Raw genomic sequence first — 942,500 nt, 5'->3', positions numbered from 1 at the left:
TTGATCCATATATCAAACACGCTCGCATGAATTAATATGAAACTCGGTACACATATAGATCTCATCGGGCCGAACAACTTTACCCGGGTCAAGTTTTACGCCAGCCCAACAGGAAGTCGGCTATTATGGGTTGTTTGGAAAACGCTTGCTGTGGAATGTGAAATACTCCTCCTAGAAAATTCACCGTGTCCCCTTCAAACTCGGTGTGCATGTAGTCAAGACTTTGAGGATGCTAAATTGCGGACGGATTTTTGATATCTCGAACGGTTTGGCTGTGGCGAGGAATCGAATTTATGGCGAGAAAAGAGAAACACGGAAGTGGAATAACTTCTGCATACATTAACTGATCTTGATGAAACTTCAGCAGTGTGTTCATGGTAAGAGGCCGATCAGATGGATGTAGCTATTGTGAGTCAAAGTTATAGCGCCACCAACTGGCAGCAGGAAGTGTGTCACTTTCAACATGCTTTTGACAAAAGTGGGGGGGTTACTTTTAACTACAGTAAAGAAAAAATAGTTTCTATATTGTTCTCATCAAGCCGGACAACTTTCTAATTTACATTCAATAGCTCTGGCCATCAGGAAGTCAGATATTTTGGTCTGAATGTGAATTTTTTTGCAAAATCAGCCTCTGAATTTTTAGCCACTCCTCTTAAACTATTTATTTTATTCGTACCAAACTTTTTCAACATGATGAAACTACATTAAATATGCTAAATTGTGAATGGATAATAAATATCTCAAACGGTTTTGCTATGGCGAGGGATTAAAGTAAAAATCTTCTAAAAATGTAATTATATACCATTTATTTCTATATAAAAGTATACAAATATCACAACTAAACCCATTTTATTCTGTTTTTGCAATTCAAGAAGAATGAAAAAGTTAAAAACAGGCTATTTAGTGCTATTTGGTTCAACAAAAAAGCAAACATAGGGCTATACTGCCCTCTTGTGTCCAAAAGGACATCAAAATAGTATATAAAACTTTTTACCAGGTAGGCCAATATTGTATTTAAATATACATTTATTAGGTATGTGTCTGAGGATATTTTCCCACCGGTTAATCGACGTGTGACACGAGTGGGTGCTTTTAAATCGCTAATATAATAGTGAAAGAAAAATAATAATAATGTTGCACACACAAATCACACACATGTGGGAAAGAATGATGCTTTTAAACAACACTAAACCGCCATTAGGTGTCGCCAGGCATCCATCTTAATAAGCGAGTCATTGATTCATTCGTTCAAACGATTCGTTCGAATGAGTCGATCATGATTAAGACAGATGTTTATGGATTGATCATTCAATCTTTGAGTCAACCGATTCGTTAAAAATGCTGAATCGTTCAGTTATGAGAAAACACGTGATGCGTGATGGTTCTGCCGTGATCTTTGTTTAACTATTTTCGCTGCTGAAACAGAACAAAAACAGTCAACATTGCATCTAAAATGTAAGTGACTTAATTGTAACTGTTTATTAACCTGTTGTATGAAATCTAGGGGTGGGAGAAAAAATTGATTCTTAGATGCATCGCGATGCGGACGTGGACGATTCTGAATCGATTCACAAATGTCAAAAAATCGATTCTCTAAAAAAATATTTTTCTAATAACGTAATATTGACGGAAGGCAAAAGGCGGAACTCTAAGCGGACGTGCGTGCAGTCTGTGGCGCGCACATAACAGAGAAGTTTCTTCTGCTCACCAAGGCTGCATTTATTTGATTAAAAATACAAACAAAAACAGTAATATTGTAAAATAGTATTCCAATTTAAAACAGCTGCTTTCTATTTTAATATATTTTAAACTGTTATTTATTCCTGTGATCAAAGCTGAGTTTTCAGCATCATTACTCCAGTCGTCACTGTCACATGATCCTTCAGAAATTATTCTAATATGATGATTGATACTCAAGAAACATTCATTATTATTTTAAATGTCGAAAACAGTTGTGTACAGTCTTTGATGAATAGAAAGTTCAAAAGAACAGCATTTATCTGAAATCTAAAGCTTTTGTAACGTTAAACACTACCGCTCAAAAGTTTGTGGTTAGTAATAATTAAAATTTTATTTTTGGGGGAAAGAAATAAAATAAATCAGTACTTTTATTTATGAAGGATGAGTTAAACTGATCAACAGTTACAGTAAAGACATTTATAATGTTAAAAATATATATATTTGAAATATATGCTGTTCTTTTGAACTTTACATTCATCAAAGCATTTTGAAAAAAAAAAAATCTGTACACAACTGTTTTCAACATTGAAAATAATAATGAATTTTTATTGAGCATCAATCATCATATTAGTATGATTTCTGTAGGATCATGTGACACTGAAGTCTGGAGTAATGATGCTGAAAACTCAACTTTGATCACAGAAATGAATTACTATGTAAAATATTTTAAAATTGAAAACAGCTGTTTTAAATTGGAATAATATTTCACAATATTACTGTTTTTGTTTGTATTTTTAATCAATAAATGCAGCCTTGGTGAGCAGAAGAGACTTCTCCTAAAAACATTAAAAATCTTACTGACCCCAAACTTTTGAACAATAATATATATATATATATGTATGTGTGTGTATGTATGTATGTGTATATATATATTATATATATATATATAAATATAGCTGCGAGCAGCGATGGAGGGCCAAAGCCGGCGGTACCGCCACCCCAGTGCCTTTAGGTAACTAAAGGCACCGGGGTTGCGGTGCCACCGGCTTGGGCCCGTAATCGCTGCTCGCAGCTATATTTATTAGGGCCCAAGCCCTGAAAGGGCGAAGGCCCTATTGTTTTCGGTAGGATTATTAGGGCCCAAGCCCTGAAAGGGCGAAGGCCCTATTGTTTTCGGTAGGATTATTATTATTAGGGCCCAAGCCCTGAAAGGGCGAAGGCCCTATTGTTTTCGGTAGGATTATTATTATTAGGGCCCAAGCCCTGAAAGGGCGAAGGCCCTATTGTTTTCGGTAGGATTATTATTATTATTATTATTATTATTATTATTATTATTATTATTATTTTGTCAACCTTTCGGGCACTTTTGGGGCCCTTAACATGCTCGAAAACTCTTGAAATTTTGCACACACGTCAGAACCCGCGGCCATCAGGGCCGGACTGAAGCTGGTACCCGGGCGTGGCAGGGGGGCTCGACAGCGCCCCCTGGAACGGGATCCAAACACGTGTCCATAAATCAAACACGCTTGCATGTAATAATATGAAACTCGGTACACATATAGATCTCATTGGGCCGAACAACTTTCGTGCTCTAAGTTTTACGCCAGCCAAACAGGAAGTTGGCTATTTAGCGTTGTTTGGAAACGCATGCTGTGGAATTTAATGTACTCCTCCTAGGGAATTCATCGATTCGCCTCCAAACTCGGTGTGCATGAAGTCAAGACATTGAGGATGCTAAATTGCGGACGGATTTTTGATATCTCGAACGGTTTGGCCGTGGCGAGGAAACAAATTTATGGCGAAAACATGAAACAGGAAGTGTGTTATAACTTCTGCATACATTAACTGATCTTGATGAAACTTCAGCAGTGTGTTCGTTGTAAGAGGCCGATCACATGGATGTGACTATTGTGAGTCAAAGTTATAGCGCCACCAACAGGCAGCAGGAAGTACATCACTTTCAAAATGCTTTGAAATCAGTGTCTTATTTTTACCCGATTTGCTTCAAACTTTATGCGTACAATGTAGACACACGGCAGATGTAAACCTGTGAAAGGATTATTGATATCTTAGATACTGTTGCCGTGGCAACGCATCAAACTTTAATATTATTTTTTGATGCTTTTGAGACTCTTAACATACTTGAAATTGCATGAAACTCAACAGACACATCACATTTATTAGCCCGTAGACATGTGCAAAGTTTCAGAAACGGGCGTGGTGGAATGGCTCAGTAGCGCCACCTTTAGTCAAAAATGGGGGCTTAGTTTTTCCTAGAATCACAAAACTTGGTATGTGTATTGTTCTCATCAAGACGGACAACTTTCTAATTTACATGAACCATCTCCGACCAACAGGAAGAGAGATATTTTGGTTTGAATGTGGATTTTCTGAAGAATTTTCTCTCCCTCTCTCTGTGTCTGTGTGTGTGTGAGGGGAGGGGGGGATTTGACTATTGCTTTTATATTGTTAATCAAGGTTTCAGGGGCTTTTGGGGTCCTTAACGTGCTCAAAAACTCTTGAAACTTTGCACACAGGTCAGAACCCACGGCCATCAGGGCCGGGCTGAAGCTGGTACCCGGGCGTGGCTGGGGGGCTCAACAGCGCCCCCTTGAACGGGGTTCTAAAACTTGATCCATATATCAAACACGCTCGCATGAATTAATATGAAACTCGGTACACATATAGATCTCATCGGGCCGAACAACTTTACCCCGGTCAAGTTTTACGCCAGCCCAACAGGAAGTCGGCTATTATGGGTTGTTTGGAAAACGCTTGCTGTGGAATGTGAAATACTCCTCCTAGAAAATTCACCGTGTCCCCTTCAAACTCGGTGTGCATGTAGTCAAGACTTTGAGGATGCTAAATTGCGGACGGATTTTTGATATCTCGAACGGTTTGGCTGTGGCGAGGAATCGAATTTATGGCGAGAAAAGAGAAACACGGAAGTGGAATAACTTCTGCATACATTAACTGATCTTGATGAAACTTCAGCAGTGTGTTCGTGGTAAGAGGCCGATCAGATGGATGTAGCTATTGTGAGTCAAAGTTATAGCGCCACCAACTGGCAGCAGGAAGTGTGTCACTTTCAACATGCTTTTGACAAAAGTGGGGGGGTTAGTTTTAACTACAGTAAAGAAAAAACAGTTTGTATATTGTTCTCATCAAGCCGGACAACTTTCTAATTTACATTCAATAGCTCTGGCCATCAGGAAGTCAGATATTTTGGTCTGAATGTGAATTTTTTTGCAAAATCAGCCTCTGAATTTTTAGCCACTCCTCTTAAACTATTTATTTTATTCGTACCAAACTTTTTCAACATGATGAAACTACATTAAATATGCTAAATTGTGAATGGATAATAAATATCTCAAATGGTTTTGCTATGGCGAGGGATTAAAGTAATGTCCAAAAAGGAAACACTAAAAATCTTCTAAAAATGTAATTATATACCATTTATTTCTATATAAAAGAATACAAATATCACAACTAAACCCATTTTATTCTGTTTTTGCAATTCAAGAAGAATGAAAAAGTTAAAACAGGCTATTTAGTGCTATTTGGTTCAACAAAAAAGCAAACATAGGGCTATACTGCCCTCTTGTGTCCAAAAGGACATCAAAATAGTATATCAAACTTTTTACCAGGTAGGCCAATATTGTATTTAAATATACATTTATTAGGTATGTGTCTGAGGATATTTTCCCACCGGTTAATCGACGTGTGACACGAGTGGGTGCTTTTAAATCGCTAATATAATAGTGAAAGAAAAATAATGATAATGTTGCACACACAAATCACACACATGTGGGAAAGAATGATGCTTTTAAACAACACTAAACCGCCATTAGGTGTCGCCAGGCATCCATCTTAATAAGCGAGTCATTGATTCATTCGTTCAAACGATTCGTTCGAATGAGTCGATCATGATTAAGACAGATGTTTATGGATTGATCATTCAATCTTTGAGTCAACCGATTCGTTAAAAATGCTGAATCGTTCAGTTATGAGAAAACACGTGATGGTTCTGCCGTGATCTTTGTTTAACTATTTTCGCTGCTGAAACAGAACAAAAACAGTCAACATTGAATCTAAAATGTAAGTGACTTAAATGTAACTGTTTATTAACCTGTTGTATGAAATCTAGGGGTGGGAGAAAAAATGTATTCTTAGATGCATCGCGATGCGGACGTGGACGATTCTGAATCGATTCACAAATGTCAAAAAATCGATTCTCTAAAAAAATATTTTTCTAATAACGTAATATTGACGGAAGGCAAAAGGCGGAACTCTAAGCGGACGTGCGTGCAGTCTGTGGCGCGCACATAACAGAGAAGTTTCTTCTGCTCACCAAGGCTGCATTTATTTGATTAAAAATACAAACAAAAACAGTAATATTGTAAAATATTATTCCAATTTAAAATGGCTGCTTTCTATTTTAATATATTTTAAACTGTTATTTATTCCTGTGATCAAAGCTGAGTTTTCAGCATCATTACTCCAGTCGTCACTGTCACATGATCCTTCAGAAATTATTCTAATATGATGATTGATACTCAAGAAACATTCATTATTATTTTAAATGTCGAAAACAGTTGTGTACAGTCTTTGATGAATAGAAAGTTCAAAAGAACAGCATTTATCTGAAATCTAAAGCTTTTGTAACGTTAAACACTACCGCTCAAAAGTTTTGGGTTAGTAATAATTACAATTTTATTTTTGGGGGAAATAAATAAAATAAATCAGTACTTTTATTTATGAAGGATGAGTTAAACTGATCAACAGTTACAGTAAAGACATTTATAATGTTAAAAATATATATATTTGAAATATATGCTGTTCTTTTGAACTTAACATTCATCAAAGCATTTTGAAAAAAAAAATCTGTACACAACTGTTTTCAACATTGAAAATAATAATGAATATTTATTGAGCATCAATCATCATATTAGTATGATTTCTGAAGGATCATGTGACACTGAAGACTGGAGTAATGATGCTGAAAACTCAACTTTGATCACAGAAATTAATTACTATGTAAAATATTTAAAAATTGAAAACAGCTGTTTTAAATTGGAATAATATTTCACAATATTACTGTTTTTGTTTGTATTTTTAATCAATAAATGCAGCCTTGGTGAGCAGAAGAGACTTCTCCTAAAAACATTAAAAATCTTACTGACCCCAAACTTTTGAACAATAATATATATATATATATATATATATATATATATATATATATATATATATATATATATATATATATATATATACATATATATGTATGTGTGTGTATGTATGTATGTATGTATATATATATATATATATATATAGCTGCGAGCAGCGATGGAGGGCCCAAGCCGGCGGTACCGCCACCCCGGTGCCTTTAGGTAACTAAAGGCACCGGGGTTGCGGTGCCACCGGCTTGGGCCCGTAATCGCTGCTCGCAGCTATATTTATTATTATTATTATTATTATTATTTTGTCAACCTTTCGGCCACTTTTGGGGCCCTTAACATGCTCGAAAACTCTTGAAATTTTGCACACAGGTCAGAACCCGCGGCCATCAGGGCCGGACTGAAGCTGGTACCCGGGCGTGGCAGGGGGGCTCGACAGCGCCCCCTGGAACGGGATCCGAACACTTGTCCATAAATCAGACACGCTTGCATGTAATAATATGAAACTCGGTACACATATAGAACTCATCGGGCCGAACAACTTTCGTGCTCTAAGTTTTACGCCAGCCCAACAGGAAGTCGGCTATTTAGGGTTGTTTGGAAACGCATGCTGTGGAATTTAATGTACTCCTCCTAGGGAATTCATCGATTCGCCTCCAAACTCGGTGTGCATGAAGTCAAGACATTGAGGATGCTAAATTGCGGACGGATTTTTGATATCTCGAACGGTTTGGCCGTGGCGAGGAAACGAATTTATGGCGAAAAAATGAAACAGGAAGTGTGTTATAACTTCTGCATACATTAACTGATCTTGATGAAACTTCAGCAGTGTGTTCGTTGTAAGAGGCCGATCGCACAGATGTGACTATTGTGAGTCAAAGTTATAGCGCCACCAACAGGCAGCAGGAAGTACATCACTATTAAAATGCTTTGAAATCACTGTCTTATTTTTACCAGATTTGCTTCAAACTTTATGTGTACAATGTAGACACACGGCAGATGTAAACCTGTGAAAGGATTATTGATATCTTAGATACTGTTGCCGTGGCAACGCATCAAACTTTAATATTCTTTTTTTATGCTTTTGAGACTCTTAACATACTTGAAATTGCATGAAACTCGACAGACACATCACATTTATTATCCAGTAGACATGTGCAAAGTTTCAGAAACGGGCGTGGTGAGGGGCTCAGTAGCGCCACCTTTAGTCATAAGTGGGGGTGTTAGTTTTATCAACAGCAACAAAACTTGGTATGTGTATTGTTCTCATCAAGACGGACAACTTTCTAATTTACATGAACCATCTCTGACCAACAGGAAGAGAGATATTTTGGTTTGAATGTGGATTTTCTGAAGAATTTTCTCTCCCTCTCTGTGTCTGTGTGTGTGTGAGGGGAGGGGGGGATTTGACTATTGCTTTTATATTGTTAATCAAGGTTTCAGGGGCTTTTGGGGTCCTTAACGTGCTCAAAAACTCTTGAAACTTTGCACACAGGTCAGAACCCACGGCCATCAGGGCCGGGCTGAAGCTGGGACCCGGGCGTGGCTGGGGGGCTCAACAGCGCCCCCTTGAACAGGGTTCTAAAACTTGATCCATATATCAAACACGCTCGCATGAATTAATATGAAACTCGGTACACATATAGATCTCATCGGGCCGAACAACTTTACCCCGGTCAAGTTTTACGCCAGCCCAACAGGAAGTCAGCTATTATGGGTTGTTTGGAAAACGCTTGCTGTGGAATGTGAAATACTCCTCCTAGAAAATTCACCGTGCCCCCTTCAAACTCGGTGTGGATGTAGTCAAGACATTGAGGATGCTAAATTGCGGACGGATTTTTGATATCTCGAACGGTTTGGCCGTGGCGAGGAAACGAATTTATGGCGAGAAAAGAGAAACACGAAGTGGTATAACTTCTGCATACATTAACTGATCTTGATGAAACTTCACCAGTGTGTTCGTGGTAAGAGGCCGATCAGATGGATGTAACTATTGTGAGTCAAAGTTATAGCGCCACCAACTGGCAGCAGGAAGTGTGTCACTTTCAACATGCTTTTGACAAAAGTGGGGGGGGTTAGTTTTAACTACAGTAAAAAAAAAATAGTTTGTATATTGTTCTCATCAAGCCGGACAACTTTCTAATTTACATTCATTAGCTCCGGCCATGAGGAAGTCAGATATTTTGGTCTGAATTTGGATTTTTTTGCAAAATCAGCCTCTGAATTTTTAGCCACTCCTCTTAAAATATTTATTTTATTCCCACCAAACTTTTTCAACATGATGAAAATACATTAAAGATGCTAAATTGTGAACGGATATTGAATATCTCAAACGGTTTTGCTATGGCGAGGGATTAAATTAATGTCAAAAAGGAAGCAGGAAACATCTCATAACTTCTAAAAATGTAATTATACACCATTTATTTTTATATAAAATTATACAAATATTAGAACTAAACCCATTTTATTCTGTTTTTGCAATTCAAGAAGTATGAAAAAGTTATGAACAGGCTATTTAGTGCTATTTGGTTCAACAAAAAAGCAAACATAGGGCTATACTGCCCTCTTGTGTCCAAAAGGATATCCAAATAGTATATAAAACGTTTTACTAGGTAGGCCTATTGTATTTAAATATAAATTTATTATGTATATGACTGTGAGGATATTTTCCCATTGGTTAATCGATGTGTGACACGAGCGGGTGCTTTTAAATCGCTAATATAAAAGTGAAAGTAAAGACGTCCGCACAGACATTGATAATGGTGCACACACGTTGGAAAGAATGATACTTTTAAACATAACACTAAACCGCCATTAGGTGTCGCCAGGCGATCGTCTTAATGAGCGAGTCATTAATTAATTCGTTCAGACGATTCGTTCGAATGACTGAGTCATTCATGATTGAGACAGATGTTTATGGATTGGTCATTGAATCTTTGAGTCAACCGATTCGTTCAAAATGCTGAATCATTCAGAAATGAGAAAACAAGTTGCTGTGAGATGCGCGATGGTTCTGCTGTGATCTTGGTTTAACTATTTTTGCTGCTGAAACAGAACAAAAACAGTCAATATTGCATCTTAAATGTAAGTGACTTAATTGTAACTGTTTATTAACCTGTTGATGAAATCAATGTCGCAGTTTCAATCGTGATTGTATTCAGGAAACACAGCCTACTCGTCAAGTGAGGTTGCTCTTATCATATGTTATAAAATATATAAAAACTCCATATTTGTAATTTTTATAGTCAGTATGTTGTTAACTGGGTTTCTTTTTTGTGTGCTGCGCTCAGTTGTTTACGTTTCTCCTGGAGAAGCTGCACGAGCCTCAGCAGCGCAACCTTGTTACCATTGATCAGTAATACATTTATTATCAACTGTTGATTGCAACTTAAAATTAATGTAATATAATTAGAATAATCTCTCGTTTTAGTGATTCCCAAGTTATTTTTTTGTCATTGACGTTCTAATCAGGCTACTATGGTCGGGCAAGCTAAACTCTCTTTCAGGTAGGCGGCCTATACTATGTATGTGACAGTGAGAATATAATTTTACCACCGGTTAATTGACGTGTGACACCGCTGGGGGCTTTTGAATCGCTAACTTAAAAACGAAAGTAAAATATGTTCGTCCGCACTGACATTGATTATGGTTGGGAGCAGAGCGAGCTTTTTCAATGAATTCCTATGGAAGTAGGAATGAATTCCCGTGCAGCCGTGAGCATTTTATTTCAATTTTAAAGTTAGCACCATAAAGTATATTTTTATGTCTCCACTGTTCAATCACGCCCACGACACACACACACACACACACACACACACACACACACACACCAGCACTGCAATCTTGACATCGCAGCCTGTTCATTATAGCCCTAATAAAATATAATTATAAAATAGTCAACCTAACTTATCAAAATTACACTGCTCTGTTTAAATAGTCAGTAGTACAATTTGTACCATTTTTTTGTGAAGTGACAAGACAGAGAATATTACTTGTCTGATATATAATGTATATATCTTTTGTTATATATATACTGTATATATATATATATATATATATATATATATATATATATATATATATAAATATAGCTGCGAGCAGCGATGGAGGGCCCAAGCCGGCGGCACCGCCACCCCGGTGCCTTTAGGTAACTAAAGGCATCGGGGTTGCGGTGCCACCGGCTTGGGCCCGTAATCGCTGCTCGCAGCTATATTTATTATTATTATTATTTTGTCAACCTTTCGGCCACTTTTGGGGCCCTTAACATGCTCGAAAACTCTTGAAATTTTGCACACAGGTCAGAACCCGCGGCCATCAGGGCCGGACTGAAGCTGGTACCCGGGCGTGGCAGGGGGGCTCGACAGCGCCCCCTGGAACGGGATCCGAACACTTGTCCATAAATCAGACACGCTTGCATGTAATAATATGAAACTCGGTACACATATAGAACTCATCGGGCCGAACAACTTTCGTGCTCTAAGTTTTACGCCAGCCCAACAGGAAGTCGGCTATTTAGGGTTGTTTGGAAACGCATGCTGTGGAATTTAATGTACTCCTCCTAGGGAATTCATCGATTCGCCTCCAAACTCGGTGTGCATGAAGTCAAGACATTGAGGATGCTAAATTGCGGACGGATTTTTGATATCTCGAACGGTTTGGCCGTGGCGAGGAAACGAATTTATGGCGAAAAAATGAAACAGGAAGTGTGTTATAACTTCTGCATACATTAACTGATCTTGATGAAACTTCAGCAGTGTGTTCGTTGTAAGAGGCCGATCGCACAGATGTGACTATTGTGAGTCAAAGTTATAGCGCCACCAACAGGCAGCAGGAAGTACATCACTATTAAAATGCTTTGAAATCACTGTCTTATTTTTACCAGATTTGCTTCAAACTTTATGTGTACAATGTAGACACACGGCAGATGTAAACCTGTGAAAGGATTATTGATATCTTAGATACTGTTGCCGTGGCAACGCATCAAACTTTAATATTCTTTTTTTATGCTTTTGAGACTCTTAACATACTTGAAATTGCATGAAACTCGACAGACACATCACATTTATTATCCAGTAGACATGTGCAAAGTTTCAGAAACGGGCGTGGTGAGGGGCTCAGTAGCGCCACCTTTAGTCATAAGTGGGGGTGTTAGTTTTATCAACAGTAACAAAACTTGGTATGTGTATTGTTCTCATCAAGACGGACAACTTTCTAATTTACATGAACCATCTCTGACCAACAGGAAGAGAGATATTTTGGTTTGAATGTGGATTTTCTGAAGAATTTTCTCTCACTCTCTGTGTCTGTGTGTGTGTGAGGGGAGGGGGGGATTTGACTATTGCTTTTATATTGTTAATCAAGGTTTCAGGGGCTTTTGGGGTCCTTAACGTGCTCAAAAACTCTTGAAACTTTGCACACAGGTCAGAACCCACGGCCATCAGGGCCGGGCTGAAGCTGGGACCCGGGCGTGGCTGGGGGGCTCAACAGCGCCCCCTTGAACGGGGTTCTAAAACTTGATCCATATATCAAACACGCTCGCATGAATTAATATGAAACTCGGTACACATATAGATCTCATCGGGCCGAACAACTTTACCCCGGTCAAGTTTTACGCCAGCCCAACAGGAAGTCGGCTATTATGGGTTGTTTGGAAAACGCTTGCTGTGGAATGTGAAATACTCCTCCTAGAAAATTCACCGTGCCCCCTTCAAACTCGGTGTGGATGTAGTCAAGACATTGAGGATGCTAAATTGCGGACGGATTTTTGATATCTCGAACGGTTTGGCTGTGGCGAGGAATCGAATTTATGGCGAGAAAAGAGAAACACGGAAGTGGAATAACTTCTGCATACATTAACTGATCTTGATGAAACTTCAGCAGTGTGTTCGTGGTAAGAGGCCGATCAGATGGATGTAGCTATTGTGAGTCAAAGTTATAGCGCCACCAACTGGCAGCAGGAAGTGTGTCACTTTCAACATGCTTTTGACAAAAGTGGGGGGGTTAGTTTTAACTACAGTAAAGAAAAAATAGTTTGTATATTGTTCTCATCAAGCCGGACAACTTTCTAATTTACATTCAATAGCTCTGGCCATCAGGAAGTCAGATATTTTGGTCTGAATGTGGATTTTTTTGCAAAATCAGCCTCTGAATTTTTAGCCACTCCTCTTAAACTATTTATTTTATTCGTACCAAACTTTTTCAACATGATGAAACTACATTAAATATGCTAAATTGTGAATGGATAATAAATATCTCAAACGGTTTTGCTATGGCGAGGGATTAAATAATGTCCAAAAAGGAAACACTAAAAATCTTCTAAAAATGTAATTATATACCATTTATTTCTATATAAAAGTATACAAATATCACAACTAAACCCATTTTATTCTGTTTTTGCAATTCAAGAAGAATGAAAAAGTTAAAACAGGCTATTTAGTGCTATTTGGTTCAACAAAAAAGCAAACATAGGGCTATACTGCCCTCTTGTGTCCAAAAGGACATCAAAATAGTATATAAAACTTTTTACCAGGTAGGCCAATATTGTATTTAAATATACATGTATTAGGTATGTGTCTGAGGATATTTTCCCACCGGTTAATCGACGTGTGACACGAGTGGGTGCTTTTAAATCGCTAATATAATAGTGTAAGAAAAATAATGATAATGTTGCACACACAAATCACACACATGTGGGAAAGAATGATGCTTTTAAACAACACTAAACCGCCATTAGGTGTCGCCAGGCATCCATCTTAATAAGCGAGTCATTGATTCATTCGTTCAAACGATTCGTTCGAATGAGTCGATCATGATTAAGACAGATGTTTATGGATTGATCATTCAATCTTTGAGTCAACCGATTCGTTAAAAATGCTGAATCGTTCAGTTATGAGAAAACACGTGATGCGTGATGGTTCTGCCGTGATCTTTGTTTAACTATTTTCGCTGCTGAAACAGAACAAAAACAGTCAACATTGCATCTAAAATGTAAGTGACTTAATTGTAACTGTTTATTAACCTGTTGTATGAAATCTAGGGGTGGGAGAAAAAATTTATTCTTAGATGCATCGCGATGCGGACGTGGACGATTCTGAATCGATTCACAAATGTCAAAAAATCGATTCTCTAAAAAAATATTTTTCTAATAACGTAATATTGACGGAAGGCAAAAGGCGGAACTCTAAGCGGACGTGCGTGCAGTCTGTGGCGCGCACATAACAGAGAAGTTTCTTCTGCTCACCAAGGCTGCATTTATTTGATTAAAAATACAAACAAAAACAGTAATATTGTAAAATATTATTCCAATTTAAAACAGCTGCTTTCTATTTTAATATATTTTAAACTGTTATTTATTCCTGTGATCAAAGCTGAGTTTTCAGCATCATTACTCCAGTCGTCACTGTCACATGATCCTTCAGAAATTATTCTAATATGATGATTGATACTCAAGAAACATTCATTATTATTTTAAATGTCGAAAACAGTTGTGTACAGTCTTTGATGAATAGAAAGTTCAAAAGAACAGCATTTATCTGAAATCTAAAGCTTTTGTAACGTTAAACACTACCGCTCAAAAGTTTTGGGTTAGTAATAATTAAAATTTTATTTTTTGGGGAAATAAATAAAATAAATCAGTACTTTTATTTATGAAGGATGAGTTAAACTGATCAACAGTTACAGTAAAGACATTTATAATGTTAAAAATATATATATTTGAAATATATGCTGTTCTTTTGAACTTTACATTCATCAAAGCATTTTGAAAAAAAAAAAAATCTGTAACCTGAAAGGGCGAAGGCCCTATTGTTTTCGGTAGGATTATTATTATTATTATTATTATTATTATTATTATTATTATTATTATTATTTTGTCAACCTTTCAGGCACTTTTGGGGCCCTTAACATGCTCGAAAACTCTTGAAACTTTGCACACAGGTCAGAACCCGCGGCCATCAGGGCCGGGCTGAGGCTGGTACCCGGGCGTGGCAGGGGGGCTCGACAGCGCCCCCTGGAACGGGATCCGAACACTTGTCCATAAATCAGACACGCTTGCATGTAATAATATGAAACTCGGTACACATATAGAACTCATCGGGCCGAACAACTTTCGTGCTCTAAGTTTTACGCCAGCCCAACAGGAAGTCGGCTATTTAGGGTTGTTTGGAAACGCATGCTGTGGAATTTAATGTACTCCTCCTAGGGAATTCATCGATTCGCCTCCAAACTCGGTGTGCATGAAGTCAAGACATTGAGGATGCTAAATTGCGGACGGATTTTTGATATCTCGAACGGTTTGGCCGTGGCGAGGAAACGAATTTATGGCGAAAAAATGAAACAGGAAGTGTGTTATAACTTCTGCATACATTAACTGATCTTGATGAAACTTCAGCAGTGTGTTCGTTGTAAGAGGCCGATCGCACAGATGTGACTATTGTGAGTCAAAGTTATAGCGCCACCAACAGGCAGCAGGAAGTACATCACTATTAAAATGCTTTGAAATCACTGTCTTATTTTTACCAGATTTGCTTCAAACTTTATGTGTACAATGTAGACACACGGCAGATGTAAACCTGTGAAAGGATTATTGATATCTTAGATACTGTTGCCGTGGCAACGCATCAAACTTTAATATTCTTTTTTTATGCTTTTGAGACTCTTAACATACTTGAAATTGCATGAAACTCGACAGACACATCACATTTATTATCCAGTAGACATGTGCAAAGTTTCAGAAACGGGCGTGGTGAGGGGCTCAGTAGCGCCACCTTTAGTCATAAGTGGGGGTGTTAGTTTTATCAACAGCAACAAAACTTGGTATGTGTATTGTTCTCATCAAGACGGACAACTTTCTAATTTACATGAACCATCTCTGACCAACAGGAAGAGAGATATTTTGGTTTGAATGTGGATTTTCTGAAGAATTTTCTCTCCCTCTCTGTGTCTGTGTGTGTGTGAGGGGAGGGGGGATTTGACTATTGCTTTTATATTGTTAATCAAGGTTTCAGGGGCTTTTGGGGTCCTTAACGTGCTCAAAAACTCTTGAAACTTTGCACACAGGTCAGAACCCACGGCCATCAGGGCCGGGCTGAAGCTGGGACCCGGGCGTGGCTGGGGGGCTCAACAGCGCCCCCTTGAACGGGGTTCTAAAACTTGATCCATATATCAAACACGCTCGCATGAATTATAATGAAACTCGGTACACATATAGATCTCATCGGGCCGAACAACTTTACCCCAGTCAAGTTTTACGCCAGCCCAACAGGAAGTCGGCTATTATGGGTTGTTTGGAAAACGCTTGCTGTGGAATGTGAAATACTCCTCCTAGAAAATTCACCGTGCCCCCTTCAAACTCGGTGTGGATGTAGTCAAGACATTGAGGATGCTAAATTGCGGACGGATTTTTGATATCTCGAACGGTTTGGCTGTGGCGAGGAATCGAATTTATGGCGAGAAAAGAGAAACACGGAAGTGGAATAACTTCTGCATACATTAACTGATCTTGATGAAACTTCAGCAGTGTGTTCGTGGTAAGAGGCCGATCAGATGGTTGTAGCTATTGTGAGTCAAAGTTATAGCGCCACCAACTGGCAGCAGGAAGTGTGTCACTTTCAACATGCTTTTGACAAAAGTGGGGGGGTTAGTTTTAACTACAGTAAAGAAAAAATAGTTTGTATATTGTTCTCATCAAGCCGGACAACTTTCTAATTTACATTCAATAGCTCTGGCCATCAGGAAGTCAGATATTTTGGTCTGAATGTGGATTTTTTTGCAAAATCAGCCTCTGAATTTTTAGCCACTCCTCTTAAACTATTTATTTTATTCGTACCAAACTTTTTCAACATGATGAAACTACATTAAATATGCTAAATTGTGAATGGATAATAAATATCTCAAACGGTTTTGCTATGGCGAGGGATTAAATAATGTCCAAAAAGGAAACACTAAAAATCTTCTAAAAATGTAATTATATACCATTTATTTCTATATAAAAGTATACAAATATCACAACTAAACCCATTTTATTCTGTTTTTGCAATTCAAGAAGAATGAAAAAGTTAAAACAGGCTATTTAGTGCTATTTGGTTCAACAAAAAAGCAAACATAGGGCTATACTGCCCTCTTGTGTCCAAAAGGACATCAAAATAGTATATAAAACTTTTTACCAGGTAGGCCAATATTGTATTTAAATATACATGTATTAGGTATGTGTCTGAGGATATTTTCCCACCGGTTAATCGACGTGTGACACGAGTGGGTGCTTTTAAATCGCTAATATAATAGTGTAAGAAAAATAATGATAATGTTGCACACACAAATCACACACATGTGGGAAAGAATGATGCTTTTAAACAACACTAAACCGCCATTAGGTGTCGCCAGGCATCCATCTTAATAAGCGAGTCATTGATTCATTCGTTCAAACGATTCGTTCGAATGAGTCGATCATGATTAAGACAGATGTTTATGGATTGATCATTCAATCTTTGAGTCAACCGATTCGTTAAAAATGCTGAATCGTTCAGTTATGAGAAAACACGTGATGCGTGATGGTTCTGCCGTGATCTTTGTTTAACTATTTTCGCTGCTGAAACAGAACAAAAACAGTCAACATTGCATCTAAAATGTAAGTGACTTAATTGTAACTGTTTATTAACCTGTTGTATGAAATCTAGGGGTGGGAGAAAAAAATTATTCTTAGATGCATCGCGATGCGGACGTGGACGATTCTGAATCGATTCACAAATGTCAAAAAATCGATTCTCTAAAAAAATATTTTTCTAATAACGTAATATTGACGGACGGCAAAAGGCGGAACTCTAAGCGGACGTGCGTGCAGTCTGTGGCGCGCACATACCAGAGAAGTTTCTTCTGCTCACCAAGGCTGCATTTATTTGATTAAAAATACAAACAAAAACAGTAATATTGTAAAATATTATTCCAATTTAAAACAGCTGCTTTCTATTTTAATATATTTTAAACTGTTATTTATTCCTGTGATCAAAGCTGAGTTTTCAGCATCATTACTCCAGTCGTCACTGTCACATGATCCTTCAGAAATTATTCTAATATGATGATTGATACTCAAGAAACATTCATTATTATTTTAAATGTCGAAAACAGTTGTGTACAGTCTTTGATGAATAGAAAGTTCAAAAGAACAGCATTTATCTGAAATCTAAAGCTTTTGTAACGTTAAACACTACCGCTCAAAAGTTTTGGGTTAGTAATAATTAAAATTTTATTTTTTGGGGAAATAAATAAAATAAATCAGTACTTTTATTTATGAAGGATGAGTTAAACTGATCAACAGTTACAGTAAAGACATTTATAATGTTAAAAATATATATATTTGAAATATATGCTGTTCTTTTGAACTTTACATTCATCAAAGCATTTTGGAAAAAAAAAAAATCTGTACACAACTGTTTTCAACATTGAAAATAATAATGAATATTTATTGAGCATCAATCATCATATTAGTATGATTTCTGAAGGATCATGTGACACTGAAGAGTGGAGTAATGATGCTGAAAACTCAACTTTGATCACAGAAATGAATTACTATGTAAAATATTTAAAAATTGAAAACAGCTGTTTTAAATTGGAATAATATTTCACAATATTACTGTTTTTGTTTGTATTTTTAATCAATAAATGCAGCCTTGGTGAGCAGAAGAGACTTCTCCTAAAAACATTAAAAATCTTACTGACCCCAAACTTTTGAACAATAATATATATATATATATACATATATATGTATGTGTGTGTATGTATATATATATATATATATATATATATATATATATATATATATATATATATATATATATAAATATAGCTGCGAGCAGCGATGGAGGGCCAAAGCCGGCGGTACCGCCACCCCGGTGCCTTTAGGTAACTAAAGGCACCGGGGTTGCGGTGCCACCGGCTTGGGCCCGTAATCGCTGCTCGCAGCTATATTTATATATATATATATATATATATATATATATATATATATATATATATATATATTATTATTATTATTATTATTATTATTATTATGTCAACCTTTCGGCCACTTTTGGGGCCCTTAACATGCTCGAAAACTCTTGAAATTTTGCACACAGGTCAGAACCCGCGGCCATCAGGGCCGGACTGAAGCTGGTACCCGGGCGTGGCAGGGGGGCTCGACAGCGCCCCCTGGAACGGGATCCGAACACTTGTCCATAAATCAGACACGCTTGCATGTAATAATATGAAACTCGGTACACATATAGAACTCATCGGGCCGAACAACTTTCGTGCTCTAAGTTTTACGCCAGCCCAACAGGAAGTCGGCTATTTAGGGTTGTTTGGAAACGCATGCTGTGGAATTTAATGTACTCCTCCTAGGAAATTCATCCATTCGCCTCCAAACTCGGTCAGCATGAAGTCAAGACATTGAGGATGCTAAATTGCGGACGGATTTTTGATATCTCGAACGGTTTGGCCGTGGCGAGGAAACGAATTTATGGCGAAAAAATGAAACAGGAAGTGTGTTATAACTTCTGCATACATTATCTGATCTTGATGAAACTTCAGCAGTGTGTTCGTTGTAAGAGGCCGATCGCACAGATGTGACTATTGTGAGTCAAAGTTATAGCGCCACCAACAGGCAGCAGGAAGTACATCACTATTAAAATGCTTTGAAATCACTGTCTTATTTTTACCAGATTTGCTTCAAACTTTATGCGTACAATGTAGACACACGGCAGATGTAAACCTGTGAAAGGATTATTGATATCTTAGATACTGTTGCCGTGGCAACGCATCAAACTTTAATATTCTTTTTTTATGCTTTTGAGACTCTTAACATACTTGAAATTGCATGAAACTCGACAGACACATCACATTTATTATCCAGTAGACATGTGCAAAGTTTCAGAAACGGGCGTGGTGAGGGGCTCAATAGCGCCACCTTTAGTCATAAGTGGGGGTGTTAGTTTTATCAACAGCAACAAAACTTGGTATGTGTATTGTTCTCATCAAGACGGACAACTTTCTAATTTACATGAACCATCTCTGACCAACAGGAAGAGAGATATTTTGGTTTGAATGTGGATTTTCTGAAGAATTTTCTCTCCCTCTCTGTGTCTGTGTGTGTGTGAGGGGAGGGGGGGATTTGACTATTGCTTTTATATTGTTAATCAAGGTTTCAGGGGCTTTTGGGGTCCTTAACGTGCTCAAAAACTCTTGAAACTTTGCACACAGGTCAGAACCCACGGCCATCAGGGCCGGGCTGAAGCTGGGACCCGGGCGTGGCTGGGGGGCTCAACAGCGCCCCCTTGAACGGGGTTCTAAAACTTGATCCATATATCAAACACGCTCGCATGAATTAATATGAAACTCGGTACACATATAGATCTCATCGGGCCGAACAACTTTACCCCGGTCAAGTTTTACGCCAGCCCAACAGGAAGTCGGCTATTATGGGTTGTTTGGAAAACGCTTGCTGTGGAATGTGAAATACTCCTCCTAGAAAATTCACCGTGCCCCCTTCAAACTCGGTGTGGATGTAGTCAAGACATTGAGGATGCTAAATTGCGGACGGATTTTTGATATCTCGAACGGTTTGGCTGTGGCGAGGAATCGAATTTATGGCGAGAAAAGAGAAACACGGAAGTGGAATAACTTCTGCATACATTAACTGATCTTGATGAAACTTCAGCAGTGTGTTCGTGGTAAGAGGCCGATCAGATGGATGTAGCTATTGTGAGTCAAAGTTATAGCGCCACCAACTGGCAGCAGGAAGTGTGTCACTTTCAACATGCTTTTGACAAAAGTGGGGGGGTTAGTTTTAACTACAGTAAAGAAAAAATAGTTTGTATATTGTTCTCATCAAGCCGGACAACTTTCTAATTTACATTCAATAGCTCTGGCCATCAGGAAGTCAGATATTTTGGTCTGAATGTGGATTTTTTTGCAAAATCAGCCTCTGAATTTTTAGCCACTCCTCTTAAACTATTTATTTTATTCGTACCAAACTTTTTCAACATGATGAAACTACATTAAATATGCTAAATTGTGAATGGATAATAAATATCTCAAACGGTTTTGCTATGGCGAGGGATTAAATAATGTCCAAAAAGGAAACACTAAAAATCTTCTAAAAATGTAATTATATACCATTTATTTCTATATAAAAGTATACAAATATCACAACTAAACCCATTTTATTCTGTTTTTGCAATTCAAGAAGAATGAAAAAGTTAAAACAGGCTATTTAGTGCTATTTGGTTCAACAAAAAAGCAAACATAGGGCTATACTGCCCTCTTGTGTCCAAAAGGACATCAAAATAGTATATAAAACTTTTTACCAGGTAGGCCAATATTGTATTTAAATATACATGTATTAGGTATGTGTCTGAGGATATTTTCCCACCGGTTAATCGACGTGTGACACGAGTGGGTGCTTTTAAATCGCTAATATAATAGTGTAAGAAAAATAATGATAATGTTGCACACACAAATCACACACATGTGGGAAAGAATGATGCTTTTAAACAACACTAAACCGCCATTAGGTGTCGCCAGGCATCCATCTTAATAAGCGAGTCATTGATTCATTCGTTCAAACGATTCGTTCGAATGAGTCGATCATGATTAAGACAGATGTTTATGGATTGATCATTCAATCTTTGAGTCAACCGATTCGTTAAAAATGCTGAATCGTTCAGTTATGAGAAAACACGTGATGCGTGATGGTTCTGCCGTGATCTTTGTTTAACTATTTTCGCTGCTGAAACAGAACAAAAACAGTCAACATTGCATCTAAAATGTAAGTGACTTAATTGTAACTGTTTATTAACCTGTTGTATGAAATCTAGGGGTGGGAGAAAAAATTTATTCTTAGATGCATCGCGATGCGGACGTGGACGATTCTGAATCGATTCACAAATGTCAAAAAATCGATTCTCTAAAAAAATATTTTTCTAATAACGTAATATTGACGGAAGGCAAAAGGCGGAACTCTAAGCGGACGTGCGTGCAGTCTGTGGCGCGCACATAACAGAGAAGTTTCTTCTGCTCACCAAGGCTGCATTTATTTGATTAAAAATACAAACAAAAACAGTAATATTGTAAAATATTATTCCAATTTAAAACAGCTGCTTTCTATTTTAATATATTTTAAACTGTTATTTATTCCTGTGATCAAAGCTGAGTTTTCAGCATCATTACTCCAGTCGTCACTGTCACATGATCCTTCAGAAATTATTCTAATATGATGATTGATACTCAAGAAACATTCATTATTATTTTAAATGTCGAAAACAGTTGTGTACAGTCTTTGATGAATAGAAAGTTCAAAAGAACAGCATTTATCTGAAATCTAAAGCTTTTGTAACGTTAAACACTACCGCTCAAAAGTTTTGGGTTAGTAATAATTAAAATTTTATTTTTTGGGGAAATAAATAAAATAAATCAGTACTTTTATTTATGAAGGATGAGTTAAACTGATCAACAGTTACAGTAAAGACATTTATAATGTTAAAAATATATATATTTGAAATATATGCTGTTCTTTTGAACTTTACATTCATCAAAGCATTTTGAAAAAAAAAAAAAATCTGTACACAACTGTTTTCAACATTGAAAATAATAATGAATATTTATTGAGCATCAATCATCATATTAGTATGATTTCTGAAGGATCATGTGACACTGAAGAGTGGAGTAATGATGCTGAAAACTCAACTTTGATCACAGAAATGAATTACTATGTAAAATATTTAAAAATTGAAAACAGCTGTTTTAAATTGGAATAATATTTCACAATATTACTGTTTTTGTTTGTATTTTTAATCAATAAATGCAGCCTTGGTGAGCAGAAGAGACTTCTCCTAAAAACATTAAAAATCTTACTGACCCCAAACTTTTGAACAATAATATATATATATATATATATATATATATATATATATATATATATATATATATATATATATATAAATATAGCTGCGAGCAGCGATGGAGGGCCAAAGCCGGCGGTACCGCCACCCCGGTGCCTTTAGGTAACTAAAGGCACCGGGGTTGCGGTGCCACCGGCTTGGGCCCGTAATCGCTGCTCGCAGCTATATTTATATATATATATATATATATTTATTATTATTATTATTATTTTGTCAACCTTTCGGGCACTTTTGGGGCCCTAAACATGCTCGAAAACTCTTGAAACTTTGCACACAGGTCAGAACCCGCGGCCATCAGGGCCGGGCTGAGGCTGGTACTCGGGCGTGGCAGGGGGGCTCGACAGCGCCCCCTGGAACAGGATCCGAACACGTGTCCATAAATCAAACACGCTTGCATGTAATAATATGAAACTCGGTACACATATAGATCTCATCGGGCCGAACAACTTTCGTGCTCTAAGTTTTACGCCAGCCCAACAGGAAGTCGGCTATTTAGGGTTGTTTGGAAACGCATGCTGTGGAATTTAATGTACTCCTCCTAGAGAATTCATCCAATCTCCTCCAAACTCGGTCAGCATGAAGTCAAGACATTGAGGATGCTAAATTGCGGACGGATTTTTGATATCTCGAACGGTTTGGCCGTGGCGAGGAAACAAATTTATGGCGAAAAAATGAAACAGGAAGTGTGTTATAACTTCTGCATACATTAACTGATCTTGATGAAACTTCCGCAGTGTGTTCGTTGTAAGAGGCCGATCACATGGATGTGACTATTGTGAGTCAAAGTTATAGCGCCACCAACTGGCAGCAGGAAGTGTGTCACTTTCAAAATGCTTTGAAATCACCCTCTTATTTTTACCCGATTTGCTTCAAACTTTATGTGTATAATGTAGACACACGGCAGATGTAGACCTGTGAAAGGTTTATTGATATCTTAAATACTGTTGCCGTGGCAACGCATCAAACTTTAATATTCTTTTCAGATGCTTTTGAGACTCTTAACATTCTTGAAATTCGATGAAACTCGACAGACACATCACATTTATTATCCAGTAGACATGTGCAAAGTTTCAGAAACGGGCGTGGTGAGGGGCTCAGTAGCGCCACCTTTAGTCAAAAATGGGGGCTTAGTTTTAAGTAGAGTCACAAAAATCGTTATTTATATTGTTCTCATCAAGCCGGACAACTTTCTAATTTATAGTCATAAGCTGTGACCAACAGGAAGTGAGATATTTTGGTTTGAATGTGATTTTTTGGAGAATTCTCTCCCTCTCTCTCTCTGCCTCTACGTCTCTGTGTGTGTGAGGGGTGGGGGGATTTGTCTTTTGAGTGAGATTTGTTTAAAATTCCTGTTTTTCAAGGTTTCAGGGGCTTTTGGGGCCTTTAACGTGCTCGAAAACTCTTGAAACTTTGCACACAGGTCAGAACCCGCGGCCATCAGGGCCGGGCTGAAGCTGGTACCCGGGCGTGGCAGGGGGGCTCAACAGCGCCCCCTGGAACTGGATCCGAACACTTGTCCATAAATCAAACACACTTGCATGTAATGATATGAAACTCGGTACACATATAGATCTCATCGGGCCGAACAACTTTCGTGCTCTAAATTTTACGCCAGCCCAACAGGAAGTCGGCAATTATGGGTTGTTTGGAGAACGCTTGCTGTGGAATTTGAAACACTTCTCCTAGAGAATTAATTAAATCGCCACCAAACTCGGTGTGCATGAAGTCAAGACATTGAGGATGCTAAATTGCAGACGGATTTTTGATATCTCAAACGGTTTGGCCGTGGCGAGGACACGAATTTATGGCGAGAAAAGAGAAACACGAAGTGTTATAACTTCTGCACACATTAACTGATCTTGATGAAACTTCAGCAGTGTGTTCGTGGTAAGAGGCCGATCAGATGGATGTGACTATTGTGAGTCAAAGTTATAGCGCCACCAACTGGCAGCAGGAAGTGTGTCACTTTCAAAATGTTTTTGACAAAAGTGGGGGGGTTAGTTTTACCCACAATTACAAAAATCAGTACGTATATTGGTCTCATCATGCCGGACAACTTTCTAATTTACAGGCATTAGCTGCAACCAACAGGAAGTCAGATATTTTGGTCTGAATATGGATTTTTTGTTAAATCAGCCTCTGAGTTTTTAGTTACTCCTCCTAAAAGGTTTATTTTATTCCCACCAAACTTTTTCAACATGATAAAAATATATTAATGATGCTAAATTGTAAATGGATATTGAATATCTCAAACGGTTTTGCTATGGCGAGGGATTAAATTAATGTCAAAAAGGAAGCAGGAAACATCTCATAACTTCTAAAAATGTAATTATACACCATTTATTTTTATATAAAATTATACAAATATTAGAACTAAACCTATTTTATTCTGTTTTTGCAATTCAAGAAGTATGAAAAAGTTAAAAACAGGCTATTTAGTGCTATTTGGTTCAACAAAAAAGCAAACATAGGGCTATACTGCCCTCTTGTGTCCAAAAGGATATCAAAATAGTATATAAAACGTTTTACTAGGTAGGCCTATTGTATTTAAATATAAATTTATTAGGTATATGACTGTGAGGATATTTTCCCATCGGTTAATCGACGTGTGACACGAGCGGGTGCTTTTAAATCGCTAACTATAGTATACTATATACTAGTAAAATACAGACGTCCGCACAGACATTGATAATGGTGCGGAGTAGAGCGAGCATTTTCAATGTATTCCTATGGATGTAGGAATTAACTAAAACATTTTATTTATGTTTTTGTGTCCACTGTTCAACCGCAACCGCGTCACACACACACACACACACATTCCAGAATTGCAATCTTGACATCGCAGCCTGTTCATTATAGCCCTAATACAATATAATAATAAAAATAGTCAACCTAACATAAACGAATTACACTGCTCTGTTTAAATAGTCAGTAGTACAATTTGTACCATTCACAGAAAGCAGAGCTCCACTGTGATGTTTCCAAGCACATTTTTGCACGTGTGAAGAGGATGATTTTTTCCATCGATATTGGAACACGAGTGAAGTACAAAGCCTATAATAAAGAATAGTTTAGCATCCAAATACATCGCAAATATTGAAACATTTTGATTCTAATGAGAGGGTTACGTGAGACCAACACTGCTTACTTTCGGTTTTATTTTTACATTAAATTTAAAGGATTTGTTGTGGAATATTTTGAGTGTATCATAAAATCAGAATAAGGTAAGACAAGTAATATTTTCTGTCTTATATATATATATATATATACGTGTATATATATATATATATATATATATATATATGTATATGTATATGTATGTGTGTGTGTGTGTATATATATATATATATACACGTATATATATATATAAGACAGAAAATATTACTTGTCTTACCTTATTCTGATTTTATGATACACTCAAAATATTCCACAACAAATATATGTATATGTATGTGTGTGTGTGTGTGTATATATATATATATAGATAGATAGATAGATAGATAGATAGATATTTATATACACATATATATATATATATATATATATAAATATAGCTGCGAGCAGCGATGGAGGGCCAAAGCCGGCGGCACCGCCATCCCCGGTGCCTTTAGGTAACTAAAGGCTCCGGGGTTGCGGTGCCACCGGCTTGGGCCCGTAATCGCTGCTCGCAGCTATATTTATATTTATTAGGGCCCAAGCCCTGAAAGGGCGAAGGCCCTATTGTTTTCGGTAGGATTATTTATTAGGGCCCAAGCCCTGAAAGGGCGAAGGCCCTATTGTTTTCGGTAGGATTATTATTATTATTATTATTATTATTATTATTATTATTATTATTATTATTATTTTGTCAAGGTTCCGGGCACTTTTGGGGCCCTTAACATGCTCGAAAACTCTTGAAACTTTGCACATTGGTCAGAACCCGCGGCCATCAGGGCCGGGCTGAAGCTGGTACCCGGGCGTGGCAGGGGGGCTCGACAGCGCCCCCTGGAACGGGATCCGAACACTTGTCCATAAATCAAACACACTTGCATGTAATAATATGAAACTCAGAACACATATAGATCTCATCGGGCCGAACAACTTTCGTGCTCTAAGTTTTACGCCAGCCCAACAGGAAGTCGGCTATTATGGGTTGTTTGGAAACGCATGCTGTGGAATTTAATGTACTCCTCCTAGGGAATTGATCCAATCGCCTCCAAACTCGGTCAGCATGAAGTCAAGACATTGAGGATGCTAAATTGCGGACGGATTTTTGATATCTCGAACGGTTTGGCCGTGGCGAGGAAACGAATTTATGGCGAATAATGAAAACAGGAAGTGTGTTATAACTCCTGCATACATTAACTGATCTTGATGAAACTTCAGCAGTGTGTTCGTGGTAAAAGGCCGATCACATGGATGTGACAATTGTGAGTCAAAATTATAGCGCCACCAACTGGCAGCAGGAAGTGTGTCACTTTCAAAATGCTTTGAAATCACCCTCTTATTTTTACCCGATTTGCTTCAAATTTTATGTGTATAATGTAGACACACGGCAGATGTAGACCTGTGAAAGGATTTTTTATATCTTTAATACTGTTGCCATGGCAACGCTTCAAACTTTAATATTCTTTTTTGATGCTTTTGAGACTCTTAACATACTTGAAATTGGATGAAACTCGACAGACACATCACATTTATTAGCCCGTAGACATGTGCAAAGTTTCAGAAACGGGCGTGGTGAGGGGCTCAGTAGCGCCACCTTTAGTCATAAGTGGGGGGGTTAGTTTTATCAACAGCAACAAAACTTGGTATGTGTATTGATCTCATCAAGACGGACAACTTTCTAATTTACATTAACTATCTCCAACCAACAGGAAGAGAGATATTTTGGTTTGAATGTGGATTTTCTGAAGAATTTTCTCTCCCTCTCTCTGTGTCTCTGTGTGTGTGAGGGGAGGGGGGGATTTGACTATTGCTTTTATATTGTTAATCAAGGTTTCAGGGGCTTTTGGGGTCCTTAACGTGCTCAAAAACTCTTGAAACTTTGCACAAAAGTCAGAACCCCCTGCCATCAGGGACGGGCTGAAGCTGGTACCCGGGCGTGGCAGAGGGGCTCAACAGCGCCCCCTTGAACGGGGTCCCAAAACTTGGTCCATAGATCAAACACGCTTGCATGAATTAATATGAAACTCGGTACACATATAGATCTCATTGGGCCGAACAACTTTCCCCCGGTCAAGTTTTACGCCAGCCCAACAGGAAGTCGGCTATTATGGGTTGTTTGGAAAACGCTCGCTGTGGAATGCGAAGTACTCCTCCTAGAGAATTCATCCAATCCCCACCAAACTCGGTGTGCATGAAGTCAAGACATTGAGGATGCTAAATTGCGGACGGATTTTTGATATCTCGAACGGTTTGGCCGTGGCGAGGAAACGAATTTATGGCGAGAAAAGAGAAACACGAAGTGGTATAACTTCTGCATAAATTAACTGATCTTGATGAAACTTCACCAGTGTGTTCGTGGTAAGAGGCCGATCAGATGGATGTAACTATTGTGAGTCAAAGTTATAGCGCCACCAACTGGCAGCAGGAAGTGTGTCACTTTCAACATGCTTTTGACAAAAGTGGGGGGGTTAGTTTTAACTACAGTAAAAAAAAATAGTTTGTATATTGTTCTCATCAAGCCGGACAACTTTCTAATTTACATTCATTAGCTCCGGCCATGAGGAAGTCAGATATTTTGGTCTGAATGTGGATTTTTTTGCAAAATCAGCCTCTGAATTTTTAGCCACTCCTCTTAAACTATTTATTTTATTCCCACCAAACTTTTTCAACATGATGAAAATACATTAAAGATGCTAAATTGTGAACGGATATTGAATATCTCAAACGGTTTTGCTATGGCGAGGGATTAAATTAATGTCAAAAAGGAAGCAGGAAACATCTCATAACTTCTAAAAATGTAATTATACACCATTTATTTTTATATAAAATTATACAAATATTAGAACTAAACCCATTTTATTCTGTTTTTGCAATTCAAGAAGTATGAAAAAGTTATGAACAGGCTATTTAGTGCTATTTGGTTCAACAAAAAAGCAAACATAGGGCTATACTGCCCTCTTGTGTCCAAAAGGATATCCAAATAGTATATAAAACGTTTTACTAGGTAGGCCTATTGTATTTAAATATAAATTTATTAGGTATATGACTGTGAGGATATTTTCCCATTGGTTAATCGATGTGTGACACGAGCGGGTGCTTTTAAATCGCTAATATAAAAGTGAAAGTAAAGACGTCCGCACAGACATTGATAATGGTGCACACACGTTGGAAAGAATGATACTTTTAAACATAACACTAAACCGCCATTAGGTGTCGCCAGGCGATCGTCTTAATGAGCGAGTCATTAATTAATTCGTTCAAACGATTCGTTCGAATGACTGAGTCATTCATGATTGAGACAGATGTTTATGGATTGGTCATTGAATCTTTGAGTCAACCGATTCGTTCAAAATGCTGAATCATTCAGAAATGAGAAAACAAGTTGCTGTGAGATGCGCGATGGTTCTGCTGTGATCTTGGTTTAACTATTTTTGCTACTGAAACAGAACAAAAACAGTCAATATTGCATCTTAAATGTAAGTGACTTAATTGTAACTGTTTATTAACCTGTTGATGAAATCAATGTCGCAGTTTCAATCGTGATTGTATTCAGGAAACACAGCCTACTCGTCAAGTGAGGTTGCTCTTATCATATGTTATAAAATATATAAAAACTCCATATTTGTAATTTTTATAGTCAGTATGTTGTTAACTGGGTTTCTTTTTTGTGTGCTGCGCTCAGTTGTTTACGTTTCTCCTGGAGAAGCTGCACGAGCCTCAGCAGCGCAACCTCGTTACCATTGATCAGTAATACATTTATTATCAACTGTTGATTGCAACTTAAAATTAATGTAATATAATTAGAATAATCTCTCGTTTTAGTGATTCCCAAGTTATTTTTTTGTCATTGACGTTCTAATCAGGCTACTATGGTCGGGCAAGCTAAACTCTCTTTCAGGTAGGCGGCCTATACTATGTATGTGACAGTGAGAATATAATTTTACCACCGGTTAATTGACGTGTGACACCGCTGGGGGCTTTTGAATCGCTAACTTAAAAACGAAAGTAAAATATGTTCGTCCGCACTGACATTGATTATGGTTGGGAGCAGAGCGAGATTTTTCAATGAATTCCTATGGAGGTAGGAATGAATTCCCGTGCAGCCGTGAGCATTTTATTTCAATTTTAAAGTTAGCACCATAAAGTATATTTTTATGTCTCCAGTGTTCAATCACGCCCACGACACACACACACACACACACACACACACACACACACACACACACACCAGCATTGCAATCTTGACATCGCAGCCTGTTCATTATAGCCCTAATAAAATATAATTATAAAATAGTCAACCTAACTTATCAAAATTACACTGCTCTGTTTAAATAGTCAGTAGTACAATTTGTACCATTTTTTTGTGAAGTGACAAGACAGAGAATATTACTTGTCTGATATATATATAATGTATATATCTTTTGTTATATATATACTGTATATATATATATATATATATATATATATATATATATAAATAAATATAGCTGCGAGCAGCGATGGAGGGCCCAAGCCGGCGGCACCGCCACCCCGGTGTCTTTAGGTAACTAAAGGCATCGGGGTTGCGGTGCCACCGGCTTGGGCCCGTAATCGCTGCTCGCAGCTATATTTATTATTATTTTTTTGTCAACCTTTCGGGCACTTTTGGGGCCCTTAACATGCTCGAAAACTCTTGAAACTTTGCACACGGGTCAGAACCCGCGGCCATCAGGGCCGGGCTGAAGCTGGTACCCGGGCGTGGCAGGGGGGCTCAACAGCGCCCCCTTGAACGAAGTACGAATACTTGGTCCATGAATCAGACACGCTTGCATGTAATAATATGAAACTCAGTACACATATAGATCTCATCGGGCGGAACAACTTTCGTACTTTTACTTTTTACGCCAGCCCAACAGGAAGTCGGCTATTATGGGTTGTTTGGAAACGCATGCTGTGGATTTTGATGTACTCCTTCTAGGAAATTCATCCATTCGCCTCCAAACTCGGTCAGCATGAAGTCAAGACATTGAGGATGCTAAATTGCGAACGGATTTTTGATATCTCGAACGGTTTGGCCGTGGCGAGGAAACAAATTTATGGCGAATAATGAAAACAGGAAGTGTGTTATAACTTCTGCATACATTAACTGATCTTGATGAAACTTCAGCAGTGTGTTCGTTGTAAGAGGCCGATCACATGGATGTGACTATTGTGAGTCAAAGTTATAGCGCCACCAACTGGCAGCAGGAAGTTTGTCACTTTCAAAATGCTTTGAAATCACTCTCTTATTTTTACCCGATTTGCTTCAAACTTTATGTGTATAATGTAGACACACGGCAGATGTAGACCTGTGAAAGGATTATTGATATCTTAGATACTGTTGCCGTGGCAATGCTTCAAACTTTAATATTCTTTTTTTAAGCTTTTGAGACTCTTAACATACTTGAAATTGCATGAAACTCGACAGACACATCACATTTATTATCCAGTAGACATGTGCAAAGTTTCAGAAATGGGCGTGGTGGAATGGCTCAGTAGCGCCACCTTTAGCCAAAAATGGGGGCTTAGTTTTTCCTAGAATCGCAAAACTTGGTACGTATATTGTTCTCATCAGGCCGGACAACTTTCTAAATTATTGTCATTAGCTCAGACCAACAGGAAGTCAGATATTTTGGTTTGAATGTGGATTTTCTGGAGAATTTTCTCTCTCTCTCTGTGTGTGTGTGTGTGGAGGGGGTGGGGGGGATTTGTCTATTCCATTTAATCTTTATTTTTCAAGGTTTCAGGGGCTTTTGGGGCCCTTAACGTGCTCAAAAACTCTTGAAACTTTTCACACAGGTCAGAACCTGCGGCCATCAGGGCCGGACTGAAGCTGGTACCTGGGCGTGGCAGGGGGGCTCGACAGCGCCCCCTTGAACGGGGTCCGAAAACTTGGTCCATATTTCAAACACGCTTGCATGAATTAATATGAAACTCGGTACACATATAGATCTCATCAGGCCGAACAACTTCCGCACTCTAAGTTATTAGCTCCGCCCAACAGGAAGTCGGCTATTATGGGTTGTTTGAAAAACGCATGCTGTGGAATTTGATGTACTCCTCCTAGAGAATTCATCCAATCACCTCCAAACTCGGTCAGCATGAAGTCAAGACATTGAGGATGCTAAATTGCGGACGGATTTTTGATATCTCGAACGGTTTGGCCGTGGCGAGGACACGAATTTATGGCGAGAAAAGAGAAACACGAAGTGGTATAACTTCTGCACACATTAACTGATCTTGATGAAACTTCAGCAGTGTGTTCGTGGTAAGAGGCTGATCAGATGGATGTAACTATTGTGAGTCAAAGTTATAGCGCCACCAACTGGCAGCAGGAAGTGTGTCACTTTCAAAATGTTTTGAAATCACCCTCTTATTTTTACCCGATTTGCTTCAAATTTTATGTGTATAATGTAGACACACGGCAGATGTAGACCTGTGAAAGGATTTTTGATATCTTTAATACTGTTGCCATGGCAACGCTTCAAACTTTAATATTCTCTTTTGATGCTTTTGAGACTCTTAACATACTTGAAATTGGATGAAACTCGACAGACACATCACATTTATTAGCCCGTAGACATGTGCAAAGTTTCAGAAACGGGCGTGGTGAGGGGCTCAGTAGCGCCACCTTTAGTCATAAGTGGGGGGGTTAGTTTTATCAACAGCAACAAAACTTGGTATGTGTATTGTTCTCATCAAGACGGACAACTTTCTAATTGACATTAACTATCTCCGACCAACGGGAAGAGAGATATTTTGGTTTGAATGTGGATTTTCTGAAGAATTTTCTCTCCCTCTTTCTGTGTCTCTGTGTGTGTGAGGGGAGGGGGGGATTTGACTATTGCTTTTATATTGTTAATCAAGGTTTCAGGGGCTTTTGGGGTCCTTAACGTACTCAAAAACTCTTGAAACTTTGCACACAAGTCAGAACCCCCTGCCATCAGGGACGGGCAGAAGCTGGTACCCGGGCGTGGCTGGGGGGCTCAACAGCGCCCCCTTGAACGGGGTTCTAAAACTTGGTCCATATATCAAACAGGCTTGCATGAATTAATATGAAACTCGGTACACATATAGATCTCATCGTGCCGAACAACTTTCCCCCGGTCAAGTTTTACGCCAGCCCAACAGGAAGTCGGCTATTATGGGTTGTTTGGAAAACGCTTGCTGTGGAATGTGAAATACTCCTCCAAGAAAATTCACCGTGTCCACTCCAAACTCGGTGTGCATGTAGTCAAGACACTGAGGATGCTAAATTGCGGACGGATTTTTGATATCTCGAATGGTTTGGCCGTGGCGAGGAATCGAATTTATGGCGAGTAAAGAGAAACACGAAGTGGAATAACTTCTGCATACATTAACTGATCTTGATGAAACTTCAGCAGTGTGTTCGTGGTAAGAGGCCGGTCAGATGGATGCAACTATTGTGAGTCAAAGTTATAGCGCCACCAACTGGCAACAGGAACAGTGTCACTTTCAAAATGCTTTTGACAAAATGGGGGGGTTACTTTTACCCACAGTTACAAAAATCAGTACATATATTGGTCTCATCGAGCCGGACAAGTTTCTAATTTACAGTCATTAGCTCTGACCAACAGGAAGTCAGATATTTTGGTTTGAATGTGGATTTATTTGCAAAATCGGCCTCTGAATTTTATATATATATATATATATATATATATTTTAAAGTGACAAGACAGAGAATATTACTTGTCCGATATATATATATATATATATATATTACATTTTATATATATATATATATATATATATATATATATATATATATATATATATATATATAAATATAGCTGCGAGCAGCGATGGAGGGCCCAAGCCGGTGACACCGCCACCCCGGTGCCTTTAGTGTAACTAAAGGCAACAGGGTAGCGGTGCCACCGCCTTGGGCCCGCAATCGCTGCTCGCAGCTATATTTATTATTATTATTCTTCTCCGCATTTAATTGCATTTTTGAGGGCCTAAACATGCTCGAAAACTCACGAAACTTTGCACACGCGTCAGAACTGGCGAAAATTTACATCTGATATAGGTTTCAGAATTGGACGGGGCAAAATGGCTCGATAGACCACCTATAAAAGTTCAACGGAGTGCGCCTCCCGCAACGTTCCACGTACGTGCACGAAATTCGGTACATACATGTAATGACCTAATACCTACAAAAAAGTCTCTTGGAGCATAGCCCTAAACACAACAGGAAGTCAGCCATTTTGAACTTCCTCTCAGATTTTTGTGCAGTTTTTGCCATTTTCAGGCCTCGTACTTTAACGAACTCCTCCTACAGTTTTAATCTGATCATCTTCAAATTTGGTGAGTGTAATCTTAAGGCCTTTGCGACGTTAAATTGCGAAGATCTTGAGTTTTCATCGAAGGGCGGGTCCTCGGCGGCTTGACAAATTTCGATGTTTCGCCATGAAACAGGAAGTTGCTGTAACTCAGGCACGGAATGTCCAATCTGCCCCAAACTTCACACGTTTGATAAGAGTTCTGTCCTGAACACATGACCATGCTCATATTCAGTTATAGTCATAGCGCCACCTGCTGGCAACAGGAAGTGACATGTTTAACACTGTTATGGACTCCTAATAACATATAAAAAAATGCCAGCAAGTGCTAAACATGCTAACAACATACTAGAAGCATGCTAAAACATGCTAGCAAACTCTTAGCTAAGTGCTAAAGCATGCTATTATTGCAATTAAATAGGAATTTGCTGTAACTCAGGCATGGAATGTCCAGTCTGCCCCAAACTTCACACTTTTGATAAACGTTCTGTCCTGAACACATCTACATGAGAATATTCAGTTATAGAAATAGCGCCACCTACTGGTAACAGGAAGTGTCATGTTTAACATGTTGATGCCATTCTAGCAACATGTTAAAAATGCCATTGACTTCTAAACATACTAGAAACATGTTAAAACATGCTAGCAATACTTAGCTAAGTGCTAAAGCATGCTAATTCAATGAAACAGGATGTTGTTGTTACTCAAGAAAGCAATGTCCAATATGCCCCAAACTTCACACGTTTGATAAGCGTTCTGTCCTGAACACATGACCATGCTCATATTCAGTTACAGTCATAGTGCCACCTGCTGGCAACAGGAAGTGACATGTTAAACACTGTTGTGGACATATACAAACATATAAAAAAGTGCCAGCAAGTGCTAAACATGCTAACAACATACTAGAAACATGCTAAAACATGCTAGCAAACACTTAGCTAAGTGCTAATGCATGCTATTGCTGCAATTAAATAGGAATTTGCTGTAACACAGGCATGGAATGTCCAATCTGCCCCAAACTTCACACGTTTGATAAGAGTCATGGCCTGAACACATCTACATGAGAATATTCAGTTACAGTAATAGCGCCACCTGCTGTCAACAGGAAGTGACATGTTTAACACTGTTGTGGTCTCCTAATAACATATAAAAAAGAGCCAGCAGGTGCTAAACAGGTTAGCAACATACTAGAAACATGCTAGCAAACACTTAGCTAAGTGCTAAAGCATGCTATTACTGCAATTAAATAGGAATTTGCTGTAACTCAGGCATGGAATGTCCAATCTGCCCCAAACTTCACACGTTTGATAAGAATCATGGCCTGAACACATGTCCATGCTCAAATTTAGTTATAGTAATAGCGCCACCTACTGGCAACAGGAAGTGACATGTTTAACACGTTGATGCTGTTCTAGCAACATGTTAAAAATGCCATTGAGTTCTAAACATGCTAGAAACATGTTAAAACATGCTAGCAATACTTAGCTAAGTGTTAAAGCATGCTAATTCAATGAAACAGGACATTGTTGTTACTCAAGAAGGCAATGTACTATCTACCCCAAACTTCACACGTTTGATAAGAGTTATCTCTTGAACACATGCCCATGCTCATATTTAGTTATAGTCATAGTGCCACCTGCTGGCAACAGGAAGTGACGTTTAACACTGTTCTCGACTCCTAATAACATATAAAAAAATGCCAGTAGGTGCTAAACATCCTACCAACATACTAGAGACATGCATGCTAAAACATACTAGCAAACACTTAGCTAAGTAATGATATTACTGCAATTAAATATGAATTTGCTGTAACTCAGGCATGCAATGTCCAATCTACCCCAAAATTAATATGTAATATGCTAGAAACATCATAAAATATACTAGAAATGCTAAAGGAAGTTGTTATAACTCAAGCATACAATGTCCAATCTGCCCCAAACTTCACATGTTTGATAAAAGTCCTGCACTGAACACATCTACATAGCGATATTCAGATATAGACATAGCCCAACCTACTGGCAACAGAAACTGACATGGTTAACACAGTAATGCAGTACTAACCACATAATAATTGTGTACTAAGCATGCTAGCAACACTTAGCTGAGTCATGAAGCATGCTATTATCACCATTATACAAAACATTTTGTAACTAACTTTGACATACTCTTACTATATATACCTCCTTAAATGTACATTGCCCAACCATGCTCTGTCTTCCTAAAGCCACCGAGTGATGATGGCACGGGTGCGAGGGCCCTTTCATCGCTGCTTGCAGCTTTAATTAGGGCCCGAGCACCGATGGTGTGAGGACCCTCTTGGAATTGCTCTGTTTATTATTATTATTAGGGCCCGAGCACCGATGGTGTGAGGACCCTCTTGGAATTGCTCCGTTTATTATTATTAGGGCCCGAGCACCGATGGTGTGAGGACCCTCTTGGAATTGCTCCGTTTATTATTATTATTATTCTTCTCCGCATTTAATCGCATTTTTGAGGGCCTAAACATGCTCGAAAACTCACGAAACTTTGCACACGTGTCAGAACTGGCGAAAATTTACATCTGATATAGGTTTCAGAATTGGGCGGGGCAAAATGGCTCGATAGCGCCACCTATAAAAGTTCAACGGAGTGCGCCTCCCGCTGTGTTCCACGTACGTGTACGAAATTCGGTACATATATGTAATGACCTAATACCTACAAAAAAGTCTCTTGGAGCGTAGCCCTAAACCCAACAGGAAGTCAGCCATTTTGAACTTCCTCTCAGATTTTTGTGCAGTTTTTGCCATTTTCAGGCCTCGTACTTTAACGAACTCCTCCTACAGTTTTAATCTGATCATCTTCAAATTTGGTGAGTGTAATCTTAAGGCCTTTGCGACGTTAAATTGCGAAGATCTTGAGTTTTCGTCGAAGGGCGGGTCCTCGGCGGCCTGAGAAATTTTGATGTTTCGCCATGAAACAGGAAGTTGCAGTAACTCAGGCATGGAATGTCCAATCTGCCCCAAACTTCACACGTTTGATAAGCATTCTGTCCTGAACACATGACCATGCTCATATTCAGTTACAGTCATAGCGCCACCTGCTGGCAACAGGAAGTGACATGTTTAACACTGTTGTGGACTCCTAATAACATATAAAAAAGTGCCAGCAAGTGCTAAACATGCTAACAACATACTATAAACATGCTAAAACATGCTAGCAAACACTTAGCTAAGTGCTAAAGCATGCTATTACTGCAATTGAATAGGAATTTGCTGTAACTCAGGCATGGAATGTCCAATCTGCCCCAAACTTCACACGTTTGATAAGAATCATGGCCTGAACACATGTCCATGCTCAAATTCAGTTATAGTAATAGCGCCACCTACTGGCAACAGGAAGTGACATGTTTAACACGTTGATGCTGTTCTAGCAACATGTTAAAAATGCCATTGAGTTCTAAACATGCTAGAAACATGTTAAAACATGCTAGCAATACTTAGCTAAGTGATAAAGCATGCTAATTCAATGAAACAGGATGTTGTTGTTACTCAAGAAGGCAATGTCCAATCTTCCCCAAACTTCACACGTTTGATAAGAGTCATGGCCTGAACACATCTACATGAGAATATTCAGTTATAGTAATAGTGCCACCTACTGGTAACAGGAAGTGTCATGTTTAACACGTTTCCAATCTGCGTCAAACTTCACACTTTTGATAAGCGTTCTGTCCTGAACACATGACCATGCTCATATTCAGTTACATTTATAGCGCCACCTGCTGGCAACAGGAAGTGACATGTTAAACACTGTTGTGGACTCCTGATAACATATATAAAAGTGCCAGCAAGTGCTAAACATGCTAACAACATACTAGGAGCTAAAACATGCTAGCAAACACTTAACTAAGTGCTAAAGCATGCTATTACTGCAATTAAATAGGAATTTGCTGTAACTCAGGCACGGAATGTCCAATCTGCCCCAAACTTCACACGTTTGATAAGAGTCATGGCCTGAACACATCTACATGAGAATATTCAGTTATAGTAATAGCGCCACCTACTGGTAACAGGAAGTGTCATGTTTAACACGTTTCCAATCTGCGTCAAACTTCACACTTTTGATAAGCGTTCTGTCCTGAACACATGACCATGCTCATATTCAGTTACATTTATAGCGCCACCTGCTGGCAACAGGAAGTGACATGTTAAACACTGTTGTGGACTCCTGATAACATATAAAAAAGTGCCAGCAAGTGCTAAACATGCTAACAATATACTAGAAGCTAAAACATGCTAGCAAACACTTAACTAAGTGCTAAAGCATGCTATTACTGCAATTAAATAGGAATTTGCTGTAACTCAGGCACGGAATGTCCAATCTGCCCCAAACTTCACACGTTTGATAAGAGTCATGGCCTGAACACATCTACATGAGAATGTTCAGTTATAGTAATAGCGCCACCTGCTGTCAGCAGGAAGTGACATGTTTAACAGTGTTGTGGTCTCCTAATAACATAAAAAAGAGCCAGCAAGTGCTAAACAGGTTAGCAACATACTAGAAACATGCTAGCAAACACTTAGCTAAGTGTTAAAGCATGCTATTACTGCAATTAAATAGGAATTTGCTGTAACTCAGGCATGGAATGTCCAATCTGCCCCAAACTTCACATGTTTGATAAGAATCATGGCCTGAACACATGTCTATGCTCAAATTCAGTTATAGTAATAGCGCCACCTACTGGCACCAGGAAGTGACATGTTTAACACGTTGATGCCGTTCTAGCAACATGTTAAAAATGCCATTGAGTTCTAAACATGCTAGAAACATGTTAAAACATGCTAGCAATACTTAGCTAAATGCTAAAGCATGCTAATTCAATGAAACAGGACTTTGTTGTTACTCAAGAAGGCAATGTACAATCTACCCCAAACTTCACACGTTTGATAAGAGTTATCTCTTGAACACATGTCCATGCTCATATTTAGTTATAGTCATAGCGCCACCTGCTGGCAACAGGAAGTGACGTTTAACACTGTTCTTGACTCCTAATAACATATAAAAAAATGCCAGTAGGTGCTAAACATCCTACCAACATACTAGAGACATGCTGAAACATACTAGCAAACACTTAGCTAAGTGCTAAAGAATGATATTACTGCAATTAAATATGAATTTGCTGTAACTCAGGCATGGAATGTCCAATCTGCCCCAAACTTCACACTTTTGATAAGCGTTCTGTCCTGAACACATGACCATGCTTATATTCAGTTACAGTCATAGCGCCACCTGCTGGCAACAGGAAGTGACATGTTTAACACTGTTATGGACTCCTAATAACATATAAAAAAGTGCCAGCAAGTGTTAAACATGCTAACAACATACTAGAAACATGCTAAAACATGCTAGCAAACTCTTAGCTAAGTGCTAACGCATGCTATTATTGCAATTAAATAGGAATTTGCTGTAACTCAGGCATGGAATGTCCAATCTGCCCCAAACTTCACACTTTTGATAAGAGTCATGGCCTGAACACATCTACATGAGAATGTTCAGTTATAGTAATAGCGCCACCTACTGGCAACAGGAAGTGACATGTTTAACACGTTGATGCCGTTCTAGCAACATGTTAAAAATGCCATTGAGTTCTAAACATGCTAGAAACATGTTAAAACATGCTAACAATGCTTAGCTACGTGCTAAAGAATACTAATTCAATGAAACATGACTTTGTTGTTACTCAAGAAGGCAATGTCCAATTTGCACCAAACTTCACACGTTTGATAAGTGTTCTGTCCTGAACACACATCCATGCTCATATTCAGTTATAGTCATAACGCAACCTACTGGCAACAGAAACTGACATGGTTAACACAGTAATGCAGTACTAACCACATAATTATTGTGTACTAAGCATGCTAGAAACAGACTAAACATGCTAGCAACACTTAGCTGAGTCATGAAGCATGCTATTATCACCATTATACAAAACATTTTGTAACTGACTTTGACATACTCTTACTATATATACCTCCTTAAATGTACATTTCCCAACCATGCTCTGTCTTCCTAAAGCCACCGAGTGTTGATGGCACGGGTGCGAGGGCCCTTTCATCGCTGCTTGCAGCTTTAATTATTATTATTATTAGGGCCCGAGCACCGATGGTGTGAGGACCCTCTTGGAATTGCTCCGTTTATTATTATTATTAGGGCCCGAGCACCGATGGTGTGAGGACCCTCTTGGAATTGCTCTGTTTATTAGGGCCCGAGCACCGATGGTGTGAGGACCCTCTTGGAATTGCTCTGTTTATTAGGGCCCGAGCACCGATGGTGTGAGGACCCTCTTGGAATTGCTCTGTTTATTATTATTATTATTATTATTATTATTATTCTCCGCATTGAATTGCATTTTTGAGGGCCTAAACATGCTCGAAAACTCACGAAACTTTGCACACACGTCAGAACTGGCGAAAATTTACATCTGATATAGGTTTCAGAATTGGACGGGGCAAAATGGCTCGATAGCGCCACCTATAAAAGTTCAACGGAGTGCGCCTCCCGCATCGTTCCACGTACGTGCACGAAATTCGGTACATACATGTAATGACCTAATACCTACAAAAAAGTCTCTTGGAGCGTAGCCCTAAACACAACAGGAAGTCAGCCATTTTGAACTTCCTCTCAGATTTTTGTGCAGTTTTTGCCATTTTCAGGCCTCGTACTTTAACGAACTCCTCCTACAGTTTTAATCTGATCATCTTCAAATTTGGTGAGTGTAATCTTCAGGCCTTTGCGACGTTAAATTGCGAAGATCTTGAGTTTTCGTCGAAGTGCGGGTCCTCGGCGGCCTGACAAATTTCGATGTTTCGCCATGAAACAGGAAGTTGCTGTAACTCAGGCATGGAATGTCCAATCTGCCCCAAACTTCACACTTTTGATAAGAGTTCTGTCCTGAACACATGACCATGCTCATATTCAGTTATAGTCATAGCGCCACCTGCTGGCAACAGGAAGTGACATGTTTAACACTGTTATGGACTCCTAATAACATATAAAAAAGTGCCAGCAAGTGCTAAACATGCTAACAACATACTAGAAGCATGCTAAAACATGCTAGCAAACTCTTAGCTAAGTGCTAAAGCATGCTATTATTGCAATTAAATAGGAATTTGCTGTAACTCAGGCATGGAATGTCCAATCTGCCCCAAACTTCACACTTTTGATAAGCGTTCTGTCCTGAACACATCTACATGAGAATATTCAGTTATAGTAATAGCGCCACCTACTGGTAACAGGAAGTGTCATGTTTAACACGTTGATGCCATTCTAGCAACATGTTAAAAATGCCATTGACTTCTAAACATGCTAGAAACATGTTAAAACATGCTAGCAATACTTAGCTAAGTGCTAAAGCATGCTAATTCAATGAAACAGGATGTTGTTGTTACTCAAGAAGGCAATGTCCAATCTGCCCCAAACTTCACACTTTTAATAAACGTTCTGTCCTAAACACATGACCATGCTCATATTCAGTTACAGTCATAGCGCCACCTGCTGGCAACAGGAAGTGACATGTTAAACACTGTTGTGGACATATAAAAACATATAAAAAAAGTGACAGCAAGTGCTAAACATGCTAACAACATACTAGAAACATGCTAAAACATGCTAGCAAACACTTAGCTAAGTGCTAAAGCATGCTATTGCTGCAATTAAATAGGAATTTGCTGTAACACAGGCATGGAATGTCCAATCTGCCCCAAACTTCACACGTTTGATAAGAGTCATGGCCTGAACACATCTACATGAGAATATTCAGTTATAGTAATAGCGCCACCTGCTTTCAACAGGAAGTGACATGTTTAACACTCTTGTGGTCTCCTAATAACATATAAAAAAGAGCCAGCAAGTGCTAAACAGGTTAGCAACATACTAGAAACATGCTAGCAAACACTTAGCTCAGTGCTAAAGCATGCTATTACTGCAATTAAATAGGAATTTGCTGTAACTCAGGCATGGAATGTCCAATCTGCCCCAAACTTCACACATTTGATAAGAATCATGGCCTGAACACATGTCTATGCTCAAATTCAGTTATAGTAATAGCGCCACCTACTGGCAACAGGAAGTGACATGTTTAACACTTTGATGCCGTTCTAGCAACATGTTAAAAATGCCATTGAGTTCTATACATGCTAGAAACATGTTAAAACATGCTAGCAATACTTAGCTAAGTGCTAAAGCATGCTAATTCAATGAAACAGGACTTTGTTGTTACTCAAGAAGGCAATGTACAATCTACCCCAAACTTCACACGTTTGATAAGAGTTATCTCTTGAACACATGTCCATGCTCATATTTAGTTATAGTCATAGCGCCACCTGCTGGCAACAGGAATTGACGTTTAACACTGTTCTTGACTCCTAATAACATATAAAAAAATGCCAGTAGGTGCTAAACATCCTACCAACATACTAGAGACATGCTAAAACATACTAGCAAACACTTAGCTAAGTGCTAAAGAATGATATTACTGCAATTAAATATGAATTTGCTGTAACTCAGGCATGGAATGTCCAATCTGCCCCAAACTTCACACTTTTGATAAGCGTTCTGTCCTGAACACATGACCATGCTTATATTCAGTTACAGTCATAGCGCCACCTGCTGGCAACAGGAAGTGACATGTTTAACACTGTTATGGACTCCTAATAACATATAAAAAAGTGCCAGCAAGTGCTAAACATGCTAACAACATACTACAAACATGCTAAAACATGCTAGCAAACTCTTAGCTAAGTGCTAAAGCATGCTATTATTGCAATTAAATAGGAATTTGCTGTAACTCAGGCATGGAATGTCCAATCTGCCCCAAACTTCACACATTTGATAAGAATCATGGCCTGAACACATGTCTATGCTCAAATTCAGTTATAGTAATAGCGCCACCTACTGGCAACAGGAAGTGACATGTTTAACACTTTGATGCCGTTATAGCAACATGTTAAAAATGCCATTGAGTTCTAAACATGCTAGAAACATGTTAAAACATGCTAACAATGCTTAGCTAAGTGCTAAAGAATGCTAATTCAATGAAACATGACTTTGTTGTTACTCAAGAAGGCAATGTCCAATTTGCACCAAACTTCACACGTTTGATAAGAGTTCTGTCCTGAACACACATCCATGGTCATATTCAGTTATAGTCATAACGCCACCTACTGGCAACAGAAACTGACATGGTTAACACAGTAATGCAGTACTAACCACATAATTATTGTGTACTAAGCATGCTAGAAACAGACTAAACATGCTAGCAACACTTAGCTGAGTCATGAAGCATGCTATTATCACCATTATACAAAACATTTTGTAACTGACTTTGACATACTCTTACTATATATACCTCCTTAAATGTACATTTCCCAACCATGCTCTGTCTTCCTAAAGCCACCGAGTGTTGATGGCATGGGTGCGAGGGCCCTTTCATCGCTGCTTGCAGCTTTAATTATTATTATTATTATTATTATTCTTCTCCACATTTAATCGCATTTTTGAGGGCCTAAACATGCTCGAAAACTCACGAAACTTTGCACACGTGTCAGAACTGGCGAAAATTTACATCTGATATAGGTTTCAGAATTGGGCGGGGCAAAATGGCTCGATAGCGCCACCTATAAAAGTTCAACGGAGTGCGCCTCCCGCTGTGTTCCACGTACGTGTACGAAATTCGGTACATATATGTAATGACCTAATACCTACAAAAAAGTCTCTTGGAGCGTAGCCCTAAACACAACAGGAAGTCAGCCATTTTGAACTTCCTCTCAGATTTTTGTGCAGTTATTGCCATTTTCAGGCCTCGTACTTTAACGAACTCCTCCTACAGTTTTAATCTGATCATCTTCAAATTTGGTGAGTGTAATCTTAAGGCCTTTGCGACGTTAAATTGCGAAGATCTTGAGTTTTCGTCGAAGGGCGGGTCCTCGGCGGCCTGACAAATTTCGATGTTTCGCCATGAAACAGGAAGTTGCTGTAACTCAGGCATGGAATGTCCAATCTGCCCCAAACTTCACACGTTTGATAAGAGTTCTGTCCTGAACACATGACCATGCTCATATTCAGTTATAGTCATAGCGCCACCTGCTGGCAACAGGAAGTGACATGTTTAACACTGTTGTGGACTCCTAATAACATATAAAAAAGTGCCAGCAAGTGCTAAACATGCTAACAACATACTATAAACATGCTAAAACATGCTAGCAAACACTTAGCTAAGTGTTAAAGCATGCTATTACTGCAATTGAATAGGAATTTGCTGTAACTCAGGCATGGAATGTCCAATCTGCCCCAAACTTCACACGTTTGATAAGAGTCATGGCCTGAACACATCTACATGAGAATATTCAGTTATAGTAATAGCGCCACCTACTGGTAACAGGAAGTGTCATGTTTAACACGTTGATGCTGTTCTAGCAACATGTTAAAAATGCCATTGACTTCTAAACATGCTAGAAACATGTTAAAACATGCTAGCAATACTTAGCTAAGTGCTAAAGCATGCTAATTCAATGAAACAGGATGTTGTTGTTACTCAAGAAGGCAATGTCCAATCTGCGCCAAACTTCACACTTTTGATAAGCGTTTTGTCCTGAACACATGACCATGCACATATTCAGTTACAGTCATAGCGCCACCTGCTGGCAACAGGAAGTGACATGTTAAACACTGTTGTGGACTCCTGATAACATATAAAAAAGTGCCAGCAAGTGCTAAACATGCTAGCAACATACTAGAAGCTAAAACATGCTAGCAAACACTTAACTAAGTGCTAAAGCATGCTATTACTGCAATTAAATAGGAATTTGCTGTAACTCAGGCACGGAATGTCCAATCTGCCCCAAACTTCACACGTTTGATAAGAGTCATGGCCTGAACACATCTACATGAGAATATTCAGTTATAGTAATAGCGCCACCTACTGGTAACAGGAAGTGTCATGTTTAACACGTTGATGCCGTTCTAGCAACATGTTAAAAATGCCATTGACTTCTAAACATGCTAGAAACATGTTAAAACATGCTAGCAATACTTAGCTAAGTGCTAAAGCATGCTAATTCAATGAAACAGGATGTTGTTGTTACTCAAGAAGGCAATGTCCAATCTGCGCCAAACTTCACATTTTTGATAAGCGTTCTGTCCTGAACACATGACCATGCTCATATTCAGTTACAGTCATAGCGCCACCTGCTGGCAACAGGAAGTGCCATGTTTAACACTGTTGTGAACTCCTGATGACATATAAAAAAGTGCCAGCAAGTGCTAAACATGCTAACAACATACTAGAAACATGCTAAAACATGCTAGCAAACACTTAGCTAAGTGCTAAAGCATGCTATTACTGCAATTAAATAGGAATTGGCTGTAACTCAGGCACGGAATGTCCAATCTGCCCGAAACTTCACACGTTTGATAAGAGTCATGGCCTGAACACATCTACATGAGAATATTCAGTTATAGTAATAGCGCCATCTACTGGTAACAGGAAGTGTCATGTTTAACATGTTGATGCCGTTCTAGCAACATGTTAAAAATGCCATTGTCTTATAAACATGCTAGAAACATGTTAAAACATGCTAGCAATACTTAGCTAAGTGCTAAAGCATGCTAATTCAATGAAACAGGATGTTGTTGTTACTCAAGAAGGCAATGTCCAATCTGCGCCAAACTTCACACTTTTGATAAGCGTTTTGTCCTGAACTCATGACCATGCACATATTCAGTTACAGTCATAGCGCCACCTGCTGGCAACAGGAAGTGGCATGTTTAACCCTGTTGTGAACTCCTGATAACATATAAAAAAGTGCCAGCAAGTGCTAAACATGCTAACAACATACTAGAAACATGCTAAAACATGCTAGCAAACACTTAGCTAAGTGCTAAAGCATGCTATTACTGCAATTAAATAGGAATTTGCTGTAACTCAGGCACGGAATGTCCAATCTGCCCCAAACTTCACACGTTTGATAAGAGTCATGGCCTGAACACATCTACATGAGAATATTCAGTTATAGTAATAGCGCCACCTACTGGTAACAGGAAGTGTCATGTTTAACACGTTAATGCTGTTCTAGCAACATGTTAAAAATGCCATTGACTTCTAAACATGCTAGAAACATGTTAAAACATGCTAGCAATACTTAGCTAAGTGCTAAAGCATGCTAATTCAATGAAACAGGATGTTGTTGTTACTCAAGAAGGCAATGTCCAATCTGCGCCAAACTTCACACTTTTGATAAGCGTTTTGTCCTGAACACATGACCATGCACATATTCAGTTACAGTCATAGCGCCACCTGCTGGCAACAGGAAGTGACATGTTAAACACTGTTGTGGACTCCTGATAACATATAAAAAAGTGCCAGCAAGTGCTAAACATGCTAACAACATACTAGAAACATGCTAAAACATGCTAGCAAACACTTAGCTAAGTGCTAAAGCATGCTATTGCTGCAATTAAATAGGAATTTGCTGTAACACAGGCATGGAATGTCCAATCTGCCCCAAACTTAATATGTAACATGCAAGAACCATGCTAGCAAAACACATAGCTAAGTTCTAAAACATGCTAGAAATGCTAAAGGAAGTTGTTGTAACTCAAGCATAAAATGTCCAATCTGCCCCAAACTTAACATGTTTGATAAAAGTCCTGCACTGAACACATCTACATAGCGATATTCAGATATAGACATAGCCCCACCTACTGGCAACAAAAACTGACATGGTTAACACAGTAATGCAGAACTAAACACATAACTATTGTGTACTAAGCATGCTAGAAACATACTAAACATGCTAGCAACTATTATACCTCCTTAAATGCACATTGCCCAACCATGCTCTGTCTTCCTAAAGCCACCGAGTGACGATGGCACGGGTGCGAGGGCCCTTTCATCGCTGCTTGCAGCTTTAATTATTATTATTATTATTATTCTCCGCATTTAATCGCATTTTTGAGGGCCTAAACATGCTCGAAAACTCACGAAACTTTGCACACGTGTCAGAACTGGCGAAAATTTACACCTGATATAGGTTTCAGAATTGGGCGGGGCAAAATGGCTTGATAGCGCCACCTATAAAATTTCAACGGAGTGCGCCTCCCGCTGTGTTCCACGTACGTGTACGAAATTCGGTACATATATGTAATGACCTAATACCTACAAAAAAGTATCTTGGAGCGTAGCCCTAAACCCAACAGGAAGTCAGCCATTTTGAACTTCCTCTCAGATTTTTGTGCAGTTTTTGCCATTTTCAGGCCTCGTACTTTAACGAACTCCTCCTACAGTTTTAATCTGATCATCTTCAAATTTGGTGAGTGTAATCTTAAGGCCTTTGCGACGTGAAATTGCGAAGATCTTGAGTTTTCGTCGAAGGGCGGGTCCTCGGCGGCCTGACAAATTTCGATGTTTCGCCATGAAACAGGAAGTTGCTATAACTCAGGCATGGAATGTCCAATCTGCCCCAAACTTCACACGTTTGATAAGCATTCTGTCCTGAACACATGACCATGCTCATATTCATTTATAGTCATAGCGCCACCTGCTGGCAACAGGAAGTGACATGTTTAACACTGTTGTGGACTCCTAATAACATATAAAAAAGTGCCAGCAAGTGCTAAACATGCTAACAACATACTAGAAACATGCTAAAACATGCTAGCAAACACTTAGCTAAGTGCTAAAGCATGCTATTACTGCAATTAAATAGGAATTTGCTGTAACTCAGGCATGGAATGTCCAATCTGCCCCAAACTTCACACATTTGATAAGAATCATGGCCTGAACACATGTCCATGCTCAAATTCAGTTATAGTAATAGCGCCACCTACTGGCAACAGGAAGTGACATGTTTAACACGTTGATGCTGTTCTAGCAACATGTTAAAAATGCCATTGACTTCTAAACATGCTAGAAACATGTTAAAACATGCTAGCAATACTTAGCTAAGTGCTAAAGCATGCTAATTCAATGAAACAGGATGTTGTTGTTACTCAAGAAGGCAATGTCTAATCTGCGCCAAACTTCACACTTTTGATAAACGTTCTGTCCTAAACACATGACCATGCTCATATTCAGTTACAGTCATAGTGCCGCCTGCTGGCAACAGGAAGTGGCATGTTTAACACTGTTGTGAACTCCTGATAACATATAAAAAAGTGCCAGCAAGTGCTAAACATGCTAACAACATACTAGAAACATGCTAAAATATGTTAACAGACACTTAGCTAAGTGCTAAAGCATGCTATTACTGCAATTAAATAGGAATTTGCTGTAACTCAGGCATGGAATGTCCAATCTGCCCCAAACTTCACACGTTTGATAAGAGTCATGGCCTGAACACATCTACATGAGAATATTCAGTTATAGTAATAGCGCCACCTATTGGCAACAGGAAGTAACATGTTTAATACGTTGATGCTGTTCTAGCAACATGTTAAAAATGCCATTGACTTCTAAACATGCTAGAAACATGTTAAAACATGCTAGCAATACTTAGCTAAGTGCTAAAGCATGCTAATTCAATGAAACAGGATGTTGTTGTTACTCAAGAAGGCAATGTCCAATCTGCGCCAAACTTCACACTTTTGATAAGCATTTTGTCCTGAACACATGACCATGCACATATTCAGTTACAGTCATAGCGCCACCTGCTGGCAACAGGAAGTGACATGTTAAACACTGTTGTGGACTCCTGATAACATATAAAAAAGTGCCAGCAAGTGCTAAACATGCTAACAACATACTAGAAACATGCTAAAACATGCTAGCAAACACTTAGCTAAGTGCTAAAGCATGCTATTGCTGCAATTAAATAGGAATTTGCTGTAACACAGGCATGGAATGTCCAATCTGCCCCAAACTTAATATGTAACATGCAAGAACCATGCTAGCAACACATAGCTAAGTTCTAAAACATGCTAGAAATGCTAAAGGAAGTTGTTGTAACTCAAGTATACAATGTCCAATCTGCCCCAAACTTCACATGTTTGATAAAAGTCCTGCACTGAACACATCTAAATAGCGATATTCAGATATAGACATAGCCCCACCTACTGGCAACAAAAACTGACATGGTTAACACAGTAATGCAGAACTAACCACATAACTATTGTGTACTAAGCATGCTAGAAACATACTAAACATGCTAGCAACTACTATATATACCTCCTTAAATGCACATTGCCCAACCATGCTCTGTCTTCCTAAAGCCACCGAGTGGCGATGGCACGGGTGCGAGGGCCCTTTCATCGCTGCTTGCAGCTTTAATTATTATTATTAGGGCCCGAGCACCGATGGTGTGAGGACCCTCTTGGAATTGCTCTGTTTATTATTATTATTATTAGGGCCCAAGCCCTGAAAGGGCGAAGGCCCTATTGTTTTCGGTAGGATTATTTATTATTATTATTTTTTTGTCAACCTTTCGGGCACTTTTGGGGCCCTTAACATGCTCGAAAACTCTTGAAACTTTGCACACGGGTCAGAACCCGCGGCCATCAGGGCCGGGCTGAAGCTGGTACCCGGGCGTGGCAGGGGGGCTCAACAGCGCCCCCTTGAACGAGGTCCGAAAACTTGGTCCATAAATCAGACACGCTTGCATGTAATAATAGGAAACTCAGTACACATATAGATCTCATCGGGCCGAACAACTTTCGTACTTTTACTTTTTACGCCAGCCCAACAGGAAGTCAGCTATTATGGGTTGTTTGGAAACGCATGCTGTGGATTTTGATGTACTCCTCCTAGAGAATTCATCCATTCGCCTCCAAACTCGGTCAGCATGAAGTCAAGACATTGAGGATGCTAAATTGCGAACGGATTTTTGATATCTCGAACGGTTTGGCCGTGGCGAGGAAACGAATTTATGGCGAATAATGGAAACAGGAAGTGTGTTATAACTTCTGCATACATTAACTGATCTTGATGAAACTTCAGCAGTGTGTTCGTTGTAAGAGGCCGATCACATGGATGTGACTATTGTGAGTCATGGTTATAGCGCCACCAACTGGCAGCAGGAAGTTTGTCACTTTCAAAATGCTTTGAAATCACTCTCTTATTTTTACCCGATTTGCTTCAAACTTTATGTGTATAATGTAGACACACGGCAGATGTAGACCTGTGAAAGGATTATTGATATCTTAGAAACTGTTGCCGTGGCAACGCATCAAACTTTAATATTCTTTTCGGATGCTTTTGAGACTCTTCACATGCTTGAAATTGGATGAAACTCGACAGACACATCACATTTATTATCCAGTAGACATGTGCAAAGTTTCAGAAACGGGCGTGGTGGAATGGCTCAGTAGCGCCACCTTTAGTCAAAAATGGGGGCTTAGTTTTTCCTAGAATCACAAAACTTGGTATGTATATTGTTCTCATCAAGCCGGACAACTTTCTAATTTAGAGTCATAACCTCAGACCAACAGGAAGTCAGATATTTTGGTTTGAATGTGGATTTTCTGGAGAATTTTCTCTCTCTCTCTGTGTGTCTGTGTGTGTGTGTGGGGGGGGGGGATTTGTCTATTCCATTTAATCTTTGTTTTTCAAGGTTTCAGGGGCTTTTGGGGCCCTTAACGTGCTCAAAAATTCTTGAAACTTTTCACACAGGTCAGAGCCCACGGTCATCAGGGCCGGGCTGAAGCTCGTACCCGGGCGTGGCAGGGGGGCTCAACAGCGCCCCCTTGAACAAGTTCTGAAAACTTGGTCCATATATCAAACACGCTTGCAAGTAACAATATGAAACTCGGTACACATATAGATCTCATCGGGCCGAACAACTTCTGCACTCTAAGTTATTAGCTCCGCCCAACAGGAAGTCGGCTATTATGGTTGTTTGAAAAACGCATGCTGTGGAATTTGATGTACTCATCCTAGAGAATTCATCCAATCGCCTCCAAACTCGGTCAGCATGAAGTCAAGACATTGAGGATGCTAACTTGCGGACGGATTTTTGATATCTCGAACGGTTTGGTCGTGGCGAGGAAACGAATTTATGGCGAGAAAAAAGAAACACAAAGTATTATAACTTCTGCATACATTAACTGATCTTGATGAAACTTCAGCAGTGTGTTCGTGGTAAGAGGCCGATCAGATGGATGTAACTATTGTGAGTCAAAGTTATAGCGCCACCAACTGGCAGCAGGAAGTGTGTCACTTTCAAAATGCTTTTGACAAAAGTGGGGGGGTTAGTTTTACCAACAGTTACAAAAATCAGTATGTACATTGGTCTCATCGAGCCGGACAACTTTCTAATTTACAGTCATTAGCTCAGACCATCAGAAAGTCAGATATTTTGGTTTGAATGTGGATTTTCTGGAGAATTCTCTCTCTCTCTCTCTGTCTGTGTGTGTGTGTGTGGAGGGGGTGGGGGGGATTTGTCTATTCCATTTAATCTTTGTTTTTCAAGGTTTCAGGGGCTTTTGGGGCCCTTAACATGCTCAAAAACTCTTGAAACTTTGCACACAGGTCAGAACCTGCGGCCATCAGGGCCGGGCTGAAGCTGGTACCTGGGCGTGGCAGGGGGGCTCGACAGCGCCCCCTTGAACGGGGTCTGAAAACTTGGTCCATATATCAAACAAGCTTGCATGAATTAATATAAAACTCGGTACACATATAGATCTCATCAGGCCGAACAACTTCCGCACTCTAAGTTATTAGCTCCGCCCAACAGGAAGTCGTCTATTATGGGTTGTTTGAAAAACGCATGCTGTGGAATTTGATGTACTCCTCCTACAGAATTCATCCAATCGCCTCCAAACTCGGTCAGCATGAAGTCAAGACATTGAGGATTCTAAATTGCGGATGGATTTTTGATATCTCAAACGGTTTGGCCATGGCGAGGACACAAATTTATGGCGAGAAAAGAGAAACACGAAGTGTTATAACTTCTGCATACATTAACTGATCTTGATGAAACTTCAGCAGTGTGTTCGTGGTAAGAGGCCGGTCAGATGGATGTAACTATTGTGAGTCAAAGTTATAGCGCCACCAACTGGTAGCAGGAAGTGTGTCAATTTCAAAATGCTTTTGACAAAAGTGGGGGGGTTACCTTTACCCACAGTTACAAAAATCAGTACGCATATTGGTCTCATCGAGCCGGACAACTTTCTAATTTACAGGCATTAGCTGCAACCAACAGGAAGTCAGATATTTTGGTCTGAATATGGATTTTTTGTTAAATCAGCCTCTGAGTTTTTAGTTACTCCTCCTAAAAGGTTTATTTTATTCCCACCAAACTTTTTCAACATGATAAAAATATATTAATGATGCTAAATTGTAAACGGATATTGAATATCTCAAACGGTTTTGCTATGGCGAGGGATTAAATTAATGTCAAAAAGGAAGCAGGAAACATCTCATAACTTCTAAAAATGTAATTATACACCATTTATTTTTATATAAAATTATACAAATATTAGAACTAAACCTATTTTATTCTGTTTTTGCAATTCAAGAAGTATGAAAAAGTTAAAAACAGGCCATTTAGTGCTATTTGGTTCAACAAAAAAGCAAACATAGGGCTATACTGCCCTCTTGTGTCCAAAAGGATATCAAAATAGTATATAAAACATTTACTAGGTAGGCCTATTGTATTTAAATATAAATTTATTAGGTATATGACTGTGAGGATATTTTCCCATCAGTTAATCGACGTGTGACACGAGCGGGTGCTTTTAAATCGCTAATATAAAAGTGAAAGTAAAAAACGGACGTCCGCACGGACATTGATAATGCTGCACGTTGGAAAGAATGATACTTTTAAACATAACACTAAACCGCCATTAGGTGTCGCCAGACGACCATCTTAATGAACGAGTCATTGATTCATTCGTTCAAACGATTCGTTCCAATGACTGAGTCATTCATGATTGAGACAGATGTTTATGGATTGACCATTGAATCTTTGAGTCAACCGATTCGTTTCAAAATGCTGAATCATTCAGTAATGAGAAAACAATTTGCTGTGAGATGCGCGATGGTTCTGCTGTGATCTTTGTTTAACTATTTTTGCTGCTGAAACAGAACAAAAACAGTCAATATTTCATCTAAAATGTAAGTGACTTAATTGTAACTGTTTATTAACCTGTTGTATGAAATCAATGTCACAGTTTCAATCGTGATTGTATTCAGGAAATAGTTGCCTACTCGTCAAGTGAGGTTGCTTAACTCTATCATATGTTATAAAATATATAAAAACTCCATATTTGTAATTTTTATAGTCAGTATGTTGTTAACTGGGTTGCTTTTTTGTGTGCTGCACTCATTTGTTTACAATTCTCCTGCAGAAGCAGCATGAGCCTCAGCAGTGCAACCTTGTTACCATTGATCAGTAATACATTTATTATTAACTGCTGATTGCAACTTAAATTGAATGTAATGAAATTAGAATAATCTCTCATTTTAGTGATTCCCAAGTTATTTTTTTGTTATTGACGTTCTAATCAGGCTATACTCTGGTCGGGCAAGTAAAATTCTCTTTCAGGTAGGCCTACTGTATTTATATATAACTATATTAGGGATGTGACTGTGATAAAATTTTGTGTGACACCGTTGAGGGCTTTTAAATCGCTAACTATAGTATACTATATACTAGTAAAATACAGACGTCCGCACAGACATTGATAATGGTGCGGAGTAGAGTGAGCATTTTCAATGTATTCCTATGGATGTAGGAATTAACTTCAACCGCAATCGCGTCACACACACACACACATTCCAGAATTGCAATCTTGACATCGCAGCCTGTTCATTATAGCCCTAATACAATCTAATAATAAAAATAGTCAACCTAACATAAACGAATTGCACTGCTCTGTTTAAATAGTCAGTAGTACAATTTGTACCATTCACAGTAAGCAGAGCTCCACTGTGATGTTTCCAAGCACATTTTTGCGCGTGTGAAGAGGATGAATTTTTCCATCGATATTGCAACACGAGTGAAGTACAAAGCCTATAATAAAGAATACTTTAGCATCCAAATACATCGCAAATATTGAAACATTTTGATTCTAATGAGAGGGTTACGTGAGATCAACACTGCTTACTTTCGTTTTTATTTTTACATTAAATTTAAAGGATTTGTTGTGGAATATTTTGAGTGTATCATAAAATCAGAATAAGGTAAGACAAGTAATATTTTCTGTCTTATATATATATATATATATATATATATATATATATGTGTGTGTGTGTGTGTGTGTATATATATATATAGATAGATAGATAGATATTTATATACATATATATATATATATATATATATATATATATATATGTATATATATATATATATATATATGTGTGTGTGTGTGTATGTGTGTGTGTGTATATATATATAGATAAATAGATAGTTAGATATTTCTATACATATATATATATATATATATATGTGTGTGTGTGTGTATGTATATATATATATATATATATATATATATATATATATATATAAATATAGCTGCGAGCAGCGATGAAGGGCCAAAGCCGGGGGCACCGCCACCCCGGTGCCTTTAGGTAACTAAAGGCACCGGGGTTGCGGTGCCACCGGCTTGGGCCCGTAATCGCTGCTCGCAGCTATATTTATATATATATTTATTATTATTATTATTCTTCTCCGCATTGAATTGCATTTTTGAGGGCCTAAACATGCTCGAAAACTCACGAAACTTTGCACACACGTCAGAACTGGCGAAAATTTACATCTGATATAGGTTTCAGAATTGGACGGGGCAAAATGGCTCGATAGCGCCACCTATAAAAGTTCAACGGAGTGCGCCTCCCGCATCGTTCCACGTACGTGCACGAAATTCGGTACATACATGTAATTACCTAATACCTACAAAAAAGTCTCTTGGAGCGTAGCCCTAAACACAACAGGAAGTCAGCCATTTTGAACTTCCTCTCAGATTTTTGTGCAGTTTTTGCCATTTTCAGGCCTCGTACTTTAACGAACTCCTCCTACAGTTTTAATCTGATCATCTTCAAATTTGGTGAGTGTAATCTTCAGGTCTTTGCGACGTTAAATTGCGAAGATCTTGAGTTTTCGTCGAAGTGCGGGTCCTCGGCGGCCTGACAAATTTCGATGTTTCGCCATGAAACAGGAAGTTGCTGTAACTCAGGCATGGAATGTCCAATCTGCCCCAAACTTCACACTTTTGATAAGAGTTCTGTCCTGAACACATGACCATGCTCATATTCAGTTATAGTCATAGCGCCACCTGCTGGCAACAGGAAGTGACATGTTTAACACTGTTATGGACTCCTAATAACATATAAAAAAGTGCCAGCAAGTGCTAAACATGCTAACAACATACTAGAAGCATGCTAAAACATGCTAGCAAACTCTTAGCTAAGTGCTAAAGCATGCTATTATTGCAATTAAATAGGAATTTGCTGTAACTCAGGCATGGAATGTCCAATCTGCCCCAAACTTCACACTTTTGATAAGCGTTCTGTCCTGAACACATCTACATGAGAATATTCAGTTATAGTAATAGCGCCACCTACTGGTAACAGGAAGTGTCATGTTTAACACGTTGATGCCATTCTAGCAACATGTTAAAAATGCCATTGACTTCTAAACATGCTAGAAACATGTTAAAACATGCTAGCAATACTTAGCTAAGTGCTAAAGCATGCTAATTCAATGAAACAGGATGTTGTTGTTACTCAAGAAGGCAATGTCCAATCTGCCCCAAACTTCACACTTTTAATAAACGTTCTGTCCTAAACACATGACCATGCTCATATTCAGTTACAGTCATAGCGCCACCTGCTGGCAACAGGAAGTGACATGTTAAACACTGTTGTGGACATATAAAAACATATAAAAAAAGTGACAGCAAGTGCTAAACATGCTAACAACATACTAGAAACATGCTAAAACATGCTAGCAAACACTTAGCTAAGTGCTAAAGCATGCTATTGCTGCAATTAAATAGGAATTTGCTGTAACACAGGCATGGAATGTCCAATCTGCCCCAAACTTCACACGTTTGATAAGAGTCATGGCCTGAACACATCTACATGAGAATATTCAGTTATAGTAATAGCGCCACCTGCTTTCAACAGGAAGTGACATGTTTAACACTCTTGTGGTCTCCTAATAACATATAAAAAAGAGCCAGCAAGTGCTAAACAGGTTAGCAACATACTAGAAACATGCTAGCAAACACTTAGCTCAGTGCTAAAGCATGCTATTACTGCAATTAAATAGGAATTTGCTGTAACTCAGGCATGGAATGTCCAATCTGCCCCAAACTTCACACATTTGATAAGAATCATGGCCTGAACACATGTCTATGCTCAAATTCAGTTATAGTAATAGCGCCACCTACTGGCAACAGGAAGTGACATGTTTAACACTTTGATGCCGTTCTAGCAACATGTTAAAAATGCCATTGAGTTCTATACATGCTAGAAACATGTTAAAACATGCTAGCAATACTTAGCTAAGTGCTAAAGCATGCTAATTCAATGAAACAGGACTTTGTTGTTACTCAAGAAGGCAATGTACAATCTACCCCAAACTTCACACGTTTGATAAGAGTTATCTCTTGAACACATGTCCATGCTCATATTTAGTTATAGTCATAGCGCCACCTGCTGGCAACAGGAATTGACGTTTAACACTGTTCTTGACTCCTAATAACATATAAAAAAATGGCAGTAGGTGCTAAACATCCTACCAACATACTAGAGACATGCTAAAACATACTAGCAAACACTTAGCTAAGTGCTAAAGAATGATATTACTGCAATTAAATATGAATTTGCTGTAACTCAGGCATGGAATGTCCAATCTGCCCCAAACTTCACACTTTTGATAAGCGTTCTGTCCTGAACACATGACCATGCTTATATTCAGTTACAGTCATAGCGCCACCTGCTGGCAACAGGAAGTGACATGTTTAACACTGTTATGGACTCCTAATAACATATAAAAAAGTGCCAGCAAGTGCTAAACATGCTAACAACATACTACAAACATGCTAAAACATGCTAGCAAACTCTTAGCTAAGTGCTAAAGCATGCTATTATTGCAATTAAATAGGAATTTGCTGTAACTCAGGCATGGAATGTCCAATCTGCCCCAAACTTCACACATTTAATAAGAATCATGGCCTGAACACATGTCCATGCTCAAATTCAGTTATAGTAATAGCGCCACCTACTGGCAACAGGAAGTGACATGTTTAACACTTTGATGCCGTTCTAGCAACATGTTAAAAATGCCATTGAGTTCTAAACATGCTAGAAACATGTTAAAACATGCTAACAATGCTTAGCTAAGTGCTAAAGAATGCTAATTCAATGAAACATGACTTTGTTGTTACTCAAGAAGGCAATGTCCAATTTGCACCAAACTTCACACGTTTGATAAGAGTTCTGTCCTGAACACACATCCATGGTCATATTCAGTTATAGTCATAACGCCACCTACTGGCAACAGAAACTGACATGGTTAACACAGTAATGCAGTACTAACCACATAATTATTGTGTACTAAGCATGCTAGAAACAGACTAAACATGCTAGCAACACTTAGCTGAGTCATGAAGCATGCTATTATCACCATTATACAAAACATTTTGTAACTGACTTTGACATACTCTTACTATATATACCTCCTTAAATGTACATTTCCCAACCATGCTCTGTCTTCCTAAAGCCACCGAGTGTTGATGGCATGGGTGCGAGGGCCCTTTCATCGCTGCTTGCAGCTTTAATTATTAGGGCCCGAGCACCGATGGTGTGAGGACCCTCTTGGAATTGCTCTGTTTATTATTATTATTATTATTATTATTATTATTATTCTTCTCCGCATTTAATTGCATTTTTGAGGGCCTAAACATGCTCGAAAACTCACGAAACTTTGCACACGCGTCAGAACTGGCGAAAATTTACATCTGATATAGGTTTCAGAATTGGACGGGGCAAAATGGCTCGATAGCGCCACCTATAAAAGTTCAACGGAGTGCGCCTCCCGCAACGTTCCACGTACGTGCACGAAATTCGGTACATACATGCAATGACCTAATACCTACAAAAAAGTCTCTTGGAGCATAGCCCTAAACACAACAGGAAGTCAGCCATTTTGAACTTCCTCTCAGATTTTTGTGCAGTTTTTGCCATTTTCAGGCCTCGTACTTTAACGAACTCCTCCTACAGTTTTAATCTGATCATCTTCAAATTTGGTGAGTGTAATCTTAAGGCCTTTGCGACGTTAAATTGCGAAGATCTTGAGTTTTCGTCGAAGGGCGGGTCCTCGGCGGCCTGACAAATTTCGATGTTTCGCCATGAAACAGGAAGTTGCTGTAACTCAGGCATGGAATGTCCAATCTGCCCCAAACTTCACACGTTTGATAAGAGTTCTGTCCTGAACACATGACCATGCTCATATTCAGTTATAGTCATAGCGCCACCTGCTGGCAACAGGAAGTGACATGTTTAACACTGTTATGGACTCCTAATAACATATAAAAAAGTGCCAGCAAGTGCTAAACATGCTAACAACATACTAGAAGCATGCTAAAACATGCTAGCAAACTCTTAGCTAAGTGCTAAAGCATGCTATTATTGCAATTAAATAGGAATTTGCTGTAACTCAGGCATGGAATGTCCAATCTGCCCCAAACTTCACACTTTTGATAAGCGTTCTGTCCTGAACACATCTACATGAGAATATTCAGTTATAGTAATAGCGCCACCTACTGGTAACAGGAAGTGTCATGTTTAACACGTTGATGCCATTCTAGCAACATGTTAAAAATGCCATTGACTTCTAAACATGCTAGAAACATGTTAAAACATGCTAGCAATACTTAGCTAAGTGCTAAAGCATGCTAATTCAATGAACAATGTTGTTGTTACTCAAGAAGGCAATGTCCAATCTGCGCCAAACTTCACACTTTTAATAAACGTTCTGTCCTGAACACATGACCATGCTCATATTCAGTTACAGTCATAGTGCCACCTGCTGGCAACAGGAAGTGACGTTTAACACTGTTGTGGACTCCTAATAACATATAAAAAAGTGCCAGCAAGTGCTAAACATGCTAACAACATACTATAAACATGCTAAAACATGCTAGCAAACACTTAGCTAAGTGCTAAAGCATGCTATTACTGCAATTGAATAGGAATTTGCTGTAACTCAGGCATGGAATGTCCAATCTGCCCCAAACTTCACACGTTTGATAAGAATCATGGCCTGAACACATGTCCATGCTCAAATTCAGTTATAGTAATAGCGCCACCTACTGGCAACAGGAAGTGACATGTTTAACACGTTGATGCTGTTCTAGCAACATGTTAAAAATGCCATTGAGTTCTAAACATGCTAGAAACATGTTAAAACATGCTAGCAATACTTAGCTAAGTGCTAAAGCATGCTAATTCAATGAAACAGGATGTTGTTGTTACTCAAGAAGGCAATGTCCAATCTGCCCCAAACTTCACACGTTTGATAAGAGTCATGGCCTGAACACATCTACATGAGAATATTCAGTTATAGTAATAGCGCCACCTACTGGTAACAGGAAGTGTCATGTTTAACACGTTTCCAATCTGCGTCAAACTTCACACTTTTGATAAGCGTTCTGTCCTGAACACATGACCATGCTCATATTCAGTTACATTTATAGCGCCACCTGCTGGCAACAGGAAGTGACATGTTAAACACTGTTGTGGACTCCTGATAACATATATAAAAGTGCCAGCAAGTGCTAAACATGCTAACAACATACTAGGAGCTAAAACATGCTAGCAAACACTTAACTAAGTGCTAAAGCATGCTATTACTGCAATTAAATAGGAATTTGCTGTAACTCAGGCACGGAATGTCCAATCTGCCCCAAACTTCACACGTTTGATAAGAGTCATGGCCTGAACACATCTACATGAAAATATTCAGTTATAGTAATAGCGCCACCTACTGGTAACAGGAAGTGTCATGTTTAACACGTTTCCAATCTGCGTCAAACTTCACACTTTTGATAAGCGTTCTGTCCTGAACACATGACCATGCTCATATTCAGTTATATTTATAGCGCCACCTGCTGGCAACAGGAAGTGACATGTTAAACACTGTTGTGGACTCCTGATAACATATAAAAAAGTGCCAGCAAGTGCTAAACATGCTAACAACATACTAGAAGCTAAAACATGCTAGCAAACACTTAACTAAGTGCTAAAGCATGCTATTACTGCAATTAAATAGGAATTTGCTGTAACTCAGGCACGGAATGTCCAATCTGCCCCAAACTTCACACTTTTGATAAGCGTTCTGTCCTGAACACATCTACATGAGAATATTCAGTTATAGTAATAGCGCCACCTACTGGTAACAGGAAGTGTCATGTTTAACACGTTGATGCCATTCTAGCAACATGTTAAAAATGCCATTGACTTCTAAACATGCTAGAAACATGTTAAAACATGCTAGCAATACTTAGCTAAGTGCTAAAGCATGCTAATTCAATGAAACAGGATGTTGTTGTTACTCAAGAAGGCAATGTCCAATCTGCCCCAAACTTCACACTTTTAATAAACGTTCTGTCCTAAACACATGACCATGCTCATATTCAGTTACAGTCATAGCGCCACCTGCTGGCAACAGGAAGTGACATGTTAAACACTGTTGTGGACATATAAAAACATATAAAAAAAGTGACAGCAAGTGCTAAACATGCTAACAACATACTAGAAACATGCTAAAACATGCTAGCAAACACTTAGCTAAGTGCTAAAGCATGCTATTGCTGCAATTAAATAGGAATTTGCTGTAACACAGGCATGGAATGTCCAATCTGCCCCAAACTTCACACGTTTGATAAGAGTCATGGCCTGAACACATCTACATGAGAATATTCAGTTATAGTAATAGCGCCACCTGCTTTCAACAGGAAGTGACATGTTTAACACTCTTGTGGTCTCCTAATAACATATAAAAAAGAGCCAGCAAGTGCTAAACAGGTTAGCAACATACTAGAAACATGCTAGCAAACACTTAGCTAAGTGTTAAAGCATGCTATTACTGCAATTAAATAGGAATTTGCTGTAACTCAGGCATGGAATGTCCAATCTGCCCCAAACTTCACACATTTGATAAGAATCATGGCCTGAACACATGTCTATGCTCAAATTCAGTTATAGTAATAGCGCCACCTACTGGCAACAGGAAGTGACATGTTTAACACTTTGATGCCGTTCTAGCAACATGTTAAAAATGCCATTGAGTTCTATACATGCTAGAAACATGTTAAAACATGCTAGCAATACTTAGCTAAGTGCTAAAGCATGCTAATTCAATGAAACAGGACTTTGTTGTTACTCAAGAAAGCAATGTACAATCTACCCCAAACTTCACACGTTTGATAAGAGTTATCTCTTGAACACATGTCCATGCTCATATTTAGTTATAGTCATAGCGCCACCTGCTGGCAACAGGAATTGACGTTTAACACTGTTCTTGACTCCTAATAACATATAAAAAAATGGCAGTAGGTGCTAAACATCCTACCAACATACTAGAGACATGCTAAAACATACTAGCAAACACTTAGCTAAGTGCTAAAGAATGATATTACTGCAATTAAATATGAATTTGCTGTAACTCAGGCATGGAATGTCCAATCTGCCCCAAACTTCACACTTTTGATAAGCGTTCTGTCCTGAACACATGACCATGCTTATATTCAGTTACAGTCATAGCGCCACCTGCTGGCAACAGGAAGTGACATGTTTAACACTGTTATGGACTCCTAATAACATATAAAAAAGTGCCAGCAAGTGCTAAACATGCTAACAACATACTACAAACATGCTAAAACATGCTAGCAAACTCTTAGCTAAGTGCTAAAGCATGCTATTATTGCAATTAAATAGGAATTTGCTGTAACTCAGGCATGGAATGTCCAATCTGCCCCAAACTTCACACATTTGATAAGAATCATGGCCTGAACACATGTCTATGCTCAAATTCAGTTATAGTAATAGCGCCACCTACTGGCAACAGGAAGTGACATGTTTAACACTTTGATGCCGTTCTAGCAACATGTTAAAAATGCCATTGAGTTCTAAACATGCTAGAAACATGTTAAAACATGCTAACAATGCTTAGCTAAGTGCTAAAGAATGCTAATTCAATGAAACATGACTTTGTTGTTACTCAAGAAGGCAATGTCCAATTTGCACCAAACTTCACACGTTTGATAAGAGTTCTGTCCTGAACACACATCCATGGTCATATTCAGTTATAGTCATAACGCCACCTACTGGCAACAGAAACTGACATGGTTAACACAGTAATGCAGTACTAACCACATAATTATTGTGTACTAAGCATGCTAGAAACAGACTAAACATGCTAGCAACACTTAGCTGAGTCATGAAGCATGCTATTATCACCATTATACAAAACATTTTGTAACTGACTTTGACATACTCTTACTATATATACCTCCTTAAATGTACATTTCCCAACCATGCTCTGTCTTCCTAAAGCCACCGAGTGTTGATGGCATGGGTGCGAGGGCCCTTTCATCGCTGCTTGCAGCTTTAATTAGGGCCCGAGCACCGATGGTGTGAGGACCCTCTTGGAATTGCTCTGTTTATTATTATTATTATTAGGGCCCAAGCCCTGAAAGGGCGAAGGCCCTATTGTTTTCGGTAGGATTATTATTATTATTATTATTATTATTATTATTATTTTGTCAACCTTTCGGGCACTTTTGGGGCCCTTAACATGCTCGAAAACTCTTGAAACTTTGCACACAGGTCAGAACCCGCGGCCATCAGGGCTGGGCTGAAGCTGGTACCCGGGCGTGGCAGGGGGGCTCGACAGCGCCCCCTGGAACGGGATCCGAACACGTGTCCATAAATCAAACACGCTTGCATGTAATAATATGAAACTCGGTACACATATAGATCTCATCGGGCCGAACAACTTTCGTGCTCTAAGTTTTACGCCAGCCCAACAGGAAGTCGGCTATTTAGGGTTGTTTGGAAACGCATGCTGTGGAATTTAATGTACTCCTCCTAGAGAATTCATCCAATCTCCTCCAAACTCGGTCAGCATGAAGTCAAGACATTGAGGATGCTAAATTGCGGACGGATTTTTGATATCTCGAACGGTTTGGCCGTGGCGAGGAAACAAATTTATGGCGAAAAAATGAAACAGGAAGTGTGTTATAACTTCTGCATACATTAACTGATCTTGATGAAACTTCAGCAGTGTGTTCGTTGTAAGAGGCCGATCGCACAGATGTGACTATTGTGAGTCAAAGTTATAGCGCCACCAACAGGCAGCAGGAAGTACATCACTATTAAAATGCTTTGAAATCACTGTCTTATTTTTACCAGATTTGCTTCAAACTTTATGTGTAGAATGTAGACACACGGCAGATGTAAACCTGTGAAATGATTATTGATATCTTAGATACTGTTGCCGTGGCAACGCATCAAATTTTAATATTCTTTTTTTATGCTTTTGAGACTCTTAACATACTTGAAATTGCATGAAACTCGACAGACACATCACATTTATTAGCCCGTAGACATGTGCAAAGTTTCAGAAACGGGCGTGGTGAGGGGCTCAGTAGCGCCACCTTTAGTCATAAGTGGGGGGGTTAGTTTTATCAACAGCAACAAAACTTGGTATGTGTATTGTTCTCATCAAGACGGACAACTTTCTAATTTACATGATATATCTCCGACCAACAGGAAGAGAGATATTTTGGTTTGAATGTGGATTTTCTGAAGAATTTTCTCTCCCTCTCTCTGTGTCTCTGTGTGTGTGAGGGGAGGGGGGATTTGACTATTGCTTTTGTATTGTTAATCAAGGTTTCAGGGGCTTTTGGGGTCCTTAACATGCTCAAAAACTCTTGAAACTTTGCACACAAGTCAGAACCCCCTGCCATCAGGGACGGGCTGAAGCTGGTACCCGGGCGTGGCAGGGGGGCTCAACAGCGCCCCCTTGAAAGGGGTCCCAAAACTTGGTCCATAGATCAAACACGCTTGCATGAATTAATATGAAACTCGGTACACATATAAATCTCATCGGGCCGAACAACTTTCCCCCGGTCAAGTTTTACGCCAGCCCAACAGGAAGTCGGCTATTATGGGTTGTTTGGAAAACGCTTGCTGTGGAATGTGAAGTACTCCTCCTAGAGAATTCATCCCATATCCACCAAACTCGGTCAGCATGAAGTCAAGACATTGAGGATTCTAAATTGCGGACGGATTTTTGATATCTCGAACGGTTTGGCCGTGGCGAGGAAACGAAATTATGGCGAGAAAAGAGAAACACGAAGTGGTATAACTTCTGCATACATTAACTGATCTTCATGAAACTTCACCAGTGTGTTCGTGGTAAGAGGCTGATCAGATGGATGTAACTATTGTGAGCCAAAGTTATAGCGCCACCAACTGGCAGCAGGAAGTGTGTCACTTTCAACATGCTTTTGACAAAAGTGGGGGGGTTAGTTTTACCAACAGTTCCAAAAATCAGTATATATATTGGTCTCATCGAGTCAGACAACTTTCTAATTTACAGTCATTAGCTCAGAGCAAAAGGAAGTCAGATATTTTGGTTTGAATGTGGACTTTTTGGATATTTCAGACTCTGAGTTTTTAGCTACTCTTCCTAACTGGTTTATTTTATTCACACCAAACTTTTTCAAAATGATGAAAATACATTAAAGATGCTAAATTGTGAACGGATATTAAACATCTCAAACGGTTTTGCTATAGTGAGGGACTAAAGTAATGTACAAAAAGGAAACTAAAAGCCTCATCTTCTAAAAATGTAATTAAAAAACATTTATTTCTATATAAAAGTATACAAATATCACAACTAAACCCATTTTATTCTTTTTTTCAATTTAATAATTATTTATAAGTTTAAAAATAGTAATTGTACTATTTAGTCCCATAAAAGTCAAGTCATACATAGGGCTATACTGCCCTCTTGTGTTCAAAATCAGGTAGGCCTATTGTATCTACATAAAAATATACTAGGTTTGTGACGTTGAGAATATTTTACCACTGGTTAATCTATGTGTGACACCGCTGGGGGCTTTTGAATCGCCAACTTAAAAACGAAAGTAAAATATGCTCGTCCGCACTGACATTGATAGTGGTTGAGCGAGCGTTTCAAATGAATTCCTATGGAAGCCATGAGCATTTTAGTTTCATTTTAAAATTAGCACCTTTCGGGGGGTGGATTGCTTGGAATTATTTTACAAAAGCACAATGTTGTGTTTTATTGTGACTGTACACAAATATAAGTTAACACTTTGCAGTTTGAATGTCGTCCTGTATAATGACGGAGTATGTTTTTATGTGTCCACTGTTCAATCGCGCCCACGCCACACACACACACACGGTTTACTATCTTTGTGGGGACTCTCCATAGACTTAATGGTTTTTATACTGTACAAACTGTATATTCTATCTCCTCACACTAACCCTACCCCTAAACCTACCTATCCCAGAAAACTTTCTGCATTTTTACATTTCCAAAAAAACTCATTCTGTATGATTTATAAACTTGTTTACCCATGGGGACATCTATTTAGGTCCCCACTGTGACATGAGTCCCCATGAGTCTGTGTGCATTCAGGTTGAAGTCCCCACCGGGATAGGAAAACATGAACACATACACACACACACACACACACACACACACACACATTCCAGCATTGCAATCTTGACATCGCAGCCTGTTCATTATAGCCTTAATAAAATATAATAATAAAATAGTTAACCTAACATATAAAAATTACACTGCTCTAAATAGTCAGTAGTACAATTCGTACATTCACAGTAAGCACCGCTCCACTGTGATGTTTCCAAGCACATTTTTGCGCGTGTGAAGAGGATGATTTTTTTCGTCGATATTGGAACACGAGTGAAGAACAAAGCCTATAATAAAGAATAGTTTAGCATCCAAATACATCGCAAATGTTGAAACATCTTGATTCTTATAAGAGGGTTACGTTACGTGAGCCCAACACTGCTTACTTTCATTTTAATTTTTACATTAAATTTAAAGGATTTGTTGTGGAATATTTTGAGTGTATCATAAAATCAGAATAAGGTAAGTCAAGTAATATTTTCTGTCTTTTATATATTTATATGTGTGTGTGTGTATATATATATATATATATATATATATATATATATATATATATATACACAAACACACACATATATATATATATATATACATATATATATATATATATATATATATATATATATATATATATATATATACTATATTTATTTATATATATATATATATATATATATATATATATATATATATATATATATATATATATATATATAAATAAATAAATATAGCTGCGAGCAGCGATGAAGGGCCAAAGACGGCGGTACCGCCACCCCGGTGGCTTTAGGTAACTAAAGGCACCAGGGTTGCGGTGCCACCGGCTTGGGCCCGTAATCGCTGCTCGCAGCTATATTTATTATTATTATTATTCTTCTCCGCATTGAATCGCATTTTTGAGGGCCTAAACATGCGCGAAAACTCACGAAACTTTACACACGCGTCAGAACTGGCGAAAATTTACATCTGATATAGGTTTCAGAATTGGACAGGGCAAAATGGCTCGATAGCGCCACCTATAAATGTTCAACGGAGTGCGCCTCCCGCAACGTTCCACGTATGTGCACGAAATTCGGTACATACATGTAATGACCTAATACCTACCAAAAAGTCTCTTGGAGCGTAGCCCTAAACACAACAGGAAGTCAGCCATTTTGAACTTCCTCTCAGATTTTTGTGCAGTTTTTGCCATTTTCAGGCCTCATACTTTAACGAACTCCTCCTACAGTTTTAATCTGATCATCTTCAAATTTGGTGAGTGTAATCTTAAGGCCTTTGCGACGTTAAATTGCGAAGATCTTGAGTTTTCGTCGAAGGGCGGGTCCTCGGCGGCCTGACAAATTTCGATGTTTCGCCATGAAACAGGAAGTTGCTGTAACTCAGGCATGGAATGTCCAATCTGCCCCAAACTTCACACGTTTGATAAGAGTTCTGTCCTGAACACATGACCATGCTCATATTCAGTTATAGTCATAGCGCCACCTGCTGGCAACAGGAAGTGACATGTTTAACACTGTTATGGACTCCTAATAACATATAAAAAAGTGCCAGCAAGTGCTAAACATGCTAACAACATACTAGAAGCATGCTAAAACATGCTAGCAAACTCTTAGCTAAGTGCTAAAGCATGCTATTATTGCAATTAAATAGGAATTTGCTGTAACTCAGGCATGGAATGTCCAATCTGCCCCAAACTTCACACTTTTGATAAGCGTTCTGTCCTGAACACATCTACATGAGAATATTCAGTTATAGTAATAGCGCCACCTACTGGTAACAGGAAGTGTCATGTTTAACACGTTGATGCCATTCTAGCAACATGTTAAAAATGCCATTGACTTCTAAACATGCTAGAAACATGTTAAAACATGCTAGCAATACTTAGCTAAGTGCTAAAGCATGCTAATTCAATGAAACAGGATGTTGTTGTTACTCAAGAAGGCAATGTCCAATCTGCGCCAAACTTCACACTTTTAATAAACATTCTGTCCTGAACACATGACCATGCTCATATTCAGTTACAGTCATAGTGCCACCTGCTGGCAACAGGAAGTGACATGTTAAACACTGTTGTGGACATATAAAAACATATAAAAAAGTGCCAGCAAGTGCTAAACATGCTAACAACATACTAGAAACATGCTAAAACATGCTAGCAAACACTTAGCTAAGTGCTAAAGCATGCTATTGCTGCAATTTAATAGGAATTTGCTGTAACACAGGCATGGAATGTCCAATCTGCCCCAAACTTCACACGTTTGATAAGAGTCATGGCCTGAACACATCTACATGAGAATATTCAGTTATAGTAATAGCGCCACCTGCTGTCAACAGGAAGTGACATGTTTAACAGTGTTGTGGTCTCCTAATAACATATAAAAAAGAGCCAGCAAGTGCTAAACAGGTTATCAACATACTAGAAACATGCTAGCAAACACTTAGCTAAGTGCTAAAGCATGCTATTACTGCAATTAAATAGGAATTTGCTGTAACTCAGGCACGGAATGTCCAATCTGCCCCAAACTTCACACGTTTGATAAGAATCATGGCCTGAACACATGTCTATGCTCAAATTCAGTTACAGTAATAGCGCCACCTACTGGCAACAGGAAGTGACATGTTTAACACGTTGATGCCGTTCTAGCAACATGTTAAAAATGCCATTGAGTTCTAAACATGCTAGAAACATGTTAAAACATGCTAGCAATACTTAGCTAAGTGCTAAAGCATGCTAATTCAATGAAACAGGACTTTGTTGTTACTCAAGAAGGCAATGTACAATCTACCCCAAACTTCACACGTTTGATAAGAGTTATCTCTTGAACACATGTCCATGCTCATATTTAGTTATAGTCATAGCGCCACCTGCTGGCAACAGGAAGTGACGTTTAACACTGTTCTTGACTCCTAATAACATATAAAAAAATGCCAGTAGGTGCTAAACATCCTACCAACATACTAGAGACATGCTAAAACATACTAGCAAACACTTAGCTAAGTGCTAAAGAATGATATTACTGCAATTAAATATGAATTTGCTGTAACTCAGGCATGGAATGTCCAATCTGCCCCAAACTTCACACTTTTGATAAGAATCATGGCCTGAACACATCTACATGAGAATGTTCAGTTATAGTAATAGCGCCACCTACTGGCAACAGGAAGTGACATGTTTAACACGTTGATGCCGTTCTAGCAACATGTTAAAAATGCCATTGAGTTCCAAACATGCTAGAAACATGTTAAAACATGCTAACAATGCTTAGCTAAGTGCTAAAGAATGCTAATTCAATGAAACATGACTTTGTTGTTACTCAAGAAGGCAATGTCCAATTTGCACCAAACTTCACACGTTTGATAAGAGTTCTGTCCTGAACACACATCCATGCTCATATTCAGTTATAGTCATAACGCCACCTACTGGCAACAGAAACTGACATGGTTAACACAGTAATGCAGTACTAACCACATAATTATTGTGTACTAAGCATGCTAGAAACAGACTAAACATGCTAGCAACACTTAGCTGAGTCATGAAGCATGCTATTATCACCATTATACAAAACATTTTGTAACTGACTTTGACATACTCTTACTATATATACCTCCTTAAATGTACATTTCCCAACCATGCTCTGTCTTCCTAAAGCCACCGAGTGTTGATGGCACGGGTGCGAGGGCCCTTTCATCGCTGCTTGCAGCTTTAATTTGGAAATGTTTTTCCTCTGTCGAAAACACAGCATCCTTTTGTGAGGACCTTCCTCTAGTTGTAATGATTTTTGTCACTCTGGTGGAGTTTAATTGATTAAATGTGACAATGGTGCTGGAAGAGACACACAACAGATGCAGTATAAGGCTGCTTTCCTTTGCACTCTAATTTTATTTAATTACCATATCCTTTCAATCCACATCACATTTTGATACAAATCCCCAAGCTGCCAATGGAAAACAATGTTGGATCCCAAGGGGACATGGTTGGCCAAGCACTTTTTCTCTTTATCAGTCTCCTTTATTTTCTTCTCATTATTGCATGGCTGTCTGTAATATTTGATCCCTATTTATCAGTATCTGCACTGAGTAGTCAAATATTTCTGTGTAATGATGGCTAAACTATATTTGACCATTGTCCATGTCTCTCGTATCATGCTGTAGTCTCTCTGATTTTGCACTAGTGTTAGAATAGCAGTGAGGCATTTTATGACTGAAAATGACTGTTGTAAAAATGGCCTTGGAGGATTTTATTTTATTTTCAGTATTAATTTGAATAAATATGTTGAGCATGAAATTTTGATGTCTAGTGAAAGCAAGGAAATTAAAGCTTCATTGAGAAGACAATGGAACGTCACAAAAGAATGAGAGAGAAAAAAAACAACTTAAAATAGATTCTTCTCAAATAGAATAGTAATCAAAAATTATTCAGACACCAGATTTGAGACAGACATAATTTTTTATATTTTTTTACTAGTGGGTTCAGGACACTATAGTTAATTTATGTAAGGATTGCAAAATAAAGCAAACTGTGACATATTATGCCCAAAAGTTCTTCATACAGTGGATTACCAGTAAAATTTATAAAAATTTGGGACCAAAAATTATTCAGACACTTTGACCTGACCATGTTTTGCTTAAGTGTTTTTTCTTTAATTGCTAATGCGATCTTTTTACACCACAGACTACACAAAATTAAGCATTGCTTGGTAATTGGTTGACCTAAATTGCTATTATCTAGTTGTGTACTCAAATTTAACAGCTGACAGCTATTCAACCTAATTCATTTGTGAGACAGTCTAAAAGAAGGATGGCCAAAACCCGTGAAATATCAACTGATTTGATAAAGCTGAGTTCTTTACAGATCTGAGTCAAACTGTATTACCATTTTCTAAACTATAGCGAATAAACTGTGATAATGTGAGAAATGTTGAAGGTGTCTGAATAAATTTTGGTTTGACTGTATGTTAACTAGTCCACAAAAGTCACTTTGGTTGCAGAATGAAAAGAATCTATAAATTAATGTTATAATAAACTTGTTGCAAGTGTTTTCTATATTTTCGGAAGCGTTAAGATAGTAATTTCTCAGCTCAAAGCCATGTAATAAGTCGGATAATGTACAGTCAGCTATTATTGCAAAATAAAATTTTGAGACTGATATTTCTTTGGGATCATGACCAGCTGACTGGGCATCTCTCATGTAAAAGTTGTGTGTGTGTGTGTAATTTCTGTGTGAATTGGTCATGAATTCAATTCTGCTATGACTGAACATCAGTAATAAAGGCAGCTCTGTAAACGACTGTAGAAGAGTAGAATGAAGAGTAGAAGTCTTTCACTGCAATTCACAGTTTGTGATGTTTACTGTCTGTGTACATCTGTCTGTAGTTTATTAGACACTCTGAATAACTGGTTAATAGCAAGTTGTTTCAGGAGAGCTGGACAGGCAGAAAGTGTGCCACACGCTCTTATTTAAACCCATTTTGTCCTGGCAGAGGAAATGCTGCCTGACCTTTAGACTTGGACTGAGTTCAGGCCTGGATTCTGCTAGGTAATGCCTTTAAACAGAACAAGCAAACACTTTAGGAAGTAGATAGATATTCTGACTGATTTAAGAGAGAGAGAGAGAGAGAGAGAGAGAGAGAGAGAGAGAGAGAGACAGGGAGGAAAGAAACAGTTTACATAAAACTCATTTAAAATCGGGATGAAAAGAAGTTGCGATAGTCTTTTCTTCCTTGTTGTGATGTATATCTGAGTGAAATGGCTTTCTCGAAAAAGAAAAAATGTAGAGCGGGATTGATTGGATCATTGTATCGTTGTGGTCTGCTATTGCTGTTATCTCATGTGAGTGACAGGTTGTCTTTTGGCGCTTTTCCATTACCAGTACCGGCTCGACTCGACTCGACTCGACTCGCCTCGCCTCGACTCAGCTCGGCTCGGCTCGCTTTTCGCTCCGTTTTCCATTGCAGATAGTAGGTGTGTTCGACATCGCCTGCGGCTGGATGCAACCGATCGGCGAGAGTAGCCGCGTGCAGGCGGGGAGGAGCTGCAAACGGAGACGTGAAGTCGGACACTTTCTGGTTCCCGTAGTGACCGCTCACGTGGTGTTTGCATACTTTACCACAGCTGCAGTGAAATAAATGCAATATTTGCCAAATAATACACAGATGTTTCAGAGACATTTTCATTCAATACTTTATGTACTGCTTCATACAGCGTCTGTTTGAACAAGAATAAAGTTCAACATAAGCTACTATCAATGAAGTGGAGTTTTTTAATCAGTTTTAATTTGATAAACATGACATAATATAACATAGCAACGACATGAAAAGAGTGTTTACTGTTATAAAAATCTTATTTGTGAGCTTTAGAAGAACTAAAGGTGTTTGAATAAACACGAAACACATGTGATCGTTGTCATGCGGTGAATCCGGCCAATCGTGGAACAGCTGTGTCGTCATCAGCCCTCCTGCAGCCCAGTGCAGCCGCTCTTGAGAAGCTGCGCTGGCTGAGTTCTCCGGCTACTCTCGAATCGCTCTCGCGGTACTTTGATGGCATACGTCACAGTCACGTGGCGTCGGCGCTGTATCAAGTCGGACAAAATTTCTAACCGGCATGCACTGCTTCAAGTCAGCCGCCGATCGGTCTGCGCAGAGCTGCATGAAGTCGAACAAGCCTAGTACCTCCACAATAGTACCTGGTCGTCATAGCGACGCGGCAGGAAACTGCCGTGACTTAATCTTTTACGCGAGACCCGCGAGACACACCCGCTACCCACACACACAGGACAATGGAGGAAATCGAGTGTATGCTGTTTTTGGATGTTTTTGCTTTTGTTTTTGCTGTTTTTTTATTCAGTATACTCCGTCTGGCGCGTGCAATGATGACGCAGTGAATAGTGACGATTCTCTCTGACCAATCAGCAGTCTGCCTTGTTTTCACGTCACATTTTAGTATCGCCTCAGCCCGCTTAGAACCTCGCCGGAGGTGGTACGAAAAAAAGTACCTGGAAGCCGGTACAGGTACAACTTTTACACAGTGGAAAACCAAACAGAGCCGAGTCGAGTCGAGCCGAGCCGAGCCGAGCCGAGGCGAGCTGGTACTGTGTAGTGGAAAAGCGCCATTTTACTCGTACCGGTGAATACATCATCATAGAAGAGAAAGTTCAAAAGAACAGCATCTATTTGAAATAGAAATCATTTTAAATGTCTTTACTGTCACTTTTGATCAATTTAATGTGCCCTTGCTGAGTAAAAGGATTAAATTTCTTTCAAAAAATTACTGACCCCAAACGTTTATACTTGCACTGTCCATCTGATCCTACAGCTTTTTTTCATAATTGTAGATTACATCAATAACAAACCTCTCTGATGCAGAAGAAATAACAGTATTTACAATTTACTTGCATTTAGCATATTAGTTCAATTTGGTAAAAAAAAGTGTTTAATTTCCAAAGCAAAATTCATTATTCAATATAAAAGATTTGTTTGAAGATGACAGTCATGCCATTGTTTTCATGATATCACAGACCATCTTGTCATTTTTAACCTTTAAAGGAACACGCCGACTTTTTGGGACTTTAGCTTATTCACCGTATCTCCCAGAGTAAGATAAGTCCATACATACCCTTTTCATCTCCGTGCGTGCCGTAACTCTGTCTGACGCACCCACCGCTAGCCTAGCTTAGCACAAAGACTGGAGGTAAACGGCTCCAGCTAGCATACTGCTCCCAATAAGTGACAAAATAATAAAAAATGACAAAATAAAAGCCCTATCCCATAAAAGCACAGATGGGAGTGGAAAGTTCTGCGGGTGATTTACTGACAATGCGCATATTAAAGAACACAGACGCAGCCGGATCATTTCCATAATGACCAACGCAATCTACCAAGAGCAGCGCAAATTAGCATCTGGTTTAAAACATTCCGTTTTTGGGTGTTAAATAATAGCGCATAGGCTATACCAGTAAATTGACTTGCGCAAACCTTAGTAAATCACCTTACATGATTAATTTAAATACTCTCCCCCCATAAATTTTGCATCTGAAAAGGAAAGTCCTACAAATGCATATGCAATAAGGTCAGGTTCTGGTTATTGGATTACACCTTGGCTCTGAAGTATGTGCTGGACTGTCTGCCCGTGTGATTTCTACCCGCTGCTGACCTTGCTACTGATTTGCACTGTCTATGCCGCTGTTCGTCTGGTTATAACCTTCTGGCCTGTCTGACCCTGCTTCGGATTGCCCCTTCTTAGGTTGGGCCAGTGCCAGATGGCTAACCTCCAGTTAGAGTTGAGTTGAGTATTTATCTTCTTTTGTGTCCTTCGTTCCTTAAGTGTAGCTGAGCTGCAACTTGTAGACATGGTCAGCTATCACGATGGCCACCTGCAATTTTTTCCGCTGGGCAAAACATATAGCCTACCACAAACAGCAAAATACATCCAAATTCTCTTGGCAGAAAAAGGTCTTAAAAATCATACCAGAATTTCCACATTGGGATCACAAGATCCTGCATTTTACTGAGTGCACTTGCACCTTTTATTAAACGCAAAACTACCGGCCCCTTACTTTTCCTAGAATCTTTATCCCTGTCTGCTGCTCATACTAAGGTAAATCCAGGGACCTCAAAGAGATAATTAGGCTTTGTAAATTGTTGCCAGCTTTCCGTAAAGCATAACAAGGATGCCTTGCGGAATTCATTACAGTACCTTGTGTACAATCTTATCGCATCCACTTTGTTATTCAATGAATGGAGGTTACTGAAGACAATGGATGGCAAGGGTGACCGATTAAATATCCGATGTAGACAGTCCTGAATGCCAGTTATCATCCTTTATTTCTTTTGTTTTGTTCTAATCAGCTCATCCCACATAGCAAATTATATCTGGCCCAGCTCCGTTCCACAGAACCCCATTTCCCTCGGCCCACATACCGCAAAGAAAGAGGGCCATGTAGTGGCACAGATCCGGACTGAAGACATGGACCACACATGGGCCAACACTAGTCCAAATCTCAGCCATTTATTAACCATAACAGGGCCAGAACTGGTTTTAATAGTGGTGCCGATTCTCAGCCATTAATAAAGCATATCAACACCAGCTTTTAACCAGACCCTCATCCATTTAATAACCCACAACTGGCCTTACACTGAGACAGAATAGGTTTTTTTCTTGGTACCGATTTGCAACCTTAAGTAAACCAAAACAGAGCCACACCTGAGCCTTATCTAGCCAAGTCTCAAAACAGAATTGTTATCTTTTATACATTGTACACATTCTTTTTTTACAGTACTTGCCATTATTTGTTTTGTTAAATATTTCGGTAATATTGTATGTAAACACAATCATTTCAATAAACTACATTAAATTGAATCAAAAATCACACACACACACAAACTTACAATCTATAAGACAAATGTACCAAACAGACAGGGTTATCACAATAATTATTATTTTTATTTATTTTTTGCAGAAAATGTCAAAAAGCAGTAGCAAAGTAGTCCAAATAATGACGTGTAGCATCTGATTTCCTCTCTGGTGGTATACAGTAGTTTTGTGAGATCCATTCTTTGAAGGCATATCCAAATCATGACACATGATTTGGATATTCTTGTGTCTGGGAAAAATTTGGGATTAAATGGGTTAAAGATCGATCGTTTGAGTTCAGCAATAACAAATGCAATCAAATGCTTCACAGGTGGACTCCAAATGCACAAACAACAGGTTCTTCTTTGCTGCTTTTTAAACTAAGTTGAACTACATTAGACTGTTGCCCCCTACAGGTCTTTAATATTAATATTCAGCAGTTCACTTTTAAATCCCACATAGCAAGTTTTTTCTGGCCCAGTTCCGACCGGTCCACACAACACCCAATTTCCCTTGGCCCACATACCACAAATAATGACAGGCCTGTAATGGCCCAGATCTGGATTACAGACCAGGACCACAAATGGGGTATAACTGGCCTGAGTCCCAGCCAATTAATCACCAGTAACTGGCCCTGCACTGGGCCTGAATAGGTTTTAGTATTGGTACATAATAAAATGATGTACTTAATGGTGAACAAAATAAATAAATAAAATAACTCACAAAATAACTCTCATAATGGTGAAATTATCACAGACATTATAATCAGTTCAAAATTTTAAAGTGTAGCATTGTTTAAAATTAATCTTTGAATTGACAAGTTATAACAGATTGAAAAGAACTTTCATTTCTGTGATAATTTTACCATTATAATGTGGTGTAAAATACACCACAAACACAATAAAATTATCATAAAAGTATTAATTCAAATCTTCAGGAGAATCTGTACCAATAGTAAAACCTATTCAGGCCCAGTGCAGGGCAAGTTATGGGTCATTAAAGGGGACATATCATGCTAAATCCACTTTTTTAGCCCTTAAATGCATTTTGTTGCATATTTGAAGTGTTTAGAAGTACAGAAAATTTGAAATTATTCTCTTCAGGTGCTTCGTTGATATCTTTATATTCTGTTTTGGTCATATTTTTCAACCTGTTCCGATTTTTCTGTTCTCTATGACGTTTTTTGAACTATTACGTCACAGTATTTGCAGCGGAACTGCCAAATAAGGACATTGACTTCCGGCCCACCACTTCGAGCAATCCGCCATTTTTATTTCTCGCTGCAATTTTGTAGTCCAAGCTAAAGGATGCAGAAGTTACGAGAGGGAAAAGTTAAAATGTTCGGTTGTTGGATGTAGTAACCCACACGCTTCATTACACCATCTAATGTAGATGAACTGCCGCGCTTGTGACAGGGCCATAGACTGTAAAAAATATGACAGGGCGCATGTTTAACTGAAAGAACGAGCAGAGAGAGAGACCCGGTCGCGCGCACTCTCTCTCTTCGGAGCCAGGCGAAAGTGTAAACAAGACTTCACCGTCTCTAAACAAGACGCTCTCTTGCTCTCTCTCCCTCGCACATATTAATCAAAATAAATCGACACGGTGGTAAAAGGTCGGAAGACCAAAGTTTCATGTGTAAATAGAGTAACACACCATTGCGATACATCCATATGAAGACGTTGTTCTGCAGGTTTGTCGTCTTCATTTTCATCTCGCTCCGGCTCCGACTCTGGCTCGAACATGTAAGGCTGGCTGGACAAGTCTTCCGTTGTTGACATTTTGTTAATAACGTGTGAATAAAACGTTTCTGTGCCGCTAGATAATCGTATCTCTGCTATCAAACTACAAAAATGGCCGAACGGGGTGGAGTTGAACCGAGTGTCACCGCTACAACCTGGAGAGGGGGCGGGGTATGAAGTGTCTCAATTGTATTTAAAGAGACCGCACCAAAACGAGTTGCTCTCAGACGCACATCAGAAAAGGGGTAGAAAAGGGCCCTGTGGAGCTATAATAATGAGGAATTCAGACCCAAGCATTGCAGTTCCGCTTTATATAGACTACAAATGTATGATTTATATGTAAAAAGGAACGATTTAAAAGCATGATATGTCTCCTTTAAATGGCTGAGAATCGAACCAGTTATAGCGCATTTGTGGTCCTCGTCTTAAATCCAGATCTGGGCCACTACAGGGCTGTCATTCTTTGCGGTATGTGGCCCGAGCGAAAAGGGGTTTTGTGGAACAGAGCTGGGCCAGATCAAATTTCCTATGTGGGAAAGTGCATTTATATGGCCCATGGTCACAAGCCTGATTTGGGCCAGATAATCAATGGACTGATCTGGGCCACGTTCCTCCCACCAACATTCGGCCCTCATGTGTTTTGGCGTGATCATGCTGTACCATCATTGCCACACATGGCCCAGCGCTGGCTGACAGGAGACATGTCATTGCCGACAGGAGGCCAGCAGTGCCAGACTGAGGATATATTCGGGCCGACTGCTTGCTATGTGGGATGTGGGATGCTCTCCAACAAGAAGTTTTTGACATGGCTTGTTATCCTCTCTTGAGACATCTTGGAATTTGGCTCATGCAGAGTCTTTTCACTGTATTAACAGTGATTTAGCCATACTTAAACTTCCACTTGCAGTGGGAGACTGCATCGCCAAACATGATCCATACAGGCCAATAGTCCACAGAATCAGAAGTACATCTCTCCAGGCCCTCATCTTTTCACTTTTACAGGAACCGTAAACAGACATTTAACAACAAACATTAATAATAATTAATTAATTAATAATTAATAAACCAAACAATTAACATAGCATACTAAGTGTGCATCTGTACATTCTCAAAATATAATTACTTCCTTGTCTGTTGACCCAAATGTCTTGTACTGTTTCTTATCCCAGAGCCTATCCTCAAATCCATTCAGATTATCTATACATGAGGAATATTTGCAAGCATTCATTACAATTATTCATGAGTTTAAATGGATTACTTAAAAATAGACACCAATCCATCTACGTGTTTCGTGATCTGAACCCAGCCATTGCGTTTTGCCCAAAAAAGACAGTTCTGTTATTTATTCAGTCTGACATTGTTCCAGACCTGTATGTCTTTCTTTTTTTCCGTGAAACACAAAAAGAGAGGATTTTAAAGTATGTCCTGCAGTAAATGTGGACTGCCCTTACGAAAAATAAGTATACTTTAAGTTAATTTTTTGAAGTATACTTAAGTAAAGCTCAAGTATATGTTTAAGTATACTTTATGTAGTAAGTAAACTAATATCAATGTACTAGCAGTAAACTTGTAAGTGTACTATTTCAGTACTGCTTGGGACTAAACTGGCCCACCTTTTAGTATATAAAGTATTGTAGTGCACAACTACGTTTCTCTTTTTTTTTTACTGTATCTGTACTACAAATGAACTTAAGTATACTAGTAGTTTACTATTTTAATACACTTTGAAGTGTACTCTCAGTAAACTACTAGTTTAGTTTTAAACTGCATAGTTTTATAAATATACTTAAAAGTTTTCTTTAAGTGAACATAACATTATACTTATAGTTTACTATTTATATATTATTTTTGCACTTTAATTATACTACTATAATGTTCCTATTTAGGTATTCATTTTTTATACTTGAAATAACTGCACTTTAACTCTTTCCATTTTAAAAACACTTTATTCTAGCTTCATGCATCCTTTTTATTCAACACTTTAATTTAAAAAGCAACAACATTTTAAACAAAAAGCTGAGGAAATCGCATCCAGATCTGTTTCAGAATGATCAAAACACAGATCGGGAGTAGCTAGATTGCCTCCATCAACAGCCAAGACAGTTGTTTCACAGTTCACAGTTGTTTCCTCTCATGGGTTCGATATTTCAATAACATTATGCAGTTATGATTTATACACTGTTTAATGTTTGATGATCGCGTTGTTTTACATTTGCATTAGCAATCTTCTATGGCCCTGTCCAAAATAGCACCCTAAGCACTCACGGCCTTCCTCTGAGTCCGCACTTTTTGCGGCGTAACGCCACTTTGACTGTCAGGAAGAACTTGAAGAAGTCTACTGAGTGCATCGAGGGCGCATATCGACCGCAAAGGGGGCGCTCGCGAGCACACTTCTGAAACCTAAAATGACAAATGGGACACCTTACGGTCTCATGGGGTGCTTCTCAATTCTTATTTGTGCATCCTCGTTTCCTTTCCTCGCGTCTCAGATCCACCCCCTGTAGGATGCGAGGGAAGGCTGCAAGGAAAGAAAATGAGGGTGGAGGAATCGAATTAAAGCTTTTTTATACATTGGAATAATTGATCACTCACAGCGTCACCATCTTCGCTCAAAGGATTTGCCCTTATGTTGTATTAGTTTGGTTATTTAAGAAATGCATAATAAATAATAATAAAGCAAGATACCCTGTTGAAATATGTGAGATGTGTGGTCTATATAAACTGCAAAGGTAAAGTATAAATTAAAATTATTGTGACCAATGAGAAGGGGATTGATATGTGTGTCAAGAATTTGTTTTTCAATACGTTTAGTCAATAAAACTCTTCCCGAAGGATACACCAGTGTATCCTCGCTCATAACTCCTCATGAAGCCTCCTCACTCCTCGATCCTCACCTCCTCGCGGTGCAATTAGAGAATTGAGATGTCCTACAAAATGGCTGAGCTCGATTGGTTTCATAGGTTGTAGGTTTCATAGGTCATAGGATGGAGGACGGAGGAGCGAGGAAACGAGGAGGGATATTGAGAAGCACCCATGGACTTAATGAACAGGCACACGGCAGCTATTGTAATTCACAAGACCGAAAGTGCCTATGAAGTGTGCCATTTGGGACAGGGTCTATCACTTGTTTCAACTTTATCTTCAGCTGTGTTTTGATCCGCAGAATCTGTTATATTTCAGAAGATGTGAAATAGCACCCCCTACTGTATAACAGTAAAAACGTGGCTAGCCGGAAAATTCAGTCAATGGAGAGGAAAGAGTAAATTGAAGTAAATTATACTACCAGCGGACTAGCCTACACAAACATTAATATACTCAGAATTAGGAACATTGTGATTTATAAAGTAAAACAGATTATTTACAAATAAAGCAGATGTTTTCTTTATAAATCAAACAATGTACAGCTATGTGAAAAAGTGTGAAAAAATAGGTGAAAAAAGTATTTAATAGGCTACTCAATCAAAAGAGTAAACACAACAACAAGCCAAGTATACTTAAAATACTGTATACTTTTAAGTATATCCTGGTCAAAAGATTTAGTATATGTATAGTCCAAAAATGTACTTACTTTTCTGTCAGTCAGTATAAGTCAAGTATACTTAAGTGCAAGTTTAGTACATAAGTACATAACAAGTAGACTGAAAGTATAATTTCTTATTTTTTAGTTTAAAAGAAGTATAGCACCCTTGAATAAACTTCTTTTTCGTTAGGGTGGGTCTAAATATATATACACTCACCTAAAGGATTATTAGGAACACCATACTAATATTGTGTTTGACCCCCTTTCGCCTTCAGAACTGCCTTAATTCTACGTGGCATTGATTCAACAAGGTGCTGAAAGCATTATTTGGAAATGTTGGCCCATATTGATAGGATAGCATCTTGCAGTTGATGGAGATTTGTGGGATGCACATCCAGGGCACGAAGCTCCCGTTCCACCACATCCCAAAGATGCTCTATTGGGTTGAGATCTGGTGACTGTGGGGGCCATTTTAGTACAGTGAACTCATTGTCATGTTCAAGAAACCAATTTGAAATGATTCGAGCTTTGTGACATGGTGCATTATCCTGCTGGAAGTAGCCATCAGAGGATGGGTACATGGTGGTCATAAAGGGATGGACATGGTCAGAAACAATGCTCAGGTAGGCCGTGGCATTTAAACTATGCCCAATTGGCACTAAGGGGCCTAAAGTGTGCCAAGAAAACATCCCCCACACCATTACACCACCACCACCAGCCTGCACAGTGGTAACAAGGCATGATGGATTTGTTCTGTTTACGCCAAATTCTGACTCTACCATCTGAATGTCTCAACAGAAATTGAGACTCATCAGACCAGGCAACATTTTTCCAGTCTTCAACTGTCCAATTTTGGTGAGCTCGTGCAAATTGTAGCCTCTTTTTCCTATTTGTAGTGGAGATGAGTGGTACCCGGTGGGGTCTTCTGCTGTTGTAGCCCATCCGCCTCAAGGTTGTGCGTGTTGTGGCTTCACAAATGCTTTGCTGCATACCTCGGTTGTAACGAGTGGTTATTTCAGTCAAAGTTGCTCTTCTATCAGCTTGAATCAGTCGGCCCATTCTCCTCTGACCTCTAGCATCAACAAGGCATATATATATATATATTATGCAGTGAACTACATTATGACAACAGACGAAATTTAAGTCATTATTCTTTGAAAATCATTTTGTCTGCTAAAGCTCTCTAATCTCATTCGTGCCCACTGCCCATGTACATTCAAATATGGCATGCAAGTCATGCCTTGAAGTCAATGTTCCCTTATGCCTTTGTGTATCATAAACAATTTCACAGTGCTATGTTCGATTATAATTATACATTTTTGGATGAGTTAACTATTTAAAAGCAGCACAAATACTGTGAGCAAAGAGCTGGTGGCTGTGTGTCTGGAGGTGTTGTAGATGACATACGTGGAATAAATGGGGCTTCTGTTGAATTTATACAGAAAGAGGGCATGAAGTCAAGGCTCAGAGCTGTGGCTACATCATGGTTTTTCTGTCTCTCTTACTTTCCCTGTGTTATAAATCTGCACATAAACACACACACATTTATTTTCAGTGGTGCCTTTTCTATGATAGTGGGTCATGAAAGTGTGTTTCAGTTTAACCACAACTTTCTATTTATGCCTCTCACTCTCATACACACACACAGCTCTATTTCTCAGCCAAGCCGTGGTATGCACTTTATCACAGCAGCTCAAAAATCAAAGCCGACACATAAACACACACATGACCAATGGCAGGTATATACAAGCATATTTAATTAATAAAAAATAGCTTTATTTATTTACAGATTTTTCCAATTCAATGTTTTTGTCAGAATAGACAGTGGGTAGAGTAGCATATTTATTTGACAGGAATGAAAACGAGGCTGTGGTGGATAGTACAGTGTGTTCAGTGGATTGTACTGTTGTTTAACAACATGCCAATTGTTCATTTGATGAAATATTTTTTCAAAAGACATTTTTTATTAGATAAAAACTCCATAAAACAGTTGACATGAAATTTACATGTCATATAGGGCTTTTATACAGTGCATGCCATCATAGCGTTATCTACGTAATTCAGTATTGCATCTGTCCTGAATAAGGTATATTATTTGACTTTTAGGGCAGTGGTTCTCAACCAGGGGGTTGGGGCCCACTATGGGGACTCCACACACTTCCAGAGGGGCCTTAAGATTACTTAAAATGGTTTAAAAATAAGATAAAACTACATTTGAAATAAGTAAAAACAACTTAAGATTAAGAAATTGCTAACTGTAACTGTCACGATTCCCCTGTCACCTCTGCACTACAGTTCCCATCATCCTCCTTGGCTCCCACCTGCACTCCATAATCACCAGCACCTGCTAGCAATCACCCTCATCTGCTTCACACCTCAAAAGCCTGCACCACACACCCATTTGTTGTCTGGTCGTTTTTTTTTTAATGCCCTTCCGTCGCTTACTTCCCTCAGTCTCTTTCACTCGGATGTACGTCATTGCTTATGTTGCACAAGTGCCCACTACTGGTGGAACCCATGGGCTGAATTGGAACATCCTAAGCCCTTGATCACTTGGAATCCGCTATGGAGTTGATTTATTAATTTTCCCTTAAGAATTTATTTAATGCAGCATTCTATATGTATATAGGTGTGTTTAGGTTGTTTAAAATATATATTATATATTATAATATATATATATATTAGTTGTTGGTGGTGGTGGTAAATTAACCATGATATGCGGTGAGGTGACGTCATAATCGTGTTGCATTGTGGTATATGGAGCTGCCTGAAGTGTACATATGAAGTAGACTCGCTCCCTCTGTCAAACTTCACTCATCCACTTCACGAAGTGGAGTGCACTTCAAAATGTCGGTGGGGATTCCCCCAAGGGGAAGTGCTTAGGGACATTTGTGAGTGCGTGTCTAAAAGTGGAGTGGAACGCAGCCTAGGACTCACCCAAGTTGTGGATATTCCTTACCAGAGATACCTGCTTTCATGTTCATTTCCTTGCCTCCAATGCTTCCAGTCTCCAGTTCTCCAACTCCCTGTAAAGGCAGGCTCATACTACATGACTTTTGGCTGGATTTTGCTGTTGCAGACAGATTTCCAAGGTCTGCGACAAAACCCTCGGATCGTGGCCAAATCGGTGCTCATTGCGGTCTGTCACGGTGTGGGTTTCGTGTCTTGTTCCTGTCTGTCATGTGTTCCTCTGTCCTGTCACATGTTTTGCAGTTCCCCGTTATGTTGATTAGTCGTCCCAGGTGTTTCTTATTTACCACACCCCCTTGTTATCTTGTTTAGCTTGTTTGCCTTTGTATTTAAACCTCTGTGCTTCAGTTGTTGTTTGTCGGTCGTTGTTTCATGTAGCTGTTTCCTGTTCCAGTCCTGAGTTCTGTTTTTTGACCGAGATTTCTTGGTTGTTTTATTAAAGTAAGTGTTGCACTTGGATTCTATCTCCGCTTCGTCCTTGCCTAGACGTTACAGAACGACCGACCACACCATGAATCCAGCAGCACGGATTATGTAAGAGTATACCCGGCCACACACACCATGCAAGCTCCAACGGCTCTAGAGGTTTCCTCGATTCCCACCGTAGCGCTGCAAACTCTACAGGATCAGGAAACTATAACTGCTCTCTGCAACATCTTCCAGAATGGCCGATCCATAGAGGTCTACGTGGAGGAGTTTTTGGCGCTTAGCCATCTGGTTCCATGGAGTGATACACGCATGATTGAGTGTTTCTGGGGCGGGTTGGACGACTACATTGCCGAATTGATGCCGGGAGGAGGTCCTGGTTGGACCCTGGCACAGTTCATCGACTTCGCCCTGCTACTGTGCGGCTCTCCTCTCACTGTGGGCAAGGTCGGGGTCGCTCATCTCGTCAGCCCAGCTAAACCCACTAAACAGGAGCTCCGTGAACCCACAGTATCCCCTCAGCCAGAGCTTCATGTCAGTCCTGCCGAGCCCGAGCTTCACATCAGCCCTGCTGTGCCTGAGCTACTTAACGTCAGCCCTGCTGTGCCTGAGCTACTTCACGTCAGCCCTGCTGTGCCTGAGACTGTTAACGTCACGTCTGCTGATCCAGAGACTGTTCACGTCGCTTCTGCTGATCTAGAGACTGTTCACGTCGCTTCTGCTGATCCAGAGACTGTTCACGTCGCTTCTGCTGATCCAGAGACTGTTCACGTCATTTCTGCTGATCCAGAGACTGTTCACGTCACTTCTGCCGATCCAGAGCTTCACGCCAGCCCAGAGTCTCCTTCGCCGCTGGTCCCGCCCAGCTCAGAGCCCTCTTCGCCGCTGGTCCCGCCCAGCTCAGAGCCCTCTTCGCCGCTGGTCCTGCCCAGCTCAGAGCCCTCTTCGCCGCTGGTCCTGCCCAGCTCAGAGCCCTCTTCGCCGCTGGTCCTGCCCAGCTCAGAGCCCTCTTCGCCGCTGGTCCTGCCCAGCTCAGAGCCCTCTTCGCGGCTGGTCCTGCCCAGCTCAAAGCCCTCTTGCAGTCCTGACCTGCCCTCGTCGCAGACCTCGTCCAGCCCTGACCTGCCTTCACCGTCTGTCTCATCCAGCCCTGACACGCCTTCGCCACTGGACTCCTCCAGTCCTCCTACCCGGCCTAAGTCCGTTAACCTCCCCAAGAAAATTTTGGGGGGGGGCAATAAGCCTTCACCGCCGTGGCCGCCCGAAGGGTCCTCTCCGCCGTGGCCGCCCGAGGGGTCGTCTCCGCCCTGGCCGCCCGAAGGGTCATCTCCGCCGTGGCCGCCAGAAAGGTCGTCTCCGCTGTGGCCTTCTCCTCAGCCAGCACCGCCCTGGCCACCTGCACAGCCTGGCCCTCCGTCCCTCCCCCAAGACCGCCTCCGCTTCTCCACCCTCCTGAACTTTTTGTTGTTTTAATGGGCGTCAGGAGCCGCGCATAGGGGGGGGGCTATGTCACGGTGTGGGTTTCGTGTCTTGTTCCTGTCTGTCATGTGTTCCTCTGTCCTGTCACGTTTTGCAGTTCCCCGTTATGTTGATTAGTCGTCCCAGGTGTTTCTTATTTACCACACCCCCTTGTTATCTTGTTTAGCTTGTTTGCCTTTGTATTTAAACCTCTGTGCTTCAGTTGTTGTTTGTCAGTCGTTGTTTCATGTAGCTGTTTCCTGTTCCAGTCCTGAGTTCTGTTGTTCTGTTTTTTGACCGAGATTTCTTGGTTGTTTTATTAAAGTAAGTGTTGCACTTGGATTCTATCTCCGCTTCGTCCTTGCCTAGACGTTACACGGTCACTGATGCAGCGATATTTTCAAACCTTTATGATATTATTGCCACGTGATAGTGTGAGCAATGAAACAACATGGTGAACTGCTCATGTACCTTAGGCCTAATGTATATGAATGCAAGGTGAAATAATCATAATTGTTTTATACTAATAAACTAACAAGAAATATACTTTTTAAATGTAAATAAGTGGTCTTTGCTCTATACTTAACATTATGATATATTTTATTTGCCATACATTTTTGCTGAACAGACATGGACTGCCAGCCCACGTGTATTTCTGCCCAATTTTCTTTTGTTGTCTCATCTTTTTATGCACATATGACTTGGACAGCGAGCATGAGCCAGCGACTCTCTAAAGTTTTGCGTGAATTCATGTGAGATGTTTTTTTCCTAAACTTCTGGAATTCTAAAATGTAACTATTTTTATGTTATAGGCCTGTTTATTTTAGTTACTTATTTTAATGTGGACAAAAAAAGGTGGGAGGGGAGTATGTATTCACATACACGCACATTTACAATGAGTACATATAATGAGCAGCATAATAAACTACCTGTAGTGCCCACACACACACACACTTTATCTGACTCACTAGGTCAACCTGTTTTGTGTGCGTGTGTGTAGATAAGCAGAGGTGTCACTAAGCTAGTAAATAACAGGTGCATCAGCACTGACAGATTGCTGTGGGTGGCTGAGAAGAAACTCTGGGTAAGTGTGTGTGTTTTCTGTTGATGACATTGCAGGGCTTTTGAATGGACATATTTTGTCAAGTGAAGTGAACCTGGCACAAATATTCCTTCCTTAGTGTGTAGGTAGCAGACAGTGAACACTGCATAGGGACCCTGCAAATTGGAAGCTGAGTCTTGTGTCTCCTGCAGCATGTGTCTCCATGGCGTATAATACAATCAGCAAATTCAGGCGTTTCAAAACAGCAATAGAGAACAAAGCCGCTTCTCTATAACAGACTGAAAATCTCTCTGTAATTGTCTCAGCGGGCATCCAGGTTCCCAGGCCTCTCATGTGAGATGTGCCTCCAGTGCTCTTGAATTGTTAATGTGCCCTTTTGTGTGTATCTAAATCATTGCCTTTAAACCTGGTTGTTAATGGCATGTTCTCTCCTTTCATCTCTCACTCGCTTTATGAACAGCAAAAATATGAATGTGGTTTCAAAAGAAGTTAATGACTGTGTAAATGAGCATGAGGGCGGCTGTTGTTGGATTCCCATGAGGCATTTTGGAGGGCATCTGGTTGAAGGTCTGCATGTGTCAGGACACAAAGCGAGTACTGGCTATTCAGGGATTCCGTTGCCGATCTGGCATGAGTTGAGCTGAACCAAACTGACTCTGGACATTTTCCCAACAAAGAATAGATATCAGCCACTGAATTGGTGATTGTCAAATCACACTTAGATTTCTAGATCAAAGTCATGCTAGTGATTTAGATATAAATAAGACATATAATGACAGAACTGTACACAGTATCTGAATCAAAGAAGTCTAAATCACACTGATTTCTCTGATTACAGCAGTTGATAATCTTTATAAAATCTATATTTTTAAATCATTATCAAGTAATCCCAATTGAAACAACTGGAAAGTTACTTGAAATTCATTGGGTTAAAAAAACAAAACAATGTTCCGTGTGGGAACCCTGGCGAAATGACTTTCAAACAGTTATTAAAAAGGCATATTTATTTTATTGAGTGATAGAACATGCCTTGCAGTCTCTTTGTGTTTGTGTATCAGTGTGTTCTCGTATACTCCATATCAGCACTGTGTAAATAAATGCTACAGTACTCAACATAATCCCCGCTGTTTCGCTATTAGTGTTTACTGACATGTTACAAACACTCTTGACCTTTATTTTAAAGCTAATCTGTGAGTGATGGCCATCAGATATGTGAACACACAGTATGTTTGAATAGGAATGTTTAGCTTCACTCTTAAGGACAGTTTGTTTTTTTTTTAAACGGTTATTTGTTTGAGCTAGAACTAATTCAATCAGTTAATCACCAGAGGCAGTAAAATATTAGACATTCATTGCAATGGCATGCATGAGAGGGGGTTTGCGGGGTGCCTTGAGCACCTGCCCCTTTAGTCGCTAATAGTGAAGTGCCCTTTCGGTCGTATTGTGGTGCCCCCGGGAACCAAGGAGGATTACAAACACACGCTTGTGTCTGAAAGTGAGTTCTGATATAAAAAAAAACTTAAATGTCTTAAATATTGAGCTGGTAGCCTTATATGGGAAATGAGCAGCGGTGTTGACCCTCTCCTGACTCATAGCCCCATCAAGCCCCAGTTGGCCCACTTTGGACCAAATTATTTGGCAGACCAAAAACCCTGACTGAAGACTGATAGGGAGATAAAAGGGGGAGGAAAGGAGGGCCTGGGTGGAAGAGTCCATGGGAGACCAGTGGAGGCAGAGACCATGGGCGAGCTGGCAGAGGAGGCTACGGCGCAATCAGCAGACTATCACTTCCTGACAATGCTGTTGGTCCACATTTTGGAGGGCTCTGCCGTGGACCTTCACAGTGGGCGGAAGCGAAGACTGAGGTGGAGTCAGGTAGATACTTCAGTAGTCCCCCCTCCCAGAAGGTGCAACCTTGCGCCGTAACTCATAATCCAGCTGTGAAAGGAGGAAGGGGGCTTTGGTGGTGGGGGTGGAGCTGTGGACCTTTGGCTGAAGGGCCGGGCAGAATCTGGGGGCTGTGTTACGAACCCCTGTTGTTAAAATGCTCGTTTCGAAAGGGTTCAGCAACATAAAAGGAGACGCAAGGCAAAGAGCAGTTTAAAACATTTATTAAGACTAATAAATGACTGCACAAACTCACGTCTCTCGATTTTTTTCTCTCGCCACATGTAAACACACATTTACTCTACACGAAAGTCAACACAGACATAACAAACACTAACAAAATGAAACAAAATAGTAGCACAAAATACAAAGAACACAGCTTGAGTTGACCAGCGGCTAGGCATCATGACGCGCACGGAGTTCACCGTCGCGTGCCTCACCCTCCTTCACACTCCACTTATATGCTCAGCACGAGCCATCAGAGCAACGGGCCACAGGTGCGAAAGGGCGGAGCCTACACTCAGAAAGAAACCCCAATTAGAAGATGAAACAAACACACAAAAATACACACAGGCAACACCCATAAGGCTGAGGCCGTAACAGGCTGACTAACAGAGGCGGAACCAGGGTGCATGGAGTATCCGGCGAAGTAGAGATGCTGACAGACCGGGGTGACATCCATATGGCCCAGAAGCCCAGGGTGGAGCTGCTGGCTCCCAGGACTGAGGCGAAGACAGGGGCTCGGTAGACTGGGGCGACGTCGGAGGGAGTGAGGACGACAGGGAAGCCGTAAGAAAGGATAAGCCCGGTGATACGAAGTGAAGTCTGTGGTGGAGGCAGAGTGACGACTGGCTGAGGCTGATCTGGAGGGACGAGGAAGCCTGAAGGAGGGCTAACGGACTAGGACAGATGGACCACAGTGGAGATGAGGGAACGCAGAGCCAGGGCAGAGCCAACAAGCTGACAGGCCAAGGTGGAGACATGGGCACACAGTGTCACACCAAGCTGGTGGAGGGGTGACGAGACACATGGAGCTAACATGGGGGCAGAGCTGAGGAGTTGGACAACACCAGCGGTGCCGACGTTTCCAGGGGACTGGACATAACCAGAAGAGGGGATGAGACCAGGCAGCTAGGCGGGAATATTAAAGGAGGAAGATTTCCAGATGGGACCGGAGCATCCAGATCGCAGGGCGGGACCGGCGTAGAAGGCGAAGACTCAAGGGTGGGGACTCCGGAGGGAACTGGATCCACAGACCACAGATCTATAAGGCAGAGGTCCGCTCCTGGCTCTGGGATGGACTGACTCCGGGGCTCTGATAGTAGCCAGCTCTGGTTTCGGGACGAACACTGGCTGCCTTGGGCTCACAGGTCATGATGGAGAGGCAGCCGTTCTGAATCATCCAGCTCAAATACCCCCAAAAATTCAGATTTTCAGAGAGGGGGAGGAGACGCAATGCTGGTACGTCTATTATTTTGTCTTTCTTGTTTTTAAAGGTCGGGTGTTCTGTCATGAGTGGCTATGATAAAAGTGCAGGACAAAGGAGTATCCAAACAATCAACACTGGAGAAACACAGGAGATACCTAACAATGAACTGAATAGAACTCAAGGTTTAAATAACAGGGAGATAACTGGAACAAAAACAGGTGTGGGATTAATTAACGGAACTTTATTACACAAAACAAAAGAGTATAATACAAACAATCCAAAATTAGACAATGTAACATTGTGTACTGAAACACAAACAACACCAGACAAAAAACTGAGGAGACTGAGGCAAACACAAGATAATGAACTTAAATATAACCAGGTGTGCTCTAATTAATGAAACAATGAATCACCATAGCAACAAATGATGTGCGGGAACACAAGACAAAGGGAAGCAGGAAAACACAGAGAAGCAAACTAAGGCCATATTTACACAGAATATTTAGAGAAACAAATATTCCCCCCCCCTCCGTTTTCAATAATAACATCGTGCACACAACATTGTTTTCAAAAAAGTTGTCATTTACATTAACCCGCATAAATACGCCGTCGAGGGCCATTATAACTATGCCAAACCTATGGGCCAAAATTTGGCCGAGATACAGCCTCTTAGCCAATTTTGGGTGGACCTCGTTAAGTTTGCGACATCATAACTTTTTTTTTTTCAGTATAAAAAAAAATTCTGTTCAGTCATTTCTATGCGGCTCAGTCCGAAGATCATTTGAGCACATGTCTGGACAAAATTGGACAAAATTTGAAGGAGGAGTAGCGAAAAAACGGAATACTGTACTTTTCAAAATGGCTACTACTGTAATGGGCGGAGTCTTAATGTATGATATTGACTGTGATCAGCATGATGAGAGGAATCAGGTGTACTAAGTTTCATGTCTCTAGATCAAAGGGTTCAAAAGTTATAACCATTTTAATGTTTAATTTTTGAACTGGTGGTGGCGCTATAGAGTTGGTCCTAGAGGGTCAAAAATTGGTCCAATTACTATTCATTACCATCACTAGAAGTGTACCAAATTTCATCATTTTCCTATGTTCCGTTGATAGGGCTGCCATTGACTCCCATTCGGGAAAAATAATAATAAGAAAACTAACAGATACAATAGGTGCCTCAGCCCCTTCGGGGCTTGGCCCCTAATGACATCAAAAAGACAAAAACACACAGCTCTTAAACTGAACTAAAAGCCAAGGAAAATAAATATGTTTTAAGACTAGATTTAAAAGCAGATAGTGTTGGGGCCAGCCTCACAGACAATGATAAATTATTCCATAGTTTAGGGGCCGCAACTGAAAAGGCCCGATCTCCCCTATGTTTCAGCCTTACTCTAGGAACAGCCAAGAGCATACAATCTGCCGACCTAAGAGACCTAGATGGAACATGTTGTTGTATAAGGTCAGAAAGGTAGGTCGGGGCTAGACCATTTAAGGATTTGTAGGCAAACACTAAAATTTTAAAATCAATCCTAAACCATACTGGAAGCCAGTGAAGGGAAGCCAGTATGGGAGAAATGTGGTCACGCTTACGTACCCCATTTAGTAGTCTAGCTGCAGCATTCTGCACCAACTGCAGGCGTGAAAGAGATGCCTGGCTGACACCAGCATAGATGGCATTACAATAATCCAATCGAGAGGAGATAAAAACATGGATAACTCTTTCAAAGTCTTTAAATGACAAAAAAGGTTTCACTTTAAACAAGAGCCTTAACTGAACTTTAACCACATAATTGATCTGCTTTTCAAGTTTAAAATCACCGTCCATGATTACTCCCAGATTTTTAACGGAAGATTTAACATACGGAATTAAGGAACCCAATTCTGTGTTGGGGGCCACATGGGTACTACTTGGGCCAAATATCACAATTTCAGTTTTACTTTCATTAAAATGTAAAAAATTCATGGCCATCCAGGCTTTAATGTCTGCAAGGCAGTCCAACAATAATTTTACAGAGCTGTTATCATTTCGTTTCAGTGGCAGATAAAGTTGTGTGTCGTCTGCATAACAGTGAAACGAAATGCCATGCTTTCTCAGGATAGACCCCAGAGGAAGGATGTACAGGGAAAACAGCATCGGGCCATGAATAGACCCCTGGGGGACTCCACAAGGAAAAGGTGCCATTTGGGACACAAAGTCTCAAAGGCAAACCGAAAACTTCCTAAATATGACCTAAACCACTCTAGAGCAATACCTTTGATACCAACACAGTGGTCCAACCTAGATATCAGAATATTATGATCAATAGTATCAAATGCAGCTGTAAGGTCTAACAGCATTAGAATAGCAGAATCTCCTGAGTCTGTAATCAATAAGACGTTGGTTAAAAACTTTTAAGAGTGTAGTTTCTGTACTATGAAGGGCTTTAAATCCAGACTGAAACAACTCCAAAATTCCATGTAAATCCAAAAAAGATTGCAACTGTATACATACAGCTTTCTCCAGTATTTTCGAAAGAAATGGAAGTTTAGAAATAGGTTGGTAATTGGAGAAAACTGATGCGTCAAGATTGTTTTTTTTTATTAGTGGTTGTACTACTGCATGTTTGAAGCCCTGTGTACAACACCTGTGGTCAGACTGCTATTTATAATTCCTAGAATTTTGGGCCCAATAGTTTCAAAAACTTGTTTTAAAAAACGTGGAGGGACAACATCTGTAAAACAGGCGGATGATTTCATTTGATCAATTATATATTTCATAAAAGATAAGGACACAGGCTCAAACTGGTTAAAGACAGCAGGGCGGGTGACAATAATAGAAGGGTCCTCAGAGGAAGGTAAAATATGTGCTGTAATATTTTTTTTACCTATAAAAAATGGTGAAAACTTCTCACAGACATCTGGAGATGAGTAAGAACAAGTCAGTTGAGAGGTAGGCCCATTTAGTACAGCATTAATTGTACTAAAAAGAGCTTGAGGTTTGTGAGAATTCTTCAAGATAATGTCAGAAAGGTATTTCGTTTTCTCGGTTTTTGCAGTTTTTTTGGTATTTATGCCAGGTGTCTTTTAAGATGTCAAGAGACACCTGTAATCTGTTTTTCTTCCACTGTCGTTCAGCTCTCCTGCACTCTCGTCTGACAGCACGAGTAGTATCGTTCAACTATGGTTCACTTTTTGGCTTAGAACGCATAACTTTAAAAGGTGCAACAATGTCTAACACACTTTGGCAGGAAGAATCAAACAGTGAGAATAGCTCTTCGGTATTAGAACAGGAAGGGAGCATACAATTAGTTTCATCCAAACTTTGAAAAACAGTAAAAACTGTGCAGCCGTGGAAGAGTTAAACACACGACATCGCCGAGCTGGTCCACTCGGTTTAGAATAAGGGAGAGAGATCTCAAATAATACTGGCATGTGATCAGAAAAAGACGCTTCACAAATTTCAAGATTACAAATTTGTAAACCACATGATAAAACAAGATCTAATGTGTGTCCATGCTCGTATGTAGGATCTGTCACAAACTGCACCAAATTAAAAGAGTCAATAACATTTAAAAAATCTTTGACTAGTGGCTTCATAGGACAACAAACATGGATATTAAAGTCGCCAACTATTAAAACCCTGTCATATTTGACATAATTCCAGACAAAAAGTCAGAAAAATCATTAATGAAATCCTTATTATATTTAGGTGGTCGGTATATCACAGCACACAACACTGGCTGGAATCGACCCAATTCAAAAATATTAAGTTCAAAGCTGGAGTAAATGTCTGATGACAGTTGACGACATTCAAATTTTTCTTTAAAGGGCACCTATTATGACTCTTTTCACAAGATGTAAAATAAGTCTCTGATGTCCCCAGAGTATGTATGTGAAGTTTTAGCTCAAAATACCCAACAGATCATTTTTTACAGCATGTTTAAATTGACTCAGAAAAATGCGCTGTTTTAGTGTGTGCCCTTTAAATGCAAATTAACTGCTGCTGCACGGCACAGGGGGCGGAGCCTCACGAGCTCGCGCTTCAGTCAGGACAATCTCATCTGATAATATCAGAACAGAAACTCTCAGTTGCGGTGTTCATTTCGACTCGGAGTCGGACAATAATGCCCACAGAGCCAGAGAATATATGCTGTATGGACATAGAACAGGTATAGTTTAGTTTAATTATGGTTATAACTTATTTGGCATCTGCTTTTATCCACTAATAGCCTGCTGTAGCAAAACCCGTCCGAATGATGACCAAAATATACTGACGAGTTCAGTGAAGTTTATTGTACATCACACAAAAGATGAGTGTTAGTTTTACTCCAGAGAATCTCTGTAAGAGCTGAATAAACATAGTATAAGAAGTGTGCATTAAAGTCTTATCCATAAACGCTCTCTCTCTCTCTCCCTTTCATTATCAACAACATACAGCGAAGTACACAAAACACTCTTTACAACTGGGTCAATGACGTGACGCCTAAATTTTCTGTCCGATTGCATTTTTTCAGGCAAAAATGGGTTTAAATGCATAAAAAGATACTGTATATTTATAGTACCTCTCCCATGTATGTACTCACTTTAACTTTTAAAAAAACTTTACTTATTTGTTATTTTTTTTGTTATTTAAAGTGTCAAAACATCATGTGGTGCGACCGTCCGGCCATAACTTCTGTTTTGAAAACGTCTTTGAAATTACTCTGAATTTATTCAAATTTATTTTCTGCACTATTTGGCATGATTTCCAAAATGTTTTGTAATCCTTTAAAAAAAATTCTAAGCATTTGTATTTATATTTCCATCATAATATACAAACAAACTTTGTCTGATGATGTCCATTTTATGAAATATCATGTGGTGCGACCATCAAGGAACTACCATTTTGGGACTTATATGTTGAAAACTATTCAAACACAGGAAGTTACATCATAAACCAATTTACCAAGGACCCATGGAAGCAGCAAGCAGGTTTGTAATTCTCTCAAATTGGAAAAAAAATAAACCTTTGTAATGGTTGGTATGTAGTTGCCACATTTGGATGTCATGTGGTATGACCTAAAAAAAAATGTAATATTAAAGTTATTTCTACAAATATATAGTTTTATTATAAATTTCATAGTGACCTTTTTTGGCAAGCTAGCTTGTTTTGTTTAGGTGGCCAATTTTGTGCCTGTAAATTATGACTGAATTTGAAAATATCATGTGGTGCGACCAAATATCATGTGGTGCGACCACTGCAGACTGTTTTCCATGATAGATATAGGTCCTAGAATGGCAGTTTTATGCTTTTATATTCAATTGACGGTTTATATAAAAAAAGTACTTTACTTTAGTATCATTTGGAATAGATTTTTATGCAATTTGGGATCTTTTTTTATAGATTTCAGACAGTTTGTGTTTACTCTTTGTACAATATGAGAAAAATGCACAAAAAAACATTAGAGCATGTAATTTCAGTTTAGTAATAATGCATTTATTAGTAGTGTATTTATTATTGCCTATTTATTTATTTATTTAAAACTATTTTAATCTATTTTACCAGATGCCACTGCCAAGCGAAAAAATTCTAACCCTGCAGCAAGAGCAGAGTACCTTGATAGGAGAAGAGTGAAATATTATTACAGTTTAAAATATCTGTTTTCTATGTGAATATATAGTAAACTGTAATTTATTCCTATGATTGATCAAAGCTGAATTTTCAGCATCGTTACTCCAGTTTTCAGTGTCACATGATCCTTCAGAAATAATTCTAATATGTAACCCTAGACCACAAAACCACTCAATGGGTCAATGTCACATGGGTAAATTTTTTGCAATTGAGATTTATACATCATATGAAAGCTGAATAAATAAGCTTTCCATTGATGTATGATTTGTTAAGATAGAACAATATTTGGCCGATACAACTGAAAATCTGGAATCTGAGGGTGCTACAAAATAAAGTTGTCCTTAAATAAATAAGCCTTTAAAGTTGTCCATTTATGTTTGCAATATTGCTATATTCACTCACAAAAATAAATGTTTATAAATTTATGGTAGGACATTTACAAAATATAAAACATGATCTTTATTTAATATCCTAATGATATTTTGGAATAAAAGAAAAATCGATAATTTTGACCCATACAATGTATTGTTGGCTATTGCCACAAATACCCCGTGCGACTTGTGACTGGTTTTGTGATCCAGGGTCACTAATGATTTGCTGCTTTAGAAACATTTCTGATTATTATCAATGTTCATATTTTTTTTGGAAACTGTGATACATTTTATATGTCAGGATTATTTGATGAATATAAAGTTCAAAAGAACAGCATTTATTTGAAATAGAATCTTTCGGAACATTATAGCCTGCGCCTGAATGTGACACTGAATGTGTCCTTGATTAATAAAGTATTAATTACTTTAAAAAAACTATTGACCCCAAATGTTACCTGTATACAATACTTTTATGAAATAATTTATATCTATAACATTATTATTTGTTAGAAAGAAATTCTAAGTCAAGTTAAATTAAATGGTGCACTTGTGTTTGTGAAGTGATTTTTTTTTTTTATAAAAGTGAGTTTATAAAATGTTTATGTTCAGGAAAATTCTGTGAAATTTGTATAAAATCTGGTTTAAATAAAAAAAATTGTATAAAATGTATTGTTCATTGATCTCTTTAAATAGATTTTTAACTATATAAGGTTTTTGTGTCATTTGGAGCGACCACTTATCATGTGGTGCGACCAATAAAAGCTATCACTGTATTAAATTTAAAATAAAATATCTTATTTCTGTGGCTGAAATATGAATCACTGATACAGTATGCTTTAGTAAATTATATTTTTAAAACATTTCTATCAGTTTTATGCGATTTACAGGAAAAATAAGTCTGTTAACTGCATTTTAGAAGGCGACTGAAACTGAAACAAAAATATGAGATCATTATATACAAAAACTCAAAAGAAATTCAAATACTCTGTTTTTAAACACTTTAATTACTGAGAACATGTAAAAAAAAAATACATTTATGTTAAGGAAATTAATTAATTTTAAGATAAATCACGGTCGCCCCACATGACATTTTTTAAGCCTATGGACAATTCATCTAGATGAAAAAACACTAAAATCACTTAATTTAATTTTTTTTATTTGAATTTATATGTACACAACATTCTTAATGATTGAACAATTGCAATATATATTGTTAATTTTCGTATTTTAAAATTGGCCTGTTGAAAATCCTTATACGTCATTGACCCAACTAACAGTAAACAAATATACACACCTTTTCAGTGGGTGCTAAATAAACTGGTAAACCTTATATCCGTAAAATGACTCAAAGAGCTGTCATAAAGAGCGCGCTCGCACTTTCATTTCTTAGGCCTGTTGCTCCGGAGAGTGTAAGCTTGATCACAAACAGTACAGATCCATCCTTGAGTAACAACGGGAGTAAATGAAGACTGCTATGTTCATTCTTACATCCATCAACAACACACCTCAATCGCTTAGGAGACATTCTTGTCTACAGCTGCTCAAGCGTCGAACAATGGCGGACTCTAGCTGTGTCCCAATGTGAAGGCTGCATCCTTCGATGGACGGAAGACTTTATGGATGCAGCCTATGCGCACCATACGCCTCCGTGGGATTTCCTAATTGCGCAGCCAGGTGTTCCGGATTACTGCTCCAGGCGCCAAGCAACGGTGCGAGAGTATGCTGCCATCCTGACAATTCATTTGATATGCTATGGAGCCAGAATTGGCTATTGTCATTTTTATGTTTTATATTTTACTGGAGGACATGGTATTAAGGATGTTTCAGGTCATACTTTCGGCTTAGCCGAAGATTCAAATGTTTATTTATATTACCTTGATGCGATTTTGTAGGCTAGTATATTCTTTTTATTATGCACATAAATGGACCATGGTAAATATATTTACACAGGTTTTTAACCCCATTTGAATATAAAACCCAGTTGAATATAAAAAGTCCAGTGCAGAATAAGCCTCTCCATGCAACTTTATGTGTCGACGAAGCATACTGGAGGTGTCATTACTTTAGTATTTCACAAGTTCTCAAAAAAACAAGCATGTCGAGGTATAGATAATTTCATTCTTAAACAAAATCTTGCATTACAACATTTTCTGATGTGTTATTATTGAAATATGGTACCCAGAATATGCCACTCCATGCAGCTTTGTGCGTCGACGAAGCATACTGGAGGTGTCATTACTTTAGTGTTTCACAAGTTCTCAAAAAAACAAGCATGTAGAGGTATAGATAATTTAATTCTTAAACAAAATCTTGCATTACAACATTTTCTGATGTGTTATTATTGAAATATGGTACCCAGAATATGCCACTCAATGCAGCTTTGTGTGCCGACGAAGCATACTGGAGGTGTCATTACTTTAGTGTTTCACAAGTTCTCAAAAAAACAAGCATGTAGAGGTATAGATAATTTCATTCTTAAATGAAATATTGCATTACAACATTTTCTGATGCGTTATAACACGATATTATATAATTTAATATTATATACAGTTGTGTTCAAAATAATAGCAGTGCGTTTAAAAAAGTGAGTAAAGCTCAAAATCCTAATAATAACTTTTATTTCAATACACAAAAATGCATTGGGAACACTGCACATTCTATTCAAGATCAAAACATGAAGAAAAATGGATCAAATTTGTTATTACTTTATAGAAAGTGAAGAAAAGGGAATATTAGGCTGTTCAAAAAAATAGCAGTGTCTGCATTTTTCTTTACAAAGTCAAACATTTACTGTATAAACTGAAAAATGCTTGAAGATTTAGCTTTCTTGTGAATCACTGAATTAATATTTAGTTGTATAACCACGGTTTCTGAGAACTGCTTCACATCTGTGTTGCATGGAGTCGACCAACTTCTGGCACCTGTGAACAGGTATTCCAGCCCAGGACGATCGTACTACAGACCACAGTTCCTCTGCATTTCTTGGTTTTGCCTCAAAAACAGCATTTTTGATGTCACCCCACAGGTTTTCTATTGGATTAAGGTCCGGGGATTGGGCTGGCCACTCCATAACGTTAATCTTGTTGGTCTGGAACCAAGATGCTGCTCGCTTACTGGTGTGCTTCGGGTCGTTGTCTTGTTGAAACACCCATTTCAAGGGCATTTCCTCTTCGGCATAAGGCAACATGACCTCTTTAAGTATTTTGATGTACTCAAACTGATCCATGATCCGTGGTATACGATAAATAGGCCCAACACCATGGTATGAGAAACATCCCCATATCATGATGCTTGTGCCACCATGCTTCACAGTCTTCACAGTGTACTGTGGCTTGAATTCAGTGTTTGGGGGTCGTCTGACAAACTGTCTGCGGCCCCTAGACCCAAAAAGAACAATCTTGCTTTCATCAGTCCACAAAATATTGCGCCATTTCTCTTTAGGCCAGTCAATGTGTTCTTTGGCAAATTGTATCCTCTTTAGCACATGTCTTTTTTTCAACAATGGGACTTTGCGGGGGCTTCTTGCCGATAGCTTGGCTTCACATAGGCGTCTTCTAATTGTTGCAGTACTCACGGGTAACTTGAGATCTTCTTTGATCACCCTGGAGCTGATCATTGGCTGAGTCTTTGCCATTTTGGCTATTCTTCGATCCATTCGAATGGTAGTTTTCCGTTTTCTTCCACGTCTTTCTGGTTTTGGTTGCCATTTTAAAGCATTTGATATCATTTTAGCTGAGCAGCCTATCATTTTCTGCACTTCTTTATAAGTTTTCCCCTCTCCAATCAACTTTTTTATCAAAGTACGCTGTTCTTCTGAACAATGTTTGGAACGGCCCATTTTATTCAGATCTTAAGAGAGAAATGCACTATAATCACCATGTCCAGTCCAGTACTGCCTTCATCCTTAAATAAGGGCCACTTATTGACACTATTTTTTTCACAGAATGATTAACCTTACTAATTGAACTCCACACTGCTATTATTTTGAACACACCCCTTTCAATTAATGATTCAATTATACAGAATTAGCAGCATACATATCATGACTGTTGGGTCTGTTGTTTTTCTATTACTCTACTACACCTACTAGTAAATTATTTGCCATGTAGAAATATAAATTCTACGAAAAATAGTGATTGATCTGGTTAGTGATGTTGGACTGCTATTATTTTGAACACAACTGTATATATATGTATGTATACTGGACAAAACATACTCGACAAAGCATACTGGATGTGTCATTACTTTAGTATTTCACAAGTTCTCAAAAAAACAAGCATGTAGAGGTATAGATACATTCATTCTTAAATGAAATCTTGCAATAAAGTAATGACACCTCCAGTATGCTTCGTCGGCACACAAAGTTGCATGGAGTGGCAGATTCTGGGTACCATATTTCAATAATAACACATCAGAAAATGTTGTAATGCAAGATTTCGTTTAAGAATGAATTCATCTATGCCTCTACGTTCCTGTTTTTTTGAGAACTTGTGAAATACTAAAGTAATGACACCTCCAGTATGCTTTGTCGGCACATAAAGTTGCAATGGTGGGGCATATTCTGGGTACCATATTTCAACAATAAAACATCAGAAAATGTTGTAATGCAAGATTTCGTTTAAGAATGAATTCATCTATGCCTCTATGTTCCTGTTTTTTTGAGAATTTGTGAAATACTAAAGTAATGACACCTCCAGTATGCTGTCGGCACACAAAGTTGCATAGAGAGGCTTATTCTGGGCACCATATTTCAACAATAAAACATCAGAAAATGTTGTAATGCAAGATTTCGTTTAAGAATGAATTCATCTATGCCTCTACGTTCCTGTTTATTTGAGAACTTGTGAAATACTAAAGTAATGACACCTCCAGTATGCTTCGTCGGCACATAAAGTTGCATGGAGAGGCATTTTCAGGGTACCATATTTCAATAATAACACATCAGAAAATGTTGTAATGCAAGATTTCATTTAAGAATGAATTCATCTATGCCTCTACGTTCCTGTTTTTTTGAGAACTTGTGTAATACTAAAGTAATGACACCTCCAGTATGCTGCATCGGCACATAAAGTTGCATGGTGAGGCATGTTCAGGGCACCATATTTCAACAATAAAACATCAGAAAATGTTGTAATGCAAGATTTCATTTAATAATGAAATTATCTATACCTCTACGTTCCCTTTTTTTTTGAGAACTTGTGAAATACTAAAGTAATGACACCTCCAGTATGCTGCATCGGCACATAAAGTTGCAATGGTGGGGCATATTCTAGGTACCATATTTCAACAATTACACATCAGAAAATGTTGTAATGCAAGATTTCGTTTAAGAATGAAATTAGCTATACCTCTACGTTCCTATTTTTTTGAGAACTTGAGAAATACTAAAGTAATGACACCTCCAGTATGCTTTGTCGAGTATGCTTTGTCCAGTATACATACATATATATATATATGTTAGACTGGAGTAATGGATAACTTCTAATAAAGAACAGAAATTACATTACATTAAATCTCAGTTGGAAACATAATGTCACGTTTCTCCATACTTTTAAAAAGACATTTAGTAAGAAATGTAACTTAAATACAATATAAGTACTCTGGTTGAATTTACCACGTAGCTTACAACATTTATAGAGGCAGACAAGATAATCTTTTCAGGAGTATTTATTTTCACTGTTAAATGAAAAATGCTGCCCGATCCACAGGCTCATAATTCACGTACAACTGTTCCTTTAAGAAATACGGCCAAAAGCACCGAGGGGGAGGGGTTAACAACCATCCAACATTTTTTAAGGTGGAACGAATAGTTTGACGAATAAGGAGCTGGCGAAAAAGGAGATAGGCCTACATTTTGTTACAACCTCACCCATTGGCCAGAAGTGTCTTACCCGGACATTTACTTGTACCTCATCGAGTCACCTGGGGCACGTTCAAGTTCAAAACGGTGCGCAACGTTTTGCTACGGTTTCCGGGTTGAACGTCATGTTTCCTGGAAACGTACTCGGTTACTAACGTAACCTCGGTTCTCTCTAGAAGAGGGAACGAGTACTGCGTTTTAACCAAAACGCTACGGGAAAAGTCTCTTTTCACGAAACACTGAAGCAAAAAATTATCCTTTAATTTTCATATATGTAAAACGCGTTGCGGCAGCAGTCAGCTATGGCGAGACGGCTTGCTCGCTCATTGGCTGCTCTGCGGCAACTGCATAAGCCTATCGAGCGAGGCCTGAGGTGACGTCAGGCCAATGAGGGCGCTTCGCGCCCTCCTCGCCACTTCCCGCCGAGACGGGCGTGGCTTACCTCTATAAAAGGAGCTCGAGAAGGCTGATTCACTTGATTTTGATCGCCGAAGCGAACCAGAGTGAACCAGACGCACGGCAGAGAACGCAGTACTCGTTCCCTCTTCTAGAGAGAACCGAGGTTACGTTAGTAACCGAGTACGTTCTCTTACGAGAGTTCTCTCGTACTGCGTTTTAACCAAAACGCTACGGGAACCCCTTGTAAAACGCTGTGCGTGCTGGGATAAAAACACTGATCACCGGAAGCTATTTCAGGCATACAGTGCATAATCACCAGATAGACTCACACAGAGTCAGGGAATAAGGGAGGGGAGCCTTAATTCCCTATACTGTAGCGTCCGCAGGCTTAACGTGACCTCACAGGGAGAGTCTAAAGACAGGAGGGGTTTCCCTCCGTCCTTATATAGACATGTCCACAGACGCGAATATGACATCACATAGACAGGGTAGGGAGCCTGAACTAATGTGGGAAATGTGGGTCTTACACAGTTCTGCCCAAGATAGTCGGTAGCGCATTGCGCCTGCGATTTCAGAGGTCTGGCTAGACAGCTGAATAGATTACACCGACAAAAGCTTAGCCTGTAAGGCGGGAACCTCTAGGTTATAAAACCTGATAAATGTAGACGGAGAGGCCCAGCCTGCCGCCGTACATATATCCTGTAGGGAAATCCCGCTGGACCAAGCCCACGAGGAGGCAACGCCTCTCGTAGAATGCGCTCTAACTCCCAACGGGCATTGAATGCCCTTGACAGTATAAGCCAGCGCTATGGCGTCAACTATCCATCTGGATAGACTTTGTTTCGAAACAGCCATTCCTTTGGAACATCCGCTGAACGAGACAAAGAGCTGCTCTGTCTGTCTGAAGACAGCAGAGCGGGACATATAAGCTCTTAAAGCCCTAACAGGGCAAAGAAAACTCGAGTCCCCCTCCTCACTCGATGCCGGCAGGGCAGACAGGGAAATAACCTGAGCCCGAAAAGGCGTGTTGAGGGATTTCGGCACATAGCCGTGCTTAGGTTTGAGTATGACTTTAGAGTCATAGGACCAAACTCCAAGCACGCCGGGCTCACAGAGAGCGCGTGCAGATCACCTATGCGCTTCACTGAAGCGAGAGCCATCAAAAACACTCTTTTGAAAGACAAATGTTTGAGGCTAATAGACTGGATAGGCTCGAAAGGGGCACCTTTCATGGCCGCCAAGACCGTAGAAAGGTCCCACATAGGGACTGAAGGAGGTCTGGGTGGATTCAGTCTCCTAGCTCTCCTGAGGAAGCGGATGACTAAATCGTTCCTTCCCAGTGACTGACCCAGCGTTGAACCGGAGAACGCTGAAATAGCCGCCACATACACTTTGAGCGTGGAAGGGGATCTGCCCTTATCCAACAGCTCTTGTAGGAAGGAGAGAACCTCCGTTACCTCGCATTCGAGGGGTGAAAGGCTCCGAGCTGTACACCAGCCGGAGAAAACCGACCACTTCGAAGCATAAAGCCGCCAAGTCGACGGTGCTCTAGCCTGAGTGATGGTATTCATGACTCCCTCTGCGAGACCAACGGGTATCCGTTGAGCGCCCACACATGAAGGGACCACAGTTCCGGGTGTGGGTGCCAAATCGAGCCCCCGGCCTGCGAGAGGAGATCTCTCCTCAACGGCACTGGCCATGGAGCGATGTCTGCTAACTGCATCAGGACTGGGAACCATGCTTGGTTCTCCCAGAACGGTGCTACAAGCAGCACTGGGCATTTTGTTTCCCTGACCCGTTCCAACACCTGTGGCAGGAGGGAGACGGGGGGAAAAGCGTATAGCGGGCAGCGCGGCCACCTTCGGGACAGCGCGCTGTCGCTCTTTGAAGAGAACGCGGGGCAGTGAGCGTTTTCGTGGGACGCGAATAGGTCCACCTCCGCTCTGCCGAATCTCTCCCACAACAGCCGGACTGTTTGTGGGTGTAGAGACCATTCGCCCGGGGGAACGTTGTTCCTGGACAGTCTGTCTGGGCCCACATTCTGACGCCCAGGTACATGCACTGCTCTCAGCGAGCGTAAGTTGTGCTGAGCCCATATTAGGAGGCGTTTCGCCAGCCTGTACAGGGATGTGGATTTCAGACCGCCTTGGCGATTTATGTAGGACACCACAGCCATGTTGTCCGAACGGACTATGACGTGTTGGTCCTTGATGTGGGGACAAAAACGCGTCAGCGCGTTGTGCACTGCCAGCATTTCTAGGCAGTTTATGTGTTGGAGCTTTTCTCGTTCCGACCACAGGCTGAAGAACGGTCTGCCCTCGAGCAGCGCTCCCCATCCCGAGGTGGATGCGTCAGTTCTGATCGACCTTGAGGCGTAATCGACCGGGTACCCGCGCTTTCAACCAGAACTGCAGCGGGCGCATGCGGAGCAAGCCCAGCCGGAGAACTGATGATGCTGAGGCCATGAGACCCAGCATCCTTTGAAACTTCCTGAGCGGGGTGAAAGCGCCGCGGCGGAAAGACTTCGCCGCGCGTTGAATGTGCAGCACGCGCTGTGGCAACAGCCGCGCTGTCATAGACTGCGAGTCCAGAACGATACCCAGAAACGAAATCGTTTGACTGGGGTTCAGTGAACTCTTCGCCCAATTGGCCGTGATACCAAGATTCTCGAGGTGATCGAGTAAAATGGTTCTGTGCTCCACGAGCTGAGATCGTGATTGGGCTAGGATCAACCAGTCGTCCAAATAGTTCAGCACTCGCATGCCTCTGAGTCTGAGAGGAGCGAGCGCTGCGTCCATGCATTTCGTAAATGTACGAGGTGCCAGGGACAAACCGAACGGCAGGACTGTATACTGGTATGTCTGACCCCCGAAGGCGAATCTCAAGTATCGCCTGTGATGTGACGCTATCTGTATTTGAAAATACGCGTCCTTCAGATCTATTGACATAAACCAGTCTCCTCTGCGAACATGCGCGAGGATTTTCCTGGTCGTGAGCATTTTGAAACTGCGTTTCACTAATGCTTTGTTCAGCTGTCTTAGATCCAGTATGGGTCTGATACCACCGTCCTTTTGGGGACTAGAAAGTATCTGCTGTATAGCCCCCCTTCGCTTTGAGCTTGGGGCACACGCTCTATCGCCCCTTTGCTTACCAGTTTTGATATTTCGGCGCGAAGTAGGTGTGCTACTTCTGAAACCACCGTAGTTTGGACGCGCGCTGTGAAGCGGGGAGGGCGTCGACAAAACTGTAGCGAGAAGCCTCTCTTATAATGCCTAGCACCCAGTCCGAAACCCCTGGAAGCGCTGCCCATGCTTCTGCATGGTTGGCTAAGGGCTGGATGCGAAGCGCGCTCTGTTCGCCGTGCGACAGAGGCGCTTCGGGGCGCAATAACGTAGGCGTTATACCTGTGGCATTCGAGGCGGGGGGCGCGCTTATTACAGCGGGCAGAGCGCTCGTCCTCAACCTTACTACAGCGCTTGACTGAGTGAGGGAGGGCTGAGCGGGTCCCGCGGGACTCATGTCTGCGAGTAAATGTGGGCGGGAAGCGGGCACATTCACTGCTTTGGGCGCGCTGTCTGACTGAGCAGAGCGAGCGCGCACAGATCTCGTTTTTACAGAGAGCCTGTGGTCTGTGAGACATAGTGTTTGTGCGGGCACTTTCACTATGTTGGAAGCGCAATCGACCTGAGTCGATTTTATGTGCGCGAGCCCTAAGTGCAGGGCTGTGCTTGTGTGTAGAGATGGGCACTGAGGAGTGGGCATCGACACTACACTTATAGCACCATCGGCCGTGGCCGGGACACCAGAAAATACCGTGAGTAAGTGTGGGCGCGGGAGAGCGGGCACAGTTACTGCAATGAGTGCACTGTCTGTCTGAGCAGAGTGAATGCACACAGGTTTCGTCTTTACAGAAACCACAAGGCATGCAGAACATAGTGTTTGTGGGCACTAGGCAGTGGGCACGTTCACTATGTTGTGTGCGTGATCGACCCGAGTCGAATATATGAGCGCGGGCCCTGTGTGAAGGGCTGTGCTAGTGTGTAGGGATGGGCACTAGCAGTGGGCATCTTCTCTACACATATAGCATCATCGGCCGTGGCCGGGACTTCGGTAGAAGTCCGGCCATGTACCACGTGCTCGTGGGCTGCAAAAAACACGTCTGCAGTTGCCTCTCGGGGAACAAACAGAGTGATTTGCATTCGGCGGCATAAATATTTTCTGCCGGCAGGCCTGGGGTTCGAACCTCCGATCCCCCGCGCGCAAGTCTAAGAATCTACCACTGGACCACAGTGAAGATACATAGACAAAGTCAGCGCGAGTGTTATCCACACTGGCGTATGCTTGCAGGCATGTACCACGTGCTCGTGGGCAGCAAAAAACACGTCTGCAGTTGCCTCTCGGGGAACAAACAGAGTGATTTGCTTTCGGCGGCATAAATATTTTCTGCCGGCAGGCCTGGGGTTCGAACCTCTGATCCCCCGCGCGCAAGTCTAAGAATCTACCACTGGACCACAGTGAAGATACATAGACAAAGTCAGCGCGAGTATTATCCACACTGGCGTTTGCTTGCAGGCATGTACCACGTGCTTGTGGGCAGCAAAAAAAACACGTCTGCAGTTGCCTCTCGGGGAACAGACAGAGTGATTTGCATTTTCAGACGCCTGCAAAATGCCAGAATGTGAGAAGAGTGGATATTGCCCAGTTTCAGCGGGGCTGAAAATACTCCATTCTCCTTTCGCCAGTGACGCACGGGAACCGTAGAAACGGTGTTCGGTTGCAGGCAAGCGGGTACTACGCGCTCGCTGGCTGCAAAATGCATCTCTGCAGTCGCCTTCAGGGGACTGACAGAGCAAAGCATTGGCGGCATAAATATATATGCCGCTAGACCGGGATCCGAACCCCGGCCTCCCGTGTGAAAAACCTATAATTCCACCACTGAGCCACAGGGGGATACAGGATTTTGAAAGCGGCGTCAACATATATTCTTCGGCGTTTGCTGGCAGGCAAGCGTGTAACAGACTCACTTGCTGCAATAATATTTCCAGTCGCCGAACAGGGAACTGAGAAATGTGAGAGAAAAGAGGTCAGACCGACCAACGGTGGGACTAAGAACACTCTTTTCTCCTTCGCCGGTGAATGACGCGTGCAGAGGCAGGGTAGCTTTTCTTGTAACGTAAAGAAAAACTAATCCCGCCATCCGCTTCCAGGAAGGGCAGCCTCGGAAAGGATGCCCGGCGAGTCCTCAGAGTCACCGTAGGCAATTTGCTCGGAGTGAAGGCGTTCGCCGTCAGCGAGCGCGAGCGCTGCATGAGAAGGCGTCTTGAAAAAGACGCAGCTCTTTTAGGGGTGTGTGTTGCAAGCGAACACACACACACACACACATACACAAGAACAAAGAATGTAAAGGATATGGCGTCGGAAAGCGCAGCAGGTACGGCGGTAGAAGGCGGCGTTGGCCAGCGGCTTCAAGGGCTCGTCCCGCTGAAGTGCTTGCATCAGACGACGCGTGCTTCCTCGTGATCCAGCGATGCGTGCGCTTCGCTGAAAAGAGTATTAAAATCAAGTGAATCAGCCTTCTCGAGCTCCTTTTATAGAGGTAAGCCACGCCCGTCTCGGCGGGAAGTGGCGAGGAGGGCGCGAAGCGCCCTCATTGGCCTGACGTCACGGTCACCAAATACCGTGAGTAAGTGTGGGCGCGGGAGAGCGGGCACAGTTACTGCAATGAGTGCACTGTCTGTCTGAGCAGAGTGAATGCACACAGGTTTCGTCTTTACAGAAACCACAAGGCATGCAGAACATAGTGTTTGTGGGCACTAGGCAGTGGGCACGTTCACTATGTTGTGTGCGTGATCGACCCGAGTCGAATATATGAGCGCGGGCCCTGTGTGAAGGGCTGTGCTAGTGTGTAGGGATGGGCACTAGCAGTGGGCATCTTCTCTACACATATAGCATCATCGGCCGTGGCCGGGACTTCGGTAGAAGTCCGGCCATGTACCACGTGCTCGTGGGCTGCAAAAAACACGTCTGCAGTTGCCTCTCGGGGAACAAACAGAGTGATTTGCATTCGGCGGCATAAATATTTTCTGCCGGCAGGCCTGGGGTTCGAACCTCCGATCCCCCGCGCGCAAGTCTAAGAATCTACCACTGGACCACAGTGAAGATACATAGACAAAGTCAGCGCGAGTGTTATCCACACTGGCGTATGCTTGCAGGCATGTACCACGTGCTCGTGGGCAGCAAAAAACACGTCTGCAGTTGCCTCTCGGGGAACAAACAGAGTGATTTGCTTTCGGCGGCATAAATATTTTCTGCCGGCAGGCCTGGGGTTCGAACCTCTGATCCCCCGCGCGCAAGTCTAAGAATCTACCACTGGACCACAGTGAAGATACATAGACAAAGTCAGCGCGAGTATTATCCACACTGGCGTTTGCTTGCAGGCATGTACCACGTGCTTGTGGGCAGCAAAAAAAACACGTCTGCAGTTGCCTCTCGGGGAACAGACAGAGTGATTTGCATTTTCAGACGCCTGCAAAATGCCAGAATGTGAGAAGAGTGGATATTGCCCAGTTTCAGCGGGGCTGAAAATACTCCATTCTCCTTTCGCCAGTGACGCACGGGAACCGTAGAAACGGTGTTCGGTTGCAGGCAAGCGGGTACTACGCGCTCGCTGGCTGCAAAATGCATCTCTGCAGTCGCCTTCAGGGGACTGACAGAGCAAAGCATTGGCGGCATAAATATATATGCCGCTAGACCGGGATCCGAACCCCGGCCTCCCGTGTGAAAAACCTATAATTCCACCACTGAGCCACAGGGGGATACAGGATTTTGAAAGCGGCGTCAACATATATTCTTCGGCGTTTGCTGGCAGGCAAGCGTGTAACAGACTCACTTGCTGCAATAATATTTCCAGTCGCCGAACAGGGAACTGAGAAATGTGAGAGAAAAGAGGTCAGACCGACCAACGGTGGGACTAAGAACACTCTTTTCTCCTTCGCCGGTGAATGACGCGTGCAGAGGCAGGGTAGCTTTTCTTGTAACGTAAAGAAAAACTAATCCCGCCATCCGCTTCCAGGAAGGGCAGCCTCGGAAAGGATGCCCGGCGAGTCCTCAGAGTCACCGTAGGCAATTTGCTCGGAGTGAAGGCGTTCGCCGTCAGCGAGCGCGAGCGCTGCATGAGAAGGCGTCTTGAAAAAGACGCAGCTCTTTTAGGGGTGTGTGTTGCAAGCGAACACACACACACACACACATACACAAGAACAAAGAATGTAAAGGATATGGCGTCGGAAAGCGCAGCAGGTACGGCGGTAGAAGGCGGCGTTGGCCAGCGGCTTCAAGGGCTCGTCCCGCTGAAGTGCTTGCATCAGACGACGCGTGCTTCCTCGTGATCCAGCGATGCGTGCGCTTCGCTGAAGAGATTAAAATCAAGTGAATCAGCCTTCTCGAGCTCCTTTTATAGAGGTAAGCCACGCCCGTCTCGGCGGGAAGTGGCGAGGAGGGCGCGAAGCGCCCTCATTGGCCTGACGTCACCTCAGGCCTCGCTCGATAGGCTTATGCAGTTGCCGCAGAGCAGCCAATGAGCGAGCAAGCCGTCTCGCCATAGCTGACTGCTGCCGCAACGCGTTTTACATATATGAAAATTAAAGGATAATTTTTTGCTTCAGTGTTTCGTGAAAAGAGACTTTTCCCGTAGCGTTTTGGTTAAAACGCAGTACGAGAGAACTCTCGTAAGAGAACGGCGTGCACCGGTGTGCAACGGGGTTTGAGATACGTTTTCTCTTGTTTGGTGGGTGTGTCAGAACTGCAGTCCAATCAGCAGCAACATGTATATAAAGCACGCGGTATTAAAGTGAATTCGCACAATGGGTTCAAGGAAAGTAATTTACAAATGTGTTCGATGCAGCTCGGTAGCCTATACGCAACAACTGAGGATATTGGAAGACATGTTTGTCGTAAGTTTTATTGTAAAAATATAGGATATCAACATATTGATGTAACTGTTTATATTTTTAGCTTCATTGCAAGTGTATGACATTTGGTATAGAAATAAACAATGGTAATTAAGTGTTTTTCCTAAAAATGAGAAAGAAAATAGAGGGTATTAAAACAGTATGAACTACAAATAAAGTCAGTATGTGAGGCTAAATAGATGCGTTTTAGTCTGAATTAGGTAAGATGTGTGCTTCCATTTCAGTTTCAGCAATCCTTTCACTCGTTTGGGATGTTCTCTTTTGTTCTGGGTGGCAAGTGCAGTAACTGTAACATCGGGCATATTTTGTAGTATTAAACACATATTTATACCGACTTCATCAGGCTCCGAAAATTCTTCACAAAGAACACAAAGAATTGCCTTCTCGGCTGCCATAGTTGCAACTCTTGCGTCATCAGAACAGTGTGTTCAACGCATCACCGTTTCTGTTTAAAAAACGTTGTGCAACGTTTTGTCGGGGATGAACGCAGTCCAGGTAGCTGCAGTGAATGATTTTACTTCGGTTTTAAGAAGTAACATCTTTACATGTATAATATTATGATATTAATATTATTATACATCTTTAAATGTATAATATTATGTCTTTATATTTAGAGTAGCTACTGAGTGCACTTTTCTGTCCAGCCATACAACTAGCCTGATTTAGCTTTCGATAGCATCATCCGTAATTCATGATATTTCCATAACAGCAAAATATTGATGATGATGGCAGGCAGAGATGGGCATAAATACATGGAAATGTATTTAAAATAAAATAAAAATACAAAATACTGTGTGGAAGAATTTAATTAAATACAAATTACATGTTTGTAAGGGTTAGTACATGTCCTCAATCCGATACTATAATGGCGCTCGCCGGATTGTTTTCCCCTAAGAGTGGGCGTGAACCTTTTCAGAGACGTTCTATGACGCTACGCCGGTTGTATGTATACCGAAGGCGGCCCTTCCGCGGCAAACGCTATTTTCGAGCGATCTGTCGCCGGAAATATATAGCATGCAGTTTATCAAGAATAATGATTGATCAAACCAGACAAATTTCCATTTGGCGTTTTAATTCCACATTTCAAAGTACAGTAACTGTCAATGAAACATTATGTCAGATAATTGAAATATAAATAACAGAAACAGAAAAATAAAAATATATATATACACACTAAAGAACATGCAGGTTTCCAATTAAATTTTGGCTAAAAAAACAGCCTTAGTCTACAAGCAAATTATAACACTTACAATAATTGTTAAAAATATATAAAAAGGTCAGCTCTAGGATGAAAAGAATTATCAGTAAACATTATAACAAGTAATGAGGATATTTGGTACCAAAGAATGTGCAGGATACCAAATAAATCAAGGTATAACATCACATTTACAAGCCATTTCTAACAATAGGATAAGTGGTAATAATTTAGAGTAAAGCTCTGGAGTAGAATAGACCATTATAATGGCATTGCTGACCTGGGGTACAAGATTTCACTGTACGGCAATAAGATCTGTGTCTCTTGTATCTGTGATAAACAACTTGACAAAAAACACTGAGGTAAAAACAGTCAGTCAGTCTGAGTACTATCTGGGACCAGGTAATGTGCAATATCAAGTATCAGAGGCATAAAATAGGATTTCCAAGGTATTTTTAATAGAATAACGTAAGCACACTGATGGAATAAAAGTAGAATTTTGGTACTAGTTAATGTGCAATATCAAGTATCAGGTATGAAATAGGATTTACAAACTATAATAGAATCGTTAAGCACTGACGGAATGAAATAAGCCAATACTAAAGTCACGGTAAGTAGAATATTTGGTACCAGATAATGTGTAATCAAGATAATAATCAAGTATTAGAGGTATAATCAAGGATTTACAAGCTATATTTAAAAATAGAATAGTTAAGCACTGACGGAATGAAATAAGCAGCAAATTGTATATTAAGTAATTGAGATCTTTGGTATCAAAGAATGTGCAGGATACCAGGTATAATATACATTTTAACATTCAATTTACACATGACTACAACTGGGAACAAATACAATTAACAGCAGGAAATCTGGCTGTAGAGAACACAGCCAATAAGAATGTCTGGAGTGGCTGGGGTCTGCGTGGCATAGTGGGCTAAGAATTGCAGGACAGTCCAAGTCATGATAATCAGTGGTTCAGACCTCCAGAATGAGGCTGTGTAAATTGGCATATCTTCAATGATTCCTCGTGCGCCTGTATAAAGGACAAACAACTTCATCATCCCATATCCATCCAAGGAGCTGCCCTCAAGGCAGGGTCACGGGGAATTAAAAAAAAAAAAAAAAAAAAAATTTGATATAATTCACATATAGGCTATTATGATTTTATAATCGCTTCAAATGTGAAAAGTAATTAAAATGCTGTCAGTTCCACTTCCATTCTAGCCAACATGGCTGGTCGATTTTAGAGTAGAAATCCTTATATTTCAAAGCGGCTTGCCGCCAGCCGGCCGCGGTCCATTAGACGGAGGCAACCGCCAAAGAAAATTAAGCAGTCGGCCCGCCGGCGGCATCTCGCAAGAAATGGGAGTGACGTATTCGGCGGCAAACGTTTCATCCCCGCCAGCGGGACGCACCTAGCCGACAGCTTAGGGCCGGCGGTAAAAAGAAGCGTGCAGATATTTTTTGCTATCTGGGTAAGGAACTACATACTTCGTTAATACTCGAAGTAATTTTCCCACACGGGACAGCAACACTACAAAATTGTTATTTTACAATATGATGCATTGTTTTACATTAAACTACACAAAAGTATATAGTTTAAATGTATCAACCTTGAAAATATTCAGAAGTAAAATGCAACATGCAGTAATATAAATGCAAAACATTATAAAAACCCTGACAAGTTATTAAAAGTACTTTAGTGTAATAAAGTATCTCAATATTTATTCCATGAGTTAGCCCTGCAAACCTGTTGGTAGACAACTTAGTGGATAGTGAAAATATGCAGTCAAACACTCTGGAGACTATCCCAGATGATGTCCCACCAGCAGGAGGCCTTACCAGGGTCTCTATTGTGGAGCCCATCCCGGTCCAGCAGCACACCAGGGTCTCCCATTTATATTATGTACTGTAAATTTAAATGTTTATGTTGATTTTGATATGTTTAACGTATTTTGTAAATAGTTGGGGGGGAAAAGGTATAGAAGAATTTGTTTCATGTAGAAATTATGACTGTCATTACAAAAATAAACAATGTCCAGAGCAATGAATTATCTTTTATTTACACATTTAAAGTTGCATAAAAATAAATAAATGTACAGATTTTTTTTCCTTTTAAAAAATATAGGTGAAAAAAAGTTAAACAAGAATTATATATATATTTCTCAATAATTCTTTCAAGAAGAGAAAACAGCCTGTCCATCCTCTCCCTACTCTCCAGTGCTCTCCTTGCCTCTGCAGTCCCATGTCTTCTCTAATCAAGTCCAAAAACTCGTCCTCTCTGTCTCGCCTTCTTCGTGGTGCTGGTGCTGGTGCTGCTGCTGGTGTTGCCCCTGGCTCCTCCTCTTCTTGGTCACACACTGCTGAACTCGGCCCTGGTCTGTCCTCAGGGATTGAGGCAATGAGGACAGGGGGTTGGTGCAATGCCTCTGTCCCAACACCTCATCTCATCAATGAGGACAAACCAGGGCCAAGTTTCAGCAGTGGATTTCCCACTCACACCCTCTCCTGTCCCAGGACACGTGCAATCCTGGTGCGTTCACACCGGACGCGAATAGCGCGTCAGGCGCGAGTGATTTCAATGTTAATGGTGCGTTCACACCGGACGCGAATAGCGCGTCAGGCGCGAGTGATTTCAATGTTAAGTCAATGCAAAGACGCGTTACGCGCGTAAAAAATTCCTGCGGCGCGAATGAGGCGTTTAGCGCGGCGCGGTAGACGCGAATTCGCCTCATTCGCGCGTCAAGTTCGCGCGAATGACGCGAATTGAGCGTCTGGCGCGTTAAGCGCGTTACGCGCGAATGATTTTATTAGTGCTATTTGTGCATTCACGCGTTTGACGCGAATTCGCGTCTGCCGCCCGAGTTGAAAAATCTGAACTTCTGCGTCAATTCGCGCCGCGTTAACCAATCAGGAGCCTACTTGCATGCTGCTGTCACGTGGTGAAGTGACAGTTTATAATGTTATTTTATGTTTGGCCTCAATAAATTATTTTGTAATATGACTAAAATGCACAATAAAGCAAATAAAAACATAAAACTCGATTTCAATATATGAGAGATACTCATTTTGTATTGAATGCTATTTATTCCATATCTATTCTAGATTATATGAAACATTATTAATCTAATGTAAAGACAACAAACACAATTTAGTGTATAAAAACAAACAAAAATCACAGGACAGGTTTCACTTTTGAAGGCTGGCTCCATTTATTATCAAAACAAAAATAAATCACAGATTAGGTGCAGGCGAGGGTGAACCTCGAGCCGGGCTGTACAGCGTGGGCTCGTCAGGCAGCGACCACTCGAGACCGAGGCTTATACGGCCTACGCTGTCCTCGTCAGCGTCCTCACCGTTAGGTCCACCAAACCTACCTCCTGGAGCAAATTGTGAAACTCCTGAAACCCTCCGGAGGGTTTGGTGGACCCGAGTACAGCGACGATGTCCCCTACGCAGCTGTTTCTGCTCTCCAGAGCATATACGAGCGGTGATTCTCTCGATTAATGCTAATGCTCGATAAACAAAAAAAAGATGGCCGCCAACAGGTTTCGAAACTTTCGCCTCTGACGCGCGTGACGCGCGTAAATTTCGCTTCAAACTTTTGATTTTACGCGCGTCAATTTCGCTCTTGACGCGCGAATGCACACAAAGTGGTCACGCGTATAACTAGACGCGGCAGGCGCGAATTTTGACGCAGATTCGCGTTTGGTGTGAACGCAGCATTAGAAATCATGGAGGGGTCTGAAATTGTCATCGTAGGTGCATGTCCACTGTGAGAGACATAATCTAAAAAAAAAAATCCAGAAATCACAATGTATGATTTTTTAACTATTTATTTGTATGATACAGCTGCAAATAAGTATTTGAACACCTGAGAAAATCAATGTTAATATTTGGTACAGTAGCCTTTGTTTGCAATTACAGAGGTCAAACGTTTCCTGTAGTTTTTCACCAGGTTTGCACACACTGCAGGAGGGATTTTGGCCCACTCCTCCACACAGATCTTCTCTAGATCAGTCAGGTTTCTGGGCTGTCGCTGAGAAACACGGAGTTTGAGCTCCCTCCAAAGATTCTCTATTGGGTTTAGGTCTGGAGACTGGCTAGGCCACGCCAGAACCTTGATATGCTTCTTACAGAGCCACTCCTTGGTTATCCTGGCTGTGTGCTTCGGGTCATTGTCATGTTGGAAGACCCAGCCTCGACCCATCTTCAATGCTCTAACTGAGGGAAGGAGGTTGTTCCCCAAAATCTCACAATACATGGCCCCGGTCATCCTCTCCTTAATACAGTGCAGTCGCCCTGTCCCATGTGCAGAAAAACACCCCCAAAGCATGATGCTACCACCCCCATGCTTCACAGTAGGGATGGTGTTCTTGGGATGGTACTCATCATTCTTCTTCCTCCAAACACGTTTAGTGGAATTATGACCAAAAAGTTCTATTTTGGCCTCATCTGACCACATGACTTTCTCCCATGACTCCTCTGGATCATCCAAATGGTCATTGGCAAACTTAAGACGGGCCTTGACATGTCCTGGTTTAAGCAGGGGAACCTTCCGTGCCATGCATGATTTCAAACCATGACGTCTTAGTGTATTACCAACAGTAACCTTGGAAATGGTGGTCCCAGCTCTTTTCAGGTCATTGACCAGCTCCTCCCGTGTAGTTCTGGGCTGATTTCTCACCTTTCTTAGGATCATTGAGACCCCACGAGGTGAGATCTTGCATGGAGCCCCAGTCCGAGGGAGATTGACAGTCATGTTTAGCTTCTTCCATTTTCTAATGATTGCTCCAACAGTGGACCTTTTTTCACCAAGCTGCTTGGCAATTTCCCCGTAGCCCTTTCCAGCCTTGTGGAGGTGTACAATTTTGTCTCTAGTGTCTTTGGACAGCTCTTTGGTCTTGGCCATGTTAGTAGTTGGATTCTTACTGATTGTATGGGGTGGACAGGTGTCTTTATGCAGCTAACGACCTCAAACAGGTGCATCTAATTTAGGATAATAAATGGAGTGGAGGTGGACATTTTAAAGGCAGACTAAAAGGTCTTTGAGGGTCAGAATTCTAGCTGATAGACAGGTGTTAAAATACTTATTTGCAGCTGTATCATACAAATAAATAGTTAAAAAATCATATATTGTCTGGATCTGGATTTTTTTTTTTAGATTATGTCTCTCACAGTGGACATGCACCTACGATGACAATTTCAGACCCCTCCATGATTTCCAAGTGGGAGAACTTGCAAAATAGCAGGGTGTTCAAATACTTATTTTCCTCACTGTATATATAAAAATGGGTCTGGGGAATGTAACTCCCATACAGGCACAAAATAATATATATATTATTTTGTGCCTGTATGGGAGTTACGTTCCCCTGACCCATTTTTCCCTGAATTGTTCTAAAAAAGCAGAAAAGGGTACTTAACACGGGGTGCAATCTTAAGTGCATTGTTAACACTGCAAAATATGACACATCAAGACATGCAAAATATACTTAATATTTCTGTATACTCAAATTTGGTTAAAAACATATAGCTTGCATGACAGCACTACAAAAACACAAAATTGAAACCCCATTGCCTTATCTACTGCTTTTCTTATTGTTTTAGGCTTTATACACTGTAAAAACTAAAGGAGCCTCAAATATCCTGTTGGATACTCAAGGAACTTCAAAATGTAATTTAGGTGCCTCTAAGATATTTCTCCTATAGTAGGGTTACTGGAGGAGCATTGACAATCTTTGAGATTCTTGCTGGAACTTATGGGATCCTTTAAGCACTTTGTATTTAGTTCAGAGGTTCTGGAGTCACCTTTTCATTACCATGAGACCTCGAAGTGCTTTGGGGGAAAATAGAGGAACCTGAATGCGATAAAAGGGTTATTGGAAGATCTTTTAACATTTAAGTGGTTCCTGGAAGATCTCTTATGTTAAAGCCAGCATCTGGAGGAACCCAATGGTTCAGTGAGGCCAGAATAAGATTATTATTATCCTATTATTATTATTATTATAGGCTACTTAAATTTGATTCAGTATACATACCCAGGTGAAAAAGACATACTATTAAATGTATTAAAAATGTACTTGAGTGTGTTTTTAGTAGACCTACTACAATACAAATATACTTTAATGCATTTTAATACATTTAACAGTAGCCTACGTCTTTTCCACTTGGGTTACATATATTTAGTATAGGCCTAGGCTATTTTATTAAGTAATTTAAGCCTTAAAAAACAACACTAAATAATAATAATATTATGAAGAAGAAGAACCAGGAGGAGAAAAGTTGTATTCTGTCACGAAACTGCTGCTATTCCTCTGCTGTCGTCACTTCAGTGATGCTCGCGCTGCTCGCGCGCAACAACAATAGTATCCACTGACGTCATCGGGTTTGAAAGTAAAGGCTCCAGTCCTCTCATCAAAGCTTCCGCCGTTTGTTCGGCTCTCCGTTACAAGGTTTGTAAACTCGCAAATAAATATAAATACAGAGTCTACTCACTATATATTCAAACACACATATACTGTATATAAATTCAATTTATTATACATTACTACTTTTTTACAGTGTTTACCACTCGTTTATTGCACAGTATCTGGTATGAAGGTTTTAGCCGCGATGCTAACTAACGTTACGTTGATCTAATGTAACCAAATGGAAATGATTGACTTATTGTCTTAGATTGATTTAGTCATTCAATTCAACATATTCTGTACAACTGTGTCTTCAAATTGCTGATATAGCCTAACTAATTTAGCTGATTCCTGCTGTCATTGGCGTTTGTTATGAATAACAAAAGCAGGTTAATATAGTTTGGTCTGTTTTTGTTTAGCCTAACTTTACTTACTAACGTTACATGTGCCCCCATTCTCTCAAATACGTTACAATTTTAAAGCCATTTACTGGTCAATAAATATTATGTTGTGAATAATCAGCTTTTTTTCTTTTGTATCCCCAGAACAACCATTACATTTTCTAAAATAATCTGAACATTTCAGTGGCAACATTGAATTACAGTAAGTTACCTGCACCACATGCAAGTACTTTATTACTATGAACTTTCTCTGTGTGCAATTGTATTGTTTGACTGTATACTAGTGTTTTTTTAATCAGTTATTCTCTGAAAATCTTCCCTCATGCTCTCAAATCTCATTCATGTTACTCAGAAAAATAATATTAGGTTTGGGTCACAAATAATGCTATGCATTTTTTTCTTATATCTTTATCATTTGCATTTGAATATAAGACATTTTAATTCTGAATTATAACTTCAAGTTTAGTCTTTTTCGACAAAAAAAAAGGAAAAAGCTATTATGGCTTCAGAAGACTTACAACACAACCCATAACACATGAGTTGTGAACTCATTGATTATTTTTAGGATCTTTTCTGGGACATTTTTGGAGCTTAACCATTTTTACATAAATTGTTGCATTGAATTGAACTAGACAAGTGTACATAAGAATGGTTTCCTGAATGATTTACACAAATTTTTTCTGCTTGTTTCATGCAGTGATCGGTAAGCGATCGGTGACTGGGGTTCTGAGATCTGCTTTTGGGTTCCACAGACAGAAAGTCAAACAGGTTTGGAACGTCACAAGGCTGAGGAAATTATTTAAATTTCACAACTATCACTTTAATAACCTTACTAACAGTAAATTTTGTACTTTGCAGGGATCTCGGTAAGCTGAAATACAAGTTTGAACAAGAATAAAAATCCTCCTGTAGACCTGAAAATCACTGAAGTGCCTGGACCATCCACCAGAACAGAGGAAAAACACTCGGAAATCGAAGCTGCGGCACCTCTTAATTTTTTTAACTCTTTAAGTAACTCACACCAACTTGGTCCCATAGTGACGTTTTTGACCACAAACGAAATTGCTGACTATGTAAATTCTTATTGAAGTGACTGGAATTCACCAGTGAACATTCACAGAACAACAGATAATTTTACTGCACCTTAACTCTGTTATAATGGAAAATGTTTTCTGCTTGTTGTGACATAAGGAATACTGTTTCCGGGTCGAAGTCTCTACTTCTACTTCCTCTATCTTGTTTCATGAGAATACTCAACAACCATTTATGAACACTGTTGATTCAAGTCACACATTTAAGCTTTTCAAAAGCCATAGTGTACATTACAGTCTCCAGTCTCACGGCATCCCAGACTTCAACATTTTATGATTCAAAATAGCTGAATAACTAACCATCAGAGATTTCGGTATAGAGATAAAGGTTAGGATCATAATTTTCAGGAATATTACAGCACAATGGCCCTCATTTATCAATCTTGCGTAGAAACGGGCGTATATATTGGCGTAAGATTATGCTTACACTCCTCTCATCGCCTGATTTATGAAGCTGTGCGTACCTTTGAAATTCTGGTGTATGCAATACCTGCCCTTGATAAATGCCGCGGCTGAAATCGATCGTCATTAGAATAACACGCCCCTAATATATTCAAGTCTCCGCTCCCCCCACGCCCTCATTTTACGCCATGGACACACGGAAGACGGCAAAGAAGAGAAACTTCTTTGAGAAAGAGAAAGCGAAACCAGGGAAGTGGAAAGAAACAAAATTGATTTCTAGATTTTTATTATTAATGACGCTTATTGTTATTTAGAAGAAGAATGTCGTTATTATTATTTGTATTATTATTATTATTATTATTATTATTTAAAAGAAGAAGAATGGCATTTTTATTATTTTGTCAGTCTGAATTATTTTTTTGGTCATTGAAAGCCTTTCATTACTAAACCCAGTCCGTGCATACCTGCCGGGCCTAACCCTGGCCTAACCATCGTTTCAAAGAATAGAACAACGGCGAGCGCGTCGAGTATAAACGCCTCGTCCGTTTGGGGAGGTGCGCGCGCAGTCTGCGGAGACTCGCGCTGCGGAGCCAGGCGAAAGTATAAACAAGGCTTGAAACGTCAGGTAAAGCGCACAGGCTCGCAACTTAAGGAATACATATGCCTACAATTCAAATGCTTTGGTAAAGTCACACAAATTAAACATTGAAGTCCATGTTGCACAAAAATAAACACTGAAGTTTATAATTACTATGATGTTGGTTTTTTACAGTGGGTCATAATATATTATATCTTTTAGTTTGTCAGTGCGTTTTGTGGTGTTAGGAATTGTTTTTTTGCGCATTCCCGCACTCAAAACGTGCGTACACCACCTCCTGAGCTGGCGTAGGATTTGAGCGTGCCGTACGCCAACGTCCATATTGATAAATCTCAAAGTCAACGTGGTTTTGGGTGTACGCCAGGTGTACGCTGGAAATTTGGTGTACGCACTTTTGATAAATGAGGGCCAATGAGTGTATATTAGCACTGTTTGTTTTTGGCATCTGATAGAGCTTTTGTACTTGGAAACAGTGATGTCAGACTTAACATCGGACTGAAACACAAATGTTTTAAAGTTAAGTAAAGATGGACATTTTTAATTAATCAAAATGTAATTTTTTTACATTGATTTATTTCGTGGAACATATGCGTTTCCATGCATTTTGTTGAGATGTCTTTTCTTGTATAGCCTATTGTATAAACATGGTTGATTATTCATGTTGCTTATGTATTATACTATTTTTTGTGTATTCATTGATATTAATCTATAGTTAGCTTTTTTCCCATGTGCATGGAAGTGTATCATATAAAAATGAATATCAAATATGTAAATATAGCTGCGAGCAGCGATTGCGGGCCCAAGCCGGTGGCACCGCCACCCTGGTGCCTTTAGTTACACTAAAGCCACCGGGGTGGCGGTGTCACCGGCTTGGGCCCTCCATCGCTGCTCGCAGCTATATTTATATATATATATATATGCCAGTTGGTGGCGCTATAACTTTGACTCCCAATAGTTACATCCATCTGATCGGCCTCTTACCACGAACACACTGCTGAAGTTTCATCAAGATCAGTTAACGTATGCAGAAGTTATATTACTTCGTGTTTCTCTTTTCTCGCCATTGTTTCCTCGCCATGGCCAAACCGTTCGAGACATCAAAAATCCGTCCGGAATTTATCATCCTCAATGTCTTGACTTCATGCTGACCGAGTTTGGAGGCGATTGGATGAATTCTCTAGGATGAGTACATCAAATTCCACAGCATGCGTTTTTCAAACAACCCATAATAGCCGACTTCCTGTTGGGCGGAGCTAATAACTTAGAGTGCGGAAGTTGTTCGGCCCGATGAGATCTATATGTGTACCGAGTATCATATTAATTCATGCAAGCGTGTTTGATATATAGACCAAGTTTTTAGACCGTGTCCAAGGGGGCGCTGTTGAGCCCCCCTGCCACGCCCGGGTACCAGCTTCAGCCCGGCTCTGATGACTGTGGGTTCTGACCTGTGTGGAAAGTTTCAAGAGTTTTTGAGCACGTTAAGGGCCCCAAAAGCCCCTGAAACCTTGAAGAACAAAGATTAAATGGAATAGACAAATCCCCCCCCCCCCCCTCCCTCCACACACACACACAGACACACAGAGAGAGAGAGACAATTCTCCAGAAAATCCACATTCAAACCAAAATATCTGACTTCCTGTGGGTCTGAGGTAATGACTGTAAATTAGAAAGGTGTCCTGCTTGATGAGAACAATACACCTACCAAGTTTTGTGATTCTAGGAAAAACTAAGCCCCCATTTTTGACTAAAGGTGGCGATACTGAGCCATTCCACCACGCCCATTTCTGAAACTTTGCACATGTCTACTGTATAATAAATGTGATGTGTCTGTCGAGTTTCATGCATTTTCAAGCATGTGAAGAGTCTCAAAAGCATCAAAAAAGAATATTAAAGTTTGATGCGTTGCCACGGCAACAGTATCTAAGATATCAATAATCCTTTCACAGGTCTACATCTGCCGTGTGTCTACATTATACACATAAAGTTTTAAGCAAATCGGGTAAAAATAAGAGAGTGATTTCAAAGCATTTTGAAAGTGACACACTTCCTTTTGCCAGTTGGTGGCGCTATAACTTTGACTCACAAAGGTCACATCCATGTGATCGGCCTCTTACAACGAATACACTGCTGAAGTTTCAGCAAGATCAGATAATGTATGCAGAAGTTATAACACACTTCCTGTGTCCCATTATTCGCCATAAATTCGTTTCCTCGCCACGGCCAAACCGTTCGAGATATCAAAAATCTGTTCGCAAGAATTCATCCTCAATGTCTTGACTTCATTCACACCGAGTTTGGTGGCGATCGGATAAATTTCCTAGGAGGAGTATTTCACATTCCATTGTATGCGTTTTCCAAACAACGTATAATAACCGACTTCCTTTTGGGCTTTTGTAAAACTTAGAGCACGAAAGTTGTTCGGCCCGATGAGATCTATATGTGTACTGAGTTTCATATTATTACATGCAAGCGTGTTTGATTTATGGACCAAGTTTTCGGACACCATTCCAGGGGGCGCTGTCGAGCCCCCCTGCCACGCCCGGGTACCAGCTTCAGTCCGGCCCTGATGGCCGCGGGTTCTGACCTGTGTACAAAGTTTCAAGAGTTTTTGAGCATGTTAAGGGCCCCAAAAGTGGCAAAAAGGCACAAAAAAAAATAATGAAAAAATAAAAAAAAAAAAATAAAAAAAAATAATCCTTACGAAAACAATAGGGCCTTCGCCCTTTCAGGGCTTGGGCCCTAATAAACAATTCTTATTTTGTATTTGGTTCAATTTGTTTATTATAATAGAAGTCAAAGGTAACCATAGTAACAACATGAAATTAAATATTAAAAAAAAAATGAAATTTGGTTCCTGGAGGCACCCAAAGTGGTTCCACACAGTGCCTAATATAAGAGTTCCTCAGGAAACCTGTGTGGTTCCTCAGAGAACCACCCCTTTTTAAAGGGTGCCTAGAGGATCTACAGATGGTTCCGCCGGTGTGGCAAAGTGAAGAACCCCAAAAGGTTCCTCCAGGCACCTTTTATTTTTACAGTGTAGGGTGAGTGATATTTCTTATAATACACAAGTGAGATAGACTAGTGCAAATATTACAAATAGGTTGTTAAACTAATAACGTTATTACCACAAGTTTTGCCTAAACCTACCTGACAAATGAAGCCATGCAATGGTGACGATGAAGTTTATAATAAACTTTAACTCTGTTTTCACTAGCTATTTGAGTAAATTAAAACATAATACTTACATTTAAATGTGAATTTGCTGTCCACCACCGATCTCTAGTCTCGGCCGCCTTTAAAAATAAATAAATAAATGCTGTCGTCAACGGTGCGCAATGACTTATGGGGTAGGATAGGGCAGGATAGGCCGCTAAGTGTCCATTTATGTATCCTTCCTTTCACGGGGAAACAAAGGGTGCATTTGGCGTCGCTTTTGAATCAGGGTAGCCTTCGTCGCGGCGCGATGACGCAACCGTCCTTCGAATACGGCCTTCGGAGGATGCAGAATTGAATTGGGACAGCCTTCATCGAGCCGCGTGACGCAATCGGCCTTCAAATGCGACCTTCCAAGGATGCAGCCTTTGAATTGGGACGTCCTTCGTCGCGCCGCTGTGACGCAATCGGCCTTCAAATGCGGCCAATCGGCCTTCAAATACGGCCTTCGGAGGATGCAGCCTTCACATTGGGACACAGCTATTGTGTCCAGCTCACTCAGGGCGGGTCTGGGCTCAAACTGAAGTGTCACTCAACAGTCGTGGGAGGGGCCTGCTCAATTCTACATCACATTGCGCCGAATCTGAGAACAGCTCATTCTGAGACAGTGCTTATGATTTATTGAGATTGTAAAAAAAACACTGGGTGGATTTTTATCATTCTAGGGTGGTTTTGCTCACACACTGCCAACACACATTTATGTTCAAACACCATGTAAAAGTGAATTTTGCATAATATGTGCCCTTTAAATTTTTTTTTGAAAATCTAAAAATGCAGAAAGTTCTAAATGAAATTAATGAAATTATTGATTTAAATAGTTTTTTTTCTTTTTTTTTCTTTTTTTTTCTGGGGCTTATACCATGAAGACAGTTTAGGTGGATAGCCAGGTATGTTTCAATTTAATTTGTGCCAACCCTGGGTTTTAGGGACCATGAAAGTGGCTCAGCTTTTAGCGGTGTTCATCACCATAGTAACTTATACTCCATGGCTAACCTTTTCCAGGGCAGGTTATGTTCGAGGTAAGAGATCTCAAACCGAAATTGGACCAATCAGTTGTGAGCAAAGTGACACATCTCGGATGCAATAAACTCTCTCCCCCAGTTTTTAAAAGATAGTAAAACTATTTTAAATACAAAATTGATCAGTTTTTAGCTATTATTTATTATAAACATTTTATATGATTTATATATTATTTATATAATTAAATATACCCCTAATCCATTACACATGAGCAATTTTAGTTAAAACATTATTATTAAACATTTAGTTTATTATTATTATTATTATTATTATCATCATCATTATTATTATTATATTATATAAAAAAACAGTAAAATTACAATAATTAATTTTAATTTTAATAATTTTGTTGCTTTCACACAGCACTTACATAAGTGCTCCTTAAATAAGTTAATTAAATAAATACATGAAACATTAATTTGAGTTTAATTAATTTTAATATGTGCAAAGAAGAGTTGTGCCGAGTACTGCTGGTCCATTCACTCTTTCATTCCAAACAGCACCAGAATTCCCATCCTGTCATGACGGGATTGGTGTTGTTACCATGGAAATCCTCCCCTGCAGTAAAACAGATATTTTTCATCCCCTTGGGAGAGGTTGCTAGGCAACATTGCCTGAACCAATGGGGACTTGTTACAATTAGTTTGAGCTTATGGAAAGGTCAGAGGATGTGTGATGTACACCAGGGTCATGGAGCTCCTAGCCTCATTTCTGCTCACTCATAAAACTTTTGCTCATAGAAGAGAAAGAACAATAGAGACTTTTGGCAAAGCCACAAATAATTGAAAAGATTTTTTTTTTCTGCCAGGGGTTGTGGGTAATTTCCAGACTTATTGCCTTGTTGTACAAATCTGGTAATTTCTTGAGCTGCAAAGTCAAATACTGTGATAATTTCATAGCAGGGTTGTCAGTGAGTCTGTTTTTTATTTATTTTGAATTATTCTTATTTATTTGTTTTCTTCAATAAAAATTGTGAAAATGATGCAAATGTAAAACAAAAACTAACATTTGGAGGAGGACAAATACATTTTTTGAGAAAAAGTATTCAAGCACTGAAATAGGGCAACTCATGATGACAAGGAAATCCTCTCTCACACTTCCTGTCTGCACACTGAAGCAGAGGAAGCCAAAGACAGTCTCTGAACACAGTGGCTGCTGCAAATGGTTCCTGGTTTTTTCTCTCTATTTTTTTTTTCTTTTTTTTTTCTCCATCTGTGTCTGTGGAGTCTGGAGAATATCTCTGGAAATATCTCTGGAGACGAGATTTCTTGTGAACAGACTCCCAGTCGATCTCTTGTTTGTTGCGTGTTGTGTTATTGGCATTTATACAGATCTAGGAAATACCTTGTTTTGTGAGCATGGTGGTTGCTGAGGCACACGCTAGCACTAAATAAACCTGTTCGTAAATGCATTTACACTTTGAGTTTTATGTGTAAATTTTTGCTTTAATGAGACCTCAAAGTTGTTCCACGTTGTATCTTCATATCAGCTACATTAACAAGAAACAATGTGTAAACCCAGATTGTCTTGCTCACATATGCACAGACTCGTATACATCTGTGCACTGCAGTTAAAAATCCTGAAAAGTCCCATTGGGATTGATTCCAATTATCAAATTATGATAGAAATTCTATTAGCTTTCCTTCAGGCTTTTTGACAAGAACCAAATTCAGATATGAGCCTAAACAGCTGTCCTCAGTTCCAGCAATCTCTTGGTAGCCAAATATTCTGGCACAGTAATGCTATCCCATAATTGCTCATTACCACACAGTGCCTAGCAGTTTGCACCACAAACACACATTTTTTAGTTCATATTCAAAGACTATGTCACACTAAAGAGGATTGCATAATCTGCATATTTTTGAATCAGTCTAATGTTTAAGTGCAGCTCTACTTTTCTGCATTGAACTGGTTGTGCTTTATTTTTAGTGCCGGCCAAAAAGGAGACAACATTTATGAGTGGAGGTCCACTATCCTGGGTCCTCAGTGTATAAGGGAGGAGTGTTCTTCCTGGACATCGTTTTCACACCAGACTACCCCTTCAAAACACCCAAGTTCAGAGCCTTCTCCCAGACAGTAAATTCTGTCATCGTTCACTCGTTCATGTCAGTTTTAGTCCATTTAATTTGTATTTTTCTTTGGAATGCAAGTTATTCTTTTAAATCTCTTTCAAATGAAAGCATACAGAGATCACAAAATGATTTGTTGAAATTAATATAAAAAAAATTATCGTAAATGGTTGCATTCAATTTATTTTATCTACATTTAAACAAATGCATTAAGTTTAACTAAAATTGATTAAATTCAACTTAATGCATTTGTTTTTTCTCAGTTTCTGGGGATGAAATGAGTATTAAAGCCATCTTTCAACCATCTAATAGTCTTAAAATATTTTAACAACATTTAATGCAAGTGAACTTAAAACAAACTTCACATAAACACATTATAATAAATGTCACATTTAGCTGTGCTTTTAATATAGTGTGTCGTATATAGTGTATATAGTAATATAGTGATGATTTTGTCTCAGCTCTCTCTGTTTGAATGTGAGCTGTGATTTAATTTTCCCCCCCACTAAGATTATTTTGTGCATTCATTTTCTCTGAATGTGTAAAAAATAAAAAAAACATTTATAATAAAATATAAATAAAATAAAATAAAATAAGTTGGAGTGATTCATATGAAAAGATTATGTTAATTGCCCTTTAACTGTCCGTTGACACTCCCAACTCTTCAAGGACCATTTTGTGCTGATATTACGTGTTTGAGAGTCGTCGTCGTATCTCTAACTGAAGACAGAAATAGATGTGTTTATAGGCAAAAATGTTTTTTTGTTTTGTTTTTTTTTACATAAAAGACAGTTAAACTACTCAAGAAACCAGGGTTTAGTGTCTGTCACTTCAGAAAAAAAAGTTAATTTGTTCATTAAAACCTTGTCGAGACTGATAATAGTCCAAAAGAGAGCTTGATCTTAGATCAATAAACTTCCCAGACTTAATTTTCCCCGTCAGCCTTCTGTAGACCCACATCAGCACAGCTTTCACTTTCACTCTACTCACTGCTAGATAGCTGTTAACATCTTGTGTGGCCGTATAGAACACATTGAAGTGAGGATATGAGAAGAGGGTGGGGGAAGATTTGTAATTTAATGAGAGATAATGATCAGATAATGAAGAGACGATGACATGATACAGAATGTGTTGTGAGTGACCCTCAGGGCTGATTCAAAAACATTTCAAAATGATTTGCTTCACCAAAAATACTAAAATATTCAGAATCTAAATACTTGCTCAATAAATGGGCAGAAAATGTATATGAATTTATCACTCACCTTGTTGCCAATCCAACATGTGCAATGTACATTTACAGTGCTATTGACACTTGTATCCAAAGCAAATTAGAATGCATTCAAGCAATACATTTTGGAATTCATTATGTGACATCATAAGTTCTGATACATTTTTGTAAGCTGAGCTCTAATGAGCCCTAGTTTTTAACCTGAAGAACCCTGTGATATTTTAAGTTATCTCTGGAAATAAAAATAAAAAAAATAAAAAATATAACAGTATTTTTTCCAGTAAAATATCTAATCATCCATAGAACAAGATACATTTTGCTTGAGAATCAAAAAATGAAATAAACATACTGTATTTCTCTGGGCTTTATCAAAACCTTTAGAAACAACAAATAATGTCTTTAGTGGTGGTAATCTTAATTTTAATCATAAGAGTTCTTCTTTCAGGACTTCTTTCTGTTCACAAAAAAACAAAAATGTTTTCATCTGACTTTTTCGGTGTTTCAGTCAGGACCACTTCGTCAAGTATACAAATTTATTACAATTATAGCATACAGTTAGTTTTTGGTGGTATGGTTCTGTTCTGGGCAAAACTCCCACGCCTGTCCATGCAACTGCCTGGACAGAGCAGGGAGAGCAGCAAGACAAATCCACGATAGAAAATGCTTGCAATGTAGTGACCTGTACGGAAAAACAAAATAACAATTCAGATTGATTAAAGGTTTGGTTGGGTGGAGTTGCGGTTGGAGGAGGGAGTTTGATTGCGAGCAGCTACGCTATGGAGGAAGTGCTGAAGGAATGGGAATTTAAATAGGCCGCTGTGATAGATGTCGACACTGGATTGGTACACATTTGGAACAGCTGGCTATCAGCTGATGCGAGCTTGGTTGACGTGGCCTGGCTGAACTAACGTAATACTTGATTTAAGTGCTATAATCGGGTCCCCAGTGCATCTACCAACCCAGAAAATGTGAAAAGTGACAACCCAGTAACTTTGTTTTGGTAAGCCTTTCTCTGCAATCATGTCAAAAAATAAGCCGATCAAATTTTGCTCCCCTTCTGACATAGGAAGGGGATCTTGTTATAATATTACCACCCCTTAATCTGCATGTTTTCACCCACGGTGCCGCCATTTGGTTTTCGCAAGCGACAACAGTGTAACCAGTTCTAACGCAATGGCAAAAGTTTGAGCAAAGCATGCAAACTTTTCTGTTGTTGGCTGCACAGACGAACACAGAACACGGTTTAGAGTCCCAGCCTCAGATGAAACAAGAGAGCAGTGGATTCATTTTCAACGGAAATTCCCCAGAAACAGATGACTAAACATCCACTAACCATTCAGAAATGTCCAGGTGCAGTCTAAAAGTTGCAACCTCTTCCTGAGTCTCTCCGAATGGCTGCACTCCGCTACTAGTTATTTCTGGGATTTTGGATGAGTGAGATTATTCGCATGTTTTGTTATTGACGGAGTATCTGAAGCTCATGTAAAGGACCAGCCATCTTCTGAACGGGTGCAGGGAGCAGCAGCTCATTTGCATTTAAAGGGACACAAAAACGGAGCGTTTTTGCTCACACCCAAAAAGGGTCAAATTTGACAAGCTACTGTATAATAAATGATCTGGGGGGTATTTTGAGTGGAAATTTCACAGACATATTCTGGGGACATCATAGATTCATATTACATCTTGTGAAAAGGGGCATAATATGTCACCTTTAAAACCCTGATAGACAAAATGAAAAAACAAATGGGTGTGACATAATTTCGAACGAAACTGGCAAAAACAAAATTCCTTTGGAGTTTGTTTCAGTGTTTTGAAAGAGTTCTGCACTTTTCTCATCGTTTTTGTTGTGCATTTAAGCAGTGTTGGGAAGGTTACTGGAAATGTAATAGGTTACAGATTACAAGTTACCCTATTTAGAATGTAATAAGTAGTGTAACTATTTCAATTACGTTATTAAAGTAATGTAACTGATTACATTTGATTACTTTTTAATTACTTTTCTAATTTCCAGCACTGCACATTTTTATCACTCGCCGTGGTGGCAACTCTTAGACAGATTGTAGCCTAAAGAACCAATCAAAAGCATCAGAATAGCATCGCTTTACTAAACGGCCTTTAAAAGACATGGGGCATCGTACACATCAAAAACAGGCAAGGTAACAAATTAATATTATTCAACATATCCTAGCTTTTTACAGAAAATATTAAGATAACTCAGTAACTGATTACAGTTACCGTACATTTATTTTGTAATTAAATTACGTAACTCAGTTACATGTAACTAGTTACTCCCCAACTGTCAGGGATCTGATGTGTTTTCTGTATGTGTTACTAAGAGTTGTTTTTCCCTGTCATTTGTCTCCTTGGTTACTGATTGATTAGCATGCACATGATGTGGTTTTAATTGATTAGTTCACTCTGTTATTTAAGCCCTGTGTTTTGTTCAGTTCTTTGTCTGATTTAATCTTATGAATTTGGTGGTTCCGTTCCTTTGTCTGTAGTCAAAGAATTCTTATTAAACACCAGACTGCTGCACTTAAATCCTGTTTATTTTGGTATCTTTGCCTCGAAATACTGTAGATTTTTTTTTTTTTTAAATAGTTTCATGTTGATTCTCTGATGGGTTGTCTAATGCAGGACCAACAAAATTTATTTAATCAGAAAAGCATTTAAATAGTTTAAACGAATATCTCAAATGACATTGAACCAAAGATGTAGCCTAATGAGTGAACAAAAGAAGGATACTGTCATATTCTGTGTTTGTTTGAAATGGTATCTGTGAGGATTTCCAGTCAGGATTTAGACCATATCATAGTACTGAGACTGCTCTCATTAGAGTTACAAATTATTTGCTCTTATCATCCGATGGTGGTTGTATCTCACTATTAGTGTTACTGGATCTTAGTGCTACATTTGATACCACTGACCACAACATTCTTTTGAATGGACTCGAAAATTATGTTGGCATTAGTGGAATTGCACTAGCATGGTTCAAATCATACTTATCTGACCGTTATCAGTTTGTAGCAGTAAATGAAGAGATGTCATATCGATCAAAAGTTCAGTATGGAGTACCACAAGGCTCAGTACTGGGACCGTTGCTGTTCACCCTGTACATGCTACCCTTGGGAGATATCATTAGGAAGCATGGAATTAGCTTTCACTGTTATGCTGATGATACTCAGCTCTATATTTCTTTGCGCCCAACGAAACGCACCAATTCACAAAATTAACGGAATGCATAGCTGATATAAAAATTTAGATGACTAGGAATTTCCTACCACTTAATTTTGAAAAAACAGAGTTTCTAATTATTGGGCAAAAAAACTCTTCACGTATTAACCCAGAATATTGTCTAACAATTGATGTCTGCTCTGGCAAGTCTTCGTCGTCGGTTAGGAACCTAGGTGTGCTCTTTGATACAAATCTTTCATTTGAAAGCCACGTTTCTAGCATCTGTAAAACCGCATTCTTCCACCTTAAAAATATATCTAAATTACGACATATGCCAGGGATAGGCAACTCCGGTCCTGGAGGGCCACTGTCCTGCAGAGTTTAGCCCTTGTGTGGTGTTCACAACCCAATTCCACCTGTGGTGTTCCCGGTCAAAAATGACCGGACTATAAAAAATAGCTTATAAATCACTTGTTATGCAATATTATTACCCAATATTGGATTCAATCTTTTTGTCCACTTGTTCTCTTTCAGTTAGGACTGGTTTTATATTTCTATTTGCATCTGATTATTCGTAGGCCTCATTTATTTGATAGTAGGCATCTGATTTTTTGAGTAAAAAAAACATTATTTTTGAATAATTTTGGAAATATGAAATGAAATCTAAAGAAAATTGGCACTGTTGATGACACTAGTCTACTTTAATATTTCACCAAGAATTTTGTTTTGAAAAACTTTTATTTTGTACAAAATGGCACATTGTCACACTTGTGGTGTTCCCGGTCAAAAATGACCGGACTACAAAAAATAGCTTAGAAATCACTCATTATGCAATATTATCACCCAATATTGGATTCAATCTTTTTGTCCACTTGTTCTCTTTCAGTTAGGACTGATTTTATATTTCTATGTGCATCTGATTAATTGTAGGCCTCATTTATTTGATAGTAGGCATCTGATTTTTTGAGTAAAAAAAACATTATTTTTGAATAATTTTGGAAATATTAAATGAAATCTAAAGAAAATTGGCACTGTTGATGACACTAGTCTACTTTAATATTTCACCAAGAATTTTGTTTTGAAAAACTTTTATTTTGTACAAAATGGCACATTGTCACACTTGTGGTGTTCCCGGTCAAAAATGACCGGACTACAAAAAATAGCTTAGAAATCACTCATTATGCAATATTATCACCCAATATTGGATTCAATCTTTTTGTCCACTTGTTCTCTTTCAGTTAGGACTGATTTTATATTTCTATGTGCATCTGATTAATTGTAGGCCTCATTTATTTGATAGTAGGCATCTGATTTTTTGAGTAAAAAAAACATTATTTTTGAATAATTTTGGAAATATTAAATGAAATCTGAAGAAAATTGGCACTGTTGATCACACTAGTCTACTTTAATATTTCACCAGGAATTTTGTTTTGAAAAACTTTTATTTTGTACAAAATGGCACATTGTCACTCTTGTGGTGTTCCCGGTCAAAAATGACCGGTCTACAAAAAATAGCTTATAAATCACTCATTATGCAATATTATCACCCAATATTGGATTCAATCTTTTTGTCCACTTTTTCTCTTTCAGTTAGGACTGGTTTTATATTTCTATTTGCATCTGATTAATTGTAGGCCTCATTTATTTGAGAGTAGGCATCTCATTTTTTGAGTAAAAAAAACATTATTTTTGAATAATTTTGGAAATATTAAATGAAATCTGAAGAAAATTGGCACTGTTGATCACACTAGTCTACTTTAATATTTCACCAGGAATTTTGTTTTGAAAAACTTTTATTTTGTACAAAATGGCACATTGTCACTCTTGTAGTGTTCCCGGTCAAAAATGACCGGACTACAAAAAAATAGCTTAGAAATCACTCATTATGCAATATTATCACCCAATATTGGATTCAATCTTTTTGTCCACTTGTTCTCTTTCAGTTAGGACTGGTTTTATATTTCTATTTGCATCTGATTAATTGTAGGCCTAATTTATTTGAGAGTAGGCATCTCATTTTTTGAATAAAAAAAACATTATTTTTAAATAATTTTGGAAAAATAAAATAAAATCTGAAGAAAATTGGCACTGATGATCACACTAGTCTACTTTAATTTTTCACCAGGAATTTTGTTTTGAAAAACTTTTATTTTGTACAAAATGGCACAGAGTTACACTTGTGGTGTTCCACTGGGCCATTGAGGGCCACTGTTTCAATTGGCCATTGAAAGTGAATGGGAGAGACATGTGTTAGAAGTCCATGAGGAATATCTTTACATCTGAGTGATGGATTATGGTGAGTTTGGGCTCTTTTTAATCTTAACAATCTCATGTAAATAATGATGTGCCATTTTCCACAATTTATGCATGCTTCATTGAGTTATGAGTTAAAACGGGACATAAATGCTAGGCTACATCTATATTCAAGGCTCTGTGAGCGTATGTGGGGGTTTGTGTGTTACAACTCAATTAGGAATATCTTTAGATCTGAGTGATGGATTATGCTGAGTTTGGGCTCTTTTTAATAGTGATAGTCTGCTGAAAATAATGATGTACAGTTTTCTACGAACTGTGCATGCTTCGTGAAGTTATGAGCGAAAACCAAACGAGAGTGCTTCATGAGTATATACTTGGCTAGGTGCGTCTGTGGTATTTTCTGTGTTAGAACGCCATGAGGAATATCTTTAGATCTGATTGATGGAATATAATGAGTTTGGGCTCTTTTTAATCGTGAACTCCTGCTGTAAATAACGATGTGCCATTTTTCATGATCGATATAATTTTCATGAAGATACGAGTAAAAAGGCCAAGTCTAAGCTACCTTGATTGGCTACGTGAGTCTGTGCGTCTGTGATTTTTTTTGTGTTAGAACTCCACGAGGAATATCTTTAGTTCTGAGTTATGGATCATGTTGAGTTTGGACTCATTTTAATTGTAAGCATCTGCTGTAAATAATGATGTGTCATTTTCCACAATCGGAGCATGTTTCATGAAGTTACGAGCGGAAATGTGTCTAAAATTCAGCATCCATACATGGTTTACACATGGGTCTCTTGAAGGGCTTCTTTTAGAAAAACCTCGCTCAAGTTTAGTAAAAAAGCCTGAAACAATTATGCTTGTTGTATTCTACTCATTGAGACCTTTCAAATGACATATGACACAGGACTATCAGAGCTGTATGATGTATTTGACATATTGCTGAATGTAATACAAAAAAGTAGTTTATAAATTATGATTTTATTTATTTTTATTTATCAGCAAATAACTCAGCACTACTTAGGAGTTTATCAAATTGGCTACATTCATTGTAAATTTCAGACTCTAAGCTTTCAAATGACACCTATTTTAAGTTGATCAAGGTAATAGTTTTGAAAAATATTATGATTATTTATTTCGCAGCTAGGTGGCGCCTGCGGGGGGTACACTCAGTTTTAGAGTGATAACTCAGCAGTCGTTAGGAGTTGATCAAAGTGATTAGATGCATAAAAAAGCTGAGATTCTAAGCTTTAAAATGATACATAATTTGTGTTGTTCCATTCATTGGTTGCATTGGTCTCTCCCATTCACTTTCAATGGCCCATTGAAACAATGGCCCACAATGGCCCTCAATGGCCCAGTGGAACACCACAAGTGTAACTCTGTGCCATATTGTACAAAATAAAAGTTTTTCAAATCACAATTCCTGGTGAAAAGTTTAAGTAGACTAGTGTGATCAACAGTGCCAATTTTCTTCAGATTTTATTTTATTTTTCCAAAATTATTAAAAAATAATGTTTTTTTTACTCAAAAATTTAGATGCCTTCTCTCAAATAAATGAGGCCTACAATTGATCAGATGCAAATAGAAATATAAAACCAGTCCTAATTGAAAGAGAACAAGTGGACAAAAAGATTGAATCCAATATTGGGTGAAAATATTGCATAATGATTGATTTCTAAGCTATTTATTGTAGTCCGGTCATTTTTGACCGGGAACACCACAAGTGTAACTCTGTGCCATATTGTACAAAATAAAAGTTTTTCAAAACACAATTCCTGGTGAAAAATTAAAGTAGACTAGTGTGATCAACAGTGCCAATTTTCTTCAGAATTTATTTAAAATTTCCAAAATTATTCAAAAATAATGTTTTTTTTACTCAAAAAATTAGATGCCTACTCTCAAATAAATGAGGCCTACGATTAATCAGATGCAAATAGAAATATAAAACCAGTCCTAATTGAAAGAGAACAAGTTGACAAAAAGATTGAATCCAATATTGGGTGATAATATTGCATAATGAGTGATTTATAAGCTATTTTTTGTAGTCCGGTCATTTTTGACCGGGAACACCACAAGAGTGACAAGGTGACAAAACTCCCCCTAAAAAATTAAGAAAATTGTCACAAAACATTTCAGAAGTAGTTATACCATTTGTGAAAAAAGTCACTAAGTTTCAGTCCAAAGCGATAACATTAACTAGTATTTTCGGGAAAAAGAAAATCTTCTCCGGGTCAAAATGACCCGAACACCACATGAGGGTTAGCTTCAGCCCTGATAAAAACTCACCTGCCTGTATCTATCTAGTAATCCTGAAAACACTGATTGCCTTGTTCAGGTGTGTTTAATTAGGGTTGGAGCTAAACTCTGCAGGACAGTGGCCCTCCAGGACCGGAGTTGCCTATCCCTGCCATATGCTTTCAATGAAAAATGCGGAACAGTTAGTTAATGCGTTCATGACCTCAAGGCTAGATTATTGTAATGCTCTACTGGGTGGTTGCCCTGCACGCTTAATAAACAAAGTCCAGTTGGCCCAAAACGCAGCAGCTAGAGTTCTCACTATAACCAGAAAGTATGACCATATTAGCCCGGTTCTGTCAACACTGCATTTGCTCCCTATTAAACATATACAGTGAGGAAAATAAGTATTTGAACACCCTGCTATTTTGCAAGTTCTCCCACTTGGAAATCATGGAGGGGTCTGAAATTGCCATTGTAGGTGCATGTCCACTGTGAGAGACATAATAAAAAATAAAAAAAATCCAGAAATCACAATATATGATTTTTAAACTATTTATTTGTATGATACAGCTGCAAATAAGTATTTGAACACCTGTCTATCAGCTAGAATTCTGACCCTCAAAGACCTTTTAGTCTGCCTTTAAAATGTCCACCTCCACTCCATTTATTATCCTAAATTCGATGCACCTGTTTGAGGTCGTTAGCTGCATAAAGACACCTGTCCACCCCATACAATCAGTAAGAATCCAACTACTAACATGGCCAAGACCAAAGAGCTGTCCAAAGACACTAGAGACAAAATTGTACACCTCCACAAGGCTGGAAAGGGCTACGGGGAAATTGCCAAGCAGCTTGGTGAAAAAAGTTCCACTGTTGGAGCAATCATTAGAAAATGGAAGAAGCTAAACATGACTGTCAATCTCCCTCGGACTGGGGCTCCATGCAAGATCTCACCACGTGGGGTCTCAATGATCCTAAGAAAGGTGAGAAATCAGCCCAGAACTACACGGGAGGAGCTTGTCAATGACCTGAAAAGAGCTGGGACCACCGTTTCCAAGGTTACTGTTGGTAATACACTAAGACGTCATGGTTTGAAATCATGCATGGCATGGAAGGTTCCCCTGCTTAAACCAGCACATGTCAAGGTCCGTCTTAAGTTTGCCAATGACCATTTGGATGATCCAGAGGAGTCATGGGAGAAAGTCATGTGGTCAGATGAGACCAAAATAGAACTTTTTGGTCATAATTCCACTCAACGTGTTTGGAGAATGATGAGTACCATCCCACGAACACCATCCCTACTGTGAAGCATGGGGGTGGTAGCATCATGCTTTGGGGGTGTTTTTCTGCACATGGGACAGGGTGACTGCACTGTATTAAGGAGAGGATGACCGGGGCCATGTATTGCGAGATTTTGGGGAACAACCTCCTTCCCTCAGTTAGAGCTTTGAAGATGGGTCGAGGCTGGGTCTTCCAACATGACAATGACCCAAAGCACACAGCCAGGATAACCAAGGAGTGGCTCTGTAAGAAGCATATCAAGGTTCTGGCGTGGCCTAGCCAGTCTCCAGACCTAAACCCAATAGAGAATCTTTGGAGGGAGCTCAAACTCCGTGTTTCTCAGCGACAGCCCAGAAACCTGACTGATCTAGAGAAGATCTGTGTGGAGGAGTGGGCCAAAATCCCTCCTGCAGTGTGTGCAAACCTGGTGAAAAACTACAGGAAACGTTTGACCTCTGTAATTGCAAACAAAGGCTACTGTACCAAATATTAACATTGATTTTCTCAGGTGTTCAAATACTTATTTGCAGCTGTATCATACAAATAAATAGTTAAAAAATCATACATTGTGATTTCTGGATTTTTTTTTTTAGATTATGTCTCTCACAGTGGACACCTACGATGACAATTTCAGACCCCTCCATGATTTCTAAGTGGGAGAACTTGCAAAATAGCAGGGTGTTCAAATACTTATTTTCCTCACTGTACATTTTAAAATATTGCTGACTACTTACAAAGCACTAAATGGTTTAGCTCCCCAGTTCTTGAGTGAGCTCTTAACGCATTATAGTCCTTCACGTCTACTGTGACCTTAAAATTCTGGCCAGTTGATAATAAAAACTGCAGGTGGTAGATCCTTCTCCTATTTAGCACCTAAACTTTGGAACAGTCGTCCTAACATTGTCCGGGAAGCAGACACACCCTGTCAGTTTAAATCTAGACTAAAAACGCATCTCTTTTACCTGGCATTCATATAGAACATTATACATTTCTATTATTCAAATCAGTTAAATGATTATTAGGCTGCATAGATTAGGTCAGCCAGAACTGGGGACACTTCCTATAACACCTGATGTACTCGTTACATCATAAGAATAATGGCATCTACGCTAATGTTAGTCTTTCTGTTTATTCCGAGGTTTACTGAAGTCAGCCGGATCCCTGAAGAGCCAGCCTCATCAGCCCTGTGAAGGCCTCATCGACACGACAGCCATCGGCACTGATCCTCAACAAACTCGTCTCCATACCGGTGTGATGACTCCGACTTCCAACCAGATGGAACTGGATAAATATTCTGAATGTTTTGATCCAATCTGACTTCTGACCTGTAATGCTGCCTGAATCATAATCATACACTGTTCGTCCATTCTGTCACCTGATGGAGTTTTGATTCCTTGCCACTGTTGCGTTGGCTTTTGGCTTGCTCAGCTGGGGACATTTAATATTCAACAGTATTATTGATCTGCCTTACTTAAGGTGGACAATGACACAATTTTCTTCCAGAAACAAACTTTGTTGTATTATTTTCATGTTATCACTGTGAAGCTGCTTTGATACAATCTGTATTGTAAAAAGTGCTATATAAATAAAGGTGACTTGACTTGACTTGACATTGTGTTCCTTGTTGCACTTTTAGTTTGTAGTCTAGTTCAGTTCCTGTTTCCTGTGATTACCTTATTGCTCCTTGATTGTTTTCACCTCTGTCTCGTTACCCTTGTTAGTGTATGTGTATTTATTTGTCAGGTTTTGTTCTTCTATGGCAGGGATGCGCAACTTTGGTCCTGGAGGGCCACTGTCATACAGAGTTTAGCTTCAACCCTAATCAAACACACCTGAACAAGCTAATCAAGGTCCTCAGGATTACTAGAAAATTACAGGCAGGTGATTTTTTTTCAGGATTGGAGCTAAACTCTGTAGGACAGTGGCCCTCCAGGACCGAAGTTGCCAATCCCTGTTCTATGGTGTGTTTTGTTGGTATGTTCAGTTCTGTGCCCTGGAATTTGTGCTTTGTTTTTTTGCTAATATGTTAATTGAAGCTTTTACTGTGTTTGGACTCAATGCAGACACAAAAAAAAAAAATACAAAAAGTTACTTCGTTATGGTGAGCTTATTTCCTCAAAACCATGCCTCACCATCACAGTAGCCTATATTTCACTTCTCTCAAAATTAATTGTTTTCATAAGGTCTTGAATGGGTTTCTCACCATTAATTATTGGACACAGTGTCTTATTTTTTTTTTCACATCAACTGTTGTCCTGTTCTGATCTCTCAGGTGATGTTTTGCACGAGAATCTACCACTGCAACATCAACAGTCAGGGTGTGATCTGTCTGGACATCCTGAAGGACAACTGGAGCCCAGCACTCACCATCTCCAAAGTGCTGCTGTCCATCTGCTCTCTACTCGCAGACTGTAACCCTGGTAAGATACACAACCATGTAAAACATTTCTGTGTTATTGTCTAACTTGTCTAACAAGAAGTGGTTGGAAAGAAGTGGTTGGAAAGCTGATTTGCTGGTCATGGGCTGAAGCTCCAGTGTTTGTCAGTATGTTGGAGCTCCACCTGTTTGACCTAGACTACAGAAAAGGCAGTTACAGGTGTGGGCATATATGCAGTTGCTTAATGCTCATGTATAAAACTGCATACAATTGTTTTGTTTTTTGCTCTCATATTTGAGCTGCAGTGATGTTCTGAATAAATGCTGCTTTTCTGTAGATTTAGCGAATACTGTAAATTCTAAGACTGAACTAAACACACTTACAGACTGTTTCCAACGACTGGAGCAGATGTTGACCACCGACTGTCTCCGACTCAGCTCGTTTGGGCATGATCAGTCGTAAGTAATCAAGTTACATTGATGATCGTCCTTATAGTCGTTAAGTGCCCGGCTTAAATTGCATTAAGGCAGCATATGTGGTCTTGTTGCAAAAATGTACGCTTGACTTATTTAATTTTTCACCATTTGAATATTCAATAAGTATTTTTGGTAAACAATTTTATTCAGTCAGCTTTCCTAACAAAACAACCACAGTTGGCAAGTTTTAGGAGTTTAGTTTACATTAAGTGATGAACAAAGGATTGAATCAGCATTTTAAACTTATTCAATGAGACTTTTTGCTTTGTTTTAAATCTGAGACATTAAGGCCTGGTTTAACAGACAAGGCTAAGATTATGACATGCCTTAGGGCATTTAAGTAGCTTTTATAAACGTGCCTTTGAAGAACATTACTGGTGTGTATCTTGAGACATAACAATGGCACTGCTATGTTTTAAGAGGTGTCAGTGCATGCTGATTTCAATTCAGACAACTCAAACATGCATTTAATCTGGGACTATCTTAAGCCTTGTCTGTGAACCATCCATTGCAATTCTTTCTGGTTGGTCTCTCACTCATGACTCGGGTCAAGCGCAAAATTGACCTGGTGATCTGTGAAATTCATTGCACCTCCATTTAATGTGTGATTTAATTAGCTTGTATCTGTCAGACATACTTTTTTTCTTTTTCTTTTTTTTTTTTTCTTTTTCTTTAAGAGTAGAAATGAATGCATGCAGTGGTCTTGTTTATTAAAAACCAGTTGATAATCTTAAGTGAATTCATGTCAGTATAGCTTATGTTACTCGCCTAATATGTATGATTGTTACAGCCTAACTATAAACTTTCTTAGCAGAACTAAGTTTAAGGTAATCAGTTCACTTTTCAACAAGGGTAATACAACTTTTTAGATTTATTTTTGTGTGTTACTAAAGCATGCCAGCTTTCTCAATATTTCAAGTTAAGTGCAGTTACATTTGATTGTATTGCACATGATCTTGAGGGTAAGGTATTTACTGTCATGCACTGTGACTGAAATGGGTCATTTTTAATTTGTTTTATTGCAGTGGTGGTGTTGCCTCTGTCCCTTGAGTTGTTTATTTAGAGAATTTTTGTAATATTGTGACCTGCCTATGGTCACAGTCATTGTGCTTTGAGTACTTAACCATTTATGTTCATGCAAATTTAAAATTCAAACTCAACCATTCTTGGGTGCGTTTCCCAAAAGCATAATTTGCCAGCAATGGTCGCAGGTTCCATTGAATTGTCGGTTTCATGGACTTAAAATGAATAGAATGTTCTAAATGCTCATCAAGGCTATTGTCCCATACTCCATATAGTTCATGTGATCATTAGTTTACAATGCTGTTGATTAGTTCAAGCCTCACAACTCAGTGAAGCAGTTAAGCATCTCATAGTGACATTGTTATATCAGACGTCTCTGTACATAAGCTCAGTGCTCATATTCACTCCATTAAGAGCAAGGTCATTGAGCTGCAGGGGAAACAAGCAATCATGCATTATTTAGCATATTCTGGTCTAATTGCATAACAGATTCACCATCATTGCTGCTCTCACTGCTGGTAAATGTAAATTTGACATCTTATTTTCATACACGTTTCAGATGCTTTCCACAGCTAAGGTACAAAATACAGCCTGAGAACCTTTTAAGAAAGGGTTGTCTATTTGTCTGCCCGCTCTCTGTCGGGCACAATTATTCAATATATTTTGGGGAAATGTGGCATCCTGCTTCTCACACTGTGGTAAAGTAAAAATGTGAAGACACTAGAGTTTAATTTGAAGAGCTGGTTTGAACATCTGCATTCCCATTATTGCTATTAACTACTCTTCTCTCACTGCTGTCATTTCTATGTTTGTTATTGGGAGAATGACATGCAGCACTCTTACTTTATACAGTTGCTTGGCTATATAATAAAAAAAAATAAAAAAAATAAAAATAAAAAAAAACTCAGGGCTTTTACCCCTTTCATTGTTTCTCACACACCCATCCCCCGGTTTCCCTGCTGTTGAGCTCAGGCTTTGGGACGGAATCAGGATATTCAACCCTCCCCCATGTCGTGTGCCCTTCCCCTCCAGTCTCTGTGACGTCTATTTGAGATTCAGCTCATTATCGTGGGGCAAGAGCCAATGACAGTTCTTTAACCTCTTATGTGCTTTCATCCCAATTACAAGCTCCTCCATGTGTCTCTAGGGTAACAACCTTTTAACCCCTCTTAAGTCCTGACACACTTTCCTTTACCGCATTAAATAATCCAATATGCTGGAATCATAAGGGTGTATTTGATCCTTTAATTCTATGGTTTTTATCCCATGTCAAAAGTGAGGAACAAATCAGGATTTATAAAGGCAGAAACTGACATGAAAGTGTTATGAGCATGCATGCAACTTTTTGGCACTAATTTAATAAGTAATTAAATTATTTAACATTATGAAAATGTAATTTAAAATTCCCAATTTTATGCACAAATGAGCAACATTTTAACTGCTTTAATGACTTCACTGAAATTAACTTGTATTAATTTATTTTCTGAAAATAAGACTGTCCCTTCACACACCTCATACAGAATCTGGGCCATGTCTAACTCGCGTACGTTTTCCAAGAGCACATTTGGATTTCCTTATCCATTGAGTGCCATATTACTAAAACTTAAAGAGATACTTTTTATGAATTATTCATAGGTACATTTTGGAAACTGTTGTACTTTCACATTGAGGCTTATTGTATGCACATCTTTATAAATGCAGCGGCAGAGTTCAGAATATCAGTGTTAATGTTTTCACTTTAGGAGTGTTTCTAAAGTAGGAAAACATGATAGACCAGATCAGACAATGGTGTGAAGGGGGGGCCAAACTGCTAAGAACTCCTCTCACTATTCCTTTTCCTTACAGCTGATCCTCTGGTAGGAAGCATCGCCACGCACCCGACCAACAGACTGGAACCCGACAGGACAGCCAAACAGTGGACCAAACACTACGCCACTAGACCACAGGTCTAAATACATTAGTGTAATGAGAATTAGTGTATTTGAGTTGTGCTAAATTGTGATTTTAAAATTATGTGCCTATGCAAAAAGTCCTAAAAATTGCGCTTTTTTTTTTTTTTTTTTTTTTTTTTTTTTTTTTTTTCTTCTGCAAAATGTAACTTATTTACTTGAATTTGATGTGAGATGGCTGTTTTTTGCGACCTTCATATCATGAAACAAGCTCATTTTGTTTTTCATTTGATATAATTGTTACTACTTTTTTTTTTTTTTTTCTTTCTTTAAAATATTTAAGAGAAAATGTAACCAATTGTTCATCTCATGAAATGCAGTTTATTGTAAAACACGCATTGTGAGACTACATTGTTCATATTCTAATAAGAAAACAAATTACTAAGAGTTTGACTGTTATTATTGGTCAGCCTGTTCACGTTTGCTGTTTATTACAACGGCTAAGATTTCTTTCAATAAATGAATGGCTTCATTGTTTAACCAGACTAATAGTCTTGTCAGTAGTGCTCTGTGGCTTGTTAATATTTTCCATCCACCTTTCAATATGACAGGCATCAAAACCACAAACCTATTGTTATGAGTAGCTTTATGAATGTTCATGACACAACCATCATACGCATTACCACAAATGCAGTTGTTGCAAAACAACAATGGTAGTCAAACAATAGTCCATAATCTCACCATTGCTGGAAAATCACAACTCTTAATGTGCACAATATTCAGTTTTCTTAAGGAACCTGTTGTTCATTTGCAGATATCATATACAGACAATTTGCATCTCTCCTTTATCACCATTTCAGTAGGTTATTATAGAACAAAAATTATCACATTCTCCATAATTTTGCTTTTGTTGGAATAAAAAGTCAAGCCTCATTTAGTGTAGTTTTATATTTGTTTACTCTTGCCTTGTCAAGATGAATATTTCAAATGTTACTGAAGAAAAAATAGTTTTATTTTATTTGGCACAAGGTACAAAAATATTGACTTAAAAATTTGGTGTGGCTTGAATTTTGATCTGTTCAAATTATAAATATAATATTGGTGGCAGGATTGAAGGCTCCTGGTACTGTGGTTTTGAAGAGAGAAAATCTAATTACTGACAGTAATATTGACATCCTGACACCAAGGCCCATCTTTTTCCACTCACTGTAATTTCTGCCAAACTGCCTCTGAAAGTAAATAATGGAAAAAAGAAAGCAGAAAAAAAACGTAATTCTCAGAACTGAGAAATTCAGATTTATTCTCTTTGCACAGCCATTCCCAAATCTGTACAGTATATACTGTACGTTTCCCTGTCATTTGCAGGAACTATGGCGACTTTATTTGAAAACAAATTAGAAAATAGTGCAGTGTACACTTTAATACATCATTTAAAAAAGCCATTATGAATACACATTACATTAAACATGACAACAATGTAAACATGAAATATTAAGTCTATAGTATACCATACTATTTGGTTTCGTTAGTTAACCATAACTAACCATAACAACAACTAACACTGTTTGCAGTAAGACCTAATATTCCATTGTGAACATAACCAGTGATTTTAGAAAATCTAAGCGATGTATGAAGTCATTCCCTCTTTCTAGAGTCAAAACAACAATTTTAAATGGCAAGTAAAGAATCTCTTATTGACTTCAAGTGTGTATGTGGCATCGGTTGTTGAGTGTAACTCATAATGATTGTCTGCAGCAGTCAGACTATCTGCCCACATCAATAAAAGACATCAAGAAAGATTTTTCGCTGCACTCAGCCTGCACTGCATCCAGTGTGCAACACCACATCGAGAGTCTGTAAAGCAGACAGACAGGAAGTAGATCGGCTCACCTTCCCCTTTCCAAATGTGAGGAGGGTGTTTGTTTCTTCAAATATCTAAGATGGAATAATAGGGGGTTTCCTATAAAACAATGGCACATGATGTGGGTGAGATCATGCCACAGTGATCATTGCCTGGAAGAAGGAAGGAACTTGACCGCACATTTTACTCTACCAGTATTACATCACAAGTGTGACATTCAGATCTTATAACAAGGCCCTAAATAAGCTATTCTTAAAATACCAAAAGTGGATTGCAAGTCTGTTCTGATGGTCATCAACAGCGGCAAAAGCAAATAAAACAACATAACTAACCATGTAACATAAATAGGCTCATCACTTAGTAATTCACTTACTATATCTTTTGTAAATAAAATGAACAAATCATTGGGCCCTATGCCATTATTGGTAATATGAATAGCCCACACTGTGATTTTAATGACATTTTTTGTTTATGTTGAATGATAAACAAATGCGGTACTGTACATGTTGAACAGTCACTTGATGTAATATACAATTTGGATCCTAAAGCAGAAGCAGTTGAGAACCTCTGATGTGACCTGTTTTGGGGAAATGTTCGAAAATGCAATCCACTACAGATATCCTATTACTTCTCATAAAGTAAACTGGAAAACAGATAACTTTATTTACTTTATGGAAAAATAAAGTTTCAAAAATAAAAACTTCCCATGTCTCTAAGGTCCCATGCTTGTGTGCAACTTATACTGTATGTGTTCATGTGATTGTGATTGTGACAGGCATTTCACATAGCCTACTTGTGAAATTATTAATATGTTCTGTATAAACAACTTGACTCAAATAAACATTAGTTTAATCTCTCCAAACTGGATAGATGTTCAACTAAATGACTTTACAATGTCCTTTATATGGCATCTGCAACTTTAATATTTATGGTTTAGTTTTTAATAGTCTTTTATCAACTTAGACTGGGAATTGATAATGCAAGAGTTTGTAATAAGATTATGGCATACATAAATTGTTTCGAGTCTGCAGACCATATATCCAGGCTTTGCCTTTGTGTCAGTAAACTATAGTCTAATTCTTTTCATGTATTTCCACCACCATAATTTTATCATTATATCTTTATTATTTATTAGCTTAATTATTGTGTGGTAGTTGCACCTGAATGTACAGAAGAAGTATTGTGTAAATTAAGTTTTATAAAGTAACAACAGAGCAAATAAACGAGTAATAGCCTATTACCTAATAAATAAAACAACCAATGTGATCAACAGGCCTAATAATAAGTAGGCTACCACACAATAATTAAGCTAATTAATAATCAATAAAGATATTTAGGCTATGTGTGTGTTCTCTGTGCGTTGTATGTTTTTAAAATTGTGCTATTATAGCACAATTTAAAAAATACAACGTATGCCTACTTTACAGAGAATACACACATAAATGTAAACGTGTAAAAAATAAAAAATAAACATTAATAATAAAATCTAAATAAAATAAAATAAAATGGGTTGGATTGGATTAATATGAAAATATTATGTTAATTGCCCTTTAACTGTCCGTTGACACTCCAACTCTTCAAGGACCATTTTGTGCTGATATTACGTGTTTGAGACTCTCTCTCTCTCTCTCTCTCTCTCTCTCTCTCTCTCTCTCTCTCTCTCTCTCTCTCTCTCTCTCTCTCTCTCTCTCTCTCTCTCTCTCTCTCTCTCTCTCTCTCTCTCTCTCTCTGCAGCAGCACTTCCGCTCTGAGAGACACGCGCGTCCACGGACACACACCGACACAAAGAGAGGTACACAACCCTTCAAACCTTACAATATACTTCAAATTTCTATCATGTTTACGTCGGTGGTGCGTTAGGATGTCTTTATTCTCGTCTGTATTGTAAGGGTCAGAAACAATTACCCATCGATGTTAAATGAAGATTGAGCTCAGGCAACTACGATCCTATAGTTATGACGACACGATTACTGTGTTTTTACCGTATCTATTCACCGGATTTGTGGGACGGGGTAAAGTTGGAGTTTGGTGAACTCGACATTGATGCGTGTTTGTGCTTGACTTCCTTCGGTTTAATCTCGTGTCATTGATCGCGTGTGTAGCCTGCGGACTTGGTTCGATCAGATTCAGCGTTGGGACAAACACAAACGACGGATTAACGTCTGACCGTTTAGAGGTGGTTTTACTGTTATTCTGAGATGAAACAAGGAGTAGGCTAATCGCGCAGGTTCGCGCCGTGTTGTTGATCTGGAGTTAAAGGTCAAACCCGCGTCGAAACACTTGATACATGGTTACATTTATACATTGTTACACCCCCATTGCATCGTTACACATTGTTACATCTTTGCGTAGATACGCTGTTCTATTCACACAGTATTTTACATAATTTTTCTCAAGTGTATGTTTGTTTCTCTCTCATAGATCGGGATGTCGGATGAGGACTCGCGAGCCAGCTCTAGTTCATCCTCCTCTTCATCCTCCTCCACCCATCAGCAGCAGGAGAAAGACACACCTGGGAAAAAGAGAGACAACAAAGCCAACATGAGCAAGACCTCCAAACTCCTCTCCACCAGCGCCAAGAGGTGAGCAGACCCCATGAGTCCCCACTCCTAGACTACATTCAGACTGTTGGCAAATGTGGCCCAAAGCAGATTTTTTTTATTTCTTTTTTGTTCACATGTGACTCAAATCTAGTCTGGCTATCTCCAGACCAAGCTCAATCTTTTAAGATTGAACATTGGTCTGGGGAGTCTGCTATGTATTCTCTACTGCACAAGAGGCATGATCAACGGGCATAGTTCAAATGACTCTGTACGCAATTAGATAGTCCTTCAACCAATCAGACCAACGATCCGGGTGAAGTACTTTACAGAGCGACGCGAAAACTCCAGGCAGGAAATGTGTAACCAAACGTGTTGATCAGCGATTTGCGGTAGCAGCAATGGAATCAAGTGATTTTTGCAGGTTATGCAAAAAAAAATAACATGAAAGTTAGTGGTATTTACACCCACTCGAGCGATTGTTTGCTAAAAAGAAGCCATTGAGCATCGTCGAGAGGTTAAAAGGAATTGGACTGAGCCATAACGGATTGGATTAAACCCGCCAGGTAGATAAGCCAGTTTTTGATTGGTTCCCGCAAATTTGTAAAGCCTGAGCTGCAGGACGAAATCAAATCACTGGCAGATCAGGCTGGGTTTACCCAGTCTAACTCAAATCTGTTTTTCTCATGACAGTGTGAACAGCTCAAACCACATGGTATCTGATCTTTTCAATTCCGATTTGTGCCACTTCCATCTGTGGTACTAAATCCGATACAGGCTAGATGTTTTGCAATGTGATCTCAGTCTGAACAGTCAAATTCCTGCGACTCAAGATTTTACAAACCCGAAGTTATCAAGACAGTTGTGAAAGGTAGTCAGTGATGGATTCAGACGAGCATCGTGTCAAATTATTTGAATCGAATTTAAGTGAGCCTTAAAGATAAGCAAATATTTAATAACTACAGAGATTGTTTCAAAATAGAAATGAAAACATAAGTTGAAAAATTAAGTGTTTGGTGGTATAGTCCAAGTGACTACAGTGGCTCAACCATAAGTTTATCAAGCGACAAGAATACTTTTTGTGCGAAAAACAAACAAAAAATAACGACTTTATTCAACTATTCATTTTCTTCTGTGTGGGCCTCTGAGTGAGTTCACGTAGTGTAACAGCGCAGCGCTTCTGGGTTGTACGTCAGAACGTAGGCTCATTATTGGCCGACGCTGGTCACAGGGTTTTTAGTCGTTTTCGCGGATCTATGTGAATGGGAATCGTTTTGACAATGGTGTCGCATGTACGCGAAAACGCAAAGGAAAAACTTCTTTGTTTTAAGCATATATATCGTTGTTGTGTAAACGTACCCTTAGTTATGAACTACATAAATCGCTTAAAACGGGGGTGTCCAATACTGCTCCTAGAGGGCCACTGTCCTGTGAAGTTCAACTTCAACCCCAATTAAACACACCTGAACCAGCTAGTCAAGGTCTTACTAGCCATTCCAGCAATATCCAGGCAGGTGTGCTGAGGCAAGTTGGAGCTCTACAGGACAGTGGCCCTCCAGGACCGAGTTTGGACACCACTAACTTAAAATATAGCCAATATTTTTCATTTAAAATTGCAAATTTAGACAAAAAAAAGTTTAGTACTTTGCTTGACTGGATATTGCTGTCTGTCGTATAACATTTCTATCATAAAACATTAAAACAAGCATTGTGCTGGAACTCATTTTTGGCTTTGCAGCCTTTGATTTGATTAACCTCAATTATTTTGACGCTGACTGGTGTTATTAGACCATCAATGTCAAAATGACATCTTTCATGTTTTATAAGCATCCTAAAAAATTTACTTGTAAAACGTTTTTGTCATCGAGTGGAGTGGTGCATAAATGTGTGCAGCAGAGCAGCATGAAAAATATTAAATATTGAGGGGGGATAATTTGGCCATATCTTATTATTGTCAAAGGTTGTTACAGGCCTGTCATCAATACCATTTTTATCCTTTCATCAACCATGGAACCACACACACAGGATTGTGGGATAGCAGAGGCAGCCAATGATACAATTATGCTGCCTTCAAAAGCTGACCAGATGAAGGATTTGAAGGCGCCGTCACGTCGTCTTAGGCAGGGTTTTTTTTTTCCTCGGACAACTGGTTTCACAGCTTTCATGTCTTCTTTCAGGATTCAGAAAGAGCTAGCTGACATCATGTTGGACCCCCCACCAAACTGCAGGTGAGGAAATGCTTTGGCTTTATTTGAAATTCTCCACTTGCATTAGTGGGTATCAATGTTTGGTTCATGCTTGATTAAAGAACCAGATGCAACAAACAGACTTCTTACAGCATATAGAGGTGTGGCCACATAAGCAAGATTTTGTTGGCCAAAAAAGGTCCATTGTCTATTGTCAATAGAGTAGCTATGTATTGAAGCACAGCTTGCACAGAAGTCACTTTCAAACAAAAAATATTTTTGTTGGTGAATTTGTGTGACCAACTTCTCAAAATCTGCTCAGGATACTTTGTCCATTAGACTCCTAATTGCACAATTCCTATTGAAATTTCGGCAAGCAGTGGTAATGTGACCACTCTTTAACTCTGGTCTTGGTTGTAGTTGTTGCAGTGTATCCTCTAGCTCTTTAATTGTATGTGGTTGGCATCAGTTGCCTGTCTAAATACATTCATGCAACTGATTCATAGAGGTCAAAGTGTGGTTGATGCTGTTGCAGTGTCATGTTCTAGATAACCCGTAAACCTTTCCCAGCAGTTGTTGTCTCAGGAGTGAGGGATAAGCATGATACTTAACTTTTATTTAGTTTTTTCTAAGAGTAGAATATCAGGAAAGTGTGTTATATATTTGACCCAGAGAGCTCCAGTCTAACCCCCCTGAGCATGATATGCTCACCAGAACAGCAGGATCTGATGTGTTTGTGTGTCTTTGTGGGGTCAAGTTGGTAATAAATGTAAAAAATGTCATATTTATGTGACTTTTCCAGAAAACACAGTATAACAGAGAGTGTGGTATCATTATATTATCTTTGATTATCTTGTTGGCTCGACTTGACAAGTTGCTTTTGTTCCAATTTTGTAAGTCACTTTGGAGCAGCATCTGCTAATGTAAATCTCTGTTGTATGGTGATATTGATATGGTGTTGGTGATATTGTTAAGAGGAAATGCATGTGCTATTATAATTTCGATGTTGGGTAATGCAGGGGGATTTTAGCCTTTCATTAGTACTGGGTCACAGGCTCTCCTTTAAAAAAAAAGTGTCCCCATATTTCAATACTTTTTTTGATACTATTTCACGAGTTTGTTTGACCATATAATCTTTAAGCTAATAAGGTTAAGCGTATTTGGCTTGCTGTCCGCAATGGAGGGGCTCAAGGAAGCAGCTTCAGCTCGAGCTTAGATGCCCCCAGTGGGACTAATAATGCTTGGATGATGAGTATAGTAGCAAGATGCCTAAATTATGTTGGTGGAGTTGGGGAGGTGGAGGGATGCCAGTTAATTGAAAGATTAGATGTTCACTCCTCCCAAAATTACACTGTGAACTTCATACTGCAACTAATTGCAATTTATGTGAAGTCGTTCCCAATCTGCGTACGGTAAAGAGCTGCTTCACTGGTGTCAAATGGTTTTAAAATCTTTGCGAGTTTTGTTTCCTACAATGGACTGTAGATAAAGATCCACCTCATCTAGCGTTCTTTTGTGTTCTCGACCCTATAAAGGAGTGTTTCTTAACTCCAGTCCTCGGAACCCGCCTCCCAGAACGTTTTAGATGTCTCCCTATTCAATACACTAAGAAGTAGGGCTGGGAGAAAAAATCGTTTCGTCTAACTATCGCAAATATTTTTTTTCTTACGATTTAAAATAGATTTTTTAATTCCAGAATCGATAATAATTAAAATTAAATTGCTTTATTTTTGTCCTTGCTTATAGACAAGGTTGACAGAAGTTAGCCACTTTTGTTCCAACAGAGGATGAAGTGTCGTTATCTATGAGTGTTGAGTGACGTAATGTCCCAAGTGGACGCGTGAAAGCGACGTGAGACTGAATGCACTGAAAAGCCCTCACGCTACTCATATGCTGAGAGAGAGATAAGACAATAGAGCTGCAGGATTCATCTTTAAAAGACTGTGATCTTGATTCAAACACCCACGCGATCTTCCAATTCATCTGTCTATTAAAGATGAATCGTCACTCAACACTCATAGATAACGACATTTCATCCTCTGTTGGAACAAAAGTGGCTAACTTCTGTCAACCTTGTCTATAAGCAAGGACAAAAATAAAGCAATTTAATTTGAATTATTATCGATTCTGGAATTAAAAAATCTATTTTAAATCGTAAGAAAAAAAATATTTGCGATAGTTAGGCGAAACGATTTTTTCTCCCAGCCCTACTACTTAGTGTATTGAATAGGGAGACATCTAAAACGTTCTGGGAGGCGGGTTCTGAGGACTGGAGTTAAGAAACACTCCTTTATAGGGTCGAGAACACAAAAGAATGCTAGATGAGGTGTATCTTTATCTACAGTCCATTGTAGGAAACAAAACTCGCAAAGATCTGTCTATTAAACCTTTGACAAAATCGCAAAAAAAACCACACACAAACTCGCAATTCATCTGTCTATTAAACCTTTGACAAAATCATATCGCAACATTCAAATCTGTGTTGGCGCTGCTGCAGAGAGTTGTCATGAAACAGCCTAACAAAGTCTTTTCAACCTCATAGTATCTTTATTTCTGTGATACAAAAGTTTAAAGTTCAAATATAAACACTGATGTCTACAGTAGCGATCAAAATAGAGTAAATCATCTTTTGATAGAAACGTGGCGCTTAAAATAACGTATTTATCGATTACATTGTTTCGCCACTAGGTGGCGACAAGTGACTGTTTCATTTATTTGTTATTGAATCATTTATTCAAGAGAATGTAGTACTGGGTGATGCTTCTGAAGTAAAACTCAGAAAGATGTGATGAATTGTTTTTGTTAATATGACTCTTGTACATCATGTACAGTCTGTATAAGTGTATGATTTAGCTTTTCCCCACGGTCTAGTGTTAAAAAAAAAAAAAAAAAAAACGTAATACTTGTAGAATCGCAATTCTTAAAAAATGTGCATCTAAAACATTCAGGTAGGTGCCTCCCCAGGACTGGAATTGAGAAAAACTGCTATAAATGATCCTGTTACAATTTCGCTGTGCGGAACTGCTGCAAACGATTCATTGTGAACTGTCCGAATGAATCAAACTGAACCGCTAACAGTTTCCAATCTTTTGGTAAACCCATTTAACTGATTAGATCAGAAGAGTGATTTATTCATGAATCTGGCATAGATTGTTATGATTCTAAACAGCTGATAGAAAACACATGACATGATTGCGGAAATATTATTAAGGACAGTCATTCTCAGGTCTCCATCGTCAGACAAGGATGTATCACTAAGGGCCGTGACGCACTAAGCCAATGGTTGGCTGTCGGTGAGTGTTTGTCAGGCTAGTTTTTGCGGTGTGTTCCACACGTTGGCGGGAGTTCGGCCGATTCAGCATGTTGAATCGGCGTCAGGGCCATCGGCGAGAGAGATATCGCTCTGATTGGCTATTCAGTTTAGCGAGCAATTCAGAGCACAGGAATAAAAGCGAAAGTGAGCAAAGAAGCCAAGACAGCACAAACAGAAGGCTGTTCTAATTTTGTCATCTTACATGATCATTCCAATATGCAGATTCCAATATGCAGATATTTCCATAACATGATCTGCCTGGAATGAAGAAAGTGATCAATATGATTGATATATATTGAAAATGGTAAGCAAGCGCCACTTTGTTTACAGTTTGTATATCTACAGTCCTAGTTTTGGTTTTCCCTTTCTGAATGACACATATAGATTATTGATAACTGCTAATAAAGATAGTAGTCTCCTTACACGCAGGTGTACAACTCGCATGCTAGTTAGCAGTCAGCTGCACTCCTTTTGTTGTTTAATCGCTGCTGGTTCTTTGACATCAGCTTGGTGTGTCACAGCTTTAATGCGGTACTGGGACACATGGTTTTTTCACGGGGGATGCCCCAGTAAAAACTGTCTAATGACACCCCTGTTGTAGTGTTGAAGGCTCAGCACTAAGAATTTTTTATTTTTTGCTGGTCCAGATAGGCAAATAGTTCAGATTTTTACTTGACCACTTTGCAAAAAAAGAAATTTCTAAGATTTTAAAATTTCTCCCATAATGTCTTCCCCATCATCAGATAATCCATTTCCATTTCAGCTGCAGAAGTATAGACAACAATAAACAACTTAATGTAATTGTTTCCATGGTTAGAAAGATGCTCTATGGAAAACCTTTTAAGTCATAGATGAGACCAAATCATTTTTTGGGTGGGTTTGTTTGTCTGTTGTTTGAAATGTTTCCTTTTGTGGGTATTCTGTAGTTGAAGATTGTGGTAAACCTCGCTGATCTTACATACGGTTATTGATCAGTGTCATTCTGAGGAAGTGTCATACTTTGTTGCTTAGTGTGATGTGATTTGATGAGTGAAAAATATGGTTATAGATGTGGGCAAATACTGCTCTTTTTTTAGGCTCATGTCTGTAACTCCACAGAAATGTTCCAATATGAATTGTGTAAACCGTCTTTTGTGACTGTATCTGAAGGTTACTCAGAACTGCACAGCTGACACACCTCGTCTTTAAACGACTCTTCATCTTTAGCATCTGTTTACACTTCATCTCTTTTGTTATTTCATGTGTCCATACTTATTAGCTGATTTTACTAGCTCGCTCTTTTATATTTAGGCATAAGAGTCACAAAGCCTGGCCTTTGCGTAATGACACAAGGTCTAGGCTCCATAGCTTCTGCAATTGGCCAAGAACCACCCAGTTAGTCAGGAGGCCATGTCACTGACATATACAGTAACAAATCACAGTTTTGTTTCCTTTTACAGTGATTTTTGGGGCAGGTAAATGTTGTTACAATAACAGGCCTGCATGCTATAACAGACTGACCCCAGGTTTCCCGTTGGTAGTTTTTCCTTCTTTTTCCACCTCGCTTTTAAATCGCTTGCATTGCGTGTCCACTGGAGCAGAGCAGAGTGAGCATTTTCAGTTCATTCCTCGCTTGGTGCCAGTACATTATGAATGTCCATGCGGCCTTGTGCATTATACTTTTGCTTTTTGCAATTCAGGGGTGGCAATTGCTTGAAATGGTGGGTTCATTAAGTCAAGTCAAGTCAAGTTTATTTATATAGCGCTTTTCACAATACAGATTGTATCAAAGCAGCTTCAAAGTATTAAATTAAAATAATACATCAATGCTTGTTTCTAGTGGAAAACATCCACGTTTGGTAATGCTGATCAATAGTATTGTTGATTAATTCAATTAAATATCCCCAAATATCCCCAACTGAGCAAGCCAAAGGCAACAGTGGCAAGGAACCGAAAAACTCCATCAGGTGACCTAATGGAGAAAAAAAAACCTCAGTCGGGGGCTGGCTCAGTCGGGGGCCTGGCTCAGTCTGGGGGCCAGTTCTCCTCTGGCGTTTTTATGAACTAGAGGTCGGATTTAACTATCAGATTAAAAGTATTATATGAATGCCTGGCTGAAGAGATGCGTCTTTAATCTAGTTTTAAACTGGGAGAGCGAGTCTGAGCAACGAACAGTATCAGGAAGACTATTCCAGAGTTTTGGAGCTAAATGTGAAAATGCTCTCCCTCCTTTGGTGGATCTGGATATCCTAGGTATGACCAAAAGCCTAGAATTTAGTGATCTTAAAGAGCGCAATGGATTATAGGGCGATAGAAGATCCGTTAAATAGACTGGAGCTAAGCCATTTAGGGCTTTATAAGTCAGTAGCAATACCTTGTAATTAATACAGAACTTTATAGGTAACCAATGTAGTGATGATAAAATTGGTGTTATATGATAATATTTTCTTGATCTAGTAAGAACTCTAGCGGTGGCATTTTGGACCAACTGTAGCTTGTTTAATGAGGACGCAGGACAACCGGCCAACAAAGCATTACAGTAATCTAGTCTCGAGGTCATGAATGCATGAACTAATTTTTCTGCATCAGAAACTGATAGCATGTTACGTAGCTTAGCAATGTTTCTAAGGTGGAAAAAGGCTGTTCTTGTAACATATGAAATATGATTTTCAAAAGACAGGTTGCAGTCTAGTATAACACCCAGGTCTTTTACTGTAGAGGATAAAGTAACAGGACATCCTACTATGTTAAAGTTGTAGTGTGAGAGGTTTTGTGGGCGTTTTTTTGAACCGATGATTAGTACCTCTGTCTTGTCTGGATTTAATAAAAGAAAATTGTGCGTCATCCAATCTTTTATATCTTTAACACACTCTGTCAATTTGGATAATTTAGCGTTTTCATCTGGCCGTGATGAAATATAGATTTGAGTGTCATCAGCATAACAATGGAAACTAATTCCATGTTTCCTTATAATATTTCCAAGTGGCAGCATATATATTGAGAATAACAGAGGGCCTAACACAGATCCCTGCGGCACTCCATAGTTTACTGGAGTTATGATCGATTTTTCTCCATTTAAATAGACAAAATGGTAGCGGTCAGATAAGTATGATCTGAACCAACTTAATGCTTGTCCTTGAACACCAGTATAATTTTGTAGTCGATCTAAGAGTATTGTGTGATCTATAGTATCGAACGCAGCACTAAGATCAAGTAAAACTAGTATTGAGATACAGCCATGGTCAGATGCTAAAAGTAAATAATTTGTAATTTTAACGAGCGCAGTTTCAGTGCTATGATGCGGTCTGAATCCAGACTGAAACTTTTCATAGATGTCATTTTCTTGCAAGAAAGAGCCCAGTTGAGCGGACACCACTTTTTCAAGTATTTTAGACATAAAAGGAAGATTTGAAATGGGTCTATAATTTGCTAGATTATGCGGGTCTAATTGTGGTTTCTTAATGAGAGGTTTTATAACTGCCAGTTTAAATGTTCTTGGAACATGACCTAAAGATAAAGATGAGTTAATAATATTGAGGAGAGACTCTTCCACTATAGGTAACACTTCTTTCAGTAGTTTAGTTGGTATAGGATCTAATAAACATGTTGTTTTAGATGAAGTGATAAGTTTATTTAACTCTTTTTGTTCTATAGTTGTAAAGCACTGTAATTGAATCTAATGGGTGCAACAATATCCAATTTTCCAGAGAGAATGGTGCTCATAGTGCTAGTTAATCCCTCTAGTTCATCTGTTTGTTTGGGTTCACTGAGCAGCTGAGACAGATCAGATAAGCAATTTGAAAAATTATCTACGGTGGATGGAAGGATTGTTCTGCCTGGTTGATAACGCGGCGCAGCATGATATATTACAGGAGTATGTAATATGCAAGTTACCATGTAATGGTCAGTGACATCATCACTTTGTGGAATGATATCTATATCGGTTGGATCGGTTCCATGTGATATAATTAAATCGAGTGTATGATTAAAACGATGAGTTGGTCCGGTAACGTTTTGCTTGACCCCAAAGGAGTTTAATAAATCTGTAAACGCAGCCCCTAACGCATCATTTGGATTATCTACGTGTATGTTAAAATCTCCAACAATTAATGCTTTATCGACATTGACTAATAGGTCTGAGAAAAAATCTGCAAACTCTTTTAGGAAATCAGCGTAAGGCCCAGGCGGTCTATATACGGTAGCCAAGGCTAGAGATAATAGAGAAGTTTTTCTAACATCTAAGAGCGTAACATTTAGTACAAGTACTTCAAATGAAATAAACTTATAACCCGTTTTCTGAGTAACATTGAGAATATCTCTATAGATTGTTGCAACACCGCCGCCACGACCAATCAGACGGGGCTCATGCTTATAGGAGTATCCTGCTGGGGTAGACTCATTTAGACCGAAATAATCATTTGGTTTAAGCCAGGTTTCAGTAAGGCAAAGTACATCGAAGCTATTATCTGTGACTATTTCATTTACAATAACTGCCTTAGGTGTGAGTGATCTAATGTTTAGAAGACCTAGCTTTAGAAATTGTTGTTGTTTACTAATAGCAACATTTTCTGTTTTAATAACAATTAGATTTTTCCTAGATCCTGCAGTAAATTTATTATTTGATCTCATTAAACGAGGAATAGACACAGTTTCTATGCAATGTTCTACACTAGTATTTATATCAGTTAAATTGGTGCAGCAGAGACTATGATTTGGACTTTTGGTTACTAGTCAAAAGGTATTTAACATTTTGGAGATGTTATCCGACAGAAGATCCGCTCCGAATCTGCTTGGGTGTTAGCCATCAGCACGGAAAAGCCTAGGACGCTCCCAAAACAGATTCCAATTATTTACAAAGAGCAGTTTCTGCTCATTGCACCATGACATTAACCATTCATTTAGCGCTAATAATCTACTAAACTTTTCATGTCCTAGTCGGTACGTGGGAAGCGGTCCTGACACTATGATCGTTGTTTCAGGCGATGTGCTGCGTACCGTATCGATCAGATTCCTGAAGTCTTTCTTCAGAATCTCCGTCTGGCGCAGCCTGATGTCGTTCACTCCTGCGTGCAGGACCACAGTTCCGACGCGCTTGTCAGCGTTCAGAATCTCGGGAACGCGAGCAGCGATTTCAGAAACACAAGCAGCAGGAAAGCAGTGACTGTGCACCTTACTTTTACCTAACGTAGCGTGTACGTGCCGAACGATGGAATCGCCGATGATCACAGCATCGCATTCTGTTTCGCGAAGAGGGGAGAAGCGGTTTTGGGTGGATATCTCGAAAACCGGGAGGGTCGGAGAGAGTCTTCTTGGTCTAGACCTGACTCGCGTCTTCCGCTGCGGAACCATCCAGGCTTCGTGGTGGCGTGTTGGAGCCGGAGTGAACGAGACCATGGCTGATCGCGACCTCGGCGCACGGGACTGATGTTGAGAAACGCACGGAGTAGACGAGGTCGGAGTTAGCGGGTTAGTAACGTTAATCACTGATTTGTGTGCATCGGCGTGTGATGTTTCAAGAGCTAAACGCCGGTCTATCAGCTCGGCTTGTCTCACTAAAAGGTCGTGGATCTGTTTCTCAACAGCTTCCAGCTCAGACTGCAGTGCGTGAAGCTCAAATGTGTCCTCACCTGCACCAAAAGGTAGACTACTTACATCTGATATATTCGCCATTTTAACAGATGGATAGTAAGTTAGCAACGACGCTACCAGTGATGCTATCAATATTAAAGGAGAAGTTCACTTTTAAAATGAAAATTCTGTCATCATATAATCACCCTCATGTTGTTTCAGACCCATTGACCCTGTCCCATTGACTTCCATAGTATATTTTTTTCCTACTATGGAAGTCAATGGGACCCAAAAACTGTCTGGTTACTGACATTCTTCTAAATATCTTCCTTTCTGTTCAGCAGAAGAAAGAAATTCATACAGGTTTGAAACAACATGTTCAGCCGTGATCCCCAGGAGTAACCTTTAAGAGTATCCGACGTTGGATCACTAATAGGCTTGAGACGCGTCTGCTCAACAGTCTATGACTATGACTATTGTAACTATGAGGTTTGAGCAGCAGTGCTTCTCAGTGAGGAAAAGTAGAAAATGTTCGTTGTAAGTGAGTTTAAAGAGAAAAATCAAGAATTATAAATCAAATCGATGGAGCTCCAAAGACAACAACGCATTCAGACGCGACGCATGCGCATTCGTCCATTATTATTCTTAATGGAAAAACACAATCCAGTACAATGACAAACTCGCTTAAATAGTCGCTTTTACATTTTGCTTTGAAACGAAATCTTCTGCCATCCGATCGTGCCTCAAGAAAAACTCTTGAATGTGTTGTTTTTTTTTTTGCTGTAAACTCCAACTCTTTTTTTATTAATAAAAAAAAAAAAAAAAAAAATTTCAGGATATAGGAAAACCTGTAGGTTTAGACTTTTGCCTTTGCGAACGTTTTTTCAGTTTAGGGTGTCAGATGAAGAAAAAAAAGTACAAATAAATGGCACCGGTTTGGAACGATTTGGATGACATGGAGTGGAGAGTTTTTTTATTATTATTTAAGAAAAGGTCATCGCTTACAGGGTTTCTTTTAATGTCACAAATTGAGCTCAAACCAACAGCACTGTTTTGGAGCAATTTGGACTGCATGGGGTGGAGAGTGACGTCCCTGCCCCAAATTATATTTGTTATTTCAAATAAATACAATTTTCATTTTAACAGCACAAACAGGCACTAATCGCACAAACGTATGATACCAGTTTTGTGTGATTTAAATGAAATGGGGTGGAGAGTGACGTTACAACTCCCGAATTATGTGTTATATCTGTGAAAGGAAAACAGTACAGTGTTTGTTTTAACGGCGCAAACCACCACAACTATTTGAAGTGATTTGAACAATGAGTGATGGTACACAACCAAAACAATAGTGTTTAATATCTCAAACACTACGCCAGCCCACACGTTTGCGGCACAAATCAGCACAAACGAATAGCATAGATTTGGGGATTAGGCCTATTTTGTTTTATGGGGTGCCAACTTTACAGAGGTGAACAAACCATGTGATTTGAGGTTTCATTCATGTCTGTAGTTCATCAAATCACTAACTCTTGAATGAGCTTAGCCTAGTAATAGTGTTTGCCTTTGCAGGAAGCGCTAACCTATATTCTTCCTCTGTTTATGTGTTTTATTGTATTGTTCTTTCTTTTTTTTCTTTTTTTTTTTTAAGACATCAAACCTCTGGCTTTCTCACGTGTGTGTGTTGTCTCAAAGCAGAAGTTGGCATTGTAAATTCTCCAGAAGATCCTGTAACCTTTGATGTTGTCACACAAGTGTGTGTGTTTATAGATGTCAGCTCAGAGATTGTTGTAGGACAAACAGAACCTGTTTTAGAGCTGCTGTTCTCAGGGGCTTGTGCCTGTTATGCCACGCAAACTTAAATAAAGAGAACAGTCGCTTTTCATCTGAAGACATTGAGGAATTCTAATAGCTCAGTGTTACTTGTGAACAGATATAAGGCCTTGCAGTTGTTTTCTGGTCTCACTAGTATCTGACAGACTTGTGAAGTGATTATCTATAGCGAAGTTAAGCTGCTCTTTGTTTGGTTGTCATGTAGTGGGACTTTTGGTGAAGAGGTGAACACTTTTACTTTGCATGGGTTTGCAGTTGAATGTGAAATGATTGGAAATAAAAAAGATAATGAAATAGCCTGTCTCCATAATTATAGTCAATGCTGCTGTTATTATTGCTCATGTGACTGCTTGGGTGTTTGATACAGCAGTAGGACATGAGACTGTGCGGGTGGTCTGTTTCGAATCACACATAAGCAGTAGATGTCTTTATCCACACCTTTTTTTTTTTTACAAACCATATTGATAAATATGTTTATAGTGCACTATTGTTCGGTGTTATTTATTACGAGCAAAAATAGGTTCAGTGCAAAACTCTGTTTGCACCTACACTCCTGCTACACAGAACCACACTGTGAATGCTGTAACCTGCTAATATGGTCACCTGGGGCAATTTGCATTGCATGCAGTCTAAAACAAACTTATGTTTTTTTTACAACAGACGATTTAAAATGAAGTAAAGTGAAATTCTGAGGATTTTTGCTTGTAAAGCCTGAAACACACCAAGCCGACGGTCGGCCGTCGGGCAGTTTTTGTGCGTCGGCGGACTAAGTTTCCTCAGTGTGTTCCGCACCGTCGGCTGTAATTGGTCCTCGTCGCCTTTTTTTCGGCCGATTGACATGTTGAATCGGCGTCGGGCCGTCGGTGAAAGAGGGAACTCTGATTGGCTGTTCAGCTTAGTGAACGAGTCAGTGCACAAGAATAATAGCAAAACAGCGAGCAAAGTCAAAACGGAACAGATAGAAGGCTGTTCTAATGTTACATCATCTTACCTGAGTGTTCCTTGGCGAATATTTCAATATTAACACGAGAGGAGTGGAATAAAGAAAGTGTTTAGCAGGATTGATATTCAAAACGGTAAGCACACTGCTTTGTTTACGGTTTGTGTATCTGCAGCCGGCAGCGTCGGTTTCCCTTTTTGAATGACGAATATAGACAAATATATCTGCAGAAATAGACAGTTGTCTCATTTACACACAGGCACAGAACGCGCTTTCTAGCTGACAGTTGGCAGTAGTTCTCTCGGTGTGTTCAAGTGCAGCTTTTTACCCCGTCGAGAGGCGACAACACAGTCGGCTTTCATCAGCGCTAGTTCGTCGGCGTCGGCTTGGTGTGTTCTAGGCTTAATATGTGATGAGGCAATTTAATATATGACACCAATATTAAATAAATAAATTTGTAATTAAAATCGCAATAAGCAAGTGATCAAACAATGTGGTTTGTACCCATATCTACAGATGAAGGTGGTTGATGGTCAGTATAACACTAAAATATACACAACCATTCAAACGTTTTATATATAGAGAGAGATTTGTTTTGAAGCCTGTTATGCTCACCAAGGCTGTACAAACAGTAATATTGTGAAATATTATCACACGATCCTTTAGAAATCATTCTAATATGCTGATTTGATGCTCAAACATTTCTAATTATTATCAATGTTGAAAACCGTTGTGCTGCTTTGTATTTTTGTGGAAACCGTGATACATTTTTTTCAGGATTCTTTAATGAATAGAAAGTTTAAAATTTCATATTGGAATCTTTTGTAACAAATGGTTTTACATTCAGTTTTGATCAGTTTAATACATTCTTGCTAAATGTATTACATTCTTTTTTCTTTTTCGTTTTTTAGTTTTGAGTCGAGTTTTGTTGCTGGGTAAACTTGAGCCTAAATTTGCCTTGCAGATTATTTTTAGGATATATATTTTGGTCAGATTATTTGCACTGCTCTGAAAACACAGAGGGGCAGGTGTATTTAGCCAACTTTTATACAAGCTGTAAATGTAATCTGTAAATGAATCTGTAATTTAACCTTAAAAATATTCTTTCAGCTTGTCTTGCACCTGTGTTAATATTCACCTTCTGTTGCTGTAAGTAAAATGGTCAGTGGAGCTTCCTCTGGTTCTGTGCTTGATTGTTTTTAAGATATAGCCTAAGCACGTTTATTCTATATTATGTAACAGCTTTGATCTGAAACCACACCACTTGGCATGGCTAATAAAGGAATTCCTTCATTCCTGTAAACAAATAAATTGCCTTTGCATGTTTACATCAAATATGGCCTTTGTACGGGAACCGAAAAAACACATTCCTCATCCAATGCAGATGAACACCATATTAAAGTAGGGCTGCTGGGTTATGGAAAAAATTGTAATAACATTATGGTCACACATTATGTTGACCCAAATTTCCAAAAATAGGTCATTTTGTAATCATGATTATTTAACATGAATTGGTGTGGGCGATATGACCAAAATCTTATGAGCAATTATCTTCACAGTATATATGAAGTATATTTGGCTGGAAATAAGGTTACTATGATGAAATAAGATTACTATTGATTATCAATGGCACAGGCAGACAGCAGCAGGTATATTAGGCTGCTTTAACTTAATACCTAATGCATGGGTGCAATATACTGATACATAGGGCTGTGCAATATAGCTAAAAAATGTATCACAATATGTTTCATATCGTTAGGTATTGATAATTATTGACATTTTTTATAACCCTTAAAAAAAAATAAAAAAAGACAAGTAGAAAAGTTTGAATTTAAACCACTGATTCAAACCACTGAACAAATTATATTAGTTTTAGCAGTCACACATCTTCTTTATGTCTTATATTAAGATAATAAAGTAAGTGTTAAAGAAACTCTTGAACTTAATAAAATGTTACAAAATGTGTGCAATGTAAAAGTAGAACAATCAAAGCAAACTTTGAGGTAGATCAACATCTGTAATAATTAGGGGTGAAACGGTTCACTAAATTCATGGTTCGGTTCGATACGACACAGTGTTGTCACGGTTAGGTACGTTTTCGATACAGCAAAAAGAAAGAAATGCCAGAGAAATTTCCTTGATTTAAAAAAATACAATTATTTATTAAAAGAAAAAATATTTTTAAATAAGTGTGAGTTTTCCTACATCTTGAAACGTTTAGTTTTATAAAAGGGGTATATTTGAAGGATGAACAAATAATGTTTTGGTCATCACATTAAAAATAACTTTTAAATATGAAATATTTGAGTTTTGAAGTGCTGGAAAAAGATGTGTGACGTACTTGAAAGCATTTTACTATTCCTGCCAAACTTCCAAGGTTATAGTTAGTGTTACTACATTAAATCCATGGTGAATGTTGCTGATATGTGGACTTAAAGCCTATAACTAGTTCATTCATGGCACAATGTTTCTACTGGTTTCCACATCAGTGCTGTTTGATCCGTTAAAGGTGCAGTGTGTGATTTTTAGCGGCATCTAGTGGTGAGATTTGCGAATTGCAGACAGACAGTAACTCGCGGCATATCCCTCAAATTGAAAACTCGAATTAGAAGCTACAGCGGCCGATGTAGGATCGGAAGATGTCGTCTGAGTCAGCAGAGAGCAGCAAGTCAAGCAATGAGGTTTCTTTATATTATATTTTATATTAAAATATATTTACTTAATTATTCAGTAAAACCACATGTTATTGCGATTGTTATTTTTACGTGTTCATCATTGTGTTAGTCTTTTATTCACTGGCTTTACCATAGCCTGTTTCCATGCTAGTTAGTATAAGATAATATGGATAAGAGCATCAAAGCAGCTAGGTAAGGGGAAATGGCTAACGTTACGATGTCCGAGTCGTCGTTCAGACAGCATGTTTTTTTCCACGTTTGCAGAGTCAGGGACAACCTAAGTATTCTGCTGCGTCTTTTTCTGCTGCTTCTCATTCAAGTTAGTGACGAAACGCGCTCTGTAGCGCTGTTTGTTCGCTGTCGGCTACGGTAGAAACATGACGTCACGATATGTCGACCTTCATAGAAGGGGGTGGCCGCGGTTATGTAGATATAAATGACTCATTCTAAGGTAATAAAAACATAACGGTTCATTAAGTAAGGTCTTTATACACCACTGAAAGCATAGTTATGGATCTTATATTGCATTTCTGTCAATAGATCCTCAGAAATATCACACATTGCACCTTTAATAATGGAGAAATTTGAATGCTTCTCACTAGATCTCGTAGCGATGTTATTACTTCAGTGGCGAATTAATGCGCAAATGCTTTCTTTACTGGATCAATTAGTGTTGTGTAGTAACCGTGTCGCTTGATCAAGATCGGCTCGCGCTGCACTGGCATTGGTCCAAACTGATAAACGGTCCGTGAAGCACAAAATAATGAATAGCGCAGTTTCGTTCTGCTCTCATTATGTTTGCCATTTGATGTAGGGCAACGTTGTGGTGGTCGCTCCAGCGATGCACATGTTAATGAAAATATTGAGCGCTATATCATACATTTTTTACATCGTTACCGACAATGGTGTACCGTCGATAAATAGCCTACTGATACTGGTTTATCGGCCAGCCCTACTGATATACATGCAAATTTGCCCCCACTGTAATATATATAACCCCCCAACACACACACTTTTTTCACAAGGTTTAGTTCACCCTAAAATGAAAATTAAGTCATACTTTTCTCAACCTGGTGCTATTCTAATGCAGTAGGGTTGCACGATTATTTGCGAATAACATGAAATCGTGCTTAAACTGATTTGCCTTAGTGCGATTATGAAATTGCAATGACTGCGATCGCAGTTTGTTAATGGAGAACGGCTCTGTGATCTGTAGTAAATGCTGCTCCATCTGAAACCACTGTGAGTTTGAGTCGCTTATAACGTGCATTTGAAAAGCAACGTGTCAAACATCTTTCATCATTTATGAACCTCTTGTCCAACAAAAAGACAACATTTAATAATATGTTCTTACTCCAAACTCACTTCATAACGACAGTTGAGCATCCTTCTGTCAGATGATTACACAGAATAAGGCAGTCGTTTGTTTATTAGTCATGTTTAATCGATCAAATCGTTTCAATCGTCTATTTATTCAGCTACAGATAGTATGATGCCCATAGGGGTTTCCTGGAATGACGTGCATTATCTTGCTTCTGCAGGGCATATTTGGAGTTTCTGCGTGAGAGCGCCCTCTGACTTTCAGATGGATCAGCATTTACTACTGTTCACAGACAGAGCCGTGCTGCACTGACAAGCTGCACATAAAATAATCGCAACCTTTGCCAAATTGTGAGCGGTTTAATTTCTTAATTGTGCAGCCTTATAATGCAGTATGCCATTCTTCCTTTTTTGGACCAGAAAAGGCTAATAAAAAAAAAGTCCCACTCGCAATCGTTTATGGCGCTATGGCAGTGAATAGCGACCAGAATCAAGCTTTTAAAAAATAACACAGAAGTATCACAGAATGGTCGGATTCATCATGTCGTATATTTTGGGGGTATACAATAGGGTTTGGTAATTAAGCAACTGAAATGTAATATATTTATCGAAAATCAGTCTTCTGTGCATGGCTACTCAACGCCATTAGCGCCGCAGTTCACTCCGACATGCCCAGAGAAAAGCACACAAGTTATGAGAATTCACTACTAAGAAAAACACAACATTTAATGATGAACTATTTCTTTAAGACTTACCAACAGTGTGTTTTTGTGAATACTTGCCAAGTCTGGCATTTTGACTTGTTTTTGTTTGTATTTGACCTTTTAGCCACGCTACCGAAGATTAAAGAATCTACCTTATTTTTAACGTAATGGCGGGCGCAGATATTTGTAAATTCGGTGTGTCTGGCTTTCGGTGTCATCCGCTTCCAGATATTTTTAGCTGTGCTAAACCGCTTGTTATACTGCTTGATATTGCAAACTGGTATTTCTTACCATAGTAGTTCAATGTATTGTCTTAATTATAAACACACTGGTTTGTAGCACAAATAGTTTTTCAATTTGCTGCACTGTTCTTCTCGCACATTCACAGAAAACAGCTTGCATGTGGTTAAAAATAAATGATTACATGCACTATTTTGATGTATTTCTAGACAAAGCTGCTTAAAATTCTACAGATATAACACACTTTTGTGCTATTGTTTGAGAAAATTAACCTTTCTGCTTCTGTTCTCAGTGCCGGCCCTAAAGGAGACAACATTTATGAGTGGAGGTCCACTATCCTGGGTCCTCCAGGTTCAGTGTATGAGGGAGGAGTGTTCTTCCTGGACATCGCTTTCACACCAGACTACCCCTTCAAACCACCCAAGGTCAGAGCCTTCCTCCAGCTCCTTGTTACCATCAATTAAATCAATATTAATAATGCACGCTTACATCTGACAACATAATGACTTTGTTCACACAGTTAGTGTTTGGGATGGTTTGGGATCAGTAACATTTTTAAAAATCAGTTAATACATTTATTTAATGTATTGCAACAATGTATTATATTTATTTACACTCTTCAAAAAATCAATTTTAAGTAAATGTGTTCTTTTGAAATTTCGATTCCTCAAAATTAAAATTCAGCTTTTCCATCACAGGAATAAATTGCATTTTAAAATGTATTCAAATAGAAAACTGTTATTTTAAATTATATTTCGCAATAGGGTTTTCTGTATTTTTAATCAAATAAATAACTTTTTTTTTTTCTTTCTTTTTTTCGGTTTTAAAAAGACTCAAACTTTTGAGTGGTAGTTTATTTCAGGGGCGTTTGTAGAATTTGATCATCAGGCCCCTCACCCCTGCCCCCATGTCTTTTAAGAATTTAATTGTTACTATTAGGCGGATAGTTTTGACTGTAAATTCCGATTGTACGAGTCTCAGAGACTGTTTGACATTCCAGGGCAGTAGCGTTGATATTTTGTCAAAAAAAAACAAAAAAAACTGGTTCCATTTTTTTCCCGGATTCTTTTTTTTTCCCCCGTCTTAACACTTTATAGGAGGATTGTCTAACTTTCTGACTGCATCATACTGCTGTTTTCTAACATTATTCATAACCTGAGAGAGGTGAAAAACACTTATATTAGTTTGACAGCAAAGAATAACTTATGAGGCACATGCCTCATGCCATATTTTAATGATGTGGCAGACAACACAAACTGACAGTTAATGCATTCAACATAACCTTTCATTATCAAATTGTGCATGAACAGAACCATATTTAGAAATTCAAACCAGGCCGACAGCCATATTCAACTAAAAAGAGCTGGCAAGAATGTTGAAAAAAAAAATGTAGTTGCTTGCTTTTTAGTGTTCACCTGATTTCATTGTTTGTGATATTGTGAAATAGATAATAGAGCTATTTTACATATCAGACAGGAACTGGGGCCATAAAGAGGAAGGAAGTGAGGGGGTGTGCAAACTTTTTTTTTTTTTTTTTTTTTTAAGAAAAGCCTCTGGTTTAGGATTTAATGAGCTATCAGTTTGTCAATAAACAAAGTTAATAGTGACTATCTTACAGGGGTTGGAGGAAAACTTTTTCTGACTTGCTCAAATACTCCAAAGTGTCTCAAAAATATTTAGATCTGATGACTGTGCAGGCCATGGGAGATGTTCAACTTCACTTTCATGTTCATCAAAACATTCTGTCACGAGTCTTTCTGTGTGTATTTGTGCATTATCATGCTGATACTTGGCACCCCCTTCAGGCTACAATGTTAGAACCATTAGGTGCACATGGTCCTCCAGAATGGTTTGGTAGTAATTTGGCAGTGCATCAAGCACAGTAGAGAATGCCATGATATTGCAGCCAAAACCATTACCGTGCTTCACTATTAAGCCTCTTTAGGGTTCTTTACACTGTAACCAATGACTAGATTTAGAAAGACTGTTCACTCCTATTACTAATGAATGGGAGAAACTGCAACGCGTAATATGGCGGAATACACAGAATAGTCCCACCTTCTAAGTAAAAGAGCCAATCGCTGATAGGTAATGTCATTGCGTCACTGGAGTTGCCATTAGAAGCTCCGGTTCCCATAGAAACCTGACACTCGAGCTTAGGACTGCACATGTGCATTGGCTGGTCTAGCCTGAAAATTAAGCTTTTAACGCTATTTGAGCATAAGAAACAACATTTATTGGACAGTTCATGTCAGATTTTGTTGCTGATTGAAATCTGTTATTTAAATGCGAGTTCGACAAGCAGTTTTTGAGATTTCAGGATTCCCCCATTCAAATAGAGGACTTGGTGTTGGATGCCCGAAATAGCTGTCCGAAAGCGTTGGAAATATGGCCAGACAATAGTCAAGTCAAGTCATCTTCATTTATATAGCGCTTTTAACAATGTAGATTGTTCCAAAGCAGCTTTACATTTGATAATAGGAAATTAAAGTAAAGTGTTTTAGCTTTATAGCAGCTCTAGAATAAAGTTATTGTCCAGCTAAAGTTAGTTTGATTGATTCACTTCCATCGCAACGATCATTAGTTATTAACTTAGGGGCCGCTAACACGACACCGGTTTTAACAGAAAACTCTTAAGTTCTTTCTGCGCAAACTTCAAAAACGCGAACCAGTGAGAACACTGATGGCATGCACATGCGTATTACGAGTTCAGTCTATGTATGTGCATTTGAATATATGTGCGCAGGTGTGTTGTCCTTCCCTACAAATCAACCCTCAACATAATATTTGTCTGGCCTTAAAATTAATAATACAGAATTTGTATCGCTTCCACGTAGCCACGCAAACCGGAATTATCCCGACAACGCTTTATCTGTAGATAGGTAAAGGGAGGGGAGGGAGGCCTTCACAGGGAAGAGCCTAACTGACATTTCAGGACTGCGCTGTCGTCGCGTCCAGGCGCAGGTCCTTCATCAGATCTGGATACAGCCTGGATCCGGCGGACTGCGGTAAACCTTGGGATAAACACAGAGACTAATATTAGCATAGACGCCATTCTTATTATGATGTAACGAGTACATCAAGATTTATGGGAATTTTTCCCGGTTCCGGCTGACCTAATCTATGCAGCCTAACATTGAATTATAAAACTCTATAATGTGTTATTGTGTATGCTAGGTCAAAGAGATGTGTTTTTAGTCTAGCTTTGAACTGACAGAGTGTGTCTGCTTCCCAGGCAATGTTAGGAAGACTGTTCCAACGTTTTGGTGCTAAATAGGAAAAGGATCTACCGCCAGCAGTTGATTTTGATATTCTAGGTATTATCAACTGGCCGGAATTTTCAGATCGCAATAGACGTGAAGGACTATAATGCGTTAAGAGCTCGCTCAAGTACTGCGGCGCTAAACCATTTAGTGCTTCACTAGTTTTCACTGATTTAGTAATCAGCAATATTTTAAAATTTATACGATGTTTAATAGGGAGCCAGTGCTGCGTTTTGGACCAGCTGTAATTTGTTTAAGCGTGCAGGGCAACCACCCATAATAGCATTACAATAATCTAGCCTTGATGTCATGAATGCATGAACTAGCCTAATTGTTCTGCATTTGTCAATGAGAGCATATGATGTAATTTAGATATATTTTTAAGATGGAAAAATGCAGTTTTACAGATACTAGACATGTGACTCTCAAATGAAAGATCACCTATCTTTCACCTATACCGTTAATTTTGTGAAGTTTCGTCAGGGCGTGAAGAAATATAGAGCTGAGTATCATCGGCATAACAGTGAAAACTAATTCCATGCTTCCTAATGATATCTCCCAAGGGTAGCATGTACAGAGTGAAAAGCAACGGTCCTAGTACTGAGCCTTGTGGTACTCCATACTGAACTTGTGATCGATGAGACATCTCTTCATTTACTGCTACAAACTGATAACGGTCAAATAAGTATGATTTAAACCATACTAATGCAATTCCACTGATGCCAACATAATTTGAGTCTATTTAAAAGAATGTTGTGGTCGATAGTATCAAATGCAGCACTAAGATCGAGTAACACTAATAGAGAGATACAACCACGATCGGATGATAAGAGCAAATCATTTGTAACTCTAATGAGAGCAGTCTCCGTACTATGGTACGGTCTATCTAAATCCTGACTGAAAATCCTAACAGATATCATTTCTTTCTAAAAAGGAACATAGTTGTGAGGATACTGCCTTTTCTAGTATCTTTGACAGAAAAGGTAGATTTGAGATCACCTGAGAAAATCAATGTTAATATTTGGTACAGTAGCCTTTGTTTGCAATTACAGAGGTCAAACGTTTCCTGTAGTTTTCACCAGGTTTGCACACACTGCAGGAGGGATTTTGGCCCACTCCTCCACACAGATCTTCTCTAGATCAGTCAGGTTTCTGGGCTGTCGCTGAGAAACACGGAGTTTGAGCTCCCTCCAAAGATTCTCTATTGGGTTTAGGTCTGGAGACTGGCTAGGCCAGAACCTTGATATGCTTCTTACAGAGCCACTCCTTGGTTATCTTGGCTGTGTGCTTCGGGTCATTGTCATGTTGGAAGACCCAGCCTCGACCCATCTTCAATGCTCTAACTGAGGGAAGGAGGTTGTTCCCCAAAATCTCGCAATACATGGCCCCGGTCATCCTCTCCTTAATACAGTGCAGTCGCCCTGTCCCATGTGCAGAAAAACACCCCCAAAGCATGATGCTACCACCCCCATGCTTCACAGTAGGGATGGTACTCATCATTCTTCTTCCTCCAAACACGTTTAGTGGAATTATGACCAAAAAGTTCTATTTTGGTCTCATCTGACCACATGACTTTCTCCCATGACTCCTCTGGATCATCCAAATGGTCATTGGCAAACTTAAGACGGGCCTTGACATGTGTTGGTTTAAGCAGGGGAACCTTCCGTGCCATGCATGATTTCAAACCATGACGTCTTAGTGTATTACCAACAGTAACCTTGGAAACGGTGGTCCCAGCTCTTTTCAGGTCATTGACCAGCTCCTCCCGTGTAGTTCTGGGCTGATTTCTCACCTTTCTTAGGATCATTGAGACCCCACGAGGTGAGATCTTGCATGGAGCCCCAGTCCGAGGGAGATTGACAGTCATGTTTAGCTTCTTCCATTTTCTAATGTTTGCTCCAACAGTGGACCTTTTTTCACCAAGCTGCTTGGCAATTTCCCCGTAGCCCTTTCCAGCCTTGTGGAGGTGTACAATTTTGTCTCTAGTGTCTTTGGACAGCTCTTTGGTCTTGGCCATGTTAGTAGTTGGATTCTTACTGATTGTATGGGGTGGACAGGTGTCTTTATGTAGCTAACGACCTCAAACAGGTGCATCTAATTTAGGATAATAAATGGAGTGGAGGTGGACATTTTAAAGGCAGACTAACAGGTCTTTGAGGGTCAGAATTCTAGCTGATAGACAGGTGTTCAAATACTTATTTGCAGCTGTATCATACAAATAAATAGTTAAAAAAAATAATATATTGTGATTTCTGGATTTTTTTTTTAGATTATGTCTCTCACAGTGGACATGCACCTACGATGACAATTTCAGACCTCTCCATGATTTCCAAGTGGGAGAACTTGCAAAATAGCAGGGTGTTCAAATACTTATTTTCCTCACTGTACATGTTGTCGATTTAGATGATTTAACAAGTTTAACGAATTCTTCCTCTTCTATAGCAATGAATGAATCAAATTTTTCCTTAGGGACACTACAATGCACTGCCTGATGCGATGCTGTAGTAGATGGTTGCATAGTTTACATAATTTTCTCCCTGATATTATCAATCTTGTAAGTGAAGAAGTTCATAAAGTCATTACTGCTGTGCTGCTTGGAAACTTCTGGGCTTGAAGCTTTATTTTTCGTTAGTTTAGCTACTGTTTCAAATAAATACCTATGGTTTTGTTTATTTTCTTCTAATAGGGTTGAAAAATAAGCAGATCTAGCAGCTTTTAAGGCCTCTCTGTATGCAATCGAGCTCTCTTTCCATGAAATGTGAAATACCTCTAGTTTTGTTTTCTTCCAGTTGCGCTCCATTTTTCTGATAGTGAACAGACTTTCCTTGAAAGCAACTTTGCTGTAACCAAACCCCTGTACATTTCACTGCAAATACTATCTTAGTATCTCTACATTAATGAATGGTTCTCCCAAAAATAAAAATAAATGTATTTTATGTAATTTACTCACCCTCTTATCATTCCAAAGCCATAAGATTCTCATTCATCATTCAAACAAAAATTAGGATATAATAAACTTTGACACTATAGAAAGTTCATAAAGAGATCATAAAATAAATCTAAATGAATCAAGCAATTTAAGTTGTTTGAGTCACTTATTAAGGGGATTTCTTAACAAATCTTGTCCTGTTCTGATCTCTCAGGTGACGTTTCGCACGAGAATCTACCACTGCAACATCAACAGTCAGGGTGTGATCTGTCTGGACATCCTGAAGGACAACTGGAGCCCAGCACTCACCATCTCCAAAGTGCTGCTGTCCATCTGCTCTCTACTCACAGACTGTAACCCTGGTAAGATACACAACCATGTGAAACACTTCTAACTTGTCTAACAAGAAGTGGTTGGAAAGAGCTGATTTGCTGGTCATGGGCTGAAGCTCCAGTGTTTGTCAGTATGTTGGAGCTCCACCTGTTTGACCTAGACTACAGAAAAGGCAGTTACAGGTGTGGGCATATATGCAGTTGCTTAATGCTCATGTATAAAACTGCATACAAAAAACGTAAATGCTTTTTAAAATGTATTTATTATCTTAAATTTGCTTCTTTAAAAAAATAATAATAATAATGTTTTAGACTTTTTAAAATTCAATAATTTTTATAATACTGAATTTAAAAAATACAAGCCAAAAAAAATAACCACACTTTTATTTAAAGTAACACTAAAAATTGACTGAAATATATTAATATTAAAAACCAATATAATATATTATTCTTTATTCAGTTCTGTGCAACAGAATCAGATTTAACAGAATTAGTTTTTTGACCAATTATCCAAATGAATGAGCAACTGAGCTCTGCACGTGCATAGAGGGAATATTGAACGGATCTTCACACCACGCCATGATAATTGCTAAAGCAAGAGTGAAACCTAAGCGCTGGACACTGTGGTGCAGGGCAGGGCGGCATACATTTTTGGCTGTTTTTCTCTCTATCATTTAGCAGTAATTTTTGGCAGCCGAAATTTCGGTGCACCCCTATTCCCAATGACTGAAATATTGGAAGAAAAATATAAATATTGTATTGGGGGTGGGGGTTTATATAAATGTATCTCTAAAGGGAACTCTTACTCCTGTATAATGCCTGTTAATAAGCACAATGCTTCCTTCCACAATTTCTGCTCTTCTGTAAGTGCCACCTACTGGAGGAGAGTGAATTTGCATTTTCATTCAGTCTGGTTTTTGTTTGTTCACTTTAAGCGAAGTGTATGTAGCAAAATTTCACAAATCTAAAGTCAGACCATTCTGTTTTTGCAAAAACAACTGCTCATGCTACATGTGTGTAGCATCTATATTTGGATCATGATCAATTTCAGTGGTTGCCTCATTTCAAATGGATACCAATATTTTTTGGTTAAGGGCAGTTTAGCCTGTAATAGAGCAATTAAAGAACAAATAAATTTGCCTAAACAACATCAAAAGTGATGTCCGGCCTAGGATTTTTACCCTTTACTCAAATATTATTAAAAATTTGTTTAAGATTTCAAAAGCATATTGTGTAGTTGTGCTTGGAGTCAATTCTTTTATTTGTGATGATAAATTGTGCAGACATAATTTTTGGCCAGGCTGTCATACAAAGAAATTAACACATGCAAAAACGAGAGAATCAACTACATTTTAATATATAATTGTTGTATTCAATGCATGTTTTTTTCCTGTAAGCTTTTTGTTTTTCTATGCATTTTTTTTTTGCATAGTAAATAAAACTTGTACCAGTTTTTTTTACTTTTTTTTTGCCAAATAATTGTCCGATAAATATCTTAACCAAGTTTAGTGTTTTGTTCTTCCATCATATTTAAAATATTTAAAAAATACAAATATTTTCCTCATATTTTGATGGTTTAATCAAACATGTAGGGTCATTAAAAACAAAATCCCCACCTGACATCACTTTTGACCACTAATGAGGTGTTCAAAGGACTTCAGTTCAGTTGCTTGAGGTTCCCTTTTGATTTAGATACTACCTTAGAAATCTGCCTATATAGATTGTAGATATAGCTCACTAGGTTTTGAAACTAAGCCAATGATTGTTTTTAACCTGAAGAAACGTGTGACTGTTCTTCTACAGCTGATCCTCTGGTAGGAAGCATCGCCACGCAGTACACAACCAACAGACCAGAGCACGACAGGATAGCCAAACAGTGGACCAAACGCTACGCCACATAATTTCCTCTGACTGCAGAGCAATTGCCTGTCAGACATCTGTGGGGGGGATGGGGGAGGAATGGGGATCCATAGGGTAGAGATACAGGGTGGATTTTATGATGAAATTTAAATTCCCATTTCAATTATTTTGTCTTTCCCAGCTTTTTTTTTGGTTTGTTGTGTTTGTTTCCCTTGGCTCAAGTAGCATCATGATTTGACAAAAATGGATCTTAATGTGTGTTTTCTTTGCCGCCTTGTTGTAAATTGATCTTTTTTGGAGCTTCGTCATTCTTGTCAAATGAAGTCATGGCATGAGCCTTTAGCAAGATTGTTCCATGTATGTATTTTCCCCACCAATATTAAAGTTGAAGTTGGTGTACACTGTCGTGCAGTATCTTTCATGCCAACAACAATGCAATAATTCAGGTGGAAACACTGATTTTATATTTCTAGTACAGGGGGAATGTCACAAAGACTGCCAAGAGCATCTCTAGAGCATGTTTCACTCCAAAATCAAAGGTATATATATATATATACTAGAGACTTTTCTGCATTGTGAAGTCTCATTCTCATTGTATTACAAGAGCTTACAGGTTGCTGTTAAAGCAACTTTATTGATGTGCACATTTTTAAAATGAACTGAAATACAGCGGCAGGCAGAAGAAAAGCCAGTCAATAAATATTTATTTTGTTGAATCACAACATTAATAGTGCATAATTGAAGTATTTTTTAAAATATCTGTTATATAAATTAGAACACGTGCTAGGATTTCACAATTTTTGAGTTATAAACTTCTTTCTTTTTGAGAAATTTCCACTAATCGATAGACTACACAAACAGCCTACACAACTTCATCCCACTAGCTACATGATTATAAGATACATCGCTTTGGGATTTTAAAGCTAAGATTATAGTTAGATTTGGAAATAATACTGGAAGATATCATAATATATGACTTAAATATACAACCTAATGTTACATATTTTTAACTAATTTTAAAGCACTTGATGGCTGAATGAAATTCAAGTTCACATCTGAAGGACATGGAAGGAGCAGTGAAACGGTCCATTTTCTTTATACTATGCCATTATACCATTTTGCATAAATGCAACTGGTGATTCTCATGTCCAGGTTAGATTCTGCCCCATCATTTATGAAAAATAATCATAGTAGGATTTGCTGTACTGCCAGATTCAACAACAACAACAAAAAAAAAACATTACAGTGTTTTATTTATGAGTTAATGATAATAATTGCAAAACCTCAATGTCAAAAATTTGGAGAAGTTGCGTTAACGAGAATGAAATCTTTAGCTTTACAGTTTTAGTTCCTAATAATCTTTTTAAAAAATCATTAACACTTCACAATAAGGTTCCATTAAAAAACGTTCGTAAGGCGCCCGCGCGAACAACCGGCACGGACCATCCAACGGGGGAGCTAGACTAGAGCTAGAGCAATTAAATGATCTTGTTCCCCCTTTTTTGTTACATATACATGGCTAAAATGTGCCTAATAATATTTCTATAGGCTAATGAAATAATATCGGCATTATAATTTTTTTTCTTCTTTTCATTAGGCTATTTTTGGTGCCCTATGCACAGCGCGTGGTGGTAGCGGCGGCGCTGAATACATTTGTTACAGTCCTTATTAATCTTTGTTAACATGTTTATTGTTAGTTCATGTTAAGCTCAGGTTCTTTAATGTTAACAGATGCAACTTTTGATTTTAATCATAAATATTGAGATTAACATTAGCTAAGATTAATAAATGCTAGGGCTGGGCGATAAAACGATAACGATAATTATCGCGATATAATTTTTCTCGATAAAACGATATCATGAGGTCTATAAATGTTCGATAATGTTTATGCGCCAAAAGCGGAACGAAACTCACTTGAACCGCGCGCCACACGGACCATTAATCCGCTCGGCTCAAAGTCCAAACCTATGGTCCAAACGGCAGCGCGAGCGCGTTTATATACTGTCTATGCGAGCGCGAGCTCACTAGAGCAGATGCGTTACTCTGATCGTTCTCGGTCACGAAATCCAGTGAGAAGCTCTTGAATTCAGCGAGGAACACAGATGTCTCAGTGATTTAAACCAGTTTAAAGGCAGATGAAACAGCGCTGACAAACAGGAGACACTGTGCGCAACGATACAGTCAGAAGGCTTTTCCGTCTACAAATTACCATCATTTACCATGGATTTACTGTACGTTAGCCTAGTAATATTAACTGCACCATGAAATGTGGAATATACATATTGAATTGTATTATATTATTAATGTAGCCAATGTATTAAAGGACTAATGGAATATAACTACAGTATTTAATAATGTATTTAGGCTACTGTTTTTCATAAAAATACCATAGAAACCATAAAGTTACATTTTGCCATGACAGTGAGGTGCTACAGGCTATGCCTGGTTTCATCTGTGGTTGTCATGATCTAAATGCATGATACTGGATGACCAATGGTTAAGTTTAATAAAACTCAGTCAGAATATTACATTTTACAAAAAAAAAAAAAAAAAAAAAAAAAAAAAATTAGCACATGCAGAAACTAAGAAATTGTCCAATACATATATTTATTTTGTTAAGGAAAAATGACAAATGTTTGAATGTTCTACCTCAGATTTGTGAAATGTTCACCTGTTTGGCAAGTGTTTGACATGATATGTTCTGACAATAAAGAGTAGTTTAAAACCACAGTTAACGCTCTGGTTTCTACAACTTTCACTTAGGAGCAAAAATCTGCTTTTAAACTTGAAAAAAAAAAAGATTTGACTTTTATCGTGATAATTATCGATATCGACTGATATAAAAAAAATTATCGTGATATTTTTTTTGGGCCATATTGCCCAGCCCTAATAAATGCTTTAGAAATTCTTTTCATGGTTATTTCATAACTGATGTAGTTAACTCATTTTAACAAACCTTATTGTAAAGTGTAACCAAAAAAAATCTTAATGGTCCAAAAAAACTTGTGATTGACTGACTATAGTAAGCCAAGCACACTAACGCAGCAGTTCGTTATGGAGTGCACTGCATCTATGTTCTAACTTTTTCCCATCACTGAGCACAAACATAACCTAAAAAAATAGTGCATTTATGTGTAAATAGATCTAGTCCAAGCTAAGCTCTTTCTCTAGAAGCCCTTAAACATCTTAAGTACCCTGAACGAAGAATAGACAACCAAATATAGTGTTGAAACTGTGCGGTGTTCAGATGTCGTTGGAGGGGGTTCCCTTGCTCTTGCGTCCGGGCAGAGGGAAGGCAGACTTGCTCTGTGGCTGTGTGAGGCGGCTGGTGAGGCTGGTGAAGGGTTCGATTAATGAGCTTCTCTCTGTCACGGTCACCTCCCAAAGTTTGACCTTCTCCCCACGTGCCCAATGCTGGGCAGCATCCTGATCCACCTGTCGACGCTCACACAGGTCAGACTTGTTCCCCAACACGATCACCATCACCTGCACAAGCAAATACAGTCAATGTGAGAACATCTTCACAGCTTACACCAGATCAGAGCACATTATCATGGGTGTAGGATGGGATGAAATGAAATTGTCCTATTTTAGTCCCAGGCTCTATTTTACTCCAAAATCAAAAGAATTGTTCTGGGACATCATTTTCATGGAAATCTTTACCATACTAAAAGAAATACATCTTTCTTATTACTGGAGTATTTTTGTAATTCTCAAGTTTTTCAAATGTTTTCTTAGATTTTCATTACTGTAATCCAATTTAAATCAGCTTGAAGTAAATAAAATAAGGATGTGTAAACAAATTAGATATGTAAAAGTCTTAGGCACGTATTTAGTATTTTCACCCCCAAAAAGGGTTAAGCCAGTATTTTTTGCTGTAGTGTGTCAGTAGGAAATATCACTTTAAATTTCCAAACATTCCTTTAGCCATTAATTGTAATAATCCAGTGATATTTTTGTATGCCCAAGGAGTCTGACAACAGCCGGTATGCTCCACACAGAGATCTGATCTCACCATCATCGAAACTGATATTTGACATTTCCTACTGACACACTACAGCAAAATATATAACTGGCTTAAAACCACTTTTTCTTGTTAAAATACTAGAGTATTTTTTTAAGACTTTTGCACAGTACTGTCTGTATATATATATTTATATATATATATATATATATATAAATTAATATTTTTATTCAGTGATTGATCAAAAGTGACAGTAAAGCCATTTATAATGTAAAAAGGTTAGTTCACCCAAAATGATAATTTTGTCATCATTTACAAGTTGTTCCAAACCTGTATGAGTTTCTTTCTTCTGTTGAACACAAAAGAAGATAATTCAGTAATCAAACAGGTGACAGTAGCCATTGACTTTTCCATAGTAGGAAAGAAATACCATGGAAGTCAGTGGCTACCGTCAACTGTCAAGTTGAGAGAGAAAGAAGAAAGAAACTCATACAAGTTTGAAACAACTTGAGGGTAAGTAAATGATGACAACATTTTTGGGTGAACTATCCCTTTAATAATTGAACACTAAATCAGCATAATTATAATGATTTCTAAAAGATCATGACACTGAAGACTGAAAATTCAGCATTGTCATCAATGGAATAAATGACATTTTATAATATATTCAAATATAAAACAGTTCATTTAAATTGTAATAATAGTTCACAATATTATTGTTTTTACTGTATTTTTTTATCAAATAAACCAATCACAAACTTAGATGTTGTTGTAGGCCTATAGGTTACATACACACACATATATATATTCTATATTTATATAATATAAAATAAGACATTTTTAATGTCAATAAGACATTTTTAAATCTTTTCATGCCTCTTTTTTGTCTCTGGACTTGTCTATCTCCTTCTTCAAGAGCTCGACTTTTTTGAAGGACTCCAGACTGTCCACACTGTAGACCAGCACGAAGCCGTCAGCCACTGAGAAGAAGTGTTTGGGTAAATCCAGACCCTCACGGAGCCCTCTTGTGTCATAGAGACGTAACTGCTCTCTCACACCACGGTCCGTCTCGACAGATGCCACATATATATCCTCCTGAGTGTCGTTTGTTTCTGCACCTGAAACAGGACAGTCATGTTTAATTTAATTGTCTACTTATATGCATCTTCATACACTATTCATTCTTTCATGAATGACTCACAACCCAGGATCATTGATGCATGATTCATACATTTCAGACAATTCAAAGAGGTCATGACATGATTTTTTGTATTATTCTAATATGTTCCTTGAGGTTCACTTATAATGTTAAAGGGATAGTTCACCCCAAAATGAAAATATTGTCATAATTTACTCACCCTCAAGTTGTTCCAAACCTATATGAATTTATTTCTTCTGCTGAACACAAAAGAACATAATTTGAAGAATATGGGTAACCAAACAGTTGATTGGTAGTCCACTGACTTCCATAATATTCTTTTATTTTATTTTTTTGTTGCCCATACTATGGAAGTCAATGTCGCCCATCAACTGTTTAGTTACCGACATTCTTCAAAATATCTTCTTTTGTGTTCAACAGAAAAAAAAATCATTTTGATTCATTTTCAGGTTTGGAACAACTTGAGGGTGAGTAAATGATGACAGTATTTTAATTTTGGTTTAACTTTAATTAAAATGACAGCATATAGGAATGAATCTCTTTGTTTACTTCAAACTGTTATAGTAAACCCTCAACCCTTACGCACTAGTGTCCTGCAGAAAAACAAATGTTTTATATAAATTTTGTTATTTTTAAACAAAAATGATAAACTTTTTTTTTTTAAACTAAATTCCACTGCAACCCATGCATATGTTAAAAATACAATGTAGGCTATTAGTTTAATATATGCAGTTGGTCTATTTATTAAGTGTAAATTAAATAATTTATTACTAACCAAAAACAAACAAACAAATGAATTATTCACTAAATTACAGTGTTAATGTTGCAAAATTCATCAATAATGAAATGACTTCAATTTCAGCTGTAAAGACAATAGTGTCATTAATCAGCTCAATTCAGTTCTCTACCAAGATCGTTCTCTGCCAAGTATCATTGGAGTCAAATCGATAATATTTGGGAATGTTTGTTCTCTTTTATTAAGTCCCAACTGAGCAAGCCAAAGGTGGACAATATTTTATTACCCATTGTTTTTGTAACTGTCTATAATACTCAGTTAGCTTGGTTCTGTCTATAAATTAGTAAGATTCTGCCACAGAGATCAATTTAAAATAGCTTCTGCTCTGCGTTCAGACTTCACAAAGAGCATGTTGATTTTTTATATATCTAAGTTACTGTTAATTATGATGTCTTTACTGTAAATATCCATTTGGAATCCAATTTTTATCTGATTCAAGTCACATTCATGTACGTTACCGATACCCTTTGCTAAAGTGTCTGTTTTCCCATCAAGCTGATGAGCAGCAGCTGCCATGAACACTGTGAATTTTGGAGTCATGGGAACTATGAAAGGAGGCGTTTTTGATATGACTTTTGAATGGACGGATCACACATACCTGCAGTGTGAGAGCCATACAGTAACTGCTCCAGGATGGCTGTTTTCCCCACTGATGCCATACCACAAACCACAACCTTACAACCCTTACCCATAGTTACCTGACCTGAAACACACAAACAAACAACACAACCAGAACCACCAGCAGGGCAGCAGTGTAAAAAGCATGACAGGTGAATGTGAAAATAGGCAAAAATGCTTGTAGTTTTCTTGTTTTTTTCCTCATTTAGTATAATTTTTTATAATTTTTTATACATTACAAATTTTTGTATATAATAACAATTTGACTATTTAAACTGGAAAAACATATATTAATTATTTGCATATGCTTTATATATATATATATATATATATATATATATATATATAAAAAATTTTTTTATTTTTTTTTATTTTTTTATGAATGAACAAATCCTGATGCTCATGTTGCCTAGCATGTTTAGTTTGAGCAATGGAAGCAAGAAATTCGCATTAGGTTCTAAGGAACACATGTACTTTTACACCTGATTAGTGACCTCGATGCAATCGTTTCTTTATTTTAAATGTTCCAAATTATTTTTTTTTAGATTTCAATGCAAAAAGTATATGACAATAATATGTATTTAAACTTAAATTAAATATTCCGTAGTTTAAATAAAATAAATATACTGCTCAGTTTAGTGTTTGTTATACTGATTGTCAAAGGAAAGGCATAACCAGTTGTCTTAACTTGAGACCAGACATGCATTCATTCATGACAGTTACTAGATTGATAAACAATAACTCACCTTACGCGGATTGCTTGACAATAAACATATCGAAGAAATCGATCAGTGTTAAATCAGATGAATGTGAATATAAGACTTTTAATACCATCACTACGTTACTTCCGTGAGTCGTTTGCCTCTTTTTGCTCTGGGTCTGAACCTTTTTTTAACACTCTGTGGTCTGAACCTTCACCATTGCTGATAAGAGAACGGTAAAAAAAAAAAAAAAAAAAAAAAGAATTACTTGAAATTAAGAATAAATGTGTTATAACAATGTTTCAGCGCAGTGTATCTAATCGGTTAAATACATTTGGTTGTGATTTATAAAATATAATTCTTAAAAAACAGACTACATTTCCCAGAACTATTTAGCAACGGAACCGGAAATTCGCAAGATAAAGTCTAATAAAGCATTATGGGTAAATTTTCTCTCTCTTTCCGGTTAGTACGCCATCAAGTAAGCGAGACTTTCTCATTTTTCTGCACTTAGAATCCATCAAATATCTCAATGTATTTCATGACATCCAAATCACACAATTAATGTATTTAATGCGGAATATCTTAGTTGTGCTATGTAACCATTATTTTGCTCCCATAATGATGATGTACATAATTTTAACGCTATATTGTGAAGAGTAGGGTAGCTAATGTCATGCCGGAGTTTGCACGTTTCTTTAATTTTCACTCAGAACTGAATTAAACATATTATATTATGTCAAATGTAATTTTCTTGCATTGCATTTTAAAAGATTACTAAAATCGTTGTCTGTGACTTGAAAGTTGAATTGTTTTCACATGACTGCATGTATCAGTCGCCATGCCAAAGCTGTCCACAACAGACACTGCTAATGGGTATATTTTACAATGGGTTATTACATAATTCTCCCTTAAAGCAACTGCTTTAGATATTAAATATACGATAATTTAAGTTTTACTCCTGATAAGTTGATATGTGATCTGCTCAATAGATATCTGACTCGTCATATTATGGTTGAAAATGCCAAGCTATAGAGACACAACATTCAAGTTAAAGTGTGTCTGGCTGTATAAGGCTGCTTGTGATGTACTATTCAAAATGTAAGTGCTCATGTAGTCTCAATGAGCTCATAAACAATGTGCACACGTGTGTAAAATGGTGTTTGTAAAAGTTTTAGGAGCATTGTCAGCTTATGAAAAAACAACATATCCAAGCTATCTGCATATTTTTGGTGTCACAGGTGAGGCATCATGGGAGCGTACAAGTACATGCAGGAGCTATGGAGGAAGAAGCAGTCGGATGTGATGAGGTTTCTGCTCCGTGTGCGGTGCTGGCAGTACCGTCAGCTGTCCTCCCTTCACCGGGCTCCGAGACCCACCAGACCCGATAAAGCCCGCAGACTGGGATACAAGGCCAAACAGGGTGAGTGATGTGACCAGTCCGGTGTCTAAGGGTTTACTGGTTGCGTATGGTTTTTCTGAGCTATATATCTCACAGCATTTTTCATTAGGGGTGTAATGATTTTCAAACTGAACCAAAAAAACGTGATACACAACAAACAATCCCATTGTTGAGGTAAAAAGAGGTTGACCTCATTTAATCCTATGTAAAAAAAAAAAAAAGTACTTGACATTTGATTATATGTGACCTGATCCAGCAAAATGAGTCACAGTGACCCAAATTTCAAAATTGAGATTTTAGTATTAATGGAAAGAGGAGACCATAAGCTTTCAAATGATATCCAAGTCAAAGTCATACCTTGAATGGTTGTAAAGATATACACATTTGAATTATGGTCGTCTGTCCTCTTTTTCCAATTGAAAACCTGAGAAAATCGCTTTTAAAGTTTTTTGCCCGTTTTTTGTTGATATCTTTCAAAATCCATTGCATTTAAAGGGATAAACTATTTATTGTACAGCTTAATTTGACCAAAGACATTAATATATGCTATTAAACCAGACTGAAGCTCAAATTATTTTAAAGTTTTTATTTTAATAAATAATTTAAAAGGCACTTTTACAAACATTTACTAAAATCAGAAAGATTGAACAGAGGTGCTACAGTTTTCCTTGAGAGGGTGTGTGTGTCTCTCTCTCTCTCTCTCTCTCTGTGTGTGTGTGTGTGTGTCTGTGTGAGAGAGAGAGAGAGAGAGAGAGAGAGAGAGAGAGAGAGAGAGACAAGGAAACAGAGAACAAAATAATGTTAGCCTATGCAATATCTTTGTGTAGGCTAGTTGACAATAACAGTGTAACACATTCATAACGGAGATACCAACAGTTAAATATTGGGTTAAAATAAATCAAACACATTGTAATGGATTCTCCTTGCAGATAAATACACTCACAGAATAATTGCACTCACTCACATCCATACACGATAAATACCACAGGGCTGTCACTGCTGTCGCTGTCATCAGAGGATGACACGTCTCAAAACAATCACTGACTAGCCTTAGATACTCTTGATGACCCGCAGCAGAGCTTAGGTTAGAAGCCTCTAGTGAGTTCAACGCTTTTGGCGACTTTGCTCTCTTTTGACAGCGACATTTCTCAAATTAATAATATTTAATCTTTCTGAGGAGATCTGCTAGCTTGTTTACACATAGCGCTACGAGTCTGACAGGAGGATGGCTGGACCAATCGCGTGCCGGTCAGTCGAAACGGGGCTTCCCATTGACAAATGATCAGCATTTGTGTACATTTCTAAGCTTTTTGATTGGTTCTATACAACGTGAAACACCATATTTGGAGAGCAGAGACGTTTGAGGGGATTCCCGGGGAATGCTCAGACGTAAGGAGAGGAGTTGAGAAAAGCAATATTCATTTTCAGCGAATTTAGTAAAACTTTGTAAACTTTATTAGTCATTTAAATACCTTTACTCAATTATCTGGACCACGAAACTTTAGGAGATTATTTTTGAATGTCTGTTCTTTGAAATTTAGGAAAAGACTTTTTTTTTTTTTAATTATTATTTCATTGTTTTTCCACATAATCAGCCCATATCTTAAAATGGAACGTTGCGACTTCCGACTCATTTCGCCAGATCGGGTCACATATAGTAATTAGGAGTGTAACGGTACACCTATTCGTCTGTGAATTTCCGTGTCTTGTGTACAAGACTAATACAGCGTTGTAGCCTAATCACCATTAACCACCACCAATAATCACAATAAGCTCAGTGTTTTGTTACTTTCAATAAGTGTTATTTTTATGTCCATTTTATCACGAAATTCAAACAATAAATGCCATTTTAACGCTCTTTAATGTGGCGTGACAGATCACTTTATAGGCGCCTCAGTTTAAGCAGCAGGTGGTGTCATTAATGTTAATCAAAGAACAAAGGTAAGAGAGTAAATTACTCACTCAGACCTGGCGCCAGGAGGATTATTATACCGGTAGCCTAATCATGAATGCACTCCGTTATCTTTTAACACATCTCCGACGAACGGCTTTTTCACGCAAAAGAAAAACTCTTCATGAAGCGCAGTGAAATTCAGCGACCATGTGGTGTTTCCTGATGGCTCGAGGTTGTTCGTTAACTTCATTTTACATTTTACTCGTAGATATTCTAATATATTCAAATACATTGCTTGATATTTGATATCCGTTCGAATTTGATTCTTCTCAAAAGTGACAGCCCTAGTGTCCACAGCTGGTTAGTCAGCTAGAGAAATAACTATTTCACTAAATATATGAACTATATTAGCCTATATGTTCATTATATTTCACTTGACCTGTTGGTGATGTCTTGATTATTTAATGTTTAAAATCTGTTGTGAAAATGATTATTTCAACAACGAATTGGAGTAAAATTGCATAATGCAAAAACTGCCTTATGTGCAGCTATGTTTGCATGCAATTTGTTATTTGAGTGTTATTATATAAAAAAATTAATAGCAACTGAATTTAGGCTAATAGTTTGTGCTCTGTTAACCTTTATTATTATAATGTGCAAGTAAGGGCTCCCTATATAGTCTACAGCAGGGGTCTCCAACCTTTTTTCATTTGAGAGCTACTTTTTAAAAATGAAAGTGGACGAGAGCTACTCATTTAATACAATAGTTAAATCTCTTAAATAATGTCTCATAACTCTCATATTAACAACTATCCAAACTGTTTTAGACCTAAAATAGTTTTTGTAGGCGTCACCCTTACATGTCAGAGAAAAGAACAGAATCAGAGATAAAAAAAAAAAAATTATAGAAAATTGTACTTTGCATATTATACTGTAAAGACACATAATTATAGTTGATTTTATAGTGCGTGATAACTAGAGATGAAATTGCATGAAAATTTAATTTCATGGTTATAGTGACCAAAATGATCACGGTTATCACAGAATCCTGTTCAAAAAGTACTAATACTACACAATAAAATCAATTCACCAAGTTTTATGTCGAAAACCAGCAAATAACAAATAATCTTAGCATCAATATGCACTTTTTGTTTACATAAACATTAAAATAATAAAGCTGCAAGCAGCCTCACAGGGGCCAAGCCCTCCAATGGTTCCCTGGGTTCAAAAAGTAGCTAAAAATACTTTGCTTTCAAAACTTTATAAGAAACTTTAATAACCAAAGTATTCTTACTTCTTAACTTCTCACCTCACAGAACAAATGAGTTTCTCAGATACACATCATTTGTGGAACTAAAACAACTTTTCCACCACTTAAGGCCACAGTACCTCTTCAGTCTGGGCATGTTCTACACAGGATTCGTGTATTTCCACCACCGAAAAAAGCTTGCTGTAGCTCTGCTACAAGATTTATTTACGGAGAAGAAAAAACACCCGTAGTGTCTGGGTGCACCCCCATCCTTCATGTTGACTCGCTGCGCCTGGAAAAAATGAGCGCGCCGCTTCAATTATTTGAAATAACGAACTTGAGCGCACAAAAGACTCGATATGTGAACGGCCCTTGGCGAGCTACCTCCAATCAGGCCACGAGCTACTGGTGTTGGAGACCCCTGGTCTACAGCATTAGCAGAGATAACTTTTATCCTTAAACTTTTAACTAATAAATGAATTCATTTAAAGACAGACTCAATTAGTTTATTAAACCACTGTTAAATAGGAAAATAACCACACTGTTTAGCATTACCCATATTGTTTTTTGTATTATTACTTTATACAGGGATGTGATTTTTCCGGATTAATCCGGAATTCCGGATTTTCCGACCTGGAAATGTGACCTACGTGAATCATGCAGATCTGTAAAAAAAAATAAAAATAAAAAAATTGGGGGGGGGGGGGGGGGTAATCTCACAGCCGTCACCATGGTAACCCGGGACGGAACCACAATCGCCGCGAATCGCGGCCACACCGGGCGGCACGTCAACATGGTTACAGATGGCAGAGAGATGCAATCTTTCCCCGCCCAGCGAGTGCTTGAAGTGCGTCAGAAACAGAGCGCGCGCGCGATCAGTTGTTGGTAATTTGTTGTGTAGCGTGCGCGACGCCGCATCCATATAGACAGCATAGCTTTTTTTTGAGGGCGCTTAACACACAGGCTCGTAGAAACGGGCCTGGCAGCTCGCGCCAGTTCTAGACGCGGTGAAAGTTTCCTGATTGTAACGGATGGCCGAATTTACGTGACACATTATAAATGAGCATTATAGTCTGCGATAGATACAGTGCCAAAAAGAAGAGAAGAGGATAAAAGGGGATAAAGACAGAGGTAAAGTGATGTAGTGAATGAACAGTTTATCTAATTGCATAGGAGTAAGATACTATAATTTCATGGCAGTTATTTTTACCTTAAACTTAATGTTAGCAGTTGTTCTGAGTTCTCCAGACTGTGTGATTTTGTTACAATCATGTCAGTTTTAAGACGCATTTTTTATTATCACTTTTTTATTAATGTTTTACCCTACAGTTGTGCAGTTTTGGGGGGAATACAGTACAGGCCAAAAGTTTGGAAACATTACTATTTTTAATGTTTTTGAAAGAAGTTTCTTCTGCTCATCAAGCCTGCATTTATTTGATCAAAAATAGATTTTTTTTTATTTTTTTTATATTGTGATATATTATTACAATTTAAAACAATTGGTTTTCAATTTATTATACTTTAAATTATCATTTATTTCTGTGAAGCAAAGCTGAATTTTCAGGATCATTACTCCAGTCTTCAGCATGTGACATCCGGTCTATCACATGATCCTTTAGAAATCATTCTAATATTCTGATTTATTATGAGTGTTGGAAACAGTTCTGCTGCCTAAAATATTTGATGAATAAAAGGTTAAAAAGAACTGCATTTATTCAAAATAAAAAAAATATTTTCTAATAATATAAATCTTCTTTACTATCACTTTTTATCAATTTAACACATCCTTGCTGAATAAAAGTATTGATTTATTTCAAAAAAAGAAAGAAAAAAATTACTGAACCCAAATTACTGACCAGTAGTGTATATTGTTACAAAATATTTCTCTATTTTTTTTAATTCTTATTCTTTTTTATTTTTATTTTATTACTTTTTATTCATCAAAGTATCCTAAAAGTATCACAGGTTATTAAAAAATATTAAGCAGCAGAACTGTTTCCAATGTCTCAGTATATTTTCCTGCTTTTTTGTCCTTAGCCAATCACATGCCTGTTTATATTTCCTGTTACTTCGTTTAAATATTTCAAGGAAATGTAGCCTGTGCCTATGAATTTGATTTTTATTATGATTCACAATCAAATGTTTAACCAATTAGATTCACTGCATAGTAAAAATGAAAAATTCTAGAATAGCAATATTATAGTGACAGTTATAGTGAAATCTCAGATCATATTTTTTTTTTATCCACTGTACTCTTTTCAGCAACTGTTGACTAGAGGTGTGTCAAACATGACTTAGTGATGTCATATAATCATATTCATCTGATTTATCATTGATTTTTGTCGATCAGTTATTTAACTACTCAATTGAATGTCCTATAACTGTAATTTCTCCCTCATGTTTTTTGTGTGTATCTGAACTCATGTACTCTTGACCAAACAGGATACGTCATCTACCGTATACGTGTGCGCCGTGGAGGTCGCAAGCGTCCCGTGCCTAAAGGTGCTACCTACGGCAAACCCGTGCACCATGGCGTCAACCAGATCAAGTTCGCACGCAGCCTGCAGTCAGTAGCTGAGGTATGTGAGCAGCATTTCAGCCTATGAGGTGATCCACAGTTGGACACAAAACCTTGACACGTTTTGTTCAGACAGATTGTATTTGCTAAAATCTACACGCCGTACACACTTCACAACTGTCTTAAAAGTGCTCATCTACACAATCAGGCACAAGTGTAGAATAATGGGTGTTAAAGGTTTAATGGTTAGATGCTATGAATTTTATGACCTGTAGTTCATGTCAATAATGCACGCTAGGATCAGTTCCAGTGTAAATGTTCTTAAGATGTTCTTCACAGAGCACGTGTGCACAGAAAACTGCTGCGCGTTAGACAGTGTGTGGTTACTTAGACAGTTAGTTGGTACTATAGTGAGACTGGTATAGTTTCTTGTTGAATTGGTACCAAAGTACAGGTACTTTTGTGATCTCTACTATCAAGCCACAACTCTCTCCGTATATGAACACCCCTAGTGACTTGGTTCTGGAAGTATTTTCCAATAAAATAAAAAAAATTCATTGGGATTTGAAGTCTTTGTTAAACAGTCCCTCCAGGATTCTGCGATCGCAGAATTTAGTGCAAAATAAAGCAAACTCTGCAAAATTTGGAGGAGCTTGCAATTTTTCTAAATTGCCGCAGATTTTGGGCCTAGATGCATCGTGTGATGTCATCACAAGGTACACTTAGCCTACCACTTCGAAGTAGGCTACGTGCGTTGAATTTGAATCGATCAATACATTTCTGTTTGGGCCATTGCTTTGACAATCTCTCTCTCACACACACACACGAGTGTGGATGCTCTGAGTGACATCGTTTCCATCAATCGGTTCTGTTTATCAACAATGTTTTTATGCTGCATGAAAGAGGCTCACTGTAAATTATGTGCACTTTAATCTGTTTTAAACAGTTGTTTACTTTAAACATAATGGTAAGGCCTGCCCAATCGACCCAACGATGGTTTCCGATAAGCGGGTGAAGGTTTTCTTTTCAGTGTGGCAAAGTAATTTAATTCCAATTAAACTTATCTGACTCCATTTTATCACGACCTCAAATTGGAATGCCAATTGGTAATAGGTAATTTATATAATAGTTTAGCTACACTTTTTGATTATTTTATTTAACTCTTATTGTACTCGTTCATACGGGTGCCAAAGTCGCACAGGGTCCTCACACCGGCCATTCATTTTTATTCATTTTTATATCTAGGTCACTAGACCGCCTTCATGCTTGCTCCATCTAAAAGTATTTTGTTTAGTCCCCATAGATCTGTATACACTTGAATACACCCTGGCCAATGGTGTCCTACAATGTTCATATTGAAGGCAATGAAAACAAGTAAATGTAACCGTGTAGGCTATGCTGTATTAGCAACAACATTACCATCTATATAAATGAAGGTGACCATCTAAAAAATGTTTTAAGCACAAGTTAAATTCAGATTTAAAATTCTACATATACATTTATCTAAAATATTTGTTGGACATTCAATGTGCTATATTTTGTTCAGCATTATTACACTTCTATTCTGTTGCACTTCGTCGCTCGTTCACTGAAGTCTGTGAAGTTTAGCAGAGACTCGCTTGTACAAGGCTTGTCCACTTCTGACAGCAAAACGGAAATATTTGCATGACTTTCTAACATAAACAGATGGGGAAATTACCTGTGAAATACAAGTTAAACGCATTAAACCGCACAAGTATCTGTCAGAGCATCTGATGCATATAGCATTAACTATATCTCACAAGTTATTTTGAAGCCCTTAATATAAAGCATGTCTCATATTTTAGACAAATTGGATTATGCACTTTACCTGCTGCAGCTCACTCTGTTTCCTCTGCTGTCTTCAATACACATCTCTGTTTTGATTTGAAATGTCAATGTCTTATGTTTTTATATATGCTTGTTTTATTTTTTTGTAATGCTTTAATTTACACAAGTTGACGTCAGTTTCTCACCTGTGTCCTGGTGGTATTGTGCTGTTGTTCTAACCCCTCTGTTGGTTTTGTGTTTTCAGGAGCGCGCTGGTCGTCATTGCGGAGGTCTGCGGGTGCTAAACTCTTACTGGGTTGGTGAAGATTCCACATACAAGTTCTTTGAAGTGATCCTCATTGACACCTTCCACAAAGCCATTAGGCGCAACCCTGACACGCAATGGATCACCAAGGCTGTGCACAAGCACAGGGAAATGCGTGGGCTCACGTCGGCTGGCAAGAAGAGCCGTGGTCTGGGCAAGGGCCACAAGTTCCACCTCACCATCGGCGGCTCTCGTCGTGCAGCCTGGAAGAGACGCAACACCCTGCAGCTGCACCGTTACCGCTAAACCACGTGTGCTACAACTGTACATTTATCCAAATAAAGTACCTTTCTATGGTCATGTGATGTGTCTTTATTTTGTGGTTTTAGACCAACAGAATCTGTAATACGCAAGAAGATAAGATATCAATATCAATAAGATAAGATTGGTTATTTGCGCTATTAGTTTGCATTGCAGTTCTTTCTAAAGAGGATTTTGCACGAGTGTAAATTCCAAAGATGAGTGTCGAATGTAAAAGCCCTTTTTCTATCCAGGATCAGGTAATGCAGCTTTCTTTGTGCACCCTTATGGAGGCAATAAAGGGACATGGGCCCAGCTGTTCAAAAGTATTCTGACAGATTTCGGCTATCGGATTGGATCAAATCTTGAAAATGGGTTGTTCAAATAATAAATAAAAAAGGATCCTGAAATCAGATTAGTTCACAAAGTCCAATCTTGGTTTGGATGTGGATCAAATCATTAGGTTGTGGTGTTCAAAACTTTTTATTAAGATTTGGATATTTGATCCCCCCCCCAAAAAATTGGATTATACTGAACCCAACAAAAGGGTGGATTTCAGGAAAAAAAAAATGTAAAACTTTAAAACTGGTCATGTAATGATCCATGTAGGCTATATTTTTTTAGATATATTTTGCTTGGTTAGTTTAACTGTTGTAGTAATAAATTAGGAGACATTAGGCTACCTATTAAGCCTTTCAGCAGCCTACAATAAAGTAAAAAAGATTTTGGCACCATACAGCTGTAAATATCCAACAAAAATATATTTATTTTTTTTTTATATATATAATCACTGTAAACTACATTGGCACAATCGTAAGAGATGAACAAAGTCAAAAGTTATTTGCGAGTAAACACAAAGTTTATATTTCAAACAAATGCTGTTCTTAACTTTCTATTCATCAAAGAATCCTGAAAAAAATTTTTTACTCAAGCTAGTAGCCTACATTGGAGATATGTGGTCCCATTTAGAGCTCTAGTAATCTGGATTTGGAAATCTAAAAAAGTGTACATGTATATTTGGATCAGGGTATATATCCAGGGCCCAGTTTTCAAAAGTATTCCAGTGGGATTTCGGATTATGGATTGGATCAAATCTTGGAAATGGGTTTTTCAAAAGCAAAAGAGGGATTCCGAACTAAGATCAGAGCATGTAATCCGATTTTACATTTGACCTGGTTCAAACCTGCCCTTTGGGTTTTTCAAAACTTTGAACTTGGTTTGGGATCTATTTGATCCAAAAAAACAAGATTATCCTGATCCCATCAGAAGGGTGGATTCAGTTGTGATTTTTCGAACCAAATAAAATCAGAGAGTTTTTTTTAAGTGAATGATCACAAAATCAATGTTTACTGATGATATATACATTTCTTCATATTTGAAGCATATATGAAGCATGTCACATCTAATGAGATATGGTAAAAAAAAAAAAAAAATCAAAGCTATCAGCTGTCAAATAAATGTCACTGTTGCTCACAGCTCTATAATTCCACAGTATTTTAATGGCAATGACAACAAATATACTCAGTCATTCAGTAGCCTAGTTAAAAGTAATTTCTCACAATTGCATCTCTAATAGCATGTCCAGTGTGTCCTTCATTAGGTAAGAACATTGGCGGCTGTTCTGGTTCTACATCAGGCTCAGGTCCATCAAAATTGTCATCAAAAGGGACATGACACCTGAGGGTTGTTCCATAAAACAAGATTAGAATACAAGCCAGGCTTATTTTGGTTAGTCAGACTTATTGTCGGTGATTTCTGTTTCATAAAGCAAACTTAAAATAGTTCAAACTCAGTTACCCTGGCAACTTATGCTGGGAAACTAGCCTGGTCCAGGGCAGGCTAACTGTCAGGCTAAGCCTCAGCTGTTACACAGATCCTCTAACACTGACCGACATTACCACTGACACTCTCTCACCATTATTGGACTTTATTAACCATTATTAGTCCAAAAATAAATACACAGTATACAGAAAATCAACTTAAATAAGGCTACAATGATAAATTAGACAATATAGACATATATATATATATATACTGTATATATAGATATATAGATAGATAGGCCTAAATACAATATATATACTACAGGTTTTCTTTTTTTACTGGCTGAATGTTTTGTGCCCAAGATTTAATTAGATTGTTTTAAAGATTTATGAATACATTTCTCTCTGGTTTTGTTTGGCAGCTGTAGTACATGTTTATGATTAGAAGAACATTAGAACACAATCTAAAAAAAAGCTTTGTAAAGCAGAAGTTAAAATCACAAAATTAAAAATAAATAATTACAAAAGCACAGTATGAATTTTAACTGGTAAGATGAATCTGAGCTTAGTAATTGACAGTATATAGCCTACATTTGATTTACCCCATTACAATAGTCCCTTTACAGTTATTGCTATCATAAAAATACACTTGTAGGTTTAAAATTCTAAATAAGGCACATCTAATGTCCAAACAACAAATATTTTAGCATATATATATATATATAAAATGTATTTTATTATGTCTTTCAATTCAAACACATTTAACACAATTATACAAATTGACAGTTCCTTTAAAGACATCATATTTTCCCCCAATAAATATTCCTTATTTTTCCTTCTACTTTTTTTCTTTTGTGATAATACCCACCAACACACATGATTAGAACAATAACCAAAAAGTACATAGTTAGACACTTTTACATGATTTAAGGGGGAAAAGACAAAAAACAATAAATAAATATTAATAAAAATTTAACATTCACATATTTATATCAAACTCTTATAATGACACATAATTCCTAATAGTTATTCAAGTAATATTATTTGAATATCAAATATTAAATATTAAATAAGCAAATAAATAAAATAACAAATAACTAGCCTAGAAATAAAAGGGAGGGAGGGTTATATAAAAATGTAGTTAATGTAGGTTAATATATATTCCTTTATTTTATGGAATATTCTTTGATTTTAGAGTTACACATATCTTTTCAAAATGTATACATTTGCTCTTAATTGCATGTTATCCTCTCCATAATGTACTTTGGAAACTAAATCTAACCACTCATTTAAAACTGGGGATTCTTGCTTTCTCCAAAAAAATTTATTGCATTAAAAGCTGTAATTCTCAGCATTCTAAATAAGTATACATCATCTTTATTAAGTAGCATAGGTCCTATACCCAAAACTATATTTTGTATCTTTATATATTTAGTTTCTTAAAAAAAATCTTCCCTGAATTAGGCTACTTCTGTTCACTGAAGTACTTCTGTTCGCTAGAAGTTCACTGCAACTTATCCAACATCCTAAAGATAAATTATTATAATTAGAAGATATTTCTAGTGTTATAAAATATTGCATATTAATTTTCCAAGCAAAATGTATATTTTAGTAAGAATTATTGCGCTCCTATTTGGCGCGCATGCGCGCAGCAGCGCTCGTTCAATATGAAGATTAGCAGCAAAATGGATACATTTGCATGACTTTCTAACATTTACAGATGGAGAATATAACTGTAAAATGTAAGTTTTGCACTGAGGGAAAAAAAAAAACATGTCACAAACGCATAAAACAGCACAAAATATACGCTGTTTGATGGTGGATCGATTTGATCCACGATCGACCTCTAGGGCTGCTTCAGAAACGCGTGCACACGCAATTATCTAGACTTGATAAACCTGGATCAAATTAGTGAGATTGCGTGAACTTCAATTACCTTTTATGGAACCACTTTAGCCCCAACTTATTTGTTAGGCTCATTCAAGTCCAGTTTTGGAGTTTAATCCCCGCTTTTCTAAGCGTCTTTTATGGAACAACCCTCTGGTGGCGATGTTATGCAAAACAATACAGGTAAGGATTATGTTGCATGCCACCTTGGGTTGTACTCGCAAGTAGTTAAGACACGTAAACCGTCTCTTCAGGACTCTATTTAAGCGTTCAATGGCACATCTTGTTTTGCAATGTGAAGAGTTGAAGCGTGCCTGCTCTGGTGTGTTTGCAACTGGAAAAGGGGTCATTAGCTATGGTATGAGTGGATATGTGCTGTCTCCCTATACTATGCCATTTGGTCGGTGGGATTGAAGTTATCTGTATAGTGCACTCTCTCTTAGAATACGTGCATCATGAACAGACCCTGGCCATTTCACAACACAGTTGGTTATTATGAGGTTGGCGTTGCCCACAAGTTGGATGTTGATGCTGTGCCGCCCCTTTCGATTGACATACTCCCACTCCCTTTCACAAGGTGCTTGGATATCCTCATGAGTACAATCAATAGCACCAATAGTGCTAGGCATGTTCCCAATTTGAAAAAACTTGTGCTTAGTCTGAGCTGTCTGGTCATCCTTGGGAAAGGAAACAAATTGATTGATCAGACTGCCCAGTGCTACTGACATAGCCTTCAGCACATTACGGTTGCTTTTCTCACTCCCATATTGTCACCAATTGTAGAAAGTCCCACATGTGTAAAGTGATTAAGCACTGTTCCTCCACAGATAAAGCATGACTCCTTTTTGGTTTGGTGTTGGAGTGTTGGCCTATAAAGATCTGCAATGTACTTAATGGCATCTCTCCCAAAGTGAAACCTTGCATACAGTTCTTCTGATGTGTATTGCTCGAGTGGTTTGGCACGCTCAGCATGCACCCTTTGATGGTACATTTTCCTACGGTAATGATGAACAATACCTGCCATGTGGATGCCTCTGTAGGCTAAGAGAAATGGGTGCAAAGACATGATGTGTTTGTATGGTGTCACCCATTAACCAGCAATTGATGTAAGCCTAATTGAGCAATTGAACCATGGATTCAAAAGCGCCTAATTTCACTGTGGCAGAAACCTGTGCACTGCTGGAGGGTGTTCGGGCCAATTTTGCCTCGATAGTAAGAGGTTTCAGCTCTGCAAAGGGTGGAGAAGTGACCAAAAAAGGAAAACACAACATTTGGGAGAACATAACCAATCATGTCAATGCCATGGGGTCTGGCCAAAAGAAGACCAAAAACAAGTTATGTTGCGATGGAAGAACCTTAGGCCAAGGCAACGAAAGACCTTACTGAAGCCAAGAACCCCCTAACAGGTAACAAGCCATATAAGAGGGGTGATTTTACTGATATGGTCCTTGATATCATAGGAGGAGAAAAATCAGAGGCTATGCATGGCATTGAAGGCATAGAAGCAGATGGAGAGGCCACAATTACAGAGACTAGGACTTCAGAAGAATGCAAGCAAAATTCTCCTGCAGAGGAAATGTTTGTCCTGGACTTGACTACAGTTATTGAGGAGGAAGATAGATCTCCAGTGGATGTAATGAAGACAGTCCAAGGCATTCCTACAAGAAAACGCTGTTCCTCAGCTACAAACCAGGATGGTGACAGCTATAAGTTGCTTCTGAAACAGGAAACCGAAAGAGCAGAAGTACCCTACAAATTGAACTGGGTAAAGAACAAATCTTGCTTACCCAAATGCAGCAGAAAAAAAGTGCAGATGGAGATACATCTCCTAAAGGCAGAGATGGAAAGAGCTGGTATCTGTCCTGTAAATTATTTTTGACTATTGGATAATATTGTTTTCGTTTGTTATTTAACATTATAACAAAATAAGGAATGTAAAATGTTTCTGTTTATTACAGTGTTTCTGTTTCTTAAAATTAAAACAAACAATGGCTATTTGTGGCCACCGGTATTTTGCCTACCTGTTGTTCTTTGCTAAGCCAGAAGGCTACACTGCTGGTTCCATTTAAGGCTCTGGTAAACAGGATTTGGTAATCCTGAAATTTGGTATTTGGATCACAGTGATCCAATCCAATGTTCCTTTAAAAAAACTGGCATAAAAGTAAGATGGATCAGGTGATCCTGAATATCAAAACAGGGGATTTCCAAATCCGGGTCAATTTGATCCAGATTATTAGTATTATTTTTTTTAAACTGGGCCCAGGGTATATCTGGATCCAATCCAATTTTGCTTTTGGTTTACCTGATCCTGGATAGCAAACCATGGGATATCCAAATCTAGATAATTCTGATCTAGATTAAATTTTTTGAACAACTGGGCCCTGGAGATTAGTTAAGAGATATGGTAATTGAAGTTATTGACTTACTTGCCAACTGGAATGGACATCACACAATGGGCCACAGGATGGTGTTTAAAGGGCACATCAAGAAAAAAAGTATTACGATATCTCAAGTAATAGTTTTTCTTGATGCTGGAATGCTTGTCATCTTTGGGCTATGAAGACAAGATTGTAAGACTGCCTATATACATTCAACTGCTTTATTACATTTTGAGAGGTGACATTCACCCAAACAACTCGTTCCTAAATTACAAAATTTAAGTTAAATATGAATAGAAAAACCATGGCAATTTTGCCAGTATTTCTTTAATTTTCATACTATCAAAGCAGCAGTATTTGCAGATGAGACTCAATTATGTGAACCCACTGATGCAGTTTTAGATCATTACATGTTGGAATTTTATTATATTCATTTTGTTTAAATAAAGCAAAGTGAATGGAAATAGAACATCATGTTTATACATTCGCCTATCAAACAAAGTTAAAAACACAACTAGTTTACAAATACAATATTGTGTCAAGGATAATTTTGATCTTTGATTGGGGTATTGTTTGGCCCATCTTGACCCACTAGCTGGGACAACAGTCCTCTTTCATGATTTTTTTTTTTTTTCCAATGACTACATTAACAAAAGTTATATTTATTTTCCTTAATAATATATTGAATGATGCATCATCATCATCCTGTACATGCTAAACTCATCTCTTACAATTTAGTAGTAAACATAAGGATTTAAAGAAATTATGTACAGGTACATCCACATCACACATAAGGAAAACCATAAAACAGGTGTCAGGTAATATAGAAAAATGTGTAAACTTCACTGCCATTTTAAAGGGCTCTTGACTATTAACATAAAAATATACACATACCCACATTATCTTTTGTTTACTAAAACAAGAATACTCTCTTCTTCGAAAGAATTTGTTGTATGTTGGTTATATAAGGACAGTCTCTTGAGGCCAATTGTGTTATTTTTGATAACCAGACTGGAGCATTGTATTACAATAAACTAAACTGTGTGAATAAGTTTTAGATTTTTATTACTGAATTGCAACTATCAAAATGTGGTGTACATTGGTCCCATATTTTAGTATTTAGTAATTTATAGTATTTATAAATCCAAGTCACACTTGAATATATCGAATTTACAGTCACCCCCTCAGCCACTGTTTTAGAAACACCCTCACAGCAATGTTAACAGCAATGTTATTTATTTATTTATTTTATTTTATTTAATGCCAGTGGAATATAACAAAGGGTATGTTGATACAAATCTACTGGGTGGTTGCCCTGCACGCTTAATAAACAAACTACAGCTAGTTCAAAATGCAGCAGCACGAGTTCTTACCAGAACCAGGAAGTATGACCATATTAGCCCCGTTCTGTCAACACTGCATTAGACGAATATTAAACATTGTATAAATTTTAAAATATTGCTGATTACTTACAAAGCACTAAATGGTTTAGCTCCGCAGTACTTGAGTGAGCTCTTAACGCATTATAGTCCTTCATGTCTATTGCGATCTCAAAATTCCGGCCAGTTGATAATACCTAGAATATCAAAATCGACTGCTGGCGGTAGATCCTTTTCCTATTTAGCACCAAAACTTTGGAACAGTCTTCCTAACATTGTCCAGGAAGCAGACACACTCTGTCAGTTCACAGCAAGATTAAAGACACATCTCTTTGACCTAGCATTCACGTAATACATTATAGACTTCTATAATTCAATGTTAGGCTGCATAGATTAGGTCAGCCGGAACCGGGAACACTTCCCATAAATCCTGATGTACTCGTTACATCATAAGAAGAATGGCATCTACGCTAATTTTAGTGTCTTTGTTTATCCCGAGGTTTTCCCGCAGCCTGCCGGATCCAGGCCGTATCCAGATCTGACGAAGGACCTTCGCCTGAACCCAATGACAACGCAGTGCTGAAGTGCCAACTAGTCTCTCCCTATGGAGGATCCCTTTACCACTCTACAGATAAAGCGTTGCCGGAAAATTCGTTTCGCGTACCTACCCCGAAGTGATAAAATAAAATTCTTTATTAAAATTTATAAGGACAGACCAGTACTTTGTTTAGGCATGGTTTGTAGGGAATTACAAACCTGCGTACATATATTCAAACGCACATAACTATAGAACCAATTCTTAATGCTCATGTGAACGCCATCAGCATTTATCACAGGTTCGCGTGGTCTGTGTAGAGAGAACGGTGCCGTCTTAGCGGCCCCTAATTTAATAACAAATGATTGTTGCGACGGAAGCGAATCAATCAAAACTAACTTTAGCTGAAAAATTAACTGAACCGCTATAAAGCCAAAACAATCTCTGTTACCTTAAATTATACGTTTATCTCTGTAAAGCTGCTTTGAAACAATCTACATTGTTAAAAGCGCTATATAAATGAAGATGACTTGACTTGACTCGACTTGACAAATGATATTCCATCTTACCTATGCATTATACAAAGTGGAATGGTGAACATGGTAATTCTGATGATTGCACATATAATTTAAATTGCATATCTACTAAACACGTGTTTAGTACGTATTAACAGAGAACATGTTCCACTAATATTTGACAAGTATGAATACTTTTTGTCTTTATTTGCTGCACTAATTGTCAGCTATTTTATCATTTTAAACTTCTTGGAAAATATTTTGGATGAAAAAATGTGCTATCATTTTTTAAAATGCTTTTTTTTATTTTTTTTTTATTTTTTTTACTTTACCAACATCAGAGATTTTTGGTGTGGCATAAGTGTTCAAATGAGTTTTGGGGCCATTATATGTTCTGCTGTACTAGCTATTCAATAAACCAAGGACAAATGCCATATTTAATTTCGCGTGGATGAAAATGAGGTAGTGAGACTTACAGTCTTTACAATAGTACACACTGTACAAAGGTCCTAGATCACATCTTTTAAAATGTTCACAACTTTCAAAACTGTTTTATGGAATTTTTGTCTCCTGAAAGTCTTTTGGAAAGATATTTTGTCGACTGAACAATCAGTAACAATAATACAATCTACTGAACACACTGTACCTCTATTACCTCACAGACATTCTGTCAGATTGAAATGATAGTTCTGCATGAGCAGCTTCAGTAATGATGAGTGTCATGTGATTACACTTGTGTTATACCCAACACTAGATTATCACATAAGGGGTGTTGTCTGATTCAGGAACAGCCTGTGAATGTGAGTCTTTTAAAATGCTTCCTTGTGGCATCTCTTGGCTTTAAATTAATTTTTTTGTGTGAACACATTTAGCTGGAGGTCATAATCCTTTGACCCCTAACCTCTGTAGTCAGAGCCTAAAATGGAATGGAAAAGCTTAGCAGTGTTTGGTATGAGAACTATCTCACATGCTCATCCGTTTCTTAAAGGTTTCTAGAGCCTGTTGTGTCTTTGATAAAGGGACATTACTGATTTAGCTATAAATGCAAATGCAATAATAGGCCTAATAAGTAATGTGATAATAATAAATCTCCTTTTTAAAATCTAGGCTCACATTTATAACAGTTTAGAAAGTTTACCATTTCTGTCTTTCTTTTATTTTAGTTTTCTTTTTTATGATTATATAAAGCTTATAAATGCCAAGTGTTACAGTTCATACATCAAATTGTTCAGTAAGAAGTCATAGGTCAAAACCATAGACTGTAAAAGGTCAAAACACATAAAAAAAGGAATTTGATGTGCATTATTATTATTTTGCATTTATGTCCAGTCTCTTAGTTAGGTGAAATATCTATAAAGTCAATTATTTGATCATTAAGTGAAAACTATCATTGATTAGGCTACATGTAATCTGAATTACGCAATCAGATTGCGAAAATTAAGTTCTTGTAATTAAAAAAAAAAATCTCTTTTCCGCGAGATATTGAAGCCAAAAATTATCCTTAATTTTGAAATAATGTAAAACGCGTTGCGGCAGCATGCAGACATGGGCAAGACGGCTCGCGCGCCTATTGGCTGCCCTGCGGCAACTGCAGCAGCCGGAGGTCCACGCTCGACGCGGTACTCGCGCTTTTAGCCAGAACTGCAGTGGGCACATGCGAAGCAGACCCAACTGGAGTACTGATGATGCTGAGGCCATGAGACCCAGCATTTTCGGAAACTTTCTGAGCGGGACTATAGTGCCGCAGCGGAAGGATTTCGTCATGCGCTGAATATTCAGTCTGCGCTGTGGCGATAGCTGTGCTGTCATAGACAAAATTATATTACGTTTTAAAATACTCGTAATCACGAGTAATTACTTTTAAAAAATGTTGTAAAAAAAATTAATACTGCTTATACCTTCAAAATATCCAGCTTTGTGGAATTGCCCACTGAAAACATACTCGGTTACTAACGTAACCTCGGTTCTCTCTAGAAGAGGGAACGAGTACTGCGTAATATCTTACGCTAGGGGAAAATCTCTTTTCCGCGAGATATTGAAGCCAAAAATTATCCTTAATTTTGAAATAATGTAAAACGCGTTGCGGCAGCATGCAGACATGGGCAAGACGGCTCGCGCGCCTATTGGCTGCCCTGCGGCAACTGCAGCAGCCTATTGAGAGAGGCCCCTCATCGAAACAGGCGTGGCTTGGGCCTATAAATACAGCTCGAAGGCTGATAGAATCTGTTTTTTCATCGCCGAAGCGAACCAGAGTGTGTTGCAGGCACGGCAAAGATACGCAGTACTCGTTCCCTCTTCTAGAGAGAACCAAGGTTACGTTAGTAACCGAGTACGTTCTCTTACGAGAGGTCTCGCGTACTGCGTAATATCTTACGCTAGGGGAACACAGTGTAAAACGCCGTGCGTGCTGAGACCCAGCACCAAAGTCCCAAGGGCAGGTGCCCGGGGCTCATATAGTGCATGATCACCAGGGACTCGTAGAGAGTCCGGGAAAGAGGGGCTAGAACAGCATCATTCCTGTAATAAGTAGCGTCCTATAAGGAGCAAATGATATCAATAGTGTTCCACACAGTCAGGGCGAAAAACTTGGCCTGAACTGATGAATATTAAGGGTCTTACACACTGCCCATAGAGTTAATTAATCGATCAGTGAGCGGCGCTCAAGCAGTTTCAGTATTCTGAGCCAATAGCATCGGGGCAGACAATACTGATTTATTAGACCGAAAGCAGCTTAGCCTGCAAGGCGGGAACCTCTAGGTTATAAAACCTTATAAATGTAGACGGGGAGGCCCAGCCTGCCGCCATACAGATATCTTGCAAGACAATCCCACTAGACCAAGCCCACGACGAGGCCATGCCTCTTGTGGAGTGCACTCCGACACCTAACGGGCACTGCAGACCCTTAGAAGTGTAAGCCAGCGCTATAGCATCAACTATCCACCTGGATAGATTCTGTTTCGACGCAGCTAGTCCCTTAGAACGTCCGCTGAACGAAACAAAGAGCTGCTCCGTCTGTCTGAAGACAGTCGAGCAAGACACATAAGCCCTTAATGCCTTAATGCCCTTTTCCTCATTAGAGACCGGCAGGGCCTGTGCCCTAAACGGTGTGTTGAGGGATTTAGGAACGTACCCGTGCTTTGGTTTGAGTATGACTTTCGAGTCATTTGGCCCAAATTCCATACACGTCGCGCTCACTGAGAGCGCTTGCAAGTCCCCTATACGCTTTACCGAAGCGAGAGCCAGAAGAAACACTGTCTTGAAAGACAAGTGTTTGATATCTATTGATTGGATTGGCTCGAATGGGGCACCTTTCATGGCTTCCAAAACCGTAGAAAGGTCCCACATGGGGACTGAAGGAGGTCTGGGAGGATTCAGCCTCTTAGCTCCTCTAAGGAAGCGGATGACCAGATCATTCCTTCCAAGTGACTGGCCAAGCGTTGGTTTAGTAAACGCTGCTATGGCCGCCACGTAAACCTTGAGCATGGATGGGGATCTGCCCTTATCCAGTAGCTCTTGCAGGAAGGAGAGAACCTCCGTCACCCCACAGTCTGGGGGTGATATGCCACGAGATGTGCACCAGCTAGAGAACACAGACCATTTCGAGGAATAGAGCCGTCTAGTAGATGGGGCCCTAGCCTGCATGATCGTGTTTAACACTCCCACCGGGAGGTTAGCAGGTACCCGTTGATGGCCCACGCATGTAGGGACCAAAGCTCTGGGTGAGGATGCCAGATCGAGCCCTTGGCCTGAGAGAGGAGGTCCCTCCTCACTGGTATCGGCCATGGGGCAGTGCTTGTCAGCTGCATCAGAACTGGGAACCAAGCCTGGTTCTTCCAGAACGGAGCCCTGAGAACAAGTACAAGTAGCACTGAGCATCCGTTTTCCCTGGTTCGCTCTAATACCTGAGGCAGGAGCGTGACGGGGGAAAAGCATAGAGCGGGCAGCGGGGCCAGATGTGGGCCAGCGCATCCCTGCTCTTGGAGAAAAACTCCGGACAGTGAGCGTTTTCCTGAGACGCAAACAGGTCTACCTTCACTCTGCTGAATGTCTTCCACAGCAGTTGGACTGTCTGCGGGTGTAGAGACCATTCTCCTGCCGGAACATTGTTTCTGGACAGTCTGTCTGGTCCCATATTCAGGTGGCCTGGCACGTGCGCTGCTCTCAACGAGCGCAGATTGTGCTGAGCCCAGACCAAGGAGGCGCTCCGTCAGCCTGTAAAGGTTTCGGGACCTGATACCTCCTTGGCGATTTATATAGGCCACCACCAACATGTTGTCCGAACGGACCAAGACGTGGTGTCCTTTTATCTGGGGACAAAAGTGCCTCAGCGCGTTGTCGACTGCCATCATCTCCAGGCAGTTTATGTGTAGGAGCTTTTCCCGTTCTGAGCACTGGCCGAAGAACGGTCTGCCCTTGAGCAGCGCTCCCCATCCCGAGGTGGAGGCGTCCGTAGACACCACCTTCACACTCGAGGAAGTCCCCAGGCTTACACCTGACCGGTACCAGTCGGTCGCTCTCCAAGATTTCAGAGCTGAGACGCATTTCTGATCGACCTTGAGTCGAAAAAGACCGGAGGTCCACGCTCGACGCGGTACTCGCGCTTTTAGCCAGAACTGCAGTGGGCACATGCGAAGCAGACCCAACTGGAGTACTGATGATGCTGAGGCCATGAGACCCAGCATTTTCGGAAACTTTCTGAGCGGGACTATAGTGCCGCAGCGGAAGGATTTCGTCATGCGCTGAATATTCAGTCTGCGCTGTGGCGATAGCTGTGCTGTCATAGACAGCGAGTCCAGTTCTGTGCCCAGAAAAGATATTCTCTGACTGGGAGACAGTGAACTCTTCGCCCCAAGACTTTGAGACCAAGATTCTCGAGATGTTTGAGTAATATGGTCCTGTGTTCTGAGTGTGATCAAGCTAGAATCAGCCAATAGTCCAAGTAGTTCAAAACTCGCATTCCCCGAAGTTTCAGGGGTGCAAGCGCGGCGTCCATGCACATTGTAAATGTACGGGGTGCTAGGGACAGGCCAAACGGCAGGACTGTGTATTGATATGCCTGGCCCTCGAAGGCGAATCTCAAAAATCGCCTGTGACGTGATGCTATTTGTATTTGGAAATACGCGTCCTTCAGATCTATTGACATAAACCAGTCCGCTTGGCGAATTTGCGTGAGGATTTTCCTGGTTGTGAGCATTCTGAACCGGCGTTTCGAAAGCACTTTGTTCAGCTGTCTTAGATCTAGAATGGGTCTGAGACCCCCGTCTTTTTTCGGTACCAGAAAATATCTGCTGTATAGACCCCCTTCGCCACGTAACGGCGGGGACGTCGAGCGAACTGTAGCGAATCGCCTCTCTTTATAATGTTCAGCACCCATTCTGATACCCCGGGAAGCATTGCCCATGCACTTGCATGAATAGCTAGCTAGGGGTTGAATGAGATCTGGGCTCTGGCCGCGACATAGTGGCGACCGGAGAGCTTCGGTATGCTGTAACATAGACGCCGTGCTTGCAGCGTTCGAGGCGGGGGGCGCGCTGATCACAGCGGGTAGCCTGCCCGCGCTCGACTCTCCTATGGCGGCTTGCTGAGAGAGAGCGAGTGGGGCGAGCCCCGTGGGGCTTGTCATGTCTGTGAGTGAATGTGGGCGCGGGACAGCGGGCACATTTACTACACTGAAAACACCGTTGGCTTGAGCTGACTGTATGTGTGTTGGTTTCGCTTTTACAGAAACCGTGAGACATGCAGTGTGTAGTGTTTGTGGGCACATTCACTAAATTTAATGCACAATCGACATGAATTTTATGTGTGCGAGCCCTGGAATGTGGCGGGCTGTGCTTGTGTGTAGGAATGAGCACTGGGCCGTGGGCATTTTTACTACATTTTTAACACCATCGGCCGTGGCCGGAATACCAGAAAATACACTTTTTATGGGATTTATCTGGGTCGCCGTAAAAACGGCGTTTGTGTGCAGGCAAACGGGCTGTGGTACCGGCTTGTTTTCTGCAAAATACACTGGAACAGTCACATTTTCTGGAACTGAACGAGCGAGAAGTTTTGGTGGAAGTCTGGCCGCAGCGGGACTTGAACACCGTCGTTTTCCTAGGCGGGCTAGGAAGACTTTGAGGCCTCGGGCTTTATCTCAATCTTAGGCCGGGGCCCACGCGGAGGGGGGCGGCGGCGGCCAGCAGAGCGAGAGCGTGGTCTCGGGTCCCGGGCCTGTCGACGCTGCGAAGCGGCGGCGGGCGGAGGCTGTGGCTGGGAGCTTCGAGCAGACGGCTGTTTTGAGCAGCCTGCTGCGGAGCTGGAGTGCTTAGGCAGAAAGTGTTTCATGGCCTGTGACGTTTTCTGCACCTCAGCGATTCCGCGAAATCCTTGACGGACGATCCAAAGAGGCCGGCAGAAGAGATGGGGGCATCGAGGAACGTGGTGCGCTCTGAGTCCGACATCTCAGAGAGCGTCAGCCGTAAGTGTCTCTCCACTACGGTGAGAGAGGCCATGCTCCGCCCTATGGCCTGTGCAGCAGACTTAGTGGCGTGAAGAGCTAGGTCCGTGGCGCGAAGAGCTAGGTCTGTGGCGCTCCTTAAGTCCGGCATGCTGATAGCTCCCGGTCCTTCCTCATCCAGCTTACGGAGAAGGTCGGCCTGGAAGATCTGCAGGATGGCCATTGAGTGCAACGCAGATGCAGCCTGTCCAGCGGCGGTGTAAGCGCGACTATGCATGGCTGAAGTTGTGCGACAAGCTTTCGATGGTAGCGTTATCTTAGCACGCCGTCCAGCGGAGGGCGGGCAAAGATGGGCCGCTACAGCTTCTTCCACAGAAGGAAGAGAATGGTATCCCTTGTCTTTAGCACCGTCCACCACGGAGAATGCTGCTGAGACAGAGGTACGCATTCTGGCTGAGAAGGGGGCGTTCCAAGACTTTGCGACTTCTTCGTGAAGCTCAGGAAGAAAAGGCGCGGGTCTTGAAGACGGCGAAATGCGGTCCCCTTGCCGCTGTCCGGCAGTGAGAGACTCGGGCGAACCAGCGAGCTTTTGCAGGTTGGAGGAGGTTCCGGGACCCGCTGAGCACGGCGCTTTTTACGGCGTGGCACAAGCAGCGGGCGGAGGTCCTCAGAGTCACCATGGGCATCAGCTCGCAGTGAGGGCAGCCGCCGTCAGCGAGCGCGAGAGCTGCATGTTCCTCACCCAGGCAGGAAACGCAGATGACATGGCGGTCCCCGTCGCTGAGTGGGGCTCGACACGAGCCACAGAAGGTGCGAGGCATCTTAACAAAGATGCTCGGCTCTTTTAGAAGAGAGTGTGAGTTGCAGCGGCGAACACACAGCAGAGAAAGGATATAATACGCCGGATAGCGTAGCAGGAACGGCGACTGAAGGCGGCGAGTTGTCGGCCAGCGGCTTCAGATGCAAACGGCTCATCCCCCAGAAGGTTTTCTCAAACGGCGCGGCTTCTTCCTCTCAGGATCCAGTGATGCGAGAGCTTTGCTGAAGAGATGAAAAATCAGATTCTATCAGCCTTCGAGCTGTATTTATAGGCCCAAGCCACGCCTGTTTCGGCGGGACGTGACGCAGTAGGCGCGAAGCACCCCCATTGGATCTGATGTCATGAGGGGCCTCTCTCGATAGGCTGCTGCGATTGCCGCAGGGCAGCCAATAGGCACGCGAGCCGTCTTGCCTATGTCTGCATGCTGCCGCAATGCGTTTTACATTATTTAAAAATTAAGGATAATTTTTGGCTTCAATATCTCGCGGAAAGAGATTTTCCCCTAGCGTAAGATATTACGCAGTACGAGAGACCTCTTGTAAGAGAACTTAGACCCACACAGTGATAACAGGAAATTAATGCAACAAATGTTATTATGTTGTTATAGCTGTACAGCAGATCTAGAAGAAAGTCATTGTCCAGTTTAAGGTCAGTGTTGATTCATTTCTGTTGTATAAATCATTTGTTATTAATTTGATCACAAGATTTACAGAAATCATTTCACTTTTAAGAAGTGTTTTCTCGACGTTGCAATATTGCATATCAGCGCCTGATAGCTATAGCTAGATATATAGTGCACTTCATGTTTTTGATAACAGAGAATTAAATATATTTACTTTATCTTTGTATTTTTATCACTATGGTAGATTATCCTATTCAAATCAATGTGATAAACAGGTTAGGTCAAAAGTAGTCTAAAAGTAATCAAAAAGTATAGTCTGATTATATTATCTTAAATGTGTAATGTAATGGATTTCATTACAACTATAATTTGTGTCATGTAATTTGGAATCAGTAACTGACTAAACTTTCTAAATAATCTACCCAGCACTGCCAAGGTCACATGACACTCCAAAATATATAAGAAAATCAAAAGGAAATTATATTTTGCCTAAGGAAGCTTAAGAATTCTATGACAATTGTTTATTTCCATGAAAGATAAGCACATATCCCACCCTCATTCTTGTAATTCACTATTATCAATATTTTTGAATTTTGAATTTGTAAAAAAAAGCTGTATTTGTCACGTTTTAGTCCAGATGATGATGAGAGGCGAAGAAGATCAACTAAGTCATTTTATAAAACAAAGTAATCTCAGGTAATCCAATAGTAAGAAACATAAATGAAACAAAGATAACAACAACACATGAACAATACCAGACAAAGAGCTAAATTAAATGAGGAAATTGAATACACAGGGTGAATGAACTCAATGACGAACAAGTGACAACTCATTTATCAAAAAACATGGTAACAAATGAAGAGCGGGAAAATGGAACAAAGGAAAACAAGTAAAACTAAAGGTCCATGAAAACTAAAACAAACCAGGCAGTCCGGTTTAGTTTTAATTTCATGTCACCTCGTTCAGACTGTCAGTTCAAATCCGAATTTTGTGCATATCCAATTGGAATCTGCTCATATTTTAGTAAGTGTGAATGGCAAAAAATCACACAAAGTGAAATTTTTACAATGTTCTGGAAATCCATTTCAGTATGACAGTATCACAGTATTTGGATTTCACTTTCTCACGTCACTTAAAATGTAAACATCAGATGTTGCTATAGGAAACATGCTGAAAGTCACTGCAGAAACAAGGTTGTGTTGTTGCGGGTCAAGCAGAACATTACAGTATAATAATGGAGACCTTAAATTTTGAGACCGGCAGAGACGACAGCACAGAATAAAAATGTGCATACATACCAGCCTCCTACCTTTCTGCAGCTGCATCAGCCTAGTAGTCGTGGCAGCTATTTTCATGTTGTAAATAAGAAAACATCTGCATTGCAAACCCCTCCATGTTGCTGTTATTGTTTTTGGCATATGCCTACTAAAGCAATAGAAACCAATGCAGACATTCTGAAACACCACGGGACACACAAATCAGATTGCGAAAGAGTGTGGACAGTCAATAGTTTAGATCAGATTCCAATCGGATACACAAATACTCGGATTTGGACTGACAGCGTGAACATAACCAGTCTTTGCCAGAGTTCTCATTTGTTATGGATTCTGATTAGTGCACACCTGTTCCCTGCTTATTTGATTATCATTCTCAGTGTATTTAAGCCCTCAGTTTCCTTAGTTCAGGGTTTGTCGTTAGAGGTTTTGGTGTAGGCTATGTGTTATGTTCGATTGCTTTCTCCATTTATTAAAGTCTCTGGATTCATTGATCATTCTGCTTCATGCATCTACTGCACTCCACCCTTTACACCTTTACATGTATTAAAACATTACAGCAAATACTACCACAAAGTATAAAAAGTTCCACAATTTAAAGGCAGGGTAGGCAATTATAAACACTTTTTGTTTGGTTGAAACATACTCATAGCAATAAATAATAGAAGTGGTCTAAATATGAAAACATGTACATCCTGTATATCTTCTTTGTCCAATCATTGCATTTGGTCTGAATGCAATGATACGATGTCCTACGTGCCTGTCAATTGTATTTCCATACCTCAGTGCACCCTGCTCGCGCAGACATCACACGTCATCAGCACGTTCCTTAAGGCTATGCAGAGTTGTAGACAGACAGTCAAGTGCCAAAAAACAAACAGCACCCACCTTTTACAATTCATCCTGAACCAAAGCAACAAGCTTATGTTCATGCCATGATGTAACTGTGATTACAAGATGGCAACCCGTTCTACCCTGAGATGTTCATGTCCGCAGACTCGGATACTGAATCTGCAGCAGTCAGGTGGTATAAGTCATAGCTCTGTAAGTTGTTTACGTTCATTATTATTGTAATGTTATGTGCTTTGAGACATGAGGTAATTTAACACTAGAACTACCAAGGCAGTCATTTTGACTGTTTTAAAATTTTGCAATGTAATAACTTTGTTGAAATAAAACCCATGTCCCTGACATAGGACCCTAACTTTTCCTAAATGTGTCTATATTTTATTCTATCATTGTTATTTTATTAAAATTACGAGACACAAAAGAGTTTTGAGTATTTCTACCTTGAATGGCCATAACAGTCATACTGAAAGTATGCATTTGCATACGACCGTATGACCGTATGCATACAATTTTCATTGTAATTTTTCAGCATGATATTTTTGCTGAATCAGTTCGTTTTCTCACAGTTTATTATATTTTCATATTATTTTCCCGTGACGGTCGGAATGACTGTATTGGCCAGTTTGGGGCATATGCGTTTCATATGTGCCCATAAAGGTTTTACCTATGCATTGAAATGCATATTGGCAATGTTTTTGTAAGTTATTGTATTCTAATATATCCAAGGATGAATACATTTATTTTAATTTTACAAAGAAAATAATAGAAAATTGATCACTTTCGACTTTGTAACTGTAATTACAATAGCTGTTCTGTGGTTGTCGATTAACTAATACATTTTCACATAGGGCCTACATTAGAATTAAAATGTAGTGTTCTTATGTTTATTATTACCTATCCTAACATTACAGATCCATTTATTCTTAGATTTGATATAGCTTATTGAAATTATTGAAATGCAAATAATGTATGAGCTGTCAGAATGACTATGGCCATTATAGTAGTTATAGAATTCCGGTAGTTCTAGTGTTAACACCGTCTCTCGGCAGATCTGCTGTGTAGCGTTCATGTTGTTTGGAGGAGGAGTGGCTTTGGGAAGCGCTGTGAAGGGAGAGTAGGATCTTATGCTATTCAAGCTAGCTTGCTATTGCTTGCCTCTCGGACATTGCCTACCCACCTTTAAATGCCATTTTGTAGTAATGAGAATTGGAGAGAAAATGTAATGTAAAAACATCTTCTAAAAATAACTGTTAAAGTTTTTTTTGCCACTTTGACTTACTATTCTCATTGTGCACAAGCAATTGTGTGTGTGGATTATAGGCTAACAAATGCCTTATCATCATACTTTATGCCTTGACTGCATATAATCCCCATTACGTTTTTGGCTTCCTCAGGGGCGTAGATCTCAGCTTTGGGGTGCACAGCACAAGGCTACTAACTCTCAAAATGTCAGTTTGATGTTTTGTGTTTGCTGAGGTCATCAGGGTACTTTGGGTGTGGGGTGAGAGTGCACAGGAGGCCCCTCCAGGAGCAGTGAAAGTGTGTCAGTGGGTTATAATGACATTCATGCAGCAGGAGGAGGAGCCGGTGAAGTGGGTCACATGATGTTTAGACAGCAGACGCGGCAGCAGCACATAGACACTCAGTTTCGCTCGATCATTCTACATGCGTCCTTTTTCTGCGTTAAACCTTGATTTATTCACAACTCTGAACTACAGCTACTCGAGTCGACATAGCGAGCTATTATAGTCTCTCTTTATTAGACGTAAATCGTGTGGATTTGGTATCTTGGCTGTCCGGTCTAGAAGAGTCCAGTTATTATAACTAATACATATGTATTTAGTTATAGTTTTCTAGGAGGTACCTGATTTTTCGTCCCCAAAGCAACACGGAGCTGATATATCCAGATTATCTTGTTTATTTATTTAGAAATGTTTCTCAGGTAGTGTATGCTATAGGTAACGTTTGAGAGAAACTCGGTTTATAGAATCTCCCAGCGACTAGATAGTTGCTGTAAACCGTGTAAAAACGGCACTACCACACAGGTGACTCGGGCTCAAAGCTGTCGGAGGAAATGGAATCCACAAAGGCTGGTAAGATCAGTATGTTTTTACTTTTTGAATATGACTTTAATAATCCGTGATACCTTCAGTGCACTCTTATTTTTATAAATGACACCGAAGCATGTAGTTGCACTTGATGCTGTGAATGTACATTGTGAATTAAGGTGTTGATTGGGCTTTTATTACTTTATTTGCAGCATGAAAACTCTAAGTAGGTTAAAAGCGTCAGGCTTGTGTTGTTATGACATAGATTGTGGGTTACTATTGAACTGCTGTCTCCCTACTCACATGGACCGCTCTGCCTAGCCATGTGCATCTGTGTTTACGCGTCCTTTGCGTCTGCTCTGATTGGTCGAGAGAAGTCATGACGTACAGTGTTGCATAATTTGCATGGCAGGATGGATGCGTCTGCAGCTGCAGATACACGTGAGGCGGCTGCGGCCTGACCCACTTTTTTGGCTTTTACACTCCCAACAAGACATGCCCGAGTACACGTGGGGGCGGTGCTAAGAACATGTCGACCAAAAGCTCAGACTGCAATGCTGATGACGTCCGTTCATTTTGTTCTTATATATATATATATATATATATATATATATATATATATATATATATATATATATATATATATATAATGTATATATGTATACTATAAATTGATAAATAAAATACTATATGTTTTTGTATACTAATATATATATATATATATATATTTATTTATTTCAGCAGACATTACTTTGAGTTTCAGATTAGAGTATACTGAGATGACGTTAGCATGTAATTATTTATATTGAATATAAATAAGTTCAGGTAGACATTTTTATCAACATAATGTAAACAATTTGACTCACCAGCATGCAATTAGTATGGACATGCAAGTATTGATATTGATAATACCATATTAGAATTTGAAAACAGACTATGTTTGTTAGTTCTTAGTATTACATTTGAGTTGAGTTGTTTGTCGGTAAAGCCTACACCCTAAAAGGTATTATGTAATGGTGTTACCTAACCATTGAGAGTGGGACAGCAGAAATCAGGTCAACCCATACAGAAAGAGCACACAAAGCCTGGTCCGCTTTCTGACAAAAGGAATGCTTGCAGCTCAAAATAAAACACAAGGACAAATAAAATATTTGTATCTTCATTAGTAAATAGCCACCTATATGGATTGCATATACTCTCTCTATGTTTATATTTTTAGAGACAGTTGTCAACAGATAGATGTAAAATCTAGAATCAACCATTAGGCCATGTCTCATACTCATATGCTTCATAATATATATGCACATATTAGGATCCACATTTTCTTTTTTTAAATGAAGCTAGAAAAATAATTTGAGGTTTCCTAACTGAAGTTGTCTTTTGTTGCTCTTCTGTGTGTCATCCACCAGGTGGGGTAATAGCTTACATTAGCTCCTCGAGCTCTGCCTCCAGTCTAGAGTCATACCTCAGTGACTCCTCCAACAGCAGCTATCAGTCCTGCTCTCCGCCTCACGCAGGTCAGGGTCAACAGGGCGAGGCCCTTCCTGTGGCCTCTCAGTCCCGCCCACCGAGGCACGGCGGAGGGAAGGCACGATCACCCTCCACCACCAAAAGTGGCATTACAAGTGAGAGACTGATCTAAATAAAAATTAAGTTAAAGAGAACCAGAAATGTTTTTATGCTGCAATCACATGTTCTTACAGACTAATTTAAATATGGTCAGTCACACTTTAGATTAGGGTCAAATTCTCACTATTAACTACGACTTTCACCTCAATAAACTCCTAATTACTGCTTATTAATAGTTAGTAATGTAGTTGTTAAATTTAGGGATTGGGTTGGATTAAGGAATGTAGAATATGGTCATGCAGTATAAGGCATTAATATGTGCTTTATAAGTACTAATCAGAAGCCAATATTCTAGTAATATATATGCCAATAAGCACCTAGTTAATAGTGAGAATTGGACCCTAAACTTAAGTGTTATCATATGATCTTCTACAAATTGAATCCAACATATGTCGTCTTAAAGTTAAGGAACTATTAAGTTGAGTTGTTATCTGTTATCAAAATGGAATTGAAAAAGAAAAAAGTATTGTTATTGTTAGAATAGAATAAGGTAACACTTTATTTTGATGGTCCCTTTTGAACATTCTGTTGACTATAAGTAACTTTGCAACTACATGTCAAAACTCTTATTAGAGTATTAGTAGACTGACTGCTTAATATATGCTGACTCTTTATTGTGATGCTCCACAACCGACATTCTACTGACCATAAGTAACTTTGCAACTACATTTTAACCCTAACCCTATCAGTCTTTTAATACTCTTCTATTTCTCTAGTGAGAATTAGTAGACTTGAAGGGGCAACGTTACTTATAGTCAACAGAATGTGTTAAAGGGACCATCAAAATAAAGTGAAAACCTAGAATAATTATATAATTGACAGTAATGATCTGATATTTGTCACTTAACATTGCACGATTCATTATATTTGCCCTTGTTTGCTTCATCGTGAAGTAATGGTCTTCTAGCTGTTTGAGGAAACTGAAAGCAGTTGTTCTAAGGAGAAAGCCAAACAGAGCACAGAGCCTTTTTCATCTGACTCTCTGTATTTCTGCTCCTGCAGAGATTAACGGTCTGGTGCTGCTATGTAAAGTGTGTGGAGATGTGGCGTCAGGATTTCACTACGGCGTTCACGCTTGTGAGGGATGTAAGGTGAGAAAATGTTAGTGTGAGTCTACAGCCACATTTCAGTGTAAACGTATAAGCATTAGAGGTTTCATTTGTTATTTCTGAAGTACAGAGTATTTTTAAGTCAAAAGCTCAGAAGGGGTGTGAAAATCTGTATTTTTCACTCTCATGTGTGTTCGGTTTTGCATACTTCTCAGTGAAGGCGGTTTTATAGTGTCTGTTTTCATGTTAAATTGTCCCTGGTGTCGCTGTGGTTGATTTAGATAGGGTTGATGTGGCATGTCTGTCATGCCTTATCTGGGTTACATCTACCTGTGCATCTCCCTGAAGGAGATATCACTTTACTTTATTTATAACCAGAAAGCCTGCTACTCAGCAGCCTGTTTAACTATCAGAGCAAAGCTCTGTGACAGAACAGTGTCATCAGTCCTGAGAGGGACACCTGCTTTCCATACCAACTCCAAGGCTCGACACCTGTTACTCTCTGTGGGCACGTTGACCCTTACATTTCTCTCTATCTCTTTCATTTTACCACCTGTAGGGTTTCTTCAGGAGGAGCATTCAACAGAACATTCAGTATAAGAAGTGCCTTAAGAACGAAAGCTGTCCCATTATGCGCATCAACAGGAACCGGTGCCAGCAGTGCCGTTTTAAGAAATGTTTGCTCGTGGGCATGTCCAGAGATGGTGAGCTCCAGCTGACATTGTGTCCTAGATCCAATCAACAAAATCTGTTACAGGCCAACATATGTGACCTCAGGGTTTAAACCTTAAAGGACAAATTAATAAATAAATTAAATATATAAAGTAAATGTTATTTGCATGTAGATAGATGATACACTGCCCTGGCAAAAAAATAAATAAATTGCTGTTTGGATTTAAATAGGCAAATGCTTAAGAGTCTATGATTGTATCATTATTGCAGTGATTATTATGTTTCTAGCATGTTATATGTTTGGCAACAGGTTTTCTGACCCCTGACTGATGGAGTGTGTAGTTTTAAATTTTTTAAACAACCATGTAGGACGATGTATCATGGCCATATTTCAGGATGACAAAGCCAAGATTCATCAGGCTCAAATTGTGAAAGAATAGTTTGGAAGGGAACATGAAGAATCATTTTCACTCATGAATTGGCACCTCTTAGTCCAGACCTTAAATTCATTGAAAGTCTTTGGGATGTCCTGGAGGAGACTTTACAGAGTGCTGGCCTCTTGCAATGTCAATACAAGATCTTAACCAAAAAAATGATGCACCTCTTGATGGAAATAAATGTTGTGATGTTATTTCCATCAAGAGGTGGATTCATTTTTGGTCAAGATCTTGTATTGACAATGTAAAGTCTACTCCAGCACATCCCAAAGACTTTCAATGATTTTAAGGTCTGTACTCAGAGGTACCAATTCATGTGTGAAAATGATTCTTCATGTTAATCTTGACTTTGTCATCCTGGACTATGGCCATGCTATGTCTTCCTACATGTTGTTTAAGAAATTAAAAGCTACACACTTCATCAGTTAGGGGTCAGAAGAACTGTTGCTAAACATATAACATGCTAGAAACAATAATAATAAATAACAATAATCTATCTCTCTTTCTGTCTCTAAGTATAAGTGTCAGTCTGTTAAAGTCTGTGAACTGACACTGTCTGCTCTTCAGCTGTGCGTTTTGGCCGGATTCCCAAACGAGAGAAGCAGCGCATGCTGCTCGAGATGCAGAACGCAATGAACAACATGATGAGCAACAGCCACGGCAATCAGCCCCTGCCTCTTAGCAACCAGATTTCAGCCACCGATGGAGATTCCGAGGACAGCACTGGCCATTCCTCTCGTTCCTCCTCCACCTCCCCCAGGAGCAACCGATCCAAAACCAGCCCTGACCCCAAGCTGCTGATCACCATGGATACGAGCCAAAGCTCAGACTCCTTCAGTGCTACTGACAGTGGGGAGGAGGAGGCCATCGGCACAGTTACTAGGGCACAGCAGGAGACCTTCATGTACAATCAGGAGCAGGGCAGTGTGCCTTCTGAAGCCCCTAACAATTACAGCTATTTCACAGGGAAGACCCAGGATGTCTGGAACCGCCAGAACGATACATCCTCATTGAGCGAACAGAAGCCACAGTCGAGCTGTGCTCCACAGGGGACTGAAGACTCCAGCCGACATTACAGTACTCTGAGCAGCTGTCCTGTCAGACTTCCTAACAGCATCCCCGATGGAACATCTCTGCAGAACCTCTCTCCGAGAACTCATAGTGACAATGAAACTCATGCCAATGGCAGCTATGGTGTCCAAACATTCGGAAGGGTTAACAGGATGCACCTGGTGAGTTACACAGGGTACCAATACCAAAATAACAATACCGAAATTTCTGTAGTCCATACAAATACTCTTTCATATTCAGTCTTTCATGAAATATATTTTATGATCCTATTTCACAGGTTTGCCCCATGAATACATCACCCTATGTGGATCCTCAGAAGTCGGGTCACAGTATTTGGGAGGAGTTCTCCATGAGCTTCACCCCGGCTGTCAGAGAGGTGGTGGAATTTGCAAAGCGTATCCCAGGGTTCAAAGATCTATCCCAACATGACCAGGTCAGCCTGCTCAAGGCTGGCACCTTTGAGGTATGAACAAAACACAACACAATCTCTGCGCTGAATTAATCTGATAAAAAAAATCATTGTGACGTAACAGAGTCCTATATCAAGTTTCATTTGAACTGTAAAAAGACCTGAGGTTTCCTGTTTGGTCTGTAGGTGCTGGTGGTACGCTTTACATCCCTGTTCGATGTGAAGGAGCGGACGGTTACATTTCTGAGTGGCAGGAAGTATAGCGTGGATGCTCTGCGGTCTTTGGGGGCTGGAGATCACCTCAACTCAATGTTTGACTTCACAGAGAAGCTGCAAGCTCTTAACCTCAGCGAGGAGGAAATGAGCCTCTTCACGGCCGTAGTGCTGGTGTCTGCAGGTATTTATCACTTCTTTTTGTGTCACCGTTTTCAGACCATATACTTTATAGTTTTGTATCTAAGATGTTGAAATGACAAATTGAAATGGGAGTTTAAGGTTTAAGTTAAATATTTGCAATTAAGGATCACGATTTCAAGATAAAGTTACAATTAGATCACACTTACATTTAATTGTAAATTAAGAAACTTGACTGAGCTCAAAACTTAGACCACTTAGTAACAAGAAGTGACGTCAGGAAGGTCATGGTGATTATACAGTACAAGAATAAATGTTCCAACAAAAACTTGTAAAACGAATTCCCCTGCTGTGTTCCCCATAGATCGTTCTGGCCTTGAGAACGTCAACTCAGTTGAGGCACTTCAGGAAACTCTGATACGAGCTCTGCGCACCTTGATCACCAAGAACCACCCCAACGAGATTGCCATCTTTACTAAACTGCTTCTCAAACTTCCGGATCTGCGCTCCCTCAACAACATGCACTCTGAGCAGCTCTTGGCCTTCAAGGTCCAAACCTGACCACCCACCAATCCCCATAACTGTGGACCACGCGCCCTCCCATCCACTTTTAGAGACTCCAGGCCCATTTCTGTGGCCCACTAAGCCAATTGGGGGGCCTGTTCTCACTCAAAGCCACTTAGCTGACATTTCATGCTCCCCATGAGGACTACTGGTTAAATATGGAGGGAGAGGGGAGCAGATACTTAAGAAGTCATTATACTGTAAAACACCTCTGTTTGTGCTAATGCACATGACCCACAGACACAAACTTGGATGGGTTTCGTTGTAGATGCTTACAAGAGTTTGTATGATTACGGGGTTGTGTGGACGCAGAGGCATCTTGAATTTGTTTTTAGATTTACACTGCCTGTGCAATAAGTGACATGTTCACTGTTTTTGGATTGTTCCTTGTTGGTCTATTAATACTTTCAGAAAAGAGGAAGTAAGGTATCTCGTGGCCGTATGAAAGCTGTGTGTTAATAAGGGGAAGGGTAATGAAGGGATAGTCCAACACATAAGTTTAAAACAAATGAGAAACTAGTACACAGTACAGTTTGATGCCCTTTCAATAATTTGAAGTCAAGAAAAGACAAAAAGCACCAACTATGAAATGGAAGAATGTGGAACGAGATGCTAATAAGAGCTTTCTGACAGAAAGACACAAGAATGTTTAATGGAAAGATCTATTTTTGTAGTTTGTTTCTGTCTTAAAAATTGTAGTTAAGTGCAAAGGAAGCCACTCTATCATTAGACCTGAATTACTCAAGTATGTGAAGCAAGTATTGCTATGCAAGCTCAATTTTATGGATGGTAAAAGACCGTAAGTTCCAACCATGTGTGGCTTGCCAACACTGTAGCGGACAATAACAAACTATCTTTTACTGTCAGTTTTCGCTTTCAGGTCAGCCATGGGGGAGCAACAGTTTGGAGAGAATCTTGCTGAGCAAGTTAAAGTTAGTTCAACTGTTGACAAGTTTATAGATAGCTGCCTGAATAATAACACATCTGGTTTATTGGCACAGACATTTGAAGGTGACTCCTTGTGATCTCCAATATTCAACCAGACCGCAGGCTTGGCCAACCATTTGTGTTCTTGCATAGAGTATGTTTCTGAATTTAGATCTGCATAATGTGTAAATGTTTTGATTCGTAGGGCTTTTAGTAATGACACAATGTTTAATGATGCTGAATGACAAAAGGAGTAGAACATATGCGTATTATCACTATAAGAATGCATGCTCTTCTCGGTACTGATGGGACACAAAGCCATCCACAGTGATGTCATAATGTCAGATTATAGCTGAGGCCACATCCTAACTGACACCTGCCGATTTGACGCATCTTTATGGGTGATAAGTTCAGGCTGAACGTTTATGATGAATTTTTTTGAATGATGATTTGGGAGGTCCACTTCACATATTTGTAATTCTGTTAATTTCTCTTATATGAATGTTTTTTTCTTTTTCTTTTAGGCAAGTGTTTTCAGTGAAAGTTCTTGTAGAATTATTATTGTGTCTGTGTGATCAGCTGCAGTAAGTAGATACTCTACATAATGTTTAGCACATACCATTAGACCAGACAGGAAAGGAAAACAGGAAATGGCTCAAAACTCCACAAAGGAACACCTGCAATGCCTCTTACCCTGTTAACTCTAGGCATCAACTCTTCTCGGGTCGGATCTGATATCAAAGCTGCTGTAGATGAATAGTTAATTAAAGAAGTATCTTCAGTTATGTTTGGTGTTGGTGTTCCCATCTCATTGTTCAGCCTGTGGTTCAATCAATGTCAGCATTGTGTTGCCATAATCCAGTCTGTCTGTTTTCCTCTGTGAAAGCAATGTAAGCTATATATATATATATATATATATATATATATATATATATATATATATATATATATATATATACACAATTAAATAAATATAAATTAAGAAAATAAACAGATAAATGCTGATCTCTTTCTCCCTATTTATTTAGTTTTTTTTGCACCCATCAATCAATCATTTTATTTCTAAAGCTCGTTTAAAATAAACATGAGTTGACCAAAATGCTTTAAAGACCCAACCTTACAAAACATATACAAACACACCATAAATCACAACAAAGCACTAAATAAACCACATGCAACTAAGAACAGTAAAAAGCAGCAGAGATAAGATGGGTCTTCAACCTAGATTTAAAACACTCAATGGAATCACAGGATTTAATGTGTAAAGGGAGACTATTCCAAAGATGTGGTGCTGCTACCGCAAAGGCATGATATCCCTATGTTTTTTAATCAAGATTTTGGTACGTTTAAAAGAAAACTGAGAGGAACTTAGGGGTCTAGCAGCAAAATGATGCTGTAACGCACTAGAGATAGGGGCAAGCCCATGTAAACCATTAAAAGGACCTTGTATTGCACCCTATACTCAACAGGGAGCCAGTGCAGAGAAACCAGCACCGGAGAGATACTGGAACATTTCCTGGTGCCCGTCAACAATCTGTCCGCAAAATTCTGCACCAGCTGCAGCCGTGAAAGCAACTTCTTATACAACCCCAATAAAGATAATTACAGTAATCCAATATGGATGAAATGAATGCATGGATCACAATTTCCATATCTTTAAAAGACAGGAAGCCTTTCAATTTGGCAATACTTGGCAATTTGAAAAAAGCTACCCTTTACCACAACATTTATTTGTTTATCGAATTTCAATTTGGAAAAAAAACAAATCACCAAAAATCACCACTTCGTATTTTGACTCGTTCAGCTGAAGGAAACTTGATGCCATCCACAAGTTCATTTCGTCCAGACAGTCAAGCAAAACTGACCATTTCGAGATGTCTTTAGATTTCAAAGGAAAATACAACTGGGTATCATCTGCATAACAATGGTATGCTACACCATACTTTTGAAATATTAATCCCAGAGGAAGCATATAAGGAAAACAAGACAGGGCTGAGACTGTCAGAATGAGAGTCGTAGATCCAAATGCAAGCAAACAGTTTATTGAAGGCAGGTTGAACAGATGAATAACTCAAAACACCACGTATAGCAGGCGGGTAACCAGGATATAAATACAGCGGAGAGAATGAGTGATATGAATAATTCTGGGTGGATGCCAACCGGGAACTGGAATGAAGAGAACTCCACATGATCTCCAGAAGACTGGGAACACAGACGAGATCGAGGAAATAACTCCTTAAGGAACTCAGGCACCGGAACTGGGTAAGAGAGCATAAACAAGAGTGACGAACCTAACATGCAATAATCACTCCCGCTAGATATAGGCAGCTAACAAACAGAATTAACTAGCTGCAGCTGCGGGCTGATTAAGTGATAAGCTGGTTCCCTTTCGTAGTCACTCCGAGTTACGTCGGATGACGATGAATGGGGTTTCGCTTAGAAAGCCTGTCATCTTCGAGTATATAAAACGAGCCAATGGCAATGAAATGCCATGGGTCTGCGGAATTTGCATAGCGTATCTCCGCCCCACCCTGGGGGTATATAAGGAAGTGCGCTGGCAACATGCAGATATGTTTTCGCTTCGGAGCCAAGAGTTTTCTTCACTCCTACAAGCCATTCTGTATCATCTTCACTCTACGAGACGAGCGGCTCTTCAGTGTGTTGGTGTGACGGCGTGTTCCAGCAAGATCGCATTGCCTGCTGCTGATCTGTGCAGTGATCTGCCGACAGTGTGTGTGTTTCTCCCTGGGCGCTTCAGCACTCTGCTGAGCTTTTTTCTCTCTCTAAAAGAGCTGCACGTGGCACGTCTTTTTCAAGACGGCTCGCCCGTGTATTTTCTGGATGTGGGCGCATGACTCATCTGTCTAACGGTCACGAGCGCTGTTTCGCGTGTTGGGCTTAATCACGCTCGGCAGCGCTCGTGGATGAGTCATGTTTTCATTGCGGGAACATGACCATCGCGATGTTTATAGATCGAGAATCATTGATCTCTGTGGGAGAGTCCCCTCTGCCACACCCCAATCTATCTCTTCCTCGAGAGGGGATACTTTGGCTGGTGGCCAGGGTGATCTGAGGGTTATGGTGTGGCATAATTCCGTCGAGCTTTCCTCGGGCCACGCCCCCCTCCACATCGCAAACCGTGGGGATTCCATGTGTGCCTGGTTCCTCTCGGGGACCCAGTGTTTTCATTCGGGACTCCAGCAGATGGTGTCATGTCACTCACAGCATCACAAGGCGGGCTTGATTCCTCTGGAAATGAGGATTCGACTGCGTTGCCTCCCTCGGGAGTGTCAGTGTTAGTCGAGTCAGATCCAGAGCTGATGGCCATGCTTTCCCGGGCAGCTGAAAGCATCGGTTGGAGGGGCGCCCTCCCCCCGAGCGCTGTAGGCTTACGATTGGTTTCTGGGCGCGTGTTGCTCTACAGCACTCGCTCCCAGTGCCTTTCTCCCGGATGTGCATCAGGACGCCTCCGGCTCGCGAGGGTCCCCGTGACTTGTCGCGGCCCGCTGGCGTCCTCCGCCTTCGCTGCACTCCATCGCGTGGCGATCATGGGCTGTATGTTCTTTGTCACTATTGTGGCACAGGCATGCAGTGCTGTGCGTCGCCTTCGCCTTCGAGGCAGTGCTGACTTGGGAGTTCTGTCAGACCTGGCCCCCGTGGAATGCTGGTCCTTCCCTGGCCAACACTGACAGAACGCGGAAACTCGACCACGCCCCCACGCAGGGACGCTATGCCTCCCATGTCCGGGCTGGTCGATCCGCCACGCACACTACTGACCTCGCTCGACGGGCGACATCGGTACCTGCGTGATCCCGGGCCAGGTGATGTCCACAGGTGTGGTCCAGGAATGGGCTCAGCCAGGTTGATGTGAGGGGGTCTGAGAATTCATTTTCTCAGCTCCCCCATGTCCCAGGCTGGGCTCCTCGGCAGTGGGGTTGAGGACTGTACCCTACAGTCTTTGACGCCCCCAGAAGCAGACTGAGGCCTTCTGCACCAATGGTCATCCGTCCGTGCGGTCTCCTTATTCTGCTTCCCGCCGAGGCCGCCTCCCTGCGGCCCCTCCCCTCGAGCCTTCACTGGCCCCGGGTAGGAGAGGGTTGCAGGAGGGCGGCACCACCCTTCTCCGCCCCTTAGCCGGCCAAACGCCAGGCTAAGCAGCACTCTCGAGACGGGTGGCTTGCTCGGCGGTGTGGTTGAGGACTGCGCCCAACAGTCTTCGATCACTCCAGAAGCGGACTGAGGCTTCTGCACTGACGATTAGCCCTCCGTGTGGTCTCCTTAGTCTGCTTCCCGCCGACGCCGCCTCCATGCGGCTCCTCCCCTCGAGCCTTCAAGGGCCCGAGCACGAGGAGGTCGCTGGAGGCTGGCACCGCCTGTCTCTGCCCCTTAGCCGGCTAACACCTGGCTAAGCAGCACTCCTGAGACGGGCAGCTTGGAGTTAGGGCTCAGTTCTTTCAGGAGCTGGTAGCAGGACCACTCCTTCCCCCGGTGGAGGGCTGGGGGAGAATCTCATTCAAAAGAACTGATGCTCTTTCTCTGAGCCCCAAGAGGCTGTGGATGACAGCACGCGCTGCCCACGGGCCAAGCTCCTCTCATCCCCCTCTGTCGCCAGACCCCTGCCAGAGCACGCCCCCGCGGGACGCTGGTCCTCCCCTGGCCTCCTCTGGCAGGACGCTGCTAATGACCGTGCCCCCGCACAGGGCCGCTATGCCACCCTCGCCTGGGCCGGTCATTCCGCCTCGCTGCACCACCGACGGTACGTCTGTGGTTCCGTAATGTCCCGCTGGGTCACGAGAACCATCAGGCTCGGCTACGCGATTCAGTTCGCGCGGTCTCCTCCCTGCTTCAGGGGAGTCCGCTTCACTATGGTCGGTGGCAATGCCCCTGTCATGAGAGCGGAGGTCTCCACCCTACTGGCGAAGGGTGCGATCGAGATGAAGTGAAGTCCGGCTTCTTCAGCCCTTACTTCATTGTACCGAAGAAATCCGGTGGGTTACGACCAATCCTCGACTTGCGCGTCTTGAACCGCTCCCTTCACAGGATGCCGTTCAAGATGCTCACGGCCAAACGCATTTTCGAGTGCATACGGCCACAGGATTGGTTTGCAGCGATCGACCTGAAGGACGCCTACTTTCATGTCTCCATTCTTCCTTGACACAGACCGTTTCTACGGTTTGCTTTCGAGGGGCAGGCATACCAGTACGCGGTTCTCCCTTTCGGGCTAGCCCTGTCTCCTCGCGTCTTCACGAAGGTCGTTGAGGCAGCCCTTGTTCCCCTACGAGAACACGGGGTTTGCATCCTGAACTATCTCGACGACTGGCTGATCCTAGCTCACTCTCGAGACCAGGTTTGCGAACACAGGGACCTGGTGCTCCGGCACCTAGCTCGTCTGGGCCTTCGGGTCAACTGGGAGAAGAGCAAACTGTGCCCCGTGCAGAGGATCTCTTTTCTCGGTATGGAGATCGACTCGGTCGCCATGTGCACGCAGCTTACGAGCGAGCGCGCGCAGTCACTGCTGACTTGCCTTCGTCAATTCGAGGGCAAGAGTGCGGTTCCACTGAAACTTTTTCAGAGGCTCCTGGGGCATATGGCATCCGCAGCTGCAGTCACGCCGCTCGGGTTGCTTCATATGAGACCACTTCAGCTTTGGCTTCGCGATCGAGTCCCGAGGTGGGCATGGCATCACGGCACGCTCCGAGTTCCAGTGACTCCGACCTGCCGTCAGACCTTCACCCCGTGGTCGAACCTCAGTTTTCTTCGGGCCGGAGTGCCCTTGGAACGAGTGTCCAGGCATGTTGTTGTGTCAACAGATGCCTCCACCATGGGCTGGGGCGCCATGTGCAATGGACATGCTGCCGCGGGATCCTGGACAGGACCCCAGCGCCTTTGCCTTCGAGTTGTTGGCTGTACGTCTTGCCCTGCACCGCTTCCGTGCGTTGCTCAGGGGTCAACACGTACTAGTCCGGTCAGACAATACCGCGACTGTAGCGTACATCAACCGTCAAGGTGGTCTGCGCTCCCGCCGTATGTCACAACTCGCCCGCCACCTCCTCATATGGAGTCAGAAGCATCTGAGGTCGCTTCGAGCCATTTATATCCCGGGAGACCTGAACCAGGCGGCTGACGAGCTGTCTCGGCTTCGGCCTCTCGCTGGAGAATGGAGACTCCATCCCCAGACGGTTCAGCTGATTTGGGATCAGTTCGGGGACGCACAGGTAGATCTGTTTGCCTCCCACGACTCGTCCCATTGCGACCTGTTTTTTTCCCTGACCGAGGGCACGCTCGGCACGGATGCACTGGCGCACAGCTGGCCGCGGGGCCTCCGCAAGTATGCGTTTCCCCCAGTGAGCCTTCTTGCGCAGACTTTGCGCAAGATCAGGGAGGACGAGGAGCAGGTGATTTTGGTTGCCCCGTATTGGCCCAACTGCACCTGGTTTCCAGAACTTATACTCCTCGCGACAGCACCTCCCTGGCCAATTCCTCTGAGGAAAGACCTTCTTTCTCAGGGACGGGGCACCCTATGGCCCCCTCGTCCCGATCTTTGGAACCTCCACGTGTGGCTCCTGGACGGGACGAGGCAGGTTTGAGTACCCTACCACCAGCGGTGGTGGCTACCATCACTTCCGCTAGAGCATTGTCCACGAGACATGTCTATGCGTTGAAGTGGAACCTCTTCGTCAACTGGTGTTCTTCTAAACATCAAGAACCCACGAAATGCCCGATTAGTGTTGTGCTTTCCTTCCTGCAAGAAGGCTTGGAGCGAAGGCTGTCTCCCTCCACCCTGAAAGTGTATGTTGCCGCCATTGCCGCACATCACGACGCAGTTGATGGTAAGTCTCTGGGAAAGCACGACCTGATCATCAGGTTCCTGAGAGGAGCGAGGAGACTGAATCCTCCTCGCCCTCCTCTCGTTCCCTCTTGGGATCTCTCAGTGGTTTTAACTGCCCTGCAGAGTGCTCCCTTTGAGCCTCTGCAATCAGTGGAGCTTAAGTTCCTGTCAATGAAGACAGCGCTCCTGGTTGCATTGGCCTCCATCAAGAGGGTAGGGGACCTGCAGGCATTTTCAGTTGACGAAGCGTGCCTGGAATTCGGACCGGCTAACTCTCACATGATCCTGAGACCCCGGCCTGGATATGTGCTCAAGGTTCCCACCACTCCCTTTCGAGATCAGGTGGTGAACCTGCAAGCACTGCCCTTGGAGGAGGCAGACCCAGCCTTGGCACTGCTCTGTCCAGTACGTGCACTCCGTACTTACGTAGACAGAACGCAGTGTTTCAGGACCTCAGATCAGCTCTTTGTCTGTCATGGTGGGAAGCTGAAGGGAAAGGCTCTCTCCAAGCAAAGGTTGTCTCACTGGATAGTGGACGCCATTGCTTTGGCATACCAGCAGCAAGGTCGACCATGCCCCCTTGGTGTGACGGCCCACTCCACTCGGAGTGTGGCATCCTCTTGGGCTCTAGCGCATGGCGCCTCGCTAACAGACATCTGCAGAGCTGCAGGCTGGGCGACACCTAACACATTTGCGAGATTCTATAATCTCCGAGTGGAGCCAGTTTCTTCTCATGTACTCGCTTCAACTAGCCGGTAAGAGATTCTGCTCAGGTGTCTTCGCTTGCTCGCCATTCCTCTCCACGGATGGGATACGTGTGATATTCTTCTCAGGTGAGCCTAATAAGCCCTGAGTCTCCTCCAGCACTGACGACGTCAACGCCAGAGTTATGCCACTGGCAGCTTTCGCGCTTGGCTAGGTGCTTCCATGTGCATGGTTCCCCCTCTGGGTGACCCCCACATGTGTATTCCACTGTAAGCCTCTCTGAGCATGTGTCTTTCCCTTGGCAAGCCACCTTGCCACCCCTGGGGTTGAAATATTCCACCTGCGGCTGGACACCCCAGTGATACTCCATATGCAGCCCCCCGGGGTCATATGTGTATTTCAAGTCCCCCCCTTCGGGCTGGGTATAATTGCATATTTCCACTGAGATATGCTTCCCAGTGTACCTTGGTATCCCTGTGTTAAGTAGGACTCCTTCGTCCGTGCTAGTCTCACGACAGGGAGCTCAGACTTACGCAGGGCACTGGAAGACAGTCGAGAGGTGGCGTGATTACACTGGGAACCCCATTCGTCGTCATCCGACGTAACTCGGAGTGACTACGAAAGGGAACGTCTCGGTTACGTATGTAACCCTCGTTCCCTGAGTAGGGAACGGAGACGTTACGTCTCCCTGCCACTTCCGCTGTACCGCTGGAACGCCTGAGTTCAGTCTCGGCTCCTCAGCGAAGACATATCTGCATGTTGCCAGCGCACTTCCTTATATACCCCCAGGGTGGGGCGGAGATACGCTATGCAAATTCCGCAGACCCATGGCATTTCATTGCCATTGGCTCGTTTTATATACTCGAAGATGACAGGCTTTCTAAGCGAAACCCCATTCGTCGTCATCCGACGTAACGTCTCCGAGTAAACGAGAAGTAACCGAGACGTTTCCAAGCAACAAACAAGCAACACACACACAGATCCCACACCCACAAACATACCAACAAATATACAAAATGAACACATGGATCGATGAACCGTGACAGAGACACAAACCTTGAGGGACCCCAGAAACAATGGGACGAGCGGAGGAAATAGAGCTCCCTATTTCCACCACAAAGGTTCTCCCCTGTAAATATGATGAAAACCACTTTAATACAATCCCCCTAATGCTGACTCAAACATTCAAGGATAATCCCATGATCCACTGTATCGAAAGCTAAAGACACAAAAATGTGTCACAAATGTAAAGTCAAACCAATTTAAGCTTAATGGATAGACACTACTGTTCAAAAGATTGTTTGTAAAATGTTTTTGCAAGAAGTCTCTAACACTCACCAAGGTTGCATTTATTAGATCCTAAATACAGAAATACTGTAAAATATTATTACAAATTATGTTTTTGAAAGAAAGAAAGAAAGAAAGAAAGAAAGAAAGAAATGATATTAAAGGGATGGTTCGAGTACCCCAGCATCGGTTCGACGCCCAGTTCCAGGAATGCACTAATATTTTGTTGGTAGTACCAGTTTGCATTAAAGGGTTAGTTCACCCAAAAATGAAAATTCTGTCAGTAATTACTCACCCTCATGTTGTTCCAACCGCGTAAGACCTTCGTTCATCTTCGGAACACAAATTAAGATATTTTTGATGAAATCTGAGTGCTGGATCACTTCTCCATAGGCTGCTAGGTGACCGAAACTTGCTGGCCCAGAAAAGTTATTAAAGAGATCGTTAATATAGTCCAAGTGACTACAGTGGCTCAATCTTAAGTATATCAAGCGACGAAAATACTTTTTGTGCGCAAAAACAAACAAAAATAACGACTTTATTCCACTATTAATTTCCTTCTCTCTGGGCCTCTAGTTGGTTCACGTAGTGTTTTTGCGCTGCGCGTCTGTGTTACACGTCACCACGTAGGCTCACAATTGGCCGACGCTGGTCATGTGTGTGATGCGTGTTGACGTGCAACACAGACGCGCAGCGCAAAAACACTACGAGGCCCAGAGAGAAGGAAATGAATTGTGGAATAAAGTCGTTATTTTTGTTTGTTTTTGCGCACAAAAAGTATTCTCGTCGCTTGATATACTTAAGATTGAGCCACTGTAGTCACTTGGACTATATTAACGATCTCTTTAATAACTTTTCTGGGCCAGCAAGTTTCGGTCACCTAGCAGCCTATGGAGAAGTGATCCAGCACTCAGATTTCATCAAAAATATCTTAATTTATGTTCCGAAGATGAACGAAAGTCTTACGCGGTTGGAACAACATGAGGGTGAGTAATTACTGACAGAATTTTCATTTTTGGGTGAACTAACCCTTTAATTATTAGTTAACTCTTAAGTTGTTAGACTCTGTATTATTTACTTCGGAAAAAAATAATAATTCGTCATTACACTACATCCTTATGCATCGCTTTCTGCCAGGACTTTTACGTGCTTTTACAGGTCTTTAGAATCGCGTGGAAAGACAGCTCTTCCCATTATAAAAAGGCTCTAAAAGCAGCCAGGGCCGAGCATCTCCGCAAACTCATAGAAAATAACCGAAACAATCCAAGGTTTTTATTTAGTACAGTGGCAAGATAAACAAATAAACAGACATCACCTGAATTTGTCATGATTCCTGTCTTGTATTTCCCTTGTCTTGTGTGGACTTTTATGTTAGTTCTGTTCCATGTTTTGTAGTCCTTTGTAGTTTTATGAGAGAATGACAGTAGTTTGATGTGGAGTGCCCTCTGGTGGCTCCCAAGGGTACTCCAGCTGGTGTCCGTTACAGAATAAAATATTTCAGCACAGTTTGGTACGTGCCATGTTTTGTAGTCCTTTGTAGTTTTATGAGAGAATGACAGTAGTCTGATGTGGAGTGCCCTCTGGTGGCTCCCAAGGGTACTCCAGCTGGTGTCCGTTACAGAATAAAATATTTCAGCACAGACTTTATGAATTTCTTCACTGAGAAAATCGAAAGCATCAGAAATACAATTGTAAATGTACAACCTATGACAGCTTTTTATGATTCAGCCTCAATTATAACCCCTCAAGAACAATTACAGTGCTTTATAGTACAAAGAGTTAAATAAATGTATCATTGCATATAAACCAACAAAATGTTTATTAGATCCAATACTCACTAAACTACTGAAAGAGTTGTTACCTGTAACAGAAGAGCCTCTTCTGAATATTATTAACTCATCTTTATCTCTAGGTCATGTCCCAAGACTGTTCAAGGTGACCGTTATTGAGCCTCTCATTAAGAAACCACAATTAGATCCAAATTAATTAGCAAGTTACAGGTAGCTAGTACAGCAAGTTACAGGTTAGCAAGTACTGAGGTAGAGTCCTGGTCGCGGAGGTTGGAGGCGGAGACCGGGGACCCACTGACCAGGCTGGAGCTGCACGCTGGTAGACCCACAGCGACCCCACCTCCCAGAAGGTGGTTAGAGGAGCTGAGGGGCTGACAGGCAGTGGCGGAAGAAGGGCTGAGAGGTGGCAGATGGGAGGAGATGGTAGAGGGAGGCTGGGTGGGTGGGAATTCAGGAACCGATTCTGGCTCGGGAACAGGCTCAGACTCAGACTCAGGAACAGGCTCAAGCTCAGGCTCGGGAACAAATTCACATAGTACAGGAACAGATTCAGATACAGGCTCAGGAACAGATTCAGATACAGGCTCAGGAACAGAAACGCTGCATCTCTTCATTTACTGCTACAAACTGATAATGGTTCGATAAGTATGATTTAAATCATGTCAATGCAATTCCACTAATGCCAACATAATTTTTGAGTCTGTTCAAAACAATGTTGTGGTCGATAGTATCAAATGCAGCACTAAGATCAAGTAACACTAATAGAGAGATACAACCATGATCGGATGATAAGAGCAAATCATTTGTAACTCTAATGAGAGCAGTCTCAGTACTATGATACGGTCTAAATCCTGACTGGAAATCCTTGCAGATACCTTTTTATCTTTTATTATTTAAAAAAAAAGGAACATTGTTGTGAGAATTTTCTAGTATTTTTTTGACAGAAAAGGTAGATTCGAGATCGGCCTGTAATTGACTAATTCACTAGGATCAAGTTTTAAGAGGTTTAATAATAGCCATCTTAAAATTTTGCGATACGTATCCTAATGACAAAGATGAATTAATAATTTAAAGAATTGGATATATGATTTCTGGAAGCATCTCTTTCAGTATCTTAGGCAGTATATTACGATTCGATTCGATTCAGAGCTATATCGATTGATTTATCGATATTTAGATATTATGTCCCATGTTTACACAACAACTAATAACTAGGGCACTTGAACAGCTGTGTTTTCCCCCCCCCGAAAAGACAGTTGCCCTGCTGCGGGGGCTCTACAACCGGAACCGAACAATGCACCGGGCTCGCTGAGCTAGTCACATCCAAAGCAGTATCTAGAGCCCTTGTATTCTTATTATCCTTGATTAAAGTTTGAATGTGTGTCTCTAGTTCTGAAATCTTCTCCGTCAGCCTGTCTATTTCCTTGCACTTATGACATGTGAAACCCTCATTGCTGACAGAGAAGGCTATGCTAAACATGTGGCTATGCTAAACATATTGTCATGCAAGTGACAATAACAGGAGAAGATAACATGACTCACCGTGTTTGCTGACTGATTCTGGCTTACAACAGTTGTTTGATGGAATCATAGAAAAAGGAGAACCTGAGAGAAAAAAGATGGAAAGCACGGCTGACAAGTTAACAGCCTAGCGATTAAGATTATAGTTAGCGATGTCAGATTAATGTGACAGGCAATATTAGGCAATATGAGATATATGTTGTCAATGTCAATGTCAATGTCGAAGTTTATTTCTATAGCACTGTTTAAAACAACTCAGAGTTGACCAAAGTGCTTTACAATCCCATAGATAGCACCATTTACACAAGAAACAAACACACAAACAATAAAAGAGCTTATGCAGTCTCTACACTACATTAAAAGCCAAAGAAAAAAAATGAGTTTTTAACTTGGATTTAAAATCAGAGAGTGTCTGAGCAGTTCTAATACACAGTGGGAGACTATTCCACAGTTTGGGAGCAATAACCGAGAAAGCCCGATCCCCTCTCATTTTTAGTCTTGCCCTAGGAACAGTCAGCAGCCTGTGTTCTGAAGATCTGAGAGATCTCGACGGCTTATGAATGGACAAAAGACTTGACAAATAAACAGGCGCCAATCCGTTTAGGGATTTGAAAACCAATAAGAGGATTTTAAAATCAATTCTATAAAGAACAGGAAGCCAATGAAGAGACATTAAAATAGGAGTAATATGATCACGCTTACGTACACCCAACAAAAGTCTAGCCGCAGAGTTTTGCAACATTTGAAGTCGGGAGATCGATCTTTGGTTTATTCCCACATAGAGAGAATTACAGTAATCAAGTCGGGTAGAGACAACTGCATGGATTACCTTTTCGCAATCTTTACGGGAGAGCCAGGGCTTTACTTTTGCCACAACTCTTAGATGGTAGAAGCTAGATTTTACAACTGAGTTTATCTGTTTATCAAATTTGAGGGAGCCATCAAATAGAACTCCTAAGTTTTTAACACACGGTTTTTGAAAACAAGACAGCTGCTCCAAATTAGGATGTTGAGCATCATACCTATCGGAGGGACTAAACACGACAACCTCTGTTTTGGATTCATTTAGATTTAAAAAATTTAGTGACATCCAGTGTTTTATGTCAGATAGGCAATCAAATAAAGGTTGCAGTGTATTTGAATCCTTCAGTTTCATTGGCAGATAAATTTGAGTGTCGTCTGCAAAGCAGTGGAAAGAAACTGCTGATGAGAAATGTTGATGAGTAAGTTATATTTAGCAATATAAACAACAAAGAATGTTAGTAAATAGAGATTAAAAAAAAAGCTATACAGAGCTACAAACGCAAACCACTGAGTAGTAAGGCAGAATGGAACCGGAAGCAGGGTCTGTCAGGAGGCTGTCAGATGCGGTGTGCAGATACAGATAAGAGTAATACATCATTCAAAACTATAAGGGTCTATTTTTTTTTGTGTAAACTCACAATAACAACAAAATGTTGTGCTTTTGAAAAATAAAGAAAACAATCAGGACATGTTTTCTGCGGTCTCTGTGAACTAGAGCGTGTCACAAAAGTGAAACAAAACTCAGCGTATAGGCTACTTGCCACACAGACATGAGAAATACAGAAAGCTTGAAATGTCAACTTTTAAACAAACCAATTCAAATCTTCTTCATCTCATCAGCAATTTCGGTTTTGGCACGCTCTGCAGCAGCTGACCACTAAGGAGCAATGCGGAGCAGACTTAGACCCCGATCAGCCAGAATGCGTTTTTTTTGCAGTGAGAGACGCCTTTTTAAAATTGTTTTCTATTGGCATGGAGCGTTTTTCGCGCTGTTTATGCTGAGTTGAAAAAACAATCAAGATGAAAAAAAACAACAACAAAAAACAGCATTTGCAGGTTACCCGGAGCTGTATGACTCCACGAACCGTAACTACCACAATGTTAATAAAAAGCAAGCAGTAAACCAAAGATGCTTAGAGCGCTCACGCTATAGTCCTTGATTAGACTGACAGGACAGCTGATTCGGTAGTTGCCTAGTATCACAGGCGGATCTACACTTTGATGATCCAAAAACTGTACTTGTAAAAACAACCCGCCACTATGTCCACAAGCTTCTCAAAACTGTGAACTAAACAATACATTTACCAAAAGTGAACAATTTAATTTTTAATTTTAAATGTATTATTAGCCCCTCCCCCCTGCCCCTCAAATACTTAGCTACGTCCCTGATTCAAACGTGCAGAGCGGCGTTCGCTCAGTCTGGCTCACACACAGCGAGTCTGCTGTGGTGTGGTGGCCCTGCAACCCAACTGGAGAGACTGAGCTGCCCCAGAGCCTCTGAAGGTGAAGTGAGTTTCCCCAGGTGTAGTTTAAACACACGTTTAACTTAAAGTTACATTTGTAGTGAATGTATTGTATGCTAAAGACGATTCAGCATCAGCAAAAACAGCGAGTCTATTACGTTAGCCAAAATCAGCGGTAAAATCGCTCCCTCATGATTTGTAAGAGCACTCTTCCCTTTGATTAGCCTAATTTTGATTTTAGTAAAGACAAGAACAGCTTAATAAAAAATATAAAATATTGTATGTATCCATAACGTTTACTGATGGTCGCCGTTACGTTACAACACACAATACAGTGCCAGTTAGGAGATCGATCATTTGATTAGCTAAGCAGTCCTATTAAATCCAATTCCTTTCAGATATCATAGCAATGAAACCAGGTTACAACTGGGGTAATAACAAATACAATAGGATTAAGTAGTCTAAACATAACTGGTGTGTGCATGTGATAAATCTTTCTGCTTTTATATTTGTTATATAGGCTACTTATTAGCTACATGGCCCTACAGTGTAATGTAATACAAGGATAACCAGAGGTTTTCACATAATTGACTTTTGCAGGCAAGAGTAGTTGAAGAAAGTAGCTGGAGCCTAACCATGAAAAGGAAGGCTAAAAGTGGGGATATTGCCAGCTTTTTTGCTAAAAAAATTCAAAGAAGTACTCAGGAGGAAGAGCGTAAGGGAAATGAAGGAGAAGGCAGTAAACTGGAGAGACCAGGAGGGTCAGAGCAGGAGGAGACAAGGAAATAAGTGACGGAGAATATATATTTGGCACTCTCCTCTTTCTTTTTTAAGATATATCAAAATGCAAAGGTGATGCAGCAGTGCAGCCTGATTTAAAGACATTCCCAAAGACATAACATGGAGCAGCAAAAAGAAGCTTCCACAGGGATTGGTACAGTTCTCGGCCATGGCTTGAATATTCCATGTCTAAAGATGCAGCATACTGCTTTACATGCAGACATTTTGCACATTTAAAAAACAGTGTATTCACATCAGAAAATGACTATTCTAACTGGAAGAAGGCCACTTCCAAAGACAGTGGGTTTGGTGTGCATGCCAGATCAGACACACATGTGAATGCGATGATTGCATGGAGTGAGTTCAAAAGAATGGCCAAGAAAAATACAACTGTCTTGGGAATGATGGGAGATGAAAATCAGAAACAAGTAATCGAAAATCAAAAGTATATTAAAATTTTGGCTGAAACCTTGCTGTTGACAGCCACTCAGAATATTTCCCAACGTGGCCATGATGAATCAGAAAACTAAAAAAACAGGGGAAATTTCCTTGAGATTTTAGATCTTGTGAGTAAACATGATGGGTGGGTAGTGGATAGTGGGTAGCTTATTCTCTCCTTAGATATTTTGGGGTTTAGATTTATATTATATTGAGTATTTTTGTTGAGTTAAGGTTAAGTAAAAGTATATTCCTTTTGGAATAAGTTTTAAGTAGATTTTGCTATTATTTGTAGTTTATGTAGTAGTGTTGTTGTAAGTCTTCCCCTGTGTGTCAAAATTGGTCTGATCAGCCAATATATAAGTCCCTGTTGTTTCTTGTGTAGGAGATCAGTTGTATTTTTGAGTCTTTTATGTTCAGAGCTTTAGTTACTGTCTGTTCACTTTGCTGGAAAGACTGTACACGTTCATGTCAGGCTCATATGTTCACATTAAGTGGATGGATGTACAAAAAGAAATGTTCAGTGGTGGGGCACCACGAGAACTTCCAAGGCTAAGTGACACTAGATGTCGCTATGCTGCATGTAGAAACCTTATGGACAGGCTGCCTGCAGTAATAAGAGTGCTGGATGAAATTTCAGATGAGGCCAATCCACAGAGAGCTGTAGACGCAAGAGGACTACGTTCTCAAATTGATTTTAATTTCATAGGGCTCCTTGCAGTCTTCAGAAAAGTGCTAGGTGAAACCAAGTTTTTATCTGAGATGCTCCAGTCAACTAATGTGGACCTTACCAAAGCAGTTGACCTTACTGAAACCCTCAGACAGACATTGGAAGATTATCGCAAAGAGGAGAGCTTTAATGACCTGTGGAGTACAACAATTGACACATGCAATGGTTGCAACATTTCTACCATTGTCAAATCAAAAAGAACCAAACACACATCTAGGAGACTACATGATACTCTTGTAACATCTACACTTGGACAGCAAACACATGTTGACAGCAAAGATGCCTTTAGAATAGGTATATGAATAGGTATATTCATTCCCATCATAGACTCAATGATTAGTGAAGTGGACAGGCGCTTTTCAAACTCTAGCAGCAAGATAATGAGGGGTATACAAGCTTTAAACCCATCAAACAATGACTTCTTAAAGGAAGAATTGGTTTTGTTAGTGGCTGAGGAATATGGCTCTGACTTGCAAGACTTGAAAACTGAGATACACCAGGCAAAAAGACTTGTGTTTGAGTTTGTGACATTCTTGGTGCCTTTTAAAGAGGTTTTCTTTGAGCTTTTTCGCCTGTGCAAGATCGCTATTGTTTTGCCAGTGAGTACTGCTGGGTGTGAGTGAAGCTTTTCAACTTTAAAGCTTGTAAAAACTCACCTTTCGCTCAACCATGGCAGATGACCGTCTGAGAAATCTGGCTGTTCTCAGTATTGAGAAACAGCGTGCAAAAGCACTAGATTTAGATACGTTTGTGAAACGTTTTGCTGCAAAGCACAACAACCGTCGCCTTAAGCTTTCCTAAAAAAGATGGGTGATCATGGGTCATTTGTGGACTGTGGACTGTAATTATAAGTTTTTAATTATTATAAGAACTTGAGTATTGTCCGCTGTTTTATACTTGTAGTCCAATGCATCTTGGACACAATTATTGTACTTTTTTTTATATTTTCATTTTGCTTTTTATACTTTTACTTTTTAAAAGATGCACAGTTTTGTTTTGTTTGAACACTGGGCTTATTCCTGTTGTGAATTAAAAACGAAACAAATGAATCTTCCAGGTGATTTATCCAAACATAATTCCATACAGAACTCAACACTCCAGACCCCAAATCACCAATTCAGAACCATAAAATACAGGCTCCAGCCAGTCTACGCTAACCAACAAAAAAACCCCAGCTAAGAACTTTATGGCCATGCAAGCTTCAAAGAGATGAGCCCAACTAAAGGAAGAACGATGTCAATGTTAGATATTTTGGAAAAGACTGATTGGTTCAGAGATGGCACAGCTCGGGACCCACCAAGATAACAGCAGAGGTTGTTTGATCCCAAGACAAAGGATTTAAAACAGACCTCCTTCTTCTTAAGGACCTCTGAATGACCCCAGGGTTGAAATCTCTTAAATTCACAGAGACTGAGACTTTACATATAAAAATACATAAAATCATCCCAAAACAATTCTTGACGGACTTATAATCAAACATCGTTCAACTACATAATTCTATATTGTGTCTGCATCCTATATATGTGTCTGTTATGCTTAGATCACATATAAGTCATGTAATTGTTATAACTATTAGATGTTTGAATGAAAGTGTGTCTTGTTTCCTATCAGTACGATTGTATGTTCACAATTATGAAGATGGCTTGATTGAAATCTGTGTAAAATGTTTCGTATTCTTATAATAGGAACCATGTCTAAACTATACCCACTATACTCTCTGCTAGAGCTGGAGAGTAAAGAGATCACAGATAACGCATGATTTACGATGAGAGGTGAAGAAAATGCCACCTCTCAAATAAAGACAGTGCCTAATTGGTCAGAACTCATCCAGGAGGCTGGACAAACATTTGAGTTTAAAACGAACCTGGGAAACCCCCTTTTACGCACAGTAGTGTTGGGGGCACAGAAGGGCCAGAACGCAGCACAGTAGTGTTGGGGGCAAAGAAGGGCCAGGACACAGCACAGTAGTGTGTAGGATAGTTGCCCTCATCCTCCACCAAAACTGTTGGGGGGTAACAGCTTAAGGACCTAGAACAAGATATGATGAAAGAAGACCAGGAGTCGTGAAGTTCAATCAAACAGATAAAAATTTACTGAAGAATAGTTTGCGGTTTCATCGGTAGAGCCAAGCGTCAAAGTCTCACGAGGAGGTCGCAGGCCAGACTCTTCCTTACACAAAATCTCACATCTGGTATACCATTTCCAAGGGCATGCATTATATCATTGCTACTTCTGATTGGCTAAGAGAACATAAAATCTAAACAAATCTACACATATGGATAGATATGAGTGAGGGTATGACGCCATTAGTCAAGATAGTTGTCGTCTGATTCCTAGATTTAGTCCTGTGGTGACCTCGCAGGTCGTAGAAAGGCGTCTCCAGGTCTGTTTGGTGTACACCCAAGTGTTCCATAACTCCTATACAGGACCTGCACAGGGTTTCAAATGCACAAACAAAGCACTAGGGAATCAGTTTCCTCAAGGTTGAAGAGGGCCTGAGCTCGCTATCATCAGAACAGACTACCAAAACAGGCTGATAAAATATTCACTCCACAGGAAGAAGTACAGATAATATTCACTTTATTCTCTAGAGAAATATACATGAGGAAATTACACTTCTGTAAATCAGGTAAATTCACGTATAGCTTTGACCCCTTAGAACTTTAACTCGTCAGCTAGAAACAGATAGACCCCTCAGAATCTCGAGAGAACATGTTATCACAAGGCCCCTTATGTCAGCATGGCCCAGATAGAGACATTGGAATGCTCCTAAAAGAAACTGGTTAAACAATTACAGCAAGCATATGATTAAAAAGTAGATTTGAATCACTCATTGAATATAGAAATGATTATGTGAACATGCTTATATTTGATTATTAATTTGTAATAGGAATAATATAATCATTCAGAAGTATTTTTTTTATATATATTGAAGAGACAAGGGATTCTGACCCCAACCCTTCAGTAATGTTGGGGGGCACAGAAGGGCCAGGAAGCAGCACAGTAGTGTTGGGGGGCACAGAAAGGCCAGGACGCAGCACAGCAGTGTTGGGGGGCACCAAAGGGCCAGGACGCAGCACAGCAGTGTTGGGGGGCACAGAAGGGCCAGGAAGCAGCACAGTAGTGTTGGGGGGCACAGAAAGGCCAGGATGCAGCACTGAAGTGTTGGGGGGCACAGAAGGGCCAAGTTATTACTCATATTACTCAAGTTAATTTTGTGTGTTAAACACTTATCACAGCTAAATCCTTATTTACATCCACCTAAACTATGGGAAATATATGTATTTTGGTACCTACTTGATGGGTAAATGATTTCTAGAATTTTGATATAAAGTAGATGTGTGTAGGATGCACCATATTTAAACTATTAAGTTTGCTTATTAAAGCGTTTAACTAAACTCTCAGGAGTTTTGGCACATGCGATCACGTGGACATTACGCTAATTACATGCAAGAACCGGAGAACGGCACAGTAGTGTTGGGGGGCACCAAAGGGCCAGGACGCAGCACAGTAGTGTTGGGGGGCACAGAAAGGCCAGGACGCAGCACAGCAGTGTTGGGGGGCACCAAAGGGCCAGGACGCAGCACAGCAGTGTTGGGGGGCACAGAAGGGCCAGGAAGCAGCACAGTAGTGTTGGGGGCAGTGTTGGGAACGTTACTTTAAAAAAGTAATTAGTTATAGTTACTCACTACTTGTTCCAAAAAGTAACTGAGTTAGTAACTGAATTACTATAAAATAAAAGTAACTCGTTACCAGGGAAAGTAACTATTTGCGTTACTGTTAAAAAAAAAGTTGCTATATGTCAAAGAATTTGGATTTTTTTTTAGCAGTTTTCACAAGTCAGTTGAAATGAGTAGAACAGACAGGTGTTTGCGCATAACTTTCGATATTTATTGCATGTCGACAGACAGCAAGAGGTTTATCCTGCACTTCAAGCATTATCTTTGTAAGAAAAGTAAACAGTTACACCATATAAAGTGCATTTAACTCTAGCAAATTAAATCAACCGCTCTCAACTTTTTATTAAAAGTTTTATTAATAAAGTAAAGGCATAGAACCAGTTTATTTGTAGTGCACTGACAATAGTTTTATATAATTAGTTCATTAATTAAATTAATAAAAAGACAAAAGGACCTTGAGATATGTTTGGTAATTGTACCTGAATGAATTGAAAATTAATTTGCTACATTTCAGATTAATAACGTTATATTTGTTTTCCTTAACATTTTAATTAGCAGTAACTTAAACACTTTGCAGTTTGAATATCCATAAACAAAATTACGGAGTATGTTTTTATGTTTACACTGTTCGATCCATAGGGTTCGATCGCGTCCGCACCTCACACACACGCACGCACGCACGCACACACACACACACATACACACACACACAAATGTAAACACTTTGCGCCTTTTCGATCGCGCCCGCGCCTCTCTCTCTCTCTCTCTCTCTCTCTCTCTCTCTCTCTCTCTCTCTCTCTCCCTCTGTGGCGCGTGTGCTGGCATGTGTGTAAAAACACTGGCTCTGATTGGCTACCATGAAACGCATGACTCTGCCTTAGCCAATCATAATCGCTTAACTCGTTATTAACCCACCTCCTCACTAGCTGTGCGAGCCAGGGGTGCGTTCGGATTGCACAGTTTATTCAATCAATGCATAGTAACGCAACGACTTTAAAGTCCAGTAAGGTTAACGGCGTTGTAACGACGGGAAAAGTAATTAGTTAGATTACCCCGTTACTAAAAAAATAACGTCGTTACCTAACGCCGTTCTTTTAAACGGCGTTATTCCAAACACTGGTTGGGGGGCACAGAAAGGCCAGGATGCAGCACAGAAGTGTTGGGGGGCACAGAAGGGCCAGGACGCAGCACAGTAGTGTTGGGGAGCACAGAAGGGCCAGGACGCAGCACAGTAAAAGCGGCAGGCACAGAGCTGCCAGGACTCAGCACAGTAGTGGTTACAGGCACAGAGAAGCCAGGACTCAGCACAGGACCGGTGGCGGATACAGAGGAGCCATGACTCAGCACAGAAGTGGTGGCGGGCACAGAGGGGCCAGGAGTCAGCGCAGTAGTTGTGGCGGGCACAGAGGAGCCAGGAATGGACACTAAGGCAATGGTTGGTTCTGGCCTGTTGGTAACAAAGGATGGATCAAAGTCTTCTTCACTAAAAATGTCACAATTGTAGAGCCAGATGCCCGTGCATCTAAACCCTGACATGATATTTTCAAGGGTTGCTGACTGTGGCAAGTGTAGGATTATCCTTGAACAGTCCATTTCATTAAATGAACCCAACACCGCATTCCACAGTTCGGAACAATTCCCCATCGAACCATTAGTAAGTCATAAAACACAGTCATGGTGCCGAGATGGCTAAAGGAGATGTCACCCCCCTTTCCCTTTTTGTGCCTGTCTAATCTCATACCAGCGATGCCAGGACAGCAGGAAAAGATTTCTCTTTGTTCCCCAAACTTAAGACCAAATGGCCAAGAAACCCTGTGGTGACCCCAATGCATAAATCCACAGCCTTATCAGGAAACGAAGGATGCTAAGGCATTCCTATGGCCCAGAATCACCACAAACCTTAAACCAGGGGACACCTCCTTTCTGCAGCTGTAAATTCCAGAGACTTTTGTCTCCAAAACCAATAGACTGAAATTAACCCACTTGTGGTTTAATACAAACAACGGTCTCAAAATTGCTTCCAATAAGCTGAATTGATCACCAGTATTTACCTCACATATATCTTAAGTATCATGTATGTTTTATATAACCTGTGGAGTTCTTTCTGTGTGTTTAACTTTCATTACAGCCTCTTCGTAGGGTTTTCTACCTCAGTTATAGGAACTAATCACCAGAAATTGCCTCATACATGTGTATTCTCTGTATTATGTATGCTTTATATTACTCAAGTTAATTTTGTGTGTTAAACACTTATCACAGCTAAATCCTTATTTACTTCCACCTCAACTATGGGAAGTATATGTATTTTGGTACCTACTTGATGGGTAAATGATTTCTAGAATTTTGATATAAAGTAGATGTGTGTAGGATGCACCATATTTAAACTATTAAGTTTGCTTATTAAAGCGTTTAACTAAACTCTCAGGAGTTTTGGCACACGCGATCACGTGGACATTACGCTAATTACATGCAAGAACCGGAGAACGGGGCGTAGGTCCCGCCCAAGACAATATCTGATTGGCTGTCGCACTCGGAAGGACGGGTCGGATGGACACGCTTATAACCCAATGACAAGCAGCTATGCTTTGCTTTTTGCCTTGTTTTTGCAGTGACTTTTGCTCTTTCCTATGTTTGTGCTGACCTTTCCATCGTCCAGCGTGTATGCTTACATACTCTTCAAACCACCAAGAGCTCACTCAAAACTCATCAACTCTTCCGTAAGATCCTTCGTTGAACTTCGTCAAAGAAAACCCTCTCAGAGTCGCTCCAGACTCAGAGGAAACTCCGTTGCATAGCAACCCGCAATCCAGGAAATCCCGCGAACAAAGCGCCACCCGGTGTGGTGAAGTATCCGGTCACTCTGAAGTGATGGGTCCGGGCTGAGGACCCAAGCAATCCGATTAGCACGTTTTATGTGTAATCGCTTTAGTGCCTGGTTACAAATCATACAAAATCACTTTATTATAGAAGACGTTTGTACTACGTTATAACGAGTCATTAATGTATTTAATGTATTTTAAAGGAGACATATCATGCTTTTAAATCGTTCCTTTGTACATATAAATCATACATTTGTAGTCTATATAAAGCGGAACTGCAATGCTTGGGTCTGAATTCCTCATTATTATAGCTCCACAGGCCCCTTTTCTACCCCTTTTCTGATGTGCGTCTGAGAGCAACTCGTTTTGGTGCGGTCTCTTTAAATACAATTGAGACACTTCATACCCCGCCCCCTCTCCAGGTTGTAGCGGTGACACTCGGTTCAACTCCACCCCGTTCGGCCATTTTTGTAGTTTGATAGCAGAGATACGATTATCTAGCGGCACAGAAACGTTTTATTCACACGTTATTAACAAAATGTCAACAACGGAAGACTTGTCTAGCCAGCCTTACATGTTCGAGCCAGAGTCGGAGCCAGAGCGAGATGAAAATGAAGACGACGAACCTGCAGAACAACGTCTTCATATGGATGTATCGCAATGGTGTGTTACTGTATTTACACATGAAACTTTGGTCTTCTGACCTTTTACCACCATGTCCATTTATTTTGATTAATATGTGCGAGGGAGAGAGAGCAAGACAGCGTCTAGTTTGGAGACGGTGAAGTCTTGTTTACACTTTCGCCTGGCTCCGAAGAGAGAGAGTGCGCGCGCGCGCGACCGGGTCTCTCTCTCTGCTCGTTCTTTCAGTTAAACATGCGCCCTGTCCTATTTTTTACAGTCTATGGCCCTGTCACAAGCGCGGCAGTTCATCTACATTAGACGGTGTATTGAAGCGTGTGGGTTACTAGCCTACATCCAACAACCGAACATTTTAACTTACCCTCTCGTAACTTCTGCATCCTTTAGCTTGGACTACAAAATTGCAGCGAGAAATAAAAATGGCGGATTGCTCGAAGTGGTGGGCCGGAAGTCAATGTCCTTATTTGGCAGTTCCGCTGCAAATACTGTGACGTAATAGTTCAAAAAACGTCATAGAGAACAGAAAAATCAGAACAGGTTGAAAAATATGACCAAAACAGAATATAAAGATATCAACGAAGCACCTGAAGAGAATAATTTCAAATTTTCTGTACTTCTAAACACTCCAAATATACAACAAAATGCATTTAAGGGCTAAAAAAGTGGATTTAGCATGATATGTCCCCTTTAAATAATACGTTTCATATACTAGTATTTAACCGAAGCTAGATTGTGAAATTAAACATTTCTCGTTGTTAGTGTGTTTTTTAGTTAGCTTAGATAGTAGCATAGCATACAGCTAACGTTATCCGATGATCGTGCTATGAGCTTTACCTGATCTTATACTGCACTGCCTTACCGTATCGCGAGAACAGATTTAGATCAGGCATACTACTGGCATTCTAATTGGGTCCTCAGCCCGGACCCATCACTTCAGAGTGACCGAATACTTCCCCACACCGGCAAAGCCAACCAACCACTCACCATCGAGTGCTGTCCCTCAGAACGCATCATCGACCGATTGCCAGCGCCGAAGAGATTCCCTCTCCAGCAACTTCGTCACAGAAGGGAACGCACGCGCCCACAGGAGCATCCAAACGCAAGTACACAATATCTCCTAATTCTGGCTGAACTGGTGAAAATCTTATTAAGAAAGCGAACTAAGATTAAAGTGCTAGTAGATTGATTCTCTCAGGTTGCGGTCAAGAAATAGTGTCTAACGCTAGACATTTGGGACTCCATTCACCTTCCGTTAATAACATCACTTTTCTCTGTCACTGTTTGAATGAATGTTTGTCTATTTTCGTTAGTTTAGTTTGTGTGTATTAGAATAGTTCAATAAAGTCTTGGTTGATTTTACATACAAGCGTCTTGTGCTGTGTGCTTACAAGTTACTGCCTTAAACTGTATATTCTGTTACCTTGCTCATAATCAGTTATCATAATTTTATGATAGTATTACCGTAGGCCATGGGATAATATTCTGTCCAGAATTGATAAAATACCCTAATCTCAACTTATCGGTGGACGAATAGTTGATAAAGTGTTAAATATTAATTCTGAATAATTTGCATATTAATTCGGTTCTTATTCACTGTAATTCAATCCCCTTTGAGTTATATTGATCTTAATTCCCTTATTAATCTTACACAAGGCTTTGCCAACAACCCCAGGTATGTCATATACTAACATTGATACCTGTATGAGTCTTCATCCAGTCGTCAAAGTGCATGTTAAGTCTACCTTCGAAAGACTGGAACACACTTTTGTCGAGTGGCTAGAGCTTGTGGCTGCAGTGAGGTGGAAAGGTCAACATCACAATATCATGCTCCTTGCAAAAATTCAGTGCAGACAACGACAGATGGGAGGCAAATGGGAATCTAACAAAAGGAGGACTTTGGACTCCTGCAATGGCATCGTGTGATTGCCAAAATGGCGTAGGAAAACTAAAAACTCATCCTCCTGCATCCATCCTGAAGCATTTGCTGCACCAACACATCCAGTGGGTCCACCACAGATAAAGTGTGCATGAAATTTCTTTTGAGGGAAGATAAAGAAAGGGGGAATATAGTTCCCCTGTGCATTGACTGCAAACGCAACAGTAACTAATCTACCTCTCACCAGATGTCATGGCCCCAATCTGCCGCAACCCCTTGTGAGCGTTTATCTTTTCTGGAGCTTGCAGGGTCGTAACACCCGTTTCATCCATATTCCAGACATTTTGAGCTGCAAAATCATACTTGTAAAATACACTGCTTTTTAAAAATTTTTTTTTAAAAAGTGCCCACATTGTGCTTGTTGAAGCTTGAGGCCCTGGCCAAACTGGTTGCTTGTGGCTTCCTGATGGACAATGTGGAGATAACGCTTATGGAAAGATGTAATTTCCTGCTATCTCATTTGTCTTCCAGGACTCTGGGTATCTGTAATTTAATTGCACTGCACACTGGAAGGCAAGTTTTCGGACCTGAAAATGAAGAACATGGCAATTATATTGTAAGACTGAAAATACTGGTTGGGGCCTGGTCTAAGGGACAAAATGGCCCTGCTGGCTAATTAACATTCGACCTCCCCCATACAGCCTTTATTCCCCTCAGAAACAAAGAACTCACACAAGAACATGGTTTAATGTAAATGTTTATCATTGACTGTTATGTTTTTGGTGACATTTGAAATGTCTCAAAGTGAGTGGTACAGATATCTCATATCCAGATAGATAAAATAAAAGGAAATAAGGTTTATAGAAGTTTAGATAAAACTGGTCCAGATAATGTCACCCCCCTTTTGTTGAATAAGAAGCCATTTTGAGGGTGGCCTCCCCCATCCCCCATGTCACCTGGTCAAGGGGATAAAGGAAGGTGTGCTCTGGCTCTCAGGGCTCTTCTTTGCTGGTCACGAATGGAATAGGTGGTCTCTTTCTCTATCTCTCTCTCTTTCTCTCTTTCTCTCTCTCTCTCTCTCTCTCTCTCTCTCTCTCTCTTTCCCTTTTTCTCTCTCTATCTCAGGTGCAAACTGGGTAAGATTCTTTGGTGTAACCAATGTATAATCATGTTCTATATATTTGAATTGATTGTGGAATTGATCTCTGATATCTGAAATATTAAATTGTTACATGTGATTATTCTAACTGATTTTGACATTGTTCCTTTAATGGTTATAAGGAATAGTTAAACATTCGCTCACTTTTAGTGAGGCACAGATATTATTAAAACCTTTCATTTATGGAGTCAGATGAATTAACGAGAGAATACATAACTAAATGTATTGTAAATTTAACCAACCAATACTTTGCATGAGTGAGGACAGAACACGTGATAACCTTCCCCGTGTATTGGCGGACCGGCAGATTGGACCAATATAGCGGGCCTTACAATATGAATTGTTTATGATAATTAATTTATACAACTGGCCTGTTGTTTTAAATGTATACTAGTTATTTTATTAACCATGAACTCATTTGTGAACATATACACACACATACATTATATATATATATATATATATATATATATATATATATATATATATATATATATATAATTTTTTTTTTTTTTATTGTAACAATTTACAATTAAGTTCTATATTAATGCATTAACCCACATGACCTAACAATTAGCAATATGTTACTTACTGTTTTTAATGTTAGTTCATTGTGCTGGTAACTAATACAACCACTGATTTTTAAAATGTATTAGTGAATGTTGAAATTAACATTAAAATAGTTAATTGATATTAACTAGTTAACTAATGTTTACTAAACAACCTTACTGAAAAGTGTTACTATAGGCATATTTAGTTTTTTACTTCAACTACCCTACGGTCACAACGTTGAAGGAACGATTAAGTCAAGTCAAGTCAAGTCAAGTTTATTTATATAGCGCTTTTCACAATACAGATTGTATCAAAGCAGCTTCACAGTATTAAATTAAAATAATACATCAATGCTTGTTTCTAGTGGAAAACGTCCACGTTTGGTAATGCTGATCAATAGTATTGTTGATTGATTAATTAAATTAAATATCCCCAAATATCCCCAACTGAGCAAGCCAAAGGCAACAGTGGCAAGGAACCGAAAAACTCTATCAGATGACCTAATGGAGAAAAAAAAACCTTGGGAGAACCCAGGCTCAGTCGGGGGCCAGTTCTCCTCTGGCGTTTTTATGAACTAGAGGTTGGATTTAACTATAAGATTAAAAGTATTATATGAATGCCTGGCTGAAGAGATGCGTCTTTAATCTAGTTTTAAACTGGGAGAGCGAGTCTGAACAATGAACAGTATCAGGAAGACTATTCCAGAGTTTTGGAGCTAAATGTGAAAATGCTCTCCCTCCTTTGGTGGATCTGGATATCCTAGGTATGACCAAAAGCCTCAAATTTAGTGATCTTAAAGAGCGCGATGGATTATAGGGCGATAGAAGATCCGTTAAATAGACTGGAGCTAAGCCATTTAGGGCTTTATAAGTCAGTAGCAACACCTTGTAATTAATACGGAACTTTATAGGTAACCAATGTAGTGATGATAAAATTGGTGTTATATGATCATATTTTCTTGATCTAGTAAGAACTCTAGCGGCGGCATTTTGGACCAACTGTAGCTTGTTTAATGAGGACGCAGGACAACCGGCCAACAAAGCATTACAGTAATCTAGTCTCGAGGTCATGAATGCATGAACTAATTTTTCTGCATCAGAAACTGATAGCATGTTACGTAGCTTAGCAATGTTTCTAAGGTGGAAAAAGGCTGTTCTTGTAACATATGAAATATGATTTTCAAAAGACAGGTTGCAGTCTAGTATAACACCCAGGTCTTTTACTGTAGAGGATAAAGTAACAGGACATCCTACTATGTTAAAGTTGTAGTGTGAGAGGTTTTGTGGGCGGTTTTTTGAACCGATGATTAGTACCTCTGTCTTGTCTGGATTTAATAAAAGAAAATTGCGCGTCATCCAATCTTTTATATCTTTAACACACTCTGTCAATTTGGATAATTTAGCGTTTTCATCTGGCCGTGATGAAATATAGATTTGAGTGTCATCAGCATAACAATGGAAACTAATTCCATGTTTCCTTATAATATTTCCAAGTGGCAGCATATATATTGAGAATAACAGAGGGCCTAACACAGATCCCTGCGGCACTCCATAGTTTACTAGAGTTATGATCGATTTTTCTCTATTTAAATAGACAAAATGGTAGCGATCAGATAAGTATGATCTGAACCAACTTAATGCTTGTCCTTGAACACCAGTATAATTTTGTAGTCGATCTAAGAGTATTGTGTGATCTATAGTATCGAACGCAGCACTAAGATCAAGTAAAACTAGTATTGAGATACAGCCTTGGTCAGATGCTAAAAGTAAATAATTTGTAATTTTAACGAGCGCAGTTTCAGTGCTATGATGCGGTCTGAATCCAGACTGAAACTTTTCATAGATGTCATTTTCTTGCAAGAAAGAGCCCAGTTGAGCGGACACCACTTTTTCTAGTATTTTAGACATAAAAGGAAGATTTGAAATGGGTCTATAATTTGCTAGATTATGCGGGTCTAATTGTGGTTTCTTAATGAGAGGTTTTATAACTGCCAGTTTAAATGTTCTTGGAACATGACCTAAAGATAAAGATGAGTTAATAATATTGAGGAGAGGCTCTTCCACTATAGGTAACACTTCTTTCAGTAGTTTAGTTGGTATAGGATCTAATAAACATGTTGTTGTTTTAGATGAAGTGATAAGTTTATTTAACTCTTTTTGTTCTATAGTTGTAAAGCACTGTAATTGTTCTTGCGTCGTGATAATTGAGGCTGAATTATAAGGCGCGATTGAGGATTGAACGTTTACAATTGTGGTTCTGATGTTTTCTATTTTCTCAGTGAAGAACTTCATGAAATCATTACTACTAAACTGTAACGGAATATTTTGTTCAGGTGACATCTGTTTATTTGTTAGTCTAGCCACGGTGGTAAATAAAAACCTAGGATTGTTTTGGTTGTTTTCTATTAGTTTGCGGAGGTGCTCAGCCCTGGCCGCTTTTAGGGCCTTTTTATAACGTGACATACTGTCTTTCCATGCGATTCTAAAGACATCTAAATTAGTTTGTTTCCATTTACGCTCTAAATTACGGGTTTCTCTCTTTAGAACATGCGTAGTATTGTTGTACCATGGTGCTTTACTTTTCTCTCTGACCTTTAATCTAATGGGTGCAACAATATCCAATTTTCCAGAGAGAATGGTGCTCATAGTGCTAGTTAATTCCTCTAGTTCATCTGTTTGTTTGGGTTCACTGAGCAGCTGGGACAGATCAGATAAGCAATTTGAAAAATTATCTATGGTGGATGGAAGGATTGTTCTGCCTGATCGATAACGCGGTGCAGCATGATATATTACAGGAGTACGTAATATGCAAGTTACCATGTAATGGTCAGTGACATCATCACTTTGTGGAATGATATCTATATCGGTTGGATCGGTTCCATGTGATATAATTAAATCGAGTGTATGATTAAAACGATGAGTTGGTCCGGTAACGTTTTGCTTGACCCCAAAGGAGTTTAATAAATCTGTAAACGCAGCCCCTAACGCATCATTTGGATTATTTACGTGTATGTTAAAATCTCCAACAATTAATGCTTTATCGACATTGACTAATAGGTCTGAGAGAAAATCTGCAAACTCTTTTAGGAAATCAGCGTAAGGCCCAGGCGGTCTATATACGGTAGCCAAGGCTAGAGATAATAGGGAAGTTTTTCTAACATCTAAGAGCGTAACATTTAGTACAAGTACTTCAAACGAAATAAACTTATAACCCGTTTTCTGAGTAACATTGAGAATATCTCTATAGATTGTTGCAACACCGCCGCCACGACCAATTAGATGGGGCTCATGCTTATAGGAGTATCCTGCTGGGGTAGACTCATTTAGACCGAAATAATCATTTGGTTTAAGCCAGGTTTCAGTAAGGCAAAGTACATCGAAGCTATTATCTGTGACTATTTCATTTACAATAACTGCCTTAGGTGTGAGTGATCTAATGTTTAGAAGACCTAGCTTTAGAAATTGTTTTTGTTTACTAATAGCAACATTTTCTGTTTTAATAACAATTAGATTTTTCCTAGATCCTGCAGTAAATTTATTATTTGATCTCATTAAACGAGGAATAGACACGGTTTCTATGCAATGTTCTACACTAGTGTTTATATCAGTTAAATTGGTGCAGCAGAGACTATGATTTGGACTTTTGGTTACTAGTCAAAAGGTATTTAACATTTTGGAGATGTTATCCGACAGAAGATCCGCTCCGAATCTGCTTGGGTGTAAGCCATCAGCACGGAAAAGCCTAGGACGCTCCCAAAACAGATTCCAATTATTTACAAAGAGCAGTTTCTGCTCATTGCACCATGACATTAACCATTCATTTAGCGCTAATAATCTACTAAACTTTTCATGTCCTAGTCAGTACGTGGGAAGCGGTCCTGACACTATGATCGTTGTTTCAGGCGATGTGCTGCGTACCGTATCGATCAGATTCCTGAAGTCTTCTTGAATCTCCGTCTGGCGCAGCCTGATGTCGTTCACTCCCGCGTGCAGGACCACAGTTCCGATGCACTTGTCAGCGTTCAGAATCTCGGGAACGCGAGCAGCGATTTCAGAAACACGAGCAGCAGGAAAGCAGTGACTGTGCATGTGACTGTTACTTTTACCTAACGTAGCGTGTACGTGCCGAACGATGGAATCGCCGATGATCACAGCATCGCGCTCTGTTTCGCGAAGAGGGGAGAAGCGGTTTTGGGTGGATATCTCGAAAACCGGGAGGGTCGGAGAGAGTCTTCTTGGTCTAGACCTGACTCGCGTCTTCCACTGCGGAACCATCCAGGGTTCGTGGTGGCGTGTTGGAGCCGGAGTGAACGAGACCATGGCTGATCGCGACCTCGGCGCACAGGACCGATGTTGAGAAACGCACGGAGTAGACGAGGTCGGAGTTAGCGGGTTAGTAACGTTAATCACTGATTTGTGTGCATCGGCGCGTGATGTTTCAAGAGCTAAACGCCGGTCTATCAGCTCGGCTTGTCTCACTAAAAGGTCGTGGATCTGTTTCTCAACAGCTTCCAGCTCAGACTGTAGTGCGTGAAGCTCAAATGTGTCCTCACCTGCACCAAAAGGTAGACTACTTACATCTGATATATTCGCCATTTTAACAGATGGACAGTAAGTTAGCAACGACGCTACCAGTGATGCTATCAATATTAATACTAATTTATGAATGAAGTCTTGGATATAATCCGTCTTTTTAGTGGTACGGGTGTAGAGTAGACGCACGATAGGCAAAAAAAATGTTTTTTTGTAAGTGAGTGTGGAGAAGACGCGTTCAGCCGTGATCCACAGGTGTAACCTATAAGAGTATCCGGCGTTGGATCACCAATAGGCTTGAGACGCGTCTGCTCAACAGTCCGCGTTGTAACTATGAGGTTTGAGCAGCAGTGCTTCTCAGTAAGGAAAAGTAGAAAATGTTCGTTGTAAGTGAGTTTAAAGAGAAAAATCAAGAATTATAAATCAAATCGATGGAGCTCCAAAGACAACAACGCATTCAGACGCGACGCATGCGCATTCGTCAACAAGGGAGTTATAAAATGAAGGAAGATGCGTAACACCGAATATACTTGACAAAGTTTACCGGTGTCCGACAAGCATGACATTAAACAATAACTCATAAAGGACAGAACAGAACAGGGAGTATAAATACACAAGGTGAATAAGGGAACTAAACAGGCACAGGTGGAGGAAGATGAACTAATCAGGACTAACAAGAGCAGGTGCAGACATGACTGAACATAATGATGACACCTACCTTTTTAGGGATTAGCCCATAGTACTGTACATGGCAGATGCTATTTTCAAATAGTCCCTGAGCTTCTTTTCCTGCTCTGTGCTGAAGACCTGCTTGTGGCGAGAATAACCAACAGTGGGTAATAGCTGCTACCTGCCTCCTGTAGCTTTCTCTTCTGCATGACAAAACGATGGAGAGTCACATGGCAAATACCACACAACTTTCCCACTCCTTGGATGGACCTGCCACGATCCACATTCCTGGCAGCAATACACAGAAGGTCCCTACTCACTCCTCTATCCGTTTTCCGCATTGGATGTCTCCTGTAAAAAAAAAAAACTGCAAGAATTAGGCTTGCTGTTTTCATTTCATTATCGTCGTACACTTGGCGGCTTAGTTGTAACACTGTGCTACAACTAACCCCGCTGTGTAATTTTTTTATACACCCCCCCCCCCCCCCAAAAAAAAAACAAAACAAAAAACATATGATTACATTTTTTACACATTTGCAGGACAAACAGTAATCATTAATTAAAAAAGTTATTTTAAAACTCAACTCAGCTCGAACCACAGTAGCAAAATAATTAAGACATGCTTCAAACAGTACCAACATGGCAAAAAAAGTCCTCTAAAAAACATTTGATGCGTGTATGAGTGTGTGTGTTTGGAAGAGATATATCTCTCTCCATGGAAACAAGTTTCTGACACCACATATCAAGAGGTTGTAACTATCTCACCTATTTTATTTCATAGACTATAAGTTACATAAAAGGGGAATTCACTTTTGCCAATAGTTGTGTTCAAATTAAGTAAGAGTCTCAATAAGGGAGTGAAAACAAATAGTATATATTGAAACTTAATGATACCAATAACAATAAACATACTGATGAAACCCAAGACAACATTTCACATAACCAAGCTCAATACTCGAAACAAACAAATAAACATATCAAACTCAAACCCAAAACACAAATAAACAAAAACAGGCTAAATGAGGTATGGAAGGTGTAACTGCAGTATGAGAAAATAAATACAGTCTGTAATGCAAATCTTCTTATCTGAAGCTGTACTTATACAAGCTTATACAAGCTGTACTAGCAGGGACTCCTGTGTTGTACTTCAGGAAGATTTTCTTCATCATCGGCAGGTTTTGGAATGCATTTACAAGGTTGGTTTCAGTAGATTGCAAGTAGTTGACTACTTAATTCAGAACTGAGTGATGGAAGTATCCAGTTATTTCATCGCCATCATCAGTTGGGTCCTCTCCATCTGTCTGCATGTGATCATCTTGATATTGAGTTTGAAGGAGGTTTACTTCTGCTTTCAGGTTTGACACAACATGGTATCTACCAGTTGGTTACAGTGATGCATGTTTGCCTCATGCTTCATCTGCTCCATTCTATCGAGAAGAATTGAGATTGTTGGCATCAATACTCCTGTGTAGGCCATTTTATCAGATTGTAGTACGTCAAGGGCCTTGGCCAGGGGCGCTATAACCTTAAAGATGCACAGAGAAGACAAGAAATAAATAACAATTACTCAAAAGTAATAGTAATAATAATAATATAGCTGCAAGCAGGCCAAGCAGAATAAGACGACAAGACATGCCAACATTTCTGAAAGTGTCAGACCAACTGCAACAATGAGCAATTAAAGACATTTAAAGACAATTGTAGGCGAAATGGCTGAAAAATCATTTAAAGCAGGGCTCAGTAGTTTCGGGATTTCTTCGCTGTATTCTCGCTTTTTGCTCGCAGGTTTCTCTCTAGAGCTCCCCCCACAGCTTTGGAATAGATATTTGACAACACTGTTGTAAAAACTCGTTGGCGATTCTCAGACACCAGAGGCTAGTAGATTAACGACATCAAAGCAGATGGGACATTCTTTAAAACGTCTTCTTCATTCGGGTTCAAACAGCGTGAGGGAGCGCAATAATGACAGCATTTTAGCAGATTTCTTCTGGCCGTAAAGCAATTGTTTACATCGCGAGACCTGATATCACGCGAGACTTTCTGACTGTCACAGTGTCTGGGTTGTGTTCCCTGGGTCACCACTGGATGTCCTCCTTCCCCACGGTGTATGTCACAGTTGAACTACATTTCCCACGATCCTTGTCTCTTCATTGCACTCAGCTGTCCCTTGTCACTCATTATTACACTCAGCCTATTCCCCATTAGTATTGTCATTTACCTGTGTATTTATACCCTGTCTGTTTTAGTATGTGTTACGGAGTCCTTGTTATATGTCACTGACACTTCGCAAGTCTGTTCCTCGTCTGTTCCTCGTCTGTTCCTCGTCTGTTCCTCGTCTGTTCCTCGTCTGTTCCTCGTCTGTTCCTCGTCTGTTCCTCGTCTGTTCCTCGTCTGTTCCTCGTCTGTTCCTCGTCTGTTCCTCGTCTGTTCCTCGTCTGTTCCTCGTCTGTTCCTCGTCTGTTCCTCGTCTGTTCCTCTTGTATCTTTGGACTGCTATTATGGATTTTTACCCCTGCATGGATGACGACGAACTGGATTGCCCTACTAATAAAATTGCTGTTTTTGGATCCACCTGTTTCTCTCCCTTTCCTGTATGTGTGGATCGTGACAGAAGGACTCCGTCACACAATGGATCCAGCAGCATGAACATTTTTCAGGGCCTGGCTTTATGGGCCTGCCAGACTGAAGAGGCCATGGCGCTGAATTCCCCTAAGCACCCTTCGCCCCTGATTCCGCCCAGCTCAGAACCTGCACATTGCCATCGGAAACAGAGGAGGAGAAGGAAGACCTCCTCCGTGACTGTTCCGGTGGTCCCGATTCCGGTGGTCCCGAGTTCGGTGGTCCCGAGTTCGGTGGTCCCAGTGCCGGTGGTCCCAGTGCCGGTGGTCCCAGTGCCGGTGGACCCAGTTCCGGTGGTCCCAGTTCCGGTGGTCCCGAGACGGAGGAGGAGAAGGAAAACCTCCTTTGTGACCTCCTCCTTTTTTATGCAGTGGCGGTACTGCAGGCGTGGAGGAAGCACAGGACGTCTGCCGATCCAGAGACTGTTCCTGAGCCTGTGTCTTCGGACAAGATGGCCGCCGCCGAGCCTGTTCACGTCACGCCTGCCGAGCCTGTGTCTTCTGACAAGATGGCCGCCGCCGAGAGTGTTCACGTCACGCCTGCCGAGCCTGTGTCTTCTGACAAGATGGCCGCCGCCGAGAGTGTTCACGTCACGTCTGCCGAGCCTGTGTCTTCCGACAAGATGGTCGCCGCCGAGCCTGTTCACGTCACGCCTGCCGAGCCTGGGTCTTCGGACAAAATGGCCACCGCCGAGAGTGTTCACGTCACGTCTGCCGAGCCTGTGTCTTCCGACAAGATGGTCGCTGCCGAGCCTGTTCACGTCACGCCTGCCGAGCCAGTGTCTTCGGACAAGATGGCCGTGCCCGAGCCTGTTCACGTCACGCCTGCCGAGCCTGGGTCTTCGGACAAGATGGCCGCCGCCGCGAGTGTTCACGTCACGTCTGCCGAGCCTGTGTCTTCCGACAAGATGGCCGCCACCGAGCCTGTGTCTTCGGACAAGATGGCCACCACAGAGACTGTTCACGTCACGTCTGCCGGGCCTGTGTCTTCGGACAAGATGGCCGCCACAGAGACTGTTCACGTCACGTCTGCCGAGCCTGTGTCTTCAGACAAGATGGCCGCCACAGAGACTGTTCACGTCACGTCTGCCGAGCATGTGTCTTCGGACAAGATGGCCGCCCCCGAGCCGGTGGTGTCTGTTCCGGAGCCGGTGGTGTCTGTTCCTGAGCCGGTGGTGTCGGTTCCTGTTCCTGAGCCGGTGGTGTCGGTTCCAGTTCCTGAGCCGGTGGTGTCGGTTCCAGTTCCTGAGCCGGTGTCTGTTCCAGTGCCGTGGCCGCCTGAGGGAAAGTCTCCGCCCTGGCCGCCCGATGGACTGTTTGCTCTGCCCTGGCCGCCCGAGGGGTCGTCTCTGCCCTGGCCGTCCGAGGAGTTGTCTCCGCCCTGGCCGCCCGATGAACTGGCCGCTCCACCCTGGCCGCCTGAGGGAAAGTCTCCGCCCTGGCCGCCCGATGGACTGTTTGCTCTGCCCTGGCCGCCCGAGGGGTCGTCTCTGCCCTGGCCGTCCGAGGAGTTGTCTCCGCCCTGGCCGCCCGATGAACTGGCTGCTCCGCCCTGGCCGCCGGAGGGAGAGTCTCCGCCCTGGCCGCCCGATGAACTGTCGTCTCCACCCTGGCTGCCAGACTCCCTGTCCCCGTTTCCCTCCGTGGACCTGGCCCCCATCCCTCCCTCTGATCCTCCACCAGTCCACCTCCCGCCTGAACGTTTGTTTTGTCTGTCACGTCTTGGAGCGTCTGGTAGCCGCTCCGTAGAGGGGGGGTTATGTCACAGTGTCTGGGTTGTGTTCCCTGGGTCACCACTGGATGTCCTCCTTCCCCACGGTGTATGTCACAGTTGAACTACATTTCCCACGATCCTTGTCTCTTCATTGCACTCAGCTGTCCCTTATCACTCATTATTACACTCAGCCTATTCCCCATTAGTATTGTCATTTACCTGTGCATTTATACCGTCTGTTTTAGTATGTGTTACGGAGTCCTTGTTATATGTCACTGACACTTCGCAAGTCTGTTCCTCGTCTGTTCTTGTTCTGTTCCTTGTTTGTTTATTTTGTATCTTTGGACTGCTATAATGGATTTTGACCCCTGCATGGATGACGACGAATTGGATTGCCCTACTAATAAAATTGCTGTTTTTGGATCCACCTGTTTCCCTCCCTTTCCTGTATGTGTGGATCGTGACACTGACGTTCTTTGCCCCCGCCGGCTCAAAGTTGCAAGTGCGTATTTTCCGCTCACGGGCACCAGGGGGGTGCGAAACGACCACCATTCAACCCGAAATAAGTAATATAACCATTCCAATGACTCCGAAGCTGTTCAGTTAAGGTAAAAAAGTTACTTAGAGCACCTTTAAACAGTAATTAAAAAAATGATTCAATTGATTATCAGTTTTGACCAATAGGTGGCGCAGTTACAAAACTGATGTGATGTGGTCAGAGTGAAGTGACAATGACACATACAAAGTTTGGTGTCAATATGTCAAGGCATTGCAGAGATAAAGCCTGAATAGTCCTTTTGGCATCATGCCTCAAATTTGTTGCTGCGCTATACGAAAACGGTTCCGTCTATCGACACGAAATCCATAACTTTTAGTCGGCACTGTCTGGAGATGATACGATACAATTTTGGTGAAAATCGGACAAACGGTGTAGGAGGAGTTTGAAAAAGTAGGTTTTGAATGAAAATCAAAATGGCGGACAGGAAGTTAGGCCAAATAAGGTAAACTTGGTATCTATGTTCTCAGCATGACCCAAGGAATCTATTAACCCTAAAACAGGCAACGTGACTCACGAGTCACATAGTTTTTATTGTCTTTTTTGGGGCCTAAGAACGATTTTTTCATCAAATCCTTTTATCATTTATCACAGCCTGGTCTGTCTTGAGTATGCTGGTCACATGATTTGCTTCAAGTTTTTTGTGATAAATTAGTCAGCCTGACCGACGCACACACTTTTAATAATTGAAACTTTGGTTTTCATGCTAAAAGTTCATAATAAAATATATAATCTAGTATTTGTCAATAAAAAGTGATAAAATAATATTATCCTCTTAAAAGCATAACATATATATATATATATTATCCTCTAAAATATAATATTATCTTTTTATCACCTTTTTTATTGCATCACATATTTTAGTAGTTATCATAAATTAGGTATCATTTGAAAGCTTACAAACTCAGAATTCATCCTGTGAAAACCGCTTTGAAATTGGAGTTTGCGTTACCATAGAAATGGTAGTCTAAATTATTTTGGGCCCCTTTTGGGCGTAATCATGTTTCATAATTTATGATCAAAACCTTTTCTAATCTTGACAAAATATTGTCAGAAAGGTCTGAGTCTCAAGGTTTGATATTTTGTGACAGAAGTGATATTTGGACAGAAATGTATTAATTTGTTACAGCAGAATGCATACAATTAAATTCAATGGAATGTATGTCACCCGGTGGCTATTTCTGGTATTACGCCTAAACAAAATCTCATGGGAACTTCAAGTTTTGTGATATCAACTTCAAATTTGGAACAAAACATGGTTAGATATATGGCTTTGATTTTATATTATTTTTAGAGTAGAGTATTTTGTAAAATAGATTTTTTATATAAAAGAATATTAAGTACAGTATACTTGATTTACTGTAAATTTAAACTTCCATAACTTTTTCATACTTTCATTTTTTTTAAGTGCTTTCACTTCAGCAATAATCTGCAGAGTGTTTTCTTTAAAACAAGACCAAACTTAGGTCTATACCCAAAAGCATTCTTGAATTACAACCATTTAAGTTTGAATAGTGCATTTTAATGTCCATTCTCAAAAAGGGGGTGACAGTTAAGGGATTAAAGTACCATTTTTATGGTAACGCGGGGTCCGATTTCAAAACAGTTTTCACAGGCTGGATCTTGAGTTCGTAAGCTTTCGAATGATATATAATTTGTCAACATTATATCAGGAGAAGTATAGGATATAATTGTTTTAAACATGCAATGGCAGTTACAGTTATAGATTTGGTCCTTTTTTTATACCCTAAACAGGCAACGTGACCTGGGAGTCACAACTCATAAAATCCAAAATATATCAAATATTTCAAAAATTATTTTGGATATGTTTTACTTAAGTCCAGATGATATAAAAAATTACATGAAATTATTTTTTGCTTATCATTTTCTACTCTTGCCTGTTTAAGGGTTAAGACCAGTGGCATTACAATAGGCAGATTTATTCAAAAGTTATTAGCAGTTTTGAAAAATTTATTATAACTTTTGACCAAAAGGTGGCGCTGTCTCGAAATATTTTAGGTACCTTCAGGGGATGGTGCTGATGGCACATTCTGAGTTTCGTAATATTACACCAATGCATTTGTTAAGTATAGCATTTTATTTCACAAAACTGTATTGAAGTCAATGGGAATTTCATGTTTTGTTCTATTATAGCGCCACCAAGAGGCTCAGTCCCACCATTTTTAGGGCCCAAGCCCTGAAAGGGCGAAGGCCCTATTGTTTTCGTAAGGATTTATAGGGCCCAAGCCCTGAAAGGGCGAAGGCCCTATTGTTTTCGGTAGGATTATTTATTATTAGGGCCCAAGCCCTGAAAGGGCGCAGAGCCCTATTGTTTTCGGTAGGATTATTATTATTAGGGCCCAAGCCCTGAAAGGGCGAAGGCCCTATTGTTTTCGGTAGGATTATTTATTAGGGCCCAAGCCCTGAAAGGGCGAAGGCCCTATTGTTTCCGGTAGGATTATTATTATTTTTTATTAGGGCCCAAGCCCTGAAAGGGCGCAGAGCCCTATTGTTTTCGGTAGAATTATTTATGATTATTAGGGCCCAAGCCCTGAAAGGGCGAAGGCCCTATTGTTTTCGTAAGGATTATTATTAGGGCCCAAGCCCTGAAAGGGCGAAGGCCCTATTGTTTTCGGTAGGATTATTAGGGCCCAAGCCCTGAAAGGGCGAAGGCCCTATTGTTTTCGGTAGGATTATTTATTATTATGCATGCGTTTCCAAACAACCCATAATAGCCGACTTCCTGTTGGGCTGGCATAAAACTTAGAGCACGAAAGTTGTTCGGCCCGATGAGATCTATATGTGTACCGAGTTTCATATTATTACATGCAAGTGTGTTTGATTTATGGACAAGTGTTCGGATCCTGTTCCAGGGGGCGCTGTCGAGCCCCCCTGCCACGCCCGGGTACCAGCTTCAGCCCGGCCCTGATGGCCGCGGGTTCTGACCTGTGTGCAAAGTTTCAAGAGTTTTCGAGCACGTTAAGGGCCCCAAAAGTGCCCGAGAAGTAGAAAAAAAATAATAATAATAATAAAAATAATCCTAACGAAAACAATAGGGCCTTCGCCCTTTCAGGGCTTGGGCCCTAATAATAATAATCCTTACGAAAACAATAGGGCCTTCGCCCTTTCAGGGCTTGGGCCCTAATAATAATAATCCTTACGAAAACAATCCTTGTTTTCGTTAGGATTATTATTATTATTAGGGCCCAAGCCCTGAAAGGGCGAAGGCCCTATTGTTTTCGGTAGGATTATTATTATTAGGGCCCAAGCCCTGAAAGGGCGAAGGCCCTATTGTTTTCGGTAGGATTATTATTATTAGGGCCCAAGCCCTGAAAGGGCGAAGGCCCTATTGCTTTCGGTAGGATTATTAGGGCCCAAGCCCTGAAAGGGCGAAGGCCCTATTGTTTTCGGTAGGATTATTAGGGCCCAAGCCCTGAAAGGGCGAAGGCCCTATTGTTTCCGTAAGGATTATTTTTTTTATTTTTTTTTTTTTCCTTTATTATTATTTTTTTTCCAACTTTTTGCCACTTTGGGGCCCTTAACATACTCAAAAACTCTTGAAATTTTGCACACACGTCAGAACCTGCGGCCATCAGGGCCGGACTGAAGCTGGTACCCGGGCGTGGCAGGGGGGCTCGACAGCGCCCCCTGGAATGGTGTCCGAAAACTTGGTCCATAAATCAAACACGCTTGCATGTAATAATATGAAACTCAGTACACATATAGATCTCATCGGGCCGAACAACTTTCGTGCTCTAAGTTTTTCAAAAGCCCAACAGGAAGTCGGTTATTATACGTTGTTTGGAAAACGCATACAATGGAATGTGAAATACTCCTCCTAGGAAATTTATCCGATCGCCACCAAGCTCGGTGTGAATGAAGTCAAGACATTGAGGATGAATTCTTGCGAACAGATTTTTGATATCTCGAACGGTTTGGCCGTGGCGAGGAAACAAATTTATGGCGAATAATGGGACACAGGAAGTGTGTTATAACTTCTGCATACATTGACTGATCTTGATAAAACTTCAGCAGTGTGTTCATGGTAAAAGGCCGATCACATGGATGTGACAATTGTGAGTCAAAGTTATAGCGCCACCAACTGGCAGCAGGAAGTGTGTCACTTTCAAAATGCTTTGAAATCCCACTCTTATATTTACCCGATTTGCTTCAAACTTTATGTGTATAATGTAGACACACGGCAGATGTAGACCTGTGAAAGGATTATTGATATCTTAGATACTGTTGTCGTGGCAACGCATCAAACTTTAATATTCTTTTCGGATGCTTTTGAGACTCTTCACATGCTTGAAAATGCATGAAACTCGACAGACACATCACATTTATTATACAGTAGACATGTGCAAAGTTTCAGAAATGGGCGTGGTGGAATGGCTCAGTAGCGCCACCTTTAGTCAAAAATGGGGGCTTAGTTTTTCCTAGAATCACAAAACTTGGTAGGTGTATTGTTCTCATCAAGCAGGACACCTTTCTAATTTACAGTCATTACCTCAGACCCACAGGAAGTCAGATATTTTGGTTTGAATGTGGATTTTCTGGAGAATTTTCTCTCTCTCTCTGTGTGTCTGTGTGTGTGGGTGTGGGTGTGTGTGTGGGGGGGGGGGTTGTATATTCCATTTAATCTTTGTTTTTCAAGGTTTCAGGGGCTTTTGGGGCCCTTAACTTGCTCGAAAACTCTTGAAACTTTGCACACAGGTCAGAACCCACGGTCATCAGGGACGGGCTGAATCTGGTAGCCGGGCGTGGCAGGGGGGCTCGACAGCGCCCCCTTGAACGGGGTTCTAAAACTTGGTCCATATATCAAACACGCTTGCATGAATTAATTTGAAACTCGGTACACATATAGATCTCATCGGGCCGAACAACTTTCGTGCTCTAAGTTTTACGCCAGCCCAACAGGAAGTCGGCTATTTAGGGTTGTTTGGAAACGCTTGCTGTGGAATTTAATGTACTCCTCCTAGGAAATACATCGATTCGCCTCCAAACTCGGTCAGCGTGAAGTCAAGGCATTGAGGATGCTAAATTGCGGACGGATCTTTGATATCTTGAACGGTTTGGCCGTGGCGAGGAAATGAATTTATGGCGAGAAAAGAGAGACACGAAGTGTTATAACTTCTGCATACATTAACTGATCTTGATGAAACTTCAGCAGTGTGTTTGTGATAAGAGGCCGATCAGATGGATGTAACTATTGTGAGTCAAAGTTATAGCGCCACCAACTGGCAGCAGGAAGTGTGTCACTTTCAACATGCTTTTGACAAAAGTGGGGGGGTTAGTTTTACCAACAGTTACAAACATGAGTATATATATTGGTCTCACCGAGCCGGACAACTTTCTAATTAACAGTCATTAGCTCAGAGCAAAAGAAAGTCAGATATTTTGGTTTGAATGTGGATTTTTTGGATATTTCAGACTCTGAGTTTTTAGCTACTCTTCCAAACTGGCTTATTTTATTCACACCAAACTTTTTCAAAATGATGAAAATACATTAAAGATGCTAAATTGTGAACGGATATTAATCATCTCAAATGTTTTTGCTATAGTGAGGGACTGAAGTAATGTACAAAAATTAAACACTAAAAGCCTCATCTTCTAAAAATGTAATTATACACCATTTATTTCTATAAAAGTATACAAATATCACAACCAAACTCATTTTATTCTTTTTTTTTTTTTTTATTTAATAATTATTTATAAGTTTAAAAATAGTAATTGTACTATTTAGTCTCATAAAAGTCAAGTCATACATAGGGCTATACTGCCCTCTTGTGTTCAAAATCAGGTAGGCCTATTGTATTTACATAAAAATATACTAGGTATGTGACGGTGAGAATATTTTACCACCGGTTAATCGACGTGTGACACCGCTGGGGGCTTTTGAATCGCAAACTTAAAAACGAAAGTAAAATATTTTCGTCCGCACTGACATTGATAGTGGTTGATAATAATAATAATAATTTGTTACATTTATATAGCGCTTTTTCTGAGACCTCAAAGCGCTTTACATAGATGGGGGGAATCTCCTCAACCACCACCAATGTGCAGCATCCACTTGGATGATGCGACGGCAGCCATATTGCGCCAGAACGCCCACCACACACCAGCTTACTGGTGGAGAGGAGACAGTGATGAAGCCAATCAGTATATCAGTACATGGGGATGATTAGGAGGCCATGATGGATAGAGGCCAAGGGGCAAATTTGGCCAGGATGCCGGGGTTACACCCCTACTCTTTTTCGAAGGACATCCTGGGATTTTTAATGACCACAGAGAGTCAGGACCTCGGTTTAACGTCTCATCCGAAGGATGGTGCTCTTTTGGCAGTATAGTGTCCCCGTCACTACACTGGGGCATTAGGACTCACACAGACCACAGGGTGAGCGGTTGAGCGGGTGCGTTTCAAATGAATTCCTATGGAAGTAGGAATAAACTGAAAAACGTTCACTCTGTTCTGCTCGTTCCTTGTCGTGGATGCGCACCATGAATGCCCGTGCAGCCATGAGCATTTTAGTTTAATTTTAAAATTAGCGCCTTTCGGGGGGTGGATTGCTTGAAATTATTTTACAAAAGCACAATGTTGTGTTTTATTGCGACAGTACACAAATATAAGTTAACACTTTGCAGTTTGAATGTGGTCCTGTATAATGACGTATGTTTTTATGTGTCCACTGTTCCATCGCGCCCACGCCACACACACACACACACACACACACACACACACACACACACACACACGGTTTACTATCTTTGTGGGGACTCTCCATAGACTTAATGGTTTTTATACTTTACAAACTGTATATTCTATCTCCTCACACTAACCCTACCCCTAAACCTACCCATTACAGAAAACTTTCTGCATTTTTACATTTCCAAAAAGACTCATTCTGTATGATTTCTAAGCTTGTTTACCCATGGGGACCTCTATTAAGGTCCCGACTTTGACACGAGTCCCCATGAGTCTGTGTGCATTCAGGTTGAAGTCCCCACCGGGATAGAAAAACATGAACACACACGCACACACACACACACACACACACACACACACACACACACACACACACACATTCCATCATTGCAATCTTGACATCGCAGCCTGTTCATTATAGCCATATATATATATATATATATATATATATATATATATATATATATATATATAAATATAGCTGCGAGCAGCGATGAAGGGCCAAAGCCGGCGGTACCGCCACCCCGGTGCCTTTAGGTAAAGGCACCGGGGTTGCGGTGCCACCGGCTTGGGCCCGTAATCGCTGCTCGCAGCTATATTTAGGGCCCGAGCACCGATGGTGTGAGGACCCTCTTGGAATTGCTCTGTTTATTATTAGGGCCCGAGCACCGATGGTGTGAGGACCCTCTTGGAATTGCTCTGTTTATTATTATTATTATTCTTCTCCGCATTAAATTGCATTTTTGAGGGCCTAAACATGCTCGAAAACTCACGAAACTTTGCACACGCGTCAGAACTGGCGAAAATTTACATCTGATATAGGTTTCAGAATTGGACAGGGCAAAATGGCTCGATAGCGCCACCTATAAAAGTTCAACGGAGTGCGCCTCCCGCAACGTTCCACGTATGTGCACGAAATTCGGTACATACATGTAATGACGTAATACCTACCAAAAAGTCTCTTGGAGCGTAGCCCTAAACACAACAGGAAGTCAGCCATTTTGAACTTCCTCTCAGATTTTTGTGCAGTTTTTGCCATTTTCAGGCCTCATACTTTAACGAACTCCTCCTACAGTTTTAATCTGATCATCTTCAAATTTGGTGAGTGTAATCTTAAGGCCTTTGCGACGTTAAATTGCGAAGATCTTGAGTTTTCGTCGAAGGGCGGGTCCTCGGCGGCCTGACAAATTTCGATGTTTCGCCATGAAACAGGAAGTTGCTGTAACTCAGGCATGGAATGTCCAATCTGCCCCAAACTTCACACGTTTGATAAGAGTTCTGTCCTGAACACATGACCATGCTCATATTCAGTTATAGTCATAGCGCCACCTGCTGGCAACAGGAAGTGACATGTTTAACACTGTTATGGACTCCTAATAACATATAAAAAAGTGCCAGCAAGTGCTAAACATGCTAACAACATACTAGAAGCATGCTAAAACATGCTAGCAAACTCTTAGCTAAGTGCTAAAGCATGCTATTATTGCAATTAAATAGGAATTTGCTGTAACTCAGGCATGGAATGTCCAATCTGCCCCAAACTTCACACTTTTGATAAGCGTTCTGTCCTGAACACATCTACATGAGAATGTTCAGTTATAGTAATAGCGCCACCTACTGGTAACAGGAAGTGTCATGTTTAACACGTTGATGCCATTCTAGCAACATGTTAAAAATGCCATTGACTTCTAAACATGCTAGAAACATGTTAAAACATGCTAGCAATACTTAGCTAAGTGCTAAAGCATGCTAATTCAATGAAACAGGATGTTGTTGTTACTCAAGAAGGCAATGTCCAATCTGCGCCAAACTTCACACTTTTAATAAACATTCTGTCCTGAACACATGACCATGCTCATATTCAGTTACAGTCATAGTGCCACCTGCTGGCAACAGGAAGTGACATGTTAAACACTGTTGTGGACATATAAAAACATATAAAAAAGTGCCAGCAAGTGCTAAACATGCTAACAACATACTAGAAACATGCTAAAACATGCTAGCAAACACTTAGCTAAGTGCTAAAGCATGCTATTGCTGCAATTTAATAGGAATTTGCTGTAACACAGGCATGGAATGTCCAATCTGCCCCAAACTTCACACGTTTGATAAGAGTCATGGCCTGAACACATCTACATGAGAATATTCAGTTATAGTAATAGCGCCACCTGCTGTCAACAGGAAGTGACATGTTTAACAGTGTTGTGGTCTCCTAATAACATATAAAAAAGAGCCAGCAAGTGCTAAACAGGTTATCAACATACTAGAAACATGCTAGCAAACACTTAGCTAAGTGCTAAAGCATGCTATTACTGCAATTAAATAGGAATTTGCTGTAACTCAGGCACGGAATGTCCAATCTGCCCCAAACTTCACACGTTTGATAAGAATCATGGCCTGAACACATGTCTATGCTCAAATTCAGTTACAGTAATAGCGCCACCTACTGGCAACAGGAAGTGACATGTTTAACACGTTGATGCCGTTCTAGCAACATGTTAAAAATGCCATTGAGTTCTAAACATGCTAGAAACATGTTAAAACATGCTAGCAATACTTAGCTAAGTGCTAAAGCATGCTAATTCAATGAAACAGGACTTTGTTGTTACTCAAGAAGGCAATGTACAATCTACCCCAAACTTCACACGTTTGATAAGAGTTATCTCTTGAACACATGTCCATGCTCATATTTAGTTATAGTCATAGCGCCACCTGCTGGCAACAGGAAGTGACGTTTAACACTGTTCTTGACTCCTAATAACATATAAAAAAATGCCAGTAGGTGCTAAACATCCTACCAACATACTAGAGACATGCTAAAACATACTAGCAAACACTTAGCTAAGTGCTAAAGAATGATATTACTGCAATTAAATATGAATTTGCTGTAACTCAGGCATGGAATGTCCAATCTGCCCCAAACTTCACACTTTTGATAAGAATCATGGCCTGAACACATCTACATGAGAATGTTCAGTTATAGTAATAGCGCCACCTACTGGCAACAGGAAGTGACATGTTTAACACGTTGATGCCGTTCTAGCAACATGTTAAAAATGCCATTGAGTTCTAAACATGCTAGAAACATGTTAAAACATGCTAACAATGCTTAGCTAAGTGCTAAAGAATGCTAATTCAATGAAACATGACTTTGTTGTTACTCAAGAAGGCAATGTCCAATTTGCACCAAACTTCACACGTTTGATAAGAGTTCTGTCCTGAACACACATCCATGCTCATATTCAGTTATAGTCATAACGCCACCTACTGGCAACAGAAACTGACATGGTTAACACAGTAATGCAGTACTAACCACATAATTATTGTGTACTAAGCATGCTAGAAACAGACTAAACATGCTAGCAACACTTAGCTGAGTCATGAAGCATGCTATTATCACCATTATACAAAACATTTTGTAACTGACTTTGACATACTCTTACTATATATACCTCCTTAAATGTACATTTCCCAACCATGCTCTGTCTTCCTAAAGCCACCGAGTGTTGATGGCACGGGTGCGAGGGCCCTTTCATCGCTGCTTGCAGCTTTAATTATTATTATTATTCTTCTCCGCATTTAATTGCATTTTTGAGGGCCTAAACATGCTCGAAAACTCACAAAACTTTGCACACGCATCAGAACTGGCGAAAATTTACATCTGATATAGGTTTCAGAATTGGACGGGGCAAAATGGCTCGATAGCGCCACCTATAAAAGTTCAACGGAGTGCGCCTCCCGCAACGTTCCACGTACGTGCACGAAATTCGGTACATACATGTAATGACTTAATACCTACAAAAAAGTCTCTTGCAGCATAGCCCTAAACACAACAGGAAGTCAGCCATTTTGAACTTCCTCTCAGATTTTTGTGCAGTTTTTGCCATTTTCAGGCCTCGTACTTTAACAAACTCCTCCTACAGTTTTAATCTGATCATCTTCAAATTTGGTGAGTGTAATCTTCAGGCCTTTGCGACGTTAAATTGCGAAGATCTTGAGTTTTCGTCGAAGGGCGGGTCCTCAGCGGCCTGACAAATTTCGATGTTTCGCCATGAAACAGGAAGTTGCTGTAACTCAGGCATGGAATGTCCAATCTGCCCCAAACTTCACACGTTTGATAAGAGTTCTGTCCTGAACACATGACCATGCTCATATTCAGTTATAGTCATAGCGCCACCTGCTGGCAACAGGAAGTGACATGTTTAACACTGTTATGGACTCCTAATAACATATAAAAAAGTGCCAGCAAGTGCTAAACATGCTAACAACATACTAGAAGCATGCTAAAACATGCTAGCAAACTCTTAGCTAAGTGCTAAAGCATGCTATTAATGCTATTAAATAGGAATTTGCTGTAACTCAGGCATGGAATGTCCAATCTGCCCCAAACTTCACACTTTTGATAAGCATTCTGTCCTGAACACATCTACATGAGAATATTCAGTTATAGTAATAGCGCCACCTACTGGTAACAGGAAGTGTCATGTTTAACACGTTGATGCCATTCTAGCAACATGTTAAAAATGCCATTGACTTCTAAACATGCTAGAAACATGTTAAAACATGCTAGCAAAACTTAGCTGAGTGCTAAAGCATGCTAATTCAATGAAACAGGATGTTGTTGTTACTCAAGAAGGCAATGTCCAATCTGCGCCAAACTTCACACTTTTAATAAACGTTCTGTCCTGAACACATGACCATGCTCATATTCAGTTACAGTCATAGTGCCACCTGCTGGCAACAGGAAGTGACATGTTAAACACTGTTGTGGACATATAAAAACATATTAAAAAAGTGCCAGCAAGTGCTAAACATGCTAACAACATACTAGAAACATGCTAAAACATGCTAGCAAACACTTAGCTAAGTGCTAAAGCATGCTATTGCTGCAATTAAATAGGAATTTGTTGTAACACAGGCATGGAATGTCCAATCTGCCCCAAACTTCACACGTTTGATAAGAGTCATGGCCTGAACACATCTACATGAGAATATTCAGTTATAGTAATAGCGCCACCTGCTGTCAACAGGAAGTGACATGTTTAACACTGTTGTGGTCTCCTAATAACATATAAAAAAGAGCCAGCAAGTGCTAAACAGGTTAGCAACATACTAGAAACATGCTAGCAAACACTTAGCTAAGTGCTAAAGCATGCTATTACTGCAATTAAATAGGAATTTGCTGTAACTCAGGCATGGAATGTCCAATCTGCCCCAAACTTCACACTTTTGATAAGCGTTCTGTCCTGAACACATGACCATGCTTATATTCAGTTACAGTCATAGCGCCACCTGCTGGCAACAGGAAGTGACATGTTTAACACTGTTATGGACTCCTAATAACATATAAAAAAGTGCCAGCAAGTGTTAAACATGTTAACAACATACTAGAAACATGCTAAAACATGCTAGCAAACTCTTAGCTAAGTTCTAAAGCATGCTATTATTGCAATTAAATAGGAATTTGCTGTAACTCAGGCATGGAATGTCCAATCTGCCCCAAACTTCACACTTTTGATAAGAGTCATGGCCTGAACACATCTACATGAGAATGTTCAGTTATAGTAATAGCGCCACCTACTGGCAACAGGAAGTGACATGTTTAACACGTTGATGCCGTTCTAGCAACATGTTAAAAATGCCATTGAGTTCTAAACATGCTAGAAACATGTTAAAACATGCTAACAATGCTTAGCTAAGTGCTAAAGAATGCTAATTCAATGAAACATGACTTTGTTGTTACTCAAGAAGGCAATGTCCAATTTGCACCAAACTTCACATGTTTGATAAGAGTTCTGTCCTGAACACATATCCATGCTCATATTCAGTTATAGTCATAACGCCACCTACTGGCAACAGAAACTGACATGGTTAACACAGTAATGCAGTACTAACCACATAATTATTGTGTACTGAGCATGCTAGAAACAGACTAAACATGCTAGCAACACTTAGCTGAGTCATGAAGCATGCTATTATCACCATTATACAAAACATTTTGTAACTGACTTTGACATACTCTTACTATATATACCTCCTTAAATGTACATTTCCCAACCATGCTCTGTCTTCCTAAAGCCACCGAGTGTTGATGGCACGGGTGCGAGGGCCCTTTCATCGCTGCTTGCAGCTTTAATTATTATTATTATTCTTCTCCGCATTTAATTGCATTTTTGAGGGCCTAAACATGCTCGAAAACTCACAAAACTTTGCACACGCGTCAGAACTGGCGAAAATTTACATCTGATAAAGGTTTCAGAATTGGACGGGGCAAAATGGCTCGATAGCGCCACCTATAAAAGTTCAACGGAGTGCGCCTCCCGCAACGTTCCACGTACGTGCACGAAATTCGGTACATACATGTAATGACCTAATACCTACAAAAAAGTCTCTTGGAGCATAGCCCTAAACACAACAGGAAGTCAGCCATTTTGAACTTCCTCTCAGATTTTTGTGCAGTTTTTGCCATTTTCAGGCCTCGTACTTTAACGAACTCCTCCTACAGTTTTAATCTGATCATCTTCAAATTTGGTGAGTGTAATCTTAAGGCCTTTGCAACGTTAAATTGCGAAGATCTTGAGTTTTCGTCGAAGGGCGGGTCCTCGGCGGCCTGACAAATTTCGATGTTTCGCCATGAAACAGGAAGTTGCTGTAACTCAGGCATGGAATGTCCAATCTGCCCCAAACTTCACACGTTTGATAAGAGTTCTGTCCTGAACACATGACCATGCTTATATTCAGTTATAGTCATAGCGCCACCTGCTGGCAACAGGAAGTGACATGTTTAACACTGTTATGGACTCCTAATAACATATAAAAAAGTGCCAGCAAGTGCTAAACATGCTAACAACATACTAGAAGCATGCTAAAACATGCTAACAAACTCTTAGCTAAGTGCTAAAGCATGCTATTATTGCAATTAAATAGGAATTTGCTGTAACTCAGGCATGGAATGTCTAATCTGCCCCAAACTTCACACGTTTGATAAGAGTTCTGTCCTGAACACATGACCATGCTTATATTCAGTTATAGTAATAGCGCCACCTACTGGCAACAGGAAGTGACATGTTTAACACTGTTATGGACTCCTAATAACATATAAAAAAGTGCCAGCAAGTGCTAAACATGCTAACAACATACTAGAAGCATGCTAAAACATGCTAGCAAACTCTTAGCTAAGTGCTAAAGCATGCTATTATTGCAATTAAATAGGAATTTGCTGTAACTCAGGCATGGAATGTCCAATCTGCCCCAAACTTCACACTTTTGATAAGCGTTCTGTCCTGAACACATCTACATGAGAATATTCAGTTATAGTAATAGCGCCACCTACTGGTAACAGGAAGTGTCATGTTTAACACGTTGATGCCATTCTAGCAACATGTTAAAAATGCCATTGACTTCTAAACATGCTAGAAACATGTTAAAACATGCTAGCAATACTTAGCTAAGTGCTAAAGCATGCTAATTCAATGAAACAGGATGTTGTTGTTACTCAAGAAGGCAATGTCCAATCTGCGCCAAACTTCACACTTTTAATAAACGTTCTGTCCTGAACACATGACCATGCTCATATTCAGTTACAGTCATAGTGCCACCTGCTGGCAACAGGAAGTGACATGTTAAACACTGTTGTGGACATATAAAAACATATAAAAAAAGTGCCAGCAAGTGCTAAACATGCTAACAACATACTAGAAACATGCTAAAACATGCTAGCAAACACTTAGCTAAGTGCTAAAGCATGCTATTGCTGCAATTAAATAGGAATTTGCTGTAACTCAGGCATGGAATGTCCAATCTGCCCCAAACTTCACACGTTTGATAAGTGTCATGGCCTGAACACATCTACATGAGAATGTTCAGTTATAGTAATAGCGCCACCTGCTGTCAGCAGGAAGTGACATGTTTAACAGTGTTGTGGTCTCCTAATAACATATAAAAAAGAGCCAGCAAGTGCTAAACAGGTTAGCAACATACTAGAAACATGCTAGCAAACACTTAGCTAAGTGTTAAAGCATGCTATTACTGCAATTAAATAGGAATTTGCTGTAACTCAGGCATGGAATGTCCAATCTGCCCCAAACTTCACACGTTTGATAAGAATCATGGCCTGAACACATGTCTATGCTCAAATTCAGTTATAGTAATAGCGCCACCTACTGGCACCAGGAAGTGACATGTTTAACACGTTGATGCCGTTCTAGCAACATGTTAAAAATGCCATTGAGTTCTAAACATGCTAGAAACATGTTAAAACATGCTAGCAATACTTAGCTAAATGCTAAAGCATGCTAATTCAATGAAACAGGACTTTGTTGTTACTCAAGAAGGCAATGTACAATCTAGCCCAAACTTCACACGTTTGATAAGAGTTATCTCTTGAACACATGTCCATGCTCATATTTAGTTATAGTCATAGCGCCACCTGCTGGCAACAGGAAGTGACGTTTAACACTGTTCTTGACTCCTAATAACATATAAAAAAATGCCAGTAGGTGCTAAACATCCTACCAACATACTAGAGACATGCTGAAACATACTAGCAAACACTTAGCTAAGTGCTAAAGAATGATATTACTGCAATTAAATATGAATTTGCTGTAACTCAGGCATGGAATGTCCAATCTGCCCCAAACTTCACACTTTTGATAAGCGCTCTGTCCTGAACACATGACCATGCTTATATTCAGTTACAGTCATAGCGCCACCTGCTGGCAACAGGAAGTGACATGTTTAACACTGTTATGGACTCCTAATAACATATAAAAAAGTGCCAGCAAGTGTTAAACATGCTAACAACATACTAGAAACATGCTAAAACATGCTAGCAAACTCTTAGCTAAGTGCTAACGCATGCTATTATTGCAATTAAATAGGAATTTGCTGTAACTCAGGCATGGAATGTCCAATCTGCCCCAAACTTCACACTTTTGATAAGAGTCATGGCCTGAACACATCTACATGAGAATGTTCAGTTATAGTAATAGCGCCACCTACTGGCAACAGGAAGTGACATGTTTAACACGTTGATGCCGTTCTAGCAACATGTTAAAAATGGCATTGAGTTCTAAACATGCTAGAAACATGTTAAAACATGCTAACAATGCTTAGCTACGTGCTAAAGAATACTAATTCAATGAAACATGACTTTGTTGTTACTCAAGAAGGCAATGTCCAATTTGCACCAAACTTCACACGTTTGATAAGAGTTCTGTCCTGAACACACATCCATGCTCATATTCAGTTATAGTAATAACGCAACCTACTGGCAACAGAAACTGACATGGTTAACACAGTAATGCAGTACTAACCACATAATTATTGTGTACTAAGCATGCTAGAAACAGACTAAACATGCTAGCAACACTTAGCTGAGTCATGAAGCATGCTATTATCACCATTATACAAAACATTTTGTAACTGACTTTGACATACTCTTACTATATATACCTCCTTAAATGTACATTTCCCAACCATGCTCTGTCTTCCTAAAGCCACCGAGTGTTGATGGCACGGGTGCGAGGGCCTTTTCATCGCTGCTTGCAGCTTTAATTATTATTAGGGCCCGAGCACCGATGGTGTGAGGACCCTCTTGGAATTGCTCTGTTTATTATTAGGGCCCAAGCCCTGAAAGGGCGAAGGCCCTATTGTTTTCGGTAGGATTATTTATTATTATTATTTTTTTGTCAACCTTTCGGGCACTTTTGGGGCCCTTAACATGCTCGAAAACTCTTGAAACTTTGCACACGGGTCAGAACCCGCGGCCATCAGGGCCGGGCTGAAGCTGGTACCCGGGCGTGGCAGGGGGGCTCAACAGCGCCCCCTTGAACGAAGTACGAATACTTGGTCCATGAATCAGACACGCTTGCATGTAATAATATGAAACTCAGTACACATATAGATCTCATCGGGCGGAACAACTTTCGTACTTTTACTTTTTACGCCAGCCCAACAGGAAGTCGGCTATTATGGGTTGTTTGGAAACGCATGCTGTGGATTTTGATGTACTCCTTCTAGGAAATTCATCCATTCGCCTCCAAACTCGGTCAGCATGAAGTCAAGACATTGAGGATGCTAAATTGCGAATGGATTTTTGATATCTCGAACGGTTTGGCCGTGGCGAGGAAACGAATTTATGGCGAATAATGGAAACAGGAAGTGTGTTATAACTTCTGCATACATTAACTGATCTTGATGAAACTTCAGCAGTGTGTTCGTTGTAAGAGGCCGATCACATGGATGTGACTATTGTGAGTCAAAGTTATAGCGCCACCAACTGGCAGCAGGAAGTTTGTCACTTTCAAAATGCTTTGAAATCACTCTCTTATTTTTACCCGATTTGCTTCAAACTTTATGTGTATAATGTAGACACACGGCAGATGTAGACCTGTGAAAGGATTATTGATATCTTAGATACTGTTGCCGTGGCAATGCTTCAAACTTTAATATTCTTTTTTTAAGCTTTTGAGACTCTTAACATACTTGAAATTGCATGAAACTCGACAGACACATCACATTTATTATCCAGTAGACATGTGCAAAGTTTCAGAAATGGGCGTGGTGGAATGGCTCAGTAGCGCCACCTTTAGCCAAAAATGGGGGCTTAGTTTTTCCTAGAATCGCAAAACTTGGTACGTATATTGTTCTCATCAGGCCGGACAACTTTCTAAATTATTGTCATTAGCTCAGACCAACAGGAAGTCAGATATTTTGGTTTGAATGTGGATTTTCTGGAGAATTTTCTCTCTCTCTCTGTGTGTGTGTGTGTGTGGAGGGGGTGGGGGGGATTTGTCTATTCCATTTAATCTTTGTTTTTCAAGGTTTCAGGGGCTTTTGGGGCCCTTAACGTGCTCAAAAACTCTTGAAACTTTTCACACAGGTCAGAACCTGCGGCCATCAGGGCCGGACTGAAGCTGGTACCTGGGCGTGGCAGGGGGGCTCGACAGCGCCCCCTTGAACGGGGTCCGAAAACTTGGTCCATATTTCAAACACGCTTGCATGAATTAATATGAAACTCGGTACACATATAGATCTCATCAGGCCGAACAACTTCCGCACTCTAAGTTATTAGCTCCGCCCAACAGGAAGTCGGCTATTATGGGTTGTTTGAAAAACGCATGCTGTGGAATTTGATGTACTCCTCCTAGAGAATTCATCCAATCACCTCCAAACTCGGTCAGCATGAAGTCAAGACATTGAGGATGCTAAATTGCGGACGGATTTTTGATATCTCGAACGGTTTGGCCGTGGCGAGGACACGAATTTATGGCGAGAAAAGAGAAACACGAAGTGGTATAACTTCTGCACACATTAACTGATCTTGATGAAACTTCAGCAGTGTGTTCGTGGTAAGAGGCTGATCAGATGGATGTAACTATTGTGAGTCAAAGTTATAGCGCCACCAACTGGCAGCAGGAAGTGTGTCACTTTCAAAATGTTTTGAAATCACCCTCTTATTTTTACCCGATTTGCTTCAAATTTTATGTGTATAATGTAGACACACGGCAGATGTAGACCTGTGAAAGGATTTTTGATATCTTTAATACTGTTGCCATGGCAACGCTTCAAACTTTAATATTCTCTTTTGATGCTTTTGAGACTCTTAACATACTTGAAATTGGATGAAACTCGACAGACACATCACATTTATTAGCCCGTAGACATGTGCAAAGTTTCAGAAACGGGCGTGGTGAGGGGCTCAGTAGCGCCACCTTTAGTCATAAGTGGGGGGGTTAGTTTTATCAACAGCAACAAAACTTGGTATGTGTATTGTTCTCATCAAGACGGACAACTTTCTAATTGACATTAACTATCTCCGACCAACGGGAAGAGAGATATTTTGGTTTGAATGTGGATTTTCTGAAGAATTTTCTCTCCCTCTTTCTGTGTCTCTGTGTGTGTGAGGGGAGGGGGGGATTTGACTATTGCTTTTATATTGTTAATCAAGGTTTCAGGGGCTTTTGGGGTCCTTAACGTACTCAAAAACTCTTGAAACTTTGCACACAAGTCAGAACCCCCTGCCATCAGGGACGGGCAGAAGCTGGTACCCGGGCGTGGCTGGGGGGCTCAACAGCGCCCCCTTGAACGGGGTTCTAAAACTTGGTCCATATATCAAACACGCTTGCATGAATTAATATGAAACTCGGTACACATATAGATCTCATCGTGCCGAACAACTTTCCCCCGGTCAAGTTTTACGCCAGCCCAACAGGAAGTCGGCTATTATGGGTTGTTTGGAAAACGCTTGCTGTGGAATGTGAAATACTCCTCCAAGAAAATTCACCGTGTCCCCTCCAAACTCGGTGTGCATGTAGTCAAGACACTGAGGATGCTAAATTGCGGACGGATTTTTGATATCTCGAATGGTTTGGCCGTGGCGAGGAATCGAATTTATGGCGAGTAAAGAGAAACACGAAGTGGAATAACTTCTGCATACATTAACTGATCTTGATGAAACTTCAGCAGTGTGTTCGTGGTAAGAGGCCGGTCAGATGGATGCAACTATTGTGAGTCAAAGTTATAGCGCCACCAACTGGCAACAGGAACAGTGTCACTTTCAAAATGCTTTTGACAAAATGGGGGGGTTACTTTTACCCACAGTTACAAAAATCAGTACATATATTGGTCTCATCGAGCCGGACAAGTTTCTAATTTACAGTCATTAGCTCTGACCAACAGGAAGTCAGATATTTTGGTTTGAATGTGGATTTATTTGCAAAATCGGCCTCTGAATTTTATATATATATATATATATATATATATATTTTAAAGTGACAAGACAGAGAATATTACTTGTCCGATATATATATATATATATATATATATATATATATATATTACATTTTTATATATATATATATATATATATATATATATATATATATAAATATAGCTGCGAGCAGCGATGGAGGGCCCAAGCCGGTGACACCGCCACCCCGGTGCCTTTAGTGTAACTAAAGGCAACAGGGTAGCGGTGCCACCGCCTTGGGCCCGCAATCGCTGCTCGCAGCTATATTTATTATTATTCTTCTCCGCATTAAATTGCATTTTTGAGGGCCTAAACATGCTCGAAAACTCACGAAACTTTGCACACGCGTCAGAACTGGCGAAAATTTACATCTGATATAGGTTTCAGAATTGGACAGGGCAAAATGGCTCGATAGCGCCACCTATAAAAGTTCAACGGAGTGCGCCTCCCGCAACGTTCCACGTATGTGCACGAAATTCGGTACATACATGTAATGACCTAATACCTACCAAAAAGTATCTTGGAGCGTAGCCCTAAACACAACAGGAAGTCAGCCATTTTGAACTTCCTCTCAGATTTTTGTGCAGTTTTTGCCATTTTCAGGCCTCATACTTTAACGAACTCCTCCTACAGTTTTAATCTGATCATCTTCAAATTTGGTGAGTGTAATCTTAAGGCCTTTGCGACGTTAAATTGCGAAGATCTTGAGTTTTCGTCGAAGGGCGGGTCCTCGGCGGCCTGACAAATTTCGATGTTTCGCCATGAAACAGGAAGTTGCTGTAACTCAGGCATGGAATGTCCAATCTGCCCCAAACTTCACACGTTTGATAAGAGTTCTGTCCTGAACACATGACCATGCTCATATTCAGTTATAGTCATAGCGCCACCTGCTGGCAACAGGAAGTGACATGTTTAACACTGTTATGGACTCCTAATAACATATAAAAAAGTGCCAGCAAGTGCTAAACATGCTAACAACATACTAGAAGCATGCTAAAACATGCTAGCAAACTCTTAGCTAAGTGCTAAAGCATGCTATTATTGCAATTAAATAGGAATTTGCTGTAACTCAGGCATGGAATGTCCAATCTGCCCCAAACTTCACACTTTTGATAAGCGTTCTGTCCTGAACACATCTACATGAGAATATTCAGTTATAGTAATAGCGCCACCTACTGGTAACAGGAAGTGTCATGTTTAACACGTTGATGCCATTCTAGCAACATGTTAAAAATGCCATTGACTTCTAAACATGCTAGAAACATGTTAAAACATGCTAGCAATACTTAGCTAAGTGCTAAAGCATGCTAATTCAATGAAACAGGATGTTGTTGTTACTCAAGAAGGCAATGTCCAATCTGCGCCAAACTTCACACTTTTAATAAACATTCTGTCCTGAACACATGACCATGCTCATATTCAGTTACAGTCATAGTGCCACCTGCTGGCAACAGGAAGTGACATGTTAAACACTGTTGTGGACATATAAAAACATATAAAAAAGTGCCAGCAAGTGCTAAACATGCTAACAACATACTAGAAACATGCTAAAACATGCTAGCAAACACTTAGCTAAGTGCTAAAGCATGCTATTGCTGCAATTTAATAGGAATTTGCTGTAACACAGGCATGGAATGTCCAATCTGCCCCAAACTTCACACGTTTGATAAGAGTCATGGCCTGAACACATCTACATGAGAATATTCAGTTATAGTAATAGCGCCACCTGCTGTCAACAGGAAGTGACATGTTTAACAGTGTTGTGGTCTCCTAATAACATATAAAAAAGAGCCAGCAAGTGCTAAACAGGTTGTCAACATACTAGAAACATGCTAGCAAACACTTAGCTAAGTGCTAAAGCATGCTATTACTGCAATTAAATAGGAATTTGCTGTAACTCAGGCACGGAATGTCCAATCTGCCCCAAACTTCACACGTTTGATAAGAATCATGGCCTGAACACATGTCTATGCTCAAATTCAGTTACAGTAATAGCGCCACCTACTGGCAACAGGAAGTGACATGTTTAACACGTTGATGCCGTTCTAGCAACATGTTAAAAATGCCATTGAGTTCTAAACATGCTAGAAACATGTTAAAACATGCTAGCAATACTTAGCTAAGTGCTAAAGCATGCTAATTCAATGAAACAGGACTTTGTTGTTACTCAAGAAGGCAATGTACAATCTACCCCAAACTTCACACGTTTGATAAGAGTTATCTCTTGAACACATGTCCATGCTCATATTTAGTTATAGTCATAGCGCCACCTGCTGGCAACAGGAAGTGACGTTTAACACTGTTCTTGACTCCTAATAACATATAAAAAAATGCCAGTAGGTGCTAAACATCCTACCAACATACTAGAGACATGCTAAAACATACTAGCAAACACTTAGCTAAGTGCTAAAGAATGATATTACTGCAATTAAATATGAATTTGCTGTAACTCAGGCATGGAATGTCCAATCTGCCCCAAACTTCACACTTTTGATAAGAATCATGGCCTGAACACATCTACATGAGAATGTTCAGTTATAGTAATAGCGCCACCTACTGGCAACAGGAAGTGACATGTTTAACACGTTGATGCCGTTCTAGCAACATGTTAAAAATGCCATTGAGTTCTAAACATGCTAGAAACATGTTAAAACATGCTAACAATGCTTAGCTAAGTGCTAAAGAATGCTAATTCAATGAAACATGACTTTGTTGTTACTCAAGAAGGCAATGTCCAATTTGCACCAAACTTCACACGTTTGATAAGAGTTCTGTCCTGAACACACATCCATGCTCATATTCAGTTATAGTCATAACGCCACCTACTGGCAACAGAAACTGACATGGTTAACACAGTAATGCAGTACTAACCACATAATTATTGTGTACTAAGCATGCTAGAAACAGACTAAACATGCTAGCAACACTTAGCTGAGTCATGAAGCATGCTATTATCACCATTATACAAAACATTTTGTAACTGACTTTGACATACTCTTACTATATATACCTCCTTAAATGTACATTTCCCAACCATGCTCTGTCTTCCTAAAGCCACCGAGTGTTGATGGCACGGGTGCGAGGGCCCTTTCATCGCTGCTTGCAGCTTTAATTATTATTATTATTCTTCTTCGCATTTAATTGCATTTTTGAAGGCCTAAACATGCTCGAAAACTCACAAAACTTTGCACACGCGTCAGAACTGGCGAAAATTTACATCTGAAATAGGTTTCAGAATTGGACGGGGCAAAATGGCTCGATAGCGCCACCTATAAAAGTTCAACGGAGTGCGCCTCCCGCAACGTTCCACGTACGTGCACGAAATTCGGTACATACATGTAATGACCTAATACCTACAAAAAAGTCTCTTGGAGCATAGCCCTAAACACAACAGGAAGTCAGCCATTTTGAACTTCCTCTCAGATTTTTGTGCAGTTTTTGCCATTTTCAGGCCTCGTACTTTAACGAACTCCTCCTACAGTTTTAATCTGATCATCTTCAAATTTGGTGAGTGTAATCTTAAGGCCTTTGCGATGTTAAATTGCGAAGATCTTGAGTTTTCGTCGAAGGGCGGGTCCTCGGCGGCCTGACAAATTTCGATGTTTCGCCATGAAACAGGAAGTTGCTGTAACTCAGGCATGGAATGTCCAATCTGCCCCAAACTTCACACATATGATAAGAGTTCTGTCCTGAACACATGACCATGCTCATATTCAGTTATAGTCATAGCGCCACCCGCTGGCAACAGGAAGTGACATGTTTAACACTGTTATGGACTCCTAATAACATATAAAAAAGTGCCAACAAGTGCTAAACATGCTAACAACAGACTAGAAGCATGCTAAAGCATGCTATTGCTGCAATTAAATAGGAATTTGCTGTAACACAGGCATGGAATGTCCAATCTGCCCCAAACTTCACACGTTTGATAAGAGTCATGGCCTGAACACATCTACATGAGAATATTCAGTTATAGTAATAGCGCCACCTGCTGTCAACAGGAAGTGACATGTTTAACACTGTTGTGGTCTCCTAATAACATATAAAAAAGAGCCAGCAAGTGCTAAACAGGTTAGCAACATACTAGAAACATGCTAGCAAACACTTAGCTAAGTGCTAAAGCATGCTATTACTGCAATTAAAAAGGAATTTGCTGTAACTCAGGCATGGAATGTCCAATCTGCCCCAAACTTCACACGTTTGATAAGAATCATGGCCTGAACACATGTCTATGCTCAAATTCAGTTATAGTAATAGCGCCACCTACTGGCAACAGGAAGTGACATGTTTAACACGTTGATGCCGTTCTAGCAACATGTTAAAAATGCCATTGAGTTCTAAACATGCTAGAAACATATTAAAACATGCTAGCAATACTTAGCTAAGTGCTAAAGCATGCTAATTCAATGAAACAGGACTTTGTTGTTACTCAAGAAGGCAATGTACAATCTACCCCAAACTTCACACTTTTGATAAGAGTTATCTCTTGAACACATGTCCATGCTCATATTTAGTTATAGTCATAGCACCACCTGCTGGCAACAGGAAGTGACATTTAACACTGTTCTTGACTCCTAAAAACATATAAAAAAATGCCAGTAGGTGCTAAACATCCTACCAACATACTAGAGACATGCTAAAACATACTAGCAAACACTTAGCTAAGTGCTAAAGAATGATATTACTGCAATTAAATATGAATTTGCTGTAACTCAGGCATGGAATGTCCAATCTGCCCCAAACTTCACACTTTTGATAAGCGTTCTGTCCTGAACACATGACCATGCTTATATTCAGTTACAGTCATAGCGCCACCTGCTGGCAACAGGAAGTGACATGTTTAACACTGTTGTGGACTCCTAATAACATATAAAAAAGTGCCAGCAAGTGCTAAACATGCTAACAACATACTAGAAACATGCTAAAACATGCTAGCAAACACTTAGCTAAGTGCTAAAGCATGCTATTACTGCAATTAAATAGGAATTTGCTGTAACTCAGGCATGGAATGTCCAATCTGCCCCAAACTTCACACATTTGATAAGAATCATGGCCTGAACACATGTCCATGCTCAAATTCAGTTATAGTAATAGCGCCACCTACTGGCAACAGGAAGTGACATGTTTAACACGTTGATGCTGTTCTAGCAACATGTTAAAAATGCCATTGACTTCTAAACATGCTAGAAACATGTTAAAACATGCTAGCAATACTTAGCTAAGTGCTAAAGCATGCTAATTCAATGAAACAGGATGTTGTTGTTACTCAAGAAGGCAATGTCTAATCTGCGCCAAACTTCACACTTTTGATAAACGTTCTGTCCTAAACACATGACCATGCTCATATTCAGTTACAGTCATAGTGCCGCCTGCTGGCAACAGGAAGTGGCATGTTTAACACTGTTGTGAACTCCTGATAACATATAAAAAAGTGCCAGCAAGTGCTAAACATGCTAACAACATACTAGAAACATGCTAAAATATGCTAGCAAACACTTAGCTAAGTGCTAAAGCATGCTATTACTGCAATTAAATAGGAATTTGCTGTAACTCAGGCATGGAATGTCCAATCTGCCCCAAACTTAATATGTAACATGCAAGAACCATGCTAGCAACACATAGCTAAGTTCTAAAACATGCTAGAAATGCTAAAGGAAGTTGTTGTAACTCAAGTATACAATGTCCAATCTGCCCCAAACTTCACATGTTTGATAAAAGTCCTGCACTGAACACATCTAAATAGCGATATTCAGATATAGACATAGCCCCACCTACTGGCAACAAAAACTGACATGGTTAACACAGTAATGCAGAACTAACCACATAACTATTGTGTACTAAGCATGCTAGAAACATACTAAACATGCTAGCAACTACTATATATACCTCCTTAAATGCACATTGCCCAACCATGCTCTGTCTTCCTAAAGCCACCGAGTGACGATGGCACGGGTGCGAGGGCCCTTTCATCGCTGCTTGCAGCTTTAATTATTATTATTATTCTCCGCATTTAATCGCATTTTTGAGGGCCTAAACATGCTCGAAAACTCACGAAACTTTGCACACGTGTCAGAACTGGCGAAAATTTACATCTGATATAGGTTTCAGAATTGGGCGGGGCAAAATGGCTCGATAGCGCCACCTATAAAAGTTCAATGGAGTGCGCCTCCCACTGTGTTCCACGTACGTGTACGAAATTCGGTACATATATGTAATGACCTAATACCTACAAAAAAATCTCTTGGAGCGTAGCCCTAAACCCAACAGGAAGTCAGCCATTTTGAACTTCCTCTCAGATTTTTGTGCAGTTTTTGCTATTTTCAGGCCTCGTACTTTAACGAACTCCTCCTACAGTTTTAATCTGATCATCTTCAAATTTGGTGAGTGTAATCTTAAGGCCTTTGCAACGTTAAATTGCGAAGATCTTGAGTTTTCGTCGAAGGGCGGGTCCTCGGCGGCCTGACAAATTTCGATGTTTCGCCATGAAACAGGAAGTTGCTGTAACTCAGGCATGGAATGTCCAATCTGCCCCAAACTTCACACGTTTGATAAGCATTCTGTCCTGAACACATGACCATGCTCATATTCATTTATAGTCATAGCGCCACCTGCTGGCAACAGGAAGTGACATGTTTAACACTGTTGTGGACTCCTAATAACATCTAAAAAAGTGCCAGCAAGTGCTAAACATGCTAACAGCATACTATAAACATGTTAAAACATGCTAGCAAACACTTAGCTAAGTGTTAAAGCATGCTATTACTGCAATTGAATAGGAATTTGCTGTAACTCAGGCATGGAATGTCCAATCTGCCCCAAACTTCACACGTTTGATAAGAATCATGGCCTGAACACATGTCCATGCTCAAATTCAGTTATAGTAATAGCGCCACCTACTGGCAACAGGAAGTGACATGTTTAACACGTTGATGCTGTTCTAGCAACATGTTAAAAATGCCATTGAGTTCTAAACATGCTAGAAACATGTTAAAACATGCTAGCAATACTTAGCTAAGTGCTAAAGCATGCTAATTCAATGAAACAGGATGTTGTTGTTACTCAAGAAGGCAATGTCCAATCTGCGTCAAACTTCACACTTTTGATAAGCGTTCTGTCCTGAACACATGACCATGCTCATATTCAGTTACATTTATAGCGCCACCTGCTGGCAACAGGAAGTGACATGTTAAACACTGTTGTGGACTCCTGATAACATATAAAAAAGTGCCAGCAAGTGTTAAACATGCTAACAACATACTAGAAGCTAAAACATGCTAGCAAACACTTAACTATGTGCTAAAGCATGCTATTACTGCAATTAAATAGGAATTGGCTGTAACTCAGGCACGGAATGTCCAATCTGCCCGAAACTTCACACGTTTGATAAGAGTCATGGCCTGAACACATCTACATGAGAATATTCAGTTATAGTAATAGCGCCACCTACTGGTAACAGGAAGTGTCATGTTTAACACGTTGATGCCGTTCTAGCAACATGTTAAAAATGCCATTGTCTTATAAACATGCTAGAAACATGTTAAAACATGCTAGCAATACTTAGCTAAGTGCTAAAGCATGCTAATTCAATGAAACAGGATGTTACTCAAGAAGGCAATGTCTAATCTGCGCCAAACTTCACACTTTTGATAAGCGTTTTGTCCTGAACACATTACCATGCTCATATTCAGTTACAGTCATAGCGCCACCTGCTGGCAACAGGAAGTGACATGTTAAACACTGTTGTGGACTCCTGATAACATATAAAAAAGTGCCAGCAAGTGCTAAACATGCTAACAACATACTAGAAACATGCTAAAACATGCTAGCAAACACTTAGCTAAGTGCTAAAGCATGCTATTGCTGCAATTAAATAGGAATTTGCTGTAACACAGGCATGGAATGTCCAATCTGCCCCAAACTTAATATGTAACATGCAAGAACCATGCTAGCAACACATAGCTAAGTTCTAAAACATGCTAGAAATGCTAAAGGAAGTTGTTGTAACTCAAGTATACAATGTCCAATCTGCCCCAAACTTCACATGTTTGATAAAAGTCCTGCACTGAACACATCTAAATAGCGATATTCAGATATAGACATAGCCCCACCTATTGGCAACAAAAACTGACATGGTTAACACAGTAATGCAGAACTAACCACATAACTATTGTGTACTAAGCATGCTAGAAACATACTAAACATGCTAGCAACTACTATATATACCTCCTTAAATGCACATTGCCCAACCATGCTCTGTCTTCCTAAAGCCACCGAGTGACGATGGCACGGGTGCGAGGGCCCTTTCATCGCTGCTTGCAGCTTTAATTAGGGCCCGAGCACCGATGGTGTGAGGACCCTCTTGGAATTGCTCCGTTTATTAGGGCCCGAGCACCGATGGTGTGAGGACCCTCTTGGAATTGCTCCGTTTATTATTATTAGGGCCCAAGCCCTGAAAGGGGGAAGGCCCTATTGTTTTCGTTAGGATTATTTTTATTAGGGCCCAAGCCCTGAAAGGGCGGAGGCCCTATTGTTTTCGTAAGGATTATTTTTTTTATTTTTATTTTTATTTTTTATTTTTTCATTTTTTTTTTTTTGCCTTTTTGCCACTTTTGGGGCCCTTAACATTCTCAAAAACTCTTGAAACTTTGCACACAGGTCAGAACCCGCGGCCATCAGGGCCGGACTGAAGCTGGTACCCGGGCGTGGCAGGGGGGCTCGACAGCGCCCCCTGGAATGGGGTCCGAAATCTTGGTCCATATATCAAACACGCCTGCATGTAATAATATGAAACTCAGTACACATATAGATCTCATCGGGCCGAACAACTGTCGTGCTCTAAGTTTTACAAAAGCCCAACAGGAAGTCGGTTATTATACGTTGTTTGGAAAACGCATACAATGGAATGTGAAATACTCCTCCTAGGGAATTCATCCGATCGCCGCCAAACTCGGTGTGAATGAAGTCAAGACATTGAGGATGAATTCTTGCGAACAGATTTTTGATATCTCGAACGGTTTGGCCGTGGCGAGGAAACGAATTTATGGCGAATAATGGGACACAGGAAGTGTGTTATAACTTCTGCATACATTATCTGATCTTGCTGAAACTTCAGCAGTGTGTTCGTTGTAAGAGGCCGATCACATGGATGTGACCTTTGTGAGTCAAAGTTATAGTGCCACCAACTGGCAACAGGAAGTGTGTCACTTTCAAAATGCTTTGAAATCACTTTCTTATTTTTACCCGATTTGCTTAAAACTTTATGTGTATAATGTAGACACACGGCAGATGTAGACCTGTGAAAGGATTATTGATATCTTAGATACTGTTGCCGTGGCAACGCATCAAACTTTAATATTTTTTTCGGATGCTTTTGAGACTCTTCACATGCTTGAAAATGCATGAAACTCGACAGACACATCACATTTATTATACAGTAGACATGTGCAAAGTTTCAGAAATGGGCGTGGTGGAATGGCTCAGTAGCGCCACCTTTAGTCAAAAATGGGGGCTTAGTTTTTCCTAGAATCACAAAACTTGGTAGGTGTATTGTTCTCATCAAGCAGGACACCTTTCTAATTTACAGTCATTACCTCAGACCCACAGGAAGTCAGATATTTTGGTTTGAATGTGGATTTTATGGAGAATTTTCTCTCTCTCTCTGTGTGTCTGTGTGTGTGTGTGGGGGGGGGGGGGGGGATTTGTCTATTCCATTTAATCTTTGTTCTTCAAGGTTTCAGGGGCTTTTGGGGCCCTTAACTTGCTCAAAAACTCTTGAAACTTTCCACACAGGTCAGAACCCACAGTCATCAGAGCCGGGCTGAAGCTGGTACCCGGGCGTGGCAGGGGGGCTCAACAGCGCCCCCTTGGACACGGTCTAAAAACTTGGTCCATATATCAAACACGCTTGCATGAATTAATATGAAACTCGGTACACATATAGATCTCATCGGGCCAAAAAACTTCCGCACTCTAAGTTATTAGCTCCGCCCAACAGGAAGTCGGCTATTATGGGTTGTTTGAAAAACGCATGCTGTGGAATTTGATGTACTCATCCTAGAGAATTCATCCAATCGCCTCCAAACTCGGTCAGCATGAAGTCAAGACATTGAGGATGCTAAATTGCGGACGGATTTTTGATATCTCGAACGGTTTGGCCATGGCGAGGAAATGAATTTATGGCGAATAATGGAAACAGGAAGTGTATTATAACTTCTGCATACATTAACTGATCTTGATGAAACTTCCGCAGTGTGTTTGTTGTAAGAGGCCGATCACATGGATGTGACTATTGTGAGTCAAAGTTATAGCGCCACCAACTGGCAGCAGGAAGTGTGTCACTTTCAAAATGCTTTGAAATCACTCTCTTATTTTTACCCGATTTGCTTCAAACTTTATGTGTATAATGTAGACACACGGCAGATGTAGACCTGTGAAAGGATTATTGATATCTTAGATACTGTTGCCGTGGCAACGCATCAAACTTCAATATTCTTTTCGGATGCTTTTGAGACTCTTCACATGCTTGAAAATGCATGAAACTCGACAGACACATCACATTTATTATACAGTAGACATGTGCAAAGTTTCAGAAATGGGCGTGGTGAGGGGCTCAGTAGCGCCACCTTTAGTCAAAAATGGGGGCTTAGTTTTTCCTAGAATCACAAAAATCGGTATGTATATTGTTCTCATCGAGCCGGACAACTTTCTAATTTACAGTTATAAGCTCTGACCAACAGGAAGTCAGATATTTTGGTTTGAATGTGATTTTTTGGAGAATTCTCTCTCTCTCTCTGTACCTGTGTCTCTGTGTGTGTGTGTGGGGTGTGGGGAATTTGTCTGTTAGGAGAAATCTGCTTTTATAATTGTTTTTCAAGGTTTCAGGGGCTTTTGGGGCTCTTAACGTGCTCGAAAACTCTTGAAACTTTGCACACAGGTCAGAACCTTCGGCCATCAGGGCTGGGCTGAAGCTGGTACCCGGGCGTGGCAGGGGGGCTCGACAGCGCCCCCTGGAACTGGAACGGGATCCGAACACTTGTCCATAAATCAGACACGCTTGCATGTAATAATATGAAACTCGGTACACATATAGATCTCATCGGGCCGAACAACTTTCGTGCTCTAAGTTTTACGCCAGCCCAACAGGAAGTCGGCTATTATGGGTTGTTTGGAAACGCATGCTGTGGAATTTGATGTACTCCTCCTAGGAAATTCATCCAATCACCTCCAAACTCGGTCAGCATGAAGTCAAGACATTGAGGATGCTAAATTGCGGACAGATTTTTGATATCTCGAACGGTTTGGCCGTGGCGAGGAAACGAATTTATGGTGAATAAAGGACACAGGAAGTGTATTGTAACTTCAGCATACATTAACTGATCTTGATTAAACTTCAGCAGTGTGTTCGTTGTAAGAGGCCGATCACATGGATGTGACTATTGTGAGTCAAAGTTATAGCGCCACCAACTGGCAGCAGGAAGTGTGTCACTTTCAAAATGCTTTGAAATCACCCTCTTATTTTTACCCGATTTGCTTCAAACTTTATGTGTATAATGTAAACACATGGCAGATGTAGACCTGTGAAAGGATTATTGATATCTTAGATACTGTTGCCGTGGCAACGCATCAAACTTTAATATTCTTTTCGGATGCGTTTGAGACTCTTAGCATTCTTGAAATTGGATGAAACTCGACAGATACATCACATTTATTAGCCCGTAGACATGTGAAAAGTTTCAGAAACGGGCGTGGCAGGGGGGCTCAACAGCGCCCCCTTGAACGGGGTCTGAAAACTTGGTCCATATATCAAACACGCTTGCATGAATTAATATGAAACTCGGTACACATATAGATCTCATCGGGCCGAACAACTTTCCCTCTGTCAAGTTTCACGCCAGCCCAACAGGAAGTCGGCTATTATGGGTTGTTTGGAAAACGCTTGCTGTGGAATGTGAAATACTCCTCCTAGAAAATTCATCCCATCCCCACCAAACTCGGTGTGCATGAAGTTAAGACATTGAGGATGCTAAATTGCGGACGGATTTTTGATATCTCGAACGGTTTGGCCGTGGCGAGGAAACGAATTTATGGCGAGAAAAGAGAGACACGAAGTGTTATAACTTCTGCACACATTAACTGATCTTGATGAAACTTCAGCAGTGTGTTCGTGGTAAGAGGCCGGTCAGATGGATGCAACTATTGTGAGTCAAAGTTATAGCGCCACCAACTGGCAACAGGAACTGTGTCACTTTCAAAATGCTTTTGACAAAATGGGGGGGTTACTTTTACCCACAGATACAAAAATTAGAATTTTATATATATATATATTTTAAAGTGACAAGCCAGAGAATTTTACTTGTCCTATATATATATATATATATATATATATATATATATATATATATATATATATATATATATATATTTATTTATATTACATTTATATATATATATATATATGTATATATATATATATATATATACAGTACCAGTCAAAAGTTTGGAAACACTACTATTTTTAATGCTTTTGAAAGAAGTCTCTTATGCTCATCAAGCCTGCAGTTAAAAACCAAAAAAAACCCCAAAAAAACAGTAATATTATGAAATATTATTACAATTTAAAATAATGGTTCTCTTTTTTAATATACTGTAAAATGTAATTTATTTTTGTGATGCAAAGCTGAATTTTCATCAGCAAGTACTCCAGTCTTTGGTGTCTTATGATCCTTCAGAAATCATTCTAATATGCTGATTTATGATCAATGTTGGAAACAGTTGTGCTGCTTAATATTTTTTTATAACCTGAGATACTTTTTTCAGGATTATTTGATGAATAAAAAGTTAAAAAGAACTGTATTTATTTAGAATAGAAATCTTTTGTAACAATATACACTACCGTTCAAAAGTTTGGGAACAATAACTTTTTTTTTTTTTTAAGAAATTAGTACTTTAATTCAACAAGAATGCGTTAAATTGATAAAAGGTGATGGTAACGATTTATATTGTTAGAAATGTTTTTATTTTGAATAAATGCTGTTTTTATGAATAAATGCTGTTAACAGGTTCTCCCCACTCAGTGAAACACCCACTGATAATCCTGTTGAATGTGCCCTAGTTATTGGCGATTCTGTTACACGGAACGTGAAAATAGAGACACCAGCCACCATAGTCACATGTTTGCCGGGAGCCAGAGTGCCTGACAGACTGGCTAAACCGACTGTCTGCTAGCTGTCTCACATCACAGAGGTCAGATAAATCCCATCACATAGAGTGATGACTAGATATGACTCTTTCACCTAGATATGACTAGACTGTGTCTGTTCTCCAAATTAGGAAATACAAAAAACTCCCAAACCCATTTAAGGGTAAAAATTTAATTGATGTTCAACAAATAAAAAAGAGATATAATACAGGTGAACAAATGATAAAGCTCGGGTTGCTGAAGATTCTATCCCTAATATAATTAAACTATTTCTAAGACAAGAAATAGCGTCCCAGATTTCAGTGTGAGCTGTCCCAGATTACAAAATCCACAAATACAAAAATCCATAAAACTATTTGGCACGAGGAACACTAATATATATGTGCCATTTTCCCTTTATGTACAATATCTGAAAATTGTATGGTAACAATATACTGTACAATAGGGACATTAGTTAACTACATTAGTTAACATGAACTAATAATGAACTGCACTTATACAGCATTTATTATTTTTTGTTAATTTCAACATTTACTGATACATTATTCAAATCAAATGTTGTATTTGTTAACATTAGTTAATACACTGTGAAGTAACATGAACAAACAATGAACAACTGTATTTTTATTAACTAACGTTAACAAATACAGTAACAAATGCATTGCTCATTGTTAGTTCATGTTAGTTAATTAATTGACCAATGTTAACAAATGAAACATTGTAAAGTGTTACCAATTATTTATTTATTTTTAATAAGGGAAAACCTAATTAAAAAAAAATCTGCCAACAAGCTAGTTAGTGGTTAGTTGTTGACAAGTTGCTAGCTGGTGTTTGCAGACCATACCGAATTGCGATGGTTGTGTTAGCTAGCTTATTCGGGAATTTTTGTTTGATGTCTTTGAAGTTGAGAGCAGCTTATTTTTTTGGGTTGCACAATAAGCACCTGAAAACATTCTTTTTCTCTATTGTCTCAATCAGTATCATGTACTTTTCGAGGTACGGCCACGGCAACTTCCCCCTCGGGATTAGTTCCTCTCTGTCCTCACCCTCTGCCATCTTTCCATCAAGTAAATTTCTCGCCTGTCAGCCCAAGGCTTGGTACGTGATGTCACCGTCCGGAGAACAAGGTGGCAGTAATGCACCAAAAAGCTGGTTGCCAACCGCCGCAAAACACGAAGAAGAAGAAATCGCTGTCATACGGAAGTATTCTGTCGGCTACACAGGTCCGTGTACGGCGGTAGCGTCACTTACTGATCTAGGATCAGTGATCCTAAGCAGTTGTTTTTCCGATTTGAGCTTGAGCTTCAGAAATACTTGGGAAAATGTAGCTTGTGTGGACGCTACCGCACTACTTGATCAACAATAGAGCTTCGCTACTGAAAAGATATTTGATTCAGAAAACAGCTGGTACTGTTTTCTGGTACTGTAAAATACACACTGGTGTAATACACACATCTCACATTATAGATTAAGATAATTTATAAAGGTTTTTAAACAACAAAACACACGTATTTGAGAATCAGAATATAAGAAAGTTGATGACATGGTAAGCAAGTTTGTGAATATTTTGAATAAAAAAGGAAAAGGAAATAAAAGCATCTGTCATACAGCACTATTTTGGTGGCGGTGAGTCATGTGACAAGCATGACGTATCGCCATGAAAACAATAAGGGGAAATGTTCTAAAATAACGGTCGCTTTAAAAAACCTCACTATAGGGGGTCAGCTAGAATATTTTAAACTTACCCATGAAAGGGGGGTGGATGGGGTGGAAATCACGATACCGGCTCAACATTGTGATGTCTGTCAGCCATCGGCGATGGACTATCGGTCCAACCCTATTTTCGGCGCTGCTGACTTTAAACTGTAGAAACGGTAAAATGACTAAGCATGCTCATTTGTGAGATGTGTTGTCATAGTGACTCCATCTCCATCCAGAGAAAAGAGATCTTGCTCTTTTCCCAGTTGACCTGAAGTCCCAAACGTCTGAGATGTCTGAGCATCATGTCCATGTGTGCAAAATCTCGAGAGTGTGCTAGGATCAGCCAGGCATTGAGATAGTTGAGAATGCAAATGTTCGCTTCCCTTAAAGGTGAACTAAGTAACTTTTTTACCTGAACCGAACAGCTTCGGATTCATTGGAATAGTTATATGACTTTTTTCGGGCTGAATGGTGGTCGTCTCGCACCCCCCAAGCGCCTGTGAGCCGAAAAACAACCCTTGCAACTTTGGGCCGACGGGCCCAAACTTTGGGCCGGCGGGACTCAGCCAGGTATTTCAGTGCTGCGTTCACGGACTCAAGTACAGCGATATCCTGCCAGGTTGGATTTAGATGGTGGTGTCGCCGGACATCCAAAACTCTTCTGATGGCCAGGATTTTCTCCAAAACTCTCTCCACCATTTTCTGTTTTGTGCCCCATATCGTAGCGCAGTCCTGAACAGAGTAACGGTATTGGCCGTTAAATCGTTGAATTGAAATTAGCCAACGGCAATATCTGTTATTTAATTAGACTACAAAAATAAACTATAGGTTACATTTTAAATTATTATTCGTTTCAATATATTTGTACTAAACAAAAAATAGATATAAAATATAGCTGCGAGCAGCGATTGCGGGCCCAAGCCGGTGGCACCGCCACCCTGGTGCCTTTAGTTACACTAAAGGCACCGGGGTGGCGGTATCACTGGCTTGGGCCCTCCATCGCTGCTCGCAGCTATATTTATATATATATATATATATATATATATATATATATATATATATATATATAAATATAAATGTAACAAGAATATATATATATAAGACAGAAAATATTACTTGTCTTACCTTATTCTGATTTTATGATACACTCAAAATATTCCACAACAAATCCTTTAAATGTAATGTAAAAATAAAAACAAAAGTAAGCAGTGTTGGGCTCACGTTACCCTCTCATTAGAATGAAAATGTTTCAACATTTGCCATGTATTTGGATGCTAAACTATTCTTTATTATAGGCTTTGTACTTCATTTGTGTTCCAATATCGACGGAAAAAATCATCCTCCTCATACGCGCAAAAATGTGCTTGGAAACATCACAGTGGAGCGGTGCTTACCGTGAATGGTACAAATTGTACTACTGACTATTTAAACAGAGCAGTGTAATTTTTAAATGTTAGGTTGACTATTTTATTAATATATTTTATTAAAACTATAATGAACAGGCTGTGATGTCAAGATTGCAATGCTGGAATGTGTGTGTGTGTGTGTGTGTGTGTACTTGTCTACCTATCTAAGTGGGGACCTTGGTGTCGTTACACACTCACCAACAGGGGACCGTCGAGCCAAGTGGGGACATTTTTCAAGTCCCCTGTTGGTCATGCTTTAAAACATGTTAAAATCAGCTAAAACACGCTCTGGTGAATTTTTTACATTTTTGACCAAGTGGGGACCTACATGTGTGTGTGTGTGTGTGTTTAAGTCCATACTCAGCAGCGCTCCTGTAGGCTGGAGCAGGAACTGCAGTGGCCCATTAACACACGTCGTTCACACTTCTCTATTGTCTGAATGGGTTGCTGTCCTAGAGGCTCTGAGACTGTAGAGCTGCTGTTTAACTGGAGCTTTCAGTAACACTTTATAATAACTCCACGCTATTAATCATTAGTTAAGAATTAGTAAACAGTTAATCATTTTATAAAGTTTTATAAATGAATAGACATTAATAATCAGTATATAAATACAGATATAAATGCTTTATTCTTGTTTTAAAAGCATATCTATAATGTGTTTAATAATTGTATTTTCATACTTTATTAATGATCAATTTATCATTTCTAAATAAAGTATAGGATCATTTACAAAGCAGTTATTTAGGAGTTGTCAGTGGTTCATAAGATCACTTAGAAAGTGTGAGTAAATGATTAAACTATTTAAATGTACATTCATACATATTTATTATTCAGACATGTAATAGTAACTCAGTGTGTTAATAAATGCTTTATTAACATGTATTTCTACTGTAATGCAGGTAGTTATAAAGTATTTAGTAGTGGTCAGTTCACTATTTTTGTGAGCTCATCTAAAGTGAGGTCTAGTTATGCCTTGTAAAACATTTATAAAGGAGATTTAAAGACTGTTAATATTTCTATGTTCTGTATTACTGTGTGTGTTTGTTTCCTTTTTCTGTTTAGAAGAAAACTGAGTCTTTAAATCTCCTTTATAAATGATTTACAAAGCACAACTAGTCCTTACTTCAGATGAGCTCACAAAATAGTTAACTGACCACTACTAAATGCTTTATAACTCCTGAATCTACAACATTTACATACACTTTCTAAGTGATCTTATGAATCACTGACAACACCTAAATAACTGGTTTGTAAATAATGCTATACTTCATTTAGAAATGGTAAATTGATAATTAATAAAGTACTAAAATACAATTATTAAACACATTATAGATATGCTTCTAAATCAGTAATACAGCATTTAAAGCTGTTTGTATAAACTGCTTATTAATGTCTGCTTTATGAATTATGATTTAACTGTTTACTAATGCTTAACTAATGATTAATAGGATGCAGTTATTATAAAGGTTTACCATATATATTATATTTTTCATAATATAACTTCAAATATGCCTCTTTTTTTTTTGCCAAGAGGGGATCTGCAACTCAATGTTATAATTATAATGTAATTATTATTATATTATTAAGATATTGCAACTGATAGTATTGGCTGCATATTAATTAAAACATAATTTCTACTGTAATAAATTCAGTAGACATGTCCTTATTTTTTTTTTGTTTCCTTTGTTTCTAGGATGTTGATGTACAGAGATATTAAGTGTTTGAAATATTGCTCAATTTAAATGCATCCAAACATACTGCATGTCGCTCGTTACCATCCAACAGTGGACCTTTCTTGAAGATCAAATTCAAAACTTTTAAGTTGACTTGCTGCATCTGGTCATTTTGAAGAAACAAAAATGAAATACACAATTCTCTTGTAAGGTCTTTTTTCATAATATAACTTCAAATATGCAAAAAAAATTTTTTTAAACATGCCAAGATGGAATCTCAACTCTGAACGATCTCTACCTATAGAAGTGGGGACTTTCTGAACGATCTCTACCTATACAAGTGGGGACTCACAATAGCCTGCAATGGAGCTGTGTGTGTGTGTGTGTGAACAGTTAAGTCTTTATTTTGTATGTCTTTATGTCTTTATGTTCATATACATATAATAACACATAATAACATATATATAATATATGTTCACACAGGCATCAGAGATCACAATATGCATAGTTAAACATATACAATAAAAATTTTAAAAAAAGAATGACGAACATCATCAGTTATCAAAAACTTAATTGCTTGAGGAAAGACCATTTAAATCTACAACTGGGTAAAAAATACAGACGGCCCGGCTGTAATAAGGATCCACTGAAGGCAAGTGTAAATGAGAACCCAAGTGCAGTTTATTACAAACAAAAGCAAAGATAAAACAAAAACATGGCGTGGCATGAAAAAAAAACTAAAAAAACAGAACATGAACAAAGACTTACAAACAGTGGTCTACAGCAGTGGTTCCCAAACCTGTCCTGCCGGCACCCCAACACTGCACATTTTCTTTGTCTCCCTAATCAAACACACCTGATTCAACTCATCAGCTCATTAACCTATGTGATAATGAGCTGATGAGTTGAATCAGGTGTGTTTGATTAGGGAGACAAAGAAAACGTGCAGTGTTGGGGTGCCGGCAGGACAGGTTTGGGAACCACTGGTCTACAGGAAACAATACTTTACAAAGACACATGGAAAACATGAAATACAAATACAAAGACTAATGACAAGACAAGGGACACCTGTGAACAGTGATCACACAATTAACCAATGACAAGACACATGGCAGGATCACATGACAAACAGGGAATCACATGACAGACATGGAAACATGACATGACACAAAAACATGACAAGAACAAACCCAAAATCGTGACACCGGCAGCAACAGTTCAAAATCAGAGGCGAGAATATCCTCTTATCATTCATAATATTATTTTTCTTATTTAACGCTCTCTCTTCAGAGATACTTTCTAAGCTTGGTTATGCAGTCCCTAACAATTTACTTGTCATTGTCATTGTTATGTCATTGTTATGTGCCATTGCACACACACACACATACATGTCTATATTACTAACAGACCAATGTCACTCTACACTGACCAAGTGGGGACTTTCTGAACGATCTCTACCTATACAAGTGGGGACTCACAATAGCCTGCAATGGAGCTGTGTGTGTGTGTGTGTGAACAGTGAAGTGAACTGGCAGTGAAGTCTGTCTTCATTATGTAACTATATATATATATATATATATATATATATATATATAGTATATTATATATTATGCCTTTTATCATTCATAATATTATTTCTCTTATTTAAAGCTTATTTTCTCTCTTCATAGATACTTTCTATGCTTGGTTATGCAGTCCCTTTAGGGTTTATGGGATTAATCAAACAGAAATAGCTCTTTAAGGTAACAATTTCAGGTGACTTATATTTAGTATAGTGTAAAGCATACTTTAAACAGTGAATAATGATTTTATTAATCAAAATGAACTTCGCGTCCCCAGTTGGATGGTAAAGAACGATACGTGTTTGGCTGCTTTGTACATTTCTTGCCATCACAAACACACTGTAACGATTTTGGAGATCAATCTCAAAATGTTATGTAGACTTGCTGCACTGAACATTTTTAGTTGGTTCAGTTGAAATATATGAAGTAGGGATGTTCATTTAACATTTTGTTTTCTGACTGACAGCTGATGCTTGGTAACCAGTCAGATCAGTTAACTGACATGATTTGAAGGTTAGATTAGAATTAAATGGAATTAGAATAGATAATAGTCTGTGACCGATTCAAATACCTCAAACATGTAGACTTACATGTGCAAATAGCAGCATAAACAACAGAACATGAGGATTCACACACCGTCACATCAGGCACCCGCAGTGCTTCTATGAACACAGTAAACCAGAATAAAACTGTATATATAACTGTATATATAATAAATAGGCCAACTTAAATGAACAATTAACAAAACTAAAGTGCAATAAATAATAAACGCTTTAGGGTCTGTTTACACGACATCATTTTCAACTGAAAACTGAAAACGTTTTGGTCGTTCATTTCAACGAAAATGCCATTTTGGGGGCCTGACAATGCAAGCTTTTGAAAACGAGTTTTAAAGTGCAAGGTTTTGAAAATGATGCCTTTACCATCTGCATGTAAACAACATAAACGGGAATTTGTGAAATTGGTATGTCATTCCAACCCGGTCACACTAAATGCTTCTCTATAGCACACATTGGGCCCTATCTCGCCCCCAGCACAATTGACTTTGTACAGCGACGCATGTATCATTCCTATTTTGCACCCGCGCAAAGCGGACTTTTCCCTCCACAGACGCACGTCGGTTAACTAAGAAATACACTTGCGCTCCCCGGGGCGGTTCAGCGCAAAGAGGAGGCGTGTTCCGGCGCAAACGTTCCTTCATGCTATTTTACAGGTTTAGAAAACAATTGCGCCACTGCCCGAAAAAAAACAGTTTAAAGTCAGTGGCGCGTTGCGCATGTTATTCATATGCTATTTTAAGGGCGCATACTTGGCCATAATCAATGTAGCGTGTGCACAACATACACTTTTATTCTCTCATCTACACAGAAGCAGCAGTTCTCATTTTTGCAAATCATACATTATTACAATAGATAGATAGATAGATAGATAGATAGATAGATAGATAGATAGTTTATTATAAAAGCATACATCTAGCTCACACATTTACCCAAATTATCATACGCCTGTTTAATGTTTAACCAAAGTTAATTTGGGTGTGTTTCTCCATCCCCAACGTCCCTGACGAGAACGTCGGTCTCCTCGGCTGTGAACCGCTCCTCGCGTGCGCCTGGCAAATCCGTCGTTATAATAGGACTCCGCTATAGAACAAGCGCGCCTGCTCTTAAAGGGAATGTGAGATGACGCTCTGATTGGTTTATTTCACGTTACGCCCAAACCACACCTATGAATAATGAAGCTACTTCAGACCAACCCCTTTTAGATTTGTGCAGGGCGCAAGAGTCATTTATCCCGCCGGGAAAATAGCAACAGCGCCGAGATCCGCCCACAAAGTTACTTGCGCTTTGCGCTTTGACACTTGCGTTTCAGATCGTTAAAATAGGGCCCATTGTGTTTATTGTGCAATTTATACGCGGAAATGAGTTTTTACGTGTATGTGATGCGCATGGGTGGGTTTAGGGTAGGTTTAGTAGTGGTGTGTAATATGTAATATGTATTATATGTTTGGTTAGGATTAGTGTTGTAGGGTGTGTGTACACGCAATAAAGTGCGTATCATATGCATGTAAAAAACTAATTTTCGCATAAAACATTGCACGATAAACAATGCGTGCTATAGAGATGCATGTTCATGAGATCAGGCTGGTCATGCACAAGTATATAACATGTTCACATGTGTACTTATCATCAGGTGTTCACATGGTCATGAGTATTATGTGTTTGCCGGGTTTTTTTTTTTGGTTTTTTTACAAAGTGAACTACTGGCCTGGCTTGCATAATACAGCCCTTTTAGTGTTTATAGGGTTTGTTTGTAAACAATGTTATAGTTGTATTTAACAATATTTTACATTTTGCACGCAGTTGTGTAGTGTATTACTTTAGTTTGAAAATTACTTGCATTATCTTTTTAACTGTTAAATTCTCATTAATTTATCTTTCATTATGCTTAGATGAGGTTAAATCTTGGCTTGCTCAAAACTTTTTGTCTTTAAATGAAGACAAAACTGAGGTGATCGTTTTTGGCCGGGGGTGAGTAGAGCAGAAATATTGCTTTAAGGTAACAATTGCAGGTCACCACACAAGTTAAACTGTACATGATCTAGACTCTAGATAGATATAATGCGACCGCAGCAGTAAGTCAGGGGAATGCTTATATTTATTCCTTTGGTTTCAATTTTGAACATGTTGCAGTTCTTTTTAAAAAGGTATACATTTTAATACAATTATAAAATGATATAACATGATTTGATACTGTATATTAGCAGCAATTACGGTACACATTTTTCACTTTAGCAACAAAGTGGAGACCCTCTTTTCTGTAATGAAAGACCAATCTTATGGGTTGTGGTCTCTCAGACATTGGCAGTAATAAAAATAAAATAAAAACATTGTTTCCCTTTGGACTTAAATTACACTTGATACTGGGCATCATTACATTTTTCCCCTGACTGACAGGTGATGCTTGTAACCCGATCATAATCTGTTATCCGACAAGATTAGAATGTTATATTCTAATCAAATTAAATTAGAATGTATGTATTTCTCAATACTTATCACTTCTTTCAAAGCTCTTCACTCCCATTGTCTTAACCAACTTTCAGCTTCACTGCAGTTAATTTCACATTTAAAACGCATTAAAACTACCAGAACACATCATTCATGTCTCAAATTAAGTCATTCTTTCAGAACTCTAGTGAAGGTTTCAGCCAACAAACATAAATTAAATATACAAAACAAAACACACACAAACAACAGGCAGCAATATGCACTATTTTCTGCTGTTCAGAATTCAATGCAGTTTATGTTACATGGTTCATGTTTACATTAATGTACAAAATTATTTCCTTTTGTATAGATGGTGATGAAAATGAAAGACTAAGACTTGTGTATGTGTTTAGTTACATCTTCATTTTTCTGATTTTTTTCAAAAAAGAATATTCAGAATATATATCAATGTAGTATACGGTAGAAATATTGCACATTTCAGTCTAGCTTAGGTTTTTAAATTAAATAACACAGTCTTGGAAAAATATGTAAGCATGTGCAAATAAGTTCTGTTGGTCTTTGTGTTTAAGTGAGAAATTAATTCATTTAAATTGAAAGATCTCAATGTTTATTAGATCTTTCAATTATGTTTAACAGTTTTGAGCGTGGTTGTGTCTAAGTGAAATATGTAGTTTGGAAGATGTAGTCACTGAATGCATTAATACAACATTGAATGACACAGACATTTGCAACACTTCTACAGTAATACCGTATTAAAATATATTCAGAATCTAAAAAATTAAATACTATCAAAACAATTAGATGTAGCTGAACACATACAGGTATTAATCTTTCAGTTTCATCACCATCTATAAAACGGGGGAAACTTGGGGGGAAATGTGTACTGTACTGTAAACAATGAACATGTGACATAAAATGCTGTGAATTCTGAACAACAGAAAACAGCAGAAATATGTTATAATGCTACCTGTTATTTGTGTTTTTTATTTAACGTGTGTTTTTTGGGTAAAACCTTTTCTAGTGTTCTGGAAGAATGAGTTGATCTGAGACATGAATGAAGTTTCAGTGCATTTTGAATGTGAAATGAACTGCTGTCAAGCTCTAAGTTGGTTTGGAGAAGATATCATGGTCTTTTAACCTGATATCATTTAAGATATCATTTAAGACTGTGGTATAAATGATTGAATGATTTAACTATAACTCATTACTATCCTTGATATTCTAAAATAGGTATTTTTCATGTGTATGTAGACTCTAGTGTGTGTATTGAATTGTTGCACTTCCCCCCACACACAATTTACATATCAATGCAGGAAGGCCTGAAAGGCCAGTGTTTGTCTCAGGTGAGAAAACAGGCCAACAACCCTCACAGTACTGTTACCAATATATGTGCAACTTCTCAAATAAACTAAAATAAACTAGAGAAAACGCTGGGATTTACCCTGCCAAATTAAATTAAATTACAGGTTTTTACAATCGCTAGGACACATTTCTCAATATTTAGGTACATTTTCAAAACTCTTCACTCAGTTCTCCTAACCAACTTTCAGCTTGACAGCAGTTCATTTCACATTCAAAATGCACTGAAACTACATTCATATCTCAGATCAACTAATTCTTCCAGAACACCAGAAAAGGTTTCACCCATACACTTAGTGATACACTTTGCCACTCATAAAATAAAAAAAAACACAAACAACAGGAGCATTACACAATGTTTTCTTTTGTAAAATGCTTTCATAAAACAAGAATGACACTATCTACTGTTTATAATTCACTGCAGTTGAACCCAGTTATCATCTATGATAATATGAGCAGGTGGATATAAGTATCTAGGTGTGGTCATTGATCGTTCATTTACTTGGAAAGCCCACATTGATTATCTTTGTTCAAAATTCTGGCAACGATTGTATTTTTTAAGAAGACTTAGGCTGTTTGGTGTAAATCAGAGAATTATGCAATTATTTTATTATGCTGTTTTAGGTAGTCTTTTAAATTATTGGATGCAAACTTGGTATGGCAATCTTTCGGTCCAATTAAAATCACAGCTTGCACGTCTTGTGAAAACTGCAATGAAAGTTATGGGTGTAAGAGAGTACTCATCACTTCAATCAATTTACGAATCGATGATTATTAAAAATGCACAGACAATAGTGAGTGATTCAAGCCATCTTTAATTTCCAATGTGTCAGCTTCTGCCATCAGGGAGATGGTATAGAGTCCCACTGAGTAAGAGTAACCGTTACAAAAAATCATTTATTCCTGTATCTATTAATATGTTAAATAGCAAGATGTAGTAATGTAGTCGTCTTTTTAAACTCTTTTTGGTTTGTGTGTGTATGTATATGTTGTGTACTAATGCAGCTATGAGTCCAAGACAGATTTATTGAAAAAGGGCAATAAAGTAAAGTATACTAACTAACTAACTTTTTAACATTACTGTACTAAAATATTCCTAAGTTTCCCCTTTTGTATAGGTGAACACTTGTGTTGGTGTTTAGTTACATCTAATTATTTTGATAATATTATATTTTAGAATCAGAATATCTATTTCAATGTGATATTACTGATATTACTTGTTATTTTTAACAGTTTAACAGTACTATTATTATTAACAGTTTTAAAAAGAGTATGTAAACGTGCAAATTAGCCTGTATAGAACATAAAGTTCTGTTGGAGTTTGTGTTTAAGAATAATTCATGTAAATGGCACAAAATGCATTCAATGACATCTTTCAAAGCAGTGATCCACAGTTTAGCTCACATAGACGGATGGTGTGATCACTGTGTGAAGAGAGTTTTGAAAAAGTGACATTAGTATTGAGAAACTGAAATTTTATTTGTGTTTGGAATAATCGTTAATTTAGTGTCATTGTAAACATAGTGCTAAGATTTTATATTTAAATATTATACTATAATATATACACACACTGATTTCAGAAAATCACTGGTAGTGTGAATGAACAGAAATCAAACAATCCCGGGACAAATTATCAGTGTATTTTCCGGAATCTCTGTGTGAATGGGGCTTATGTGAGCCAAACTGTGGATCATTTATTATTGCTTTGGCAAAAAAAAAATATTTATTTCTCACTTAACACAAACACCAACAGACATTTATGTTCTATACAGGCCAATTTGCAGATGTTTACATTATCTAATCAAAACTGATGTTCAAAACCTAATATTTAAATATATTCTGAATCTAAAAAAAAAAAAACTAAACACCTATACAAGTGTTACTCTGTTTCATATTTTTGTACAGTATTGTAAACGTGGATAATGTAACATTAACTGCAGTGAACAGTAGATAGTGTAATTCTTGTTTTATTTATTTTTAAATACATTTTTACAAAAGAAAACTTTACAAAATAAATTTGGCAGGGTAAATGCTAGTTTATTTTAGTTTATTTGAGAAGTTGCACATATATTGGTAACAGTACTGTGAAGGCTGTTGGCCTGTTTTCTCACCTGAGACAAACACTGGCCTTTCAGGCCTTCCTGCATTAATATGTAAATTGTGTGTGGGGGGAAGTGCAACAACTCAATACACACACTAGAGTCTACATAAACATGAAAAATACCTATTTTAGAATATCAAGGATAATAATGAGTTATAGTTAAATCATTCAATCATTTATATTTATATTTATTGTAAATGAAATAGTCACAGATAATAGCTTCGATGTACTTTGCCTTACTGAAACTTGGCTTAAACCTAATGATTATTTCGGTCTAAATGAGTCTACTCCATCAGGATACTCCTATAAGCACGAACCCCGTCTGATTGGTCGTGGCGGCGGTGTTGCAGCGGTCTATAGAGATATTCTCAATGTTACTCAGAAAACGGGTTATAAGTTTATTTCGTTTGAAATACTTGTACTAAATGTTACGCTCTTAGATGTTAGAAAAAAATCCATATTATCTCTAGCCTTGGCTACCGTATATAGACCGCCTGGGCCTTACGCTGATTTCCTAAAAGAGTTTGCAGTTTTTCTCTCAGATCTATTGGTCAATGTAGATAAAGCATTAATTGTTGGAGATTTTAACATACACGTAGATAATCCAAATGATGCGTTAGGGGCTGCGTTTATAGATTTATTAAATTCCTTTGGGGTCAAACAAAACGTCACCGGACCAACTCATCGTCTTAATCACACACTCGATTTAATTATATCATATGGAACCGATCCAACCGATATAGATATCATTCCACAAAGCGATGATGTCACTGACCATTACTTGGTAACTTGCATATTACGTACTGCTGTAATATGTCATGCGGCGCCGTGTTTTCGACCAGGCAGAACAATCCTTCCATCCACCATAGATAATTTCTCGAGTTGCTTGTCTGATCTGTCTCAGCTGCTGCCTGAACCCAAACAAACATATGAACTAGAAGAACTAACTAGCACTATGAGCACCATTCTCTCTAGAACATTGGATGTTGTTGCACCCGTTAGATTAAAAAAGGTCACAGAGAAAATTAAAGCACCATGGTACAATAATACTACGCATGCTCTAAAGAGAGAAACCCGTAATTTAGAGCGTAAATGGAAACAAACTAATTTAGAGGTCTTTAGAATCGCGTGGAAAGACAGTATGTCACGTTATAAAAAGGCCCTAAAAGCGGCCAGGGCTGAGCATCTCCGCAAACTAATAGAAAACAACCAAAACAATCCTAGGTTTTTATTTACCACCGTGGCTAGACTAACAAATAAACAGACGTCACCCGAACAAAATATCCCGTTACAGTTTAGTAGTAATGATTTCATGAACTTCTTCACTGAGAAAATAGAAAACATCAGAACCACAATTGTAAACGTTCAATCCTCAATCGCACCTTATAATTCAGCCTCAATTTTCCCCCCGCAAGAACAATTACAGTGCTTTACAACTATAGAACAAAAAGAGTTAAATAAACTTATCACTTCATCTAAAACAACAACATGTTTATTAGATCCTATACCAACTAAACTACTGAAGGAAGTGTTACCTGTAGTGGAAGAGCCTCTCCTCAATATTATTAACTCGTCTTTATCTTTAGGTCATGTTCCAAGAACATTTAAACTGGCAGTGATAAAACCTCTCATTAAGAAACCACAATTAGACCCGCATAATCTAGCAAATTATAGACCCATTTCAAATCTACCTTTTATGTCTAAAATACTAGAAAAAGTTGTGTCCACTCAACTGGGCTCTTTCTTGCAAGAAAATGATATCTATGAAAAGTTTCAGTCAGGATTCAGGCCGCATCATAGCACTGAAACTGCGCTTGTTAAAATCACAAATGATTTACTCTTAGCTTCTGACCAAGGCTGCATCTCAATACTAGTTTTACTTGATCTAAGTGCTGCGTTCGATACTATAGATCATACAATACTCTTAGATTGACTACAAAATTATACTGGTGTTCAAGGACAAGCATTAAGCTGGTTTAGATCATACTTATCAGACCGCTACCATTTTGTCTATTTAAATGGAGAAAAATCGATCATAACTCCAGTAAACTATGGAGTGCCGCAGGGATCTGTGTTGGGCCCTCTGTTATTCTCAATATATATGCTGCCACTTGGAAATATTATAAGGAAACATGGAATTAGTTTCCATTGTTATGCTGATGACACTCAAATATATATTTCATCACGGCCGGATGAAAACGCTAAATTATCCAAATTGACAGAGTGTGTTAAAGATATAAAAGATTGGATGACGCGTAATTTTCTATTATTAAATCCAGACAAGACAGAGGTAATACTTATCGGTTCAAAAAACCGCCCACAGAACCTCTCACAATACAACTTTGACATCGTAGGATGTCCTGTTACTTTATCCTCTACAGTAAAAGACCTGGGTGTTATACTCGATTGTAACCTGTCTTTTGAAAATCATATTTCGTATGTTACAAAAACAGCCTTTTTCCACCTTAGAAACATTGCTAAGCTACGTAATATGCTATCAGTTTCTGATGCAGAAAAGTTAGTTCATGCATTCATGACCTCGAGACTAGATTACTGTAATGCTTTATTAGCCGGTTGTCCTGCATCCTCAATAAACAAGCTACAGTTAGTCCAAAATGCAGCCGCTAGAGTTCTTACTAGATCAAGAAAATATGATCATATAACACCGATTTTATCATCACTACATTGGCTACCTATAAAGTTCCGTATTAATTATAAGGTATTGCTACTGACTTATAAAGCCCTAAACGGCTTAGCTCCAGTCTATTTAGCGGATCTTCTATCACCCTATAATCCATCGCGCTCTTTAAGATCAATAAATTCAAGGCTTTTGGTCATACCTAGGATATCCAGATCAACCAAAGGAGGGAGAGCATTTTCACATTTGGCTCCAAAACTCTGGAATAGCCTTCCTGATACTGTTCGTTGCTCGGACTCACTCTCCCAGTTTAAAACTAGATTAAAGACGCATCTTTTCAGCCAGGCATTCATATAATATTGTTAATCTCACAGTTTCAAACTACAATCCGGCCTCTAGTTCATAAATGCCAGAGGAGAACTGGCCCCCGACTGAGCCTGGGTTCTCCCAAGGTTTTTTTTTTTCTCCATTAGGTCACCTGATGGAGTTTTAGGACACCATTAGGCCGCTTGATGGAGTTTTTTCGGTTCCTTGCCACTGTTGCCTTTGGCTTGCTCAGTTGGGGATATTTTGGGGATATTTAATTTTATTCTATCAATCAATAAATTCCACTAGAAACAAACTTTGTTGTATTATTTTATTTTAATACTGTGAAGCTGCTTTGATACAATCTGTATTGTGAAAAGCGCTATACAAATATACTTGATTTGATTTGATTTGATATCTTAAATGATATCAGGTTAAAAGACCATGCTATCTTCTCCAAACCAACTTACAGCTTGACAGCAGTTCATTTCACATTCAAAATGCACTAAGTGTATGGGTGAAACCTTTTCTAGTGTTCTGGAAGAATGAGTTGATCTGAGATATGAATGAAGTTTCAGTGCATTTTGAATGTGAGATGAACTGCTGTCAAGCTGTAAGTTGGTTTGGAGAACTGAGTGAAGAGTTTTGAAAATGTACCTAAATATTGAGAAATGTGTCCTAGCGATTGTAAAAACCTGTAATTTAATTTAATTTGGCAGGGTAAATCCCAGCATTTTCTCTAGTTTATTTTAGTTTATTTGAGAAGTTGCACATATATTGGTAACAGTACTGTGAGGGTTGTTGGCCTGTTTTCTCACCTGAGACAAACACTGGCCTTTCAGGCCTTCCTGCATTGGTATGTAAATTGTGTGTGGGGGGAAGTGCAACAACTCAATACACACACACTAGAGTCTACATACACATGAAAAATACCTATTTTAGAATATCAAGGATAATAATGAGTTATAGTTAAATCATTCAATCATTTATACCACAGTCTTAAATGATATCTTAAATGATATCAGGTTAAAAGACCATGATATCTTCTCCAAACCAACTTACAGCTTGACAGCAGTTCATTTCACATTCAAAATGCACTGAAACTTCATTCATGTCTCAGATCAACTCATTCTTCCAGAACACTAGAAAAGGTTTTACCCAAAAAACACACGTTAAATAAAAAAACACAAATAACAGGTAGCATTATAACATATTTTTGCTGTTTTCTGTTGTTCAGAATTCACAGCATTTTATGTCACATGTTCATTGTTTACAGTACAGTACACATTTCCCCCCAAGTTTCCCCTTTTTATAGATGGTGATGAAACTGAAAGATTAATACCTGTATGTGTTCAGCTACATCTAATTGTTTTGATAGTATTTAATTTTTTAGATTCTGAATATATTTTAATATGGTATTACTGTAGACGTGTTGCAAATGTCTGTGTCATTCAATGTTGTATTAATGCATTCAGTGACTACATCTTCCAAACTACATATTTCACTTAGACACAACCACTGCCAAAACTCAGAGCCCATTTTTATACACTCTTTTATACGCTCAAAACTGTTAAACATAATTGAAAGATCTTATAAACATTGAGATCTTTCAATTTAAATGAATTAATTTCTCACTTAAACACAAAGACAAACAGAACTTGATTTACTATACAGGCTTATTTGCACATGCTTACATATTTTTCCAAGACTCTGTTATTTAATTTAAAAACCTAAGCTAGACTGAAATGTGCAATATTTCTACCGTATACCACATTGATATATATTCTGAATATTCTTTTTTGAAAAAAATCAGAAAAATGAAGATGTAACTAAACACATACACAAGTCTTAGTCTTTCATTTTCATCACCATCTATACAAAAGGAAATAATTTTGTACATTAATGTAAACATGATCCATGTAACATAAACTGCATTGAATTCTGAACAGCAGAAAATAGTGCATATTGCTGCCTGTTGTTTGTGTGTGTTTTGTTTTGTATATTTAATTTATGTTTGTTGGCTGAAATCTTCACTAGAGTTCTGAAAGAATGACTTAATTTGAGACATGAATGATGTGTTCTGTTAGTTTTAATGCGTTTTAAATGTGAAATTAACTGCAGTGAAGCTGGAAGTTGTTGTAATGTAATGATGCCCAGTATCAAGTGTAATTTAAGTCCAAAGGGAAACAATGTTTTTATTTTATTTTTATTACTGCCAATGTCTGAGAGACCACAACCCATAAGATTGGTCTTTCATTACAGAAAAGAGGGTCTCCACTTTGTTGCTAAAGTGAAAAATGTGTACCGTAATTGCTGCTAATATACAGTATCAAATCATGTTATATCATTTTATAATTGTATTAAAATGTATACCTTTTTAAAAAGAACTGCAACATGTTCAAAATTGAAACCAAAGGAATAAATATAAGCATTCCCCTGACTTACTGCTGCGGTCGCATTATATCTATCTAGAGTCTAGATCATGTACAGTTTAACTTGTGTGGTGACCTGCAATTGTTACCTTAAAGCAATATTTCTGCTCTACTCACCCCCGGCCAAAAACGATCACCTCAGTTTTGTCTTCATTTAAAGACAAAAAGTTTTGAGCAAGCCAAGATTTAACCTCATCTAAGCATAATGAAAGATAAATTAATGAGAATTTAACAGTTAAAAAGATAATGCAAGTAATTTTCAAACTAAAGTAATACACTACACAACTGCGTGCAAAATGTAAAATATTGTTAAATACAACTATAACATTGTTTACAAACAAACCCTATAAACACTAAAAGGGCTGTATTATGCAAGCCAGGCCAGTAGTTCACTTTGTAAAAAAACCAAAAAAAAAAACACCGGCAAACACATAATACTCATGACCATGTGAACACCTGATGATAAGTACACATGTGAACATGTTATATACTTGTGCATGACCAGCCTGATCTCATGAACATGCATCTCTATAGCACGCATTGTTTATCGTGCAATGTTCTCTTACGAGAGTTCTCTCGTACTGCGTTTTAACCAAAACGCTACGGGAAAAGTCTCTTTTCACGAAACACTGAAGCAAAAAATTATCCTTTAATTTTCATATATGTAAAACGCGTTGCGGCAGCAGTCAGCTATGGCGAGACGGCTTGCTCGCTCATTGGCTGCTCTGCGGCAACTGCATAAGCCTATCGAGCGAGGCCTGAGGTGACGTCAGGCCAATGAGGGCGCTTCGCGCCCTCCTCGCCACTTCCCGCCGAGACGGGCGTGGCTTACCTCTATAAAAGGAGCTCGAGAAGGCTGATTCACTTGATTTTAATCTCTTCAGCGAAGCGCACGCATCGCTGGATCACGAGGAAGCACGCGTCGTCTGATGCAAGCACTTCAGCGGGACGAGCCCTTGAAGCCGCTGGCCAACGCCGCCTTCTACCGCCGTACCTGCTGCGCTTTCCGACGCCATATCCTTTACATTCTTTGTTCTTGTGATATGTGTGTGTGTGTTCGCTTTGCAACACACACCAATAAAAGAGCTGCGTCTTTTTCAAGACGCCTTCTCATGCAGCGCTCGCGCTCGCTGACGGCGAACGCCTTCACTCCGAGCAAATTGCCTACGGTGACTCTGAGGACTCGCCGGGCATCCTTTCCGAGGCTGCCCTTCCTGGAAGCGGATGGCGGGATTAGTTTTTCTTTACGTTACAAGAAAAGCTACCCTGCCTCTGCACGCGTCATTCACCAGCGAAGGAGAAAAGAGTGTTCTTAGTCCCACCGTTGGTCGGTCTGACCTCTTTTCTCTCACATTTCTCAGTTCCCTGTTCGGCGACTGGAAATATTATTGCAGCAAGTGAGTCTGTTACACGCTTGCCTGCCAGCAAACGCCGAAGAATACATGTTGACGCCGCTTTCAAAAGCCTGTATCCCCCTGTGGCTCAGTGGTGGAATTATAGGTTTTTCACACGGGAGGCCGGGGTTCGGATCCCGGTCTAGCGGCATATATATTTATGCCGCCAATGCTTTGCTCTGTCAGTCCCCTGAAGGCGACTGCAGAGATGCATTTTGCAGCCAGCGAGCGCGTAGTACCCGCTTGCCTGCAACCGAACACTGTTTCTACGGTTCCCGTGCGTCACTGGCGAAAGGAGAATGGAGTATTTTCAGCCCCGCTGAAACTGGGCAATATCCACTCTTCTCACATTCTGGCATTTTGCAGGCGTCTGAAAATGCAAATCACTCTGTCTGTTCCCCGAGAGGCAACTGCAGACGTGTTTTTTTTGCTGCCCACGAGCACGTGGTACATGCCTGCAAGCAAACGCCAGTGTGGATAATACTCGCGCTGACTTTGTCTATGTATCTTCACTGTGGTCCAGTGGTAGATTCTTAGACTTGCGCGCGGGGGATCGGAGGTTCGAACCCCAGGCCTGCCGGCAGAAAATATTTATGCCGCCGAAAGCAAATCACTCTGTTTGTTCCCCGAGAGGCAACTGCAGACGTGTTTTTTGCTGCCCACGAGCACGTGGTACATGCCTGCAAGCATACGCCAGTGTGGATAACACTCGCGCTGACTTTGTCTATGTATCTTCACTGTGGTCCAGTGGTAGATTCTTAGACTTGCACGCGGGGGATCGGAGGTTCGAACCCCAGGCCTGCCGGCAGAAAATATTTATGCCGCCGAATGCAAATCACTCTGTTTGTTCCCCGAGAGGCAACTGCAGACGTGTTTTTTGCAGCCCACGAGCACGTGGTACATGGCCGGACTTCTACCGAAGTCCCGGCCTCGGCCGATGATGCTATATGTGTAGAGAAGATGCCCACTGCTAGTGCCCATCCCTACACACTAGCACAGCCCTTCACACAGGGCCCGCGCTCATATATTCGACTCGGGTCGATCACGCACACAACATAGTGAACGTGCCCACTGCCTAGTGCCCACAAACACTATGTTCTGCATGCCTTGTGGTTTCTGTAAAGACGAAACCTGTGTGCATTCACTCTGCTCAGACAGACAGTGCACTCATTGCAGTAACTGTGCCCGCTCTCCCGCGCCCACACTTACTCACGGTATTTTCTGGTGTCCCGGCCACGGCCGATGGTGCTATAAGTGTAGTGTCGATGCCCACTCCTCAGTGCCCATCTCTACACACAAGCACAGCCCTACACTTAGGGCTCGCGCACATAAAATCGACTCAGGTCGATTGCGCTTCCAACATAGTGAAAGTGCCCGCACAAACACTATGTCTCACAGACCACAGGCTCTCTGTAAAAACGAGATCTGTGCGCGCTCGCTCTGCTCAGTCAGACAGCGCGCCCAAAGCAGTGAATGTGCCCGCTTCCCGCCCACATTTACTCGCAGACATGAGTCCCGCGGGACCCGCTCAGCCCTCCCTCACTCAGTCAAGCGCTGTAGTAAGGTCGAGGACGAGCGCTCTGCCCGCTGTAATAAGCGCGCCCCCCGCCTCGAATGCCACAGGTATAACGCCTACGTTATTGCGCCCCGAAGCGCCTCTGTCGCACGGCGAACAGAGCGCGCTTCGCATCCAGCCCTTAGCCAACCATGCAGAAGCATGGGCAGCGCTTCCAGGGGTTTCGGACTGGGTGCTAGGCATTATAAGAGAGGCTTCTCGCTACAGTTTTGTCGACGCCCTCCCCGCTTCACAGCGCGCGTCCAAACTACGGTGGTTTCAGAAGTAGCACACCTACTTCGCGCCGAAATATCAAAACTGGTAAGCAAAGGGGCGATAGAGCGTGTGCCCCAAGCTCAAAGCGAAGGGGGGCTATACAGCAGATACTTTCTAGTCCCCAAAAGGACAGTGGTATCAGACCCATACTGGATCTAAGACAGCTGAACAAAGCATTAGTGAAACGCAGTTTCAAAATGCTCACGACCAAGAAAATCCTCGCGCATGTTCGCCGAGGAGACTGGTTTATGTCAATAGATCTGAAGGACGCGTATTTTCAAATACAGATAGCGTCACATCACAGGCGATACTTGAGATTCGCCTTCGGGGGTCAGACATACCAGTATACAGTCCTGCCGTTCGGTTTGTCCCTGGCACCTCGTACATTTATGAAATGCATGGACGCAGCGCTCGCTCCTCTCAGACTCAGAGGCATGCGAGTGCTGAACTATTTGGACGACTGGTTGATCCTAGCCCAATCACGATCTCAGCTCGTGGAGCACAGAACCATTTTACTCGATCACCTCGAGAATCTTGGTATCACGGCCAATTGGGCGAAGAGTTCACTGAACCCCAGTCAAACGATTTCGTTTCTGGGTATCGTTCTGGACTCGCAGTCTATGACAGCGCGGCTGTTGCCACAGCGCGTGCTGCACATTCAACGCGCGGCGAAGTCTTTCCGCCGCGGCGCTTTCACCCCGCTCAGGAAGTTTCAAAGGATGCTGGGTCTCATGGCCTCAGCATCATCAGTTCTCCGGCTGGGCTTGCTCCGCATGCGCCCGCTGCAGTTCTGGTTGAAAGCGCGGGTACCCGGTCGATTACGCCTCAAGGTCGATCAGAACTGTGTTACAGCCCTGGTGCCTTGGATGGCGGACGACTGGTACCGATCAGGTGTAAGCCTGGGGACTTCCTCGGGAGTGAGGATGGTGTCGACAGACGCATCCACCTCGGGATGGGGAGCGCTGCTCGAGGGCAGACCGTTCTTCGGCCTGTGGTCGGAACGAGAAAAGCTCCAACACATAAACTGCCTAGAAATGCTGGCAGTGCACAACGCGCTTTTGTCCCCACATCAAGGACCAACACGTCATAGTCCGTTCGGACAACATGGCTGTGGTGTCCTACATAAATCGCCAAGGCGGTCTGAAATCCACATCCCTGTACAGGCTGGCGAAACGCCTCCTAATATGGGCTCAGCACAACTTACGCTCGCTGAGAGCAGTGCATGTACCTGGGCGTCAGAATGTGGGCCCAGACAGACTGTCCAGGAACAACGTTCCCCCGGCCGAATGGTCTCTACACCCACAAACAGTCCGGCTGTTGTGGGAGAGATTCGGCAGAGCGGAGGTGGACCTATTCGCGTCCCACGAAAACGCTCACTGCCCCGCGTTCTCTTCAAAGAGCGACAGCGCGCTGTCCCGAAGGTGGCCGCGCTGCCCGCTATACGCTTTTCCCCCCGTCTCCCTCCTGCCACAGGTGTTGGAACGGGTCAGGGAAACAAAATGCCCAGTGCTGCTTGTAGCACCGTTCTGGGAGAACCAAGCATGGTTCCCAGTCCTGATGCAGTTAGCAGACATCGCTCCATGGCCAGTGCCGTTGAGGAGAGATCTCCTCTCGCAGGCCGGGGGCTCGATTTGGCACCCACACCCGGAACTGTGGTCCCTTCATGTGTGGGCGCTCAACGGATACCCGTTGGTCTCGCAGAGGGAGTCATGAATACCATCACTCAGGCTAGAGCACCGTCGACTTGGCGGCTTTATGCTTCGAAGTGGTCGGTTTTCTCCGGCTGGTGTACAGCTCGGAGCCTTTCACCCCTCAAATGCGAGGTAACGGTGGTTCTCTCCTTCCTACAAGAGCTGTTGGATAAGGGCAGATCCCCTTCCACGCTCAAAGTGTATGTGGCGGCTATTTCAGCGTTCTCCGGTTCAACGCTGGGTCAGTCACTGGGAAGGAACGATTTAGTCATCCGCTTCCTCAGGAGAGCTAGGAGACTGAATCCACCCAGACCTCCTTCAGTCCCTATGTGGGACCTTTCTACGGTCTTGGCGGCCATGAAAGGTGCCCCTTTCGAGCCTATCCAGTCTATTAGCCTCAAACATTTGTCTTTCAAAAGAGTGTTTTTGATGGCTCTCGCTTCAGTGAAGCGCATAGGCGATCTGCACGCGCTCTCTGTGAGCCCGGCGTGCTTGGAGTTTGGTCCTATGACTCTAAAGTCATACTCAAACCTAAGCACGGCTATGTGCCGAAATCCCTCAACACGCCTTTTCGGGCTCAGGTTATTTCCCTGTCTGCCCTGCCGGCATCGAGTGAGGAGGGGGACTCGAGTTTTCTTTGCCCTGTTAGGGCTTTAAGAGCTTATATGTCCCGCTCTGCTGTCTTCAGACAGACAGAGCAGCTCTTTGTCTCGTTCAGCGGACGTTCCAAAGGAATGGCTGTTTCGAAACAAAGTCTATCCAGATGGATAGTTGACGCCATAGCGCTGGCTTATACTGTCAAGGGCATTCAATGCCCGTTGGGAGTTAGAGCGCATTCTACGAGAGGCGTTGCCTCCTCGTGGGCTTGGTCCAGCGGGATTTCCCTACAGGATATATGTACGGCGGCAGGCTGGGCCTCTCCGTCTACATTTATCAGGTTTTATAACCTAGAGGTTCCCGCCTTACAGGCTAAGCTTTTGTCGGTGAAATCTATTCAGCTGTCTAGCCAGACCTCTGAAATCGCAGGCGCAATGCGCTACCGACTATCTTGGGCAGAACTGTGTAAGACCCACATTTCCCACATTAGTTCAGGCTCCCTACCCTGTCTATGTGATGTCATATTCGCGTCTGTGGACATGTCTATATAAGGACGGAGGGAAACCCCTCCTGTCTTTAGACTCTCCCTGTGAGGTCACGTTAAGCCTGCGGACGCTACAGTATAGGGAATTAAGGCTCCCCTCCCTTATTCCCTGACTCTGTGTGAGTCTATCTGGTGATTATGCACTGTATGCCTGAAATAGCTTCCGGTGATCAGTGTTTTTATCCCAGCACGCACGGCGTTTTACAAGGGGTTCCCGTAGCGTTTTGGTTAAAACGCAGTACGAGAGAACTCTCGTAAGAGAACGTACTCGGTTACTAACGTAACCTCGGTTCTCTCTAGAAGAGGGAACGAGTACTGCGTTCTCTGCCGTGCGTCTGGTTCACTCTGGTTCGCTTCGGCGATCAAAATCAAGTGAATCAGCCTTCTCGAGCTCCTTTTATAGAGGTAAGCCACGCCCGTCTCGGCGGGAAGTGGCGAGGAGGGCGCGAAGCGCCCTCATTGGCCTGACGTCACCTCAGGCCTCGCTCGATAGGCTTATGCAGTTGCCGCAGAGCAGCCAATGAGCGAGCAAGCCGTCTCGCCATAGCTGACTGCTGCCGCAACGCGTTTTACATATATGAAAATTAAAGGATAATTTTTTGCTTCAGTGTTTCGTGAAAAGAGACTTTTCCCGTAGCGTTTTGGTTAAAACGCAGTACTCGTTCCCTCTTCTAGAGAGAACCGAGGTTACGTTAGTAACCGAGTACGTTTTATGCGAAAATTAGTTTTTTACATGCATATGATACGCACTTTATTGCGTGTACACACACCCTACAACACTAATCCTAACCAAACATAACGGATCTCGGCGCTGTTGCTATTTTCCCGGCGGGATAAATGACTCTTGCGTCCGGCGCAAATCTAAAAGGGGTTGGTCTGAAGTAGCTTCATTATTCATAGGTGTGGTTTGGGCGTAACGTGAAATAAACCAATCAGAGCGTCATCTCACATTCCCTTTAAGAGCAGGCGCGCTTGTTCTAAAGCGGAGTCCTATTATAACGGCGGATTTGCCAGGCGCACGCGAGGAGCGGTTCACAGCCGAGGAGACCGACGTTCTCGTCAGGTACGTTGGGGATGGAAGAAACGCACCCAAATTAACTTTGGTTAAACATTAAACAGGCGTATGATAATTTGGGTAAATGTGCGAGCTAGATGTATGCTTTTATAATAAACTATCTATCTATCTATCTATCTATCTATCTATCTATCTATCTATCTATCTATCTATCTATCTATCTATCGTAATAATGTATGATTTGCAAAAATGAGAACTGCTGCTTCTGTGTAGATGAGAGAATAAAAGTGTATGTTGTACACACGCTACATTGATTATGGCCAAGCATGCGCCCTTAAAATAGCATATGAATAACATGCGCAACGCGCCACTGACTTTTTCGGTCAGTGGCGCAATTGTTTTCTAAACCTGTAAAATAGCATGAGGGAACGTTTGCGCCAGAACACGCCTCCTCTTTGCGCTGAACCGCCCCGGGGAGCGCAAGTGTATTTCTTAGTTAACCGACGTGCGTCTGTGGAGGGAAAAGTCCGCTTTGCGCGGGTGCAAAATAGGAATGATACATGCGTCGCTGTACAAAGTCAATTGCGCTGGGTGCGAGATAGGGCCCAATGTGTGCTATAGAGAAGCATTTAGTGTGACCGGGTTGGAATGACATACCAATTTCACAAATTCCCGTTTATGTTGTTTACATGCAGATGGTAAAGGCATCATTTTCAAAACCTTGCACTTTAAAACTCGTTTTCAAAAGCTTGCATTGTCAGGCCCCCAAAATGGCATTTTCGTTGAAATGAACGACCAAAACGTTTTCAGTTTTCAGTTGAAAATGATGTTGTGTAAACAGACCCTAAAGCGTTTATTATTTATTGCACTTTAGTTTTGTTAATTGTTCATTTAAGTTGGCCTATTTATTATATATACAGTTATATATACAGTTTTATTCTGGTTTACTGTGTTCACAGAAGCACTGCGGGTGCTTGATGTGACGGTGTGTGAATCCTCATGTTCTGTTGTTTATGCTGCTATTTGCACATGTAAGTCTACATGTTTGAGGTATTTGAATCGGTCACAGACTATTATCTATTCTAATTCCATTTAATTCTAATCTAACCTTCAAATCATGTCAGTTAACTGATCTGACTGGTTACCAAGCATCAGCTGTCAGTCAGAAAACAAAATGTTAAATGAACATCCCTACTTCATATATTTCAACTGAACCAACTAAAAATGTTCAGTGCAGCAAGTCTACATAACATTTTGAGATTGATCTCCAAAATCTTTACAGTGTGTTTGTGATGGCAAGAAATGTACAAAGCAGCCAAACACGTATCGTTCTTTACCATCCAACTGGGGACGCGAAGTTCATTTTGATTAATAAAATCATTATTCACTGTATAAAGTATGCTTTACACTATACTAAATATAAGTCACCTGAAATTGTTACCTTAAAGAGCTATTTCTGTTTGATTAATCCCATAAACCCTAAAGGGACTGCATAACCAAGCATAGAAAGTATCTATGAAGAGAGAAAATAAGCTTTAAATAAGAGAAATAATATTATGAATGATAAAAGGCATAATATATAATATACTATATATATATATATATATATATATATATATATATATATATATATATATATTAATATATATATATATATATATATATATATATATATATATATATATATAGTTACATAATGAAGACAGACTTCACTGCCAGTTCACTTCACTGTTCACACACACACAGCTCCATTGCAGCCTATGAGAGTCCCCACTTGTATAGGTAGAGATCTTTTAGAAAGTCCCCACTTGGTCAGTGTAGAGCGACAATGGTCTGTTAGTAATATAGACATGTATGTGTGTGTGTGTGCAATGGCACATAACAATGACAAGTAAATTGTTAGGGACTGCATAACCAAGCTTAGAAAGTATCTCTGAAGAGAGAGCGTTAAATAAGAAAAATAATATTATGAATGATAAGAGGATATTCTCGCCTCTGATTTTGAACTGTTGCTGCCGGTGTCACGATTTTGGGTTTGTTCTTGTCATGTTTTTGTGTCATGTCATGTTTCCATGTCTGTCATGTGATTCCCTGTTTGTCATGTGATCCTGCCATGTGTCTTGTCATTGGTTAATTGTGTGATCACTGTTCACAGGTGTCCCTTGTCTTGTCATTAGTCTTTGTATTTGTATTTCATGTTTTCCATGTGTCTTTGTAAAGTATTGTTTCCTGTAGACCACTGTTTGTAAGTCTTTGTTCATGTTCTGGTTTTTTAGTTTTTTTTTCATGCCACGCCATGTTTTTGTTTTATCTTTGCTTTTGTTTGTAATAAACTGCACTTGGGTTCTCATTTACACTTGCCTTCAGTGGATCCTTATTACAGCCGGGCCGTCTGTATTTTTTACCCAGTTGTAGATTTAAATGGTCTTTCCTCAAGCAATTAAGTTTTTGATAACTGATGATGTTCGTCATTCTTTTTTAAATTTTTTTATTGTATATGTTTAACTATGCATATTGTGATCTCTGATGCCTGTGTGAACATATATTATATATATGTTATTATATATTATATATATGAACATAAAGACATAAAGACATACAAAATAAAGACAGACTTAACTGTTCACACACACACACACACACACACACACACACACACACACACACACACACACACACACACACACACACACACACACAGTTCCATTGCAGGCTATTGTGAGTCCCCACTTGTATAGGTAGAGATCGTTCAGAAAGTCCCCACTTGTATAGGTAGAGATCGTTCAGAAAGTCCCCACTTGTATAGGTAGAGATCGTTCAGAAAGTTCCCACTTTGTCAGGGTAGAGCGACATTGGTCTGTTAGTAATATAGACATGTATGTGTGTGTGTGTGTGTGCAATGGCACATAACAATGGCAAGTAAATTGTTAGGGACTGCATAACCAAGCTTAGAAAGTATCTCTGAAGAGAGAGCGTTAAATAAGAAAAATAATATTATGAATGATAAGAGGATAATCTCGCCTCTGATTTTGAAATGTTGCTGCCAGGTCGTCTGTATTTTTTACCCCATTGTAGCAATAAATTATAGTTACAAAATAAAGACAGACTTAACTGTTCACACACATACACACACACAGTTCCATTGCAGGCTATTGTGAGTCCCCACTTGTATAGGTAGAGATCATTCAGAAAGTCCCCACTTCTATAGGTAGAGATCGTTCAGAGTTGAGATTCCATCTTGGCATGTTTAAGTTTTTTTTTTTTTTGCGTATTTGAAGTTATATTATGAAAAAAGACCTTAAAAGAAAATTGTGTATTTCATTTTTGTTTCTTCAAAATGACCAGATGCAGCAAGTCAACTTAAAAGTTTTGAATTTGATCTTCAAGAAAGGTCCACTGTTGGATGGTAACGAGCGACATACAGTATGTTTGGTTGCATTTAAATTGAGCAATATTTCAAACACTGAATATCTCTGTACATCAACATCCTAGAAACAAAGGAAATAGAAAAAAATGACATGTCTATTGATTTTATTAGAGTAGAAATTATGTTTTAATTAATAGGCCACAACAGAGAATGAATTTCTTAAAGCAATAACTTTGCTGTAATGTCCACAACATAAAGCTTCTGATGTTTTATAGTGCTTTCATTGTAAGTGTTATGATATTCTGTATTATTTGTTGGTATGGAACTGCTACTGAGGTACAGAAGAAATTATTAAGAAAAGTAGTAACAAGTAAATTGTTAGGGACTGCATAATCAAGCTTAGAAAGTATCTCTGAAGAGAGAGCAATAAATAAGAAAAATAATATTATGAATGATAAGAGGATATTCTCGCCTCTGATTTTGAAATGTTGCCGTCGGGCCGTCTGTATTTTTTACCCCGTTGTAGATTTAAATGGTCTTTCCTAAAAAAATTCTTTTTTTTTTGATAACTGATGGGTTATATATATATATATATATATATATATATATATATATTGTATATATAGTTACATAATGAAGGCAGACTTCGCTGCCAGTTCACTTCACTGTTCACACACACACAGCTCCATTGCAGCCTATGAGAGTCCCCACTTGTATAGGTAGAGATCGTTCAGAGTTTCAGGTCCCCACTTGGCATGTTTTTTTTTAAATAAAAAAATGCATATTTGAAGTTATATTATGAAAAAGGAGCTTAAAAGAAAATTTTGTATGTCATTTTTGTTTCTTCAAAATGACCAGAAACACTAGTCCCCTCTTGGCCAGTGTAGAGCGATAGTCCCCTGTTAGTAATATAGACATGTATGTGTGTGTGTGTGTGTGTGTGTGTGTGTGTGTGTGGCGCAGGCGTGGGCGCGTTCGAACAGTAGAGACATAAAAACATAGGCTATTCCGTCATTTTTTTCATACAGGACATTATTCAAACTGCAAAGTGTTAACTTATATTTGTGTACAGTTGCAATAAAACACAACATTGTGCTTTTGTAAAATAAATTCAAGCAATCCGCCCCCCGAAAGGTGCTAATTGTAAAATTTAACTAAAATCACTGCATTTTTTTAAAACACTCGCTCAGCTCCGCACCATTATCAATGTCTGTGCAGACGAAGATATTTTACTTTCATTTTTAAGTAAGCGATTCAAAAGCCCCCAGCGGTGTCACACGTCGATTAACCGGTGGTAAAATATTCTCACTGTCACATACCTAGTATATTTTTTATATAGATACAATAGGCCTACCTGATTTTGAACACAAGAGGGCAGTATAGCACTATAAATGACTTGATTTTTTTTTATTTTTTTTATTTAGTATTTTTAAACTTAGAATAAAATTAGAATAAAATTCTTTTTAAAAAAAGAATAAAATGGGTTTAGTTGTGACATTTGTATAGTTTTATATAGAAATAAATGGTGTATAATTACATTTTTAGAATATATGAGGCTTTTAGTGTTTCCTTTGTGGACATTACTTTAATCCCTCACTATAGCAAAACCGTTTGAGATGTTTATTGTCCGTTCACAATTTAGCATCTTTAATGTATTTTCATCATGTTGAAAAAGTTTGGTGTGAATAAAATAAACCACTTAGGAAGAATAGCTAAAAATGAAAAAGTCTGAAATATCCCAAAAATCCACATTCAAACCAAAATATCTGACACCCTGTTGGTCATAGCTAATAACTGTAAATTAGAAAGTTGTCCGGCTCGATGAGACCAATATATGTACTGATTTTTGTAACTGTTGGTAAAACTAACCCCCCCACTTTTGTCAAAAGCATGTTGAAAGTGACACACTTCCTGCTGCCAGTTGGTGGCGCTATAACTTTGACTCACAATAGTTACATCCATCTGATCGGCCTCTTACCACGAACACACTGCTGAAGTTTTATCAAGATCAGTTAATGTATGCAGAAGTTATAACACTTCGTGTTTCTCTTTTCTCGACATCAATTTGTTTCCTCGCCACGACCAAACCGTTCCAGATATCAAAAATCCGTCCGCAATTTAGCATCCTCAATGTCTTAACTTCATGCACACCGAGTTTGATGGGGATTGAATTAATTCTCTAGGAGGAGTGTTTCAAATTCCACAGCAAGCGTTCTCCAAACAACCCATAATAGCTGACTTCCTGTTGGGCTGGCGTATAACTTAAGAGTGCGAAAGTTGTTCGGCCCGATGAGATCTATATGTGTACCGAGTTTCATATTAATTCATGCAAGCTAGTTTGATCTGTGGACCAAGTTTTCGGACCCCATTCAAGGGGGCGCTGTTGAGCCCCCCTGCCACGTCCGGGTACCAGCTTCAGCCCGGCCCTGATGGCCGCAGGTTCTGACCTGTGTGCAAAGTTTCAAGAGTTTCCGAGCACGTTAAGGGCCCCAAAAGCCCCTGAAACCTTGAAAAACAATTATAAAAGCAAATCTCTCCTAACAGACAAATCCCCCACACCCCCCACACACACACTGAGATACAGATACAGAGAGAGAGAGAGAGAGAGAGAATTCTCCAAAAAATCACATTCAAACCAAAATATCTCACTTCCTGTTGGTCAGAGCTTATGACTATGAATTAGAAAGTTGTCCGGCTTAATGAGAACAATATACATAACGATTTTTGTGACTCTACTTAAAACTAAGCCCCCATTTTTGACTAAAGGTGGCGCTACTGAGCCCCTCACCATGCCCGTTTCTGAAACTTTGCACATGTCTACTGGCTAATAAATGTGATGTGTCTGTCGAGTTTCATCCAATTTCAAGTATGTTAACCCTCTGGGGACCAAGCTGTTTTTGGGGTCCTTGAGATGTTCTGACATGCCTTGACATTTGTGCTTTTTTCAGTTATTTATAAACATGTTAATGGCAAAGGTGTAAATTCACTCTATATAGCACAAACAGGGCTACCATAATATGCGAGCAACGTGTATGTAGATGTTTGTATTTTTAAGAGAATAATGTTTATGCGTGGTTATTGGAAAAAATGAAAATGAAAGTTGCTGAATTAAGACCACAAAACACATATTAAATATGTGTCCACAAGACTTTTGACTAATGGATGTTGTCCCTTTGAGTTCTAGCTTCAAAATGATGTAAAAATAGTCTTGCTTTATCGTTCACAAAAAAAAAATACATTGATTTAAATGGTGTAAAGCAGGTTTTGCTTGGAAAGCCAATATGCGAGGGGGAGGAGTATTTTACACCTTAGATTATGAATGTCCCACCCACTCTGCATAATGATGAGCCATTCACTCAGGTGTGAAACTGACTGAGCCACAATGCAAGGACAAAAGATGTATTTAGAAGAAGACTTATATTGACCATTTAAGATTTCGCTTACATCTCTCTTGTAAATATGTTTTGCTATTTTATTAAAAATGTTACAATTACAACAATAATTACAATTTCAACAATATTTCAAGTGTACTCTTTCTTTGTAAAAAAAAAAAAAAAAAGATTATAGGCCTACATTTTATCATATGTATTCATTAGTTTGAATATAGCCAACATTGGAACATCTAACATCTTAGTCTATGAATTTATTTTTGACAAAAATAGTATTTTTTTTGCAGTTTAATACGTTGCTTATACAAATACATTTTATTTCAACATATTCCAGTCGATTTTTACTCATCTCAGTAGGCTATAGCAATGCAGTTTATTCTTTCACACACAGACGCGCGATTCATATTTAGGCTAAACAGTCTTTACAAATATGTCCCCTTCATTCATCTCACAGAAAGGCGAGTCATATTATAGAAATGCGATTCATCTTTTTGCGGTTTACATAGGCCTACACTAACGTTATTCCATAACGTTATTCCACACGTGAGAAAAGAAAACAGCCTACCTCACTCCTCAGCGGAATCTGCTCCTCATTTCAGGAGATATTGCTCCTCATCAGCACTGTTCTGAGGAACCTTTTCTCCATAAGGTAGGCTATAATGTCTCACTCGCGAGGAGTCGCGACGCGCTTTGTTTACAGCTGATGTGGGCGTTTCACAGCTCTGAAATAGTTCTCAGAATTTGCGTTTGAATAGCACGCGCTCTCCGGGGAGTGGTCACATTACTGTGAATTAGCTCCTAATGAGCTCGACAGGAGTCGCTCTCTTTTTATACAGATTACAGAAGCTGAGAATATTTGTTTTTTATATAAATGACTTCATTTAAAAGATGCGATCTCAAGCTTTATGCCCGTGGGTCTGTTTGCCTGTTTGACTGAATTTTCGCGGAGTTATAGATCATTTTCGAACGCGTTTCAAATGGGAGTTTACTGACAGAGAGAAGGCAGAAATCGCATCATGTTAATTTTTCTTTATTTGTCAAAAAGCAAAACACTTTATTTTTATTGTGAGTGTACAGAAAAAAAATAGAAACTGAACAGGATCGATTGATGTATTACACGAAAATGAAAGATCAAAATTAACAGAGCATTTAGTGTTTATTTTCATTGCTAAAAAAAAAAACCGAGCAAAACGCGCGGGCGCGTTTGTGGTCCCCAGAGGGTTAAGAGTCTCAAAAGCATCTGAAAAGAATATTAAAGTTTGATGCGTTGCCACGGCAACAGTATCTAAGATATCAATAAACCTTTCACAGGTCTACATCTGCCGTGTGTCTACATTATACACATAAAGTTTGAAGCAAATCGGGTAAAAATAAGAGAGTGATTTCAAAGCATTTTGAAAGTGACAAACTTCCTGCTGCCAGTTGGTGGCGCTATAACTTTGACTCACAATATTCACATCAATGTGATCGGCCTCTGACCACGAACACACTGCGGAAGTTTCAGCAAGATCAGTTAATGTATGCTGAAGTTATAATACACTTCCTGTGTCCCGTATTCGCCATAAATTCGTTTCCTCGCCACAGCCAAACCGTTCGAGATATCAAAAATCCCCTGGCAATTTTTCATCCTCAATGTCTTGACTTCATGCACACCGAGTTTGGTGCTGACTGGGTGAATTCCCTAGGAGAAGTGTTTCAAATTCCTAAGCATGCGTTTCCAAACAACCCTAAATAGTCGACTTCCTGTTGGGCTGGCGTAAAACTTAGAGCATGAAAGTTGTTCGGCCCGATGAGATCTATATGTGTACCGAGTTTCATATTATTACATGCAAGCGTGTTTGATTTATGGAGCAAGTTTTCGGACCCCGTTCCAGGGGGCGCTGTCGAGCCGTCCTGCCACGCCCGGGTACCAGCTTCAGCCCGGCCCTGATGGCCGCGGGTTCTGACTCGTGTGCAAAGTTTCAAGAGTTTTTGACCATGTTAAGGGCCCCAAAAATGCCTGAATAGTCGTAAGAAAAATAATAATAAATATAGCTGCGAGCAGCTATTGCGGGCCCAAGCCGGTGGCACCGCCACCCTGGTGCCTTTAGTTACACTAAAGCCACCGGGGTGGCGGTGTCACCGGCTTGGGCCCTCCATCGCTGCTCGCAGCTATATTTATATATATATATATATTTTAAGTGTGTTTATATATATATACAGTGCAATGCACCCATGCTAAAGTTGATTAAAAAGAGGAATAAAAAATCATATTTTGGAAATTGAATTTAATGCCTTAATTTAAAAAATTAGGAAAAATCCAACCTTTAAAGGTGCCATAGAATGTGAAATTGAATTTATCTTGGCATAGTTAAATAACAAGAGTTCAGTACATGGACATGACATACAGTGAGTCTCAAACACCATAGTTTTCTCTTTCTTATTTAAATCTCGTTTTTGAAAAACACCCCTGAAAAACGGGTGAATCTCCACATAACACCAACTGTGACGAAACCGATGGGATCATTAATATGTACGCCTCTAAAAATTTGCATATGCCAGCCCATGCTCAGTGCCAGGCGAAACTGCACAGCCGAATCATCAAAAGTTCTGCAGGTGAAGAAACAAGCAGGAGGAGGATCATAGGGAAAATGGCAGATCTATCTATAATCTATCTATCTATAATCGGATACCGCTACAGTTTAATTCGAAGTTGTTTAGTTGCTCTGCCCATTTCACCACGGACTGTTACAACAATATCAAGCAGCCAGGCTTCTCTCGGCGTCTCAAACGGACGAAGGGGGCAATTTCAACTAACGTTATATTCCCGCAAGCGGCAAGTAGGGATTTTATTAACGATAATTTACATTGTGTTATCTAGATCCAGCGCGATATTGTTTTTTCCTCGAGAGACATCATGGCTTGCAAACGAGCGAACGAAGCATGGCAGTTGCTCAGTGTTTGGTTGTACAAATGAACACAAAAATATTTTTTTGCTCCTTCATCCGAGCCTCTGGAGAACCAGTGGGTTATGTGAATTTCTGATGTGTAATTGTTCAAATTCAGACAGATAATCTTTCTTTCAAAGTCGTTCAACACTGTTTATGCATCAGTATATGGCGTTGCAGTGATAAGATCTTCATTCACGCGATCAACAGGCTGTCATCTGCTCAGTGCTCATCACTGAAACCTTTTATGTGATGGGAATAGATCTAAATACTTTAAAAAAAACTTCTCATGATTCGTTAATCCCGATAGCTGTAATAGTAAAAACATATAAAAGCTGTAATAGTAAAAGTTTTCCAGATAGCTCTACATGTAATGCCAGATATTTCATATGCAAGCATGTCAGCCAATCACAGCAGTGGGCAACAACACTGAAGTCTCACAGCAGACACGCCCCTTCAAACAGAGTGTTCAAATCAATGGATGAAATCAGGCTAGGAAATATGCCTTTTATTTCTAAATTATAACAAATTTTGATCTAAAAAACATACTAACATTATAAGGGCACCCCAGGAAACATTATAAAATAATAAAATAATCCATTCTATGGCACCTTTAAGGACACCAATTTTTTTTGTGAATGAATAATGTATCGTAAATAAATAAATGTTCTTCCTTAAAATACATGGTGCATAAGTGAGTACACCCCTATGTTAAATTCCCATAGAGGCAGGCAGATTTTTATTTTTAAGTATTTTTTTTTAATTTTATTTTTAGGATACTATGCATCCTGATAAAGTTCCCTTGGCCTTTGGAATTAAAATAGCCCCACATCATCACATAGCCTTCACCATACCTACAGATTGGCATGATTTTATTTCAGTTAGCCTAAAAGCTAGTTTGATTTGCATTGAGAGATGATCTTATGGAAAGTACCCCATGCCAATCTCTAGGTATGGTGAAGGCTATGTGATGATGTGGGGCTATTTTAATTCCAAAGGCCAAGGGAACTTTATCAGGATGCATAGTATCCTAAAAAAAATTAAAAAAAAATACTTAAAAATAAAAATCTGCCTGCCTCTATGGGAATTTAACATAGGGGTGTACTCACTTATGCACCATGTATTTTAAGGAAGAACATTTATTTATTTACGATACATTATTCATTCACAAAGAAAATTGGTGTCCTTAAAGGTTGGATTTTTCCTAATTTTTTAAATTAAGGCATTAAGTTCAATTTCCAAAATATGATTTTTTATTCCTCTTTTTAGTCAACTTTAGCATGGGTGTATTCACTTATGCATTGCACTGTATATATATACATATATATATATAATTTTTTTTGTTATATATATATAATGAATGATGGGATGGGATAGTTTAATCCGATATATATATATTACATTTTTTGGATGCTAAACATTTGTTTATTATAGGCTTTGTACTTCACTCACGTTCCACTATTGAAGGGAAAAATTATCCTCTTCACATGCGCAAATATGTGCTTGGAAACATCACAGTTTAGCGGTGATTACTGTGTTTAAATAGTCAGTACAATTCATACTATTCAGAGCAGTGTAATTTTTATATGTTAGGTTGACTATTTTATTATTATATTTTATTAAGGCTATAATGAACAGACTGCGATATCAAGATTGCAATGCGCTCGCTCTGCACCATTATCAATGTCCGTGTGGACGAACATATTTTACTTTCGTTTTTAAGTTACCGATTCAAAAGCCCCCAGCGGTGTCACACATCGATTAACCGGTGGGAAAATTTTCCCAGAGTCACATTCCTAATATATTTATATATAAATACAATAGGCCAACCTGAAAGAGAATTTTACTTGCCCGACCAGAGTAGCCTGATTAGAACGTCAATGACAAAAAAATAACTTGGGAATCACTAAAACGAGAGATTATTCTAATTTTATTACATTCATTTTAAGTTGCAATCAACAGTTGTTAATAAATGTATTACCAGTAATCAGTTGATCAATGGTAACAAGGTTGCACTGCTGAGGCTCATGCAGCTTTTCCAGGAGAAATGTAAACAAATGAGATCAGCACACAAAAAACAAACTCAATTAACAACTTACTGACTATAAAAATTATAAATATGGAGTTTTGATATATTTTATAACAGTTAAGCAACCTCACTTGACGAGAAGGCTGTTTCCTGAATACAATCATGATTGAAACTGTGACATTGATTTCATACAACAGGTTAAAAAACAGTTACAATCAAGTCACTTACATTTTAGATGCAATATTGACTGTTTTTGTTCTGTTTCAGCAGCGAAAATAGTTCAACAAAAAGATCACAGTAGAACCATCACGCGCATCTCTCATCAATGTGTTTTCTCATTTCTGAATGATTCAGCATTTTGAACGAATCGGTTGACTCAAAGATTGAATGATCAATCCATAAACATATGTCTTAATCATGAATGACTCAGTCATTCAAACGAATCGTTTGAACGAATGAATCAATGCGGACGTCCGTATATTACTTTCACTTTTATATTAGTGATTTAAAAGCAACCGCTCGTGTCACACGTCGATTAACCGGTGGAAAAATATCCTCACAGTCATATACCTAATAAATTTATATTTAACTACAATATAGGCCTACCTGGTAAAAAGTTGTATATACTATTTTGATTATATCTTTAATATCTGACTTCCTATTGGTCGAAGCTAATTACTGTAAATTAGAAAGTTGTCCGGCTCGATGAGATCAATGTACGTACTGATTTTTGTTACTGTATATACAACTAACCCCCCCACTTTTGTCAAAAGCATTTTGAAAGTGACACACTTCCTGCTGCCAGTTGGTGGCACTATAACTTTGACTCACAATAGTTACATCCATCTGATCGGCCTCTTACCACGAACACACTGGTGAAGTTTCATCAAGATCAGTTAATGTATGCAGAAGTTATACCACTTCGTGTTTCTCTTTTCTCGCCATAAATTCGTTTCCTCGCCACGGCCAAACCATTCGAGATATCAAAAATCCGTCCGAGGATCATTGGATCATGAGGATCATTGTCTTGACTTCATGCACACCGAGTTTGGTGGGGATTGGATGAATTCTCTAGGAGGAGTACTTCGCATTCCACAGCAAGCGTTTTCCAAACAACCCATAATAGCCGACTTCCTGTTGGGCTGGCGTAAAACTTGACCGGTGGAAAGTTGTTCGGCCCGATGAGATCTATATGTGTACCGAGTTTCATATTAATTCATGCAAGCGTGTTTGATCTATGGACCAAGTTTTGGGACCCCGTTCAAGGGGGCGCTGTTGAGCCCCCCTGCCACGCCCGGGTACCAGCTTCAGCCCGTCCCTGATGGCAGGGGGTTCTGACTTGTGTGCAAAGTTTCAAGAGTTTTTGAGCACGTTAAGGACCCCAAAAGCCCCTGAAACCTTGATTAACAATATAAAAGCAATAGTAAAATCCCCCCCTCCCCTCACACACACAGAGACACAGAGAGAGGGAGAGAAAATTCTTCAGAAAATCCACATTCAAACCAAAATATCTCTCTTCCTGTTGGTTGGAGATAGTTAATGTAAATTAGAAAGTTGTCTGTCTTGATGAGAACAATACACATACCAAGTTTTGTTGCTGTTGATAAAACTAACCCTCCCACTTATGACTAAAGGTGGCGCTACTGAGCCCCTCACCATGCCCGTTTCTGAAACTTTGCACATGTCTACGGGCTAATAAATGTGATGTGTCTGTCGAGTTTAATCCAATTTCAAGTATGTTAAGAGTCTCAAAAGCATCAAAAAAGAATATTAAAGTTTGAAGCGTTGCCATGGCAACAGTATTAAAGATATCAAAAATCCTTTCACAGGTCTACATCTGCCATGTGTCTACATTATACACATAAAGTTTGAAGCAAATCGGGTAAAAATAAGAGGGTGATTTCAAAGCATTTTGAAAGGGACACACTTCCTGCTGCCAGTTGGTGGCGCTATAACTTTGACTCACAATAGTCACATCCATGTGATCGGCCTCTTACAACGAACACACTGCTGAAGTTTAATCAAGATCAGTTAATGTATGCAGAAGTTATAACACCCTTCCTGTTTCCATTATTCGCCATAAATTCGTGTCCTCGCCACGGCCAAACCGTTCGAGATATCAAAAATCCGTCCGCAATTTAGCATCCTCAATGTCTTGACTTCATGCACACCGAGTTTGGTGGCGATCGGGTGAATTCCCTAGGAGAAGTGTTTCAAATACCAGACCATGCGTTTCCAAACAACCCTTAATAGCCGACTTCCTGTTGGGCTGGCGTAAAACTTAGAGCACGAAAGTTGTTCAGCCCGATGAGATCTATATGTGTACTGAGTTTCATATTATTACATGCAAGCATGTTTGATTTATGGACAAGTGTTCGGATGCTGTTCCAGGTGCCGCTGTCGAGCCCCCCTGCCACGCCCGGGTACCAGCTTCAGCCCGGCCCTGATGGCCGCGGGTTCTGACCTGTGTGCAAAGTTTCAAGAGTTTTTGAGCATGTTAAGGGCCCCAAAAGTGCCCGAAAGTCAAAAAGAAAAAAAATATAATATATATATAAATAAATGTAACAAAAAACATATACATTATTTATATGTAAAAAAAAAAAAAAAAAAAATATATATATATATATACTGTGTATATATATATATATATATATATGGTGTGCGTCCACGGCGAGGAACGGGCAGAGAAGAGCGAATGTTTTTTAGTTCATTCCTACTTCCATAGGAATTCATTGAAAACGCTCGCTCTGCACCATTATCCATGTCAGTGCGGACGAACATATTTTACTTTCGTTTTTAAGTTAGCAATTCAAAAGCCCCCAGCGGTGTCACACGTTGATTAACTGGTGGTAAAATATTCCTCACCGTCACATACCTAGTATATTTTTATATCATACCTATATATTTCTGTTAATCATTTTCAAACATTTAAAACAGGCAGGATTAACTTTACAGTAGTACTCAACACTGATTACTGTCAGACTTTCAAAATCCTTCATCGCTTAAATTATAAATTATATTTTAAATTATATATTAAGATTACAATAATTTCATTTTAAAGAATGGACTGTTCTATAATCCCCATTTCCAGCATGGCCTCGATCTCACTCTTTAACTATCAGGACGCTTCCCGCCTCGAAGAGCTCGGCATCGCTTAGAGGAATGGTTCCTGCCGGGGTGCCAGCAGGCCCCTCATCAGCGATCAGCGCCTTTCTTCCCTGAGGTTCATGACGAACTGATGAAGTCATGGCGCGCCCCCTACTCGGCCCGTCTACGCACTTCCGCCTCTGCAAAGCTGTCGACTCTCGACGGCGCCGAGGAAAAGGGGTATGAGAAGCTACCCCTCCTAGAGGAAGCGGTGGCCGTGCATCTCTGCCCGCCCACCGCCGTTGGATGGAGGTCTAAGGTGAGTCACCCATCCAAGCCATGCAGAATCACTTCAGCTCTTGCTGGCCGAGCCTATGCGTCTGCTGGTCAAGCTGCTTCATCCCTACACACTATGGTGGTCCTCCAAGTGCTCCAGGCGAAACTCCTCCGCTCCATGGACGAGTCTGGATGGGACCCTGCGGCCTTCTGCGATCTGCGCAGCGCCACTGACCTGGCCCTGCGCGCCACAAAGACCACCGCCAAGGCCATTGGAAGAAGCATAGCCAGTCTGGTAGTGCTCGAGCACCACCTGTGGCTTAATCTCATGGAGATAAAGGACGCAGACAAGCCTGCCTTCCTGGACTCCTCAGCTTCTACCACTGGCCTCTTCAGTCCTGCGGTGAAGGGCTTATTTCACGAAAGCACAGAAGTCTTTGCAGACCATGTGACACTTTCTGCCCAGACGCTCCAGTTCTGCTTCAGGTCGCCCCAGGAACGCGCCGACCCAGCAGCCAGCCAAACCAGCACCGCCGGTCTCTCAGCCCCGCCCAGTGACTGAAGCGAAACAGCGCCTGGCGCCAGCTAAGCACTTCCCATTCCCAAAACGCCAGGGCCCCTGGCCTAAAATTACGCTGGACCCTGAGCCTCAGAAGCCTTCCTAGTCAAAGAATAGAAAGGAAGAGGAGGGGGCTAAGTCTCGCTGCGGCCGGACCACCCCTAATAAGAGCTTGCGTGCTTCTTTCAGCCCCCTTTTCAGTTCAGGTGGCTGGAAATGTTCTAATTGCAACCAAAGGGCCCATTCACACACCCTTGCAAACAAATGCTGTTTCAACAGTGACAAAAAAAAAAGCACAAAAATTCTCAGAAAAAGAGCACTTTTCCTCTTCAAAACACCTGGGTGGCCGGGCCCCCAACACACGGCGGCCCGCCCCCAGACTTTATTCAGCCCCTAGTCACTCGGGCCAAGGCCTGGGAAGCCATCCCCGATGTGTCAAAATGGGTACTGAACACAATAAAACGAGGCTACTCGCTCCAATTCGCAACGTGGCTCATGTCCGCCTCACCGAAGTGTTAAACCTGCTAGCAAAGGGGGCTGTCGTGACAGTTCCCCCTTCACAGAGCGAGTCAGGCTTTTACAGCCGTTACTTCCTTGTGCCGAAAAAGGATAGTGGCCTCAGGCCTATTCTAGATCTCAGACACCTGAACGAGGCCCTCATGAGACGGCCATTCAGGATGTTGACGACCAAACAAATCCTCTCGCAGATTCTCCTAGGGGATTGGTTTTTGTAAGTGGATCTGAAAGATGCTTACTTTCACATCCAAATAGCCCCCCATCACAAGCCATTCTTGAGATTCACCTTCGAGGGGCAGGCTAATCAGTACACAGTCCTGCCATTCGGTCTGTCACTGACACCTCGTACGTTTACGAAATGCATGGATGCAGCTCTCTCCCCCCTGAGACAGACTCACAAGTCCTGGCTCCTCAGCCATCTAGAATGCCTTGGGCTCAGGATAGGGCTCCAAGAGTGTACTGTCCCCCAGCCAAAGTATAACCTTCCTGGGAACAGTTATCAAATCTGTTCAGATGAGAGCTTGGCTCACGCCAAGCCACGCTCTCTCCATTCAACAGCTAGCGGCTTCGTTCAAAGCGGGCTCTTACGTGCCACTCAGAACGTTTCAAAGGGCACTGGGCCTTATGGCCTCCACATCATCAGTACTCCAGTTAGGCCTACTGTGTATGCGTACCCTCCAGCTCTGGCTGAAGCCCCAAGTACCGGCCACCTGCGTATCAGGGTGAACCAAGCCCTGGCCCCTTGGAAAGACACCAACTGGTACCAGTCAGGTGTAAGCATGGGTCTAGTCTCGAGAAGGAAGGTGGTCATGACGGATGCCTCCAACCTAGGTTGGGGGCTCTGTGCGAGGGCAGGCCAATCTCCGGCCTCTGGTCGAGCTCGAAGAAACGCCTACACATCAGCTGCCTCGAAATGAGAGCAGTCTTTCTAGCCCTAAAAAGCAGAGCCTGGCGGGACACCACGTCCTGGTCCGGACAGAGAACGTGGCAGTAGTGTCATATATAAATCACCAGGGTGGTCTCAGGTCAAGCAACCTGTACACCATGGCCAAGCAGCTTCTGTTATGGGCACATGCCAACCTGCGCTCGCTAAGAGCAGCGCATGTACCGGGCATACTGAACCAGGAAGCAGACATGCTATCTCGAGACAATGTCTCCCCTGGGGAATGGTTTCTCCACCCTCAGACGGTTCACTTAATTTGAACCGTCTGGCCACGAATGGCCCAGTCGCCCTCTTTATGCATTTCCTCCGGTCTCGATGCTCCCTCAGGTCATCGAACGGATCAGGGAGAACAAGTGTGCAATCCTCCTAATAGCCCCTCTCTGGCGGACCCAGACATGGTTCCCCGAGTTGATGCAGCTGCTAGAGACAGCTCCTTGGCCTATACCACTGAGGAAGGACCTCCTTACTCAGGCGAACAGGACGATATGGCATCCCCGCCCAGACTTGTGGGCCCTCCATATATGGCCCCTCAACGGGTACCCGGGGACCTCCCGGAAAGAGTCCTAAGCACTATCGTCGAGGCTAGAGCTCCATCCACGAGACACCTCTATGCCCTCAAGTGGTCAGTGTTCACCAGCTGGTGCTCAGCTCGGAACCTAGACCCCTACTCATGTGAAGTTCCACTGGTACTTTAATTTCTACGGAAGCGGATGCACGCACCACTTGTCTTTTGCTTCGGAGCCGATCGGTCTTCACGTCGATGAGGGGCCCACGCGGTTACTAATCCCTGTGGGCCCCTCACTCCTCTACCACACCGCAGCCAGTGGAGCTCCCCGTTCATCATGCTGGTACCTCTGTAATGGACCGCCATTTCATTTGGGGCCCCTCCAGAGGACAGGATGTCGATTGCAACATCGGAGGGTGAGCTGAGCTCTGGAGATGATGACTTGGCTGTGTTACCCCCTTCGGGGAGAGTAACCTTGACCGAGCCAGATCCAGAAATGTCAGCTATGCTGAAACGGGCCGCCGAGGAATCCTCCACCGTGTCCCGAACCGTCTCGGTTGGATGATTGCTTTTCTTTCACGAAGTGCATGAAGAGCTTACCAGGTCGTAGACGGCAACTTTCTCTGCCAGAAACTGCCTGAGTAGCTCCTCCCCCCTCACTACTCTTGACGGAGAGGTCTGTCGCAATGCATCTGTGTCCGGTGACCGCTACCTCTTGGAAGGGGGATCCTTGTCTCCCCTCTAAGGCCTGTGAGTTCTCGTCCGTTCTCACGGGCAAGGCTTACAAAGCCTGTGGGCAAGTCGCTTCCTCCCTGCATGCCATAGCGTTGCTACAGGTCCACCAGGCCAAGGCACTCATGGACACGCATGAGGGTAGCCCAGACCGTGCGCTCTTAGGTGAGCTCCGCCCTCGCCCTCCGGGGCACGAGTGTTGTGGCTTGCGCGATCGGTCTGGCGATGTCCACCTTAGTGGTCCAGGAGCGCCATCTCTGGCTCAACCTGGCCGATATGAGGGATACGGACAAGGTTCGGTTCCTGGACTCGACCATTTCCCAGGTTGGGCTGTTCGGCGACGCGGTGGAGAACTGCGCCCAACAGCTCTCTGCCACCCAGGTGCAGACGAAGACCATCTGGCACATCCTTCCCCGGTGACCCGCTGCTGCCTCCACCCCTCCGCCAGTCTTCCTGCCGCTGCCTCCGCTCCCGCTAGGCCACCACAGTAGCCTCCAACCAGGCCTCAGCATGGAGCTGGCCACAGGCAGGCCGTCCCAGCCCGTCTCAGGTGATGCCAAGCCAGGTGGCAAGCGTAAGACCAAGCGTCCCTGAGACAGGCCACCCAGGGATGGGGGAACAAGCTCTTCAGATGGTTACGGTTTTGGTACCGGTTATCCGAATTGTCAAAGAAAGAGCAAATTCCTCTGTTCCTGGGTTCCAAGAGGGTCTGACTGGCGGTGTGCGACCCTGTAAAGCCTTGCACCCCTCAGCCCCCTCTTGTATCGCCAGCCGGCAGCTGGTTGCGGTTCGAGGACCCGGTCAAACGCCTTCTCACGCATCCCCCTGCCGACCCGTGGAGACAGGTAAGTGTTGCACCGCACACTCAGACCCCGCTTCAGGCCACCGCCAACAGCCGGGTCCCTGTCCTCCACCTCGCTGCCCCACCTCGGGTATGTCTGTGGTGCCTCTGGTTGGTCGGTGCTGAACTGCTTGAATACTGGAAAGAGCAGAACAGTGGTCCACTGAAACTTTTTCAGAGGCTCCTGGGGCAAATGGCAGCCATAGCCGCAGTAACGCCGCTCGGCTTGCTCCATATGAGACCGCTTGAGCACAGCCACCAAACCCTCAGCCCGTGATCAGACCTTCATTTCTCCGGGCCAGAGTGCCCCTAGAACAAGTGTCCACCAATACCGGCTGGGGGGCCACGTATAACGGGCATGCAGTAACGTGGGATCTGAACGGGCCCCCAACTGCATTGGCACATCAACTGCCTCAAGTTGCTACCAGTACACTTTGCTTTGCTTTGCTGCTCGGCAAGCATGAACTAGTCCGTACAGACAACACTGCGACCGCTGTGCTACGCTTCCCTCGCATGCCGCAACTCACCCGCCACCTCCTCCTATGGAGTCAGAAGCTTCTGAGGTCGCTTCATGCCACTTATATTCCCGGCCTGCTCAATCGTGCCACCGACAAGCCCTCGCGACAGCCTGTGGCCCAGGGAGAGTGGAGACTCAATCCCCAGGCGGTCTAGCTGGTCTGGGACCACTTCGGGGCCGCACAGATAGATCTGTTTGCCTCTCCGGACTCGTCCCATTGCCTGTTGTTTTACTCCCTGACCGAGGAGACCCTCGGCATGGAGGCGCTGGCACACAGCTGGCCCCGGGGCCTCCGCAAGTATGCATTTCCCCCAGTGAGCCTTCTTGCACAGACACTGTGCAAAGTCAGGGAGGAAGAGGAGCAGGTCTTGCTAGTTGCCCCTTATTGGCCCAACTGGACCTAGTTCCCCAAACTAATGCTCTTCTCAACAGCCCCTCCCTGGCCCATTCCTCTGAGGGAGGACACCCTCTCGGTCGACGAATCGTGCCTGGAATTTGGGCTGGCTAACTCTCACGTTATTCTGAGACCTCGGCCTGGATATGTGCCCAAGGTTCCTACCACTCCCTTTCGGGACTAGATGGTGACCTTCGGGACCTGCAAGTGCTGCCCCCAGAGGAGGCAGACCCAGCCCTGGCTTTTCTCTGTCTGTTTTCTCTTCTTTGTGGACAGAATGCAAAACCTCTGGACCTCAGACCAGCTCTTGGTCTGTTACAGAGACCAGCAGAAGGGAAAGGCTGTCTCCAAGCAGAGGTTGGCCCACTGGATAGTGGATGCCATCATCTTGGCGTGTCATTCCCAAGATGCATCATGCCCCCTGGGTTGCTGCTTCCTGGGCGTTGGCACAGTGTGCCTCGCTGACAGATGTTTGTAGAGCTGCGGGCTGGGCAACACCAAATATATTAGCTAGGTTCTATAGCCTACGTGTCGAGCCGGTTGCTTCCCAAGTGCTCCCTTCGCATAGAAGCCAGTTACACTGTTGCCCTGTTCAAAGTGTTGGCTTACTACGCCATTCCCCTCCTATGGACTGGATACGTGCGCCATTCTTGCTTCAGTAGAGTTCCTCTTTTGCAGAACCCTGTTGAGTTCCTCCACACCCTTCGGCAACGGACGTGGCGGAGCATCCGATGTCAGGCCTAACACTCGTATGCACTGGTGGAATCTGTGCTAGGCTGGGTCCATATGTTGTGATCCCTACGGCGATCCTATTGTATTCCGTGTATTCTTCCACGGTACGGCTTCCTGCGGCGAACCCTCAGTGACATTCCATATACTGCCCGGTAACGCTACGAGAAAGAACGAGAAAGTCTATGTGTAACCTCCACATGTATACCTCCCTACGGGCAGGATGTGGCTTCCGCAGCGTCTTCCTTTCCTCCAAAAGGGCACGCTTTCCCAGTGTTGTCCAAGTTTGACTGAGTGGGTCTTGCGGAACAGCAGTGACTTCACTAGCATAAGCCCTGTCCTATCTCCGCCTCAATAATGCGGGGGGAACAGGAGGCTTTTGTCTAGGCACTGGAAGGTGGCAGGTGGCCTAAATGAAAGGGAACGTCTCGGTTATGTATGTAACCCTCGTTCCCTAAAGGAGGGAACGGAGAGGTAGTCCCGTTGCCACTATTGCTGGATCACCGCTGACCCCGGGCTCCGCTCAGCTCCTCAGTGAAAAACAAGTCGTGAGTGCGTTTATACCTGCGCTGCGGGGCGGAGCGCGAGATGCAAATCATGGCTCGTTTTTCAATACTTGAAGATGACAGCATGATAAGCTTGATCCCAATCAGTCGGTACGTTGACTACTTCTCCATTCCCTCCTTCAGGGAACGAGGGTTTACATACGTAACTGAGACGTTCCATGTGGTACATAATCATGGACTGTATTAATCTGTCATCTCACATACCTTAAAATGACTATGCGAGTCAATAGCATCTGATTCTGAGGTAATAATTGTTTTTCGTACAAGTTGCATCACCAGTTTTAGTCTGTATAAGTTTAAGAATTTTTGCCGCGAAAAAAATCTTATAATTATGCTAATATAAAATAATTATTAATAAATAAAAACATTATATAAACTTACCTTAAAACAGTTGCACCCAGCTGCTTTGCCCCTTTGTCCTCTCAAAATGACGGTTTGGGAGCGAATTTAAACATCTCCAAGGCACGAAGCTCGTGAAACAACCCAGCTGGGTAGAAACAACCCAGCGTTGCGACCCAGCAGGTTTAACCCAACAACTGGAAAATTAAAACTACCCAAAGGTGTTTAAAATGTGATAAAATAACCCAACAAAATTACCCAACAGACTCAACCCAGCATTCTGGGTTCAAAAACAATCCAGAATTTTTTAGAGTGTACCTTTTGTGTGCAAAGTTTCTTTATTATTTGATGTTTGGGCTCATGTGATTGATGCTTATATAACTATACAAAACTGATCTTTGATCTCTAAACTTTCACATAGTCATTAAACAAATTTTTGGAAATTGAGAATTATTTTTTTTTTTTTGGTTTATTGTATGTAATTTGTGATTTTTAGAGTTTGTCAGGGAAAATAATAAAATTTGAAGTTATATCTGTCTGACGCCCGAACATAGTAACTAAAATATGCATACAAGTTAACTGTGGTTCAAATTTCATACCTTGGTGTCACCATCGTTACATTGTGATCAGAAACTGTGGTCAGATGTCTTTTCACAAGGACAGATGACTATAGCTGTGGCCAATTATACTTTGCTGAAATGTTTTTCATCGGGGACGTTCAATGAATGTCAAGTTAAAACATGCGAGAGTAAAATATGTAAATATCTTAATGTGAAATATAACAGTCATTATTCAATTCAATAAATATTGCTTAATATACATACATTTAATTCATTCAAGGCCAAAAAAGAAAAAGAAAAGATAAAAACTGCATACAGAATCTCACATTTGTCATGTACCACACACAGCACAATAAATATTTCAGGGGTTTCTCAAAACCATCTTTATTCTCCTATTCACCTTAGGTGCAAATATCATCACTGTCATCATCGTCTTTTGCCAAATCCAGGATTATTTTTCTAGTGAAATGTCTCTTCCAGGATGTCAAAATCATCATGATTCAAACTTGAATTTAATTCAAGGCTTCACTGTCACACAGTAGGCCTGTGCAATACATTGATTTTGGTAAAAAATAAAATTAAAATAAAAAGACATTGAAGAGAAAGTGAAATACATTTGCTTGTAATGTTGTATTATGGATTCACTTTCAAAGTTCAGTTATTAATGCAACCAGCATACTGTGGACGTGATCAGGTAAATGTTACCCGAGACACAGAAACAGAAGTACATGTACTGCGATTGTTACTCGGGGTCTATTTCTTTCAGTTTAGCGTGGTGAGATCTGGTCAGTTTCTTTGACGGGCTTTAGATTTCATTCCGACACCCACCGAGAATTTGTGATTGTTGTGCTGGATTTGTTATGATTATTAGTATTTATTAGTTGTCATTAACACGGTTAACCAATGAATTTAGAATGATAAAACGCACAATTAGGAGACATGACCAGTGAACCAGGATTGTTAAAAAACAGGACTTGGGGTTCCTGTTTGAGAATGGTGAAAGATTTTTGAGAAAGTCTTTTGTTTTCTTGTGTTTAAAACTGTAAAATGTTCATATTGTGCATATAACATGTAAAAAATATCTGCAGTCTGAAAAAATACAGCCTTTCCTTTACTCCATAAATATCTTTATTTTTGTAGTGCTTTGTGTTTTATTTATTTATTTATTTATTTATTTACTTGCGCACTCCCAGGTTGTCTGTGTATGCGTGTGCTGATCTGTAGCCAGGGTCCAAAATTAACACTCACAAAGTGCCGGCAAGAAATTGTAAGAAATAAATTCTGAATTTCATGTGTGAGTGATTAAAATACATATAAACTATTAAAATCTACTAAAGAATGACAAATTGTGTGACTTTTGTGCAACAAAAATAGATTTAGGAAAAGCTGTAAATGAATTATTGTTTTTAGTTTGGGCATGTTCCTATGGGACGTTCTGTCAAGCTTGTCTGCTTAAGCAAATGCAACCAAGTTGGTGTGGAGCTGAGTGAAGAGTCAGCTGACACGTCACTGGCAAGTGTGGTGTATAAGTTCATTTTGGACCCTGGCAGTGGCCTTTACTTCCCTCTACATCTTTATATAACACTCTCTGCGGACACATTGATTGTCTGTGCAATGACTTTGAGTCTGTTTAATATCTATGTTGGCGTGTACGTTTGTATGTGTAATCCAAAACATGTAAAACCATTAGAGCAATTATACTGGAGCACTGATTGAACATGTGGTGCATTTTAAGGTGCAATTCTGAATTCATGTCCATTTTTCAACAGCAAAAAAACTAAAACAATTCTGGCGGTTCCTGATAATCAGTAGAGGTATGTGAGATTAAAAAAACATTTGCAGCACACAGGGATGTCTCTAGAAAGATTAAAAACACTACAGTAAAACAAGAAAACCAGGACAGAAACAGCTGAAACAACATCACAGACACATCCAAAAGCATCCCTGAACATTGAAGGGTTGACCACTGACCTCAGCGTTGTGTGTATTTACGTGTGTCAATCACCCAGACAATTCAGAGTATAACTGACAGCAGTCCTGGAGGTATAAATCGGCAAACTCATAGCACCAACTAGTTCAAGCAGAAGCATTGCCTTGGTTTATCATGTGACTGCTATAGAAGAAAATAAAAATTCAACTGAACAGAGTTCCATCCCAGCGGTTTAATGGATCTAACAATGGCTGGGTACAAATATAACCTCGAGTTCCTCTAAGCAGCTCAACACAAGTCCAAACAGAGTATGATTTACAGGGAAGTTTTTGGCACCTTAATAGAGGCATTATGAACTAATGTTAGTGGCTGCTGGCGAGAGAGTCTCTCATGGCCTTAAATGTGTGTTTCTGCTGACTTAACAGTAAAAAATCTTTTTCCTCACTAAAGTTTATAGAGATCAACATTTGAGATCATCAAAAAAAAAAAAAAAAAATTAAAAATTTAATATTTAAAAATTTAATATACAACGTATAACTGGAATTTACTCTTTCTGTGAACTCTGAGGTATCATGAAGGTCTGATTGCCCAGTTAGCTTTTAGCTTTTAGGTGTACTGAAAAATACAGGATTTTGTAACCACCATTAAAACCGATGCCACTTGCGATTAAGAAATTTTTTGTTTACCTTTGCCACTTTTTTTTCAGAGAACAGTTAGAATTCCAAAACCGTGAAAAAACGTGTTTCCACCGCAGGAACTTTCTTCAGGGGTGGTACTCTGCGTGTTTCGACCACAGGGACCAGGGTCTAAATGAAGTTCCGGGTAAAAATTTCCCTTTCAGAAAGTCCCTGCTTTCTAGGTAGTAGTTTTTCAAAGTTCAGGAACTTTCGGGGTGGAACTTGGGCGCTGAACATGCTGATTGTCTGATTGTTTCAACCACCATTTTAACTAATCAACAATGGAGTTTAACAAATACGACCAATGGACCGACGACGAGGTTCAGGCTTTATTAAGCTTATATGTGGAGGACTAAATCCAGCAAGAACTGGAAAGTCGTGCACAGTCCTACGTCACCGGACTGATTTGCCTAATCTTCACAGTACTTTAGACCGCGATGGAAACGCAGACAGCAACAGGTCTGGGGGAAAAAAAGTTCCTGGGACAAATTGTTCCAGATAATTTTGGTGGAAACGCAGCTCTAGTAAGCTGCTTTGTTGTCTATTGCCTACATATGCTTCTTTCAAAGGAAGCATCACAAATGAAATGAAACCTGATAAGTGACACACAAAACATCTGGCTATGTAGGACACTCCAAATTGGTGCTCCGCACATGAACGAAGGGGAAACTCACAATTGATCCAATGTTGCTAAGCTATGCAATACTTGGATACATAATGCACACACATATTGGATGAAAATTATATTGCTAATTAGCTTGACGTGTTTTATCTATATAGTTTTTGGTATTGAATGAATTTTTCTCTCTGAAAGATTTCTCTCATCAACTTGTCCCCCACTGAGCTTGTCACAGTGCATTCTGGGATTTCCTTTAATCAGAAACACTACATGCAATGCTGCCTTATAATTTGATCTTAGAAGGCAGTAACATTGTCTCCTGACCACATTACCATTTTATTGCTCCGAGGGTGCTCTTTGGAATTCTCAGTGGTTTCTACAACTTTCTCGTAAAAAAATGTTTAGACACAAATTATTGATAATGTAAGAGTACAGAGCTATAAAATGAATGTGGATAGGAGCAGATCATTAGGTCTTGATAGAATTTGATGAGAGTTCGTATTGAAATTGACTGACTTTGAATAAAATTGTTATTGAGGCAGCAAATATGTAATGTTACTGTGGTCTTCCTCTCAAGAGCAGCAGGAAAATTTAAGTTACCAAATGTCTTTATTCGCTCACCATTTAGTGATCTTTTCTAGGACAAACAATTGAAATATTAAAAGAGACCTCAGTCATGATTTAGCTTTTGTACAGTCTCAATGTAGGGAAATGTTGCCTAGGTAGGCAGCTCATTGAGTTTTGGAACAGAACTATGACCAACCTATGTCTTAATGAGAGCATGAAAAGACCTTTCAACCAACAGATAAGTGAAGTGAAAGGAAAAAAGGTATTGCTATGACCCTTTGCAGTGTGGCGCTATTTGTCTTTTTTTTCTTGACGTGACATGAAACCCGTGACATGAAACCCACTTAAATGGCATCAAAGACTATGATCAGAAATAAAACAATTTATCATTGGAAAAAAAAATTGAGTAACAGATTTTTTTTTTTTTTTTTTTTAAACAAAGTGAAAGAAAACAAACTGTAACGCTATTCACATGTACCCGCTTTGTAAAAGGAATGGTTCCATTCAAATTAGGCCAGAGAGCTACTCCTAAAACTATGGAATGAAATGATGCTCAGTAGTGACCAGGAAAAGGAACAGTGTTCATATGACCAGGAACAGGGACACAGAGTTAGAGGGGAGGTCGGATTTGTGGAGGTTGGTGTTGGTGGGAGCAGCTTGGCCTGATTGGTTGGCCATCAGTCTTCGAACACTTCCAGGAAGAGGGGCGGAAAGAGCTCTGTGGGACATTCCACCTTCATGTGCAGGAAACGGCTGGCATGGCAGGCACCAATCATGCGCAGGTCTGTCACCTTCATCAGCAGCTTGGGCCAGAAGTGAGCCACCTTGTGCTTACGGTAGTTGATGTAATGTTCAAAGGCCAAGAGGAACTCCTCCTGACAACGCTCTATCCGTTCTACGCTTGTTAAACCTGGACGATCTGCCGATGAAACAGAGGAGAAGAGATGATGATGGGCAAATTCACTTTAAATAAAAAGAAAGCCTTAAAGGTTAAACGTGATTTTATAAAACTTATTTCTATTCTAGTTTAAGTAATTTAACATCCTGAAGAAAAGTGGGTGTAAACACCAGCCTGTTGAAGTGTGTCTGTTCATAGCGTATTTAAAAAAAAAAAAAAAAAAAAACACTTAAGACATCTCTCAAAATAACTTTATGTTGCACATAAGAAAGTCATACAGGTTTAGTGTGACATGAGGGTAAGTAAATGATGACAATGCCACAAACATGCCAACACAATTTAAATAAGAACTATGCAGCGCTAAATTTACAAGGTATAACAGGTACATAGGTGCCATCAGTGTGCTAGAAATTACACACTTTAAACAAAAAAGAAAATTCCATGCCGAATTAGAAGGGACTATTGCAGTCTAGCTGTTATTGTTTTTCTGCATGACCAATAACATCTGATGGGTTACAGTGCTGGAAACATTTTATGTGTTAAAGCAGAAAAAATATAAAGAAAAAAAGAAAATCATCTCCTTTGTTCTCTCACTAAAACCAAATCAGAAAGACCTTTAGGACACTAGTTAAAGCCCAGTTAATTATCAAAAATTGCTTTAAGCCACTGATTGGTTAGGCCAGCTGCAACACTGGACAATCTGTTTAAATCTGCCGGAATCGATAACAAATCCATATAGGAGTGGACGAGGGCATTGAAGACTTTACCTATTAAATGTGACATTCTCAGTTGAAGTGTAATCCCATTTTAATAGCGTTATTAAGTTTCTCCTCAGTGGCCTGTGTAATCCTGGGTAATCGGCACTCAGGAAGACTCGCTGCAGCTGGCCTTATAGCTTTTAAATATACTCCTGGTGGAAGTCACGAGTCAATTTTCACAACTACTGTAACATTAATCAATCATGAAGGAAAACAAAGACTCTTCTTTATGAGGTTCACAAGAACTAGTAGTTTATAAGCTTTTTTTTCATTGTTAAAAATTATCATTTAAGTCATAGTACATCCTTCATTATTACAGCACTGACATGTATGCCCCCCCCCCCCCCCTCCTCCCTCCTCCCTCCTCCCTCTTCCTCCCCCTTCCTAACTGCGTTTGCATGCACAAGGATATTCTGATATTTATTGGAATTTGTTTTTGTTTTGATTATGAATGTGCCATGTATAAGTTTTTTAAAACACAATTTGCCAATAGTCAATATTTCGTTTACTGACCAAAACTGACATATGCCTGCATCAATTGGAATTCTAAACCATGTAAGATTCTTAGGATTATTCACTGTAACAAGAAACTAATTTATTCAAATGTTCATAAAAAAGACAAAAACAGTCCAAAGCACTCGAGTGTGCAGTTGCTTGTCACCAGTTTTTAAAATACCTAAGCCATGAAAGAATAAAGGCTTTTTATATTTTTCTAAAACAATTTACTCTAGTGCCTTGGACTGTGTTTGTTTTTTTATGAGCTGAACCATCCCTACACCCGAAGAGCACCTGAATTTACACTCCGCGCAGCACTTTTTGCATTCCTTGTTTTTATGTTCATAAAAAAGAGTTGTTGCACAAAGAGGAGATTTTGTGCAATATTTGCAATATTTTAGTATTTTTTTTTTTTTTGTGTACACATTTGACCACAATGTGTTGGATAAGAACAAGAATGAATTAATTTGATTAAATTTGAGAAATGAAGATGGCACTAACCGGAGGAAAGCAAAATCACGGCTTGGAGCAACGCCACCTCAGAATCATCGAGGCTGAAGGAGGACAGCGAGACACCCAGATCAAAAATGGCATCTGAGACCACACCCAGACCCCCGTTCTTGAGCTGGCCCCGTGTGACAGCCATCTCCCCATTCAGCGTTAGAGTCTCGCTCTCGGGATCATAGCGCACCGCCGCTCGCAGAGACATGATCTCCATACAGCAACCCTTCAGCAAAATGATCTGGTCCTCACATGGCAGCTGAACAATTACACAATAATCACAGTCATAATATGTATTATTGTGTATCCAAACACGGGTCACTGTCAAGCTTTAAAATTGATTCATTTGATCTCATCATTAAATTATTTACCTCATTTTGATGCATTTTCTGCTTTGATTTTTGTACAGAAGGCCTATAAAAATTTACATCGACCAACCATTTGGTTGGATGTAAGCTAGGTTTTGATACTGTAATTTCCTGCGTTTAATCCAAAAAGTTCTCACTCCCAACTCATCACATATGGACACTTGGCCAGGAGGCCATGGCATCTCTTTTTTAATGAACAGGGAGGGTACCCGTTTAGCATTTTTCAACAGGCAGGGTACTCTATTGCTTTCAATAAAAAAATATTTGGCAACATACACAGATACTATTGGCATGGGAATTTTATCGTCACAATAAAATTATGTATTTGTGTATAATATTGCCATTATGACATATATGTAATTTATATAGAAATTTTATTTACATTACACTATTTATACATTTTTTAAAACAATCCTTAAACCTAGCCATTTGTATATTATATAATTTCACGAGTTCACATCTACATATAATTAGTACAATAAGTTTATGCGTATTTGGCGTGCTGTCCGGGGGGAGGGCTCCGAGCTCGGAGTTAGGCCCGAACCCAGAGTACTCCCCCCAGTTGGTAAGTGTAGATGGAACTGGAAGTGAGGAGATGGGGTGGAGGAGGGATGCTGACAAACTTTCAATGAACAGAGATAGGTCTGCTGTGAATTTATACTCTGTCATTGAGTTGATTACTGATTAATCTCCAGCTGTGCATAATTTGGTTAATTATCTGAACCTGCTCCTCCCGAACTTTGTTAATAAAACATCATATAAAACACAGGCTATAACAGCCAGATACAACTACAGTCACAATTTATTTAAAAAGTACAAATATTCCAAGTGTTCTAAGGTCAAACAATTGGTTTGAGGAACAGACCCAAAAGCGATCACTGTCTCGTGTCTCCATCCACCGTAAAGCTTAAATCCTCTGAACACATTTAAAAATTGACGCTAGAATAAGCGTTACGTAGGTTTTGATTGTGAAATGGCATTGGCTCTCGTATGCTTCGTGACCGACTGCATCATGCTAACATTTGGGTGTATATTTTGAATGACATATGACATATTTAAGTTCATAGAGTGGGAACATTTTAAGAAATTAAAACCTTCAGGTTCCACTCTGTTCTTCACATAAATATTTCATATGGCCTCAGAGGACTTGAAATACGACAAGTTGTCTGTTATAATTTTATACTGTTTTCTGAAATAAATACCTATGACTGCACTTTTATTTGCCTGTTACGTGTTTTATATTTTTTAGAAGTGGTTAGGTTTAAGGTAGGGGAGGGATTAGGTGCTCCAAAATATCTAGGAAATTATAAATTACGCTAAAGAGGTACCCTGTGTGTTAAAAAGTGACGCGAAGGGGTCCTGGCCAAGCATCCATATGTTACAGGTTAGGAGTGAGAATGTGTTGTTTGATGCAATGTACAACAGGTTTCTTACCTCGCAGAACATGGGCAGCTTTTTGGCAAAATCTACGACACGAGTAATTGCGGGGGTGATAATTTTTGTAAACTGACTGAAGGCTTCTATGTCCACTTTGCTCCCTTCTGGTGCGTTGACGATGGGTGCCGAACCGATGTCCTCCGGCTGAAACGAGAGGAAGGGGAGAGGTAGTGTGCTCAGTAACACGGGTACTTATAGGAAATGGACATTCACAGAGACAAAGGTATGACACAGCAAATCCTCATTCCCCTCTAAAGCACAAAGAAGGCCAGAGTTACAGCAAGACATGTCACCGAAACAAGAGTGGAGCCCAGTTATTAAGAGGGAAAAGAGGAAAGATGAGAAACTTAAACTATCAGAGCAGAGAAGCGTCTTTGATAGCTCCTTCTGCTGGGGAGCTCATTGACTAGGGTTATCCACTGATATTTGGATTTTTTTATTATTATTTTTTTTTACGATTTGTGACCTTCTGACCAGAAAATTGTGATGTGAAAGACAGAGCAAAAAAAAAAAAAAAAAAAAGCCAGACTGAGGGTAAAAGAAGATTAGGAGCTGAGTACAGCGCCAAAACAGCCTGATGTTTACTTTTGATATTAGGCAATTATTCAGCTTTCCTCTTCTGTGTACACCTTCATTCTGACACAGTGAGCAGAGAGCTATATAAACACTCCAAACAAATGCCTCAAGTATTCAGCATGTCAATTTATCCGCAAAAAAACAAACAAACAAAAAAACGTGACAGAAATGGAAGCAGCTGAGAATTTGAGAGAGCGTTCTTTTGGACAAAAACATAAATAAATGTGTTTGCTCTGCTGGTTCTTACCTTTGCTTCCTTCACCCCCACTGCACTCTGGTCAGAAGTACAGAATAAATTACATGTTATTTCATTAAGTAGCATTGCTTCCTCGACCTGTTGGGCAATCAACAGGGATCGTGAAGTTTCAATGAAGAACCCGAGTCAAGTCAACTAAAAAGAACAAGTTTAAACTGGACAGGTGAGAGTGCAGACAGAAAATGACAGTGAGAAAGTGAGTTTGCGTGGGGTTTCCATGGATTTTGAGGCTTTGAAATCATCATTGTATATTATTATATAATACAATCGTCATATAAAATTACATACAGAATAACTGCATACAGAAATTTAGGATTCAAAGTACATTTACTGCAAATTGGCCATAGTAAAACTTGAATAAAGTTTTAATACAAATTTTGCTGTTAATTTTATGTTCTACCTCACAATATATGAAAACTAGGACTGGGCGATTTATCTTACATTTTTTTGTTTATATACCTTTGACGTTTTATGATACTTGCATGGAATCTGAAGTGACTTAATAGTCTGTTCAAACAGACAATGGGCTTAAATCATAATTCATGAGCAGAATACATTTTTGTAAAAATCGTCTGAAAAACCATTGCAACATTTTGCATAAGAATGTTTTATGAACAATTTACATAGAAATTCACTCTGCTTGTGTTTTATGAATGAGGTCCATTTTTGCTATAAATTCAAAATGTTTAGCGCAAGAACTAAAAGTAAAAATGTATTTGTATGTATCAATATACTACATAATAAGCAGTAATAATTACTTAGATATCTTTTTGTTACTTCAAAGTATTTTTTACCTCAAAGAACATTTTTTGAGTAATGCTAACAAATCTCTGAATCAGAGTTATGAAACAAACAGAAATGAATTGACCTTGCCAACACTAATATATTTTTTCATACTGAAGTTTAAGTGACGTAGAATGACGTACTTTGAGGTAAATGTAATTGCCAAATAGAAAGCATCAAACATTTTAAGAAAGCAAGTAAACTTCCCATGGAAACCCACAGCAGTGTTAAAAGAGTCCTCAAACAGAGCTTCAATCGGTAGAGGACAGTTAGATTCAAGAGAAAAGAACAATTATGAAACCATTAGAAACTTGGTTAGAAAAAGACAGAGAAGAATATCAGAAAAGAAACAAACATGAGAAAACAGTTTTGGGTTTAGGAAACAGAGCTTGAGAAAGAAGGACAAAGGTGTTCCATTAAAGTTAGTGCTGCTGCCTTTGTGGTAGAGATTCTCCAGCGTCCATCTAACACTCCCCACTCTACAAGGAGATACAAAAACATGGACATATTAACAATGGGAACAGCGGTGAGGAAGGGCTTGGGAATTGTGCAGGAAGGGTTGGGAAGGGGAATCTAAGGTTGTGGTAGGGTAAAAAAAAAATAAAGAAAGAAAAATATAATCGCACCCAAAACAAACAAACAAAAAACACAAGATACATCACTGTACATCACTGATGCAGTCATCAGGGAAGAGACCTCTCACCAGGAATTTACGCTTCTGTTTCCAGTGGTTGCCTTGAGCGTTTGTGGCCATATGCGCCTCTGTGACAACCCGGATCAGCTCCCACTCCTCCTGCGTTGGCTCCGGCCGGTCCCACACCGTCTTCTGCATCTCCTCGCGCCGCCGCCGTTCACGGTTCTCCTCGATCAACTTTCGCTTGGCTAGACGCTTACTGTCATCCAACACCACTGGAGGAACAACAAAATGTTTGCAAGAGCTATGCACAATGTCTGTCTTTTTAACAATCAAACACAAAGCAACTTTTTGTCAATGTTGAGACAGCAAAAGTGCTTGTACTTACAGAATCATCAGTTAACAGGGGCACAAGGCTATTCAAGTGTTTTTGACTTTAGGACACTCACAGTCTGTTGCCATGCCAACAGCAATGCATTTCTTGAAGCGACATTCTTGGCACTGGTTGCGGGTGACTTTGTCAATGACGCACTTTCCCTCGTATTTGCAAGCGTATGTTGGGTTTAAGTTCTTCTGAATTGTGCGTCGAAAAAAACCCTTAAAAACAAGAATTCATTTTTAATTGCCGAGCATGACCCTTCTTATGAATATCATAATGAAGTAGTGTAAACAGAGTGTGATGTGTATTGTACATTAATAAAATTTGTCATTAATGCACTGTGTGCTTTTCTAAGAGAACAGAATGGCTGAACTCAAATACATTTGAAACACTCACTTTGCAGCCCTCACAGGTAATGCAACGGTAATGGTAGCCAGTTGCTTTGTCCCCACACACAACACACAGCTCATCCTTGTCCAGGTAACTTGGTATGTACCCTATAAACAGTTACAAGTACAGTAATGTACACATTTTATTAAAATAAGCAAATGTAACATGGAAATCTCAGCATAAAAATAGATAAAACTGCTTGTGAAGTTATAAAACAGCACTAAAACTCAAGATACAGAACAAAACAATTTTACAAAAAACACACATTTTTAGTCTTTTAAGAGGTGGTGCATTCTGTCTTGCCATTTAACCACATTCATTAAGTTATCTTAAAAATCTTAAAAAAATATATATTTTAATCAAATAATTAATTTATAAAAAATAATTAATTGAGATATGTTAAGTTTTGTGGAAAAACTCAAGAAAGAAAAATTATAAGAGAAAATGTGAGCCATGTGAGAAAAAATAGAAGGAAAAAGTATTAAAGGAAATACTTATTTTATCAGAATGTTCTTATGTTTAGACAAAAACCCAACAACAACACAAATAAGTTTTAAGACACACATACGTTCAGGCAGCTTGCTGCAGCTCAGGAATAAATATGTGATCAATAAGTCTTTTGATGAGGTCAGTGGCAGGACAGGAGCTCAAACCTTCTGTTCCTCTGTCTGTGTCCTTACAAATCAATACAACATACCCCAAACCTCCATCCAACCCTGAAGATCAATATATGACACAATGCCAAACTAGCTCCCTGAATATGTCTTAGAAAGAGGCACTTAAGTTCAGTTTACTACTATAACATCATAATGACAGCTTTTCCAATACTGGCACAAATGGAGGAAATAATAGAAAACATATTGATATAAAATACAAAAAAATAAAAAATTACACTAACGCATTTTGAATCAGTCCTCAAAACTCAAAAGTCAAAAAAAAAAAAAAAAAAACACCACCACCAACAACACTATTTTAGTCATAAATCAAAATATTCTTAATCAGATCTCAACCGAGCACATCTGAGTTTAAACACATAACTTTTTGAACTGAGATATTAGACTACTACACGTGAACACTGTTTACATGTTTGCAAACAGTCAACCACCTAAAAAAAATCAAAAAAAGAAAAGACAAAACTTTGGTACCAAACAGCACACCTCTATGCTTCTTCTAGAGCTTGCGATACCTTTCCTGTGCGGCCCCTGCATCCACTGCATCTGAGAGAAGTCTGGCCTGCCGTCAGAGTAGTAGTCTGGTTGGTGGTAGTGACTGAGAGGCACCTCCATGGAGCATAACTCACTCTTGAACACAGGGTTGCCATTGAACGGGCACCCATATGGTTGGCTGGGCGGCCAGGCCTGCTCCATGCTGGGAGGATGGTGGTGTAAAGGCTGTGGCTCACAGTGAGTGAAACCAGGCCCTTCTCCACCATACATGCAGTACTCACCTCCGGGCGGCACTGCATATCCCCCATTCACGCCGTGGGCTATGTCATACATGTCTGACATGCAGAAATTCATTATGCAAATCTTCAAAGGCACAACCACACACAAAAAAAACTATTTAAAAAGCTTAAGTCAATGCAACAAAAAGGGTACAGTTAATGCACTTTTAAAAAAATCGATTGGCGGTCGCACTGACGTGCGTACAAACATCAGAGCTGACATGAAGTCATGAAGCATACTACGTGAAAAGTGTCTGTAGGACATCGGCTCTTATATATGGAGAATCCACCCGCCCCACTTGCCCCTCACCCTGCCAAATTGGGTGAAAGATTTTGAGCACGCTCTCTTAATCTGACACCGGACAAATCCAAGAGGTTGAACAGCCGGGGCGACACATCCTCAGACAGGAAGACTGTCATACATGTGTATGACGAACCGTTAAACAGATCAGATAATGTTAAATTTGCCATCAGACCAAGCGTTACTAAAATGGTAAGATTACAATCACAATCCCAAAAGTCAAAGTTTATTGATTTCAAATATGAGGCAGTTTAGGCACTGATCTTAAGCTGTGATCAGTCATATTGATTGTTATTTGTCCTAATCCTAAATGAAGCTGTGCAATGACTCGTGACACATGTGAGGGCTTCAGCCATGGGCGGCATTTACTTATGAATAAATTCATAGAAATAACCACATAATGAATAAAATGTGGACCTGTTTTGCCATCAGTCTGTCTGATAGTGTCCTACAGAAAAAAATAAACAAATTGCTTCAGATGAGGTCTTTTGATTACAGAATTGACTGTTCAAGAAATATTGCATCAGGTAATTGCATTTGATAATTACATCTCCTAAATGTCAAATATAATTTTAATTTACATTTTAATTAAAAAAAGAACCATATATTATACTTATAAAAGTTTTAGTTAGTTAGTTAGTACTAAACTTAAAAATAAAATTTTAAGTTATATACAAGTTAAAATATATGGACATCATCTGTGGCTTTCTGTTTATTACCACAGAAGATAGAAGATCATTTATTTTGAAATGTGGTGAGTTATGAAATATACTGGACTGGACCACTGTACACTTGTCATTCAAGTGCATTTACATACATGCTTTATAATTTGAAAAATGAGGTTAACATATTCTGTTATAATTTTAACTGCAATACAAATGTAACTTCTATTTAACTTGAAATACATTCAAATTATATTAGGATAGAGTATAAAAAAGAAGTCTACAATTTTTTTTCACTCTCCCAAGCTTCAATCGAGATACTGTAGCATCAGTATAAGTACTGCTGTTTCTATAATAGCTTCGGGAACACACAATAAAACAGTGCACAATATCAAATTAACTCTGAGGTGGAAACTGGGTTATGACGCTGAGAGTTAAGACAGCCAAAGTGACCAGCAGGTAACAGCTGTTTTTAGCAAAGGCTCCTGAGGCAAAGCCCCTCTACAACAGAGCCTGATACCAGTTTAACTTTTTGATGAGGTGACTGTCTCACATAAGCTTAATCTTTACAAGGATTTCATAAAGACTTTAAGCGGAAAAACATTCAGCATTCAGATACATTAGCAAACATCTGAACAATCTGGCAGTGCTTGAAAACAAAGCAGAACCTCCAAATTGGGTTTGCGGAATATCATTATTTAGAAATATTTATATATTTTCAGTATGCGATTTATAATATACAAAAGATATCTATACAAAATACATTGTGGAAAACAAGAAAACATCTAAAAAATATTTTTTTTCAGGTTAGAAATCTTGAAAAGCACCAATGCTTTAATGAAATGCTTAATCAATACATTTTGTTTTTTAGACTAACAGGGCAGATGCAAATGGTTAAACTGCTTTAGATCTTGATAGGTAAATTGTATTAAACATCTAGCATTCCAGATTAGAGCCAGTGCCCTTTCACAGCCCTTTGCCACTTTGGGCATTTTCACCTAATTGCATATAATCATTATCCAATTGTAAAGGATTTTATGCCCAGTAATTAAAAATATCCATGACTCTACCAATACCTCGAAACACACACATACATTTACTTTGGTCTGCAGTTGCAGGTTATCATAACATGAAACAGGAAACTCATTCTAAAAAAGTTAATGAAAAAAAAATGATGAACTTACCAAGATTAACACTCCTAGATTCAAAGAAGTAAAGTACTCCCACAATCTTAACCGTAGCCTCCTCAAAACCTCAAAAACCTCAAAGATGATTGATCCATCATAGACCACTGGAGATCCTAAAAATACCCAGTAATCAAGAACATGAGAACTTGACTTGATATGTTTTCGAAAACACCTCCATAACCCTACCGGCACACTCTCTCGGTCTCAGCACATGGATCGTTGGCTTATGTAGGAAGTGTGTGTTCAGTTTGGTAGTTCTGCGTGATTATGCACCTACTAGCGAGTTTTCAACCAATTTATTCCCTCCTGGATCAATCACTTGAGGTCCTGGGGTTCAAGGCTGGTCATGTACAGTTTTCAGATGGTGGCCCTCATAGCACTGGGGATAGGGCCTGGGTTGACATGGCTTCCTGAGCCAGATGTCCCCAGCGTTACCTGAGCAGTGAGCTTCGCTGAGGCCACCTTAAACACACAGCCAGGGTGACCTGAGGGAAAGACCAAAACAATACCGTCTCATCCCTAGAAGACTCCCCAACCTCACCAATGACTCTCAACAACACAAAGACAAAAGACCCACAGCGAGGGACTCATAATGACTCAATGTGATTTTCAAGAGAATCAAGCCCGCTGTACCTACAAGCTGTCACTGGCTAGCCTTGGCAAGAGGCCTTGATCAATACTATTAGTGATCTAGACATAACTGATCAATATGGTACTGATTTAGACATAATTTAGCCACTGCTTAGAGTAAATCAAGGGCACTGATCAATTAACTAATCATCTTAATTTCGTAATCTGCAGCAAATGAAGACCAGCGTCAGGTTAGGACTGTATAATATTTTCATTCAGCCTACTGGAAAAAGAAGACTGGTAATAAAAAAATATTAAAAAAAAAAACTACAAGAAAGTAACTTGTGTTGCCACATATTGCCAAAACTATAAGCTCTTTTCTGAATCCTAGTGAGCCGCCTTTCTAGACAGCATTTTAAGGGACAAAAAGCATATTTTCCTAAATATGTTCCTAAACACATCAGGTTGCAAAATGATGCTGCCTTATAAATTATCTTAATTTACGCTAAATCACCCAGAAGGCAATGTGACAAGCTAAACTTAGTAATATCTCATTCATATCATTTCATTAATACTGTCAGGTGTGAACAAAAATATTTGAAGTTCCATGTAAATAAATAAAAAAATATTATTTTGCCCTATATTTGTGTGATATTTATTGTTAGAGCTTATTATAGTATCACTTAGCAACATGTCTTTATGCTACAGGCTTCCAATTCCTATCCAGCGTAAGTATATTGTAACGCCCGTTTCACACATAGCCTACTCCGTTTGCAGTGCGTATTTTTTTCCGTACTCATGTTAACAGGTTAGAGCTTTCACACTGCACGCGGTTGCAGTCCGTCGATCCGTTCCAGTTGCGGTGCGTATACAGCAGTGCAGCGATCGTTTCCGCACCGAGTCTATTTTTGCTGTGCTGCAAACGCATCTTTATTATATAAAGATTTAAATTATGCAAAAGAAAGGGTATGAGTCTGCTGTTTTTGTCAATTTTAAGTTTTAATATAAAATGTATGCGATTTTAATATAAGTAGGCCTACATGGTTAAATATTTTACCACTTGCTTAAGCAACTTAAAATATATATAGAAGTAATGAATTGAATAATACGTTGTTTAAATTGTGTTTAAACGTGAATACATCTATTAAAGAGTGTATGTGTACAAAGAGAATCGCAATGCTGACAAAACTTTTTTTAAATAAAAGTTGCTGATAACTTCTGGATTTGAAATAAAAATAGTGAGTATGTGTGGTACAGCAGCGGATCAGTTACGCACTGCAAACGCAGCATATGTGTAAGCAGCGCACGGAGTATGTGTGAAACGGGCGTAAGACTTTTTTTAATTGTCAGCTGCTTTCAGTTATATTATTGGTTACAAAAACACTTGATTATGCTTATATCATTATAATTCGTTATCTTTATCATAAGCATAATGAGCACATCATTATGTGTGTTTTACAGTTAACTGCACTTAGCAGACAGGCGTGAATTACAATGGATAACACACCAATGCTCACCAGACGATTGCTCTTAAGAGAGCAAGATGCTCAAACCATCAGTCCTCAAGAAGTCTGTGGCAGTATATGACACGGCTCTCTACATCTCAATTGTATCCACAAGCTTTGCATGGCCAGCATCTCCTAAATATCTTCTCTAATGAGCTTTATAGAGGCAATCAGATTTTCCAACCAAACAAATCTATAGTTTATGATCCACTAATTGTGCGATTTAGACCAGTTTCAACCAGATTAAAACCAGATTGTGTCTTTCCAAAATGATATGTACCTGCAACTACAGCTATGTGTCACATATTTTTAAGCTTCCTCTCAAAACAATACTTTGTCAATGAGGCGATGATACTTACAAACACAGGGTTTAGAATTTTTTTTAAAATGACACTAACTGTCAAAATGGTTGTCACCCCTGCTTTAATTCCTAACCCTTAAAACAAACAGGGCTGTGAATATGGCATGGAGGATTAAGAGGTTAATTAGAGGGTCAGAAGTAATCTCTATCTCACAGGATCAATAGAATGCTAACCAGATGCAGATATGTGAACAAGAACCGAGCTGGATTGATGAGACGTGACAGGTATCTGGCATCTTGCAATAAGAGTCAAAATGTGTTTATAAGCATTTCCAAGTCAAGTCATATTAATTTATATAGAGCTTTATACAATACAGATAGTTTCAAAACAGCTTTAATAACAGTTAATGTTACAAAATCCATCAATTATAAAACAACTTCAGCTGTAAAGCAGCTCTACAGAAGACAATATGTCATTATTTTAGTAATTATATGAATAAAAAATATTACTGAATTTTAATTGTATTTTAAAAAGGGCAGTAACCACCAAAGACACTGAGGGGGACAAGTCCCCCCTCCCCCTCAATAATTAGAAATGGCAAAATTGTCCCACCCGGTATTTTATATATATATATATATATATATATTTTTTTTTTATTTTTTTTTTTTTTATTGGAAACCAGCATTCACAAGCATCAATACAGTTCTTAATTATGCTACAGCTGTTTTCCAGCCTTTTTCTTTTTTATGTGGTACATTAGAACAGAGAACAAAAAAAAAAAAAAAAGAACAAAAAAAGGAACATCTCCCAAGAACAGAGGGGAGAGAGAAAAAAAAAAAAAAAAAAAAAAAAAAAACATGGATAAATAATATGAATAATAATAATAAATAAATAAACTAAGAACAATCAATTAAAAAATAATTAGTTAGGTGAAGATAAATCAGTAAATAAATAAAAAAGACAAAATAAAATAAAATCCAAAAGGAAGGCATAAGAGAGAAAAATAAAAAATATATACTAATAACAATAAAAAAGTTACTTAAATAAAGGATGCCCAGCATGCTCACTAAGGACTTGATAAGATAAACAAATTGGATGTGTCCCATTGATTCAGTTGGAGTCCAGAGAGGTGAGGGTGTTTACATATGTTATGAGAGGTTGCCATCTTTTATAAAAATTGGTTGCTGAACCCCTGAGGGAATATTTAATTTTTTCCAAAGACAGGAAATACATTAAATCCCTTAACCAAGAAGTAGTGGGAGGAGCGTTTGGGCTTTTCCAATGTAATAGAATACGTCTACGGGCTATGAGAGAGGCAAAAGCCACAACATCAGAGTTTTTCTTAGTGAGACTAGTTGAAGTACGAGGAACCCCAAAGATGGATATCAGTGGACAAGGCTCTAACCTGATATTGAGGGAATTATTTAATGATTTAAAAAAACATGACCAGAAATTGACTAATTTGGGGCAAGAAAAAAACATATGAACATGGTCTGCTGGAGATAAACCACATTTGTCACAGGTATCATTTGTGCCTGGAAATAGCCTACTAAGTCTGTTTTTTGTGAAGTGAATTTTGTGGAAAACCTTAAATTGGATCAAACTAAGACGAGCACAGGAAGATGTAGAATTGACCATGATCATTGCCTCTCTCCACCACTCATCAGTCAAATCAAAGCCAAGCTCCCTTTCCCAACTATCCCTGAGCTTCACAAGGGAGGACATATTCGAAGATGCTATGAGGTCAAGGAATACTGAGATCTTACTACGAGCCAGTGGAAGGGAGAGTACCTCAGTGATAAGAGATTCAGCTGGAGAGTGAGGGAAAGGAGTAAAATGTGTATGAGCATAATTCCGCACTTGAAAGTATCGAAACATATGAGACTGGGGTAAATTAAATTTAGTACGGAGGTTGTTGAATGAGGAAAAAAGGCCGTCTGAATATAAATCTGAAAAACGAACCAGACCCCTCTCTCTCCACAAAGTAAAAGCTGCATCTGCGTTGGAGGGGGGAAAGAAATGATTATTGCAAATAGGGCTTAAAGAGACGGGTGATGAAAGTTTAAAGTGTTGCCTGAATTGTTTCCAAATTTTCAAGGAGGAAAGTACAATTGGGTTTTTAATACAACTAGGATAACGGGAAGCTAGAGGGGCGCAAAGCAGAGCTGCCAAAGATGAGGGATGGCAAGAGGCATCTTCCATTACACACCAGTCTAAATTGGGAGAATTACACCAAGCATGGATTTTTTGAAGATTGGCGGCCCAGTAGTAAAATAAAAAGTTAGGCAGTGCAAGGCCCCCGTATGATTTGCTTCTTTGGAGTGTTGTTCGACGCGCTCTTGGGTTCTTACCAGCCCAAATAAATTTTGAGATCATTTTGTCTAACATTTGTATAAATGATTTAGATAAAAAAATTGGAAGACACTGGAAAAGAAACAAAAATCTGGGAAGAATATTCATTTTAATAGAATTGATTCTGCCCACCAAAGAGAGAGGGAGAGAGTCCCAGCGTGCCAAATCAGACCTAATTTCAGTAACCAGCTTTGTAAAATTATTTGTATATAGTCAGGAGAGGGAGTGAGAAATATTAATACCTAAATAGCGAAAGCTGTTATAAGCTAATCGAAATGGTAACGTATCTGACGAGATCTGTTTGGCTGCAGTATTTACCGGAAAACACTCGCTTTTACTGATGTTTACTTTATATCCTGAGAATAATCCGAAAGTTGTCAAGATTTGCAGAATATTATCTACAGAGCTAACTGGGTCCGGTCCGTAACATATAGCAACAGGTCATCAGCATAAAGAGACACTCGATGTTACAGTCCAGCTCTAACAATACCAGTGAAACATGCAGAAGATTTAAGAACAATGGAAAGGGGCTCTAATGCTATGGCAAAGAGCAGGGGGGACATTGGGCAACTTTGGCGGGTCCCTCTCGATAAAGGGAAATATTCAGACCTTTGAAAGTTAGTTGTCACACAAGCAGAAGGGGCAGAATATAAAAGTTGTATCCAAGAAATAAATTTGGACCCAAAGCCGAATTTCCCCAAAACAGAAAACAAGTAATCCCATTCGACCCGGTCGAAGGCTTTCTCCGCATCTAGAGATATAATCATTTCAGCATCTTGGGATGTGTTAGGAGATAGTACAATATTTAAAAGTCTTCTAATATTAGATGATAGTTGATGACCTCTAACAAACCCTGTTTGATCTAAAGAAATTATATCTGGTAAACAAGGGTCCAAGCGGCATGCTAGTACTTTGGCTAAAAGATTTATGTCTGAATTTAATAAACTTATCGGCCTCCAGCTGCTACAATCATTCAAGTTCTTGTCTTTTTTAGGAATGAGCGTGATTAGAGCCTGATTTAAGGTTGGAGGCAGAGAGCCCCGCTTCAGTGAATCATTAAACATGTCTAATAACAAAGGAGCAAGTTGGTGGGAGAACTTTTTATAAAAGTCAACCGGAAATCCATCCGGCCCTGGAGCTTTGTTATTTTGCATTAATTTAAGACAAGAAATTAATTCTTCCAGCTTTATAGGCGTTTCCAACTCCTCTTTAATATGAGGATCTATGGTAGGTATATCGATGTTATCCAGAAAGTTATCCATTGTAGTCCTATTTGCAGGGGGTTCAGATTGATACAGGTTAGAATAATAGGAAGCGAAGGTGGAGTTTATCTCAGCTGGGTTGGTAGTTAGGGAATGAGAAGAGTCATATATTTGTGTTATGAAATTTGAGGCTGACTGACGTTTAAGTTGGAGGGCAAGGAGACGGCTGGCTTTATCACCATATTCATAGTATGTCCCTTTGGTCCGTCTTAAAAGGTACTCTGCTTTATTTGTAGAGAGAAGGTCATAGTCAGATTGTAATTTGATCCTTTTAGCATACAATTCTGTGTTGGGAGAGCTTGAATATTCTCTATCTACGCTGAGAATTGCATCAATAAGCTCTTGCTGCTTTTGTTTATTTTTCCTAGCCAGATGTGTGCTATATGAAATAATATCTCCCCTAATAACTGCTTTCAATGTTTCCCATAACAAAGAGGGCGATGTGGACTCAGTCTTATTACTGTCAAGGAAGACACCAATTTTCTTTGAAATATAATTACAGAACTCATCTTTTGCTAGTAACCCTGTGTTAAATTTCCATTGTTTTGTGGTGACAGGTAAGAGCGCTAAATCTAATATATGGGGAGCGTGATCAGAAACAGCGATAGCAGAATATTCAGTGGATTTCACAGCAGGTAAAAGAGCCCTGTCTATAAAAAAGTAGTCAATGCGGGAATAAGATTGGTGTACCTTGGAGAAATAAGAAAATTCTTTTAAAAATGGATGGCGCAGGCGCCAAGCATCTATGCAGCCCAATTGACAGGGGTGCACATAACATTTTTGGTCTTGTTCTCAGGGGAGAACCTGGGGTTGTTGCTTGGTCCTCACATTTTCAAATGCATTTTTTCCTTAACCCACCTCACGGGAGGAACAAATTAGAGGGATGCATGGATAATGTCATGTGACATGATTCACATGAACTTTAATTTCAACTGAAAATTAAGAGAAGAAGTGCAACAGAATGTCTGATCTTTAAAACCTTGTAACTTTCAAAATAACATAACTGTTTCAAGCTCTGGAAATTAAATGTGCAAATATCTGCTTTTCTAACTCTGAAAACCAAAGAAATTACAACTTTAAAGCGCTTACTAGAGTTACTATCTTAAAGCAAGCCTATCCAACACCACAGATTGCGCACCGACCTATCTATCCCCAAATCTTAGGTACGCAAATGAGGGTTGCGGCAATTCATCTGGTACGCATTGTTTAATTGGGTAGCGCATGCGCACCTGCGCACCACTTATGTGCACCCCATAATGTCTTCGACATGGCAGAGGGTATAAGTACTTTCGGGTGAGATCGGTCAAGTTTGGGGTCTATTACTAAGTTCAGGTCCCCCCCTAGAATTAGACGATGAGTATCCAAGTTGGGAATCTTTGAGAAAAGGGAAGTCATAAAATTGGGGTTGTCCCAATTAGGGGCATAAACATTAACCAATACAACTGAAGTTTGATATAATGTGCCACTTACTATAACATAACGCCCATGGGGATCAGATATGATCTGATCAGGCAAGAATTGGGTACGTTTGTTAATGAGAATGGCAGCGCCCCTGGATTTACTATTGAAAGCTGAATGGAATATTTGCCCAACCCACGGTTTGCGCATTCTGAAGTGATCATTTATACATAAATGAGTCTCCTGAAGGAAAGCGATGTCAGTCTTAAGACTTCTGAGATGTGAAAACACTTTGGATCGCTTTATCGGGCCCCCAAGTCCGCGAACATTCCAACTCACAAACCGAATACTAGACCCACTCAGTCCTCTCTGAGAGATACTTAGGTTAACCATTAGGAAATAAATGAGCATCCTGGTCAAGAACACAATGAGCAATATAGTAGCATCCAGTTGAAATTAACTTTGAGAAAGAAACACAAAAAACCTCCCAGTAGATAAAGAAAAAAAACGCATTCCTCCAAAAACACAATGGCCATTGTTTAGACCATAAACCATCCAACAAGTTACTTCCTAAGCTCGTCATAACAGAACAAGACGACCTGCAGGACTGGAATACACACAACCGGTTTACCATGCAGTAGGTTCTGCCTCCTGATGAACCAGAATATACGCCATAAAAATAAAAAATAAAAAAACCTTGTATTGTTATTTATGAAAACAATCTGGAGTGACACTGGACCAGTATTTGTAACAAGCTGACCATGCAATCTCCTAGCTAAAAAAGTGCAGGCAAAGATAGAAATTGTTTTTTTGTTTTGACAAAACAAAAAAGCCTTACGTGAAGTAGAGCAAACAAATAGCATGATATAAACAAATAGCTGCCATGATACTTCAGCACTGTCCACATTTAACTGGAGATGAGATGGAGTGATATGTGGTACTGTTCATAGTCTGTGGTCCATTTCAACAGTGTCGTCGCGCCTTACCTCGAAAGAGTCCAGCAACAGAATAGAAAAAATTAAATTTAGAATGATGGTCCCCCCACAAATTGTAGAAGTATGTTTAGCCACGGTAGCGGCGATAGACTCAAGAGCCGAATTAATCGGGGCGAGGGCCGCGGTCATAGAGGCGGTGAGCTCCGCGGTGGTGCTTTTCCTAGATTTTTCCAGTTCAATGACAATGAGTTACGTCAGTGACTGACAAATTGGGATTGCGCCTGAGAGCCCTATCACCTTCGAGTGTTAACAGAAACGGCCAATGGACATTGGCGAGTGAGATTTGCATCGCGAACGACGCCCCGTGCTGCGGGTATATAGGAAGCGTGCAGAGAGACACTCTCTTTCTCTCGCTTTCGCTTCGGAGCCGAGCGTTTCTGTACTGATTCGATATCGATCACAATTTAAGTATGGAGTACCACAAGGATCAGAACTAGAACCGTTTCTTTTTACCCTGTACATCCTACTCTTGGGAGATATCATCAACTAATCATGGGATTAGTTTTCACTGTTATGCTGATGATACTCAGCTCTATTTTCCTTTGCATCCTGACGAAACTTACCAATTATCTAACAATTGATGGCTGCTCTGTCAAGTCTTCGTCTTCAGTTAGGAACCTGGGTGTGCTCTTTGATACCAATCTTTTATTTGAAAGCCACGTTTCTAGAATCTGTAAAACCGCATTCTTCCATCTTAAAAGTATATCTAAATTACGACATATGCTTTCAATGAAAAATGTGGAACAGTTAGTTCATGCATTCATGACCTCAAGGCTCTACTGGGTGGTTGCTCTGCACATTTAATAAACAAAGTCCAGTTGGTCCAAAACGCAGCAGCTAGAGTTCTTAATCAAGAAGTATGACCATATTAGCCCGGTTCTGTCAACACTGCATTGGCTCCATATTAAACATTGTATACATATTAAAATATTGCTAATTACTTACAAAGCACTAACTGGTTTAGCTCCCCAGTACTTAGGGGAGCTCTTAATGCATTATAGTCCTTTACGTCTATGGCGATCTCAAAATTCTGGCCAGCTGATAATACCTAGAATATCAAAATCAACTGCTGGCGGTAGATCCTTTTCCTATTTCGCACCTAAACTTTGTAATAGTCTTCCTAGCAATGTTCGAGAAGCAGACACACTCTGTTAGTGTCACAGTTACCAGCTGGTGTGCCCATGTTGACCACCAGAGGGCACTCCTTCTCTGACCTTTGCCACTCAGCCATGAACTTCAGTTCCCATAATCCTTTGCCTGGACTCATCACTAATTATTTATTGCATTCACCTGTGTGTCGTTACATTGTTTGACTCACCCTATTTATACCATGTTCTCTCTGCCATTTCTCATCGAGGTTTTGTAATTATCACACGGCATTCCTGAGTACTCTCCCTTGTCTTTTGTTCTTCTGTGGCTTGTTTGCAAGTGTTTTTGACTCTTTGCCTGGCATGACTACAATTCTGGATTTTCCAATAAAGCTGCGCTTGGATCTCACCTAGTCTCAGAGCTATCCGTGACAAAAACCTCAATCAACTCAGATCCTGCAGCATGGAAATTCGGATTCTTCCTCCAGCCACTAAGTAGCAGAGGGCACGACGTCAAGCATTGTCTGCCCTGCGTCAGCAGGGGTGCAGCATAGGTGGATTTGCTCATGCTGTTTTGGTCCCTGGCTGTGGGGCTGGAGTATAATGATATTCCACTAATAGTTGTTTTTAATGGATGCCTGGAATACCCATTGCCTCCGTGGGAGATGGGGGAACTTAAAACTCTGGGGTTTTGGGGCTTCATTGACTACCTTCAGTATCAAAGTCAAGTTGTTACTCCTGGTCCGTTACAGCCTATTCCCAAGATGGCCGCCGCGATTCCAGAGCCTTGTCCCAAGATGGCCCAGAGCCTCGTCCCAAGATGGCCGCCGCCATTCCAGAGCCTCGTCCCAAGATGACCACCGCCATTCCAGAGCCTCATCCCAAGATGGCCACCGAGGCAGAATCTTCAGACAAGATGGCTTCCACACCAGAGCTTCGAGCCACCAGGCCACTGCCTCACCCTTCCAAACGGAGGAAGAGGAGGAAGGGTTCCTCCGTCCCTCAAGACCCAGAGCCTACTGTCGTCCCGGAGGCCGTCCCAGAGCCTGCTGCTGGACAATTACCAGCTGGTGTGCCCAGGTTGACCACCAGAGGGCACTCCTCTGACCTTTGCCACTCAGCCATGAACTTCAGTTCCCATAATCATTTGCCTGGACTCATCACTAATTATTGCATTCACCTGTGTGTCATTACATTGTTTGTCTCACCCTATTTATACCATGTTCTCTCTGCCATTTCTCATTGAGGTTTTGTAATTGTCACACGGCATTCCTGAGCACTCTCCCTTGTCTTTTGTTCTTTTGTGGATTGCTTGCAAGTGTTTTTGACTCTTTGCCTGGCATGACTACGATTCTGGATTTTCCAATAAAGCTGCGCTTGGATCTTACCTAGTCTCAGAGCTATCTGTGACAGTTAGTTTAAATCTAGACTAAAAACGCATCTCTTTAACCTGGCATACACATAGAACATTTCTATGATTCAAATCAGTTAAATGATTATTAGGCTGCATAAACTAGGTCAGCCGGAACCAGGAACACTTCCTGTAACACCTGATGTACTCGTTACATCATAAGAAGAATGGCATCTACATTAATGTTAGTCTTTCTGTTTATTCCGAGGTTTGCTGTAATCAGCTGGATCCGGACCATATCCAGATCAGATGGTGGACCTGTGCCTAGACAAGACCACAACGCATGATGTAATCAGCCGGATCCGGGCCCTATCCAGATCAGATGGTGGACCTGCGTGTAGACACGACCACAACGCATCCCTGAAGTGTCAGCAGAGATTGTGTCAACTAGACTCTCCCCTGTGAAGGCGTCATCAGCACTGATCCTCAACAAACCCGTCTCCATACTGACTTGATGACTCCGACCTTCAACCAGATGGAACTGGATAAATATTCAGAATGTTCCAAACCAATCTGACTTCTGACCTGTAATGCTGCCTGAATCATAATCATACACTGTTTGTTCGTTGGCCAGAGGATAACTGGCCCCCCGACTGAGCCTGGTTTTTCCCAAGGTTTTTTTTCTCCATTATGCCACATGATGGAGTTTTGGTTCCTTGCCACTATTGCTTTTTTGTGCATTTTTCCCCTTTGTCACCTTTGGCTTTTGGTTTGCTTAGGTGGGGACATTTAATATTCAGCAATATTATTGATCTGTCTGCATTGACACCATTATTTGAGAACTGAACTAAGCTGGACGATGACATCACAGTTTTCTCCAGAGCGGCTATTATATAAATTAAATGAATTAATAACTTTTTTACAACCAAAATATCACTGAACTTATGTCAAATGTGGAACATTTGTCTGTCTATAGTATTGAACCCTTTGTGTGTCATTTATTTCACCCATGTATTTATTTGGTTTGTGTGTGTATTTTGATTACTTATTGCTGTGTCACTGGTTGCTTATGTGTGGGTCTAAATACTTCCGAACAGTTATGATTGACAGACCCAACCCTCTTGCTTTGACATTGGTGGCATTTGGCAGCGCTGCTCGGACTAATGGATTAATTAAGGACAGGTGCGGCAGTTTGTATAAGAAAAGGCAAGCGAGAAACAAGGGTGCGCGGGGGCAGAGTGAAGGTGTGCAGAGTGAAGGTGTGCAGAGGGAAGGTGTGCAGAGGAACGCACGCACACCGCGAGCTGAACTTACGGGCAGGAACACCGATCGCTGCGATTGATTACAGAAAGTCACAGCCAGACGAACAGTGGGCACGGATCTGATTACAACGCATAACTGGAGATAAGTGAAGGAAAGTGCTCAGCTTACCGGTGTTTTGGGTGCGTGTGATCCATGTCTGTGTGTGTTACGATCTGAGGGTTTTGTGTATTCCTCTACAGCGGATCAGAAGAGGGACGCAGAGGTTCATGCGGTGGATTCAACGCCTGATTTGAGCTAAGTAAAGGAAAGTTGTCCTGCCTATCAACTTATGTGTGTGCGAGAGAGCTGTACTAGTATTTTGCGTGAGACTAAAGGCCAATTTATACTTCTGCGTCGAGTGTACGCCGTAGTGTACGTCGTAGGCTACGCACGTAGGTGACTCCGTCGTGAGCATTTATACTTCTGCGTTATGTTTGTGTTGCTCTACAGTTACACCACCGAGACGCTAGTTGGCGGGGGCGGGTTTTAATTTTCCACTGTGTTTAGATTCCTCGCGGCTGTTTTGAGTTTAGGCTACTAGCGTCTGAAAGAAAGTGGATCATGTTGGAGTTGGAGCTTATCGAGGTGGAAAAACAGTTTTAGTGAAATCACTAAAACTAAAAGGCAGAAACGAGAGAAGGCGTCGGAGGAGATGGTACGTGCAACCTGTGAACCTGTTGACGGTTGAACCGAATCTAAAAATGACGGGCGGTGCAGAAGAACACGCCGGAAATGTGTAGGAGGAAATGCGATGCTACCAAGCCGACCAATCACAGATCTTGCGGTCCGCGTCGCCGCGACGCGTAGTTACATTTTTGAGGAGGTGCGCGTCAGGGTACGGCGAAGGGTACGACGTATGATATGCGTCTATGCGTATGCTACGCCGTACCTACTACGCGCACCCGACGCAGAAGTATAAATTGGCCTTTAGGGCTACTTTTACTCCTCCTCAGTGCTGCCGCTGTTTATATTGGATCACGGAGCTGCGTAAAGGGACGGACTAACTAGACTGCCTCATCTGAATCAGCACTCCCTTCCGCGGTCCGCTCGTCTGTCGGATTTCCATATAAGGCCAATAGACCTTGAATGTGGTTTGGGATTTGACTAAAGACTGTCGAACTTTTTTAATACATTTTATTTTTATGCTTTGCTGATTTTATATACTGATGTAGGATAGGATTTGGAGTATAGATTTAAGCTGATGAATTGTGGTGAATTGTGTTGCAGCATTAACTGACCAGTGAGTTGCTTTTCTTTACTTTTTTTTCTGTTGCCTATTTTATTATTGTGAGTAAATTGTTATATAAATAAACTGTATAAATCCAAGAAGTGGTTGCTGTCCTTTTCCTATCAGTGGAGAAACTAAACGCTGGTATAAATTAAGAACTTCACATTCTGGTGTGACACTTACTTAAGCATTTTTTTTTTCTAAAAACAAACTTTGTTGCATTATTTTCCTGTTATAACTGTAAAGCTGCTTTAAAACAATTTGTATTGTAAAAAGCGCTATATAAATAAAGGTGACTTGATGACTCGAGGTGACTCGAGTGTGGTCTTCAGAACCCCGAAGAGTTTCCTGTGTTGGTGTGACGGCACGTCAGTGATGATTGTCTTCGAGAGAATCTCTGCACAGCAAGAGCCCTTCTCTGCATGCTGTGCAGACAATCTTCTCCTGTGCACTTCAGCACAAAAGTGTGTCTTTTTCAAGATGTCATTGTATCAGTGCGTTTCTGGATCCGGTGGTTTCCTGGCCCCAGTTGAGTCACGATCACTGCCTCTCGTGTCTGGGTCATAAGCATGCTGAGGTAGCATTCGTGGATGAGTCATGTACCCCTTGGGGGAAGATGACCATCTCAGTACTGAGATCAAGACTCCAATACCTCGCAAGAGGTGGGATCCCCTCCGCTATCCCACAATCTAGTTCTTATGCCCAGCAGAAGACTACTTTTGTTGATACGCAGGGTGATCTGAGGATCACAGTGGGGGCTCCCCCGTGGCTCAGTTAGATTTCAGTTTTCAAAAATTTGCATATGACATAAGCATATTTGTCAGTCTGTCTAAGGTATGTAGACTCCTGGTGCCAGTTGCGTAAACACTGTCAAGACTGTTAAGACTGTCTTAAGAACTAGTTTAATCAAGATCAATCTGCATTTGTAGCAGACTTTAAAAAAATATGACCAGTCTTAAAGAAAAAAAAATAGATGAGTAACTTGTAAGACTAAGCAGTTTTTGCAACCGGCCACTGTTCACACAGGATGCATTCTTGTATTTTGCTTGTGATTTTTTTTTAAATTGTTGATCTATGTACACATGCAGACTGACAGGAAAGACACATTTGAGTGTTCGGGTTAGAGAGATTTCACCAAATCTCTTTTGATCCATTACGTCTGGCTAATGTTAAAAAAAGTACCTATTTAGTAATGAAATTAAAGGATTAAACATGCAAAACCCTCATTAAGGACATCAGTTTCCATCAACACACAAACACAAATTTGACATCATCAAAGGAAGCTAAAACAAATGATTCTGAATTAGATTATACTTGAGTCATCACGAGCTGGAAGGGATGGCTGATTCCGAGAATTATTGTAACTAAACACAGATCTCATCTTGGGCCAAACCAACCCAAAATCAGAACACATGAACAACACACTACTAAAATGTTACAGCAAATTGTCCAAGGTAAATATGGCTTTCCTGTTCTGCACTTCGACATGAAATTTATCCTGATTACATCAACATTAAAACATGTTACACGTCTGACAGATTGAATGGCTTGTACACACAGAACAGACTGGCACGGGCAGAAGCATTTCATACTGATGTCTCACAGCTAATGTTCAGCACCATATGGCTCATCTGATGCAACAAAAGATTGGAAAAGATGCTGAATGAGGGAGAATGAGCAGTTTTCAGATGCAAAAAAATGCCCTTGTTTTTCAAAACACATAAGTTGATAAGACTTTGACTACTTTTTTGCCTCTTTGTGTTCAGATGCTAATCCATTGGATCTGTTACCACAACTTAAATAAATGCATGGTTGCAAGTCAAATTTTCTAATTTATTGATATCGTCAAACCTTTTAAGTTTCAAACATTATTTTGTTGAGTTCTGTTGACATAATAATGCTGATCATTTCATTAACTTAATATTGTGTGTAATTTAAACTCACATTTCTTGTAGTAACTTAATGAAATTGCCTTGATAACTTTGGAAGTTAAACAGTAGATTACTAGTTCCAGCATGCTTTGCATAGGATTTACATTTTGCATTTTTTTTTTAAGTGAAGGGAAATAACTGTTAGTGTTGTTATATATTTAATGACATTTAAAATAATTTATGTAATGTTGAAGTTTTTGTGTTTACCATTGTGCTAAAGAGTACAGTAGATACATGAAGGTGAACACTACATTGACTCCATAAGCAATGACTGAGCTAATGCCAGTGCCAAGTAGTTTCTTACTTATTCATTAAATTCACGTGCTAAGACAACTGTGGATTTTCACTGAAATCAATAAGATTAATTGGTTCCAGGGATACAACCCAAAAAGTTGGAGCAAAAATAGTGTTTTTTGTTTGTTTGTCTTTTTGTTGTTGTTGTTGTTGTTGTTGTTTACAAATGATTAAGTTTCTCTAGATCAATGTAATATGTAGGTAAAACAATTTAATTAGAAGTTGTCATAACTCAAAATGGTGGCAATCTGTTTTTTGTTGTTGTTGAGCCAACACATATTTTTAAGTGTGAAGAGCACTATAGTTAAATGTAAAAACCTGCATCTTGTCCACTAGCCACCCACAATCTAATGTAAACAGGCACTAACAGTGATGGTTTAGCTCTATTGAAGAACATTTTAAATGAAAAGTCATTGTCATTCGTGTTCAAGTTTTTAACCCTCAGTAAAAGCAACAGTAATAGTAATGCTTTCCTTTGTAAATAACACTAATGAGAAGAAGTGTGCTAGTTTATTTCTTTCCATTGACATAATGGGGTCTACAGCAGTTACACACATGGTCACCACACATTAACCTCAACATTGTCTGATGCTTTTCACTATAATGGCACAAAAAAACAAAACAAAAATACAAAGGCCGTTATCACACTCAAGCGGAAGGATTTGTCACTCTCAATTAGAGTTGGTTAGAAGGAAGCACTTCTCTGAGGCTCTGTCCTGAGGGGCCCATCATGCAACAGATGGCCGGCAAACACCTTCATTATATCATAGACATCACGCTCATAATCACAAGGCTGCTTTCAAAGACCGAAGGCTTATACACACACTTGGAGAACGGTCTGCACTCTTAGCGACTGATTGATATACTTAGTAACTAAGAAGACCTTCAGAGATAAAACCCTGATTTACAAGTAGGTTTAGGAAAAAATCTAACATTCCTAAATAGACTTGAAATAATTTACAGGTTGTAATTTAATTGCCCACAAGTGAAGTAATAAATAAAATGTTGACATCTGTGACGTCGGCTGTGCATGTGCTTATGGTGTATGGGTGTGTTTCAGGTGCCATTTGGGGAGCATAGTCGATACACTTGACACTTGTTGGACTCGAGTTAAATGTCACTGGAAGGGTTTGTGGTGGAGCACTGCTTTGGTGATGTCTTGCTTCGGCGTATGTCTCAGGCATGGAGTTTGACCGTTTGAGCAATGCTGATTGCCCAGCCCTAACATGGTTCTTTGTGAATATTATATTTTTGTGCATTTCTTTGCGTTCTAATTGATGTGACTGCTCTCCCTTTTTGTTGCAGCCTGAGAGCCGGTTTGTAACAACATCCAAATTTAAAAGATGGATAAAAGTTAAAGGTACAATATGTAGTTTTTTTGCTTTAAAAATAGCAAAAATCACTATATCTATGTTATATATTTTTTTTAGTTGTGTACTTACATTATCCAACAACTTTCAAACCAGGAGAAATTTGTAATTTAATTCGAAGACACGGACCGTTTCTTTATTTCCGTTTTGTCACCGTCAATGGCGTCATATCCCTGTTCTCCCTGGTTTCCGCTCGTACTGCCATAGTAACCAGAGCCCAAGGCGACAGACGTGGACAACTGTGTAGTTCGTAATGTCTATCTGCACGCTGTTGTTGTTTCATTCAAACCTTATGGACCATGGCATGCAGACTTTGGATAAAAAAGGAGAACTAAAATGAGAATCAATATCAGCGTGGTGTTTTCGAGATGCCGAGAGCTCCACGTCCGAGACTTCGACCGCTCCTACATGTACTTTATTAAACAGGTGAGCACATTTACATAAAACTAATCAATGTTATATAGTTCAACAATGATAAAATGTTAGAATATGATCTGTATGTTATTCCAATGGTGATCTAGCTTACTGCTAGTCTCATACAGACAAACTAACACATAGCATAACATAAATTTCAACACATTCAAATGCAGTTTAGTGTGATAGTGTAATGTTAGACCAAGTGAAACAGTGCTGCGTTACCTCACAAATTTGTCTAATAAACTGACCTGTGAGTAGTAATTCTGCACTTGCGTGTAGTTTGGCAGAATGAAATGTCCATATTCCTTTTATATCCGCGGGACTCGCGTCGCGTGTGGAGCTGATAGCTGTCTCTTAGCAATCCCGACCTGCTTCATATCACAGTCATGATAAAAACATCGATGTATTTACTCATCCATAAACATTATCAGATCGGTCGGCTTGACGTTGACAAGATCCATCATTCTTAGCAAATGTTGCGTAATCAAACTACGCCTTTGTTATTGTAAGAGGTTAGCGACCCCTAGCGGCGAAAAAATTACATATTGTACGTTTAATTTATTAAAAACAATGGTATATTGACCTACTCTGCCATTCAAAAGTTTGTGGTGTGTGCAAGGCTGCATTTATTTGATTAAAAGTGCAGTAAAATCAGTATATGTATTAAATACTACAATTTAAAATAACTAATAATTAAATTATTCCTGTGATGGCAAGGCTGAATTTGTCTTTAGTCTTTATTGTCACACGATCCTTCAGCCATCATATGCTGATTTTTGTGCTCAATGTTGAAAACAGTTGTGCTTAACATTGTTGTGGAAACAATGATTTAGGATTTTTTGAATAGCAAACCTTAATTTTCAGCAGTCATTACTCTAGCCTACTAAGAAAGCCTTGCACAATATAAACCTTAATAAATTCTTCTAAAGTGCTGATTTGATAAGATACGTATTAGCACAGTTGAAAATGATTGTACAGCTTGATGAAGAGTGAAAACTAACAAACTTTTACTAGGAAAAATGTAAGAACTATCAATCAGTCGACAGAAGGCATGTAGTAGATTTTGTATTACAGGTTTTTCATCAAAGTTTTGATCATGGTAATTTAGAGGCCCTATAAATTCCTATATCAACTATGATACATTTATAGGGTTAAAATGGCAAAAACATAGCCTCTTGATCTTTTGAGAGATGAAAGCTTTATACTGTTTTTAAAGAAGAAAACAAACCAAACAGCAATAGGAGAGAACAGCCTAGATAGAGCCAATCCCATAGAAGTGCTACAGAAAACAGGATGAAACTTATTAGATTTTTTTTTTTTTTTTTATTAATTCAGAAAATTTAAATTTACACTGTATACTTGCAATAGAAAATTTCATTTGACTCTACTTCCTTAAATTCAAATGATAATTCTGAATCCGGTTTACTACCTCGTTTTAAATTCAGGAACTGAATTGTAATTTAAAAGGCATTCTCAAGTCAGTTGTAATTTTCAGTACTTTTCCAAATATCATACATAGATAATCACATTAGTGCATCAGTGAATTGTATTTAAGTATTTTTGCAGAAAATGTTGAACTGAACAAACTTCTACTTCCATTCAAAAGTTTAGGTTATGTAAGATTTTTTTTTTTTTTTTTAAGAAAACAATACTTTTTTACTTTCAGCAAGGTCACATTTTTTTTGCATTTTATTTAACCAGGAAATAAACTTTTTCAAAAGTGTCCTAGCCAAGATGAGAATAGCTACAGAAGTTCTCACAATATTACAATAACGAAACAGCACAATACCAATACATATTTCAAAACATTTGCAATTTGGTTCATTCTATACAGCTCACAGATCGAAGATTTAAAAGTAGGCTTACTCGTGGACACCAAAGTGACACAAGGAACACCTCGGTTACGATGCTGCGTCGAGATTGGCGCTATTGGAACGCTCTGCGTAATTGCGTCGTGAAGCACGCGAGGCAAAACTTTACTTCACTTTTTTTTCCCTGTGGTACAAATTGAATTTGTCATTAACATGTAATTAAGTGTTAATACTCTGTCAAATAATTTTATAACAGTGTCATGAATATTTTTCTTGACCTCAACTACAGTGATACAAATTTAATTTGTCATTAAAATGTCATTAAGTGTTAATACTGTCAAATTATTTTATAACTAATACTGGAATACTGGAAGAAAAAAGTGGTCATAAATATATTCATGACACAGTTATAATGGCCTCATGACAGCCAATGTCAAAACAAACCACGTGACAGTTTAATGTAATGTTAACCCATAAAGCTAAGTAGTTTCTTAAGTTTGATAATTAATCTGCTATGTCATGTTTGTGATACATTTATGACAGGTTATGATGTATTGGTTGATGTCAAATTGTCATGACAAAGACATTGACAGGTTATGATGTATTGGTTTATGTCAAGTTGTCATAAAGACATCTCAAACAATGTCATATTTGCATAAAAATGTCATAATTGAGCGAATGACACTTAATGACAGTTGTCATAAACATGCATAAAAACTCCTTCATATTCATGACATGTTTCATGTCATGATTATGAAGGTGTCATGTCAGTCTTATGCACACACCTTCAAGTAAAGTTTTACCGCACGAGAAATCAGTCCAATGGCGTATAGGCGGGTGACGTCATGGCATGAAGCTATAAAGCGCACCCAGACCAAACATTGTCAGCTTCTGATAGGCCGAAGCAAGTCGATCACAGGCATGTGGGAAGTATGGTCTCTCTTCTGGGAACCGAGGTCACAATCGTAACCGAGGCGTTCCCTTTCAACGCCTCGAGTTGCGTCGAGATAGACGCTATGGGAACGTCAATACCAATGCTGCCATAGTGACCAGTACCTGTCTAGTGTGAAATCAGGCGAGCACAACAAAGAGAGAAATCACCTAGGATCCAGGGATAAAGCCCAAATATAGGTTGTAAACCTGACAAATGTGTGCGGAAAGGAGCAGCCCGCCGCATCACACACCTCTTGTAGGAATACCCATGTTATAAGGCTTACAAAGCCGACATACTCCTGATCCGACGCACCACGGAGGAAACACCAACGGTTTCTCCCCAAAGACACCACCCAAAGATGCGTGGTAAGCAGGCTAGGCCTCCACATAAACCTTTAGAGTGGAGGGGGATAACCCTGTGGAGAATCGATCGTGCAGAAATTCCAGCACTGTACCAACCGGGCAGTTAACTGGATCCAAGTGATGATTCCCGCCAGTTCCTTGTGCAGGGATTTCTAGAGTAAGCTTGGAACTCCCAGCACAGGACCCTGGGACATGAACCAAGGCTTCTTCCACATAACCAAAGTACGAAGCACCTGCGTGTAACCTTGATCATGCAGAATGGCTTGCCCCTCAGGGAAACCACTTGGTCTTGATGCAGCTGCCATCAGACCTAACAGTCTCGAAACTGTTTGACAGTGAGTGACTGGCCTAGCCTTATCTTGCTCACAGCTGTAAGGATCGAACCAATACGAGCAGGAAAAATGTGTGTCTGCATTGTCATCGAATCCCACACCACACCTGAAAAAGTGGTCCTCTGTCATGGAGAAAGCACACTTTTCTCAGCGTTCAACCTAAACCCCCATACTTTCATATAGGGAGGAAGACATCTCAATGCCAAAACCCCCATCTGCTCCACATTGAGCCAAAATACGGGGTGACATGACTAGGCCGAAAGGAAGAACACAATACTGGTATACTTTGGCCCGAAAGCAACCTGTCACGATTCGCCCCAGTGCAGAGATTTGGACACAACCCTGCATCCTTCCTAGGAACGATAAAATACTGGCTGTAAACCCGGACTCTCTGTCAGGGGAATGGACAGGTTCTATGGCCCCCTTCCCCAGCAAAGCCTTTACCACTTGTTCCATAGTCTTAGCCTCAGACGTCACGGACCCTTGGCTGAATGTCTGATGCATATGGCACACTTTTCTGGAAACACTTCAGGAGTTTCTAAGTCGTCATCTGATTGGTTGAATTCTACAGGATGTCTGGGAGACGTTTGTGTTGTTCTTTAACGGTCCGCCTAGTAACAAATGTCGTGACGCCAAAGCCCCTCGTGGAAGAAGAACGCCGTTGTGTTTACAACTGTGACAATGAGCACTTATCTGGACCAACTAAATGCTGGTTTTTCAAAAGTATGTGAAGTTTGTGGCACCATTGTTGCAGTAAACTTGCTCAACGTTCTTGGATGAATTATTTATAGATGAACGCCGGTCTGTTATTGCAGGGATATTGACATTATATTTTCACACCCCTAAACATGACGCGGAACAATACGAACTGTGATTGGTTGCGTTACATGTCAGTCAAACGTACTCTTGGGTGGTCCTTGGCCAAGAAAAGCTGCAACAGAGTCCAGACCTTCTGCCTTCAGTCTAAGGGTGTGGCTACGCGAGAATACTTGTTCCATAACTCGAGCCTGCTCGGAGACTACCACTGTGGACAGGACACAGTTTTTTTTTTTTTTCTTTTTTTTTTTTTTTTTTTTCTCAAATTAAATGCAGCCAAAGATCAACCAGACAAGTAAAAACGGTCTGGATGTGCCATGATTCCTGTCTTGTGTTCCCCTTGTCTTGTGTGGACTTTTATTTTCTGTTCTGTGCCATGTTTTGTAGTCCTTTGTAGTTTTTCTTGTTTATTAGTCTTCCTAGGTGTTTCTAATTAGCCACCCCCCCTTGTTATCTTGTTTAGCATGTTTGTCCCTGTGTATTTATAGCCCTTGTGTTTCACTTGTTACTTTGTCAGTTGTTGTACGTGTAATGGTTGCCTCTGTCTCTGTGATTCCCCTGGTTTTGTTCCTTTGTTCTTCGAGTTCTGTGTTCCCTGTTTTGTGTTACTTTATTAAATCACCCTGCATTTAGATCCTCGTCTTTGTCTGCATTTCTCAGCTATGTTACAGAACATCTGACCAAAATATGAATCTAGCAGGAAGTAATCAAGATCCTGTGAAAGTGCTTTGCAACATTTTTCAGGACGGCCAGTCTATCGAAAGGTATAGCACCATTAGATGACTCCAAGCTTATGGACATTTTTGGAGCGGGCTGGATGAGAACATCGCCCAAATAATGCTGGAGGATTATACTGGCTGGACCCTGGCCCAATATATAAATATGGCTCTGCGGTTGTGTGGATCGCATTCATGTTATGACCCTATGGTTTGTATTTTGTTATATCTCTGTTGTTTTGTGAGTCTCTGTGTGTGTCTGTCTAGGAACGCCATCTGATTGGTTCCTCCAAGCTGATTGATGCCTTGTCCTGATTGGTGCAGAGTACTTTAAAATACACGTCATCACTTCCTCTACAGAGAGATCTTGTGTTTGAACAGAGAGAATTTGTGATTTTGAGAGTGTTAAGAGTATTTTCAGAGTGTTAAGAGTATTTTCAGAGTTTGAGAGTGTTAAGAGTATTTTGAGAGTGTTAAGAGTATTTTCAGAGTGTTAAGAGTATTTTCAGAGTGTTACGAGTATTTGAGACTGTGAGTATTGTTTGTTTGTTTGAATTGAAAGATGTTTGTATCTGAATATCTTTGTTGGTATATTTGACCCTTTGCCTGTTTCTGACACTGATTTTGACTGCCCTTTTCAGTTTGTTTGCCTGATTGTAAATATATTGTAAATACTGATTTTTTGGGGGGGAAAGTAGGGAGTCTGATGCCATTTTTGTTTATTGTAAACTGTTTGATCTCTGTTTTTGGTTAGGGAGTCAGGTTTACAGATTGTATTCTTCTTTTCTTTTCTTTTGGGTTAGGGTTTAGGAAAGAGGTTTAAAGACAAGGTTGTTTTGTTTGTTATTTTGGCCTAGTCAGCTCCTGAATCAAAAGTCCCAAATTAAGTAAATAAATTGACCTTTGTTCAAATACCCTGCATATTTCTGAGTCTTTCATGTTGCACCCTTTTCCCCTAGACGGGGTGTAACATTCACCCTTAACTTTTTTTTGGGGGGCGGCTATACAGCCGAAGCTCCGTTGGCCATGGAGCGTGGCCCACCTCAGACCGCATCATCAGCCAGCACAATTGCGTCCACTGGACCCGTCCGAGGGTGGAGAGGACTGGTGTCCAAGCTGGCCGATCTGCCACTGACATCTGCCCGAGCAGCCGATATCCAAGATTTTCACTGGTCTCAGCAGTCTCAACTCCCCAGGCCGCCATGCCAGAATCTCGTTCCGCCGAGACCACCGAGCCAGAGACTGTTCACGTCACGTCTGCCGAGCCAGAGACTGTTCACGTCACGTCTGTCGAGCCAGAGACTGTTCACGTCACGTCTGTCGATCCAGAGACTGTTCACGTCACGTCTGCTGAGCCAGAGACTGTTCATGTCACGTCTGCCGATCCAGAGACTGTTCATGTCACGTCTGCCGATCCAGAGACTGTTCACATCACGTCTGCCGAGCCAGTGTCTCCGGACAAGATGGCTGCGCCGACCCAGTGTCTCCGGACAAGATGGCCGCCACCGAGCCAGTGTCTCCGGACAAGATGGCTGCGCCAACCCAGTGTCTCCGGACAAGATGGCCGCCGCCGAGCCAGTGTCTCTGGACAAGATGGCCTCCGCCGACCAGTGTCTCCGGACAAGATGGCCGCCGCCGAGCCAGCGTCTCTGGACAAGATGGCCACCGCCATGTAGCCTGAGCCCTCAGCAGAGATGGCCGCCACCACGCCTGAACCTGAGCCCTCAGTAAAGATGGCCGCCGCCACGCTGCCTGTTCCTGAGCCGGTGTCTGTTCCTGTTCCTGAGCCGGTGCTTTTAGATCCATTTAGATCCTCGTCTTCACCTGCATTTCTCAGCTACGTTACAGGATGAAAGGCTGAATATAGTGTATTAATACAGACATCAAAATCAGATGAGTATTTAACATTTATTTCCTCAAAATTAAATACAGCGAAAAACCAACCAGACCAAAAAAAAAAGATTTCCTCAAAATTAAATACAGCAAAAAAACAACCAGACAAAAAACTCAGTCTGGATGAAAGGCTGAATATAGTATTTTTAAACAGACATCTAACTTCCAAAGCCACAATTCCTCAAAATGAAATGCAGCCAAGAAACAAGCAGACAAGAATACATGGTCTGAATGATAGACTGAATATTCATGTTATAATCTAAGTCACAAAAAGAACCATAAATAATAGTCTGCAAACACACATAATTAGTTTGCACACAATCATAGGAAAAAGAGAGAAAGAGAAATTCCAGTCTGCTCAGTCACTTACGCATGTATTGCGGACTCGTAATCTACGTGTTGCCTCGGCAAATGTGTGATCCGAGCCTCTAGATTCTTATTGCAGACCCATAACCTACGGGCTGCCTCTGCAAACGCGAGATCCGAGCCACTACCCAGCAAACACATTTACGTTGTGGCAACGTCTCTGGCACGTTGCATCTCTGCTATGGCAACGTCGCAGTCTACGTGCTCGCAACATTGTAACAACGTAGAATTGTAAGACGTGACAGGGCTGTAGCAACGTTGTTGCGCGACATTCAGCAACTGATAGATGACGTTCTGACAATATTTTTATATGGTGTATTTTGTTAGATAATTATATACTTTTTATCGTTTATTGTTTATCTATATTATTATTATTTAATGGGGCTATCAACACCTGCAAGTGTAGCCTACACTTTGAAGAGTAAAAATGACAGAAGGTTTCGTTAATTCAACTTTATTAAAACTGCATATAATCAAATTGCACTTCCAAAAGTCATACATTTGTGAAAAAAAGAGAGAAAAAAGAAAAACGAATATACAAATTTATTTTAAGTATAATAAATAAAACATAAAAAGCAAAGGCAGATCAGAAAATTTAATGAACAAAACCGGGTCTGTATGGTGGACAGTAGCCGAAAACAGGTGTCACCGGGGAAACATCCACAAATCCAGAGGAGCAAAGAAACGAATGAGACTAAATAGCGGAAAAATCAAACGAAAAACTAAACAGTGCGAGCGATGCTACATTAATCACATTAGAAATTAAAGTTGTAGGTTGTGTTTGATAGCTGAGGTAGGCTAAACGCAATACTCACGTATCCTTGCTCGATGATGAATGAGAACACAATGAGCCCAACAACAGGTGGTTGGAATTTAAAAGGCTGATTTTCCCGCTTCAGGGCAGTGACGAGTACATAATGTAGTCCAGTGGTTGTCAAGACACCGTTGGCACAACCTTAAGCAATGGCCCTGAACGGTGGTTTAATGTCAACATTGTGACAACGCTGTAACAACCTTCACTACACAACGTAGTTATAGCAACCTTTTGGCCATGTTGTTAAAACATTGTTAGAAGGTTGGCTAAGCAAACCTCAGAAACCTTGGTTGTGCCAATGTTCTGTGTTTGCTGGGTAGATTCTTATTGCAGCACCGCAATATACGCGCTGCCTCGGCGTATGCGAGATCCAAGCCAAAGCATCTTTATTGACTTTCTTCCCTTGAGAAGAAAGCCAACAGGAGCAGATATAAAAATCTCGATAGTGCATATTTTACACATCAGGAATTTATGAATGAACACGGTCAGCTCTATTAAAAGGGGGCTGACCGTGTTCATTCATAAATTCCTGATAAATTCATAAATTCCTGCACGCTCCACTCCCAAACAAACAACACATAAATTGCGTGTTTCTCAACTCGTAATGAAGCGAGGGCAAGGAGGAACACATGATCAAAAATGATGTTTGCTCGCCATTATACTCCTGTCTAGATGACAAACAACAATAAATAGACAGAGACAATTTCAAACAGAGCGCTTGCTGAAGGCACAGAAGCTGACAATGTTTGTCGATGTATAGCTTCCAACCATGACTTCACCTGCCTATGTGCCATTGCACTGATTTTACAAGTTTTTCACGCAGAGCGTTTCCATATTGTCAATCTCGACGCAGCGCGAGTTCCCTTGAAAAGGAAGCTTGTTTTCCAAATTCAGTTTGTACAAATGGAACCGCAAGGGCATACAATTTCTGTGAATGTAGAGAATATACCTCAGCAATTTTCTGTTAATTAAGGGAACAAAAATATGATGGCAATATACCAAAAATAGAATTGTAAATGAACAGGTACCAATGCTTTAGTTTGCGTGTCGATAATGAGGACCAACGTACTACAGTAGAGGGTATTACTACTATTACAGTAGAGTACTACTATTATAGTACTCTGTAAAGTGTTAACCGATAATAAAATCACTGCTTGTTTCTTTTAATTTGGAATAAAAAAACACGACTTTAGTTTTATTTATATTCAAGTAGCTAAGCCTTTTTTTTGCACAACAATGAAAGGAGACTGTAATAAAGACCCTGCTTGATGTAATTTGGGTGCACTACAAAAACAATAAAAACAAATCACTGTGTCACCAGCATAAAATGAAAGCTAGCATTCCAGGTGTTAAAATTAAGATGATTAATAGGTAATAAAAAGTAGAGAACAGATGCCTGAGGAACACATTTCATAATCTGTAAAAGTGAGGATGAGTGACCTTCCATTTGCACCCATTGTGTCCTGATAATTACATAGTTTTCAAACCAGGATGGTGTTATTAGACAATCCTATCAGATCGAGTCTGATCAACAGTCCTAAAATCAACAGTCCTAAATGCCTTAGATAAATAAATAAAAGTGATGCACAATGATTTCCCCTGTCAAGTGCCTCAATTAAGATAGTTTAAGACCTTAATTGCAGCTGTAGTTGTGCTGTTTTTTGTATGTTTAAAAAAAAAAATTGGACTGATTATGTGATAAAATATTATGTTCAGTTAAATATGAAGACAATATGTTCACTAATAAGAGTTCTAAAAAAATACAGAATTTAGAAATCGGCCTATAGTTATTCATGTTTGTGGGATCTCCTTCTTTTAACACTGGATAATGAGCCTTTGTTATCCCATTGTTAAAAGGAGGCGATCTCACAAATATAAACTTTAAATAAAGTTCCAGAAAGTTTGGAACTTTATTTAAACAAAGCAAAACTGTTTAAAACTAGCAGCTGTTTAAAACTAATTTTAGATCCATATTTAGTTCCTCTATAATCCATATCATTGTTCATATCTATAGTTTTAGGTACCTGAAATAGATATTTCGCAGCAACAAACTGCTTTTTTAAGCAATCAAGCATTTTTCTTTATCTAACATTTTTATGGAAATATCCATTATGAATTAAGCTCTGCAGCCTTTTATGCCCCTGATACATAATCAATATTTTTTTTCAGAACTGCAAAGGCTTATTTGTTGCAAGTTGTTTCATTTAAAAAACAAAAACAAAAAAAAACTATCAGCTTTAACATGGCATTTTTTGAGAGCAGCATTTATAATGAAGTGAGCCTTTCATAAAAATTCTTCCAGGCACATTCCATATCTGGAATCAACAAAATCTTCTCCCAATCAAACCGAACAAGATCATTAACAAAACCTAGTTCAAAAATTTGAGACACTGCCTGGTAATAACACAAGGTTTTGTTCAAAGTAATTTTGCATTTCTAACTATTGCAACAGCACAATGATCACTAATATCATGTGCATAAACAGATGCTACTGAATATCTAGGAGGTACATTTGTAAAGATAAGATAAAAAAGTTATATATCGGGATTTTAATTCAATTGAATTATTGAATAATAATAATAATAATAATAATAATAGTCGTAACAATTACAATAGGGTTTCAGCGCTTTGCGCTGATATGACATTAAAAGGTGTATAAATAACTTGTTTTTTTGTTTTTTAAAGTAACACTGTCCAACCGCGACACCAGCAGGTAAAGTTACAGCGGGAGGCCGCATCTCTCTTGCCTCCCTTGAGCCCATTTAGTTTTAACAGACCCCCTAAAGCGTGTGGTGGGGGTTAATTAAGAATGAATGGGGGAAAGTCATGTGAGAGGAGGCAATGCCTCCATTGCAGTATGATTGGTTATGCTTTGCTATGATTGGTTCACACAATAAATGCCACCTCTTGTTTTTGTGCGAGTTCCGCATCCTCGAATCAGTCTGAATTAATAAATTATGGCATTAATGGGAAGACTAATTAAAAAGTAAATAAACAACTCATCATTACTTTGTCACATCAAAATATAACTTGAACTTGAACTTGAACTGTGAAAACATGATTATTTATTTTTTTCATGTTTACCAAGCTTGATGACAGAGGATTCGAAAATAAGTTTACTTTTAAAAAGCTGAACATCAGTTCGATTAAAATATTGTCTAAATTGTTACTGCCTTGAGTTATTATTTTGGGATAAAATGTAAAAAAACAAAAAACAAAAAAAACATTTCAAACAATTATTCTTGAATTAGGTGTCATAGTTGGTTTTGTTTCATGTCTTTTTTTTTGTAGTTTGGTTCTTGGTTCTTGTCATGTGACCTCCTTGCCCTCATGTGATCATGTCTTGTGCTTCCCTTGTCTTATGTGTCATGTTCTGATTGGTCCTGTATTTAAGCCCTTTTGTTTGCCATGTTACTTTGTCGTGTATTGAAGTACGTATGCTGTTCCATGTTTCCATTTGCCTGGTCTGTTCATAGTCAAGTTTTCTTCATGGTTTGTTTCATGTTTTGGATTTTGTTTATACTTTATGTTTTTGGATCTTTGGACACTGAGAATAAACTGCACTTGGGTTCTTTTCACCATCATCTTCCACGTCAGCAACATTACAGAATACACGACCTACCATGAACCCAGCAGTAGCCCTCCTTTGCCTTGGTCACGGCAAACGCACCATTGAGCATTTGTGTTTTGGGTGTTGTTTTTGTTTTGGGACGTTGGTGCTTCTACTTCAGCAACGTTACATTATGGTTACGAACATTAATTACAATGTTAATGGAAAATACAAAATAGAATTGTGTTTGTTTTCTTTTTTCCTCTTTTTTTTAATAAAGTAATGTTTATTTAACCAGGAAAATGTGACAACAATCAAGCACTTGAGTCCTTAGGGCTACAGCTACATGCCACAAGCTTAATGGCCATGCATAGGATAGCCTTAGACTTCCTGCTAGCTGAGAAAAGAGGCATGTGTGCTCTCATAAATGCACTTGTTGTGCTATACCAATGGAGACTGGGCCAGATGGTAACTTCACCAAGGCAATGAGAAAGTTAAGTGGACTACAGAATGAGTTAAAGGGGTGATAGAACGCAAAACCAAGTTTACCTTAGCATAGTTGAATAACAGCACCTCGTAAAATGGCCATACACAGAATCTCAAAATCCTATGTCACCTCCTTAATATGAAAATCTCAAAACCTTAAACTGCAGCTGTAAAACGTCAACTCAGATGTGACGTAACACTTGGGGGATTTCCTTATTTGGTTCTGGTCTGTACCTTTGTTACGCCCCTAAATTTGCTTACACACAGACTTTCTGGGCCCAGGAATATCAATGGTGGTCGTACAGTCAGACACAGTTTAGCCGCAGTGGCTCGAGAATGACGAGTTCTCGTGGTGGTTAAGGCCGGTGCCTGGAAATGTACTGGGTACAATGGGAATCAAGGTATTTGAAAAATCATTTTCTCCTTCAAAAGAACTGTATTTCTTTAGCTCTTTAGCTGCTGTCAATTTTGATTTCTTGGGGACTGTTTACACCTGGCCACTTCATGCGTTTTCTGTGATCAGATAGCTATCCGATCGTGAAAAGACCAGGTGTAAATGCCCTCTGAAACACATTCGAGACGGATTTGAATCCGATCGCTCAAACCACTTCGGGAGGAGGTCTGGGCCACATTCCAGACGAAACTAGACAAGTCGTCCCCTTGGAATTATAAGGTTCTAGCTGACATTTTTGTCAAAATTGAGTTCTGTGACAACATATTTACATTATCCGACGTCCCTCTTCCTGGTCTGAAAGGGAACGCTGGCGCGCCTTGGCTGCCGCTCCTTTCCCATGTTTCCCATGTTTTCCTGTTTACTGTTACTGTGATTGTCTTCAGTGTCTATTGAGTCACGGTTGTGACTCTTGGAGCTCTGGAAGTTCTGCGTAATGCAGAGCTGCATTTTAATATCTGGACTATTGTTTTTATTTCTGAGTTCTATTCGTCGGGATCATCACTTCTACTGTTTGCCCCGGGACGCAGATGGTATCAAGATTTCGTCCGCTGGGGATTCTCTCATCATGGCTCTAAGGTACACTGCTTCTAATCTGCTGAATGTAAAGAGGAGTTATCGTTTATCTAATGGCGCTTATGAACTTTGCCGTCATTTTGGAATTTTGCGACCTCCACGCTATATATATCGGGCGTCAAGACGTGGGTTTAATTCTGAGAACTATTTCATAGCTGTGAAACGCCCACATCAGCTGTAAACAAAGCGCGTCGCGACTCCTCGCGAGTGAGACATTATAGCCTACCTTATGGAGAAAAGATTCCTCAGAACAGTGCTGATGAGGAGCAATATCTCCTGAAATGAGGAGCAGATTCCGCTGAGGAGTGAGGTAGGCTGTTTTCTTTTCTCACGTGTGGAATAACGTTATGGAATAACGTTAGTGTAGGCCTATGTAAACCGCAAAAAGATGAATGGCATTTCTATAATATGACTCGCCTTTCTGTGAGATGAATGAAGGGGACATATTTGTAAAGACTGTTTAGCCTAAATATGAATCGCGCGTCTGTGTGTGAAAGAATAAACTGCTTTGCTATAGCCTACTGAGATGAGTAAAAATCGACTGGAATATGTTGAAATAAAATGTATTTGTATAAGCAACGTATTAAACTGCAAAAAAAATACTATATTTTTGTCAAAAATAAATTCATAGACTAAGATGTTAGATGTTCCAATGTTGGCTATATTCAAACTAATGAATACATATGATAAAATGTAGGCCTATAATCTTTTTTTTTTTTTTTTTTTTTACAAAGAAAGAGTACACTTGAAATATTGTTGAAATTGTAATTATTGTTGTAATTGTAACATTTTTAATAAAATAGCAAAACATATTTACAAGAGAGATGTAAGCGAAATCTTAAATGGTCAATATAAGTCTTCTTCTAAATACATATTTTGTCCTTGCATTGTGGCTCAGTCAGTTTCACACCTGAGTGAATGGCTAATTATGCAGAGTGGGTGGGACATTCATAATCTAAGGTGTAAACTACTCCTCCCCCTCGCATATTGGCTTTCCAAGCAAAACCTGTTTTACACCATTTAAATCAATGTATTTTTTTTTTGTGAACGATAAAGCAAGACTATTTTTACATCATTTTGAAGCTAGAACTCAAAGGGACAACATCCATTAGTCAAAAGTCTTGTGGACACATATTTAATATGTGTTTTGTGGTCTTAATTCAGCAACTTTCATTTTAATTTTTTTCCAATAACCACGCATAAACATTATTCTCTTAAAAATACAAACATCTACATACACGTTGCTCGCATATTATGGTAGCCCTGTTTGTGCTATATAGAGTGAATTTAAACCTTTGCCATTAACATGTTTATAAATAACTGAAAAAAGCACAAATGTCAAGGCATGTCAGAACATCTCAAGGACCCCAAAAACAGCTTGGTCCCCAGAGGGTTAACAACTTGTCAGCGCTTCAACTTGTAGAGCAACCGTTATTGGCGTCTACAGTACCCTCTCTGATGAAATCGGCACTCTTTAATGCACGTTCTGTGAACAATAAGTCTCTTATTCTATCGGATATTATCGCTGATAAAGAACTCGACCTGGTGTGCCTCACAGAAACGTGGCACAGTCAATCTGATGGACCTCTTTTCAATGAACTTACCCCCACTGGTTATGGTCTATTTGATTCCCCACGAACCTCTGGTAGGGGTGGGGGCATCATTGTATTGTTTAATCAACATTTAAAAATAAGTCAAGTGGCTACACCGCAGTTTTATTCTTTCGAATGTTTGGCTCTGAGTGTCACTGCACCAGTCACTACTGTCATTGTAACAGTCTACAGGCCTCCTAAGACAAATCATCTCTTTTTATCTGAATTTGCTGATTTGGTGTCGATGTGCCTTAAGTTTGAGAGAACACTTATCCTTGGGGACTTTAACATCCATGTTGACAAAAAAGACTCTGTAATGACAAAGGACTTCCTGTCTCTGTTGGACTGTTTTGATCTGAACCAGCTTGTGGACTTCCCTACTCATAATAAGGGTCACACTTTAGATCTAGTTATTACCAGTGATTCGTTTGTGTCACAGCCTTCCTCTGTAGATTTCGGGTTGTCTGACCACTTGGCTATCTTTTTTAATATGGACATGTCACTTCAAAAAGTCCCATCTGCTCGAACGGTAAATTATCGGAAATGGAAATCAATTGATCCCCTGGATTTCTCTGCCTTTATGGATTACACCTTAAGTTGTCTTTCTCTATCTGACCCCCTGGACGACAGAGTTTCTTTGTTAAATTCTGCTCTCCTGTCTGGGCTGGACTCTTTTGCGCCTATGAAATCTCGATCTGTGTCATATGACCGCTCTGCTCCGTGGTATAATGAAGAGCTGCGTTCTAAGAAGGCAGTGTGTCGTAAGATGGAACGTAGGTGGCGTCTCTCTGGTCTGAATGTACATCACCAAGCTTGGAAGGACCATTTAAACGAATATAAGGCAGAGATTGCTTCCTTTAGGTCCCAGTATTTTTCCCAGATAATTGTTAATAACCAAAGTAATCCCAGACAGTTGTTTCAAGTCATTAACAGACTGCTTAATGGATACAGTTCATGCAATAAACCCATTGCAGTGAATCTCTGTGATGGGTTTCTTGATTTTTTCAGCTCTAAGATCGATAAGGTGCGAAGTTGTATGAATATCACTTCTGTTTCAGTTGGTTCTGCTCTCAGTAGTTCTCATTTTTCTGGCACACTTTTCCCAAATTTCTCCACACTTGATTTGATATCTCTGGGTAAAGAAGTTTCACTAATGAAGGCTGCCACCTCCATAGTTGATCCTGTTCCTACTAGCTTGCTTAAAGCATGCTTTCCCTCGGTTAGCTCTGTTGTTTTGAGTATTATTAATGACTCACTGCGCTCTGGTCTGGTACCAGCTGCTTTTAAAATTGCTGCCGTTACTCCTGTACCAAAAAAGACAAATGCCGATTTGGACAATTTCAATAATTACCGTCCCATCTCTAATCTCCCCTTCTTAGCCAAAATTCTCGAGCGAATTGTGGCTTCCCAACTGTATACTCATCTTGCACAAAACAATTTGTTTGAGCCCCTTCAATCTGGCTTTCGCAAATATCACAGCACTGAAACAGCATTAGTGAAGGTTACTAATGATTTGTTAATTGCTGCGGACTCTGGCTGCCTGTCAATTCTGATTCTTCTTGACCTCAGTGCGGCTTTTGACACTGTTGATCATTCGATTTTACTCACTCGTATGGAATCTGTGTTTGGCATCACTGAGACGGCATTAAATTAAGACATTAAATCCTACCTAACAGACCGTAGGCAGTTTGTTGCCATGGGTGGACACAAGTCCAAAATTGGCTCAGTCAAATTTGGTGTTCCTCAGGGATCGACTCTGAGTCCTTTACTTTTTAACATGTATATTTTTCCTCTTGGTCAGCTCCTTAGATCTCTTGGACTTAAATTTCACTTGTATGCAGATGACACCCAAATTTACATCCACTCAAAACCTGGTGATCAAACAACAGCGGCTGTTGTTTTTCTGGAACATTGCATTTCTGAGATAAAAATTTGGATGAATCAAAATTTTCTTTGCCTTAATAGTGATAAAACAGAGATTATGATCATTGGTTCTACTCACAAGTTACGTAAAGCCGGATCTTTAAAGTTTAATGTTGATGGCTCTGATGTGGAATTCCGAACAAAATTAAGAAACTTGGGGGTGATCTTTGACGCTCATTTAACATTTGACCCTCATGTCCAGAACACTGTTAAAGCGTCATTTTTTCATCTCAGAAATATTGCAAGATTGCGCCCCATGTTATCATTTACTGTGGCAGAAAAATTGACCAATACATTCGTTTTCTCTCGTATTGATTATTGCAACGGTTTACTAGCAGGAGTCTCGAATACGACCCTAAATAAATTGCAATATGTCCAAAATTCAGCTGCTAGAATCCTGACAGGAACCAGGACTCGAGAGCACATCACCCCTATTTTGGAATCCCTTCACTGGCTCCCTGTCAGGTTTCGAATAGATTTTAAAATACTCATGCTTGCCTATAAGGCCTTGCACGGCCTAGCACCCCAGTATCTTTCTGAACTTTTAAGTGTTTATACTCCAAGGCGTTGATCTCCGTTCCTCCGACTCTGGCCTTCTGACTGTTCCCTCAACTCGCTTGCGCTCTATGGGTGACCGGGCTTTTTCTTCCCTTGCTCCAAAACTCTGGAACTCTATTCCATATGAGATTAGGCATGCTGAATCTTTTAGTGCTTTTAAATCCTTGCTTAAAACTCATTTTTTTAGACTTGCTTTTATGTGATTTAGCAGTGTATTGGTTGATTGTATATTTTGTATTCTGTATGTTAGTTGCATGTTGAGTTTTTTTTTTTTCTTTTTTTTTTTTTTCTTCACTTGTTATCCACCGATTAACATTTTACCCTCTCATTGTATCCTTGTCTGTGTAAAGCGCTTTGAGAAGTAACATTTAAAGGCGCTATATAAAATAAAGTTTATTATTATTATTATTATTATTATTATTATGTGATGTGTTTTTTTTAAGTTGTGTACATTTTTGGACTTTTTATTGAAAAAACAAAAAGGTTCTATCTACAAAGTCGAACTCTAACTTGGCTCTATAAGGTTCTATCTGCGTGAGCCAATCAGCACTTCGAATGCACAGAAGAGGACCAATCAGGATCAACTTTATACGTCGTGTCGCCGGCTTTTTCCTTGAAGACAGGAAAGATCGCAGACACACAATATCTGTGAGGATTATGGCACGCAACGTTTTTAAGAAACCTCAAGATCGACAATTTTATTGAAGATCTTGTCAAGGACAGCAGCCCGAATTCCAGGCAAGTTCAGTCTTTTTTTGTTTTGTTTTAGGTCTTGCTGAGGAGATTGTTTTCATAGTTAGACACCACACTTACGTTAGCCAGCAGCGCTAGCTTCATAGTTCCTGATATTAAGAGGCAAGCACTAAGATAAAAAAAAAAAACTACAGAAAAAACAAACGAACCTACCAAAATAGTGCGGTTACAGTAAGTTATGATCGTTATGTGAAAATGTGAAAGATCGTTAAAGCAGTTACCTCAGTATTAAAATGATTTCAGAATTATTGTAGCCTGTAGCTACTCAATGGTATACCATGCTAAAAAAATATTTATTTTTTTTGTCTATTTTTGTAATGAACCTGACATATCCAGGAGGGGAAAAAGTAATGCTAAAAACAACAGCAGGAGAACGAGAAAGAGAGCACCAGGCAAAGAAAATATGAAAAAAGCATCATCAGAGAATGGGAGAGAAACTGAGGCAGAAGAGGGAAGGAGCAATGTTGTAAAGGAGCAATGTAAAATCAGACTTTTAGAGACAGAGGGAGAAACAAGCAGTCCAGTAATACCAAGACAGAGAACAACAGAGAGAGGAAAGGTAAGAATCAGTCAGTCAGTCAGAATTGGTTAGTTTTGAGCTACAGAGGTAGTGAGCTAATAATAAAAAACTTTTCTGAATTTATTGCATGCCTATTTATACATTGTGTATTTAAATATTATGATTAAATATGTATTTTTTCAAATGTATTTTTTTCTCCAGGCAGGTGACAAGGTAGATGCAGCAGGGCCTAGGGTCTTACCAGACAAACCAGTGGAGCCAGTGACCGAGCCAGTGAACGCACCAGTGACCGCACCAGTGGAGCCAGTGACCGAGCCAGTGACCGCACCAGTGACCGCACCAGTGGAGCCAGTGACCGAGCCAGTGACCGCACCTACCAGTTTACAAATTAAAGAGCTGGGGGCTACTCAGAAAAGAAGAAACAGGAGACGCGTTTCAAATCCTTCAACATGGAAAGCATGTACCCGCAAGAAACTTTATCAGGAGGGCAAGGAACATGTCAACTCTGCAAATAAAAAGGCTTCTGCCAAACAAGTGAGAACTTTGAAGAACTGTAGTATGTCATGTAAATACAAATGTGCAAAGAAAGTAACCCCAGCTGAAAGGGAGAAATGCTTTACACAGTTCTACCAGTTGAGTCAAAACAGGAAATATGACTTTATAGACATGACTACAGACTGCACAGAAAAAGAAAGACAAACCTGTGATGAACCACACAGAAAGCGTACCTACTCATTTAAGTACTATCTAAACGTAGAGGGTGAAAAGGTGAGAGTATGTAAGCAGTTTTATCTGGGCACACTTGCCATCAGCCAGAAACCTGTGTATAATACACACGAAGAAAAATCAGACGACTAGCATGCCAAAATCAGATTCAAGGGGAAAGCATGCAAAAAAATGCATAGATGAAAATCAGAAAGAGCAGGTAAAGGCACACATCAGTTCATTTCCTGTTGTTGAGTCACATTACTGTCGTGCTAGCACAGAAAGACAGTACCTTGAACCGGTACTCAACGTTTCAAGGATGTATGATCTCTACAGACTTAAATGCAATGAGGATGGAAATACACCTGTGAAAGAATCTTATTACCGATTCATATTCAACACAGTGTTCAACCTTAGCTTTCACACCCGTAAAAAGGATCGGTGTGATCAGTGTGAAGCATATGAGACTGCCGTAAAGCAAAACATGGTAGGCCAAAGTGATGAATACCATCAAACAAAGCATATAGCTGACAAGACGGCAATGCGCCAAGAGCGCCAAAAAGACAGAGAGGATAAAGATACTCTAACAGTCTGTTTTGACCTACAGAATGTTATTTCATGTCCACGTGCCGAAATTAGCTCTTTTTTCTACAAGCGGAAACTTAACTTGTATAATCTTACTGCTCACTGTTCGCAGACTAAAAAAGGCTACTGTGCTTTGTGGACAGAGGCAATGTCAGGTAGGGGAGGAAATTATATTGCAAGTGCACTAATGAAAATATTAGAACGCGTTGTACGTGATCATCCACATGCCACTGAGATGATTACATGGAGTGATAGCTGTGTGCCTCAGAACAGAAATTCCATAATAGCCTTTGCTATGGCAGATTTCCTGACAAGGCATCCTCAAATTAAAAAGATAACAATGAAATACTCTACTCCAGGCCACTCAGGAGGTAGACAATATGCACAGCCATATTGAAAAGGCAATGTCAGTGTCTGAATTCTATTCACCACTGTCTTTCTTGCGCATTTTACTGAAGGTGAACAGGAACAACCCATATGAAATCATACAGATGAAGAGAATAGATTTCTATGACTTTCAGGCATGGTCCAAGCTATTTCTGTACAAACAGGTTCCATTTTCTGAAGTGTCACAGCTTGTGTTTGATCAGTGTCCATATACTCTTCATTACACAAAATCACATGCAGAGCCAAGAGTTAAAGTAGACATAAGAGGACCAAGCAAACACACGAGAAGCCTGGCACCTACATCCATCTTACCCAAACCAAGGGTACTCTCCAAACAGAGCATCATCTCAGAGGCGAAGATGAGTGACATTAAAGGGACACTCCACCCATTTGCACTAAGCTTTGCATTGTTAGAAACCCAGTCATACTATTGAATGGCCGTGCAACACTCTCTCATTTTCCCCTGAGACGGGAGAAATCTGTTATTTACCTCTTACACTTCCTCCCACAATGACGCAAAAATCGTCATTTTGCGTCATTGTCGGAGGAAGTGTAAGAGGGGGGGATTTCTGTTGAGACTACAAGCACTAGTTCCTCATCTCTCCAATCTTTCCCAGGGGCGGGACCCACTCACACTACAGACCTATTACAGATCAGTGGGTGGGACTTTACTCTCTGAAACTGAAAGCAATATCCTCCATCTTGTTTGAAGGTAAGCTAACAGGCGCTGTGGAGACAGATGTAAAGTTATGACAATAGCGGAGGAGAGTACTCAATATGATATAGAAGAAGAGGATTTCGGAAGTCTGATGCTTGAATCAGGTGTTTGTGGCTACCTTTACAAGCCGCATTATAGCGAAGAGCAGCCGAGGCAGAAGACCTGCCTGCCGCGGACGAGGAGCCCAGACTGGCTCGAATTAGGGCGGACTGGTGGCGCCGGTGATCTCACTATGCAACTACGAACACAGAGATAGAGTCCGTCTGCGGCAAAGAATTTCAACGATGACAATTTCGCCTGGACGAAATCTCTGAATCAGACGAGGACACGGACGTTTGTGTTGTGAACTATCCTAGTTTCGCACCGCATATGTTCTGACTGAACATCCCGGTACCATGCAATAATTCACCTTTTCGAAAGAAATAAAAACGAGGAGTAATGCACTAATGAGTTCGCCAACTAACTAGACATTTTGTGTGAAATGAATTTCAAGCTCTGGTGGTAGCTAGCCTTGTAGACGGAAGAGTGATTTCTCTTATATGCAGATATGCGCTGTTCTGGATTAGTGGGAGTGGCTTGCGGAGCTGTGCAATGTGGTGCATTGTGGGAGTTGTTGTCTTTCATACAAATGAAAAAGTTATTTTTTGTCTTTCCTCGGTCACGAAGGCACCAAATTCAAAATTTATTTTACATTTCGACTACATATATGACCCACTTTCAATAAAAAACAATGTTCCTATGGGTGGAATGCCCCTTTAAGTCCATGTTTAAATTCATGCCACTAGCAGATAGAGAGTATTATAAGTCTGTGTTTTAAAAAATGAGTCACAGAGAGTATTATAGTTCTGTGTTTAAAAAAATGAATCTGACATTTTTTGTGATTATATAGTCAGTGAATCATTTTTCAATGATTATTAAACTTTATGAATTAATTTGCTGAAGCATGTCTGTTTTCTTGCGGTTTTTAAAGTCTTAAAATGTCTTAATTTTTACAATATTAAGCCTTAAAGGTCAAATAGTCAACAATTTAATTGATGGGGTCTTAATTACAACAATAAACCTTAGCATGTTATTTCAGCCATTCTGATGTCTAGAGAGAAAGCCATTTTACCTGGCCCACTTTAGGTGGAATAAAGTCCTGCTCAGATGTATTACAGTAGCTGCTTTCTGTCTAAACAAAAGAAAGATTAAACTAACAATTTCTGCAATAATGTGTTTAATTACCCACCAAATTGGTACCAAAAATTAACATCTGCACTGGACAAAATATTTAGACCTACCTTGCTTAATTTGAAATGTCCTAAATACATGGAAGTGCTAAAAATATGAAATAAATGTCATAGAAAGGATAAAATTTTACTTTCTAACACATGTTCAGACATTGTTACAACATTAATTTTATATTTAATGTTCAAATAATGTTTTGGCAGATAGAACCTTATAATTCTAAGTGAAAAGTGTTTTTTTTAGAATTAGAAGGTTCTATCTGCATTTGACCCATTCCAAAAATCCCCATTTACAAATTTGAGAGGATTTTGATCTTGTATATTTAGAATACATTTAGCGTCCCTGTTATTTTCATGTTTGAAAGAAACTTGTTCCCCATATACATTTTCCTATATGTAATGCAAAAACTTTGAAGCTCAATATCTCAAAACTGCTCAGAACGCAGATAGAACCTTATAATTCCAAGGGGACGAAGTGTAAATGCATCTTGTTGTTGAAACCACATGTAAACTCCTCCCAAAAATGCTAAAAAAAAATAAACGTGTGAGAGCGTGTTATAGGCTATAATGTCATGTTATAGCCAGATATGACGACTACTGCAATGTCACGCATCGCAGCAGATGAGAAGCTGATCATCTATTCATTAAGCCAACGTGCAAACTATCGCAAATAAAAGTGAAAGTAAGTCGCAGACGCTTAACACACAATCATCATCATTAAAAGTAAAGAAACGAAATGATCTTACCAGGGATGTTACCGCTCTCTCCTATTGCAGTCTTTGATCTTGAAATTTTAGCTGATGATCAATAAAATGCAGCTAATATCTGTTGCTTTTGGTGACGTGCACTCCATTAAATCTGCATATAGCGTGGGAATTGAAGATCGGATTTTAATCCGTTTTGCAAAAACACATGTATGTGACCAGGTGTAAAAGGAATTGTGTTGATAAATCAGATAGCTATCCGATCTGAGAAAACGCATGAAGTGGCCAGGTGTAAACAGCCCCCTGGATATTGTCTGCTCTACTGATATGAAAAGCTCACTGTATATTGTAATAATAAATAGCATTTGTGACAGCAATGATATTTTGTGATATGTGATGATTTATATATGTGTACGTGTGTATTTCCATTGCAGTTTGGTCTTAAATTTCATATAAGGGGTGGTATTAAAAAGGTCTTAAAAAGATTTAAATTTAACTTCATATCTGTAGACACCCTGTAGCTATTGTTATCTATCAGGTACAGTGTGATGGTTTGGTTTAATTTAAATATTTATTCGATAGTAGTTTAGATACACAGTGAGTGCTGCCAATCTTCATTGGGCATGTTGCATCTTTGCTTTGGAGATTTCTCGTTGTAAACCAACCAATCAGCGTGCAGCTCATCTAAATATTCATGAGAATACCATAAAAGGGAGAAAACCGCTTGCTTCATTCTGGAGCTATTTCTCAGGGTTGCATTAGGGCGTATAAAAGAGCCACCATGGCATTTTCAGCCCAACCAATGTTACATACCCTATTTGGATACCTTAAAGGGCACCTATTATGCAAAATTCACTTTTACATTGTGTTTGAACACAAATGTGTGTTGGCAGTATGTGTACACAACCACCCTATAGTGATAAAAATCCACCAAGTGCTTTTTTTAAAATCCCCATAAATCATAAGCACTGTCTCAGAACGTGCTGTTCTCAGATTCAGGGCAATGTGACGTCACTTTGCACAGGCCCCTCCCACGACTGTTGATTGACACTGCAGTTTGAGCATAGACCCGCCCTGAGTGAGCTGTGTCCAGTCCACCAGTATTTCGACACTTGAGCAGCTGTAGACAAGAATGTCTCCTAAGCGATTGAGATGATTGGTTGTTGGATGTAAGAATGAACTTAGCAGTCTTCATTTACTCTCGTTGTTACTCGATGATGGATCTGTACTGTTTGTGATCCAGCTTACGGTCTCCGGAGCGACAGGCCTAACGTTACTGACCACGGCAGAAATGAAAGTGAGAGCGCGCACTTTATGACAGCTCATGGAGTCGTGGATATAAAGTTTACCAGTTGATTAAGCACCCACTGAAAAGGTGTGTATATATTTGTTTACTGTTAGTTCTAACAAGTGTTTTGTGTATTTCACTGTATATGTTCCATGATAATGAAAGGGAGAGAGAGAGAGTTTATGGATAAGACTTTAATGCACACTTATATACTGTTTATTCGGCTCTTACAGTGATTTTCTGGAGTAAAACTAAGGCTTCATCTTTTGTGTGAGGTACAATAAACTTAATTGAACTCATCAGTATATTTTGGTCATCATTCGGACGGGGTTTGCTACAGCAGGCTTGGATTAACAGTGGATAAAAGCAGATGACAAATAAGTTATAACCATAATTAAACTAAACTATACCTGTTCTATCTCCATACAGCATATATTCTCTGGCTCTGTGGGCATTATTGTCCGAGTCGAAATGAACACCGCTACTGAGAGTTTCTGTTTTGATATTATCAGATGAGATTGTCCTGACTCTTAGCGCGAGCTCGTGAGGCTCCGCCCCCTGGGCCGGCAGCAGCAGTTAATTTGCATTTAAAGGGATACACACTAAAACGGCGCATTTTTCTGAGCCCCAAAGAATGACAACTGAAACTTGCTGTAAAAAATTATCTGTTGGGTATTTTGAGCTAAAACTTCACATACACACTCTGGGGACATCAGAGACTTATTTTACATCTTGTGAAAAGGGGCATAATAGGTGCCCTTTAAAGGATAATTCCGGTATTTAGCACTTTGAGTCTCTTTTCTGGTTTGTTTTGGATGAACTAGAGTGGTGGACACAGACATTTTGACGATGGGTCCTGTCTCGACTTTTTGACTCGTTTAGAATCGCCTTTGACCGCTTCAGAGTGGCTGGCTACGGGCATGCACAAACATGTCCTTAAAACAACCCTTAACGTTCGTTTTCAAAACTGTGCAACTCACCGAGTGGTTAGTGATGTCCGTTGATGTTCCAAAACAAGTAGCGTAGCGAAATACAGTTTCTGTCGTGTTTTATTTGGCATTTTGTAAAATCCTATTGATTTCTGTTGGAGGACTCATTGCTCGTTGATATTACTGCGCTACCGGGAACGGAAAATACGCTTCAGACTCAAATATCGAGCGGAAGTTTATACGCGGTTGTGAAGTATCTGAAAAAATAGTTCCACTATAGCAAATAACACGGATTGAAATCATACATTGCGCCGAAATATATGTTTTTAATCATCAACGAACACCACTAACCACTTGGTGAGTCGCACAGTTTTGAAAACGAACGTTAAGGGTTGTTTTAAGGACATGTTTGTGCATGTCCGTAGCCAGCCACTCTGAAGCAGTCAAAGCCGATTCTAAACGAGTCAAAAAGTTGAGACAGGACCCATCGTCAAAATTTCTGTGTCCACCACTCTAGTTAATCCAAAACAAACCAAAAAAGAGACTCAAAGTGCTAAATACCGGAATTATTTTTTAAGGAACAGTGTGAAATACACTATAAAACCATTCTATCATCCATTTAACTGCCAATGCTGGGAGAGGGTGGTCACTGAGTGGAGCTTTTGATAGGTCATTAGGCGGGTGGGGTAGTATAATTCAAATGGCAGTCCTGGTAATAATAATGTGTGTTTGCTTACAGTATGTTTTATGGGAGTTGTGTCACAATTCCTTTGTTTTTTTTTTGTACCCAAATTTAAGACCTCTTAAAATTGTAACTTTTGTTATACCATTTGATATTTAAGACCTTAAATTTGATCAAATTGACTTTGGTGAAGATGTTTTAAAAACTTTAAAAGAATCCTTTCAATGTCGACTTCATATGAGTCATGAACAATCACAGTCAATAATACAATTAGAAATCAACCTTATTTACTATTTTAGTGCATGTTTCTGAACTGAATGTAAATGATTAATCAGTGCATGTCATTGGACAGAAATATGTAATACTAAAACTTCAACTTTATTTTACCACTGATATTACTTTCTTTGATTATGCCATGTTAGCCAATAGCATTGTTTCATCAAACTCACATTTCTGGTATGTGTCTGTCTCTTCTCACCATCCAATCAATTGCAGGTGAATAAAATCAAGTCCCTCCCTTTTCTCATTGAATTTCCCCTCAGAAATAGGTCACATGAGTAAGTAAAATGAGGTTAACACTCTTCCATCTCTGACATTATGAACTGTATCCCCTCATCAAACACCCACTATAAAAGCATTTCACGAAAGAAAGAGAGAGATAGATGAGAATAAATGGCTGATGGAGGGTGTTACTGTACCATTCTGCATGGGCTCATCTTTCCAGCGGGAGGTGCATTTGTCTGCTTGCTCTAAAATAAATGGGAGAGGCACTTTAAACCTTATTATAAAGACATTTAGAAAAAGCGAGACAGAGAGACAGCTTGCAAACACACAATTTGGGAAACAGCAAGTTCAGGGCTCGACAGTAAGGATGGTCTGATGACCTGGGACCAGTGTGAGAGAGGTTTGGAGATCAGTTCAATTGCACCTTCAGTGTGTTGTACAAAACTGGAGAAGAAGCATGTGTATATACAGTGGGGAGAACAAGTATTTGATACACTGCCGATTTTGCAGGTTTTCCCACTTACAAAGCATGTAGAAGTCTGTAATTTTTATCATAGGTACTCTTCAACTATGAGTGATGGAATCTAAAACAAAAATCCAGAAAATCACATTGTATGATTTTGAAGTAATTAATTTGCATTTTTTGCATGACATAAGTATTTGATACATCAGAAAAGCAGAACTTAATATTTGGTACAGAAACTTTTGTTTGCAATTACAGAGATCATACGTTTCCTGTAGTTCTTGACCAGGTTTGCACACACTGCAGCAGGGATTTTGGCCCACTCCTTCATACAGACCTTCTCCAGATCCTTCAGGTTTCGGGGCTGTCGCTGGGCAATACGGACTTTCAGCTCCCTCCAAAGATTTTCTATTGGGTTCAGGTCTGGAGACTGGCTAGGCCACTCCAGGACCTTGAGATGCTTCTTACGGAGCCACTCCTTAGTTGCCCTGGCTGTGTGTTTCGGGTTGTTGTCATGCTGGAAGACCCAGTCACGACCCATCTTCAATGCTCTTACTGAGGGAAGGAGGTTGTTGGCCAAGATCTCGCGATACATGGCCCCATCCATCTTCCTCTCGATACAGTGCAGTCGTCCTGTCCCCTTTGCAGAAAAACATCCCCAAAGAATGATGTTTCCACCTCCATGCTTCACGGTTGGGATGGTGTTCTTGGGGTTGTTCTCATCCTTCTTCTTCCCCCAAACACGGCAAGTTTAGACCAAAAAGCTCTATTTTTGTCTCATCACACCACATGACCTTCTCCCATTCCTCCTCTGGATCATCCAGATGATCATTAGCAAACTTCAGATGGGCCTGGACATGTGCTGGCTTGAGCAGGGGGACCTTGCGTGCGCAGCAGGATTTTAATTCATGACGGCGTTGTGTTACTAATTGTTTTCTTTGAGACTGTGGTCCCAGCTCTCTTCAGGTTGACCAGGTCCTGCCGTGTAGTTCTGGGCTGATCCCTCACCTTCCTCATGATCATTGATGCCCCACGAGGTGAGATCTTGCATGGTGCCCCAGACCAAGGGAGATTGACCGTCATCTTGAACTTCTTCCATTTTCTAATAATTGCGCCAACAGTTGTTGCCTTCTCACCAAGCTGCTTGCCTATTGTCCTGTAGCCCATCTCAGCCTTGTGCAGATCTACAATTTTATCCCTGATGTCCTTACACAGCTCTCTGGTCTTGGCCATTGTGGAGAGGTTGGAGTCTGTTTGATTGAGTGTGTGGACAGGTGTCTTTTATACGGGTAACGAGTTCAAACAGGTGCAGTTAATACAGGTAATGAGTGGAGAACAGGAGGGCTTCTTAAAGAAAAACGAACAGGTCTGTGAGAGCCGGAATTCATACTGGTTGGTAGGTGATCAAATACTTATGTCATGCAATAAAATGCAAATTAAGTATTTAAAAATCATACAGTGTGATTTTCTGAGGGAATTTTTTTAGATTCCGTGTCTCACAGTTGAAGTGTACCTATGATAAAAATTACAGACCTCTACATGCTTTGCAAGTAGGAAAACCTGCAAAATCTGCAGTGTATCAAATACGTGTTCTCCCCACTGTATATATATATATATATATATATATATATATATATATATATATATATACACAGTATATACATATATGAAGAGTTCAGATGCAAAAGCCTCTAAGTGGCACTTAGGCACTCCAGATGGCACTTAGGCTTTTGCATCTGAACTCTTGATATATATATATATATATATATATATATATATATATATATATATATATATATATATATATATATATATATATATATACTTGCATCACTAAAGGGGTTTATTCTGCGATAACAACCGGCTGGATGTACAATATCCTGCTTATTACATGGCTTTGCCACATAAGTAAATAATTAGACACAACATATTGACTTGAGTTTAAATATTTTGTTAGGTATATTTTGTTCCGTGGAGAAAGCTGCATTTGTATGAAACATGAGAGCGAGTCTGTGATATATATAAAACAAATTGCCAAATAGGTGTTATGTTTATAAATAAGTCGCATTTGAGGTCTAAATAACTGCATTCTCACCAAAAAACAAACTCTTAAAACTACATTCTGTGACACAAAAACAGTACTATTTGTAAAATCATGGTGGGTTTGCTAATTTGCCATGACACTCACTGTGAGAAATGCAGCAAGCAGAGTGATACATATGGGGAAACGGTTCCCTTAGCGATACTGGTAGAATATCGCATGGCTGGAAAAGGCTATCAGCCAATCACATTTAAGAACCAGAACAAACTATATATACCCAATTTAGGTTAACATTTTCATTTATTTTTTCTTTAGTGAAGCCTGAACTGTGATTGGGCCAGTAGAAAAAAATCCTTATTATTGAGCCCTGAAGACAGCAAACAGAAAAAGAGACTTTTTGGTACTCTTGTCATCCAGGATCATGTTCTCAGTATTAATGTCACAAAAACAGTACATCACAGGAAGAGAATGCCGGTATATATCTGTGTCTGAGCAAATATGTAGTGTGAGGCAATGTTTTTCGTGCTGTTTCATAAGAAAATGCTAAAGATAAGGCAATAGCTGGGTTTCAGTCACGTGATTATGATGACGCGCTAAGGCGGGGCGATTTCAGATGGAGGGCAGGAAGTAAACACGGAGAATACGTCTATGAAGGAAACCGTTGTCCGTATTGTACATTTATCCGATTTTTTTTGACCGTCCGTTTACACGTTCTTTCAACTCTGACCCATATCCGATTCATGTCTTTACACTTGCCATACTATCTGGAACATCGCGCGCATGCTTAAAGGGTTAAATTCTCTTGCACAGATGGGCGGACGCGAAATATGCTTGATCCTAGCTCTGGGATGTATGCGAAGGCGAAGGAGCACATATCATTGCACATATGCTTCAGTTATTGTGTGTGAAAGAGATCTCAGGACTGGTGGGAGCATACTGTGTTTAAATATTGGCTTTAACCGCAGAGACGTTGCCTAATGCCTCAGAAAATCCGATCTGCCTGTTTACATGACAGTCGCATTGGCACATATCCGATTTATTTCCACATATGAATGAGGCCTGAAACTGATCTCGAAATATCCGAATGCATGCGGTTTTTTTTCCTGTTTACACTGTCATAGAACACATCGGATCTGTGTCACATATGAGCAAAAAAATCGGAATTGGGTCACATTTTACTGACAGTGTAAACGATGGCTAAGTAAATAAGCATTTAAGGACAACCTAATGCTATATAAACACAGACACAAAAAACGCATAGGCTAGCTAACATACCTCCGATGAAGTGGTTGCTGCAGACAGGCATTAACAGACTCTGCTCCTCCCGACCGCAGACGAAATGTTAAAAATCCACTTTTTACGCCGTTGTTCTGTGAGCTTTTTACATTTCTCACCTTTATGAGTGACAATCTTCGGTACTCTATAAAAACCCTTTCCCTTTTCTCGATTAGAACGATTGGATCAGCCGTAAACTACACAAAACATTGGCATTTTCTCAGACGGCAGATCCTCAGCTATTTCACTTCCTGCCCTCCATTTTTTTTTTTTTTTTTTTTTAATGAAAAATTATTGTACATATATATGAATACATCAGTAAACATGTCACAGGAACTTGGAAGGGGAGGGAGGAGGTATCAATAAGTCAGTTCATATCAAGCTTGTGTAGTAAAGAGTTCATAGAAAGAAAAAAGCATCATGTTTTTCTTGTTGTTAATTCTTCGAAGCGTGGATAAGAGGTACTGGAATTCAATGAGAAACATTTTAAATATAGGTTTTTCTTTTTTAAATTTCTGTTTGTGACCCTCCATCTGAATTTCGCGCTCTCGCGATGCAGCAGCGTGACGTCACGTGAAACCAACCTATTAGCAAACTGAGAAAGTCTGACATGCACGATTCAGTTTAAAGATCACATTCTAAGGAAGATGTGCAGCTTGCTAAACACAAAGGAAACTATGTGATAACAGAACATGCGCATTTATACTTAGATTACAGACACAAGAATTAGGTCAAATAAAATGTCAAATACTGTATTGCTACAATGTTTTATTTATTATACTTCAACTAGCTAGAACAGACATCAAATATATATGCTGATACAATACCGATAATAGCTCTGTTTCAAAACCTAGAAATTGTATTTATTCTTTTTGGAGAAAAATATTTCATTCAATAATGAACATAATAAAACATTGACAATTTTACCCTAAAATCTAACACCAAACTCTAAAGGAACTGATCAAGTAGTGTCTCTTGTGTGTTTTTCATTTGGCTGCACAATTATGACAAAAAATATTTGTTTTAATATCTGTTATTATTGTTGATTATATCCCCAACCTGTCACGTGTCAGTGTTTGTTTGTATTAGTCACGTCTTCCTTTGTTCTGTTTTCCCGTCACTCATTTATTTCCATGACAACCTTTATCATTTCATCTGTATCACTTGTGTTAGTTCATCATCATCTATGTCAACTGTGTTCTGTCAATTGTATTTAGTTCCATTCAGTTCAGTCAGTCTTGGTCCGATCACAGTCCTACTAAGTGTGTGTGTACCTTCTGCCTGTATGTACCTATTTGTATTATATTGTTAGTAAAGTTTGCATTGGAACTTTTGATTCTCCCTCATCTTCTTCTGCCTGTACCACACTGTGACACTACCGTTATCCCCAATATTTTAATTAGGGCTGTGCATTATTGGAAAAAAACGACATAGCATTATTTACTTTTTCTGAGATATATATTGCGATCTGAAGAAATACAGGAAAGTTCACCAGATGATTTGAATAGCTTTGTTTGTAAAGAATAAATCATTCCAGGAGTGCAAAATAAAAATAATTAAAAAACCTTAAAAATGATTATTATTTTTTTTAGTCCATAAAACCATACTACGGAGCCCCTACGGATTTTTGCAAAAAAAATAATAAATAAAACACGTGAGCACGCGATAGTTTTCTCGTGCTCATGCAAAAGTTTCTCGTGCGCACGCGAAAGTCTTTATATATATTTTTTGCAAAAGTCCCCTCAGGGGCTCTGTAGTACTTAATGAACGAATAATTGAAAGTATGGGATACCCAGAATAATCAAAGATCTAAATGAAATCATAATCAATATTTATGATTATTTTCTAATAAGAAACACAATCTAAATTTGATTATCATTTGAAATTGGAGTCAGATTAAGCGTAGAGCTAACGTAATATTGAAACTAAATTCTAATAAATAAAGTGAACCTCACTGGAGCACTGAAAAGACATACACGCATTACACCTTCGCCCACACCGTTGGATTCCGTCGTTGGGCCAATGGGTGGCATGGTAATCATGATTATTTATTTGATGAACTATGCAACCATAATGCGAGTCTCATAAGCAAGCTGCTGAGTGTTTCAAATAATTTATGTGCAGGGTTTTAATTGGGATTTTAGAGATTGGGGAGCACAAAGACCTTGAAGTTATACTGGGGAGCACAAAGACCTTGAAGTTATACTGGAAGTAGTTAAAATTAAAAACATAAAATATATGTACAGTAGATATAATAAAGATTACCCGATGATACTTCTCAATTCTTTAATAAATCAACGAAAACTCTATTTGTACATTCGCTAAATGGAACGGAATGTGTGTTCTGGTTCAAACTAACACGGAACATACTGTAACTGTACACGTACAAAATGTAACAGAGAAACAAAGAAAATTATTTTCTCTTTTGATGGTGGAACATCATCCAGATTGTTCCGAATAAAATAAAAATAAATCCATGGGATGCTGCCTAGCTGTCTATGCAGACTTTATAGGTTTTGGAACAGAGCTAAAGTGTCTAGCGAGTTTTAGATTTCTATGACATTACCTGACATACTGCTGTATATTAGACCTTAAACTTCATTCTCTTGTCATCCACAGACTCGCTGATATCTGACAGACAAACAGAATAAAGTCAAAAGAAGAACGATAAATAATAAGAAAAACAGAGAAGTAATGAATGCAGTAAAAATTTTGCCTGTGGCTCAAAAAGAAAGTTGCTTTGGCCCACCTTGTTCTTTGCAATATCGGAGTCGTTCCAGAGTGGTTTGGACCAGCAGAGGCTGAGGAAGACACACAAAATGAGAGAGTCAAACTTACATAATGCAAGGAAACGGTCTTCATCAGAGGAGGGTAAATAACAATATTCATTAAACATTGGACACAAGAGGAGCACTAAAAACTACACTAAACGTTATGGGAACACTTTATAATATCTGCATTCTATGAATCATTAGTTAAGCATTAGTAAATAGTTAATTCATTATTTATAACGCATTGTCCCTACATTAATAGACACTAGTATGCAGTTTATAAATACAGCTATAAATGCTTTCTTCTTGATTTGTTTAATAATTGTATTTTCATACTTTATTAATGATCAATTTATCATTTCTAAATTATTACATTATTTACAAACCAGTTATTTTGGAGTTGACAGTGGTTCATAAGAACATTTAGAAAGTGTAAGTAAATGATTAATAAACTATTTAAATGTTTATTTATACATATTGTTTAGACATACAGTAATAGTTACTCAGTGTGTTAATAACGGCTTCATTAACATGTATTCCTATTGTAATTCATGATTAATTCAGGTTGTTACAAAACATTTAGTAGTTGTCAGTTAACTTTTTTTGTGAGCTCATCTAAAGTGAGGACTATTTATGCCTCGTAAAGCTTTTACAAAGGAGATGTAAAGGCTCAGTTATCTTCTAAACAGAAAAAGGAAACAAACACAACACAGAGTGATACAGAACATATACATATTTATTTCAAGATGCAAAAAATTAAACTGTACAACTGTACACTTGATATAAAATGAAAAATACAATATATCTGCAATGTTATACAAAATAACAATTCCTGTACACCAGAAAACATAACTGTGCAGCAAAATGAAACTTTGCCTCTGCAATCTGATATAAAAATAAATTTCTGTAGTGTAAATATTAAAAATACTTTAGTTTGATTTAGTTAGGGCAGCAGCTTACCGGAAGCCTTAAAGGCTTTGATAGTATCTTCTAAGTTTTCACACTAAATCAAACTAAATCAAACTAAAGTTGATCAATGAACTGAAACTTGTCCACAATCTGCACTGCTGTTCTCTAATGTTTGAAAGTTAGTACTGAGGTAGTTTTAACACTGTGGAATATTTTATTATATTATTGTTGTTTCATAAAAATGTATTTGTTGTATTTTGGCACTCCTGTAATCCAGTGTTGGCAGTGGTAAATTTTAATGACAGTAGGAATATGTATTAATAAATCATTTATTAACACACTGAGTAACTATTACTACATGTCTAAATAATAAGATGTACAAATGTACATTAGAATTCTTTTATCCGACCAGCCTCCCATTGAAAGCCATCAACTTACATTCCGGGGTAAGAACACCCGAGCTCGCGGAATTTCTCGCTCGCAACACGGCTCGCATGGACCAACAGGAGGAGAATCTAGCCGTGCGGTTCAAACATTGGTAGCTCAGGTGTCCGGGCTCACCCAGCAAATACAACAACTGGCAACGGCCACTGCGCCATATTTGTTCACATCAAATATCTTTAGAAAGCGGTATTTTATTTATTTTTGTATACAAAATAGGACAATGTGAGCATTATGGAGCGCTAACTCTCACATGTAATTAATGTTTCATTCATACTCGACGCCAGTGGGTGCCTTCGTTCAGAAAGTCCATAAGTGAGACTCCTGAGCATAGATTTGTATACCACATTCAACTGCTCCAAAAATGTTGGCACGCCCACCATCTTGGAACGGTTAGTGTGTTGTCGTCACTCACAGTGAGAATCAATCATGCCACAACAACTTCTGGTTGTGAAACTGCCAAGATTTAAATTCCAGAATAAATGGGATAACCTTTTTACATGTGAGAATGTGTTGGTTTGTGTTTTATATGTATTAACTCAATAACTCAGGATTTTACTATTGTACTTTTTAATGTTTTTACTCTTTTTATGGTATCTTTTTAATGTTGCGTTAGCTGACACCTTCCTCTGTCTTGTTGTATTGTGTTAGTTTACCTTTGCTTTGGAGAGCGCTCTGAAGGGAGGGTGGGATCTTATGCTTTCAAAGCTGACTTGCTATTGCTAGCTTCTTCGAAATTGCCTACCCTACCTTTAATTTGGTCACTGGAAACAGACTCAAACCCATTTCTGAAAGATACGAGAATAATAAGAAAAGATTTATGGGAGACAGAAGTTGAAGGAGCTGTTGGATGTGTGCTTTAGTGTTATATTTACATTTACATTTATGCATTTGACAGACACTTTTATCCAAAGCGACTTACATTGCATTTCAAGGTACACATTTACATTCTTATCGGTTCTTGCTTTCCCTGGGAATCGAACCCATGACCTTGGTGTTGCAAGCGCCAACGCTCTACTTGAGCTACAGGAAAGCTATATATATATTAGATGCTAGTTAAATGCTTGCATGTCATTATAGAAGCAGTTACCAGGAAATTACATTATTTAAAGCAGCATATCACCACACTTCCTTCACGTTGTGTTTCCTCGTACCTCTGTACATCTACAACCACACACAGAATGAGCAGCACAATTGTCACACAGCACTGACATTTTCCTGACTGTTCCACCTGTACTATTGAGATGCAATGTGGGAATACACCTTCATCAATCGATAGCTTAGTTCAGTTAGTGGAGGGGCGTAGTGCAAATAAATGTATGACTAGTATTTGAAATGTAGATCTGATGAGAACTACATATAGAACTGTTAAAGGGATAGTTCACCCAAAAATGAAAATTCTGTCATCATTTACTCACCCTCAAGTTGTTCCAAACCTGTATGAGTTTCTTTGTTCTGCTGAACACAAAGGAAGATATTTGGAAGAATGTTTGTAACCAAACAGATCTCGGTCCCCATTGACTACCATAGTATATATTTTTTCCTACTATGGAAGTCAATGGGGACCGAGATCTGTTTGATTACAAACATTCTTCCAAATATCTTCCTTTGTGAAACTCATACAGGTTTGGAACAACTTGAGGGTGACAGAGTAAATGATGACATAATTTTCATTTTTGGGTGAACTATCCCTTTAACTTACAATTACACAAATTGCAAAATGGTAGAAATTATTATTACTCAGTCTGCAATATTTCAGCACAAATCAAACGTAATCAGCTGCAACAATATCACAGCACTGCTTAAAATTTTCTGCAGCAATCTGCCTTCTTTAAATGAGCTTTATTAAAGAATGCAGTGGATTCGCAAACAGTAGCACTCTTTGCTTGATGCAGTTAATATTGTGCTTTTAGCACCAGAAAAAGTTGCCGGTAAACTGAATTTTATTTAAACCATCTTAGATCTTCCAGGAGGGCTTCACAATAATGGTTGAACTGATAATAATAAATATTTTCCTTAAAATCATGATTAATCACAATTTTGTCATAAAAGTCAGGTAAACCCTTTTCATTTAATCAAGAATTGCACTTTCACATAAGCCCAAATAAAAAGAGAAAGTAAACATGGCTTAATTTACCTTGTCTAGTTTCCTGATTTGTTATATTTAGCTAATTTAAATAAACACTCTCTTCATTATGAAAACAGGTAAAACAAGAAGCTTCTCTCAAAAGCTAAATCTGTGAAATTCCTAATATTAATTCCAACAATTCCAAATTATTTTAATGTTTTTTTTTTTATTAAAACAACAACGACTTTGTATTGTGACACAGAGATTGCGAAGGTACATCTATTCCACAACAACAATCCCAAACAATTCTGTCAAGATCCATATTTAGATTACAGGTCATCACTTAGCAGGTTTGCCAGCAGATTTAGTCTTTTTTAGGATAACCAATGGGAAATGCTGATGATCATGCTTAATTGATCAAAAGAAGCAATAATCACAATTTATTGTGCAGATATCTTTCCGTGATCATGGCAGTAGTAATACATTCTAGGCAAAGTATGCCAGATCATGGTGATCTGCTGTATGCTGCAAAACACACTGTCTGAAATGGCCTACGAGCTGGGGAGTTGTGTCATGCAAACTGCAAACACTAGTACTAATTTGTTTAATCAATTCACATTTATTTGATTTGCATAATTCCTTTGGTGGATTGACTGCTTAGACAATGCAGACAGCAAATGCAAAATAAATGATGATGGTATCAGCAGCACTATTTATTTCATTCCCACTTAGTCTCAGTTATCAACATGCTGGATGTGTGCAATCTGCTTTGCATTCAGCAAGGTTCCTCCAGCTTCATATTTGAAACGCCTACAGACACACACCATCTTAAAGGTTATTATTTGTGTGTGTATTGAGGTCAGTCTCTAGTGCAGTGTTTTATTCAACCCCTTATTTAACACTATGTGAAAATATATCAATTAAAAACATTTATTAGCTCTATGCATGTTTATGTGTGTCCAGACGTGTCTGACACAGGTATTTAGGACAGCAGTTTTCATTGAGAAAATAATACAGACAAAACACACACAGCCATACATCTATTTATTTCCCTGACTTTTCTCAAACACATAAAATGACAATCCTTCCCCCAGAATTTACTAATCCCCAATTCTCCCATGCCCCAGCCACAAACTAATACAATAGAATGTATTGTATATAATAGGATTGTTGAATTTTCAATTCTGTCTGCTTGATTAATATTCCAAGGTGTTGATAATATTTTATATAATATTTTGTACAAACATTTTATATATACACTAGCTGTGAATCCATCCAAAGTTGCACATTTAAATTATGTGCAAAATTGGAATAATCGCATACAAATTTGTGAATAAAGCAGCATTTTCATGCCATGTGTCCAAGGGAAAAAAAGAAAAGAAAAAAAAACATAACTTCCTGGGAAATTGGCACAAAATATCTGTAATAAAAATGAAAGTTGCTGCAATTACAAAATTACAAAATGCAATAAACGCTGTCATGTTATCGGGCATTTGGATGCCTATTGTTTAAGAATGCAAATCATGTGAGAGACTACTGGGAGGTCAATATACCAAATCATTCTGATGACAGAGGGCAACAGTGGGCTTCAGTGGGCAACCAGTCTTGGGTGATATGGCTGCTGGCTAACACTGATATAAGCTCACAGGACAGTGAGAATGGACACGTGTGTTCTTGGTTTGCAGTTCAGAACTTCAGAGAAGTCCTGGTAATCATGACTTTAACCCCAAAACAGAAATGTTTTATGACAGATTTTCTTGGAAGAGCCACAGAGCCAAACTGTGACTTATTCAGTAAAACGGAGGCAAGCAAAGACAAACACACACAGGTGAACAACAGACCTGTGAACTCAGTGTTAGAGTATAACATAACAATTGTAAATTTACTCTTTAGTCTTTACAAAACATGGCAAAATCCAGCGAGATGGGTTCACCAGTAGATATCAGATATCTGATTAAATGCTGTATGAGAAATTAAGAAACTATTCAAAAATACAAGTCTCAACAAGTCATAACAAGAAACTTATAAATGTGGGTTGTTTAAAGGGTTAGTTCACCCAAAAATGAAAATTATGTCATTAATGACTCACCCTCATGTCGTTCCAACCCAGGTGAAAAAGACATAGTATTAAATGTATTAAAAATATACTTGAAATACAAATAGTATGTTTATAATACTATTATTACCAACATGCTTATTTGAAGTGCATTAAAAATATATTGAATTGCATTTTAATATATTTCTAAAAAGTATACTAGAAGTACATTGGTAATAAATATATGCTTAATAATACTTTTAAGAAATATGCTAAATACCAGCATAATTTTAATATATTTCTAACAAATGCACTAGAAGTACATTGGTAATAAATATATGCTTATTTATACTTTTAAGAAATATGCTAAACACAAGCATACTTTTAATATATTTCTAAAAAGTGCACAATAAGTACATTGGTAATAAATGTATGCTTAATTATAGGGGTGACCCCAAATAGTCGAAGATTCGATGCTTGGATTGGAGGAGCCTGATTCGACTACCGATCTCATGGTCGAATCTTCGCAGAGGTGTTATGAAACGAGGATCATGCCACTTTGGCTATATGAGGGCGCTCAATGTCTGACTTCACATAGAACTACCGGTTTTCTGTCAATATGTTAATATTCAGCCTATTATAATAATGCTGTATATAAAAATGTGCAAAGAAATAAGCTTTTAATAAATATTTAAATATTTTTTAACGTGCGTAAATAAATCCAAACACCCCGCGTCCGCGTGACAGATTTAAGTTTCACTTTCAATCCGTAACCGACAGAGGAGCGTCTTGGTGGCAAGGATTTAAATCTTTAAAATAACAATGTCTGGGATAAGAACATCTAAAGTGTGGATGTACACCGTCAGAAAGGATATTCTCCAAGGCTGGATTTAGCATCAGGAAAACCATGATCGCACTTCTGCCGGCCAACGTTAACAAGTTTCACGTTAGAATGTATTTTATCCGCGCGCACAATTTGAGTAGTACGGACTCCAACAGACACAGACAGAGTGAAAGACTGGATTTGTTCTCTCGATCAGGTAGGGTACAAGTGATTTCAAAACTTTTTAGCCGGTTCTAATTTGATTTTTGGATGCTGTGAGTGTGAACATTTTTAGCTAAAAAGACTGCCACTCCAGTTTAGCATTTATTGTTGTTTCTGCAGTTAAAAAGACAAAGTTGAAAATTCTGGCTAGCCTACTATCGTTATTTTAATAATTTCTTTATTTTTATTTTATTTATTGATCTGTCAGGGTTATCTAATCTAACTATTTGTGGCTTGTGTTTTGAATATATGTTCCCCTGCACTTTAGGCATTTTGCACACATTTGCTCATCTTGTGACTTGATTCTGATTTATTTCGTTTTGTATTTTTATTTATTAGAAAGGTATATTCTGTTCTAATTTAATTTAGTAAAGTAATTGTTTATTTTTTTCGGTTTATCGATGTTGGGGTGTATAGGCTAGAGCCGATTTAATTTGATTTGTATGTGAAATGCAAATCCTGTCTGTGGCCTTTCTGGAGTTATTTATGTTATTTCTTAGTTTTATTGATCCAAAATGTTTTTATACATTTTCTTCTATATCTTTGTGTGATTTTTCTGTACATTGCGGCTTTGAAATGTTAAAGCTCCGCCCCCAGCCCCACCCCCATACACATGATTCGACTATTAGTCGACTATAAGCAAGACATGATGATTCTGATTCGACTATGAAAATCCATAGTCGGGGACACCCCTACTTAATTATACTTTTACAAAATATGCTAAACACAAGCATACTTTTAATATTTCTAACAAATGCACTAGAAGTACATTGGTAATACATATATGCTTAATTATACTTTTAAGAAATATGCTAACACAATATATTTGTGTGAAGTTTTAAAGTATTTAAAGAAAACATATGTTGCTCTTACTTAAAGTACATTTTATGTGTAACTTACGGTGGCCGAGAGAGCTCAACGCGCTGCAACTGAAGAAAACACATGCAAATAGAAAAAACACCCGCAAATTAAGAAAACATCTTCATCAGTTTCACGACACATGTGTGCTCCAAATACTCACAACACAACCAAATACAGAAACGCGCTGCAAAAGTTCACAACACAACTAAATACAGAAACGCGCTGCAAATAGGACAGAACACAACGGAAATGTTTCCGGGGAACCCAATAAGTGACGGACGGACGGCTGGGACGTGCTTATTGCTCGTGAGCATTACCTATGCCCTACTCTCTTAAAAGGGCAGACTGCAGAGCCCTTGAATTGGGCACTTTGGAGGGAGCGGGGCACTTGTGTGCCATGTTGATGAAGGGAGCAACCAGAGAATGTCTAAGCAACGAAAGACAACGTAATTTCCTCATTATTTTCACCTGGGATGTTCCCATGACAACGCAGCGTGTGTCCATCAGCTGAATAGCTGTTCTTACCAGAAATATAGTATTATTGCTGTTAACATAACTGTTGCAAATAAATATACATTTTATACAACAAAGTTTTTAAAATATGCGTTATATCTGTGTGTGAGTGTCTCAACTTTAAAACTTGCCGTCTCATATTTGGACCTTAACTGCATTCTAACATTTCTTATGAAACTTATTTTAACATAACATGACAAAATGTGTACAATGTAACTGATGTATAGATTAATGTCTTTCCCTCATGTTCTTTTTCTCTATATTTATTTATTTATTTATTTTAGTCTTCAGCTCATTGTTCTTTTTAGTATTCTTATGACATTGAACATATTGTAAATACATTTTGTATATTGTATACAAAGTTGTATGTCATAAACGTGTCATCTCTGTATGTTTTGCAAAACAAATAATAATAATAAAGGTAGACCGCTGTAAGCACGTCCCAGCCGGGTCCGTCACTTATTGGGTTCCCCGGAAACATTTCCGTTAGTGAGCTAGCTTCTAAGCGAATTCTGAACGGACCGCCACGGCAGACCTCTTTGCGTGATCACGAAGGCAGGCTAATGGCTGAATCAAAATTTATAAGCAAAATCACGGGAATCAATAGCATAATACAGCCCAGTTGTGCTAAAATAAATATCATTAGACATCCATCATCAGATGAATGATATGGAAAAGTTAAGTTAGAGCCGCTAAAGCCAGTGCTACCCATGCAAACATGAACACTAAGCTTTTCCCTCCAAAAATATAGCCTAAAACTTATCTCCAAATGCAAAACTGACATTAACAAAATGCAATAATATAATAACAGCTGAAAAAGTACTTGGGTGTGTGTTTTACCCAAGCCCTGAAAGGGCGAAGGCCCTATTGTTTTCGGTAGGATTATTTATTATTAGGGCCCAAGCCCTGAAAGGGCGAAGGCCCTATTGTTTTCGTTAGGATTATTATTAGGGCCCAAGCCCTGAAAGGGCGAAGGCCCTATTGTTTTCGGTAGGATTATTAGGGCCCAAGCCCTGAAAGGGCGAAGGCCCTATTGTTTTTCGGTAGGACTATTAGGGTCCAAGCCCTGAAAGGGCGAAGGCCCTATTGTTTTCGGTAGGATTATTTTTAGGGCCCAAGCCCTGAAAGGGCGAAGGCCCTATTGTTTTCGTTAGGATTATTAGGGCCCAAGCCCTGAAAGGGCGAAGGCCCTATTGTTTTCGGTAGGATTATTTTTAGGGCCCAAGCCCTGAAAGGGCGAAGGCCCTATTGTTTTCGGTAGGATTATTTGTTATTATTATTATTATTTTTTTCTACTTCTCGGGCACTTTTGGGGCCCTTAACATGCTCGAAAACTCTTGAAACTTTGCACACGGGTCAGAACCCGCGGCCATCAGGGCCGGGCTGAAGCTGGTACCTGGGCGTGGCAGGGAGGCTCGACAGCGCCCCCTGGAACGGGGTCCGAAAACTTGGTCCATAAATCAAACACGCTTGCATGTAATAATATGAAACTCGGTACACATATAGATCTTATCGGGCCGAACAACTTTCGTGCTCTAAGTTTTACGCCAGCCCAACAGGAAGTCGGCTATTATGAGTTGTTTGGAAACGCATGCTCAGGAATTTGAAACACTTCTCCTAGGGAATTCATCCAATCGCCTCCAAACTCGGTGTGCATGAAGTCAAGACATTGAGGATGAAAAATTGCCAGGGGATTTTTGATATCTCGAACGGTTTGCCCGTGGCGAGGAAACGAATTTATGGCGAATAATGGAAACAGGAAGTGTGTTATAACTTCTGCATACATTAACTGATCTTGATTAAACTTCCGCAGTGTGTTCGTTGTAAGAGGCCGATCACATGGATGTAACTATTGTGAGTAAAAGTTATAGCGCCACCAACTGGCAGCAGGAATGTGTCACTTTCAAAATGCTTTGAAATCACCCTCTTATTTTTACCTGATTTGCTTCAAACTTTATGTGTACAATGTAGACACACGGCAGATGTAGACCTGTGAAAGGATTATTGATATCTTAGATACTGTTGCCGTGGCAACGCTTCAAACTTAAAAAAAAAAAAATTATGGTTTTGAGACTCTTAGCATGCTTGAAATTGGATGAAACTCGACAGACACATCACACTTATTAGCCAGTAGACATGTGAGAAGTTTCAGAAACGGGCGTGGTGAGGGGCTCAGTAGCGCCACCTTTAGTCAAAAATGGGGGCTTAGTTTTTCCTAGAATCACAAAAATCGGTATGTATATTGTTCTCATCGAGCCGGACAACTTTCTAATTTAGAGTTATTAGCTCCGACCAACAGGAAGTCAGATATTTTGGTTTGAATGTGATTTTTTTGGAGAATTTTCTCTCTCTCTCTCTCTGTCTGTGTGTGTGTGAGGGGTGGGAGGGATTTGTCTGTTGGGTGAGATTTGCTTTTTTGTTTTTCAAGGTTTCAGGGGCTTTTGGGGCCCTTAACGTGCTCGAAAACTCTTGAAACTTTGCACACAGGTCAGAACCAACGGCCATCAAGGCCGGGCTGAAGCTGGTACCCGGGCGTGGCAGGGGGGCTCGACAGCGCCCCCTGGAACGGGATCCGAACACGTGTCCATAAATCAAACACACTTGCATGTAATAATATGAAACTCGGTACACACATAGATCTCCTCGGGCCAAACTACTTTCGTGCTCTAAGTTTTACGCTAGCCCAACAGGAAGTCGGCTATTTAGCACTGTTTGGAAACACATGCTGTGGAATTTAATGTACTCCTCCTAGGGAATTCATCCATTCGCCTCCAAACTCGGTCAGCATGAAGTCAAGACATTGAGGATGCTAAATTGCCGACGGATTTTGAATATCTCGAACGGTTTGGCCGTGGCGAGGAAACGAATTTATGGTGAAAAAATTAAACAGGAAGTGTGTGAACTTCAGCATACATTAACTGATCTTGATGAAACTTCAGCAGTGTGTTCGTGGTAAGAGGCCGATCAGATGGATGTAACTATTGTAAGTCAAAGTTATAGCGCCACCAACTGGCAGCAGGAAGTGTGTCACTTTCAAAATGCTTTTGACAAAAGTGGGGGGGTTAGTTTTAACTACAGTAAAAAAAAATAGTTTGTATATTGCTCTCATCGAGCCGGACAACTTTCTAATTTACATTTATTAGCTCCGACCATCAGGAAGTCAGATATTTTGGTCTGAATGTGGATTTTTTTGCAAAATCAGCCTCTGAGTTTTTAGTTACTCCTCCTAAAAGGTTTATTTTATTCCCACCAAACTTTTTCAACATGATAAAAATATATTAATGATGCTAAATTGTAAACGGATATTGAATATCTCAAACGGTTTTGCTATGGCGAGGGATTAAATTATTGTCAAAAAGGAAGCAGGAAACATCTCATAACTTCTAAAAATGTAATTATACACCATTTATTTTTATATAAAATTATACAAATATTAGAACTAAACCCATTTTATTCTGTTTTTGCAATTCAAGGAGTATGAAAAAGTTAAAAACAGGCTATTTAGTGCTATTTGGTTCAACAAAAAAGCAAACATAGGGCTATACTGCCCTCTTGTGTCCAAAAGGATATCAAAATAGTATATAAAACGTTTTACTAGGTAGGCCTATTGTATTTAAATATAAATTTATTAGGTATATGACTGTGAGGATATTTTCCCATCGGTTAATCGACGTGTGACACGAGCGGGTGCTTTTAAATTGCTAATATAAAAGTGAAAGTAAAAAAACGGACGTCCGCACGGACATTGATAATGGTGCATGTTGGAAAGAATGATACTTTTAAACATAACACTAAACCGCCATTAGGTGTCGCCAGGCGACCATCTTAATGAGCGAGTCATTGATTCATTCGTTCAAACGATTCGTTCGAATGACTGAGTCATTCATGATTGAGACAGATGTTTATGGATTGACCATTGAATCTTTGAGTCAACCGATTCGTTCAAAATGCTGAATCATTCAGTAATGAGAAAACAAGTTGCTGTGAGATGCGCGATGGTTCTGCTGTGATCTTTGTTTAACTATTTTTGCTGCTGAAACAGAACAAAAACAGTCAATATTGCATCTAAAATGTAAGTGACTTAATTGTAACTGTTTATTAACCTGTTGTATGAAATCAATGTCACAGTTTCAATCGTGATTGTATTCAGGAAATAGTTGCCTACTCGTCAAGTGAGGTTGCTTAACTCTATCATATGTTATAAAATATATAAAAACTCCATATTTGTAATTTTTATAGTCAGTATGTTGTTAACTGGGTTGCTTTTTTGTGTGCTGCGCTCATTTGTTTACAATTCTCCTGGAGAAGCTGCATGAGCCTCAGCAGTGCAACCTTGTTACCATTGATCAGTAATACATTTATTATTAACTGCTGATTGCAACTTAAAATGAATGCAATGAAATTAGAATAATCTCTCGTTTTAGTGATTCCCAAGTTATTTTTTTGTTATTGACGTTCTAATCAGGATATACTCTGGTCGGGCAAGTAAAATTCTCTTTCAGGTAGGCCTATTGTATTTATATTAGGGCTGTCAATCGATTAAAAATTTTAATCGCGATTAATCGCATGATTGTCATGAGTTAACTCGCGATTAATCGCATTTAATCGCACGTTTTTTTATTTGTTCTAAATGTACCTTAAATTAATACTTTTCAAGTTTGTAATACTCTAATCAACGTGGGCATGGATAAATAGATGCTTTATGCAAATGTATGTTTATTATTGAAACCATAGTCAATATAGAGCATAAGGAGGAGACATGTTTCAAAGGTCATAGATGTTTTTCAAAGAACTTGTTCATGTCTATTAGACATGTAGAAAGAACAAAAAAATGCCAGGTTACCACTACTTCTCTTTCTTTGCACTGAGCAATTTACTAACACAAACATGTTTAGATTTTTGCATGACAGGGGCAGCTCTTCTAAAAATGCTAAATGTAGGCTACATTAATTATTTATTATTACATTGTAGTTTGTCTCTCTCTGTGCCCATTTTGATGAAGCTAAATTCTCAATAAAAATGTTTTCATTGGTATATTTTACTGTTTCTGTTGTCAACGGAATGAATTTGAAATGGTGACTGAAACGCGACCCATTAAGACATAACCAGCTCTTCCTTCTAAGATGTTAAGTTAATCTGCACAAAAATTCTGATAATCGAGCCGTCGTCTGGTGAAATCAAATACACATAAGATAAAGACAATATCTGTGCTCTGATTTCGGCTATACTTGTAAAATTAGAGAAGCAACATAATATCTGTGAATTAAAGAGCTGCTCCTCCGCGCGAGACGCAGAGAGAGAGAGAGAGAGAGAGAGAGAGAGAGAGAGAGAGGCGCGCGCGCGCGTGCTGGGAGAGCAGTACCGGCATTACCGGTAGATTCTCAGAAACTAAATAAGGTTTGGGTGCTTGTTGAAGGGAAAAAAAATCGCTAAAGGGGTCTGCAATGTCGCTAAGTTGGCAACACTGTGTATCTCCATTTCTCCAACTAGGGGTTGGGCCACGGGTCAAACAGAAAATACGCGCTGCGTTAATCGCGCGTTAAAAAAATTAGTGCCGTTAATATGATTTTGCGTTAACGCGTTATTAACGCGCTAACTTTGACAGCCCTAATTTATATATAAATATATTAGGGATGTGACTGTGATAAAAAATTTCCCACCGGTTAATCGACGTGTGACACCGCTGGGGGCTTTTGAATCGCTAACTTAAAAACGAAAGTAAAATATGTTCGTCCGCACTGACATTGATTATGGTTGGGAGCAGAGCGAGCTTTTTCAATGAATTCCTATGGAAGTAGGAATGAATTCCCGTGCAGCCGTGAGCATTTTATTTCAATTTTAAAGTTAGCACCATAAAGTATATTTTTATGTCTCCACTGTTCAATCACGCCCACGCCCACGACACACACACACACACACACACACACACACCAGCATTGCAATCTTGACATCGCAGCCTGTTCATTATAGCCCTAATAAAATATAGTTATAAAATAGTCAACCTAACTTATCAAAATTACACTGCTCTGTTTAAATAGTCAGTAGTACAATTTGTACCATTTTTTTGTGAAGTGACAAGACAGAGAATATTACTTGTCTGATATATATATAATGTATATATCTTTTGTTATATATATACTGTATATATATATATATATATATATATATATATATATATATATATATATATAATATAGCTGCGAGCAGCGATGGAGGGCCCAAGCCGGCGGCACCGCCACCCCGTTGCCTTTAGGTAACTAAAGGCATCGGGGTTGCTGTGCCACCGGCTTGGGCCCGTAATCGCTGCTCGCAGCTATATTTTGTTATTATTATTATTATTTTTTTCTACTTCTCGGGCACTTTTGGGGCCCTTAACATGCTCGAAAACTCTTGAAACTTTGCACACGGGTCAGAACCCGCGGCCATCAGGGCCGGGCTGAAGCTGGTACCCGGGCGTGGCAGGGAGGCTCGACAGCGCCCCCTGGAACGGGGTCCGAAAACATGGTCCATAAATCAAACACGCTTGCATGTAATAATATGAAACTCGGTACACATATAGATCTTATCGGGCCGAACAACTTTCGTGCTCTAAGTTTTATGCCAGCCCAACAGGAAGTCGACTATTATGAGTTGTTTGGAAACGCATGCTCAGGAATTTGAAACACTTCTCCTAGGGAATTCATCCATTCGCCTCCAAACTCGGTGTGCATGAAGTCAAGACATTGAGGATGAAAAATTGCCAGGGGATTTTTGATATCTCGAACGGTTTGCCCGTGGCGAGGAAACGAATTTATGGCGAATAATGGAAACAGGAAGTGTGTTATAACTTCTGCATACATTAACTGATCTTGATTAAACTTCCGCAGTGTGTTCGTTGTAAGAGGCCGATCACATGGATGTGACTATTGTGAGTCAAAGTTATAGCGCCACCAACTGGCAGCAGGAAGTGTGTCACTTTCAAAATGCTTTGAAATCACTGTCTTATTTTTACCCGATTTGCTTCAAACTTTATGTGTACAATGTAGACACACGGCAGATGTAGACCTGTGAAAGGATTATTGATATCTTAGATACTGTTGCCGTGGCAACACATCAAACTTTAATATTCTTTTTTGATGCTTTTGAGACTCTTAACATACTTGAAATTGCATGAAACTCGACAGACACATCACATTTATTAGCCAGTAGACATGTGCAAAGTTTCAGAAACGGGCGTGGTGAGGGGCTCAGTAGCGCCACCTTTAGTCAAAAGTGGGGGGGTTAGTTTTATCAACAGCAACAAAACTTGGTATGTGTATTGTTCTCATCAAGACGGACAACTTTCTAATTTACAGTAACTAGCTCGGACCAAGAGGAAGAGAGATATTTTGGTTTGAATGTGGATTTTCTGGAGAATTTTCTCTCCCTCTCTCTGTGTCTCTGTGTGTGTGAGGGGAGGGGGGATTTGACTATTGCTTTTATATTGTTAATCAAGGTTTCAGGGGCTTTTGGGGTCCTTAACGTGCTCAAAAACTCTTGAAACTTTGCACACAAGTCAGAACCCCCTGGCATCAGGGCCGGGCTGAAGCTGGTACCCGGGTGTGGCAGGGGGGCTCAACAGCGCCCCCTTGAACTGGGTCTGAAAACTTGGTCCATAGATCAAACACGCTTGCATGAATTAACATGAAACTCGGTACACATATAGATCTCATCGGGCCGAACAACTTTCCCTCTGTCAAGTTTCACGCCAGCCCAACAGGAAGTCGGCTATTATGGGTTGTTTGGAAAACGCTTGCTGTGGAATGTGAACTACTCCTCCTGGAGAATTCATCCCATCCCCACCAATCTCGGAGTGCATGAAGTCAAGACATTGAGGATGCTAAATTGCGGACGGATTTTTGATATCTTGAACGGTTTGGCCGTGGCGAGGAAACGAATTTATGGCGAGAAAAGAGAGACATGAAGTGTTATAACTTCTGCATACATTAACTGATCTTGATGAAACTTCAGCAGTGTATTCGTGGTAAGAGGCCGATCAGATGGATGTAACTATTGTGAGTCAAAGTTATAGCGCCACCAACTGGTAGCAGGAAGTGTGTCACTTTCAAAATGCCTTTGACAAAAGTGGGGGGGTTAGTTGTATATACAGTAACAAAAATCAGTACGTACATTGGTCTCATCGAGCCGGACAACTTTCTAATTTAAAGTAATTAGCTCCGACCAACAGGAAGTCAGATATTTAGGTCTGAATGTGGATTTTTGGGATATTTCAGACTCTGAGTTTTTAGCTACTCCTAACTGGTTTATTTTTTTCACACCAAACTTTTTCAACACGATGAAAATACATTAAAGATGCTAAATTGTGAACGGATATTAAATATTTCAAACGGTTTTGATATAGTGAGGGATTAAAGTAATGTACAAAAAGGAAACGCAAAAAGCCTCATCTTCTAAAAATGTAATTATACACCATTTATTTCTATATAAAAGTATACAAATATCACAACTAAACCCATTTTATTCTTTTTTTTTTTTCAATTTAAGAATTACTTGTACGTTTAAAAATAGCAATTGTACTCTTTAGTCCCATAAAAGTTGTAGCGACTGGGCTATTTGAATCATTCGTTCGTTTGATTCCGAATTAACAAATTCGGACTCTCTGTGTTTTCTAAGCACATTCCTGCCCAAAACGTTCTTTGCTAAGCTTATCAGAGCTTGTAACCTCCTGACTTCGAAATTATAAATCATACGCCAGGCTCCAGAGAGACTGGAGCAAATGGACTTTTACGACATTAATTGCCCCTCAGAGATACTCCAGAAAACCTGGAAACAACATTCCTTATTCCCTGTGGGGAGCTTCCAAAAGGACCCACAAAGAGATAACGAAACCTTACACACACACACACACACACACACACACAAACATCCTCTGTGTGATATTCAGGATAGAAATATAGTTTTAATGTATGTAACTCAGATTTGGGTTTGACCTTCCTGTATGCATGTTTTATTAATTTGTTTGATCATATAATTATGATTTTCTAGTGTTGAGCTCTGAAATGTATTTGTGAAGAATGTTTCTCCAGGGGAATTGCCTTCCCCCCACCCACTTTGTTTTATGGCCTAACGGAATGTCGACAACCCAGGAATCTCACTGAGATTCTGGCAGAGGAGCAGAATTAAAGTGTTCATCCTAGATATTTTATATGTATAACCATTGAAGAAATATGCAAACCTGAATGTAATTTCTCTTTTCCACGATTGTTCTTCTCTGTGATATGTTTTTGTATTCTTGTAAACCTTAAAGGAATAATGTTTCAGAGGTGCACACTGTTGCGAATTCATAGGTATATGTCATGTGGTCTTTTTAAAGTCCAATTTTCATTCCCACTTGTAAATGCACATCACATTTTAGGTTAGTCTTATTCCCAGTTTGTTAATCGAACTTTTAATACTTATCTTACAGAGTAAGAAGGTACTTCTAGGCCGTAGCTTTTAAACATACCAAATTTGGTCTTGAATTAAACCTCCATATACCCGTAGGAAAGATATGGATACCAAATTATGATAAAATGCATTTTACTGCAGTTATAATTGTTTAATGTAGAAATGGCATGATCCTAAGACTGCCATAAAACATGCAAATCAAACTCATAGTGAGACAAAGAACTTTTCTCCCGCCTGGAATTTCGCGTTCCAATTGGCTCAAGCCCAGGGAGGAGTGAAATTCCTGTGCCCTAGAAAAGCGGTTACACTCCGCGTTCCGCTGAGTTCTGTTCTGTATTTCCTTTCGTCTTGTTTTGTTCCTGCATTTTCACGAACCCGCCTCGTCAGCGAGAAGACCTTATGGCTCCCTTTGGGAGCGTTTTCAATTTTCTTTAAGTCTTTTCTTTATTTTCGTCTTCGGACTCCACGAAGCAAACGCAGCAGACAACTTCAACTCAAAGAGAAAGACTCTTTCGAAAACCCCGCTACCGCGCTCACCAGAAGACACGAGAGCGCGAGCCCTGCTTTCTTAAAGAAACACACGCACGCTGGTCTTAGGACACACGCATGAACTCTGCGTTCTTCAGCAACAAAGAGAACCATTTTGCAAGATAAGTTTATTGAACTTTTAATGTGATTTGATTCCTTGCTGTCTCTCAAAAGGTTGCCTGTGATTTTGCCATGCAGAGATCATCTCGGTGATCTCTCTCATCCTGAACTTTAGTTTCACTTTCTCCCTTTCATCCTCTCCCTCTCTCATCTGTTATCCGTTTGGTCTTGTAATGTTTTCATCCGTATGTTTCTGTTGTAAATATGTATTTACTCTGTGTATACTCGTAGTTTCAATGTAGTATTAGTCTAATTATTAAATTCCATATGTCCTTGACTGACTCTGTTTTAATTGCCCATGTTACTTAGTCCCTGAAATGTTCGATCTTAGCTATATGCTTTATCTTGGTACGATTTAAGTAAGCTAATTTTACAACCATAGAAAGTTGTCTTTTCAAGGCCTGGAAAAGATACTCTTTCTCGTGTTTGTAAGAAGGATAATTTTCCTTGAGAATTAAGTTAATCTTACGTTCAAAACAGATTGTTTGATAACTAAATTAATTCCATTAAAGTTATCCCATTACTTCGAGCTGAAATAAGACTATTTGATGTATTAATGACGAACCATAACCCGTTATGGTAATCATTCATATATCAATCTAGTTCAGCTGCGATAAATTAATTTAACTGTAACATACAAAATATTAATCATATTCATGATTAATTATTAAAATTCCCTATAGATCATTTGAGCTAATATTAATATTAATGTACAACCCATTGTTGCTACAAAGTCAAGTCATACATAGGGCTATACTGCCCTCTTGTGTTCAAAATCAGGTAGGCCTATTGTATCTATATAAAAATATACTAGGTATGTGACGGTGAGAATATTTTACCACCGGTTAATCGACGTGTGACACCGCTGGGGGCTTTCGAATCGCTAACTTAAAAAGAAAAGTAAAATATGTTCTTCTGCACTGACATTGATAGTGGTTGAGCGAGCGTTTCAAATGAATTCCTATGGAAGTAGGAATTATCTGAAAAACGTTCACTCTGTTCTGCTCGTTCCTCGCCGTGGATGCGCACCGTTATGAATGCCTGTGCAGCCGTGAACATTTTAGTTTAATTTTAAAATTAGCGCCTTTCGGGGGGTGGATTGCTTGAAATTATTTTACAAAAGCTCAATGTTGTGTTTTATTGCGGCTGTACACAAATATAAGTTAAAACTTTGCAGTTTGAATGTCGTCCTGCATAATGACGGAGTATGTTTTTATGTGTCCACTGTTCAATCGCGCCCACGCCACACACGGTTTACTATCTTTGTGGGGACTCTCCATAGACTTAATGTTTTTTATACTGTACAAACTGTATATTCTATCTCCTAACACCAACCCTACCCCTTAACCTACCCATCAAAGAAAACTTTCTGCATTTTTACATTTCCAAAAAAACTCATTCTGTATGGTTTATAAGCTTGTGTACCCATGGGGACCTCTATTTAGGTCCCCACTGTGACACGAGTCCCCAGGAGTCTGTGTGCATTCAGGTTGAAGTCCCCACCGGGATAGAAAAACATGAACACACACACACACACACACACACACACACACACACATACACAGACACACACATTCCAGCATTGCAGTCTTGACATTGCAGTCTGTTCATTATAGCCTTAATAAAATATAATAATAAAATAGTCAACCTAACATATAAAAATTACACTGCTCCGTTTAAATAGTCAGTAGTACAATTCATACTATTCACAGTAATCACCGCTCAACTGTGATGTTTCCAAGCACATTTTTGCGCATGTGAAGAGGATAATTTTTCCCTTCAATAGTGGAACGTGAGTGAAGTACAAAGCCTTTAATACACAAATGTTTAGCATCCAAAAAATTTAATTATATATATAAATATATATATATATATATATATATATTTTTTTTTTTTTTTAAAGTGTGTGTGTATATATATATATATATATATATATAAATATAGCTGCGAGCAGCGATGGAGGGCCCAAGCCGGTGACACCGCCACCCCGGTGCCTTTAGCGTAACTAAAGGCACCAGGGTGGCGGTGCCACCGGCTTGGGCCCGCAATATTTATTATTATTATTATTAGGGCCCAAGCCCTGAAAGGGCGAAGGCCCTATTGTTTTCGTTAGGATTATTTATTAGGGCCCAAGCCCTGAAAGGGCGAAGGCCCTATTGTTTTCGGTAGGATTATTAGGGCCCAAGCCCTGAAAGGGCGAAGGCCCTATTGTTTTCGGTAGGATTATTTATTATTAGGGCCCAAGCCCTGAAAGGGCGCAGAGCCCTATTGTTTTCGGTAGGATTATTTGTTATTAGGGCCCAAGCCCTGAAAGGGCAAAGGCCCTATTGTTTTCGTAAGGATTTTTTTAGGGCCCAAGCCCTGAAAGGGCGAAGGCCCTATTGTTTTCGGTAGGATTATTTTTAGGGCCCAAGCCCTGAAAGGGCGCAGAGCCCTATTGTTTTCGGTAGGATTATTATTATTAGGGCCCAAGCCCTGAAAGGGCGAAGGCCCTATTGTTTCCGGTAGGATTATTAGGGCCCAAGCCCTGAAAGGGCGAAGGCCCTATTGTTTTCGGTAGGATTATTAGGGCCCAAGCCCTGAAAGGGCGAAGGCCCTATTGTTTTCGTTAGGATTATTATTATTAGGGCCCAAGCCCTGAAAGGGCGAAGGCCCTATTGTTTCCGGTAGGATTATTTATTATTAGGGCCCGAGCACCGATGGTGTGAGGACCCTCTTGGAATTGCTCTGTTTATTAGGGCCCGAGCACCGATGGTGTGAGGACCCTCTTGGAATTGCTCCGTTTATTAGGGCCCGAGCACCGATGGTGTGAGGACCCTCTTGGAATTGCTCTGTTTATTATTATTATTATTATTATTAGGGGCCAAGCACCGAAGGTGCGTAGGCACCTATTGTATCTGTTCCCGTTCCTATTATTAGGGGCCAAGCACCGAAGGTGCGTAGGCACCTATTGTATCTGTTCCCGTTCTTATTATTATTATTCTTCCTTCTTCCAACTGGGAGTCTATGGCAGCCCATAGAACCGAATGCGGGAAAGTTGTTTTGGTTTGACATTCTGATAGAGGACAGTCCCAACATTAAATACACCAATTTTGGTGTGTCTAAGTCATTCCCTCTAGCGCCACCACCTGTCCAAAGTTTCACTTTTATTTTGCTAATAACTTTTGAACCGTAAGGCCAATCAACAAAATTATTTTTCTCTCTGATTCCTGAGCTCATGCCAATTCGATTGCACCCTATGACATCATTTCTGTCATAACAATATGGCCGCCATTTTGAATTTATCTAAAAAGCTACTTTTTCGAACTCGTCCTAGACGGTTTGTCCGATTTGCACGAAAATTGAACCAGATCATCTACAGACCATGCTGACAAAAAGTTATGGAATTCAAGTTGATTCGCTTAACAGTTTTCGATAAACCCACGAATACATTTTACGTAGCGCTTGCGAAAACAGATGTAAGGCCGTATCTCCGCAACGCTTTATCGGATTCAGACCAAACTTGGTACATGTCATCACAAGCATGACCTGAGGCTACATGCTGTGTTTCGGCGCAGCGCCACCTACTGGTCCGGAGATATGAAAAATGGCTATTTTTGCTTATAACTTCTGAACAGTTTGTCCAAAAATCATAAAATTGGTCTCGTTAGATTCAGGGTAACATGCCGAGTCGACTGATATCCAATATTACCATATCGGCCATTTTGACTGTCGGCCATTTTGAATTTTGTGCTAAAATGCTGTATTTTAAGAACGCATGAACAGATTGTTACGAAACGTGGTATGGGTCATCAGCACAATGCCCTGAATGAGCCTGAGAAGTTTCGAAACAGCGCCACCTAGTGGTGAATTTTTTTCTTCAAATGCTTATAACTTTGGGTGTGGTCGACTTATTTTCACGAAACTCATCTTTTTAGACTCCTGAATCGTTGCCGAGTCCTATGATACCAAACATGCTAGGTTTCGCCTTACGGTTTGTGTAGCGTTGTGATTTAGCGCTTAAAAAACATTTGGCTATATCTTTGAAACCGCTAGTCCGATCGAGATGAAACCACCGTCAGAAGTTTGGAAACATAGGTCGATAGCTATACGCCAATGCCCAAATGCGAAAATATTGATGTTTAGGGGTAGTAAATTCCAAACAAAGTCATGTGTCAGTCATTTTTTACATGTTTTTTCATATAAATGTCTATAACTCCGAAGCGAATTGAGATATTTTCACCAAAATCGACACACATATGTATGAGCTCACTCTGAGGACATGTAAAAAAGATGGTGGGACTCAGCCTCTTGGTGGCGCTATAATAGAACAAAACATGAAATTCCCATTGACTTCAATGCAGTTTTGTGAAATAAAATGCTATACTAAACAAATGCATTGGTGTAATATTACGAAACTCAAAATGTGCCATCAGCACCATCCCCTGAAGGTACCCAAAATATTTCGAGACAGTGCCACCTAGTGGTCAAAAGTTATAACAAAATTTACAAAACTGCTAATAACTTTTGAATAAGTTGGCCTATTGTAATGCAACTGGTCTTAATAGATTCCTTGGGTCAAGACGAGAACATAGATACCAAGGTTTCCTTATTTGGCCTAGCTTCCTGTCCGCCATCTTGATTTTCAGTCAAAACCTACTTTTTCGAACTCCTCCTAGACCGTTTGTCCGATTTTCACCAAAATCGAATCGTATCATCTCCAGACTGTGCTGACTAAAAGTTATGGATTTCGTGTCTATAGACGAAACCGTTTTCGTATAGCATAGCAGCAAAGTTGAGGCATGATGCTAAAAGCACTATTCAGGCTTTATCTCTGCAATGCCTTGACATATTGACACCAAACTTTGTATGTGTCATTGTCACTTCACTCTGACCACATCACATCAGTTTTGTAACTGCGCCACAGATTGGTCGAAAGTGATAATCCATTAAATCATATTTCGAATGACTTTTTATATGATTTTTCAGCCATTTCGCCTAAAATCCTCTTTAAATGTATTTAATTGCTCATTGTTGCAGTTGGTCTGACACCTTCAGCCATGTTGGCATATCCTGTCGTCTGCTTGCGCTTGGCCCCGATAATTGCTGCTTGCAGCTATATTTATTATTATTCTTCATTTTTCCGACTGGGAGTCTATGGCAGCCCATAGAACCGCTTGCGGGAAAGTTATAAAATTTGGCACACTGATAGAGGAGAGTCTGAACTATCAGCATAGCAAATTTGGAGTCTGCAATTCATTCCCTCTAGCGCCACCAGCTGTCCAAAGTTGCACTCATGTTTATGCTAATAACTTTTGAACCACAAGGGCTAGAAACAAAATTCTTTTTTCCTCTTATTCCTTGGCTCAGTACGATTCGATTGCACCATATGACGTCATTTTCCGTCATGAAAATTTTTCCGCCATTTTGAATTTTCCGAAAAACCTACTTTTTCGAACTCCTCCTAAGCCGTTACTCCGATTTTCACGAAAATTTAACCAGATCATCTCCAGACCATGCCGACAAAAAGTTATGGAATTTAAGTTGATTCTCCAAACCGTTTTCGATAAACCCTTGAACAAATTTTACGTAGCGCTTGCGAAAACAGACATAAGGCTGTATCTCCGCAACGCTTTATTGGATTCAGACCACACTTGGTACATGTCATCACAAGCATGACCTGAGGCAACATGCTGCGTTTCGGCACAGCACCACCTACTGGTCCGGAGATATGAAAAATAGATTTTTTTTCTTATAACTTCTGAACAGTTTGTCCAAAAATCATAAATTTGGTCTTGTTAGATTCAGGGCGTCATGCTGAGTCGATTTATATCTAATTTTCCCAGATCAGCCATTTTGGCTGTCGGCCATTTTGAATTTTGTGCTAAAATGCTGTATTTTAAGAACGCATTAACGGATTGTTACGAAAATTGGTATGGGTCATCAGCACAATGCCTTGAAGTAGCGTGAGAAGTTTCGAGACAGCGCCTCCTAGTGGTCAAAAGTTATAACAAAATTTACATAAAAGCTAATAACTTTTGAATAAATCTGGCTATTGAAATGCCACTGGTCTTAATAGATTCCTTGGGTCAAGCCGAGAACATAGATACCAAGTTTACCTTATTTGGCCGAACTTCCTGTCCGCCATCTTGATTTTCATTCAAAACCTACTTTTTCGAACTCCTCCTAGACCGTTTGTCCGATTTTCACCAAAATCGAATCGTATCATCTCCAGACCGTGCTGACTAAAAGTTATAGATTTCGTGTCGATAGACGAAACCGTTTTCGTATAGCGCAACAGCAAAGTTGAGGCATGATGCCAAAAGGACTATTCAGGCTTTATCTCTGCAATGCCTTGACATATTGACACCAAACTTTGTATGTGTCATTGTCACTTCTCTCTGACCACATCACATCAGTTTCGTAACTGTGGTCGAAAGTGATAATCAATTAAATCATATTTTGTATTACTGTTTATGTGATTTTACAGCCATTTCGCCTAAAATCCTCTTTAAATGTCTTTAATTGCTCATTGTTGCAGTTGGTCTGACACCTTCAGCCATGTTGGCATATCCTGTCATCTGCTTGCGCTTGGCCCCGATAATTGCTGCTTGCAGCTATATTATTAGGGGCCAAGCACCGAAGGTGCGGAGGCACCTATTGTATCTGTTCCCGTTCTTATTATTATTAGGGGCCAAGCACCGAAGGTGCGGAGGCACCTATTGTTTTTGTTCGCGTTCTTATTATTATTAGGGGCCAAGCACCGAAGGTGCGGAGGCACCTATTGTATCTGTTCCGTTTCTTATTATTATTATTAGGGGCCAAGCACCGAAGGTGCGGAGGCACCTATTGTATCTGTTCCGTTTCTTATTATTATTAGGGGCCAAGCACCGAAGGTGCGGAGGCACCTATTGTATCTGTTCCGTTTCTTATTAGGGGCCAAGCACCGAAGGTGCGGAGGCACCTATTGTATCTGTTCCCGTTCTTATTATTATTCTTCTTCTTCTTCTTCCGCTCTTGGAGTCTATGGCAGCCCATAGAACCGATTGCGGGAAAGTTGTTTTGGTTTGACATTCTGATAGAGGACAGTCCCAACATTAAATACACCAATTTTGGTGTTTCTAAGTCATTCCCTGTAGCGCCACCACCTGTCCAAAGTTTCACTTTTACTTTGCTAATAACTTTTGAACCGTAAGGCCAATCAACAAAATTCTTTTTCCCTCTGATTCCTGAGCTCATGGCGATTCGATTGCACCCTATGACGTCATTTTCCGTCATAAAAATATGGCCGCCATCTTGAATGTTCAAAAAAAGCTACTTTTTCGAACTCGTCCTAGACGGTTTGTCCGATTTGCACGAAAATTGAACCAGATCATCTTCAGGTAGTGCTGACAAAAAGTTATGGAATTCAAATTGATTCGTCAAACCGTTTTCGATAAACGCACGAATACATTTTACATAGCGCTAGCAAAATCAGTCGTAAGGCCGTATCTCCGCAACGGTTTATCGTATTCAGACCAAACTTGGTACTTGTACTCACAAGCATGACCTGAGGCTACATGCTGTGTTTCGGCGCAGCGCCACCTACTGGTCCGGAGATATGAAAAATGGCTATTTTTGCTTATAACTTCTGAACAGTTTGTCCAAAAATCATAAAATTGGTCTCGTTAGATTCAGGGCAACATGCCGAGTTGACTGATATCCAATTTTACCATATCGGTCATTTTGGCTGTCGGCCATTTTGAATTTTGTGCTAAAATTCTGTATTTTATGAACGCATGAACGGATTGTTACGAAACGTGGTATGGGTCATCAGCACAATGCCCTGAATGAGCCTGAGAAGTTTCAAAACAGCGCCACCTAGTGGTGAATTTTTTTTTCCAAACGCTTATAACTTTGGGTGTGGTCGACTTATTTTCACGAGACTAGTCTAATTAGTCTCCTGAAACCTTGCCGAGTCCTACGATACCAAACATGCTAGGTTTCGCCTTACGGTTTGTGTAGCGTTGTGATTTAGCGCTTAAAAAACATTTGGCTATATCTTCGAAACCGATTGTCCGATCGAGACGAAACCTCCGTCAGAAGTTTGGAAACATAGGTCGATAGCTATACGCCAATGCCCAAATGTGAAAATATTGATGTTTAGGGGTAGTAAAATTCAAACAAAGTCATGTGTCAGTCATTTTTTACATGTTTTTTCATATAAATGTCTATAACTCTAAAGCGAATTGAGATATTTTCACCAAAACTGACACACATATGCATGGGCTCACTCTGAGGACACGTAAAAAAAATTGTGGGACTTAGCCTCTTGGTGGCGCTATAACAGAACAAAACATTAAATTCCCATTGACTTCAATACAGTTTTGTGAAATAAAATGCTATTTTCATTCACAATCTACTTTTTCGAACTCCTCCCACACCGTTTGTCCGATTTTCACCAAAATCGAATCATATCATCTCCAGACTGTGCCGACTAAAAGCTATGGATTTCGTGTCGATTGACGAAACCGTTTTCGTATAGCGCAGCAGCAAAGTTGAGGCATGATGCTAAAAGCATTATTCAGGCTTTATCTCTGCAATGCCTTGTCATATTGACACCAAACTTTGTATGTGTCATTGTCACTTCACTCTGACCACATCACATCAGTTTTGTAACTGCGCCACCTATTGGTCAAAAGTGATAATCCATTAAATCATATTTTTATTTACTGTTTCTATGATTTTTCAGGCATTTTGCCTAAAATCCTCTTTAATGTCTTTAATTGCTCATTGCCGCAGTTGGTCTGACACTTTCAGACATGTTGGCATGTCTTGTCGTCTTATTCTGCTTGGCCCCGGTAATTGCTGCTTGCAGCTATATTTAGGGGCCAAGCACCGAAGGTGCGGAGGCACCTATTGTATCTGTTCCCGTTCTTATTAGGGGCCAAGCACCGAAGGTGCGGAGGCACCTATTGTGTTTGTTCCGGTTCTTATTATTAGGGGCCAAGCACCGAAGGTGCGGAGGCACCTATTGTATCTGTTCCGTTTCTTATTATTATTATTATTATTATTAGGGGCCAAGCACCGAAGGTGCGGAGGCACCTATTGTATCTGTTCCGTTTCTTATTATTATTATTATTAGGGGCCAAGCACCGAAGGTGCGGAGGCACCTATTGTATCTGTTCCGTTTCTTATTATTATTATTATTATTATTATTATTATTATTCTTCCGCCATGGGAGTCTATGGCAGCCCATAGAACCGATTGCGGGAAAGTTGTTTTGGTTTGACATTCTGATAGAGGACCGTCTCAACATTAAATACACCAATTTTGGTGTTTCTAAGTCATTCCCTCTAGCGCCACCACCTGTCCAAAGTTTCACTTTTATTTTGCTAATAACTTTTGAACCGTAAGGCCAATCAGCGAAATTCTTTTTTCCTCTGATTCCTGAGCTCATGGCGATTCGATTGCACCCTATGACGTCATTTTCCGTCATAAAAATATGGCCGCCATCTTGAATTTTCAAAAAAAGCTACTTTTTCGAACTCGTCCTAGACGGTTTGTCCGATTTGCACGAAAATTGAACCAGATCATCTTCAGGTAGTGCTGACAAAAAGTTATGGAATTCAAATGGATTCGTCAAACGGTTTTCAATAAACGCACAAATACATTTTACGTAGCGCTAGCAAAAACAGTCGTAAGGCCGTATCTCCGCAACGGTTTATCGTATTCAGACCAAACTTGGTACTTGTACTCACAAGCATGACCTGAGGCTACATGCTGTGTTTCGGCGCAGCGCCACCTACTGGTCCGGAGATATGAAAAATGGCTATTTTTGCTTATAACTTCTGAACAGTTTGTCCAAAAATCATACAATTGGTCTCGTTAGATTCAGGGCAACATGCCGAGTCGACTGATATCCAATTTGACCATATCGGTCATTTTGGCTGTCGGCCATTTTGAATTTTGTGCTAAAATTCTGTATTTTATGAACGCATGAACGGATTGTTACGAAATGTGGTATGGGTCATCAGCACAATGCCCTGAATGAGCCTGAGAAGTTTCGAAACAGCGCCACCTAGTGGTGAATTTTTTTTTTCAAATGCTTATAACTTTGGGTGTGGTCGACTTATTTTCACGAAACTCATCTTTTTAGACTCCTGAATCGTTGCCGAGTCCTACGATACCAAACATGCTAGGTTTCGCCTTACGGTTTGTGTAGCGTTGTGATTTAGCGCTTAAAAAACATTTGGCTATATCTTTGAAACCGCTAGTCCGATCGAGACGAAACCACCGTCAGAAGTTTGGAAACATAGGTCGATAGCTATACGCCAATGCCCAAATGCGAAAATATTGATGTTTAGGGGTACTAATTTCCAATCAAAGTCATGTGTCAGTCATTTTTTTCGTGTTTTTTCATATAAATGTCTATAACTCCGAAGCGAATTGAGATATTTTCACCAAAATTGACACACATATGTATGGGCTCACTCTGAGGACACGTAAAAAAAATTGTGGGACTGAGCCTCTTGGTGGCGCTATAATTGAACAAAATATGAAATTCCCATTGACTTCAATACAGTTTTGTGAAATAAAATGCTATACTAAACAAATGCATTGGTGTAATATTACGAAACTCAGATTGTGTCATCAGCACCATCCCCTGAAGGCAACCAAAATATTTCAAGACAGCGCCACCTAGTGGTCAAAAGTTATAACAAAATTTCCAAAAAGGCTAATAACTTTTGAATAAATCTGGCTATTGAAATGCCACGGGTCTTAATAGATTCCTTGGGTCAAGCCGAGAACATAGATACCAAGTTTTCCTTATTTGGCCAAACTTCCTGTCCGCCATCTTGATTTTCATTCAAAACCTACTTTTTCTAACTCCTCCTAGACCGTTTGTCCGATTTTCACCAAAATCGAATCGTATCATCTCCAGACTGTGCCGACAAAAAGTTATGGATTTCGTGTCGATTGATGAAACCGTTTTTGTATAGCACAGCAGCAAAGTTGAGGCATGATGCCAAAATGACTATTCAGGCTTTATATCTGCAATGCCTCGACATATTGACACAAAACTTTGTATGTGTCACTGTCTCCTTACTCTGACCACACCACATCAATTTCGTAACAGCGCCACCTTTTGGTCAAAAGTGACAATCCATTAAATCATATTTTGAATCACTTTTTACATGATTTTTCAGCCATTTCGCCTAAAATCCTCTTTAAATGTCTTTAATTGCTCATTGTTGCAGTTGGTCTGACACTTTCAGACATGTTGGCATGTCTTGTCGTCTTATTCTGCTTGGCCCCGGTAATTGCTGCTTGCAGCTATATTTATTCTTCTTCTTCTTCTTCTTCCGCCATGGGAGTCTATGGCAGCCCATAGAACCGATTGCGGGAAAGTTGTTTTGGTTTGACATTCTGATAGAGGACAGTCCCAACATTAAATACACCAATTTTTGTGTTTCTAAGTCATTCCCTCTAGCGCCACCACCTGTCCAAAGTTTCACTTTTATTTTGCTAATAACTTTTGAACCGTAAGGCCAATCAACAAAATTCTTTTTTCCTCTGATTCCTGAGCTCATGCAGATTCGATTGCACCCTATGACGTCATTTTCCGTCATATAAATATGGCCGCCATTTTTAATTTTCTGAAAAAGCTACTTTTTCGAACTCGTCCTAGACGGTTTGTCCGATTTGCACGAAAATTGAACCAGATCATCTTCAGGCAGTGCTGACCAAAAGTTATGGAATTCAAATTGATTCGTCAAACCGTTTTCGATAAACGCACGAATACATTTTAAGTAGCCCTAGCAAAAAGAGTCGTAAGGCCGTATCTCCGCAACGGTTTATCGTATTCAGACCAAACTTGGTACATGTACTCACAAGCATGACCTGAGGCTACATGCTGCGTTTCGGCGCAGCGCCACCTACTGGTCCGGAGATATGAAAAATGGCTATTTTTGCTTATAACTTCTGAACAGTTTGTCCAAAAATCATAAAATTGGTCTCGATAGATTCAGGGCAACATGCCGAGTCGACTGATATCCAATTTTGCCATATCGGCCATTTTGACTGTCGGCCATTTTGAATTTTGTGCTAAAATGCTATATTTTAAGAACGCACAAACGGATTGTTACGAAACTTGGTATGGGTCATCAACACGATGTCCTGAAGGAGTGTGAGAAGTTTCGAAACAGCGCCACCTAGTGGTAATTTTTTTTTTTTAAATGCTTATAACTTTGGGTGTGATCGACTTATTTTCACGAAACTCATCTTTTTAGACTCCTGAATCGTTGCCGAGTCCTACGATACCAAACATGCTAGGTTTTGCCTTACGGTTTGTGTAGCGTTGTGATTTAGCGCTTAAAAAACATTTGGCTATATCTTTGAAACCGCTAGTCCGATCGAGACGAAACCACCGTCAGAAGTTTGGAAACATAGGTCGATAGCTATACAACAATGCCCAAATGCGAAAATATTGATGTTTAGGGGTACTAATTTCCAATCAAAGTCATGTGTCAGTCATTTTTTTCATGTTTATTCATATAAATGTCTATAACTCCGAAGCGAATTGAGATATTTTCACCAAAATTGACACACATATGTATGGGCTCACTCTGAGGACACGTAAAAAAAATTGTGGGACTGAGCCTCTTGGTGGCGCTATAATTGAACAAAATATGAAATTCCCATTGACTTCAATACAGTTTTGTGAAATAAAATGCTATACTAAACAAATGCATTGGTGTAATATTACGAAACTCAGATTGTGTCATCAGCACCATCCCCTGAAGGCAACCAAAATATTTCAAGACAGCGCCACCTAGTGGTCAAAAGTTATAACAAAATTTCCAAAAAGGCTAATAACTTTTGAATAAATCTGGCTATTGAAATGGCACGGGTCTTAATAGATTCCTTGGGTCAAGCCGAGAACATAGATACCAAGTTTTCCTTATTTGGCCAAACTTCCTGTCCGCCATCTTGATTTTCATTCAAAACCTACTTTTTCGAACTCCTCCTAGACCGTTTGTCCGATTTTCACCAAAATCGAATCGTATCATCTCCAGACTGTGCCGACAAAAAGTTATGGATTTCGTGTCGATTGATGAAACCGTTTTCGTATAGCACAGCAGCAAAGTTGAGGCATGATGCCAAAATGACTATTCAGGCTTTATATCTGCAATGCCTCGACATATTGACACAAAACTTTGTATGTGTCACTGTCTCCTTACTCTGACCACACCACATCAATTTCGTAACAGCGCCACCTTTTGGTCAAAAGTGACAATCCATAAAATCATATTTTGAATCACTTTTTACATGATTTTTCAGCCATTTCGCCTAAAATCCTCTTTAAATGTCTTTAATTGCTCATTGTTGCAGTTGGTCTGACACTTTCAGACATGTTGGCATGTCTTGTCGTCTTATTCAGCTTGGCCCCGGTAATTGCTGCTTGCAGCTATATTTAGGGGCCAAGCACCGAAGGTGCGGAGGCACCTATTGTATCTGTTCCGTTTCTTATTATTATTATTATTATTATTATTATTAGGGGCCAAGCACCGAAGGTGCGGAGGCACCTATTGTATCTGTTCCGTTTCTTATTATTATTATTAGGGGCCAAGCACCGAAGGTGCGGAGGCACCTATTGTATCTGTTCCGTTTCTTATTATTATTATTATTATTAGGGGCCAAGCACCGAAGGTGCGGAGGCACCTATTGTATCTGTTCCGTTTCTTATTATTATTATTATTATTATTATTCTTCCGCCATGGGAGTCTATGGCAGCCCATAGAACCGATTGCGGGAAAGTTGTTTTGGTTTGACATTCTGATAGAGGACCGTCTCAACATTAAATACACCAATTTTGGTGTTTCTAAGTCATTCCCTCTAGCGCCACCACCTGTCCAAAGTTTCACTTTTACTTTGCTAATAACTTTTGAACCGTAAGGCCAATCAGCGAAATTCTTTTTTTCTCTGATTCCTGAGCTCATGGCGATTCGATTGCACCCTATGACGTCATTTTCCGTCATAAAAATATGGCCGCCATCTTGAATTTTCAAAAAAAGCTACTTTTTCGAACTCGTCCTAGACGGTTTGTCCGATTTGCACGAAAATTGAACCAGATCATCTTCAGGTAGTGCTGACAAAAAGTTATGGAATTCAAATGGATTCGTCAAACCGTTTTCGATAAACGCACAAATACATTTTACGTAGCGCTAGCAAAAACAGTCGTAAGGCCGTATCTCCGCAACGGTTTATCGTATTCAGACCAAACTTGGTACTTGTACTCACAAGCATGACCTGAGGCTACATGCTGTGTTTCGGCGCAGCGCCACCTACTGGTCCGGAGATATGAAAAATGGCTATTTTTGCTTATAACTTCTGAACAGTTTGTCCAAAAATCATACAATTGGTCTCGTTAGATTCAGGGCAACATGCCGAGTCGACTGATATCCAATTTGACTATATCGGTCATTTTGGCTGTCGGCCATTTTGAATTTTGTGCTAAAATTCTGTATTTTATGAACGCATGAACGGATTGTTACGAAACGTGGTATGGGTCATCAGCACAATGCCCTGAATGAGCCTGAGAAGTTTCGAAACAGCGCCACCTAGTGGTGAATTTTTTTTTTCAAATGCTTATAACTTTGGGTGTGGTCGACATATTTTCACGAAACTCATCTTTTTAGACTCCTGAATCGTTGCCGAGTCCTACGATACCAAACATGCTAGGTTTTGCCTTACGGTTTGTGTAACGTTGTGATTTAGCGCTTAAAAAACATTTGGCTATATCTTTGAAACCGCTAGTCCGATCGAGACGAAACCACCGTCAGAAGTTTGGAAACATAGGTCGATAGCTATACGCCAATGCCCAAATGCGAAAATATTGATGTTTAGGGGTACTAATTTCCAATCAAAGTCATGTGTCAGTCATTTTTTTCGTGTTTTTTCATATAAATGTCTATAACTCCGAAGCGAATTGAGATATTTTCACCAAAATTGACACACATATGTATGGGCTCACTCTGAGGACACGTAAAAAAAATTGTGGGACTGAGCCTCTTGGTGGCGCTATAATTGAACAAAATATGAAATTCCCATTGACTTCAATACAGTTTTGTGAAATAAAATGCTATACTAAACAAATGCATTGGTGTAATATTACGAAACTCAGATTGTGTCATCAGCACCATCCCCTGAAGGCAACCAAAATATTTCAAGACAGCGCCACCTAGTGGTCAAAAGTTATAACAAAATTTCCAAAAAGGCTAATAACTTTTGAATAAATCTGGCTATTGAAATGCCACGGGTCTTAATAGATTCCTTGGGTCAAGCCGAGAACATAGATACCAAGTTTTCCTTATTTGGCCAAACTTCCTGTCCGTCATCTTGATTTTCATTCAAAACCTACTTTTTCGAACTTCTCCTAGACCGTTTGTCCGATTTTCACCAAAATCGAATCGTATCATCTCCAGACTGTGCCGACAAAAAGTTATGGATTTCGTGTCGATTGATGAAACCGTTTTCGTATAGCACAGCAGCAAAGTTGAGGCATGATGCCAAAATGACTATTCAGGCTTTATATCTGCAATGCCTCGACATATTGACACAAAACTTTGTATGTGTCACTGTCTCCTTACTCTGACCACACCACATCAATTTCGTAACAGCGCCACCTTTTGGTCAAAAGTGACAATCCATTAAATCATATTTTGAATCACTTTTTACATGATTTTTCAGCCATTTCGCCTAAAATCCTCTTTAAATGTCTTTAATTGCTCATTGTTGCAGTTGGTCTGACACTTTCAGACATGTTGGCATGTCTTGTCGTCTTATTCTGCTTGGCCCCGGTAATTGCTGCTTGCAGCTATATTTATTATTATTATTAGGGGCCAAGCACCGAAGGTGCGGAGGCACCTATTGTATCTGTTCCGTTTCTTATTAGGGGCCAAGCACCGAAGGTGCGGAGGCACCTATTGTATCTGTTCCCGTTCTTATTATTATTCTTCTTCTTCTTCTTCCGCCATGGGAGTCTATGGCAGCCCATAGAACCGATTGCGGGAAAGTTGTTTTGGTTTGACATTCTGATAGAGGACCGTCTCAACATTAAATACACCAATTTTGGTGTTTCTAAGTCATTCCCTCTAGCGCCACCACCTGTCCAAAGTTTCACTTTTATTTTGCTAATAACTTTTGAACCGTAAGGCCAATCAGCGAAATTCTTTTTTCCTCTGATTCCTGAGCTCATGGCGATTCGATTGCACCCTATGACGTCATTTGCCGTCATAAAAATATGGCCACCATCTTGAATTTTCAAAAAAAGCTACTTTTTCGAACTCGTCCTAGACGGTTTGTCCGATTTGCACGAAAATTGAACCAGATCATCTTCAGGTAGTGCTGACAAAAAGTTATGGAATTCAAATGGATTCGTCAAACCGTTTTCGATAAACGCACGAATACATTTTACGTAGCGCTAGCAAAAACAGTCGTAAGGCCGTATCTCCGCAACGGTTTATCGTATTCAGACCAAACTTGGTACTTGTACTCACAAGCATGACCTGAGGCTACATGCTGTGTTTCGGCGCAGCGCCACCTACTGGTCCGGAGATATGAAAAATGGCTATTTTTGCTTATAACTTCTGAACAGTTTGTCCAAAAATCATACAATTGGTCTCGTTAGATTCAGGGCAACATGCCGAGTCGACTGATATCCAATTTTGCCATATCGGTCATTTTGGCTGTCGGCCATTTTGAATTTTGTGCTAAAATTCTGTATTTTATGAACGCATGAACGGATTGTTACGAAACGTGGTATGGGTCATCAGCACGATGCCCTGAATGAGCCTGAGAAGTTTCGAAACAGCGCCACCTAGTGGTGAATTTTTTTTTTCAAATGCTTATAACTTTGGGTGTGGTCGACTTATTTTCACGAAACTCATCTTTTTAGACTCCTGAATCGTTGCCGAGTCCTACGATACCAAACATGCTAGGTTTCGCCTTACGGTTTGTGTAGCGTTGTGATTTAGCGCTTAAAAAACATTTGGCTATATCTTTGAAACCGCTAGTCCGATCGAGACGAAACCACCGTCAGAAGTTTGGAAACATAGGTCGACAGCTATACGCCAATGCCCAAATGCGAAAATATTGATGTTTAGGGGTACTAATTTCCAATCAAAGTCATGTGTCAGTCATTTTTTTCGTGTTTTTTCATATAAATGTCTATAACTCCGAAGCGAATTGAGATATTTTCACCAAAATTGACACACATATGTATGGGCTCACTCTGAGGACACGTAAAAAAAATTGTGGGACTGAGCCTCTTGGTGGCGCTATAATTGAACAAAATATGAAATTCCCATTGACTTCAATACAGTTTTGTGAAATAAAATGCTATACTAAACAAATGCATTGGTGTAATATTACGAAACTCAGATTGTGTCATCAGCACCATCCCCTGAAGGCAACCAAAATATTTCAAGACAGCGCCACCTAGTGGTCAAAAGTTATAACAAAATTTCCAAAAAGGCTAATAACTTTTGAATACATCTGGCTATTGAAATGCCACTGGTCTTAATAGATTCATTGGGTCAAGCCGAGAACATAGATACCAAGTTTTCCTTATTTGGCCAAACTTCCTGTCCGCCATCTTGATTTTCATTCAAAACCTACTTTTTCGAACTCCTCCTAGACCGTTTGTCCGATTTTCACCAAAATCGAATCGTATCATCTCCAGACTGTGCCGACAAAAAGTTATGGATTTCGTGTCGATTGATGAAACCGTTTTCGTATAGCACAGCAGCAAAGTTGAGGCATGATGCCAAAATGACTATTCAGGCTTTATATCTGCAATGCCTCGACATATTGACACAAAACTTTGTATGTGTCACTGTCTCCTTACTCTGACCACACCACATCAATTTCGTAACAGCGCCACCTTTTGGTCAAAAGTGACAATCCATTAAATCATATTTTGAATCACTTTTTACATGATTTTTCAGCCATTTCGCCTAAAATCCTCTTTAAATGTCTTTAATTGCTCATTGTTGCAGTTGGTCTGACACTTTCAGACATGTTGGCATGTCTTGTCGTCTTATTCTGCTTGGCCCCGGTAATTGCTGCTTGCAGCTATATTTATTATTATTATTATTATTATTCTTCCGCCATGGGAGTCTATGGCAGCCCATAGAACCGATTGCGGGAAAGTTGTTTTGGTTTGACATTCTGATAGAGGACCGTCTCAACATTAAATACACCAATTTTGGTGTTTCTAAGTCATTCCCTCTAGCGCCACCACCTGTCCAAAGTTTCACTTTTATTTTGCTAATAACTTTTGAACCGTAAGGCCAATCAGCGAAATTCTTTTTTCCTCTGATTCCTGAGCTCATGGCGATTCGATTGCACCCTATGACGTCATTTGCCGTCATAAAAATATGGCCGCCATCTTGAATTTTCAAAAAAAGCTACTTTTTCGAACTCGTCCTAGACGGTTTGTCCGATTTGCACGAAAATTGAACCAGATCATCTTCAGGTAGTGCTGACAAAAAGTTATGGAATTCAAATGGATTCGTCAAACCGTTTTCAATAAACGCACAAATACATTTTACGTAGCGCTAGCAAAAACAGTCGTAAGGCCGTATCTCCGCAACGGTTTATCGTATTCAGACCAAACTTGGTACTTGTACTCACAAGCATGACCTGAGGCTACATGCTGTGTTTCGGCGCAGCGCCACCTACTGGTCCGGAGATATGAAAAATGGCTATTTTTGCTTATAACTTCTGAACAGTTTGTCCAAAAATCATACAATTGGTCTCGTTAGATTCAGGGCAACATGCCGAGTCGACTGATATCCAATTTGACCATATCGGTCATTTTGGCTGTCGGCCATTTTGAATTTTGTGCTAAAATTCTGTATTTTATGAACGCATGAACGGATTGTTACGAAACGTGGTATGGGTCATCAGCACAATGCCCTGAATGAGCCTGAGAAGTTTCGAAACAGCGCCACCTAGTGGTGAATTTTTTTTTTCAAATGCTTATAACTTTGGGTGTGGTCGACTTATTTTCACGAAACTCATCTTTTTAGACTCCTGAATCGTTGCCGAGTCCTACGATACCAAACATGCTAGGTTTCGCCTTACGGTTTGTGTAGCGTTGTGATTTAGCGCTTAAAAAACATTTGGCTATATCTTTGAAACCGCTAGTCCGATCGAGACGAAACCACCGTCAGAAGTTTGGAAACATAGGTCGATAGCTATACGCCAATGCCCAAATGCGAAAATATTGATGTTTAGGGGTACTAATTTCCAATCAAAGTCATGTGTCAGTCATTTTTTTCATGTTTTTTCATATAAATGTCTATAACTCCGAAGCGAATTGAGATATTTTCACCAAAATTGACACACATATGTATGGGCTCACTCTGAGGACACGTAAAAAAAATTGTGGGACTGAGCCTCTTGGTGGCGCTATAATTGAACAAAATATGAAATTCCCATTGACTTCAATACAGTTTTGTGAAATAAAATGCTATACTAAACAAATGCATTGGTGTAATATTACGAAACTCAGATTGTGTCATCAGCACCATCCCCTGAAGGCAACCAAAATATTTCAAGACAGCGCCACCTAGTGGTCAAAAGTTATAACAAAATTTCCAAAAAGGCTAATAACTTTTGAATACATCTGGCTATTGAAATGCCACTGGTCTTAATAGATTCCTTGGGTCAAGCCGAGAACATAGATACCAAGTTTTCCTTATTTGGCCAAACTTCCTGTCCGCCATCTTGATTTTCATTCAAAACCTACTTTTTCGAACTCCTCCTAGACCGTTTGTCCGATTTTCACCAAAATCGAATCGTATCATCTCCAGACTGTGCCGACAAAAAGTTATGGATTTCGTGTCGATTGATGAAACCGTTTTCGTATAGCACAGCAGCAAAGTTGAGGCATGATGCCAAAATGACTATTCAGGCTTTATATCTGCAATGCCTCGACATATTGACACAAAACTTTGTATGTGTCACTGTCTCCTTACTCTGACCACACCACATCAATTTCGTAACAGCGCCACCTTTTGGTCAAAAGTGACAATCCATTAAATCATATTTTGAATCACTTTTTACATGATTTTTCAGCCATTTCGCCTAAAATCCTCTTTAAATGTCTTTAATTGCTCATTGTTGCAGTTGGTCTGACACTTTCAGACATGTTGGCATGTCTTGTCGTCTTATTCTGCTTGGCCCCGGTAATTGCTGCTTGCAGCTATATTTATTATTATTATTCTTCCGCCATGGGAGTCTATGGCAGCCCATAGAACCGATTGCGGGAAAGTTGTTTTGGTTTGACATTCTGATAGAGGACCGTCTCAACATTAAATACACCAATTTTGGTGTTTCTAAGTCATTCCCTCTAGCGCCACCACCTGTCCAAAGTTTCACTTTTATTTTGCTAATAACTTTTGAACCGTAAGGCCAATCAGCGAAATTCTTTTTTCCTCTGATTCCTGAGCTCATGGCGATTCGATTGCACCCTATGACGTCATTTGCCGTCATAAAAATATGGCCGCCATCTTGAATTTTCAAAAAAAGCTACTTTTTCGAACTCGTCCTAGACGGTTTGTCCGATTTGCACGAAAATTGAACCAGATCATCTTCAGGTAGTGCTGACAAAAAGTTATGGAATTCAAATGGATTCGTCAAACCGTTTTCAATAAACGCACAAATACATTTTACGTAGCGCTAGCAAAAACAGTCGTAAGGCCGTATCTCCGCAACGGTTTATCGTATTCAGACCAAACTTGGTACTTCTACTCACAAGCATGACCTGAGGCTACATGCTGTGTTTCGGCGCAGCGCCACCTACTGGTCCGGAGATATGAAAAATGGCTATTTTTGCTTATAACTTCTGAACAGTTTGTCCAAAAATCATACAATTGGTCTCGTTAGATTCAGGGCAACATGCCGAGTCGACTGATATCCAATTTGACCATATCGGTCATTTTGGCTGTCGGCCATTTTGAATTTTGTGCTAAAATTCTGTATTTTATGAACGCATGAACGGATTGTTACGAAACGTGGTATGGGTCATCAGCACAATGCCCTGAATGAGCCTGAGAAGTTTCGAAACAGCGCCACCTAGTGGTGAATTTTTTTTTTCAAATGCTTATAACTTTGGGTGTGGTCGACTTATTTTCACGAAACTCATCTTTTTAGACTCCTGAATCGTTGCCGAGTCCTACGATACCAAACATGCTAGGTTTTGCCTTACGGTTTGTGTAGCGTTGTGATTTAGCGCTTAAAAAACATTTGGCTATATCTTTGAAACCGCTAGTCCGATCGAGACGAAACCACCGTCAGAAGTTTGGAAACATAGGTCGATAGCTATACGCCAATGCCCAAATGCGAAAATATTGATGTTTAGGGGTACTAATTTCCAATCAAAGTCATGTGTCAGTCATTTTTTTCGTGTTTTTTCATATAAATGTCTATAACTCCGAAGCGAATTGAGATATTTTCACCAAAATTGACACACATATGTATGGGCTCACTCTGAGGACACGTAAAAAAAATTGTGGGACTGAGCCTCTTGGTGGCGCTATAATTGAACAAAATATGAAATTCCCATTGACTTCAATACAGTTTTGTGAAATAAAATGCTATACTAAACAAATGCATTGGTGTAATATTACGAAACTCAGATTGTGTCATCAGCACCATCCCCTGAAGGCAACCAAAATATTTCAAGACAGCGCCACCTAGTGGTCAAAAGTTATAACAAAATTTCCAAAAAGGCTAATAACTTTTGAATAAATCTGGCTATTGAAATGCCACGGGTCTTAATAGATTCCTTGGGTCAAGCCGAGAACATAGATACCAAGTTTTCCTTATTTGGCCAAACTTCCTGTCCGCCATCTTGATTTTCATTCAAAACCTACTTTTTCGAACTCCTCCTAGACCGTTTGTCCGATTTTCACCAAAATCGAATCGTATCATCTCCAGACTGTGCCGACAAAAAGTTATGGATTTCGTGTCGATTGATGAAACCGTTTTCGTATAGCACAGCAGCAAAGTTGAGGCATGATGCCAAAATGACTATTCAGGCTTTATATCTGCAATGCCTCGACATATTGACACAAAACTTTGTATGTGTCACTGTCTCCTTACTCTGACCACACCACATCAATTTCGTAACAGCGCCACCTTTTGGTCAAAAGTGACAATCCATTAAATCATATTTTGAATCACTTTTTACATGATTTTTCAGCCATTTCGCCTAAAATCCTCTTTAAATGTCTTTAATTGCTCATTGTTGCAGTTGGTCTGACACTTTCAGACATGTTGGCATGTCTTGTCGTCTTATTCTGCTTGGCCCCGGTAATTGCTGCTTGCAGCTATATTTCTTCTTTTTTTTCTTCCGACTTGGCGTCTATGGCAGCCCATAGTACCGATTGCGGGAAAGTTGTTTTGGTTTGACATTCTGATAGAGGACAGTCCCAACATTAAATACACCAATTTTGGTGTTTCTAAGTCATTCCCTCTAGCGCCACCAACTGTCCAAAGTTTCACTTTTATTTTGCTAATAACTTTTGAAATGTAAGGCCAATCAACAAAATTATTTTTTCCTCTGATTCCTGAGCTCATGCCGATTCGATTGCATCCTATGACTTCATTTTCCGTAGTAAAATAGGGCCGCCATTTTGAATCATTCGAGAAACCTACTTTTTCGAACTCGTCCTAGACGGTTTGTCCGATTTGCACGAAAATTGAACCAGATCATCTTCAGGCAGTGCTGACAAAAAGTTATGGAATTCAAATTGATTCGTCAAACCGTTTTCGATAAACGCACAAACAAATTTTACGTAGTGCTTGCAAAAACAGTCGTAAGGCTGTATCTCCGCAACGGTTTATCGTATTCAGACCAAACTTGGTACATGTAATCCCAAGCATAACCTGAGGCAACATGCTGCGTTTCGTCGCAGCGCCACCTACTGGTCCGGAGATATGAAAAATGGCTATTTTTGCTTATAACTTCTGAACAATTTGTCCAAAAATCATAAAATTGGTCTTGTTAGATTCAGAGCAACATGCCGAGTCGACTGATATCCAATTTTACCATATCGGCCATTTTGACTGTCGGCCATTTTGAATTTTGTGCTAAAATGCTGTATTTTAAGAACGCATGAACGGATTGTTACGAAACTTGGTATGGGTCATCAGCACAATGTCCTGAAGGAGCGTGAGAAGTTTCGAAACAGCGCCACCTTGTGGTGAATTTTTTTTTTCAAACGCTTATAACTTTGGGTGTGGTCGACTTATTTTCACGAGACTCATCTAATTAGTATCCTGAAACCTTGCCGAGTCCTACGATACCAAACATGCTAGGTTTCGCCTTACGGTTTGTGTAGCGTTGTGATTTAGCGCTTAAAAAACATTTGGCTATATCTTCGAAACCGATTGTCCGATCGAGACGAAACCTCCGTCAGAAGTTTGGAAACATAGGTCGATAGCTATATGCCAATGCCCAAATGCGAAAATATTGATGTTTAGGGGTAGTAAAATTCAAACAAAGTCTTGTGTCAGTCATTTTTTACGTGTTTTTTCATATAAATGTCTATAACTCTAAAGCAAATTGAGATATTTTCACCAAAACTGACACACATATGTATGGGCTCACTCTGAGGACACGTAAAAAAAATTGTGGGACTGAGTCTCTTGGTGGCGCTATAATAGAACAAAACATGAAATTCCCATTGACTTCAATACAGTTTTGTGATATAAAATGCTATTTTCATTCAAAATCTACTTTTTCGAACTCCTCCCACACCGTTTGTCCGATTTTCACCAAAATCGAATTGTATCATCTCCAGACTGTGCCGACTAAAAGTTATGGATTTCGTGTCAATTGACGAAACCGTTTTCGTATAGCGCAGCAGCAAAGTTGAGGCATGATGCTAAAAGCATTATTCAGGCTTTATCTCTGCAATGCCTTGAGATATTGACACCAAACTTTGTACGTGTCATTGTCACTTCACTCTGACCACATCACATCAGTTTTGTTAACTGCGCCACCTATTGGTCGAAAGTGATAATCCATTAAATCATATTTTTAATTATTGTGTCTATGATTTTTCAGGCATTTTGCCTAAAATCCTCTTCAAACGTCTTTAATTGCTCATTGTTGCAGTTGGTCTGACACTTTCAGACATGTCGAAATGTCTTGTCGTCTAATTCTGCTTGGCCCCGGTAATTGCTGCTTGCAGCTATATTTATTATTATTATTATTATTATTATTCTTCCGCCATGGGAGTCTATGGCAGCCCATAGAACCGATTGCGGGAAAGTTGTTTTGGTTTGACATTCTGATAGAGGACCGTCTCAACATTAAATACACCAATTTTGGTGTTTCTAAGTCATTCCCTCTAGCGCCACCACCTGTCCAAAGTTTCACTTTTATTTTGCTAATAACTTTTGAACCGTAAGGCCAATCAGCGAAATTCTTTTTTCCTCTGATTCCTGAGCTCATGGCGATTCGATTGCACCCTATGACGTCATTTGCCGTCATAAAAATATGGCCGCCATCTTGAATTTTCAAAAAAAGCTACTTTTTCGAACTCGTCCTAGACGGTTTGTCCGATTTGCACGAAAATTGAACCAGATCATCTTCAGGTAGTGCTGACAAAAAGTTATGGAATTCAAATGGATTCGTCAAACCGTTTTCAATAAACGCACAAATACATTTTACGTAGCGCTAGCAAAAACAGTCGTAAGGCCGTATCTCCGCAACGGTTTATCGTATTCAGACCAAACTTGGTACTTGTACTCACAAGCATGACCTGAGGCTACATGCTGTGTTTCGGCGCAGCGCCACCTACTGGTCCGGAGATATGAAAAATGGCTATTTTTGCTTATAACTTCTGAACAGTTTGTCCAAAAATCATACAATTGGTCTCGTTAGATTCAGGGCAACATGCCGAGTCGACTGATATCCAATTTGACCATATCGGTCATTTTGGCTGTCGGCCATTTCGAATTTTGTGCTAAAATTCTGTATTTTATGAACGCATGAACGGATTGTTACGAAACGTGGTATGGGTCATCAGCACAATGCCCTGAATGAGCCTGAGAAGTTTCGAAACAGCGCCACCTAGTGGTGAATTTTTTTTTCCAAATGCTTATAACTTTGGGTGTGGTCGACTTATTTTCACGAAACTCATCTTTTTAGACTCCTGAATCGTTGCCGAGTCCTACGATACCAAACATGCTAGGTTTTGCCTTACGGTTTGTGTAGCGTTGTGATTTAGCGCTTAAAAAACATTTGGCTATATCTTTGAAACCGCTAGTCCGATCGAGACGAAACCACCGTCAGAAGTTTGAAAACATAGGTCGATAGCTATACGCCAATGCCCAAATGCGAAAATATTGATGTTTAGGGGTACTAATTTCCAATCAAAGTCATGTGTCAGTCATTTTTTTCGTGTTTTTTCATATAAATGTCTATAACTCCGAAGCGAATTGAGATATTTTCACCAAAATTGACACACATATGTATGGGCTCACTCTGAGGACACATAAAAAAAATTGTGGGACTGAGCCTCTTGGTGGCGCTATAATTGAACAAAATATGAAATTCCCATTGACTTCAATACAGTTTTGTGAAATAAAATGCTATACTAAACAAATGCACTGGTGTAATATTACGAAACTCAGATTGTGTCATCAGCACCATCCCCTGAAGGCAACCAAAATATTTCAAGACAGCGCCACCTAGTGGTCAAAAGTTATAACAAAATTTCCAAAAAGGCTAATAACTTTTGAATACATCTGGCTATTGAAATGCCACGGGTCTTAATAGATTCCTTGGGTCAAGCCGAGAACATAGATACCAAGTTTTCCTTATTTGGCCAAACTTCCTGTCCGCCATCTTGATTTTCATTCAAAACCTACTTTTTCGAACTCCTCCTAGACCGTTTGTCCGATTTTCACCAAAATCGAATCGTATCATCTCCAGACTGTGCCGACAAAAAGTTATGGATTTCGTGTCGATTGATGAAACCGTTTTCGTATAGCACAGCAGCAAATTTGAGGCATGATGCCAAAATGACTATTCAGGCTTTATATCTGCAATGCCTCGACATATTGACACAAAACTTTGTATGTGTCACTGTCTCCTTACTCTGACCACACCACATCAATTTCGTAACAGCGCCACCTTTTGGTCAAAAGTGACAATCCATTAAATCATATTTTGAATCACTTTTTACATGATTTTTCAGCCATTTCGCCTAAAATCCTCTTTAAATGTCTTTAATTGCTCATTGTTGCAGTTGGTCTGACACTTTCAGACATGTTGGCATGTCTTGTCGTCTTATTCTGCTTGGCCCCGGTAATTGCTGCTTGCAGCTATATTTATTATTATTATTATTCTTCCGCCATGGGAGTCTATGGCAGCCCATAGAACCGATTGCGGGAAAGTTGTTTTGGTTTGACATTCTGATAGAGGACCGTCTCAACATTAAATACACCAATTTTGGTGTTTCTAAGTCATTCCCTCTAGCGCCACCACCTGTCCAAAGTTTCACTTTTATTTTGCTAATAACTTTTGAACCGTAAGGCCAATCAGCGAAATTCTTTTTTCCTCTGATTCCTGAGCTCATGGCGATTCGATTGCACCCTATGACGTCATTTGCCGTCATAAAAATATGGCCGCCATCTTGAATTTTCAAAAAAAGCTACTTTTTCGAACTCGTCCTAGACGGTTTGTCCGATTTGCACGAAAATTGAACCAGATCATCTTCAGGTAGTGCTGACAAAAAGTTATGGAATTCAAATGGATTCGTCAAACCGTTTTCAATAAACGCACAAATACATTTTACGTAGCGCTAGCAAAAACAGTCGTAAGGCCGTATCTCCGCAACGGTTTATCGTATTCAGACCAAACTTGGTACTTGTACTCACAAGCATGACCTGAGGCTACATGCTGTGTTTCGGCGCAGCGCCACCTACTGGTCCGGAGATATGAAAAATGGCTATTTTTGCTTATAACTTCTGAACAGTTTGTCCAAAAATCATACAATTGGTCTCGTTAGATTCAGGGCAACATGCCGAGTCGACTGATATCCAATTTGACCATATCGGTCATTTTGGCTGTCGGCCATTTTGAATTTTGTGCTAAAATTCTGTATTTTATGAACGCATGAACGGATTGTTACGAAATGTGGTATGGGTCATCAGCACAATGCCCTGAATGAGCCTGAGAAGTTTCGAAACAGCGCCACCTAGTGGTGAATTTTTTTTTTCAAATGCTTATAACTTTGGGTGTGGTCGACTTATTTTCACGAAACTCATCTTTTTAGACTCCTGAATCGTTGCCGAGTCCTACGATACCAAACATGCTAGGTTTCGCCTTACGGTTTGTGTAGCGTTGTGATTTAGCGCTTAAAAAACATTTGGCTATATCTTTGAAACCGCTAGTCCGATCGAGACGAAACCACCGTCAGAAGTTTGGAAACATAGGTCGATAGCTATATGCCAATGCCCAAATGCGAAAATATTGATGTTTAGGGGTACTAATTTCCAATCAAAGTCATGTGTCAGTCATTTTTTTCGTGTTTTTTCATATAAATGTCTATAACTCCGAAGCGAATTGAGATATTTTCACCAAAATTGACACACATATGTATGGGCTCACTCTGAGGACACGTAAAAAAAATTGTGGGACTGAGCCTCTTGGTGGCGCTATAATTGAACAAAATATGAAATTCCCATTGACTTCAATACAGTTTTGTGAAATAAAATGCTATACTAAACAAATGCATTGGTGTAATATTACGAAACTCAGATTGTGTCATCAGCACCATCCCCTGAAGGCAACCAAAATATTTCAAGACAGCGCCACCTAGTGGTCAAAAGTTATAACAAAATTTCCAAAAAGGCTAATAACTTTTGAATAAATCTGGCTATTGAAATGCCACGGGTCTTAATAGATTCCTTGGGTCAAGCCGAGAACATAGATACCAAGTTTTCCTTATTTGGCCAAACTTCCTGTCCGCCATCTTGATTTTCATTCAAAACCTACTTTTTCTAACTCCTCCTAGACCGTTTGTCCGATTTTCACCAAAATCGAATCGTATCATCTCCAGACTGTGCCGACAAAAAGTTATGGATTTCGTGTCGATTGATGAAACCGTTTTTGTATAGCACAGCAGCAAAGTTGAGGCATGATGCCAAAATGACTATTCAGGCTTTATATCTGCAATGCCTCGACATATTGACACAAAACTTTGTATGTGTCACTGTCTCCTTACTCTGACCACACCACATCAATTTCGTAACAGCGCCACCTTTTGGTCAAAAGTGACAATCCATTAAATCATATTTTGAATCACTTTTTACATGATTTTTCAGCCATTTCGCCTAAAATCCTCTTTAAATGTCTTTAATTGCTCATTGTTGCAGTTGGTCTGACACTTTCAGACATGTTGGCATGTCTTGTCGTCTTATTCTGCTTGGCCCCGGTAATTGCTGCTTGCAGCTATATTTATTATTATTATTCTTCCGCCATGGGAGTCTATGGCAGCCCATAGAACCGATTGCGGGAAAGTTGTTTTGGTTTGACATTCTGATAGAGGACCGTCTCAACATTAAATACACCAATTTTGGTGTTTCTAAGTCATTCCCTCTAGCGCCACCACCTGTCCAAAGTTTCACTTTTATTTTGCTAATAACTTTTGAACCGTAAGGCCAATCAGCGAAATTCTTTTTTCCTCTGATTCCTGAGCTCATGGCGATTCGATTGCACCCTATGACGTCATTTGCCGTCATAAAAATATGGCCGCCATCTTGAATTTTCAAAAAAAGCTACTTTTTCGAACTCGTCCTAGACGGTTTGTCCGATTTGCACGAAAATTGAACCAGATCATCTTCAGGTAGTGCTGACAAAAAGTTATGGAATTCAAATGGATTCGTCAAACCGTTTTCAATAAACGCACAAATACATTTTACGTAGCGCTAGCAAAAACAGTCGTAAGGCCGTATCTCCGCAACGGTTTATCGTATTCAGACCAAACTTGGTACTTGTACTCACAAGCATGACCTGAGGCTACATGCTGTGTTTCGGCGCAGCGCCACCTACTGGTCCGGAGATATGAAAAATGGCTATTTTTGCTTATAACTTCTGAACAGTTTGTCCAAAAATCATACAATTGGTCTCGTTAGATTCAGGGCAACATGCCGAGTCGACTGATATCCAATTTGACCATATCGGTCATTTTGGCTGTCGGCCATTTTGAATTTTGTGCTAAAATTCTGTATTTTATGAACGCATGAACGGATTGTTACGAAACGTGGTATGGGTCATCAGCACAATGCCCTGAATGAGCCTGAGAAGTTTCGAAACAGCGCCACCTAGTGGTGAATTTTTTTTTTCAAATGCTTATAACTTTGGGTGTGGTCGACTTATTTTCACGAAACTCATCTTTTTAGACTCCTGAATCGTTGCCGAGTCCTACGATACCAAACATGCTAGGTTTCGCCTTACGGTTTGTGTAGCGTTGTGATTTAGCGCTTAAAAAACATTTGGCTATATCTTTGAAACCGCTAGTCCGATCGAGACGAAACCACCGTCAGAAGTTTGGAAACATAGGTCGATAGCTATACGCCAATGCCCAAATGCGAAAATATTGATGTTTAGGGGTACTAATTTCCAATCAAAGTCATGTGTCAGTCATTTTTTTCATGTTTTTTCATATAAATGTCTATAACTCCGAAGCGAATTGAGATATTTTCACCAAAATTGACACACATATGTATGGGCTCACTCTGAGGACACGTAAAAAAAATTGTGGGACTGAGCCTCTTGGTGGCGCTATAATTGAACAAAATATGAAATTCCCATTGACTTCAATACAGTTTTGTGAAATAAAATGCTATACTAAACAAATGCATTGGTGTAATATTACGAAACTCAGATTGTGTCATCAGCACCATCCCCTGAAGGCAACCAAAATATTTCAAGACAGCGCCACCTAGTGGTCAAAAGTTATAACAAAATTTCCAAAAAGGCTAATAACTTTTGAATACATCTGGCTATTGAAATGCCACTGGTCTTAATAGATTCCTTGGGTCAAGCCGAGAACATAGATACCAAGTTTTCCTTATTTGGCCAAACTTCCTGTCCGCCATCTTGATTTTCATTCAAAACCTACTTTTTCGAACTCCTCCTAGACCGTTTGTCCGATTTTCACCAAAATCGAATCGTATCATCTCCAGACTGTGCCGACAAAAAGTTATGGATTTCGTGTCGATTGATGAAACCGTTTTCGTATAGCACAGCAGCAAAGTTGAGGCATGATGCCAAAATGACTATTCAGGCTTTATATCTGCAATGCCTCGACATATTGACACAAAACTTTGTATGTGTCACTGTCTCCTTACTCTGACCACACCACATCAATTTCGTAACAGCGCCACCTTTTGGTCAAAAGTGACAATCCATTAAATCATATTTTGAATCACTTTTTACATGATTTTTCAGCCATTTCGCCTAAAATCCTCTTTAAATGTCTTTAATTGCTCATTGTTGCAGTTGGTCTGACACTTTCAGACATGTTGGCATGTCTTGTCGTCTTATTCTGCTTGGCCCCGGTAATTGCTGCTTGCAGCTATATTTATTAGGGGCCAAGCACCGAAGGTGCGGAGGCACCTATTGTATCTGTTCCGTTTCTTATTATTATTATTATTATTAGGGGCCAAGCACCGAAGGTGCGGAGGCACCTATTGTATCTGTTCCGTTTCTTATTATTAGGGGCCAAGCACCGAAGGTGCGTAGGCACCTATTGTATCTGTTCCCGTTCTTATTATTATTATTCTTCCTTCTTCCAACTGGGAGTCTATGGCAGCCCATAGAACCGAATGCGGGAAAGTTGTTTTGGTTTGACATTCTGATAGAGGACAGTCCCAACATTAAATACACCAATTTTGGTGTGTCTAAGTCATTCCCTCTAGCGCCACCACCTGTCCAAAGTTTCACTTTTATTTTGCTAATAACTTTTGAACCGTAAGGCCAATCAACACAATTATTTTTCTCTCTGATTCCTGAGCTCATGCCAATTCGATTGCACCCTATGACATCATTTCTGTCATAACAATATGGCCGCCATTTTGAATTTATCTAAAAAGCTACTTTTTCGAACTCGTCCTAGACGGTTTGTCCGATTTGCACGAAAATTGAACCAGATCATCTACAGACCATGCTGACAAAAAGTTATGGAATTCAAGTTGATTCGCTTAACAGTTTTCGATAAACCCACGAATACATTTTACGTAGCGCTTGCGAAAACAGATGTAAGGCCGTATCTCCGCAACGCTTTATCGGATTCAGACCAAACTTGGTACATGTCATCACAAGCATGACCTGAGGCTACATGCTGTGTTTCGGCGCAGCGCCACCTACTGGTCCGGAGATATGAAAAATGGCTATTTTTGCTTATAACTTCTGAACAGTTTGTCCAAAAATCATAAAATTGGTCTCGTTAGATTCAGGGTAACATGCCGAGTCGACTGATATCCAATATTACCATATCGGCCATTTTGACTGTCGGCCATTTTGAATTTTGTGCTAAAATGCTGTATTTTAAGAACGCATGAACAGATTGTTACGAAACGTGGTATGGGTCATCAGCACAATGCCCTGAATGAGCCTGAGAAGTTTCGAAACAGCGCCACCTAGTGGTGAATTTTTTTTTTCAAATGCTTATAACTTTGGGTGTGGTCGACTTATTTTCACGAAACTCATCTTTTTAGACTCCTGAATCGTTGCCGAGTCCTATGATACCAAACATGCTAGGTTTCGCCTTACGGTTTGTGTAGCGTTGTGATTTAGCGCTTAAAAAACATTTGGCTATATCTTTGAAACCGCTAGTCCGATCGAGATGAAACCACCGTCAGAAGTTTGGAAACATAGGTCGATAGCTATACGCCAATGCCCAAATGCGAAAATATTGATGTTTAGGGGTAGTAAATTCCAAACAAAGTCATGTGTCAGTCATTTTTTACATGTTTTTTCATATAAATGTCTATAACTCCGAAGCGAATTGAGATATTTTCACCAAAATCGACACACATATGTATGAGCTCACTCTGAGGACATGTAAAAAAGATGGTGGGACTCAGCCTCTTGGTGGCGCTATAATAGAACAAAACATGAAATTCCCATTGACTTCAATGCAGTTTTGTGAAATAAAATGCTATACTAAACAAATGCATTGGTGTAATATTACGAAACTCAAAATGTGCCATCAGCACCATCCCCTGAAGGTACCCAAAATATTTCGAGACAGTGCCACCTAGTGGTCAAAAGTTATAACAAAATTTACAAAACTGCTAATAACTTTTGAATAAGTTGGCCTATTGTAATGCAACTGGTCTTAATAGATTCCTTGGGTCAAGACGAGAACATAGATACCAAGGTTTCCTTATTTGGCCTAGCTTCCTGTCCGCCATCTTGATTTTCAGTCAAAACCTACTTTTTCGAACTCCTCCTAGACCGTTTGTCCGATTTTCACCAAAATCGAATCGTATCATCTCCAGACTGTGCTGACTAAAAGTTATGGATTTCGTGTCTATAGACGAAACCGTTTTCGTATAGCGTAGCAGCAAAGTTGAGGCATGATGCTAAAAGCACTATTCAGGCTTTATCTCTGCAATGCCTTGACATATTGACACCAAACTTTGTATGTGTCATTGTCACTTCACTCTGACCACATCACATCAGTTTTGTAACTGCGCCACAGATTGGTCGAAAGTGATAATCCATTAAATCATATTTCGAATGACTTTTTATATGATTTTTCAGCCATTTCGCCTAAAATCCTCTTTAAATGTATTTAATTGCTCATTGTTGCAGTTGGTCTGACACCTTCAGCCATGTTGGCATATCCTGTCGTCTGCTTGCGCTTGGCCCCGATAATTGCTGCTTGCAGCTATATTTATTATTATTATTATTATTATTATTATTCTTCCGCCATGGGAGTCTATGGCAGCCCATAGAACCGATTGCGGGAAAGTTGTTTTGGTTTGACATTCTGATAGAGGACCGTCTCAACATTAAATACACCAATTTTGGTGTTTCTAAGTCATTCCCTCTAGCGCCACCACCTGTCCAAAGTTTCACTTTTATTTTGCTAATAACTTTTGAACCGTAAGGCCAATCAGCGAAATTATTTTTTCCTCTGATTCCTGAGCTCATGGCGATTCGATTGCACCCTATGACGTCATTTGCCGTCATAAAAATATGGCCGCCATCTTGAATTTTCAAAAAAAGCTACTTTTTCGAACTCGTCCTAGACGGTTTGTCCGATTTGCACGAAAATTGAACCAGATCATCTTCAGGTAGTGCTGACAAAAAGTTATGGAATTCAAATGGATTCGTCAAACCGTTTTCAATAAACGCACAAATACATTTTACGTAGCGCTAGCAAAAACAGTCGTAAGGCCGTATCTCCGCAACGGTTTATCGTATTCAGACCAAACTTGGTACTTGTACTCACAAGCATGACCTGAGGCTACATGCTGTGTTTCGGCGCAGCGCCACCTACTGGTCCGGAGATATGAAAAATGGCTATTTTTGCTTATAACTTCTGAACAGTTTGTCCAAAAATCATACAATTGGTCTCGTTAGATTCAGGGCAACATGCCGAGTCGACTGATATCCAATTTGACCATATCGGTCATTTTGGCTGTCGGCCATTTTGAATTTTGTGCTAAAATTCTGTATTTTATGAACGCATGAACGGATTGTTACGAAATGTGGTATGGGTCATCAGCACAATGCCCTGAATGAGCCTGAGAAGTTTCGAAACAGCGCCACCTAGTGGTGAATTGTTTTTTTTCAAATGCTTATAACTTTGGGTGTGGTCGACTTATTTTCATGAAACTCATCTTTTTAGACTCCTGAATCGTTGCCGAGTCCTACGATACCAAACATGCTAGGTTTCGCCTTACGGTTTGTGTAGCGTTGTGATTTAGCGCTTAAAAAACATTTGGCTATATCTTTGAAACCGCTAGTCCGATCGAGACGAAACCACCGTCAGAAGTTTGGAAACATAGGTCGATAGCTATACGCCAATGCCCAAATGTGAAAATATTGATGTTTAGGGGTACTAATTTCCAATCAAAGTCATGTGTCAGTCATTTTTTTCGTGTTTTTTCATATAAATGTCTATAACTCCGAAGCGAATTGAGATATTTTCACCAAAATTGACACACATATGTATGGGCTCACTCTGAGGACACGTAAAAAAAATTGTGGGACTGAGCCTCTTGGTGGCGCTATAATTGAACAAAATATGAAATTCCCATTGACTTCAATACAGTTTTGTGAAATAAAATGCTATACTAAACAAATGCATTGGTGTAATATTACGAAACTCAGATTGTGTCATCAGCACCATCCCCTGAAGGCAACCAAAATATTTCAAGACAGCGCCACCTAGTGGTCAAAAGTTATAACAAAATTTCCAAAAAGGCTAATAACTTTTGAATAAATCTGGCTATTGAAATGCCACGGGTCTTAATAGATTCCTTGGGTCAAGCCGAGAACATAGATACCAAGTTTTCCTTATTTGGCCAAACTTCCTGTCCGCCATCTTGATTTTCATTCAAAACCTACTTTTTCTAACTCCTCCTAGACCGTTTGTCCGATTTTCACCAAAATCGAATCGTATCATCTCCAGACTGTGCCGACAAAAAGTTATGGATTTCGTGTCGATTGATGAAACCGTTTTTGTATAGCACAGCAGCAAAGTTGAGGCATGATGCCAAAATGACTATTCAGGCTTTATATCTGCAATGCCTCGACATATTGACACAAAACTTTGTATGTGTCACTGTCTCCTTACTCTGACCACACCACATCAATTTCGTAACAGCGCCACCTTTTGGTCAAAAGTGACAATCCATTAAATCATATTTTGAATCACTTTTTACATGATTTTTCAGCCATTTCGCCTAAAATCCTCTTTAAATGTATTTAATTGCTCATTGTTGCAGTTGGTCTGACACTTTCAGACATGTTGGCATGTCTTGTCGTCTTATTCTGCTTGGCCCCGGTAATTGCTGCTTGCAGCTATATTTATTCTTCTTCTTCTTCTTCTTCTTCTTCTTCCGCTCTTGGAGTCTATGGCAGCCCATAGAACCGATTGCGGGAAAGTTGTTTTGGTTTGACATTCTGATAGAGCACAGTCCCAACATTAAATACACCAATTTTGGTGTTTCTAAGTCATTCCCTCTAGCGCCACCACCTGTCCAAAGTTTCACTTTTATTTTGCTAATAACTTTTGAACTGTAAGGCCAATCAACAAAATTATTTTTTCCTCTGATTCCTGAGCTCATGCCGATTCGATTGCATCCTATGACTTCATTTTCTGTAATAAAAATATGGCCGCCATTTTGATTCATTGGAAAAACCTACTTTTTCGAACTCGTCCTAGACGGTTTGTCCGATTTGCACGAAAATTGAACCAGATCATCTTCAGGCAGTGCTGACCAAAAGTTATGGAATTCAAATTGATTCGTCAAACCGTTTTCAATAAACGCACGAACAAATTTTACGTAGCGCCTGCAAAAACAGTCGTAAGGCTGTATCTCTGCAACGGTTTATCGTATTCAGACCAAACTTGGTACATGTCATCACAAGCATGACCTGAGGCTACATGCTGCGTTTCGGCGCAGCGCCACCTACTGGTCCGGAGATATGAAAAATGGATATTTTTGCTTATAACTTCTGAACAGTTTGTCCAAAAATCATAAAATTGGTCTCGTTAGATTCAGGGCGACATGCCGAGTCGACTGATATCCAATTTTACCATATCGGCCATTTTGACTGTCGGCCATTTTGAATTATGTGCTAAAATGCTGTATTTTATGAACGCATGAACGGATTGTTACGAAACTTGGCATGGGTCATCAGCACGATGTCCTGAAGGAGTGTGAGAAGTTTCGAAACAGCGCCACCTAGTGGGGAATTTTTTTTTTCAAATGCTTATAACTTTGGGTGCGGTCGACTTATTTTCACAAGACTCATCTAATTAGACTCCTGAAACCTTGCCGAGTCCTACGATACCAAACATGCTAGGTTTCGCCTTACGGTTTGTGTAGCGTTGTGATTTAGCGCTTAAAAAACATTAGGCTATATCTTCGAAACCGCTTGTCCGATCGAGACGAAACCACCGTCAGAAGTTTGGAAACATAGGTCGATAGCTATACACCAATGCCCAAATGCGAAAATATTGATGTTTAGGGGTAGTAAAATTCAAACAAAGTCATGTGTCAGTCATTTTTTACGTGTTTTTTCATATAAATGTTTATAACTCTAAAGCAAATTGAGATATTTTCACCAAAACTGACACACATATGTATGGGCTCACTCTGAGGACACGTAAAAAAAATTGTGGGACTGAGCCTCTTGGTGGCGCTATAATAGAACAAAACATGAAATTCCCATTGACTTCAATACAGTTTTGTGAGATAAAATGCTATTTTCATTCAAAACCTACTTTTTCGAACTCCTCCCACACCGTTTGTCCGATTTTCACCAAAATCGAATCGTATCATCCCCAGACTGTGCCGACTAAAAGTTATGGATTTCGTGTCAATTGACGAAACCGTTTTCGTATAGCGCAGCAGCAAATTTGAGGCATGATGCTAATAGCACTATTCAGGCTTTATCTCTGCAATGCCTTGACATATTGACACCAAACTTTGTATGTGTCATTGTCTCCTCACTCTGACCACATCACATCAGTTTTGTAACTGCGCCACCTATTTGTCGAAAGTGATAATCCATTAAATCATATTTTTAATTACTGTTTCTATGATTTTTCAGCCATTTCGTCTAAAATCCTCTTTAAATGTCTTTAATTGCTCATTGTTGCAGTTGGTCTGACACTTTCAGACATGTCGGCATGTCTTGTCGTCTTATTCTGCTTGGCCCCGGTAATTGCTGCTTGCAGCTATATTTATTAGGGGCCAAGCACCGAAGGTGCGGAGGCACCTATTGTATCTGTTCCCGTTCTTATTAGGGGCCAAGCACCGAAGGTGCGGAGGCACCTATTGTATCTGTTCCGTTTCTTATTATTATTATTATTATTATTATTATTATTCTTCCGCCATGGGAGTCTATGGCAGCCCATAGAACCGATTGCGGGAAAGTTGTTTTGGTTTGACATTCTGATAGAGGACCGTCTCAACATTAAATACACCAATTTTGGTGTTTCTAAGTCATTCCCTCTAGCGCCACCACCTGTCCAAAGTTTCACTTTTATTTTGCTAATAACTTTTGAACCGTAAGGCCAATCAGCGAAATTCTTTTTTCCTCTGATTCCTGAGCTCATGGCGATTCGATTGCACCCTATGACGTCATTTGCCGTCATAAAAATATGGCCGCCATCTTGAATTTTCAAAAAAAGCTATTTTTTCGAACTCGTCCTAGACGGTTTGTCCGATTTGCACGAAAATTGAACCAGATCATCTTCAGGTAGTGCTGACAAAAAGTTATGGAATTCAAATGGATTCGTCAAACCGTTTTCAATAAACGCACAAATACATTTTACGTAGCGCTAGCAAAAATAGTCGTAAGGCCGTATCTCCGCAACGGTTTATCGTATTCAGACCAAACTTGGTACTTGTACTCACAAGCATGACCTGAGGCTACATGCTGTGTTTCGGCGCAGCGCCACCTACTGGTCCGGAGATATGAAAAATGGCTATTTTTGCTTATAACTTCTGAACAGTTTGTCCAAAAATCATACAATTGGTCTCGTTAGATTCAGGGCAACATGCCGAGTCGACTGATATCCAATTTGACCATATTGGTCATTTTGGCTGTCGGCCATTTTGAATTTTGTGCTAAAATTCTGTATTTTATGAACGCATGAACGGATTGTTACGAAACGTGGTATGGGTCATCAGCACAATGCCCTGAATGAGCCTGAGAAGTTTCGAAACAGCGCCACCTAGTGGTGAATTTTTTTTTTCAAATGCTTATAACTTTGGGTGTGGTCGACTTATTTTCACGAAACTCATCTTTTTAGACTCCTGAATCGTTGCCGAGTCCTACGATACCAAACATGCTAGGTTTTGCCTTACGGTTTGTGTAGCGTTGTGATTTAGCGCTTAAAAAACATTTGGCTATATCTTTGAAACCGCTAGTCCGATCGAGACGAAACCACCGTCAGAAGTTTGGAAACATAGGTCGATAGCTATACGCCAATGCCCAAATGCGAAAATATTGATGTTTAGGGGTACTAATTTCCAATCAAAGTCATGTGTCAGTCATTTTTTTCGTGTTTTTTCATATAAATGTCTATAACTCCGAAGCGAATTGAGATATTTTCACCAAAATTGACACACATATGTATGGGCTCACTCTGAGGACACGTAAAAAAAATTGTGGGACTGAGCCTCTTGGTGGCGCTATAATTGAACAAATTATGAAATTCCCATTGACTTCAATACAGTTTTGTGAAATAAAATGCTATACTAAACAAATGCATTGGTGTAATATTACGAAACTCAGATTGTGTCATCAGCACCATCCCCTGAAGGCAACCAAAATATTTCAAGACAGCGCCACCTAGTGGTCAAAAGTTATAACAAAATTTCCAAAAAGGCTAATAACTTTTGAATAAATCTGGCTATTGAAATGCCACGGGTCTTAATAGATTCCTTGGGTCAAGCCGAGAACATAGATACCAAGTTTTCCTTATTTGGCCAAACTTCCTGTCCGCCATCTTGATTTTCATTCAAAACCTACTTTTTCGAACTCCTCCTAGACCGTTTGTCCGATTTTCACCAAAATCGAATCGTATCATCTCCAGACTGTGCCGACAAAAAGTTATGGATTTCGTGTCGATTGATGAAACCGTTTTCGTATAGCACAGCAGCAAAGTTGAGGCATGATGCCAAAATGACTATTCAGGCTTTATATCTGCAATGCCTCGACATATTGACACAAAACTTTGTATGTGTCACTGTCTCCTTACTCTGACCACACCACATAAATTTCGTAACAGCGCCACCTTTTGGTCAAAAGTGACAATCCATTAAATCATATCTTGAATCACTTTTTACATGATTTTTCAGCCATTTCGCCTAAAATCCTCTTTAAATGTATTTAATTGCTCATTGTTGCAGTTGGTCTGACACTTTCAGACATGTTGGCATGTCTTGTCGTCTTATTCTGCTTGGCCCCGGTAATTGCTGCTTGCAGCTATATTTATTATTATTATTATTATTCTTCCGCCATGGGAGTCTATGGCAGCCCATAGAACCGATTGCGGGAAAGTTGTTTTGGTTTGACATTCTGATAGAGGACCGTCTCAACATTAAATACACCAATTTTGGTGTTTCTAAGTCATTCCCTCTAGCGCCACCACCTGTCCAAAGTTTCACTTTTATTTTGCTAATAACTTTTGAACCGTAAGGCCAATCAGCGAAATTCTTTTTTCCTCTGATTCCTGAGCTCATGGCGATTCGATTGCACCCTATGACGTCATTTGCCGTCATAAAAATATGGCCGCCATCTTGAATTTTCAAAAAAAGCTACTTTTTCGAACTCGTCCTAGACGGTTTGTCCGATTTGCACGAAAATTGAACCAGATCATCTTCAGGTAGTGCTGACAAAAAGTTATGGAATTCAAATGGATTCGTCAAACCGTTTTCAATAAACGCACAAATACATTTTACGTAGCGCTAGCAAAAACAGTCGTAAGGCCGTATCTCCGCAACGGTTTATCGTATTCAGACCAAACTTGGTACTTGTACTCACAAGCATGACCTGAGGCTACATGCTGTGTTTCGGCGCAGCGCCACCTACTGGTCCGGAGATATGAAAAATGGCTATTTTTGCTTATAACTTCTGAACAGTTTGTCCAAAAATCATAAAATTGGTCTCGTTAGATTCAGGGCAACATGCCGAGTCGACTGATATCCAATTTGACCATATCGGTCATTTTGGCTGTCGGCCATTTTGAATTTTGTGCTAAAATTCTGTATTTTATGAACGCATGAACGGATTGTTACGAAACGTGGTATGGGTCATCAGCACAATGCCCTGAATGAGCCTGAGAAGTTTCGAAACAGCGCCACCTAGTGGTGAATTTTTTTTTTCAAATGCTTATAACTTTGGGTGTGGTCGACTTATTTTCACGAAACTCATCTTTTTAGACTCCTGAATCGTTGCCGAGTCCTACGATACCAAACATGCTAGGTTTCGCCTTACGGTTTGTGTAGCGTTGTGATTTAGCGCTTAAAAAACATTTGGCTATATCTTTGAAACCGCTAGTCCGATCGAGACGAAACCACCGTCAGAAGTTTGGAAACATAGGTCGATAGCTATACGCCAATGCCCAAATGCGAAAATATTGATGTTTAGGGGTACTAATTTCCAATCAAAGTCATGTGTCAGTCATTTTTTTCGTGTTTTTTCATATAAATGTCTATAACTCCGAAGCGAATTGAGATATTTTCACCAAAATTGACACACATATGTATGGGTTCACTCTGAGGACACGTAAAAAAAATTGTGGGACTGAGCCTCTTGGTGGCGCTATAATTGAACAAAATATGAAATTCCCATTGACTTCAATACAGTTTTGTGAAATAAAATGCTATACTAAACAAATGCATTGGTGTAATATTACGAAACTCAGATTGTGTCATCAGCACCATCCCCTGAAGGCAACCAAAATATTTCAAGACAGCGCCACCTAGTGGTCAAAAGTTATAACAAAATTTCCAAAAAGGCTAATAACTTTTGAATAAATCTGGCTATTGAAATTCCACGGTTCTTAATAGATTCCTTGGGTCAAGCCGAGAACATAGATACCAAGTTTTCCTTATTTGGCCAAACTTCCTGTCCGCCATCTTGATTTTCATTCAAAACCTACTTTTTCGAACTCCTCCTAGACCGTTTGTCCGATTTTCACCAAAATCGAATCGTATCATCTCCAGACTGTGCCGACAAAAAGTTATGGATTTCGTGTCGATTGATGAAACCGTTTTCGTATAGCACAGCAGCAAAGTTGAGGCATGATGCCAAAATGACTATTCAGGCTTTATATCTGCAATGCCTCGACATATTGACACAAAACTTTGTATGTGTCACTGTCTACTTACTCTGACCACACCACATCAATTTCGTAACAGCGCCACCTTTTGGTCAAAAGTGACAATCCATTAAATCATATTTTGAATCACTTTTTACATGATTTTTCAGCCATTTCGCCTAAAATCCTCTTTAAATGTCTTTAATTGCTCATTGTTGCAGTTGGTCTGACACTTTCAGACATTTTGGCATGTCTTGTCGTCTTATTCTGCTTGGCCCCGGTAATTGCTGCTTGCAGCTATATTTATTATTATTCTTCTTCCGCCATGGGAGTCTATGGCAGCCCATAGAACCGATTGCGGGAAAGTTATGAAATTTGGCACAATGATAGAGGACAGTCCAAAAAGTCACCATACCAAATTTGGTGTCTTAAAACCAATCCCTCTAGCGCCACCAACTGTCCAAAATTTCACTTTTATTTTGCTAATAACTTTTGAACCGTTTGGCCAATCAACAAAATTCTTTTTTCCTCTGATTCCCGAGCTCATGCCGATTCGATTGCACCCTATGACGTCATTTTCCGGCTTATAAATATGGCCGCCATTTTTAATGGGCTGAAAAAGCTACTTTTTCGAACTCGTCCTAGACGGTTTGTCCGATTTGCACGAAAATTGAACCAGATCATCTTCAGGCAGTGTTGACCAAAAGTTATGGAATTCAAATTGATTCGTCAAACCGTTTTCGATAAACGCACGAATACATTTTACGTAGCGCTAGCAAAAACAGTCGTAAGGCTGTATCTCCGCAAAGGTTTATCGTATTCAGACCAAACTTGGTACATGTACTCACAAGCATGACCTGAGGCTACATGCTGCGTTTCGGCGCAGCGCCACCTACTGGTCCGGAGATATGAAAAATGGCTATTTTTGCTTATAACTTCTGAACAGTTTGTCCAAAAATCATACAATTGGTCTCGTTAGATTCAGGGCAACATGCCGAGTCGACTGATATCCAATTTGACCATATCGGTCATTTTGGCTGTCGGCCATTTTGAATTTTGTGCTAAAATTCTGTATTTTATGAACGCATGAACGGATTGTTACGAAACGTGGTATGGGTCATCAGCACAATGCCCTGAATGAGCCTGAGAAGTTTCGAAACAGCGCCACCTAGTGGTGAATTTTTTTTTTCAAATGCTTATAACTTTGGGTGTGGTCGACTTATTTTCACGAAACTCATCTTTTTAGACTCCTGAATCGTTGCCGAGTCCTACGATACCAAACATGCTAGGTTTCGCCTTACGGTTTGTGTAGCGTTGTGATTTAGCGCTTAAAAAACATTTGGCTATATCTTTGAAACCGCTAGTCCGATCGAGACGAAACCACCGTCAGAAGTTTGGAAACATAGGTCGATAGTTATACGCCAATGCCCAAATGCGAAAATATTGATGTTTAGGGGTACTAATTTCCAATCAAAGTCATGTGTCAGTCATTTTTTTCGTGTTTTTTCATATAAATGTCTATAACTCCGAAGCGAATTGAGATATTTTCACCAAAATTGACACACATATGTATGGGCTCACTCTGAGGACACGTAAAAAAAATTGTGGGACTGAGCCTCTTGGTGGCGCTATAATTGAACAAAATATGAAATTCCCATTGACTTCAATACAGTTTTGTGAAATACAATGCTATACTAAACAAATGCATTGGTGTAATATTACGAAACTCAGATTGTGTCATCAGCACCATCCCCTGAAGGCAACCAAAATATTTCAAGACAGCGCCACCTAGTGGTCAAAAGTTATAACAAAATTTCCAAAAAGGCTAATAACTTTTGAATAAATCTGGCTATTGAAATTCCACGGTTCTTAATAGATTCCTTGGGTCAAGCCGAGAACATAGATACCAAGTTTTCCTTATTTGGCCAAACTTCCTGTCCGCCATCTTGATTTTCATTCAAAACCTACTTTTTCGAACTCCTCCTAGACCGTTTGTCCGATTTTCACCAAAATCGAATCGTATCATCTCCAGACTGTGCCGACTAAAAGTTATGGATTTCGTGTCGATAGACGAAACCGTTTTCGTATAGCGCAGCAGCAAAGTTGAGACATGATGCTAATAGCACTAATTAAGGCTTTATCTCTGCAATGCCTTGAAATATTGACACCAAACTTTGTATGTGTCATTGTAACTTCATTCTGACCACATCACATCAGTTTTGTAACTGCGCCACCTATTGGTCGAAAGTGATAATCCATCAAATCATATTTTTAATTATTGTTTCTATGATTTTTCAGGCATTTTGCCTAAAATCCTCTTTAAATGTCTTTATTGCTCATTGTTGCAGTTGGTCTGACACTTTCAGACATGTTGGCATGTCTTGTCGTCTTATTCTGCTTGGCCCCGGTAATGGCTGCTTGCAGCTATATTTATTATTAGGGGCCAAGCACCGAAGGTGCGGAGGCACCTATTGTATCTGTTCCGTTTCTTATTATTATTATTATTATTATTATTATTATTATTCTTCCGCCATGGGAGTCTATGGCAGCCCATAGAACCGATTGCGGGAAAGTTGTTTTGGTTTGACATTCTGATAGAGGACCGTCTCAACATTAAATACACCAATTTTGGTGTTTCTAAGTCATTCCCTCTAGCGCCACCACCTGTCCAAAGTTTCACTTTTATTTTGCTAATAACTTTTGAACCGTAAGGCCAATCAGCGAAATTCTTTTTTCCTCTTATTTCTGAGCTCATGCCGATTCGATTGCACCCTATGACGTCATTTGCCGTCATAAAAATATGGCCGCCATCTTGAATTTTCAAAAAAAGCTACTTTTTCGAACTCGTCCTAGACGGTTTGTCCGATTTGCACGAAAATTGAACCAGATCATCTTCAGGTAGTGCTGACAAAAAGTTATGGAATTCAAATGGATTCGTCAAACCGTTTTCAATAAACGCACAAATACATTTTACGTAGCGCTAGCAAAAACAGTCGTAAGGCCGTATCTCCGCAACGGTTTATCGTATTCAGACCAAACTTGGTACTTGTACTCACAAGCATGACCTGAGGCTACATGCTGTGTTTCGGCGCAGCGCCACCTACTGGTCCGGAGATATGAAAAATGGCTATTTTTGCTTATAACTTCTGAACAGTTTGTCCAAAAATCATACAATTGGTCTCGTTAGATTCAGGGCAACATGCCGAGTCGACTGATATCAAATTTGACCATATCGGTCATTTTGGCTGTCGGCCATTTTGAATTTTGTGCTAAAATTCTGTATTTTATGAACGCATGAACGGATTGTTACGAAACGTGGTATGGGTCATCAGCACAATGCCCTGAATGAGCCTGAGAAGTTTCGAAACAGCGCCACCTAGTGGTGAATTTTTTTTTTCAAATGCTTATAACTTTGGGTGTGGTCGACTTATTTTCACGAAACTCATCTTTTTAGACTCCTGAATCGTTGCCGAGTCCTACGATACCAAACATGCTAGGTTTTGCCTTACGGTTTGTGTAGCGTTGTGATTTAGCGCTTAAAAAACATTTGGCTATATCTTTGAAACCGCTAGTCCGATCGAGACGAAACCACCGTCAGAAGTTTGGAAACATAGGTCGATAGCTATACGCCAATGCCCAAATGCGAAAATATTGATGTTTAGGGGTACTAATTTCCAATCAAAGTCATGTGTCAGTCATTTTTTTCGTGTTTTTTCATATAAATGTCTATAACTCCGAAGTGAATTGAGATATTTTCACCAAAATTGACACACATATGTATGGGCTCACTCTGAGGACACGTAAAAAAAATTGTGGGACTGAGCCTCTTGGTGGCGCTATAATTGAACAAAATATGAAATTCCCATTGACTTCAATACAGTTTTGTGAAATAAAATGCTATACTAAACAAATGCATTGGTGTAATATTACGAAACTCAGATTGTGTCATCAGCACCATCCCCTGAAGGCAACCAAAATATTTCAAGACAGCGCCACCTAGTGGTCAAAAGTTATAACAAAATTTCCAAAAAGGCTAATAACTTTTGAATAAATCTGGCTATTGAAATGCCACGGGTCTTAATAGATTCCTTGGGTCAAGCCGAGAACATAGATACCAAGTTTTCCTTATTTGGCCAAACTTCCTGTCCGCCATCTTGATTTTCATTCAAAACCTACTTTTTCTAACTCCTCCTAGACCGTTTGTCCGATTTTCACCAAAATCGAATCGTATCATCTCCAGACTGTGCCGACAAAAAGTTATGGATTTCGTGTCGATTGATGAAACCGTTTTTGTATAGCACAGCAGCAAAGTTGAGGCATGATGCCAAAATGACTATTCAGGCTTTATATCTGCAATGCCTCGACATATTGACACAAAACTTTGTATGTGTCACTGTCTCCTTACTCTGACCACACCACATCAATTTCGTAACAGCGCCACCTTTTGGTCAAAAGTGACAATCCATTAAATCATATTTTGAATCACTTTTTACATGATTTTTCAGCCATTTCGCCTAAAATCCTCTTTAAATGTCTTTAATTGCTCATTGTTGCAGTTGGTCTGACACTTTCAGACATGTTGGCATGTCTTGTCGTCTTATTCTGCTTGGCCCCGGTAATTGCTGCTTGCAGCTATATTTATTATTATTCTTCTTCCGCCATGGGAGTCTATGGCAGCCCATAGAACCGATTGCGGGAAAGTTATGAAATTTGGCACAATGATAGAGGACAGTCCAAAAAGTCACCATACCAAATTTGGTGTCTTAAAACCAATCCCTCTAGCGCCACCAACTGTCCAAAATTTCACTTTTATTTTGCTAATAACTTTTGAACCGTTTGGCCAATCAACAAAATTCTTTTTTCCTCTGATTCCCGAGCTCATGCCGATTCGATTGCACCCTATGACGTCATTTTCCGGCTTATAAATATGGCCGCCATTTTTAATGGGCTGAAAAAGCTACTTTTTCGAACTCGTCCTAGACGGTTTGTCCGATTTGCACGAAAATTGAACCAGATCATCTTCAGGCAGTGCTGACCAAAAGTTATGGAATTCAAATTGATTCGTCAAACCGTTTTTGATAAACGCACGAATACATTTTACGTAGCCCTAGCAAAAACAGTCGTAAGGCTGTATCTCCGCAACGGTTTATCGTATTCAGACCAAACTTGGTACATATACTCACAAGCATGACCTGAGGCTACATGCTGCGTTTCGGCGCAGCGCCACCTACTGGTCCGGAGATATGAAAAATGGATATTTTTGCTTATAACTTCTGAACAGTTTGTCCAAAAATCATAAAATTGGTCTTGATAGATTCAGGACGACATGCCGAGTCGACTGATATCCAATTTTGCCATATCGGCCATTTTGACTGTCGGCCATTTTGAATTTTGTGCTAAAATGCTGTATTTTAACAACGCATGAACAGATTGTTACGAAACTTGGTATGGGTCATCAACACGATGTCCTGAAGGAGTGTGAGAAGTTTCGTAACAGCGCCACCTAGTGGTGAATTTTTTTTTTCAAAAGCTTATAACTTTGGGTGTGATCGACTTATTTTCACGAAACTCATCTCATTGGACTCCTGAATCGTTGCCGAGTCCAACGATACCAAACATGTTAGGTTTCGCCTAACGGTTTGTGTAGCGTTGTGATTTAGCGCTTAAAAAACATTTGGCTATATCTTCGAAACCGCTTGTCCGATCGAGACGAAACCACCGTCAGAAGTTTGGAAACATAGGTCGATAGCTATACGCCAATGCCCAAATGCGAAAATATTGATGTTTAGGGGTAGTAATATTCAATCAAAGTCATGTGTCAGTCATTTTTTTCGTGTTTTTTCATATAAATGTCTATAACTCCGAAGCAAATTGAGATTTTTGCACCAAAATCGACACATATATGTATGGGCTCACTCTGAGGACACATAAAAAAAATGGTGGGACTGAGCCTCTTGGTGGCGCTATAATAGAACAAAACATGAAATTCCCATTGACTTCAATGCAGTTTTGTGAAATAAAATGCTATACTAAACAAATGCATTGGTGTAATATTACGAAACTCAGAATGTGCCATCAGCACCATCCCCTGAAGGTACCCAAAATATTTAGAGACAGCGCCACCTAGTGGTCAAAAGTTATAACAACATTTCCAAAACTGCTAATAACTTTTGAATACATCGGCCTATGTAAATGCCACTGGTCTTAATAGATTCCTTGGGTCAAGCCGAGAACATAGATACCAAATTTTCCTTATTTGGTCAAACTTCTTGTCCGCCATCTTGATTTTCATTCAAAACCTACTTTTTCGAACTCCTCCTAGACCGTTTGTCCGATTTTCACCAAAATCGAATCGTATCATCTCCAGACCGTGCCGACTAAAAGTTATGGATTTCGTGTCGATAGACGAAACCGTTTTCGTATAGCGCAGCAGCAAAGTTGAGGCATGATGCTAATAGCATTAATTAAGGCTTTATCTCTGCAATGCCTTGACATATTGACACCAAACTTTGTATGTGTCATTGTAACTTCACTCTGACCACATCACATCAGTTTTGTAACTGCGCCACCTATTGGTCGAAAGTGATAATCCATCAAATCATATTTTTAATTATTGTTTCTATGATTTTTCAGGCATTTTGCCTAAAATCCTCTTTAAATGTCTTTAATTGCTCATTGTTGCAGTTGGTCTGACACTTTCAGACATGTCGGCATGTCTTGTCGTCTTATTGTGCTTGGCCCCGGTAATGGCTGCTTGTTATTATTATTATTAGGGGCCAAGCACCGAAGGTGCGGAGGCACCTATTGTATCTGTTCCCGTTCTTATTAGGGGCCAAGCACCGAAGGTGCGTAGGCACCTATTGTATCTGTTCCCGTTCCTATTATTATTATTATTCTTCATTTTTCCGACTGGGAGTCTATGGCAGCCCATAGAACCGCTTGCGGGAAAGTTATAAAATTTGGCACACTGATAGAGGAGAGTCTGAACTATCAGCATAGCAAATTTGGAGTCTGCAATTCATTCCCTCTAGCGCCACCAGCTGTCCAAAGTTGCACTCATGTTTATGCTAATAACTTTTGAACCACAAGGGCTAGAAACAAAATTCTTTTTTCCTCTTATTCCTTGGCTCAGTACGATTCGATTGCACCATATGACGTCATTTTCCGTCATGAAAATTTTTCCGCCATTTTGAATTTTCCGAAAAACCTACTTTTTCTAACTCCTCCTAGGCCGTTACTCCGATTTTCACGAAAATTGAACCAGATCATCTCCAGACCATGCTGACAAAAAGTTATGGAATTCAAGTTGATTCTCCAAACCGTTTTCGATAAACGCACGAATACATTTTACGTAGCGCTAGCAAAAACAGTCGTAAGGCTGTATCTCCGCAAAGGTTTATCGTAGTGCACTATTGTGGTTTCTATCTTATCTAACTGACAGGAGCTTCTCTGTCCAACTCGGTGATTTTCTATCTGAAACGGCTCCACTTACCTGCGGTGTCCCTCAAGGTTCCGTCTTAGGCCCCATTTTATTTTCTTTGTATATGCTGCCCCTGGCCTCCATTTTTGAAAGGTACGAGGTGTCCTTTCACTGTTATGCAGACGACATTCAAATTTATTTGCCCCTGAACGTAAAAAATCTGCAGCCCCTGTTTGATTGTATGAAGGACATTAAAACATGGATGAATTTAAACTTTTTAAATTTAAATGGAGACAAGACAGAAATCATAGTATTTGGAAACCCTAAACCTCTTGATTTAAACTATCTCGGCCCCTTGGCTTCGAACAGTCGTTCAACTGTGAGGAGTCTTGGTGTTGTGTTAGATAGTGCATTCAAGCTTGATAAGCAAATATCCGCTACTGTAAGATCATGTTTTTTCCAGTTGAGAACTATAGCCAAGGTAAAGGCATATCTCCATCCTAAAGATCTGGAAAGGGTGATAAATGCCCTTATAACCTCTCGCCTTGACTACTGTAACTCGTTGTACGTAGGCTTAGATAAGTCATCGATTCAGCGTCTGCAGCTAGTCCAGAATGCGGCTGCACGTCTCTTGACAGGAAAGAGGAAGAGGGACCATATCACACCTGTATTGCGCCACCTCCACTGGCTCCCTGTTCATTATAGGATCGATTTTAAAATTTTACTACTGACTTTTAAATGCTTAAATGGCCTGGCTCCATCATATTTAACAGAGCTTCTGCACGCTCATATCCCGGCTAGAGCGCTAAGATCCGCTAATCTCCTCCTTTTGAATGTACCGAGAAGCAGACTAAAAACCAGAGGTGATCGAGCATTCAGTGTAGCTGCCCCTCAATTGTGGAACAACTTGCCAGTCCATATCAGAACCTGCCAAACTCTGGAATGCTTTAAATCATTGTTAAAAACTCATTATTTTTCTTTGGCTTTTCCTTCGAGTTTGTTAATTTCTCGGTAATTTTAAATTTTTATTTTAATTTTCACTATACCTCGTATACTGTATATTACACATGTTTTATTGTTGTATAAATGTATGAGTAGTAATTGTTGTTGTTTTAACCTGTGAAGCACCTTGGTCAACCATGGTTGTTTTTAAGTGTGCTATATATAAATAAATTGATTGATTGATTGATTGATTGATTCAGACCAAACTTGGTACATGTACTCACAAGCATGACCTGAGGCTACATGCTGCGTTTCGGCGCAGCGCCACCTACTGGTCCGGAGATATGAAAAATGGCTATTTTTGCTTATAACTTCTGAACAGTTTGTCCAAAAATCATAAAATTGGTATCGTTAGATTCAGGGCAATATGCCGATTCGTATGATATCCAGTTTTACCATATCGGCCCTTTTGACTGTCGGCCATTTTGGATTTTGTGCTAAAATACTGTATTTTAAGAATGCATGAACGAATTGTTACGAAACTTGGTATGGGTCATCAGCACGTTGTCCTGAAGGAGCGTGAGAAGTTTCGAAACAGCGCCACCTAGTGGTGAATTTTTTTTTTCAAATGCTTATAACTTTGGGTGTGGTCAACTTATTTTCACGAGACTCATCTAATTAGACTCCTGAAACCTTGCCGAGTCCTACGATACCAAACATGCTAGGTTTTGCCTTACGGTTTGTGTAGCGTTGTGATTTAGCGCTTAAAAAACATTTGGCTATATCTTCGAAACCGCTAGTCCAATCGAGACGAAACCACCGTCAGAAGTTTGGAAACATAGGTCGATAGCTATACGCCAATGCCCAAATGCGAAAATATTGATGTTTAGGGGTAGTAAATTCCAAACAAAGTCATGTGTCAGTCATTTTTTACGTGTTTTTTCATATAAATGCCTATAACTCTGAAGCAAATTGAGATTTTTTCACCAAAACTGACACACATATGTATGGGCTCACTCTGAGGACACGTAAAAAAAATTGTGAGACTGAGCCTCTTGGTGGCGCTATAATAGAACAAAACATAAAATTCCCATTGACTTCAATACAGTTTTGTGAAATAAAATGCTATTTTCATTAAAAACCTACTTTTTCGAACTCCTCCTACACCGTTTGTCCGATTTTCACCAAAATCGAATCATATCATCTCCAGACCGTGCCGACTGAAAGTTATGGATTTCGTGTCGATTGACGAAACCGTTTTCGTATAGCGCAGCAGCAAATTTGAGGCATGATGCTAAAAGCATTATTCAGGCTTTATGTCTGCAATGCCTTGACATATTGACACCAAACTTTGCATGTGTCATTGTCACTTCACTCTGACCACATCACATCAGTTTTGTAACTGCACCACCTATTGGTCGAAAGTGATAATCCATTACATCATATTTTTAATTATTGTTTCTATGATTTTTCAGCCATTTTGCCTAAAATCCTCTTTAAATGTCTTTAATTGCTCATTGTTGCAGTTGGTCTGACACTTTCAAACATGTCGAAATGTCTTGTCGTCTTATTCTGCTTGGCCCCGGTAATTGCTGCTTGCAGCTATATTTAGGGGCCAAGCACCGAAGGTGCGGAGGCACCTATTGTATCTGTTCCCGTTCTTATTATTATTCTTCTTCTTCTTCTTCTTCTTCTTCCGCCATGGGAGTCTATGGCAGCCCATAGAACCGATTGCGGGAAAGTTGTTTTGGTTTGACATTCTGATAGAGGACCGTCTCAACATTAAATACACCAATTTTGGTGTTTCTAAGTCATTCCCTCTAGCGCCACCACCTGTCCAAAGTTTCACTTTTATTTTGCTAATAACTTTTGAACCGTAAGGCCAATCAGCGAAATTCTTTTTTCCTCTGATTCCTGAGCTCATGGCGATTTGATTGCACCCTATGACGTCATTTGCCGTCATAAAAATATGGCCGCCATCTTGAATTTTCAAAAAAAGCTACTTTTTCGAACTCGTCCTAGACGGTTTGTCCGATTTGCACGAAAATTGAACCAGATCATCTTCAGGTAGTGCTGACAAAAAGTTATGGAATTCAAATGGATTCGTCAAACCGTTTTCGATAAACGCACGAATACATTTTACGTAGCGCTAGCAAAAACAGTCGTAAGGCCGTATCTCCGCAACGGTTTATCGTATTCAGACCAAACTTGGTACTTGTACTCACAAGCATGACCTGAGGCTACATGCTGTGTTTCGGCGCAGCGCCACCTACTGGTCCGGAGATATGAAAAATGGCTATTTTTGCTTATAACTTCTGAACAGTTTGTCCAAAAATCATACAATTGGTCTCGTTAGATTCAGGGCAACATGCCGAGTCGACTGATATCCAATTTTGCCATATCGGTCATTTTGGCTGTCGGCCATTTTGAATTTTGTGCTAAAATGCTGTATTTTATGAACGCATGAACGGATTGTTACGAAACGTGGTATGGGTCATCAGCACGATGCCCTGAATGAGCCTGAGAAGTTTCGAAACAGCGCCACCTAGTGGTGAATTTTTTTTTTCAAATGCTTATAACTTTGGGTGTGGTCGACTTATTTTCACGAAACTCATCTTTTTAGACTCCTGAATCGTTGCCGAGTCCTACGATACCAAACATGCTAGGTTTTGCATTACGGTTTGTGTAGCGTTGTGATTTAGCGCTTAAAAAACATTTGGCTATATCTTTGAAACCGCTAGTCCGATCGAGACGAAACCACCGTCAGAAGTTTGGAAACATAGGTCGATAGCTATACGCCAATGCCCAAATGCGAAAATATTGATGTTTAGGGGTACCAATTTCCAATCAAAGTCATGTGTCAGTCATTTTTTTCGTGTTTTTTCATATAAATGTCTATAACTCCGAAGCGAATTGAGATATTTTCACCAAAATTGACACACATATGTATGGGCTCACTCTGAGGACACGTAAAAAAAATTGTGGGACTGAGCCTCTTGGTGGCGCTATAATTGAACAAAATATGAAATTCCCATTGACTTCAATACAGTTTTGTGAAATAAAATGCTATACTAAACAAATGCATTGGTGTAATATTACGAAACTCAGATTGTGTCATCAGCACCATCCCCTGAAGGCAACCAAAATATTTCAAGACAGCGCCACCTAGTGGTCAAAAGTTATAACAACATTTCCAAAAAGGCTAATAACTTTTGAATAAATCTGGCTATTGAAATGCCACGGGTCTTAATAGATTCCTTGGGTCAAGCCGAGAACATAGATACCAAGTTTTCCTTATTTGGCCAAACTTCCTGTCCGCCATCTTGATTTTCATTCAAAACCTACTTTTTCGAACTCCTCCTAGACCGTTTGTCCGATTTTCACCAAAATCGAATCGTATCATCTCCAGACTGTGCCGACAAAAAGTTATGGATTTCGTGTCGATTGATGAAACCGTTTTCGTATAGCACAGCAGCAAAGTTGAGGCATGATGCCAAAATGACTATTCAGGCTTTATATCTGCAATGCCTCGACATATTGACACAAAACTTTGTATGTGTCACTGTCTCCTTACTCTGACCACACCACATCAATTTCGTAACAGCGCCACCTTTTGGTCAAAAGTGACAATCCATTAAATCATATTTTGAATCACTTTTTACATGATTTTTCAGCCATTTCGCCTAAAATCCTCTTTAAATGTCTTTAATTGCTCATTGTTGCAGTTGGTCTGACACTTTCAGACATGTTGGCATGTCTTGTCGTCTTATTCTGCTTGGCCCCGGTAATTGCTGCTTGCAGCTATATTTATTATTATTCTTCTTCCGCCATGGGAGTCTATGGCAGCCCATAGAACCGATTGCGGGAAAGTTATGAAATTTGGCACAATGATAGAGGACAGTCCAAAAAGTCACCATACCAAATTTGGTGTCTTAAAACCAATCCCTCTAGCGCCACCAACTGTCCAAAATTTCACTTTTATTTTGCTAATAACTTTTGAACCGTTTGGCCAATCAACAAAATTCTTTTTTCCTCTGATTCCCGAGCTCATGCCGATTCGATTGCACCCTATGACGTCATTTTCCGGCTTATAAATATGGCCGCCATTTTTAATGGGCTGAAAAAGCTACTTTTTCGAACTCGCCCTAGACGGTTTGTCCGATTTGCACGAAAATTGAACCAGATCATCTTCAGGCAGTGTTGACCAAAAGTTATGGAATTCAAATTGATTCGTCAAACCGTTTTCGATAAACGCACGAATACATTTTACGTAGCGCTAGCAAAAACAGTCGTAAGGCTGTATCTCCGCAAAGGTTTATCGTATTCAGACCAAACTTGGTACATGTACTCACAAGCATGACCTGAGGCTACATGCTGCGTTTCGGCGCAGCGCCACCTACTGGTCCGGAGATATGAAAAATGGCTATTTTTGCTTATAATTTCTGAACAGTTTGTCCAAAAATCATAAAATTGGTATCGTTAGATTCAGGGCAATATGCCGATTCGACTGATATCCAGTTTTACCATATCGGCCCTTTTGACTGTCGGCCATTTTGAATTTTGTGCTAAAATACTGTATTTTAAGAACGCATGAACGAATTGTTACGAAACTTGGTATGGGTCATCAGCACGTTGTCCTGAAGGAGCGTGAGAAGTTTCGAAACAGCGCCACCTAGTGGTGAATTTTTTTTTTCAAATGCTTATAACTTTGGGTGTGGTCAACTTATTTTCACGAGACTCATCTAATTAGACTCCTGAAACCTTGCCGAGTCCTACGATACCAAACATGCTAGGTTTTGCCTTACGGTTTGTGTAGCGTTGTGATTTAGCGCTTAAAAAACATTTGGCTATATCTTCGAAACCGCTAGTCCGATCGAGACGAAACCACCGTCAGAAGTTTGGAAACATAGGTCGATAGCTATACGCCAATGCCCAAATGCGAAAATATTGATGTTTAGGGGTAGTAAATTCCAAACAAAGTCATGTGTCAGTCATTTTTTACGTGTTTTTTCATATAAATGCCTATAACTCTGAAGCAAATTGAGATTTTTTCACCAAAACTGACACACATATGTATGGGCTCACTCTGAGGACACGTAAAAAAAATTGTGAGACTGAGCCTCTTGGTGGCGCTATAATAGAACAAAACATAAAATTCCCATTGACTTCAATACAGTTTTGTGAAATAAAATGCTATTTTCATTAAAAACCTACTTTTTCGAACTCCTCCTACACCGTTTGTCCGATTTTCACCAAAATCGAATCATATCATCTCCAGACCGTGCCGACTGAAAGTTATGGATTTCGTGTCGATTGACGAAACCGTTTTCGTATAGCGCAGCAGCAAATTTGAGGCATGATGCTAAAAGCATTATTCAGGCTTTATGTCTGCAATGCCTTGACATATTGACACCAAACTTTGCATGTGTCATTGTCACTTCACTCTGACCACATCACATCAGTTTTGTAACTGCACCACCTATTGGTCGAAAGTGATAATCCATTACATCATATTTTTAATTATTGTTTCTATGATTTTTCAGCCATTTTGCCTAAAATTCTCTTTAAATGTCTTTAATTGCTCATTGTTGCAGTTGGTCTGACACTTTCAAACATGTCGAAATGTCTTGTCGTCTTATTCTGCTTGGCCCCGGTAATTGCTGCTTGCAGCTATATTTAGGGGCCAAGCACCGAAGGTGCGGAGGCACCTATTGTATCTGTTCCGTTTCTTATTATTATTATTATTATTATTAGGGGCCAAGCACCGAAGGTGCGGAGGCACCTATTGTATCTGTTCCCGTTCTTATTATTATTATTCTTCTTTTTTTTCTTCCGACTTGGCGTCTATGGCAGCCCATAGTACCGATTGCGGGAAAGTTGTTTTGGTTTGACATTCTGATAGAGGACAGTCCCAACATTAAATACACCAATTTTGGTGTTTCTAAGTCATTCCCTCTAGCGCCACCAACTGTCCAAAGTTTCACTTTTATTTTGCTAATAACTTTTGAAATGTAAGGCCAATCAACAAAATTATTTTTTCCTCTGATTCCTGAGCTCATGCCGATTCGATTGCATCCTATGACTTCATTTTCCGTAGTAAAATAGGGCCGCCATTTTGAATCATTCGAGAAACCTACTTTTTCGAACTCGTCCTAGACGGTTTGTCCGATTTGCACGAAAATTGAACCAGATCATCTTCAGGCAGTGCTGACAAAAAGTTATGGAATTCAAATTGATTCGTCAAACCGTTTTCGATAAACGCACAAACAAATTTTACGTAGCGCTTGCAAAAACAGTCGTAAGGCTGTATCTCCGCAACGGTTTATCGTATTCAGACCAAACTTGGTACATGTAATCCCAAGCATGACCTGAGGCAACATGCTGCGTTTCGTCGCAGCGCCACCTACTGGTCCGGAGATATGAAAAATGGCTATTTTTGCTTATAACTTCTGAAGAATTTGTCCAAAAATCATAAAATTGGTCTTGTTAGATTCAGAGCAACATGCCGAGTCGACTGATATCCAATTTTACCATATCGGCCATTTTGACTGTCGGCCATTTTGAATTTTGTGCTAAAATGCTGTATTTTAAGAACGCATGAACGGATTGTTACGAAACTTGGTATGGGTCATCAGCACAATGTCCTGAAGGAGCGTGAGAAGTTTCGAAACAGCGCCACCTTGTGGTGAATTTTTTTTTTCAAACGCTTATAACTTTGGGTGTGGTCGACTTATTTTCACGAGACTCATCTAATTAGTATCCTGAAACCTTGCCGAGTCCTACGATACCAAACATGCTAGGTTTCGCCTTACGGTTTGTGTAGCGTTGTGATTTAGCGCTTAAAAAACATTTGGCTATATCTTCGAAACCGATTGTCCGATCGAGACGAAACCTCCGTCAGAAGTTTGGAAACATAGGTCGATAGCTATACGCCAATGCCCAAATGCGAAAATATTGATGTTTAGGGGTAGTAAAATTCAAACAAAGTCTTGTGTCAGTAATTTTTTACGTGTTTTTTCATATAAATGTCTATAACTCTAAAGCAAATTGAGATATTTTCACCAAAACTGACACACATATGTATGGGCTCACTCTGAGGACACGTAAAAAAAATTGTGGGACTGAGCCTCTTGGTGGCGCTATAATAGAACAAAACATGAAATTCCCATTGACTTCAATACAGTTTTGTGATATAAAATGCTATTTTCATTCAAAATCTACTTTTTCAAACTCCTCCCACACCGTTTGTCCGATTTTCACCAAAATCGAATTGTATCATCTCCAGACTGTGCCGATTAAAAGTTATGGATTTCGTGTCAATTGACGAAACCGTTTTCGTATAGCGCAGCAGCAAAGTTGAGGCATGATGCTAAAAGCATTATTCAGGCTTTATCTCTGCAATGCCTTGAGATATTGACACCAAACTTTGTACGTGTCATTGTCACTTCACTCTGACCACATCACATCAGTTTTGTTAACTGCGCCACCTATTGGTCGAAAGTGATAATCCATTAAATCATATTTTTAATTATTGTGTCTATGATTTTTCAGGCATTTTGCCTAAAATCCTCTTCAAACGTCTTTAATTGCTCATTGTTGCAGTTGGTCTGACACTTTCAGACATGTCGAAATGTCTTGTCGTCTAATTCTGCTTGGCCCCGGTAATTGCTGCTTGCAGCTATATTTATTAGGGGCCAAGCACCGAAGGTGCGGAGGCACCTATTGTATCTGTTCCCGTTCTTATTCTTCTTCTTCTTCTTCTTCTTCTTCTTCTTCTTCTTCCGCCATGGGAGTCTATGGCAGCCCATAGAACCGATTGCGGGAAAGTTGTTTTGGTTTGACATTCTGATAGAGGACCGTCTCAACATTAAATACACCAATTTTGGTGTTTCTAAGTCATTCCCTCTAGCGCCACCACCTGTCCAAAGTTTCACTTTTATTTTGCTAATAACTTTTGAACCGTAAGGCCAATCAGCGAAATTCTTTTTTCCTCTGATTCCTGAGCTCATGGCGATTCGATTGCACCCTATGACGTCATTTGCCGTCATAAAAATATGGCCACCATCTTGAATTTTCAAAAAAAGCTACTTTTTCGAACTCGTCCTAGACGGTTTGTCCGATTTGCACGAAAATTGAACCAGATCATCTTCAGGTAGTGCTGACAAAAAGTTATGGAATTCAAATGGATTCGTCAAACCGTTTTTGATAAACGCACGAATACATTTTACGTAGCGCTAGCAAAAACAGTCGTAAGGCCGTATCTCCGCAACGGTTTATCGTATTCAGACCAAACTTGGTACTTGTACTCACAAGCATGACCTGAGGCTACATGCTGTGTTTCGGCGCAGCGCCACCTACTGGTCCGGAGATATGAAAAATGGCTATTTTTGCTTATAACTTCTGAACAGTTTGTCCAAAAATCATACAATTGGTCTCGTTAGATTCAGGGCAACATGCCGAGTCGACTGATATCCAATTTTGCCATATCGGTCATTTTGGCTGTCGGCCATTTTGAATTTTGTGCTAAAATTCTGTATTTTATGAACGCATGAACGGATTGTTACGAAACGTGGTATGGGTCATCAGCACGATGCCCTGAATGAGCCTGAGAAGTTTCGAAACAGCGCCACCTAGTGGTGAATTTTTTTTTTCAAATGCTTATAACTTTGGGTGTGGTCGACTTATTTTCACGAAACTCATCTTTTTAGACTCCTGAATCGTTGCCGAGTCCTACGATACCAAACATGCTAGGTTTCGCCTTACGGTTTGTGTAGCGTTGTGATTTAGCGCTTAAAAAACATTTGGCTATATCTTTGAAACCGCTAGTCCGATCGAGACGAAACCACCGTCAGAAGTTTGGAAACATAGGTCGATAGCTATACGCCAATGCCCAAATGCGAAAATATTGATGTTTAGGGGTACTAATTTCCAATCAAAGTCATGTGTCAGTCATTTTTTTCGTGTTTTTTCATATAAATGTCTATAACTCCGAAGCGAATTGAGATATTTTCACCAAAATTGACACACATATGTATGGGCTCACTCTGAGGACACGTAAAAAAAATTGTGGGACTGAGCCTCTTGGTGGCGCTATAATTGAACAAAATATGAAATTCCCATTGACTTCAATACAGTTTTGTGAAATAAAATGCTATACTAAACAAATGCATTGGTGTAATATTACGAAACTCAGATTGTGTCATCAGCACCATCCCCTGAAGGCAACCAAAATATTTCAAGACAGTGCCACCTAGTGGTCAAAAGTTATAACAAAATTTCCAAAAAGGCTAATAACTTTTGAATACATCTGGCTATTGAAATGCCACTGGTCTTAATAGATTCCTTGGGTCAAGCCGAGAACATAGATACCAAGTTTTCCTTATTTGGCCAAACTTCCTGTCCGCCATCTTGATTTTCATTCAAAACCTACTTTTTCGAATTCCTCCTAGACCGTTTGTCCGATTTTCACCAAAATCGAATCGTATCATCTCCAGACTGTGCCGACAAAAAGTTATGGATTTCGTGTCGATTGATGAAACCGTTTTCGTATAGCACAGCAGCAAAGTTGAGGCATGATGCCAAAATGACTATTCAGGCTTTATATCTGCAATGCCTCGACATATTGACACAAAACTTTGTATGTGTCACTGTCTCCTTACTCTGACCACACCACATCAATTTCGTAACAGCGCCACCTTTTGGTCAAAAGTGACAATCCATTAAATCATATTTTGAATCACTTTTTACATGATTTTTCAGCCATTTCGCCTAAAATCCTCTTTAAATGTCTTTAATTGCTCATTGTTGCAGTTGGTCTGACACTTTCAGACATGTTGGCATGTCTTGTCGTCTTATTCTGCTTGGCCCCGGTAATTGCTGCTTGCAGCTATATTTATTATTATTATTATTCTTCCGCCATGGGAGTCTATGGCAGCCCATAGAACCGATTGCGGGAAAGTTGTTTTGGTTTGACATTCTGATAGAGGACCGTCTCAACATTAAATACACCAATTTTGGTGTTTCTAAGTCATTCCCTCTAGCGCCACCACCTGTCCAAAGTTTCACTTTTATTTTGCTAATAACTTTTGAACCGTAAGGCCAATCAGCGAAATTCTTTTTTCCTCTGATTCCTGAGCTCATGGCGATTCGATTGCACCCTATGACGTCATTTGCCGTCATAAAAATATGGCCGCCATCTTGAATTTTCAAAAAAAGCTACTTTTTCGAACTCGTCCTAGACGGTTTGTCCGATTTGCACGAAAATTGAACCAGATCATCTTCAGGTAGTGCTGACAAAAAGTTATGGAATTCAAATGGATTCGTCAAACCGTTTTCAATAAACGCACAAATACATTTTACGTAGCGCTAGCAAAAACAGTCGTAAGGCCGTATCTCCGCAACGGTTTATCGTATTCAGACCAAACTTGGTACTTGTACTCACAAGCATGACCTGAGGCTACATGCTGTGTTTCGGCGCAGCGCCACCTACTGGTCCGGAGATATGAAAAATGGCTATTTTTGCTTATAACTTCTGAACAGTTTGTCCAAAAATCATACAATTGGTCTCGTTAGATTCAGGGCAACATGCCGAGTCGACTGATATCCAATTTGACCATATCGGTCATTTTGGCTGTCGGCCATTTTGAATTTTGTGCTAAAATTCTGTATTTTATGAACGCATGAACGGATTGTTACGAAATGTGGTATGGGTCATCAGCACAATGCCCTGAATGAGCCTGAGAAGTTTCGAAACAGCGCCACCTAGTGGTGAATTTTTTTTTTCAAATGCTTATAACTTTGGGTGTGGTCGACTTATTTTCACGAAACTCATCTTTTTAGACTCCTGAATCGTTGCCGAGTCCTACGATACCAAACATGCTAGGTTTCGCCTTACGGTTTGTGTAGCGTTGTGATTTAGCGCTTAAAAAACATTTGGCTATATCTTTGAAACCGCTAGTCCGATCGAGACGAAACCACCGTCAGAAGTTTGGAAACATAGGTCGATAGCTATACGCCAATGCCCAAATGCGAAAATATTGATGTTTAGGGGTACTAATTTCCAATCAAAGTCATGTGTCAGTCATTTTTTTCGTGTTTTTTCATATAAATGTCTATAACTCTGAAGCGAATTGAGATATTTTCACCAAAATTGACACACATATGTATGGGCTCACTCTGAGGACACGTAAAAAAAATTGTGGGACTGAGCCTCTTGGTGGCGCTATAATTGAACAAAATATGAAATTCCCATTGACTTCAATACAGTTTTGTGAAATAAAATGCTATACTAAACAAATGCATTGGTGTAATATTACGAAACTCAGATTGTGTCATCAGCACCATCCCCTGAAGGCAACCAAAATATTTCAAGACAGCGCCACCTAGTGGTCAAAAGTTATAACAAAATTTCCAAAAAGGCTAATAACTTTTGAATAAATCTGGCTATTGAAATGGCACGGGTCTTAATAGATTCCTTGGGTCAAGCCGAGAACATAGATACCAAGTTTTCCTTATTTGGCCAAACTTCCTGTCCGCCATCTTGATTTTCATTCAAAACCTACTTTTTCGAACTCCTCCTAGACCGTTTGTCCGATTTTCACCAAAATCGAATCGTATCATCTCCAGACCGTGCCGACTAAAAGTTATGGATTTCGTGTCGATAGACGAAACCGTTTTCGTATAGCGCAGCAGCAAAGTTGAGGCATGATGCTAATAGCACTATTCAGGCTTTATCTCTGCAATGCCTTGACATATTAACACCAAACTTTGTATGTGTCATTGTCACTTCACTCTGACCACATCACATCAGTTTTGTAACTGCGCCACCTATTGGTCGAAAGTGATAGTCCATTAAATCATATTTTTCTTCACTGTTTCTATGATTTTTCAGGCATTTTGCCTAAAATCCTCTTTAATGTCTTTAATTGCTCATTGGTCTGACACTTTCAGCAATGTTGGCATGTCTTGTCATCTGATTGTGCTTGGCCCCGGTAATTGCTGCTTGCAGCTATATTTATTATTATTATTATTCTTCCGCCATGGGAGTCTATGGCAGCCCATAGAACCGATTGCGGGAAAGTTGTTTTGGTTTGACATTCTGATAGAGGACCGTCTCAACATTAAATACACCAATTTTGGTGTTTCTAAGTCATTCCCTCTAGCGCCACCACCTGTCCAAAGTTTCACTTTTATTTTGCTAATAACTTTTGAACCGTAAGGCCAATCAGCGAAATTCTTTTTTCCTCTGATTCCTGAGCTCATGGCGATTCGATTGCACCATATGACGTCATTTGCCGTCATAAAAATATGGCCGCCATCTTGAATTTTCAAAAAAAGCTACTTTTTCGAACTCGTCCTAGACGGTTTGTCCGATTTGCACGAAAATTGAACCAGATCATCTTCAGGTAGTGCTGACAAAAAGTTATGGAATTCAAATGGATTCGTCAAACCGTTTTCAATAAACGCACAAATACATTTTACGTAGCGCTAGCAAAAACAGTCGTAAGGCCGTATCTCCGCAACGGTTTATCGTATTCAGACCAAACTTGGTACTTGTACTCACAAGCATGACCTGAGGCTACATGCTGTGTTTCGGCGCAGCGCCACCTACTGGTCCGGAGATATGAAAAATGGCTATTTTTGCTTATAACTTCTGAACAGTTTGTCCAAAAATCATACAATTGGTCTCGTTAGATTCAGGGCAACATGCCGAGTCGACTGATATCCAATTTGACCATATCGGTCATTTTGGCTGTCGGCCATTTTGAATTTTGTGCTAAAATTCTGTATTTTATGAACGCATGAACGGATTGTTACGAAACGTGGTATGGGTCATCAGCACAATGCCCTGAATGAGCCTGAGAAGTTTCGAAACAGCGCCACCTAGTGGTGAATTTTTTTTTCCAAATGCTTATAACTTTGGGTGTGGTCGACTTATTTTCACGAAACTCATCTTTTTAGACTCCTGAATCGTTGCCGAGTCCTACGATACCAAACATGCTAGGTTTTGCCTTACGGTTTGTGTAGCGTTGTGATTTAGCGCTTAAAAAACATTTGGCTATATCTTTGAAACCGCTAGTCCGATCGAGACGAAACCACCGTCAGAAGTTTGGAAACATAGGTCGATAGCTATACGCCAATGCCCAAATGCGAAAATATTGATGTTTAGGGGTACTAATTTCCAATCAAAGTCATGTGTCAGTCATTTTTTTCGTGTTTTTTCATATAAATGTCTATAACTCCGAAGCGAATTGAGATATTTTCACCAAAATTGACACACATATGTATGGGCTCACTCTGAGGACACGTAAAAAAAATTGTGGGACTGAGCCTCTTGGTGGCGCTATAATTGAACAAAATATGAAATTCCCATTGACTTCAATACAGTTTTGTGAAATAAAATGCTATACTAAACAAATGCATTGGTGTAATATTACGAAACTCAGATTGTGTCATCAGCACCATCCCCTGAAGGCAACCAAAATATTTCAAGACAGCGCCACCTAGTGGTCAAAAGTTATAACAAAATTTCCAAAAAGGCTAATAACTTTTGAATAAATCTGGCTATTGAAATGCCACGGGTCTTAATAGATTCCTTGGGTCAAGCCGAGAACATAGATACCAAGTTTTCCTTATTTGGCCAAACTTCCTGTCCGCCATCTTGATTTTCATTCAAAACCTACTTTTTCGAACTCCTCCTAGACCGTTTGTCCGATTTTCACCAAAATCGAATCGTATCATCTCCAGACTGTGCCGACAAAAAGTTATGGATTTCGTGTCGATTGATGAAACCGTTTTCGTATAGCACAGCAGCAAAGTTGAGGCATGATGCCAAAATGACTATTCAGGCTTTATATCTGCAATGCCTCGACATATTGACACAAAACTTTGTATGTGTCACTGTCTCCTTACTCTGACCACACCACATCAATTTCGTAACAGCGCCACCTTTTGGTCAAAAGTGACAATCCATTAAATCATATTTTGAATCACTTTTTACATGATTTTTCAGCCATTTCGCCTAAAATCCTCTTTAAATGTCTTTAATTGCTCATTGTTGCAGTTGGTCTGACACTTTCAGACATGTTGGCATGTCTTGTCGTCTTATTCTGCTTGGCCCCGGTAATTGCTGCTTGCAGCTATATTTATTATTATTCTTCTTCCGACTGGGCGTCTATGGCAGCCCATAGAACCGATTGCGGGAAAGTTGTTTTGGTTTGACATTCTGATAGAGGACAGTCCCAACATTAAATACACCAATTTTTGTGTTTCTAAGTCATTCCCTCTAGCGCCACCACCTGTCCAAAGTTTCACTTTTATTTTGCTAATAACTTTTGAACCGTAAGGCCAATCAACAAAATTCTTTTTTCCTCTGATTCCTGAGCTCATGCCGATTCGATTGCACCCTATGACGTCATTTTCCGTCATATAAATATGGCCGCCATTTTGAATTTTCTGAAAAATATACTGTTTCGAACTCGTCCTAGACGGTTTGTCCGATTTGCACGAAAATTGAACCAGATCATCTTCAGGCAGTGCTGACCAAAAGTTATGGAATTCAAATTGATTCGTCAAACCGTTTTCGATAAACGCACGAATACATTTTACGTAGCGCTAGCAAAAACAGTCGTAAGGCTGTATCTCCGCAACGGTTTATCGTATTCAGACCAAACTTGGTACATGTACTCACAAGCATGACCTGAGGCAACATGCTGCGTTTCGGCGCAGCGCCACCTACTGGTCCGGAGATATGAAAAATGGGTATTTTTGCTTATAACTTCTGAACAATTTGTCCAAAAATCATAAAATTGGTCTCGTTAGATTCAGGGCAACATGCCGAGTCGACTGATATCCAATTTTACCATATCGGTCATTTTGGCTGTCGGCCATTTTGAATTTTGTGCTAAAATTCTGTATTTTATGAACGCATGAACGGATTGTTACGAAACGTGGTATGGATCATCAGCACAATGCCCTGAATGAGCCTGAGAAGTTTCGAAACAGCGCCACCTAGTGGTGATTTTTTTTTTTCAAACGCTTATAACTTTGGGTGTGGTCGACTTATTTTCACAAGACTAGTCTAATTAGTCTCCTGAAACCTTGCCGAGTCCTACATTACCAAACATGCTAGGTTTCGCCTTACGGTTTGTGTAGCGTTGTGATTTAGCGCTTAAAAAACATTAGGCTATATCTTCGAAACCGTTTGTCCGATCGAGACGAAACCATCGTCAGAAGTTTGGAAACATAGGTCGATAGCTAAACGCCAATGCCCAAATGCGAAAATATTGATGTTTAGGGGTAGTAAAATTCAATCAAAGTCATGTGTCAGTCATTTTTTACGTGTTTTTTCATATAAATGTCTATAACTCTAAAGCGAATTGAGATATTTTCACCAAAACTGACACACATATGCATGGGCTCACTCTGAGGACACGTAAAAAAAATTGTGGGACTGAGCCTCTTGGTGGCGCTATAACAGAACAAAACATGAAATTCCCATTGACTTCAATACAGTTTTGTGAAATAAAATGCTATTTTCATTCACAATCTACTTTTTCGAACTCCTCCCACACCGTTTGTCCGATTTTCACCAAAATCGAATCATATCATCTCCAGACTGTGCCGACTAAAAGTTATGGATTTCGTGTCGATTGACGAAACCGTTTTCGTATAGCGCAGCAGCAAAGTTGAGGCATGATGCTAAAAGCATTATTCAGGCTTTATCTCTGCAATGCCTTGACATATTGACACCAAACTTTGTATGTGTCATTGTCACTTCACTCTGACCACATCACATCAGTTTTGTAACTGCGCCACCTATTGGTCGAAAGTGATAATCCATTAAATCATATTTTTATTTACTGTTTCTATGATTTTTCAGGCATTTTGCCTAAAATCCTCTTTATTGTCTTTAATTGCTCATTGCCGCAGTTGGTCTGACACTTTCAGACATGTTGGCATGTCTTGTCGTCTTATTCTGCTTGGCCCCGGTAATTGCTGCTTGCAGCTATATTTATTATTATTATTATTATTATTATTATTATTCTTCCGCCATGGGAGTCTATGGCAGCCCATAGAACCGATTGCGGGAAAGTTGTTTTGGTTTGACATTCTGATAGAGGACCGTCTCAACATTAAATACACCAATTTTGGTGTTTCTAAGTCATTCCCTCTAGCGCCACCACCTGTCCAAAGTTTCACTTTTATTTTGCTAATAACTTTTGAACCGTAAGGCCAATCAGCGAAATTCTTTTTTCCTCTGATTCCTGAGCTCATGGCAATTCGATTGCACCCTATGACGTCATTTGCCGTCATAAAAATATGGCCGCCATCTTGAATTTTCAAAAAAAGCTACTTTTTCGAACTCGTCCTAGACGGTTTGTCCGATTTGCACGAAAATTGAACCAGATCATCTTCAGGTAGTGCTGACAAAAAGTTATGGAATTCAAATGGATTCGTCAAACCGTTTTCAATAAACGCACAAATACATTTTACGTAGCGCTAGCAAAAACAGTCGTAAGGCCGTATCTCCGCAACGGTTTATCGTATTCAGACCAAACTTGGTACTTGTACTCACAAGCATGACCTGAGGCTACATACTGTGTTTCGGCGCAGCACCACCTACTGGTCCGGAGATATGAAAAATGGCTATTTTTGCTTATAACTTCTGAACAGTTTGTCCAAAAATCATACAATTGGTCTCGTTAGATTCAGGGCAACATGCCGAGTCGACTGATATCCAATTTGACCATATCGGTCATTTTGGCTGTCGGCCATTTTGAATTTTGTGCTAAAATTCTGTATTTTATGAACGCATGAACGGATTGTTACGAAATGTGGTATGGGTCATCAGCACAATGCCCTGAATGAGCCTGAGAAGTTTCGAAACAGCGCCACCTAGTGGTGAATTTTTTTTTTCAAATGCTTATAACTTTGGGTGTGGTCGACTTATTTTCACGAAACTCATCTTTTTAGACTCCTGAATCGTTGCCGAGTCCTACGATACCAAACATGCTAGGTTTCGCCTTACGGTTTGTGTAGCGTTGTGATTTAGCGCTTAAAAAACATTTGGCTATATCTTTGAAACCGCTAGTCCGATCGAGACGAAACCACCGTCAGAAGTTTGGAAACATAGGTCGATAGCTATACGCCAATGCCCAAATGCGAAAATATTGATGTTTAGGGGTACTAATTTCCAATCAAAGTCATGTGTCAGTCATTTTTTTCGTGTTTTTTCATATAAATGTCTATAACTCCGAAGCGAATTGAGATATTTTCACCAAAATTGACACACATATGTATGGGCTCACTCTGAGGACACGTAAAAAAAATTGTGGGACTGAGCCTCTTGGTGGCGCTATAATTGAACAAAATATGAAATTCCCATTGACTTCAATACAGTTTTGTGAAATAAAATGCTATACTAAACAAATGCATTGGTGTAATATTACGAAACTCAGATTGTGTCATCAGCACCATCCCCTGAAGGCAACCAAAATATTTCAAGACAGCGCCACCTAGTGGTCAAAAGTTATAACAAAATTTCCAAAAAGGCTAATAACTTTTGAATAAATCTGGCTATTGAAATTCCACGGTTCTTAATAGATTCCTTGGGTCAAGCCGAGAGCATAGATACCAAGTTTTCCTTATTTGGCCAAACTTCCTGTCCGCCATCTTGATTTTCATTCAAAACCTACTTTTTCGAACTCCTCCTAGACCGTTTGTCCGATTTTCACCAAAATCGAATCGTATCATCTCCAGACTGTGCCGACAAAAAGTTATGGATTTCGTGTCGATTGATGAAACCGTTTTCGTATAGCACAGCAGCAAAGTTGAGGCATGATGCCAAAATGACTATTCAGGCTTTATATCTGCAATGCCTCGACATATTGACACAAAACTTTGTATGTGTCACTGTCTACTTACTCTGACCACACCACATCAATTTTGTAACAGCGCCACCTTTTGGTCAAAAGTGACAATCCATTAAATCATATTTTGAATCACTTTTTACATGATTTTTCAGCCATTTCGCCTAAAATCCTCTTTAAATGTCTTTAATTGCTCATTGTTGCAGTTAGTCTGACACTTTCAGACATTTTGGCATGTCTTGTCGTCTTATTCTGCTTGGCCCCGGTAATTGCTGCTTGCAGCTATATTTATTATTATTATTCTTCTTCCGCCATGGGAGTCTATGGCAGCCCATAGAACCGATTGCGGGAAAGTTATGAAATTTGGCACAATGATAGAGGACAGTCCAAAAAGTCACCATACCAAATTTGGTGTCTTAAAACCAATCCCTCTAGCGCCACCAACTGTCCAAAATTTCACTTTTATTTTGCTAATAACTTTTGAACCGTTTGGCCAATCAACAAAATTCTTTTTTCCTCTGATTCCCGAGCTCATGCCGATTCGATTGCACCCTATGACGTCATTTTTCGGCTTATAAATATGGCCGCCATTTTTAATGGGCTGAAAAAGCTACTTTTTCGAACTCGTCCTAGACGGTTTGTCCGATTTGCACGAAAATTGAACCAGATCATCTTCAGGCAGTGCTGACCAAAAGTTATGGAATTCAAATTGATTCGTCAAACCGTTTTTGATAAACGCACGAATACATTTTACGTAGCCCTAGCAAAAACAGTCGTAAGGCTGTATCTCCGCAACGGTTTATCGTATTCAGACCAAACTTGGTACATATACTCACAAGCATGACCTGAGGCTACATGCTGCGTTTCGGCGCAGCGCCACCTACTGGTCCGGAGATATGAAAAATGGATATTTTTGCTTATAACTTCTGAACAGTTTGTCCAAAAATCTGAAAATTGGTCTTGATAGATTCAGGACGACATGCCGAGTCGACTGATATCCAATTTTGCCATATCGGCCATTTTGACTGTCGGCCATTTTGAATTTTGTGCTAAAATGCTGTATTTTAACAACGCATGAACAGATTGTTACGAAACTTGGTATGGGTCATCAACACGATGTCCTGAAGGAGTGTGAGAAGTTTCGTAACAGCGCCACCTAGTGGTGAATTTTTTTTTTCAAAAGCTTATAACTTTGGGTGTGATCGACTTATTTTCACGAAACTCATCTCATTGGACTCCTGAATCGTTGCCGAGTCCAACGATACCAAACATGTTAGGTTTCGCCTAACGGTTTGTGTAGCGTTGTGATTTAGCGCTTAAAAAACATTTGGCTATATCTTCGAAACCGCTTGTCCGATCGAGACGAAACCACCGTCAGAAGTTTGGAAACATAGGTCGATAGCTATATGCCAATGCCCAAATGCGAAAATATTGATGTTTAGGGGTAGTAATATTCAATCAAAGTCATGTGTCAGTCATTTTTTTCGTGTTTTTTCATATAAATGTCTATAACTCCGAAGCGAATTGAGATATTTTCACCAAAATTGACACACATATGTATGGGCTCACTCTGAGGACACGTAAAAAAAATTGTGGGACTGAGCCTCTTGGTGGCGCTATAATTGAACAAAATATGAAATTCCCATTGACTTCAATACAGTTTTGTGAAATAAAATGCTATACTAAACAAATGCATTGGTGTAATATTACGAAACTCAGATTGTGTCATCAGCACCATCCCCTGAAGGCAACCAAAATATTTCAAGACAGCGCCACCTAGTGGTCAAAAGTTATAACAAAATTTCCAAAAAGGCTAATAACTTTTGAATACATCTGGCTATTGAAATGCCACGGGTCTTAATAGATTCCTTGGGTCAAGCCGAGAACATAGATACCAAGTTTTCCTTATTTGGCCAAACTTCCTGTCCGCCATCTTGATTTTCATTCAAAACCTACTTTTTCGAACTCCTCCTAGACCGTTTGTCCGATTTTCACCAAAATCGAATCGTATCATCTCCAGACTGTGCCGACAAAAAGTTATGGATTTCGTGTCGATTGATGAAACCGTTTTCGTATAGCACAGCAGCAAAGTTGAGGCATGATGCCAAAATGACTATTCAGGCTTTATATCTGCAATGCCTCGACATATTGACACAAAACTTTGTATGTGTCACTGTCTCCTTACTCTGACCACACCACATCAATTTCGTAACAGCGCCACCTTTTGGTCAAAAGTGACAATCCATTAAATCATATTTTGAATCACTTTTTACATGATTTTTCAGCCATTTCGCCTAAAATCCTCTTTAAATGTCTTTAATTGCTCATTGTTGCAGTTGGTCTGACACTTTCAGACATGTTGGCATGTCTTGTCGTCTTATTCTGCTTGGCCCCGGTAATTGCTGCTTGCAGCTATATTTAGGGGCCAAGCACCGAAGGTGCGTAGGCACCTATTGTATCTGTTCCCGTTCTTATTAGGGGCCAAGCACCGAAGGTGCGGAGGCACCTATTGTATCTGTTCCCGTTCTTATTATTATTCTTCTTCTTCTTCTTCCGCTCTTGGAGTCTATGGCAGCCCATAGAACCGATTGCGGGAAAGTTGTTTTGGTTTGACATTCTGATAGAGGACAGTCCCAACATTAAATACACCAATTTTGGTGTTTCTAAGTCATTCCCTGTAGCGCCACCACCTGTCCAAAGTTTCACTTTTACTTTGCTAATAACTTTTGAACCGTAAGGCCAATCAACAAAATTCTTTTTCCCTCTGATTCCTGAGCTCATGGCGATTCGATTGCACCCTATGACGTCATTTTCCGTCATAAAAATATGGCCGCCATCTTGAATGTTCAAAAAAAGCTACTTTTTCGAACTCGTCCTAGACGGTTTGTCCGATTTGCACGAAAATTGAACCAGATCATCTTCAGGTAGTGCTGACAAAAAGTTATGGAATTCAAATTGATTCGTCAAACCGTTTTCGATAAACGCACGAATACATTTTACATAGCGCTAGCAAAATCAGTCGTAAGGCCGTATCTCCGCAACGGTTTATCGTATTCAGACCAAACTTGGTACTTGTACTCACAAGCATGACCTGAGGCTACATGCTGTGTTTCGGCGCAGCGCCACCTACTGGTCCGGAGATATGAAAAATGGCTATTTTTGCTTATAACTTCTGAACAGTTTGTCCAAAAATCATAAAATTGGTCTCGTTAGATTCAGGGCAACATGCCGAGTTGACTGATATCCAATTTTACCATATCGGTCATTTTGGCTGTCGGCCATTTTGAATTTTGTGCTAAAATTCTGTATTTTATGAACGCATGAACGGATTGTTACGAAACGTGGTATGGGTCATCAGCACAATGCCCTGAATGAGCCTGAGAAGTTTCGAAACAGCGCCACCTAGTGGTGAATTTTTTTTTTCAAACGCTTATAACTTTGGGTGTGGTCGACTTATTTTCACGAGACTAGTCTAATTAGTCTCCTGAAACCTTGCCGAGTCCTACGATACCAAACATGCTAGGTTTTGCCTTACGGTTTGTGTAGCGTTGTGATTTAGCGCTTAAAAAACATTTGGCTATATCTTCGAAACCGATTGTCCGATCGAGACGAAACCTCCGTCAGAAGTTTGGAAACATAGGTCGATAGCTATACGCCAATGCCCAAATGTGAAAATATTGATGTTTAGGGGTAGTAAAATTCAAACAAAGTCATGTGTCAGTCATTTTTTACATGTTTTTTCATATAAATGTCTATAACTCTAAAGCGAATTGAGATATTTTCACCAAAACTGACACACATATGCATGGGCTCACTCTGAGGACACGTAAAAAAAATTGTGGGACTTAGCCTCTTGGTGGCGCTATAACAGAACAAAACATTAAATTCCCATTGACTTCAATACAGTTTTGTGAAATAAAATGCTATTTTCATTCACAATCTACTTTTTCGAACTCCTCCCACACCGTTTGTCCGATTTTCACCAAAATCGAATCATATCATCTCCAGACTGTGCCGACTAAAAGCTATGGATTTCGTGTCGATTGACGAAACCGTTTTCGTATAGCGCAGCAGCAAAGTTGAGGCATGATGCTAAAAGCATTATTCAGGCTTTATCTCTGCAATGCCTTGTCATATTGACACCAAACTTTGTATGTGTCATTGTCACTTCACTCTGACCACATCACATCAGTTTTGTAACTGCGCCACCTATTGGTCAAAAGTGATAATCCATTAAATCATATTTTTATTTACTGTTTCTATGATTTTTCAGGCATTTTGCCTAAAATCCTCTTTAATGTCTTTAATTGCTCATTGCCGCAGTTGGTCTGACACTTTCAGACATGTTGGCATGTCTTGTCGTCTTATTCTGCTTGGCCCCGGTAATTGCTGCTTGCAGCTATATTTATTATTATTCTTCCTTCTTCCAACTGGGAGTCTATGGCAGCCCATAGAACCGAATGCGGGAAAGTTGTTTTGGTTTGACATTCTGATAGAGGACAGTCCCAACATTAAATACACCAATTTTGGTGTGTCTAAGTCATTCCCTCTAGCGCCACCACCTGTCCAAAGTTTCACTTTTATTTTGCTAATAACTTTTGAACCGTAAGGCCAATCAACAAAATTATTTTTCTCTCTGATTCCTGAGCTCATGCCAATTCGATTGCACCCTATGACATCATTTCTGTCATAACAATATGGCCGCCATTTTGAATTTATCTAAAAAGCTACTTTTTCGAACTCGTCCTAGACGGTTTGTCCGATTTGCACGAAAATTGAACCAGATCATCTACAGACCATGCTGACAAAAAGTTATGGAATTCAAGTTGATTCGCTTAACAGTTTTCGATAAACCCACGAATACATTTTACGTAGCGCTTGCGAAAACAGATGTAAGGCCGTATCTCCGCAACGCTTTATCGGATTCAGACCAAACTTGGTACATGTCATCACAAGCATGACCTGAGGCTACATGCTGTGTTTCGGCGCAGCGCCACCTACTGGTCCGGAGATATGAAAAATGGCTATTTTTGCTTATAACTTCTGAACAGTTTGTCCAAAAATCATAAAATTGGTCTCGTTAGATTCAGGGTAACATGCCGAGTCGACTGATATCCAATATTACCATATCGGCCATTTTGACTGTCGGCCATTTTGAATTTTGTGCTAAAATGCTGTATTTTAAGAACGCATGAACAGATTGTTACGAAACGTGGTATGGGTCATCAGCACAATGCCCTGAATGAGCCTGAGAAGTTTCGAAACAGCGCCACCTAGTGGTGAATTTTTTTTTTCAAATGCTTATAACTTTGGGTGTGGTCGACTTATTTTCACGAAACTCATCTTTTTAGACTCCTGAATCGTTGCCGAGTCCTATGATACCAAACATGCTAGGTTTCGCCTTACGGTTTGTGTAGCGTTGTGATTTAGCGCTTAAAAAACATTTGGCTATATCTTTGAAACCGCTAGTCCGATCGAGATGAAACCACCGTCAGAAGTTTGGAAACATAGGTCGATAGCTATACGCCAATGCCCAAATGCGAAAATATTGATGTTTAGGGGTAGTAAATTCCAAACAAAGTCATGTGTCAGTCATTTTTTACATGTTTTTTCATATAAATGTCTATAACTCCGAAGCGAATTGAGATATTTTCACCAAAATCGACACACATATGTATGAGCTCACTCTGAGGACATGTAAAAAAGATGGTGGGACTCAGCCTCTTGGTGGCGCTATAATAGAACAAAACATGAAATTCCCATTGACTTCAATGCAGTTTTGTGAAATAAAATGCTATACTAAACAAATGCATTGGTGTAATATTACGAAACTCAAAATGTGCCATCAGCACCATCCCCTGAAGGTACCCAAAATATTTCGAGACAGTGCCACCTAGTGGTCAAAAGTTATAACAAAATTTACAAAACTGCTAATAACTTTTGAATAAGTTGGCCTATTGTAATGCAACTGGTCTTAATAGATTCCTTGGGTCAAGACGAGAACATAGATACCAAGGTTTCCTTATTTGGCCTAGCTTCCTGTCCGCCATCTTGATTTTCAGTCAAAACCTACTTTTTCGAACTCCTCCTAGACCGTTTGTCCGATTTTCACCAAAATCGAATCGTATCATCTCCAGACTGTGCTGACTAAAAGTTATGGATTTCGTGTCTATAGACGAAACCGTTTTCGTATAGCGTAGCAGCAAAGTTGAGGCATGATGCTAAAAGCACTATTCAGGCTTTATCTCTGCAATGCCTTGACATATTGACACCAAACTTTGTATGTGTCATTGTCACTTCACTCTGACCACATCACATCAGTTTTGTAACTGCGCCACAGATTGGTCGAAAGTGATAATCCATTAAATCATATTTCGAATGACTTTTTATATGATTTTTCAGCCATTTCGCCTAAAATCCTCTTTAAATGTATTTAATTGCTCATTGTTGCAGTTGGTCTGACACCTTCAGCCATGTTGGCATATCCTGTCGTCTGCTTGCGCTTGGCCCCGATAATTGCTGCTTGCAGCTATATTTATTATTATTATTATTCTTCTTCCGCCATGGGAGTCTATGGCAGCCCATAGAACCGATTGCGGGAAACTTGTTTTGGTTTGACATTCTGATAGAGGACCGTCTCAACATTAAATACACCAATTTTGGTGTTTCTAAGTCATTCCCTCTAGCGCCACCACCTGTCCAAAGTTTCACTTTTATTTTGCTAATAACTTTTGAACCGTAAGGCCAATCAGCGAAATTCTTTTTTCCTCTGATTCCTGAGCTCATGACGATTCGATTGCACCCTATGACGTCATTTGCCGTCATAAAAATATGGCCACCATCTTGAATTTTCAAAAAAAGCTACTTTTTCGAACTCGTCCTAGACGGTTTGTCCGATTTGCACGAAAATTGAACCAGATCATCTTCAGGTAGTGCTGACAAAAAGTTATGGAATTCAAATGGATTCGTCAAACCGTTTTCGATAAACGCACGAATACATTTTACGTAGCGCTAGCAAAAACAGTCGTAAGGCCGTATCTCCGCAACGGTTTATCGTATTCAGACCAAACTTGGTACTTGTACTCACAAGCATGACCTGAGGCTACATGCTGTGTTTCGGCGCAGCGCCACCTACTGGTCCGGAGATATGAAAAATGGCTATTTTTGCTTATAACTTCTGAACAGTTTGTCCAAAAATCATACAATTGGTCTCGTTAGATTCAGGGCAACATGCCGAGTCGACTGATATCCAATTTTGCCATATCGGTCATTTTGGCTGTCGGCCATTTTGAATTTTGTGCTAAAATTCTGTATTTTATGAACGCATGAACGGATTGTTACGAAACGTGGTATGGGTCATCAGCACGATGCCCTGAATGAGCCTGAGAAGTTTCGAAACAGCGCCACCTAGTGGTGAATTTTTTTTTTCAAAGGCTTATAACTTTGGGTGTGGTCGACTTATTTTCACGAAACTCATCTTTTTAGACTCCTGAATCGTTGCCGAGTCCTACGATACCAAACATGCTAGGTTTTGCATTACGGTTTGTGTAGCGTTGTGATTTAGCGCTTAAAAAACATTTGGCTATATCTTCGAAACCGCTAGTCCGATCGAGACGAAACCACCGTCAGAAGTTTGGAAACATAGGTCGATAGCTATATGCCAATGCCCAAATGCGAAAATATTGATGTTTAGGGGTACTAATTTCCAATCAAAGTCATGTGTCAGTCATTTTTTTCGTGTTTTTTCATATAAATGTCTATAACTCCGAAGCGAATTGAGATATTTTCACCAAAATTGACACACATATGTATGGGCTCACTCTGAGGACACGTAAAAAAAATTGTGGGACTGAGCCTCTTGGTGGCGCTATAATTGAACAAAATATGAAATTCCCATTGACTTCAATACAGTTTTGTGAAATAAAATGCTATACTAAACAAATGCATTGGTGTAATATTACGAAACTCAGATTGTGTCATCAGCACCATCCCCTGAAGGCAACCAAAATATTTCAAGACAGCGCCACCTAGTGGTCAAAAGTTATAACAAAATTTCCAAAAAGGCTAATAACTTTTGAATAAATCTGGCTATTGAAATTCCACGGTTCTTAATAGATTCCTTGGGTCAAGCCGAGAACATAGATACCAAGTTTTCCTTATTTGGCCAAACTTCCTGTCCGCCATCTTGATTTACATTCAAAACCTACTTTTTCGAACTCCTCCTAGACCGTTTGTCCGATTTTCACCAAAATCGAATCGTATCATCTCCAGACTGTGACGACAAAAAGTTATGGATTTCGTGTCGATTGATGAAACCGTTTTCGTATAGCACAGCAGCAAAGTTGAGGCATGATGCCAAAATGACTATTCAGGCTTTATATCTGCAATGCCTCGACATATTGACACAAAACTTTGTATGTGTCACTGTCTACTTACTCTGACCACACCACATCAATTTCGTAACAGCGCCACCTTTTGGTCAAAAGTGACAATCCATTAAATCATATTTTGAATCACTTTTTACATGATTTTTCAGCCATTTCGCCTAAAATCCTCTTTAAATGTCTTTAATTGCTCATTGTTGCAGTTGGTCTGACACTTTCAGACATTTTGGCATGTCTTGTCGTCTTATTCTGCTTGGCCCCGGTAATTGCTGCTTGCAGCTATATTTAGGGGCCAAGCACCGAAGGTGCGGAGGCACCTATTGTATCTGTTCCGTTTCTTATTATTAGGGGCCAAGCACCGAAGGTGCGGAGGCACCTATTGTATCTGTTCCGTTTCTTATTATTATTATTATTATTAGGGGCCAAGCACCGAAGGTGCGGAGGCACCTATTGTATCTGTTCCGTTTCTTATTATTATTATTATTATTATTATTCTTCCGCCATGGGAGTCTATGGCAGCCCATAGAACCGATTGCGGGAAAGTTGTTTTGGTTTGACATTCTGATAGAGGACCGTCTCAACATTAAATACACCAATTTTGGTGTTTCTAAGTCATTCCCTCTAGCGCCACCACCTGTCCAAAGTTTCACTTTTATTTTGCTAATAACTTTTGAACCGTAAGGCCAATCAGCGAAATTCTTTTTTCCTCTGATTCCTGAGCTCATGGCGATTCGATTGCACCCTATGACGTCATTTGCCGTCATAAAAATATGGCCGCCATCTTGAATTTTCAAAAAAAGCTACTTTTTCGAACTCGTCCTAGACGGTTTGTCCGATTTGCACGAAAATTGAACCAGATCATCTTCAGGTAGTGCTGACAAAAAGTTATGGAATTCAAATGGATTCGTCAAACCGTTTTCAATAAACGCACAAATACATTTTACGTAGCGCTAGCAAAAACAGTCGTAAGGCCGTATCTCCGCAACGGTTTATCGTATTCAGACCAAACTTGGTACTTGTACTCACAAGCATGACCTGAGGCTACATGCTGTGTTTCGGCGCAGCGCCACCTACTGGTCCGGAGATATGAAAAATGGCTATTTTTGCTTATAACTTCTGAACAGTTTGTCCAAAAATCATACAATTGGTCTCGTTAGATTCAGGGCAACATGCCGAGTCGACTGATATCCAATTTGACCATATCGGTCATTTTGGCTGTCGGCCATTTTGAATTTTGTGCTAAAATTCTGTATTTTATGAACGCATGAACGGATTGTTACGAAATGTGGTATGGGTCATCAGCACAATGCCCTGAATGAGCCTGAGAAGTTTCGAAACAGCGCCACCTAGTGGTGAATTTTTTTTTCCAAATGCTTATAACTTTGGGTGTGGTCGACTTATTTTCACGAAACTCATCTTTTTAGACTCCTGAATCGTTGCCGAGTCCTACGATACCAAACATGCTAGGTTTCGCCTTACGGTTTGTGTAGCGTTGTGATTTAGCGCTTAAAAAACATTTGGCTATATCTTTGAAACCGCTAGTCCGATCGAGACGAAACCACCGTCAGAAGTTTGGAAACATAGGTCGATAGCTATACGCCAATGCCCAAATGCGAAAATATTGATGTTTAGGGGTACTAATTTCCAATCAAAGTCATGTGTCAGTCATTTTTTTCGTGTTTTTTCATATAAATGTCTATAACTCCGAAGCGAATTGAGATATTTTCACCAAAATTGACACACATATGTATGGGCTCACTCTGAGGACACGTAAAAAAAATTGTGGGACTGAGCCTCTTGGTGGCGCTATAATTGAACAAAATATGAAATTCCCATTGACTTCAATACAGTTTTGTGAAATAAAATGCTATACTAAACAAATGCATTGGTGTAATATTACGAAACTCAGATTGTGTCATCAGCACCATCCCCTGAAGGCAACCAAAATATTTCAAGACAGCGCCACCTAGTGGTCAAAAGTTATAACAAAATTTCCAAAAAGGCTAATAACTTTTGAATAAATCTGGCTATTGAAATGCCACGGGTCTTAATAGATTCCTTGGGTCAAGCCGAGAACATAGATACCAAGTTTTCCTTATTTGGCCAAACTTCCTGTCCGCCATCTTGATTTTCATTCAAAACCTACTTTTTCGAACTCCTCCTAGACCGTTTGTCCGATTTTCACCAAAATCGAATCGTATCATCTCCAGACTGTGCCGACAAAAAGTTATGGATTTCGTGTCGATTGATGAAACCGTTTTCGTATAGCACAGCAGCAAAGTTGAGGCATGATGCCAAAATGACTATTCAGGCTTTATATCTGCAATGCCTCGACATATTGACACAAAACTTTGTATGTGTCACTGTCTCCTTACTCTGACCACACCACATCAATTTCGTAACAGCGCCACCTTTTGGTCAAAAGTCACAATCCATTAAATCATATTTTGAATCACTTTTTACATGATTTTTCAGCCATTTCGCCTAAAATCCTCTTTAAATGTCTTTAATTGCTCATTGTTGCAGTTGGTCTGACACTTTCAGACATGTTGGCATGTCTTGTCGTCTTATTCTGCTTGGCCCCGGTAATTGCTGCTTGCAGCTATATTTAGGGGCCAAGCACCGAAGGTGCGGAGGCACCTATTGTATCTGTTCCGTTTCTTATTATTATTATTATTAGGGGCCAAGCACCGAAGGTGCGGAGGCACCTATTGTATCTGTTCCCGTTCTTATTAGGGGCCAAGCACCGAAGGTGCGGAGGCACCTATTGTATCTGTTCCGTTTCTTATTATTATTATTATTATTATTATTATTATTATTCTTCCGCCATGGGAGTCTATGGCAGCCCATAGAACCGATTGCGGGAAAGTTGTTTTGGTTTGACATTCTGATAGAGGACCGTCTCAACATTAAATACACCAATTTTGGTGTTTCTAAGTCATTCCCTCTAGCGCCACCACCTGTCCAAAGTTTCACTTTTATTTTGCTAATAACTTTTGAACCGTAAGGCCAATCAGCGAAATTCTTTTTTCCTCTTATTTCTGAGCTCATGCCGATTCGATTGCACCCTATGACGTCATTTGCCGTCATAAAAATATGGCCGCCATCTTGAATTTTCAAAAAAAGCTACTTTTTCGAACTCGTCCTAGACGGTTTGTCCGATTTGCACGAAAATTGAACCAGATCATCTTCAGGTAGTGCTGACAAAAAGTTATGGAATTCAAATGGATTCGTCAAACCGTTTTCAATAAACGCACAAATACATTTTACGTAGCGCTAGCAAAAACAGTCGTAAGGCCGTATCTCCGCAACGGTTTATCGTATTCAGACCAAACTTGGTACTTGTACTCACAAGCATGACCTGAGGCTACATGCTGTGTTTCGGCGCAGCGCCACCTACTGGTCCGGAGATATGAAAAATGGCTATTTTTGCTTATAACTTCTGAACAGTTTGTCCAAAAATCATACAATTGGTCTCGTTAGATTCAGGGCAACATGCCGAGTCGACTGATATCAAATTTGACCATATCGGTCATTTTGGCTGTCGGCCATTTTGAATTTTGTGCTAAAATTCTGTATTTTATGAACGCATGAACGGATTGTTACGAAACGTGGTATGGGTCATCAGCACAATGCCCTGAATGAGCCTGAGAAGTTTCGAAACAGCGCCACCTAGTGGTGAATTTTTTTTTTCAAATGCTTATAACTTTGGGTGTGGTCGACTTATTTTCACGAAACTCATCTTTTTAGACTCCTGAATCGTTGCCGAGTCCTACGATACCAAACATGCTAGGTTTTGCCTTACGGTTTGTGTAGCGTTGTGATTTAGCGCTTAAAAAACATTTGGCTATATCTTTGAAACCGCTAGTCCGATCGAGACGAAACCACCGTCAGAAGTTTGGAAACATAGGTCGATAGCTATACGCCAATGCCCAAATGCGAAAATATTGATGTTTAGGGGTACTAATTTCCAATCAAAGTCATGTGTCAGTCATTTTTTTCGTGTTTTTTCATATAAATGTCTATAACTCCGAAGTGAATTGAGATATTTTCACCAAAATTGACACACATATGTATGGGCTCACTCTGAGGACACGTAAAAAAAATTGTGGGACTGAGCCTCTTGGTGGCGCTATAATTGAACAAAATATGAAATTCCCATTGACTTCAATACAGTTTTGTGAAATAAAATGCTATACTAAACAAATGCATTGGTGTAATATTACGAAACTCAGATTGTGTCATCAGCACCATCCCCTGAAGGCAACCAAAATATTTCAAGACAGCGCCACCTAGTGGTCAAAAGTTATAACAAAATTTCCAAAAAGGCTAATAACTTTTGAATAAATCTGGCTATTGAAATGCCACGGGTCTTAATAGATTCCTTGGGTCAAGCCGAGAACATAGATACCAAGTTTTCCTTATTTGGCCAAACTTCCTGTCCGCCATCTTGATTTTCATTCAAAACCTACTTTTTCGAACTCCTCCTAGACCGTTTGTCCGATTTTCACCAAAATCGAATCGTATCATCTCCAGACTGTGCCGACAAAAAGTTATGGATTTCGTGTCGATTGATGAAACCGTTTTCGTATAGCACAGCAGCAAAGTTGAGGCATGATGCCAAAATGACTATTCAGGCTTTATATCTGCAATGCCTCGACATATTGACACAAAACTTTGTATGTGTCACTGTCTCCTTACTCTGACCACACCACATCAATTTCGTAACAGCGCCACCTTTTGGTCAAAAGTGACAATCCATTAAATCATATTTTGAATCACTTTTTACATGATTTTTCAGCCATTTCGCCTAAAATCCTCTTTAAATGTCTTTAATTGCTCATTGTTGCAGTTGGTCTGACACTTTCAGACATGTTGGCATGTCTTGTCGTCTTATTCTGCTTGGCCCCGGTAATTGCTGCTTGCAGCTATATTTATTATTCTTCTTCTTCTTCTTCCGCTCTTGGAGTCTATGGCAGCCCATAGAACCGATTGCGGGAAAGTTGTTTTGGTTTGACATTCTGATAGAGGACAGTCCCAACATTAAATACACCAATTTTGGTGTTTCTAAGTCATTCCCTGTAGCGCCACCACCTGTCCAAAATTTCACTTTTACTTTGCTAATAACTTTTGAACCGTAAGGCCAATCAACAAAATTCTTTTTCCCTCTGATTCCTGAGCTCATGGCGATTCGATTGCACCCTATGACGTCATTTTCCGTCATAAAAATATGGCCGCCATCTTGAATGTTCAAAAAAAGCTACTTTTTCGAACTCGTCCTAGACGGTTTGTCCGATTTGCACGAAAATTGAACCAGATCATCTTCAGGTAGTGCTGACAAAAAGTTATGGAATTCAAATTGATTCGTAAAACCGTTTTCGATAAACGCACGAATACATTTTACATAGCGCTAGCAAAATCAGTCGTAAGGCCGTATCTCCGCAACGGTTTATCGTATTCAGACCAAACTTGGTACATGTACTCACAAGCATGACCTGAGGCAACATGCTGCGTTTCGGCGCAGCGCCACCTACTGGTCCGGAGATATGAAAAATGGCTATTTTTGCTTATAACTTCTGAACAATTTGTCCAAAAATCATAAAATTGGTCTCGTTAGATTCAGGGCAACATGCCGAGTCGACTGATATCCAATTTTACCATATCGGTCATTTTGGCTGTCGGCCATTTTGAATTTTGTGCTAAAATTCTGTATTTTATGAACGCATGAACGGATTGTTACGAAACGTGGTATGGATCATCAGCACAATGCCCTGAATGAGCCTGAGAAGTTTCGAAACAGCGCCACCTAGTGGTGAATTTTTTTTTTCAAACGCTTATAACTTTGGGTGTGGTCGACTTATTTTCACAAGACTAGTCTAATTAGTCTCCTGAAACCTTGCCGAGTCCTACAATACCAAACATGCTAGGTTTCGCCTTACGGTTTGTGTAGCGTTGTGATTTAGCGCTTAAAAAACATTAGGCTATATCTTCGAAACCGTTTGTCCGATCGAGACGAAACCATCGTCAGAAGTTTGGAAACATAGGTCGATAGCTATACGCCAATGCCCAAATGCGAAAATATTGATGTTTAGGGGTAGTAAAATTCAATCAAAGTCATGTGTCAGTCATTTTTTACGTGTTTTTTCATATAAATGTCTATAACTCTAAAGCGAATTGAGATATTTTCACCAAAACTGACACACATATGCATGGGCTCACTCTGAGGACACGTAAAAAAAATTGTGGGACTGAGCCTCTTGGTGGCGCTATAACAGAACAAAACATGAAATTCCCATTGACTTCAATACAGTTTTGTGAAATAAAATGCTATTTTCATTCACAATCTACTTTTTCGAACTCCTCCCACACCGTTTGTCCGATTTTCACCAAAATCGAATCATATCATCTCCAGACTGTGCCGACTAAAAGTTATGGATTTCGTGTCGATTGACGAAACCGTTTTCGTATAGCGCAGCAGCAAAGTTGAGGCATGATGCTAAAAGCATTATTCAGGCTTTATCTCTGCAATGCCTTGACATATTGACACCAAACTTTGTATGTGTCATTGTCACTTCACTCTGACCACATCACATCAGTTTTGTAACTGCGCCACCTATTGGTCGAAAGTGATAATCCATTAAATCATATTTTTATTTACTGTTTCTATGATTTTTCAGGCATTTTGCCTAAAATCCTCTTTAATGTCTTTAATTGCTCATTGCCGCAGTTGGTCTGACACTTTCAGACATGTTGGCATGTCTTGTCGTCTTATTCTGCTTGGCCCCGGTAATTGCTGCTTGCAGCTATATTTATTATTATTATTATTATTCTTCCGCCATGGGAGTCTATGGCAGCCCATAGAACCGATTGCGGGAAAGTTGTTTTGGTTTGACATTCTGATAGAGGACCGTCTCAACATTAAATACACCAATTTTGGTGTTTCTAAGTCATTCCCTCTAGCGCCACCACCTGTCCAAAGTTTCACTTTTACTTTGCTAATAACTTTTGAACCGTAAGGCCAATCAGCGAAATTCTTTTTTTCTCTGATTCCTGAGCTCATGGCGATTCGATTGCACCCTATGACGTCATTTTCCGTCATAAAAATATGGCCGCCATCTTGAATTTTCAAAAAAAGCTACTTTTTCGAACTCGTCCTAGACGGTTTGTCCGATTTGCACGAAAATTGAACCAGATCATCTTCAGGTAGTGCTGACAAAAAGTTATGGAATTCAAATGGATTCGTCAAACCGTTTTCGATAAACGCACAAATACATTTTACGTAGCGCTAGCAAAAACAGTCGTAAGGCCGTATCTCCGCAACGGTTTATCGTATTCAGACCAAACTTGGTACTTGTACTCACAAGCATGACCTGAGGCTACATGCTGTGTTTCGGCGCAGCGCCACCTACTGGTCCGGAGATATGAAAAATGGCTATTTTTGCTTATAACTTCTGAACAGTTTGTCCAAAAATCATACAATTGGTCTCGTTAGATTCAGGGCAACATGCCGAGTCGACTGATATCCAATTTGACCATATCGGTCATTTTGGCTGTCGGCCATTTTGAATTTTGTGCTAAAATTCTGTATTTTATGAACGCATGAACGGATTGTTACGAAACGTGGTATGGGTCATCAGCACAATGCCCTGAATGAGCCTGAGAAGTTTCGAAACAGCGCCACCTAGTGGTGAATTTTTTTTTTCAAATGCTTATAACTTTGGGTGTGGTCGACATATTTTCACGAAACTCATCTTTTTAGACTCCTGAATCGTTGCCGAGTCCTACGATACCAAACATGCTAGGTTTTGCCTTACGGTTTGTGTAACGTTGTGATTTAGCGCTTAAAAAACATTTGGCTATATCTTTGAAACCGCTAGTCCGATCGAGACGAAACCACCGTCAGAAGTTTGGAAACATAGGTCGATAGCTATACGCCAATGCCCAAATGCGAAAATATTGATGTTTAGGGGTACTAATTTCCAATCAAAGTCATGTGTCAGTCATTTTTTTCGTGTTTTTTCATATAAATGTCTATAACTCCGAAGCGAATTGAGATATTTTCACCAAAATTGACACACATATGTATGGGCTCACTCTGAGGACACGTAAAAAAAATTGTGGGACTGAGCCTCTTGGTGGCGCTATAATTGAACAAAATATGAAATTCCCATTGACTTCAATACAGTTTTGTGAAATAAAATGCTATACTAAACAAATGCATTGGTGTAATATTACGAAACTCAGATTGTGTCATCAGCACCATCCCCTGAAGGCAACCAAAATATTTCAAGACAGCGCCACCTAGTGGTCAAAAGTTATAACAAAATTTCCAAAAAGGCTAATAACTTTTGAATAAATCTGGCTATTGAAATGCCACGGGTCTTAATAGATTCCTTGGGTCAAGCCGAGAACATAGATACCAAGTTTTCCTTATTTGGCCAAACTTCCTGTCCGTCATCTTGATTTTCATTCAAAACCTACTTTTTCGAACTCCTCCTAGACCGTTTGTCCGATTTTCACCAAAATCGAATCGTATCATCTCCAGACTGTGCCGACAAAAAGTTATGGATTTCGTGTCGATTGATGAAACCGTTTTCGTATAGCACAGCAGCAAAGTTGAGGCATGATGCCAAAATGACTATTCAGGCTTTATATCTGCAATGCCTCGACATATTGACACAAAACTTTGTATGTGTCACTGTCTCCTTACTCTGACCACACCACATCAATTTCGTAACAGCGCCACCTTTTGGTCAAAAGTGACAATCCATTAAATCATATTTTGAATCACTTTTTATATGATTTTTCAGCCATTTCGCCTAAAATCCTCTTTAAATGTCTTTAATTGCTCATTGTTGCAGTTGGTCTGACACTTTCAGACATGTTGGCATGTCTTGTCGTCTTATTCTGCTTGGCCCCGGTAATTGCTGCTTGCAGCTATATTTATTATTATTATTATTATTATTATTATTCTTCCGCCATGGGAGTCTATGGCAGCCCATAGAACCGATTGCGGGAAAGTTGTTTTGGTTTGACATTCTGATAGAGGACCGTCTCAACATTAAATACACCAATTTTGGTGTTTCTAAGTCATTCCCTCTAGCGCCACCACCTGTCCAAAGTTTCACTTTTATTTTGCTAATAACTTTTGAACCGTAAGGCCAATCAGCGAAATTCTTTTTTCCTCTGATTCCTGAGCTCATGGCGATTCGATTGCACCCTATGACGTCATTTGCCGTCATAAAAATATGGCCGCCATCTTGAATTTTCAAAAAAAGCTACTTTTTCGAACTCGTCCTAGACGGTTTGTCCGATTTGCACGAAAATTGAACCAGATCATCTTCAGGTAGTGCTGACAAAAAGTTATGGAATTCAAATGGATTCGTCAAACCGTTTTCAATAAACGCACAAATACATTTTACGTAGCGCTAGCAAAAACAGTCGTAAGGCCGTATCTCCGCAACGGTTTATCGTATTCAGACCAAACTTGGTACTTGTACTCACAAGCATGACCTGAGGCTACATGCTGTGTTTCGGCGCAGCGCCACCTACTGGTCCGGAGATATGAAAAATGGCTATTTTTGCTTATAACTTCTGAACAGTTTGTCCAAAAATCATACAATTGGTCTCGTTAGATTCAGGGCAACATGCCGAGTCGACTGATATCCAATTTGACCATATCGGTCATTTTGGCTGTCGGCCATTTTGAATTTTGTGCTAAAATTCTGTATTTTATGAACGCATGAACGGATTGTTACGAAACGTGGTATGGGTCATCAGCACAATGCCCTGAATGAGCCTGAGAAGTTTCGAAACAGCGCCACCTAGTGGTGAATTTTTTTTTTCAAATGCTTATAACTTTGGGTGTGGTCGACTTATTTTCACGAAACTCATCTTTTTAGACTCCTGAATCGTTGCCGAGTCCTACGATACCAAACATGCTAGGTTTTGCCTTACGGTTTGTGTAGCGTTGTGATTTAGCGCTTAAAAAACATTTGGCTATATCTTTGAAACCGCTAGTCCGATCGAGACGAAACCACCGTCAGAAGTTTGGAAACATAGGTCGATAGCTATACGCCAATGCCCAAATGCGAAAATATTGATGTTTAGGGGTACTAATTTCCAATCAAAGTCATGTGTCAGTCATTTTTTTCGTGTTTTTTCATATAAATGTCTATAACTCCGAAGTGAATTGAGATATTTTCACCAAAATTGACACACATATGTATGGGCTCACTCTGAGGACACGTAAAAAAAATTGTGGGACTGAGCCTCTTGGTGGCGCTATAATTGAACAAAATATGAAATTCCCATTGACTTCAATACAGTTTTGTGAAATAAAATGCTATACTAAACAAATGCATTGGTGTAATATTACGAAACTCAGATTGTGTCATCAGCACCATCCCCTGAAGGCAACCAAAATATTTCAAGACAGCGCCACCTAGTGGTCAAAAGTTATAACAAAATTTCCAAAAAGGCTAATAACTTTTGAATAAATCTGGCTATTGAAATGCCACGGGTCTTAATAGATTCCTTGGGTCAAGCCGAGAACATAGATACCAAGTTTTCCTTATTTGGCCAAACTTCCTGTCCGCCATCTTGATTTTCATTCAAAACCTACTTTTTCGAACTCCTCCTAGACCGTTTGTCCGATTTTCACCAAAATCGAATCGTATCATCTCCAGACTGTGCCGACAAAAAGTTATGGATTTCGTGTCGATTGATGAAACCGTTTTTGTATAGCACAGCAGCAAAGTTGAGGCATGATGCCAAAATGACTATTCAGGCTTTATATCTGCAATGCCTCGACATATTGACACAAAACTTTGTATGTGTCACTGTCTCCTTACTCTGACCACACCACATCAATTTCGTAACAGCGCCACCTTTTGGTCAAAAGTGACAATCCATTAAATCATATTTTGAATCACTTTTTACATGATTTTTCAGCCATTTCGCCTAAAATCCTCTTTAAATGTCTTTAATTGCTCATTGTTGCAGTTGGTCTGACACTTTCAGACATGTTGGCATGTCTTGTCGTCTTATTCTGCTTGGCCCCGGTAATTGCTGCTTGCAGCTATATTTATTATTATTATTAGGGGCCAAGCACCGAAGGTGCGGAGGCACCTATTGTATCCGTTCGCGTTCTTATTATTATTATTAGGGGCCAAGCACCGAAGGTGCGGAGGCACCTATTGTTTTTGTTCGCGTTCTTATTATTATTATTATTATTATTCTTCTTCCGCCATGGGAGTCTATGGCAGCCCATAGAACCGATTGCGGGAAAGTTATGAAATTTGGCACAATGATAGAGGACAGTCCAAAAAGTCACCATACCAAATTTGGTGTCTTAAAACCAATCCCTCTAGCGCCACCAACTGTCCAAAATTTCACTTTTATTTTGCTAATAACTTTTGAACCGTTTGGCCAATCAACAAAATTCTTTTTTCCTCTGATTCCCGAGCTCATGCCGATTCGATTGCACCCTATGACGTCATTTTCCGGCTTATAAATATGGCCGCCATTTTTAATGGGCTGAAAAAGCTACTTTTTCGAACTCGTCCTAGACGGTTTGTCCGATTTGCACGAAAATTGAACCAGATCATCTTCAGGCAGTGCTGACCAAAAGTTATGGAATTCAAATTGATTCGTCAAACCGTTTTTGATAAACGCACGAATACATTTTACGTAGCCCTAGCAAAAACAGTCGTAAGGCTGTATCTCCGCAACGGTTTATCGTATTCAGACCAAACTTGGTACATATACTCACAAGCATGACCTGAGGCTACATGCTGCGTTTCGGCGCAGCGCCACCTACTGGTCCGGAGATATGAAAAATGGATATTTTTGCTTATAACTTCTGAACAGTTTGTCCAAAAATCATAAAATTGGTCTTGATAGATTCAGGACGACATGCCGAGTCGACTGATATCCAATTTTGCCATATCGGCCATTTTGACTGTCGGCCATTTTGAATTTTGTGCTAAAATGCTGTATTTTAACAACGCATGAACAGATTGTTACGAAACTTGGTATGGGTCATCAACACGATGTCCTGAAGGAGTGTGAGAAGTTTCGTAACAGCGCCACCTAGTGGTGAATTTTTTTTTTCAAAAGCTTATAACTTTGGGTGTGATCGACTTATTTTCACGAAACTCATCTCATTGGACTCCTGAATCGTTGCCGAGTCCAACGATACCAAACATGTTAGGTTTCGCCTAACGGTTTGTGTAGCGTTGTGATTTAGCGCTTAAAAAACATTTGGCTATATCTTCGAAACCGCTTGTCCGATCGAGACGAAACCACCGTCAGAAGTTTGGAAACATAGGTCGATAGCTATACGCCAATGCCCAAATGCGAAAATATTGATGTTTAGGGGTAGTAATATTCAATCAAAGTCATGTGTCAGTCATTTTTTTCGTGTTTTTTCATATAAATGTCTATAACTCCGAAGCAAATTGAGATTTTTGCACCAAAATCGACACATATATGTATGGGCTCACTCTGAGGACACATAAAAAAAATGGTGGGACTGAGCCTCTTGGTGGCGCTATAATAGAACAAAACATGAAATTCCCATTGACTTCAATGCAGTTTTGTGAAATAAAATGCTATACTAAACAAATGCATTGGTGTAATATTACGAAACTCAGAATGTGCCATCAGCACCATCCCCTGAAGGTACCCAAAATATTTAGAGACAGCGCCACCTAGTGGTCAAAAGTTATAACAACATTTCCAAAACTGCTAATAACTTTTGAATACATCGGCCTATGTAAATGCCACTGGTCTTAATAGATTCCTTGGGTCAAGCCGAGAACATAGATACCAAATTTTCCTTATTTGGTCAAACTTCTTGTCCGCCATCTTGATTTTCATTCAAAACCTACTTTTTCGAACTCCTCCTAGACCGTTTGTCCGATTTTCACCAAAATCGAATCGTATCATCTCCAGACCGTGCCGACTAAAAGTTATGGATTTCGTGTCGATAGACGAAACCGTTTTCGTATAGCGCAGCAGCAAAGTTGAGGCATGATGCTAATAGCATTAATTAAGGCTTTATCTCTGCAATGCCTTGACATATTGACACCAAACTTTGTATGTGTCATTGTAACTTCACTCTGACCACATCACATCAGTTTTGTAACTGCGCCACCTATTGGTCGAAAGTGATAATCCATCAAATCATATTTTTAATTATTGTTTCTATGATTTTTCAGGCATTTTGCCTAAAATCCTCTTTAAATGTCTTTAATTGCTCATTGTTGCAGTTGGTCTGACACTTTCAGACATGTCGGCATGTCTTGTCGTCTTATTGTGCTTGGCCCCGGTAATGGCTGCTTGCAGCTATATTTCTTCTTCTTCTTCTTCTTCTTCTTCTTCTTCCGCTCTTGGAGTCTATGGCAGCCCATAGAACCGATTGCGGGAAAGTTGTTTTGGTTTGACATTCTGATAGAGCACAGTCCCAACATTAAATACACCAATTTTGGTGTTTCTAAGTCATTCCCTCTAGCGCCACCACCTGTCCAAAGTTTCACTTTTATTTTGCTAATAACTTTTGAACTGTAAGGCCAATCAACAAAATTATTTTTTCCTCTGATTCCTGAGCTCATGCCGATTCGATTGCATCCTATGACTTCATTTTCTGTAATAAAAATATGGCCGCCATTTTGATTCATTCGAAAAACCTACTTTTTCGAACTCGTCCTAGACGGTTTGTCCGATTTGCACGAAAATTGAACCAGATCATCTTCAGGCAGTGCTGACCAAAAGTTATGGAATTCAAATTGATTCGTCAAACCGTTTTCAATAAACGCACAAACAAATTTTACGTAGCGCCTGCAAAAACAGTCGTAAGGCTGTATCTCTGCAACGGTTTATCGTATTCAGACCAAACTTGGTACATGTCATCACAAGCATGACCTGAGGCTACATGCTGCGTTTCGGCGCAGCGCCACCTACTGGTCCGGAGATATGAAAAATGGCTATTTTTGCTTATAACTTCTGAACAGTTTGTCCAAAAATCATAAAATTGGTCTCGTTAGATTCAGGGCGACATGCCGAGTCGACTGATATCCAATTTTACCATATCGGCCATTTTGACTGTCGGCCATTTTGAATTATGTGCTAAAATGCTGTATTTTATGAACGCATGAACGGATTGTTACGAAACTTGGCATGGGTCATCAGCACGATGTCCTGAAGGAGTGTGAGAAGTTTCGAAACAGCGCCACCTAGTGGGGAATTTTTTTTTTCAAATGCTTATAACTTTGGGTGCGGTCGACTTATTTTCACGAGACTCATCTAATTAGACTCCTGAAACCTTGCCGAGTCCTACGATACCAAACATGCTAGGTTTCGCCTTACGGTTTGTGTAGCGTTGTGATTTAGCGCTTAAAAAACATTAGGCTATATCTTCGAAACCGCTTGTCCGATCGAGACGAAACCACCGTCAGAAGTTTGGAAACATAGGTCGATAGCTATACGCCAATGCCCAAATGCGAAAATATTGATGTTTAGGGGTAGTAAAATTCAAACAAAGTCATGTGTCAGTCATTTTTTACGTGTTTTTTCATATAAATGTTTATAACTCTAAAGCAAATTGAGATATTTTCACCAAAACTGACACACATATGTATGGGCTCACTCTGAGGACACGTAAAAAAAATTGTGGGACTGAGCCTCTTGGTGGCGCTATAATAGAACAAAACATGAAATTCCCATTGACTTCAATACAGTTTTGTGAGATAAAATGCTATTTTCATTCAAAACCTACTTTTTCGAACTCCTCCCACACCGTTTGTCCGATTTTCACCAAAATCGAATCGTATCATCCCCAGACTGTGCCGACTAAAAGTTATGGATTTCGTGTCAATTGACGAAACCGTTTTCGTATAGCGCAGCAGCAAATTTGAGGCATGATGCTAATAGCACTATTCAGGCTTTATCTCTGCAATGCCTTGACATATTGACACCAAACTTTGTATGTGTCATTGTCTCCTCACTCTGACCACATCACATCAGTTTTGTAACTGCGCCACCTATTTGTCGAAAGTGATAATCCATTAAATCATATTTTTAATTACTGTTTCTATGATTTTTCAGCCATTTCGTCTAAAATCCTCTTTAAATGTCTTTAATTGCTCATTGTTGCAGTTGGTCTGACACTTTCAGACATGTCGGCATGTCTTGTCGTCTTATTCTGCTTGGCCCCGGTAATTGCTGCTTGCAGCTATATTTAGGGGCCAAGCACCGAAGGTGCGGAGGCACCTATTGTATCTGTTCCCGTTCTTATTATTATTCTTCTTCTTCTTCTTCTTCTTCTTCTTCTTCCGCCATGGGAGTCTATGGCAGCCCATAGAACCGATTGCGGGAAAGTTGTTTTGGTTTGACATTCTGATAGAGGACCGTCTCAACATTAAATACACCAATTTTGGTGTTTCTAAGTCATTCCCTCTAGCGCCACCACCTGTCCAAAGTTTCACTTTTATTTTGCTAATAACTTTTGAACCGTAAGGCCAATCAGCGAAATTCTTTTTTCCTCTGATTCCTGAGCTCATGGCGATTCGATTGCACCCTATGACGTCATTTGCCGTCATAAAAATATGGCCGCCATCTTGAATTTTCAAAAAAAGCTACTTTTTCGAACTCGTCCTAGACGGTTTGTCCGATTTGCACGAAAATTGAACCAGATCATCTTCAGGTAGTGCTGACAAAAAGTTATGGAATTCAAATGGATTCGTCAAACCGTTTTCAATAAACGCACAAATACATTTTACGTAGCGCTAGCAAAAACAGTCGTAAGGCCGTATCTCCGCAACGGTTTATCGTATTCAGACCAAACTTGGTACTTGTACTCACAAGCATGACCTGAGGCTACATGCTGTGTTTCGGCGCAGCGCCACCTACTGGTCCGGAGATATGAAAAATGGCTATTTTTGCTTATAACTTCTGAACAGTTTGTCCAAAAATCATACAATTGGTCTCGTTAGATTCAGGGCAACATGCCGAGTCGACTGATATCCAATTTTGCCATATCGGTCATTTTGGCTGTCGGCCATTTTGAATTTTGTGCTAAAATTCTGTATTTTATGAACGCATGAACGGATTGTTACGAAACGTGGTATGGGTCATCAGCACGATGCCCTGAATGAGCCTGAGAAGTTTCGAAACAGCGCCACCTAGTGGTGAATTTTTTTTTCCAAATGCTTATAACTTTGGGTGTGGTCGACTTATTTTCACGAAACTCATCTTTTTAGACTCCTGAATCGTTGCCGAGTCCTACGATACCAAACATGCTAGGTTTCGCCTTACGGTTTGTGTAGCGTTGTGATTTAGCGCTTAAAAAACATTTGGCTATATCTTTGAAACCGCTAGTCCGATCGAGACGAAACCACCGTCAGAAGTTTGGAAACATAGGTCGATAGCTATACGCCAATGCCCAAATGCGAAAATATTGATGTTTAGGGGTACTAATTTCCAATCAAAGTCATGTGTCAGTCATTTTTTTCGTGTTTTTTCATATAAATGTCTATAACTCCGAAGCGAATTGAGATATTTTCACCAAAATTGACACACATATGTATGGGCTCACTCTGAGGACACGTAAAAAAAATTGTGGGACTGAGCCTCTTGGTGGCGCTATAATTGAACAAAATATGAAATTCCCATTGACTTCAATACAGTTTTGTGAAATAAAATGCTATACTAAACAAATGCATTGGTGTAATATTACGAAACTCAGATTGTGTCATCAGCACCATCCCCTGAAGGCAACCAAAATATTTCAAGACAGCGCCACCTAGTGGTCAAAAGTTATAACAAAATTTCCAAAAAGGCTAATAACTTTTGAATAAATCTGGCTATTGAAATGGCATGGGTCTTAATAGATTCCTTGGGTCAAGCCGAGAACATAGATACCAAGTTTTCCTTATTTGGCCAAACTTCCTGTCCGCCATCTTGATTTTCATTCAAAACCTACTTTTTCGAACTCCTCCTAGACCGTTTGTCCGATTTTCACCAAAATCGAATCGTATCATCTCCAGACTGTGCCGACAAAAAGTTATGGATTTCGTGTCGATTGATGAAACCGTTTTCGTATAGCACAGTAGCAAAGTTGAGGCATGATGCCAAAATGACTATTCAGGCTTTATATCTGCAATGCCTCGACATATTGACACAAAACTTTGTATGTGTCACTGTCTCCTTACTCTGACCACACCACATCAATTTCGTAACAGCGCCACCTTTTGGTCAAAAGTGACAATCCATTAAATCATATTTTGAATCACTTTTTACATGATTTTTCAGCCATTTCGCCTAAAATCCTCTTTAAATGTATTTAATTGCTCATTGTTGCAGTTGGTCTGACACTTTCAGACATGTTGGCATGTCTTGTCGTCTTATTCTGCTTGGCCCCGGTAATTGCTGCTTGCAGCTATATTTCTTATTATTATTCTTCCTTCTTCCGACTGGGAGTCTATGGCAGCCCATAGAACCGATCGCGGGAAAGTTGTAATGGTTTGACATTCTAATAGAGGACAGTCCCAACATTAAATACACCAATTTTGGTGTGTCTAAGTCATTCCCTCTAGCGCCACCAACTGTCCAAAGTTTCACTCATGTTTATGCTAATAACTTTTGAACCACAAGGGCTAGAAACAAAATTATTTTTTCCTCTGATTCCTGAGCTCATGGCGATTCGAGGGCACCATATGACGTCATTTTCCGTCATAATAATTTTTCCGCCATTTCGAATTTTCCGAAAAAGCTACTTTTTCGAACTCCTCCTAGGCCGTTTCTCCAATTTCCACGAAAATTGAATCAGATCATCTTCAGACCATGCTGACAAAAAGTTATGGAATTCGTGTTGATTCGTCAAACCGTTCTTGAATACCGCGCAAACAAATTTTATGTAGCGCTTGCAAAAATAGACACAAGCCAGTATCTCCTCAACACTTTATCATATTCAGACCAAACTTGGTACATGTCATCACAAGCATGACCTGAGGCTACATGCTGCGTTTCGGCGCAGCGCCACCTACTGGTCCGGAGATATGAAAAATGGCTGTTTTTGCTTATAACTTCTGAATGGTTTGTCCAAAAATCATAAAAGTGGTCTCGTTAGATTCAGGGCAGCATGCTGAGTCGACTGATATCCAATTTTCCCCGATCAGCCATTTTGGCTGTCGGCCATTTTGAATTATGTGCTAAAATGCTGTATTTTAGGAATGCATGAACGTATCGTTACGAAACTCGGTATGGGTCATCAGTACAAGGCCCTGAAGGTACTCAAAAGATTACAAGACAGCGCCACCTTTTGGTCAAAAGTTATAATTAAATTCCCAAAAATGCTAATAACTGTTTACTATGTACGCTTACGCTTGTGGGAATGTTATGAAATTTGGCACACTGACAGAGGAGAGTCTGATCTATCAGCATAGCAAATTTGGAGTCTCCAACTCATTCCATCTAGCGCCACCAACTGTCCAAAGTTGCACTCATGTTTATGCTAATAACTTTTGAACCACAAGGGTTAGAAACAAAATTCTTTTTTCCTCTTATTCCTTAGCTCAAGACGATTCGATTGCATCCTATGACGTCATTTTCCGTCATGGAAAGTTTTCCGCCATTTTGAATTTTCCGAAAAACCTACTTTTTCGAACTCCTCCTAGACCGTTGCTCCGATTTTCACCAAAATCGAATCGTATCATCTCCAGACTGTGCTGACTAAAAGTTATGGATTTCGTGTCAATAGACGAAACCGTTTTCGTATAGTGCAGCAGCAAAGTTGAGGCATGATGCCAAAAGGACTATTCAGGCTTTATCTCTGCAATGCCTTGACATATTGACACCAAACTTTGTATGTGTCATTGTCACTTCACTCTGACCTCATCACATCAGTTTTGTAACTGCTCCACCTATTGGTCGAAAGTGATAATCCATTAAATCATATTTTGAATGACTTTTTATATGATTTTTCAGCCATTTCGAAAAAAATCCTTTCTAAATGTATTTAATTGCTCATTGTTGCAGTTGGTCTGACACCTTCAGCCATGTTGGCATATCCTGTCATCTGCTTGCGCTTGGCCCCGATAATTGCTGCTTGCAGCTATATTTAGGGGCCAAGCACCGAAGGTGCGTAGGCACCTATTGTATCTGTTCCCGTTCCTATTATTATTATTATTCTTCATTTTTCCGACTGGGAGTCTATGGCAGCCCTTAGAACTGCTTGCGGGAAAGTTATAAAATTTGGCACACTGATAGAGGAGAGTCTGAACTATCAGCATAGCAAATTTGGAGTCTCCAATTCATTCCCTCTAGCGCCACCAGCTGTCCAAAGTTGCACTCATGTTTATGCTAATAACTTTTGAACCACAAGGGCTAGAAACAAAATTCTTTTCCCCTCTTATTCCTTGGCTCAGTACGATTCGATTGCACACTATGGCGTCATTTTCCGTCATGGAAATTTTTCCGCCATTTTGAATTTTCCGAAAAAACTACTTTTTCGAACTCCTCCTAGGCCGTTACTCCGATTTTCACGAAAATTGAACCAGATCATCTCCATACCATGTCGACAAAAAGTTATGGAATTCAAGTTGATACTCCAAACTGTTTTCGAAAAACCCTTGAACAAATTTTACGTAGCACTTGCAAAAACAGACATAAGGCTGTATCTCCGCAACGCTTTATTGGATTCAGACCAAACTTGGTACATGTCATCACAAGCATGACCTGAGACAACATGCTGCGTTTCGGCACAGCACCACCTACTGGTCCGGAGATATGAAAAATAGATTTTTTTTCTTATAACTTCTGAACAGTTTGTCCAAAAATCATAAATTTGGTCTTGTTAGATTCAGGGCGTCATGATGAGTCGATTTATATCCAATTTTCCCAGATCAGCCATTTTGGCTGTCGGCCATTTTGAATTTTGTGCTAAAATGCTGTATTTTAAGAACCCATTAACGGATTGTTACGAAACTTGGTATGGGTCATCAGCACAATGCCTTGAAGTAGCGTGAAAAGTTTCGAGACAGCGCCTCCTAGTGGTCAAAAGTTATAACAAAATTTACAAAAAGGCTAATAACTTTTGAATAAATCTGGCTATTGAAATGGCACTGATCTTAATAGATTCGTTGGGTCAAGCCGAGAACATAGATACCAAGTTTACCTTATTTGGCCGAACTTCCTGTCCGCCATTCTTGATTTTCATTCAAAACCTACTTTTTCGAACTCCTCCTAGACCGTTTGTCCGATTTTCACCAAAATCGAATCGTATCATCTCCAGACCGTGCTGACTAAAAGTTATGGATTTCGTGTCGATAGACGAAACCGTTTTCGTATAGCGCAACAGCAAAGTTGAGGCATGATGCCAAAAGGACTATTCAGGCTTTATCTCTGCAATGCCTTGACATATTGACACCAAACTTTGTATGTGTCATTGTCACTTCTCTCTGACCACATCACATCAGTTTCGTAACTGTGGTCGAAAGTGATAATCAATTAAATCATATTTTGTATTACTGTTTATGTGATTTTACAGCCATTTCGCCTAAAATCCTCTTTAAATGTCTTTAATTGCTCATTGTTGCAGTTGGTCTGACACCTTCAGCCATGTTGGCATATCCTGTCATCTGCTTGCGCTTGGCCCCGATAATTGCTGCTTGCAGCTATATTTATTATTATTATTCTTCCGCCATGGGAGTCTATGGCAGCCCATAGAACCGATTGCGGGAAAGTTGTTTTGGTTTGACATTCTGATAGAGGACCGTCTCAACATTAAATACACCAATTTTGGTGTTTCTAAGTCATTCCCTCTAGCGCCACCACCTGTCCAAAGTTTCACTTTTATTTTGCTAATAACTTTTGAACCGTAAGGCCAATCAGCGAAATTCTTTTTTCCTCTGATTCCTGAGCTCATGGCAATTCGATTGCACCCTATGACGTCATTTGCCGTCATAAAAATATGGCCGCCATCTTGAATTTTCAAAAAAAGCTACTTTTTCGAACTCGTCCTAGACGGTTTGTCCGATTTGCACGAAAATTGAACCAGATCATCTTCAGGTAGTGCTGACAAAAAGTTATGGAATTCAAATGGATTCGTCAAACCGTTTTCAATAAACGCACAAATACATTTTACGTAGCGCTAGCAAAAACAGTCGTAAGGCCGTATCTCCGCAACGGTTTATCGTATTCAGACCAAACTTGGTACTTGTACTCACAAGCATGACCTGAGGCTACATACTGTGTTTCGGCGCAGCACCACCTACTGGTCCGGAGATATGAAAAATGGCTATTTTTGCTTATAACTTCTGAACAGTTTGTCCAAAAATCATACAATTGGTCTCGTTAGATTCAGGGCAACATGCCGAGTCGACTGATATCCAATTTGACCATATCGGTCATTTTGGCTGTCGGCCATTTTGAATTTTGTGCTAAAATTCTGTATTTTATGAACGCATGAACGGATTGTTACGAAATGTGGTATGGGTCATCAGCACAATGCCCTGAATGAGCCTGAGAAGTTTCGAAACAGCGCCACCTAGTGGTGAATTTTTTTTTTCAAATGCTTATAACTTTGGGTGTGGTCGACTTATTTTCACGAAACTCATCTTTTTAGACTCCTGAATCGTTGCCGAGTCCTACGATACCAAACATGCTAGGTTTCGCCTTACGGTTTGTGTAGCGTTGTGATTTAGCGCTTAAAAAACATTTGGCTATATCTTTGAAACCGCTAGTCCGATCGAGACGAAACCACCGTCAGAAGTTTGGAAACATAGGTCGATAGTTAACGCCAATGCCCAAATGCGAAAATATTGATGTTTAGGGGTACTAATTTCCAATCAAAGTCATGTGTCAGTCATTTTTTTCGTGTTTTTTCATATAAATGTCTATAACTCCGAAGCGAATTGAGATATTTTCACCAAAATTGACACACATATGTATGGGCTCACTCTGAGGACACGTAAAAAAAATTGTGGGACTGAGCCTCTTGGTGGCGCTATAATTGAACAAAATATGAAATTCCCATTGACTTCAATACAGTTTTGTGAAATAAAATGCTATACTAAACAAATGCATTGGTGTAATATTACGAAACTCAGATTGTGTCATCAGCACCATCCCCTGAAGGCAACCAAAATATTTCAAGACAGCGCCACCTAGTGGTCAAAAGTTATAACAAAATTTCCAAAAAGGCTAATAACTTTTGAATAAATCTGGCTATTGAAATTCCACGGTTCTTAATAGATTCCTTGGGTCAAGCCGAGAGCATAGATACCAAGTTTTCCTTATTTGGCCAAACTTCCTGTCCGCCATCTTGATTTTCATTCAAAACCTACTTTTTCGAACTCCTCCTAGACCGTTTGTCCGATTTTCACCAAAATCGAATCGTATCATCTCCAGACTGTGCCGACAAAAAGTTATGGATTTCGTGTCGATTGATGAAACCGTTTTCGTATAGCACAGCAGCAAAGTTGAGGCATGATGCCAAAATGACTATTCAGGCTTTATATCTGCAATGCCTCGACATATTGACACAAAACTTTGTATGTGTCACTGTCTACTTACTCTGACCACACCACATCAATTTTGTAACAGCGCCACCTTTTGGTCAAAAGTGACAATCCATTAAATCATATTTTGAATCACTTTTTACATGATTTTTCAGCCATTTCGCCTAAAATCCTCTTTAAATGTCTTTAATTGCTCATTGTTGCAGTTAGTCTGACACTTTCAGACATTTTGGCATGTCTTGTCGTCTTATTCTGCTTGGCCCCGGTAATTGCTGCTTGCAGCTATATTTAGGGGCCAAGCACCGAAGGTGCGGAGGCACCTATTGTATCTGTTCCGTTTCTTATTATTATTATTATTATTATTATTATTATTATTCTTCCGCCATGGGAGTCTATGGCAGCCCATAGAACCGATTGCGGGAAAGTTGTTTTGGTTTGACATTCTGATAGAGGACCGTCTCAACATTAAATACACCAATTTTGGTGTTTCTAAGTCATTCCCTCTAGCGCCACCACCTGTCCAAAGTTTCACTTTTATTTTGCTAATAACTTTTGAACCGTAAGGCCAATCAGCGAAATTCTTTTTTCCTCTGATTCCTGAGCTCATGGCGATTCGATTGCACCCTATGACGTCATTTGCCGTCATAAAAATATGGCCGCCATCTTGAATTTTCAAAAAAAGCTATTTTTTCGAACTCGTCCTAGACGGTTTGTCCGATTTGCACGAAAATTGAACCAGATCATCTTCAGGTAGTGCTGACAAAAAGTTATGGAATTCAAATGGATTCGTCAAACCGTTTTCAATAAACGCACAAATACATTTTACGTAGCGCTAGCAAAAACAGTCGTAAGGCCGTATCTCCGCAACGGTTTATCGTATTCAGACCAAACTTGGTACTTGTACTCACAAGCATGACCTGAGGCTACATGCTGTGTTTCGGCGCAGCGCCACCTACTGGTCCGGAGATATGAAAATGGCTATTTTTGCTTATAACTTCTGAACAGTTTGTCCAAAAATCATACAATTGGTCTCGTTAGATTCAGGGCAACATGCCGAGTCGACTGATATCCAATTTGACCATATCGGTCATTTTGGCTGTCGGCCATTTTGAATTTTGTGCTAAAATTCTGTATTTTATGAACGCATGAACGGATTGTTACGAAATGTGGTATGGGTCATCAGCACAATGCCCTGAATGAGCCTGAGAAGTTTCGAAACAGCGCCACCTAGTGGTGAATTTTTTTTTTCAAATGCTTATAACTTTGGGTGTGGTCGACTTATTTTCACGAAACTCATCTTTTTAGACTCCTGAATCGTTGCCGAGTCCTACGATACCAAACATGCTAGGTTTCGCCTTACGGTTTGTGTAGCGTTGTGATTTAGCGCTTAAAAAACATTTGGCTATATCTTTGAAACCGCTAGTCCGATCGAGACGAAACCACCGTCAGAAGTTTGGAAACATAGGTCGATAGCTATACACCAATGCCCAAATGCGAAAATATTGATGTTTAGGGGTACTAATTTCCAATCAAAGGCATGTGTCAGTCATTTTTTTCGTGTTTTTTCATATAAATGTCTATAACTCCGAAGCGAATTGAGATATTTTCACCAAAATTGACACACATATGTATGGGCTCACTCTGAGGACACGTAAAAAAAATTGTGGGACTGAGCCTCTTGGTGGCGCTATAATTGAACAAAATATGAAATTCCCATTGACTTCAATACAGTTTTGTGAAATAAAATGCTATACTAAACAAATGCATTGGTGTAATATTACGAAACTCAGATTGTGTCATCAGCACCATCCCCTGAAGGCAACCAAAATATTTCAAGACAGCGCCACCTAGTGGTCAAAAGTTATAACAAAATTTCCAAAAAGGCTACTAACTTTTGAATAAATCTGGCTATTGAAATGCCACGGGTCTTAATAGTCTCAAGTCTCAAGTCTCATTTATTTATATAGCCCTTTCTACTACGCCGTAGACCAAAGGACTGTACATCTAAAAACAAGAAAAACATACAAAAAAATCGAAATATGCAATGACAGAGTCAAGGATTAAAAGAAACAGAATACAAATACGTTTTCACACGAATTTTAAAAACATCAACTGACGGTGCAGATCTAATATCAGGGGGAAGAGCATTCCACAGTCTAGGGCCAACGACTGAAAAAGCTCGATCCCCTTTCGTTTTAAGACGAGTTCTTGGAACAAAAAGCAGTAAACAATTAAAGGACCTTTGAGATCTACCAGAGTTCATAAGCACCAAATCCTTGATATATTCCGGGGCCAACTCGTGAACAGCTTTATAAACATATAACAGATTAATAGATTCCTTGGGTCAAGCCGAGAACATAGATACCAAGTTTTCCTTATTTGGCCAAACTTCCTGTCCGCCATCTTGATTTTCATTCAAAACCTACTTTTTCGAACTCCTCCTAGACCGTTTGTCCGATTTTCACCAAAATCGAATCGTATCATCTCCAGACTGTGCCGACAAAAAGTTATGGATTTCGTGTCGATTGATGAAACCGTTTTTGTATAGCACAGCAGCAAAGTTGAGGCATGATGCCAAAATGACTATTCAGGCTTTATATCTGCAATGCCTCGACATATTGACACAAAACTTTGTATGTGTCACTGTCTCCTTACTCTGACCACACCACATCAATTTCGTAACAGCGCCACCTTTTGGTCAAAAGTGACAATCCATTAAATCATATTTTGAATCACTTTTTACATGATTTTTCAGCCATTTCGCCTAAAATCCTCTTTAAATGTCTTTAATTGCTCATTGTTGCAGTTGGTCTGACACTTTCAGACATGTTGGCATGTCTTGTCGTCTTATTCTGCTTGGCCCCGGTAATTGCTGCTTGCAGCTATATTTATTATTATTATTATTATTATTATTATTCTTCCGCCATGGGAGTCTATGGCAGCCCATAGAACCGATTGCGGGAAAGTTGTTTTGGTTTGACATTCTGATAGAGGACCGTCTCAACATTAAATACACCAATTTTGGTGTTTCTAAGTCATTCCCTCTAGCGCCACCACCTGTCCAAAGTTTCACTTTTATTTTGCTAATAACTTTTGAACCGTAAGGCCAATCAGCGAAATTCTTTTTTCCTCTGATTCCTGAGCTCATGGCGATTCGATTGCACCCTATGACGTCATTTGCCGTCATAAAAATATGGCCGCCATCTTGAATTTTCAAAAAAAGCTATTTTTTCGAACTCGTCCTAGACGGTTTGTCCGATTTGCACGAAAATTGAACCAGATCATCTTCAGGTAGTGCTGACAAAAAGTTATGGAATTCAAATGGATTCGTCAAACCGTTTTCGATAAACGCACAAATACATTTTACGTAGCGCTAGCAAAAACAGTCGTAAGGCCGTATCTCCGCAACGGTTTATCGTATTCAGACCAAACTTGGTACTTGTACTCACAAGCATGACCTGAGGCTACATGCTGTGTTTCGGCGCAGCGCCACCTACTGGTCCGGAGATATGAAAAATGGCTATTTTTGCTTATAACTTCTGAACAGTTTGTCCAAAATTCATACAATTGGTCTCGTTAGATTCAGGGCAACATGCCGAGTCGACTGATATCCAATTTTGCCATATCGGTCATTTTGGCTGTCGGCCATTTTGAATTTTGTGCTAAAATTCTGTATTTTATGAACGCATGAACGGATTGTTACGAAACGTGGTATGGGTCATCAGCACGATGCCCTGAATGAGCCTGAGAAGTTTCGAAACAGCGCCACCTAGTGGTGAATTTTTTTTTTCAAATGCTTATAACTTTGGGTGTGGTCGACTTATTTTCACGAAACTCATCTTTTTAGACTCCTGAATCGTTGCCGAGTCCTACGATACCAAACATGCTAGGTTTTGCATTACGGTTTGTGTAGCGTTGTGATTTAGCGCTTAAAAAACATTTGGCTATATCTTTGAAACCGCTAGTCCGATCGAGACGAAACCACCGTCAGAAGTTTGGAAACATAGGTCGATAGCTATACACCAATGCCCAAATGCGAAAATATTGATGTTTAGGGGTACTAATTTCCAATCAAAGTCATGTGTCAGTCATTTTTTTCGTGTTTTTCCATATAAATGTCTATAACTCCGAAGCGAATTGAGATATTTTCACCAAAATTGACACAAATATGTATGGGCTCACTCTGAGGACACGTAAAAAAAATTGTGGGACTGAGCCTCTTGGTGGCGCTATAATTGAACAAAATATGAAATTCCCATTGACTTCAATACAGTTTTGTGAAATAAAATGCTATACTAAACAAATGCATTGGTGTAATATTACGAAACTCAGATTGTGTCATCAGCACCATCCCCTGAAGGCAACCAAAATATTTCAAGACAGCGCCACCTAGTGGTCAAAAGTTATAACAACATTTCCAAAAAGGCTAATAACTTTTGAATAAATCTGGCTATTGAAATGGCACGGGTCTTAATAGATTCCTTGGGTCAAGCCGAGAACATAGATACCAAGTTTTCCTTATTTGGCCAAACTTCCTGTCCGCCATCTTGATTTTCATTCAAAACCTACTTTTTCGAACTCCTCCTAGACCGTTTGTCCGATTTTCACCAAAATCGAATCGTATCATCTCCAGACTGTGCCGACAAAAAGTTATGGATTTCGTGTCGATTGATGAAACCGTTTTCGTATAGCACAGCAGCAAAGTTGAGGCATGATGCCAAAATGACTATTCAGGCTTTATATCTGCAATGCCTCGACATATTGACACAAAACTTTGTATGTGTCACTGTCTCCTTACTCTGACCACACCACATCAATTTCGTAACAGCGCCACCTTTTGGTCAAAAGTAACAATCCATTAAATCATATTTTGAATCACTTTTTACATGATTTTTCAGCCATTTCGCCTAAAATCCTCTTTAAATGTCTTTAATTGCTCATTGTTGCAGTTGGTCTGACACTTTCAGACATGTTGGCATGTCTTGTCGTCTTATTCTGCTTGGCCCCGGTAATTGCTGCTTGCAGCTATATTTATTCTTCTTCTTCTTCTTCTTCTTCTTCTTCCGCCATGGGAGTCTATGGCAGCCCATAGAACCGATTGCGGGAAAGTTGTTTTGGTTTGACATTCTGATAGAGGACCGTCTCAACATTAAATACACCAATTTTGGTGTTTCTAAGTCATTCCCTCTAGCGCCACCACCTGTCCAAAGTTTCACTTTTATTTTGCTAATAACTTTTGAACCGTAAGGCCAATCAGCGAAATTCTTTTTTCCTCTGATTCCTGAGCTCATGGCGATTCGATTGCACCCTATGACGTCATTTGCCGTCATAAAAATATGGCCAACATCTTGAATTTTCAAAAAAAGCTACTTTTTCGAACTCGTCCTAGACGGTTTGTCCGATTTGCACGAAAATTGAACCAGATCATCTTCAGGTAGTGCTGACAAAAAGTTATGGAATTCAAATGGATTCGTCAAACCGTTTTCAATAAACGCACAAATACATTTTACGTAGCGCTAGCAAAAACAGTCGTAAGGCCGTATCTCCGCAACGGTTTATCGTATTCAGACCAAACTTGGTACTTGTACTCACAAGCATGACCTGAGGCTACATGCTGTGTTTCGGCGCAGCGCCACCTACTGGTCCGGAGATATGAAAAATGGCTATTTTTGCTTATAACTTCTGAACAGTTTGTCCAAAAATCATACAATTGGTCTCGTTAGATTCAGGGCAACATGCCGAGTCGACTGATATCCAATTTGACCATATCGGTCATTTTGGCTGTCGGCCATTTTGAATTTTGTGCTAAAATTCTGTATTTTATGAACGCATGAACGGATTGTTACGAAATGTGGTATGGGTCATCAGCACAATGCCCTGAATGAGCCTGAGAAGTTTCGAAACAGCGCCACCTAGTGGTGAATTTTTTTTTTCAAATGCTTATAACTTTGGGTGTGGTCGACTTATTTTCACGAAACTCATCTTTTTAGACTCCTGAATCGTTGCCGAGTCCTACGATACCAAACATGCTAGGTTTCGCCTTACGGTTTGTGTAGCGTTGTGATTTAGCGCTTAAAAAACATTTGGCTATATCTTTGAAACCGCTAGTCCGATCGAGACGAAACCACCGTCAGAAGTTTGGAAACATAGGTCGATAGCTATACGCCAATGCCCAAATGCGAAAATATTGATGTTTAGGGGTACTAATTTCCAATCAAAGTCATGTGTCAGTCATTTTTTTCGTGTTTTTTCATATAAATGTCTATAACTCCGAAGCGAATTGAGATATTTTCACCAAAATTGACACACATATGTATGGGCTCACTCTGAGGACACGTAAAAAAAATTGTGGGACTGAGCCTCTTGGTGGCGCTATAATTGAACAAAATATGAAATTCCCATTGACTTCAATACAGTTTTGTGAAATAAAATGCTATACTAAACAAATGCATTGGTGTAATATTACGAAACTCAGATTGTGTCATCAGCACCATCCCCTGAAGGCAACCAAAATATTTCAAGACAGCGCCACCTAGTGGTCAAAAGTTATAACAAAATTTCCAAAAAGGCTAATAACTTTTGAATAAATCTGGCTATTGAAATGCCACGGGTCTTAATAGATTCCTTGGGTCAAGCCGAGAACATAGATACCAAGTTTTCCTTATTTGGCCAAACTTCCTGTCCGCCATCTTGATTTTCATTCAAAACCTACTTTTTCGAACTCCTCCTAGACCGTTTGTCCGATTTTCACCAAAATCGAATCGTATCATCTCCAGACCGTGCCGACTAAAAGTTATGGATTTTGTGTCGATAGACGAAACCGTTTTCGTATAGCGCAGCAGCAAAGTTGAGGCATGATGCTAATAGCACTAATTAAGGCTTTATCTCTGCAATGCCTTGACATATTGACACCAAACTTTGTATGTGTCATTGTAACTTCACTCTGACCACATCACATCAGTTTTGTAACTGCGCCACCTATTGGTCGAAAGTGATAATCCATCAAATCATATTTTTAATTATTGTTTCTATGATTTTTCAGGCATTTTGCCTAAAATCCTCTTTAAATGTCTTTATTGCTCATTGTTGCAGTTGGTCTGACACTTTCAGACATGTTGGCATGTCTTGTCGTCTTATTCTGCTTGGCCCCGGTAATGGCTGCTTGCAGCTATATTTATTATTATTATTCTTCTTCCGCCATGGGAGTCTATGGCAGCCCATAGAACCGATTGCGGGAAAGTTATGAAATTTGGCACAATGATAGAGGACAGTCCAAAAAGTCACCATACCAAATTTGGTGTCTTAAAACCAATCCCTCTAGCGCCACCAACTGTCCAAAATTTCACTTTTATTTTGCTAATAACTTTTGAACCGTTTGGCCAATCAACAAAATTCTTTTTTCCTCTGATTCCCGAGCTCATGCCGATTCGATTGCACCCTATGACGTCATTTTTCGGCTTATAAATATGGCCGCCATTTTTAATGGGCTGAAAAAGCTACTTTTTCGAACTCGTCCTAGACGGTTTGTCCGATTTGCACGAAAATTGAACCAGATCATCTTCAGGCAGTGCTGACCAAAAGTTATGGAATTCAAATTGATTCGTCAAACCGTTTTTGATAAACGCACGAATACATTTTACGTAGCCCTAGCAAAAACAGTCGTAAGGCTGTATCTCCGCAACGGTTTATCGTATTCAGACCAAACTTGGTACATATACTCACAAGCATGACCTGAGGCTACATGCTGCGTTTCGGCGCAGCGCCACCTACTGGTCCGGAGATATGAAAAATGGATATTTTTGCTTATAACTTCTGAACAGTTTGTCCAAAAATCATAAAATTGGTCTTGATAGATTCAGGACGACATGCCGAGTCGACTGATATCCAATTTTGCCATATCGGCCATTTTGACTGTCGGCCATTTTGAATTTTGTGCTAAAATGCTGTATTTTAACAACGCATGAACAGATTGTTACGAAACTTGGTATGGGTCATCAACACGATGTCCTGAAGGAGTGTGAGAAGTTTCGTAACAGCGCCACCTAGTGGTGAATTTTTTTTTTCAAAAGCTTATAACTTTGGGTGTGATCGACTTATTTTCACGAAACTCATCTCATTGGACTCCTGAATCGTTGCCGAGTCCAACGATACCAAACATGTTAGGTTTCGCCTAACGGTTTGTGTAGCGTTGTGATTTAGCGCTTAAAAAACATTTGGCTATATCTTCGAAACCGCTTGTCCGATCGAGACGAAACCACCGTCAGAAGTTTGGAAACATAGGTCGATAGCTATACGCCAATGCCCAAATGCGAAAATATTGATGTTTAGGGGTAGTAATATTCAATCAAAGTCATGTGTCAGTCATTTTTTTCGTGTTTTTTCATATAAATGTCTATAACTCCGAAGCAAATTGAGATTTTTGCACCAAAATCGACACATATATGTATGGGCTCACTCTGAGGACACATAAAAAAAATGGTGGGACTGAGCCTCTTGGTGGCGCTATAATAGAACAAAACATGAAATTCCCATTGACTTCAATGCAGTTTTGTGAAATAAAATGCTATACTAAACAAATGCATTGGTGTAATATTACGAAACTCAGAATGTGCCATCAGCACCATCCCCTGAAGGTACCCAAAATATTTCAAGACAGCGCCACCTAGTGGTCAAAAGTTATAACAACATTTCCAAAACTGCTAATAACTTTTGAATACATCGGCCTATGTAAATGCCACTGTTCTTAATAGATTCCTTGGGTCAAGCCGAGAACATAGATACCAAATTTTCCTTATTTGGTCAAACTTCTTGTCCGCCATCTTGATTTTCATTCAAAACCTACTTTTTCGAACTCCTCCTAGACCGTTTGTCCGATTTTCACCAAAATCGAATCGTATCATCTCCAGACCGTGCCGACTAAAAGTTATGGATTTCGTGTCGATAGACGAAACCGTTTTCGTATAGCGCAGCAGCAAAGTTGAGGCATGATGCTAATAGCATTAATTAAGGCTTTATCTCTGCAATGCCTTGACATATTGACACCAAACTTTGTATGTGTCATTGTAACTTCACTCTGACCACATCACATCAGTTTTGTAACTGCGCCACCTATTGGTCGAAAGTGATAATCCATCAAATCATATTTTTAATTATTGTTTCTATGATTTTTCAGGCATTTTGCCTAAAATCCTCTTTAAATGTCTTTAATTGCTCATTGTTGCAGTTGGTCTGACACTTTCAGACATGTCGGCATGTCTTGTCGTCTTATTGTGCTTGGCCCCGGTAATGGCTGCTTGCAGCTATATTTCTTCTTCTTCTTCTTCTTCCGCCATGGGAGTCTATGGCAGCCCATAGAACCGATTGCGGGAAACTTGTTTTGGTTTGACATTCTGATAGAGGACCGTCTCAACATTAAATACACCAATTTTGGTGTTTCTAAGTCATTCCCTCTAGCGCCACCACCTGTCCAAAGTTTCACTTTTATTTTGCTAATAACTTTTGAACCGTAAGGCTAATCAGCGAAATTCTTTTTTCCTCTGATTCCTGAGCTCATGACGATTCGATTGCACCCTATGACGTCATTTGCCGTCATAAAAATATGGCAACCATCTTGAATTTTCAAAAAAAGCTACTTTTTCGAACTCGTCCTAGACGGTTTGTCCGATTTGCACGAAAATTGAACCAGATCATCTTCAGGTAGTGCTGACAAAAAGTTATGGAATTCAAATGGATTCGTCAAACCGTTTTCGATAAACGCACGAATACATTTTACGTAGCGCCTGCAAAAACAGTCGTAAGGCCGTATCTCCGCAACGGTTTATCGTATTCAGACCAAACTTGGTACTTGTACTCACAAGCATGACCTGAGGCTACATGCTGTGTTTCGGCGCAGCGCCACCTACTGGTCCGGAGATATGAAAAATGGCTATTTTTGCTTATAACTTCTGAACAGTTTGTCCAAAAATCATACAATTGGTCTCGTTAGATTCAGGGCAACATGCCGAGTCGACTGATATCCAATTTTGCCATATCGGTCATTTTGGCTGTCGGCCATTTTGAATTTTGTGCTAAAATTCTGTATTTTATGAACGCATGAACGGATTGTTACGAAACGTGGTATGGGTCATCAGCACGATGCCCTGAATGAGCCTGAGAAGTTTCGAAACAGCGCCACCTAGTGGTGAATATTTTTTTTCAAATGCTTATAACTTTGGGTGTGGTCGACTTATTTTCACGAAACTCATCTTTTTAGACTCCTGAATCGTTGCCGAGTCCTACGATACCAAACATGCTAGGTTTCGCATTACGGTTTGTGTAGCGTTGTGATTTAGCGCTTAAAAAACATTTGGCTATATCTTTGAAACCGCTAGTCCGATCGAGACGAAACCACCGTCAGAAGTTTGGAAACATAGGTCGATAGCTATACGCCAATGCCCAAATGCGAAAATATTGATGTTTAGGGGTACTAATTTCCAATCAAAGTCATGTGTCAGTCATTTTTTTCGTGTTTTTTCATATAAATGTCTATAACTCCGAAGCGAATTGAGATATTTTCACCAAAATTGACACACATATGTATGGGCTCACTCTGAGGACACGTAAAAAAAATTGTGGGACTGAGCCTCTTGGTGGCGCTATAATTGAACAAAATATGAAATTCCCATTGACTTCAATACAGTTTTGTGAAATAAAATGCTATACTAAACAAATGCATTGGTGTAATATTACGAAACTCAGATTGTGTCATCAGCACCATCCCCTGAAGGCAACCAAAATATTTCAAGACAGCGCCACCTAGTGGTCAAAAGTTATAACAACATTTCCAAAAAGGCTAATAACTTTTGAATAAATCTGGCTATTGAAATGCCACGGGTCTTAATAGATTCCTTGGGTCAAGCCGAGAACATAGATACCAAGTTTTCCTTATTTGGCCAAACTTCCTGTCCGCCATCTTGATTTTCATTCAAAACCTACTTTTTCGAACTCCTCCTAGACCGTTTGTCCGATTTTCACCAAAATCGAATCGTATCATCTCCAGACTGTGCCGACAAAAAGTTATGGATTTCGTGTCGATTGATGAAACCGTTTTCGTATAGCACAGCAGCAAAGTTGAGGCATGATGCCAAAATGACTATTCAGGCTTTATATCTGCAATGCCTCGACATATTGACACAAAACTTTGTATGTGTCACTGTCTCCTTACTCTGACCACACCACATCAATTTCGTAACAGCGCCACCTTTTGGTCAAAAGTGACAATCCATTAAATCATATTTTGAATCACTTTTTACATGATTTTTCAGCCATTTCGCCTAAAATCCTCTTTAAATGTCTTTAATTGCTCATTGTTGCAGTTGGTCTGACACTTTCAGACATGTTGGCATGTCTTGTCGTCTTATTCTGCTTGGCCCCGGTAATTGCTGCTTGCAGCTATATTTATTATTATTATTATTCTTCTTCCGACTGGGCGTCTATGGCAGCCCATAGAACCGATTGCGGGAAAGTTGTTTTGGTTTGACATTCTGATAGAGGACAGTCCCAACATTAAATACACCAATTTTTGTGTTTCTAAGTCATTCCCTCTAGCGCCACCACCTGTCCAAAGTTTCACTTTTATTTTGCTAATAACTTTTGAACCGTAAGGCCAATCAACAAAATTCTTTTTTCCTCTTATTTCTGAGCTCATGCCGATTCGATTGCACCATATGACGTCATTTTCCGTCATATAAATATGGCCGCCATTTTGAATTTTCTGAAAAAGCTACTTTTTCGAACTCGTCCTAGACGGTTTGTCCGATTTGCACGAAAATTGAACCAGATCATCTTCAGGCAGTGTTGACCAAAAGTTATGGAATTCAAATTGATTCGTCAAACCGTTTTCGATAAACGCACGAATACATTTTACGTAGCGCTAGCAAAAACAGTCGTAAGGCTGTATCTCCGCAAAGGTTTATCGTATTCAGACCAAACTTGGTACATGTACTCACAAGCATGACCTGAGGCTACATGCTGCGTTTCGGCGCAGCGCCACCTACTGGTCCGGAGATATGAAAACTGGCTATTTTTGCTTATAACTTCTGAACAGTTTGTCCAAAAATCATAAAATTGGTATGGTTAGATTCAGGGCAATATGCCGATTCGTATGATATCCAGTTTTACCATATCGGCCCTTTTGACTGTCGGCCATTTTGAATTTTGTGCTAAAATACTGTATTTTAAGAACGCATGAACGAATTGTTACGAAACTTGGTATGGGTCATCAGCACGTTGTCCTGAAGGAGCGTGAGAAGTTTCGAAACAGCGCCACCTAGTGGTGAATTTTTTTTTTCAAATGCTTATAACTTTGGGTGGGGTCAACTTGTTTTCACGAGACTCATCTAATTAGACTCCTGAAACCTTGCCGAGTCCTACGATACCAAACATGCTAGGTTTTGCCTTACGGTTTGTGTAGCGTTGTGATTTAGCGCTTAAAAAACATTTGGCTATATCTTCGAAACCGCTAGTCCGATCGAGACGAAACCACCGTCAGAAGTTTGGAAACATAGGTCGATAGCTATACGCCAATGCCCAAATGCGAAAATATTGATGTTTAGGGGTAGTAAATTCCAAACAAAGTCATGTGTCAGTCATTTTTTACGTGTTTTTTCATATAAATGCCTATAACTCTGAAGCAAATTGAGATTTTTTCACCAAAACTGACACACATATGTATGGGCTCACTCTGAGGACACGTAAAAAAAATTGTGAGACTGAGCCTCTTGGTGGCGCTATAATAGAACAAAACATAAAATTCCCATTGACTTCAATACAGTTTTGTGAAATAAAATGCTATTTTCATTAAAAACCTACTTTTTCGAACTCCTCCTACACCGTTTGTCCGATTTTCACCAAAATCGAATCATATCATCTCCAGACCGTGCCGACTGAAAGTTATGGATTTCGTGTCGATTGACGAAACCGTTTTCGTATAGCGCAGCAGCAAATTTGAGGCATGATGCTAAAAGCATTATTCAGGCTTTATGTCTGCAATGCCTTGACATATTGACACCAAACTTTGCATGTGTCATTGTCACTTCACTCTGACCACATCACATCAGTTTTGTAACTGCACCACCTATTGGTCGAAAGTGATAATCCATTACATCATATTTTTAATTATTGTTTCTATGATTTTTCAGCCATTTTGCCTAAAATTCTCTTTAAATGTCTTTAATTGCTCATTGTTGCAGTTGGTCTGACACTTTCAAACATGTCGAAATGTCTTGTCGTCTTATTCTGCTTGGCCCCGGTAATTGCTGCTTGCAGCTATATTTATTATTATTATTATTATTCTCCGCATTAAATTGCATTTTTGAGGGCCTAAACATGCTCGAAAACTCACGAAACTTTGCACACGCGTCAGAACTGGCGAAAATTTACATCTGATATAGGTTTCAGAATTGGACAGGGCAAAATGGCTCGATAGCGCCACCTATAAAAGTTCAACGGAGTGCGCCTCCCGCAACGTTCCACGTATGTGCACGAAATTCGGTACATACATGTAATGACCTAATACCTACCAAAAAGTCTCTTGGAGCGTAGCCCTAAACACAACAGGAAGTCAGCCATTTTGAACTTCCTCTCAGATTTTTGTGCAGTTTTTGCCATTTTCAGGCCTCATACTTTAACGAACTCCTCCTACAGTTTTAATCTGATCATCTTCAAATTTGGTGAGTGTAATCTTAAGGCCTTTGCGACGTTAAATTGCGAAGATCTTGAGTTTTCGTCGAAGGGCGGGTCCTCGGCGGCCTGACAAATTTCGATGTTTCGCCATGAAACAGGAAGTTGCTGTAACTCAGGCATGGAATGTCCAATCTGCCCCAAACTTCACACGTTTGATAAGAGTTCTGTCCTGAACACATGACCATGCTCATATTCAGTTATAGTCATAGCGCCACCTGCTGGCAACAGGAAGTGACATGTTTAACACTGTTATGGACTCCTAATAACATATAAAAAAGTGCCAGCAAGTGCTAAACATGCTAACAACATACTAGAAGCATGCTAAAACATGCTAGCAAACTCTTAGCTAAGTGCTAAAGCATGCTATTATTGCAATTAAATAGGAATTTGCTGTAACTCAGGCATGGAATGTCCAATCTGCCCCAAACTTCACACTTTTGATAAGCGTTCTGTCCTGAACACATCTACATGAGAATATTCAGTTATAGTAATAGCGCCACCTACTGGTAACAGGAAGTGTCATGTTTAACACGTTGATGCCATTCTAGCAACATGTTAAAAATGCCATTGACTTCTAAACATGCTAGAAACATGTTAAAACATGCTAGCAATACTTAGCTAAGTGCTAAAGCATGCTAATTCAATGAAACAGGATGTTGTTGTTACTCAAGAAGGCAATGTCCAATCTGCGCCAAACTTCACACTTTTAATAAACATTCTGTCCTGAACACATGACCATGCTCATATTCAATTACAGTCATAGTGCCACCTGCTGGCAACAGGAAGTGACATGTTAAACACTGTTGTGGACATATAAAAACATATAAAAAAGTGCCAGCAAGTGCTAAACATGCTAACAACATACTAGAAACATGCTAAAACATGCTAGCAAACACTTAGCTAAGTGCTAAAGCATGCTATTGCTGCAATTTAATAGGAATTTGCTGTAACACAGGCATGGAATGTCCAATCTGCCCCAAACTTCACACGTTTGATAAGAGTCATGGCCTGAACACATCTACATGAGAATATTCAGTTATAGTAATAGCGCCACCTGCTGTCAACAGGAAGTGACATGTTTAACAGTGTTGTGGTCTCCTAATAACATATAAAAAAGAGCCAGCAAGTGCTAAACAGGTTATCAACATACTAGAAACATGCTAGCAAACTCTTAGCTAAGTGCTAAAGCATGTTATTACTGCAATTAAATAGGAATTTGCTGTAACTCAGGCACGTAATGTCCAATCTGCCCCAAACTTCACACGTTTGATAAGAATCATGGCCTGAACACATGTCTATGCTCAAATTCAGTTACAGTAATAGCGCCACCTACTGGCAACAGGAAGTGACATGTTTAACACGTTGATGCCGTTCTAGCAACATGTTAAAAATGCCATTGAGTTCTAAACATGCTAGAAACATGTTAAAACATGCTAGCAATACTTAGCTAAGTGCTAAAGCATGCTAATTCAATGAAACAGGACTTTGTTGTTACTCAAGAAGGCAATGTACAATCTACCCCAAACTTCACACGTTTGATAAGAGTTATCTCTTGAACACATGTCCATGCTCATATTTAGTTATAGTCATAGCGCCACCTGCTGGCAACAGGAAGTGACGTTTAACACTGTTCTTGACTCCTAATAACATATAAAAAAATGCCAGTAGGTGCTAAACATCCTACCAACATACTAGAGACATGCTAAAACATACTAGCAAACACTTAGCTAAGTGCTAAAGAATGATATTACTGCAATTAAATATGAATTTGCTGTAACTCAGGCATGGAATGTCCAATCTGCCCCAAACTTCACACTTTTGATAAGAATCATGGCCTGAACACATCTACATGAGAATGTTCAGTTATAGTAATAGCGCCACCTACTGGCAACAGGAAGTGACATGTTTAACACGTTGATGCCGTTCTAGCAACATGTTAAAAATGCCATTGAGTTCTAAACATGCTAGAAACATGTTAAAACATGCTAACAATGCTTAGCTAAGTGCTAAAGAATGCTAATTCAATGAAACATGACTTTGTTGTTACTCAAGAAGGCAATGTCCAATTTGCACCAAACTTCACACGTTTGATAAGAGTTCTGTCCTGAACACACATCCATGCTCATATTCAGTTATAGTCATAACGCCACCTACTGGCAACAGAAACTGACATGGTTAACACAGTAATGCAGTACTAACCACATAATTATTGTGTACTAAGCATGCTAGAAACAGACTAAACATGCTAGCAACACTTAGCTGAGTCATGAAGCATGCTATTATCACCATTATACAAAACATTTTGTAACTGACTTTGACATACTCTTACTATATATACCTCCTTAAATGTACATTTCCCAACCATGCTCTGTCTTCCTAAAGCCACCGAGTGTTGATGGCACGGGTGCGAGGGCCCTTTCATCGCTGCTTGCAGCTTTAATTATTATTATTATTATTCTTCTCCGCATTTAATTGCATTTTTGAGGGCCTAAACATGCTCGAAAACTCACAAAACTTTGCACACGCGTCAGAACTGGCGAAAATTTACATCTGATATAGGTTTCAGAATTGGACGGGGCAAAATGGCCCGATAGCGCCACCTATAAAAGTTCAACGGAGTGCGCCTCCCGCAACGTTCCACGTACGTGCACGAAATTCGGTACATACATGTAATGACCTAATACCTACAAAAAAGTCTCTTGGAGCGTAGCCCTAAACCCAACAGGAAGTCAGCCATTTTGAACTTCCTCTCAGATTTTTGTGCAGTTTTTGCCATTTTCAGGCCTCGTACTTTAACGAACTCCTCCTACAGTTTTAATCTGATCATCTTCAAATTTGGTGAGTGTAATCTTAAGGACTTTGCGACGTTAAATTGCGAAGATCTTGAGTTTTCGTCGAAGGGCGGGTCCTCGGCGGCCTGACAAATTTTGATGTTTCGCCATGAAACAGGAAGTTGCTGTAACTCAGGCATGGAATGTCCAATCTGCCCCAAACTTCACACGTTTGATAAGAGTTCTGTCCTGAACACATGACCATGCTCATATTCAGTTATAGCCATAGCGCCACCTACTGGCAACAGGAAGTGACATGTTTAACACTGTTATGGACTCCTAATAACATATAAAAAAGTGCCAGCAAGTGCTAAACATGCTAACAACATACTAGAAGCATGCTAAAACATGCTAGCAAACTCTTAGCTAAGTGCTAAAGCATGCTATTATTGCAATTAAATAGGAATTTGCTGTAACTCAGGCATGGAATGTCCAATCTGCCCCAAACTTCACACTTTTGATAAGCGTTCTGTCCTGAACACATCTACATGAGAATATTCAGTTATAGTAATAGCGCCACCTACTGGTAACAGGAAGTGTCATGTTTAACACGTTGATGCCATTCTAGCAACATGTTAAAAATGCCATTGACTTCTAAACATGCTAGAAACATGTTAAAACATGCTAGCAATACTTAGCTAAGTGCTAAAGCATGCTAATTCAATGAACAATGTTGTTGTTACTCAAGAAGGCAATGTCCAATCTGCGCCAAACTTCACACTTTTAATAAACGTTCTGTCCTGAACACATGACCATGCTCATATTCAGTTACAGTCATAGTGCCACCTGCTGGGAACAGGAAGTGACATGTTAAACACTGTTGTGGACATATAAAAACATATAAAAAAAGTGCCAGCAAGTGCTAAACATGCTAACAACATACTAGAAACATGCTAAAACATGCTAGCAAACACTTAGCTAAGTGCTAAAGCATGCTATTGCTGCAATTAAATAGGAATTTGCTGTAACACAGGCATGGAATGTCCAATCTGCCCCAAACTTCACACGTTTGATAAGAGTCATGGCCTGAACACATCTACATGAGAATATTCAGTTATAGTAATAGCGCCACCTGCTGTCAACAGGAAGTGACATGTTTAACAGTGTTGTGGTCTCCTAATAACATATAAAAAAGAGCCAGCAAGTGCTAAGCAGGTTAGCAACATACTAGAAACATGCTAGCAAACACTTAGCTAAGTGCTAAAGCATGCTATTACTGCAATTAAATAGGAATTTGCTGTAACTCAGGCATGGAATGTCCAATCTGCCCCAAACTTCACACGTTTGATAAGAATCATGGCCTGAACACATGTCTATGCTCAAATTCAGTTATAGTAATAGCGCCACCTACTGGCAACAGGAAGTGACATGTTTAACACGTTGATGCCGTTCTAGCAACATGTTAAAAATGCCATTGAGTTCTAAACATGCTAGAAACATGTTAAAACATGCTAGCAATACTTAGCTAACTGCTAAAGCATGCTAATTCAATGAAACAGGACTTTGTTGTTACTCAAGATGGCAATGTACAATCTACCCCAAACTTCACACGTTTGATAAGAGTTATCTCTTGAACACATGTCCATGCTAATATTTAGTTATAGTCATAGCGCCACCTGCTGGCAACAGGAAGTGACGTTTAACACTGTTCTTGACTCCTAATAACATAAAAAAAATGCCAGTAGGTGCTAAACATCCTACCAACATACTAGAGACATGCTAAAACATACTAGCAAACACTTAGCTAAGTGCTAAAGAATGATATTACTGCAATTAAATATGAATTTGCTGTAACTCAGGCATGGAATGTCCAATCTGCCCCAAACTTCACACTTTTGATAAGCGTTCTGTCCTGGACACATGACCATGCTTATATTCAGTTACAGTCATAGCGCCACCTGCTGGCAACAGGAAGTGACATGTTTAACACTGTTATGGACTCCTAATAACATATAAAAAAGTGCCAGCAAGTGTTAAACATGCTAACAACATACTAGAAACATGCTAAAACATGCTAGCAAACTCTTAGCTAAGTGCTAAATCATGCTATTATTGCAATTAAATAGGAATTTGCTGTAACTCAGGCATGGAATGTCCAGTCTGCCCCAAACTTCACACTTTTGATAAGAGTCATGGCCTGAACACATCTACATGAGAATGTTCAGTTATAGTAATAGCGCCACCTACTGGCAACAGGAAGTGACATGTTTAACACGTTTATGCCGTTCTAGCAACATGTTAAAAATGCCATTGAGTTCTAAACATGCTAGAAACATGTTAAACATGCTAACAATGCTTAACCTAAGTGCTAAAGAATGCTAATTCAATGAAACATGACTTTGTTGTTGCTCAAGAAGGCAATGTCCAATTTGCACCAAACTTCACACGTTTGATAAGAGTTCTGTCCTGAACACACATCCATGCTCATATTCAGTTATAGTCATAACGCCACCTACTGGCAACAGAAACTGACATGGTTAACACAGTAATGCAGTACTAACCACATAATTATTGTGTACTAAGCATGCTAGAAACAGACTAAACATGCTAGCAACACTTAGCTGAGTCATGAAGCATGCTATTATCACCATTATACAAAACATTTTGTAACTGACTTTGACATACTCTTACTATATATACCTCCTTAAATGTACATTTCCCAACCATGCTCTGTCTTCCTAAAGCCACCGAGTGTTGATGGCACGGGTGCGAGGGCCCTTTCATCGCTGCTTGCAGCTTTAATTATTCTTATTTTTTTGTCAACCTTTCGGGCACTTTTGGGGCCCTTAACATGCTCGAAAACTCTTGAAACTTTGCACACAGGTCAGAACCCGCGGCCATCAGGGCCGGGCTAAAGCTGGTACACGGGCGTGGCAGGGGGGCTCAACAGCGCCCCCTGGAACAGCATCCAAAAACTTGGTCCATAAATCAAACACGCTTGCATGTAATAATATGAAACTCGGTACACATATAGATCTCATTGGGCCGAACAACTTTCATGCTCTAAGTTTTATGCCAGCCCAACAGGAAGTCAGCTATTCAGGGTTGTTTGAAAAACGCATGCTGTGGAATTTAATGTACTCCTCCTACAGAATTCATCCGATCCCCACCAAACTCGGTGTGCATGAAGTCAAGACATTGAGGATGCTAAATTGCGGACGGATTTTTGATATCTCGAACGGTTTGGCCGTGGGGAGGAAACGAATTTATGGCGAGAAAAGAGAAACAGATAGTGTGTTATAACTTCTGCATACATTAACTGATCTTGATAAAACTTCAGCAGTGTGTTCATTTTCAGAGGCCGATCACATTGATGTGACTACTGTGAGTCAAAGTTATAGCGCCACCAACTGGCAGCAGGAAGTGTGTCACTTTCAAAATTCTTTGAAGTCACCCTCTTATGTTTACCCGATTTGCTTCAAACTTTATGTGTATAATGTAGACACACGGCAGATGTAGACCTGTGAAAGAATTATTGATATCTTAGATACTGTTGCCGTGGCAACGCATCAAACTTTAACATTCTTTTCGGATGCGTTTGAGACTTTTAGAATGCTTGAAATGGGATGAAACTCGACAGATACATCACATTTATTAGCCAGTAGACATGTGAAAAGTTTCAGAAACGGGCGTGGCAGGGGGGCTCAACAGCGCCCCCTTGAACGGGGTCTGAAAACTTGGTCCATATATCAAACACCACCAACTGGTAGCAGGAAGTGTGTCACTTTCAACATGCTTTTGACAAAAGTGGGGGGGTTAGTTTTACCAACATTTACAAAAATCAGTATATATATTTGTCTCATCGAGCCGGACAACTTTCTAATTTACAGTCATTAGCTCCGAGCAAAAGGAAGTCAGATATTTTGGTTTGAATGTGGATTTATTTGCAAAATCGGCCTCTGAATTTTATATATATATTTTAAAGTGACAAGACAGAGAATATTACTTGTCTGATATATATATATATGTGTATATATATATATATATATATATATATATATATATATATAAATATAGCTGCGAGCAGCGATGGAGGGCCCAAGCCGGTGACACCGCCACCCCGGTGCCTTTAGTGTAACTAAAGGCACCAGTTTGGCGGTGCCACCGGCTTGGGCCCGCAATCGCTGCTCGCAGCTATATTTATTATTGTTGTTCAAGGGTTCGGGGGCTTTTGGGACCCTTAACAGACTCAAAAACTCATGAAACTTTGCACACAGGTCAGAACCCGCGGCCATTAGGGCCGGGCTGAAGCTGGTACCCGGGCGTGGCAGGGGGGCTCGACAGCGCCCCCTAGAACACAATCTTAAATCTTGGACACATACAAGAACGTATTAGTATGAAACTCGGTACACATATAGATCTCATCGGGCCGAACAACTTTCACGCTCTAAGTTATTAGCTCTGCCCAACAGGAAGTCAGCTATTATGGGTTGTTTGAAAAAAGCATGCTGTGGAATTTAATGTACTCCTCCTAGGAAATTGATCCGATCCCCACCAAACTCGGTCAGCATGAAGTCAAGACATTGAGGATGCTAAATTGCGGACGGATTTTTGATATCTCGAACGGTTTGGCCGTGGCGATGAAACGAATTTATGGCGAGAAAAGATAAACAGGAAGTGTGTTATAACTTCTGCATACATTAACTGATCTTGATGAAACTTCCGCAGTGTGTTCGTTGTAAGAGGCCGATCACATGGATGTGACTATTGTGAGTCAAAGTTATAGCGCCACCAACTGGCAGCAGGAAGTGTGTCACTTTCAAAATGCTTTGAAATCACTCTCTTATTTTTACCCGATTTGCTTCAAACTTTATGTGTATAATGTAGACACACGGCAGATGTAGACCTGTGAAAGGTTTATTGATATCTTAGATACTGTTGCCGTGGCAACGCATCAAACTTTAATATTCTTTTGAGATGCTTTTGAGACTCTTAACATACTTGAAATTGGGTGAAACTCGACAGACACATCACATTTATTAGCCAGTAGACATGTGCAAAGTTTCAGAAACGGGCGTGGTGAGGGGCTCAGTAGCGCCACCTTTAGTCAAAAATGGGGGCTTAGTTTTAAGTAGAGTCACAAAAATCATTATGTATATTGTTCTCATCAAGCCGGACAACTTTCTAATTTATAGTCATAAGCTGTGACCAACAGGAAGTGAGATATTTTGGTTTGAATGTGATTTTTTGGAGAATTCTCTCTCTCTCTCTCTCTCTCTGCATCTGTGTCTCTGTGTGTGTGTGTGTGGGGTGGGGGGATTTGTCTGTTAGGAGAGATTTACTTTTATAATTGTTTTTCAAGGTTTCAGGGGCTTTTGGGGCCCTTAACGTGCTCGAAAACTCTTGAAACTTTGCACACAGGTCAGAACCTGCGGCCATCAGGGCCGGGCTGAAGCTGGTACCCGGGCGTGGCAGGGGGGCTCAACAGCGCCCCCTTGAATGGGGTCCGAAAACTTGGTCCATAAATCAAACACGCTTGCATGTAATAATGTGAAACTCGGTACACATATAGATCTCATCGGGCCGAACAACTTTCGTGCTCTAAGTTTTACGCCAGCCCAACAGGAAGTCGGCTATTTAGGGTTGTTTGGAAACGCGTGCTGTGGAATTTAATGTACTCCTCCTAGGAAATTCTTTCAATTGCCACCAAACTCGGTCAGCATGAAGTAAAGACATTGAGGATGCTAAATTGCGGACGGATTTTTGATATCTCGAACGGTTTGGCCGTGGCGAGGAAACGAATTTATGGCGAGGAAAGAGAAAAACGAAGTGTTATAACTTCTGCATACATTAACTGATCTTGATGAAACTTCAGCAGTGTGTTCGTGGTAAGAGGCCGATCTCATGGATGTAACTATTGTGAGTCAAAGTTATAGCGCCACCAACTGGCAGCAGGAAGTTTGTCAATTTCTAAATGCTTTTGACAAAAGTGGGGGGGTTAATTTTATGTACAGTCACAAAAATCAGTACGCATATTGGTCTCATCGAGCCGGACAATTTTCTAATTTACTGTCATTAGCTCCGACCAACAGGAAGTCAGATATTTTGGTTTGAATGTGGATTTCTTTGCAAAATCAGCCTCTGAATTTTTACCCACTCCTCTTAAATGGTTTATTTTATTCCCACCAAACTTTTTCAACATGATGAAAATACATTAAAGATGCTAAATTGTAAACAGATAATAAATATCTCAAACGGTTTTGCTATGGCGAGGGATTAAATTAATGTAAAAAAAGGAAACACTAAAACCTCCTATCTTCTAAAAATGTAATTATACACCATTTATTTATATATAAAATTATACAAATATCAGAACTAAACCTATTTCATTCTTTTTTTATTTTTTTTTTATTTAATAATTGTTTAAGTTTAAAAACATCCAGAATGTTTTTTTAGTCCAAAAAATAAATAAATTATGTCATTTATAGTGCTATACTGCCCTCTTGTGTTCAAAATCAGGTAGGCCTATTGTATCTATATAAAAATATACTAGGTATGTGACGGTGAGAATATTTTACCACCAGTTAATCAATGGGTTAATCAACGTTAATCAATGTTGTGGAATATTTTGAGTGTATCATAAAATCACAATAAGGTAAGACAAGTTATATTTTCTGTCTTATATATATATATATATATATATATATATATATATATATATATATATATATATATATAAATATAGCTGCGAGCAGCGATGAAGGGCCAAAGCCGGCGGCACCGCCACCCAGGTGCCTTTAGGTAACTAAAGGCGCCGGGGTTGCGGTGCCACCGGCTTGGGCCCGTAATCGCTGCTCGCAGCTATATTTTATTATTATTATTCTTATTTTTCTGTCAAACTTTCGGGCACTTTTGGGGCCTTTAACATGCTCGAAAACTCTTGAAATTTTGCACACAGGTCAGAACCTGCGGCCATCAGGGCCGGGCTGAAGCTGGTACCCGGGCGTGGCAGGGGGGCTCAACAGCGCCCCCTTGAACGGGGTCCGAAAACTTGGTCCATAAATCAGACACGCTTGCATGTAATAATATGAAACTCAATACACATATAGATCTCATCGGGCCAAACAACTTTCGTACTTTTACTTTTTACGCCAGCCCAACAGGAAGTCGACTATTTAGGGTTGTTTGGAAACGCATGCTTAGGAATTTGAAACACTTCTCCTAGGGAATTCACCCGGTCGGCACCAAACTCGGTGTGCATGAAGTCAAGACATTGAGGATGAAAAATTGCCAGGGGATTTTTGATATCTCGAACGGTTTGGCCGTGGCGAGGAAACGAATTTATGGCGAATAATGAAAACAGGAAGTGTGTTATAACTTCTGCATACATTAACTGATCTTGATTAAACTTCAGCAGTGTGTTCGTTGTAAGAGGCCGATCACATGGATGTGACTTTTGTGAGTCAAAGTTATAGCACCACCAACTGGCAGCAGGAAGTGTGTCCCTTTCAAAATGCTTTGAAATCACCCTCTTATTTTTACCCGATTTGCTTCAAACTTTATGTGTATAATGTAAACACACGGCAGATGTAGACCTGTGAAAGGATTTTTGATATCTTTAATACTGTTGCCATGGCAACGCTTCAAACTTTAATATTCTTTTTTGATGCATTTGAGACTCTTAACATACTTGAAATTGGATGAAACTCGACAGACACATCACATTTATTAGCCCGTAGACATGTGCAAAGTTTCAGAAATGGGCGTGGTGAGGGGCTCAGTAGCGCCACCTTTAGTCATAAGTGGGGGGGTTAGTTTTATCAACAGCAACAAAACTTGGTATGTGTATTGTTCTCATCAAGACGGACAACTTTCTAATTTACATTAACTATCTCCGACCAACAGGAAGAGAGATATTTTGGTTTGAATGTGGATTTTCTGAAGAATTTTCTCTCCCTCTCTCTGTGTCTCTGTGTGTGTGAGGGGAGGGGGGGGATTTGACTATTGCTTTTATATTGTTAATCAAGGTTTCAGGGGCTTTTGGGGTCCTTAACGTGCTCAAAAACTCTTGAAACTTTGCACACAAGTCAGAACCCCCTGCCATCAGGGACGGGCTGAAGCTGGTACCCGGGCGTGGCAGGGGGGCTCAACAGCGCCCCCTTGAACGGGGTCCCGAAACTTGGTCCATAGATCAAACACGCTTGCATGAATTAATATGAAACTCGGTACACATATAGATCTCATCGGGCCGAACAACTTTCCCCCGGTCAAGTTTTATGCCAGCCCAACAGGAAGTCGGCTATTATGGGTTGTTTGGAAAACGCTTGCTGTGGAATGCGAAGTACTCCTCCTAGAGAATTCATCCAATCCCCACCAAACTCGGTGTGCATGAAGTCAAGACATTGAGGATTCTAAATTGCGGACGGATTTTTTATATCTCGAACGGTTTGGCCGTGGCGAGGAAACGAATTTATGGCGAGAAAAGAGAAACACGAAGTGGTATAACTTCTGCATACATTAACTGATCTTGATGAAACTTCACCAGTGTGTTCGTGGTAAGAGGCCGATCAGATGGATGTAACTATTGTGAGTCAAAGTTATAGCGCCACCAACTGGCAGCAGGAAGTGTGTCACTTTCAAAATGCTTTTGACAAAATGGGGGGGTTACTTTTACCCACAGTTACAAAAATCAGTACATATATTGGTCTAATCGAGCCGGACAAGTTTCTAATTTACAGTCATTAGCTCTGACCAACAGGAAGTCAGATATTTTGGTTTGAATGTGGATTTATTTGCAAAATCGGCCTCTGAATTTTATATATATATATATTTTTTTAAAGTGACAAGACAGAGAATATTACTTGTCCGATATATATATATATATATATATATATATATATATATATATATAATATAAATATAGCTGCGAGCAGCGATGGAGGGCCTAAGCCGGTGACACCGCCACCCCGGTGCCTTTAGTGTAACTAAAGGCACCAGGGTGGCGGTGCCACCGGCTTGGGCCCGCAATCGCTGCTCGCAGCTATATTTTATTATTATTCTTATTTTTTTGTCAACCTTTCGGGCACTTTTGGGGCCCTTAACATGCTCGAAAACTCTTGAAACTTTGCACACAGGTCAGAACCCGCGGCCATCAGGGCCGGGCTAAAGCTGGTACCCGGGCGTGGCAGGGGGGCTCAACAGCGCCCCCTGGAACAGCATCCAAAAACTTGGTCCATAAATCAAACACGCTTGCATGTAATAATATGAAACTCGGTACACATATAGATCTCATTGGGCCGAACAACTTTCATGCTCTAAGTTTTATGCCAGCCCAACAGGAAGTCGGCTATTCAGGGTTGTTTGAAAAACGCATGCTGTGGAATTTAATGTACTCCTCCTACAGAATTCATCCGATCCCCACCAAACTCGGTCAGCATGAAGTCAAGACATTGAGGATGCTAAATTGCGGACGGATTTTTGATATCTCGAACGGTTTGGCCGTGGCGAGGAAACGAATTTATGGCGAATAATGAAAACAGGAAGTGTGTTATAACTCCTGCATACATTAACTGATCTTGATGAAACTTCAGCAGTGTGTTTGTGGTAAAAGGCCGATCACATGGATGTGACTATTGTGAGTCAAAATTATAGCGCCACCAACTGGCAGCAGGAAGTGTGTCACTTTCAAAATGCTTTGAAATCACCCTCTTATTTTTACCCGATTTGCTTCAAATTTTATGTGTATAATGTAGACACACGGCAGATGTAGACCTGTGAAAGGATTTTTGATATCTTTAATACTGTTGCCATGGCAACGCTTCAAACTTTAATATTCTCTTTTGATGCTTTTGAGACTCTTAACATACTTGAATTTGGATGAAACTCGACAGACACATCACATTTATTAGCCCCTAGACATGTGCAAAGTTTCAGAAACGGGCGTGGTGAGGGGCTCAGTAGCGCCACCTTTAGTCATAAGTGGGGGGGTTAGTTTTATCAACAGCAACAAAACTTGGTATGTGTATTGTTCTCATCAAGACGGACAACTTTCTAATTGACATTAACTATCTCCGACCAACAGGAAGAGAGATATTTTGGTTTGAATGTGGATTTTCTGAAGAATTTTCTCTCCCTCTCTCTGTGTCTCTGTGTGTGTGAGGGGAGGGGGGGATTTGACTATTGCTTTTATATTGTTAATCAAGGTTTCAGGGGCTTTTGGGGTCCTTAACGTGCTCAAAAACTCTTGAAACTTTGCACACAAGTCAGAACCCCCTGCCATCAGGGACGGGCAGAAGCTGGTACCCGGGCGTGGCTGGGGGGCTCAACAGCGCCCCCTTGAACGGGGTTCTAAAACTTGGTCCATATATCAAACACGCTTGCATGAATTAATATGAAACTCGGTACACATATAGATCTCATTGTGCCGAACAACTTTCCCCCGGTCAAGTTTTACGCCAGCCCAACAGGAAGTCGGCTATTATGGGTTGTTTGGAACTTTAATATTCTTTTCGGATGCGTTTGAGACTCTTAGCATGCTTGAAATTGGATGAAACTCGACAGACACATAACACTTATTAGCCAGTAGACATGTGAAAAGTTTCAGAAACGGGCGTGGCAGGGGCTCAGTAGCGCCACCTTTAGTCAAAAATGGGGGCTTAGTTTTTCCTAGAATCACAAAAATCGGTATGTATATTGTTCTCATCGAGCCGGACAACTTTCTAATTCACAGTCATTAGCTCAGACCATCAGAAAGTCAGATATTTTGGTTTGAATGTGGATTTTCTGGAGAATTTTCTCTCTCTCTCTCTGTCTCTATGTGTGTGTGTGTGTGTGCAGGGGGTGGGGGGGATTTGTCTATTCCATTTAATCTTTGTTTTTCAAGGTTTCAGGGGCTTTTGGGGCCCTTAACATGCTCAAAAACTCTTGAAACTTTGCACACAGGTCAGAGCCCACGGTCATCAGGGCCGGGCTGAAGCTGGTACCCGGGCGTGGCAGGGGGGCTCAACAGCGCCCCCTTGAACACGGTCTGAAAACTTGGTCCATATATCAAAAACTCTTGCATGAATTAATATGAAACTCGGTACACATATAGATCTCATGGGGCTGAACAACTTCCGCACTCTAAGTTATTAGCTCCGCCCAACAGGAAGTCGGCTATTATGGGTTGTTTGAAAAACGCATGCTGTGGAATTTGATGTACTCCTCCTACAGAATTCATCCACTCGCCTCCAAACTCGGTCAGCATGAAGTCAAGACACTGAGGATTCTAAATTGCGGATGGATTTTTGATATAGCAAACGGTTTGACCATGGCGAGGACACGAATTTATGGCGAGAAAAGAGAAACACGAAGTGTTATAACTTCTGCATACATTAACTGATCTTGATGAAACTTCAGCAGTGAGTTCGTGGTAAGAGGCCGGTCAGATGGATGTAACTATTGTGAGTCAAAGTTATAGCGCCACCAACTGGTAGCAGGAAGTGTGTCACTTTCAAAATGCTTTTGACAAAAGTGGGGGGGGTTACCTTTACCCACTGTTACAAAAATCAGTACGCATATTGGTCTCATCGAGCCGGACAACTTTCGAATTTACAGTCATTAGCTCCGAGCAACAGGAAGTCAGATATTTTGGTTTGAATGTGGATTTTTTGGATATGTCAGACTCTTGAGTTTTTAGCTACTCCTCCTAAGTGGTTTATTTTATTCACACCAAACTTTTTCAACATGATAAAAATACATTAAAGATATATATATATATATATATATATATATATATATATATATAAATATAGCTGCGAGCAGCGATGGAGGGCCCAAGCCGGGGGCACCGCCACCCCGGTGCCTTTAGGTAACTAAAGGCACCGGGGTTGCGGTGCCACCGGCTTGGGCCCGTAATCGCTGCTCGCAGCTATATTTTTCTATTATTATTATTTTTCTTTTTGCCTTTTTGACACTTTTGGGACCCTTAACATGCTCAAAAACTCTTGAAATTTTGCACACACGTCAGAACCTGCGGCCATCAGGGCCGGACTGAAGCTGGTACCCGGGCGTGGCAGGGGGGCTCGACAGCGCCCCCTGGAATGGTGTCCGAAAACTTGGTCCATAAATCAAACACGCTTGCATATAATAATATGAAACTCGGTACACATATAGATCTCATCGGGCCGAACAACTTTCATGCTCTAAGTTTTACGCCAGCCAAAAAGGAAGTCGGCTATTAAGGGTTGTTTGGAAACGCATGCTCAGGAATTTGAAACACTTCTCCTAGGGAATTCATCCAATCGCCTCCAAACTCGGTGTGCATGGAGTCAAGGCATTGAGGATGGAAAATTGCCAGGGGATTTTTGATATCTCGAACGGTTTGGCCGTGGCGAGGAAACGAATTTATGGCGAATAATTCAAACAGGAAGTGTGTTATAACTTCTGCATACATTAACTGATCTTGATGAAACTTCAGCAGTGTGTTCGTTGTAAGAGGCCGATCACATGGATGTGACTATTGTGAGTCAAAGTTATAGCGCCACCAACTGGCAGCAGGAAGTTTGTCACTTTCAAAATGCTTTGAAATCACTGTCTTATTTTTACCCGATTTGCCTGTGAAAGGATTATTGATATCTTAGATACTGTTGCCGTGGCAACGCATCAAACTTTAGTATTCTTTTCGGATGCTTTTGAGACTCTTAGCATACTTGAAATTGGATGAAACTCAACAGATACATCACACTTATTAGCCAGTAGACATGTGAAAAGTTTCAGAAACGGGCGTGGCAGGGGGGCTCAACACCGCCCCATTGAACGGGGTCTGAAAACTTGGTCCATATATCAAACACGCTTGCATGAATTAATATGAAACTCGGTACACATATAGATCTCATCGGGCCAAACAACTTTCCCTGAGTCAAGTTTTACGCCAGCCCAACAGGAAGTCGGCTATTATGGGTTGTTTGGAGAACGCTTGCTGTGGAATTTGAAACACTCCTCCTAGAGAATTAATTCAATCCCCATCAAACTCGGTGTGCATGAAGTCAAGACATTGAGGATGCTAAATTGCGGACGGATTTTTGATATCTCGAACGGTTTGGCCGTGGCGAGGAAACAAATTTATGGCGAATAAGGGACACAGGAAGAGTATTATAACTTCAGCATACATTAACTGATCTTGATGAAACTTCCGCAGTGTGTTCGTTGTAAGAGGCCGATCACATGGATGTGACTATTGTGAGTCAAAGTTATAGCGCCACCAACTGGCAGCAGGAAGTGTGTCACTTTCAAAATGCTTTGAAATCACCCTCTTATTTTTATCCGATTTGCTTCAAACTTTATGTGTATAATGTAGACACACGGCAGATGTAGACCTGTGAAAGGATTATTGATATCTTAGATACGGTTGCCGTGGCAACGCATCAAACATTAATATTCTTTTCGGATGCTTTTGAGACTCTTCACATGCTTGAAAATGCATGAAACTCGACAGACACATCACATTTATTATCCAGTAGACATGTGCAAAGTTTCAGAAATGGGCGTGGTGAGGGGCTCAGTAGCGCCACCTTTAGTCAAAAATGGGGGCTTAGTTTTAAGTAGAGTCACAAAAATCATTATGTATATTGTTCTCATCAAGCCGGACAACTTTCTAATTTATAGTCATAAGCTCTGACCAACAGGAAGTGAGATATTTTGGTTTGAATGTGATTTTTTGGAGAATTCTCTCTCTCTCTGTATCTGTGTCTCAGTGTGTGTGTGTGTGGGGTGCGGGGGATTTGTCTGTTAGGAGAGATTTGCTTTTATAATTGTTTTTCAAGGTTTCAGGGGCTTTTGGGGCCCTTGACATGCTCGAAAACTCTTGAAACTTTGCACACAGGTCAGAACCTGCGGCCATCAGGGCCGGGCTGAAGCTGGTACCCGGGCGTGGCAGGGGGGCTCAACAGCGCCCCCCTTGAATGGGATCCGAAAACTTGGTCCATAGATCAAACTAGCTTGCATGAATTAATATGAAACTCGGTACACATATAGATCTCATCGGGCTGAACAACTTTCGCACTCTTAAGTTATACGCCAGCCCAACAGGAAGTCAGCTATTATGGGTTGTTTGGAGAACGCTTGCTGTGGAATTTGAAACACTCCTCCTAGAGAATTAATTCAATCCCAATCAAACTCGGTGTGCATGAAGTCAAGACATTGAGGATGCTAAATTGCGGACGGATTTTTGATATCTCGAACGGTTTGGCCGTGGCGAGGAAACAAATGTATGGCGAATAATGGAAACAGGAAGTGTGTTATAACTTCTGCATACATTAACTGATTTTGATGAAACTTCAGCAGTGTGTTCGTTGTAAGAGGCCGATCACATGAACATGACTATTGTGAGTCAAAGTTATAGCGCCACCAACTGGCAGCAGGAAGTGTGTCACTTTCAAAATGCTTTGAAATCACCCTCTTATTTTTACCCGATTTGCTTCAAACTTTATGTGTATAATGTAAACACACGGCAGATGTAGACCTGTGAAAGGATTATTGATATCTTAGATACTGTTGTCGTGGCAACGCATCAAACTTTAATATTCTTTTTTGATGCTTTTGAGACTCTTAACATACTTGAAATTGCATGAAACTCGACAGACACATCACACTTATTATCCAGTAGACGTGCAAAGTTTCAGAAACGGGCGTGGTGAGGGGCTCAGTAGCGCCACCTTTAGTCAAAAATGGGGGCTTAGTTTTACCTAGAATCACAAAACTTGGTACGTATATTGTTCTCATCGAGCCGGACAACTTTCTAATTTACAGTCATTAGCTGCAACCAACAGAAAGTCAAATATTTTGGTCTGAATATGGATTTTTTGCTAAATCAGCCTCTGAGTTTTTAGTTACTCCTCCTAAAAGGTTTATTTTATTCCCACCAATCTTTTTCAACATGATAAAAATATATTAATGATGCTAAATTGTAAACGGATATTGAATATCTCAAACGGTTTTGCTATGGCAAGGGATTAAATTAATGTCAAAAAGAAAGCAGGAAACATCTCATAACTTCTAAAAATGTAATTATACACCATTTATTTTTATATAAAATTATACAAATATTAGAACTAAACCCATTTTATTGTGTTTTTGCAATTCAAGGAGTATGAAAAAGTTAAAAACAGGCTATTTAGTGCTATTTGGTTCAACAAAAAAGCAAACATAGGGCTATACTGCCCTCTTGTGTCCAAAATGATATCAAAATAGTATATAAAACGTTTTACTAGGTAGGCCTATTGTATTTAAATATAAATTTATTAGGTATATGACTGTGAGGATATTTTCCCATCGGTTAATCGACGTGTGACACGAGCGGGTGCTTTTAAATCGCTAATATAAAAGTGAAAGTAAAAAACGGACGTCCGCACGGACATTGATAATACACTAAACCGCCATTAGGTGTCGCCAGGCGACCATCTTAATGAGCGAGTCATTGATTCATTCGTTCAAACGATTCGTTCGAATGACTGAGTCATTCATGATTGAGACAGATGTTTATGGATTGACCATTGAATCTTTGAGTCAACCGATTCTTTTCAAAATGCTGAATCATTCAGTAATGAGAAAACAAGTTGCTGTGAGATGCGCGATGGTTCTGCTGTGATCTTTGTTTAACTAGTTTTGCTGCTGAAACAGAACAAAAACAGTCAATATTGCATCTAAAATGTAAGTGACTTAATTGTAACTGTTTATTAACCTGTTGTATGAAATCAATGTCACAGTTTCAATCATGATTGTATTCAGGAAATAGTAGCCTACTCGTCAAGTGAGGTTGCTTAACTCTATCATATGTTATAAAATATATAAAAACTCCATATTTGTAATTTTTATAGTCAGTATGTTGTTAACTGGGTTGCTTTTTTGTGTGCTGCGCTCATTTGTTTACAATTCTCCTGGAGAAGCTGCATGAGCCTCAGGGTAACCTTGTTACCATTGATCAGTAATACATTTATTATTAACTACTGATTGCAACTTAAAATGAATGTAATGAAATTAGAATAATCTCTCGTTTTAGTGATTCCCAAGTTATTTTTTTGTTATTGACGTTCTAATCAGGCTATACTCTGGTCGGGCAAGTAAAATTCTCTTTCAGGTAGGCCTATTGTATTTATATATAAATATATTAGGGATGTGACTGTGATAACATTTTCCCACCGGTTAATCGACGTGTGACACCGCTGAGGGCTTTTAAATCGCTAACTTCAAAGCGAAAGTAAAATACAGACGTCCGCACAGACATTGATAATGGTGCGGAGTAGAGCGAGCATTTTCAATGTGTACCTATGGAAGTAGGAATGAACTAAAACATTTTATTTATGTTTTTATGTGTCCACTGTTCAACTGCAACCGCGTCACACACACACACACATTCCAGAATTGCAATCTTGACATCGCAGCCTGTTCATTATAGCCCTAATACAATATAATAATAAAAATAGTCAACCTAACATATACGAATTACACTGCTCTGTTTAAATAGTCAGTAGTACAATTTGTACCATTCACAGTAAGCAGAGCTCCACTGTGATGTTTCCAAGCACATTTTTGCGCGTGTGAAGAGGATGATTTTTTCCATCGATATTGGAACACGAGTACAAAGCATATAATAAAGAATAGTTTAGCATCCAAATACATCGCAAATATTGAAACATTTTTATTCTAATGAGAGGGTTACGTGAGAGCAACATGGCTTACTTTCGTTTTTATTTTTACATTAAATTTAAAGGATTTGTTGTGGAATATTTTGAGTGTATCATAAAATCAGAATAAGGTAAGACAAGTAATATTTTCTGTCTTATATATATATATATATATGTGTGTGTGTGTGTGTGTATATATATATATATATATATATATATAGATATATATATAGATATAGATAGATAGATATTTATATATATATATATACAGGAAGTCAGCTATTATGGGTTGTTTGGAGAACGCTTGCTATGGAATTTGAAACACTCTTTTCAATTTAAATTAATTAAATCGCCACCAAACTTGGTTGTAACTATTGTGAGTCAAAGTTATAGCGCCACCAACTGGCAGCAGGAAGTGTGTCACTTTCAAAATGATTTTGGCAAAAGTGGGGGGGTTAGTTTTACCAACAGTTACAAAAATCAGTACGTATATTGGTCTCATCGAGCCGGACAACTTTCTAATTTACAGTCATTAGCTCTGACCAACAGGAAGTCAGATATTTTGGTTTGAATGTCGATTTCTTTGCAAAATCAGCCTCTGAATTTTTACCCACTCCTCTTAAGTGGTTTATTTTATTCCCACCAAACTTTTTCAACATGATGAAAATACATTAAAGATGCTAAATTGTGAACGGATAATACAAAATCTCAAACGGTTTTGCTATGGCGAGGGATTAAAGTAATGTCAAAAATGGAAACACTAAAAGCCTCATATCTTCTAAAAATGTAATTATACACCATTTATTTCTATATAAAATTGTACAAATATCAGAACTCTTTTTTTTTTCAATTTAATAATTGTTTAAGTTTAAAAACAGCCAGAATATTTTTTTAGTCCAAAAAATAAATAAATCATGTCATTTATAGTGCTATACTGGCCTCTTGTGTTCAAAATCAGGTAGGCCTATTGTATCTATATAAAAATATACTAGGTATGTGACGGTGAGCATATTTTACCACCGGTTAATCAACGGGTTAATCAACGTTAATCAATGTTGTGGAATATTTTGAGTGTATCATAAAATCAGAATAAGGTAAGACAAGTAATATTTCCTGTCTTATATATATATATATATATATATATATATATATATATATATATATATATATATATATATATAAAAATATAGCTGCGAGCAGCGATGAAGGGCCAAAGCCGGCGGCACCGGTTTAGGTAACTAAAGGCACCGGGGTTGCGGTGCCACCGGCTTGGGCCCGTAATCACTGCTCGCAGCTATATTTTTATTTGTATTTGCAAAATGAAGCTGTGTATTTATTTCTGATTACCTGAACATTTTGGCTTTATTGTTATTTTGTAAATGATCTTTGAAAAGTTTTAAAAAAAACTGACCAGCCAATTATGGAAGTGTGTGATTGGTGTTTATATTTCTTCAAGCTTGACAACCTTATTGCCTTTTTGATAACTTTCTATGGCTGCGTTTACACTTTTTGACATTAACATGCGACCTGTATCTGGAAGTTGTCCACTTACACATTTAAAAGGCAAGTGTAAACGTGCTTCTTTATTTGCAATCAATTTCCAATCAGTACACACTTCCATAATTGGCTGGTCAGTTTTTTGCAAACTTTTCAAAGATCGTTTACAAAATCGTATTATAGATTAGGCTAAAGATGATAGATTTATTATAATGATAGAATGATGATAGATGATACTCTATTATTAATAGAGTTAAGATGTTTAATTTGTATCATCTTTTCTCTTAATCTGGTGTCCTGCTTCAGACCTAATTTAAATTTATGCAGGAAACAGAAATCCGATCAGTTATCCAGATACAGAGGCTACTTAATGTGAACAAATGTAAACGCGCCATGCCTGACTGATATATAAATATGTATATATGTATGTAAATCTCTCTTTTTTTAAATATTAATATTTGTTGTTTTTCAGACCAGCTGCTATAGAAGAAAAACTGAAATCTGAGTGCAGTGACAAGCAAAGAGTAGAGTAGTAAGTATGGTTTAATCTCATATCACCTCTGTTATAGAGATTTTTGAATCAGGCTTATTGAAAGGCGATTCGGTCAGTCTTGGTAGGAAAATGTTAGCAAAATGTCCATTTCAGGTGTCTAATTTGTGCTCATTCATGTAAAAACCTGTTTATTTAATTGATTTTTGGGAAAGTCATTTGTCCTGGCTTACAATATTTTACACAACTTCTAATTTCCTTAAATCTTTTTAACAGAGGTGAAGTGTATGTGTTTCTGTACATCACTTTTTTTTGCTCTCAAAGTCAAAGGGGGCTGACTAAAACATTAATGCTAAAAATAAAGATTAGCATTTGTTGTACATTATGGGCCCTATTTTAACGATCTGAAATGCAAGTATCAAGCGCAAAGCGCAAGTAACTTTGTGGGCGGGTCTTGGGCGCTGTTGCTATTTTCCCGGCGGGATAAATGACTCTTGCGCCCGACGCAAATCTAAAATGGGTTGGTCTGAAGTAGCTTCATTATTCATAGGTGTGGTTTGGGCGTAACGTGAAATAAACCAATCAGAGCGTCATCTCACATTCCCTTTAAGAGCAGCGGATTCCCTTTAAGAGCTTTTTCCATAGCGGATTGCTATTGTAACGGCGGATTTGCCAGGCGCGCGCCAGGAGCGGTTCACAGCCAAGGAGAGCAACGCTCTCGTCATGGCCGTAAAAGAGAGAAGTTACATTGAAATGGAGAAACCCACCCAAATTAACTTTGGTTAAACAGGCGTATGATAATTTGGGTAAATGTGTAAGCTAGATGTATGCTTTTATAATAAATCGTCTATCTATTTATCTATCTATCTATCTATCTATCGTAATAATGTATGATTTGCAAAAATGAAAACTGCTGCTTCTGTGTAGATGAGAGAATCAAAGTGTATGTGCACATGCTACATTGATTATGGCCAAGAATGCGCCCTTAAAATAGCATATGAATAACATGCGCAACGCACCACTGACTTTAAACTATTTTTTCCTGGTTAGTGGCGCAATTGTTTTCTAAACCTGCAAAATAGCATGACGGAACGTTTGCGCCGGAACACGCCTCCTTTTTTGCGCTGAACCGCCCAGGGAGCGCAAGTTCATTCCCTAGTTTAGCGACGTGCTTCTGGGGAGGGAAAAGCGCGCTTTGCGTGGGTGCAAAATAGGAATGATACATGCGTCGGTGTACAAAGTCAATTGCGCTGGGTGCAAGATAGGGCCCTATAATTATTATTCTTGTTGGCTGGGTATACTTTTTCAGTTAAACAGTTAAATTGCCCTTTTTTGCTGTGATACAGTGACATACCATGTAGACTTCACAGTTGTTCAAGAGATATTTTATTAACTCCTTTTCTGAATTACATTAACATTTTATATTGAATGTCTACTGTTAAAATATGAACTAAGCATTACATGCCATGTTAAAGAATTCCATTTTTACCAGGCAAAAAATACTTACAATTAAATGTATTAAAGGAGACATATCATGCTTTTAAATCGTTCCTTTTTACATATAAATCATACATTTGTAGTCTATATAAAGCGGAACTGCAATGCTTGGGTCTGAATTCCTCATTATTATAGCTCCACAGGCCCCTTTTCTACCCCTTTTCTGATGTGCGTCTGAGAGCAACTCGTTTTGGTGCGGTCTCTTTAAATACAATTGAGACACTTCATACCCCGCCCCCTCTCCAGGTTGCAGAGGTGACACTCGGTTCAACTCCACCCCGTTCGGCCATTTTTGTAGTTTGGTAGCAGAGATACGATTATCTAGCGGCACAGAAATGTTTTATTCACACGTTATTAACAAAATGTCAACAACGGAAGACTTGTCCAGCCAGCCTTACATGTTCGAGCCAGAGTCGGAGCCGGAGCGAGATGAAAATGAAGACGACGAACCTGCAGAACAACGTCTTCATATGGAAGTATCGCAATGGTGTGTTACTGTATTTACACATGAAACTTTGGTCTTCCGACCTTTTACCACCGTGTCCATTTATTTTGATTAATATGTGTGAGGGAGAGAGAGCAAGAGAGTATCTAGTTTGGAGACGGTGAAGTCTTGTTTACACTTTCGCCTGGCTCCGAAGAGAGAGAGTGCGCGCGCGCGACCGGGGTCTCTCTCTCTGCTCGTTCTTTCAGTTAAACATGCGCCCTGTCCTATTTTTTACAATCTATGGCCCTGTCACAAGCGCTGCAGTTCATCTACATTAGACGGTGTAATGAAGCGTGTGGGTTATTACATCCAACAACCGAACATTTTAACTTACCCTCTCGTAACTTCTGCATCCTTGAGCTTGGACTACAAAATTGCAGCGAGAAATAAAAATGGCGGATTGCTCGAAGTGGTGGGCCGGAAGTCAATGTCCTTATTTGGCAGTTCTGCTGCAAATACTGTGACGTAATAGTTCAAAAAACGTCATAGAGAACAGAAAAATCGGAACAGGTTGAAAAATATGACCAAAACAGAATATAAAGATATCAACGAAGCACCTAAAGAGAATAATTTCAAATTTTCTGTACTTCTAAACACTCCAAATATACAACAAAATGCATTTAAGGGCTAAAAAAGTGGATTTAGCATGATATGTCCCCTTTAAAAATGTACTTAAGTATGTTTTTAGTACAAAACAAATGTACTTTAATGCATTTATAATACATTTAACAGTACGTCTTTTTCACCTTGTATGTACAACAGAGGGAAATGTCAAAACATCATCCTGTGTTGTAATAAAAAACGTCTAGGTTACGACCTCTGTTCCCTGAGAACAGGGAATGAGACACTGCATCGATGACGCTATGGGGAACACCCTCCATGTGAACCGGTGTTTGAAAAGCTGTACAATCACAGCAATAGAATTTGACTGGTGACAGCCTATGACACTACTAGTGCGACTCAGAAGTATTAAAGAGGCGCCTAGAGAACATCGTTCCCCAATAGCATCATCGAAGCAGTGCAAGTTCCCTTTTGAAAGGGAACAGTTACTTTTTTAACAGAGGTTAATTTTGCTTTAATATAAAAAAAACCTCTTTTTCCCCTTTCACAGACACTGTGATCAAACAATTTCCAAGACATCTGAGGTGCGAGGACTGATTCGAAGGAAATGCAACAAGGCAAACTCAAAGACCAATCACTCCAATTCACTTGAAGGATGAATATGGTTTGAGTTTTAACAGCATTGTAACTGCTTGCAGCTATTAATGACAGCACTTTATTGACTGTAGTTAGGTTTATTGACTCAAGTTAGTTTTTTTGTTGTTGTTTATAATACCTTTGCAGATCACTGTATTTTATGTTAATGTATTTTTTTTTTTAGTTTACATATGCTGCTGTACTGATGTACACTGGGTGTAGTACTTTAAAGTTTACTAGCTTTCAAAGTGTGTGTGTGTGTTTTATACAAATATTTTTTACTGTGTTTTACGGAATGATAATTTTTCACTGTATTTGTAATACATTAAAATATATTAGTTTCATACTGAATGGTTTTATAAAAATGTATTTTTATTATACTAATAGTGGCTCTTATAGTGTTCTTCTAATACATTATTAATAAGCTGATATTATATTTAAAATATACTGGTGTAACAACTACACCACAAATCAATCTTCCAGAATATTAATTCAAACAGAATATTAATTCAAGATTTGGTCAGGACTTCTATCCTCATCCATCTTGTCACGGGATCCAGGCGCTGACCAGTCTGACTAATTACAGCCCCAGCACTAACACATAACTGGTCAAAGCTAGCTTTGTTGCCAAATTACTGATTGGTTAAGAGAAAGACAGAGACCAAGGCATCACACAATGAATCATTCACAGTCTCCAGGAAGTCTGCGGACCAACGACTTTTATTGGTCAACTTTGATAGTTTGCAAGACTGATCGATACCAGCAGATGTTACTGAACCCCCACAACATTCCTGAACCCCTCCTCCTTGAGGACCTCTGAATGACCAAACCAGATTTCTCTTTTCTCTTCAAACCAGAGAACTGATTCTTACCAATAACTTTACATAAAATCATTCGAGAACAATTTTCAATGGACTTAGGATCAGACATCACGCAATTACAGAATTCGATGGTGTTTTACGTGTGTTGTTTCACCTGTGTGTGTTTTAATATGCTTTGATCCCATATAATTCATGTAATGGTTATAACTATTAGAGGTGTGAATGAAAGTGTGTACTGTTTCATATCAATGCTATCTTACGAACACAACTAGCAAGATGGTTGGAATTAAATCTGTGTAAAATGTTTCATATTCTGATAATTAGAAATCATGCCTAAACTGTTGCATCTGGTCTTTTAGTTTCATTAGAGAAACCCCCCAGGGAAGACATGATTTATGACTTTGCAAACAAAGCAACAGTCAGGACTTCATTGGTAGGGTAACAAACCTTTTTTGTTTTAAAAACCCTTTAAAAACCAGCGCAGAGCGTTGGGGGGTGGGAAGTTAGTTCGTTCAAAATGTTCTGATAGAGAAGAGCTCTCAACGAGTGCAGAACAAGGACGGAGACGGCAGACGATGGTTTAGTAAACCATGTAACGTTAACAGACGAGCAGATCAACCCAAATTAAGATCAGATGGGTTAGATTCCATTCCAGTCATCTAGCTACTTTCCGTATCTTATTTTCTTTCTTTCTTTGTGTTATTCTTTCTTTTCCGATTGAAAGTCTCGGTTTTAAGTTAAGCTTTGCTGCAAAGTTTCGGTCCACGATTCACGGCAACGCACGCTTTCAACTTCAAAGACCTTCAACCATCCGGCATCCACACCACAGACATCTATCCAGGCACGAGGAGACCATAACCAACGAACAAACCCCTTTGACGCTGACCAAAGGAAGTCCCAAAAGGAACGCAAAAGCAAAGACGCAAGTAGACTACCTCCAGACTTTTAAGCTGAAACTGGTGTTTTGATAAGTGTAATAACCTGTCTAAGAAACGATAGAAGGGTTAAATTAATGATTGATGGTTCGTTCAGGTCATGTCTTACAAGTGCATATAGAAATTCGGAATTTTCTTCCTCTTACCCTTAAACTCATTCTTTCCAAACTCATTCTTTTTCTTTTATTTCTTTCTTTATTTCTTTCTTTTATTTCTTTCTGTAACTAGTATGAATGTGTGCGTGTGGTTGTGTTAGATATTTTAGATGATTAGCTTTAGGTGTTAGTATATAATCAATAAAGTATTGTTTGCATTTGAAAAGAGATTGCTTGTGTACTGCTTATCAAATTTATTGTCTTAAACTTCGATCTAAGTTACCGATGCTTTTACCCGTGGTTATTTTTTTAATTTATTGTTAGCTGGGGATTGATTCTTTCTTGGCCAGGAAGATATTATATTTCCTAGAGTTAATACTTGTTTATGCTTTCTGTTCATTGGATGAACTGATAAAATGATCATACTATTGATTCTGCTACAGTAAATTCTGAAAATAATTAAAGATAATTAAAATATTAATTATTGATCATAATCCGTTATGAATAATAATTAAATATTCATAATCAATTATAACCAGTTATTATTGATTATTAATATTTCATATAGAGCTAATTTGCTTACATTTATTGGTGGAGAATGTGGGCAGTTTAACCTAAAATTGTAAGCATATACGAAGTAATTATATTTTCATATGCGGAGGAGAGATCCGAACCTCCGAGTCTGTGTGTGTGACGTATGCAGCGCGCCGCGCGTGCACCCTGTTTGAATGAATGTCTGCTGAGTGAATCCACAGAGAGAGCTGTTACTCTAGTCTGGCCTGTCTCCCTATTTTATTTTAATTTTATTTTCAACTGCAGTAAAATAACCCAAGATATAAGATCTCACACAACGATAAGGTAACAATTGAGCGTGTCCCTCGATTCTGAAATACTTTAATTATAGTTTAAGACGTCTGCGTGTTCCAGAGTCTTTAGTTTCAAATAGCCATAACGTTATGTGTGTTTGCATCAGTCAGAGAGCTGAATGAAATTAAAACTGCAGTAATTAAAATAACCATATAAGAACGAATATTCTCCTCACAGAGCGATGAGCGTGTTTCTATAAGTTATTCATCTGATTCATCGTGCGTGTTCCACGGTGATCCGTGATAAACATCATAGAAAGATATATATTTGTCTGGCAGTGCGAGTTCCACTCCTAGGACGAATATTCTCAGTTAAGTTTTATTTCTCAGGATTGTCAGTGCGTGTCCCACTAGTACCATTCCCGTGAAAAACTATAACTGTTAAGCTTATCTGTTTGTGTCTGTTCAATGAATTTTCGTGTAAACACTGCGTGTGTCCGAGTGTAGTTGAATAGGAATTATTTATAGTTGTGTAACTTGTGTTCAAGTAAAGCTTGACGTTGAAACTTAACCAACAGTGAAGAACCCTGTTGTTTTTGTGTGCTCAGATAACACAGAGACGATCCGCCGAGATCGCTATTGTTCCATCTATTACAGCACAAAGCTGTCCTTTAAAGTTAATCACTTGTAAACAACTGAGTGAAGCCCCACGTCGTAAAGCAGCTACAAGTGGTGTCCTTTATTTGTATTTTTGAAATGCGCCGACATTTCACGTAATATGATCGACGTGCATATTCTTTGAACATTGTTGAAATGTGCCGACATTTCATGTAACATGCATGAATAACTGTTTACAAAACTGCAATTCACAAGTTCGCCCACTAGAGTTTGTTTTGTCGCCATAGTTACAATCGTGACCCGGAAGTTTTAACCAACGCTTCCGGGGGGGGGGGGGGGGGCTTAACCCTTAGCTAAGCTAAAGCTAAGCTAGGTAGTTGTTTACATTGAGGCCTAACCCACATGCTAAAGCATTATTTACGGTTGTCATTAGTATTAACATCAGTGGTTAAATACAGTGTCTGTTTGAACAACGTTAAAGTGATTTAACCATTTAAACACCTTGATTTTTACACCTGTTGGTCTTTTCTTCTTTCCTATTTTACCTGTCTCATACTTTACCCATATTTTTCTGTGAAAAGGAAATTTCGGTTCACAATTATTAATTTCATTTACCTGCATTTTACTTGAAGAGAAAATACTGGTTTATGATTATTAATTGTCAAATTCTAATTCGATTTAAAAAAAAGGAAATACTAAATTAAGATTGAAGTTTTATTTTCCTAAACAGGTAATTTCTAATGATTTCTCGATTTATTTTTTAATAAATCTAATTTCATAATTTTTCCCAATTTCTAAATCTCTCTCTTAGATTTAATCACTTCAGGTGAATACATTTTGAACTTTGAAAGCTTGGGAGTAACACACCTGAGCCTCAACAGGAGACATTGGTACCTCACTACAAGTTTCAAATAAATCAGAGATAACCCTCTCTTACAAAGTTTTATTTTTGAATGTTAAGTTGTTGGCAACTATCAATTCTATACTCGTAGTTCGACAAAGGCTCCAGAGCCATTTGTGGATCCAATCTCCTTCCCTCCTTTCCTCCTTACATCCTTCCTGTTCTGTCCTGCTTTCCCATTCTTCACATTTGTAGGTAACAAACCTGGAAGAACCATCAATCGAGTCTAAAGAAAGAGAAAGATAATCTTTCCAAAGAAAACAATCATTAGGCATTTGATTTTGATCAAACCCTCTCTGTTCTCCATACTCTCCCTGCATCTGTAAACGCAATTTACAATTTGACATCTTATCCAAGATCTATTAACAGAGACAAGTGTTGAGCAACCGTCGCCTTCAAAGCATCCCAGCAGAGCTGTAAGCGGTCCAAACTGAAGGTGTGTCAATCCTGTCAAACTTAGAAAAGAGGTATCAGCATTAGTATTGTATTATTTTTCCTTGTAAACATAAACAATAATATTGTTTACCTTTCTGAAAATAGATTCTCTGTGATAGGAAGCATTTACGAGAAAAATAATATTTATCCTAGTTAAGAACTTTCTTTCTTGTTTTTTTTTTTTTTATTGAAATTGTTTTTAACCTCTCTCTTTTTCCCTTACTCAGTAAATGTGACATAGTCCTCACATCACAAGTTGAAACCAGCTTTTCATTGATAGAAAATATTTATAAAAAAAAAAAAATATTTATCCCATTGAAAAAAAAAAAAAATCCTTTCAATTGAGATTTGTTTTAACCTTTTTCTCTCTTTCCCTCACTTAGTTGAGTGACAAAGTTTCCACATCACTAGCCTACCTGTCTACACTGAGACCAACACTTAGACATTACAACACTTCACTATTGTTGTATAGTCACTGAAACGACACTTAGCTGTTCAACCACACACAGGCTTACACCCCACACAGATCTGTGTCAGTCTCTTCACCCCAGCGTGCCAACATGCCGTGGACGACAAACCCCACTGCCCAAAGGGACGACGTGGACGCCATGCTCAGAGGCATTACAGACTGCCTCACACCAAAGACAATTGAACTGTTATTATTTTTAATAATAATCATAATTCTGAGAAGATTCCTGACACATGATTCAAGCCAGAATCAGAACCACAACCAAGTGGAACTAACCAAGATTATCTGTTCCCTAAGCAATGCCTTCACAGCCCAGCTGACACTAAGCGACAAGCACATCACCCACCTTCAGGAGGAGCTGACACGTGCCCAGAGCCGCATGGACAAGCTGGAAGTGAAAGTCCAGGACGACTTCAAGCGTCAGACCACTGAATTCCTGACAGAGCTGATGCACACCCAACGCTGCACAGACCAGCTCAAAGCGAAAGCTCAAGTGCCTGACAAAGTGGAGCAAGAAACAAAGAACCAAGTTGACAAGCTCCCAGAAGCCCTTGCAGTCACTGAACGTGACAAACGAGAATTAAAGACTGTCCAGAAACACCTGGTAAACCAACTCCAGTCTGCTGAACATCAGCTAGAGAAAGCTAAAGCTGACATTAAAGATAAGAACTCTGAAATTAATGCTCTGAAAGACCACCTGGAAAGGTGCAATGCTGAAATCGACCATCTGACCCAACAGCGAGATGACGTCAACGACGAGCTCTACGCGGTCAGAGATGAACTCCAGCACATTTTCCAACAGAAACCAGAGCCAAGAAGGGAGAGACCTCCCTCAGCATCACCACTGCCGAGCAGGACAGAGTCCTCCATCCAAGAACTGCCATACAGTGAAAGAAGTGAATGGCCGCAACCCAAAACATCACCAGCCTTCACCACAGAACTGTTCACGGCCAACAAACAAAGAGAGCTCATCCAGGCAGACTCCAGAGCTGCACAGGCGATGACCTTTAAAGATCTCAACAAGCTGGTTAAGAATATCACTCAGTTCAACCCGAACTCCACGGAGGGCCAAGACATTGAAGCCTACATCCGAGATATCAACTTCCACCTAGAGGTGAGACCACATGTGACTGACAGAGACAGGTTTTACCTCCTCAGATCGACATCCGGTTCAGAGGTACGAAGCTTCCTGGACCGACAACCTGCTCATGTCAAGTCAAACTACCAGCTGCTATGTGAGACACTGATAAAAGAATTCACAGGCCCAGAGTCGGAACATGGTGTGTTAATCGCCTTGGAAACCAAACAAGGTCGACACGAGACTCCCCAAGCCTACTACCACCGTTTTCGACAAGCCTTCTTTGGTGCACATAACTCACCTGAACAAGAAGAGGATGTGAACTTCAAAAACCTCTTTCTGAGAAACCTGCACGTGATGATGATTAAGTCATCATCTTGGTCTCGAGGCCTGCGCAGACACAATGACAATTCAACAGTTACGTGACCTGACCCACAAGGCCCACATCAAACAGAAGATGTCCTCAAAGAAAGGTTTGAAAACATCCACAGTTTCAAACTCCTTCAGCCAAGACACAAGCCTTGCACTGGAAGACAACCAGTGGCACGGCAACACCACAGTTCTTCGTAAGAAGCACAGAGAACGTGACTCCCATGCTGATGACAGATACCACACCAACCACATGGAAAAGTCATGGGACCAGCCACGCTTCTCAAGTAACCCGCCTCGGCACCACTCAGTTAAGCACAGCACTGAGTGTGCCCAAGAACAAAACAGTTTACCCTCAAAAGACATGGAGCAACTAATGAGGCGACTGGAAGTGTTCCTAGAAAACAGGCTGAACACGGAAGACCACCGATTCATCTGATACACCTTCATAATGAAGATGACAACCACTTGTTCTACAACAACACAGAACAAAGTGGTCTCTCACAGTCAACCACTGACAAACACCCAGAGGTACCAGAAAACACCATCCTGGCTACCCATCACTCATAAAGAAACCACCCAACGAGCTCCAAACTCAAGAACCATGTGTGTGCTACAGCAACAACAGTAAGCACAGAAGGTCAGAAAGTCTGTCACAACCAGAAGGCATCATCTGAGGAATGCAACAACGGAGACAAAGTTTTGCACCACAGCTTCACGCATCCATGCCAAACTACCTCCCCATTGTCTGCCAGAGAACTTCCTGCCTTACTGGTTTGACCCCAGCAGATCACAGAAGATCCCTTTTCCAAGGCAAAGAGGCAACAAGCTCATCAAAGCTAAGCCATCAAGCAAAGGGGGGGGCGAAACAGACTGAAACAGATCTGACCATACATACATACATACCTGCATACATGCACTACACAACACCCCTAACATACTCACTAACATACAGAAGTTAACCGCCTCTACTGTGCAAAACATTCAACAAACATGTTTTCCCCCACAGGTAGAAACTAACTTCAGAAACTAGCTTAACAACTTAGCTACACTTACCATAGGAAACATGGCAACTAACTACTCATCCAACAAGTACACCTGAGAACACCTCTCATTACATCATGATCCCTGACACCTTAGCTGTGCAACAGTAGTTACAAGTCATATCAGGAGGAACACTCAACTGCTTTGTTTATAATATACGTAGTAATACGTAGTATAACTGCGTAGCGCTTCTGGGTTGTACGTCACACGCATCACACACATGACCAGTGTCGGCCAATAGTGAGCCTACGTGTGACGTACAACACAGATGCGCTACGCAGTTATACTACGTGAAAAAACTCGAGGCCCAGAGAGAAGGAAATGAATAGTGGAATAAAATCGTTATTTTTGTTGTTTTTTGCGCACAAAAAGTATTCTCATCGCTTTATAAACTTAAGATTGAGCCACTGTAGTCACTTGGACTACTTTGATGATGTCTGTATTACCTTTTCTGGACATGGACAGTATACCGTACATACATTTTCAATGGAGGGATAGAAAGCTCTCGGACTAAATCTAAAATATCTTAAACTGTTCCGAAGATGAACGGAGGTCTTACGGGCTTGGAACGACATGAGGGTGAGTCATTAATGACATAATTCTCATTTTTGGGTGAACTAACCCTTTAATAGTGCCTTTCCTATGCTCAAAAGTAAATAAAGGGACACTCCACACAAAAATTTAAATTCTCTCATCATTTACTCACCCTCATGTCATTCCAGATGTGTATGACTTTCTTTCTTCAGATGAACGTAAATGTAGATTTTTAGAAAAGGTAATTTTTGGGTGGAGTATTGCTTTAACATAAATAACAACATAACACATCAACAATATATATATATATATATATATATATATATATATATATATATTGTAATTGCACACTTTGATATTGATCTGTTTATATATATATATATATAAACAGATCAATATCAAAGTGTGCCGAATTAATAAAAAAGTCAACTGTGCAGTCAAAGGTGTGTGTATATCGACTATTTCCATGTGGCTCATCCAGACAGGATTTAGAGTTGGGACTATACATCTCATAATTAAGTAAAAGGTATGAGATGTAGTGTTATATTGTAAATCCACAGCATGGCCTTAAGTGCCTTAATGCTTTTATAAAATAGTTACTGTCATAACACCCTGCTATGCTGCTAGGGTGTCAGTGCTGGTGCCTTTCCTCTGGTTCTGAATGGCAAAATTAGTTCTGCACCCTCTCACAGACAGTCTGATGCATATTGCACACAAAAATGACAAGATCTTGTGACAATCTGTCTGGCAATCTATCAATACGTCTGGAAGTGAATACACGTTTACAAGGTTCCAGGCTGCTAGAATGAGCGCTTCAGAGCACAGAATCTGCCAAAGTTTCCAATGTTCATAGCATCAAATCTTGTTATTTTTTTATTCAGGAGTTTTGTTTGAGATGCCTTACATCAAGTATATAAGATGTCGCTGTGTATACCTGTAATTTTTTACTTTCTAAGAAAATTAGATTACACTTTATTTTAAAGTCCCAAAATCACCAAAATTACATATTTTTTAAATATATATATTTTTCATATATAATTCATGGCTTTAAATAGCTTGAATGTAACTCTACACCCTTGCTTCGTTTAGTATACGTGGATCCATGAATATGCTAATTAGCTCCGTCTCCTCTCAATCACACCAGCTCAGAGATAGATCCACTCGCTCAGTCAACTTACTGAGGTAAACACTGCTCAATGGTATCACTCTTTACAACGTCGGACACATAATGGTAATTAATATGATTAACCTTTTGCTTGACTACGTTATCAAACAGCTAATAATGTGTTGCTAATTTTACACAAACCATGTTCCCGTTCACCACATCAGAGTCAGATATCTGCCTTCAAACAATCAGTTTCCTTCGAAACGCTTTGAACAACTCAGAATGTCAGTGGAGAAAGGCATATAGTTCATCATACTATCGTAATATACATCATACACATAATTCACCCGCTATATTGCTAAAAACGTTTTAAAAAGTTGTAAAATGTGTTCTGCTCATAATGAAAGATATTAGAAAACAAAAACTGGCTTTCAAATATTGCAAGAGATGACAGGAAATTACCATGGCACTTTGATTTTGAAAATTCTTTCAAACTGAAGGTTTTAGGAGCTTAAATAACATAATACACATCAGATCCTAATACAATCAAGTAATTGTTAACTAAGATATTAATTTATTGCAGTTATGTTATCAATGCATGTGTGGATGATACTACAAAAGATCATTTTGCAAAAATAAACAAACAAACCTCATGAGGGAGCATGCCCTGGAATCCCGCTAAACGGTTTTACACTTCATCCTCCCCAATGTTCAAACCAAAACTATGCCCTTGAATTATACAATCATTATTAAAGAGTGTTGCAAGATCCACTGAGAAGTGTTTGAACTCGGCACAGAATTAATATACAGCTCTGTGAGATCCAATGAGAAGCGTCTGAATTAATATAAGTATATTTAATTAAACAATAAATTATTTGGTTACACTATTTCGATAGTCCACTTTAGACATTCTACTAACTATAAGTAACTTTTCAACTACAAGACAACTAACTCTCATTAGAGTATTAGTAGGCTGTAGTAGACTGTCAGTAGACTGTTAGGTTATGGTTAGGTGTTAGGGTTCTGGTTAGGAAAATAAGTTGACTTGTAGTTGCCACGTTACTTATAGTCAGTAGAATGTCTGTTAGGGGACCAACAAAATAAAGTGTTAGCAAATATTAAGCAGACAGTCTACTAATCCTCTAATGACAGTTAGTTGACATGTAGCTGCAAAGTTACTTATAGTTAGTAGAATGTCTAAAGTGGACTATCGAAATAAAGTGTTACCAATTATTTCAAGGCACTCACATGGTTAAGCATAAAAAGCCATTGATGAAGTGGGCCAAGTCTTTTAAACATTAACCCCTGGTTTCACAGACAAGGCTTAAGCTTAGTTCCAGACTAAAATGCATGTTTGAGCTGTTTTAAGTGAAAGCAAGCTGACATATCTTATGTACTGACATAATATGTCAGTGACATTGTTTTGTCTCAAGATGCACATCAGTGAAGTTTTTTTTCTTTTTTTCTAAGGCACATTCATAAAAGCTACCTATATGCCCTTGAATTAAGGCCTAATCCTTAATCTAAGCACTGTCTGTGAAACCGGGCCAAAAATTGTTGATCAACGCGTTTTGTCTCAACTCATGCTTCTTCAGGATGCACAGCCATTGTTCACACAAGCATTCTTTAAATCAGTGGATCATCAAAACAGTTGGTTAATCACTAGGAGTGGCTATAATCAGCCAACTCATGTAATGTTTTTTTCTGAAGTATCTTGATTTCACCACTAGATGGCATTATTTCTACCCAGATTATTTCTCCTTGGTTAAATGGTAGAAAAGCTCTCACCTGTGTTGAATCATACCTAATTATAAATATACCTCACTGCCTTTTGTTCTCGTTCAGTCCTGATGTTAGCCAAAGCGTTGTCATTCCTAAGAATTTTTGGGTTCGAGATTTTTTCCCTTCCTTCTGTTTTGTTCTTGGATTGTATGTTTTTGTTACCTTTTTGTGGATTTCTGGTTTTATCTCTCTGGACTGATGTTTAAGAAGATCTCTTCTGTCTGGATTACCCTTTTTTGTATTGCCTCTCAAGGAGAGTTGTTTGAGTTTCCCTGTAGCACATTCACCTAAAGTGCCAACTAAGACTGTTGCTATTATTTTGTTTTTTTCCATCGAAAGTAAAGAGCCAAATATTAAACTCAGACTTTTGGGGTTTTACTGTTCTTTATTCCTCTGCATTTGGGTACTCAATTCCTAACCCAGGGTACTCAAAGTGTTGCAGAATTAGCTGTGGAATTTTGAACCCTATCTATGGGGAGTGGCTGGAATCAGGAGGCATTGACTGTTGCTTTCAATAGAGCACTTTCTGATGAACTCAAGGATGAATTGGCAGCCCGAGACCCTGCAACAGACCTAGAATCCCTGATTGATATAGCCATCTGATTAGATAATCGTCTTCGATCACGGCTCTTCGAGAGAGGCGTAGGGAGCGCACAGAGTCTTCTAGATATGTTCCCAGTCAACATCCTTTGGTGTACTGCCCTTGCCTCATGATCACCCTGTCTCATCTGTAACCTGCACTGAGGAGCCCATGCAGTTGGGCCGATCATGGCTCTCCATATCGGAGCGAAACCGCAGAATCAAGGATAAATGCTGCCTGTACTGTGGTGAACCTGGCCACTTTTAAGCTTTCTGCCCGATCCTTTTGGGAAAAGCCAACTCTCATCCAGTAAAGGGAGGACTGTGATGAGAGAGACTATTCCTCCCAACTCAGCATCTTCTGGGGTTCTCTTGTCTACTCACCTTTTATGGAATGATCAGTCACATCTCCTAAAGGCCATTGTGGATTCCGAGGATGCTGGAAACTTTATGGATTTGGATCTTCAGGTGCCACTTACCAACCTTGATGACCCCCTGACCATCACGGCATTGGTTGGAAGGCCCCTTGGTTCTGGCCGGGTGAGTCTGAGCACTTTTCCTGTACTCTCCGGGTTGGGGGTCACCAAGAAACTATACAGTTTTATGTAATCAAGTCACCAGAATTTCCTTTAATCCTTGGTTTTCCTTGGCTAGCCCTTCATAACCCCCATATTGACTGGTCCTTCGGTAACATTGTCAAATGGGGGCCTAATTGTGATAACTTGTGTCTCTCTACTTCATCTCTTGAACTTCCTGTCTCTCCCCACTAAAGTCAGGCTACCCCTGGGCTGTTAAGGACTACTCTGCAGTTATCCGGAACACCTCCAGAATTATCCCATGTTCCCCCTGGTTATGCAGACCTTTTAGACATGTTCAGCAAGAAGGTGGCCTTATCCTTGCCCCACCCCCAGAATCTTGGACGAGGGGATGATCATCACTGGGGTTGACACCATGTTGGGTGGATCAAACTGCCTGGAAAAAGCATCAGGCTTTTCATTCTTAGATCCTGGTCAAAGCGATTAAAGAATAGAGCCTATCGGGCCTGGCGAGAGTTCAGTCTCTTGGCTTTTTGGATATAAGCTAGATCTTGTGGTCAGTCCATACATCAAAGGGATGTTTGGCCCCCTCCAACCAGTGCCTCCATTCTTCCAATGCTAGCTTGACGGCTAATAACTCCCTGTTACCAATATCATAATTTCTTTCAGTAGAAGAGAGCTTGTGTGAAAATAAAGCACAAGGATGCAATCTGTTGTCTTTTCTGGCCCGCTGGGAGAGTGAAGCTCCGACCCCTACCTCAGAGGCATCCACCTCGACTATGAAGGGCAGCTCAGGATCTGGGATAGTAAGGATAGGCACTGAAGTAAATCTGTCTTTTAGTTTGCAGAACGCCTTTTCAGCCTCCTCTGTCCACTGGAAGCCATTAATATTCTTCTTAGTGAGAGTCATAAGTGGAGCAGCAATGGCACTGAAATTTTGTATGAACTTTCAATAGAAATTGGAAAAGCCAAGAAAACATTGAACCTTCCTGATGGAGGTGGGTTGAGGCCAATCTTTAACCACTTTGGTTTTGGCAGGGTCCATCTGGATATGACCATTAGATACAATGAAGCCCAAAAAGGATACCTCTTGAACATGGAACTCACTCTTCTCAAGTTTGATGAACAGATGGTTTCTCAGGAGTTGCTGGAGGACTAGGCGAACATGCAGACCATGCTCCTGGAGGTTCTTGGAAAAGATAAGAATATCATCCAAATAAACAAATACAAATCTATTCAGCAAGTCTCTTAACACATCATTAATCAAAGATTGAAATACTGCAGGAGCATTTACCAAACCGAAAGGCATGACCTTATACTCATAGTGGCCCGTGGGTGTATTAAAAGCAGTCTTCCATTCATCACCAGCACGGATGCGGACCAGATGATAAGCATTGCGAAGGTCCAGTTTAGTGAATACAGTAGCCCCCTGAAGCAACTCGAAGGCAGTAGACATTAATGGAAGAGGATAACGATTCTTTATGGTAATGGGCCACCTGTAGGGCTGCACGATGTGTCGTTTAAGCATAGATATCGCGATGTACGAATCCACGATAGTCACATCGCAGGATGTGCGATGTAGGCTGTTGTAGTTGATCCGTGATCCATTAACCGTACGGGACATCTGCTCCCCGGCCCTTGACGCATGTTTTTCGCGGATTAATTGCACAGCTTAACCATCATAGAGTGAAAGTTTATCATTTGCATGTGTTTTTAAGTCCTGTCAGTTTAACAGGGCGCATATAAGAACGAGCAGAGAGAGAGGGAGAGCGAGAGCACCGGCCGCGCGCGCGATCACCCTCACCGTCTTCAAACAACAGCGCTGTCTTGCTCTCTCTCCCTTGCGCATATTAATCAAAATCAATTGACACGATGGTGTCGAACAACAACAAAAAAACTATCCAGTGATGAAATGTTTACTGTGTTGACAAATCTTGTGCGATATCCTAAACTGCCGAGATAATTACACAACGCGTTCCGTAGACTAGACGTCCGATTCGCGAACTAATGATTCCTTTGAAACGATTCAATTTAATGAACGGTTTAAACAACTGACCTGTCCAACACTGAACTCACGAGACGTCTGAATTGATGTATAAAAAAATCTGTAACACTTTACAATAATGTTCTATTTATTAAACTATTTAACTACATTAGTTTACATTTACTATTAGTAAACTGCACTTCTACAACATTGTTAATTTCAACATTTAGGCTATAGCCTACATTTGAAATCAAAAGTTGTACAGTATTTGTTAACATAGTTAATGCACTGTGAAGTAACATTACCAAACAATGAACAGCTGTATTTTTATAAACTAAGATAAACAAAGATTAACTAATACAGTAACAGAAGTATTGCTCATGGTAAGTTCATGTTAGTAATTAGATACATTAACTAATGTTAACAATTCAAACCATATCCTAAAGTTACAAACAAATAATTTACTCTAATTTAAATAATACTCTGATGTTTAAATCATTTAAAATGAGAATGTAAGTGTGCTTACCCCATTTTTGTTTGTTAGAAAAAATTAGATTAGATTTTATATCACAATATATATCGCAGAAAAATAAAATATCGCAATGTCATTTTTTCCCAATATCGTGCAGCCCTAGGCACCTGGTCTTCTTTTTGTACCCAAAAGTGTGCGCACTGATATTTTGCAGTGGGGACATGCCTCATCAATCACATGCCACCCAGGAGTCAGTAGGACTCTAGAGTTCATTTGCAGATGCTTCTGGTGGCCAAGGATCACTGATGACGTTGTAGCACAAAGCAGATGGTCAGTTTCTGCTATCTTGATTAAATTACTGGATTCCAATCAACAAACACAGGCTCTGTTGTTCCTGAACTGTGACAACGAGCAAACGGTGTCTACCATTTGCATAAATCATTGATTGCCGATCTGAGAACACAGATCTCTTCTTCCCGAATAAACAAAAACCATTCTGTTTTACTGCTCTGCTGGGATCTGCTGACCAGCGAGGCGTCACGCTGGCGAGACCTCGCGTAACCCCCCCCAGGATTTCCCAACACGTATTAACACTTCAGAACAACAAAACATTGTTTAACCAGATGTTCGAACATGTGCCCACTGTAACCTCATCAGTTCAAGAGAACACGCACACACATACGCACACACATACGGACTTCCCCTGAGTCAGAGAGCAAAAGTTCACCACGCGGTGTGAACTTCGAATGAACTGCAAATGACTCTCGCTCGCACCAACACATACACACACACACACAGAGACACTCGAATTTGCATCTAGGACCACGTGTGATCAAAGATTACCCTTTTAAAATTTTATTGAAATGTGAAAAAGTATTTCTTGTTGTGTTTCATGGTCTCTGTATGACAAATCAATATAACTATAAGCTTTACGATATATAATCTTACCTTGATATGCGTATAATCATGAAAAATCATGTATCTTTGTGTTATTAACTCACAGAATTATCATTCGTGGTATTGCTTTATTCAGAAGAACCCAATGGTGTTGAATCTTTAACACAAAGTACCAGAGGATGCATTCTTTCATTAATACCAGTTTATAAATGTTTTATGACCAAGTTTATTTCTTCTGTACATCGTCCCAAAGGGCGTGTACTTTACAAAACAAAAGAAGGTTGCCGCAACCCGTCCTCCCAAATGATTGGGTTATGCCCGTTTGAAGGCGTGACCTTAGCTCCTTCAAAACACGGCGCCATGCGCACCTCTATGCTGCTGTTCGCCAGAGAGAGGTTCTTCTTCACTACAAGCTCCAACAGGAGTTCTTCGTTTACTTTCTAATTTCGTTTTAAATCTAAGTCTTTTCTTTTATCTACCTCAGTTTGATATTTTGTCCTTCGTTCAGTGTATTCACGAACGAAACGAATGCACGATTAGTCATCTTTGTACGTGCTGCGGCTGAGTCCATTTCATTCTCCACCTCCAAACGAAAGACGCGTTGGACACGTTGCTTTTTCAAACCAGCTGCACAAAGGGGCCATATCAAAGCAAGTAACGTTACCATTTTAATATCGCAAATCTGAAAAGAAATGCTGTTTTAAGGTTGTCTGAGAACTTCCTAAGCCTTTGGGTCTCTTTGTGAAAGAAACTGTTTGAACTGTTTATGTCCTGAGAATCTATTTCTCTCTCTCTCTCTCTCTCTCTCTCTCTCTCTCTCTCTCTCTCTCTCTCTCTTTTCTCTCTCTCCAATATTCGTATGATCATCATTTTTGTATTGTTGTTTTGTAATGCATATTTACTCCTGCGTGTTTTAAGTAGTATACGTAATCTTAGTTGTTTTATTAAATTCCATAATCTTTGAATTGAATCTGTTTCATTGTTCCATCATTTAAAGTCCCTGAAGATATGATTTAAGCTACAAAGCTCTACTTGGTTTTGATTATTGAGAGATCTAAAGTGCCTTGCACGACAATATCCATCCTTGTGGCCAGAGGGTATGGTCATTGTTTACAAGCCTGTAAGATTCTAATAAGGAAGTCGCATACAGTTCGCTAAACGGACAGATTGCGCAATAACTAAATTCAAATTACATGAAATTTACCCTGACAATTGATACAACTGTACCGACCTATATGAATAATTACTACGAGCAATCGTGGTAACTATTCATATACGGTGAGACTTAGACTATTCCCTATTTGGGATAATTTAATTTGTGTATGCGATAAATATTCATCATCTGATGAATATTCCCCCTCATTTGAGTTATTAATTCCCTACAACAAAGTCATTGTCGCTACATATTATTTATGGTGGAGGATGCGGGCATTTTCAAACTTAATTTTGGGACAAAAATTCAGATTCATATTCATGTGTGATTTTGGGAGTTTAATATTGTGTACGCGCGTTTGCATTTTATATTGACGAGTCGATTCAAATACTGAGCAAGGCGAAAAGCCGTGTCAGTAACACACCAGTTTTGCTGAAAAGAAGTCTAAAGCATTTCTTTCTAGCACTACTGAATGTGAGGAAACTGCAGTCACAGTATTTTAAACAGTCCAGTTTCGAGAAAAAGGAAAACTCTGTTGTTTTGGCTGTGTACAAATTTAATACTGTCCAGAGTCCTGTTGTTTGAACGAAGGAATCTTCACTCAGGCATACTACCGGTATTTTTAAAACTGCGGGAGCGAGACTCCTCCCGATCAGTAGAAAATTTGTATTTTATGTTGTTAACAACGATAACTCAAAACGGGTTTCAAAACGCTGGCCTAGCTATCCGGCTCAAATCCCGTGTCATTTTCTGTGCAGACGAGCACAAAAAGATCCGCCGTGATCTTCAAAAGTATACTGGTAAATATAATTGTGTGTTTGCAAAAAGTTGGTGCATGGGGAAAACTTTTGAGTTCTGAAATCAGTCGTTACGGGCGCGCACCAGTCTCAAATTACCACGCTCGTGATTTTTGGACCACGAGGGCGCGACACCGCCACCACGTGGGCAATAGCGGATAAGACCTGCTATTCATTGTTTCTCGATTGTGTTCGTCCTCCAAATTCACTGCGATGATTGTGTAATAAGCTGCCTAAATACATATTTGCATTTACAGCTTGCCAGTCCTTAAAACAACCCTCCTGTTTTGGACTGAGGTATTTTATTTTGAGTTTAATTCCCCAAAAGGTGAATTGGAGCTTAGATTATAATCCCTCAGCCCAAAATCACTGATAGTTCACTTGGAGAGAGGCAAAAGCCCCCTAGTGGCAGCACAACTCCAGGTCGGCTATCACTTTTCTGCTTAATTCACTCTGCTCTGCCCTGTTTCCATTTCTACCTGTCTCGATTATTCTGTTTTGTTTTATTTTATAATAATTACTAATAACCTCAGTGTTATTGTGATTATTATCAGAAATTATTCTGATTTCTCTGCAAAAACAAAAACTTTTGTTTCTCCTTCCCCAGTGTATCTAGATTTGATTTGAATTGAAACAAATTTGTTTTCTTTTGCCCCATTATAAATTTCTCACATTCCAGGCATTGAGAGTCCCCCTGAAAAGCAGGGCGCCACCTAGTGACAGCACCCTTCCCAAGCCAGCCATCAGCCTTCTACTAAACTTATTCTGTATTAAATCAATCCTATTTATGCCTTTCTCGATGATTGTTTTATAATCATTACAAATAACCTCAGGGTTATTGTGATTATTATTTAAAAAAAGCCCTTCTAATTCTCTGTGAATTTCCCCCAGGCTTATTTGGATTTGAGTTTAAACCAATGTGAATGAAATTTAAATTGTGTTAAACAGTCAAAGTGAACTACGGAGAGGAAGGACGCCCCCTTGAGGCTCCAAACCATACTGCAGCGGCCTACCACTCCCCTGTCCTGCTTCCACCTGCATTGGATTGTTGCTAACTTCCAATCGGGTTAGGTTATTTGCAATAACTATCATCCTTGTCTAACTTCCTTCTGTGCTACCATTAGGTGACAAAAGCCATTCACCTCTTAATTAGATTTTTCTTTTCCAGGTTAGATTAATTTTTCCCTTCAAAGTTTTTTTTATTTATTATTTACTACCTTACCCCTTTTCAGGCTTATTGTAATTTTCGTTTTATTGCCACATACCTAAATTACCCAATTTGGTTTCAGCAAAGAAAATTTTTAATTCACTTTAAGCTCTCTTGTTCATTCCGTTCTGCGTTTTGTACAGGTAAAAGAAAAAATTATCTCAGCACCTGGTTGATTTCTGTGGGCAGGTCTGCCGACTGGAGTTACCGACACTGACCGTGCGGTGATTTTCGGGTTCTCTTATCTCTGCTCATTGGTTGCGGCACGCAGTAAGTGACCTCAGCAACCTGGTGCTTTGAAGGTTCAGCCACCAAGCCGACCCACAAGTCAATTGTTGGGACCGGTGCACAAACCATAGGCTAAGTCAGCCACGCCAGTTCGCTGGTGGGTTCTGTGTGCCGCCCACCTTTGCAGTGCGGTTGGCCGGTTGATGCCTCGGAGATTACCGGGTTGTGCTAAAAAGTCACGCACTGTTTGAGAGGGGCGTAACCGTGACGCAGAGTAACAGAGAGCCCGGGGTCACGGCGGTCAAGTGTTTGGTGGCGCCAGAAAGGCTGATCGCGCTTGCTGAAGCCAACTGGGTCGAACCTCAGACTACCTCAGATAAAACTAAATTTTGATAAAATCCTGCCACTTATTATAAACCACAGAAGAATAGATATTCCCCCAGATATATTTTCTAAGTGTTGGTTTACCTCTTACTCCCTAAGACACACCCCTTTAGCTATTAGTGGTTACACTGCAGCACAGGTCAATTCACTTAGGTGTTATTTTCACTGTGATATTTTTGTTTTAATTTTGTTTTTCTCCTCTCGACCTTCTCTTCCTTTTGCTATGTTTTGTTTCTATTGTGATTTGTTTCTTGCAGTTCACCAAAAGAGACCCAGAGGAAACTAAATAATAGAGTGACAACCGAGCAGCCTCTATTTCGGGTCCTACACTGACCCGCGTAATCTATAGACGGCACCGCCGTACTACAGCTCGTTAGCCTCAAGACAAGCTTGCATTGGCCCTTTTTGTGTGTGTTGTGTTTCTCTCGCCTACAGTGAGCCAGAATGTCACGCGCATCCAGTCCCGCGGATCATTGGAACAGTCTCGATGCTTGGTTGAGAGCCATGACAACCGACTGTCTGCCCAAGGACGCTGGCGACCCAAAACACCTGACCCTACAGGAACTGGACGCCAACGTAGACCAGCTCATGTCCCACGATCCCACGCAGGCCTACAGTTCAAAAGAATGGAGCCGGATCGTCGGGACCTTAGCTCACCACCTGGTTGCACAGGCACGCTTCCTGGAGGAAGATAACGCCAATCAGGAAAAGGAAATCGCAGGACTAAAGACTCAACTGGAAGAGGCCCGCAAGGAGAAGGACCACACACAGAAACGCCTGGACCAGCTACTGCTGGAGATCGAAGCCAAGGACGAAACACGCCCGGAACTACAAAAGGAAGTGGAAAGGCTGCAAAAGGCCTTGGAGGATCTGCGCACGGACGCAGACCAGAGAGTGCAGTCGGAGAAGCGAACCTCGGAGGAACTCAATGACAAACTGCTCCGTGGCGAAGCTCTTTTAGAACGAGCAGAGATTGAATTAAAAGACAGAGATGCTAAAGCAAAGGCTTGTGAAAAACATTTGCAAAAAGCCCGAGCCGAAATTAATGAGCTCGTCCAACAGAGACACGATCTAAAATATGAACTTGACATTGTCCACAGAGAACTTAAACATTCTTACAGACTGCAGAGTGACCTGGAAGGGGAAACGCCCATCACTCCGTTTCCCCTCACCAGCGAGCTTGCACTTCTCAGCCAACCCCCCAAAAAGGAAGGAGGGGAGGGAAGCCCACAAGACACCACACCAGCCAGCCGTCACGAGCTCCCACCAGCTGGAGAAGGACCGGGCCCCATCCCGAAGGGTCGGGCCACCAGTCACAACACGGCTTCTAAAGAACTTGACAAACTGGCAAGAAACATTCCCACATTCACTCCCAATCCAGCAGGGGGCCACGATGTGCATGCTTATTTACAGGACATTGATTTTCACTTACAAACTGTTGCCAACGTCACTACGTGGGATAAGTTGTACCTTCTCCGAATCACGTCTAGCAGAGACGTGAGAAGCTTCCTAGACCGTCAACCAGAGACTGTCAAAATGAACTATCCGCAATTGCGGCAATCGCTGATTCGCAAATTCTCCGATCCAGAGTCAGACCAAGGTATAATCGCGGCAATGGATCTAAAACAAGCCCGGCTGGAAACCCCACAAACTTACTACAGCCGTCTTAGACAAGCTTTTTTCAGTTCACGCAATGAACCAGGTATGGAGGAGGAGTTTTGCCCGACGCACGGACTATGTCAACCCAACAGCTGCGGGACTTGGCTCAAAAAGCATACACCAAACAGAAAACTGTTTCTGAAAAGACTGTGAAACACCCCACAATTTGCCCTGTCTCTGAGCACCATTCAGAGCTAACCCTAGAGGGCGCACAACACCCTAGTTACAAACCTGTCAACAGAGAGTTGACCATTCCAAACCAGCAGAGGGCAGCGCGGTCGGGGGGGTGCCCGTCCAAGGCAGCAAAACGACCGCTCCGGGAGTTTCTGGGACCAGCCTCGCCCCTCCCACAACCAAAAGGGAGGGGGCACCTGGGAAGCCGGCCGGCGACCCAGAAGGAACCAACTTCCATCTTCCCGAACGTCGAGCCCAGAGAACCAGCTGGGGGAACCCTCTCGACGTGACACTGGTAAGCTCAAGCTGGAGCCCGCAGCCACCAGAAACAGCGCAGCCGCGTCTGAAGCTGCAGAACTTCTAAGCGTACTGAGAGAGTTTCTTCAAAAGAAACCCCGCAAAGAAGACAAGGATAAACCAGACACCGCATGACTAAACCTTATGCCCGAAGCCAACGCCACTCCCAACGTTTCTCCCGCTGACAGTCCCACGGAGAACGTTGTTAGACCACAGACTGTCAAACTTGCTGTTGCATCACTAAATGACAGCGCCACTCATTCCCTCCAGCTGACAGCCCCACAGAACACTGCTGTTAGACCACAGACTGTCAAACTTGCTGTCGCATCACTGAATGACAGCGCCACTCACTCCCTCCAGCTGACAGCCCCACAGGACAGTACTCCTCAGCCGCAGACTAGTGAACTCATTGTCACATCATCAACTGACGACACCTCTCCCTCACACCGGCTGACAACTGCACTTCCTGAACAAGACTGCAGCGACACTCACGCAAAGGTACCAGACAGTGCTGTCTTAGTGATCTGCACCCACAACGAGCCACACGAGACATACCCGCACTGTTTATCGATCAACACACAAGACCCCACACCAAAACTCCTGGGGAACCTGATCGAAAAAGGAGTGGCACGCAAACTATACCTAACCATCACCTTGGAAAAGGAAATGAAGCTCGAAGCACTGGTGGACACCGGCTCTGATCTCACACTAATTTCTGCTCAACTATTTGAAAAACTCAAATTTGAAGCCCAAAGACAAAACCGAACTCTTAATTTCCACACTTATGAGCTGAATGTGCAGTCATACAGCCAAAATGACATCCAGCTAAGAAACGTAGCTCCCATTCACCTGGCAATCGGGCCTATGAGCTTAGTACATGTTTCTCCAATGAACATTTATCAATTTCTCATAGGCAAAGACCTGCTGGATCGCTTTGAGCCCTTATTGGACTTCAAACACCTGCAAGTTTGGGCCCAAGTGCGTGAACCCCTCCCCCTCCAGCCACACAAATCCGCTGAACCAGACTGTCAGGTCACAGGGTTCACGGGAATTCCCTCAGCCAGACATGAGGACACAGTCCCCACAGCTGATCAGGGTTCAAGTTCGCTACTCTGCACTTTCAGAACCACCCAAGGCTCTGATAGCTACTGTCCCCAGGTCAAAACGGACCTGCAGCTGCAAAATATAACCACCACAGACATTATTCTGGCACTATGGGCAGACAACTCAGCCATCAGTCTCTCACTATTCAATGCAATCATTGAAAACACACCGGACCTGCCCTATACCAGCAAACGCACACGCTTCCCTCTGAACTCACAGCCATCATCCATGATATCTGCCACAGGGATCTGTGCTTTGCACTTGAAATGGAATCACCGGTGCTTGACCTATTGCTTCCTGATCCTTGAGGATCCAGCCCACGATGTCTACATTGGAGCAGATGTCTTGATTTGCCTCAAGGCTCATGTGGACATGTTTAATGAGGTTGTATGGGCTCCATTGACGTCACAGCCACCTGTTCCCATCAGTCACGACAATCTACTGTCAGGGCAGACCATCCCAGAAGTCTGCACTCTAATCAACGAACAAGGAACGGTGGTACCAGCTTACACTAAAGGAGTCGCTGTGCGACTCAACATGCGACGTGGCCAAACCTTAAACCACACGCTGGCTTTCTTCCAACCTTCACCTGAATGTGGGGAACTCGGACTCACGCTTGACTTTCATGACTTTGAGCTGGTATTACCTGTTATCGGGCCCATCCCACCTGCACTGATACCTGAAGACAATACAGACAACACCTTGTTCACGGCACCCTTCCAACTCATTGCCATTACATCTCATGTCGGTGGCCAAAGACCATGTGTGCAGAACAGAGCTGACAGAGGACCAACACCTCGCAGTGTACACAGTCTCCCACCAGCCTGTCAATGAGACTAGTGCACCTGCTACGCCTTTAGAAACCAACCCGACTGATGACACGCCGACAGAAGAGCCGTATCAAGGTTTCGAATCTCAAGTGCAGCAAATTCTACAGGACGCTGATGCACTGCAGAATGATGCAGACCGCCAAAGACTAAGACAAGTCCTTTATAAGTTCAAAGAATCCTTTGCCAAAGACTCTTTAGACTGTGGTCTCACCCTCCTCCACACAGTGCGCATCCCCACGCACCCCGAGGCTCCTCCCACTTTTGTCAAGCAATACAAAATTCCCATCGCCTCGCACGAACCAGTGCAGGAAATCATCGAATCCATGCTTGAAAAAGGCATCATTAGACCATGCAATAGCACCTACTCCGCGCCTATTTGGCCTGTTCTCAAACCTAATGGGAAATGGCGGCCCACCATTGACTATAGAAAGCTGAATCAACAGGTGCTGCTATCACGGTGGCCCATGACCCAGCTGGAACAAGAAATACCCCGAATCAGAGGTGCCACCATCTTCTCAACACTCGATGTGGCCTCTGGATTCTGGACTATCCCAGTGCACCCAGAAGATCAACATAAGCTGGCATTCACATTCGGCAACCGACAGTTCACCTTCAACAGGTGCCCGTTCGGATACGCCAACTCACCAGCTGAGTTCAACATCTTCCTAAACAAAGCCTGCCCAGACGCCAGGATGAGAGGTAACCTGATTTACGTAGACGACGTTCTCATGAAGAGCACGACGGTGGCCGACCACCTGAAAGAAATAGACTATGTTTTGAACCAGCTATCCACGGCCGGTGCCAAAATAGCCCTCCACAAGGGACAGTGGTGTCGTACCAAGGTCAACTACGTGGGTCTGCTCGTCGGACCCCATGGCATCGAACCACAATCAAACCGTATTCACGCCGTTCAAAACATCAAGCCTCCCACTAACATCTCTGAACTAAGAAGTTTTCTAGGGGTATGCAATTACTCTCTACAGTTCATCGTAAACTATTCAGACATCGCCAGACCTCTAACAGCTCTGCTGAAAAAGGACTTCCCTTTCGTCTGGTCAGACGCTCAGGAACACGCCATGGCGGCACTAAAAAGACATTTATGCATAGCTCCATGCCTTGCTTACCCCGACCCTCAAAAAGAATTCTACCTGGAAGCTGGATTTTCTGACCAATGTCTCAGTGCTGGCCTATACCAACTACACGACCAAGACAAAAAGGTGGTCGCATATGCCAGCAAAACACTCCTACCTCCAGAATGTAAATTCTCAGACTGCGAAAAAGCTTTGCTCTGTATGGTATGGGCCATTCAGCGTTTCTCCAACTACATTGGAGCACAGAAAGTTATCATAGAGACTTGCCACCAGCCCGTAATGTTCCTCAACAGCCAACGAATCCGAGATGGCGTGGTAACCAATGCACGCATAGCCACTTGGCTAATGGCTCTCCAAGGACGAAATGTTGAGGCCCGATATGCACAGAATCACAAGTCTGCTCTGGGTAACGGCCTTGCTGCATGTCAAAACTGCTCTGACAACACTCCTGCTACGATGCTGAACACACCCGAGCCCCAACAGCCACAACTGACCTGTCACAGGTACTTCGAAAAGAATGCGTGCGAAGGCATGCCCACAGCTTACGTCGACGGATGCTCCTACAACAGCGAGGGCATCCGAAAGGCAGGTGCAGGGGTACTGTGGGTGAACAACCAACCATGCCCACCACAACACTTCAAGCTGGGCCCCCAGTCATCACAATATGCAGAGATAGCAGCCATTCTCATAACTCTGCAAATCGCATCAGCCCATAACATCAGTGAACTTCTCATTTGCACAGACTCTAACTATGCCAGACTCAGTTTTGTATGCCATCTCCCGATCTGGAAACAAAACAGTTTCAAAACTGCAAACAACAAGCCAGTCAAACATCAACACCTGTTCCAGGAATGTGATAACATCACGACAACACACGATGTCACCGTGTACTGGAAGAAGGTAAAAGGACATTCTAAAATGCCAGGCCAAGACAAAGACTTTAATGACCACACTGACGCCCTCGCCAAAACGGGTGCCATACACGGTGAGCTGTGGTCCTCCCCAGACCCCACACCTAAACCCAATGTAGCTGTGCTAACCCGCAGCAAGCGGCCCTTGCCTGCCACGGCGCCAGCTTCACAGATGCTATCGCTAACTCCGCAAATTTCCAACAATGACATCAAGGATATGCAAGCCTCGGACACTGCCATAAAAACAATTATTCACCACCTCTCTGACCCCTCCTGCCACCCTATCGCACCTTTGGACATCACTGATGACTCCGACCTAAGACATCTACATAACTCCAGACACATGTTGCGTGTGCGGGACAACATTCTATGGTTTGTCACCGATGACACCACATCGCCTAGGCTCGTGGTGCCACTGTGCCAGAGGGGGGTGATGCTAATGCACGCCCACAACGCACCATACGCTGGACACCACGGTACCAGAGCCACATATGAGACACTTAGACAGGTGGCATACTGGCCAGGCATGCAGCAAGATGTGGCAGAGTATGTGAGAGAATGCTTAGTCTGCTGTCAGTTCCAACCAACAAACCTAAATCACAGAGCCCCACTGCAACGCAGAGGAATCACGTTCCCGTGGTCAGACCTTCAAATTGACTGGGTAGGACCCCTGCCCAGGTCAACAAGAGGCAACAAGTACTTTCTCACAGTGGTGTGTCAGTTTACCAAGTGGGTAGAGTGTTTGCCAGCACCCGACGACACTGCCCAAACAACGGCATATCTCCTGATGAACCACATCTTCTCCCGGTTCGGACTACCACTAAGAGTCAACTCAGACCAAGGCACCCATTTCACGGCCGAGATCATGCAAAAGATCTGGAGATGTCTAGGGGTGCAAGCTAAACTTCACATCAGCCACCATCCGATTTCATCTGGGCAGGTAGAAAGATCTAACCGGACGGTGGTCAGCATGCTAAGAAAGTACGTGTCGGCTAATCAGAAAGACTGGGATGTGAAACTCCCCCTTGTACTGATGGCCATCAGAGCCACCCCACAGGAATCAACACGGGTGTCCCCTTTTGAACTCATGACTGGGCGGCAAATGACCCTGCCATTACACCTGCTGTACCAACCAGGAGACCACAACCTTGTCACCGCCTACACCACGTCCCAATATCTGGACGAGCTCCATAAACACTTGAAAACAACCTTCGCTTTCGCCCAGCAACACCTGAAAAACAGCGCTGAAGGCCAGAAAGCATATTATGACCGAAAAGCATCACACCATGAACTCAGCGTGGGCGACAAAGTCCTGTATTACAGTTTCGCCTTGCCACCCAAGCAGCTGTCAAAAAAGTTTCTGCCTCACTGGACTGGACCTCATGAGATTGTGAACAAACTCTCCCCCATCGCGTTCCAAATCCAGCTAAAACGGGGACCGAGAGAACCAGTTCTCAAATGGGTCCACCGCAATCAGATTAAAAGACATGTGGCCACTAGCAGGGACAGACAGGAAGGGGCCAGTGCAAGCTAAACTCAACCGCCGTCACCGCAACGAAAAGACTGTCCCATACAACCCGGGACAAACCTCACTGACCTGTGCCTTCTCTCTTCCCCCTTTTCCTGCATACCTCTCTCTCTTGCCTATAACAGGATGCTGCTGTGGATTGCCATCATGTGCTTTCAGTCGACCAAAGGCCAGCCACCACCCGACCTAATCTCCCCAGGACCGGCCTCGGGCATTGTGTTGAGAGAGCAACCGGGACTTCTGATAACGAATTGCCGAACACACACACAGAAAGTGTACGTGCGACTCGACCCTCGAAATGTCTACCGTGCGCACTACCCGAGAGCAGTCGCCCAGTACAGTTGGGCAGGTGCCAGATGGACAGAAACCGCCCTCAACCACGCTGAAGCCGACGTCGAACACATGCTGAACCAACTCGAGAAGATGACTGTCACTCAGGCGGAATTGGGTGGGCACAACAAACGTTCCAAACGGTTCCTGGGAGCTTTGCTCGGGGCCGCTGCTGCCGTAGGCACGCTGTTCAACATCGGTATGTCCAGTGTTAACGCCGTGAACATAGCCACTGTACGAAGGCATGTAGCAGAAATTCAGACGGAACCACAGTTAAAAGATCAACTCACCACACAAAGCGCATCCCTAACCACCATAGGCAAGACATTAAGAGGAACAGTGACAATCCTCAACACTCACAGTGTCATGCTGAACCAGACTGTGAGTTCCATGAAACAGCTGTTCACAGTCTTCCAGAATGACTTTGCCCAAACCCAGTTGGTCACCGCATTAATGACCGACATGCTCAGAGAAGTGAGCTCCTCCATGGACAGTTTAGCCATGGGTAGAATCCCGCCATACCTGATACCCCTAAGCCTGGTGCAAACCGTGCTGGCTTCTGCCGTAACCACACCCACTGACCCGCTGCAAATCCACCTTGCCTACTCCTTGGGCAGTGCCATTCCACTGTATGTTGACCCTGCACAGCGAGAGATGGGCTTTCTCCTCAATTTACCCATTATAGAATCAAGCCGAATCTACCGACTCAAAGACGTTGTCAACGTAGGATTCTGGCAGAGCCACACCCAGTTCAGGATACGGACTCCAGACGTGGTAGCTTACCACGACAGCGACCCACAATTGTACCTAGCGCCTAATCTGCACATGTGCACCCTTCACGAAAGACATTCACTATCTCTTCCCCAGTAAACCTTTTCTCAGAGATAACACGGATGGAATTTGCGGTCTGCAACAGCTGGCCAATGACGCACGTTGTCCGGCTGATGCTAAGCCTCGCGGCCAAGTCACCGAGACGCAAGCCGAGATTATAGGAAACCAATGGCTCGTGAACACTCCAGTGCGGTCAGCGACACTGACCTACGACCAGCACGACACTGCTACCCGCGTCAATCTGCTTAACCAAAGCATGTGGATTCAAGTCCCACGAGGAGCCATCCTCCACCTGGATGACCTTGCCTTGTACCACCTGCCAAGCGAAGAGTACCAATCCGAACTAGAGATTCCATCCTTCTTTAGGGATCATAACTTCACTCTAGATCCAGAACTGGAAAAGTGGATTACAGAAGGGGGGTCACAAATCGTTGATATAGCTCCCCTGGACACAGCCCTTCAGGCTTTGTCTCGATTACCCATCCTGAACACATCACCGGTGGTCCAAGCCAGGACCGCAGCTGACACTGCACTGTGCATCTCGACAATCATCGGACACACTTTAACCCTGGGCTTGGCCTACATCCTGTACCGAAGAATCAACTAAATGCGAACCTCCACAGCCAAGCTCACAAAGGCAGTCTCCGGAGGCTTCCGGAGGGGCCCTCGGAAAGATGCCTCCCCGCCAGAGAACGCTGAAAACCTCATCGAGCTGAGCCCTCAGTCCTAACAACTACCTGCCGCATCCTACCATCTGATCCACCTGCCATCTGACCATTGTTACCATGATGGTGCGACAAGGCCCACACACACGGGTCCTGCCGAACCATCAAGGGGGGAATGTAGCACAAAGCAGATGGTCAGTTTCTGCTATCTTGATTAAATTACTGGATTCCAATCAACAAACACAGGCTCTGTTGTTCCTGAACTGTGACGACGAGCAAACGGCGTCTACCATTTGCATAAATCATTGATTGCCGATCTGAGAACACAGATCTCTTCTTCCCGAATAAACAAAAACCATTCTGTTTTACTGCTCTGCTGGGATCTGCTGACCAGCGAGGCGCCACACTGGCGAGACCTCGCGTAACCCCCCCCAGGATTTCCCAACACGTATTAACACTTCAGAACAACAAAACATTGTTTAACCAGATGTTCGAACATGTGCCCACTGTAACCTCATCAGTTCAAGAGAACACGCACACACATACGCACACACATACGGACTTCCCCTGAGTCAGAGAGCAAAAGTTCACCACGCGGTGCAAACTTCGAATGAACTGCAAATGACTCCCGCTCGCACCGACACATACACACACACACACAGAGACACTCGAATTTGCATCTAGGACCACGTGTGATCAAAGATTACCCTTTTAAAATTGTATTGAAATGTGAAAAAGTATTTCTTGTTGTGTTTCATGGTCTCTGTATGACAAATCAATATAACTATAAGCTTTACGATGGTTTACGAACCCAATGGTGTTGAATCTTTAACACAAAGTACCAGAGGATGCATTCTTTCATTAATACCAGTTTATAAATGTTTTATAACCAAGTTTATTTCTTCTGTACATCGTCCCAAAAGGCGTGTACTTTACAAAACAAAAGAAGGTTGCCGCAACCCGTCCTCCCAAATGATTGGGTTATGCCCGTTTGAAGGCGTGACCTTAGCTCCTTCAAAACACGGCGCCATGCGCACCTCTATGCTGCTGTTCGCCAGAGAGAGGTTCTTCTTCACTACAAGCTCCAACAGGAGTTCTTCGTTTACTTTCTAATTTCGTTTTAAATCTAAGTCTTTTCTTTTATCTACCTCAGTTTGATATTTTGTCCTTCGTTCAGTGTATTCACGAACGAAACGAATGCACGATTAGTCATCTTTGTACGTGCTGCGGCTGAGTCCATTTCATTCTCCACTTCCAAACGAAAGACGCGTTGGACACGTTGCTTTTTCAAACCAGCTGCACAAAGGGGCCATATCAAATCTGAAAAGAAATGCTGTTTTAAGGTTGTCTGAGAACTTCCTAAGCCTTTGGGTCTCTTTGTGAAAGAAACTGTTTGAACTGTTTATGTCCTGAGAATCTATTTCTCTCTCTCTCTCTCTCTCTCACTCACTAAACCTCTTTCTCTCTCTCTCTCTCTCTCTCTCTCTCTTTTCTCTCTCTCCAATATTCGTATGATCATCATTTTTGTATTGTTTTGTAATGCATATTTACTCCTGCGTGTTTTAAGTAGTATACGTAATCTTAGTTGTTTTATTAAATTCCATAATCTTTGAATTGAATCTGTTTCATTGTTCCATCATTTAAAGTCCCTGAAGATATGATTTAAGCTACAAAGCTCTACTTGGTTTTGATTATTGAGAGATCTAAAGTGCCTTGCATGACAATATCCATCCTTGTGGCCAGAGGAACGGTATGGTCGTTGTTTACAAGCCTGTAAGATTCTAATAAGGAAGTCGCATACAGTTTGCTAAACGGACAGATTGCACAATAACTAAATTCAAATTACATGAAATTTACCCTGACAATTGATACAATTGTACCGACCTATATGAATAATTACTACGAGCAATCGTGGTAACTATTCATATATGGTCAGGCTTAGACTATTCCCTATTTGGGATAATTTAATTTGTGTATGCGATAAATATTCATCATCTGATGAATATTCCCCCTCATTTGAGTTATTAATTCCCTACAACAAAGTCATTGTCGCTACAACGTTAAATCCTTTGTTGCTGCCTGCCTCGTTTGTGTCCAGCATAAGGATTCCAGGTCTCGTCCACAAGGTCATCTGCTAAGCCTAAGTCCCTGCTCGTCCTTGGTCACATATTTCTATGGACGTTGTAACGGGTCTACCACTCTCCCAAGGTAACAAAGTGATTTTGGTAGTTGTGTATAGATTTTCAAAAGCTTGCCACCTTATACCATTGCCAAAACTTCCTTCGGCTCCACAGACTGCTGAGATTGTATTGCAATCTTGGGCTTTCCCCAAGATGTGGTTTCAGACTGTGGTCCTCAGTTTGCATCCAGGTTCTGGAAGGCCTTCTGACAGCTTATTGGGGCTTCAGCCAGTCTATCATCTGGGTTTCATCCCCAGTCTAATGGACAGACTGAAATAACAGACAACCTTGAGATGTCTATCTTCATCCAACCCAACGTCCTGGAGCAAACACCTGATATGGGCAGAATTTGCCTATAATACTCTTCACCATTCCTCAACGGGTATGTCACCTTTTGAATGTCAGTTTGGCTATCAATCTCCTTTGTTCTCTGAGCAGGAGTCTGAGGTGGGAGTTCCGGCTGCCCAACATTTAGTTCAGCCATGCCACAGGGTGTGGAGTAAGGCCCGAGCTGCGCTTCTGAAGACTTCATAGCTACAACAGCAACGGGCCAACCGCCGCAGACCAGCACCATCTCTACGTCCATGGCAGAATGTCTGGCTGTCCAGCAAGGACCTTCCCCTTAAAGTTGAAGAACACAAATTGGCTCCCAGATTCATAGGCCCCTTCAAGGTTTTAAGGAAAGTAAACCGTGTTTCCTACCGTCTCCTACTTCCCAAGTCTTTGCGCATACATCCCACCTTTTATGTTTCCCGCTTAAAACCTGTCAAATACAGTCCTCTGTCAAATACAGCTCCACAGATCATCGATGGCCAGCCAGCAGACATGGTCAAGCGGATATTGGACACTCGACTGGTTTGTGGTAAACGGCAGTTTCTAGTGGACTGGGAAGGATATGGGCCAGAGGAACGGTCTTGGGTCCCCACTCGCCAAATCCTGGACAAAAATTTGATTAGGGACTTTCATCATCTCCACTCAACCGAGCTGTTGGGAACGACAGGTGCCATTCCTAAAAGAGAGCGTTGTTGTTATTTCTACCCAGATTAATTTCTCCTTGGTTAAATGATTGTAATGCTCTCACCTCTGTTGAATCATACCTAATATGAAGATGTCTACATTCAACTATATAAAGACCTGTAAATTACCTGAAAATTACATAGTAAGAATTACAATTAATGAAAGATTCAATTGGATACACTTGTCCAGAAAACACATCTGTGAACGTTTTTGTTTTTACCATTTTACCACAATGCTTGCACCATCCACATCAAAAATTACCTACCAAAGAACCAAGACATTTTATAAGTTTTAAGCGACAGATAGCCATGTAACAAGCTTTTCTTTCCTGTGCAACTTCAACAGTGATATGCTGTTACTAAACAAACCTTATTGTCAACCTGAGACAAACCTAAGGCAAATTAGTAATACATTTAAAGGAGCATTTCACCCGTGGGAACATTAATCTTTATTGAAAGTGGGTAATATATGTAGTCGAAATGTAACATAAATTTCTAATTCGGTGCCTTCTTGACCGAGTTAAGACAGAAAGTAACTTTAGGGTGCATTTGTATGTAAAACCACAACTCCCACAATGCACCACATTGCACAGCTCCACAAGCCACTCCCACTAATCCAGAACACCGCCTATGAGGTATCCGCCTATCAGAGAAAGCACTCTTCCGTCTACAAGGCTAGCTACCGTGAGAGTTTGAAATTCATTTCACAGGAAAAAATTAGTTAGTTGGCAAACTCATTATTGAATTACTCCTCGTTACTATTTATTTTGAAATGGTGAACTATTGCATGGTACCGGGATGTTCAGTCAGAACAAGGAAAGGGCAAAAAGTAAGTTTTCATTCCCTACCGAGAGATGTGGAGCGATGCAAACAGTGGCTAAGGACGATGAACCACCCGATGTATTTACAAGACACAGCCATGGAAGACCTAAAAAACAAGAGGATTTGCACATTTTAAAAAGGAAGACTTCGAACAAAATGTCCTGGGAATGGAGAGAGTCGCTCTTTTGGATACCGCGATTCCGTCGGTGTTTACCTTTCCAGATGACGATGAACAGCCTGGAACATCTGGCACTAGCAGCGCTAAACGCATTCGCTTGGAGGTAAGAGACTTGCCCGACTCTATTTCTGATAACACACATACAGTCGTCTGCAGTAAAGTAGGACATCAAATATGAGTTGTATATAAGTTGGCTGTTTACAAAGTAAAACTGCCGTCTTCCGCATTTTTTCCTTGCTAGTGGTTCTAATGTGTCGGCGTCACTAAAACTCCACTCGTCAACAGTGAAGAAGCAAATTAGCAATGTAACGTTAGAAAGACGCTTCAGCAATGTTCTATATAATTTTGCTGGTATCGATCAACCTTGTTTGGCGTTAGATGTTATTCAAAAAATTTTATGTTATTGAACGTTTGGCATTTCAGAGTCTAACAGTGTCTGCTGCTGCTTTGGTGTCGTCGTCGTCGGAAGATGATGATGAACAATGTCTTCTAACCTCAACACCAGTCAAGAAACCTACCCCTATCCAAGCAGCACAGTTTGTAACTTTGTACAGCATATTGTCTCTAACGGAATTCTTAAACTAATGTATGGTTGAAATTAGTGGAATTTAACACTAAAAAGAAACCTCTTTTTGATTTTACAGTCACCATGCCCAAGTACACCTGGAGGCCTCAATACGAGTGCCAGCAGCACTGAAGTTTGCCCAACCGATGAAAGTTATCAGCTTGAGTCAACCATCCCCCCCAAATCATTGTCATCATCAGAAGAAGAAGGTGTAAAGGACTGGCGTGAAAAGAAGATCATTGTCAATGAATCCAGCCTCATGTCACTATTCAAATTCTGCCAGATGTGCGGGAAACCAATTTCTTCAAAGGTCATCTTTGATACTGGGGCACAGAGGAAGGTGAAATGGATTTGTCTTGGGGGCCATTCGGGGACTTGGACATCTTCACCTGATGTTAGAGAAATGCCGGAGGTGAATCTCCTTTCTGCTGCAGCTGTTCTGTTCAAGGGTGGAACATACACGGAACTTTCAGACTGGTGCAAAACCATGGGTGTCCAAATGATTGGACAAACTACATTTTACGCCATCCAGAACACGTATTTGCACCCTGCTATTGAGAACTTGTATGAAGAAAGAAGAACAGAAATATTGGCAAGAGTTTATTTGGAACAGTAGGATGGGAAGCGGCTACACTTGGCGGGTGATGGCTGATGTGACTCGCCAGGTTTCAATGCGAAATACTGTCACTACACGTTTATGTTAGACGATACAAAGGAGATACTACACACAGAACTGGTGCAGGTAAGATACATATAAATGTATGCAGAATAACAATAATGGAAAATTACTGCTGCTATGTTGAAAACTTTGATAACATCAAACTTATCAAAATTGAATCTTTAGTCTACAGAGGCCACTAGCTCTGGAGCCATGGAGCCACTGGGTTTTAGAAGGGGAATGACAGAGCTTCTGGACTTGGGCCTTGACGTGGAGGTGATGACCACGGACCGCTCCGCATCAATACGGAAGACAATGAGGGAACAATATCCTAACATCCAGCACGAATTTGACATCTGGCACACAGCCAAAGGTATGTGTTTTTTACCATTCTTGTAAACACACGCACGCAATTCTCCACACTTCTCAGGACACCTCATTGTGTCACTCCTCACCCCCTCCCAGATCTGTGCAGCCTTGCTGAACTCAGCCATTGTAGAGGTGTGATCTGTTTTTTATTTAACCACAACAACAAACAAACCACACATCTACACTGGCTAAGGGCAGCAAAGCTTTGGCGCCAGGTGAGGTGTGAAAGGTGTGAGGTTAACTCAATTATCATAGACACAGTTGAACAAAAGTAAATAAATAATAGCTAAATAAACCTAAGCCAAAAGGTGGATATAAATGGCTCTGAGAGGGTGAATGTGGACAATGCATAAATAAATGGAAAATGTTGGTGTTTGACCAAAATTGTGCTGCATTTACGAACACAGGTTTCCGGAATAAAATGCTGATGAAGAGGGAAAAAAAGGACAATGCAATCCTTCAAGCATGGTCCAAGTCAGTGTTGGTTTGTAATCTTGCAGAAGTTCCATTGGTTTAAAAGGTTTGAAATTACTAATTTCAATGTCTTTCACAGGTCTGTCGTAAACCACATGTGGTATACATGTGCCACAAGTAAGGGGAACATAGAGGTAAGGTATCATAAGCTGCAATAAAATTTATATCTGATTTGTTTCTTTTTTAGTGTTAGTATTATTTAAAATCTTTTCTTTCACACAGGCACTGAAAAAACGGTGGAAATTCATTACACACCATGTTTGCAACGAACACGAGTGGAGAGATGATGACGGAAAACGGCATCAGTGTGACCATCCTCCTCTTACTGCCCAGGACCAGAGGATGCGGATGTGGATTGACAAAGACTCAGTGGCATTTCAGGCCCTGTCGTCGCTGGTCCTAAACAAAAGGCTCTTGAAAGACCTCGACCATATGGCACTCTTCAAACATACTGGTGAGAATAGATGTGCTTTTACTCTTGAATATTTTTCTATATCCTAATCAACATGTTTTAATTAGTCCTATCCATCCTCTTTTCCTATTTGTAATTGCACACAGGGCCATTGGAGAACTTTCATAGTGCTATGCTGAAATACCTCCCCAAGCGGCAGGCCTTCTCATACCATGGAATGAGGGTCCCACCTCGCCATCCTCGACCATAATGAAAACATTGTAAAAAGGAAACAAGCCACCACAGTGACAGGTTTGTTACCATGTATGCTCTTCGAATAGTATAATAACCAAAATTAGAATGTTAACAGCTAACTGAATTGGCATACTTTTTTTCTAAAAAGTGTGTAATATTATAATATTATATATACAGACCCTTTCCAAAAAATTAGAATATCATGGAAAAGTTTATTTATTTCCATAATTCCATTCAAAATGTTAAACTTCCATAGATTATAGATTCAGGGCCCACAACTTAAACGATTTCAAGTATTTAGTTGTTTATTTGTACATAATTTGGGCTTCCAGCTCATAAAACCCACGAAAACAGGATTTCAAAAAATTTGAATATTACATGAAATCACACAGTAATTACACAGTGATACCATGGTCATTGAACCAGGTTTTGGTTATTTTGGCAGTGTGGGAAGGTGCAAATCCTGCTGGAAAATGAAGGAAGCATGAAGTGCTCTGAAAATGTCCTGGTAGACGGCTGAGTTGACTCTGGATTTAATAAAGCACAGTGGACCAAAGTCCTCTTTTCTGATGAGAGCAAATTTTGTATCTCATTTGGAAACCAAGGTCCCAGAGTCTGGAGGAAGAATGGAGAGGCACACAATCCAAGATGCTTGAAGTCCAGTGTGAAGTTTCCACAGTCTGTGTTGGTTTGGGGAACCATGTCATCGGCTGGTGTTGGTCCACTGTATTGTCCACTCAACGCAGCCGTCTACCAGGACATTTTCAGAGCACTTCATGCTTCCTTCAGCAGACAAGCTTTATGGAGATGCTGACTTCATTTTCCAGCAGGATTTGCACCTGCCCACACTGCCAAAATAACCAAAACCTGGTTCAATGACCATGGTATCACTGTGTAATTACTGTGTGATTTCATGTAATATTCAATTTTTTTGAAATCCTGTTTTCTTGGGTTTTATGAGCTGGAAGCCCAAATTATGTACAAATAAACAACTAAATACTTGAAATCGTTTAAGTTGTGGGCCCTGAATCTATAATCTATGGAAGTTTAACGTTTTGAATGTACAGTGAGGAAAATAAGTATTTGAACACCCTGCTATTTTGCAAATTCTCCCACTTAGAAATCATGGAGGGGTCTGAAATTGTCATCGTAGGTGCATGTCCACTGTGAGAGACATAATCTAAAAAAAAAAACCCAGAAATCACAATGTATGATTTTTGAACTATTTATTTGTATGATACAGCTGCAAATAAGTATTTGAACACCTGAGAAAATCAATGTTAATATTTGGTACAGTAGCCTTTGTTTGCAATTACAGAGGTCAAACGTTTCCTGTAGTTTTTCACCAGGTTTGCACACACTGCAGGAGGGATTTTGGCCCACTCCTCCACACAGATCTTCTCTAGATCAGTCAGGTTTCTGGGCTGTCACTGAGAAACACGGAGTTTGAGCTCCCTCCAAAGATTCTCTATTGGGTTTAGGTCTGGAGACTGGCTAGGCCACGCCAGAACCTTGATATGCTTCTTACAGAGCCACTCCTTGGTTATCCTGGCTGTGTGCTTCGGGTCATTGTCATGTTGGAAGACCCAGCCTCGACCCATCTTCAATGCTCTAACTGAGGGAAGGAGGTTGTTCCCCAAAATCTCGCAATACATGGCCCCGGTCATCCTCTCCTTAATACAGTGCAGTCGCCCTGTCCCATGTGCAGAAAAACACCCCCAAAGCATGATGCTACCACCCCCATGCTTCACAGTAGGGATGGTGTTCTTGGGATGGTACTCATCATTCTTCTTCCTCCAAACACGTTTAGTGGAATTATGACCAAAAAGTTCTATTTTGGTCTCATCTGACCACATGACTTTCTCCCATGACTCCTCTGGATCATCCAAATGGTCATTGGCAAACTTAAGACGGGCCTTGACATGTGCTGGTTTAAGCAGGGGAACCTTCCGTGCCATGCATGATTTCAAACCATGACGTCTTAGTGTATTACCAACAGTAACCTTGGAAACGATGGTCCCAACTCTTTTCAGGTCATTGACCAGCTCCTCCCGTGTAGTTCTGGGCTGATTTCTCACCTTTCTTAGGATCATTGAGACCCCACGAGGTGAGATCTTGCATGGAGCCCCAGTCCGAGGGAGATTGACAGTCATGTTTAGCTTCTTCCATTTTCTAATGATTGCTCCAACAGTGGACCTTTTTTCACCAAGCTGCTTGGCAATTTCCCCGTAGCCCTTTCCAGCCTTGTGGAGGTGTACAATTTTGTCTCTAGTGTCTTTGGACAGCTCTTTGGTCTTGGCCATGTTAGTAGTTGGATTCTTACTGATTGTATGGGGTGGACAGGTGTCTTTATGCAGCTAACGACCTCAAACAGGTGCATCTAATTTAGGATAAAAAATGGAGTGGAGGTGGACATTTTAAAGGCAGACTAACAGGTCTTTGAGGGTCAGAATTCTAGCTGATAGACAGGTGTTCAAATACTTATTTGCAGCTGTATCATACAAATAAATAGTTAAAAAATCATATATTGTGATTTCTGGATTTTTTTTTTTTAGATTATGTCTCTCACAGTGGACATGCACCTACGATGACAATTTCAGACCCCTCCATGATTTCCAAGTGGGAGAACTTGCAAAATAGCAGGGTGTTCAAATACTTATTTTCCTCATTGTAATTATGGAAATAAATAAACTTTTCCATAATATTCAAATTTTTTGGAAAGGGTCTGTATATATATATATATATATATACAGTGGTGTGTTTGCCCCCTTGGTAAATATGATCAAATATGGCTGTAAAAAATAAATCTGCATTTTTAATCCGTTTGATATTTTATTTAAAAAATGTGCAAAAATCTAACCTTTCATTGAAGTGAAATAATTGAAAGTGGGGGGAAAATCACATTATGAAATAAATGTTTTTCTCCAAAACACGTTGGGAAAAATTGTCTGCCCCCTTTTATTAAATACTTTTTGCAACCTCTTTTTTCCAAGATAACAGAGTTTTCTCCTATAATGCCTGATGAGTTTGGAGAACACCTGACAAGAGATCAGAGACCATTCCTCCATACAAAATCTCTCCATCCTGTTCTCCGTTATAAGATTTCTAGCACAGGCTGTCAGGTTTAGATTTTTTATCTGTTGGTATTTGATCGAATCCGTGATGCCATGTATCTGAACAAGATGTCCAGGACCTCTGGCAGAAAATTAGGCCCACAGCATTAAAGATACAGCAGAGTATTTCATTTTACACATGGAGTACTTTTTTATCCCTGTGTGCACCAAACCCATCTTAAGTGTTTGCTGCCAAAAAAGCTAATGTTTTTGTTTCATCTGACCATAGAACATTTGAAAAGTAACTGACACTACTGGAACTTCAAATGGCATGGGTTCTCTTTTTGGCAGCAAACACTTAAGATGGGTTTGGTGCACACAGGGATAAAAAAGTACCCCATGTGTAAAATGAAATACTCTGCTGTATCTTTAATGCTGTGGGCCTAATTTTCTGCCAGAGGTCCTGGACATCTTGTTCAGATACATGGCATCACGGATTCGATCAAATACCAACAGATAAAAAATCTAAACCTGACAGCCTGTGCTAGAAATCTTATAACGGAGAACAGGATGGAGAGATTCTGTATGGAGGAATGGTCTCTGATCTCTTGTCAGGTGTTCTCCAAACTCATCAGGCATTATAGGAGAAAACTCAGAGCTGTTATCTTGGAAAAAAGAGGTTGCAAAAAGTATTTAATAAAAGGGGGCAAACAATTTTTTCCAACGTGTTTTGGAGAAAAACATTAATTTCATAATGTGATTTTCCCCCCACTTTCAATTATTGTACTTCAATGAAAGGTTAGATTTTTGCACATTTTTTAAATAAAATATCAAACGGATTAAAAATGCAGATTTATTTTTTACAGCCATATTTGATCATATTTACCAAGGGGGCAAACACTTTTTCACACCACTGTATATATATATATATATATATATATATATATCCAAATATATTTATTGGGGAGAGAACTCTACTACAATCAAATCTTCATTTATATTTTCTGTGTTATTATATTCCTTGTCATTTACAGGAGAAGCACGGTTCAATCAAGTATACTGCAAGAAGTCTAAGCAATGGATATTGAAAAAAGTCTTCACGTCACACACAACAAAGTTTGTCGGAGACCTCATCGAGAGAGTCCTGGAAAGTAGACGCAATCCGAACATCAAGTTCCGAAACCCAACCTCCTCACTCGCCCTGCCACAACCTGATTTGCCACCCAGCATTGCCCCTTTACCAAAACCATCAAAAGAGACTGCCAAAGCATTGTTCAAAAGCTGCTTCTGAGACCTCTTCACATACAGTAGCACCCAACTCAATCTCCATCTCTCTCACTACTGTTCTGGGACAACACCATCTGTGCCTTTTTATATTCTGCAAATACTGGATGTATATATAAATTATTAGCTTTAGCTAAATTAGCTATTATCTTGTTTAGTTTTTATAAGTATGCCCTTGTTATTTAAATTTCTTGTCTACCCATGACACCATTCTTAAATCTGTGAATAAAAAAACATATTTAATTCTTTCTGTCTACACTAAAGTTCAACATTATAAACTTGAGAGGAAACTGATTTAGCAAATGACATAATGCAATTTAGACTTGCAAAGTAAGAATAAAAAATGATGTAGGCATGACCTATGATTATTTTGCTATTTATTGTCATGTAAGGCAACAGTTGGTTACTAGTTCCACTTATGAAATGTTGGTCGTCCAATAGCCTAACTATTTATCAAACATAAATTTGGAGCAACACTATTGAGGACAACAACAACGTGAATGTGATCCATTTATTTAAATAATTATATCAACAACAACAAAAATAATAATGTTAAAAAAAGTTATAGTTCCTCCTGAGCGTCCTCAACTTCTTGGTGCCCGCAGTACTGGCCATCTGGAGCTGGATATTTCAGTCGGATTGCCTGCACGACACAAGCGGGTAGAACGACACGACGGCCTCTACCCAATCTCTCGCCTTGCAGGACCCATTCGAGAAAGTGTCAGTAGGCTGTTAGGTGATATTGTCTACAAGACATTGAGCACACAGTTAGCGATGTATGGTCTTTGCGTGCCACAGTAGTAAGCAATGGAACTGTAAACTGTTTGTGCAGTAAAGAAGGTAACAGCTCAGCTCAGCTGGCTGACGTTACGTATTAACCGGGAATAATATTGTGATAATTCTTGAACAAATTGTGTACATGCCACGTTGGTATAAGAAATAAAATAGAAACACTACAGTCAGACATCCGTTTGTCCCTGCAGGCTTTGGCTGTCGTTTCCAGTTTACCTTTGGGATTCTGAAATATGTCTCCAGGTATTGGACCGCTGTCCATATGCGGTGCGAAACTAGGATGGTTCACAACACAAACATCTGTGTCCTTGTCTGCCTCAGACATTTCATCCAGGAGAAATTGGCATCTTTGAAATTCTTTGCAGCGAATGGACTCTTATCTCTCTGTCCATAGGTGCACAGTGAGAGCACAGGCACCACCAGTCCGCCCCAGCTCGAGCCAGTCTGGGCTCCTCATCCGCGACAGGCAGGTCTTCTGCCTCGGCTGCAGAAGCCGCAGCAGCCGCCTCCTGTTCCTCCATCAGCCTCAGCTGCTCTTCGCTATATTGCGGCTCGTACAGATAGCCACGAACATCTGTTTCGAGCATCAGACTTTCAAAATCCTCTGCTTCCATATCATGTTTAGTTCCTTCCGCCATTCTCGTAACTTCCCATCTGGCTCCACAAGCGCTTGTTAGCTTAACTTCCAAACAAGATGGCGGATATTTATTTTAGTTTCTGAAAGTGAAGTCCCACCCACTGATCTGTAATAGGTCTGTAGCGTGAGTGGGTCCCACCCCTGGAAAAATGAGGAACTAGTGTTTGTAGTCTCATCCCCTATTCAAAGAAATGGGAAGTCCTGCTTAGATTGATGCAAAATGACGATTTTTACGTCATTATAAGCAGGAACTCAAACACTTAAATCCTTATTTCTCCCGTCTCAGGGGAAAATGAGGGAATAATGCACGACCATTCCAAAATATGACTGGGTTTCTAACAATACAAAGCTTAATGCAAATGGGTGAAGTGTCCCTTTAATAAAAATAAAAAGTAAATAAAGCATATTATTGGAGTATGTTTTATAAGAAAATACTATTTCAGTTTTATAAAATTTCACTTTTAATTCAATGTTACGTTCCACTTCTTTGTAATCATTTGTGAAATGCAGCAATTTTAAGTGAAAATGGTTTCAAAGTAAATCCCACACCATTTTTTTTTCAGTGTACTCACCACTGCAAATAAATACCTGCATTGGACTGACCGGTATAAATTTGTCACCATGACCATATTTATATATGTATCATATGTACTCTAAATGACTTCAAAGCAGCTGCATGCAGTGGTGTTCTGAAATGAAGTAATTTCAAGTAACCTAATAATTTTCCATGGTTGAGTAAATAAACATTACATATACTTAAAAAAAAAACAAAAAAAAAAACAGTACCATTCTTAAATTTCAGACAAGTGTGCGGATGTGGATGTGAGAGGTGGGATTTATCGTGAGAACAGTGCAATAGCCAATCATAGTGCAATACAGGGATTGCCTCCTCTCATGTGACTTTTCACCATTCATTCTCAATTACCCCCCACCAAACTCACGGCACATTTTAGGGGGTCTATTAAGATGCAATGGGCTCAGATTGAGGCACTGAGGAGGCACTGCCTTAATAAGACCCTGATAGTGTATATGTGTCCAAATTTAATATTGATACTTTCTTTGGCCTTTTTAAAAAAATCTTTAATTAGATAGGACAGTTACAGATCAGACAGGAAAGCACAGGGTAGAAAGAGGGGAACGCGATCGGCAAAGGACCTCGAGCCGGGAATTGAACTCGGGTCACCGGAGGTGCAATTGCATGCTGCCAATGAGGCTTTCGGCTCCAACATTAATTATGCTTTCTTGTTAGTACTGTAGTATCTGCTACAAAACCAAAAGGATTTATTGCAGAGCACCTGACTCTCACATTAAGTATAACAGTTTGGAACAAGTTTGGAACAGTTTGTAAGGACCATGTGATGTGCTGAGCTTTTAGTTAATTTTGTAGTGAGGATAAACTAATTTGCTTAAATACATTGACAGAAACAGCGGAATGAACAAGGACAGCAGATGGTGTTTTCATTAGAAGGCAGTGTCTGGTTAAAGAATAAACTGCCTGACTTTGTTAGCATGTCCTCTCTATGCTGATCATATTACACGTTTTCTAATGTCACCGTGGACAAACTATGTGAGAAAATAGTAAAAAAAAACTATATTAATATATTAAATATAAACAATACAATACAATCACAGATCTGCATATCCAATGAAAACTGTCTTTCTACTGTCTGTCTGTCTGTCTATTTCTCAGAATATATCTCATGTCTCATTTTGATATTTTCTGAATGGGTGGGTGTTGCTGCAATATGCATCTGATAAGGTGTTCAGGGCGTTTTTCGCACAATGCAGTTGTTATACTGTTCTGACTGACCATTGCTTACAGACTCAAGTCATAACCACTTCAGTCATTATGACATTCTGGTCTGCTTCAATCGTTTTTCTTTCACCAGTCAAACATAAGTATGATTACTTAAAAAAAAAATATATATATATATCACATCTCTCCTAAAAAAAAATCGATTGAGATTTGGGAATCTCTCTTATTGGTGGATCTCATGGCCCCAAAGGGTTGTATATAATTCTACCATTCTATTTAGCGTTACAACATAACAATCTGACACAAAACTTGTGCTTTATTTATTTATTTTTTGGTGATGATAAACTGCATTTTAAGTAATTAACTCAATCATCAGGTATATGAGGGAGAAAGTGACTTGTGACAACATTCATGGAAATAATATTTGAATGAAGATGTGTTTTTTTGCAGTCGATGTGTTTCTCTTTTCCAGACACAAATAACTTTACTTATAATTAATATAATTAGGTATAATTTAATTATATATAATTAAGTATAATTAAGTATTGAGTAATGAGCAATCAAGCACTGTGTGACCCACATCAGAGCTGCCTATCTCTCACTGTGAATTGCTGAGCTGCTCTGATGATGTAAGGCAGTTGTTCCCAACCCTTGGGAGCTTACATGCTTTGAGGTCAAATATGGATATGAAAAACCTTTTCATATAGGTAGTTTCTAGGAATGCTCCAAATGATCGGCCACTGATCAGAGCCAGTTGATAATGTAATAGATTTTTTTATTGGACAAGTGGCAGCAAATCACACATCAATCATTCATCATACATTAAACAAATTCATCCATATTATACAGAAAAATTAACAATAAAAATAGACTATAATATAATAATGATTACGATTGGCACCTAAGCCATACTTTCAAACCCTGTTTAAAACTGCCTATGCTTCTTACTGTCTTGAGTGTACCAGGTAACCAATTCCAAAGGGTAGTTCCAGCATAAAGAAAATACTGTTTGCCCAGATTAGTGTTAAATCTGGGGGGTACAAAATCTGTTGAGCTACCCCTAGTGGAGTACCTGTGAACTTTGTTTACTCTATTAAAATAATTTCTAAAATATTTGGGAACATCTCCATAAACAATTTTATGTACCATACCCAGCTGCATCTGAGACACTTGATCCTCAAGTTCAACCATCCCACCCTTTCAAAGTGGGAAGATTCCAGATGAGTTCTTATGGGAAGGTCTAAAATAAGCCTTATTAATTTATTTTGAGACGTCTGAAGCCTATGTTTCAGGTTCCCTGTGACACCATTGTACCACACGCATAATCAAAATAAGGCTGAATTAAAGCTCCTGCCAGAATTAGCTTTGTTTTTTCATCCAAAAACTTTGATATTCTGGCCAAAAAACGGACTCTCTGATTTACTTTGGTGATTACCTTTTGGGCCTGACCTACTCCAGATAAGTTGCAATCTAACATACATCCAAGATAACTTATTGATTCCTTGGCAGTAATTACAATATCTCCAGCTAGGACCTTAAAACCAGAGGCTTTCTTTAACTTTATCTTTGTTCCAAACAATATAGATTAAATTTTCCCTAAATGAAGTGATAGTCTGTTATCAGCCATCCACATGCTAACATTTAGAAGTTATGCGCTAAGTATGCTTTCAATCATATATTTATCCTTGTGAGAAACAACCAGCGTAGAATCATCTGCATATAAAAAAAGACTGCATGAACAAGCAGACTTTAGGTCATTTGTATATAGCAGAAAGTAAAGTGGACCCAAAACGCTCCCTTGAGGTACCCCACAGTCCATGCCTTTTGGTTGAGACATTTTCCCCCCAATGTGCACTACTTGCGTTCTATTCTCCAGATAGGAGCCCACCCATTTCTGTACTAATTCACTAAAACCCATGGCTTTCAATTTATACATTAAAACACAATGGTCGACTGTATCAAAGGCTTTTTGTAAGTCTAACATGACCATGCCACAGAAATTTCCATTATCTACCTCCTTTTTTATATAGTCAGTTAGAAACAGTAAACAGGAATCCATAGAGTGAGATTTATGAAAGCCAGACTGGAAGTCATAAAGTAAGTTTTGTGATTTTAAGTAATTATCAATCTGTTCAAAAATTATCCTTTCAATTATCTTTGACAGACAACCAAGAATTGAGACAGGTCTATAATTACCAGGGTCTAGTTTACTCCCTTTCTTATATAATGAAATCACTCTGGCAATCTTAAGGTCATTGGGAAAGTATCCTTTCTATCGACCTGTTTATAAAATGAGTAATGCTCGGAGTAATGATCTCAGCGGCATCCCTCACGAATCTAGATGGAATAGAATCTAATCATGTGGCTTTAGAGCCATCAAGCCTCTTCAGCTTCTCAAGAACAAGTGCCTCCCTCACCTTTTCAAAAAAGAAACTCCCTGCCTAGACACCTAACTGAGAGTAAAAGTCCTGCACATGACTTTTACCATATTGACCAGTCTGGCCTTTTCCACAAGCTTCCTGGCAACAGATGAGAAATACTTATTAAAGCTATCTGCTACTATCTCCTTCTCTGATGTAATGTTGTTACCAAGATCTAGAGTGATATTAGTGTTTTTTGTTTTTAGCCTTTTACTGTAGCCAAGTTGCTTAAGGGATTTCCATAACTTTCCTGAGTCATTTCTGTATTCAGCAATTTTTTCATTGAAATATGCCTTTTTTTGTATTGACCACTAATCTGTTAACTTAATTTCTTGCCTTTTTATTATCAGCCCAACTCTGCTCATCCTTGTTTTCTCTGAATTTCCCATACTTCCTATTTCTTATCCTAATTGCCTCAAGTACGTTGTCATTTACCCAGGGTTCTGTTCTCTGCTTTATTCTAATTTCTTTATATGGGGCTATTTTATCTACAGCTTTTAAAAACATATTTTTAAATAAGCACCATGCTCTGTCCACATCACTACATTGCAAAACCATAGACCAATTCATTTTATTTAAACAGCCATTCAGCGCTTCTTTGCTATACTTTTTCAGTGACCGGTTTTTATAGAAGTATGATAGTTGAGCACTGCTTGCTTGATCTTTCTAGTACAGAAAATAATAGAATGGTCACTCAACCCATATTTTATAACTCCGCTTTCTGTTATCCTAGATTTGTCTGACACTAGGACAAGGTCAATCGTGGTTTGGGTGGTAGAGCACACACGTGTAGGTTCATTAATCAACTGATGTAAACTATAGGAGCGACAGAAATTCATCAATGCTTTATACCCAGAAACATCACTTTTCTGAAAATCAGTGTTGAAATCCCCCAACATGATAACTTCAGATTTAACCAAGTCCATGCAATTTGAGCAAACATCCTCTAAAAGTTCATAAAACTGTGTTTGATCAGGCAGTCTGTAACATGCGCAATTTAGTATGGGCTTACTCTTCGGTAGCAAAATATCTAACCAAACCGCTTCAACCTGCTCACTATTTAAGTCCATTCTATGATTAAAACCAATGTCCGCTCTTACATATATACACACCCCTCCACCTTTGCGGTTTCTATCTCTCCTAATTACCAAATAGTTCTCCAATTCAATTTCAGCGTCCGTAATGGAGTCATCCAGCCATGTCTCGGAGAAACAAAATATTCCTACCTTTCTGCTTTCGCTGAGGTGTCGGATCTCTGTGATTTTCGGGAGAAGGCTTCTGACGTTGAGATGAAGCAGGTGTAATCCTCTCGCCGACATGAAAGAATCCACATTCGATATCTCTTTATAGACACCCTCCAGCTCTTCCAAGAGTGCCTGCTCCACGGTGGCCTGTGGATCCAAACTCCTGGCCTGCTCCGCACCGTGCTCCCAGATCACTGTCGCGTCTCCCAGCTCCGCATCTCCACCACTTCTCCCGGCGCCTCCACACATGCTTCCACTCCCTTCAGCGACACTCATGGATAGGAATTTGTCCCCCGCGTTTGGATGTCTAGGGCAAACCATCGCACATGCCACTTGACATCGTATTCCTTGGTCCAAATTTCCGCATCGGGCCCAGGCATTGATGTATATCTCCAGATAATAATAGGCAGATGCAAATTATCAATTCATCACCATTCACTTGCTTTTTGACCACACATTTATCATTGCGCTTGGCTGGATACCAACATGGATAGAGAAATGTGTCCATGAGGATTTTCTTCCCATAACCAAGTTGTTTTTTAAGTAAAAGTTTGTTTGAGTGAGCATAGCAACTATGCAAATGCCCCTCGAAACTGATTTTAGGGCCGTTTTCTAAAAAAAATAAAAATAAATATGTATGCTAAAAGCACCACAAGCACACCACACTTGCCAGCTGCCATCCTGGGGAGATGTTTGTCTCGGGTATGCGTTTTTTTATGAAATTTTATGTTCTGTGTTAGAAATTCCAACTTTAATTGAGATAGCACTAACAGATAGCACTAACAAGCACATGTAGTTTTCTCACACACGCTGTCCTGCATGACTGTCATCACAGTCACAGGGTTGTAGTTTTCTTTTTTTCTATATTACTTTTATACAAATATATTAACTCAAATTATGTGTTTTGATGCCTTGTACTAATGTGTTTCTATATTGCTTTAATAAGAATGAGGAAATGAAAGACACGCATTTTTGTATTTTCTTTTTAAATTCTTATTTTATTTGTGTATTTCTAAACATTATATGATCACTTTTAAAGTGCAAAGTTGTGATACACAGCAGAGCAGCATATCTCTCGGTGTGGATCACCGAACAACACTGTATCTTAGCCTTGTTTGTCCCTGGTCCAATAAAGGAGGAAGCTTTGAGTGATTGTTCACCTGCTCTCAGAGTGATTCCTTGCACACAGACACAGTCACAGTCTGCTCTCCTACTGATCATTATCATCTTTTATTCCCCCTTTCCTGACACTAGACCAGCAACTAGTGGACCAAAGAGACATTCCAGGTGGGGGAAGGTAGCCACATGCAAAAGCAAAGGAATGTGGGGAGAGTAACTCTCACTATTTTCCCATTAAAAAGATACATAAAGCCCATAAAACTGACTTAATTATTTTTCATATTCTATAAATGAACATGCACATCCCCAAGACGTGTGTATGATTATTACTGTCGTGTAAAGTGTCTTTTGTACTGTATACTGTTTTATGCATGCTTTATGATAGAACCACTAGATAATGTAACCTTATTGGTATTATGCTTCCTATCAAATTAATTATAGTGTAATGCCCTACACATATGTGAGCATTACCTCTTCATAGCATGTTTTGTATTCTTGTTAGATTAATTCAGAGTATGAAGGGACAGAAAGGGCTAATCCAGTTACATATGCAAAATACCATGCTCGAAGACACAGAGTTGTAAACTTACTTCCCGTCCAAAGTTTTAAGTTCCTATTGGCTCACTAACCCCCTGGAGAAGTGACCTCCCTCAGAGGTTAAAGAGCACCCACAGAGTCCTCTCTCTCTTTCACATCAGCCATGTGTAACTTCCTCGACCATAACGGAGTCAAACTAACACTGCAATTTCATCATCATTCCTTTATTCAACACAAAATAAATCGATTGCAACTTCAGCACCATTGAACAGAACCATCAAGACATTCTCCTGCGACTGCACATCCGGACGCTCATTCCACGGCTAAGGCAATGTAAGTATCGTAAATTTAACTAAACAGAGGTTAAGTATAAGCAGAAGACCCCTTGCTAACAAGGTGCTTTAAACTAAAAATACTGATGGTTCTTTCTGATGGTTAAATTACTCTTTTTACTAAGGGGCCCAAAGTGTGCCAATAAAATTACACCATTATACCATCCCCACACCATTACACCCCCACCACCAGCCTGAACCATTTTACCAATCTTCTATTGTCTAATTTTGGTGAACCTGTGCAATTTGTAGCCTCAGAATCCTTACAGTCTTCTACTGCTGTAGCCCATCTGCTTTAAGGTTTGATGTGTTGTGCGTTCAGAGATGCTCTTCTGAATACCTCGGTGGTAATGAGTAGTTATTTGAGTTACTGTTGCCTTTCTATCAGCTCAAACCAGTCTGACCATTCTCCTCTGACCTCTGGCATCAACAAGGCATTTTCAGCCACAGAACTGCCATGTTCAAAGTCACTTAAATCACATATCTTCCCCATTCTGACGCTCAGTTTGAACTTCAGCAGATTGTCTTGACCATGTCTGCATGCCTAAACGCACTGAGTTGCTGCCATGTGATTGGCTGATTAGATATTTGCGTTAACAAGCAGTTGAACAGGTGTACCTAATAAAGTGGCTGGTGACTGTGTGTTTGTGTGTGTAATATGTATGAATAAATATGTCATGAAAATAAGATTTATTTAATTGTTTATATTTCAACACCGAATTGGAGAAGAAATGTAATTGTAATATTAAAAACTGCCTTAATTGCAATAAAAAAAACCTTATATACAACTGCATTTGATTTTTGAATAAATTTGATATTACACACAAACCACTTTTCTTACCAGCAAGACGTGGGAGCGCTTAGTCCTGCCACGGCTGAGGTCCACAAATCACTCCCAACATGAAAATCTAGAATGAAAGGTTGAGAGCGATTAGAATGCATGATTAAGCAATCTCTCCAGATATACAACATCTCAAAAACAAGTTAATAATCAAGAAGGTTTACACAAAATATTATTTCATAACAACTGCAAACCATTTACTATAATGCAGGACAATGCATAATTTGTTTCCTTAAATGTATTTTTCCTTTACTTCTGGTGTGTCCTGCACAGAGTCCTGCACGGGTCATGTTTGGTAAACCCGCACAGAACACCCGACCCGTTATCTGACAGCAGCACTTATTTAATTCCGTACTCAACCATAGACTGTAAAAAATATGGACAAAGCGTCTGTGACGTCACCCATAGACTTTCTGAAGAACGGTTTTGAAGCCGTTTATGGGGGGTATGGGCGGCGCCATCTTGGAAAATCTTGGGAAATCCTAACCCTGCCCACCTTCTGGCCAATCCATATAAAGGACGCAGCGCGCGTCACTCAGCTTGCTCTGCTTATCTCTGTGTATATTTTAGGCAACGAAATATGTTATAAAACACCATACTAACTCTTTTCGTTTTCATTTAAAGAAATCTTAAACATTATAGCCACACAAATGTGGTTCAGGCAACACGTATTGATTATATTCACTGCATATAACGTTTGCCTATTTATAAAAAAACAAAATATAAAACACAAACCTGCCTCTTTTCGTTTTAAATATAATATAAAAATATTAAACATTTTAATATGGTCCAGGCAATATGTGCATTTGTACTAAACAACAGATTTTGCAGTAAACAACATTACAGATTATCTTCGTTGTATTAAAATGACAAAACTCAACCCAGTCTCTTTTTGTTAAATTTCAGTTTTATCAATATTAGCTATTATAAAAGTATACGTAAAAGGTACAAGAAGCTATACAAATAAAGCAAACAATTCAGTCAAACATACAAAGTCAGCGCTCTAGTCTAACCATACAACGGTAAAGTTAAATAGCTTATAAAGTTATGAAACTTCCCCTCAGCCAAAACGATTGCCCAGGGAACAAATTATAGATTCACGAGACCAAAAATCGCCCATTAGATATAGACAAGATGAATTATATCTCATGTTTAACCACTACAGAGACGCCAGAGTCAGCGGCAAACGTCAGAACGACTAGCCGAGGAAAGGCCGTTCCAGGCGCAGAACATGCGCCGAGCGTCCACTGATCGTCTGGATCTAACAACTGGATACAATTTTCATAAATCTTAAAATAAACCACATATTTGAGCTTTAAACAACTACATTCTCGCCTGAAAAACTCTACACTACACTCTACACTCTAAACTTAAAACTACATTTCATGATACAGAAACAGTAGTATTATATTTCAACCGTGTTAAAAAATGGCGCTTCTTATGTTGTCATTCTCCTTGGCGCAGCCTATGCTCGTTATCAGCTGTCAATCAAGCTGTCAATCAATGTTAACCACGCCCTTATTTGTCATACATTTTATATCTAAATACGATCTAAACTAACGAGTTAGAAAAAAATTCACCCCCCTCACAGTTGTCAGGCACTCGGAAGCTATCGAAAAATACAATAAAAGTCCATGGGACCAACCTGTAAAACATGAATTTATGCTGTGAAAACTGATATTTTAACATGGGGTCTATGGACATTTGCTACCTTTTGGGACCTTCCTCTAGCGGATTTTCGATGTATTGCAGTTTTTCGCACTTCCGGGTAGGCTTCATTTTTCAGATTAGAATGTTGCCGCTTGTACTCAACCCGACCGCAGCCTGAACCGCACCTGCATTAAATCTACTACATCAGGTAGACAAAAATGATTTATTTTCTCAAGTAACACAAGCAATCAAACCCAGTAGCGCGGGAAGGGGGGTTTCTGCGGGTGCTGCAGCCCTGCTCGTCATAGCATCAGCACCCCCTGGTGGGGGGCTGTGGACTAACATAATATTGTATTTAAAAACGTGAAATAAAAAAATAAATAAATGGACAGTGTTAACTAACGCTCTTATGCCTAATGTAGTGTGAGTGTTCAAGCTACGGAGAAAATGAAATAAAGTTTGAATTTGTCATGCTTTGTTCCGATCAGAGCATGTGAGCGGAGATCGAGCGCATTTCTGAATATTCCGCTCCGCTCGCTCATTCCGCTCAGGGTCGCTCGCTCAACCCAGAATGGCCTGCTGGTTCAAAAATATGTGGAATAAGGGCTGCCTCCGACTAAAGTTTTTTTTCTAGTCGACTAGTAGTTGTTCATTTAAGCCATTAGTGGACAAACCGCCCCTTTATATTAATTTAATTACTTAAATAGGCTATATACAGGGTAATGAGCGTGTACATAATAGCCTATAGCCGCACTCAGGCACACAACCGCACGCATAAAGCTTGCCACAAAGAACCGGCAAAAGTATGAATGTGTCAAAAATAGCATGGAGACATTTAATTGTTTATTAATAAACTGGTGTTTCCTGTGTCGTTGCAAAGATGAAGTTGACGATGCGGACTCGCCATAAACACCAGAGAGAAATGCACATTTCATATGGATTACATAATCAGAGAGTAGCCTATTTCTTTTCGTTTTGAATAGTTTCGCTTAAAAGTAGACATTTCAAGCCTTTTATAATAGATAGCCTATATTTCTCAAATCTGTGAGGCACAAGCTGAGTTTCGGCGCCCTCCAGTTCACGTGCAATGCAAGTGATCGCGCCGGCGCCTTATTACATTGTCTGCTATATATTTGCTTCTTATTTATTAAATACAGGCAATTGGTTGATAAAACATTGATCAAAATTAAGATACAATTTCTACAAAACAAAACTCAATGAAGTGTTCAAAATCATGTCTTACCCACTCCATGTCTCCAGACATATTGCGCATCTCATAATGTATTATTATCTTTCTCATGCTGCATGCTCACTTTCATAATCAACATTTATTAAATAAAAAAAATAACATTAGCCTATAATATTTAAACATAAATATGAAACTAAAAATGTTTTCTTTAATGGCTACAACATGTATACAGTACAGATAAATTTCATGTCTTGTCGTCAGCCACAATAATGACGTCACATATTTTCCAACCCAGCCCTCAGCCCCCCTCGCATGAAACAGCTTCCAGCGCGCCTGATCAAACCGACATTAGGCATTCAGAGTTGAAGAAAAATAGACATTTAAGAAATATAGACATGCAAACCAACATGGTAACAATTAACAGAAAAAAAGATAATAACATGCATCCGTCATAAACAATACAAACATCTGCATCATGTGAGCAGCCTTCCCATACAGGATATTTAGAACAAATGAGCATAAATCACACCATAGGATATACAGACGCTTAGAGGTCTCCATAAATTAAAACAACATATAGCCAAATATGAGCCTTTACTGTCATATTATCGGGGATGTTTTAGTGGATTCTGTCACGGTTGATTTATGCACTGTTTCCTCTGTGTCTCGTGTCACTGTTTATTTACATGTCTGTGAGTGTGCGCGAGTGGGCGTTGTCCCGCTCGCGTGGTTGTTCAGTGCTCCAGCTGTCGTCAATCACTCCAATTCCCTGTTTCAGGTGCAATCCATTCCCGCTCTCCATAAATACTCATTCACCTCTCCTTTCCAGTGTCCATCCGTTGTTTGCAGTCCTGTGTGTGTGTGTTGTGCCGTCTCATCCGGATCTTGTACTTCCTGTGGATCGCGTCTTCTCTGTTTCACCGCACACGAGCACCGAGCACTGGGGATACTACGGATTCACCGCATCTGAGCACTTCATCACGTGACCATCGAAGTCCCTGCGAGAGTGAGCCTGATTGTCTTCCCCCTGAGAGCGTCTGTTTGCCTGTTTCCTGAGAGCATTGGATCGCCTGTCCCCGAGAGATCGTTCAGCATTGACTTTTTGAGTGATATTTCCTTTGAGCTTGCTGTTCGAAATAAACACTATTTTACCTGCATTTGCTTCCAGTATTCTATCATGACAGAACGGATGGACCAAGACATGGGAGCAGCAGGTGGATCTTCAGCCTCGTTGGAGGAGTTTATTCGAGTATGCATCGGCCGTATGGATGCACAGGAACGCAGCCAGGGGGAGACAGGACGAGCAATTCAGGCTCTTGCCTCGCAGGTGTCCGAGCTCACCCAGCGATTCCATCAGCTTCAACCTCCCACTGCGCCAGCACCACCAGACGCACTGGCAGTTCCCCCCATACCAGCTGTGCCTCTCTCCCAGTCGGAGCCCAGACTCCCTACTCCTGAGTCATACTCCGGTGAGCCCAACTTCTGCCGTCCATTTCTAACACGTTGCAGCATGCATTTCGCCCTACAGCCGAAGACCTTCGAGAAAGAAGAGTCGAAAGTGGCGTTCGTATTGACGCTACTGACTGGGAGAGCGGCGCTTTGGGGAACTGCCGTGTGGGAGAATCAAGACCAGTGCTGCTCCTCGTTCCAGGCGCTCGCGACGGAAATGAGGAGGGTCTTTGATCGTGCCGTCGCGGGAAGAGAGGCTGCCAGGGTTGCCATCGATCCGTCTCGGACTATTCCATTGAGTTCAAGACCCTGGCGGCCGAGTGTCGCTGGAACGAGGAGGCGCAGTGGGATTTATTCCTGCATGGGCTGGCCGAACGCGTCCAAAGGGAGATCTACGCCCTGGACCTGCCCCCATCACTAAACGCGCTTATTGATCTGGCCTTGAGGGTGGACGCTCGTCTATCTCGGATCGGTCAACGAACGTCACCCACCAGAGTCCGCGGCAGCGTGGAACACCAGCGGTCCAGCGGCATGGACGCGTTCGGTCCCCACGATCCCGAGCCCATGCAGGTAGGGCGAGCTCGGCTTTCCCGGGAGGAGAGAGAAAGGCGGAGATCCCAGGGCCTTTGTCTATACTGTGGTGGCGCCGGACATTTCGCTCATTGTTGTCCAGTAAAAGGCCCAGCCCGATAGTAAGTATGAGGCTACTATCGGGTGGGATCTCCGCAGAAAAGACCTCATCCACTTCCACCATCCTCCCGGTAAGACTGAGATGGTCAACTCACGATCACTACTGCAAGGCACTTATTGACTCGGGAGCTGAAGGTAACTTTATGGATCACAGTTTTGCTTTACAGTTTCAAATTCCCCTCCGAACACTCCCTCAGACCATCACTGTAAATGCATTAAACGGACAAACACTACCGGCCATCTCTCAAGTCACCGAGAGCCTCACACTCATCACATCTGGAAATCACGCTGAGACCATCTCATTTTACATCATGGACTCCCACCTCACACCCATCGTTTTAGGACACCCCTGGTTAAGTTTGCATAACCCCCGTATTGACTGGAAACAGAGAACCATATCGGCTTGGAGCACTGAGTGTCATAATTCGTGTCTAGTGTCTGCTTGTTCTGTTGTTTCTGTCCCTGTGTTGCAGGAGGAAGCAGTGGATTTGTCAAACGTGCCTGTAGAGTACCATGACCTGAGGGAAGTGTTCAGTAAGTCAAGGGCTGCTTCTCTCCCTCCGCATCGTCCCTATGACTGTGCTATAGATTTACTGCCAGGTAAGTCTCCGCCCAAGGGCAAGATTTATTCACTCTCGGTTCCGGAGAGAGAGGCTATGGAGAAATATATTTCTGATTCTCTAGCAACCGGGTTCATCCGGCCTTCCTCTTCTCCAGCGGGGGCGGGGTTCTTTTTTGTGGGGAAGAAGGACGGCTCTCTGCGACCTTGCATTGACTACCGAGGGTTGAATAACATCACGGTGAAGAACACCTATCCTTTGCCATTGATGTCTTCAGCCTTCGAGAGGTTGCAGGGAGCGTCACTCTTCACAAAATTGGACTTACGTAATGCTTATTATTTGGTCTGCATCAGGAAGGGGGATGAATGGAAGACTGCTTTTAACACCCCTAGGGGGCACTTTGAATATTTGGTTATGCCGTTTGGTTTATCCAATAGTCCCGCAGTCTTCCAGGCGCTCGTCAATGATGTGTTGCGAGACATGATCGATCAATTCATATATGTTTACCTGGATGACATATTGATTTTTTCTTCGTCTCTCCAGGAGCATGTGCAACATGTTCGACGAGTGCTTCAACGATTGCTAGAGAATGGGCTTTTTGTCAAGGCGGAGAAATGCGTTTTCCATGCACAGTCGGTTCCTTTTTTGGGACACATCGTGTCGGTTGAAGGTATGCGTATGGATCCTGACAAAGTTAAGGCTGTGGTAGAGTGGCCAATCCCAGATTCCCGCAAGGCCCTGCAGCGGTTTCTGGGATTCGCCAACTTCTATCGGCGGTTTATTCGCAACTTTGGCCAACTAGCCGCACCTCTGACCGCACTGACCTCCCCCAAAACTACGTTCAGGTGGTCAGACGCAGCTGAGGCTGCGTTTGCCAAACTAAAGAGCCGCTTTGTTTCAGCTCCCATCTTAATCGCCCCTGATACATCACGTCAGTTTGTGGTGGAGGTCGATGCGTCAGAGGTGGGGGTAGGCGCAGTTCTTTCCCAACGCTCACCTTCAGACGACAAGATGCATCCTTGCGCGTTTTTGTCACATCGTTTATCTCCTGCCGAACGTAATTATGACATTGGTAACCGAGAGTTGTTGGCGGTCAAGTTAGCTTTGGAGGAATGGCGTCACTGGTTGGAGGGATCAGGGGTACCCTTTATCGTCTGGACAGACCACAAGAATCTGGAGTATATTAGAACCGCCAAAAGATTGAACTCCAGGCAGGCCCGGTGGGCACTTTTTTTCGGTCGTTTCGATTTTACTCTTTCGTATCGTCCGGGGTCCAAAAACATCAAACCCGATTCTTTGTCGCGTATTTTTGATCGTCCCGAACACGAACCTACTCCCGAGCGCATTTTTCCTGAGACCCTAATTATCTCTTCGCTCACATGGGAGGTCGAATCGAAGGTCAAGAAGGCCTTGGAAGGGGTAACGCCCCCGATCCGGTGCCCACCTAACCGCTTATTTGTGCCGGAGGGATTACGATCAGACGTTATCCAGTGGGGTCATTGCTCTAAGCTAGCCTGCCATCCAGGGGTGAGTCGTACTATCTATTTAGTTAAGCAGCGATTCTGGTGGCCACTTATGGCTCGTGATGTTCACAGTTTTGTTTTGGCTTGCTCTTGTTGTGCCACTGGTAAGTCGTCCAATCGACCCCCAGATGGGTTACTTCAACCGCTGTCGGTGCCTTCGAGACCCTGGTCCCACATCGCTCTAGATTTTATAACCGCCCTCCCACCCTCCCAGGGTAACACGGTAGTTTTAACCGTGGTGGACCGGTTCTCGAAGGCGGCCCACTTTATTCCCTTGCCCAAATTGCCTTCAGCCAAGGAGACAGCGGTGGCAGTCGTAGACCACGTCTTTCGGTTACATGGCCTCCCGACAGACGTGGTTTCCGACAGGGGACCCCAATTTGTGTCCAAATTCTGGCGAGAGTTTTGTAAGTTGCTGGGGGCGACGGTCAGTCTGTCCTCTGGGTTCCATCCCCAGAGCAATGGTCAAACTGAGAGAGCCAACCAGGATTTGGAAAGAACACTACGATGTTTGGTCTCCAGGAATCCTTCCTCTTGGTGTCAACAACTTTCTATGGTAGAGTACGCCCATAATACGTTGCCAGTGTCATCCACGGGCCGGTCTCCGTTTGAGAGTAGTGTAGGGTACCAACCACCTGTTTTTCCTAGTACGGAATCCGAAGTCGCGGTCTCCTCCGCCCACGCCTTCATCCAGAGGTGTCACCGTACTTGGACGAGAGCCCGGGAGACACTCCTCCAAGTGCGGGAGCGCACCAAGGCCAAGGCCGATCGCCACCGGTCAAGGCCTCCTGTATACGTCGTCGGTTCCAAAGTGTGGCTTTCTACCAAGAACATTCCTCTCCGCTCCGTTTCGAATAAATTAGCTCCCAAATTTATTGGCCCGTTTTCTGTCACCAAGATTGTTAGTCCGGTGGCAGTCCGCCTCAACCTTCCTCCGGCGTACAGGAGAATTCATCCGGTTTTCCACGTTTCAAAGATAAAGCCCGTGTTTTTTTCACGTATTAATCCGCCAGTCCCGGTTCCCCCACCGCCGCGGCTCGTAGACGGGGAACCATCCTATTCGGTCCGTCGCATCCTGGATTCTAGGCGGAGGGGACGCGGGTTCCAGTACTTGGTGGATTGGGAAGGTTACGGTCCGGAGGAGAGAAGTTGGGTTCCTGCTCGTGACATCCTGGATCACTCCCTTATCGATGATTACAATCGACAGGTAAGGGGGTCTGGGAATGCCGTGAGGCATTCCTAGGAGAGGGGGTACTGTCACGGTTGATTTATGCACTGTTTCCTCTGTGTCTCGTGTCACTGTTTATTTACATGTCTGTGAGTGTGCGCGAGTGGGCGTTGTCCCGCTCGCGTGGTTGTTCAGTGCTCCAGCTGTCGTCAATCACTCCAATTCCCTGTTTCAGGTGCAATCCATTCCCGCTCTCCATAAATACTCATTCACCTCTCCTGTCCAGTGTCCATCCGTTGTTTGCAGTCCTGTGTGTGTGTGTTGTGCCGTCTCATCCGGATCTTGTACTTCCTGTGGATCGCGTCTTCTCTGTTTCACCGCACACGAGCACCGAGCACTGGGGATACTACGGATTCACCGCATCTGAGCACTTCATCACGTGACCATCGAAGTCCCTGCGAGAGTGAGCCTGATTGTCTTCCCCCTGAGAGCGTCTGTTTGCCTGTTTCCTGAGAGCATCGGATCGCCTGTCCCCGAGAGATCGTTCAGCATTGACTTTTTGAGTGATATTTCCTTTGAGCTTGCTGTTCGAAATAAACACTATTTTACCTGCATTTGCTTCCAGTATTCTATCATGACAGATTCACTTTGCATTTAAATGTGGTTTTCTCTCCTCAAACTCTGTAGTGTATACGTGGCCATTTGTCCTCTCAGCAGCATGAAAAAAAAAAAAAAAAAAAACTTATTAGGGGCCAAGCACTGAAAGTGAGTAGGCACCTTTTGAAATCGTTGGCGTTCTTATTATTCTTACGCTTCCTCTTCCGTATGGAAGTCTATGGCAGCCCATAGAACCGCTTGCGGGAAAGTTATGGAATGTGGCACACTGATAGAGAACAGTCTGAACAGTCACCATAGCAAATTTCTAACTCTAGTCTCTAACTCAATCCCTCTAGCACCACCAGCTGTCCAAACTTTCACTCATGTTTATGCTAATAACCTTTGAACCGTAAAGGCTAGAAACAAAAATCCTGTTTCCTCTGGTTACGTGGCTCAAGCCGATTCAATTGCACCCTATACACCCTTTCTGTCATGGAAATCTTTCTGCCATTTTGAATTCTCAGAAGAAAACTACTTTTTCGAACTCCTCCTAAACGGTTGCTCCGATTTTCACGAAAATGTAACCAGATCATCTTCAGACCATGCCGACAAAAAGTTCAAGTTGATTCATCAAACCGTTCTCAAATACCGCATAAACTAATTTTACGTAGCGCTTGCGAAAACAGACATAAGGCTGTATCTCCGCAACGCTTTATCGTATTCAGACCAAACTTGGTACGTCATCACAAGAATGACCTGAGGCTACATGCTGTGTTTTGGTGGAGCTCCACCTACTAGTCCAGTGATACAAAAAATATGCAAAATAAGTTATAAGCAAAAAAGCCATGTTTGCTTATAACTTCTGAACGATTTGTCCAAAAATCATAAAAGTGGTCTTGTTAGATTCAAGGCGTCATGCCGAGTCGGCTAGTATCTATTTTTTTCCATATCAGCCATTTTGGACGTCGGCCATTTTGAATTTTGTACTAAAATGCTCTATTTCATGAACACATTAACGTATCGTTACTAAACTCGGTATGGGTCATCAATACGATGCCCTGAAGGAGCCTGAGAAGTTTCGAATGAGCGCCACCTAGTGGTAAAATTTATTTTTCAAATGCTTATAACTCTAGGTGTGGTTGACTTATTTTCATGCGAGTCATCTCCTTAGGTTCCTGAATCCTTGGCAAGTCCAACGATACCAAACATGCTAGGTTTCGCCTTTTTGTGTAGCGTTGTGATTTAGCACTTAAAAAACATTTGTCCATATCTTCGAAACCGTTAGACCAATCGAGACGAAACCACTGTAGGAAGTTTGGAAACATAGGTCGTTGGTAGCATATTAATGCCCAAATGTCAAAATGTTGATAGTAAGTGGCAAAAAAATCCAATCAAAGTCGCCCATGGGTAATTTTTTATGCTCTCATACATATAAATGTCTATAACTCTAAAACAAAATGAGATATTTTCACAAAATTTGACACCCACATGTACACTCTGAAAACACAAAAAAAGCAGTAGAACTGCACCACTTGGTGGCACTATAATAGAACAAAACAAGGACATTGCCATTAATTACAATTTAATATCATGATATTAAATGTTACACTTTACGAATGCATTGTGGCTCTTCAGCTATCAGGTTAACCATAAGCTACATTAGCATTAAGATAGCTTAGCATGCTAATCTGGTTAACATGCTTTTGTATGCTAATTCTTACACTGAAGCCTCTCCTCAGCAGTTTGGTAAGTCAGCATCAACTGAGTGGCGCAAGCTGTTAAACCACGTGCCATGAGCCTCGAACCATTCAGGTCATGGGTTATATATGTTCTTGTTCATTCTGTGTTCATTTTCACCTGTACTTCTGAACCAGCTGTTTTTTCATGTATGTTCAATTTCTGCTGTTTTTGCTCTTCCTGCTCTGCACCACTGTTGCAGCTGCTTCAGGGGCTTGGCCCCGTATCGCTGCTTGCAGCTATATTTCAAATTGTGATTATATACAGAAAGGGAGCAAAGAGCGCTCCCTTTATAATGACTGACGCTGTCAATCACTTCAGTTGCAGCACGATAGACTACAATGCTTAACGCTGAAAAACGCGTATTAATTAGAAACCTTGAACACAAATAAGCATATGACTGTTTTTAAGCAGATAAGCAAATAAGCAGCTGTCTATCAGTGGGTGCCTTACTGAGTCGAAATAGCCTTGACAATTGGACCCATAGTCCGCCCATGCCTATTGAGTCCTGACCCGCACCTCAAATGAAAACGTAAATATTATTCCAATATTATAAAATATTAGCGGTTCACCCGTCGGGTACCCACCCGTGTGCAGGACAACCGCCAGTGATATTGAATGGAAATGCTAATGTATAGCTCTCTTATTATACACCTCTTTGGTTTAGACAAACATGTAATCCTAACTCAGACACACATTTGAGTCACTGACTTGAGGAACCTGACATATTGGATAGCACAAAAAAGCAGAGAATCGCAGAGCTATTGTTTACACTCTTCATAAAGTCAACCTAAAAATGGCTTACTTAATAGTTGAGCCTACACATAAACTTGAGTCTAAACTGGGATGGGTGAAAGTAAAACACACACACACACACACACACACACACACACACACACACACACACACACACACACACTTCACCTTTAAGATATTTTCACAGACATGGCCAAAAGTGGAATATATAATGGTTCTATTATGCAACCTTCAGTTCATGCTTAACAGTAAGCATGAGCCCTGTCTTTGTTTTGCAGGATACAGTATATCTACGGCAGAGCGCAGGGTTTTAGGAAACCAACCTTTCAGATGCAACATTCCTCACAGCCCTTGTTTCCCCTGAGAAGCATTAGCATTTGCTTGACCTCTGCTGATCACCATTCCAAACTGCTTCCCCATAACATCAGAGGAGGATGTCCTTCAAGAGCGTTTCCAAAATGTCTCTGAGTTCTAGTCAAATCACTTCAGTGATTTGGCCTCAAGTCACGTTTAAATCAGTTACATTTTTTAGAAGGTTTTAAACAGACGGTTTGGGTTCAAGAATTTATAAACTAGGAACTTCTTGTGAATCACACTTATAAAGGAACAATTCACCCCCAAAAAAAGAAATCATTAATAATATATTACAATGTAAATATATATATTTTCAAATGTAAGTTATTTCTGTGATCGCAAAGCTGAAATTTCAGCAGTCATCACTCCAGTCTTCAGTGTCAAATGATCTTTCAGAAATCATTATAATATGCTGTTTTAGTGCTCAATTGGTGCTCAATTATTAATAATGATTCTTATTATTATTATAAATGTTGAAAACCAAATGTGATGCACCATTTTTATTAAACAGAATGAAAAATGTGATTTGAGAGCTGCAGCGAAGGGGAATATTTTTGGTAAATAATAACTTAAATTTTGGTCTGTTCACGAGACAAATCCCCCCCCCCCCCCTCTCCCACCCCCTACATGATTAATTATTTTTTAAATAATATATTTAAGACTGTTTTGATGATTCAATGAACTCACTATTGTGAAAAATGTTTCACCCAAAAATGTAAATTCTGTCATTATTTACTTACCCCAAGACTTTCGGTTGAGCTTTGGAACACAAATGAAGATCTTTTTGATGAAATCTAAAATAGTTTTCTGTCCCTTCATAGACAGCTACGCAACTACCACTTAGATGCTTCAAAAAGTTAAAGAGATCGTAAAACTAATCCATATGAATTGAGCGGTTTAGTCAAAATTTTCTGAAGAGACTCGATCGCTTTACAGTATATGATGAACAGATTTAATTTAGGCTCTTATTCACATTTGATTGAACATTGATCAGCGGACATAAACAGCATAAAAAGCTCAACCGAACTTGCTTGACGTGTGAGAACAAATCTTATTGGTTCTTGCGGAAGCTCAAACGTGCTGCGTAACACACGAAAATTAACCTCATTGGTTCTCGCACGTCAAGCGAACAAGCTTGAGCTTCCGTTTACCACAACTGATGTGTGAGTTACGATGGGGAATTGTTTAATTTGGACGACAGGGAATTGTTTTAATTTGGACTCTGTGCATGCTCTTTGAGGTGGTGACCATAGACCTGCATTATTTGACTGACAGACAAGAACGGTTTGACCTAAAAATATCAAAATTGAAACTACTGCGGAAAAAAAGACACCTACATCTTGGATGCCCTTGAGGTAAGCTAAAACATACCAAAATTTAATTTCAAAGTGAACTATCCCTTTAACTTATACCCTACTTGTGGTCAGTCTGCACAAATACCGATCAACATGCTTGTTTGCTTTGCGGACCCTTAAAATAAAGTTTGCAAGACCAAGCATTCGATCTACGTCAGAGCGTCCACAAATCTTTTTACAGCGTTGTTGGCAGGGCGGACAGTGTGAACGCACAGTTAGTGTCCTTTACACGACAACGATGTGCTAAAAACAGAAACGTTTTTTCTTTGTACTAGTGTCGTCAAAAGTACCGACTTAGATACCAAGTCGGTACTGAAATTTAAAAAATGTGACGATACCAGCATTTCCCTCTAGCATTTTGAGCGCTGTTGAACGGATTCTTAAACACCTCTAATTGGCCGTTGTGTTCACATGCTTGTGATCGGCTACAATGATTAACATTTCAAAAACATGTTGTAAATAGACGTCTCTGGCGCTTTTCACTGAGCACTTACACAGATACACACGGGAATGTTTGAAAGCATGTTTTTGAAGCGTTGATCATTGTAGCTAATCACAGACATATATGTTGAGCGTGTGAACACAATGGCCAATCAGAGACATATATGTTGAGCGCGTGAACACAATGGCCAATCAGAGACATATATGCTGAGCATCTGAACACAACGGCCAATGAGAGGTGTTTAAGAATCTGTTCAACAGCGCTCAAAATGCTAGTGGGAAAGGCTGGTATCGTCACATTTTTTACATTTCAGTACCAACTTGGTACCAAAGTCAGTATTTTTGACAACAATACTTTGTACAGATAACAACGTTATCAAAACGATCCAAGTTCACACGGATCCGCGGAAACGACTAATAACACTGTATTATGCATGCCAAACATGTTGTTGGCGATGTCACTTTGTAAAGAAAGACTGACGCGCCTGTGCACATACGCATTATTTTACTACAGTGCACTCAATCCAAACGCACATGCCTATAGACACAAATTACATAGTTTTTTTTATTTTTTTTACGATTTTCATTCGATGACACTATTTTCAAGGATGTTAATCTTCATAATACTGGATTATTACTTCTGGGTACATTTCATCTTCACAAAGCCAGAAACATTTATTGTAATCACAATTTTAGAATGTTCTTTGATATAAAGTCTCGTTTTACTTCCTTTAAGAAAATGTCAAAACCTTTGAACACAAAGGCTTTGAAAACATGTATCATCCTTAAGTCTGTTGTAAGGAACCTTTAATTTTTCATGATGACAAAACATTATATTGTGTTGATTTGTGTAATTCTTGTAACCACTTGTGATGATGAAAAATGTCACAAAATGTTGTGCAGTGCCAGGTTGTGGAAAATCACAGTCGCTGCATTGGATTTGCAGAGAGCCTGAAATTTGTAAAAAAATTATGTGAGTAAAAAAGGTTTTACTGTGTCACTTTTGCTTCATTACAGATCGTTTGACATGTACGGATTATGTGTACATGTCTAACCAAAATCCCCAGTGACTTCTGATATGCAATGATTCATGTATGCCTACAGTCAGATGTTTTTGTCTCAAAATCGATTTTTGTCAGTGATCAAACCAATGACAAAACGGTCAACTTCACATCGTTTCTCTTAGTAGGATGAAAATAATCTGTTACTTAAACTGTGATTAAATTATTTATAGAAAGCGATCAAATAACGCTCCCTGTACAATCACTGGAACTGTCAATCAAACAGCGCAAGTGTTCTGGACTCTCGCCAAAACTTTTAGTTAGAATAAACGAATCTCTAATTTACAATTTGTTTGCAATGTTATTTATGATAAAAGCATTTGTTAGTGTGCAAAAATCAAGTTACAATGACCAGATCGCTGCATTCATGCGCTCAACATGTCTGTGATCGGCTACAATGCTCATCCACTGCAAACTTTCATGCCACGATCTAAATATGATGCTATAGATCTAAATATAATGTTATAAATCAACACTTTTCACAATTAGTAAACCTTGAGAGCTGTAATAGTAAACAAGTGCTAAAAGTCTGAGAGAATTACACATGTAATACTTAGCTGTTTCATATACAAAGATGTTAGCCAATCACAGCAGTGGGCTTTTACACTGAAGTCTCACAGCAAAAACGCCCCTTCAAACAGAGTGTTCAAATTAAACAGGCTAAAATCAGGGTAGGAAAATGCCTTTTATTTTTAAATTATGACAATTTTAGATGTAATAATCATACTAACAGTATAAGTGCACCCCGGGAAACATTATAAAATAATCCAACTTTCAAATTGCACTTCTCCAGGTACAGACCTTGCTTAAAAGAAGCGCATTTTCCCACCTCTGTGCTATCATTTAGCCTTTTAATCTCCATTTTGACATAAGTCATCCAGTGTCTCCAAATCTGTTATAAGTGATTCTAGCTTCTGTCAAGGCCAAGAACATGGATTCTAAGTTGCCAAGGAGCCATGCTATCAGCCAGTGTCCTCCAAACCTTCTGGAATGATAAGTCTCTAATTCATCTAATTCAGGTAAAAACCAACTGGCTAATGTAAATTTGAGCATGAAAGCACAAATGAATGCCTGGGGATCAGCAAGCTCATCACTGACACAATTGCTATGTTTTCATCACACTGTTTTTATGCACATTTTAAAGTATCGCATCAGAAACGAGGGTAGAAAATGCCAAATTTAGAGAAAAAAAATCCCTTAATTCGCAAAAAGGTTTTACGCTCACTTGTGTCATCATGTATAAAAGATGAAGACACGAAGATGATGAATAAAGTTCCAAAAATGAATTTAATAAAGATCCATAGGCATCATGGTCTTGGAGTCAGTCACAGTAGCACTGAAGCCACTCCAGGCTTTTACAGATACCCTGTCAGGAGAAGCATACAACATCCTATTTGAAGTCTGTCATCCATCTGTTAAATACAGAGGTTCTGAATCCAAAAGAGGGTGATACTGAACTGACCCAGGAGATCAAGACTAAGGTTCTCAATTACTTGAATGACAAGTATACTGACCCTGCAACAGATGAGCTACTCACCATGGCTACCTTTTTGGACCCAAGATTCAAGACCATGTACATGTCAACTGAGAAGCTGGAGGATTTTTTTTTCTCATATCGCTATATAATATCGATATCGTCTGGACAGTGGAAAATATTGTGATATGAATTTTAGCTCATATCGCCCACCCCTAACGGGGAGCCGATTGAACTGTGCTAAAAAAATGCTCTAGGCAATGACGTGGCAACGAGCATCTGAGACGGACCCAGAGTGTCCGAGGACTGAGGTGATGCCTGTGTGACTGAGGACAGAGGCGAAGCCGAAGGGAAGGAGGAGCCTGCTGCAGCCGTAGGGGTGGAGGAGCGAAGCGCAGCGGAAAGCCCGCAAGTCCATGGCAGAAGTGGAGTGACGACTGACCAAGGGGGAACCGGTGGGATGAGGGAACCCGGTGAAGCCGCAAGGCCGAGGGTGTCTGGTGGAGCCGAAGGGTGGGAGGAGCCAAGGCGGAGCATCACAGCAGGGCATTTCCAGAGATGACGAAGGGCTGAAAACCTTCAGCAGAGGCGGGGCTGGAGGACTGGCTGAACTCTGCAGTGACGGTGGCAGATGGAGACTTGACGAGATAAATGACGGTAATTCCAATTCCCAACAGGTCAACGAAGCAGTCTCAATGCTGTCTAGAAACAGCGATGATGATTCAGACCAATCAAAGTCCAAACAGTTCATAGTGATGACTAGAAACAGCGATGAAGAATCAGAGCAAAATGATTCCGAAGAGTTCATAGTGCTTTCTAAAGACAGTGATGAGGAACACGAAATGGGGTGGGATAGGGTGAGAGTTGACACCTTTGCACTGAAGTCCATCAGCCAGTCATCAGTCTCTGTTTCCACCAGTATACCCTCAGCCACAGGTGTCACAGGCTCACACCCCTGATCAGATTCCCTGTGGGGCTCCTCTTCCAGGGTGAGGGTCAGCACTGTCCTCTTCTCCTCTGCCTCCGGCTGACGTGTTGCGATTTCTCTGTGGTCGAAGGTGGTGAAACGGGCTCTGGGTCTGGCTGTGTTCCGGACCGGGGGTAGACACTCTCCAGACACAGGATAATGGCGTCCCTCCAGTTTAGTCCAGAGGTATCTGGGAGGTCTACACAGTGGTGATAATTAGCCCTGATCCAGAACAATAACCTCAGGGTCTTGTCGTCAAAGGGGCTGGTGATGGCAAGACGACAGAACTTTTCAGTAAAAAAAGTTCACAGCAAAGTTAGCTGTATAATCCATTATAGTTCGGTCTTCTGTCATGGTGTGTTGAAGATGAAGGCACGAATAAAGTTCCAAAACGAATTTATTAAAGATCCACAGGCAAACAGACACTAGTAACACACATCAAAGTAAACGAGACCAGACAAACACTAAGTGACGGTGATGAACTAATAAACAGAAGGTGATGAACAAGATGACGAACAGCTGTGATGATTAGTGTCCATAGAAACTGATGAGTGGCATGAAATTCAATGTGATGAATGAAAACAAACTAAAAGTCCATGAAAATGAAACTAACAAACACAACTGACATATGATGACAGCTTAAGGTGGTTTTGGACTTGCACGAATAATGAGTTAATGTGAATAATGGGAGATTGAAACGCATTTGCAGAATAAATTATGACATTGTGAACATTAAACCCACATGAATAATCGGCTGTTTCTGCAGATGGTGTTTTATTTACTGTTGGTTACTAGGTTACCAATACCACCGTCATCCGCTCGAACAACTTGATGCAAATGCACCTAATTTGCATTTATTTTTATTTTTTTTTACTTTGAAAAGATTCACTTCATGTTTGGATGGAAACCCAGCTAATGATAGTCTCAGAGTTCATACAGTACATGCTCTAGCACATGCTGCAAAAGCATAGCAAGGCTTTGTCTGCATGCCATTCATGACAGGAGCTGCCTTGTGGAAATAAATATTGAACATCATAAAGGGAAGGGTGGACAGCACTTCCTGATCCATGCATCAAAACTCTACACAGAACATATGAAAGTGTTTCTAGTGGTTTCGATAACTCTTTTATGATCAATACAATTTCAGCACAAATGAATCTGCACAAAATAAAAAAGCACACAAAAAAGTTTTTGGTACTCTTTGGACTAGTTGGTGGGTTGGCTGAAAGGGATTCAGTGTGCTTTAGTATTCTGACAGTAACTATTACAAATTTCATAGACAACAAAGCCAAAAATATACATAAACAAGTCAAACATCTTGACTTGAAATCCAATTTGATACCCAGCCATATAGATGATTCATCAGCTATATGCCGGTCCCATGCCCGGATAAATTGTGAGAGTTGGGGAATGAAATGGTGAACTAGCCTGTGAAAAAAAACAACCTTTTCCAAGTTCTCAAAAGCTTTAGATATGGATACCAACTGTGGACCCTTCAGACTGGATGGTTCGGATATCCATATGAATTCATGGCAAACCACTAAATATCACTATACTACAAGTCTATGCACCTACTTCACATGAAAGTGAAGAGGAGATTGAGCAATTTTACAGCAAGGTTCAAAACGTGCTAAACCAAAAGGATCTTCTTTATGTTATGGGTGTTTTTAATGCAAAAGTAACTTTTAACTTTAAAATATAACTTTAAAATTACTCAATGGTGCTGACTGTAGCACAGACCATCAACTCTTCATGGCCAAAGTAAAAACAGTGCAAGTCAGAAGAAATTCAACGATGATAACATATCACCAATGTATGCGGTGGAAGTGATGAACAGGTTTGATCCAGATGAGCAATGGTGGAAGAACCAAGACACTATCATTGAAATTGCTGAGAATTATACTTCATACCTTGAACTTGAACTTTATTGTCATTTTACATACAGTATAGTACAACAATGGACTTGGAAACTTGGCTTTGGGCTGTCTTCGATTGCCTTTGATTGCTCCTGTCTGCCTAGTTGCTGCTGCTGCTGTTGCGTTGGTTTGTGTCTGTAAGCTTTGTATATCTTTCTGTTTTGAATCATGATTTACTATCATTCCTTGTTGTTTATACTGCTAAATATAGCTTACTCAACATCACACATTAACCTGACTTCGCTAGCTTCAATCTAAATCGTTATTGCTAGCACAACACGCTAGTAATTCGCTAGCCTGTTAGCGTGCCATTCGTGCGCTCTTTATTTATTTTTTTATTTTTTTTCGCTCGCGCCTTTTACGAGTTCATCAAACCTTGAGTAGGATCAGTCAACAAACACGGTGAGTCATGTCATCTTCTCCTCTTATTGTCACTTGCACTTCATGTAACATGTATAGCATAGCCTTCTCTGTCAGCACAGGATTTACATGTGATAAATGCAGGGAGATAGTCAGGCTGGCGGAGAAGATTTCAGAACTAGAAACATGCATCCAAACTTTAATCAAGGTTAATTGTAAGAGTGCAAGGGCTTTAGATACTGCTTTGTATGCGACTAGCTTAGTGAACTCTGTACATTGTTCGGTTCCGGCTGTAGTAGAGCACGTGCAGCAGGGCAATTTGGTGACGGTGAGACGCTGTAGTCGCGGGACAAAACACCGCTCTTCCGTTCCGATTACAACATCAAACAGGTTCTCCCCTCTGTGAAACACCCACTGTGAATCCTGTTGAATTTGCCCTAGTTAATGCCGATTTTATTACACGGAACGTGAAAATAGAGACACCAGCCACCATAGTCACATGTTTGCCGGGAGCCAGAGCGCCTGACATCAAAGCAAATTTAAAAGTGCTGGCTAATGCTAATTGTAAATTCTCTAAGATTATTATTCACGTTGGCACTAATGATGTTCAACTCCGCCAGTCGGAGATCACTAAAATTAATGTTAAAGAGGTGTGTGAACTCGCAAGTACAATGTCAGGCACTGTAATTTGCTCTTGGTCCCTTCCTGTTCGCAGGAGTGATGAGATACTTAGCAGATTGTCCTCACTTAATGGCTGGCTGTCTAAGTGGTGTCCGCAAAATAATATAGAATTCATAGGCAATTGGAAAAGTTTTTGGGGCAAACCTGACCTGTTGAAAAGAGATGGTATTCATCCTTCCTGTGATGGTGCTGCTCTTCTATTTAGTAATATGGCACATAGTCTTAGAGCTCAAACATGAATTGGGGCTCAGGTCAGGAAGCAGACAGACTGGCTAAACCGACCGTCTGCTAACTGTCTCACGTCACCAAGGTCAGATAAATCCCATCACATAGAGACTCTTTCACCTAAATATCATCATATAGAGACTGTGTCTGTTCCCCAAATTAGGACATACAAAAAACTTCCAAACCCATCTAACGGCCATTTCACACATACTCCGTTTGCAGTGCGTATGCGGTGTGTATTTTTTTCCGTACCCATGTTAACAGGTTAGAGCTTTCACAGCGCACGCGGATGCGGTCCGGCAATCCGTTCCAGGAGCGGTGCGTATACAGCAGTGCAGCGATCGTTTCTGCACAGTCTCTATTTTTGCTGTGCTGCACACGCTGAATTAAAGTGACAGCGCATGTTTCACAGATTGACATGAAAATGTAGTAATTTCATCATAAATGCATTTAATTAAATAAAATGTAGTAATCTCACCACAAATGCATTTAATCAAATACTACTATTTTTCATGGTCATCTTTTTACTTTAAGACCGGGATAAAGCAAGGAAAACTACAATTTACTTCAACAAGGCGACATAATGAACGACACTCGTCTCATTCGTGGAGGTTGAAAAACAAGTTCTTTGTGTCATGCAAGATGTATTGTATAAAGATTTAAATTATGCAAAAGAAAAGGTATGAATCTGCTGTTTTTGTCCATTTTAAGTTTTAAATTAGTACATGGTTAAATATTTTACCACTTGCTTGAGCAACTTAATATATAATATAGAAGTAATGCATTGAATAATACGTTGTTTAAATTGTGTTTAAATGTGAATACGTCTATTAAAAAGTGTATGTGTACAAAGAGAATCGCAATGCTGACAAAACTTTTTTTAAATAAAAGTTGCTGATAACTTCTGGTTTTGAAATACCAATAGTGGTAACACTTTATAATAACGTTCAGTTGTAAGTCATTTATAAGTGGTTAGTTAATGATAAACTAATCATTTACAAAACCAGGAAGTATGCAGAACCAGGAAGTATGACCATATTAGCCCTGTTCTGTCAACACTGCATTGGTTCCCTATTAAACATCGTATACATTTTAAAATATTGCTGATTACTTACAAAGCACTAAATGGTTTAGCTCCACAGTACTTAAGCGAGCTTTTAACGCATTATAATCCTTCACGTCTATTGCGATCTCAAAATTCCGGCCAGTTAATAATACCTAGAATATCAAAATCGACTGCTGGCGGTAGTTCCTTTTCCTATTTAGCACCAAAACTTTGGAACAATCTTCCTAACATTGTCCGGGAAGCAGACACACTCTGTCAGTTCAAAGCTAGATTAAAGACACATTGTAACATTCACATAATACATTATAGACTTCTATAATCCAATGTTAGGCTGCATAGATTAGGTCAGCCGGAACTGGGAACACTTTCCATAAATCCTGATGTACTCGTTACATCATAAGAAGAATGGCATCTACGCTAATTTTAGTGTCTTTGTTTATCCCGAAGTTTTCCCGCAGCCTGCCGGATCCAGGCCGTATCCAGATCTGACGAAGGACCTTTGCCTGGACCCGATGACAACGCAGTGCTGAAGTGCCAACTAGTCACTCCCCTGTGAAGGATCTCTTTCCCACTCTATAGATAAAGCGTTGTCGGGATAATATCGGTTTCGCGTATCTACCCCGAAGTGATAAAATTCTGTATCAAAATTTTAAGGCCAGACAAGTAGTTTAAGGCTTGGTTTGTAGGGAATTACAAACCTGCGCACATATATTCAAATGCGCATAGCTATAGAATTAATTCTTGATGCGCATGTGAGCACCATCAGCTTTTCTCACAGGTTCGCGTTTAAAGTCTGTATAGAGAGAACGATGTCGTCTCAGCGGCCTCTAATTTAATAACTAATGATCCTTGCGATGGAAGTGAATCAATCAAAACTAACTAAAGCCAAAACAATGTGTGTTACTGTAAAGCCGCTTTGAAACAATCTACATTGTTAAAAGCGCTATATAAATGAAGATGACTTGACTTGAAAACATTCATAAAGGATTAGCAATTGATATGCTAACATTTTATGTATGTTTTGTAAATTCCATTACAAGTCATTTACAAGTGATTAACTAATAATTTACGAAACATGACTATGCATTCATAAATGATTAATAAGTGATGTTACTTTTTTTGTATGTTTTGCTCACCTCAGTTGCACAGTGGTTAAAGACTCCATGTGTTTCAGAGAAGACAGCTGTCTATACCCTCACCAGTCAGCACTTACACTGCAGTACACACTACAGTGTTCAACACCTGTTATAGATGTGTAAACGCATGAATAAATAATTTACAACACTTTCTGCATCCCCTAATCTAAAGTGTAAACTATTCATCACTTGTAAATGTTACACATCATATATAGATAAGATTCGTAGATCTTATACCTTATTGATTCTTGAAGTGGTAATCTACAAATGATGTGTAACACATTTACAAATGATGAATAGTTTACACTAGATTAGGGGATGCAGAAAGTGTTACTTACCTGTTACAAATGATCTGTAGGTGTATACAAGGCATTTACAACTAATTGCACCCTCTAATTGCTACATACATACAAAAAAATAACAATTTATTAAACATTTATGAAACGCATAGTCATGTTTTATAAATGATTAGTTAATCATTAACTAATCAATTGTAAATGACTTAGAACTGAATCTACAAAACATACATACAATAATTAACATATTATTTATTAATAATTTATGAACGCATAGTCATGTTTCATAAATAATTAGTTAATCATTTACTAATCACTTGTAAATGACTTGTAATGGAATTTACAAAACATACATAAAATGTTAGTATATCACTTGCTAATCATTTCTGAATGTTTTGTAAATGATTAGTTCATCATTAACTAACCACTTATAAATGACTTACAACTGAACGTTATTATAAAGTGTTACCAAGCATGATAGTGCGTGCTGCTCCTGTACCGCATGCACTACAACACGCAACGCATACGCAGTGCAAATGGAGTATGTGTGAAACGGGCATAAGGTTAAAAATGTAATTGATGTTCAACAAATAAAAAACAGATATAATACAAATGAGCAAATGATAAAGCTTGGGTTGCTGAATATTCCATCCCCTACTTCAAAAGCACTTATTGTTAATGATATGATTACAGACTATAACCTAGATGGGCTGTGTTTGACAGAAACCTGGCTAAAACCAAATGATTACATGACTTTAAATGAGTCCACCCCCCAAGATTACAGTTATAAACATGAGCCTCGTCTGAAAGGCAAAGGGGGAGGTGTTGCTGTAATTTATAGTAATATTTTCAGAATTACTAAGAAGTCTAGTTTCAAATATAATTTTTTTGAAGTGTTGGTGCTTAATGTAACAATATATAGTTTAAATGATAAATCACGTTTGAGATTCGTGCTGGCTACTGCAGGCCACCAGGGACTGACTTTCTATCAGAGTTAGTACTGGCTGCAGATAAACTCCTAATTGTTGGTGACTTTAATATACATGTAGATAACGAAAAAGATGCATTGGAATTGGCATTGAAAGACATTCTTAACTCTATTGGAGTCAGACAACACGTGTCAAGACCTACTCATTGTCGTAATCATACTCTAGATCTAATATTATCACACGGAATCAATGTTGATGCCGTTGAAATTCTGCAGCAGAGCGATGCCATCTCAGATCATTATCTAGTCTTGTGTAAACTTCATTTAGCCAAGTCTGCAAAGCCGACTCCGTTACAAATCTGTTAGACCTATCACTTCTGCTACTAAAGATTGCTTTATTAATAATCTTCCTGATCAGTTTCATCATCTCAGCATCCCAGATAGCTTAGAAGAACTCGATATTGCAACAGAAACTTTTAACTCTCTCTTTTCCAGCACTTTAGACACAGTTGCTCCGTAGCGCTTAAAGAAGATTAAAGAAAATAGTCCAACGTCGTGGTACAACAAGCACACTCAGGCCCTTAAGAGTGCAGCCAGAAAAATGGAGCGCAACTGGAAGAAAACAATACTGGAGGTATTTCGCTTTTTATGGAAAGAGAGCTCGATTGCATACAGAGAGGCCTTAAAAACTGCTAGATCTGCTAATTTTTCAACCCTTTTAGAAGAAAATGAACAAAACCCTAGGTATTTATTTGAAACAGTGGCTAAAGTAATGAAAAATAAAGCTTCAAGCCCAGAAGTTTCCAACAGCACAGCAGTAATGACTTTATGAACTTCTTCACTTATAAGATTGATAATATCAGGGAGAAAATTATAACTATGCAACCGTCTACTACAGTATAGCATCAGGGAGTGCATTGTAGTCACCCTAAGGAAAAATTCGATTCATTCATTACTATAGGAGAGGAAGAATTTTCTAAACTCGTTACATCATCTAAATCGACAACATGTATGTTAGACCCTATACCAACTAAGCTACTGAAAGAGATGCTTCCAGAGGTCATAGATCCTCTTCTTAATATCATTAATTCATCTTTGTCATTAGGATATGTACCAAAAACCTTTAAGCTGGCTATGATTAAACTGCTTGTTAAGAAAACATAACTTGATCCTACAGAATTAGTCAATTACAGCCCGATTTCGAATTTACCTTTTCTGTCAAAGATACTAGAAAAGGCAGTATCTTCACAACTATGTTCCTTTTTAGAAAGAAATGATATCTGCGAGGATTTTCAATCAGGATTTAGACCGTACCATAGTACTGAGACAGCTCTCATTAGAGTCACAAATGATTTGCTCTTATCATCCGATCGTGGTTGTATCTCTCTATTAGTGTTACTCGATCTTAGTGCTGCATTTGACACTATCGACCACAACATTCTTTTAAATAGACTTGAAAATTATGTTGGCATTAGTGGAATTGCATTTGCATGGTTTAACCCTCTGGGGTCGGCAAACGCGCCGGCGCGTTTTGCTGGATTTTCTTCACATAGTAGCACAATAGACTTAAATTACTCCGTCATTTATGGTCATACAGAAAAAAGAAATATGAAAAAAGAATCTGTGATACGTCTACTTTTGTATGTGTCCACTTACAATCAAATCAAAACATTGTGTTTTTGTAAAATAAAGAAAATAAACAGGGTGTGCTTTCTGCCTCTCCGTCTCGGTGAACTTTTTTTTTTTGAGCACGTCTATAAACTGAAACAAAACTCAGCGAATACTTGTCACACATTTATGAGCCGTATATTAGGGCTGAACGATTTTGGAAAATAATCTAATTGCGATTTAGTTTTACCAATATTGCGATTTAATATGCGATTATTTTTTAAGCTCTTTATCTTTTCTATTATTCAACAAAAACAGGCAATAAATCATTGTAAAATAGGGAAGGGAATCTTTAGGCACCTCATGAGCCGATCTAACGTTTTCTTTAATTGATCTTATTAACATTATTTACATAATTATAGCATATTTATGTAAACATAATTATGTAGGCCTACTTATAATAATTACACATTAAAAAACTAAATTAATACAATTACATGTTAATAATTTTAACAAATATAGCTGCAAAACAAATAACAAAGAGGGGAAAAAATATTACAAGCAATAAACAAAGAGTGCTTTCAGTATTTAAGAGTAGGCTGTCTGAACGTTTTCATCTCTTTTGAAATAAGATGTGGTTTGTCCTGTCTGTTTAATAACTTAAGATATAACTGACTGTGTCACATTTATTTCGCGTCATAAAAGCATTTTGAGATGCAAGTACATTTAACCACGTAGACGGAGTCGTTCACAGCCGCATGCTCAAACGCTCGTATCTCATATCTTGTGCAATGAAGCCCGCGAATGTTCTTGTAATTCGCTTAAACTTTTCCGAACTTTATTAAAGATTATTTCTCATAAGGTTCGAGTGGTGTCGTGTGTGTGTGTGTGTGTGTGCGCGTGTGTGTGTGTGTGTGTGTGACAGAGGAATTAGAAGCAAGCAGAATACGGTTATTTATAAAGCACACGCGTCATCACGTATCTGTGTTTAGAACTAAGCTCAGACTCTATTCTGAAATTATCTTAATCGATACAGAATCGTTGGAGAGAATCTATAACACAATATCACATAAATTAAACATAAACTGTTATTTCCTGTAGCCTATGCCAGGCCTATATGCGTAGTGTGCCAAGTTGATGCTTCATCTGCAAGACCAATCGCGTGTCACGTGACCAGACTGTAATCGCAGCTTTGCAGTTAAAAAAATCGCATTTCATCATATCACGATATTATCACAAATGCAATTAATCGTTCAGCCCTACTGTATATCTTTATAAACATTTAAGTGTGTACTTTTAAATGATAGGATTCAAACTGAAAACAAATATTCTCTGTTTAAGTAATTTGTATAAAACCAAAAAGATGTCCAGTTTCTCAAACCCTTGCTCATTAGTTTTAATTTGACCACGCCCACGCGCGCAAAAGAGATTGACATGCAAATCGTCCACATGGAACGCAAACGCGCTCATTACCTCAAACACAAAGCACCAAACTTCATCAGTCTCTGCTTTTCGTCGAGTTTGGAAGACATGCCGTGAGCTTACATTGGATTTACCTCAGAAGAAGAAGAACGCGATTTGAAGACAAGAAAGATGTAAGGTAAGAAATGTATTCTGAATTATATTAGTTAATGTTATTGTTGCATAAACTTCACATTGCAGTTGAACTGTTGCTAGATATATGGTGAATATTATAATATTTAGACCTGTGTTTACTGTTAAATACTGTGTTTGTGGATATCTGCTCAAACGTAGATATGTATAATATGTTAACGATAATGTTTCATATTTTGGAGCGCGCTGTGCGTTTGAATGTTTCATATTCAAAACACGCTGTGCGTTTGAAAAGCAAAACGCACCAAACATTAGGCTTCATGTTTTAACTCCAATCTCATTTCATAACATCATAACGAATGGAAACATTTGAAGTAACATATGATAATCAATATATTTTTCTCTAGCGTAGTTGTTACTGAAGTGTTCCTTTTTAAAGATTTAGGGCTATAGGCTGCCTGCTATAGGCTATTGTTATTAATACAGTATTTTATGCAGTGCGCGTAGCCTATGCCTACAAGGCGCAACAAACCTGCTGTTCATTATATATTGTTGGAAACATTTGTGTGTGTGTGTGTATTCTGTGAATTTTAAAAAGCAATTTTAACCAGAAAAATCTAAAATGTATTCCCAAAATCGTGCAGCCCTATAGTTTCTCTTGATGTTGTTCACAGTGTTTTTGTGTTTTTTTTTACAGGGACCAGATGCCCCACTGATGAGTCCTGCTGACTTCAACATTCACATGAGTCTCTGTACATGAACATGGTAAAGTGAAAAATCAAACACCTTGGAGATGAAAGGTATGTACAATGTTTTTAGGAACGGCATAAAGGTCTCTGTCTTTGGATCATTGTTTTCAATAATGTGCTTTTTTGTCATTTGTTGTGTATCTTTGGATTATGTTGTGTTGTAAATAAATCCAAACAATCAAAAAGCCATTCTTTTTTAAATCTCATTCTTTGTGCAAGGTTGCTCAGAATGATAGGGCCTGATAGCACCTAATAGGGCCATTAGGGGAGGGTCTTTGTCTTTCTCAGGTGTGAAAGCCATTAATATTCAGGATGTGTTTACGCCTACTCGCATAAAGCTTTCTTACAAATAAGAAAGCTTACAAATATAAACAAATTTTGTTTAAACATGTTCTAATTTGCTTATATATATATACATACATATACACGTATATATTATATATAGGCAAATTATAACACGTTTACACAAAATTTGTTAACACACAAGTACTTTTCCCCTTTACTTAACATAAATTGTAAGAATATGACTAATAGTAAAGACTAGTAACGTTAGCCTACTAATAAATAAACATTATGCTAAAGCTATTAAATAGCAGTCCCAAACTAGTTTTTGTTAATACAATGTTGGTATGAGCCACTACAGTCATTTAAAAATATAAAAAATAACACAAAGAAAAATAGTGGCATTTTGGGGTTAATATTAAAATGACAGTTACCATGGTGAATACACAATATTAACAATAACTGTTAATGAAACATGGAAACTGCTCCTGGTGAATAGAATGAAAATCATACCTGCATTACTTTTATTTCGTGTAATTTACAACGTAACGGCGTTGCATGCTCGTAGTTTCTTTTGCACTTTATATACAGCGCGCGCTGCCGCATTTGCGCGTGCAATTGAAGAGTGTGCGCTACGAGAACAGGATAACGGCTGACAGGACAAGAAAGTCTGTCTTTCTGAGGTGAAAAACTTTATTTCAGCGTACACTTATGTCACTGCCTGGTAGTTCCTATTGTGCTGGGTTTTCTGAAGTAGTCATTATTCGCCTCTCATAACATAACATGCTCTAAACACGCACGTAGAGTGGAAAAGGAGGAGCGGAGGAGAGGGGCGCGGGGAGCAAGGATCACAGCGCAAATTTGAACTATATCGATATATGCGATATGGTCTAATTCCATATCGCATTTCAAAAATATATTGATATATATCGCCCAGCCCTACCTGCATTATAAGTGTGTCCATGGTAACTGTAATATAGTTCTCTACCTCAGCGCTCAACTGTAACTGTAGAGGAACGTGCTTTTGCTCCACTCCAGGCTTTGATCACACCAGAGAGAGTATAGAAGGGTTCCATATGTCACTTTTGAGTGATTTATGGCCCTCTAAGCCCCGCCCCTTTTTGACGTGGGAATTTCCCACGCTAGCTCCTCCCACTTATGGGCTGTACGTACACCCTGGGAAAATCGGACTTGTGGCACGCCTCCTTATGGGTTGAACATCTGAAGCGTGGGAAAATTTCCCATGCTCAGTAGTTCTAAACGGTGTATATTAAAACTTTTTAAAGAAATGTACAATAAAGACATAGAGTGTGAGATCAGTTTTTTTATTTATTAAAGAAGACATATGTACATTCATTACATATTAAACGTTAAAACAACAGTGAAATAAGTTTAAATTGCATTTTTCTCTAAAAGAGTTATTAAAAAATGAGTTAGTGTTATTTTAAGATGTTAAAACATTTAAAATTCAATGTTCAGTCATTTACAGAAAAATAAATGTACCCATTCAACTTTCACAGAGTATTTGTAAAACTTTTACATAAAACACAAACTAGTTTAAAAAGCCTTGCGTTTTTACATACCCAATTGTTAAAGACTCGGAGTTTAAAGATATACAAGTGTTTTCCTTGTGCTGGAACGGTGTAAAGAACGTCCACACAGTCCGGAGGTCTGAGAGGAATGAAGCTCTGTGAGGCCTACAGAGAGACACACGCAAGCTCCACCCCTAGCCCCGCCCACAACAGGTGTGAGTGTGGGAAAACCCCACAGCTCCTATCCACTCCCAAATAGAAAACAAGTCTGGTCACTTCGTTGTCCGAACTTAAATGACCATAGAAAACCGGTGCAACGGGTCAAAGAGACCACACCCCTAACACACCCCTCTCAAAGCTGAGAGGTCAATTTCGATTTAAGGGCGTCCCTAAAATGACGTCACACTCGAGGGATTCCCCCTCGCTCCCACCCACACCATGTCACAGTGTCACATGAGATGTTTAAAAAGGAGCGCAAACTTACAGTGAAATGCTATTTGTTTTTGTACATCTTTCTGTAAATCACTTTGAACATCCATATGAAATGTCTAATTGTCACAAAGTTATCCTATGTTTTAAAGTTTAGGCCATAGAGTTTTTAAGGTTATACAGCACAAACCGCTGATTTTCCGTTGATTTTTTTTATTTTTTTATTTAAAATAATATAATGTTGTTTTTTAGAAGAAAACACTGAATCTGTTTCATCAACAACTGGAAGCAAAAAACGATTCGAGGAATATTCTCACGAGAGTCCGATTTATTCGGAAGAATTTATTGGGTCATTATATTTTATCTATATTAAATAAGCCGTATAATATATGTTTGATTGTTTTTTTTTTTTGTTTTTTTTTTGCTCTAGAAGAAATCTCAGACGAAAGAGAGGCGCAGGTGTTTTTAGATTCTCAGAACGCCGTTCTGAACACCATCAATTCTGAACGGGAAACTTCAGATAGCAGTGATGATGATGAAGGAGATGAACGAGCCTTCACACCAGTATTCAACGCTGGAGAAGTCCAAGGGCTGAGTTATGCCACTTTACGCATAGCCAACAGAAACTTCCAACGTGTCTTGGAAATAGCTACATCGCCACTGTCATATCATCAAACGGAGAAGATCGTTTCCGAGTCACAAAGAGAAGTTATAGCGCTACTCCACAGAATCTCAGATCAGGAGTTTTTTGGGAGATGTCACGATCAAACATCGGACGAAATCAGACAATTAAGCAATGAAGTGTTTTCACTCCAACAAGAGCTTGCGGAGGTGAGGAATGATGATTCATTACGTACAACTGTACTATCTTTGATTTCTGAAAGATTGAACATTATTCAAAGAAATTGGACCAATTCACAAAATCCAAGAAGATTTTTTTTTTTTTTTTTTTTTACAAATATTACCATGTGTGAGATTTTATATTTCATTATATACATCTGTGTTTAGTTTTAAATGATTTTCTCTGTCGTTTTTATTATTATTTTTTTTATTCATTTGGGACTGTTATTGTTATTGTTTTTTTTATTCATTTAATTCATTTGAGTGATACTTTTATAGGCTATGTGCGTGTGATTTTGTTTTACTGATAGCCTACTTTTATAATGTATACATATTAGCAACATTGTGTTCTATATTTGATGTTACGCTTCTGTTTCACACAATTTTAAAATAAAAAAAATAAAAAAAATCAAAATGCTTTCAAAAAGAGCACATCCCGATTCTGAAAATGAAAATGTAACTCGCACAAGAGCAAGACGTACGACTACTGAAAATAACGACAGACTTAACTTTTTAATACGCGAACAACTACAAGCGCTAAATACTACAGACCTCTCCGATAGAGAGAGATTAAATAATATCTTAGTTGAACAGCGAGCCTGGCTAGATCCGTTCGTGGATGATGGAGATGAGACCATACAGATAGGTGGTGATGGTTCAGCTCAAACGAATATGGGACGTACGGAACTAAGTCAGGAGGAAATAGACAGATTAATGACCGAAGGAGGACGCGTGGCTGATTTTACAATAACACCGAGACCCCGTTTCAATGGTGTGCAGTTACACAGACCGCTAGATCTCCGTGGAATAGAGGCTTGTGATTTTGCAGAGTACAGTATGCGTTTGCAAAATATCTTGAATGAGGTTGTGGATTTCTCTCAACAGTTTGCAGGGCGAACAGGATATATGAACGTATCTTTAGCTGGAGATTCGCTAGCAACTTCTGTAAATGCTGTTTTAACACCGGATAATAATCATGATGCATCAGTTTTCATAAGCCAGATAGAACAAGCCGCTCAAAGTAACCGTGACGTATCGACAGATTCGACTTTGACATTACAAATCTCAATTGTGAGAGATAAATCAGCAGGTGGTCGTAGGAAAATCACAGACATTGCAATCAGTGAGAGTATTAGTCGAAATAAAATGCACTTATTTAGTCCAGTAAACATCGGTAATGAAATGTGTTTGAGCTACTGTCTGGCGCATTTTCTCAATCCAAAATTCACCGATCAGGAGCTACAAATGCCAGCGACTCAGATCCACACACAGTGTGGCTTTACAACGTATGATAAAATAGGTTTTCATGATCTAAACATTTTCGAAAGAGAATTAGGAGTAAAAATTGTAGTTTTTCACAGAGACTGTTCAGGGAAACTGCAGGTGTACAAAAACACAGACGAAATTCACCCAAAGACCGTACATCTATTTAATCACGAAGGACATTTCCATCTAATAAAACATTTGAAGGGTTTTCTTGGAGCTCCTTACGTCTGTCCATACTGTTTTAAAGGATATAGAGATAGGAGAACACACAATTGCAAGTTTGTTTGTAAAATATGCATGACATCCGCACACATCCAACCAAAAGTAGACAGTGTCCAGACTGTCTCAGATTCTGTAAAAACATCTTCTGCTACAAAACACATAAACAAGAGCGCACATCTAATGAAAAATCGCAATGTGACACGATCAAATTCTGCTCAAAATGTCACATGTCGTGGAAATTCTTTCTAGACTTTAAACAATAATTGGAAGACAGCTGGAAATTTCAAAAGTTATAAAGATCTTTATTTCTTGCAAGAAAGGCTGTTCACACATCAGTCAGAGTCTGATATGAGAAGCGCAAGGGGTTAGTTCCCTTTGCCATGGTTATATACCCCTAACACATCCTGGGTAGGCTACATCAGGTCTTGTTTACCTTAAAAGGAAACATCTTTGTTCAAGATCTCTCGTCTAACATAAATTCTATCTAGACAGAACAATACCATGTCTGCTAAAGGTTCCTGTTTTTTAGCTGCTGCTCAAATTCACACATTTTGCCTATCTTTAGTTCGATCCAAGCTGCGCACACATTTTTCACACATATGTCATTAAAAACAATTGAGTATATATCTTCCAATGCAACACCTTTGCTCTTAGTGCAAGCGAGCTTATCTGTATTTAGAAAGAACAAACTGTCCTTTCTGCAAATGTCATTTTGACCTCGTTCTTCAGCAGTAAGGAAGAAGATGATATGCAACTTGCAGTTTCTTTAACACCATATATGGTATAAGCTGGCTAGAATAAAAATTTCTATTACACACACCATTTATAGATCGTCAGGTGAGGGTGAAAAACCCCACAAGTGTAAATCTGACAGGTGCATACACTGCGATGAGGTTTTGGTAAGTGAAGGTGTTCATGAGTGCTACATACAGCCTCTAAAACCTGAACTATGTGGCGAGAAATACATATATTATGACTTTGAGACTAGGTATCAGAATGATAAACATGTGGCTAACTATGTTTGTGCCATAACACAGGGAGGAGATACGTTTGAAGCCGGTGGAACAGATTGTGTGTTCTGCAAAATATACAGAATACACATTTATAGGGCACAATTCTTCAGGCTTTGATAATTATCTGATTCTTGAACACCTCACCGACGAAGGTTTAACTCCTAAAGTTATTCTGCAGGGCTGTCGAATTCTATATATGTATGATAGGGTGTTTAAACAGCGTTTTATAGACTCATGGCAATTCATCCCGTTTAAACTCGCAAAGATACCAGCAGCCTTAAATCTGGGTGTCAGTGAAAAGGGTTTCTTTCCACATCGCTTCAATAAACCAGAAAATGCGGAATATATCGGTCCATATCCTGCAAAAGAGTTTTACGGATATGATTCGATGCATACAGAGGAGCGCGCACAGTTTGATGAGTGGTATGTAGGTGTAGCGGGTGACGTATTTGACTTCAAAAAGGAGCTCGCATTTTACTGTCGGAACGATGTTGTTATTCTACGAGAAGCATGTATACGCTACAGAACCGAATTCCTCACCATTACAAACATTGATCCTTTTAACACTAGAACTCCCAAGGCGGTCATTTTGACCGTTTTTAAATTTTACAGTGTAATAACTTTGTTAAAATAAAATAAATGTGGCTGTAGGACTCTGACTTTTCCTAAATATGTGTATATTTTATTCTGACACTGTTCTTTTATTAAAATCACAAAACACACAACAGTTCTGACTATTTCTACCTAGAATGACCATAACGGTCATTTTGACCGCACGCATTATAAATATCATAAGTCCATCATAAGTACATTGCAAGTTTCGCGGAGGGACTTCATCACACGACTGGCGAGCGAACTTCGCTCCGACCACATGGAATCAAAAGCCATACAACTGGAGGAACTGCAAACAAAATAAAACCAAGGAGACATGTGCCAAATGTCACAAAGTGTGTGGGAGCTGCACACGAAAGGCAGTGTTTACCTGTGTGGAATGTGCGTAAGCGTCAATGATGCGGGGTGTTTGCGCCGTTCAAATGGGCAGTTAACCTGATTTTGTTCGTTAATATTTTTTGTTCACTGAAACGAATCATTCTAAAGCAGTTCGTTTTCTTGTTTAGCTAATGTTCATTTTTTTTCTTAGCCTGTTTGTATACATTTTCACATTCATTTGAATTAAAATTTTGTGTCCTGTTTATTATTACCTATCATTGTAGATCCATTTATTTTTAGATTTTGTATTGATTATTGAACTTATTTACAAACAGGGCTGTACGTTTCCTAACTTTTGTGCATGTCTATTCACGTGGTGAGTGCGGTGAAAAAAATATTATTTTGACGCAAAACGTTCCTCAAATAGAGACAGCAGCTGTCGGGGGAATCTTTCTTTTGTGCTTGTTTTAAGGGCTATGACGACAGGAATTAAAAGCTTCATTGGAAAAGAGAAGGTTAACATGTACAATAGATATGACATGACGAAAATGACGTTCAGTACGGCCATATGAACGTCAAAGTATGAACGGTCAGAATGACCGCTATGGTCGTTCTAGTAGTTATGGAATTCCGGTAGTTCTAGTGTTAAATCAATAACGCTGGCAGGAACATGCATGAAAACGTTCAAAACCAATTTTCTTCCTCGCGACACACTGGCTCTAACACACAGCCACGCTTACATAAATCAGTATAAAACGTTCTCAAACGTATCCATACAGTGGTTAGAGTATATTAAAACGAGTCAAAGCATTAATATAGAACATGCCTTAAATCACGGAGAACGTGCCATTGGACCGTTCCACCTCGACGGATTTCATGAATCTGAAGGCGGGCTAAAAACTGCATATGAATACTTAGGCTGTTTTTTCCACGGACATAATTGCCGTTTTAAATCAGATGAAATTAACCCTTTATCAAAAGTTTCTTTCGGTACTCTTAGGAGGCAAACGGATGCAAAACTAGAATCACTACATAAAGTGTATGGCTTGCGTGTCATTTCTATTTGGGATTGTGAGTGGGAGGGGTTAAAACAGACAGATCCTGACGTCATCCGGTTTATGGAGTCTTACGATGCGCCAGAGAGACTAAGGCCTCGTGATGCTATTTACGGAGGGAGAACAAATGCGTACAAGTTGTATCACAAAGCAGCTGATGATGAGAGAATCGACTACTTTGACTTTACATCATTGTATCCGTATGTACAATCGAGTAAAATGTATCCTATCGGTCATCCTAAAATCATTTTCAAGGATTTTGAACCGATAGAGAATTATTTTGGACTCGTAAAAGCCATAGTTCTACCGCCTTGCGGACTGTATCATCCAGTACTGCCTTACAGATGTGGGGGAAAATTAATGTTTCCTACGTGTGCCGAAAATCAGATTCAGGACACACAATGCTGCCACACAGAGGCTGATAGATGTATTACAGGCACATGGGTAAGCGTGGAGCTCCAGAAGGCTGTTCAACACGGCTATCGTATAATAAAAATACAAGAGGTCTGGCATTTTCCACACACGTCTGACAGCTTATTCACCGGTTATGTCAAAACATTCCTAAAATTCAAACAGGAGGCATCTGGCTTTCCCTCGCATGTAGTGACAGAGGATGATAAACAATCTTACGTGGATGAATATCTCGAGAAAGAGGGCGTTCAGCTAGACGTCTCTAAAATAATAAAAAATCCAGCAAAAAGATCCATAAGCAAACTGATTCTGAATACATTGTGGGGTCGCTTCTCTCTGCGCACACATCTGCCAACCACAGAGCTCCTAACAGATTCTGAAGAGTTCACACAGCGTCTCTTTAGCCACGCCCACGTAATACGTCATTTCTCTTTTGTATCTGACACGGTGGCCATGATTCAATGCTCTAGCTCAACGCAAGACCCTGCTCCCACGCACAACGTGAATGTGTTCGTGGGCGCTTTTACAACGTGTTGGGCTCGACTCGAGTTATATAATCTTTTGGACAAGTTAGACAGGCGTGCGATTTATTCAGACACGGATAGTGTAATTTTTGTATCAAAAAAAGATGATTGGATGCCAGAAACAGGATCTTATCTCGGTCAGCTCACAAATGAGCTAGATCCTGATGACAGCATTTTGGAGTTTGTCTCATCAGGACCAAAGTCATATGCATTTAAAACAACCAATGGCCGTTCATGTCTCAAAGCTAAAGGTATTACACTCAATGCAGAGAATGCAGAAATAGTCACATTGCAGAGCCTGATCGGTCTTGTGCGAGGCTATGTCGAAACAGGTGTCAAATTACACCTGTCAGGAAAAACAGACACCATCACAAGAAACAAGAGGAGATTCACATTACACAATAGATCAGATGTGGAAAAAATTTCAGTAGTGTACGATAAGAGAGTCCTCCAACCAGATTATATGACATTACCTTACGGCTTCTAGTAATATATTTAAAAATGTGTGAAACAGATGTTTTTGACTGCAGAATGCATCATCCATTCTCGGCAGTCGTAGCAGGTCCATCTGGGAGTGGAAAGACTTTTTTTGTGAAGACTCTAATGTATAATTCAGAGAAAATGTGTTCTGTCAAGTTTGACAATTTTGTCTATGTGTATACATCCTGGCAATCAATGTATGATGAAATGTCACATGCTTTTGATATTAAATTCATTGAAGGTATACCAAAGAAATTGGATGACGAATCATTATTTCCTCCTGGTAAACTATCTCTCCTTATCATGGATGACGTGATGCTGCAAGCTGCGTCCAATTCTGAGGTCGAAAACGTTTTTACACGACTAGTGCACCATATGAAGATTAGCTGTTTGCTACTGATACATAATCTGTTTTTCCAGGGTAAATCTTCCAGAACAATCGGCCTAAATACAAATTATTTAATTATATTTAAAAATCCTCGCGACAAGCAGCAGATAGGCATTTTGGGTTGTCAAATGTATCCGGGTAATACAAAGTTTTTTATCGAAGCGTATCACGATGCAACTGAACGTCCTTACAGTTATTTGTTAATAGATTATAAACCACAGACACCTGAAAAATTCTGGCTCAGAACGGATTTACTGTCAGACTATCCGGTGGTGTACGTCCAGAAGTAACAATGAGTACGAGGCTTTCTAGAAATCTCTACCTCTTAAAGTTATTATACAAGAGCTCACCCAAACAGCGACGTGTTATTCTCCAATCGTCACCCGACGAGTTAATATTAGCTCTATGTGAAGTGGCTCTCAATATTATTCATGGCAAGATCCCTCTAACTGCGAAACAGCACGGGACTTTAAAAAGAAGGAAAAAAGAATTAAAGTACGTTGCAAATAAAAAGATTAATATCAGCAGGAAGAGACGTATGATTAATCAAAAAGGGGGTTTTCTGCTTCCCCTTCTCAGCGTAGCACTTACTTTCATATCTAGTCTAATAACTAGAAACTGAATCTGAAGAGAAAAATGCAGCATACCGAAAAATTGTATCTTGTCCCAAAACAACAACTGGATAGACTAAGAACTGCACCCCCTCGTGAGAATATTCATACGGTTGTGGAGAATGACTTGGATTCATCTATTAGAGATATACTGCAGAGGCATGATTTGAACACTTACGAAAAATCCAAGCTCTACACTAATGTTTTACAACAATTCTTAAACGTGGTAAAACACGGTGATATGGAAAGTAACACTCTAACTCTTACATTACCTGAACACGAGACACCTGTCCCCTCCCACACCCTCGATGTTAGGAATGATGACGTCAGTGATGACCCAGTCGTCTCAGAAGTTTTAAGCAATGTTCCTCAGAGAAGTTTAAAAAATGTAAAATATATTATGGATAAAATGTCCAAAGCCAAACACTTGTCTTCATGGACAGTTGATGGAGAATTTGTTTATAAAGGGAGAATCATTCCAGGGTCCCATATATTTGACCTGGTAAAGAGCGTAACTTCACCGCAGATGATGCAAGACAACCGACGGCCTGTAGGGTGGTATGAGTTTCTGGATGCATTTGCGGCATTAAAGATTCCTTATTCGACTGTAACCGATCATAATGTAAGACGGATGATTGAATCGTTTAAAAGAAAAACACATGCGGATGACTTTGGTACTGTACCTACTAAGTCTTTGAAAAAACGCCACACACACACACACGCACACGACTCTGATGAAAACGTATTTAACTCACCCAGAGTAGATGGAAAACAATGGATGGATTTTTAACAATTATATTATCATGTGGGAGGATTTGTATTTGTGTTTTAGTTTTTAAACTATGTATGTTATTCTACAGCATGTTGTGTTATTGTTTTGATGTCAAATAAAAGAAAGAAAACGAGATTATTCACCTGTTTACGAGTCATTTTTTATTCATTACATATTCTTTATTTATTCGTTACACAGGTGTTAATAAGACTGGAACATTTTACCAGACTGTACACACTGGATACATTTAAATCTTTTACTAACACAGACCATGGGTTTCAATTTTTTCACAAAAAGAGACACCATAGTATCATTTCTTAATAGATTATCGTTATGGTAAAAATTTCATTACATCTTCATACTCAACACCCCGTGAAATATGATACAGAAAAAAGAAACAATGTTGTCCACACGTCACTGAAGTAAAATCTTGGACTTGTCTGCTAGAATGATGAACTCGTGTAGAATTGTTTTTTAGAAAGTCGAGAATGGATGGAGGAAAAAAATCTGAATCCGGAGGATTCCCAAAGCTGTCAAAAAAGCATCCGATTCTGTTTCGATCTATGTATATGGCTAACCAGTGCCGTCCCGGTTCGTCCGATCGATCCGTATTACAAATTAATAGAGCCGGGACATCTATGAGCGGTTCTTTGGGAAGATGATTAGAAGCGAGTACTCCTAAAAAATTTACATTACACGTAATGTTATCCATAATTCCAGTTAGCTCGACAGTGTTCATTTCAATCCCTTTAGTAGTGTTCTGCCAACACCTGCCTGCAATTTGATATCTCAAGGAGACAATCGTAAGTAGCGTAAATTAAAATGTTTACTGTGTTTTGTAGAGGCTCTCTAAAACATACTTCTAGCCTAATATTCCCTGATTTAATCAGCGACACATGCTGTGAACACTCTTCATCCGGAGTAAGATTATAGGCAAACAGTGTGTAGCCGTTGAGAAAATCCTCCCGGTCTATAGCGAGAGCCTGGTTCTTCAGATGTCTCCCCGTCGCTGTAACTAGACTAATATAAAATTCTCTAACTGCGTTTCCTAAATTAAATTGCGGCTGAAACGGACGTGTTGGGACATGCCCCCCGTCAGAGGTGATATTTAAATATTCTAGATTAAAATGTTTAAACGCAAATGTTTTTTTTTCGTATGAGCCAGTGAAAGCATCATTATCCGTCATTGCTATAATGATGGATTTAGGCAAAGTCCCGAGGTTTTCATGGTTTGAGACGCGCGCACCTGCCGGTATAGAAAAGTTTTTCACACATACCCTATCGAACGGAAATTTGGCCGTGGCCGACAGTAAAGCTTGAGCGTGCCCCAACCGGACGGAGGGTGAGACTGATACCCTTTTGATAAAGAGAGAAGCGGAGATTATTTTAAATTTATAATCAATCGCGTCCCCACGCATGAGACAGAATGCGTCTTTTGCTCTAGTTAAACGAATACGAATATCTACCCCGTTCAAAAGTAATTTCGGTTGAAAAAATATATCGCTGTGTATTGGAGCCAATAGCTCCACAACGTTACTCCCGTCTGTAAACGCAGCTCTTTTTGTTAAACCTGCATTAGCCCCAGCCGGATCTGTAGCATCCATATGACCAGCTGTATCTTTGTAAAACAATCCTGCTGAAAAGTTATTCTCTAGGGTATCTTTTCCATAATTAATAAGCATCTCCAGAATACACCTGTAAGGATAAGTACTGGAGGAGTGTGACACTAGCCGATCTCCTAGGGAAACGTCCACCTGAGAGAAAATACAGGCTCCAGGATAGTTAATCAAAGACACCGGAGCTCCTTGTGGCGCATCATCTCCGTTTGGCAGAGTTATTTTCACACGGGTATATAACAATACTTGTTAAGACTTGTCAAGACTTGTGATAACTGGAGTTATAACCCTCTGTCAAATCTTGCAGAATATCACAGTAGCGTCTGGAATTTATCGATGTAAGATACCTCCACATTCGTCCTTTTAAAGTTTTATTAAACCTTTCGACTACACTCGCTTTTAATTCAGAAACTGTTGAAAAATGTGTTATATTATATTTTTTCATCATCTGTTGAAAAGGCTTGTTGAAAAACTCTGTACCCTTATCTGTCTGCAACTTGATGGGTACACGTCCTTCTCTCAAAACTGACAAAAAAGCTTTAGTTACTTCACACGCGGATTTATTTCGCAACACCCTTGTCCACGTGTACTTACTAAAAACGTCTATAACGGTAATTATAAACTTGATATTATCGTTCTCTTTTGCATATGCGGACATATCGACTAAAGCGGCCTGAAATTGTTGGTCTTTCCCATACACCTCTACGCGGTTCCGCTTATAATTTATTGGCGCAGTTCGATGAAGAGTGTATGTGTCCTGACTAGCGAGCCATTTGCACACTTCATTATCAGATAGTCTTACACCATGTTGTTCTAATACAGCTTGTTTTAATCTATCTTTACCCCCAAAAGCTCCAGAATTCGCTGGGTCGTAATAGATTTTTTTCATTAGTTCTGCCATGTCAACACTATGAGATTTCAGTCATAATGAATTGAGTTGCAAATTTGTTCAATATTTATTTTTTTTATTTATTTTGTCTGGGGTCTCGCTCACTGGGCCAGGTGTTGAAACTCCGTAGTTTCTGAGGAAAGCCAGATTGTGATATCCAAGTTCAGTACAGAATGTATTTATCCAATCGATGCTTTTCTGAGGCAATCCATTTGCCATAATCGGTAATCCCTCTGCTCCAGCCGGTAATCCATCAGTAGTTCCAAGCAGTTGAGATGATGAAGAAGGAGAACCAGTATCCTGAGACATGATGCATTTGAATGAGGTAAGCTTTCAAGAGGCTGCCTTTTAATGCTTGTAGAGAGTAGGCGGGGTTATGTGGACACCACGCCTACTCGGTGTGGCCCACTCGGGGTGGAAAAGTTTCACTTTAATGTTGTTATAGCGTTCATACGCGTTGGTCCACTGGAAAAGCTGATTGATCTTAGAAAAAATATTTTGCATAACCGGTAGATCCTTCCATTGGAACATGAATTTCAGATCGTATAATTTTAAGTGGTCTTTTTCAGATACTGGCCACGAGTATTCTGCGTTCTTTCCAAAATCACTACATAGAATGTAGACGTAATTGTCTGGGTGTTTATTTATCTGGTCCGCCAAAATTCGATATCTTGTACCCATGGTTAATCCAGCCCACTCACCAATAAAAAGAGGCATATCCATTCCGTCATTCAAATCTCGCCATACTTTTGAATAGAATAAAACCCAATCTCTTTCTGTGAATTTTAAATCCGGATCATCCGTGGAATTTGTGGTGAATCGCTCGTCGTTATCCACGTTAACAAATCTGACTTCTCTGTTGATTTTGTCATAATCATATGTACACGCACGTCCTTCAGACAAGTGAAAAGTATATTTCACAGAATCTGCCGGCTCGTGAAGAAATCGCGTTAAGCATGGTCCATGCGTTTCTCGTTTTTTTCGTGGCGCTAAAGCCAAATCCTCCATAGCCTCAGTAATCCTTCTTTCAGGTGTTTTCGGGGGTGCAGCCGTTGCCATTGCAGATTATCTGATTTGTAAAATCACAAGTATCTCTTGTCATGTTTGCGCTCCTTTTTAAACATCTCATGCGACTGGCATGGTGTGGGAGGGAGGGAGGGGGAATCCCTCGAGTGTGATGTCATTTTAGGGACGCCCTTAAATCGAAATTGACCTCTCAGCTTTGAGAGGGGTGTGTTAGGGGTGTGGTCTCTTTGACCCGTTGCACCGGTTTTCTATGGTCATTTAAGTTCGGACAACGAAGTGACCAGACGTGTTTTCTATTTGGGAGTGGATAGGAGCTGTGGGGTTTTCCCACACTCACACCTGTTGTGGGCGGGGCTAGGAGTGGAGCTTGCGTGTGTCTCTCTGTAGGCCTCACAGAGCTTCATTCCTCTCAGACCTCCGGACTTGTATATCTTTAAACTCCGAGTCTTTAACAATTGGGTATGTAAAAACGCAAGGCTTTTTAAACTAGTTTGTGTTTTATGTAAAAGTTTTACAAATACTCTGTGAAAGTTGAATGGATACATTTATTTTTCTGTAAATGACTGAACATTGAATTTTAAATGTTTTAACATCTTAAAATAACACTAACTCATTTTTTAATAACTCTTTTAGAGAAAAATGCAATTTAAACTTATTTCACTGTTGTTTTAACGTTTAATATGTAATGAATGTACATATGTCTTCTTTAATAAATAAAAAAAACACTGATCTCACACTCTATGTCTTTATTGTACATTTCTTTAAAAAGTTTTAATATACACCGTTTAGAACTACTGAGCATGGGAAATCTTACTGAAGTCAGCCGGATCCCGGCCGTATCCAGATCAGATGGTGGAACTGCACCTGGACCCATCCATGATGCATCCCTGAAGTGCTAGCCTCATCAGCCCTGTGAAGGCCTCATCGACACGACAGCCATTGGCACTGATCCTCAACAAACTCGTCACCATACCGGCGTGATGACTCCGACTTCCAACCAGATGGAACTGGATAAATATTCTGAATGTTCTGATTCAATCTGACTTCTGACCTGTAATGCTGCCTGGTGTATAATGGATTATGAGCATGCACATTGAAAAAGCAAATGCAAGACTTATATGTAATTATAAAAAAATAATATAAATGTAACTATAACTGTTCTTTTTACAGAATAGCAACACATACTCATAAATAAATATAAATTAAGCTATAATTCATTATATGCATGGACTTAGAAAGTGTTACCAATATTTTAATAATAATAAAATAATAATATAATAATATAGTTTATAATAATAAATAAAAAGAAACATAAAAACTTAAAAAGAAAAAAATAAATCACATAAATAAAAAATCACAAATAAAAGGTCTGTTCTTCACTCCTTTAGACAGCAAAAATAACTATGATATACTATAACATTACAATGGTGCACAATACATCACAGACACACAATAAATAATAATAATAATAATAATAATAATAATAATAATATCACTGTCACAGGTTGATTTTAGTAATCCAATAAGAGAGAAATGCGTGATGAAGAATGAACGAAAATAACACATTTAATAAAAGCTGGGAACGAATGAACACTACATACATTAACGTAACATTAGCACAAGACCAAGTACAGAGGAAAAATGAAGGCGTAATTACACAGAGGGAAGACCATCAACAAAAAAGGGAACAGGTGTGGATGAATTAGAAACCATGACAACTGATAAATGACTAGAATTAAATTACTAGACTAAAACAAAGATTAAGAAACTAATGAAAACAGTGAAACTGAACATAACTGTGACAATAGTGGAATATAATATCTGCCTAACCCTACTGTGACCTGTAAATTACAGTAAGAGCATATGGCAGAAATACAGAAAAAAAGGGCTGGTGAGAGGTCAGCTGTGCCAACTGTGACATGACGCAAGCTGTGCACAGACCCGGATTATCCATAAGGGCACTTGGGCCAGTGCCCAGGGGCACCAACCATTCACAACCACTAGGGGGGCACCACATGACACAAGCTTTAAAAATATTTTTCATAAATTGTTATATTATTAACTTGAAATTCTTGAAAGACCATACATAACTCGTTTATGAACACTAATTTAACAATAATAATAATATATGGATATATAAATAAATAAAGATTACATGACCACTATCACTCCCCCCCTCCCTCCCCAATCTGTCAGAGTTGAGTTGGTCCACAACAAGTAGGCTACGCGCAAATGTGTCATTTTTTTTTTTTACGGCTATTTGGTCGTTTTTTATGTCAATTGAGTGGTTTTGCAGTTGTTATATATGTGTTAAAGATTTTATTTTGGATGTGTTCATTGTGATTATATTGGCTGGGTTTATAAAAGTTTATAAAATTGAAAGGATCTTTGCTTGGTGCATTTGGAAACAAATCTTGTCTATTTCTAAATGTAATCGCATGCATCGCTGATGATTATACTGTCCGTGTGTTGAAAAAAACTTCGATTAAACACACTCGCAACCAAAGCGGAGACGTTACAGCGTAACGGCCCTGGCTGTGCATGCATGTCACCATGATGAGTTTGGCATTAATCTCAGAGAAAGAAAATAACGATACTGGTTACTCACGTAACCTCGGTTCTCTCTAGAAGAGGGAACGAGTATTTGCGTAAGTTTAGCTTACGCTACGGGAAAAGTCATCTTTTCTCGAGATACTGAAGCCAAAAATTATCCTTAATTTTCATATATTGTCCACGCAGTGCAGCAGGCAGCTAGCAGAGCTAGAGCGAGCAATACTGCACGCTCATTGGCTGCCGCGCGGCAACTGCTTTAGCCTACCGGTGAGCCCGGCGTGACGTCACGCCCAATGAGGGCGCACACAGTCACAGCCCGCCAGAATGGGCGGCGTCAGAGCGTATATAAGGAAGGCTCGGAGGCTAAAACTCTGGTTTCTGTCGAATGAAGCGACATGAGCTCGCGGCGCGAGCACGGCAGGGAACGCAAATACTCGTTCCCTCTTCTAGAGAGAACCGAGGTTACGTGAGTAACCAGTATCGTTCTCTTACGAGAGGTTCTCTCGTATTTGCGTAAGTTTAGCTTACGCTACGGGAACCCCATTGTCAACGCCGTGCGCGCCTTGCATCCACATATAAACCCCCGGGAGACCCGGGTGGTCTAAAAGTGGAAGAACAGGTGGCCAGCAGAGCGGGCCAACACGTGTCCATAAGCACTCATAGGGAAAAAGGATAGAACGGCGAGGCCGGTCTATATATCACTGACATACCCTGAGGTGCAGCTCGACCAGGAGAGCTAAATCGAGTAACTAGCCTGCGCACACATAAGCAGGACATAGACCCGACTAGACTGACAGAAGTTTAGCCTGCAGGGCGGGAACTTCCAGGTTATAGAACCTGACAAATGTAGAGGGGGAGCCCACCAAACGAAACAAAGAGCTGCTCCGAGCGCCGAAAAGCGGCGGAGCGCGTGACGTAACACCTTAGAGCCCTGACAGGGCAAAGGAGGCCACTGTCATCCCCACTGCCGGGCGGCAGAGCTGAGAGGGAAATAACTTGAGCTCTAAACGGGGTACCCAACACTTTGGGGACATAACCGTGTCTTGGTTTGAGAATGACCAAAGAGTCATTAGGTCCAAACTCAAGACACGCCGCGCTAACTGTCGCCCACGCGTTTTACTGAAGCCAGAGCTAACAGAAAAATGGTTTTAAACGTCAGGTATCTCAACTCCGTAGAGCCCAGGGGTTCGAAGGGATAAGCTTTTAGGGCCTCTAGGACCAAAGACAGATCCCATATGGGTACCAGAGGTGGCCGTGGAGGGTTCAACCTCCTGGCCCCTCGGAGGAAGCGGGTAATGAGTTAATTCCTTCCCAATGTGCGGCCGCGCGCCGAATCGGCGAACGCGGCGATCGCCGCAACATAGACCTTGAGCGTGGAGGGGGACCTGCCCGCGTCCAAAAGCTCCTGAAGGAAGTTCAAAACCTGTGGAACCCCACAGGATTGAGAATTCAAACTCTTCTCCGCGCACCATTTGTTAAACACAGACCATTTAGACGCATAGAGACGCCTCGTAGAGGGAGCTCTGGACTGCGCGATCGTGTTAACTACCCCTTCTGGCAAATCAACGAATATCCGCTGATCACCCACGCATGCAGAGACCAGTGCTCTGGATGGGGATGCAGAATTGAGCCTCGGGCTTGAGAGAGAAGGTCTCTCCTCACTGGAATCGGCCACGGGGCTGTTCCCGACAGCGCCGTCAGCTCTGGGAACCAAAACTGGTTTTCCCAGCGCGGGGCTATGAGGAGCACCGCACAGCGCGTTTCCCTGATCTTCGCTAACACCTGAGGCAGCATAGAGATCGGGGGAAAAGCGTACAATGGGACGTTGGGCCAGATTTGGGCCAGCGCGTCCTCGCTTTTTGAGAAGAACCTTTGGCACTGAGCGTTCTCGCTCGTGGCGAAAAGGTCGACTTCTGCTTTGCCGAAGCGACGCCACAGCGTCTGGACTGTTTGGCTGTGTAAAGCCCATTCCCCGGGGGGAACATTGTCCCTGGACAGCCTGTCCGGTCCGTCGTTTAGGTGACCGGGCACGTGCGCGGCTCTCAGAGAGCGCAGCGAGCCCTGAGTCCAAACCAGAAGGCGCTCTACCAGAGCGCGCAAGGTTCTGGATTTGATTCCGCCCTGACGGTTCACATACGACACCACTGACATGTTGTCCGTGCGGACTAGCACATGGTGCCCGTGCAGGTAAGGGAGAAAGTGCTTCAGCGCTCTCGACCGCCAACATCTCCAGACAGTTTATGTGAAGGCTTTTCTCCTGGTCCGACCAACGGCCGTAGACCGGTCTGCCCTCGTGAAGCGCTCCCCAACCTGAGTTGGACGCGTCTGTCGAGATCACTTTGCGGTGTGAAATCACCCCCATCGTAACTCCTATTTGGTACCATTCGGCTGCCAGCCAGGGCTGCAGGGCTGAGACACAGCCCTGAGTCACTCTGACCTGAACGTGGCCTGAAGCCCATGCTCTGCGGGGCACTTTCGAATTCAGCCAGCATTGTAGCGGGCGCATCCGCAGTAAACCCAGCTGCAGAACTGCTGCAGCTGAAGCCATATGGCCCAACATCCTTTGGAAGGTTTTCAGGGGGAAATACCTGTCTTTTCGAAAAGACGCGGCGAGGTGTCGAACACAGCGCGCGCGCTGTGTTGACAGCCTGGCTGTCATGGCCACCGAGTCCAGTTCTATTCCCAGAAAGGAGATCGACTGGCTGGGGATCAGAGAGCTCTTGGACCAGTTCACCGAAAGACCCAGGCTTTCTAAGTGACTGAGAAGCACCATCCCGTGGGAAGCGAGCGCTTCCGCCGATTGCGCCAGAATGAGCCAATCGTCCAGATAGTTCAGGATTCGCATCCCCTGTGATCTCAGGGGAGCGAGAGCCGCATCCATGCACTTCGTAAAGGTACGGGGTGCCAGAGACAGGCCGAACGGAAGGACGGTGTATTGATATACCTGGCCGTCGAAGGCGAATCTCAAGAATGGCCTGTGACGGGGTATAATCTGAATCTGAAAGTATGCGTCTTTCAGATCGAGAGAAATAAACCAGTCCCTCGGGCGAATTTGCGCGAGGATTTGTCTGGTCATGAGCATTTTGAACGGCCGTCTCATGAGAGCTTTGTTCAAATATCTCAGATCTAATATAGGTCTGAGCGCTCCGTCCTTCTTGGGAACGAGGAAATAACGGCTGTAAAAGCCTGCCTCAGTCAAAGAAGGGTGAACTCTCTCTATGGCCCCTTTGTGCAATAGTTTCGCTATTTCTGTGTGAAGCAGATGGACTGCTTCTGAGCTCACCACTGTCTCGACGCGCGTTTGAAACCGCGGCGGACGGCAAATGAACTGTAGCGAATAGCCCCGTATTACTGTATTCAGTACCCATTTCGACACACCCGGGATAGCTTTCCATGCATCTGCACTCATAGCTAGGGGTCGAATGGCCTCTGGGTCCCGCCCGCTGCTCTGCGCGGGGCACGTGGCCCGAAGCGGCAAAAGCGCGTGCGCGCTGTCGGTGCTGGGAAACGGGGGCTCGCTGATAGCGACAACCGGCTGAGCAGTGCTCACAGACACGGTCTCTGGAGACTGAGAACGCGCTGTAATGGGCAGCCCGGGGCGCGAACGCGGGGCGGGCATGAGAGTGTTTACAGGAGAGTGTGAGCGCTGAGGAGCGGGCACGGAACTCTTTATTAAAACACGGCCGGTGGCAAGGGGCTTTATGTGATCTAAACCCTGAATGTGTGAAACAGAGCGGGCAGTGTGTGGGAGTGAGCACTGGACAGTGGGCACATTTCCTACACTTAACACTCGAGCGGCAAGCGCGCGCTTTATGTGAGTGTGCTCTGTGGGATACACAGGGGAGATCGTGCTTGTGTGTAGACATGAACACTTGGGAGTGGGCATATTTACTACACTTATAACACCGTCGGCGAGAGCCGGGTGACCAGACATTATGCTCATTTTGCGATTTATCTGGTTCGCCGTAAAAACGGCGTTTGGGGGCAGGCGAGAGAGTTTTGAAACTGGCTCGTTGGCTGCGGAGAACACTACTGCAGTAGCCTTTACTAAGGGGACTGGCAGAGGAAGGCAGATGAGTTTGGACGGCGGTCCGGCCTCGGCGGGACTCAACCGTCTTTTCCTCCCGGCGCGTGCTAGGAGGTCTTCGCAGGCTCAGGTTTCAGCGAAATCCTAGGCCGGGGCCCCCGCGGGGGAGGCGGCCTGTGCTGGCTGGTTGAACGTGACCTGGGGCGGCCACGCTGACGCTGCTGCGAAGGCGGAGGTCGAGACGAGCGCTGAGTAGAGCTGCGTGCAGGAGGCTGTTTAGACTGAGAGCGGCCTGCAGCAGAGCTCGAGCGGCGAGGCAGAAAAAGATTCATGGCCTGCGAGGCCTTCTGCACCTCCGAAAATCTGTCGACGAGGCCGCTCACAGCAGGGCCGAAGAGGCCGGTGGGGGAGAGCGGGGCGTTGAGGAAAACGGACCGCTCAGATTCTCCCATGTCAGCGAGCGTGAGCCAGAGGTGGCGCTCAGTGACGGTGAGCGAGGCCATGGATCGACCGATAGCCTGTGCTGCAACCTTCGTGGCGCGAAGGGAGAGGTCCGTCGCGCTGCGCAGGTCCGTAAAAGCGGTCTGATCCGAGCCCTTCTCGTCCAGCTGGCGGAGGAGGTCGGCTTGGAGGATCTGAAGCACCGCCATAGTGTGCAGGGCTGAAGCGGCTTGACCGGCGGCGGAGAAAGCGCGGCCGACAAAGGCGGAAGTCGTCCTGCAGGCTTTAGACGGGAGGGCAGACTTTGAGCGCCATCTCGCGGATGGGGGGCAAAGGTGCGCTGCGACCGCCTGTTCAACCGGAGGGATGTGATTATATCCCTTCGCCTCGGCTCCATCCACGTGCGAAAGCGTCGACGAAGCTGGAGAGTGGAGTCTGGCTGAAACTGGAGCGTCCCACGACTTAGAGAGCTCCGCGTGGAGCTCAGGCAGGAAAGGCGCTGGTCTGGACGCTGGCGAGTGGCTGCGGCTGGGTAGGAAGAACCCGTCGAGCCTGTTCGGTGCGGGCACCGCAGGCTGGGACCATTCGAGGCCCAGGTTCTCAACGGCCAAAGTGAGGAGGCGGAGAAGCTCGGCGTCCACACTGGCGTGGGTCCTACCAGACTCGCGTGTAGAGGAAGGAGGCGACGGCACCGAGGGCGAGAGCCGGCGGCTGCGCGTCGGGAAGCGGAGGCGGAGAGGGAGAGAGCGAGGCTCGCGGGAGGAGTTCCGGCGAAAGCCTGACTCGCGTCTCGGGCTCCGGTGGTCTCTGGGAGCGGCGCTTCTTCTTCCGCGGCACAGAGACTGGAGCGGGGTCAGCGTTGAACAAGGCGAGTCGAGCCCGCAGGGTCGACATCGGCAGTTCTTCGCAGTATTCACAGCCGCCCGAAGCAATGGCAACGGCAGCGTGGTCACGTCCCAGGCAGAGAGCGCAGATCACATGGCGGTATCTATCGCTGAGGTGAGAGCGGCACGAGCCGCAGGAATTACGAGGCATTTTGCAACAAACGCCTCTGCTCTTTTAGTGTCGCGTGTAGCGAAACACACACACAAAACAAGCAATGCAAGAGAAAGGATATATGTCGCCGGATAGCTGAGCTGGCACGGCAGGCTGAAGGCGGCGAAAACTCGTCCGGCTTCTCCAGGCGCTGTCCTACGCTGGCTCGATGCTTTCTCGACGGCGGCGGCTTCTCTCGGAGAACAGCGATGCAGAGAGCTTCGCTGAAGAGACAGAAATCAGAGTTTTAGCCTCCGAGCCTTCCTTATATACGCTCTGACGCCGCCCATTCTGGCGGGCTGTGACGCGCGAGGCGCGCGCGCCTCATTGGGCGTGACGTCACGCCGGGCTCACCGGTAGGCTAAAGCAGTTGCCGCGCGGCAGCCAATGAGCGTGCAGTATTGCTCGCTCTAGCTCTGCTAGCTGCCTGCTGCACTGCGTGGACAATATATGAAAATTAAGGATAATTTTTGGCTTCAGTATCTCGAGAAAAGATGACTTTTCCCGTAGCGTAAGCTAAACTTACGCAAATACGAGAGAACCTCTCGTAAGAGAACCACAGGAATAGTGAGCAGGTGTGTATGCAAGAATTAATGTGAACAATGAGATTCAACACTGTAACACTTAAAGGTATCATGGTGTGTTTCTTTTATTGACTGCAGTCAATCTAACTGTACAATTATTTGAATTCATTGAACTAAACATCGGAAAGGGAGAATGTTTTGTACATTTTAAAGATAACTTCATTAATCTGGTGCACTTTAAGAGATCGAATTAAGAGCTCCAACCCATGTTCAGTGTGCAAATTGAACAAAGAAAAAGTCTGTGCATTGACTTGTACCTGAACTTTAAAGGAGGCTCTAGGGCAGGGAACGACAACTGGCGGCCCGCGGGCCAAAACTGGCCCGCCAGCAATATTTTCTGGCCTGCCGGATTATTTTGGAAGTCCTAAATGCTGCACAAAACTCTTCCACTACTTGAGAAAAGCCGTAGTCGCGCGGCGATTTCACCGCCGCATACTGTGTGAAACACCCATAGGGAAAAATGCGGCGCGGGATTACATTTTAAAGTATAACTGTGCGTTCACACCGGACGCGAATAGCGCGTCAAATTCGCGCCTGCCGCGTCTAGTTATACGCTTGACCACTTTGTGTCCATTCGCACGTCAAAAGACGGTAGCGGTCGGAACTCTGGTGTACTTTGGACGGAACGGGCGGTCTGACTGACAATAGCCCACTCCCGACATCTTTTGACAGCGTATCCGCACTTAATTCTGACCACCTGTACACCTAGCTCTGAGGAGCTGTTTGGTACTGAAACCATTGTCAGTCAACAACATTCTTTTTTTGCAAGGATGTTTGAAATAGTTCGGCAGAAAATAGCCTACTTCATTTGTCAGTAGGGCAATATGATTTTCGTTTGTGTTGCTTAGAAATTTGAGTGATAGGCTTTGTCCTATTTAATTTATGTTAGGCTATTTATATTTCATAATTTTTTTCTGTGGCATTTTTTTTCTCTGCTGACAGTACAATGTTAAAATAGCCTAATTGACACGAACACAATTTTTGTATAGCATTTATTATAGGCTACTTAATCTCATTCTTTCCGTTAGAGACATTTGAATGTGAGATTATGGAAATGAGATCTAAATTTTGCGGACCCGTCAGGTCGGGAAATAAAGCGGGTGAACACCGAGTGTATTTTAAACGGTTGCTGAATAGAACCTTGTGGGAGCGGGACGGAAAAAAAACAGTCCCGCGCAGACCTCCTTAAACCTTAGGTGTGTATGTGTGTGTCCCGAATAAATAAAAAAATTAAAAAAAGGAATAAAGTTCAAAAGTCGGACTGTAAGCGAATGAGGTATGATTGCTATTCACACCTTTATTAAAATGGCTGTAATCTGTTAATAGTACTTGATCTGTTTAAAATGATTTCCTTGATATATGCCTAAGGTGTTAAATTAAAAATTAATTAAAGCTGCAAGCAGCGATGAAAGGGCCCTCGCACCTGTGCCATCGTCACTCGGTGGCTTTAGGAAGACAGAGCATGGTTGGGCAATGTGCATTTAAGGAGGTATAGTAGTTGCTAGCATGTTTAGTATGTTTCTAGCATGCTTAGTACACAATAGTTATGTGGTTAGTTCTGCATTACTGTGTTAACCATGTCAGTTTTTGTTGCCAGTAGGTGGGGCTATGTCTATATCTGAATATCGCTATGTAGATGTGTTCAGTGCAGGACTTTTATCAAACATGTGAAGTTTGGGGCAGATTGGACATTGTATGCTTGAGTTACAGCAAATTCCTATTTAATTGCAGTAATAGCATGCTTTAGCACTTAGCTAAGTGTTTGCTAGCATGTTTTAGCATGTTTCTAGTATGTTGTTAGCATGTTTAGCACTTGCTGGCACTTTTTTATATGTTATCAGGAGTTCACAACAGGGTTAAACATGCCATTTCCTGTTGCCAGCAGGTGGCGCTATGACTGTAACTGAATATGTGCATGGTCATGTGTTCAGGACAAAACGCTTATCAAAAGTGTGAAGTTTGGCGCAGATTGGACATTGCCTTCTTGAGTAACAACAACATCCTGTTTCATTGAATTAGCATGCTTTAGCACTTAGCTAAGTATTGCTAGCATGTTTTAACATGTTTCTAGCATGTTTAGAACTCAATGGCATTTTTAACATGTTGCTAGAACAGCATCAACGTGTTAAACATGTCACTTCCTGTTGCCAGTAGGTGGCGCTATTACTATAACTGAATTTGAGCATGGACATGTGTTCAGGCCATGATTCTTATCAAACGTGTGAAGTTTGGGGCAGATTGGACATTCCATGTCTGAGTTACAGCAAATTCCTATTCAATTGCAGTAATAGCATGCTTTAACACTTAGCTAAGTGTTTGCTAGCATGTTTTAGCATGTTTCTAGTATGTTGTTAGCATGTTTAGCACTTGCTGGGACTTTTTTATATGTTATTAGGAGTCCACAACAGTGTTAAACATGTCACTTCCTGTTGCCAGCAGGTGGCGCTATGACTATAAATGAATATGAGCATGGTCATGTGTTCAGGACAGAATGCTTATCAAACGTGTGAAGTTTGGGGCAGATTGGACATTCCATGCCTGAGTTACAGCAACTTCCTGTTTCATGGCAAAACATCGAAATTTGTCAGGCCGCCGAGGACCCGCCCTTCGACGAAAACTCAAGATCTTCGCAATTTAACGTCGCAAAGGCCTTAAGATTACACTCACCAAATTTGAAGATGATCAGATTAAAACTGTAGGAGGAGTTTGTTAAAGTACGAGGCCTGAAAATGGCAAAAACTGCACAAAAATCTGAGAGGAAGTTCAAAATGGCTGACTTCCTGTTGGGTTTAGGGCTACGCTCCAAGAGACTTTTTTGTAGGTATTAGGTCATTACATATATGTACCGAATTTCGTACACGTACGTGGAACACAGTGGGAGGCGCACTCCGTTGAACTTTTATAGGTGGCGCTATCGAGCCATTTTGCCCCGCCCAATTCTGAAACCTATATCAGATGTAAATTTTCGCCAGTTCTGACACGTGTGCAAAGTTTCGTGAGTTTTCGAGCATGTTTAGGCCCTCAAAAATGCAATTAAATGCGGAGAATAATAATAATAAATATAGCTGCGAGCAGCGATTGCGGGCCCAAGCCGGTGGCACCGCCACCCTGGTGCCTTTAAAGCCACCGGGGTGGCGGTGTCACCGGCTTGGGCCCTCCATCGCTGCTCTCAGCTATATTTATATATATATATATATATATATATATATATATACACACACACAGACATTATATATATATATATATGTAACAAAATATATATATATATATATATATATATATATGATGTGCGTCCACGGCGAGGAACGGGCAGAGAAGAGCGAACGTTTTTTAGTTCATTCCTACTTCCATAGGAATTCATTGAAAACGCTCGCTCTGCACCATTATCCATGTCAGTGCGGTCAAAAGCATTTTGAAAGTGACACACTTCCTGCTGCCAGTTGGTCGCGCTATAACTTTGACTCACAATAGTTACATCCATCTGATCGGCCTCTTAGCATGAACACACTGCTGAAGTTTCATTAAGATCAGTTAATGTATGCAGAAGTTATATTTCTTTGTGTTTCTCTTTTCTCGCCATAAATTAATTTCCTCGCCACGACCAAACCGTTCGAGATATCAAAAATCCGTCCGCAATTTATCATCGTCAATGTCTTGACTTCATGTTGACTGAGTTTGGAGGCGATTAGCTGAATTCTCTAGGAGGAATACATCAAATTCCACAGCATGCGTTTTTCAAACAACCCATAATAGCCGACTTCCTGTTGGACGGAGCTAATAACTTAGAGTGCGGAAGTTTTTCGGCCCGATGAGATCTATATGTGTACCGAGTTTCATATTAATTCATGCAAGCGTGTTTGATATATGGACCAAGTTTTCAGACCGTGTTCAAAGGGGGCGCTGTTGAGCCCCCCTGCCACGCCCGGGTACCAGCTTCAGCCCGGCTCTGATGACCGTAGGTTCTGACCTGTGTGCAAAGTTTCAAGAGTTTTTGAGCATGTTAAGGGCCCCAAAAGCCCCTGAAACCTTGAAAAACAAAGATTAAATAGAATAGACAAATCCCCCCCACAGACACACAGACAGAGAGAGAAAATTCTCCAGAAAATCCACATTCAAACCAAAATATCTGACTTCCTGTTGGTCTGAGGTAATGACTGTAAATTAGAAAGTTGTCCGGCTTGATGAGAATAATACACCTACCAAGTTTTGTGATTCTAGGAAAAACTAAGCCCCCATTTTTGACTAAAGGTGGCGCTACTGAGCCATTCCACCACGCCCGTTTCTGAAACTTTGCACATGTCTACTGGATAATAAATGTGATGTGTCTGTCGAGTTTCATGCATTTTCAAGTATGTGAAGAGTCTCAAAAGCATCCGAAAATAATATTAAAGTTTGATGTGTTGCCACAGCAACAGTATCTAAGATATCAATAATCCTTTCTCAGGTCTACATCTGCCGTGTGTCTACATTATACACATAAAGTTTGAAGCAAATCGGGTAAAAATAAGAGGGTGATTTCAAAGCATTTTGAAAATGACACACTTCCTGTTGCCAGTTGGTGGCACTATAACTTTGACTCACAAATGTCACATCCATGTGATCGGCCTCTTACAACGAACACACTGCTGAAGTTTCAGCAAGATCAGTTAATGTATGCAGAAGTTATAACACACTTCCTGTGTCCCATTATTCGCCATAAATTTGTTTCCTCGCCACGGCCAAACCGTTTGAGATATCAAAAATCTGTTCGCAAGAATTCATCCTCAATGTCTTGACTTCATTCACACCGAGTTTGGTGGCGATCGGATGAATTCCCTAGGAGGAGTATTTCACATTCCATTGTATGCGTTTTACAAACAACGTATAATAACCGACTTCCTGTTGGGCTTTTGTAAAACTTAGAGCACGAAAGTTGTTCGGCCCGATGAGATCTATATGTGTACTGAGTTTCATATTATTACATGCAAGCGTGTTTGATTTATGGACCAAGTTTTCGGACCCCATTCCAGGGGGCGCTGTCGAGCCCCCCTGCCACGCCCCGGTACCAGCTTCAGCCCGGCCCTGATGGCCGCAGGTTCTGACGTGTGTGCAAAATTTCAAGAGTTTTTGAGCATGTTAAGGGCCCCAAAAGTGGCAAAAAGGCACAAAAAAAAATAATGAAGAAAAAAAAAATATATATAATCCTTACGAAAACAATAGGGCCTTCGCCCTTTCAGGGCTTGGGCCCTAATAAACAGAGCAATTCCAAGAGGGTCCTCACACCATCGGTGCTCGGGCCCTAAAAATCAAAATTAAAATTTGTCTAATCCAGTAATTAATTTTTTCTATTTTTGATCTGAGCACAATCAGAAAATCAGAAAACCTGTCGTTATACGTTTTTTCATTTTAGTTCAGGAAATAAATCATGGAAAAACAAGTCGGTTTTCATCTTTTTATTTTTGGTTATACTTTGAAAAAACGATTGAACGAATGATCCACGGACGGTGACGGACCCATCATATTCTGCGATTATAGGCCTATATAAGAGTATTTAATTTGTATCCATAGGCCTACTCTGTGTAGCTGGCCCGCCATCTACTGGCTAAAAAAAATATTGGCCCGCGGCCAAAGTTACTTGACGACTCCTGCTCTAGGGCTCTTACGTTAGAGATATGTCATTGTTGGAAAACACTCTTATCGGAATAATTCTGTTAAGGTTGTGTATATTTTTAGTTAATGCTGTTAAGTTCTAAAGCAATCTCATGTAGGGTTTTTCCTTTGTGATTTATATAATGACCACTAGAAGGTGCTCTAGGCATATTTTCCTTGATTGCTTTTCCCTGAAGAGGTTGGTGTGTCCCCCTAAATCAGGGTATCTTCCGTCCATTTCATTTCCTATTTGAAATGAAAGAAGCAGAAACGAGAAATGGCGCCTTTATCCATTTTTTCGTTTTTTCTAAAAAACGAAAAACGAGATTTTGGCTTGATTTTTCGTTTTTTAGTTCACGAATCACAAATTCGTTTTGCACATGTGGACGGTCATGAGGCGCCCCTGTCAGCCGATTGGTCAAGAAAATCTGAGCATGTGACGTCATCGGTAGTTCCCTAGGTTTATTCAACAAAATAATAGTCCTATGGCTCTGCGTACCGCATATTAAACTGTTCAGGGCAGGTCCTGGGCTTACTTATGTGCAACTTAACGCGTTTCAGAGAAATATTTATATATCAGAAATATTAAATATTAATCTGCACACAGACGGTTTTATTAGCTGTGCGGAGTTAAATCTGTCTGGTGCTGCGCTAGGCAAGCAATGTTCAGTCAAGTGTAGCATATACGCAGCAGTCATAACTCTTCTTTTAGACAATACGCTCAGTTTTGGACAAGGGGTGGTTATTGCAAATACTGTAGGTCTAATGCAAAACTGCTGATGGTGGTGGGTACCGCGATGATGGTACATAAAATTGTACTGTAACTGTAGCTAATCATAGCCGCGAGAGTGAGACAGCGAGATTATTGACAGGACGATAGCGGAGGAAAAAGCGCAAGATTTTGTTAGTAAAAAAATATTTATTTGTTTAATATAAGTGAGTTTGTCTTTGAAAACAACAACAAAACAGTGAAATAACAGTGTGATCACAAAACTGAGCGTTCGTTTTAAAGGGAAAATTTCCAAATATATTTTATTTATTTGTTATTTATTTGTTAGCCTATGCTGTTGCTATTCCGTCTTAATCGTTTTGTTAATTCAAGTTTAATACTATGCAGGAGTTTTTTTTATTGTAGCCTACTATTTTATTGTTGTTGTGTTTTCATTAAAAAATAACAATGAACCGCATTCGTTTGAAAGGTTAATCCATAGGTCAGGGAACGACAACTGGCGGCCCGCGGCCATGAGATAAGTTGTGTTATCTCATCCGTCTTATTCGCTTTGTTAATAACAAATAGGCTAATGTTAATTAAAATTGTTCAAAGAGTGGAGGAAGATGTTGTCAAACATTAAAAAAATCTAAAATAAGCGCTATATGCTGAACGTACCCTCGTGCACTGTTCGATTTCCTTAGGCTACTTACGGAGCGGGTCAAATTGACAAATTGGTCAAATTGTTTTTTAACCATTTTTAAAACCGTTTTCTTTTTATAAACAGTATAGGCCTACTGACTTTTTTTGCATAATTTTTTTTTACGTTTTCATTTTTTCTTATACATTTTATGCTTATAACATCATAACTAAACAATTAAATGTAGCTATATAATGAAAATACTTATTTAAATGTCAATCTTTGGGATCTCATTTTTCCTGCTGTCTATGCCAAAGTCTTGTGCCACACTAAGCAAAATTGTGGGAAAGCTCATTATTCACTCACATGGGAGTGAGAAACAAAACATAACAAAAACATACATCAAATAAATGTTTTTTTATTTATTTATTGGCTCTGTAAAGCTGCCTTTGAAAATCATAAAAGGTTAAAAGCTAGGTATTTCAGATATCTTGAATATAGAAATGAGAGCTTATTTGTCTGACAAAGATTTTCATCTGTAATTTGCAATTAATTCTGAACAACGTGATTTAGCTTTTTCAAGTGTGTTTGGATAGGGTTAGATCACTTTTAGACACTTGCACTTTAGAACTGGAGTTGAAGTGCCCTGTCATACAAACACATGTGTCCATACAGTTGCTTTTGAATAGCTGAGGGACAAATTGACCCAGGCGGGAACATCACAAATGTGTGGTGTGAAAACGAACCAAAACGCCTGAAAAATGCTACAAAGTATAATTTTTCTCCCTTGGTCCGGAATGAACGGAACTACAGATGTGAAAGCACCCTAAACGGTTCAAATTGACCCGCAACATAACACAAGGGTTAGGGGTGCTGAGGGGGACCTCTGGCGTGGAGTCCGGAAGAAAAAAAATATGGATGGTAAAAATCAAGTTTAAACAAACTCGTGTTGTGTTTTGGCTATGCATACATATTACGTGTGTTTGTGGTTGTATTTTACGCTGTAGGCTACAATTACACTGGGTCACCAACATAGCCCAGCACAGTTTTAACTCCCGCATCCGCATAGTATTAAACTTGTAGCATAAAACAACAGCATTAGGCTAACAAATAAATAAAATATATTTGGAAATTTCCCTTTAAGACGAACGCTCAGTTTTGTGATCACACTGTTATTTCACCACTTTGTTTAGTTGTTGTTTTCAAAGACAAACTCACTTTTATATTAAACAAATAAATATTTCTTTACTAACAAAATCTTGCGCTTTTTCCTCCGCTATCGTCCTGTCAATCATCTCGCTGTCTCACTCTCGCGGCTACAGTTACAGTACAAATACAATTTTATTTACCATCATCGCGGTACCAACCACCATCAGCAGTTTTGCATTACAGTATTTGCAATAATAACCACCCCTTGTCCAAAACTGAGCGTATTGTCTAAAAGAAGAGTTATGACTGCTGCGTATATGCTACACTTGACTGAACATTGTGCTTCACCCGCTGCGCTGCCTAGCGCAGCACCAGACAGATTTAACTCCGCACAGCTAATAAAACCGTCTGGGTGCAGCAGATTAATATTTAATATTTCTGATATATAAATATTTCTCTGAAACGCGTTAAGTTGCACATAAGTAAGCCCAGGACCTGCCCTGAACAGTTTAATATGCGGTACGCAGAGCCATAGGACTATTATTTTGTTGAATAAACCTAGGGAACTACCGATGACGTCACATGCTCAGATTTTCTTGACCAATCGGCTGACAGGGGCGCCTCATGACCGTCCACATGTGCAAAACGAATTTTGAAGTAATTTATTCGTTTTTTGCCTGTGAACTAAAAAACGAAAAATCAAGCCGAAATCTTGTTTTTTCGTTTTTTGGAAAAAACGAAAAAACGAATAAAGGCGCTGCTTCTCGTTTCTGCTTATTTCATTTCAAATAGGAAATGAAATGGACGGAAGATACCCTGATTCCCCTAATATAATGGCAGGGGAAACACTGAAGTTTTACAGATCTTTATAGGAAAGTGTTTAAACAATGTTTTTAATGCATGCTCAATGAACCTTAAACAATTATTGCATGTGCACCTATGGAACAGTCCTTGAAGCATTAACAGTTTACAGAGAACTTGCAAATGGCTTGGTGGAAGAGTGGGATTGCATTTTACAGCAAGAACTGGCAAATCTGGTTCAGTCCATGAAGATGGAATGCACTGTGGTCCTTAAATCAGCTTGTGGCCACACCAGATACTGACTCATTACATTTAATATTGACCCTCCACCCCTTCCCCCGCCTCGGGGGAATCCTCGACAAAGTGTTCAACTTTGTCAAGTGGACGAGGCAAGTTTATTTGGACAGACCCCCGATCCCTCGATTTTGGCTGAGGGAGTGAGTCTACTCATACTGTATGTACACTTCAGACAGATCCATTGATCACAATGCAACATGATTGTGAACACAGCCCTAAACCAAAGGGTAGAGGTTGGTAAGAAACAAGTGCAAACCCTTCCATATGCCTTGCCCAAATTGCCTATTTCAACAGGAAAGACTGCACTCAGTGATTGCTCAGTGATGTCATTATTAGGGTTCCAAGCATCAAAGGAGCTAATTTTCTTCCTTATTTTTTCCCCTTAAATGTATATGGGCGTCAGACAGTAAATTGTAGAGACCCCAAAATTAGAAGTATGGTCCTAATCATGCACCGCTACTCAGGAGAACAGATACCCACCCTTTCAACAGTAGGTGGTGCTATAATAAGGAAATTTGCATTCTGGATCATTACTTTGGAACCCTAAGAGCTAGAAAAAAAGAAAAAAAAATCCCGAGCCATACACAATGTATATATCCAATTTTATTTCTGGCTATAACATTTTGTGCCATTTTTAAATTTTCACAAAAAAACAAAAACAAAATTTAACTCCTCCTAGGCCCTTGGTCTGATCTTCACCAAAATAGGAATTTAGCAGCTAGGGAAAGTGCTGGTAAAAAGTTATCAAAAGAATAAAAATGCTGCTGATGGGGGTGCTATAACTAAAAAAGCACTATAACTCCACAACCGAATGATCCATGAATTTGGAATGGTTGACTTTCACCACAAGGGGACTTTAAGCACGAACAACGATAAATAAAAAAATGTATCTCCAAACTCCAAAGTTTTTATCTTTTTCACAGTTAACCACCAGATCCTCCTGTCAATCCTAAAGAGGAAGGGCATCTCAGGAACTGCACTTCAATGGTTCAAGTCTTACTTAGTCTACCATATACAATTGAATACAATTAGCAGCTAGCTAACAACAACTTGCTTTACACTTTTTTTCTGTTTTCACCTCACTCCAGTCTAAACTAAAAGATTGTTTTGGTAATTGTTCTACACATTGTCATATAAATAACCTGAAAATACAGTAGTTTATTAAGGTTAGATCTTGCTAACCACTCTTACTAAAAAAATGGGGTAAGCACACTTACATTCTCATTTTAAGAGGTGTTAAATGTGGTTTGATTTGTTTACATTAGTTTATGTATTAGGCTAACTAACATGAACCATGAGCAATACATTTGTTACTGTATTTATTAATCTTTGTTAATCTTAGTTGAACAAACAATGAACAGCTGTATTTTTATTATGTTACTTCACACAGAAATGAATTAAAAGCTGCCAGAAACATAAAATGCAATAACACATTTCACCATAAATACATGTAAATATGAGCACACTTTCACATAGGTCTTTAAACTTTAAAATATAAGATATGTTTAAAAATATTTTTTTGAAAATGGCCGCCAAGTATGGATTTCATAATGTCATAATGGATAGACGACAGAAATTAACAATTAAAAAAGTTGCACATTTGATCATTAATCAATCTAGTTCATTTTTAAACAAAAAGGAAAAGAGGTTATGATATCTATCAGAAATTATGTACTTTTTAAATGTATATTTAAATATTTTATATTAAATTGTGTGCATATACTAATACACATCATTTTTACTTGGTAGTTTGTCAGTGACTCCTCCTTATTCAGTCAGTAGGTTTCATCTTGTGGTGGCCACAGTTGAATATTATTCTCTTTAAAATCTAGGGAACTGGTGGGATGTTTTACTCTTGACTACAAGTGAGATAAAGGCAAAGTCAGTTGAATGTGTTTCTCACTGTTACTCAGTAAAAATAGTGTAGGCTAATACTGCAAGTAAGCAAACATAACTCAGACAGGCAAATATAACATAAAATAGATTTTAGTCTACAGGAATTTAGAGTTAGGATTCTGTGAAATAAAGTAGGTGTACATTTCCACAGAATTTCATTTAGGCTGGTTATCTAAACTAGCTGCAATTCATCCTATTTATTTCATTGTAACTCTGTGCTCTTGTACGGCTAGTTTATACCACCCAAAGTTAATCTCAGTCAATTCTTTGCTCTCCAAATGCTCTCACCTTGACTAGAAATATTAATTGTAAGAACTGTTGAGTCCTGCTGGATTATTTGCAAGTGGTTTAGTAGGTAGGCCTACACATCACATTGTAGACCGAGTTTTCCTCACAAGAAAAACGTAAATTAGCACGATTAGCATGATTACCACAATTAGTCAATCGATTTAATCTTTTTTGTGCCAGTTAAGTGAAATAGAGTAGCCAATATTTTTTTAAGGTATTAGCACACATCTTTTAAGTTAGTAGTGTTGGATTACAAATTTATTAAATGTTTAATTTAGTTTGCAACAGTAAAAGTTGAGTACATTGAAGTTAGCATTTTAAGGTTAGGTTAGGATAATAGTAACAACAGTTTCTGCCAGTCCTGTTTTTCTCTATTGTGTTTTAAATGAGTCAGATCACTGAGATTCTCACCTTTCGGAGCCCAGACGTTGAATCATTAGGTTGATTGACTTTCACCTTTTGTCTTTAATGGCTCTCAGATGGCTCTTGGAATTGGAGTTCCTGGCCAGTATCAGCATGTGAATAGTTATGCTGATTCAATTGGACTCAGAGTAGGGTGTGTTCCCACTTCATTTGCATGCTTTATTCAGAGTTCCCGCCTCTATGTAATCCCTCCCCCTTGGAATGTATATAACTACAATGCATACTGTATTAGAGTTAGATCATGTTGGAAGTACTACAGCAACGTACAGCGGAGTTCTCAATAAAGAATAACTTCCGTTGAATGCGATCCCAACTGTCTCCTGGTCTCTGCTTCGATGAAAGAAAACTTTACAACAGTAGTAGACCTCAAATACAGTTCCACGTTTTAAGAAAAACTAAAACAACAAGACCACTACACAAGAACTACTGTGATCCAATGCAATGGCTAAAACCTTCAAATTATTTAATCCTGGATATACTGATCCCCCAACACAAATAAATGACTGGGAATTGTGTTTCATTTGTCAGAATAATACTCAAGAGCCACTCAGATGCCCATCAAATTGTCAAGGGCAGGTCAATAATGAACATTACAAAAATCTGGCAGAGAATCTATTAAAATTTGATGAACTTAAAACAACTCCCGATATCTCGAACTTACTCAGGCATTGTTGGAAATGAGCTGTGCTCCATCTGATATTCCCTCACATATATCAGAGACAATTGAAAGGTTCACAGTTCTGCTGTATGACAGAACCAGTACATGTGAGAGTGTGAACACGGCTAGGAAAAAGCTTTTTTCAAAAAGGCACAGTGTTCGCCGAATTCCACCAACAAGTGCAGCTCTTGAACAGCATGTGAAAAGGGCAACATATCAGGGTGGTCATATTTGGGGCCAAGTATTACTGCCTTCTCCTCATTTGCTTTGTCCATCTAAATGGGGGTGGGTCAAAACAGAGGATGGCAGTTTTGAACCACACTGGACCTCACTTGCTGAAGCATCTAAAGCCTGCTATGAACTTATTGCCTGCAAATGTACAAAAGGCTGTATTAAGCAATGCAAATGCAGAGCAGCATCACTGCAGTGTACTGCTTTATGTTTATGTGAGGGAGAATGTCAGAGAGTGTAAAGCTGTGTTAATCATTTTTTTGCTTCTTGACCGAGAAAAAAGTGGTCATTGAATTCAGCATGGAATTTTATAATCTTAAATGTGATGTTATTAATTAAATCTTGTGTTAATATTCAAAGCTCAACTGCTGAAGAGTTGAACTACTGGTTCTTTGTTCTGTTTCTTGTTATGCAGGCCTACATTAAAAAGACAAAAAAAAATTACAAAAACAAAAAAGAACAACAACAAAAAAAAAAACTAATCCTAATGAGCTGGCACCTTGCCGTGGTGGATTAGCTTGCGTGTCTCTTTCCATGTCAGCTGTTTAAAAACAGTTGACCTTTATGTATCACCATTGGTGAATTGCTTTGGTAGAGACCAGACAAAGATCAGCTCTTAATCACTCCGCGTTTCTATTATCCTTCAAATTGCGCAAATTGAAATTGCGAATTGAAAATACGCTCAATGGAAACACGTCAATTTCGCAAAAACTCCCATTTATCGCAAAAAGTTTTTACGCTCGCATGAGGTGGTTTTTCAGGCAATTCGAAAAAGAAATATTTCGCAAAACTGCAATGGAAACAGTTTTTGCGCATTTACAGGTCACCTGACGTAGACGACGCGGTGTGTTTGGAGTTCTTTATTGAATTCATAAAAGACAAAAGAATGACAGGAATACTGGATTCTAAACCTCAAAGAAATGGCACAATCAAGACCTCGGAGCTGAAATGAGTGAGGAAAAACCCAGAAACACTTCACATGTGCCGCTCACAGACACAGTAGCCTATAAGGGTCTTTCCTTGTCATTAATGCTTGGATAACACGCCTACGTTCCCTTCCATTAATAATAATAATGTCTAGTGCGGTACGTGGCTGTGATATGTATATATAAACTATCCAACATCCGTTGCCATGATTTTTGGAATGACTTATCGCGAGAGGAAAAAATGACGTTTTAGTCGCATAACATCGGTTAATAGAAACGCCGTCATTTCGCAATAGTTTATTATCGATATTTAGAAAAAAACGCAAAAGTTTTGCGCGAATCTTTAAAACGCGGCTAGTGTGATGTCTAATTTTGATCACATAACATGAATTTACAGATAATTCATTAACCCATGTATAGTAATATTTAGTATTACAGGAGCAAATTTTAAAACATATCTTATATTTTAAAGTTTAAAGACCTTCTTTGTGAAAGTGTGCTCATATTTACATGTATTTATGGTGAAATATGTTATTGCATTTTATGTTTCTGGCAGCTTTTAATCCATTTTCCCATTACGAAATCCATATTTGGTGGCCATTAAATGGCCGCCATGACCCCCAGGGGTCAAATTTCAAGCGCCTACGGTCCTAAATCTGATCAGACCCCCTTTGTGAGCCTTCCTACCAAATTTGATGCTTTTATCGCAAAATGATCTATTTTTGCGCTTAACCGCCCTACTAAGGAGAGGAAGAATTTTCTAAACTCGTTACATCATCTAAATGTATGTATGAAAACGACAACATGTATGTTAAACCCTATACAGACTAAGCTACTGAAAGAGATGCTTCCAGAGGTCATAGATCCTCTTCTTAATATCATTAATTAATCTTTGTCATTAGGATACGTACCAAAAACTTTTAAGCTGGCTATGATTAAACCACTTGTTAAAAAAACACAACTTGATCCTACAGATTTAGTCAATTACAGGCCGATCTCAAATCTACCTTTTCTGTCAAAGATACTAGAAAAGGCTGTATCTTCACAACTATGTTCCTTTTCAGAAAGAAATTATATCTGCAAGGATTTTCAATCAGGATTTAGACCGTACCATAGTACTGAGACAGCTCTCATTAGAGTCTCAAATGATTTGCTCTTATTAACCGATCGTGGTTGTATCTCTTTATTAGTGTTACTCAATCTTAGTGCTGCATTTGACACTATCGACCACAACATTCTTTTAAATAGACTCGAAAATTATGTTGGCATTAGTGGAATTGCATTATCATGGTTTAAATCATACTTCTGAATCATAAATCATCTGACCGTTATCAGTTTGTAGCAGTAATTGAAGAGATGTCTTATCGATCACAAGTTCAGTATGGTGTACCACAAGGCTCAGTACTAGGACCGTTGCTGTTCACTCTGTACATGCTACCCTTGGGAGATATCATTAGGAAACATGGCATTAGTTTCCACTGTTATGCTGATGATACTCAGCTCTATACAGTATTTCTTCACACCCTGACGAAACTTACCAATTCACAAAATTAACGGAATGCATAGCGGATATAAAAAACTGAATGACTAGCAACTTCCTACTACTTAATTCTGAAAAAACAGAGATTCTAATTATTGGACAAAAAACTTCCTCACGTAATAATCTATAATACTGTCTAACACTTGATGGCTGCTCTGTCAAGTCTTCATCGTCGGTTAGGAACCTGGGTGCGCTCTTTGATAGCAATCTTTCATTTGAAAGTCACGTGTCTAGCATCTGTAAAACCACATTTTTTCATCTTAAAAATATATCTAAATTACGTCATATGCTCTCAATGAAAAAAGCAGAACAATTAGTTCATGCGTTCATGACATCAAGGCTAGATTATTGTAATGCTATTATGAGTGGTTGCCCTGCACACTTAGTAAACAAACCACAGCTGGTCCAAAATGCAGCAGCTAGTTCTCTTACGAGAGGTTCTCTCGTATTGCGTAAGTTGCTTACGCTACGGGAAAGTCTTCTTTCTTCGAGATCTGAAGCCAAAAATTATCCTTAATTTTGTATTCATTGTCAACGCAGTGCGGCAGCCGGCAGACCAAGGCAGGCTGTATAAGCGTGCTCATTGGCTGCTCGGCGGCAACTGCTTAAGCCTATCAGTGAGCCTCGTGAAATGTGGCCTCCAATGAGGGTGCTTCGCGCCCTCCACACCCTTCTAACCGTCAAGATGGGTGTGGCCAGAGTGTATATAACAAAGGCTCACAGGCTGAATATCTGATTTTCTTGTCTTCAGCGAAGCTCTTCGCATCGCTGGATCTTGAGAGCCGCCGCCGTTGAAACCAGCGACCAGCAAGCCTAGGACAGCGCCTGAAGAAGCCGGCCGCCTTCGCCGCCTTCAGCCATCCGTGCCTGCTACGCTATCCGGCGACATATCCTTTTACTGCTGTGTGTGTTCGCCTACTGCGACACATACTTTCTCTCATTCTAAAAGAGCACGAGGCGTTTTTCTAAAAATGCCTCGTTTTTTCCTGCGGCTTGTGCCGCGCCCCGCTCAGCAACGGAGACCGCCACCTCATCTGCGCTCTCTGCCTGGGCCGCGAGCACGCCGCCACCGCACTCTCTACGGGCGGCTGCTCCGAGACGAAGAACTTTCAATGGAAAGCGAGTACGATTTCTTACCAGAACCAAGAAGTTATTAGCCCGGTTCTGTCAACACTGCTTTGGCTCCCTATTAAACATTGTATAAATTTTAAAATATTGCTGATCACTTACAAAGCACTAAATGGTTTAGCTCCCCAGTACTTGAACGAGATCTTAATGCATTATAGTCCTTCACGTCTATTGCAATCTCAAAATTCCGGCCAGTTGACAATACCTAGAATATCAAAATCGACTGCTGGCGGTAGATCCTTTTCCTATTTAGCACCAAAACTTTGGAAAAATCTTCCTAACATTGTCCAGGAAGCAAGACACACTCTGTCAGTTCAAATCTAGACTAAAAACACATCTCTTTGGCCCAGCATACACATAACACATTATAGACTTCTATAATTCAATGTTAGGCTGCATAGTTTAGGTCAGCAGGAACCGTAAATCCTGATGTACTTGTTACATCATAAGAAGGATGGCATCTACGCTAATATTAGTCTTTCTGTTTATCCGAGGTTTACCGCAATCCACCGGATCCAGGCCGTATCCAGATCTGATGAAGGACCTGCGTCTGGACACTATGACAACGCAGTCCTGAAGTGTCAACCAGTCCCTCCCCTGTTTACTGAAGTCAGCCAGATCCCGGCCGTATCCAGATCAGATGGTGGACCTGCACCTGGACCCATCCATGATGCATCCCTGAAGTGCCAGCCTCATCAGGCCTGTGAAGGCCTCATCGACACGACAGCCATTGGCACTGATCCTCAACAAACTCGTCTCCATACCGGCGTGATGACTCCGACTTCCAACCAGATGGAACTGGATAAATATTCTGAATGTTCTGATCCAATCTGACTTCTGACCTGTAATGCTGCCTGGATCATAATCATACACTGTTCGCTCGTTGGCCAGAGGAGAACTGGCCCCCGACTGAGCCTGGGTTCTCCCAAGGTTATTTTCTCCATTCTGTCACCTGTTGGAGTTTTGGTTCCTTGCCACTGTTGCCTTGGCTTTTGGCTTGCTTAGTTGGGGATATTTAATATTCAACAATATTATTGATCTGCCTTACTTAAGGATGGACAATGACGCAATTTTCTTCTAGAAACAAACTTTGTTGTATTATTTTCAGGTTATCACTGTGAAGCTGCTTTGATGCAATCTGTATTGTAAAAAGCGCTATATAAATAAAGGCGACTTGACTTGAAACAGCAAGGCTTGTGGGTTGCTCCTGGTCAGCAGTGGTGAAAATTAACCAACAGTTGCCCAAGGAGGGACAAACCACAACCGACAACAGGGTGTTGTGCACCCAAGGCTCATCGATACATGAGGGCAACGCAGGCTATCCCGTCTGGTCCGAGGTAACAGAAGGTCTACTGTGGCACAAGTCACACAAAATGTTAATGATGGTTATGGGAGGAATGTGTCACAACACATGAATTGCACTCTACTGCATATAGGGCTGCGTAGCTTTAGATCAATCATCCTATGATGAAGGGTACCTATGATGACCCCTGTCCACCATCAAAAGCTCCTACAATGGGCACACGAGTGTTGGAAGTAGAACTTGGAGAAGTGGAAGAAGGTTGCCTTTTCCAATGAGTCCAGATTTCTTTTACATCACATGGACAGCCATTTACGTGTGCGCCGTTTACCTGGGGAAGTGATGGCACAAGAATGCACTGTGGGATGACGACAAGCCGGTGGAGGAAGTGCGATGCCCTGGGCAATGTTCTGCTGGGAAACCCTGAGTCCGGCCATTCATGTGGACGTAAATTTGACATTGCTCATGAATGGTTTGAGGAATTTGATGAAGAGTTCATGGTGTTGCCCAGACCTCCAAAATTCCCAGAGAACAATCCATTGAGCATCTGTGGGATGTGCTGGATTACATGTTTGATCCACAGCAGTTCCATCTGACAACCTACAGGACTTGAAAGATCTGCTGCTAATGCCAAATACCACAGAACACCTTCAAGGGTCTTGCAGAGTCGGCGATGTTTTTGGCAGCATGCGGAGGAACAACAGAATATTAGGCAGTTGGTCATAATGTTTTGGCTGATCAGCATATTAAATATTAAATATTACATATTACATTAAAAGGTGCTATATAGCTATATAACATTTTAATTACTTTATACTTTTGGTGCAAACAAAACCTATATGCGGACTTCAGGAAAAAAAATAAAATAAATTAAATTATAAAACAAATAGTGAAAAAAAATAAGATCCCTTTAACAAATAACAAAGAAAGTTTTTATTTATTTATTCAGTGTCTAAATATGCCATTTTATAACTGCAGTAATTTATGTCCAAATGAAAGCAGGCCATTTTTGAGGCTGGCTGTCATGTGACTCATTCTCACCCTGAATGGCCCTGATTTGGAACATTTTCCCCATCGAGAGACTCTCGCTGCCCTAGAACAGCCGGCTGCATGTAGATGTCAGAGTGGTTATGCAACATGCTGGTCTCATCCACTGTTCATTTCGGCCTGCCTCTCTTTCCATTCTCATTTATCTTTCATAACTCCTGTCCTTCCATAATTGTATCCTCTCTTCCTGCATGCAAACAAAAACACTCACGTATTTTTCAACAGCAGCTGCTCCACATTCTTTAGAAATCTTTGGTTTTGAGCATCACCATTTTTACAACAACAGACTGCACAGAATGATAATTTACATCAGTATTGTTGATTTGAGCAAGTAACAGATGGATTTAAAAATAATAATTCAGACAGTCTTATGTTGTAAATTCAAGAGGCTGTTGTTAGATTCGCACAGCATAGTGACAAAATTCAAGATATGCAGTATAGCACAACCTCATTGTTTTTATTAACCAATTACTACCAAATTACACAAAATTATTAATGCAACACTTTTGTTTTTGCCCCCATTTTCATGAGCTTTTTCATTTTTCAAAGATCTAAGACTTTTTCTATGTACACAAAAGGCCTATTTCTCTCAAATATTGTTCACAAATCTGTCTAAATCTGTGTTAGTGAGCACTTCTCCTTTGCCAAGATAATCCATTCACCTCACAGGTGTGGCATATCAAGATGCTGATTAGACAGCATGATTATTGCACAGGTGTGCCTTAGGCTGGGCACAATAAAATACCACTCTAAAAGTTGTATCACACAGCACAATGCCACAGATGTCGCAAGTTTTGAGGGAGCTTGCAATTGGCATGCTGACTGCAGGACTGTCCACCAGAGCTGTTGCCCGTGAATTGAATGTTCATTTCTCTACCATAAGCCGTCTCCAAAGGCATTTTAGAGAATTTGGCAGTACATCCAACCGGCCTCACAACCGCAGACCACGTGTAACCACACCAGCCCAGGACCTCCACGTCCAGCATCTTCACCTCCAAGATCGTCTGAGACCAGCCACCCGGACAGCTGCTGCAACAATCGGTTTGCATAACCAAAGAATTTCTGCACAAACTGTCAGAAACCGTCTCAGGGAAGCTCATCTGCATGCTCGTTGTCCTCATCGGGGTCTCGAACTGACTGCAGTTCATTATGGAAGCAGATTTGTCTCAATTATAATTCACGCAAAAAACATGATTCACACATGCGTAGACAATTTCACATGCATGAAACCTAATTCACGTACACACAAAAAAAATTCACGTGCGTGAAAAAAATATACATTCACAAAAAGCAATTCACATGCGCAAAATAAAATTATATATTCATAAATTACATGTCACAAATGCAAAACACAATTCGTAGATATACAACTGTGTACAAAAACCTTTGCCTGTTTAAAATGTACGAGTTTATCCTTGAATGTGAATTTTGGATTTTGCCTTGGATTTGTGTGTGTGTGTTTTTGAGACTTTCCTGGCAGCGAACTCCTCCTACACAGAGCAGTCGTACTCTTCAGCCAATTAGATTTAAGCTTAACAATCGACCAATCGGTATCACGTGAGGTTACGTCATCAGCTTTCGACCAAGAACCGGTTTGTGGCTGAGCAGAGGTATGTGCACTGCAGCTGATCAGTTCATTTCTGTGTTTACTGAAGTTAAAGAGTTCGAGATCAGTTGAAGCAATAGTTTATTAACTGCTGTTTAGTCCACATGTGAACATAAACATTTATTTTTAGTATTGATGGATTTTCATGTCCTGTCCACCACACATTCAACTGATGATAATGTATGTAATGAAGTGCATATGGAGACATCTCTTTTGTTTTAAGCTGCATATATTATGTAGTATTATTGTTTCAGATTTCCGAGACAGATGATGTATGAAGTTGCAGACAACCAGTACTGTGATCTTACCATTCCTACTGTAATTCTTTCAAAACAGTCATGTTGCAAGCCATCCATTTTGACAGTTGTTTCAACAAGAGGTTGAAAGTGATGCATTGTTACTGTATTCATTTGTCTCCTGCGAACTATATGTACACGCTCTAGGAATAAAGCCCTGCTATGCATGCATTATTAAATGTTCTTGTCAGAATTAAAAGATTCAAATACATAAATACATTTGATGTACACATTTTAATAATTTGAAAGTTTCTGAATCCTTTGGGAATAAAATATATATAAAATGACTTGATCATGATTAATGTTCCTGTTACATATGAAGATCATGAACTGACAATCTTAAGTACGAAGCACAACATTCAGTACAGATAAATATACGTCTCTTCCAGAGTTGTGAGATCCAGTCAGAGTCTTCTTTGCTTTTAAAGTATATAAATATAAGTGCAATACATCAAGTGAAAAGTTAACAAATTAATTGTGTTCAATCCAGTCATCAGTAGACCTCTCTGTTAGGACTCTGTTTTGAATAGTTTTGCTTAAAAGTAGACATTTCAAGCCTTCTATAATAGATAGCCTATATTTCTCAAATCTGTGAGGCACAAGCTGAGTTTTGCCGCCCTCCAGTTCACGTGCAATGCAAGTGATCGTGTCGGCGCCTTATTACATTGTCTGCTATATAGTTGCTTCTTATTTATTAAATACAGGCAATTGGTTGATAAAACATTGATCAAAATTAAGATACAATTTCTACAAAACGAAAATCTTTTAAAAATAGTCTTTCTACAAAACAAAACTCAATGAAGTGTTCAAAACCATGTCTTACCCACTCCGTGTCTCCAGACATATTGTGCATCTCATGATGTATTATTATCTTTCGCATGCTACATGCTCACTTTCATAATCAACATTTATTAAATAAAAATATAACATTAGCCTATAATATTTAAACATAAATATGAAACTAAAAATGTTTTCTTTAAAGGGTCATGAAACCCCCCTCTTTCAGCTCAAGTCTGGCTCACAATCTTTTTGAAAAATGCAACTTAAATGGGCGTGGTGGCTGTGAGAAGAAGGGAGGGGAGTGGGTGTGGTATGGCACGGCAGGGGAGAGGGGAGGGGGGGAACTGTCATTGCCAGTGGCCCATGCATATCGACTGTCACTAAAAATCAGTGATAAAATGTGAGGAAATGCTAGATTTTTTTACAGCTGGCAAAGTTAAAGTCTAATGAAATACACTGACACTTTATTTTTGTCCTTTCAAAAGTAACTGAATGCCCTGCTACATATATTAGCCATTTATAATTGTATTTAAAACATATAACATGTATATGTATAATTATGTCATTATAAAATATATATTTGTTTATATACACACTATAAATGCATATATGTGACCCTGGATCACAAAACCAGTCATAAGTCGCACTGGTATATTTGTGGCAATAGCCAACAATACATTGTATGGGTCAAAATTATAGATTTTTCTTTTATGCCAAAAATCATGAGGATATTAAGTAAAGATCATGTTCTATGAAGATATTTTGTAAATTTCCGACCGTAAATATATAAAACATGTATTTTTGTGAGTGAATGCAGCACAATCATTAACATAAATGGACAACTTTAAAGGCGATTTTCTCAATGTTTCGATTTTTTTGCACCCTCAGATTCCAGATTTTCAAATAGTTGTATCTCGGGCAAGTATTGTCTTATCCTAACAAACCATACATCAATGGAAAGCTTATTTATTCAGCTTTCAAATGATGCATACATCTCAATTTCAAAAATATGACCCATGTGACTGGTTTTGTGGTCCAGGGTCACATATTTGAAAATAATAAATTTTCCGCTTAAAAAAAAAAAAAAAAACGTTCCGTACTAGATCTACGCGCCCCCTGAACCCACATAATAAAGGACAGTGACAGAAATTTGCACAAATTAAGCATACGCTCCATACAATTCTCCATACAATTGAGGTATTATCGAAATATCTAATAACTTTGAGTAAAAAGCTATTTGGATGGTATATTCTTTCTCTCTGGGAGGTTAGGTCATTTAATTAACGTTAGCTGTCCGGATTTTTATCAAACCCTGAGCGCGTATTTTCTCCCCTCCAGTAAAGTTAAAATGTCAGGCAAGATATTATCATGTTAGGCCTAACGTTACCTAACTTACTTTTTTCACTGAATTTCTGGTATAACATGTCCATTTTTGTTTACATTTTGACAGTTCCACCTCCCCATGTAATGTTGTTTCAAAAAAAATAATTAATATCATATGATACTGTGTGTGTGTGTGTGTGTGTGTGTGTGTGTGTGTTCTGTTGCAGCTTACAGTTTGTTCAAGTGTCTTATTTTGGAGTTTCATCTTTTCCTGACATCAGAGTAAAGTAAGATTTAATACTGTTCCAACTTGATATAGCCAAATATTTTGTCAAATACTGACACTGGTCCACACTACAGCATTTAATACTGTACTGGTTTGGTTAGTTTGAGTCCATTTTTGTTTACATCATGACAAATATATTCTCCACCACCTCCCCATGTAATGTTGTTTCAGATAATTATTTCATATCATATTAAGATACTGTGTGTGTGTGTGTGTGTGTGTGTGTGTGTGTGTGTGTGTGTGTGTGTTCTGTTGCAGCTTACAGTTCACAGTTCGTTCAAGTGCCACCAGTCTTATTTTGGAGTTTCATCTTTTCCTGACATCAGAGTAAAGTAAGATTTAATACTGTTCCAACTTGATTTAGCCAGATATGTTGTCAAATACTGACACTGGTCCACACTACAGCATTTAAATTGTCAAGGCTTAAAAATTTGCTAATTATCAACTTGAAGTTGCAGCACTGGCCCAATAAAGTTCCTGCAACTGGCCCAAGTGTCTTTCACGCTGGCCCCGGGCCATCAGGCAGTCCTTATTGTCGAGCCCTGCTGTATAATTATTTTTGAAAACACTAAAAATTTAGGTTATTTTCCACAACTCACTAGTTGCAATGTGTATTTTGTGTTTCTGTTACGTTTCTTTTAGATAAAATGAATAGAAAAACTGTACCTGCCTCCAGCTCCACCTTAAGACAGTAAGTTCTTCAGCAACTTCACTGTGAGTTGACAGTTCATTGTTGATTCAATTAAGTTCAATAAGGCCACATTTATACTGCAGATCTTGATGCCCAATTCTGATTTGTTGACCACATCTGAATTTCTTTTATTTTTTGGACCAGCTTCTTTAATTTAAAAGTGACCCATATGCAATTACACCATGCACTTGGTGAAATAACCCAAGGTAGACATACTGACCTGTTCTTGAAACAGGAAGTTAAATTTATCTGGTGCTGTTTGTTACTTCCTTCTCGTTTAAGGATGTTTGGTGCCACAAAATTGGTACAGTGATGGAGTTACCTATTGGCCAAACTACAAAAATGATGAGAGAGTGAACGGGGCAGTGAAAAATTCTGAGGAACCTGGACCTGACTGGAAAAAATATGATGCCAGAGTTATTAAATCATGTGGTATGCTATTTTCTTTTTAAATAATCTAAATGGCTTTTGTAAGCAAATATCAAAGTATTTTGCCAATATGTTATATGGGAAGAAAATCCTTTTAATTACATTCTCATATTGTTATGTTGTCTATAGTTCTGTTCTTTTTTACTCTATTAATTTGAAGGTCTACTGAAGTTTAACATGTAGGCTATTTATTTTTTAGATGACTACTTTGTGGCACGACAACTCTTGAAGAAAGCTCTAAATTGCAACACATCAGATCTACAGTCTGAAGAGGAAGAGGAGGAGATTCGGCCAAAAAGAAGGCCAAAGCCGATGTTAGTGTACGTATATTATCTTTTATATTTTACATTAACTTTTTGGCCTCTATATTTTCTCAAAAACATAATTTAGTGTTATGATATGATGAACCCGACAACCACCACACGTAAAGCCAGCTGAAATAGAGTTAAATGGACAGTATGTTTTCTGGTTTCTCAGAGAAACCATTCTCAACCAATTACATTGATTTACAACTTAAGTTTTTAGGCCAGTGAAAATGTTTATGTAATTACATTTACATTTATGCATTTGGCAAACGTTTTTATCCAAAGCAACTTACATTGCATTTTAAGGTACACATTTACATTCCTATCAGTTCTTGCTTCCCCTGGGAATTGAACCCATGACCTTAGCATTGCAAGCGCCAACACACTACTGTTTGAGCTACAGGAAGGCTTTACATTTATTATTATTATTAATAAGAGTAATTAATAAGATGTTTACTGCATGTTTTTTTCCACCCTAATTTATAGTCATTTCTTGGGAGACTCTGTATTACAGGTGCTGTGATGAGAGCGAGGAGGAAGATGCTCATAAAAAGAGAGGCAAACTTTTAAAACAACCATCAGCTCCTGTTATCGCACCACCACCTTTTATCCTAAGTAGCTATCCACAGCTGCTCCACCTCCACCCATTTCACCGCCTCACTGTTCACAGAGACCAGCAGAAGAGCAAACCCCTTCTGCAAGCAGGGTCTACAGACCTACCTGGCGGGGGGGAAGATGTGGATCAGACAGTATTGCCTGCTCTGGTGAGCAATACCTCATTAGATACAAGACTCAAATAGAGTTTATTTTGTCAGCTTTTTTATTTTTATGCATGCTTAGTCCTGTGTCAAATTTACTATTTAACTTTTATCATATTTAGTCAACCTTATCCTGTTTTTGTTTAGTTCTTTTTTTAGTCAACTAAACTTATGGCCATTCAAGTTTTATTCAAGGAAAACTTTTTTTTTTTGTCACGCTGTATAATGGTTAAAATTATAATCACTTAATCATTTTAGTTGAGCTTCTGTTTGTGTTTGTGCCAAATTCTTTAAGGAGTCTATTAAAATCTGTAGTTTTCTTATGTCTCATTAGAACTACAGAAACGCGCCCCGATCTGGCAATCTTACATAGCGTGGGTATAGCAGATAAAGGACCGCAAAGCGGAGGCAGAAGTGCCTTTCACCCTGTTACGACTTGACATTATTTTAAGTTAAAAAAAGAATTATGCCTATCCTCTAAAAAACAACAACCTGGTAGCTTCAATGTGATTTCATGACATGTAATGAAAATCTGCTTATGTATTACAGGTGCTGTGAGAAAGAGACCAAAAAGACTCCCGTGCCGCCACCGATGACGACATTACAAAACATGTAATCCGGTGGTTCAACCTGGCATCAGATAGGGGAAGCTCAAGGAGCCGTCCCCCCGTCAGCAAACCTTGACCCAACAGTAGTGAAAAAAAAAGACTTTATCATTTTATTGTAATGTTTTTCACTAAATAAAATGATGTTCTTGGTACAATTCATGGTTGATTTGATTTTTTTCTGTAATGTCTATTCAATGTATACATGAATAAAACTATTAAAAAAATATATTAAATACATTTATAGTCTGTAATAACCTATTTTGTTATTGTTAGTTGGCTAAAAAATATTAATGTTTAATGATTTCATGTTTTATTCATATTAATAAAGGCAGATACATAACTATTCAAGTTTTTATAGAGCAATCCAGTCTATCTAATGTTCGTCCACCATTAGATTTTAAATATATCTGTAGCTATAGTTTTGGCCAGATAATCAGGCAGTGTGGGGAAAAAAGTGGCATTGCAGACGGAATTTTATGAACGGGTCCAAAACGGACCCGGGCCGGATACGATGCTCATATGACCGGGTCCAAAACGGACCCGGAGCAGATATGCGGCTCATTCGCGGATCCAAAGCGAAGCCGGGGTGGATGTACCCATTTATGTACGGATACGCAAAGGGACTAGCCTGGGAAAACCCAGACAACTTCCGGCAAATTCAGATTTGCTCGAGAAGTAGTCTGGCAAAGAGCTCATTCAAGCCCATTTCCATGCAGTCGAAATCGCGGCACCAATCAGAAACGTTGAGGCGGGCTTTACACAATGACGATCGCTCTGATTGGTTTTAGGTCTATCCAATTGCGCCCAGACTGAGGCATTTGAGCGACGTCCATTCAACTTTTAAATGCAATATATTCAAATTGCAAACACATGAGGACAGTCTCCATAAAAGACCCACTTGGCAGATGAACGTGCTACTACATTTCTCTCCGAAACGGTAAGAAATTAAATTCGATTTAATAGAGGATTTTTTAACTGTGACACGATGATTGACAGGGCAGTTTAAGTGACAGGATGCACGCGACAGATCCGTCCGAAAAAGATGACGAAGTAGTATGTCCTAAAGCTTGCCTACTTTTTTGCTACACATTCAAAAGTAAATACCTTTTCTTCACAAAAAGAGTACATACTTTTATGGCGTAGTGTAACTTAGGCAAATTGGGACGCAGCATATGGCTTTACACGATGACGATCGCTCTGATTGGTTTTAGGTCTATCCAATTGCGCCCAGAGGCATTTGAGCGACGTCCGTTGGTGACGCCCCTTTGGAAATGATTTGTCTATGGAGCTTTGCCAGACTATAACTCAGTTACTGAGAATAGTCTGGTTTTAACCAGGCTACAAAGGGACCGCAGCGGTGTCGGACCGGATCCGCGAGCCGCCACCGTGGCGTATCCGGCGCGGTGTGCAAGTGGACGCAGTTTCGGATCCGCTTTCTGGATCCGTTCCGGAGTTCACTGTACCTCCGCGGCGGATGCGTTTCGTAGTCAGTTTGCTGTCTGGGTAAAGTTTAATAACGAGTGATTATTTAACAAAAGGCATGTAAAACGGTCAGCGTTACATTTTAGACACACACACACACACACCTCTGAAGCGATAGAAAAGTCCTCGGGACCACATCACTCGCAAGACGAAACCTGCATTGGTGTACAAGGCCGAAGTCCACCATTCTCCATTGAATGGTTGTTACACACACATAGTTTAGATGTGTCCGTGGTTGATGGCCGGAGTCCAGCCCTGGCAGAATCGCGGGGAAAGATGCACTGGAACTTTTGCACCACGAAAACAAACGCGCGTCCCATCATTGCCTCTCTCATCTACTATGCGATATCACAGTTTGACATGTCTGTCATTGGAAAGTTCCACATGGTGTCATTAATAATTAAGAGCAAGTGTCTTCTCATTGGATAAGAAAACTCAATACATGAATAATTATGAGACACTGATGAGTCATCAAAGTACTATAGTGCTCTGCCACGTCACAGCCTGTCACAGATGTTTCATTTTTGTTGTAAAAAAGTTATTAATTTAGTTAATTTATATATATATATGGCTGCTCTGGAGAAAACCATGATGTCATCGTTCAGTTCTCATATGATGGTGTCAATGCAGGCAGATCAATAATATTGTTGAATATTAAATTAAATGCAAAAGCCAATGGCAACAAAGGTGAAAAAAAGGCGAAAAAGGTGACAGTGGCAAGGAACCAAAACTCCATCAGGTGACAGAATAGAGAAAAAAAACCTTGAGAGAAACCAGGAAATCTGAACTTAATAAAAAATAAATAAATACATAAATAAATATGCAAAGAAATGTAAAAACAACAACAACAACAACAAAAAACATAAATAAATATAAAAAACTAAAATAAGTATTTATACTTTTATGTCCTTATTTATGTATAATTGTATTTTTTTTCTACATTTATTTATTCATTCATTTATTTATGCAGTTATTTATTTCCACATTCCCCATTTTCACATTTATTTAGGTATATATGTATTTATGTCTACATTTATTTATTTCCACATTTATTTATTTATGCATTTATTTATACATTTCTTCCTCTGTATGCTAATGAGGGGGGCGTGTTTTATCTCAGACATGGCAATCGAGCTCAGAGTGGCAGCGCTGATGCTTTGAGGATACAGCGACACCTTGTGGTGTGAACAAACGAAACGCAAGAGGAATGAATGACTTAGAAATGGGCAATATATCCAAAATCTTATATCACGGTTTAAGTCATTTTATATCACCTTAACTGTATAGGTTTACCATCTTTTATTTCGGACATGGAAAACAAACTGTTCCAAATCCGGTCGGGATTTCTAAAATGTCTTGGCAGCTCACATGAAGAGAAACAGCATCTTCAACAGATCTGATAGTTTTAGATAGTTCTAAATTACAATGATTTTTGTTTAAAACATTGATTTGTATGTCATCCTAATGAGTTGTACAGTTGTAAATGCCATATCAAAAACATGCATTACTGTAAAAGGGATTCATTCACACTACTCTGACATTCTCACTCCCATCTCCTTGTCTGGGTGATTTATTATTACTATCATAAATGCAACAACAAAGAAGTGTAGAATTAAATGTGACTACATTTTCAAAGATTTTAACCTGAAAGAGGTGAAGGAAATGAGAATGAGTTATCTTACCTTTCCAAGTCTCCCTAAAGTGAAATAACTTAATTTTAAAATAATAAATTACATATACTCATCTAAAGAATTCCTTAAATCAAAATTTGACAATGGAGAAAACTTTTGTCAATTTTGTGAAATTGATATTGAAACCACTGAGCATATTTTCTTTTATTGTAATTACTCAAAGGCACAATATGTATTTTTTTTGCTTTAAAAATATAAAAAATCACTATATCTATGTTATATATTTTTTAAAGTTGTGTATTTACATTATCCCGACAGTTCCAATTAACTTCTAAATCCAGAGAAATTAATATTTTAATTCGAAGACACGGACCGTGTCTTTATTTCCGTTATGTCGCAGTCAATGGCGTCATATCCGCGTTGTCCCTGGTTTCCGCTCGTGCTGCCATGGTAACCAGAGCTATGAACCAGAGCCCTCTGATAGTAACCAAGACGACAGACGTGGACCACTGTAGTTCGCAATGTCTATCTGCACGCTGTTGTTGTTTCGTTCAAACATTATGGACCATGGCAAGCAGACTTTGGATAAAAAAGGAGAACTAAAACGAGAATCAATATCAGCGCGGTGTTTTCGAGATGCCTAGAGCTCCCATAGACAGTATATAAACGAGAGCTCCACGTCCGAGACTTCGACCGCTCCTATATGTACTTCATTAAACAGGTGAGCACATTTACATAAAACTAATCAATGTTATATAGTTCAACAATGATAAAATGTCAGAATATGATCTGTATGTTATTCTAATGTTGATCTAGCTTAACGTTACTGCTAGTCTCATACAAACAAACTAACACATAAGTTACATTTCAACACATTTAAATGCAGTTTAGTGTGATAGTGTAATGTTAGACCAAGTGAAACAGTGCTGCGTTACCTCACAAGTTTAATTTGTCTAATAAACTGACCTGTGAGTAGTGATTCTGCGTGTAGTTCGGTAGAATGAAATGTCCATATTCCTTTTATATCCGCGGGACTCGCGTCGCTTGTGGAGCTGATAGCTGTCTCTTAGCAATCCCGAACTGCTTCACATCACAGTCATGATAAAAACATCGATGTATTCAGTCATCCATAAACATTAGATCGGTCGGCTTGACGTTGACGACAAGATCCATAATTCTTAGCAAATGTTGCGTCATCAAACTACGCCTTTGTTATTGTAAATAGGTTAGCGACCCCTAGTGGAGAAAAAATCCCATACTGTACGTTCAAAGTTGTTTTGGTCTCAATTGTGCAGTAAAAGGTTGTGTATAATGTGAATCCCCTTGAATACAAACAAATTAAGTTTGGTGTACTGAAGAAAGATTGTTCACAACACTATTTGGTCAATAACCTTTTTGAACTTGCTAAACACTTCATTCATAAATGCAGATTTTTGAAAACCCCCGTCCTTTCCTCATTTTACTAATGAACTTAAAGCTTTTGCTGCTTCTCTTTGTACCCTTTCAAATGAAAAAGCTGCTACAGTAGTTTCTTCAATGAGCTATGTACCCTATAGCTCCTTGCTACCCCTTGCAATAACTTACTTTGCTATAAATGTTGATCTTTCAATTATTATTATTTTTATTAATATATTTATTTTCTCTTCCTTGCCTTTCATGATTGTAAATATGATTTGAGACTTCATTGTCGTTACTTATTGTAATTTGCAACTATGTCTGCCTTTTGAGAATTGTTAATTGTTTAATATTGTTTGTTCAGTGCCTATTTGTTTGAATATTTGTTTATTTCTCAATAAAAAAAAGCCCATGTATGTGATCATTTCATATAACATAATATGATATACTAGATATCACACGAGAAGAGTGTTTTTTTTGCTGTTCCTTCAGGAAAAAAAGTTCCAAACTCCACAGAACCGCTGCGCCTCTAAGCAACACATGCTGTTTTCTTACTGAACGAATCTTACTCTAACGAATTGGCTGAATTAATGATTGAACTCACTCGTTAAGACAGTGACTTGTCACCACCTACTGGCTGTTTTAGTTTCATATTTAAACGTATAATTTCATCGATTCTGTCATTTCATATTTCTACATTCAAAATGTTATATAAAAAAAATAAAAATTGTATGCAATTGTAATTGCAGAGTAAAGGCATTCTCCTCTGCATTAAGCAGTAAAATATACCTAATGCCACTTGAAGAGACAGCTTCTGCACAGCAGAGGTCCTGCAAAGATGGCTTTTGTTGATTTTATTCGACTGGTACACTAAACAGCCATATAGTGCCTACTTATTGTAGCCTGATAACCGAATTTATCTCTTTATGATGATGCATTTTTAACTAAAACATGTCCCTGGAAATAAATGTATAGGGGGAAATATCACCTCTTAATAGGAAATTTTGTTTCTGTTGCTGTCAAGATTGTTTTTGGAAGTTAAATAAAAATTAAATTAGCTCAAAAATCTGAGGGGACACGACAGGTGCGGTTTGAATGGGCATGATGCTTCTGTGCACATATATACACTGCATGGCGTTAGATGCATGTCTCACTAGCTGCTATTACATGAGCACCTTTGGTTTGATTTAATCCGGAATAATTTCAATTGATGCAGTATCTAAGACCAGCATCTATGAAATATGCGTTATATTTCAAGCATGTGAATGCATGCAAAATTAGGAAACGCGAATGTAAACTTCAATACAGACTCCAGTGAAATATGCGCTGGTTTCTCTCCGCGTTCTGAGCTGCTGTGCGAGTCTCATCGACAACAAACGCAAGCTATCAGCCCCACCCAGCACTTTACATTAAATGTGATCAATAGTGGACACTTTCACGCGCTTCCATGTCAAAGTGTCTGTTATCAAATCTGTTGAAGATGCTGTTTCTCTTATTGTGTGCTGCCAAGACATTTTAGAAATCCTGACCGGATTTGGAACAGTTTGTTTTCCATGTCCGGAATAAAGATGGTAACGTCTCAGTTACTAACGTTACCTCGATTCCCTGAGAGAAGGAAACGAGTACTGCGTAAGTAGCTTACGCTATGAGAAAACTCCTTTTCTCGAGAATATTGAAGCCACATTTTTAAAACGCAGTGCAGCTGCACAGCAGACAGCTAGCTGAGCGACAAGAGTGGTCATTGGCTGTGCGATCCCCTGATCTAAGCACAGTAGCACGGTGGGTTGCGCAATGCTCGTTCCCTTCTCTCAGGGACTTCTCTCAGGTTGTTACTAACAACCGAGACATTCCCTTTCGAGAGGTCTCTCGTATTGCGTAAGTAGCTTACGCTATGGGAACCCCTTTCAAAATGCCGTGCGTGCTTAAAACTTCGCCCCATACTATAGCCTAGGGCAGAGCGCCCAAGGCACATAGAAGAGTAAAGTTATGAGTCCTAATAGAGGCCAGACCAGTGACAAGCCTCATATAGGGAACCAAGGAATGGGCCTTAAAAAGGGCCAAGCCCCTTATTTATAATGTATAAGAACCGTAGTTCAGGTTGAACCAGGACCAGATATACATCGGGCCTTATAGTATGGTGAATTGTGCTTAACACTTATTATATTGAAAGAACATTTGTTTGTAAAGCGGGAACTTCCAGGTTATAAAATCTCATAAATGTGGACGGCGAGGCCCAGCCAGCCGCCGCACAGATATCTTCAATTGATATTCCACTCGACCATGCCCATGACGAGGCCATGCCTCTCGTGGAATGAGCTCTGACGCCTATGGGACAACGGAGGCCCTTAGACTCTATCACTATCCAGCGTGATAATCTTTGCTTTGTGACCGCAAGCCCTTTGGAAGAGCTGTTCTGACTGCCTGAATGGGGCAGAACGTTCTAAATAGGCTCTAAGAGCCCTGACAGTGCAGAGTAGATTTGCGTCTCTTTCATCCTCTAGCGAGGGAAGAGCTGATAGCGAAATGACCTGCACTCTGAACGGAGTGGAGAGCATTTTAGGAACATACCCGTGCCTCGGCTTAAGGACAACTCTGGAGTTGTTGGGCCCGAATTCAAGACAGGAAGCGCTTACTGAAAGCGCTTGCAAATCACCTACTCGCTTGACTGATGCCAGTGCTAGTAAGAGAGCAGTTTTGAGCGAGAGAAGCTTCAGGCCAACTGACTGAAGTGGCTCAAATGGGGCTCCCTTCATGGCCTCCAGGACCAGGATCATGGAGAGGTCACAGACAGGGACAGAGGGGGGTCGAGGTGGGTTGAGGTGGGTTTAGCCTTCTGGCCCCTTTGAGGAAGTGCACGACCAGGTCGTTTCTTCCCAGTGATTGCCCAGCCACGAGCGTGAAATGCTGCTATGGCTGCTACATATACTTTGAGGGTGGAAGGGGTGCACCCCGCATCCAAGAGCTCTTGTAAAAAGCAGAGCACCTTTGGCACTCCGCATGAGTAGGGGTCCAGGCTCCGTGCTGTACACCAGCCGGAGAACACTGACCATTTTAGAGAGCGTAAAGACGCCTTCTGGTTTTCAGCACCCTCTCTGGGAGGTCCCTGTATACCCATTGAGGGGCCATACATAGAGGGCCCACAAGTCGGGACAGGGGTGCCAGATCGTTCCGTTCGCCTGCGTGAGGAGGTCTCTCCTCAGTGGAATCGGCCATGGGGCTGTTTCCAGCAGCTGAGTCAACTCGGAGAACCATAGCTGGTTCTTCCAGAGAGGAGCTATCAAAAGCACTGCACACTTGCTCTCCCTGATCCGTTCGATGATCTGAGGAAGCATCGTGACCGGAGGGAATGCATACAACGGGCGGCTCTGCCAATCGTGGGCTAGCGCATCCCTGTCTTTGGAGAAAAATGTTTGGCAACGAACGCTGTCTTCTGAGGCGAAGAGGTCGACTTCTACTTCGCCAAAGATGTTCCATATCAGCTGAACCGTTCGCCGGTTGCTTTCCAAGGAGCCAGGGTTCTGATACAGCCATGGTTTACTTTGATGCGTAAGTGGCCAGATCGCCACGCATGAGTTGGTACACAGGGTTTTAACCAGCGCTGAAGAGGACGCATGTACAGTAGACCCAGTTGGAGTACTGATGATGCTGAGGCCATGAGACCTAACATCCTCTGAAATCTCTTGAGAGGCGCGTAAGCGCCCGCTCTGAACGATGTCGCTAGGCATTGAATGGTGAGCATGCGCTCTGACATAAGCCGCGCTCTCATTTCTATATTGTATATTGAGTTTATGACTGTTCCCAGGAAGGAAATGCTCTGGCTGGGAGACAGTGAGGTTTTGAAAGCATTGATCCTGAGACCTAGGCATTCTATATGGCTGAGGAGCCAGGATCTGTGAGTTATTAACCCGTTGTCTCAGGGGGGTGAGAGCTGCATCCAGTAAATGTACGGGGTGCTAGAGATAGACCGAATGGCCCTAGTTAGCACGCGGAGAAGCTCTGCATCAAGGCTGGTTCTCAAGTCGCTCGTGCTAGCTTGTGTTGAGGGTGCGGGGTCGGCCACGGAGCACGTCCATTCCTCACATTCAGATGCAGCGAGGGAAAGGCTGTCATCCTTGTCGTCCTCCTCGTCTGATGCCCCAAATGAGACGAGACCTGTGTGAACAGGACCGGTGAGGTTGTTTCTCTGGGAGACAGAGAGGTACGCGGGGACTGGGACGGCGTGTGCTCTCTCGTATTCGTCCGCTCTGGCATCCTCTGTGCGCGACGCTTTTTCGTGCGTGGCTCGAGCAAAGGAAAAGGGGGAGTGGGCGCGGGGTCGTCGTCGGCGAAGCTGGTCAGTCGAGCCCTCAGTGTAGAGAGCGCCATTTCATCACACTCCGGGCAGCCGCCCTTAGAGAGTGTAGCTTCTGTGTGGTCATGGCCCACACAGGAAGCGCAGAGGATGTGACAATCTGTGACGAAGACAGGGCCTCTGCACGAGGCGCAGGTGACCCGAGGCATTTGAAACAACGTCTGTGAAATTGCTTTTTTAGAAAGTGAGTCGCAGCGGCGAACACACTAGCTTTTTGTAAAAGGACATAGCGCGCCGGATGGCACAGCAGAACAGCAGGCTAAAGGCGGCATCCTCAGATCTGCTTAGTAGGTGGCTTGTTCCGCTGAAGGCTTTTCGACGGCAGCGAAGAAGGCTTCTTTAATCCGGAGGACAGCGAAGTGGAAACTTGCTGAAGTAGATTAAATCTGATTCTATGGCGAAAATGGGGGCTTATATAGCTATAAGCTACGCCCATTCCGGAATGCTCTGACACGCATGGGTTGTTCGCGCGCACGAGCCGCCTCGCCATAGGTTTGTGCAGTTGCTGCAGCATAGCCAATGACCAGGCTTGACGCTCAGCTAGCTGTCTGCTGTGCAGCTGCACTGCGTTTAAAACATTTGGCTTCAATATTCTCGAGAAAAGGAGTTTTCCCATAGTGTAAGCTACTTACGCAATACGAGAGACCTCTCGAAAGGGAACCCTGTATGCATACAGTTATGGTGATAATAAATGACTTAAACCGTGATATAAGATTTTGGATATATTGTCCATCTCCAAGTCATTCATTCCCTGTGGGACTTTTTGCAAAGGCACATCCATACACCTCTTGCGTTTTGTTCACACCAAGGTGTCGCTGTATCCTCAAAGCTTCAGCATTACCACTCTGAGCTTGATTGCTATGTCTGAGGTAAAACACGCCCTCATTAGCATACAGAGGAAGAAATGTATAAATAAATCCATAATTAAATAAATAAATAAATAAATGTATACATAAATACATATATACCTAAATAAATGTGAAAATAAATAAAAGTGGAAATAAATAAATGCATAAAGAAATTAATAGGCATAAATAAATTATATAAATTATATAAAAAATACAATTATACATGAATAAGGAAATAAAAGTATAAATACTCATTTATTTTTGTTTTTTTTACATTTCTTTGTATATTTATTTATGTATTTATTTATTATTAAGTCAGGTCTGGCATTCCATGCAGTCGGGGGGCCAGTTCTCCTCTGGCCAACGTACGAACAGTGTATGATTATTATTCAGGCAGCATTATAGGTCAGAAGGTATGGTATGGACGGAGACAGGTTTGTTAAGGAGAGAGAGGCCACAATTAAAAGAGGGGCCAATCTTATTTTTATGTTTTTATTTGTCTTAGTAGCAGACGACAAAGTCTTTAGCTTTGTAATTAAATGGTAAAGGTATAATTCACCAAAAAAAAAAAAAAAACATTAATAAATAATAATAATAATAATAATAATAATAAATATATATATATATATATATATATATATATATATATATATATATATATATATATATATATATTTTTTTTTTTTTTTTTTTTGTGTGTGTGTGTGTGTGTGTGTGTGTGTGTGTCTCTGTTTAAATTTATATACAGGTGTGTATAAATATATTTGTTATACATATTATTTATGTATAATTGTATTTTTTTCCACATTTATTTATTTATTCATTTATTTATTTATTTATTTATGCATTTATTTATTTCCACTTATATATAAGAATATTATATATATATATAAAATGAAAGTCAATGGTGATCAAAACAGAGATTGATTTGGTCTCCATTACCGTTCATTACATTGGACAAAAACATTTTCTTTTTTGTTCTATGGAAGATAGAAAGTCAAAGGCTTGGAATAACATGAAAGAAAGTAAATGACAGCAGAATGATAATTTTTGGGTGAGCTATCCCTTTATCTCTCAGACTTGCTCGTTGTTCAATGAAACATTAAACAGGGTTTTTCATGGGTCAAAAATGGTCTTTCGTTGTGGCCAACATTTTATGTTCTTTAAATTCGTAACTTGAGACCACCACCTATGATATTTAGAGCTTTTAAATAACGCGAGATAACATACGATTTGCTTTGGCAGCCCAAGATATTGCATGTATACCGGCCAAAAAAAAAAAAAAAAAAACACACTGGGGGACCCATCAGTTATCAGGAGGGGCTAGTGCCACATGGCCCTGCCCGTCTACGCCACTGCTTGGAATACATCTCACAAGTAATATGGACTAGAGGCAAAAAAATTATTGAAGCCAGAAATGCAGTTTAGTGAGATTATAAAATTGCTGCGAAAGGCTGCGATTTAATTAAATATATGCATATATATGAGTAAATATATATATAAATATATGAGTGTTTCAGAGTGAAGCGTGGCACTGTGTTCTGCGCCAAATGAACTATCTCTGCATTTGCAGTTTTGGTCACTTTAACATGCATTTGGGAATGCAAACAGGAACCAACCAACGTTCCATTCTTGTATTCAGAAGCATTTTTTCAACAAAAGAGAAGCTTTAAGGCCTCCCTGTGGTTTTTGGTCAAAATAAGTTTAATGGTTGTAAGAATTGAGAAATTACAAAATGCCGGACAGTCTGGTTGAAGAGCGACCAGACCCTGAGAGGACAAAGGACCTCTCTGGAAATTAACATTTGAACTAGCCCTCGTGCACTATCGAGACGAAAGTCTCACCTCCGAGTCATCCTAATCTACATTTCATTCCCTCTTCCCTCACCCCCTCTCTCATGCTCAGATCACCTGAATTCACCCAAGAAAATTTATAGTTTAATGTGAATGATTATCACAGAGTATTTTTCATGTTTGGTATCATTTAAAATGTCACAGTGTGACTGGTACAAATGTCTCACTTCCAAATTAGTAAAACAAAAGATAATAAGGTTTTTAAGAGATTAGGGATAACTGACACACGAAGGAAGGTGGTCTCTAGACAAATGGTCTCCGACCCCCCCAAAAGGTGTAACTTCTGAATGCAAATTTCCATTGTTAAAAGATGTTTCCAAGTGAAAGAGGTTCTGACTATATAATGAAATGTAGCAGGGGATTCGGGGCCTTTTCTGTACCTCAGATTAGCCCGTGAGGCTGAGAGTGAGACCTCTCAGCCTCATGTATTTCTTAATGTTGGGTTGCATCTCTTCTTTTTATTCCAGAGCATTTGATGTTTTGTATCGATTATCTTTGAATTGATTATGAAATTGGCATGATACATTTACCTGACATAATAAATTGTTACATTTGATTATTCTAACTGACTTTGACATTATTTTCATTAAAGAGTTAAAAGGAATAGTCAAACATTCGCTCATAATTAATGCTCTACAGATATCATTAAAACCTTTTCATTTATGGAGTCAGATGAAATAACAAGAGAATTCATATTCAAATGTATTGCATTTAATCAAAAAATACTTTGCTTCGAGAAAAGACAGTAACGTGTTAAGACCTTCCGCGCTGGTCGGATGCCTCCATTGGGCCAATCGAGTGCGAGCTTACATGGTTTAACATTTGAAAAGGAAGAATTTAAGACTTTGTGCTTTTAAAAATTAGTGTTTTTTTTTCAGTTGTAATGTGAAATAAAATTATTATTGTAATATTATTTTTCTTAAAAATTTTAAATGAAATATTACAATAGTAACATTTCTTTTGTTATTTAATATTTTAATATTTTATTTAATAATAATAATAATAATAATAATACAAAAAAATTCATATGCATTTTAAAAATCACAATTAAATGTTTTTCTTGCAAATCATGCAGCCCTAATATGGACAACTTTTATGACACTTCAGTGGTGCTTTTTTGTTCTTTTTAGAGCTTGACAGCCACTGGTCACCATTCATTCACTTTCATTATATTGAAAATAACTGCTATGCCGTTTTGTAATGACATGAGAGTGAATAAATGATAACAGAATTTGTTTAATAGAAATGTTGCTCTAAACAAATCTGGTAAAATGGCATGACAACGGCTGATAATAGACAGGGCAAATTCATTCCCACTGAACACGATGCCCACCACATGACATGTGAGCTCCACAAAAGAGCTGACATTATGCAACCACAAACAAACTAGAACGAAGACGATCACCTTACATCCTGCCTTACATCCCCTAAATCTTGTCATGAGAGCTTCCTCGCTTGCTTTGCCCTAAGGAGAAAACAAGAAACAAACATAAACATACAAAATAACATAACAACTCTTTTGAGTTTCCACCTTAATTTTAGCCCAAAAGAAAGTAGACAACTCCGAATTATATATATATATATATATATATACAGTGAGGAAAATAAGTATTTGAACACCCTGCTATTTTGCAAGTTCTCCCACTTGGAAATCATGGATGGGTCTGAAATTGTCATCATAGGTGCATGTCCACTGTGAGAGACATAATCTAAAAAAAAAAATCCAGAAATCACAATGTATGATTTTTTATGATACAGCTGCAAATAAGTATTTGAACACCTGTCTATCAGCTAGAATTCTGACCCTCAAAGACCTGTTAGTCTGCCTTTAAAATGTCCACCTCCACTCCATTTATTATCCTAAATTAGATGCACCTGTTTGAGGTCGTTAGCTGCATAAAGACACCTGTCCACCCCATACAATCAGTAAGAATCCAACTACTAACATGGCCAAGACCAAAGAGCTGTCCAAAGACACTAGAGACAAAATTGTACACCTCCACAAGGCTGGAAAAGGCTACGGGGAAATTGCCAAGCAGCTTGGTGAAAAAAGGTCCACTGTTGGAGCAATCATTAGAAAATGGAAGAAGCTAAACATGACTGTCAATCTCCCTCGGACTGGGGCTTCATGCAAGATCTCACCTTGTGGGGTCTCAATGATCCTAAGAAAGGTGAGAAATCAGCCCAGAACTACACGGGAGGAGCTGGTCAATGACCTGAAAAGAGCTGGGACCACCGTTTCCAAGGTTACTGTTGGTAATACACTAAGACGTCATGGTTTGAAATCATGCATGGCACGGAAGGTTCCCCTGCTTAAACCAGCACATGTCAAGGCCCGTCTTAAGTTTGCCAATGACCATTTGGATGATCCAGAGGAGTCATGGGAGAAAGTCATGTGGTCAGATGAGACCAAAATAGAACTTTTTGGTCATAATTCCACTAAACGTGTTTGGAGGAAGAAGAATGATGAGTACCATCCCAAGAACACCATCCCTACTGTGAAGCATGGGGGTGGTAGCATCATGCTTTGGGGGTGTTTTTCTGCACATGGGACAGGGCGACTGCACTGTATTAAGGAGAGGATGACCGGGGCCATGTATTGCGAGATTTTGGGGAACAACCTCCTTCCCTCAGTTAGAGCATTGAAGATGGGTCGAGGCTGGGTCTTCCAACATGACAATGACCCGAAGCACACAGCCAGGATAACCAAGGAGTGGCTCTGTAAGAAGCATATCAAGGTTCTGGCGTGGCCTAGCCAGTCTCCAGACCTAAACCCAATAGAGAATCTTTGGAGGGAGCTCAAACTCCGTGTTTCTCAGCGACAGCCCAGAAACCTGACTGATCTAGAGAAGATCTGTGTGGAGGAGTGGGCCAAAATCCCTCCTGCAGTGTGTGCAAACCTGGTGAAAAACTACAGGAAACGTTTGACCTCTGTAATTGCAAACAAAGGCTACTGTACCAAATATTAACATTGATTTTCTCAGGTGTTCAAATACTTATTTGCAGCTGTATCATACAAATAAATAGTTCAAAAATCATACATTGTGATTTCTGGATTTTTTTTTTTAGATTATGTCTCTCACAGTGGACATGCACCTACGATGACAATTTCAGACCCCTCCATGATTTCCAAGTGGGAGAACTTGCAAAATAGCAGGGTGTTCAAATACTTATTTTCCTCACTGTATATATATATATATATATATATATATATATATATATATATATATATATATATATATTTGGTGGCAATACAAAACAATGCGAATAATGTGGTGATTTAATGCACTTTTTTGTTTATTTGGCCCATAAGCCATTAGACATGGGCAAACTGCAGCCAGCTGGACGGATTCGGCCGCTCATGTGGTTTAATCCAGCCCATAGATCATTTATCCTGAAAATGTTTTTTTCTCCCTCTTTTCAATAGCTCTATTATATTAAAAAAGGACCTAATGAGCCTCCACAAGTGTTGCCAGATTCCACAAGATCCAAACCACCCAATCAGAGCATTGAACTTGTACAATTCTGAAATATTCCACTCAATGTTATAATCAATTTGACCAATCTAGCAACAATAATCATGTGCTTTCTTTCAAATGCCAAATAAGTATGAAGGAACTTATCGATTTTCAGAATACTCTGCTCAACTAAATGTTTAGTACAACCACTATGTGTTCACACACAAAGCTTATGCAGTCTGGAGCTACTAACATCTGCCAGCCAACCATCAATGATAAAGTAATAAATCCAAACACAAATATAGCTGCAAGCAGCAATTATCGGGGCCAAGCGCAAGCAGATGACAGGATATGCCAACATGGCTGAAGGTGTCAGACCAACTGCAACAATGAGCAATTAAAGACATTTAAAGAGGATTTTAGGCGAAATGGCTGTAAAATCACATAAACAGTAATACAAAATATGATTTAATTGATTATCACTTTCGACCACAGTTACGAAACTGATGTGATGTGGTCAGAGAGAAGTGACAATGACACATACAAAGTTTGGTGTCAATATGTCAAGGCATTGCAGAGATAAAGCCTGAATAGTCCTTTTGGCATCATGCCTCAACTTTGCTGTTGCGCTATACGAAAACGGTTTCGTCTATCGACACGAAATCCATAACTTTTAGTCAGCACGGTCTGGAGATGATACGATTCGATTTTGGTGAAAATCGGACAAACGGTCTAGGAGGAGTTCGAAAAAGTAGGTTTTGAATGAAAATCAAGATGGCGGACAGGAAGTTCGGCCAAATAAGGTAAACTTGGTATCTATGTTCTCGGCTTGACCCAAGGAATCTATTAAGACCAGTGGAATTTCAATAGCCAGATTTATTCAAAAGTTATTAGCTTTTATGTACATTTTGTTATAACTTTTGACCACTAGGAGGCGCTGTCTCGAAACTTCTCACGCTACTTCAAGGCATTGTGCTGATGACCCATACCAAGTTTCGTAACAATCCGTTAATGCGTTCTTAAAATACAGCATTTTAGCACAAAATTCAAAATGGCTGACAGCCAAAATGGCTGATCTGGGAAAATTAGATATAAATCGACTCAGCATGACGCCCTGAATCTAACAAGACCAAATTTATGATTTTTGGACAAACTGTTCAGAAGTTATAAGAAAAAAAATCTATTTTTCATATCTCCGGACCAGTAGGTGGTGCTGTGCCGAAACGCAGCATGTTGCCTCAGGTCATGCTTGTGATGACATGTACCAAGTGTGGTCTGAATCCAATAAAGCGTTGCGGAGATACAGCCTTATGTCTGTTTTCGCAAGCGCTACGTAAAATTTGTTCAAGGGTTTATCGAAAACGGTTTGGAGAATCAACTTGAATTCCATAACTTTTTGTCGGCATGGTCTGGAGATGATCTGGTTCAATTTTCGTGAAAATCGGAGTAACGGCTTAGGAGGAGTTCGAAAAAGTAGGTTTTTCTGAAAATTCAAAATGGCGGAAAAATTTTCATGACGGAAAATGACGTCATATGGTGCAATCGAATCGTACTGAGCCAAGGAATAAGAGGAAAAAAGAATTTTGTTTCTAGCCCTTGTGGTTCAAAAGTTATTAGCATAAACATGAGTGCAACTTTGGACAGCTGGTGGCGCTAGAGGGAATGAATTGCAGACTCCAAATTTGCTATGCTGATAGTTCAGACTCTCCTCTATCAGTGTGCCAAATTTTATAACTTTCCCGCAAGCGGTTCTATGGGCTGCCATAGACTCCCAGTCGGAAAAATGAAGAATAATAATAAATATAGCTGCAAGCAGCAATTATCGGGGCCAAGCGCAAGCAGATGACAGGATATGCCAACATGGCTGAAGGTGTCGGACCAACTGCAACAATGAGCAATTAAATACATTTAGAAAGGATTTTTTTCGAAATGGTTGAAAAATCATATAAAAAGTCATTCAAAATATGATTTAATGGATTATCACTTTCGACCAATAGGTGGAGCAGTTACAAAACTGATGTGATGAGGTCAGAGTGAAGTGACAATGACACATACAAAGTTTGGTGTCAATATGTCAAGGCATTGCAGAGATAAAGCCTGAATAGTCGTTTTGGCATCATGCCTCAACTTTGCTGCTGCACTATACGAAAATGGTTTCGTCTATTGACACGAAATCCATAACTTTTAGTCAGCACAGTCTGGAGATGATACGATTCGATTTTGGTGAAAATCGGAGCAACGGTCTAGGAGGAGTTCGAAAAAGTAGGTTTTTCGGAAAATTCAAAATGGCGGAAAACTTTCCATGACGGAAAATGACGTCATAGGGTGCAATCGAATCGTCTTGAGCTAGGGAATAAGAGGAAAAAAGAATTTTGTTTCTAACCCTTGTGGTTCAAAAGTTATTAGCATAAACATGAGTGCAACTTTGGACAGTTGGTGGCGCTAGAGGGAATGAGTTGGAGACTCCAAATTTGCTATGCTGATAGTTCAGACTCTCCTCTGTCAGTGTGCCAAATTTCATAACTTTCCCACAAGCGTAAGCATACGTAGTAAACAGTTATTAGCATTTTTGGGAATTTAATTATAACTTTTGATCAAAAGGTGGCGCTGTCTCGTAATCTTTTGAGTACCTTCAGGGCCTTGTACTGATGACCCATACCGAGTTTCGTAACGATACGTTCATGCATTCCTAAAATACAGCATTTTAGCACATAATTCAAAATGGCCGACAGCCAAAATGGCTGATCGGGGAAAATTGGATATCAGTCGACTCAGCATGATGCCCTGAATCTAACGAGACCACTTTTATGATTTTTGGACAAACCATTCAGAAGTTATAAGCAAAAACAGCCATTTTTCATATCTTCGGACCAGCAGGTGGCGCTGCGCCGAAACGCAGCATGTAGCCTCAGGTCATGCTTGTGATGACATGTACCAAGTTTGGTCTGAATATGATAAAGTGTTGAGGAGATACTGGCTTGTGTCTATTTTTGCAAGCGCTACATAAAATTTGTTTGCGCGGTATTCGAGAACGGTTTGACGAATCAACACGAATTCCATAACTTTTTGTCAGCATGGTCTGAAGATGATCTGATTCAATTTTCGTGGAAATTGGAGCAATGGCCTAGGAGGAGTTCGAAAAAGTAGCTTTTTCGGAAAAATCAAAATTCATGAAAACCTTTCATGACTGAAAATGACGTCATAGGGTGCAATCGAATCGTCATTAGGTCAGGAATCAGAGGAAAAAAGAATTTTGTTTCTAGCCCTTGTGGTTCAAAAGTTATTAGAATAAACATGAGTGAAATTTTGGACAGTTGGTGGCGCTAGAGGGAATGACTTAGACACACCAAAATTGGTGTATTTAATGTTGGGACTGTCCTCTATCAGAATGTCAAACCATTACAACTTTCCCGCGATCGGTTCTATGGGCTGCCATAGACTCCCAGTCGGAAGGAAGAATAATAATAATAAATATAGCTGCAAGCAGCAATTACCGGGGCCAAGCAGAATAAGACGACAAGACATTTCGACATGTTTGAAAGTGTCAGACCAACTGCAACAATGAGCAATTAAAGACATTTAAAGAGGATTTTAGGCAAAATGGCTGAAAAATCATAGAAACAATAATTAAAAATATGATGTAATGGATTATCACTTTCGACCAATAGGTGGTGCAGTTACAAAACTGATGTGATGTGGTCAGAGTGAAGTGACAATGACACATGCAAAGTTTGGTGTCAATATGTCAAGGCATTGCAGACATAAAGCCTGAATAATGCTTTTAGCATCATGCCTCAAATTTGCTGCTGCGCTATACGAAAACGGTTTCGTCAATCGACACGAAATCCATAACTTTCAGTCGGCACGGTCTGGAGATGATATGATTCGATTTTGGTGAAAATCGGACAAACGGTGTAGGAGGAGTTCGAAAAAGTAGGTTTTGAATGAAAATAGCATTTTATTTCACAAAACTGTATTGAAGTCAATGGGAATTTTATGTTTTGTTCTATTATAGCGCCACCAAGAGGCTCAGTCTCACAATTTTTTTTACATGTCCTCAGAGTGAGCCCATACATATGTGTGTCAGTTTTGGTGAAAAAATCTCAATTTGCTTCAGAGTTATAGGCATTTATATGAAAAAACACGTAAAAAATGACTGACACATGACTTTGTTTGGAATTTACTACCCCTAAACATCAATATTTTCGCATTTGGGCATTGGCGTATAGCTATCGACCTATGTTTCCAAACTTCTGACGGAGGTTTCGTCTCGATCGGACTAGCGGTTTCGAAGATATAGCCAAATGTTTTTTAAGCGCTAAATCACAACGCTACACAAACCGTAAGGCGAAACCTAGCATGTTTGGTATCGTAGGACTCGGCAAGGTTTCAGGAGACTAATTAGACTAGTCTCGTGAAAATAAGTCGACCACACCCAAAGTTATAAGCGTTTGAAAAAAAAAAATCACCACTAGGTGGCGCTGTTTCGAAACTTCTCAGGCTCATTCAGGGCATTGTGCTGATGACCCATACCACGTTTCGTAACAATCCGTTCATGCGTTCATAAAATACAGAATTTTAGCACAAAATTCAAAATGGCCGACAGCCAAAATGACCGATATGGTAAAATTGGATATCAGTCAACTCGGCATGTTGCCCTGAATCTAACGAGACCAATTTTATGATTTTTGGACAAACTGTTCAGAAGTTATAAGCAAAAATAGCCATTTTTCATATCTCCGGACCAGTAGGTGGTGCTGCGCCGAAACACAGCATGTAGCCTCAGGTCATGCTTGTGAGTACAAGTACCAAGTTTGGTCTAAATACGATAAACCGTTGCGGAGATACGGCCTTACGACTGATTTTGCTAGCGCTATGTAAAATGTATTCGTGCGTTTATCGAAAACGGTTTGACGAATCTATTTGAATTCCATAACTTTTTCTCAGCACTACCTGAAGATGATCTGGTTCAATTTTCGTGCAAATCGGACAAACCGTCTAGGACGAGTTCGAAAAAGTAGCTTTTTTTGAACATTCAAGATGGCGGCCATATTTTTATGACGGAAAATGACGTCATAGGGTGCAATCGAATCGCCATGAGCTCAGGAATCAGAGGGAAAAAGAATTTTGTTGATTGGCCTTACGGTTCAAAAGTTATTAGCAAAGTAAAAGTGAAACTTTGGACAGGTGGTGGCGCTACAGGGAATGACTTAGAAACACCAAAATTGGTGTATTTAATGTTGGGACTGTCCTCTATCAGAATGTCAAACCAAAACAACTTTCCCGCAATCGGTTCTATGGGCTGCCATAGACTCCAAGAGCGGAAGAAGAAGAAGAAGAATAATAATAAGAACGGGAACAGATACAATAGGTGCCTCCGCACCTTCGGTGCTTGGCCCCTAAATATAGCTGCAAGCAGCAATTACCGGGGCCAAGCAGAATAAGACGACAAGACATGCCAACATGTCTGAAAGTGTCAGACCAACTGCAACAATGAGCAATTAAAGACATTTAAAGAGGATTTTAGGCGAAATGGCTGAAAAATCATGTAAAAAGTGATTCAAAATATGATTTAATGGATTGTCACTTTTGACCAAAAGGTGGCGCTGTTACGAAATTGATGTGGTGTGGTCAGAGTAAGGAGACAGTGACACATACAAAGTTTTGTGTCAATATGTCGAGGCATTGCAGATATAAAGCCTGAATAGTCATTTTGGCATCATGCCTCAACTTTGCTGCTGTGCTATACGAAAACGGTTTCATCAATCGACACGAAATCCATAACTTTTTGTCGGCACAGTCTGGAGATGATACGATTCGATTTTGGTGAAAATCGGACAAACGGTCTAGGAGGAGTTCGAAAAAGTAGGTTTTGAATGAAAATCAAGATGGCGGACAGGAAGTTTGGCCAAATAAGGAAAACTTGGTATCTATGTTCTCGGCTTGACCCAAGGAATCTATTAAGACCCGTGGCATTTCAATAGCCAGATTTATTCAAAAGTTATTAGCCTTTTTGGAAATTTTGTTATAACTTTTGACCACTAGGTGGCACTGTCTTGAAATATTTTGGTTGCCTTCAGGGGATGGTGCTGATGACACAATCTGAGTTTCGTAATATTACACCAATGCATTTGTTTAGTATAGCATTTTATTTCACAAAACTGTATTGAAGTCAATGGGAATTTCATATTTTGTTCAATTATAGCGCCACCAAGAGGCTCAGTCCCACAATTTTTTTTACGTGTCCTCAGAGTGAGCCCATACATATGTGTGTCAATTTTGGTGAAAATATCTCAATTCGCTTCGGAGTTATAGACATTTATATGAAAAAACACGAAAAAAATGACTGACACATGACTTTGATTGGAAATTAGTACCCCTAAACATCAATATTTTCGCATTTGGGCATTGGTGTATAGCTATCGACCTATGTTTCCAAACTTCTGACGGTGGTTTCGTCTCGATCGGACTAGCGGTTTCAAAGATATAGCCAAATGTTTTTTAAGCGCTAAATCACAACGCTACACAAACCGTAAGGCAAAACCTAGCATGTTTGGTATCGTAGGACTCGGCAACGATTCAGGAGTCTAAAAAGATGAGTTTCGTGAAAATAAGTCGACCACACCCAAAGTTATAAGCATTTGAAAAAAAAAATTCACTACTAGGTGGCGCTGTTTCGAAACTTCTCAGGCTCATTCAGGGCATCGTGCTGATGACCCATACCACGTTTCGTAACAATCCGTTCATGCGTTCATAAAATACAGAATTTTAGCACAAAATTCAAAATGGCCGACAGCCAAAATGACCGATATGGTCAAATTGGATATCAGTCGACTCGGCATGTTGCCCTGAATCTAACGAGACCAATTGTATGATTTTTGGACAAACTGTTCAGAAGTTATAAGCAAAAATAGCCATTTTTCATATCTCCGGACCAGTAGGTGGCGCTGCGCCGAAACACAGCATGTAGCCTCAGGTCATGCTTGTGAGTACAAGTACCAAGTTTGGTCTGAATACGATAAACCGTTGCGGAGATACGGCCTTACGACTGTTTTTGCTAGCGCTACGTAAAATGTATTCGTGCGTTTATCGAAAACGGTTTGACGAATCCATTTGAATTCCATAACTTTTTGTCAGCACTACCTGAAGATGATCTGGTTCAATTTTCGTGCAAATCGGACAAACCGTCTAGGACGAGTTCGAAAAAGTAGCTTTTTTTGAAAATTCAAGATGGCGGCCATATTTTTATGACGGCAAATGACGTCATAGGGTGCAATCGAATCGCCATGAGCTCAGGAATCAGAGGGAAAAATAATTTCGCTGATTGGCCTTACGGTTCAAAAGTTATTAGCAAAATAAAAGTGAAACTTTGGACAGGTGGTGGCGCTAGAGGGAATGACTTAGAAACACCAAAATTGGTGTATTTAATGTTGAGACGGTCCTCTATCAGAATGTCAAACCAAAACAACTTTCCCGCAATCGGTTCTATGGGCTGCCATAGACTCCCATGGCGGAAGAAGAAGAAGAAGAAGAAGAAGAATAAATATAGCTGCAAGCAGCAATTACCGGGGCCAAGCAGAATAAGACGACAAGACATGCCAACATGTCTGAAAGTGTCAGACCAACTGCAACAATGAGCAATTAAAGACATTTAAAGAGGATTTTAGGCGAAATGGCTGAAAAATCATGTAAAAAGTGATTCAAAATATGATTTAATGGATTGTCACTTTTGACCAAAAGGTGGCGCTGTTACGAAATTGATGTGGTGTGGTCAGAGTAAGGAGACAGTGACACATACAAAGTTTTGTGTCAATATGTCGAGGCATTGCAGATATAAAGCCTGAATAGTCATTTTGGCATCATGCCTCAACTTTGCTGCTGTGCTATACGAAAACGGTTTCATCAATCGACACGAAATCCATAACTTTTTGTCGGCACAGTCTGGAGATGATACGATTCGATTTTGGTGAAAATCGGACAAACGGTCTAGGAGGAGTTCGAAAAAGTAGGTTTTGAATGAAAATCAAGATGGCGGACAGGAAGTTTGGCCAAATAAGGAAAACTTGGTATCTATGTTCTCGGCTTGACCCAAGGAATCTATTAAGACCCGTGGCATTTCAATAGCCAGATTTATTCAAAAGTTATTAGCCTTTTTGGAAATTTTGTTATAACTTTTGACCACTAGGTGGCGCTGTCTTGAAATATTTTGGTTGCCTTCAGGGGATGGTGCTGATGACACAATCTGAGTTTCGTAATATTACACCAATGCATTTGTTTAGTATAGCATTTTATTTCACAAAACTGTATTGAAGTCAATGGGAATTTCATATTTTGTTCAATTATAGCGCCACCAAGAGGCTCAGTCCCACAATTTTTTTTACGTGTCCTCAGAGTGAGCCCATACATATGTGTGTCAATTTTGGTGAAAATATCTCAATTCGCTTCGGAGTTATAGACATTTATATGAAAAAACACGAAAAAAATGACTGACACATGACTTTGATTGGAAATTAGTACCCCTAAACATCAATATTTTCGCATTTGGGCATTGGCATATAGCTATCGACCTATGTTTCCAAACTTCTGACGGTGGTTTCGTCTCGATCGGACTAGCGGTTTCAAAGATATAGCCAAATGTTTTTTAAGCGCTAAATCACAACGCTACACAAACCGTAAGGCAAAACCTAGCATGTTTGGTATCGTAGGACTCGGCAACGATTCAGGAGTCTAAAAAGATGAGTTTCGTGAAAATAAGTCGACCACACCCAAAGTTATAAGCATTTGGAAAAAAAAATTCACCACTAGGTGGCGCTGTTTCGAAACTTCTCAGGCTCATTCAGGGCATTGTGCTGATGACCCATACCACGTTTCGTAACAATCCGTTCATGCGTTCATAAAATACAGAATTTTAGCACAAAATTCAAAATGGCCGACAGCCAAAATGACCGATATGGTCAAATTGGATATCAGTCGACTCGGCATGTTGCCCTGAATCTAACGAGACCAATTGTATGATTTTTGGACAAACTGTTCAGAAGTTATAAGCAAAAATAGCCATTTTTCATATCTCCGGACCAGTAGGTGGCGCTGCGCCGAAACACAGCATGTAGCCTCAGGTCATGCTTGTGAGTACAAGTACCAAGTTTGGTCTGAATACGATAAACCGTTGCGGAGATACGGCCTTACGACTGTTTTTGCTAGCGCTACGTAAAATGTATTTGTGCGTTTATTGAAAACGGTTTGACGAATCCATTTGAATTCCATAACTTTTTGTCAGCACTACCTGAAGATGATCTGGTTCAATTTTCGTGCAAATCGGACAAACCGTCTAGGACGAGTTCGAAAAAGTAGCTTTTTTTGAAAATTCAAGATGGCGGCCATATTTTTATGACGGAAAATGACGTCATAGGGTGCAATCGAATCGCCATGAGCTCAGGAATCAGAGGAAAAAAGAATTTAGCTGATTGGCCTTACGGTTCAAAAGTTATTAGCAAAATAAAAGTGAAACTTTGGACAGGTGGTGGCGCTAGAGGGAATGACTTAGAAACACCAAAATTGGTGTATTTAATGTTGAGACGGTCCTCTATCAGAATGTCAAACCAAAACAACTTTCCCGCAATCGGTTCTATGGGCTGCCATAGACTCCCATGGCGGAAGAATAATAATAATAAATATAGCTGCAAGCAGCAATTACCGGGGCCAAGCAGAATAAGACGACAAGACATGCCAACATGTCTGAAAGTGTCAGACCAACTGCAACAATGAGCAATTAAAGACATTTAAAGAGGATTTTAGGCGAAATGGCTGAAAAATCATGTAAAAAGTGATTCAAAATATGATTTAATGGATTGTCACTTTTGACCAAAAGGTGGCGCTGTTACGAAATTGATGTGGTGTGGTCAGAGTAAGGAGACAGTGACACATACAAAGTTTTGTGTCAATATGTCGAGGCATTGCAGATATAAAGCCTGAATAGTCATTTTGGCATCATGCCTCAACTTTGCTGCTGTGCTATACGAAAACGGTTTCATCAATCGACACGAAATCCATAACTTTTTGTCGGCACAGTCTGGAGATGATACGATTTGATTTTGGTGAAAATCGGACAAACGGTCTAGGAGGAGTTCGAAAAAGTAGGTTTTGACTGAAAATCAAGATGGCGGACAGGAAGTTTGGCCAAATAAGGAAAACTTGGTATCTATGTTCTCGGCTTGACCCAAGGAATCTATTAAGAACCGTGGAATTTCAATAGCCAGATTTATTCAAAAGTTATTAGCCTTTTTGGAAATTTTGTTATAACTTTTGACCACTAGGTGGCGCTGTCTTGAAATATTTTGGTTGCCTTCAGGGGATGGTGCTGATGACACAATCTGAGTTTCGTAATATTACACCAATGCATTTGTTTAGTATAGCATTTTATTTCACAAAACTGTATTGAAGTCAATGGGAATTTCATATTTTGTTCAATTATAGCGCCACCAAGAGGCTCAGTCCCACAATTTTTTTTACGTGTCCTCAGAGTGAGCCCATACATATGTGTGTCAATTTTGGTGAAAATATCTCAATTCGCTTCGGAGTTATAGACATTTATATGAAAAAACACGAAAAAAATGACAGACACATGACTTTGATTGGAAATTAGTACCCCTAAACATCAATATTTTCGCATTTGGGCATTGGCGTATAGCTATCGACCTATGTTTCCAAACTTCTGACGGTGGTTTCGTCTCGATCGGACTAGCGGTTTCAAAGATATAGCCAAATGTTTTTTAAGCGCTAAATCACAACGCTACACAAACCGTAAGGCGAAACCTAGCATGTTTGGTATCGTAGGACTCGGCAACGATTCAGGAGTCTAAAAAGATGAGTTTCGTGAAAATAAGTCGACCACACCCAAAGTTATAAGCATTTGAAAAAAAAATTCACCACTAGGTGGCGCTGTTTCGAAACTTCTCAGGCTCATTCAGGGCATTGTGCTGATGACCCATACCACGTTTCGTAACAATCCGTTCATGCGTTCATAAAATACAGAATTTTAGCACAAAATTCAAAATGGCCGACAGCCAAAATGACCGATATGGTCAAATTGGATATCAGTCGACTCGGCATGTTGCCCTGAATCTAACGAGACCAATTGTATGATTTTTGGACAAACTGTTCAGAAGTTATAAGCAAAAATAGCCATTTTTCATATCTCCGGACCAGTAGGTGGCGCTGCGCCGAAACACAGCATGTAGCCTCAGGTCATGCTTGTGAGTACAAGTACCAAGTTTGGTCTGAATACGATAAACCGTTGCGGAGATACGGCCTTACGACTGTTTTTGCTAGCGCTACGTAAAATGTATTTGTGCGTTTATTGAAAATGGTTTGACGAATCCATTTGAATTCCATAACTTTTTGTCATCACTACCTGAAGATGATCTGGTTCAATTTTCGTGCAAATCGGACAAACCGTCTAGGACGAGTTCGAAAAAGTAGCTTTTTTTGAAAATTCAAGATGGCGGCCATATTTTTATGACGGCAAATGACGTCATAGGGTGCAATCGAATCGCCATGAGCTCAGGAATCAGAGGAAAAAAGAATTTCGCTGATTGGCCTTACGGTTCAAAAGTTATTAGCAAAATAAAAGTGAAACTTTGGACAGGTGGTGGCGCTAGAGGGAATGACTTAGAAACACCAAAATTGGTGTATTTAATGTTGAGACGGTCCTCTATCAGAATGTCAAACCAAAACAACTTTCCCGCAATCGGTTCTATGGGCTGCCATAGACTCCCATGGCGGAAGAATAATAATAATAAATATAGCTGCAAGCAGCAATTACCGGGGCCAAGCAGAATAAGACGACAAGACATTTCGACATGTTTGAAAGTGTCAGACCAACTGCAACAATGAGCAATTAAAGACATTTAAAGAGGATTTTAGGCAAAATGGCTGAAAAATCATAGAAACAATAATTAAAAATATGATGTAATGGATTATCACTTTCGACCAATAGGTGGTGCAGTTACAAAACTGATGTGATGTGGTCAGAGTGAAGTGACAATGACACATGCAAAGTTTGGTGTCAATATGTCAAGGCATTGCAGACATAAAGCCTGAATAATGCTTTTAGCATCATGCCTCAAATTTGCTGCTGCGCTATACGAAAACGGTTTCGTCAATCGACACGAAATCCATAACTTTCAGTCGGCACGGTCTGGAGATGATATGATTCGATTTTGGTGAAAATCGGACAAACGGTGTAGGAGGAGTTCGAAAAAGTAGGTTTTTAATGAAAATAGCATTTTATTTCACAAAACTGTATTGAAGTCAATGGGAATTTTATGTTTTGTTCTATTATAGCGCCACCAAGAGGCTCAGTCTCACAATTTTTTTTACGTGTCCTCAGAGTGAGCCCATACATATGTGTGTCAATTTTGGTGAAAATATCTCAATTCGCTTCGGAGTTATAGACATTTATATGAAAAAACACGAAAAAAATGACTGACACATGACTTTGATTGGAAATTAGTACCCCTAAACATCAATATTTTCGCATTTGGGCATTGGCGTATAGCTATCGACCTATGTTTCCAAACTTCTGACGGTGGTTTCGTCTCGATCGGACTAGCGGTTTCAAAGATATAGCCAAATGTTTTTTAAGCGCTAAATCACAACGCTACACAAACCGTAAGGCGAAACCTAGCATGTTTGGTATCGTAGGACTCGGCAACGATTCAGGAGTCTAAAAAGATGAGTTTCGTGAAAATAAGTCGACCACACCCAAAGTTATAAGCATTTGAAAAAAAAAATTCACCACTAGGTGGCGCTGTTTCGAAACTTCTCAGGCTCATTCAGGGCATTGTGCTGATGACCCATACCACGTTTCGTAACAATCCGTTCATGCGTTCATAAAATACAGAATTTTAGCACAAAATTCAAAATGGCCGACAGCCAAAATGACCGATATGGTCAAATTGGATATCAGTCGACTCGGCATGTTGCCCTGAATCTAACGAGACCAATTGTATGATTTTTGGACAAACTGTTCAGAAGTTATAAGCAAAAATAGCCATTTTTCATATCTCCGGACCAGTAGGTGGCGCTGCGCCGAAACACAGCATGTAGCCTCAGGTCATGCTTGTGAGTACAAGTACCAAGTTTGGTCTGAATACGATAAACCGTTGCGGAGATACGGCCTTACGACTGTTTTTGCTAGCGCTACGTAAAATGTATTTGTGCGTTTATTGAAAACGGTTTGACGAATCCATTTGAATTCCATAACTTTTTGTCAGCACTACCTGAAGATGATCTGGTTCAATTTTCGTGCAAATCGGACAAACCGTCTAGGACGAGTTCGAAAAAGTAGCTTTTTTTGAAAATTCAAGATGGCGGCCATATTTTTATGACGGCAAATGACGTCATAGGGTGCAATCGAATCGCCATGAGCTCAGGAATCAGAGGAAAAAAGAATTTCGCTGATTGGCCTTACGGTTCAAAAGTTATTAGCAAAATAAAAGTGAAACTTTGGACAGGTGGTGGCGCTAGAGGGAATGACTTAGAAACACCAAAATTGGTGTATTTAATGTTGAGACGGTCCTCTATCAGAATGTCAAACCAAAACAACTTTCCCGCAATCGGTTCTATGGGCTGCCATAGACTCCCATGGCGGAAGAATAATAATAATAATAATAATAATAAATATAGCTGCAAGCAGCAATTACCGGGGCCAAGCAGAATAAGACGACAAGACATGCCAACATGTCTGAAAGTGTCAGACCAACTGCAACAATGAGCAATTAAAGACATTTAAAGAGGATTTTAGGCGAAATGGCTGAAAAATCATGTAAAAAGTGATTCAAAATATGATTTAATGGATTGTCACTTTTGACCAAAAGGTGGCGCTGTTACGAAATTGATGTGGTGTGGTCAGAGTAAGGAGACAGTGACACATACAAAGTTTTGTGTCAATATGTCGAGGCATTGCAGATATAAAGCCTGAATAGTCATTTTGGCATCATGCCTCAACTTTGCTGCTGTGCTATACGAAAACGGTTTCATCAATCGACACGAAATCCATAACTTTTTGTCGGCACAGTCTGGAGATGATACGATTCGATTTTGGTGAAAATCGGACAAACGGTCTAGGAGGAGTTCGAAAAAGTAGGTTTTGAATGAAAATCAAGATGGCGGACAGGAAGTTTGGCCAAATAAGGAAAACTTGGTATCTATGTTCTCGGCTTGACCCAAGGAATCTATTAAGACCCGTGGCATTTCAATAGCCAGATTTATTCAAAAGTTATTAGCCTTTTTGGAAATTTTGTTATAACTTTTGACCACTAGGTGGCACTGTCTTGAAATATTTTGGTTGCCTTCAGGGGATGGTGCTGATGACACAATCTGAGTTTCGTAATATTACACCAATGCATTTGTTTAGTATAGCATTTTATTTCACAAAACTGTATTGAAGTCAATGGGAATTTCATATTTTGTTCAATTATAGCGCCACCAAGAGGCTCAGTCCCACAATTTTTTTTACGTGTCCTCAGAGTGAGCCCATACATATGTGTGTCAATTTTGGTGAAAATATCTCAATTCGCTTCGGAGTTATAGACATTTATATGAAAAAACACGAAAAAAATGACTGACACATGACTTTGATTGGAAATTAGTACCCCTAAACATCAATATTTTTGCATTTGGGCATTGGCGTATAGCTATCGACCTATGTTTCCAAACTTCTGACGGTGGTTTCGTCTCGATCGGACTAGCGGTTTCAAAGATATAGCCAAATGTTTTTTAAGCGCTAAATCACAACGCTACACAAAACGTAAGGCAAAACCTAGCATGTTTGGTATCGTAGGACTCGGCAACGATTCAGGAGTCTAAAAAGATGAGTTTCGTGAAAATAAGTCGACCACACCCAAAGTTATAAGCATTTGAAAAAAAAAATTCACCACTAGGTGGCGCTGTTTCGAAACTTCTCAGGCTCATTCAGGGCATTGTGCTGATGACCCATACCACGTTTCGTAACAATCCGTTCATGCGTTCATAAAATACAGCATTTTAGCACAAAATTCAAAATGGCCGACAGCCAAAATGACCGATATGGTCAAATTGGATATCAGTCGACTCGGCATGTTGCCCTGAATCTAACGAGACCAATTGTATGATTTTTGGACAAACTGTTCAGAAGTTATAAGCAAAAATAGCCATTTTTCATATCTCCGGACCAGTAGGTGGCGCTGCGCCGAAACACAGCATGTAGCCTCAGGTCATGCTTGTGAGTACAAGTACCAAGTTTGGTCTGAATACGATAAACCGTTGCGGAGATACGGCCTTACGACTGTTTTTGCTAGCGCTACGTAAAATGTATTTGTGCGTTTATCGAAAACGGTTTGACGAATCAACACGAATTCCATAACTTTTTGTCAGCATGGTCTGAAGATGATCTGATTCAATTTTCGTGGAAATTGGAGAAACGGCCTAGGAGGAGTTCGAAAAAGTAGCTTTTTCGGAAAATTCGAAATGGCGGAAAAATTATTATGACGGAAAATGACGTCATATGGTGCCCTCAAATCGCCATGAGCTCAGGAATCAGAGAAAAAAAGAATTTCGCTGATTGGCCTTACGGTTCAAAAGTTATTAGCAAAGTAAAAGTGAAACTTTGGACAGGTGGTGGCGCTAGAGGGAATGACTTAGAAACACCAAAATTGGTGTATTTAATGTTGAGACGGTCCTCTATCAGAATGTCAAACCAAAACAACTTTCCCGCAATCGGTTCTATGGGCTGCCATAGACTCCCATGGCGGAAGAATAATAATAATAATAATAATAATAATAATAAGAAACGGAACAGATACAATAGGTGCCTCCGCACCTTCGGTGCTTGGCCCCTAATAATAATAAATATAGCTGCAAGCAGCAATTACCGGGGCCAAGCAGAATAAGACGACAAGACATGCCAACATGTCTGAAAGTGTCAGACCAACTGCAACAATGAGCAATTAAAGACATTTAAAGAGGATTTTAGGCGAAATGGCTGAAAAATCATGTAAAAAGTGATTCAAAATATGATTTAATGGATTGTCACTTTTGACCAAAAGGTGGCGCTGTTACGAAATTGATGTGGTGTGGTCAGAGTAAGGAGACTGACACATACAAAGTTTTGTGTCAATATGTCGAGGCATTGCAGATATAAAGCCTGAATAGTCATTTTGGCATCATGCCTCAACTTTGCTGCTGTGCTATACGAAAACGGTTTCATCAATCGACACGAAATCCATAACTTTTTGTCGGCACAGTCTGGAGATGATACGATTCGATTTTGGTGAAAATCGGACAAACGGTCTAGGAGGAGTTCGAAAAAGTAGGTTTTGAATGAAAATCAAGATGGCGGACAGGAAGTTTGGCCAAATAAGGAAAACTTGGTATCTATGTTCTCGGCTTGACCCAAGGAATCTATTAAGACCCGTGGCATTTCAATAGCCAGATTTATTCAAAAGTTATTAGCCTTTTTGGAAATTTTGTTATAACTTTTGACCACTAGGTGGCGCTGTCTTGAAATATTTTGGTTGCCTTCAGGGGATGGTGCTGATGACACAATCTGAGTTTCGTAATATTACACCAATGCATTTGTTTAGTATAGCATTTTATTTCACAAAACTGTATTGAAGTCAATGGGAATTTCATATTTTGTTCAATTATAGCGCCACCAAGAGGCTCAGTCCCACAATTTTTTTTACGTGTCCTCAGAGTGAGCCCATACATATGTGTGTCAATTTTGGTGAAAATATCTCAATTCGCTTCGGAGTTATAGACATTTATATGAAAAAACACGAAAAAAATGACTGACACATGACTTTGATTGGAAATTAGTACCCCTAAACATCAATATTTTCGCATTTGGGCATTGGCGTATAGCTATCGACCTATGTTTCCAAACTTCTGACGGTGGTTTCGTCTCGATCGGACTAGCGGTTTCAAAGATATAGCCAAATGTTTTTTAAGCGCTAAATCACAACGTTACACAAACCGTAAGGCAAAACCTAGCATGTTTGGTATCGTAGGACTCGGCAACGATTCAGGAGTCTAAAAAGATGAGTTTCGTGAAAATAAGTCGACCACACCCAAAGTTATAAGCATTTGGAAAAAAAAATTCACCACTAGGTGGCGCTGTTTCGAAACTTCTCAGGCTCATTCAGGGCATTGTGCTGATGACCCATACCACGTTTCGTAACAATCCGTTCATGCGTTCATAAAATACAGAATTTTAGCACAAAATTCAAAATGGCCGACAGCCAAAATGACCGATATGGTCAAATTGGATATCAGTCGACTCGGCATGTTGCCCTGAATCTAACGAGACCAATTGTATGATTTTTGGACAAACTGTTCAGAAGTTATAAGCAAAAATAGCCATTTTTCATATCTCCGGACCAGTAGGTGGCGCTGCGCCGAAACACAGCATGTAGCCTCAGGTCATGCTTGTGAGTACAAGTACCAAGTTTGGTCTGAATACGATAAACCGTTGCGGAGATACGGCCTTACGACTGTTTTTGCTAGCGCTACGTAAAATGTATTTGTGCGTTTATCGAAAACGGTTTGACGAATCCATTTGAATTCCATAACTTTTTGTCAGCACTACCTGAAGATGATCTGGTTCAATTTTCGTGCAAATCGGACAAACCGTCTAGGACGAGTTCGAAAAAGTAGCTTTTTTTGAAAATTCAAGATGGCGGCCATATTTTTATGACGGAAAATGACGTCATAGGGTGCAATCGAATCGCCATGAGCTCAGGAATCAGAGAAAAAAAGAATTTCGCTGATTGGCCTTACGGTTCAAAAGTTATTAGCAAAGTAAAAGTGAAACTTTGGACAGGTGGTGGCGCTAGAGGGAATGACTTAGAAACACCAAAATTGGTGTATTTAATGTTGAGACGGTCCTCTATCAGAATGTCAAACCAAAACAACTTTCCCGCAATCGGTTCTATGGGCTGCCATAGACTCCCATGGCGGAAGAATAATAATAATAATAAATATAGCTGCAAGCAGCCATTACCGGGGCCAAGCAGAATAAGACGACAAGACATGCCAACATGTCTGAAAGTGTCAGACCAACTGCAACAATGAGCAATAAAGACATTTAAAGAGGATTTTAGGCAAAATGCCTGAAAAATCATAGAAACAATAATTAAAAATATGATTTGATGGATTATCACTTTCGACCAATAGGTGGCGCAGTTACAAAACTGATGTGATGTGGTCAGAGTGAAGTTACAATGACACATACAAAGTTTGGTGTCAATATGTCAAGGCATTGCAGAGATAAAGCCTTAATTAGTGCTATTAGCATCATGCCTCAACTTTGCTGCTGCGCTATACGAAAACGGTTTCGTCTATCGACACAAAATCCATAACTTTTAGTCGGCACGGTCTGGAGATGATACGATTCGATTTTGGTGAAAATCGGACAAACGGTCTAGGAGGAGTTCGAAAAAGTAGGTTTTGAATGAAAATCAAGATGGCGGACAGGAAGTTTGGCCAAATAAGGAAAACTTGGTATCTATGTTCTCGGCTTGACCCAAGGAATCTATTAAGACCCGTGGCATTTCAATAGCCAGATTTATTCAAAAGTTATTAGCCTTTTTGGAAATTTTGTTATAACTTTTGACCACTAGGTGGCCCTGTCTTGAAATATTTTGGTTGCCTTCAGGGGATGGTGCTGATGACACAATCTGAGTTTCGTAATATTACACCAATGCATTTGTTTAGTATAGCATTTTATTTCACAAAACTGTATTGAAGTCAATGGGAATTTCATATTTTGTTCAATTATAGCGCCACCAAGAGGCTCAGTCCCACAATTTTTTTTACGTGTCCTCAGAGTGAGCCCATACATATGTGTGTCAATTTTGGTGAAAATATCTCAATTCGCTTCGGAGTTATAGACATTTATATGAAAAAACACGAAAAAAATGACTGACACATGACTTTGATTGGAAATTAGTACCCCTAAACATCAATATTTTCGCATTTGGGCATTGGTGTATAGCTATCGACCTATGTTTCCAAACTTCTGACGGTGGTTTCGTCTCGATCGGACTAGCGGTTTCAAAGATATAGCCAAATGTTTTTTAAGCGCTAAATCACAACGCTACACAAACCGTAAGGCGAAACCTAGCATGTTTGGTATCGTAGGACTCGGCAACGATTCAGGAGTCTAAAAAGATGAGTTTCGTGAAAATAAGTCGACCACACCCAAAGTTATAAGCATTTGAAAAAAAAAATTCACCACTAGGTGGCGCTGTTTCGAAACTTCTCAGGCTCATTCAGGGCATTGTGCTGATGACCCATACCACATTTCGTAACAATCCGTTCATGCGTTCATAAAATACAGAATTTTAGCACAAAATTCAAAATGGCCGACAGCCAAAATGACCGATATGGTCAAATTGGATATCAGTCGACTCGGCATGTTGCCCTGAATCTAACGAGACCAATTGTATGATTTTTGGACAAACTGTTCAGAAGTTATAAGCAAAAATAGCCATTTTTCATATCTCCGGACCAGTAGGTGGCGCTGCGCCGAAACACAGCATGTAGCCTCAGGTCATGCTTGTGAGTACAAGTACCAAGTTTGGTCTGAATACGATAAACCGTTGCGGAGATACGGCCTTACGACTGTTTTTGCTAGCGCTACGTAAAATGTATTTGTGCGTTTATTGAAAACGGTTTGACGAATCCATTTGAATTCCATAACTTTTTGTCAGCACTACCTGAAGATGATCTGGTTCAATTTTCGTGCAAATCGGACAAACCGTCTAGGACGAGTTCGAAAAAGTAGCTTTTTTTGAAAATTCAAGATGTTGGCCATATTTTTATGACGGCAAATGACGTCATAGGGTGCAATCGAATCGCCATGAGCTCAGGAATCAGAGGAAAAAAGAATTTCGCTGATTGGCCTTACGGTTCAAAAGTTATTAGCAAAATAAAAGTGAAACTTTGGACAGGTGGTGGCGCTAGAGGGAATGACTTAGAAACACCAAAATTGGTGTATTTAATGTTGAGACGGTCCTCTATCAGAATGTCAAACCAAAACAACTTTCCCGCAATCGGTTCTATGGGCTGCCATAGACTCCCATGGCGGAAGAAGAAGAAGAAGAATAATAATAAGAACGGGAACAGATACAATAGGTGCCTCCGCACCTTCGGTGCTTGGCCCCTAATAATAATAATAATAATAAGAAACGGAACAGATACAATAGGTGCCTCCGCACCTTCGGTGCTTGGCCCCTAATAATAAGAAACGGAACAGATACAATAGGTGCCTCCGCACCTTCGGTGCTTGGCCCCTAATAATAATAATAATAATAAATATAGCTGCAAGCAGCAATTACCGGGGCCAAGCAGAATAAGACGACAAGACATGCCAACATGTCTGAAAGTGTCAGACCAACTGCAACAATGAGCAATTAAAGACATTTAAAGAGGATTTTAGGCGAAATGGCTGAAAAATCATGTAAAAAGTGATTCAAAATATGATTTAATGGATTGTCACTTTTGACCAAAAGGTGGCGCTGTTACGAAATTGATGTGGTGTGGTCAGAGTAAGGAGACAGTGACACATACAAAGTTTTGTGTCAATATGTCGAGGCATTGCAGATATAAAGCCTGAATAGTCATTTTGGCATCATGCCTCAACTTTGCTGCTGTGCTATACGAAAACGGTTTCATCAATCGACACGAAATCCATAACTTTTTGTCGGCACAGTCTGGAGATGATACGATTCGATTTTGGTGAAAATCGGACAAACGGTCTAGGAGGAGTTCGAAAAAGTAGGTTTTGAATGAAAATCAAGATGGCGGACAGGAAGTTTGGCCAAATAAGGAAAACTTGGTATCTATGTTCTCGGCTTGACCCAAGGAATCTATTAAGACCCGTGCCATTTCAATAGCCAGATTTATTCAAAAGTTATTAGCCTTTTTGGAAATGTTGTTATAACTTTTGACCACTAGGTGGCGCTGTCTTGAAATATTTTGGTTGCCTTCAGGGGATGGTGCTGATGACACAATCTGAGTTTCGTAATATTACACCAATGCATTTGTTTAGTATAGCATTTTATTTCACAAAACTGTATTGAAGTCAATGGGAATTTCATATTTTGTTCAATTATAGCGCCACCAAGAGGCTCAGTCCCACAATTTTTTTTACGTGTCCTCAGAGTGAGCCCATACATATGTGTGTCAATTTTGGTGAAAATATCTCAATTCGCTTCGGAGTTATAGACATTTATATGAAAAAACACGAAAAAAATGACTGACACATGACTTTGATTGGAAATTAGTACCCCTAAACATCAATATTTTCGCATTTGGGCATTGGTGTATAGCTATCGACCTATGTTTCCAAACTTCTGACGGTGGTTTCGTCTCGATCGGACTAGCGGTTTCAAAGATATAGCCAAATGTTTTTTAAGCGCTAAATCACAACGCTACACAAACCGTAAGGCGAAACCTAGCATGTTTGGTATCGTAGGACTCGGCAACGATTCAGGAGTCTAAAAAGATGAGTTTCGTGAAAATAAGTCGACCACACCCAAAGTTATAAGCATTTGAAAAAAAAAATTCACCACTAGGTGGCGCTGTTTCGAAACTTCTCAGGCTCATTCAGGGCATTGTGCTGATGACCCATACCACATTTCGTAACAATCCGTTCATGCGTTCATAAAATACAGAATTTTAGCACAAAATTCAAAATGGCCGACAGCCAAAATGACCGATATGGTCAAATTGGATATCAGTCGACTCGGCATGTTGCCCTGAATCTAACGAGACCAATTGTATGATTTTTGGACAAACTATTCAGAAGTTATAAGCAAAAATAGCCATTTTTCATATCTCCGGACCAGTAGGTGGCGCTGCGCCGAAACACAGCATGTAGCCTCAGGTCATGCTTGTGAGTACAAGTACCAAGTTTGGTCTGAATACGATAAACCGTTGCGGAGATACGGCCTTACGACTGTTTTTGCTAGCGCTACGTAAAATGTATTTGTGCGTTTATTGAAAACCGTTTGACGAATCCATTTGAATTCCATAACTTTTTGTCAGCACTACCTGAAGATGATCTGGTTCAATTTTCGTGCAAATCGGACAAACCGTCTAGGACGAGTTCGAAAAAGTAGCTTTTTTTGAAAATTCAAGATGGCGGCCATATTTTTATGACGGCAAATGACGTCATAGGGTGCAATCGAATCGCCATGAGCTCAGGAATCAGAGGAAAAAAGAATTTCGCTGATTGGCCTTACGGTTCAAAAGTTATTAGCAAAATAAAAGTGAAACTTTGGACAGGTGGTGGCGCTAGAGGGAATGACTTAGAAACACCAAAATTGGTGTATTTAATGTTGAGACGGTCCTCTATCAGAATGTCAAACCAAAACAACTTTCCCGCAATCGGTTCTATGGGCTGCCATAGACTCCCATGGCGGAAGAATAATAATAATAATAATAATAATAATAAATATAGCTGCAAGCAGCAATTACCGGGGCCAAGCAGAATAAGACGACAAGACATGCCAAAATGTCTGAAAGTGTCAGACCAACTGCAACAATGAGCAATTAAAGACATTTAAAGAGGATTTTAGGCGAAATGGCTGAAAAATCATGTAAAAAGTGATTCAAAATATGATTTAATGGATTGTCACTTTTGACCAAAAGGTGGCGCTGTTATGAAATTGATGTGGTGTGGTCAGAGTAAGTAGACAGTGACACATACAAAGTTTTGTGTCAATATGTCGAGGCATTGCAGATATAAAGCCTGAATAGTCATTTTGGCATCATGCCTCAACTTTGCTGCTGTGCTATACGAAAACGGTTTCATCAATCGACACGAAATCCATAACTTTTTGTCGGCACAGTCTGGAGATGATACGATTCGATTTTGGTGAAAATCGGACAAACGGTCTAGGAGGAGTTCGAAAAAGTAGGTTTTGAATGAAAATCAAGATGGCGGACAGGAAGTTTGGCCAAATAAGGAAAACTTGGTATCTATGTTCTCGGCTTGACCCAAGGAATCTATTAAGAACCGTGGAATTTCAATAGCCAGATTTATTCAAAAGTTATTAGCCTTTTTGGAAATTTTGTTATAACTTTTGACCACTAGGTGGCGCTGTCTTGAAATATTTTGGTTGCCTTCAGGGGATGGTGCTGATGACACAATCTGAGTTTCGTAATATTACACCAATGCATTTGTTTAGTATAGCATTTTATTTCACAAAACTGTATTGAAGTCAATGGGAATTTCATATTTTGTTCAATTATAGCGCCACCAAGAGGCTCAGTCCCACAATTTTTTTTACGTGTCCTCAGAGTGAGCCCATACATATGTGTGTCAATTTTGGTGAAAATATCTCAATTCGCTTCGGAGTTATAGACATTTATATGAAAAAACACGAAAAAAATGACTGACACATGACTTTGATTGGAAATTAGTACCCCTAAACATCAATATTTTCGCATTTGGGCATTGGCGTATAGCTATCGACCTATGTTTCCAAACTTCTGACGGTGGTTTCGTCTCGATCGGACTAGCGGTTTCAAAGATATAGCCAAATGTTTTTTAAGCGCTAAATCACAACGCTACACAAACCGTAAGGCGAAACCTAGCATGTTTGGTATCGTAGGACTCGGCAACGATTCAGGAGGCTAAAAAGATGAGTTTCGTGAAAATAAGTCGACCACACCCAAAGTTATAAGCATTTGGAAAAAAAAATTCACCACTAGGTGGCGCTGTTTCGAAACTTCTCAGGCTCATTCAGGGCATTGTGCTGATGACCCATACCACGTTTCGTAACAATCCGTTCATGCGTTCATAAAATACAGAATTTTAGCACAAAATTCAAAATGGCCGACAGCCAAAATGACCGATATGGTCAAATTGGATATCAGTCGACTCGGCATGTTGCCCTGAATCTAACGAGACCAATTTTATGATTTTTGGACAAACTGTTCAGAAGTTATAAGCAAAAATAGCCATTTTTCATATCTCCGGACCAGTAGGTGGCGCTGCGCCGAAACACAGCATGTAGCCTCAGGTCATGCTTGTGAGTACAAGTACCAAGTTTGGTCTGAATACGATAAACCGTTGCGGAGATACGGCCTTACGACTGTTTTTGCTAGCGCTACGTAAAATGTATTTGTGCGTTTATCGAAAACGGTTTGACGAATCCATTTGAATTCCATAACTTTTTGTCAGCACTACCTGAAGATGATCTGGTTCAATTTTCGGGCAAATCGGACAAACCGTCTAGGACGAGTTCGAAAAAGTAGCTTTTTTTGAAAATTCAAGATGGCGGCCATATTTTTATGACGGAAAATGACGTCATAGGATGCAATCGAATCGCCATGAGCTCAGGAATCAGAGGAAAAAATAATTTTGTTGATTGGCCTTACGGTTCAAAAGTTATTAGCAAAGTAAAAGTGAAACTTTGGACAGTTGGTGGCGCTAGAGGGAATGACTTAGAAACACCAAAATTGGTGTATTTAATGTTGGGACTGTCCTCTATCAGAATGTCAAACCAAAACAACTTTCCCGCAATCGGTTCTATGGGCTGCCATAGACTCCCAGAGCGGAAGAATAATAATAATAATAATAATAATAATAATAATAATAATAATAAGAAACGGAACAGATACAATAGGTGCCTCCGCACCTTCGGTGCTTGGCCCCTAATAATAATAAGAAACGGAACAGATACAATAGGTGCCTCCGCACCTTCGGTGCTTGGCCCCTAATAATAATAATAATAATAAGAAACGGAACAGATACAATAGGTGCCTCCGCACCTTCGGTGCTTGGCCCCTAAATATAGCTGCAAGCAGCCATTACCGGGGCCAAGCAGAATAAGACGACAAGACATGCCAACATGTCTGAAAGTGTCAGACCAACTGCAACAATGAGCAATTAAAGACATTTAAAGAGGATTTTAGGCGAAATGGCTGAAAAATCATGTAAAAAGTGATTCAAAATATGATTTAATGGATTGTCACTTTTGACCAAAAGGTGGCGCTGTTACGAAATTGATGTGGTGTGGTCAGAGTAAGGAGACAGTGACACATACAAAGTTTTGTGTCAATATGTCGAGGCATTGCAGATATAAAGCCTGAATAGTCATTTTGGCATCATGCCTCAACTTTGCTGCTGTGCTATACGAAAACGGTTTCATCAATCGACACGAAATCCATAACTTTTTGTCGGCACAGTCTGGAGATGATACGATTCGATTTTGGTGAAAATCGGACAAACGGTCTAGGAGGAGTTCGAAAAAGTAGGTTTTGAATGAAAATCAAGATGGCGGACAGGAAGTTTGGCCAAATAAGGAAAACTTGGTATCTATGTTCTCGGCTTGACCCAAGGAATCTATTAAGAACCGTGGCATTTCAATAGCCAGATTTATTCAAAAGTTATTAGCCTTTTTGGAAATTTTGTTATAACTTTTGACCACTAGGTGGCGCTGTCTTGAAATATTTTGGTTGCCTTCAGGGGATGGTGCTGATGACACAATCTGAGTTTCGTAATATTACACCAATGCATTTGTTTAGTATAGCATTTTATTTCACAAAACTGTATTGAAGTCAATGGGAATTTCATATTTTGTTCAATTATAGCGCCACCAAGAGGCTCAGTCCCACAATTTTTTTTACGTGTCCTCAGAGTGAGCCCATACATATGTGTGTCAATTTTGGTGAAAATATCTCAATTCGCTTCGGAGTTATAGACATTTATATGAAAAAACACGAAAAAAATGACTGACACATGACTTTGATTGGAAATTAGTACCCCTAAACATCAATATTTTCGCATTTGGGCATTGGCATGTAGCTATCGACCTATGTTTCCAAACTTCTGACGGTGGTTTCGTCTCGATCGGACTAGCGGTTTCAAAGATATAGCCAAATGTTTTTTAAGCGCTAAATCACAACGCTACACAAACCGTAAGGCGAAACCTAGCATGTTTGGTATCGTAGGACTCGGCAACGATTCAGGAGTCTAAAAAGATGAGTTTCGTGAAAATAAGTCGACCACACCCAAAGTTATAAGCATTTGAAAAAAAAAATTCACCACTAGGTGGCGCTGTTTCGAAACTTCTCAGGCTCATTCAGGGCATTGTGCTGATGACCCATACCACGTTTCGTAACAATCCGTTCATGCGTTCATAAAATACAGAATTTTAGCACAAAATTCAAAATGGCCGACAGCCAAAATGACCGATATGGTCAAATTGGATATCAGTCGACTCGGCATGTTGCCCTGAATCTAACGAGACCAATTTTATGATTTTTGGACAAACTGTTCAGAAGTTATAAGCAAAAATAGCCATTTTTCATATCTCCGGACCAGTAGGTGGCGCTGCGCCGAAACACAGCATGTAGCCTCAGGTCATGCTTGTGAGTACAAGTACCAAGTTTGGTCTGAATACGATAAACCGTTGCGGAGATACGGCCTTACGACTGTTTTTGCTAGCGCTACGTAAAATGTATTTGTGCGTTTATCGAAAACGGTTTGACGAATCCATTTGAATTCCATAACTTTTTGTCAGCACTACCTGAAGATGATCTGGTTCAATTTTCGTGCAAATCGGACAAACCGTCTAGGACGAGTTCGAAAAAGTAGCTTTTTTTGAAAATTCAAGATGGCGGCCATATTTTTATGACGGAAAATGACGTCATAGGGTGCAATCGAATCGCCATGAGCTCAGGAATCAGAGGAAAGAATAATTTTGTTGATTGGCCTTACGGTTCAAAAGTTATTAGCAAAGTAAAAGTGAAACTTTGGACAGGTGGTGGCGCTAGAGGGAATGACTTAGAAACACCAAAATTGGTGTATTTAATGTTGGGACTGTCCTCTATCAGAATGTCAAACCAAAACAACTTTCCCGCAATCGGTTCTATGGGCTGCCATAGACTCCAAGAGCGGAAGAAGAAGAAGAAGAATAAATATAGCTGCAAGCAGCAATTACCGGGGCCAAGCAGAATAAGACGACAAGACATGCCAACATGTCTGAAAGTGTCAGACCAACTGCAACAATGAGCAATTAAAGACATTTAAAGAGGATTTTAGGCGAAATGGCTGAAAAATCATGTAAAAAGTGATTCAAAATATGATTTAATGGATTGTCACTTTTGACCAAAAGGTGGCGCTGTTACGAAATTGATGTGGTGTGGTCAGAGTAAGGAGACAGTGACACATACAAAGTTTTGTGTCAATATGTCGAGGCATTGCAGATATAAAGCCTGAATAGTCATTTTGGCATCATGCCTCAACTTTGCTGCTGTGCTATACGAAAACGGTTTCATCAATCGACACGAAATCCATAACTTTTTGTCGGCACAGTCTGGAGATGATACGATTCGATTTTGGTGAAAATCGGACAAACGGTCTAGGAGGAGTTCGAAAAAGTAGGTTTTGAATGAAAATCAAGATGGCGGACAGGAAGTTTGGCCAAATAAGGAAAACTTGGTATCTATGTTCTCGGCTTGACCCAAGGAATCTATTAAGACCCGTGCCATTTCAATAGCCAGATTTATTCAAAAGTTATTAGCCTTTTTGGAAATTTTGTTATAACTTTTGACCACTAGGTGGCGCTGTCTTGAAATATTTTGGTTGCCTTCAGGGGATGGTGCTGATGACACAATCTGAGTTTCGTAATATTACACCAATGCATTTGTTTAGTATAGCATTTTATTTCACAAAACTGTATTGAAGTCAATGGGAATTTCATATTTTGTTCAATTATAGCGCCACCAAGAGGCTCAGTCCCACAATTTTTTTTACGTGTCCTCAGAGTGAGCCCATACATATGTGTGTCAATTTTGGTGAAAATATCTCAATTCGCTTCGGAGTTATAGACATTTATATGAAAAAACACGAAAAAAATGACTGACACATGACTTTGATTGGAAATTAGTACCCCTAAACATCAATATTTTCGCATTTGGGCATTAGCATATAGCTATCGACCTATGTTTCCAAACTTCTGACGGTGGTTTCGTCTCGATCGGACTAGCGGTTTCAAAGATATAGCCAAATGTTTTTTAAGCGCTAAATCACAACGCTACACAAACCGTAAGGCGAAACCTAGCATGTTTGGTATCGTAGGACTCGGCAACGATTCAGAAGTCTAAAAAGATGAGTTTCGTGAAAATAAGTCGACCACACCCAAAGTTATAAGCATTTGAAAAAAAAAAATCACCACTAGGTGGCGCTGTTTCGAAACTTCTCAGGCTCATTCAGGGCATTGTGCTGATGACCCATACCACGTTTCGTAACAATCCGTTCATGCGTTCATAAAATACAGAATTTTAGCACAAAATTCAAAATGGCCGACAGCCAAAATGACCGATATGGTCAAATTGGATATCAGTCGACTCGGCATGTTGCCCTGAATCTAACGAGACCAATTTTATGATTTTTGGACAAACTGTTCAGAAGTTATAAGCAAAAATAGCCATTTTTCATATCTCCGGACCAGTAGGTGGCGCTGCGCCGAAACACAGCATGTAGCCTCAGGTCATGCTTGTGAGTACAAGTACCAAGTTTGGTCTGAATACGATAAACCGTTGCGGAGATACGGCCTTACGACTGTTTTTGCTAGCGCTACGTAAAATGTATTTGTGCGTTTATCGAAAACGGTTTGACGAATCCATTTGAATTCCATAACTTTTTGTCAGCACTACCTGAAGATGATCTGGTTCAATTTTCGTGCAAATCGGACAAACCGTCTAGGACGAGTTCGAAAAAGTAGCTTTTTTTGAAAATTCAAGATGGCGGCCATATTTTTATGACGGAAAATGACGTCATAGGGTGCAATCGAATCGCCATGAGCTCAGGAATCAGAGGAAAAAATAATTTTGTTGATTGGCCTTACGGTTCAAAAGTTATTAGCAAAGTAAAAGTGAAACTTTGGACAGGTGGTGGCGCTAGAGGGAATGACTTAGAAACACCAAAATTGGTGTATTTAATGTTGGGACTGTCCTCTATCAGAATGTCAAACCAAAACAACTTTCCCGCAATCGGTTCTATGGGCTGCCATAGACTCCCAGAGCGGAAGAATAATAATAATAAATATAGCTGCAAGCAGCAATTACCGGGGCCAAGCAGAATAAGACGACAAGACATGCCAACATGTCTGAAAGTGTCAGACCAACTGCAACAATGAGCAATTAAAGACATTTAAAGAGGATTTTAGGCGAAATGGCTGAAAAATCATGTAAAAAGTGATTCAAAATATGATTTAATGGATTGTCACTTTTGACCAAAAGGTGGCGCTGTTACGAAATTGATGTGGTGTGGTCAGAGTAAGGAGACAGTGACACATACAAAGTTTTGTGTCAATATGTCGAGGCATTGCAGATATAAAGCCTGAATAGTCATTTTGGCATCATGCCTCAACTTTGCTGCTGTGCTATACAAAAACGGTTTCATCAATCAACACGAAATCCATAACTTTTTGTCGGCACAGTCTGGAGATGATACGATTCGATTTTGGTGAAAATCGGACAAACGGTCTAGGAGGAGTTCGAAAAAGTAGGTTTTGAATGAAAATCAAGATGGCGGACAGGAAGTTTGGCCAAATAAGGAAAACTTGGTATCTATGTTCTCGGCTTGACCCAAGGAATCTATTAAGACCCGTGGCATTTCAATAGCCAGATTTATTCAAAAGTTATTAGCCTTTTTGGAAATTTTGTTATAACTTTTGACCACTAGGTGGCGCTGTCTTGAAATATTTTGGTTGCCTTCAGGGGATGGTGCTGATGACACAATCTGAGTTTCGTAATATTACACCAATGCATTTGTTTAGTATAGCATTTTATTTCACAAAACTGTATTGAAGTCAATGGGAATTTCATATTTTGTTCATTTATAGCGCCACCAAGAGGCTCAGTCCCACAATTTTTTTTACGTGTCCTCAGAGTGAGCCCATACATATGTGTGTCAATTTTGGTGAAAATATCTCAATTCGCTTCGGAGTTATAGACATTTATATGAAAAAACACGAAAAAAATGACTGACACATGACTTTGATTGGAAATTAGTACCCCTAAACATCAATATTTTCGCATTTGGGCATTGGCGTATAGCTATCGACCTATGTTTCCAAACTTCTGACGGTGGTTTCGTCTCGATCGGACTAGCGGTTTCAAAGATATAGCCAAATGTTTTTTAAGCGCTAAATCACAACGCTACACAAACCGTAAGGCGAAACCTAGCATGTTTGGTATCGTAGGACTCGGCAACGATTCAGGAGTCTAAAAAGATGAGTTTCGTGAAAATAAGTCGACCACACCCAAAGTTATAAGCATTTGAAAAAAAAAATTCACCACTAGGTGGCGCTGTTTCGAAACTTCTCAGGCTCATTCAGGGCATTGTGCTGATGACCCATACCACATTTCGTAACAATCCGTTCATGCGTTCATAAAATACAGCATTTTAGCACAAAATTCAAAATGGCCGACAGCCAAAATGACCGATATGGTCAAATTGGATATCAGTCGACTCGGCATGTTGCCCTGAATCTAACGAGACCAATTGTATGATTTTTGGACAAACTGTTCAGAAGTTATAAGCAAAAATAGCCATTTTTCATATCTCCGGACCAGTAGGTGGCGCTGCGCCGAAACACAGCATGTAGCCTCAGGTCATGCTTGTGAGTACAAGTACCAAGTTTGGTCTGAATACGATAAACCGTTGCGGAGATACGGCCTTACGACTGTTTTTGCTAGCGCTACGTAAAATGTATTTGTGCGTTTATTGAAAACGGTTTGACGAATCCATTTGAATTCCATAACTTTTTGTCAGCACTACCTGAAGATGATCTGGTTCAATTTTCGTGCAAATCGGACAAACCGTCTAGGACGAGTTCGAAAAAGTAGCTTTTTTTGAAAATTCAAGATGGCGGCCATATTTTTATGACGGCAAATGACGTCATAGGGTGCAATCGAATCGCCATGAGCTCAGGAATCAGAGGAAAAAAGAATTTCGCTGATTGGCCTTACGGTTCAAAAGTTATTAGCAAAATAAAAGTGAAACTTTGGACAGGTGGTGGCGCTAGAGGGAATGACTTAGAAACACCAAAATTGGTGTATTTAATGTTGAGACGGTCCTCTATCAGAATGTCAAACCAAAACAACTTTCCCGCAATCGGTTCTATGGGCTGCCATAGACTCCCATGGCGGAAGAATAATAATAATAATAATAATAATAATAATAATAATAATAATAAGAAACGGAACAGATACAATAGGTGCCTCCGCACCTTCGGTGCTTGGCCCCTAATAATAATAAATATAGCTGCAAGCAGCAATTACCGGGGCCAAGCAGAATAAGACGACAAGACATGCGAAAATGTCTGAAAGTGTCAGACCAACTGCAACAATGAGCAATTAAAGACATTTAAAGAGGATTTTAGGCGAAATGGCTGAAAAATCATGTAAAAAGTGATTCAAAATATGATTTAATGGATTGTCACTTTTGACCAAAAGGTGGCGCTGTTACGAAATTGATGTGGTGTGGTCAGAGTAAGGAGACAGTGACACATACAAAGTTTTGTGTCAATATGTCGAGGCATTGCAGATATAAAGCCTGAATAGTCATTTTGGCATCATGCCTCAACTTTGCTGCTGTGCTATACGAAAACGGTTTCATCAATCGACACGAAATCCATAACTTTTTGTCGGCACAGTCTGGAGATGATACGATTCGATTTTGGTGAAAATCGGACAAACGGTCTAGGAGGAGTTCGAAAAAGTAGGTTTTGAATGAAAATCAAGATGGCGGACAGGAAGTTTGGCCAAATAAGGAAAACTTGGTATCTATGTTCTCGGCTTGACCCAAGGAATCTATTAAGACCCGTGGCATTTCAATAGCCAGATTTATTCAAAAGTTATTAGCCTTTTTGGAAATTTTGTTATAACTTTTGACCACTAGGTGGCGCTGTCTTGAAATATTTTGGTTGCCTTCAGGGGATGGTGCTGATGACACAATCTGAGTTTCGTAATATTACACCAATGCATTTGTTTAGTATAGCATTTTATTTCACAAAACTGTATTGAAGTCAATGGGAATTTCATATTTTGTTCAATTATAGCGCCACCAAGAGGCTCAGTCCCACAATTTTTTTTACGTGTCCTCAGAGTGAGCCCATACATATGTGTGTCAATTTTGGTGAAAATATCTCAATTCGCTTCGGAGTTATAGACATTTATATGAAAAAACACGAAAAAAATGACTGACACATGACTTTGATTGGAAATTAGTACCCCTAAACATCAATATTTTCGCATTTGGGCATTGGTGTATAGCTATCGACCTATGTTTCCAAACTTCTGACGGTGGTTTCGTCTCGATCGGACTAGCGGTTTCAAAGATATAGCCAAATGTTTTTTAAGCGCTAAATCACAACGCTACACAAACCGTAAGGCAAAACCTAGCATGTTTGGTATCGTAGGACTCGGCAACGATTCAGGAGTCTAAAAGGATGAGTTTCGTGAAAATAAGTTGACCACACCCAAAGTTATAAGCATTTGAAAAAAAAAATTCACCACTAGGTGGCGCTGTTTCGAAACTTCTCAGGCTCATTCAGGGCATTGTGCTGATGACCCATACCACGTTTCGTAACAATCCGTTCATGCGTTCATAAAATACAGAATTTTAGCACAAAATTCAAAATGGCCGACAGCCAAAATGACCGATATGGTCAAATTGGATATCAGTCGACTCGGCATGTTGCCCTGAATCTAACGAGACCAATTGTATGATTTTTGGAAAAACTGTTCAGAAGTTATAAGCAAAAATAGCCATTTTTCATATCTCCGGACCAGTAGGTGGCGCTGCGCCGAAACACAGCATGTAGCCTCAGGTCATGCTTGTGAGTACAAGTACCAAGTTTGGTCTGAATACGATAAACCGTTGCGGAGATACAGCCTTACGACTGTTTTTGCTAGCGCTACGTAAAATGTATTTGTGCGTTTATTGAAAACGGTTTGACGAATCCATTTGAATTCCATAACTTTTTGTCAGCACTACCTGAAGATGATCTGGTTCAATTTTCGTGCAAATCGGACAAACCGTCTAGGACGAGTTCGAAAAAGTAGCTTTTTTTGAAAATTCAAGATGGCGGCCATATTTTTATGACGGCAAATGACGTCATAGGGTGAAATCGAATCGCCATGAGCTCAGGAATCAGAGGAAAAAAGAATTTCGCTGATTGGCCTTACGGTTCAAAAGTTATTAGCAAAATAAAAGTGAAACTTTGGACAGGTGGTGGCGCTAGAGGGAATGACTTAGAAACACCAAAATTGGTGTATTTAATGTTGAGACGGTCCTCTATCAGAATGTCAAACCAAAACAACTTTCCCGCAATCGGTTCTATGGGCTGCCATAGACTCCCATGGCGGAAGAATAATAATAATAATAATAATAATAATAATAATAAGAAACGGAACAGATACAATAGGTGCCTCCGCACCTTCGGTGCTTGGCCCCTAATAATAATAATAAGAAACGGAACAGATACAATAGGTGCCTCCGCACCTTCGGTGCTTGGCCCCTAATAATAAGAAACGGAACAGATACAATAGGTGCCTCCGCACCTTCGGTGCTTGGCCCCTAATAAGAAACGGAACAGATACAATAGGTGCCTCCGCACCTTCGGTGCTTGGCCCCTAATAATAAGAACGGGAACAGATACAATAGGTGCCTCCGCACCTTCGGTGCTTGGCCCCTAATAATAATAATAATAAATATAGCTGCAAGCAGCAATTATCGGGGCCAAGCGCAAGCAGATGACAGGATATGCCAACATGGCTGAAGGTGTCAGACCAACTGCAACAATGAGCAATTAAAGACATTTAAAGAGGATTTTAGGCGAAATGGCTGTAAAATCACATAAACAGTAATACAAAATATGATTTAATTGATTATCACTTTCGACCAATAGGTGGCACAGTTACGAAACTGATGTGATGTGGTCAGAGAGAAGTGACAATGACACATACAAAGTTTGGTGTCAATATGTCAAGGCATTGCAGAGATAAAGCCTGAATAGTCCTTTTAGCATCATGCCTCAACTTTGCTGCTGCGCTATACGAAAACGGTTTCGTCTATCGACACGAAATCCATAACTTTTAGTCAGCACGGTCTGGAGATGATACGATTCGATTTTGGTGAAAATCGGACAAACGGTCTAGGAGGAGTTCGAAAAAGTAGATTTTGAATTAAAATCAAGATGGCGGACAGGAAGTTCGGCCAAATAAGGTAAACTTGGTATCTATGTTCTCGGCTTGACCCAACGAATCTATTAAGACCAGTGCCATTTCAATAGCCAGATTTATTCAAAAGTTATTAGCCTTTTTGTAAATTTTGTTATAACTTTTGACCACTAGGAGGCGCTGTCTCGAAACTTTTCACGCTACTTCAAGGCATTGTGCTGATGACCCATACCAAGTTTCGTAACAATCTGTTAATGGGTTCTTAAAATACAGCATTTTAGCACAAAATTCAAAATGGCCGACAGCCAAAATGGCTGATCTGGGAAAATTGGATATAAATCGACTCAGCATGACGCCCTGAATCTAACAAGACCAAATTTATGATTTTTGGACAAACTGTTCAGAAGTTATAAGAAAAAAAATCTATTTTTCATATCTCCGGACCAGTAGGTGGTGCTGTGCCGAAACGCAGCATGTTGTCTCAGGTCATGCTTGTGATGACATGTACCAAGTTTGGTCTGAATCCAATAAAGCGTTGCAGAGATACAGCCTTATGTCTGTTTTTGCAAGTGCTACGTAAAATTTGTTCGAGGGTTTATCGAAAACAGTTTGGAGTATCAACTTGAATTCCATAACTTTTTGTCGCCATGGTATGGAGATGATCTGGTTCAATTTTCGTGAAAATCGGAGTAACGGCCTAGGAGGAGTTTGAAAAAGTAGTTTTTTCGGAAAATTCAAAATGGCGGAAAAATTTCCATGACGGAAAATGACGTCATAGTGTGCAATCGAATCGTACTGAGCCAAGGAATAAGAGGAAAAAAGAATTTTGTTTCTAGCCCTTGTGGTTCAAAAGTTATTAGCATAAACATGAGTGCAACTTTGGACAGCTGGTGGCGCTAGAGGGAATGAATTGGAGACTCCAAATTTGCTATGCTGATAGTTCAGACTCTCCTCTATCAGTGTGCCAAATTTTATAACTTTCCCGCAAGCAGTTCTAAGGGCTACCATAGACTCCCAGTCGGAAAAATGAAGAATAATAATAATAATAGGAACGGGAACAGATACAATAGGTGCCTACGCACCTTCGGTGCTTGGCCCCTAATAATAATAATAAGAACGGGAACAGATACAATAGGTGCCTCCGCACCTTCGGTGCTTGGCCCCTAAATATAGCTGCAAGCAGCAATTACCGGGGCCAAGCACAATCAGATGACAAGACATGCCAACATTGCTGAAAGTGTCAGACCAATGAGCAATTAAAGACATTAAAGAGGATTTTAGGCAAAATGCCTGAAAAATCATAGAAACAGTGAAGAAAAATATGATTTAATGGACTATCACTTTCGACCAATAGGTGGCGCAGTTACAAAACTGATGTGATGTGGTCAGAGTGAAGTGACAATGACACATACAAAGTTTGGTGTTAATATGTCAAGGCATTGCAGAGATAAAGCCTGAATAGTGCTATTAGCATCATGCCTCAACTTTGCTGCTGCGCTATACGAAAACGGTTTCGTCTATCGACACGAAATCCATAACTTTTAGTCGGCACGTTCTGGAGATGATACGATTCGATTTTGGTGAAAATCGGACAAACGGTCTAGGAGGAGTTCGAAAAAGTAGGTTTTGACTGAAAATCAAGATGGCGGACAGGAAGTTCGGCCAAATAAGGAAAACTTGGTATCTATGTTCTCGGCTTGACCCAAGGACTCTATTAAGACCAGTGGCATTTCAATAGCCAGATTTATTCAAAAGTTATTAGCCTTTTTGGAAAATTTGTTATAACTTTTGACCACTAGGTGGCGCTGTTTCGAAATATTTTGAATACCTTCAGGGGATGGTGCTGAAGGAACATTCTGAGTTTCGTAATATTACACCAATGCATTTGTTTAGTATAGCATTTTATTTCACAAAACTGTATTGAAATCAATGGGAATTTCATGTTTTGTTCTATTATAGCGCCACCAAGACGCTCAGTCCCACCATTTTTTTTATGTGTCATCAGAGTGAGCCCATACATATATGTGTCGATTTTGGTGCAAAAATCTCAATTTGCTTCGGAGTTATAGACATTTATATGAAAAAACACGTAAAAAATGACTGACACATGACTTTGATTGAATTTTACTACCCCTTACTATCAATATTTTCGCATTTGGGCATTGGTGTATAGCTATCGACCTATGTTTCCAAACTTCTGACGGTGGTTTCGTCTCGATCGGACTAGCGGTTTCGAAGATATAGCCTAATGTTTTTTAAGCGCTAAATTACAACGCTACACAAACCGTAAGGCAAAACCTAGCATGTTTGGTATCGTAGGAATCGGCAACGTTTCAGGAGTCTACTTAGATGAGTTTCGTGAAAATAAGTCGATCACACCCAAAGTTATAAGCATTTGAAAAAAAAAATTCACCACTAGGTGGCGCTGTTTCGAAACTTCTCACACTCCTTCAGGACATCGTGCTGATGACCCATACCAAGTTTCGTAACAATCCGTTCATGCGTTGTTAAAATACAGCATTTTAGCACAAAATTCAAAATGGCCGACAGTCAAATTGGCCGATATGGTAAAATTGGATATCAGTCGACTCGGCATGACGCCCTGAATCTATCAAGACCAATTTTATGATTTTTGGACAAACTGTTCAGAAGTTATAAGCAAAAATAGCCATTTTTCATATCTCCGGACCTGTAGGTGGCGCTGTGCCGAAACGCAGCATGTAGCCTCAGGTCATGCTTGTGAGTACATGTACCAAGTTTGGTCTGAATACGATAAACCGTTGCGGAGATACAGCCTTACGACTGTTTTTGCAAGCGCTACGTAAAATTTGTTCGAGCGTTTATCGAAAACGGTTTGACGAATCAACAAGATTTTAATAACTTTTTGTCAACCCTGCCTGAAGATGATCCGATTCAATTTTCGTGCAAATCGGACTAACCGTCTAGGACGAGTTCGAAAAAGTACCTTTTTAGGAAAAATCAAAATGGCGGCCATGTTTTTATGACGGAAAATGACGATATAGGGTGCAATCGAATCGTCATGAGCTCAGGAATCAGAGGAAAAAAGGATTTCGCTGATTGGCCTTACGGTTCAAAAGTTATTAGCAAAGTAAAAGTGAAACTTTGGACAGGTGGTGGCGCTAGAGGGAATGACTTAGACACACCAAAATTGGTGTACTTAATGTTGGGACTGTCCTCTATCAGAATGTCAAACCAAAACAACTTTCCCGCAATCGGTTCTATGGGCTGCCATAGACTCCCATGGCGGAAGAAGAAGAATAATAAATATAGCTGCAAGCAGCAATTACCGGGGCCAAGCAGAATAAGACGACAAGACATGCCAACATGTCTGAAAGTGTCAGACCAACTGCAACAATGAGCAATTAAAGACATTTAAAGAGGATTTTAGGCGAAATGGCTGAAAAATCATGTAAAAAGTGATTCAAAATATGATTTAATGGATTGTCACTTTTGACCAAAAGGTGGCGCTGTATCGAAATTGACCCTGGGGAGAGCGGTTCTGGCGGGCGTCTGCGGTTGACCGCGGGGAAAGCCCGGGGAGAGCCACCCTCACCACAGGAGGCCTCTTCTGTCGTGGTTGACATTGAACGCAGCGCTACTCTCTTCCAGCATTTCAACTCTGGCCGTCTGAGCACGCCGGATGACGTGGCTGCCGTCCGGTTTCCGAAGGAGGTTTGTCCACCGTTTAACTCACCGGCGGTAAAGCCATCACCACCGGGGAGACTTGCAGTGATGAGTGCATCTACAGCCCTTCCCAGGAGCAAAACCGGCGGTGACTATACGTTCGTGAGTACATTTGATGTCCAGTCGAGTGACGGGCACCGCGGGGATTCATCGGACAATCATGTGTACAAGAGGAACAGGTGTGGGGAAGTTAACAGAGCCATCCGTAAGAACCGGAAGTGGAAAGTCTTTCCAACTGTGAACAATTCGAGGATAATTTGGGATCCGAAAGCTAAGCCAAAGGGCATGTTAGGCGGCCACCAAAACATACGGAGCTTAAAGTCTAAAAGTGATCAAATAAATCATATATTACTAGAGTCTAATTTAGACTTCCTCTGTTTAACGGAAACTTGGCTTCATAAGAACTCTCCATCCGCTGCTCTAATAGTTCCGGGTTATGATATTTACCGGAGGGACCGAACTGATGCTAAAGGGGGTGGAGTTATGATATATGTAAAAAACACCATCCATTGCAATGAGATTCAATTGCAAAATCCAAGTGATCTAGAATGTGTTGCCTTGAATATGATTATTTCGCCTCAGATGTCCTACACCATTGTAGTCATTTATCGACCACCTTCCTCAAACATTAGTTTCTATAAAAAACTTAAGACAGTATTATGTCAACTTGATTTTAAGAAAGAAATAATCATAATGGGTGACTTCAATTTAAACTGGGAAGATAAGTCCTCAAGAATGAAGCTAAAGCAAATTTTTGATGGTTTTAATTTGGTTCAATTGGTTAAAGGTCCAACAAGAATAACAAACAGTACCAGTACCCAAATTGACCTTATATTTAGTAATAGACCGGAAAGAATCATAAAATCATTTAATTTGATAACTGGGCTATCAGATCATCATATGGTGCTTATATCAAGAAAACTCACTTGCAGGCGGGTTATGAACGCTGGCAATAAGGAATTTTTGGGCATCCCGAAAAATAAACAAGATGACTTTAAGGCAGCCATAAAAAATATAAAATGGGATGAGCTACTTCCTGTAAATGATTTAGAAATGACCAGTCAAATCTTTACAGAAAAATTGCAATCTACAATTCATGATTTTTCAATTAGAATTAAATGTAAAAACAAGAAACAGAGTCTTCCTTGGATGACCGAGAAAGTTCTAAAATTAATGAAGGAGCGGGACAACGCTTTAAAAATAGCCACAAAATCAAAGATGTCCCTTGATAGGTATAACTTCGTTAGGCTAAGAAACACAGTGACTAGAGAATTGAGAAAAGCTAAGGCGGACTTTTTCATTATAATTGCTGAAAATTCAAATGGAAACTCAAAAGCCATATGGAGTCAGATTCAAAAATTAACCGGTCAAAACATTAGTATAACTAAGCCAATTGTACTAAAAACTAATGACACAATCTTGGAGAGCCCGACTGATGTGGCACAGGCCCTCAATCAATACTTTGTTGAGTCAGTAGATACTATTGCCCAATGTTTTGTTGTACAACAAAATAATGCACATATAACCAATAATAGAGAGTCAGCATTAACACTAAAATCAGTATCAGAGGATGAGGTTGTAAAAGTAGTTACATCTATCAAATCCTCAAGGGCAAAGGATGTCTATGGTATGGATACAGTTATGCTGAAAGAGATTAATTCTTCAATTGTTACTCCACTAACACACATAATCAATATTTCACTGGCTCAAGGAAGATTTCCTGATTCATGGAAGCCTGCTGTTGTGGCCCCTATATTTAAAGGCGGTGATCCTCTACTAACTTCCAATTACAGGCCCATCAGTGTTGTACCTATAGTATCGAAAGTATTTGAAAAACTGATTAACAAACAAATCATTGATTATTTCAATAATAGCTCCTTTCCATTGCACCCAATGCAATTTGGATTTAGGGCTAATTACTCGACAGAAACAGCTACATGTTACTTCATAGAAAAAGTTAAGGCATCACTGGATACAGGCGGGGTAGTAGGGGCTGTGTTCCTTGACTTAAAAAAAGCATTTGATACGGTTAATCATAACATCCTATTGTACAAATTATTGAATTTCAATTTTTCTTCAGAGTTGGTCAATCTTATCAAATCTTATCTCTCACTCCGCTCTCAACATGTTAAAATTGGTAACTATAAATCTAACCCCCTATGTCTTTCAACCGGGGTGCCGCAGGGCTCCATACTTGGTCCAACCCTTTTTAGTATATATATTAATGATTTACCCTTTGTATGTGAAAATTGTGATATTTTAATGTATGCTGATGATACAGTTATTTTTACTCATGGTAGGACTGCTGCAGAGGTTGCAATTAAGCTAACAGATGAATTAGTGAAGGTTACATCCTGGCTTAATCACTGTTGTTTACAACTGAATGTTTCAAAAACAGTTTGTATGTTTTTATCCAAAAGCTCTCGCATAGACACAGAACAAGACATTACCATTTCAGGACACAGACTAAAAGTTGTCTCAGAATACAAGTATTTAGGACTACATTTAGACTCACATCTTGCCTTTAAAACTCATATAAAGAGGGTCTGTAATAAAGTAAAGTTCAGTTTGGCTAATTTTAGGTATATCAGAAACCTCTTATCAACTGAGGCAGCTAAGGTATATATCCACTCATTGGTTCTCTCCCACATCACTTACTGTTTGATAAGTTGGTCCAATGCACACTCTACAGCCTTAAAACCACTGAAATCATTATATAAACAAGCACTTAAAATTCTAGATAAAAAGCCAATTCATTATCATCATTGTCATATTTTAAAGAAGTATAAATTGCTTAGTTGGGAAAACCTCATAAAATACAGAAATGTCTGTTTAGTTTATAAGATCATGCACAGGTCAGCTCCTCCGCCTTTATTTGGCCTTATCAATTTTAAATCGAATGTAAACCGAGTTACAAGAGGTGCAGCTAGGAGGGACTGCACAATACCATTCAAAAAAACTGCATTTAGTCAGGCCGTCTTTTCATTTACAGCATCACATCAATGGAACTCAGTACCACCATTAATTAGAGAGTCTCCATCCTATTACTCATTTAAGATTAATGTTAAGAAATGGCTTATTGAAAATCAACACTGTCAACATTGACGCTGGTCCTATCAACTAAAAATAACAGTATCATCTATTATCATTTATTTTTAGATTTTATTTGTTTATCTTGTTTACTCGATTGGTTGTGATTTTACACAGTCTAATTTTTTTTTTTATCTTTTGTTTATTGTATAATGAATTTTACTGTATTACAACAGTTTTATTTTAGGATGCCTAATAACATCTGGCAAAGGGACTGCCGATGAAAACTAGCCTGTGGCTAACTCGGGTACTCTTACATTTTTTCTGAATGTTGATTAGTGTACATTGTCCCTTTTCAAATAAACAAATAAAATAAAAAAAATAAATGTGGTTTGGTCAGAGTAAGGAGACAGTGACACATACAAAGTTTTGTGTCAATATGTCGAGGCATTGCAGATATAAAGCCTGAATAGTCATTTTGGCATCATGCCTCAACTTTGCTGCTGTGCTATACGAAAACGGTTTCATCAATCGACACGAAATCCATAACTTTTTGTCGGCACAGTCTGGAGATGATACGATTCGATTTTGGTGAAAATCGGACAAACGGTCTAGGAGGAGTTCGAAAAAGTAGGTTTTGAATGAAAATCAAGATGGCGGACAGGAAGTTTGGCCAAATAAGGAAAACTTGGTATCTATGTTCTCGGCTTGACCCAAGGAATCTATTAAGACCAGTGGCATTTCAATAGCCAGATGTATTCAAAAGTTATTAGCCTTTTTGGAAATTTTGTTATAACTTTTGACCACTAGGTGGCGCTGTCTTGAAATATTTTGGTTGCCTTCAGGGGATGGTGCTGATGACACAATCTGAGTTTTGTAATATTACACCAATGCATTTGTTTAGTATAGCATTTTATTTCACAAAACTGTATTGAAGTCAATGGGAATTTCATATTTTGTTCAATTATAGCGCCACCAAGAGGCTCAGTCCCACAATTTTTTTTACGTGTCCTCAGAGTGAGCCCATACATATGTGTGTCAATTTTGGTGAAAATATCTCAATTCGCTTCGGAGTTATAGACATTTATATGAAAAAACACGAAAAAAATGACTGACACATGACTTTGATTGGAAATTAGTACCCCTAAACATCAATATTTTCGCATTTGGGCATTGGCGTTTAGCTAGCGACCTATGTTTCCAAACTTCTGACGGTGGTTTCGTCTCGATCGGACTAGCGGTTTCAAAGATATAGCCAAATGTTTTTTAAGCGCTAAATCACAACGCTACACAAACCGTAAGGCGAAACCTAGCATGTTTGGTATCGTAGGACTCGGCAACGATTCAGGAGTCTAAAAAGATGAGTTTCGTGAAAATAAGTCGACCACACCCAAAGTTATAAGCATTTGAAAAAAAAAATTCACCACTAGGTGGCGCTGTTTCGAAACTTCTCAGGCTCATTCAGGGCATCGTGCTGATGACCCATACCACGTTTCGTAACAATCCGTTCATGCGTTCATAAAATACAGAATTTTAGCACAAAATTCAAAATGGCCGACAGCCAAAATGACCGATATGGCAAAATTGGATATCAGTCGACTCGGCATGTTGCCCTGAATCTAACGAGACCAATTGTATGATTTTTGGACAAACTGTTCAGAAGTTATAAGCAAAAATAGCCATTTTTCATATCTCCGGACCAGTAGGTGGCGCTGCGCCGAAACACAGCATGTAGCCTCAGGTCATGCTTGTGAGTACAAGTACCAAGTTTGGTCTGAATACGATAAACCGTTGCGGAGATACGGCCTTACGACTGTTTTTGCTAGCGCTACGTAAAATGTATTCGTGCGTTTATCGAAAACGGTTTGACGAATCCATTTGAATTCCATAACTTTTTGTCAGCACTACCTGAAGATGATCTGGTTCAATTTTCGTGCAAATCGGACAAACCGTCTAGGACGAGTTCGAAAAAGTAGCTTTTTTTGAAAATTCAAGATGGTGGCCATATTTTTATGACGGCAAATGACGTCATAGGGTGCAATCGAATCGCCATGAGCTCAGGAATCAGAGGAAAAAAGAATTTCGCTGATTGGCCTTACGGTTCAAAAGTTATTAGCAAAATAAAAGTGAAACTTTGGACAGGTGGTGGCGCTAGAGGGAATGACTTAGAAACACCAAAATTGGTGTATTTAATGTTGAGACGGTCCTCTATCAGAATGTCAAACCAAAACAACTTTCCCGCAATCGGTTCTATGGGCTGCCATAGACTCCCATGGCGGAAGAAGAAGAAGAAGAAGAAGAAGAAGAATAAATATAGCTGCAAGCAGCCATTACCGGGGCCAAGCAGAATAAGACGACAAGACATGCCAACATGTCTGAAAGTGTCAGACCAACTGCAACAATGAGCAATTAAAGACATTTAAAGAGGATTTTAGGCGAAATGGCTGAAAAATCATGTAAAAAGTGATTCAAAATATGATTTAATGGATTGTCACTTTTGACCAAAAGGTGGCGCTGTTACGAAATTGATGTGGTGTGGTCAGAGTAAGGAGACAGTGACACATACAAAGTTTTGTGTCAATATGTCGAGGCATTGCAGATATAAAGCCTGAATAGTCATTTTGGCATCATGCCTCAACTTTGCTGCTGTGCTATACGAAAACGGTTTCATCAATCGACACGAAATCCATAACTTTTTGTCGGCACAGTCTGGAGATGATACGATTCGATTTTGGTGAAAATCGGACAAACGGTCTAGGAGGAGTTCGAAAAAGTAGGTTTTGAATGAAAATCAAGATGGCGGACAGGAAGTTTGGCCAAATAAGGAAAACTTGGTATCTATGTTCTCGGCTTGACCCAAGGAATCTATTAAGACCCGTGGCATTTCAATAGCCAGATTTATTCAAAAGTTATTAGCCTTTTTGGAAATTTTGTTATAACTTTTGACCACTAGGTGGCGCTGTCTTGAAATATTTTGGTTGCCTTCAGGGGATGGTGCTGATGACACAATCTGAGTTTCGTAATATTACACCAATGCATTTGTTTAGTATAGCATTTTATTTCACAAAACTGTATTGAAGTCAATGGGAATTTCATATTTTGTTCAATTATAGCGCCACCAAGAGGCTCAGTCCCACAATTTTTTTTACGTGTCCTCAGAGTGAGCCCATACATATGTGTGTCAATTTTGGTGAAAATATCTCAATTCGCTTCGGAGTTATAGACATTTATATGAAAAAACACGAAAAAAATGACTGACACATGACTTTGATTGGAAATTAGTACCCCTAAACATCAATATTTTCGCATTTGGGCATTGGCGTATAGCTATCGACCTATGTTTCCAAACTTCTGACGGTGGTTTCGTCTCGATCGGACTAGCGGTTTCAAAGATATAGCCAAATGTTTTTTAAGCGCTAAATCACAACGCTACACAAACCGTAAGGCGAAACCTAGCATGTTTGGTATCGTAGGACTCGGCAACGATTCAGGAGTCTAAAAAGATGAGTTTCGTGAAAATAAGTCGACCACACCCAAAGTTATAAGCATTTGAAAAAAAAAATTCACCACTAGGTGGCGCTGTTTCGAAACTTCTCAGGCTCATTCAGGGCATTGTGCTGATGACCCATACCACATTTCGTAACAATCCGTTCATGCGTTCATAAAATACAGAATTTTAGCACAAAATTCAAAATGGCCGACAGCCAAAATGACCGATATGGTCAAATTGGATATCAGTCGACTCGGCATGTTGCCCTGAATCTAACGAGACCAATTGTATGATTTTTGGACAAACTGTTCAGAAGTTATAAGCAAAAATAGCCATTTTTCATATCTCCGGACCAGTAGGTGGCGCTGCGCCGAAACACAGCATGTAGCCTCAGGTCATGCTTGTGAGTACAAGTACCAAGTTTGGTCTGAATACGATAAACCGTTGCGGAGATACGGCCTTACGACTGTTTTTGCTAGCGCTACGTAAAATGTATTTGTGCGTTTATTGAAAACGGTTTGACGAATCCATTTGAATTCCATAACTTTTTGTCAGCACTACCTGAAGATGATCTGGTTCAATTTTCGTGCAAATCGGACAAACCGTCTAGGACGAGTTCGAAAAAGTAGCTTTTTTTGAAAATTCAAGATGGCGGCCATATTTTTATGACGGCAAATGACGTCATAGGGTGCAATCGAATCGCCATGAGCTCAGGAATCAGAGGAAAAAAGAATTTCGCTGATTGGCCTTACGGTTCAAAAGTTATTAGCAAAATAAAAGTGAAACTTTGGACAGGTGGTGGCGCTAGAGGGAATGACTTAGAAACACCAAAATTGGTGTATTTAATGTTGAGACGGTCCTCTATCAGAATGTCAAACCAAAACAACTTTCCCGCAATCGGTTCTATGGGCTGCCATAGACTCCCATGGCGGAAGAATAATAATAATAAATATAGCTGCAAGCAGCAATTACCGGGGCCAAGCAGAATAAGACGACAAGACATGCCAACATGTCTGAAACAATGAGCAATTAAAGACATTTAAAGAGGATTTTAGGCGAAATGGCTGAAAAATCATGTAAAAAGTGATTCAAAATATGATTTAATGGATTGTCACTTTTGACCAAAAGGTGGCGCTGTTACGAAATTGATGTGGTGTGGTCAGAGTAAGGAGACAGTGACACATACAAAGTTTTGTGTCAATATGTCGAGGCATTGCAGATATAAAGCCTGAATAGTCATTTTGGCATCATGCCTCAACTTTTCTGCTGTGCTATACGAAAACGGTTTCATAAATCGACACGAAATCCATAACTTTTTGTCGGCACAGTCTGGAGATGATACGATTCGATTTTGGTGAAAATCGGACAAACGGTCTAGGAGGAGTTCGAAAAAGTAGGTTTTGAATGAAAATCAAGATGGCGGACAGGAAGTTTGGCCAAATAAGGAAAACTTGGTATCTATGTTCTCGGCTTGACCCAAGGAATCTATTAAGACCCGTGGCATTTCAATAGCCAGATTTATTCAAAAGTTATTAGCCTTTTTGGAAATTTTGTTATAACTTTTGACCACTAGGTGGCGCTGTCTTGAAATATTTTGGTTGCCTTCAGGGGATGGTGCTGATGACACAATCTGAGTTTCGTAATATTACACCAATGCATTTGTTTAGTATAGCATTTTATTTCACAAAACTGTATTGAAGTCAATGGGAATTTCATATTTTGTTCAATTATAGTGCCACCAAGAGGCTCAGTCCCACAATTTTTTTTACGTGTCCTCAGAGTGAGCCCATACATATGTGTGTCAATTTTGGTGAAAATATCTCAATTCGCTTCGGAGTTATAGACATTTATATGAAAAAACACGAAAAAAATGACTGACACATGACTTTGATTGGAAATTAGTACCCCTAAACATCAATATTTTCGCATTTGGGCATTGGCGTATAGCTATCGACCTATGTTTCCAAACTTCTGACGGTGGTTTCGTCTCGATCGGACTAGCGGTTTCAAAGATATAGCCAAATGTTTTTTAAGCGCTAAATCACAACGCTACACAAACCGTAAGGCGAAACCTAGCATGTTTGGTATCGTAGGACTCGGCAACGATTCAGGAGTCTAAAAAGATGAGTTTCGTGAAAATAAGTCGACCACACCCAAAGTTATAAGCATTTGAAAAAAAAAATTCACCACTAGGTGGCGCTGTTTCGAAACTTCTCAGGCTCATTCAGGGCATTGTGCTGATGACCCATACCACATTTCGTAACAATCCGTTCATGCGTTCATAAAATACAGAATTTTAGCACAAAATTCAAAATGGCCGACAGCCAAAATGACCGATATGGTCAAATTGGATATCAGTCGACTCGGCATGTTGCCCTGAATCTAACGAGACCAATTGAATGATTTTTGGACAAACTGTTCAGAAGTTATAAGCAAAAATAGGCATTTTTCATATCTCCGGACCAGTAGGTGGCGCTGCGCCGAAACACAGCATGTAGCCTCAGGTCATGCTTGTGAGTACAAGTACCAAGTTTGGTCTGAATACGATAAACCGTTGCGGAGATACGGCCTTACGACTGTTTTTGCTAGCGCTACGTAAAATGTATTTGTGCGTTTATTGAAAACGGTTTGACGAATCCATTTGAATTCCATAACTTTTTGTCAGCACTACCTGAAGATGATCTGGTTCAATTTTCGTGCAAATCGGACAAACCGTCTAGGACGAGTTCGAAAAAGTAGCTTTTTTTGAAAATTCAAGATGGCGGCCATATTTTTATGACGGCAAATGACGTCATAGGGTGCAATCGAATCGACATGAGCTCAGGAATCAGAGGAAAAAAGAATTTCGCTGATTGGCCTTACGGTTCAAAAGTTATTAGCAAAATAAAAGTGAAACTTTGGACAGGTGGTGGCGCTAGAGGGAATGACTTAGAAACACCAAAATTGGTGTATTTAATGTTGAGACGGTCCTCTATCAGAATGTCAAACCAAAACAACTTTCCCGCAATCGGTTCTATGGGCTGCCATAGACTCCCATGGCGGAAGAATAATAATAATAATAATAATAATAATAATAAGAAACGGAACAGATACAATAGGTGCCTCCGCACCTTCGGTGCTTGGCCCCTAATAATAAATATAGCTGCAAGCAGCAATTACCGGGGCCAAGCAGAATAAGACGACAAGACATGCCAACATGTCTGAAAGTGTCAGACCAACTGCAACAATGAGCAATTAAAGACATTTAAAGAGGATTTTAGGCGAAATGGCTGAAAAATCATGTAAAAAGTGATTCAAAATATGATTTAATGGATTGTCACTTTTGACCAAAAGGTGGCGCTGTTACGAAATTGATGTGGTGTGGTCAGAGTAAGGAGACAGTGACACATACAAAGTTTTGTGTCAATATGTCGAGGCATTGCAGATATAAAGCCTGAATAGTCATTTTGGCATCATGCCTCAACTTTGCTGCTGTGCTATACGAAAACGGTTTCATCAATCGACACGAAATCCATAACTTTTTGTCGGCACAGTCTGGAGATGATACGATTCGATTTTGGTGAAAATCGGACAAACGGTCTAGGAGGAGTTCGAAAAAGTAGGTTTTGAATGAAAATCAAGATGGCGGACAGGAAGTTTGGCCAAATAAGGAAAACTTGGTATCTATGTTCTCGGCTTGACCCAAGGAATCTATTAAGACCCGTGCCATTTCAATAGCCAGATTTATTCAAAAGTTATTAGCCTTTTTGGAAATGTTGTTATAACTTTTGACCACTAGGTGGCGCTGTCTTGAAATATTTTGGTTGCCTTCAGGGGATGGTGCTGATGACACAATCTGAGTTTCGTAATATTACACCAATGCATTTGTTTAGTATAGCATTTTATTTCACAAAACTGTATTGAAGTCAATGGGAATTTCATATTTTGTTCAATTATAGCGCCACCAAGAGGCTCAGTCCCACAATTTTTTTTACGTGTCCTCAGAGTGAGCCCATACATATGTGTGTCAATTTTGGTGAAAATATCTCAATTCGCTTCGGAGTTATAGACATTTATATGAAAAAACACGAAAAAAATGACTGACACATGACTTTGATTGGAAATTAGTACCCCTAAACATCAATATTTTCGCATTTGGGCATTGGTGTATAGCTATCGACCTATGTTTCCAAACTTCTGACGGTGGTTTCGTCTCGATCGGACTAGCGGTTTCAAAGATATAGCCAAATGTTTTTTAAGCGCTAAATCACAACGCTACACAAACCGTAAGGCGAAACCTAGCATGTTTGGTATCGTAGGACTCGGCAACGATTCAGGAGTCTAAAAAGATGAGTTTCGTGAAAATAAGTCGACCACACCCAAAGTTATAAGCATTTGAAAAAAAAAATTCACCACTAGGTGGCGCTGTTTCGAAACTTCTCAGGCTCATTCAGGGCATTGTGCTGATGACCCATACCACATTTCGTAACAATCCGTTCATGCGTTCATAAAATACAGAATTTTAGCACAAAATTCAAAATGGCCGACAGCCAAAATGACCGATATGGTCAAATTGGATATCAGTCGACTCGGCATGTTGCCCTGAATCTAACGAGACCAATTGTATGATTTTTGGACAAACTATTCAGAAGTTATAAGCAAAAATAGCCATTTTTCATATCTCCGGACCAGTAGGTGGCGCTGCGCCGAAACACAGCATGTAGCCTCAGGTCATGCTTGTGAGTACAAGTACCAAGTTTGGTCTGAATACGATAAACCGTTGCGGAGATACGGCCTTACGACTGTTTTTGCTAGCGCTACGTAAAATGTATTTGTGCGTTTATTGAAAACCGTTTGACGAATCCATTTGAATTCCATAACTTTTTGTCAGCACTACCTGAAGATGATCTGGTTCAATTTTCGTGCAAATCGGACAAACCGTCTAGGACGAGTTCGAAAAAGTAGCTTTTTTTGAAAATTCAAGATGGCGGCCATATTTTTATGACGGCAAATGACGTCATAGGGTGCAATCGAATCGCCATGAGCTCAGGAATCAGAGGAAAAAAGAATTTCGCTGATTGGCCTTACGGTTCAAAAGTTATTAGCAAAATAAAAGTGAAACTTTGGACAGGTGGTGGCGCTAGAGGGAATGACTTAGAAACACCAAAATTGGTGTATTTAATGTTGAGACGGTCCTCTATCAGAATGTCAAACCAAAACAACTTTCCCGCAATCGGTTCTATGGGCTGCCATAGACTCCCATGGCGGAAGAATAATAATAATAATAATAATAATAAATATAGCTGCAAGCAGCAATTACCGGGGCCAAGCAGAATAAGACGACAAGACATGCCAAAATGTCTGAAAGTGTCAGACCAACTGCAACAATGAGCAATTAAAGACATTTAAAGAGGATTTTAGGCGAAATGGCTGAAAAATCATGTAAAAAGTGATTCAAAATATGATTTAATGGATTGTCACTTTTGACCAAAAGGTGGCGCTGTTACGAAATTGATGTGGTGTGGTCAGAGTAAGTAGACAGTGACACATACAAAGTTTTGTGTCAATATGTCGAGGCATTGCAGATATAAAGCCTGAATAGTCATTTTGGCATCATGCCTCAACTTTGCTGCTGTGCTATACGAAAACGGTTTCATCAATCGACACGAAATCCATAACTTTTTGTCGGCACAGTCTGGAGATGATACGATTCGATTTTGGTGAAAATCGGACAAACGGTCTAGGAGGAGTTCGAAAAAGTAGGTTTTGAATGAAAATCAAGATGGCGGACAGGAAGTTTGGCCAAATAAGGAAAACTTGGTATCTATGTTCTCGGCTTGACCCAAGGAATCTATTAAGAACCGTGGAATTTCAATAGCCAGATTTATTCAAAAGTTATTAGCCTTTTTGGAAATTTTGTTATAACTTTTGACCACTAGGTGGCGCTGTCTTGAAATATTTTGGTTGCCTTCAGGGGATGGTGCTGATGACACAATCTGAGTTTCGTAATATTACACCAATGCATTTGTTTAGTATAGCATTGTATTTCACAAAACTGTATTGAAGTCAATGGGAATTTCATATTTTGTTCAATTATAGCGCCACCAAGAGGCTCAGTCCCACAATTTTTTTTACGTGTCCTCAGAGTGAGCCCATACATATGTGTGTCAATTTTGGTGAAAATATCTCAATTCGCTTCGGAGTTATAGACATTTATATGAAAAAACACGAAAAAAATGACTGACACATGACTTTGATTGGAAATTAGTACCCCTAAACATCAATATTTTCGCATTTGGGCATTGGCGTATAGCTATCGACCTATGTTTCCAAACTTCTGACGGTGGTTTCGTCTCGATCGGACTAGCGGTTTCAAAGATATAGCCAAATGTTTTTTAAGCGCTAAATCACAACGCTACACAAACCGTAAGGCGAAACCTAGCATGTTTGGTATCGTAGGACTCGGCAACGATTCAGGAGTCTAAAAAGATGAGTTTCGTGAAAATAAGTCGACCACACCCAAAGTTATAAGCATTTGAAAAAAAAAATTCACCACTAGGTGGCGCTGTTTCGAAACTTCTCAGGCTCATTCAGGGCATTGTGCTGATGACCCATACCACGTTTCGTAACAATCCGTTCATGCGTTCATAAAATACAGAATTTTAGCACAAAATTCAAAATGGCCGACAGCCAAAATGACCGATATGGTCAAATTGGATATCAGTCGACTCGGCATGTTGCCCTGAATCTAACGAGACCAATTGTATGATTTTTAGACAAACTGTTCAGAAGTTATAAGCAAAAATAGCCATTTTTCATATCTCCGGACCAGTAGGTGGCGCTGCGCCGAAACACAGCATGTAGCCTCAGGTCATGCTTGTGAGTAAAAGTACCAAGTTTGGTCTGAATACGATAAACCGTTGCGGAGATACGGCCTTACGACTGTTTTTGCTAGCGCTACGTAAAATGTATTTGTGCGTTTATTGAAAACGGTTTGACGAATCCATTTGAATTCCATAACTTTTTGTCAGCACTACCTGAAGATGATCTGGTTCAATTTTCGTGCAAATCGGACAAACCGTCTAGGACGAGTTCGAAAAAGTAGCTTTTTTTGAAAATTCAAGATGGCGGCCATATTTTTATGACGGCAAATGACGTCATAGGGTGCAATCGAATCGCCATGAGCTCAGGAATCAGAGGAAAAAAGAATTTCGCTGATTGGCCTTACGGTTCAAAAGTTATTAGCAAAATAAAAGTGAAACTTTGGACAGGTGGTGGCGCTAGAGGGAATGACTTAGAAACACCAAAATTGGTGTATTTAATGTTGAGACGGTCCTCTATCAGAATGTCAAACCAAAACAACTTTCCCGCAATCGGTTCTATGGGCTGCCATAGACTCCCATGGCGGAAGAATAATAATAATAATAATAATAATAATAATAATAAGAAACGGAACAGATACAATAGGTGCCTCCGCACCTTCGGTGCTTGGCCCCTAATAATAATAATAAATATAGCTGCAAGCAGCAATTACCGGGGCCAAGCAGAATAAGACGACAAGACATGCCAACATGTCTGAAAGTGTCAGACCAACTGCAACAATGAGCAATTAAAGACATTTAAAGAGGATTTTAGGCGAAATGGCTGAAAAATCATGTAAAAAGTGATTCAAAATATGATTTAATGGATTGTCACTTTTGACCAAAAGGTGGCGCTGTTACGAAATTGATGTGGTGTGGTCAGAGTAAGGAGACAGTGACACATACAAAGTTTTGTGTCAATATGTCGAGGCATTGCAGATATAAAGCCTGAATAGTCATTTTGGCATCATGCCTCAACTTTGCTGCTGTGCTATACGAAAACGGTTTCATCAATCGACACGAAATCCATAACTTTTTGTCGGCACAGTCTGGAGATGATACGATTCGATTTTGGTGAAAATCGGACAAACGGTCTAGGAGGAGTTCGAAAAAGTAGGTTTTGAATGAAAATCAAGATGGCGGACAGGAAGTTTGGCCAAATAAGGAAAACTTGGTATCTATGTTCTCGGCTTGACCCAAGGAATCTATTAAGACCAGTGGCATTTCAATAGCCAGATGTATTCAAAAGTTATTAGCCTTTTTGGAAATTTTGTTATAACTTTTGACCACTAGGTGGCGCTGTCTTGAAATATTTTGGTTGCCTTCAGGGGATGGTGCTGATGACACAATCTGAGTTTTGTAATATTACACCAATGCATTTGTTTAGTATAGCATTTTATTTCACAAAACTGTATTGAAGTCAATGGGAATTTCATATTTTGTTCAATTATAGCGCCACCAAGAGGCTCAGTCCCACAATTTTTTTTACGTGTCCTCAGAGTGAGCCCATACATATGTGTGTCAATTTTGGTGAAAATATCTCAATTCGCTTCGGAGTTATAGACATTTATATGAAAAAACACGAAAAAAATGACTGACACATGACTTTGATTGGAAATTAGTACCCCTAAACATCAATATTTTCGCATTTGGGCATTGGCGTATAGCTATCGACCTATGTTTCCAAACTTCTGACGGTGGTTTCGTCTCGATCGGACTAGCGGTTTCAAAGATATAGCCAAATGTTTTTTAAGCGCTAAATCACAACGCTACACAAACCGTAAGGCGAAACCTAGCATGTTTGGTATCGTAGGACTCGGCAACGATTCAGGAGTCTAAAAAGATGAGTTTCGTGAAAATAAGTCGACCACACCCAAAGTTATAAGCATTTGAAAAAGAAAATTCACCACTAGGTGGCGCTGTTTCGAAACTTCTCAGGCTCATTCAGGGCATCGTGCTGATGACCCATACCACGTTTCGTAACAATCCGTTCATGCGTTCATAAAATACAGAATTTTAGCACAAAATTCAAAATGGCCGACAGCCAAAATGACCGATATGGCAAAATTGGATATCAGTCGACTCGGCATGTTGCCCTGAATCTAACGAGACCAATTGTATGATTTTTGGACAAACTGTTCAGAAGTTATAAGCAAAAATAGCCATTTTTCATATCTCCGGACCAGTAGGTGGCGCTGCGCCGAAACACAGCATGTAGCCTCAGGTCATGCTTGTGAGTACAAGTACCAAGTTTGGTCTGAATACGATAAACCGTTGCGGAGATACGGCCTTACGACTGTTTTTGCTAGCGCTACGTAAAATGTATTCGTGCGTTTATCGAAAACGGTTTGACGAATCCATTTGAATTCCATAACTTTTTGTCAGCACTACCTGAAGATGATCTGGTTCAATTTTCGTGCAAATCGGACAAACCGTCTAGGACGAGTTCGAAAAAGTAGCTTTTTTTGAAAATTCAAGATGGTAGCCATATTTTTATGACGGCAAATGACGTCATAGGGTGCAATCGAATCGCCATGAGCTCAGGAATCAGAGGAAAAAAGAATTTCGCTGATTGGCCTTACGGTTCAAAAGTTATTAGCAAAATAAAAGTGAAACTTTGGACAGGTGGTGGCGCTAGAGGGAATGACTTAGAAACACCAAAATTGGTGTATTTAATGTTGAGACGGTCCTCTATCAGAATGTCAAACCAAAACAACTTTCCCGCAATCGGTTCTATGGGCTGCCATAGACTCCCATGGCGGAAGAAGAAGAAGAAGAAGAAGAAGAATAATAATAAGAACGGGAACAGATACAATAGGTGCCTCCGCACCTTCGGTGCTTGGCCCCTAATAAGAAACGGAACAGATACAATAGGTGCCTCCGCACCTTCGGTGCTTGGCCCCTAATAATAAATATAGCTGCAAGCAGCAATTACCGGGGCCAAGCAGAATAAGACGACAAGACATGCCAACATGTCTGAAAGTGTCAGACCAACTGCAACAATGAGCAATTAAAGACATTTAAAGAGGATTTTAGGCGAAATGGCTGAAAAATCATGTAAAAAGTGATTCAAAATATGATTTAATGGATTGTCACTTTTGACCAAAAGGTGGCGCTGTTACGAAATTGATGTGGTGTGGTCAGAGTAAGGAGACAGTGACACATACAAAGTTTTGTGTCAATATGTCGAGGCATTGCAGATATAAAGCCTGAATAGTCATTTTGGCATCATGCCTCAACTTTGCTGCTGTGCTATACAAAAACGGTTTCATCAATCGACACGAAATCCATAACTTTTTGTCGGCACAGTCTGGAGATGATACGATTCGATTTTGGTGAAAATCGGACAAACGGTCTAGGAGGAGTTAGAAAAAGTAGGTTTTGAATGAAAATCAAGATGGCGGACAGGAAGTTTGGCCAAATAAGGAAAACTTGGTATCTATGTTCTCGGCTTGACCCAAGGAATCTATTAAGACCCGTGGCATTTCAATAGCCAGATTTATTCAAAAGTTATTAGCCTTTTTGGAAATTTTGTTATAACTTTTGACCACTAGGTGGCGCTGTCTTGAAATATTTTGGTTGCCTTCAGGGGATGGTGCTGATGACACAATCTGAGTTTCGTAATATTACACCAATGCATTTGTTTAGTATAGCATTTTATTTCACAAAACTGTATTGAAGTCAATGGGAATTTCATATTTTGTTCAATTATAGCGCCACCAAGAGGCTCAGTCCCACAATTTTTTTTACGTGTCCTCAGAGTGAGCCCATACATATGTGTGTCAATTTTGGTGAAAATATCTCAATTCGCTTCGGAGTTATAGACATTTATATGAAAAAACACGAAAAAAATGACTGACACATGACTTTGATTGGAAATTAGTACCCCTAAACATCAATATTTTCGCATTTGGGCATTGGCGTATAGCTATCGACCTATGTTTCCAAACTTCTGACGGTGGTTTCGTCTCGATCGGACTAGCGGTTTCAAAGATATAGCCAAATGTTTTTTAAGCGCTAAATCACAACGCTACACAAACCGTAAGGCGAAACCTAGCATGTTTGGTATCGTAGGACTCGGCAACGATTCAGGAGTCTAAAAAGATGAGTTTCGTGAAAATAAGTCGACCACACCCAAAGTTATAAGCATTTGAAAAAAAAAATTCACCACTAGGTGGCGCTGTTTCGAAACTTCTCAGGCTCATTCAGGGCATTGTGCTGATGACCCATACCACATTTCGTAACAATCCGTTCATGCGTTCATAAAATACAGAATTTTAGCACAAAATTCAAAATGGCCGACAGCCAAAATGACCGATATGGTCAAATTGGATATCAGTCGACTCGGCATGTTGCCCTGAATCTAACGAGACCAATTGTATGATTTTTGGACAAACTGTTCAGAAGTTATAAGCAAAAATAGCCATTTTTCATATCTCCGGACCAGTAGGTGGCGCTGCGCCGAAACACAGCATGTAGCCTCAGGTCATGCTTGTGAGTACAAGTACCAAGTTTGGTCTGAATACGATAAACCGTTGCGGAGATACGGCCTTACGACTGTTTTTGCTAGCGCTACGTAAAATGTATTTGTGCGTTTATTGAAAACGGTTTGACGAATCCATTTGAATTCCATAACTTTTTGTCAGCACTACCTGAAGATGATCTGGTTCAATTTTCGTGCAAATCGGACAAACCGTCTAGGACGAGTTCGAAAAAGTAGCTTTTTTTGAAAATTCAAGATGGCGGCCATATTTTTATGACGGCAAATGACGTCATAGGGTGCAATCGAATCGCCATGAGCTCAGGAATCAGAGGAAAAAAGAATTTCGCTGATTGGCCTTACGGTTCAAAAGTTATTAGCAAAATAAAAGTGAAACTTTGGACAGGTGGTGGCGCTAGAGGGAATGACTTAGAAACACCAAAATTGGTGTATTTAATGTTGAGACGGTCCTCTATCAGAATGTCAAACCAAAACAACTTTCCCGCAATCGGTTCTATGGGCTGCCATAGACTCCCATGGCGGAAGAATAATAATAATAAATATAGCTGCAAGCAGCAATTACCGGGGCCAAGCAGAATAAGACGACAAGACATGCCAACATGTCTGAAAGTGTCAGACCAACTGCAACAATGAGCAATTAAAGACATTTAAAGAGGATTTTAGGCGAAATGGCTGAAAAATCATGTAAAAAGTGATTCAAAATATGATTTAATGGATTGTCACTTTTGACCAAAAGGTGGCGCTGTTACGAAATTGATGTGGTGTGGTCAGAGTAAGGAGACAGTGACACATACAAAGTTTTGTGTCAATATGTCGAGGCATTGCAGATATAAAGCCTGAATAGTCATTTTGGCATCATGCCTCAACTTTGCTGCTGTGCTATACGAAAACGGTTTCATCAATCGACACGAAATCCATAACTTTTTGTCGGCACAGTCTGGAGATGATACGATTCGATTTTGGTGAAAATCGGACAAACGGTCTAGGAGGAGTTCGAAAAAGTAGGTTTTGAATGAAAATCAAGATGGCGGACAGGAAGTTTGGCCAAATAAGGAAAACTTGGTATCTATGTTCTCGGCTTGACCCAAGGAATCTATTAAGACCCGTGCCATTTCAATAGCCAGATTTATTCAAAAGTTATTAGCCTTTTTGGAAATGTTGTTATAACTTTTGACCACTAGGTGGCGCTGTCTTGAAATATTTTGGTTGCCTTCAGGGGATGGTGCTGATGACACAATCTGAGTTTCGTAATATTACACCAATGCATTTGTTTAGTATAGCATTTTATTTCACAAAACTGTATTGAAGTCAATGGGAATTTCATATTTTGTTCAATTATAGTGCCACCAAGAGGCTCAGTCCCACAATTTTTTTTACGTGTCCTCAGAGTGAGCCCATACATATGTGTGTCAATTTTGGTGAAAATATCTCAATTCGCTTCGGAGTTATAGACATTTATATGAAAAAACACGAAAAAAATGACTGACACATGACTTTGATTGGAAATTAGTACCCCTAAACATCAATATTTTCGCATTTGGGCATTGGCGTATAGCTATCGACCTATGTTTCCAAACTTCTGACGGTGGTTTCGTCTCGATCGGACTAGCGGTTTCAAAGATATAGCCAAATGTTTTTTAAGCGCTAAATCACAACGCTACACAAACCGTAAGGCGAAACCTAGCATGTTTGGTATCGTAGGACTCGGCAACGATTCAGGAGTCTAAAAAGATGAGTTTCGTGAAAATAAGTCGACCACACCCAAAGTTATAAGCATTTGGATAAAAAAATTCACCACTAGGTGGCGCTGTTTCGAAACTTCTCAGGCTCATTCAGGGCATTGTGCTGATGACCCATACCACGTTTCGTAACAATCCGTTCATGCGTTCATAAAATACAGAATTTTAGCACAAAATTCAAAATGGCCGACAGCCAAAATGACCGATATGGTCAAATTGGATATCAGTCGACTCGGCATGTTGCCCTGAATCTAACGAGACCAATTTTATGATTTTTGGACAAACTGTTCAGAAGTTATAAGCAAAAATAGCCATTTTTCATATCTCCGGACCAGTAGGTGGCGCTGCGCCGAAACGCAGCATGTTGCCTCAGGTCATGCTTGTGATGACATGTACCAAGTTTGGTCTGAATACGATAAACCGTTGCGGAGATACGGCCTTACGACTGTTTTTGCTAGCGCTACGTAAAATGTATTTGTGCGTTTATCGAAAACGGTTTGACGAATCCATTTGAATTCCATAACTTTTTGTCAGCACTACCTGAAGATGATCTGGTTCAATTTTCGTGCAAATCGGACAAACCGTCTAGGACGAGTTCGAAAAAGTAGCTTTTTTTGAAAATTCAAGATGGCGGCCATATTTTTATGACGGAAAATGACGTCATAGGGTGCAATCGAATCGCCATGAGCTCAGGAATCAGAGAAAAAAAGAATTTCGCTGATTGGCCTTACGGTTCAAAAGTTATTAGCAAAGTAAAAGTGAAACTTTGGACAGGTGGTGGCGCTAGAGGGAATGACTTAGAAACACCAAAATTGGTGTATTTAATGTTGAGACGGTCCTCTATCAGAATGTCAAACCAAAACAACTTTCCCGCAATCGGTTCTATGGGCTGCCATAGACTCCCATGGCGGAAGAATAATAATAATAATAATAATAATAATAATAATAATAATAATAATAAGAAACGGAACAGATACAATAGGTGCCTCCGCACCTTCGGTGCTTGGCCCCTAATAAATATAGCTGCAAGCAGCAATTACCGGGGCCAAGCAGAATAAGACGACAAGACATGCCAAAATGTCTGAAAGTGTCAGACCAACTGCAACAATGAGCAATTAAAGACATTTAAAGAGGATTTTAGGCGAAATGGCTGAAAAATCATGTAAAAAGTGATTCAAAATATGATTTAATGGATTGTCACTTTTGACCAAAAGGTGGCGCTGTTATGAAATTGATGTGGTGTGGTCAGAGTAAGTAGACAGTGACACATACAAAGTTTTGTGTCAATATGTCGAGGCATTGCAGATATAAAGCCTGAATAGTCATTTTGGCATCATGCCTCAACTTTGCTGCTGTGCTATACGAAAACGGTTTCATCAATCGACACGAAATCCATAACTTTTTGTCGGCACAGTCTGGAGATGATACGATTCGATTTTGGTGAAAATCGGACAAACGGTCTAGGAGGAGTTCGAAAAAGTAGGTTTTGAATGAAAATCAAGATGGCGGACAGGAAGTTTGGCCAAATAAGGAAAACTTGGTATCTATGTTCTCGGCTTGACCCAAGGAATCTATTAAGAACCGTGGAATTTCAATAGCCAGATTTATTCAAAAGTTATTAGCCTTTTTGGAAATTTTGTTATAACTTTTGACCACTAGGTGGCGCTGTCTTGAAATATTTTGGTTGCCTTCAGGGGATGGTGCTGATGACACAATCTGAGTTTCGTAATATTACACCAATGCATTTGTTTAGTATAGCATTTTATTTCACAAAACTGTATTGAAGTCAATGGGAATTTCATATTTTGTTCAATTATAGCGCCACCAAGAGGCTCAGTCCCACAATTTTTTTTACGTGTCCTCAGAGTGAGCCCATACATATGTGTGTCAATTTTGGTGAAAATATCTCAATTCGCTTCGGAGTTATAGACATTTATATGAAAAAACACGAAAAAAATGACTGACACATGACTTTGATTGGAAATTAGTACCCCTAAACATCAATATTTTCGCATTTGGGCATTGGCGTATAGCTATCGACCTATGTTTCCAAACTTCTGACGGTGGTTTCGTCTCGATCGGACTAGCGGTTTCAAAGATATAGCCAAATGTTTTTTAAGCGCTAAATCACAACGCTACACAAACCGTAAGGCGAAACCTAGCATGTTTGGTATCGTAGGACTCGGCAACGATTCAGGAGGCTAAAAAGATGAGTTTCGTGAAAATAAGTCGACCACACCCAAAGTTATAAGCATTTGGAAAAAAAAATTCACCACTAGGTGGCGCTGTTTCGAAACTTCTCAGGCTCATTCAGGGCATTGTGCTGATGACCCATACCACGTTTCGTAACAATCCGTTCATGCGTTCATAAAATACAGAATTTTAGCACAAAATTCAAAATGGCCGACAGCCAAAATGACCGATATGGTCAAATTGGATATCAGTCGACTCGGCATGTTGCCCTGAATCTAACGAGACCAATTTTATGATTTTTGGACAAACTGTTCAGAAGTTATAAGCAAAAATAGCCATTTTTCATATCTCCGGACCAGTAGGTGGCGCTGCGCCGAAACACAGCATGTAGCCTCAGGTCATGCTTGTGAGTACAAGTACCAAGTTTGGTCTGAATACGATAAACCGTTGCGGAGATACGGCCTTACGACTGTTTTTGCTAGCGCTACGTAAAATGTATTTGTGCGTTTATCGAAAACGGTTTGACGAATCCATTTGAATTCCATAACTTTTTGTCAGCACTACCTGAAGATGATCTGGTTCAATTTTCGGGCAAATCGGACAAACCGTCTAGGACGAGTTCGAAAAAGTAGCTTTTTTTGAAAATTCAAGATGGCGGCCATATTTTTATGACGGAAAATGACGTCATAGGATGCAATCGAATCGCCATGAGCTCAGGAATCAGAGGAAAAAATAATTTTGTTGATTGGCCTTACGGTTCAAAAGTTATTAGCAAAGTAAAAGTGAAACTTTGGACAGTTGGTGGCGCTAGAGGGAATGACTTAGAAACACCAAAATTGGTGTATTTAATGTTGGGACTGTCCTCTATCAGAATGTCAAACCAAAACAACTTTCCCGCAATCGGTTCTATGGGCTGCCATAGACTCCCAGAGCGGAAGAATAATAATAATAATAATAAATATAGCTGCAAGCAGCAATTATCGGGGCCAAGCGCAAGCAGACGACAGGATATGCCAACATGGCTGAAGGTGTCAGACCAACTGCAACAATGAGCAATTAAATACATTTAAAGAGGATTTTAGGCGAAATGGCTGAAAAATCATATAAAAAGTCATTCGAAATATGATTTAATGGATTATCACTTTCGACCAATCTGTGGCGCAGTTACAAAACTGATGTGATGTGGTCAGAGTGAAGTGACAATGACACATACAAAGTTTGGTGTCAATATGTCAAGGCATTGCAGAGATAAAGCCTGAATAGTGCTTTTAGCATCATGCCTCAACTTTGCTGCTACGCTATACGAAAACGGTTTCGTCTATAGACACGAAATCCATAACTTTTAGTCAGCACAGTCTGGAGATGATACGATTCGATTTTGGTGAAAATCGGACAAACGGTCTAGGAGGAGTTCGAAAAAGTAGGTTTTGACTGAAAATCAAGATGGCGGACAGGAAGCTAGGCCAAATAAGGAAACCTTGGTATCTATGTTCTCGTCTTGACCCAAGGAATCTATTAAGACCAGTTGCATTACAATAGGCCAACTTATTCAAAAGTTATTAGCAGTTTTGTAAATTTTGTTATAACTTTTGACCACTAGGTGGCACTGTCTCGAAATATTTTGGGTACCTTCAGGGGATGGTGCTGATGGCACATTTTGAGTTTCGTAATATTACACCAATGCATTTGTTTAGTATAGCATTTTATTTCACAAAACTGCATTGAAGTCAATGGGAATTTCATGTTTTGTTCTATTATAGCGCCACCAAGAGGCTGAGTCCCACCATCTTTTTTACATGTCCTCAGAGTGAGCTCATACATATGTGTGTCGATTTTGGTGAAAATATCTCAATTCGCTTCGGAGTTATAGACATTTATATGAAAAAACATGTAAAAAATGACTGACACATGACTTTGTTTGGAATTTACTACCCCTAAACATCAATATTTTCGCATTTGGGCATTGGCGTATAGCTATCGACCTATGTTTCCAAACTTCTGACGGTGGTTTCATCTCGATCGGACTAGCGGTTTCAAAGATATAGCCAAATGTTTTTTAAGCGCTAAATCACAACGCTACACAAATCGTAAGGCGAAACCTAGCATGTTTGGTATCATAGGACTCGGCAATGATTCAGGAGTCTAAAAAGATGAGTTTCGTGAAAATAAGTCGACCACACCCAAAGTTATAAGCATTTGAAAAAAAAAATTCACCACTAGGTGGCGCTGTTTCGAAACTTCTCAGGCTCATTCAGGGCATTGTGCTGATGACCCATACCACGTTTCGTAACAATCTGTTCATGCGTTCTTAAAATACAGCATTTTAGCACAAAATTCAAAATGGCCGACAGTCAAAATGGCCGATATGGTAATATTGGATATCAGTCGACTCGGCATGTTACCCTGAATCTAACGAGACCAATTTTATGATTTTTGGACAAACTGTTCAGAAGTTATAAGCAAAAATAGCCATTTTTCATATCTCCGGACCAGTAGGTGGCGCTGCGCCGAAACACAGCATGTAGCCTCAGGTCATGCTTGTGATGACATGTACCAAGTTTGGTCTGAATCCGATAAAGCGTTGCGGAGATACGGCCTTACATCTGTTTTCGCAAGCGCTACGTAAAATGTATTCGTGGGTTTATCGAAAACTGTTAAGCGAATCAACTTGAATTCCATAACTTTTTGTCAGCATGGTCTGTAGATGATCTGGTTCAATTTTCGTGCAAATCGGACAAACCGTCTAGGACGAGTTCGAAAAAGTAGCTTTTTAGATAAATTCAAAATGGCGGCCATATTGTTATGACAGAAATTATGTCATAGGGTGCAATCGAATTGGCATGAGCTCAGGAATCAGAGAGAAAAATAATTGTGTTGATTGGCCTTACGGTTCAAAAGTTATTAGCAAAATAAAAGTGAAACTTTGGACAGGTGGTGGCGCTAGAGGGAATGACTTAGACACACCAAAATTGGTGTATTTAATGTTGGGACTGTCCTCTATCAGAATGTCAAACCAAAACAACTTTCCCGCATTCGGTTCTATGGGCTGCCATAGACTCCCAGTTGGAAGAAGGAAGAATAATAATAATAAGAACGGGAACAGATACAATAGGTGCCTACGCACCTTCGGTGCTTGGCCCCTAATAATAATAATAATAATAATAATAAGAAACGGAACAGATACAATAGGTGCCTCCGCACCTTCGGTGCTTGGCCCCTAAATATAGCTGCAAGCAGCAATTATCGGGGCCAAGCGCAAGCAGACGACAGGATATGCCAACATGGCTGAAGGTGTCAGACCAACTGCAACAATGAGCAATTAAATACATTTAAAGAGGATTTTAGGCGAAATGGCTGAAAAATCATATAAAAAGTCATTCGAAATATGATTTAATGGATTATCACTTTCGACCAATCTGTGGCGCAGTTACAAAACTGATGTGATGTGGTCAGAGTGAAGTGACAATGACACATACAAAGTTTGGTGTCAATATGTCAAGGCATTGCAGAGATAAAGCCTGAATAGTGCTTTTAGCATCATGCCTCAACTTTGCTGCTACGCTATACGAAAACGGTTTCGTCTATAGACACGAAATCCATAACTTTTAGTCAGCACAGTCTGGAGATGATACGATTCGATTTTGGTGAAAATCGGACAAACGGTCTAGGAGGACTTCGAAAAAGTAGGTTTTGACTGAAAATCAAGATGGCGGACAGGAAGCTAGGCCAAATAAGGAAACCTTGGTATCTATGTTCTCGTCTTGACCCAAGGAATCTATTAAGACCAGTTGCATTACAATAGGCCAACTTATTCAAAAGTTATTAGCAGTTTTGTCAATTTTGTTATAACTTTTGACCACTAGGTGGCACTGTCTCGAAATATTTTGGGTACCTTCAGGGGATGGTGCTGATGGCACATTTTGAGTTTCGTAATATTACACCAATGCATTTGTTTAGTATAGCATTTTATTTCACAAAACTGCATTGAAGTCAATGGGAATTTCATGTTTTGTTCTATTATAGCGCCACCAAGAGGCTGAGTCCCACCATCTTTTTTACATGTCCTCAGAGTGAGCTCATACATATGTGTGTCGATTTTGGTGAAAATATCTCAATTCGCTTCGGAGTTATAGACATTTATATGAAAAAACATGTAAAAAATGACTGACACATGACTTTGTTTGGAATTTACTACCCCTAAACATCAATATTTTCGCATTTGGGCATTGGCGTATAGCTATCGACCTATGTTTCCAAACTTCTGACGGTGGTTTCATCTCGATCGGACTAGCGGTTTCAAAGATATAGCCAAATGTTTTTTAAGCGCTAAATCACAACGCTACACAAACCGTAAGGCGAAACCTAGCATGTTTGGTATCATAGGACTCGGCAACGATTCAGGAGTCTAAAAAGATGAGTTTCGTGAAAATAAGTCGACCACACCCAAAGTTATAAGCATTTGAAAAAAAAAATTCACCACTAGGTGGCGCTGTTTCGAAACTTCTCAGGCTCATTCAGGGAATTGTGCTGATGACCCATACCACGTTTCGTAACAATCTGTTCATGCGTTCTTAAAATACAGCATTTTAGCACAAAATTCAAAATGGCCGACAGTCAAAATGGCCGATATGGTAATATTGGATATCAGTCGACTCGGCATGTTACCCTGAATCTAACGAGACCAATTTTATGATTTTTGGACAAACTGTTCAGAAGTTATAAGCAAAAATAGCCATTTTTCATATCTCCGGACCAGTAGGTGGCGCTGCGCCGAAACACAGCATGTAGCCTCAGGTCATGCTTGTGATGACATGTACCAAGTTTGGTCTGAATCCGATAAAGCGTTGCGGAGATACGGCCTTACATCTGTTTTCGCAAGCGCTACGTAAAATGTATTCGTGGGTTTATCGAAAACTGTTAAGCGAATCAACTTGAATTCCATAACTTTTTGTCAGCATGGTCTGTAGATGATCTGGTTCAATTTTCGTGCAAATCGGACAAACCGTCTAGGACGAGTTCGAAAAAGTAGCTTTTTAGATAAATTCAAAATGGCGGCCATATTGTTATGACAGAAATGATGTCATAGGGTGCAATCGAATTGGCATGAGCTCAGGAATCAGAGAGAAAAATAATTGTGTTGATTGGCCTTACGGTTCAAAAGTTATTAGCAAAATAAAAGTGAAACTTTGGACAGGTGGTGGCGCTAGAGGGAATGACTTAGACACACCAAAATTGGTGTATTTAATGTTGGGACTGTCCTCTATCAGAATGTCAAACCAAAACAACTTTCCCGCATTCGGTTCTATGGGCTGCCATAGACTCCCAGTTGGAAGAAGGAAGAATAATAATAATAAGAACGGGAACAGATACAATAGGTGCCTACGCACCTTCGGTGCTTGGCCCCTAATAATAAGAAACGGAACAGATACAATAGGTGCCTCCGCACCTTCGGTGCTTGGCCCCTAATAATAAGAACGGGAACAGATACAATAGGTGCCTCCGCACCTTCGGTGCTTGGCCCCTAATAAGAACGGGAACAGATACAATAGGTGCCTCCGCACCTTCGGTGCTTGGCCCCTAAATATAGCTGCAAGCAGCAATTACCGGGGCCAAGCAGAATAAGACGACAAGACATGCCAACATGTCTGAAAGTGTCAGACCAACTGCAACAATGAGCAATTATAGACTTTAAAGAGGATTTTATGCAAAATGCCTGAAAAATCATAGAAACAATAATTAAAAATATGATTTTATGGATTATCACTTTCGACCAATAGGTGGCGCAGTTACAAAACTGATGTGATGTGGTCAGAGTGAAGTGACAATGACACATACAAAGTTTGGTGTCAATATGTCAAGGCATTGCAGAGATAAAGCCTGAATAGTGCTATTAGCATCATGCCTCAACTTTGCTGCTGCGCTATACGAAAACGGTTTCGTCTATCGACACGAAATCCATAACTTTTAGTCGGCACGGTCTGGAGATGATACGATTCGATTTTGGTGAAAATCGGACAAACGGTCTAGGAGGAGTTCGAAAAAGTAGGTTTTGACTGAACATCAAGATGGCGGACAGGAAGTTCGGCCAAATAAGGAAAACTTGGTATCTATGTTCTCGGCTTGACCCAAGGAATCTATTAAGACCAGTGGCATTTCAATAGACAGATTTATTCAAAAGTTATTAGCCTTTTTGGAAATTTTGTTATAACTTTTGACCACTAGGTGGCGCTGTTTCGAAATATTTTGAGTACCTTCAGGGGATGGTGCTGAAGGCACATTCTGAGTTTCGTAATATTACACCAATGCATTTGTTTAGTATAGCATTTTATTTCACAAAACTCTATTGAAATCAATGGGAATTTCATGTTTTGTTCTATTATAGCGCCACCAAGAGGCTCAGTCCCACCATTTTTTTTATGTGTCATCAGAGTGAGCCCATACATATATGTGTCGATTTTGGTGCAAAAATCTCAATTTGCTTCGGAGTTATAGACATTTATATAAAAAAACACGTAAAAAATGACTGACACATGACTTTGATTGAATATTACTACCCCTAAACATCAATATTTTCACATTTGGGCATTAGCGTATAGTTAACAAGCTATGATTCCAAACTTCTGACGGTGGTTTCGTCTCGATCGGACAAACGGTTTCGAAGATATAGCCTAATGTTTTTTAAGCGCTAAATCACAATGCTACACAAACCGTTAGGCGAAACCTAACATGTTTGGTATCGTTGGACTCGGCAACGATTCAGGAGTCCAATGAGATGAGTTTCGTGAAAATAAGTCGATCACACCCAAAGTTATAAGCATTTGAAAAAAAAAATTCACCACTAGGTGGCGCTGTTTCGAAACTTCTCACACTCCTTCAGGACATCGTGCTGATGACCCATACCAAGTTTCGTAACAATCCGTTCATGCGTTGTTAAAATACAGCATTTTAGCACAAAATTCAAAATGGCCGACAGTCAAATTGGCCGATATGGTAAAATTGGATATCAGTCGACTCGGCATGACGCCCTGAATCTATCAAGACCAATTTTATGATTTTTGGACAAACTGTTCAGAAGTTATAAGCAAAAATAGCCATTTTTCATATCTCCGGACCTGTAGGTGGCGCTGTGCCGAAACGCAGCATGTAGCCTCAGGTCATGCTTGTGAGTACATGTACCAAGTTTGGTCTGAATACGATAAACCGTTGCGGAGATACAGCCTTACGACTGTTTTTGCAAGCGCTACGTAAAATTTGTTCGAGCGTTTATCGAAAACGGTTTGACGAATCAACAAGATTTTAATAACTTTTTGTCAACCCTGCCTGAAGATGATCCGATTCAATTTTCGTGCAAATCGGACTAACCGTCTAGGACGAGTTCGAAAAAGTACCTTTTTAGGAAAAATCAAAATGGCGGCCATGTTTTTATGACGGAAAATGACGATATAGGGTGCAATCGAATCGTCATGAGCTCAGGAATCAGAGGAAAAAAGGATTTCGCTGATTGGCCTTACGGTTCAAAAGTTATTAGCAAAGTAAAAGTGAAACTTTGGACAGGTGGTGGCGCTAGAGGGAATGACTTAGACACACCAAAATTGGTGTACTTAATGTTGGGACTGTCCTCTATCAGAATGTCAAACCAAAACAACTTTCCCGCAATCGGTTCTATGGGCTGCCATAGACTCCCATGGCGGAAGAAGAAGAATAATAATAAGAACGGGAACAGATACAATAGGTGCCTCCGCACCTTCGGTGCTTGGCCCCTAATAATAATAAGAAATCTAACGGATACAATAGGTGCCTCCGCACCTTCGGTCGGAAGAAACGGAAGAATAATAATAATAAGAACGGGAACAGATACAATAGGTGCCTACGCACCTTCGGTGCTTGGCCCCTAATAAGAACGGGAACAGATACAATAGGTGCCTACGCACCTTCGGTGCTTGGCCCCTAATAATAATAAGAACGCGAACGAAAACAATAGGTGCCTCCGCACCTTCGGTGCTTGGCCCCTAATAATAGGAACGGGAACAGATACAATAGGTGCCTACGCACCTTCGGTGCTTGGCCCCTAAATATCCACTACTGGCTCTACTTTATATGACGACCTTAAACTCTGCCATTCATTGTCCTTCTTGTTTTTTGTCAGCTATGTGTGAGAATCAAAAATCAATAAGTTTTTGATTGTGCGATCTATTTGCAGCATTAAAACATCTGTTTTCTGTCTGTGTTAATATATGTATAAACTTTTAAAAGAAAAAGCTATGATAATCATACATTTTACTATTACTATGAAAACAAAGAAGAGAAGTTAAAAAAGAAGACATTTATAATCCCCCCTTTTTCTTTTTTGTGCATCATGTATTAGAATGGGTATACAACTATTTCTGGACTTAAAGGATACAAGAACCAATCAAATGCCAAAAACTTGCCCACCCCAGGCTAGTTTCATGCTCCCTCCTTGTCTCGTGACTCATGAGAATGAGTGTTTTAACCATAGACTTTAAAAAAAGATGGACGACGCCCCTTTGCTCTCTTCCATTGATAAGAACTGAAGCCGCCAGAGTCCCGATATGGCGCTGACATATTGGAACTTGAGTCTGCGCAGTAGCGATCTCGGGACCAGACCTGCGCAGTAGCAGAGCAGGAAGTAAAGCCGCGAAATCAATGCTCCGCCCTCACTCTCGCAGAATGCACTCAGGGAGAGTGGATTCTGCACACTTTTTTAAAAATTGATTGCAGTACGTCAAGAGGCTTGTTAAAATAAAGTAAATACAATCTCCTCAGTCCTCCGAAGATCCCGAAATAATGTCCGTTGGTGCTTCAGTGACTACTTCGCTCAGAGAACCTGTCAATCACAGCTGTCCATCATGACGTTACACCACCGCATCACGTAACTAACTAAAAAACAACTTATTTTTTGAAATAGACACTTGAACTAACATCAGTGTGATAAAAACGACAGCAAATGAAAGAAACCACCTTTGGAAAAAATATAATTGAAGTTGGTCTCCCCAATAACATGGGGAGGTGGGGCTTATGACCTATACTAGGACCAGTCACCGGGGGGCGATCGAGACGTTTTGGCTTCACTTTTCAGGGCTTGTGCGGCACGCTTGGTTTTAACACAGAGATGTTTTAATAGCATCTCTTATTTATGTAGCTAAACTTAATTTTTAAAAATATATTTAAACTTTTAAATTCCGATTTTTTTTTTTTAACAATGTTTACTGTAGTTAACTTAAAAAAAACATTATACGTTGGTTAAAATGATCCTTGTTTGATTCCTCTGATTGAAAGAACAGCTTTTACAGCTCTAATGTGTGTCTGTCTGATGCATTTTCTCAATGGCTTTTACAGTCATTTCTTTGACAACATGAGCAAAGTCGCTATGTTGCCGCTCTCCTTCCTCATTCATCCATCCTTTCTTTCTGCTCTTCTCTGTCCTCTGTCTTTCTCTGTCCTTCAGTGCTTGAAGGCCGTCCAGCACACTGGCACACATTTTTGGCTCAAGCAGCATGTTTGCTTGAGCTTTGTATCTACTTTGCCTCTCTCTACCCTCTCAGCCTTTGTTTTTCATACAACTTATTTAGATCAGCTTAGAAAAAGCTGAAATAAACAATCTTAGGAATAGTTCGCCCTGAAATTAACATTCTGTTAATTACTCACCCTCATGTTGTTCCAAACTGTTGTTCATGTTTAGGAGTTTGTGTGAGTTGTGCGTTATGCATTGCTACACTACTGACAATAGACGATAGACCTTTTTGCCCGATGTGACCGCACCTTAAGATTGCACATTATAATGGAAAATGCAATAAACTCGTCTGCGTTATGCCATGAAACAAGTACACAAGTCATATGGACTACTGTTATGATACTTTTATAAGTGGAACAATCATGACGTCCTTTTCCATACAATGAGAGTTAATAAACTGTCCAAAAAAAAAACCACACCACAAAAGTAGCATTAATAAAGTTGTCCATATTCCTCCTGCACAATATTTAAAGTCTTCTGGAATAATTTGTGTCAGGAACAGACCGAAACATCTTTTTCTTTTTTTTTTTATTCTCTCAAATCTAATTTACATTTGCATTCTGATTTAAAATGGCAGGTCTGACATCAATGAACCGCTTTAGTTGTAACCAATGAGTTGTGCCAAATTTGAATTTGCTGCAGTTCAAAAGAGATGAGAATGACTGTGAAGGGGAAGATTATCAGTGTCAAGTGTTCTACGCTGCACGGGTCCCACACTTGAAAGGGGTTCCTTACTTCTAAATTGAACACTGGGTTCCACTCACAAGAATGAGACTTAAGTTGCCTTTTCTCAATTTATTGTAGGATTTTTAGTAGGTGAAAAACCATTAAAACCACACACAACAAAGCAGTGTAAATATTTACAGCAATGCACATGAATTAAACCACCACAATTTCACATTGTACATAATTTATACGGGTTTAATTTGGTAAGCGTTAGCACAATACCATTTATTTTTTACTAATACTATTTTACACCATAGCAAATAAGTTTTAAAAGAATTAGCTTTTATCACCAGATTTGTATTTCATTAGTAGGGAATTTAACCATGTTTACCGTAATAAATATTCTAACAAATGAATTGATTACACATTTTTAAGACAGTGAATTTTAGACAGAACATTAATTTTAGCAAATTGAATATGAATAATTTCTTGATAATATACTTTAAAATGACTGTTAACACTACTAGGTGTTTAGGCTCAGCAATTTAAACACTAGCCTAATCACAGATACCAAAATAACAATAATAAATACCCAAGTCCATAACAAGCACATTTACACAAAGCCACCAAACGCAATTGTTAGTGCTTAGATAGCGCAACGCAGACATTTCCTCTTACCGGCAGTCTCTTCAGAATCAAAACGATCCCGTGCAGTTTAAATCAAAGTCTTTGACCCAATGTTTTCACTGCGTCCACGCTGCTCACAGTACACAATGAAATAAGCAGCACGAGCACCATCTCAAACCCAATGTGCACGCCACGCTGATTGAAACCAGCTTCACCTGCCGTTCATTCCCGTGTAACGAGAGGCGTGGCAGCGGGCGGTTTGCCGCAACACCTCCCACTCGAGCATTCCGTGCAACCACGGAAAGGTCGCCGAACTTCAAAGCAATCCTGATCAGGGGGTCTGCTCCTCGACAGGAAGGAGAACAACAAGGCGCCTGATGTCCCTCCGCAGCACAGTGCTATTGGAGCTCCCCTTCTTGTCACGGGATGTTAAGTTCAGGGCCACAGACTTTGGACATTGGACTGGAACACAGTGGCCCGGAGTGACTAGGATGTCGACATCCCTTACAACACCCTTGGAGTCTGGAGCAACAGCGACAACTCTGCCAAGCCTGAATTGGCCCCGCAGCGCGTTCTGATCACAAAGCCAAACAACGTCCCCTACAGCCACGTTCCTCTCTGTAACATGCCACTTGCTTTTGATGAAGAGATTTGGTCCGGCAAGCTGGCACCAGGCTCTCCAGAAGCTGTTGACTTGGGCCTCGATTTCTTGAAGACGCTTGTAGGGGTAGTTGGTAAAACTAAAGGTCTTAAAGTCTCCATCTTGAGACGCACGCCCAAGAAGAAGTGCATTGGGCATTTGCATACTCTTCCAGGCTTGTGTACAGCTCATCCAACACGGGCCTTGCACCAACAAAGTTGGTCCCAGGATCTGACCAAACTTTAAGGGGATGCCCCCTAATAGCAGCAAATCTCTGATAGGCCATCAAGAAGCTTTCTGTAGACATACTATTGGCCAGCTCCACATGTACGGCCCTGCTCGCCATGCAGCAGAAGAGGACTCCCCAGACCTTCATGAACACCCTCCTTTTAACATCGTCTCTCACCAGGTATGGCCCAAACAGATCAACAGCAGTGAACTAGAACAGTGCAGCAGGCCCTGACCTTTCCACAGGTAGGTCACCCATCACTTGCCCACATACTCGAGCCCTTGCTTTCTTGCAGATGATGCACTGGTTGACAACTTTCTGAGCGAGCCTTCTCCCTCGCACGATCCAAGCCGAGCACCGCATCCTCAACAGGGTTCCAGCAACCCCTTCATGCCCCTCCTGATGACTCTTGTGCGCCACCAATGTCCCAAGCCAGGTATCGAAAGGCACCAATGGCATAGCCGCATGATCTTTTTTGAAGTATTGAACTCTACCTCCACACACCAGCAGTCCACTAGTCCACTGGAGGTGGGAAAGGTAACCCCCTCTTGAGCTGCAAGGCAGAGACCTCAGAAGGCATCCTCTCTTTCTATCACTGTGATGATGCCAGTCGACTGGACTGCCTCCCACTTTGGTATTCCATTGGTCTTAACCCGAAGAAGCTTCTTTGCCGCTCTCCAGACCAGTGCAATTACCTTTGTAAGCCGTCTTAGGTTACTGAACCGTTTGACATCGACAAGTATAGTAACCGCAGTGCCTGCAGGTGGTCTACGCAGGTCTGTTGGAGTTTGACTCTGGTACTGCTTCGGTTCCTGCTTTGCGCCGGCCCGGGTAAGTGTAGCTACAAATGCCTTCTTCTGGATTCTTATTATGTTTTCTCTGGCTGCAATAGCAACATCCTTAGCGGACTTTACCGGCCACTCACTCTCAGGGAGGCTTAAAAACTTGGGGCCCGTCTGCCACTCAGAGCCTTCATCTAAATCTTTAGGAGCAGCCCCTCTTGAGATGATGTCTGCTATATTAAGTGGCCCGGGGATCCACCACCCGTCCTGGACATATGTGCTGCCTTGAATCTCACCAATTCTGTTGGCAAAGAACGTCTGATAAGCATAGCTCTCCTGTTGGACTGTCTCCAGGACCGTTTGGCTGTCGACCAGGTGATACCACCTCTCCACACGGATCCGGCTGTGCCTCTGGAAATACTTTTTCAGCCGGGCTGCATAGACAGCAGATCTCTGATTTAACCGTATCTGCCTTCTGGTCCAATGGTGTCAGCTTAGCCTTGGATTCAACTAGCCGTATAATTACGTCTTATCTGCTACGCCAACGCAGGTATAACACAGCTCCATAAGAGTGCTCACTGCCGTCAGAGAACGTGACACCACACGGTTGAGCACTTGGGTCAGGAGGTGTCAGGGGCCTGGTAAACTTTAATTGGCTCAGCTCAGCATAATCTTCAGATAGCATCTTGCCGAAGTCCCTCAGACAAAGCTGTGTCCCAGGTATTTTCACGGCCACCATCAAGTGGAGCTTGTCATCCTCAGGTGTATAGCCAAGACCAAGTGCTTTATTATCTTCCTCAGTAAGTTGATTCAGGAGGATCATAGTCATGGGCCCTCCTTTTTCTTGGCCCTTGGGTTCTCTCCTCCCACTTTGGCCAGAGTAGACCCACAGCTTCATATGAAAACCGCCGGCCTCAAGGATTTGCTCAACGTTGGACGTTATTTGCTTAAGTTGGCCCTGATCATTATGGGAGGTGAGAACATCATCCACGTATGTGTCTTCCTCCAATATTCTACGCTCTTCCTTGAGGTGGCTGAACTTACGCAGATGTGCAGTCTCTCGCATAGCAACCTGAGCGATGCAACCAGCTGGCTTATCACCGATATTGACTCTTGTGATTGCATATTCATCAATGTCTTCACCCTCAAAGTCTCTCCAGAGAAAGCGATGGAGATGCACCTGCCGGTCTTCGAGCCAGACTGAATTATACATCTTCTTGATGTCACAGAGCGCAGCAAAAACACCTTCTCTGAAGCACAGGAGGACCGCCCGGATGTTGTTGAGGACATCTGGACCCTTGATGAGGAGGTCATTTAAACTCTGGCCCCTGAACTTTTGGCTACTGTTCCAAACAAGGCGGACTGGAGTAGTGACAGAGTGGGGGTTTGGCACGATCAAGTGGCTGATATACCACACTGGTCCGGTCCAGCTCTCCTACACCTCTCTTGGCAGCTTGATTGCAGCTTTCCTTTGAACCATCTCATGGATTTGTGCTCCATAGGCCACCTTCCAATCCGGTTCCTTGGCTAATTGTCTCTCAGTCCTTAGAAACGTCGCCTCAACAGCCCTCCTATTATTTGGTAAAGAGGCTGGATCCTCTGTCCAAGGGTACTTAGCGTGCCAGTGAGGCCCTTCACAGTGATGCTCTCCAGCTACATAAGTCAACCCACTCTTCACCTGCTCCAGTTCCCGCTCCTCCGATAGAGTTATCTCCTTTCCCCCAGGCTGGCACTTTCCGCAACGGCAGCCACCACACCGAGGCTCACAGGCGGAACCGATGCTATCCCACCTCCACCATTCCAGGAAGTCCCGACAGACAGCTGATGTGGAAGCCCGGGTGGCTTGGGGCATATAAGCTTGGGTTTTGCCGGTGAGCTCTTTGTAACTTGTTGCTGCCGCTCGCATAGAGCGTGCGAAATGCGTTCTTGATGCATGGGCTGTGACAGTAACTTTTTCTAGAAGGTCTGGGTGCGAACCTGCCACAGTCTTGCCCAGAAGACCATGCCACAAGACAAGGTCCCCAACGGAGCATATTTTCTGAGGTACAAGTTGGCCTTCCTTGTGACTGATGAGGAGCTTGATTCACGGAACTCTTGGAGGTGGACGTCAGGAAAAAACTTCTGCAGCTTTTTAGGTGACACGTGACGATGAACCTCCGCAATACTATCAAGCCCATAGCACACAAGTATATGGGATCTCAAGGTGCCTTTTGGGGTATTGACCCGGATCTTCAGGAGTTATTTCTTCGTTTTCACCGTAACTTGCATCCCTCCGACTCCATGAACAATCAACGTCACGTCCTCACTCCTCAGGTTTAACTCATCCGCAGTGTCATGAGTGATGTAATTAGTGTCCGATGCCAGATCTATCAAGGTCCCGATCTTCTGCCCGGCATTCGCAGTGACCTCAAGGATCATCATTATAACCGGGAACTCTTGAAGACCACTCTCTGCCAACAAGCCACACTCGGTTACTGCCGAGTTGAGTGTCCTTGATACTGAATTGCAGAAGGCATCTCTGCATTGTTGGGCCAACTCTGGGGACAGCTTAGTCAGGAAATCTTCCTGGGCATCAGTACCCTTTCTGCTTCCTCCTCCTTCTGGACTGGACTTTAGCCTCCTCTGGGATGGGCCCTTATATCCAGACCTGGGGCACAGGTAGTAGTGATGACCTGGACCTTGCTTGTCTTTACAGCCCTCACTCCTGCACAGGTAAGTGGTCTTACACTCCTCCATATCAGTGTGGACCTCAAGACATCTTCCACAGGTCCCAATCCTACTCACTGCAGCTTTCCTTTCTGCAGGGTTCAAAGCTTTAAACTTCTTGCAGTAGTACAACTTCCTTCTATGGCCGCTTTCTCCACAGACAACGCAGCCTATTTGGGGACCCATGGACTTGGTGGCCTTCGTCCGGGCATGTTTTGGTGGGATCTTTAGCTCCCTCCTGTTGGGCTCATCATCCCTTAATTGCTCCAGTTGCTCATAAATCTCCTCCTGGCTTCTCAAAAATGTGAGGAGCTTGTCGAACCAATCTTTAGGTCCAGCCTCGTCCTTTTTCTCTGCTGCATAAACCAGCCACTCCTTTTTCAAGACTTCTGGCAGCTTACTCTCCAGTGACTTTGTGACAAGGGGATTTTTTTAGAGCACCCGTCTCTCCCAGCTCACTCAAGTCATGTAAAGCCTTCTCGACCATCTGTATTAGATCCACAATCTTTCTGGGCTGGTGGCTCTTTACCGGAAGTAACGATTGTAACTCCTCAATAATCTCCAGAGCTATTCTTGTTTTATTTCCGAAGCGGTTTTCTAGAATCTGAAAGATATCCTCTGCTGTCCCATAGTTTGAGAGGCGAAGATCCGCCGCCACTTTCTCGTCAAGACCGTCCTTGGAACCAGTAGGCTCTCCTTGCTTCTGGAGCGCCTCCCAATCCTTTCTCCAGCGGTGGAAGTTGCGCTTGTTTCCATCAAATTTTGGGAGTGCCGTTGGTCTCAACTTGGGGACAGTGGGTTGTAACAGGTTGCCCCTCTTGTTCAATCTTTGCCTGCATTAGGGCAGCCTTTCCCGATATCAATCTAGGCACGCAGATCTCCAGCTCCCTCATCCGACACTGAAGATCCTTCTGCTCATCGGGAGAGGCCCACCGGCTCCACTGGCAGCTAGCTTCCTTCGCAGCTTTAACTCGTCCTTCCAGGTGTCCAAGCATAAAGTCGTACACGTCTAGCTTTACATCAGGCTGGACAGATGAAAGGCGCTTACATTCCTCTTCTGCCACTTCTAACGCCAGAGAAAGTTGTGGGTTGCCAAACCTTTCCCAAAGGGCCTTGTGTAGAATACCCTCCACCTCCTCCAGCTTCTGTTCACACTCTTGTGTTGTCTTTCTGATGTCTGCCTTTTGCTCCTCTGCCACAGTGGACTCTTCCTCTCCATCCCACGCCTCAATGTGGGCAGCTTCCAACTCCTCGTTTACTTCAATTACTTTGTCTGACTCTAGTGTAAACTTACTCAGAGCCTCCCTGAGTTTTTCCGCTGACATACTCTTACATGATCTGACAATCGAGTTAGCCACCCGAGAAAACAGTCTTTTAGCGGTCGTTCTCTCTGTTTTCAATTGCTGCAGAGACCTTGATTCCGCCATGATCCTGTTGAGGCCTGGAGCATTGGGGGCTGGAGCGTTGCGGCCTGGAGCGTTGGGGCCTGGAGCTTTGGGACCTGGAGCGTTAGGGACAGGAGGCGGTTTTTCACTGTCAAGTGTTCTAAGCTGCACGGGTCCCACACTTGAAAACGTATAGCACGTGTTTACTATTACAGTTCTCAAGGTTTACTAAACGTGAAAAGTGTTGATTATAGCATTATATTTAGATATATAGCATCATATTTAGATCGTGGCATGAAAGTTTGCAGTGAATGAGCATTGTAGCCGATCACAGACATGTTGAGCGCATGAATGCAGCAATCTCGTCATTGTAACTCGATTTCTGCAAACTAACGAATGCTTTCATTGTAAATAAGAGATTTGTTGATTCTAACAGGAGTTTTGGCGAGAGTCCAGAACACTTGCGCTGTTTGATTGACAGATACAGCAATTGTAAAGGGAGCGTTCTTTGATCGCTTTCTATACATAATTTGATCATTATTTGATCATTTGATCATCAAAATGACTTGGGCAATTATTTTAGGAAGGTGACGATATCAGAAATCACTGATCACTGCACTGGTGATTTTGGTTAGACACATAATCCGTACATATCAAACGATCTGTAACAAAGCAATAGTGACACAGTAAAAACCTTTTTACCCACATAAGTGTTTTGCGCCGTTCCTGTCGGATATAGAAGGCACAACATCATTTTTTTTTTTTTTTTCAGGCTCTGCAAATCCAATGCAACTACTGTGTTTTTCCACAACCTGGCCTTACAACCTTTGCACTCTTCAAAGGCATGTTTATCACTTAGTTGCTTGATGCAGTGTTAGCGTCACATCTGTTATTTACCTACTACTACTTGTCGCGCACAAATCAGTGGGTGGGGCTACTGGGTAGAAGCTTGTTGTAGTCCCTACCAGCCGTTTGTTGCAGTCCTTAAAAATAGATTTCTGTAATAGAAAATATCTCCCTTTACATTGAACTTTGAGGGTCGTAACTTTGCAGATGTTGTTTATGATCAAACAGCAACATTACACACTAACTAAAGAAAAAGTAAAATAGGATGCATGTCAGATCCGAGTCATGTGCTTCAGATCTTAAAGTGACAGCAGCCTAATAAACCAGCTGTTGTCTATTATTAATGTTAATCATAGAACAAAAGACAAAGAGAAAAATCACTCGCTGCTCTTGACTGAATAACATTTGTAGCTTTAATAAGGATTAATCTATATTCAATTTATAATTTATGCAGAGAAGACTGTGAAGTGTTTATTAACGGCACAGATACAGAAATTATTAAATTTATACTGATTAATGTTAGACCTACCCAGAAATCTTAAAGCACGGTTTAACAAGGTTGCATGGTTCAAAAACAACGAAAAACTACTTTTTTGTGTGCATTTTGGCAGGGCCTTTTATTTTATGTAAAGCCTATGTATTGTTAAAATTAAACGGCATATTGCAGGGGGTATTGCAGGTAACCTTGTATGAAAGTACCTTATTAAAGGTCCCGTTCTTCGTGATCCCATGTTTCAAACTTTAGTTAGTGTGTAATGTTGTTGTTAGAGTATAAATAATATCTGTAAAATTATAAAGCTCAAAGTTCAATGCCAAGCGAGATATTTTATTTAACAGAAGTCGCCTACATCGAACGGCCCGTTTGGACTACATCCCTCTACTTCCTTCTTTAATGACGTCAGTAGAACAGTTTTTTGACTAACCTCCGCCCACAGGAATGCTCCCTCAACTCTACCGAAATTCGTTTATGTACTTGCGCACTTCTTATAACTTACTGTGTTTACTCAGCTCTTACGGTGATCTTCTGAAGTAAAACTGACGCTTCATCTTTTGTGTGATGTACAATAAACTTTATTAAACTCATCAGTATATATGTTTGATCATCATTCGGACCTGGTCCGAAACAGCAGACTTGTAGGCTATTAATAAATAATGGATACATACAAGTCATTATGCATTATTGTCCGACTCGAAATGAACACTGTTACTGAGAGTTTCTGATATTATCATCATTCCGTGAGATGAAATTGTCCTGACAGACTGAGCGCGAGCTCATGAAGCTCCGCCCCCTGGGTCGTCCAGCAGCAGCTTATTTGCATTTAAAGGGCACACACTAAAACAGCACGTTTTTCTGAGCCCCCAAAAATGACAATTTAAACATGCTGTAAAAAAATGATCTGTTGGGTATTTTGAGCTGAAACTTCACATACACACTCTGGGGACATCAGAGACTTATTTTACATCTTGTGAAAAGGGGCATAATACGGGACCTTTAAAAGTTAATGCAGGATTTAAAATTGTTTTGCAAGACATAAGGGCACACATTTTGTAGAAAACGTGACAGTTTCCTTGACCATGTTGAAAAACCATTCTTTTTTTTTTCTATCGCGTCACATTATGTCACAAGAGGGAGTCGTTTGCCGGGCTCTGCGTTTGCTCAGTGCAGAGTAGGTTGGTATTCAGTAGGAGTGGTCGTGATTCAGTGTGTTTTCGGTAGTTATTGTAGTTCAAATTATCATCGTCATGGTAAATTATTTTGTTTGTGGAGGTTGCACAAACTCCAGCCTGTCAAGACATAGAGTCCACAGGTTTCCGAACAAGAAAAAGGATGGTGCTATCTTCCGCCTGTGTGCGTTTTGTGCAGGTGAAGAGACAGGACTTCACTTCTGCATCTGCTGTAACGTTCACTTTAGACCGGATGATTTTAATTCTGGCGATATGATGGAGTTCAACATGGGATGCTGAAGCAAGAATCAAGTGAGACTCTGGGCTGGTGCGTTTCCTTCGGTGCACACTGTCACAGCACCTTCATCGGGTCGCCCGGCGGAAAACATGATGGTCACGGATCCGTCAGAGATAACTTAGTGTACATCTGTTTTACAAAATGAGCCTTGTCTTAATTTTATTCATGAACATATCCTACATAAACTTTTAATGTAAAGCATTTATATTTTGTTATTATTCTGCAGCCGCAACTTATCATAAATAGTTCTATAATTCCTTTTCAATCTGTACAAAACCACTTTAACTTTGAATTTTTGTGTTGGCTGTTTCTACATATAAATTTTTAATACAGTTAGACAATTGTGACTGTGATTATTTTTTTATTCATTGTCACCAAAATGGGCCCATTCAAAGCCTTTACACAGCAAAATCAAAAGTGTTAGATTTTCAGTGTTAGAGTTGAGAGTAAAAATGTAGAGTCATTTCAACTCTTTTTAAATCTAATTTAACTACAAGAGAGTTATTCCTCAAAAAGAGTTGGTGTTGTCACTGGGAGTTAAATGTCATATTGATGGTTTAACTCTACAGTGTTGATTTCAACTCAAAAGCTAGTGTTACCTCTTGAAGTCTATCATTTCCGTTACTTGCCTGCAGTGAGGCGGGAAACCAGACAGCTTTTTTTTCCGCTCGACTGGATCGGACTGGACATTCGACTGGACACGCTCGTGAGTGGGAACATTCACATGTAAGTAAATTTAAACCAGTAACTTAGGTTTATTTAATTATATTTGTAGTGGTGGGCCTATTTTTTCGACAGGTAACATTAAGTTAGCTAATGCTTAATATCCTAGTTAGTTTGATAGTGCTAGCTAACCAGTTCACCATTCAACAGTTATTACCACGCTCAAAAGGATAACTTATGTGTACAATTTCAGTAACGCTCAATGTATGGAACAAATACAGTGAGAATTTTCTTATTGGGAAATCAGAACAACCAGTAACGTTAAAGTGGTCCATTAACGCTATTAGACCGAAGTAAAGTTAGCATTTTCTTTTCAGGGTAAGGATATGTTATGGTGACATTAGCTGTTTGTAACTTCGTGTTGTATTTCAAATATAAATTAACATGCTTAACGTGCTTGGTGTAACTTATTTGTATTTGCACCTTAATCATTTCTACAGCTGGACGAAGGTAGCTACGTTCAATATAGTTGCAACACGTTTTATGTGAGGGTTTCAGCTAACGTTAGCTAACTTAAACTAACATTAGCTTAACCAACTAAATCAGGTGCACATGTTTGGAAGTGTGTAACGTTAACTTTACTGGCTTTGGGTGGGTAAATGAGCGCGGCGCGGTAGACGCGAATACGCCTCATTCGCGCATCGAGACAGGAACAAAAATGACCTCTCTTGGAAGAGGATTAGTGAGGAGATTGTACAACCTGGTAAGTTGTAAGATGTACAAATTTCACTTTTGAGTCACGTTATTGACCTACTAACCAGCTAGAAAGCTGCCGTGCTGCCATTTTACAACTATTTTCCCGCTAATATACATAATATCTTGTAAAAAGATGGCCCCCAACGGATTTCGCCTCCGACGCGCGTAAATTTCGCTTCAAATGTGTTTTTTTTTTTTTTTTTTTTTTTTTTTTTGACGCGCGTCTGGTGTGAACGCACAGTCACGGAGGTTCGCTCGCTTGGTTCTTTTCCATGGACAGTTTCTCTGTGCTTGCTGCACAAGTTTAAAAAGTGTGCACGCTTGCTGTATAGCAAGATGTTGCGTACAGGGCATTGTGCAATTTGGAAGAATTTTGTGTGGATAAGTATCCACCCTCATTTTTTAAGGATACCGTTTAGGCTTCCTTTATCATGTTTCATGTGAACCTTTATGATTGTTGATATTGCGTCACTATTTTCCAATGAAATCGTGTAAATAAGTGTATGGGTTTATTTTTAGGTTAGTCACATTTCCGAGGGAAATGTTATGAAATGTTAATGTAAACGTTATGTTAACTCTCCTCACTCGCCTCTATTAGCTTTACTTCCTCTGTGTTGGTGCTTGTCACAGTAACGTGCACATTTTCTCATTCATTACATTTCTGAATGTATTTTTTTTCTTTACAGCACATCATGTTGGTCAAAGTGAGATTTGGTGAAACTCAGAAGTATGTTAAAGTTGCCCAAGCTGAAGAGGGCTATGAAGACTACAATACATTTCTTCAGAAAGGTTGGCATTACTTCATTACATTAAAGTCATCAGTTACTAAAATGTATTTTCCATTTACAATGGGACTGTAATCTGGTTATATTGCCCCAGCCACCAAGTTGTGTTTATTGTGTTGGGCAGTAATAATTTCTTGTCAAGCAGTCCAAATATAGAATCTAAAATGCAGAAAAAGAAAAACACTGCACACTGCTCAGAATGCTCCAATTGTTTACATTTTTTTATATTAATAATAATGGGAAATGCACTGTGTTTTTCTTTATTTTCCTAAATCTAAAATTTCTCTCAGTCATAGAAAAGTTAGGTCTTCCATTGCAGACCGAGCTGCATGTCACAGATGAATCTGGGACAGAAGTGGATGCGGATGTGTTTGAGGAGCTTTTAAAAGCAGGGAATCTTACCATTCATGTGTCCACAGAAAAGTCTACAGGTAAGACTTTGCTCCGTTAGAGTGTTTGTTTTTCAAAGTTCAATTAAAGCTGAACTAGTAGAACTACTAGACAGTTTGGTTGGCAAGCCTAAAATAAGTTGTTAGAGGTTTTTGAGCAAACAATAGTATTTAAAACGTGTATGTTTCTTTTACAGCTGTGCTTAATCAAGATCTCTCACATTCTTCGTCAGAGTTGCTTGTGTCCGACACGTCATCCTCTGTGGCGTCTGATTCATCAGATGCAACAGTGATTCTTGATAGAAACAATGGATATAAAAGAACCCACATTGAGCAGGAATCAGCAAATGAGGTATTGGGGAATTTCAGTAATAAATTAAATTAGTTATTAATCCTCAAACACAAAGATTCTGTAGAAGAGCTGTGGTTTTATTGCAGGAATGTCTAACATGATGACTACCTTTGTGATTCTTCTTCATCTTTTAGATGGTGAGAAACGTTCTCCAGTCTAAGCCGGGGGGAGAAAAAATCTTGCACGAGTATGACAAAACAAAGACATTGACGGATGCTACACGGCGACAAATGGTAAACCTCCTGGTTGCAGACATGATGGAAGTACATGGGTAAGTATACCATGTTGGTAACACTTTACTTGAAGGGGTGTGCATAAGACTGACATGACACCTTCATGATCATGACATGACACATGTCATGAATATGAAGGAGGTTTTATGCATCTTTATGACAACTGTCATTAAGTATCATTCACTCAGTTATGACATTTTTAATGCAAATATGACATTGTTTGAGATGTCTTTGTTAGGACAACTTGACATAAACCAATACATCAAAAACCTGTCAGTGTCTTTGTCATGACAACTTGACATTACCAAGACAACATAAATTGTCTTGTCCTCAACTACAGTGGTACAAATTTAATTTGTCATTAAAATGTCACTTTAATGACAAATTCAATTTGTACCACTGTAGTTGAGGTCAAGAAAAACATTCATGACACAGTTATAATGGCCTCATGACAGCCGATGTCAAAACCAATCACATGACAGTTTAATGTAATGTTAACCCATAAAGCTAAGTGGTTTCTTAAGTTTGATCATTAATCTGCTATGTCATGTTTATGACATATTTATGACAATTTATGTTGTCTTGGTAATGTCAAGTTGTCATTACCAAGACACTGACAGGTTTTGATGTATTGGTTTATGTCAAGTTGTCATAACAAAGACATCTCAAACAATGTCATATTTGCATTAAAAATGTCATAATTGAGCGAATGACACTTAATGACAGTTGTCATAAACATGCATAAAACCTCCTTCATATTCATGACGTGTCATGTCATGATTATGAAGGTGTCACGTGTCTTATGCACACCCCTTCAAGTAAAGTGTTACCTTTACTTTTTAGATGACAGTTTTTCCCTCACAATTTTATTCTTATTCCAAATCTTATTTTTGTATATTTATAAAGTTTTGTTTGATAGGCATTAAGTCCATATTTTTATCCCTCTTGAACAGTAATATATTTTCTACTTTTAAAGGAGAATACCACCAACCCATGTGCGAACAAAATATGCTGTTGGCATCACCACTCTATTTCCCAACCTTAGCGATCCATACTCTGGAAACGGATATGTAAGTTTTTTTAATTAATGGCTTATATTGCAATATATGAAGAGAATGTGTATGTTCTTAATTTCTTCTAATGTTGCCATGTGGTGATGTGACCCCTGTGTTGCATACTTTTGTTCTTTTGGGGTTTTACAGGAACACTACTATGATGCAGAGAGTGGGTCTGGCTACTTGGCTTGGAGGATAAAGACCGTCCAGCGCAACACTGCAGTTCAATTCCGGAGATGCTCCACCAGCACTACGTATGGTCCAAAGAGCAAGAAGGATTTTCTCATGGCTGACAAGCAACTGTTCGGCGAGGAATGCCGTGAGGCAATATCCTTATTGAAACATTCAACTGATGTGTCAGTTGTCAAAGATAAGATGAAGGCAACATTTCAATACCGCCAGATGCTAGTTCAGGACCAGCAAAACTCTGCAACAGTCTTGGATGTGTTCCCGCGGTTTCTCGACATCCCCGGCTTGGTAAGAAAGACATACCTTTGTTTGATCAGCTTATTTTTGAAGTGAACAATTATGATTCAATATACTTTCAGTATCAAGGACTTAAGGTGTTTCTTCTGTAGATTGACCAAGATTTCACCATGATGTTTGGAGAAGAGGTTTCCGGCAGATTTTTGGCAAAATGGCCGACGTACTTCAAACCCAGGCTCCTGGCAGACTGCAAGAACCGGACTTCTAATCAGCATGTTGAAGAACTCTTGTCTGCGCAGCAAAACTCAAATGAGTCTGGTAAGTGTGCCTCATTCTGCCTTTAAAACATTTACACAACAGATTCTTATCTTCTTACCTTAAGTATTGTCTTTGGCATAATCTGTAATTTTTTTAATAATATTTTAAGATAGAAATGTTTCTGAACATCTTACACTTAATTCTACTTTGCTCCTAGGCTGACCTGTCAAGCGTTCTACTGCTGGTTCACCTGCTCCCCCCTACGTCAAAAGGCCACAAGAAGAGTGCTAAAATTAGCTCATATCAAGCTGTCAACCATGTGGCGAGATATCTCAAGGTATTCCGTGTTTAATGTTTTTCATCCACTTGTTCTCATACTGCTGTTGCTTGTGTTGCATAACTTAAATTTATATTTTCTGTCTCTGTGTTTGTCACAGATTGGAGCCAGTGTTGAGGCCTTCCTAGGGAGCTTGGAACCAGGACAGCCCTTCCTCCTCTGTGTTGGTGAACAGAAGAACAACATTCAGAGGTTATGTCATCGTTGACCAGAAGGCCATCCCTTGCAAGGCGCAAACATCCCTGGCAGCTTTCGATGAGCTTTTCAAGGCACACTTCATCTTCAGTGTTAACTACCATGAATCCCTCAACAGCTTCTACACATTCATCCAAACCACAGTGTTTAACATCGACTTGGGAAGTGCCAAGGAAAGTCCCAGAGTAAAGGAACTCAGAGCAAGGCTGTTTCACACTAATATTTGAGGTGATACACATCCTTGTTTGCAAATATGCTGATATGTTTTATTTGTAAGGCACACCAGAAAAGTTCTGCATTGCTTTGTCAGCATTTGAGACTTCACCATGGATTATATCCAGGAAAGACATTACGTTTGAAATGTGGACAACCGGGATGTTCTTTATCATTTTGTACGTATTCAGGGTTCAAAAAACACCTCGTTCGTTTGCACAGGGCCACTTGTTCACCAAATACTATTGACAATGTGGACGCTCAAAGTGAAGGTGATGAGCCTTCAAGTTCTCAGGCAGTCTGTACAGACACTCCAGTAACTAGCCGGACCTCTGTTGACAAGCATCATTTGTTAAACCTGTGTGGATCTGTTGTAGCACAATTGCAAGCATCAGGTGTTGCTGAGAGCACTGTCCAAGCAATGGTAGGGTCAATGGAAGAGCTTGTAAATGACATTCATGAGCAAACAAGAGAAGCTGTTCTCAGCTGTACTTCTTCAGAGATTCAAGCAACCGATTTGGAAGAAAAGGTGGAAAATTGTTTTGATCAATTGGAAAATCCTTTCTCAGTCTTAAATACAGCAGCCAAACGACAGAAGTTCTTCAAGGAAAAGTGGGAAATAGTTGAACCTGTAGAGTATGTTCTTGGGGTGCGTTTTGATTTGCGAAGAGATCGGACAACAGGAGTTTACAATCAGATCCCTGTAACAGATAAATTTGTGTATGTACCCATCTTGGGAACCCTGAAATCTATGTTTAAGAATAGTGAATTATGTGAAAGTTTCCTGCAGGCCAAGCAACATAAAGAAGGTGTTTATAAAGATATATGTGATGGTTCATACTTCAAAAGTAATGATTTGTTTTCCCAGCAAAAACATGCTCTACAGATTCAGCTTTATTACGATGATTTTGAGACGGCAAATCCCTTGGGTTCAAAGAAAGGGATACACAAGCTTGGTTGCATTTACTTTATATTGAGGAACCTGCCCCCAAAATGTAATTCTGTTCTGATGAATATTCATGTTGTGGCACTTTTTCATTCACAAGACCTGAAGAAATATGGTTTTGATGAAATACTAAAGCCTCTCATTGATGATGTTAAAACACTAGAAATGGAAGGAATAGAGGTACCTTTCTCAGACTCACCATTGCGAGGGACTGTTATTCAAGTAACAGGTGATAATCTAGGTTTGCACGGGTTGTTTGGTTTGATTGAATCCTTCAGTGCAACATATTTCTGTAGATTCTGTTTAACTACAAAGGAAGAGTTACAATCTGTCTTCACTGAAGATAACCCTTGCTTGATTTTCCGTACAAAAGAAATCCATGCAGAACATTGTGCAGCTCTACAGGAAAATCCTATGTTGGCATCAACATTTGGTGTCAAGAAGACATGCTTGCTCAATACACTATGTTTTTACCACATCTCTGATAACTATGCAGTTGACATCATGCACGATTTGCTTGAAGGTGTAGTGCAGTACGAATTGAAACTAGTATTTCAATACCTGGTCAATAACAAGAATCTGTCTTTGGAAACATTGTCACAAAGTTTCAACTACGGTTATATTGAGCGAAAAAACAGGCCAAGTGGGTTGAAAATGGATGAGGGTAGTAAAGATCTTGGATTGAATGCAATTCAGTCGTGGTGTCTTGTGCGAAATGCTCCCCTGATTTTTGGTGACGCAATTGAAAGAAATAACAGTCACTGGAACTTGCTCCTCCTCTTGATTCAGATAGTGAATATAGTGTTTTCACCAGTTGTTACTAATGGTTTGACGTATTATTTGAAGCATTTGATTAATGATCACCACAAGCTGTTCAGATCCTTGTTTCCTGACAGAAGATTAATTCCAAAGCATCATTTTATGATACATTATCCAAGGTGCATTCGTAAAATAGGTCCACTTCTTCATGTATGGTGCATGAGGTTTGAGGCCAAACATAATTTTTTTAAACAATCTGTTAAAAATTTCAAAAATATCACAAAATCCTTGGTAAAACAACACCAGAGACAGTTAGCTTATCACTGGGAGAATTTTAATTTTCAGAGATTTGAGTTTGGTCCAGTGAGGAAAGAAATGATCGATAGCTTGGAGGGTGGTGAGAATTTAAGTGCTAAGTTTCATGTGAATGCATTTTCTGCAGACCGTGGAAAAAGGGTATCAGATACAATTCAAGAAACGCCCACCTCGGTTTATGGGGGTCCTGCCCACAGTGGTGGCCCCCGAGCAGGTTCTGGTTATGGAACAGGAAGTAAACACTCTGTTAGAGAAAGGGGCCATAGAATGTGTACCCCCCTCCAACAGGGAAACCGGGTTTTACAGCCGGTACTTCATAGTTCCGAAGAAGGACGGGGGATTGCGTCCCATTTTAGATCTTCGAGTTCTGAACGAGTCAGTCATGCAGCTCAAGTTCAAAATGTTAACATTGAGACAGATCGTGCCACAGATCAGGTCCGAGGACTGGTTTGTCACGATAGACCTCAAGGACGCATATTTCCATATTTCCATCCGTCCGTGTCATTGGAAGTTCCTGAGGTTTGCTTTCGGGGGCAAAGCATACCAATATCGTGTTCTTCCATTCGGCCTAGCTTTATCACCCCGCACTTTCACCAAATGCATGGATGCAGCTCTGGCGCCGCTGCGCCTCCAGGGTATTCGCATCATGAACTACATCGACGATTGGTTGATTTTAGCTCAGTCGCATCAGTTGGCGGTTCAACATCGAGATGTTGTTCTCGCCCACATGAAAGAGTTGGGGTTACGGCTGAACGCCAAGAAGAGTGTGCTTTCTCCACTCCAGAGAACCACTTTTTTAGGCGTGGTTTGGGACTCAGTGTCGATGCAGGCGCGCCTGTCACCGCCACGTATAGAGTCCATCCTTGCAGCTGTGAAAAGTGTAAAGCTAGGATGAAAAAACATATGTAGTGCCACATTGCCATTTTGTGTGACCTGTGCTAGAGGAATGGTTGTCCATTGTTAATGTAAAGCCAATGCTTGGGGGGGGGGGGGGGAATTGATTCCCAATAATAGTATTACAAATTACAAAAGAGTTGCATTTTATGTTAAACTTTACATCCTATGTAGTGTTAATATGGCAACAACTCGGTAGTGTTGAAAGAAAAACACACATTTGGTGTTAAATTTTGACACTACACACTGGTGTTGGGTAAATTCAACACTAACCAGTGTTGACTAGTGTTAAATGTTAACTATTTAGAGAGTTGCTGCAACTCTGTCATAGTGTTAAATATTTAACACTTTGAAAAGTGTAGTTTTAACTCGATCTAGTGTGGACCAATATAGACACTTTTAAAGTGTTGAATTTAACTCTGTAGGTGTTGAATTAGCACTGCTGATTTTGCTGTGTATAAAGTCCCCCTTCCTCTGGAAACTGTCTCCTAATGGCTGACAAAACACATGCAGGTAAGGGTCCAATACTAGCTTTGCTATTGCCTGATACACGATAATAGTCTGTACAATATTGTGAGACTATTACAATATTGAGCATAGTGTTACATATCGTCAGCTAACGTGTTTATATCTATAAGCTAATACTGGCCTCTCACCAAGACACCTGCCCTGTTCTCCTGACACAACTCAATTTGTCTCCCTAGTAAAAACCACCCTGTTTTTTCTTGTATTTTTTTCGTTTTCAGCTTGTCTGTCTTAATTATCTTAAAGAGGACGTAATATGCTTTTTCACATTTTCAACTCACTTGAATTGTGCTTTTCAGAAGGAAGTCAAGACTTTTTGTATTATTCTCTTTTACAATGTTGACCTCAGATTTATACAGTTAGTTCCTGAACCAAATGATGATGTCAGTAGCAAACAGCAAACTCCGTCCTGCAGCTGTCCATCTGCAATTGATTAATGCACTAATATTATAAGCACAAACATCTCCTCTTTGTAATTCCTAGTCATTTCCCTGAACCCTGACTCCATCCTGTCTTTTATTCTCTCATCTGGCATTATTTCTCTGTTCTGTGGTGTTATTGACCAGTAGAGCTCCAAGACTCTACCAGAGTTCAAAAACAATCCTTATAGGTAGGGCTGGGTGATATGGCTAAAAAAATGATCATGATAAAATTTCTCATATCAGTCAATATCGATAATTATCACGATAAATGTCAAATCTTTATTTCTTTCAAGTTTAAAGGCAGATGTTTGCTCCTAAGTGAAGTTTGTGGAAAATAGATCATTAAGGGCGTGTTCACACTTGGTGTCTTTTTTGAAGCTGCCAGCGTCTGTTTTACATTATAATCCTATGGAGTAAACCATGTTTTCAAAAAAGTCCTGAGCGGTCTTTTAAAGGCCACCGCCGACGTCTTTTCTGCAGCTCAGAGTGTCTTTTCAAGTTGAATCTGTTTCAAGTTTCAATCTTTTCAATCAGCGCCTTTTGACAGCTGACCAATGACAAGCGAGTAGAGAGACCTGTCGTTTCCATAACAACAAGAAAAAAATGGCGAAGGTGCCGGTAGACTGACTTATAGTACTAGTGTAAGAGCACAAGGTGTTATATGACATGAGCACTTAACTCTACCATAATATACACCATAAAGAGGCTGTTTGGGCACAGATTGGATGGATCCTTGGTTGTTCTACTACTTGTCGTTAACGTTAGCTAACATTAACTTTCGCTCAGCACCAGTTTATCAATACCGTAACCAGCTGATAACAGCAGCTGTCAACAGTTGTAACAGTTATCTACTACTTACATTGTATGTTGTTAGAGCAACATAAGATGCCCTTGGCTGCTATATGCGACCAAACTCTGCCAGTTTTTTTTTTTACTAAAATAGGGCCCTTGTCAACTGTCATCTTCATTTATATAGCGCTTTTAACAATGTAGATTGTTCCAAAGCGGCTTTACAGAAATACAAGGATAGTTTAAAGTAACAGAGATTGTTTTGGCTTTATAGCAGTTCTTGAATAAAGTTATTTTCCAGCCAAAGTTAATTTGATTGATTCACTTCCGTCACAACTATCATTAGTTATTAACTTAGGGGCTGCTAACACGACACCGTTTTAACAGGAAACTCTACACAGACTTTAAACGCGAAACCTGTGAGAACGCTGATGGCGTGCACATGCATATTACGAGTTCAGTCTATTGGTATGCGCTTTTGAATATATGTGCGCAGGTTTGTAATTCCCTACAAACCAAGCCTTAAAAAACTACTTGTCTGGCCTTAACATTTTTGATACAGAATTTTATCACTTCGGGGTAGATACGCAAACCGAGTTTTCCCGACAACGCTTTATCTGTAGAGTGGTAAAGGGATCCTCCATAAGGAGAAGCTAGTTGGCACTTTAGCACCCCGCTATGACGGGTCCAGGCGGAGGTCCTTCATCAGATCTGGATAGATCTGCTGAAGCGTAGATGCCATTCTTCTTATGATGTAACGAGTACATCAGGATTTATAGGAAGTGTTCCCGGTTCCGGCTGACCTGATCTATGCAGCCTAACATTGAATTATAGAAGTCTATAATGTGTTATGTGTATGCTAGGTCAAAGAGATGTGTTTTTAGTCTAGCTTTGAACTGACAGAGTGTGTCTGCTTCCCGGACAATGGTAGGAAGACTGTGCCAAAGTTTTGGTGCTAAATAGGAGAAGGATCTACCGCCAGCAGTCGATTTTGATATTCTCAAGGTATTATCAACTGGCTGGAATTTTGAGATCGCAATAGACGTGAAGGACTATAGTGCGTTAAGAGCTCGCTCAAGTACTGCGGAGCTAAACCATTTAGTGCTTTGTAAGTAATCAGCAATATTTTAAAATGTATACAATGTTTAATAGGGAGCCAATGCAGTGTTGACAGAACAGGGCTAATATGGTCATACTTACTGGTTCTGGTGAGAACTCGAGCTGCTGCGTTTTGGACCAGCTGTAGTTTGTTTATTAAGTGTCCACTTTATACTTTTCCAGTAATTTTTCCTCAACAAAATATAAAATCCAAATAGAAAAACTTAGTTTCTGCATGTGCTAATGGGTGATATGGTTTCAAATCATGAAAAAGATTTGTCTTGCTTGATCTTCAGCACAGTTTGCAGTGCAGGGCATTAATATTATTACATGTTTTGACTCTTAAAAATGCACGTTTGACAGTAGTAGTAGCTAGGATGCAGATGTAAATTTATGTTCATTAACCCTCTGGGGTCTGTGGTGTTTTCTGGGCCCTGGAGGTGTTCTGACATTTGTGCTTCTTTCTGTTACTTGTAACATTTTCATGGCTAAAGTCTGATTACACTGTATTCAGCACAAACTCTGCTAGAAACTATAAGGCTGCACGATTTGGGGAAAATTACGATTTAAAATTCACAAAAATATAAATATATAATAAACACCAGGTTTGTTGTGCCTTGTAGGCATATACTTGTAGGGCTGCATAAAAAAAAATATTTAAAAAATACTTTACAGAAATGCAGGCGGCCTATAACGATAAATCAATAAAATGGTACACTACAGTACACTTCTTCAGTACACTACACTAGAGAAACATATATGGATTATCCATATATATATATATATATATATATATATGTTACTTCAAATGTTATCATTCATTATGACGTGTAGCCTAATGTTTTGCTTTCAAATGCACAGCGTGAGTGACCTAAACTTACAGTGCTTTACATTATTGTTACCACAATTATAAACGTCTACGTTTGAACAGATATCCACGAACACAGTATTTAACAGTAAACACAGGTCTAAACATTATAATATTATGTTAGTGTAAACACTCATACTAGCCTACTTTTATATCATGCTGTGTTTTATATTATGAAGCTTAAAACATGTCCAACATGTATATTTGTTTAGCATTGAAAGGTTGCCTACCTGTCTATAGTGCATATTTCAACATGTTACGGTCGATTTCATACATTTTAGTCTGACACCAGTTCAACTAGTACAATGTGAAGTTTATGCAACAATAACACGCTAACTATTATAAGTGATAATGCATTTCTTACCTTCAAAATCTCATCTTCAAATCGCATTCTTCTTCTTCTTCTGAGGTAAATCCACGCATGATAAACTCACACGTCTTCCTCGATGAAAAGCAGAGGAATGATGAAGTTTGATTCTTTATTTTGAGGTAATAAGGGCGTTAACAGGTTTGCGTTCTTTCAAGTGGACTATTTGCATGTGAATCGCTCGTGCGCACGTGGGTGTGGTCACATTAGAGATAATGAGGACGCGCTTGAGAAACTGTACATCTTGTTGCTTTCATATGGATTACTTAAAGAATATTTGTTTTTGATACGCTTAACATAATTTAAAAATAGATATTTCAAGCTTTATCAAACATATTTCTCACATAAATTAAAATAAATTATTTAAGTGTCTTTTACACTGATAAGAAAATAAGTGAGGTGATCGCGCCGGCGCGACTGCCGACCCCAGGGGGTTAACAAAAACAGTAACATCTGTAAAACTTGTAACAACTTCATTTTTATATGGTAAAATTAAAATATTCTGACCAATATAAATATTTGAGTTTTATTAAAATTAACCACTGGTCTTCCATAGTAGCATACATTTAGATATACACCTCACTACCATGGTAAAATGTAACTATATGGTTTCTATGGTATTAGTTTGAAAAGCAGTAGCCTAAATACTAGAGTTGCCCCCGACTAAAGATTTTTCAAGCCGAATAGTAGTCACTCAAGTAATTAGTCAACTAACTGCTCGTTAACATTAATTTAATTACTTAAATATGTAATTACAATTACATAATCAGAGAGTATATGTTTTCGATTCGACATTTCAAGCTTTCTACAGATATATTTATCTTTGTGAGGCAAGTATATGCTGTTTTGGTTCATTTACACTATGTAACGCACTGCTGTTCAGGGAGACCGAGACGGCAGAAAGCACATCCTGTTTGTTTTCTTTATTTTACAAAAGCACAACGTTTTGTTGTTATTTTGAGAGTACAACATTAAAAGTACAGTTACTAGAAAGAAGAGATGATCAGTTAATGAGACGCTTTAACTAAGGCGCTACAGTGATCTGGACACATTAAAGAGCCACAAATCGTATTTATTGTTTAAATTTCTTTAAAAAAATGACCAAATTTGAAAGTTGAGACTTTGTTTCTTATCAGAAGTAACCTGCTCTGTCCTGTCTGTCCACACGTTGTCAGTGTCCTCTTTGCTCCACAATGTATTTTTCACTGCGTGAGAACATGATGTGTGGCGTGAGAGCGGCATGGCTTGTCGGATATAGCAACAGTAACTAAAGGAGGCAGGTCTTTGCGAACGGTCAATTAAGCGCAGTATACTTCAGCTTCAACACTCCACTCAAACACTTGGATATGAGCCTAATAATAGTGCACATTTATCTAGGTTAACGTTAGAGTGAGCGGCCATGTAAAGTTGCTACCTACATGTTTCAATTGATAAGCCATATTTGAGGTCGGTGGATGGTTATCAGGTTCACTGACTCACTCTAGCTGTCTCTCTCTGTTGTTCTCTCTCTCTCTGTGCAAGCACTGATTGAGTCATCATTGGACACACCTGATCCTAATCAGCGCGACACTAATTAACTTGTGCCTTTTCTATTCGGTGTTGTCAGAAGTTTCGGGTTTGTCGTGCCGTGTGTTCCTGCCCTCAGTTTGTGCCTCAGTCCTGTTCCTGTCTGGATTATTCCTGCTCTGACGTTTTCAGATTTTTGCTATGGACTGATTGTTTGCTGCATCAGTGCTGCCAGGACACCAATGTCTTTCTGCACCAAAGACTCACTGGCTATATGCCTGCTGTTTGCACCAGTGTTTATCTAATAAACTGAGTTTACTGCATTCCCTATTGCATCCATCCCATTTATCACTGACATTTCCTGCACGACATACTGTAATTACCACAAGGACCCGCCATTAACGATCTGTCCCTCACAGACTGTGTGACTTCGCCACTCCCTGTGGATTTTTTTTTTTCTGTGACTCACCGATTATTACAAAATACATTTAGTATGAATGCACAAATGCCATAGCTTAATCATAATAAATACTGTAATTATATTCCATTACCCCTTTAATACATTTAATATATCAACATTAATCATATAATAAAATTCAGTATGAATATCCCATTTCTGCCACAATACCATGGTGCAGTTAGTGTTACTACAGTAAATCCATGGTAAATGATGGCAATCTGTAGATTGAAAAGCCTTCTGACAGTATCGTTAAGCACAGTGTTTCTCCAGTTTGCAGCACTGTGCTGTAAAAAAATGCTGTTCTCTAACATCAAACCTGCAGAGCAGCAGTACATGTAAATCCAGATGCAAGCACAATCCTCTGCATTTGGGTACATGTTAGTCACACAAATTGAGGCATCTGAGCAGCTGTTGGAACGTTGGTAGTGGGATTGTTGGCATGCGGCCTGCTCTGGCAAGAGAAAAGTCATGCAAACAACTGTGTGCGTAGGACTTGTTGCCATGTTAACAGTGTTATCAAAGTTGCAATCACTTCCATGTATGCTGGGGGCAATGCTACAGCTGTTAAAGAGGAAAGAGTGTTCTAAAAATTCTGACCCTATGAAGAGTAGATAATGTGAGATTTTAGGCCAGAAGAGATAAAATAGTCCTTCATAAAAAACAATTTGTTTGGGACTAGTGTTCACTTGAAGAGTTGAGACTTTTCTCAACTGGTGCAACCTACAACAACAATCTCTCGGGTATTTGCCTTGATTTATTGTCCGCCTCTGCCAAATAAGGATTTCTTAAATGAATTTGCTGAGTTTGTGGGAGATCTTGTTATGAGATATGACAGAATTTTGATTTTGGGAGATTTTAACATTCATGTATGCTGTGATACTAACCCACTCTCTAAAGAGTTTTTGAACCGTATTGCCTCTTTTGACCTGAATCAGTGAGTGTCTGGTCACACTCATATCCAGGGACATACCTTAGATTTAATCTTAACACGTGGACTACATGTATCAGACATCAGCATCAGTAATACTGGCTTGTCGGATCATTTTCCGATTCTGTTTTCTCTGCCTCTTAATGCTTCTATACATAAACCTCATATTTATTCACGGACAACTCGAATTTTTAAAGAATGTGCTAAGGAGGACTTTGTGGCACTATATCCTGGTTTACCTGCGAATCAAGCCATGGTTCCACCATTAAGCTCCCTAGATGCTGATAACCACTTGATATGTTTCAATTCTATTTGCTCTGATGTTTTAAATGTTGTTGCCCCTATCAGAAAAAAGAAAAACAAACTCAATCATGTGGCGAAACCATGGTTAAATGACAATGTTCGTTCTCAAAGACAGATCTGTAGAAGGGCTGAACGCAAGTGGAATAAGGACGGACTACATGTCTCCTATGAACTTTTAAAGGAATCACTCGTTGCATTTCAGCGAGTTGCTAAATCTGCTAAAAAAACACTATTTTTCGGAACTGATCAGACTTAATAGTAATAGGCCTAATGTTTTATTTTCAGTAATTGACTCTGCTCTTCATCCCACCACTAACAAATTCCCAGAGATGTCTGACTCTCTCTGTGAAGACTTTGCGATTTACTTTAAAGAGAAGATCTCACTGATTAGATCTCAAATGCCTTCGTTAACTTCTATGCCACTTGAAGTGCCCATATGCTCTTCTACATGGTCTGTCTTTGAGCCTGTTACTGATCTCAGCTCTGCATTTGATTTGGTTTATCATAATATCTTAATCTCTCGTCTCGAAGCGTCCACGGGTTTTCGGGGTACTGTTTTAAATTGGTTCCGCTCATATTTGTCTAATAGAAGCTTCTCTGTTCACATCGGGCAACAGTGTTCATCGAAAATGAAACTGGGGTCCGGTGTTCCGCAGGGTTCTATTCTTGGCCCGGAATTGTTTAATCTGTATATGCTACCTCTGGGCTCCATCTTATCTAGACACGGAGTTTCCTTCCATTTGTATGCTGACGACACTCAAATTTACCTGCCTCTGAAGCGTGGCGACAAGTTTGCTTTAAAACCTCTAATGGACTGCCTGGACGAATTGAAACTATGGCTTTCTGGTAATTTCTTGAGTCTAAATGAGAGAAAGACAGAATTTATTATGTTTGGTCCAAACGATCGTACCACACATGATTTTGACCTCCAAACGTTGTCATCATATAGCACTACCTATGTTCGGAACTTGGGGGTCTGGATTGATAATAACCTTAAATTTGAAAAGCAGATATGTGCTGTGGTAAAATCTTGTTTCTTTCACCTCCGTCTTTTAGCTAAGGTTAAGCCATTTCTATCTGCTAAACACTTTGAGATTGCTATGCATGCATTTGTAACATCCAGATTGGACTATTGTAATTCTCTATACATCGGTATTTCGCAGAAATACATCACCCGTCTACAATTAGTCCAAAATGCAGCTGCACGCCTCCTCAAAGGGAAGCGTAAATTCGAACACATCACACCAGTCCTGACGACGCTACACTGGCTACCGGTCAAATTTAGAATTGATTTTAAAGTTCTGTTATTTGTTTTTAAGTCGCTACAGAAACAGGCTCCACTGTACTTATCTGAATTGCTCCATCCAGTATCTCAATCAAGATCACTAAGATCGGGGGATTCAAACTATATGCCATACGGCAACTATACAAATAAAATTGTATTGTATTGTATTGTATTGAAGAGCTAAGGTAAATATGGTTTTCACAAAAGCCAATTTGAGATTAAGATCATTAGTTTTCTGTGCATTGAATGTCGATTAAAATATATTAATTTTTTGTGGAGTTTGTTTAAAGTCAATATTGCATTGAACAACACATGCAATGCATATTTGGAAAACCAAAGCACAATTTTAATCAAATTATTTAATCCAAAAAAAGGGAAAATTTTAAATGAGAAGTTTAGCTTGTGTGTCTAAATTTTCAGTTTAAGCCAACAAATTGTATTCTAATGCATCCCTATTATCTACAGCCACAACAACAAAGATGTAATTCTATAACTCTATAAAGACTTATTTGAAGATGAAGAAACAGCATAATGCTTCTTTATGTAGTCTATCGAAGCAATAACCTGGGAATTCAGGATTTCTCTCAAACATCAATAGTCTAAGATGTTTTACAAGCAAATCATGATGTAATTATCAAAACACAAGACAAATTTAACCATAAACTTTTTTATTATTATTTAACATAGAAATATTTAGGCTTCTGCAAAACCTTTGAAGAGTCTGGTTAAAAACTGAAACTACAGCTAACTATAGCAAAACTAAGCTTAACCCATTATTGTTATTATCCGTTCTTCTGTTAAGAAGCTGAAAGTGTGGCCCTACTGGTTACAGCAAGGTGCCAGGCTGAGTGTTTTAGGGCAAGGTCTTCTAATGAAGAGGAATTGATAGTCAGTGCATGTCAAATTGAAGAGCTGGTGTAAACATGTATTCCTGTGATCAGATGCTTTCTGTAGTTCTCTTACGAGAGATTCTCTCGTACTGCGTAGAATACGCTAGGGGAAAATCCTTTTCCACGAGAATACTGAAGCCAAAAAATTATCCTTAATTTTGCATTAATGTAAAACGCGTTGCTGCAGCATACAGGCATAGGCGAGACAGCTCGCGCGCCTATTGGCTGGTCTGCTGGCAACTGCTTGAGCCTATCGAGCGAGACCTAGAGTGACGTCATACCCAATGAGGGCGCTTCGCGCCCTCTGCGTCACGTCCCTCCGAAACGGACGTGGCTTAGGTCTATAAATGTCGCTCGCGGGCTCATATCTCTGATTTTTTAATCCTTCAGCGAAGCAACTCACATCCCTGGATCCGAGAAGAAGCCGCGCTGTTGAAGAAGCATCTCAGCGGGACGAGTCGTGAAGCTGCTGGCCGCGCCGCCTTCATCGCCTTCCTGCTGCGCTATCCAGCGCCTATATCCTTTTCTCTGCACTGTGTGTGTGCGCTCGCCGGCGCGACACACACTTGCTAAAAGAGCTCGCGTCTTTTTTAAGATGCCTTCCTGCGGCTCGTGCAGAGCCACACTCAGCGACGGGGACCGCCACGTGGTTTGCGTTTCCTGCCTGGGTGAAGAACACGCAGCTCTCGCGCTCGCTGACGGTGGCTGCCCTCACTGCGAGCTGTTGCCCATAGCGACTCTGAGGACTCGCTTGGCATACTTTAACGAGACTGCGCCCACACCTGCTGTAGTGCCGCGCCGTAAAAAGCGCCGCGCTCAACGAATCCCGGAACCTTCTCCCAGCCGCCAAAGCTCGCCGGTGCGCCCGCCTGCTTCACCGGCTTCATCTGTCTCGCTTCCTGACGGACAACGGCCGCGGTCTGCCGCCGTTTCTGTCGACGACGCGGATGAGGTTGACGCGATACTGCGAGAAGGGGATTCCTGCTCTCTCCTAGTATCAGGCAGTGAGGGCTGGGCGAGCTCTGAGGATCTCGCGCCCCCTGCCCGTGCTTCGACGGGAAAGAGAGCGAGCTTTGAGGCGGAGCTCATTCGCGTTCTCACTCAGGCCACGGCGAGCCTCGGCCTCGATTGGGTTACGCCTGAGCAGCCCGCTCACAACCGACTGGACGGCTACTTCCTGCCCGGGGAGCGCACTTCGCCTGCATCCAAGCCAGCGCCTTTTCTTCCTGAGCTTCACGAAGAAGTCACTAAATCTTGGAACTCCCCTTTTTCGGCCAGGACTCGTTCTTCTGTTTCTCTGGCGTTCTCCGCTGTCGACGACGCCAAGAACAGAGGATACCACTCCCTGCCGCCGGTCGAAGAGGCTATCGCAGTGCACTTATGCCCGCCCTCCGCTGGACGGCGTGCTAAGATGGCACTGCCCTCAAAAGCCTGCCGCACGACGTCATCCCTGCTCCGCCGCGCTTTCTCCGCCGCCGGGCAGGCCGCGTCAGCGTTGCACACCATGGCCACGCTCCAGATTTACCAGGCTGATCTCCTCCGCAAGCTGGACGAGAAAGGACCTGACGCAATCTGCGTGCCAGACCTGAGAAGCGCTACAGACCTCGCTCTCCGCGCTACCAAGTCTGCGGCACAGGCCATAGGACGGAGCATGGCCTCGCTCACCGTGTCTGAGAGACATCTCTGGCTTACGCTCTCGGACATGTCTGAGTCGGAGCGCACCGCGTTCCTCGACGCGCCGCTTTCCCCTGCCGGCCTCTTCGGAACCTCGGTCAAAGATTTCACCGACAGGTTCGCTGAGGTACAGAAAGCGACCCAGGCCATGAAGCACTTCCTCCCGAAGCGCTCCAGCTCTGCAGCAGGCCGTGCGAAACCGTCTGCCCAGAGCTCACAGCCTAAGCCTCCGCCCGCCACCTCCTCTTCTCAACGCCGCCAGACCCAGGGCTCGAGACCGCGCTCTCGCTCTTCCAGCCGCCGCCCTGCCCCGCGTGGCCTGCGGCCGAAGATTGCGTTGAAACCTGAGGCCCCGAAGTCGTCCTAGCACGCCTAGGAAAGCGACGGTGTCCAAGTCCCGCTGCGGCCGGACTTCCACCAAAGCTCGCCGCTCGTCCAGTTCCAAGAGATGTGACTGGTCCAGCGTATTTAACAGCCAACAAGCCGGTTCCATTGCCCGCTTGCCTGCACACAAAAGCCGTTTTTACGGCTACCCAGATAAATCCCTTAAAGAGTGTATTTTCTGGTGTCCCGGCCACGGCCGATGGTGTTTCATGTGTAGAAAAAATGCCCACTACTCAGTGCCCATTCCTACACACAAGCACAGCCCCTCATACGGGGCTCGCGCACATAAAATCGACCCAGATCGATTGCACATTAAACGTAGCAAACGTGCCCACGACCCAGTGCCCACAAACGCCACGGTTTCTGTAAAAACGAAACCAGTATGCAGACGCTCTGCTCAGGCGAGCGCTGCTATGAAGTGGTAAACGTGCCCGCTACCCTGCGCCCACGTCCACACACAGACATGACAGTTCCATTGGAACTCGCTCAGCCCTCCCCCTTCTCGGTTAACCACCACAGAGGAGTAGAGCGCGGGCATACTGCCCGCTGTTATCAGCGCGCCCCCTGCCTCAGATGTCATGAGCGCGACGCTTATGTCACAGCTCACCGAAGCCGCTGTATCGCGAGCCGATCAAAGTGCGCTTCGCACCCAGCCCCTAGCTACCTGTGCAGACGCATGGGCAAAGCTTCCCGGGGTTTCGAAATGGGTGCTGAACATCATAAAAGAAGGCTATTCGTTACAGTTTCGCCGACGCCCTCGCCGCCACACGGCGCGCGTCGAGACCACGGTAGAATCGAAAGTAGCACATCTACTTCGAGCCGAAATTCTGAAACTGCTGAGCAAGGGGGCTATAGAACCCTTATCTCAAGCTCAAAGCGAAGGGGGGCTTTACAGCAGATACTTCCTGGTACCCAAGAAAGACGGGGGTCTCAGACCCATACTAGATCTGCGGCAACTGAACAGAGCGCTTATGAAGCGTCAGTTCAGGATGCTCACGACCAGAAAAATCCTCGCGCATGTTCGCCGAGGGGACTGGTTTGTGTCAATAGATCTAAGGGACGCGTATTTTCAAATACAGATAGCGTCACGTCACAGGCGATTTTTGAGATTCGCCTTCGAGGGCCAGGCATATCAGTACACAGTCCTGCCTTTCGGCTTGTCCCTGGCACCCCGTACATTTACGAAGTGCACAGCCTCAGACTCCGGGGCATACGAGTGCTGAACTATTTGGACGATTGGCTGATTCTAGCCCAATCTCACTCAGAGATCGTGGAGCACAGAACCATTTTACTCGATCACCTCGAGAATCTCGGTCTCACAGTAAACTGGGAAAAGAGTTCGCTATTCCCCAGACAGATTATATCTTTTCTGGGAATAGAACTGGACTCGCTGTCAATGACAGCACGCCTGTCATCTCAGCGCACACTGGACATTCAGCGCGCAGTCGGCTCCTTTCGCTGCGGCGCTGTAGTCCCTCTCAAGAAATTTCAAAGGATGCTAGGTCTGATGGCCTCAGCATCATCAGTCCTCCAGTTGGGCCTGCTGCGCATGCGCCCACTGCAGTTCTGGCTCAGAGAGAGAGTGCCTCACAAAGCGTGGGCCTCCGGTCGGCTTCGCCTCAAGGTCAATCAAGCATGCGTTTCAGCTTTGAACCCTTGGTGGGCAAAAGACTGGTACCACTCAGGTGTAAGCCTGGGGACTTCCTCGAGACTGATGGTGGTGTCCACGGACGCGTCCGCATCAGGATGGGGAGCGCTGCTCAAGGGCAGACCGCTCTTTGGCCAATGGTCAGAGCGGGAGAAGCTCCTTCATATAAATTGCCTCGAGATGTTAGCGGTGAGCAAAGCGCTCATGCGCTTTCGTCCCCTGATAAAGGGATACCACGTCCTAGTACGTTCAGACAACGTGTCGGTGGTATCCTACATAAATCGCCAGGGTGGCATCAGGTCCCTGTCCCTGTACAGGCTAACCAGACGCCTCCTGATATGGGCTCGCAGCAACCTGCTCTCGCTGAAAGCAGCGCACGTGCCAGGGCTACTGAATACGGGACCAGACAGACTGTCCAGGAACCACGTTCCGACAGGAGAATGGTCTTTACACCCACAGACAGTACAGCTGCTGTGGAAGAAATTCGGCAGAGCGGAAGTAGACCTGTTCACGTCTCAGGAAAACGCTCACTGTCCAGAATTTTTCTCGAAAAGCAAGGACACGCTGACCCACACGTGGCCTCGCCGTCCTCTCTACGCTTTTCCCCCTGTCTCCCTCCTGACCCAGGTGGTGGAACGGATCAGGGAAGAAGGATGTTCAGTGCTGCTTGTAGCGCCGCTCTGGATGAGCCAACCTTGGTTCCCAGTTGTGATGCGGTTAGCAAGCACCGCCCCATGGCCAGTGCATCTGAGGAAGGATCTCCTTTCCCAAGCCAACGGCTCGATCTGGCATCCTCACCCGGAGCTGTGGACCATCAACGGGTACCCGCTGACCTCCCACAGGGAGTGTTAAACACGATCATGCAGGCCAGAGCTCCATCTACGCGACGCCTCTACGCCTCCAAATGGTAGGTGTTTTCTGGCTGGTGCACAGCTCGTGGCTTGTCACCCCTAAATTGCGGAGTGACGGAGGTTCTCTCCTTCCTACAGGAGCTGTTTGATAAGGGCAGATCCCCTTCCACGCTCAAAGTCTATGTAGCGGCCATAGCAGTGTTCTCTACGACAACGCTTGGCCAGTCTATAGGAAGGAACGATTTAGTCATCCGCTTCCTTAGAGGAGCTAAGAGACTGAATCCTCCCAGACCTCCCACAGTCCCTATATGGGACCTTTCTACGGTACTGGAAGCCATGAAAGGTCATCCTTTTGAGCCCTTGCAGAAGATTGATCTTAAACACCTGTCGTTCAAGACGGCGTTTCTTCTGGCTCTCGCTTCTGTGAAGCGCATAGGGGACTTACACGCGCTCTCAGTGAGTGCGACGTGCATGGAATTTGGGCCGAATGACTCTAGGGTTATACTCAAACCTAAGCACGGTTATGTTCCAAAATCCCTCAATACACCGTTTAGGGCGCAGGTCATTTCCCTGTCTGCCCTACCGGTCACTGAAGGAAATGAGGACGAAAGCTTCCTCTGCCCAGTCAGGGCATTAAGAGCTTATGTGTCTCGCTCGTCTGCCTTCAGACAGACGGAGCAGCTCTTTGTTTCATTCAGCGGGCATTCTAAGGGATTAGCCGCTTCGAAACAGAGCCTATCCAGATGGAAAGTGGACGCGATAGCGCTAGCTTACACAACCAAGGGCATGCAATGCCCATTGGGTGTCAGGGCGCACTCCACGAGAAGCATGGCTTCATCGTGGGCCTGGTCAAGTGGGATTGCCTTGCAAGATATCTGTATGGCGGCAGGCTGGGCCTCTCCGTCTACATTTATAAGGTTTTACAACCTAGAGGTTCCCGCACTACAAGCCAGGCTACTGTCGGTCTAGTACGGCCAAATCTCTTAAACTGACACTGTCAGTCCTGAGTTATACGGCTAATGTGAATAGCAGTGCTGCTCTAAGCAGCTATATGAGGAAGATAGTGGCTAACCCCTCTTCTTCCAGGATTCCCTGTGAGTCCCCTAGGTGATTGTGCACTATATGAACTCCGGGCTGTCGCCCCTTGAGTCTATGGTGTCAGGATCCTAGCACACACGGCGTTTTACATTAGGTTCCCCTAGCGTATTCTACGCAGTACGAGAGAATCTCTCGTAAGAGAACGTACTCGGTTACTAACGTAACCTCGGTTCTCTCTAGAGAGAGGAACGAGTACTGCGTATCCTGCCGTGCGTGCACGCGCTCTGGTTGCTTCACTATGAAAAATCAGAGATATGAGCCCGCGAGCGACATTTATAGACCTAAGCCACGCCCGTTTTGGCGGGACGTGACGCAGAGGGCGCGAAGCGCCCTCATTGGGTATGACGTCACTCTAGGTCTCGCTCGATAGGCTCAAGCAGTTGCCAGCAGACCAGCCAATAGGCGCGCGAGCTGTCTCGCCTATGCCTGTATGCTGCAGCAACGCGTTTTACATTAATGCAAAATTAAGGATAATTTTTTGGCTTCAGTATTCTCGTGGAAAAGGATTTTCCCCTAGCGTATTCTACGCAGTACTCGTTCCTCTCTCTAGAGAGAACCGAGGTTACGTTAGTAACCGAGTACGTTTTCTCACTGCTGTCATTTTTATTGTGCTTTTTCTGTGATTGAGAGGAAAACAGCACAAATTTAAAGTCTCATCTAAACTCTCCCAGCAGTAGGGTTGAGAACTGAGAATCGGTTCTTGTTTTTTTTAAAAAAATACCGGAACCATGCGACATTCCTAAGTTTCGGTTCCGAAAGCGGTTCTGGTGTGATGTGTGGGAGAAGTGCTGGGAGCTTATCCTATAATAGCAACGTATCACTTCATGAATATTAATACAGTAATGAATGCACCGAAAAGCCCTCGCACTACTCATATACTCTTTGTGTCAGATATCAACGCAGAGAGAGAGTATAAGACAGCAGAGCTGCATGATTAATCTTTAAAAAAGCTTGATCTCGATTCCAACACCCACGAGATTTTATTTCTTAATGACAAAAACAAATAAATAAATGGAACGAAGAAAAAAAAAAAAAAAAAAAAAAATCACACTGGAACATTCAAATATGTTTTCTCTGTCGCTCACCCAGAGAGAGCAGTTGTGTGAATATATAGGTATGAAACAGCTTCACTTTCACAGTCTTTTCAACCACATAGTATCAATATTTCTGTTACAAATATTCAAATGATCACAGAAGTACTGAGATAAAAGTTTATAGTTCAAGTATAAACACTGATGTCTACGGTATAGCAACCAAAATAGAATAAATCACCTTTTGAAAGTCACTTCAAATAACGAATGTATCATCAGATCTGATGCTTCAAAACGTTCATAAAGACAAATGACTGTTAATGCTGCAGTCCGTAACTTTTTTTGTGTTCAAAATGTACAAAATGTAATGAGTGAGTATATCATGCACATGTACAGCATTTTCCAAACGTTTTTTTTTTTTTTTTTGTCTTATTCTGAATCATGGTAAGTCGCTCACATTCAATGTAGTCGACGTGTCGACTGGTTGGGTTCACGCTTAGGAAGCCTGTAATCTTCGAGTACTGTTAAAACGAGCCAATGCACATCACACGCTCCGCACCGCAGCGAGAGTATAAATACGGAAGTGGATGCACGCACTAGTTGTCTTTCGCTTCTGAGTCGATCGGTGTCGATATCTCTGAAGAGTGTTGGTGTGTTACAACGAGCAAGTGTGTCGGTGTTCTTCTGGAAGAATGGTGTTTGAAGAAGGTGCTGGTGTTTCTACAACGACTTGCAGCGGTGATCGCAAGCTACTAAAGCTCTCAACTGCTGTTTTAATGGCATTTAATTTACAAGAGTGTTTGTTGACGGCCGGTTGAGGGCGGAAGTAGTGAGTGCTTCACTGTACAGTGTTATTCCCGTGTGCTCCGGCACTGGTGATGGGTCCCATTTCCTGAAAGAGCTGGGTGCGGTAGGGCTCTGTCCCCCTCTGACGGTCACAATAGCTGCATCATGTGTTTGGGCTTACAGCACGCTGAAGCAGCTCTTGTGGATGATCATGTTCCCACTGTGGGAATATGATCCTCAGTGTTGAGGTCGAGACTCGCCTTCGCTCGCGAACACATGCCCCGCTCTAGTGTTCCTTCTGGGCCAACTTCCCTATTTATACCCGCGTTGTGGGGCTGAGCGTGTGACGTAACCAAGACGTAGAGCACATTAGCTCTAATGTGACCATACCCACGCGCGCACGAGCGATTGACATGCAAATGGTCCACGTGGAGGACCGCAGACCTGTAAACGGCCATTACCTCAAAAACAAAGAATCAGAGACTTCAGTATTCCTCTGCTTTTCATTGAGTTTGGAAGACTGTGTTTGTGCTGTTTACCTTGGATTTACCTTGGAAGAATTAGAAGAACACGATTTGATTGTGAGAAAGATTTTTAAGGTAAGACATGTCCACTTATAATAGTAAGCATGTTATTGTTGCATAAACTTTACATTGTTATATATATATATATATATATATATATATATATATATATATATATATATATATTAAGGCTATATAGACAGAAACATGTTGAAATATGTTCTCTGCACGCACTGTGAATTTGAGTCACTCGCATTGCGCGTTTGAAAAGCAAAATGCGCCAAACATTAGGCTTCATGTTTTTACTCCAATTTATATTTATATATTATATTTATATTTATTTTTTTTTATTTTTTTTTCAAATCGCAATTTTAACCAGAAAAATCTCAAATGTATTCCCAAAATTGTGCAGCTCTATAGTTTCTCTTGATATCAGCATGTTCACAGAGTTTTTATTTTTTTATTTTTTTATACAGATGCCACTGAAGAGTCCTGCTAACTTCAACATTCACATGAGTCTGTACATGAACATGGTGAAATGAAAAATCAAACACCTTGGAAATGACAGGTATTTACTATGTTTCAGGAATTGCACAAAGTTATGTGACTGTTCAAGTCTCTGTCTTTAGGTTAGTGTGTTCAATAATGTGTTTTTTTGTTTGTCTTTTGTTGTGTATCTTTGGATTATGTTGTGTTAATCAATAAAAGCCATTCTTTTTTAAATCTCTACTCATTCTTTGTTTATAGTTCTCTCACAGCCCCACCTGATAGGGCCATTATGGGAGGGTCTTTGTCTTTCTCAGGTGTGAAACATCAATATTCATGATGATTCACGCCTCCTCCATACAGCTTTCTTACACAAAACATGTCTTACAAATTTTAAATCAATAAATTGTTTTATCTGAATGAGTATGCAGGATGATCTTGCAGAAAAGTCTTGTGAAGAAATAATCAGTATGGGTTTCATGACCTTTTTTTTCCACAAACCACGTGTAACCCACTCGAAAATAGCCTACTAACAGGATTACGTTATTCTAGTTTAATATCTGATTTCTTGATTACTTTTAGCTATGTTTTCCCTGCACACCGTATTTGTCCAGTAGGTGGCAGTGGTGGCGCTGCACAGAGGGGAAACTGCTACACTGATTCTTGGAGAAGAAGACAGAAATCGCGAACAGCAGAACGATAGTGAGCTGAAGTTTACCTACTTGTATGGTTTTTCTCCGGTGAGTGTTTTACACGTGTTTTTCATTTGTGTTACTAGCAGACATGGCATGACAGATGTGATTAATGAGTTAAGCACGTAAAAGTTATCTTTATTTTTCTATTTTACTGTAACTCAGTTGTTTAATGCATTGTGTAAAAATGTATTGAGATATGTACTGCAAAAGCTAAAAACCAATCGGAGTTGAACATGAGTTAATGATTTGAAGTGCTATTTCATGCTATGTTGAAGCCACGTGATATGCTAGTGCTTGAGTTTCATGTATGTAGTGAATGTATAGATTGAAAATAAGAATTTAAGCTACTACAGTTCATGAATATGAGTTATATTTCCAGATCTGGTCAAATTTATCGAGTGAGTAATTGAATGTTGCCCTGCTATGCAGGTTGTTTTTTTTTTGGATGCATGATTTGAGAGGGAGTTCCATTGGACAAATTCACCATCGGACACGCGAGGCGGAAGAGCAGAGGGCGCGAACGATCATCTTTCCTGCAACACAAACTGCTTCTACTCACCATCTCTTCATTGCATCATACAGATAAGCACGAGATCTCACCACACTTAAAAAAAAAAAACATACTACCCGGGTAGATGGACTTTGGTTTATTATTTTTGGGGTTATTTTATCAGAGCTCTGAGGTCATTTTATTTCATATTTTTTTCAACTTGTGTGAAAAAGTTGCAAACCAAGAGGAATACCGATTTTCTCAACTAAAAGGACATTACAAAGAAAAGATAAACAAGGTCATACTGGTTGATATTTGATGTTCAATAAATGCCGGCTATGTTCTGAGTAAACTATTTTGGTACTTTCATTTGTCTACTCCTCTTGTGAAAAGTTCCATAGAAAGGCAGCACATCATTCTACATTATAATAAGTGCCCCTTGCATAATTTGGCGAGCCAGTGGCCAAGAGGAGAAATTAGATTAAATTAGTATTTGTTTACATTGCCGGTTAAACCTGATTATTGACCCACTGTAATATTTTTTTTTTTATTGTTAACATTTTTTCAGTTTGCTTTTGTAAATTGTGTCAAATTCAATGCAGTCATGGATACTGAACAAGAGTATGGTGTGAATTTGAAAATGGCTGTGTACGTTGAGGGTATTACCACAACTGATACTGATGAACAGATAACTGAATCCTGTTCAGCTTTTGGGCCTGTGAACAAAGTTCTTAGGGTAAGGCAGACAGGACAAGAAAATGGAGTTAAAGCTCTAGTTGAGTTTAAGTCTGAGCAATCAGTCATAGACCTAGCTCCTAACCTCCCACAATATCTACCTAGTGTTAGAGATCCTAACATTATGTTGCGTATAGATAGGGCTTATAAAGTAGCTCCTACTCCTGAGAAATCCCTACCCACAGTGTGAGCAGAGCTCTTGGACTCGAGTAACAGTTCAAATTCTGATAGTGAGGCAGATTCTGATGACAGTAGGACCCCTTTAGTCCGTAAAGCACACACTAAGTTTTACTCAACCCAACATGCTTCCCATACATTCACCACTAAAACAAGAAAACAGAAAACACAGTCAGCTCAAATCAACCAAGGAGCCTCAGACAATGACATAATCAATCCACCTGACGTTCAGAGGATCATTGTAGAGCATGTTATTAAAAATGACAACTCCAATGCCTCAAGCCAGGGATCTAAGCGACTCCATCCTTTTTCAGGCAAACTTCCTAAACCTACAAATGAAGATGACTTTCAGACATGGTCTCTCCATGTGGAGCTTATGATTCAGGATAAAACCCCTGTTGACATGCAGCGACGTAAAATCCTAGAAAGCCTGCTTCCACCAGCCTCTGATTTAATCAGGCAGCTAGGCCCAGATGCAGCTCCTTGTGATTATGTGAAGCTCCTTGACTCAGCATATGGGTTAGTTGAGGATGGGGAAGAAATTTTCGCAAGGTTCCTTAGCATCATCAAAACACAGGAGAGAAAGCCTCAGAATACCTGCAGCGGTTACAGGTGCTGATCACTACAGCTATGAAAAGGGGTGGCATTGCGAAAGCAGACGCCAATAAACAGCTGTTGCGACAGTTTCGGCGTGGATGTTGGGACCAGTCCCTTATTCTGGCACTGCAATTAGGGCTTAAAACAGAAACCCCCCCCTGATTTCTCTGATTTCCTGCTACAAGTTAGAACAGAGGAAGACAGGAGAACTGCAAAGCAAGATCGCATGCAACGCCATTTAGGGAACACAAAGCCCAGGTCCTCTATGAATATGCAACTCGTGCATGAACCGTCTTTATCTGATGATGCAAGCGCAAATGTCCTCCAGACATACGTCACAGAAACTGAAGCTTTACGGAAACAAGTCTCTGAACTAAAAATGCAACTTACCAAAAAGAAAGATCTAAGGAGGCAAAAGCATGCTAACAAAATCCAGAATTCAGCTCAAGAAACCCCCTCAGTTAGGGTAGCTGAAATTCAAGCCCACCAAACAGCGCCAAAACCCAGGCCAAAGGCTTGGTTCTGTTTCAAATGTGGCAATGATGGCCATCTAGCACGACAGTGTGAAAATCCCCCAAATAAGCTGTTGGTTGATCAGAAACATAAAGAACTCAAAGCAAGGCAAAATGAATGGGAAACCAAATATGACCATTTAAACTGGACAGGGTCGCAGTGGAGGGACTAACTGCACCCAGAAATAAAATGAAACGTCCCGCACAAAACGAAGGCACGAAAACAGTCGTCTGTGAAACACATTCCTCAGCTCAGTCATTGGATGGTGCTCTCCCAAGAGGGTTGATAGGGCCAAAATGTACATCAACTGTTGTAATTGAAGGAGTTCAGTGTGATAGCCTTCTAGATTCAGGTTCCCAGGTTAGCACAATTTCAAAGTCTTTCCATGAGAGTTACCTTTCACATCAGCCCATTTTCCACATTCAAGATCTATTAGACATAGAAGGTGCTGGTGGTCAGGAAGTACCCTATCTAGGTTACATCCAAGTCAACATACACTTTCCAGAGCACATCATGGGGAAACCTGTAAAGATTCTTACCTTAGCACTTGTCGTGCCTGACCACAGAACAAACATGGACGTCCCCTTGTTGATAGGCACCAACACACTGGACCCACTGTATGAAAAGTGTGCACTTATTCAGGATGACTTCGTAAAACACGGGACCAACGGTAGTCAATGCTCCCCACTTGTGAAACATTTGTATCACAGATTCAAAATAAATCAACAAAATGGCTGCAGAGCAAAAAGAGTGTCATCATTCCTGCAGGTGAAAGAGTGGCTTTAACTGGATACATAAAGCATGTCCCAGTAGCTACCGATACTCCCCTTATGGTAGAGCCCCCCCAATCCAACTTACCTGCTGGTCTCTTGTTCTGTAGCTACGTCATGACAAGTCCGCCATTTTCGTCCTTCAAGATGCCTGTTTTGGTGAAAAATGAGACCGCACATGACATCAAAATATCAGCAGGTCATAGCATTGCTGAGTTATCTTTTCCTAAAGCTGTGTCATTCTTACCAGGTCATGATGACAGAGTCACAATGAGTGAGCCATCCCACCTGACTCCATCCATCGCGACGTGCAACTCCATGCATGTGTCTGATTCCGGTAAACTCACTTTTGACTTTGCAGACTCTCCCTTGTCTGAAGAGTGGAAGGAGAGAATCACCAGGAAATTGAATTCAATGTCAGACGTTTTTGCACTCAACGACCTTGATTTTGGTCATACCACTGAGATCAAACACAGGATACGCTTGTCAGATCCATCTCCATTTAAACAGAGGCCCAGACCGATTCATCCCTCTGATTATGAGGCTGTCAGACGTCATTTAAAAGAGCTTCAAGATGCGAACATCATACGTGAGTCAGAAAGCCCCTTCGCTTCACCAATTGTAGTGGTGAAGAAAAAGAACGGTGATATTAGGCTATGCGTCGATTACCGAAAACTGAATAGACAAACCATCAAAGACGCATATGCTTTACCCAACATAGAAGACTTCTCAGAACTCTTCTCAGCCTTGAACGGGTGGTTTTCTATTATGGATCTCAAGTCTGGCTACTATCAAGTAGAAATGGAGGAGGGGGACAAGTGCAAAACAGCTTTTGTGACACCTATGGAGTTCTGGGAGTTTAACAGGATGCCACAGGGAGTTACGAATGCCCCCAGTACTTTTCAGAGAATAATGGAGAGGTGTATGGGTGGAATGAACTTGAGAGAAGTCTTAGTCTTTCTTGATGACGTTATCGTTTTCTCGGCTACACTTGAAGAACATGAAGATCGATTACTCAGAGTTCTGCAGAGGTTGAAGGAATTTGGCTTAAAGCTTTCACCTGAGAAATGTCAATTCTTCAGAACATCTGTTAAATACCTCGGTCATGTTGTGTCTGCTACTGGGGTAGAGACCGACCCAGCCAAGATAGCTGCTCTGACGACGTGGCCTAGGCCTAATAACATCAAAGAGCTTAAGTCTTTCCTTGGATTTGCCGGATATTATAGGAGGTTCATAAAGGACCATTCCAAAATTGCAAGGCCTCTGAACGACTTAACAGCTGGTTACCTGCCACCAAAAAGGAAGTCAGCCTCCTCACATAGCAGCTCAACACGTCTCTCAAGTGTAGATTTCAGAAGACCGTTTAATGAGAAATGGACATCAGCCTGCGAAGACGCATTCAAGACTCTCATTCAAAAGCTCACAACAGCTCCGATTCTTGGGTTTGCCGACCCGAAGAAGCCTTACGTCGTACATACAGACGCAAGCACTCATGGCCTTGGTGCGGCCTTATATCAAGAGCAGGAAGGCAAATTGAGAGTAATAGCCTATGCGTGCAGGGGACTCAACCGCTGTGAACGAAGATACCCTGCACACAAACTCGAATATCTCTCTTTAAAGTGGGCTGTCACAGATACATTTTTTTATTATCTCTACGGAGCGAAATTCACTGTTGTGACAGACAACAACCCACTGACGTATGTACTGACATCTGCCAAGCTTGATGCTGCAGGCCACCGCTGGCTGGCTGCCCTTTCCAGCTTTGACTTTAACATCCAGTATAGAGCTGGGAGGAAGAACCAAGACGCAGACGGTCTCTCAAGGCGTCCACATCCTCATGACGAATACCAACCTGACTTCACTTCTCAGGATGAGGATAATCGCATTCAGCGCTTCCTTGCCCAGTTCCTACAGGATGACAGAGGAGCCGATTTTCCATCTGATGCTGTGAAAGCAGTGTGTCAGAGGCACCAGCACATCTCAGCAGCAAGTACAGAGCCGGACTTCCAAACGCCGGTACCAGTTGAATGTTTAGCAATTGAGGCCTCTGCCATTCCTGTAGGATTCTGTCAAGCTGATGTACTTGGGTCATGTACGTTGCCGCAAATGTCACTTCAAGATTGGGCACGTGAGCAAAGGCAAGATCCAGTCATCAGTAGAGTAATAGAGCTTGTCAAAGCAAGAAAGCGACTTCCATACAGGTTGAGGCGTCAGGAGGATCGAGAGGTCCAGTTGATGTTGAGAATAATGGAGCAACTGGTCTTCTCTGATGAAGTCCTATACCGAAAATGCATAAGTCAAGGTGAGCCTTTCCATCAGCTTGTCCTTCCGACGAAATACAGAAAGACAGCTCTAGAGAACCTCCATGATGCTGTCGGACACCTGGGTACTGACAGAACTTTGGACTTGGTTCGTGCCCGATTCTATTGGCCTCGTATGGCCATGGACGTGACTGAGAGAATCAGGACCTGTGAGAGATGTATACGGAGAAAGGCACGGGCTGAGAGAAGCGCTCCCTTGGTGAATATAAAAACAAGCCGTCCTTTGGAGTTGGTCTGTATGGACTATCTTTCACTGGAGCCTGATGGAAAAGGAACAAAGGACATCTTGGTCATTACGGACCATTTCACTAAATATGCAGTAGCGGTTCCAACAGTGGATCAAAAGTCAAGAACAGTGGCGAAAGCTCTATGGAACAACTTTTTCATTCATTACGGATTCCCCGAGCGGTTGCACAGTGACCAAGGTCGCGACTTTGAATCAGCCCTGATCAAAGACCTGTGTATGCTACTTGGCATTAAAAAGACGAGGACAACACCTTACCACCCACGTGGAAATCCCGTGGAGCGGTTTAACAGAACACTTCTTGAGATGCTGGGTACATTAGAAGAGGGAGACAAAGTGAGGTGGAGGGAATTTGTGCAGCCCCTTGTCCATGCGTATAATTGCACTAAAAATGATACTACTGGCTATTCCCCATATCAGCTGATGTTTGGTCGCCAGCCAAGACTCCCAGTCGACATCGCTTTTGGGCTGAGCCCTGAGGGAAGCAGTAAACTATCCCACTCTGAATACGTCAAGAAGCTGACGGAGAGTCTAACTGAAAGCTATCGACTGGCCACTGAACACAGTTTTAAGAATGCTTTACAGAACAAACAGAGATTTGACAGCAAAGTGAGAGAGTCCACACTGGTAGCAGGAGACAGAGTCCTTGTGCGGAATGTCGGCATCAGAGGGAAGCATAAAATCGCTGATCGATGGAGTGAAACCATATACACTGTTGTTAAACAGATCCAAGACTCACCTGTCTATGTCGTCGTCCCAGAACACACAAGTGGACCTGAAAGAGTTTTACATAGAGACCTGCTTTTGCCATGTGGATTTCTTCCATCCACTGTCAAGGAAGTATGTCCCAGAGAGTCTAAGTCCAGACAGAAACACGATCACTCACCTTTTCCTGTTGATGATGAAGCTGAATAAGATGGAGAACTGTCTGAAGAGGAGGATGAGGCCGAGTATTACTCCCTTTACGACCAACCTTCGACTTCCACTATTTCTGAACAGGATAGAGGGATTCCACAAGAAGAAACCAGACTAAAGCAAAGGTCTCATGCTGTAGAATTCACTGAAGAGGATACCCAGATTGAAAATGAGCCTGTCTCTGGAAGTCAAGAAGCTAATGTGAGTTTTGATGTCTCCACACTGAACCCTGCAGCTCCAGCATTTGAACCTGAGGGTGTTGGAGGTGATAGAAATAGTGAGGCTAGTCAAGTTCAATACTCACCTGCACCTGAGATTGTACGAGCCGAAGGAAATCCTCCTAATGTTCCTGCAACGGACCTGAGTGAGCATTGTAGTCCTAGAGATGGATCAGGAATTGGATTGGTGTTGACAGAGGAAAGTGGAAATGTAAAAGAACACAACGAGGTTGCCCCTGAAGAAGAGGTGGCGTTGAGAAGATCCTCTAGGGATAAAACAGCTCCCAAAAAGCTGACCTACCCAACTTTAGGGAACCCATTAGTCACAGTTATGCACTCCATTTTAACTGGGTTAGACCAAGCTTTCTCCCAAACCCTTTCCCTTGACACTGTACCTTACATATGTCACTTAACGCCCTTAGCATCTGAAATAGTGTAGCGTGCAACATGCAAGGATGCATGTAGATTAAGGAGGGGAGGATGTAACCCACTCGAAAATAGCCTTATTCTAGTTTAATATCTGATTTCTTGATTACTTTAGCTCCAACCCCAATTAAACACACCTGAACCAGCTAATCAAAGTCTCATAGGCATACTAGAAACTTTCAAACAGGTGTGTTGGAGCTGGTTGGAGCCAAACTCTGCAGGACAGCGGCCCTCCAGGACCGAGATTGGTGAACCCTGCTCTAGAGGTGCGTTGTGGACTGCGAAGTGGACTTCACAGGGTTTTCCGCCATCTTAAGTGAGATTCCAATCCGAAGGGAGCGAACATGTTCAGTTCGAAGGGCACTGCGCACGGCATAGGGAATAAGGGAACATCGATACATCACTTCACAGGAAGTGGAGAGCGATGATCATGTCATTTCGCGCACCACGTCATCACCAGTCAGAACGGTCATAACTAACGATGGAGGAGTTTACATATGTGTGTAAGTATTCATACATTTCGCCATTGTTATACAAATGACAGTATTTTAACGGTTATTGTTGTGAATATTACATATACCGTATATACCCGAATATAAGACGAGGTTTTTGTCCTAAAAATAGGCTGAAAAATGTGGGGTCGTCTTATATTCGCGATATAAACAAAATCACGGGGTGAAAGGGAGAAAGAACAACGGAATTAATATGAAATAGTGACTGAAACGCGACCTATTAAGACAAAACCAGTTTTCCCTTCCAATATGTTAATCTGCATAAAAGATAATGCACAAAAGTTAATCCGCGCGAGACGCAGAGCAAGCGAGCGAGCGCGCGAGAGAGAGAGGTGCGCGCGCGAGACGCAGAGCGAGAGCGAGAGGTGCGCGAGCGAGATGCAGAGCGAGAGAGAGATAGAGGTGCGCGCATGAGACGCAGAGAGAGAGAGAGAGAGAGAGAGAGAGAGAGAGAGAGAGAGGGACGCAGAGCGAGAGGGAGAGAGAGAGAAATGTGCGCGCGCGTGCTGGAAGAGAGAGAATGAATTATCACTGCAATTTTCAAATTAAATTATTTACTGTTGAAAACCAGATTTTTTCCACAAAAATCTCTTTTTGTCCCAAAAATAAGTCTGGAAAATGGGGGGGTCGTCTTATATTCAGGGTCGTCTTATAGTCGGGTATATACGGTACTACTTTTGATGATTATAATTTACCTCAGTGAATGCAGCCAGCTTAGCTAGTTTGTGAAGTAAAGTGATTTTATTTTAGGTAGTTGTAAAATAGTGCAATATAATTGTAAATATATAATATAATAATAAAAATTAAAATATGAATGAAGTCCTATATATATTTATGTTATATCATAATCTGCGCGACCCCGTCGTTGACTTTCTTTGATGACGTTTGCAGGACGTTTTCAACTTCAACTGATATACCGTGCTCAGGGAGTAGGGGAGCAGTGAACACTGTGTATGGACCCTGTCGAATGGAACGCACCTTAGATGTGTAAAAACAAGTGGAAAGCGCGAGCGCGCCACTCTCTCCTTTCCACAAGCGCTTGCTCTCCCGTGGCGTCTGTCGTTGCTATGCAACCATGAACTGCGCTCTCCTTGATGACAAGTATGTATCAGCAAAAGATTAATTGATTTCTAGCAATTCATTAATTGGCACCCTGTACAGCCATGATCAGCTGTTCGGCTGAACATTCAATGTTGTTATGCTGCAAGCTGATCAGTTGGTGCTGCCGTGCTCTATCACTCGCACACCATAAAGAGCAAATTGTTTTTTAATGTTTCAATTTAGTGATTAAAATGACATAATTTGGAAGCGGATAATTTCGTCACAGACAGCTCATTATGACTCAATGTTAGAATGCTGCACCTACACTCGATAGTGTGAATAAGATCAGCGCAACGCAGACCACTGCATTGACAGCGTGAAACATGATCTGTCTACAGCCAGGGCTCAGCGGAAGACAGAAAATGCCGGTCCAGCGCTGATTGAGGAATTAAATTTGAAAATAAAAGACAGTTTGACATCTTTTTTCTCGCATCTGTGAATTTATTTTTTAATCATTTGCTCTGAGATGAAGCGAATATATTTGTGCGGGAATTTCTCGCACTATAAAAGCTAACCTTGCGGGAATGGTTTAAATTATGCGCAATCCCCACATTCCCGCACCAAAATTCAAGCCCTGAAATGGCAGCAGGATGTGTAACTCTAGCATATGATGCATATGTCATATAAAGTTAGGCAAGGCCAAACAGCGTTATCCATGTTGTTGCGATTGCATCGCTAGAATAAGCTAATAGTGAAACTGATAGCGTTTTTCATTTAATTACAATATGAGGACTGACGGTAGGCTATAAAAATCAGCGTTTCTGTGTAGGTGATGACAACCATCTTGACAGCAGCAATCAAAGCATCGCTAATTACGGTAGACCTTAATTTGAGATAGTAAATTTGTTCCTAATCAAAGGGAACACTCAACCACAGAACAGCTGGGTGAGTTTTGTATTGGCTTATTGGATACAGTAAATTAAGACTGTCAACTTCTTTTCAATACTATTTCATCACCCAAAACACTCCCACTCTCTGCTGTATATTCATAACCAATTATTTCAAAACCAACAACCAAGCCACATAAACAATGCCATTGGCACTAGTCTACATTGCAGACATGTCTCTTAATGCACATAACTTTTCACCTTTTTGCACAATCTTGAAAAAAGTACTATTGTTGAAATTCCGAATTGTGTCCGAGCTTCACAAAACTGGACGTGCATGATCCTTGGACCAAGCCTCACAAAAGTTACTAGAAGGATTTTAGATTTTCGGAAGCGTTTGCCCGTCACAGCCAAACGAAATCGGCAGCGTAGTCGCCAAACAGGAAGTCGTCCATATCTCAGGAAATCTGTCACGTATCGAAACCAAACTTTGTACATGAACTCGGGACTCCAATGTGAGGATGCACAAGATCTGATTTATTTTTTTATTTTTATTTTTTTACATGGGTCACATGGGGGGATCTAAAGATTATGGGGGGGGGGATAACTTTTGATGCATCGGTCTAATTTAATCATCTTCATTTATTAATATCTACAGATTTGTATGCATGAATTGTGCATTTCCAGTTCTCAAAACAGTTAATAACAAAAAAAAAAAACTTTATACAAAATACATCATGCTCTTACATTTACATTTAGTCATTTAGCAGACGCTTTTATCCAAAGCGACTTACAAACTAGGACTAGATTAAGCGAGTCATCATGAAGAGGCAAAAACAAAAACAACGCAAGAAGTGCTCAAGATACGAAGTTCAGGCATTATTCAGAGTAGCATAAGCCCGATAAGTGAGGTTTTAGAGGGAAAGGGGAGGTTTTTTTTTTTTTTTTTTTTTTTTTTTTTTATGCGGTTAAGTGCTCACGGAAGAGATGGGTTTTCAGCTGTCTTTTGAAGGTTGTCAGGGATTCTGCATTCCGGATGAGGGTGGGGAGAGCGTTCCACCAGCATGGAACTGTGAATGAGAATGTTCTGGAAAGTGATTTTGTGGCTCTCTGTGATGGAACCACGAGACGTCGCTCGTTGACCGATCGTAGGCTTCTGGTAGGGATGTAGGCTCGTAGTAGTGAGTGAAAGTAGGAGGGAGCTGAGCCTGTGATAGATCTGTAAGAAAGCGTCAATGCTTTGAACTTGATGCGAGCAGCGAGTGGTAGCCAGTGCAGAGAGATGAACAGAGGAGTGACGTGGGCCCTCTTTGGCTCGTTGAAGACGAGACGAGCTGCAGCGCTCTGGATCATCTGTAGAGGTTTGGTTGCACATGATGGAAGTCCAGCCAGAAGAGCATTGCAGTAGTCAAGCCTAGAGATGACCAGGGCCTGGACGAGAAGTTGTGTTGCATGCTCAGTTAGGAAAGGCCTGATCTTCCTGATGTTGTACAGTGCAAACCTGCATGATCGAGCTGTCTTTGAAATGTGATCTGTGAAGGTCAGCTGGTCATCAAACGTTACTCCAAGATTTCTGACCGACCTTGATGGGGTGATTGATGATGAATCTAGCTGGATAGTGAAGTTGTGCTGTAGAGACGGATTGGCAGGGAGGACGAGAAGCTCAGTCTTTGCCAGGTTGAGCTGCAGGTGATGTTCCTTCATCCATGCCGAGATGTCCGCCAGACAACTTGAGACCCGTGCAGCCACTGTGGGATCATCTGGTTGAAATGAGAGGAAGAGCTGTGTGTCATCAGCATAGCAGTGGTAGGAGAAACCGTGTGCTTGTATGATGTGTCCCAGTGATGTGGTGTAGATGGAGAAGAGGAGGGGACCAAGAACTGAACCCTGGGGAACACCTGTGGTCAGTCGATGAGTTCTGGATACCTCGCCTCTCCATGCGACCCTGAAGGACCTACCTGTGAGATAGGACTCAAACCAGTGGAGTGAAGTTCCTGTGATGCCCAGTGATGAGAGGCTGGACAGAAGGATCTGATGATTCACAGTGTCGAAGGCAGCAGACAGATCCAGGAGAATGAGGACTGAAGATTTGGAAGCAGCTTTTGCGATCCGTAGGGCTTCTGTGACCGACAGTAGTGCAGTCTCAGTAGAATGCCCTTTCTTGAAGCCAAATTGGTTGACATCTAGCTGGTTGTTTAGAGACAAGAAGGATGTTACTTGGTTGAAAACAGCTATTTCAAGTGTTTTCGCAATGAATGGTAGGAGAGAGATAGGTCTGTAATTCTCTACATATGATGTGTTTAGCGTTGGTTTTTTAAGCAGTGGAGTAACCCGAGCCTGCTTGAATGCTGTAGGGAAGGTGCCAGTATGGAGGGATGAGTTGATGATGTGTGTGAGTGCTGGGAGAAGTGTGGGAGAGATGGCTTGTAGAAGGTGTGAGGGGATGGGGTCAAGAGGGCAGGTGGTAGGATGACTGGAGAGGAGAAGTGTAGATACTTCTTCCTCGGTTAGCTGAGAAAAGGTGGACAGAGGGTTATTGGCTGTGGAAGGGGTCAGTCTGGGTTCCTGTGTGTGTGGAGCTGAGAACTGACTGCTGATAGTTGTTGTTTTGTTGGTGAAGAAGTTCATCAGCAGCAGTTAAAGAGGTCATCAGCAGTTAAAGAGGAGGTGGGTGGTGGTGGAGGTGGACAGAGGAGAGAGTTGAATGTCTTGAAGAGTGGTCGTGTGTTGGAAGAGCTGTTGATCTTGTTGTGGAAGTATGAAGATTTTGCAGCATGAACATCACCAGAAAAGGAAGAGAGGAGAGATTTATACATACTCAGGTCAGATGTGTCTTTTGATTTGCGCCATTTCCTCTCCGCTGCCCTGAGTTCGGTCCGGTGTTCACGAAGAACCTCAGACAACCAGGGGTTAGAGGGAGTAGTGCGTGCTGGCCTGGAGGAGAGAGGGCAGATATTGTCTAGAGAAGAGGTTAGAGTGGAGCATAAGGTATCCGTTGCGGTATTCACATCCAGAGATGAGAATTGTGAGGGTGGGGGAAGAGAAGAAGACACGGCAGAGGAAAGATGGGAGGGAGAAAGTGAGCGCAGGTTTCGCCTGAAAGTGACTGGTGGGGGGGTTGGTGGTGCAGGGGTAGAGAGATGTAGACTGAAAGTAATGAGGAAATGATCTGAGACATGGAGAGGTCTCACCAAGATGTTGTCTGTGATGCAGTTGCGTGTGTAAACCAGGTCCAGTTGGTTGCCTGATTTGTGAGTACCTGTGGTGATGAGACGTTTGAGATCGAAAGAGGCTAGGAGAGAGATGAAGTCAGTTGCATGCGGCTTTTCCAGATGGATGTTGAAGTCACCGAAGACTAGAAGCGGGGTGCCGTCCTCAGGGAAAGAGGACAGCAGCACATCCAGCTCCTCTACGAAGTTACCCAGCTGACCTGGGGGGCGATAAATGACTACAATATGGATCTTATTGGGAGTTGTAAGTGTAATAGCATGATATTCAAATGAGTTGTTGTTGCATAGAGAGGAGAGCGCTGAGTATTTCCAATTGTTAGAAATGAGAAGACCTGTACCCCCACCCCTCCCAGACTGGCGAGGAGAGTGAGAGAAAGAGAAGTTGTTAGAGAGAGCAGTAGGGGTTGCTAAGTCTTCTGGACGAATCCAGGTCTCAGTCAAGCCCAGGATACTAAGAGTAGAATGAGATGCAAAGGCTGGAATAAAGTCAGCTTTATTGACTGCTGACTGACAATTCCATAGACCCACGGAAAGAGAGAGAGGTGTGTGTGAGGATGAGAGAATGGGACGCAGATTAGCAGAATTGCGCTGCCTTTTCCGTGTGATGGGGGCGTTGCCGAGAGATAACAGGAATGTTTTGAAAACAAATGTTGATGAAGTTGTAAAATAAGATTAAAGTGGGAAGGGAAAGGAAAAACGAAATACTTAAGTGCCTTTCTGGTGTCCTTGCTAGGTGGAGTCGCGCAGGTAGAGTCGCTGGTCTTTACCCGAGTCGGTCTTAACACGAGGAGGCTGAACACGAGAGCTGAACGCTTCCGCTGACGCTTCCGCGACAGCGCGCAAATTACATAGATATAGATATAATGCTTTCACCGCTTGAGTGAGGACAGCTGTCTCAGTCGGCCAATTAAGTCAATAAAGCGAAAATGGGGCAAATCGAAACTGCTAGGAGTCAATACTTAAGTGCTATTAGAACTGCAATAATAATAATAATTTCAACGCGCGGCCGTTGATTAATGTAGCAACGCGTCTAAATAAAATACAGAATTATGTGAAGTTAAAAATGAAAAATAAACAGAGAATCGAAGATAGTCTTACCTTGAGTCAAATACAACACTGAAATAACAGGAGAACTGAGTATTCTGAAAAACCACTAGCGCGCTCTTGCCGTGCGTCCTTCTATGCTGACCACTGGTCCTGAGGAAGTGACCTGAAACTGCTCTATTTATATCTATTTTACAGTTGCTGTCTCAGTCGGCCAATTAAGTCAATAAAGCGAAAATGGGGCAAATCGAAACTGCTAGGAGTCAATACTTAAGTGCTATGAGAACTGCAATAATAATAATAATTTCCACGCGCGGCCGTTGATTAATGTAGCAACGCGTCTAAATAAAATACAGAATTATGTGAAGTTAAAAATGAAAAATAAACAGAGAATCGAAGATAGTCTTACCTTGAGTCAAATACAACACTGAAATAACAGGAGAACTGAGTATTCTGAAAAACCACTAGCGCGCTCTTGCCGTGCGTCCTTCTATGCTGACCGCTGGTCCTGAGGAAGTGACCTGAAACTGCTCTATTTATATCTATTTTACAGTTGCTGTCTCAGTCGGCCAATTAAGTCAATAAAGCGAAAACGGGGCAAATCGAAACTGCTAGGAGTCAATACTTAAGTGCTATTAGAACTGCAATAATAATAATAATTTCCACGCGCAGCCGTTGATTAATGTAGCAACGCGTCTAAATAAAATACAGAATTATGTGAAGTTAAAAATGAAAAATAAACAGAGAATCGAAGATAGTCTTACCTTGAGTCAAATACAACACTGAAATAACAGGAGAACTGAGTATTCTGAAAAACCACTAGCGCGCTCTTGCCGTGCGTCGTCCTATGCTGACCGCTGGTCCTGCTCTTCTTCGCTAACCGAACAAACAATTCATTGTCTGTGGCTGTGTTTGTGCGTGCGGGAAATATGCTGCGCATAACAATAGAAAACAAGGAGAAACGCGTAGTCACATGCTCAAACAATCAACAGCGTCGTTCTAGAGGTGCGTTCCATTTGACCGTAAGTGGACTGCGAAGTGGACTTCACAGGGTATTCCGCCATCTTAAGTGAGATTCCAATCCGAAGGGATCGAGCGAACACGTTCAGTTCGAAGGGCACTGCACACGGCATAGGGAATAAGGGAACATCGATACATCACTTCACAGGAAGTGGAGAGCGATGATCACCCAACTGTCATTTCGCGCAACACGTCATCACCAGTCAGAACGGTCATAACTAACGATGGAGGAGTTTACGTATGTAAGTATTCATACATTTCGCTATTGTTATACAAATGACAGTATTTTTAACGGTTATTGTTGTGAATATTACATATACTATTTTTGATGATTATAATTTACCTCAGTGAATGCAGCCAGCTTAGCTAGTTTGTGAAGTAAAGTGATTTTATTTTAGGTAGTTGTAAAATAGTGCAATATAATTGTAAATATATAATAGTATAATAAAAATTAAAATATGAATGTAGTCTATGTTGCTATGCAACCATGAACTGCGCTCTCCATGATGACAAGGAAGTATCAGCAAAAGATTAATTGATTTCTAGCCCTTGCATTAGCTTTACTACTAGATATATTTATGGAGATGAAAAATAATAAGGCACCCCGTACAGCTATGATCAGCTGTTCGGCCAAGCATTCAATGCGCAGCAGCAACGGACCATCTGATCAGCTTGCAGCGTAACAACTCGCACACCATAAAGAGCAAATTGGTTTTTAATGTTTCAATTTCGTGATTAAAATGACATAATTTGGAAGCGGATAATTTCTTCACAAACAGCTCATTATGACTCAATGTTAGAATGCTGCACCTACACTCGATAGTGTGAATAAGATCAGCGCAACGCAGACCACTGCATTGACAGCGTGAAACATATGATCTGTCTACGGTCAGGACTCAGCGGAAGACAGAAAATGCCGGTCCAGCGCTGATTGAGGAATTAAATTTGAAAATAAAAGACAGTTTGACATCTTTTTTCTCGCATCTGTGAATTTATTTTTTAAACATTTGTTCTGAGATAAAGCGAATATATTTGTGCGGGAATTTCTCGCTGTAAGCTAACCTTGCTGGAATGGTTTAAATTATGCGCAATCCCCACATTCCCGCACCGAAATTAAAGCCCTGAAATGGCAGCGGGATGTGTAACTCTAGCATATGGCGCATATGTCATATAAAGTTAGGCAAGGCCAAACAGCGTTATCCATGTTGTTGCGATTGCATCGCTAGAGTAAGCTACTAGTGAAACTGATAGCGTTTTTCATTTAATTACAATATGAGGACTGACAGTAGGCTATAAAAATCAGCGTTTCTACGGTAGACCTTAATTTGAGATAGTAAATTTGTTCCTAATCAAAGGGAACACTCAACCACAGAACAGCTGGGTGAGTTTTGTATTGGCTTATTGGATACAGTAAATGAAGACTGTCAACTTCTTTTCAATAGGCTACTATTTCATCACCCAAAACACTCCCACTCTCTGCTGTATATTCATAACCAATTATTTCAAAACCAACAACCAAGCTACATAAACAATGCCATTGGCACTAGTCTACATTGCAGACATGTCTCTTAATGCACATAACTTTTCACCTTTTTGCACAATCTTGAAAAAAGTACTATTGTTGAAATTCTCAGATCAAGCAAACTTCAACGCACCCTTATCCACTACCTGCTAACGTTAGTGCACTGCACCCGAGCACTTTGCAGTTCCTCTGGAAATGCATTTTTCTAGTTATTATTATTCCCGGGAGATACATTTTGGCCAGCTCCTGCTGCCTAGGCCCTTTGAGACAGAGACACCGTTCCAACTTTAAAACGTACGGTCAGTACCGGTGTAAGTTGCTCGCGAAGATGACATCACAAGTCCATGTCGTTCGTCTGCCATATTGGATTGAACAGAAAGCGAAACTAAATTTTCACAGGTCACAAATTTGGTCCGAACTTCACGAAACTGGACGTACATAATCCTTGGACCAAGCCTCACAAAAGTTACAAGAAGGATTTTTGATTTTCGGAAGCGTTTGCCCGTCACAGCCAAACGAAATCGGCAGCGTAGTCGCCAAACAGGAAGTCGTCCATATCTCAGGAACTCTGTCACGTATCGAAACCAAACTTTGTACATGAACTCGGGACTCCAATGTGAGGATGCACAAGATCTGATTTTTGTTTTTGTTTTTTTTATTTCAGGATAATTGACAAACCCATTTACTTATGTCTATGCAAAAGAGTTTCACCTCACACTTTTAATGTTAATGCATTTAGACAGTAGGTGGCACTGTTGTATTACATTTCACAGAGCTGCCAAGTCAGTGTGTAGACTGCATTAGTTTTTACTAGGTTTGTCTTAATAAATGCAGGGCCTGAATTTCGTTTTTTAAACTGGGAGGGAATTCCCCGCTTACATGGGTCACATGGGGGGGGATCTAAAGATTATGGGGGGGGGGGGGGGGGGGGGGGAATGTGACTTTTGATGCATCGGTCTAATTTAACCATCTTCATTTATTAATATCTACAGATTTGTATGCATGAATTGTGCATTTCCAGTTCTCAAAACAGTTAATAACAAAACAAAAACAAAAATGTATACAAAATACACTCACCTAAAGGATTATTAGGAACACCATACTAATACTGTGTTTGACCCCCTTTCGCCTTCAGAACTGCCTTAATTCTACGTGGCATTGATTCAACAAGGTGCTGAAAGCATTCTTTAGAAATGTTGGCCCATATTGGTAGGATAGCATCTTGCAGTTGATGGAGATTTGTGGGATGCACATCCAGGGCACGAAGCTCCCGTTCCACCACATTCCAAAGATGCTCTATTGGGTTGAGATCTGGTGACTGTGGGGGCCATTTTAGTACAGTGAACTCATTGTCATGTTCAAGAAACCAATTTGAAATTATTCAAGCTTTGTGACATGGTGCATTATCCTGCTGGAAGTAGCCATCAGAGGATGGGTACATGGTGGTCATAAAGGGATGGACATGGTCAGAAACAATGCTCAGGTAGGCCGTGGCATTTAAATGATGCCCAATTGGCACTAAGGGGCCTAAAGTGTGCCAAGAAAACATCCCCCACACCATTACACCACCACCACCAGCCTGCACAGTGGTAACAAGGCATGATGGATCCATGTTCTCATTCTGTTTACGCCAAATTCTGACTCTACCATCTGAATGTCTCAACAGAAATCGAGACTCATCAGACCAGGCAACATTTTTCCAGTCTTCAACTGTCCAATTTTGGTGAGCTCGTGCAAATTGTAGCCTCTTTTTCCTATTTGTAGTGGAGATGAGTGGTACCCGGTGGGGTCTTCTGCTGTTGTAGCCCATCCGCCTCAAGGTTGTGCGTGTTGTGGCTTCACAAATGCTTTGCTGCATACCTCGGTTGTAACGAGTGGTTATTTCAGTCAAAGTTGCTCTTCTATCAGCTTGAATCAGTCGGCCCATTCTCCTCTGACCTCTAGCATCAACAAGGCATTTTCGCCCACAGGACTGGCGCATACTGGATGTTTTTCCCTTTTCACACCATTCTTTGTAAACCCTAGAAATGGTTGTGCGTGAAAATCCCAGTAACTGAGCAGATTGTGAAATACTCAGACCGGCCCGTCTGGCACCAACAACCATGCCACCCTCAAAATTGCTTAAATCACCTTTCTTTCCCATTCTGACATTCAGTTTGGAGTTCAGGAGATTGTTTGGAGTTTGGAGTTCAGGGGTGTTCAGTTTGGAGTTCAGGGGTGTGGTCCAGACCACGACCACACCCCTAAATGCATTGAAGCAACTGCCATGTGATTGGTTGATTAGATAATTACATTAATGAGAAATTGATCAGGTGTTCCTAATAATCCTTTAGGTGAGAGTACATCATGCTCTTCTTCGTTAACCGAACAAACAATTCATTGTCTATGGCTGTGTCTGTGCGTGCAGAAAATATGCTGCGCATAACAATAGAAAACAAGGAGAAACGCGCAGTCACATGCTCAAACAATCAACAACGTCGCTCTAGAGGTGCGTTCCATTTGACCGTAAGTGGACTGCGAAGTGGACTTCACAGGGTATTCTGCCATCTTAAGTGAGATTCCAATCCGAAGGGAGCGAACATGTTCAGTTCGAAGGGCACTGCGCACGGCATAGGGAATAAGGGAACAACGATACATCACTTCACAGGAAGTGGAGAGCGATGATCACCCAACTGTCATTTCACGCACCACGTCATCACCAGTCAGAACGGTCATAACTAACGATGGAGGAGTTTACGTATGTGTGTAAGTATTCATACATTTCGCCATTGTTATACAAATGACAGTATTTTTAACGGTTATTGTTGTGAATATTACATATACTATTTTTAATGATTATAATTTACCTCAGTGAATGCAGCCAGCTTAGCTAGTTTGTGAAGTAAAGTGATTTTATTTTAGGTAGTTGTAAAATAGTGCAATATAATTGTAAATATATAATATAATAATAAAAATTAAAATATGAATGTAGTCCTATATATTTATGTTATATCATAATCTGCGCGACCCCGTCGTTGACTTTCTTTGATGACGTTTGCAGGGCGTTTCAAATGAGCGGTTATTGTCAGTGAAGTCCACTTCAACTGATATACCGTGCTCATGGAGTAGGGGAGCAGTGAACACTGCGTATGGACCCTGTCGAATGGAACGCACCTTAGATGTGTAAAAACTGTCTATGGTAAAAACAAGTGGAAAGCGCGGGCACGCCGCTGTCTCCTTTTCACAAGCGCTTGCTCTCCCGTGGCGTCTGTCGTTGCTATGCAACCATGAACTGCGCTCTCCATGATGACAAGGAAGTATCAGCAAAAGATTAATTGATTTCTAGCCCTTGCATTAGCTTTACTACTAGATATATTTATGGAGATGAAAAATAATAAGGCGCCCTGTACAGCTATGATCAGCTGTTCGGCCGAGCATTCAATGTTGTTACGCTGCAATCTGATCAGTTGGTTCATTGCTGCCGCGCTCTATCACTGGCACACCATAAAGAGCAAATTGTTTTTTAATGTTTCAATTTCGTGATTAAAATGACATAATTTGGAAGCGGATAATTTCTTCACAAACAGCTCATTATGACTCAATGTTAGAATGCTGCACCTACACTCGATAGTGTGAATAAGATCAGCCCAACGCGGACCACTGCATTGACAGCGTGAAACATGATCTGTCTACGGCCAGGACTCAGCGGAAGACAGAAAATGCCGGTCCAGTGCTGAGGCCATCCTTAAAAATATTTTGGTTTGCCGTAACAGCCAAAAAAAAAAGGATCGGTAGGTCAGACTACATATTTTTTTCAAGATTCAATGTAAAAAAAAAAAGTACAATTTTGGTCATGGTGATTACGTAGGTATGAATTTAAACAAATTTGCATATCTGGCCTTCACTGACAGAATTTCGTGCCAAGTTAAAGAGGTGTCGAGAAAAAAAAAAAAAAGAGATTTTGATAAAAAAATAAAATTATACATTTATATTTATATATTAAATAACAATTAGAAAACCTGTATAAACTGAACACCAAAGAATAATATTAACTATTGAGCGGTGGGGACGCGTTCATGTATAAGGGTGGTGCTGCCAATAACGCACCTAAAAGCTGTCACAAAGAACTAGGAAAAGTAATGATTATTAATATGTCAAATATATCAAGGAGACATTTCAATTGTTTATTAATAAACAAGTGTTTTCTGTGTCAAAGATGACTCGCGATCTTCGCAGCAGTGAACGCGCCAGAGTGAATGGAGATTCTCCAATGCGCCGTGTCCTGATTATATTGCCTGTATTTCTTCTTATTTATTAAATCCAGGCAATTAGTTGATGAAACATTGATTAAAATTAAGATACAATTAATACAAAACGAAATTCACTTTAAAGAAAGGCTTTCTACAAAAACAAACTTAATGAAGTGGTCAAAATCATGTCTGCCCACTCCATTTGTCTCCCGATATTTTCGGGATCATCTTATTCATGCTTTTCACTTTTCATATAATCAACATAAAATGAAAAAAAATATATTATTTTATTTAAACATGAATATGAAACTAAATCGTTTTTTAATGACTGGGCTACAATGCATAGGCCTATTAGCCTACAGGCTACAGAGAAATTTAATGTCAGAACGTCTTACCGGTGAGTATGTGGGGGGAGAGATACGATTTTCGATCAATCATCGAATATTATTTTGCTTGATATTCCAATCCTTAATATTTGGTGTTTTAAATGCCTGTTTGAGATCTCTGCGAAAGTTTAAAGCAGTCTTGTAGTGCCGCTTTCAGAGCGGTCACGTCCGTAACATTGTTTATTCCTCATGCGAAATGCGAGCACGAAAAATAAAATAAATATATTATGTTCTGTGGAGAGCCAACCCTTCTTCATCCGGTGGGTATATTACTTTTGGTTTGCTAGTGTAATTCATAGAATTACTAAAACATATTTTACCACCTAAAAGTTAAAGATTTTTTTGTGTCACGTCCGGACCGTAACGCAAGTGTATTTCCCTCATATTAAATATAAAACGCATGTGTATACTGATATTTTTCTAACGTCTGGACTCCTTTATTAAGGGAGTATGGATGTATAAACAGACGTTTCAATATATTAGTATTAAACACATTTTCTGATAATTTATATTTCAAGTTTTGACTACAAATGTCACGTCCATAACGCTGGAACTCCCCAATAGTAGGCTAATGTAAAGATGTGGTAGCATTGGATCTGGGCGGGAAGGATAACTCTGGGAGTTGGAAGGGGTGTGTGGCGATTCTGCCTTCTCACACCATTGACAGGTTCGTGCCCCTGAGTGTCGCGATTTCGGTTTCATTTCGCATATAGCCTACAGCCCTTATGACGCCACGGGTTTTTATTTAAAAGAAAGAGCGTAGCCTATGTAGGAGTATGGGCAATTTATATTCACAATACTTAATAAAATATAATTAATATCATTTTACTGCATTTGTATTAGTTGTTTGAAGAGTAAAAAAAAAAATCGGTAGGTCTTAACGCAAGTTTACAGCCGGCAAGTCAGTCGGACTAAAAGGGGAAAAAAATAATTAATTGGGTCGGTCCTAAATTGACAGGGTCGGTCGGGTTACGGCAAACAAGAATATTTTTAAGGATGGCCTGGCTGTAAGAAAATAGCTAAAGAATTGAAAATCCCCATTTTGGCCATCAGGACAATTATTAAGAAGTTCCAATCAACTAAAGATGTTACGAATCTGCCAGGAAGAGGACGTGTGTCTATATTGTCTTAATGCATGGTGAGGAGAAGAGTCTGAGTGGCCAAAGACTCTCCAAGGATCACAGATGGAGAATTGCAGAGATTAGTTGAGTCTTGGGGTCAGAAGCTTACCAAAAAAAAAAAAACTCAAACAACCCCTACATCCCCACATGTTGTTTGGGAGGGTATCAAGAAAAATCCTCCTCGCTCATCCAAAAACAAACTCCAGCAAATTCAGTTGTCAGACACGACTGGAACTTCAAACGGCACAGGGTTCCGTGGTCAGATGAAACAAAACAAAAAAAAAACCTAGATGGGTTTGGTGCACACAAGGATAAAAAGTACCCCATGTGTACAATTTAATATACCGTTGGATCTTAAATGTTGTGGGCATATTTTTCTGCTGGAGGTCCTGGACATCTTTTTCAGATACATGGCATTGTGGATTCTATCAAATATCAACAGATAAAAAATTAAAACTTGACGGCTTCTGCTAGAAATCTTATAATGGGCCGTGGTTGGATCTTCCATTAGGACAACGATCCAAAACAAACATCAAAATCAACACAAAAATGTGTTACGGAGCACAAAATGAAGCTTCTGCCATGACCGTCCCAGTTCCCTGACCTGATGAGTGGAGTGAACTGAAGAGAAGAAGCACCAACACAGAGCTGGGAATCTGAAGGATCTGGAGAGATTCTGTAAATTACATGCACAACTTTTGTTTCAATCGGACTGAATTCATTCCGATTGATGAATCTGAACGTAGTGTTTACATGAATGCTAAACGTGATCGGTTTGATGTGCGCGTTTATATGTCACAAGATTCAAGAGTTTCCAGCTGTTTGCGCATACTAACTATTCTCCTACATTGGTTCTTTATTTGTTTTAAACAGCATACTTAATATTTATCCATTTCTGGTCATAATTTGGAGACGAGCATATGAACCATTGTGCCGTGCTGCTTATATTTATCACGCAGTAAAAATGCCCCTCCCCACGCCCAAAACCAGTCATCTGTGGATGAGAATCTGAAACAAGGACTGGTGGGACGTTGTCCTGCTCCACTTCACAGACACTGAGTGAAAGGAGAATTTTAGAATGACGGTACAATCATTTATATGACACTTTATTCAACAGGAAGAACAGCTCGTTCAGCACGTCTACTACTTCTTCGTTTTTTACTGTGGTTGGCAACCAGTTTTTTGGTGCATTACCACCACCTTCTGCTCCGGAGTGTGGATCAGACAGGCTTACAATCTAGTTTCCATATAATTGTTTTTTTTTTTTTATCCGATTACAAATGGATTATTTGGTTGCATGTAAACGTAGCCACTGATTGCAGGCCTCACAAAATTCCTAAAATCCCTGGTAGCCCTTCAGGCTACTTAATTTATATACTGCAGCACTTTATACTATAGATTGCTTTAATACAATCAGTTTTACAGTATACAGGCCAATTCACGCTGCACCGACAGATGGTGACAGTCACCAGATTACACTACGTCACTACTCAGACATTCCAAGACCCGACAAACGCAGATTCAACGTTCAATCAGGGAACACAAGAGCCGACTAATACAGACACTGATCCGACAAAACCAGATGAAGTGTCTGTTGCCGTTTGTCGGTGCAGTGTGAATTGGCCTTTAAACGCGAAAAAAACAGTGTCAGTGTTCAATTAGAATTACTACTTTAACTTAATCAGCTCTTGAATGGGATGTTAGCAACATGTTGTATTCCTTTAGCTTGGGAAGGCATTCTGTATCTGATCGAATGTTTAAAATCTTTCAATTTACTTTCAAAAAGTCTCTTTCCAAAATGGAAATGCATCCAGGGCTCGAATTTGCATCCGGTAGGCCTACTGTGCATCATATTAATCATTCCCGCAGGTCTCCCACTTATAATGGGGGAGATTCCCGCAAACATTGATTCACTGTAGCATATAAATTGTATTAGTAAATTAATCCACACAGATTATAAAAATCAAATCAGTCATTTTAAATAACTTTCTGCGAGACGCAATTTCACAAACAGCGTGAGTGATTCAGTGGTGCCGTGTCTTCTCTCTCTCTCTGTCTCTCAAAATGGGTTGCACAAGGCAAGCATCGATCAAGCGCGCTGCAGGCGGCAATACTACACTCTCGCGTTTCGGTAGTCGGGACATGGCGGAATATTCACTTGCACAATCGGGCCAGCATTGCATTGTGACTAAAGTTTACCATTTGCACGTCTTTTTAAGTCCTACCAGTTTAAACATTCAAGTGATTTTAAACTATTCAGTACTCACACGCTCTCAGAAAGATGGCTTTCTCTGAACTCATACAGTACATAGAGTAAAGCCGCCCCACAAACAGCTTTTTTTTTTGAGGATTATATCGCTTTAACAGTCAAAAACATGCACAATGTCAAAATTTTGGTCTTGGTGAGTATCCTCTAAACCAGTGGTCGGGAACCTATGGCTCGCGAGCCACATCTGGCTCTTTGGCAAAAATCATGTGGCTCGCGAGGTCTCTCACCCTTTACCAACAAATCATCCAGTGGCGGCTGGTGCTAAAAAAATTTGGGGGGGGGTGCAACAAACTGAATTATTAATCCAGGACTGAATGTAGGCTAATTGTTAAATAACAATTTAACAGTGATAATAATGTAGCTATCATTAGCCTAAAGTTTAGCTAAAACTTCAGCCGGTAGGGTTGGGAAATAGCCAATTGCCAAATAAATCTGTATTTTTGGGCTAAATGGCGATGTATGGTATAATATAACTGTATTTTTTATTTTTTTATTTTTTTAATATTTAATATCCTGATCAATATTGTCCTACAAACAATGTTCATATTGAAGGTTATAAAAACAAACATAGTGTAACCTTGCTGTCTATCTGCAGTCTATCCAAAAAAGGGGTCAAATCACATTACATTCTAACATTGCAACATTACAATCTAAAAACAAAATAATGCTTTTTAAAGAAGTAGTTAAATTTACTAAACTTAAAATAAAAAATAAAAAATAAAAACAAAGCTAATATCATAAAAATACACATGTAGGTTTGAAATTCTCTAGCACATTTATGTTCACCAACAACAACAAATATTCAACAACAAATATTTTAGCTAAATATATTTATAATTTAGTGCTAATGTATATTTTAGTCAGAATAATTGCGCTCCTATTCTATTGCGCTCCGTCTGTTCGGCGCGCATGCACGCGGCAGCGCTCGTTCACGAGCTTGCAGAAAGCTCGCCCACTCATGACAGCAAACTGGAAATATTGACTTTCTAATATTTACAGATGGAGAATATGTCCGTGAAATGTAAGTTATGCACTGAGGAAATTATTGGATGTCACAGATATTATTAGAGGTATATTTGTTTCCACCAATCGCTGCACAAGTGAAGTTTACGTATGATGACGAAAGCACGTTAGTGCGAGCCCTCCCGGAACCCATAGAAAATGCATTGCAGTCATAGACAGTATAAGAAGTGGACAGAGCGATCTCATTGGATCTCAATTGAGACAAGTGAAGCCCATTTTTAGCGATTTCTTAGCACTTCCTTTCCTGACGCGCAGACTCAAACCGAGCAAAGCGTTACACGGACCACGTGAGCAACCCGTCTGTCTTCTAGTAGCTGTGCCAAGAGAAATCTGAATCATTCCCTTCCGAATCTTGCAGAGACGGAGAGTGTGAGTAGGAGCTGTACATGAGCTTGGAGCAGGTGCAACTTTTGCTAGGTATTCTGATTAATTATATTGTCATTTTGCCTCCACGTCCCCCCGATTGCCCGCGAGCTTCTCCTCCCGTCCATACGGTAATCTCTCTACTGTGCGACAGAGAGTCGCGTGGTTATGACGCAATCGTTAGCCTACTTTTACAAAAACTGCTTCTATGGGGCCATAACATAAGCTACAAGGTAATGGAGCATTTTATACATTGTCGTGTTTCTTTAGAAATAAATAATGGACAAATGGAGTCTTCAAACGCCTCAGATGTAAAGTTATTCGCTGTCAAAGTGACGCCAAAATGAATGGGAGTCAATGGGATGCTAACTGCAGGTGAAGTTCTGCTACAAGATGGTGGCTCGCGGCCGGCTTCAACTTCCGGTCGACTTCCTTCCCGCCTGATTGCAGTGCCTGCAGTTCGAAAAAAAAAATCTTTGAATGTAAATCTATGGGAACACTGGGCGATTTTCGTCCATAGTGAAATCGCCCAAAAAGAGGCGGTACTCCACAGAACGTGACTTGGCGCTGATTGGACTATATCCAGAGGCAGAACAACAGTGAGTGACTGCTAGCGTAACTCTGTGGTTGAATGAGATTGTGATTGAAAAAGTCCCTTTCACACTTTGGTGGTGCGTCGCCCGATCGCCCTAATGAAGAAACCGCTGCTGAAATCATCAATGAAACAATTAAAACACATCAACAGAGATCGGCTCTCTGCAGAAAAAGCAGCCAATTACAATTACCCTTGTTGTAGTACAGCCTACTGAAGTTAATGAAAAGTTTATGATAATAATAATATTAAAGTTGTACCGGCAAAAGTGCTGTTCGCGAGTGTCACGAGTCACCACAGCAATCAACTAACCGCTTACGTTTCTGTGGTAACCTACAGCTCCTGCACTGGGATTCAAGCTGGCGAAAACCATTCTAGAGCAGCAGCGAAAATGTAAAAGTAGGCTTTATAAACTTTCATATATAATTTTATTGAAATGCAGTGTTGAAATGTCCTATAAATGTGTCGTATTTTTGATAATCCGCGCAGATTTCAGTTGACGATTCTGTTTAAAGTTATTAACAACAAAACATGAATGAATGAGAAAGAAAAGAGCAGGATGTGCTTTATATTGAAAATAAATATTAAAAGCGCGATTAGTCGTGAAAGAGAACTGAATTCTACTGACAGGATGCGCTCCGAGCGCAACACGGACAAGCATAGTAGCCTTTGTCTTCGGTTGCGCGCCTAAACGGCCAAATAAACACAGAAATATATCAAAATGCCAAGTCGAGTATTCACGTAACACAGCAGATAGTACTGTGTGCATCCACTCTCTCTCTCACACACACACACACACACACGCACACAAAAGAGGATTTATGCTCATCACTTGGTAACTCATCCTCACAGTGAGCCCTGCACAATTAATTCCATATTGCAACTTATTTATTGTTTGCTAAATATTTGTTTGTTTTTAGTTGTCTATGGACCTAATAATTACTACTGTTGATTTTTTTATATATATATATATTTATTTATTTATTTATTTATTTTTTATTTTATTTTCTACTGTGGCTCTTTTGGAAAAATGCATTATCCAAAAATGAAAAAATGGCTCTTTGGTCAAAAAAGGTTCCCGACCCCTGCTCTAAACACAGTCGGTGTGGGTTATGTCTTAAATAAGCATAAAACGCATGTGACAGTATAATGAAAACAGGATCCGTGCTCTAGCTCTTAAAGTGACAGCAGCCATGGTTGTCATTCATTTTGTTTTCAAAACAACAAAAGATAGCTTTAATGTTGAGGAACCAGGATTACTAGCCTATGTTTTTAATTTAGTCAGGACTAAGATACTACCCAGTGTTATTTTACATTTGATTACTTTATTCAGTTTCTGTAGTATTTTTGAATAGTGTTAGACCTATCCAAAAACGTTTCTCTTTATTTCTCTTTATTGGTATCTTTATTCTATTATATTTATTTGTGCTACTTTTTTCAATTTAATTCAAAGATCAAAATCAAGCTTCTTTGTGTTGTGTACATTTTTAACAACAAAATTATCCCATTGTAAAAATGCAATGGGTGAGCAAACATTTAGGTGAGATAAATGTAATTTTTAAAAAAATTCTAAATTTCCCAATTTCCAAAGTTATTCAGACAATTTCATTAAGTTACTACAACTTAATTTTTAATAAAATTCAATCAACACAGACATTTGAATTTAAATGACACACAATATTAAGTTAACGTAATGACCAACATTATTACATCAACAGAACCCAACAAAATAATTTTTGCAACTTAAAAGGTTTACTTAAATCAATTAGGCTAATGGCACATCAGTCTTCTCATCAGCCAACAGCATCAGCTACATTTATGCAGCATATCTCCTTTCAACTGAAAATCCAGTGAGATGGATAAAATTATACTCTCATTCTATCTACTTGTCAAAAAAGACCAGTGAAAGACCAGTGGCTTTTGAGGGATCAGAGTAAAGACTGGGGTCATGTTTGATACTTAGCACAAACCCCTGCCAGCTGCTCTGGGATTCTATGACATGCTCACCAAGCTATCAGTTCTGGGCATGAAGAGCAAAAGAGCTGCTTTCTCTGCTCACAGAATACCATTTCCAAAAAACACTCAAATACTTATCTGATGAGACACCATATTTCATCTCTTGCCTACAGTTTAAAAGACCTGAATGTTCTCACTAATAAAAAAATAAAAAAAGCAAACACTACAATGATGTTGCCGTATTTAGTAAAATACCTAGGAATACCATGTAAATACGTGAATAATCATACAGTGCCATAGTACGTATATGTCCACTGTATATTGCTGATTATTCAGTTACAAGAACTTTTTCTGCCCTCTAAGATGGCATTAAAGAAAAAAAATGTTTAGCTTTAAAGTGTTTGAAGTATTATTACTGGTATATAAATCACTCAATGGCCTAGGACCTCAATACATTGCAGATATGCTCACTGAATATAAACCTAACTGATCACTCAAATCATTAGGATCACATCAGCTAGAAATACCAAGGAATCACTCTAAGCATGGTGAGTCCGCTTTTAGCTATTATGCCAGCCACAGCTGGAACCACTTTCAAGAAGAGATCGGATGTACTCCTACAGTAGTCACATTCAAATCCAGACTCAAAACACATCTGTGCATTTACTGAATGAGTACTGTGCCACTGTACATCCAACTGATTACACTGTATTTTATTTTTGCATGCTCCTTTTGATTCTAAACTGAACTCAAATGGCACTGAGAATTGGGTAAGAGACAAACATAAATTACTCTGAAATGTTAATTGGGAAATTGAGAGATGAAACCATGTTGATGACCTGAGTCTGTGGTAGAGTAGTGAGTTTAAAGGGTTAGTTCACCCAAAAATGAAAATTCTGTCAGTAATTACTCACCCTCATGTTGTTCCAACCATGTAAGTCTTTCGTTCATCTTCGGATCACAAATTAAGATATTTTTGATGAAACCTGAATACTTTCGGACTCCTCCATAGGCTTTCAGAGGGACCCAAACTCGTCGGCCCAGAATAGTTGTTAAAAACATCGTTAAAATAGTCCAAGTGACTACAGTGGCTCTACATTAAGTTTATCATGCGACGACAATACTTTTTGTGCGGAAAAACAACAAAAATAACGACTTTATCCAACTATTAGTGTTCTTCAATGTGGGCCTCTGACGAGAGTTCACGGGAGCGCCAGGACGCATGCGCGAGAACTGAGATTACGGCGTTCTTCTTCTTCTTCTACTTGTTACTGGCTGCTCACTCCTTGGGAGTATTACCGCCATCTACTGTACAAGATGACGTCCCGACTAGAGTCCTGCACGGGTTCGGGTACCCGACGGGTGACCCGCAAATTTTGCTCAAACGGGTGAAAAATATCCAACTGTGTCAGATACGGGTGCGGGTCGGACACGGGGGAAACACGGGTCTAAACACGGGTTTAAAACAATCACATGCAAACGTAAAAATATATGCATATTTTAAGGAACACATCTACAAAAATATTCCTGTATTTCAAGTTGATAAAATAATTTAAAATCCACATCAGTTTATTTGTGCCCACGCGCCACACCCTCCCAGGAATCTATACTTTCAGTTTTAAAAATTCCTCATAACTGCGCACGCGCGATCTGCTTTCACTGCAGTCGTCGAGATGGATGCTGAGGAGTTGAAGAAAAGAATAGCTAGTGGAGATTGTAAAGCTGTGTCGACAATACGTCATCAAAAGTCAAGTCCAGTGTGTGGGAGAAATTTGGAGTTATCTGAAGAAAACAATATTGTGAAAGGCTTTGCTGCATGCAGTTTCGTGTTGGATTATAGCCGCAAATGTGGAACATCGCCGAGGAAGCACGCAGATAACTGGTAACAAACCAAGCAGTTCTGTCGAACAGTATTTTTCAAATGTAACACTGTTCAGTATGTGTGGTGTGCAGGGCGTGTTTGAACCCAAAATTGTCTGATGTAGGGTAGACGAAACTGCGTGGCAGATATAGTGTTGTAGCCGCGTCTGTTAGGTTACTCAGTTTTGTGGTAACGTTAGCCATGTTCTTCATGTACCGGCCTTTTGACAGCTTCGGCTGAAGTTGTCCTTGTGTTAATTGTGGTTATAACTTCTGTATGACCTGGCAATAATTGTAATTGTGTCTATAATGTGATTGGCTAAAATGATTTTATTTCGGGTGCGGGTCGGGTGTCGGTTCTATTTTAAGCGGGTCGGGTGCGGATTTTAATTAGTGCTGTTGACGGATAACGGGTCGGATGCGGTTTGAAGCACTGCGGGTACGGGCGGATGCGGATTTACAAAATCGGACCCGTGCAGGACTCTGGTCCCGACATCATCGAGACCTAAATCACAATAAGTGTTGAATAGCTTACATACAGTGCGCGTCTTCCTCTGCTTATAAATAGACCGTTTTGCGCTTCCGGCAATGTCGGGACGTCATCTTGTACAGTAGATGACGGTAATACTCCCAAGGAGTGAGCAGCCAGTAACAAGTAGAAGAAGAAGAAGAACGCTGTAATCTCAGTTCTCGCGCATGCGCCCTGGCGCTCCCGTGAACTCTCGTCAGAGGCCCACATTGAAGAACACTAATAGTTGGATAAAGTCGTTATTTTTGTTGTTTTTCCGCACAAAAAGTATTGTCGTCGCATGATAAACTTAATGTAGAGCCACTGTAGTCACTTGGACTATTTTAACGATGTTTTTAATAACTATTCTGGGCCGGCGAGTTTGGGTCCCTCTGAAAGCCTATGGAGGAGTGAGAAATCTGTCAGATTTCATCAAAAATATCTTAATTTGTGATCCGAAGATGAACGAAAGACTTACATGGTTGGAACAACATGAGGGTGAGTAATTACTGACAGAATTTTCATTTTTGGGTGAACTAACCCTTTAATGTGAAACTTGAGGTCGGGGACCAAATCTGTTCTGTGGGGTGTGGACTGTAGTCAGTCCTAGAGCCTCCGAACAAATCTTTGGGGTGCGGACTGGATCGATTCCTTTGCTAGAGCTCATCCTGTCCGATTTTAGGGAAAAATCTGATCTATTGGAGACGTCAGAACACCACAGACACAGTACAATCAACATGGGAAAATAAATATCACAGAAAAACAAGCAGCTGTGAAAAAATATACACCAGTGTTTTGCCAGATGAGAAGTTTATCTATGTATCATCTTTTTACACTTTTAATTCCTTTTAGAACTGTATCATCTTTATATCTCTTTTATATCTCTTTGATTTTCCTTGCTTTTATTTTGTGATTATTCTAATTCCTTTCTGTGTAAAGCACTTTTAATTACAATAGTGTATGAAATGTTCTAATCTACAGTATATAAATAAACTTGCCTTGCCTTAAAGGATATACTTCAGTAACTGAAAGTTTTATTTTGTCTTTTAAATGACATTTTAGAATACAACAAAACATGACATCAAGGTGGTATAGATTAAAGAAGAGATTAAAATTTAATTTAACGATTATACTAACTAAAATTGTCATAGTTATCAGTATTATCATGGTATTTTTAAAACAACCCTCTACAAAGCAAGTAAATCACTTGCATATAAGACCGAATTCCACGCTGGACGACTAAAAATTGTTTTTAAATAGCCAATAGCTAGTAAATTGTATGATTTCAGTCACCTGTCATTGAGTTAGAGGCAAGAGAATAACGCCCGTTTCACACATACTGCGTGTGCAGATGCGGTGCGTGTTGCAGTGCGTATGCGGTGCATGCGCAGCACGCGCTATAGTGATTTCAGATTATGCTGTGTTTGCAGTGCGTAACTGATCCACGGCTGTACCACAAACATATACTCACTATTTTTTATTTCAAATCCAGAAGTTATCAGCAACTTTTATAAAAAAAAAAAGTTGTCAGCATTGCGATTCTCTTTGTACACATACACTCTTTAATAGACGTATTCTTAAACACAATTTAAACAACGTATTATTCAATGCATTACTTCTATATAGATTTATATATTAAGTTGCTCAAGCAAGTGGTAAAATATTTAACCATGTACTTATATTAAAATCGCAAACATTTTAAATTTAAACTTAAAATTGACAAAAACAGCCGACTCTCATGCCTTTTCTTTTGCATTTAATTTTTAATACATTAAATCTTGCATGTCACAAAGAACTTGTTTTTCCACCTCGACAAATGAGACAAGCATTGCTCATTATGTCTTTGAGGTAAATTGTAGTTTTCCTTACTTTACCCCAGTCTTAAAGTAAAAAGATGACTGTGAAAAATAGTAGTATTTAATTAAATATATTTATGGTGAAATTATTTACTACATTTTATTTAATTAAATGCATTTATGGTGAGATTATTATATTTTCATGTCAATCTGTGTTAATTTTGACCACGAACCATGCGCTGTCACTTTAACGCCCGTTTCACACATAGCCTACTCTGTGTGCAGTGCGTATGCGGTGCAGGAGCAACACGCGCTATAGTGCTTTCACATATGCTGCGTTTGCAGTGCGTAACTGATCCACGGCTGTACCACAAACACATACTCACTATTTTTATTTCAAATCCAGAAGTTATGCAGCAACTTTATTAAAAAAAAAAAGTTTTGTCAGCATTGCGATTCTCTTTGTACACATATACACTCTTTAATGGACGTATGCATGTGAAGGGTTACAAATTTAAGAATCTATTTCAGATATGCTTCCTTACATAACATCACGGTGAAGAATACTGATTTTAGCATTTGAGGTTTTAATTTAGATAGTATATAAACTGAGAAAGTGATTATTGAGTTTACAGCAAGATATTCCTGCCCGACCTGTTTTTCCTTTGTAAGTTAAATGAGTCAGATCACGGAGACGCTAACCTATTGTCTTTAATGGCTCTTGGAGAAAGAGCCACAGTCCAGACGTTGAATCGTTTGGCTGATTGGATTAGCACATATGCATTTGAGTGGTTATGCTGATTGGATTGAGACTGCCGGTCTGTGGCGGGTTCCTTAACCTGTATACTCATTTACATGCTTTGTTTGAATTTGTCTCCACCCCCAAAAGTCCCTCCTCCTAAAAAGCCTATAAGATACCATGTAAAGTTATGTTTATGATTTAGATCATGTTGGAAGTTCTACAGCAACGTACAGCAGAGTTCTCAATAAAGAATAACTTCCGTTGAACGCGATCCCAACTGTCTCACTGGTCTCTGCTTCGATGAAAGAAAACTTTACTACACGTTTAAACACAATTTAAACAACGTAGGCCTATTATTCCATGCATTACTTCTACTAATATTAAGTTGTTCAAGCAAATTAAAACTTAAAATTGACAAAAACAGCCGACTCTCATGCCTTTTCTTTTGCATTTAAATTTTAATACAATAAATTTTGCATGTCACAAAGAACTTGCTTTTCCACCTCCACAAATGAGACAAGTGTTGTTCATTATGTCGCCTTGAGGTAAATTGTAGTTTTCCTTGCTTTACCCCGGTCTTAAAGTAAAAAGATGACAGTATTTAATTAAAAAACAGATAGTATTTAATTAAATACATTTATGGTGAGATTACTACATTGTATTTAATTAAACGCATTTATGGTGAAATTACTACATTTTCAGGTCAATCTGTGTTCATTTTGACCACAAAACATGCACGGTCACTTTAATTCAGCGTTTGCAGCACAGCAAAAATAGACTCGGTGCGGAAACGATCGCTGCACTGCTGTATACGCACCGCAACTGGAACGGATCGACACACTGCAACCGCGTGCAGTGTGAAAGCTCTAACCTGTTAACATGGGTACGGAAAAAAATATGCACCGCATACGCACTGCAAACGGAGTATGTGTGAAACAGGCGTAATTCAGCACGTGCAGCACAGCAAAAAAGACTTGGTGCGGAAATGATCGCTGCACTGCTGGATTTGAAATACAAATAGTAAGTATGTGTTTGTGGTAGGGCTGCACGATTAATCGCAATAAAACCGCACGCGATTTGGCAAAGGCTGCGATTATTTTATGCGCAGCTTGTCAGTGGAGTGCGGCTGATTGGTAGTAAATACTGCTCCATCTGAACGCCAGAGGGCGCTCTCATGCAAACACGTTAAATATGCCCCACCGCAGAAGTACAATAATGGTGCATCATTCCAGGAAATCCCTATCGCTGTAGCTGAAAAAACAGAAGATTGAAACGCTTTGATTAAACATGACTTATAAATATATGACTGCCTTATTCTGTGTAAGAAGGCACATCATCTCACAGAAGGATGCTCAACTGTCGTTATGAAGTGAGTTTGGAGTAAATGCATGTTATTAAATGTTGTCTTTTGTTGGACAAGAGGTTCATAAATGATTCTCGTGTTTGGAAAGATGTTTGACGCGTGTTGCTTTTTCAAATGCACGTTATAAGTGACTCAAACTCACAGTGCTTTCAGATGGAGCAGCGTTTACAGAGCCGTACGTATAACTGACAAGCTGCGCATAACAAATAATCGCAGCCTTTGCGTTTTAAAAAAAAATTGCGATAAGCCAAATCGATTTAAGTGCGATTACATGTAAATTGCGATTAATGTGCAGCCCTAGTTTGTGGTACAGCCGCGGATCAGTTATGCACTGCAAACGCAGCATATGTGAAAGCACTATAGTGCGTGCTGCTCCTGCACCGCATACGCACCGCAACACGCATCGCATACGCACTGCAAACAGAGTATGTGTGAAACGGGCATAAGTTTAGTGCACATATAATTTCATTGCCTGCTAAGCTTTACGCACCGCCACTTGGCCGAGAACGCCCTGTCATCTTCTCTCACCCACGCACACTAAACATAAGAGAAAGAGAGAGGCTTACACATGCCACATAAAGAATTGACGTTGTCCTGATCGGGCCACTGCTGCATCGTCATTAAAGACTATCACTTGCACGTGTTTTTAATCCTTGCCAATTTAAAGGTGACATATCATGAAATTCTGACTTTTCGTGTTTAAATGTTCCCCGGTGCATCTACCAAGCCAGAAAACGTGAAAAGTGACAACCCAGTAACTTTGTTTTGGTAAGCCTTTCTCTGCAAGCATGTCAAAAAATAAGCAGATCACATTTCGCTCCCCTTCTGACATAGGAAGGGGATCTTATTATAATTACCGCCCCTTAATCTGCATTTTTTCACCCACGGCGCCGCCATTTGGTTTTCGCAAGCGACAACAGTGTAACCAGTTCTAATGCAATGACAAAATTTCAAGCAAAGCATGCAAACTGTTCTGTCGTTGGCTGCACAGATGAGCACAGAACACTGTTTAGAGTCCCAGCCTCATTTTAGACAAGAGAGCAGTGGATTTATTTTTTATTTTCAACGAAAATCCCCCAGAAACAAATTAATGTAACTCCACAACAACTACATAAATGTATCCACTAATCATTCAAGTCCAGGTGCAGTCTATAAGTTGCCACCTCTTCTACTGGTTATTTCTGAGATTTTGGATGAGTGAGATTATTCGCGTGTTTTGTTATCGTATCCGAAGCTAGTGTAAAGGATCGGCCATCTTCTGAACGGGGGCAGGGAGCAGCAGCTCATTTGCATTTATAGGGACACACACAAAAACGGTTTATAATCAATCATGGTCCAAATTAAGCCAAACAAAATTAAACACTCTCAATGCCAAAATCAACCCTGTCTCTAAGCAACTCTACCTTATTCAGTCTGTATGCATTTAAAAACAACACAAACTGCTAATTCAGTTTTCTTTACTGAAGAAAAATCCCTTCATGTAAATTAAATTTTCGTGCTATTTTTCAGCACTTTTAATTCAGATGTGGAATAATGGAGCTTGTCAAGGGGAGAAAATGCACAAAAACAAGATCAAATGTCACCTTTAAATAACACAAGTTCATGCGCCCACTGTCACAAAAACTGTGGATATGGATAAGGACATAGTTCATAGCACTTATTACATGATAGATGAGTGGTAGTGAAAGTGTAGGCTGTTTCTATATTGCATGCAATTGCCACGCTGCACATTATTATTAACTGTAATATTGACCTTTACGTGGAATATTTATTTATTTTTATTTATTTTTTGAGCTGATGTAATCCTGTAGCCTGGATGCCAGCCGAACTTAGCCCTGCCCACAACATTTTTAGGTCGGGAAGTTCGGTCTGGACTTGATCCGTTGTGGAGCTATTATGCCCGAACCAAAGCTGTTCGGACCAATCAAATTGTCAGGGCGGGCTTTATACAATGATGGACAGATGATCAACAGTAAAGTAATCATTTACGTCACCAACGAGCACTTGGGTTGAATTCGTTTACAACAAAGATGACTGCCGCTGGAGAATTGAGATTTCACACTTACAAATAAGTCAGATAGAATAAATGCATATTTTGCATACTGTCCGAGGAGAGGGCTCCGGGATTGGTATTCGGCCCGAACCCAAAGTACTCCCCCCATATTCCAGGCTGTGGAAGAACAGGCCAAGAGTGAGTGGAGGGATGCTGAAAACTGTCAAGGAATGTTAGGTAAGTTGACAGAGTGAATAAATATATGCTTCCTCTCATGCTGATAGGGTAAACATGGTACATCGCTTCTTCCTAGTGGTTTTCCGGCCACAAGAGCGTGAGATGCTGTTATGGCCGCCACATACACTTTGAGCGTGGAGGGGGTGCGACCCGCGTCCAAGAGCTCTTGCAAAAAGGCGAGTACACTTGGTACTTCGCACGAGTAGGGGTCCAGGTTCTGTGCTGCGCACCAGCCAGAGAATACTACTCATTTCTGAGTGTAATGGCGCCTTGTTGAAGGCGAGTACACTTGGTACTTCGCACGAGTAGGGGTCCAGGCTCTGTGCTGCGCACCAGTCAGAGAATACTACCCATTTCTGAGCGTGAAGGCGCTCTTGCTTCAGTGATGGTTTTTAGCAACCTATCCGGGAGACACCCGGGTACCCGTTGAGGGGCCATACATGGAGGGCCCACAAGTCGGGACGGGGATGCCAAATCATCCTATTTGCCTGCGTGAGGAGATCACTCCTTAGCGGTATCGGCCATGGGGCTGTTTCCAGCAGGTGAGTCAACTCGGAGAACCATAGCTGGTTCTTCCAGAGAGGAGCTATCAAAAGCACTGCACACTTGCTCTCCGTGATCCGTTCGATGATCTGTGGTAGCATCGTGACCGGAGGAAATGCATACTTGCTTGGCGGCTTGGCCAGTCATGGGATAGCCCCTGCTCCTTGTGAAAAATATTTGGCAACAAGCATTGTCTTCTGAGGCGAAGAGGTCGACCTCTGCCTCGCCGAAGATGCTCCATATCAGCTGAACCGTCTGTGGGTGAAGAGACCATTCCCCTGGGGAATCACTCTGTGAACAAATCACTCTGATTTGTAAGTAGCCAGATCACCACGCGTGAGCTGGTACACGGGGTTTAAGCCAGCGCTGGAGAGGACACATGTGCAGTAGTCCTAGCTGGAGTACTGATGATGCTGAGGCCATGAGACCCAACATCCTCTGAAATCTTTTGAGAGCTTTGAAAGATGCCTGTAGGTGTTGAATGGCGAGCGCGCGCTCTGACGTGTAGCAAATTAGCTCTATATATATATATATATATATATATATATATATATATATATATATATATATATATACACACTCACCTAAAGGATTATTAGGAACACCATACTAATACTGTGTTTGACCCCCTTTCGCCTTCAGAACTGCCTTAATTCTACGTGGCATTGATTCAACAAGGTGCTGAAAGCATTCTTTAGAAATGTTGGCCCATATTGATAGGATAGCATCTTGCAGTTGATGGAGATTTGTGGGATGCACATCCAGGGCACGAAGCTCCCGTTCCACCACATCCCAAAGATGCTCTATTGGGTTGAGATCTGGTGACTGTGGGGGCCATTTTAGTACAGTGAACTCATTGTCATGTTCAAGAAACCAATTTGAAATGATTCGAGCTTTGTGACATGGTGCATTATCCTGCTGGAAGTAGCCATCAGAGGATGGGTACATGGTGGTCATAAAGGGATGGACATGGTCAGAAACAATGCTCAGGTAGGCCGTGGCATTTAAACGATGCCCAATTGGCACTAAGGGGCCTAAAGTGTGCCAAGAAAACATCCCCCACACCATTACACCACCACCACCAGCTTGCACAGTGGTAACAAGGCATGATGGATCCATGTTCTCATTCTGTTTACGCCAAATTCTGACTCTACCATCTGAATGTCTCAACAGAAATCGAGATTCATCAGACCAGGCAACATTTTTCCAGTCTTCAACTGTCCAATTTTGGTGAGCTCGTGCAAATTGTAGCCTCTTTTTCCTATTTGTAGTGGAGATGAGTGGTACCCGGTGGGGTCTTCTGCTGTTGTAGCCCATCCGCCTCAAAGTTGTGCGTGTTGTGGCTTCACAAATGCTTTGCTGCATACCTCGGTTGTAACGAGTGGTTATTTCAGTCAAAGTTGCTCTTCTATCAGCTTGAATCAGTCGGCCCATTCTCCTCTGACCTCTAGCATCAACAAGGCATTTTCGCCCACAGGACTGCCGCATACTGGATGTTTTTCCCTTTTCACACCATTCTTTGTAAACCCTAGAAATGGTTGTGCGTGAAAATCCCAGTAACTGAGCAGATTGTGAAATACTCAGACCGGCCCGTCTGGCACCAACAACCATGCCACGCTCAAAATTGCTTAAATCACCTTTCTTTCCCATTCTGACATTCAGTTTGGAGTTTGGAGTATATATATAATTAATGTTAATGGATTATAATTAATTATAAATATTTTAATTATTTTTAGAATTGACTGCAGCAGAATTAATAGTACAATTATTTAATCAGCTCATCCAATGAACAGAAAGCATAATCAATTATTAATTCTAGGAAATATATTATCTTCCTGGCCAAGAAAGAATAACCTTTTCCAACTAAAGTAAATAAAGTACTAGCAGGGTAACAGCATAGGTATCGCTAGATTAAGATGTTTAAGTGACTTCGATATGTGGCAAACACAGAGACAATAAAGCGTGGATTTAATGGTTTAATAAACAAAACTTCAATAGGGTACACCACACACACCTAAATTAAGCAAAGATTGTATACAGAATCAAGAAAGTGAAGATAAGTGAAGAAAGAGAGAGAGAAGAAAAGAGAATGGCAAGATTACAATCAGTTAACCACAACCTACGAGAAACATCAGAGAATCAGGGTCACCTAAAAGGGGCACAATAACTTAGAAACGCATCTAAAGGCTGTGAACAGGTACTTGCATTGACTTTGATTGCTGAACAAGTCCAGATGCAGGAGATTCTTGAGATTCTTGATGATTTCGCCAGGAGTGCACTGAAGCATTCGTTTGGGTTCTTGGGGTGGTCCACATTGAATCCAAAGAAATTAACTTGGTCCCACGTTGAATCCAAGAAGTTAACTTAAAGATGAAGTTGCCGGAAGAAGACAGGAGAATGTTGTCTCAAAGAGATTGAGCTAAGATCTGAACTAATCAGACACTCAAAGGTCATATCAGTTCACACCCATTTGGTGAGGTGGCCAAAGATGGTCAAAGATGACTGGGAGAGAGTCTTTGTTCCATCTTATCCCCATTTGCATGTTCATGGTGGCATGGAGAATTTGTGCAGTCTTTACACAAAAGTATGGTAAAAATATGTATGACGCGATTTATCATAACATGTTGTACACCATTGACTACCAAGAAAAAGGGGATTTGAAGACGTTAAAGCAGTGATACATCATCTTTGGATATCAACATTTGAAGTTACTCTAACGTAACTAAAGAATCATAACTAGGCTAATAAAACATAGGGACATGCATAAAAAAACAGGAGAAATACTATAAACATTTGGGAAAGTTTGTGGGTAAGAATGGAGTAAGTGTCCTTGTGTATTGGAAGTTTATCTCTAGTCTTTGACCAAATTGCTAGTGCCATCTAGTCTCTTGTGCTGTCTTTGAGGGTGGCAGACACAGTCTCTTGCTGAGATCGTTCAGGAGAGCAGAGGTGATAATGGTCTTTGAAGAGAACTGGCTTGAGGGCCGATGACAACAGGGGAGAGGGGGAAGGTTTTATGATGTCTAGAGCATTTTGATTAAGTCCATATGTTACAGACGTAAGGCGCGTTCATTTGTATAGAGTCTATCACTGTACCCAGGAAATAAATACTCTGGCTGGGAGACAGTGACTTTTGGAAGCGTTGATCCTGAGACCCAGGCATTCTAGATGGCTGAGGAGCCAGGATCTGTGAGTTATCAACTGCGCCTCCGATTGAGCTATAATCAGCCAATCGTCAAGGTAGTTTAACACTCGCACTCCCCGCTGTCTCAGGGGGGTGAGTGCTGCGTCCATACACTTCGTAAATGTACGAGGTGCTAGTGATAGACCGAACGGTAGTACTGTGTACTGGTAAGCCTGCCCCTCGAAGGCGAATCTCAGGAATAGCCTGTGATGAGGCGATATCTGGATGTGAAAATAAGCATCTTTCAGATCCACTGAGAAAAACTAATCCCCCAGGCGAATTTGCGCAAGAATCTGCTTGGTTGTTAGCATCCTGAACGGACACGTCATAAGCGCTTTGTTCAGGTGTCTAAGGTCTAGGATGGGCCTGAGGCCGCCAGCCTTCTTTGGAACGAGGAAGTAGCGACTGTAAAAGCCCGACTGGTTCGACAGCTCCCTTTTTTAACAGTTTCGACACTGTGGTGCGAAGAACGTGTGCCACGCCTCTTCTCACTGTCGTTTCGACCATGGCTAAAAAGCGCGGAGGTCTGCAAGCAAACTGTAGCGAGTAGCCTGGTTTTATTATGTTCAACACCCATTCTGATATACCGGGGATGGCCTCCCAGGCCTTGGCCCGCATAGCTAGGGGTTGAATGAAGACTGGGGATGGGCCGCTGTGACATAGGGACCCGGCCGCCCGGCCATCTTGTGGTTTTAATGCTGTGTGAACAGCGCTCATGTGCAGGGCTTTACAGCGGGCGCACCCTTTATCACATCTCGAGTGCGAGCTGGGGTGAGAACTGATACTGTGGAAACAGTTTTCATGTGTAGGGGTACATGCTTCACAGTGGGCACACAATCTACATTTGAAGAGCTCTTTTCCAAAACGCGATAAACGCCATTTTTAAAAAAAATGAGTTTGTCGTGTCATTTTGCTGTGTACTGAACCTATTCACTGCCCCATCAACGTTTCATGCCAAATCGCTATATTTCCTTGTTTAAAATGTACTGCAAGATGCAGTTTCTTTCCAAACCGCGATAAGCACCGAACCTATTTTTAGCCTAAACGCGATATATCCTCTGGACTAATCAGAATTCTCTCGCTCTCTCACCCTCAAATCACTTGCGCGTATCGCGCCAGACGCTCAATTCTCCTCATTCGCGCGTCCGCACCGCGCTAAACGCCTCATTCGCGCCACAGGACCTCCAGATGCGCGTAAACGCGTCTTTACATTGACTTAACATGAAAATCACTTGCGCCAGACGCTCTATTCGCGTTTGGTGTGAACGCCACTCACTCACATAAACAAGGTCATGTCGTGATTTGTTTTATGTAAAGTGGACAATGGTTGGACTTTTTATGGGTTCGACACTTTACTGAATGCCAATGTATTTATTATGCCTTTTTTTGTTTTTTTTTAAAGACAAACCATAATTTTTTGGAAAAAGTTGATGGATTTATAGCATTTTGAAAAAAAAAAAAAAATGGATGGATTTATAGCGTTTTGGAAAAAAAAACTTTGAATTTATCAACAATTTTGTTGTTTGATTTAATAATCATTGTTCAACATGTTCAGACTGAGTAAAAAAAAAACATTTTAAAAGGATAAATTGAATATTCACAAAATGTGTGGGTCTAGGTAAAAAATTTTATTTTCCTGAAAACAATTTAAATGGATTTATACTGTAGCGTTTTGGAAAAGAGCTCCTCATTTATTACATCTCCTGTGCGAGCTGGGGGGAAGCTTGAAACTGTGGGAACAGTGCTTATGTGCAGGAGTGCGTACTTTATAGTGGGCACACAACCTATATTCATTGCATTCCCAGCGTGAGCTGGAGAAATAGGTACTGTGGGAACAGTGCTTGTGTGTAGGGGTGCATACTTTATAGTGGGCACGTGACATACATATGACACAGACAGAAAATAGCTATTTTCTTTGTGTCACCGTAAAAATGGCATTTGTTTGCAGGTGTGCGTGTTTTGTAACAAACCCATTTACTGCAATATCGGCATTTCCAGCCGCCTGAAAAGAGGGGACTGAGAAATGTGTGAGAAGCTTTTGGAGATTGGTCCGGCCTCGGCGGGACTCAAACTCTCTCTCTATCTTCCTATGGCTAGGAAGGCTTGCGAGGCTCGGGGTCCAACACAATCCTGGGTCGGGGTCCCCGTCTGTCAGGGAACTGCTGGCGCTTTGCAGAGCGAGAGCGGTTAAGGACTTCAGCCGCTGGGCGGCGCTGACAGACCGGAGGCGCTGATTTTACCTGCTGAGGAGGTGGTGCCTTCTTGTGGCGGCTCGAAGCAGAGCTGGAACGCTTCAGGAGGAAGTGATGCATAGCCTGCGACGCTTTCTGAGCCTCAGTGTAGCGCTCCGCGAAACCCTTGACTGCTGGGCCAGGTCTGTGGTGCTGCGCAGGTCCCTGAAAGCTTCCGGTTCAGGTCCAGACTCGTCCATAGCTTGTTTGCATATGACGTCACCTCACTGCGTTGCCATGGCGCGAAATACAGATGGAGGGCAGGAAGTGATTTGCTACATTTAGAACCACTATAACAAACTCAAAATGCCTATGTTTTGCGTCGTTTATGGTTGCTCAAATCGATGAAACCACGAGGAGTTTTTATCGAGTACCAAAAGTTGTTGTTCATAAGGGGGAAAAAGGCAAGAAATTGACCGAAAAACGCCGGAAAAAAATGGCTTGCAAACCTACGTCGGAAAATGCCTGTGTGTGCAGTGATCACTTTATCAAAGGTGAATTAACTTATGTGGCTATGTTTGTGTAACGTACCAGTTTCTGAACTTTGTAAAGTCAAAGTAATTGTTTCTTCTTTTCTTTGAGTTTGTAAGTTACCCCTGTAACTGAAGACAAACTCGTAACGTTACAGGCAAAATCTTTCAATTCAGTTGAAAAATCGCTCCTCTTCATAACGTAAGGATCACGTCCAACATATGTTTCGATTTTTTTGTTGTATATTTCTCTTGTAATAGTGTCAAAAGTAGTCCAGTACGGACTTTCCGCCATCTCGTCCATTCCGCTCTTCACTTCCTGCCCTCCATCTGAATTTTGCGCGTCATCACAATCACGTGACTGCAAACCACCTATTGAGCGGAGAAGTTTACAGTAGAGAGCACCGAGGAGAAGGAAGGCTTCAAGCGAGCTTAGTGCGGTGCTTTCCATGACTTCGTCAGCTCGTCGTGCACTTCTGGGAAGAAGGGGGCGGGTCTCTGCTGAGGGGCCTGCCGGCGACCCTGCAGGAACCACTCATCTAGCCTGCTGCGTGTGGGCTCCTCGGGCAAAGACCACTCGAGCCCGAGGTCTTCGACGGCCCTGGTCAGCATGCGGAGAAGCTCTGCATCAATGCTCAATGTTGACAGTGCGGGGCCGGAAGCAGAACACGCCCACTCGTCGCAGTCAGATGCAGTGATGGAAAGGCTGTCATCTTTCTCGTCATCCTCGTCCGATGCCCCAAAAGAGACGAGACCTGCCACTCGCAGAGAGGGGCGCTGATCCGCCTGTGTGAACAGGACCGGCGAGGGGGTTTCCTCAGGAGAGAGCGAGGCACGCGGGGACTGGGCCTTTGTGAGTGGCGCTTCTTTTTGCGCAGCTCGAGCAAAGGGAGAGAGAGAGCGGAAAGCGTGGAGTCGTCGTCGGTGAAAACAGCCAGTCAAGTCCGCAGGGTGGTGAGATCCATCACGTCACACTCAGGGCAGCCGCCCTTGGTGAGTGCAGCTTCCACGTGGTCGCGGGCCAGACAGGAAGCGTAGAGGATGTGACGGTCTCCACTGAAGAGAGGGCCTCTGCACGAGGGGCAGGTAGTGCGAGGCATTTGAAACAACGCCTCAAAAATGTATCTTTTAGAAAAAGTTTGACGCAGTGGCAAACACACTTGAGCGTTTAAAAGGATATGGCGCGCCGGATGGCACAGCAGAACAGTGTCAGGAATCCGGCGTCCTCAGAACTGCGATGCAGATGCTTGTTCAGCTGAAGGCTTTTCGACGGCGGAGAGAAGGCTTCTATCCAGATATCAGCGAAGTGGTAAATTCGCTGAAGGAGATAAAATCTGAATTCCTAGGCTAGGAATGGGTGCTTACATAGCTATAACCCACGTCCATTCTGGCCGGCTCTGACATGCCAGGGCGCGAAACGGCCTGATTGGTTCGCGCATCTGAGCCGCCTCGCCATAGGTTCATGCAGTTGCCGCAGCACAACCAATGACCGTGCTCGTCGCTCATCTGTGTCTGTTGTGCAGCTGCACTGCGTTTTAAAAATTTGGCTTCAATATTCTCGAGAAAAGGAGTTTTCCCATAGCGTAAGCTAGCTAGCAATACGAGAGACCTCTCGAAAGGGAACTGCAATTCACGAGAGGCGATTTTCTCACACTGGTTTTCAAGTTCAAGTTCCACTTCCAAGGCTTTTAAAGGAGACATATCATGCTTTTAAATCATTCCTTTTTACATATAAATCATACATTTGTAGTCTATATAAAGCGGAACTGCAATGCTTGGGTCTGAATTCCTCATTATTATAGCTCCACAGGCCCCTTTTCTACCCCTTTTCTGATGTGCGTCTGAGAGCAACTCGTTTTGGTGCGGCCTCTTTAAATACAACTGAGACACTTCATACCCCGCCCCCTCTCCAGGTTGCAGAGGTGACACTCGGTTCAACTCCACCCCGTTCTGCCATTTTTATAGTTTGATAGCAGAGATACGATTATCTAGTGGCACAGAAACGTTTTATTCACACGTTATTAACAAAATGTCAACAACGGAAGACTTGTCCAGCCAGCCTTACATGTTCGAGCCAGAGTCGGAGCCGGAGCGAGATGAAAATGAAGACGACGAACCTGCAGAACAACGTCTTCATATGGATGTATCGCAATGGTGTGTTACTGTATTTACACATGAAACTTTGGTCTTCCGACCTTTTACCACCGTGTCGATTTAATTTTATTAATATGTGCGAGGGAGAGAGAGCAAGACAGCGTCTAGTTTGGAGACAGTGAAGTCTTGTTTACACTTTCGCCTGGCTCCGAAGAGAGTGTGCGCACGCGACCGGGTCTCTCTCTCTGCTCGTTCTTTCAGTTAAACATGCGGCCTGTCACAAGCGCAGCAGTTCATCTACATTAGACGGTGTAATGAAGCGTGTGGGTTACTACATCCAACAACCGAACATTTTAACTTACCCTCTCGTATCTTCTGCATCCTTTAGCTTGGACTACAAAATTGCAGCGAGAAATAAAAATGGCGGATTGCTCGAAGTGGTGGGCCGGAAGTCAATGTCCTTATTTGGCAGTTCCGCTGCAAATACTGTGACGTAATAGTTCAAAAAACGTCATAGAGAACAGAAAAATCGGAACAGGTTGAAAAATATGACCAAAACAGAATATAAAGATATCAACGAAGCACCTGAAGAGAATAATTTCAACTTTTCTGTACTTTTAAACACTCCAAATATACAACAAAATGCATTTAAGGGCTAAAAAAGTGGATTTAGCATGATATGTCCCCTTTAAGTCAGTTTTCAAGTTTTGGTAGGCGCTTCCACCAGCCACTGTTAACCCTCAGAGGTCGGCAATCACGTCGGCGTGATCTGTTCGCTTTTTTCCTTATGAGTTGAATTGAGACCCGGAATACTCTTTTGACTTTGATTTTACAAACAAGTTTCATACATAAATCGAATCTGTTAAATGTGTATTATTTTTGTGTATACTCACAATAAAAACAAAGTGTTGTGCTTTTTGCCAAATAAAGAAAAATAAACACGAGGCGAGTTCTGCCTTCTCTCTGCCAGTGTAGTCCATTCTAAAACGCGCCCGAAAATGAACAATAACTCAGCGAATACTTCTCACACAGGCACGTGAGATATGTCTCTATGAAGCTTGAAATCTCTTCTTTTAAATGAAGTAATTTATATAAAAAACAAATGTTTTCAACTCATGTAATCCGTTTGAAAGCAAGGAGAGGTACCGTTTTTCCTTCTCCCTTCATTATCTCTAAATGAGCTGAGGCCGCCCCGCCCCCCGGCGCGATTCACATGTAAATAGTTAGGTGATCTAGTATGCATCGCATACGCCCCCCGATCAATGCCTCAGACGACGAACGGCAGCATTTTGAAGAGCGAATTCCGCCGAGGACACAATTTCGGAGTAAGTTTTACTTAAAAGTCTTTTGTCTTTTATTTTTCGTGTTCGCATTTATGAGGAAAAAACAATATTACGTGACAGTTCTCCATTATGGACGCGAGCGCTCTAAAAAAAGCACTAAAAGACTTTCAAACTTTCACAGAGACCTCAAAACAGAAAGTACAAATCCTTTCTTTAAAACGAATTTCGTTTTGTATCAATTGTATCTTAATTTTAATAATTTTTTCATTAACAAATTTCCTGGATTTAAAGTAAATATAGGCTAGCAATCACAACATAAGGTGCTTGAACTGGAGATCATCATGAACCAGACCGTAGCCTACTCGCCTCACATGTCTAAAAAATGTGAAATATATTTACAGAAAGCTGGTTCTAAACAAAACCATCCAAAACAAAAAACTATGTAGCCTAATAAATGTGCATTTCTCCGGTGCGTTCACTAGCCTACTGCGAAGATCGCGAGTCAATAGCCTATCGTCAACTTCATCTTTGCCAGAAGTTAAATTTAAATCGCGTGTGTGAATGAATGATGATGTTTTAGCAAACTGTATTGCTATACTGAGATGAGTAAAAATCGACTGAAATATGTTGAAATAAAATGTATTTGTATAAGCAACGTATTAAACTGCAAATTAACAATATGCCCTAATATTTCATGAAAACAACGTTACAGTCAGGCGAAATATGAAAGACAACATCTTGTTGACTAGATTTGGGTACAGTTTTTACTGTAGAATATACTGCCACGTCAAATAAGCTTTTGTTTAGCAATTTCTATATATAAAAATACTATTTTTGTCAAAAATAAAGTCATCAACTAAGATGTTAGCTGTTCCAATGTTGACTATATTCAAACTAATGAATACATAGATAAAATGTAGGCCTATAATAATTTTTTTTTTTACAAAGAAAGAGTACACTTGAAATATTGTTGAAATTGTAATTATTGTTGTAATTGTAACCTTTTTAATAAAATAGCAAAACATATTTACAAGATAGATGTAAGCAAAATCTTAAATGGTCAATATAAGTCTTCTTCTAAATATATCTTTTGTCCTTGCATTGTGGCTCAGTCAGTTTCACACCTGAAAGAATGGCTCATTATGCAGAGTGGGTGGGACATTGTATTCTAAGGTGTAAACCACTCCTCGTTCACGCCCCCCTCGCATATTGGCTTTCCAAGCAAAACCTGTTTTACATCAATTTAAATCAATGTATGGTTTTATGTGAACGATAAAGCAAGACTATTTTCACATAATTTTGAAGAAAAAACTCTAGGCGAGGACATCCATTAGTCAAAAGTCTTATTGACACATATTTACTATGTGTTTTGTGGCCTTATTTCAGAAATTTTAGTTTTTAGTTTTTTCAATAACCATGCATAAACATTATTCTCTCAAAAATGAAAACATACACGTGGCTCACATATTATGGTAGCCCTGTTTGTGCTTTATAGAGTGAATTTACACCTTTGCCATTAATATGTTTATAAGCAACTGAAAAAAGCACAAATGTCAGGGCATGTCAGAACATCTCAAGGGCCCCAAAAACAGCCCAGACCCCAGAGGGTTAATATGTCCCCTCTACCATGATCAAACTTCATTCAGGTAAGTATATTAACTTGGCTACTCTGCTGCTTCCTACACCAGCGGCAGAGTTCATAATTGGCTGACTACGGCGATGTGGCGTGTTCTTAATAACTGCTGATCTGCAGACTGCAGCGCAACATACTGTAACGCTTTAAACAGCAGGGCCGAATAGCTCGCCTTAATGTTTGTAACAAAGTGTATGCAAAGATTTGCGTTACTGATATTCCACAGTGCAGTGGTAATTTAGTAATATCAGCATTGTCGATCCAACTCTTGATTATTCTTTTCACTCCTCTATCAGAAATCTTGCGAGGAGCACTGGTCGAGGCAAATTTATGGTGAAATTATTGTCTTTCCACTTCCGTATTATGGCCCCAAAAGTGCTCACTGGACCATTCAGAAGCTCAGAATGGTGCCTATAACCAATGCCATCATTATGTTTTGCAACAATTAGGTTGCGAAGGTCTTGAGACAGCTCTTTGCTTTTACCCATCATGAGATGTGTCTTGTGTGACACCTTGGCAATGAGACCTTTTTGTAGGCCATCATTTGGGACTGAACCAGCTGTTATTAATTTCCACTGACAGGGGGCTGGATTGCTTTTTAATTACTGTAAGTTTTCAGCAGTTGTCTTGGCTTTCCATGCCTTTTTGCGCCTCCCTTTCTTCATGTGTTCAATACTTTTTCCCTGTGTCATTTCACATTATTACACATAACTTAATTTCTGAACTTATTTTTGTTTGTTTCTTTGTATGTATGGCTTACTTGGGTTGTTACCAACATCTGGTGAAAATTTCATGTCAATAGCACCTTTGGAAATATATTTACTAAGAAAAATGACGTGTTCAATACTTATTTCCCCCGCTGTATTGCTTAACACAGTAGAACTAACAGTCATATGATTTGACTCCTCCACTCCCCACACCACCCTTCATGTGCACACGCACTAACCCCCCCACCCCCACAAGTAATCATATTTAAGAGAGCAGGAACAGTAAAGGAAATATTGTTGGAATAGCCCATTAATGTAATAGACCCCTTTTCAGTTGGTAAACATGGTGACGTTTTTTTTGTGGGCGGAGCTTAGGTGGTGGCTTAAGTTTTGTTAGCTTGTTTTTTAATAATGCCTGGAGAAAATCCAATTTTATCTTAATGTGCAAGGTCACTCACTGTCCAGCACCGCGATTGTTATTTGCAAAAGTTAATTTTAACGGACATCCCAGATTGGCTGACCCGTACACACTCAGTCAGTGGATGCAAAATGTGCAATGCTGGTGTTCACTTTTTCAGAAGTTGTAGGGATGCTTTCCATAAAGAATGTGAAACATGTATGTTCGTTATATCATTTTCAATTTTTGAATATATTTAAAGAAAATTAAAACAGATTTTACACACTTAAAGCATTATCGTATCACATATCGTATAATTTAACAAGTTATCGCATTTCACATTTTTCTTCAATATCAAGCAGCCCTCCTATGTTATCAGAAGACCTCACTATACAGGATTCTCTCTTTTTTATTTTTTTTATTTTGTGTAGGTCCAAGAAGGAGATGTTAAAAATGTGTTACTACATCCTTCACACTGCTAAGTGTCTTAGCACTTTGTATTGCATTATGGGACACACAATTCGACACAGTGTGCTCTGGCTGTACACTTTAGGTAATCCGAGTATTCCACATATACAAATGTACACACCATAAACATACAGTGAAAACAGTATGAGTAGTATGGTTGCATGCTATTACATACAGAACACATCTGTATGTAAACTTTGTTGTAACATATTCATGAAGAAATCTGAATGACAGGCAAGTTGAAGAAAGACAGTAGAAGACCAATAAAGCTCTTATGAGAAGACATCTTACAAGAAGTGGTCTTGTTGGGTGTGTGTTCTAGCCAAGAAGCTATTTTTGTGGAAAGCCAAGTGATTTTAGAATGTGAGGGTCCACAAAGAACAAGTGACAAGTCAAGTAGCAAGTCAGAATCTGTCATTTGTGTTTTGACACTATCTGCCTGTCTCAAGTTAGTGCTAAATTGCCAAAATGAGAATTTCCTCCATTTTTGGATTCTCAGCCAAGATGTTGAGACATTCAGCGTTCCAATGCCTTTTCACTAAATTAATTCACAGGTCACCACACTTGAATCTAACAATTATATGTGCCGCTTGTATACCCGCTGTACTTTGTTCACGCAAATTTATAAGAAGTGAATAGAACATAAAAATGCATGAACTACAAAAATTCATAAATGGTTAGGGATATTTTCTGATATATTTCTCATGTTTTCTGATGTTACTTTTCAGAACTCTGGGGTCTGTCAAATTAAAGTTATAAATGGCCAATGGCCTATTTTCATGAATAACCATACTATACCATAAACTCAACCAAGCAACTACAAATATAGACCTACTCTACGTCCAATAAAGGCTGACAGACAGATGTTTAGACAGCTAGGGAAAAAATTAAGCAACAGACTTGCAGAAGAGTGTAAAGATTATATGGTCTCAGTCACTATACATACTATCAGGGCTGTTAGAGACTGTGGGAGCCCCTTGGTCTGTTCACGTTCACAAGGACCCCTAAAGCGTGTGGTGATGTGAGGTTGACTACACATAGGCTACTGTACGTCAGCTTAAAAGTTTGGACGCACTTTTTGATGATCATCTTATAAATCGGTTTCTGCTTAAATGCTTGAAATTAGCTTTAAAGACAAACAATTGTTCCTACATATAGCATGTATTCTGATCAACAGTCTATGATTAATGCTAATTGCATTAAGGCATTTTCACAGTTACGTAGTAATGTAAAATCTATTAAAAGTGCCTATTGAAACCGAACACCCCTGGGCCCTTCATAGAGTGACATACGCACTGGGACCGCAGGTCACCAGGGACACAGTACAAAAAGCTGTGAGGGGGTATTATATTCCTAAAATCAGAACAGGCCACTGATTCACAAAAGTCAACTTCTCAAACCCTTAAGAGATAGACTTAACCCCTTATACAATGCAATTAAATCTTCAAAGGTTTGAAGTTAAAATGGTAAAATTACATGAAATGCACTTCATTAAAAAAAACTTCAGTGTCATCTTGCCAGCTGCAGTTTTGCCCAGGCTTTTAAATGGATTCACCGATCCACATGGCACACAGCTGACCTGAAATAACCCTCCAGCTGCAAAGAAATTCTCATCTACGGAGAGTCAAGAGGACCACTAATAGTCTCCATATTTCAACATCCCTTTTTCTTTCGCATGTCTGTAAAAACACATTATCATAAATCACTTATTTCATTACACACAGAAAAGTGATAACCTGTTCACTGCATCACTGTTCTGACATACACCTCATTAATTGATTGCATTCATTACAGTAGATTTGAGTATTTTGTATGTTCATAATGGAACACTATAGCATACTGCTTTCTGAATACTGTCCAGTATATAGGCTAATGTATTTCGTATACTTTTTGTGTAATGCATACATATTTTTATGTATTTTACAGTGTATGGAAAAAAGGGTACAGTACGCAATGGTAAACATTTCCATCTGTACTGCAGTACTGTAGTCACATTCTCAATATGTTGTGTATTCTGCAACCAGCATTCAGTTAACTTTTTTTTTTTTTTGCATTTAATTTTTTTTTTTTTGTGTGTGTGTGCATATTAAAATTGTGTAACAACGTCAACATTTTTAGCAGTGATAGCAAATAAGAAGTCAATTACCAGATGTTACAAATCACTTCCAGTTTAGTAGTCATACTGAAATTCAAATTGCTTTGTGGAATACATTATTATTCTGTGCAGCCTGCTGTTGTAATGCTCTATACTGCACATTTTTAAAAATGCAATAGGTCACCTGGGTATTCCATGTGTACAGAACTTGCACACAGTATGGTGCATGCTACAGAAAAGCGTAGCAAGATAGTATTCCATTCCAAACAAAGTCTTTGATGAAAAAGTACAGACAGATATAACAAAATGCACAAACATTGGCAACAATTTTGTTAGCTACAATCAATCAAACCATACAGACCATAAATATGTTGAAATAATGCAGATCTGTAAGTGGGTCAAATCGTTGGGCTCTGCCTGTGAGCCAACCAAATAACAGTTGGCCAACACCTTTGAGAGCAAAAAACGGTCGGATGTCATACAAGTTTATTATTACGTCTGACTAAAGTTTGCAAAATGGTACACGCATGCACGTATGCATGATTGTATACGCGCAACCATAACTTTAGCAGCAACAACAACAACAGCAACAACAATAACAAAAGAGCACTGTTCACTACATAAAGCATATTGTTTTAATGACATTACAGATCACATTCATAATAATGTAAAAAAGAAAGCATTTCGCTTTGGGTTAAATGTAGGCTACGGTGATGCATTTTCAATACCTTCACGACTCTTAATTGTTTTGCCGAAAGACGCTAAAAGTGCAGCAAAACCACATCCGCTTGCAAAAACATGTAAAATATGAAACGCGCGCTATGTCATGTCGTGTAATTTAGAAACACAGCTGCTATATGTCTGAGCGGGAGCGAGAGCGAGTTGCACTTGGCTCTCGATGTTTAACACGGATACATTTTACAGCAAAGTAATGCCGTTTCACTTCACACAGCGACACAGACGTAAAACATGGGAAATAATGACTCACCTCGAAGCTGCAGAACAGTATGGGTGTATGTCCTTTATTAGATATCCCTGTAATATCAATGTTTGTTCCTGTGATCGGACAGACGTGGCCTGAAATGACCCAGCATAGCAGATCAACTCCAACATGGACCCGGAGACACACAGAGAAACGTGCAGCTCTCTCATCTGATCGCTATGGGGAATCAGAGAGCGTTTGACGTCTGGCCAAAGATGGTTTAACCCTTTACAGTGGCCTAAAAACTATGCAGACCAGTATGATCTTTTGCACTGTGACTTTTGTTTTATTGCCACTGTTCCCCTCAATTCTCATTACAGTAATGTGAATAAATAAAATTATTTAAATGTATCTGTACATCATGGCAGTGTTTATTGTAGGCCTACTGTGTTTTATTTGATTAAAACTAATTATGGTTTTCTTTTACTATAAGAATAATGAGATGATTATAATGAAATGTGCTTCATGCTGTGTGAAATAGGGTGGTGTGGTCAGTCAAAGCCCTCAAAAGTTGATTGATGAGCGATCCATTAACTGTCAACAATCCAGACACTAAACCTAAACACTAAACTGAATTTAAGTGTTCTTACTGTATTAATTACTTTGCTGTCTGGATAATGAACAAGCACATTATCTCAGAATAAATTTAGGATGATGTCATGATGACCTGTCAGGGTTTATTCTGTAACAACGACTGTACATTCTCTTACATACAGCTTTTTACATTGGCCACTGACTATAGCTATATTCTCAAGGAATTCTGTGCAGTACAATAATATACATTTAATGAAATAAATAATTTGCCATTTATCATAAGCAAATAAGTGACAATGGTATTACTTCAATTGAATCACTAGGTGCTTTTTGTCTAGTTTTTAAAACATTATCATAAGGATCAAAGACATTCTACAATTCATGTCTGTCACTCAAATTGTTAAGATGAAAAAATTTAAGTAAATATGTAATGAAAAAACTGCATTAAATTATATATATATATATATATATATATATATATATATATATATACACACACACACACACACATATATATACATATACATATACATATATATATATATATATATATATATATATATATATATATATATATATATATATATATAAATGCAGACTCAGACTTTTGGATCTTATTGTCTCAGTGCCATACATTTCATGATATGTCATAAAAAGTTGTGAAAATGTATTTAATGCATGACTTTAACTCTAAATCCACTTTTAGTGTATTTTCATTTGTTTTCTTATTTGTATTCACAATTTGCATTTAAATTGGTGTATTATTTGGTATTCTGTATCAATACTGATGTGCATTATACACTATTGGTATTCCTACTAAAAATAAAAATGCTAGAAATAAAAATGAACTCATTATGATTGGTTTCAAATTCTCTTATTAAAAGTATAGCCTTTGAATAAATGAATCAGGCTTAAATACAAAGAATATTCCCTTCCAAAAGAAAAGATTAAACAAAACTGTTTCTCAAAGCAGCTGGATATGAGGCCTTTGAACTTTGGACCTCCACTTTCACATGAAATCACATAATAGTTAGATAAACTATTATCTAACATAACATTACCATAACAAGAAATAGCTATAGCTTTCAACACAAAATATCTGCATTACTTAAAATGGTCAATGTTAGCCTTAATGGCATAATTTTGCCATAATCTATGTCATTAATATTAATTTAATAGTAAAAACTATTTTTAATTACTAACTCATTTTAATTACCAAAAACATGAATTGTCTGACATTTTGAGAACATGATTTACCACTATTACACTGTACACCCCAATGTTGTCATTAATAAAGAAATCAAGTTATCATAACTTAACATACTCATAATAGCAAGTTTTTGCATCAAAAAATAAACAGTTGTGTTTAATGTACTCATTTGGCAGCAAAAATCTTTTGGATTAAGATTTTAAGTGTTATGAACTATAATTTCAAGTTATTTAAATGATTCGCTATGTCTCTGTTTAATATGATTGGTCGTGCCTGAAATTCTGCCTTTACAACACGCTGAAGGCAGTAATTTTTTTTGTTCATCGTGAATTTGCTGATGCAGGCCAGAGGCACTGACTCTGCATAAAAACTAGTAATTTCGGGGTTAAATCAGAGCCGGGCCGTCCATCACGTATGGACATTTCAGGCCTCGCATTTGGATCTGAATCACACGAGAATTTCAATTCCTGACGCCTGTAAATGGAATATTTTTTGAATCGACTACTGTCTCGAGTCTGTTCTCCCCCTCCAGTGTTGCCAGATTGGGCGGTTTTGCATGTGATTGTGCGGGTAAAAATTGGTTTGGGCGGGTGGACAAAATTTGGGCGGGTTTGGGATCAGTTTGGCGGTTTTCAAAAAAATGATAGGCTAATTATTTAACACAACCCCAGTGTGCATGTACTCCATCCAATCAGTCATTGTAATATAACTAAACACACCCACTGCATACTCGGCTGTGTTGGTGATGTTGACAGTTGACGGCTAGACCCCAACGTCACGAGTCACAACTCACGAGCCAATCGAGTGATAGCAGCAGCTGCGTCAGGACTCAGTGGGAAATACAAATTAAAAAGATGTCGAAGTGGGCAAAATATAAAAAAACGTACCGAAAGGAGTGGGAGAGTGATTCGGACCTAAAGCCATGGATAACGCAATCTAAATCGGATGATAGCAAAGCTCACTGCAAATTCTGCAACACCGACATAAGGGCTCACTTTAAGGATTTGAAGGACCACGCCGAAACCAAGAAGCACAAGATGCGGTGCCTGCCCACAATTAAGGCTTTCACAGTGAGTAAAGCTAGTTTAAGTAACTCGGCGGCCATTTGTGATGACCAGAAGCACCGTGAACTGCGGATAGCAACATACGTTGCTTGCCACACATCAGTTAATGCCGTGGATGACTTATCGGACATACTGAAGGATGAGATCGGAGCATTCCAGATGCACAGAACCAAATGTCAACTGTCATTAAGTCAGTTCTTGCGCCATATTTTAGAGAACAACTTCGACAGGACATTGGTGACTCGCCTTACTCTCTTTACTTGGACGAAACAACCGACATTACCGTAAACAAGTTACTTTGCATATGTGTAAAATATCGTTCCGTGTATACGCTGCTCAAACAGAAACAGCCTAACTTACAACTAATCAAATGTGTGTGCCATTCCCTGGACATTGTAGCTCACAAGGCAATGCAGCAGCTCCCTAGAAATATTGACTACATGATCAGAGAGAATTACAACTGGTTTGCACATTCATCTAAGCGTCAGAATGACTACCGAACTCTTTATGAGACAGTTAACAGTGGAGGATGTCCTTTGAAAATGCTTTCTCCAAGTTCCACCCGCTGGTTAGTGACAGCAGATTGCATTGACAGAATCCTTGATCAAGAAGATGCACTTACTTTACATTTCAGTGTAGCAGCAAGCTCTGAACACTGCTATGCAGCGCAGCTTCTGAGTGAAATGTACAAAGACAAGACCAACAGCATTTACCTGCATTTTCTCCGTCCTTTACTGCTGGAAATCAAAGCTGTCAACAAGTGTTTTCAGTTAGAGACCGCTGATAGCCTTGTAGTTTTCCGGGACCTCAACCGGCTGTACATGTCAACACTGAGACGTATAATCAAGCCGAGCATTTTCCATATGAATAACGAACAACAACTCATGGACTTAGACCTAAAATCTTCCAGTATATACCTCTCACCTAAAGATGCTGACCTGGGGACCACATTCAGTCAGAAGTTGGAGGCGAGCACTCTGTCACCTGAGAAAAAGCAGGTGGTCTTAACACGATGTGTAGACCTCTTAAAATAACTCCTGGCCCAGTATCAAATGTGTTTGCCTGCATCCTTGGAGTTGCTGTGGAAGCTGGAACTCCTGTCTTCCGCTTCTGTTGTGTCAAACAAATCATCCTTCCGAGAGCTGCCTAAGGAATTCTTTTCAGGCTCACTAGATTTACTTGAGACTCACTGGAGAAATGTTGCCTCAGCAGGGTTCTCACCTAATTTAACCATTGATGCATTTTGGTTAGAGGTAGACTCTTTTCAAGATGCTGGAGGAAACCACTGCTTTCATGATTGAGCACTAGGTGCAATTAAAATCCTCACTCTCCCCATATCCAATGCTCTGGTTGAAAGAGTATTTTCGCAAGTCACGCTGCTCAAAGATGACACTAGAAATAGAATGGGATTGCTGCTCCTTTCTGGTTTAATGGATGTGCGCTCAGGGCTGGCACGGAATGGATGGACATCGGCTACATTCCGTCCTCCCCAACAGTTGTTGGGGAAGTTTGACGCATCCATGTACTAGACAGCTCAGCCAGACTGTAAATAGTTCTAAAACGTTGCTTTCAGATCAGCTGTGTTCTTCAGCATCCTGTCAAGTTACAACCGACAGCCTGTTACTGTTCTGCATTTAAAGGTAAGATATCTCGCTCTCTCTTTCACACACACATTCACCCGTTTATCAGGAGTAAAATGTAGTAGTACTAATAATAATAATTTAAATATATAATATAATTTAAATACATATATAATTTATTAAATATAATAAAATAAACATTGGGTATTTAAATTATCGCAAAACATTTTAAATCTACACCGTGAAAGTGCATTGTGTGTGCGGTCGAAGAGCACAGATGTGAACTGGTTTTGTCATTAGGTTGTGTTGTGTATCAAATAGCACGATGCTGACAGACAAATCACACGACTCGATCCGTGCAGCTGTTTAACTTGCGTCTGAACTAGAACTGAGCTCGTTCCAAACCATTATTATTGTCACCACAAGGGGGCAGGCTTTAACATAAAAACTATGATACCCACATACAGTGGGTACGGAAAGTATTCATACCCCCGGTAAATATGATCAAAAATGGCTGTAAAAAATAAATCTTTCATTCAAAAAATTTGATCTTTCGTTCAAAAAATTGGCAAAAATCTAACCTTTCATTGAAATAAAAGAATTCAAATTAGGGGGGAAATCACATTATGAAATAAATGTTTTTCTCCAAAACACGTTGGCCACAAATATTCATACCCCTAGAATGTTTTATGAATAAAATATTAAAAAAAGAGCTTTTTGGCAGCAAACACAGATGGGTTTGGTGCACACAAGGATAAAAAGTACCCCATGTGTACAATTTAATATACCACTGGATCTTTAATGTTGTGGGCCTATTTTTCTGCTGGAGGTCCTGGACTTCTTATTCAGATACATGGCATTGTGGATTCTATCAAATATCAACGGATAAAAAAATCCAAACCAGGCGGCTTCTGCTAGAAATCTTATAATGGGCCAAGGTTGGATCTTCCATCAGGACAATGATCCAAAACAAACATCAAAATCAACACAAAAATGTGTTTCGGAGCACAAAAAGCATCTGCCATGAGCGTCCCAGTTCCCTGACCTGATGAGTGGAGTGAACTGAATAGAAGAAGCACAACATGGATCTGAGAATCTGAAGGATCTGGAGAGATTCTGTATGAAGGAATGATTGCTAATCTCTTGTCAGGTGTTCTCCAAACTCATCAGGCATTATAGGAGAAGACTCAGAGCTGTTATCTTGGCAAAAGGAGATTGCAAAAAGGTATTTACTAAAAGGGTATGAATAATTGTGGCCAACGTGTTTTGGAGAAAAACATTTATTTCATAATGTGATTTACCCCCCAATTTGAATTCTTTTACTTCAATGAAAGGTTAGAATTTTGCCAATTTTTTGAACGAAAGATCACATTTTTTGAATAAAAGATTTATTTTTTACAGCCATTTTTGATCATATTTACCAGGGGTATGAATACTTTCCGTACCCACTGTATATTTTACAGGTTGTGTTGTCATTTTGTTATTGTGGTTGACTGTTGCTGTTGGTGTTTGTCGTTTGTAGCTATGGTATAGTAATCGTGGCAGTTAAAATAACTAAATATTGATCAAATATTTTGGGCGGTTTTGTGTGCGTTTGGGCGGGTTTTGGACAGGTTTTGGGCAGGTTTTGGCTGAAAACTACCAGCTCTATCTGGCAACACTGTCCCCCTCCCCCGCAGCCTCGCTGACGCTGACTCCCTGCAGTTCTTGCGCACTAAGAGAGCGTCCGGTATTTTCTGAGGCTGAGAAAACGTAGGCTATGGGAAGTGTGAATTCATAAAACTATTTTAAATAACATGTTTGCCAGAACATAACATCAAAATTTGTTCAAAGCTGTAACAGTTTTTTACCTGTATTTTCTAGCCTGACGTTAGTTTTTCGAGCCTTACCGCTCCTGCTCCATTCAAATCTTGCGCGCTGACAACGTCCGGTATTTTCTGTGAGATTTTGGCTAACTAGGCTACATTAGACGAAGGTAAGTGTGAATTCATAAAATCATTGTAAATAACACGTTTACCATAAAACAACGGCAAAGTTTTCCAATGTCATATGAACCGTATTCTCTAGCCCACTGCCTTCCGTTACTGCGTGCGCTGACATCGTCCTGTGTTTTCAGACATTTATATCAGACGAAGGTAAGTGCAAATTCATAAAACCTTTTTAAATAGAGTATTTACCAATACATAAGATTGGGTGTTGTTGATTTAAATTGAGTGCGTTTACGCAGCAGTTCGCTGCGAGTCTTCAAACTACACGAGCAGCCAGCAGGTAACATTAAGCTAATAAGGAGAAGTAAGCTAATACTACTACTACTACTACTACTAATAATAATAATAATAATAAATTTATCCTACCATGCTACTGTAAAAGTTGCGTCAGCATGAGAGTTATGCTTAACTGTAATAAAAGTATAACTCGATGTCAGCCGCATTCTGAGTCTGACAATGTCATTCGTTTTTATCCAAGGCCATAGCAAGTGTTATTAGCTTGGGGAAATACATCTAGTGAAAGGAAATTTTCAAGTCCATGTCAAACTCTAAATTGTAAGTAATTTGAATTTTTGATTTCATAGTAACACTTTACAATAAGGTTTATTTGTTTATTATTCATATTAACTAACATGAACTGACCATGAGCAAAACATTTCCCAGATAGCACACGTACGTCGGGCCGACGTTGGCCCGATGCACAAAGTTCCATCGGCACGATGTTGCTCAGAGATCGTTTGCTCATCGGCAATATGTCGCCTCGACGTCGGCCTTTGATCGCAAATGATCTCTGGCCGATGTTTGAACGATGCAAAGCTGTAAATCTTTTGGCAGCTCTGCATGGGTTTTATAGGACCTTTATTTATATAGGTCGGACCTTTCGGGCTACTCCTTACATTAGACACCATGCGCTGCTTTCATTGACGCACGCACTTACGAACGCACGCACGCACACACACACACACACACACACACACACACATACAGAGCGGAGATCGCGCTGCAACACTCACTCAGCAGCACATAAACTGTAGTCAACATTGCCCCGAGACTTAAATTGATAAAATAGCTTTGATACTGAACACATGCAACTTTCATCCCTCTTAATGGCCATATTCAAGAAAAAAAGTGGAGTAGTTTTACACTTCCATCTTACCTCGCACTCTTTCAACGTTAAACTGCTGGAATACATGCTCTGCTTCTGTGAACAGTAAACACCGCCTTCTATGATTTGATTGGCTATCTATTTGGATGGGCGCTGTAAGGTAGACCAGCCTAAAATGTAACTTTTAAACCTTTTTGCCATCCTAAAAACAGAGCGGAGCAAGAATTTCCAATATTGAATTTCCAGTTTGGCCATTTCTAACTATTGACATACTATTGTTATTATTGACTTATAATTATATACTGCAAAAAATGCTTTTCTTACTTAGTATTTTTGTGTTGTTTCTAAAGATAAATTATCTGCCAGTGGGGTAAGAAAAATAATCTTGTTTTACAATTGAATCAAGATTATTTTTCATACCCCACTGGCAGATAATTTAGCTTGTTTTAAGCAAAAATTACTTAAAATATAGCTGCAAGCAGCAATTATCGGGGCCAAGCAGAATCAGATGACAAGACATGCCGACATGTCTGAAAGTGTCAGACCAACTGCAACAATGAGCAATTAAAGACATTTAAAGAGTTTTTTAGGCGAAATGGCTGAAAAATCATAGAAACAATAATTAAAAATATGATTTAATGCATTATCACTTTCAACCAATAGGTGGCGCAGTTACGAAACTGTGTGGTCAGAGTGAAGTGACAATGACACATACAAAGTTTGGTGTCAATATGTCAAGGCATTGCAGAGATAAAGCCTGAATAGTCCTTTTGGCATCATGCCTCAAATTTGCTGCTGCAGTATATGAAAACGGTGTCGTCAATCGACACGAAATCCATAACTTTTAGTCGGCACGGTCTGGAGATGATACGATTCGATTTTGGTGAAAATCGGACAAACGGTCTAGGAGGAGTTCGAAAAAGTATGTTTTGAATGAAAATCAAGATGACGGACAGGAAGTTCGGCCAAATAAGGAAAACGTGGAATCTATGTTCTCGGCTTGACCCAAGGAATCTATTAAGACCAGTGGCATTTCAATAGCCAGATTTCTTCAAAAGTTATTAGCCTTTTTGGATCACACCCAAAGTTATAAGCATTTTGAAAAAAAAAATTCACCACTAGGTGGCGCTGTTTCGAAACTTCTCACGCTCCTTCAGGACATCGTGCTGATGACCCATACCAAGTTTCGTAACAATCCGTTAATGCATCTTAAAATACAGCATTTTAGCACAAAATTCAAAATGGCCGACAGTCAAAATGGCCGATATGGTAAAATTGTATATCAGTCGACTCGGCATGTCGCTCTGAATCTAACGAGACCAATTTTATGATTTTTGGACAAACTGTTCAAAAGTTATAAGCAAAAATAGCCATTTTTCATATTTCCGGACCAGTAGGTGGCGCTGCGCCGAAACGCAGCATGTTGCCTCAGGTCATGCTTGTGAGTACATGTACCGAGTTTGGTCTGAATACGATAAACCGTTGCGGAGATACAGCCTTACGACTGTTTTCGTAAGCGCTACGTAAAATTTGTTCGAGTGTTTATCGAAAACGGTTTGACGAATCAATTTGAATTCCATAACTTTTTGTCAGCCCTGCCGGAAGATGATCTGGTTCAATTTTCATGCAAATCGGACAAACCGTCTAGGACGAGTTCGAAAAAGTAGGTTTTTCGAAAAATTCAAAATGGCGGCCATATTTTTATGACGAAAAATGACGTCATAGGGTGCAATAGAATCGTCATGAGCTCAGGAATCAGAGGAAAAAATAATTTTGTTGATTGGCCTTACGGTTCAAAAGTGATTAGCAAAATAAAAGTGAAACTTTGGACAGGTGGTGGTGCTAGAGGGAATGACTTAGACACACCAAAATTGGTGTATTTAATGTTGGGACTGTCCTCTATCAGAATGTCAAACCAAAACAACTTTCCCGCAATCGGTTCTATGGGCTGCCATAGACTGCCATAGACTCCCATGGCGGAAGAATAATAATAATAAGAACGGGAACAGATACAATAGGTGCCTCCGCACCTTCGGTGCTTGGCCCCTAAATATAGCTGCAAGCAGCCATTACCGGGGCCAAGCAGAATAAGACGACAAGACATGCCAACATGTCTGAAAGTGTCAGACCAACTGCAACAATGAGCAATTAAAGACATTTCAGTCCCACCATTTATAGCATTTTATTTCACAAAACTGTATTGAAGTCAACGGGAATTTCATGTTTTTTCTATTATAGCGCCACCAAGAGGCTCAGTCCCACCATTTTTTGTATGTGTCCTCAGAGTGAGCCCATACATATGTGTGTCGATTTTGGTGAAAATATCTCCATTATCTTCGGAGTTATAGACATTTATATGAAAAAACACGTAAAAAATTACTGACACATGACATTAATTGGAATTTACTACCTCTAGACATCAATATTTTCGCATTTGGGTTGACACATATAGTTAACAAGCTATGATTCCAAACTTCTGACGGTGGTTTCGTCTCGATCGGACAAACGGTTTCGAAGATATCGCCTAAAGGTTTTTAAGTGCTAAATCACAACGCTACACAAACCGTAAGTCGAAACCTAGCATGTTTGGTATCGTTGGACTCGGCAAGGATTCAGGAGTCTAATGAGATGAGTCTCGTGAAAATAAGTCGACCACACCAAAAGTTATAAGCATTTGGAAAAAAATTTTTGCCACTATGTGGCGCTGTTTCGAAACTTCTCAGGCTCCTTCAGGGCATCGTGTTGATTACCCATACCAAGTTTCATAATCCATTCATGCGTTCTTAAAATACAGCATTTTAGCACAAAATTCAAAATGGCCGACAGTCAAAATGGCCGATATGGCAAAATTGGATATCAGTCAACTCTGCATGTTAGCCTGAATCTAACAAGACCAATTTTATGATTTTTGGACAAACTGTTCAGAAGTTATAAGCAAAAATAGCCATTTTTCATATCTCCGGACCAGTAGGTGGCGCTGCGCCGAAACGCAGCACGTAGCCTCAGGTCATGCTTGTGATGACATGTACCAAGTTTGGTCTGATTATGATAAACCGTTGCGGAGATACAGCCTTACGACTGTTTTCGCAAGCGCTACGTAAAATTTGTTCGAGCGTTTATCGAAAACGGTTTGACGAATCAATTTGAATTCCATAACTTTTTGTCAGCACTGCCTGAAGATGATCTGGTTCAATTTTCGTGCAAATCGGACAAACCGTCTAGGACGAGTTTGAAAAAGTAGTTTTTTCGAAAAATTCAACATGGCGGCCATATTTTAATGACAGAAAATGACGTCATAGGGTGTAATCGAATCGGAATGAGCTCCGGAATCAGAGGAAAAAAGAATTTTGTTGATTGGCCAAACGGTTCAAAAGTTATTAGCATAATAAAAGTGAAACTTTGGACAGGTGGTGGCGCTAGAGGGAATGACTTAGACACACCAAAATTGGTGTATATAATGTTGGGACTGTCCTCTATCAGAATGTCAAACCAAAACAACTTTCCCGCAATCGGTTCTATGGGCTGCCATAGACGCCCAGTCGGAAGAAGAAGAATAATAAATATAGCTGCAAGCAGCAATTACCGGGGCCAAGCAGAATAAGACGACAAGACATGCCAACATTGCGGAAAGTGTCAGATCAACTGCAACAATGAGCAATTAAAGACATTTAAAGAGGATTTTAGGCGAAATGCCTGAAAAATCATGTAAAAAGTGATTCAAGATATGATTTAATGGATTGTCACTTTTGAACAAAAGGTGGCGCTGTTACGAAATTGATGTGGTGTGGTCAGAGTAAGGAGACAGTGACACATACAAAGTTTTGTGTCAATATGTCGAGGCATTGCAGATATAAAGCCTGAATAGTCATTTTGGCATCATGCCTCAACTTTGCTGCTGTGCTATACGAAAACGGTTTCATCAATCGACACGAAATCCATAACTTTTTGTCGGCACAGTCTGGAGATGATACGATTCGATTTTGGTGAAAATCGGACAAACGGTCTAGGAGGAGTTCGAAAAAGTAGGTTTTGAATGAAAATCAAGATGGCGGACAGGAAGTTTGGCCAAATAAGGAAAACTTGGTATCTATGTTCTCGGCTTGACCCAAGGAATCTATTAAGACCCGTGGCATTTCAATAGCCAGATTTATTCAAAAGTTATTAGCCTTTTTGGAAATTTTGTTATAACTTTTGACCACTAGGTGGCGCTGTCTTGAAATATTTTGGTTGCCTTCAGGGGATGGTGCTGATGACACAATCTGAGTTTCGTAATATTACACCAATGCATTTGTTTAGTATAGCATTTTATTTCACAATACTGTATTGAAGTCAATGGGAATTTCATAATTTGTTCAATTATAGCGCCACCAAGAGGCTCAGTCCCACAATTTTTTTTACGTGTCCTCAGAGTGAGCCCATACATATGTGTGTCAATTTTGGTGAAAATATCTCAATTCGCTTTGGAGTTATAGACATTTATATGAAAAAACACGAAAAAAATGACTGACACATGACTTTGATTGGAAATTAGTAACCCTAAACATCAATATTTTCGCATTTGGGCATTGGTGTATAGTTATCGACCTATGTTTCCAAACTTCTGACGGTGGTTTCGTCTCGATCGGACTAGCGGTTTCAAAGATATAGCCAAATGTTTTTTAAGCGCTAAATCACAACGCTACACAAACCGTAAGGCGAAACCTAGCATGTTTGGTATCGTAAGACTCTGCAACGATTCAGGAGGCTAAAAAGATGAGTTTCGTGAAAATAAGTCGACCACACCCAAAGTTATAAGCATTTGGAAAAAAAAATTCACCACTAGGTGGCGCTGTTTCGAAACTTCTCAGGCTCATTCAGGGCATTGTGCTGATGACCCATACCACGTTTCGTAACAATCCGTTCATGCGTTCATAAAATACAGAATTTTAGCACAAAATTCAAAATGGCCGACAGCCAAAATGACCGATATGGTCAAATTGGATATCAGTCGACTCGGCATGTTGCCCTGAATCTAACGAGACCAATTTTATGATTTTTGGACAAACTGTTCAGAAGTTATAAGCAAAAATAGCCATTTTTCATATCTCCGGACCAGTAGGTGGCGCTGCGCCGAAACACAGCATGTAGCCTCAGGTCATGCTTGTGAGTACAAGTCCCAAGTTTGGTCTGAATCTGATAAAGCGTTGCGGAGATACAGCCCTACGACTGTTCTTGCAAGCGCTACGTAAAATTTCTTCGAGCGTTTATCGAAAACGGTTTGACGAATCAATTTGAATTCCATAACTTTTTGTCAGCACTGCCTGAAGATGATCTGGTTAAATTTTCGTGCAAATCGGACAAACCGTCTAGGACGAGTTCGAAAAAGTAGCTTTTTCAAAAAATTAAAAATGGCGGCCATATTTTTATGACGGAAAATGACGTCATAGGGTGCAATCGAATCGGCATGAGCTCAGGAATCAGAGGAAAAAATAATTTCGCTGATTGGCCTTACGGTTCAAAAGTTATTAGCAAAATAAAAGTGAAATTTTGGACAGGTGGTGGCGCTAGAGGGAATGACTTAGACACACCAAAATTGGTGTATTTAATGATGGGACTGTCCTCTATCAGAATGTCAAACCATTACAACTTTCCCGCAATCGGTTCTATGGGACACCCAGTCGGAAGAAGGAAGAATAATAATAAGAACGGGAACAGATACAATAGGTGCCTACGCACCTTCGGTGCTTGGCCCCTAAATATAGCTGCAAGCAGCAATTATCGGGGCCAAGCGCAAGCAGACGACAAGACATGCCAACATGTCTGAAAGTGTCAGACCAACTGCAACAATGAGCAATTAAAGACATTTAAAGAGGATTTTAGGCGAAATGGCTGAAAAATCATGTAAAAAGTGATTCAAAATATGATTTAATGGATTGTCACTTTTGACCAAAAGGTGGCGCTGTTACGAAATTGATGTGGTGTGGTCAGAGTAAGGAGACAGTGACACATACAAAGTTTTGTGTCAATATGTCGAGGCATTGCAGATATAAAGCCTGAATAGTCATTTTGGCATCATGCCTCAACTTTGCTGCTGTGCTATCCACGACTTTCCCGAACTCTGACCTTTCCCGTGATCGCTATGGCAACATAGAACAAGCCGGTAATGAACTTCCGGTTTACGTTAGCCTGAAGATACCGCTATCAGAGAGCCTCAACAAGCCCAAACAACTTGCTTGGATAATGAGGAGTAAAGCTTAGATCGGGCCCAAAAAATCAAGCCCGACCCTACCTGAGCCCGTTGTGTCCGAGCCCGGCCCGACACATTAACTGTAATTATGAGCCCGAGCCCAAATTTTTAATACGTGGGCCGTTATAACCAGGGGCGGCGCCAGATAATTTTTTAACGTGTGCTGAGGGGGTGCTATATATATATTATATAAAAATACTTTTAATAAATGAGCAAAAATTGGCCACTTAATATTTAATATTCAATTATTTTAATGATCACAATTAAAGTATTAATTTTATTAAATTGAACAAGCACAACATTCGGCATTCAATCAAATATTATTAAAGATTTATTATTATTAATAATGTTATTTCAACACAATATCTCGTTATTTCGACATCATATGTGTGCCAAGTGTGCGTGCAATAAGCAAGATGTGCATTTGTAAATCCGGTGACACGCGTGCATTGATTTTTATTAATAAACTAGTGTTTTCTGTCAGTGTCTGCTGCAAAGATAAAGTTGACGATCGCCATCTCCGTATGAACGCGCATAATAGCCTAGAGAGAAATGCACATCTTGGATTACATAATCAGAGAGTAGCCTATTTCTTTTCATTTTGAATTGTTTCGTTTAAAGACATTTAAAGCTTTCTTTAGATAGGCTATATTTCTCATGTCTGAGTTTCGGTTAATTTATGACTTTAAAGAAAGGCTTACAAAACAAAACTTAATGAAGAAAATTAAGTTTAATCATGTCTGACCCATTAACAAAATCATGTCTGACCCCACTCTATGTCTCCCGATGCATCCTATCATGGTGTTCACTTTTCATAATCAACATAGATGGAAAAAATGACATTATAATATCTGAACAAATATGAAACTAAATGCTCTTATTTAATGGCTACAACAAATATAGTAGGCCTACATACTCTCTATCTGTACAAATTGCTGCACATTCAAGTTAATTCTCGAATTAATTTTCAAATTATTGAAAACAATAAACATACCACTTAAAAATATATATACAGTTGTACTGCAGTTTTTTCTAAGTAGCGTTACAAAAAACACTCTTTCTGCGTAGAGGGTCCGTTTATGTTGGAAACAGCTCCCATTCATAAAATCCTTCAGTTTTCGCGTGTTGTTTGTGCACCTGACAACGGTACACGTTGAGCCACAAGGAGCCATTGCTTATCTGTCAGCATTACTACTTGTCAGTAATCAGTTTCACCCGTTTGTACCGCAACGCGAGTATCCCCTGTGTGCTAGCTTCATTAACCCTTGTGTTATGTTGCGGGTCAATTTGACCCGTTTAGATTTTATAGTTGCTGGAAATACTGGTTAACCTTTGTTTTTTTTCTTGATATTTTGTGACTTTTTCTCATTTATCATCATGAACATGCATGCAAAGTTTCAACATGCTAGTGTTTTTTGACATATACAAACAAAATTACTGTTCCTTTTGTGATGTTCGCGGGTCAATTTGACCCGCATATTTTAACGCTCTAAGGCAACTGTACGGACCCAAAATAATAACATTTCTTGGTTATACTTTGTTATTTTATTTTTTTACTACCTTATGAAGCTAAAAAATTAGGTTTTCCACACTTATTTCAATACAGAAAAATATTTTGTCAGCCACAGATGGTAAAAATTACCTATCTTTTTTTTTTTCAAGCGACCTGAAATAATATTAAATCTTTTTTTTTTTTCTTGATATTTTGTGACTTTTTTGCATTTATCTTCATGAACATGCATGCAAAGTTTCAACATGCTGGTGTTTGTTTTTTTTTACATATACAAACAAAATTACTATTACGTTTGTGATGTTCACAGGTCAATTTGACCCCCATAGGCTATTCAAAAGCAACTGTACAGACACAACATAAAAACATTTATTTTATGTATCAACTGGGCATCAACTCCAGTTCTAAAGTGTAAGTGTATCTAAAAGTGCTCTGACCCAAAACAAACACACTTGAAAAAGCTAAATCATGGTGTTCAGAGTTAATTGCAAATTACAAATGAAAATCTTTGACAGACGCAGATAGTAAAATAAGCTCTCATTTATATATTCAAGATATCTGAAATATCTTGAGACTTCGACATAGACTGCAGGAAAAGCTCAGATTAATTGATTAATTGTTCAGTTATGATGTTCTAAGCAAAAAAAAAAAAAAAAAAATGTATATTCAAATATATATAAATATAATGTATATTCAAATTTTGTCAAAGCAAAACAGTTTTAAAAAATGGTTAAAAAACATTTTCATTAAATCATATCTTCAGATATATATTTTTTGGAATATTTGACAAATGTTGATATTAAAAGTTTACAGTTTGTACCTGAATCTTTGTTGTTTTTCATAGTGTGATTTTTGAGGAATTGTATTGATTCCAATGCGGGTCAATTTGACCCGGACCATAAGGGGAGTGCACAGAATTCCAACATAACACAAGGGCTGCGTTCCAAACCGCATACTTCCCTACTATTTAGTATGGGAAAAAGAGTAGGCGAGCGAAAAAGTATGTATGAATCCAAAAGAGTAGGCGAGAATTACCTGGGTGACGTACTAATTATCGTGAGATTCGGACTTAAAGAGCATCTTGCAGGTTAGAAGACCCAACAAGTCAATGTATAGAAAAATAATGTAGGAACTAGATTTTCTTTAAAAAAAAATTATAAATGCGCTACAGTGGCTTCTGGAGTCGTTTTTGTGAGAATTTTACTTCCGCATCTGAAAATGGGCGTGACGGGCGTGACGTAGCACGAGGGAGAGCGGTCGATTCAAACAACAGGGAAAAGTGGATCGCAATGACATTTCGGACGCTGAGGAAATTGTTGACGGACCACAGCCATACAATTATGAGCCTGCTAGGCTGCCAAGAGAGCAGGGACAGGCCAGGATTAATGTTAGACAGAACATATTGGAACTTACAATAACAGAAACTAAGCTTTGATCAGGCGTTTGTCATGCTCATTAATATCCGCCCAGACTAACGTTACGTGATATAACTTAGCGGTTTCTCATCGAGAGACAGAGAGATATTTATTCCTGATACATTTTTTGTTCCATAGGTGCTTGTGTGGGAAATGCGAGGCAATGTTTACAGCTGAGGAAAGTCAGTGTTGCAGGGAGGTGGATGCATACTGGGCCTTAGTGGAAAATGCCAAACTTCCATGGTTGCAGTTAGTGTTACTACAGTAAAGACATGGTGAATGTTGCTGATCTGTGGACACTGGATAGTTCGTTCATTCATTGCATGTTCATGTTTATTCCTGGTTTCCACGTCAGCGCTGTTTGATCCGTTAATAACGGAGAAATGTGAATATTTCTCACTAGATCTCGCAGCGATGTTATTACTAATGTGGCGAATTCAAATGCTTTATTTACTGGATCTCGCAGTTACAGTGTTGCTTGATCAGGCTCGCGCTGTACTGGTCCAAACTGATAAACGGTCCACACAAACACAATAACGAGTAGCTCAGTTTCGTTCCGCTTACATTGCGTTTGCCAGTTGATGTTGTGCTCGCGCCTACATCCGGCCGGAGAACCCGAAGATGCGTGCACTGAAGGAACCGCACCAGCTCTGAGTCTCACCCGGTTCTTACTTCGGTATCCCATGTTGAACTCCATCATATCGCCGGGACGATAATCCTCCGATCTGAAGTGAACGCTACACACGACCGCGTTTTCCGAAGCCGACGCGGAAGAGAAATCCCGTCTCTTCACCTGCACAAACCCAGGCACGAAAGATAGCACCGTCCTTTTTCTTGTTAGGAAACCGGTGGACTCGATGTTCTGACAGGCTGGAGTTTTTGCAAGCTCCACAAACACATAAATTTACCATGACGATGATAAATTGAAATACAAAAACTAGTGAAAACACACTGACTCACGACCGCTCTTACTGAATACCAACCTACTCTGCACTGAGCTGCGGCAGAGCACAGCACACATCTCCCTCGTGTGACGTAAAATGACGCGATGTTGAAAAAAAGCGGTTTGTACGAGCAGTCAACTTTATCTAAATTGGTGTCCTTATGTCGTTTTAAAACATTTTAAATCCTGCATTATCTTTTCATATGGTATTTTCATACACGGTTATATATTCATTTAGATTTTTTTTTTACCTGCAAGATGCTCTTTAAGTGCGTTCGAATATGCCTACTTTCCTACTATATAGTAGGCGAAAACAGTACGTGAAGGAAGCAGTACGTTCCAAACATCAGTATTCATAAAAGAGTAGGCGAGAAGTTCCCGGATGGCTTACTGCTTCCGCCCAGATTTTTGAGTGCTCAACCGATGGATACTCTTCTATCCCAGGAGGCCACGCGAGAGGATACGTCATAAAAAAGAAGAAGAAGGATAGGTCATACTCGAACGTGACGGAAAGGATGACGGACGAGACTCAAATGTGAGTATTACAAATCAAATGATCGCATGTGTTGAACTACTGTACAGTAAACTGTTGAATTGTTGAAGATGTAAAGACGCTATATATTTGTGATTTTGCTGTAAATCACATTTTATTATGTAGCTAACAGAGGAGCTCCAGTAAGGACACATACGTCTCCAAAGTGGATTTGCATACATTTTAAACCGTATACATCTTAAATACAATTACTAAATGTCTATTTAATATCTGGCAAGAAAATCTTCTATAAGAATTGCAGATTACTACGTCTAATAGATATGAAATAGGCATCTGAGTGATGAATGTGTGCTATTATGTAGAACAAATCTATAAAGTAACTAAACATAAGTTATCTATTTTATTTGTCCATTACTGTTGATAAATTGAGGAACATTTATGTTGGATAAAAAGTTAAAACAATCTTAACATGTAAATGTAGTGTTGAGTTCATAAATGACAAAGGTTATGTGAATCTTGTCTGGATGTTATAGGGTCAGATGAACAGATGTGTGTTTATCCGGTGGAGAGTGGCTCATGAAGCTGAATGCTGCCATCAAAGGCTTTGTGACATTACAAAAATGAATAAATATTTAAATCTTAAGTTGTAGTTTATTTTAATTATTGTAATTTCAAACAGAGCTATTACAGCACTTTTCTGATTCTTGATTTCTGTGCATTTGCTGCAGATCTTTTGTGGTGGAGCAGGACCTGCAAGGAAAGATGATGGCGGCATTTGTGGAAAAAAAGCGTTTTTGTCTTCTAAATAATACTGAAATCAAATGACATTGTGCGGTTAAAATTACTGCTTTTGTGTTGTTTGTGCATTTTTGTAGGATCTGAAATGTCAGCAGGCTGGTGTGAGCACTGAGGATGAAGAGCCCAGAGATGAATCCTGGAGATGGTGCCATGGACGAGTCCCTCCATCACCCCACCTGCCCTTACGAGACCCTCCATCACTCCACCTGCCCTTATTGCCTCAGATTGTGAAGCACAACACATCACGCAACAACCTCCGGCACGAGGGAACGGCTCACCTCGGGCGGTCAGCTGATTCATCAGAATAAAGCTGAAGAATGGGAACCGCTGTGTTGAGATGGCAGAAGGATGTGGGGTTCAGCGAAACTAGTCTACATACATGATTGTAGTTTGAATAAAGCTTTGTTTCATGTGTTGACTTGTATATGCATTTGTTTATTGTGTGATGGTGACTTTGATTCATTCTTTGACTAATTTATTATATTATTATTATTATAATTTTTATTATATATATATATATCATGGGTTTGCAAACATAATATGAGATTTTATACACAAGAAAAAAGAACATATAAGGTTGAATATCTTAATATATATTTTCTTAATTAATGATATAATACATTTAAAAAATGCATTTTTTGTTATTTATAAGCCTGAGGGATGAAACGAGAGTTCAATTTAACAAGAAAAAGAGGAAAACAAAGCAGTAAGCCACTTTTGCTTATGGATGAAAATGTTTGGATATAAAATAAAGAAATCAACAACATATTCAAGAGATGACAATTTTGGGATTTCGTTATAAAAATAAATATCGTTAAGGATAAAACGGTGGGTCACATTAGTAGGGTAGGGTTAAATATAAGAACTTAAATCAACCCTAAATGTATTCACAAAATAAATGGGCAGCAGTTTCTTCAAAAAGACCACAAAATGAGCAAGTTTAATCAATATCAAGATATTTACAGATAGATGAATTAAACGTGTCGTTCAAATCTTTTAAGTTGTTGCGCTTGTGATAACGCGTCGTAGGTCACATGATAACGTCAACATGGCAGATGTCCGGTTCACATTCATACTCAACGAGATCTGGCTATAAAGTACCTACTCTTTTAGCACTCATTAAGTAAGTACTTATTGAAATTGAGTAGCTACTCATTGAGTATGCGGTTTGGAACGCAGCCAAGGGTTAAGCTTTAGGCTAAACCGGAACTGAGATACCGGCAACAGGAAGTATCGAGTGTCATGGCGACGCCCATTAAGACTCGCAGGAAAGTTGTGGATACGAAAACGGTTTCATCAATCGACACGAAATCCATAACTTTTTGTCGGCACAGTCTGGAGATGATACGATTCGATTTTGGTGAAAATCGGACAAACGGTCTAGGAGGAGTTCGAAAAAGTAGGTTTTGACTGAAAATCAAGATGGCGGACAGGAAGTTCGGCCAAATTTGGCAAACTTGGTATCTATGTTCTCAGCGTGACCCAGGGAATCTATTAAGACCAGTGGCATTTCAATAGGCAGATTTATTCAAAGGTTATTAGCCTTTTTGGAAATGTTGTTATAACTTTTGACCACAAGGTGGCGCTGTTTCGAAACTTCTCACGCTCCTTCAGGGCATCGTGCTGATGACCCATACCATGTTTCGTAACAATCCATTCATGCGTTCTTAAAATACAGCATTTTAGCACAAAATTCAAAATGGTCGACAGCCAAAATGGCCGATATGGTAAAATTGGATATCAGTCGACTCAGCATGTTGGCCTGAATCTAACGAGACCAATTTGATGATTTTTGGGCAAACTGTTCAGAAGTTATAAGCAAAAATAGCCATTTTTCATATCTCCGGACCAGTAGGTGGCGCTGCGCCGAAACGCAGCATGTAGCCTCAGGTCATGCTTGTGATGACATGTGCCAAGTTTGGTCTGAATCCAATAAAGCGCTGCGGAGATACAGCCTTACGTCTGTTTTCGCAAGCGCTACGTAAAATTTGTTTGTGGGTTTTGTCGAAAATTGCTAAGCGAATCAACTTGAATTCCATAACTTTTTGTCGGCATGGTCTGTAGATGATCTGATTCAATTTTCATGGAAATTGAAGCAACGGCCTAGGAGGAGTTCGAAAAAGTAGCTTTTCCGGAAAATTCAAAATGGCGGAAAACTTTTCATGACGGAAAATGACGTCATAGGGTGCAATCGAATCGTCATGGGGTCAGGAATCAGAGGAAAAAATAATTTTGTTTCTAGCCCTTGTGGTTCAAAAGTTATTAGAATAAACATGAGTGAAACTTTGGACAGTTGGTGGCGCTAGAGGGAATGACTTAGACACACCAAAATTGGTGTATTTAATGTTGGGACTGTCCTCTATCAGAATGTCAAACCATTACAACTTTCCCGCGATCGGTTCTATGGGCTGCCATAGACTCCCAGAGCGGAAGAAGAAGAAGAATTATTTTTGGTACGCCAACAGATACAATAGGTGCCTACGCACATTCTGTGCTTGGCCCCTAATAATAAGAACGGGAACAAAAACAATAGGTGCCTCCGCACCTTCGGTGCTTGGCCCCTAATAATAGGAACGGGAACGGATACAATAGGTGCCTACGCACCTTCGGTGCTTGGCCCCTAAATATAGCTGCAAGCAGCAATTACCGGGGCCAAGCAGAATAAGACGACAAGACATGCCAACATTGCTGAAAGTGTCAGATCAACTGCAACAATCAGCAATTAAAGACATTTAAAGAAGATTGTAGGCAAAATGCCTGAAATGTCAGAGAAACAGTAATTAAAAATATGATTTAATGGATTATCACTTTCAACCAATCACAGGTGGCACAGTTACAAAACTGATGTGATGTGGTCAGAGTGAAGTGACAATGACACATACAAAGTTTGGTGTCTATATGTCAAGGCATTGCAGAGATAAAGCCTGAATAGTGCTATTAGCATCATGCCTCAACTTTGCTGCTGCGCTATACGAAAACGGTTTCGTCTATCGACACGAAATCCATAACTTTTAGTCAGCACGGTCTGGAGATGATACAATTCGATTTTGGTGAAAATCGGACAAACGGTCTAGGAGGAGTTTGAAAAAGTAGGTTTTGACTTGAAATCAAGATGGCGGACAGGAAGTTCGGCCAAATAAGGAAAACTTGGTATCTATCTTCTCGGCTTGACCCAAGGAATCTATTAAGACCAGTGGCATTTCAATAGCCAGATTTATTCAAAAGTTATTAGCCTTTTTGGAAATTTTGTTATAAATTTTCACCACTAGGTGGCGCTGTTTCGAAATATTTTGAGTACCTTCAGGGGATGGTGCTGTTGGCACATTTTGAGTTTCGTAATATTACACCAATGCATTTGTTTAGTATAGCATTTTATTTCACAAAACTGTATTGAAGTCAATGGGAATTTCATGTTTTGTTCTATTATAGCGCCACCAAGAGGCTCAGTCCAACAATTTTTTTTATGTGTCCTCAGAGTGAGCCCATACATATGTGTGTCAATTTTGGTGAAAATATCTCAATTCGCTTCGGAGTTATAGACATTTATATGAAAAAACACGTAAAAAATGACTGACACATGACTTTGATTGGAATTTTACTACCCCTTACTATCAATATTTTCACATTTGGGCATTGGCGTATAGCTATTGACCTATGTTTTCAAACTTCTGACGGTGGTTTCGTCTCGATCGGACTAGCGGTTTCGAAGATATAGCCAAATGTTTTTTAAGGGCTAAATCACAACGCTACACAAACCGTAAGGCGAAACCTAGCATGTTTGGTATCGTGGGACTCGGCAACGATTCAGGAGTCTAATGAGATGAGTCTCGTGAAAATAAGTCGACCACACCCAAAGTTATAAGCATTTGAGAAAAAAAATCACCACTAGGTGGCGCTGTTTCGAAACTTCTCACACTCCTTCAGGACATTGTGCTGATGACCCATACCAAGTTTCGTAACAATTCGTTCATGCATTCTTAAAACACAGCATTTTAGGACAAAATTCAAAATGGCCGACAGTCAAAATGGCCGATATGGTCAAAATGGATATCAGTCAAATCGGCATGTTGCCCTGAATCTAACGGGCTGGCACTAAATACTTGGGGTTTCGAGTCTGACGACAACACGAGGGCGTGGTTTGTTCGCAAGGTCATGGAGCATGCGCAGTTTACTTGCTCCGGGAATACCGCAAACTTAAAACATTAATTAGTTGTAAAAGCGTCATGATCGCGCAGAAGCCCTCGTTGCTTAAGTTTCATTTTCACTCAGTTCAAGCACGAATGATATCATAATGTTAAACGTAATTTTTTTTTTTTTTGCGCATTGGCAATAATCTAACTAAGATCAAAACACCTGACACGGTTGCTTGGTGTTAAGGCCCACGTTGTGTACGTTTTATGTTTCACACACCCACACACACACACACACAGCCATTCAAAAGTTTTGGGATCGGTAAGATTTGTAATCATTCTAATGCTAATTGACCCTTCGCTAAGCCCCGCCCTCCTTAGTTACTGTTGCTACGCCTGTCAAGCTTTTGCGCCTGGCACGTCTATTACAGTATGTATGCACTGGTTTCAGACATTCCTAAGGAGATAATTAGTCATTTTTGGCAAACAGGTGAAAATACGAGAGTGCGATACTGCAGTATGCATTCGAGGGCTATATCCACGACATAATATGCAAATGATTAGAGAATAATTTCATCAAAATTGAAGTTAAAGCATAACGTTAGGTCCCAGCGCAAGCAGCAACCGTCTCGTACGCTGACCATTCAAATGGGAAACACACAAATTTGAGGACTATGTGCATGCCCAGCAGGGTAAGTGAAATTTTAAAATATTCTAATATTTATAAAACAAACAGCTTATCCATATGTATTGTGGAATAAACGCAAGACATTAGCCTGACCACTTTGCAATGATAACATTCTCCCGCTTATATTTTTAGCGCGCCAGGCTAACGTTACTGCTCACACGTCGGACTAACTTACTGTTATGAACTGATTAAGTTTGCATACCAACCTTTCCTTGGAGATCTCCGGCAAGCCCCGTGATGTTCCCTCCTTTTACTAACTACCTTTTACTTTTACTAGAACTAACGGGAGAGTCGCGATCGGATTGGGGTAACGGTTTGGCCGTCGATTAACAAAATGCTCAAATATATTTTTAAGTAACGTTAAGTAATGTCAGTGAGCCTCCGTCTTGCCTTTAATCACACTGCTTGATCCACGAGCTGGACAATAACTTTATTCTAGAGCTGCTATAAAGCCAAAACACTTTACTTTTAATTTCCTATTATCAATGTAAAGCTGCTTTGGAACAATCTACATTGTTAAAAGCGCTATATAAATGAAGATGACGCCCGGCATTTCTCCCCTTGGGTTTTAGGTTTCGGGAAGGGAACAAAATCCACCACCCCGTCCAAACTTTTAGGATACCGGGTATCAGATTTGCACAATCCATACGCACAACGCTTCGGCATGTTTCCCTCGCTCGAAAGCTTGCCAGACCTCCCGCGCCTAGTTACAGTTGCTAAGCCACGATTGGCCTGTGGCGGTTTTTGGGCGTGGCTTAGCGAAGGGTCAATTTGATGCTCAAAAACAGTACTTATTATCAATCTTGAAAACTGTTGTGTACGATTTATTTATTTTTATTGATGAATAGAAAATTTAATTTAATTTATTTGAAATATAATCTTTTGTAACATTATAAATGTCTCTACTGTAACTTTTGATAATTGTAATGCATCTTTGCTGAATAAAAGTATTGATTTATTTTATTTACTCACCTTCAAGTTGTTCTAAACTTGTTCTTCTGTTTAACAAGAATGTTGGTAGACATTGACTTCAACACAGCTTACATTTTTCACAGTGTAATTTGAGATGAAATTATATTTCACTGGTGTGATGTCAGACCTATTTTAGTGATATTGTAATAAAATTAGTAATAAATCTTAACTATATTAACATTGTATTCCCGTTTAGCTACATTAAAAGTACTGTTCATGCAAAAGTAAAGTTTCTAGAGAGCAGTTTAAAAATAGACATGTCTCAATCACATCTGTTGGCTTAGATAAAAACATACAAAAACACCTGTCATTACCAGGTTAGGTGTACAAAGCAAGGACGCATTTTTTAACTGAATTGCAAACAAACGATTTATTTACAATATGCAAGGGAACCAACATATTTAAGGGAAAAATATGTTTACAATAAATAAATAAATAAATAAATAAATAAAATATACGATTTAAAAAAAATTGTGCTGGGCAATAAATCACATCCAAAATAATGTGTGCACTGTGTATAATTATTTTGTATATATAAATACACACACATGCATATATTTAAGAAAAGTGTTATTTATAAAATATTTATATTTACCGGTATATATAATATACCTCCGAGCAAATGAAAAGGTAGACAACACAATACAAAGAACAAAGCACATAGCACACAACTCAGTTCGGCAGAGAAATACACAAGAACTCGAATCACTACAGAAAACTCATTGCGCTACAAAGAGCTCAGCTCAGTTCACTACAGAAAACTCATTTCACTACAAAGAGCTCAGTTCACTACAGAAAACTCATTCCACTACAAAGAGCTCAGTTCACTACAGAGAGTTCAAATCCGCTCCGAAGAGAAAGCATGAATGAACACGCCATCCTTTTAAACCAGCAAAAGGTAGGAAAAGCATTCGGGGAAAGAAGAGTACAAATATTAGCATAACGCATTTTGCTTGAGTTTGTGGCACACAAACTTTCTCATTTCCACTGCATGGCGTTGTGTCAGTTGGCTGGGACTGATACCTCTGGTCAGGGCAAGAGCATTCTGGACAGATAAATTTAAAATATTGAATGCCACATAAAAGGAGTCATTTATGTATTAAAAAATTCTTACAAAAAGAAAAGCTCTGGCTATGAAGCTTTGTAATGCCTTACCAGTAATACAAAGGCTCCACAATTGTTTCCATCTTTTTGTGATGCAGAGCAGAGACCACCATTTCTCCAGAATCCTCCCAATTCTTTCGTCTTTGTGTACCTCACAGCCATATACTTCCTGAGTAAATAAGTGGAATACATTCAATTATTTACAAGGTAAAAATGAGTATTTCTAATGTGGCCTAGTTCAACTTAAAGGGGACCTATTATGCCCCTTTTTAGGAGATGTTAAATAAGTCTCTGATATCCCCAGAGTGTGTAAATGAAGTTTTAGCTCAAATTAGTTTTTTTGCCAAAAAATTAGCTTGCCGTTTCTGTGTTTATCCCTTTAAAACTTTCAAGAAGAGGGCAGGGCTTCAAGAGTTTGTAGTCCTCAGTCAGGAGGACGCACTAAAAATATCAGAAACTCTCAGTAGCGGTGTTCAATTTGAACCGGAGTCGGACAACCCTCCTCAGACTCGACGTTCAGTTTGAGCCAGTTTAAGGACTTAAATTTCATTTAAGTTTTTTTCAATGAAAAATTGGTAATGTGATATCAGTCATAAAAAGGGTATCGAACCAGAGACTACCTGTAGGAGGTGGTCTGAGTTTGGTAGCAATGGAACTGTGGCGTGATTCACGGGAATGTGAAAGCAACTACTTGGTGCACACTTGTTCAGGAAGTAAAGTAACTGGAAGTTAAGTGACGACGTCAAAACACATGATCATGATACTGGCGATGATTTTCACAGTGTGTGCAATCAGAGTGGCAAATGAATGGCTTGCAATTAGCCATCTCTATAAAAGAGTCTGTTTGCAAGTAGCAGAAAGCTGCCTTCACACAACCTATAGATCCACGTGTCATTCACTCTGCTGTGCATAATAGCACCAAAATAATAAAAAAGTATATATTGCACTTCTGTTTTCCATCATGCACTGTGATGATACGATATACGCGGGGCGCGCCGGGAACACTCGCACGTGAACCTCAACAAATGTGCCCAATATGAAGATCAATATGATGGCCGATAAGCAAGCAGAACTTAGTTCTGTTGGAATGAAAATATGTACAGTATGACACTACACTATGATTAAAAAAACATGTACAGTAACATTACTCAATTTGTAAAAATCCTTTATCTTACCTCCACATATCAACATATGTGACATTGTTCCCCGACAATGAGTCCAGTACTGATACTTCCATATTTGGAACATCTGCTACCAGAAGTATCCAGTGATTGCCCCTCACATGGATTGGAAGGAAAATCCACTTCATTCGGGAGAACGCCATCTTGGAACGAATTTTAAAACGGTTAGTTCCAGTCCAATATTTGTATTGTGTGGCAGAAATCATCAATCAAAAGCTGGGTCACCATTCATAGCCATCTCAGAACAGGCACCATGTAACCATTTTATAAAAGCAATAAGGTCCTCGAGTCTAGTGCTGTATTGTGAATAAGTCAAGGCTGAAGGACGTTGTTAGGCGCGAAGAGTTCACAATACAGCACAGCCTCATGTACCTTATTGCTTACAGACATCAAGAAAAAAAACTGTGAAATGTTTGCAATTCACTTTCATTCTATGGGAAAACATTTTTGTTATACTGAATGGCAACAGTCTGACATTTTTGTGTTTCCAGGAAGGAAGTCATATGGGTTTGAAATAATATTTTTGAGTTAACTAATCATTAAAGACTCACTAAACATGCATTTAAATAACCAAAGCAGATAGCACCATTGATGCAACAATTTCTGAATGTCACTTCAATTCAATTTTACTATAAAAGCATTTAATTTTTACTAATGAAACTAATGATACTAATGAAAAGGAATGCATATTGCCTCTATGTTCAGATGACAATGTAGGTACTACCTGTGTTAAAGGGATAATTCCCCCAAAAATGAAAAATCTGTCATCTTTACTCACCCTTATGTTGTTTCAAACCTGTATAATTTCTTTCTTCTGCTAAACACAAAATATATTTTGAAGAATGTTGATAACCAGACAGTTGCTGGTAGCCATTGACTTCCATTGTAGAAAAAAAAAAGAAAAAAAAAAAGAAAGTCACTGACTACAGTCGGTAGATACCAACATTATTAAAAATATCATCTTTTGTGTCCAACAAAAGAAAGATACGCAAACAGGTTTGGAACAACATATGGGTGAGTAAATTACAATTTTCATTTTTGGGTGAATTATCCCTTTACCATAGCAAAATATATATATTGTAAGATTTACACTAGTCATAATCACCTTTTCAAACATCCAGGCATCAAATCTGTCACGTTCCCAGAGCACAGGCATGTATGTAGAAATATTGAAACAGCGGTAGCCAGTGTTGGCTTCGATGCTGTTTTCGAGCGTCAACGTGTCCAAATATGCATTTATCACCTGTGACAAACAGTAAAGAAACTTAGTTTTGAAGATTTCAACCTTATTCTTTCCTTTTGACCTATCATGATACTTAATTCTACCTTATCATTTAACCAGTGAGGATGTTTCAGAGATTCAAAATCACTGCTCTCTAACACCTGTCCACAGACGGACAATCTGACTCCACTGTCTACCTCAATCTCATGCTTGCTCAGCTCTGCCAGAAGTGTCTCAGTCTCTGTCAAATAATACCATATTTTATCTTTCAAAATTGCAATTGCAAATTGTAAATTGCAATAACACACCTAAACAATTTACATTGATATAGTTGCAGTATATTAAATGTATAACTTTAACATACTACTCACCTGTCAAATCTATTGCATCAAAGTCTGTCAACAAGTTCTCCTTCAAAAAACCAGACTGGTCCCCTGTGTCACGTACAACATAAAAAAAAATTAAAAAAAAGTTGCATTGAATGATGCATGTTAACATGGATGCAGACAGCAGTCCCTCCCATAGTAACCTTACCACTGTTTCTTTTCTCAATTCTACTTTTTTTTTGCCTTTCACCTTTCCTTTCCTTTTCCGGGTTGGAAGTACACGCAGTTTCAGCTTGTCATCTTGCTTACTTAGAAGAGGTAGTGCGTCTTCTTTTGGGACAAAGAATTTCATCTTTCCTGTAATTTCATGAATGACTGCAGTTGCATTTAGCAACAACTCATGATCCACACATATATATGATAGATCCTGAAGAATTTTTAATTTCTCTCGCAGGGCACACTGTGCAGTGGAAACTCCATTTGCCTCTGTGTCTGTCTTCGTACACTGAATGTCATGACAGTCTATGGCAACAGGATGTTCAGTATTGTCCTCGTCATTACATGTCGGTGTGGTGCCCACGAGGCTATTGGCGCAGACAGTATCGTCCTTGTCAATCACTTCTTTCACCTTCAGATTTTTCTGACTTGACACAACATCTGTGTCAAGAGTGACATATGGACTGCTGATGTAATCTGGACACAATGAATACCATGAGCTGTCAGTGTGTTTGAAAACAGCAAAAAAATGCTTGCAGGGTAAAAAAGTGGACTTAAAAGATCTGCATTCACATGACGGAAAACGGTCTTTGTCTCCGAGATCCACAGAGTACCATTCACATGATTGCTCACTCTGGACTTTATAAAGCCCCTTACTCTGCTCTTGAACTTGTTGGGAGGTATAACAACAAGCTGCCTCTAGGTTTTTCAGGCAATGTTGCACAAAGGTTCTTGGACGGTCCCAGAGGAACTCAGGAACATTAGCACTGTACACCTTGTGTTCACTGCTGTACATGTAATTAAGTTTAGCGTATGAGAGGAGCTGCTCAGGGATGAACTCAGTAACTATTGTTTCAACCAAAGATGATACTGTTTTAGTACCCGAAATCTTCAGGTAAAAGCTCTTCAATGAGTTGTTCATTGCTTCAGTGCCATTGTTTGTGGTTACAGACACATTAAATCCATGTGGAGAAAATCCTCTGCACCACCTCTGAAAATAAGAAAAAAGTAATTTAACACAAAGTAAAAAAATAAAAAAAACTTTCTGATCTCCCTTTACTGTCAATGTACATAAATGCATTACAATTAATTATAAACAATGAAACAAAACATCAAAAAAATTAATTCTCAAGGTGCCACTGTTGTAACCCCTACCTCTTTAATATTGAGCCATCTTTTCTCAACATAGTTTCGAACTTCTGTATTACTCTTATACAAGTCACTGTCCCTGAGCTTACTTATTGCTGCCTCACATGTTTCTCTATCATGTGCAGAAGCTACACTACGAAGGAGGCCAAGAAGTTCACTGCGATCTTGATCAGATAGATGGTTCTTGCCTGCAACAGGTGCATTACAATGCCTATTTAGTAATTACTTCAAAATGTTACAACTATTACTATTTAACACACATGTAATTTCTAGCTTTGTCAAGTTCAATAAACTAACATTATTTTTCATATTATTTCTCTAATAATAAACATTTATTTGTAGGCAAAGTTCCTCAACATATAGCAGCTGAAATTATAGGGAAAAAACTTAACGATTATGACAAATATAATTGTTTATCATTTCCCTTAATATTTTGTTTAATATCAATTACTGCAATGTTAATTAAAATACTAATTTTGTGTGGGGCAATTACATATAATTCTTAATGTAGACACATTTGAAATGAGCTGAGATTTGATTTCTGAATTATTGCAGTGCCCAAACAGTGAAATCTGCACTTAGCCAAACGGAAAACAAAATTATTACTCATATTAAATTGTCTGAGTTAAATGAAAAAAATAACTGAGTTATGATACTGATTTGATCGTAGAGAAAAAAGGTTTAATAAGACAATTGTAAAAAAAACAAAAAACATGTAGGGCTAGACATTCCTGGTCCATCACCACATACATTTTGAGAGAGAGAGAAGAATACTTACTTTCCCTTGTCCAGCGAATCCAGGCTTGCTCTCGATGGAAAGAACACAGGTATTTGTGAGTATTTGGGAAGACCAATTGAAGTGCCTGGTATTCTTGTTCACAATAATCAGTCATGAAATAATTTGGATTCCAGGCATCATTCCATTTTTTGATTAAAGACAAGGCCTCAGAGATTGCAATGGTGGACTCATTTTCACAAATGAACTCTGCAACAGGTTTGTAGCCAACATTTGTCCTGACAACAACTAAAAAAAGTGGCAAGGCATATTTTGTTGTTCTGTACGTGGCATCCAGGAGAACCATGTCTCCATACCGTTTAAGAAGTCTCTGCTGTTCTTGGGACTGATGTACAAACAAAAATGTGTTCTGCATGGTGGACTCCTTTTCTTCACATTTCACACCATCACCATCTTGGGATTTATCATCTATGATTTGGGCCTCTGAGCATTTTCTGAAGTAAAATGATCATCTTCTTTCCATTTATTCAGCTTTATTTCCAAATTAAGCTGATCAAGACCAGAGTACCTTCCTGCTACTAAAGCCAAATGCACATGGTTTTGAATGGTATGGCTAGTTGGAAAGTAGCACTGATCATGCGACTTTGGGAGGACACAATCCGAAACTGAGAGTTCAGTGTTCACAAACTGCCGAAGCACTTTTTTAAGGAAAGGCACAGATGTAATTCCCAATGACACATACTCTTGAATTTTTTTCTTCACAAGAGGGTGGATATTTCTTGTGTATCCACTTTCTGCTGAAATCTTGTGGTGTTGGTGAGCTATCTCAAATGGTAAGATGATGTGAATTATTTCAGATGACTCTGCTTCATTTTTCTGTAGAGCTGCTTTCAGAGTGTCCATGATGACTTGTTTTCTCAATTTTGAAGCTCCTTTCTCAATGCTGAATTTGTCGAATCTGGAAAAAAATGATATATGCTTTGTAAGAATATAATTGATTGAAAGAGTTGCTAAACAAACAAAAAATCCTAATGGTTTGATGTATTTTATAAGAGAATATTCTCTGTAAACCCACTTGGAAATTATATTTATTCAAAAAAATGCTACAAAAATAAATTGTAGGGCTGCCCCGACTAAAGATATTTCTAGTCAACTAGTAGTTATTCATTTAAGTCATTAGTCAACTTAGCCTCTTCCTGTTGACTAACCTTTGTTTGTATATTTGTTGGCGTCCCAAAATAAATTTGAATTCAATGCATTTCTTTTCAGGTTATACATTAACCCTTTCACGCATAGTGGTCACTACAGTGGACAGCTATTAAAAAAGCATTTTCTTGAATTTGCACGGGTTTTTATGGCAAAGTTGCACATCAATCTCTTCATTGGACCCTGGTGCATCATCCTATAAATTGCAACCAAGTGGCAAGCCTTTGTGTTTCGATTTTTTCCCCCTCCAAACCAAGATGGCCAAGGGTCAGTCAGACATGCCAAGTTGCTCCAGAATATCCACCCATTCCTTCTATCCTAGGAGACTCTTGTAGGTAAAAAAAATATTGCAGCATAAAGCAATATCTAATGAGTCATATCACAGTAAAATTTTCCAAGTTTTGATTTTAGATTGAGAGAAAACTCTGATTAATCACATGACGTCATGCATGCAATGGCTATATTTCAGCTACAATTCATAATTATAATGTGAATATTGTTTTTGAAATTTAAAACTTAAAATGCATTGACTTTTTCTACTGTAAATAAATGTATTTGTATTAGAATGTAATTTTCATTGACATCGAAAAAAGTCATGTGATTACATAATGTATGACACTTGTAATGCATTACTTTACTTGTTAGATCAAAAAGTAATCTGATTTTATAATGCATGTTATTGTAATGCGTTTTTTTACTCATAACATCAAAAAGTAATCTGATTACGTAATGCATGTTACTTGTAATGCGTTTCTTTACTCGTTACATCAAAAAGTAATCTGATTAGGTAATGCACATTACTTGTAGTTAATTACTTGTTAGATCAAAAAGTAATCTGATTAGGTAATGCATGTTACTTGTAACACATTACTTTACTTGTAACATCAAAAAAGTAATCTGAATGGGTTATGCATGTTACTTGTAATGCGTTACCCCCAACACTGATCATTTCAGATGAGATTGAAAAAACGTATCGCTAGGTTTTGTCAGAGGAGGGCTATGATAGAAATGTGCATGTCCATCTTGAACATAATCAGAATTATCAGCTAATAAGGGTAAATCTCCATACCCTGGTGCACTGGAGGGAGCATCTGAGTGGTTTCCACAGTTGTACCTTGACAGGCTGTAGAAAATTCTGATGGAATCACGTCCTCATGTTCTGATATCATAGATACGCGAAGTGCAACTTGTATGAAGTTGTATGAAGCCATTGCAATATTTTGCATTTATATTATTTGTATATATTTTATAGTTTTCACATTATTTGATATAATTGCATTGATTAGTTTGTTAAATTCACATACTTTATCTGTTTGATTATTGTCTTATATTTAATACAGTATATCTTCAGTTTAAACCAACCGCATGCTGTCCACTCAAGTGGACATCTGAAGATCTCTTTGAAAAATTTGTAAAAAAATAAAATAAAAATCAATTCTTGTTTTTCATGCCCTAAGAGCAATAAAAACACATAGGAAAAAAAATCCTGACTGAGGTTATCATAATTCATGCATGAAAGTGTTAAAACCATCAGTAGGTTAAAAAAATGTTGTTAACTTAATACAGAATATGTATTTTTTGTGTTTTAAAATATTTCTAGACAAATGCAATTTGGCTATTGAAATATAAGTTTTCCAACACTATTGTACAGAAGTAATCTAGCTTACCTTCTAATATACCTAATAAAAAGTTTGGCTGTGCAGCCAACTTTTTTGGTCGTTTGAATGTAAATTCTCTTCCTTTTGCCGGAATATATATGCTCATCCTCTGAAAAGAGCTGAAATATATGCAAAAGTGTTAACAGAAAAGTATGCTTTTGGAAATTGTGCATTAGTTACCCTAAATGAAAAAAGAAATCCCCTGAATCTTACCTCCTGAGTTTTGCAATTCTTTCGTGGATTTCCATGCTGACAGCAATGAATTACTCTGTTTGTGACAGCAAGAGAAATCCTCAGAAAAATCTTCCACCTGCCAAACCAGACGATGCGGCCCCTTTTCTTTCTTTCTTTTATCATCAGACCTACAAATAAAAGCAAGCACTTAAAGATGAGAAATTGTAATAATAATCTTCAGTTCTCTAAAAGCAACCAAAACATCTCTTATTCTCATTCTTACCAAGCAATGAAAGTGTCATGGGCGGACAAAACTGGAAACAGTTGCAGGTTCTCAAAAGTGTTTATTAAGCTCAGAAAAGGTCAGACAAACAGTTCAGAACAGTGGAGGGCGGCGACTCAGGCTCGTGCAGGGACTTGATGGTCTGTGGTGCGCTGGTGCTGTGACGGTGATGAATCCCGATCCCGGTGCTGGAGTGCGGTGAACCAAAAGACGAAGAACAAGAACGGCAGGAAGACAAGGCAGGCGAACACAGACACGGCAACTCCACGGGAAACACAGACACGGCAATCACAGGACCTCAACAAACAATCCGACACTGGAACAGAGAATGGAGTGAGTATATATAGGGAATGGAAATGAATCGCAGCTGTGAACAGTGATTGTGATGATGATGATGATCAGCTGGAGCGCTGACAGACACGTGAGCGGGACAACGCCCACTCACACATAAACAACAACGACACGAGACAAGAAGGAAACAATGCATTCAACAACCGTGACAGAAAGACGTCAGAGTTTCTCTCTTGTGGCATTCTAGCACAGTGTTGAGGTCAGCTTTGTTGGTGATGAAGCCAGACACATGGGTTTTTGAAATGTTCAGTACATTAAAACAATCAGGGAGCCATTCTGTGGCAAAAGATTTAGTAAGGTAATCTGTAAATAAGGACTAGGGAGAACACGGTGCATTTGAAGAAACTTTTTAACTTGAAGTAGCATATTCTATGGTAATTCTTACCTGGAGTAATTATGGTCTGGTCTGCCATAATGCACACAAAACAGAAGGCCTAAAAAACATAGGCTAACAATGTGATAACAGATTCTTCTTACCATAGCATAGCCTAACGTTACATTATATGTGCTTTTTAAGCAAGTCTTCAATAATTCTATTATAATGACTATATTAACAATAATATACGAGACAAGCATCTTGAACGAGACACATAGCATAGTATAAAACATTATTCCCAATTGTCAATATGTAATAACGTTTCAGTCTAACTTACAATTATTCAAAATAGTTAAAACGGCAGAATCTTACAACGACTAAAACACCAGTAAACATTTGATGAGACATTTGATCAAAAAGAGAATATTTAAACAAACCGTTAAGCATTAAAGCAGTAAAGTCATTCCGTCATTGGCAGTTAAATTAATATTAATGTTATGTCAGTAATGTTACTCCGTCGTTTCGCGGTATTCCCGGAGCAAACAAAGTAAACTGCGCATGCTCCATGACCTTGCGAACAAACCACACCCTTGTGTTGTCGTCAGACTCGAAACCCCAAATATTTAGTGCCAGCCGAATCTAACGAGACCAATTTTATGATTTTTGGACAAACTGTTCAGAAGTTATAAGCAAAAAATATCTATTTTTCATATCTTTGGACCAGTAGGTGGTGCTGCGCCGAAACGCAGCATGTAGCCTCAGGTCATGCTTGTGAGTACATGTACCAAGATTGGTCTGAATACGATAAACCGTTGCGGAGATACAGCCTTATGACTGTTTTTGCTAGCGCTACGTAAAATGTATTTGTGCGTTTATTGAAAACGGTTTGACGAATCAATTTGAATTCCATAACTTTTTGTCAGCACTACGTGAAGATGATCTGGTTCAATTTTCGTGCAAATCGGACAAACCGTCTAGGACGAGTTCGAAAAAGTAGGTTTTTAGAAAAATTCAAAATGGCGGCCATATTTTAATGACGGAAAATGACGTCATAGGGTGCAATCGAATCGTCATGAGCTCAGGAATCAGAGGAAAAAAGGATTTCGCTGATTGGCCTTACGGTTCAAAAGATATTAGCAAAATAAAAGTGAAAATTTGGACAGGTGGTGGCGCTAGAGGGAATGACTTAGAAACACCAAAATTGGTGTATTTAATGTTGGGACTGTCCTCTATCAGAATGTCAAACCAAAACAACTTTCCCGCAATCGGTTCTATGGGCTGCCATAGACTCCCAGTCGGAAAAAAAAAAGAAGAATAATAATAAGAACGGGAACAGATACAATAGGTGCCTGCGCACCTTCGGTGCTTGGCCCCTAATAATAATAAGAACAGGAACAGAAACAATAGGTGCCCGCACCTTCGGTGCTTGGCCCCTAATAATAATAATAAGAACCGGAACAAAAACAATAGGTGCCTCCGCACCTTCGGTGCTTGGCCCCTAATAATAAATATAGCTGCAAGCAGCAATTACCGGGGCCAAGCAGAATAAGATGACAAGACATGGCCGAAAGTGTTAGATCAACTGCAACAATGAGCAATTAACAAAATTCGAGTAGTAATACCACAGGTCATCCTCTTCACTTTCAGAGTGATTCCTCAATTCACTTCCTGTCAGGGCCACATTCCTTTCTCCCAATCCTCTTCTCCGTTTTCTCTCCACAGATCTTGTCCTGATCTCCGGTGGAGCAGAAACTTCCGTTGGTTCTCCCGGATCTGCCAACCTCACCTGGTCCCCAACTGGTAAGAGATGGTCTCGGTGTAAAGTTCTTACACTTCCCATACCCGACTCGGGTTTCAGGCGATACACCGGTAAGTTCTTTAGCTTTTCCACCACCAGGTAAGGAACAGAATTCCACTTGTCGCAGAGTTTGTTCTTTCCAGTCAAGGCCAGATTTCTTATCAGCACACAATCTCCCACAGTCAGACTCTGGTGTTTCACTCGCTTGTCATATAATCGTTTGTTCCTCTGTTGACTTTTCTGGGCAGTCTCAGTGGCTAACTGATATGCTCTCTGTAACTCTGATTTCATTCTTTCCACATACTGTCGATGGCTACCAGGTCCCTTTCCATCAGGCAAAGTCCCGAAACACACATCCACCGGCAGACGAGCCTCTCTTCCGAACAGAAGATAATATGGGGAAAACCCAGTTGCTTCGTTTTTAGTACAGTTGCGTGTACTAATCTGTGTACTAAGCGTGTACTAATCTGTTAATGTGTTGACTCCATCTGTTTTTCTCTGCGGGATTCAGCGTACCAAGCATGGAAAGAAGTGTTCTGTTGAACCTTTCGGGCTGTGGGTCTCCTTGTGGATGATAGGGAGACGTTCTGGATTTTCAGATTCCCAGCATGCTTAGTAGCTCTTTTATGAGACCACTCTCAAAATCTCGACCCTGATCTGAATGGATGCGGGAGGGTAAGCCATAGTGAACAAAGAATTTGTCACACAGTATCTTGGCCACAGTCAGAGCTTTCTGGTCCTTGGTGGTGAAAGCTTGAGCATAGCGTGTGAAATGGTCTGTTACAATGAGAACATTGCCAATACCTTTTGAGTCAGGCTCAATAGACAGGAAGTCGATGCACACTAAGTTGAACGGCCCACTGCTGGTTATGTGATTCAATGGTGCAACCCTCTTGGGTAATGTCTTTCTCGTTACACAACGGCCACAATTCTTAACATACTGCTCTATGTATGTAGACATTCTAGGCCAATAGAAGCGATCTTTCAGGAGTTCAGTAGTTTTCTCTACTCCCAAATGACCCGAGTCATTGTGCAAGGAGTGCAGTACTTTGGACCAGTACCTCTCAGGTAAGACAAGTTGTGTCTTTTCTCTACCACAGGAACTTTTGGTGACTCTGTACAGAAGTTGACTCTTTATCTTTAACTTGTCTCCCTGCCGCTGTAACAGAGCAATGGTAGCATCGGAACTCCTAGCAGCTGTAAGTATTTTTTCTGACTCCACTTCTCGCTTTACTACACCAACTACGGGGTCCTCCTCTTGAGCTTTCCTCAACTCTGTATTAGTCAGCTGTTCCATTTGACCAAGACCCAAAGCTGTGGGACAAGAGAACGCATCGGGAATACTCTGAGGTAAAACACCTAAGTGATCCACCAGTCTGGATGATGAACCTCCACATTCAGCAACCACTGCTAACTGGCTGATGGCTCTTACTCCTGACTTGGGTATTTCCTTCCATTCAGAGCAAGCAGTCGATTCACAGGGGTAGCGAGACAATACATCCGCGTCGATGTTGTGACTTCCTGGTTTGTATTGCAAGCTGAAGTTATAGGTAGCTAATGCAGCTAACCAACGATGACCCGTCACACTTAGCTTGGCACTTGACAACACATAGGTAAGTGGATTGTTGTCGGTCTTCACCACAAACTGGGCTCCATATAGATAGTCGTGAAACTTGTCCACAACCGCCCACTTGAGCGCCAAGAACTCTAGCTGATGAATGGGGTAACGCTGCTCAGAGGCACTTAGTTTCCGGCTTGCGTAGGCTACGGGCCTCAGTCCTCCAGAATGCTCCTGATTCAAAACGGCACCCAGTCCACTCAGACTGGCATCTACATGCAGTACATATGATTTGGCAGGATCAGCGAAAGCAAGTACTGGGGCATGTGTGAGACAGTAAATGATTTTATGGAAAGCTGTTGTACAGGTGTCGTCCCAACGCTCTCCAGTAATTCCTTGAGGCATGTGTTCGAACTGGAAGAATCCCAGGGGACAGATAAACGCTGTCTTCTCTTTATCTTCCTCCGCCATGGCTATTTGATAGTATCCACTGTGGAGGTCCAGTACAGAAAACCATCTACTACCAGCCAAACTGTCCAGGGCATCGTCGATCCTGGGAGTGGTGTACTGATCAGGGATGGTACGAGCATTTAGCGTTCGATAATCGATGCACATTCTGATTGCCCCACTCTTCTTCCGCGCTACAACAATGGGCGATGCGTACGGACTCCTGGACTCCTTAATTATTCCCGCTGCTAACAGGTCTTTGATGTGACGTCTTACATCCTCGATATCTGCAGGAGCGATGCGTCTTGAGCGTTCTCTGAATGGTTTGGTGTCTTTCAGTCTGATGGGATGTTCAACCCCGCAAGCTAATCCAACATCCCATTCCTCGGTAGAAAACACATCACCTCTGGTGGATAACTTTTGACGCAGTCTCCGTTCCCAGGCCTCAGAAATGGATGACTCACCAAAATTAAACAAGCTCGAGTCTATTGCTTGGGAGCTCTTTTCCCCACAACTTACGGTGAGTGTGTCAGTCGGATACACATTGGCAATTACTGTTCCAGCAGGAATGGAGATATTTTTGGATGTTTCATTATGGACCAACACTTGGATATTTTGTCCTTCTACTGCTGATGATGGGAGTACCACTGGGGTTATGAATGTTCCAGCTGGAAGACTAGCGTCCTCAGGCGTGTCTACCACAAAGATCTATTTTCTTAAAGGCTTGTCAGTCTCCATTTTACAGACAGCACATACTTCTCTCCTTGGTGGAACTATGCAATCACCAGGTCCTATCCATCTGACTTTTCCTTCAGGTTTATCAGGAAGAGTTTCAGTCTCTTGCTGCTGTGGCAGATGGATTGCAGGGTGTCGAGTCTGGATTCTCAAAGCACGTGCAACACTGGATCCTTCTGTATCATGGCTAAGAGCAGCAAGGCGTTTGAAGAAACTGGCGTTGGTACCAATAATGACTGGCAACTGGGAAGGACCTTGGGGTTCAGGACATACAAGAGCCAGGATGGACAACGGCTCCTCCACACCAGTGACAGAGGCGGGAAAGGTGACATCCACTATGATATAGCCCTTATAAGGGTAACTGGAAGAACTGAGTCCCCATATGGATAATCCAGTCAAGGGGTGAATGGGCACATCAGGCAGGTTCTTGGAATACCAGCTTTCAAACACAATCGTCACTTGTGATCCGCTGTCTAACAGTGCTTGACATACACGGCCATTAAGCTTCACTTCTACAGTGGAGGCCGGTCCTACTAGTCCTTTAGGAAGACTGCTGGATTCCTGGATGGCTGTCTGGCTCTTTTTGGAGAAACAGGCTTGGTTTGAAGCAGTGATATTGTCATCCACCCCGTGTTTCCCACTCTTTGCCTGTCGCAGAGAACGAACCAGCTTCTGAATCACCTGATCAGAATTTGGTGGAGCATGACACTTCATTGCAATATGACCATCTTCTCCACACCTGTAGCAGAAGTAGTCATCTCTTGTTCTGGCTGACTTGTATCTTAAAGGCGTGGATACGGACTGGGACTGTGATGGCTTTGGCCGCTGCTCTGGAACATGAGGTGTGTATTGAGTAGAACTGACACTCAGAACTGCCAACTGCTGTTGTAAGTGTTAGACCTGTTTCTTTAACTCTTGGACTTCTGAATCATCAGTTTTTTCAGTCTTCTTGAATGGTTTTTCTTTAGTTTCAATCACTAATGATGAAGTAGACATGGCTTTTGGCTCAACTCCCCTTATTTGGGTTCTCAATTCTTGAAGCTCGGCCTTGAGTTCCTGGATAACAGACGTGCTGGCTCTTTCCTCTTCGTGGAATTGTATGGCCTTAGCTTTTGCAGACATTCTGTGGCGAGCCGCTTGACTCTCCTCCACCTCACGTATTTCCTTCAACAAACTCAGAAAAGAAGGTGGGTGATTCTTTCTTTCTCTCAGCCTCAATTGGAGCAACATCATGTCCCAATTTACACCCCCTCTAATCAGCTGTTCCACTCATACTTTATCAACCAGACTGAGAGTTAGTCCATCTCTTTCCACTACTTTGCTGAGGGTCTTCTCCATCCTTCTCAGGAATTCAGACAAAGCCTCCCCGGTGCCCTGGCGCATAAGACGAAACTTGAAATATAAATCCTCACCAGACTCAGATGATCCAAAGGTGCTCTCTATCGCTTCCAAGTACTGCGAAGCACTCGCATCAGGATCAGAGAATCTGACAGCTCTTACAATATCCATTGCAGGTCCCTTGAGGCTTTCCACAATTCTGCGTCGTTTTTCTTTTTCGGAGCAGTCACACTCAGTTATCATCAGCCTGGCTTGGTCAATCCAACTTTCCATATTCTCTTCGCCCATGGGGGTTGGAACTACGGCTGAAAATGTGCGCAGGCGTCGGTATGTGTTGCTGTCACTCGGGTGTTTTACCGTCTTTTCCAGGACCTCACCCATGGCGCGTATAATTGACTCAGGGGAACTGTCTGTGGCACTGTGGGGAGAAATCAAAGCTTGTACCTCACTAAGAGACTTTCCTTCTTCCATCAGGAACTTTGCAAACTTTTCCATAAACCCTGCAGAAGCTGGGTCAGATGCAGATTCCTTGGTCTGGATTACTATGACTGACCATAGCTCTTTCCTTTCTCCCCTGGACACTTCAGGAGGCATACTCTTTGGGTCAATGGCTTGTCTGCACTCACACAACACCAGCAGAGAATGTGAAGCAGGTCCTTCTCTCGTGTCTCTTACACAAACTCTTCCTAGAGCTTTTACTGCTTCCATCACCTCTTCAATTTCGGCCACTTCTGTGTGAACAGGTACGTTTAACAGCATTAAAGCATGAGTCTCATCAATGCTAGCATCTTTGCACCAGTTGGCCAACTCTGCTTGGAGACAGGGGTCTTTTGTTAGAGCCATAATAACACTTGATGCACTTTTCAGTTACTTATAATTAGGGATGTCCCGATCCGATCACGTGATCGGAAATCGGGCCCGATCACGTGGTTTCAGACTCGATCGGAATCGGACGTTACCTCCCGATCAGGACTCGGATATATATGTATATATATTCTCATTATTATTTAACACATCTATAGTTATGCGGTGGCACAGAGTTACGCCGGTTTCACACTGCACGCGTTAGCAGAGCGTAAGCAGCGCAGGAGCAGTGCATATGGTGAGCAGGAGCAGGACACGCGCTTTTTGCTTTCACACTGCCAGCGTTTGTCACGCGTGGCTGAACCGCGGGTTGTGTACAGACAGAGTAGCCTACTCTATAATGGATAAGTTGGCATTGCTTTATTTCGTTTTCAAATACATTTAAGAGAAAATACTTGTCAAGAAGCTTATTCTATTAATAATTTCATAAATATAAATTTTGGTTCATCTTTGTTTTTATTGTTCTGGCAACAAGTTTGTTTTTGAACATTTGTTTTCTTTTTAAATTGATGTTGGTCATTTGATCGACTGTTTAAAACACAATAGATATCATCAATGCACTTTTTGGATAAAACTGCGGTGTATTTTGGCCATGATCAATGCATATCACTTTAATTCAGCGTAAGCGGCGCAGCAAAAATAGACTCTGCGCCAAAACGATCGCGGCACTGCTGCTTCTGCTCTGCTCCTGCTACGCGCTGCCGCGCCACCTCTGCGTGCGGTGTGAATGCTCTAATGTTAACATGGGCGCCGAAAAAAATACGCGCTGCACGCTCTGCTAACGCGTGCAGTGTGAAACCAGTGAGTGCAGTTCCTAAAAGCACATTACTGGCTTTGCAAACACTGTGGCACTATTTTTTTTATTTGTTTACATGCCTGCTGGGTATTTTAAGTTGAGGTGCTATTTGTTTATATATTAGACTTTTTTTATATTTACTGTTGCACTAAGTCCAAAAGTGAAGAATTTATGTTATTTATTACTTGATTGTTCAAGCTACCTCACAGAAGTGTTCTGTTTGTTAACAGAGTTGTTGAATGTTAAAATAAGGTGAATTAAATAAAAAATAAGGAACATCCTGGATCTGTTTTTTGCTCTTCTTTATTCTTTTGTTATGTATTATAGAAGTATCGGATCGGGACTCGGTATCGGTAGATACTCAAAATCAAATGACTCGGACTCGGACTCGAGGGCAAAAAAACCTGATCGGGACATCCCTACTTATAATGCAATTACAGGGTATGTGTTGAGCTTAATTATTCTTTTTATTCTTTCAGCAACTATTTTGTGACTTGCCAGAGGGAGATCCCGGACGAGCCCCCACTTTATGTAACGCCCCCTACCTGTCTTTCTTGTAACTAAGTAGGACAGCGCTCCCCAGACAGCAAACTGACTACGAAACGCATCCGCCGCGGAGGTACAGTGAACTCCGGAACGGATCCAGAAAACGGATCCGAAACTGCGTCCACTTGGCGGCTCGCGGATCCGGTCCGACACCGCTGCGGTCCCTTTGCGTATCCGTACATAAATGGGTACATCCGCCCCGGCTTCGCTTTGGATCCGCGAATGAGCCGCATATCCGCTTCGGGTCCGTTTTGGACCCGGTCATATGAGCATCGTATCCGGCCCGGGACCGTTTTGGACCCGTTCATTAAATTTCGTCTGCAATGCCACTTTTTTCCCCACACTGCCTGATTATCTGGCCAAAACTATAGCTACAGATATATTTAAAATCTAATGGTGGACGAACATTAGATAGACTGGATTGCTCTATAAAAGCTTGAATAGTTATGTATCTGCCTTTATTAATATGAATAAAACATGAAATCATTAAACATTAATATTTTTTAGCCAACTAACAATAACAAAATAGGTTATTACAGACTATAAATGTATTTACTAATTTTTTTAAATAGTTTTATTCATGTATACATTGAATAGACATTACAGAAAAAAATGAAATCAACCATGAATTGTACCAAGAACATCATTTTATTTAGTGAAAAACATTACACTAAAATGATAAAGTATTTTTTTCACTACTGTTGGGTCAAGGTTTGCTGACAGGGGCTCTGGCTCCTTGAGCTTCCCCTATCTGATGCCAGGTTGAACCACCAGATTACATGTTTTGTAATGTCGTCATCGGTGGCGGCACGGGAGACATGGCTCTTTCTCACAGCACCTGTAATACATAAGCAGATTTTCATTACATGTCATGAAATCACATTGAAGCTACCAGGTTGTTGTTTTTTAGAGGATAGACATAATTCTTTTTTTAACTTAAAATAATGTCAAGTCGTAACAGGGTGAAAGGCACTTCTGCCTCCGCTTTGCGGTACTTTATCTACTATAACCACACTATGTAAGATTGCCAGATCGGGTCGCGTTTCTGTAGTTCTAATGAGACATAAGAAAACTACAGACTTTAATAGACTCCCTAAAGAATTTGGCACAAACACAAACAGAAGCTCAACTAAAATGATTAAGTGATTATAATTTTAACCATTATACAGCGTGGCAAAAAAAAATTAAGTGTTCCTTGAATAAAACTTGAATGCCCATAAGTTTAGTTGACTAAAAAAAGAACTAAACAAAAACAGGATAAGGTTGACTAAATATGATAAAAGTTAAATAGTAAATTTGACACAGGACTAAGCATGCATAAAAATAAAAAAGCTGACAAAATAAACTCTATTTGAGTCTTGTATCTAATGAGGTATTGCTCACCAGAGCAGGCAATACTGTCTGATCCACATCTTCCCCACTGCCAGGTAGGTCTGTAGACCCTGCTTGCAGAAGGGGTTTGCTCTTCTGCTGGTCTCTGTGAACAGTGAGGCGGTGAAATGGGTGGAGGTGGAGCAGCTGTGCCGCTACTTAGGATAAAAGGTGGTGGTGCGATAACAGGAGCTGATGGTTGTGTTAGTTGTGTAGGTTGTGTTAGAGTTTGCCTCTCTTTTTATGAGCATCTTCCTCCTCGCTCTCATCAGAGTCTCCCAAGAAATGACTATAAATTAGGGTGGAAAAAAACAAGCAGTAAACATCTTATTAATTACTCTTATTAATAATAATAATAAATGTAAGCCTTCCTGTAGCTCAAACAGTAGAGTGTTGGTGCTTGCAATGCTAAGGTCATGGGTTCGATTCCCAGGTAAAGCAAGAACTGATAGGAATGTAAATGTGTACCTTAAAATGCAATGTAAGTTGCTTTGGGTAAAAACATCTGCCAAATGCATAAATGTAATTACATAAACATTTTCACTGGCCTAAGAACTTAAAGGGTTAGTTCACCCAAAAATGAAAATTATGTCATTAATGACTCACCCTCATGTCGTTCCAAGCCCGTAAGACCTCCGTTCATCTTCGGAACACAGTTTAAGATATTTTAGATTTAGTCCGAGAGCTTTCTGTCCCTCCATTGAAAGTCAATGGACGGCATACTGTTCACGTCCAGAAAGGCAATACAGACATCATCAAAGTAGTCCATGTGACATCAGTGGCTCAATCTTAAGTTTATCAAGCGACGAGAATACTTTTTGTGCGCAAAAAGTAAACAAAAATAACGACTTTATTCCACTATTCATTTCCTTCTCTCTGTGCCTCGAGTGAGTTCGCGTCGTGTAATAGCGTAGCGCGTCTGTGTTGTACACACAAAAAGTATTCTCGTCGCTTGATAAACTTAAGATTGAGCCACTGATGTCACATGGACTACTTTGATGATGTCTGTATTGCCTTTCTGGACGTGGACAGTATGCCGTCCATTGACTTTCAATGGAGGGACAGAAAGCTCTCGGACTAAATCTAAAATATCTTAAACTGTGTTCCGAAGATGAACGGAGGTCTTACGGGCTTGGAACGACATGAGGGTGAGTCATTAATGACATAATTTTCATTTTTGGGTGAACTAACCCTTTAAGTTGTAAATCAATGTAATTGGTTGAGAATGGTTTCTCTGAGAAACCAGAAAACATACTGTCCATTTAACTCTATTTCAGCTGGCTTTACGTGTGGTGGTTGTCGGGTTCATCATATCCTAACACTAAATTATGTTTTTGAGAAAATATAGAGGCCAAAAAGTTTATGTAAAATATAAAGGATAATATACGTATACTAACTTCAGCTTTGGCCTTCTTTTTGGCCGAATCTCCTCCTCTTCCTCTTCAGACTGTAGATCTGATGTGTTGCAATTTAGAGCTTTCTTCAAGAGTTGTCGTGCCACAAAGTAGTCATCTAAAAAATAAATAGTCTACATGTTAAACTTCAGTAGACCTTCAAATTAATAGAGTAAAAAAGAACAGAACTATAGACAACAGAACAATATCAGAATGTAATTAAAAGGATTTTCTTCCCATATAACATATTGGCAAAATACTTTGATATTTGTTTACAAAAGCCATTTAGATTAGCATATGTGGAAAATAGCATACCACATGATTTAATAACTCTGGCATCATATTTTTTCCAGTCAGGTCCAGGTTCCTCAGAATTTTTCACTGCCCCGTTCACTCTCTCATCATTTTTGTAGTTTGGCCAATAGGTAACTCCATCACTGTACCAATTTTGTGGCACCAAACATCCTTAAACGAGAAGGAAGTAACAAACATCACCAGATAAATTTAACTTCCTGTTTCAAGAACAGGTCAGTACGTCTACCTTGGGTTATTTCACCAAGTGCATGGTGTAAATGCATATGGGTCACTTTTAAATTAAAGAAGCTGGTCCAAAAAATAAAAGAAATTCAGATATGGTCAACAAATCGGAATTAGGCATCAAGACCTGCAGTATAAATGTGGCCTTATTGAACTCAATTGAATCAACAATGAACTGTCAACTTACAGTGAAGTGGCTGAAGAACTTGCTGTCTTAAGGTGGAGCTGGAGACAGGTACAGTTTTTCTATTCATTTTATCTAAAAGAAACGTAACAGAAACACAAAATACACATTTCAACTAGTGAGTTGTGGAAAATAACCAAAATTTTTAGTGTTTTCAAAAATAATTATACAGCAGGGCTCGACATAAGGACTGCCTGATGGCCCGGGGCCAGCGTGAAAGATACTTGGGCCAGTTGCAGGAACTTTCACCTGCCCCATTGGGCCAGTGCTGCATCTTCAAGTTGATCATTTGCAAATTGCCTTGACAATTTAAATGCTGTAGTGTGGACCAGTGTCAGAATTTTACAACATATCTGGCTAAATCAAGTTAGAACAGTATTAAATCTTACTTTACTCTGATGTCAGGAAAAGATGAAACTCCAAAATAAGACTGGTGGCACTTGAACGAACTGTAAGCTGCAACAGAACACACACACGAACACACACACACACACACACACACACACAGTATGTTAATATGATATGAAATAATTATCTGAAACAACATTACATGGGGAGGTGGTGGAGAATATATTTGTCATGATGTAAACAAAAATGGACTCAAACTAACCAAACCAGTACAGTATTAAATGCTGTAGTGTGGACCAGTGTCAGTATTTGACTAAATATCTGGCTAAATCAAGTTGGAACAGTATTAAATCTTACTTTACTCTGATGTCAGGAAAAGATGAAACTCCAAAATAAGACTGGTGGCACTTGAACGTAAGCTGCAACAGAACACACACACACACACACACACACACACACACACACACACACACACAGTATCATATAATATTAATTATTTTTTTGAAACAACATTACATGGGGAGGTGGAACTGTCAAAATGTAAACAAAAATGGACATGTTATACCAGAAATTCAGTGAAAAAAGTAAGTTAGGTAAGGTTAGGCCAAACATGATAATATTGCCTGACATTTTAACGTTACTGGAGGGGAGAAAATACGCGCTCAGGGTGTAATAAAAATCCGGACAGCTAACGTTAATTAAATCACCTAACCTCCCAGAGAGAAAGAATATACCATCCAAATAGCTTTTTTCTCAAAGTTATTAATTATCAAATACATTTTTACTCAAATCTACGCTAATGACAATTTGCTAACTTGGTTTGCCACAATCATTTCAGAAATAAAATCATCGGTATGTTGAACGGTATGAACGGTAATGTTTTACAGCTGTAACTGTACAAATAAAGCATATTTTAACCATTCTTACCGTGCTCCGTGCTTGTCGACCTGCCGGTTGTAGCTTTTCCACAGTGCGGAGAATGATTCAGTGACGATGGCGACAGTTGAAATTAGGCGCGTTTGGTCAGCGGGTCCGCCCAGCGTCTGTAGCGAGTCCGCGAGGTGACAGTGCGTCAGGAGGCGGGGCACATGTTAAGGCGCGTCCGAAGTGCGGATCCGTATGTGATCCGTTCTGGGTCCGCCGATTAAAACCGCAGGCGGGGCCGATCCTGGAGGCGGGGCTGATCCTGTTAGCGCAGCGAAAACGAATCTGACAGTCAGGCGGATCTGGCGGCTTGAGGGCGGGTCCGCCACGGACTCCTTTGCTGTGTGGGTCCAGATTCATGAACTAAATGCCTACAGATGTTGAAGTTAGGCCCCTCGGAAGTCACAATGTATACTTTTCTTTTGGAAAGTTACGCAGAATTAAGTCTATACGCACCTTAACTAATCAAGTCAACATAAGCACTTTTGAAAGAATAAAACACTTGTAGAAGTACCAAAAAAATAAAGGATTTAACTGGAATAGAGTTATCGAATGTTAACTAGCTCCAAAAAATGAATTTCAGTGAAGTATTCACACAATCACATTGCCATTAAATCTGACACAATTTAAACCCCGAAGGGCAATATATCAGTTGCCAGACCTACTGAAATTAGTCTCTAGGTCAAATACACTCAGTATAGATTGAACCAATGACCTCAATGGGATGAAATGCATACAATAACTCACACAGATTATACAAAATATACTCTGAATATTCACATCATATTTTCAGTGCACTGAATAATACTAAATGAACCAATATTTAATGCTGTGGGCCCACACACACACACACACACACACACACACCAGTCATTCACACAACCCACCCCGTTGCAGGCCTGAATCGTGGCTCATGTTCGTGGTGGCCGGGAAACTGAAAAATGGCCCCTTCACTCTCCTGAGCACAAAACAAATCAAACCAAGATACCTCAATTCCACGTGCAACCATACAGCAATTCCGGAATCCTGTAGCAGGCCTCGCGCAGCTCCTCGTTCTCTCTCTCCTTCGTCAACCGATGAAACGCACCTCCCATGCCGCCAGAGGAACCCCAAATAACGCGGGTATTTGGGGCGCTATCTGGTCCTCAAGATCTCCCTCGTAGTGAAGGAAAACAACTGTGTTAACAGTCTTTAGTCTTGTTGTTTAACTGTTGCTTTAACTTATCAGTTCAGATGCGCAGATATGCGCATTGATAATTAAACAGCCTGTATTCGCGCCTGAACGGCAGATTAACAACACTGACAGACTGTAAAACACTCGCGGCGATCTCAAAGAAGTAAACACAAATGAATCATACAATGAATGGTTTCCAATGTGTTGGGCGAGACAGGACTGTGGGAAAAGGGGGCGGGGTACTTATGTATGTAAAAGACTCTATCAAATGCGAACGTATGTTTTTCAAGCCAGCTATCTCCCTTGAGTATGTTGCACTAAAAGTCGTCTTGTCTCAGCAAATGTCATTCACCATTATAGGACTTTATAGACCCCCAACTGCCAATGACACATTTTATACAGAACTTATTGACATTCTCAAAGAATGTGACCACAACAAAGAAATTATTCTCATGGGGGATTTTAATCTTAACTGTGAAGATAAGTCAAAGAGGAGAAAGTTAAAAGTAATTACAGATAAATTCCATTTAGAACAGCTGATAAAAGGCCCAACCAGAATCGCAAAACGTTCAAGTACACAACTTGATCTCTTTTTTTGCAATAAACCTGGAAGGATAACAAAAAGTTATAATCTTATCACTGGTTTATCTGACCACAACTTAACTCTGGTGGCAAGGAAATTAACCAAAAATAGATTTAAGAATAATACATCATTCCTCCACAAAAATGTTTTCTGTATACCTAAATGTAAGCAGGACACATTTGACACTGAGATACATAACTTGGACTGGGGAGATATTTTATCTTCTGAAAATCTGGAGCACATGCTGTCAGTTATTTACATCAAAGATCAATGTTGTCAGAGATAAACTCACTGTTAAAATTAAGAGAAAAAACAGAAACAAGGTCAACCTGCCTTGGTTCAGTGAAAATTTATGGAAACTGATGAAGAGTAGAGATGCTGCTTTAAAAAAGTCCATCAAGACCAAAAGAGATGCAGACATTTTGGTTTACAAAGGCTTGAGGAACAAAGTGGTTAATGAACTGAGATTAGCCAAGTCACAATTTTTTCTTAAACTTTTGAAAGATGCTAACGGTAACAGCAGCCAAATATGGAAAAGTATCAACAGTTTAATAGGGAGAGCTCACCATCATACCGAGGATATTCGGCTCACAGTTCAAAACAAGATAATAGATGATGACAAAAAAATTGCCTTCGCTTTTAATTCTTTTTTTATTGATTCTGTTCAGGAATTAGGAAACCATTTTAAACCTAGGGAACAATGTATTAGCTTCAGTATTGTAGGAGAGGGTTTTGACTTAGTCACAGTCACTGAAGAGGAAATAAATAAAGTGATTTGCTCCCTAAGAAATTCAAAAAGCAAAGATGCTTCTCATCAGGACACAATGTTTATCAAAAAACACTCAGCTACTCTAACCCCCCCTATTGCCCATCTAGTAAACCTCTCAATTACTCACAGTTTCTTTCCTACAGACTGGAAACACGCGATTGTAACTCCTATCTTCAAATCTGGCGACCGCCAAGTAGTCAGTAACTACAGACCCATAAGCTTATTACCAGTAATCTCCAAGGTTGCTGAAAAAGTGGTCATAAACCAACTTACAGATCACATTAACAGCTGCAACCCTGGTCTAAACCCAGTTCAGTTTGGATTCAGAAAACTTCACTCTACAGAAACAGCAGTTCTACACCTAACAGAGCAGATCAGATCTGTTCTTGATAAAGGAGGAGTTGTTGGAGCTGTGTTTTTGGACTTAAGTAAAGCCTTTGACACAGTTAATCACAATGTCCTTATGTCTAAACTCATTAGCTTCAACTTTTCGTCCAATACACTTGCATGGATTTCATCTTACCTATCCAATAGAAGGCAGTGTGTAAAAATCAAAGGCATGTGCTCCAGCTTCTTGAGGTGCACAACGGGTGTACCTCAAGGATCTGTGTTAGGCCCACTACTCTTTAGTCTGTACATCAACGACCTACCTCAGCACTGTCACGACGTAGAGGTACAACTCTATGCTGACGACACAGTCTTGTACACCCATGCAACATCAGCTCAACAAGCTGCAACTAAATTAACCAATGCCTTGGTTGGAGTGGCCAAGTGGCTAGATCAATCCTGCCTTACCTTGAACATAGGTAAAACGAAAGGCATGTTCTTCTCCAAAACCAAGCTGAACATCCTAGACGTAAATATCTGCTTTAAAGGTGAACAGATTGAGACTGTTACTGAATTTAAATATCTTGGAGTGCTGCTTGATTCAAACCTGACCTTCAAAAAACACATAAAGAAAATGACAAAAATCATTAAATACAATTTGGCAAATTTTAGACAGATTAGATCCTCTCTATCAACAGAGGCTGCTAAGATATTCCTACATGCTCTTATTTTCTCACATATTGCATACTGTATCACCTGCTGGGGGCAGGCTAGTCAAACAACAATTAGGCCCTTAGAATCGCTGTACAAACAGGCCCTGAAAATCTTTGACAAAAAGCCACTTAGGCACCACCACTGTGACATACTACATAAGTACAGTCTACTAACTTTTGAAAATTTTAGAATATTCTCAAATCTATGCACAGTTTATAAAATCCTAAAAGGTCTGGCCCCCACCTGTTTGAGTGAGTTTGTCTGTTACCGTAGCTCTGTAAGGACCACTAGAATAGCTTCTGTACATAGCTGCACTGTACCCTTTCGCTATTCAGCATTTGGGCAGGCAGCTTTCTCTGTTAAAGCTGTGATACAATGGAACACAATTCCAGACAACATAAAAACTTGTGACTTGTTTGGTGCCTTTAAAGTTAATATAAAAAAACATTTAAAACTTTTACAACAATGCATCCACTAACATGCTAGTGGGCAACATTTCTTTTCCTTCAGTCACATTTACCTCCTTATAGGGTTGAGAAGGGCGTAAGGGTTGAGAAGGGGTTGTGTGTGGGCATAATACTGTATGTTGTGATCATAGTGTGTGTGTGTGTGTGTGTGTGTGTGTGCGTGCGTGCCAGTGAGGGGCACTTCATGTGTGAAGTATATGTTATATGCTCTTGAACAATGTTTGACGCTTTATGTTTGATATGTCACATATTCTTGAATAATGTTGATATTTTAATCTGTGCTGTATTTATTTGTACTTGGGGACTGCAGATGCAAATTAGCCTAAGGCTAACTCTGGTGTAATGCATCAAATGTTTACATTTATGTTTTTAATTGCACATGGTCCCTTTTAAATAAATCAAATCAAATCAAATCAAATCATACCTGTGTCAGTGCTTCACCCCCGATCTACTTTACAGTTCAAGATTTTTTAAACATGTAAATCATTAATCAAAACACTCTCTTACCGCACATGCGTCTCTCACATTCCCCTCCCTCTAACTGAACTCCCGCACTTGTCAAAATCTTCTCTCATCTCTCGAACACAAAACACCAGTGAGGGCGGGACTTAATTCACATAAACCAATAAAATAATGAAACACCTAACTTGTTGGTTAATGCCACATGTTTGTGTGGTTTGTGCTGTCTGTCCCAAAGACCATTCATTCTCTGTTGGTGTATGATCGTCAGGAGCTACTTAAAATCAAAAGTATGGTGGACTTTACAGCAAACTACTCCCAGGGTGGTTCAAAAACATTTCCTCCTCCACTCTTGACGGATGTCCCAGCTCATCTCATCTGCATCGAGGGTCCACCTCCCCGGAGACGCAGACGTAGAGGGGCGCGTAGCAACCTTCGGCCGCTGTGCCGGTCAGCTCTTGCGGCTGACATCTCGACTCTGGCTCAAGGTCGGTAATGAACAAAACTTTCATCCTTAAGGACTTCTTCATTACACAAGCTGTGGATGTACTGTTTTTAACAGAAACATGGATTGCCGTGGGTGAGTCAGATGCCTTTACAGACCTCTTACCTCCTGACTGTACTTTTTTAAATTCCCCAAGGACCACTGGACGTGGAGGAGGAGGAGGAATAGCGACTGTCTTAAAGAGCAGCTTACATTGTAAGCTTTTGGCACCATCTGTTTTTTCATCATTTGAATTGAGCTTGTTTGTCTTAGGCTGATCGGATCCCGTACTGTGTGCGGTGATATATCGCCTGCCGAAATACAACAAACATTTTATAAAAGAGTTATCTGACTTCTTGGCCAGTATTATGACAGACTATGACAGAGTTTTAATTGTTGGTGATTTTAATGTACATGTTTGTTGTCCCTCCAAACCACTTACTAAAGATTTTTTAGATATGATTGATACTTTTAACTTTTTTCAACATGTCAGTTGTAACTGTCAGAGAAGTCAGTTAATATTTCATGTTTATTTAATTATTTTGTTAAAGACTTTTAATTTGAAACTGCTTTGTAAGGAGCTGTTTGAGTTGAGACTTTTATTATGAAAAGCACAGAGTGACTCAGGAATAACGTTGTCTACACCGCGTGGCAAGTTGAAGCTGTATTCCACATTTCTGAGTATTTAAGTTTATTTACTCATCTGAAGTTACAGAAGATATCACAAGATGCAAGATTAAGTTATATTATATTGTATGTGATTAATGTGGATTGTGTTACTGTGTGTAAAAGAGTGATATCTATACAAAGACTATAGTTGCTGTTAAAGTGAATTTAACTCTGTTCGGAAAGTTTACAAAGACAACATTTATTGATTTATTTATGTCCTTTTATATTCTTTATTGTAACTTTATTTTTGTATGTTTAGTTCTCACGGCATCTTGAGTTGGATAGTTATCCTCATGGTGAACCAGTCAATAAATCGCCTGTCATCAGAGAATCCTTGTGCTCGTGAAATTACTGGGGGGAGCTACATCAGTGGACCCACACAGGAACAGGGGCACACGTTAGATCTTGTGTTATCCTATGGTTTGCCCATTTTGAATATTCAGACACACTGTATTTTCCGATCACATGCCGGTTTTATTTGATTTTAACTAGTCTTGTCTTAAATCTAAACCAAATGCCCCTGTACACCTAGGCTGTGTGTTTAAGCCGACCACTGCTGCTCAGTTTTCTTGTGTTTTTCAAAAGTCGTCTCAGTTTGATACTGGTCCCGTAGCTGACACAGAGAAATTAACTTCTTCCTTTCTCTCCACATGTGCTAGCATTCTTGACATTGTTTCTCCTTTAAAAGTTTTGCGCCCCAGACCTAAATCTGAGCCATGGTTTAATGACACTACCCATGCAGCAAGGAGAGAGTGCAGGAGAGCAGAGCGTCGGTGGAAGAAAGACAAGCTTCATGTCTTTTATGAAATTTTAAAGGAAAGCTAGAGAACGTATCAAAAAATAGTAAAAGCTGAAAAAAAATAGATATCTAAAAGAAAAAATTGTCCAAAATTTAAACAAACCACGTGTCCTTTTTAAAAGTATTGATTCAATTTTAAATTCACCCCAATCCTCTTGTTTAGAAGCTTCTTCTGAAGTCTGTGAGAATTTTTTACACTATTTTTTAGACAACATTGCCTCTATTAGAGCTCATGTTTCCCCACCTGTATCCGACCCCTCTGAAATGCTGACCTGTTTAACAGTGTTTGACCAGTTTGAGCCTGTGTCGCTCAAACTGGAGAGCGACACAGGCTCAAATTTCTTAATTTCTTGCCTCAATAAATTAATTTTACAGCTTAATCCCTCAGTATGTCCCATGGACATTGTCCCCCCTCGCCTTTTTAAGGAGGTCTGGACCTCGGGGCGTTGACGCTGGTGTCGGGGCCGCGAGGCCTGGTGGTGGTCCGGCTGGGCTGTCGCTTGGGGGTGCCTGTCCATGTCCTGGTCCAGGCTGTGTTGGAGCGGACCGGGAGGATCGTGTCTCGGAGGGTGCTGCTGTGGATGTCGGGCTTGCCCGGGACGTCGCTGCTGGTGTGGGGTGTATGGAGGTCGAGCGGCCCGTTGATGGCCGGTTCTGTGGCCCACATCGTGGTCTTCGGGGGCTGTCCAGAGCGGAGTTGGGCTCGGATGCTGCCGTGGGGATCTTTGGCTCGGCGGGGTTGTCGGTGGGCTTGCTCGTGTCGGCCGAGTGGAGGAGTGGAGGAGATGCCGATCCACGGAGGACTTCTGATTTCATTGATTTGAACTTAACATTAGATAATATACGTGGAGTCGGGACAAAGATACAAAGTGTAAATAAGAGAGTGATTAATCCAGCAATCTTAAAAAATAGAAAATGGAAAATATTCCGAACCCTTAATCAATCTAGAATAGTTTGGGATCCTAAAGCTAAAATGAAGGGTCTCTTAGGTGGTCATCTAAACATAAGAAGTATTAGATCGAAAAGTGATCAAGTTCATCATCTCTTACTAAACTCAAATTTAGATTTCCTTTGTTTATCAGAGACTTGGCTTCACGAAAATGTTTCTACTGCATTAATTCAGGTGCCTGGTTTTAATGTTTTTAGAAAAGATAGAGAAGGTTCCAAGGGTGGTGGAGTAATGATATTAATATAAATGATAGTATTCAGTGTAACGAAATCCAGTGGGTGAATTGTCAGGAATTGGAATGCATTGGTTTGAACATTGTCTTATCTCCACAAATGTCGTTTACTCTCATTGTAATCTATCATCCCCCTTCTTCTAATTGCAGTTTCTATGAAAATTTTGATACTTTACTGAAAGAATATCATTTTAACAAGGAGGTAATAATTATGGGTGATTTCAACATTAATTGGGAAGATAAATCTACCAGGAAAAATCTTACTGACAGTTTTGATGTTAAACAATTAATTAGTGGACCTACTCGAATAACCAATTCTACTAAAAGTCAAATTGATCTGATATTTACTAATAGACCTGAGCGAATTCTGAAATCTTGTAATATGTTAACTGGTCTGTCTGACCAAAATATGATTCTGGTAACTAGGCAATTAACTAAGAAGAGGTTTAGCTCATTTGTTAAGAAATGTGAATTCTTTGGGATACCAAAGTATAAAAAAGAAAATGTTAAAGGTGCTATTCAGCAGATAGAATGGGGTAATCTATTATTGGGTATTGATTATGAGGAAGATAGTGAAATTTTTACAAAAAGATTAGGAAATATTATTACTGATTATACCTGTAAATTTAATCATAGAAAGAAAAAGAATATGGTCCCATGGATAAATGTAGATATTCTGAATTTGATGAAAGACAGGGATCATGCTTTGAAAACCTCACTTAAAACTAAATTGAGTAGTGATAGATATCGATTTACTATGTTGAGGAACTCTGTGGTAAAGAAATTACAAAAAGCTAAAGCAGATTTTTTTCCTCACTGTTATGTCCCTCCACTACCTGTTTCCTCTTTTACTGTTTGGCTGCTCTATTATTGTGTGCAGGTGTGATCGGTAACAAGTGGGCGGAGAGACACCCTTTAAAACATTACTCCGTGGAGAGGGTGGAGACTTGTGTTCTGGCAACCACGCCTATGATTGATCTTCCTGCATTGTTTCTTCTGTTGTAGTTAATCTCCCATTTTCTGTTTTGTTGGCAATTTATTCAATCCTTGTTTAATAAACCCCCTAGACAAAACGAGTCCAACTGACGTTGCAGTCATTTTATGTTGCGGTTAGTGTGCCTGATCGTAACATCACTATGATAGAAAAAGCAAGAGGCAATCCTAGAATTATTTGGAATCAGTTAAAAAAATTAACAGGCCAACAAAATAAAGATAAGAAAATTCTAGAACTTAAAGTAAAAGGGAAATCAGTAAATAATACAGCTGAGATGGTAGAGATTTTTAATCATCATTTTGTTGATTCCGTATAAACTATTACTCGTTGTTTTCCGCCTGCGTATACTAATGTCTGTCCAGTTACAACAGTTGAGCCTGTTTTTAGAATAAGGCCTGTTAGTGACTCTGATGTTATGAGAACAATTAGATCTCTTAAGTCATCTAGAGCAAAAGATAAATATGGTATGGATGTTGTTATGCTCAAAGAATCTAGTTTAACTCTAATTAAACCTATTAGTAAAGTTATTAATCTTTCAATTTCACAGGGAAAATTCCCAAGTGTTTGGAAGTCAGCGATTGTTGTTCCAATATTCAAAAGTGGAGACCACCTTTTTATTAAGTTGGCTTGAGAGAGCCAACTTACTGAAATCCTATTTAAACTTATTATTATTATTAAGTTGGCTTGAGAGAGCCAACATATTGAAATCCTATTTAAACTTATTATTATTAAGTTGGCTTGAGAGAGCCAACATATTGAAATCCTATTTAAACTTATTAAGTTGGCTTGAGAGAGCCAACATATTGAAATCCTATTTAAACTTATTAAGTTGGCTTGAGAGAGCCAACATATTGAAATCCTATTTAAACTTATTAAGTTGGCTTGGAGAGCCAATTTACTGAAATCCTATTTAAACTTATTATTAAGTTGGCTTGAGAGAGCCAACATATTGAAATCCTATTTAAACTTATTATTATTATTAGTGGTGCTTTTTTGAAAGCATCACTATTGTTATTGCTCATACTTATTATTATTAGTGGTGCTTTTTTGAAAGCATCACTATTGTTATTGCTCATACTTATTATTATTCTTTTTATTATTCTGGACAAAAGTTTGGCGCGTAACTCGCCCCGCACCATTTGTCACAGACCCCTGAGTGAGGTGTCAAATCGACCGGCTCATTGAGGAGAGGTGTGCTATGACTTTTCTAAGCGATCAGGTGTACGATGTTCGCACAGCGGACGAAAAAGCGGCCAAAAAAGTCCCATTGACTTTACATTGGGAGTTCTAAAAATATTTGAATCCCAACCGACGTTTTCACACACACACCACTCCAAAGGGCCTGACACCCCTGCATCTCTCCCTCTCTCTCTCCCTCAGAGGATTTATATTATCAAGCAGCCAATAAGTAATGGCCTAAAATCTTCATAGCCACACCCTAGCAACCAGTTTCAGCACCCTAGCAACCACTAAGAGCTCCATAGCAACCACCCTAAACAAAAAAAAAAACATTTTTTAATTTTTTTTTATTTTTTAAAGCAATTTTACTCTCGTGGCCTTGCGATATCGCTCCATGCTGGTGCCTATTCGGCCATAGGCACGAGGCCGCAGGCCGAGTGCCGTACAGAAGGCACTCGTTATTAAAGATTTTAAGAACTCTCTAAAAACTCCATAGTAACCATCTTTGACAACTACCAACCACCTAGTAACACCATAGCAACTAACAAAAACACCTTAGCAACCACCCTGAACACCATAGCAACGTCTAGAAATGCTCTAGTAACCACAAAAAACTCTAGCAAGCACCCAAAACACCCTAGCAACTGCCTAGCAACTGCCTAGCAACCACCCAAAACACCTAGCAACCACCCAGAACACCCTAGCAACTGCCTAGCAATGCCCTAGCATCCACCCAGAATACCATAGCAACTGCCTAGCAACACCATAGCAACCACCCAGAACACCCTAGCAACCACCTAGCAACGCCCTAGCAACCACCAAGAATACCCTAGCAACTGCCTAGCAACCACCCAGAACACCTTAGCAACTGCCGAGCAACACCATAGCAACCACCCAGAACACCCTAGCAACCACCTGGCAACATGCTAATCAAGCTGGCAACATGTTAATCAAGCTAGCATCATGCTAGCAACATGCTAATCAAGCTAGCATCATGCTAGCAACATGCTAATCATGCTAAAATCATGCTAGCAACATGCTAATCAAGCTAGCCTCATGCTAGCAACATGCTAATCATGCTAGCATTATGCTACCAACATGCTAATAAAGCTAGCATAATGCTAGCATCATGCTAATCAAGCTAGCATCATGCTAGCAACATGCTAATCATGCTAGCATAATGCTAGCAACATGCTAATCAAACTAGCATCATGTTAGCAACATGCTAATCAAGCTAGCATCATGCTAGCAACATGCTAATCATGCTAAAATCATGCTAGCAACATGCTAATCAAGCTAGCCTCATGCTAGCAACATGCTAATCATGCTAGCATTATGCTACCAACATGCTAATAAAGCTAGCATAATGCTAGCATCATGCTAATCAAGCTAGCATCATGCTAGCAACATGCTAATCATGCTAGCATAATGCTAGCAACATGCTAATCAAACTAGCATCATGTTAGCAACATGCTAATCAAGCTAGCATAATGCTAACAACATGCTAATCATGTTAACATCTAGCTAAAAACATGCTAGCAAAATGCTAGCAACATGCTAATCAAGCTAGCCTCATGCTAGCAACATGCTAATCATGCTAGCATTATGCTACCAACATGCTAATAAAGCTAGCATAATGCTAGCATCATGCTAATCAAGCTAGCATCATGCTAGCAACATGCTAATCATGCTAGCATAATGCTAGCAACATGCTAATCAAACTAGCATCATGTTAGCAACATGCTAATCATGCTAGCAACATGCTAATCAAGCTAGCATAATGCTAACAACATGCTAATCATGTTAACATCTAGCTAAAAACATGCTAGCAAAATGCTAATCATGCTAGCATCTTGTTAAAAGCATGCTAGCAACATGCTAATCATGCTAGCATCTAGCTAAAAACATGCTAGCAAAATGCTAATCATGCTAGCATCTTGTTAAAAGCATGCTAGCAACATGCTAATCATGCTAGCATCATCCAACCAACATGCTAATCCTGCTAGCATCATTCTAACAACATGTTAATCATAGTAAATCATGCTGGAATGTGGTAAATCGTAGTACATCATCTTAGAAACATGGTAAATCGTGGTAAATAATGCTAAAATGTGGTATATCATGGTATCACAACATGAAAATTGTGTTAGCATCTGCCCAGTGGCGAATTTTGCCACTGCAAGCACCACTTCACATTTTCTTCAGGAAATGTACATTCTAGTTCTTTTTATTATTCTGGACAAAAGTTTGGCGCGTAACTCGCCCCGCACCATTTGTCACAGACCCCTGAGTGAGGTGTCAAATCGACCGGCTCATTGAGGAGAGGTGTGCTATGACTTTTCTAAGCGATCAGGTGTACGATGTTCGCACAGCGGACGAAAAAGCGGCCAAAAAAGTCCCATTGACTTTACATTGGGAGTTCTAAAAATATTTGAATCCCAACCGACGTTTTCACACACACACCACTCCAAAGGGCCTGACACCCCTGCATCTCTCCCTCTCTCTCTCCCTCAGAGGATTTATATTATCAAGCAGCCAATAAGTAATGGCCTAAAATCTTCATAGCCACACCCTAGCAACCAGTTTCAGCACCCTAGCAACCACTAAGAGCTCCATAGCAACCACCCTAAACAAAAAAAAAAACATTTTTTAATTTTTTTTTATTTTTTAAAGCAATTTTACTCTCGTGGCCTTGCGATATCGCTCCATGCTGGTGCCTACTCGGCCATAGGCACGAGGCCGCAGGCCGAGTGCCGTACAGAAGGCACTCGTTATTAAAGATTTTAAGAACTCTCTAAAAACTCCATAGTAACCATCTTTGACAACTACCAACCACCTAGTAACACCATAGCAACTAACAAAAACACCTTAGCAACCACCCTGAACACCATAGCAACGTCTAGAAATGCTCTAGTAACCACAAAAAACTCTAGCAAGCACCCAAAACACCCTAGCAACTGCCTAGCAACTGCCTAGCAACCACCCAAAACACCTAGCAACCACCCAGAACACCCTAGCAACTGCCTAGCAATGCCCTAGCATCCACCCAGAATACCATAGCAACTGCCTAGCAACACCATAGCAACCACCCAGAACACCCTAGCAACCACCTAGCAACGCCCTAGCAACCACCAAGAATACCCTAGCAACTGCCTAGCAACCACCCAGAACACCTTAGCAACTGCCGAGCAACACCATAGCAACCACCCAGAACACCCTAGCAACCACCTGGCAACATGCTAATCAAGCTGGCAACATGTTAATCAAGCTAGCATCATGCTAGCAACATGCTAATCAAGCTAGCATCATGCTAGCAACATGCTAATCATGCTAAAATCATGCTAGCAACATGCTAATCAAGCTAGCCTCATGCTAGCAACATGCTAATCATGCTAGCATTATGCTACCAACATGCTAATAAAGCTAGCATAATGCTAGCATCATGCTAATCAAGCTAGCATCATGCTAGCAACATGCTAATCATGCTAGCATAATGCTAGCAACATGCTAATCAAACTAGCATCATGTTAGCAACATGCTAATCAAGCTAGCATCATGCTAGCAACATGCTAATCATGCTAAAATCATGCTAGCAACATGCTAATCAAGCTAGCCTCATGCTAGCAACATGCTAATCATGCTAGCATTATGCTACCAACATGCTAATAAAGCTAGCATAATGCTAGCATCATGCTAATCAAGCTAGCATCATGCTAGCAACATGCTAATCATGCTAGCATAATGCTAGCAACATGCTAATCAAACTAGCATCATGTTAGCAACATGCTAATCATGCTAGCAACATGCTAATCAAGCTAGCATAATGCTAACAACATGCTAATCATGTTAACATCTAGCTAAAAACATGCTAGCAAAATGCTAGCAACATGCTAATCAAGCTAGCCTCATGCTAGCAACATGCTAATCATGCTAGCATTATGCTACCAACATGCTAATAAAGCTAGCATAATGCTAGCATCATGCTAATCAAGCTAGCATCATGCTAGCAACATGCTAATCATGCTAGCATAATGCTAGCAACATGCTAATCAAACTAGCATCATGTTAGCAACATGCTAATCATGCTAGCAACATGCTAATCAAGCTAGCATAATGCTAACAACATGCTAATCATGTTAACATCTAGCTAAAAACATGCTAGCAAAATGCTAATCATGCTAGCATCTTGTTAAAAGCATGCTAGCAACATGCTAATCATGCTAGCATCTAGCTAAAAACATGCTAGCAAAATGCTAATCATGCTAGCATCTTGTTAAAAGCATGCTAGCAACATGCTAATCATGCTAGCATCATCCAACCAACATGCTAATCCTGCTAGCATCATTCTAACAACATGTTAATCATAGTAAATCATGCTGGAATGTGGTAAATCGTAGTACATCATCTTAGAAACATGGTAAATCGTGGTAAATAATGCTAAAATGTGGTATATCATGGTATCACAACATGAAAATTGTGTTAGCATCTGCCCAGTGGCGAATTTTGCCACTGCAAGCACCACTTCACATTTTCTTCAGGAAATGTACATTCTAGTTATTATTATTATTAAGTTGGCTTGAGAGAGCCAACATATTGAAATCCTATTTAAACTTATTATTAAGTTGGCTTGGAGAGCCAATTTACTGAAATCCTATTTAAACTTATTATTATTATTATTATTAAGTTGGCTTGGAGAGCCAATTTACTGAAATCCTATTTAAACTTATTATTAAGTTGGCTTGGAGAGCCAATTTACTGAAATCCTATTTAAACTTATTATTATTATTATTAAGTTGGCTTGGAGAGCCAACTTACTGAAATCCTATTTAAACTTATTATTATTATTAAGTTGGCTTGAGAGAGCCAACATATTGAAATCCTATTTAAACTTATTATTATTATTATTAAGTTGGCTTGAGAGAGCCAACATATTGAAATCCTATTTAAACTTATTAAGTTGGCTTGAGAGAGCCAACATATTGAAATCCTATTTAAACTTATTAAGTTGGCTTGAGAGAGCCAACATATTGAAATCCTATTTAAACTTATTATTATTATTAAGTTGGCTTGAGAGAGCCAACATATTGAAATCCTATTTAAACTTATTAAGTTGGCTTGAGAGAGCCAACATATTGAAATCCTATTTAAACTTATTATTATTATTATTATTATTATTCTTCTGACCGTAAAAATTTACAACTCAAACTCCTCCTAGAGCTTTAACTCCACATACTCCAAATTCGGCTCAGACGCTCAAACTGATCTGACTCGGTGTGCTATATCTTTTCAGACTGATCGGACTTACGGTTTTCCTAAAAATGACGATCAAAACTCGAAAAAACTCATTCAAAAACTCCCATTGACTTACATTGGGGAGTTCTAAAAAATTCAAACTGACAAAATTTAAATCTAAACACCTTGAAGACTAAACCAAACTGCCGTTCTATATACTATATGAGCCATTGAGACTCATTTAAACTAATGCACTCTAAACTCATACACTTATAAACTAATTAACTTATAAACTCATGAATTCATAGACTTATGAACTCTTAAACTCATAAATTAATAAACTCTGAACTCTTAAACTCATTTAAACTTATAAACTCTAAACTCATTAAAACTTATAAACTCTAAACTCATTTAAAACTTATAAACTCTAAACTCAAAAACTCTTATACTTATAAACTCATCAATTTATACACTTATAAACTCTAAACTCATAAACTCATAAACTCTGAGTGTGTGTGTGTGTGTGTGTGTGTGTGTGTGAACACACACACACACACACACACACACACACACTCTAAACTCATTTAAACTTATAAACTCAAAAACTCGTAAACTACTTTAAACTTCAAACCACTTTAAACTTCTTAAGTTTAAAGCTCCCAGCTCCCAAGCAACTCCATAGCAACCAAACTTGAGTACCCTAGCAACCGTTTTGCAAGACCTATATCTCTGTATCAGAACATCGTATAGAGATGAGGTTTGGCTCTTTTGACTCATGCTAGCAAACAGCACTTCCAACATGCTACACATGCTAGCAGTGAATAGCTACATGCTAATAGCGATTAGTTAAGTGCTATATCATGCCAAGATCATGCTATGAACTCTATAAATACTCCATAGTAACCATCTGTGACAACTACCAACCACCTAGCAACACCATAGCAACCGCCCAGAACACCCTAGCAACTGCCTAGCAACCACCCAGAATACCTTAGCAACCGCCTAGCAACTCCATAGCAACCACCCAGAACACCCTAGCAACCGCCTAGCAACCACTCAGAATACCCTATCAACGGCCTAGCAACACCATAGCAACCACCCAGAATACCCTAGCAACCGCCTAGCATCACCATAGCAACCACCCAGAACACCCTAGCAACCGCCTAGCAACAGCATAGCAACCACCCAGAATACCCTAGCAACCGCCTAGCAATACCATAGCAACCACCCAGAACACCCTAGCAACCAACCAGAATACCCTAGCAACCACCTAGCAACACCATAGCAACCACCCAGAACACCCTAGCAACCGCCTAGCAACACCCTAGCAACCACCCAGAACACCCTAGCAACCGCCTAGCAACACCATAGCAACCACCCAAAACACCCTAGCAACCGCCTAGCAACCACCCAGAATACCCTAGCAACCGCCTAGCAACAGCATAGCAACCACCCAGAATACCCTAGCAACCGCCTAGCAACAGCATAGCAACCACCCAGAACACCCTAGCAACCGCCTAGCAACACCATAGCAACCACCCAAACACCCTAGCAACCACTCAGAATACCCTAGTAACCGCCTAGCAACAGCATAGCAACCACCCAGAACACCCTAGCAACCACCTAGCAACCACCCAAAACACCCTAGCAACCGCCTAGCAACACCATAGCAACCACCCAAAATACCCTAGCAACCACTTAGCAACACCCTAGCAACCGCCTAGCAACCAACCAGAATACCCTAGCAACCACCTAGCAACAGCATAGCAACCACACAGAACACCCTAGAAACCGCCTAGTAACACCCTAGCAACCACCCAAAATACCTTAGCAACCACCTAACAACACCCTAGCAACCACCCAGAACACCCTAGCAACCGCCTAGCAACCAACCAGAATACCCTAGCAACCACCTAGCAACACCATAGCAACCACCCAGAACACCCTAGCAACTGCCTAGCAACACCCTAGCAACCACCCAAAATACCTTAGCAACCACCTAGCAAAACCATAGCAACCACCCAGAACACCCTAGCAACCGCCTAGCAACCACCCAGAACACCTTAGCAACCCACTAGAAAACCCCCAACAACTTTTTAACTTTAAACTACTTTAAAGTTTAAACTAATTTAAACTTTAAACTACTTTAAACTTCAAACTAATTTAAACTTTAAACTACATTAAACTTTAAACTAATTTAAACTTTAAGCTAATTTAAACTTCAAACTAATTTAAACTTTAAACTACTTTAAACTTCAAACTAATTTAAACTTTAAACTACTTTAAACTTTAAACTAATTTAAACTTTAAACTACTTTAAACTTTAAACTAATTTAAACTTCTTCAAACTTTCTGGTCCAAACTTTCTCAAGCCAACTTAAAGTTTGTCTCGACGAACTTTTGCATCTAGTTATTATTATTATTATTATTATTCTTCTGACCGTAAAAATTTACAACTCAAACTCCTCCTAGAGCTTTAACTCCACATACTCCAAATTCGGCTCAGACGCTCAAACTGATCTGACTCGGTGTGCTATATCTTTTCAGACTGATCGGACTTACGGTTTTCCTAAAAATGACGATCAAAACTCGAAAAAACTCATTCAAAAACTCCCATTGACTTACATTGGGGAGTTCTAAAAAATTCAAACTGACAAAATTTAAATCTAAACACCTTGAAGACTAAACCAAACTGCCGTTCTATATACTATATGAGCCATTGAGACTCATTTAAACTAATGCACTCTAAACTCATACACTTATAAACTAATTAACTTATAAACTCATGAATTCATAGACTTATGAACTCTTAAACTCATAAATTAATAAACTCTGAACTCTTAAACTCATTTAAACTTATAAACTCTAAACTCATTAAAACTTATAAACTCTAAACTCATTTAAAACTTATAAACTCTAAACTCAAAAACTCTTATACTTATAAACTCATCAATTTATACACTTATAAACTCTAAACTCATAAACTCTGAGTGTGTGTGTGTGTGTGTGTGTGTGTGTGTGTGAACACACACACACACACACACACACTCTAAACTCATTTAAACTTATAAACTCAAAACTCAAAAACTCGTAAACTACTTTAAACTTCAAACCACTTTAAACTTCTTAAGTTTAAAGCTCCCAGCTCCCAAGCAACTCCATAGCAACCAAACTTGAGTACCCTAGCAACCGTTTTGCAAGACCTATATCTCTGTATCAGAACATCGTATAGAGATGAGGTTTGGCTCTTTTGACTCATGCTAGCAAACAGCACTTCCAACATGCTACACATGCTAGCAGTGAATAGCTACATGCTAATAGCGATTAGTTAAGTGCTATATCATGCCAAGATCATGCTATGAACTCTATAAATACTCCATAATAACCATCTGTGACAACTACCAACCACCTAGCAACACCATAGCAACCGCCCAGAACACCCTAGCAACCGCCCAGAATACCTTAGCAACCACCTAGCAACTCCATAGCAACCACCCAGAGCACCCTAGCAACCGCCTAGCAACCACTCAGAATACCCTATCAACGACCTAGCAAACCCTAGCAACCACCCAGAACACCCTAGCAACCACCAAGAATACCCTAGCAACCGCCTAGCAACACCATAGCAACCACCCAGAACACCCTAGCAACAGCATAGCAACCACTCAGAACACCCTAGCAACCGCCTAGCAACCACCCAGAATACCTTAACAACTGCCTAGCAACACCATAGCAACCACCCAGAACACCCTAGCAACCACCAAGAATACCCTAGCAACCGCCTAGCAACACCATAGCAACCACCCAGAACACCCTAGCAACCGCCTAGCAACCACCCAGAACACCCTAGCAACCGCCTAGAAACAGCATAGCAACCACACAAAAGACCCTGGCAACCGCCTAGCAACCACCCAAAAGACCCTAGCAACCGCCTAGCAAAAAATAAACTTGCAAACTCAAAACTCGTAAACTACTTTAAACTTCAAACCACTTTAAACTTATTAAGCAACTCCATAGCAACCAAACTTGAGTACCCTAGCAACCGTTTTGCAAGACCTATATCTCTGTATCAGAACATTGTATAGAGATGAGGTTTGGCTCTTTTGACTCATGCTAGCAAACAGCACTTTCAACACTTCCGTATGTGTATGTGTGAGTGTATGTGCGTGAGTGTGTGTTAAACTCATCTATCCATCTATCACAAACTAATTTGAACTTCAAACTACTAACTTTGCTTCATTTAAACTTATAAACTCTAAATCTATCTAAGTGAGTGTCTAAGTGAGTGATCTATGTGTAAGTGAGTGTGTCTGAGTGTGTGTGAGATGCAAGTGTATGTGTGTGTTCTGTGTGTGAGTGTGTGCATGTGTGAGTGTGTGTGTTAGTTAGCGTGTGTGTGTGTGTGTGTGTGTGTGTGTGTGTGTGTGAGTGAGTGTGTGCATGTGTGAGTGTGTGTGTGTTAGTGAGCGTGTGTGGGTAAGTGAATGTCTGAATGTGTGTGTGGATCAAGAAAGACAAAATCAAGTAATTATGCTTCAAAAATGATTTTATTCAGTTAATGCCCATTTGGATCGCACTTAGTCTGGAACCTCACCCCGTAAGTCAAACTGGAGTAAAAAGCTCCATAATTACTTACTCCTGGGATCACTGGAACACTCAAGCTTTTCCACCACGTCAAGGTGTCGATCCTTGGAAAAGACATTCACTCTCCATCCATTCCTTATCTAACAAACAAACAAACAAACAAACAAACACAGTCTATATGTAACACATTCACACACACATGCACACAAGAAGTTGACAATGTGAACAGGTCTGTAGTATCAATTTATTTGTATTAGCATTTTTTTCTTCAAATAAAGATGTTATCTTACAGCAGGGTTAAATGTGTGATGCAGATTAGTGATAATATATTTGATATTTCTACTCTAAAACACAATAGACCGGATCATGATAGCTGTAATACGTCTGTAGAACTCCTGCTCTGACGTTTGAGTGTGTGCCGCTTATGAATACAGGATCTAGAAGAGTGTTTTTTTCTGTTGTACCAATGCTGATTAACTGTGTGTATCCTTTATCTTCAAACAAATTCAGAATAGGTTTGTTGCAACGAGAAAGCTGATCTTCATTGAAGTCGCCACAGACGATTAGAGGCCTCAAATCGATGATCTCCAGAGATGTCAAGAGGGCGTTCAGGTGTGCCAAAAACTCTGCCAAATTATAACTTGGTGGTCTGTAGATTACAGCGAGAAGTGCTTGTTTGGGGGCTTCTATCTTCAAAACCAAATATTCCAAGTCAGTAACATTCTGCATGTACATCAGAGGAGAAACTTGAAAGCTGTCCTTAACATAAATGGCCACTCCACCACCATTCTTGTTTGCCAAATGTGCATAGTTTGTGTAGGATGCATGCCTGTTGCGTTTGTACATGGTATATCCATCCAGATGTAGATGTGCAGGAACAGCTGAGCCTGACAGGTGTGTTTCAGTGAGGCACAGAACATCAGCCAAGAGAAGCTCATGGTGGCATTTTAAATCCTCCATATGACACTCCAGTCCCTCTGTGTTATGATGGATGATTTTAAGAGCTGAATTCAGGTTGGAGTTCTCTACAATATGTAGGATGGGCTGGATACTGTGAAAATCTGCTCTTGGCATGTTCTCCAAGGAGGCACTTATTTCTGGATTACAGAAGACTTTCTTTTCATCAAAGTCAGTAATGTGCAGTCCACTGAGTGATGTTGTTCTGCTGAGTGCAACGTATGCCATGCCTGATTCGAATATGTGCTTCAGAGATACAACAGCGCGATCAGTTGTCATTCCTTGCACTTTATGGATGGTGCATGCGAAAGCAAGCTTCATGGGAAATTGTCTTCGAACTGTTCCTTTTCTTTTCAGTGGTTCCTCTGACCTCTCAATATAGACAATGTTGTCATCTCCATCAGGTGCTTTGTTGCGATATTTTCGTCCAGCAGTCACATTATCTAAATGAAGACCAATTAATTGAACCAATCCATCACTGGTCTGAGTTGTTATTTTTGCCACCTTTCCAAAAGTGCCATTTACCAGTCCATCTTCCACATCAATATTTCTGGTTAGCATCACTCGTGCACCAATAGCAATCTGCAGTGTGTCAATAAGGTCACGATTGTCTCCTTTAAATGGTGCCGCTTGTCTTTTCATTTCTCCTGTTCGGGGATCTTTTTTGTAATCATGTGCATTTATGGTAATGACATTTGAAAAGCGGGAGGATATGGCTTCACTGTTGTGATTGTCTACTTCTTTATTGGTTGCATAGATGTGTAATGCATCAGTGGGACACTCTTCAGGGGAGGATCTCATGACGGTTTCTAACATGCACCTGTCTGCATCCGTCAGCTTCTCATGCTTCTTTTTTACTCTCAGTCTGTTGAGCAGCTCAGCATATGCAAGATCATCTCTCTGTCTCATGATCTGTGTCATAGTTATCATTTGAAAATGATCTGTCCAGAAGTCCAGCACATGGTCCTCATACACACAGAGTGGTTTTGCTCTTCCCACAGGTGGTAATTGATAATAATCTCCTACAGCTAATAAAGATAAGCCACCAAAAGGTTTTTGATTTCCTTTAATCTGTTGCAGTCTCCAGTTTATGTAGGAAAACAACTGTTTTGACACCATTGATATTTCGTCGATAATTAAAATGTGTGCATTAGAAAGGTCTGCCCTGATTTCATCCAAGCTGTTTCCCAGGCCTTGGTATGGAGGCTTCAAGCTTCTTGGGAGTTTCAGAAGACAGTGCAGTGTTTTACCAGAGATGTTAAAGGCTGCGGTTCCTGTGAATGCTGTTAAAAGAACAGTTGGCTTGGAAATGTCAGTATGCTCTCGTATGCATGGAAGCCTGCGCAAAATCTTGGTTGCTTCTGCATAAATAGATTTGATAACGTGTGATTTACCAACTCCTGCTCCTCCATTCAAAAAATACAGAAACTGTGGTGGGTTTTCACCAGAGACGCATCTTTTGCACCAGTCTCGGACTGCATAAAATATGGAAGCTTGTGTTTGATTCAAGCTCTGGTACATTTTGCGAATCTGTGCATGATTTTGTTGGGTAGCTTCTACGAGTGGCATAGCTGGGTTACTGACAGAGGTAGATGCTGTGTATTCAGGAATATCGTCCTGCTCGTTCACGTCATTAGGATCAGAGGGTTCACGTTCCGATATGCTCTCCAAACGGATCAGTTCATTTGCTGGAGCCAATGTAGTCCATGCATCTTCAATGGGACCATTCTGTTCAAAATCCTCAATAGCCTTTTCTATAGCCTCGTTATGTTTTTCATATTTCTCACGGTTTTCGTTCACAATATTGTGCACACGCTGCAGTTCATCAGTTCCTGGTAGTTTTACAGAAGCAAATGCAAAAAATGATTCATATGTCGGAAATCTTGTGGACTTCAGCTGCTCATCTGAGCGATATGGCAAGTAAAGCTTTAGAAAAGTTCCATAGAATTTTTCTGGGTTTTTCTGCTGTGAAAAACGGGCAAATCTGATGACAGCAGGTTTTCCCCTTGTTCTTTTCTGTATGTGTCCCAAGTTTTTTAGAAGTGGCAAAACATTTTTACCTTTTGTCTTTCCTGCATAAACAATGCGGTATTCACTTGCAAATTCAGCCATGCACATGTTCTCAAATTCAGGTCTGTTAGGTCTGGCTTTGTACTTTTCTGGCAATCCTGTCATCCACACATTCTCTATGTCGTCATCCATGCTCTCCAAGCAGCTCATTGGTAAACTCATCTTTACAGCGTTGTCATCAGTAGGTATGAATATGACAGCACGTGATGATGATTTTAATTTCAGACTGCATGTGCGAGCGACTGCCTCCTGAGCACTGACTTCTCTGTTCTTTGAATATGCATTCATGACCTGCTTCATGCACTCACGTTCAGACAGGTTATCATGACTTGAGTCTTTCATCACTTTTTTAAGATAATCACTCATCTCATGCTCAGCTTTTGAAATGTACGAGACAATATACATGATGCAGCTGTAGGGGTTCAGAATGAACTGTATGTCCATGTTTGCATCCCAGGCTCTTAACAACATTGGATTATAACCGTTCACCCAGCAGTCCTGTGGTCGTCTCTCCATGAATATTGAACTTGATGTAGAAATAGTATCGATATGTTTCTCGTACTCTTCATAGGTCATGTTTACTTTAAGAAGTAGCTGTGTAACGCTATCAAAACTCTGAGTCGAGTCATTCAGTAGATCCCACACCTTCTGCAGCTGTTCTTTTGCAAAACTGGCATAATTTCTTTCCTCTGTTTCATTACCTTCATCATCGTTATCTGCAGGAGGAGGCCTGGGGCGTGATATCATTGTTCTGTTAATGGGTGGTTTAGGAAATCCAAACCGGCAGTGCTTCTTGTTCTTTCTACAGGATTTTGAGTGGTTACGACTGTGCATCTGTACTTCACTTACAATTTTATGTAGTTCTGGGTCTTTGTCTGGGTCTGGTAATTTGCATGAGATGTATTTATCAACGAAATCACACACATCCTGATCTTGATCTTTTTCAAACTCTGGAGCATCTTTCACCCAAAATAAGCAGTGAATGTGCGGAGAGCCACGTAGCTGGAACTCTACTCTGTAAAAGAAGTCAATTACCTCACCGATAGGTCGAGCAGGTGAATTTATCAAATCTCTCATCAAGGCTTCAACTCGCTTTTCAAAAATTCTCATCGCTGTCACAGGGTTACTTCTGAGGATTTCACATTTTTCGGACCAGTCTAATTCAGCAAAGTTCACAGTTTCACCTTGTTGTGCTTTAATAGCAGTAATCACATCAGGCCATCTCATCTCAGCAGCACTAAACGTACAGAAAAATGTAGGAGTGCCCAGCTGTCTCAGCATAGCAAAAAGATCACGGAGAGATTTCTCCCAGTATGCTGGAGTCCCTCTTAATGGTTGCATGAATCGTGTAGCTTCCTTATTTATTATAAGCTTTTCTAACTCCTGTTTGTCCTGCAGCAGGGAGCAGTTTATTCTGCGTCCATCACGGGTTATGGGTTTTCCTTTCCGTAGTTGAATAGACATACTTGATGTAGCCATGTTCATTTCAGTTACAAACTGCGCAAAGAAGATATAGTTGGTATCCTTCGCACAACGATTGTCAATAGAGAATAGTCTAGAGTTAAAGTATCTGCTGGGGGAAACATGTTTTGCTCTACCAGGCTCATCAAATGTGTTCGTGCCATCTGGAAACTGCACTGGAAACGCCATAGACTCAAGTTTAGGAATTTTGAAAGTGTTTACAGGAGTGTTTCTCTCTGCTGGGGCAATGCAAAATATTCCATCATCATAAGACAACAGCTGCTGGCCGAGATCTGGGGGCTGAAGACATGTGTCCAAGGCAAGGCCTCTCGATTGCTCTTCTGCAGTGTCATCGTTAGAATCATTGTGTTCATTCTCATTGCTCTGTTCTTCAGTGTTCTCAATATCCATTTCCTCATCAGGAGTTGTGACTTCATTTGCACACTCTTCATGCTCATTAAACATTTCTTCTTCAGAGAGTTCTGCATTAATGAAGATATCTTTATATTCTGAATGGATATCTTTTAACTTTCTTAAAGCAGACAAAACCTTTTGCATGTTCAAAGTCTGAAACTGATAGTGGCCTTGGTAACACAGACGTCTTTTGAGTTTCACTGTAAGCAGTTGTGATTCACTACTTGGTCTGGGTAAACAATTCACTGTTGTTTCTACTTCAGATGCAACAGAAATCACAGCACCTTTTATAGCTCTTTGCTGGCCTTTCGGAAGTGTAACAATCTTAGCAAAAGGAATGTACTTTGCAATAACGTGTCTTTCAAGAACATTCAAATCGCAGAGTTCTGGAGGAATGGGAGCGAACTGAAGATTATTGGCTAAAGCAATGTCTGGCATCAGACCTCTCAATAGTGTGTTATGGCAGCAGTGACAGATCCACTCGGTTTTCCTGTTCTCCAAGGGACATTCATCAGGGCAGTCGGAGCAGATGTGAACATAGTTTCCAGTCAAGCAAACTGAAGCAACTGTCGGATTCTTCTGATAGCGATCACGATCACATGATTTCACTTGATTTGAGAAGAGCGCTCTGCCACAGCATGTGCAGACATAAGTTGGCCCCTGTTTTATAACATCTCTGAAAACATTTAAGGCTCTTAACACAGTCGGATCTTGTACTGCGTCAGGTTGGTTATTTTGTACAGTGTCTCTCTGCTGGCGCATCAGATTCATGTTTTTGTATTTGCGCTGTATGTCTTGTGCACACTGTACTGTGTGAAGTACCTTGAGAGCACATATTTTGTTTTTAGATTTGAATAAATTATATTCTTTCTGACGAGCCCTAAAATGTACATCACAGTGATAACGTTGTTTAAAAATGTTCTTCCTTTTTTCAAAGAAGTTAGGATCATTTTTGCATCGGTTTGTATAATGGTCTATTTGCCTTTGCCTAAAAATTGGATCCTTTGAATATCGATCAACAAGATATTGCCTATGCTGTTCCTTATATTTAGCATTGTTCCTATAATTTCTCAATATATAGTCCTTCTGTCTCTCTCTGAATTGTTCATCATTCCTGTAATTTTTAACTATATACTTCTTTTGTTTCTCCCTGAATTGTGCATCATTCCTGTAATTTTTAATTATATACTTCTTTTGTTTCTCCCTGAATTGTGCATCATTCCTGTAATTTTTAATTATATACTTCTTTTGTTTCTCCCTGAATTGTGCATCATTCCTGTAATTTTTAACTATATAATTCTTTTGTTTCTCCCTGAATTGTGCTTCATTCCTGTAATTTTTAACTATATAATTCTTTTGTTTATCCCTGAATTGTTCATTATTTCTATACTTGCTAATTACATAAGCCTTTTTTCGCTCTCTGTATTCATTAATATTTTTATAATTGTTTTTCATTGCTTGTTTGTGTTCTTCTCTGTAAATCATACTATTCCAATATTTGTTCTTCATGGCTTGTTTACGTCTTTCCCTGTATTCACTACTTGTTTTAGAATCATAGACTTTACGTACAGCCTGTTTTTTGTCATAAACACCTTGCCTCTGTACCATTTCTTTCTGCCATTTTTTATAATAAGCCTTTCGCCTTCGCTTCTTGTTCAGTTTTTCTGTCTGCTTGACTGTCGATTGTGAATATTGGTGATTTGGAGCTGACAATGGCAATTGATCCTGTGACAGCATTCCATGAGAAAGTTCACTGAATGGTACATTTTTATTACTGTCTTGATTCTGAGTGACAGAAGTTATAACGTCCATTTTATCTTGCAAAGTCAAGTGGGCTTGATCATTAGTTGATGTGGCTCCATTAACGGTAGTCTCAGATGGTTGTTCAACCGGATCTTGGACACACTGTTGTGAGACATCAGCAGACCTGCATTGTTCATTGTTTGACAGAGCTTCGTTCTCAAAAGAGGTGGATGGTTGCACATCACGTTCAAGCTCACAGCAGTTCAGGGAGACTTCAGGACGTACACTTCTTTCAGTTATCCGGTTAATGAACGATACAGGCAACAGATTAAATTGTTGCTGGTCTATCAAATCGAAACACCATTGAAACAATAGCAGCAGCCTCTCGATCAGGTCTTCTAAACGGAAGAAGGTCAACATCACGGCCGTACCTGTGCTTTCTTCCTCAGGCATTCCATATGCTGATCTGCAGTGAGAGTCAAAATAGCCAAACCTCCCTGAGCGATCTCTGAATACGGCGATACACGTGGTTCCAATCAGCAGCAATGCGTCACTCACATCAGTTCTGAGGCACTGCAGAGTATTCTCAAGGTTTTCATACTCGCCCAGGACAGGTGAATCTTTCAGAAATCCAACTCTCTGAGGATGTTTCAGGATGTTGTAGCAGGCAGAGTTGGTCTTAACTGTGCTTGGCAGCTCATCAAAGTTTAAAAAATTAGCCACAAATTGCCGTTTGCTCTGCAATGTTCGTTTGACACTAGTGTAAACTGCATCACCTTTCTCTAAAATACGGTCTAAATCGAAACTGCACAACTCATTACATTCATTATGGACAGCTAGGAACATTAAGGCATTGCAAGTACACTGACGGCTTCTGGAGTAAATGTTGTACCTGGAATCACTTTGACAGTGGGATGCTGTAACAGACAGAACATAGGCATTTTCATCAATCATACCTGATACACAGTTGGTAGCACTACTGGTGCCACATGAAGCTTCTAGCGTTCTGCGCTGTTTCTGAGATTGACTCCTCTTTCCTTTTCTTGGCATGGTGATGTTTCAGCACTTGGAATGTAGTAAATATATGAAAAATGTATTTAGTTATTGATTATTGAATGTATACTGATATATGAAATGAAACTCAAAGCCAGGTAATAAAATCTTATCAGTTATGTCGAAAAGTTGATGTAGTCGTCAAATTGATGGCCCTTGAAGAACACGAAAACAGTGAAAACAGTGAAGTACATTTAACTCCCTTGTTAATTATTTCTGAAGATGTGGCTATGTTTTCGTACTTGTGGTTTGAGATTATGATTTATTCAGGATGTAAGATTGATTGTAAATCTTTGTGGTATCAAATATCAATAGTGTATCAAGTTTTCCAGAATCATAGATAGTCATAGATCAAAAATCATGGATTCTGGCCTTTTTTCCAAGATGCATTGGCAAGCTTAGCTTAGGTGCAAGCAGGGTATAGCAGATCTACATTTGCATCTTGCAGTTTATAGTGCGGGCAAGCAAAAGCAGCAAGCAGTGTAGCAGCATTTGATGTGGCAGGCCAGTTATCAGTTTGGAAGAGAAACGATGGAAGATGCAGTTGTTAAAATGAGTAAGCAAGATAAAGGTTTGAGTGGAAAATATAAAGGTATATGGACAGGAAAGGACAGGACAGGTTTAGGACATACACAAAATTATTATTAATAACTATTAATATCACTTGAACTAATTTTTTTAGCATAACTTGTTACACATAAGTGCAGAGAGATTAACAATATTATAAAGAAATGACTAATGACTCTGATTAACATGCTACTGTGATTTTAAAGGGTTACTTACATAGACAGCAGTAGCAAATTTACAAATCAGCAATGTCACCTTTGAGAAAAAAAAAACTAGTTTCAGAATATCCACATTATAATCCTCACATCTAAGGAAGGGAACAAAACATGCAAAACATCTATTGCAGGTTTTTATCTGACAGTTAACATGATTATGAAAACATGAATTACCTCGAAAATGAAGGTGCTGATGGCCACACTTGGTAGTGGGGAGAAGTAGGCAGTGGAAGAGGACAAGGCAACAATCTAGTAAGAAAAAAAAATTGATCTTCCACATATGCATGCATTAAAGCTTAGCAAAAAAAAAAAAAAAAAAAAATTATTACAGGGCTCCAGACTAACTTTTTTTACTAGGAGCGCTGTAGCCCCTGACTGAAAATTTTAGGAGCGCAAGCAGAAAATTTAGGGGCACACCTTAAATCAGCTTGCAATTTAATTGTTCAAATTCCCCCCAAAATAACTAATACTGACAAATTATTTAATAATAAATAGACTTAACGTACAGATATTACAACGTGCATATTTATTTTAAGTTCACAGAGCTCCAGACTAACATCTGTGGGCTGCGGCACCCGAGCCACTGCGTTCTACAAATAAATATCTGGTAGCACTGAGGATGGCAATAAAGCACTAAGCTTAATTTAGGGTGTAGATGTAATTAACTTTAATTATTATCATTCATAATGTCTTAATATTAATTAAAAAGCAAACCAAGTGAAAAAAGTATATTAGGGAGTGAAAATAGCCAATAAGCATCCTACTGTTTACATTGGTAATTTATTTATTTTATTATTTTTAAATTAGAGTTTAAATAAGACCATTTTTGAAGGATGAACAAAAAATGTGTTGGTCATCACATTAAAAATAACATGATAGTTTTGAAGTGCTGGAAAAAGATGAGTACTACTTGTAATCGTTTGACTATTTCTGTCACATTATGGTTACAGTTACTACTTTAAATCCATGGTGAATGTTGCTGATTTGAGAACTGGAAGCCTTCTGTGAGTATTTCTCCTGGTTTCCACGTCAGCGCTGTTTGATCTGATATCTATGGTTTATAACAGAGAACTCTGCGCCGAATCGGAATGTTTCTCAATGGATCTCGCAGCGATGATGTTATTAATTCTGAGGCGAATTCAATGGATTTCATCACTGGATCTCCAGAGTCTGGATCTCCTAGTAACAGTGTCGTCGTTGGGGCGCTGCGCTGTCTATTATTGCTCCGAACTAATAAGCGGTCCGTGAAGCATCAAGGAGTAGCGCATTTTCGTTCCGCTTTAATTTTGTTTGGATTCGCTGCTCGGCAACGTTGTGGTCGCGCCAGCGCGACCTAAATAAATATTTGGTCGCACCGGCAGGAAAAATGGTCGCAGTCTGGAGCCCTGTATTATTTAATGCGGATTTGTACCTACTACTAGGGCCTACCCAGACCGTCATTGAGGATCTGTTGCTTGGCAACCGTTCTAAACATTGCCGAACTATTGCTTTGCTGATTCATTAACGTTACTAGTATATGTTTTCATAAATGCTTAATTTTTTCGGTGTTTTTGTGTGTTTATTTAATGAAACTTTTGCATTTATATACATATATTTGAGGGTAGGGCTATAAGCTATGTAAAATGATTTTGAAACAGCTTATGGGGATTTCATACATTGCTTCAGGTCCTGCCTTAACGACTTTAACTGATCTAAAATCACTGTAAACTGCAGCTTCACTTGGCTTATTGCTTTTTAATTGTACTCAATTTCTTTAACAATCAACCATTTTTACAATTTTCAACTGCATAATTGTCTCTCAAATCTTGCAGACTCACCTCAGGAGAGAACCGCCTGACCGGATGTATCCAGAATGACAGCTCATTAGTTATGCAAAGTTCCAACGCTCTTCATTGGCCAGCCGTTAGACTAATACCATTGGCGTAACGTTCCCTTTGTTTTAGAAAGTGTGTGGGACAGGACAGGAGTAGGTGTTTGTGTGTGTGTGCGTGCGTGCGTGCGTGTGTGTGTGTGTGTGTGTGTGTGTGTATCCATAAATCAATTTCAATATAGCCTTCGTTGACTTTAATGTATCGCCATGTTTAATGTGATAGTTTCATTTACAGCTGCTATTTAATTTAAAGGAGCTATTTAAACTAACTTCGGCAACTGACGTCTGTTTGGAACATACAAAAAAAGACGGAACTTGACCCGTCTTCGAGACCGCCTTATGCCGATATCTTTTTCATACTGTAGGTTATTTGAAAGGCATTTATTTTCAATAAAAAAATTGAAAAAATTCGAAAAGTAGAAATAAAGTGTCCAGCGTTATTAACATTGTTATAACTTTAACTTGTTTTTGTCCTGGCTACAAATGCTCTGTCAGCTCTCGATTTTTTCTATATTATAATATTTTATTTTATTATATTTAGGGTAGGCTAACACATATTATTTCAAATAACTAAATTGTGTCCTAATCATTTTAGTTTTAGTTAATGATGATAACCCTCTAGGCCTGCCATATGGGAGACCAGAGAAAATACAACTTGTATCTTATTAATCTTCTTCTAATAGCAAAAAATAAATAAATCCACATTTGTGTCTCCACGATCTTTCAATATAAGACAAATTAGAGATAGATAGGCTAGATTATGACAGTCACAAGAGATACATGTTAACTTTACAGATTCTCCATCGGCAGGCCTAACCACAGTCATCACCATCACAACATTGTATTCATTTATTTATTTATTTATTTATTTATTTATTTTGCCTGGGAAATATAACAAGGTATGATGATATAAAGGTACATTGTAAATAGATTATATCTAATAAATATTTTAATTTATTTTTAAATTTATGAGACTTAAATTATTACTCGCGTGCGAGTCCCGAAAGGTCTAGCCTATTAGAAAACATGTCAACACCATCGTATCATTTTATTTATTTATTTTGCCTGGGAAATATAACAAGGTATGATGATATAAAGGTACATTTTAAATAGATTATATCTAATAAATATTTTAATTTATTTTTACGTTGATGAGACTTAAATTATTACTCACGTGCGAGTCACGAAAGTTCTCGCCTATAGAAAACAGTCAACACCATCGTATCATTTTATTTATTTATTTATTTAGCCAGGGAAATATAACAAGGCATGATGATATAAAGGTATATTTTAAATAGAGTATATAAATATTTAAATTTATTTTTAAATTGATGAGACTTAAATTACTCGCGTGCGAGTCCCGAAAGGTCTAGAAACAGTCAACACCATCGTATCATTTTATTTATTTAGCCAGGGAAATATAACAAGGCATGATGATATAAAGATACATTTTAAATAGATTATTTTAAATAAATATTTGAATTTATTTTTATATTGACAACACTTAAATTATTACTCGCGCGCGAGTCCCGAAAGGTCTAGCCTATTAGAAAACAGTCAACACCATCATATCATTTTATTTATTTATTTATTTATTTATTTAGCCAGGGAAATATAACAAGGCATGATGATATAAAGATACATTTTAAATGGATTATTTTAAATAAATATTGGAATTTATTTTTATATTGATAACATTATTACTCGCGTGGAAGTCACGCGAAAGAACCAGAGGTTATATAAAGTGGTGTCCGTGACCTGGGCGCGCATTGCTGCCGGTGGACTTCAGACTGGACAAGTGGACAGAGAGCAAACTTTTCCTGAAGTAAGTAATTTTAATATAATATAATTAATTTAAATTACTTTACATAATAGGATACTAAAATGTAGCCTATAAACCCACTACAGATTTTATTTTAATAATATTAAAAAAAAATACAATAGGCTATATAGGGCTATAGCCTACTCTAACCCAAACATTCAGAGGGAAAAGTTCGTTTTTCACACGGTAATTTTAATAACAAAAATTATAATTTCAAATTATAAATATCAGCCGCTTTCCCTTATGTTTCCATTTTTCAGCCATTTTGCCAACATATTTCATGGTAAATGTGGTACATTTAGGCCTACTGTACAATAATACCGTTAATGGTCGTTTATTCCGTTATATATGTGTGACGTCATTCTAAATGTAGGCCTATTGTTCAAATAATGTCTTTGTGTAAATACCGTTAATTCAGTTTTAAATGCGTGACGTCATTTGCACTAAGGGTGTAGTTCTGGAAGGCTTGCCTGTCAGCGCGCGAGCTCCCTCTCACACACGCCGGGAGCTATAGTTAAACTACATTAAACTACTACTGCTGCTGATATACTACTACAACTGATAATAAATAAATAAATAAATAAATAAATAAATATTGTTTTATAATTATAGGCTCATGAATCTTTTATCTTTTGGTTGATCAATCATGCATTTTTACATGAAAATAAAACATTTAGGAAAAAAGAGGAAATGTCAGAAATCATATTTAGATAAAGCAATGGTCATAATGATAATAATAGCTATAATTGTTGTTGTTGTTGTTTTTACTAAGATATCTGTTATGTTTTTCCTTACCCCCAGAATGGCCCATCCATACGTAACACCGGAGAAATTGACAGTTAAATGTGTTAGGACCAGTACAATAAAAACAGCGGTCTCATTTGTGGGCAAAGGCTCACAAATTGAAATGGTACAATTTGAAAATGCATCATTCTGTGCCCTCACAGATGGGAGTAGGGCCATTCTTCATAAGAAGAATGGCCCTACTCCTGAATTTGAGGAGGGACACTCGTATATAATAAAAAACTGTACCCTTGCTAGAAGAAATGGGCAGCTTTATGTGCTGTTAGGCCGATCAACACTGAAATTTCGAACAGCACCCATAATAGTATCAGAAGAGGCAGAGAAAGCTGCACTAGATGCCCTGTGTCCACCCTCACGAGATGTCACTGGCGAGGAGGAGGACCTGTACACTGTTGGTGGTTTTCTGACCATCAAAGGAAAGGTGGAGAAAGTGAGTTGATATCTATGTATTTATCTATCTGTCGGTATGTTAGTCTGCTCTACTTTTTAATATAGCATTATAAATTAAGAGATACTGTACATGATACTGTACTAAACCACTGTGCTTTATTTTGCAGCTACAGAAACCAAGGATGACACGGATGGACGTCCCGATCCGAGACCTAAAGATGAGGTGTGGGGAAACCCTTCTAGAGGTCTCTCTGTGGAGGGAGCAATCTTTGCTGGAGCTCCACGAAGGAGACTTCGTTCATATAAGTCACCTTCGTGGAACTGTTCAGCAGAATGGAAGAGGAAAGTTCCATTCCTCCAACAGGACAACCGTCAAGGTACTTATGATCTATATTCTATCTATCTATCTATCTATCTATCTATCTATCTATCTATCTATCTTGTTGTTGTTTGATTGGAACACATTCATTCCTTATCTAACACACACTTGCACTAGTAATCTGTAATTTTATTTTGTATGAATCCAGATAGAGGAGATTGAACCAACCGAAGAGGAGATCGAGGTAGTGGGGGTGACCGAGGTGGAAAACTCCTGCCACATTTTGAGCGTGGACGACAGAATTTTCCAAATTCCACCGCAGCTGTACTCCGGTACAATTGACGCAATAATTAGCGAGCTGCCAATAAAAATTGCATTGGTGCACAAAAATAACCGAGTAATTACTTTTAAATAAAAATCGGAACGGTTATAAAAATGTAAATAGTTATGCTTGTTTTCAGTTTTTTTTAGTTATTTGTTTTTATGTGAGCAAGTTGTAAGTTTTGTATGTTTAAGTAATTAGTTATATAATATTTATTATTGTTCTGATGTTTTTGTTCAGTATATTCATTATTGTTTTTTGTTACATTTTTATAACAATGTGTTACATTGTTTATTACTTTATTGTATATATATATATATAGCCTATATATATATTTATGTTTATATATATATTTATATATATTGTTATATATTGTTATTTATTGTTTTATTATAAAACATATTGCACAATCATTAAGGCTGTGTCTGTGACTTCACTGCCCCACAGATGGGTTCATATATGGGTTGGCAATATTTAAATTTTTAAATGCTTTAAAATATCGTATGCAAACCAACACTGTAATATTTTGATCCAAAATTCAAATATTATTACAATTGAAAATAATGGTTTTCTATTTTAGTAATATATTTTCTATGACACAGTTATATAAGGGAAGACCTTGGTAGGCCTACTCACACTTTATGCTGCACACTTATCAAGCTATCGTCATCAATGAAACAAGTAGTGATTTATGTTTTTCAGGTAAGTCTGTATTCAGGTACAGATATTGAACACTTAAATGTAAAACAAGACTATACTCTTCTTCACTGTATACATTAAATATAATGAATGTAATTAATACAATTTATCTGTGTTAAATGAAAGTTTTCTCTTTTGCTGTTTGATTAACATTGGTGGTACCAAGCAGCTGTTGGTATATTAGGCTGCTATCAATTGCATAGACAATGATATCGGTTTTCTTTCTCAATACAGTTCACAGTGTTTATGGAAATACTTGCCAAGACAGGCATTTTGACTTATTATATAGCCTATAATAATATACTATACTTTTGCGTGCACGTGTCTGTTCAAGTCATGGTTCAAGCTCAAAAAAGAGAAAGAATAAGACTTGAATTCGGCGTTCACGTGTTGTCTGCGTGGCTCTGTGTGCGCGCACAAAACAGCGCGTGAGTTCCAGTCTTGTTCTTGGCTTGATGTTTAAACTGACAGGACTTAAAAACACATGCAAATGTTAACATTTCACTCTAAGATGCGTAAATTTTGCCATTAATCCGCGAATCACATCGGTTCCGAACCGAAACCTTTCAACTAATATCCTATACGTTCATGACATCGCGATATCGAAGCTAAAACGTTATATCGTGCTGCCCTAATTATGATTGCTATCTTACCATATATGTAGGAATATCCTACTTCTGGGCACAATATGCATACGGTACCATAGACAGTGTTACATGTTAAAAAACGTAATAATTTATTTATATGACCACTGACCACTTATTTACCTGGAAAACGTATGTTTTGATTGTGGCATTTCTTTGAGAGTTAGAATCCAGAATTCCTATAGGCTAATTATTGTTTCTTTTATGAATTTAATAAAGAACTCTGTCTCGTATTCTGTCCAAACGATCCATGTAGGCTGCTTTTGTGTCCATTCGTGTTTCCTTTTTTTAACCCGTAATTGAAAAACAAAAAAAGAACGGTTGTTGTTTTTTTAAAACGCAAAGTTGAACACCAACATTTTAATTTGAACTGGCTACACCAACTGCTGCGCAAAAAAAGTAAATATCGACGAATTTTCAGATTTTTGTTTATGACTTTTTGCCCCTTTATTAAACATTTAAAATATTCACAAATTAATATGGAAAACATGTCGATTTTACTGGTTTTCAAAGGCCAAATTAGAACCTGGAATTGATGTTTTTCCCGCAGTGCTGAATGAGAAGAGCCATTAATATTATTAATAAACTATTGCTTTGGCTAAAATCACATCTCCATCTCCGCTGTTAAGCAGATGCGCCTTTAGAGAGAAATGCACATTTCATACGGATTAATCAGTAGGTATTAGCTTTCGATTCGAATTTGTTCGTTTTAAAGTGGACATTCAAGCTTTAGCCTACATATTAGGCTATATTTTGTTTCAGTTCTCGCGCTCCATTACGGAGATCATGAAAGTGCGTCTGATTGTTTTCTTTTATTTTACAAAAGCACAACGTTTTCTTGTTATTGTGAGTTTAGCCTACACAAATAAAAGTAGTTGGGAATAATGTATTATTATTTTCTGTATGACCAGAAATGATAGAGTATTTTAAGTTGTTTCCACTGTTGATAGGAAAATGCAAGTGTTCGCGGCCGCGCCTCCGTGCCATGCAGTGCGCGCTCCACACTCAGCTTTGTTCCTTTTTTGCATAAAAGCGTCTTCTAAATATAGCCTATTAAATGTTATAATTAAACAATATAAAATTATTATTATTTGCGTAGCTATACATGGACCTCAAACACACCGCGTCTTCTAACTCAGGTGACTGTAAATGCGCAAAAACTGTTTCCATTGCAGTTTTGCGAAATATTCCTTTTTCAAATGGCCTGAAAAACCACCTCATGAGAGCGTTTTTTTTTTTTGCGATAAACGGGAGTTTTTGCGAAATTGACGTGTTTCCATTGTGCTTATTTTCAGCTCGCAATTTCGATTTGCGCAATTTGAAGGGTAATGGAAACGCGGCTGTCTAATGCAGACGGTTCGGCAGTAAACGAGGCACTACGTAACTGCCAATAATCAGCAAACCTCAAGATGACTGACATTTAATTTAGCTAATTAAATTACATTTTTCATTGCAGGGCAGGGCCAGGTAACAATGCTAGACCAATCAACAAATTTTAAATGAAAAATTAAATGACTGACATATTATTGAAAAAATCTAACGTAAACGGGCGGGGCCCCCTATTGGGCGGGGCCCATAGGCTTGAGCCCAGTCAAGCCCAATGGTAAGTCTGGCCTTGTGCATACCTGCTCTTCCTCTCGCATCTCTCCATCTCTCATTCTCTTTATCTTGTATATCTTCCTTTCCCAAAGCTGAGCTTGAAACTGATTCTTGGTTCTTTGCAAACTGATTATTACGGTCTGTCGCTTCTATCTTAAAACAGCTGTTTTGCCTCTTATCTCGCACTGTATGCCCGTTCAGCTAATTCCAACCGACGTGCTTCACGCTTCAGTTAACGCTGGAATTCGTGCTCGGCTCGCGCTTCTGTGAACATAAAGCTCGCCAGCTGTGATATGATTGGTCATCTGGTCACTCACTGTTTGAGTGCTGAAGCAGCTCAGATGAGAAGGTCGGTAATCATCGCGAGACTCGCGACTCGTGGACGCGATGTGCGAATCATTGCCACCCGCCCCATATTAAGAGTTAAAATTAGGGTATTATTTCACAACCTTCATTATATAGCCTACAAAAAAATACAGCGGTCCGGACCCAGCCCTGAGTGACAATGGTAGCCTACTTATAAGCGGGATAGAATGCACAGAACATTCTGTACTTTCACACCACAAATTGGTTTATTTATCAACATCTAAAAAAAACTCTCAGAATCATATAACAGGAGAAAATTCCATGAATAATTTACATTTCTACGTTTTTCTACATGCGTTAAAGGCATAGTTCACTTTGAAATAAAATGTTGGTATGCTTTAGCTCAAGGGCATCCAAGATGTAGGTGTCTGTTTCCGCTAGTAGTTTCACTTTTGATATTTTTAGGTAAAACCGTTCTTGTCTGTCAGTCATATAATGCAGGTCTATGGTCATCACCTCAAAGAGCATGCACAGAGAAGTCCAAATTAATCAATTCCCCATCGTAAGTAAACATTGATGGCCTAAGACACGAAACGAGCAGTTTGTGTTAGAAAACGAACAGTATTTATATTGTTTTTACCTCTACACAACGACGTCCAAGTGATCTGAGGGCCCTTCTGTGACTTGTGCGCGCGTTCTGGCTTAGTCTGCGCAAGCGCCGGAAAGTGTAGGCTACAAGAGGTAAAAACGATAAATACTGTTCGTTTTCTTTTGGATTTGAAAATTGTTTAATTTGGACTTCTCCCATGCTCTTTGAGGTGGTGACCTTAGACCTGCATTATATGACTGACAGACAAGTAGTTCATGTCTAACTGTCATTCACCAAATCAGGCATTTTGATCACTTGATTGTGAGTAGTATTAACACTGTTGTGCTTTTAAACTCATTTTTGTTTTGTTTTCTAGTAAAGTCTTCTATCACTCGGCTATAGATGTCCCTCTCAACAGCGCAGCAATACATTAAAATTATTTATGTGATTTATTTACCAGTTAATACTTTGAGAAACTGCACACAAAAAAAATCACATTATTCCACAATATTCAACACAATTTTACTGAGGAAATAAATGAATAATAATAATTATTTGAAAATAGCCTAGCCTAATATAAATTTGACAGGGCCCCCTGCAGGTCCGTGCGTTAATCCGTGCCTGGTATAACTTAACTAAAGGTATAGCCTACCATTGCTAGGCGTGTTCCCCGAACCATACCGTAGGAAGCTGCTTAAGATATACCTTCTTATCTTACGTGCGACGTTTTCAGGTGCTGTCCGTGACGGTGGTGCTGAATTGGTTGATATCAATGGCTCGAGAATCTGTTCTCTGGTCCAGGGGTTTCACTGCATTATGTGAGAAAGTGGTGTTCTTGATAAAAGAAGCACTTCAGAAATAGTTGAAATTGCATTTATTAGGACTCATTATTAAAAAATAATCCAAACTATAATAGCCTTTAATAGCCTAGCCTACATATTTAAAAATTGTATCACATATTGTTGCCATAATAACCATTTAAATGTTTATGTGCTTTCTGCTTTTTATTTTTTGTATGTTTACAACTCTCACACCCCCACTACCACCTAGCACCCTCCCGAGTACGTGCTTGTCAGGGCGTGTGTAGGCCTACCCGATTTTTTGTGAACTCACCCTTTTCTTCAGCATCGAAGTATCATTTTCTTTTTTTGGGTGTTTTTGACCTCCTAGCTGTGGTTGTATAACCGAGGAATTGGAAGCTTGTTAGATTTTCTCTCCGCCATCACGCTTCGTACAATCTAATCTAATCTTCGGGGTATCTGTGGCTTGTGAACTGTGATTGGAAGTCAGATCTCACACAGCCCTGCGCTGATTGGACCAGAAGAACCGGAGCGGTGGATGTTTGCTAAACAAATAACAAGCTCCAGGTGGAGGTAGAAGCGCGTTTTTTTTTTTTTTTTTTTCTAAAACCGGCTGATTTATGCTGTTCTGTCGGAGCATAGTGTCGGTTTCAGTGAATATGATCAAAATAATCTTGCCAACTTCAGCTTTAACAAAAAAAGTCCAATAGAAATGTATAGAACATATACCTGATGCATTTGACAACTATAATCATTTTGCATCTACTGACTTATACAATGCATAGATATTTTGAGGGGTAAGATTCAACAGAGAACCAGTAGGCTATATATTTTTAAAACTACTTTAAACTTTAAACTAATTTAAACTTTAAACTATTTTAAACTTCAAACTAATTTAAACTTTAAACTATTTTAATCTTCTAACTAATTTAAACTTAAAACTACTTTAAACTTCTAACTACTTTAAACTTAAAACTACTTTAAAATTCAAACTAATTTAAACTTTAAACTAATTAAAACTTTTAACTAATTTAAACTTTAAACTAAATTAAACTTTAAACTAAATTCAACTTCAAACTATTTTAAACTTTAAACTAATTTAAACTTTAAACTACATTAAACTTCAAACTATTTTAAACTTTCAACTAATTTAAACTTTAAACTAAATTAAACTTTAAACTACTTTAATCTTCAAACTACTTTAAACTTCTTCAAACTTTCTGGTCCAAACTTTCTCAAGCCAACTTAAAGTTTGTCTTGACGAACTTTTGCATCTAGTTATTATTCTTATTCTTATTATTCTGGACAAAGTTTGGCGCGAAACTCGCCCCGCACCGTTTGTCACAGACCTATGAGTGAGGCATCAAATCGACCGGCTCATTGAGGAGAGGTGTGCTATGACTTTTCTAAGCGATCGGGTGTACGATGTTCGCACAGCGGACGAAAAAGCGGCCAAAAAAGTCCCATTGACTTTACATTGGGAGTTCTAAAAATATTTGAATCCCAACCGACGTTTTCACACACACACCACTCCAAAGGGCCTGACACCCCTGCGTCTCTCCCTCTCTCTCTCCCTCAGAGGATTTATATTATCAAGCAGCCAATAAGTTATGGCCTAAAATCTTCATAGCCACACCCTAGCAACCAGTTCCAGCACCCTAGCAACCACTAAGAGCTCCC

General features: G+C 40.0%; 10 protein-coding genes, 1 long non-coding RNA gene and 2 pseudogenes across 37 annotated transcripts in view; 9 read left to right on the top strand and 4 right to left on the bottom strand.

Annotated features, from left to right (window-relative positions):
• LOC311093029 (ubiquitin-conjugating enzyme E2 E2-like) overlaps positions 1-142,443 on the top strand; it is a 199,171-nt pseudogene extending 56,728 nt beyond the window's left edge. The window contains exons 5-7 of the transcript in view: positions 126,208-126,354; positions 138,800-138,947; positions 142,250-142,443. The product of the transcript in view is annotated as a ubiquitin-conjugating enzyme E2 E2-like (transcript). The remainder of the gene's footprint in view (positions 1-126,207; positions 126,355-138,799; positions 138,948-142,249) is intronic.
• Positions 142,444-145,849: 3,406 nt separating this feature from the next.
• Positions 145,850-174,235, top strand: LOC311094236 (ubiquitin-conjugating enzyme E2 E1). Of its 2 annotated transcripts, none has more exons than XM_084132044.1 (6): positions 145,850-145,946; positions 146,576-146,736; positions 148,872-148,922; positions 165,745-165,877; positions 171,859-172,006; positions 173,780-174,235. In XM_084132044.1, exons 2-6 carry the CDS (start codon positions 146,582-146,584, stop codon positions 173,875-173,877), a joined length of 585 nt encoding a protein of 194 aa, XP_083988170.1. In that variant the 5' UTR covers positions 145,850-145,946; positions 146,576-146,581; the 3' UTR covers positions 173,878-174,235. The 2 variants fall into 2 exon arrangements, with proteins under 2 accessions (XP_083988170.1, XP_083988171.1); XM_084132045.1 differs by lacking the exon at positions 145,850-145,946 and adding an exon at positions 145,973-146,413.
• Positions 174,236-174,523: 288 nt separating this feature from the next.
• Positions 174,524-181,276, bottom strand: nkiras1 (NFKB inhibitor interacting Ras-like 1). Of its 2 annotated transcripts, XM_084132046.1 has the most exons (4): positions 181,120-181,276; positions 180,354-180,458; positions 178,677-178,918; positions 174,524-177,322 (listed from the first exon to the last, which is right to left on the bottom strand). In XM_084132046.1, the coding sequence occupies exons 2-4, from the start codon at positions 180,445-180,447 to the stop codon at positions 177,080-177,082; spliced, it is 579 nt and encodes a 192-aa protein (XP_083988172.1). In that variant the 5' UTR covers positions 180,448-180,458; positions 181,120-181,276; the 3' UTR covers positions 174,524-177,079. The 2 variants fall into 2 exon arrangements, with proteins under 2 accessions (XP_083988172.1, XP_083988173.1); XM_084132047.1 differs by lacking the exon at positions 181,120-181,276 and having other exon boundaries at positions 180,354-180,681.
• Positions 181,277-181,512: 236 nt separating this feature from the next.
• rpl15 (ribosomal protein L15) lies at positions 181,513-190,550 on the top strand. The gene is made up of 4 exons (XM_084132043.1): positions 181,513-181,555; positions 182,316-182,497; positions 188,062-188,198; positions 190,191-190,550. Exons 2-4 carry the CDS (start codon positions 182,326-182,328, stop codon positions 190,494-190,496), a joined length of 615 nt encoding a protein of 204 aa, XP_083988169.1. The 5' UTR covers positions 181,513-181,555; positions 182,316-182,325; the 3' UTR covers positions 190,497-190,550.
• Positions 190,551-192,031: 1,481 nt separating this feature from the next.
• Positions 192,032-195,164, bottom strand: LOC311093767 (putative nuclease HARBI1; annotated as a pseudogene). Its single transcript has 2 exons — positions 194,291-195,164; positions 192,032-192,167 (listed from the first exon to the last, which is right to left on the bottom strand). The product of its transcript is annotated as a putative nuclease HARBI1 (transcript).
• A 15,370-nt stretch (positions 195,165-210,534) lies between these two features.
• nr1d2b (nuclear receptor subfamily 1, group D, member 2b) lies at positions 210,535-219,057 on the top strand. Its single transcript, XM_084131146.1, has 8 exons — positions 210,535-211,044; positions 212,409-212,624; positions 213,631-213,719; positions 214,237-214,381; positions 215,354-216,018; positions 216,135-216,320; positions 216,453-216,663; positions 216,985-219,057. Exons 1-8 carry the CDS (start codon positions 211,026-211,028, stop codon positions 217,179-217,181), a joined length of 1,728 nt encoding a protein of 575 aa, XP_083987272.1. The 5' UTR covers positions 210,535-211,025; the 3' UTR covers positions 217,182-219,057.
• Positions 219,058-335,820: 116,763 nt separating this feature from the next.
• thrb (thyroid hormone receptor beta) lies at positions 335,821-855,341 on the bottom strand. Of its 22 annotated transcripts, none has more exons than XM_084132038.1 (14): positions 855,150-855,325; positions 693,592-693,651; positions 604,468-604,534; positions 587,589-587,668; positions 400,398-400,449; positions 400,215-400,279; positions 394,064-394,114; positions 346,736-346,836; positions 346,410-346,557; positions 346,030-346,235; positions 344,535-344,621; positions 343,709-343,855; positions 341,907-342,165; positions 335,821-340,173 (listed from the first exon to the last, which is right to left on the bottom strand). In XM_084132038.1, exons 6-14 carry the CDS (start codon positions 400,219-400,221, stop codon positions 339,932-339,934), a joined length of 1,248 nt encoding a protein of 415 aa, XP_083988164.1. In that variant the 5' UTR covers positions 400,222-400,279; positions 400,398-400,449; positions 587,589-587,668; positions 604,468-604,534; positions 693,592-693,651; positions 855,150-855,325; the 3' UTR covers positions 335,821-339,931. The 22 variants fall into 22 exon arrangements, with proteins under 22 accessions (XP_083988164.1, XP_083988145.1, XP_083988151.1 ...); XM_084132019.1 differs by having other exon boundaries at positions 693,597-693,651; XM_084132025.1 differs by having other exon boundaries at positions 344,535-344,561; positions 693,597-693,651; positions 855,150-855,324.
• Positions 378,277-562,773, top strand: LOC311094232 (uncharacterized protein). 2 transcript variants are annotated; one of them, XM_084132041.1, is made up of 3 exons: positions 378,277-380,798; positions 551,697-551,756; positions 554,810-562,773. In XM_084132041.1, exon 3 carries the CDS (start codon positions 560,067-560,069, stop codon positions 561,477-561,479), a length of 1,413 nt encoding a protein of 470 aa, XP_083988167.1. In that variant the 5' UTR covers positions 378,277-380,798; positions 551,697-551,756; positions 554,810-560,066; the 3' UTR covers positions 561,480-562,773. The 2 variants fall into 2 exon arrangements, with proteins under 2 accessions (XP_083988167.1, XP_083988166.1); XM_084132040.1 differs by lacking the exon at positions 378,277-380,798 and adding an exon at positions 406,326-406,912.
• On the top strand, positions 587,876-595,147 carry LOC311094234 (uncharacterized protein). Its single transcript, XM_084132042.1, has 8 exons — positions 587,876-588,276; positions 588,385-589,047; positions 589,150-589,336; positions 589,740-589,806; positions 589,886-589,940; positions 590,029-590,260; positions 590,365-590,509; positions 594,540-595,147. Exons 2-7 carry the CDS (start codon positions 589,003-589,005, stop codon positions 590,466-590,468), a joined length of 690 nt encoding a protein of 229 aa, XP_083988168.1. The 5' UTR covers positions 587,876-588,276; positions 588,385-589,002; the 3' UTR covers positions 590,469-590,509; positions 594,540-595,147.
• Positions 676,842-679,739, top strand: LOC311093745. The gene is made up of 5 exons (XR_014608479.1): positions 676,842-677,831; positions 678,094-678,167; positions 678,478-678,526; positions 678,809-678,958; positions 679,155-679,739. It is a non-coding gene; the product is annotated as an uncharacterized lncRNA (long non-coding RNA).
• On the top strand, positions 776,397-794,820 carry LOC311093028 (uncharacterized protein; the record flags this gene model as incomplete). The annotated part of the gene is made up of 4 exons (XM_084130105.1): positions 776,397-778,015; positions 778,784-782,339; positions 793,170-793,314; positions 793,514-794,820. Exons 2-4 carry the CDS (start codon positions 780,465-780,467, stop codon positions 794,818-794,820), a joined length of 3,327 nt encoding a protein of 1,108 aa, XP_083986231.1. The 5' UTR covers positions 776,397-778,015; positions 778,784-780,464.
• Positions 855,342-895,528: 40,187 nt separating the features above from the next.
• Positions 895,529-896,440, bottom strand: LOC311093027 (paraneoplastic antigen Ma1 homolog; the record flags this gene model as incomplete). Its single annotated transcript, XM_084130104.1, has 1 exon — positions 895,529-896,440. One exon carries the CDS (start codon positions 896,438-896,440, stop codon positions 895,529-895,531), a length of 912 nt encoding a protein of 303 aa, XP_083986230.1.
• A 36,825-nt stretch (positions 896,441-933,265) lies between these two features.
• LOC311093744 (uncharacterized protein) lies at positions 933,266-936,596 on the top strand. Its single transcript, XM_084131345.1, has 3 exons — positions 933,266-935,582; positions 935,710-935,919; positions 936,070-936,596. The coding sequence occupies exons 1-3, from the start codon at positions 934,995-934,997 to the stop codon at positions 936,274-936,276; spliced, it is 1,005 nt and encodes a 334-aa protein (XP_083987471.1). The 5' UTR covers positions 933,266-934,994; the 3' UTR covers positions 936,277-936,596.
• Positions 936,597-942,500: the final 5,904 nt, after the last annotated feature.

Source organism: Abramis brama (genome assembly GCF_963993115.1).
Source record: "Abramis brama genome assembly, chromosome: 12".
In the NCBI taxonomy this organism is placed as follows: Eukaryota; Metazoa; Chordata; class Actinopteri; order Cypriniformes; family Leuciscidae; genus Abramis; species Abramis brama.
The sequence above is the reverse complement of the archived record's forward strand: the minus strand, read 5'-3'. Positions and strand labels throughout refer to the sequence as shown.

What these genes read in the sequence shown, in the direction of transcription:
- LOC311094236 (XM_084132044.1), top strand. Translation starts at nt 146,582, where the DNA reads ATGTCGGATGAGGACTCGCGAGCCAGCTCTAGTTCATCCTCCTCTTCA. An exon ending in CTCTCCACCAGCGCCAAGAG is followed by an intron (nt 146,737 to 148,871) that starts GTGAGCAGACCC and finishes GTCTTCTTTCAG; the next exon opens with GATTCAGAAAGAGCTAGCTG. An exon ending in ACCCCTTCAAACCACCCAAG is followed by an intron (nt 165,878 to 171,858) that starts GTCAGAGCCTTC and finishes CTGATCTCTCAG; the next exon opens with GTGACGTTTCGCACGAGAAT.
- nkiras1 (XM_084132046.1), bottom strand. Translation starts at nt 180,447, where the DNA reads ATGGGTAAGGGTTGTAAGGTTGTGGTTTGTGGTATGGCATCAGTGGGG. An exon ending in GTATGGCTCTCACACTGCAG is followed by an intron (nt 178,919 to 180,353) that starts GTATGTGTGATC and finishes GTCCTGTTTCAG; the next exon opens with GTGCAGAAACAAACGACACT. An exon ending in AGTCCAGAGACAAAAAAGAG is followed by an intron (nt 177,323 to 178,676) that starts GCATGAAAAGAT and finishes TTGCTTGTGCAG; the next exon opens with GTGATGGTGATCGTGTTGGG.
- rpl15 (XM_084132043.1), top strand. Translation starts at nt 182,326, where the DNA reads ATGGGAGCGTACAAGTACATGCAGGAGCTATGGAGGAAGAAGCAGTCG. An exon ending in GGGATACAAGGCCAAACAGG is followed by an intron (nt 182,498 to 188,061) that starts GTGAGTGATGTG and finishes TTGACCAAACAG; the next exon opens with GATACGTCATCTACCGTATA. An exon ending in GCCTGCAGTCAGTAGCTGAG is followed by an intron (nt 188,199 to 190,190) that starts GTATGTGAGCAG and finishes TTGTGTTTTCAG; the next exon opens with GAGCGCGCTGGTCGTCATTG.
- nr1d2b (XM_084131146.1), top strand. An exon ending in CGTGGGCATGTCCAGAGATG is followed by an intron (nt 214,382 to 215,353) that starts GTGAGCTCCAGC and finishes TCTGCTCTTCAG; the next exon opens with CTGTGCGTTTTGGCCGGATT. An exon ending in GGGTTAACAGGATGCACCTG is followed by an intron (nt 216,019 to 216,134) that starts GTGAGTTACACA and finishes CCTATTTCACAG; the next exon opens with GTTTGCCCCATGAATACATC.
- LOC311094232 (XM_084132041.1), top strand. Translation starts at nt 560,067, where the DNA reads ATGCCGTGGACGACAAACCCCACTGCCCAAAGGGACGACGTGGACGCC.
- LOC311094234 (XM_084132042.1), top strand. Translation starts at nt 589,003, where the DNA reads ATGTTAGACGATACAAAGGAGATACTACACACAGAACTGGTGCAG. An exon ending in CAAGTAAGGGGAACATAGAG is followed by an intron (nt 589,941 to 590,028) that starts GTAAGGTATCAT and finishes TCTTTCACACAG; the next exon opens with GCACTGAAAAAACGGTGGAA. An exon ending in GGCACTCTTCAAACATACTG is followed by an intron (nt 590,261 to 590,364) that starts GTGAGAATAGAT and finishes AATTGCACACAG; the next exon opens with GGCCATTGGAGAACTTTCAT.
- thrb (XM_084132017.1), bottom strand. Translation starts at nt 814,430, where the DNA reads ATGAACTTCTTCACCAACAAAACAACAACTATCAGCAGTCAGTTCTCA.
- LOC311093744 (XM_084131345.1), top strand. Translation starts at nt 934,995, where the DNA reads ATGCATTTTTACATGAAAATAAAACATTTAGGAAAAAAGAGGAAATGT. An exon ending in TCAAAGGAAAGGTGGAGAAA is followed by an intron (nt 935,583 to 935,709) that starts GTGAGTTGATAT and finishes TTTATTTTGCAG; the next exon opens with CTACAGAAACCAAGGATGAC. An exon ending in CCAACAGGACAACCGTCAAG is followed by an intron (nt 935,920 to 936,069) that starts GTACTTATGATC and finishes GTATGAATCCAG; the next exon opens with ATAGAGGAGATTGAACCAAC.